The following is a 1,153,433-nucleotide window of genomic DNA, read 5'->3' as shown; positions in this document are numbered from 1 at the left end:
TATTCTTCAATAGTATTTGTTTGTGAGTGAATGAATCAGCTAATAAGTGAACGGATACGGGTCCCATAGCAGGGGCAGTTGGAGATGAATCCACAAGATGGATTCGTATCATGTGTGAACACCTGGACTGTGACATAGTAGAACATAAAAATTGTATTAGTACAACCAAACAAAGGATCTTAGGAATTATTATAGATATTATTCTTGTAGGTAGTTACTTTTTAAAAAAAAATGAGGATCCCAAGAAAGTATTATGTGTATATATGGGGACCTTGTAAATACCAGCCAACCAAGCTCAGACCCTGGGCCCTGTTCCTGGAGTGACGAGCCATCTCCTGAGCAAAGCCAAGGTGGGCATTTTAGGAGCAACAGCTGCAAATGCTGGACTTCTTCCCCAGGGTGACGTAGAAGGGGGGGGGGTGCTGTCTCTGCTGCTCTCTGTTCAGTGAGCAGAGTTTCCTGAGCTGGAAGCCAGGAGCGCAGCTTGGCAGGAGGTGTTTCATGGCTGTACCCTCTCAAGTTGTCCTTCATTCTTGACCAGAGAAATGAGCTGGGAGTCTTAGAAGAACTGCATGACTCTGGAGCATACGTGGCACAAAGTAGCTGTGAGAAACGAAGAGTAAAAGTCCTTACAGTTTATGTTGCAATAAAAAATAAATCGGAAGGAGGAGGACTTCCGTGAGCGCAGCTGTGCCGTGCCCTTGACGAACGGAGAGGTGGCTTTGCAAGGAGTGATGGTGGCTGGCAGCTTGCGCCCGTTCATTGGTCCCTTTACTTGGGACTTCAGATGCCCAGATAACATTATATAGGGGGGAGTAAAGCACATGGGAGTGAGAACTAGACAGCTACAGAAATAACTCGAAATGTAATAAATGAAAGCCATAAATTATTAACATGAGGCATTAACTAGGGCTCTACCCTGCCAGGGGCCAAGAGAAGCAGGTGGCAACTAGTGTTCAGGTGTCACCCCACCAGAGGCATGGCTATCCGATGGAAGAGTAATCCTGTCCAGACAAGGTCTGCGGGACCACCAACTCTGAAAGCTGTTGCTCACTTTTGGTGTCTCCCCAATACCTGCATTGTAGTGTGTAATCTCATGTGATGTGTGCAGGTAATCTCATGATTGCATCTTAATCTTACGGGCACATATATCTGTGAGTGGTCAGGAGGATGACTTTCATTTAGCTATATAATTTTGATGCATAACACACACACACACACACACACCCACACCCACACTGGGATATGCTTCATAAGCAGATCTATTTGTCCCACAAAGACTATGCACAATGAGAAGCTTGCCTTGTTCTTTTGCTTACTGAATGATTTCCCCCACTGCATGAGCCCTCCAGTGAGAGAATTTAGTCTCACAGTCAAAAACCTTGATTCCCACCATCAAATCTTCATTCTGTTCCCTGAGATCCATCAGAAGCCACCTCCCTGCAGCTGCCTTCCACTTGGCAGGACATGCAGTCAGGAAAGGAGTTTTTCATATAGAGATCACATTTGGGACCTTCAAAGATAAAGGGGCGTCCAAGCTCAGAGAACTGCCTTTGTTTTGTGTGTATGTGAACTGGAAACTTTACAGAACAAGAGGAGAACAGCAGAGGAAGGACAAAGAAACTGATACAGAAAAGTACACCGTGGGGAGCTCATTTCACACTCAGATCCTCCTAAATCCCCTGTCTGCTTGTGAGCCTTCTATCTGCACCCTGAGGGGGTACCGAGGTTGGCACTCAGAGGCCATCAATATTAACCCAATATACTCTTCTGGGAAGTACATCTAAACAAGAAATCAGTAAGTCTTGTAGAAACTTGGGGTGGGAAATAAGAGAGAAGTAGATGTATCATTCAGGGAAGGTACTTCTAAAAGCCCAGACAGAAGTGCAGTGTGCACTCATGGGCCAAGGCAAATGCAGAGCTTTGACGGATCATTCTAATTTTTCAGATCTGGCTTCCAGGTTAGGAGTATGCTGGTTCCATTTCTAATATCCCCACTACTTAAGGAAGACCCTGATGAGGCTTCTACCCAGTGCTCCATGGATGGGGGTTTTCCTGGCTTCATAAGTTGGATCAGGTGCTATCTCCAGCTTCGTATAAACTTGGTTTGTCTCCTCTCCTGTGTGTGAATGTCACTTCTTCAGCATCAGGTAGCTTCCTCACATGAGTGGCCAGCGGTTCTCTGCTGAACATTCTAAAAGACCCTTTGAAGATGGTCTTAGTCACTGTTCTAGCGCTGTAAAGATACACCACGACCAAGGCCACGAACAGTCTAATTGAACCGGGCCTTGCTTACAGCTTCAGAGGCTTAGTTCACTGTCATGGCATGGGGGCATACCGGTGCCGTACTGGAGAAGTGGCAAAGAATTACGTCCCAATCTCTCCGGGAAGAGAGAGAGATGCTGGGCCTGGTATGGCTTTTGAAACCTCAAAGTCCACTTGCCGTGACACATTTCCTCCAACAAGCCTGCACCTACTCATCCTTTCAAAGAGTTCCACTCCCTGGGGACTAAACATTCAACTATATGAGCCATTCTTAATAACGGGGCCCATTCTTACTCAAACCACCACAAAGATCTTCTTTCTGCCACTCTTTCTGCAACTGTCCCCTAGGAACCCAGATTGCCTCAGTTTCCCCAGATTGCCAGCACCATTTGCTCACATCAGAATCTGGGAGAGTCTTTCCAACTCACACGCTGCCGTCTAGAGTCTAACCCATAGCACATACCAGAGGGATGAGAAGCAAGGCTTTCTTTCATTTTCCCCGTTGTCACAGTCCGCTTTGCTTGATGCCCGGTGTCTTGAAAATGATTTTTTGAACACAGTGTGTGCCCATCTCCAGCCAGTAGTCACTCTATGTGACAAAGCAGATACGCTTGCCTTCTGTCACTTGTGACTTTGGCTGCACTTTCAAGAATAGGCTTTTAATGGATTGCCAGAATCTGTCCTGGAGTCTTCATCTTCACACACACCCTTTTAAAGTGTTTTGATACCCAACCTCATTGGAAGACCTGCATTCCAGACCTGCTTCTGAACACCTCCAGCTCACTAACGTTGCTCTTCCTGCCTCATCATCCAAGAACATCACACTCAGTGAGATGGAAGATTTGCCAGGAAGTATATAGTTAGGCCTTTGGGGGGAGATATTTACAAAATGGGGGTTCTCGTACCTCTCTGTTTTCAACTGCCTCTGCCGTCAGAACTTCTGTCCTCCTGGTGGTACCTACATCAGAATGAGCATCTTTGCTGAAAACTTTTTATACTCCCCACAACCCATACTTTCTTTTTCTGTTGGCTTTGTGGCTCTACCAGTATTGAGCTTGGTGTATTGTCTTCGTTTGGGGTTTTATTGCTGTGGATAGTTGCCATGACCACGGCAACTCTTATGAAGGAAAACATTTAACTGGGGCTGCTTTTATTGAATTGCAGGCTCAGTCTATTATTGCCATGGCAGGAAGCATGGCCGCATGCAGGCAGATATGGTGCTGGAGAAGTAGCTGAGAGTTCTATATATCTGGATCTTCAGGCAGCAGGAAGAGAGAGCAACAGTCAGCCTGACTTGAGCTTCTGAAACCTCAAAGCCCACCCCTAATGACACACTTCCTCCAGCAAGGCCACACCTCTTCACGGTGCCACTCACCCCCTGTGAACCTATGGGCATCATTTTTCATTTAAACCACCATATGTATGAGGCACGGCATGGTAGAAATGGCACTGGTTTTCCCAAGATGATGATTCTGAGGTACCGGGTCTTCCAGCAGGGGTTTTACTAGGGAGTCTGGAGCCATAAAGGATACCTGGGGTCTTCAGGCCCTGGGTGGTGAGGGTTGCAGCAGTTTGGTGGCAGCAACGGAAAGACCACTGATGTGAAACGGTTGGGGGGCGGGGAACCTCAAGACCTTCTCATTCATCTCTACCATTTCTCCGTCTTACTTGTTCCATAACACTGGGTAGGAGAGGCCCTTGTTTGTTATTTAATATCTTTCTATGTTAGTGAAACATTAAATATTTACTAGTTGTCTTTGTTTAAAATCTCATATCCTAATTTCTTGTTCCAGGAAAGGAAGGAGATGGCAACAGAAGAAAGCTCTGTCACTTTTGATTGGTGAGATTTAAGATACAATAGGCTGAAATCTAGGGGGAGACCCCGTATCTGAAGAATGGTTGGGTTCAATCAGTTGATCAAACCACACAGGAGGGACCTAACCCTTAGGGAAACTCATCATCGAGATAAATGAAGGGGCTGGAGAGGTGACTCGGTGCTTAAGAGTGCTCACTGTTTTTAAGAGGACCCGGCTTCAGTCCACTACCCACACAAGGCAGCTCACAACTATCTCTAACTGGAGATCCAGAGGGTCTGAGTCCCTCCTCTGGCTTCCATTGTGAACCTGCATACATAAGCACAAAGAAACACACGCACACACACATACACACACTCACACACACTCAAAGAGTTATTAAAAATAAAATTACTTTTAGTTTTAAACTTAATTTAATTTAAAACTTTAATTTTAAAGTTATCAAAAATAAAATAAGAGTTATTTAAAATAAAATAACTCTTTAAGAAAAGGAAATGGGAATTTGGTATCAATAATCCAGTAAGGGATGATAGCATAAAAAAAAAGAATGGCGAGTCAAGAAAGCTGTAGGGTGTCTCCTCTGTCCTTGCCTCCAATAAGATTTTGCAAGAAATACTCTTTCTTGGTGCGTATGTTAAGACAATGAAAACTACGCGAAAGGGAGAAGCGGAAGTCATGACAGACACAGAGGCTGGGAATAGTACGTTTGGAGAATATGTCACTAGGCAAGATGTGACATTCGCTGAAGGCTGGCCAAGAAACTTTTCTGGCAATGTTAAGACCAAAAGGAGAATTTGCCCCTGTAGTGCTCTGGCTATAAAAGATTTCATGATAGCCAGGCAGTGGTGGTACACACCTTTAATCCCAGCACTTGGGAGGCAGAGGCAGGCAGATCTCTGTGAGTTCTAGGACAGCTTGGTCTACAAGAGCGAGTTCCAGGACAGCCAGAGCTACACAGAGAAACCCTATCTCAAAAAACAAAAACAAAAACAAACAAACAAAAGAATGAAAGAACGAAACAGAAAAAAGAAACAAAAAAGGTCCTGTAATGAGCAATGATGTTAACTTCAGATTTTTGCTTTTGCTAGGCATACCTTTTTATGTATATGTCCGTATTTCTGTGTATCTGTATGTGCACATGTGTGCAGATGCCAAAAGGGAGCATCAGCCACTTCGGAACAGGCATACAGGCAGTCAGGAACTACCCAAAATGGTCTATGAACTGAACCCCAGTCCTGACCTCTGGGCCATTTCTCCAGTACCAACATCAATCTCTGAAAGAGATTGCTAAGGAGGAAAGCTAGCTGGTCACTGCAAAGGCAGCAGCATGGTAGCCTGCGTGCCACTTCTCAGGATGGATCTCACTCAAGAAAGCCGAGCAGTACACAAGTTTTCTGGAGAAAAGACACTGTGCACATTAGTACTTTATGAATATTGTGTTTTAAATATATACTATATAAAGTGTTATTTATTTATTGTTGTCGGGGTTTCTGTTCTGCCTGGTTCCCACTATAGTTAAGTCCCAAAGAAATCACACAGAGGTCTACATTAGTTATAAACTGATTGGCCCATTAGCTCAGGCTTCTTATTAACTCTTATAACTTATATAGCCCATTATTAGCCCATTATTCTTATCTGTGTTAGCCATGTGACTCAGTACCTTATTCAGCAGAGCAGTTACATCTTGCTTCTTCTGTGGTCAGGTCAGGATTGCAGAGGAATGGACTTTCTCCTTCCCAGAATTCTCCTGTTCTCCTTGACCCACCTCTACTTCCTGTCTGATTATCCTGCTTATACTTCCTGCCTGGCTACTGGCCAATCAGCATTTATTTAAAATATAATTGACAGAATATAGACCATTTTCCCACACCAGTTTACCAAACTAAATACAAATACATATTTCATGATGGAAGGATGGAGGAAATGTTTGAATGAATGAATGAGTGAGTGAGTGAGTGAAGCCGAGTAAGTAGCTGATTCTATCCCCCAGCCTTTTTCTTTCTCTTTGGGTTCCACTAAATATGTCCATTACCAGACGCTTGAATATCCCCCAATCTTCTTTACAATTCCAGTCCAAATAGAGCAAAATTACTTTTTTTGTTCTTGTTTTTTGGATTCTCTTAGCATAGGTAAGTTAGGCAAGCATTTAGAAATTATTACTGGCTACTAAGACTTGAAGGGGAAAAATTAATAGCTCTAACATTCAGACAAAGACAATGGCGCCTTTAGTAACCACTCATGTGTTCATGCACTGACTGGCACAGAGCAATGACCCAGAGTCATCTGTCTTTCCAGTGGCAATCCTGTGGTCACCTCCACCAAGCAGTACTGTTGGTACGATCCCCGCCTAGCAATGCACACACAGGCTTTCTGAGGTATTCCCACACCTGTTCGCAGCTACAAAAGAAGTAAAGTGTCATTGACAAAGGAAACATCATTCAAGGATCCTTATTAAACCCCGAGGAAGAACGTGCACTGCTTTGGCTTCCTTCAGTAGGGGAGAAATGAGGCTCAACTCTAAATCCTATGCGGGCAATCAGGGAGAGGTGTGGGGGTCAGTGAGCGGACAGGTGCTAAGAGGAAAACTCCATGGATCATGACTGAGATGCCATAAGGACTCAGGAAGGTGCGTGAGGGGCGATGAGGTATGACCTGAGGGATGGTGGAGGGTGAGGGGCAACTGGACTTCAAGGAAGAGAAGTCCATGCACAACTGACTTACCTCAAAGGCTCTTTGTTAAAATTAGACGTCCTAAGTGCACAGATGGGTCTAGCAGGAGCTTCAGAAGTGAAGACTCATCTCTACTCATTTTCCTGATCTTTCTTGGACTTCTCCAGGCTGGGCAGCAGGCCTTCACTGAAGTCATTCTGAGCTCTGGCTTCCAAGGACAGTAGGGACTGGTCCACCTATCTAAATCCTACCCTATCAAAAAGCCAAGGCAGTTTTTTTATTAACCAATGAGAGTCCTCCATCAGTTTCCTTCCCTTACAGTGCTGTGGGAAGGTCGATGCAGGAACGCAAAACACGGTAGAGAGCAGAACAAGAATAAGTGCACAGATACTTGCTTGGTTACTACCTAACTCTAGGCTTGGTTTCTCTACTGTTACACCTCTTGGTATAAAGTAAAACCCAAGGTCTTTACACCTCTCTGACGAGGAGCTGGAGGAAGACAAAGAGAAAAGCCTAAATCTCCCTGGTCCCACTAGTGTTGACAACCATCTAAAACCATCCTCTGTGATCTACCCAGCCTATAAAATGAATAAAATGGTGTCACCCACAATGGTCTGGGTCTTCCTTCATCAATTCACCATCAAGACAGTCGCTCACAGACATGTCCACAAGCCAACCTGGTCTAAAGAAGTCTTTGTTAAGATGCTGGGTTGTTCCAAGGTGGCAGGGTCTCCGTCTCAAGTTACACATACCAAATTCCAAAGTTACTTCCTCCAGTGAGGAAAGGGGAAATTTATCCTTGGCCTCATTTTATTTATTTATTTATTTTGTGAACAAGATAGCTTGCAATGGAATGAAACAAATTGTACAGACGTTTTGTTTGTTTGTTCATTTGCTTTGTGTTTTTCCAGACAGGGTTTCTTTGTGTGTCCTTGGCTGTCTTGGAACAAGTGCTGTAGGCCAGGACGGCCTTGAACTCACAGAGATCTGCCTACTTCTGCCTCCCAAGTGCTGCAATTAAAGGCAGGCACCACCACCACCAGGCTAGAATTCTTTTATGGGTGAATGTATATAAAAATGTACACTCCAAGCTGGAGACATGGCTCAGCGGGAAAAGGTACTGGGTGCCAAGCCTGGTAGCCTGAGTTCAGGCTCTGGGACTCACATGGCAGAAGAGAACTAACACCTAAAAGTTGTCTTCTGACTTCCACCATGTATACTGTGGCATGTACACACACACACACACACACACACACACACAAATGTAAGCTAAAAAGATACATACACTCCAAATTATACATACAATGGGGAAGTTGTGGGTATTAGAAATGTATTTTCCTAACAAAAAATTATATAACTAATATAAACAACTTGAGGCTAACCTTACGAATAGTGAAGATTGTTCTAACAATGACCTTCCCTGTTGTTTTCCAATAAAGAAGAATGTATGTCCGCGCCCAGCCACGTGTTTCCAGCTTCTGCACACTCAGTGACTTTCTTTGGTGTGTGCTCTCACTCCTTGACAAAAACTTCTGTAAAAAAAAAATTGATGACTCAAAGTTCTCATTCTGATGAAACTGATGACTCTCGCAGCAGCCAACAAGACTTCTTTCATGGGTTTCCTTTCCAGAGGACGTGAAAGGCCCACTAGGAAGGCTGAGAGAGGCTGCCTCTGCCCCTGTTCCCACACAGCCTCCACCCCTGGTTCTATATTAACTCTTCCAGTTCTGTGATTACGCTAGGAGAAACAGTGAACCGCCTCTGGCTTGTGGAACACCAAGAGGCGGTAGGTCAAAGCCCAAGGTCCTTACACCTCTCTGACGAGGAGCTGGAGGAAGACAAAGAGGAAAGCCTAAATCTCCCTGGTCCCACCAGTGATGACAACCATCTGAAACCATCCTCTGTGATCTACTCAACATTCTCATTGGAGAATCAGGACAGGGTGCTTTTTGTCTTTGTAAATCTACACGCTGCTTTTGAGCTAAAAAAAACACAAACCCTCCTCCATGCCACATAAATGCCTTAGCAGATCATCCAGCTGTGGAATACGCCATTGACACTGATCTGGCTTTGACATCGGCCTTCTGGGCAGTGCTGGCATGCTAGGCACGAGAGAAGAGAAGAGCGGGGACAATGATGGTGGCTGTGCATAAGCCAGCAGCCAGAATCGTGACTTACCAAGACTGACACCATCCTACTATCACCAGATTTCCAGCCAGCCACTGAGGCCACCACTCCAAGTTCCTCCTCTGGTACCTTCCCTCATGGATGCTCCAATCTATAAAGTACATATCAAAGTGCGAATTTTATTCTAAAAATCAGGTATCATGACACAGGAAGTGGGAGCCACATATCCTTCGTGTACACTGTAATAGGGTCCAAGGGTGGACTGGAGGGGACCTGCTTACTGTTATTCTCAGTAAAGACTTGGAGATTTGCATTTTCCATCCCTATACCTCTTCGCTCCTCAGGACTAACTGTTCTGTTTCCCAAAGGCGGTAACACTTGCAGGGTGACAAGGTTAAGAATTCTTGGGGGATTCTACCGGCACACACAGTCTTCGTCTTTCACACCCTCTGATAGAGAGCTGCCTTGCCCAATGTCACGTTTCTTCCAATGTGGCCCACATACAATGCACAATGCATTTCATAGTTTGGTAAATTTTATGGCCATCTTGGTACGACCAGGGCCATCTCAATACCATGATAACACCATAGCTTTCAGTATGCCAGTCAAAACTGCATTGGACCTCTATGAAAATGGATTCTGCCCATGCTCACTCCTCTTCAGACCCTTCTCTTTCACAGGTACTGATGCCAAGCATCCTCCTGGATTGACATCCTACACCCTGGATTCATTCTCAATCTATTACCCAGTAAACCCTGAATGTGAGATCACCCATAACCTAAGTCCTTTCATCTCTCTTGGAGACTATAGAGGGCTAAAAACTGGTCTCTCCACTTCCTCTCTTGTACCCTGCCCCCATGTCTAGGCTACACATGGCATCAAGAATGGCCATTCAATAATGTATGTCAGAACATAATATTTTCTTGTTGAAATCCTTCCACATTCCTGTTACGTTCAGAATAAAACCCAGCCCCAGGCTGGGGCGATAACTCCGTAGGTAAGACACTGGCTGTACAAGCATAAGGACCCGAGTCTGAACCCCATGAAGAAGAATGGCACACAGCACATATGCCTGTGATCCTAGCCCTTGTATAGGAAGTCCACGCTGATGGGAAGAGGGGCATTCCTTCACGGCCCACTTAAAAATGCCAAGACACCAGAGCTGGGGAGATAGTTCAGCAGGCAAAGAACTTGTCACACAAGCACAGGGACCTGATTTTGATCCCTAGCACCAACGTAAAAGGACAGCCACTGTGGCATGTACTTGTAATCCCAGCCTGTGGAGGTGGAGAGAGGTAGGCTCCTGCCAACGGCAAGCTTGCCAGCCTTGCCTAACCAGTGAGCTTCGGCCCTCAGTGAGACAGAGTGTCTACAAACAAGATGGGCGGCAGGCCCCTGAGGATGACATCTGAGGCTAACTCTGCACACACCCTTACACACATGCCCACACAGTGCCAAGATGCGCTAGCAGTTGTGACCTGACTTTTGGTTTTGCACTTGGCTCAATGGCCACTAGCACTTCCTTTCCCAGAACCTCAAAGTAGTAGGAAATCCCGTCAGTCTTACCAAGCTGGTCTTCAGTCCGAGCACAGGATGTGTGCTGTTTTCTGGTGTAAGGCCTATTTCCCTACACCCTTCTTTGAGTCTATTCTCTTGCCACTAAGCAACCGTGGGCCTCTCACTCAGACAGTGTCAGACAACTGAGGTTCTCAGTCACAGATCTACTTAGAAGGCCCTAGAGCATTCCAAGGGCTGTAAGTCCTAGGTGTACCCCCCAAGTTAGTGCACCCCCTAAGTCATCTCTGCTGGACAGGCGAACTGCTTCAGTACATAAGACACTTGGCACTAGGCCTGAGCACCTGGGTTCAGTCTGGACAAACCCTGTGGGAGACGGAGAGGACTCTCCCACAAGGGGTCCTCTGATGTCCACACATATGGCATCTCCCCCTGGAAGACAAATGTCTTACTTAGTAAGTAGAATTACAATGTTTAAAGTTTGCTTGGGCCAGTGGAAGGCTCAGGAGGTAAAGGCCCCTGTTGTCAAGACCGACAACCTAAGCTGGATCTATGAGACTGGAAGGTGGCAGGAAGAAAGAATCCGTTCTCAGGAGCTGTCTTCTGACCTCTTGCACACACATCCTGGGACAAGTATTGTTGCAATGTGTAGTGTGAAGCGGCGGGGCTGCGTCCTGCCACCCGGCCTCCGGCTAACTTTACACCCGAAATAATTACACGGAAACTGTATTCTTTTAAAACACTGCCTGGCCCATAGTTTCAGCCTCTTATTGGCTAATTCTCACATCTTTCTTTAACCCATATTTAGTAATCTGGGTAGTACCACGAGGTGTGGCTTACCGGGAGAGATCTTAACCTGCGTCCATCTCGGAGAGGAGCAGCATGGAGACTCACTATCGCGACTGCCTGAAGCGTCTCCCCAACTCTACTTCCTTGTTCCCACCATTCTGTTCTGTCTACTCCACCTACCTAATTTTCTCTTAAAGGGCCAAGGCAGTTTTCTTTATTAATTAACCAATGAAAGAAACATAGACAGATAACTCTCCTCCATCATTTCCCCTTCTTCTGTTTAAACAAAGAAGAAAGGCTTCAACTTTAACATAGCAAAATTACATATAACAAAACAGTTATCAAGCAAGTATTACAGTTACAATATTTAAATCTATTTTATCTTTTATCATAACTAAGGAAAGCTATAACTATCTATTTATTCTTCAACTCCATCAAAGACTCCAGAAGGATATAATGCTACCTAAGGAAACAAGAAATAAGTAACTTATAAAACTCTAGAAATGACAGAGACAACTCGCTGCCTGGACAGTCACCCAAAGTTCCTCTGTACCGTTGGGGCATCCATCTTCGGGCTTCAGGCCCACAGTATCCAGCAGACATTTCCATGAAGCAGAAAAATTCCAAAGACAGTTCAGTCACTTTCTGCTGTGTCCTGCAGAACGTCTCGCAGACTCTTTCACGAATCAGGAACCCTGAGAGACCATCTCACCTTTAGGCAAGTTTAGCAGTCCTCTTTCTGTGGGTTCCTTGTGTCCAGTTTATGCAACAGTCCAGGCAAGAGCAGTTTCTTGCCCAAATGGCTAACAAACTCCATAAGTAGCCTCTTAGATGCCCATCTTCCTCTTGAAGTAGATTGGTGCTGCCAGGAGCAGACGTGTCTCATTGTCATGAAAAACCCTAAGTTATTAAAACATTAAATGCCATATTCTGCAGTCTTTGAAAGATATGAAGAATGTCTATCTAACTGAAATATATCTCTACATATCTAGAAAATCTAATAACATGACTACAAGCTTAACTATTATCAATGATTATCCATTAACAACCTATATTTCCTAATTATACATTACATTTTTAAATGAACTACACAATTACAATACCTTAATCAAGATCAGAAATACATATACATATAACAAATTGACCTTAAAATCCATACCATTGCAAATCATTTATCTCTATATCATATCCCCCTTTAAATGTAAAAGAACATTTATAAACAATATTTGGGAAAATGGGCGGAGTTTTTTTCTCTCCAAACTGCTTCCTGCTGAATGGGGGCGTTGTTATTTAGGTCTTTCATGGTAAAACCTGTGTGCCAGGTTCATCTCAGCCGCAGTTGAGTGAAGTAATTTTTTGAAGATGTTCATAGCAACCTTTCAGGAGGGCGTGGTCTATCATACCATATTGGGATAGAAGCAATCCATAGGGTGTCATCCTCTGTAAAAACAAAAGAAGACCCTCTTTTCCAAAGCATCATGTTCTTAGATCCAAATTCTGAAGTCATACCATTAAGATGTCCATTCTGGTCTAGCCTGGCCGCCCATATAATGAAATGTCTCTCTGTACTTAGCTCCTTTACAGTCAAAAATTTCAAAGAAAACACAATAAAATACATCATCCAGACTCTCTGTGAATTTTCCATTTTTACGTGGCTTATTTTTACTCTATCACTTACTTTATTCTGTCTCTTTAAAGACTTTACCCTTTTATAAGACATTAACTTTATTCTCTATATATTTATTTTTTCTCTCTCAAGCCTACGTATATTCATCCAACATTGTGAGCCATTTAAAGGCCTTCTATGTCTGACTCTTTCCTATTGTGAATCTGTAAATTTTTTACTATCCAGGAGCACTTCTTAAAAGATTAAGCACTTCTTAGAAACTTAAGTTGCGCCACGTAGAGGTAATACGGTACTGCCTGTTTCCAGCCAAGTCTAAACCTTAACTGCGCTGTTATCATGGTAATTACGATAGATCCTGCCTGAGATCAGCACAGTTCAGCATGGTGGAGCAGAGCCAGAGCCGCTCCTGCCTCAGTCATTTGGTGCCCCTGAGCCGCACACAGTTCCAGGCACACAGCAGTCCATGTTGGAGCCGCACTCAGCAGTTTAATTCTGAGACTGAGTGTGCAGCACAGAAACTCTTTTCATCCAAGTTACAGCCAAATCTGACGCACAGAGCACCACGCAGTCTGAAAACATCTCTCTGTATTGTGGCAGGAATCCGCCATGTTCTTTCGCCTGCCTAAGCCTGATTCCACCATCTGCCCAGGTGCAGGCAGGGAGCAGTGAGCCATTGGCATGGTCTCAGAGCACTCTCCTTCTTATCCCAAGCGGGAACACAAATATCCAGGTCCATAAAAGCCACTGAAATGCTTTATAGCCAGAGTTCGCGCTGGCAGCACAGCACAAGGAAGCACGTTTTAAAATGACTCAGCTTTTTTTTTTTTTTTTTTTTTGGCCGCTATTGCAGAAACAGGAAATCTCTCTACGGCATGTCCTAGCAAATAGCAAAAAGCTGTGTTAAGCTCTCTCTCTCCTTTATTTAAAGCCCTCTCAGGTTTTTAAGTGGATTTAGTCACCACGTTGGGCGCCAATCTGTAGAAGGAAGCGGCGGGCTGTTCCTGCCACCCGGCCTCCGGCTAGCTTTACACCCGAAATAATTACACGGAAACTGTATTCTTTTAAAACACTGCCTGGCCCATAGTTTCAGCCTCTTATTGGCTAATTCTCACATCTTTCTTTAACCCATATTTAGTAATCTGGGTAGTACCACGAGGTGTGGCTTACCGGGAGAGATCTTAACCTGCGTCCATCTCGGAGAGGAGCAGCATGGAGACTCACTATCGCAACTGCCTGAAGCGTCTCCCCAACTCTACTTCCTTGTTCCCACCATTCTGTTCTGTCTACTCCACCTACCTAATTTTCTCTTAAAGGGCCAAGGCAGTTTTCTTTATTAATTAACCAATGAAAGAAACATAGACAGATAATTCTCCTCCATCAGCAATGTTAAAGTTTAATGTGTTTTTAAGAAGTTGTCTTAGTTGAAATGCTTTCTTCACCTGATCTTTTTGGAGCTTTCATGATTAGAAGCTTAAGGGAATAGTTTGGACACATCCCGGTGTCAACTCTTAGTAACATGACAGCCATAAATGATTGCCCGGGAGTAACGATTGCTCAGTATCAATATCCTGGTCCCTGGCACTTGGTACTTAGCACCTTTGAGGATCTAGCTGGCATGAGGCCAGTGGGGTATTTTCTTCTTAGAGGGTTGGAGGAATGTCCTTACCTTTCCATACTTAAGCTGAGCATGGTGGCACAGACTTGAAATTCCAGCCCTTGGAGGCTGAGGCAGAAGGATCCCAAGTTCAAAGTCAGTTAGAGCTCCATAGCAAGACTAGGTTCAAAAGCAACCAGCCAATTAATTAAAGTAAAAATCAAGATGAATAATGTTGCAATGCAACTTTAAAAAATCTATTGCAATAACGATCCAGGCTGAACAAAATACCAAAGTTTCAAGGAAAAGCCATTTATTAACTTCTTAGTTTGGGACAAATTAATTCAACAAACCTCAGTGTATTCATTCTGTGAATAGAGACGGGAACATAGGCAGTTGTCTCTGTGAGGTGGTTGTGGGGATAATGCTTATGAATCCCCTGTTGCTAAGAGGGATGTAACAACCATCTTGGATGATCTCATCCATAAGAACTTGCCACAGTCAAGGAGAGCCTGACAAAATTCATTTGTTGGTTGGTTCATCCGTTTCTTTTTGTTGTCCTGCCCTATGAGGTAGGAGGAAATGACAGTAACAGGTAACTCAATGATGTTTGTCCTCTAAACCTGGCCACAAACATGAACAAATATTGATACATTGGAGCCAGCTCAGGCAGACCCGATTCTTATATCTTTGAGTCTCATCTCCCTGTTGGGGCTAAGGCCCTTCCAGCTCCCTGTGTCCTCTACCTTCCTTCTCTGTTGCCATGCCCTGTATCCCCACCCTGAACACCCAACAGGGTTCTTGTAACAACACTGATGAAGGGTGGAAGTAGAGGGGGTCAGAGACGTGCCTGCAGATAGGGCAGGAAAACCACTGTGTTAGTTACTTTTCCTATCACTGTGAATGAACATGAGGGAAGGAGGGATGATTTGGGCTCACAAGGATTTCAGTTCATCAGGTTGGAGAAGGCAGGGTGAAGGAGCTCCACCCTATGAGGCAGCAGCTTCTCAATGGAGCAGAAAACAGTAAGAGAGTTTGCTTTCTGTTGCTGTGATGAATATCGTGACCAAAAGCAACCCGGGGGGTTGGGGGGTTATGTCAGTTTCCAGGCTACAGTCCATCCTAAAGAGATGCCAGGGGAGGAACTGAAGCAGTGACCGTGGAAGAACGCCGCCAACTCGTTCCTCATGGCTGGATAATATATATTATCCAGGACCACCTGCCTGGAGTGGCACGGCCCAGAGTGGACTGGGCCCTTCCACATCAATCATTAATCAAGAAAATGTCCCACAAACATGGCTATAGGTCAATCTGATGGAGGCCTTTTCTCAGTTAAGTTCCCTCTGCTCAGAGGACCCTGGAACACACACATATGTATACACACCTGTGGGTAAAAATTATATCTCATAACATAATACATATATACATATTTGGGTAAAATTATATATATGAATATTGTGTTATGAGATATAATTCTTACTGCAAATCATGCTTTAACAAATTGAAAGTCAAGCTGTAGCAGGTCCTGGGTTATGTAAGGAAGCAAGCTGAGTAAGTCAAGGGAAGCCAATCAGTGCCTCTGTTTCTGCTTGAGCTCCTCCCCTGAACTCCCAAAGTGATGGACTGGGACGGGGACCTGTAAGCCAAATAAACTCTTTCCTCCCCAAGATGGTTTTGGTCAGTTTTTATCACAGCAATAGAAAGCAAACAAGGACACAAGACCAGGTGACGATAGTGGAAGTGATGTGTGCCTTTTCTGGACCCGTACAATTTGTGTGAAACCCTCCCTCCCTTTGGTTCTCTGACAGCAAACTCTAAAGACTTGGGTTGGAACAATAAAAGCAATCAGAGGAGACCTTCATACCATGGGTCCTGAGCGAAGGTGAGCTTCCCAATAGCTCACCTTCACCAGCCGTGGTGAGCTGGACAACATGTAGCCTTGGCTGGTTTGTTTATAGCTGCTTGATTGGGTTTTAACTTACACACTTTGTTATTCATCTTTTAAAAGTATGCAATGCAATGGCTGTTAGTATATTCAAGGAGTTCCGTCACATTGAAGACAGGACCGTGAGTACTAGCTCAAGAAAGTAGTGTTATACTCTGGGTATCTGTGGGCAGATAGCAGCTAAAAGCAAGTTGTCCTTTAAAAAACTTTTTAGAATTTACTTTTTCATTCAAGTATATGAGTTTGTGCTGGGCGGTGGTGGCGCACGCCTTTAATCCCAGCACTCGGGAGGCAGAGGCAGACAGATCTCTGTGAGTTCGAGGCCAGCCTTGTCTACAAGAGCTAGTTCCAGGACAGGCTCCAAAGCCACAGAGAAACTCTGTCTCGAAAAACCAAAAAAAAAAGTATATGAGTTTGTGTGTGTGTGTGTGTGTGTGTGTGAGAGAGAGAGAGAGAGAGAGAGAGAGAGAGAGAGAGAGAGAGAGACAGAGAGAGAGAGAGAGAGAGAGAGAGAGAGAGAGAGAGAGAGAGACTATATGTCACATCTGTACAGACGTCTGCAGAATCCAGAAGGAGGCATTGGATAGATCCTTGGGAGTTATAATTATAGGCAACTGTAAGTCTCGTGTGGCTTGTGGGAACTGGACTCAGCATCCCTGGAGAGCAGCAAACGCTCTGGACTGCTGAGTCATTATTCTATCCTTGTAGTTCTGCATTTTGTTGTTGTTTTGCTTTGTTTTAATGTGTTTGGGTGTTTTGCCTCATGTATGTCTATAGACCAAGTGTGCCTGATGCCCTCAGAGGCCAGAATATGGTGTGGAACTGGAGTTGCAGGCAGTTGTGAGTCTCTGTGTGGGTCCTGGGAATTGAACCTGGTTCCTCTCAAAGAGCAGCCAGGGGCTCTTAACCACTGAGCCATCTCTCCTGCCCCAGAGGTGGTCTTTTAGTTGAAAAAAGTAATGTGTTTACAAAGGAAGTAGTCTGACCACTGATATCTCAATACCATTCATTTCTTATGCTTCTTCCTTCCTCCAAAGCAATGTCTCTTCCTCCTGCTTGTTATTAGCTCCTGTTTACATGACTCTGTGTCTACTTAGATTTTAGTAGCAGCTCAAATACACTTTTCCTTGTGTCTACATTGTCTTCCCATTTAATGGCTGAACTTTATTTCTTTCTATTGTTGGACTTTATGGGCATTGCATTGATTTTTGTATGCACATGTACAGATGTCTGTGTGATGTTGGGGCGTGCCCTGGGAATAAAATCTAGGCAGTACTCACCTTTCTCATGAAAATTCACACCTATACCTATAGTATAGCTCCCCCCTCCCCCATGTGTTCTCTTAAGTTATATTCTCAGAAATTAAGCCCAGTAGTGGGAGTTTATTATCAGAGCGTGTTAGGTTAAACTAGAAAGCTTTAACAGAAAGGTTTATGGAAAGTTTCCCTTTCAGGGCTTTTCTATGGACCTCACGGAGATCCACTCCTCTGCCTCCCAAGTGCTGGAATTAAAGGCCTCCACTCCCATGCCTGACTATATTCTTTAAAGAAAAATTTGATACATGCACAATACATTTTGCAAAAATTCTGGAGGCAATGGAAGTTACCCAGAGGCTATTGTATAGTGTGTCTCAACTTTAGCACTGAGTGAAAGGAGAAATCCCCAGGTGTATGCCTTTCCACATTTGAATACCCCAGGCCAAAGACTGAGTTTTAGACAATCAGACATTATATTTGGTTATTTTGCAATAACAAAGCTTTTGGTGTATAGGGCATTTTCATAACTGGTGATGTCATGTCTGTGTGTACCTCCTGTTGCTAAAGGTGCATGCTTTGTTGCAGTGGTAGTATTGCCCTCTTTACCTTTTGAGGCAGAACCTCATTAAGCAATCAGGCTGACCCTAATGTCTCAGTCCCTTTTGCCTTAATTTTCTAAATGCCGAGTGAAGAGATGTGGGCCACAGCACAGAGCAGGGGCATCGCTTCCCAAGACATCAGCCCTTTGTGTTGGACCCAGGAGGTTCCAAATGGCGGAGCAATCTGAATGCCAAGAGGGATTTAGAAAAAGACAAGTGGTTGGTGATGTCATCTGCTCTCTTACACCAACCACGATCCCGGCACTAATCTCAAAATCAAATTCTTCTATTTAGAGAAAACTCACACCAGAATTTCCCCCATGCAAACAGTTTTTTTTTCTTTTACAAAATTCAAGTGGAAAAATATCTGTTCTTTATAAATTTTCCCCAGGATGAGAGTGGGGGAGTGTCACTTCTTAAGAGGACACCGACTGGAAAATCACCAGAATGGGGCTTAGAGAGGTAGGTTCCTGACTCATGACTCAAGCAGATGCAGCTGCCCAGTTGCATAACCAGGGGGCGACTGAGCATGACCCAGCAGAGGGAACATGGGATGGAGTACAGCATCGCCCAGATGGATACTGGAAGAGTACCAAACTTGCCTCCATAGTTCTTGGGGCAACTTGGACTATCTTAGGAAAAGTCTGTCTTTCTACCTGACTCAACTAGTCGATTCCTTTAGCGCCTCCTTATTTGAGATCATTGCACTGTGAGAGCGGGACTTTTCCTTTTCTTCCAGAGTTTGGTCAACTTGCTACACGGGAGGGAACCTACCAGTTCAACAATCGTGCTTTCCAGAATCATTTGTGTGTTTGGATCAAGTTTATGAGGGTTTCAGAACCTTAACAGTTGCTAGATTTTGCACCAATGCTTGTTGAACCAAATTGAGCATGTCCAAACCCCGGGGGAAGCTATACAAAAGGGTAGCGTAAATTTCGTGGTATTCTGCAAAACGGTTACAAGCATTTTAATCTAAGGGGGAAAAGCGCACTTAAACACACCTGAAGCCTATCTGTTCCATCAGATTGAAAACAAGACGTGTAGAATTTCGGAAAAGTGCCTTTCTGGGATTGGAAAAGACACAAAACATCTCCTGGGCTCTAAAATGAAACCAAAAATTCTTCCCAGTCTCTGTATCTCTAGGTTGCGGGTTATTTTCAGAACAGGCTCATTCTGGCGCTACCTCAGCAGACAAACACTGCCACGTGGGGCGCAAGCAAAGCAGCTGGAGCTTTCTGCGCCGCCGCTAGGACCTAGAAAGGAGAAGCATCCTCGCCGACCCCTCAAGGACCGCGGCAGCGACCAATGAGAAGGCGCCTTCACTCAGCCTTGCACCAATCGCCGGCGTCCTTTCTGCAGGCCGTTGAGTCTATTTAAAGGTGCGCGCCGAGGCCAGCGCCGCTCAGTCGTCGGTTTAGGGTGTGCTGCTTGTAGCGGTCATGGCCAGCCATCTGGAGCTCAACAACGGCGCCAAGATGCCCACCCTGGGCTTGGGCACTTGGAAGGTAGGTGCACTGAGGGGCACAGCCCGCCACCCGCGTGGGTGACCCCGAGCGGCCTGCGCTGAGCGGGGCTCGAGTGGCGGGGCCTGTCCTGCGCATTGGGGCCCGGCCCCGCGTGTGGAGCTCGGGTCTAGCGGCTGGAGTGCGCGTGGGCGCCCCAGGTGGAGACACACCCCACCGGGACCCGACAAGATCAGAAGCCGAGCCCCAGGCTTTGTCATCAGGCACCTGTGGCGCCCCAGCCTCACGTGTGGGTTGTCCCCACTTGGACCGGATGTGACCCTCTGGGGAATGAGCCAGTTGGGCCAATGGGCCTGAGATGATTAAATTAGGAGGCGAGAGTTTGCCAGGAACTCGCCTGTTTTTCTGTCGATTTAGGCGCTGGGGATTAATCTGGCTTCTGCATTGCTGGGCGCCACCCACTGATAAAGAAGAGGGCTCCTGGTGGGACAGCCCCAAAAACTCAACCCAACACAGCAGGGTTGAGAAGAGGGCCTGATACACCAGAGTGAAATTCGGAAGGAAAGAAAAAAAAAAAAAAAGAACATAAAGAACAGATAATTAAAAACTAAAAGCTGTCTCTGATTTGATTACGTGGCAACCAAGGAACCAGATTTGGTGGCATTACTGAAGCAGAGAAAAACCCAGTTCTTAAGCTACTTGTAGGGTAGTTTGTCCATGGTTTTGTATTTGTTACATCTCACCTCTGTAACCAGGATCTTTTTTTTTTTTTTTTTCCAGACAGGGTTTCCCTGTAGTTTCTAGAGCCTGTCCTGGAGCTAGCTCTTGTAGACCAGGCTGGCCTCGAACTCAGAGATCCGCCTGCCTCTGCCTCCTGAGTGCTGGGATTAAAGGCGTGCGCCACCACTGCCCAGCTTGTAACCAGGATCTTAAAGAAACTTTGAATATAGACCTGGACACTTACACACAGTGAGGGAAAGAGAAACATGGTTAGGGGTTGAGCTCAAACAGTGTGAAACAGGACAGAGTCCGTTCATACCCAAATTACAGTCAAGATGGATAATCAATGTATAGGGCGAGGAAGAGAAGAAACGGTGTAAACTTACCTTTCTCTGAGCGCGTTTCTAGCCCGGCAGATCAGCTTGTGTTTCCAGAGGGCCGCTGGTGAGTGTAGAGGTGTCATTGAATTACCACCATGCTAGGTTGAGTTCCGTGCATGGGAATGATGAGAAAGATGGTGTCCCTGCTGCAGCTAACACAACTGCAGGACACAACACACACACAGACACCAGTAACTAACAACAGGAGAAGTTTTGGAAGTTAAGACCTGACCCACAGTATAAGTAGGGTTCTTCTGCGTTAGTTCTATTCCCTTTTCCCAAAAACCATGGTCATAGCTTTAGGAGATCATTTCACAAGCCAGCATTTGGAGATCAATTCTCAGATGTGTAAGGAGGAAAAATGCACGAATCAGTTGCAGGAGAGCATGCCACAGCTGTTTAAAATAACATGTTTATATGATTAAATCCTTCTAGTCTCTTCACAGATGTTTCTGTCACTTCCCACAGCGCCTGACATGTAGAATGGCTCCTGAAGTCATGTGTTAGGTTAAGGTCAAAAAATACACTGGAGAGGAAACTATGTAGAGAACATGTCCACTTGTGTTTCCGGGGCCAGGTGAGGTTGGTATGGAAGAGTGTGGAGGGGAGGTGGGTGGAAAGGAGGTGGATGGGGCCAGTAGAGACTTGCAGGTTTTTCTTTTTAAAAAAGAATATCAACCTGCTGCTTGCTTATGTGTGCATGTTCCTTCATAGGTGAGAAACAATATAATTATTGGGGCAGTCGCAGGAGAGGGCACGTGGATGCAGTTTCTTGTTTCAGAAACTTGTCAGTGGTCCTGTGGTACCCTACAGACCAACAGCAGGACTCCGGTAGTCTATGATCCACTCTTCCCTTAGGGCCTGCATACCCTCTCCCCCCCACACACACCCTTTTCCCTCAGGGATGCGGATTTCAGGCAGCTGGGAGACATTCTTACTTATATGGAGTTTCTTCCTGGCTGGCTTGCCTTTCCCACTGGATAGTAAGTACACCCATAGGATTGTGTGGCCAGGAGGCCTTTAAGACAGCTAACCTCTGATACAGACCAGTGTCCCGTGACTGATAATGTTTTGACCTAGCTGAAAGTCTTTGTAAGGACACGGCCATTGTCTCTCCCCTGTACTGACTAGGAACGCTGCCAGGAATGGAGAGACTTTTTCCAGTTAATGCTCTCTGGGCCTCCCAACCATGAGTGTCTTGCGATTTTTTGACCTAATTATTCCCCAACAAGATCTTGGTATCAAGTCTGATTTTTGCCTCCTGGGGTACTGCCTGTTCCTAGAAGACAAATGTGCAAGAGTTGTCCTGCCGCTTCCCGAGTTAAAGCAAGCTTCTGTTGACAGTCCTGGGGCCAGGGAGAAGAGCTGTGGTCTTTGGAATAGGAGTGACCAGGCTACACACCTCAGCTTCTTCTCCATCTTCAGGATCAAAAATAGTCAAGAAAATCCTATGTAGGGCCAGTTCTGGATCCACATCTCTCCTGGGTGGAGCCATGTGTTAAAATCAGGACAGGTGGACTGATTAGTTACAGTAGAGCACGTTTTTTTAGTGCTGATGCAAAACCAGGCTCCAGGCACGATAAGGCTGGAGAGGGAGTCCTACTTGAGGTTTGGTCTTTATCTCTTGGGATTGCTGTTTGAGGTACTGAGCTGTAAGATTAACGTACAGCAGCAAAACAAAGGAGGCTGGTGTCTCTGCAGCAGTGGAAAGTGCTCTCTGTGGTGACTGTGGGTAGGGCATGAAGGTGGCGCATCCTGTGGGTTTCTCTGACCTCTGGGAGCAGGCTTTCTCCTTGGCTTCTGCACTTCCAGCCTTTATCCGTCGTTGTCTTTCCTGAAAACGTCGCACAGACTTTTCTGTGGACTTTAGTTTGGTGCCAGTTATCCGCCAGTCTTGGCTAACATAGTCTGCTCTCACGCGCTGAGGAAAATCAAGAAAAATCAAGTTATCCATAAGCAGAAAACAAGCACAGAAGTCACGTTCAGGGTGGGAGCTCACTGGATATACCCACGACAGCCACTAGATGCTCACCTGGCGTTCCATTGGGAATTATAAAGTAAGGTCACCAGGATTCAGTCACTCTTGGCCCATTTTTCCAGGGAGTTGTAAGCCCATATTCTCCCAGCAAAGAACGCTAGCTGAGGAGGGTCCTCTTAGCAGGTAAGTTAAGGTCCCGAGATGGAGTCCTCAAAGCCTGGTTCAAATTGTGTTGTTTATGTGTGAGTGGCTGTGGAAGGCGTTTGGGTTTGCTCATCCCTGGACCTTGTGCCCAGCACTCTGTCTAGAGCCAGGTGCTGCCAAGCCCTAAGCAGGCTCACTGCAAGGCAGAAGAGGGAGCCAATGAAAGCGCATACATCCTGGCAGGAGTTCAGCATGTGCCTGCCGTGAGGCAGAGCCCCAGCTCACCAGGCCCCTCTTACGCTGTCTTTCCCAGGCAGAGATGTGCTTGCCCCTCGCAGCTAATATCAGCGATGGCTATGTCTGGGTGCCCCAGAGCCCGTGGTAGGGGAGCCCTCGCCTGCATACGCTGAAACCGTTCCTTCAATCACGGAAGGGTGGAGATAGGTCCCCTCTGAGGTCATCCTCAGGGAAGCCAGAGGTTGCTCAACCATCTAATGAGATAACTCACTCCTTGTAATGGCACGCCGGGCAGCCTCCTCCCCTGCTGGCTGAGGAGCAAGCTCCCCTGCCAACAGGTGCCAGTGATGGGCTTGGTCTGGCGTTCCATAGTTTCTCCCCAGACTGTTTTGTTCACAGGGCTCCAGACAAAGTAGATGTTGGCAGCTGCTGGCGGCCCTGGGGAGTTTTCCTTTTCGTTTGCTTCTGCCCCAGCTCTCCAAAGGAATGTGCTGTGTTCATCAGCAGTGCCCCGCACAGTGTCTTGTTCGGTTCTCTGGCCTAAGCAGGAACAGCTAGGGAATGTGCTGTGCAGTCTGGGGGCTGGGGAAGCTCCGGGCCATGCAGGCCTGTCCTCTGCCTTACTGGCCAGGCTTCCCACGTTTTGTTCTGGAACTCTGGTGGTGATTTTCCAAAGCTTCTGTCTTCTTTTCCACTCACTTCTGTCTGCTAACACCTCCGAGGGGTCATCTGTCTGTGTCCACCTCCTAGACTGGGTTCTCATTGACCGAGTCAGCGGCAGTTGAGTTCTTGCTGTATGCTAAATATCTTTAACGATTTAAATGAAATGGTGCTCTTCATTACCTGAGATTTCAGCTAGGGGGGATTGTTTGTTGTTGTTTATTTGTTTGTTTGAGATGTGGCCTCATTGTATGGCCCAGTCTGGCCTCAACCTCACAACTCTCAAGCCTCTCCCTCCAGAGTGATGGGCTCATACATACATATGGCTTTGAGCAATCTGTGCTGCTGGCAAGTGGCTCTCAGGCTCTTAGGTGAAGGAATGTGCCGTTACGCTTTGGTCCCCGTCTGGGGCTGACTGTGGAATGCTACCGCACTGTGGCCGAACAAGAGCCTGATCCAAGACCACTGGTTCCGCTGTTCTTCCTTGGCTTTGTGCAAACTCTGCCCGGTTTTGTTTTGAATTTTATGGCTTATATTCCTTCCTTTCCAGTCCCCTCCTGGCCAGGTGACCGAGGCCGTGAAGGTTGCCATTGACCTTGGGTACCGCCACATTGACTGTGCCCAGGTGTACCAGAATGAGAAGGAGGTAGGAGTGGCCCTCCAGGAGAAGCTCAAGGAGCAGGTGGTGAAGCGCCAGGAGCTCTTCATCGTCAGCAAGGTACCGGCCTGCCAGGATCCTGGGGCCCGAGTCACACTCAGCCGGGGCCCTGACTGCCAGTCAGGTTCACTTAACCATGGAGGCAGTTAGCTCTGGGTAGGTGATTCTTCCAGGTCCAACTCAAGCCCACGGGGGACCTGGTGCTTGTTCACCTATAGATCTCTCTGTTGGACCTGTAGATTAGAGAGCCCTGTGCTGATGAGACTGCTTGGGGTGACTCTTCCTTTTTAAGGAGTTTCTTCAGGGACAGAGCTTAGTTCCCATTTACAGACTGGGTTTCACTGCTGGCCTGTAGAGGCTGTGGGTACACAAAAGAGCCCAGAGTGGAGGGTGCGGCTGGCTCCACGAGGACCAGCTTGGCAGGAAGTAGACCTAGAACGTGTTTAGCACCTCTGCTTCTATAGTTGGCCTGTCCAGTCCGTAGTTATGCCTTGTTTGGTCTTTGTGAGGTGCCCTTGGCCTGACCATCCCTCTTGCCTTTGGAAGGTTGGGGTCCCCAGTATGAACTGGGAGCTTCCAGCCACTGCTAATGTCAGGGTTATGGGAAGAGTTGGTGTGTCCTCTGCCTTGGAGCTGTGTGGCTCCCGGCCGGGAAGCGGCATTTGTGCCGGGGGATGAGATGTACCTTTGCTGGCTCCAGCTGTGGTGCACGTTCCACGACAAGAGCATGGTGAAAGGAGCCTGCCAGAAGACGCTGGGCGACCTGCAGCTGGACTACCTGGACCTCTACCTGATTCACTGGCCAACAGGCTTCAAGGTAGGGGGCACGGCTGGGATTGAGTCCCTGCAACTTAGGTACTGTCTTATCTTCCTTATTAGCGCATTGGAGGAGGCTGATTCTTCTTGTCTGTGCTGCTAGAGGTGTGGACCTCGAACCAGCATCGATAACATCACCCATAATGTACTAGAAAGCAGCCTCATGCCCCCACCATCTGGACCACTGGTGACTGAGATGCACCCTTTGGAGTTTGGAAGGCACCATTGTTTTCACTCGGTGCTTCTAGAATTTGGTCCTGGTGAGGACTGTGGCTACGGTGGCTCGTGTTCTTGCACACGGCCGTAGGTGCAGGTGCAGTCAGCCTCCGCTGCCCGACCTTCTCCAGGCATGCGCACACATCGCTCATACATAGGAACTTGTACCTCATTCCAGGTCATTCTCATTCGTGTAAATGCATGTTTACAACCTGCTTCTCTGCACCGCAGAACTCAGAATCACTACATTTTCTGCCTAAGGCCCCTGGTTTGTTTTTCTGCATGGTTACCCAGATTGGAAGGTTGTGGGTTTTATCCTCCAGCTGTTTTAGCTCACTGTGGTCTCTTGGGGCCCGAGGGACTTGATTTTCACCCTTTGTTTTCTGTATGACGAGCCAGCAGGGACGGTGATAACAGGGTGCTGGTGTTGCCGGCTGAGACAGGGGCCCTGAGTTTCCCAGCCTTGAGCACCTTCCTTCCTACAGTACTCTTCCCCATGGCAGAATGAATCTCAGACTTGGGCTTGTCTGAATCTCCATCTGACTGCCCCAGTGCTCCAGTGACAAGGACCTCCATCAGGGTCACCTTCTGGGTTCTTTTCATCCTGGCTGCCAGATCTGCCTCTCACTGTCTTCCTCCCCTCCGTGTTTATAATGCTGCAAGATTAAAACAGGTCTGTGAAGAACTGTTACTGATCATTTTGCATATGTGTGTTTTTATTGTTAATGACAGCCTGGGCCTGATTATTTCCCACTGGATGCATCAGGAAATGTGATTCCCAGTGACACCGATTTTGTGGACACTTGGACGGTGAGATGACTCTGGCTGAGACCCTTCCTTATTTATTGCTGGTATCCTGTTCTTACATGTGAGCCAGGTGTGAGCTGTCTGCTCTGCTGCCTCTTACCATGTACAAATCATCCTGTCTCCATGGTTATCTATTTTGTCTCCTCAACGCCAATCCAGCTTTCGTGCCCTTCTCAGCTTCTGAAAGGCTAAGGTGCTGGCTGTGAATGGGGAGGGCATGGACACAGACATGCTTCTAGTCCTTGTTTTTTGTGGGGGATTCATTTAGTACCCAAATAGCCGTCTCTTCCTTTTAGGCCATGGAACAGCTGGTGGATGAAGGTTTGGTGAAATCGATTGGTGTCTCCAACTTCAACCCTCTTCAGATTGAGAGAATCCTAAACAAACCTGGCTTAAAATACAAGCCTGCAGTTAATCAGGTGAGTCTTCCCCAAGGGAGGATGCTGGCATGCTAATTTATCAGCTAGTCCTAGCTCTTACCTGTTGGTCCACATCACCCAGGACATCCTGAGATCTGATTTATCACGACAGACAGGCACATCTGGGAGTGGAAGGTTTAGATAGGATTTGAGGCTTAGCCAGCAAAAACGTGGCTTCTGATATGAGCAGTGGGCAGCTAGCGAGATCTGCGGGCCCTTATCAGTTGGTAAGTGGCCAAGGCTTATGGCTGTAGAGCACTGGTAACAAAATCATTGTTCTTAATGTGAAGGCCACCAGCTGGGAAATGTAGGGAGTTGTTACAGCCTATCTGGGAGGCAGACATTTCCATGTGGGGAGAGACAGGGCTTTTAGCTTGTGTCCACTGCTACAATCAACCCTGTTTGTGTTGCAGATCGAGTGCCACCCGTACCTAACTCAAGAGAAGCTGATTGAATACTGCCATTCCAAAGGCATCGTGGTGACTGCATACAGTCCCCTTGGCTCTCCTGACAGGCCCTGGTGAGCATCCATGGGGTGGCTGTTGGAAATCAGAATGACTAAAAGGAATGACTGGATATCCCAGAGAGGACGTGTGTGCTGCCATGCAGACCTTCTCTGGGGCCACTGGGCTTCCTGGGAGGTTGATGTTTCTAGGAGCAAGATGAACACTCTCTTACAAAGGTCAGCAGGTGGATCATGACCCAGCTTTAGTTCAGGAGCTTGGCCAACCACCCAGAACTCAGAGGGAGGGTCAGGGCTGGGGTGGCCAGCTGCCTTGAGTGGCAGTGGTGATGATTATTGACCTCACCGTTTATTCCAGGGCCAAGCCCGAAGACCCTTCTCTTCTGGAGGATCCCAGGATTAAGGAAATTGCGTCCAAGTACAATAAAACTACAGCCCAGGTATGGCCACTTCCAGGTACTCAAGACTGTTGCCTGAACTACACTCCTGTTGGTCCCTGCTAGTCAGGAGTGGAGGGAGCTGACTCCATAAAGCCCTCTCTGGAAGTATGGTTTGGAGTCCTAGAATACAGTGTTAAGGACAGAGATCTGAGCTTTCAAAGATTAATTGCCATGTAGTCTGGGAATGATAGTTTCTGTCCCTGCTGCCTTTATAGAGAGCCTAGACATTGACACAGCATTTACTAGTGTTTATGAAAGCTCATCCCTCTACAAATAGCTCTTACTATCTGCAGTGTGGGAGACGTTCTCTTCCTCCCGTGAGTCCCATGGATAGTGCAGTGATTACTGTGGCCCTGTGATATGCCTGAGCCATCAGAGGAGGACTCTAGAGTCAGAGGTGAACCTTGCTTCAACTCTGACTGGTGGGTGTCACTAGATGTCTCAGAAGCTCTTTACCTGTGCAGTTGTAGACTGAGAATATAACACAGTGCCTGGGGTGTGTCCACAGGTGCTGATCCGCCTCCCCATACAAAGGAACTTGGTGGTGATCCCCAAGTCTGTGACACCAGCACGAATTGCTGAGAACCTGAAGGTAAGATCCCAGCTGGCAGACCCAGCTTCCCTCCATGATATGGCGGGGAGGGGCCTCAGGTTCCTCTTTCTTCCCCAGCTGTGATTCTGAGCAAGTCATTTGACCGCATTCAAATAATCCCTATTTTGAGAGCTATTGTGAAGCTCAAGTCCTTGCGGCTCACATAGCACTTGACACAGGGCTGTGGTGCCTGCTTCTGCAGTAAGTGCTCCATGAAATCGCTACACTGACTATAAAATGCCTAAGTAGTCATGAACAGGGCTTGGGAATATCTGGCACCAGGAGTGTGGCATTCAGAACACCACCACCGCAACAGCTCAGGCTGAGAGGGCAAGCTGGGGAAAGCTATTTCAGGACAGTCCTGGTGTCCCATGAACCTCTGGTCGCTCTGCTGAGGTCTGGCTCAAAGCATGGCACCGCCAAGGAAGTGTAGCTCTTTGGCGGTCAGCCCCAGGTGGTCTCCCATAGACCACGGTTAGGGTGGCTCTGATGACATGACCAGCAGCTAGTCAATACCTCCAAGACCATGCCACTTACTGAGCAAAGATGTGGGAAGAAAGGCCTGTCTTGTTAGAAATGGGCTAATCACTCACCTCTTATTCTGAAGTATTAGGAAAGAAGAGGCAGATAACAAATCTCCAAATACTGACCTAGTGTTTTTTCTTCTTCTTTTTTTAAATCTTACTGTGCATTCTTTGCATAATTTTCCATGGCTGTAATCACAAGAGTATGTAGCAGTCTTGCCATGTACTTTCTTGTGGAGAGTAATTAAGTCTTTTTGAAGTTCCATTTTCTCTCCTGCGCTCTCACCGCAGGGCTCATGGCTTTTCTTCCTCTCATGTTTGTGTGTAAGGTCTTTGACTTCGAGCTGAGCAAGGAGGATGTGGCCACTCTACTCAGCTACAACAGGAACTGGAGGGTGTGTGCCTTGATGAGGTGAGTGAGTCTCAGGGTGACACTGTCTGATGTCGCCCAGTATTGTAGAGTAAGCAGCATCTCTCCAGGCCCCAGGGGCTCTGAGTGCAGCCCATCCTGCTTTCACACAGACCGTGTCTCTCATCCGCACCGAGCAGGAAGCACTGCAGAAAGCCAGGGAAGGTAGCTGCCAGAAGCCCTGCCCCCGTCCCTTCCTCCTGCTAGAGCACAGTTGGTTCAACTTGGACATTTTAGTTGCTTTTCTGAACTCCGGGGATCCCAGAGGCTTAACTGGTGCCCACCTTCCTAGAATAATTTGTTTGTGACTTAATGACCCTAATAAAGAGTTTGATAGGAAGACCCTGGCGCTGGGCTCAGAATAGCCCTGATACCAGAAAGCCCCATGATCTAGACTGCCACTCAGTCACCAAGGCCCTTCAGCTTTACCTTTGCTGGTTTCTTGATTTCCCTCTGAAATGAGGTTTGGACTCCCAAGTCCCTGGGAACATGCGTGCTTTAAGAAACAGTCTCTGGGGGAGCTCCAGCCCCACACTGATGTCTCAGTGGTGAAGAGCATTGGCTGCTCTTCCAGAGGTTGTGAGTTAAAATCCCAGCAACCATGTGGTGGCTCACAACTGTCTATAGTGGGATCTGATGCCCTCTTCTGGCATAAAGTTGAACATGCAGATAGAGCACTCATACACATAAATAAATCTTAAAAAAAAATTAAGCAACTTCTATGTCCCCAATGGCCCTAATGCCTCTTTCTCTTCCTAGCCTTGATTCTTGCTTACATTCTCTTGCTCTCTCTTGCCTTCTGCACTGCTCACGGTTTACATGGTGACTACTACTACCACGTGTGCCTTAGGCAGTAACATCTGACTCAGGCTGAGATTGCCAGCGTGCTTGTTGCTATCACAGGGACCTCGGGTTCTAAATAGGCCAGAAACAGAGCCAGCCCAGGAACCCCAACCAGGACCCTTCCTAATATCTTAAAGACACTTACCCTTTTAACATGAAGATCATTTTGGTTTTGCTTGTTTGCTTGCTTTGACTCTAATGGACAAGAGAGAAGTGGATCTCCTGCCTGTGGCATCCGCTCAGTTCTTAGAACCTGTAGTCCTCAGTCTTGCATCCCCTGCCACTGTGACCTTTACATTGACGCTTTGGGGATGGACAAACCGTGGTCTTTCTAACTGACCCCTCCATCTCTACTTGCCTCCCTTGCACTTTGCACTGCTATTCTAGAAACATCTGTGCATCAGCAATACTGAGTGGGCATGGATTGGGGTCGGGGTGGGGAGGAAGAGGCTGGCTTTAATGTTGCCAGACGTCCCAGGAAGCTTTTTCTAACTGTCCATATGCCAGCCCTCCCATGGACTCACACACTGTTACAATGAGCCTGTCCTGCTGGTGTCAGACTCATCAGGATGCAAAGAAAGGTGGGTCAGGAGAGCTGTGTGTTCTGGGTGTTCAGGCAGAGTAATGTATTCCTGGCCTGGCTCACCCTTGACCTCTGATGTTTATCACAGTCGAGCTGCATTAGGGGTCTGGGAAGAATGAAGCAAACAATGAATACCCTTTTGCCCAGAGCAGTGCTTCTCAACCTGTGGGCCGAATGACCTCACAGCAGCTGCTGTTCAGATATCCTGCATAGCCGATATCTACATTATGAGTCATAACAGCAAAATTACAGTTACGAAGTAGCAATTAATTTTATGGCTGGGGGCTCACCACAACATGAGGAACTATATTAAAGGGTCACAGCATTAGGAAGGTTGAGGACCACTGGCTTAAACATAGAAGGAAAGGACTTCAGACACAATGAAAACACGTGCTTCTTCTGAGGAGTAACATAACAACCTTTCTTCACATTCTGTTTACCCTCCTGCCCTTTCAACTCCAGAGAGCAGGAGACAGCTGGGACTTCATGGTTATCATTGCAGAACTTACTGGATTTATTTTTTCGTGTGTGTGTGTATCACCCACACGTGTGCAGGCTTTGACAGCCTACCTGTCCAGTTTTTCCAGTGCTCTTGCCATATTGTTCCTAGTATATGGCATTGGCCCTACCAAATAGACTGTGAACTTTGGCTACATGCCAGCCTCTCCCCTGGTTCCTGCAGCAAATCCCCAGCCACTGCTTGGTGCTTATTTTTGTTCCAGATGACAAGGAAGTGCCCTCTCCTCTCTCCTGAGAGCTGCTGCTGTTTGACTTGCCCTTTGGGATTCAGCATTACACAGCTTTTAAACCTCTGCTGCCTTGCTATCTCTGCTCTTTCTGTCCTGAGTCAATATGATGCTATACGCTCCTGCTAACTAGTCTGAGTTGCTAGGAGGCAAGAATCGGATCTTGCTGCCCAGTGTGCCCCCAGGCCTAGTTAGCTGGGTGCAGTTCTTCACATGCATGCCAGTTCATGACGTCATGAGACAAGAGGAGCCTAGAGGCTGAGTAGCTCTCCCTGCTGTATGTGTGTGATCAGAAGAGTCTTCAGACTGGCTTGCTTGACCAGACATCATTTCTCTGTAGGTGACTTATTACAGTCGAAGACTTTTCTCTGAGAGTTGGCAGGATAGTTCGGTGTATTAAGACATTTGGAACCAATACTGATGAACAGAGTTTTATCTCCGGGACCCACATGGTAGAAGGAGAGAACTGACTCAAACAAGTTGCCCTTTGACCCCCAACATGCGGCCTGTTGCATGCACACCCCCACACGTACACACAGTAAGTAAGTGAACGCAGTTTTTGGAGGCGGCTGAGTTGTAAGGCACATGTATTCTTTTCTGACAGCTGTGCTAAACACAAGGATTACCCGTTCCATGCCGAAGTCTGAAGTTGCAGATGCCTGCTCTCCCCCAGCGACTTGTACCTGTTCTTCCTGCTTCATCTGTCCTTGCAGGTGTAGTGTGACCTGTGTCCTCTGCACTGGGTGAAACCTTGAGGTTCAGACAATGCCGGCCTGTTAGTTTGACATAGGCCCTGGAGAGCATTCTCAATAACTGAGGGGTTTCCTTCAGCCTTTCTTGACCTTTCTTCTTACCCCTCTGGAGAACGTTTAACACAAAAACCCTTTCCAACCAAAGAGAAGCAAAATTTATAGTCCAATTAGTGCCACTAACAGTTAAGTGCTCAGAACTGTAATCCTTTTGGTCAGACTTCTCTTCTCCTCAAATAAAAACTGCGTTTGTGAATTTGGTGGTGTTCCATTTTTTCTTGTTTTGCGGAACACTAGTCCGCGTTTGCCCCACTCCCGGCCTACCCTCCCTGAGTACCCAAGCTCAGGCTGATGAGCTGTGAACAAAATGAGGACCCTTATGCTAACACGACATTTAGTGTTGGGGGTGGGATGCATCCTGGGCCACATCCTGGTGACATGGTGAACTTAAACAGAGTGTGTCAGGATCTTGCCTCTGGAGACTGAGCAGTCTGGCCAGGTCATACCCAGGGATCTTAAGAGTTCACAAAATTCTGGGCAATTGTCGCTGTAGCCAGGGCTTCCTGCTAGGACATAAAGCTCCTTGATGTCACATATTACTTGGGTGGCCCTCCTCTCTCTGAAGGTCAATCAAAAGGCAGCTCTACCTGAGGAAAACAAGGCTTTTTGTGGAGCCCCTCATCTAGACAGAGGGAAACAAGGCACAAGAGCTGACATCTGCTGGATATGGTGAACACTCTGAGGTTATGGAGTAGGTTTTGGGCCTCTCATGCCCTTGCTGGCTTCTATGGTGGCATCTCCTCATCCAGGATTCAGCTGACACAAGGCAGAGAGAGACAGGTCACACTGACCTGAGGCTTCATAAGCTGATGGCTCTGTTCTGGCTTAGTTTGCTGACTGATAGTAGACCAGTTGTTCATGTCGGTGACTGTGTTACTGGCGTTTATGAAACCCCTGAGGGTGACTTGGGCTCCAGCGGTTGCCAGGCCTCTCCAGAGGAGGACCTAGAACTAATTCTGTACCTCTATATGAGCTCCTCCTGCACAGGCTACTGGATGGCCCTGCTTCTAGCACCCAGGGGTCCAGTTCCCCTTGCTGGAGTAGGCAGGTTCCACCTCTCTAAATGCTAGTGTTACATACCACCTGTAGTGTAATTATTACCTGGCTAATCTCCATTCCTAACTTTCCAGGTAGTTAAGAATTGGCCAGAAGACACTGAGAACATAGGGACAATCACTAACTAGGAAGAGAGTTTTTATTTTAAGACTAAAAGCACTGTCAGTAAGTGGAGCCGAACCCCCGGTGTATTTCTTTTTTCTTTTTCTTTCTTTTTTTTTTTTTGGTTTTTCGAGACAGGGTTTCTTCTGTAGCTTTTGGAGCCCGTCCTGGAACTAGCTCTTGTAGCCCAGATTGGCCTCGAACTCACAGAGACCCGCCTGCCTCTGCTGGGATTAAAGGCGTGCGCCACCACCGCCCGGCTTTCCCCTGGTGTATTTCAGACTCCAGGAGGAGCCTGTTCACTTGCCAGTCCATATTCTTCAAGGCCAAGGATTCTGTAACTGTGTTCTTCGAACTACAATTCCACTCATTTTGACTGGCAAGTTACATAATCGGCCTTTGTCTCCTAGGTCTAGAAAATGTTTATAGTGAGGGCTGGAGAGATGGCTCAGCGGTTAAGAGCACTGCCTGCTCTTCTAAAGGTCCTGAGTTCAATTCCCATGGTGGCTCACAACCATCTGTAATGAGATCTGGTGCCCTCTTCTGGCCTGCAGGCATACATGCAAACAATACTGAGACTATTGTACACATAATAAGAAAATAAATCTTTTAAAAAAATGCTTATAGTGGACATAAGGATTAAATGATGTCATGAATATTAAACCCCTTTCAAACATGGCATCCAGGCCAGGGACACGGTTCAACAGGTCAAGGTGTTTTGCTGCCGAGCTTGATAACTTGAATTTGATCCCTGGGACATACAGGGTGCAGGGAAAGAACTGATTCCCACAAACTGTCCTCTGACCTCCGTGTGCGCGCACACACACACACACACACACACGTGCAAAAATTAATAAAACAAACATGTCAGTCATTACTCCTGATATTCATATCAATTATAACCAAGCGCGACAGAAACCCACAGCTCCTTCACAGCTGTCAAATGGTACCCAGGAATGTAGCTATGCCAAGCAAGGGCTCGTTCCTCCATGGAAACAGCCCCATATCTGTGGTGCTGAGCTCTGCCAAACACACCCAACAGGAAGGGACAGCTCCTGATAAACTTTGTTTTCCATCTTTAGGATTTTATTCAATAACTCAGGGAATGAGCACTGAAGAAAATGCTGCCTATGGTGTCTTTTCTTCATAAGGGTTGTTTCATAAAAGTAGCAAAGTACAGTCATAGGATGTAAGAGTAAGAATCAGAATCTGGTGTTTCTCCAGACCATGCTTTTCAGTTGCACTTTTTGGCAGCAGACTTTATTCTGAAAAATTCTGCCTGGACCTTCAGTGTATAAACTGCAGACAAAGGCTAACCTGCTGTGGTTCAAGTCAGGGAAGAACCTGGCCGTGGAGCCAGCAGCATCCTTTCCCATGTTCTCCTTCCCTCCCCCGCCACCATCACCGCCACCCAGGAGGGCCCTGTAACAGTTTCCCACAAACATAAACTCTTGTTTCACAGAGTTGCTTATCTGGAATTCTGGGTAGATCTACATCAGAGTCTATCATTGGTCAAGGGTATCTGAGGATATGATTGTGAGACTCTTGGCTGGCATCAAATGTCAAGTGGTACTCAACCTGAGTGATGTCAGTGCTGGGCACAGGCAAGGCCCTCACTTGCTCACTCTGTGTACCTTTTCCCAAAGCTCCTGGAATGTCCCCACATCAAGTCACCTCAACATAACCCGGAAGCCCCATGCCCTTCATGATGCCTATCATCCAGAGGTTATACAGTACCATCTCCGTCCTCACTATCTTACAAGTTAGCCAGCCCCGTGTATTGGGGACACCGAGAGACTACCAAAATTTGCAACCTGAAAAGTACATATTGCTTAGAGGGCACTCAGAAGCAATGCACATGCACATGGTATTTAAAAATATGTTCAGGGGCTGGAGAGATGGCTCAGCGGTTAAGAGCATTGCCTGCTCTTCCAAATGTCCTGAGTTCAATTCCCAGCAACCACATGGTGGCTAACAACCATCTGTAATTAGGTCTGGTGCCCTCTTCTGGCCTGCAGGAATACACGGAGACAGAATATTGTATACATAATGAACCAACCAAAACACAAACAGAATCCCTGAGGATCAGAGAGGTGGGCTAACTGCAACTCATTAGCAGTCTAATGTAAAATGGACCCAGAACCCAGGTCTCTGGATTTTTGCCTACTACATTGAATCATAATATTATGATATTAGATTAAAATAAAAATTACAGAGGCTGGAGAGATGGATCAGCCATTAGGAGCATGTTCTGCTCTTTCGGAGGACCTGAGTTCAGTTTCTAGTCCCCATATCAGATGGCTCTCAACTGCCTGTAACTCCAGGTCAAGGAGATCTGAAGCATCGGGCCTCCATGGGTGTCTGCATTCATGGGCACATACCCACGTGCAGACACATAATTTAAAGTAACAAATATAAATCCTTAAAAATTATAGTAGATTATACATGTGGAAAATGTTATCACAAGTAATCAAAGTTGACATCTACAGTTACAGGTCCTTCCTGTTGATGAACTTAACCTGGTAGGGTGAGACTCACTCAGTGGCCTAGTGAGGGTTACTGTTGCTATCATGAAACACTATGACCAGAGCAACTTGGGGAGGAAAGGTTTTATTTGGTTTACCCTTCCACGTCACTGTTCATTATGGAAGGAAGGCAGGACAGAGATCTAGAAATGAGCTGATGGAGAAGTCATGGAAAAGTACTACTTACTAGCTTGTTCCTTATGGCGTGATCAGCCTGCCTGCTTGTAGAGTCTAGGAACACCACCCTAAGGATGGGACCACTCCCAGTGGGCTTGGCCCTTCTCCATCAATCACTAATGAAGAAAATCTCTGTAGTTCTGCCTACAGCCTGATCCTATGGAGGAATTTCCTCAATTGAGGCTCCCTCTGATGACTCCAGCTTGCATCAGATTGACATAAAACAACTAAACACACTCAATCTATTTTTCCTCAAAAAAACCCTAATGATTGTTTTTTTTTTTTAAAAAAAAAAAAAAAAGACAGACAAATAGCAACGGGGATACTCTATAATAAACATATGACCAGTTCCTTCAAAGCTGTCAAAGTCATCAAAACAAAAAAGAGCTGTGAGTCTAAGGAGACATGCTGACTAAACATAGATGAGATCCTCAGATGGGAAATAAGCATCAGGTGAAAACTGGAATACTCTGAGTCCATAGACCTCAGCTAACAGGGTCATCGATATTTGTGGTAGGAGGCTGCTCATTTGTTCCCAGCTGCTTAGACCCGAAATAATCACACAGAAACTATATATTTGCAAGACTGTTTGGCCAACAGCTTAAGCATATTTCTGCCTAACTCATACCTAAGATTAACCCATTGCTATTAATCTGTGTATTGCCATGTGGCTGTGACTTATCGGCAAGGTCTGTCTCCTGTGGGGCTGCATGGTTTCTCGTGACTCTGCTTTCTTTCTCCCAGCATTCAGTTTAGTTTTTCCCGCCTACCTCTACTCTACCCTATCACAGGCCAAGGCAGCTTCTTTATTCAGTAACCAATAAGAGCAACACATATACAGAAGGACTTCCCACACCAGATATTGGCTCACTAGTTAACTCAAGTCAGTTGTTAATTACAGGAAAGTAGGTGTGAGGTATTTAGCAAATGGCTACATTGTCTTCACAATTTTTCTATAAATTCTAACATAGGATGCCTCATAAGGGAAAACTTTAAAAATAGTTAAGAAAGTGGGCACTGCTAGCAAAAGAACTGAATACTCATCTGCTTTAAGGGAAGTCATATACATCCTTTACATTAAGCAGATAAAATTATTCTGAGTACAGAACTGAAAGGCATCTTTACCTGCCTTATTGTTGGATGGTACATTTCTACGTATAGAAAACATGTTTATGAAAATCAGGCCAAAATACCTTGACACATTGCCAAAAATTGATAACACATTCATATTCTCTGACCACCTTTATGCAAACCTATAAAGTTGTAACAAAATTATCCAGAAACTGTCCCCTACGACCCTAAATGCATTTGGAAATTTTCAAACAAGTATACAATCAATTCAAGAATTAGAGCTGACAGCAAATACTAGCAATGGTGCCTACCCATTACTTATGAACTCGACATATGCTAATACTCACTAAAGCCCCTAATTGTGATGCGAAGTTTTTTTATCCCATTTGCAGATGAAGCTGTGGGGTCAATACATGATAAACCACTGACCCAAAGTCATATGTATGGTGATGCTGAGATTTCCAGATAGCCATCTGGCTTCTAAGCTAACTCTAACTCCTCAGACTAGCTCCTAATATAAGGTAGAAAACACATGCGAAAGTATAAATGATCTGCCAGACCCTTTGCTGTGCAGACAATGGGAAACTCATAGTCTCATATCCATGAATGGAGCTGAATGATTACTTTAAAGTCTTTTCATAAATTGAGTATCTGTGCTAAGGACACAGCTCAGTGGTACAGTACTTGCCTAACACGTGCAAAGCCCTGGGTTTAATCTCCAGCATCCCTCAAAATTCCATAATCAATAACTTTATAAACGTATGCAACATTTCAGGTATAGATAGTGACAATCTTGTGCAAATTCTTTCAGAAAACAGTGTTCTATTTTCATTTCTGTTGTTGTTACAAAATAGTTTAACAGAGAAGAACTTAGAGAAGAAAGGGGTGTTTGCGATTTCAGGATACAGTCCAGTGTTGTATTATTGTGGGGAAGCCAAGGGACAAACTTTAAACAGTCAGTCACATTACATCCATAACCAAGCAGTTGAGAAGTAAATGCATACCTGCTTGCCTGCTGGCTGGCTGCTCAGCTCCATCTCGCTACTACACATGTCAGGAGCCCCTGCCTAGGGAATGGTGTTGCCCACAGTGGGATGGGTCTTCCCACATCAATTAACAATCAAGGCAATCCCCCATTGCCATGCCTACAGGCCAACCTTATCCAGACTATTTCTCAGCTAAGACTCGAGGTAATTCTAGACTGTGTCAAGTTGACAGTTAGAACTAACCTTTGGACAGAGTAAGAGGGAAGGTTTTCAAACCCATTTTATACAGCAACATATCTTTGATACTAAAATCTAAGTGGAACACTTCAAGAAAAAAAAATCACAGACTAATCTCACCAAAGATAAACATCCTCAACAAAATATAGTTAGCAATATTGAATAATGTATAAAATGATCAACATGATTTTATCTCAGGGATCCACTTTTGGCTTACTGCTACAAAGTAATGCAATTCTCCAGATGATCAAATTATATACACATAAAACAAATATATACATCTATATTAGAGGATATATTTCTATTAGACAAAGATATCGGATAAAATTCAAATGATTTTATGATAAAAATCTTTTGGTAAATAAGGAAAAGAGAATGTATCTAGCATGGTAAAGAGCATCTATGTTATTATCTACATCAGTCTATCTGAGTATAGCCTCGCTTTTTGCAAACGGTAGCCATGTGCTTCCGTGTGAGTGAATCTAAAAAAAAAAAATTACAGGAAAAATATTAAACAGAAAAATTCCATTTATATAAAGATTGTAAATAGGTAAATTGAATAGCTTATTTTGAAACTGTTATGGGTCATAAAACTGTATGAAAGAACAATGAAACACTTTCTTTAATATCCTTGTTCGGTCTTGTTATGAGGGAGGTATTGTATAAGAAGCCTCTAAGGTACTACTAATTTCTTAACCTGGGTGCAGAGAACACATATGTTTATTTTCAATCTTCATTATTCTATTATTATTGTTGTTTATTATTATTTTTCTATTGTGTGTGTGGTCTATATAAGCATTCATGTGGTATGTGCATGTGCTCATGCATGTGTGTGCGTGGAGACAGAAGTTGACATCTGGTGTTTTCTTTGGATACTCTCCACATTGTTTTTTGAGACAGGGTTCTCGGGAACCTGGAATTTGTTGATTTGGCTAGACTGGCTAGCAGCAGGTTCCAGGATCTCCCTGTCTCCACCCACACACTGCCCCAGCACTGAGGTTACGAGATGTACTGCTGTGTCCTGCCTCTCACATGGGTTCTTGAGTTCTGGAGCAAACTTATTTGCACAACAAACACTTTACCTTCTGAGCCACCTCTCCAGTCAGTTGTTATTTTAAATGAGAATCTAGATACTACAGATATTACTATCTATCTATCTACTGACAGCTAGCTAGATAATACTATAGATATTACTCTAGATATTTTGAAGTATGCATACTTTATAATAAATTCTCAGGGGCAACCAAGGGCAACAGCAATAGCCTATATTGTTTTGAGAGTCTCAGGGCTCTCCCAACCAACAACTCAAAGGGAGGTTTCCTAAGCTGGCATGGGGATTTCTTTTTCTTTTTTTTTTTTAGTCTGTGGGTCTTGGAGTGAGCACCCTGTGTGACAGAATGCTATTTAAACTATCATCTACTATCTGTCTATCTACCTACCTATTTATCTATCTATCATCTATCTATCATTTAATCATCTAATATAATGTATCTTATTTTGTTTTTTTTTTTTGAGACAATGCTTCTATAGATGGACACAGCTTGTTGGTTTCCCAACTGCTCAGACCCGAATAATCACACAGAAACTATATTAATTACAACACTGTTCAGCCAACGACTCAGGCATATTTCTAGCTAGCTCCTATATCTTAAATTAACCCATTTCTATTAATCTGTGTATCTGTCATGATGCTGTGGCTTACCGGTAAAGGTTCTGAGCATCTGTCTCCTTGGGTAGCTACATGGTGTCTATTTGACTCCACCTACTTTATATCTCTGGTCGGATTTCCCACCTGGCTTTATTCTGCCCTGCCATAGGCCCAAAGCAGCTTCTTTATTACCAATGGCAATAAAACATATTCACAGCATACAGAGGGGACTCCCACATCAGGTTTCTCTGTATAGCCCTGGCTGTCCTGGAGCTCTCTCTGCTGACCAGGCTGGCCTCGACCTCACAGAGATCCACCTGACCTGCCTCTGTTTCCCAGGTGCTGGGATTAATGGTGTGCACCACCACTGCCCAGCTACCTCATGAATTTAAAGTACGTCTATAAAATGTTTCCTTTTTTCAGACATCTTTCGTGTTATTTGTCCCTCCTTCCTCCCTCTCTGACTATATTACCCTCCCTCCTTCTCCCCAGGTAAAGATCTTTCCTCATTTTCCCCACCCCCGCCCCCTTCATGCACCTCCTGTCCTACTTTGAACACACTCTCCCTGTTACTCCCACGGTCTCTCTCTATCTTTCAGTCAGCTGTGATAACTTCAGGCTATATATCCAAATCTAAAGATTCAGAGCTAGGAACCACACAAGAGAGAGCATGTGGTGTTTCCTTCTGGGGAGAGGTGAGGGCTACCTGACTCAGCACAGTATTTTCTGGTTCTACCCACGTACCTGCAAATTTCATGACTTCCTTTTTCTTTACCAATAAATTGTATATATGTATCAAATTTTCATTATCTATTCATTAGTTAAATGCCATTTAAGCTGTTTCCATTTCGTAGCTTCTGGGAATAGAGTGGCAATGAACACGGCTGAGCAAGTTTCTCTGTAGCAGGAGAGCCAGCTGTTAAGTTTTACACCAAGGAGTAGTATAACCAGGTCATACGGTAGATCTACTTTTGCTTTCTGAGACGTCTCCAGTTTTCTATAGAGGCTGTACCTGTTTGCCATCCCACTAACAGTGAATGAGGGTTTCCCTTTCCTGACCCTGCCAGTGTTGTTAGTTGTGTTCTTGATCTTAGCCATTCTGACTGGAGTAAGATGAAATCGCAAAGCATTTTTAATTTGATTTTTTTCCTAACCGCTAAGATGTCGAACACTTTCAAAAACACCACTTGGCTATTTTCATTTCTTCTTTCAAGAATTCTATGTGCAGATCCATAGCCCATTTTTAATAATAAAAGTTAACTTTTGTTTTGTCCTAACACCAGCCTTGTGAGGTTTATGTATCGTGAGTCTCACTTTACAGAGGAACATGATCAGGAAGGACACAATGATATGCTGAAGATCTCACAGCCTGTCAAAAACGCTGCCTCCCGATCCTGTGAACTTTCCCCTGAATCACATTCATTGGATGATGATTGCTGTTTTCTTAACTCTTGTCATAGGAAATATTGAGCGGCCCGTTGCATGTGACTAAGCAGAAAGAAGAGAGCAAGCAAATCCTTTTAACAGAATTGTCTTTTTGAATTGGTATTCTCTCTGGCTCTTCTTAATCTGCTTGTCCATGACCAAGAAGCATGATTTTCCATAGGGTAGTAGTCATTCCAATGGTATGAGAATGTGAGAGAGGCGGTCAGAGATGAAGCCACACAGTTTGAACTATCAGGACCCCAATCTTGCTGATAGCTGGAACTCAGGAAGGGAAGGCCAACCTCGGGAGCCTGCCTGGGGTCGGATAAGTTTTGATGAATTTGGAGTACAAGTCAAAAGGAATCAAAGAATGGGATTCTGACCACAGAAATAGGATTGTCCTTGGTTCCTGTAGGAGAGGCACAGGGGCCAGTACAGTTTAGTACAGTGGAGAGACCTGGGGCAGGAGCTTAGGATGAGGACAGAAATAGGGTGGATGTACAGAGCAGAGGGTGGCTGCAGGCCACTGTGTAGTCATGGGCCTTTGCCAATGGCTAGTTGACCTGGACCTGAACACTCAACAGAAACAGATGGCTTCCCTCCAGGTTAGCATGGCTCAGTGGGTTTGGACTGGAATGCTTGTCTTTGTGAGGATTCTCAATGGTCTGAGGGTCTGTAGAGGAAGGTTAAATGACTGTCGAGGGCAGCCAGCTGATCTGAGTGGTTAGGATTAGGACTAGAGCTTAGCCTATGGGTTTTAGTACAGTGATCTTTTCCCATAGATCACTGCTACAGGTAGAATTAACTGTAAACTTGACTGAAGCTCGAATCACCCATGAGATAGGCTTCTGGGGTTGTCTTGATCATTAATTGGTGTGGGAAGACCCACCCACTGTGGGCAGCACCATTCACTGAAGGGGATCCTGGGCTGTATACTGTAGAGGCTGAGCAGCAGGTGGCAAGCATTACAAGCATTAACTGGTTCCTTCTGACTGTGGACCTGATGGGACCAACTGCTTCAGTTCCTGCTCCCCCAGGATAGACTGCAATCCAGAACTGAGAGCTATAATAAAGGCTTTTTTTTCTTAAGTTGGAGTAATTTGTCACGGCAACAGGAAAAGGGACCAAGACAGTCACCTATACTGCTGCCCTCGTGGGCTGGACATCATTTTGGACACTCCCAGTCATCAGTGTGTCTGGACTACAGACTTCACTGTTTCCTCTTCCAGTGGGGAACCACAAAGAAGCCTGAAGTTTCTTCTCTGGACTGGGGGCAGGGCGGCAGTAAGGAAAATGGGTGTGCCTTTTCTCTTCCCCTCCCATCTCCACCTCAACCAAAGTCCTTCTTTGATTACTTTGTTTAGTTACACAACCATCTCATTTGAAAAGGGGTTCCAATTCTTTTTGTTTGGCCTGGGTATTTTTTTTTTTTTTTGAGACAGGTTCCCTCTATGTAGCCTTGACAGCTTCCTCTGTAGACCAGGCTGGCTTTGGACTCCCTAAGAAAGGATCTCTCTTGGTAGCCCTGATAGTCATGAACTTGCTATATAGACCAGGCTGGCCTTGAACTCACAGAGACTCACCTGTCTCTGTCATCCAAATGCTGGGATTAAAAGTGTGCACTACCACACCCAGCTCTGATTATTATTTATTTTCTTTGATGGTGGTGGTGATGGTAGTGGTGTGTGTGTGTGTGTGTGTGTGTGTGTGTGTGTGTGTTGGGAATTTTTCCTAATGCAAGCTCTCTGCCGACACAAAATCCTAATCAAGCCAAATCAAAACAAGCCAAATTAAGAAATATCCAGGTTTAATGGGATTCCTGCGCTCTCAGGTGGCCCCGAGGGAGAACTGGGAGGCCACCAAAGCAACTGCCAGGAGGAAGAAAAAAAGATCACATGTTCCTCTTTTGGGAGTTCACTTAAACACCCTGTGGGGGTGGTCCTGATCCCCCCCCCTCCGCAAGGGAGGATCCCGCATGCTGGGATTTGGAGTCCAGACCAATACAACTTTCAGGACTGGGGGCTGGGGGTTATGCTCCCAACTTAACAGTGTGTGTGTGTGTGTGTGTGTGTGTGTGTGTGTGTGTGTTCATGCACAGATGACACGGCCAGTGTGTGGTGGTCAGAAGACGACTTGTGAGAGTCAATTCTGCTTCTTTTCCTCAACAGTATGGATCCTGGGGATTGAACTCAGGTCCTCAGGCTTGGAGGCAAGTACCTTTACCCACTGAGCCATCTCGCTGGGCTCAGGTTCTGATTCTTAAAATGTTTAAGAAAAAAGTTTTCCATGAGGAGCAAAGTTGGATGTCTTGGGGACTCTCTGCTTCCTTCCTGCATTTGGGGAACATTCAGTAGGTGTGGTTTATTGGAGGAGGCCTAGTTATGTGACCAGCTTTCTTCTGCTTGCTAAGCACCAGAGAAGAAGATGGCTGTCTCTAGCGGGCAGATCTAGCCCTGATTCCTCAGGAATTACTTGGAAACCGGCACCATTTTCCTTTAGAACAGTTCTACAGAAGATGATTAACTTGCCTATTTCCTGACTAATGTTCCTATGCCCTGTTTAATTGCATCTCACAAAGAAACAGGCTGAGCTCTTAGTGTCTATGGCTTCTTACCTTTCCACCTTACCATGGAGGATACTTTCTCTGTGTGCGTATGGAGAGCTACTTCAAAACCTTTGCAGACTACCGCCTGCAGGGAAGCCTAAGGCAGTAACTTCTTGATGGTGCGGGCGAACAGGAGAGGAATCCTTTTCTATGACCCCTGATGGATCCCAGGACTACGTAGCAGGGAGGTTATATTCCTACTAACAAGAAGGCAGGTGAGGAATTAGACAATGTGAGGGGCTTAAGGAAGAAATACGTGGCCTCCAATTTATGCCACTGAAGTTTTCCTCAACCCAGTATCTACTCTCCCCACTTCCAGGATGAAATTCCTCTCAGAGAGAGTGGAGTAAGGAGCCCGCTGGTTCCTGTCTCCTCCCCGTTCTGCCTGCTTCATCAGAACTCACCTGATAATTATTCTCTAATTGGCCTTAACTCAAGTGCCAGGACTGGGTACCCCTTAGAAGGCTATAAGCTCAAACCAAGCAGAGGCAGAAGGGAGCCTTGTTCCGTCCTATTCAGCCATACAAACCAAAGGAAGTTTCCATCCCGCACCCCATGCCCTAGCCTCCTAAACGTATAGCGTGGTGTGTGCCTCCCTCTGCTGGCTGACCGTGGATCAACACATCTCTTTTAGTGGTTGAAGACGGACTGAGAAAGTTTCCAGGACAGAGACCCTTCCCAGTAATAAATACCATTGCAAAAGCTGTTAATATATGATCCCTAGCCGGGTGGTGGTGGCACACACCTTTAATCCCAGTACTCAGGTGGCAGAGGCAGGTGCATCTCTGTGAGTTCGAGGACAGCCTGGTCTACAAGAGCTAGTTCTAGGACAGGTTCCAAAGCTACAGAGAAACAGAGAAATCCTGTCTTGAAAAACAAACAAACAAACAAATAAATAAATACATGGTAAATACACAATCTCTACAGGGTATATGCTGCACGGGTTACCCCTTACAGACATCATATGACAGGTCATTTTCATCAGTCCACATGCTAATAACTACACACATCATCTCCTCCTTCACTTGTGTCCAGAAACCCATACGTGACCATTCTAGCTCTTTCTCCTTCGATTCCCGTGCAGTTTGCTTCCCTTCTGCCTGCCTTACACTCACGCAGTGGTTTTGAAACTGGATAGAATTTAACAAATCTGTCAACACTGGATGGAGGGAAATGAGATTTGATGGTGAACATAAAAAAATGAAGAGAAATCATGTGACCTCACACTAATGACGTCACAGCGGGCCATTCTCTGGGGCATTCCTGAAATGTCCTGTAAGATGAAAGCCTGAAGTCTTACAGGAACTCCCTCTCCTGGGGTCTGTTATTTCTTACCTCTTCAGAGGTGCTCAGGTCACCGCCCTCTTCCGCATGTCTGCGGATTCCTTTTTCTCTTACCAACTCTACATACTACTGGGCTTCTGATGGTTTCCCCCTCTTCTCTGGGTTCTTTGCTCTACTCCCGGGCCCCACCCCTCCTTTCTGAGTTCCTGACCCTACTGGAACTTTTGCTCTTCACCCTTCCACATAAGCCTGCAAGTTCTCTACGACCCTTATTCATTGTTCCTTGGATCCAAATTCCCACCACTGGGTTAGGGGATCCCTTTTGGATTCGGATCAAAGCCACTGAGATCTCAGCTATGATGTGAACTAACCCATTTCAGAAAAGGAAAGCTGAGGCTCACAAAAATGTTTGTCTGTTCTCTCTCCCTCTTGCTGGGCACATTTGAGTTCCCAAACAGTCCCTCTGCAAGGGCATCGTTCATTGTCGCCTACCCAAGGACTCCCCCTTGACTGTTGGGTTCACAGTCTTAGGCTTGTGTGTTTAGAAGACTGTGGTGGTTGAAGTGAGAATGGCCCTCCATAGGCTCAGGCATTGGAACACTTGGTCCTCAGCTGGTGGCACTGTTCAGGGAGGTTTAGCCTTGCTGGAGGAAGTGCGTGACTGGGGTGGGCTTTGAGAGTTCATAGACTCGCGGTACTTCAGTTTCCTCTCTCTGCATACACCTGTGATTCAAGATGTGAGCACTCAGCTTCCTGTTCCTGGTCATGTCTGCCCCCTGGCCCCATGCCTTCCTGCCACGATGGTTCTTATCCTTCTAGAACTGCAATACATTCCTTCTGTGTGTTTATTGGCCGTGTGCTTTTGGTGATTGTTTATCACAGCAGCCCTGAAGTAACTAAGGCAAGGTGAGAGCAGATTTTAACAGAGCCATTCAGCCATTTTGTTTTGTAACACCTTTGGGCTGCAATAAATAAAATAATTGATAATAAAAGCAACCAGATGGGGGGTGGGAGGGAGAGAGACAGAGACAGAGAGAGAGAGAGAGAGAGAGAATCTCAGCTGTTTCCACGTGTGCTGCTGCTACAAATTCTTCGAAGTGTCATTGATGCTCATACCTTTCTTGAAACTACAATAGTTAAGTTTGTTAACAGACCTGTTATTTGATCATTAATAAAACATATTTATTACTACACTATGAATTTATCTCAATATTTTGATAGCAGACTTTCAAAATGATGTAATTCCTTTGTAACTGTGTGCTTTTATTTAACACACTTAAAAACATTATTTTTGGCTGGCTGGTGGTGGCGTATGTCTTTAATCCTAGCACCCAGGATGCAGAGGCAGGTAGATCTCTGTGAGTTCAAGGCCAGTCTGGTCTACAGAGTGAGTTCCAGGACAGCCAGGGCTATACAGAGAAACCCTGTCTCAAAACACAAAGCAAGAAAAATAATTCTTAGAAGGTCTCCATAGCATTCCATGGGTTATTAAGAGAGAACCTTCGTGTAAAAACAGTAACAAAAACCCTTTCCACTGAAGCTGTGGGCCTCTGGCAAAGCTCCCACAATATAGCAGTAACCATCTATGGGAGGGTTGTGGCTCTCCAAGTAGACTGACCACGTGGCTTATCTTTGCAGCAAGGGTACTTTTAACTATGAAAGGAGGCCACCAACAATAATTATGCCAGAATAGCAGGGGTAAGCAGGGACTTCTGTCCATCCTGCTCAGCCTGCATGCATCCTAAAATTGAAGAAGCTCACATAAAACACCAGGAGATCAAAGGTGACCTATAGGGACCACAATGAAACCTCACCCCACCTAAATATGCAACTATTGAGCTAGATCGTCTCCTAGAATCCGGGCACAGTAACAAAACATATCAGTTCATAAGAAATGACCGTAATACAGAAGGACAAGCACTAGAATAGCACTCACTTTGGTGTTCCCCACCGGCTGTCTCACAAGGACCCCAGGGGACCAGGAGTCGGATTGTCCCCTCTTCACAAGTGAGAATGACCGAATTGGGTACAGATCACAGGCCCAGCTGCGGGCCTGAGCTGCCATCTTTAATAAGCCTTTGAATGATCATGATCTGAATGGAATCCAGGAGAATCCCGATGGAAAACAAACCCCGAGTCTACCTCGGTAGGGACTGTCTTCATTCCGGATGACTAGCTCCACAGAGCGGAAGAGGCACTGTGAAAGGTCTCCACAGGGAAGTCCAAATAGTCCCTTAAGGACCCCGTATTATAAGCAACCCTGCCTCCAGGAATCCGTCCTCTCCCTTCTGCTGCCCTGGGTTCCCCCGGGGGAGGCACAGGGGCCGGTAATGAGCAGCCTAGGCTTAGGTTAAATTCCAGACACCTGTTAGCTTGTTGACCTTGGAGACGTCGCGAATCCTTTTGCCCTGCAATTTTCTCATCTATGAAAGAGAATAATAGCAGACCCCACAGATAGTGGAGAGGAGTAATGATTTTTTTCTTCAATAAACAGAAACTGTTCAGTGGTCACTACGGAATCAGCACTCTCTGCCGTGGCAGTTTTGCCCCAGAACTCAACTCCCGTGTCTTACTCCGAGGGTTGCTATGGGTCCTGAGGTTAACCACATTGCTTCCTCCCCGGATTTTGCTGTAGTTGTCTCCGGGTTATTGCAAGATTTGCTTACTCAGCGTTTGAAGCGCCAACCTTTTTGCTGATGCCAGGGAGCCTGATGACTGGAAATGCGGAGTGGGGGACACGAGCTCTCACGATCCTCCCAGGCTCCGTAATAACATTTGTGCCACAGCTCTTTGCATTTTGCTGAGCTGATGCGAATTTCTAGTTCAAGGCGTACTGAGAGAAAGTTGAGAGGCCGCGTTGGTGAGAACTGAGCTGACAAAGCGTAGGATGGATCATTTATCGCCTTGGTAGAAACAAGATGAATTTTTGTTTTCAACGGAAATAAGACATTAGAAGGGAGGGCTGGGTTTGACTTCGTGAAAAATTGAAGCAGTGTCAAAGAGAGATAATTCAATATAAAAACGGAAGCTGCAGACTGGGAAATATTTACATCAAAATGGAAAAGAAGGTCTTTGGGGTCTTGGCTCCAAGACGATCAAAAAGAGAACACAATGGTGGTGGAAAGCAGCTCTGTGCATCCAATCCCCTGCACGGACAGGTCCTGTTGTGCCCAAGGACAAGGTCATTAAGTCCGGCCTTCTGAGCGTCGTAGAGGCCGCTGCCGTGAGGGACAAAATCTGAGGCAAGAGTCTTGGATACTTATGTGCGCCCCAGACTCTCTGTCAAGTTGCATTACTGCGAGAGCGGTTCAGAGCACGGTGGTCAGGAACTGATCTAGTGACACCGGGAAGGACAGGACCCTGCCCTGCCCCTCCCCTGCCCCCCAACCCCCGCCATGATTTAGACCTGCTGCACCACGCCCTCCCCCAAAGCCCGGGCTAAGAGATGGCTTCACAAGGACAGAGGAAAAAAACACTGTAGAAAAATAAAATGGAAGTTATAATATTTTTAAAAAAAGTAAAAAAGAGGGTAATCAATATGCGTTATAATGCTGATACTTTAAATCTTTTAAAACATTTTGTGTGTGTGTGTGTGTGTGTGTGTGTGCAAGAATCAGTTCTCTCCTTCTACCATGACAGGCCCAGGGCTTGAACTCGGGTCGACAAGGTTAGCAGCAAATGCCTTTACCTACAGAGCCATCTTGCCAGCTAAAGGCTGGTGCTTTACAAAAATTTTTGTTGCATGGAGAATATTTTTTTTCCACCGGGCGATGAAGGCACATACCCTTAATCCTAGCACTTGTGAGGCAGAGGCAGGTGGAGCTCTATGAATCTGAGATCTCTATTAATTTGAACCTGGTCTGCAAAGTGAGTTCCAGGACAGCCAGGACTGTTATACAGAGGAACTCTGTCTCCACAATAGTTTTTCTTTTAAAAAGAAAAAAGATTGATTTTTACAATTTTTAATTACATGTCTGTGTGATTCTGCATTTCAGTCTATGTATGTGAGTGTGTGTGCCCGCAGAGGCCAGGGCACTCCTATCCCCTGGAGCAGGAGTTACAGGCAGTTGTGAACTGCCCAGTGCGGGTGCTGGGAACTGAACTGGGGTCCTCTGGAAAAGCAGCAGGTACTCTTAACTAAAGAAGCATCTCTCTAGTGTCCCCCCAACCATCACACACACACACACACACACACACACACACACACCTTACTGAGTGCATAAGGCTCCGATATTTCTATACTGTACTATACTATACTATACTATACTATACTATACTATACACCGGGCGGTGGTGGCACAAACCTTTAATCCCAGCACTCGGGAGGCAGAGGCAGGCGGATCTCTGTGAATTCGAGACCAGCCTGGTCTACAAGAGCTAGTTCCAGGACAGGCTCTAAAGCTGCAGAGAAACCCTGTCTCGAAAAACAAAACAAAACAAAAAAACTATACTATACTATACTCTGCTGATTTTCTTTGTGATACTGATCAAGAGGCACTTAAGCCCTTACATGTCTACTAATTAGAGAAGGAAGATACGCTCACCATGGTAATACATTCTCACAGTCTATTAATTGATTGTGACTTGGAGCCTAAAAAAACCAAGAGTTTGTTTGTTTACATGTTTATTTTAAACTGGGTCTCACTATGTAGACCAGGCCAGCTTTGAACTCAAAGAGATCTGTCTACCTCTGATTACCAAGGACCTGTATGTATGTGCCACTGTATCTGACTAAAAACAATGATTTTTCTAGGGGCTCTGAAAAATACCTTATTAGATTTAGAATACATGTAAACACTTTAGATATGGTGGGAAACAATTTCTAAAATATATAAAGTCTCCATTATAAACAATGATAAAATATAATTTCTGTTGATTAAATTAGCGGCATTGATGGGGGTATCTGACTCTAGTGACAATATTGTAAAGGTGTGTAATTAATGCAGTTACATTTGTGTGTGTGCATGTGCATTCAATTCCAAACAAATTGGAATGATTTTATGTAGCGATATTGCCAAGAATAATTGATGGCAGGATCAATTGATGTATTTGATAAGTAATTTGGTACTCCATTTGGGATGCTGTGCAAATGTTCATCCCCAAATGTAATTCTACTTCTGGGAATTTATCCCAGTGAAGCAATCGAGTAAAAGAGAAACATCTCTACACAGAGCTTTTTTATATCAGCAGTTGAGATAGTGAGAGACGAGAAGCCTTCTAAATAGCCAAAAATAGTGCAATATTTAAATAAACACACTACATCGACTCAAAATATTTTGTTACCCGATTGAGAAATCAGGAAGACTACCCAGCAACATGAGAAAATGTTTGTTAATCAATGCGAAAGTTATGAAAACAAAACCCTCTGGGTGCTCCAACTACTATTGCTGTTTTAAGAAGTTATCTTAAACTTGGTGGCATGAAACAGCCACTGTCTGCAGGTCAGGCATTCCAGCAGAATAGGCTGTGTGGTTGGCTTGTCTGGGACTGGGAGGCTGCACTTAGCTATGCCGGAACCACGGGAAGCTTCATTAGGGGCCTGTTCCCTCACCTGTCTGTGGCTCTGGTCTCAGCTGAGACCTTGGCTGACTGTTGACTCTAAGTGGCTAGGACTTTCTCAGGACATCGTGGCTGGGCTTCAAAGGCAGAACTCTTTAAGAGAGCCAGGCAGAAGCTATTCAGCTAGCGTAACCCCATCTTGACAATTATACAGTGAAAACCACCTGGCCCCATCTGGTGGTTAAGGCAAAATAAAAGCAAATACCACTCAATGAAGAGTGACAGGTGCCCTGAAGAGCATACAAGACCGGTGGGTTGTGGCTGTTTTAAGAAAATAAAACATAATACAATATGTATCGATTACGAACACATAAAAATCACAAAAGTATTAGAACCGGGACTGTGGAAAATGAATGCTTTATTTGAAAAAAAAAATTGGCACTGTTTTAAGCATGATTTTTTTAGTCAATGAGTAGAAATATATTAATAAAATTGTATCAACACGAAAATATGCTGATTAAACTTCAGGAATTGTTCCTAGGGTGACCCCAGCTTCTCTTTGACCTTCATTTATAAAGTTACATTGCTCTTACTTCAAGCGACAGTGTTCAAACCACCGCATCAGTAGCGTCTGACCCACTTATGAAAGGTATAATGTTAATCAAGTGGTTCTTGTTCCCTTTTTATCATCGCTTTCTCCTGCAATATGAAATTGTATTGCTGCTGCTTTCCTAAATCGATCTCCTGGCTTCCCGAAGTACGTCTCCCCCGTCTCTCTCCTGAGGCTCCTGCTCCTTGCGTTTTGCTGCCCCACCACTCTCTCTCTCTCTCTCTCTCTCTCTCTCTCTCTCTCTCTCTCTCTCTCTCCTCTTACCACAGCAGATCCTCCATGAAACTCAAAGGGCTACACATCATATATATATATATATATATATATCATTAGAAGTTAATTTTTACATGAGGGAGGTGGAGAGAGAGTTAACAAACACTAGCTGTTCTTCCAGAGAACCTGGGTTCAGTTCCCAGCACCTTGGTGGTGACTCACAACCATTTGTTACCCTGGTTCCATCCAATGCCCTCTTCTAAGCTGCATGGGCATCACACATACATACACACCAACCGAACATCCATATGGATTAAATTTAAATTGAATTAAATAAGGCCGATAGTTTGTGGAGTTTAGTCAGGTCGGAAAACTTCAAAAGTTCCTTAAGTCCCTCTTAGATTCCAGTGTTCAGTCTTTTCAGCCAGCCAAGCTGGGCTCCCCTGGAAGAGACTCTTGGCATTGAGTATCGTAGATGTGTCCTCTGGAGGTCTCCTTGCTCTCCAGATGGAAGGGATTTTCAGCCTCTTCACTGTGTCATTTTATAGCCCTTGGCCTTGAACCTATTATCTGTCCAGCCTGGGCTCAGCCAGGTTGTGGGCCAAGTGAGGTTCTTGGCTGATGGAGCCCCCATCCTGAGTGTCACTAACAGAAGAACTCTGAGTCCTGCCTCATTCTCTAATATCCCTTTCTGTCTCAAAGGGGCCAGGGCTTATTCTATTTCCCTAGGAGTAAAAGTTCCTAAAAAAAGGACCCCTGCCTCCCACAGAAACCTCTACAAGGTTACATAACTGACTGAGGGATTGTGGGAAAGGATGGTATGCTGCAGGTCCAGAAGGCAATCGCGGTTTATCTTGCTGCCTTTAGCTGCTTGAACAGCCACCTTGAGTCTACCCTGACGTCCTGTGATCAACAGATAACCAACAGGTACAACTTTATGGAATACCTCCACCAGCCAAAAGGCTGAGTATATAATCAGACAGTATCTGAGGCCCAGGGCAGGCACTTCCTCACCCTTTGCTTTAGCCCACCTTCCTAACGTTTCTAAGAGTGTATTTGAAAAAAAGTACCTTTGTTGTGTGATATTTTACTTTTCTGGCTTTTTGGAAGGGCCTGCCACTCAGCTCCCAAATAAATCACACACACAGGCTTATTTCTAGTTATGAATGCTTGGTCTTAGCTTGGCTAATTTCTTGTCAGCTTTCCTTATCTTAAATTATCCCAACTACCTTTCGCCCCTGGGTTTTTATCTTTCTCTGTTTCGGTACACCTTTCTTTACTTCTTACTCCATGGCTTTGCTGTGTAGTTGGGTGGCTGGCCCCTGGTGTCCTCCTCTCCTTGTTCTCTGGCTCTTCTTTCTCTTCAGTCTCTGGTCTCCTATTTATTCTCTCTGCCTGCCAGCCCCGCCTATCCTTGCTCTTGCCTCACTATTGGCCGTTCATCTCTTTATTAGACCAGCGGGTGTTTTAGACAGGCACAGTAACACAGCTTCACAGGGTTAAACACATGCAGCGTAAACAAAAGTCACACACCTGAAAACAATATTCCCCCACACATCTTAAGACTTTTTTTTTTTTGTTCTTTTACTGTAAAGATTTCATTAAAGCATCATTGCATTGGAATATCGAATCTGGGAATATTCTAAACTGTGGTCACTCATCTGACTCCAGAATAAATGTTCTGTCCCCTCTGACCTGTACTTCCCAGTGACATCCCTTGGCCACAAGTGCCCTCGCCTTGTCCTCACTTCGGCCTTAACAACAGAAGGGGCCCTGGCTTTCCTTGAGCAGTAGAGGAACAGAAAGGCTAAAGAGTTTAGTGAATTCTCTCTCAGGATAATACCTCAGCCTGAAGAGTACTGCCCCGCTCACTTTGAAATGTCAAAAGTGAATATCAACTTGACCTTTCACTCTAAGCAAGTCTCCTGCAACAAGTCCCAATCTCTTCCCCGACATTTGACTCCTGAGGCAGCCTATGTGTAAAGGTCGTATGCTGAAGAAGACACAAGAAAAAATGCACAAATTACAAATTGTACCTCTACGTAGATTCTCTCAGTTGTGTCTTCTCCAGGCAAAAACAGCTTCAAGCTCTAGCTGTTCGTATCAAACTGCCTATGACAGATCTGCAAACATCTCTGAAACCAAACATTACCTTCTCTCTAACTCTCTTTTTTTTTCCTGTGTTACCTGCATCAAAGTTAAGGGAAGTAAATAGCAGGATCGAAGCCTCCCAGATCTCTAATACCAAGGATCTTCCTAATTCCTGGGCTTTGCTGTTTATTCCTTGAGATTCTGAGTGAGCAATGGGAACCAACACCTTTAACAAGCAGGCCTGATTCCTCTGATTCTGACCGAAGTGGCACGGAGGAGAGGCACATTTGGAAGATGTGGTCCACATCCTGTAAGGCAGAAATTGAAGCTGGACTCACGGGCGAATCACACCAGTAGACTCCCCCTCCTTGGCCACCATTGACTCCGACACTGCCATTTGCCTAGCTGAGGAGCCTGCAAGTCCTGTTGGCCTCCTTGTCTCCCTCACCCCCTCTCTTTCATCAGCTGGATGACTTCTGTCCTCTGTGCAGCTCTCTCCTCTGGGTCCCCTCCCCCCACTGATGGCTGGCATCTCTGTCAAGTAGTTTGTCTGGCTATGCAGTCCTGCTGAAGGGGTCTCTGGGAAGGACCTTCCATATCATTTCCACTTGATGGCTCACAGTACCATAAAAAGATTTATTTTATTTTAAATATGTGTGTATGTATGTATACATATATATGCATGTGGATCTGCGCATTTGTGAGTGCAAGTATCCACAGACTCTGGAAGAGGACCCTGAGTCCCCTGGAGCTGGAGTTACAGGTGGTTGTGAGCCTCCAGGTGTAGGTGATGAGAGCTAAGCTTGGGTCTTTTACAAAGGTAGTATGTACTCTTAACCACTGAGCCATTTATTATTATTATTATTATTATTATTATTATTATCATTATTCTCTCAAATCCTTCACAGCTAAGGTCAGACTTGCAGTAGAGAATTAAGGGAGAAGAAGGTGGATTGTGAAGCCAGGACATGAGATCAGCATATGAAAGGAAACGTTTAGCAGAGACAAAACCTCCTTGTTCCCCAGTCAGGGGCTGGGAGGGATAACCGAAGAGCCTGGATGGGGAAAATCAGACTCGTACAAGTGTGTAAGAGCCCTGGCCATTTCGGTTCTCTGTAAAAGCCACAGCTCAGGCTGGAGAGATCCCTCAGCTGTTAAAGCACTTCCTGTTCGTCCAGAGCAGCAAGGTGTGCTTCCCAGCACCCACACGGGGTGACTCACAGTCATCTGTAACTGTAGCTCCGGGGATCGGACACCCTTTTCTGGCTCCCGTGTTTCCCACACACATGTGGGACACATTTACACAGACACATATAGATAAATCTTAGGAGAACACCACAGACCTAGGCATGAGGCCAGTGAGCTTCTAGTACTTTGGTCTGCTTCCTGTTTCAGAAGAATATTCTTTCTCAACAAGCTGTCTGTCTCTGCTACTATCCACTTGTATTGAGTTATCGTTTGTTGTTGTTATGGGCCACCTGGAAATTTCAGTGGCTACCGACGCCAATATCCGCCAATAACACCTTCCCCAGTCACACTGTGGGCCTGCAATTTCTCCACTGGGCCTTAGGTACACTGGTTCATGCTGAACATTTTCTGGGCTGTTCTGTTTTCGGGTTCCTCTGACTTCCCCTCCTACAGGCCAGGCCAGGCTTCTGTGAGGAACGGCCTGAACTTGGGGCGAACCTGGGGATTAGCGGGATTCTGGGCTTTTTACTTTATGGACAGAGCTTGGCTGCCTGGGACTCAGGGTGCCGTTGAGGGTGGCTGGGGTTCTGGCTGGTAGAATGGTCTGTGGGTGGAGCCTGTAGTTGGAGGTCCTCAGGGGTGGGACCTACAGAAAGAATTCTGATTTCTGTGATTGACCCTGAGAGATCTGGAGACGGCAAAGAGAAACTCACTTCAGAGCCCTATCCTGAGGCCTTCGCTTTGGGATATTGTTTTCTGAGGCCAACAACGGTGAGGTGCACGTGGTCGCACTCCTGGTGGACTCTCACGCTACCGTTTGCTTGTAGAGCCAGGCGGAGTGACGTCACCTCTGGATTGTGGCACCGGCGTCTATAAAAGGAGGAAGCAGAAGCATCTGCGCAAAGGAGCGTTATTAAGCGGCCTGACTCAACCCGTGAACTGCCCAGTACACTGCCCTGCGTGAGCAAGTGCCGCAGGATGCTAGACATGCCTCCACTTCGAGGCCATCAGCGGAATGGCTTCTCTTCCAAGCTTCTGCTTAGCATCTTCACAGAGGGCCCATTTCACTGCAGTTTTTCTCTGTCCTTCTCGAGCTCCTTCACAGTAAAGGTGGAGGAATACTTCAGCTAGGTGGTCACTCTAGGACCAAGTTTTCCTGAAGATGGCCGTGGAAGAGGCAGTGGACTAGTAAGACACCTCATGATGGGTATCCTCTAGGTTAGAGACTGACTCGCGGTCCCCTTTACCTCAAACAGTGCCCCGTCTCTGTCTCCTTGTCTCCCACCTAAGGATGCCCCTTCTTTCTGCCTGCTTTGATTGGAATAGGCAAACCCACGCCCCACCCCCGCCCCCAACAGGCTCAGGGGCTGGGAGCTCCCCTGACAATTGATGGACTATGGAGAAGTGACTGGATTCTCACATCTAATCAGGGAGTAAATCCTCGGTTGGCTTGCTAACACAATAGCATCGTTTGGAAGCATGAACAGTAGGAAGTAGGGTCTCTTTGGAGGAAGTCTTCACTGACCCTGGGAAGATGTATCTTGTCCCTTTATTTGTGTTCTTACTGCCATAAACCACTCTGCTTTAGCATGTGAGTTCCACGGGACATTCAACCTCATCTCAGGCCCATAGCCATGAAGCCAGCGGACCACAGAGAAACCTCTGAAACCTTGCACCAAAATAAAACATCTTTCTTTTATGTTATTTTCTTCCAGTATTTAGCCTTAGTGACAGAAAGTCAGACTGGCATAGTGTTGTCTCCTCAGAGCTCAGATCAAAGGAACGTTGTTCTTTAGGCTTACAGTGCTCATGTGTTCATTTCTAATATGTGAAGAATGTCACTAAGGTCCTGGGCACTGGCTAAAGCTAAGGAAGAACTTCAGTAGGCACTGGGCGATCTCACTGAAGAACGAGGACATCTGAGTAGGGCCAGGCACTGCTGGGGGAAGACAAACCTCACTGCCCCTGACTCTGTCCCTAGCCCTGCTCTGAACACACTCAGGTGCCTGAGCCAAGAGGAGCCTCAGCCAGGCCTCACTCCTCACCTGTCTCTGAAGGGGACCTGGGTGTCCCTATCCACAGAGCTGAGCCCTGTCCCTGTCTTATGGATCTATTTGGACCCACCAAATGGATGAGGGATAAAAAGAAAACCTCACAAAACCCAAACAACACCAAGGGAAGTAGGTACCCAAATTCCAACCTCCACAGCAGTTCAAGAACAAAGGGGTGGGGGGGAAGAAGTCTTGAAGATTAGGTGGTCTTAGAGTCGAGTTAAGGAAAGGGCCCTGGAAGAAACATAGGGCATCTTCTGAGGTAAGAAAGATTTTGTTTGGCCAACTGGTCTCAACCCAGTCAGGGTACAGGGGAATATTCAGTAGCTTGGGCCTAGTTTTCTGGAACACTAATATTGAAAAAAAAAGTGTGTGTGTGTGTGTGTGTGTGTGTGTGTGTGTGTGTGAGAGAGAGAGAGAGAGAGAGAGAGAGAGAGAGAGAGAGAGAGAGAGAGAGAGAGAGAGAGATCACCAAAAGCTTGTCCCTGGGGTTCTGAGTAGGACTTTCACAGAGGAAGAGAACACATTCATCCTGTCCCCATGGGACCAGAAGACCTGTGAGGTTTGTCCTGAGGCCTTTGGGCAGAGGCCTTGGTGACCACGGTGCCTCAGTGGGCCCAGGGCTGCTGAGGCTGGAGAAGTGCAGTTAACAAGTAATAATAAGTCGTGAATATCAGAGGTAACAGGGCAAATGAGAGCCATGTGGAGCTGGGAAACTCCATGAAAAACCAGATCCCCTTCTGCAGGTTGAGATCTGGGCTCAGAGACCTGAGGTTGTGATGTCTGTACTGTCTTAGCTGCTCTACAATTTCTGCCTGATGAAAACTCGGACCTTGGGGTGGACCTTAGGATTTCTGATTGTTTGAACCAGCCAGATTTGAGACTCCTAGGTCCTGTTTCTTCTGGACCAGCTCCACCTAAGACACATTAGCCACCACCACCTACAGCTTCCTCAAGAAGATACCAGTGAGCACACAAAGATGAGATGCTGTGGGCTGCCTTGACTTGCCTTCCAGAAGCCTGGATTCTACTCAGTTGGCCAAGTGATAGACAGGCCTGACACTCTGACCCAAGAGAGTCTGCTTAGAAGCCCTAGTCCATTAGTAGCTATGGGAAGGCTTTCCCAGCCTGGCTTCTAAGATGCCTCGTTCCTAGCATCAGCCAAGAGGCCACACACGAGTGCTTACTAGCCCTGGCACCATGGGAGCAAGAGGTTCTGAATGTCTTCCTTGGAAGGAGAATGGACAGGTGGGATGAGTTGGACCAGAGAGTAGCCACGATACCAGCCAGCTCTGTCCCTCTGTGATTCTAAAACCCACTTGGGTAGTATCAACAGCAAAGGCTCTGCCAACGACCTCCATAAAAGGGCCCTTCAAGACTCATCTCTGACAGCCCAAGCCTTGGAAGGGAAGGTCTAGGGCTGGATTCTTTCCACAGCCCAAAATGTCAGGGGAAAGACAGAGGAGGGATTGCCATCAATGGGGACACTGTTCAGATTTGAGACCAGAGAAAGAGCCCCACTAGCCCTTTCCTTACCTGGCTCTGGGCTTCCATCACCATGGAAATCTACACTCTCCTAGAATGGGGATTTTTCTAAGGACCTTGCGCTCATTCCCCACCCACCTTGGGTTCCAAGGGAAAATTCCTATGGAAACTTCCATCTCAGCCCCAGCTTAGCAAAAGGGAAAGGGGATTTTTCCACAGAGGCTGTGGTTGCTGGGGGAAGGGGCCCAGAGGCCTGTCAGGCTCTGCCTCAGGAACCAGGAGCTGTGTCCTGTGGGAGGAGGTTCTGGGAGTCTTGGAGTAAGAGCCACTGGGGTCCCCCTCTGTCTTCCCACTTTCCTTCACTGTGGACAAGGATGGACCCACCTCCCCCCTGCTCCCATCTTGCCCTTCTTCTAGCACTGGGTAGCTGCATTTCAACTGGAACTCTGGTCATCTAATAGGCTGGATCAGGGACTAGAGAAACACATTCTGTTACAATTCTAATTCCAAAGGGAAAACTTTTTATTAGGATTAAGCATAGGAACGTCTAGAACATTCCTTCACCCTTCTCTATCCCTAAGAGCTTCCTCTTTATTCTTGATTTGTTAAATACTCACTTGCTTTTAAAGGATGAGACGTGATTCGCCTATGATGAAATGTGCCATTTCAGAGTACCATTTATGCCACAGCCTCTCCCCTGTGACTTCCTATCCCACAGTCATCTCCCTTGAGAGATGGGAAAGGACTTGGCTGTAACATTCCTTGCTATGTTTCCTAAGCAATCCAAGGCTGAGGTCCAGCCTGCTGGCACAGACGTACCCCTCTCTGGAATTTCCGGGATGTCCTGTGCATGTCGCTGGACTCTAGCCATGAATGCACAGTTGGGCTCCCAGTGTTTCCCATGCACAAGAGCTTCCTCTGCTGGTCAGAAAGCCTTAAGAGCCTTTGGCCCAATAGGCAAGCCAGTTCTTGAGGACCTAGTGGCTAGGTCATTGTTGGAACAGCAACATGGGCAGAGACTTTAGTTCACATGTCTCAACTCCTTCCTCCCACAGAGGAAGAAACTGAGACCAGAGACTCCAAAGTTGAACAACCTGATAATGGCATCATGAAGTCAGACCTTGGGCATAGTTTTCTGTTGAAGGGAGGCTGCTTGTTGGTTCCCGGCTGCTAAGCCTGAAATAATCACACAAAAACCATATTCTTTGCAATACTGTTTGGCCAATAGCTTAAGCATATTTCTGGCTAACTCATATCCTAAACTAACCCATCTCTATCAATCTGTGTATTGCCATGTGGCTGTGGCTTACTCGGTAAAGTTCTGTCCAGGGCGGGGGGGGGGGGGGCTACATGGCTTCTCCCTAACTCCTCCTTCTTTCTCCCAGCATTCAGTTTAGTTTTCCTGGTCTACCTCTATTCCTTTTGCAGGCCCAAGACAGTTTCTTTATTAACCAATGGTATTCACAGCATACAGAGGGGAATCCCACACGAGCTTTCTCTACTATCTGGTTAATCAATAATCAATATTAAGTGAATAAACTCCCCAGGTCCAGGACTGTACTGGGAAGGCTGTACTGTATGTAGCTCTGAGGGGACTCAGGGAGGCCAGAGCAGGCCTAAAACCAAAAGGAAAGAACATGAGGGCCAAGGCCAGGCCTCAGCAGGTCTGCAGCTCTGCTGCCACCCAGAGGTGACCTGGGAACCCAGAAGAGATAAGTGCTGTGCTCATCAGCCCCATCAACGGCCTCTTCCCCAAGATTGCTTGTGGCCTCTATTTTTGGCCTCAGGTTAATGGTAGAATAATTACTGGCTCAGGATGATGAGAATACCAGAATTAGCCCTACCAACTCATGAGAGCTGATTTTCATAGTTATGCGAAACTTGCACAAACCCATCTGTTTAAAAATTAAAGTACATGCATTTCATAATTCAATACACCATATTTAAAACAGGCAATACATGCTCCGAACATCACTTCCTAATGATTTTTCTTATATGCTCCTATTATCTATGGGGTAGGGGTCATTTGAGGTTGTATCTGACTGTGAAATATTCATACTCAGATTGCCACACTATGTCTTGAAACAGGCCACCAGGGGGAGTATCTGAGCACAGAAACAGGCAAATGTCATCCAAGAAAAATGTCTGTTTTTCGGTTTCCCATCTAGCAGTCATCCACCCTGGACACCACCACTCTTCTGAGCAGGGTGCAAGGCACCCGGAATCTCCTGACCCATTGTGACTCCTCCCCAGTCACTTCACAGCAATTAAGCTGAGATCACATGGTGCTGTGACCTGCTCCCAGGGAGGGGTTGGGGGGGGGGAGCCCATGAAAAGGAAGGCACGTGGTACATTAAAGTAATAATAATAGCTGGGCGGTGGTGGCCCATGCCTTTAATCCCAGCACTCGGGAGGCAGAGGCAGGTGGATCTCTGTGAGTTAGAGGCCAGCCTGGTCTACAAGAGCTAGTTCCAGGACAGGCACCAAAGCTACAGAGAAACTCTGTCTCAGAAAAAAAAAATAACAACAACAACAACAATAATAAAAAACAATGCACATAAAAATTTTTTAAAAATTAAAAAGGAAGGCATGCACACCTTTGCTCATCCCTTCCTCTGTCTGCTGCAGTCATCCAATATGTGAGTGTGGTCTGCCAGGCACCTTGCTGGCCTGGGAAGAAAGTGAACCCCAAGAACAGGCATTCCCCGTACCTTCTTTGGGGAGGAGTGGAGCCCACTTGGGCCAAGTAGTCTGTTTGCTTGGGAAGCCACATGACTCTCAGTTCAACTCACAAGGGCTGGAATCAGATGGCCACATCTGGGTACCATTCATAATCTCAATGGTCCCTTCCAGCTTTAAGATACTGCAGAGGATCTTTTCCTACCGTTAGCCTCTCTTTCCCTTCAAGAGCCTGCCTGTTTTAGACATGACCACTCCTCCTCCTGTCTGTCGATCTCACGTCCTCATTCCATACAGTAAATTAATGACATATCATGGCTGCTCATTCCCTGGTCACTTCTGGTCCCAAACTTAAACTGTGTGGGTCTAGGGCACCCATTAGCAGTACAAACTCCCAGCCCCTCCCCCAGAGCCCTGAGCAAGGGGCCAGGAACCTGCATCTTCACTGATCTCTCCAGAGATTCTGATGTCGGTAGTACAAAAACCACATTTTCTAAACACGTCCTGGGTCACTAAGGATTTTTTTTCTCTTTAAAGAGAATTCATTTTTTTGCCATTTCCCCTCCACTATCTTGTTTGCCACACTTACAAACACAGTACTTGGATATTTTTATTTAGGTTACGTGGTTCCATCAATCCTGTGCTTTCATTTCAAAGGGCTTGGATCAGGTCGAAGCTGGGCTGACCATCAGATTGGTGGAGATAAGGAAAAAAACCACAGTTAGAGCCGTCATTCAAAGAATGAACCCTAGGGGGCAGCATTGCTCTACTTTCTTTCGCGTCGGGGGCGGGGGAGCGCGGCGTTGGAGTGGGAGTCGGGTGGAAGTTCGGACTTTTGCGATGTTGATTCGGTGTGATTTTTGTTTTGATCTGCTTTTCATCCTCCGTAACATTGTTCGATTTCGACAGACAGTGGCACAATGAGAATCAGATTGCCTGTGATAGAGGTTGGAGATCCTCTCTCTCTCACCGTGAGTTTTGGGGATCGTTTTTGTATTGGCTTCCAGGCATGAACGCGCATGAGGATGAATGATAATCGAGCTGGGAGAGCCTGATAATGTCTCAGTTATGGGAAGGCATTTGCCTGTTTTCTTTCCAGCCGTAGTACAGAGATTATGCAGAGCGTGGAAGGAGAGAGGTATACAATTTGCTAATTACCCACTCTGTGCTAACCATTTTATATGCTATCTCATTTGATTATTTTTTTTTAAAAAACTCTTTATAAAGGTTTATTTATTTGCTTTATTTTACTTATTGTGTTTTGCCTGCATCTCTGTATGTGCATCACATACATAACTGGTGTTCATGGAGGCCTAAAGAGCTGGTTGGGTCCAATGGAGCTGGAGTGACAGCCAGCTGTGAGCCGACATAGGGATGCTGAGGAGCGGTCCTGGGAACCCGTGTCCTCTATCAGAGAGGCAGGTGTTCTTCATTGTTGAGTCATCTCTCTAGCCCTCTCATTTAATCCTTACCAGAATCATTTATTCAGGACAGAAAACTTCAGACCTGGACACAGTGGAACCCAGAAAGATCTCTCTAAAGCCAGCGTTCTCTTGCCAGAAAGCGCTGTTCGCTGGCCAGCACTCACAGCGAAGCTGATCTCCTAGTGGGTCTCCCATGGCAGACGGGTGGGTTCTGTGCCCAGGAAGGAAGGCTCTGGAAACCTTGCTGCTGAGTAGCACATGCGACATAATTCACTTCCACTTTCAAGGGCAGAGCAGAGAAAAACATAAAGGAAAGGAAGGGAAATGGAGGATTTCTAAATGAATGGGCAAACATAGTCCCAGCTGCAGCTAAAATCAATGAAGCAAAAATAGAATTTGAGCAAATCCAGAATGAAAGCCTCCTGGGCTTAGACACTTACATCTTCAGTTTCCTAAGGACATCTAGTGTCCATCTCGCATCTGTAGATTTCTGCCGTGACTCCAAAGTCACTGCAGGGACACTCAGCTGAAGCCACACACCATCCACAAAATACACAAAGGCCTGGCTCCTCCTCGCTTACGCTGGGTGAGGGCACAGGCAGGGCAGAATTCCAGAATAGCAAAGTCACAGATATACAAATAGAATTCAAGGGGGCTAAGTTTAGAAACTGCACAGAGTTATTTAGGGACATGTTTAACTTTGCAGGGGCAGGGTAAGGAGTGAAGGAGAAAATATCTGAGAAACACTGAGAGGCAGATGTTGAAGCTATTGAATGGGGGAGGGGAGCACCCATATCAATCCTGTTCATGCAGCCAGCTGTTTTTGTACTCAATATAATATGTTTATTATTGTTTTTGTTATTGATATTGTGTGTGTGTGTATATTACATTTATTACATTCTGCTACATGGTGTTACCTCATCTCTGTACCGCCCAGTCTGCTTCCTCTGAGTCTGGCTGGTGACTCTACCTTTCTTCTTCCCAGAGTTCTCTCTGTCCCCGGAAGTCCCGCTTATACCTCCTGCCTAGCTATTGGCTGTTCAGCTTTTTATTACACAAATCACAGCAATACATCTTCACACAGTGTACAAATATCTCACATTTCCTCCTTTTCGCCTAAATGAAAAGGAAAGGTTTTAAATCTAAACCAGTAAAATTATATACATACAGTAAGAACAATTGTCAAGAATTACATTCACAATGTCCAATACTTTTGTTACTGGTCAAATTTGGAGAAATTGCCCTATTATCTACCTTACCTTGATGAGTTCAACATTTTATAGGTAAACCATTTTCTATCATAACTTGGGTTACCATCCTAAAAATGTATTTTTAGATCTTAAAACATTTTCTTAGATAAACAACTTACGCTTTCATAGTTTTCAGCCTTATAAACTTTTTATCTTCTATGTAGTTTTCTTTTCTGAATTTGATAACAAGGAAAACTGTATAACTATATAGTCTTCAATCCCCATCAGAGACTCAAGAAGGATAAAATACTACTTGAGTAAGCAGGAAGCGCAGAGCAAACAACTTCCAAAACTATAGAAACCACAGAGACATCTGACTACCTGGACAGTTACCCAAAGTTGGGGCATCCATCTTCAGCCTACAGGCCTAGAATATCTGACAGACTTTCCTGTGAAGCCAGAATTTTGAAGGACTGTCCTACCTTGTCTTGGCGAACTTTGGCAGTCACCTCCCTTTGTGTCCTGCTTGTCCTATTTGGACAGCATACTGCCAGTAGTTGAGGCAAGGGCAGTTTCTTTGTCCAGTGGCTAAATTTGCCACAAAACAGCAAACTCCATATGGAAATTCTTTGACTCCCACTATCCTTTTTTTGAAGTAGATTGGTACTGTCAGGAATAAATGTATCTCATTGACATGAAAAGTCTTATGTTACTACAACATCTTAAATGCCATATTTTATAGGTCTCTCAAGTGTTTGAAGACCATCTGTTTATCTAAAATATATATCTCTGTTTGACCTTGAAAAGATGCCTAACATGGCCATAAATTTTATTGTTAGGTGACTATTAACCTATATTTTTAATTATCCTAAATAGTTTGTAATAATAACTTTCAAGGACTAGAAATTTACATTTAATTGTTAAATGAGCTGCATAGGTACTATGCCTTAAAACAAGAGTAAAAACACATATACAGTATAACAGAAATTACCTTAAATTTTTATTAATATACAAAAATCCATACCAATGTAAAATATTTGAGAGTAATAGTTTTTTTAGTTTAAAAGTAGATTCAATAATGTACCCTTTTATCCTATCATCTCAATATCTCCCTTTTCTTTTCAGAAAGAGATTCTTGAATCTAAACTCCTTTGTTTAGTTTTTTTGTTGTTGTTTTTCTGACCACGACCAGTAACAACTTGAAATTAATCCCCCCCTAAATAATGACAAATACCCACCAAACTACTAGAAACCATCCATCCCTCCTCTTGGGAATGTGGGTGTCATGTTCTCCAGACTGCTCCCTGTTGTCTGTTATCTTTAGGGGACCCTGAGAAAACTGGTATAATGATCAAGTCCTGGGAGAGCTAGATGTATTATTATTACTATTATTATTATTATTATTATTATTATTATTATTATTATTATAGTCTCTGTGTAATAGGACAGTCTAGAGCTTATCTGAAGTCTTAGCTGGAGTAGTCATGAGGCTGGACAAGCTCAGTTAGCAGCTTTGAAGTTGTTCTGTATGCCAGTTTTTGAGGAAAGAGCAACAGAGGTACTCTGAGAGGCTGGATCACCTGGGCTGCTTGTCTTCATTGGTATCTTGTCCTTTTGTTCTGAAAACACTCAAACTTTTAAAGGTAACGTACATATCTGCATTAACACAAGTATAGAACATGTGATGTGTACAAGTCAGTCAAAGATGATGTTCTTGTTTTATGTTTGAGCAGGTAAAATGTATCTGTCAACTTTTTTTTTTTTTTTTTTTTTTGGTTTTTCGAGACAGGGTTTCTCTGTGGCTTTGGAGCCTGTCCTGGAACTAGCTCTTGTAGACCAGGCTGGTCTCGAACTCACAGAGATCCGCCTGCCTCTGCCTCCCGAGTGCTGGGATTAAAGGCGTGCGCCACCACCGCCCAGCTGTATCTGTCAACTTTATAAATCCTTTTGAACTCTTCCCATGCCATATAAAAGGATGTCATGTAATAATAACTCTGTGGCCAACTCATGTCTCATCCAGTCTCAGAGCTGTTCCCACGCAGAGGGATCAGCAAATAAGTCACCTGTACTAGACTTTCCTGGATTCCTCCATCATGTCTGCAGCCAACATCCTCAGGAGAGCTCCCCCAGCCAAATCTGATCTTTATTAACTTTCAAGCAATCCATAGCTTTTGGCTTCCTATGGAAACAAAAGCACAACCTCTCCCCCAATGCAACACATTTCTTGACTTCTATTCTGAAGCCAAGACATCCCTAAAGTATACAGACTGGTTTAATTCAGCAACCCCTTCCGCAATCCAATGTCTCTCAGCAGCTGACATTCTCTGTTCATTGACTTTTTAAAAATTCGGAATTAACAAAGTACCAAATTCCTGTGTTATATTTTTCATCCTGATGTGACTTACTTTTGTAAGGCTTTACTCTCTCCTTAAATATGTTATTTTACTATTTTTTGATTGTTTATACCCCCTTTTTTCCTTCAGCATGTAAGCAATTTTTAAGCACAGTGTGTGTGTGTGTGTGTGTGTGTGTGTGTGTGTGTGTGTGTGTGTGTGTGTGTGTGTGTGTGCGCGCGCGCATGCATGCATGCGCATGCTGGACCTGGCTTTTTGGCATCTGCAGCTGAACTCTTGCAGCATTCTCTGACTGCAGGAGACAAATCCTAAACTGCTAGGCTACTGACACAGAGTGGCACTGGTGGCTGGCTCCACCCCCTCCTTGGTTCCATGAGAGCCTCACGCCGGTGGATACCTCGTCCTGGAACTGCATTTACTCACCCAGCTCTGGGAGTTTGTTGTGTCTGCCTGCAGCAGGAGTTTGTAGATAGTGTTGGCTGCTCAAGTGCTCAGCTGCACAGCAGGCTCTCTTAAAAGAACCCCACCTCTAGACCAAGCCCACCCCTACCTGAGAGACTGCTTTCTCAGGCCCTGTGTGGATATTTGAGCCTCCATGTTGGATGCCATATGTAGCAGTACTTTCTTGTCAGGACCACCAGCTCACAAATAACAAATAACTTCCTATTACCTGTGAAAGCTCAACCTTAGCTTAGATCTCTTCACAACTAGCTCTCGTACCTTAAATTAACCCACTTATATTAATTTACATTCTGCCATATATTACCTCATCTCTGTACTGCCCACCCTGCTTCCTCTGAGTCTGGCTGGTAACTCTACCTTTCTTCTTCCCAGAGTTCTCTCTTTCCCCAGTAGTCTCTCCTATACCTCCTGCCTAGATATTCTGCTTTTTTTTTTTTTACATCAATACATCTTTACATAGTGTACAAATATCCTACAACAAAAGTCTATAAACTGACTTGGGCAATCAAAGGCTACTATTAGCCCATTTATATGAGTTATTTGGTTGGGGAATTGAGCCGTCATCTCCAGGGCCTTCTTCATCCTTAACTCTCTGCAAAGCTACTAACATTCATTTTTTTTATACTGCCATTATTTGAACTCCATGTACATAGATGGTGAGGGTATTGATCAAGTCAAAGGTACCAGGACTTCTACAACTAGCTAAAGAAATGATAGGAAAAGATATTTCTTAGTAATTTAAAGCTGGAAGGAATCATTAAGATTATTAATTATATCCAGGTGTAACAATATGATCCCAGAACTTGTGAGTTGAAGTCAGAAGGATAAGAGCTGAAGATCATCCTCAGCTATATGGTGAGTTTGAGGTCATCCAGGGTTACATGAGTCCTTGTTTAGGAAGAAAAGAAAACAAACAAAACAAAACATACACACACACACACACACACACACACACACGTAGTGATGAGGCAAGCAGGCGGTGGGCTGGAGGCAGGCAGGCCTGCTTTTCATCCCGCCCAGATCCCGCATGGCTAGCTTAGCCCCGGAAGTAACAACACACAAATTGTAATCATTTAAACACTGCTTGGCCCATTAGCTCTAGCCTCTTACTGGCTAACTCTCACATCTTGACTAAACCATTTCTAACAATCTGTGTACCACCATAAAGTGGTGGCTTGCCGGATTCTAGCCACTATCTGTCTTGGGTAGGGGAATTCCTGCCCAGACCACCGAGAAGCAAGATATAATCTGCCTGGCTGAGAAAGGTACTAAGCCATGTGGCTAACATAGATCATAATAATGGGTTAATATAAGTGATAAGAGCTAATAAGAAGCCTGAGCTAATGGGCCAATCAGTTTTATAACTTATGGAGATCTCTGTGTGATTTTCTTTGGGACTTGCCGGCTGTGGGGTATTGGGCGGGACAGAAACCCCAACAAGCAGGCCCCTCATCTTACAGAAGGCTTGCTCGCTCCTATCACTACACACACACACACACACACACACACACACACACACACACACAGAAAAAACCACAAGTCATTTTGCTGAAACAGAGTCAGAAAAACTATGTGATTAACTTAACGACACTAGCTAATTAGGAGTAAAACTAGGAACAGAGTCTGAGGGAAAGTCAATCAATCAGGTAATAAATACTGATCGATGACCATAGCCCTTCCAAGTCCACAAAGGGCTGAGGTGAAATTGACCACTCACTTTAATATGTAATGGCATGAGACAGAAATCCAGAAAGTAGTAGCGTTATTAGAAGCATGGCTTCCTAGTTCATGGAGTTCATGTCAGGTTTTACAGCGACTCCCAGAGAATGGTGATTTTAATAGATTATAGAGACACTCCTTTTTGCACAGGGTGGCAGTTAATGCAGAGACTTGTACCGTGTCAAAATGCCAAGAATAATAGTCTGAAGTGTGCTCAGCTTCAAAGTGGTTATGCACATCATCCTCTCCCTTCTAAGGATACAGAACATCATAGAGGATAGACATAGTCTAGGAGCTGGAAGATGGGGAAGAGTGTCACGAGGTGCTTCTATCCAGATGTGACAGCTGTTGCTACCATGACACAATGGTAATGGATACCCGCAAAAGACTGGGTGGGCCCTTCAACATTCCACCACGAAATGAGGCCCATCCCTTCCCTGGGAACTAATAACTGTTGAGGATTGTTGGAGGGTGTGGTGCCATTTTATCTAATGGTGTAGTCACTGGGAAATTAGGTAGAGAGAAGAAGGAGTTCCCAGGAAAAGGGCAGGGCATGCCAGAGGGTAATGGGGAGAATCATGATGAATTGTATACATGCATGAAATGATCAAAAATAGCAATAAAATAATGGGCAGTAGGATGACCTACAAATGAAGAGAAACCAAACATTGGAATGCATTCCACAAGGACTCTTGTTATATGGAAAACAATTCAAAGGAGAAGACGGTGTGGTTGCAATAGTTACTATCACCCTTGGCCACGAAAGTTAGACCAAAGACTTCTCCCCAGAGGCTTCACACAGAGCAAACCTAGACACCCAAGGCTGGCCAAAGATAGGGACAAAGGGTTCAGCACAGGGCTGCATGTCCATTTACATCCACTGTGAAGGAGTGTCCCTTAGGACAGCCAGCACAATGAAGTTACATCCCAAAGCCTTGTGTAAGCCTCACCATGCAAAACATAGAAGCCATGTTATATAACTCCGAGCACAGATTTGAACCACTGACTCAAGTAAACGTTTCTATCCATTTTTCCAGGACATCATCCTTGTGAGTTTCTTTTTAGGAATTCCAGTCTGCAGGGTTCTCTCTCTCTCTCTCTCTCTCTCTCTCTCTCTCTCTCTCTCTCTCTCTCTCTCTCTCTGTGTGTGTGTCTCTGTCTCTGTCTCTGTCTCTGTCTCTGCCTCTCTCTGATTTAGTGAAGTTTCGTTTCTACTACTGTAATGACTTAATTTGGAGCTCCAACTAGACATGGGCATAGTGCCACACAGGAATTCCCACTTGTGTTCTGCATGCGAGGAAAAGATTTCCCCTAATTCTGAGACTTTTTTTCTTCTAGCTGACTCTTCATGGTCTAAACACTCAGGCCAGACCACTGATGTATCTTCTGAGATATTGTTGTGGGTGTGGTGAACGGTTGCAAAACATTCTGTGGAGGCCATTAGGATGTTTAGGACTGAAAAGTCTTCGTGAACAATTGGCCCAAATATAAACTTGATTGAACCTCATAGATCAGTGGTTCTCAACCTTCCTAATGCTGTGACCCTTTAATATACTTCCTCATGTTGTGGTGACCCCTGTGAAAGGTTTGTTCATCCACAAAGGGGTCGGGAGGCACAGGTTGAGAACCCCTGACAGAGATGAACAACTTAGGAACTCCATGTATGGTTGAATAGTCTGGATTACGGTCTTACTCAGAGACAAGGCTATCTGCCTATAAGGAAGCTTCAGAATAAGATGAGAAGGTACTCCAAGAGTCTCCGTTTTTGTTTTTGTCCATTAGAGGGACAGTAGAAATCTCTATAGAAGGCTGAATTTGTGACTTACTATCACCTGATAGATCACCACTGGAAATCTTGGGGATGACCTTGTCTTCTCAGGGCAAAGTGGAAATTTTATCCATGAAGGGTAGTCCACTGAGATCACGCCACACTCCTTATAGCGGGGGGCAAGAAATAACAGGTTCAGGTGGGAGGGAGGCTCCTGAGACCAGGAGGGAGCCACAGGCACAGCCAAGAACAAAATAGGAAGATGGTCTGAGCTGACCATGGACACATGAGAGTATCATGTATCAGAGGAGAGCTCATCCATTTGAGTGGTGAATTCACAGTTAAGGGAAGCTGGGGACGACAGAGGGGCACGCAGACTAGAAATGTCCCCACAATCAGGAGATCATATGGCCTGACTAGTGGTCTGCACATACATCCTGGGCTCTTCTGCAGCAGAAATATCTGATAAGAATTGCCTTGAAGTGAGAGATTCTGTGTAGGGGAAGTCACTTTTAGAAGTCAAGTGGAGCCTTGGGTCAGAGAATTGATCTCTGCCCTGTGGATCCCCCATCTCAGAAATGCAGGCATCTATTTACGAAGTGGAGTCTGCCAATCCATAGCTCCTAGACACACTCACAGTGACCTTTTAATATGAGTGAGTGGACCCAGAACACACAGAAATGAGAATCCCCTTTCTGCCCCAGAGTGATCATTTCTATCACTTAGGCTTCTCTTTGTGCAACCCTAGGGCTTTAGCCTGCTGCATAGCATCTCATCGTGGAGGCTTCAGTCGCCTTGGAGCTCACACACTCAACTGCTGGCTGTGCACCTCCTTCTGAAATGCTGCTTCTCCACTCTCCTCTGACACAATGAATGACTTGATTGAATGGCTCCAGCAATTGCCGAGTTGCCCTGGCCGGGCTCTGGAGTCAGGCCCAATTCCTCTCTCACAATTCAAAGCTAACTCACCAGTGAGTGGGGACTGGTGGCTTCACCTTCAGATTATTTCTAGGATATGCACATGCTTTATTTTCTCTGCTACCACCAGCTGACCCCTCGCTGCTGTTGCCTCTGGCCTGGAGGACTAAATCCAGAGCTCTCTAGTTCCCTTGTATTCTCTCTAATGCTTCCTTCTTCACACACTAGTCAGAGTGACTCCCGGGCAGTGAAGCACACACACCCTCTCCAGCACATCTATAATGAAACCCAAGGTCTCAGGCCTAAGGACTAGTCTGATGGCCTTTGAGGCTTGATTCCTAAGCATCTCTCTCTCTCTTTCTCCTTCTCCTCTTCCTTTCTGCCTCCCTCCCTCCCCTTCCCTCTATCTTGGAACACAGAACGTACACTCTTGCCTCTGGTCTCCTGAAGTTTGTTCCCACAGCGCAGGGATACATCTTTCTCCGGAGATGCCCAGGGCTTATTCTCTCATCTTATGTTAATGCCAATCAGATGTCACATCTCATCCCAGGATGAAACCAGCCTTCCCAATATGCTCCAGCTCTTTGCTCTGCTCTGTTCTCCTCCCGACACTTTTCACCCCTTGCTCCACTTTCGTCAATTTTCTTTGATCTATGGTGTGTCCGTGTCTCTCAGTAGAACTTAGCCAAGGCAAGGGGCTTTAAGCCTTTTGCTCCCTGTTAGACCTCTAAGGGTATAGCCACACAGCATGTTCTTAGAAGCTGTTGGGTGGATGGATGGATGGATGGATGGGGGACATGAGCTCATTTCTTTCTATTATATACATGGGTTCTGAGGGACTTGAATATCCTTCAGAGGAACACAACCCCAGCAACACTTGGTCTCTTTAGCAGCACTGGCAGACATGACTTCAATCCTCTTTCAGGTCCTCTGAAAAAATTATACCTCTTAGGGCTACCTGGAAAGTCTGGTCCTTACAGCTGCTATCATGACTCTCTGGAATCTTCTGCTCTTAGCCCACTCTCGACTTTATATCTAGCTCTCTCCTAAAGAGCTGGCTATTTGTTTTCCTCTCCCCCTTGCCATCAAGAGGTGGGCTGGCTTCCCCTCTCTTGCTTACAACTTTGTACATTTGAGTTTTTCTTGATTGGGTCTCCAGACCAGTTCCTTCTAGTAGACCTTTTCTATAGATATCTTTTTTTTTCTAAGCAGAAATTTGTGCTGGTGAAGAGGGGAGTCTTAACAGGGAAAGCCATGAGAGAGGATGGAGGGAACAGAACCAAGTGTCATGTAATTGGTGTCTAGCAGTCTCTTGGAATTCCTTAGCTCTCCAGCCATTGGTAAAGCCACATCTTACCGCCCTCCTTGGGGAAAGTGCAGGATCTTGATGACATTCCTTAGCTCCTCCAGTTCCCAGATTCCCCTTTTAGGTGAAGAATGGTCCACAGGAAGGGCATCACAAGGCATGGTTCCTTCACACTTCAGGGGATGCCAAAGAAGGCATTAGCAATGGAGTCATTTATAAAGTTTTTATTCCCAGATAGACTCATTCATAAAATATTGAGCAACTCTGGAGACAGATCACATGTCTTCTCATGTGATCAATAGGAAAACAGAGGGGGGCCAAGATGATAAATAACTTGCCCACGGTCATGGAGATGGTAGGCTCCAAGCAAGGACCTGAGATCTTAACTGCCATCCAGAGAGCCTTTGCTAGACCACAGGATGCTGTAAGGACAGATTCTTCCTAACAAAATGCACATGCATTCGCTCAGAGAGCATATAATTCCACAAAATAGTCAAAACTGGAAATATACACCATTAATTCAAAACGACGGCATAAGGGCCTGCTACGTTTATCTCAAACTGTCTCCTCCTTCCTCTCCAACCCCCACACTTTTTAAATCCCAATCCCCACACTTCCAAATGACTACTTAGAATCTAGGTATCCCTTCAGTCAATCCAAAAATTTGTAAAAGATCTCTTTCTCAAGAAATTTTACTTTAAAATTTCAGCAGTGAGCTGGCATGGTAACACACCCCTTTCATCCCAGCACTCGGGAGACAGAGGCAGGCAGATCTCTCTTTGAGTTTGAGGCCAGCCTGATCAACAGAGTGAGTTCCAGGAGAGCCAATGCTATACAGAGAAACTCTGTCTTGAAAACCAAAACCCAAAAACTCAAATGTTTCAGCCATGAGTTCTCCAGCAGAAGAGCAAGTGCATCTTCAAATGCCAGCTCCACCCAGGCCAGACCAGAAGATCCCGTGCCAAGTACCCTGGTGCTGTGGAGTTTTCTTTTTTTTTTAATATTTATTTATTTACTTATTTATTTATTATGTATACAATATTCTGTCTGTGTGTATGCCTGCAGGCCAGAAGAGGGCACCAGACCCCATTACAGATGGTTGTGAGCCACCATGCGGTTGCTGGGAATTGAACTCAGGACCTTTGGAAGAGCAGGCAATGCTCTTAACCTCTGAGCCATCTCTCCAGCCCCTGTGGAGTTTTCTTGAGCTTCCAGGATCAGTACCTCCTCCTTCATCTGCACCCCGACAAGTGATGAGCCCTGGATGTCTGCAAAGCATTGCTTCCTTCTTAGCAGCATGGCAAGTGGCCATGTGACAGATGAAGTCACATGACTTTGCCTTCCAAAGCCAGTGATAAATTGCACTCCTGGAAAATCTATGTTTCAGTATTCACGTTATTTATAGTTTTCATTTATTAATCCTATTAGTAGTACTCCCCCAGGAGAAGGATAATGGTGGAACAAAAACATAAGACAAATAGGCAATATGAAAAGAACCACCTCATTCAAAGGCCTGCTGTTTCCCTTGGGGGCAGCTTATGTACCACCTGTGTGCAAACTGGTTGGTGCAGGAAGGAACACAGCTGTCCTCAGAGTGCCTTTTGAATACTCCCCAGGAACCCCGGAGAGCCCAGCTGGAGAGGTCTCTTCCTTCAGTGAAAGCTGCAGTCCGACATTATTCTAATCCAGTCCTATCAAATCCAATACAAGTGTTCTGAACACAACACACAGTTAGAAAACAGCACGGGCTGCTGTAGTGTGAAGCGGCAGGGCTGCGTCCCGCCGCCCAGTTCCCAGCAACCGGCTAACTTTATCCGAAATAATTACACGGAAACTGTATTCTTTTAAAACACTGCCTGGCCCATAGTTTCAGCCTCTTATTGGTTAATTCTCACATCTTCCTTTAACCCATATTTAGTAATCTGGGTAGCACCACGAGGTGTGGCTTACCAGGAGAGATCTTAACCTGCGTCCATCTCGAAGAGGAGCAGCATGGAGACTCACTATGGCGACTGCCTGAAGTGTCTCTCCCACTCTACTTCCTTGTTCCCACAATTCTGTTCTGTCTACTCCACCTACCTAATTTTCTCTTAAAGGGCCAAGGCAGTTTTCTTTATTAATAATGAAAGTAACACATAAACACTCCTCCATCATTTCCCCTTTTTCTGTTTAAACAAAAAAGAAAGGCTTTAACTTTAACATAGTAAAATTACATGTAACAAAACAGTTATCAAGCAAGTATTACAGTTACAATATTTAAATCTATTTTATCTTTTATCATAACTAAGGAAAGCTATAACTATCTATTTATTCTTCAACTCCATCAAAGACTCCAGAAGGATATAATGCTACCTAAGTAAACAAGAAATAAGTAACTTATAAAACTCTAGAAATGACAGAGACAACTCGCTGCCTGGACAGTCACCCAAAGTTCCTCTGTACTGTTGGGGCATCCATCTTCAGCCTACAGGCCCATAAGTATCCAGCAGACATTTTCATGAAGCAGAAAAATTCCAAAGACAGTTCAGTCACTTTCTGCTGTGTCCTGCAGAACGTCTCGCAGACTCTTTAATGAATCAGGAACCCCAAAAGACCATCTCACCTTTAGGCAAGTTCAGCAGTCCTCTCTCTGCGGGTTCTTTGTGTCCAGTTTATGGAACAGTCCAGCCAAGAGCAGTTTCTTGCCCAAATGGCTAACAAACTCCATAAGTAGCCTCTTCGATGCCCATCTTCCTCTCGAAGTAGATTGGTGCTGCCAGGAGCAGACGTGTCTCATTGTCATGAAAAACCCTAAGTCGCCAATCTGTAGTGTGAAGCGGCGGGGCTGCGTCCCGCCGCCCAGTTCCCAGCAACCGGCTAACTTTATCCGAAATAATTACACGGAAACTGTATTCTTTTAAAACACTGCCTGGCCCATAGTTTCAGCCTCTTATTGGTTAACTCTCACATCTTCCTTTAACCCATATTTAGTAATCTGGGTAGCACCACGAGTTGTGGCTTACCAGGAGAGATCTTAACCTGCGTCCATCTCGGAGAGGAGCAGCATGGAGACTCACTATGGCGACTGCCTGAAGCGTCTCTCCCACTCTACTTCCTTGTTCCCACAATTCTGTTCTGTCTACTCCACCTACCTAATTTTCTCTTAAAGGGCCAAGGCAGTTTTCTTTATTAATAATGAAAGTAACACATAAACACTCCTCCATCAGGCTGCCACGGGCTGTTCAGGTGGTTGACTGGCATCTAAGGAGCAACCTCTGAGCTAAATGCTGATCTGGATGCATCAGCAACACAGTGAATGTTCCGGCCTTCATTTTTAGGTCAGAGGCATGGAACGCCGTGTGCTCAGGATTAATGTTAGGCTCTGCAGTCCCGGTGATACTTCCCCACCTGCTTGAGGGGATGTGACTTCTTAGGGATGGGCTCCCACAGTGCCTCTCCTGGGAAAGCCTGCTGCACTGGGCGTCCTCCGAACCCTTGCCAAACACGGCCATTTCTCCCTCGTGTGTGTTAGTCCAGTGCCTAGTTCATAGCTTGGGTTGCTAGCTGCAAACAAACTAAGATTTTAATTTACTTTTTTACTGTCCCATACAACCTCTGTGAAAGTGGACAATTTCTGTGTGCTTCTGCTTGGTGGCTGTTTAATATCAGTGTCTTAACGCTTGCATTGTAAATTCAGAGATGGGGAAAAGATGTCATAAGACAGAGCTGGGTATGAAAATGGGAATTCTCTGCTTGCTGTTATGCTTCATTTACCCTTCTTGGACTTCAAGAAAATGCTTATCTATTTATTTAATTATTTATCTATCTATTTATTTATTTGTGTCCATGTGCTTGTTTGAGTTTATGAAAGAGTCCAACAGAGCGTAGACAGGGAAAGGCATCAGAAACACTGGAATTTGAGTCGTAGAACGTTGTGAGCCACCTTGTGAGCACTAGGAATGAACCCAGAGCCTATGCTCCTAACTGCTGAGGCATCTCATCAGACCTCCAAATTTTTTAAAAAATTATTTTATTGTTAAATTGTTGTCTGCATTCGGTGTGGGGTGCATGTGAGTAAGGGTGCCCGTGGTGGTCAGAGGTGGTGGAGATCCCCCCCTGGGGTCAAAGGGGATTGTGGTCTGATCTGCTGAATATTGGCACTGGGAACCTAACTGAGGTCCTCTGCAAGCCCAGTATGCACGCCTACCTGCTGGGCCGCCTCTCTGGCCCCTTTCTTGGATTTTGATACAATGGAAAGGATAGAGGTTAGTAAAAATTACAAATAAAAAATGAATAAGGAGAAGGCATACGTTTCCATAGTTATAGGGTCTTTTATCCATAAAATGAATAATAATTCCAATTAGAACTATCCCACAGGACTATCGCGAGGCTCAAATGAGATAATGTGCACGCGAAAGCTCTTTGCTGGGAGGAGAGCATGATATGGGTATAAGGTGTTATTATCCCTTTAATCTTTCTAGTCTCATAATGGAGGAAATTTTCCAAAGACAAATAGGGAGCTCATTTCCATCTCTCAGCTGCCTCTTGCTACATGACGCCCATGACAATTAAATGCCGCAGAAGACTGTGGCAGAATCCAAATAAACAGCAGCCTGGAATAAATCCGTCATCCCTCCAGCGCTGCTGGAGACAGGCGGAGTTCTCCCTCAAGCTTCTGGAATGCATCACTGGCTAAGGCGCTGACTCACATAAGGACACGAGTAATGTCATCTGGACAAGCTCTTCACTTCATATACCCAAGTTTTCCTTTCCTCCATCAAGGCCCTCCTACAGGAGAGCGTGACTATGGTCTGCGTGGGTAGCGTGCAACATCGCGTGGGTAGCGTGCAACATCTCTGGAAGTAACTGTGTGTGACATCTGCTTTGGCCTTCATTCTTTGCATCAGAGAGACTCGCTACTTTCTCATTACTGTGAAAAAGAAATGTTACAAAAACAGTTTTGGCAGGAAGGGTTTGTTTTGGCCCACAGTTTGAGGGAACAGTCTATCATGATGTATAAGTCAACAAGATGCACCATGGCAGGGACGGGCAGCTGGTCACATTGCAGCTGTAGTCAAGAAGCGTAGAGAGATGGATGCTGAGGCTTACCTTGCCTCCTCCCATTTGTCCCAGAACTCCAGGCCCTGTGTGGTACCATCCACATATAGGATGAGTCTTCCCATCTCCGTTAACTCACTCTTGAAGCTCCATCACAGATATGTCCAAAGATTTGTCTCCTAAATGGTTCTAGGTCCTGTCAAATTGGCCATCAGTATCAACCACCACACCAAGAGTGATGGCTACTCATGGCTCTCAGTGGAGCCTGGCCATTGCCCTCGGCCCAAGCTACCCCAAGCCTCAAGTCCCACCTTCTCAGATCTCAATGACTGGCAGCTGTGGGGAGGGTGGTCTCAAGGTGGGATGCCCCTGAGGGTTACCCAAGCTCCAGAGTTCTCCAGAGGATAAACAGATGCGATTACGTTGCTACTCAATTTGTCCCTTTGCCTGAACGTGTGTTATCTTGACTTTCCAGATATTGTCCCAAAAAACTGTCCTTAATAAAACTATGTGCTGATCTCTAAGGGGATCAACCTATGACCCCATCAAATAACTACATGATAAAATAAATGGTTGCTGGTCTGCAGAGACAGTGACATGCAAAGCCCTCAGAAGTTGGAAGGGCCCCGTGTCAGCTCATGTCTCCAAGTCAGATGTTTATTTGTTTATTACATTATTTATGGTTTTCCAAGACAGGATTTCTCTATGTAACAGTCCTACCTGTCCCCTGTAACTAACTCTGTAGACCAGGCTGACCTCGAACTCACAGAGATTTGCTTGCCTCTGCCTCCCTCCCTAATGCTGGGATTAAAGGTGTGCGCCACCACCGCCCTGCTCAGATGTTTAGTTATAAGCTCCATTTTCCAGTCGCCCCAGGGGTGAAGTGAGCACTTGACAAATTTGAGGTGAAGCCGTGAAAATGGGGACCAGGAAGGAATAACAGTCTTAGTGACAGCGGTGGCCTTGTTTTGTCATTCTGAGGATGTGTGTCTCAGTCTCTGGCAGTGTGGTTTGAAAGGTCTCTGGTCTGCAAACTAAGGGGCCCAGAAATACTCTTCAGAGAATGTCTGCTGCTGGCCAATAGCCGGCCTGTGGACAGAGGGGCTTCATTCTTATCTAGCTGATGGCATAATCTTGGCCTCTGCATTCATTTCTGTTAATTCTCTTGTTAATGGCCAGCCAAGTTCTTTCTTTTTCTTGTGCTATATGCATAAAAAGTCACACTTAAGGGTTCCTGCAGGCTGCATCCAGATACAGATAGGAAAGCCGGCTCCTGAATGCTACTCTGCTAGCTTTTTTTGTCTGTATAGGTGTTCTCAGAGATTCTAGCACTCCCTTTATATTATTAAAATCCACTCTATAAAATTAACCTTAATAGCCAATAGAGGGTTGGCAATATGGCTCAGAGGGTAAAAGGGCTTGCCTCCAAACCTGATGATCTGAGTTTAATCCCTAGAACCCTTGGGATGGAAGGAGAGAGTTGATTGCTGCAAGTTGCCTTCTGACTGCCGCACATGCACCATGGCATTTGCACGCATGTGCAGAAAAAAAAATAATGGCCAACGAAAGCAATCTCATATCCAACTTGTCACTTTGCCGAGGTGTGTGTGCCTCATACAGCTCACAATACCCATGTCCTATACAGGTATCACCCCCGCACACATTATTTAATGAAGTTCCTGCCTGGTAACTTCTGGGCACAACTCTTTCTGTCCTAGAAGGCAAGAGAAATGGAAGCGTGTCTAGCTGATGGCTAACACCACATCACCAGGGCTATTAGTGCTTTGGTTCCTTGGTTCCAATAACTCCCCCTGCTTTGTGCCATTTGATCTCCTCATTCTATGAGGCTGGCGTCAGTTGGATGTGGACCTTGGCTCCAAGGAGTTCAACAAGTCTAAGGAGAGAGTGACAATGACCTCAGGAGACTTAGTGTCTCCTGGAGGTCACACTGATTTCTGCATCCTAGGAGCCTACTCTGGTGATACCTGATTCCAGTCCAGCACTTCCCCTGCTCTGAGATCTGCTGACAAAGCAAGCAGCCTTTCAACCATGCTCCTCACTTGAAAGGTCATCCATGAGACTACTGGACAAAGGACTACAGATGTCATCTGCCGTACCTACTCAGACTTGTCTGGCCTGACAGTAAAGTCAGAGAATAGTGAGACAACCTCACACTTCCTCCTAACTCAGAGGCCTCCCCTTCTCATGTTAAAGGAGAACTATCCCAAAGCTGAATATTTCAAAAAAATCTCTCCTAAATGCTAAAGCCAGGAGTACCTTAAAGGTCTGTTTCCCAGAGTGTTTTAATAGCTGTGTGGAAGATGAAACCTGTCTGTCACTGTCAGGGAGCAAAGAAGTGACAGAGCATGAGAAGGGGACACTGCTGTGTTCTTGACTTCCTGGTGTGGGAGGTCCTTTTGTCTATGTGTTGCTTTTATTGGTTAATGAATAAAGAACTGGCTTGGCCTAATAGGGTAGAACAGAGCTAGGTGGGGAAAACTAAACTGAATGCTGGGAGGAAGAAGGCGGAGTCAGAGAAGCCGTGGAGCCACCAGAGACAGTCATGCTGAAACTTTGCTGGTGGGCCACGATCACGTGGTGATGCACAGATTAATGGAGATGGGTTAAATTAAGATGTAAGAGTTTGTCATTAAGAAGTTAGAGCTAATGGGCCAAGCAGTGATTAAAATAATACAGTTTCTGTGTGATTATTTCAGGGCTAAGCAGCCGGGAACTAACTAGTGGCCTTCCTTGCAACAACTTCCATAGCCGTGACCAGCTTTTCTGAGACCCAGCAGCTTCCTCATCCTCACCGCACCCCCCCCACCCCACTGCCCCAGCAGTTCCGGTCTCTCTAATACTTCAGATAGTCCCCTGGCTAGGCAAAGAGAAATAACCAGTAGGTTCCAGGCTTTTCTCAGTGCTGAGATAATGCAGGGTTTTTGCCAATTAAGACAAAAACACACCCTTTCTAGGTTTGTGTTTGGCTAAAATGTTGTGGAACAGCATGAAAGCAGAGCTGCACCCACAATCAAAGCTCAGGACCTCCTTTAAAAAGCCACCACCCTCCCATCATGCTCTTCCCCTGACCAGGCATAGTGCTGCTCAGGAACTCTCCGGTCTGTCCTGCTGTGGTTTTCCTAAAACCATACCTTACAAGTCAGCTAACTCAGAGGAGGCTGCTCTGATATCAAGTCCCTGCAAAAACCCATGTTGGAACTTAATTATTATCATGACAGTCTTAAGAGGCAGGGACTGTAGGTGGTGATGGGGTCCTGGGGTTCCTGGATTAGGGCTGTTGATGAGGAAATGGATTGATTATTACAATGGTGGACTCCTAGAAATAAGATATGTGGCCTGCATTCCTAGTCCCATCTGTATGACGGCCCCTGCCATGCTATGATGTATCAAGAGGATCCTCACTGGATGCCTCTCCTTGGCTTTGAACTTCACAGCTGTCAAAACAAATACACTAAAAAATGTGCACAGTCCTGCTATATCAACATGAAATAGTGTAAGACAGAGACCCTTGCAACCTGGTACCCAAGCCCCTGGAGTGAAGGCAAAAACATGGAACTTGTGGCTCTTTGTAGGGGAGATAAGGTCCAATCAGAAAAATTTAGGGCTCTCAGGAAACATGATGGATTCAGAGCAAGCTGAAATCAGTCAGGCCAAGAACAGTAAGCAATGTGCCTTTTGGGGAGCTCCAGAGCCACTGAGATGTTCTTTGTACCAAAGCCCCTGCAAGCTCAAGGCACACGGGGAGATACTAGTGACAGTGTCACTAGCAGGGACAGGGAAGAGGAGGTCAGGTATGTTGGCTGGACCACGTCTAGAATATTATCCAAGCAGGCAGTTTGAGACTGGCTGGCCAAATACCATCAAATTGCCCTGTTCTCTACTCGGTTATTAAGCTAACTGTAAATAAGTTCCAGGGTAAAGATGGGGCTCATGTAATACTTTTGGAGGGGCTTGGAGAAGATAGAGGGAAATCGTGCACTTCTTAGTCAATGTGTCAAACCTAGAGAGATAAAAAAAATGTTAGGGGTTCCCCTACTGTAGAAAAGGCCCCAAAAGAGAGAGAGGCATGGACCTCCCCATGCTGGTGCAGACCAGACAGGTGCACAGTAGGGCCCTGAAAGAAGGAGATGCGTGGACCTCCCAGTGCTAGCGGATGGGACAGGTGTACAGAATCAATGGGATGCAGTCAGGCTTGCGGGACTTCCCAGAGAAAAGGTAATTTCAGAGAGAGCCAGGCTGATTAACACGCTCCAGCCTTGGAGAAGATTAATGTGCAGACAACGGGGACCAACGAGTGTCATTTATTTAGACTTTCAGAAAGCCTCCAAGCAGGAAGCCTGTTTCTAAAAGTCACCGTGGAATCTCAGATTTAAAGGACCAGCTTTCTGAGGCTAAGCCATGGAGATGGTTGCCTTTCCTGGCTACCAGAGATGGGTGCTAGGAAGGACCTCTAGAGCCGACCCTGCAGAGCAGCTTCTGGAGATCCACTTCCTCTCTCCCCTTAAGAAGTGATTAGATTCCTCACTCTCTCTCTTGGGATTTCCACCCAGTTCTGTGTGCATCCTGAAGTGTGCAGTCAGCATGTGGACTGGATTCCCTGAGTAGACTGGAACCTACCCCAAGGCAGGACAACACCGGGTCCATTCTTGCATTCTGCCCTATACCACTAAGTGGGATCCCCTAACCCCATTCCAGAGGAGATTAATGTTATCAGAACCCATGTTACAACCACCAAGCTCATCTTGGCTCCATGGTGCTTTGAATCTGAGCTGCTGCCTCACCAGGTCACATCCCGATTGCTGGTTCCAGCTGATGCTGATGCTAGCTTAGCTATGGAGCTTTTAGAAGGTGAAGTCTAGTTGGTGGAGGTGGGTCAGTGCCAATAGCCCAGACCTACTCTGTCTGCTTCCTGGCTCACCGTGATATATGGGGCCTGAATCACTCACTCCCACCTATGAGCTTGGCTATGCCCTATCCTACATGTTGGACTGAGACTCTCTGAAACTGTGAGCCAAAATAAATATTTCCTCCCTTGAGTGATATTTCTGTTGGGGATTTTTGTTAGAGCTAAACAAAAGTAACTAACACAGCCTCTCTGACATTACCTCCCCATTCCACATGTAACTTCTCTCTTTGTCCTGTCTTGGTGGGTGGGACCACTGTGCATCCACCTGGCAGTGGCCCTCATCATCTCCCCCATCACTTGCTCCTCACAGTCATGAAACAAGTCAAGTCATCCCTTGCCTCCTCTGCTGTGCTCCCTTCCCCTCTCCAGTACTCCTTAGCCTGGTCTTCTTACCCACACCTATAGGAGAGGTCCTCCCTCTGCTTAGACCCTCCTTGAGCCCCAGCCAGAGGACACAGCTCTTCCTAGCTTTCCAAAATCATCCTTAGTGCCATCTTCATCCTAGTCCTTCTCTGTCCCGGCATTGCAGTTCATCATAAGTTTCTCAATGGTCCATCACTTCTCTCCCTGCTTCCCACATAGTGAATCTCCCCACCCCCATGCCCTGTGCATCTCTACTCAGTGTTCTCTCCTCTGAGAAAGCTCTCTGAACCTTTGGTATGGTTTATTGGCTTCCCTCTGTGCTTATTCGTTCACAAGATTCTTACCGAGGAGCTAGGACAATTCAAGAGTGGGCACTGCAGGCACAATGGCAGCCCCTATAGAGACAAGCTGTGTGTGAATGTGTGGGCAGGGGCCTGTGGAGCCAAGGGTAACTTTAGCTGGAAATTTTCAGAAACTAACCACTGTACTATTATTTAATAATTCTTAATTATTTAGCGACCATGTCTCTCATTGGCCTGGAACTTCCTAAGTAAGTTACGCTGGCTGACTGATGAGCCTCAAGGATCTATGTATCTCTGCCTTTTAACCATTGGAATTGCAAGTGTGTGCCACTATGGTAACTTTTTCCCCCAACATGGATTTAGGGGGTTTGAACATGGGTTCTTATGCTTGTGAATGAGCTATTTTTCTAACCTAGTACTGTATGAAAAATTGTGAAAAACTTAGTTGCTCAAGAAACACCCATGTTCTTCTGCCATAGGCCCTTTACATATGCTATTCCCCCTTGAACTCTCTTCTTTTTTATCTGCTATACCTTCACTTCTATGGCAGGACAACTCTGTCAGGAAACACTGTTAAGCTGAGCTCTCCAGAGGAGAATGCACATGTCATGCTGGGGGACACACACAGTGCAGTGGGAAGGAAGAACAAAGAGATCTGTTGAGCCAGGCACACACAGTAGCACACAGATGCAATTCCAGCATCTGGGAAGCTGAGGGAGGAGGGCCACCAGTTCCAGGCATGGAACTCCTCCAAATAAAGAGGAGGAAGAGACAGAGGAGGATAGAAAGATTTAAAAAGAGGGACTAGGAGAAGGAGGAAGGGAAAGGAAGAGGGAAAGAAGATGACAGGGTGGGAAATAGGAAGAATCAAAGAACATGGAGGGAGAGGAGGAGGAGCCAGAGGAGATGGAGGGAGAGGAGAAAACAAAAGATAGAGGAAGAGAATTATGCTGAGGTTTGAGACTGAATAGAAAGAATCAATCTATCCTGTCAGCTAATCAACAGGCTAAGGACAGAGGCTGTGTTTATGTGTGTAGAGGGTCAGGAGCTTCACAAATCACACAGTGGATGCTAAGAAATATTAGCTGTGTCCTTGTGCCAAGTTCCTGTTTCTTTCATGTGAACTCATGAATTACATTCTTCAGTAGAAACTGACCCTCATAAAAGGGGGCATGGCTTACAGGGAATCCAGTGAAGAAGTTACAGAATGATGGTCAAACTCATGATAGAAGTGCAGGTGACACCTATTTTTTTTCAGTATTGACACTGGTGCTGCCTCAGACACACTCCTTGTCAACCATGCCATGATAGAAGAATAAGACTTTAATCAGATCTTACAAGAGTGTCTCCCAAATAATACGAAAGTGTCACCTAGTCTTTTTGAAATGTGAACCTGCTATTATGCTGAGCGTGCCCCCTAGTCTTTTTGAAATGTGAACCTGTTATTACATTGAGCTTGCCCTGACTACAACTCCTCTCATGCCATTGTGTTGACTGATAGTGATAATACATGTTGATTAAATAGGGACATCCTGGAACACATGGTTAAGTATATATACTTAGTAGCCTACATTTTTTGTCTATCTGTTTTATCTATGAGATGTGTGACCAAGACTATGGACAACATTAAATAACTGAAAGAGATTAAGAGATGAGTAATAGAAGAGGGTAGAACTGGGAACACAGTCCACAGGCAACACTGGCAATCTTAGCAGCCCCCATGGCATGTCATGCAAGGGTCATAACTGATCCTAAGAGAACCATAGATGTTACAGTGTTCTCTGTTGTAGAAGTTAGCATACTCTGTGCAATTGTTTGTTGGGGAGCAGAGGGAGAGGGCAAGAGAGAGACAGACAGTGTATGTTGGTATTTGTTGACAGAGGTTTCTATCCTGCCAGTACCACAGCAGTTCAGTCCCAAAGAAACACACAGAGGCCTACATTAATTATAAACTGGCTGACCTATTAGCTCAGGCTTCTTATTAACTAACTCTTACATCTTAAGTTAGCCCATAATTCTTGTCTGTGTTAGCCATGTGACTTGGTACCTTTTATCAGTAAGGCATTCTCATCTTGCTTCCTCTTGGTCTGGGTGACAACTGCAGACTGAGCCTTTCCTCTTCCCAGAATTCTCCTGTTTTGGTCTCCCCACCTATACTTCCTGCCTGGCTACTGGCAAATCAGTATTTTATTAAATCAGTACAAGTGACAAATCTTCACAGGGTACAAGACCATTGTCCCACAGCAAGCATTTGTGGAGACAGCTATAACATTCCTCAATTCTTTAAAGCTCTTCATTTTAGCAAAATGTTGAGAGCTGCTGGTTTTCTTAAAATCCAGCTCTCCCAAGATAGCTGAATTCTTTGTTGTCAAAGGTATTCAGTTTTAAATACATATTTATTTTATTTTTTATTGATGTGTGTGTGTTTCTCTGTGTGTGTGTGTGTCTGTGTGTGTGTGTGCACATGCGTCTGAGTGCTCTCAGAGGCCAGAAGAAGGGTGTTGGATCCTCTGGAACTGGAGTTACAGTTGTGAGCTGCCAGATATGGGTGCTGGGAATCAAACTCTGGTCCTCTACAGGAGCAGCAATGCTTTTAACTGTTGAGCCATCTCTTCAACCCCATAAAGCTCTCAGTTTTTGATCATCAACATAACAATTGTGAAACTGGGATTTGGGAATTAGTGATTGATTGAAAGAACAAGGATTTGCCTATGACTTTCTCCTCTGGCATTTTAAGACAAAGAAAGACAAAGAAAAGAAACCTTGTGCAGCTAGGAGTGCTCTCTCTGTCATACGCAGAGCGCTGTGTGGCCATCCCTCCACTAACGCTTACAAAGTTCTGGGTGTCTTTGTCCAGTCAGCCCTCCAGAGATGGTGGAGATGGGTCCCATAGCACTGTTAATGGTGGAGGTAGACACAGCTAATCGACTTGATAAAGCCACAATGCTGAGAAATGGTAGAGAAGAGGTCAAAGCCAGACGGTTTTCCCTCAGCATCAATGCTCAACCATTTTACATTAGTAAGTCCTATTGAATGTCAGTTCCCTGCAGTGCCTGAGGGGTTTGTGTCATCAGAAGATGCTCAGTGTCGTCCCACATAAAGTGCCCACCCCCCATGGAACTCCCCCTCTCTCCTTGGCAAATGGTGCCCTTTGAAAGCAGAGTGAGCCAGGGCCTACAGTTCTCATCAAAGAGCTTGGGTTGGTGAAGGAGCAGTGGAAGAAACTCCTGCTTTTGGAGACAACCCACTGCCTACCAGGCCGTGAGACTGGGGGCCCATCTCATCATGCGTACCCCCATACTCACACTCATGGAGAAAACAGGAACCTTGCACAGCACCCGTGCAGGCATGGCTGGTCCTTCTCGCCATATTCTCACCCAGTCCACTGCCTTTCTTCTTTTGTAGTAAACCTTTGGTATCGTGTGATTTCACAATGGGATTTTAAAATATTGTGCTACCCACCGAAGCACTCTCTAGAGCTGAGATCAGAAGTTTGGAATCTGAGTCTTGTTTCTACAATTTTCCAGCCCCGTGCCCTTGGGCAACCGCCTCTTTAAGCCTCAGCTGCAGTGTGCATAAATTATAGATGACAGTGATTTCACCTCATGGTTTGGAGGATCAGCTCAGACAACACCTTCAAGGGTGACATTGAACCTCAGTCTAGTCCTACTGCTGGCTTGTCCTCCACAGGGGCTGTAGTGATTCATCTTAGGGGTCAGGCTGGCTAGACTGGGGTGACCATTGTTTAATCACGCGCCAGTCCAAATGCTGACACAAAGGTGTCTGTTAGGTGTGGCTCACAGTTGCCAGCGGTTGGTTCTAAGAAAAAACAGATTTCTCCTCCATGAGCAGGGTGAGCCTGATCCACACAGTTGAAACTCTTCAGAGAAAAGACAGATTCCCAAAGAAGAAGAAGAAAAAAAAAAAACTGCCCCAAACTCAGGCCTGACAATGCGGACCTGTAGTCCCAGTACTTGGGGGGCTGAGCAGAAGGATCCCAAGGTCAAAGCCTAACTGGGCTACAAAGGTAGTAACAGGCTTACCTAGAAAAAAAGGTAGCTCAGTGGTGGAGTGTTTGCCTAGAACACACAAGGTTCTGGGTTTGAGCCCAAGAACTAATGAGTTACGGATCTCATCCTTATTTCCAGCCTTTGTAGTCAAGACAGCAAAGTCAGCTTCCTGCATCTCCAAGTCTGCTATTTACCTTAATGCTGCGGATCCTGATAGACCCTGAAGTATGTGGCCGTTGGTTAGAGTTGGCCAAAGAGAACCAACACGCAACGGAGGGGGAGGGGCAGAGGTAAATGTCTATTTTCATGGCTTCTCTTCGGAGGGGTCCTCTCCCTACCCAGACCCCATCAGCATCCTCCCCTGAGCTCAGCAGTGGCACAGTGAGGGTCCCAGCCCTGAGCACTGTCGCTTGAGATCTTTTCCTTCTTTATGATCTCCTCAGTCACCCAATTCGAGCAGCACCTCTTTTCCTCCAGATGATGCTCTATAGATCTAGAGGAAGTTATTTAATAGAACCTGTGGTAGGTAGAGTCAACCTAGCCACCGGGAATGACAGGAAAAAAATTTCAGGTGCTCGTTGGTGTCAGTTTTCCTGAGTCCCCAAGCTGTCATGTTCCCCATTCTCTGGCTAAGAAGCTCCACAAACAACCCCTCCCTGTCCATGCCAGCATTCCCTTCCAGAGGTGTTCCTCATAGGGGACTAGTCCAGACTTCAAATCCCAGAAATCTGACATGGCCATCTCTGCACCTTGATAGGAGGGGAACAACTCCTTTATGTATGTACAGCCCTATATATGTCTGCCCACATCTCAGGAGTTGCCACAAACCGGGCAACAGTCTTCTCTGTACCTCCCTAGTTCACCTTCCCTCAAGTATGTATGCAAAGATTCTATGCCATTTAAATTACCATTGTTGCTTTTGGTTTCAATGCAATTCACAGGTCTGTCCATTTCTGTAACACTGGTTTGCACCTTCAGCTAACTGGCTGTTCTTTCATGTCCCCGCCGCTCCCATTGGGCATCACCTCCACCCATTACTCCCATAAATATTTATAAATGCAATCCAAATACCAGCAATATGTTTTGAAGAACGTGTCTAATTTAACAGGAACCTGAGATTACATTCAAAACCTGTCACAGCCTTCTCTGCTTTCGTGGTTTATTCTGAAAGCTGGAAAACATCCCTTCTTGTTTGAAAAAACAAAACCTTGACTTCTGTTCACCAGCTACCACAACACTGGGGAAATTGTGCCTTAAGTAATTAAGAGCATGAAGAAATGACAACGTGACCCTTCTGTCCTGCTATAGCAAGAGATGTCCATCTTAATGAGGCATTGATACAGTAGGTGACTTTGATGTCTCATGATTTCATTAAGATGAGATTATGTGTGGGTGAGTGGGTGTAGTCATAAGGATAAACTCAAAGACCAAAGGTCCAGAAGCTGTGGAAAAGCTAATTAAAACGGCCTTCAAGATTCACCAGTGGCAGAAAGCACTAGGCGTCTCCTTGCCTACCCAACCCCTGTGATAACCATGCAGTGCACAATGGGCCAGGATTTCTGCATCAGGACTCTTCAGCTCCCCTAGTTAATGACCCATAGACATGCCTATGACTGATCCCAGAGAGGATCTCTTACGTATTAGGAGATCTGATGGGCAGCCACTACCAACCAGTTCAGGTACCTTGTAATAGAGGATCCTCCTTAACAGAGTCTACCAAGTCCATGTGACCTGAAGAGGGATGTTCTATTCAGCAGTGGGAAAGGTAGTCAGTGAGCAGGTTGAGAGTCTCCAGGAACAAAGCCGGCTGGGACAATTGCAAGGACCTGAGCATCCAGGCTTTCAGGACCCCACTGCCATCCCATGTATGTTATGGAACACGTGTGAAGATCAAAGAACAACTTGTGATACCTAGTTTCCTTGTTCCATCATGTGAGTCCCAAGGATTGATCAAACTCAGGTCCTTAAGCTTGGTGACAAGCATCTTTTCCAGTTGAGCCACCCTGCCAGCTCCCGGAACTGACATTTTCTTTAGAAATGAATAGGTGAGTGCCCACAGCCAACAGAGATGCTGTGAGACTTACCCAAGGGGAAACTTGCCAGGAAACTTTAAGTAGTTGGAGAGGCTTCACTAAAAATTCTAGCACCCCCTTCTCATGGACCCAGAGGGATCCGTGTTGAAGAGAACGCATAGTAGTGTCACAGAGATCACAGAAAGACCTTAAAGGCCACTGTCCCTCCCCTTCACAGTAGTTTCTGAGCAAGTCCAACATTTTCCAGCTGGACACAGACCTGTCCAAGCTCATCCTGGGCTCCACATAAAATCAAAAACCAAGTACATCATGCAGGCTGGTTCACAAACACCTGATCTACTGTCCTGATGTTAATGTGACTCTATATTTCTTTTTATGGCTACCACACCCATTTTTCCCATAGGCAACTTAAACACAAAGTCTTCTCGATCACTCATGCCTATGAGAAACCCAGTTAAGCTGGGGATGCTATTGCAGCCCTGTAATTTCAGCACTCAGGAGGCTGAAGCCAGAAGACCTCAAGTTTAAGGCTAGCCTGAGTTGCTAACAAAATTCTGTATTAAAATATATCCAATCCAGTCAGGCATTAACTGATATCTGTGGGGATAAAAACTACGACATGTGATCCCCCCACCAGCTTGCTAGCATCTTTGTCTGTGCTCTAAGATGAAACAAAGGCATAAATAAATAAAGTTTATTCTACTCATACACAGAATAACCTTGGCTCTTCCTCAGAAGTGTACCAACACAGAATTGCCATCCTTCAAAGGACTTGACACCTATGAGGCTTTTTCCTCAAAAAAAAAAAAAAGATACATCTCTTCATAAGATAAATGCCTGTACCAGTTCCTAAGAGGATGCATTCTTCCTTTTCATCTCATTGTACCTGGGAACTACAGCTGAGTACAGTAAGGTGACTGTCAAAGAGACAGCTCTGGGCCCAGCCCTCATGGCTGAACTGCTCAATAAAAGAGCCCAACAAACCTCAGGGAGTTTTTCATCATTGTCTCTGCAGGGCTCTGAGAACACAAGCGCCCACCGCATCGTCCCCGCAGCTGTGCCATGGTGGGAGAGACTGCCAGAGGCTTCAGACGTGTCACGTGTCTGCTCTCTGCTCAGGCACCTCCATCTTTCAGTCAGACATCAGCTGGTGTCAGCCACAGTGGTGACCCAGGTAAAGAGACCAAGCTTGCATGATGCCTTTGGATTCGGCCCTATCTGTCACTACCCAACAAACTAGCCAAGGGAGCTGCTATGTGAGTTCCCACGAGAGCCCTAGCCTCCTGGGTACCTTAGCGCAGTAGAGGGAATTTAGCATTATAGGAGATGAAGAACCCCTTACTTTCTCAGCAAGGGTTATAGCAGGGTGACCTGCAGGGGATCTGTGTCAGTTCCCTCTAACTAATGAAAAGCCATCCACGCATGTGCTTTGTCAATACGTCTTCCATAGCACCCAGCGGGTGTCTGGTCTTGCTCAAGGTTATTTATGAATAAACTTCAAAGTATGAAGGAAAGAGAACTTAGCTAACCTGGCCTTTTCTTTCCTTCTGGATTGTTCTTCCTCTCTCCTTCCTCTCCATCTAGAGGAGAATATAGAGACAGTGTTACAAAGGATCCTTTTGCAAATCCAGAAAGCGCAGAAACAGACCAGGACACTCCCAAACTGCCATAGTGCCTCGCTCCATCATCCTCTGACCTTGTAGGCAACTCCACTTAAACTAAGCACTCAGTTTTCTAGGTCAGTTGCACTAGAAGCTTCGGAAAGGTTAAAAGTCCAGTTCCTATAAATCTCAGAGCAAGCCAGCTCCTCCATGGCCTGCTAAATCATTTAATCATTTTTATAATGTGGGAGCTACTGACCACAGTCATTGTGTTGCCATCAATACTCTTTAAGTTGTAAATAGATGAGCCACAAATTGATAAGATAAGAAGCCTAGTGACAGAGCGTTGAGAGTTCTGTGCTGTCGTAAGCTTTACTGGGTATCAATACTAATTTGTTTCCTGTAATGCTCTTCATGGAAATAAACATAAAGAGGGAAAGGAAGTTTGTGCGAATGGTGATAATTCTTGTACTTGAGTTCTTGGGTTCCAGCAGCTTCCATGGATTCCCCTGCGCATGTCAGCCTCTCTTCAGGACCCAGGGTTGTCTAAGAATCCTATATCCCACCTTACATCCAATGAGGTGAAAAGATCCATGATCCCAGGCTTGCTCTCCCATCCCAATAGCTACTGCTGCTTCGTTAGCCTGTGGGGACTGGGCTGGCAGTCAGCTTCTCAATGCTTCAGGCCAGGGGCTTCAGCTCCAGCATCGTTTCTTTCTCTCCATACTAAAACACAAGCACTTCCCTGGGTCATCCATTTTACACTTTCTCTTCTCAACACAAGGCTTCTGGGGGTTTCCTCCTCTTTGAACTCTTCACTGTTTACTGCCTTCGGTACCTGCCATTTTCCTTCATGCTACCTACTATGAAATTTGCATTTTTAAAAGATCTCACTATTTTTATTTTATGTGTGTTATTGTTTGGCTGAGTGCATGTATGTACATATGTGTATGCTGTGCTCTCAAAGGCCAGAAAAAGCATTGAATCCCCTGGAAGTTGAGTTAAAAATGGTTGTGAGCTACCATGTGGGTGCTGGAAATTGAATCTGGATCCTATGCATTCTTAATCACTGAGCCATCTTTCCAGCCCCAGAAATCTTAAAGCTTGTAATTCTTACATTGTCTCTCTTTTATAAACATACGGAATAAAACTGTCTCTACCAAATACTAGGGTTCCTTTACTTACACAAATCCCCTGATGCCTATCTCAGGAGAACCATAGTGATTACTCTTTCTTATTCAAAGTAATAGCTAATAACAAGATCTGCATAGTCCCTAATATTGAGATGAAGATAGTGACAACCTTAATGTCTAAGGAACATTAGGCTTCTGTTAAGGAGGGCAGAAGGGACTATGTACCTCCTCCTTTTGACTTCAAAGCATGTTTTCTTCATCCACGGCCTGGTTACAGTACGAGTTTGTGTAGTAAGTCCTGACACCTCTCTCTTCCTCCTCTTCCTCCTCCCACTCCTTCTCCCTCTTCTCCTCTGTCTTAGTCAGTGCTCTATAGCTGTGAAGAGACACCATGACCACAGAAACTCTTCCAAAGGAAAACGTTTAACTAGTGATGGGGAAACTCTCTTAACCAATCACAGCTAATTGGGGCGTGGCGACCTGGACCCAAGGAAGAAAAACCGGGAGATCCAGGTGCAAGCTCTCTCTGTGTGGTGCCCGCAGGACCTATTGGAATTCGGACCTCCCACTCTTGTAGCGTGAGTTTCCCCTTTTCAATTATTAGAATATCACTGTCGTTCTTCAGCTGGTCTGGTTATTTATCGTACCGACCTAATTCGCCAACAAACTAGGGCTGGCTTAGAGTGTCAGAAGTTTAGTCTATTACCGTCATGATTGGAAGTATGGTGGCCTGCAGGCAGATAGTGCTGGAGTGGTAGCTGAGAGCTCTACATCTGATTTGGCAGGTAGCCGGAAGAGGGAGACACTCGGTCTGGCTTAAGAATTTTGAAATCCCAAAGCCTGTCCCTAGTGATAGATATACTTCCTCCAACAAGGCCACGCCTCCTACTTCCTGTCACTAGTGCTGCTGCCTCCAAGCCTATGTGGGCCATTCCCAGTCAAACACCCACACCTACCATCTTGTTCTTCTCCTTCCACTGGTCCACTCTTCTACATCGTCCACGGGAGTTTTGAATCCTGTGTTCCACCTCGGGCGTACTGGCCACAATCATTCCCAACCACAGTTCCTTTGAGCCCCAATTCCCATCATCCAAACTTCAGACTTCAGAGGAAGGCAAGCTGTTTATTTTTATATCTCATTTACAAAATGAACTCATATTTATAAATTCTAGCAGCTACTTTATAAGCTGTTTAGAAGACGATATTGGACTTTGTCCTTGACCAAAGTCAAAATTCAAACAAGACCTTTTCCACATCCAATCCTGAAAATGACAAAAACCTGGGGACTGGAAATTCTAGAAAGGATGTGTAGTGTGTAATGAATGTAAGCCCACTTACCTTGATGGCTAACGGAGATATTTTAAAATAAGTAACGAAGTTCAATATGCACATGATCCTACTTAGGTAAGAGTCAAGCTAATTTTTGGTGTCGAGTTCCGCTATTCTCCCGAGCTCAGATGGTGGGCCACGAGAGCCATTTATTCGCAACATGTATTTCTGTTATTTGATTTACAGGACCGTGCATTAAAGAGGTAAAAATATCTCAAGCTGAGAGTGGGGAGGTGTGACTCCCAGGCTGATGGCAATTAGTGTTTTCGTAAGGTATCAGGGTGCATAAGGTTCTTTGGATACTGATGTCAGTCTGCTCTCAAAATAACTTTTCTTCCTCATCTAGACTGTTCAGACAAATTTAATATTATTAGGATATTCCCAGAGTTCTTAGGTAGTCTCACTTGCTTTCCAAATGAACCTTATAATTATATTGCGAAGCCCCCCCCCCCACATGTTGTCCCATCAGACTGGTTAGGAGAGGCAGGCGGATCTCTGTGAGTTTGAGACCAGCCTGGTCTACAAGAGCTAGTTCCAGGACAGGCTCCAAAGCCACAGAGAAACCCTGACTCGAAAAAAACCAAAAAAAAAAAAAAAGAATACCGATTAGGCTTGAAAACGAACAAACTGCTTTGGGAAGAATCAACAGTTTTCTACGGTGTTCAGTCTTCCGCGCCAAAACTGTGACAGTGGTCTATATCTTTTTAAAATATCACTTTAAAGGCAGGGAAGGTATTGCATGTCTTTTCATTCCAAATTGTGTGGTTTTTCTGCTTCCTTTAAAACATTTATTTCTGCTGTTGGCTCTGCCATTTTATTGCTTCTACTTTCCTGAGACTTATATTATCCTTATATATTCTGGCCCCAAAGCGTGCTTGCCTCTATGAGTTTACCTAGGAACACAGCTTTGGCTGCCTTTTATTACCCACCTGCTGGGGTCGCTTGCTTCACCATTTCCCACTCATTGTATAATTGCTGTCATAGCGTTGTTTGATTTTCGTCGTTTAAGATGCTTTGTTTTTATTTACGTATTGAGTGTTTATATATTTTTTTTCTTTTTGACTTTTGCCATCTGGGTTGGAAAGGCGATAGAAAAATGTGACCAGAGTAGGAAGCACCATGCTAACCCCAACAGCTGGCCGTGAGTGAGTGTGTGTGCGCCAGCCACTCTGAGAAGCTCCACCAGTACTGGCAATACCCGTAGGAGACAGTTGTGTAAACCCTCACTTTACAGATGGAAAAATCTGGATTCTGTTTGAAAGTCAGGATGCTGTGTATTGTTTTTCAGTCCTCCTCGCCCTTCCCGTCAACGGCCTTGATTGAGGCTCTCCCTGGGCCTCTCTGTACCGCTCCACAGAGGCGTGATGAGAGCTGCTCCCAGTGACCAGCTCTGAAGCGGTCTGTTCATTAACGCTCTCTGCTCTCATTTGTGCTGTCTACTTCATCAAAGCCCGAGAGGGTTGTCTGCGTCTCGGTGATTGCGCTGCTATCAATTTCTATTGATTGTGTCTGCACAAAGAAGCCTGTTACATTTGACAGAAATCTGCCCCATCACTGAGCCTGTCCCCACAGCCTCCTTTCGATTATCCCCCGCCACCAAAGTGAGTCTCTAAAAACTCCCTTGCCTTTTTATTTCTTGGGCAGTGCCTCCTGTCCTCACCATCGCGTGGCCTTTTCCGATTTCATTGTGGAGAACTTGACTCCCTGCAACCCCGTAACAATGTCAAATTACCCTCCAAATCCGTCCCCTCACTTCTGAGAGCTGCAGCTCACTAAGCCGTGGAAATAATGCCCTTTCTCTGAGAATTTCTCTCTGCTCATTTGGACCATGATAGCTCTTAGAATACAGGATGTAAGGGTAAGTTGGTCTTATTCCTTGGCCAGTTGGTGCTGGGCAGGTTCCCTTCTGGGTTCTGAATTTGTATCGCAGGTCAGTGTCTGTAAGGCTCCGCCCCATCCCCATCCCCCCCCCCCCTCCTTTTTACACTTGACTTTTCTGGGCAGAGGAGACCTTGCCTCCACTACTGCCTGGCGTCCTGGGGTCACCATTAGCATGGCCAGTGAAAGGCAATCCACTCTCCCATATCTTCTCATCCCCATGAGCGTTCAACAGCTTTCCTCAAATGTAGATGAAGTAACACACAGCATTTCAGAACTTTAAATTTTCTGTCCTCTCCTTTTTGGAAAAAAAAAAAAAAAAAAAAAAAAAAAGTCGAGGGGATTGCTATGAAAGTTAATTTTGGCCACAGTGATAATGTGCTGCTGCTGATGTTTACACAGAATCCGATTCAGTGGTTTTTAGGTCAAGGTTCTTAGAGCTATCACAATTAATGATTAGCCCAATTAGCAGAACTGGATTAGATAATGGTGTTGTGCCAGCGTTTACTGTTATGTATGAGAAAGTTCTCGTTCTTAGGAAGTAGGCATTGGAATATTTATGCATATGAATAAAGATATCATGTCTGCACTGCGCATTATTCCTAAGCAGTTCAATAAGTGTGTGTGTGTGTGTGTGTGTGTGTGTGTGTGTGTGTGTAGATAAACAGGTAGAGTTGAGCGAATGGAACAAAATGTCAGTAACTGTTAAACATTGGTGAATCTGGGTGATGGTTATGCGGAAGGCCTTCGTATTTCTTGCATCTTCTTTGAAAGCATGGAATCATATAAAATAGAAAGGGTTATAAATGTCATGAATTTCATGGTCTCCAAAGTATATTCCAAGTGTGAGAAAAAGATTTTTTTTTCATTTAAAGTTGTTCCAGTTTAGAAACACATCAGCAAGTCTTCTATGGATGCACCCGTGGATGGGCTATTTTACTCTTCTGTTTGGAATTTCTTTATTGCATGTTATTTGTGTATTTGTGTCTGCGTACATGCACATGTGCAAACATGGATCAGTGTGTGTGTGTGTGTGTGTGTGTGTGTGTGTGTGTGTGTGTAGGACAGAGGACAACATGTGAGAGTTGGTGCTCTTCTTCCACCAAGTAGGGTCGGGGAATGAACTCAGGTCAATAGGTTCGGCAGCCAAGTACATTCACTTGTTATCTCAGTGCTCCAGAATTTCCTGCTGGTTTCTAAATACCATCCAAAACACCCAGTCTTGCCTAAAAGGTCTTCTTCTTAAGCATAACCCTCAGCCAAGCCCCGTCGGTTACCCCTTGCCTTTCATCTAACAACACAGACAACTACTATGGCTTCCTGTGATTCTTCTGTGGCTTTGGTCATTGTTATCATTTTGTTGGAGTAATTGTTAGTAACTAGTGGAAACCTAAACTCTATGGTTCCTTCCTCCCCGAGTCTTACCAGTTGATTATGTCCACACGGGGTTACCATATCCCTCTGCAGGACCTTCTGTGATTGCCGTCCATCACAGGAAGCTCAAGGGAGCAGGCAGGTTGCCCTGTGTCTCTATATTTTCAGCATCTAGCAGAGTGGCTGGGCTGTTGACTCATGGAGTTGAGAAGCTTAGAAGATGGCTCTGTGGGTTGGATTCTTCCGTGTTATGTGGATGGAAAATATGACTGCTTTTTGAGGGTGAATTGAAAACCTTCAGAAGATTTTATCTCTTCACATATATTTCTTACAATCCGTTCCCACCATGTTTAAAATGTCCACATTGGTGTCTTTTGCCTAAGGCACTAGTCCTAGGATAAGAAAGTTTAACTGCCTAATATTTTCCGCACAATTAGAACAGACAATCACTAATAAGCATCCTAGAGACTTGGAAAAACCTTCATGGATAGAACTGATGGAAGGTCCTTAAGAATCTTAACTGCCTTTGCACGTTTTTTGTAGCCTAGGAAGTTCCTGTATTTAAAATTTTAAAATGAGCCAAGTCAATCAACAACTCTCACACATGCTAGTACAGAAAACAACCGCAACTAAACCCTAAACCGAGAGCACGTCTAGCTCCAAACTCCTGAGGTCATTGACCAAGAAGTGAGATAGGTGGAGTCAGAGGGGAGACCTCTCCAGATGATGGGCATGTCCCTGGGGTGTTCACACTCACACATGACATGGGAACAATGAGAATGCACTTCCCAAAGAAGGATGGATTTACCCGGACCCCAAACAGGCCCTGAGATACTCCTTCTGGATGCTACCAATGCAGCAAGGGTTAATAGAAACTTTCAAGCAGGCTAGATAATTAACAGGATTAAATCTCTACCTGTCAATTAAGCCAATATATTTGAGTATAATGCTATTTAATTCTGCACCAGGAACAGTGCAATAAATCAAAGTTTACAGATGTCTTCAGCAAGCCCTTGATGGATGAAAACACTGTAACTCAGAGGTGCATAGAAAATCTCAAATAAGATAACCTCCCATGTGATTAATATAGCTGTCTGCATTGGCATTGGCTCCAGAAGGTTCTAATCCAAACATGTTTAACATCACATACTTTATTGTGACAGATTTAGACACCTGAACTAACTAACCAGGCAAATGGTGCTTAATTATTCTGACTCATTATGGACCTCAGCAATAAAGCAGGGACACAGAATTATGTGTTAATTCACGTCACACACTTACACACAGCATAAGCAGACAGCGCCCAGAGGGCTGTCTAGGACCTGGGGCATAAAGTGCAGGGTCACCCTCTTGGTTCCCCTAGAGACCACCTTCCTTCTCTTTCTGTCCAATGATGCTTGCCCCCAGATGTTGTTGAGGTTGACTGGTCAGCAAATGCATTTCACTGACCATGAAGAGAAAGAGGCGTATGAACATGAATGTCTCTTCCATATTTAAAAAAAGAAGGTCCAGTGCACATGTGTGCACACACGCATGTGCACACACACACATACACACACACACACTGTGTATGGTGATACTTCCCTAAGAGCATATGCATTGAAAACACTCTTTCTCAAGACGCCAAACAAATGTTTTTTTCACGTACAACATGCATTCTGGAATGCGTCTCTCAGAACACTGCTGCAGTGGTTTGAATAAGAAGCATACTCCTGGGCTCACGTATTTGAACACTTGGTTCCCAGTTGGTAACACAGTTTGGGGCCATTATGGAATCTTTAGGTCGTGGAGCCTTGCTGGAGGAAGTACATCACTGGGTGGCCTTTGAGAGTTTACAAGCCCCATTCCCCCGATTTCTCTCTGCTTTCTGTGCAGATGAAAATGCTATCAGCCAGCTTCCTACTCGGACCGCTTGCAACCACGCCTCCCACCATTATTGGCTATTGCTCTGGAACCATAAACCAGAATCAGCCCTTTCTCCCTCAAGTTGCTTCTGGTCATGGGGTTTGTTACAGCAGCAGAAGAAACTAATACGACGATCTTCTCAACAGGTACACAGACTTGAATGATGAGAAGCCTTTTGCAAAATTCAACTCCGAGTCCTTTTTTTAGTTGAGCTCATTCCTGTGTGACTTTTCTCACTCTCACGAGTGTGAAAATGAACACATACTGCCAGACGTTTCAGAAGGGTCAAAATGTTTAGCTCCGTCTGTGCTGAGGCCACAGTACTACTGTAAAGTATGGAACCTAGTCCTTGCTGACTGGCTATTAGATTTATAAAGTATGCCAAATACTGGGAAAGGATGCCATGGAACAGAAATGAACAGTCACATCTTCTTCTCTCAGGACTCTCTCTCATTTGGAAAGAATATCTTAACACAGGTAAGGACCACAATTGCAAAACAGGCTTTAATGTGAAGGAGGAACTAGTGAGGTGAAAGACCAGAATTATCTGGAATTAGAAAGAATTTATGAAAAGGACTCATTTGAGATCAATATTTAAGGGACAAAATGAGCGTGTATTGCATAGGGACTTTGTTAGATTGGCTCACACAATACAGTCTGGTCACCCAGCAACAGCTGTCTGCACACTGGAGAGGCTGAAAGCCCAATAGCTGCTCAGTACGCGAGGCTGGGTGTCTCAGTAGTTCCAACCTGGCACTGAAGGCATGGAGGATTCTTGGAGACTTGTTGGTCTTCAGCACACGTCGGAAGGCTGGAAAAGCTGGGTTCTGATGACAGCCAAGAATGGCAGCGGGAGCAACAGAAGAGGGTCACTCTCCTGCAAAGGGTGGAGGCAGGCAAGCAAGCTAAATGCACACAGTGGACTAGCTGGGCAGACTAGATGCTACTGCAGTAACAGCATGAGCATCACAAGGGCTTACGCTGAGTATTTTCCTCTTACTGTCCAGGTCCACTTTGAGCTCCAGGAAGCTGTCCTACATGTGAGGAGCAGAGATCTCAGTAGGCCACTGTCCTGTGTCTCCCTTAACACAGGTTTCCATAGTTACCTATATACATGAAGACCAGTGGGTACTCCTCACCTGGTAAAGTAATGTGAATTCTCAGTATGACCCACCAACAGACATACTCTCAGTCCATTGGCCAGTGATCACTTGGCCTAACTGCAAGGCCAGTCAACTATGTAACCCTCCCAGAGCAAAGGCAGACTGAGCTCTCTGCTCAATTTCCTGACTCATGAGTCCACCAAGTGCTTAGAAGGATGTGGATAGTCTCGCTGGTTAGAATTTGAAGGAAAGTATATTATCTTTAATAAAGTGGATATGAACCAAGTCTTCAAATTGATCAATAGTGTCTCACATTTTGGTAAACTTAAAACCAAACCAAACAACCAAAAAAAAAAAAAAAAAAAAAACCAAACCACATGTGGGTATTTTGCTTGCCTTTGTGTCTGGGCACCACCAGCATGCAGTCTCAGAGGAAGCCATAAGAGAGCATTGCACACCCTGGAACTCCAGTTCTGGAGAGTTATGAGCTAAGCAGTTCCTTCTATCTTCTGGCACAGAGCAGATCTCACATTTTGTCTCATGAAGATTAGTTCTTTAATCTATAAAATAGAGATGATATTAAAACATTACAGCCTTGTTAGGATGATTTAATTAGATAAATCATAGGAATTACTCATTAAAATTTTAAAAATTAGTTGTATATGTGTGTATACACACATAAGTACAGTGACCTTCAAGGCCAAAAGAGGGCATTGGATCCCCTGTGGCTGAAGTTAGGGGTACTTGTGAGCTGCTGCTGGCCAGGGTGCTCTGACTCAAACTCAGTTCCTCTGTAAGAGCAACACACACTCAGCCTCTGAGACATCTCTCTAGCTCAGGAATTCCTCTTTTTGCAGGGGTTAGCTTTCCATAGTTTTAAGTACTTCCACTTTACTAAGGCCCCAAACTGTTAAATGAAGAATTATTAAAATCAGACACTCATAAGTTTAATTATATACCATGGAATTCTGTTCCATCTTTCTCTGGATCTCATGGATCATTCCTTTGTCAGTTCTTTACAAACTCTTCTCATGTTAGCCCTTAGTAGTTTCCTCGCTTAACAGACTGCTGCAGTACTGTGGTGCTTATTGTCAAGTAACCCTTACTCAGGAGCGTGGGCTCTGTCACAATGTCTGTGCCATTTGCCTCACTTGTTACATCACATAGGCACTGTGTCATCTCACGTGATCACAAGAAGGGTAGGAATAGTAAATTTAGAGAATTGAGATGAGAGAGACATCACATCATGTAACTTCTATCATAGCATATTATTATTAAGTATTATTAGTTTGTTGTGCTTAATTAATAACTTATTTATATATATTTACATATAATTACTAATAAATTGAATATTCATATGCTTTTATGTACAGAAAAAAAACCCAAACTAGATACAGTCTATCTACAGTGTTGGATATCCCTCCAGAAACTTGGGTAAGGAAGTAATGCTGATGCATAAAGTTTCCTGGTTAAAAAAAATCATAATAATACTGTGACGATAACATTCCTCTTGTCAATCTGTGTATGTGGAACTAGTCACTTTGGAGTTACTCGTTTCTGGGTTCCTAGTTACAGCAGGACACTGGAGTCATGTGGTAGTTAGGAGTTTCCCCAAGCCCATTGTTGCTAGACTTTCAGTTCTGCCGTCAGCCATCTGGTAAACCCGGTCAGCTACTGTGTGGGCTGCGTTTTGGTCAGATTGACACCAGCTAGAGTTAGCTAAGAAAGGCCACACTCAGTTAAGAACCTGTAGGTGAGCATGTGAGGTGTTTTCTTAATTAGTGATTGCTGTGGGAGTGCCCAGCCCATTGTGGGTGACGCCACCCTGTGGCAGGTGATCCCATGTTGTATAAAAATGGCAGGCTGAAACAAACAAACAAACAAAAATCTTTAGGGCTGGGAGGTGGTGGCACACGCCTTTAATCCCAGCACTCAGAAGACAGAGGCAGGTGGATCTCTGTGAGTTCGAGGCCAGCCTGGGCTATAAGAACTAGTTTTAGGACAGGCACCAAAGCTACAGAGAAACCCTGTCTCGAAAAACCAACCAAACAAACAAACAAACAAAAATGGCAGGCTGAGCAAGCCATGAGGAGCAAGCCAGTAACCAGTGTTCCTCTGTGGCCTCTGCTTCCATTCCTGCCTCCACATTCCTGTCCTGACTTCCCTTTGTTATGGAGTGTGACCTGAGAGTTATGAGCTGAAATAACCCTTTCCTCCCCTGATGCTGTTTTATCTAGACAGCTTCCATCTCTTAGCCCTGGTGTCCAGTTTTCATTTGGCAAAAAGAATCCTAGGAACAAAATTGTTTTTGTTTTTTTTCCCATTATTTATTAGTATTTTGGGATAGGCAATATACTGAGGAAATATTAAAATGAACAAAAAGTCATAGATTAAACAGACCCAATCTTGCCCTGTCTCCCCTTACCTCATTCCTCAGCACCAACTCTTACTGATAACCATCCTTATCTTTTTCTTATATGTCCATGCCCTTCTCCAAATACAGAAGGTAGCATATTCTATATGGTGTTAGAAACCATGCTTTTTATTATCTAATAATACATCTAGGGCTCCTTCTACATTAGAACATCAATAGTCTGGCTGGATTTTTATTGTTATATCAACTGTATGGGGTGCACTGTGCACATTGTACTGAGGTCTATTCAGCCAAAACGTTATTGTAAACATTTATGCTTTTCCCTCTCCTCCATCATTGTGAACAATGCTGCAATAAATAACTTCATACTTAAGTATTTCACGTGTTCAGACAATCAGAAGGATGAATTCTCAGAAGCGGTTTTGCTGGTCTAGAGGGTAAATGTGCTTATCATTCTGATAATTATTGCCAACTTGGTCTTCATATGAATCCTACCATCCTCTGCTCCCAAGAGCAATGTCTGAGAGGGTGAAGCAGCCTGTTTAAAGCAGTTTAACACAGGATAAGTGAAAGTAAATAATGGAAGTAAGCTGAACCATGCATAAAGGGCACTGTCACGGTATAGGTTAAAATTGGATTATTTATTAGAAATGGAAGTTCTGTGTTGGTTTTATTGAAGGGAGAGATATGAGATTTATAGTTCAAGCAGGACTTATAACACCATTTCCAATAACAACAGCAATTCATCTGTGCTTAGCATATTACAGTTTACAGAGCCCTTTGCACACCTGAGCTCAGGTGAGCTCCAGTACACCACATGACGCATGCACAGGAAATAGAATTGCTGGTCCTGCTTATAGAAGGATCAAGTAACTGTCCTAGGTGCTGAAGCTAGTTCCTTCAGGGCTTATGACTCAGTCTCCCTACTCCAAATCTGGTGCTCTTTCTTGGATGAGAACCCCAGCCGAAAGCCAAGGAGTCCTGCCACCACCCACCACTGAAATTCCACCCCCTAAACTCTCAGATATTCACTCACTCACTGTCATTCCTGCTCTTGAGTCATTATTTTCATGACTCCAACTCTTCCAAGGACTGTAAGACAGACCCTGTGATGGTTAATCTTGACTGGCAACCTGACAGGATTTAGTCTCCTCAGAGAGCAGCATTGGGCATATCTAAGATGTTTCTAGAGAGGTTTAGCTGAGGAAGGAAAGACCACCCTGGATGTGGGCACACCGTCTCATGGGCTGGAGTCCAGAGACTGAATTAGAAGGAGGAAGAAGTGAGCTGAGCGCCAGCACCCATCTCTCTCTGTGCTTCCTGATGGTGAACACAATGTGATCAGCTGTCTTACACTGCTGTCTTGCCTTCCCCGCCGTGGTGGACTAGACATTTGGTCACAGCAGCGAGCAGTAACTAATAGAGACCAGAGTTTTGGTACTCAGGTGCCACTCCCTCGCCTGCTTCTGATTTCAGCCACAGCTACACTGAACTGTCCTGCCATATGTTGACTCTGTAGTTCCCATCACAAGTACCTGCCTCTTGACTTCAATTTTCTTCCTTGGGACAAAATCTCATCCAGCCTGAAAGAGCAGTGGGGAGGTTCAATGTTCTTGTGGGTTGTCCTTAACCAAAGATGGGCAGAAGTTAGAGGATATGTTCTCAGGATGTCATTTCCAGTGTGTGTCAGAAATATTCTCCCTAGGTCCCTAGAGGGTGCCAAGAGGGATGGAGTCCCAGCTTCCCATAGACATAACCACTCCATAGGATGCCAAGAGAGATGGAGTCCCAGCTTCCCATAGACATAACCAACACCATGACGCACCCTTGTTTCCTTTCCTCCCTCCACACCCATTCTCCCAGGGATCTTCTCCTAGGAAGGATCGCCCCAAAGACAATTCACACTGAAGTCACATGCAGCTCTGCTTCCAGGGGAACAATGTCTTTATGCTTCGGTGAATGACAAGACGTTTACATACATGAGCATCGAACTTTCTGGAATCAGAACATTTGGGAAGGGAGAAGAAGATGCTGCAAGCTGTCCTTGTGTGGTAACAAGCATGGCCAGGAGTCATTTCAGTGGAGATATGGATTTTCCCTGAATTACCATGTCCTCTTCAGCAAACCGCTGCTTGGTTTCCTCATCTGTAAAACAAGAAAAATAAACATCACCGCTGCCTACCAGGGCTGTTATTCTCAGCCATTATTTAATCCCTTTCAGGGGCTCAACATCTTCTATTTCCAAAATGTGCCTCACCCACCCTTCAAGGGAATAACTGATTAGTTCAAAGGCTCACTCCTGAGACCCAACTTGGAGGAAGAAGTGCTTAGGAAATGTAAGAGGCTAAATCCCCACTTTCTAAGAGGAGGGGCTTCTCCTTAGGATTATCTTGCTGATTGGGTCTCACCTTGGGTTTTGCTTTATTGTTTTTCAAGACAGGGTTTCTCTGTGTAACTTTGGAGACTGTCCTGGAACTCACTCTGTAGACCAGGCTGGTCTCGAACTCACAGAGATCTGCCTGCCTTTACCTTCCAACTGTTGGGATTAAAGGCGTGCGCCACCACCACCTGGCTCAACTTAGGTTTTGTTATTCTTTTTAAGAGATATCTTCATTTTTTTCCTTTTCTCATATGCTTAATGCAGTGAGATTTTGGGCTCCTGGCTCTCAGAAGGATCCTGTCTTTGACAGTTAATGTCCCACAGAAGAAAGGCAGCAAATGAATAGCTGGAACCATAAACACTCCAGTCCCCAGGAAGGGCTCTGGTTGCTACAAGATACAATTCATCTTGCTGGGCTGGAGAGATGGCTCAGCAGTTAAGAGAACTGGCTGTTCAGGCAAGGGACCCGGGTTCAATTCCCAGCACCCACATAGCAGCTTACAACTGTCGGTAAGTCCAGTTCTCGGGACTCAGATGCTAATGCACATAAAATTAAAAACAAAAAACCAAACAACAACAGCAACCAAAAGATTCACCTTGCTATGTGCCTGAGAAAGGGAAAAACCCTTCACCCACCTCCACATTAGGCCTGAATCTCAGAGAATAAATGGGACCATCTGTAGTCAACTCACCAAGGAGGAGGACTCCATGGAGAGGAGAGTTGCATCACACGTGTGTCCCAGGGAGGGGCACAAGAGAAGCTGGGATCTTAGGAGCTGGGGTTGCATTTCCTTGTCTTTCTCCAGGGAACTGACAGTGCTAATGAAGTGAGATCCTGTGTACATTGGCCTGCTGTATTGGGGAAAAAAGCACTGTAGAACCCAAATGAGAATTTGGTAGAGATTGGGGCAGTCAGGTCTTACTCCCTGGTGCCTTCCTCTCTCTCTCTCTCTCTTAAAAGTTCCACTCAAGGCTCTTCAGGAGGCAACTCTGTCAGGGGAAAATATGGACTCAATGGACACACAGTGGTGAATAACCCACCATGTTCATGTGTGTGTACACGTGTATGTGTGTATGAGTGTTCATGTCAGATGCCTTCCTCAATGGCTCTTCATCTTATTTTATGAGGCAGGCTCTCTCACTGAACCTGGAGTTCTCCACTTTGGTTAGGCTGGATGGCCAGTGTGCCTCTGGGGTCTTCCACCCTCTCCAGTGCTGGGACATTCAGCTCTCCTGTGGCTGCAGGCACTGGACGCAGGTCCTCGTGTTTGTCTGGTGAGCAGTTTCTTGACTTATCTCCCTCTCCATCCCAATTCACTCTTCTCAATGCCTAGTTGTAGAGTTCCCTCTCTTGCCATCACTGACTTCTAATGTAGGAGGCAACATGGGTGCTTGCCTTGTGTCTAAGTAGTGTGGATAATCCCCATCCGAGATTACCCTTCCTTTCCTTCTGAGACAGTGTCTTCTATGTAGCCTGTTTGTCTTGAATTCACTATGTAGCCCAGGCTGGCCTCAATGAACTTGCAACCCCCTTGCCACAGTTACACGGATGCTAGGATTGTGGGCATGTGCCACCCCTACTCAGCTTTAGACCTTATTTTAAAGATTCCACCGTCTCCACACTGCTACACTATGGACAAAACCACAAGCACTGAACTTCCAAAGGCTGAGCCACATCCAAAGCATAGTGTTGCCACATCCACAATCTAGCTTGCAGAGATTTGGGAACACGTCTCTGTGATAAACATAAATTAAAAAAAATACATAGGTACAACTTGAGACCTGCCCTTCCCATAAAGATATCACCTTTCCATCTTGGTTACTTCATGGCTGGGCTCTGCTGTAGTTCAGGAAGTGTTAGAACCACATGGTGTTGAGCAGACAGATGATTCACGACCACAGAGTGCAGCCTTCATGGTGCCCAGCTGTTCTCAGTGAGCCACTGAGCACAGAACACGAAACACGGACTTGAAATTCAGCATGGAGACATAGAACTGATAGAAAGGGCTGTTGTGTTGGAGGGGATATTTTTTAAAAAGTCCACAGAATTATTGCTTTTGCAGGCTCTTTCAGCCATGGTAACTGCTCATCTCTGCCTAGCAAGATGACCCATTGGCTCCTTCCAGGTTTGTGGTTAATTCTAGTCTGGTCCCTACCAGGTTGGTCATTCCCTTAGAGACTGCAAAGTCAGCACAAAAATAATCTATGGGAAAAGAAATGTCCGAGGGAAAGAAAAATCAGTTCCTAGAGACTCCTGCTTCCCAAGAGATCTCTTACTTCGGTTCTTCAGATCTGAATACTTGCAGGACAAGAATCACAGGCCATGGCCTCAGGCCATTTCCCCTTGGGTTTTTCCTCTCATTTTCTCTGTGCTGTGACAGCCTCTAGAGATGAGCACAGTTTCATAATTTGGGATGTAAGATGACTTCTCTGTGCCACACTGGTAGTTTCTGTGCTTATCTGTGCTCTTTGGCAGCCCTTGCCAGAGAAAGTGTGGTTTACTGAAGAGAATCTTTCAGATTCATATTTTTAAAACCTTTTTCTTATCATCTATGCAACAATGTGGTATTTGCTGAGGTTAGAATATAAACTGTACCCCCCCAAACTCATGTGCCCAGGGTTTGGTTTTCCAGCTGGTGGTGTTATTCTAGGAAGTTTCTAGAAACTTCAGGAGGTGAGTGTAAAAGGAGTGGCGGGCAGGCCTGCTTTTCATTCCGCCCGGCTCCTGGCCGCCTGGCTAGCTTATGCCCCGAAATAACAACACACAAACTGTATTCATTTAAACACTGCCTGACCCATTAATTTCAGCCTCTTATTAGCTAATTCTCACATCTCGCTTTAACCCATATTTAGTAATGTGTGTAGCACCACGAGGTGGTGTCTTACCAGGAAATATTCAGCATGTCTGACCTGGTGGTTGGCTCCATGGCATCTGTCCCAGAGAGGAGAGGCATGGCGTCTGTCTAACTTCCCTTCTTCCCAGCATTCTGTTCTGTCTACTCTACCTATCTAAGGGCTGGCCTATCAAATGGGTCAAGGCAGTTTCTTTATTAACCAATGAAATCAACACAAACAGAAGACTCTCCCACATCAGGACTCATTGGAGGAAGTATGTCAGTGGGGTAGGGCTCGAAGGTTGTAAATGGATTCTAGTCCCTTCTTTTCTGCTTCCTGTCCGCCATGACACGAAGAAGCTGCACCACGCAGTCCCTTGTCACAGTGGTGTTTTCCCATAATTTTTTTTTACCCACAATCAATAGAGCCAGGATTTTAATATGAATTGCCAAAGCTAAGAGTCAAAAATAAATATTTCATCCTGAAAGATGTGTTGGGACACATGTGGTGGCAAGACTAACACAATGACCAAGGTTGCTGTCACGTTACATGTGTGACAATTACAAATGATAACAGGAGGGAAACTCCTGTTTCAATCTTGTAGGAAACAAAGCAGCCGTGTGTGCTCAGAGACAAAAATCCCAGTTCCACTGTGCTAAGTTACCTACCTGCTAGCCAAGTTTTAGAAGAAACTTGTTATCTGGGACCCTGGGTTGAAGACCATCACAACCAAAATACATTCCTCAATTAGTAGAAATTCCATAACTGGCTATTCCTTGCTTAGTAAGCGGCTGAAAGACCAAAGCTGCCTGTGAGCTCTACCTTCATCCAATTCCTGCAAGGACTAGCATGGGCTAGGAAGGCTCAAAGAGATAGAGAGGGAGGCAGCCGAGGACGGGAAAGCTACCTTAGGCTCTTCTTTGAAAGCAAGAGGTTGTAGACCAGAAGATGATGTGACCCACCTATCTATCCTCTGTCCCATCTGACATCCCCAAGGCATAATGGGCAGTTCCCACAGGGGTGATGGCAGCTGCCTTTAGCCACTCATACTTAGGTAATTGGTGGGGAGACCAAAACACCAAGGGCCGGAGAGTTAAACCCTCACGAGAAACCTACAGGCCCATAGGAGATCAAGTTGGGTGAGTCCAAATGTCCTCTACCCCGATATTTCTCAGATAACCCCAGTGGGACTGAGTCCTCATTGCCCAGTAACAACGCTCACAGTCACCACCTTTGCTGGCCTTCTCGTTTCCATCTCATCCTCTTTTCTACTAAGCATCCTTCCTGTAATCAACACATGTACCCCCGATTCAACACTCGAGGTTTGCTTCTGAGAACATTCAGACCAAGACAGCGTGACTTTTGAAATTGTAACGACGCTTGAAATAATAACGTATCTCAGCACCCTAAATCAATTTATCCATGGCCCTTAGAGAGAAATCTCTGCCTAAGCCCCACTCCTCCTCCCCTGGTTTTTCCCAGATGTTCTGCCTGACCCTACCGCCTTATCTTTTATAACAGCTTCCCACTCCAGCAAGAATGTTCCAGCCTTGCTCCCTGCCTAAAGCCTTCAGGATGCAAGAACAATGTGTTTGCAAACCTGGCAGTGTCATGGCATCTGCTTCCCCCCCCCCCCCCCTTCCTGGCCATTCTTTTTACTGAACTGCCTCACTAAATAAAAGACCAGGTCAATGATCTTACCAGAAGACGCAGAAATGAAATCCACCTCCAGCTGACCAGGAACTTCACAGATGCCCCAAATGCCAATGTCACAGAGGCAGCACAATTCAGATGGGCAAGTGATGGGGGCAGGGTGGGGGTTCTGCAGAAAGTCACAACAAGTTCATATTTTCTATTTTAATGAAAAATGGTAGGTTTTATGCTCTTGCAGAACAAATACAATTGTGCCTTACACTTCACAATTTATGTAATTGATTTCTTAGATTTCTGACAGCTCTATCATGTTTGTAATAAATATCTTCTCCTCCACAGGAAGTTGGTCATACGGTGTTGGGAGTGGGTGGTTAGAGGAGCCTTGATTATTTCCCTTTCTTTCAATTCCAAGGCAATTACCCCTTAAATCATTTATTTGGCACTGTGCAGAATCCATCTTGCATTTTAAATTCCTTTTTTCTACCTGCAAAAACCCCGCTTCCCCAGGAAGACACCCTGCCTCCTACCTCTCCCTGGTCCTGATAATTGCTAGGTGTGTAAAAATAGAAAAATGACTTTTTTCCTTGTTATTGATGAGAATGCCCACATCTTTCTGAAGCATGGAATGAATTCTATTCCCTCTTCCAGGACTGGGGGAACAGGAGGCTCTCCATGACTGCACTGTGCAGTTACATTCCCGAACTGAGATCAGGTTATCTGCCTTCTTCCTCCGTTGTGAGAAGGGTAGCTAGATCTTCTGCCTGCTCCCGAGGCACACAATTCAAATGCCTCACCCTTCCATGTGAGAAACCCTTTCCCAGTTTCCGAGCAGGCTAGGAATCTAATACTCTGGAAGTGATTCGGTTTGAGATGTGGAAGGCACCGAGTGCCTGCATTGTGCAGCCTCTTCATAGTGGAAATAACCAGCACTCAGAGATCACTGAGGCCGGTCAGATGTAGAAGACCAGCATCTCTGTGTACGCAGGGTGTTGGGCATATCTAGGTCACGTCTGGTCAATGTTTAATGATGCAGAGAATGGAATTTATGGGCCCCCGAGTTAGCACGGAACTTTGTGTTACACCGCTGTGATTCATGCATCTCCACTCCTCATCTTGGTTTTCCATGTTTCTGCAGCTGGAGAAAAAGAACTCTGTCCCTGAGAATTCAAAAATATCTATTACACAACACCCACTCTCTCTAACCAGAGGTCCATGAGCATCCTTCCTCATGGCCAGAAAATGTCTTCTTTTTCAGGCATCTTCTAATTTCCATCCTGTGTCCACTGTGGAAACTGTGTGCAAGCCTGTGTTGTAGCTTTGATTCAATAGCATCGAAGTTCACATGCTCCTTTCTCTAAATAAACAAGAAATGCATTTGAAAAAATGGTTGCCACCTCCTTCTTTTCTACAGGAGAAATATGGGAATACAAATTGCCATGTACAGAAAGTGTTCTGTGTAGATTTGAGCTAGAACATTAGTGATTACCGATTCTCAGTGATGGTGGACTTGGTCATCACAAGACTCCATGTGCACGTCTTTGCCAGTGTAAATCCCTCACTAGGCAAGTTTGCTTTGTTGGGAAAGAACCAAGAACAGCTTTGGTTATACTTCCGTGGAAAATCCCAGGGAAATTTCCTTTTCATGAATTTTCCAGATCTGGCATGTGCCCCATTAGAAACAATGGGAGATGGTCATACCCATAGGTGTGCTGGTCAGGATGTTAGTGGGCAGTTTCTGCAGCCAAGTGACATCAGCTGAAGAAAACCCTACATCAGGATGTCTTAGTCCATGGAAAACAATGGGTGAATCCAGCCATTTTTAGGGAAACGTTCATCAGAAATACCGGAAGCCTGAAATGTATAGTCTTAACAGACATACATTAACGAATGTTATAAATTCATTAAGTTGGGGTCTCCTTGGAGATCCGATGACAACTAGACACCCGCCAGGGGCGTGACACCTCTGGGCTACCTGTAGAAAAAGGTAAGAACAGATGCTCATGAGGACCACAGGATTGGCCTTTCTTTGTTCCCACAAGCACCCTGCATGGGTTCTGGGTTAGGTACTTTTTAGCTCTAATTTCATAAATGAGTCTTCAAAAGGTGAAAATAACATTACCCAATAAGTAAAAAAAAAAAAAAATCAGCATTTAGAGCCAATGACTTTTCCACTGGAACTCCAGGAAGATGCCCATTTGGAAATGAAACTTCTTGTAATACAAATTATTTACCAGGGATGACAGTCAAAATATTTAACTATTATATGATAGACTAATGGGCAATCAGAAGGGACCCAGCAGAAAATACGATACATAATCCTACTGGTATAAATCATCATTATAACATTTTTATTTCAAATAAAATTTTTGATGACAATATAAAGACACACTCATCATACAAAATTACAAGGTATTAAATGTAAAATAACAAAATGCTTATATCATAAAACATCTTTCTTTATATTTGGCTCTTTGAACTACCTTCCTCACTACACCCCACCTCTAATAGTTAACGCCCACAGTTTCTGCTTTGATAGTATTTTTTTTTTGAGGGACTGTCATCAGAGTCTGACCATTGTACGTTCTTTGCTTACCTCAAGAATGGACTACTTGTCCTCCAGATGCCCACACTGTACTCTATGACTTGTGCCCTTCTACGCTTGGTGTCTCAGGCTCTCCTCTCACCAGCTATGGAGCTTCTTGTCAGTGTAATTGTATTATTCTGATGGCATCTCTGCAATGCAGGTCTGGCTTCTAACTGCATCCCCTGCAATGCAGGTCTGGCTTCTGGTTGCATTCTCAGTGATGTAGGCCTGATACATCCCCAGTGTTGCAGGTCTGGCTTCTGGTTGCATCCTCAGTGATGCAGAACTGGCTTCTGACTGCATGATGGAGGAGAGTTATCTGTCTATGTTACTTTCATTGGTTAATTAATAAAGAAAACTGCCTTGGCCCTTTAAGAGAACAGAAAATTAGGTAGGCGGAATAGACAGAACAGAATTCTGGGAAAGAGGGGGAGATGCTTCAGGCAGTCGCCATATGCAGTCTCCACGTTTCTCCTCTCCGAGATGGACGCAGGTTAAGATCTCTCCTGGTAAGCCACACCTCGTGGTGCTACACAGATTACTAAATATGGGTTAAAGGAAGATGTGAGAATTAGCCAATAAGAGGCTGAAACTATGGGCCAGGCAGTGATTTAAAAGAATACAGTTTCCATGTAATTATTTTGGGCAAAGCTAGCCGGGTGGCGGGACGCAGCCCGCCGCTCCTTCTACAACTGCATCCCCAGTGATGCAGGTCTGGCTTCTGACTGCATCCCCAGTGATGCAGGTCTGGCTTCTGACTGCATCCCCAGTAATGCAGAACTGGCTTCTGACTGCATCCCCAATGATGCATGTCTGGCTTCCAACTGCATCCCCAGTGGTGCAGGTCTGGCTTCTGACTGCATCCCCTGCAATGCAGGTCTGGCTTCTGACTGCATCCCCTGCGATGCAGGTCTGGCTTCTGACTGTATCCCCTGTGATGCAGGACTGACTGCATTCACACTGATACATGCCTGGCATATGGCAAACAATAAATAGATATGTGCTGAATGAGCACAAAGCAGCTTGTGTTTGAAGTCTTTAATTTTCTGCTTTGATTTAGATGAACCTGCGGATGTACCCAAGAGGTACTCATTCGTTGACCTATGAGAAGTTTTCATTTTCTTAGAGAAACTTTTCTGACTAAAATACAATGATATAACTCATAGAGATGTCAAGAATGTCAAAGCCACACATGTGAGACTCTGGTTAGTCGGAACCCTGGGGAGAGGAGGAGACACAGCCCTCATCAAAGTCATTCAAAGAGCAGGTTTGTGCTAGGTTTAAGCGGGACATCCCCATGTTTGTGGGTTAGCAATGCATATATGGATTCGATGATCCTAGCCACTTTCCATACTTCCACTCCAGATACTAAAGGAAATGTATCCATGTGTTTATCCACACTGGTGAATCAGTATCCTCCCTAGTCCTTAGTCTTTTTATTTTCCCAGAGGTAGAACCCCCAAATCCTAGCATATTCTGGAATCTTCAGAGACTGACCCAGGATGACTCATTTCTCCATGATCTGCTCATGTCTCCTGTTACCCTCTGAGCTAATATGTGGTAAAAATACCTCGGGGCCAGCCAGCTCTTGAGCTACAGTCTAGTGGAACATTACAAAATTGGACACCAAATAGCTTGGATTCTAGGGCAGGCTTTATATGATATACATGTTTGTATTTCTCTCTTGCTGGATCAGCTTTTCACCTGGAAATTGAGGTGTTCGGTCTGAGACATCTCTGAGCTCCTCTGCAGCTCACACTTTTCCAATTCTACTCATGAAAAATTCTTAGAACTGGGTTGTTACTAATGGGGACAGGGAACGAGGGACACATGTGTGCCACAGCAGGCTGGCAGAGGTTGAAGGACAACTTCATGGAGTGGGCCCGCCCCCACCTCTGCTTGGGTTCCTCAAGTTGTCAGGCTCACTCAGCAAATGCCCTTGCCTGCCAAGCCAACTTGTTGGCCTGAAAAGCAAACTGTTGGATTACAAACATCACCGTAGGCGTCAGGCACATTTGTGCAGGGGAGAAGACAGGAGAAATGGGCTGCTCACTCCTCCATGTGGACAACTGTCAGATAAAGGGTTTCAGCCATATTTAGTCAGTGCTAAGGGAAAAGTATCAGGGGCAGGGTGAGATTTCAAGTTGTCCTTGAAGCAGAGCATCTAGCAAAGGCCTTGGGAAGAATGGTCCTTAATTAATTACAAAGCTGAGTCAAAACAGAAATGTATGCTGGTCGGAGGGGAGCTTGTGGGGAGGAGTGGAGGGAGTGGGGATGGAAGGAGGGTAAGAAAGGACTGGATGGCTATATATATATATACATATAGCTATATATATATATATCAACAAACCATATATATATATATATATAAATTAAAAATATAAAACCATGATAATACATTCTAATAATCCTTCTTTGTTATCAGGTAATTTTATGTGGCTTCTCTTGAAACCTTTAAATGAAAAATGAACAATAGTCTGGGCCCTTTAAAAAGGAAAAGAAAAAACTAGTTCCTGCTGTGAACTGCAGCCCAAGCAGCTTCGGGTAATAAAATTTGTTTCTCAGCCCATTCCCTAGAGGAGCTGGCACTCAGCAGAGCTGTTGAGGGAGACTGGGAGGAGCAGGGTAGATTGCATTTGTGCCCATTCTTTCCTTTGCTACCATCCTTGGCTGCAGTTTGTCCTTTGAAAACTAAGTCTACTGGTGCCATTTTCTGTGACAGGGCTAGTAGCAATCTTCTAAATCTCACGTTAAGTCCCCCACGGGTATGTATTATGGGTTAACTGTAAAATGTCCCCCAGAGGCTCATGCATTTGGACTCTCGGTCCCCAGTTGCTGTTGCTGTTTTGGGAAACCCTGGAGTCTCTGGTGCAGGAAGCCTGGCTGGAATCTCCAGGAACGGGCCTGGAGAGTTGAGAGCCCCCACTACTTCTGGAGCCTCCCGGTCAGAAAACACAATGTATCCAGCTCCACACTCTACCATTGTAGATCCCGCCATGCCTTGCGTGATGGATTCTCTTCAACTATAAACCCTTCCTCTCTTGAATGCCTCCGCCTGGCATTTTGTCACAGTGATGAGAAAGCTACCAACACAGTGTGGCACATTTACTCTTTGCCATTAGCTCACAAAGAATGGACACTTAATTACCGAGCGTTCATTTGGACGTGACGGGGAAAGGCACGAAAGCCAGGCAGACTCCAAGCTTGGAGAAGTGGACTCTGGGCCATGCGGCTCTCCCACCCTCCTCCCGGCTCCAGCTTCCTGAGCTGCACAGGAGTCATCTGTGACGGCCCAGTCAATGATTCAAAAATGTCGCGGTCCTTTTCCCTGCTCATTTTTCACACAAGGCTGGGCTTCTCCCTTCTGTGTCCGCCTAAGGGTTTCAAGAGAGAAACGGGAAAGGGGGAGACAGAAACGAGGAAGAGCTGAGCGGAAAGCATACTCTGGAATTAGCTGGCTGGAAGCAGATGGCTGAAATACAGAAAGACTGTCCATGTGCCACTCCATGCCCGATGTCCAGCCCCAGGCTTCGCGTTCCCAGTGCACGTATGGTTTCTGGTAGCAGCAGCATGATAATCTATAAATCACATCATGTGGATTTATTTTCTCAATTGAGTTTTTTTATACGTTATCGAAATGAATTTGAACTTGGCCTTTATTAAACAACAGGGAGCCGTTACAGGTTCTTCACAGAGGAAATTTGAATATAGCAGCTTACAGTTGCTGTCAATCAGAATCACGGCAAGGCGCACGGGGCACACGGGGCACAGGGGGCACACTCTAAAGTGGTGTCCACAAAGAACTCCTCTGGGGATGGTTGGGGCCAAAGTACCAGGAAACCAGCAAGGAAGCCGTAGGACCTCAGTGATGTGGAGCCCTTAATACCTCGAGCTGAGGCGGCTCCCCGTGACAGATGGAGCCCTAGCTCGAGCACCCGGGTAGATGGGCTGCTAGCCAGGAACTGCGGCCTTAGCAGAGGAACGCACTGCGGCAGAAACAAAAGAAGCCAGCCTACCAGCCCTGCCCTCTCTCTCTTCACTCTCCAGTGTCTCTTTCAGCGTTCTCCCTTTGACCGAACCCAACCAGAAGCTAAAGGGCAGAGGCACCCACAGGTGCCGTCCGTGTGCACCAGGTTCCAGGGTCAGAACCGGACGGGGGAAGTGAAGCCCTGCATCGGGAGACACAGAGATGACCTAGAGAACGGGCACATGCTCCCATCAATAGAGACGGAGGCGGGCAGATGCAGACAGATTTTCAATCTCCTTTGCTTTTCACCACAACCCTGCAGAGTTCTTACCTTATTCTAAAAGGGTACCTGGGGCTGGCAGAGGTCAGGCCACCGACCTCACTTCAAAAGGAGGCAGGAAGACGGTGCCCGCCCAGGATTTTGGCCCTGACGGGTGTTCATCCTGCTTCCTCACACCTCCCCCAACCTGGGGCTGACTTAATTCAAACCTGTATGAAGAAAGCCCCTCCACTGTGCGCAGCCCCTCTGGCTGCCTAGAGCCCACTATGGAATTCAGTACCACACAACACAGAGACCGTTTCTGTATTGGTTTTGTACAGTGCCATGAGTGGGTGGCGCTTCCTGAGCTTCAGAGTCTATTTTCCTAAGGATCAATAGAGGAACCTTTTTTTTAATGCTGATGTCTGACAGGGCTTAGCGCGTTCTACCACTCGGCAGACGATCAATATGTACTTTCTAAATTTAAAGAAGTAGCATAGTAAAGCATTTGTCAGCCTGTGTAGGATGTGCATATGTGTGCACGGGAGCACACACACAGCGTCAGCTAGGGCCCAACCCCGGCAGCAGAACCGCGTTTGCTGAGAAATGAAACTAGAGAGAGAATCAGGTTCGCTGTAAATCACCGGGTGGGCAGGAGCAAGGGGCCACCTTTAGACTGATTTCAAATCAAATCACCCTAGCCATGATTGATACGTTGCAAAGACACGATTACGAAATCGCATAATCACGTCTCACCTCTGACACGATTACTCATCATCATCGAGACACGGAATTAAACCACAACATGCATTCCCCGAGAACTGCACCGCAGGCCGCTGGCTTCCACCTCCTGTGCTTCACGGGCAGGTTTAGCTCACCAGCACATCTGCATTGCATCTGGAATCACAGCTCTGACGGACTGTGGAAAGAAGGTTTGGGAGCCTCTCTGCTCCTGCAGCGTCGAAAGAAGCCTCGTAAGAAGTGAAGGTGAACTCCGAGCGCAGCAGAGCCGGGCAGGGCACGGCTGGGCGCACGCGCAGAACTTGTATGGGCTGCCATCATTGTGCACACGGATGTGCAGTCCTGGCTCCATGTATTTGGAGCATCGGGAAGCTCAGCAAGATGGAGGGGAAGCCCATGGGATTTTACATGGAGCATTTGTATTCCTGTTGGTTAAAGCTGATACTGGATCTCGAACTCACACTTGAAGGGAAGCAGGTGTCCCATAAAGACTATCTGTGCAATGAAAGCAGTGTGTGGAGGTAGTCTCCCCTGCTGAAAATGTGGCTGTGCGGTAAGATGGCCCTGAGGTACTTCTTAGGTGTGTGAACCCCAGTCTTTTAAGTAATAATAGCTCATTAAAATCACTTCCTTAAATTGCCCCATTTCCCCACCACCACCCCTTTTTCTCTGAGGCAGGGTTTCTCCGTGTAAACCTGGCTGTCCTGGAACTAGTTCTATAGACTAGGCTGGCCTCGAGCTCGCAGAGATCCATCTGCCACTGCCTCCCAAGTGCTGCTAATTGAGGCTGGTAATTAAGTACCACCACCCAGCCATCTTCGTCCTTTTTTTAATCTTGGCTTTTTTTATCGACAGGGCCCTCTAGTGGTACAGCCCCAAATTACAGTTTTCCATAGCTGTTGGAGCTCCACTTGCAGATGACAGGACAAACACAAACACAAAGCTGGCACCCAAGTTGGAACTGGAGCCCATGTGACCTTGCACCCAGGAACTTGGGAAACTCCCCTCTTCTGTGAGGTGCCAGGCTGACTTTAGCCACTGGTGACTTAGGACGATAGTTTTCCGCAAGGGCCAGTTTCATATCTCAAGGCATGCTTGGCAATGTCTGGAGACATTTTGGGGTTGTTCTGATAGGAAAGACTGCTGTTGACATCTAGCGACACGCAGAAATATCCAGTCCGTAGTGCCCATAACCCACAGCTGATGGGCTCCACCTAAGAGGACAACAATCACGTGACAGGTACTTAAACTCCTTGTATTACCCACAATTCTACTTGAGCGTGAGACACAGAGAGAGGTGGAAAGAAAGGACAAAACGTCACAAACCTCACACTCACTGAGATGGCTGTGACCAAACCAAACACAACACAACCAAGTAAGTGTTGGTGAGGATTGCAGAGAAGCCCCTCCTGTGTACACCTGGTAGGAATGGTCTGTAGTAGCTCCTCTCTGGAAAAGAGTGAATAAGCTCCTTACATAGTCACACAGAATTACCAAGAGATCCAGAAATTTGGTTTCTACCCAAAAGAACAGAACGCAAGGGCTCGAAAAGATGTCAGGATGCTCCCAGCAGCACTGCTCACTGAAGGCGTAAGTCACAAACAATCCCACACCAGTTTGGAATTATGATTAATAGAATGATTATTTATTTGAAGGGGAAAAACTTACAGATCACCGTCCCAGACAACAGCCCTCTGCCCAATCAGGAAGGGAGCCTAGTCGCCAGAAGAGGAGCCGGAAGCCAGAGAGGGAGCGGAGGGAAGTGGCCACATTTTTAAAAAGAGAGACCACGCCCCAGTGGCTGGTATCTCAGCGGCTATTGGCTGAAGGAGCAGAAGGAGCTCCCGCAACAGCTCACCTTGAGCCAGAAGATACATACATACACATACACAAACACAGGCTTGTCATAGTCATTTATTTGGGGCTGGCTTACAGTTTCAGAGGTTTCAGTCTATTATCAACATGGCAGTGTGTAGGCACACATGGTGCTGGAGAGGTAGCTGAGAGTTCTACATCTGCAGAAGCAGCCTGTCCGCCACACTGGGCATAGCTTGAGCATATGAGACCTCTCCCACAGCCTCCTAATATTGCTACTCCCTATGGGCCAAGCATTCAAACACATGAGTCTGTGGGGGCCCTACCTATTCAAATCACCGCAACACTTTAGTTACAAATTACAACACATGCTACAACGTGGATGAAATTTGAAAGGACTGTGTGAAATAAATTAATCACAAAAGACAAATATTTTATATTTTATAAAGCCATATAATTTATATATAATATATCATACAATTATAAAATACACATATTATATATATATGTATATCCTAGAATAGACAAATTTGTAGACACAGAGGAAGACTGGTGTTAGTCAGGAGCTGGGAGAGAAGGATGAAGAGTTTGGGTCCAATGGGTATAGAGTTTCAGTTTGGAAAGACAAAACGGCTCTGCAAATGGACAATGGTGACAGCCGCAGAACACTCTTGATTGTAAAATGTCATTAAATCACACACTTGATGTAGCTAAAATAATGACCCAGGTAGGGTAGCTTATGCCTGAAATATCAGCACTTGGGAGGCAGAGTGGAAGGGGTGTTGCAAGTTCAGAGTCAACCTGAGGATGTATGTGTGTGAAGCATGTGTGTGTAATGTGTATGGTGCATGCATGTAGGTGTATGATGTGCTTGTGTGCAAGAGTGTAGGCATGGACATGCTGTCGCACGTGTGTGGCAGCCAGGGAACAGCTTTCTGGAGTTGATTCTCTCTTTCCCCCTCGTGAAGCAAGTCTCTCATTTCTGCCGTGTGGCCCACTCCAGGATAGCTGGTGGCTGTCCCATCTCTACTTCCTGTCTCACCACAGGAATGCTAGGATGAATGCTAGTTTTGCCCCTGCATCTGGCTTTGTTACATGGGTTCCGGGGACCCAACTCAGGTCCTCAAGCTTGTGTGACCAGCACATCGTGCCTGTGGTTGACCATGGTATTTACCTTAAACAAAACGTCTCCACATCCCCAACTCTATTGAATTTCCTATTCTTTCCATCTTAATGATTCTTATTGCTTAATATGTTGATCGTGTTAAATTTATAAGGCGAGCCTTCTTCAAAACCTGCTTTGTTTAGGAGCTTTTTTCTTTTCCTGTTCCACTAGGTGGCAGTGGCGCACTGAGTGCGGAGCGCTTGGAGCTAAACAGGACCATTTTATCCTGCAGTGCCTTTAATATTACCATCACCGTTTTATAGAGGAGAGGTCTGGCTCCAGAAGATTAAATTACCAACCTTCGCTACTTCCCGACCCCAGCATTCATGACAAGCCGAGCTAGAATTTTGAACCTAAGTTTGGCTGTTTAGAAGCCACATTGTTCGCTGGGCTTTACTGTTCGGGAACAGCACCAAGAGACCCCTTACCACTCCGTCCTTTTCTTCTGGTAGATTGTACCATACTGCTTGCCGTACATGTAAAACCCTGTCCAATGAATGTTAATGGCTGCCAAACAGTCTGGTGAGGAGAGACTACGTTGTGAAGCCAAGCTGCAGGGGAGACCTGAAGGCCCATACAGCCTCCAGCTTCCCTTGGACACCCTCAGCCTTTACACTTGAGAAAGTAAAAGGTCAAAGGGGAGAAAGGGGGAAGGACTAGGGACAAGGAGGTGTTAGAGGAAGATAAAGGAGGGAGCAGGGGGGCAGGGCATGCGTGCTCCCTAAAGGCAGCACAAAGGCGGGGTTTGCATCAGCTGCTGAGAAGGTGCACAGCATGGAGAACCCTAGAGGCCTGAGAGACAGGAAGAAGGAAGAACCACGGGTGTAGGAAAGTGTCAGATGCCAACTGGGCCCAGGGCAGGAGGAACTTAGCTTACTTCCTGCTCCTAGGCCAGAGCCTCTGGACTCTGAGGCCTTTCTCTGGGATCCGAGCCTTCCTCTAGCCATGATATCCCTGCCAGAGATGGCTCTAGCCATCACATCCCTGCTGGAGATGGCCCTGAACAAGCAGCTATTCTTGCTCTGGTTCCCATCCTCAGAGGAGAACAGAGTCTGTAGGTGAGGGCTGTCAAGATGGCTTTCTGGTTATTTTTTTCTGGTTATTGGGATGGGACCAAAAGGCAAGGTCTGAGAAGAGCACAAAAATCCAGGAAGTGAAGAGGACTTACAGGTCCCCAAAATGAAAGGGAGGGGAGCAGAAGGTGAACACTCAGTAAGGGAGCAGGAATCCAAGCTAAGGGAACCAGGAGCAGGGCAGTGACACCAAGTAAGGCAGGTCCAGCTCACCAGGGGTTGGAGTCTCCTTCTTTCCAGTGTGACTTGTGGCCGGTTTCAGGGGTCCGGCTAAGTGCAAAGGGGAGGCTATGGTCTATGGTGGAAGCAAGTCTCGAGAGACCAGCTCTGACAGTAACCCCTAGTCCGGGAAGGAGTCTCCAAGATGCAGGCAGGCCATTGATTCCAGATAAGACAACTGTTGTAGGGTTCTTATTGCTGTGAAGAGAAACCATGACCATGGTAACTGTTATAAAAAGAAACATTTAACTGGGCCTGGCTTGCCGTTCAGAGGTTTAGTCCATGATCATCATGGCAGGAAGCATGGTGGCACACAAGCAGACATGGTAGCTGAGAGCTCTACACCCAGATCAGCAGGCAGCAGGACCAGACAGACACAGGTGTTGCGGATTATTACTTTAACTGTGTAAAAATGTGTTACATTTGTTTATGCTGCATTTGTTTAATTATGTAAAGACGTGTTGCTGTTTTGTCTTGCCTGCCTAAGGCACTTGATTGCTCTAATAAAAAGCGGAATGACCAATAGCTAGGCAGGAGAGGGATAGGTGGGGCTGGCTGGCAGAAAGAAGAAGTGGGAGGAGAAATCTAGGTTCAAGAGAGAAGAGAAAGGGGGCTGGAGAAATGGCTTAGTGGTGAAGAGCATTGCCTGCTCTTCCAAATGGTCCTGAGTTCAATTCCCAGCAACCACATGGTGGCTCACAACCATCTGTAATGAGATCTGATGCCCTCTTCTGGCTTGCGGGCATACATGTAGACACAATGTTATATACATAGTAAATAAATATAAAAAAAGAGAGAAGAGAAAGAGGGAGAAAGAGAGGGATATGCTAGGGGCCAGAAGCCAGGCAGTATTCAGCCAGCCATGGGACAGCAGGAAAGTAAGAAGAAAGAGAGAGAGAGAGAGAGGAAGGAAGGAAGGAAGGAAGGAAGGAAGGAAGGAAGGAAGGAAGGAAGGAAGAAAGAAAGAAAGAAAGGTAAAAAGCCCAAAAGCAAGAAGTAGATGAAGAGAATCAGATTAAAATAATAGCTAAGTTAAGGCCAAGAACTCAAAACTAATAAGAAATCTCCATGTCATGATTTGGGAGCTGATTGGTGACCTCAAAAACAGAAAGCCTGGTACACACAGGGTCTGAATTGAGCATCTGAGACTTCAAAACCTACCCCCAATGACACGCTTCCTCCAACAACACCACACCTCCTAATAGTGCCACTCCCATGGGCCTATGGGGGCCATTTCTGCTCAAACTTCCATAGCTCACGGCTCCTGGTGTATGAATTAGTCACTTGTCTCATTCCAGTTATACAACATCAGATAAAAGCAACCTACAGAAGGAAGGGTTTATTGGTTTATTCAGACTCACAGTTTGAGAGTCGAGTTCATCCTGGTGGGACAATCCTGGTGGTTAGGAGCAGAACACAGCCAGTCACATTGCGTCCACAGTCAGGAAGCAGGAAGAGATGCTTGCCTTTCCTTTTCCTTATGTTCCTGTACCCCCAGCCAGGCAATGATGCTGCCCGTATTCAGGTTGAATTTTCCCATCCCAGTTAACCTAATCTAGACAATCCCACATAGACATGCACAGAGGCTTGTCTCCTAGGTGACCCTAAGTCCTATCAAGTTAGCACGCAATATTAACTGTCACCGTGTGACTTCCTTAACAGTAGCCCAGGCTGTAGGCCCTCATCTGCTCTAGTAATCTTGGGAAATGCCATAAAAGAGTTCTTTTTTAATGAACTTTTTTTTTTCTTTTTTGGTTTTTCGAGACAGGGTTTCCCTGTAGTTTCTAGAGCCTGTCCTGGAGCTAGCTCTTGTAGACCAGGCTGGCCTCGAACTCAGAGATCCGCCTGCCTCTGCTTTAATGAACTTATTTTTATTGAGCTATATATTTTTATCCATTACCTTCCCTTCCTTCCCCCTCCACTTCTGACCTTTCTCATGATCCCCACACTCCCAATTTACTCAGGAGATCTTGTTTTTCTCTACTTCCAATGTAGATTAGATCCATGTATGTATCTCTTAGGGTGCTCTTTGTTGTCTACATTCTCTGGGATTGTGAATTGTAGGCTGGCTTTCCTTTGCTTTATGTCTAAAAGGCACTTATGAATGAGTACATATTATATTTGTCTTTCTGGATCTGGGTTACCTCACTCAATATCATGTTTTCTAGGTCCATCCATTTGCCTGCAAATTTCAAGATGTTATTGTTTTTTTTTCTGCTGTGTAGTACTCCATTGTGCAAATGTACCACATTTTCTTTATCCATTCTTTGGTCGAGGGGCATTTGGGTTGTTCTGGTTATGTCAAATAATACTGCTATAAACGTACTTAAGCACATGTCCTTGTGGTATGATTGAGCATTCTTTGGTTATATACCCAAAAGTTGTATTGCTGAATCTTGAAGTAGATTGTTTCTTAATTTTCTGAGAAATTGCAATACTGATTTCTAAAGTGGCTCCCACCAGCAATGGAGGAGTACTCCCTTTACCCCACATCCTCTCCAGCATAAGCTGTCATCAGTGTTTTTGAGCTTGGCCATTCTTGTAGGTGTAAGATGGAATCTCAGAGTTGTTTTGATTTGTATTTCTCTGATGGCTAAGGATGTTGAGCATTTCCTTAAGTGTCTTCCAACCATTTTAGATTCATCCGTTGAAAGTTCTCTGTTTATGTCTATACTCCATTTTTTATTGGTTTATTTGTTCTTTTGATGACCAATTTCTTGAGTTCTGTGTATATTTTGGAAATCAGACCTCTGTCCAATGTGGGGTTGGTGAAGATCTTTTCCCATTCTGAAGGCTGTTGTTTTGTCTTCTTGATTGTGTTCTTTGCTTCTCAGTTTCAGGAGGTCCCATTTATTAATTGTTTTTATCAGTGTCTGCTACTGTGGTTATATTTAGGAAGTGGTCTCCTGTGCCAATGCATTCAAGTGTACGTCCCACTTTCTCTTCTATGAGGTTCAGTGTGGTTGGTTTTATGTTGAGATCTTTGATCCATTTGGACTTAGAAGAAATCAGAAAATGGAAAAATCTATCATGTTCTTGGGTAGGTAGAATTAACATAGTAAAAATGGCAATCTTACCAAAAGGAATATACAGATTCAATGCAATGCCCAGCAAAATTCTTCACAGACCTCGAAAGAGCAATATTCAACTTCATATGGAAAAGCCAAAAACCCATGATGACCCAAACAATCCTATACAATAGAGGAACTTCTGAAGGCATCACAATCTCTGACTTCAAACTCTACTGCAGAGCTACAGTACTGAAAACAGCCTAATATTGGCATAAAAACAGACAGGAGGACCAATGGAACTGAATCAAAGACCCAGATATCAATCCACACACCTACGAACACCTGATTTTTGACAAAGAAGCAAAAAATATAAAATGGAAAAAAGAAAGCATATTCAGCAAATGGTGCTGGCATAACTGATTATCAACATGTAGAAGAATTAAAATATATCCATATCTATCACCATGCATAAGAGTTCTTGATTGTTCTGAAGGTATTGGTTGGCTTTAGGTGAACTAGATGTATTCATGCAAAGTAGCCCTGATTTAAAAAAGGAATAAGAAAATAGCACATCCTAAGCCTGGGAACATAGAGTTACTCTGAATGAAGTGTTCTGCTGTAAAGGGTTATGTGAACTTCTATAGCCATACAATAAGGAAAGACATGAATCAACACGTTCAGTAAATATGGTGAGCAGGCTGGAGCAGACAGAAGCCTTCCCTGTGTGTGTCAGATGGTCTCGTCTTTCTCCCTTTTGGATATTTTTGAGATAGGGTCTACCTAGATAGCTAAGGCTGGCTTGAACTTGTGATCCTCCTGCCTCAGCCTCCTGAGTCCTGAGATTACAAGTGTGGCTAGCATGCTTGGTTCTTGGTACGGGAGAATTGTCTGTATTTTGTCAATCATGTTTTAAATAAAGCGCTAATTGGCCAGGCAAAAAGTATAGGCGGGAAAACCAGACAGGAAGTAGAAATGATGTAATGAGAACAGGAGAATTCTGGGAAGGAGGAAGTTGATTCCTCCCACTCCTGCCCAGATCACCGAAGCAGCAGGATGTGATCTGCACCACTAAAAAAAAGGTACTGAGCCACCTGGCTAACATAGATCAGAAAAAAATGGGTTAATCAAGATGTGAGAGTTAGCCAGTGAGAGGCTAGAGCTAATGGGCCAATCAGCTTTATAACTTATAGAGATCTATGTGTGATTTTCTTTGGAGCTAAACAGTTGCATTAGGTTTGGGGGGGATGATGGAGGCTAGAGGTCTTATAGGCTTAGGAATCCATTCTGCAAGGTCTATCCAGCAGTCTCAAAGGGGTTAGGTCTGGTCAGGGCGGAAAGTAAACAGCTGCTTAAGGACTAAGTTTGGTAGTTGACGTGTGTCCATCTCTCTACAATCTCTGGATTCACCTCAGCCAAGGTTGAATCATCTGCTGCGTCTTCAGCCTTTTTTTTTTTATTGTTTTTATCGCGCTATACATTTTTCTCCGCTCCCCTCTGCATCTTCAGTCTTTAGTACAGATAAGATTTCTTCAGAGAGACCAGCTCCACAGAATCCGCCAGAGTTTTCTTGCCCCCCTTGTGGAGTATCTGAGTCCTGGAGACAGGGAGAAGAGGATGTGGTGGTGTCCAGTAAACCTGGGCAGCCTCTTCAGGATACCGCTGCAGGAATGCCCTGGAGAAGCAGGAAGGTGACATGGCAGGAAGCCAACAGCAGGCACTGGATGGGAGAAAGCAAACCCACGATGGCAATGAACCCCTGTTCACTTTTGCCTGGTTCCATCTGTGCCCTCACAAGAAGAGACTTCCCTCGGCAACCACAGAACTTGGTGTCTTGCCCCTGAGGGTCCTCAGTCTCCTAACAGTCAAATGGCACCTTTGTACGAGAAAAAAAAATCCCTTTGCCCTCTCAAAAAGATCCCTGGGAACCTGGCCTTAAACTATCTTAGGTTTGAATCACTGTGGAGGAGAAAGGTGGGCACAGTGAGACAGAGGGACTGTGTTTGGGAGCTGAATCATCACAAGTTGCTCACCCCAGGCTGCAGAAGCAACTTTTGAACTTGAGTGGGTCAAGTTCAACATGAATATTTCACCTTTCTTTTCCCACGAGGAAGTGTTTGCAGATCTATCCAAATCATGAAAGATAAGGTCAATGCGGGTAGTTCTTTGTTTATGCCTGGATGACTCACTTCTTGCTGTTTGGGACATTAAAATGTCCCTTATGGAGAGATGATGGTTGTGAGAGATAAATTAACACTTCTAATTTAATGCCTTTTTAAAAACTGACAAGCCTAAGTTAGCCCTGAAAAGTTCCACTGGAAACTTCCCTGGTGTTTGACTTCTCTACACCTCAGAGCCAGTGGCCCACATCACACAGTGTGCACAGTGAGGAGACAATGGGAAGGTGGCCATCTGCCAACCGGGAAGGGGGCCAGAACTGGGCCATGCTGGCTCGCTGACCTCAGACTTCAGCCGCCAGAACAAGGAGGGAATGAATGTGTGCATAGAAAGCCTCCCCGTCTGTGGTGTGTTGTTATGGCAGCCCTGCTGGAGGACTACAAACACCCTACTGGGAGACAGGCCAACACGAGGTCAAGGGCAGAGTATTTCAAGCCTGCCAAGTCTGCCCCAAACTTCTAACACCAACTCCAAGTTTAAGATTTTCTCTAAACACACCCTGAGCTCTTGACAGTTCCCTAGGCTAAAACTTTAAAAACTTGGGAAAGCAATGCATTCGCCATTGTTATTTTTATTATCACAAGATATTGATCGGAACCAACCAGAGGAAGAGATGGGAACAATCTGAGGGTTTCTGATGTGAAACCTCTCTGTCTTCAGGGACACATCACCCCATTGTCATCGAGGTGGGATGCCATGAGCAGAGTACTGCCATCCCAGGAAGCCTGGACAAGCTTCCAAGTCTGTAGTTTGGGAGGCCTCGTTACATAGCATGCTTGATTGAATCATTGCCCGCATGTGTTCACGGCCCTGTCTTTTCGTTGCATGGTTGGCTCTGCCTGGAGTCTGCTGGTTAGTATACATTCTTCAGTGTGATCCAGGGGCTCCCTGTAAATAACAGTGACATCGTGATCACAGGGGAAATCCCAAGAGTTCAGAGGCTCCTTCCCGGGAGCTGGAACAAAGAGCAGACCTCTATTCTGATAAAAGAAATTCTTCACTGTGCACATCTGTGAAGCTTAAGACAGTCGTCTGGGACCATTTGCCCTGATACTCCAAGATGTCTCACGTGACAAAGGCCTGGCCCTGAGCCTAGTTCAGAAGAGTTGTTATACTGAGCCTACTCCAACATATGAGGCTGAAGCATGAAGCACTTATGGTGGACTTCCATTCAGAGACACATTTAGAGCATCTACTGAGATATCTCCAAGGGACACTGTAGAATGAAGTAAGAGTGAACGTAGTTAGTATTTTTTCTAAGCTAAATTTTGGGGGGATTTATTTAGTTAGATCACAGCCTGACTTAGGGTTTCTATTGCTGTGAAGAGACTTCATGACCATGGCAACTCTTATAAAGGAAAACATTTAATTGGGGCTGGCTTACTGTTTCAGAGGTTTAGTCCATCATCAGCAGGCAGACATGCTAGGGAAGGAGCTGAGAGTTCTACATCCAGATCAGCAGGCAGCAAGAAGCAAATGCCACACTGGGCCTGACTTGAGCATCTGAGACTTCAAAGTCCATCCTCAGTGACCACTTCCTCCAACAAAGCCACACCTCCTAATAGTGCCACTCCCTGTAAGCCCATGGGAACCAATTATATTCAAGCTACCACCCAACCCCTGATTACTACTGGATACCTGGAAAATGTCGGGTCATGTGTCTTAAGAGTCAAAACAGCCCAGGTAGAAATGTCACCGAATTAGGACACAAAAACTCTCCCCTGTGCTTGAGGTAAACAGGTTTTGGCATAAAATTGGCATCTTCATGGATTAAAAATATGCTCCTTTTTCCAAAATGTAAATGTATTGAAAAAGCAGCATTCTTGCCACACAAACTCCTCAGCTCAACAGGGCAACTGAAGTTATTTAAAACCCTTTGAACTCTTGGGACAGAGGGAAGCTAAATGAGGTGTTGCTGTTATTTAAGTTTCCACAATCGATGCTAATAAGCGCTAATGAATCCCTGGACATGTCACTGTGAAGGTGATAACGGAGCATCCCAGAACTATTCCTGGTGGCGTGTGAAAACTGTCTGCCACCTATTGGCTGTACAATCTAAGTAGGCCACCAGACGCAGTGTGCACATGTCCACCAGCAGACCCCCAAGGGTTAGGTGTCTGACATAAATCTGAAAGCCTTTATCTGTCACACTGCGTTTGCACACCTGCTGTTGGGAGACACCTCTATCAACTTCCGTGACTCTATCAACTTGCTGTTTTAAAATGGGAAAAGAGCAGATCCATATAGGAATGTCACTTCCCAGTCTAAATATTATACAGTTGGTGACAATGAAACTGGAAAAATCAATAATCCTTTTATGAAGCAGATCATATCAAGATAACTGCTGCTCAGGCAGGTCCTATAAAGTTGGGGTCTCAACTCTCTTCGTTGTCGAGAGCACCAATAGGAAGTCAGCCACATTGCTATCTTAACAGCCTGCCGGGTCTCATCTGTGGACTTGACTCCAGGGGCCATCATCTGGCAGGATTAGTTTGCCTTGAACGTCCTACTATCTAACAGAGATTCTCAGAGAATGAAAGAACCGTGCCCCCAAGGAGTCAGCTCAGAGTATGAAGTTGGGGGACGATGTGGCATTAGGATATTTACTGTCATCGCGCGTCACCTTCTAGACTGTGCCGTCATTGCAAGATTCTTTTACTAATAAATCCTTATCCACACATCTTCTCATGAATAGGCATATGTATCTGGGTAGCTGGAAGAGAATAATTCCATATGTTTTTCATACCATAGGACCCAACATCGTCCCTTATAGCATGCAAACAGGTACATAGTACAAGTTTCGTGACGTTGCTGAGTGTTAAGTCTGCATATATTACTTGGTGAGTTTGTGAGAATTATAGTACCTTCTATTGGGCAGATTCCTTGAGAAACACCCATGGGGTGTAAAAGGTGGAGTATGTGTTCATGAGTCCCTCCATTTGTGTGTGCAAGGGGATTTTCGATGCGATAAGAGGAGACTCGCAGTTGTGAAAGAAATGAAATCATTGACATTCTCCTTAACAGTTCTAGAAATACATTGCTTTAAAGATACTTTCATTTATGTGCTTGAGGTATTTTGTCTAGATATATGTTCACAAACCACATTCACGCATGCCCACAGAGGCCAGCAGAGGGCATTGGATCCCCTGAAACGGAAGTTACAGATGGTTGCTAGTTAGCACTTTGTGGGTACTGAAAATAGAACTTGGGTCCTCTGGAACACAGCCAGTGCTCTTAACCACTGAGCCATTGTGCCAGACCTTAGAAATACATTCTTATGGGCATTGACATGGGTAACCCTGGAAGGTTCTGGTGTAGAACACTCTGGAACAAATGAACAGGTTCTGGCTTCAGGGTGAATCTGGAGAAGCCAATAGTGCAGATACAGACTGCGTAAGAAAGACCATGCAAGCCCCATGGGTTTGAGCAACATGTCTCCAAGGCTTCTCATGTTAGTTCCTGCAGTCCACAGAAAGATTTGCTGCTCAGATAAAGGAAGGCATTGCAGCCTAGCTGTGGGAGGTGGTCAACTGACTGGGACCACTGTTGGCAACTTCACAGTCAACCTGGCTGGAGAGAGATGTGGGCTTCCTGAGCAGCCCACATTTGCTGACTGAGCCAGGCAGGGGAGGGGAGTATTCGCTCCATAGCTCACCTGAGTAGAGTGGACAGTGTAAAGCCAGCACCTTTCTCTGTCACGTTCTCTCATCTTTAGAGGTATGGATATCTAATAACCATTTAAATCCCAGACTTTACTTCAGCATCTGCTTCCAGAGAGAACAGCCTGAATTGGCTATATTCCCAGTAGCCACTCAGAGAACTCCTGAAATGTCACCTCCAGTTATCATTCAGGCGTGGGTGAGATTTCTGCTGTTGAGACAGGAGAGAAGATGATTTTGATTTGCATTATTGGAATCCTCGTAGAGGAAGTCCCATTTTTACATTCCCTCTGTTGTTGTGGATAATGCTCTTGTACAACACTGTAAAGATCTGTCACTCTTATTAGTTTAATAAAACACTGATTGGCCAATAGCTAGGCAGGAAGTATAGATGGGGCAACCAGACTAGGAGAATTTATGGAAAAGGGAAGGCAGACAGATGCCAGCAAGCTGCTGAGGAAACAAGACATTTAGAAAATGAGATAATACCACGGCCACATAGCAATACATAGACTAATAGAAATGTGTTAATTTAAGATTTAAGAGCTAGCTAGAAAAATGTCTGAGCCATTGGCCAAACAGTGTCATAATTAATATAGTTTTTATGTGATTATTCGGGTCTGAGCAGCCAGTAAATGCAATCTCTGTTTACACTGTGTGCTGTGGAAGGACCCTGATGGAGACAGTGTATGATGCTAGGTAGCATCTAGGTATGATGCTAGGTAGTCATCTTGAAAGGGCTAGGTCAAGATGATATCAGTTTCAGAACAACCTGGGCTACATAGTGAGTCCTTCTCTAAAAATAAACAAAGAAACAAACAAAAAACAGATAGAAAAGAACTGATAGATGAGAATTTTTATAGTTACACCTCATTATTAAGAGGTGCTACACCTTAGATAGGAAAAAACTCTCCATCAAAATGAGCAGTTAGAAGAAGTCCAACTTAAGGTGCCCTCCAAAGCGCTCTTTGTAATGGGCAAGAGATGTGTGGTCTAATAGGAAGGACCTAGTGACACCCTAAGCAGGTGAACATTCTGGCAAATTTTACAAAAGCTATTTACAAAGGGTATTGATGGCATATGCTTGAAAGGGGCCACAGCATTTCACATGATTTATAAATACATATACAAAATTAAGATTTATAAAGGAGGGCTGGGTGGTGGTGGTGGTACACACCTTTAATTCCAACACTTGGAAGTCAGAGGCAGGCAGATTTCTGTGAGTTTGAGGCCAGTCTGGTCTACAAGAGCTAGTTCCAGAACAGGCACTAAAGCGACAAAAAAACCCTGTCTCCAAAAACCAAAATAAATAAATAAATAAAATAAAAATAAAAAGATTTATAAAGGAACAAATTGTGGGTACATTCACTAAAACTGACATTTCTCTATTGTTTGATATTTTGGCTTTCTCTTCCTACTGACATGAGAACTCAGTTATTGCACAGGGACCAAACTGTTCTTCAGACCTGGATATCATCTGAGATAAACGATCTTATTTTGTGTCATTTCTGGAGCTCACAGCATTGATTGAGCATTTGTTTCACTTCTACTTTGCTTCACAATGAGTTGCTCATACGTGTGTCTTCCCCATGAGCCCTGGAGGGTAGACAAGTCTTGGCTTATTTTTATATCCCCTTTCTTAAGACCCGACACCATGTTTATTACTTTTACCCATTAGGCTTGTGTCCTGGTTAGATTTGTGTCAACTTGACCCAAGCTGGAGTCACTGGGAAGAGGGACTCTCAGTAGAGAATATGTATCTATAAGATTGGCCTGAAGGCAAGTCTGTGGTGCATTTTCTTGATTAGTGCTGATGTGGGAGGGCCCAGGCCATTGTGTGTGGTGCCAGCCCTTGGCTGATGGTCCTAAATGCTGTAGTAAGTAAGCAGACTGTGCAAGCCAGTAAGCAACACCTCACCATAGCCTCTGCATGGCTCCAGATTCCTGCCCAGACATCCCTGGATGATAGACTACAAGCTGTAAGCTGACCTCCCCAGGTTGCTTTAGACCATGGCGCTTTAGCACAGCAGTAGAAACACTAACTAAGACGCCATGCATGATTAAAGGAAAAGGTGATAAACAGCAAGGAAAAGTGGAAAAAATAATAGGAAACCGAGTTACAGGAAAATACATTACAGATGTGTATATGCCAACCCATGGAGCAGGGGACATGAAGTTATACCAAAGGAGGTCCATCTTTCCAGTTTAACCAGTCCAGCCAGTTCTTTAAATGTCTATGTCAGTGAGCAGAGGGTTGAGATGTTTCCATGGGTCTGGAAATGGCCCTGCTGTAAGTCCATTTGAAACCTATACAAAGCTTATCTCTCAAGCTTATGTGATTGAAATGGGTTCTAGGTCACCAGGAGCCTCCATGGTCCTGGTGGAAGATGAGCTGGAGGCGTAGTGCATGTTATGGTTAAATGTGCCTATTCTCCCAATTCTGAGTTCTGGTCCAGGAGAAATGCAGGGTTTGCAGATAACCCAAGATAACGAGGCCTTCAGCTGTGATTCTCCCATGAAGCATCTTGACTCATCATTCTTAGCTTCCAGTATGCCCCTGTCCCTCTGTGGCCACCAAGTTCTAGGTATGAGGACTTGGGAATTACCTCCCAAGTGAAGGCCTCGTCACACAGAGTTTCTTGCTGGCCTTCTCCTCTCTCCTTGTCTCTCAGCCCTTATCCTGCCCTGGTAAGCCATGGAAACTAACTTTTCCCTTCCCTGAGACAGGTCACAGAAAATAGAATTCTGTCTTTCCAAAGTTAGCCATGAAGCCCACACATACACTACCCAGTTCCACAAGAGACCTACAACGGAGGTGCCAACGGAACCTCAGACACATGGCACTGGTTTCCATTCCCGTTCCAGCTCTACAGATCACTGACATTTTGTACAATCATATTTTTGTACAGTCATTTATAGTTCGTTGACCCTAAACATGGAATAGATGGTTTATCCTGGGCCCTCGGGTCTTCAGTCTGAGGGCTTCTGTGTCATATAAAGCTGTGATCAAATAAATAGGTGACGCTTTGTGCTTAGTGGCCTGTCTTTTGTTATACAGTGTCTGAGAGATTGTGATGGACAGGAAAGGTTTACCCTCTTATGCCCCTATACAAGGCACAAGGAATTACCATTACCTTTTGAAAATTATGTGCACTTAAATTCCAAGCCATACTTTCCGTGCTGTATATATTTCATTAGTAATACATATTATTCTAGAAAAAGGCACGTTTTATTCAGAAGCTTCTAGACATCTTTTCATGTATACACCAACCCCATCTTATTGTGGAAAAATATACATTTGCACACAGATGCATCTAGGCCAACTGTCCGTGTCAACAGACAGATGCTGTCGTCTTTTTTCGTATTTGCAGATACTTCTGTCCTATGAATGAAGTCTTAGTTTCTTAACCAGCTTTTTTGCTGGTGTTCAAAGCATTTCTGACTTGTCACCATTTTGATCATCCATTCCCGAACACTGTTGCTAACAGCCTCGGGGGGATGTGGGGTTTTCATGGCTCATAGTTCATAAACCATTTCCTCACACATCGTATCATCAAATCCCTAGAACAACCAGGTGAGGTAGATACTTCCAGAAAAAGCAGGCTTGGAAAGGTTGAAACTTGACCAAGAAGGGAGGAAAATTGTGACTTAAAATCAGAATTACTAACTTCCAGACTAATTTTTCCCAACTCAACTCTAACTGTAGATTATCTACCTAAACACACTCAATTACAAGATTTAAGAAAAAAAACCAATATGGGTAAAAATTTAATTTGATATGAAAATCTTCTTTCATATTGCTAATTTGAACATTATTGCATTTTTAGAGAATTCTTTCAACTTCAGGGTTCTTGGAAAGTGCTTCAATTCTTTTAATCTTTATATTAATTTGTTCCCAATCAATAATTCCTAGATTGTTTTACTTATATCTGGAAGATGTTTTAACAAATAAAACATCCAATCACAGTAGATGCTGAATCCACTTAGCGATCTTGGCCTGTCTACTAGGGTCTGGAGACCTTTCTCCTCTCTGTTCACTCACAAGAGTTCTCTGGGGAGTGAGTTATGCAGTTGACTCAACCTCTAGCCCCGTCATGCTGACTGGAAGGGTCCACAGGGCACACGGCCATGCAGTAGCAAAGCCTCTGCTTTAGAATTGCTTTTTTTCATTGACTGATGGAAAAACAGGAGCCACTATTAATAAGCAAAACATGGCAGTGTGTTGATATTTAAAATTATGTTTGTTTGTATTATTAGGAATTATGTTTTGAAATTTTATTTGTTTGTTTGGGGTTTTTGTTTTGGTTTGTTTTTCAAGACAGGGTTTCTCTGTGTAGCTCCGGCTCTCCTGGAATTCACTCTGTAGATCAGGCTAGCCTTAAACTCAGAGAGCTGCCTGCCTCTGCCTCCTAAGTGCTGGATTTAAAGACACACTCATTAACATGCCTGGCTAGTTACTATATTTTTAACATTATCTGCCATTTTATAGTAAACCATATTTTGCTATTTTACAAAATAACAAAAATATACATGTTTTCCCTTTCTTAACTTCAGATTCTGGCCGAGGCAATGATGTTTTTATCTTAAACAAGACTTAGGAGACTTTCTCCTCCTTCCTTCCCTATCCCACTGTGTGCATGTTGCACACAAGTGCCCACGCACACACGTGCACAGATATGCAATTTCTGAGACCCTGTCCTCACACTGCAAAAAGAATTTACAGTGAAAAACAGCAGTGGAGAAAGATCCGAGAAAAGGAAACAAGATAGCTGGATCGATGGGCCTCGGAATCTCAGGGGTACTGGCTAACGTTAGCATAGCTTGGAGACTATCTAGTCATTTAATGAAACACGGAGAAGAGAGAGGTGCATTTGCTGTTCTAAAAGCCACAAGTCAGTGAATGCAAATGCGTCCTATTCAGAAAACCAAATTAAAGGAACTGCTGGGAATTCTCTGCATAGTTAACAGAACAATTTTTCTCCTCTTTAAGGCTGTGTTTACCCTTCGGAAATTGCCTACCCTGGAAGCCTGGAGCCTAGAAATGCATCCTTTTCAGGACTGATGTGCTGCATTAGCTGGCTCTGTCCTTCAAAAGAAGCAACAGGGGGATCCATCATTGTCCTGGGCAGCTTCTGCCGGAGAGCTGCAGCTGCAGGGAAGGAAGGTGGCCTCCAGGACTGGTGTCCTGAGCTCTGCGGCAGATGACAAGCCTGTTGGGTGGTCAGAACCTGGGCCTTCCTTTTGACTCATGGCCACATTTCAGCACAAAGACAGCTTAGGAGACGGGAGACCAGAGAAACGCCTTCCACAGACTCTAACAGAGAGCGAGGAACTGAACAGGCATGAAGAGAGCACATGGCGAGGCCCCTGAGATTTGACAATGTGACAGTCAAGAGCAAGCACTTATTCAGGAGGTGCATCCTTTGTTCAGACTGCAGGGGGAGCTTGCTTCCGGTTCCACTCTCCTTTTCCAGTCAGACCATAGTGGTTTCAAATCATGGAAATGATTTAGCCCAAGCTAAAGGGGAATTTGATACGGGCTATTAGTGGGCAGGGGTGTATTAGCCCCCTCTGGGCCTCTGTCTCTGTGTCTATGACTGTGTTTTTCTAGTCTCTGGCCTGTGTCTCCCCCAGTGAGGATTCCCCTGCCTTTTTACTCTGTTCTTTTTAGCAGGAGACTCCTCCCCACCACTCTGAGTACCTCGCTGCCAATGATTGTCACTGAACAGTTCATCTCTTGTTCTCAGTTCCAGAGTCAAGACAACAATGACTTATAAACAAAAACAATATACCACCAGGTGAGGTGGAACACATCTTCAGTCCCAGCCCTTGGAGGCAAAGACAGATAGATCTCTATGAGTCTGAGGCTATCCTTGTCTATAGTGAATGAGGCAACACATACAACTCTGCCCTTGTGGAATGATAATTGAGTAGAAATAGAAGCTACTACCCAAAGAAGAAGCCGAATCTAATCACAACATGAGAGAAGATATTATACCAACTTACAAGCTGTTGAATAACGGCATATGGGGATTGGCTTGTAGATTGGGAATGCTGGGAAATTCCATCATTATGGAATGAATCCTGAGGAAAGAGTAGTTGGTCAATCAAAGGAAGGGACAAGAGCATTCTAGAGAGGAATCTGCGTGGTCTTTGAGGACTGTATGTACCAGCATGGCTGGACTGTGGTTCAAGAAGCAAAAAGTCAGTGAGAAAGAGCTGAAGACAACTCTGGAGCCAGACCATGCAGGTCTTGTTGACCAGGGTCAGGATCTGTGGTTTTATTAGCAGTGCAGTGAGAGGCTGGGAAGAATTTTAGCAGAAGCATCATCATTTTGTCGGCTTATTTTAAACTGTTCTTCTATAAATGCGTGAGCTGATATAACCAAGAAGCAACAACAGAAGCAGCGAGATCAGTTGGCAGCTCCTTTCAAGGTTACAGAAGGGAAACCACTCTGGCCTTATGGCCCATGGTAACAGGACCAGCAAGAGAGACAGAGGATGCACTTGGGAACTAAGAATGATAGGTATTCAGGGAGGATTTTGTGTTGGGAGTGGGTGAAGAGCTAAAAGACAGAACCAAGAATGTTCTCCATGTTTCTGGTCTGGTCTAGGTGGACACTGGTGAGGTATAGGGAGAGGAGCCCTGGAACAGGAGCACCCATGGTAGGAAGAGAAACCATTCTATTTGGATACATTTGAATATTTCAACCTTCTCTGAGACTCCAAATCAGAGTGGACAAGAAGGCAACTGTATGTAGAAATCTGGAACTGGTCGAGGGGGGGACCATAAACTGGAGACTCACCAGGACAGACAGAGTTTCTTTAAATGATGTGAAAGAGGTCTAGAAAGATGGCCTAGCAGGTAAGAGTATTCGCTGTTCTCCCAGAAGACACAACGTCAACCCTAACTCCAGCTCAGGGGATCAGATGTACTTCTCTGGCCTCTGTAGACACCCACATAAAGTAGCACACGCACACAGGAACACCTAAACAAAAATAAAGTAAATTTTAAAAGGATGAAAGAGAATGTATGAGATCATCCAGGTTAAAGTACTGAACGGAACACAAACAGGGCCAAGATTGGGCCTGTACAATGCCAGGGTTTACAGTTCAGATACAGAAAAATCAACTAGGGACCTCAAGATGTTTGATGGGATAAGCATATCCAAACTGTCATCTAGCAAGGAAAGAGGGGAAAGCAGGCGGTGGGACAAAAATCACCACCCGACATGGAGCCAGGACCTACTTTCAGACATGTGAGACTGGCCAGGACCCGTGCTTGTTTTCTTCTTCCAACTGCCTTACGTTTTGTGTTTCTGGTAAAGATTTTACTCCTGAATCTGGCAGCCCAGCCATCCATTTAACCAGTCTGTCCATCCGGCCATTTACCCTGCTAAGACCAAGACTTCCCACTAAGGTGCTGGGGCATAAAGGAACAAAAGGAGGAGCCCTTGCTCCTGTTTCCTTCCCCACTGACTTTGTTTTCTGGCTCTAAGGGGACTGAGCAAACTGCTTCTCCACGTGTGATGACTGTCTGTCCCGGAATTCGGTCTTTGTAAAGCAGCCTCAGATCCCAGATTAATTACGTCAAGCTAGCAGCAGCAGCAATGGCAAGGACAGCCCCACCATGATTAGAGCCGTCTTCCTTTTAGGGAAGAGAAGGGATATTTCTAGCCTGCAAACCACCCCCCCACACACACACACACAGTATCTTCACAGCCTAGATTACCCCTTCCTCGCTTAAACGTACTTCCCCTCGGTTAGCTTGGCTTCTTTCAACGTTTGCGTTTTCTCGCAGCCTGTCAGCATGAAGAACTCTTCTACAGTGGTGCCTTGGAGGTCAGCGCGGCAGCTCCAGAAGACTGATGAGCCCATCTCCTCAAAAGACAGGCCTGCTGTTTTCTGCCTGACAGTGGCCTCCTTCTCTTCTTCCACCCGACGACACGCACTTCTGACTCACCACCATCTGTTTAGAACTGCCCCTGCCCCAACCTCTTCCTGCCGTTCCAAGGACCTATCTCTTGTGGGCCATTTACCCATCTAGATTTGGAAGAACAGTTCATTTTGCCCAAGTCCCCTATGTAGATTGGCATGCTGCTAAATGACCTTCTGCAGTCGTTACGTCTGGGTCAGAATACCCATCTCCACTTTTCTTTTCTCATTCTCTCGACTGTAGGCAACTGACCAGCAGTTCTTGTGCTCCACGCCAGCTGCAGCCTCTGGCCTGTCTACTCTCTGTCCCTTACCCTGTCCCAGCAATGCTCACACACACTCACACACACACACACACACACACACACACACACACACACACACACAATCAGCAGTGTACTATGCAGCACTTAGCTTTTTCTTCTCCCTAAACTCTGAATCCACCCTATCGGCAGATTGCCTCATGGCCATTTTGGAAGTAGGCAGGGGCATAAATCCTTGGTAAATAGATAGAGCCCATCAGCTTGTGTTTGCCTTGGCAGGTGATGAATTACAGGAATTCGACTTCCAGCCAGTGAGAGCTGTTAACACGGCAATGACTCCACCAAAAGAGAGGGTGCAGAATGTCTTTCCCTGGGGGGGGGGGTTTCAAAATGAAATGAAGCTGCTTCAGATGATTGAGGGGGACAGATTAGGTGACTTTTCAAAACTGCTTCCAGTGTTGTTTCTACTATTCATCTTTCCCCCAACTCTGCCCTCTGGTTCCAGAAACTTGAGTGCTGTTGTGTTGTGATGGGCCACGCCCATCCTCCCCACTCTGGGGCTCTGTTGCCTGATTTACTGTTGGGGCAAATCCATCAAAAGTTATCTGAAATGTTCTTTTGAAGTACACAGTCAACTCTAGGATCCTGATGTCCTTTTATGTCTGTCCCTGAGTGATGCTGCTGCATCCGTTCTTATGCAAGACTCTGTCTTCTAGTTGCAGATTTGCTGAATTTGTTAGCTTGTGTTCATCACTCCACATCTTGAGCATATGAGAGAACTTCTCTGAGGTGCTGAAAGTCTCCTGAGAAATGATTAATCTGTAGAACTCTTTGCTGGATGGAGCCCAAAGGTATGATCCTGGAAAGCCTTCCGAATGTAAACCCAAAGAATATAACCTCACCCTCTTGCTCAGCACAGGTATGCAGGATACATTAGACATCTGATGTTAGCAATGGCATGCATTAGTAATGGTGTATGCATTAGCTATGTTGTGCTAGCAATGGTGTGCATTAGCAATGGTGTATGGTGTGTGTTGGCAATGGGTGTGTGTTAGTGATTGCATACATTAGCAGTTGTGTGTGCAAAAGCAATGGTGTGCATTAGCAGTGGTGTGTGCAACAGCAGCGGTGTGAGTTAGCAGCAATGTATATTAGCAGCAGTGTGAGTTAGCAGTGGTGTATGTTAGCAGCGGTGTGAGTTAGCAGCGGTGTGCATTAACAGTGCTGTGAGTTAGCAGTGGTGTGCATTAACAGTGGTGTGAGTTAGCAGCGATGTGAGTTAGCAGTGGTGTGAGTTAGCAGTGGTGTGAGTTAGTGGTGTGCATTAGCAGTGGTGTGAGTTAGCAGTGGTGTATGTTAGCAGCGGTGTGAGTTAGTGGTGTGCATTAGCAGTGGTGTGAGTTAGCAGTGGTGTGAGTTAGCAGTGGTGTGTATTAGCAGTGGTGTATGTTAGCAGCGGTGTGAGTTAGTGGTGTGCATTAGCAGTGGTGTATGTTAGCAGCAGTGTGAGTTAGCAGTGGTGTGTGTTAGCAGTGGTGTGTGTTAGCAGTGGTGTGAGTTAGTGGTGTATGTTAGCAGTGGTGTGCGTTAGCAGTGGTGTGAGTTAGCAGTGGTGTATGTTAGCAGTGGTGTGAGTTAGCAGTGGTGTGAGTTAGTGGTGTGTGTTAGCAGTGGTGTGAGTTAGCAGTGGTGTGCGTTAGCAGTGGTGTGTATTAGCAGTGGTGTGAGTTTGCAATAGTGTGTGTGACTCAAGTGCTTCAGCTGCTTCACAAGCATGCCCCACCAGAGGGAAACTCCCCAAGCCAGATCATGTCATTAGAGGTAGAGGGGAGAGCACAGTTGCCTTCCAAAGATAGTCCGCTGTATAATAAAAGAAGGAGCCACAGAAACAAGGGCGAGAGTCTGGTCTCTGTTCCTAGACAGACCCAAGTGTCTTCCAAACTCCAGCATCACTCCCTCACGTCACCAACCCTTACTGAACCCCAAGTATAAATGTAAGACAGTTGTTAGGGCTGAATGAGTGAACATAACATGTCCAAGTGGTGTCCAGTGCATGTTAAATGGGCCCTGAATTTAGCTGGGCTGTTTTGTTGAAGAGATGCCCCAGAAGCTCGAGAACAAATATCTCCTCGGAGAGTGTCACTAGGAGGCCGAGAACACATTCTATAGTCTCTCTCTTATTGTGGCTTCTATTTCTGGATTTTGTTACAGTCAATTGAAGACCAAAATACTAAATAGAGAAAATTCCAGAAATAAGCAGCTCATTTGCTCTAAATAGCAGCTTATTCTGAATAACGTGCTGAAATTCTGAGCCATCGCCCTTCTCCTCTTCCTGGGTATGAACTGTCCTTTTCCCTGTGTATTCATACTGGATACACTGCCTGCCCATTAGTCACCCCGGCCCCATCAGAAATCATCTCTATAAAGACCAACTGCTGGATCATCACCCTCCTCGTGTTCTAATAACCCCATTTTAACTACAATGACCACAAGTGTAAGGACAATGACACTAGCAAATCAGACAGACTAGAAAGAAGCCAGGGTCCACGCCCGAGAGGAACGGGGCTGGCCGCCATTCTTTGTCCTCCTCCCTGTCTGCTAATCTCCCTCCATGTGATGACCCTAGCTCTGCTTTTCTTAAGTCATTCCTAACCCTGCCTCAGACTCTCACTCTCTGTTCCTCAACCCCCTGCAACACAGCCTATTCCACACGCCCACAGCCAAGAAGCCTCTACAAGAGCATCTCAGGGTTGGCTTCTTGTTTCTTTTCATTTGGGTTTTGGGGTGGGTGTAGGGGGTATGAGCATATGTGCATACAGATGTATGTGTGCATGGGCATGTGGAAGCCCAAGGTCACTCTTGGTGTCTTCCTTAAATGCTCTCTACCTTACTTTTCAAGAAAGGTTGAATTTCTCACTGAACTTTGAGCTTACTCATGGACTAGGCTGACGGGCTAGTGAAACTCAAGGATCTGCTGTAATGATTTCAGCCACATAAGTCTGATACTTCTGGGCTCTAGGGGTCGTGCCTAATGGCCCCTGGGGATGTTAAAAAAGCCCCTTGTGACCCACATGCGGCATGGATTACATCATCCACGTATGACTCAGCTAAGCCCTTGCGAACATGAATGAGCCCCGTCATCTGCATATGACTTAGCCACATCAACCCCCTGTGCGTATGTACTAGGCAGCTTTTAAAAGCTGGACATGCCATCTTCCTCTTCCTCTCTCTCTCTCTGCACATTGACTTCCCAGGACTGTACAAGCCCCCTCTAATAAACTCCTAAGCGGGTTTGTTGCGTGTTCCATGTTTCCTTCTCTCTCGCGCCAAGTAATTTCATCTGCCTATCCCTAGTCCCCCAGCACTATGGTTGTCTTAGTTAGGGTTTCTACTGCTGTGATAAAATGCCTTGACCAAAAAGCAAGTTGGGAAGAAAAGGTTTTTTTTCTTCTTTTTCTGGGTTTACACTTCCATATAATAGTCTATCATTAAAGGAAATCAGGACAGGAACTCAAACAGGTCAGGAACCTGGAGGCAAGAGCTGATGCAGAGGCCACATGGAGGCACGTCTTACTGACTTGCTCCCCATGGCTCGCTCAGCCTTCTTTCTTACAACAGCTAGGACCACCAGCTGAGGGATGGCACCACCCACATAAATCACTAATTAAGGAAATACCTTAGTTGGCCTCAAACTTGTGATCCTCCTGCCTCCGCCTCCTTCAGCAAATCCTACCGGCGTGTGCCATGACAACAATGTTCAAAGCAGCATTACTTGTCATAACCAGAACCTGGAAACAACCTAGATGTCCCTCAACCAAAGAATGGATAAGGAAAATGTGGTACATTTACACAATGTAGTACTATACATTTTTGCTACAGTTAAAAAAAATGGCATCTTGAAATTGAGGCAAATGGATGAATCTAGAAAAAACATTTTGAGTGAGGTAACCCAGACCCAGAAAGACAAATATAATATGTACTCACTCATAAGTGACTTTTTATACATAAAGCAAAGAAAAAAAAAACCAACCTACAGTCCACAACCCCAGAGAAACTAGACAACAAAGAGGACCGCAAGAGAGACATACATGGATCTACGTAGGAAGGAGAAAAGGACAAGATCTCCTGAGTAAAGTGGGAGCATGGGGATCACAGGGTGGGGGGGAGGAAGAAAGGGGAGCAGAGAAAAATGTATAGCTCAATAAAAACAATAAAAAAGAAAAAAAGAAGGAAGGAAAACGCCTTATAGCCAGGTCTTAAGGAGGCATTTTCTCAATTGCAGTCCCCTCCTTTCAGATAACTCCATTGATGTAAACCTAGCCATGACTGTGGCTGTAGACAAGCTTCACTCCTGACTTTTATTCGGGATCTTGGGATCTGAACTCATGATTACATGGCAACTGATCATTGTCCCTGCCCAGCTCTGGTTGTTTCTAAGCCGTGTAGGCATCTGTCTTCACCCCCACCCCCAGTTTACCCAGGAGATCACTTCTATTTCCGCTTCCCAGGGAAATCCATATGTATTCCTCTTTTGGTCTAACTGTCATCAGAGAGCCTTTATCCAGTAACTGATGGAAGCAGATGCTGAGATCCACAGCCAAGCCCTGGGTTGTACCCCAGGAGTCCTGTTGAAGAAAGGGAGGAAGGGTTGTATGGGGGGAGATCAAGATCATGATGGGGAAATCCACCCCTAACTCTGGGCAGTATAGTCTGGTTTGGAGGGAAGGCACAATAAGGCAAACTATGTTCTTTGGGTGATGCTTTAGGGAGAATCCTCTGTTCACCATCTTGTACCTATGCATACTTGAACCTGACTATGATAAAAATCAGATGCTTTGTGAGAAGGAATGGGCACAGTAGAGAAATGACCTCATAACTCAAATCTGTCCATCGAAACAGGGAACCGCCCAATCTCTGCCTTTAAACGACCGAACTCCTCCTTGTCTTGAACCCAATAAAAGGAAGCCCCCTTCCCCCCAAATAATCAAGGCATTTTACCTGTATAGCCTGTTGTCAGATGTTGTGACCAATTGAGTTCTAGCCTTCAGCTGCTCTTCCCTGTCTAGAGCCTTCCAATTGAAGTTACTAAAAGCTGTGCCTTACCTAGAGGATCAGAGGATGGGATTTTCACCAGTTGGCCATTGATGGTGGTGTATTTAAGCCTCCATGGTGCTATTAAAGAAGGGCTTTTGTACCAGTGATTGGAGGTCCGTGTGTCTGTCTGTCTCTGCGTGTGTTTCCTCAACCTCCAGCCACTTGGGCGGGGGGTGGGGTGGGGTGGGGCGTGGCAGTCACTCTCTGTAGCCCTAGCTATCTGACCCTCCTATCACTTTGCTTTGAATAAAGGGCTCTCGTTACTTTTGCAAGTCTGTGCGAACCCTTTACTTCAATTCCTTGAATAAGAGGCCAAGGCCCTGGAAACCATCAATGACGCAAAGATTTCCAAATAGGCCCCTTTCTTACATTCCTCCTTTGACCTTCCCCAATGCCATCTGGGTTCCTAAGGAGACAGGGGGTTTGGCGAAAGGAAATCATTGTTCCTGGAAGTTGGTTGGATCTTCGACAATTCCTTCTGCTGCTCTTAGTCCTGTGGAGGAGTCTGCAGACCTGAGTACCACTGCAAAAATAAAGCAGAGCCTCACCTTGGAACGCAAATGGGAGCTCCGTTTCATGTGTGTTTGTGTGAGTATGTGCACATGCTTATGTGCACATGTGTCTGCACACGCGTGTGTTCAGGTGTATGTTGTGTGCATGTCTTGTGCGTGCGTGCTTGTGTGTGTATGTGTGTGCATGTGTGTGCAGTATATATGTGTTTGTGTATGTGTGTCCACCAGAGGCCTATGTTGTATGGTGTCTTCCTCAATTGCCTTCAACTGTTTTTTTTGAGACAAGGCCTCTCCCTGTACCTGGAACTTACTGAGTTGGTAGATTGCCTGGCAATAAGTGCCAGAGATCCCCTGTCTCTGTCTCACCATCGCTGAGATTATTACTGTGCCTGCCTATTTTTTACTGTGGGTTCTTGTGGGACTCAGTTCCTTGCTTTCATGGCAACAACTTCACTGTCTGACCTATCTCCTCTATATTGGCTGCATCATTTCTAAAGCCAGCCCTAAATATTTGCTCCATCATCTAGCCCTTGAAATGTCTCTGAAGGCACTGCTTCTGTGGCTGGTCCATCCCAGGTCACCGTTGCCCCTATAATTACACCGAAAATGAAAACTTTGGTCCCTCCAGCATAGGTCAAGCACATCTGACCCATTTCCAGGACAATTGTCACATGGGCTTCAGCTTTGCAAGCCTCCTGCATAAATGTTCTCATGGGGCCTCTAGCCAAGGACTGTGTCTGCCTCCTCCAGGTCCCCATATTGAGGTCTGGCATGCTATTCATTGTATATTAATGAGAAAGTTTTTAAAAATGATGCTGAGGCCAGCCAATCAGGAAGCTAGAGGGGAAAGACTTCCAGTTCTCTTGATTATTAGTGTGAGTAAACTCACACTAATTTATTATCCCATACACTGGCAAGTTACAAGTTGAAGACAATCATTGAAAACTTGGGTTGGAAAAGGCATTCAGCCACATGTGTGGCCATTAAGAATCAGATGGAACGTAGAGAAAGCACAGCAGAAGAGCGTCCCTTCTTCCCTCTCAGCTACTTTGAACAAAGCCCAAAGCCAAGTGAGGTATATATTTAGCAGACAAACAGGGCCAGAGGCTCTGGATACCTGTAATTAGCAACCAAAGGGAATTGGCCCAGAGTTCTAGAGTTCCTTTGATGAGATTGTTACTTTCTACACTTACCCAATTCTGCATGAAAACTTAGCTCTATTATCTGCTCATGACTTTCAAGGGGTCCATGCCATATAGAAGGCAAGGAGCTTATAAATGTAAAATGGGGACGCCGACAGGAGATTGCCAAAGAACCCTGGAACTCTGCATGCTCATCTGTCTCCCGTCATGTCTGTTTTCCTCCTGTTGCAATTTTGCCCCTTCGTTTTCAGCTCTAACAATTAGAGAGAAGAGCATGTGCAAATCCCAGGATCGTGGAAAGGGTGAGAATGCAAAGGTTGAAAGCATGCTTCAGGGGCTTGGAAGATGGCTTGCTTGTTAAAATTCAACCTCTCAAGCCCATGTTTAAAAAATCTGGGCAAAGTGACACACACTTCTAATCCCAGCAGTGGGGGGATAGCTTGCCCAGGTTACTCAATGAGTTAAATGTCAGTGAGAGACCCCCACCACTGCCCAGTCTCAAAAACACAGGGTGAACCAAACATAAGGAATGACAGCTGAGGTTGTCTTCTGGCCTCCAGGGGTATACCCACATGTATGCACATACACCCCCATACACAGGTACATCCTATAGGCATGTGTGCGTGACACACACACACACACACACACACACAGAGAGAGAGAGAGAGAGAGAGAGAGAGAGAGAGAGAGAGAGAGAGGGAGAAAGAGAGAGAAACATACAAGAGAGAGGGAGAGAGGGAGAGAGAATATGCTAAAGATATAAACCACCCATGCAATCTGTAAGTCTTCCCTATTTGAAAAAAAAGTCAGTTTACTTTGCTAATATTTGCATACACTATCAGTGTCGAGGAAGTGATGAGGATACTGAACAGAACATTTAAATTTTCTATCCTTAAGGAGTTTGCATTCAAACCAGAACAGACAGAAAGGAACGTAATAATTCAATAATATAATGATTTTAGATACTGAAAATACTCTTTAAAAAAAACAAAGTAGGCAGGCAGGCGGAAGACAGCCAGAGGCCCACCTGCTGCCTTGGGCCTGTGCCGCGACAATGAGCAAGTATGTGGTAGAGAGAGGGGAGAGAGGGAGAAGTGGAGAGATTTGTGTACTGTGAAGTGAGGCGGGACTGGAGACGCTAGGGTGGAGAGGAACAGCCTGATGCTGAGGCCATGGTGATGCCCAGGCCTGTGCTGTCACCAAGGGCCACCTCCGGTTCCATGGCCCAACCACACCTGGGGGTCTTTGTTGATGTCTGTGGCCCATGCTGCCACCAAAGGCCATGTGGATGTCGGTGGTCTTGGCTGACACCTGAAGTCAAGTTGGGGTCCTTTGGCTGTACTGAGGTGGTCCGCCCCCTCTCTGGTCACCCCATGCAGAAGAGCTGGCCCTGCCCTTCACCTGAGCACCGTGAGAGAGCTGGCCCAGTGGTTTCATCACAGGAGTACTCATGGACTAACCAGCTCAGCTACCACGTAGGCCCAGATCAAGGGCTTTGAGTTGGTCCACCCCAATATCTACCCCATCTATGAGCTGCTGGAGCATGTGAAGGGGTTGGTCCTGCAGAACCACAGCCAAGGATCTCCATGGAGATCAACAGTAGGATATCTGAGGGGAGTCTTAATGATAGTCCATTGTTGATGGTGTAGCAGAAGCCAGAGGCCTTGAACCAGACCAATGACTTGTAGCAAATAAGCTTCCGCTGGATCCCAGCTTTCCTCGTGTGTTTGGCCTTTTTCATTCCCTCACAGCCTCCAGCCAGGGTTCCAGCCTCCCAGCAGTAGTGGGAGAGCAGTGAGGTGAGGAGGAGGATGTTTCAGGCAGGCTCATCAGGTACGGTTCCTTCTGACAGGGGGAAAGAATGTACTCAGTGACGGCAGAGTGATTGCCAGTCACACACAGAGTCCTAGACGCCATTCACAAAACCGCAAGAACAGCAACAAACAGCCTGGCCTTTGAGCAGCATCTGAATGAGGAGGGGAAAGCAGACACGAGGATATCTGAAAAAGAAACCTTCTAAGCCAAGAGAAGTGCAGAAAACAAAGGCTCATCTAGCTTTCAGTCCCTTTACAAGAAAAAGGACAAAGAAGGGGCTGCAGAGATGGCTACGTAGTTCAGAGCATCTACTGCTCTTGCAGAAGATCTGAGATTGACTCCCAGCACCCCTGTTGGGTGGCTCACAACTGCTTGAGCACCCATGACCCTCCTCTGGCCTCCTTGGTTACCAGCACTTGGCACACACATCCTCACATATAGATAAACACATGAATTAAAAATAAGTATCTTAAAAAGAGCTGAGAGGTGCGGTCTGAGCTTTCAAGAATGAGATGAGTGTTGCATAAAACAGGCTAGAGGGGGCTGAAGAGATGGTTCAGTCTTGTTCTAGTTTGGCTTCTGCGGCTGTAATAAAACCAAGGGCAGAAGCAACCTGGGGAGGAAAGGGCTTATTTGACTTACATGTCCAGATCACAGTGTATCACTGAGGACGTGAGAGGGTAGGAACTCAGGCCGAAGCTGAAACAGAAACTATGGAGGAATGCTGCTTAATGGCTCGCGTGCTCGCTGGCTTCTGTTTAGGTGTCTTTCTTCGATAGGCCAGGACCACCTGCCTAGGGATGATATGGTCCCCAGTAGGGTAAGACCTGCTCTACCAAGCAACCATCAAGACTGTGCCTCAGACATCCCCCAGGCCCATCTGATCAGACAGTTCCTCAACTGAGTTCCTGTAAATTATGTCAGATTAGGAATAAAAACTAACCTGCACACCACTGTTGCAGAAGACTAAAGTGTGGTTTCTAGTACCCGTGCTGAGTTGTAGTGATAGTTCATTTGTATTTTAATAAATAAAGCTAGCCTGAAGTTCAGAGAGTAAAACAAGTCCCATTGGTCAGCCTTACAGACCAGGCAGTGGTGACACACACCTTTAATCCCAGTAGCCACACTAGTTTGCCATAGAAACCGGGCTGTAGTGGTGCACGCCTTTAACCCCAGCACTGGAGAGGAATATAAGATGGGAGGAGACAGCTCTCATTCACAGTCTCATTCTGAGATTCTTGGGGGGCAGGATCGCCATTTCAGACTGAGGTCGAGGTAAAAGCCAGTGGCTGGTTGTTTTGCTTTTCTGACCTTCAGGTTGAACCCCAATTTCTGTCTCTGGGTTTTTATTGATCGTGCTATACCAGGTGGCTCACACCACCTGTAGCTCTATCTCAGGAGACCCAGTGCTGTCTTCTGGCCTCTTTAGGCGTATGCGCATAAATAAATAAAAATAAAACAAGCCTTTTCAAAATGGCAGAGGCTAGAGGCGGCACCCTTGCCACACACACCCCCAATCCATGTGAAAACACCTACCAGAAGGCAGGCTCCTCCAAGACCCCTACTCCACCAGCACCTTGCTCCTCAGGTCCCAGCCTCTGGAGCAGAGAACGGTGCCCTTGTGTTGGTCACAAGCCCTCCAGCCTACAGCACGTTTCCATAGCAACCCACACTGCCCAAGTCAGCCAGCAGGGAAGCTGACACCAGGTAAGAACTTTGCTGTAGCGGCCTTCCAAGCTTTGCTCTGATCTGTAAAGGCCTCCTTCTCCTCCCCCTCGTCCTCCTCCTCCTCCTCCCTTTAAGGAAGGTTGAACCCTGTGTGCTTCAGAAAACACAAAACAATGCCATTCTCCATCTGCACCATGCCTGGGAGTGGGCATCAGACAAAACAAAAGCCAGGTCCCCGCTCTTTACGCCAAGAGTGCCCATTACCTTCTCACTAAATATTATTTCCTTCAAAGGCTTTTGCTAAATTACCAGCCACTTTACAGCCTAAACACACCCTGTTGTAGTGTGTGTATTGTACTTAGCCATAAAATGTTTTGAGGTTTCTTGGTTTGGGAATAGGTATAAAATTACAGTCTATTATTATCATAAATTTCCTTTCATCACTCTTGGTTATATTTCTTAGCTCTAACCGAAATAACTCTTAGTCTGCTGACTGTTTGCTGCCTTCAGATACAAGAGGATGGTCCCCCAGTTCCACCCCATCATCTTTTGCTGAGCTTTCTCTGTTCGGTTCTTTTAATCTCTCGCCATAAATCAAGTTGTCGTTCTCCATCACTCTTGCTGCCTCTCCCCAAACACTCAGCCCATTTGTCTGTACCTGGCTGGTAATTAGGAGCGCCGAGCGGAGCGCAGCCTTCCAGGTGGAGTCTCGGCAGAGCCATCGAGTGGTGCTGAGAAGATCCATTTCCGTTGCCTCCTGGGCCCCACATCTCACTCCAGACAGAGCCAAACTGCAGACAGCACAAAGGAGAACAGCAGAGGTTACCGAGGCCCAGCAAATGGATCTGGGAGGAGGAGACAAAGCCAGGCTGCATCTTATTTAGACGCCAGAAAAGTTGCAGGGAAACACGGCGTACAGGGGGAAGGGATTAATTCCCTCCTCCATCTTCGGGGACAAGTGGTGCACGCAAACCATCATTTTGTTTCTCTCTCGTGTAATGGCGCAGATTATGTGCCTGAGTGACCAAGTGTCATCCCTCCAACAGGTGGGTCTAAGGGCACACGTGTCTAATGCCACAGAGGAGACATTGTCTGTTCAGTGTTATATGTGTGAGGCTCAGTTTTCCCAGGGGTTCACTACTTCTAGAAGTAATGAGGGGACTCCCTTCATGGCGAAATAATAGAGCTGGCAAGATGGCTCAGCAGGTTAAGGCACTTGCGACTCGGCTTAGTGGTCTGAGTTCAATTCCCGGAACCCACACCGTAGGAGATCTCATTCCCACAAGTTGCCCGTTGACCTCACCATGAAAGCCATGGCAAGGGTGTGTGCATACACAAGAACATTCACACACACACACACACACACACACATTCACACTCACACACACACATGCACTCACACACTCAAAAAATGTAAAGGAAGTATAAAGCAACCAGTTAATAGTCAAAGTGGAGTGTCTCAATTTCTCATCATGCTGAGGTCACAACCAGCAACTTGTGTTCTCTCTCCCTCCCTCTGTTTCTTTTCATTTGTATCGTTTTTGAGACAGTCTCGCTATACCGGGTTGGTCTCGAACTTGGTCTTTTGAGTGTCAGACTCTCAAATTATTCTTTCTATGCTTGATCTTAGCCAAAAGACTGAGAAGCAATCAAATTACTCTTTCTTACCTGCATTTTTTTCTTTCCCCATGATATCCCCACACCCCACCCATGATCCTGTCACAGAAAGGGGCTCTTGCCTAGCTCCTCACCCACAGAGACCTGGAATTAATTCATTTTCTCATTAGCAGCTTTAAGAAAGGAGAAAACCACACCAGGCAGATAGCTTGAATGGGTTCGAATCTGTCTAGGCTCTCTGGCAATTTTGCCAGCTCAATGTTTGCCTGTCTTAGTTACTTTTCTATTGCTGTGATAAAACACCATGACCAAGGCAACTTGTTTACAGTTTCAAAAGGCAACTGTGACCATCCTGGAGGGGAGCATATAGGCAAGCAGGCACGGCGCTGGAGCAGTGGCTGAGAGCTTACGTGTGAACCACAAGCAAGAAGCAGAAAAAAGACTAATTGGGCCTGGCATGAGCTTTTGAAACCTCAAAGCCCACCCCCAGTGACACGCCTCCTCCATCAAGGCCACACCTCCTAATGCTTCCCAAACAGTTCCACCAACTGGTGACCAAGCATTCAAATATATGAGCCTAGGGAAGCCGTTCTTATTCAAACTACCACACTGCCCTCATTAAACACCTGCTCCAGCATTATCCACCATATCTTGCTGTAGAGTAGGCAGGTGACAGACATTAGGGAGGAAGCCCCCAAAAGTACATTGGCAATGCTTCTGAACCATAAAACCCTGGGCCTGTCACTTGGTGCTCCTGTTAGCTATGTGATTCGGTAAGTTATGTAACCACCAATGCCTCTATTTCATCAAGGATGGTTGAGAGGCCATGTCAAACTCCTGACTAAGAGCAGGCATTTAGACTTTGCTGGTTCTCTCCCCTGCAAGGCAAACTCACACTGACAATGGGTTCTGGTAAACCTTGCAATCTCTCAGGCTCGTGGAGTTCCTATAACCATCCCTACATAGAGTACATCAGCATATGGGGGAGAACTCAAAGAATGCTGTTAGTCTAATCCATTAGCAAGACAGCATAGAAGTTCATAACCCAGCTTTGATCTGCAATTTGGAGGAAAAAAAATTTCCAAATACTTCTGGGATCATTTCTCCCCCTTGATGTGATATTGGAGTTTAACTCCCATTAACCATAACAGGCATAATGAGTCGGCAGCCAGGGGCAACGTACCCTCTAGTGCCTAATGAACACAAAATAAAACATTTCCTTTTATCTTCAACATCTACAAGAGTGATTTGAATAATGATATTCATATTCGTGATGCATAAGACCCTTCCATTAGCTCAGTATTGTCACTCAGGCTCCTATGGAATGCCGATAAGCGTGGAGATCTTTCTGTGCTGATGTGGGCATGTGGACTGTACTGCTGCAGAGGAAGGCCTAGCAGCCAGGTCAGGGAGGCACACGGAAGGTGAAGGACACTCTACCGTCTTGCCATGTTACCCTGCATCTTGCTCCTCAAGTCAATGGTACCGGGCTACCTAAAGTAAGAAACTCGAAATGGGGCACAAGTCACCTCTAGCAGAGCAGGAATACTGCCACCTGATTGGATGGCAGTGGGGCTGTGGTAATAATGAAGACCATTTGCTCAGACTCTAGGATCTGCTGTGGATCCAGCTGGGACGCGCAGATATCTTGAGGAGGAACATTGTGCAAGGATCAAGCTATACTGCAGTTCCAAACGAAGGAGGAGAGAAATCTCAATAGTTGTGTGTGTGCTGCTTTTCTCACTGCTAAGATAAAATGCCTATGAGAAGCAGCACTTAAGGCTTAGGGAGACGGCTCTTGTCGTGCAATTGTAAGAACTGGAGTTCGGATCTCCAGCATCCATCTGCCTAAAGCCAGTCAGGCATGGCTGCCCACCTGGAATCTCAGTGCTTGGAAGGCAGAAACAGAGCCCCTGGAGCAAGCGGCAAGCTGAACTAGCCTAGCTAGTAAGCTCTGGGCTCAGCAAGAAAAAGTGAAAAGCGGTCAGTGAAGAGACCGACATTATCCTCTAGCCTCCACACTCCCCCACACACATGCACACACACATGTGCGCACACACATGCACATGCCCACGTGCTCACATACACGTGCACACACACATGCACACGTCCATGTGCGCGCGCACATGCACATGCCCACATGCTCACATACACGTGCACACACACATGCACACGTCCATGTGTCCACATACACGTACACACATACATGTGCGCACACACGCACATGTCCATGTGCTCACATACACAGGCAAACATACACGTGCACACACACATGCACACATCCATGTGTCCACATACACATACACACATACATGTGCACACACACGTGCACATCCATGTGCACACATACATGTGCACAGACACATGCACACATCCATGTGCTGACAATACATGTGCGTGCGCACACACACACACACACACACACACGTCCATGTGCCCACTACACACACAAAAGCAGCAACTTAAGAGAGCATTTATTTTGGCTTGAGTTTAAGAGTGGACACGGTCCATCACTGCGGAGAAGCCATGAAGCAGGTGTGTAAGGTGACTAGTGGCACTGCATCTGTAGTCAAGATGACAGGAAGTAGAACAAACAAACATGGAAGCCCTTCCTCCACTGACTTACTTCCCCTATCAAGGCTTTCAAGGGCGCTTCAACCCTGCACAACAGCTCCACAAAGTAGAGGCCACGTTTTCAAACACGCAAGCCTGCTGGAGACATTTCACATCCAAACCACAGCAGCGAAGCTGTCCCTCTCCCACACAGTCTCTGTGAGATTCCAGAGCCGTGAGTCTTGCGTCTTCCAAACCTTTCTATTCCCACCTCTGAGCAGAGTCTGGTACTGGAGAGTGGACAGGTGTGAGGCTCTCACCATGCTCTTGTAAAACACTTTCTTTTGTATCATCTCACTCATCCCTTGCCACAAATCTGAGAAAGAGGTGGGGTGCTATACTTCATCATGAATAAAGAAACTGCAGGGCACGGTACACACACACACACACACACACACACCTGTAATCCCAGCAATTCAAGGTAGAGACAGAAAGATCAGGAGTTCCAGTCATCCTCAGCTACATGGTGAATTTGAGGCTAGCCTGGGCTACAAGAGATTCTGCCTCAAGCAAAACAAGAAAACAAAAACAACAACAAAGAACTTGGATTTGGTTTCAAGAGTTTTAAAACTTGACCCAGTATCCCAGCTGAAACATGAACCCAGCTCTATCTGGCACCGGAGTTTATGATCTGATGCCTGAGAACACATTTGCTTAACAACACTGGCATGGGGTAAGGTGACTTGGGCAAAGGGTGTGTGACTTTTACATATATCTATGAACCTCTCACAGCCCAGGAGTGCAAGCCACAAGGACCTAAGACACTGGACCCTTAAGGTCCTCAGTGATTAATCTGAGACAGTGGCTACAAGTTCTTTGTCTCATCAAAATGAAATTAAAGATGTGGATCCTTGTGGGAGTGTTTGAAGTGAAAAGCAGGTTTTATTAAGAGTTACAGAAAAGTGAGAATTTGGAAAAGAAAGAAGGAAGGAAAGAAAGAAAGAAAGAAAGAAAGAAAGAAAGAAAGAAAGAAAGAAAGAAAGAAAGGAGAGAAACTCCTGAGATCCTGAAAGTAGAAGGTGTTTCCAAGAGTGGAAGAATTAATTTCCTTTGTCTGGGGGTTTTAAGATCAACAATAGAAACTAGGCAAAGGCTGGGTGATCACTATAGAAGTCAGTTAATTCTCTGGGCTATCCTGGACTAAATCAAAGGATGGTCACACGATCTATGTATGTTACCCTGGCCCAATCAATAATGACCCTGTACTGTTCGTGTGTTGCCTGCACATTTGGGAAGGGCTGTGGCCTCCCTCTGTCCACCTCCGGCTCCAGCCTGACATCCAGCCTTGGCCAGGGTTACTACCATTGGTTTTGTAGGTATCTCAGGGGCTGTGAATCACAGAAAGCAGTCTTCCCTCACACAGGATATGATTGTAGCTTTACCATGGGAGAGAGTTAAGCCTATAGAGCTTCAGGTTGGGTGGTGGGGTGGGGTTGTGGTTTTGCTGGTTTTGCTGTTGAAGTCACTAGCTCCTTGTCTCTGGGGCGCCTGTGCTCTCTTCCCTAAGGCAGGTGCAGGCTCACTAGAAGCCATTCTTATTTACAGCTTGATCCGTCACTATCAGCTTCCTTAGCAAGGGCATATGACAATAGTGCCTTGAATATCCTCCTTTAAGGCTCCAAGCTGACTGCTAGCTATCCTTAGCCCAGTGGATTGTTCCTCCTCCTACTATCTAACTCGATTATCCCATACCCAACTACTAACTCTTTGTCCTTTGAACCCAAACATTCCCTTCAGGCTCCAACATCTATTTCACTGTGTCGACAACCTGTAGTTTTCACCATGGGCCCCTTTCCTTTCTTACCTACAGGGACTGGATGACTTGTTTCTTAACAGCGTTATTTAGGAGACTTCTAAGAAAATGCGGCCACAGTTAGGAGAATCAATTTAAAAATAATGAAACGTCGGGAGACAAGCAACGGTAGGAAGCAATTCCCAACCCTAGGCCCAAGGGGACAAAAAGCAAAAGGAAAGATCGTGATGCTGTCGTGAGCGGAGCCTTCTATTGGTAATTATGTCTGGAGGTAGACGGATGCAGCCATTCCCAGAACCGTGGCCTCAGTTCAGGGAGCAGGGAATAAAGACCGCAGGCTCTCTTTCTGCCACCTAGCTTCTCTGCTCGGGCCTTCTGTATTCCAAACTCACCCAGAAGCCAGAAAGCAAGCCAGTCTGGTGATGTGTGGATGCTCAGAACAAAACAGACAAGAATGAATGGGCTATGGGTTTGGGGAGAGCAGGCTACGTTGTTGTCAATGAACAAGGGAAGCCTCTGCTCCGCTAAGCAGGTGGTTTTTATTAATTAGCGCTGGTTTTTTCCTAAACCTTCTACCCACTTTGGGAGCTGGGAAAAGAACTAGAGAAGGGCCGTGTTTGGGACTAACTACTAGCAGTCCTGTGTGGTCGCTCTTTTCAGAGAGCACTCTGATCCTTGGAAACGGCACCTCCCACTCCACAGCCTCGTCCCACCTGTGAAGTGTGGCCTCCTCAAGGCAAGTCGAAACTGAGCAACAAACACCCAGAGAGGAATAACAATGGCATCAAAAACATTGTCCCTCCCAGTGATGGGGAAACGTGTGCTTTTCATTTCATCTGATGCTTTCTGTATTGTCATTCTATTCCATGGCGAGAGAGAGAGAGAGAGAGAGAGAGAGAGAGAGAGAGAGGGGGGGGGGGGGGGGAGGGAGGGAGGGAGAGAGGGAGGGAGGGAGGGAGGGAGGGAGGGAGGGAGGGAGGGAGGGAGGGAGGGAGGGAGAACATTCAAAAAACAATCAATAAAAAGAACCTCCTTGCATGACCTTGGCTTAGCCATCAATCTCTCTGAACTTCTCATCTGCGTGTGTGTGTGTGTGTGTGTGTGCGTGTGTGTGTGTGTGTGTGTGTAGCAGTCGTGACTTTTGAGTAATGATGCCCCTTGGTGGGTGTCTGTAAGGGCATCCAGGCTTCCTGCACTGGGGTACTGAACTCGCTGGTTCTTTCGGGGTCCTCCAGACTGTTTTGTTAAGACTTTCTCCCCCCTCCCCGTGACACTTCTACCTAGTGCTCTCCACAGAACAGCTCCTGCCTAGGTGAGGCTCCCCAGGCTGCCTCATGAAACTACGGGTGTTTCCCCGCAAGGAAGAGACCAAGAATGAATCTAGAGAAACCGAAAGATTTGATAGTAAATAGATGCTAAAAGGTTTCTTTTGGGGTTTTGGAAACACACACACACACACACACACACACACACATTTTAGCTGACACGTCATCACTGTAATTATTTATGAGATAAATGTGATGACTTCATGTGTACACTACATGTGTACACTTCATGTGTACACTACAGAGTCAATCAAATTTATTCACGTATCTATCACCTCACCAAGTTACTGTTTTCCCAGGTTTTTATGTATTTTGTATTTATTGGACTATCATCCTTTCACCTATTTATGGGATATGGTGTGATACTTTTGTACACGCGTACACACCTATCAGATAGTAGTTTGTGTGTCTATTACCTGAAACATTTCATTACCTTTTTATGATGAGAATATTAAGCTTTTATTCTTTTAGCAACTTTGAAATACATAATAAGTCCGTAAGGCCACTAAAACTCATTCTTTTGTTCTAGCAGAAACTTTGCACCCTTTGATCAGCATCTCCCCTCCCCCACCCCCTCCCCTGCTCCCCAGCCTCTGTGAAGCTTTCTAGTTTCTGCGAATTTTCATTTTTAATAAAAATCCCAACCACCACACTGATGCCTCGTGGGAGTCAGAGTCGATATTAATTCTGAGCCCTTTTCATTTGTGGAGAACTGCTTTCCTCCACCCTCCCTCGAAGAACAAGAGGAAGGGAGAACAAGGCGGGGTTGCCCGGTGCCTGCTGGTCTCCCTGTCGTGAGGAGCAGCTTCCGCCAAAAGGCTTGGGTTTGCTGATCCCTGCCCAGAGCACCAGGGTGTAACCCCCAGCAAGTAAACCACACAAGGACAGCAGTTAGAAGCTCTGCATGCGGAAAACCAAAGGCCTGACAACACACTCGCCAAAACCAGTGGCAGGGTTTCCCGTATCCAGAAGTGAGCTGGATCCAGAATGCAGTCACCACTGAGCCCAGAGTTATTTATTTCTGATAAGCCATCCCTCAGAATAAGAGATCTGAAGGCCCCAAATGAAATCTGATCCCGGATGAAATGCTACCCGCTTAGGGTTATGTAGTGTCCTGTCCTGACCCTTGAGAGGTCATGCTGAAAAGCCCTGTATCCTGTCCCTTCACCATCTGCAAGAACTTGTCAAAATACCATCAGTACAAAAGAGCGCTAAAACGGAGGAGAGACTATTTGCCACAGAGAGCTCTGGGGACACGGCTAAGTGAGAAAAAAATCAAGCCGGGCTGTGTGGTTCAGACTCCGGCTCAACCTCTGCCTGCCCGGGAGTGTGCTATTCAAAACTAGATTTCCTTATCTCTTTCGTACAATCAAAATTATATATATATATATATATATATATATATATATATTCATGGTGCGGGGGTAGAGTAATATGAGACCACAATGTGAAATATATGACACAGTGCCAAACATGAGACTGCTATTCAACACACATCAGTCAGATTAAAGAATTCCAGAGTATAATAAAGGAATGTGTTAGCACAGGGAGGTATTGAGTACCCTGTGCCAGGCAGTGGTCTAAGCATAATAGGTGCGCCCAAAATCATTCACATCCTGGCATCTGCTACAGAATGGAAGAGACTGTCAATACGAACTAAATATGTAAAAAAGGCTGGAGCTGGAGAAATGGCTCATTGGGCTAAGAGCATTCGCTGCTCTTACAGAGGACCTGGGTTAGGTTACCGGTACCCACAAAGCAGCTCACAATGGCCCCTGATTTCGATTCCAGGAGATCTGACACCCTCTTCTGGCCTCTAAAGGCCCTGCACACCTGTTGCACTTAGATGCCAATGAAATATTCATATACAGAAAAATAAAAATGAATAAAAAATTTAAAAGATTATGGGTGTCGTTTTGGAGAAAACAGGGTATCTTTGGGTGCTCAGGAAAGACTTTCCTTGGGGAAGACAGTGAACACAGAATTAAAAGAAAGAAGATGAAGCCACGGACACACCTCTTGGAAGAGTATTCCAGGCTGAGATGATTCAAAGGCCCTGGGGCAAGGCTGAGCTGTCACAAAAGGAGCCCAGCAGGGCTTGAGAGCAGTTTTCCAAGAAAGAGTCAAAGATGGGGACTAGGAGAGAGGGAGCAGGGACCAGACCATAAGCTGGAGGAAAGGGAGAAGTCTAGCCAGATTCATGGGTGACAGTCTCATTGATGAAGCCATGGGCCTCTTGGGCCAGCAATTGGAAGTGTCATGAGTGTAGCCTCTGGAATCAAACCGATTTAGATCTTCGAGGGTTTCAGTCTGCTGCCACTTTAGAAAGCTGATACTCTCATTAAGCCTTGCTTTCCTCATTCATAAAATTGACGTGATACATGCATAGTGCCTCTCTAAGGAACGTAAGTTGGGTAGAAAGCCAGGCAGAAGGCCGCCACACCTCTTCCAGTATTACCCAAGGCAATGACGGCACGCTCCGAGCCTTTCTTTTGCCTCTCAATAAATGTGCATTACGCTCTTACCAAGTGCAGCATTTGATGCACACCCCCATATTTCCTCTCCTGGTGCTGGTCGCGTAGCCAGACTTTCCGTGAAGTTCACACAGAATAGCAGCAACTTTTCACCTAGAATCCAGCTGACTGACAACTCAGTTCAGAATGCAAAAGCCGAGAGGGAAACAGGATATGCCATCAAATTCCCAAGCGACCTGTCAGAAAGAGTATCACTAAAGCTATAGGTGCAAGGCATGGAGACCTCTGCTTTCTCGTTTATTTTGGAGCTCAGGCTGCAGAGAGATAGGAAAGGACAACGGCCAGAGGCCGAGAAGCTGACCATAAACACAGTAACAATGAGACAAGACAAAATAAAAGCTACAGAAAGGGCTAGAACTTAATGATGGAACCTGGGAATCTAACCATGCCCTTTGTTTATTTGGCTAGCAATCCACTCACTCTACAAGCTTTTATGTGTGAGCATCCCATTTAGGCAGTTCTTCTGGAAACTGGGAGCACCAAGGGGCAAAACGTCACCCTTGTCCTCACAGAGATGTGGTGGGAAAATGATTCAGGTACATGTTAGGCTGGGGTGAGTAGCAGCCACTAGAGGGCAGTGGCGGAACGTGAATCAGTCAACAGCCCACAGGGAAGCATTCCTGGAGGAATGGGGGCCTGTGGTGTGGGGCGCTTGACTGAAGAGCTTAGTAAGGACCAGCCTGCTAATAATGGATACTCACAGCCTCTGTGTTGAGAGCACCAAGTACTCAACTGTGCTCAGTATTTGACCAAACAGCCGATGCATGGGTGTCGTTCAAGGTGATTTCAATACAATGAATTTCAGTTCTAAAATGGATTCATTATCTGGAAATTCTTCTTCAGTTCACACAAGCCGTTTCCTAGTGATATTCAGTCCTTAAAGAACCACTGATACTTTTCAAGGTATATAATGTTCAAAATATTTTTGTTGTGCATAAATATTCAACTATTACTTGTTTGGTTTTAATTTTTAAAATAATTTTTGAACATCTCTTTTATTATTTTGTGTGCATGAGTGCTTTTTCAGAAGTTATGGGGCTGTTATGGTTTCTGAGGATTGAGCCCTGATCCTCTGCAAAGCCGACAAATGCTCTTAACCACTGAGCCAAGTCTCCAGCCCAAAAACTGATTTTTGGTTGGTTTTTCGAGACAGGGTTTCTCTCTGTAGCCCCATAGCCCAGCACTCCTAGAACTTGATCTGTAGACCATGCTGGCTTCAAACTCACAGAGATCCACCTGCTTCTGCCTCCCGAATGTTGGGGTGAAAGGTAAGAGGCACCACACCTATCTTGTGTAAAATATCTTGAACTCTGCTTGGCCTTGGGAGACTTGGAAAGACTTTGGGGAGATGGCTCTGTGGGTAAAGTACTTACCCATGCATGTAAGCCAGAGCTCCAACGCCCAGAGCTCACATGAGAAACCAGACAAGGCTGTTAGGATCTGAGAAATGCACTCTCCAGCATCTGCCTACTGAGGGACAAGAGGCAGAGACAGGAGAGATCAGCAAAGTTCGTGTGCCATCTAACATGGCTACAGAAAGGGCACAAGAGAGACAGTGTCTCAAACAAGGTAGAAGCCAGGCACCTACGCCTGGAGTTGGCCTCTTACCTCCACAGGTATGTCATGATACATGTATGCCTGAACTCACACAACCATCACGCACACACACACACATATATATACATATATATTATATACATATATAATATATATATCCATATGTGTATGCACACATACACAGAGAGAGAGAGAATGCTTTTAATGCTTTCAATGAGTACAAACGTAAGTCAGATAATTAACTTCACTTAGTTTCATCATTAAGTTATAATAAAAAATTAAATCGACCTCTAGGTGGAGATATGACCTTTTCTCCAGTTCATCTAGGCAGGCAGAAATACTTCCCAGGAAAAAGAGATCTTAAGACAGCATACACGTTCTTCCCAGAATTCTGCCCCCTGGAGGAGTCCACATGAGCCTTCATGAGGTTTTGGAGAGTGCATCCCACTCCCACCTCCCTCGACCCCCACCCACAGATTCCTTTTTCTTCTCTTCTGTCTGTTTCTTTTGGATGCTGGCCAGAGCCTGCACGCGTTCCCAGGTACTCCTCCCCTCCCACCACGTGGCTGACCTCCAGCGTGGTCTTTGTTGTCATCTCTCTGCTTCCTTTCCCCATTCTACTCCTCTGTCTCCCGCACCAGGCAACAGTGAGAGGCTTCCCTGCCCTGGGGCTTTTCTTTAACCGCTAATGAATTGTGCTCAAGCTTCCTTTTGTCTGTCCTTAAACTCTTTTATTAATGAGACTAAGAACCTCAAAAGAAGAGACCCTGACTATCCTGGTATCACGTGAAGGGCAAGTTGGGATTACCCCAAATTTCTGGTGGCATACCCATTTAGTTTCCTCAAGAATACAGTGTTTATTCAACATATTGCCATTCGTTACAGCAAAATATCGGAGAACCTCAACGTCCCATCCAAGAACAGGAGAGCGGCAGAGTAGAAGATGCTGCGTCCATACACGGAACATTGTGAGGATTTTGAGAAGAGAAACACGTGACCAGGTGTGGTGGTTCATTCTGTTATCCCAGCCCTCAAGGGACAGAGGCAGGAGGCTTGGCTGGAGACTCGTCGCAAGTTCAAGCCCAGCCCAGACTACATAGCAAGTTCCAACCAAAGCTACATAGTAAGGCACTGTCTAAAAAAACAAACAAAACAAAACAAGAACCCAAAGAAGGCAGCAATGGTGACACAACCACCACGGGCTAATGTGGAAGAGTTTCCAAGACATAGTAAGAAAACAATTGTATAAAAAAATGTACCTCTGTCTGTTTGTTAAGGGGAGAATGTATGAGGCGACAGCAGTAGTCTTGTGATGGTTAGTTATTGGGGTTCAAGAGAAGGGCACACAATTTTAACCTAGTATTTTCTGTGCCTTTTGGATTTTTGTACTGTTGGATTATAAGCAAATCTGTGATGAATTTTTAACAAATATTTCTATATGGGATCTATGTTTGACTCATAAGTAAACGAAAAAGATGCTTAACCCTCCTAGTCATTAAGTAAATTCCAATCAAAGTCTGAATGAACTACACATTAGCACAGTGGTTCTCAGCCTTCCTAACGCTGTGACCCTTGATGAAATCTAAGGAACAGCCTATTGCCAAAGCATATCAAAGATCCATGGTACAAAGAGTATCTGAGCTGCAGGTAGAAGCTAGCGAGGGTTTTGTAAGGAATAACCTAAAGCAGTGGTTCTCAACCTTCCTAATGCTGCAACCCTCTAATACAGCTCCTCATGCTGCGGTGGACCCTTGAAACATAAAATTATTTCCCTGCTACTTCCTAACTGTAATTTTGCTACTGTTATGAATCACAATGTAAATATCTGATATGCAGGATATCAGACCCAAAGAGGGTCTCACAGGTTGGGAACCATTGCATTAGGGAAAGACACGGTTGTGCTGACTCGTAGTATGTCACTTTGACATAAGCTAGAGTCATTTTGAAGGAAGGAACCTCAGCTGAGAAAATGTTTCCATCAGATTGGCTGATGGACAAGCCCATGTTGCGTTTTCTTATAGTGTTTGAAGAAGAATGTTTTTTCGTAGGCTCATATGTTTCAAGACTTGGTCCCCAGTTGAAGGAACTGTTTGGGAAAGACTGCGAGGTATAGCCTTGTTGGAGGAGGTGTCCAAGGCTTTAAAATCCCCCAGCCATCCTCAATGCGTTCTCTATCTCTTGCCTGTAGATCAAGATGTGAGCTCTCATGTGTTCCAGCAGCTTTGCCATCATGGATTCTACCCATCTAAAGCCCTAAGCCCACTTAAACACTCCAATTTATAGCTTGGCTTGGCTGTGGTGTTTTAGCACAGAGGTAGAAAAGTAACTAGCACAGACGCTGGTACCAAGAAGTGAGGGATTGCTTTGACAGACCTGACCATGCTGGGTTTTTAAAAAGAGAAATGTGGACTATTTAGGAACTTTAGGACCAGGAAAGTCATTGAACGTCATAAGTGGGGTGTAACAGGCCACTCTAATAGGAGCTTGAAAGACATTTCAAAGACTGAGCTCAGTGTGAACCATGGAGACTGAACTCAGTGTGGACTATGGAGAGCCAGCTCAAGAGGCTTCAGAGGGGAACAACTGGAGCAACTAGGATACAGATCTTGGTGATATTTTGGTAACCTATGCAACTGCTTTCTACCTTCCTCCTAAGAACTTGTCTGAGGCTAAATTGAAAGCTAATGGACTAATTTCTTTGGCAGAGGTTTTGAGACAGCCCGACATTGACTCTGCGGCATGGTTACTTGGCCATCGCTTTTATGCAGTTCTGCAATGAAAAAGCATAAATGGAAGAGTGACAAATGCAAAATACACAGTTTGAAAAGGAAAAGAACACCAGGAAATTTAATGCTGGAGTCAAAGCCCGTGCTGGAAATGATAAGGAGATGAGGGGGAGGCCTGACTGGAATTGGAATAAAGGGAGGCGCGCCTTCAAGGCAAGACCCCATCCACATAAGCTCCTGCTTTGTGGAAAGAAAAGATTTAAGGCATTTTCTGTTCCTAAAAAGCATCAACAATTGACAATTGTTGCAAATGTGACTCAGAGAAGCCCGGCTCCATCCCAAGTGGGCAGCCAAAGGTGACAGTGTGGTCCATGTGGCGGTAGCTTTATGATTACGAAGGTTTTATGGGGAAAGGTGTCATGGAATCTTCCCCATGGTTAAGGAGAGCCACTGAGGCCAAGAGTGTGGCCCAGGGTGGTCTCTGGGTGGAGGCCCTGAGAAACCATTGTGTGAAGCTATGAACGTGAAGCCTAGAATATGTTGGAGACTCCAAGATGTTCGAGACACCAGAGCTGTGGGATCCCTGCCAAGGAGATCTGCAGACAGGGAGTGGAAGCAGTCCAGGAGAGAGGAGTGTGTTGCAACCAGAGAAGCTGGGTCATCTAAGCCCTTCAGCATCAGATATGGAGCTGCAGGATTTTGGAGTTTGCCCTACTAGGTTTGGTCTTGTGTTGGTTCAGTATTTGCTCCCTGAACTCCGATTCCTCCCCTAAGGGAGGAATCTGTGCCATTGCATCCTCAAAGTGTGCAGTGTGCTTTTCATCTTCCAGGAGGTTATAATTAAGAGATTTCCTTGAGTCTGAAGAGATTTTGAACTTTGGGTTTTTAAATTGTGTTGAAACTGCGAAAGGCTGTGGGGGCCTTTGAAGCTGAACTGAATGTATTTTGCATTGTGATATGGCCACAAGTCTATGGGGTTCAGGGAGTGGAATGCGATAGTTTGAGGTGTAACTGTTTGGGAAGGATTAGAAGGTACGGTCTTCTTGCAGAAAGTGTGTCACTAGGGATGGGCACTGAGATTTCAAAACACTCTTACCATTTTCAGCGTGTTCTCGCTCTACCTCCTGCTTGTGGATCAGAACGTGAACTCTCAGCTCCTGCTCCAGGCACTATCTGCAGCTTGCTGCATGCTTTCCTGCCATGGTGGGTGCTTACCCTCTGGAACCTTAAGCCAAATAAATTCTTCTTTCTATAAGTTGCCTTGGTCGTGGTATCTTATCACAGCAATAGGACAGTACCTGTGACAATGATTGATTTAGGAAAGCCCAGCTCACTGAGGATGGTGCTCCCCCTGGGATGGTACTCCCCCTGGGATGGTGCTCCCCCTGGGATGGTGCTCCCCCTGGGATGGTGCTCCCCCTGGGATGGTGCTCCTGAGTGTATTATGGGATCTTTGAGCATAATAAACAGTAAAGAAGCTGTGGAGACAATGTGGAGTTTCCTCAAAACCCATTACACACAGAATGACCATTTGATACAGGGATCCCTTGACGATTGAAAGCTGAGTCAGAAAGTAATATTTTTTTCATTTTTTTCTTTTTCTTTTTCCTTTTCTCTCTCTCTCTCTCTCTCTCTCTCTCTCTCTCTCTCTCTCTCTCTCTCTCTTTCTTTCTTTCTTTCATTCTTATTTTCGAGACAGGGTTTCACTGTAGCTTTAGAACCTGTCCTAGAACTAGCTCTTGTAGACCAGGCTGTCCTCAAACTCAGAGATCCGCCTGCCTCTGCCTCCTGGGTGCTGGGATTAAAGGCGTGTGCCACCACCATCCAGCTCAGGAAGTCATATTAATATCTCTATATCCACATTCCAAATGTGAATTGTAACCTCCAAATTGTAGACGCAATTCAGTTGTCCATCAGTGGATTGCATTAGTCCCTTGCCTGTTGCTATAACAAAATATCTCTGGTCTGAATAACTTGTAAATAAAATAAATGTATTTGGCTGGAGGATCCAAGAAGTCTGGTTCCAACATCCCCTTGAACCCCTTCACTGAGTGAGTACATGAAGAAAAACATAAGGAACCAGTAAACTATAAATGGACCAAGCACATGGGGTGACTTGCTTTCTGACAACTGCTTTCTCCCATGTGACTTCTCAAAAGAATAAGAATATGACCTTAGAGAAAAGCACTACTCCCCCTTTAAGATGTAAACACCTCAAACGGGTCAATCACTTCCCGGCATCACCACCCTAGGGACAAAACTCCTAGCACTGATCCTTTGGGAGCAAATCCAAGCCATGGCAAAGGATGAATGGATAAGTATACATTTATGTATAGAAAATATACGCATAAAACAGAATATTATTCAGCCTTGAAGGGGATATGAATTCTGGTTCATCCTACAACATGAAAGTACTTCAGAGGACACTGTGGTGAGACACTAGAAGGCGATCCCATTTATATGAGATACTTAAGAGTAACCAAGTTCGCAGAAGTCAAAAGTTAAATAGAGGTTGCCAGGCTGTAGTAGGATAAAACCCCTGCCTTGGGACCTGACTAAGAAGCTTTCCCTTGCTTCCTCCCTTCTCCCTCCCTTTCTCCCTCCTTCCCTTCCTGCTTTCCTTTCTTTCTTTCCTTTTTTTTTTTCTTTTGAGACAAAGTTTCTGTGTAGCTCTGGCTAGCCTGGCCAAACTGGCCTTGAGCTCACAGAGATCCACCCATCTCTGTCTCTGAGGACTGGCGTTAAAGGCGTGTGCCACTACACCTGCAAGGAAACATTCTTCTTTGCCAAAACTCCGTTCCTTATCTGTAGTAATTTGAAAAGAAAACTCCACGGTTGAATGATGCCTTTGAAGAAACGAAAGTGATGAGTCGCCAGGACACCAGGGCATCGCTTGAATGTGGCTTATGAAGCACATAACGAGATGAATTCAATTTTTTAAAATAAAACCTGAGCGATATTTATAGTGTGCCTCTCCTGTGCACAGCTCCAAGTACCCCAAGATTTATGTGAGGTAGAGATGAGAAAAGCATCCTCATATGATAGATATGGACAGCATGTTCCAAAAAAAAAAAAAAATCCAAATGACAGCTCTCTGTAGGGTTGTCAACTTGAGGCTTATCAAGCAACATCCCGCAAGAGTCATCTTACTTAATTCTTTGTCAACAACTTGGTTAAGTGGATTTTATAAATGATTCAAATATGTCTGAGTGGCTGGAATGAGAAGTGGAAATGTTTTTTAAAAACAGCCTTGACACTTCTCCCTGCTGGTATCACAGGGCAAAGATAATGAATATTCCAGCAGTGCTGGGCCTCTTCCTTACTCTGCGTGTGTGTGTGTGTGTGTGTGTGTGTGTGTGTCGTGTGTGTGTCTGTGTGTGTGTCTGTGTGTGTGTGTCTGTGTGTGTGTGTGTGTGGTGTGTGTCTGTGTGTGTGTGTCTGTGTGTGTGTGTGTCTGTGTGTGTGTCTGTATGTGTGTGTTGTGTATGTCTGTGTGCATGCCTGTGTGTGTCATGTGTGTGTCTGTGTGTGTGTGTGTGCGTCTCTGTGTGTGTATATATGCACGTCTCTGTGTATCTGTGGGTGGGTGTGCGTGTATGAGGTGGAGTACAAATCTATTGAGCTTGGTTGCTATCAAAAAAGTTGCTATTCATCCAAAGATGTTAGAATTTTAAACTCAAGGGAAAGATAAGGAAAAAAGAAGAAAAGGAAACATATGCCAGAGTCCATCACTACTGGAAAAAAATGAATAAATTTTGCTATGACATACAAGGAAATGTTGTACAGAAATAAAGGATCATACTACTAACTATGTACTTAGAAACCTATAGTACATGCAACTCAGTGTATGAATACACATATATAGTTAAAACTTTCCATCTGGGTTGACAATGTTCCTTCCAAAAGTCATAGACCTTCTAACAAAAACCTCAGCAGTGCTGGGCAGTGGTGGCGCACACCTTTAATAGCAGCACTCAGGAGGCAGAGGCAGGTGGATCTCTTGAGTTCGAGGCCAACCTGGTCTACAGAGTGCATTCCAGGGCTACATAGAGAAACCCTTTCTCCAAAAGTAAAAAACAAAAACAAAACAAAAATAAACAACAATCATGAGAAGCCATCTTTTGAATTGTTGGTCAGGGTTGTTCAAGAGATTCTCAAAACATATACTATTGCTATGCTCTTGGTTATTCCCTAGAGGTAGACATAAATATCTTTTGTTGAAGAAGACACCATGCACTTCAGACACAAAGCCAAGAGCTGAAACTGACCTGAAAGCCCCCTCCCTGAGGAATAGCTTTCATAACACCAGAAGTTAGCAGGCAAGCTCCCAAGGGAGGGAAACAAACTACAATTCTACCCAGCTATGATGCCTATGAGCCACAAAAACAACCGGTGTGACACCATAAACCTAAGGGTGGGGTAGCTATGTACATGTCTTGGTGGTAACCAGCAGCCTGATTGGTTGGTTAATTGGACTTAACACCCTCTACTGGTACTGGACACCTTATCAACTACCCAGTCCTAGTGAAGTCATGGATCTTGGAGAAGAACCTATAACTGTTATTTTACGGTTGTGGGATAATCTTTTTATACACTGAAGATGTGTCTCTGCCAAGGCACCTTCTGATTGGTTTAATAAAGAGTTGAATAGCCAATAGCTAGGCAGGAGAGGATAGGTGGGACTTCTGGGAAGAAAGCAGAACTTTGGGAAGAAGAAAGGCAGGATTTGCCAACAAGACACATAGAAAATGGGAGGCACGGTACTGAGCAGAGGTAATGAGCCACAGGGCAGGATGTAGATTAATATAAACTGATTAATTTCAGTTATAAGAGCTAGGTGGGAACAAGCCCAAGCTAAGGCCATGCATTCATAATTAATAAGAAGTCTATGTCATTATTTGGGAGCTGACAATCCAAAGAAAGTCTGACTTCACTTTACTAAACCAGAATAACCCCTAAGTACGTTCTAAATATCGGTTTATGCCCACAGATAAGTGTAGTCCTCACCCTCATCAAGGAAACTTCTCTTTGCAACTGACAGACACTATTACACAAAACCACAACCAACCAAAATGCAGAGTTGTAGAGACTAGTCCCCTAGGATACATCTACAAAACACTCCCATACCTTAGGCTTAGGGGACATTGTGGAATAGGGGGCAGAAAGAGAGTAAGAACCAGAGGATCAAGGAGTTTGCTGTGAGATTGCATCTCCTAGGAATGTCAGATGCTACATTCATTTAAAAAAAAAATCACCAACATGACTTCCTAAACAAGAGCCACTCATCCACATACTGCTTCTCACCTTTGTCCGCTGCATCCTATGACTGTAACATTCCTCGGTGGATACCCTATTGTCCTAGCATCTCCACCATCTTTATTCCTTATCTCTCCAACATCATGCAATGACCTCTCAGGCCCTCCTTGCAGGGCATATGACCCTCACAATCCTTGCCTTGCCTCAGTGACTTTCTGGAACCTGGGTGGAAGCCTGCGCGATTCTTGTCGCTCTTGCATCTTTCGTGCTTTCAAATGTGTGCCACGTAGAGAGATGACGCTCCCAAGTTCTGCTGTCAGCTCAAGATGTAGTGGGCCCCTCTTAGGTCAAAGCTGTCGCAGCCACTGTACACTTTGGTGGTCGAATCTGAGAAAACGCTTTCCCGGATAGCTGATTTTGAGTAGAAAATCCCTTCTGTAGCATTTTCTCTTCTGGTCCTCTCACTTCAACTGGATTGGTATTTTCATAAGTTGCCCTCTCCAGTGGGTGAGGTCTTACCCTCAGGGCATATTTCTCTTGTCCAAGTGGAAAGCTTCTTATTTGGTTACTATCTTTATCAATTATAGCTATTTCCATATACCCATTGTCTGCATGCTATAACTCACTTATGAATTTTTTGAAAAATTTCACACTTTTCCATGTCTTTCATTAAGACAGCGAGCTCCCATAAGAGTAGGGATGAGGAACTAAGAAACAGCCTAAATGCTATTTCTGTTTTGAAATTTCGCGCACACACACACACAGACAGAGACACACACACACAGAGAGAGAGAGAGAGAGAGAGAGAGAGAGAGACAGAGACAGAGAGAGACAGAGACAGAGAGAGAGACAGAGAGAGAGACAGAGAGAGACAGAGAGAGAGACAGAGAGAGAGAGAGAGAGAGAGAGAGAGAGAGAGAGAGAGAGAGAGAGAGAGAGAGAGAGTTGGTCTACCACTTTTTAAACTCAGCCACCATCAAAGTCTCAGGACATGGGCAGAATGCAGCCAGATTCCTTGCCAGAATGAACTCTAGCCAAGTTCCTAATACTATCCTTACTCCCTTCTGAATCCCCACAAGCTGGGCCTCTGCTCCCAGTCCTTTCTTCATTTTTGTCTTCGAAGCACCCATCAGCATCAGCATGGCTGATTGGTCTCTGTTTATAGTGTTCTGGGGTTCTCTAGCCTGTAGCTCCTAATTCTCCCACATTCCTCTCACGAAGCAGTTCCAAAGGGGTGAGACCCTCGTGGTCAATCATCCCATCAATGGCTCGTTCCTTTGAACCAATTCTCTGTATCAGTTACTGTTTTTGTTGCTATGACAAAATACTTGACAAACACAACTAAAGAAGGAGGGGCTTCTTTGGGATCATGATTTTGAAAACATGTTGTTTTATGTGTATTGATGTGTTACCTGCATGTTCTGTCTATGCATCACATACATGCCTGGTGCCCTTGGCCAGAAGAGGGCATCACGTTCCCCGAGTAGGAGTCACAGACGATTGCGAGCCACCTTGTAGGTGCTGAAAACCAAATCTGGAGCTTCTGAAAGAGCGGCCGGTGCCCTTAACCAAGGAACCACCTCTCCAGCCTCCTTAGCTCACAGAGTAAGAAAGGATGCAGCTTCTATAGCAGAAAGAACATGGGGACAGGAGCAGGAGGCGGCTGACCACACTGCTGTCCACAGTGAGGAAGTGGAGGGTAGGAAGAAATCTGAGCCAGTCTCTAAAACCGCAATGCCCTCCTGCAGAGACCCTCTTCCTCCAGCGAGGCTCCGGCTCCTCTAGCTTCTACATCAGACAGCACTGCTAGGTGGGGATTAAGTGTCCAAAGGACGAGCCTATTGGGGACATTTCACACTTAGGTCATGACAGTGAGGAGCTGATGTGCAGAACAGGGAGCCCCCAGCGGAGTGCAGACTAAAACATCATACACAGGGAGGCACCGTCTGAGTGATGTATCTCACCCCAGTGGCATAAGGCTAGGGCTTCATTCCACTGCCCTTCCTTGCCAAGAAGACTAGGAGGTGACCAGAGAACAGATTTCCAAGCAGAACAGAGCAGCGTGTGTTCACACACCGGTTTTGAAAGTCACTGCGACCTCAGAGAACGGAATGTTTACTCTGGGTGAGGTCCCAGTAGCACCAAGGAGAATTGACAGATGAAACCAGAGAAGCCGTCTGAGGTTGGACTGTGGCATGTCAGTATGCCAGCTACTGAGTGTAGACGTTCTATATTAGGAGGGCTGCGAAACATTATATGGCTAGTCTTCAAAGATGTTGAAAGACATTAGTTCCCTCCCATAGTGAACCTAGGTTGCTTGTTTGGAACCTGTTGGTTGTATGGGGGACACGCCATGGCTTCTGAAGCACTGTATGTCTTCAGGGGTCGCTTAGAATGTTTCTTCTAAGGCAGTGTGGTTCTCAACCTGTGGGTCGTGACCTTTTTGACGAACCTCTAGCTACGAAAATATTTACATTGCAATTCATAACAGTAGCAAATTTACAGTTGTGAATAGACAAGGAAAATATAGTTTCATGTCTGGGGGTCACCACAACCTTTAGGAAGGTTGAGAATCACTGTTCTAAAGGAAAGCAGTTGTTACCTGAGAAACTCGGTTACAGCGGGGGCCTTCGTGATGGAGGCAAGAATGGCTAGGAGACCACGTGGAGAGAGTGGCTCCAGCCATCTTGGTTATCAACCTAGCCGAGACTTAGCATGATTCAGATCATGCCAGCATCTGTCTGTAGTTGAATGAGAAACCCCAAAGAGAGCAGCCCAGCTGCATGCTGAGTGGGCACGTTCCATCAGCAAAGTTGTAATAGAGAAACCAAATGGATGTTTTGACTGGTTGCATGATTTCTACACCAGCACAGTTTGGTGTAGTTCATGACACGTTACTGGGTAACGAGAACGGTGTCTTAGTTAAGGTTTCTATTGCTGTGAATAAACACCATGACCATGGCAACTTTTATACAGGAAAATATTTAATTGAGGTGGCGGCTTACAGTTCCGAGGTTCAGTCCATTATCATCGTGAATGAGCATGGCAGGAAGCGGTGCTGGCTATATCTTGATCAGAAGATAACAGGACGTGGACTGAAGGTCACACTGAGGGACAGTTGAGCAAAAAAGACCCCCAAGGACCACCCCCACAGTGACACACTGCCTCTAACAAAGCCACACCTACTTCAACAAGGCCACACCTCCTTTGAGCTTATTATGTGGGGAGGGGCAATTACATTCAAACTACCACAGACAGAAATCTGCCTGACATGAAGATTTGGGGGTTTGTTTGGGGTTTACAGTCTGGAGACAGCGTGGAGTAGGAGTTAAAGAACAGGCAGAGGCTGAAGGAAGCAACATGTTGGAGGGCTTATAGGAGGATTAGCAGAGACACTGTGAGGTGGAGCCCGTGGAATAACAACAGCAACAATAATAAAGGCATGATGGGAAGGGAGGAAGACTGAACATCTTTCCGAGTTCTCCCCAAAGAGAGGAGGCCAGTGAGGTGGGTAGATCACAAACATGTGTGCTCTGAAGTCCAGAGGCTCAGGGGAAAACGTTAGAAAGAAGCTCAACTTTGATTTGGAGCATGAGGGGGATTGGGGCTATGAGCCCTGGCACCCACCCAACCTTAATCACTGACTCATAGGAAATGGCAGAAGTCACGAGCGCAGCATCACCAACGGTCAGTAAGAGGATGCAATGAATATGGAATTCTGAAAGAAAAATTCAGTAGCCAGAGGAATGTTCAGTTTTCAGAAAGGAACTGAAAAGGGAAGTAGACAGAGAAGGGTCTTTCTTTAGAAACAGGAGCAAGAGAAAGCCAGAAGCCACTGAGACCAAGTCAGAAGAGATAGTGGGAGAAGGAGCTGATGAACATCAATGGTCTCGTGGACTATTTTCATTAATCTGACTTTGATCTGAGCAGTTTAAGAAGCTAATCGAGGGTTTTAAAAAGCACACTAAGCGACAATGATTAATACAGATACTCTTAACTAGACAAACTATTGAGAGTCTGTGGAATGCTCGACCACACATGGGGCATCTCTATCACACCCCGACCTACCAAAGTTTAGGGAACACCATGGAAAAATGGCAGAAAGGTCGTTAAGAACCAGAGTTTGGGGAGGACTGAGAAGACAGGACAGGATTATTGCTCTGTGGTTGCCTGCAAAGGACTGGCTGCCACAGGATAAGCCAGTCAATAATCCAGCATGAGTGGGGGAGGGACATATGAGCCCACACCCCTAGCCGAGTGGAGGAGGGGCGCATGAGCCCACACCCCTAGCTGAGTGGGGGGGGCACATGAGCCCACACCCATAGCTGAGGAGCTACCCACAGCTGATGGCTGCTGCGGGAGGGAGAGTCTCTTTTTAAATGTGTGTGGTCCTTAGTAGTTGATCATGCCCAGGGGATGGCACCGTAACCATGAGAACACAGGCTGCATTAATATGATTCGATGAGACATAAAAGTGTATAGAAAGTTGGAGAGTGGGGACAGGTTCAGGATAGAAAAGAGTTAGAGGATAGCAGGAAGGGATAAGATGCTTGTAATACATTGTATACATGGATGGAATTCTCAAAAGTTTAAAAACCATTTTAAAGTAGACTAAGTATATACATTACTCTCTAAAGATTTAGCATTAAAATGAGGAAACAGAAAAGTAGGTTTTCTTCCTTCTTTTTTCGCTTAGGTTTTTCTGTTTTGTTTCTGTTTGTTTGGTTGGTTGGCTAGTTGGGCTTTTAGCATGAATGCAAGCTAAGGGGAAGTAGGAACTTACAGATAGTTTTGTTGGCTTGACGTCCCTGAACTAACCAGGGGAGGAAGGATAGAGCAGTCTCAGAGTGAGCGAACGAATGGGCTTCTGCTCTTCCAAGTGCGGTCCAAAGACTAGGCGATTTGGCGTTATCTAAAAGTTTGTTTGAAATGCATAAGTTGAGAGGCCATGCAGGTTCTCAGAACCCCAGGTTAGCCTCAGAGACCCCCCCAAGACTTCCTCAGAGTCTGCCCAGCTTACACCAGAGCTCCCTTCCCCTAGTCACCATATCCCAGCCCACAACTCTGGTGGAAGCCCACTGCTTTACCAGAGGATACTCCAGTTCCCACAACCCTAGAGGTCTCTCAGGCCACCAGAACTCCAGCAGAGGCACTGGCATGGACCAGAGGACTTGCTGGCCACCAGTACTGCAGGCCAGTCAGGCCAGAAGACCAGAGAGGAGACAGAAACCAATAAAAAAAAAATCCATCTGTCACAGATAAACTCAAAAATTGGCACCTGAACCTATAATTATCCCAAACACAGATGCCTAGAGGCCAGTATGTCACCACCAGAGAGCCCAGCTATCCTATTTCAGCAAGCCCTAAATATTCCAACACAGCCGAAGCACAAGAAAACGACCTTAAAACCAACTTTATGAAGATGTTAGTGGTACTTTAAGAAGAAGTTAATAAATTCCTTCAAGAAAGCCAAGAACACAAACAAGTGAATAAATGAATAAAGGAAATGAATAAAACTGTTCAATACTTGAAAATGGAAATGGAAGCAATAAAGAAAATACAAACAGGGAATCCTTTAGATAGAAAATCTAGGTAATCAAACAGGAACTACAGACACAAACATCATCAACAGAATATAAGAGATGGAAGAAAGAATCTCGGGCATAGAAGATACGATAAAAAAAAAACCTGATACATCAATCAAAAAAATGTTAACTCTAAAAAAAAAAAAAAACTCTGACAGAAAACATCCAGGTAATCTGGGACACTATGAAAAAAGTCTACTAATAATAGGAACAGAAGAAGGAGAATTCCAGCTCAAAGCACCAGCAAATATTTTTAACAAAATCATAGGAGAAAAATTTCCTAACCTAAAGGACATGCCTACAAAGGTATAAGAAACTTACTGAACACCAGTTAGATTGGATCAAAAAAGTAAGTCTTTTCACCACATAATAATCAAGACACCAAACATGTAGAACAAAGAAAGACTATTATAAACTACAAGGGAGAAAGATCAAGAAACATATAAAGTCTGACCTGTTAGAATTACACCCATCTTCTCACTGGAGACTCTAAAAGCCAGAAGAGCCTGGTCAGATGTTCTACAGATTCTATGAACAGATGGTTTTTTATCTCAACTGCCTGGTCCCAAATTACCACACAGAAGCTTATATAAATTATAAATGCTTGGCCAATAGCTCAGGCTTATTACTAGCTAACTCTCACATTATAAGTTAATCCATATTCCTTATTTATGGTCTTCCACATGGCAGTACCTTTATTAGCAAGGCATATTCATCTCCTGCTCCTTCTGTGTCTGGCTGGTGACTCCTGAGTTCACCTTTCTCCTTTTCATCCTTAATTTGGTAGCCCTGCCTTATACTTCCTGCCTGGCTACTGGACAATCAGCACTTTATTAAACCAATTTGAGCGACAAATCTTTACAATGTACAAGAGAATTATTCCACAGCAACACTCTAAGAGACCACAGATGCCAGCCCAGAATATCATATCATATCATATCATATCATATCATATCATATCAATCACCATAGACAGAGAAAACAAAGTCAAATTTAAACACTACTTATCCACAAATCAAGCCCTACAGAAGACAGAATGAAATTGCCAACCCAAGGAGGTTAACCACACCTATAAAAACACAGAAAACAAATAATCTCACATAAGCAAAGCAAAAAGAGGGGAAATACACACACATACACACACACACACAAACACACACACAAAACCACTACCACCAAAATAATAGGAATCAACATTCATTAGTCACTGATATCTCCCAATATCAATGGACTGAACAACTCTCTATTGAATGAAAACAAAATGGGTCAAGACAGAAATAAGAAAGAAATTAAAGACTTCCTAGAATGCAATGAAAATGAATTCACAACATACCCAAACTTATGAGACACAATGAAAGGGAATTCACAATACACCCAAACTTATGAGACACAATGAAAGTGCTGCCAAGAAGAAAGGTCATAGCACTAAGTGCCTACATTAAGAAATCGGAGAGAGCTCATACTAGCAATTTAACAGCACACCTAAAAGCCATAGAACAAAAGGAAGCAAGGTCACCTAAGAAGAGTACACAACAGGAAATAATCAAACTGAGGACTGAAGTCAATTAAATAGAAACAAAGAGAACAATACAAAGAATCAACGAAACAAAGAGTTGGTTCTATGAAAAAAATCAACAAGATAGACAAACCCTTATCCAAACTAACTAAAAGACACAGAGAGACTATCCAAATTAACAAAATAAAAAACAAAAGGGGGGGACGTAATGACAGACACTGAGAAATCTAAAGAATCATTATGTCATAGTTTAAAAACATGTAGTCCACAGAATTGGAAAATCTAAAAGGAATGAATAATTTTCTTGATAGATTCCACTTACCAAAGTTAAATCAGGATCAGATGACCAATTTAAAATAGACTTTAACCCCTAAGGAAATAGAAGCAGTCATTAAAAATTGCCCCCCCCCCCAAGAAAAAAAAAACCCTCAGGGCCAGTAAGATTTTTTTTTTTTTTTGGTTTTTCGAGACAGGGTTTTCCTGTAGTTTCTAGAGCCTGTCCTGGAACTAGCTCTTGTAGACCAGGCTGGCCTCAAACTCAGAGATCCGCCTGCCTCTGCCTCCCGAGTGCTGGGATTAAAGGTGTGCGCCACCACTGCCCGGCTGGCCAGTAAGATTTTTAACACAGCATTCTACCAGACTTTTAAAGAAGAGCTAAAGCCAATCCTCCTCAAACTATTTCACAAAATAGAAACAGAAGGAATACTGCCATTTTTTTTTAAGGCAACCACATTTCCCTGATATCAAAATCACACAAAGATTCAACAAAGAAAGAGAATAACAGACCAATTTCTTTCATGAACACAGACGTAAAATTACTCGATAAAATACTTACAAACCGAATCCAAGAACACATCAAGAACATCATCCACCATTATCAAATAGGCTTCATCCCAGAGATTCAGGGATGTTTCAATACACAAAAATTAGTCAATATAATCCACCATATAAATCAAAACTACATGATCAACTCATTAGATGCTGAAAATGCCTTTGATAATATCCAATACCCCAGCGGGCAGTGGTGGCGCACGCCTTTAATCCCAGCATTTGGGAGGCAGAGGCAGGCAGATCTCTGTGAGTTTGAGGCCAGCCTGGTCTACAAGATCTAGTTCCAGGACAGGCTCCAATGCTACAGAGAAATCCTGTCTCAAAAAACCAAAAAAAAATTTAATACCCCTTCATGAAAGTCTTGTAAAGACTCGGGACACAATGGACATATATAAACACAACAAAGGAAATTTACAACAAACCAATAACTAACATCAAATTAAATGGAGAGAAACTCAAAGAAGTTCCACTAAAATCAGGAACAAGACAAGGCTGTCCACTGCCTCCATATCTATTCAATGTAGTAATTGAAGTTCTAGTGGGAGCAATAAGAAAAACTGAAGGAAATCTAGGGGATACAAATTGGAACGGAAGAAGTCAAAGTATTGTTATTTGGAGATGATACAATAGTATACATAAGTGATCCCAAAAATTCTATCAGGGAACTCTTATAACAGATATTCCTTCAGTGAAGTGACTGGATACAAGATAAAAAAAAATCAGTAGCACTCCTATACACAAATGACAAACGGACTAAGAAAGAAATCAGGGAAACAACATCCTTTACAATAGCCACAAGTAATATAAAATGTCATGGGAACTCTAACCAAGCAGACTTGTATGACAAAAACTTCAAGTCACTGAAGAAAGAAATTGAAGAAGATAACAGAAGATGAAAAGATCTCCCACGCTCATGAATTGGTAGGATTAACATGGTAAAAATGGCCCAAAGCAATCTACAAATTCAACGAAATCTCCATCAAAATTCCAACACAATTCTTTACAGACCTTGGAAGAACAATAATCAGTTTCATATGGAAAAACAAAAAACTCAGGATAGTGAAAACAACCCTGTACAATAAAAAAGGAACATCTGGAGGTATCACCATCCCTGATTTCAAGCTCTACTGCAGAGGTATAGTAATAAAAACAGCATAATCAATAGACATGTTGATCAATGGGATTGAATCAAAGACCCAGATGTAAATATACACACCTGTGAACACCTGCTGATATTTATTTTTTATAAAGAAGCCAGAAATACACATTAGAAAAAAAGAAAACATCCTCAACAAATAGTGCTGGTCTAACTGAATGTCAGTAGGTAGGAGAAATGCAAATTTGCTAATTGATTCATATCTATCACCCTGCATGAAACTCAAGTCCAAGTAGATCAAAGACCTCAACATGAATTCAGATACACTGAACCTAATAGAAGAGAAAGTGGGGAATATTTTTGAACTCATTAGCACAAGAGACAACTTCCTGAACAGAACACCAATAACAAAGGTACTAAGGTTGACAGTTAATACATGGGACCTTACAAAACTGAGAAACTTCTGTAGGCAAAAAAAACAACATCAATAGGACAAAACAGTAGTCCATACAATGGGAAAAGATTTTCACTGTCCCCACAAAAAGCTAATATCTAATATATACAAAAAACTCAAGAAACTAGACATCAACAACCAAATAATCCAATTTTAAAAATGTGGTATAGATCTAAAAAGAGAGTTCTCAAGAGAGGAATCTCAAATGGCTGGGAAACAAAGAAACGTTCAACATTCTTAGCCATCAGGGAAATGCAAATCAAACCTACTTTGAGATTCCATCTTACACCTCAAGGAATGGCTAAGATGAAAAAACACAAGTATTAGCACATGCTGGCCAGGATGGAAAACAATGGACCACTCCTCCATTACTGATGAGATTGCAAACTTGTATAGCCACTTTGGACATCAGTATGCCCATTCCTTAGAAAATTGGGAATTTATTTATCTCAAGACCCAGCTAGACCACGCTTGGGCATATACCCAAAGGATGCTGTACCCTACCCAAGGACGCTTGCTTAACTGTGTTCATTGCGGCTTTATTCAGAATAGGCAGAAACTGGAAACAACCTAGATGTTCCTCAATCAAAGAATGGAAAAAGAAAATGTTGTATATTTACACTAAATAGAGTAATGCTCAGTTATTAAGAATAAGAACCTCATGAAATTTGCAGGAAGATGGATGGAACTAGAACCGATCAGACTGAGTTAGGTAACCCAGACCCCGAAAGACAAACATGGTAAGTACTCACTTATAAGTAGACATTAGCTGTTTAGTAAAGGTCGAGCCACCGAACCAGAGTGGCTCACAGAAACAAGGAGGCTCAAGGGGGCGGGGGACAGCACATGGCTCAGGGGAAATAGAATAGATTTGTGGGTGGATGGGGTGTGAGGGTGGGGATGGGAACAGGAGGGATCTGTGGGGGTAGGAGAGACAGAGGGAGAGAGTACGGGGAGAGATGACTAGAACTGGGGGGAATGGGGGATGCAATGGAAATTATGAGGGTGGCCCTAGCGAAGTGTCCTAGTAATGAGGGATACGGAGCTGGGGCTGGCCACTGTCAATAACCAGTCAAGGCTTCTAGCAGTCTCAAAACCTTCGATGTCCAATCTGTCCTACCTACAAGACATTCATACTGGGGCGATGGTGGCACAGAACTTGTGGGAGTGGTTGTTGTGTTCTTTTAAAAATGCTACGGAGTCCCAGGTGGCAGCTGTAGGCAAGCAGCAAATGCTATAAAGTCCCAAATGGTGGTAGCAGGCTATGTGGCGGCAGACAGCAGGCCCTGCGAGCAGCCAGTCCCAGGCAGAGAAGGCTGCCGGTCTTAGAGCGGTGGCCTGAGCAGTGGTGGCAGCCCATGTGGTGGCAGGCAGTGGGCTCTGGGAGCAGCCAGTCCCAGGCAGAGATGGCTGCCGGTCCCTGAGCAGTGGCTGGTCCCAGGCAGGGAGACACACGGCGGGCGGGCAGAAGACAGAGACATGGTGAGGTTGAATATTTATTCAGGGGAGTTATGAAGGGGGAAGGGGGGAGAGAGAGAGAGAGAGAGAGAGAGAGAGAGAGAGAGAGAGAGAGAGAGAGAGAGAGAGAGAGAGAGGAGAGAGAGAGGAGAGGAGAGAGAGTGAGCAAGACTGTAGTTGTGTTTTTAGTATTCAGTGATAGAAATATTATATGAAGATAATGAGACAGAGACAGAGAAGGGGAAGCAGAGAAGTGGGGAGAGAGGCAGAAACGAAGCTGCCTCTCCGAGAGGAAGATGGAAAAGAGAGCAAGCTCAGACCAGAAGCTGAAGATCAGCCTGCCTCAGCGGATGGGGAGGGAATGGGCATGGCTTGTCTCTTAAAGGGACAGGGACCAAAACCATAACAGTGGTCAACCCATGACTTATCCAACTGGAGGCCCCTGCTGAGAGGGAGCCCACGGCTGATACTGCCTAGATGGCCAGGAACCAGATAGACCCAAACATGACTGGCAACAACAACAACAACAAAAGACAACGAAATGATTTGATATTCTGCTATACTCATAGATTAACGTCTAGCCCAATTGTCATCAGAGAGGAGTTATCCAGTATCAAATGAGAGCAGATGCAGATACCCACAGACAAACACTAGGTGGGGCCAGGGGAACCCTGCAGAAGAGGGGGAGGAAGGGTTTAGGAGCCAGTGGGGGTCAAGGACACCACGAGAATCAGGATTCATAGGGGCTCACAGAAATTGAAGCGACAAATCTGGATCCTGTATGGATCCTAAGTAGGTTTTCTGCATATACCTTAGAGTTGTGTGTAGCTTGGTGTTCTTGTGGGACTCCTAACAGTGGGAGTCGGGGTGTCTCTGACAATTTCATAGATGCTTGGGTCCCTTTCCCTCCTGCTGGGTTGCAGCTTCCAGCTGTGATCTGAGGATCTGTTCCCAGTCTTACTGAATCTTGTTAGGCCCTTTGGTGGATATCCCTGGGAGGTTTGCTCTTTTTGAGGGGTGGGGGAAGTGCAGAGGAGTAGTTGGTCTGGGAGGAAGGGATTGGATGGAGTAGAGGGAGGGCAAACTTCGGTTGGGGTGTAAAGTGTGAGAAAAGAATAGACACTGAGCCGGGCAGTGGTGGTGCACACCTTTAATCCCAGTACTCCAGAGGCAGAAGTGGGCAGATCTCTGTGAGTTCGAGGCCAGCCTGGTCTATAAGAGCTAGTCCCAGGACGGCTCCAAAGCTACAGAAAAACCCTATCTCAAAAACAAAACAAGGGCCGGGCGATGGTGGCGCACGCCTTTAATCCCAGCACTCGGGAGGCAGAGGCAGGCGGATCTCTGTGAGTTCGAGACCAGCCTGGTCTACAAGAGCTAGTTCCAGGACAGGCTCTAAAGCCACAGAGAAACCCTGTCTCGAAAAACCAAAAAAAAAAAAAAAAAAAAAAAAAAAAAAAACAAAACAAAACAACCCTTCCCCCCCAAAACAAAACAAACAAACAAAAAAGAATAAACATCGAAAGGGAGGGAGGGGAAAGGGAAGGCAGGAAAGGGAGGGAGGGAGGAAGTGACCGTGTTATTACTACAAACTGGAATCTGCCAAGACAGAAACATGGAGGAATGCAGAGCACATGCAGACACTCACGCTTTTGCTTCCTTCAGAAGCTTAAGCCTGTTTTGGTTTGTAGCTGAAACTTAGTACAATGATTAGAATACCCCTAAATTGCGCCCAAATTTGGGCGTGTATAGAAAGTGAAGATTTGCCCCATGTGAAAGAATCTCTAGTCGAATCAGAGGAAAGGTTTCAGCTTTCAAACATGCAGAGGCTTCTACAGAGCAGGTGAGAAAATTTAAGACAGGCTTAAATGTCTTCTGTATTTCACTGGAAGTGGGCCTGACATTTCTGGGTTTGTTTTTGTTGTTGTTTAATAGTCTCGCATGTGACTCCAATATGTAGCCAGGCTTGAGAACCACTGAGAGTTAAGTAAAGCCATGCTTTTCACCCTTGGAGTTTCAGTGACAGCTGATACCTGGTCCTTCTCCCTAAGGATCTGGATTTAATCAGGCTGAGATGACACCTAAAGATGACCCGCTGACGACATTAGTCCCAGCCCTGTAAGCGCTTCTTCCTTCCCTTTCTTTAAAAGTTCTCAACCTCAGTGGCGTCAACCCCCACCCGGAATGGAGGTACTTTGAGAATGATAATGTTCAAGCCCCCAAGTCAAAAATGTTCATATCTGGGCTGGAGAGATGGCTCAGTGGTTAGAACCAACGTAACCACTGTTCTTCCAGAGGACCCAGGTTCAATTCCTAGTACCCACACAGTGGCTCACAGCCTCTGTAACGTCAGTTCTCAGGGCACCAGAACACATGTGTTACACAGACATACATGCAGGCAGAACATCCACAAACAAACCTACTCAAGTTAGCAATTAGCGTTTCTTCCAGTTGAAGTCTCATGGTGTTTGGTACTGAGCCTCTTGGTGTTTACTTTTTTTCAATAGCAATAGAAAGAATGCTTGGAGATCACTAACTACATACATAGCCAGTGTTTTTATGGTCTGAATTTGTACGTTATGTCTACACCTTGTACATCTAGCAAGACTGGCTTTTGATAGAGGCAATGCATTAACAGCCTGACTCCCTACCTCCCATCCTGCAGGATTAGTACTGCTGCTCAGAACTGTGCCGCTTCGAATGTCTGATTTCATATAGCAGTCATAGCACGTGATGGGTGCATAGTAGGAGATGGCCTCGTATACGGTTTTTTACTTCCCATGATTCATGAACAATCTGACATTTCCCTCAAGATTCACAACATAGCTGTCAATGGTTTTCCAAACTTGTGACCCAAAGATCATATCAGAATCCTCCTGGGTGCATGCTCTAAGTGCTGCCTACTGGGGCCGGCTTCAGACTTTCTGAATCACAGTTCTTGTGTGTGGTCCTGCAGTCTGCGTTTTCAGTAATCACCTCCGGTAATGCCAATAAATTCTCAAGTTGTGAAACGTCTGTCCTCAAAGGGAGAATGGAAACAAGAACTAAAGTGAAAAGATTGCCTTTTATCAGTTAAATATTTAATGAGCTCCTTTAGCTGGCAAACTGTCAGCACAAGACAGTATGTGGTCGGTGTCTCCACAAAAACCGTAACAGAAAGCAATCCATTTACAATGTTAGTCTTTTCTACAACAACTAATAACACGGGCCTATCTTCCCCCATGGTGAGCGTGGGGTGCTGAGCTGATGCCCTAAACAGCCACTTCAATCCAAGGCTCAACCTTAAAACTTTTGACTTCACTGTTTTCCAAGAAATTTGGTTAGAGAAATTTCTACATTCTCTTAGTTTCAGTAGCGTTGTTTCAGGTGCTAGAACACTCCAATGAGTAGCTGCAGGTCTATAATTCCAGATCCCGGTTCAACTGGTCTGGTAATGAACACGGACAGCGTTGGAACTTCATTTCCCAGAAGGCCGCGCAGCATTCGATCACGCGAGTCTTCGGGAAAAGTTGCCGGTTTTTTTCCACGCCTGCCGCAAAGGCGCGCGGTATGCTGGGACATGTAGTCTGGCCAGCCCTTGGACGCCCCCTCAGATGAATGGGACCGGGGATGACTGAGAACTACAGCTCTTGGGCTGGCCGCGTTGGTGGCAGCCGCGGAAGAAGAGTGGACCGAGACGGCCCTCGGGCAACGAACAGCGGGCGGTGGTGATGTTCAGTGAGGGCTTACTAGGGTAGCGATCTAGAAGGGCGCTCTGCGCGCTCGCACCCTGTGCCTCCCACCGGCCATGCGCCCGGCCTTCGCGGTGGGCCTGGTGTTCGCAGGCTGCTGCAGTAATGTGATCTTCCTAGAGCTGCTGGCCCGGTGAGTGACCCTCGCGGGCCGCGCCCGGGCTCCCGGGGATGATCTGGGTTGCTCACCCCGTCCACCTCCCCACTTCTCTGCACTGGGTACCCGCGCTGCCCGCTACTCTGCTGCCCTGGATACTGCTCCATCCCTTAGCATCCAAGTGACAGGGACACCCAGGATGCTGCTGTCATCACCTCGATGCCACACTTTGGGAGTTTGATGCTTGGAGACTTTTTTCACTTGACCGATCCAAGGTCTTAAGGAGCTAGTGGCAAAGCCAGTTCTTCCGCTAAGCCACCCTCTCCCTATTACTCATCCAACTCTTAGCACTTTTCTCCGTCCAGTTAGTGAATGACACGTGCGTGTCCGGAGCTAAGCCTTCTCACATGCAAAGCAGTCCTGTTTTGTACACGTTCCAAAGAAAGTTTCGTTTGTGTGTACCGACATGACCTGCAAAGGATTTGCTTTTATTGGTCGTAGAGATGATTGCGAAGACTTTACCCAAACTCACATGCGAGTGATGTGGAGAGCAGTTAACTACTGGGCTGTCGCCATGGTCCCTGAGCATTTAGCTTATTACAGGCTTTAATTGAGAAGCGTGCACGTTGAAGTATAGCTTGAGAATGACTACGACACTTTCCCAAAGGGAACAGGGTTGGCTTTGTGTTGGTGTCTTACAAATAATGTTGGGTAATAGTGTGCAAAGTTCAGTGGGCAGAAGTTAGAGAAGAGACAGGAGGTGGAGTGGAAAACGCTTAGGACCAAACAGCTCAAGTTAGTAATTTCAGGTTTGGCTCCATTACCCTCTGGCAATACAGACTTTTCCAGCCCCTTAGCTTCTCTGGGCCACCGTTTCCTGGCAGTTCACTAAGACCTCACAGTACAGTAATAACTACACATTCTGGGTCCATCGACTCTCGGAACAGCCCTGCGTTCTAGGGTTACATTGTTTGACTGGGAGTGAAACAGATGCAAAGTTGGGTGGCTTTTTCCCTGCTTGTAAGTGGCAGAGTAAGAAATGGCCTCAAGACGTTTGTCTAACTAAGCTCCTAGCCCAATACCTTTTCCAGCTAGCTCCCTTTCATTCTTTAATCTGACCGGTCCATAGTGAGATGTCTGGTAGAAGTGTGTTTTATTTAATACTGTTGGCTTAAGTCCACTTATGGTCACCTCTGTGTGGGTTAATCATTGCTGCTAGAGAGCTCGCCATTTTGCTATACAGAGTGTTGATGAAGATCAATTGTTTGCCTTGGGAGTGGTATGGAATATGAAAATGAAAGGGAAAGTTTCCGGCTGTAAGCCTGATGCACTTCAAGGGAAGGAGACTTTGGAATTTGATATATATTAATATATTTTTAAATAAAAAGGTGATATATTCAGGCCAGCTATAGAAACAAAGTCAGATAATTGCATTGAATATGCATTGAGTATGCCATTAAATGAAGTGGAGACTGTACGCACTAGCTTATGAGCTCTCGGCCAAAGTACGTGATTTCACCCATCTAAGGTGTGAGAGCCCGTCATCCCCATGGGTCCTGAGGGGTTGAGTGAGATGCTTGTGGACAGCCTGCTGCACACTGATGCTGACTTCCCCTGTCTCCCTTACAGTTTTGTTTCAGGACAGGCACACCTTGTCTTTTTGGGATGATCCAGGAAAGTTATGGATAAATTTATCTTTCTTTGTTGTTGTTTTGTTTTGTTTTGTTTTTCGAGACAGGGTTTCCCTGTAGTTTCTAGAGCCTGTCCTGGAACTAACTCTTGCAGACCAGGCTGGCCTCGAACTCAGCGATCCGCCTGCCTCTGCCTCCCGAGTGCTGGGATTAAAGGCGTGCGCCACCACCGCCCGGCTGATAAATTTATCTTTATAAAGTCTTTTCATTCCTTGTAGGAAATTTTATTTAGAATTTTATTAGGATTAATTTGTAAATGAATCCGAATTCTTTATTTAACCCTTTTTTTCTTGTAAATCTGCATTTTGGTGTGCAGTTGTGGGTTTTCCTGCATTGGTAAAGAAGTGGGCTCCTAACGCAATGCATAGTACATTAGACCGATAGCAGCTTATTCCTGGTTTGTTTAGGCACACAATAACTTCCCATTGTAGAGCAGGAAGATTGGACCTGATTAGACCAGAGGGTATTCAAAGTTCCTTCTAGATAGGATCTTGAAATCTGTGACTTTAATCTTAAGCAGTTACGGTAGAAAGCTCATTAGAGAACAGAGGCTGTGCTTTTTAAATGGCGTCCTTGGAACCCTTGGATGTCACTCTAAATCAGAGGCTGAAATGACTTGTTGAGAGAAGGGATTGTTGAGCCATTTTCCCCCAATTAGAAAGCAAATTCAAGTTCTTCTTGCTGACTTTCGTAGACCTCTAACTGGGACCAGTGATAAATTAGAAGCCCTGTGCATTGACAGTTACACAGTAGTGAGATCTTGATTCCTCTCTTAAGGTGCTACTGGTCAACCTTCAAAACATGACACACATGTATGATTATATATATATATATATACACACACACACGCACACACACACACACACAGAACGAATGAAGCAGGCAAGATAAGATACTGTGTGTCTTAACATCAGGATAACAATCTGAAAGATTTTATTTTTCCCCTTTAATTTTTCCATCAAGAACATGACTTTGAACTAAATAAGGAAGTTTTATGTCCAGAAAAGAAAGAAACGAGGTGTGAACCATCTGCCTAATTCATTCTCTTCAAAGTTGCTTTTTCTTTTTCTAGATTGAAATTTGGGTTTTTGCCAAAGAAAATCCCAAGTAAGAGAAGTTGTCTTCAGTTGATGGTTATAAGTCTTAAAAAATAAAGAGAAGGAAAAGATCCAGGGAAAACGTTTCAGGTTTTTCTTTGGAAGCTTTAAAATGAATTATTCCAGTTCACAGAACACCCCCCACCCCAGCTGTGCCAGCAGCGTGTCCCTAAAGTACTCTCTGCATTAGCTTAAAGAAGCATTGATCATAGGATCATGGGAATACATAGGGAGGCTTAGGCATCCCATGGAACGAGAAAAAAGTAGAACAGAATTATCAGAGGACCTGATGGGAGGGAGAACAGGAAAGGGATTCCGTGATTCCGGGGGGGGGGGGTGTGGCGGGGGAGGATTTCTTTTTGATAATATATCAACCATATCAACCTTGTTCCTTTGCCCTGAAGTCCTACTTCATGGAGTACCATGTGACCTTCATGTCTTTAGTGATAAAATATGGATAAAGGGGAAACAGCAAAGATCATCTGAAGGATACAGTTGTAAATTTTTCAATTTTTAAAATCTTTTACACAAATATAGATATCCTAGAGCACATTTGCTTAATGTGAGGCCTCCCCACCCTCGCTGACTTGCTTGAGTGAAGGGCAGACTCTGCGTCCCAAGAGTGTGAGCACACAGATGAAAGGGACACGGTCCACCTTCTGGAACATTTCACTGGGACTGTGTTCTTGCTACCCATGGTTCACGCTTGGCTCCCGTGTGCTTTTTCCCCCTTCTCTTGAGGACGGAGATCCAGGTCATTCCCACTAGGAACTCCTCCTGATTCTCTGTAGAATGGCTTCTCAGTAAGGACCCTGTAAGCTTTGGCCCAGGCCTTTAGTAGAAAATGGCAGGGAAGGCTAGAGAAGTGTTGGTCCTTCAGCATGGGGCCTGCCACTTGACGCATGCTTTCCCACTGAATTCTCGTGGCAGCAATGTATAGTTTCCATCTTACACAGGGAAGGAAAAGGGTGTCCTATGCGATTGTTCAGAAGGGTAACTGCTGGGCCGAGGAGCCGCCTCACTGGCTGAAGTGCTTGCTGCGCAAGAGTGATCACATAAAATACCTGTAATTCCAGCCTGGACAGGCGGTGACAGGTGAACCCCAGAGCAGGCTGGCAATCTCTGTGAGCTCCGACCTTGATCGAAAGAGCCATTAAGGGTGATTCTGGACATCAACCTTGGCACCTCAGGCTTCCACATGTGCATGTACACAAGCACACCCCCACGAATGTGCACACCCACATGCACACACGTGCACACACATACATGCACACCTGTGCCCAGAGATGCACACGCACACACAGGGGCGCAGGGGAAGGGCAGCTGCCATTGGACTGATGACTCTCAGTGTGTAGGCTCCTCATCGTCCTGGTTAAGTTATGTGGCGGCCACTGTTAGGTGCTTTTCTGGACGCTGTTCGTTTACACAGCAGTAAACCAGTGAGACAAGCACTCGCTGTTCCCATTTTAAAGAAAATTGGATTTAGGAGTTGATTAGCTGCCACATCGCACAGCGAGTGACAGAGGTGCTCTTGCATGTCAGTAGGAAACAGTGTGGGGGCACCGTCGTTCTCAGCGCTGTGCTGCAGCAAACACAGAATTCACACACTCTTGCATGCAGAAGCACAGGCATGCCTTTTCCCACAGGGATGGAATAGGGGACCTTTAAGAGAATAGATTCCCAGGGCCCCAGCCCAAGACAGTGAGATCAGTACTAGGAGAAGGGTGAACCTCCCCTCTCTTTGTTCATTCATTCATTCACTCACTCATTTATTCACAGTCCTGGAGATTGAACTCAGTGCTTCCTGCATGTAGGCAAGTATTCTGTAATGTCACTAAGCTATGTCCCTAGCCCCTCTACTTTTTTTTCCCTTTTAATTTTTAGCCAAAGTCTCCCTGAATACTGCCTCGCCTACCCACACTGCTAGGCTTACATGCATGCACTGCCACGCTCAGCCTGATCCATGGGTTTCTTGAAGACCAGCCAGGACAGAGGTGACCAGCACTGCTAGGAACCATCTAGAGTTAAAGTTCTGCTCTCTTGTATTGACTAATGGTTTTAATTAGATTCTTGAATGAGATAAATGTCTTGCACGATTGTTTATGGATTCTTACAAAGTTTAGCCTTTTCCCTTGAACCCAAGAAAGACAAATTGAACTGCATGTAGAGTCATAGGTTTCAAAAAACCTTCATAGGCTTAAGTACAGCCCTGTGTCACCTTGAGACGGTGAGCCTCGCTCTCTGGGATTGCTGTGTTCCTTGGCATTTCTGTGCATGTGGGTGTATTTACGGATTTGCACTGGGGATATAGCTCAGTGGTAGAGTGCTTGCCTAGTTTGCTGACTGGTTGTGTGTGTCAACTTGACATAAACTAGAGTCATCAGAGAGGAGGGAGCCTCAACTGAGAAATGCCTCCCTAAGATTGAGCTATAGGCAAGCCTTTGTACGGCATTTTCTTAATTAGTGATTGATGGGGGAGGGCCCAGCCCATTGGGTGGCGCCTCTCCTGGCCTTGTGGTCCTGGGCTTTTTAAGAAAGTAGGCCATGGGGAGCAAGCCAGTAAGCATCACCCCCTCTACGGCCTCTGCATCAGCTCCTGCTTCCAGGTTCCTGCCCTGACTTCCATCAGTGACAACCGTGATGTGGAAACGTAAGCCAAATAGACCCTTTCCTCCAGAGCTGCATTGGTCATGGTGTTTCATCGCGGCAACAGTAACCCTAACTAAGGCACCAAGCATGTTCAACACCCCAGCGCCTAACTGTGTATCTTGCCATTAGTGTTTAGTATTCACAGCACCAGTAGGGAATGGAGTTGGCTTTAATAAATAGCCCTGTATTAATAGTATTAATATGAAGCTGCTTTTAAAAGCCTGTTCCGTGGGGTCAGGTGGGTGGGTACGATGAAAAGATAGACTCTGAAGCCAGCTAACTAGTCTTAGGGGGCAATTTTGATGCACACTTGGGATGTCTTCAGTGAGAGAACAGAGCTGAGGAGTGGTTCGAGGAAACTCTCAACATTTCACAAGACTAATTTTCAGAGTGCCTCAGGAGGGATGTCAGAAATAACGTTCATACTATGGCGTGCGTTCCTAATAGTCACTGTGGAAGACTCCTGCTCTTGCATAGAGCACAGAAGAGGACCTGTTGGGTTCCAGGAAGATCTCTTGACTAGCTACTGTCTTAAAGACCCACATGAGGGTTGTGGAGACCTGCTGTGTGCTACAGTCGTGTTTCTCAGTCATTTTTAGCTGACTATCCCCGCCCCAGAGCCCATTTTTGACAGTTCTTCTTAATCACACTTCCATAGATACACAATTATGTTGATTTGTGTGCAGATATGTATCTGTGCCCTATTAAAATAGCAAGCCCCCTTCCCATCCCTAGAGCTGTTTATTGCTTTTGGGGGGTGCTGTCTGAAGTCACTCCCCTATCATCAAGTGACCTTTAGAAATACATGAACTCCAGGAGAATTCCAGCATGTTTTCGTCTTTGACTAGAGACCTTTTGGGTGGGGGGGATGTATGTGAGTTTACTAGGAGATTTCCTGCAGCTAACTAGGAAAGCCACCTCATGTTCCTGTCGGTGAGAGAAATCCTCACGCAGGGCCTGCTACTCTAGGAAACCCAGACAGTAGAGTTGGGCATTCCCTGTGACACACAGTGTCAAAGTGTGTGATCCATGGCATGTGAGAGCCAATATAAGGAAGGACCGTGGCTGCAGAAATCTATCCTGCTATTTTGGTGCCATAAATATAACAGGTTGTAGTGCATTTTATCTGAGTTTGTGCCTTGTGTTTTCATTTCTGCTCTTCACTATCCAGGAAGCACCCAGGATGTGGGAACATCGTGACATTTGCACAGTTCTTATTTATTGCTGTGGAAGGCTTCCTTTTTGAAGCTGACTTGGGAAGGAAGCCACCAGCTATCCCATTAAGGTATGGCACATTGAAGACTTGCTGAGTCCTTTAAGACCTAGAAGGTGGAGCCTGGACAGAAAGTATGAGGCACGTGTTCCTCAAGTTTAGGTTATGGGTGACAGTGGCGCCATTAGTTTTATGGATTGCATTGTTATGCTCTAGAAACCTATTTTTAGAATAAAATTCCTGCCGTAAATAGCTGTGATGGCAACAAGTGCATGTGTGCATGAGACAGGGTCAGAAGGACTAGGGTGACCACATTCTGACAGTCGTGTATTCGTCCTCTGGGTTGGTAGAGTTATTGATTATGCTAAGAGTGGTATCATTAAACATTGTGAAAACAGTTGACTTTTGGAAATGAGGAAGCAGTGAGTATACAGCCCGGCAATTCCTGAACGTCACCGAATTGCTGCTCACAAATGGGTAATTTCATGTTGTGTGGATTTTGCTTCAGTGAAAGGAAAATGATTGACAAGTTAAGAAAAAATGGTTAATGCCAGACTTCTGTTCATCAGTCCAGGTTTGCGCTAAGTATCTTCACACACAGGGCCAAATACGACGATTTTATGGTGGAGAGGCTGGAGCTAGAAGTGTCCTCCCCACGGCAAGGGTTTAAGTGGTGTCATTCAGTTCCTTTGGGAGTGACATTCCCAAGTAAACGTCCCCAAGTGCTCAAGCTCATCCTTGTCCGTGTTCCTCTGCTGCCTTCCAAAGTAGCTTGCTAAGCTTATTAATAGTGTACCTTAGTTTTTATTAATGTAATACTAAATATTTTAATTTCCTACTATTGGGTTTAGTATTCCCATAAACTTTCTGTTCCTGCAAGCCAATGTGGACATCATGGCAGGAATACCACCATTTAAAAAAAAAAAAAAAAACCTCAAGCCAGGCGGTGGTGGCACACGCTTTTAATCCCAGCACCCGGAGGCAGAGGCAGGCGGATCTCTGTGAGTTCGAGGACAGCCTGGTCTACAAGAGCTAGTTCCAGGACAGGCTCCAAAGCTACGGAGAAACCCTGTCTCAAAAAACCCCCCAAAAACCAAAAAACAAAAAAACCTCCTTTCCCTTATCTGCTTTTATGGATCAGGGTATTTGGTGAAAACATAAAGTATACACACATACACACACACACACATACACACATACACACACACATATAGCACCCTTGCTAGCTAACCTCTGTCTCTCCTTCTCTCCTACCTGTTCTTCCATTTCAGACTCTATTTTTTTTTTCTTTTTTAGACAGGGTCCTCTCACTATGTAACCCTGGCTAACCTGAAACTTTGTAGACCATGCTGGCCTCAAACTCAGAGCTCACCTACCCCTGCCTCCCAAGGACTGGAATTAAAGGTGCGCACCAACATGCCTGGCCTTCCTCTACCACGTTATTATTGCACCGTCCCCCACGTTGCCTTTTGTCCCCCATGATCTGTCCTAATTGTCATATCCCCATCATGTCCCCTTACAGTGACTATTTTATTTTCTGCATGTGAATTAATAATCAAAGTTTTGCTCAGGTCCTTCATCCCCCATAAACAATTTTTAGTACATGCTATCTGTCTTAGTAGCTACATGGAAGAATTAATTAACCTGGAAGATATTGATAGACTCTTTTTTCCAACGGCATCTGTCAGGGGCCAGCCTCGACAAAAAATACCATTCTCCGGAGTGGAGGCGTGGGGATTATAAATATTAAAGAATACGAAGATGTGAATGAAAATAATAAAACAGAAACATATAGGATACTAATGGGAGGGAATTTTTCAGTGAGTACTGAAAATTTGCCCGTGTTAAATTTCCTACTGGTTAACATACCCCTGACCCCAAAAGGTAGGAATAAAACAAAAGATTGCTTTAACAGACAAAAGCCAAGGCTACATTCTTCGCTCATGCCCTAGAGCCCTAGACTCACGCCCTAGACCAAACACACGGTGGCAAGGCAAACCACTCCCTGGATGGAATCCCAAGTTATTTCCATAAAGGGAACTGGAACTTAGTTGGAACCTTAGACTTCACTTTAGGTAGGAACCAACTACTTCCCTGTTTCAGGAGCAAGAGGTCTGGCAATTAGCCACACCTATTGACAATAACCTTGAGAGAGCAGAACTCTCTTATTTACAACTAGGTGGGGCCTTTGTTTGAGGTAGAAGTACCGTAACCTTGAAGAGGTAGAAACAAGTCCTAGACTCTCTGACCTTTGGCCTCTTTGTGCCTCCACCTAATCACGCCTGCTTCTCTGGAGGGAATTTGGCAAGGAACCTTGTAAAGTGACTAGCAGGTGTCACGTAGAAGTTGTGAGGCAGCCATCGCTAGTGGTCTTCATGCCTGTAGCACTGTTCTCTATGGTAGTTGTCAAGTTACTTAGACTCTTACTGCAGCCTTGGCTTTGTCGTCTATTTTAATGTCTGTCCAGCTCTATATCTAACCAGAATCAATAGAGAAGATGATGTGGGGGTCACTGTTGTTTTATTCTTTTTAGACACAAAACTGTTTAGAAATCTGTGCCCAAGGTTGAATATTTTATGAACAATACAAAACCATTGTTTACATTTGCTCTAGATTGTCTAGGCATTTATTTAAAAATTTTTTAAAAATATTTTTGAGTGAATCATGAAATTGCTGTTATCTAATCCTTTTTGACTTGCAAAAACATGACATGAATATGGTTTAACTTAATATTTATGAGAGACATCTTGAATATTTTCTAGACCAAGATGAAAACATAAAAATATAAAATTTTTAGTCCATTTACTTATTCACAGTATTCATTTACTTACTCATTTATATGTGTCTCTTTATTTTCTAAGTCACGATTATAGGATTTTTTTTTTTTTTAAGACAGAATCTCATTTTGCTGGATGTGGAACTGAGGATGACCTTGAATTCCTGATTCTTCTGTCTCTAAGTGCCAGGATTATTGGTGTCTGCCAAGATGCCCTCTTTATGTGTCATTGGGGGATCGAACCCAGGGCCTCATCCATGCTAGTCAAGTTATTCTTGCCAACTGAGCTACAATACATCCTTAGCTCATAGGGTTTCTTTTATTTCAATTTTTATTATAATTTTAAGACTTATGAATTCTCAAGTGACAAAGTCTCTGGCTGGTCTTGGTAGAACATGTCTTTAATCCCAGCACTCAGGAGGCAGAGGCAGCACACTGTGGTCTATATAGTCAGTTCCAGGCCATTCAGGGCCACAGAGAAAGACCTTGTCTTAAGAAAAAAAAGAAAGGAAAAGAAAAGAAAAGAAAGAGAGAAAGGAAACAAGACTCTGATTTTAAGTATAAGTTCCTACAAATCAAGGGCTATCCTTGATTTTAGAGCCTACTGGTTCAGCGTATAAAATAATTTTCACAGTGGCTAGGCTAAACATGACAAATCTTTGAAATCTGTTTTTTTTTCAAAATTAAGAAAAATAATACTGTATAAATATACACAGGACGCATTTAGGAAATTAACCATTTTCAGATTCTCCAGAGGCCTATGAAAAGTATCTACAAAGAACTAGTACATTAAAAGGATTATCTGTCCACTTAAAATGTCTTACTATGGATTAAGTTTGTAAATCCTAGTTATAATTCCCTTGAAAAACATTCAAGTGTTTGTTTATACACATTCAGAAATTTGAATTTTCTCTATGCTAGTCTGACTCGGTGAAGTATGCATAGATGTCCTTACTATTTGACTTTATGTGATAATGGTTCTTATACTCTCTTAACGGAGAGGAAGGAAGCCGGGTGACTTTTAAACCAATATATGTATTTCTATATCAAAGTTTCTTGAAAAGTGTCTGTGTCCTCTCTCACTGCAGGTACTATGCCATCATGGTGATCATGTTCTTCACTGTCAGCGTGATGAACAACTATGCCCTGAACCTGAACATCGCCATGCCCCTGCATATGATATTCAGATCAGTAAGTGCCAGCTCGCATGTGTGTCCTCTGAAGAGCGCGGTGAGGTGGGCAGACCAAGCATGGGACAGAAATAGCCAGTCTTATAGGAAGTCAAGTCTAGGGCATAATGATAGGTTTGCTTTGAGTCTTTGAACGGGATGGGGAAAGTGGTAAGTGAATGGCTTACTATTATTTATCTGAGGTCTAATAGATGACTAATAAAAGTAAAATTAAAATTTCTCTGGGAAATAGATTTACTTCCTATTTCCCTCATCTGGCTTATTTTGAGCTCATACTTACTACTGAAGCTTTTCTTTACCCTCACCCCTGCCTTGCAGCTTTTTGCTTTGTAGTTCAGGCTGGCTTGGAACTCCCCGTCCTCAGACTCAGCCTCCTGAGTGCCAAGTTTATGGGCTTGTCCCATCACACAGGGCAGGACAATTGTTGACGAAGGGGATTTCTCTCAAAATGATAATCCATTTTCTTTACTTCTGCGTGATGAGCTCTCTCTGTAGTTGGTGCATAAACAAGAGCAGAGTGTTCCAGAAGAGCGGGGAAGACGTCAAGGAGTATGTAGGCGGAGTTGCAACAGACTGCACAATGGGTGGTGGTGGAAATGACATTATCTTGTTGCCTGAGATTTTGTGAGATTGTGTCCTGTGCCTGCAGGGCTTGCATGAGATAACTGTAACGATTGAGGTGACCTACAAAGCACCAGCTCACAGCCCTTCCATAAACTCTTATTGATTGACACCTTTCTAGGGAAGAGGGAGATCCCTGCATGACTTCTTTCGTTATGGAGGTGGGAAAACCTCAGTGGAAGTTCTGTGCATACATTATAATCTATTATACATTACATAGATGGAGAATTGATGGAAGTAGCTCCAAAGTATCGTCCAGCCCTATTAGTCATGCTTTGGTTAGGACCAATTAATGAGAACTAATCTTTTTTTCCCACTGTATCTTGCACTGATTTTTTTTTTTTTTTATTTCTCAGGACAGATATTTTTGGCCTCTATTCTTTGCCTTACTGACTGTTCATCCTTCCTCCCGTGTTTCCCCATGTCTGTTTTCTTACCCATCGTGAGTTGTGTTTCCTTCCCTGGTGCACTGAAACAGTCACCCCTGTCTTCTTTTACAGGGCTCCCTGATTGCCAACATGATCCTAGGAATTATCATTTTGAAGAAAAGGTAACTACACACCTCCATGTTTGGATGGATGTATGGATGTGATATTCCAGGTCACCTCTGTGGACTGGGCACCTTTCTTTTCCCACAGTGGGTGAGAGGCTGCTCTAGCCCATCAGCCTTTCCCTGAGTTCTTTCTCTCAGAATCATGGGTAATGATGACTTTTCCTAAGGCGGCTGAGCAGGCCAGCGGCTTTTCCTGTGGCTTCCTGTGGGGCCAGACAGCTCTTGTTACCACTGGATCTTCAGTGCCTTGTCAACCTATGAAAGCAGTTGACACGAAATTTACTGTGCAGTGTGATCACCGTTAGCCACATGTGACTCTACGTGTGGACTTACATTTTCTAAGTGAAATAAGGTGAAATATTTTCTCACTTTTACTAGGCACATTTTAAATGCTAAGTCGCCACATGTGGCAAGTGGTGGCCGTACTGGAGAATGCGGCTATGGGGCGTTTCCGGGGAGTGGTCACGGAAGGTCTGCGGGTTGTCCTAGAAAGTGCTTTGTTGTTTATTTTTAGTCTTGGCATCCCTGGGGGCTAGATCCCAGGGTCTCATACGTGCTGCGAGCTTTCTTATTAATCTGCATGTTCAGCACACATAAGGTACTCATCGGTGTACTGTATGTAATGAGCTGGGGAATAATTTTATATGAGAAGAGGGTTTCCAGTACAGGCCCATGAAGGAGGAGCAGAAGGCTGGGGTTATTCTCTGTAGCTGCTGCAGTGGTGTGGCTGTGGTAGGACTGGGGTGGGAAATGGCAGGAACTGCCTGGCACGCTTTTCCAAAGTACCCACCTCTCACTTGAGTCTCAGCCCTTACCACTGAGGGGAAAGGGACATTAGGGAGAGACAGTAGGGAGTCTACAGGATTTCTCAGGGGAAGGTCATCTTCATTATTAAAACCAAAGTAGTGCCATTGATGCTGTGTTTTCAATTGTCCGGTTTCTGGTCTCAGGATTAGGGCTCCCTTGGCTTGGGAAGAATCTGCCGATTCAGGGAGGGAACGAACCTAAAGGGGTTTTGTTTTTGAGATTGTTTTTTGAGTCAGAGTCTCATTAAATAGCCCTGGCTGGCCTGAAACCAGATGTGTAGACCAGGCTGGCTTTGAACCCACAGAGAGTCATCAGCCTCTGTCTCCCAAGTGCTGGATTAAAAGCCTGTAGTGCCATACTGTTTGGCTAGAACCTACAGTTTTTAAGCACTAAGGGCTGTATCTAAACAAGGACAGCTGTCCCATCTTGCTAGACTCCTTGTGTGTCCTTTATCTCTGGAGGCTGTGGAGCCCCAGTGCTGCTCCCTGTGAGCTCTCCTCAGCCCTCTCTGCCTTTGTGCAGACTTTAAATGGCCAGATGTTTTGTTGAAGATGAAGACTGTACTTGGTAGCTAGACTTAGACTTTACCTTAGAGACCTGGGTTTAAGCTTTGATTGTGTGTGTGTGTGTGTATGACAACTGTCCTTTAAGTTTATGAATTATAGTCTCCTGATACAACCTCACACTGTCAGGGGCTCTGCTCAACGCCTGTTTTCCTTAAGAGTTCTGTTGGAATCTGTTACCTTGGGTCTGAGCCTTTGACCATCCACAGAACAGAAATTTCTCTAACTTTTCTATATTTATTTATTCTTCCCCTTCCTCCCTCCCTCTCTTCCTCCCTCCATGGTGTCCATGATCAAACTGGGGGCCTAGGAAAATGTCCTGCTGCTAACCTCTGATTCAATTTTACCTTCTTATTTTTTGAACAAAGCCCTTTGGAGAATTTAAAGCTCATGTCTCTATTTTTCTTAAACATTATTTTGGCTTAATTTTAAAACTGCTTCAACTTGATGTTTCTGCTGCACTTTTGCTACACAAGGTCTTATTAGCATCTACTAACTATATGCATTATGGTGATTTCATACATACATACAAATGCATTTTGATTATATCCATCCCCAAGCCCTCTTGCCCTTCTCCCACTCCTGCCGAGCCTCTGTTCTTCCCAGCCAGTCCCCCTTCCCTTTGGTACCCCACTTCTCTGTAGTAGGCCTCTCCTGCATCCCTCTCTCAGGGCCTCAGCCAGTCCGATCAGCTCTGATGAGGTATTGTCATCAAAAGATACAGTGTCCTTGGGTAGAAAAGAAGTGATTCATTCTGCAAGTTTAATTTCTTCTCATCCTTCCTGGGGCCTTTCCCTTGATTACCAAGGCTCTGAGGGGGATCATAATGATACCATTTTAGTTAATGGGAAATGTCACTATGATGCTGCCCTTGGCTCTACAAATTGCATATTCCTCCTTTTATCCCGCTGTGCCGACATTTTACAAAATCATTTAAGTTATCCAGACTGTTTTTAAAGAACTACCTTCCTTGGAGAATGGGCATTATTCCCCAAGTTTTAACTCTTGTCATTTGTGCCTGATAATCTGTTGTTCCTCTTGAATAGTGTGTGTGTTAGGACATGATTCTGGGCTCTTAGGATCGGAAAAACCACGGGTGCAAGTGAAGATTGAGCAGACCGCATTGGCTTCTGGAGAGCTGACTTCAGTGTCATGTGACATCTGGTATATGTTATGTCTTCTGGTTTTGTTTACTTTTTCAGTTTCTGATAACAACCTACTGGTTGACTCTGTTGACACTACAGTGAGACTCTAGAGGTTTCTGTTTGAACCACATGCTGCCCGACTGTAAGTCCCCCTCCGTGGTCCCCTCTCCTAAAGCGTTCTTATCCTTGTTTTACAGATACAGTATGTTCAAGTACACCTCCATTGCCCTGGTGTCTGCAGGGATATTTATTTGCACGTTCATGTCTGCAAAGCAGGTGGTAAGAATCAGCTTCAGATCCTTTGTTTTCTCTACCTGTCATCGGGCCGCATAACCAGGCACCTGTAAAGCGAGAAAGGGATCGGAGTGCTTAAGTAATACAGAACTCAGCTCTGCGAGAGAGGAAGAAGTGGACAGCAGAAATATGCCCCTTGCGTCTCGGATGTTGTTCGTGGTTCTAGTCCCTGTTCCTAGTATATGTTCTTATTTCCTAGACTTCCCAGTCCAGCTTGAGTGAGAAGGATGGATTCCAGGCATTTGCATGGTGGTTACTAGGCAAGTACAGTAGTTACAAAAAGCTAATTACCTCTGCACTTTTCTTTGCTGAGTGTTCTCCTGTGGGACATGTTTCTTGGCAAGAGCTTTAGGCTAAACAAATTATGCCAAGGAGGAGAGTGACACCTGGGACCAATATGTCTCTGAACCTTAGTGTTCAAAAAATTAAAAGAGGGCCGTGCTGTATGTGGGTGCACGTCTCCATGGTTGTCACTGGCACAGAGAAAAGTCTGCCGTTCTCCTTAGGAGCACCGTGTGGAGTCTTCTGTTTCCTAGTGACTGGTCCACTGAGTACAAAACCCTGCAAAAGGAGGGTGAGTTAGAACTCTTGACTCGGTTTCCCAGGGACACAAGGGCTTATTTTCTTCTTAAGTTCACTGCGCCCTATGGCAGTGTTCCCAAATCAACTCTCGGGGGAATTTTTAAAAATACAAGTATCTCCGTGTGGAATTAATTAGACAACCCCTACAGAGCCTCGTCCTCTCTTGGATTTGGAGGAAATATTTTCAGGAGTCACAGGAGTAGATTCACACTGTTTGGGTGGAAGAAAGTAGCAGCGAAACCTTGTGTCCCCTTATCTTGGCTTTGGACTTTAACCCTTTAGCTTGCTGAAACTATGGGAAAAATACTTATCCAATGGGAAAATTCTCCGAGATATGGACATACTACTCATAGGGAAAAATTAATGTCCAGTAACTTTATACCCTTATAATCTAGCAGTCAAAGAAAACCAAGAACAATAACTTTTCATTTGTGACTTACCGTATTGGCAGGATGGTAAATGGCGCTGCCACTCTGTGAGGACGCAGTGACAGCCATTTTCATAAAAGCCGTTGGCAGAGGAAATCGATTGCCTTTCTCCAAAATTATTGTGTATTGAGCTTTTTAAAGGTCTTAAAGTTTTTTAAATGTTTGACTCAGCAGTTTCCATTTATGAGAAATTATCCTGAGGAAATAATTAACATTTTAGGTATTTGTGTTTATCGATTTCAGTGAACTAACTGGGAATCTAAGTGCTCTCAGACATGTGTCGTGCAGCCACAGACAGGGCGAAGTGTGGGTCCTCGACCACACACTGAGAACACATCTAATCAGGGACGTAAAGGAAAGGTTCAGAAGAACCTCATGAGAAAAGCACGGTATAACAGACATATGGACAGTTATCATCCTCTTTTTTAAATTGTTGCTGCCTTTCAACCCATGGCTGTCCTGTTAGGAATTGCAACTCCTCTGCCATCAGCAGCCCTGTGGCCACAGGAGCTGCAGCCTGAGGGAATACAATTCCCTCAAGCACAGACTCTTTCAAAGCTAAAGGGAACTTAACCAAATCTCTGTCCCCCTGAAGAACTCAAGGTTCAGAGGTTGAGGTGGAACCCTGCTCCTCAGAGAGACTGAAGAGCAAGCAGTCACCCCCTCTCCTTGCGTCTCTCCAGAAGCCCTCATGCTGCTCCTCAGCCCCCCCCCATCTTAAAAACCCTCTCCACCTGGCTTCTCCCGACCACTTCTGTCAGCTAGTTGCTGACGGGGCCTCCTGGCCGCAGATGAATTTTATTTACTCAAACGCATCTTTGCACCATTAAATAAATGTCCCAGAACATAAACAAAAGTAACACACCTTAAAATAATATTCTACAACAGAGTCTTACCCTGTCTTAGTATACAGAAATACATATAAGGGTGTGGAAGTGGGAAGCTGGAGAGGATTTCATGGCGGCGTTGTGGTTTTAAAATTTACATATCCTATGTGATAGTTACAGAACTGTAAATACTGTCTCCTTAAGAAAATATGTCAAAAGGCATCTTGTAACTGACCTTTTTTTTTCTTTTTTTTAGGCATTGGAGCACTGACCTTTGCCCTGCTGATGTCAGCGAGGATGGGCATATTCCAAGAGACTTTATACAAACAATTTGGGAAACACTCCAAGGAGGCATTATTTTATAATGTAAGCAGCTTTTTGAACCCTGGGAAGGTGGAAATTTCTGATTTATGTTATGTTATGCCAAATGGAATCTTAATGTAATTGACAGATTGTGTTTTTGTTAGTAGCCAGCCTTTAGACCAGTAACGGAAGTGCCTCAGGCAGGGGGATAATATGCGTTTGGAGTGAGTTATTTATATGAGATGATCATGATCAACCACATAAAACATTTAAGGAACCAAGGCCCACAGAGATCCTGTAGGTAAAATTGTTAAGATCAATATGGAGCCGGGCAGTGGTGGCGCACGCCTTTAATCCCAGCACTCGGGAGGCAGAGGCAGGCGGATCTCTGTGAGTTCGAGGCCAGCCTGGTCTACAAGAGCTAGTTCCAGGACAGGCTCTAAAAAAGCTGCAGAGAAACCCTGTCTCGAAAAACCAAAAAGAAAGAAAAAGAAAAAAAAAAGATCAATATGGAGAGCCCAGCGCAAGCGGCCAGGAGTGTGGACATGAGTGGGTGAGTGGGCAGGTCAGGGGTTGGGTATTGGGGGCCCCAGTTCCCCAAGGGCTTTTACTCATGTGAGAATTCATTTCACCGCCTGTCCCTGAGCTTCTTCATGCTAAGGGGTGACCTCACACTCTCCCCTACAGCTCTTCTCTGCCCTGCCCCTCCTTTATTGCTATTGAAATGTGCCCAGAGAGCTGCCCCCCCAGGGCCAGGGGTGAGATGGTGAGACCGTTCCCTCTGTGCGCGATTAATCCGAACAGGCAGTTTGACACATTAACTTGGAGCTAGAGTTTGTGGCTAGGGAGTTTTAGAAAGTAAGCATTTCGTTTGGCTCGTACCCACCACTGAGAGCAACGCCAAGCACAGTGAGGGCTCAGCAAGGGTCACGTGATGTGATCTCACATTGCACTGCGGTAGTGAGGATGGTAGTTGTCCAGTTCCTTATGTGTCCTCTTCCTCTTTAGTCTCAGCTCATCGTTTGTTTCTTCTTGACCCCAGATTGTCTTCAGTCTCTTTTTGTACGAGTTTCTAAATATTTTGAAATCTTTGTGGTCCTTGTAATTTTCAAATCCAGTATGGAGCAAGTCCTTTCGGGCAGAATGACTGTGTGCTGAAGCCCCCTTTCCCTTGTGAGGGGAGGATTCTTCGACTTCCTCATTGGTGACCATCAGACTCCGTAAGATGTCACGGCACGTGATGTCAAGGGCACACGGGCACTGATACTTCTACTTTCGAGGGGCTGACTTGCTTGTCAGATGGCTTTGAGTCATTGTGAAGCTACCCTAACTGTTCTGGAATGGCTTCAGTCTTTACCTTCATGAGATTCCTTTCTTCCCACAGCACGCCCTTCCACTTCCTGGTTTCATCTTCTTGGCCTCTGATATTTATGATCATGTCGTTCTGTTCAATAAGTCTGGTAAGTCTGGGGTCATGTGGCCGTATTGCTTGCCAGTTTCTGAGGCAAAGCTTCATTTTGCATTTGGCTCCAGTACAGCTTTCATTCATGTTTATCTGAACCTTTGCACCTTCCGGGTGTCCGCATGCTGCTTTGAGTCAGTGGTCGCAGCAGAAGGGCCTTGATGGCTCTTTCCTATGCGCTGCAAATAAGGCTGTCCTTTCATGTTGAGAATGCAGACAAGCAGTACCAGCCCTCAGCTGGACCTGGAGCCCGTTAGGTGGCAGCCGGCTGTCTCTGTGTCTCTCCTGCCACGAAAGACAGAGCTGCTCACAGGTCTAAGCTGCCTCTGCACTAAGCAAGAGGAAGCAAAATGACGACAGGCCTTGCTTCCTAGCTACAGATCATATAATTGAGATAAACTCATTACAAACCAAATTAAATTAAAAGAATGTATGAAGGTAAGCTGCTGCTTTTTAGAGGGGCTACTTTGGAACTTGGTGCTAGACGGTCACGTATACAATCTGATCATCAAGAGTGTTTCATAGATAGGTAAACACTTAAGAGACACCTTCCCTGAATCAAGACTTTATGGTACACACCCCACAGGTAGTAAGTGTGTGTTGTGCTGTGTTGGGCCTGCTCTGCATATGCAGTGTTGTACCTGTCATTTGACCTAAAACTGTGTAAAAGTTGGTGGTATGTAAAGAGCCCACAAAGCCCTGGCTTAGAAAGCGCCATTTCTCGTTATTTCCACCGTAGTTGTGAAGAACCCGGGAGTCCCACAGAGCTCTGACTCTTACTTAGCATAGACCGGAATCAAGATGAATAAAGGGATGTGTGGGCCAACTTTTTTAAGGGAAATAATACCACTGTTCCTATTACTGTTGTTACCTGTATAGCCTTGTTCAAAAGATGAAAGGTTTAAGCGTCCAGCTGGCATGATTGTCCTCTCTTCACCTCTGCAGAACTCTATCAGATTCCAGTCATCAGTGTGGCTATGCCCATCATGTGGTTCTACCTCCTCATGAATGTTGTGACTCAGTATCCTTTTGCGGGCTCTTTTATTCATGTCTCTGTGTTGTTTTGGCAGAGGAATGGTCGTTCTAACAATGGAGGGGACCTGAGTTTGGGTTTTGCCTTGACTTCTGTAGTGAGCTGCAGACGGGTAGATCTGCTCTTGAAACTTCTTTGTAGACGGGAAAGAGTCTGTAGTGGTGCAGGTCAGGTAGGCCACGCAGAGGAAGCAGGACTCCACGGATGGTTTAGAGCCAGTCATGCCATGAGATGAAATGAGCTGAGATTTCTCTAAGTTCCTGGTGTCCTAAGTACTGTTTATTATTTCATGACTGTTATAAGTCGCTGCAAAGTTCTGAAACAAACTTCAAATTAAGACTCATTTAAAAGTAATTATATTAATAGAAGGATCTTACCATTCTAAAAGTTGTGATGTCTTTAAAATATTGAAACAGACTGAGGTTGCCTGCCTCCTTTTGAAATCACCACCTAGGCTTGCTATACAGAGCCCCACTTTGAAGGAGAGAATGGAGGCCCGAGGACAAGAGGAGTAAAGGTGAGCAGGACCACCTTCATGATGGTGCCACTCTGGCCTTGCTGTGGAGGTGGCCTTCACTATAAACTGTAATGAAAGTCCTTAGTAATGGGCTGTTAGGAACGGCAGGGCTGGACTCTTTCAGGAAGTGCTACTGAGGAGGATCCTCAGAGTGGCTCTCCGTGTTCTCTCAGCATGTCAGAGTGAAGGCAGGAGTCGCACCTAAAGCTTCTTCCCTGACCGTTTACCGAGAACAGCCTTAACCAGTCCTCCAGATACGTGTGCATCCGGGGTGTGTTCATCCTGACAACAGAGTGCACCTCGCTCACCGTCACGCTGGTTGTGACTCTGCGCAAGTTTGTGAGCCTCATCTTTTCCATCCTGTACTTCCAGAACCCGTTCACTCTGTGGCACTGTCTGGGCACCTTGTTTGTCTTCATTGGGACCTTAATGTACACAGAGGTGTGGAAGAACTTAGGGACCACAAAAAGTCAGCTGCCGAAGGACGACAAGAAGGACTGAGGTCTGCCAGGGACAGACAGCAGTGTTACGTGGTAGAGGCCTCGGGCGCATTTCACTTTGGTTAATGCGAGATTACCACAGTATTGAACCCAGCGGCCAGAGCATCTGGGAAGGATGAGACGCATCTGCTTTTCCTGGCCGCCAGACAGCGTTTGTAGACTCCGCATAGGCATCCCTGAGACAGAATAAACAACACAGACAAGGCTACCAGGCAGACTCTTGGGTAGCCTCTGCATTTGCTTTCCTGTTTGTGTGCCAGAACATCAGAACCACACTTGTTGAATTCCAGGTCCTCCGAGCCACTAGTTTTCCACCCATGCAATGGCCTTAGATAAGGCCATGCCCTTGTTGCTACTGACGGTGTTATTGTGACAGCCATTACCCTTCTGTAGCTGTGTACCTCTTTCCCCATCACCTCTCCACACTTCAGCACTTTACAGTGTAGCCCATGTTCCAGGCACAGTCGGGCACTGAGGGATCCGGTGGGCATGTGACAAATTAGACCCCGGGAGTGGTGCGGCTGAACTCCCTCCAGTGCGCTGGGAAAGAGGCGGAGCCCTGGTGGTGCGTGGCTGGATGCTGCTGATGCTGGAGCATCACTTTAGTATTTTAATCAGTGCAAGGACCACATGCTTCCTCCACCTGCTGCTTTCTGGGCTGAGAGCGGTCCCGCAGCGCTCGTGGCATATGAGAAAGGAAGAAAGGTTGGGAGCGGATTGAGAAGAGGGAGACCTTCATCCATCTCCCATATGAAGCTCCTCAGCCGGTTACAGACATGGTGACGGAAGCATGACCCAGCACAGCTCACTCCATCAGCGCCCTGAGACAGTTGTCCCGTGAAGCCACACACACTCATTTTTCAGGTGTGCCTGTGACAAGCTTTAAGGCCCGGTATTTAGTATTTAGAAGGCACCTCTTCCTGTCACTCTGAGAGCCGCCACCTGTCGAATCACTGACGAGTAGATTGATATACAGGTGTGAGTGTGATGTATGAATCAGGTCAAAGCCCGCTACCAGAGTGAGGTCTTGTTTTCCCATAGATATCAGACTGTTCCTGATGGGTGTGGCTAGGAGGTTGCATGTGAGCAGAACATGTTTACATACAGAAACACACCTCCTTTCTGCTGATTGTTCTGAAGGTCTGGTTTTCCTGTCATGGATAATCTTGAGAATGAGTAACCCTGTCAGATAGTGTGTGTGTGTGTGTGTGTGTGTGTGTGTGTGTGTGCGTGCGTGTGTGCGTGTGTGCGCGCGCGCGCTTGTATGTGCCCTCAGCTGGACTGTATGTGACTGAAGAGTGTGTTGTTTTAGTTCCTCTTTTCTCCACTTAGACTGAGACCCTCATTAACCTCACCTAGCTGCCGGCTCCTCGGCAAGCAGCTAAACTCACTGTTTCTCTTGCGTATAGACAAAGGCCTTTCATCCTTTTGCTGTGTGCAGACTGTGCTCTCAAACTGAGACGTGGCTCTCCACGTTTCTTAGACTCACTTTAGTTCTTTATCCCATTGTCTGAAGATTCTTTGATGGGTCTGAACGGCAGCAGTAAAGAGAAGTGCCCCAGTCCTCCGGGTCCCTGGGGAAGGCAGTTAAAACTGCCTTGCTTTTTTGTTACATTAAATACAGGTACTGATTCTCCACCTAAGTCCCCAGGTTTACAGACTGATTTGTCGTTCCAGCCATTCACAACTTCCCTGTGCTGGTAATGCTCTATTCACAAAGATGCCGAATTAGATGCGAACCCCATTCATGGACCCAGAAACTCCTTGACTGCTTTGAAATATGTGGGGTCGCTTGGCCCAGCCTTGCTATAAATACCAAGTGTTAAATGTTCCCTTAAAAGGCTGGAATAAAGTGGTCTCTCCTTCATGTGTAACAGGAGAATCTGCCCCTGAGGCTCCATTCTGATTACTCCTAACAGGACCCAGCCTTCAGTTCCCCAGCGCTCTCCTCTCCATCCCGCGAGAGTGAGGCACTTCGTAGTTACCTGAGACTGGCTGACTCAGACAGGACTGAACCGGACCCGCCATTTCACAACGTCTGTCCCTCTTAATACGAATACTTTGTGAGTCTTATTAGAGGAGATGTAGGGACAAATAAGAGGTCAGAGCACTCACAAAACAAAATGTTCAGCTGAAAGGACAGAGCACACAAGGGCCCCAGCCTGCTTCCTCCTACGCTCTAGTTAGATAGAAGAAAATGGATCTAACAGACACTGCTTACACTTTTGTAGAATTGCTGTTGCAAAGGTTTTTTTGCTTTAATTTTCATTGTATATTTTCATTGCACATGGTCCTGTGGGGGACATTTTCATACGACTGAGCACATCCTCCCCCCACTAACCCCCTTCCCCCCTCCTGTCTGCCTGTTAGGCCCCTTTCTTCCTCTGTACAGTTTTGCTTCTGCCTTCAGATCACATATACATCCGTGATTTTGTGTCTCTACACAAAGTCTAGGAACTGCAAATGAGAGAACAATCTGATGTTTGTCTTTCCTACCCTGGCTGAATTTGCTTACTAGGATTCATCTCCAAATCCATTCATAAAATCATTCTTTAAAAAGCTGTTCCTCTGGCCTGGTTCCTTTTTCCATGCAGATTGTAACAATTTTAAAGGGGGCAAATAAGCCATCTCATCAAGGCCAGAGTCACTGGATGTAGAGATATGTCTACTAAACATCCTTGTTCTTTCAGCTTCAGGAACATCATGTAGTGCAACTCAGGGTAGGGCTTAATACGTAGTGTACTTTAGAGCAAGAGTCAGCCAGGAAGTGTACTGTTTCTGCGTGCCCACGCAACAGCCTGACTGGTGTGTTTGCCGAGGTGGCGGGAGAGGACGGTGGGTTCTTGAGTTATATTTAATCCCTGCGTCTCCTATAACCAACATACTTTTGTAAATGCTATCTTTATCACTGTTATTAGAAATGTCGTTTCAGATTTTGAACTTTTTTCTTGCAGTACTGAGGATCAAACCCAGGGTTCCATACATATTGTGGGTTCTTTTATTTTCTTTTCATCCGACTAAAACAACCAACAACACACTAGCTAGAGGTATATACAGTTCAGTTCATGGTGGGATTTGGTGTGTGTTTCCTTTTCCCTTCTTCCCGCCTAGTTGACCAAAGCACAGCACTGCAGTTCCCTGCCAGGGTGGTCGGTGTCCCCATAGCTCCCTCTTCTGGGAGAAGCACATGATAGTTGCAAGGGTTCTCAACCTTTGTACCCCTCTTCCTCCCTTCTGGGGCCAGGCTTTGGTTTTTGCAGTTTTCTTCCTAGCTGTACCCCGGTCCCTTACTGCGCCTGCATTCCCTTTGCTATTTCCTACTGAGCAATACCTGTCATTCTTGCTCATGCCTCTGTTCTTTGGGGCCTCTTGATATCTTTTTAGGAGTTTTATAGGGTGTTTATATCTGTCCAGCATGTTTTATGTGGTGTTCCTGTAAGCAAGCATTGCTGTAAAAGTGCAGTGTATAGGGAACATGGCAGAGTGTTTAAAGGGCATGTGAACACGGAAGCTTTGTCTCAGCTGTCTGCATATTCTTTTCCAGCTCAGCCCAAGAGCAGAGAATCCCTGCCATCTTCCCTGCTACCTGCCCCTTCTTACTTGATTCCTTTTAGCCTAGAGATGGGGAAGGGGAAACGCAAAGTCAGGGATAATTCTAAATCAGTGAATTAGCTGCGGGTGGTGGAAATGATGTCGGAGAACCAGTTTGAGTGAACCTGAGCAGGTAGACACGTGCGCTCGGAGAAAACCACATTGTAGAGATCTGAAACTAAGGTCCTCTCTGCGGCTAGAAGTAGATAGAATTAGGAGGAATTCTGCTCCTGCTAGATCAACAAAGCGTTTTGGTCTCAGTTGGCTTTCTGCTGAAGTTGTTGACCGAATCTTGTCTGTGGCAGCTCATGCTAACATTGAGAGAACTGCCAGTGTAGAGAAATGTGCTCATTTTCCCTATTGGTTGGTGTAATGTTTGGAAATAAACAATATTTAGGTACATATTCAAGTCTTGGAATAGATTTGCTATGACCAGACCTGGGGTGGGAGACCGATGCCTCTCAACTTTATAGTGTGTTCTTGCTTTCCAGAAGTTTCCTCCCTGTAGACATTCTAGGAATGGAAGGGGCTGGGGAGCATGCATAATTCATTTCTGAACTGCCAGCGCCTGGCACAGTGTCTGACATGTGTTGCACGAGGAACCGAATGCCTGCCAAGGCCTCCTCCTCCTCACTCTTCATAATGGCTCCTCACAACTGTTCCCGGTTCTCATTAGCTGGCTAGTAAGAAAGCCAAGGAAGGGGACGAACCCCAGTGACTCCAGCCGTGAGGAGGAATGGGGGCTGTTGTTGGAGATGGGTGTAAAGTGCTACCCTGCTCTTGGATGCCTTGATGCCGGGTGGTAGGAGGGATGAGACTGGTGTGTGCATTACCATGGAGAATTGATGCTCAGGAAGACGCTCACCAGGAGCTCGTTAGAGCCTCCTAAGGGTTTTGAAGTGGCTTCCTGGTGACGGCTACACTCCCGTCTCACAGCCACTGAAGTCTGTTGCTGCCTGCTGCCTGCTGCCTGGAGAGCTGTGTGTATTTGTCCACACTGAGTATCACAGACATTTGCCCGGAGCTTTGCCTGCGGAATCACCAGCAAGAGGCAAGCAGCAGAAGAGCCAGAGACAGAAAAGGCCTGGTCTGCACTCAAACACATGGGGCCCATATTTGAGGGGGAAACTGTAATGACGCCTTTGACAGATTGAGTTAATTTACATCTTTTCTGTGGAAGGTAGACTCCTCAAGAAAAGTGGGAGGCGGCGTTATCTCCCCGCCGCGCAGAAAGCCTCTGGGCTTCGCTTTCAGCGGCGAGCGTTTCTGTGCTCTTTGCCTTCTTTCCAGAGAATGGCCTCAGCTTCCCAAAAAGAATGGTTTGAAAAGTAACAGATTACGGAAGTGAGGATCTTACTCATTCAGCCTCTGAGCGCTCCGTTGAGCATTTCATTTGAAGAACAAAGACCCGAGAAGGAGGGAGCCGTAGCAGCCACGTGTGTAGAACAGCCAGAAGACATTAGTGAGCATTCAGACTCGGAGCTGTGTAAATATCAGACATCACTCGCAGCCTTATGAGATATTCGGGCAGTTAAGGAGGAAAGGAAGGTTCTTTGAATAAAACGCTTTGCCACACTGAATGTATCTGTTTACCGTCGTTTCTTATAAAGAGCCATTTTTCACCTCTGAAAAAACTCATCAGACATCTGGTTTTTTATCTTGGATTTGCAATCATTGTTTCTTAATAAAAGTGATAAATCCCTGCAGGTGCATCCAATCACCATTGCCTTCAGGGGCTTGTGTGTGGTTCAAGAGCGCTCCGTTCTTTTCTTGCATGTGGTGGGACGTTCCACTGTGGGCCATTGTCAGCAGCTGATGTCGTACAGGAAGACCAGGAAGAGGCCCCTTCCTAGGCTACTGCCTGATTCCGCTTCACAAGTTTAAAGTAGATTGGCCAACCTTCGGGATCCTAGAAGATTGTGGCAGCGTCTGCAGCCAATCTCTCCAATATATTGATTTTTATAATTCTGTGTGACCAGCCCCCTGTCTCCATAAACTGCATGACTTTTACATACATCTTTTACACAGAAGTCACATATGCGCCAGGCAGCTTGCCATTCGGGCTGTTGGTAGTCGGGCTCTGCAGTAGCATGCGTGTGCAAATGCAGTAGCATGCGTGTGCAAACAAAACTGCAAGATGCTGCTAGAAACAGAGTGTTAAGGATCCCTTCTCTTTACAGCTGCCATGGATCTCTGTCAGGCAGAAGCGGGGGTGGGGTGGGGTGTAAGTAGTCCCCAGCCTACAGCTTTGAACTGGAATGACCCTGGAGTCCCGGCATGCTAAAGTCACGCAGGCATAAAACAGTTTGAACTCTATAGGATGTTCTGATCTGCAGGCCTGAGAAGAGGCAGCTCTCGAGATGGTAGATTATGGTTTGGTTCAGACCTTAAGTAACCCGTGTGTTTTCATGAGCCAAGCGCTCTTCTACATGGTGCCCTGTGGTTCTGATACCAGCAGCAAAACAGTTGTACACCCCCGCACAGATCTCTACCCCAGATGCTGATAAGAGCCACCGCGCTTGGGAAGATGACACAGAGACCGGCTTCCTAGGTCCCCCTTGGTACAGATCATTCAAGCACCTATCAAAAAGAGTGCATATCACTGAGTTTTCTGTTCATGTCACAAAGTCTCTTTCCCAGGAAAAACAAACATGTGACTATTCAGGATTTGTCAACAGCCAAAGCTTTTAGCGATGTTCTTTATCTGCAAATTAACGTAGTCATCTTGTCATTAAAATGAAGCTATTTTAGGTGTGATTGTTTCCTAATCAGCACTAGCATATGGCTCTGTTACCACACACGACTGTGAAGCACACACGCGCTAGGAAGTTGAGCTCATAATGATAATCGCTGGAATTTGTCACGGTGAATGAAGTGGATTGCACACACACACACACACACACACACACACATCCATGTGGGGTTCCCAGAATCTCTAACATTTGATTTTGATAGTTATATAATGCAACCCCCATGGGAAACCAGCAATGTAAGGGAAATTAGTTTTGTTTGACACCAGGAGCCCGAGGTGCCGAAGAACACCTAACTTACCTCACCTGTCCCTGTTAGAGCTAGGTCTGAGCTGTTAGACTCCAGAAGCTGGGCTTTCTGTACTCTGCCCCCTCTAAAGTCCCAGGAATGAGATTCCTCTCTGCCTCTCCTCGCTGGTACACATCTCCATGTGCTAAAATGCCGGCAATGCACCTCAACTCTCTTCCCAGAGGATCGGCTTTGCTGCGATTCATAGTCCTCTCTCCCAGAGCTCTAGTACAAACAAGAAAAGAAAACCTCAGGAATCTGGTCACAAGACAGGACAGGACTGGTTCCTCGGTGTTCACACCAGAAGGTACTATCCCTCCTGGTGTTCGAGCACAGAACTTAACCAACACTATCAGATGTGAAGCAGAATATAATTACATCACAGCTTTTACAATGATTTGCTTAAGTCTCTGTAGTTTGCAGAATGTTTAATGTATGTGTTAACTGTTCTTTTCATTTCTCCCGGTTCTGTTCCAGAAAGCATTTTAATTAGGTTGTCTCATCTACCTGGCTAAGTGCCATCCCCGAATTAGACTTTGATAACGAATCTTCACCCATTCTACGAGGATCATTATGAGAGTTTTCAGCTTTCATGATTCAGGATCTTTGGCACTGATGAAGTGTACGGCATTCCCCATTATCCACTAGGTTGCCTCATACCCTCCATTAAATGAGAATTAGCGTGTTGCCCAGGCCTAGCTCTAGACAACGCTGGCCTCTGCAGATGCATTTGCATATGCAATCCTCTCAGGAAATGCATGCTGTCGTCCTTTTATAAAAATTGCGTCAGCATTGTATGGAGCTGCATAGAACAGGAACACCAGTTCAGCCCCTTAACCCAGCACTTAACTCTTTATAAGGATGGGTGGGTTGGGGTTGGCATGATTCCCCCGCCCCAGGAAATGGCAGAAGTCGCTGTAAAATGGTACGGCTACAGCAGGTGGATACAGACACCAGAGAGCAATCCAATGGCTTCTGCTCTGTCCTCCTCCCAGATCTTAGGAGTGCTGTTTGTCTTTATTCCTTTCCCTGTTTCTGTGAGAAGGAACCCTGACAGAAGCAACTAAGGGGGAAAAAGAGTGTACGTTGGCTCCACGATGCAGGTTTCTACCATAGCAGAGAAGTCATTGTGGGAGGAGCTCGGAGACGCTGATCACCTCTGTAATCAGCAAGGAATGCGCGTTGTTTTCTCCACTTGAGCAGTCCTGGACCCAGCCAGGGAATGGTGCCACTCACAGTGGGCAGGTGTGCTCACTTGAGTACAGCCAAGATAATCCCTCCCAAGCTTATCCAGGGGTGATTCTAGATTCTAGAAACTGACAACACTTGCCATCACAACAGAGGAATTCATCCAAGATTTCTGCTGGGAAAGATGGAAAAATGCAGACCAAGCTCTCTGATACAGGGAGAGATTAGATAGAGAAATAAGGTTGAACTTCCCACCCGTGATATATCCCTGCAGAGAATGCCTGAATGATAACACTTAACTTTTGGACCAATTAGTTAACAGTATGCTTCTGCCTACTCTGCTACCATGGCTTGGCTATGTCCCCCAAAGTTTCACACGCTGGAATTTGGCTCCCTGGTGTGGCAACATTGAGGTGGTAGACTGTGGTTTGGATGTGAAGTGATCTCTCCAAAAGCTTGCATTGGAGACGTTGTCACCAACATAACATTCAGAGGTAGGGCTTGGGGGGGGTTAATTAGAAAATAAGGGCTCCTAGCTAATCAGTGGACCTAACACGAGGATAGAGTCATAATCTGACGATGGTATTAGGAAATAACAGCCACTAGAAAGTGTGACCTAGTTTGGAGGAAGCCAGCCACTGAGAGCATGCCTTCAGAGTCTCCCCAGCGGCTTCCTGTCCACTGGGAAGTCAGCAGCTCTGCTTCACCATGCTTCCTCCACCCTGGTGTGTGTTTGCCTTCTCCTAGACATCGCTGTGATGGAGGTCAGCACCCTGGCACTGAGACCTCTGAAACCTGGAACCAAGCAAATGTTTCTTTCCCTTAGCAATCATTCCCAGGTGTTTTATTCCAGTGACAGATCACTTACGTGCTGGACCATAAAAAGTGGGAGCCAGTGACAAGCGTTAGTTTCTTGTGAGGGTCTGCCTCAGAAGGGAGTTAGCTCGACAGGCTTTTTATAAAAAGAGCGAGTCTGGGTCCTGAATCACTCAGGTTCGTGATGATTTCTTTTGTTGGACCCTGAAGTCCAATCACCGAGGAGGAGTCGCCCCAAGAGATCACTTGCACACCACAGTTGATGTAAAAGCAAGAGGGTTTAATTAATTCTGTTGCGACAGGGTCCTTTAGCATTCAAGAAGCCAAAAGACCCCGAATACCTGTCACAAGCCATTTTTAAAGCAAAAGGCCATAGAAACAAGGGGGGGGTGCTCAGGGGTGTTCTTCAACTATTAGGATTGGCTTATTCAAAGGGCTATTAACAATGATTGGTCTAAGCCAGGGCTGGAGGGCAGTTGCCAGATCAGATGAGGTAAGAGGAAACATTTGAAGGTTACTTTGACCCCTTCTCAGGGATTAAGTCAAAACATCAGGAACTGAGTCAACACCAAGGGTTATCTTGTCTCTATTCCAATAACTGAGTTCTATTTGGAGAACATTCACAAAGACTCTGGGAGATGGAAAATCCCCAACATTCCAGTATGTGCATGTGAGGTTGTTAGGTCTTTGATTTCCAGGGGAGGGAGGAGCACTACTGCTGAGAGGCCTCAGAGTTGTCCTAGAGTTTTTCACTTTTACATTTCCCCACTACATTTTGACAGAAATGAGGCCCTGCCTGGACATCTGTTGTACTTGAACTTTCAGAACTATGAGCCGCATAAACTTGCCCCCCCCCCATCACTGCTACCTGGCTGCCCCTCAGGCAAAGGGACATGCTGTCATCCCCCAAAGGATCCAAAGTCCCCAACTCACCATGTCTAGTTGGTTACCTTCTAAAGCCAGAGAAATTGGAAGTTAACCACACTTCTTATATGAGATGGGAGAGGGAGTACAGATTGTGAAAATACAATCAATTTGTAAGGCATAAAATCTGTAGTTCCGAGTCTTGGCTTTAAGTAACTCTTCATGTGACCATCGCTAGTGCTGATGCTGCTCTTACTCCACTCTGCTGTTGCTGCCAGCCAGCTCCTTGGGTGTCATGAGTCTTGCCCTTGTGGAATGGCCCAACCCTTCCCTCTTGAAGAGTCTGACTCTGCCCTGCTTATAGCAGAGGAGGAGTCTTCATAAGCTCTTAGCTCTGGACGTGGAAGCACTATGGAGTTCCCTGTGGTTCGCCTCCGCTTTCAAATCTTCATGATGCAACAGGAAGCCTGTCTTCCCTAGACTGCTGCCTCAGTTTCCCCAGCAGCTACCATAATCCCTCCCTTTGTTGTTCCAGTGGTGGACAAAAGCAAATGCGTGTGGCGAGAGGCTCAGCTGCCTCCTCGAGTGAACCGCTGCTGCAGTCTGCTCACCCCAGGACTTGTTTCTTTGGGATGACAACTCGAAGCTGAGCAGCCCTTCGAGGTGCAGACACAAGGAACAAAGTGTCCCGTGTGTGTTGTTGGGGATAACAGTGAGGTGCTTCGGCATCTCCTTGTTTTCCACCTGTGAGTGAAAAGGCCCAGTCTATAGGCTGCAGTCCAGACATACACCACATCTTGTAGGTTTTCATTCATTTTACACTGCATATGTTGAGAAAGATTTCAGTCAACCAGGATGTATCAACTTACCTGGATCCTTTTTCTTTGGCAGACATATGGTCAGTTTCAGATGTCTGTTGCTGGTTTACTATGACTTGAATGGCATAAGGAGATTGAGCTACCTCCATCTGCCTATGATGTCTTCCTTAGACATTGACACATGCAAATGCCACGCACGTACATTTGCGGTGGTTTTGCTGCAAATTCCAAGAGCTAATTTTTTTTTCTTTCTCTTTTGAAGGCTCCCCAGACTCCCCCTCCCCTCCTTGGTAAATGTGTTAAATCTTGGAAAAGATGTTATCAAAGCGAGAAAAACAGGTGGGAAAGAAAGAGATGAAAACACCCTGACAGTTCACTTCTGTTTTGCAGCTGTGAGAGCCGTTGTTGGAATTGTTACCTCCCTTACCGAGATAATTAATTCTCTTTTTTAAAAAAGAGAAGGCACGTCTCCTTCCTTCAATCAGTGTCAACAGCCAATTACTCTCTTTCATCACCCGGAGTGGAATAACACAAATGTTATCAAGGAAGAAAACAGTTGGCCCGACAAGATTAGCAATTCACTTTGTCTTAATCTTCTAATCACATGGTATGCAGCAGTTTACAATAATATGCACCCAAATCTGCTAGTAGATCATTCTAGAAAGGCCCCGTGGAAATCCCCCCATCGCATCCTCTGCATTTGGTGCAGAAGAGCATGTCTTCCTGTAGAGACATGAGATGAATTGAGACCAGCTCCTCCTCGCAGAGTTTTCCCCCATCCGTTACCCTCTGCAGAAGGCTGTTAATTATGTAAAGAGAGTCATACCCAATAGAATATATAACTGGGAATGGTTTTTAGGGGGAACAGAAAAATCAAAGGCAGCTGATGGTGACAGAAGGTTTGTCACCAGCAATAAGATTAGCATTTTGCTGTCATCTCTGGGAAACAAAAGGCTTCCAGTCTTTATGAAGGTCAGGCATTTGTTGTGCCGTTTGGAATTTGTCCCAAAAGTCTTTGGGAAGCCCAACTTTGTTATTGGTACTCAAAAATCACACTCCTCACCTAAAGTGTGAGTACGATGTTGGATTATGACAGAAATGACACTTGTAATTGACAGGGGAAAACTGATTGAAAAAAACAGCCCCCTTTCTGGCAGGGTGGCGATATTGTCAGACTCCGTCTTTGCCAGCTCCTTCATCTCCTTTAAGCAGGGGTGGGGAGATGAACAGTGTGACGTTCAGAAGATGAATGAAGGGTTCTGTCCATTCTTGGTTACTGGGTACCTTGAAGCCTGGTGACCCTGCAGCTCCAGGGGCTGCCCCTCAACACATGGCCTTGACTTTCTCCCTGTGTGCTGTTACTCCTAGAATTTCCCAGTGTACAAACTCTTTGGCCGTAGGAACACAAAGGACTTGAAGTGGGGCAGTTAATGCCAAACAACAAAGTGCTTTCAAGGAAGAACAGGGGAGAAAGCCAAAGGCAGATTCATGCTCAATGGAACAGTATAGGGTAGACATTATTCCCTGCCACAGAATCGAGGAAGGAATAGGGACTTGGTTAAGAGCGTTCTAATGATCCATCTGACATTAGAGTCCCCCTCTCCATGGAGGAGGTGATACCCTCTGTGGTATATGGCCACATCAGGTACCCTGGCCTTTGATGCTGCATCCATTCCCATCCCTTGACTTGAAACCTGAAGGGGAATTTCTGTTCCCTGGGTGGCCACAGAAACCAGCCAAACTTAGAAGATCCCTGAAAACAGAAGAGTCATACTATTCTTTTAAACCCTGCCATTGAGGAACCCAGAAGGCATCCCCAACTTGCCAAAACATAATTTCTCCCAGGAAGCTATTTGGGGAAGCTGTCGAGGGGAGAAAAATGGACATTGCCTCAAGGCTCCTAGGAGGACTTGTGACCCTATGGATACACATCTCAGGCAAGTATGATGACTGGGTCCCACGGTGACCTCAACTGGAATCACCCACACAGCAAGATCACAATATTTTCTAATAAAAATAACCTCAGGTCCCCAAAGCATCCTTAAGTAGTCTAAATGTAGCCGTGGTTGATAATTTATGGAAGGCAGCAATGCTGAGCATGGCGCTTGACAATCTCCCGCCAAGAGCCAATGAAAGTGTCTATCGAAAGTAAACAGAACTCCACATACCCCTGTGGATGCTGCATGTGAGGCCACAAATACGCCTCATGGTGACAGCCACAAGCCTTCCAAGTGCTGATAGAAAATATGTACCTCTGTCACTCCCAATGCCCAAAATGCCCTCGAGGGATGATGCCAACCTTCTGCTTTGCAAACCAGGAAGAATATGATGTTAAACAAAATTTCAGAATACATGGTGACGTAGCCCATTACTGACAATTTGCTATGAAGTATTAAGAATTCGTGGTGGTTTGAAAGAAAATGGCCCCCAATGGGAGTGGCACTATTAGTAGGTGTGGCCTTGTTGGAGCAAATGTGTTACTGTAGGGGCGGGCTTCAAGGTCTCTTTAGTGCAAGCTTTCCTCAGTGTGACTTTCAGTCGACTCCCTGTTGCCTGCAAGTTGTAGGTCTCATCTGTTCCTCCAGCACCACATCTGCCTGCACACAGCCATGCTCCCCGCCATGATGATGGTGTGTCTTCACAGCAATAAAATCCCAAACTAACTGTTCCTATTTATGTCCGTCATGGTGGTACATGCCTTTACTTCCTGCACTCAGGAGGCAGAGGCTGGCAGATCTCTGAGTTCAAGGCCAGTCTCTCCTGCAAGAGTTCCAGGACAGCCAGGGCTGTTACATAGAGCATCTCTGTCTCAAAAAGCAAACAGAAAAAATTGTTCCTATTTTAAAGCTCTGCCTGACAGCATGTACCTGCAACTCTACGGCTAGGTGGTGGTGGTGGGGCTAACAGGCCGGCCAGGGTAGACAAATGGCAAGGTCCGGGTTCAGTGAGACCCTGTCTCAAAAAGTTGGGTGGAGAATGAGGATACCTGAAGTCAACTTCTGTCCTCCCCATGTGTGCACCTGTGTACACACCCACACGGAGAGGAGAGGGAGGGGGAAAGAGGGAAAGGGAGAGACACGGAAATGCTATTTTTAAGTATGCTATCCTAATTGATTTCTAGAGACTGCTCTGCCTCCCGAGTGCTGGGATTAAAGGCATGTGCCATCCCACCCAGTGTTCTTTTTAGCCCCCCCCCACCTTTATACCTTATGCCAATCTGAGGATCTGATTAAATAGGTAGTTCTCAGCTGTTTCATTTACTTACAACAGCTTTGTATATACTTCTTCTGTTCTTTAGAACCAGTTTTAATGAGTGTGATACTCTAGTGTGTGGAGGTTTCATGGTTACTTAAGTAAATCTATTCATGTAATGTCTCTATCTTTTAAGGATCCCATGAAAATCTTCATTATAGATCCATCTGCATTGATCAGAGTTCTTTCTTAGAAAATATCCCTTGAAGTGGATGTCCTCGTCCACAGAGTATGAAGATTTTCAGATTTCTAAAGGCACAGGGTCAACATTTTGTGGGTCTATACATCACATAATCAATCAGTCAACTATTTATTGGGCAAGCTACTATATACAAAGTGCTGGGCATGAGGAATGTGTTGGCCGGTAAAATCAGCATGTTCCCTTGATCTCACGGAATTTATCATTGAGACTCTCAACCTGAGAACAAGAATTTTTGTAAATTTAGAGTTAAATTTCATGCAGAATTGAGACTGTTGTAAGAAAAAAGGAAGAAGAAAAGGCAAGCTCTGCCTCCCATCCTGCCATGCATGCACATGAGCCCCACACACGCATGGCCCTACAGTGCGCTAAGCAATGCGGCAGCCGTCATCACCCATAAGCCGTGCCTTATGTTCAGTTAGTTAAGGTCACTGAGGAATACAGAAACCGAATTAACTCCAAATGGTTCCTAAAGGGAGAAATAGAAAACATTTACTCATTTCCCAACTTAAAAATGAAAGGGAATAATTCACATACCAAAGGACCATTTTTTTCTAGCAAGTTATCTAAAAAAGGAAGGTTAGGAATGAGACAGGAGGAAGAAAGAGCCTCGTAGGGATTCCTGTGTGATGTGATGGGTTAGGCTGGCGTGGATGGGGTTTCTTCCTGTTCCAAGTCTGGTGAGAAGAGCAACAAGAGAGAGAGGAAGAGGCAGGGCAGCATAAGGACAACATATCCACGTACTATACCCATCGAGCCTTCACATTCAGCATCTACATAGAACTTCTAAAGCCAATAAAGAAATAATTCGTCTTTTTAAGGAAAAAAATGTATACAAAAATCACGAACAGTATTTCATGAGACATATTTCACAGAATAAAAAAAAATCAGCAGTCAAAAAACCATGAAAGGACACTCAGTCTCAGGAACAGGGGGAATGTGTCCAGAATTCAGATGCTACAGTACATCATGTGTGTCATACTGGCTGAAATTGAAAAGCCAGAACATACTAAGTATGGACAAGGATTGTATCTGTAAAAGCTGTTTGCAATTTGATAATATGGAGTTGGAAAATAATCTGACACTTTTAGAAAACACTTTCCAGCCATAAGTATCACTCCTGACTGTATGATAGAGAAACTGGACACATGAGACTGTTCATAATTGAGCTGATTATTTTGATTTTAATTATTTAAAGTATGTGCATGCGTGCCCGTGGTGTGTGTGTTGGGGGGCACACGCTCGCATGCACAGATGCATGTGGAGGTCAGATCAGGGTGTCAGATTCCCCTGGAGCTGGAGTTACAGGTGGTTATGAGCCACCTCATCTAGGTGCTAGGCCCAGAACTCCACTGGAAAGACCACAATTGCATTAACAAGAGCATGAGGGGAAAAAAATGGAAAAGTAACTATAATTTCATCTATCAACAAAGCTGAACACCAGAATCTTACTACTGCGTCTGAAAATGCAGTCTCAGGAGAATGATAGCATTTTTCTAAAGCTTGAGACTTGGCAACATCAAGTGATGCCTTTCTGACTCCAAGTTGCGGCTGCCCCCTGCTTCTGGGCTTAGATGTTAATGAGAGGAAGCTCAGTTTACAAGACTAATAATGAAAATAGGTGGGAGACGAATGAGACAGGTGGGATAGTGGCAGGTCTCCAGACAGGTTATAAATAAATTGATCAGAGAGGATCTGAGACCAGGAGGCGTGACCAAAGCCTGGAAAGGGAGCGAGCCCTACAGTATCTGGGCGAGGAGTGTCTGTAGCATTACGAGTGTGTAGACTTGATTCCACGCTCAGTTTCTGGCACCGTACAGTGAAGTAAGCCACCTCACTCACCTGAGCTTAGTGTCCCTTCCTGTTTCCCCTCTCATTTCTAAACCATGCTTTGTATAGAATCTTTAAATTTCCTAGACAAGGCAAAGATTGTTATTCTTGGGTGTTTTATTGGTTTTCTTTCTTTCCTTCTTTATTTTGCTCTTTCTTCTTATCTTTCTCAGAAAACCAAGTGTGGAGTACACATCTGTGATCCCAGCCCATGGACTTTATTTTATGTACATGAGTGTTTTACCTACATGTATGTATGTGCACCAACATGTATGCCTGGTTCCCTGCAGGGGTCAGAAAAGGGTGTTGGACTCCCTGGAACTGGAGTTAAGGATAGTTAGGAGCTACTATGTGGATGCTGAGAGCTGGACCAGAGTACTCTGCAAGAGGAACAAATGCTCTTATCCCCCTGCCATCTCTCCAGCCCTTCCCCTATTAAAGACAGGGTCTCACATACCCCATTGGCCTCCAACTTACTACATAGCAGAGTGACCTTGAACTCATCCACCTGGCTCCATTCCCCAGTGCTGGGATTACAGGTGTCATCCACCACCCACGGTTTACATGGTGCTGAGGTTGGAATCTGAGCTGTGTGCAGGCTAGTCAATCATTCTATCCAGGTTCACCCCCGACCCATAGTTACTCTTTTGGCAACTTAGTGGCCCGAGTAAAGTCCGTATTTTGTAAACCTCACAGCTACATCCAGGCATTCTACTATGATTTATAACTATTGCAGTTTCAGAGAAAATAGATTAGATAGCTGTACCTAAGTTCAATGACCCAGTAAATATAAAATTTAAATATTCTACTATGGCCATTGAGAATATTTTTTGGCTTGACAATCGGTAGGAAGTACTGTGTCTTCTGGGAGTTGAGGCATTAGAAACATGCATTAGGATAATAGAGTTTTCACGAGAACCTTATAAACTAGGGTGAAAATTAGATTTGGGGCTTTAGTGGCTGGGATTCTAATTTAACATGCTGTGGAATTCACCTTATCAAATGGCTGAACTAATCTGTCATGCCAACAAATGGCTGGGTTCCTAAAAAACCCAAAGCTGTTTGCATGCTAATAAATAAGAGAAGATATAAAAACCGCAGACCTCTCTCCTTCTAGGGCAAGCTGCATGTGACCCTAATGGAGCCACTTGGGTTTGATGGAGGCATTCTAATTAGCGGATCACATTGTGGTCATGTTTCACAGTTCCGGTTTAACAAGACTGCCGCGTGTGCTTTGAAAGCAGCGTTCCCTAGACCTCTCTGATGCTGAGCTGATTACAGTATGGAGGAGATTTCATCATCTTCCCATACAGCTCCCTGTGCCGGCGATATGGCCGACGACTGGTCTGTTTTTCATTCGTCACACACTTCAGGGAAGCGTCGACACCGTGAGCACTTTTCAGAAAAAGCATCAGAAACGTAACCTGCTGTTTGCATTCCCAAGTACGTGGGCCGTGCCTCATCCACCCTGTGGCGAGAAAGCCTTCCTTAAGCCGTGAAATGTCTGACCGGCCTGGTGTGGTTCAGGGGAAGAGGGTTGATTCCTGGGAGCCCTCTTACCCTTGTTCCTGCGTGGCCTCTATGTGGTAGGCCCTGCGGTGAGATGCCTGAGGCCTTCTCTGAGTTGCTGTTCTGTCTCAGCTAAGGCCTGGTTTTCAAGCCTTCTCATTTTCCTTCCAGGTTTCAGTCTGTTTCACTAGGGAGACAATGTTCTGTACAGGGAAACAGGTAACAAATGCTTGTTAGGTAGATGTCTGTGTCCTCGGGGTCCTTCTTTTTCTTGTTCCTATCTGTTCATTCAAACATTTTTTTATGTTTCATATTCATTCATTCATTCATTCATTCATTCATTCATAAACTTAAACTATTTGATTTTAAGGGCTATTTTTTTAAGATTTGTGATTACATGTCTTAATGCAATTCTTTAAAAATGCTGATTTTGAACTTGGGAAGTTAATGTTTTCACCTGATCCGTCATTTGGAAATTTTCTATTTTGTGATATTATTTTTTTTTCCATTGAGGATTTTTACTTACTCTTTATTTCTTGGTTTGAAATTCTTGTTTTTCAACTCTCAACTATCTTATTTATTCTTATTTATTTATTTATCCTTGTGGAAATTATTTACTTTCTCACATGTGAACAAAATATGGCTGCAGATGAACCATGAGGAGATATAAACTCTTCTCTGCATCTTTCCAAGAGTGAAATGGAAGCCTTGCTAATAGTGTTGCTGCCACAACAGGCAGCCCTACATGGTTGGTGGAAAGAAACATGTATTTATAAGAAGTGGCTACAAATGGGGTCCCAGCAGGCTCTCAGGGCCTTTGCCTCTGCTCCTGGTAGAGGAATGGAGTCTCTCCTGCTACCGGCATCTTCCTGAGTCTCCATCATTACTGGGACCCGAGAAAGAAGGCTAATGAGAGAGCTAGTCGTAGGAAGGCTTCTTGCTCCTGCTGACAACCTTCTCTTCTCGTGGCCATCCCTGGACCTTTGGCGGGCAGCTCTAGCCCTCACACATTGCCAGGACGTTGGAGGGATCCACTTGCCCGCCCTAACATACCTCAGCTGCCTCTGACGGACCAGCTGGCTCCTTAGGATATTTATCCCCACCATACTCCATCAAATCTAGGATCTTATTATATACACCATCATTTCATAGTCTACCAAGAAAGAGAAACAATGCTGTCAGTTCCACCATGGCAAGCCGTCAATTGTAAAATGTGCCCCGATTTTACAGATATTAAAATGTGACAAATGTGTCTCTGAGAATCAGCAGGGAAATGCTTCTTTCCTTTCCACTTCATACCACTTGGTCATTAATTCTATTTCAAGACCCAGTCACAGAGGGTTGGGGCTTGAAGCCGGAGGCCAACCTGCTATTGTTTAATCTGATTCATTACATTTCCCCCCCACTCTTTCCCCAACCCCTGGTCCTATTGAAGGAAATAGCCATCAATCCCCATGACTCAGCCTAACAACTGAAGAAGCAAAGAGCCAAGGAGACTGTCTAAATCAAATCTGACTGGTGCGGGATTTGAACTCAGGAATTCTGACAGCAGCTGCACACAGCAAATCATTGCATCACTGCAAACTCAGACACAGCCTCTCTAATAACGGCATTGGTGGAGGTGAGAGGAGATGAATGATGTTTTTATTATACAGTCTACACTGGAGGGCGTGATAAATGGCTTTCCTGTTCAGAACCTATGGACTGCCTAAGTGTGGTGCCCATATTCATTCAATGTCTGCTTTGGGAAAGCTGAGAGGGAAATGCCTCAAGTCATTCTCAGTCCTTCTTGTAGAAACAGGGTTGCTTCTATACTCACTTTCTCTTTCTAGCTTATGGTCACCTTCCTTCCTTCCTTGCTAGTAGCTTCTTTGAGTAAACTGAATTTGTCTCTGTGTTGTTAGACCCTTCTGGAAGATGGCAGAAACGGATGTACATTCATATATATGAAAACTCAGTCCTTTCTAGAAATTGGAGTGTAGACATCTAGCCATGTAGACATGGCAGCATGTGAATGCATGCCTGCCCTATCCATGAGTTACTGATTTTCCCCTCAACACAATATCCTAGGTATAGCAGGAAGAAAACATACCCTGATAATAGAAAAAAAATGTGTTTAAACCTGTCACTTCTCCTCTGTCCTGCTGGAACAGAGAATCCAAGTGGAGTTCTTTGGTTCTATAGAAGTGCTTTCTGAAATGCCCCTCTTTCTCCACTCTCTGCTCTAGTTGTAGACAATGAAGGCTGAGAAGATAGCTCAGTAGGTCAAGTGATTACCAAGAAAGAATAAGGACCTTTTTCAGGATTCCCATGCTCTTGGGTAGGTAAAATTAACATAGTAAAAGTGTCAGTCTTACCAAAAAGCAATTTACAGATTCAATGCAATACCCATCAAAATCCCAGCAAAATTCTTCACAGACCTCGAAAGAACAATACTCAACTTCATATGGAAAAGCAAAAAACCCAGGATAGCCAAAACAATTCTGTACAATAAAGGAACTTCTAGAAGCACCACAATCCCTGACTTCAAACTCTACTACAGAGCTACAGTACTGAAAACAGCCTGGTACTAGTATAAAAACAGACAGGAGGATGAATGGAACTGAATCAAAGACCTGCATATCTATACACATACCTACAAACACCTGATTTTTGACAAAGAAGCAAAAAATGTAAAATGGAAAGAAGAAAGCATATTCGACAAGTGGTGCTGGCATAACTGGATATCAACATGTAGAAGAATGAAAACAGATTCATATCTATCGTCATGTACAAAACTCAAGTCCAAATGGATCAAAGACCTCAACATAAAACCAACCACACTGAAGAGAAGAAAAGTGGGAAGTACATTTGAACACATTAGCACAGGGAACCACTTCCTAAATATAACCCCAGTAGCACAGACACTGAGAGAAACAATTAATAAATGGGACCTCCTGAAACTAAGAAGCTTCTGTAAAGCAAAGGACATGATCAACAAGACAAAACGACATCCTACAGAATGGGAAAAGATCTTCACCAACCCCACATTGGACAGAAGGCTGATCTCCAAAATATACAAAGAACTCAAGAAATTGGTCATCAAAAGAACAAATAATCCAATTTTAAAAAATGGGGTACAGACCTAAACAGAGAACTCTCAACAGAGGAATCTAAAATGACTGAAAGACACTTAAGGAAATGCTCAACATCCTTAGCCATCAGAGAAATACAAATCAAAACCACTCTGAGATTCCATCTTACACCTGCCAGAAAGGCCAAGATCAAAAATACTGATTACAACTTATGCTGGAGAGAATGTGGGGTAAAGGGAACACTTCTGCTTTGCTGGTGGGAGTGCAAACTGGTACAGCCGCTTTGCTAATCAGTATGGCGGTTTCTCAGAAAATTAGGAAACAACCTACTTCAGGACCCAGCAATACCACTTTTGGGTATATATCCAAAGGATGCTCAATCATACCACAAAGATATGTGCTCAACTACGTTCATAGCAGCATGATTTGTCATAGCCAGAGCCTGGAAACAAAAAGAATGCTCCTCTATCAAAGAATGAAAATGTGGCACATTTACACAATGGAGTACTACACAACAGAAAAAATAGTGACATCTTGAAATTGAGGGCAAATGGATGGATCTAGAAAATATCATATTGAGTGAGGTAACAGACCCAGAAAGACAAATATAATATGCACTCACTCATAAGTGGCTTTTAGACGTAAAGCAAAGAAAAACCAGCCTAAAATTCACAATCCCAGAGAACCTAGACAACAAAGAGGACCCTCATACATGGATCTAATCTATGTGGGAAGTAGAAAAAGACAAAATCTCCTGAGTAAGTTGGGAGCATGGGAACCATGGGAGAAGGTAGAAGGGGAGGGGAGTGGATGGGAGGGGAACAGAGAAAAATATATAGCTCAATTAAAACAATTTTTAAAAATCCAGGCTGATGGCACATGCACGCCTGTGATCTCAGCACTGGGGAGGTGAAACAGGACTATCCTGGGGTGCACTGGCCAGCTAGTGGCTGAATTGGTGAGCTTTAGGTTCAGTGACCCTGTTTCAAAAAGAATGGTGGGAGCCAGGCATGGTTATGCATGCCTTTAATCCCTGTTCTAGGGAGACAGAGGCAGGTGGATCTCTGCATTCAAGGCTAACCTGGTCTACAGGATGAGTTCCAGGACAGCCAAGGCTATGCAGTGAAAAGAAAAAGAAGTATGGTTGAAAAAAAAAGGTATGGTGAGGACACTTGACATCAACATTTGAGAACACACACACACACACACACACACACACACAAATATACACATACACCCCAAGTACACAGACATACAAAAAATGAAATAGTTTTAAAGAATTTGATAATGAAAAAAATTAAATAACTAATATTATAGTACACATTGAACGGCTGGAGAGATAAGAGTACTGGCTACTCCTCCAGAGGACCCAGGTTCAATTCCCGGCACCCACAATGGCGGCTCATGCCTGTCTGTAACTCCAGTTCCAGGCTTCTTCTGGCACTGCCACATAGACATACATCCCTGTAAAATACCAATGAACAAATAAAAAAAAAAACAATTTTAAAAACCCACCGAAACTACTGAAAAGATCAGAGAGGACTAAAACAGTACAAATATTAAATATAAAGCAATACAAATTGTGTAACCAAAACAGGAACAAGTTAAGGTTTCTGTTCATAGCCAAGACAGTTAAGAATAAGTTCCTGTTTGCCCTGTGCTGGTTAAGTTCCTCTTTGTCATCAAAGAATAAGTTGCTGTTTGTCCTGTGTCAAGTCTTTGCAAGTTAACGTTTTATTGGTAATTAAGAATAAATTCCCGTTTCTTGGAGCTGTTGTAAATGGTAGAGCTTGCTTTTTCAGCCTACACTAAACGTGCGACCCCATTCACACTGTGCACATCCTTACTCTTGTTCTTCCCCTTCCATTGCATTTTCTAACAATGTATAACAGCCCCTGTGTACATCTTATCTCACCTTTAGAAAGGACTTCAGGAGGCCGGCAGGGGCTGATTTCTGAAATCCTGCCTTAGGGAGAGGCAGCCAGACTGGCCAGTCCCAGGTGCACGCCCAAATAAAGCTTGCTTCAATTGTATTATCGTGGATTTGGTTTTTTGTCCTCAAAATTTTCAGGTTTAATGAAATATTAATATAAAATGGGTCTTAAAGGCTTATTTGGGAAAAATAGGGACTCTATAAGACTTTTTTTTTCTATCATGAATCAAACCCAATGCCTTGTACATGATAAGCAAGCATGCTACTACCTTACTTAACATCCCCAGCTCTTGGGTTTTGTTTGCTTGTTTGTTTTATTTTGAGACAAGATCTTTCTGTGTGACACAGACTGGCCTTGAAGTTGTCACGTAGCCTAGGTTAGCTTCAACTCCATAATCATCCTTTACCAGCTTCCCAATCGATAAGATTATAGGCACACACCACCACGCCATACAGAGCCTATCCCTTTTAATGAGCCGGATAATTTTAGGACTGTGAAGAAGAAATAAAGAGATTTTAATTTACACGATGAAAGGAGCAATGTGGGCAACAAAAGACATAGACCCGTTACTGAGACGGAAGGGAGCAAACCCACCACCACCAACAAAGATGCGGCCCCAGCAGTCTCAAACCCATCTGAAAATATACAGCGGTATGACAGAAACAGGACTGAATTTATATTAAAGTTAAATTAAAAAAACCCAGCATTGTTCCATAATTGAAGTCAAAGTGAGACTTGTATTTGGCTAAAGAAACACAGCTAGACCAAAATGAGATTACAATCAAAGACTTTGATTAAAAGGCAAGGTAAGTGGAGCAAGGGAAGGGGAGCCTGATGGTGCTGTCACCAAAGGGAAGTTCAAAGCAGAACCGTCCACTAGAACGGGGAACAAAGGGGCCCTTTGATACTAAGACCAGATGAAATCTGTGCACTCATGACAATGGCGCTGAGCATCTATGGGCTGATTAACATAACATCAAAATTGATGTAACAAAAACTATTTGATACATAGAAAAGAGACAGAAACATAATTATATCATGGCACTAAATACTGTTATCATGTATTCTGAAGCAAACGGATAAAAAAAGGATGTGTCTGGCAATTTAAATAACACAATTAACAAAAGTTAATTAGTAGAAATAGGAACATTTTACTAGATTTTTTTTAAAAAAAAAATTCCACTGATGGTTTTTCAAATCTTTAAGGAAATAACACATAAAATTGATAAAGATTTTAAAATGTAAGCTATTTTTAAAGGTAGTTTTATTTACTCATAATCTACCTCCCTAAAAAATTCTGAAAGTAGCTGTAGGAACCCAAAGAGTAAAATCTTGATGAATTTTCTAGTGTTAGGCTTTTCAACATGACAGCTATCAATCTCCTACAGTATTTACATTTAAAGTAATTGCACACTAAGTCACATTCCAAGCAAATGGCTATTGTATGAACAACACAGATATCTCCGTACAATTTACCACAGAAAGCCTTCTTGAACACTGAATATTGCTTTCAGAAACAGAATTCATGAATAGACCAAAGCAAATACCACGTAAGAAAACAGACATAAAAGTCTATTTAAAGTAAATATACCCTAACAGCAGCAGATTAGTATAACAAATGGATGGGTGGGTATAACAAATAAGGAGTACAGAATTAATATGTAATAGACTAGTTCATGAAAACTGTAGGAAAACTCTAATAGCTTAGAATAGAAAGAACAAGGATGTGACCAGAAGGTTGACTAAACAGTAAAAGTAAAATAAAGTATATAAAAATAGTAACCCCAGTGATGGAGGACTCTCATTGGTTAATAAAGAAACTGCCTTGGTTTTTTGATAGGGCAGGATTTAGATAGGTAGAGTAGACAGAACAGAATGCTGGGAAGAAGGGAAATTAGTCAGATGCCATGCCTCTCCTCTCTGAGACAGACGCCATGGAGCCAGCCACCAGGTCAGACATGCTGAATCTTTCCTGGTAAGACACCACCTCGTGGTGCTACACACATTACTAAATATGGGTTAAAGCAAGATGTGAGAATTCGCTAATAAGAGGCTGAAACTAATGGGCCAGGCAGTGTTTAAAAGAATACAATTTGTGTGTTGTTATTTCGGGGCATAAGCTAGCCAGGCAGTCGGGAGCCGGGCGGCAGGAACGCAGCCCGCAGCTCCTACTACACCCAGGGGCTGGAGAGATGGCTCAGTGGACAGCAATACTGGCTGCTCCTCCAGAGAACCTGGCTTGAATTCCTTGCACGCACATACTGGTTCACAACCATTTGTAACTCCAGCCCCAGAGGGATCTGACACTCTCTTCTGGTCTCTGCAGATACTGCATTCACATGGGGCTCAGACATACATGCAGGCAAGTACTCACACCCATTTACAAAGAATAGAAAGCCTACTCAGTAAGAGAACATATTTTCAAATGTCACAACAATTATGACAAAATAACTAGGTTGTGTGGTGAGAGGACCACTCATAAATTCCTGAAGGCAAAAATATCTTAAAGTTCTGATAAAGTCATTCTAGAAACCCCCCTCTAAACTCTGGAGAAATGACTTCCAAACCTGGCTGCAGACTGGATTTGTTCTGGAGACTTAACAAATGAGATACCCGAGCCTCAATCTCCACTTTTATTTAATTGGCTTGAGACAGAGTCTTGGAATTGATGTTTTTCATGTTATGGAAAAATCTGATACATAGATTAAGTTTAGCACCACAGAGGGAACCAGAGGCATAGATAGCTTCAGGGGCAGAGACAGCCCATCTGAGTGGGGCATGGAGAATGGGGGCATTCGTAGGCTGGGTTCCCACCTATAGCTCTGCCAGGCAGCAGGATCACCAAACAACCGATGCTTCCATTTGGTGGGACCTCGTCAAGGAAAGGTGATTATGTGAGTGCCAAGGAAGAGGACAGCTGAGACTGACCCCAGGGCAGGAAGCATTTGGCTTCTTACATACTTTTATGAACTGAAGTTACCTTAAAAGGAGGTTGATACAATTGACCTGGAATGGTAGAAACGGTGGGACTCTGGCAAACAGGATATATCCAAATGTGAGTTCTTTCACGAGCCAGATGACACCTCCTTATGTTTTGAACAACTGTGGCTTCCTGGAAGCTGGTTTTGATCTAAAATGAAAAGCTAGAGAGGGAGGGATCTTAGACGGGCTGCAATTGTTCCGAATGGACTGGCGAATAAGATTAAGTTTCCTTCACGTTAGGGTTTAAGCCTGTGGCATGAGGTCATCTTAGCACAGGCTATAATCGTGCTAGGAGGTGGGGCCAATTGACACAGGATGAGATGGACAAGGTTCTGCCTCCGTGAACAGACGGATGCTGTCAGACAGGAAGTACTCTCCCTTTGGCCTAGACGAAAACGGTTAGAACATCATCTAAAGTCATCAAGTTTTGCAATAGCCAGAAGTCCAGGACTAACTGAAAGAGTACTGACCGGGGATGCACTTTGAAGAGGCAGAGCAAGCAGCTGTGATTATTGTGTAGTTTCCTCAAGGTGTCTGCGTACGGATAGTCTTTTTGTTCAAGGCAGGCACGTTGCCAAGTTGCCGATTATGAAGTGAAATTGCCCCTCCCCCATCAATATCGTTAATTACAGTAAGATGAACATTAGGGGTGCTTATAACATGAACTTATGGATGTTACTGTTACCACTGACAATGATGTTTTGTTCTTGTTTTGCTTTTCGAGACAGGGTTTCTCTGTATAACAGCCCTGGCTGTCCTTGAACTTTGTAGACCAGGCTGGCCTCAAGCTCACAGAGATCCCCCTGCCTCTGCCTCTGGAGTGCTAGGGGGATTCAAGGCATGTGCCACCACCACTTGGCAACAATGATTTAAAAAAAAAAAAAAAAACAATGTGTAACATCTTCCCAGCACCCCAGGAAGAGGTAGGTCCCCTCAAGTACCTCAGCATTACCCTGCAGGAGGTGAGGATGACTGCTTCCTGCATGCTGGTTCCAGCTGGTCCCACATGTAGAGAAAGGTCATTGCTGGCTTGCCAGGTTCTGATCTCAACCATGGGTTGGTAGTTTGATAGGCTATCAGAAAATGATAAACCGAGATGAGACCTAGCAGAAAGGATCAGATCCTTGGAATACTCTTGAAGACTCCATCTTGTCCCTGGGTCCTTGCTTTCTCTCTCTGCTTGCTGGTGACCTTGAGGTAAGCAACTTTCTTTGCCTCAAGCTCCTGCAGAAACAGACGTCTGTCTGTCTCTGACCCAAAACAATGGAACCAGAGACCCATGGTATAAACTGGAAACCAAAGTCAATCCTTCCTCCTCTACAGTTTATCTTAGGTGTCTTGTCACGGGGGCAGAGAGCTAACTAACACAAAGTCCAATCTGCTCCACTTTGCAGTAAATTAAACTGGATGGAAGAAAGGAACCAATAGTAGATCATGTTGGAGTGGCGTTTTTGTTATGGAGAAGGTTATCGGCAGGGCTAATGTTTTACGATGAGGATGCCATTAGGTGATAAAAAATAGTCAACAATAACAGTAGTATTGTGCAGAGGGTCTTGGTTCCGCTGGTCATCAATGCATGGCAAAAAGACCACTCACTAGTTCAGAAGGATGTGTTTTGACATTTTCGTAGTAAAGATAGCCTTATGGGCACACATTAACCGAGGACCCGCTTCAAGAACTCAATATTATTTTCCTGCGAACCATGGAGTGAAATCACAAGGATAATGAAAGTTGTTTGAAAATACTTCTAATAACAAACAGTACATAATTAGTCTAGAAAAGGTGAAGTAAAAGAATTAAGATATTTTTTATTCCTTAGTGGTACTAACGAGCTCCCCAAATTATATTGATTCATTCTCTTTGAGAGATGCAATTGATACCATGTTGACTACATGTTAAATAGTGCTCTATCGTGTTTTCATAATTAGAATTTAAAAACCTTAATATTTTGAGTACATCGTCATAGTGCTGAAAATATGAATTATACAGTCCCAGTTGAATATACCCAAAGGTCACACTGTGCATAAAATGAGATATGTTGGGAGATTTTGGTATCTTATATCTCAGAACAGGAAGCAGCTGGGAAAATCAGTTGTGGGAAAAGAAAACTTCAAATGACATTTTCAAAAGTTAAGAACAGCTAATATTGCAAACAAAAAATAAATAAAGTATGCTTTTCAGAGAATCACAATATTAATTGATTGAGAGATTTAGAATCTTTTTTTTTTTGGTCATGAGTTGGTTGCACGAGAAACAGCTGAGAGCCATGGCTGTATAAGATGGAAGGACTGAACTTCGTTAGAACAAGGTTTCCACCGTTCATGTTTAGATCAGATGCCAATGGTGCCGGTTTATGTGCGGAGATCCGAGCTCACAGCGTCGGTCTATCTGCGGCCGTATGGGATTGGAGGAAGGGTAGGTTTGATGTTGGAACCTGGGATAGTTATTGGAACTGCAGAGTATCTTGTGAACAGAGCAGGTTGTTTTTCCTGTAGAGAGGATGGTATCTGCAGAACTGGAAAACATCAAGAGAAAAGATCGTGCATGCTGTCAGTCCCTTGGTACACCAAGTAATTAAGTTTAGAATTCCTTACCTACAAAAGATCAGCGACAAATACCATCCTAAGATTGGGTAGGAGGCCCGACGTCTCATGCACACAGTTGGACAGGATTAACTTGTGTAGACTTGCCCATTGACCAGAAGCTTTTGGGAGGAGGAGCATCACGCATGTGAAACAAGGGATCCAAGGGATCTACCACAGTTGTTTATTTTTTATTTTAATTCTTTCCATATTTATTTAGAACTATTTCCTACTTACAGAACCAGGGAAAGGGGAGAGTCACTGCCTTCAATTGAGGACCCACTGGTGAGCTCCCCTGCCCCTGTCCCTGCTCCCAGGCTCCAGTGGGTAGTTCGCATCCACTGATCACACAAATGACTCTGGATAAACTAAATGCATGATGAAACCAAACCAGAGTCATAGATTTGGGAAAGAGACAGGAGAGAAATAGCAGCGAGAGGGAGAAGAGAGAATGGCCAATTGACCTGGTCTTTTCTCTCCTTCCTGTGGACTCAGAGATGATGTCTACTTCTATCTGGCAGGCTCTTGCCTTAGTCTTTCCTTCCCTTAGGTAACACCACCCACTGTGTCCTCACGGCTGGGGCAAACTATGACCTCTAGCTTCTTTCGAGATCCTCTAGTGACTCATGAGCAGGGGTTTGGGCAGAGCATTCTCTTCCTGTTCCTGGGGCTGGGCATGGTTCCTTTTTTCCTATCCTCCAGGTTCTGGGGAATTCTGCCAACTAAAGCATCCCTCTACCAGTGACTCGGAAAGTGCCCCCTTCCATCCTGACTTTGGGGCCTTCCCGTTTTGACCTGTAGCCCTTCAGTTTCTCCATGGTGCTCGTGAACACGGCCACACAGCCTTTGGGGGAAAGGGCAGCAGCCATTCTGTCTCTGCACAGACACAAACATTCACACGTGTGCTCCAGAGTAAGAAAGAGAGTTAAGGGGAGGACTGGGCCAGATCCTTCAACACTAAACCTGTCAGAATTCCGCCAGTCCACCCCTCCTCCTCAGGAGTCTGGACAGCGATTTGAAACCCTCTGTGCCTCCCTTCACTTTTACTAGATGGAGTCTCCTCAGAGGGCCCCCCTCCCCCCGCAGAGCTTGTGGCCTAGACCCCAGTAACCATCATCGTTGCTTCTACTCTGAGTTGCTAAGTGACCAACCATTCAGAGCTCTGTCCCCCATATCTAACAGTGGGGCACCTCTGACTTGACACAGTCATTGACTCTCTGATCACTGGGAAGGGGCAGAAGAGGGGGAAGCCTGACTATGGCAGTAAGTACAGGCCTCGCATAGAACAATGCGTACCTTTCAAGGCCCCATCCACTTCGTCACTTGATGCTGATCCTGGGCGCGAAGAAGCCCCTCCCTCTGGGAGCTGGACATAGGGAATTTCTTTGGCCCACGGACAAGTATGAAATAATTGAGAATACTTCATAGAACTATGGGGATCCTTGCTACAGAAAACAAGAAAAATGAAAATGGTCTTGAGACTCAAAACTCCTAATGGTCATAGAATTTACACCCATGGCTTTATGGGTTACTTTTGTCAAGTAAGGTCAGTAGTTTACAAATGTCCCTCCACTGACCTCCTTCTAAACAGTGTCTGCAGCAGGTGACCTGGCTAAATACTGCATGCAACAGCAAAACCTCCTTATCCGTTGTGCAAACCCAGTGCAGGACATAAAGAGAAAAGCATGACCCTAACTGTGGTGTAGAAAGCAAGATGAGCAAGCATAGATCTTACGGCTAGGAGTTCAGAAACAAGTGTGGTTTTCGTATTCATATGAGTATGTGTGTGGTCTGTACACATGCATGTATGTCCATATGGGTATGTGGGTATGAGAAATACATTTATTATGTTTTTATATAACATCGATCCATACTGTTTTGCTATGGCAGCCTCAGTAGACCAAGACATTATCAATTCCCACTAGTAAGAAAAGTGGCCCCATAGTAAACACAATTTTCAGACTTCTGATCTAAGTATCTGTACTGGTCAGTTTGCCACAAACTGGAGTCACCCATGAAGAGGGAGCCACAATTTGTCTCCATCAGATTGGTATGGGGCATGTCTATGGGGGTATTTGATTGATGTGGGAAGCTCCTGTGGGCCAAGGCGAGGGCCTTCCTTGGGTTGGTGGTCCTAGGTTGTATAAAAAAGCAAGCTGAGCCAGCCATGGGTAGCAAGCCTGTAAGCCGTACCCCTCTATGGCTTCTACTTCTGTGTCCAGGTTCCTGCCCTGACTTCCTTCAGCCACAGACTGTCACCTGGATGTGGAGGCTGAAATAAGCCCTTTCCTTCCCAAGTTGCTCCATGTCCGTGTGTTACTACCACAGGAACAAAGAGGCAAACTAAGACAGTTTCAAGCTGATTTCCAAAACGCTGTGGATTTCCCCCCAACAAAATCCAGACCCTCTCACAGCATCTTTCTTTGCTCTGCCTTAAAAAATAATTAGTAAGAGGCTTTGTTAACTCACCAAGCAGGGAGTGCTCCATTACTTGAAACTGCTTTCCAATTACAAGCAAGATTGAACAGTATTCCTCTTATGTATTTATTAGCCCTCTGTAAACACGGTGTAACTTCTGCTCTCTTATTGGTTAAGGTCTCTGGTGTTTTTTTCAACTCACGTTATGCGAACTTTTTATTAATCTTAAATGTGCATAAGTAATCACAACAGTTTTTGCCTCCTCGTCGATATTTTTCAGATCTCCAACAACATTTTAGTAACCTTCAAATTCACTTTCTCGGTGCGTGTGAGAGAGAGCACATATGTGTGTGTACACACATATGTGTGTGTACATTCTTCACATTTCATCTTTCCATGGATTCTGAGGCTCAAACTCAGGTCATTGGGCTTGCACAAGTGCTTTTCCTGCTAAGCCACCTTGCCAGCCCCTAATGGCATTTAAATTTCTTTTAAAAAATGTGTGTGTGTGTGTTCGCGCACACATGCTTGCGTGTCTGCATCTATGTCTATGTGTCTGTGTGCTGATGTGTGTGCATGTGGGGGTCAGAGGCTGATGTCGCCGCTGGATGTCTTTTTCAAGATTCTTCACCTTTATTTTAGACAGGGTCTCTCGCCAAATTTATTCAGCAAGACTGTCTGGCCCACAAAGCCCAGGGATCCTTTGTCTGTGTCTTCTGAGCTGTGGGATTACAGATGTGTACTGCTGTGCCCAGTTTTGGGGGCTGGTGTCCAAATTCAGGTCCTCATGCTTGTGTGGCAAGCACTTAACTCACTAGGTCATCTCCCCAGCCCTCTCGAAATAAAATTTTAAGCAACCTGTTGTATGCAGCATTTGTACCGCCTTTTGAAATATCAGAACATTAGGACCTTGAAATGGCCTTTTAAATGTCAACCATCCGTCGATGACGCCTTAGTTAGAGACATTAGTTGCAAATGACAGGCACCAAGCTGGCTCACTTCCATATTAAAGAGGATGTTATTAAAAAGCTACTGGATGACCTTGGAATTAGAAACTGAGAGAACCGAGAGGCGGTGAACAGGGACAAGGGTCAGCGCTAAGTCACAGCAGGACGAGGCTGTCCCCCTCTGCTCTACCAGAAGGGACACTTGCAGCACTGCCGGGTTCTTGTTTTATCTGCTGCTGGATGCAGCATCTCCACCTGCTCTGCTTTGCTGTGTCCCTCCCTCAAACTGCAAGGAAGTTAAGTTCCCACCACGCCATGTCTCGCTGCAGGTCTGCTCCTCACGCATCACGGTGACAGGTGAACCTGCAGCACCGTTTCAGAATTTCTCTGAAGCTTACAGATGAAAACCGCAATTAAAAAAAAAAAAATAACCTGCAGAAAATAACTGTTTCAACCCAACTAACCTTATTTCAGGGTATGGTCCAAAGGGAGTTTTATCATGATCTTCACTGAGCTCAAAACTTTTCTGTATGTCCTCTAATGTTGTAAAATACTGTAGGCCACTGCCGGTAGGTATTGGTACTGGACCCCTGAAAGCAGAAATAATTCTATAGCGCCATTGAGTATACACACGTGCAAAATCTAAATACTGACCACTGCACCCACAGAACTACAAATGTCAATAGAATCCACTTGGAATCACTCACTTAGGAACTTGCCCTAGATGGTTGCATCTTTGCAGCCTAACTTGAAGGTGAAACACACAGATATTGTTGGAAACAGTCCTTATCCATTAAAGCATTGATACTGGCAAATTACCTCTCTTGCAAATCATGTGCACTCCATTATAACTCTAGTCCATTTAGGCCTAACCAAATAGCAATATACCAATTGCTAGAAAAATTAAAATACATATTTCCCTATTTCAGTTATAATCGAATTCTTTGAAATAGTCCCCAAGTAAAACATTTCTGAAAATTCTAATATTATATTCTGAATTAAATACTAGTTATAAAATATTATTTTTCATCTATTCAAATGTGTCAGATTGATATACCTGCTCCCTTAGATTGCCTTGCAAGAAAAATAATCATTAACCAGGCATAAACCTGCTGCATTCACCTCGGCCTTGCTAGAGATGCTGTGTACACAGCAACCACATTCCACTGAAATGCATCTAAGTTCCCAACATCCACCTGCTGTGATGGTCCATGTGGAGTTCGTATTTAAAACTGTTTAGATCCCCTGATCATGGGTGTAAAGGAGATGCATGCTACCTGCTGCTCAGTACTTACAGAGGCCATGGCTTTGGATGCGGGGGGTGGGCAGTATCTTCTAGCTACCTGTCCAACCCCCCAGCAGCACTATATATCTCACAGCCTTGTGTTTGAATTGAACTACTCAAAGATAACCTAATGTGGGGAAAATTAATTTACTTTCTTTGATGTTATAGCAAATAGACAAAAATTTAATTTCATCTATACTGAGTAAAGATTCCCAACACGTATCACGGACAAAAGAGGCAACATAGAGAAAACTTCAAATGGCTTGTAAGGTTCAGTTTCCTGGGTCTTTGCATTCTTAGCTTACTAAAGAGCATTTTTGAATGCTGTTTTTGAGATTTGGTTATTGATCTTAGCAATTTTATAAAACCTGGGACTTTCTCCACTTCATTACTCAAACATTCTACACCTGATTTCAGCCAAAAGGACAAGACATGGTCATTACTCAAATATTCTAAAAGGTCACATAGAAAGGAGAATTCAGAACATTGAAACCCCTGACATTAATGAGAAAATATCAGGAGATATGTAACTATCCCACTATCTGGTTATTTTGAGTAATAACCTAAACCTAAACCTTTTTATACATAGTCATTAACAGAACAATAGGTGTCACAGTCTATAATTTTTATGATGCTCTTGCTATGTGACAGGCACGAAGGAAAACAGTTGATACCCAGGACCAGAAATTCATGGATTAATAAAGACACCATGGTCCTCATACTTCTGGGATGTATGGCCTATATGGAAAGGAGACGCTGAGCAATGACCCCCCAAACAATGACCATTGTTTGGGCAGTGGTGACAGAGAAGCACAGGGAACTCAACAGGATGCTATTAGCCTTCAGTCATAAACAGCCTTGCTACTGGTGGATACTTATATTCAAACACTACTAGAAATGTCATTTTGTTTTCATTCGGACAAAAAAAAAACCCATCAGTTCTAGTAGTTACAGGCATAGTGTGCCTCTTAAAAGAATAATATATAAATGAAGATCTCCAACTTTCAGAAACAGTTTGGTACTCAACCACGAGTGCCCGTTTGGGTGCAGAGATCTCTGCCTATATGGATGATTGAGGGTTCGTTTGGCACATGTAGACACTAGAATATCAATCTGAGATCGCTCAGGCATCAGCCGGTGTGATAAATCACTACCTTTGAAACAGGAGTGTGTGACCACGGGGCGTCTTTCCCATGAGCGCTTGCCGGGCTGTCTCGTGCTGTCTTTGGAAAGAATCTCTTTCCTAGGCAAGATACATGACCAGAAAATTAACATGAAGAAGATGTCAGATGAGCATAATCATTTTCTCCTTACTAGAGATTTCCAAATACATGAGAGGAAAGGGGGAACAGGGCAGACAGACATAAAAACAATAGATACTTCTTTAGTGGAAAGAAAAACAAATTTTATAAATAAGCCAAATACTTTTCAGACACTAAAATTTAATAGGGAAATTTTATTTGACCAATAATAATGTCAGTATCTTTAATTTGTAATTTTACTTTTTATTTATTCAGAGACAGGATTTCATGTATGTGGCCTGGCTTCAAATACACTACAGTAAAAAATGACCTTGAACTTTGAACTTCTGACCCTCCTACCACCTCTCACTGCTAGGATTATAGGCGTGTGCCTCCACGCCCATCCCATGCTGTACTAGGGATTAAACCCAGGGTTTTCTGCACAGTAGACAAACACTCTACCAATTGAGCCACATCCACGCCCATAATATGATAGCTTATTTAAATTTATTCTTTGTGTCTTTCGTATTACACATCTTGCACCCATTAATTTCCCACCCTCTAGGATATCCTGCTGTTGCCCTGTGTTGTGGAGATCCTGCAGCTCTGGGTCTGCAGGTCTGCAGGACTGGTCCCTTCATGTGCTCCAGCAGATCATGTATGAGGTGAATACTAAGGTGGGCCAACTCATAACCCTGATTCTGGGCCTGGCTAGGGTTGGTCAGCCCTCCATCTCTCCCTTGTCCTCCCCACCAGGCTCAGTTCTCCTTCATTGCCTGGCAAGTTCACTCTTTGCAGAGATGAGCAAGGGGCGTCTCCTGCTTTCGGTCCTCACACCTACACCTTCAAGGTCAGCTCTACTGCATAGTCCAGATAAGGTGTAGGGGCCATTCTCCTCAGGGCTACAGCAGATGAAGAGGCAGGGCCAGCTCTTCCACGTGCAGCAGGCATTGATAGGCAAGGGGTGTGTGTGTGTGTGTGTGTGTTTGCGTGTGTGTGAAAGAGAGAGAGAGAGAGAGAGAGAGAGAGAGAGAGAGAGAGAGAGAGAGAGAGAGAGAGAGAGAGAGAGAGTTTTTAGTAACAATCATGATCACATGTTTTATGCTTGTTTGAGACAAGTTCTTGCTGTCTGCTCCTAGCTGTCTTGGAACTCATTACACAGACCAGGTTTGCAGTGATCCCCCTGGCTCTGCCTCTCGCACCAGGAAAGCAGATATGTGCTATCATGCCAGGCCTTGAATTTTTTAAAACTTCCTTATGAGATTGTAAACTTCTGAAGGGCATTGAGGTGGCGTTGGCTTTTATCTTTTCACATGAAGTAACTGAACAAACATTCAACCATAATTAAGCATGGTTTGAAGACAGTAAAAATCGAGGGTTCCTTCTTCTGTATTCCGCCTTCATCATTATCAATGTAAAGACTTAGGGAACACTGACTGGGTGGCAATACAGGGATATAAAAGACACATTTTTTTTAATCTAAAAGGTTCATGGTTTTCATTAAAAGAAACCTGGAAAAACACAGGACAAAAAAAAAAAAAGAAAAAAAAGGGAAAGGAAAAAGAAAGAAATAAAAAGGAAAAAAGAGTATACACGCTGTTTATAGTCACCACAGGTGTTTATAATCAGATCCTCCAATGCATGCGACCTGCTCAGCAACCATTCAGATACTGCATCACCGTACTTTAAGTGCCCAGATATAAAGTTCTTCCTTTACTACACAAAATGTAGCAAGTGCTTATTTATTATACATAAAAACCATTATTTGAGAAGCGGTGTGTTACAGCATGTCCTTTAAACAGCAAGTGTGCTTGAAGTACGTTAATCATAACTTAATCTGAAATAAGCCTCAATGCTTGGCTCTCTAGTTCCTGACAAGACCCCACTGTAAGTTGGCTTTCACGTAAAACCGAGAAGGAACAACAGCAAACAGGCATGCCAGGGTTCAAGCTACAGCTGGTCACAGTAAGCCTTGGGAACTGGCATGGTTTCAAGGGTTTAATGTCTTTGGGGATTATTATTATTATTATTATTATTATTATTATTATTAAGAATGACACTGAAGCGATTCTAAACATGTGTTCTTGTTACAAGCACATGCCTGTAGGCGTGGCTCTGTACTAATGTCAGAACTGGCATCTCTGCCAAAGCCGGCACATCCCGAGACCACATATCCCTTGGGCCACTGCATCACTCCTGTATGCCCTGCACACAGCACAGAGTGAGGGCTCAATAATTGTCTTTACTGAACAATAAAATGGATGCTATTTCCCTTTTTAAAACGATCAGGAGTGGGACTTGCTGTCAGCCACTCCTATCTTGAAAAAGCTGAGGTCAAGGGTTGGAAATTAAAATTAGTCTTAGAGCCTGACTCGTGGAAGTTTTCATGAGCTCACTGGACACCGGCTCTCTGGGGGGCACTGCCTTACCAAGAGCATTTCCTCTTTCTCTTGACAGTGCTCCTGTCTCTTAGGCAGGAGGAGAAGAAAATGTATGTGGAGAGGGCCAAGGAGGCTACACCACCACGAGAAAGGAGAAGCGAGCTCTATTCAAACCCACAGAGGAAAATCTGTAAGTAACTGCAAAAATGCATTTCATGGCTTCACACTGAAACAAAAATAACTATACTCCAGCAAACTCTGTGAATATTTGCTTTTAGGATTATTTATTTACTATTTATGTTTTACATTATTGGTGCACGTGTGCACTCTGTGAGAGGGGTAGGATATGCCACCGTACCCGTGTGGGAAGTTGAAAGACTTTGTGGGGTTGGTTCTCTTTCCATATTTTTTATTTAAAGTTTTTTTTTTTACATAATATATTCTCATTCTATTCTCTTCCCTCCTTCAACTTGTCCCAGGTCCCCACCCCCCACCTCTCTACCCATCCAACTTCATGGTTTTTATCGCTCTCAAAATACCACAAAAAATGAAAACAAACAAACAAAAAATACAAACACATAAAAGAAAGCACGTGAAAACATGGAGCTCATTTTGTGTTGGTCAGCTACTCCTGGACCTGGGGCCTGCCCTGGAACGTGATTGATATGCCCAGGGATGCTCCATTGCAGAAAATTTCCCTTTCCCGACAGGTATTCATGGCAAACAGTTTCTTGGCTGGGGCGGGGCTTTGTGTCCATCCTCCTCCCCCCCCTTCTCTGTGCTGGGTGCTGGGATTTATCAAGTCAGAAGCTGTGCAGGTCTTGTGTGTGCTGTCCCGGTGTCTGTGAGCTTATATGTGCACCAGGGCTGTTGTGTCTGAAGGCACTGTTTCTTTGTATTCATCTCCCGCCTGTGGCTCTTACGGTTTTTCAGAGTTTAGAATCTCTTCAACATAGATCCTTGGGAGGACAGGTTTGATGAAAACATCTCCTTTAGGACTGACTGATCCGGAGTCTCTCACCCTCTGCATGCTGTCCAGTTGTGGGTCTCTGTGTTGATTATCATCTACCACAACAAGAGGCTTCTCTGGAGTCGAGTGGTGGGCGCTCTGATCTGATTCCCAGCCAATTGCCTTTCTTTCTGTATCGCCAAGAAAGACTGAGCTTGGGTCCCTATTGTGCAGTTCATGCCCTTAGCCACTGAGCATTTTGAAGGAAGACTTTCTGGCTCCTTTTTGGTTATTATTCAATGTCATGTAAATACACCATTCTTTTGCCATGAATCATTCTAGGTTCAAACATTTACTGCTGTGACTTTTCTTATGCTCTTCTTATTATTTTGATAATTTGATGCTTGATTTAAACTATGCTGTAACTCGGCAGATAACTCCTCCCGATGGAATGTTAACATGGGTTTTATTTTTGTTTTTATTTGGAGGTGCTGGGGATAAAAATCTCAGGCTCACATGCTAGGCAGTGCTCAATCTCTGAGCTCAATCCCCACTCCAAGTCCCAAAGTAAGTTTTGGATCTCCCATGGCCTCCGCATGAAAATGCACGGCAGCCTTAGCTATAGCTGCACTCACACAGGCAGCTCTAATTACACGCAGTGGGCCACACACACCAAGTACACACGGAGGCAGGAGCCGGTCTTATTAGGAAGAAGAAAGGCTTCCATGGGGAAAGGGTGAGGAGCAGGGGGGAGGGGAGGGTGAAAACTATTCAGATTCATCACAGCCGAATACGGAAGTGTCAAAGAATAAAAAAAAAAAAAAAAAAGGAGCCACATAGTGAAATCAAAACCAGATCAAAAAATATCCCTTCAAGCCCACAGCTGAAACACAGGAGGAGGTGCCCCACTCTCCAGGGGGGTGAGGACAGACCTCCACAATTAAAGGAACTGAATCATCTAAAATTTTCAGACTTTTCTGAGGACTGCTCCCGCCCTGCCTTAGCTATTTTTCTGTTTCTGTGAGAGGGCACCATGGCCAATGGAAGGCCTTGCTTGGGGTTTATGACTCCAGAGGGTCCTTCTGATGGGAACAGAATGACAACAGGCAGCAGACACTTGGTGGGAGCTGGAAGCTGAGAGCCCGGGGCTCACATCTTCGCCAACTAACAGAAGGAGAGGGAGGTGAGGGCACACCGGAAATCCTTTTTTAAAACCTCGAAGCAGGCCTCCAAGTGATATATATATTTCCTCTGTCAAGGGCACACCTCCTACTCCTGCCCATAGAGGGATCCAATTGAGACCCGAAGATTCAGATGCCTGCGAATGTGGAGACATCTCATTCAGACCACCACACACAAGAGACACGGAGGAGCACGGGATACACATTTCACAGGACAGCATCAACAGGGAGAAAGGAAGTTCTAGACTGAGGTGGAGCTCAGGCAGCAGACACTGCCAGGAGAGCTCGGGGTGGGGGGAACTGCCATATATTTTAGGGTTGTTTGAAGGAACCGTGGTCACTTCAGAAACTCTGAGAAAACTAACTTAATATAGAGGGCAACATAAAGTATCTAGTCCAGTTTCACATGTTATCCCAAGGGAAAAAAATAGGTGAACACCTCCCTTTCAGACAATGCTTACACACAAAGCAGGTAAAACCTGTAATCTAGCACTTCAAAGTAAACACAAAGACAGAAGTAAAAGACACACGGCAGTACAGAACAAATACATTATAATCAAAACCCACAAGTGAGGTGGCAGAACTCTGGAATGAACTAGAAATACACGGAAAAAGATGACTACAGAAACAACTAAGCCAGAAGAAATACAAGTATGATGAGAGAGACAGAGAGAGAGAGAGAGAGAGAGAGAGAGAGAGAGAGAGAGAGAGAGAGAGAGAGAGAGAGAGAGAATAGCTTAAGAGAACTAGAAAGTGGGTAAAGAAGAAAAAACTGAAAATCCAAAAGAAAGAAAGAGGTCAAGGGATTTTGGAGAAAAGGACAAATATTTCCGAGGTGGAGATTCAACAGACAGACGCTGAGAACACGTGATGAAAACAAACAAGGGAAACCATGATTTGAATACAGCGCCTCAGCCTGAAACAGACTTGGTACCCGCCTACAAGAACTCAGGGAACTGTTTTAACGGCTCTTTCTGTGTACAGGGTGATTGATACAAAAAGCCAGATACTGAGCTGTAGCTAATGGAGGGTCTTCAGTGGACGCAGATTTCAGAGTTAATACAGATGAAGAACACAGAATAATAACGTGTAGCTGTCGTGCAGCCATAAACAATGTAGTGGACCATGAAAACAACCCAGCCCTAGCTGAGAAGATACCTGGAGTTGAAGATGCTGGGAGAGGGAGCGTCTGTAAGGGCGTGGCTCAGGGTGGGTTGACTACCCTCCAGTGAAGACCACATAGCCAAGAATATATGGGCAACACAAACTGTACTTAATGGGGTTTGAAAAATAAACACAAAATTAGTTGGGTAGGAAAGAGAGGAGGGATCAGGGAGGAAGGGGTGAATATGGTCAAAATGCTTTCTAGGAAGTTCTCAAAGAACTAATAAAATGAGAAGAAGAAAGGAAAGGACATTTGAAAACCATGGTTCGGTTTTCCTAACGGGGGCTGGTTGTATTAACATCGCTATTCAGAGGCTGTTCTCGTGGTGTGGGATAAAGCCAGAGAGTAATTTAGCAGGCTATCATAATCCTATCATCGCCCAGGTCCTTGAGAAGCCTTTGGGAAGGATTCTCAGTGTGGAAAAAAGATAAAAGTATAATAGAAAAAGCAAATCTCACGAGGCCCCGAATTTTAATTAGAAATATCAAGTTGAACTCAGGGAATATTTTATCTAGTCCAAGAACCAGAGGGTGGAGACTATAACCCTGTGGTAGAAGCTTGGCTGGCAAGAACAATGCCCTGGGTTTTGTCCCTAGTGTCTTTCCCCCTAAACAGAGTTCCAGAAGTAATGGCCACTCCAATAGCAACGGGCATCCCTGACCACCACACTGTGTTGTTGGACCATGACCTGTCACTGAAGGAAACCAAGGCAGCTTCGTGTGAAAACAAGCTCCGAGATATCTTAGTCACTTATCTGTGGCTGCGATAAGTTCCCTGACAAAAGCACCTTAAGGGAGAAAGGGTCTATTTGGTTTCAGGGGGACATCTCTGCACCACGAAAAGACACAGCTGCGGGCAGAGAAGGCATGGTGGCAGGAGTAGGGGCTGGCCAGTCACATCACAGCGGCCATGATCAGAAAGGCTCCACAACTTTCCCAAGCAGTGCCACCAGCTGGGGACCAAGTATTCAAACAGCCCCTGGGGAGCATTTTACATCAAACCAGAGTTGGGTCTGGACCTTGTAAAATACAAGGGCATGAGATAGCTTGTCATGCTAATTGGCAAAGGGGGCATCAAAGATTCCATTTCAGAGACACAGCTGGAAGAGACATCACTGACCAAAGGTGAGATTATTTGAATTTGGATATGGATTAAAACTGCAAGAAGTTAGTGTCTTTCAAATATGCTTAAATCAAAATATATTCATTTACATTATTGTACATAGTTCATTGTGTATTTAACAGTTACACATCTGGATTTCCCGTTTAGGGCCACTGTGGCCGATGCTACTGTAAACAGTCCTGAGCTCCTAGTGTGGTGTGTATGTCCCTCTTTTCATAACGGAAGCATAGGCCACGTGTATGTTCAACATATGCAAATATGTCCAACTGCTGTCTAAACATGCTGTTGAACCTCCCATCAGCTGTATAAGAATTTTCACTATCATGTGTTGAGGCTGGTTGATAATTTTAGCACTTTTAGTTTATTCTTATGAGCATGTAGTTATGATTATAACCTGCATTGTCTCATGGTGATATGTATCTGCCATACCATTACTGGGCACCTGGGTGTTTTCTTTGTAAAGGTTTCCTGTACATGACCTGTTTGGTCCTGTAAGAGTTCTTTATATATTGTGGATACAAACATTCTGCCACTTATACCTCGCAAGTATCTCTCTGTGTTTTGCCTTTTAAAGAAATTAATGTCACTTTTATTAATATAAGTTCTTAATTTTTTATTACATTTATTTATATAGTATGTATGCATTTGTGTATGTATGTGTGCATGTATGTATGTATGTATGCATGCCTCAGGGTACATGTGGAGCTCAAGGAACAACTTTTAGGATTGGTTCTCTCCTTGCATGTTTTGAACTCAGGACCCCATGCTTAGTGGCGGAGCTATTTTCCCTGGTCAGAAGTCCTTAATTTTAATGTAATTCAGTGTTTCCAATATAGTTAGCATTGTTTGTGTTTATATTGAAGAAACTATTCACCATGTCATAGTCATAAAAATTTCTCTTACATAATCTTTCAGAAGTATGGTTTTGTTCTTCATATTATATATATATATATATATGTATGTATGTATGTATACATAATATTATGTATTGCACCCCTTAGGTTTTGCACATGGTATAAGGCTGGAATTAAACTTAACCTCCCGTTTGTATGCAGCTAATGCTAGGCAAAGACCTCATCTTCTTCCTGCCCACCAGTGCCACCCTCCTCCTAAGTTGGTCCCATCTGTGAAGAGGTTTGTGTAGGGCTCTCCTTCAGTATGTTCTTATCCCTCTACGATGCTGCCAGCATCCCCACAGAAATATTAAGTTCAACTTGTCAAGTTTCTCAAAGAGTTGTGGGAATTTTTGACTGGCTTGCATCATAACTACGGACTTGAAGAGAGCTGGCGTATGTACAGTATCAACTCTTGTAATTCATAACTGTGACCTCTTCGCTTACTTAGGTTTTTAAATAATATTTTTATATTTTTCTATGCAGAGACATTATACATCTTTTATCAGATTCATTATTAACCCTTTTATTTTTAGATACTAGTCAGAACATATTTTAGGCAGCTGCAGAGATGATTCCGGAGTTAAGAGCATTGCGGCTCTTGTAGGTCGGGTTCCCAGCACCCACAGGGCAGCTCACTGACATCTGTAATTCAGCTCCACAGGCTCTGCCGCTCCCTTCTGTGCTTCACAGGCAATGCATACATGTGATACACATATATCCATGCAGGCAAACCACCCAAATACATAAAAAAATAAAAGAGAGCCTCTTTGTTTTGTTTTTCAAAAGAGTTTCTCTTTGTAGTTCTGGCTGTCCGGGAACTCGCTCTGTAGACCTGGCTGGCCTTGAACTCACAGAGATCTTCCTGCCTCTGCCTCCTGAGTGCTGGGATTAAAGGCATGAGCTACGACACCTAGCTAAGAAATATCTTTTTTTAAAGGAAGAAAAAGTATTCTTCAATTTTGAAGATATTTAATTATTGTTATCATATTGAAATTCCTTGTACATTTTATACTTATTGAATAAATGATAGCTTTGTCAAGTGCATTCCTTTTATTAAACATATTTTTACTGATTCTCTGGGAATTTTACATCATGCACCCCAATCACACTCACTTCCCAGTTTTTCCATGTCCATCCCCCTACTGTTGTGACCCCCTAAAAAATAAAAATAAACAGAAAAAAAAGAGTCCAATTTGTGTTATCTATATACTCACTGGAGCATGGCCAAACTCTCATCGGCCTGCTCCTTAAATCAAACTGAGTCCTTCCCTTCCCCCACCCCTGCCATTTGTGGTAAGGTAACATCCTTACCACACTTTTTAAGAGTTCTCTTTGATGGCTTGCTGTTTAGGCTGTGACTTTTTTAGGGGGTTGGGTGGTCACGGTGGGAGTAGAGTTGTGTCTGCAGTCATTGCTATCACTGCCAGAGTTGCTTCCTTGCTTTTTACAGTCAGCAGGGGTTTCCAGCCCATGGTTTTCCACGTGTGTGACAGCATGCACAGACATGGCCACTGGCTGTAGTCATGGACTAAGAAGAGGCCCTCAGAGGCAGCCTGGATTGTCAAGGGCATTTCTGAGCTGTTTCTGAACTTGGCACCATTTACTTACTGTTTCTTTGTCCTGCTGGTCAATACAATGTTATATTATTTGTCATTCCAGCCCCATAGCCAATTAGATTAAAAGCTATGTTTCTCTTACTCCTCTTTTAGTGACTTCCCAGAAGCTAAGCTACGTGTCCTTGTGTCACCAAGGTCCAATGGGCATTTGTCCTCTACCTGGACGTCAGAGAGATCCTTGGACATCGCATCTCCATTTAAACCCTTCCCCTTCTCCTCTCTTGTCTCCTTTAAGATGTTTTATTTTATGTAGATATGTGACTACCTGAGTGTGGGCATGGATCACATGCATGCATAATGTTGTTGAAGGCCAAAGAGGGCATTGGATCTCCTGGACTTGGAATTACAGGTGATTCTGAGCCAACATAGGGTTGCTGAGACATGAATCGGGGCCCTCTACAAGAGCAGCAACTGATTTAACCACTGAGCCACCTCTCTAGTCTGATGGATATAAATTTTAGGCCCCTGTGTCTTCATTATAATTAAGGTACAACAAATAGTTTACTTAAATTTTTATATCAAAAATCTTAATGATATGTACATATAAAGAAAGATCATTAGTATTTCATATTAGCAACAGCTCTTTGTGACATTATCAGTTTGTGCACACTTGTGGAGCATGGCATACACGTGAGGCCAAAGGAAAGCTTGCTGGACTCAGTTCTTTCTTTCCAGCATGTGGGCTCGGGGGGATCAAACTCAGACTGCCAGCAAGCGCCTTTGCCCAATGAGCCATCTTGCTGGCCCCTGCGTTCTGTCTGAATAACACTCTCGAGTGTTCCCTCTCAGGTAGGTTTCCTGTGTCGGGTCTTCTGTGGTGTTGTCTGGAATTATCCTTAGTTCACCTCCCTGCTAATATGTCACTAGGGATGAAATTCTTGGCTAACAACAACTGATCACTTTAACAATCTTCGGTGAGGTCTTTTGCAAAGTTACTATCTCCCTAAAATGCTGTACCATAGACAACAATCTTTCCCCATTTGATTATTTTTTAGATGAAAAGGAATCTTTTATTTTAGTGCAGTATGATTTCAATACAAATATGTATCAATTGGATTTTTGAGAATTCTCCAATGTATAGCTTGGTGACTTCTTTCCATGAGATAAAAGGCTTTACCCCTAAGCTCTCCACGTGGGGCTTGTGTTCGCGCTCTTGTCTCTCTTTTTAGGACCCGGTAACACGGCTGGGGTTCTTCACTCTTGGCTTTATGCATCTTCCCTTTCGCCATATTTCTGTCATATTGTCTAAGAATGAGTCTTCTTACTAATCTCTCCATCTAGTGATTTCTATACTGAGCTATATCTAATCGGGTACTAATTTCAGTTACTGTTCTCTGTCCCAGGTTTCATAACTTCCACTTGTACTTCATGATCTCTACTTTTCGGATTGATTTTCCTATGCATTGGGGGCTGCAAGTACAGTCATATTAGATTTTGGAGGCTTCAGACTCTGTATTTGCTGCCTCTAGTATCAGGAAGTCCTGGAGGTTTATTCCTGTATCTGCTGATTCTTTTATTTTTGCCTCATATTTTCCCATCTCTTTTCATACTTGATAATTTTCTTATTATATATTAGACATTGCATTTTCAAAATGGCTTGTAGAAACATTGCCGTGGGTACCTGGCAACATTGCTGGAAGCAGGTGTGCTTGCAGGAGCGAGGGACTGTGAAGCCCTGTGTACCCCTGCTCACCTTCTCCCCAAGGTGAGAGTCCTTCACTTACCAACCCAACCTCCAGCTCACTAGGCTGCATTTCTTCGCGGCGCCCAGAATTCAATGCTGCTGTTGTTCCACAGGAAGGTCAACAGTGACGTCCGACCCTCAACCAAAGGTCAAAGGAGATAAGCGACCTCTGGTACAGGCTCACCTCTCAGGATCTTTGCCCCCAATTCCAGGCCAGGCCACTTTCCATTCTTCTGTTTGTTCTCTGATGCCTTTAAGTAGATTTCTTTTTAAATCCACATTTTCTAGTTGTCTTGGGCAGGAGGGTTTATCAGAATTACTAAGCCTACTGTAGCAGAAGCATAAGTCCCGGCAACTGGTGGAAGCCTGGGGTGATACAAGGCTGCTGCTGATCTCACAAAGGAAGAGATGCTGTTTCTGAACATGGACCAGGATAGTCGAAGGTCTTAGCTCTTCCCCATTCCCTGCCAACCGTCACCAACAGGGCAATGACGAACATGTTTCCTAAGTCATTAATTTATGAAGACATTTCATGTGCATTTAGGACAATGATGTAATAAAGTAGACAGTATTGGCAATGCTCAGAAGAGAATGTGACATCTCCTGGCAAATAAGTTTCTTTTGTGAGAGACTGTCAATACATTTTAACGTGGGTTGATCAAAACCACAAGAATGCAATCGTCAACACAGGTGAGAAATATGTTTCAGAGAAACAGAATTTCAAAATACCCCAAAGCAAGTGGAGTGCAAATTCTACTTGGTCTCTCACTGTCAAGGGCTTTCCTTTTCCAGTCCCCCCCTCTGTGTGTGTGTGTGTGTGTGTGTGTGTATAGATATACATACATACATATATATGTGCATCTCTGTCTGTACACACACACACACACACACACACACACACACACACACACAAGAGGCCTCTCTGTATAGCCCTGGCTGTTCTGAAACTAGTTCAGTAGAGCAGGCTGACCTCTAACTCACAGAAATCCATCTGCCTCTGCAGGGCCTCACCCCCAAGTACTGAGATAAAGGTATGCACCATATGCCTGGCTTCTTTTTATATTTTCTTTCTTTTCCTTTTATACAAAGATAGTTTTATTAGTATACTAAAACATAATTTCATTATAACATTTCATATAACTGGTTCCTATTCTTCCCCTTTTCCTCTTTCTCGGCCCTCTCATCTCCTTCCCCCTTTCGCTTCTCATGACATTTATTCCACTACCCTCTCTTGTTCCTCCTTCCTGCTTCATTAGATCTCTTCCTCCTCTCATAATCCCTTCTACTTTCACATCACACACACACACACACACACAAATGCATTCACACATGCACACACATGCACGCACGCACATGCATGCACACACAGGCATACACGCACACATGCATATGCACAGAGAGGGAGGCAGAGACACAGAGAGAAAGATACATGTACAATCCGACAGATCGTACAAATGAAATATTCAGTATTGCCTGAGTCTTGAGTCTTGCTTGTTCTGCTAACACAATGGCCTCCAGTTCCATCTGTTTCCTAGGAGTGCCATTATTCCATTCTCCTGTAGAGATGACTGCACTTACATTCTGCACATCCCCACACTGTTTTAATCCATCCACTCATCTTTTGATGGACATCCAGCATGGGTCCATATTGTGTCTATTGTGAATCACATGACAATAAACTCAGATGTGTAAATATCTCTGGTACGCTGACTTAGGATCCTTCAGATATACAGTCAGGGGTTGAAGAGTCGGGTCACATGGTCATTCTATCTGTAGCTATTTGACAAGTTTCCATATTGACAACGATAGTGCCTGTCCCACTGGCATCTATGGGACCTGTCCATCCCCATCCTTGGCAGCATTTATTGTCATCTGTTTTATTGCTACTAGCCATTCTGATTTGGACAAGAGAGAATTCCAGGGTAGTTTTAATCTGCATTTCCCTAACCTAAGAATGTGGAACACCCTATTTATTTCATTATTGCATTTACTGACTGGATAGATTGTGTGTGTGTGTGTGTGTGTGTGTGTGTGTGTGTGTGTGTGTGTGTGTTTAACTTTTGGAGTTTTAAAAAATAGATCCTAGATAATAATCTACTTGCTTACTAGCCGTTAGGATAAGATCAGGTGTAGCTACCAATCCCCTGACGTGTAGTTGACAAAGGTTGTTTCCCATTCTGAGACTGACTCTCTGTTCTGCTGAATATAAGTGTTTCCTTTGCTGACTAAGGGCTTTCATGCCATGCAGACCGACTAGGAAACTCTTGAGCTCTTTCCTGTGCCGCTGCCGCCCTTTTCCAATTCCTCCTCGAGCCTTTCCCCTGTGCATCTAGCAGGTTCCGAATCCAGGTCTTACATTAAGATTTTTCTCACTCATTTAAAATTGATTTTTGTGCAGGGTGAGGGATGGGCATCTAGTTTATTTTTTTCAGGGTGCCATGGTAGTCCAAGCTGCCCTTGTATTTACTAAGCAACTGAAATGACGTTGAACTGCTGATCTCCTCCCCTGACCTGCCAAGTGTTGGGATTGTAGACATGTGCTGCCGTGTCCACTTTCACATGGAGCTGGGACTGAACTCAGGGCTTTATGCATGCTGGGTAAGACCTAGCAATGGAGCTGCATTCCCAGCTCCCTGTTCCTATCCTTTCACATGAGAATACCCAGCATCCCAAGCATTTTCTGAACATGCCGTCTTTTTTTTGGCAATGTGTTTTTGATACCTTAGTCAAAGGTCAGGTGGCTGTAGCTTAGGTGGGCGCGTTTATTTCTGAGTCCACTATTCTATTCCACTGGTTTATGTGTTTGCCTTTGTGAGCCATCTTGATTTCGTTGCCATAGCTCCATGGCATATACCGTGAGATGAATCGTGATATCATCAGCATGGCTTATTCTCCTGAAGATTGCTTGGGCTCTTCGGGGTCTTTATGCTTCCATATGAATTTTGGATTTTTTTCTAGTTCTTTGAAGAATACTATTAGAATTCTGATGAAAATTTCATTTAGTGTAGAGATTGCTTTCTGTAATATAGTCATTTTGACAGTACTAATTTTGCCAGTTCATGACCATGGGAGACATTGCCATTTTCTAGTGTCTTTTTAATTGATGTTTTGGTGTTTTAAAGTTTTTATAGAGGCTGTTCACTTCATTTATTAAATTTTTTTTTAAAAAATTAAATTTCTTTTGTTGTTGTAGTAGTTTGTTTATTTGAGATAGGGTCTCTGCACCACCAAGGCTAGCCCAAATCATATTTTTTTTAAAAAAAAATTATCTCTAAACTCCAGATGCTCAAGGATACAAAGGGAGATTAAAAACTTAGGTTTGGGAGCCTCAGCTCTTAGAAGCAACAAGCCATGCCTTTCAAGAGAGCCAGGGTGTCCAGGGCAAATGAAGAAACTGGAGACTGACTTGAAGGGTCCTGTATTTCCCAGAACCAGAATGACAGAGAGCAGTGGGCACTTCCCATTAAATGCCTTTCCTGTTGATTTCTAACTGATATCCAGGAGATGGCAAGATTTCAGGGCTACCTAAGCCTTAGCTGGGAACAAAGGAAAACCAACCTACCAGCTGAAGAAGAGAGAATGTGGGAAATACCGGAGCCAGTGGCTTGACGAAGAATCCAGGAACTTACAAGAGGAGCATCTCCAAGGTTACCATGTGATTTACAGGTCCTTTTGAAGCCTCCCAGAACAGCCAGAGGCCTTTGAATTCTTAAACTGATCCAAAGATGGAGCATGATCTCCATTACTAATGGCTGATGTTTGATTTCTCATAACTCCTGGTGGGTGGGGGAGAATTCTAGATTTGGTTGGCTTTGGTCAGACAACCTCCCTGAGCTCAAGCATCACGTCACTTGTAGATGTTTAAGAGCTTATGCACGTCCTGCTGCCTCTACGATGCTGCAGTCTGGAGCCCTTGGGATGGGGCAGGGGGCTGCAGAGTCTGTAAGGCCTGAGAAGCGTTGCTACAGAGTTAGACAGGCTGACTATACTCTTGCCTTCAGCAATATGAAATGAAGAGCTAGCGGGACACTTGTGGGAATGTGGGAGACTGCATCTAAGGGAGTGGGTGAGTGAGGCAGAGTCCACAGTTAGTGCAAGAGGTTACCCAGAAAAGCAAAGCAGAAACATCTACTTCCTGCACTTAGAGTCCCTGACACCTGCCATGTCTTACGGTAGAACACTTAGGCACAGGTCAGGTTCCACTGATTCTTCTGACCACTGACCACTGACCATGGTTGACTGGAGGGTGGTGTAATAACTTGCTTTGAACAGGCAGGCCTTGAGTTGACCAACTAGAAGTTAGGTATATTCTGCAACTGTAATTTTTTAAGTCTCTGCATTCCCAGGTCATTACATAAAAACCATTACACACGGAAATGAGTAGAGCCTACTCTGAACACAGGCCCTACTGTGTGTTAGGCACTCCTACCTGGGCTGGATTCTGGACAGTCCCAGAGGGCTGCGTTGGGATAAAGTTAGGGGTCTGCTTCACATAGCGTTGCATGAAGCACACTCTGTAGTGGGCTTGGTTTTCCAGTACAGCCCCCAGATACTCATAGTCACATCCCAACTCAGAGAACTCGATCCCTGAAATAGACATTTCCCCAGGTTTGTTTTATTGTGCTATTTTTCTATTGCAAACAAAGGAAGAGAATGCCAGGGGTTTTGCTGGGAACCTGAGGTACTCAAAAACTTTACTTACATTGAAAATTCAATTTTAGGAATAGTATCTGTTCCTAGAGGTCAGGGGAGAAGGAATTATGTCCTCAGTTCATAGATGTAAAAACAGTTTGGGAAAACTTAATAATCTCCAAATTCTAACCACCATTTTTTTTTTGGGTGGGGGGCGTTGATACAGGTTTTCTCTGGAGCTTTGGAGCCTGTCCTGGAACTAGCTCTTCTTGACCAGGCTGGTCTTGAACTCACAGAGATCCACCTTCCTCTGCCTCTTGAGTGCTGAGATTCAAGGGTTGCACCACCACCGCCCAGCTACCCCCCCTTTCTAAGACAGGGTCTCACTATGTCGTCCAGACTGGCCTCAAACTCAGAGAAATCCACCTGTCTTTGCTTCCCAAGTGCTGGGATTAAAGACATGTGCTACCATGCTCGGCCCATGACCCCTTACTCTCCCTCCCCCCTTTTAAACCTGGGACAGAGTAAGTTTCTATGATAATGTATCCCACCTGCCCCACCCTTACCACAGGTGACTTTTTGGATGAAAGCTTGGCCCATAATTTTGCATAGTAGTTTCTGTCTGTTGAATCCAAGAACTCACTGGTACTGGGAACAATGGGCTTCCTGAAAAAGTCTTCAGATTTCAGATAAGATGTCTTAATAGCTGGTGAGGGAAAGATGAATTTGTAAATGAAAACCACATAACAGAGCAAGTTTACTGATGAGACAACAATGTTTCCAATTTTATTTGTCCAAACACATGAAACTATATACTTTGTGCGTTTCAACTTGAAGATACATAAGACAAATCTTACTGTCAGGGGCCATTTCAGGCCTCTCTTTTCTTACAGGGCCTTGAAGTAAAACCTTGAGACAGAAAACTTAAAGCTAATTAAAACATTGAGTGCTAATCTTAGAGACTCAAGGTCTGAAAAGCACCATAGAGTGCCCGCATTGTTCCTTGCTTATTGCTAACCACAGGTGTTCTAACCACTGACCTTGCAACTACCCCCCCCCCATAGCTGCCGAAGCTGCCGAGTCCCTCCTTCCCTTCCCCCTCCCTCTGCCCGCAGTTCCTTGCTGGAGAACTATTTAAGATGAAAAGCTTGCTTCAATAAACTGAGACCTTGACAAGTAAACTCTGCTTGGTCTCGTTCTTCTCTCCCCCCATGTCTTTTTCAGATAGCGCCTCTTCAGACCCTGAATAGCTGACCTGCTGGGCGGGTTACATCTTACTGTATTGGTAATATTTGTAAGTCAGACGAGAGCATCCAGGATGTACAACACCTTGGAAGGTAACCAGTATTCAGTCAGCATGGCTTGGTATTAGCATTAATGTGAAACATTTCAAAACAATGGCTCTTAGTATTTAAAGTTACCCTTATAATTATATTCCATTTGAAAAAAGTCTCCAAAAATCTTAGAAAAAAAATAAATATACAGTTCTAAGAAGTGTTAAAGTTCAATGGAACAAGAATTATCCATGATTAGCACCAAGCCTTTCCTCAAAGCATCAGAATATCTAGAGGTATAGAATACACATTTCTGGTCTTGCTCATGCAGATAGGTTCTTGGAAGCGGCAAGCATTTCAGGGGCATTGCTTATAAAATGCTAAAATAGTAACTTCCCCACACATCTTTAATTAACATGCTTGATTGAGCAGATATGGGAAACTATCCCACCCCAAAGACATAGGAAGCGTGAATGTATCACAGAAGTATGTTTTGTTTTTAATATATATGCAAAATAGAGTCTGGTTAGAAAAACTTCAAGGTGAAGAGGTCAGAAACAGAATAGATGCCAAGAAGCCAGAGGTTCCAGGGGCTAAAACTTGTGTCCCTGAACTAAGATGGAAGGCAGGGTCTCTGGGCTTAGGAGGCAAGGCCGGGGCTCCTGGGTCTGATAAGAAGCAGCATTGAGGTATCTGGCACTCAGCCCACAGACAGAACTTTATGCACAGAGCCTCACCCAGCCTGAAGACAGAAATCCCGTAAAACACATGAGACCTCAAGGCTCGTTCTCAGAGTGGCAACTTAACATACACAAAGCTCTCATGATGGATCTTCTACTTGCAAGCCCAGCATTTGGGAGGTGGAAATAAGAGGATCAGAAGTTCAAGGTCATCCTCAACAAAAACAGAACTTGAGACCAGGCTGGGATGTGCGAGATACTCTCTCAAGAAAAAGAGACCAAGGGAGAAGAGAGGTGAGTTAGGGGTAGGGCGGTAGGCTGAGGGCAGAAGAGTTACCTCTCTACTCTCTGCCGTGGGCTGGGACTGAATGAACATGAACTTAAAACAAACTGTGCCGATCCCAAACCAAGAAAGGAAAGTGAATGTCGCCGCAAAGTAATCCTGGCCGGAGAATCCAGAATCCTAGCACCTGTCTTCAAAGCAGAGTGATTGGTGTGCAGTGGTCGGGACGTATCCAGGAATTCTAGGTCAGGAGAAATCTCGAGAGGAACGTTAAAGTAACCACACTTATCCCAACCAAACTGATCAAAAGGCACCGTATGTGGGAGCATTCTTTGTTAAATCTTCTTGAGAATATTCATTTGATCCATATTTACTGAGCACCTGCCATGCAGAGGATGTAGTTATGGACGCTGCAGATAAAGCAATAAACAGAAAGAACTCCTTGACCCATGGGGACTAGACTAAAGCTGGAGACAGACAACACATTTTAAAATGTTAGGTAATGAATACAATGAAGTCAGATAAAGGGACAGAAAGAGAGGGCATGGTGGTCAAAAGAAGTCCTCTGAGGGGGATGGGATGGAAGGAAACTCTCTGTAAGCTGGAGACATTGTCAGAAGTCTGAAGAGATAAAGAGATCAAACATGAACACCAGGCAGGGAGGTCAGTTTTATATAAAGAGCCAGAAGAGAGTTTTTATTGTTGTTATTTTGTCTCATAATGCTTTGTCTGGGATTTGCTTTTCTTTACAGGTCTGTTGCTTACATTATGTTATATAACATTCAGTTTCCAATTCTGTGTTTGTACGGGATTTCCATGTGTGCAAATGTGTCTGTCTCTGCAGCCATGTGTTGCATGAGCTTTTTCTTTAGCTCCTTTGCTTTGTCTTATTCTGGTTTGTTTGTCTTTATTATCTTTAGATACGCGTCTGTTTTCTAGTGAGAGAAAGAAAGAAAGAAAGAAAGAAAGAAGGAAGGAAGGAAGGAAGGAAGGAAGGAAGGAAGAAAGGGTGCAGACCTTGGTGGGTGTAAAGATGGGGAGGATGTGGGAGGGGAAACCGTAATCACACTTTATTGTATGAAAAAAATCTATTTTCAATAAAAAATAGAATCCACCTCTAAGGCTGGAGAGATGGCCCAGTCGGTGTTTGCTACAGATGCATGAAAACCTGAGTCTGGTTCCCTAGTGCCCACATGAAATTCTGGGGTGGTAGCACCTGCCTGTAATCCCAATGCTGGGTGTGTGGGTACTCAGGCAGGAGGATCCCTGGTGCTTGCCGGTTGCCAGTCAACCTCTGCATGTGCACATGCAAATACACACACACACACACACACACACACACACAATGTATTCATATATACACTCCAGCAATACCCTCCTCAATTCAATGCAGCTAAGAAGATAGGTAATGGAGAAGGTATACCCCAAGCTCCTTCCTCCCACAAAACATTTGTCCTGTTGATTAGAACATTACGGAAAAGACAAGATGACTCTGAACAAATTGAATAAAATAAAAGTTTAATTTTTAAATATAAATGCTCCCATTTTCATTATCTCTTCATCTACTACCAGACACTGTGGGCTAAGAAAAGCTCTGTATCAGGAATGGGTTACCTCATCTGGAGCTGTTACCAGTGGGGGCCCACAGATCCTCAAACCTTAAAGGCTATTGTTCTTGCTCTTGGTTACCCCATAGAACTTAGCAGTCAGACCCTATTGCTGAAGACAATACAAACTTAAGCCAGAACATGGAGAAACTAAGCTGTTGCTGACCCAGAAGCTTCATGGCTACTGGCTAGTTTTCCTAGTGCTGGAAAGAGCTATGCACACTAGCAACGGAGAAAAGTAATCACCGACCTATTCTGCTGAGAACCCGGAGCGCTAACATAATGAATGACCTGGCAAGGTATGCCCACTGGTGCAATAGTGGCACAAACGTCACTGGAATAACCAACCTCTTTCTGATTGGATTTAAGGCCTGATCTTTAAGATGGAATCCATACCTGGCAGTGTTATCAGGACCTGTGCCTAGACAGATCACAGGGCAAGGCAGAACCTTCTTCTTTACTCTGTTTAGTGGACCTAGTGGTTTAAGCGGACCCCAGGTGATTTACCATTATACATTAGCGCATCCCTTAAACCTCAGCACCAGTCAAGATGTAGAGAATAAGAGGCCATGGAATCCCCTACATCACGCTCACTCTCCCCAAGGCTTAGGGTTCACTGTGGAAGAGGGGAGTGGAAAGATGGTAAGAGCCAGGGGCAGTGAACGAGTAAACCAAAGACTGTTTACTGGACACAAGGGGCAGATGCGTGCATGAACTCAGCATCTGTGACAGTGTGCACAGGCTCAAGACAGACACAATCAGGAAGGAAGTGGAGGTGGGCATGAAGCCCCATGGCCAACCTGAGGAGCAACACGAGTGGAAAGGTATTTTGCTGTTGTTGTTGTTGTTGTTTTAAGATGTGGGTCCCATTTGGTTGACTGTGCTCCAGCAGGTAGCCACATGCCCAAGAGTAAAAACCAATGGGGACAGAGAGCTGGGTGAGTATGGAAGAGGGTGTGGATCTGGGAAGAGTCAGGGGAAGGGAGGTGAATATGATCAAAGCAGTGTAGGAGAGTCTCAAAGAATTAATAAAAATATTTTTAAAAGATAAAAACTGGAGACCACGTTTCCTGAAATAACTGCCACAGAGAAGATCATAGATCATGTGTGTACATGCATATGTTTTCCTACCTACTTGATCTTTTTTGTGGAAACATATTATATATAAGCTAATTCAAAATATGGTTTTCACAAGGGCTCCTTTCTCTAGTTTTCTAAGACATAAGCCATCTGTACTGTGGTATAATGAAGCCACACTCGATCTGACGCTACAGAGCAGCTGCAGTCCTGACAGTTCAATGTCTTACGAGTTAGCTAGCAATGCAGCATCTGCGGCACAGATAATGTGTTTATGTTACTGAAACTGCATTAGAACGCCACCACTGTAGTGATATGGACTAGCATTTCACATCACTTAAAATATATTTTTTCTAGTGTCTTAATACATCAGAAGACAAAAGGCCTTCCTTCTCGGCTGAAACCCAACAGAATTGCCCACGTTCCAAGGCACCGCCTCCAACTTCCTGGGTGTCATCTTGAGTCAGAGCATCTATATTTAGGTGTGCCTTGAGGCAACGCTTAAAAAGCACGCAGACTACTTTGTAGTCCACGAAAGATACAAGCTCGTCACTTTGTAGGCCGGTTAAATTTATTTAAATGCCTACAATGAAGCACGGCGGATTTTAGAGCTGTTTATGGGGAGCAGCATGACCAGATACGGGAGAATGCAGAAGGATGTGGAACAACCGGAATGCATTTCCAGAGGATCTCAAAAGGCTTGCACCTTGCACTTAGACACATTCCCTTGAAGCCAGATGACCTAAATTCTATTTGGCCAATGCACTTTAAAGGAAGAAGCACAGAATCCAGTCTGACCAGCACATGTGGTGGAGACGACACACTAGGAACAGACCATGGGCGTGTTGAATGTTGTATCATACAAGCAACATAGGATATCTCACACACACAGGAAAGGAGAAAATAATCTATGCCAAGGACGCGCTATCACAGGAAAACATCCAGGTCAGGAAGCACTAATTAAATTGCCATGTGGGGGCGAGGCTGTGAATAACATGAGAAGAGAGAGCCCATTTTATAACTCTGTCTAGAGCAGCAGGATGACTTAGGTAGCGTATCCATGTGGCCACTCTTCAGACACAGAGGGCTGAGCATCTGTCAATAGGAAAGTCTGTGGATATTTAAATAAAATTTTGAAAAGGAATTGTATTCCCACTAGTTTTTCTCTCTTTGAAAGAAACAGTCTCTGGAATGGATGACTTGGGAAACAGGCTCCAATTCTGAGAAATAAATAAACTCTCACTACCCAATGACTCCAAAAGCATTCATTTTTTTTCTCCCACACAAAGGCGGCTCTAAAAACATGCGGTTTTCTTTTAACTAAGAGTAATTTATCAATGCCATGATTAATATATAAACACAAGTAAATTCCCACACCAAGAAATATACATCATGAAATATATACAGCCATGAAAAAAGGCTTAAGACAACTTAAAACACATAATGTACTATAGAATGTAAAATATTTATTTCTAATAGAATAGTTACACAATTTGTGGTAGAAAGTAAAGAAAAACAATGAGTTCATTAGGGAGTATTTTCACAAAGCTGAAGGAACCAAAAGAAGGTATTTTTCCAAGACAGAATTGCATTGCAACACATCGTGTCTGTTTGTGTTCTGAGAAAGGAATAACAGCAAGCAGAAAATTCATTTCATATAATACCCATGATAATTTTCCATAGCAAAATAGGATACTACGCAGAAAGCTATCTCCTCAGTCCAATGAAATAGAGTAATAATGTTCATGTTTCTATGGCAAAATGAATACATCTGCCAAACTACTGGAACAGTGGGATGCTCTATTCTTTGGTGTCCTATCAGAGGGATAACCAGCTACTTAAATAGAAACAGACTCCACACCAGGAAAAAAAAAAAGATTGTGAAAAAATATTCATACACAGAGACAATGAAGTTCAAAACCTTTTCTTCCTTCTGGACTTTGTTTTGTGTAATGTCTTCCATGGAGCTCAACTAACAAGCCAACATCCAGACACCGACTCCAGAACACTCCGATGAAAGCTATAGTAATGCCAGATCTTTTTACAAAATGAGTAAGTTTGTCATGAAGTGGTTAGTTGATGCTTTGAAGGAAATAAAACGTAGAGGGGACCAAATGTCAAGAGTGTGGAAGCTTAGTATCTAAGCTGCATTCTACAGGAAGCTGGAGACAAGAAGAGGAAGCAGTGACAGGCAGGAAGGGAGACAGAACCTACAAAGAGCTTTAGCACAGGCCGAAAGTTTCCTCTACATTGGCCAACATGCTTGAATAAATATTGTTGATGCACCGCACTGCCACCAGCCGAACATCCCTTGTTTGCTAACCTCCCTTGATTTAAGGGAGCTTCTTTTCTCCGCCTCTGGAGTAGCTGGTACCCAGGCATGTGCTGTTCCACCTGGCCGCTATTTAGCCTTTTGAGCAACTGTCCCCAAGTCCCCACTTCATTGGTCGCTTTCCCCAGCAAAGGTTTTCCTGCTTTTCTTCACTTGGATGTTCAGTTTTGTTCTCGGAAACCGAGGGTTGGTAGATCTAGAAGCAAAAGCCAGACTTCGCCTCAATCCACCACAAAGAGAAAACACATAAATGTATCTGTTTATTACACAGAATGTGACAGCATGTGCTGAATGCCCAGTAGAATACACAACAATAAAAAGATTAGATAGCATTTACTGAGTGTGCACTACATGCCAGCTGCTATCCTAAGTGTTGGATGTTTGTGTCAGAAGGAAACTGACCATCAGCTCAGATTTGATGCCTCTCCTGGTCTTCTGCAGGCACAGGCAGCCTGTGAATGCCTAGCGAAGGAGCCTTCTATCTTAGGGGTAGTATGCTGAACTACCATTTCTTTTTAATATTGTTCTAATTTTGTATAAGCTCCTTAATTTAGTCATGGCTGAAGTCACAAAGGGATTTCCAGAGAAGACACTTCCACCTAGCTCAAACAGGACACGCTCTCCTATTCTAATTCATGACCAAATGCTATATTGTTTTGGGTTTTTTTTTTTTTTTTTTCTGTTTACATGTTAGGGCTAACAAATGCTCATCTTGGTACTTACTTGCCATGGGGCAGACATTGTTCTGGGTGCTTTTAGCATACTCTGTCATTTACTCCTCACTAAATTGAGTTTCCAAAGATTATTTTGACTTTCAGTGTTATCTGTAATTGATACTTTCTAATGTCATTATCATTAACAGAAGGCCCTCAGCTTCTGCTGCTTGTGATGGCCATCCCACAGTCGGCTTTAAGGTTATGGGTCTCCTGCTAACAGTACCTACCATCAACACACAAAAGAGGGGCAGGCATTTGCTCTCTTCTTTGGATGCCTAGTCAATGTGAAAACGTTATTACTAAAGTTAGTCTTTCAAACCCTACCATGCATGTAAACTCACTTATGGACATATTGTGCTAGGTACTATATCAGCACCTCAATGACCTCAAGGGGAATTTGGGGGCTCCTTTATTGTAACTGTTTATACGGTTGCCATGGAGCTAAGGGCAAGGGATCTGTCTAATTACTTACTGGGAGCATCACCACTGATCGAGCGTGTTTTAAAGTATTTTGTAAGCTTTATAAAAGAACTTATAGCTATGTATAGGAAGTTTGGATAATATCCAGCCTAAGGTTAACCAATAACAAAAGACTTAACTGCCAATATACCAGAGTCTGTTCTCAGAGAAGAATTCAGAGTAAGTTGAGGCTAGCCTATCCAACCAACCTGAAGGCAGATAGAGAAAGTAGATGACCTGGCAAGCAGGCCCTAGGAACAGGACAAAGTCGAGATCCAGAAGGCTCAGTAGAGTGCAAACTACATTGTAAAACTGATTTAGTGAGCTACAACCTGCATTTAGAAAATTTAAACTCAGCACCATAGAAAATGTGAGTACATCATCTATGAAAAGTGTCATAAAATTATTTCCTATATGTGGATGTGCTTACTGGGCTGCGATACTGTGAAATGTACTCTTCTACCTATGGAGCTTGTGCAAAAACGTTTTAAACCAGTGAGCTAATGACTACAAGGACCATTCCATTTCTACCACAAAAGCATGCCACTTCGTGAAAAAGGCAGCTGGATTCTTCATAGGAGACCAGATGTTGTAAGTGGACCATAAAGCAGAAAGAGAAGCTTCGGTTCCACCCACTCTATGAAGTCACCCAACACATGGAGGCTCCACTGTAAGATGATGCACCTCATGTCTGGAGGAGGCTGCTCTGTTTTTCTGCAAGCCATCTGACTCTCAGAAAGTCCTTTGATACATCAAATTGGAATGGACCAAATAGACATGACAGCTCTCCAAAGTGTGTGTGTGTGTACACATGCGTTAATTCTGTTTCCCTTTTTAGAATAAACATGAACTTGTAGAAAATACCAAAAGCATAAACAAGAGAAGAAAACTAGTCTCAATCTAGTGTCCCATAGCCAACACAAGAGCCACACTGACTACCTCCTTAATCCCCTTTCCTCCTCATGTGTAATGAACACTATCTTCCAAGTAAAGAGTCTGCAGTATTATAAGGGAAATACCAGGCAGATGCCTCTAGCAGATGGCTGTGTTGTATATGTATTTCAAAAATCCCATTACGTGGAGTATTGCTAACCTTCGATATAAAATTTGGTATGAACATTCTCGCGTACTTTTCCTCATCATGATTCGTGGATCTAAATGATCAGATTAAAGGTCTGCAAATTGTAACTCTTTGACGGGGTGGGAAACTGCCCCCCAGAAAAGGCAAGCCAATTTGCCTCCTCACTGTTGACACCCACACTTCCCCCAATAAAGCTTCATCTGTTTTATATCTGGTATCAAAAAGTCTGTTCTGCTTCAACTTACAGTGAGGTTAAATTGTTTCTGACATACTTAGTGGACATTTTTACTTCCTCTATTGTGAGCTGTTTGATCGTGCCTTCTCTATCGTTAGGGGGCTTGGCTCTTTACATACGTGAAGAAGGCTCTTAAGGCTGGTGGAAGCGCTCTCTGTTGATCTGAATGCTAAACACCAGACTTCCATAGGACAGTGACATTATGAGCGCAGTGACTTTTAAAGCCCACCATGGCTTTTTCTCTCTCTCCCAGGATTGCTTTGTGATAAACCCCAGGCGGAAGCAATGTGAACTTTGCCTGTAAGTGTAGATGGAAAGCGGTCACTTTATATATTTATGCTCTGCATTGAAAAAGTGAAGCTTTTCCTCGTGGCAAGATAATCAATACTAGCAGTAAAAGCCTCTCCCAGAGACAACGGTCTTTCGCTCTCCTTTCAAAATGTCCAACAGCAGTGAATAAAACTTCAAACCACAGAAAACCAAAAAGAAAAAAAAAAACCCGTCTTATTGTGAATTCCAGGGGTTAGAGCCTCCTCCACAGCAGAGGGAAGCTTGCGTAATGCATCCCACTCAAACACTAAAGAAAAATGCAGCTCCAAACATCTCCAAAACAGCAGCCAAAGAGGACACCCCAACATGGTTCCAAAACTCAACCCCAGGTGAGGCTCTGGCCCACGAAAGCATCCCAAACTCCATATATAGAAAATAAACGGTGTACTGGGCATCACGGTGCACGCCTTTAATCTGAACATTTAGGAGGCAGAGCCAGGCGGATTCCTGTGAGTTCAAAGCCAATCTGATCTACATAGCAAGTTCTAGTCTAGCCAGGGCTACATAATGAGATGGTCTCAGAGAGAGAGAGGGGGAGGAGAGAGAGAATTCTTTGCTTGCTGTCATTCATAATCTACCCTCTCCACAGCCAAACTAATTACCAACTGGCTTTGACCTCCCCTGACAGCAGTGCCATCTTCCAGGTCCTTACTAGCCCTATCCTAACTCCTGTCATGCTGTGTGGTCATTCTGTCTCTAGCTTCGTCTTCCTTATCTTTATCGCTAAAGTACAAATTTAAACACTCTGCCCTCCCCACGTTGTAACAAGATGAGGCTTCCAAAGTCCCTCCACAGATTAGATTGGCCTGTAGTCCACCTGGCAGCAGGTCTAAGGAGACACGATTTGCCCCTGCCTGTGCATTTAGGCAACAGCAAGCATCTCCTCCTGCATCCGTCTACTGACCAGTTCTGCAGCCCTGAGGCCTCAGCTGAGGGATGAGCTTCTCTCTGAAGTGTTTCTTGGTGCAGTTCTAGGAGGTGGAACTCGGTGCCCTTCCTTGGCACTCAGAGAGGGAGAGTGCCCTTACAACAATCTAGAAAAGTAAATGATCAGGTTTTCTTACCTGTGGGATGCCAACTACAGCTAAGCCTGCTTTGGGATCTCCAGGTACCCTAGTCATAGGGGGCAGTCATGGGCCATTTTGTCAGAGTTCCCTGAAGTGCCGGCATCATCTTATGCTATGCCTAGCAACCATTGCTTTGTCTGGTACATAGAAAATGCTCAATAAAGCCTTCTTGGTGATGACTTCACTTAGTAATTAGAAATTACTTAAAAATCATCCTATAACTTTTATCTTAGGGAAGGCCGATAAATCAGAGGATAACGACTAATGTTCCATAGCTCTGAGAAGAGTCTTGTTCACTCCCTATACTGCTGACTTTTAAAAATATCAGTGTCCTCTAGTGCACTTGAGATAATATTTGCTACCCATACAGGTTTGTGGGCATGTGTCTTTTGTATAAGATAAAACACAGGCACTAGTCATTGGCTATATACGAAGTATGGGATATCAGACATAGCTTCAATACACTGCCTGTACACACAGGACTCAGGGTTCATCTTCTAACTTTTTTTTTAAAAGGAGTAGAATTGTGGACTGACAGCCTTGACTGCAATTATCCCCCTTGGAAACATAGCCTCCGTGTGGAGCAGCGAACCCAGTGGGTGACAGGGGATGATAACCACACCCAGGCCAGAGCTGAGTGTTCTCAATGAACGCTTGAGCCAACGGGGCAATCTGCCTTTCTTTGGATGTTCTTTTTAATCTCAGGATTATGGTTGATCTAGATGAATTCCATTGTAGCAGTGGTGAGAGATACCACCAGATGTAACTTGAGAGCTGTTGGCGGGCATGTCCCTGCCATGCAGAGAGAATGACATATAACCATTTGCAGTTCAAAGACTGGAATCAACGTGGAGAATGGCAGAGGTGAGAAATGACGGCAGTCTAGACTCTTGCTTAGTCCGGAAGATGACAAGAACCTTGGTGGTGTTCAATAGCTGGCCCCTTGCCTCTGAGAGACGGCTGCACCCTGGCCCTTCCCATCGTTTGGTTGTGTGAGAAGCACACATACTTTCAGCTAATAGGTTTCCAATAGGCTGGCTTTGGCTGTCCCTTAGTCATTGCCAGAAGTATAACAGAATAATACGGAGAAATGAATGTAAAACTGATTCCCCTGAATTTTCTCCCCACACATTCTTTTACGTGATTCCACCAGATGCTTTGGCATCCTGAAGACATGGACCGTGAGATTTCTATTCAAAGACAGAAAGAAGACACTCATTTTGAAATGGACAAACAAAACAGATACCAATTCAGACCTTGAGTGCTTGGCCGGCCAGTACCTGGCTCGCAGAGATGTGTCCTCACGAGTTAAGTGCACATGCTGGGAATCTCTAAAAAAAAACCAGCAAGGTTTCTTTTCGCAGTTTTTTTTTTTCCTGTAGGCCCCTCCAATAATGCAAAAAAAAAAAAAAAAAAAAAAAAAAAAAAAAAAATATTTCTTCAATTTTCCAGCCTAGAAGTGAGTTTTCCTAATGAAGAAAACATAACATTATGGTAATCTGCTCTTCTTCAGCCATAAGTCCTATTGATATTCATAAGATCCTCTTGATGGCACCAGCAACAAACCAGATGTCTCTCCCGCCCCCCCCCCCCACCCTGCTGCTGCCACAAGGGGAACAGAGCTACGAAGGCTTCTGAGACCTCCCACCCCAGGCAAGGCGTTGACTGGTGGTGGCAGAAGGAAACCAGTACCAGAGGTGCATGCATCTCCAAGCCCGACAGCACAGCTTCCGGGGCTCACAGTTTCTCAGGAACCAAGGCTTAAACTTTGATGCTCTGGCTGCCCCTGGCTCGCAGTCTTCCTGTCCGGCTGCCTTGCTCCTCCTCTAACACCTGATTCTGGGGAGCAGCAGGGCTTCTGTTCTCAGGCACAGCCCCATTTTTTCGAGTTCGTTTTTCTTTGGGTTGCTGCTTAGACATAAGGATGTTGTGCCTCTGGGCGTAGCCCCGTCTGAGCTCACTAGGGGCTGCAGTCTCCTGCTCTGGAGGTTTCCCCACCACCTCTCTCTTCTGAGACCTTTCCTTCTTTTGAGCCTGTTCTTTTCCCCCACGATGCATCACAGGAGCCAAACCCTCCTGTGCCGACTTGGCGGTGGGCTGCGGGGCTTGACCTTCTTGGGTTGGCTGATTCTCACCAAAGGCCATCTCATTTTCTTGAGCTAATCCTTCAGACGTTTCTGGGTTCTGGGATGCACCAGACTGAGCCAGGTCCTTCTTTCTGGAATTGTGGGCTTTGTGGGTTTTCTCCTCCTGGTTCTGGGGGTCTGCTGGCGCTGCTTCAGCGTGGCTCAGAGGGGACGTGGTGGCAAGCGGGTCAGACACATTCATAGGAGCTGGCTTCTGGGACTTTCCTGCTGGCATCTTTCTTGGATGTGGTGACCCTTTAGCTATCTCTCTCTGCCTGAGGTTTTTTTTCCTAGCGTCTTTCTGCTTAGCAGCCTCCTGGCTGCGAGGTGAGGCCTGCAGATCTGGAATCTTCTTGCCGGAGGCATGGCCTATTTTAGGAGTCTTCCTCTCCTTTGCAGGCTTCAAAGCAGACCTTGGCCCAGTGTTCTGAGGCAGCTGAGGTTCCACAGAGGGAGCAGGAATATGAGGGAGGCGGACTTTGGGTGCCTCCTCTTCCTGGGGAGGATTGGGGGAGTGCTGCTGTGCTTGTTCCTGCGGGCTGATAAGTGGGAGCTTCATCTCACTGCCTTTCCCAACGTGGGCTTGCTGTGGACTGTGGGCTGTGTTAGGGCTTGGGTTTGGGAGTGGTTTGGACTGGGGAGGGCTGATGGGAGGAAGCTTACTGGGGTCTCCATCCTGAGTTGGGAGAGACTTTGGAGATGGAGCTGGGGTCTGATCTGAGCTTGTCACCAAAGCCTCTTCCCTGCTGGGAGAGAGAAGCTTGGGTGTGGGCCTTCTGCTCTGGAGAGGAGCCAGGGTCTGGGGCTGGGGCAGCCTGGTAGGAGCCAGCCGGCTTCTAGGGAGCAAGGCCACTGGCTGTTCCCTGACCTGGGTATGTTTTGAGTTTGTAGATGAGTCTTGGGGAGGGGGAATTTCTGGGTAAGGAGTACCAGCCCGGGGAACTTCTACTTTGGGGGTTCCCTCCTTAGGAGGTGGTTGAGAGCCCCCAGCAGGCTTTACCACATCAGAGTGGGAAGGATCTTCTGAAGCACTGTGAGCGGAACTTCTGGACGCAGGGTTGGTTGGCTCAGTTCCCTTATCCTGCACAGAAGCTGCGTCAGGTTCCTGTGCAGATTCAGAGAGGGGCGGGTTGCTAGGGGCTCCTTTGAGCTCTCCGGATTCCTTATCCTGGTCTGACTGAGGGCTGAGTTGGGGGGAGGGGCCAGGATGCTGTGATGGGTCTTGAGATGCAACAGTAGAAGACTGTCCTTCTGCTTCCACCTCATGTGGTCCAGCCTCATCTTCAGAGCCGTCCATCTCGGTGGTTATCTTGGGAGGAAGGTCGGCTGGCTGGCCATCCCCTTCCTTCTCCTTTGGTGGTATGTCTTGGGTTTCCTGAGGAATACCGAGGGCTGAAGAACTGACCTCCTGAGGTGGATCCAGGTGGCTGCCGGGCGAAGGATCCTTCTTAGGGGGTTCTCCCTCCTCAGTTAACTCTTGGCTCTGTGGGGGAGCTGGGTTCTGACTTTGAGAGGTCGTTGCATGAGTCTGCACTTCCGGGAGAGCCTCTGAGTTTTGGCTGTCTGCTTGCAGTCTTGCCAAGCGCCTGGGGGAGGGGACCAGATGTGCCGGCACCCCAGAGATGGTCTTCTTGTTAGAGGGAGCCCCTGCTTTAATATAAAAAGAGTTAGCTACAAAGACTCTTTACTGCCAGAAATACAACAACAACAAAAAAATCCCATTTCCCTTTGTGTCGCACAAAGGACCTTTAAAAGAAAAACACAGGTAGGACTTCCCTTCTGCTACAGTTCTCTGAAAGACGTTAGGACCATGTCTAGCGAACTGAAAAAAACAAACGTTAATGAATAAAGCATCCAGATGTTTGCTCGAAACCAAGTTTGGATCTGTGGGTGGCAAAAAGAGTTTCCAAATGAATGAGACTGGTTTTGCGGGTTAACAGTTAAGATGTAAGCTGTGACCACTGAAAGCAGTCCTGTCTCTTTACTAACACCCCCAAGGCTCAGCGTCCAGCAGGAGCTCAGTGGGTAAGGAATGGAAGAAGGAAGGCATGGGTTCAAGGACAGCCTAAGACACCAGGGTCTGCTCCTGAAGATCAAGAGTCCACACTGCTGTCCTCAAGTTCACCATCACCCAGATCTCCCTGGCTCCAGAAATGGCTCCCAGACGCTACTGGCAACACTGGTACTATAGAGAGGGCCTGCTTCCCCAATCACATCTTCTTAGAGTGCTCTGGTGTCCTGGACACAGTCACCCCATCTGGCATTCACGTATAAATAAATGATAGAAGCCTTGACATCCTTCTGGGGACCTACACACCGGCCCAGACGGCATAGCTCTGAACTGTACAGTGTCCAGACGTGACATGCAGTCTGGAACAACCTTGAAGAAACTAGTTTGAGTTCAACTTGGGAGAGACTTTGGTGGCCCCAGAGTGGTCCATCTCCAGCGGCAAATGTGTCCCTGACCACTGTCCTCTCCCCTGAGGAAGGGTGGGTGTGTGCTACTCTAGATTCACAACGAGCCTTTCTAGTCAAGTCCTCTTTTGTTCCCAAACTAGACGTCTCCTGAGAGTGGAAGGGGGCAAGCGGGCTGAGTGACACGCCTCCCCCGTGAGGCTTCTAATGCCAACCTCTGTTCATCGCTTTTATCACCAAATTTACCACAGATACAAACTAAAACTCAACGGTAGACAAGAAACAAGGTTAAATTTAAAACAGGTAAATTTTCAGAGACTAGAAAGTAGGTCAGAGGTTACCTGGGGTAGGGGATGGCTACTGAGTATAGACTTTGTTTTTTTTTTCTTAATAATTTATTTTTATTTTATTTGCATTGGTGTTTTGCCTACATGCATGTCTGTGGGACGGTGTCAGATCTTGTAGTTACAGACAGTTGTGAGCTATCATGTGGCTGCTTGGAATTGAACCCAGGTCCTCTGGAAGAGCAGTCAGTGCTCTTAAACCACTGAGCCATCTCCCTAGCCCCTAGAGTTTCTTTTTTAAACAGCGAAAAGCTTTGGAAATCGGTGGTAGTGATGGTTCCACAACACTGAGAATGTAGCTAATGACACTGAATTTCACACTTAACGAAATTAAAATGGCATACTGGAGCTGGCAAGATGGCTCAGTGGTTAAAGCTCCTGCTGCCAGGATCAATGACCGGAGTTTGATCCCTGGAACCCACGTGGTGGGAGGGACAATCAATTCCCACAAGTTGTCCTTTAGCCTTGATACACATGCTGTGGCACACACACGCACACACGTGCACACACACACCCACGGAAATAAATGCAAAAAGTTCTAAAGGATTAAAAAAAATGGCAAATTATGTATGCTTACACGATGCATGCAATACTTGAAAACAACTTATAAAGCAAAGCAAAAGGCCAACGACACTCAGCGCTGAAGGTACTCTCTCTCCTTTCACATTCATGGGCAGACACACACACACGTTTTCTTTTTCTACTTTGATGATTTAACGATTCAGAAAATTCGGTTAAATGACACCATATCCTTTACTAGAAGATAAAAGCTCCATTTTATGGACTGGCAAATTGCTCCACTTTCCCTTTATCATTAATCAGAAATAGGGAAAATATAATTCCATTTCATAACCTTAATGGCAAGAACTCAGGCTGCTCATTAGCCCCGCTGCCCTAAAGGCTCGCTGGAAGCAGTGGCAGGGAGCTAAAGCACTTCTCAACCTGTGGGTCGCGCCCCCTTTTGTCAAATGACCCTTTCCACAGGCTTGCCTAAGGCCACGGAAAAACACAGCTGTTTACATTATGATTCATAACAGTAGCAAATTACAGTTATGGAGCAGCAATGAAAACAATTTTATGAAGAGCTGTATTAAAGGGTCACAGCTTTAGGAAGGCCTAGAACCACTGCTCTATAGAGACGGAGGGTGAGCATACCCTAGCACCGAGCTGCCGATGAGTGAGCGTCTCCTTACTTCATAGACACTATACTGCTAACTTCATGCTTTAGAAACAAATATTTCCTACATTACCCTGGGGAAAAACTGGATAGTTCCACACTTAGTTGGCCTGCATTTAAGGTTAATGGCACATTTAAAGTTGTAGGAGCTTCTCAGCACTAAATACCTGAAGCTAGCAATGTATGTATTCGGTGATAATTCAGCTAGAGCATCCTGGTGAAGGTTCACGGCTCTAAGCTTAGGTGGTGGATGCTGTCCTTGGAGCACACAGCTCTTGGGTTTTCTCTCACTGTCTGCATCCTCGTTGTGACCTGGACATTGTCACCGTATTCCCGGTGACAGGCGAGCAGCTTATGATTCCCAGGGATGAAGCCGTATATTATTACTCCAAATATTTGGGAACTGTCTTTAGGTTGCACTGGCACCGGACTATCTCTTTTGGAAAGATGGTGCCACGGGCGTATGATTTCTGTTTGTACTGAAGCTCAACACACGGATACTCGTAATCCAGCTGGGGAAAGCCTCAGCTCTCCAAGCCTGACTTCAGTAATTTGCCACAATATTACATACAGTTTTCTTTTATGTTTTAAGAAAAAGATGATTTTGCAAATTCATAGATTTAAGACAGAAAAGTAAGGCTTCAGATACCCATCCAGTCAGTTACACAGTTGTTCAGACTAACCTCTATAGAATCATAAATATTTCACTTGCTCTCTTTTGACATATTATTTTTTAAATCCCCTATACTAAGATGTTTGTTTTAGTTTTTAGGATATATATATATATATATATATATATATTCTAAAATTTGAATATATAACAAATGAATATATATGACATATACATCATAGAAAAGAGATCAGAACAACTCACCTCAGAATAGAGGTAGAGAGGCAAGGCCCCAGCTAGGCCGAGGATGGTACTCTACCCCCCTTTCTTTTTCTTTTTTTTTTTTTCTTTTTGGTTTTTCGAGACAGGGTTTCTCTGCAGCTTTTTTTAGAGCCTGTTCTGGAACTAGCTCTTGTAGACCAGGCTGGCCTCGAACTCACAGAGATCCGCCTGCCTCTGCCTCCCGAGTGCTGGGATTAAAGGCGTGCGCCACCACCGCCCGGCTCTACCCCCCTTTCATGGAGTCTTCACAGTTTCAGGGGGAGGCAATTAAGTCTGTGCCCTCTGAGAATTATTTTTGTCAACAAGACACAAACCCTAGACTCTCCTAGGAAGAAAGTCTCAGTGAAGAACTATACACTGGGTTGACCTGTGGGCTTGTCTGTGAGGAACTGCATGTTAACTGTGTGAGAAAACTCAGCAGCTCACTGTGGGTGAGGGGTTCCTGAGCTAGGTAAGAACAGAGGAGTCGAGCTTAGGACGCAAGCACGCGGGACACACGCATCCATTCCTCTCTGCTCTTGACGGTAGATGTGGCATGACTAGATGCCTGAAGTGGCTGCCGCCTGGACTTTGCACAGTGATGAACTGTGTCACCTGGACTTTGCACAGTGATGAACTGTCACCTGGACTTTGCACAGTGATGAACGGTGTCACCTGGACTTTGCACAGTGATGAACTGTGTCACCTGGACTTTGCATGGTGATGAACTGTGTAACCTGGACTTTGCACAGTGATGAACTGTCACCTGGACTTTGCACAGTGATGAACTGTGTCACCTGGACTTTGCATGGTGATGAACTGTCACCTGGACTTTGCACAGTGATGAACTGTGTCACCTGGACTTTGCACAGTGATGAACTGTGTCACCTGGACTTTGCACAGTGATGAACTGTGCCACCTGGACTTTGCACAGTGATGAACTGTGTCACCTGGACTTTGCACGGTGATGAACTGTCACCTGGACTTTGCACAGTGATGAACTGTGTCACCTGGACTTTGCACAGTGATGAACGGTGTCACCTGGACTTTGCACAGTGATGAACTGTGTCACCTGGACTTTGCACAGTGATGAACGGTGTCACCTGGACTTTGCACAGTGATGAACTGTCACCTGGACTTTGCACAGTGATGAACTGCCACCTGGACTTTGCACAGTGATGAACGGTGTCACCTGGACTTTGCACAGTGATGAACTGTCACCTGGACTTTGCACAGTGATGAACTGTCACCTGGACTTTGCACAGTGATGAACTGTCACCTGGACTTTGCATCGCGATGAACTATCACCTGAAACTGTGAGACCCTCTTTCCCAATTGCTTCTTTGTCAGGGCATTTAGCCACAGCTGCAGAAACAAAGCGAGAATAGGCCCCACTCATCTGTATTGACCCTGTAGCCGGGTGACCCTCACCCTTGGCAAGGAGTTCACAGTTCTGGCATTCACAGAAGCCATTGGCTTGGATCCTTGGGGCACTAGAGATGCCCTAAAAGCTTATTAATAAGGACTCTATTCATTAGAATTTCAGATATCCACCCTTGAATACTGTCTGATCTGTGCACTGTCATTGAAGTGGAAGCTTATCTTTAATTATCAGCTGAAAAAACAACCCCCTCTGCAAATTAACTGTAAACATGAGATAAGGTTTTTGCCTTAAGAAAACACAGTCTGTTTCAGAATATTAAACCTTTCAGAAAATCAGGTTCTGTTGAGGATATAGATCTGATGATTGATTGCAATCCATCCTGTCTACTTTGCAAGCTAGAATTCCATTATTCTGTAACTAGATGCTTCGGTTTCGATTAGGAAGTGTTTCTGAGAGTTATGACATTTTTATAAATTCTATAATTTATACCTTTCATTAAATCAGATAGGCCTAACCTAATTATTCCAAATAAGTAAGATCTTATTATATGCTTTAAAGTGGGAGTCTATTGTCCTGGGCACACATTATCTTGCCTCTTAATTTGCCAAATAGTAACTGCACGCTATAGTCAGGGTCCTGATCGCTGTAGAAATCAGTAGCGCTATGGAACAGCCGTGGCTGCTGTGCTAGGCCTTGCTCACTGCTCCTCTGTTTAGAAGCACCACGCAGATCAGGGCCATTTTTCAGTTACTCAGGGGACTCGGTGTTTATCCAAATCCACAAGAGGGTGACGTAAAAGCCAGCATTTATTAATTTACAGTGGGACATGGCTCAGGTACAGGGAGCAAGGCAGCGTGCTTGGACGTAAGGTACAGCCCCCACGGGGGCCAGGGCCACCCCAGGGGACCAAATTAAAGATCACAAGGTTGCTTGGATAGCAAAGAATTAACGCAAAGAGAGCCCTGTTTCCTCAAGAGAAAGCTCCGTGAGGTTCAAACAGCACTAGGCACACGGCAGTGAAGCCTATTCGATACACCAGGCTTACTTCAAGTATTTTCCATTTGCCATGCCATCCCTTAGTTCCTTTAACACGTGAGACACTCCCAGCAGGAAAGTCAGCTAATAACTGAGAGTTTACTGGTGCTGCACTGACCTCAGCCCAAAATGCAAGGACTAAGTGACCTAAGAAGAGCGCTCAGAATCGCACATGGTGCAGTGAGCTGGAGAGTTTGAGCTCTGTCACAGTCTGTCAGAGCGCCACCAGGCAGACAGGATCCTAGGGGGACCACCACGCTGTAAGACGTCTGCAAGGCAGCAACAATCCTGGGTTAGCATTCTGCAAATACGTCTGTGTGAGTGCAGTTCTGTCCCAGAGGGACCTTTAGAAAAGATCCCTGTTGTGGTAGCGGAACAGACAGTTTGCCCTCTTCCCCTGTCTTGCGAGTACTATTCGATGCGTTAAGTACCCTGTCTGGCGAGTACTATTCGATGCCTTAAGTCACTGACATTGCGGTGGCATCCTCACTGTTAATCCCCAGAGCTCATTTCATCCTCTGCGATCTTAAACTCTACCCATCCAACAACGATGCTCCATTCTCCACTTGGCTCTGATCAGCACACTTCTGTTGTCTGACTGTTAATTTGACTGCTCTAAATATCTGTTCTGCTCTGACCCGCTAATTCGCCACACTGTCTTCGAGGTTCATGTAATAGCGTGTGTCAAAATTTCCTTCCCTTTTAAAGAGGAAATAACATCAAAGACTGTATACAAGACCTCCTTCATCCACTCAGCCACCCCTGGACTCTGGGGGCTTCAGCTGTTGGCGAATGTGATTGGCACAGCTATGAACAGGGGTGTCTAACTGTTGCCTCAAGATTTCGCTTTCAGTGACTTCTGGGTCACATGGAAGTTGTCTCACATGACATTTTCTGTAGCAGCTACCACATTTTATATTCCTTTCAGCACGAGATTCTAATTTCTCTGGACATTTTTAAGCAAGCAGCCATTCTAGTGGGTATGAGGCAAGTTTGAGGGGCAAACATTTCAGATACATCTCAGAATAGTCATGTCCCCAAATTCTAGGCTCAGAATGCCTAGATTCCAAGTCAAGGCTCTCACACATTCCTTGGCATTTGCTGCTCATGGTCCACAAGGCAGGAGGGAAGTGTGGCGTCTATTCCTCAGGAGGAGAAGCTGAAGCTGGAACAGCTAGGCAGCTTGGCCAAGGGAGCAGTAGGGCTAGGCCCCCCAGTCAAATGTTCTGGTCAGTGAGTACCCACTAATCTCTGCATTGCAACTTTTTCAGGACTGGCAGGCAGTCCAAAGAAAAAGAGTAAGAAAACTCTCACACTAAAATTCTTAGACTAAATATATACTTGATAGATATAATACTCTAGTACCATCCGGGAATAGACTTTTTTGGAAGAACTTTTGAGTTCTGAGCATGAGACCAACTCTTCTCTATTGTCCACGTCCAAGGCACTGCCTAGTGTCTCCCTGGGGGTTGGGGAGTGTCCCACTACAGGCATAGAGACAAGCAGAGTTACACACCCACAGGGCTGATTCATACACCCCAGAAAAAATGCAGGACGTAAATAGTGTGAACCAGCTTTAGCTGAGCTAATGAATACCCAAGCAACAACAGAGAATAAACTTGATACAGAAGAGACTGGCTGGTACCTGCAGCTGGAGCCAAACCCTTAGTGACTTCCTCTGTCAATCCCAGGTATTCTCGAATGAGCTCACTTAGCTTTTTGTAGGCAATGTCCAGATCATCTACAATAAACAAGAGAACATCTTAATATGCCAGGATCGTGTCCAGAAACAGTCAGCGTTCAATGGCGAACGGACTGGTTTGCTAACTGCACCCCATTTTATTACTGCTGTGGCAGATACCATTCTAGATGAGTCTAGTGACACTTCCCTCTCCTGTAGTCTCCACTCCGCACGTGTGGGTAGAACCCATGGAGAGGAGGGTTCATGCCCGTGATTCCATTACGTCATATACAAAAGGGACGTGCAGGTATAATCAAGGTTACTAATGGCACAAGTGTTGCAGGCTACCGTGAAGGGGGCTTCTCTCAAATCATAGCCACAGAAGGATAGATTTCTCTAGTCGGTGAAGTCAGAGGCTCGTAGCACAGAGAGGATTCAATGTGCTCTTTATGGGAGAAGAGGGCCAGCACTGTATAGACAATACCAAAGAGCATCCTCGGGGACTATGCACAGCCTTCAAGAGGCAGCCAGCCAAGAAGTGGGAGCTCAGGCCCACACCCCAAGGAAATGCATTCTGCCAATAAGAAGGGACCTGGGTGCTAAGATTTCCCCCAGAGCTTTCAGACAGGACCTCAACTCAGCTGATTCCTTAATCTCAGCCTCGAGGCACTGACTGCATGCCCTGCTAAACTGTCCTAACCTGCTGAGCAGGAACTGCGTTTAAGCATTCACTGTGAGTATCTGTATGCAGCTGTATAAAACCAATATGGATATGCAACACAGTAACAAATTCAGAGGTTTGAAAATATATAAACCATATAAAATTGTCATTTGCATAGTAGTTGAACACTACAATATCATATGGCTCAATTTAATGTCCCCCCTTTCTATCCAGTATCTCACCAAAAGGCAGTTAGAAATTTATTTGTTTGTTTGTTTGAGACAGAGTCTCATTGTGTAGTCTTGGCTAGTCTGGAACTCTATGAGAACCAGGCTGGTCCTGAACTCATGGAGATCTGCCTGCCTGCACCTCCTGAGTGCTGGGACTATAAGGCATGCACCGCCACACCCCCCTTTTTAATTACTGCATTTATTTATTAGTTGAAGGGGATGCATGAAGCAGTCAAAGTTTTCACTGGGCGGTGGTGGTGTAAGCCTTTAATCCCATCACGTGTGGGAGGCAGACGCAGGCGGATCTCTGAGTTCAAGGCCAGCATGGTAGGTAGAGTGAGTTCCAGGACAGCCAGGGCTACATGGAGAAACCCTGTCTCAAACATGCCGCCCCTAAAAGTCTGAGAGAGGGAACTGGTCAGGCAGCAGGTCACGTGACCTGCTGAGCCATCTCACTGCTCCTAGGTATCTCCTCATCTACACATAGCATTTACCATTCCTTCACAGATATATGAGACAGTATAATTAAAAACAGAAAGCTCCATATTTCAATAATTTCTCTATCTTTCTCTCTCTGGCTTCTGTTCCAAATCAGTAACCTTTTTTTTTAATTCAATAATTTTTGTTTGGTTTGGTTTTGGCCTGCCTCTGCCTCCCAAGTGCTGGGAGTAAAGGCGTGTACCACCACTACCTGGTTTATATGATAAAATTTTAATCTACATAATTGCACATACTTATGGAACAGAACACATATATACATGTGGGTAATTATCATATCCTTTACCTCAAACATTCATTATTTCTCTGTGGTGATAAAATTAGAAAATATCTGGGTTAAAAAAAATAGCGTGCTTTATTCTGAGGTAGTTTTTGAAAATGATTTACTCAGATACTTTCAAATTTCCAATATTTTCAGTGGTTGTATTTCTTTGTAGAAATAGATTATGATAAAATTATGTGAGCGTCATGTGCCGTTAGAAGCTTAAACATATATTTTAAATGAGATATTATCCATCTTTGTTATCACAGTATCCCCAGGGGAAGGAATCTATGTGGGTCCATTTTAAACCAACTTTATTAATCACAACTTTATGGACCAACGCAATTTAACCTTCTGATGGAAACAGTGGGAGATGAGAGCTCACAGGTTCTTACCCCTTCTGCAGCTTTTTGCAGCTTCTAATTACAATAAATATCTATGTTCCCTAAGACTTTTCTTTCCATGACATAAATTGGAAATGCAGTGATTATATACTTCAAACAAGAAAGCATATTAAAAAAAATAAATAAAGCTCTGCTGGGCATTACTGACCTGCATTGATCACTGCATCGAAATATCCTGGAAATTTCTGATTAATTCTAACATAAAGGTCCACCCTGGAGACGGTGAACTCAATTTCTGCTCGACTAAATAATCCCTTTCTCCGCAAGTATCCTTCGTATTTTTCCTTGTCCACAGGCACCACCAAGATATAGCGAGGCTCGAAATAGGAATATTTCAAACTTCTTACGCCCTGGGGGAAAAAAAGGGCGAGTCAGAAGCAGCTCCCTCTGGGGACATCACTGTGGGACGTGACAACTCAGAGGGCACACACAGTATCACACGGAGGAACACATCTTATGTGTAGGATCAGCTGCTATTTTCCTATCAATATTCCAAGGTTGGATTACTTTCCTCTCTTCATCAAATATTAAATTATGGCAGGAACCATTACAATTCATTCCACCTGGCTGTCTTCAAGTTAATTGTTCTAATGAATATGGCTGTTAGAAAAGAAAATTGCCGGACATAAAATGGGGATATTCATGGCTGTAGTGCCATGTTATTATCAAAAAGTAATTCAATTCCATATTTCAATAGGCATCTTGAAGCAATAGAAGATAGAGATCTTCCCAGGGATAAAGGCTCCCCTGGTACTCCTCTGCCACCCATCACTTTGGTGGTACCATTCTTGTTTCTAAGTCAGCAACTCAGGAAGGCATACATACATACATACGAGAGAGAGAGAGAGAGAGAGAGAGAGAGAGAGAGAGAGAGAGAGAGAGCGCTTTAGCACCATGATCAGACTACTATGGTGACAAACACAGTCACCTTGAGCTTGGGGGAGTTGGGGACAGGGTTGCCAAACATGAGCGTCATCTAAAACATATCTTCTTTGTAGCAGTTAGACCTTGCTACCACTGTACTTGGCTGAGTTCAGAGACTCTTCTGCTACTACCATAGCTACTGCTGCTGCTGCTGCTGGAACCACCAAAGCTACCTTGCTTTTACGGTTTGTCAAAGTATTAGCCTCCCTTATCTAGGGCCAGAGCTTCTGCCTCCAGCACTTCCTCCCACTGTAGATGCAAAATTTAAAGACTGGTTGGAATAACCGCCAACACCATTGTGGTTCCACGTCTTCTAGCCTCTTTCTGGAGGGTGGAGACCAGAGTCAGCACAGCCTGCTACCAGATGGCCACAGAGTGACGTGGTATGGCCTGCAAACTGGGAGGTCTAGGCTGTGACTTCAGCTTCGAAGTCCTTCAGATCCAAAGGACTCTGCACACATCCCTCGAACTCTCTGGGCAGAGGTTTCCTCATGGGTGACGTGGGAGAGTTGTTCCAAGTGGGCTGTAAAGTTCCTTCCATCTCAGTTCTAGCGTCATCGGTTTAACTCAAGTTCAAAATTTCTGCTTTAACGATTCAGTGGGAAGAAATACAGGCTGCTTTTAAAACAGTGTCTGAAAAAGTCGGTGACAAGGGCAGTCTGGGAAAAAAATACCTCAGCTGGGGAGAAGCAGGGAAACAAAACAGTTTATAGATTTGACCTTCTGGAGGTGAGGAGTGGTAAGCTCTCAGGAAGGAAAAAAGGGAAGCAGGAGCTGTCACTCAGGAAACTGTCGCACCGGAAAAAGGCGGACACAAGATGGAGCACTGCTGCGCTCCAACACGCATTAGGTTTGGTTTCCTCTGTCCAAGGCAGACATTTTTTAGAACTGATTTTTGTTTTTAAAAGAGTAAAGAAGACTTTTCTTAAAGGTACAGAACCAGTCAACTGCAAAAAGAATGGATAATGATACAGGAAGTTAAAGAGCTGAAGCAAGATGAGGAACAGTTAACCAACACTAAAAGCCAAAAGGGGCCACTGTCTCCTCCTCCGGCGTTACAAAAAAAAAAAGATGAAGCTAACATCTTCAGTCAACAGGAAAGAACCGCCTTGTCAAGTTTTGTTTTATGTTTGTTTTAATTAAATTTATTTTGTCTGATCATAAGATTTATACCGCTTAGTAAAGTAATTTTTTAAAAAAAATCAGCTATCACTGAAGACCTGATTTGCTTGGCTGAGTTACATGTTTATTCTTCAGACAAGAGGGTAGGAAATTCATGGGTTCAGAATTTTGAAAAAAATGTCTATACATTCTAATTTGAGAAGGGGGACAAAAATCTGAAACCCACAAGTCTAGCTTGCAGAAGTATAAAAACATTGCATCCAGTGAACAACCAGTGACAGATGACAGCACCGCCCACCCACCCTGCCCCTGTGAAGAATGAAGGAACAGAGTGACCACTCAGGCTGACACAGTCCCGAGGGGACAGAAGCCACCCACGCCTCTTCCCACTCCATATAAACGAAGACACGCTGCAGCAGCAGAGGGACGCATTAGTGAGGATGTAAGAGACAGTAAGTCCTGAATGGAGCTATGATCTAAATGTCACTGAACTCTCATAGGTCTTCCCTCCCACACCGACAATAAACTTAACATTTCATGCTTCTGTAGCATCTCTCTTGTGCCCAGCAGTATGTTATCCAGATATTGTAGCCCCAACTTGACATGCCCCCCACACACACACACAAGCACAGGTACTCACAGCTCAATGAAGAATACTTACTTCTATTTCCATATGAATGCAGCTTGCTAATCCGTCTCTTGCAATACCTTCTACAGTGTCCCTATTTAATCCATAATTGTGGTTACCGTAACTAAATGTTAGGATAAATTTCCCCTGGAATTAGAAAAATACAAAGATTTGCGCATAGCAGGTGCTGTAAAGCAACGATAAAATCACTTGATGTCTTACTTTCACCTAATTCCACACAGATCAAAGTGTTAGTAAGTACAGAACGTCACAACGGTAACGGATGGTGGGACACCACCAAACTCTGATGGGGCTACTCAGAATTCTTCCCGGTGAAAATAAGGTTTATTGAAATAATCTATTGACAAAATGTCTGAGAAAGGTTACGGGTGGAAGCTTCTGGTAGGACAGACCATGATAATTGCTTACCTATTTCCTGCCAAATCCACACTACAAGCCTTCATTGTCAAGGGAGTAAAACTAATGCTTGCCCTGTCCCTTGCGGCTACGCCAGCATCCCAGGCTTCTCGGAAAGAACCCCAATCCTAAACTCCTTACATTTCAAGGTAAGTCATGAGAAACAGGTAATCCTGAAGGCTGTGGGCATCCTAAAAGCTTGGAAAAGTAGATTCAGCCTGGTTTTCCTCCTAAAGATGACTTTTGATTGAAACTGCCCCAGATGTTAGTCAACAGAATGGTTGCGCTCTGCAGTCGTATATCTATAAATACCACCCTCTCTGGATATTCTGGAGCCTCATTTCCTGTGACAGCTGCAGAAGAAAATGCAGGTGAAAATACACCCTTCAAACTGTGACTTCTTCTTTGACTATTTATTAAATCATTAGGCCTAATCGAAACTGGAGAGCTGATGACAGCAGAAAAAAATAAGAATGTGGTAAGTGTGCCTTCTGAAACGCACGACTTTAAAATAAAAAAATGTTCAGGGATGCATCCAACCCTGTTAAATGGCTGGTGCCTCATTAAAAATAGCAAGCAGTCAGGAGTCTAATACTGTCGTCATTAACAGCAGCAGCGGCCCTGGAGCTTCTTGCTACCCTCCTGGCTCCAGATGTTCTGGAGATATGTATAAATGACAGCCTGGCTGTCTGCCAGAGAGGGTTAGGCAGGAGACGCAGGGTGCCTTTTGAGGCTGGGTGGGTTTCTGGGGACTTTGTGTGCTGGGCTGATGAGAAAGACCATTATAATCAAAGTTAAAAACCCAACAACATATGCCTTCTTTCGATGCCACAATCTCTTTCTTCTTTGGAAACAAATGTTCGGATCCTTTTCCATATGTATGCGTGCATCTAAATACGTACACCTATGAATGTAGACAATGTGGCTATGGCTTATCTCTCATGCGTTTGCTTATTTACCACGAGTGATGGTTAAGTTCGTGGGTCAACCTGGAGAATATTTGGGGGTGAGATTAACAGTGACATGGTGAACTTGGAAGAAGCAGACTGCCCTGGAGTGTGGGTGGACTGCACCCAGTCCCTTTAAGGCTTGTACAGAGCAGAAAGGTAAGTACGCGCCTTCACTGCTGGATCTTCTAAGTCTCCATGCTGCCCACTCATACAGCAACTTCTGGCTTGTCAATATCCACATCCATGTGATACATCTACCAGACCAATCTGCGTGTGTGTGTGTGTGTGTGTATACTTATGAGTGTATGTGTGTATCTATACATATATATGTTGTGTGTATATGTGTGTACATGTATATCTGTGTGCATGTATATATGTGTATACATATATGTGTGTGTATGTGTATATGTATACATATGTGTGTATGTATAAGTATACATGTATATATAAATACATAAACATATACACATACACGCACATATATACATATACACACAGAGAGACTATTTACTGGTTCTGTTTCTCTGGAGAATTCTTAGTATTCTATTGTGAGCCCTGTTTGTATGTGTATGCATATCTGAATTATTTTTCAGATATATGTTTGTTTACTTCCTCTACGGGTCTCATAAACACTTTCTGGAAGCATGCATGGTTGGAAAGAGACCTTATATTGTGCATATAATATAAGAGATCTCATTCAACTGATTTGTTAAGCATTGAGATGATGTAGATTCCCCAGCTCCGGCCGGTCACACTCCCTTCATTTCCTAGTGTATGTGGGTTTCCTAGTAAGTAGCAATGGCCACACAACAAAAGTCTCCAGTGGTTCCATTTCCACAGGAGAGGGAGTGCTTCCGTAGGGAAATGACTAAGTATGGTTCCTCTAGAAAGGGCAGATGTAGCTATCTGTGCATGGGTAGGAGAATGATCTGTGGGTTGGAGGAAGTGTTGGCTGAAAAGACGCGTGAACACGGGAGAGGGTGGAGGTCCACACGCTTTATCCAGCTAGCAGCTAGGTGTGGCTGCTCAGAGTTGGTGTGTGGGGTGCCCAGGTCAGAGTGCCTATCACAAGAGCCAGGCTGTCTGGGCAGATGGTGTGTGGAGGGGTGTTCCACGTGCAGAAGGCCGACAGTGTGGGCACCATCAGAAGGCTGACAACGTGTCCTGAATCTACGACTCTCTAGACTTAGCTCTCTTCATGCAACAGAGCCACACTCTAAAGAAAAGGAGATTGGAGGTGAAACTCAAGTTGATGGAAATTACATCAAAGGAATGCATGTTGGCAGAGAGAGAAAGAGTGAGTTTCTAAATACAGGGGATTTCTGTGCTACATTAAACTGTAAAGCTAACTAGAGCCTAGAAGTGCGGTGATTTTGTAGGTTGGGGACTGAACCAGACCTGCTAAGCTATGAACACCAGAGAGCAGGGGGTGCATCTGGAGAACAGATAGACCAAACTCCCCAAGAAAATGCCCCACTCAAGCAGAAACTAACATTCATGCTGGGAGGGAGAGGGCTTTCTTCCTAGGGTGCCGAGGAAATGCTTCTCAGTACTGTGAAGGCAAATCTCAAATCTCTTTTAAAGGCATTTAGAAATAGAAAGTTTCAGAAAACTCTTAATAAACCAAGAAGACCTGTCCAAAGACAGTTCTATGAGAAGGCGTCTGATGTCCAAGACATTCTTTCGACAGAGCTGCAGGGAGAGCTGCCTAGGGAGTATGGAATTTGCTCACTTGCTTTTCTGTGAGCACAAGATGAGCCCTGAGGATACACACCACAGTAGAGTTGGTTGTTCAAAACTCAATTGTACTTCCCAAGCCTAGATGCCCCCTGATACGTGCACACTGGAGGCTTAGCCAGGTCTGTTGTTTTAGGGTACAGACAGAGAGAGAAGGGAGGAAGAAGAGAAAAGAGGGTGAGGAGAGGTAGCTGACCGCTCATGGCACAAAGAAAGACTGGTCTTCAGTAAGCTTCATAAGAGGATGAAGCGGTGTGTGCTTCACTTGGTGACGGAAGGACCATGGTGGAAACAAAAGTAAGGTTCATGTGAAGGAAAAGCAAGAGGCACAGATTTGCTAGGAGTTATGATGCCCAGAGATGCCTTTCAGGGCAATGCAGTCGGGGCGGGCACGTGCTGCATTTGCGAAACGCATTCTGTGAGGATTCTCTTCCATGTAAAAGGAAAGAAGAAATGCTGTTTAAGAAAATGCATGCGAAGCCAGGGGCATTTGCACCGCCCTCCAGATGAGCCCATCAGGGTGCAGAAAACTTTCAAATTGAACCAGATCTCCAAAGTGCACAGCGTTTCATCTTTACCTTTTTGGAAATCACGGTCTCCTCGTATTTCTTTTTTTTTTTTTCTCCTTGTATTTCTGACAAAGAACATGTATCTCTTCTCTGATAAAAAGAAAATAGCAGGGAGCAGCCTTACCATGCTCAGCATTTCATCAAAAACTTCTTGAGAGATGAAGTGATAATCAACTCGATCCCCTTCACCAAAGTACGGCGGTCGCGTGGTGTGGCAGGCCCTGAAGTCACAGAAACAGAGAGCGCCAGCCATTCTTAGGGACTTGAAAGTCACAGGGGAAACGCTTTCATCGTGAAGGGTGTTTAAGAAATGAAACTGACCCAGATCATAGATCATAAAATAATGTAATTGTGAAAACAGTGTGTCTTAGAAGTGTTAGGTACAATCACAAGCATCTATGTGGATTATACAAGTTTTGGCTCATCAATATCCAATTTTTACTTACATAGTCATCACCTTTTGGAACACCCCCTCTGCCACCACATGAGAACAGTTTGAGAAGTATCACAGTAGTGACTGCTCACCCAGCTGCTTTCCCATTCTCTTGATGCATGGGCATCTCCTGTCAGCTCCTCTCCTCTCTCTCCACAAGGCCAGTTGATTGTCAGGACTAGGTTTAAGTGTCAACCTCTCCATGTCCTCTGGTATAGTATGCAGGTCTTTGTATCCTCCACAGCCCCAACCAACACCCCTGCATTCCCAACTGCTTGTTCAGGGCCCATCTCCCCCTCCGCATGAGGGCAGAAACACCTCATTCTTCCTGGATTTATGGCTTTGTACTAGAATTAGACATGAGCCTCTATGGGAACACACAGTTCAAGTAGTGAATGAATTCTTAACCAGAGAGGCCTTGTCTATCCACTGTCTTGAGATAGCATCCCTAAGCACACATATACATACAGACATACACATGCACATATACACATAGATATACATATACATACATGTATATATACACAAATACACATGCACATACACACACACACCCACACATACACACACACACACACACCACACACCCTTACACTGAAACTTACTTTCATAGTTCTTCCTATTTTCCCAGCACATTATGCAACTGGAAGACCTTGGTCCCCTACTTTGTCGCTGCATCCCCAACACCTGGCGCAGAGCAGGCATTCGCTGAATTGATTGTGACATCAAGGGAAAGTAAAAAGTGTGAAGTGGTAACAGCTACAAAGCCCAACATTATAAAGCTGACAACCCATGTGACCTGTCCAAGGTCATCCTGCAGGATGGTGCTGGCTCCAGAAAACCAAAACACACAGTTCTCAATGCCCCAAGACTCTTGATCTCATATCTTTCTGCTGTGGGATATTATTTTAACTGTAAAGACGTGTTACATTTGTTTATGCTGCAGAATATTACTTTAACCATGTAAGGATGTGTTACATTTGTTTATGCCGTATTTGTTTAATGATGTAAGGATGTGCTGCATCTGTTTCACCTTCCCTGCAGAAGGCACCTGATTCTAACAAAAAGCTGAAAGGCTAATGAGAAGGGAAAACTGACGCTGGCAGGCAGAGAGAATAAACAGGAGGAGAACGAAAGAAGGAGAGAGGAAGATACCAGGGGCAAGCCACAGACTAAGAAGGAAAGACAGTCATATAGAATAAAGAAAGGAAAAAAGACCAGAGGCAAAAATGTAAAAGAAAAACAGGTTAATTTAAGTTAGAAAAGCTGGCTAGAAAAAAAGCTAAACGAAGGCCAGCTGTTTGTAACTAAGAATAAGTCTCCATGTCTTTATTTGGGAGCTGGGTAGAGGCCCCCAAAAGAGAAAAAAACAAACGACAGCCTTCTGATTTCCCAATTTTAAGTTCTGGTAATAAAAGTGAATTTTAGATTATCTACCAGTGCTAAAATAGGAGATGAGAATTGACAGATGCGTGACATGCTAAATCATTTACCAAAAAGAAAAAAAAAAACACTGAGCAGATATTATTTCTTATTTTACAGATGACAAGCTGAACACGGTGATTTACATGGAACTAAGCAGACATGCCAGGATGACTCCAGCCAACTTCTATAACAACACACCAGTTAGGAGAGCTGAGCGGAGCCTCCAAAGCCTCCACAGTACAAAGTAAAAACACAGATTTAAAATTCATATGATGGCTCCCTTTATATTATAATCAAGAATTAACCGTAGCAGGAAAATCTCAGGTCTCAATGTTACATTTTACACTGTAGACGCCAGAAAGAGAGAACATTCAAAACATGGTGACATTTGTTTTGTTGTTGGAACACACTGGCATTTCTCCCCGTGCCTGGGCAGAGCCTTGGGCCCCACTGTCTATTGGTGTCCCTGACAGTCGGAGGAGATAAAGCTGTGGCCTGGCATCCCTGGCTGGACACCCTCAGCAATGTCTTTACCCACTACACTGAATTTACATTTCCCAACAAAGGGACTGAGTGGCAGGGAGTTGGGAAGAATTTCTGAAAATAGACAAAGAAGCAATTTGAAGCAAGTGGGCAGGTAAACAAAGAGATGGCTCCATTCAAGTGGAGAAAGGGGACCCTGGTGACAGCTGTGGGACCTTCTACTATGAAGGACCTAAGATGACCTGCGGGCTTTTCAATCTGTCATCCAGTTTTACAGACAGAAACCTCCACTGTGTGTGCCGCCCGATTATGAACGTGCAGCAAAGGAAATACTTCACGGTAAAAGCAACGTTTCCTAGTTCACTTAGGAAAAGCAGCACCAAGTTTAATGGAAATGGGTTTCTTCGGCCCCTCCTCTTCAGCATCAACCCCCTCTTTTGCATATTTCTGTGATTCTATTACTTGATAATTAGTTTACTGGTGAAGTCATGATACGTGATTTTATCGCGACTTATAACGGGAGCCACACTCCCTGTTAGTTTCTCTTAACCCCAAAAAGACAAAGGTAGGGACTCCATGTCTGGTGATAAAGGACTAGGGGGGCTTTGGCATTCCAGAGAGAACTCTCACCGAAGCTCCTAACATACCACACCTGTGCAAAGGACACCATCAGGAAGGAAAGGAATCTGGATGGCCATTCCTAATAATGGCATTCCAAAGCATCTAGGACAAGGTGACAGGAAGAAAAGATGTCAAAGAACAAAGAGTGGGCAGGTGGTTGAGGAAGCTGCCCGTCTGAGTGTGACTCAGAAACGGATTTAGAAGCTTAGTTCTGGACTGGAGCGTCTCAGGAAACAGTGAGCAGGACAGCCAGTCCTATGCTGATGTTCAGGCAGAGCTTGGCCGTGCACCCACGATTCACGCATGTGATCACACGACACATATGGTTAGGTTTCTCTCCATGTGTAGCCATGAAAGTCCAGGTGACAATAAAGATTATTAGAGAACAGAGATGGAGGGAAGAATAAAGTTTGTCTTTAAGGATGCTTCAGGTCACGTGACCGGCCTTAAACCTGGAAGATAGTCTCGTTTGGTGGGGCCTCCTTCATCCAGTGCTTTTCCAGGAAGTCACTGGCTTGTATGGTAATATGAAGTTAGAAATAGACAGCCAGGTGGCTGTGGCGCACGCCTTTAATCCTGGCAGTAGGGAAGCAGAGACAGGCAGATCCTTAAGTTCGAGCATGAGTTCCAGGACAGCCAAGGCTACACAGAGAAACCCTGTATTAAAAAATAATAATAAAGAAATAGACTTTGAAAGCAGTACACTTTTATCTCTCAATCACTAGTAACTAACACAGGAAAAGAAAGAAATCCGGGTGATTTCTAAGCCAAGAAGAAATAGTAAAATCGGCACAATCACAGTAGATTATAACATACAGCCCTACCACTGTTCACTCTACAGCAGAATTATGGTCTTTATTCATATCTCTGTACATGTCTTAGCATGTGAGAATGTCACTGAACATTTTGATCTTGGCAAATGCCATTTTTAAAAGAAAAAAAAAAAACAAAGAAAATAAAAAGGAAAAAAAAGAGAAGAGCCGAACAAACAGCCAGGAAGATGTTGCACGATGAGATTGTATCCATGCCTTCTTTCATTTAACTTAAAATCTACAGTCTATGCAGGATAAGGAACATAAAAAAGTCACCTCTAACTGAGAGCAATGGGTTGTCCCTTGAGAGGTTCATCTATAGTTTTAATCAGAAAGTGGCTTCATATAACGACAGAACTATCTTAGTTTTCTAGATGGATGAAATCCCTAGCTATCCAATGTCTGTCTTTGTCATCCAAGGACATGGTCTTGGGTGGAAGTCTTAGAATGATTTGCCACTGACCACGCCTGGCTATCTGTCTCCAGGATGATGCTGAGGCACAGCGGGTGGATCCACTTCTGAGCCTCTGAGGGAGGGAGACCAGAAGGTGGTAGGAGCAGTCGGTAGGTAGCATCTTGACACACATCACTTTCAGTCAGAAGAGAACCACAGTGGCAGCACCAAGCATGGCTATTGTGGGACTCCCCTCTGTCTGCTGTGAATACGCTTTATTACCACTGGTTAATGAAGCTGCTTTGGCCTATGGCAGAACAGAATAAGGCTGGATGGGAAATTCAAACAGAGATATAGAGAAAAAGAAGGCGGAGTCAGGAAATTCCAATGTATCTGCCACAGGAGAGGGACGCCAGAACCATACCGGTAGGGCACAGCCTCATGATGATATACAGATTAATAGACATGGGGCTAATTTAAGATGTAAGAGCTAGCTAATAAACGCCTAAGCTATTGGCCAAACAGTGCTGTAATTAATATAGTTTCTGTGTGATTATTCGGGTCTGGGCGGCTGGGAGATGAACGTGCAGTCTCTGCTTACACACGGCATTCGTTATGAGGGGCTTGCTTTGTCACCTCACACCTGCACACAGATGCCACAGAGTCTGTGATCTAAGGCAGGGGCTCCTCACCAGAGCATACACCACATAGAGGAAAGGACCTCAGCCGCCTTTCTCGTATCATCACGGACTAGAACATTGGAGGAACTCAGTACTTCATGAATGAATTCATCCATCCACCCATCCATTTCTCCACAGATCCTTCAGGAAGGTCATCTATGCTTCCTGTCACCGTAACGTCAACTAAATTTGCATACATGGCCATTAACCTGGTTGTCCATTTGTTCAATCAATCTGTCAGTCATTTAACAAATATTCACTTCACGTGTATTAAGCACCTGGGCATATGTCAGGCAGCAGGAGCTCATTGGTGAACAAGGCTCATGTGGTCACTCCTCTGCCTGGCTTAGACAAGCCAGGGAAAAAGACACTAAGGGAAGCAATCGAATCAGGATGGGTAAGCATTTTAATAAGGGACATGTAGGATTGGGTGGCGACGAGGAACTGAACCAGATAAGAACATGCAAGCAGATTGAATTAGAAATGTTGATTGTATGTCAATAAGTATTTCCAAAACGTATCAGGCCAAACACACATTGGCAATATCACCAGTAAATAAAGAGGACCAGGCCACCACTATTGCCAGATGCCGCTACAGACACGACAACAATAAGCGAAAGCCCTGGCTCCAGAGGTAGCTTTGGTTTGCTAAAAGGTTCCAAATTTATGCCCTGGCACAATGGTCAGCATACGCCCTACTGCCCTAGCTTGGCCTTGTACTCGCTGTGCTCAGCTTATCTCTGAAAGCAGGCTGGGCGTCCCCGTGTGAACGTAACAGCACACTAAGCTTTTCAATGCCAGTACTAACTGTTTAGCTTATTTTTGTTACTTTATGATATTTATATTTTATAGTATTTGTGTCTAGAAATGTCCAAATGTGTGTTGCAATTTTAAGTATCTACATAAATGGGCCTTTTAAAGATGCCATTTACATTGTTTGAACACATACAGCTTCAGAAGGGGACTTTTTCTGTAACAGCATTAGAAACTAATTTTTCTTACTGGCCTATACAGCTTTGTAGTTACATCTTCAACTCGCTGGCAGATACCACTAATCCCAAAGTAGTTCCTTTGCCACATGTAAAGACCAAAGAGGAAACAGGTCAGACAGTTCCGTTCTAAATGTGACTTCTAGAAACTTCTAAAACACCTGTAAGTCTTGTGGGCTGGTTTCCTCAGATGTGTGTATGTATATATCTAAGATATATACATACCAGTCTGACAGGCTGGTTTTCTCAGATATGCATACGTATGTACACACACACACACACACATACACACACACACACACACACACACACACGTGTTGTCTGGAGAGGAGACACAGAGCTCCAGAGCATGCGACCCAAGGCCAGTTGGGGGAAGGCTGTCCCTGGAAGACAGCCCAGCAGGTAACACTAAGAGCACCTTGCATGTGTTGTCTAGCAAGTCCCTTCCAAACTGTAACAGTCCGTCCTGGAGGGAAGCTCAGGAGACTCACAGAGTTCTGAAGGGATGTGCCTCCAGACTCAGGAAGTAAGTCCCAGGAAGCTCCGGACACGAGATTCATAAGCAGTTGTTGGGAAATATTACTTTCAGGTGTGTGAGTTTTGTTTACGCTGCACGTGTTTAACTCTGTGAAGCTGTGTTACTGCGCCTGTCTCAACACCTGATGGCTTAATAAAAAGCTGAATGGCCAATAGCGAGGCAGGAGCAAGGATAGGCGGGGCTGATGGGCAGAGAGGATAAATAGAAGGAAAAATGAGGAGAGCAAGGAGCAAAGGAGAGAACAGGGAGAGGGAGGCACCAGGGGCCAGCCACCCAGCTGAACAGCAAACCACGAAGAAGTAAAGAAAGGTGTACAGAAATAGAGAAAGATAAAAGCCCAGCAGCAAAAGGTAGTCGGGTTAACTTAGGTTAAGGAAAGCTGGCGAGAAACAAGTCAAGCTAAGGTCGAACATTCATAACTAAGAATAAGGCTCTGTGTGGGATTTATCTGGGGGATCAAAAAACCAAGAGTGAAACATCCTGCAACAAGCAGTGCTCCCATCCCCCACCCCACTGCCCTACCCACCCCTGCTCCCCAACACCTCCATTTCTCTGAGGTTATATATATTCAGGAAGGTCTGCTGAGGGCCTGCTGAGGAGCCTGGAAGTGGTGTAGTGAACGGGGGTCCTGCCTATGCGGAGATGGACGCAGAGATGGTGATGGAGCCGCCTTTGGGTCTCCACGCTACTATAAGTAACCCCAGTAAGCTCACTGGTTCAATAAATAGGTCTTCAGGAGACTCACTACTTTGGTCTCTCCCCAGAAAACGTGTCACACAACAGCAAGGCAGTAGAAGGACATTTCCTTCAAATGCCATTGCGCTCAGTTAAAGCGATCAGTATTTTCAGGTCTTGGAGAACGATTTGAGTTGGCATAACTTAAACATTAGAAGGATTACATATAAAACCCTGTGTAGATTACAGTACGATTAATGGCAAAGAAGCTAAAAGACCCTGCATGGGAAAGGTGTATAAAGGACCAAGTGTGCCCTGCTTGTCTACGTGTTTGGTCACTGAGATAAATTTACTACTGTTCTCACCAAAGACAAAAATCTGTTGTTTCTTTTCACTAATTGATAAGTTCTGCAACTGGAATATATGCTAATAATCATGTCTACTATATCATTTAGGATGGTGGGAGAAACAAGATTCCACATCATGCAAGTCCAAGTAATTGTACCAATCCAGTTGTAGCAATACGGAGGTTGGGGACATCCAAGGACCAATCAAGTGTAGCAATATGGCGGTTGGGACATCCGAGGACTTGTCATGCACCTGATATCACTTACCACTTCTAGCTTTTAAGTATAACTTAAATAAATTGTGCATCCATCTAAGAATTTGCTTAAAGCAGAGAGAACTATCAACATCTGAGAACTTTGTAAAGAAACAATTGCTGCCCTCAGCAAGGCAGGAGAATCTCCCAGACTTACATGCAACGGAAAACTTACCCGTATCTGAAGTAATTATTAAACTGTCTGCAGAGGCGGTGGGCGAGTTCTCGTTTCCCACACGCTGCAGGGCCGGTTAGGATCAGCATGGGGTAAGGGGCATCCAGACTTGGCAGAGTGCTGCAACAAGACCCCGCAGAGACATTAGCTACCTGCGCAGGCGGGTACTCAAGGTCAGAACTGACAAGCATGCACTGAATATAGACAAGCCGAAGGATGGTTCCACTCTCTGGAACAGATCATAATATATCAAAAATAATACTAGGGCTAGAGAGACAGGCCAGAAGTTAAGAGAACTTAAGTGCCCTTCCAAGAAGACCCAGGTTGGGTTTCCAGCACCCACATGTAGCAGCTCATAACTCCAGTTCTTGGGGAATCTGATATCTTCCTCTGGCCTTCACAGGCCTCCGACACACACAATGCACATACTCAGGCATGCACACACACATACACACACGCACACACACACACACAACATAAAATAAAATATAACCTTTCATTCAAAGGATAAATAAGGTAAAATACAAATTTCCCTCAATTTCCTTTACATATTTTTCTCAAGGAAAAATATGGTAGAACACACATTAGCTCCTGGTCGCTACAGTATTCCTTCCTCCCGGAATTTACCTTTGAGCAGAGTGAGCGAATTCTGAGGTCGGTGTTTAGCATCCCTATCCACTGCCTTAGTACACGGGCATGCAAGCAGGCTTCAGCGTAACAGTGAAGTCACACCGGCGTGCTCACCGCATGCCAGGCAGTGCGCTAGATAGACTCCTATGCACCCTCAGGTAATTGTTTCGATTAGTCCTCACTTAACACAGCTGGAGTAAGGGAAGGCCGACTGACATGCTCAAAGGAAAAGGAAGGGCTGGCATGTGACTCTAGGCTGGAAGACCAGAATAAAGAATAAAATTATTGCCTGGCAGGGTAGCACAGTCCTTCCATCCCAGCACTCGGGAGACGGAGGCAGAAAGGGCTCTTTGAGCTGAAGGCCAGCTTGCTCTACAGGGTGTGTTCCAGGACAGCCAGAGTTACATAGAGAGACCCCAACCTCAAAACAGACACGAATGGATTTATCAACATGGTGTCCTGCATCACACACTGCGCCAATGTGTTTACACACTCTTTGTGAGATAAACCGTAGAAACAGAATGAAATGTCTGATTGCATAGCTGAGCTGTGGGTTCAGGGAAGAGTCTATGACGTCCAGGAAACAGCACGGGTTTCTAATCTCCGTGGATATCCATAAAAATGGGGGAAGCTCAAACACAAGCACCCATGGAGAACACACGCCACAGAAGGAGGTAAGAGTCTCCAGCAATGTGCTAGCTGCCTGGGACTGGAGCCGGTGCCAGAAAAGGAAGCAGTGGGCGCCATCCGACAGATCTAAGGACAGGAGCCCTCCGAACATCTCTAGGCGCCCACTGGAAACAGACAGGCTGAAAGTGACGTGCGCAAAAACCTGCTCACGGGTATTCACAGCAACTTTATTAACGGCACCCCAAACTGGGATCAGCCTAAACACCTTTAATATGTGAATGGCTAATGCTGATACATCTATGCCCTGGAATACTACTTAACAATAAATGAAAGGATTCATCCCCACGGGTGAATTTCCAGGAAGGTGCCTTGCACAGGGTGGGAGGATGAGAGCGTTGGGAAGTTACACTGTGAGCGCTGTACGTCGTACTCTTGATCTTGTACAACATACATCATAAATCCTGACAATCTTATGAGACAGGGGCAGATCATGGCTTCCAGGGTGAGAGAAGATGTGGAGGGAGAGAGGGATAGATAGAAGAGTCACACCTATCTAAAGGCACCACGGGGAGGCCTGGAATGAAACTGCTAAGTACTGAGCGTGGTGCTTGCTGGCTGGCAGACTCCTGATAGAACCGCACAGAAGCAGATAGGACTGAGCACGCGGGAGCCCCAGAGGGGCAGGAGAAACCCGGTGACTCAGAAGGCTTCTGGGTCAGTCTTCTGGTTTTAGTACTTGACTAACTGTTGTCCAGGGCACCATTGTCGTGGGATGTGGGGGGAAAGTACAGAGTACCTGTATACTATTTCCTACAACGGCATGCACGTAGTGACTCCCTCAAAGTAAATTTTTGAGAAAAAAAAATATATGACAAATAGTGACAAATATTAAAAATAGGTGAAATGAAGTCTTCCTGACCAAGAAAATCAAAGCCAAGGAACCAGAAAAATGTTAAGACAATTCAAAAGTTCTCCATAAGTAAAACAAAAACAAAATTACGAAAGTGTATATTACTGCCAAAGCAGGCCAGAACAAAACCAAGGCCTCTTGAAGAAATGCCAAGGCCTGAATTGGGGGAAAGCATACATAAGATGGGTCTGGGGGAGTCGGGCATACTAAAGGGCAGAGCTTTCAGTGACCACCAGGCCACCCACAGTTTGTCTGCATCATGTCAATCGGGCATCCTCACCCCATTCAGGAAACACTGATTTTCCGGCACCGTCAATCTACCATTGACAGGCCAGCCCCTGGTGCCCTCCTCCGGCTGCCAGGGGCTGCTGTGCCCTGCTGCAGCGGGAAGAGCAATGGCTGGTCTTCCCGGCATCCACTGAAGCAGAACTGTGAGCCATGATCCGCACCTCCTTGGCCTCTGCCCTTGTTTGTCTGGCAGCCAGATGTGACTAGGAAATACGTTTATCAAACACGACTACTGATGTCTTTTATGCGTGCTCTTACATAAATACACCCTAAAGCATCGAACAAGCAGTGGCACTACAAATCAAGACAGAGACCTTCTCTAAGTCAAATGTACTTCTGATGCACACAATGGAAGGCTAACTCATCTCACCTGGAGGGCTCTCATGAACATGCAAAACTGTCAATGTCGGCATGACGACATTATATGCAAAAACCACGTCCTGGATCGTGAAATCAAACATTCCGCTCTTGCGGGAAGCCAACTGTGAGGTGCAGGAGCAAACACCACATGAAGGGAAGAAGCACTTATATCCAAGAGCTTTTACAAGTATTTTTAAAATGCCTGTGGGCATTGATAGAATTCCTGTGTTATACTTATGGCATAAATGGCCATCTGCTCTGACAGAATGGTTCAAGAGAAATGGAGAATCCGCGGTAAATCTGTCTTTGGATGTGGAGGTGAGAGACTCCTGCCTGCAGTCACACAAGGTGGCTCCTCCCTGCTGCGCTGGTGGCATCCCAGCAGAGACAAGTCAGGTTCCCCCCCCCCCCCCCGGGGTGAGCTGGGCTTCCTTCTAGGTACTCCCCTAAGGATCAGAACCCATGGAATGCTCTCTGGCAGGAGTATTTAGCATCTGCCCGCAGTTAAGGAAGGGTTTACAAGGGATGGGGTGATGTTAACTGTGACCCTCAGCTTGTCTAGGACATTAGTGAGGCACACTGTTGGGTGCATTTTTTGAGGGGTTTCCCAGAGAAGGTTAGCTGAGGGGAATGTGACACGTGTATGTAGCGCTGCATTGGCTACTTTTTGCTGTGATAGATATCATGACACAAAGTAAACTGAAAAAGGGGGAGTTCGCTTTGTGCTCAAGGGTCTCAAGGAAGAGTGCATCGTGGCAGGGAAGGGACAGCAAGCATCCGGAGAAGGAAGCTCAGGGATCACCTCTTCAATGGAAAAATACAAAGCAGAGAGGATAGGCTGGAAGCTGGGCAGGGCTGTATACCCTCAGAGTCCTCCCCCGGTGATGGACTTCTTCCAGCAAGGCCATACCTCCAGAGGGTTCCATAATCTTTCCTACACAGCACCACAGCTGAGGAGCGGGTGTTCAAATACATGCGCCCATAGGGGACACTTCTCATTCAAACCAACACTGGTACACTCAGGACAGAATATAAGGGCAAGGGGAAAGCCGGCTGAGAGCCTGCCTTCTCGTCCCCGCTTCCCCTCTGCCGCTGCTGGGAGTTCTTTATTCTGCATCACGATGATGGACCATATCCTCTCAGACCATAAGAAAAAGTCCACCCTCTACCCCTGAATCGCTTTGGCAGCTAAAATGCAAGGGTCCTGTTGAAAGAATGGAGGTGAGTAGGTCACCATCACGCCTGGGAAAGCCACCAAAGGGAAAACACAGCCAACTGCACGGTTAACAGCCACAATGGGAGATATGGCCCCTTACCTCAAAGAAGGTAAGAAAGAAACGCCAAACTTTTTTTTTTTTTTACTATCTTATATACACATGTGTTTTGCCTGCATGGAGTCTGTAGTCCATGTACCATGTGTGTGACTGACGTTCATGGATGCCAGGAGAGTGTCAGCTCCCCTGGGACTGGAGTTAAAGACAGTTGCGAGCTCACATGTAGGTCTGGGAATTGAACCGGGTCCCGTGGAAGAGCAGATGGTGCTCTTAGCCTGAGAGCCTTCTCTCCAGCCCGGAGAAAGTCACTTCTCTAGCGAAGGAGTGACTCACACGCGAAGGAGGGCTAGAGGAAACAGCAATCCTGTCTCTTTCTGGCATGCGTTCTACCTGTGGAGGGTCCTAATAAATACCTGTCAAAGATCCTCTGTGGCTGAGACATGCTGTTGACAACATGGGTCATGTGATCCCGGACAGCGACCACTTCAGGGGGAGGGTCATACTTATTCACGGCAGAAACCTTTTCCAGAAGGAGAGTAAAAAGGAGATGCGTTTGTTCCCAGAAGAACAGGGGGGTTGGAGTGTGCTTAGAGAAATTCCTAGACATGCACCCTAGATTGGCGAGGTCAGTCACGTGCTCCCTGGCCTTGCACTCAGTCTTCCTGTCACTCTAACTTCCCTAAAATTCCAATAATGGCAGTCACTGTAAAAAGCCCGGCCGGGTCCTTCTATCCTCATTGCCCCGGTCAATTGGGGCAAGCTAAAGACAAAACAGCATCTCTGAGGCACGTGATTAATTTTAATACAATAAACAATCCAACTTCTAGTACGAGAAGAAGGAATAAAGTGCATTGTTCAAGATTCCATGTCACTGACGCCACTGGACTGCTTTCTGGTATCTTCTTGCTCAGGACTGTCCCCACCCCCTCACATTCTCCCAGACTTGCTCCACTTTTCTCTGGCTCTCTCTAGCCAAGGATACAGGCCCTTTCCTTGGTGTAAAGGTCTCTGTTTTTACTAGCCTCCTAAATACATGACCCTTTATTTAACAGTGATTTTCATTTTAATTCTACTTGCAAAATGTTAAAAAGCGGCCTGAACCTGGCGGCTGGGAGTGTGGAAATAAGGAGGGGGAGGCATCTGAAACTCTTAGTCTGGGCTGCAGAAAGGCATCTGTGGGATGGGATAGATGCCTAGCTATATACCTTTCTTCATTCCCTTCTCAAACTGGATCTGGTATAAGACGCCCCTCCTTAGGGGTCGTGGGAGGAGGGAGCTGGTGCTGGCTAGCACTCAAGAGCTCATTCCTCCGCAACTCTGTGGACCAGACAGATCACCGTAGAGAGCAGAAGCAGAGACACTACAAAAGCAGAGTACATCGAAAGACACGATACATTTCGTTGTTAATTTTCAAAATAACAGACAATTTCAGAGTCTGCAATTAGATAGGAAAGTTGTGTACACTGCTATTAGCCACAGCCAGGAATGGGCAGCAGGAGGGGGCGCCTGTAGGCCTTCCTCACTGTCAGACTGCCTACCACACCCATGGACCGCCTGTCACTGCATGTGCTGAGACCCAGCTCAACAGGGTTCAACTGACAAATCCCGGGACAAGGAGATTGGTCCTGGAAAGGATTAATTTGCATACTGCTATGCTTCTCGCTGATTGGCTGCACTAATCCTGCTACAAGCTGCATGCGAGTTTTGAACATATTAACCGGAAAACACACGAAGCACATGCATGATTACATATGTACCTTTTCTTCCACTTGAATCTTCTGCTGATCTAACTCTGTCAGCCGCAGCAGCATAAATATTACGAAGAACCAGTATTCAGATTTGTTCTATTTAAAGCAAGAGGAGACTATTCAATGGCTTTTTCTCTTCCCCAGGTCAGCGAACACCAACCTATTCTCAAGGGCCTTTCTGTTCTAGTTGGGCCTTTTCGAGACCCGTTGCCATGACTCTGTCTTCCACGCTCCTTCCACCCCCACAGGGCTCTGCATTTTCACGTTCACCCAGCCCCCTTAAATTAACAACAAAGATGCAGAATGTGTCCTGTAATTTATAAATCGCTTCACATGTTCGGATCTCACTAATTTCCCTGAGAGATAAGCGGGGTGGCAGGATTATCCTCAGGGGTACAGGTGAAGCCTTGAAGAGATGGGGCCGCCCATCTCAGACACCAAACCCCTCTCTTCTAATGCCAAGGAGTTTCATTACTGAAAATAATGACATTTGGTTATTTCTTATTATTTCATCATGGGTTTATTATTGAGTGTGTTCTTTTGTATTAGCTGGGATCATTCATTATGAACTCACCTTGCAATAATAAAATGAGACTTGGCTTATGAACAAATTCCTCTTTATTCCCTGCCAACTGTTAGGATTGCCTGACTTTAAAGTGGTAACTGAGGGGGTTTTGTTTCGTTTTTGTTTCTGGTATAGGATGCTTCTTCTTTTTGAATAGCAAGATACAGGGGGAAGATGCCTTTCACTGATAGGAATGCAAGAGAAGTAAATACATAACAGGATCATTCCTTAGGGTCCCGACACAGAGACACAGGAGACAGACTGCTAATTACCCTGATGAGTCACTCCGTGTTGTATGTTTGAGAGAGCTGCCAGCCCCCGACCCCTGGATGATTATCACACCCCAATTGAAGCATTTGTAAAGCTTCTCTTGCACGCTTCACAGTGCAAGGGCTGTGACTGTTTATAGGTGAACTCACTGGCAGGAGGGGTTCCTACAGGCACAGACTGCTCTCTGAGGGCTGGAGCCTGGGACGTAGGGGCCACTCAGTCTCGCTCCTCATTGCTTCTCCTCGGAGGCTTTTACTTTGCGGGCCACTGTCCCCTCCCTATCAGCTTTTATTTTTTAATATCTCTTTTTTTATTTCTGATTTGGTATTTTCATCTGTCTAGACATACTCGTCAAGGTGTAAACCAGGCGAACACAAGAGAAGCTGACTTAGTTGGGACTCTATGGAATCCAAAAGGGGAGACCGTGGGTACAAACACCAAACAAAGCCTGGGTGGACAACGGAGTGAAGGAAGGGGGCAGGAAGAAGGGCATGAGCAATGGAGGAAAAGAGGAGCCTGGAAAACTGTCCCTGATCCGTAGATCTCAAAGGTCACAACCCCCTAGGGACTATGTTGTTTTATCTATAGTTATTTTATAGCCATGCCAATTCCATGGCTATCTTCAGGCGAATTACTTTGGGCGTCCACACTAACACTGCCTTTGCTGTTACAAAATAGAAACCACATTCTGTCTGGACCCCTGGGCTCTTGATTCTCCCATACGGAAGGACGAGAACATTGCTGTACAATCTTACTATTCATCCTCCGCTGTAACAGGTGGGTGGAGGATTTAGCTCCACCCACCACGTGACTTAAAGGGCCAGGTGAGTGACTTTCAACTCAACTGGAACTGGGGCAGCTGACAGCTTGTTAGCTGTGAAAGACAATCACACTTCTCTAAAACAAGCTGTTTACAATGTTTACAACGCTAGTCCATGAGTCTGTTGTAATTATTTCCAGAGGTGGGGGCTGCACTCACATCCCTGATGCTCCCTATCAAGAGCACGGGCTGCACAGGAACTCTAAGACTGGTCCTTGCTCCCTTTCCCTCCCCCTCCCCCTGAGGGAAATAAACTCTCACCCGAATTGGATTCTTTAGCAGATTGAGAACTCGAAGGATAGGAAGATTTTCAATGTATTCTATTTCACTCAGCTCCTCAATCTATTTGATCAAAAAAAAAAAATAAATCCATTATCAACAGCCAGCGAAGACAATAGGGAACACAATATAACAGGGGCCAATATAATTGGTTCCTTTAAATCTAATTTATTTCAAATGTGTCCAGTTGAATACCCAGCTTGTCAAGGAGAATGCTCTAAAGTCATTGGAGAATGCGGGAATTTGCTGCACGACCTCGGTAGAGGAGAGCCCACGGGGCCCCATCTTCTCCCTTTCCTCCGGGCTGGGGAGCAGTAATCTCCTCATGCATGTTGACGCTGAGTAGAACTAAAATAGCACGTAAAGTGAGAGGAACAGAACAGTCCCCTTGTTCCAGCCCGCCAGGCTCTGACTTTTTGGCCAAACCAGTTTCTTCTCTCTGCTGTCTGTGACTGCCTAAGCCTTCCTACTGCAGGAGATAGGCCAGCCTTCTACGCCTTTCCATAAGGATGACTTCACAGCAGAAATTGTATAATTTGTTTATTTTTGAGACTGAGTCTCTTCCCGTAAATGGCCTTGAACTCACTACGGAGACCAGCCTAGCCTCGAACTCACAGAGATCCTCCTGGCCCTGCCTCCTGAGCACTGGAATTAGAGGCGTGTGCCACCCCGCCCTGCCTGCCCTCTGTTGTGTGACCTCTGGGTGGTGAGTGTCCACGGATGCACCTGCTGACTGAGAACTTCTGTGCACAGGCTCTAGTCTGCAATTTGAAAAACCAGACGTGGCTCCCCAGGTTGAAACGTGGCTTGATTTAGCCAGGGGCACAGCCTGGGTTGCAGCAGCCCTCCACCCTCCACCCCACTAATGACAAATAGGCTTGCTTAAGATTTCTACAATAAACAATTACAATCTTATTCCAGGTGCAACAGTGGATTTTATAGTACATTAGTATTTCCCACAGCGTTCTGCATGTCTCATTAAAGCATTCTACCAAGAGGTTCCCAGATAATTTCTAAGTCATCCAAACACCAGCGACATCAAAATGCAAATTAGTCCAAAACTAAGTCGGGTGGTGAGACACACTAACCACAGTCAAAGATGCCATTTCCAATACTGTCATCAGAAAGGCAAACTCCAAAGTTGCAACAATACAGTGTGTGTGGCCCTCCGGCCGCACAAAAATAAAAATAAATAAATAACCTAGCCGGAGAAGTAGCAAGCTATTATTCTAGCTTTTCCCCCCGTATAAGATAATGAAATTGTCCTTTAGACTGACATGTGAACCATCTATAAGAAAAATAAAATTGTTTTTATATTGATTTCTTTTTCAGGAAGGTAGACGGTAAACTTGGCTTGTGTTTTTCCATCAGAATTTCTGAGCCATGGGCTTGATTTCCGTCTGGCACACAGTTCTTGTTCTGGCATCCACTCTGTCTCACCCACAAGGCCTGGTTGCACACGCGCCTGCAGACTGCAGGTGAGACTGGAAAGAGCCTTCCTCCTAGGCAATCTGACGAGTTACAGTGTATCCAGCCATCCCACTCCCGAGACTTACGTGAAGAGATCGTCACACAGGCCAAAATTACATACAAGAATATTCAGTCTAATTCTGTTAATAAAAACATTCCCTTTTTCCTAATAACTTCATCCTTATATGACTGAATGAGTCACAACATCGTCCTATAGTCGGAACACTATGTACTCATTTTAGAAAATCATAGTATGTGTGGTAATTGACACAGAAGGATCTCGATGAGTTTCAAATGCCATGGCTAGAATAATCATGTATCATATAAGTTGACCACCAAGATGTCATGCGAAATCAACATGTCTTTGTGAATAACAGAGGAAGCAGCATCTTTCTCAGTCCTTCCAAGGTAGGTGAGACCAGCAAGGGGCAGGCTTCCGTCAAGCTGGTAACATGCAACACTGCTGGCTGTTCTTTCTGTGTGCCCTCTCCTCATGGCCTCATGAGGGCTCTCCACGGGCCCCCAGACCTAAGACTTCCACAGTACCCAGAATCACCAAAGTAAAACACTGAAAAAGTCATACTGTTTTCAAAACTTCAGCCCGCTAATGGAATTGAACCCTGGTTGTCACCCTCTCGCCCCGAGAAGCCCACTAAGTTGTTTTTCTTTCTTTCTGTTTTTGCCATTTATTTCTTGGGCATGTTCTCTAAGCATCACTACCTGGGCTTTTAAAAAGTGATAATACGCAGTATATGTGTGTGTGTGTGTGTGTGTGTGTGCGTGTGTGTGTGTGTGGGTGTGTGTGTGTGAGAGAGAGAGAGACAGAGAGAGACAGAGACAGAGAGAGACAGAGAGAGAGACAAAGAGATGAGAGAGAGACAGAAAGAGACAGAGAGAGACAGAGAGAGAGACAAAGAGATAGAGAGAGAGACAGAAAGAGAGATAAAGAGAGAAAGAGAGAGACAGAGAGAGAGAGGCATGTGCTCTGTCCTTAGGAAACTATTGATACAATGATTTAAAGTGTTTTCTACTGCTGCATACCTAAGAATTTGTGCAGAAAAGCAGCTGCGGGGTGGATAAACTAAGGATAATGATAGCAATAAATGTATGGCTGAAATAAAAATCAACAGGCATAAATTAAAAATGAACTGTAATTCTGCAAAAAAAAATACTATGGAGATTTTTTTTAGCATAGAATATGTGAATATAATCTCTATATAAGTTATAATACAAATTAGATTATGGATTAAAAATTGAAGGTAGTTGAGTGTGTTGACACATGACTTTAATCCCAGCAAAGGCAGACAGAGCTCTATGATCTCAAGGCCAGCTTGGTCTAGAGTGAGTTTCAGGCCAGCTAGTGCTGTAGATACAGTGAGAACCTATGAGTGAAGGGGCTGGGAAGATGACTCAGTGATTAAGAACACTGGCTGCTCTTCCAGGGAGCCAGGAATCAACTCCCAGCCAGCATGTCTCCAGTCCCAAGGGATCTGACTCCCTTTTCTGGTCCCAGCGATACTGCATGCATACAGTGCAAAAACATATGTGGAGGCAAAACATCCATACACATAAAAACAAGCAGATAAATACACAAAAAGATGAGAGGGGAAAATGAAAATCACCCATTCTAATAATTGTTTTAAAAAAGTGAAGAAGAAAAAAGATGAAAATAGTAAATACAACACGGGAAATAGTTTATAATAAGCATCTATCAGATCCAGAATGAAAAAATTTTTCACAAACATAAAAACAATAAAGGGATGTACTACAGGAAATGTAGCATAGTCTATACATTATTTTAAATATCTAGGTAAAGTACCTTACATACAATAAGAATCAAAGAACAACTATCATAAAAAAAAATGATGGCTAAGAGGATGGCAGATAATTTTTAAAAAGGAAGTAAAATTCAACAAAAAATGTTTAACCTCATTGAGAATCAAAGAAATACATATAAAACAGTATACAAAACACTAGTTTTCATTTCCAGATTGGCAATTTTTAAATGATTGTATTGACAAATGAAGAGCCAGAGATGTCATCTACAATACGTTATCCGAACTTTATAACTGCAGTGGGAGGCGTAAGCATGAATGAGCTTTATGACACCTATGCCCAGTATGGTATTTCCAAAAACCCATCATGAGAAAATAATAAAAAAAATGCATGTAACGATAGATTTATGTGTGAGGATATATACATCAACATTATTTTAATAGCAGGTTATAAAAACAACAAACTTCAATAAGTAAATAATTCAATAAATCCTGACATATCCATTAATAGATTATCTTATGCCATTAAATCAGATTTTTGAAATACTGGGACTATTTGTTTTCTATATGGGAATTCAATTCCTATTGAACACTGCTCCCCACATATGCACACGCAAGTCCTAGTTAAAGACTAAATAATGAAAAAATAATCCAAAATTTGAAATAAAAAAACATGAGAATATTTTTTTAAATTAAGGTAAGGAAATTTTATTAAAACGCAAAAATCAGAAAAGACAAGCGGTTGGAGTTAAAAATAACTCTCATCGGCCCTTCCATCCCACAGACACACAGCAGCACACTCTTCGAGCCTTGGAGGGCTCATGACAAACCCAAAACTAGGAGGTTGAAAACAGCAGGAGCTAATTCTTATGGCTCTGAAGATGAGGGTGCAATCAAGGGCTGCAAGCCTGCGATTCCTCTGAAGGTGCTAAGAGAGAATCCTTCCTTGCCTCTTCCAGCTTCTCGTGAAGCCAGACAGCCTTGACTTAAAGCAACATAAACCTGGCCCCATGCCGGTTTTCTCCCCTTCTGTTTCTTGGGAGAACACTGGCCTTCAGGTCATCCTAATTCCAGCATGATCTCATGTTGAGATCATTAACTTCAGATGTAGAAACCCTTTTCTAAACAAGGGCGGATTCGCAGTTTCCGGAAGCAGGGAGGGGTTAGCGGGGTCACAGTTCAACCCATTCTACCTCACAGAATTAGCTTCCGAGAAGCTGTGTCACGGCTACATTTACCTTCTGAGAGAGATGGAGTCAGATCCTGCCTCTACAACATTTAGAGATCGTTAATGTCATGTCTCGCCATGGTGCTGGTTGGCACCACTACCATCCAGTCACCTAACAGAGACCCAGCATCTTCAGTCCATGCTGCCTCGCGATTTCTGCCTCAGAGGGCTCCCCTCTGGGACCTTCCTCCTTTACTGCCTCTGACTCACTGCAGCCTCACAGTCTCCACTCAGAGACCTTCTTGCCCATTTGCCTTTCTTCACCCAGGAGGGGGCCAGGTGAGCCTCCTGCTTATGCACGGTTTTCCCAGAATTTTGCTGCACCTTAGACACCATCCATACCCTTCAGAGGAGAGGGGCTGAGGACTCTTGAGAGTCATATTTTCACCCAGCAATATTCTTGAGTACCAACTATAAATCAAGCATGGCACAGTCTGAACAAGATAAACTCTCCAAGGTCGAGAAGATAACATCTTAGAGCAGTGGATCTCCAACACTTTAATACAGCTCTTCATGTTGTGGTGACCCCAACCACAAAATTATTTTTGTTGCTACTTCATAACTGTTATTTTGGTACTGTTATGAATCATGATGTAAGCGTCCGTGTTTTCCCGTGGTCTTGGGTGACTGCTGTGAAAGGGTCATTTGGCTCCCAAAGGGGTCGTGGCCCACGGGTTGAGAACCACTGTCCTAGAGGGCAGGAACTAATTCTTCAAGATATAAAGAATAAAATATGGCAGGCTATAATCTTGGGTGTAGATGAAGCTTTTCACTGGTGATGGAGGAGGGTCATCTGTCTATGTGTTACTTTCACTGGTTAATAAAGAAACTGCCTTGGCCCTTTAATAGGACAGAAAATTAGGTAGGTGGAGTAAACAGAACAGAATGCTGGGAGGAAGGAGGCAGTGAGGCAGTTGCCATGATTCTCTGACCCGAATGGATGTAGGATAAGATCCTTCTTGGTAAGCCACCACCTTGTGGTGCTATACACATTAATAGAAATGGGTTAAACAAGATGTGAGAGTTAGCCAGTAAGAGGCTGGAACTAATGGGCCAGGCAGTGTTTAAAAGAATACAGTTTCCATGTAATTATTTTGGGTAAGGCAAGCCGGGTGGCTGGAAGCGGCCCGCCGCCTCAACACTACACACTGGGACTGCCAGTTCCCCCAATAAATGCACAGAGACTTAATATTACTTATAGATGCTTGACCAGTAGCTTAGGCTTGTCTCCAGCCAGCTCTTACAACTTAAATTAACCCATTTGCATTAGTCTATGTGCTGTCCCGAGGCTTCTTTACTTCATCTATGCATTTACCATGTTGCTCCTTCTGATTCTGCCTAGAGACTCCTCAGACTCCGTCCTTCTTCTTCCCAGTATCCTCTTTGCCCTGAAAATCCCGCCTAGCTATTGGCCAATCAGCTTTTTATTAACAAGGAAAGCAACACATTTTCACGGCGTATGGAAGGATTATTCCACAGCACGTGGGCAGTAGTAAGTACTAATGATGAAAATCAGTGTGGAGGCTAAGGAACACACGGAGGAGGTGCTGGAGAGGCTAGCTGCATGGAGCCCTAGAAATAGACAGAAAGAAAGTGATGACGCCCCACCATCCAAATCCCTAACCAGAGAGCACATGGTCGCGTGCTCACGCCTAAGCCTACTGGTCTCTGCCCTAAGTTATGTGGATTGACCATATCAGGTCTTCTTTCCTCTACCGATGGCCTAATGATCTCAGTCAAGTCCTTGACTTTTTTTTAGCAGGCTTACTCCTACTCCACAGGGTAGGTTAACAAGAAGTAGGCCTACTTTGCCACTATGAAGCAGGCACTAAGGGCCATGACTATAGGGAAAGTGATATTAGTCCTGGCCTGAAAGCTCAAATGCTCGGAAGCAATGAAGCAGCTTAAGAACCAAGGCTGCAAGTGAACACCATAGCATTCTGCAGAGAACCATGGGCAGTTTCTATTTCTATTACTTTGGGGACTGGATAGCAGCTCAGGCTACCTGTTGGGATGTGGAGACCACAAGCACCCACAAGGCCTCCTTCTTGCGTGTATCCAACAGCAGGAGTAGAATGGAGACTGACTTTAACAGTGATATGAGCGCACCAACATCTCCGCTAACCCAGACCGGGCTGCCTCTGCTTCAGTGTTGGCCCTGAATAAGACAGGAGACCCCCAGATCATATACCCAATGCTCCTCTTTTTAAGTCTAATAAGTGGAAACCCAAAGAGAGATCAGGTTCACTTAGCAGTCAAATCCCCACAAATCCTTTATGTTACTACATACCCAAGGACAAAAGTACAAACCGGGATCCAAGAAGGCGGTGGTAATGTCCTCTCATTGCTTGTCTGAGACATTAAAAAGAGTCTATTGCTGAACAGTGAGAAGCAAGAAACCCTTTACCTGGGAACACACACCATCTATAGCACTATGAAAGCAACGCCTAGCTGTCGCCACCTACATCCATGTCAAGGGAAACTGTCCGGGGCAGCATCACTGATAGAGAAGACCAGAGTGGCTCGGCAGAGTGCCGAAGTTATCCACGGCTGAAGCTCTTTCCTCGCATCTGTGGTTTTGAGTACTGCGTTGTGACTCCTTGCGAAAATGGGCAAGAAGTGCTGATAATAAGTTCTAAGGTATTAGCTGGGCTTGGTGGTGCACACCTTTAATCCCAGAGGCAGGTGAATCTGTGAGTTTGAGGCAAGCTGGGCCTACAAAGCAAGTTCCAAAACAGCCAGGGCTACACAGACAAACTTTGTCTTGAAAAACAATGGCCTCCTGACACACAGAAACTTGGAGGTACAGCACCAAGATTCAGAAGCAGCCTAGCGTTTCCTGAGTTAGCCCTGACAAGAATTCCACAGCTGGGAGGGTGTGGAGGCTGTGGTGGCGTTGAAAGTTTGGGTCAACTTTAAGCATTAGCCATGATTTAGAATGTCAAAGGGACTGCAGAGTGGAAGATGCCCCTAATCAGCAGACAGCAAACATCGGCAAAGGACAGGCGTGTACACGGGTATACACAGAATAACACTGAAAAAAACGGTTACCAAGAAAACAGTCCTTCTCACATCACACTGAATTAGGAGGAAGCAGCATACCTATGTGGTGCTCCCTTTACAAATAAATTTTCCACCCCTGAATCAAAAAAATTTTCAACCATCCTATAGAAACCCCTTAGGGACTCGTCGGAGGGTTCAAATAACATTTCAAAGGATTGTAAGTTACTCCCACCATGCCCAGTGGGGGACCAGGGAATTATGTTACTGTCAAAGACTGATTTGCCAAAGGAGTCCCCTGTAGGGCGTGTCCACTTTTTTATAGAACAGAGTCTCTAACATTAGGAAATTATAAACGCCTTTCTTCATTTGAACATACCTCTTTTTCTTTCACCTTTTCTCAGTGTAGTTTGGACAGTGACTTGAAAAGCAAGAGAAAGATACACCCTGTGTGGGGTGACTCCGGACCTGCATTCTGGCTAAACGAAGTGAGATATCCTCTCCCAATTATAACATAAATACTCAGTGCCAAAAGTCCAGTATAAAACAGTAGGAGACAAAATAACTCAATAATAATTTCATATGTTGATTATATGCTAAAACTGCATTTCAGAGATACCTAGTTAAATAATGTATATTATTAAAGTTAACATTTCCTGTTCCTTTATTCCTTTTATTAGTGCTGGTAACTTTATAAGTATGGCACATCCAAGCCTCGTTGCTGTGGGATAATGCTCATGCACACTGTAAAGATTTGTCACTCATATTGGTTCAATGAAACATGGATTGGCCAGTAGCCAGGAAGGAAGTACAGGCAGGGCAACCAGACTAAGAGAATTCTGGGAAGAGGAAAGGCAGAGATGCAGTCACCAGCCAGATGCAGAGGAAGCAAGATGAGAATGCCTCACTGAGAAAAGGTACCAAGCCACATGGATAACATAATTTAAGTTGTAAGAGTTAGTTATAATAAGCCGGAGCTAAGAAGCCAAACACTGTTGTAATTAATATAGTTTCTGCTTGATTATCCAGGTCTGGGCAGCTGGGAAACAAAAGCCCAGTCTCTGTCTACAGCTTGGGTTCTCAAGCCTAGCTCCACTCCCATTTCTGAAGGCAAGGCCCTAGGTTCTCATCTACTATAAATGTTTTACCACCATTGCTGTTACTGCATCTCTTAAATTCTTAGATGTACTAAGCTGGCATTTAATGAGCTTGTTCTACCTTCTCAACATCCCCTATATAAATATGAGAGCCATTTTAAGCACAAAATATTTCTTAAGTCAATCCTCAATGGCAATTCATAAAAAGGACACTAAAGCCATTTGGAACAGAAATTGTACTGTCTTCCTGCAACACAAGATACATGGACCAATGTCATCTAATAGAATCATTTACCTTGTAAGAAGTCACTAAATCAACTCAGTTAACAGATGAAGTGAGGTGAAGATCAACTGTCTTGTCTAAGATTACAACTGTGCTTATTCTTAGACCGTAGTAACTGACTTCTGTTGATTTGTTTACAACCTAATGAAGAATGCAAGCTTGGTGGGAAAAAGTTCCTTGGAATATAGCTTAGTCATGGGGCTTGTGACAGGCCCCAGTACTGTGCAGGAAGAAAGAATGAAAAGAAAAAAACAGGTAATAAAGAAGAAAGGGAGGGAGGGATGGAGAACTAACTAAATTAATTTGGATTTCAAGAGAGAGAAAGAATATGAATATAATTTTGAAAGTAAAGGGGACATTAAGCCAGATAAGCAAACAAATTCATTTCCCAACACACTGACACTGTTGCTACAACAGTATATAAGGAATCATTTCTATGTCTGTTCATTTTGCTTAATTTTTATGGTTAAGCCTTTCTTGTGGCATTTACATTTATTAGATTACAGATACAACTGTATATATTTATATTTAACATGTTCAACATTATATATATATACATACATACATATATACATATACACATATTGTAGAAAGGCTGAATATAGCTAATAATCTATTATTTCCTGAAGGCTATTGTTTTTGTATTAAGAACATTAAAACTCATTCTCAGCATTTTTCAAGACCACTGTTGCTAACTAGTGGTGGCTCATGTCTATAAATTCTAGCACTTTGGAGGTAGAGGCAGGAGGATCAATGTTCAAGGCTGGTTTGGGCTACATAGCAAGTTCAAGGCCAGCTTAGGCTACCTGACATCCTGTCTCAACATCTACCCTCCCCCACACCAGAACACATGTAAAACACTATATTGTAAACTGCAGTTGGTGGTACTAAATAGATTTTGGAATGCATCCCTCTGCCCAGCCTCTAGCTGAAGCATCTCTCTGCCCAGCCTCTAACTGAAGCTTTGTATCCTTTTTAGCAGCATCTTCCCCATGCCTCTCCCACCAATAGTCTGAATTTCTGAATGTAGGCAAGAGGAGACATCTGCCTATGGATATTCTCTTGTCTCTTCTTGCTTGGACATTTTGAATTTTCTGAACACTTTCTTTCTACAGAAAATGTTGTGTGAACACAACTTCAGAAAATTACACACACATGATGACAATTTGAACCTTTAAAATACTGTGACTAAGAATCATCAAATGTTTAGAAATGGTGGTGTTTTTCAAAAAGTCATACTCTAAGAACTGCCCCAGAAAGTTTGCTAGAGGGTATTCCATGTAAGCCTTAAAAAGCCAATACAGGATCACTTCACAGAGCCACAGAAGACACACCCTATGTTACCCACAGAAGCCACACCCTATGTTACCCACAGAAGCCACACCCTATATTACCCACAGGAGCCACGCCCTACGTTATTGACAGAAGCCATGCCCTAAATACCCACTGGAGCCATGCCCCACGTTACCCACGGAAGTCACGCCCTGCGTTACCCACCTTGTTATCTTCTAGGTTGATCACTTCCAGGAGGTCATGGTTCTCCAAGCCCTGGAGGCTACTGATCTGATTGTAGGACAGATCCAGCTTCTGCAAGGCTTTCAGATCCTCCAGACCTGTGATGGTCTCAATCTGGTTTTTGCTCTGAAATGGATAAAACACAGTGTGTGTTTTAAAGCAATATACAAAAAATCTTCATATTTGGACATGGACCCCACATTATTTAAAAACAAAAACAATAAATTGTTCTTTTCCTGCCCCCCATTTCCATCATTCGCCTATCTAAATGTCTACGCAGATACCCAAGAAGAAAATCCTAGTTTTGCACCTGAAAGGTCAGGGTATAGTATTTTCATTAGAATTTTAGTATTTTCATCTTCAGGATGAACTTTCCAGCCAGTAAGATAGTCAAACAGTAAGTAATATAAGCTTTTAACAATGTATGCTATGATGTTAGTCCTTTGACTTTTCAAATGACTACATTTATTTTTTGAGATTATAATTATATCATTTCCCCTCTTCTCTCTCTTCCTTCCAAACCCTCCCATATGCCCCTCCTTGCTCTCTAGCAAATTTGTGGCCTCTTTTTTTTTTCCATTAAGTTTTACTACAAACATATTGTCTGAGAAGGGAATCTTAGCAAGGGATTGGTGAGGTGGGCTGTCCTGTGGGCATACCTGAGATGGGTAATGACTGAGGCGGGAGGCCCCACCCACTGTGGGTACCACCATCCCCTAGGCAGAGGATTCTGAACCGTGTAAGACTGAAGACATGGAGTTGAACACGCCCATGCATGCTCTACTCATCGCTCTCTCAGGCCCCTGGGCTGTGGTTCCCCTGCTACGATGGACTGCGGCCCAGAACTGTGAGCTGAAGAAACCCATTCCCACTGAGGTTGCTTTTGTCGCAGTGGTTTCTCAGCACAACTGGAAAAGACACTAAGACCACAGCCCTGAAACCTAAACATCACTACAGCTGCACGCTGGTCTCTGAAGTCACGGCCTGAATGCGCTCTTTCAATGCCCTCACGGTGAAGCCGAAGCCACACTGTAACTCCCACCTATGCTTGGTTTCCAGAAATATTCTCAAGGGACTTCATCTCACAGAGTCTGTTGAAGGTCGGGTTGGTGGAGTCTGCGCTTGTGTCGTACCTGCTCTGTAACCTATGCCAGCCTATAAAACCTCCCTTAACCAAGGAGTATGACAGAGACGTACTGATTCTAATTCTAAGATATAAGACGACCAAGTCACACCTGCTTTCAGATCCTAGGAGCTGTAGACATCATTTTCCAGCCATTCTACTATGGACAAGTCACCTGGACAAGCAGAAATCCCAAATCACATGGGAAAATACCCTGAGACTAAATAGGAGACTAATAGACTGACACCTATGAGTCAACACCCTGAGACTAATAGCCATCAAAGCATTCCAGATGAGCTGACCCCACCCACCCAACATGCCAGCAAGCCAATCAGAAGAAACAGCCCCCCAACCCAGCACAGAGTGCAGAACTGTTAGTTAAAACAATGGTTACTCCCTCAATGCCGTTACCACTGGGTAGCTTGCTACACTATAATAACCCTATCTACTTCTTCAATAGTTCACATACAAGCATCTCTCAGACACTGATAACAGGGGAAAGTTTCTCAGTCTCCATACACCCATGGCAATAATAGCAATAACAACAATTTTCATTTTTGAGTACTTCCCAACTTACTCTGCATTCCTTAGTCCCTTCGCCTTAAGGAACAGAAAAAATATCACAGTAAAATTTAACCTTTGGTTTGAGTCAAAAAGGATCATAAAGTTCAAATTTTGAGTTAATACTATGTTTTGCTTATCTTTAAGACATTTAAAGTTTTCAAGCTGGGTATGGTGATACAGAGGCAGGCAGATCTCTGTAAGTTCAAGACCAGCCTGGTCTACATAGTGAGTTCCAGGACAGCTTGGGCTACACAGAGAGAGCCTGTCTCAAAAATAAAATAAAATAAAATAAAATAAAATAAAATACTCAAAACTTTCAATATCAACTTAATAACTGAAAACTTAAATTGCTGTATTCCCTTTCATTTGAATATTTTCACGGGTAATGTTCACTGGCACATTGAATAGCAAGAACCCCATTTTCATCCTTTTTCAATAATGAACTAGATTTACGCTCACTACTATAATTCTATAGCTCCTTAAAATATCATAATAGAATGTTAATAACCTTTAAAGGTGGGTTACAGCCCATGAGAGCTTATTATACTATTCTTTTTACTTCTATGTATTTGAAAAAAAATGTAATAAAAAGAAAAAAACTTCATAACGTTATTTGCCAAAGTGAAATCAAATTTTCCTGTTCAAAGTTCAAAAAAGTTATAAAAAGTGAAAAGTAAAAGGAAAGAGACCCTGCTGAGCTCACCATCATATCCATATCAATTTAATGTATTGAAATGAGGGCTCAATCTCCCATTCAAACACTGCCCACACATCAAATTTATATACAGTACGCTTCTCCCCGAAGGACTGTGAAGCACTTTCTATACGCTGGACAGATGTAATATTCTTCAGGGGCTCTGATGGCTTTCAGAGTGGTAGATGGTCGGAGCAGAGCGAGGCATAGAAAAGTTTAATTGGATAGCCTATGGTCGCAAAAGAGAGCAGACTGGGAGAAGCTGAGAATCTCGGCACCTCTGACTGAAAGCCAGGTAGGCAGGGCTTTTGTTGGGCACTGAGAGCCAAAGGCCCGCTCGGGAATGTGGGCTTGAAGGAGTTTCTGCACACAGCTCCTCCAACCCCGCAGTGAATAGCAGAAAAAGCGCTTTTAGAGCCAGTAAATTCAATTAGGAAACATTCCTCATCTGCCAGTCTGTCGGGGGACTGAAATGGCCTTTCCTCTCACACGATGAAGTTCAAGCTTTGTCACTGTCCCACGTCGTCATGGTTCTGAGGACAGAACGGCCCACCGGCAAGCCATCGTTTACATCTCCCACAGAGGATGAAGGCAGAGTATTAGCGGTTGGTTTGCTCTTCTTACTGTACTGTCCACTGAATTCTTGTCAATAACAAAACCAAATGATGTTCTGATTCCATGAATTAAAAATTAAGACAATAAAAAATGCTGAAGCAAACGTGCATCATTTGAGTTATGAATTTTATTCAAATTTGGAAAAGACAACTTTCTAACTCTCGGAACTTCAGTGAAAATGAGTAACAGCATATTCTATATTTTCTGGTCCATCTTGGGTGCTGGGTGCAGGAACTAGAGCTACTTTACTTATCTCATTTATTGGCAGAAAATAATAGCAAGAATGCTACTGCCAGCGAGGGTCATGTGATTAACAAGACACAGAATGAAAATAAAATGCACGGTTTTAGTAATATTTGTCACTCCTTGAGCACAGAAAACATCAACTCTCAGGGGATTCGTGAAGCCTTTCTCTGAAGGGCGCTAGAAGGCCAGTCCTCCGCCCTCTCTGAACCCCATGGAGGGCGAGAAGTATTTTGAGCTTTAAGAGGAAGAAAAATCATCACAGAGCCAAAATTCAGTGATGTGTGGTTAAATAAGGAATTCCTATGTGCATGTAAAAAGATGTGCTCATGGGGCTGGAGAAATGACTCGGTAGTTAAGAGCACTGGCTGCTTTTCCAGTTTCAATTCCCAGTTCCCACATGGCGGCTCACGACTGTCTGCAACTCCAGTCCTAGGGGATCCTATGCCACCTTCTTGACTCCCTGAGCACCAGGCATGAAAGTGTTTCATAAACATTCATGTAGGCAAACACACAGAATAAAAAATAATTTTTAAGTTACAAAAATGTACGCATGCTGGTGGGAGCTCACTGACTCTGGACCGACAGCTGGGGAACCGCATAGGACTGCACTAGGCCCTCTGAATGTGAGTGACAGTCTGTGGGGAACTGTCAGCGGCACCAGAATTTATCCCTAGTGCATGAAATGGCTTTTTGGAGCCCATTCCCTATGGAGGGATACCTTGCTCAGCCTAGATATGGGGGGAGGGCCTTGGTCCTGCCTCAATTGGATGTGCCAGACTTTGTTGACTCCCCATGGGAGGCTTTACCCTCTCTGAGGAGTGGATGGGGATGGGGTGGGGGAAAGGCGGGGGGTAGCAAAAAGAGGAGAGCGAGGAGGAACTGGGATTGGTATGTAAAATGAAAAATCTTGTTTTTAAATTTAAAAAATCAAATTTAAAAAATGCACACATAACCCAGTATGTCATTTAACACAGCTTCCTGGAAGAGAGACGCAAAAATTATTAAGACACAAGCCTCATTGAAATGCTCCCTGGCCACCCTCTGATGGGTGTGCTAAAGGCCAACAGAGCCATCTAAGGCTAGGAGGGAGGGGAAGAGAAGGAAGAATCCTGTATACTTAGCATGCTCACATGCATACTAGTGACCCATACTGTTAATTTATAAAGAGCGTGTGCATCTTTGGGACTATTGGGACCCTGCTGACTTGTTAGCCAACAGTCTCGGCTTTCATTTGAGTTTTGGTCACATGGCAGGTCACAGGAATTCAAAAAGGTACTGTCCTTGGGAAAACAGCAATCAGATGGAGTCTTTCTGACCGAGCTACGCATTTACTCTCTGCACAACTTATGACTTCCAGACTGGGAGACCAGCATGCACTCTAGTATAGATGGGCTGCCCGAGTTCAGAGCCCGGGAAACATCTCTATGCATAAAACGTGAGCAGCAGCGAGCATGCTCACTATGCTCAAATGTTATTTTCACCAACGAAATATATAATATTAAAAACTACTTGTCGAAATAAATATACTTTCTTTCACAGACTAGAAAATTGACTATCTAAATGTTTAATTTGCATATGAAATTTGAAACTGGCTTTACTTGAGCAGGGACTATTGATCCCACACACAGGAGCATGAATGCACACCAGACGCTATAAGGAGCAAAAAAAAAATCTTAAGTAGTCATAATTCATGCACTTCTTAAACAATAACCACTACTTCTACAAGGAACGGCGTCTTGTTGGACTCACCAAACAAAGCACTTTGATAGGTAATGATCCCAAGCCGCTGATTGTCCCGATCTTGTTGTCAGCCAGACTGAGGTGGGTCAGGCTGATGCAGTTCTCTAACCCAGTGATTTCTTCTATCTCGTTGTCTGTATATGACAACTATGTTCAAGGAAAATGTTATTCAGAGTCTTTGGAAACGTCACACACACACACACACACACACACACACACACACATCAGTGCTGGGCCAGGGAGATGGCTGAGCAGGTAAAGGTACTTGATGTCAATCCCCAGGTCTCACATGATGGAAGGAGAGAATCGATGCCTAAAAATGATCCTCTGACCTTCACACGAGCACCTTGGCGAAACACATCCACACATCTACTCAAAAAATAAAAATATAAAATAAAATCAGTGTTAAATTATCACTAGAAAAATCAGACAAGAGTTTGAATAAATGAATATTTTATGCCCCATATAGGATGAGCCCTACCTAAATCTTATATGTTTTTCATATAGGATAAAACATCGTTTCTATAAAATTTTATAGGCATAGGATTTTTATCCACATGTGACTCATTTAATACTATGGAAGAAAACATCAGTTCAGAGCTGTCTCGTGGGTGGTGTTTCTCTGGGTTAGTTAATGATCTCCATGGGGCACCTCATGTGGCTCCCCTCAAGCAGGAGTTTGGAAGGCAGGGTCACCCCGAGGCAATGTGAACAGAGATAGATAGATTAATAGATAGATAGACAGATAGATAGATAGATAGATAGATAGATAGATAGATAGATAGATAGATAGATAGATCATCTTGGCAATGTCTCAACAGCAAATGGGCGCAGCTGGACGGCCAACACCTTCTCAGGGAGGGGAGCAGACCTTTCTTTCCTCTGGTATTGGCTTCTCTTCTCCCGTTCAAACACAGGAAGCTAGAAGTCTGCTCTAATATCACCATCTGCTGTTTCTGTTCTCACCGATCACATTTTTAAAGTTTATCTCATGTCCCAGGCTTGCAGTCGGTCCAGACAGCAATTCCAAAGCCAAGTGTTCAGCTAGGCCTTTTCCGTCCCCAAAGCGCCTGACTAGTTCCCCGGGATGAGTGCCACTGCTCCACCAGGGCCCAGCTTTGCCTCCCAGGGAGCTGTAACATCACCATTTACTCTCACTCTTTACAGCATCTGGTCAACCACTAAGACCGGACGGATACTGATGCTCTGAAACCTGTCTGTAGGTCCTTTGTTTTCACCCAGCTGCCAACTTAGCTCCCCTTTAGCATCAATGGGTTGCTTTTACAACCATTACTTTCTGCCCTCAAGTGCCTCGCATGCTAAAATCAGGTTAATTATATTTCAAAATGCTGATGGGATGTTCTGTCTAATTAAAAAAAAAAAATTGTCACAGAGTAGGTGGGAGTGGTGGCTTGCTGGTTAAAAGTGTGGACTGCTTTTGCAGGTGACCTGAGTTTGGATGCCAGCACCCACATCAGACAGTTCACCATCACCTGTAATGTCAGTACCAGGAAATCCAGTGCCTTCGGTGGGATCTATACTCACGTGCACATACCCACACAAATACATAAACACACATAAATGAAACATTTTAAAATTATAATAGGATAAATTCAAACCCCTGATCTGGTTTACACAACCCTTCACTATCAGGTTTGCATTTGGAACATGGTGATAACACCAAGTTGGCATGAGGCTAGGAGTTAAGACATGGGGAAAAATAAATAAAAATTTGGTGTGATACTGGAGCAATAATGGCACGATGATTATGGGGTAATCAACTCTCTCTTTATTTGAGGCGCACTTCACAGGAGAGAATTCATGCTTGGTACGAACACTCGATTGAAAACCCATGGTTAGGCTCCAGGGGAACTTAACTACTATTGTTTAGCTAACTTGACATGGAATCAAACTTCCTTCAAAATGTTCACATTCATGCCCATAAACAAACACGACATTCAATCTTAGTGAGGGAAGCTCCTCTCTGCAGGGAATGACTGTGAACATGGAGCCTCGTGGCTGTTCATGGTGCTGAAAGTCAGCGACGGTTGGGTGTGCAGTCCTGGAAAGGATGTTTACACCACCCCTCTGGGGCTTGGTAAATGAAAGAGGAAAGGTAGAAAAGTGGGGGCTGGAAGACAGGGGAAGGGCTGCAGAATTGTCTTCAGGTCATAAACACAGGCATTACAATCATGATCTCACACTAGCTCTCTGAGCCTGCACAGGGCTGCGTAAGACTGGCCCTGTCAACACACTCAAGGTGAAGAAGGGGCTCGTGGAGCTCTACCCCTCTCTCTTAAATTGTTGGGTACTGATATATTTCGGGGGGGGGGAGTGTTGATCACTCTTTTCAGTGAGTTGTGTACTCACTGGCTCCAGCAGGTTGTTTTAAGCCCATGACCACACAGACAGCCCTGCTAAACTAAGTGAGTCATCAAACAAAAAGACATGAATGTCAAGAAGGGACATATTGAGGAGAGAGGGTGCTGACAGGAGTGGAATGGAAATGAGAGAAGGTGGGGATAAGAATAACCCGAAAATATGATATACGTGCATGGGATTGCCTGAGAACTTGTTTGTTTTTAAAACGGTGTGAATAGCTATTCTTCAAGACTCTAAGGTTCTCATATCATAACTACATTACATGGCCAAGTGTCACATTCTCTCACTGGTAGCATGGAAATGGATGAATCAAGGCTGGGACTGAATCCAAAAAGAGCTGGACTAAGGCTAGAGATAAATAAGAAAATCGGATAATGTTACCAAATGTAACAGAAATTTCGAGGCTTCTCTTGCTCATTCCAGATTCCAGCCATGGGCAGAAACACACAGTTTTGTGGCGGTCAATATGCCATTTCAAATCTCCTATGAGTAGGGTCTCTGCCAAAACAGACATACAAACAGATACTTACTCACAAACACTGACTTTCAGATCCCATTTCTCTGAGCTGGCTAAACAATGGTTTTGGAAACAGATGAAGGCCAGCTCTTTGTAGATATGGGCTATCATGAAAGATGCACATGAAATATAGGAAATGAGAGATTAAATTATCTCACACAGCTGTGTATGAAATATCTTTGCAGCAAGCAAGCTTTGGCAACAAAAACTAAGCCATGAAAACTTCAAATAGCCATCTGCTCGGTGTCAGAGAGAACAAAGTGTTTAAGCCCTGTTTAACAGAAACAGGAGTACCCTGGAAACTCTATTCCAACCAGAAGAAGATGCTCCGAATTACAGCGAGTGAACGGATGCAGTGGCAGCTGCCAGAAGCAGCCTCCTAGAAGCAGGCAAGAGCCAGGAGCTGGAACACAGAAGTCCTAGCCATGACAGTGACATCAGGAATTGGAAAAGTTTATTTCTAAGACCCCAGAGGCTGTCTCAACTCCCCTGGTGCCTCAAGCTTCCTCTCTCCCTGTCACTGCTACGTGTCAAGTTTTCTCAAATGAGAACTGGGAGGAGAGAAAGGAGAAACCACGGTGCCTCATTGCAACCACGGCTCCAGCTCCAGCAGATCCCACTGTGGCTGCTCAAGGGGTTCTGCAAAAACTGAGGAGTTCAACCAGCATCCCTGTGGAGACCATTGCTCATTCCCTACCGGCTCCTCCCACCTCCCAAGTCTCACTCCCCTTAACACTGAAGGACTTTCAGGCACCATAAGTTACTTGGGCTCACAAGTAAAAGATACGCTGGCCTAGTGTGGGATGCCCTTCTGTATGTTGTGAATATGTTTTGCTGCCATTGGTTAATAATGAAGCTTATTTGGCCAACAGTGTGGCAGAATGGAGCCAGGTGGGAAATCTAAGCAAAGGGGAAAAAAAGAAGGTGGAGTCTGGAAGACACCAGCAGCTGCCAGAGAGACAAGATGGGAGGTAACAAGCCACAAGCCTCATGGTAAAATATAATCTAATTGAAACAGGTTAATTTAAATATATAGAGCTATCCAGTAAGAAGCCCGAGCCATCGGCCAAGCCATTATAGTAAAACCTCAGAGTGTTTATTTGGAAGCTGGCAGGTGGGAGAGAAACCTCCAGTTACGCCGGCCCTGCATCTGCACAGATTCTACACCCTTTTATTCAGCCAATCAACCACATGATGAAAACGCTTGATGCGAAAAAACAGACAACTGTATCGAAGTCATACAGCTTTTTCATTGTTATTATTCCCAACAACATGTCGTAACAGCATGTGACACAGCATCTATCTCATTACATCAAGGGATTTGCGCATCCGTGGCTTGGACTTCTGAGGAGTCCTAGGATACCCTTCCCAGGAACGACCACGCCCTTTACACGCCCACGCCTCTTCCCCTCCTCATTCCAGCAGTCACATTACACACCACTGCTGTGCTGATTACAATCAGTGTGCGCGGCTGTGAGCAGCTCTCAGTTCCCAGCTAGCCACACTTCCCAGCCAGAAGACCTGCAACCCTCTAATCTCCGGTCTTCTTATTTTAAGATCCTTCACGAAGGGCTTCTTGCCCTTCCTCCTAACATTATTATTTCACATTCTTCCCGAGGTCTGGGAAGTTTCTGATAAGAAGAAATACAATCTGATAAATCACTAAACTATTTCGATGAATTCGCTTACTGGATTAATCCTCTTAGGGGCATTATAATATTAAAGGAGGGCTATCAGGCGAAAGCCTCCAAGAACTCGCCAGCTCTTGCTTTCCAGCCCTGAAGTTTTTCCATTTTTGTGAATAAACCATTGACATTGGGATTTCGGATTGTTCTGGAAGCCACGTGAAGGAACCCTGTGGCACTTGAGCATAACTTTGTGACTGGGGCCTGGGGAACCCAAGAATATATTTTTCCATTCCGGCAAGGCTGTTAGCAGTTCATAAATGCTTGGCGTGAATTATTCACCAGTTCAGCATTTGCTCTTATTCATTTGTCTACAATCATAAAATATGATTTGGGTGTACAGAAAACAGTAACTGAGAAATGAGGCCGAAATCCATCAGGATTCTCTTAGCGGAGAGTCATGATGATGGCTTGAACCACAGCTAATCCTGAGAGATCTCTCCCACCTTAAAAGGTGGTCTCTGTCACAGCAGTGAGTGTTAAGGGGAAAGGAAATATGCATATAGCTTAAACAGCAGTGTTATTAAAATAGTAATCATTCGGTGGATTATAGCGTGGCAAACTAATGAGATTCAAAATGGTAACTTCAGGCAGTGGTTTTCTAGATAGCTCCTACAAGGTGTTGACCTTCCCTGGGTCTCCAGCTCCTTTAGCATAAAATACATAGCGAGCGCTGGATGGCCCCTAAAAGTCTATGAATCATGGTTTTAATTTATTAATGACCCATCAATACTTGTAAGGTAGAGAATAAACTACATCTTTACTTAATAATAAGCCAATCTACTTAACCTTGACTAAATTTCTCACCTTGTAATTCAGGATGATTATCAAGTAATCATCAATTATCTACACAGGCAAGGATAAAATAATCTAATATGATAAACTAAAAAAATTGATTCCTTATAGTTAACAATGTAGTTCAAGATATTAATATAATCTACTATAATCACTTTATATTACAAGCATAATTGGTTTATTTTCAAAAGACTCAATTAAGATTTTCCACAGTTTGGGACTGGAGAGATGGCTCAGCGGTTAAGAATATGTACTGCTCTTGCAGAGGACCTGAGTTTGGCTCCCAGCACCTGCATTAGGCAGCTCACAACTGCCTGTAATTCCAGTTCTGGGGCACACAACACCCTCTTCTGGCCTCTGTGGACCTGCACACGTGTACACATATAGAAAAGCAAGCATTGTGGATGCACACACATTTGCACATGTGCACACACACACACACACACACACACACACACACACGTATATAAATGAAAAGAAATCCAGTTTTTAATTCTTGGGTAGAACAGACTCTTAAGCTATATAAGGGAGGTAGGAGTTTGGCTCTGTTGTAGAACAGTAGCCTAGATGTATGAGATTCTGAGCTTCAGTTCTACCACATACACACTCGTACAAGTACACATACACACACATACACACACACACACCTCCTGTTCAATCTTTGTGTCTGCCTCTCAGAAATACATACTATGCTTGAATTGTGTCTTTCCCCTTTATACCTAGGTTATATTTATTTTTATTAGAATTCATCTCTGGGATGGAGAGATGGCTCATAAATTAAAAGGAGCTGTTCTTGCAGAGGACCCAGGTTCAATTCCCAGCACTCACATGGAGGCTCACAAACATCTGTTACTCTAGTTCCAGGGGATCTGATTCCCTTTTCTGACCTCCCCAGGCATCAAGCATACATGAAGTGCACATACATTCATACATGCCATCAGAACATTAACAAACATAAAATAAAATAAAGACTTAAAAAACCTTATGTATTCATCTCTGCCGCAATCCATTGGTATATCTCAACCATCTTCGCTCCTATATCATTTGCTATGACCACACAATAGCGGCATTTATTTACATCTCTTACTGATGAGCAATTGGTGTGTTTCCATTTCTTTGTCATTACAGCCAGCACCACAATAAGCATCCCTCCGCAAGCCTCCTGGCACATGTGACTTCCTGTAGGAGTCGGAAGCGCTGGGTCATAGTGAGTGTAGATGTTCACCTTTATCAGAGAACTTAAGGCTGTCTTCTCAAAGTGGCTGACCCAATGTCATGAGCACAGGCAAGTTCCAAAGAGCTCCTCTCCATGTGCTCCCCAGCAGCTGATATTTTTAGATTCAAGTGCTTAAAATACTTATGTAGAGAACATACTCAGAGAAAACACTTTAGTTTCCTGAGTTGCACTGTGAACGGGTACTGGATTCGGGAGCTGGGAAGATGCCTAAAGGCACCGGGTACCAAGCTTGGTGGCCTGAGTTGGATCCCTGAGATCCACACTGTGGAAAGAGAGAACTAACCCCCAAAAGTTGTTCTCTGACCTCCATGTGGACACATGCTGTGTGCACCCACAAACATGCATGCATACAAAATAAATTATAAAATGTGATAAAAATTAAAAAGTGCTAGATTTCACTAAATTTTATATATCATTTGAGTTTTTTTAGAAAAAAAGATTTATTTTCCTGAATCTGTTAGTATTAATTATAATTGTAAAGTTTCTGATATTAAACTACTTGTAATTTTGTTTCATTAATAACTCAAGAAGAGCATTTGTTTTGGCTATTTGCCTCTGCAGTTTTTCAAATACAAGTAAAGATGCTATCATATACCCAATATGCCCACGCTCTGGAGTTCCCTAACTCTTGATATAATTACTCTCTATATGTCAGTGATAAGACTCAACTGCTACATCTAACATCAACATTTTAAAAAAGAAAACCTAATTCTTTCTTTATCACTACATTATTTGACAGTCACAAAGTTCTAATATTATAATTTTGTACATGAAAAGCTAAATTTAAAAAATTTAAAAAAATGTTTTAAATGGAGTCCCGTGTTTTGAGTCTACAATACATGAGAGTTGTTTTCATTGGCAATTCTGGGCTGCACGCTGAAGTATCTTTCCAGAGTGGAAGTTCTCCATATCCAGCTCCGTTTTGTTCTCTGGGTATCCTGAGGCACAGGAAGGGCCTCTGAGTGCCCAACCCCTCTGACAGGCAGGGCTTAGCTTTAACCTACACTCCAATTGTCCAGATACTTGGTTCAAATAGGCCTTGGGCAGAACCCAAGGAGCACTATCCCACATGGTCAGAGGCAAGTGGATTTCCAAGCCAGGTGGCTTCTGAGTTCTTTCTCTCTCTCTCTGAACATTCATTCCACACCATGGTCAAGCATAAAGCCAAGGTTCTATAGGAAGGTGCTGCATATGTGTGTGCCTCTGATCTGCCATGGAAACATTTCGTTGACATCGTTATCTGATGCCTCTTTTGGGGTACTCATGAGCACCTTCCAACAGCTCACTCTCTGTTTATTTTCATCAATGAGTTTGAAAGGAAGTGGGGACGGGTTTGAGCATTCCTCATGAGTAGAGACTTTCTCTACAAAGTCTGCCTCCTGGATCACCACCTCTGCAAGCCTCAGACTTACTACAAACAGGCCGCTGCCTCATCCCTGGACTGAGACACTCAGGGGCAGTCAACTCATGCGCCGTTCTGTTCCCCAAATTCTCAGGAGGGGAGGGAGAAAGACGCTTGCTGAGCAACAGAGGGCCCTGCTGGCTTATTACCCAGAGAATACCAGTCTCTGGTGTAAAGAAGAGATTCAAGCTCATTAGACACAAAGATCTTCAGTTAACCTTTTAGGCTTAGGCTCCACAGTGGAAGTCGGCAATCTGCTTGCATGGGAGCGTGGGTCATGCAATGCATGCGTGTATGTTCCCGAAGGCAATCAAAAACTGGGTTTTTCTTTTGTTTTTAGTTAAATACATTTTAGCTGGAGGTACAGGGTCTGGGGTAGAGCACTTACCAAGCATGTGTGAGATCCCAGGTTTGATTCCCCCAACAAAACAAATAAATAACACACTAGGATGCCTCGCTTTATTTAAAGGCAGCAATATGAACTCCTCAGTAAGATAACTACCAATTTCCCTCATGACAAGTCTAGATTTTTTTCAGACTCTGAATTTGTATTAAAAAATAAGGCAAAAGTTTAAGTAAATGTGAAGATACATGTTCATTTAACAGAACTTCCCTAGGTCTACAATCGAGACCTAGCCCTTCTCTACTTGCTGGGGTCAGAATGCCTTGGCAAGCTTTGGCCTGTAGGACGGGTCCTTGGTAAGCAAATCTCTTTCCGTGTTTCGTGACTACTGGTTCTTATTCAGTTACACGAGCCACACACTTCAGGGCAATCACTTATCTGATACCACTCGGTGGAGACTGTAATACCCTCTCCAGTGGCACAAGTCCCGACAGCCTCCCCTTCCCGGCATCCAAAGGATACTGTCCAAAATGAGTTGAGTCAGAGTGTTGTACGCTGACAGGTCACACATTTCCATAATCTGGTTGGAGGAAAAATCCACCTTCTGGTGACAAAAGGAGAACATAACGTTACGCGTTGCTTTCTTTCAGGCTTGCTGGTGTTTAACAGCAAAAGCGGAAGACAGGTTTCCGGACGTAGACTTAGCACTGATGGCTGTGGGGGCACTGTAGCCAAGCCAGGCATCTCTCTCTGCCTTTTCTCGCTGGGATACTGCTGTCACCACCCCACAAGGATGGATCCTCCCTTTCCACCCCTTCTTTCCCTTCCATGGTCTCATTCACTATGCTGCTCAGGCCAGCCTGAAATTTTTATAGATGAGGCTGGCCACAAACCTGCAGAGCTCCGCTGGGATTAAAGGCGTGTGCCACCACGCCCCGCCGACTCTCACGTGGTCAGCAGTTATTTTAAATCTCCTGGTCTTCCTTCAGGATTTACTTCAGTTTCCCCCACATCACCAAGCTTCCTATTCCTTCTGACGCCCAACAGACCACACCCGCTTCACTCAGGTGCGCTTCTTATCCTTCTGTTCTCTGGAGAGTCTCACACACCGCCCCTCACCGCCTGGACAGTTGTATCTGTCTTAGTCTGGGTTTTTTTGGTTTTTTGGGTTTTTTTTTTTTTTTTTTTTTTTTGCTGAGACACCATGACCAAGGCAACTCTTATAGAGAAAGCATTTAACTGAGGGTGGCTCACTTAGTTTCAGAGGCTCGGCCCATTATGATCATGAAGGGGAGCATGGCAGCATGCAGGCAGACTTGGTGCTGGAGCTCAGAGTGCTCCATCTTGCAGGCAACCGAAAGTCAACTGAGACGCTGGGCAGCGTCCTGAGCATAGGAATCCTCAAAGCCCGCTCCCCACAGTGACACGCTTCCTCCAATAAGGTCATTTCCACTCCAACAAAGCCACACCTGCTAAGAGTGCCACTCCCTGTGAGATTATGGGGGCCAACCGCATTCAAACTACCACAATACCCTTTCTCAAAATTGACTCATTTAGACAGGCATTTTCAGCAACGTCTGTTGACCCTGTTCTACAATGGGACTAGATAGATAGATAGATAGATAGATAGATAGATAGATAGATAGATAGACAGACAGACAGATAGATAACTAATTAAATAAAGAGCTTTGCTTAATTCATCTACTGGGGAAAATCTTTTTAAAAAAAAAGTAAGAAAACTCAGGGTTTTGGAACACTATATTGGGCACTTGATGAGGGTGCTGTAACCTCACTCCAGAAGGTGGTCGAGAAGATGGTGAATAAACACTGTCCCTCCTGTGCCCTTTGAAACAGTGACTGCACTCCCCAAACTTACTAAGGTGATACTTCCCTACACTAAGTTCTAGAGGGAACCGTAAGGCAGGAGTAGACAACTGGTCAAGGCCGCTACAAACATAACAGGGGTGGGACTGGGATTACATGGTCAGTAAGACCCGAGCCGACAAAGCCTGGAAAGGAACGGAGCAAGCCATCTAAAGGGCCAGTCTACGCCTATGCCAGCGCCAGTCATTCTGAGCATCCCATAGAAGCCTTGCAAAAACTACCTAACAATCACAACTGGATGCTCCAGTTCCTGAAGGCGCAGCCTCCTCCAGGGCTGTTTCACTTTTGAATCAGACTTTTTTGGGGCACAAAGTTTCTGTGAATGAGGGGGCCCACGTCCCTGATGACCTACCTAGCTGAGAGGCTGCTCTAACCGGTGAGAAAGTAGAAAGGCTGTTTATTTTATTTTTTTTTCCTTTTTTTTTTTTTTTTTTTTTTTTGGTTTTTTCGAGACAGGGTTTCTCTGCAGCTTTTTTAGAGCCTGTCCTGGAACTAGCTCTTGTAGACCAGGCTGGCCTCGAACTCACAGAGATCCGCCTGCCTCTGCCTCCCGAGTGCTGGGATTAAAGGCGTGCGCCACCACCGCCCGGCAGAAAGGCTGTTTATTGGTACAAACACAAGCCTTCACTTACATGCAAGATGAGCCCTAATTGGCCCAACACGCCTTCTCTGCTTTTATAAGCGGAGGCTCAGGTTCCCAGGGCAGGCTGCCTGAGAGACTTTACCTATGCTCACGCCATTGTTTGCCCAGCAGCAGGCCCCATAAAAGGCTTCTCTGGGACGGCTTTTGTTTCTGCCTACTCTGGTAGTGTGGGGTGAGCTGGTGTCATGGAGAAAGCAGCAGCAGAGGAGTAGCAGCAGTGACGGCTGGGGCATCAAAGTGACAGCAGTCGCAACAGCTGCGCAGCTAACGAGCCAAGTTACAAAAGGTGGCTCCTTGATAGCTGAAGAGGAGGCGGCTGGGCAGTCGGAGAGAATGACAAGCACAGGAACAGGGTGACAGAGAAACTAGAGGAGACGATGTGCTGGGGTTGGAGGAGGCTATACGAGCCAGAGAGGGGAGATTCTGTCCACTGTCACTGAAGAATTCCAGGGTGCTGCTGAGTCTTCAGGGTCCAGAGTCAGATGCTGAAGGCCCTGGAACTCTAACACGAGTCACCCTCAAAGGCTGGAAGGAATCCTGCTATCCAGGCCTTACTGGATGCTGCCAGCTACTGCCAAAGACTGTGGAGGTCCAAATTCCCAGGCTGCACAAGGGTCAGATACACAAGGCTTGCAGGAGCTCAGCAGCCGAGGGGGTACCCGCCACTGCTCCGGCCTGTGCCTTGCTGCTGGCGGACACTAAGAGGGACAAAAGCTTCCAGACAGGAGCACTGAGAGAGCCTGCACCACTCAGCCACAGTCACCATCTGGGCAGAGCCAGGTAATTAATAAAAAAAAAAAAAAAAAGTACTAGTTTCTTTAAAAGCAAAGGTTGAATAAGGGAGAGGAAAAAGTTTGCACCCAGGAAATGCTTTATCACTGTTTCAGCTAGAACTATGCTGCTATAACAAAAGAGACACAAGAGCCACTACTACAAGGGCAAAGGGGCTGCGTGCGGTGGCACATGTCTGGACCTGCAGCACTCAGGAGGCAAAAGCAGGAAGGGCAGGAGTTTGAGACCATCCTGGGCTGCACGGAAAGACCCACCGCCCCAACCCAAAGAAATAACAATCAATTAAAATCTTCTTTTTAACTAAGAAAATGACATAAATATGGCCAAGAGGACAGAAGGAAGCTGGTTCCTTGAATGTGAGGTTTCAGCAAAGATCTCTCAAGGACCATATGCTGATGGAGCACCTAAGTGACAAACTTGTCTTTATTTCAGTCAGACACCAGCACTGGAAGCTATCCTCCTGACTCGCACTGGAAGCTAGCCCCCTGACTCGCACTGGAAGCTAGCCCCCTGACTCCTCTCTATTAGTTCTCTCTTGCTTTTTTAAGTGGCAAGCCCTTACCGTAGGTTATTAGAGTACTGATAAGTATACCTTGAGATTTTTGGGTGGCTTGAAATTGAAGAAGGTAGTCAGCCTGTTCTGAGAAGCATTTAGTTCCAGAAGATACGGCATGCAGCTCACACAAGACAAATCTGGGAGCAGAAAAGGTGAATCAACAAGATACTAGAAAAAGTTATTAAGCACGTTATATCAGAACACACGTTTTTTTTTTTTTTCCAGACACGATCGCATTGTTCAGTCCTGGTTGGCCTGGAATTCACTATGTAGGCCAGGCTGGTCCAGAACTTAGATTCACCGGCTTCTGTCTCCCAACTGCTGGGCACCTGGCCCAAATTAGAATAACTTTGAATTATGCCCATTGCAAGTGCATCTCAAATAATTCAGCAGAGTCAAATTAATAAAAATGAGTGACATGTAAAACTCTCTATAAGCCAGTAACTTCTCCTTCTTCCCCAGGCCCTGCCCACTTCTTCCATCTCCTCTCTTTCCGGGATGTCTGAGTAACCCATGGCTGAGGCCTCTTGCACCCCCACTCATGTTCCCACAATCTGCCAACCCCAAGGGCTTCAAACAGCACCAGCCTTCCAGAAAAGGATGCGAAGCTAAAGCAAGCGTTAGATGCTCCTCTTGGTAATCAGCTCCTAAATAACTGAATTAGGCCTTTCCAGAAGACTGAAAATAACACAATTAGGGAACTCTGTTGCTAATTCAATTTTGTTTTAGTTGGACTTAATCCTAAATCCCATTAATTATTTGAGGTGATTTGGACCCCTTTCTTGTTACTGTGCTTTGACTCTGGATCAGCCCAAAATTGCATCTGAGTTCTGCATTTTATCCTGAGCAGATATCCCCAGACTTGGTGCTAAGTAAAACACCGTGCTAGTGGAGACCACACACGGAATCCCACACGGACTGTGATTGTGACTCAGCGTTTGCCATTGTCTCCCTCTCTCTGCAGGAGATGCACACTGGGCATTTGGAATGAAAGAATCCACAAGAAGGTTCTCCAGCCTTCTTGCTGTAGGTGGTTCTTTTCAGCACTAGTAAGGTTTGGTGGTAACGCCCCTTTTCTCTCTCGTTCTGTAGGACACAGAGAACCAGGACAGCCATGCCAACCACAGGCAAAGCGAGACCATGCCAAGTGGCACAGACAAATACAGAGTGGGAGGAGGTGGCACACCAGGCTGAGTCTTGGGCTGGGCTGGCAGAGGGTGTGAGATGGCTGTGCCATCTTGCATTTGGCGATGGTTTGGATGAGAAGCTGTCATCTTGGGCATTTGGATGCTTGCTGGTAGCAGTGTTTGGGACGGCTTAGGAGGTACAGCTTGTAGGAACTACACCACTGGGGGCAAGCTTTGAGGTTCTAAAAGCCATACATGGTTCCCAGTTCCCTCTGCTTCCTGAGGGAAGCAGAGGTTCAACATACGAGCTCTCTCCTCTAAGCTTCCAGCTGCAGTCACCATGCCTGCTACCTGCTGCCTGCTGTTACCATTATGGGCTCTAATCCTCCAGAACCATAACCATAATAAACTCTTTCTTCTAGATTGCCTTGGCCTTAGAAGTTTATCGCAGAAACAGAAAAGTAATGAGTGAGCCAGATCAAGGCTCTCCGAAGCCAGATAATTCCCACCAACGTCTACTTCAGGTAGATGCTGAGCCACAATCACAGTTCGTGTGGGATTCCGTGTGTGGGCTCCACTAGCACAGTGTTTTACTTAGCACCAAGTCTGGGGATATCTGCTCAGGATAAAATGTGTTAGAATATTGCCATTCTGGTAGAAATCAATGGGTCAGTCAAGGCAGGCGGCCATGGGATGGAACCTATGGGACGTCAGATGCTTAGCAGTCTATACCTATGAGCCTGTGTCTGTCCATTCTGCACTCGACTGCATGTCTGTTAAAAGGGCTCTCAATTCTATTCGTCTCCACTGAGCCCCGGAACTCCTGCTGGGGTTCATATTTAATGCCAATCACACAGGTATTTGCTTTAAAGGAGAAACATCAGCTAATATTTAGACTGATACAATGAGATGGTAACAACACCTCATACTCTGTACATAGCTGGGGCTTTAAAAATCACTGTGACAATGCTAACTTCCACATAGTCACTCCTTGGTGCAGTAACCACTTCGTCCACCAGATGGCAGGAGCACCTTATGGCTTCACTATGGTTCTGGACCCCCCAGCATCAGCCTTACCCTTGCTTACCTCAAACCAACCCTTACCCCAGTTCTACCGAGTCAGAAACTCTGAGGGTGGGATTCTGCCATGTATGCACTAACAGCCCCCGCTACACACAAGCGATTCTGTTGAAAACTGAAATGTGGTCTACCTCAGAACCCCTGTAAAGCTGGCATCCCCCAAAGAAAACACATTGCCATACCAATACACACAATAGAGAGGGTCATAAAGAATCAAGGAGGCGTGATCTGCATAGACAGTGCCCTGAGTGGCAGGCTATGAAGCTAGGTCTCTTCTTGCTATTGGCATTGAACATTGTCAGAGCCTTCCACGAGGCTGCAATTTCTTATTCAGTAAGAGTGAAAAATCAGTCTCAGAGACTGGGGTGAGCAGAGCACAATCAGCCTTGTAGGGGTGGGGTGGGCAGAGCACAATCAGCCTTGTTGGGGTGAGGTGGGCAGAACACTATCAGCCTTGTAGGGGTGGGGTGGGTAGCGCACAATCAGCCTTGTTGGGGTGAGGTGGGCAGAACACTATCAGCCTTGTAGGGGTGGGGTGGGTAGCGCACAATCAGCCTTATAGGAATGGGGTGGGCAGAGCACAATCAGCCTTGTAGGAATGGGGTGGGCAGAGCACAATCAGCCTTGCAGGGGTGGGGTGGGCAGAGCAGTCCTGCCAGTAACAGCTAAATGCCTTCCTGGTGGTGGGGTCACCACATATCTGAGCCTTGCTTTAAGTAACTTGGAGGAAGAGGGACAGGGAGGGGATGCAGAGAGAACAAGACTGGACCCCAGCTATTACTGCTCAGTATTCATTCCAGAATTTTCTCTGTTCGTGTTTGCTATTTTCTAAAATGGGTTTGGAGAAACATGTCACAGTCTCTCCAACAGCGGTATTTGGAGTAGGATCTAATGCCTGTCTGCACTCAAGGGCTGGACTTTAATTATTAGAGTCAGATGAGAGGAACTGGAAAATGGAATTGAGAGACCATTAACAGCAGCAATGAGGTCTTCTCTAAGGCAGCCGAAAGCAGCAAGCAGAAAGACACTCAGTGGAGAAAGAAGATCAGAAATAAGTATTTGCTTGTGTCTCTAGACGTCTAAAGGAAAAGATATATAGTGTTAACATCAAATAAGATCTGAAAATCCAAAACAAGGACCAGGCTTTAAAGAAAGTATGACGATTTCAGAACTATGTTCATTAAGTGTGAAGGAAGGGAGGTGTAAGGTCAACCACAGTCAGATGGTGTGGTCAAGAGTCAGCTAGACAGAGAGGGGCCAGGGCTGACACCATGAAGCCCTGGGGCTTAACCAATAATAGAGGGAGCTAGCCAGGATGAAACGGAAGTGTAAACACCAAATAAAATGTCCATGAGAGGGTGGGGTAGCTAATTCATCTGAGCTAATTACTAGCTGAAGGAAAGGGTATCATCAAACCTTCTACGGGTACTGAAGGGATACCAACTCCTGTGGGGCTCCCTGGGTGCACGCCAACTGTGTCGAAACTGCTCTCTCTCTCTCTCTCTCTCTCTCTCTCTCTCTCTCTCTCTCTCTCTCTCTCTCTCTCTCTCTCTCTCATTCTATCGCTCTCTTTCTCCTGAGAAAGCAATAAGTCAATATGTAAACTGATCTACAAATCACTTTTATCGAGCTCGGTATTATTAAAACACATTAAATTCTGTAGATGGTAAGTTTTCGCACTACTTCAGTGATCAATTCTCTTGACCGACAATCACGTACCTTCGATTTTGTTCGCTGAAAGATTCAACTTCTGTAGGTGAACATAGTCACAGAGAATGCTGACGTCGATTAAATCGCAGTGCTGACAGGAAGGAAAAGGGGAAGGCTTTAATATGGCTTTTACCGCGTTCATGGGAGCCTTCCCACAAGAGCTAAAAACAACGCTGATGGAAAGAAAGCCAGAGTTTCTTCCGAAGTATAGAAGTGAGAGAATAAACTCTAAGGCCTGCTACTAATGAGATCTCAAAACCCCACCAAAAAAAAATGTATTCCTTCCAAAGAAATTCTAGTCAGTTGGGCGTGGTAGCACATGCTTTTAATCAAGGTAGAGGCAAGTGAATCTCTGTGAGTCTGAGGCTGGCCAGGGCTGCACAGTCAAATCCTGTCTCCAATAGAAGAAGAAAGAAATTATTAGCCTACGAAATTAGTGTTAGCAGCAAGGACACACCACATGAAAAGGTAAAGGACAGCGGTGTTCACGGGAGCCTTTAGAACAGCCTGAAATGAAATAAAGTAAAGACCACGTTTTCATCTCGCCGAAGAGAAGCCAGTGTCGAGCATTTAAGTGACGTTTTAGGAATATGCCACAGGTCACCAGGAGACTGTTAACCACACAGCGGTCCCAGCAGATCCAACAGCTACAGAGCAGACTGGGGAAACCGAGAGGGGTGTGGCCACGCCTGAAGCCGCAGAGCAGCTTGGGAGTTGCAGTCTCCAGCTCTACTGAGGCTCTGCCCAAAGTTCATGCCAGCAAACAGTAGTCATGGGAAGTTCTGGTGGAGTTGGGAAGGAATCTGATCCCACGGATAAAGACTTCTACTGATGGCATTCTGTCTCGGGAAGTCAACAAAGCCAAAGGCGACTAATAAAAAAAGAGCCATTTGACAGCAAGTTCTCAGGTCGGGGAGTGATGGCTGTTTAAGGAAGGCTGCTGCAAGAGACAATCAGTACTGAGCGCCTACTGTGTGCATCATTGTGCCTAGTCAGGAGACAGGGAGGGGCTGAGTTCTAGTGTGCCTTTAAGAATTTAGGACTTGGGCAGGGGAGGAGATATGTATACAAGTAATTAGAGGAAGTCAAATAAACAATAATAATCATTATAATTATTATATATGATATTATGTAATATTATACATAATTATATGACAATATTAATATTATATCATACTATTGTGTAATGCATATTATATATTACACATTATATATAATATATAATTATATAATAATAATATTAGGTGTAGCCTAAGTAAGATATGAGGGGGGGAAAAAAATCACTGAACCAGTAAGTGTATTCAGTGAGACAGTTTATTGAGGCCAAGTAATTCAGCACGTAATATCTCAACAGTAAGGAGGTCAGGGGCAAAATAAGTTAAGCTCCATCCCTCTGGCTGAAATAAGATTTAAAGGATTGCTTTTTTGGCAGATCAATTTAAGGCCTGGCGCTACATACATAAGTAGACTATTGGTTACAATGGGCCTTGACGCAGCTGTACTGGCTGCTAGAATCACACTATCTCAATGTCTTACACAGTGCTGTGTGTACAGGGTACTCCTGCCACAGCTGAGTGCCTGAGACCTCTACAGAAGGCTAGCCACTGCCAGGGAGGGAAAAGGCTGGGCTTGGTATGCTGACCCCAAAGGACATGCTATGAAGCCAGCACAGAGGACAACACCTCAGTAGTCACTGGGTATTTTACTAGTTCAAATCCACGGCAAGACACTTTCGCGATGCATCAGCCCAATCAGGAGTGAGCCAGATCAGGAAGCTGTAGCAAAATTTCCATGTGCTTTTAAAATAAAAGTACATGTAGAGAGTATATCTGTATAGGTGTGGGTACACATGTGTGCAATCGGTGCACATGTGTCTGTGTACACGAGCCTATGGAGGAGTCTTCTTCAATTGCCCCTCACCTGCTATACCGAAGCCGCCTCTCTCAATGAACCTGGTGCTCACCCTTCCATCTAGACAAGGCTGCCATGCCAACATGCCTGGGATCCGAACCCCAGCCTTCATATTACACAGCAAGCACTGTACCCACTGAGCCATCTCCCCAGCCCCCGATGTCTTTTTTTTTTTTAAATGGAGGCAAAAGGAGTTAAATTATTTTTCTAGGACTATGAACAGCAGAGAAGCTGAACTGTGGGTGGTCGGCTCTTGCACCCCCACGGCATCAAAGCTGAGCCCGATCCTGTGCTGCTTTGGGACTAGGACTGAAACCTTGGAGACTAAAGAATAACAACGGATTCTTCTGCTTTGACAGCAGGCATCTTTATGAAAATAAAAGACGGCTCAAAGCTACTCATTTCTCGATATGAGAAGAACATCGATTATCAGAATCCTCGGTTCCCTGGGATTCAGACACGAAGTTTAGCTCTGCTTGGGCCCATCAGAGGGAAAATTCTTACAGGATTTTTGATTGGTTTTACAAATCCAAACTCAACCTCCTGAAGAAAGCATTGATTACTATAATATAGACTACTTAGGATGAAAGCGAGTGTGAAGAAAATGGCAAGAAAGAAATCTGGGGAGATGATAAGGGAGACGGCCGTGGCCCCCTGAAGCCTAGCATTTACACATGCATCTCCATCGAACACGAGGCCCTGAGGTTTGCCACCACGGCAAAAGCTGTGAGTACCAGAGGAAGTGAATGTGATCTGTCCCTGCTGCCACCCTACAAAGACCCTGTCATACTCACTGATAAATTCAGGTTGAGGTAGACCTGCTCCGTCCCAGGGCCCGACCACCCCAGCTCATTGAGTGCTTCGGCCACAGCCTCCTCTCTCAGGATCCCATCAAACTCCGTCTGCAGAAAGCAAACAGTGGACAAAGAATGTGTATTAGAAAGGCAACCATTGACTTTGTCCTACCCTGCTCCCAGGAAAAATCTGACTGCACAGAAGACATGACATACTCCACATGGTTAAGTAAATGCCCATCGAAGTCATGTCTTGCTGCCACTGACTTATTGGGTGGTCACTTCCGTGTGGTGCTTGATGCTGAGAAAACACTGTGGCCAGAGGAACGTCAGATTTCGTGGTCCTGTGTAAGAAGAGCTCCTCACAGCCCCGGCGTAGGCAATTCTCATCTCCATTTTACAGAGGAAGTAACTAAGAGGTTACATTGCTCAAAATGACATAACAGCATGTGACAGAGCTGGAATAAAAACCCAATCTGTCTGCCCCCAAGGCGATTCTGTACTGGGCTACTTGCCCACACCTCAAAGGATGCATCCAATGAAGGTAATAATGTCTCAAAATCTGGTATTCTTGCTGAACAAACCAAGTCCTCGGCTCACTTTCCAGAAGCTATTTTTGTCAGATCCATCCAATTTACAAGATGATGTAGTGGGTGCCTGTCACTTCCAGGAGGAGGTTCGCCCTTTGGTCTATAGCCAACGGATGGGCATGGCATTTCCCCTGTGGTGGCAGACAGAAGAGACGACACACCAGTCTATGCTGCATGTCCACTGCCTTGAACTCTATAATGGCCAGCAAGGACACCGACATCAGCACGATGGCAGAAAACAGTCGTCATGGCAGCCACTCTACGGTACTTAACCACGATGAGTATATTAATTGTGATGGGAAAACCTACGTTCTTTAGTTCCTTACCAACCCAGGAGCCAAGAATGCGGTTTGGGTTGTTGGTCCTGAGGACCTAAGAATATAGCCTCATGTTGCTCTGAGAGTTTTTCCCCACAGGGACTATTGCCTACTTGGAGAGAGTACATGTCCTTCGGAATCAGCTGGACTCAGTTTGAGCCTCACCTCTGCCGCGTGACTTGGGGGAAGAAAAGCTTTCTCTGAGCCTCACTTCTAAACAGAAAGTATGTTTTTCTTTAAAGGCGTTCTAGACACACCGTTCCTCCAAAGTAGGCTGCTTTGGGGATATTGATTGTTTTGAGTTGAAGGCACTTGAAAAAAACAGTAAATGCAAGGGGAGGCTTTCTCCGAACTGCTTTTATCTACAGAGAGGCAGATCCTTCAAAAGGAACTCGATTGTTAGAAATCCCCTCCCCGGGAGTTTCATCAACTGGAGGAGATTGACCCTTAGCACAGGAGCAGAGAGAGGCTGACACCACAATGAGGTGAGCTTTGTCACAGCCCCCCCATGGCTCCCATCTATTCTAAGAGCCTGTGAATCTTGATACAAAAGCATTTGCCCCCCCCGGACCCCCACCCCCTTAAGTGACCTACATTCCCTCTACCCTTCTTCCCCTGTTAACATGGTGTGGAAGCACTCAGATCCCACATAAAAAATTCCCCAGGTCAGCTGATGACTCTGCAGGTGGAGGCACTTGCCTCCAGTCCCGAGGACCTGGGTTTTGTCATCAAGAGCCTCGTGATCGAAGAAGAGAGTCAGTTCCTACGAGTTGCCCTCTGACCTCCACATGTGTGGCACACACATGGATAAATCACTGTAATAGATTTTTTGACATTTATTTATCTTATGTGTATGAGTGTTTTGCCTGTACATATGTACATACATACATCCCGTGCCCACGGAGGACAGAAGAGGGTGTTGGAAGCCACATAAGTTATGGATGGTTGTGAGCTACCAATTGGGTGCTGGGAATCAAACCAGGGTTCTCTGCAAGAACAACAAGTGTTCTAACTGATGAGTCCAGACCCTGTAAACATCTGTCTGTCTGTCTGTCTGATCTAGCATCTATCTATCTGTCTGTCTGTCTGTCTAATCTAGCATATATCTATCTATCTGTCTGTCTGTCTGTCTAATCTAGCATCTGTTTACCTGTATTCTTATTTGTTTATTTTTATCTGCATGGATGTTTTATCTGCATGTATATGTCTGTGTACCATATACATCCCTGGTGCCCATGCAAGTCAGAAAAGGGCTTTAGATTCCATGGAACTAGAGTTACAGATGGGGTTATGAGCCACAATGTGGGTGTTAGAAATCAAACCTGGGTCCTCTGGAAGAGCAGTCAGGGCTCTTAACCACTGAGCCATCTCAGTAGCCCCAACCCTTCCTTATTTGGTACTGGAAATCTAACTAAGTACTCAGTGCTAGTGAAGTTATGGCTATTGGAAGAGAATCTACAATCAGCAATGTACTAACCCAGCAAAACCCCTATCAACAATCTATAAACGCCGGTCCTTATACAACCACAGATATGTACAGTCTTTACCCTTCACCAAGGAAACTTGTTTGCAACAGATGGAGACCACTACAAAAAAAAACTGTAATAATGAGTTTTTGGGGGTTGGTTTGCTTTTTTTTTTCCAGACAGGGCTTCTCTGTGTAGCTCTGACTATACTGGAACTCTCTCTGTAGACCAGGCTAAGCCTCAAACTCAGAGATTCTCCATACTTTCCCTCCTGAGTGCTGGGATTAAAGGCATGCACCACTACCACCCAGCATGTGTAATAAAATTTTTTAAAAAAATCTTTTCCGGGGGCTGGAGAAATGGCTCAATGGTTAAGAGCACTGCCTGCTCTTCCAAAGGTCCTGAGTTCAATTCCCAGCAACCACATGGTGGCTCACAACCATCTGTAATGAGGTCTGGTGCCCTCTTCTGGCCTGCAGGCATCCACACAGACAGAATATTGTATACATAATAAATAAATAAATATAAAAAAGTATTTCCTTCTTTCCTTCCTTTCTAAAAAAAAAAAAAAAAAAAAATCTTTTCCTATGATATCTCCGATGGATGTAATATTAAAACCAATATGCCCATGTCCTATTCTGTTAACCTGTCCATTGTCACGTTATTTCATAGGTATAGCTATGAAAACTAGAAGATTGGGAAGGTCATCGTTTCTCTCCTATCCCTTCTTTTAATGTTTTAAAGAGAAAGAAAAATTAATATACAGAAAGCTCTTGGCACAGTGCCTGGAACACATTAAATGTTTCAATAAATGTCCTATGTGCCAATGTCCCATAGCTGTCACACTGCTCACAGCAGGGAAGACATTCACACCTATACAGAAAATATTGCTGTCCTATGTAAAAGCTAGAAGGTAGTAGGGTGGAGGGAATGCTGTCTTCCTCCCGAACTTCACACCCGGAGCTCCACAGGTCATCTGACCTCACCCCACTTCCATACTTATTCCAGCAGGAAGGCCTGTTTGTCACCATAGCTGTGGGCATCAGGGTGAGCACAGTGCCAGCATTTTCTCAGATCCCTAAGGCAAGGCTTCACACAGTAAGCCCCTCTTCAGCCTACTTTGTAATCCCAGGCACTACCATAGTCGAGACTCTTCCTGCTACCCTACAGATATTGCTAGAACCCTACTATCCTCTCATCTAAATTTACGTGGTCACCAGACAACCGCTTATCAAGTGTGTGTCCATGCGAGGCACAGAGCCCTCTACAGCCTACCCTGTATTTTTCTGCTCTTGCCTGTAACCCCTGCGTGCAGTTGTACCAATCTCTGGATGTGGCACTTTTGGTGCTAATTGTTGTGTCTTATTCTTATGTCACGCTGAGAGCAGGGACCACATATCTTCAATCAGATTTTCATCTTCTATCTTAATAGCTGCTATCATTTATTACATCTGTAACTTCTGAGAGTCTACTCTAGCTACCAGATATTATATTGAAGACTTTAAAGTAGTCTCTTATTAAATTTGAAGTATCTAACTATCCCGATGAATAGGTGTTATAACACGCCTTGAGTTACTGGCAAAGGGTGTGTCAAATTTTGGGCCAAGACATGGTCAAAGTGTGCTTTCTATTAAGCAATCACTCCATAAATGTTTGTTCAATAAGGCGAAAATCTCTTAATGAGCTCTAGGTAGCTGTGTCAGAATGTCCTGCTGGCCTGGCATCAGAGGAATAGCAAGCAACCCCCGCCAGCTATGAACCCTCACTGGGCCATAAGTGGCCTAGCTACGAGTTAGCACCCAGCCCTAATCAATCCTTTGTGTTACAGATACCTTTTGTTGCCCTATGTGAATCTTTTTTTTCTTTCCTTCTTGAGATTGTTTTAAATTTTATTTTTTTAAAAAAGAAAACCAACTATCTTTTTTCATTCTACATAAAATCCCAGTTCCCACTCCCTCTTCTCCCATTCCCTCCACTTTTCACCCCACCCCACTAAAGAATGGTCCTTAGAGAGGATAAGGCACATTGCTTTGAGGAAGGACCAAGGCCCTTCCTACTATATCTAGGCTGAGCAAGGTATCCATCCAAAGAGAATGGGTTCCCAAAAAGCTAGTACAAGCAGTAGGGATAAATCCTGTGCCACTACCAGTGGCCCCGCAGTCTGCCCAGCCATACAACTGTCACCCACATTCAGAGGGACTAGTTTGATCCTATGCTGGTTCCTTCCCTATCCGGCCAGAGTTGGTGAGCTCCCATTAGTTCAGGTAAGCTATTTCAGTGGGTGTCCCCATTATGGTCTTGACCTCTTTGCTCATATTCTCACTCCTTCCACTCTTCGACTGAACTTTGAAAGCTCAGCCCAGTGCTCCACTGTGGATCTCTGCCTCTGTTTCCATCAGTTGCTGGATGAAGGTTCTATGGTGACATTTAAGATATTCACCAATCTGACTACAGGGCAAGGCCAGTTCAGTCCCCCTCTCCACTATTGTTTAGGGCCTTAGCTGGGGTCCTTCTTGTGGATTCCTGTTTCTCTAAAGCCATGTTTCTTGCTAGCCCCATAATGGCTCCCTCAATCAAAGTATCTCTTCCTTACTCTCCGTCCCTGTCCTTCCCCCTTCCTGACTATCCCTTTCTCTCAAGTTCTCCCCCTTCCTTTCTCCCCTTCTCCCCTTCCACCCTCCCTTCTTCCCCTCCCCACTACCATGCTTCCAATTTTGTCAGAAGATCTTGTCTATTTCCCCTTCCCAGGGGGATCTATATATGTTTTATTAGGGTTCACCTTGTTATTTAGCTTCTCCAGGGTCGTGGACTATAAGCTTGTTGTCCTTTGCTTTACAGCTAGCATCTACTTACGAGTGAGTACATACCACCTTCACCTTTCTGGGTCTGGGTTACCTCACTCAGAATGGCTTTTTTTTTCTAGTTCCTCCATTTGCATGTAAATTTCAAGATGTTATTGTTTTTTTTACCAATGAGTAGTAAGTACTCCATTGTGTACACATACCACATTTTCTTTATCCATTCTTCGGTTGAGGGGCATCTAGGGTTATTTCCAAGTTCTGGCTACTACAAATAATAATGTACAATTACAAATAATGCTGCTATGAATGCAGTTGAACAAATGTCCTTGTGGTATAATTGAGCATCCTTTGGGTATATGCCCAAGAGTGGTATTGCTGGGTCCTGAGGTAGGTTGACTCCCAATTTTCTGAGAAACCACCACACTGATTTCCAGAGTGGTTGTACAAGTTTGCATTCCTACCAGCAATGGAGGAGTGTTCACATTACTACACATCCTCTCCAGCATAAGCTATCATTGATGTTGCAATCTAACAAAATTAATCTATAGATTCAATGCAATTCCCATCAAAACCCCAACACAATTCTTCACAGACCTTAAAAGAACAATAATCAACTTCATATGGAAGAACAAAAAACCTAGGATAGCCAAAACAATCCTGCACAATAAAGGAACTTTCAGAAGCATCACCATCCCTGACATCAAGCTCTATTATAGAGCTACAGTAATTAAAACAGCTTGGTATTGGCATAAAAACAGAATCGGTTGGCCAATGGAATCAAATTGAAGACCTGGATATTAATCCATACACCATGAACACCTGACTTTTGACAAAGAAGCTAAAATTATACAATGGAAAAAAGAAAGCATCTTCAACAAATGGTGCTGACATAACTAGATATCAACATGCAGAAGAATGCAAAATAGACCCATATATATCCCATGCACAAAACTCAAGTCCAAATGGATTAAAGACCTCAATATAAATAAATCCAGCCACAATGAACCTGATAGAAGAGAAAGTGGGAAGTAGCGTTGAATGCATTGGCACAGGAGACTACTTCCTTAATATAACACCAGTAACACAGACACTGAGAGCAATAGGACCTCCTGAAACTGAGAAGCTTCTGTAAAGCAAAGGGCACAGTCAATAAGACAATAAGGCAGCCTACTGAATGGGAAAAGATCTTCACCAACCCCACATCAGACAGAGGACTGAGCTCCAAAATGTATAAAGAACTCAAGAAATTAGAAATCAAAATTCTAAATAATCCAATTAAAAAATGGGGTACAGATCTAAACAGAGAATTCTCAACAGAAGAATCTCAAATGGCCAAAAGATACTTAAGGAAATGTTCAACATCCTTAGCCATCAGGGTGTGCAAATCAAAACGACTCTGAGATACCATCTTACACCAGTCAGAATGGCTAAGATCAAAAACGCCCTATGCAAATCTTGTCTGAGAGTTTCCCATGGATACAAAGCTGATGCAAAACTTGGTTAGGGAAAACCCAGAAAATCGTGGTACCTCATGAATCAGGTATTTGCACTTGGCAGCGCATTTTTGGAAGCTGCATTCAGATTGTTTTGAGCATATGAAAATCTACTGGCTACAGTGTAAACACAGAGCTAAGGGAAAGGGCTTCAGTCCACAGAGACTGGAGGTCCCTGCGGCTGCAAGTCCCTGTGGCTGTAAGTCCCTGCAGCTGCAAAGGCTAAGTTCATTCTCAAAGTGTTGCGAAGTCTTCATTTCACTGACCCGCATGAACCCACACATCCACATTGCGATACCCACGACAGGTAGCAGTTAAAATATGAGAGTTACTACTATAGTATCAGGACTATACTGTGTCAAGTATTTAAAGTTTTATTAAGTTTTTATTTGTATGTGTGTTTGCACATGTCTGGATGTCATAGGACAATTTGGGGAGCCAAGTCTCTTCTTCCACCCACAGGGTCAAGGAACTGATTGAACTCAGGTCATCAGGCTTGGCAGCAAGTATCTTTACCTGCAAAGCTATCTCATGAGCCTTCTGCTAAGCATTTTACTTACATATAGGATATCATTTAGTCATCTTATGCAACAACAATGACTATCAAACCTGTATTTGAGGTCTAGATAAGCTAAGCAACTTATTCAAAATCTTGCTACAAACAAAAGGTTAACCCAGGTCTCGACCATAAGCCTTTCATCCCAAAGACAGTGGGTGCTTGCTCCAAGCAGCTAGTCTCAACTGCTTCTCTTAAATTCATTAGGGTTTTTGGAGTTTGAAGCTAGCTGCATTGTTGGTTATGACTACCACATTATTACCCATAAGATGTGGGAAATAAACCACTCAACATGAATGCAGGCTTCTTTATAACTCTTTAGTTCAGTTTATAACTTTTCATTCCACATTTTAAAGCCTAAGCCATACCATGAAAAGCCAAGGTCAGTATCAATACCTAGAATGTAACTGGAATACATAATAAACTTTTCTTCTCAACGTATTCTCCAAACCAGCAAGGATGAACCAGTTGTATGGCCCCTTCTATGGCTTGTTAATGACGTGCTGAAGACAGATTAACGATGGCACTAATGAACCCAGAGCCAAGGAGCTTTTGCTAATTAGAACCATAAAGTATGCTGGTGGTTCATTTGTGAATTCCTCTGGGGTAGAAGGTGGTGGAAACCACACAAACATTTCAAAGGAGCAAAAACACCGCTGTATTTGTGGTAGTCACAAGTTGAAGGCAGCAAAATTCACCAACAAAGGAAGAATAAAATAAATAATGGCCTTTTGTTTGTTTAAGTTTGTTTTTATCCTTTTGTTATTATTTTTAAGGCAGGGTGTAGACCAGGATGGCCTCTACCTCAGGACTACTTTCCTATCTCTACCTCCAGGGCTGGGAGTGGAGGCACACCACGTCTGGTACCCTTCTAAGGCCAACTTCAAGCAAAATCAGGATGTAACTAGACCACAAAGAGAGAAGTGTAAAAAGAGAGACAAAATGAGGGTGGGGGGAAAATCAATCAAATATTCAAAGTGAACCAAAAGGCATTACAGACAAGAGCCCAAGGAAGAACAGAATCAGAATAACAGAAGGTTAGTGGAGGAAGAATAAGAAAATAAGACAAACCAGGAAAGGAGCTGATTCAAGGGATACTGAGGAGAAAAATATCTGACATCAGGGAGGAAGGTGGCAAGGAGATGACAGAGAGGTCAAGAAGCTGAAGCAATTGATTTCTATGCCGAAGGAAAAGAAGGGGTCCAATAGAAAGGTAAGAATTGAAATTAAGAAAAATATTGATTCTGAGTAGCTAAAACAAAGAGAAAAGTCTGTGTGGGGGAGAGGAACAAATCAATTTATGATCTTGAAAAAGAGCAATTATGAGAAGCCAATAGAAGGAAGAAATGGAACGCAGTGACAAAGGAGACGAGGGTAAGAAAGGCAGCCAAGTGTGTGGGAATACAGTCAAGTGTTGGAAATGGGATTGGGTGAGTAGAAAAACAAGTATGTCGAAAACTAGCTAAAAGAGTTGGGAATGTTGAGAGCACTCCCACAACCCAAATATTCTCACGAGTGAGGGTAAGCTGTCTCTCTGATCATGCTACGGTTCCCTTCTTGACCGGGAAGTGTGGAGAGTGCTTTAGTAGGCTTATACCCTAGGAGATGCAATATGCAAAACTTTTAAGTTATTTGGCGAAGCATATGGATTATTTCAAAAAGGCAATTTTTCACCCTGGAGGAAGGAGGAAGATGAGCCCACAACTGGGAAGAGTACAGAAGTATTTCAGTTTGGAGAGACACACTGGGGATATCAGAAACCAGTTCTTGCCTCTTGATGCTAAGGTAGCAACTTTATCAAGGGCAAGATAATCTTTATCTTGAAAATAAAGATAATTTTTATCTTGAAAGCATTAAACCCATAACCTCCATACAAATAACACAGATAATTTTTCATAATGGCAGTGGGTAATCTGACATATAAGAAACCACGAAAAGAAAGCAGATACTTAGAGGGTTTCTGTCCTCTCAAACCCCTGTGCCCCCACCCCGCCCCGACCCCAGAGAGCAGGTGAAGAACACCAGAAACAGAACAGAAATGAGCAGCAAAGAAAGGCCTTCGCCATCTGGGAAAGGGGCGCCTGGCCAGAATGAGTGGGGTGAGCCCAGAGCAGAAGTGCAGAAGCGAGCTGCAACTGAGGCAGCCAGGTTTGACAACTGGAGGGAGCCGGGACTGGGGTGAGGATGCAGATGGGAGTGGGAGAAGGCACACCTCCAAATTCAGCATTTCGGACTCCTCTGACTCTTGCGAGGATTCCTCTTCCTGAAGGTCCGTCTCCGCTTCCTGAGAGCGGTGGATGAGCTGTTGGAGGAGGTAGGAGGAGGCGCTTTTGAAAGTCCCTCTTGTTCTCTGTCCCATGGGAAAAGGAGGCCATTGTGTCCGACGACGTTTTGCTGCTAGCGATAGTATTGCCCGGATTACAGCGCGAGGGGCGCCCAAGCCCTGATGGAGAGAGGGCCCTGCTCTCCCTCTCGAGGGACCTTTCTCGTAGGCAGCCATATTGTTTATGCGCGTTACCTAGGAGATTGACGTCCTGACCAGCGGCGCCGCAAAGACTTCTGGGGGTTGTAGTCCCACCGCTCCGGGCTCACTCAGGCTGTGGGCATCTATGTGGGCAGTCAATTTGCAGTACTTTTCCCTGCTGCTTCTTTTATTTTCCTCTCTTCCGTACGCTAGTTTTGTTCCTTTTTGATTGTGTTTTTTGTCCTCCTTTTCACCCCTTTGTCTTCTACTGTCTGCCTTTGATGACATTCACAAAAGCATTCTTGCTTCATGCACACCATCGAACTTTGAAAGAGACTCAGTTAGGGTTTCTATTGCTACCACAAAGCACCATAACCAAAAGGCAAATTGTGGGGGAAAAGGATTTATTTGGCTTACACTTCCATATTGTTGGTCATCACTGAAGGAAGTCAGGACAGGAACTCAAACCATAAGATTCTAGAGGTAGGAGCTATGGAGGGGTGTTGCTTACTGATTTGTTCCCCATGACTTGCTCAGCCTGCTTTTTTATAGAACCCACGATCACCATCCCAGGGACAGCTCCACCCACCATGGGCTGGGCCCTTCCCTATTGATCACAAATTGAGAAAATAAATGCCTTATAGCTTGATTTTCTGAAGGCATTTCCTCAACGGAGACTCATTCCTCTCTGATGACTCTAATTTGCGTCAAGCTGATGTAACACTAGTCAGTACAGGAAGGATTTGGCATCCCTACTTCTGTCCGTGGGAAAGCTAGTAAGGCTAGGAATGCTGAAATTTAACACTATGCAGAGCTCGGAGGGAGGAGATAAGGGTGTAATGGAAATGACTTAGAAGACCTGACTCCACTCCTTTTCCTTGCGCTGTGGGTGATGAAGAGAAACTACCAACGGACTTCTGATAGCTCATCTGCAGTTAAATTACATCCTCTCCAACTCTAAGCCTAGTCCTTGCGGGGAGGGAGGACTAGGGAGGGGAGGGGAGGGGAAGGGAGGAGAGGGTGCATCAGACTGGCAGTGTTTCTGAAAGCCTCTGAAGAGCTGTTAGCATCCCATCAATAACTGTGCTAGTCAAGTGGCCTGCATTGGTAATTATTTTCATCCTGTTGGATAGTTCTCTTTATAAAATGTTCTTGCAGGTTTACAAAGCATGGTTTTATGCTAGTGTGATTTGATGAAACCAAAATCCTATAGCCTTAAGCTCCACAAAACGGTGATAACTATTATTGCCGTAATGATGACAATAGAGATCCTTACAAGGAAGTTGTCCTCATCCTCTGGCCTTCCAGGGCCTTTTCTCCACGCTTCAGTGACAGCAGTTACAAAATACAAAATGATCCCTGCCGGTGGTTGTCAGGGGAGAAGGAGAAAAAAATCCTTATGGGCACTATCCATTGACTATTATCTTTTTTAGTGCTTGAGGGACCATTAAAACTGACATAAAGCTTTCAAAATTACCTTCCTTCATTATCTTGCTGCTCATAACCGGAAAGGACACAATGAAAATGTCTCTCTGCTAGGTTTGCCTTGCTTCTTATTCCTTTTTCTAGTAGGTACAGATCCTGACAAGGGATTTCTTTCCAACCTCATTGCCCCAGGGTCCGACTCCACCTAACTAGGAAGGCTAGACGGTTTGCTCGCCCCTTGCAGAAATTATAAAAATGTAAATTCTATGTGTGTTTCCAATAACTTAACTAGCATTTACAGCGGGAAGAACTTTGCCAATGGCTACCTGCTGAGAAAAGTGGTAGATTCGTGGTCTATCAAAGTATATTCCGAAATGTGAAAAAGATGTTTGTCATACGAACACTAGGGTGGAACACAGGGAAACACACTCCTCAAGTAAGTCGATGGGGGAATGCTAAAGATGGCAACTGCATTCAGAATCCATAAATGGTGCGGGAGAATTGTCTGGATTCTGTCAATCGTCTTTTGAATAAATGCTGATTGGCCAGGCAGGAAGTATAGGTGGGTCAACCAGACAGGAAGTAGAGGCGGGGAGATGAGAACAGGAGAATTCTAGGAAGGTGGAAGCCAATTCCTCCCATTCCTGCCCAGACCACCAAAAGATATAAGATGTAACCTGCCCAGCTGAGAAAGGTACCAAGCCGTAAGGCTAACATAGATAAGAATGGGTTAATATAAGCTACCAGAGCTAATAAGTAGCCTGAGCTAATGGGCCAATCAGTTTTATAACGTATGGAGATCGCTGTGTGATTTTTCTTTGGGACTTGCTGGCTGTGGGAACCGGGCAGGACAGAAACCCCAACAAGCCGTCCCTCATACAGAAACCCCAATGAGCAGGCCCACATGTTACACATAAGAGAAGGAATTCTGATATAATTTTGCTAAGTCTACTCTTAGAAATAAGTTTGAGGTTCCAAAGACAGAGAACATCACTCCAACTGAAGTGTCTCAACAAGGCAAAACTTTACTCTTGTTCAGGAGGGTGAACTAGAAAGAATGAACACAGAGACACACAGAGACAGGAAGTATAGATGTGCTTATTTTGACTCCAGTGGTAACTGTTATTCTTTTGGTCCCGCCCCTTTCCACACCCACTCCCAGCGACCTCTGGTCTCTTGGAGTCATCCTGAATCTCTTCCCTCTCTCTCTTTTCACTGCCCCCCTTTTGCGTGTGCACACGTACCCCCCCTCTCTTTCTCTCTCTCTCTCTCCCCCTCCCTCCCTTCCTCCCTCCCTCCCTCCCTCCCTCCTTCTCTCTCTCTATCTCTCTCTCTCTCTCTTAATAAAGCTTTATGTCTATTTTCTGTGTCTGTGCCGTTAACCCGCTGCTGCACCACCTGTTCACCCGCCGCCCTGGTCACACGTGTTCCGCAGGACTCCACGCAGCTGCCCAGCTACTAAGTCTTTAAGAACAAAAGTAACTGTATCTTTTTCCCATTGGCTGAGGTCTGACTTCAGACTCCCAAGATTGCATAGTTTTAAAAGAATTGGAGCAAGATAAATGAAGGTGCCAGGAGGTCAAAGATTTTAATCTGAGAATGTGGAGAGGGTCTCTGTGTAAACAAAGGTTTTATTGGGTGGGGGTACTAAAACATTTGCATAAAAGTTATGGGAACTGGGCGGTGGTGGCACACGCCTTTAATCCCTGCACTTGGAAGGCAGAGACCGGAGGATCTCTGTGAGATCAAAATCAGCCTGGTCTACAAAGTGAGTTCCAGAACAACCAGGGCTACATGAAGAAAAACAAAAAATCTTACTGGGTGGGGGAGATAAAAGATCTGAATTTCTTGTCCTAAAACAAGTTTCATAGTTGCTTAATAGAAAAGACTTGTATTTAATATTTCTTACAGAGACAAAAGGGGTTAATGCCCTACAACACCTAGCCTTTGGCATATAATATCGCTATACATTTGGTCTCTTCATTTCTTCATTTTCACAGCTACCTTTGTCTTCACGTGATGGATGGAGCCCCTGAGGTTCAAGGAAGTTCAACAACTGGCCTAAGGTAGGTGTGTGTGTGTGTGTGTGTGTGTGTGTGTGTGTGCGCGCGCGCGTGCATGATTGCACAGAAAGCCTGATTTAGAGTGACTGTCTCCAAGGGCTGCCTTCAGTACAACTTTCTGCAGATGTAAAAAAGCAAGCAAGAAAGAAGGAAGGCCAAAAAAAGAGGGAGAGAGAGGGGGGGATGGAGGGGGAGAGAGAGAGAGAGAGAGAGAGAGAGAGAGAGAGAGAGAGAGAGAGAGAGAGAGAGAGAAGAAAGAAACAAAGAAAGAAAAGCTTCTCTGGAAGACTGATCATAAAAAATTTACAGTCAGGCGGCGGTGGCACATACTTCTAATCCCAGCATTCAGGAGGCAGATCTCTGTGAGTTTCAGGCCAGCCTGATCTACAGAGCAAGTTTCAAGACAACCAGAACTGTTACACAGAGAAACCCTGTCTTGAAAAACAAAAAACAAAATCCAAAACAAAATAAACAAACAAACAAAAAAAAAACCCCTTACAATCAAGGTTCAAGGTTCTTCAGTATAACTAAAGAATCCACGAATCCACTCCAAGAATCACTCTTCCATGTGGACTTAGGACACATTATACTGAGGAGGAACCAAAACATCTACCTGAAAACCAATTCCTTCTACAGAACAAACTGATGGTCCTCTAGGAGCAGTGACTATCCTCAGACTGCCTAAGCTTGAACTGCTTGGTGCTCACTAATGTGCCTGCCAAACTGGAATTATACTTACTGATGCCTTTATTATAATTCTGTACACTAAAATAGAAGGTTGTGTCTTTATAAAATAAAGTAAGTTGACTTGACAGAGACCTAGGCATTTCTGGGAAGAGAGGATCTTAATTGAGAAATTGCCTCTGTAAGACTGGTCCATAGGCAAGTCTGTGGGGTTCTGTCTTGATTGATGTGGGAGGTCCCATCCCATGAGGGAGGGTACCACTCCTGGGCAAGTGATCCTGAGTTGCTTATGCAGGCTGAGCAAAGCCAGTAAGCAGTTTTCTTCCATAGCCTCTACTTCAGTTCTTGTCTCCTGGTTCCTTGCCCTGAGTACCTGCCCTGACTTCCCTAAGTGATGGAGTGTGACCTGAGAAGCTGAAATAAACCCCTTTCTTCCCAACTTTGCTTTTGGTGATGGTGGTTTACCACAGCAATAGCAGCCCCGAGATAACAGGTAAAGAGAACAGCACTAAGCAGAGGGTAGGCTGTGAGGAAACAGGGTGCTTTGTTGAAACACTCTGAAAGACCCCCAGAGAGGACTTTCCCTCAGGAGGAGACCCCTGGACCCAAGAATCAGGCCGAGACCACGGATGCAAATGGCAAGAGGTTTATTAGGAGTACACAGGTACCTGCAGGCGGCATAGTCTTTCGGAGGACTTGCGCGCAGACAGGCCGGGCAGGGGTCTTTTTATAGGAAAAAGGGCGGCAGAAGCAGGCTTACAGAAGCAGATGCATGGTTACAGGGATCTCATTGGTTAGTTTAAATGAGACCTCCTCCCAAGTACGAGGAAATCTGATAATAACTGACTCGGCTCTATCTAGGGTACATGTGGTTTTCCCCAGAACTTTCGTTCTCCTGCCAGGCCAGATGCTTGACCACAGATATCCTGTCTGGCAATCCGGGTGTTCGGTCCTTACCCTGAACTTCCCTGAATTTATACTTGTGTGTGTGAGCCTTGCAAAATGGCGTTACAGCAGGCGTTACAGTAGCCAAGCTGATTGTAGGCACTGTAGCGGGAGCGGGGGTCTTTCAACTCAGTTAGTATAAAACACCAGTAATTACATCCATGTATGCTCAGCTTTCAATAAACCACAACTGTAAGAGAGATTAGGGGTGTGTGTGTGTGTGTGTGTGTGTGTGTGTGTGTGTGTATAGGTGCCAAGGTCAGGGAAGTCTTGGGCTAGACCAAGGCAGTAGGACACAGTCAGCTGGCAGCACAGGCTCTCCTCTGTTAGCTCTGAATCCTTACTCACTGGGAGAAATGAGAACACGGAAGGTTGGCACCATGACCCTTCAACTTCTCCCAAGGAGGCACCCAGGGCAGGAAGCTGTTGGCAGAGAATCCAGTTACACCCCCACTCCCCCACGCCCCCCCACCCCCCCCACGCCCCCCCACCCCCCCCACCCCCGTTGGACAGAGTTTGCTAATCCTGGCTCTGACTGCTTCCTGGCTTTCCCCCACTTTAATAAGTGTGGCTGGTGGCTCCCCCTTTCTGGATCTGGCACTCTAATGTAAGACATTACCTTGCTGGAAATAGAGAGAAGACAAAGCAGGTCCTCTACTGCCTAAATGTAAACAGGGAACCACTGCTTCCCTTTCCCCATTCTGTATTAGGAAAAATGGTGCTTCCTGAGTATGTTAGGACCGGAACACTTTAAACTCAAGGTACTTGTGTGTTGGGAGGGGCTGCTATTTCTTGGTTTTAAAGATTTTATCTTAGAGTTTCCATTGGTGTGACGTGACACCATGATCATGGCGACTCTTTTAAAGGAAAACCCTTACTGGGGTCTGGCTCACAATTTCAGACAGCCCATCATGGTCACGGCAGGAACCACAGCAGCATGTAGACAGACATAGTGCTGGAGAAGGAGCAGAGAGTTCTACATCCAGATTGGCATGTAACAGAAAGAGAGAATGCCACAATGGACCTGGCTTGAGCATCTGAGACGTCTAAGCCTGCCCCCAGTGACCCACTTCCTCCAAGGCCACACCTATTCCAACAAGGCCTCCTAAAAGTGCCATTCCCTATGGACCTACGGGGACCATTTTCTTTCAAACGACCACATTTTTCTTTCTTTTTTTTCTTTTTTCTTTTCTTTTTTCTCTCTTTTTTTTTTTTTTTTTTTTTTTTTTTTTTTTTTTTTTTTTTTTGGTTTTTCAAGATAGGGTTTCCCTGTAGTTTCTAGAGCCTGTCCTGGAACTAGCTCTTGTAGACCAGGCTGGCTTCGAACTCAGAGATCCGCCTGCCTCTGCCTCCCGAGTGCTGGGATTAAAGGCGTGCGCCACCACTGCCCGGCCACAACATTTTTCTTAACATTTATTTTATTTTGAAAGTTTTATACATGTGTACTGTATTTACATTATTTCCTCCTCTTCCTCTCTCACCTCCAGTTCCTCCTAGGCCCTCAGCACTCCTTCTCAAATCCACGGCATCTTCTTAATTATTTTATTGTTTTACATACACTATAAATACAACAGGCGATGTGGATGGGAAAATCGCACAAGGCCCACTTTGAGATGAGGAGCTATAGGCAATCAATGTTTGCTAAGAGAGAGAGAGAGAATCAGGGATGAGTTCCCTGTGGTGGCTTGACTGAAGATACCCCCACCCCCCATGGCTCTGGCATTTGAATACTTGGTCCCCAGTTGGTAGCCCTGTTTAGGTAGGTTTAGGAGGTATGGCCCTGCTGGAGGAGAAGAATTACTGGGAGCCGGACTTTGCGGTTTCAAAAGCCTGCTATCTTTCTCAGTTTGCTCTCTCTGTTTCTTCAATGTGGTTCAAGATGTGAGCTCACCACAGTTCTATCATTTTCCTGGTGCTGCCAAGATGGTGTCAGACTCTGAGCTTGGCCATGTCATTTGCATCGGTCAACAGAATTGCAGCCAGTGTGGCACCAACAGAGACTTGTGCGTAACTGGCCATCAGGTTACTCTTTCCTATGACTACTGGCCATTCTGTGATTATCCTGTGGAATCACTTGGGGGAGTTACTGGACAGCAAAACCACTGGCTTCAACATCGCCATGGTCTTAGCCACTGGCCTTCCATCAACGGATATGTGAATATGGGCAGTCTAGACCATCTGTACCAGAAGACTCGCCAGCCAATCCAGATTTATAGATCAAAATGACCCAAAAGAATGTTCCAGACAATTGAAAGAATCATGGCAACCCACACGTGGTTCTAAGTCACTGAGCTCCAGGGGATTGAAAGGCAGAAGAAATTATCTTATACAAACAGAGCTTCAGTTGTCCACTGTCCCGTCCAAAAAATTGAGGTTAAGACCTTTATTTCATAAGTCTCACTGAAGTGACTACTCCCATATTAGCCATGGATACTTTAGGTACTACCTTCTTTACTAAATTCATCTTTGCTAGTATCAACACCAAAAAAGAAGCTACCCATCTTCCTAAGTGAATGAATTGGTAGTTGAGGTTTTTCAGAAAACCGGAATGGGTAATAAATATGTATGCCACACGCACACATACACATCACAGTTGTGCATGTACAAGATCTAGGTATGTAAATGCATTAATAGATAAAAATAAGAACTTAACTTACACAGCTATGAAGCCTTTGAAGTCTACAACCTGCAGGTGACAAGCTAGAGACCCAAGGAGCAAGTGAAGCCCTTGGAGTATTTGAAAGCCTAAGGACCAAGGCTCCTGGTGGTGTAAGTTTAAGGATGGGGCATATCAAAGTCTCCACTCAAATAGGCCGTATAAGAAATCCTCTCCTACCCAGGCCTTTTACCACATTGAGGTCTTCCGTTGGTTGAACATGCCCACATGCTGAAGAAGGCAGTCTGTACTGCACTGCCCACACTGATTCATGAATTCATCTCAGCTAGCAACACACTCATAGATCCACATAAAAAAGCATTTGACCAAATATCTATGGGCCCAGCCAAAACAGAAAAATAACTAACCTCGCAAGCACAGCTCTGAGTACATGACAGAATTCATGAAAGAGGAAGAACCTGACATTGTTACTGCTGTGCTAGTGGCCTCCTTGCCAACCAGCTAGGCTCAAGGATGTTTTGCCTGAACACTCTGCCATTTCCTGCACCATAATATACATAACACTCCTGCCTTCCTTTAGGTTTTGAAGATGCAAACCACTATCGATATTAACAAGCCTAGGACTGTATCACGTAGTTACCTTTATCATCATTATAGCCAAAGTGCCGGAGAGAAACAACTTAAAGGAAGAACTGCAAATCTTGGTTCATGTTTTCGGAGGTTTTATTCAGTCCCTGGTTGTTAGGCCCCCTGCACTTGGTGGCAGGAATGTTACGGGGACAAAATTGCCTAGGAGAAGACAGCTTGTTTCTTCATGGCCAAACGGAGAATGAGAGTAAGAGACAGGAGAGGGACCAGGAACAAGGTACCCTAAGAAACCTATTCCCAGGGACCTGCTTTATCTAGCTAAGTCTCACCTACTAAAATTACTACACCATCCATCCCCAAATCTTGCTACTATTTGAGGACTGTACAGTCAAAGCATTAGCCCGGTGTCACGTATGTGTGTGTGGAGGCACATTTATATGCACATCATAACTAAGATGCACACAGAATTAATTAATAACAATAAGAACCATGCTTGGACAGGAGAGGTGTTTAGAGTTCTTACTGTTCCATCTGAGGGCATAAGTTCGGTTCTCAGAACCCACGCTGGAGAGCTCACAATTGCCTTTACCTCCAGCTCCATGGGATCCAAGACCCTCTCTGGTTTCCAGAAGCACCTGCATGGCAGACTCTCCAACAGACGCAGACACATAAATAAAAATAAGTCTTAGAAGAGCCATGCTTGCATAGAGAAATACAACAGAAAACAGGCAACCTTCACTTCCTTTTCCCTTCAAATTACACATTAGGATTTCAAAGAGAAAATGGACGATACGATACGGAGAGATGCCTGACCCCGAGCTGTGCCATAGGGTCTTCGGTGAGTCATAGGACATTACATTGTCAGCGTACATTTTCAGCGAACAAAAATCTGCAGCCATCAGAGTAGGATAGAAGCCTGGCCATGGCCCTTCATTGCCCTTAGATACCCAAGTGGGAAAATTTGTGTTTGAATTATTTATCTGATTTATAAAGAGATGTGCAGACACAAAAAATCTCTGTGTATGCATAATATTTTCGTTATAAATAACTAGAGGCTTAGGGTATTTTTCCAAGTTCATTAATTATTGAGATTGCCTCTAGCAGCTCTCCTTGGCATGGCTTGATTTTTTTTTTTTTTTTTGGTTCCTGGCCAAATAAAAAGTGCTCAAGAGTCCAGCGTGACCGAACTTATCCAGGAAGTAATTTATGGCCTCTTCAAAATTCTAAATAAAAATCATTTTGGAGAAATTGAATTTTACCTCTTTCTATACTAAGTAGCTCTTCATAGTATGCTTTAAAGAGACGTGGGGTTTATCATGTGAGCATCTTTAAGTGTGCACCTCACTGGTATCCATGCATTTGCGCTGCTGTAGCACCATCAGCACCATCCATCCCCCGGGCTCTTTCATCTTCCCAAGCTGAAGCTCTACACCAATTAGGCAACGATTCCATTTTCTTCATCCCACTTTCTGTCTCTAGGAATTTAGTGCTGTGATGGTTAATGTGGTCAACTCAACAGGATTTAGACTCACTGAAAAGACAGCCCTCTGGGTATGTCTGTAGGTGATTGAATAGAGTCCGATAACTGAGGTGGAAGGACCCACCCTAATTGTGAGTGGTACCATTCTATGGGTTAGGGGGTCTGGACTGAATAAAAGGAGGGGAAGAGAGCTAAGCACAAACACTAATGGTTCTCTGCTTCCTGACTATGTGTGGATGCAATGTGACCAGCTGCCTTGAACATGGCAGAGGGCACAGCTGCCAAAGCAGGGGACAGAGAACTGACATCCTCAACTATGAGCACAGAGCAGGGAGAGCTAACTGTAAGTGGTGTGCTGCTTTTAATCTCAAAGCCCACCCCTAGTGACATACCTCCTCCAGTGAGGGTAGAGTACTCAAGTCTTCCAAAGAGCATCATCAAATGGGAACTGAGTGTTCAGTGCATGGGCCTACTGTGGGGGGCGGGGCGGGGAGAGACACACATTTCTCATTCAAACTACCACAGATTCATTCTACTTAAAGTAGTGAGATGAAGATGGGTTTGCCAAGATCTTTTCAAGATCCCGCTTCCTGGGCTGTGTAGCATAACTAGAAGTGCAATTGCCAGACCACACATAATTACACGAGCGCATTTCTAACCAAACTGCACAAGATTTCCAATTTTTTAAATTTACTTATTTTATGTGCAAGAGTGTTTTGTTTCAATGTATGCCTTGCATCACATGTGTGCGTGGAGTTCAGAAGAGGGCGCTGGACCTTCTGGAGCTTGAGACATGATAGTCGTGAGTCATCATGTGGGCGCCGGGAATTGGACTTGGGCTCTCTGGAAGAGCACCAAGTGCTCTCAACCACCAAACCATCTTTCCAGCCTCAAGTTTATAATTTTTTTTAAAACATCTTCACCAATGCTTATTATTTTCTATTTCCCTTGTAGCAATCCTAATGAGTATGAAGTTGTATCAAATTGTGACTTTGATCTAATTTCCTTAATGAGTGCTGGCACACAATAAGTTTTTGTGCTTATTGGCCATGTATAGATCTTCTTTGGCAAAGCATCTTTTCAAATCCTTTACATTTTTAAATTTGGTTTTTCTTTTTAAGTTGTAGGGTTTCTTTATAAAGTTTTATACTAACTCTTGGCAGATCTATGGTTTGCGAGCACTTCCTTCTAGTCAATGGGTTTTGTTTTTACCCATAGATTACATCTTTTGAAGTGGAATAGTGTTTTTGTGGGATGGCGATATTCCCCCATAGTCTACTTTATCTACTTTTACTTTGCTATCTGTGTTTTTAATGTCATATTCAGAAAAGAACTGCCAAATCCAATAACATAAAGATTTGTCTCTTTCTATTTAAAAATTTCAGTTTCAACTTAAATAATTGACAGCAATTATGTATAGCTCAGCTATACATTTTGTCAGATATTGAAAGTATTCACTGTGAAATGATCACCACAGTCAGGTTTATTAACACATCCACTGCTTCCAATAGTTATCTTACTTTTCTTTTTTCCTTCCTCTCCCCCTTCCCATTTCTGTGTGTATGTATATAACAACTACCCTCTACTCTTTTAAATTGCAATTTTAAAAATGTGATACAGTTTTATTAACTATGATTGCCATACTATATGTTAGACTACTAGAACTTATTCATCTTGCCTGAAACTGGACCCTGTGACCTGCGTCCCTCTTCTTGCCCCCTCTCTAAAGCCCATGAAAATGGCCATTTACTCTGTTAGTTTGATTTGATTTCTTAAAAATTATCATATGAGATTATGCATTATTTTTCTTTCAGTGCCTAGCCTATTTACTCCAGATTTTACTCCAGATTCAACCATGGTATTGATTGTGTATAGTATGTATGTATGTATGTATGTATGTATGTATGTATGTATGTGTGTATATGTCATTATATGTCATAGTTTCCTTTGTTCATTCTGGGTCATATGTTAGTTTTACTATTAAACAATACTTGCCAGCAACCTTAGCCCTGACCTTCCCTCTTTAATAGTCAAATTCTCCACAGATTTCTGAGTGAGTCTAATGTTTTCTGCCAGGCCCTGCCTGATAGGAATGCTAAGTGAACATAAACATGGTATTTGAAAGGAGTCAGGGGAAGTAATTAGTCCAAAGAGATATTCTCCCTGGCACTTGACATCCTGTTTTGAAGCTGTGGGTTTAGTGACAGAGGCCAGAAATCGCCTCTGTTCTTTCCTTCTTCCTCTGTTGCAAGGAGAGGCCTGCTTGTTCATCCCAGCCACGTGGCTAGCTTACACCTGAAATAACCACACAGAAACTGTATTAATTAAAACACTGCTTGGCCCATTAAAAATAATTTCTTATTAGCTAACTCTTATATCTTAGTTTAACCCATTTCTATTAATCTGTGTATCACCACGTGACAGTGGCCTATTCGGCACGTCTGTCTCTGGCGGCTCCATGGTGTCTCTCTGTGACTCCACCTTTCTTCCTCCCAACATTCAGTTCTGTCTTCCCTGCCTACCTAAGTTCTGCCCTATCAACTAGGCCAAGGCAGTTTCTTTATTCATCAACCAATACAAGCAACACATAGAAAGGATCTCCCACCCCATTCCTCCTCCTTTTCCTCTTTTACATTTATCGACTATTTACGTGTGTGTGTGTGTGTGTGTGTGTGTGTGTACATGTCCCTCCTGTGCACATATGTGGCAGTGAGAGGACAATTTGTGTGACTCTGTTCTCTTGTTCCATGTGTGAATCCTGGGGCTCAAACTCAGGTCCTCGGGTGTGGTAGGCGTTTCCACCTGCTCACCCATCCTACTTATTTTCTTTCTTAATCCTTTCTCTTCTTTTTCTTCCCCCTCTCTCTGTCTCTTCTATTTATTTCTTTGCATGGGGGAAGCACTGATGGAGAAGTAAGGAATAGAAGATACTAATGTTTTTCTTTTCTTATTGTACTGAGTTACAAAAGGTCGTTTCCGTGTAAGCATCTAATATTTTTCCTTGTGAAGGCTAAGATTTCAAAGGGAAAACATAATATGAAAGAGTGAGTGCCCCTGGTGAGCACTGATTCAAGTACTTATTAAAAGCTGGCTAGTAATAAGATTTTATACTATCAGAGATCTAATGCAACTAAAATTGACACACAGGCTTCTTAAGCATCAGGCTGGAGTGTAGCTCCCAAGTCCAACACTTACCCAGCATGCCCAAGCCCTGGCTCAAACCCTAGCACCAAGTGGGGTTGGGGAGAGTGAGGTGTTTGGTTTTTTTTTTCCAAGACAGGGTTTCTCTGTAGCTTTGGAGACTGCCTTGGAACTAGCTCTTGTAGACCAGGCTGGCCTCGAACTTACAGAGGTCCGCCTGCCTCTGCCTCCTGAGTGCTGGGATTAAAGGTGTGCGCCACCACCACCCAGAGAGATTGAGGTTTTAACCATTGTTTATATACCACTCAGGCATGGAAATATGTTCACAAATCAAGCATGAAAGGCCAACCCATAGCTGGGTTGCATTACATTGTATGTCATATCAGAATGCAGGGGTCTCTGCAACCATCACGGCCAGTAGAGTAATGATCAGAGAGACGCAAGAAGGTAGCTCAGTTCAATGCGGCTAAGCAGCTGGTTCAAACTTTGGGAGTCTGGCCCTAAGTAGTTTATTCTGGACATATTCTAAGCACGGCACTTGGAGAAAACTTTCCTGGTGATCATTGACTCACTCCCGTGAGCACAATAAAGCATACAATGTGACTACATCAGAACTCTCCGTAAAGTTCACGTGATGTCGTCCATGAAGATGGGTTCTTTAGATTGACAAGCTCATGATAAAGATCGGAGTTGGGGAGGGATATCCAGTGTGGTCTCAACCACACAGATAGAGAAGAGGTTCCCAGGCTATCAACCAAGTCCCCCACCCCAGCCTTCTGCGGGAATAACAGGTTATCCTCACTCCATCTGCGGTGACAACGCTGCGTGTTTAACACTCCTGGCTCCCCTAGTGCTTATCTGTGAGCAAAGGAAATGCTCTGCCTCCCCCGTCAGACATCACAGGCAAAGACGGCATCCATCTGGGATGGCCTGCTTCCTCTAGTCTTGCTCGTTTACTCAACCTTCTCACAGGGACTGTGGCGTCTCCTGGTTCATCTCTCTCCTGTGCATGTGAACTGACTGACTGGGCATCAGTCCGGCCATTCACACCCAGGCCTGCCTCGGTTAGTCATCAGTGTGACTAAGTTAGCCTAAAATGGAATTTGAATTAAATCATTGCATAAGTCACATCCAGAACCTTCTATCATGAGGCTGACTCCTGGGCACATCTGTAGACAGAACTGCAGCATCCGCCATGCCTAGCAGCCGTGCTCGTTGCTAATTCGGTCCTATGATGCATGTGACTCCCACCCTCATAGACAACCTCACCATCTCCAGTAACAGCTATCAAAATCACACGGCTGAGTTCAGACCTCAGATGGTATAGTAGTTACTTTGCTTGCTGCGGTTATCAAATGCCTGACAAAAGCAGCCGAGGAGAGGAGGGATTTATCTGGGCCACCATGGCAGAAAAGAATGGCATTAGAAGGTTCCAGGGTGCAGGGACATTCAGGGCTGATCTTACCCCTTTAGTAAATCATCTCTGGAAACACCTTCGCAGATACACCCAATGTTGTAGCTCCTTTTTCAACAAAAAACAATCTCTCTCTCTCTCTCTCTCTCTATATATATATATATATATATATATATATATATATATATATATATATATAATATATACTAGTCTTTTGCCTGCATATATGTCTGTGCATACAGTTCCTGAGGAGCCCAGAAGAGGGAGCAGATTTCCTGGGGCTGGAGTGACGGACAGTTGTGAGCTGCCATGCAAGTGCTGGGAACTGAACCCATGTCCTTTGGACGAGCAGCCTGTGCTCCTCTAACCACTGAGCCCCGTGATGTAGCTCCTTAAGGCACTAGGCATTTCAACTCCAATCAAGCTGACAACCAGAATTACTCATCATTAGTGGAAATAACCCACCATGTGTGGGATATTTTGTAAGCCTAACTAACCTCTTCGAAAAGTTACATGAGTAAATCCTAATCCTTTGATCGCTCTAAAATTATTCACTCCTTTAAAAAAAATTTAATAGCTATGAATCACAGTTTTAAAATCATATCCCTGACCAAGAAGCTCCTCCTTACTCAAATAATGATTTAAAGTAAGAGAAGACTTCTGAGTTTGATTCATATCTAACCATCTGACCATTTCTCAAAGGAGCTGCCACATTGTCTTAGATAAATCCTAAACAATATTTTACATTTTCATTATGCTTGTTTTTTTTAAAATGAAAATAAAAAGACAAAGTATTTTTCACTGTGGCAATAAAGCTGCACCGGCAGAGAATTGGATGTCACGGGCTTCGGAAGCAGTCACATTATTTAGCTGATGAATTAATGGGAGCTTGTGGAGAGGAGGTAGGGTTTTAAGTTAAAGCTGCATAACAATTAGACTTTAGTGTCATTAAAATTCCACTTTTGGCTGCTACTAATTTTCTTTCGGCGTAGAAGACATTAGTTTTCCTGAGTAAAGAGGGAAAGAGACCTATATTGTTTTACAACTGTCCCCACCCAAAAGGCTGCCATTATAGTGATGTGGTTGTCATCTGAACTGCCCAGACAGGAAAAGACACCCAGAAAGAGAAGATGGGAAAATACGAGAACTGTCATCTGGGCAGGGTGAGCTAACTCAGCAATGCTGTCTCTAGGGGTAAGACAGCAGATGAGAGGCAACCAGAAAGACTAAGGGGAGGTGGTGCATGCCAAGAAAGCCAGCCACAGGGGAGGTGGGTAGAGCAAGAGGACAGCAAAATAAGGGCCAGCCTGGGCTACTTACTAAGACCCTGCCTCAAAGCAATAAAACCAAACCAAAAGCACCAACAGCACCAACAGCAGACCTCTGCCTCTGCGGGTACCAGCAGAGTGCCCTGAACTCATCTGTCTATCTGTCTGTCTATCTATCTCTCTATTTATCTATCAAAGTATCTAGGAGCTGGAAAGATGGCTCAATGGTTTAGAGCCCTGGCTGCTCTTCCAAAAGACCTGGCTTCAATTTTTAGCACCCATATAGTGGCTTACAGTCATATGTAACTCTAGTCTGACTCCTCTGGCAGCAGGCATACACATACATGTAAGCAAAACAGCCTCCCATATAAATATGTACATGAGTACATAAATAAGTAAATGTCAACTGGTGTGGTGGCACTTGCCTTTAATCCAAGCACTCAAGAGACAGAAGCAGGTGGGTCTCTATGAGTTCAAGGCTAGCCAGGTCTATATAGTGATTTTCAGGTAAGTCAAGGCTTTTCCAAAAGCATAGTGAGAAGGTATCTCAAAAAAAATTATCTATGTATCATATCTATATAAAATCTCTTATCTAAATAATCAATCTATATCCCCCCCCCATCTACCACAGACATTCTCACCATGGGTCAAGGGACCATGGACTGAATTCTCTGAAAATGTGAGCCCAAACAACAACCCCTCCCTCTTTCACCTTATTTCAGGTATTTGTTACCATCGTAAAAAGTTTACCCCTTTATAGAACTGTAAGTTGTTTAATGTGTTTCCCCTGAAGATAAGTCAGAGATGGTACCCTACTGGCCTACCGTAAAACAGTCCCTAAAACAATAGGTCCCAAAGGATTAAGATTTCAGGAGGAATCCAGAACTCGGGAGGCAAAGGCTAACGTCTGTATCTGATGTGGAAGACAGAGGAGACCATCAGTGTCTTGCTCTCTACCTCCTTCCTCTGAGACAGGATCCCTCCTAGAGCCTGGGTGATCGGAGACTCACTTGCTTCTCCTCTCTTCAGCCCCACAGCACTGGGGTTACAGGTGCTCATTCCCTGATTTTTTTTCACATAGGTGCTGGGATTTGAACTCAGATCCTTATGCTTACCCAAGGACAGTCACCCGCCAAACAAATCTCTCTCTAGCCCTCCTTTGTTCTTGAAGTTCGTGGAGACTAAACTCTCCCCGTTCATTTGCTGTGACTCTTCATTTTGTTTTCTCTGAAGCACGGGGTGGGGGTGGGGCAGAGGTAGGGGAGCGGGGGTGGGGGATGCTTGTTCATCAGCCATCAGTGCTTTGTGGGTGAGCGAAGTTTTGAGTTTTGTCAAAGAGCCTCAGGAGAAATGATACTACAGCTTCAGGATGGGGAGGTTTCCCTGATGGAAGAGCGTGTTCCTCAGAGGCACTATTTCCTCCCACTGGTTTAGCAAAGTAGCTTCTAAGCTCCTCAAACTCACTAGCCGCCGCCTTCTTAGTCACCGGACGGGCTTTGGGTCCACAGGAGGCCACCTGGGATTCTGAAAATGGCTGCTTTTGTTTAGGCCAAAGGCTGGCTTGGATCTTTCATCATGTCCCTTGGTGGTAACTGCCTTTGGATATTTCCAGGGTTTAAACGGTGACTTAAGCTATTTTGCCTTCCTTTTTCCTACTCTGGCACAGTTAATCACTTCCTATTCATCTCTCATTTGTAATCTAGAGAGCCTTCTCTGTGAAATGCGGTGTGATTTCGAAGGGAGCCACGGGGAACTTCTCTCCCCCTGCTTTCTTCTTTGTGAGATCAAATAGGGGTCTGTCAACAAAGGGCAGTCGTCCTGTGCTCAGGCCCTCCAGCGTGAAAATACGATAATATTAATCCCAGACATCCCAGGGTCTCTTCCTGGGTCTGTGGACAGCACCCTGTCTACACTTCCTCCCAGTCTGGCCTTTTCAGTACCCTCCCTGACTCGCCTCTTTCAAGTACCAATACATTTCTCCATGGTCTATGTTCTTTGTGGCTTTTAGTCCTTTTACATGGTATCCCAGATTTTTGTCATTCAACTCACCAGAAGCTGTCCAGTGCCTGCTATACTCAGAGATGTGTGGACAGCTCATGATAGAAATGTAAGCATAAGTCATGCCTGGGTCTACACACGCATTCTAATACGGTGGCCAAGTTAGAGAAAAGGTGGGCAAAGTGTAAGCCAGGACTGCATCTTCAACCAGCGGAGGTAAAAGAGGCTGGAAAGAAAGTACAGTAGCAGTTGCCACCCCCTTTCCCAGCCTGTAGAGCATGACCAGCTCTCATATCTCCATTGTCTTTCCCCTCCTGTCTTTTCCTTCATTTTCATGCTGTGGATGGAGCTGCGGACCTCACATAGGACAGCTTCAGGCTCCACAGAACGGCAGCATTGCTGACCAGCCCAGCTTCTTAATTACTTTTCTCTTGCTGCGATTAAACACCTTGGCCTAGACAACTTACAGAAAGGAGGGTTTATTTGGGGGTACAGGTCCAGAGGGAGGAGTCCATCATGGCGGGGAGCATGGCAGCAAGGAGACAGGCATGGCGCTGGAGCTGTAGCCGAGAGCTCACATCTTGATCCATTAGCAGGAAGCAGAGAGAGCAGCCTCCGAAAGCATGAATCGTTTGAAACCTCCAAGCCCACCCACCAGTGACACCTCCTCCAACAGGGCCACACCTACTAATCCTTCCCTAACAGTTCCACCAACAACCACCACACTAGCTGACTCTTTTTTATCTCTCTTGGACTCCATCTTTGCCTCCCTTTATTGAACGGCTGAATCATTCTTTTCTGCAGTGACCTTGGATTCCACAAAAGACGAGGCTGATCAACAAACATCTCTCTGACAAGAGCCATCAAGAACTCAAGCAACAGTGAACCTCACAGGACAGATCATGATGGGATCCCTCCCCCCAAAATCACTCACAATGGGGAGACTACACCCTGGAAAAGGACTCACCTCATGGGTACCAGATTGCTCCCTGAGAGTGACGGCAATGATAACAAAGGCAAACTGCCCCACTTTCTATATGGAACCCCGACTGCTGACTGCTTAGAGCCTGACCCAGAGGCTCGTGATACCCTACATAAATAGAGTCCAATTCCTAATGACCTCAGGTGCCTCATCCCATCCTCTGGTGCCTCATCCCAAATGATCAGTTTCAGAAAAGACAAATGATATTATAACATTTACTACCCAACCAGGAATTACTGACCTCTTATCTATTCAAATATGACTCCCCACAATTGGCCTAGGAGTAAAATAACTGTCGTAAATTCCCTCTCAGGGGTGCAATTCTTGCCGTGAATTTGCTTACTGTGCTTCTGTCCATTGTCTAGTCTTTATTAAACATTTTATATCAATTCTAGTCTGATAAATACTTTTTCCCTGTGCCCTGGGCTGTCACTCCCAGCATGGTGTTCACAGGAATCCCTTGCAGAAGCAGAATTGAGGCAGCGCTCCTCCATCAGCCTGCCTCTCACCGCCTGCTCTGTCTTGGCAGGCAGAACCCAGCCTCCTCCTTTGCTTTCCTTTCCTAGAACACCTCAAAGTTTCCATCATCGTCTTGAACCCTTTTTCTGCCCTTCCAGACCTGGTCACACTCTGGCATTCTTCTTTCTCTGATTCGTGACTCATTCTGTGTTCAAACTCCGCTAAGTTCATTTTGTTCAAAACTTGCCTTAGAAGCAAACCATCACCCGTTTTGAAGGCAAGGCTGAATCCCATAACAAGAGAGCTGATAAATACAAATCACTCGGTTACTGAAGTTTGGGGCATGCTGCCTGAGTTCCTGTGTTATTTTTACGGAGGAGTCCGGGTCTCCTCTTGGGGTTCTTAGTTATTTTTAATGTGATAGTTTGAATGTAATTGGCCCCCATAAGCTCACAGGGAGTGACACTATTAGGTGTGTCTTTGTTGGAGGAAGTGTGCCACTGTGGGGGCAGGATTTGAGGTTTCTTATGCTCAGGATGCCGCCCAGTGTATCAGTTGTCTCCCTGTTGCCTGCAAGATAAGGGACTCTCTGCTCCTTCTCCAACACCACGTCTGCCTGCATGCCGCCATGCTCCCTGTCATGATGATAATAAACTGAACCTTTATAACTATAAGCAAGCCCCATCCATTAAATGTTTTCCTTATAATAGTTGCTGTGGTCATGGTGTCTCTTCATGACAATAGAAATCTTAAGACACTTAATAAAAGAATTTAAGAATTGATTCACAAGGAAGTTCCAGGAAACACTCTTTCTATAGCATCAAAACCAAAACCAAAACCAAATGAAACAAAACAGGGCAGGCATGCTGTAATCTCAGCTGCTGCTAGGAGGAGGAGAATGGAGTAGAGGAAGAGAAAGGACCAGTCCAGTTATTTGAGTTAAACCAGCATGGCAGTCATTCATGTAATTGGCTAGCAGGTACATAGGGAGGATGGGAGCATGAGAGAAAGAGGAAGGAGGCCAAAAGTATCATAAAAATCATAATTTGGCTCTGGCTAGCGTCTGAAAGAAAGAGACAAAAAAATTAAGAAAGAAAGAAAGAGAGAGAGAGAGAGAGAGAGAGAGAGAGAGAAAGAAAGAGTTAAGTAAACCCAACAGAACCTATGGCAGCTCATAGGTACTAGCCTAGGAGGTGGGAATTCTAGGAAGGAAAAGACGTGATCTCATTAAAGGCCTAATTACCCTCCCCCCTCCCCCGCAGCTTTAATACAGCTTAAGGTATGTATGCCTGCCTTCTGAGGAGCAGTCCCTTGACCAGGCAGCTGACAGGCCCAACTGGATGAGTCTCATGGAAGACCATGGCACATCTCTACCTAAAGGTGGATTTCATTCTCTGAGCCAGGAGGCAACAGCGTTCCTTTAACGGGCATTCAGCACTAGTTTAACACAGGGCTCAAGTGCCAGGTTGTGTAGTAGGTGGCTACTGGCCACTCACAACCACTGACTTCCCAAAATGTGGTCAATATGACTGACATGTATTTTTGGGGTAAATGCACCCTGGTTTATGAAAACAACACCCCAAAAAATGCTTCAATAATTTAAAGCTGTGTACTGAAACAATAAGATTTTGTATATATAAAGCCAGATAAGATTAAACGTAGTTTCAGTTTCTCTTTACCTTTTGAATGGGGTTATTGGGCTATTTCAAGTTACACATGGTTCCTATTTCCTGTCGTTGGATTGTTCTGCACCGTTGAGCAGTTTCGGTGATAGACCATTCCTGTGGCATTGGTCACAGCTGTTTGCCTTGACAAACTTTAGAGACAAGGGGTCACCCGTGATTCACCTGAACCTGGCTTCATAAACATGTAAGCACTGAAGTGGTTGTGGCGGGATCCAAGTTAGTGATATTCTAGGACCCTTCGCTGCTTCCCTTACCCAAGGCTTCTTCTCCTAGGCTGCTTTCAAGAAGGGACTTGTGGCACTAAAAGCGTCCAAGGTCTGCAGGAGGCCACCTCTTTTGTCCTTTCTCTGGATGCAGCAATTAAAAATGCTTTGATGATCCAGCTTCCTCTCTGGCCCAGAGCTCAAACTCACCGGCTAATTAACTCTCCAAAGAAAGCCAGGAGCCGCCTCAACTTGGAAGCAATGTCTGCTTCCACTGGGGAGAGCGGCTCACAGGGTCCTGCTGGAGATGCTGCTTTTAGTTTGGGTCCAGACCTGTCAGGACAAACAACACTTCCTGTATACTTTTGCCCTTCCAAAGAGAGAGACAGACGGACTACTCGTTAAAGGCACATTTCAGTGTTTGCAAGTGTGTGTGGGGGCCTTTTCTTTGAGGACAGCGAGGAGAGGAAACAGTCCTTGAGTTCAATAGGATTTTCCTCTTGCCTCAAGTGAGCTGTGCCTCAGGGGGGTTAAGACCCTGGGTGCTCATGGTCATGCAGAACTTCCACTGGGTCAGTGGTCTCTGGGTTCATGTCTCATGAATTCCAAGAATGGAATTTACAGAGAATGAGAAGATGGGTTCAGAGAGGAGTCTTGTTATGGATCTGCGATGAGAGTTTAATGTGGGAGTCAGTCGTGATAGGCTAAGTCTGGGCAGGTCACCCAAAGGAAATTCTTTACTTCCAACGATTACCACCTGCCAGAGTAGAACTTGGCCATGGATAAATTCAATAAGAGGCCCAAGTCTCAGTAGTTTACCCTGAGGCAATACCTGGCTGCAGAAAGAACTACAAACCGAGATTACCTAGCATCATTCAAAAACAGACCATCCAAAGGAAATGCCTAACATTCTAACTGCTATTGATAGGATCACCTACCAGTACACACTCACCAGAACACCCCTAGACAAATGTCAGCCAATCAGGGGTCCTGAACCTCAAAAAACCCCTCACCTCTACCTTCATTACTATGAAAACCCAATTCTAACTGAACTCGGGGCTCTCTGTTTATTCCAATATGTTGGACATGTGGAGAGACCAAGTTTGCAAACTTGATTAAAATAAGGGACTCGGTCTCTTTGTGGGCTTTGGTGGGGACTTTGTGGATTTGGGCATAACAATTAAGAGTAAGAAAGCAGAGAGCGCCTGCATAGTCCCAAGGAGCCCTGGAAAGGAGATGCCCTTGATCTGCTAGGCGGCTCCTAGTGCAAGCCACAGTGACATACAGACATAGGCAGGAGCCGTGCAATCCAGCTAGCCCAACCAGGAGGTGTGGGTGCCTCCTCTCAGTTTTGATCACATTCTGGCATAAAACTTTTAGGCCCTCTGGTATCCCTGGCCTCCTGCCAAGGCAGAACTAGAGATACCTGGGGTTAAATCTTCCCAGCATCTCTGGCATCCTCGAAAGACAGAACTATGTCAGCATCAGGGGCATGTCTAGCTTCTATCCAGGGAAAAACTATTTACTTTTAGGGTCCCTGGGTAGTTTCTGTCTCCTGTTCTTGTCAGCAGTATTTGGAATAACAGAGAAACCACACATTTGGATAGCTTGAGCAACACAGGCCAACACCTCCTCCCCTTCCATTTCATTTCCTGTAGAGTAGACTGCTGTTCTCCATCTAACTTCAACATTTACTTCTCTCTGAGACAAAAAACAAAAAACCAAACCAAAACAAAAACCCAGTATTTTTGTTCAAGTTCAATTGCTCATTGGATTCCCCTGCTTTAGGCCTACAGACACCTCCAAGTCAGTATACACAAAAGGCCTCTTTAAAATTCCCATGGTGCCCACCTCCTCATTAGAGCTGACCACGCCCATGCTCTCCTGGTCTCCAAGCTCAGAGCACTGATTAAAGTGAGCCAACCCTCTCCCTTGACCTTGCTAGCAAACTTCTGCTGAGTCTGTCAACACAACAAACAGTACAGTTCTCACTGGGAAGAGAGTAAGAGAGGCCATTTGAGTGAGCACGGCCCAGGAACAGGCTTGGGTTATCCCAATCCCATGTTCCAAGGTAGAAGCAGTTTCTTAGTTTTCCTGGATTTAGAAAGTCCTGAGTCGAGGGAAGAAGTTTCTACAGTGGTGAGTAGTACATCAGGGTGGTGGTTAGAGCAAGAGGGGAGCAAGAGGCTTTTCCACAGGCCGGAGATTCCGTCTGATGGTGTTTTTTTTTTTTAGTTTTGTGGTTAGGGAAGCCAGTGGTCTGCTTAGTTAATAGATCCTGAAACGTTTTTTATGTGTTAGTCACAGGATGTTAGTTCCAACACAGAGGCGGGCAAAGAGTAACTATTTATTCCTAGCTAAGGCTAGCCCAAGACAAGGCTGTTAGCCTTTGGACCTATGACATTTCAACTTTCTCCACACTGTCTTCAAGTTGGGAGGGGAAATGGAGCAGCAGAGATGACCCTGGGAGGAGTGAGGAGTGTATATTGTCAAAATACAGAGTAGGCATGGGTGAAACTCTCAAATAATTACAAAACATACACTTGCCGGGCGGTGGTGGCGCACGCCTTTAATCCCAGCACTTAGGAGGCAGAGGCAGACGGATCTCTGTGAGTTTGAGACCAGCCTGGTCTACAACAGTGAGTTCCAGGACAGGCTCCAAAGCCACAGAGAAGCCCTATCTCGAAAAACCAAAAAACCAAAAAACCATACACTTAAAAATTTAACAAATAAATTAAGCTTACGTCACTTATATTTATGTGACAGGAGCGCCTCCATAAATGAAGGGGGAGATGGATGTACATAAACCTTTATGGAATAAGAATAAGCTCCGATGGAAATAAACTGGGGTGGGTGTGGGAACGCAGCAGGGCCCGTTTACATAGATTCTTCTAGACGTCCAGCTATGTATAAGGTTCCTTCCCTCCAGCCTTAGGCAGGACACCTGTCCCATTAAGGTCTTCAGGCTGATGAAGGTAGTGAGAGGAGGTGGAGAGCGGCCTCCTTGTGTGTTATGGCCTGCTTCAGAGCAGAGGGTGAGGGGCAAGGAAGAGTGGCTTTCCTGCTTCCGCTTTTCCTCAGATGTCAAGATGCCATGGTTGGGGGAAGCAGGATCTCACCCACACTGCTACGTTGCCCAGTCTCCACATAAGAGCGTGTTCTGAGGTCTTAGTTACTTTCTCATACCTGTGTCAACACACCAGACAAAAGCAACGGAAAGAGGGAAGGTTTGTTTGGCTCAGTGTGAGGTTCCGAGCCATCCATGGCTGGGGAGGTGGGGCAGCAGGAGTGGGAAGCAGTCTGGTAGCAGAAGGTGACGGATGTTCCTGCCCATCAGACCTTTCCTCTTTCCATTCCGTCTCAGACTCCAGCCCCTGGAAGACGGCCGCTCACATTTAGGGTGGGTCTTCTCATCTCAATTAACCCAATCCAGATACTCCCTCTGGGGCTGCCCTTAGGTTTGTTTCCATGGTGATGGTCAGTCCCACCAAGCTGACCTTCCTAAATGATGTTCTGTGTACCCAAAGGTTATCTTTTCAGTATACAAATGTTAGGAGATGCAGTTGAACCCACAGCACCATGCTTTTGGCCAAGTCCAAATGCCTTGCACTTCTGAGAACATCCCTGGCCCGTTCCATATTTTCCACCCTAAACTTGAACATAATCTCTATTGCTCCCCGCACACCTGTGACGTCATAACGCCTCCAAGTTTCATAACAGAAAACACTGAAATAGCACTGAAAGCAGTCACTTTCTGCTGAACAGCATTGTCTTGGACACACAAGGTAACTGTGACCGAATCAAAGTCTACCGTGACATCTCCGCTTATATTTTATGCCTGTGCTTTGGCTGAGGGTACACAGATAAATTGTAGTTCTTAATCTTTCCTCTTAAGTCACCTTGAATTCCAGGAAAACCGCCCAGAAAGAACAGACTGCCTCCGCCTCCAGATGAGGACAGTTACCCAAGAAAGGAAGACTGCATCCTCAGCAATTAGCTGTGCGAAGGTTTATTGGGCTACAGTTGGGGTAGCAATGTATCGGCCCACCTTGCAGGGTAGAGTGGAGTTGAGAGAATGTTGGGTCACTGATGGGCAGGACTATGCCTTGACCAGGACTACTTGGTTATACATTATGCATACCTCGTCCCTTGTTTCAGCCTAAACCTCATCTCAGTTCCCAGAAGATGTGGGGGGCACTGGGTTGCTTCCCCATGCGTCCATATTGAATTGAAGGCTTTTTGCCTTCCTTCATCTCTTCAACAGGCGTATGGAGATGAGTGGCTAGGTCTGCCTTGTTTTAGTGGTGCTAGAACTTGGACTCCATTCCTAAAATCTCTAGGAACAACCTTGACACGGCACCTGGTTCAGACATCTGTGATGTTTAAGCTGTTTTCTAAAGGGAATGCTGATGATCTTCCGCAGGAGGTCCCTAATACTCTCAGCCAGTGACTGGTCTCTTGGAGGGCATAGGACAAGAAGCATTGCTTCTTCAACATGCATTCTCCTTGGCCCTAGAACCTGCTGCGTGTTCATGGCCATTCTCTGCCATGACACTTGTCCTAAGAGGTAGCATTACATTCTAAAGACAGCCTTGCAGACTCCTTGATCCCTGACTGTTGAAGGCAGCCCCTCCCATTGCTTCCCCCAAAGGGAGTCATCCTCATCTACAGCAGTTAATCTGATGTTTTAGATGCGGTTTCTGATTCCTTTTCACGGCCCGCTCAGCTCCTTTGCAGTTGTTATGATCAGGAGATAGCGCCCCATGTGCAAGAACTAGGTCGGGTCACACCATTTAATAAAGCTATCATGGCCAACACGAGCGTGACACACAAAAGGGAACAGGAGTGCGCAGCTGTACTCTTTGTGGCACACAACCAGGCAGTGTGCACTTGGTAAAGACCTTTTTGATGTCACGGGGTGAGGGATTAAGTCATAATTATGTAGATCTAAATTGCCTTCCAGCGAGCCCACGGGCGGATCTTCATTAACATCACAGCAGGGTCTAATTCTAGTGCAGACTGAGCATCCTTCTTGTGCCTGACACCCAGCCTGCAGAATCTGTTCAGAATTAAGCAGGGACCTGAGCTGGAAAGAACACCAGGTGCTGTCTTTCCACATTTGCCTCAGTCATGTGCTGATGAATGGGTGTGAGCCCCCCTTTCTCCTTAGCGGCTAGTCCCACACATTTGGTGCCAGTTCTCAAGGTATTGGAATCTGACACTCCAGTAGTTACTGAGATGTTGGAGAAAACGGATCACTTGGGTTTTCTAGGTAGTGCATTGCCAACTCAAATTTTATTTCTTAGAAACATTTATGACTGAGATGGTCAGCTGTTATCACCACAGATCTAAATCTCAAATAACTCTTCAAATGCCCATGACATTTAGTGGAGCTCCCCAGGAAGGGTGAGGCAAAGTTGGCAGGGGTGGGGGTGGTTATAGATCAAAAATGCCTGTCTGGCAGCTAGGGTGTTTCTGTCCCATATAGGAGTGAAGGAGGATCCCCAGGTGATAGGTAAGAAGCCTTGGGATTTGGTTGACTCTTGTTTTGGGCCACTCAGATGTTAGTTAGTCTCACTTGGGAGCATCTATGAGTCAAAAGCAACTTCCCCATCTTCCAGTGGAATGAGCCCAGAAGACTGCTTGACCTACAGTTTAGCTTTAAGGCACTGCAGGGCAGCCAGTATCAACAACAATGAGCCTTGCCGCTGTCCAAGAAGGTGGACCCTGGCCTCCACACATCCACTTTTTCGGATCACCTGCCTGCGGTTGTTTCTTCTATCCATGTTAAGGAATCTTCAGCTGACTTTACAACGTGTTTAGCTTCTAACAGAGCACTGAGAGGATGTAGTTGGGGGGTATAGTCTAAGTCAAATCAAAGTTAGCTTTGCACCCCCAGGTTCTGCTGTGACCCACAGACTCTCGCTTCTGGGGACTTCAGTGTCTTTCTCCCTTGCGGTTTCATGACACCAAGTTCCCATTTGCTGCAACTCTCCTACTTTTCTATCGTCTTTGATCGCTGCTCACATTTCTTCTAATTTGTTAATCTTGAGGCTGGCTTTACTGCGCACTCAGACTGGTCTTCAATGTCCATGCATTCAGCCAATCCCCTTGCCTCTTGAGTGATGGGATTATAGGCACATGCCACTGCACCTGGCTTTTCTTAGTTTTTAAATCTTTATGTATCTCTTTCACAATCCAGACTACTTTACAGTTTTTCTGGAAAGCAGACGGTGGAGGTGGGATCAAACTGTGAGTAGCTGTGAACTCAGAGGGCTCCTTCTAGAAAAGTTCCTCCAGGGACCAGAGAAGAAAACCACATTCAATGTCTCCAGCCAGTTGCCATCCGTCTTTGGCTGACAAGTATCACAGTGCTTTAGAATGGTAAGGATTCCATTGTGAGCCGCTCAGAGGGTGTGAAATTCTTCCTTGCATTAAAATGCAATTAGCAGCGTGGTAATGTTTTCCTATTTAATTCTGTCCTTTGATTGTCTAGAGAATTCTTCCTCTTAGCTTGTATTAGTTATGATTTCTGCATAACAAATCATTCCAAGCTCTAGCTGCTTCAGGACCAACAAACATGACTTCTGGGATACATACGTAGCTTCTGAGGGTCAGGACCCAAGCACAGACGGAACGGGTGTAGCTCTGGCTGAGCCGTTCTCCTGAACTCTCTGGGGCTTGGCCGGAGCTGGAGGACCTGCTTACAAGGTGACCACTTAACTGGCCGAGGGGAGGAGGCTTCATTCGGTTATTTGCTGGTTCCTGGTAGGAGGCCAGTCCATTTTCACACGGCCTTCTCCATGAGGTTGACTTGAGTGTCAGATGCATTTACCAAGGAGGGTGAGCGAGCAGTAACCACAGGGACTGCAATGGCCAACACTTGTCGTATTCTGTCATCTCTGTCACATTCCAGGAGAACTGAGCTGTGGGCTACAAGCAATGAAAGGAGAAGGACATTCAAACTCCATTTTCAAGTTTTATCTTCTAAATGTGTTCTGCCATGTTACTGATATTCTCTATTTGATGAGATATCAGTTTTGTGCTTTCCTTTAATTCTGTAGACAGTTTCCTTTATTCCTCAAACATGTTTACATTGGTTGATTACATTTAAAATTGTTCATCTTATTAGTATTACTGTGTGTGCATGTACGTGTAAGATACGTGTGTAAGGGAGGGATTGCAGCTGTAACCTTTGGGAGTCCATTTGCTCCTTCCATTGTGGATTCCTAGGATCGAACTTAGGTCATCAGGCTTGTACAACAAGCCTCTTACCGATTGAGCTTATTATTCTTTATTATTCTTACCCATAAATAATAAAAACTCAGAGACAGAAATTGGGATTCAACCCCAAAACCAGAAAAGGAAAGCAGTCAAGCCGCTAGAGAAGTCTTACCTCTACCAAGACTGGATGACTGCAAACTAAGCAGACTAAGCCTCTCTATTCTCCCATTTTATATTCCCTCTAGTGCTGGGATTAAGGGCGTGTGACTCTCTAGTACCAGTAAAGTGTGAGCAGCCACCACCTGGATTTGTTTCTGTACTGATCTTGTGTAGCCCAGGGTGGTGTTGAACTCACAGAGTTCTATCTGCCTCTGTCTCCCAAAGGTGTGTGTCACCATTATCTGACCTCTAGTGGCTTAGCTTTGCCTCAGGTCATCAGGCAAGATTTATTTATCAAAATACAAACAATAGACCACTACATTGCCCCCCTACCCCGTCCCCTCTCCACACTTTAGAGAGTACATGTAATGTGATGGATTTTAGTATACACAGATTGTACAATATTACCATCATCCACCTCCAGAATGGTTTACTGTCCTAAAAAGAAATTCATGCCCAGCCATTGCAAAATCGGCTATGAAAATGATGCACCCAGAATGCTGCTGTCTTCTGACGCTATTGCTGTTTGTCATACCTTTCCAGATGACTTCTCTAAGTTAAGTATCTGCTCAGTTGACCAAGGGAAGGGTGACTTCCTCAGATTACTGAACCCACAAGTCTTGTGTCTTTGTTTGTATCTTGGGCTACGCTTTGGATGCCCCAGACCTTTGTAACTTTCTGTGTGAGGTTCAGGGGAGCCAGAGGTGGGGCGTTACAGTCAGATCTCTCCGCAGCATACCCAATTCTGTATTTGCATGTGAACTCTAGATCATCAGCCATGTGTTAGAGCTTTTCAAAGTCTCTGTGAACATCTCCTTCCCAAGAGCTTTTTAATGTTTGGTCAAGCTCATGTTTGTCCCAATAGCTAGTGCAGTCTCAGACAGCTACAATGTCAAAACATTTCTGTTGCTGCTTTTGGGCCCAAAAGTTAAATGAGCTCAAATAATATCTCACGAAAGGGACTTTTCCAGGAAGCTGCGACAGGTCACCACAGGGACAATTGTAGGGAATGTGCATTTTGAGGAGCTTTCAACACACATTGCCTCTCCAGGGAGTATAAAGCAAACTTAAGCAAACTTACTTATTTTCTGAGCAAAACAAGTCAAAATATAAAAAAATTTTGTTCTCTCTCTCTCTCTCTCTCTCTCTCTCTCTCTCTCTCTCTTTCTCTCTTTCTGTGTGTGTGTGTGTGTGTGTGTGTGTGTTGGGAGTAGTTCATCTATGGGTGTACATGTGAAGGTCAAAGGTCAATGCTAAGTGTCTTTCTCTTATCATTCGCTATCTCTTTAAAAAACACTTCTTGCTGGGTGGTGGTGGCGCACGCCTTTAATCCCAGCACTCGGGAGGCAGAGGCAGGCGGATCTCTGTGAGTTCGAGACCAGCCTGGTCTACAAGAGCTAGTTCCAGGACAGGCTCCAAAGCTACAGAGAAACCCTGTCTCGAAAAACCAAAAAAAAAAAAACAAAAAACAAAAAAAAAAAACTTCTTTTTTTCTATGTGTAGGTATGCATGAGCATAGACAGATCACTGACACCCTCCTACAGAGAGGTAAGATGTTTCACTACCCTATTATCTTTTGACCTTTAGAATCTATCCAGAGTGATGCATATGCCATAGAGGAATTGAGCTTCCTACATAATAGCACATTACTCTCAAGAAAGCAAAACCAAAATGGAACTCCTTATAAAACCTGGCATATGCTGGAGAGATCATAAAACCTGGCATATGCTGGAGAGATCATTTGGAGATGCCATGGGATCTCACACACACACACACACACACACACACACACACACGGCGGGGCGGGGAGGAGAGGGAGAGAGAGAGAGAGAGAGAGAGAGGGTGAAGGAGGTGAGGAGAAGAGCCTCAGCTAGAGTTACCTTGAGATTGGTATCCACTAAAGTGTCAGATTTGTGAGAACAACCATCCTGGGTACTCTTGATTGGCCCAGTAACATTAAAGGACTCCAGTGGGCATCACACAGGGTAGAAGGGTCATCCTGTTAAGTTTCTGACCATCAGAATCATGGGATATAATAACTGTTTTAAGACACATTGTCTTGAGTTATCCAGACACTGACTGGAACAGGGAGCCAGTGTCCTTCTGTGAGAGGATGTGCCCTAGTCATGGGCAAGGGCTCGGAGGCAGATACTTTCTCTGCATGACAAAATGGTCCTCCTAGAACCTAGTTGGGTGCACAAGCTGATCACACCCAAGTCCTCTTTGTGGACAGCAAATCTTGTATGTGTGACCGTCAAGTTAGTATCTAGAAGGGGAATTTCTGGGTCATGATGGGTAATTGTCTAAGCTTCATACCTGCACACTACCAAATCCGATTCCGGAAAGGTGCCAGCAATTCAAGCTCCCCCCACAGGCTACAAGGGTGCTTGTCTCCAGCTCACTCAGTGATGCAGACGATCGCCAAGTGTGGCAATAATTGTGATGTTATGAATTATACAACGGCTCTTCATGACCTCCCTCAGATGGTTGAATTACACAACGGCTCTGCATGCCCTCCCTCAGACGGTTCACCTTTATGTCCGCTGTGCCTGGCACGGTGCCTGGACAAAATTAACAACACAATAAGTACTATTGAAAGAATAAAGCCCATGGAGCCTGGTAAATAGCTTCCTCCATCCCAAAGCCTCCGCCGGTCTACCTACATCTTTTGCTCGCTGTTCAGCAGGTCCCCCGGATTGGTTCTCCTCACCCCACCCTCTCACCTCCCACACTGCTTCTCTCCCTTCTGTGTGGTTTCCTGTCTCATGAATGACCCTTGACCCAGTTACTCTGCCTAGAAATGGGATGTGGTACTTTGAATGAGAATGTCCCCTTGCAAGTTCGAGAATTTGAACACTTGGATTCCAGCTGACGGTGCTGTTTGGGGGAGGTTACAAAACTTTTAGGACGTGGTGCCTTGTTGGGAGGAAATGCATTACTGGGGGTGGGTGTCGAGAGTTTACAGACTCACCCTGCTTATAACTGGCTCTCTGTGCGTTCTGTGTGGGGTGGGAGATGCGCTCTCTCATGTCTCAGCCACCTCCCGCCATGCTCTCCCTGCCATTAAGGACTCTGACTTCGGAACCATACACTCTCCCCCGTAAGTGTCTTTGGGCCATGGTGTTTTAACACAGCATCAGGGAAACCAACCAGCACAGCTGGGCAGCCTCCTCTGCCCCCTCGCCACAGCCTCCCACTCACTTGCTCCTGTCCAACCAGTGATGTCAACCACTCTGGTCGATTCGCCTCCACCATAAGTCAGTCTCGACATAGTTATTGGACATCCTCTGTGTTCCAGTGATTGAGCTAAGATCTGAGGACACAGTGGAGAAGGGAGAAGGCCACACCCCACAGTTCAGTTACAGAGCATGTCAGACAGCAATGAAGCTGTGAGGAACAAGAAGGCTGAGACGCGGGAAGGACCTGCTGCCTTAAATAGTGGCCCAGTAAGGACTCAGAGGGCGAAATCTCAGTAGAGACCAGAGATGGTGGAGGAGTAGTCACGCTGAGGTATTTCCTAAACGTGTCCACTTCTCTCCTCTTCCGTACCATGACCTCATTCTTAGCCCTATATCTCGCATCTTCCGGATACCCACTTTCGTTATGCGTCCTCCTTCCCAGCGTCATGTTCCTAAATCAAAATCTCATGCCCTGCTCTTGCTTACAATCATTTCGTGATTCCCCAGAGCACAGAATTCAAATTCATTAAATATTGTCACCTATGAGCCCTTGCGTCTGTCTCCAGGTTTATATCTTCCAAGTATCCGAGCATCCCTGCATAGAACTTGAAAAACAAACAAACAAAAGCCCCCAAACTCTCTTGAGTCTGTTTTTGTTTTTCTTTTTTCTTATTACACAAAGAAAATAAGGGGCCTTTGTTGTTTATCTGTTGATTGTCTTTTTCATTTGGGTTTGAGGCACACACCTTAGAGAACCTGGCTCCCTTTCAAAGAGACATTCATTCAGAAAGGGCAGGTTTGTGACAGGATGAAGCTTTCTAATCAGAAAGCTAAGAGCTAATCATGCAGATGAGCGACGTTTGTATCTTAATGCAGTCAGGAATCGACATGCATTATTAATAAGCCGAGGACTGGTGTCATGGCCTGGCTATTAATAGCTCCAGCTAGACGGACACCAAGGCTTGTCGTGGAGTGTGCAAGCTTAGCACCTGGAAAGGGAACCTGCACAAGTGGCTTCTCTTTTCCTTCCTTCCTTCCTTCCTTCCTTCCTTCCTTCCTTCCTTCCTTCCTTCCTTCCTCTTTCTCTCCCTCCCTCACTCCCTCTCTGTTTCTTTCTTTCTTTCTTGTCTTTTTTTTTAGGGGGCAGGAGAGGAATTTGCACCCAAGTTATCTGAACCAGTTCGCAAGATCTTTTTATCAGACTTCCCAATTTGATGGTGTGTGTGTGTGTGTGTGTGCGCGTGTGCGTGTGACTGGACAGTTCAGTGAGTTGGAGGAGCATCAGGCCACAGAGACAAGGCAGAGCCTTGTTTTCGAGGAGCTTGTCCTCATCTTTGTGCAGTAACACAGGCTGGGACTACATCCTAGATCCTACTTTACAAATCTGAGCCTGGTTTCCAAGGGCACAGTGCAAGCGAGTGCCCATAACCAAGAAGGTAACAATTAGTAGACGCCCCATTTGGGGGACTAGAGGAACCTTAGGTGGGATACTAAAGAGGGGCCAATCAACCCAGGCTGGCAGTTCCCCGCAGGAAGGTTGAACTCCAGAGCAGCTTCCCGAACTCTCTCTACCGGAGTGGGCATGGGACAGTTTCTCCAGAATTGACATCTAAACTGGAACAGTACCAGAGGGCTGGCAAAATAGATGCATTATAAGTGAGTATGAAGAGTGTTTAATATATGCAGTTGTCAGGTTAGATTTTATGGGCTTTGCTGGTTTTTTTTTTTTTGAATGAAGCTAAAAATAAATTAATTCGCTGAATGTGATGCAGCTGTACCCGCGGACCCTGGCCTCCCAGAACTGAAGGAGCAGTCTGGTGCCCGCTCCCACTAGCAGGTTGGGTCTCATCCAGCTGACAGAATATCTTCCGGTTTGCTTTGGAGTAAATGTTCCAACGACTGGATGGCTAGAGAGTAGGACAGGCTTACAGCGTGTTCAAAGGTGACCTGTGTGCTTGCTTGCTGACATGTTGTCTGTGGCTTGCTCACTTTGTAGCTTGCTACCTCCTGCCAAAGTTGTGGGGAGGAGACATCTCTCCCATCTCTCCTCACGGCCAGCCATCCGAGGATGCTGCAATGCAGTAAAACGGTCCTTCCTGGAGGCTCCGGCTATGGAGCAAAGCAGATGCTATGGAGCAAAGCAATAAGTGACCACCTTGGGTGTCTGCTGGATAGGGTCTGTCTGCATGCAGAAACCACAGAAGTGAAAAACATATAAGAACGGACTGACGGCTAACACAAGCGCAATCCTAACGCTGTCTATCACGCATGCGCAGACGCTGGTCAGCTGTATAACAAATTAGCCAGCCACAGCCCTCTCAGGGCCCAAAGCTACCACCTGGAGCTTTCTTCTTAGAGCTGGCTACATCAGCAGTTCTTTGGCTTTTAAAAAAGTGGTGGGTTTCGATCTTATTTAAATTGCAGTAACATTTACTTCCTTTGGGACATCAGAGAAGTAAGGAAGTCGCAGCTGTTGGGGACGAGGGTAGAAAAGCAAAAGATGGCGCTTTCTACCAGTACTTTCATGGGTGGTGAATGAGCTCCGGGTTTCTAGAGGATAAAATTCTCAATTGTGAGGGATGACATCGCATGGTGAATAACGGAGACACGCCATACAGAAAAAGGGGACGGTTCTGCCCGATTAGAACGGGGGAGTAGAGACGAATGGCTTCTTGTTGGGGCCTTCAGGCTTTGGTGGCAATTACTTATTCTAGACAGCAGGTTTTTAAAATTATATATTGGATTTTTTAATAGAAGGTTTCCTATGAATAATTCAAAGTACTGACCCCAGACCTATGTATGTGGGCTTGCAAACACTAACTGAGCTAAAAAACAAGACAAGGAGGCAGAGGATGAGAAGACCTGTGACCTGAGATCCAGGGTCAGTCTTGTGATGCTGACTGGGCGGAGAGGCCTGGGTAGCCGATAAACGCTGTCTCTGGGTCCACCTGAAGATTAGCACCACCTTATTATTGCCAGAGGAGATCTACCCTTATCATTTTGAGAGGGCACTGCCCAGTCTGTTGAGGACTCTGGAGAATAATAAGCCTTTTGAGCCAGTTCCTACAAGAAAATTCCAATCTCTTTCTCTCGCTCTCTTTTTTTAAAAATGCAGGTTTTTATTTTAGTGTAGGCTGATCTGGGACTTGCTCCGTAGCCCGATGCTCCTTCTATCTCAACCTCCTGAGTGCTGGGATCACAAGCGTGAGTCACGATGCCTAGTTTTCGTTCTTGTCTCTTCTCAGCTCTTGCCTTTCTGCTTCCCACCGTGTGGCAACAGGGCAAGATGACCTTTGCCAGATGCCAGCCCCTTGGCTTTGAACTTCTCAGTTGCCAAAACTGTGAGAAACACGGTCTTGCTCCTTGTGAATTACCTGGTTCCCGGGATTCTGTCATCACAGTGCAGAACAGACCCAGCCAGGGGCTCTCTCTCGTGAGTTCTCACAAGTTCTCTCTGCTGAGCCCTTGTACCGAGCGGCTCTTCAGGTTTGTCTTCACATCTCACCATGGTAACGGTGGGGCTGTCAAAGTGCATCCTTCATCTCAAGGACCTCAGCTGACATCCCAACCCCACGTTCTTCAATACCGTGGTCTAACCACAGGCACCTCCACTGAGTTGTATTTGGCTAACAGTTACTTACAGCCATTGTTCCTCTTGCTGGATTCCGCAAGGGTTTAGCCTGGTCCACAGTGCCCTTACTCTGGGATGCTGGCTACAGCACTCCTTAGCTGATTCATGGTCTAGTTCTTTCTATGAGATGGATGGGGCCTTGCCTTCTAGTTTTTTTCTTTTCACCTAACACATGCAGGGTCCCCAAATGCAGCATCCGTGGAGTGTCAAGGCCAAGAGCCCTGGATGCTAATCCCGGCTCAGTCACCGAGTAAATATCTCCGCTCTCTTCCCTTGGACTTTGGCATTTTGCTGCTCTGAGAAGTTTGATGGTTGGGACCAAAGCTCTGTAAGTCCATCCAGCACTTTCTGCCCACAGCAGGTAACACACCAGGATAGCTTGCTCAGAGATGTCCCACACAGTCCCTTCCGTTCGAGGCTTGGTCTTCAGCTCAGCACTGTTGGGGGCAGCTGAACCCCGAGGAGGCCTTTATGCAAGGAGCTAGGATACTGGGACTTTGTTCCTGGAGGATACTCTGGTGTCTTGTGCTCTCTGTCTCAGTCTGTCTTGGTCTGTCTGTCTGTCTGTGCTTCCTGGCTGTCATGAAGTGAATAGGATTCCATAACAATGAAAAAAATGACAGAGTGCTAAGAAATGAAAGCTGATCTCTGAGGGAGCATTCCCTTTCTCTCTGTATTTATTTTTTTGAAATTATAATTTAACTACATTTCCCCCTTCCCTTCCCTCCCTCCAAATCCTTCCATATTCTCCTTGAAATTTATGGCCTCTTTTTTCACTAATTGTTATTGCAATCATATATATATATATGTATTTATATATATATATATATATTTCTACATATAACCTGTTCAGTCTGTATAATGTATGTTTTCAGGGTTGACCACTTAGCAATGGACAGCCATTGGTGCGCTCTTCCCTGGGGCAGTTTACCTTCCTAGGGAACATCTTTTTCTGAAAATACCTCTTGTGCCTTCAGAGACTGAACTTTTGCAGACCTTGCAACCCACCAAGTTAATAATACACCCTGAAAATTTTCACTGGAAAAACTCTGCCCCTAAGAAGCCCGATATAAGCCCTGGACCTGTCCAGTTTGCAGCTGCTCTATACCCTGGAAGGGCAGCCACTCTCCTGGATTCTTCCCTCCCAATAAATGTGTTGAATGAAGCTTGGATGATGACCTTCTTTCTTGGGAACTGAGCAGGGTTGCAACACTTTCACCGGGGAAGCCTTTCCCTAGCAGCGCCAGTTGCTACAACTTCACTGGGGAAGCCAGAAATGGAGGAGTGGAGCAGAGCAGGGCTGTAATACTTTCTCTGGGGAAAACTTCCCCTGGCAGAGTGGAGTTCTTACGCTCTGGGACACCAGAGTTGAACTGTAACAGCTTCGCTGGGGAAGCCTCTCCTGCCAGTGCAGAGGTGTTACATTGAAGAAACCTTTCCCTTGAGTAGGGCTGGAAGATACTATGTTTACTGTGACCTGTGCTATTCCCTGGCCCCTGGTTGCCAGAATACTTTTCCATCTGAGCTGTAGCACTCAGTATCCCTTGGCTCCTGAATGCCAGGATCCCTTCCCATCCCTTTCCATCCCTTTCCAAGCTGCAATGCTTATGATTAGCAATTACAATCAAACTTTTCTCAGCAAAGATGGGACGAACAACCCAAACTTCATGCCCAGGCAGAAGGCGATCCAGCCTGCCAAGGCCTGGCCTCTCCAGGGAAGTGAAGCCCCGAGAGTTAATAAGATGTACGGAAATACAATGACTGGCCATGAGATGCAAAATCTCACTAACAAATTAAAGGAAGAAGGCGCAAGGAATCCGTCACCTAAGTTGTCCTGTCTGGAGGAAGGGTGGGGGTGAGACAATCACATAGCAAAAATTAGGACATTCTGTGGGTCTGGCCTGGCCTAGCTCTTCCAATTCTCTGGTTGTTTCAGGCATGGAGACACAGCAGGTGTTTGAGGACACTTGGCCTTTCTAACCGGAAGTGGTTTTACTCTTTATTCTTTAGCCATCAGAAATGAGCAAGTCTTCTCAGGTGTGTCCAAGGCTCCTCAAAGAAATAAACGTGGTAGTAGCAATATTGTCGGTCACACACACACACACACACACACACACACACACACACACACACAGTACAAATACATAGCATTTGTTACATGTCTGGCAGTGAATACATCATATGCTTTATACAGCATTGCTGTTGACCGGGAGTTTTGTCACGCCCTCCCATGTTACAGATAAAGATGTCAAACTTAGAGACAAACCCCTTGTAGATGGCCAGGGACATACTAGCCCAACTCTCTGCTAGGAAGAGCAAATGTTCAAAGGTTGTAGAATCCGAGGAGCCCTATGAAGGAAGGTCTTTCTGACCTTCCTCATCTTGTTCCCCAGGGCGGGCATCTCTGACCTTCTCTGAGAGATACCGTCCCTGTACCTAGAGGTTTGGGGCTTCCAAATATTTTTGAAGATGCAGGAGTACAGCAAGGAAGTGGAACAAATGGGCCTTGCTGTTTCCCCCAGTTGATCCATCCATGTCCCTTGTCCAGTACTCCTTGGGGCAATGTGAACAAGTATATCTTCCCTTCTTAACAGAGTACCAGTTACAATCCAAAGCATCACCTACCAAAGTCCAAGTTATGGAAATAATGAGTTTATTGGGTTTAAGTACAGAACATGGATGAGGGGTTCCTAACAGGAGTGTGGGTGACCCCAAAGCAGCTGCACCCCTGGGAAGTCTCACCCAGGCTGATGACTTCCCCGCAGCTGTATAGATTGGCACCTCTCCCTTCAGTTGGCATTCATACACTATGTACCTGGCCACCTCCAAAGACCATGGAGCCACGAGCAACTGGGGCAGAATTACACGCAGTGCATGGAGGTGTAGGGGGGCATGGCTGGACTCTCCTGGGGTGGTCCAATGACAGTCCAGCACCTTCTTTCTGAGGGAAACTTGGCATTCAACAGAGTCCACCACAAGGGACTCTGGCAGTGGTCATAGCCGCTCTGACAGAGATGGGCCTCTTAACTCTGTGGGAGAGCTCTCCACACAGCAACCCTACACAGGCAGGACAGAACAAACCCCAACCGTTTCTGCTCACTCTTTTCTGCAAAGATCCTCATAAAACTTATAAAACTTGAGGATGCCTGCATGTTTTCCTGTGCCTTTTGACACAGATGTCACAGCCAAGGAGCCTTTTCTCCCCTGTACAGGTTAAAGTGACATTCTGAGTCATGGTTCTAGAACCACGGCCTCTACTGCCTTTGGATGGAGTGTGGGTCGTTTTCAGCGGTCATTTCTGTTGGGGCAGCTGGCCCAATCCCTGCGTTCAGGGGCGTGGCTGCCCCAGGGGAGTAGGAGACCCCTTAAATAGGATCGGGGCGCCGGAAGGAGCCCCATTTTCTATCCCCCGCGTTACCTTCTGCTCCGCTGGACCCTTGGTTCTGTAAGTTCCCTTATTTCCCCTTTTATTAAAACTGATTTATTATAAAAGGACTATTTTGGTTATTTCCTAATCCCACATTTCAGCCTCCAGTCCTTCGGAGGTTTGTGTTTCTCAGATATTTTTTTCTTCGTAGGTGTTCTCACCCCACGTTATTCCTAGATAGCTCGGCCCAGAGAGGCAGCAATGGGGAAATGGCTTCTCAAGTTAAGCCCAGTGTGCGTCCCTCAGGGAGCCATAGAGAGGACAGAGGGACTGGAAGAGCCAGACTCCCAGAGAATGTCACTGGAGCTCAGAGTTGGTGACGCTCTCTTTCTTTACCACACTGGACAGAAGTATTGGCTCAGAGTAGAGAAGGAGAGAGGGGCTCCTAACTTGAACCTTGGTGCCAAGCAGAGCAAGTCCACATACTTTCTGGGTCTCCGGTATAGTCCCGATCTAAGTCCCCATGTGTACCCAGTCAAGTGGGGATGATGGTGTCTCTCACGGGATTGTTACGGAGATTTAGTGAAATAGTGTGCTCAAACATTTAACACATAGTGGGCGTATTACATGTTCAAGAAATGGTGTTTCCCATAATGCACTAGCAATCAATCACAAAATAAAAACAACAGAGGCCAGCTCATAATGCTTTCCTGATCTCTCACAGTAAGTAAATCCTTACAGGGTGGGGAGGGAGCATGCTTTTTCTGAGTGGAGTCTGGTTCCTCCTGGGACATCTGTGCAGAGTCAGCAGGCGTCTGAGGCCACCTTCTGCAAGGGATCACGGATAATGAGAACTCTGCTTACCTACGAGTACCCAGACTCATCTTTTCTTCAGCTGTTTATGCACACAAACTGTATATACATTTCCACATTCATACATGGTTTTTACAGGTCAGTGAATCCTTGGGATCCCAGGGACCTCTGCTCCAGGTGTGTGAATGCCCTGGCATTATTTTCCGCCGCAGACTTGTCTTTGGCTAGGAATGTCCCAGTAACCCCTCAGGTCACATGCATTTCCTCCCCCTCACACCTCATTCTGTTCACCGAAGTCCTTTCTGCTGTTTGCATCTTGGTTCAATTTCAGAGAGATTTCCAGCTCAGCTCCGGTGACTCTCGCATCTCATTACACTCTTGGTAATTAGCGCCATCTCATTACCCTAGCCTGGCTGGAAAACAACGACTTGTTTCCAGGTGTGAACCTGCGCGGCGCGGCGCGTACACCTCTTCAAAATTCCAGGCAGGCCTGCCTTCGCAGCCGAGGCAAGGCAACCACTTCCAGCCGCGTACAGTTCATTACCACGTCCGTGTCAGGAAGAGAACTCCGTTGTATTCCACATCTGGTCACATGCTTATTAATTATGCACTTCTTATAACAACTGTGTCTAATTAGGACAGAGCGGAGACCTCTGCGGAGCCCAGCGATTCTTTATGTTTTCTCATTCTTGGTACCTCATTACCTTCCCTCCAAATTACGCCCAATTTGTTTTACATCCATGGCACATTAAGACAATTGCTCTCAGGTGTGTATTACAACGCACGCTCTGCTTTTCAACCCAGACTTTCTTGACCAGAACACTGCTCGTTCCCACATGCTATGGAAGGCTAGCCATTTTGTGGTCTCTGCTCACATTTTCCCTGGATGGAATGAATCCAGCTCAGATTTGCTGAACCCCAGGGCTGGACTCTGGCCCGCTTCTTCCTTGTCCGCCTATTTCTGTGCCCTGATCCCGGGCAGGCAGGCACCGCCACGTCTCAGATCAAGAATCCTGACTGGAATGGCCCCGGTCCATTCGCAGAGCCTGTGAGGCAGGAATTCGTTTGTTCCATCAGGAGTTGGTGAGGCGTGAGCTGCCAGGCTGTGCTGGTGAGGGTAAGCGCCCTGAAAATGACAGTTCTGAGCCTCCAAAAACTTCCTACAATTCAGCCTAGCAGCAGGGAGTCGGGCTGAAGACTTTCCTTCTCAGTCCTATGCGATGGCTTCCTAAATAATGAAAGTGTTAGGTGATTGGAGTGGGAAGTGCGGACTTCAGCAAAAGCGGGATCACAGTGAGTGGTCTAAGAAGCCAGCGGAAACATCAGATCACACCACAAGGTTGCCACTGTAGAGATCCTGTGTCATTGAGCCGTAACAGGCAGCCACATGCTTTTGACTGAACGGCTGCCTCAGTGCTAAGAAATTATGGAAACAACTTGACCGTGAGAGACATCAGGGTTTGCTTGCCAATTTGACTTTTCTATGTTGAGGCTTTCTTTCTCAAGCTATTTGAAACATAGAATAATGACTATCGGGTTCAGAAAACATTCAGACAAGAGTGCAGTCCTGGAGAGGGCCTGGGACTCTGAGTGAAGCCTCTTCAGGGAGGGTCCCACCACAGGGTCTGAGGTGGAACATTCGTGAATAACGTTGCCTTTGAGAGCTTGCAAACAGCTCTTCGAGGGCAAGAGGCTGCATAAGGTGTCCTTGCCAAATCTCCAGGACCTTTCCAGCTGGGAGAGGGAGAAAGTTCTAGCTGGGCAATGAGATTAAAAGACCCCATTGTGAGCCAGGCAGTGCTGGCACAAGCCTTTAGTCCCAGCACTCGGGAGGCAGACACGGGCAAATCTCTGAGTTTGAGGCCAGCCTGGTCTACAGAGCGAGTACCATGGTAGCCATTGTTACAGAGAAAAATCCTGTCTTGAAAAACAAAAACAAAAGCAAAAAAAAAAAAAAGACCCCCATTGTGAGGCAGGAATAAAAACATAATTCTGCAACGGGCTGGATGCCTTGGGAGGAACTGAATATGGCAGGTTGGTTAAATGAGTGCTAAGGGGTGAAGGGCACAGGAGAAAGCACAGTTAGAGAACATGACTCGTCGAGAGGCATCATGAGCAGCCGCTAGATGGTTTCTTTTTCAAGGAATTTATTCTGATGGTGGCTGGGTTAGAAGAGAGTCATCTAGTAGCTCCTACATTGGGTATAGAAAGAAAAGAATAGCTATGGTGTGGCTTGCGGTAAGGACTCCACGGGAAGACGTGTCAAGTACTGCAGAGAGGGTGACAGTATAAGACAGTATAAGAGACACTGTCCCTGGGAACTGCTTCGGTTTGTGTGGTGACAATCTCAGCTGCCTGCAGAGGCCAGACAGGGTGTGGGATGCCCTAGACTGCAGCTGCAGGCAGTAGTGTGCCTCTGACTCTGCACTGCGACAAGTTCTCTTAACCACTGAATTCCACACTTTGCAGTAAAAAGGAGATATTTTTCTTTTTAATGAATACATATTATTCCTCCTGTCACTCATTAGTATTGATCTTTAAATAGCCACTGCGTATATTAATTGTACATGTTAAGACTTTTTCATACATGTATATGTGTACACGGAGCATCCTTTCCCAGAAGCCTTTGCCCTCCCACCTTACCCTTGTGCCTCCTGTTAGTATCCATTGTTCTTTGGGACAGTTTTGTTTCTACTCCCATGTCATATATACATACATGATTCTATATAGCTTTATAAGATCTAGACACTACATGCACAAACTCTCAGCAATATGGCTGCCCGCAGGAGCAGCTGGCGTGGTAGCAGTTTTGTCTGAGACTGTTTTGGCTTAATCTGTTTACCAAGATTATCTCCAGTTGCATCCATTTTCCTGCAAATGACACCTGTTCTAATGGGAACCTCAAGAGTCCAACTCTTAAGAATCCCTCTCAGGGTTCAATTAAAAACACCACAGTAAGCAAAGGGAGCTAGAATCTGAGGGCTAAGGAAACTACTCACAACGGGATCCATCTATCCATTCTTCCTCCTCCTCCTCTTCCTCCTCCTCCTCCTCCTTCTCCTCCTCTGTTATAAATGTTCCCAGTAATATATACCCTTATAACCAACAATTTCCCAACTCTCTCAAGTTCCAGGGCTGAAATTCTTTTCCCCCATAAAAATTCTTTTCCCCCATAAAAAAAAATTAGATAAGAGTTTACACACACACACACACACACACACACACACACACACACACACACACACAGAGAGAGAGAGAGAGAGAGAGAGAGAGAGAGAGAGAGAGAGAGAGAGAGAGAGATCTGTGGCTGTCAGCTCAAAGATGGGAGTGACTTAGTGTATATCTGGTGACCTCCTTAATGGAGAAAGTTAGTTAAGAAAGGAATTAAATAATCAGGAAATTCTAGAGGGGAAGGCTAGTATACTACAGTATATTTTTAGGTGGTTAGATAAAGAGCTAAAAGGTTTATTTTCAATAAAATTATGAATAGGGCACAGATTTTTTTTTAAATCAGCATGCTGTTTTTGTTTTCTCCCAGCATGCATACAGGATATTGGGTAACCAGGCAACCTATGTAAACACTCAGGGTGAAGCGAATGGCTCCTGATAGCACATTCACCAGACACTACAATTTCTACGGGCCTAGGTCTGGAGTTTGTGTTTATTGCTCAAAGCAGTAGAAACAAAGAGGAGACCCAGGTCTCTAAATTATCAGTTCTGGGGTATGCTCTCATCAGGCGTTCTGATTGTGGGTGTGTGGGTCTGTGGCACCAGTAGAAAGTCTTTCTCTGGGTTGTGGTTAATAATCTCTTCTGCTGTTCTTGAGAGTAAAACACAAGCAGTAACTTTTCTGAACTAAAACCATCATTAAACTGAGGTGAAGGCGAACGTGAGGAGTTAGGAATCTTTTAAGTAAGGTAAAACCAGGGCATCTTATTCTTCTATCTATCTGAGCAGCTATGAATCAGCAGCTTTGGGTAGGTAGTAATTCTCTGTCCTTGGATAGCTGTGAATATCTTAAACAGAGTGCTCCTGCCTGGACCCTAAAAACTGACCAAATGCCTGTTGTTCTGCAGGAAGGCAGATCTCTGCATTTGTCTAGGAGAGAGAGAGAAACACAGGCCTGGCAGTGGAAAACATTTCACACGTAGCTAGGGGAATGTGATCAGTAAACCCCAAAAGCATAGGAAAGTTCTGAACTGTGGGAATTAATTCCCAAATATGTAACAGAAAGGGAGTCAGTATTGTGGAAATCTACAGCAAAAGACAGCCACTTTATTTGCAAAGCAATAACACCAAAAACTCCTCGAGGTTTGGTTTAACCTTCACCAAAGCCCCTGGCTCTGAGAACATGGCTGAGTAAGTGCTGTCCAGTGTTCTTGGGAGTGACAAGACACCCCATCGTGCAGCTACAGCACTGTCGGGGGACCACTGTCCTAAAGGATAGCAGAGGTCATTGCCCTAAGGATGTTTACGGAGAACCCGCCCCACATCCCAACTATCTTGAGAACTATCTGTTAACGGAACCCGCCCCTTATTCCGACTATCTTGAAAAAATGTTAATGGATCACATGTTTCGGCTTACACCAGGTACTGACTGATGGCCTTCCGCTACCCCGGCAAAGTTTCTGCCTACCCCTACCTCCACCCCTTTCAAGGGCTATATAAGCTGTAACCTTCACCCTAATAAACGAGACCTTGACAAATAGAATCTTGCTTGGTCTCCCTCCTCTCTTCAGCCCATGTCTTTCAGGTAGCGCCCCTTCAGAGGACCCTGAATAGCTGACCCTGCCGGCGGCGGGGTTACACAGCGCGGCTCCTTTACCCACTCCTCCGCTGTTGGGGACCTGGGCTGGTTCCATCCTTGGCTGTTGTGAATACGCTGTAATAATCAGTGTTGTTCGAATCTCACAGCCCTGTGACATGTGGATTTGAGTCCTCCAGGTAAGAACCCAGGAGCGGTACAGCTGGGCCGTGCCATAGATCTATTTTCACTTTTTTTCTGCATTTCTAAACTTTTTAAGGTTTTTAGACTTTCATAATGAGCACACTGCATTTATATCATCTCCACCCTTCCCCTTCTAACTCCTCCTGTGTTCCTCCCCTCCTCCTTGAATCCATGATCCCTTCTTCTATAGTTGTTATATACACACCCTAACGAGTCTGATTAGTTCTGTTTGTATGTAAACGTCTTTAGGGCTGGCCACTTGTGATCAAATAATCCTAGAGAAGTCTGATTCTCCCTCTCTTAGTAGCTGTTGACCACCTGTGGTTCTTTAGCAAGGGGAAGGCCTTGTGAATTTTTCCCTCATCCATGCTGGTATGTCAGCTGCTGTTGTCCATGTATGTCTTGTGTAGGTAGCCATAGTCTATAGGTGCAGCATCTCATGCCTTGCAGTAGCTACTCTGGTCCTCTAACTCGTACACTGTTCCTGCTCTCTCTTCTGTGATGTTCTCCAAGCCTTAAGTGTAGGGGTTAAGTGCAGCTAACCCAACGGGGGCTGGGTACCTCATGGTCACATTATCTGCACTTTGACCAGTTGTGAATCTATTTAGTAGCCTCTGTCTACTTTCAACAAGAAGGTTCTTTGATGAGGAGTGAGGGCTACACCTGAGAAAGTGTGGGATGCACAGCTTCTGGGTGTGGAAAGGAGGTGCAGGGCAAGGGCCCCGGACAGGCTTGCCGATCTGTTCCCACTGATTTGAGTCTTCACAGTGACCTCACAGTGACTGGATGGTTTACATTTCTACCAGCAGCGTATAAAGGTCTCCTTCCGCCCACATCCTCGCTGGCACTTGTTACTTGTCTAAGGACTATTTCTGTTCCACGTTTGGTTGAGTCTGTAGAAGGGGATCAAGGGAAGCTCCGTGGGCTAGCCTAGGCCCATCTCATCTGTCCCACATTTAAGAGAAAACAGCGAGCGTTGCTTTCAGTGCCCTCCTGCTGAGGCTTAGCAGTAGTTTTCTCTCCTACAACAGTACTTTTCAGGGAGTGGCTGTCATGGTACAATGTTAACTCTTGTGGCTATGTGTGTGGCTGGGCTCTCTGTATTGACTCTGGGACTTTCTAGTAATGACTGTGAAGGACGCAGAATCCTTCTCACAGAACATCCCTGAAGTAGGGCTATACCATGTAGAAACATTCAGTGTGTCCCCAGAGGTGGCAGGTTCTGAGGTGGCCATGCCATCCACTGTATCCACTTAACCAGCTGTGTCACTGGTTTTGACTGTTTGCAGAATAAATACCAGCAAATTACCAAAGACTTGTGCTTGAAAGTCTTGGACAAAGGCCCCTAGGACCTTTTCTGTGTAAAACTGGCCTTTCTGGTCTGCCACTGTTGTAGCAAGGTGGGGATCCACTCTCACAATACTCTCGGCAGCAGCTCCTGTGCCTGGTACTGCTGGCTCTCATGGTCCCACTGTCTCTTTCCACACCCAGGAAAACCATCCCGAGTCAGGTGGTGGTGGCGCATGCCTTTAATCCCAGCACTTAGGAGGCACAGGCAGGAGGATCTCTGAGTCTGAGGCCAGCCTGATCTACAAAGTGAGTTCCAGGACAGCCATGGCTGTTACACAGAGAAACCCTGTCTCAAAGAACCAGAAAACAAAACAAAGCAAATATCCCAAGCCCTCAGAATAGGCAAGGAGGAAAGGAGAAGGCAAAGTTCTAAGTTACGTGGCCATCACCACTACAGCGAAGCCTCCAAACACAAGTGGTCCCATCCAATAGCTCTCTGCCCCTCTGGCCACTCTTGCTTCTTGGGTAGACTTATGAGAACCTTGTTTGAGACACTGTGCTTCTCCATGATTGTCTCCTGTGTGCATTCAAGTTCTTACCCGTCAGGATTCTAAACCACACAGCTGTGCAGCCCTCCTTCCTCTCAGAAGGTACTGGAAAGTTATTCTGAAGCTGCCTGCTGGCGTCTTGTCCCACTGCCGACCTGGTTTCCAGCTCAGTTTTGGATGTGAACTTGTTGGGTCTCAAGTCCAGTTCCTAAATACTAGATAAGGGTGTCTTCTATCTCTGTATCTGGCCTGTGGTGGTTTGAAAGAAAATGGTCCCAAAGGGAAAGGCACTATTAGGGAGTGTGTTGGAGGAAGTGGGTCACTGTGGAGGCCATCTTTGAGGTCTCATATATGATATATATATATGGGTGTTCAGTCCACACCCAGTGTCTCAGTTCACTTCCTGTTGCCTGTACAAGATGTAGAACTCTCACTGCCTCTCCAGCACCATGTCTGCGTGCATGCTGCCATGTCCCTCCATGATGATAATGAACCAAACCTCAGAACTGTAAGTCATCCAATTAAATGTTTTCCTTTCTAAGAGCTGACTTGGACATGGTGTTTCTTCACATCAATAGAAATTCTAAGACATGGCCCAAGTGTAGCAGCACGCACCATATGTTCAGATCCCAGGAAATGTTTGCTGAATAAAGACTATAAGAAAAACAACAAACAACATTTAAGCTTCTCAAAACAGTTTTTAATTTTTGCTATTCCCATCCAGACCAAAGCTGTTACAAGCAGGTGTGAAGATTCCCTCCCACGGGGCCTAAGAGCCTTTGAATGGCACCAGCCTTTCTGTCTCTTTTTTCCATGTATGTTCAAGAGGCTTCCTTGTCTTTGTACTGATGCCTCCTGTGACTTGTGACCCTTGAGTAGCAAGATGATGTGGGGACCTGGGACAGTGGCAAGATCCATACTGCCTCAAACATTGCAGGCACCATATTAGGAAAGGCAATTCAACAAGAGGCTTTGCAGCCAGGGGTGGTGGCGTACACCTTCCATCCCAGACAGGTCTCTGAGTTTGAGGCCAACCTGGCCTACAGGGCAAGTTCAGGACAGTCAGAGCCACACAGAAAAACCCTGTCTCAAACAAACAAACAAACAAACAAACAAACAAGTCAAAGGCTTCATTGGTAGCAACACAGGAAAAATGTCCTGCCTTCCTTGCTTTCAGCTGAGCAGACCTGATCTATATTGCTTAATATTAAATACTCGTATTGCTATATTCCTCTCTGAATTTTTAAGTAGATTCAATGTTTATTGTAATGATAATTGCTTTACTTTTTCAATGTCAAATTCTTTGAAACCTTTTGTTTTTGTGTGTCTGTGTACCTGGTGTGTGTGTGCACATTGGTTTTGGTTCATGGTTTATCACAGCAACAGCGACCAACTAGGACAGGACTTGTCTGGGAATTTTAATTATATTATATGAGGTGAGCAGGCCCACTCAGAATGTGGGGGGAACCATTCTGGGGTCCTGGGCTCCATAAAAAGGAAAAAGCCACCCGAACACAAGCATCCGCTGTTTCCTGAACGCAGAGGCAGTGTGAGTGACTGCCCAAGCTCTGGCTGCCATGGCCTCCTAGTTATGATGGACTAAGTAACCCTTACTGTTAGCCAAAGCCTTCCTTTCCTGGGGAACTTTTGTCACAGCAACAAGACAAGTTACTAACATGGTGTGCACGGGAACATCAGGATGCCCCTCGAATTCACCGTGAAATGAGAAATGGGAAGCTCCGCAACTATTATTAATGTATTCATAGGGTCAAGTCAGGGGAGGGTGAATCATCCTTCTATTTCCAGCATAAGTTTTGACTTGTTTTTTTTTTTTTTTTTTTGTTTCTACTTTATGTGTGTGAGTATTCTGGCCTGCAAGCGTGTCTGTGCACCACATACACGTGGTACTTGCTGAGTCAGGAAAGGGCTTCAGGTCAGCGGGAACTGAAGTTACAGATGGTTGTGAGCCTCCATGGGTGGGGGCTGAGAACTGAACTCTGGTCCTCTGGAAGGGCAGTCAGCACTCTTAACTGCTAAGCCACCCCTCCAGCCCTGACTCCTGGCTTTAATGCACAAGGAATAAAACAAAAAGGTTATAAAACCAACTATCACCCTGTGTACAAGCTCTAGAGTACTGCCCATCCCTGGTCAGGGAGAAAGGGCTGCTTCCTCCCCAGCCTTGAGGAGATTTGTTTTTGGTAGGGAAGCCAGCTGAGAAGCCTTTTATTTGATTTTGGCAATGGAGACAATGTAATGTGAACACACTCACCTCACTGAACTACAAAATGACAAAGATAAGAGAATAAAAAGGCCCCTGCTTATGTCAAAGACCTTACTAAGCAGTTTCAGGATGGTCTGAAAACTTAGGTAGCAGCTAGCTTTCCTTCATTGCTTTCTCAGGGTCCAGCAACTTGGCATGCCCTCCGTCTGGTTCCACCCTCAGCCCTTGGGAATAGACAGCACTAAATAATCACTAGGCAAAGCATTCTGCACTGCAAACTTCCTTAGAGTTCATATAGAAAAGCAAAGCTAAGGAGGAAATAATCCGCCTTCATCCACTAAGCATCTGTGTAGACGAAACCAAGTCAGCTCACGCTATGCTGAGTGGCTAGAGCCTGTGGCTGCACACACAGCGAGCCCCACCCACACCCACAGCGGGGGAAACCATCAGACGGTGGTTATTTTCTTATCCTTGGTGGCTTGCTTGATGGCAGCCTGCTCACAGATGATCTCCTTGAGCCTTTGCAGCCTGGTGTTCTGGACGGTCTGGTCCCCGACGCCTGTCTGGCTGCGGTGCAGCAGGGTCAGGGCATGGATGTACTCCAGCTCTGTGTACTTCACGCCCTGGTCCACCACCAGGTTCAGGAGCTCATCTGCTGTGTTGTACAGCATCTCGTAGTACTGCCTGGGGAAGCAAGACAGAGCCCGGTTGAGTGCTTCCTCTATCAGCATGGTGGCTGGGGGCCTGTGCGTGCTGGTAATTGTACACTAATATGTTTGCTTAGTTCACCAACAGCTACTGATTACCTGGAAGGCAAGTTCTGTCCCACTCAACCTCTCACTCACTCACTCACTCACTATCTTATTATTGGAGACCCTAGGAAACAAAGATAGTTTTCTTCCCCACTGAAATGGGATAAAATGCTGCCTACTTCTTCAGGTTTCATATAAAGCACTTAGAATGTGGTGTTCCTGAAGATGAACTCTTACGACAGCAATAGGAATACAGTAACAGTGAGGGAAAGAAGAGGCTTCCAAGCACGTGGGTCTCCTCCTTCCTGCCCTGAAGCTTTACTAAGGTGGAGGGGCTAGAAGTGGGCAGCGTGTGCCCAGGAGACGTGGGCAGTAAAGAAATGCCACACATCAGGACTGCTGACCCGGGAACTCGTGTTCCTGCACTCTGGGCCTTGAGTTTGTTTCTTCTGCATCAAGAATATCTTGGGGAAAGAAAAACCAAACACCAAAGCAAACCAAAACAAAAAACCCTCCAAACCTCACATTTTTATAGGAGAAGGAAGCCATTCTTGGGCATGGGAATATATTTCAAGCGCTTAATGATTACTGGATGTGTTCATGAAGAGTTGTAATGTCTCTACTAGCTTTTCTTTCTTTCCCATCGCTATTCCATTAGAACAGGGGAAATGATGCCCTTGAATGGTACCTAGAAGGGGTGGAATGAACCTGGTTTTTTCAGATGGGCATCTTCATGAGTGTCCTGGGAGCACAGTTTGGCACTGTTGTGTCCTCTGAAGATTAGTGTTCTGTTGTGGTTTCAAATGAGGACGTATTTCAGCCTCACAAGACCTGCTATTGCATGACTGTGAAATGTTCCTACAGGTTCATCTATCTGAACATTTTATCCCAAGCTGCTGGGATTGTTTTAGCAGGCTGTGGAAGGTCTGACTGCAGGAACTAGCTGGCAGATGCAGGGAATCAGCGGCTGGTCTACGGGAGTTACAGACTAGCTTTGTGTCTTCCCAACACTCTCTGCTTTGTGATCCATGGAGATACAAAGATGTGGTAGTTGTGAGCTCTCATTGCCCCAGAGTGAAGAGCCACGCCTTGTCCATGAGGACGGACGGCATTCTTTCAGCTGGAAGCACAAATACACCCTTCCTCTTTTAGGGTGCTTCTTTCGGTATTTATTTGGTCACCACAGAAAAGTAGTGGAGACATAACCAGGTATTTATGGAGCATTGGCCAAGTATAGCCTGGGATGTGGATAGAAGTATCTTTTTGGAAAAGGAGGGTAAAGTCACCTGGAGGATTCTGGGAAAACAATGTCAATAAGCAGAAACCTTTTGAGGTTGCATGATTGACATAAAGTCCATGAGCTTTATATTATACTCCTCAATATAATTACTATAGTTAAAACTATTTTAGTAAGTTTCCCTGGCGTGATTCTGTCTTGTGTGTCTGTTCTGAAGAGCAGCAGGCAGTACTTTCCATGCGACTTCTCTCCCACTGAAGAGCACGCTCCACCTCATGGAAGACTAGATGAACAGAGGCACGAGCCCTCTAAGGCCTCAGAACTACCTTTCCAGGTGTGAACTAAAAGCCGACAAAGATTATCACTTTAAGGTGGGTAATGATGAGAATGAGCACCAGTTATCTCTAAGAACGGTTAGTTCAGGTGCTGGGGCAAAAGACGAATGACACATCGCAGAGGGACAAGCAATGAACTATGAAGGCCATCCAACTAAAGTAACACGGGCAACTTTGAAAATGTCTGTACAGCCAGCAGTCTCTCTTGGGGGATCTTAAATAACACCTCCTGTGGTCTTAAGATTGAAGTGTGGTTCAGGGCCTGTGTACATTAGTGGGCAGCATCTAGTAGCTGTAGAGGAAGATGCAGAGTCAGAAGATGAAGATGAGGAGGATGTAAAGCTGTTGAGTATGTCTGGAAAGCGATCTGCTCCTGGAGGTGGCAACAAGGTTCCACAGAAAAACGTAAAACTTGATGAGGATGATGATGAAGATGATGAGGATGATGAGAGGAAGCTGAAGAAAAAGTTCCAGTGAGAAAATCTGTATGAGATACCTCAGCCAAAAATGCACAAAAATCAAACGAAAATGGAAAAGACTTAAAATCATCAGCACCAAGATCAACAGCTCAAGAGTCCTTCCAAAAACAGGAAAAAAACCCTAAAACACCAAAAGGGCCTAGTTCTGTATAAGACAAAAGGCAAAAATGCACGCAAGCAGAGAAAAAGCGCATTGAAGAGTCCTGGGCACTACTGTTAAATTAAGCCCAAAGATGGGGAAAGAGGAAAAGGAAAGAGGAAGCAGCAGAGTCCATACTGAGTACCATCACCAATCTGACCGCAGTCCTCTCGGTTCAGCTCTGTGCCCTCTCCTGATTGGCTGCCCATTCCCCCTTGCATGCTGGAAGCAGTCTCTTGTTTCCTAAAGCATTCTTCTTTCACTCTTAGCTCTACTGCTGTCTACACTTGTATGTGTGCTCATCTCTGACCATGTTTTAATACTTTGCATCCTTAGCTGCTCAATAAATTTCTGAATAAACAAAAAATATTTTAGTGAAAAATTATGCTGTAAGAAGATGCTTCATACTGTCCAACAGCATCACATGCTTTGTGGGGCACAGCAGCTTCCTCCCTGACACTTTCCCTATTCTCTGAGTTAAGGACCTATGCTACATAGTTCTGTTTCCCTTAGCTGCACAGGTGTGAGATAAAGCTGTCTGCTTAGGACGTTTCCTGAAAACATCCATTTTAAATATTGCTCAAGAAGAAGACATGTACAAATTTAGAGTTACCAAATGGAGTAAGACCTCAGGGCCCTTTGAAACCTGGACTTTCTAGCCTAGATGCTCCTAAACTTCAGAGTGCTTCACTGGGAACTATCTGGGGGTCATGAGCATGGAGTACAGGAGCCTCATACCCTGGCAGTGGAACTGTCAAAGCCACTCCCACCTCCAGGATGCTCAGGTCCTAGAAGCAGGGGCTGCTACTGAGGCAGTAACTAGTTTATCATACTTCTCGCTGAGATTAAGCCAAAAGAATTGGAGTTCTTTGCATTATGATATTGATATTTTCATCATTTATCTTTAAAAGCAACCAACGCTTTTAAAGTCCATCAGCCCAGATGAAATTGAATTTCTTTGGAAAAGTCTGATGAATTGTTTCAGAGAGACTGGTTTTCTACAGAGACTGCCACCCTACCCTGGGAAAAAACAAGACAAAGACACGAAGATCTCTAGGCCTGGATCTTCCAGTGTGATGAGTGACGAAGGGCACCCCACTAAAGTACTTAATGTTTCAATATCCTCTGTGCACTCACGACCTTTATAAACCCCAGAATGACACTCTGAAGGCAATGGGGAGACTAAAGGAGTTCTTAAGAGTCTCAGATGAACAGTGCGCCAGAATTGCAAAGCTGAGTTATTAAACAAAATTGACAGGTAACTGATGGCATATTTTCTATAGTTAGGGGAAAATTCCCCTATAACCATGATGATATATTAGATCATAAAGAAACATAAATATTTAAAGACAGAATGAAATTCATTTATCTTTCAGAACGCTACCTTACCCAGTAGCGAAGCCTAATAAATGGGCAGAGCGGCTGACACAGATGTGGGAAGGTGCTACACGATGCCCTGCAGAGAAAGTGGGAAAATGCCCCAGACCATGCAATCAAAATGAGCTTCCATGATAAACACTGACAGATTGAAATGAAATCATGTAACCCAACAGTAATAAATAATTGATGGGTACGTACTGAGACTTCGGGAAAATAAAAGCATGGTTTTTTACCATCAAGCACTAAAACTGTAGCCATAGCTTCCAGGGTACCCTAGCTTCCAGCAGATGGTATTGTATGTGGCTGCCTGGGCTGCATTAGTGAACACACATGTGCTGCAGATGTATCTTCGCTCAGGACTCACAGAGGGGGTTGCTTTATAAGAACCCCTTAACATTTAGAGGCCAGCTGCTAGCTGTGGATTGAATAGCCTATTCTCAGGACCAAAGGAGTTTGGCATCATCCCGGCGATGACTGGAATTCTGTGATCAAGTCTGTGCCTTCCAATGGATCCTCTTGCCCTTTGCTGTGTGCCTTTTGGTAGCACTTCCCAAAGTGTCATGAGCAGACACAGTGTATGAATGACTTTTCTGATGCTGTGCTGTCCTGACCCAAAGGGGCATGTGAAGGAGGACTATTTCTGCACACAGTTCTGCCGTGGAGCCACACTACATTTCCAGTGCATGCAGTCGGGCATGGGTGCACATACAAACTGCTTGAGCCTTCGCTTTTAGGGTTAGGACCCTCTGACTGCCCTTTAAACGCCCCTGCAAATTTTACACACAAGGCTCAGGAAGAGCTTCAGCCTACCCCTGTCCACCTCCCACTCTGGCATCCTCAGTTCTCCCTTGTGTCCTGAGCTTCCTGCAAATGGTTATGTGTTTCCTGTAGGAAAACCGGGGGAAGAATGCCGTCCCTCAGGACATCTCTTATAGCCACAGAAATTTTTCCTGTGCCTATAGCTTCTCACAGCAGGTGTGTGTGCAGGTGACAGACAGCAGGGCCCTGCTGGGGGCAGGCCTAAATCCCTGGGTATACTTTTACCATCTGCCTTTTTTAACTTAGTGGAATCCAGAGTACAAGATTCATTTCTAAATGGCTCTTAAATAGTTACTCTGGACATCTGGGGGCATTAGTGCCAGTATCCCCATAGTTACTCTGGACATCTGGGGGCATTAGTGCCAGTATCCCCAGGTCAAATTCTCTATATAACATAAAAACATAATATTATAATATATGTGTTATATAATAACATTGTATCATTAAAAGTATATATCACATAAAATTATATTAAACAATATAGCATAAATAACATAATATTTGCATAAAACTTATACAGTCTTTCTGTACATCTTAATTTTTGAGACACGGTCTCACTATGCAAGACCAGGTTCTGCAAGGTCTGGAACTCACTATCCAGACCAGGTTCGCCTCGAATTCACATAGTTCCTCCTGCCTCTGCCTCTCAAGTGCTGGAATTAAAGGCGTGCGCCACCATGCCTGGCTCTTCCATACATTTTAAAATCCTGTCTAGATTATGCACACAGCACAATGTGCACACAGTGCAAACAGCTGTCATAATATAGTGTTGTGAGAACAATATCAAAGTCTGCACATATTTTTTCCCTGAATACTTCTGATCTTTTGTTGGCTGAAACCATAGACAGCAGAATCTATGGATAAGAACCTGTGCATAAAGATGGCTAAATGTCAACTGCTATGGGCTCCTGCTGTGTTTTGGAGCTGTATTTATTGTAGTAATATTGGCAATGTTTAACTTGTAGATACATCTGTGTATTCAACTTTCTGAAATAGGTATCACAATTCACACTGTACACAGAAGCAACTCAGCTGTAGAACATGAGTGATTTGTTTCAGGTCTCAAACGAAAGGATCTTAAGACCTAAGCCCTCCAAAGCCAAGGTAATACAGATATTTGAAGGCACAGAAGCAAGAGCACTAGCTGCCAATAGCCTGTCTAGCTAACGACAGTCAGCCAGGCTTTTGTATAACTGAATACGATTCCCAAACTCACTCCAGCTAAGTCTTCTGTTGAAGTGTAGTGAGCCTGCACGGTGGCCGTCCACACTTTGTTTAGACAGACCTCACTGTTACAGAGGAAAAGCTCTCTCTAGATCTGAAATCCAGGGCTCCAAACCTAAACTTGAGCATTTAACTCAGGGGCTTTTCATTTTGCTACCTACTTAATTTTTCCCTGTTTGTCTGTCCAAGGTGGTAATGGATAGGTAAGCATTCTTTTTAAAAGTTGGTAGCCTTTCTGATTGATTACTTCCTTGAGGAGGCAGACAATCACGTGTTTTCAGTGTGGTGCTTTAGGAAGGGAATTTTCACGCAATGGTGGTGGCAATGGAAATTAGTACAGCCATTATGGGAGTCAGTAGATATTGAGAGTTTTCAAAACACAGAGGACTCTCCTATGATCCAGCATCCCACTCTGAGCTCTATACCTAAAGGAAATTAAATCATTAATTACATCAAAGTTGTACTTGCACTTTCTTCTTTATTGCAGCAGTATTCATAATAGCCAAAACACAGAACTGATTGCAGCGTCTATCACTGAGTGTATGGATAAGGAGAGCGCAGTGTATATACCTAACAGGTTATTACACAAGAAAGAATAAGATCCTGACATGAAGAGCTGGCCTGAATCTAACAGGATTGACTGGAGCTCCCCAAATTACTTTTCGGTGGGGACAATGAGATGGCTCAGTAGGTAAAAAGGTGCTTGCTGCCAACCCTGGTGACCAGAGTTGAGTTCCTGGGACCCACATGGTAGAAGGAAAGAACTGGCATCTGCCACTTGTCCTTTGATTCCCCGCGTGCGCACTGTAGCTAAGAGGGTTGCAAGTTGGGCATTGCTTTTCGAACATGTTTAGGATCAGAAATGTTTGGCCTCAGATGATTTCGGGTTGGGGACTATATGCACATACACAGTGAGATATCTTGGCAATGGGACTTGATTGTGAATTAACATGTTTCCTACACATCGGTTACGGTGTAGCTTATGGTCTCTCTGAAGGCTCCTACGTAAGAAGGCTTTGTCTTCAAGATGGCAGTACTGGGAGTGGTGGGGTCTTTAAAAGCCAGTGGCTAACGGCAGGTTCTTGGGTGCCTGGTGGTACTGTCCTCTCAAGGGACTGCTGTTTTATGAACACAGTCCTTACAAAAGCCAGAGCCTGACCTCCAGGTTGTTCTTGTTTCTCTGTCTCAGATCTCTCGTTTCTATATAAACTGCTACCGTTGCTACCTGCTGTGACGGATGGATCTGAGGACGAGGACGTCCTTACCAGAGATGACGCAGGCACGGTATATTTGAACTCGTAAATGAAGCTCTTTTCCTCATTAGGAACTTGCCTCAAGTACTTCATTATAGTAATGAAAAGCTGGCTCTTGGGGAAGGCAATTTTGTGCAGTATTTTAGTGAGGCTACGTTCTGACTGCAATCGCTTGTACAAGGTTGGAGGTGGGATTCTCCACTTTTGGCATTAGGTTATTGCCCAAAAGATTTTGGAGTTTAAAACATTTTAGGTTATAGATTTCAGATTAAGGATGTTTAACCTGAAACTCTAGTATTTCAAGCACTTTCATAAAGACCCAGTAGCAAAGGGTAACTAAATGAACAGGCTAAACACTGAGTTCTGCTTCCTTGATTGTAACTATAACAAGAAACACAGAAATGGGACGGAAGAAGAGAAAGAACTGATTAACTCATAAATCAAGTAATCATCTCATAAATAACTGAGAGGAGTCTCTTACAGTGGTGAGCCTCACTCAGCAGCTAGGCAGAGGTTCTGGCTGTCTTGCCAACCATCCTAACTGGTCATGTGCCTTTGGACAAATGCTCTCATTTGCTTCCCAGCTGAGAACCTGAGAGGCTATGGTAGGTGCTCTTTAAGCACTGGTGGCCCTTCTGGGTTTTATACTGATACAAAGTCCCCTGCTTGGTTCTTTCACAACATGGGGCTGTCATCAAGCTCACTGCTGCTAACTGCTGCCCAGCAATGGCAGGCAAGGATTATCAGTTACCTGCAAACACTCTCAACAAGGGTAGTCTTAGCCCAGAGACTTTCCAGACCAATAATAAAACAGATAATAATCCTGTGTATCAGAAGAACACATTAGTGTATTAAAAATAGAACACAATTGTTATTTGTCTTCTCCTTCAAAGAGCTTAGAGTTTATTACAGACATGATTAAAATTTTAATTTGAAATGCAGCGAAGTTATTTTCATTTCAGGAATGAGGAAAGGCAGAGGAAAGCTAAGTAAGTTTCAGGCAGTCAGCGGCAGGTGTAGATGAGTAGTTCATGTTGGGGTCGTCTTTAATAGCGTCAACAGATTAACCTGGTTTTTGTTTGGGGCATGTTGCTGTAGAAAAGATTTTAGAAAAGACTTTGCCCATATTTGCTCAGCTGATGGCAGCGGATAATCATTCCAGAGGTGGATACAATTTAGAATTTTGAGTTTGGAAGATTTGCTTTGTCTTTTTGGAGGCTCGTTTGTTCATTTGCATTGTTCACTCCCGTGATCAATACCGAAATGACTGGGGATGTAGCTCAGTGGTAGAGCACTTCAAGTGTGACGCCCAAAGCTGGGGAAAGGGGGCAATAAGCAGTTACTTATCGGTCTTATTCCGATAACCTCCACACACCTGCAGTTCTGGGGTGTCCACGTCATTCCTCCCCCCAGGTGTGTCCCTCATCTCTGCACTGCCAATAGGCAGCTGCAGTCAGAGCTTTATTTCTCTTCAGAAAACGCAGTTGCTTAAAACAAAGGAATCCCACCGAGTCCATCCATCCCTGTCACTGCTGAGGTGACGGGGAGTTCCTGTCGCAGTGGCTGAGACGGGGAGAGGACGCCTCCCCGTGCTCTTAGCGACACTGTCCCCATTTCACCTTTGCAACAATTCTGAATCTATAAATATCTAAGCTGAAATCCCACGCTAGCAACTTAAGGGTTCATGTCACTCCTCACCACAACAGACAATGTTTTAAATTAAGGCTTCTACAACAGAGCTAGAAGACAATCTAGATTTTAAATTCAGTACAACTGAAACTATGCCTCTTCAGTCTAGCACTACCCTTGGTAAAGCCCGTTCATATGAATAATTATTTACTACATTAAGAAGTCAGCTCAAGTCCTTCTCCTATTCTGAAGGTTTTAATAAATATTGATCAGGGCCATTTTTGTTTGCACTTGCCAAAGCAATTCTGATGGATTCATCGTCTGATGTTATCAAATAATGAAATATGAAAGAGTGAATAGAATTACCCTCTTGTTCCATGATTTTTTATTTAGGGCCTTCATTTTACTTTCATAATTGTGTTTGTCTCATACTTCTGTAAATGTTCTTTTGATTATCCAAAGGTGAGCCTGGGTTAAGGAGAGCTGTGCTGGGCTGAATAGCAGTTTAGAGTCTTTTCAATTAAAATAGTTTATCAGATAGCACTTTGGAGAGTTTTCAATTTTAAAAAATAATTTGTCTAATATCACAGGCTGGAAAAGGCACATAGCATACTGCCCTCTGGCAGTGACGGAGCTGCAGATTGTTTACTAATTAGTAAGAAAATCTTAAATTGTCTATTATCTATATTTCATAGCCTGGAAATCTGGAGGCAACTGCTGGTGTAAGCTGAAAGATAATTCAGAGGCCCCATGGCTTTTTCATCTTTAAGTAAGGCAACAGAAGGTGTAACTTTTCAAAAGATAATGCAAAGTGTTGCTTCAAAGGAGAACTGACCTTGTTAGCAACGCCGAGAAGTCCAGTAATACTACAAAGGACAACATCACAGGGAAGGCATGGCCCTTGCCTTTAGGAAGCTTCTTTTATTTGCTCTTTAAAAATAACATCTAGTCAACACTATCTCGAAAAACAAACAAACAAACAACAAACAAACAAACAAAAACAACATCTAGTCTAGGCCTGGGTCAAAAGTATCCATGGCAGAGGTCAAATGTTTAAGTTTAAAGCCAAGCCAAGCCAGGGCTTGCTAGTCTACCTGCTGGCCCGGGCCATTTCTCATGTACTGATTCTTGGGAAATGGTAGAAAAGTTAGAGACCATAGACAAGAGACAAAACCAGGGTTTGGTGCCAAGTAATGATGGGATGGAGAAGTGAACGTGTTAATGAGATTGTGATTCCTGCATCTATCTGCCCATCTGTCCATCTGTCCGTCCACCTGCCTATCTTCTATAGTGCTGGGGATTGAACCCAGAGCCTCTCATGCAAGCCTCTCTAGGCAAGGGCTGTACTGCTGAGCTATGTATAGCAAGCTTGGTGTCTGCATTTACAATGTGGAGATCCTGCCTACCTGGAACTATTTGGGAAAAAAGATCATGGAACTGCACGGGATCGTGTGGCTTTGCTCAGAAAACACTCTGAAGAGACCAAGGGAATGACTGGATTATAGCGGACGACAGCTGTGTCAACCCCACCCCACCTCACAGCTGCCCAGACAGGCTGGGTGGGGGAGGACGGGACGGCCCGCTGCAACCCACCGTCGTTCTCGTGCTGCCGCTGCTCAGCTATCGTTCGCTGGACTCTTACCCAGCCTCTCTCTTCCACTCGGGAGTCTGAACGCCTGTCAGAACTGTTAGGGGATTCTCCACTCTGTTGACACAAAGACCATCTATTTCATGATTAAAAGATCTCTGTTGGGGGAAAAGGTTGGCACCTGGGTATGGTGGCCTACACCTGTGATCGCCACTTGGGAAGTAGAGGCAGGAGAATCAGTAGTGCTGACTTTCATGAGACTAACACACACACACACACACACACACACACACACACACACACACACGGTGGGGAGGGGGAGGGTTGCTGGAGGAAACCCAGCCCCCTCTGAAATCCACAATTATTTGAGAAGTGTAAGCATATGCAAATCAGCAGGTCCCAATAGCAAACACTTGAGGGTGTATTAACTAAATGCTTAGGTTATTTATGAAGGAGAGAAAAACCTAAATAAACCAAAGCTCCAAAATGGGCCACCTGAGATTCAAGAACATGTGACTCTGGAAGGCTGTCAATTAGGAAAGTAATGGAGTAAGGAGGGGGAGCTAATGGAAGTATGTACAGCATCCAGCAGGGCTTAATTAAAGACCCAGAGACGCTGACAAATGTGATGGATAGCTGTGGGAACTGTGGGTTTGTGGGGGAAAAGACCACTGTGGCTGAGACATATTTGGCTGTCAGCAAACTGTTTGATACAGTGAGTCTAAAAATTGTACCTAGTAAAATGAATTTCCTCTGAATGGCTACCCATGACAGGACACAGGCAGAAAGCCCAACAAAGGGTAGTGATAAATGCAAGTCAACAACCTCAGAGAAGGAAGCTTCTGTTGAATATTGAGGACACCGGCTTTACAACTGATCTCACTTAATGCCTTAATTAGTGTGCAGGACGATAAGGGAGCAGAGGAAAGGTCAAATGTTAGGAAACTGGGCAGGGCTGTGAACAGCAACAAAGGAGAAACACAGAAGGGACTCCAGAGAATTCAGAATCATAACAAAAGGAGGGCCATCTTAGAGAGGCCCACATGACCACGGCAAGAGGAATTCTAACCTCTGTTTTCAAAGGTTGGCAGAAGTGAGAGCAGCCTTGGGAACCAGTCTGGTCACGGACGGTGGGGAGGCCAGTTTTAGGGCAAAGAAGCTATGGCAATCCTTTCTTTGGTGCACTTCATAGCTCTTTTTCATTTGTACCCACATAAGCCAAATAAAGGAAGCTCAGAAAGGAACATCAAAAGGGAGCAAAGGGACAAAGGGCTGGAGACCAATGAAAAGATTTAGCTCAGTTTCTGTTCTTATGTAGCCCATGAATAAGTGAGGGCTCCCCTCTCGCCTGCCTCATTCTCATCCAAATGTACGCTACTACATCTGTTTTCATCCTCCACGGTATGTGTACCCAGGGGCAGAGACCTGGTATGGTCCATGGGTTAAGGTCACCAAAAGCCTTGGTTTATCTGACTTTGAACAACTTGTTAATCTTTCTGCATCTTCTTTTCTTCTCAGGAAGAGAAACAGTGCCATGGGCTGAGATGATAAAGAGCACAGGTTGGATGAAATGAACTAGAGGAAAATACATCTTAAGCGTCACAGAGTTGGGGTAGCTCTTTGAAGAGAATGACAATTCTTTAACAAGTCCTTTTTATACAGAAAGACCAACGCTGGGATTTTTCATCGACTCTCAAGTCTATAGGTAAGGAAAGGGCCTTTGGTGGGAGGAAATTTAATGGCATTTCCATTTCTTCTATAGAAAGAGGGCACCTGTGAGGAAGTTGGAGCAAACTGTGCCTCTCTCTACCTGCTTGATGCTAACCTATACCTCTAGGACATGTTAAGTCTCAAACCCTGGGACAAATGGCTGAGGAGCCTATTTAATATACCAAAGTGGACCTGGCTGCCAGGTTCTCCCTGCATCCTTCAGTCCGTACCTGTTACAGGGTATGGCTGGCGTATCTTGCCCCTTACCCTAAACTTCCCCAGCCCAGGGGCTGGGCACCCTTTCCCCCAGCTGCCCTTCTCATATAATCCAGCCATTTTGGTTATGCCATTATCTTGGTCAGCCTCTTGGTCCAGGCTGTCCCTTTTGGTTAGCAGCTCCTCTCCCCTCTCCCCTCTCCCTCTCATAGCTCAGGGTCATGTCCACTCTGGACTCTCCCAGATGTCTCTGCGTCTGGCCATGCTCTCCCTTTTATTGTTAATAAACTTTCTCCTGCACCACAGCCAGGAGCAGTCGCCGTCTTTCCTTTTATTTCTTTCTATTCACGATACCCCCATTTTTTTCCCAAAGACCCAAAATAATTTTAAAATAAAACCTTACTTTCTTTAAGAAATGACTTATTACTTATGAAGAGCAAGCTAGGCATAGACTTTAATATAATTTTGATCAGACTTAAAAATAGTCTGGTGACAAGACAGGTAAGGGGACTCTGGAGAAGCCAGCATGGGGTTGCAGGGCCACCCGCCTGGGCTCCCCAAGAGGCCTTGGCATTCATGGCACCTAAACTAGGAGAGAGGTTATGTGTGCCCTGCCCACTTTGATAAGATGTCAAGAGATCTTTGCTGTCTGGAAGAAAAGCCAGGGACAAGAGCAAGGAGGCAGCACAAAGGCAGGCAGCTGGCTCATAACGGCAGGAAGGAAACAAGCGTGTGTGGAGAGCCCTTGAGTGGTTAGCACTGCTTTATTTCCCCTGGGAACGATGGCAATGAAAGGGGGAAACCCAGGTGGAAGGCTGGGAAAGGCTCGCTCCAAGCCGGGGCGGACAGCGTGGCTTGACTGGTGTGTACTGCCTACAGATGGACACTGAACAAGCCAGAACACGGAGGAAAATAAAACCCTGCCTGGTTTGGGATATCTAGGAGGGGGCCACAGGGATGCTTTCGGAGGGTAATTTGATATTTAGCACCCGATAATGCTCATGAGCTCATGTATACTTCAGGTTTCTACATCTATTCATGTATATCGCATTTCAATAAAAACATGTTCCCAGGGGCTGAGGGCACAGTAGGTGGAATGCCTGCTTAGCACCAGGAGGACAAAAAAATCTTAGCACCAAACAGCAACACCAACCAACCAACAAAACAAACACAAAATCCCCAAGGACAACCAAATGTGGTGGCTCACACCTCCAATCTCAGCACAGGGGAAGACAGCAGGGAAGAATTAGGAAGTCCAGCTCATCCTTGGCTTTACTGTAAGTTGAAGGCCAGTCTGAGTTATACCAGGAGACATTGCATCAAAACAATACTCACCCCTCCTCCATAAAACAAACAAACAAACAAACAATAAAAGACCAATCAACCAACAAATGAAAACCAAAAACCCACAATCAACCAAACACAAACACAGGGTAGGGTAACTCAGGGTTAGAATTGCTTGTCTAGCACACATGAAGCCCTGATCCACCTCCAACTCTGCAAAATCTACAATTAGAGCAAAACCCACATTAGCTTCTTACTCCCTACGCTCTGCCCCCACAAACAAACAAGAACCAGGAAGGAAAGAGAAAGGTCGGGTGTAGGGATGGGTCCCTGGAGACACATTTAACTCAGTCAGTTCCATGCTGTAACTTTAAGAAATGCTAATGTTTTGAACTTTGAAAGTGTGATGCTAATTGAAAGAAACTGGCTGTAAAAGGCCACTCACTGCCTGATTGCATTAGTATGGTATGTCCAGAGACAGAAGTAATTAGTGGTTGCCAGGGGTAGGGCTTGCAGAGGAGTGAGGAGTGATTGCTAATGGATACCGGGTTTCTTTGTGGGGCAATGAAAATATTCTAAAATTAGTCAGTGATGATGGTTGTACAACTCCGGCTAGACTAAAAACCAGTGTATTACACACTTTAAAAGGGTTAATATTTATGGCATGTAAATTATTACTCAATAAAGCTATTACAAAAATGCAAATTCTATGAACTACAACCCTGACTTAAGTACGTAGAAGACATTAGTCCACAGCCAATAGTGCTGCGAGGATTTACCCATTAATCAGGGCATTGGCTGCAGCGCAGCACTTCACTTTGGTAATTGCAGCAGAGATCTCCCAAACTGACGGATGTGGAAACACTTTCACTAAGTGCCCCGGAAAAGCACGAAAGCCATTTCTCAGGCCTGCACACTGTTTCAGGTTAAGTGACTAGTAGCCTGGTGCACAGTTGTTCTCAAGAAAACTTTAGAGTAACAGATAATGGATAACCTTTACTAGAAAAATGGGTGTGAATTGGGACAGTTCTGTGTGTATAATTACAGAGTAATAGATACATAATTGAGCCAAAGATTCAGTAATGATTGTGTTAATGTTCATAATTAGGAAGGACATTAATTAAGGGAGCAATTAGCAGCTGACAATTACTCCTGCTGTGCTCTTTTCAGACAACACCTGACTTTGAAGAGGCTCATAAGGGCCAACTACCTGCCTAAGGTCACCTGGTCACCAGCACTGAGACAGAACTCTCTTTTTCAAGATGGAAGTTTGATTACATAACAGCATACTAGCCTGCTGCCACAGAGCATTCTATTCAAACTCCTGAGTCGGCCTATGAGAACACAGTTTACAAACAGAATTGAGCTGAAGGAGATAAAAACTGCTTACCTATCAAGAGAGCACCTAGGTCCCGTCTGTGGCAGCCTTTTGGGAATGCACACGCCTACCGGTGTGAGTGTGGTGCTGCTGTTACCACACAGTCACGTCTTGTAGGTATCTGCCTTCTGCAGAGACGGCCTTCAGACCCTTACTTACAGCCAGGAGTAACTAAGTCTTTACGGTTGCGCTGAAGCTGTAGTAGAGAGGAAAGGAGGGGACAGGGCTGCCTGAGGTCCCAGAGGGTACAGATTTTAAAAGTTAAAAATGGTATGCCCGTGCTTCTGTCTGCATGTATGTGTGTGCGCTATGGGGATGCCAGTGCCTGCAGAGGCCAACACAGGGCGTACTACTCCCTGGACTGAAGTTACAGGTGGTTGTGAGCTGCTTGATGCTCCTGAGAACTGAACCCAGGTCCCTGAAAGAGCAGTATCCGCTCTTAGCTGCCGAGACATCTCTCCAGTACCGAGGATACAGGTTTTTAAAGAAAATATTTATTGATCCCTAAAAGGGGAAAAAAAAGTCATTTAAAAGGTAACAAAAACACCTGGATGCCTGAGCTAGTTTTTCTCGAATACAACCAAAGGTGGTGGGTAGGACAGATGGCACTGTCTCGTTTCCTGTACACATGAGGCCTTCACGAGCGGACCCTCAGCTTGTGGTGCTTTAAGAAAGTATGCAGAACTTTATCAGGTACAGAGGGGATGCTCATGACAGGATGTAGCCTCTCTGCTACCTCCCTGTGTCACACACATGTTGCTCTTATGGCCTCCATTTCAGGGAGAAAACTACAGGGAGGAAGGTGGAGACAAGGGCTTCTGGAACAAATACCGAGCACCTTCCTCTGAGCCTCTTCCATTATGCTCCGTACAGCAGCAGGATGAGTTATTTGAAGTCATCCATGCGTCGGAAATTGAGTCAGAGCTGGACCTACTCTGCCTAGAAGTCACGTTGCTGGCTACAGGATGAGACCAGGGTTATACACCACCACTGCAGAAGCCATGGTGGGGAGTGTGGGGAAAAAGGAGGAGGCAACAAAGAAAGCCCTACCTGCCCCCTTCTGTGATACTGCTCTGGCCTGTGTGCTGCCTCCTTGCTCCATACTTCCTTCTTGACAGACTCTAGACTCCCAGACAGACAAGACTCACTGCAGTGCCAGTCGCTACACCTTTTAGAGTTTCAAGTCAAACAATGCCACAGTTTAAGGTGATACGTGGTGGTATTTTGTTAGTGATCTAACAAATAAAGCTTGCTTGAAGATCAGAGTGCGGGGCTAGCCACACTAGTTAGCCATAGAGGCCAGGCAGTGATGGCACACACCTTTAATTCCAGTATTGGGAGTCACAGGCCTTTAAACCCAGCACAAGGGAGGTGCAGACAGGTGGCTGGGCAGAGAGAGGACTATTAAGGCGGGAGAAGATAGGAGCTCAAGTTATTCAGTCTGAAGTTTTGTAGAGAAAGCATTTAGTCCGAGGACTCATAGGGACAGGATTGCCCCTTTGGTCTGGGGATTCAGTAGAGGGAAGAACTGGTGGGTGGCTGCTCTGTGTCTCTGATCTTTCAGCATTAACCCCTATATCTGCCTCTGGGTTTTTATTATTAAGACCAATTAGAATTTGTGTACCAGTGACGCCTTGAATGTCCTAAAGCAAGCATCCGATTACATCTTTATTTCAGTCTGATGTTTCTCTGGGACTCGGGTTTACCGGCACACATTTCTAAGGTTTTCAGAGAGGAAACATTTCAAATGTGGCGAGACAAACAGTAGTTTGTGACCCACATGTTTCTGCAGAACATTTCTCAGGCTGGGGTGTGTGAATATTTGTAAACCAGCTGAGTAGGAAAGCTGTGGGGAATGTATTCGGGGAAGAGGCCCCTAGGGGAGACACTCCCAGCAAGTGCAGCCAGGATGCTCTTAGGGTGATGCCTTCTGTTCTTTCACATTCTAAGTGGGAGTGCACATACAGTGCGACACTCCTGATGCGCTTCTTCCAGTCCTGTCCCAGGGTTATAACTGGTGACTGTGGTCTCGCTGCTCAATGCCAGTGTGCCTCAGTTTCCATCTCTGGAGATTTAAATGGATTAGGTTACAATAGCTGGCATCTAAAACCACTGTAGTCCACAGGAGGACAGCACGAGGAAAAGGGGCAGCATTATTAATATTATTTCCATTTTCCAGGAAATGCAGTTTATGCAGAGAGGGGTGAAGAGATGAGGTCCTGGGTCACATAGCTCATCAGTGGGAGGGTGGACTCAAATCTGCATCTCCCGAAGCCTGTAACCTTCCATTATACCACTCTGGCGCACAGCAATCTATTTGCTTTCCTAGACTCCCTGGGGCCTCAGTTCTAAATGACAGTACGGTGGGTTGCAGATGGCCACCATTTGCTATTTGTAAAAATCTTTTACTTGATTTTCCTAGTATGCATTGTGTTACTTGGTTGACACACATGCACTCACGCACGCGCACACACACACACACACACACACACAGAGCTCTGACAAGAGCACAGAGCGTGCTGGGAAATGTGGGTGATGCAGCTTTACTTCAGTGTATATTCAATTGGATATAATGGCAGCTTCATTGTAATAAAAAGCTTTATTGTGCTTTGTAATGAAGACACAAAGCACTTAGTGGAAATCACAGTCTTTTAAACTAATCTGCTTTCTACTCTATTGCAGAGATGCAGATACAGGGGAATTCAAAAGTGGTTTCTACAAAAATGATTTACCCAGAATAGCAGAATCTATAAGTGGGCACCCAGGCTCTGCCCAGGGTTTCTCCTCTTTTTCCAGGGATGGGCTGGGGTGCGTATCTGTCCTCCTTCCTCATTATGTTTATGGCAGGTGCACCCCGAACTTTCTGTTTTATCCCCAGTAAATACCCCAAGGACTCTATGGAATCTGTGATCACAATTTGGTGTACTATTCTACCCACTAGTCTGCGCGTGCGCGCGCGCGCGCGCGCGCGCACACACACACACACACACACACACACACACACACACACACACACGCTCCTGTATTCACACAGATGGCTGGCTCAAGGGAGAAAGGGGGATGAGTTTAAAGCCTTTAAATAAAGACTGTAGCTGTTGTTGGACTACACACAGATACAGAGTAATTAAAAAGCTCTTCAAAGAATAGAATAAGTCCATTAAATCCAGTTAAATTTTTTTTTTCAGAAATAGCACAAGAGATAGTTCTTGCTGCTTCCTTCCCTCACAATGACTACAGGAGGAATATCTATCTCATCTTCCAAATGGAACTTTATGGAGTTTTCAATAAGCCCCCTCAGCACGTATCTAAATCTTTAATTAGTTCTATAATATACTGATGATATCAAGCCTAATTAAATTTATATAGATAAGGAGCAATGAAATTCTAACCAAGTGAGCTGGAAAGCATATATTAAACAGTAAATTTAAATGGTTCAAGCTGATAACTACAATTTTATATCCAAAAATTAAATTCAATTTACATGTATTCAAATTGATTTCGAGTGTGCAAATTATTGGAAAAAATCTCTGAAATATATCAGTAAAATTGCTAATCTAGCCTATTTAAATATCAGTTATTAGAGCCCACATTTGCAAATAAGCCACACACATTTGATTTCACTGTATATAATAAAAAAACCTAAACTTTACGTTATTTAGTTAAAAATATTCAGTTTTTTAAATTTTTAACCCATACATAGATTAAAGAATTGAAAATGAGCACTGGCTCTAAAGAAGAGTCAGCGATTCAACACGCAGCAAGTGAAAGAGGTGACGCACTTTTGCTGACTGAAGCAGTTTATGTTGTTCGCCATGGACAACAATCTCAATGGCAGAATTCTCCCTTAGGACCAACTGGAATTAAGGCATCCACAAGCATCTGATGACATAATCATCAGATTACCTTCGGACTGGGTGGCATTTGCTGTCAGGCTGGGAGGGAAAAGAAAACAGATACTTCTGCTTTCACGGAGGTAATGGCACACAGCAGTTCCTGGCAAATAACTACCCGATTAAGGAGCCAACCACATGGACCATGTAATTTGATCAACACTGCTTTGATGCTTAGGTTCCATACTGAACTGCCTGCATCTTAGAAGCATTAGCCTTAAACATGCGTATGTCTTTTTTATTTTTTATTTATTTATTTATTTATTTTTTTGCCTGGGATGAAAATGAGAACCATTTTGAGGAAGAGAGTAAGACGGTCCATGGAGGGGTGTTAGTGACTAGGTTCAGCTCTGGCAGATTTTGAAGCTGCTTTTAAAGAGAAGCAAAATCAAAGTGGATAAGGCTGTGGTCTATTAGGAAGAGTTGAGGACCTGGGTGAGGAACCATGTAAAGATGATGGTCCAGCAGCAGGAGTCAGCAAGACTCCACTCCTGAAAGCAAGGTACATGTGGACCTGTTTAAGCAGAGAAGAGTTGCTGGGCTCTTTTTGGCCTGAAGCCTTCATGGAATGAGAGCCCTTTTTATGTTTGTTCCTTCTCTTGGGATAGCTAAAAAAAAAAGGACGTGAAAGGCTGGAGAGGTGTGATCAGCCAAATGGAGGACTCTGATGGGGGCTGTGGCAGCAGGGCACACTAGCAGGCCTGGAGGGTTGCTTTCCTTTAGCATGCGTGTGGCTGTGGCTCTGATCCCTGGCTGTTATTCAAAGAAAGAAGAGGAGTAAACTCGGAGGGACCAAAGAGAAGGGACTGAGAATCCTAGAGCATCATTTGAAAATTTCCTAAAAGCACAACTATCCTGTCAGAAGAAAATTCATGGGTATCCTCGCAGATCTCCATCTGGTCACCAGGTGCTATGGACTTCTGACGCTCTGCCATCCGCTCTAGGGATGCACACTTCATATTTCAACCACCACACACATGTAACTTTTCTACGCGAAATGCACCATAGTTAACTGAGTGCATATAAATGCTTATAGCTCATCTTCAAGTCTACAGCCTATCTTCCTAGCTAATCTGTTGTGTCTCTGTATGTGTGCATTCCTATGTGCGAGTGTGTGTGTGTGTGTGTGTGTGTGTGTGTACATATGTACACATGTAAGCCAGAAGACAACCTTCCGTGAGAGTTGTTTTTTAGGCATTTGTGCCCTTTTCTTGCTTTTTTTTTTTTTTTTTTTGAGACAAATTCTCTTGATGGTCTGGAAATTTCCAGCAATCCTCAGGGATATACCTGTTTCTCTCTTCTTGACTGTACCATTATAAGAATACTCCATCATGCCAGAATTTTTACATAGGCTCTGGGGTCAAACTCGGGTCTCTATGCTTGCAAGGTAAGCACTTTATTAACTAAATGACCTCCCCAGACCTGTCTTCCTATCTGCTATCTAGGTCTTGTGTTATATACGCTTCTATTTCTGATTAGTCTGGATTTTTATCGAGACCAGAAGGAGGCAAAAGAGGGCAAAAATAGAAAGGCGGGCAGATCTTACTCGGGCAGGTAAGGGCAGAACACGGGACGATGGAACAAAGACACTTTATCCATGCCCAATGCTTTAAGTCTCTGGGTGCAATTAGCATGGCTCTCAGCACTCCCGCAAGTAGAGCCGTGAAGCCCATGGTCACAGAAGAGCTCCTACTAACTGTGGAGCAGCAGATGCAGACAGGGATCCGCCTGTGCGCCACCTGTCTGCTAGGTCTGGGTTCACATTATCACCTGGGGAGTGAGGGTCTGGGGGCATGGGGTACGAGAGAGAAGCCCAGGGCAGGAGACAGAGGAAGTCTATCTATCATACAGGTGAGTGTCAGCTATGAGGCGAGGATCTGAAAATGCCCAATCAGAAGGAGCTCAGAGGGAGTAAACTTAACACGCCACCAATGAGTTCTCAAAGATATTAACTTATCCACATAACCCAGCCTGGCACCTTAAGGCAATTTAAAACAAACCAGAGGGGCCAATACCTCCTAATACTTGACTATACACAGGGGCTCTCAAAGAGAAGGCATGCAGATAGAGGAGCCCAGAGTATCAGTACAGCATTTGGGGAAATATTTTTATTCTGTACTCCTAACAAATTCCTGGAACTAATAAAAGATTAAAACTTTTATTGTGATCATCAGCTCTTTCCATGGGAGAAGTCCCAGGCTCAGGCCCTTTAGATTGCATATTAAAATCCTAAATCTGCCCTGTAGAAGTCCAGCAAGGCCAGTTCGCCTAGTCTCTGCTGGACGCAGCCCTCACCTGCCAGGGGAGCTAATCCCTCTCCAATCAATACTGTGGCTGCTTAGCTGGTGCTTCTCTGCCTCAGGAGATGCGACATCTGCTCCATTGTGTAGCTGTGGCGGAGGTGAAGGAGACCCACCTGCATGCATCACATCCTTACTGGACCTTTTAAAGGCAGACAGAGGAAAGAGGGGTCACCTGTTCATTCTAGGTATTTAGAGAAGAGCCCCCTTGATTCTGAATCAGAAGAAACTTGCGCAGGTGAGTCAGGACACCACGTTCTGTTCTGCTGTGCTCTTTGTTCTACAGATGGAATCTAGAGCTTCTCACCAGAAGACAGGCAGTGAAGGAACCAGGAGGATGAGTTTTGGGACCAGGAATGCTCCCGAGGAGGGATGGGGCAATCCACTTCTGAACTATGCCTAGATGTTAGTGGCAATCATAAAGCTGCAGGTGCCAGAGCTGCAGGGATGTTGCTCAGTCCCATGGCCTTGGTGGGCTGAGAAGAATGCAGAAGCCAACACAAGCCCTCATCTCCACTAATGGATGCTGTGAGTGAGTAGCTAAGATGCTAATTTGAACTCCTCTGCACCCCTCTGCCAGGAGAGAATGCTAGAGAATCAATGATTATTGAATTAGAATCTTACAACACATTTTATCCACCATCTCACACCTTTTGATCATCTGATTTCCTTTTATGATTCAAAGTCTTTCAGTGAAGAAACAAAGCTGCCCTGATCTCCTTTGGGGAGGAAGCCATCCCACCAAAGCGCCTTCGGTGGGGCTCGGCAGGGTCCAGTTCAGGGCACACAGTGAGAGCAGTCTGCTCTTTGATTGAGAAACATACTCAAAAGCATGGTATCGCCTCCCTTTGGTCTTTATCCTTTCTGCTTTTCATCTCTCTTCTTGTTGCTATATTCATGCTTCAATGGGAGTTAAATACATCTTGTTCCTAATTTGACTCACTTTCCAATAGTATCAGCCTTCTATAAAGAGTACAGAAACTCGGGAACCGAAGACTAGGTATCCCATGCATATTACAGTAGGAAGGAGACTGGACAGAGAATCACCTCCTCTTTGTATATGTATTGTTTTCCTAAAGATATTTTTAATTTTTTATTGATTTTATTGAGCTATACATTTTTTCTCTGCTCCCTCCCTTCCTCTCCCTTCCCTTCTGCCCTCTCCTATGGTCCCCATGCTCCCAATTTACAAAGGAGATCTTGTCTTTTTCTACTTCCCATGTAGATTAGATCCATGTATGTCTCTCTTAGGGTTCTCATTGTTGTCTGAGTGTTATGTCTGTGCACCGTACTTATGGAGTGCTCAAGGTGGCCAGAAGAGGGCGACATATCCCCTGAAACTGGAATTACAGACTTGTTTGCCACTATCTGGATGCTGAGAATCTTTTGGTACTTTTGGAAGAGTAACCAGTGCTCTTAAAACACGGAGCCATCTCTCCAGTCCACTATACAGTTTCCTATTGCATATTTAATAATCATACCTTGCCTAGAGTATAAATAGGGTACCTCCAAGCTATGAAGAAGGCAAGTAAAACATTAAAAGCTTAAGAAATTTCGGTGATTATGCAGCTGTTAGCACGCACAGGACCCTGGGCCAAACCACCAGCTCTGTGAAGACAAACCAAGAAGCTATCTCTATAGCATGCCTATCGCCCAAAACATTGATAGATTACAGAAAGAGATGAAGGATCCTTTAACATGTATGAATTATATAGAAACTCAAAACATGCATGAATTATAAAGACACTCAAAGAAAAAATTCACTCAGAGTTCTGAGGATTCTGAGTTGATACTAACCCTATTTAATTAATCAGCCTGTATTTCAAGGGAGGATTTTGGAACAAGAAACTAGACACTGGCCATGACCTTTTTATTCCAAATTAGTTCCATAACTGAGCACAAGGCTAACACAGACAACAACGTCTTGAGAAATCTGCTGGCATGGACACTAACCAGTTAAGGAGCATAAGATTAATAGACAACTTGTGTAGATATTACAGTCGTGCTGAGACAGACATCACTGTTTCCAAGGACTTTCACTGAGGACTGAGGACTGGCTTTGAGAAGGCATTTTCCATTTTTTGCTAGCAAATAGATCGGGGTTTTGCATGTGATAAAATTTTGACCAGAATGAGTCATGAGAAATCGGCTGAGGGACTTCTAGAAAATGTTCCCCTGCTGGCAAAAATAAAACACAGAAAAGGAAGCCCTCTCTTCCAGGAGATGGTTTTGACACTTGGGTATTCAGCTGCTCACCTCAGACCACAGAAGCCTCTGTGGTGAATGAAGGCTCTTCCAGGAGGAGGAAGAGCAAAAGAGATGGCACGAACCTGGTTCCTTAATGATATCAACGGGACAATGAGTTAGCAGGTCTTCAAGCCCTCCTACCTTGGGACTTCAAATTACAGGAGAGGAAACATCTACGCTTGAACTGTACATTTCAGTCAGATGTGGTGGAATGTGACTGTCGGCCCAGGAATGAGACTGCGGCAGGCTTGCTCATCACCTGCAATGCGGCACCTGAGACCAGCCTGGGCAGCACCCTGAGACTGCCTGGAAAAAGCTTCAAGTCAGGGTTTCTGCTACAAGCAGTCAGAAGCATCCTAATAGGGGCAGGGAGAGATGAAGAGGATTTGATTCCCAGCACCCACATGGTGGCTTACAACCACTTATAATTCTAGTCCCAGAGGATCTGATGCTTTCTTCTGACCTCTGAAGGTTCTCTACATACGAGGTGCACAGATATATATGTAGACAAATCACATATTCACATAAAATAAAAATTAAGTGAAAAAACATCAAGAAAGAATTTCAGTGGATGAGAAAGATCTGGTTGGCCATGATGCTGAGCTCTTTTAGTATTTCATGGGTTGGTGTGAAGATGTTATTCTTTGAAATTTAACTGCACCATCTGTTCCCAATCTTAGCTGTTCCTGAGTTTGCGGTGAGGCTACCAGTGACTCTTTCAACCCTTCTCCCTCCTTTTCCTGCCTACCCTCTCAGCCTTCGTGTCTTTTATTCCTCTATTTTCTCTTTACTCATTGTCCCCTTTTCTGTAGGAAGGTCAGCACTTTGCACTGTCCTACAAACACAGCAGAGTCTTGCGTGCCTTGGCTGCACGAGGATCCATGAAAACCGAAAGGACTGATGTCACCATGAACACACACACCGGTGAGGGTAAGGGCTGTATTCCTCCATGGCCGGACACAAGCCCTGAGCCTCTCAAAGACAATCATCCCAAAAGTTTGTTTCGTATGAATTGAATGTTTTTTCTTTTGACCATTTCCAATCTGCTTTTCTTTTTCTTATACTTCTTATATTTATCACAGCTTGCTTGTTTTTAGCCCCTTAGCAATTATCTATTTTCTTGAGTCTTCCCCTCCCTAGAGACCTTTCCCAGGGGAACTGTACCTTTCTTTTTCAACTTGGACAGGTTCATCTCTGTGCTGCTTCATGGCTCTGCTTGCACTGTTTCTGGAGAGGGATCCCATGCTTTCTCACTGCTATTTCCTTTGTTTGTTTTTTTTTGTTGTTGTTGTTATTTTTGTTTCTTTGACTTCCTTCCTTGCTTTGCTTGAATATAACATCCCTTTGATTCTTAGTTCCCTAGGAGAACATGAGAGGCTTCCCAGCTCCTTATACTTCTGAATAGGTTACTGTGCTGAACAGCTCCAGGACCAAGGATTCTTCCTCAGAGCTGGGAGGCTGCTCCATTATCTCTGGGCACTTAGCACTTTTCAATCATGACTCTGATGCTACCTGACCTTTTTGAGCTTTTTGGAGGCTCTTAGTAGTTTGGTTTTACTCCAGGCATCCTGAAAATTCATGAGGCTAGTTTTCCAGTCACAGCTCCAGGTAACACAAGATCCTTAATGGAACCTGTGGCCTTCTTCTGGCTTAGAAAGGCACTTCTGCTGTTCTCTAGGAATTTCACCTTCTCTCCATTTTCTGTCGTCCTTTACTGGGATTCCAATTGTTGGCTCTTGGCCTCTAAGCGCAGGGAAGGTTCATGTGACCCAAAGCCCCCAGGCCAGGGTGCTCTGTGCTTGGGAGGGCGACGTGAGTAATGTGAATGGGGCCAACAGGCAGGGGTCTGGGGGGAGCAGATGGATCCCAACCATCTGGCCATTTTTCCCTTCTGTGTTGGATTAGGAGAGCTTTCTTTTGGAGTGCTGACCTTCCTATCTGAAGTATTGATACTCTCTATGTGCTTCTTAACATGGATCTTTCAAAGTAAATGCCCTAACCTTCGGGACGGAGGAAAGAAGCCTCACAGCTTCCACTGACTCTTCAAGTTTTAGGTGATGAGCCTCGAACTTCCTGCACTTTCTCTTATTGCCCCATCCACTAACTGTGTCCCATATTCTCTGGCCTTCCAGAAACCCGTCTGTATCTTTGGTTCACAAGTAAACATTCCCTGTTTATTGTCACTTGTGGACTCACTCCTTGTTGGTTCTCCATAGAGTCTGCCATATTGTACCCAGCATTAATTCAGGCCTCATAGGCATCGTTAAAGGTGTCAAAGATGCTACAAGATGCTGTCACTAACTCTCTCTTTCTGACAGTGTCTCAGCATATAGCTCTGGCTGCCCTTGAACTCATTATGTAGACCATACTAGCCTAGAACTCACAAAGATCCACCTGACTCTCTGTGCTGGGATTAAGGGGTGTGCTCCACCACGCTAATGTCACCTATGTCCGAATTGTCATCATATCTCCCAGTGGTCAAGGAGGAGAGGTCACTGCTTCCTGGTGGTATCTAAGTTGGAACACTGAGGAGGACAAAGAGGCCATTGGAGTTATACAGAAGAGCTTCATTTCATTCCAGAAGCCAATAAAGAAACTGCTGGGGTCTGCAATGGTAACTCCTAAACATAAACAATTCTGTGATTCCCTAGATGCAGCCTCACTGAGTCACCACCAGCCTAACAGGTAGCAAGGTGACTACCACAGTCCTGCCATCGAAAGACTGGCCAGCTTAGTCTAGGCTGGTCTCAGCTGGCAACATTGCTGGGAAGGTGATAACGAACAGTGCCAGGAAAGGGTGTCAGCTGGCTCTGAGCCTGGCAGGGTGACAACATCTGCACCTTGATGTGGCATGGAGAGCTGCCAGTCAGTCCCATTAGCAGGAGGAAGATGGTGGCAGGGGCAACAGCTTGTATGTGATGGTGATGACAGCCACAAACAGTGAGAGCAGGCTGGGAGCCACGAATACTGAGAAACAGCCCCTGGACAATGACAGCAGCTGCAGCCACAAGAGAAAGCGCTGACAGACGCAGGCAATGCACACCTAAGGCCTTAATGTAATAAAGCAAAATTGCTTTCCATACATAGGATATTGCTTTCTAGGTGATGTGGTTAGAGGAGAAGACTTCAGCAGTTTAAAAGATGCCTTGACAAAGACCTTTTTTTTCTGATTTCAAAGCCAAAAGACCTTATAAAAAACTGTTATTTTCATCTCTGTATCACGAATCCCCGGTCCACCTCTGGGAGAGCTAACTCGTCTCTAGGAAAATCAGTGCTTGTACTGGGAGGTGCTCTTTGTTGTCATCAGGTGGCAATAGAGAGTCACGGCTCAAATCGAAGACCCGGATATCAATCCACAAACCTTTGAACACCTGATTTTTGACAAAGAAGCAAAAAATATCAAATGGAAAAAAGAAAGCATAATTAACAAGTAGTGCTAGCATATCTGGATATCAACATGTAGAAAAATGAAAATAGACACATATCTATCACCATGCACAAAACTCAAGTCCAAATGGATCAAAGACCTCAACATAAAGCCAGCCACACTGAACCTCATAGAAGAGAAAGTGGGAAGTACACTTGAAGCATTGCCACAGGAGACTACTTCCTAAATATAACCCCAGTAGCACAGACACTGAGAACAACAATTAATAAATGGGACCTCCTAGAACTGAAAAGCTTCTGTAAAGCAAAGGACACAGTCAACAATACAAAAGAACAGCCTACAGAATGGGAAAAGATCTTCACCAACCCCACATCAGACAGAGGACTGATCTCCAAAATATACAAAGAATTCAAGAAATTGGTCATCAAAAGAACAAATAACCAAATTTAAAAAATGGAGTATAGTCCTAAACAGAGAACTCTCAACAGAGGAATCTAAAATGGCTGAAAGACACTTAAGGAAATGTTCAACATCCTTAGTCATCAGAGAAATGCAAATCAAAACAACTCTGAGGTGCTGTGGGACAATGGTCTGTACCCTGCCACTTGTATTTTAAATAAATGCTGATTGGCCAGTAGACAGGCAGGAAGTATAGGTGGGGCAACCAGGCAGGAAGAAGAGGCGGGGCAATGAGAACTCTGGGAAGAGCGAAGTTTTAGTCTGCAGTCGTCACCCTGACAGAGAGGAAGCAAGATGTGACTGCCTCGCCAAAAAAGGTACCAAGCCATGTGGCTAACACAGACAAGAATTATGGGCTACTTTAAGTTATAAGAGTTAATAAGAAGCCTGAGCTAATAGACCAACCAGTTTGTAAATAATTTAGACCTCTGTGTGATTTTTTTTGTACTTAATGACTGTGGGAGGCAGACAGGATAGAAACCTCAGTCAACACTGAGATTCCATCTTACACCTGTAAGAATGGCCAAGATCAAAAACACTGATGACAACTTATGCTGGAGAGGTTGTGGGTTAAAGGGAACACTCCTGCATTGCTGGTGGGAATGCAAACTGGTACAGCCACTTTGGATATCAGTATGGCCATTTCTCAGAAAATTAGGAAACAACCTTCCTCAAGACCCAGCAATACCACTTTTGAGTATATATCCAAAGGATGCTCAATTTTGCCACAAGGACACGTGCTCAACTATGTTCATAGCAGCATTGTTTGTCATAGCCAGAACCTGGAAACAACCTAAATGCCCCTTGACTAAAGAATGGATAAGGAAAATGTGGTACATTTACACAATGGAGTACTACACAGCAGAAAAAAATAACGACATCCTGAAATTTGCAAACAAATGGATGGAGCTAAAACATCATTTTGAGTAAGGTAACCTAGACCCAGAAAGACAATTATCATATGTACTCACGCATAAGTGATTTTTAAATATCAAGCAAAGAAAACCAGCTTACAAATCACAATCCCAGAGAACCTAGACAATAATGAGAACTCTAAGAGATCTCTTAGATCTACATGGATCTAATCTACATGGGAAGTAGAAAAAGACAAGATCTTCTGAGTAAACTGGCAGCATGGGAACCATGGGAGAGAATTGAAGGGGAGGGGAGAGGTGGGTAGGGAAGCAAAGAAAAATGTAGAGCTCAATAAAATTAAGGAATCACACATGGAACATTCCCTAGCATGCCTATAAACTTACTATCGACTTATTAAAATGATCAAACTGAAAGATTCAGCAACACACGAAAGCACATAACAAAAAAATCATTGCAAACAGAAAACAAAGGAATTCTGTCACACTTCATTAGCTGTTTGAACTGAATGGATTTATTAATATAAGGAGAATTCATCCATTTGCAAATAAGTTTCCCTGTTCTGGTGTAAGATAGTCCTCCAGATCCTTGGAGCTGCCTGTCAGACTTCGAACTGGAGACAGCTGCCCTACTCTCCCAAGCATGATGCCCTCTCTTCCTTTAGCTCCAAGTTGTTTCGTCCTATTTAGTTTCACAAGCAATTCTTAATAACAGGATTACTGAACGGATTCCTTCATTTCTGGTCTGTCTGCCTTGTCGCAACCACGCGAGTTTGTGCTCCCCCACTCCCGGCTCTCTGCAGGGTGGGAGTGGAAGAATAGTTCTTTGTCACTCAATTTCTGTTCCTCGTACTTCCTCCAGGTAAACAGCTTTATTGTGATAAGATTCCCCTAACACACAACCTCCCAACTCGCATGTCCAATTAACCACTGGGTTACATATTTAAAGTATGTGGAATCATCGCCATAGGGAATTTTATATTTTCATTTCCCTAAAAGAAATCCTGTATTTTACAGCTACCACCACCCTGCCTCCATTCCCACCCACCTTATGTAAACACTAGTTTACTTTTGTCTCCTATAGGTTTTTTTCCTTTTCTGGTCTTTTTACAGCTGAAGAAATGTAGTCTTTTTCTTATTTGCTTAGAATAATATTTCATAATCTCTCCATGTACTTACAGAACTTATTAGTGCTTCAGTCTTATCACACCCACATATTGTTGTGATGTATGGCTACGTCACATTTTAAAGTCAACTTACCATGGGTGGACATAAGGCTTGTTCTCACATTTTGGCTACTGTGAAGAATGCGGCTCTCAGTGTTTGTGAAGATGCTTCTGCATGGAACTACGCTTTCGTTTCTCTTGGGTGTGTGCCTGGGAGCGAATCTTGTGAGCTGTATTTGATTCACTTTATTCTTAGGGATCTACACTGCTCCCATCACTGCATGGTGTGTTCACATTACTGTGGACAAGTGGGACCATATATTTGTCTTTCTAACTCTAAGAATAAAGTGACTTTTTATTCATCAATGTATACCTTCAATGGACAGTTAATATAAATGCAATGACTCATTTCTAGCTCACCTGTCCTGTGTACCCCAAACAAGTGAATTTTCCAGGAACTGCTTTAGATGCTAAAATAATTGGCATAACTTGGTTATATTTGCTCTGTTCATTAGGCAAATTTGTGTTAAGATGCTCCTAATGGTAGATGACTCCCAAGATATAAAAGCCTTAGAATGGGCAAATTCAACAGGGTCTACAAATGAGGGAGAGGCCGGCTGTACAGCAAAGAATGCACTTTACATAATGGGGTTGCACCATCTCTTCATGGGAAATGATTACCCAATAGATGAAGACCTTGGTCTAGGCAATGCTTTTCCCTTAGTGTTGTAACAAAACTACTGTGTGTATCCTGTGGCCATGAGGTCTGCTTTACTCTAGTCCCTCCTAAGTCTTCTGAAACACTGCTGAAGGGGCCCCAGGACCCTCTCATATTATTAGATTGACCAACATAGAACAATCTCAGGTGACAATCAAAGGTGTCTGGATTAAACCAGAGAGAGAATAGGACTTTGCAGATAAACCTCACAACCTTACTCCTCCTCTTCCTCCTCTTCTTTTTTTTTTTTTTTTTTTGTTTTTTGAGACAGGATTTCTCTGTAGCTTTGGAGCCTGTCCTGGAACTTGCTCTTGTAGACCAGGCTGGCCTTGAACTCACAGAGCTCCGCCTGCCTCTGCCTCCCGAGTGCTGGGATTAAAGGCGTGCGCCACCACCGCCCGGCTAAACCTCACTCTTCTTTGAACTGATCAGTGATACATTTTCTCTCTTTATCCAGGCATCTAAGGGGGCATTTTTACATTATGATCATAAACTCGGGGCTCAGGACCAGCACCTGCTCCCCCTGGGAAGGACTCAGCTCTGGAGACACGAGACAAGTACCAGGTTACACCTCCCCAAATAGCTGATGACACTCACGTTCTCATGGCAACACCTTCAGAACTAAGCCAGTTTCTATCCAGGCTGATTTAAGAGCCCCGTGCTCTGCTCAAGATTTGATTTTATTTTCCTGGAAAGAATTCTTTTCTATGACCTTTTATCTTCATATAGTCACAGTTCTTATATTTGTTTTGACTTATAGTTTAGTAGAATTTAGATAGTAATTAATTGTACTACAGTTTCAATTTTTAATTTCCTTAGGACAAAAAAGATTCAAATTGATGTGGGCAGAGCAGATATTTTATAGCTGAGTGAGAACAGAGCCATAGCAATATCAAAAGCTAATGAAACCGACAACGCCTACATTTGCTTAGTAACAAGGACAGGGCTGATCAGCTCAGACTTTCTCTGAGGACCTGATGTATAGAGAAGAAACATGGCTCTGTCTTTAAACTAAGGATATACTTGGCAGAGCCGGTAAAGGCCTGGGGCCAGGGCCTTGGGGGAGCTGTAGCTTCAGATCCTAAGAACCCAAATCTCCCCACTGTACAAAGCTATGGTTATCAGTCCCAAGGCTGCTGTATGCTCAGTCTATAATGCTCTTGAGATACTGTATTTACCTTATGCAACATTGTTTAATTAGCTAGTTTCTGCTGCCTTTGTCCTGTTTCTTCCCTGGAAATAGAATATAAGACGCTGTACTTCTTAATAAACTTGCTTGGCATAATAAACTCACATAAGCTTATTGAAGATCTCCTGATCTCAAATTTACCTATCTCCTTATCTTTCGGAAATCCTGGTTCTCTCTCTCAGGACTCCGTCATTAATGAATTACCTGCAAGTCCAGGTCACCATCCTGAATGTTGGCAGTACCAACCCATGCCCTAGGGTCCCAGACTGAATGGAGGGGGGGGGGGTGAACTAGTGGCTGCAGCAGTTTGCACTCCTAACAGCAGTGAATAAACTCTCCCTTTGTCCCACATCCATGCCCATATCTATTGCCATCTGTTTCTTTGGCCCATTTTGACTGGGTTAAAATGAAATTTCTAAGTAGTTTTAATTTGCATTTTACTGATGGCTAAAAATATTGAACATTTTTTAAGTCTCCCCACTATTTGCCTTTCTTCTTTTGAGAACTCTGTCCAGATCCATGCCTTATTTTTAAATTAGGATGTTTGTGTTCTTGGTGTTTAGGTTTTTAGTTCTTTGTATACTGTTGACGCTAATCCTCCTGCCGGGTGTATGGCTGGTACAGAATTTTTCTCATTCTGTAGTTTGCCTCTTGACTTGAATTGCCTTTGATGCACAAAAAGATTATTAGTTTCACATGGTCCAATTTGTCAACTGTTAGGCTTAATGCCTGTGCTACAGGGCCCTGTTAAGAAAGTCTTTGTCATGCTTATATGCTGAAGCATACATAGTCTCCACTTTCTTCTTTATTAGATTTGGGGTATCAGGTCTTCTGTCAAGGTCCTTGATCCACTTGGAATTGAATTTTGTGCAAGCTGAGAGATAGGGATCTAGTTCATATGTAGTTATGCAGATTGATCAGCATTTGCTGAAGATACTATCTTTTTTTCCAGTGTGTATTTTTGGCTTCTTTGTGAAAAACCAGGTGGCCATAGGTGGGTGAACTAGAATTGGTCCTCAATTCTAGTGTTTTTATATCAGCATCATGCTATTTTTATTATTACAGCTCTGTAGTATAACTCAAACCCAGGGATGATGATACCTCCAACAGTTCTTTTATCATTCTGGGTTGTTTGGCTAGCGTGTGTGTGTGTGTGTGTGTGTGTGTGTGTGTTTCTAAACGGAATTAAAGAATTTTTTCAGCTTCATGGTGGGAGTAGTTCATCAGAGTTCCCCTGCCACAGCAAGACAAATAATCCCTACTGAAAAGGGACAAACTGAGGAGCTGGAGAGATGATTCAGCAGTTAAGAGCACTGGTTGCTCTTCTGGAAAACCTATGTTCAATTCCCAGCACCTACATATGGCTGCTTATAACCATCTATAACTCCAGTCCCAGGGATCTAGCACCCTCTTCTGGTCTTTGTAGGTACCAAGCATGCATGTGGTATGCAAACAGAAATGCAGGTAAACACCTTCACACACACACACACACACACACACACACACACACACACACACACTAAATAAATAAATAATTTTTTTTAAAAAAAAGATACAAACTGTTCTTAAGCCATGAAAGCAGGTTTCACAGAAGAAAAAGATTCCATAGAAGAAAGAGAAAGCAAAACTTCCTTACTAGAATAAGTTCAGTACGGACTAAATGCAGGAATACTGGGGGGTAAAGATCTGTTGTGGAGAAGGAGAAGGAAAGGGGAGGAGAAAAGGATATAAGGGGAGGCAGGAGGAGAAGGAGTTTGCATTTTACTTCCTTAACTCAGGAGAGGTGTTAAATGAATTCACATTCCTGGCAGCCTTCAGCTTCACAGGAGGGCTAGAACACAGGAAACTATTATTTCTGGTAATTTAAGTATATGTTGTTAGTCAAAGTGACAGAGGAAAAAAATGAATACACTTTGGAAAAAAGCTTTTCTTTGACAGCAATCACCTCAAACGCTTTATTTTTGTGTGAGCCTCTCAAACCCTGAAACACTCACTTGTCACATTCAGGGTTAATTTTATGTTTCTTGGAATTGACTGAATCTGAAACAATACCGTGTAACACAGCACAATCGACCAACTCTTGATTTCTCCTACAAGGTCTAGCAGTGTTAGAAAGGCAGAAAGGCAGATAAAGAAACACCCAAATTACACTTAGTAAATTCTATTTTATGGCATTAGGAGAAAGCTCTCCTTACAGTGCATAATCTGAAAAGTCAGGCTTTTGCTGTGTGTGCATATGTAGCAGTCAGGGCCTCAGTGCAGAGAAAGGGTTGCTGAAAGGGTCCCCGAAACTCACACCAGCCTTTCCTCTGGCTATTTTATCCTCCTTCCTTTACAGTCTTAACCGTCACAGAACAGTTCCAAACATGCTTCTTCACGTCCCTGAATTAGTTCAATCAACTCTGAACAGTGTACCCAGCATCCTCTTTCTTTCCATAAAAATCTCTCTCTCTGAGCTGACCCCAAACCCTCATGGGAGAGCTGCCCCTCTCCCCACCCCTCACTACACAGGGAGGGGGGAGGAAGAACTGACCCTGAGGGCCTAGCTAAGAGGGTTGGCCCAACGGTGCGGACTGACCCTCAGTCAAGCCTGGAGTTGGCCCACCCTAATATCTACCTCATCTAGGATCTGCCGGAGCTCATGAAGGGCCTGGTCCTGGGGAATGACAGCTGCAGTGTCTTCATGACTCGGGGCGGCTGTAGGGTATCTGAGAGGAGTTCCTGTGAGGATCCAGGGATGATGGTGGACCAGAAACCAGAGGCCTTGAACCATGCCAGTGACTCACTGCTGTGAACATTGGACAGCAAGGCTTACTGGACAAAGGGTGTACTGTGGGACACACCAAGGCCCAGCACCACCAGAACAAATAAAGAGGCACTGGGGAGGAAGGAAATATGGAGGAGCAAAGAGGGCTTTTTTTCTTTTGTTTTTGTTTGGTTTGATATTCTAAAATTTTCTGGGTGGGGGAAGGCGCTGCTGGGGTGAGGGGAGGATATGGAGGGACTGGGAGGTGAATGGAATTAGGGTGTATGGTGTGAAATTCCCAAAGATTCAAAAAAGAAATTGTAAAAGAAAAACTAAAGAGAGAAAAGCCTTTATAATGTGACTGCTCTGAAGCGTGTGTTGTCTGATGCTGCATCAACCCAGTCTGTGCTTTAGTGTCCTTTCCTGGTTAAACTGTGTCCACACAGCACACCGCTGCTGGGTGCGGCCTCATGGCTCCTTCCTGTGTGCCCGCCGTCAGCCCCTCTTGCTTGGGTGACTGAACCTTATCTTTGGAGCGTGTTCTCTGAGGTCCAGGTTAGACTAATCAGATCTCCACATCAGACGTGGACAGGAACTCGGTCAGTCCCACCACAGTGCACATCCCGCCTGCTTCTAGCAACTTGTTCAGAAATGGACACAGAGAGGAAAAAGGACTTGCTCTGTGCCTCTGGACGAGAGAAAAGGTAACTACTTGAATTCAAGCTATGCATGTAATGTGCATTTTGGCTACTATCTTGCCACCACGGGGAGACAGGCTAGGCGGTACAGATAAGTAGATTCGAATAAATGCATGAGATACGGGGAGAAAAGGAGTCTAGCTGATATAGCTAGAATCCTGGGATAAAAGCAAGGCTAAAACCAGCTATTTCTTGCAACTCTCAGTTTCATGATTTAGTACATTTTTTTTTTTCCTTTTGGCTTAAGGGACTTTGAATTAGGTTTCTATTCCATGAAACCGAAAGTCTTCACAAAACATTGGGTGGGTCTAACGGTACCTGGCTGAGCTAAGGGTATCTGACCTGGATTCTGTCCAAAGATAAACCCTAACAAGCCATGCCTCCCACCATTACGCCTTCATTTAATCCCCTCTATGACAAACCTGGCAAGCTCTGTGACTTGCTCAGGAACAGCAGAAATGACTTGATGCAGGTAGTGGGGCTCAAGCTTCATAGAAGCCTAGTAGTTTCTGTTTCATGCTTTCAGAGCCCCACACTGCCAGGGGTGTGGTGTCCTGATAGACACTGAGAAGGTACACGGAGAAGGAGGCATTGTGAGACACTGTAAAGCGAGTGGGGGCCTAAGGATCCTGCATCCCCGCTGAGCCTGGGACTACAGTTAGCCCCAGCCAGCCACCAGACACGTGAGGCAAGCCACTGCAGACATTTCAGCCCCGCTGCCATCGGACTGCAGCCACTGGAGAGGCCAGGCTGTCTACAGAAGTTTACGGTGGACTTCAGTGACGGCTGTTTCAAGAGAACGGATACTGGTGGTTCTGTAGGTACTGAGTAAATGGGGTGCTTTATTACACAGAAATGACAACAGGGATAAATGTGTAGATTGAAAAATTAAGTTTTGGTTGGATAGTCAACCTTTATGGGTACAATTAAGTCCATTTTGCTTTTTATGAAAAAGAAAATTCTTGATAGTTATTTATAAGGGCATTATATTATTGACCAAGATAAAGAAAAAGGATAGGATCAAAATTTTAATGGAAATGAATAGTATGGGTAAACTGGCTTTTTCTGTGCATATATATATATATATGTATATATATATATATATATACATATATATATATATATATATATGCCATAGTCAGGATCCTCAGTTAGAGAAGGGTTTATTAAAAGAACACTGGGAAACTCATAGTTCCAAAAGAATGGGACTTAAGAAGTGAGCAAGAATAAGTCAATCCAGGTAGCAGCTAGAATCAAATAACTTCAAAATTCACCTTTGAAGTTAGCACTGCTGCTGCAGAGGGAGGGCCATGCCTTGCTCTGTTCCAGCATCCTACAGCCATGGTTGCTGCTACCACAGTTAACCAGAAGCTGCTCTTACTACATCATCTCCAGTGGCTTCTCTACTGCTCTGGACTCCGAGGGTCCAGCTGCCTGACCAGAGTCTGCAGTAGGTGCATTCAACTGGTCTAGACTGGATTCCATACAGGATTCAGGCCTTGATTTCTAGGATTTTAAGATAGAAGGCAAACTAGGTCTCTTTTCAAACCCAGGTGCTAAGCAATTCTGTCAATCATATGTAGCATTTTTCTTTTAAAAGGGACTTGGTTTATTACTGGTAAAACAAAAGACATAGTTCCTTGTGATTTAGACTAAAAACACTAGCGTTCTTGAGAATCTCAGCTGTCACCATTACTACCATACGCTAGGAGTTTACTGATTCTTTGGGATTGCTCTTGGTGGCAGCCTCGCTCTCTTTAGATCGCCTGGCTCAGTTTCCTCCCTGACTTAGACACTGTCAATGCTGCTGCAATATCAGGCCCTTTTGAGATCTCACACCCTTTCGCGTCTCATTTGATCCATCAATGATGATAGTCACTTCAAGATTGGACTTAGGTGTTATGCTAAAATCATTTCTCATAATCTTTTGAATGTGTTTTGTTTACCCTTGTATTATTTCTTTTTCTCATTGCAGGAGTAGACACATAAGAAAGCAATTTAAAGAGGGTTTACTTTGGCTCCCTGTTTGGCGGGGAAGTGGGAGGTGGCTGGTTATATTGCCTCCACAGCAAAGGGGAAAGCATCTTAGGGCTGGTATTCACGGTTTCTCCCTTCTATCCAGTCAGTAGAATGGTGCTCCTATATTTGGAGGGGGTCTTCCCTCCTTGGGCAAACCTCTTTGGAAATGATCTCACAAACATTTCCAGAGGTTTCTCTCCAAGGTAACTCTAAAACCTGTCAAGCTCATGATCACTGTTTGCCATTACATCCCTCTATCCTCCTGACCACTGTCTCCTCCGAGTTTCTCTCGGAGATGAGAAAAGGCTACTACACACCTCACATAAGCACTAGGACACCCCATCACCATTGTCTAGTAGAGTCAGTAAAGGCACCAGGGCTGTGGTTGTCTTCTTGAAATATAGCGCACCACCATAAGCCATCTAACATGACTTAGCTGCAGGCAGACCTGTCAGTGAATCATGGTCCTGTCATCTACCACTAGTTTAGATCCTGTGCTACTCTTTCAGAGACCTGATTTTTTCCACTTGCAAAAAAAGAAAAAGGAAGAAAGAAAGAAAGAAAGAAAGAAAGAGAGAGAGAAAGAAAGAAAGAGCTAAAGCTAACTCCTAAGCACATGAGGTTAGTGCAGGCTTCACTGAGATGATACATGCAAATCACATAAGTAGGGTGCCTTACACAAAGCGTGTGCTTAATCCATACTATCTTTCATAGAATTGCATTAACAAAGTAATACCAAATACTTATTTTAAACTCTATTGTTACTATCCAGGGCATAGAGAAAATGTGAATTGTTCTGACAGGTATAGAAGGGAAAGGGGATACAGTGCTCATGCTGGAGTATCCTGCCGGCTTACCACTGACAGGAAACACAGTAAAACTCTATCAACGATCCAAGCATCTCTATGTAGTCATGCCTTTCCTTGATGGAGGGGCAAACATCACACACTCCAGTTCTCACTGCAGTGAAAAGTTCTACAGTCCCTGTCAGCACCATTCTATTTTCATGTTCGGTTCCGATCATAAATGATAATTCAAAGAAAGAGATTAGTATTAGAAAAAGAATAAACTTAGCATTTCAAGAAAGGGAGGTGTGGTCTAAGAGATAAGGCAAGCCTCTCACTAGAACCTAGCAATCACTACTCAGGAATGGGCAGGGAATATTAGACAGGACAGGAAAGCACAAGACCAACCTCCACTGAGAAGACATGTGAACATGAATGGCTCATATTGTTAGGGTTTGACCAACTTCAGTTGCAGGCAGCAGGACGCTGACATGTGCTGACACTTTATGTTGGTTAGCGTGAACTCCCCGTGACACATCTGCCTGGTGAGGGCCCCTATACACAGTTGGCAAAAGGAATCTCTTTGCCCAGGTGAGCAATCTGAGAGGTCAGGATTTTCCAAGCTGATCAGTACAGGTCCTAGTGGAAGGGAGGGGCTGAAGAAAGAAGCTGCGAGAACTGCTGGAAACCTGCGTTACTTTTCATTTAAAACAGGGGAAGAACAATTCCAGGCTGTGGTTTAAGAAAGCACTGTTTCTGGTGAAAAGAAGCCGAGGACTCCTGAGAACCAATGTGCCCTTCTGCATAGCACCAGGTAAAGAGCGGAGGCTCATTAGGGGAGCTGGCCAGTAGTTGCTAGCCAATAGCTACAGAGCTTTTAACTAAGGCAATCAGCTCCCTGGCAGACATATGCTTCTCTTGTTCAAATGCTATTTATGTGTTATTATCATTTCAATACCTACGTCCCTGGAGAACTAAGAAAACCAAGAAATGGAAAAAAAATCCAAATTTCTGGAAAAAAATTCCTATACCCCATAATTAAAGTTAACAAAAGAAAACAGACAGACTGCCACATCCACGGAGCAGAGAGAAGCTGAGAGGCTTCAAATGACTGATTTACCACAGCAAGTAATTACTTTATGTTTCTCACAAACATTTGAAACCTATTATTACTTTCACAGCAGCACATCAACAGAAGACTGTCACCTAAGGGAGAAATGGGGAACTGGGCTGTAATTAATTTCTGGTCGAATATATCACGAAGCCTTTAATGTTGTCAATAAAAGGCTCTAGCCACTAAAAATCCCCAGCCTCTCCCTCCTCCCCCATCCCCGATACCTCCAAAATATTTAATCAGCTTCTCTGTGAAACAGATTGCCTAAAGGGGAGTGACACACAGTGCTCAGGACTGCTCAAAAGTTGGGGCCATTGATCCTTCTTCCCGACTCCGGGTATGGAGACAGGGAAGTCAATCAAGTGCTGGCCTCTCCTACCCCCACTTGGGCTTCTCTCATTTCACTCCATGTGCAGGTGAAGAAAATAGAAGGCACAGTTCTTTGGAGGAATCTGCACATGCAGATGCCAGGCAACAGAAATCATTACAGCAGCAACTGAAGCCTGTGTCTTTAAAGGTTAGAACACAAAGATTAAGAGTGCCTCCGGGGAAAAGTGCAGTGGCTGATCTGAATAAAACCTTTCCATCAGCTGGAAAAGCACAGCACAGCAGATGAAGAACTTGGGTGGATGTGACATTTATGTTTTTGAGTACCCACATGTTTATTTTGTCAATTACTGTTTGGAGCCTACTAAGACCTTTATAGGTCATACGCAGGCAGTAGCTGCCGTTGGGAGTATCTATCTGTCTTGCTCTTATGCAGGTATTTGAGCAAATGCTACGAGCATGGTTTTGACTACGGATAGACATGGGCCTATACGACTTCCTCCCTAATTAATTAATTAATTAATTCACATGTGCATTAGTTGGAGAGCCAGTAAAGAACTGCACCTCTCAGAAATCTTCGGCTTCTTTATGGAAGCAGACCGGAATGGATTCCTTTTCTTTGAAAACCTCTTTCAAGAACTAGAGGCAGAAGCAGAGTGCCAAGCCTCTGAATCCCATCTCTGGTGCTATGTCATGTGACAGCTAATCTAGTCAAAAACATTTTATAGATGGAAATACTTCAGCCAAAAGAGTAGCGATTACTCACTCAAGTTCATATAACAATTAAGGGCTAAATTTGCTAGTCATCCACTAGGCAAATGAAATAGACACATCTTTTCTTGTAACAGAGTTATGCCCCCATGAATCAATTGTACTGTAAGATGCAAATGCATTTACGATACTAACGAATGGTTTGTAATAGCTCACTTAGCCTAGCCAGCCTTAGTTGTACTTGTAACACCTATACTCACCTCCAGTTGGGCAGAATCATGACACAACATCTCTGTTTTTCAATAATGCTTTGTATCTCAGGTACATTACTGAGTATGTTACTCAAAGTGAGAAACAGAATTGTTGAATGGAAGAAGCCTTAGGAGAAATCCCGAGCATGAACCCATCCTCTCCCCGCCTTCCAAGTACAGAAATTCTGGCTTAGATATACTTTGCCACCACTAGGTTGTAAAATCTAAGTCAGGCCTTCACTCAACTCCAGTGCTCCAGGCACTGTCTCCATTCCGCACACAAATGCAGAAGACATAATGACTGCCCTGCAGGCTGGTTTCAAGGACATTACTTAATCCAGGTTAGCATTTTTAGTCATTCTGACTTGCTTTGCCTTTGTGGTAGTGGAAGGAGGGCAAGGAAAAAGATTGAGGGAGAGGGAGAACATGAGCAAGTCTTAAACCAGAATAAGAGGGTGGGCTTTGATAGAAGGATTTGTATGGATTTCAAAAGATGGGAGGTCAGGTCAGTATTTCTCCTGGGCTGTCCAGGAACTGTTCACATGAGGACTCTCAAGCTACATATATATGCCTAGGTAAACTCTCAACCATCTACCTAGAATTTTTAGGGACAGAGTCCAAGAGTCCATGGAGAAACCAGTATCCCTTCTCTTGCCTTTGGGATTCACTTGTTAGCTGCTTGTTGTCCTAGCAGTGCAGGTGTATGCATTTGGGAGCAAAGCGAAGTTTGTCAGGAAAATGGCTGAGCAAGTGCATGGACGAGGCAGGGTCTAGGGCAGTGAGCAAGTGCTACTCCATGACAGGCGTCTGGGAAGCCAACAGAGGAAGGCTGAGCAAAACTAACTCTGACACAGGTCAGGGGGGAGGAATCTGCAGAACTCTCTAAATTGCTAAGTAAAGCTATTTAATCTTCTCCCTGCCTTCTAAATACTTAGCTTTACATCTATGGATAAATGTAGCTCTCATCCCTTATCAAGCAGTCTCTTTTTGCAGCGGATGGAAACCATTATAGCAAGCTATAACTGCTCACAAAGCAAAGAACAAATAACGGGGGGATGCCCAGCCCTAGTAGACACATCTACAGTGAAACCCCAACACAAGGCTCAGGAAACATCATAGAAGAGGGGGCAGAGAGATGCATGGGCCAGAGGGCCAGGATGTCTGCTGGGAGCCTGCCTTCTCTAAAGGACAGGGAAGCTGTACCCTTAACATATAAACAATATGGAGCCTAAACAAGACTTGAACAACATTTGATATGCAGTGTGGACGGGGGAAATATTACAAGAGCCCACTCCTAGATGAATAGCTATAGGCAATTAGTGACTGCTGACATGGGGGGAATCAGTCTTCCCCAGGGGTCAGCATCTGGGTATCTAAAACCATTTAATCAGTTCTAAAAATATATACCTATAAGCAACATCAATGGACACAGACATTTGCAGTTATACATTTATCTCTATCTATCTATCTATCTATCTATCTATCTATCTATCTATCTATCTATCTATCTATCTATCTATCTATCTATCTACATGTATGTATGTATGTATGCATGCATGTATGTATGTATTTATGTATGTATGTAATGGGAACATTAAATGAAAAAAATCTAGTCAGCAAATGCCATAGAATGAGTAGGGAAAAACATAACTAGAAAAAAATAAAGGAAAAGAATATATTTGTACGTTAGAGTCTAATTGAAAAATATATAAAACAGAAACCTGATGTTTTACCAGAATGATAGCTTTAACTTCACATGGCTTATTGAAGTCCAGTAACCCAAGTGTTATCCTATATCTATTATTATATGAACTGCGGATTTACTTAACCTCTGAAATGTCTCCCCTTTTATCTGTAAGATGTGATAATAACAGCTACACACACATTCTTAAAGAACCAAGGTGGAGAAAGCATTTGCTACAGTGCATACACCCAGCTCAGCTATAGAACAACAATAATCATTCACTACAGTGCATACACTCAGCTCAGCTATAGAACAACAACAATAAGTACCCTCACTTTATTTACCACAGTAGTGTATCTTCATTATCATACACAAAAGTAACAAATTTAGCCTTGAAGATAATTTACACCAAATCCAATTGTCTTTTAGGAGCTGCCCTTGTTTTAGAGAAAGCACTTTATTATCACAGGTCTATAAGGTTAGGTGTAAAAATTATTTCTGAGCAATCTATTTGCATTTGTTGATGAATGCTCCCTGAAACAAATACAATTCATGTATACAAAAATATTTCCAAGCCCAGAACATGTTTATAAATACTTTCAATTTATGTGAGCCTATTACAAAGAAGAGAAAGTAAATTATGAGACAAACTGTAGACACCCAGAAACGAACCCTAAACAGAATCCTGACAAGAACTTTATGGTTCTGTAAGAAGGGAGAATGTACTAATAAAAACTGTAAGTAATAAAATATTAAAAGGCAGGGAAAAGTGAAAACTAACCACATAAACCATTAATTTCAGAATACAGATAATCAGAAAAATCTAGATTACAAAGAGAGAGAACAATATCACACATTATGGAAGACTTGAGAGCAAACCTGTTTTGTTCACCATGACTATGTGGCTTCCGTTCAGCGTCGGGGTTTGGTCTTTAAAGATCAGGAAAGGGGGGAAGCAAAGAGGGAGAGGAAGGGATGCAGAGGGCACTTCCCGTGTGTGTGTGTGTGTGTGTGTGTGATTTAGTCTAGAGAACAACTTTAGACCTCATTCCTCAGTTGTCATCCAACTTCTTTTTGAAAAATACAGAACTTATTAAGTTAGTGAGGCTGGAGAAGCCTCAGGAATCTGTCTCCACCTCCTCAACGCCGGAATGACAAGTGTGGACCACTACACTCAGATACTTTTCTATGTGTTCTGGGGATTGAACTCAGGTCCTACACCCTAAATCACTTTACTGAAAGGACTGTCTCCTTGGTCTGTGCGTCTGAATTTCAAGCATGTAAAATTCCACACTACACTACATCTTGATTCAGAAAATAAGAAAGGGGTCAGCTTCCAGGTTTTAGTAAGAATTCTAGAGTAATAAGTGGCCATAGAACAGTCTAACTCAGCCCTTTCCTGGTAAAAACATGACCTCATTGGCAGGGTTACATAAGCAACAATGGAAAGACTGTCACTGTCTGCCAGTAATCTTGAGGAACCCCAAGTTATACACTGACTGTAGATTATCATGACAAGAACGGATAATTTAGGGAAATCTTATTTAATCAAGGTCTTCACACACACACACACACACACACACACACACACACACACACACACACACACGGCATATCTATGGGAACTCAAACATTAATTACAGACAGACATTTTTCTGGGAAGATTAGGAGTACTCATTGTTCTTGGGCGCTCTGTGGAGGATACACAAGCTGGCAAGGCATGCTCACCTGCATGCAAAGAGCCCCAATTAAATGATTAATTAGAGACCAATTAGTTGCTGCAATGTATGGGATCTACATAGGTATAATAAACTTAGAGAGACAAGACCAGAAGAAAATAATATAGGCAGACTGGGATCAAAAGTCAAAAGGAGGATAAATTAAAGAAAAGTAGCATTATTTAAATATACTTAAGAAAAGATCCTTAAGAAAACACTCTCAGAAATCAAATTATACACATTTTTGTTTTATGACTGAATTTTATTAATAGGTACCTTTCTTTATACTAGGTAGTAAAAGCTATAAAACTCATCACTTACCAGCTTTTCCTGGCTGCTAGGAGTCAGGGCTAGCTTTTTATCACTTCCCAGAACTTTTAGAGGTCATCCTCATTAAGAGAACTTTTTGTGAAAGACTAGCCGCTCTTATCTGATCACAAATCCAAATGGCTAACGGTCAAATGACGCACTAAAGGGAGACTTGCAAAAGAGGCAGGAGCCAGGAAGACATGGCTGTCAGCAGGGTAAAACTAGCTTAAAAGTGACCGGTGAGAAGAGTGCAGAGAACATTTTGCTTCTTTTCTCAGAAACAAAATTTCTCTTCTGGCCAAGCAAGGGGAGGCAGTCACTGTTTCAGCTCCATGCCTGAAGTCACTTCAGATCACAGGTCTGTACTGATGGCTGTGGGTGTTTCCAGTAGGTGGCAGTATGTCATCGCTAATTCTCTAGCAAGCTATGCCCTGGTCACTTCAGACAGGAAAACTTAACCTTCTGCAAAACCCACAGCATCCCTCTGTAGCAAGCCTATAGAAAATACATGTACATAACAGGCCCCATTCAACACTCTCCAGAGGAATTCAATATTCTCAGTCATGACAGAGATCATTCCTGGACAAAGTTCAAGGACAAAGCAAGGGTCCCACTTAGCATGTTTGGTGTCCAGGCTGGCCTCCTAACTCATTCTGTTACTTTGAGGAAGAATACGGGTAGGTGACCTCACCGGGGATGTGGAGGACTTAAAAAGAGATACACCTCTTGCCTTCATTGGGAGGGAGGAGGCCACGCCCATTGTTGGGAAAAGCAGGCAACAGCTAGGCTGTGTGCTTTGTTGACTTTTTTTTTTTTTTTTTTGGTATCATTATCTTTCTGTCTTGTCCTGTGAGCCAGACTCTCCAGAGTCACACTTGAATTCCTGTTCTCTGCCTTCCCCATTCAGTCATTCCTTAAGTCCAGCTAGTTTAAGTCCTTCACACTTCCCATCTGTTTCCATTCCAGCCAGCTCCAGGCCTACTCATCACCTACACACCACACCTTCAGCAATCACTTTCCAGTTGAGGACATTTATCTAGTGGAGGTCCTGAGATGAAGCCTTGCCTATGCAACTTTCATTCTACTGGGGTAGACAAGGTATGGATAAGCAGATATAAAATATGTTAGGTTCATAAGAAGAAATGAATTAGGGCAAGCGAGATGATATGTTTTGAGTTGTAGGCCTCATCTTCCACTATCCCTCACTTATGCTTGAATGGCTCTTTCCCCAACTCTGGATAGTTCCACTTGGTATTAAAATTAGGTATCACTTCCTTATAAGTCCTTCCTTGATTGTTCACCTCTCAGGGTCACTAGGGAAATGCAAAAATGCATAGGATATTTCCTTGACAAAGTTCTCTATTAATGTGAGTATAAAACCTGTGCTACTCATTTTCTGCGTCAAATCATTTGGGATGTTCAAAGCTTTAAAGCTCAACATTAAAAAAAAAACTCGCTGCAATATAATGCAGCTCCCACATAACTTCCATATTTGAAGTATAAAGTTCAAGATCATTTAATATGTTCATAGGGTTGCACAAGCACCTGCAGAATCCACTTTAGAACATGTGAGTCATTCCCCCCAAGCCCCTGAATCCACATCTTCATTTCCTCACACCCCCAAACAGTAGCGACTGCTAGCTCTACAGATTTGCCCATTTTGTACATTACATACAATCACACACACTGTAGCCACTCATGACCAGCTTCTTCCAATTAGCCTCATGTTTAAAGGTTCATCATATATTATGTGGCTGTATTTCATCCCATTTTATGGCCAGATAATATCTATTTTATGGAATCACATTTTGTTTATCCACCAGTTAATTATGAATAGCATTACTATGAAATTTGGGTAGAAAATTTTGAGTACATGTATTTTTCCGTTCTCTTGGGTAGAATTGTTGAGTCATAGGATAACTGTTTTGAAGAAAGGATAAACTGTTTTTCAAAGCTACTGCACCTTTCATTTTCCCAGTAGTATAAATGAGGCTTCTAGTTTCTCTATAGTCCTTTCAATACTTAAAACCTATTTATCTTGATTTTAAGTATATGGCTGTTTGCCTACATATATGTCTGCCCTTTGAGTGTGCACTGCCCATAGAGACCAGAAGAGGGCATTGGATCTCTCCTGGAACTGGAGTTATGGATGGTTTTAAGCCACTCTGTGGATGATGGGAATTGAACCTGGGTCCTCTAGAAGAGCAACCAGTACTCTTAACCAAAGATCCAGCTCTTTTCACGTTTTTCTTTTCCTTCTTCTTTAGCTGTTGCAGTCCTATGGGTATGAGTGGCACATCACTGTGTTTTGGTTTTCATTTCCCTAATTTCAAATGATGCTGACCATCTTTTCATGCTCAACATATATCATCCACTTGTAGATCTTCATGACAGAAATATCTTTGACAACAATTTAAGAGACTATTATTTATAATAGATTTGAATCACAAAAAGTTGAGAAGTTAGTACAGACTTCTCAAGTAATTTATATTCATTATTCCCACTAATAACATCTTATATTAGTATGGCACATTTATCACAACTAATGAACCAATATTAGTATGCCATCATCAACTACAGCCCAACTTCGTTCAGACTTCCTTTGTGTTTACTGCACATTCTTTCTATTCTCAGACCCCATCCAGGATAGGACAGATTTAGCTGTCATGTCTCTTGGGCTCCTTATGGCTGAGATAGCTTCACTAACTATTTTGTTTCTAATGACTTTGATGCTACGGAGAAGTGCTAGTCAAGTATTTTATGGCTTCCCTTGCATAAGAATCTTTCTCGTGTCTTTCTCATGATTTGAATGTAACATGGGCTTGGGGAAAGACTACAGAGGTAAAGTACCAATTTTATCACATGGTATCAAAGCCACATATTGTGAACATGATTCATACATGTTGATATTGACCTTGATAAATGAGAGGCTGACAATCTGCCCTTTATTATGTTGTAGTACAGACATTTTGGTTTCATTTCATTTGCTCTAATCACATCTAGGCTACTACAAAATAAGAGAAACCTGTTTCACTTGAGGATGATGCCTACTTTAGACAAATTACATAGGAAAGATGAAGGACTACAGACCAAGATATTTTAAGCCTCTGGTCAAGTCTAAGAGCAGCCAGTTCTCTGCACTGAGCTAATGTAACCCAGGAACGACACTCGACACAAAGCACCCTTTTCAAGTCTCCTCTGGACTCCAAGACATCTCCTTTCCCAAGCCACTCACCTTCCTCAGCAGCTGTTCGCTCATTCTCTGCTGCTTCTTTTTCAGCTCCCAGCATCGAAACGCAAGGCAGTCACTAGGCCCAGTTCTCAGACAGCATCTTTTTTTTCTCTACTTGTTTTCCCAGCAAGACCTCACTTCTTACTTTTTCTTTTGACTTCAAACCCTATGTATAAGCTAATGGTTCCCAAGCTCTTCTCTCTAGGCCAGACTCTCCTATACTCCAGGTTTCTTACTCAAGCCCCTCCTATCTCCTCCATTCATATCTATAGAAGGCATATCAAACTAAATGTATCAAACTCAAGCTCTTGGTATCCCCCCCATCCACCCAAACTCAACTAGCTTTACCCATAGTCTGCTTCAGGGCATTAAACACTCATTGCTTTGACTTGCTCAGAAGAAAACAGAGTCACTGGTTCACCCTGTCGACTAGATCGAGAGCAACCTAGCTGACCTCTCCTCCTTTTCCCCAGTTCTGACTTGGTTTGGATCACCGCTGTTCATCTGGAGAACAACTGCTATTTTCTAATGGATCCTTCTCTTTATGTGCTAGCTTCTCGCCAGTGCTCTGATTTTCATAGGCGCAGACAGGAGGATTCAGACTGTGGTACTCTTCTGCCTTCAACTCATTAGCAGTTTTCTACTTCCCAGTAAAAGTGGATGGCATTACAATGACCTTCAAGATCTTAGCTCCTTTGCACACATTTATGATCTTACCTCTCCCTGCTTGTTCTAGCCATACTCACCTTCCTACTGCTTTCCCAGTCAAGCATCCCCCCTCCCTCTGCCCCCACTGGGTCTGCATCCTTAGACTCCCTTTCTTATATGGTCTTTCCCTAGATACACTAAACACATGTTCCCTCTAGGGCTTTCATGAACACTGAAATTATACCCTGGCACTCTCAATTTTCATTTCTAAGCTTGGTTTTTTATAACAGCATGTCTGAAAAACTGACACATTTTGCATTTTATCTACTAGTTTGTATTTTGCCTCACAAAAATGCAGGTTCATCAGAATTGACACACTCATCTTCTGAATTACTTTGCAGTTTACCTATCTATTAGTTTATACTTTGCCCCACAACAATGCAAGTTCCTCCAGGGCATGACCCAGAGAGGACACACTTTCAAAAAGTATCTGTTCACTGACTAAAGGGATAATGTAAAGAAATGTTTTATTCTCCATTTTAGAATTGGTTTCCTTGCCACTTCTGAACCTCGGCTTTCATTTCCTTCTCTTTGTGATTTTTTTAAAAGATTTATTTATGTACTATGAATAGTGTTCTGCCTGCATGTGTCCTTGCAAGCCAGAAGAGGACACCAGATCTCATTACAAATGGTTGTGAGCCACCATGTGATTGCTGGGAATTGAACTCAGGACCTCTGGAAGAGCAGTAAGTGCTCTTAACCTATGAACCACCTCTTCAGCCCTCTTTGTGATGTTTAAATGAAGATATTTGTTTAAAAAAATGCAAAAATGGTGTGTGTGGGTGGGTGGGGAGGAAGTGGCCATAAAGCAAGAAGCAAAGCAGTGTGGGAAATGCATAACAAAAGGAAGAATTGCCAGGCTTCAAAGCCAGCACTAGGACACCAGTGAGTTCCAGGGCAGCCTGGTTTTCATAGCAAGTTCCAGGCCAGCCAGTGCTATATATTGAGACCCTAGCTCCAAAAACTAAATAAAAACAAAAACCAAAAAAATGCCCCAAACAAACAAAAATTATAGATATCCAAACCAAAACCAAAACCAACCAACCAAACAAACAAACAAAAAACACCCAACAAAACTCATACCAAATCCAAACAAATAATCTACCCCCAAAAGAAGGAAGACTTGACAGAGAGAAGAGGAGAGGACCTGGGGGGAAAACTCTGGGGTATTCTTATTGAACAAGGGCTTCACCTCATCTACAAAGACTGCAAGACAAATCCTATCACAGACCTTGCTACACTCTTGCTGCACTCTCTGTCTTCCTACCACATGGTCCATGGTGGCTTTGGTGGCTTATTTCTGTATATGAACACTGTAGCTCAAGTTCAGATGAGCTGTGATGGATGTAAACACACAAACACACACACACACACACACACACACACACACACACATTTAGAGACCCCCAAAATTTCCAGTTAATCTGCTCTAATTTTCTTGGGCAGAAGTTCTTTTTGATTCCAAAAATCAACAGTGGGATAAAGAGTCAAAACTACAGCAAAACAGAAATGATCATCACCATGGAGGACAGAGCCCTCAGTAATCCTGGCAATGTCCAGGCTGTCTTGATTCTCTGCTCACCTTATCTATCCTAGTAGAGATCTGAGGGCAGTATGTATAAAGAGATAGACGGCCATGCCCCATCAGGAGAATCAGCAGAAGTAGAATCATTCCATATCCATCAATTCTTTTGTACAGAAGGATGCTATATTTTTGACTGGCCAGGAAGGCAGCTAAAACCCACAAGTGCTATACACCTTCTTGTTAAGTCAGTTTTCTGACGCATGGTGACTGGTGATTAATTACTGGTTAGAAGATAACATTTCTATAGAGTCCCTGGAAACACAAATGCCGTTATCCATGCTTGATTAGACACCGCTTGAGGAATAGCGAGGCACGCTGCTGCAGTCTGTTAATTCTGCCTATTTTGGTATCTATTTTACACAGCTTCAAATTTGGTAGAATTGATGGAGCCCATTTCAGAAAACCAACTCCTATCTCAAAAAGGAGGGGAAAAATAAGGCTATAAAATACGTTCACATGAGAACAAGCGCAAATAAGAAAGGAAGAGACCATGGACTGGCAGGGCTACATTACCACTTTTGGTACTAGCTTCTGTTTTATAAAACTGAGACACTCTTGTTCCTTACAAGTAGATAGAAAATCGACTATATTGCTGACTAAAACTATCAGGACCGAGAGCCTAACTAGTCATTTTATAAACTCTTCGTCAGCCTTGAGCTGGAATCTACTCACGTTCTCACCACGTCTAGTGATCATTTACTCTGTTCCAAGCACTGAGGAAACAGTGTGAAACTGACCATTTAGTAAGGAGAAACGGTCTCTGAACCTTCTGGAGCATAGAATCCATGCTACATGCTCATACCAGCTTGCATAATCCATTACAGAATAGGGTAACATTGGACACTCCCTCCCTGGTGGTCATGTTCACCTTTTACCTACTCCTCGGACATAATTCAGAAATCCAACTGTGAAAGGCGTGACTGAGTTGCCATTCAATCACATCCTGCAGAAGCCCTTCACTGGAACACGGCCGCTGATGCCAATCTCAGTGCTGCCCCGGCAGTGCTCAGGAAGCAGACGCTGTTTTCTCAGTACGTGTTTGGGCCCCATACTGTCTGCCAAGAACTGTGTTAATTTACTTATTTCAGCTAAATAAAAAAAATCATTTAAAAAAAGATGATTGAATTTAGGAATTATATTCCTCAGAGAATTAGTAATGGCTCTTTGTATCCCTCAGGCCTCCATGTTCTTAACTTCCCCTTGTCAATGTTATTATGGATAGACTAATTCAATAATGAGATCATTTCCCCTAAGAGCGGCCAAATAAATGCAGCATTCAGTCACACCTGGTTTCTCTAATTTGAACAAGCAAGGCTTTCCACCAAATCTATCCTAAAACATGGAATTTAATGAACACACACACACACACACACACACACACACACACACACACACACTTTCCTGCAAACAGAGAAAAAATATAGGGGAAGAGAGGAGCAGAGAAGCAAATGGGTAGTGATACAACATATAGATCAGAGAAGGAAAGTTAAAAGGATTATATGTGGGCTACTTTCAAAGCAAAGAGCCCCAGTACAAATGTCATCATCACTATCAAAGTCACATGGTGCTGTATAATTCTCTTAAGTACTCAAAAACTGTTTCAATTTTTCCTGAACTTCTAGAGGAATCTCAAAGTCAAATGGAAAAAACAGAAATAACAAATAAGCAGAAACATTCTAGACTACTAAAAGCAAAGATTTTCCTAGCTAAAAAGGTTTAAAAAATGAAATTTATGGACTAACTCACCTAACTGTAAGTAACAGAGCATGGGGGGGAAAGGGAGGTTTGCTAATGTACTGTTATCCGAATGCTACAAAACAGCTTGAACTGTCAGTAAAGCACCAAAGGTTTGATTATTTAATGTACAATGTGGAGACCAACTGGAGTAAAATAAAATTAACCCTCATATTTGAAAAAGTGTCTTAAGAGAGAGCATTAAGAATTGAGACAAGTGAACCTTGAGAATTAAAAGGGCAATGACTCCTCTCCCTGTTGGAAGAAAACTGGACGGGTCTCAACTGGGTCAAATTAGAAGCAGCATCAGAACAGGCACATGCAAAGCTGACCCCAGTACTTGTTCATCATTTGAAATGTACTGACATCCAAATGTGGTTAGAAAACAAGTTCCTGTTAATTTATACCATGGATTTTGTTCACTTATTGAAAGTAATGTTTTCTAGAAGCATTAGTATTCGAAAAATCATGTTTTCAAAGATTATTATTGATATGGTAAAATGCAAGGAGTACATTTAAGTTACATTAACACAGTCCCAATTTTGTAAAAAGAGAAATCATATGCATGTGTACGTGTGAAAAGTCACATACTTTTGTATTGTGTACATGTACTCAAAGGCAGGAGAAGATAGGCCAGATATCACTATCTGCAGGCCAAAGGATTATCACCTTACATTTACTGTGAAATGTTTTATATTACTCTTTCACTCAGTAAAAAGTCACCAATGTAATAGTATGAAAAACATAAGTTTGAGGCCAGTGAGACAGTTCAGCAGGTAAAGATACTTGTCACCAAGACTGATGATGCAATTTCAATGCGAGAGCCTACACGGTGGAAGGACAGAACCACAGGTTCTCCTCCGGTCTACCTCCACACACACTCTATGGTATACACTCCCCTATCCCACTCTTCCCTACCTCTGTCATAAAATAAATAAAAGTAAAAAATATTTTTAAATAGAATTTAGGTTAGGCAGTGGGAAAACTACTTTCTACAGTGATGTTAAACTTTGAACAGAGTTTTGTAGAACTAGTGTCTCTGTCATTTGAGAATGCTGCCTTCTTTGTGTGTGTGTGTGTGTGTGTGTGTGTGTGTGTGATAGGAATGCTTATGAGGATGCTTGCTTGAACGGATGTGTGTGCTTACATATGTAGGCCTAGCTCCCTCTTCATTCTTTTACCTTATTCATGAAGGCTGGGTCTCCCAATCAAAGCCACATCTTGGTCTAGGGAATCTGAGTCTCTTCCTACCAAGGCTGGGACTACAGGGGCTGCCACAGCCACTCACATGACATCTACATGGATTCTGAAGATTTAAACTCTGGTCCTCTTGCTTGCACAAGTGCTTGAACTGCTGAACTATTTCTCCAGCCACATTTTTTGTTTTTGTTTTGTTTTTTTTTAAAATAAGGTTTTTAGCAAAGAGAAGCTCACTATAGGCAACGAGCTTCAGAGTAAGAAATCTAGCCCAGTATTCCCCTGTACCTTGCAAAGTCCAGATCTGCCTCCCGTGACATAGTGATGTTGGTCAAATTCTGCTGAAGAACAAAAATGTTCCTACACATTTTCTTGATGCCAGACTCACTGATGCGCCGGAAGTACTGGGCCCCATTAATGAGGATGCAGGAGATGAGGTGTCCCAGACCTGAGGGGTCAGCACAGTGCAGAGAGAAGACAAGAAAGATATATTAGGGCATCTTGCTTAAACTTGAACATACTATTGTTCTTTTTCTTCCTCCACAGGTTTAAACGACTCAAGAAAAACATGTAGCCCAACTGCCATAGCAAATCTTACAATAATTTTATGATACTTCTACACAGTTTTAGTAGCTGGGAATGGGAAACTTATCGTAGTCAGCTAAATTTGGCATATTCACAGCCCAGCATTGTAATGCTTACCTAAAGTCTTACCATAAGGGCTTCAAGAAAAAGCCAGGGTGCTATAAGCTAAGGACAGACAAAGGAACTTCACTGTATGTGCACATATTTGGAGAGATCTGTTTGGTCTCTTCTACTCATGAAACAGAGGAAAATACACATTTGGCTCGGAACATAATTGGGAGCCTACATATATAAAAACAAGTCAGTCCTAAGTTGAACACTATAAACAAAAATGCTAATATCTGGCTTTCTATCGTTAGTTGTCTTCTAGTAACTCATCAAAATAACAAACACGAGGGAGAAAGGAGGGGCACCTACTGTATGTTTTCTGGGCCTTTTAGGTAACATGGAGTTGTTCCTTTGGCCATACACATACAAATCTACAAGAAAGGTGATGTTGTAGACATCAAGGAAATGGATACTGTACAAAAAAGAAGGCCCCATAAGTGTTACCACAGCAAAACCAGAAGCGTTTTCTACAGTGTCATCCAGCATGCCATGGGCATCACTGTGAACAAGGAAGTGAAAGGCTAGATTCTTGCCAAGAGAATTAATGAGCAGACTGAGCACATCAAGTACGCGAAGAGCTGAAACAGCTTTCTGAAGTGCGTGGAGGAAAACGATGAGAAGAAAAGGAAAACCAAAGGCATCCAGGGTCAGTTGAAGCACCAACCTGCTCTACCCAGAGAAGCACGCCTTGTGAGAACTAACGGAAAGAAGCACAAGCAGCTGGAACCCATTGTATACAAAAGTACAAAAAGAAATAAAGGACCTGGATGGTAAACAAACAAACAAACAAACAACAACAAAAATGCCAGTTAAAAAATCAATCAATAAAATATGGGATCCTGGCAACAATGCTAATAGATTTCAGCACTGGCAATAGGGTAAATATGTAACACAGTAACAGATAGAAACAGAGCATTTAGGAAAAATAGATTGTGAGTTCACTGTTAAATTCTTAAGAGACATTTATAAATAGCTCTGGGGTCCTGTAAATGGTTTGTTCTAACATTTGAAGGACTGTCCTATTAACCTTGTTTTGTTTCACACACACACACACACACACACACACACACACACACACACACACACACAAATATGAGACAGTATCTCACATATTATAGGCTGGCATAAAACCCTGACCCTCCTGCCTCCACCTCTCAAATGATGGGATTACATCCATGTGAGCATGCTGAGTAGGTCTATATATGCTAGGGATTGATCTAAGGCTTTTTGTATACACTAGGCCAAATATTCTACAAACTGAGCCAAATTTCCAAACCTTAAGGACTGCATTAAAGTCTATGAAATTTGGCAGAGGGTATCTGAGGACATCAATAAACTAAAAGGACTTCTTTGCCTTCTTGGTTGTGAATCTAGCCTTTAGCATCTGAGCCATCTTTCTAGCCCCAGGACTCCTTTTGGATAGCAATATTTAGACTGAGGAATGATGGATGGCTCAATACCACACAAAATAGTTATACGTAAGTACCTTTAAAAAGTAGATTTAATTTTAAATGTTTCTTAATTCAGATGGTTCCATTTCTGCAGAGCTGGCCTCTAGCAGGGTATTTTCCACAGAACTTAAGAACCACCCCAGGAAGTACGCTATTATTGTTATCTTCCTTTCCTAGAGCCTGAGTCCCTTCATAGTAACTAGACTCAGATCAGTGAGCAGTACACAGCTCAGGTTCAATGGCTTCCTCTAGCTTCACAATGAGTTCCTCTTTGACTGAGATCAAAGCAGAAGAGGCCAAAGATAAGGCATTCTCTCTTGCGTTAGCTATTCGCACCCAGTATTTCTTCAAGACCACAGACTTGTTTGTGCTATTACAAACTGGGCTCAAAGGAAAGGAGCATAGCATAGGACTGTCTTTTAAGCTAGAAAAGTCTTTCCAAGTTAAGGTTTGGTCTGACGTGGTATAATACGGTGTGATGAAGTGTACACGATGAGGCTGTGGGTCTGATTTGTTTAAGGCATAAAAATATTAATAACCTCAAATATCATTAAATAAATGCAAGCACATGAATAAGACCTGTGGAGGTATAGGGCTTGGAAGAATCACACCAGGAGCAAAGAGAAAGATCTGTGTGGCAAGGGACCAGTGAAAGGCCCTGACGGACACAGTGACAGGCTCCAAAGGACACAGAGTCTTGAAGCTGTCGTGATTATATCGGTAACCTCGAGTCCAGTGTCCCAAGGCTAGCCAGTGGCTCATGTTACAACTACTTGCATTTTGGGGTACATTCTCCTTCAGAACACATTTCCATCTCCATGGTTCTACTTTAAAATTTTCATGGTACAGGAATCACCTATTCTGGGGCAGGGATTGTAAACTTCTGTGGTACAATGTTCTCATAAAGCCAGCAATGGCCATGCACTGACATCTCGTAGTCTGCAGCTTGTCATAGTCTGTAGACAATGATCTTTTTCCTTTCAAAGATCTATCTATATATACTTTATGTAAATGGATGCTTTGTCTGCATGTACATTAGCACACCAGAAGAGGGCATTGAATCCCATGGGATCACGGTTCAGATGTTGCGAGCTACCATGTGAGTGATGGGAATTGAACTTAGGACCTCTGGAAGAACAGCCAGTGTTCTTAGCCATTGTGCTATCCCTTCAGCTCCAACAATGTACCGTAACTGTCCTATTCTGTGTGAAGACACTGACAGCTTCTAATACCCAGGCCCATGCTTTGAAAGACAAAACAAAAGAAAACCCTGCAGGAGACTTTGGAGGACTGTGTACCAGAGGGTCTGTGGCAAGGGTCTGGTTCTTGTGGGCATTCTTAGGAAGAGGTGGGACCTTCAGGATTGAGGCCTAGTGTAGGGGGGTACTGTGAGATCTTGGTCTCCTTATTCACTACAGTGGCCTCGAGGTCAGTAGTTCTGCCTTTAGTTCCTGGCCCCTGCTTTCTGGACTCCTTATTTACTCTAAGTCACCTAAGAGCAATGAACCATAAATAGGAAAAAAAAAGCCTCTTCTCTCTATAGCTTAATTATTTTGGATACTGTATTACAGAGAAAAGGTTCTACGGTAGACTATAGCACTAAGAATTATTTGGCTTGCACCATATGGTTTTTAAAGTCTGGAGGCAAATATCTCCAGATAATATTGCCATCCCGGCCTCCTGATGGTGGCAACTGATGCAAACAGCTGCCTTAAGTTACTCCAGAGCCAGGAGTCTGTTCACTTCAGGAATAATGCGTTCTGTGAGAAAAACTTCCCCTGCCAGATACAAGTGACCAAAGAAAGATTCTCCAGGGTTCCTGCCTCACTGTCTACATATGTGTGAACCTTTGCTTTTTCTCTCCAACCTTTCTTGCTTTACAGGAGTTCCTCTCAAGTTAATTTGTGGATCATTCTACACATCTGCCCACATCTCAGTGGCATACATGTCCAGGCAGGAAGAGGAAAGATGTCTGCATTATCTTAGATAAACATTGTCTAATGGCGAGGAGCAGGTGGCACCACTATCTACTGACTCATACATGAAGCTGGGTGCAGTACTTCCAATCTAAACACACTAGCAAACAACTTTTCCTTATACATTTTGACCGTCTATAATCCAGCAATGCAGGAACACCTTCTTCCCTCCCACTCCTAGACACAAGGGGCAAGCTCTGACCTTCAAAGATATACTGGAACTTGTGCTGCTGAAGACTGGCGCTCATGGCCTCTTCCATGGCACTGATGTCTTTGTTGAGCTTGACCACCAGAGGGTCATAATCCATACTTTCCACATTGGCAACAATGGCATAGTTCCCCTCCTTGGCCAGAGGGATGAGATAGTGGAAACAATGAACTCTGAAAGAGAAAGGGGAGAGCAAATGAAAATGAAAATTTCCCCATGAAGACAAGGATCTGCTTAGGAAAGAGCACCAAACTATCTGAAGTAGCTGTGGCCTTGTGCATTTCACCCAGACTCTCAGCGGAGTGTTTTAAACCAAAATGTCATCTTAGTTATACAGCTGAGAGATTTGAAGCAAGCAGGTATCTATGAGGTTTGTTCATTTAATACATACACTCCTGATAAGACGTAGATGACTTCTGGAATTCTTTCAATGCCAAGACTGTGTGTACAGCAGCAGAGCCAGAGGTATCTTTCAACAGATGCTGTTATGATGACAATGAGAGGTTGTATTTCCATCCTCAATGCTGTTTTTGTGGATAACACTGATTTTTGTTTCCCAGTTTTGACACTTATTAACTGTGTAAGTTTAGGGAATATACTGGAGTCTTTCTATGCCTCAGTTTCCCTTGAACTAGGAACAATAATAACTTCTGCCTCAAAGGGCCATGCAAAGCATATAACAAAGAGTCTGATGTGAAGAAAGCACACAGTAAAAACTGTTACGTCACTAGTATTATGTTAATCATTGCTAATTTATCATGTCATTAAGTCATTGGTGGTGCACGCCTTTAATCCCAGCACTTGGAGGCCGAGGCAGGTGGATCTCTGAGTTCAAGGTCAGACTAGTCTACAAAGTGAGTTCCAGGACAACAAGGACTAAACAGAGAAACCTGTCTTGAAAATCCAAAACCAAACCAAACCAAACCAAACCAAACCAAACCAAACCAAACCAAACCAAACCAAACCAAAACAGTCAAAAAACAAAAAAATTCTGCTTAGAGACTATGCTAAAACCTGGAACTGTTCTTGTTACCATGCCTTCTTGTTCATGACAGACTATATCCCTTCAAATGGTGAGCCGAAATAATTTACTTTTTTCCTTAAAGTAATTCCAGCTTTATGTAAACATAAATTTTTATTCTCTTGAGTAATTACTTAGAAGTAGGCTTCACTGAGTCAGAGGTTAAAGGCACCCCCAGCTTTGGAAGAAACAAACTCCTGTATTAACGAGCTGTGCCCCCTACTAGCAACACAAGAGTATTCTAGTCATTTGTATCTTAATAAGCTCTCAGTGTGCCAGTTAAAAAGAATGTTTTTGTTGCTTGTTTTTTTTGTTTGGTCATGCAGATGAATTATAGTATCTCATAGTGATTTTAATTTCCGTATTTCTAAAGAGCAATGATGTTGGATTTCATGTAGTTCTTTCCACCCGTCTATGGCGATACAGCACTTCCAACAGTGGGCTGAGTCCTTCTACATCAATTAGCAAGCAAGACAATGCAGTGACACTAGGTTGTGCAAGCCGACAACAGAAAACAGCCGAGAAAAAGCCACTGCGAGTCTTCTACTGCTCTCTACTCTATTATCTTGAGACAAGGTCTCTCAGTGAGCTGGAAACTGTTTTGGCTCTACTGACCAGTCAGAAAGATCCAAGGATCAACCTCTCTTTACCCTCTGCCCCCAGTGCTAGGGTTATAGGTACTCATAGCTACATCTGACTGTTTACCTTACATGGGTTCTAGGGATTAAAATCAAGTTCTCATGTTTATACAAGTGCTCATATAGGTGAGCAATCTTCCCAGTCTCAAGAAATATTCCTAGAATTTTTTTTAAATGAAATATAAATATAATATGACTGAAGTTCATTTTTTACTGATATGTGCTTATTCTCACAGCTGTTAATTATAAGCAATGCCACCATTAAAAAGCCCAATCTGACATTCCTGAGTTAATTGGCAAAGAGAACAGTTTTGATGAAGATTCAACTAATGGCTCTGGCCACAGGCCCTCTCCAATGTGATCTTTCTGATGTAATCAAAGATGACCCACTTGGGAGTAGGACTCTTGACTAGAGAAATTAATCGCTACCTTGCAGAAATTAAAATAAAGTAGCATTAGCTGAAATACAACCACCTACACTAAAGTAACTTTAAGGTAGGCTTAAAGTTATGGTAGCACAGTCACACACAGTAGGAAGATCATGCTAAAAGGCATGAAGTTGGACAGGGGCAATGGCTCTGACCAATAGTGAGAAGTTCCTTTTTGTTCCATACAGATCGCAGGAGAGAGACGTGACAAGAGCTTAGGGACATGGGCGGTAAAATGTCATCCTAGGCTTCAGAGGCCATTAAAGGAAAGTGGATTTTATGCACGGAGGTTTAGGGAACCTTAAGAGAACTTTACAGATTAAGGAATTAAAAATTTTTAAGTATGTGTATGATTGTCCTTGTGTGGGTATATGCACATGAATGCAGGTGTCCAAAGAAGCCGGATGTGTTACCTGATATGGGTGCTGGGAACTGAACCTGGGTCCTCTGTACCTACTAATAATCAATAAGCCCTTTCTCCAGCCCCAAGAGAACTTTAAGTAGTAAAATGATAAAATCAAATACTAGCTTTGGCACAAAGAAAGAGTAGACTGATGGTAGAACACGGAGAGCAATCAAAGAAGAGACGGGCTTCTGAAAACTCCGATACACTGGAGGTCAGTGCTCGTGAGGGTCTACGGCTGCAGTCGAAGAGGAGGGACAACCACTGTTAAGGCACTACTTTATTTTCCCCAAAATGGTCAGAAAGAACTGTCACTGGTGAAGATCAGATTCACTAAGGTTTTATTTTCCGCTGGGTTCTGGTGTGGCACTGCTGACCTTCGTCTGACTTTGGCATTACGGTTTCTGCAAACACTGCTGATTGCACAGCAGGATGGGTGGTTTTCACACAGTGCACACTCAGGATCCCAACGGTGACAGGCAGTTGCTGTTGAACCCACTTAGAGCCCTCCTGATGCTAAGGGAAATCAGCTGATAAAGGTGACATTCTTGGCATTGTGGACTCAAATGGCAACTTAATTTTCTTTTTCTAAAGTTCAAATATGAAAAAAAAAACCCTCAACAACTTTTAATGGTCTCACCATGTCTTTCATTTCTTGGTCGGGGGGGGGGGGGGGGGGGGGGGGGTGTGTCATCTGCCTTCTGCCTCAAACTATGGGAAGACAGTGCGTGGGGTTAAACGTGACAATGACAGGGGTAGAATGTCAGATGCTGTCTGGATGGGTTCTTCAGCACAGAACCTGCCGGATTTGAGAACCTTTTTAACAGTGTTAAAGAAAAATATGGGCTATGGTTATAAAGATATTTTGGGAGTAAGACCAAGTCTGGCATTTGAAGTTCTTCTGGAGCTTTGCTGGGCCAACCCATTCATATATTTTACATGGCTTTCATTCTTCTTTGGTTCCTATGGCAGAGTCTCTGCAGTTATAAAATGCCAAAGAGAGAATCACTTTTCATCATGCCAGTTCCTGGACAGGGCCTCAGTTGTGATTCCCTTTCACCATAGGCTAGGGATAAAATAAGTATTAGTGAATTTTCAGAATGAGGATGAGGTTGGTCACAGTCTTCTCTGTAGTGGTTTGGTGAGCAATGTCCCTCACGGGCTCATGTATTTGGATATTTGATCATCAGTTGGTGGTGCTATTTAGGGAGTTTATGGAATCTTTAGGGGGTGGAGCCTGGCTGGAGAAAGTTTATTACTGGGGGTGGGCCTTGAAGGTTTATAGCCTCCATACATCGCTTTTCTCTTTCTGCTTCCTATGTGTAGATGAAATATGAACTCTCTGTTGTCTTCTCCTGCTGCCATGCATGACTGGAACTGTAAGCTAAAAGGAACTCTTCCTTAAGTTGCTTCTGGCCATGACCTTTTATCGCACCAACAGAGAAGTGACTAATACACCCCTGTACTTGCAGACATATGTGGTTGACTTGCAAGTGGACTATCATGTGAAAATGCTACTTATAAACAAACTCATTGACTTTCAAGAACACATTTTGTTTAGGAGAACTGAGCTTATTTTTTATATCTGGGTTTGGTTTAAAGTCAGCTCATTCTTAAGAAGAACTCATACAGGCATCATGACTGGCTCAGTTTCTGGGACCATTTATAACAACAAACAAGACACACCAGAAGAATGAGTAGTTTCTTCCACAACCTTGCACCATGGGTCCCATAGCATCTGACAGCTTTTTCTGGTATAAAACCAATATCCTAGCAACGTGATGACTGGCATGGCATCTGTTTTGTTCCTTTTCTAACCTCACCACGTCCCCACCTCTACTGGCAATGTGACAGGCCAGAACAGAGTGGCAGCATTCACCATCTCAGCCATAAACGGAGAAGTCTGTTTTGTGAACCACACATTAAGAATAAAGACAAAATGGAGACACATTCATAGAAAACAAACTGAATGTGGGAACCAGGTTATAAGAAGAAATAAAAACTATACTTAGTGGTCTCAAAGTAAAGGAAAAATAATTCTGTATCTATGCCGGGCGGTGGTGGCGCACGCCTTTAATCCCAGCACTCGGGAGGCAGAGGCAGGCGGATCTCTGTGAGTTCGAGACCAGCCTGGTCTACAAGAGCTAGTTCCAGGACAGGCTCCAAAGCCACAGAGAAACCCTGTCTCGAAAAACCAAAAAAAAAAAAAAAAAAAAAAAAAAAAAAAAAAAAAAAAAATAATTCTGTATCTAGAGCACTAACATTCAGGCTGAAATTACCCTTTCCTGTTTTAAAATTAATATTAAAGGAGGCATGGAAATGAATATTACAACTGTGATTTCTTACAAAGTTGACAAAACATGTCTGGCATCGTAAGAATAGTATTGCTAAGAAGTACAAACAATAAAAAAAAAAAGACAGGACAGGGGTTAAGGATTTCAAAGATCTTACGAAACGTGCTGAAAACATCCCGCCTGGAATTAACTGCACGCAAGTCGGTGATTCCGAATGTAGAACATGTCCCGAGACTGCACAATCAATAGCATAAATTCTAGGAGTTGTGAGAGTAATTAATTTGCTGTTCTCTTGTTTTGCTTTGCAACCCGGGGTAACAGCAGCCTCAGAATATTACTGCGTGTTTTTTTTTCTTCTTTCCTTCCGTGTCTACTGCATTTCTCTATTCATAGAAAATGTCTGCTTTATTTTATTATCAGCTTGAAAATAAATAGAAAACAAATCTAAAAATTATCGTAAAACAAATCAGAAAACACACAGCGAGATGCTTTATTTCTGGACAAGTTAATGCAAGAAATAAACTCAGGAATAAAGCTGAGCACGACCGCTTCAAAACCTGCAGGCTCCTTCTTTTGTTCTATTTCCAGGGTGCTAACAAGCAACAGAGAAGTAGCTCATTGGGGGAAACAGAAGAATGCCAAAAGCAAGGGACATAAAAAGGAAGTGCCATTAACATGCCTCGAAGCCATCCAACTTTTAACTGGAATCTAAATACATTCCAAAGCCTTAACTATGAACCAAACTCATTTTATAGTTTTAAAACATGGACGTTATAGAAAATTCAAATGAAAAGAAAATATTTATTCAACTTTAATATTGTTAAAAAAAAAAAACACAGAAGAAAATGCACTACATGCCATGCCAGGCTTCCTGATCCTGGGCTTTCAGAAGTCTATATGCAGTGGTCTAGTTGGCGTTGCTACCTAGATATCAGAAAAGCTCCTCAGAGGGAACACCTGAGCACTTGTTTTCTGAAACCTCTAACCCACATCCCCGAACTTTCTGTCCCTTCAGTCTGTCCTGTTTCAGTGAAATGACATTAGGCACATCCAGGACGCTGTGGCTACAGACAAAGGTACAGTACAGGATGCTCTCAAACTCATAATGCTCCTGTCTTGCCCTCTTCAGTATTTGTCTACTGGCATTCATAGACTTTGCAGCTTCAAATACTAACGCTCTCAATTGGTGGGTTTCTGTGAGTCTTTTTCTCAGTGCCACCAAATCCTGAACCCAACCTAATCTGTCAGTAAGTTCTAGGATTTCTACTCTAGCATATGGTTCAAGTCCTACATCTTTCATATTTCTACCTTGTTACTTTGATGCTCCTAATTGGTCTCAACTGGTTACCCTGTTTTCTGTGCAGTCCCATGTCTATACAGTAGCCAGAGAGTCTTTTAAAAATATCAACTTTTTGTTCTTAAAAACTTAGTAGCTGGGCAGCTGCGCGTAGCTGCGCGGAGACTAGCAGAACACGTGTGTCCAGGGCGGCCGGTGAACAGGCGGTGCAGCGGCGGGTTAACGGCACAGACACAGAAAATAGACATAAAGATTTACTAAAGGAGAGACGGAGAGGGAGAGAGAGGGAGAGAAACAGAGAGAGAGAGGGGGGGGAGCAGAGAAGTGGGGAGAGAGGCAGAGGCGAAGCTGCCTCTCCGAGAGGAAGATGGAAAAGAGAGTGAGCTCAGGCCGGAAGCTGAAGATCAGCCTGCCTCAGCAGATGGGGAGGGAATGGGCGTGGCTTGTCTCTTAAAGGGACAGGGACCAAAACCATAACACAACTAAAAACATCTGTCCTCTGTACAAAGCCTCGCTGAAGCTTCCTAAAGCACTTCGAACACGAATGGAACTGTTCCCTTGGTCTTCAAGACCGCCAGTGTATCAGGCTTACAGCTGTCCACGATCAGGCCTAGCCGGTCTTTACCTTACTTACTCTACCCATCCCCACACCTGCCTCATTCATCTGGTTGCAAATATAATAGGTTCTTCTCCGTGCCTCCAACTTGCCTGGACTAACTGCATCTCAGGACCTTTCTGAGTGCTGCTCCCTGCCTGAATTTTCTTCCTCTAGGTTTTTGTTTGGATGGCTTTGGTTACTCTGCCACAGTCCTCTGCCTAAGCAACTCCCTTCCTGGTTAACCCATATACTACATTTTTCATTGCATGTTTGCCACATGTAGTTACTGAGCCTACAAAGTGTCCTCACATGATGTACTCTAAGGATAAGCTATGATTATGCCAAGGCTTACCACAGAGAATGAAAAGTAGCTCACTGTTTCTGTGTTGACACAATAATACCCCCCCCCCCAGAATTAAAAATATAATTCATGCCGGGTGGTGGTGGCGCATACCTTTAATCCCAGCACTTGGAAGACACAGGCAGGCGGATCTCTGTGAGTTAGAGGCCAGCCTGGTCTACAAGAGCTAGTTTCCAGGACAGGCTCCAAAGCTGCAGAGAAACCCAGTCTCAAAAAACCAAAAGAAAAAGAGAGAGAGAAAGAGAGAGAGAGAGAGAGAGAGAGAGAGAGAGAAAGAGAGAGAGAGAGAGAGAGAGAGAGAATCTCCTCCCATTCCCTACTCTTCTTCTGAAGACACAAGCAGGTCTTTGCCCCCCCTTTAAAAAATTATATTATTCATTTTATCTACTTCTCTCTACATCTTCAAATGCAACTACTGTTTGAGTATCCCTTATCCAAAATATTTGGGATCAAAAGTTTTTAAATTTCAGAACACACGCTCACACTTATTTGGCTGAGCCTCTGAAATGCTCTTAAATCTGAAGAGCAGCTCCAGATTTGAGTTTCTGGATTAGGGACACTCAACTCTAGAGAAACTTTATATGACCTACATGGCTTGTGTTTGCAGTTATGTTATCTAGATAATAATGTCAGGATATTATTAGTTAAAATATTTCTTTATTAATTTGTTTGTGTGAGCACACCCACGAACTGACAAGTGTGGAGGTCAGAGGATAGCTTTTGAGAGTCAGGTCTCTCCTTTCACCATATGGACTGAGGACAGCGCTCACGTCTTCAGACGTGGCGGCAAGTGGCTTACCCTCTGAACCACCTTGCTGGCCTCGCATCGTATTATTTTTATCACTTCAGCTATGATTATCTGAAAGTGTCTTTTTTGTCTTATCTGTGACTAGAAGGTGTGGGGACCTGGGATATTTTGCTTGGTGCTATATCCCAGTGTTTGGAGCACTGCTTGGTACAGAGAAGAGGCCTGTTCAACTGTTCCACAACAGCAGGGCAGCTGAAGATGCTTTGCTTCTTCCTCTCGTTTCTCACTTTATTACACACATCTACATGGCCAATGTCTTCCTACTGCAGGCGAAGAAACCCAGCATCCTTGAAACCCTTCTCTTGGACCATTCTTTTCCTCATTCTCCTCAGCTAGGTTTTTTTTTCCTAGTATATTATTTTATTTTATTTTTTTCCTCATTTTTTTATTAAAGATTTCCATCTCCTCCCCTCCTCCTCCCCCTTCCCTCCCCTCCTTTCCACCCATACCCCTACTCCCTCCCTCTCCAGGCCAAAGAGCCATCAGGGTTCCCTTCACTATGTTAAGTCCAAGGTCCTCCCAGCTCCCCCTAAGTCCAGGAAGGTGAGCAACCAAGCTGACAAGGCTCACAGTGAGCCCGTCCATGCTGTAGAGCCCAAGCCCATCGCCGTTGTCCTTGGCTTGTCAGTCCTCCTCCACCGTCAGCCACATTCACAGAGTCCGGTTTGGTCGCCTGTTCCATCAGTCCCATTCCAACTGGACTTGGTGGTCTCCCGTTAGTTCTGTCCCACTGTCTCAATGGGTGAACGCCAGGATAGCCAAAACGATCTTATACAATAAAGGAACTTCTGGAGGCATTACCATCCCTGACTTCAAACTCTACTACAGAGCTACAGTATTGAAAACAGCTTGGTACTGGCATAAAAACAAAGAAGTCGACCAATGGAATCGAATAGAAGACCCGGATCTTAACCCACAAACCTATGAACACCTGATTTTCGATAAAGGAGCTAAAAGTACACAATGGAAGAAAGAAAGCATCTTCAACAAATGGTGCTGGCATAACTGGATGTCAACCTGTAGAAGAATGAAAGTAGATCCTTATCTATCACCATGCACAAAACTCAAGTCCAAATGGATTAAAGACCTCAATATCAATCTGAACACACTGAACCCTGTTAGAGGAGAAAGTGGGAAGTACTCTACAACATTTGGGCACAGGAGACCGCTTCCTACGTATAGCCCCAGCAGCACAGACATTAAGGGCAACATTGAATAAATGGGACCTCCTGAAGCTGAGCAGCTTCTGTAAAGCAAAGGACACTGTCACTAAGACAAAAAGTCAGCTAGGTTTTAAGTTTGTTGACGGGAGGCTTCCTTTCTGATATGCAAAACTAGCAACGATGAAGTCCACACATTTTGACTTAATATGTGACAGATATGGCACAAATGACTTAAGATTTCTCCGTAACATCTACGGTAGAAACTGCTATTTTCACTTTAAGAGGAAACTGAAGCTTTGCAAAAATAGCCAGCTAGCTGACCTTTAGATCACCTACATGGTTGGTGTGCACACGCAAATCCAGGTTGTATCATAGGCCACACCACCCTTGAGTCTCCACACTCACGGTCCAGCATATGCTCACATCCTGCAAGGACACTGGATACTGCTAAACATCATGCTCACCATAGGGCACGGACAGAATCAACAGCAAAAACTGAAGATTGTGGTGGTACGCCATGCATCCGGAGACAGCACCTGACTTATGTCATGGGGGCCCTGACACCACAATGTCCTGTGCTTACTTGGGTCATACCTCACTTCCAGATGCAAGACGAGCAGGCAGCGGTCAGCCATATCCTGGAAGGACTTGGCAAGTTCACTCAGTGTCTGCATGATCTGCTCAGACACTGGTGGAAGGTCCATGTTCACATGGCTCTCTTGAGCAGGAGACAGCACTAGAAGAAGAGGAGAGGAAAAAAAGGGAACATTTTATTAAATACCAGAATGTATATTATTTATTCATCTTGCTGTTTTTATTACTTTGGTAGCATTAGGAGTCTAAGACACATTAGACTCCGGTTTTACTTTAAAATTTATTTTACTTATTCCTCTTGCTGTGTGTGAGTGTGGATGCACGTGTCTGTGTTGTCACAGTGTGTGTCGTGGTCAGAGGCAAACCCCAGAGAGTTCATTCTCTTCTTTCATCGTGGGCTTGGGGACCAAACTGAGGTCGAGCACTTCTAGCTACTGCAGCAGCACGCCTGTCCTGCTGTGCTCTTCCTTAAACACTCGCCTGCCTCAGTCAGTTTCCTGACACAGAAGCAGCTCTAGAGTGGTGCGGCCTGTGGCTGCGTCTCCTGTACATTGTTCAAGTTGCTGTTCAGCTTCTGGCTGCACACTCACGGCAGTGCCTGTGAAGAGAGCACCGACCGGCAGTGCCTGTGAAGAGAGCACCGGTACCTCTGAGCCAGCTGATTCTGCATCAGAATCCTGGGTCTGTCTTCATTAACGTCAAGAATTTCTACTTAGCTCTGCAGTCATTCTCAAACATGGCAGAACTAAGTATGGAAGACACCTCTTTTGGCTTCTGTGAAGTCTTTCCTTTTCCAGGCTAAATTTCCCACGTTCTAAAGAATGAATTATACTCTTCAAATGACTGGACTAACTTGTTTCATAATTCTCAGTCTATTGACCAAGGATTCTCTCTGTTCTAGATCACTCCTGAAATGAAGGTTGCAGAATCAATATTACAGACAAATATGTCTACAAGGAGTGGAGGCTGTGACACTTGTACCATCTGGGCGATGAGATAGAGGGAGGTGGTGATGGGCTATATGCCTCTTTAATTCACATGTAACTTATGAGCAACGACAGGCCCTAGAAGGGCTTTTTAGGATACTGGTATAGCTAATTTCGCTAACTTTCCAAAGGACGTCATATCTTAACTACAGAGATACTTGGGCATCCATATTCATTGCTGCTATATTTGCAAAATCCAGGGAACAGAATCAAACTGGTGTCTATCGAATTGATTGATAGATAATGAAAATGTGCTTAATAACACAATGGAACATTCAGCCATAAAGAAAATGAAATTTTGAAATTCACAGGTAAATGAATGGAGTTGGAAATAATCCCTCCAAGTGAGGAAACCTAGATCCAGAAAGACAAATGTCACGTTTCTGCTCAGATGCAGGTGTTAGCTCTGAATCTTAGGTATGCATGTTTAACTTGGAGAACCCATAGAAGCTGGGGAACAAGAAGTCATAAGGGGATTTCAAGGAGAGGGGGATAGAATGTGAGTGATATGAAGGTGGGAAGAGGGATAACAGAGCAGAAGGACTAAGGTAGGAGATGAGGGTGGAAAAGGGAGTATGGGGAAGAATAACACTTAAGTCCATTGAAAACACCATACAGAAACCTACTAATATAGAAGCTTACACACACACACACACACACACACACACACACACACACACCCCACATGAAGTTTAAATGGAGTTAGACTATAGAGGTCAGCAATTCATTCAGACACTACAGTCTATAAAATAAAAAGCCAGTGCCAGGTATTGGTTACCTCTTTTTAATTTATTGGTCAATAACATCTCATACATGTTCCCAAACATTACAGGCTACTGTTACTTCATAAGACCATACAACTGAAGACACTGTATACCTTAGTTATAGGACATGGAAAAAATCAAGCTGATAATGGCCTGGTAGTTTCATCCCTACTGGCTAGAGTTCATAGTGCTAGAAGGTTCTATGCATGCTATGAAATGAGAAAAGTCATCAATGGTCTCACCCAGTGAACCTTATAGCTGGGCTGGCAAGATATATGGAACAGTGTAATAGTGGCAGGAACATCATGGGCATAACCAACTACTTTCTGCTTGGACTTAAAGCTCATCCCACAAGATGGACCTCATTCCTAGTACCATTAACTTGACCAAAAATCTTTGACTGGTCAAGTCATAGGTATAAGAAGATGACCTACTACTATTATTGTGCTAAAGCAACATAGTACTATGCATCCCTAAGTTTTTATCTTTATATCCATAGACCGATTTCCTGCTTAACCCTTAACATACAAGCTTCTTTTTGCAGTAGTTGGCAATTAATACAAAGACCCATAACTGGCCAACACGCAGAGTCTGCAGAGTGCTCAGGTCTAAATCTCAGTATTGCTTCTCTGTCTGAAAATCTTTCCCTCTGCCAGAGAACTTGGGTCTTCTGGAAAAAGGATCCCTGGACTCGAGGCCTGCCTCAGAATCTGCTGAGACACCACTAACTCCAGAAACAGGGAACCAACGATTGCCCAAGTAGTGTCTAAAGGGGACATCGAAATCATACCCTTTTCTATAAAGGTTTGAGGATCATTGAGGAAGATGGCACGGAAGTACTGTAGGACTCAGAGAGAGGAACAGTGTTTGCTGGACATGCAGCACAGCTGCACACATGAACTCACAGTGGCTAGGACTGTATGCACAAGGCTCGTACAGGTTCGTGTCAGACAATTCTATAACAGATGGGGCAGGTGCTCATGAATTCCACCTCTCTCTGAAGAACTGTTGGCATCTGATGGGTGTTGGGGAGGGAAAGCCAGCTTTTTGTGGGTAGTATGAGGGTTTTGAGCTGCTACTCATCCTCCTGTACATGGTCCTACACCTAGCACATCAGGCAGTACTAAGTGGACGAAGGGTATTAAAAAAGTTAAAAAGGAAGGAGAGTGTACACGAAGCTGGGAGGGAAAAGTTGAGGACAAAGGAAAAGTTGGACAGTAGATTTGATCCACAAATTACATGTATATATTAATATTAAATAAAATATTAAAACACAAATAGATTCCTTAGGAAAATACTGAGCTGCGGTAGTGGGAGTGTTGTTTACTTGAGCTTCTCAACAGTTTGTTGGAGATCACCAACAGAACTGTGACCACATTAGCCAAGACTTTTTAGCTCTCTGGACTTTCAATGCTGTACATTGTCTTCTCGCTACCATATAGCAAGAGCCAATCTCTTCAAATATTTCTGCCTTAGTCTTTTGTGTAAAATAGGGACAACTGTGTCACATATTGGTAAATGGATTGACATAGGAAAAATACAGTATTAGTACATGAAGTTTCATGTAGATGTGTCTTCTATCTATCTGATGATTTCATTGGTTAATAAAGAAACTGCTTGGCCTGATAGGTTAGAACATAGGTGGGTGGAGGAGACAGAACAGGAAGAAGGAAGTGAGGTAGATGCCTCGGGCAATCGCCCTGCCTCTCCTCTCTGGGACAGATGCGATGGAGCCAGCCACCAGGTCAGACATGCTGAATCTTTCCCGGTAAGGCACCACTAGTGGTGTTACACAGATTATTAGATATGGGTTAGTCAAGATGTGAGTAAGAGGCTGAAACTAATGGGCTAGGCAGTGTTTAAGTGAATGCAGTTTGTGTGTTGTTATTTTGGGTGTAAAGCTAGCCAAGTGGGAGCCGAGCAGGACGAAAAGCAGGTCTGCTCGCCTCCTCACTACAGAAGTTTTCTCAGTATTCATATAAGTCAGACACATAAACCGTTGTTACTCTTCCTTAGTCTTTTATTTGTTCAAGTGAAATCTTAATAATTACAGCCATAAACAATCCCATCCATGTCAAAATTCAGTTTCTAGTCGTTTGGACAGTTTTGCTTCTTTGGCAGAAAGTCTTTTGCTGGAGGATATGGATCTTTGCAGAAGAGATCTGTGGGCTTGGAGCACACCATAGGACCCAGAGACATCAATAACTCATTTTAAAGGACAGTAGTCACCACCTGTCCAAGTCAAGTCTATTATGATTATGTCTTTTCCTGTACTAACAAGCCCAGGTGAGGGGCCAGACATGTGATCCAGGAATGTAACTTTTAAGGCTAAGCTTTCCTTTGGATCCGCACCCTAAGAAATTAAAACAGCATCACATGAGCATAAACAAGTGTAATTAAAACAGCATAAACAAGTGAATGTTATTCACAGGAACTGACCTGTCAGGAGAAGAATACAGTCATGGAGATTTAAAATTCTAATAATCCCTGAACTATCCTAGCTGTTCACAAACTTGATCTGACAGAGAGTGTCTGTAAAATACTGTATTTCCCCTCAAATGTTACTGCTGTTCATGTTGTTTTATGGCAATGCAACATCACTGCCATCACAACGTTTCATGTGGCAGGCTAGATGAAAGCAACTTTAAGTGACACTATTAGAATATTTCAAAGCACTTTAGGGATTTTAAGGCTCTGAATTCATTTTGTATGTGACACAAACTCTGGTCTACAGAGTTATCTACACACATCAATGAGAAGAGGCAGAGATCACTCTGACATTGTACTCATGGTCTCAAGCTCCCAAACACTATAACTGACCAAATACTATCAAAAATATTTTGGGTAAAATCCATTAAAAATCTAGAAATTTCCCTTTTTTATTATACAAACAATTAACTTTACCATGTGAAAACTGGCCACTCCCCAAACTATCAAAAACAAAACCAACAAAACTAAACCCAAAATAGAATGCACAAACGGCAGTTTCAGCTACCAAATAAAGCTTGCAATGGGCATGGCAGGAGCAGTGTGGAATAATGGAAACTGTGCATGTGTCTGACTGTATGGTACTGTATGTTATTGACGTAACATGGTAATTTATGCCTATAGCTTCCCTGAAATGCTGGCTTGTCAATTCCTGAGAGCTTCCTCAAGTTTACGAAGCTTTCTTAAATAAGAAGAAATATACTGAGCAAAGAAATGCTGAGCATGGCAAAGGCAGTACAGAACAATTAACTGGCTCTTAAATGTCAAGTGACAGTGTTGATAGATTTTGTTTATAGTTAAGAAATGAGATTACTGGAAACCCCCCCCCCCCCCCATACCACAAAACACGACACCACACCCCCACTTCTACACACATCATCCTTGGCCACCCACTCACCAAACACCACACACCTCTGCACACACCCTTCTAGAGACTAAGTGATTATATATCCGTCTTAGAGGCTGCTCTTCATTCTGCCACAGCCCCGTGGGTACTGAACTTTTAAAATGTTAGCAATTGATCACCTCTTTAAGACATGCAGCCTGAGCAGCTGTTCTAGCCAGGGGAAGGCTGATGTCTGATCATCCATAATGTGACCACTATATACAAGCATGTCTCTTTTAAGATTTCTAGTTCACCCTCATGCTGACGTTACTGGGGCTTCCTCTATTAAATCCACTGGTGTAATGGGAGGAAGACGAACCTTGTGCTTTTTGCTGAGACAATGGACAGGGCGGTTTCATGTCCCATCTTCACTCTAGCATATGAAATGTACAATATTTGAGGCCCTGGGGTTACAGAGAGAAGTGGCCCTGTGTCAGTCTGGGAAGCCCTCCAGCAGAATTCTGTGCCGCCCCTCAGAGACTCCTGCTTTTCTGATAAAAAGAGAAGGCTATGCTGGTGCCACTCCTTTCTCCCCGGCTTTGCCTCTTCCTGATTTGGGAATTACTGGCCAGCAGTGGCACTGACTCTAGACTTCTCGCCCTATCAGAAAAATACACACCCTCTCAAAGCCCTGCAATGAAAGAATAGCAGCTGGCTGGTGAGTCCGGTCTGTGTCCAGCTTCTGAAATGCTAGGTCCTAACACCACAACCAGTTCACAGGCTTTCCTCTTTCAGCCGTCTCCTGTGCTTGCTTGTTTGTAATACATCAAAATCCCTCCACTTTCTCCTTTGAAGGCCCTCAGCATGGATGGCAGAGCTGAGGCCTCAAGACACCCTTCTACCAGAAAGTGCAATTCCCTCAGTCTTCTTCTGTTCTATTGCCTTAAGGCTCCCTTTAGCCCTGGGCCAGTCTTACAACCCACTGACATGAAAACAAAAGAAAAATCAAAGAGCAGAACATTGCCAATAGGAAGTTCTTGGTTCTAATCTCAAAAAAGCTTTCCAAAGTTGATGGTAAGGCCCTATTGAGAATGGTGCACAGCTAGGGGCTTTGCCGCCTGCAGCCCAGTGTTTATGGTGCTGGAAGGTGCTCTGAGCGCTACTGGAGGAGGAAGGTAGTCAGGATTACAAACCAGCAACTACAACAGTCAGCCGGCTGCAAGGTCCACTGGTACAGCTGCAAGGCAAACATCATAGTAGTAATCAACCACAGTGTGACTGGATCTAAGGTCCACTTCAGGATATGCTCCAGTGCTAACGTGGCTAAGAACCTGAGACTAGACAGGTCATGGGTGTAGAAGAAAACCTAATGCTATTATTCTGCAAAATAAAACAAAAAATAAAACCACTTCTAATATGACATATTACTACACCCACAGGCCAGTGCCTCACTCAGCCCTCAGTAGCAAAGCTTCTCCTTGCTGTAGATGGGTACTAACACGGACACCACCATTGGTCAATGTTCAGAAGAGTGAGTGACTCTGGAGCACTCAGAGAACAGAAAGTTGTGTGCTAGGGAGGTGGGGACAATCTGGGAGGAGTTGGAGAAGGAGGAAAACATAATCAAAATGTATTGTGTAAAATTTTTTTCAATTAAAAAGTGCCGCCCATTACTTCTCAGCCTTTATACCAGCCAGCTACCCCTTCTCAGTGACTTCCCCACGCATGGCCCTTCCAGTCCTTACCGCTTCTCTGAGGAGATCTCAGATTCTTGCTGGCCGTCTGAGAGAACTTCCAACAGCTGCTTGATCTACAGGCCTGCCTGCTATTAACTCCTCAGCGGGCCACAATCTGATTTCTACTTTCACTACTTTAGTAAAAGTTATTCCGATATCACACTATGAAATTCAAATTTCCAAATTCGTGGGATGCTTTTCGATGCTAATGCCACCTGAGCTTTCTGCTACATAGAGCACCACTGGCCATTTACTTCTTGAAATTACATCTGCTCCGGCTGATGTCACACCATGTTTTCGTGAACTCTCTTCAGTCTCTCCGGCATTCACGAGGCTGCATCCTTCTCGTTTGGCCTACTATAAAACTGCCAGGCTTTCCTGGGACTGAGAGTGGAGCTCATCCATTTTCGACACTCTTATTATTTATGAATTCATAAATTCAGGGCTCTAAAAACTTCATTTAACCCTTTATAAATCTCTCTACTTGTGCACACTCCACAGATATCTCAAAACTAAACACGTTATGGTTCCTTGGAAAATTTATTTAAATTGCCTTCCTACCAGTGAAATATAAACTGTATTATGTTTGACTTTTTCTTTTCCACTAAAGGCCAGTTTTTGCTTATTCTAGTTAGCAAATATTTTCCCAATATTTGTTTTCTCTTTTCTACATCAACTGCCTCTTCCTTGGTTCAGACTTCTGTTTTTCATGGATCTTCTGAGGTCTGTCTCATGTTTGACCTTTTAAATCTAACAAAATAAGAAGCAGTTAAGAACTAATTACCCAAAATGTAAGTATAGTGATGCTAATTTCACTGCATTTTCTAGTGGTTGTGTGATCAAGCCCTGGTTCTTCACACAGCTTTTCATAGTTGCTGGCTTTTCAGTGCTGGGATCAAGCCTAGAGTTTTCACACCAGGCACGTGTTCCAGCACTATGCTGTACCCCAGCTCTCTATAATTTATCTGGCAAAATATTCCAGTTTTTCTTAAATGTGCACCATTTTCTTTTCTTCGACTCATCCCTTCCCCCAAACCTTACCTTTTGACTGGCATACTTTAAAGCAAATCTCTTAATTCTATCATGAGGTTCTATTAATCAATAGCTGTGATGGTTTTTATATCTTTTCAAAATTTCTCATTCATCCGAGGGTGGGGCCAGTGACTTGTCTGCATTTTCTCCATCTGACTCTAGTCGAGCAGTGCTCGTGTCCCATTCACGGGTCATTTATTTATGCTTGTCTCTTAACCACATCACGAATTCCTTCTGGGCTAGAATCATGCATTTTCCACAATAAAAGTAAGAAGAATAACTGAAGGCATTATATAATTCAACATTGTCCTTTTAGTTAAGCTGACTGAGTGATTTTAATTGACCAGCATAAACAATAAAGAATGCACACAATAACTGGTTGTAAAGACCAAAAAAAAAAGGAAGAACAACTGACCATTTCCTACTCTGTCTTTCTCTTTAGTTTTCTGGGTACAATATAGGGAAAGAGTGGGGATGAGGAAGTCACTTGTTACAGATTTTTGGGGGGGCTGTTTAGGAGTCTTACAGAAATAAAGTTTTATTCAATTCTAGCTAATTCCTACAGCTCATAAACTTTCCCTATAGGCAGTACTGCCTCTTGAAGCCTCCTTATTTTTAGAACTAGTTAGTCCACCTTGCTACAACAGAGATTTGGGCCCCCTTTTTTATGTCGACATAAAATCCTTGGCTTGTCAAATACCCAGTATCTCTCAAGGAAAGCCAACCCAGTAACTGTCATGGAGAAGCAATCAGTCGAGGGCATTAGGATGTCTCAAGTGGCTCCGCAGCCCAATATTAACCAGACTGAAATCTGTTTAGGTCTTAAAATTAGTCAAAATTGGACTCATTCACACCCGGAGGAGCATCTGCTTTCAAGGATGCAGCTGCCACACTTTCAGTGGTAACTTACTGTGGCTTCTTTAATTGATTCATAGAAGGACATCCTCGTACATCTGTAATATTATCTAAAATTGCTACAATATTAGCTTAGGCTCCTATCAGCTGTCAGGAAAGGGATAAACTGAAAAAAGAGAGATAGTTATCATGACAGCAAAAGAAAGGTTAACCCTGTAAATGCAAATCTTTTAGAGGATAGAAAAAGACACTGAAGAGTGATCCCAGGAGACTTCTCATTGGGAACAGCTTAGGAAATCAAATTTCGGTAGAGTAATTATTTCTGAATCCTGTTCTTATGTGTACAGAGATGACAGCCACCACGTAATGATCTCTGCTCTCACCTGAGATCAAATTACTTAATTTCCAATCTTCAGTTTTCCTATTTAGAAAATTGTGGCAATTACATCTTCCTTGCTCTGAAAGTAATACGTTATTAGGTCTTGTAAATAACCCCGAGATCCTTTGATGGTGTTATCAGGCTGAACACTTTGGAAAAAAAAATACAACTAGAAATGACGACAAGGTGTGTGAAACTATGTCAGTGGGGACAGTGAGAGCAGTCCCTGCATCCAGCTTCTTCCCAGTCCTCAAGTGCCTGTGTAACATGCTACTAGTGAGCCTAGCACTGCTGGTGGATTTTCAAGTGTCAGCTATTTCCAGTTCCAGGTTAAACTTCAATGCAGCTAGTGCTATTTGTTGTCTTTATAAACTTTGCACCACTACCCATATTTTTTATCCATGCCCTTGGAATACTTGCAAACACATTCAAGTCTAACTTATACCACTCCAATGCTCTGGGCTCTGTAGACATTTTATAAGTGTTAAGTGATTTAGTTATTTACAAAGCTTCTTGGCATCTGAAAAATGCAAGTGATCTTCACTGGATCAAGTATCTCTTATCCAATTAACTTCACCTTCTCTTAAGGTACATTTTACTCTATTCTAAATGGAAATTTCTTGGCAACATTTTTTATGAACGTGTGTACATGTATGTGCATGTGTGGAGATCAGAGGACAACCCTGGGTATCATCTTCAGGAATGCTGACTACTTATGGGGGTCTCTCATTGGCTTGGAACTCACTGATTAGGCGAGAATGTTTGGCCAGTGGGCCCTAGGGCTCCTCCTGGGCCCTCCCCTGCAGAACTATATAGGTTCTGGGGATTGAATTCTGTCTCTCATGCTTGTGAGATAAACACTTTACTGACTGAGCCCTCTTAGTAACTTCAGGATTACTGTTTTATGATAAACATTTATTTCTACAACTAGGTTATTCATTTATCTTTAATTAAATAATGATTTACTCTGTCTGTCTGTCTGTCTGTCTGTCTTTAAAATAAGGTCTTGGTCAGTGGACCTAGGTGGCTGGAGTTCATATGTAGACCAAGCTGAATTTTGCTATAATCTTCCTGGCACATCTCTTGAGTGCTTGGATTACAGGTATGTACCACTGTTCTTGGCTCATTTAGTTCATTTATTATTCTTTCCTCGTCTTCCAAATTATGTATTTTCTAGATTTTTGGTCTTTTCTTTTGAGGGGTGCTTTTTGAGACAGGACCTTAGGTAGTCTTAACTTTGAATTTGGTAGAACTAAAGACGGACTTGAACTGATCTTCCTGCTGTTGCCTTCCAAGAATGAGGATAACAGATGTGTATCACCACACTAAGCTTGGGCAACCTAGTGATTATAAATAAAGACAAAGCTAAGGTATATGCATGGTAAGTTCTCTCATCTTACTTCCTATTTCAAAGGCTCATTTCTTGCAAATATAACTAGCACTTCAGTTTAAACTAGCAAAGTCAATTGACTCTGAAACCAATGTGTGGACTGGCATGTTTTTTAACCAACAGAATTCTGACTTCAAAGAATGGCAACATATCCCCATTGTTCAGATTAGCCTGTATACACAGAAAGCTTTTCCAGTTCTAGAAATACAGCCTTCCTATGAGACTGCCAGTCAATATGCAGGCCAACTCCTAGCAGTTCATTACATTCCAGACTGTGTTTGGAATGCTTGTTTCCCAGCGGGTGGTGTGGGGGGAGTGTGGAACCTTCAGGCCATAGGACCTGGCTGGTAGAAGCTGGTCAGGAGAGGTGGGGGGGCCTTTAAATTCACAGCCTTGGCCCCTGGTTCCAGTTCTGATTTTTCTTCTTGGTCTGCTGTAATGTAAGGCATCTCTGTCAAACACTTCTCCTCACCTGAGCTCCATGCTTACCATGTCATGACAGACCAAGAACCCTCTGAAGCTATGAGTCAAAACAGACCTTTTCCCCAACAGCTGTTTCTCTCAGGTGTTTGGTCATAGCAACACAATGATCACTGTAGATGGGGGCTCTCTTTGGTCCATTCTCATGGAAAAACTGGAAAAACTGAAGGGATTCTTAAAAATAAAAATTGTTGTGGATATTCCTTTACATTGTGTGAAGATGTATCATTGTGGTTGGTTTAATAAAAAGCTAAATGGCCAATAGTTAGGCAGGAAGTAAAGGTGAGACTTCTGGACAGAGAGAGCTCTGGGAAGAGGAAAGGCAGGGACTCCAGCTAGACACAGAAAAAAAAAAACAAGACATACAGGAACAGAGGTAAAAGCCATGAGCCATGTGGCAGCACATAGATTAAAAGAAATGGGTTAATTTAAGTTATAAGAGCTAGTGGGACAAGCCTAAGCTATAGGCCAAGCTTTCATAATTAATAAGTCTCTGTGTCATGATTTGGAGGCTGGTGGTATAAAAAAGCCTGATACAAAAATTACAGTGGAGAAAAGTAGAAGTTTATTGCCAGGAAAGAAAAAAGTAGTAAGGATGTGGGAGCCAGGGGAAGGTACAGCATTCTTCTCTGCTTTCCTTTAATGCGGTCACTTAGTTGATGGCGTATTTATGCTACAGACAGGTACTCCCTGACTCTGAAAGGGAACACTTAATGAGGGTATATGAGGCAGAGTTTTTCCTTTCCTACAGTACTATTTGCTGTTTAAATGACTGAACTTTACATCTCTTACTACTATTGATCATAGACCAGGGATATGGTATTCTAAGTGTTTCATGGAATTTTTTTTAATAGATAAAATCTATCTGGTGATGAACATATGTCTATTCTACTCACTGTAGAAGCTTAATATTTCAGATGTCTGTAACATTTATTGGAGATATTATTGTAGCATGAGTTTTAATAGGTCTTAATAATAAAAGCCCAGAGTCAGATATTGGGGAAAATGCTGAGAGATCGGAGGAATGAAAGTAGAAAACCACAGCCACCTTACCTCTCTGTACAGGCCTCTAGACCTCTATGTTTAGTTAGTGGTTAGCTCTGTCCTCTGATTTTTAGGCAAGTTTTATTTGTACAAACAAGATATTACCATATTAAGGTCTGTGAGATGTGGTAGTCCTGTAGGCTGAAGATGGATGCCCCAACACTGCAGAGGAACCTTGGGCGACTGTCTACCCAGCTTGCTATTTCTGTCATTTCTCACAGTTTTTGGAAGTTCCTTGCTCGCATTTCCTGCTTACTCGTGTAATATTATTTCCTTCTTGGGTCTGATGGAGTTGAAGACTTTATACTTGTAGTTTTCCTTGTTATCAGATTCAGAAAAGAAATTCACTAAAGCAATGTAAAGTGTATAAGGTTGAGAGACATAGCTAGACATTGTTGAAGTATTCATCACCTGTATTTATCGTATATAATCATTGTACTTGTTGTATATAGTTTTTCTTATATTAGTTATAACCTTTTTAAATTGTTAGACAAAAAAGGGGAAATGTGGTGAAATCTTGTTTGTACAAATAAAGCTTGCCTAAAGGTCAGAGGGCAGAACAAGCCACTAGCTAACCATAGAGGTCTGGAGGCCTGTACAGACAGGCCAGAAGTGGTATGTCTAGGCAGAGAGAGGAAGTGATAAGGTGGGAGGAAAACGAAACTCATTCTTTTTCCGGCTGGGAAGTTGAGAGGTAAGGTGGCTGTGGTTTTGATCCTTCGTCTTTCTGAGTATTTTCCTCTGTCTCTCTATTGTATACTTGGCCTATTTCATTTTTTACTTTATCCACCTGTAAAATCCCTAGGAAATGCTTAGATATGTGTCAATAAAATATTAACCCTTTCTTCTCAGCATGATTCACAAGATATAGCGCTTGTTTACAACCAGAAGATTCCCAATAATATTTGTTGAATGTAACCTTGAAGTTAAGGACAAACCAGAGAATTTTACATCCATTAAAAAAACCAAAACCAACTGTATCTTTACAATTGTTTTAATCTCGCGGCTTCCTAAGAGTTCATTAGTCTAGCTTATAATTCTGTTTTAGGGGAAAAAACTGGAGTTCCAGGAGTGTGAGCATCTGAGTGAAGAATTACAAAGGGAGCTCATGCGAGGCCTTCTGAGGAGTGAAACAAAAATGAGAGCCAACTTAAAAATGGACCACGGGGTAAGAGGCCAGCTTTGAGTCTGAAATGCACAATGCACACAGCAGGGTTCTGTAGAGAGGCTGCTGTATTCAGTACTCATAAAACAGGGCTTGATGGTTACAAGTCTGAGCAAGCTCTAGGTCCTCGAGCAGTTAGCTGCAGGGTCCTATCTACATACAGTGCAAACCAGTGTGGACACATGATGTTTATAGCATGTGATTGACAGTACAGACCTCAGCCTATTTCAGCCCTGGGCGGAACATTAAGATTGATTTTTTTCCCCTTTTATTCTAAATAATCTTCCTGGAGGCTTGGCTGGAAAAAAAAAGAAGGAAAAGAAAAAAGAAACCAAGAAAACCTCATCATCTACTAAAAAGGCCTGTGGTGTGGCCAATTTAGCTTCTGCAGATATGAAAGAGCAACGCGGGAGGGCCAGCTATGGAACAGCTCTGGTCCTGCTGAATGCACAGTTAGAAAGCTGCATTAAGTCCATGACTGCACAAAATCCCAAATCACAGAGCATCCCCAAGTGGTAGGTGAAAAACGGACAGGTTTAAGTTTTAAGGCAATTTTTGAGGCAAAAAACATTAATCAACAGAGAGAAAACATTTGTCTTTGTTCAAACAGGATTCCTGGTGGTCTTAGCCCACAACTCTAGGGTCACATCCATCACTGAGGGAGTCAGGGCAGGAACCTGGAGGCAGGCACTGAAGCAGCAGTCATAGAGAAGTGCTGCTTATTGGCTAACTCCGCGTGGCTTGCTCAGGCTGCTTTCTTATATATCACGTGGTCATCTACCAGGGCTGGGACCATCCACAATAGGTTGGGCCTGCATATACTATTCATTATGTAAGAAAATGTCCCACAACTTGTTCAGAAGAGAAGATGATGGAGCCATTTTCTCAATTAACATCCCCTCTTCTCTGGATATGTCTAGGCCTGTGTCAACTTGACAAAACCCAACTGGACAAGTGTCCTTCAAACATATGGATAAAGCCTAAGATTGAAATGAAAGATATTGCTTTTTACCATTAACAAGAAAGCTGTATGTAACAAGCAGGACTATGAACATTATTTTATGCAAAACTAGCAACCATATATCAGTCTACTGCTGGGGATAGATGATCAACCAAATCATGGCTGACATACTAGGGGGAGTAACCACCAACCTATTACATTGTAATTTTTACTATGTTATTATTTCATGGACTTTCCTCTATATTGGAATTATTTTACTTTTCCCCTATTATTGAATATAGCTTCATTCTCACATCACATAATATATCCTAATTAGGGTTTCCTTTCCCTCTGTTCCTCCCAGTTCCTCTCTACCTCTCCTCCCATCCAGATCTAGCCCCTTTCTTTCTCTCATTAGAAAACAGGCTTCTAGAAATAATAAAATAAGATAAAAACTAATACATCAGACTAAGACAAAACAAACAAATGAAAGGAAAAAAGTCTAAGAAAAGGTAAATGAAACAGACAGATTCAGAGAGTTACTTGTTCACACACTCAGGAATCCCATAAAAACACTGAACTGAAAGCATAATATATATGCAAAGGACCTATGAGCAGGAGAAAATATATAAATAGAATAAAATAAAAATGAAAAAGAAAACAAGACCAAAAGCCCTGACACAATGTTATAAGACGAGGAACCTCCAATGGTACTGCTGCATTTTCTCTGCTGGCCACCTCCTGCTGGGCAAGCAGTCTACCATTGAAAGTGCTTGTTTCCCCAGTGAGACTCCCTTGGAGAAAACGGAATTTTCATTAGCATGTGGTTATTAATTGGAGAAAACTTCTGGGTTACAGTTCTGGGCATGTGTCCGATCTTTCGGCTCTCGGACCCCATGACCCCATGTGGTACAGACCCATGCAGGTCCTGTGCATGCTCAGTCTCTGTGAGTTCAGATGTAGGTCAGGTCTACTGTGTTTACGAAGCCTTGTTTTCTTAGTGTCTTCTATCCCTTTGGCTCTTACATTCTTTCTGCCTCTTCCTCCACAGAGTTAACTGAGCCCTGAGGAGAGGAATTTGATTGAGACGTTCCATTTATGGTGGTGTTCCAAGGTCTCTCATTCCCTGAATAATATCTGGCTTGGATCTTTGTATTGTTCTCTATTGTAGGAGGATTTATGATTTATGAGTATTTCAGAATGTCATGAGAAGTCATTTTAATGCTACTTAAAAATGTATCTATTTATTTTTAAGGACAGTAGTACTTGGTTTTACACTAGGTCCATGGGTCACCCAAGCAGTGTCAGCTACGGGGTCCATCGTGTGGAGTGGCTTGCTTACTCCTACAGGCTTTGTTCCACCATTGCACGAGAACATGTGCAGACAGGACAGCCCTGTAGATCAAAGGGTCAGACAGGATTCTTAAAGCTTTCTGCCTGCAAATCTTCCAAGGAGCCTTAGGGCATGATTAATTCACTCTGCAAATGAAAACATTAGGCTTATTTGCAAATGGTGAAACAGGAAACAACACCAAGTATGGTTCCCAATACACAGGCCAGATGGCAAGCCCTACAAATGGGGACAAAATGAAGTAAACTGCCTGATAACCCACCCTGAATCCTCTTCTACTGCATGCTTTACAGTTCCCCCTTCCCACGAGTTCCCTTCCAGGCAGTCAGGTCACTCATAAACTGGGACAGAAGCAGGAAATAATCATGACTCTCTTGATTGGCAGTAGGAACAATCTCATTTTTATCTTGGTGTCCTCAGCAAATAACATGGTTCCTAGAACAAGAAAGTATCAAACACATTGAATGAGATGCCCTCAGAAAGACCCGGGCTCAAATTCTCACTGTCTCATATATTATTTGGATCACCTTCTCCATAACAGATTACGAGGTGATTTTTTTTTTTTTATTCTTGAGAATTTCAGGTATACGTATAATGCCAAAACAGGTTCTTCACCAATATGAAAAGGATTATTATCCTCACAAGATTCTGATGATTAAATAAGAAAATTCATAAAAGACTAGAACAGAGTTAGATGCATGACGCTTTGTCATGGTATTCCTGTTACTAATATTATTATTTACCTAACAAAGATACGGTGGATGAAAGATACCCTCCCTCTAGCGTGATGTATACACTGGACCATTTGGTCAGCTTTACTTTTCATGCTAAAGCCTGAGAATGACTGACTTCAGGGAACAGCCAGCCAGAATCCTAGAAACTTGGTTCTTAGATCCCTGCCTATCATCAGGACAATATGCAAATACCTGGTTTATGGAAGACAGAGAGACACGTGACATCACTGTGACTAGCTATGTACTTGCAGGGGGGGGGGGCTCCTCTGCTGCATCTTGGCAGTCAGGGATGCAGAGAATTGACCTGTATACACAGAGCAGAACCCTCAGGCATTAATCCTGCTACTATTTTTCTTCAGTGACTACCTCTCTAGCATGTAGCAAATATTACAGCTGTATATTTCCCTTCAGTCTCTCATGTGTCAAATGTGCTAGCCATACACACAGGGACTAATGCCTTCTGAAAGTTAATAATGTATGACGACACTTCTGTCTTTTTACATTAGTAACACATAAAGACTGTTCATGTGCTCATTCCCATATCATCCATAGAATAATTCACAGTCCATGTATATGTCTCCACAACCTACTTTCTTAAAAACTGAAATATTAGGCCGGGCAGTGGTTTCACACACCTTTGATGCCAGCACTTGGGAGGCAGAGGCAGGCAGATCTCTGTGAGTTTGAGGCCAGCCTGGTCTACAAGAGCTAGTTCCATAATAGACTCCAAAGCTACAGAGAAACCCTGTCTCAAAAAAAAAAAAAAAAACACCCCCCCTCTGCAAAAGCCTAACAAAACAAACAACTAAAATGTTATCAATCTGAGTTTAAATCCTTTATGAAGATGCCGTTGTTCATCAGCTTATTTATACAATTAAAAAATATTTTCAAGTGGCTGGAAAGACAGCTTGGTGGTTAAGTGACTGCTCTTCACAATTCCCAGCATCCACGTGGTGGCTCACAACCATTTTTGATGCCATCCTTTGGCCTCCCCAGGAACTAGGCATGTAAGTGGTACCGAAACATATGCATAGGTAAAACACTCATACAAATGAAATAAATCTTTTTGCTGTTTTGTTTTGTTTGAGACAGGGTTTCTCTCTGTATCCCTAGCTATCCTAAAACTTACTGTGTAGACCAGGCTGGCCTCAAACTCAGAGATCTTCTTGCCTCTGTCTCCCAAGTGCTGGGATTAAAGGTGTGTATGTTCCACCACTGCCTGGCAAAAGTAAAGAAATCCTAAAAAAAAGATACTCTCAAAATCTAACTACTTTTCTCAAACAATATATGAGTGCTTTTCCTTTTCCTTTCTTCCTTCTTTTTTTTTTTTTTTTTTTTTGTTTTGAGACAAGGTGTCTCTATGTAGTCCTGGCTGGCTGTCCAGTAACTCACTACGTAGGCCAGACTGATCTTGAGTTCACAGAGCTCTTCCTGTCTCTGCCTCCTGAGTAGTGGGATTAAAGTCATGCACTACTACGCTTCACATATGTGAATGCTCTTATATTTAGTTAGGTTTTTTTTTTTTGGCAGTGGGGGTCAGAGGAGAATAGTCACCTTATCTTCTGGAGTGTCCTAGAAAGCAATGGGTGAACTCTGATTTCAAGCACTTGCTGTAACCTCGGACAAAGCAGGAAAACTCCTGAGCTAGAGTGGTGACTTCAGTCACTGTAAAGATGCAGTGAGATTTCAAAACACAGCCACACTTGAAACAATGACAGTGCCTTAGTAAATGCTCAGGAGACTGAGATCCCTAGATTCCACTAAAAACTCTGGAGGACGGGGAACTTATTGTTCACAGGGGTGGTGGTCAGAAAAAAATGATAGCGAGATAAGACATTTGTACTGTATAAAATCGTGACCTTTTGGGCCTAATCACAAAACTATGAGAACAATGATGTAGGGAGAAGGGGACTAACGACGGCAGAGCTGAATCATCTTTCCATCTAATAAGAAGGGAATCTTCAGATCCCACGCTTGTGTGACAGGTACTGTCTGAGTCACCTCCCAGCTCCAAGTCTGGCTATTTCATCTGCTTTGTTGGAAACGGTTTCCCCTCATATCACCCTAGACTGCATATGCCGCAGAAGTGGAGTGGGGATACCCGTGCACATTTGTCTGCTGACAACACGGCATCTTTCCCAGCTGCTTTCCCGGAAGCACAGGGAAATTTTCCAACTCTTGCAAGTAGGGTTCGGGATTTGGGTTCTGCCACTGAAACTGCTCCCCAAAGATGTGTAAGGAAAGGAAAGCACCATTCTCCTCTTGCAGGGCTAACAACAGACACTTCGGCAGCTGGCAGGGAAGAGGCTGTGGCGGTTCCCACTGCAAACATCTGCTTCCTAGCTCTAGGTAGGCAGGACCTTGGGTTGCATTTCCTGATTTCCTGAAAGATGACATCCACTTTCCTGGCTTCTTGCTTCCTTCCAACTGTTTTCTAAGCTCTCTCAGCAATTTTTAAAACATCTAATTTTTTCTTGCTTGAAATAGCTAAACTGCTTTTCGTATTCTTCACTGTGCCTTGACGAATGAAGATAACCTCCTTGTGAGATATTTGTGAACTATGGCAAGATTTGGAACAGGAAAGAGTGGCGTGAAGGGTCACCAAGGACTTCTGGTTGGGAATGAAAGTAAAGTGCCTTCTAAGCACAAAAAGTCATGGGTTTGACATGCAATAGTACCACATAAAGCAGGCATGGTGGCACATGCCTGTAATTCCAACACTTGGAACACTGAGGCAGAAAGAACAGAAGTTAAAGCTATCTTTGGCTACAAGGCAAGTTTAAGGCCAGCCTGGGATACATGAAATCTTATCTCAAAGGGGAAAAAAAGATTCCTTGACCTCCTCTTTTATGGAATGCTGTAAACTCTAGGCTAGACTTCCTAAGAGTGCTCTCTAAGGTCCTCTTTTCCTGCACCCCATAGCTCCTCACCTTCACCAGGGAAGATGCACTAACACTGTCTAACCTGGTAGGATCTGGAAGGAGAATGCTGCTAACCAACAAAAAACCCCAAGGATTTCTAAGTCATGGATCCTGAAAAGGAAGACTTTGGGTACAAGTGAGCAGGTTCCCACTGAACCTGCTGTCAGCCAAAGCGGTGTGCGTGTGTGTGTGTGTGTGTGTGTGTGTGTGTGTGTGTGTGCCTGCCTGTATGTGTGCCTATGTGTGTGTGCGCCTGTGTGTGTGTGCCTGCCTGTGTGTGTGCCTCTGTGTGTGTGTGCCTGTGTGTGTGTGCGCCGGTGTGTGTGTGCCTGCCTGTGTGTGTGCCTGTGTGTGTGTGCCTGCCTGTATGTGTGCCTCTGTGTGTGTGTGTGCCTGTGTGTGCGCCTGTGTGTGAGTGTGTGTGTGTGTGTCTGTGTGTGTGTGCGTGCCTGTGTGTGTGTGTGTGTGTGTGTGTGTGTGTAAGATTAACATTTAAATTAGGTTCAAGTGCCACAGGCTGAGGAGGAGAGGCAAAACATAAATAATATATATCAGAAATAAGGGATCTGTTTTCTTCTTTTCCTTCATTATTTGAGTTGCACAATCTCCCTTTTTTACACTGTTTTTCTTACCCTTTTCTGTATTTACTTAATACTCACAAATTATGAATTACTTTTATTCTCAATAACACTTGTAGCATTTCTTTGCAAAAAAAGATTCAGCCTTTCCTTCAGAAAAGTATTTACAGAGACACTTCTGCTTTCTGGTTTTCTAGAAGATTGTGCCCAGAGTTTCTCTGCTATTTCTAAACACACATCAAGTTGAAGATGCAGAAAAATGGATACCTAGGTCTATACTATATCTTGACTATGACTATTGCTGCCATCAGCACGGACATGTACAGGTGCAGCTTTAATATGCTGACTTCCTTGCCTTTGGATATGTGCTCAGAAATGGGGTATCTGAATCAAACAAAGGAAAGATAGGTTTTTAGTTTTCTGAGGAAGCAACATACTGGCTGACTGGGTTAAGACATGTCCCTCTGTCTCCCGCTCTCTGCCTATTCAGGGTTTACTCAGTCAGAAGGAAGGACACATCCTGTCCTCTGCACAAAATGGATAGAACTGAAGGATGTTATGTTAAGTGAAATAGCCAGATGAAGAAAGGACGCATGCTTTCTCTCATACATGGGAACTAGGTCAGTCTGAACATCAAACAGTAGGTACGAGAGAAGAGAATGGAATGGGGGCTGAGGGGCTAGAGGGAGGCTGGACAGCGGCATCTCGTGCTCATGCCGCAGGAAGAAACTAGAGCGCACAACAGCCTATTACGTATTTTATGAGGACCTGGCCTGAGAGAAGTGCTGAATATAAATAAAGGAGGCGGAGCATACTACTGACTGGATGTGCGTGCTTGTATACATGTGCTAAAGTGTCTCACATAGCCTATAAATACATGTGAGTGCTATGTACCCCAAAGAGGCAGGCCTCAACTAAGCGTATTCCAAGGTCACCTGCATGGACCTGCTTGCAGTGGCTCTGTAAAGGTTTCCCTGCAAAACTGAATGCATCTTCCCGTCAAACTGCTTGTTCTTGAGGACACAAGGGTGGTTACAGCTTTGAGGGTTTGTGATTTACATGCCAATCTTGTAGCAACTGGTTTAAATGTTGGGCATTAAGAATGAATGACATACTGAAGTAGACAAGTTTAGCTGTGCTCATTCATCAGACATCACCTTTAAACAGTGAATACTGGGTGAACATCCCTTCCAAGACACTTGGGACCACAAGTATTTTGGTTTCAGATTTGTAGGGATTCTGGAACATTTGTGTGCTTTTACTGGCTGAACAGCCTGCAGAAAATCTGAAATGCTCCAAAGTCTGGGACTGCTTGCACATCAGGCTGTATATCACTTTGACTTTTTAGGAGTGTTAGATTCGTGATACTCAACAGCATCCAAATTCTCACAGTTTCCTCTTCTGGGTGACTAAGTAGATTTTCATTATCGGAGAAATAATGAGTTGGTATTTGTAAAGGACATACAAGCTGAACTGATTCAGACCCTGTTTCTTCCTTCTAAGTCCCATGGGCTCTCTTTCAGGGGCCTTGGAGACACTGCTTTTTGTGAACTATGCTGGCTCTGGTTACCATCACAGCTCTTCTGCACCCTGCACCCACACTGGCTGCAGGGATCGCTGTCTAATTGTGCTCAGTGGAGTTTGTAGCTTTCAGAGTTCTTTCATTGTGCGGAGAGCAAGGATACTTGCTGTCATCTAGTACTGTGCTATATTTTCCATAATCTACAATTTTCAACTTTAGCAAATTTCCTTAACACTCTTAAATCCATTTGAGGTCACTTTTAAAGTAGCTAGGTGCCATCGAATCTCGCCATGACCTGTTCAGGTCGTTCGTTTGATGAACACTCTCTTTTCTGCAGAACAAAAGAGGAGCAGGTTGGTGTCTTTTAGCACCACATGATGGTGCCTCTCTATCCCTTGCTCTGTGTGGAGGAAGCCATACACTGCACCTTCCTGTCCTCAGCAACACAGGGTTGTTGGTGTGCTGAGCTTGTTTCTGCCACTGCACCGATGGTTCGGAGCACATTCTGTGGGCACGCCCTTCACTCATCTATGGCGACACATCTTTTCTCTCAGGGTTTAGTCAACATTTTCTAATTGTTCACACCAAAGTTTTCTCGGGATGACACCCGAGTAGTGAGCTATTTAACATATGTGCTACAAGGAATATGGAATAGGATCAAATTCTGCTAGTAGCTCAATATTTCAATAGCTATGTGTACCAGTTAACTTATCTCACTCCTTAGGGCCACACTTCCCCTGTTCTTAAAAGTGATGATGACTGAATGATACAAAATATCAGGATCTCTGTGACACAGGGCAACAACAGGACATCCAAGAGGAGCCCCAGTGAAAGCCCATTATTGGCATTGTAGCAGAAACCAGAGGCCTCGGGCAGACCAGTGACTCCTGGCAATGAACACTTGCAAGTAAAGGATAAACTGTGTAACTCAAGGGCCACAGCCTCCATGGTAAGATTCTTGCTGTTGTTTTGTTTGGATTTTGATTTTTGTCTATTGGGGGAGGTTGCAAGGGTAGAGGGAGGATGTGAGGGGACAGGGAGATAAAGGGGATTGGAATTCATGATGTGAAATTCACAAAGAATCAATAAAGTTAAAAAAGGGAAGGAAGGAAGCTAAACAAGGGATAGTGGGCAAATCTTCAAGCCCAGCACTGCCTCTGTTTCTGCTTGAGTTCCTCTCCTGACTTCCCACAATAATGAACTGTGATCAAGATATGAAAGACAAATAAAGCTTTTCTCTCCTCCCCTCAAGACAGCAAAAACTACAGAATCTATGTAATTAGTTATTATGGAGATAAAATGTACAATGTATATTAATGTGTACAGATGTGTATGTTAGAATACTCTATATCATACTGCATTTTTGATAGTTGATCATTTCTAATATGACTGTTTGAAATCTGAAATTTTACACCTTTCCTAAAAAAATGTAGTAACAACTCAAGGTGCCCTGAAAGCATTATAAAACATTATATTTAAGTTATGTGTGTATATGCTGTATAGAAAACATAAAATCCGTGTGGAGATTTGGGCCCCATCCTCTTTTATTCTCAGTGCTGCTGACTGAACTAGGGCCTCAAGCATGCTAGATTAGCTCCCTATCAGTAAACTATGCCTCTTGTCCTGACATTACTCAGCATTTTATACTTCAAATTTGATGTAGAATCTCTCACCTCTCATCATGAGTTAGAATTATTCCTCAGTATCTATGGAAACATCAAAGTCAGTGGGTGTTCTAGTCCATTCTATAAAATGGTGTTCTATTTGTTCTTGGCTTATTCACATCCTCCCATACAGTTCCCATCAGTTCTGGATTATTTATAATGCCCGACACAGTGTAAGTCATCTGCAAACACTTGTTATACCTTACATTTAAGGAACTATTGGCAATGAAAATGTCTGCATACGTTCATGAGGTTGTGTTTTTCTTGAATGTTTTTGACCTGGGATGGGTTGATATCAAGGAAACGCAGGGCTAACTGTATTGGTTTAGTAGCACAGAGCAGAGATGGCTGTTACTATTTTTTCCACTAATGCATCAGTTCTAGCTCTTTGTTTCAAAAGCTATCCCCTGCAACCCATTCTCTATCAGTCTTAGTAGTAAAATCCTTCCAAATCCTTATTGGGTTACATCGCTCTAGTGTCTTAAGTCTTTCAATAGTCTGACACTGCTGTCCTTGCTCACTCTTTAGCTTCACTATTCGTTAGACCCCAATATGAATACATGAAATACTCTGAATACATTATTTTCTTCATAGCCTTTTCTTAATTTTACTTGATTTCTGCTTTATATAATTTTGAAATTACCTCTTTACCTGGCTAATTACTATTTATTCTTCAAGACCCAAATCAGAGGTCATCTTCTTCAGAAAGGCTTTCCTGAGATGTACAGTTTCCTAAGGAAGTACACTTCATACATGTCCATCATACCGAGTGCTCCCTCCATACTGGGCAATCACTATAATGTAACTACATTCACAGCTGTCTTTTCATGACTTGCTAGCCCCTACAAACAAAGACTGGGTCCTGTGTGCTCCTGGGTCCACATCTTAGCACATAGTTGGTATTGCTGCTATTAAGGTCTTAATACAGAAATATCCCTGGAAAGAATATCTTCCCTGAAGATCCCATAAACCAGTGCTCCACCAATGTCAATTAACTGCTACTGGGAAAGTTCCAAGGAACACGTGAAATATGAGTCCTTGTCTGTCCATGTGACCATTGTGATTATTAAGCTGGTTGGCTACATGTCCATTTCTTGGTTCAGCTATGATGTGCACTGGAGAGATGGGCATGGAAGCAACTGGTAAAGCAGAAAAGCACAACAGACAAGTCAGGCAAAAGGCAAAAAGAGGAAAGCAAAATTCCTCCCTCCAACTAAGATCAATTTTAGCATTTCCCTCACTATCTGCAACTCAAATAACTTACAGTATAGAATTAAAAAAAAAGAAAAAACAAAAAACCCTCCTAAGTAGACAGAGAGCATCTTCAAATTTTTGCATTTTAAGTGTTTATCTAAGAGGGGCTTATTCAAATATAAAAATATAGACAGCATCCTTCTAAAATACCGAGTACTGCACTATGTTTCCAAATGTTCTCATCTCTGGGAAGTAACAATGATATCAACTCAGAAACCATAGCACAGTGGGTAGACCAAATGTCTACACTGAAGGGTGCAGAGACAATGGGAAGCACAGAGCAGGAGAAGGAGGAGAATCAAGCCAGGCAAGCTCTCATTTCCAGTGATGACTGTCAGATCACAGGCACCGTTCATGCTTTCAAGTTTATCATTTGTAATATGAGAAGAAAAGTGCTAGCCTTCTAATTAGCTGAGTGCTCTGAGGACTAGATTCTGTCTGACTACTAGATTCTGTATGTATAGTGTGTATGTGCAGGGCGGGAGAGGTTTGGCTAAGATGCATCAAGAAGTCAAGGACTAGGCCCATTTCTAACTTTCTGCTCTGTCTCCTTGGCACCCCTGGATTCTTGATTTGGAGGAAGAAAACAGGAATGCCCAGTGAAGCTCAGAGAGGATGAAAACTCATTTGAGATGAGATGTGATAAGCAGGCCTGCCCACAGTCCTATCAGCTCAGTAAACACCAAGGGCAGAGCTGGTACAGACCGCCACCAGTGATAAAGGGCCAGCTAAACACTCGATTAGTTTTTCATTTTGTGAATTAATGTCCTTCATGGAGTGTGTACACTAACCGGTAATGAATTGTCTTCTTCCAGCTGCCTGGGGGTACTCCTCACTGACTCTGCAAGGAGGCATAAATTTCACTTGGAAATTAGTGCTTTTAAGGAAGCAATCATTCCTTAAAAGAGTTTTCTATAAGTCTCTGCAAACATCTTGCTTTAAGAAAATCTACTGTTTTCCCCTAGTAGCATAGATATTGCGAGAAACAATAAATGGGACCTCCTGAAACTGAAAAGCTTCTGTAAAGCAAAGGACACGGTCAACAAGACAAAATGGCAGCCTACAAGAATGGGAAAAAGATCTTCACCAACCCCACATCAGACACAGAACTGATCTCTAAATATATAAAGAACTTAAGAAATTGGTCTTCAAAAGAACAAATAATCCAATAAAAAAGTGGGGTACAGACCTAAACAGAGAACTCTCAACAGAGGAGTCTAAAAAGGCTAAAAGACATTTAAGGAAATGCTCAACAACCTTAGCCATCAGGAAAATGCAAATCAAAACGACTCTGAGTCCATCTTACACCTGTAAGAATGGCCAAGAGAAAAAACACTGATGACAACTTATGCTGGAGAGGATGTGGAGTAACAGGAACTTTCCTCCATTGCTGGTGGGAGTGCAAACTGGTACAGCCACTTTGGAAATGTGTATGGCAATTTCTCAGAAAATTGAAAAACAACCTACCTCAAGACCCAGCAATACCACTTTTGGGTATATATATCCAATGGATGCTCAATCATACCACAGAGACATATGCTCAACTATGTTCATAGCAGCATTATTTGTCATTGCAAGAACCTGGAAACAACCTAAATGCCCTTTAACAGAAGAATGGATAAAGAAAATGTGGTACATTTACATAATGGAATACTGCACGGTGGAAAAAATAATACATTTTGAAATTTGTGAGCAAATGGATGGATCTAGAAAACATAATATTGAGTGAGGTAACACAAACACAGAAAGACAAATATAATGTGTACTCACTCATAACTGGCTTTTAGACATAAAGCAAAAAAAAAAAAACCAGCCTACAATTCACAACCCCAGAAAACCTAGACAAGAAACAGGAACCTAAGAGAGACATACATGGATCTAATCTACACGGGAAGTTGAAAAAGACAATCTCTCCTGAGTAAATTGGGAGCATGGGGTCACGGTAGAGGGTAGAAGGTCAGGGGGAGGAAAGGATGAGAGTGAAGAAAATAATATAGCTCAATAAAACAATAAGAGAATTTACTGCTTTCTTATAAATTGGTGTCGTTTATAGAGAAGAAAAAATAAAATAATCCCTCATAGGACTCCATCCCCATCCATCCATCCATCCATCCATCCATCCATCCATCCATCCTACATAAGGGCCCAGGTACGAGTTGGAATAAAAAAAAATCACCCCACTCCCTCAAACAAAACCCAGCAAATTAGCTGGGTGTGGTGGCACACACCTGTAATCCCTACACTCACAGAAGAGGTAAGAGAATACCATAGCTTGAAGACAGCTTGGTTGACGTTGAGAGTTCTAGCCTAACCAGGGCTAATAGCCAAACCCTGTGTTGGAAAAATGACATCAAAGCCAAACCCACTGAACTCTGAAGACCTATTTGTGTGTGTTCCATAGCAATAGAGGGAAGCCAGTTTCTTCTTAGTTGAGTCTTACATATTACCTGGCAACAACAGGGTTTTCTCCATCTGTTGAGAATGTCTATATCTTCTCTACTTGGCAGAATTAGAAGCTTAAGGCCAGGTCTATGCCCATAACAGTGTTTCAGTGTCTGGGGTCTAGTACTCCTCCTGCATCTTAGAAAGAACTGTGCAGTTATGTTTAGAGGCTCTTCTCAACCTTAGCCAGCTTCTCATCTGGAAGATGTACCTTATGATGCAGAAATCATCTGTCACTGATTTCAAAGTCTGTAGAAAAATCATCAGATTGAAAAAAAGGAAGATGGTTCTGGGGATGGTGGTTAAGAAACCAGACTCTTCTGGTGGTGACTGTTACTCTACTGTTGATGATCTTAAACCACTGAAGCATAGGCTGATGAAGCTAAGCTTAAAAACCTTTGTATATGCATGTATATGTATATGTTTATATATAGCTGCAAGTCTGGCATGAAGACCTAGACAGGGAGGCAGAAGGTCTCAGTTCTATGACTGGTTCCTTTGCTGACTTTTCTAAGAGGGTTTGGGATTTATGTACAGACTATTTTCCTAAGAACTTGATGTTCTTTCTCATATATCACCTCTTATTAGCCTTGCAGATTTTAATTAAAAAGATTTCACAGGGATATACATACATAAGAAAAACATTCTCATAAAGTATGTAAGTCAAGTTTTTGTTTCTACACTTAACATTCTTAATTTCCACCCCTTCAATAGGAACTACCTCTTTCTTCTTTCTAGAACACTCAGTATTTATTTCTTAAGCTAACTACTAAAAATAAAGCAATAAGAAAAATCCCCACATTAACTCACACAGCTATATATACAGACAACAGCTCAGCTAGGCTGCAAACCCTGAAGTGGACAGTGTATAGAACTCTGTTTCTAATGTTCTCCATGATTCCCCAACATTGTAATTTCCCCTGCATCACCCATGTTGTGCACAGTTCTGGGCACAGAGCAAGCTGAATGACGACACCAAGAATAAAGAAAGAGGCAATTTTGCTTCTTGTCTAGTGCCAATTTTATCTTCACCTCTCCCTCCATGGGAGCTCTCACCTCTGTCCTTTTTGACACTGTAATGTCATGCATTTAAGTGTGGAATCATCCCCCCCTGCCATCTTCCACATTGCGCTTATCCCACGGGTGCTGGTCCTCACATCTAATGTGCTGTCACTTTGCCTTCATTGCTGGCCTTGCTTGTCAGAAACATCCTTGGTGATGACATTTCTTTTGCCCTTGGGCTATCTCCAGTTTATAGAGAAGTTCAGTTCCTAAGAGTTCAAAATTTTGCTGCTCCACTGTGAAATACACACCATACTTTTTTTTTTAAAAATCAGTATATCACAATAGTTCTTAAGTGAAGCTGAAAGATTTTACTGTAGGTTGATTAGCCTTTCTTAAACATTAAATATGTACTCTGAAATACACTGATAGTGATCAGACCTTTTTAAAAAATTTCTGAACAGTTTCAGGTTCTGAACACTTTAAGCATGTTTGCTTCTCCCTAATGCCCAACAAAAGTAGAAGCCCCTTTGAGAACCTTCCTGTAAAACTATCATTGGGAGTAAGAGGAGCCACAGCTGCAGTGAGGGGTTGGCCAAAGCCACCTTGTCAAGTGGAAGAGCCTTGAAAGAGAGTCATGGGCTGCTGTGTACACTCTACGCGGGATCAACTCCCTGTTGTTGCAATGCCTGCCACCACTGTGTTGCAAAGGCTTTCCTGTATGTACAGCATGTGAAAACATATTGAAATCCTCTTCATATCACAACACATCTGTTTCAAGAGGCTGAATGGGAGATGCCAGGGGAACATTAACTCAGAATTTCCTAACTTGAGTGCAATTAAAATCTCAACCATAGTACAGAATTAATGTAGCCCTTTGCATTTTAAATACATATTATAATTAAATGACACCCATCTGTAGACTATGAGAGAGCATTTTTATTGAGGATTTCAAATGATATAATCTGTTTCTATGAAGCACAAACGGTTGGTTCATGTTTTCAGAAGCCTCAAGAGCATTGTAGAGATGTAGCCTAAGCACGTGTGGTGATACTCAGTTTGTTCGGATGTGAATGTCTAACTTGCTGTTTGTGTGAGATCAGGGGTGTGCATAGTGTCAGAAAATAAGCGCACGACCTTTCAAATGTTTCAGCTTGAGTCCCCGACAGACACCACTGGAGAACCACAGGGAACAAGAGGGTCACAGTAGCTAGCATCCATCTGCTAGGACTAATGCCAGATAGGGACTGCAGTCCTCTCTAAATGAATTTAACCTAATCTCAGGTGAAGGCTTGTTATTGAGCCCAACTAACAAAGCCCAGGAAGGACAGCCATTGGGGTCTGCACAGATCATTTTGACAGGAAGCCTTTATGTTCCTGTAACATTTCCAGGAAACAGAGATGAGAGGGTAAATGTATGGCTTTGCACTTACAGGGTTCATTTTTGTTTTCTTGCTGTGATGTTTCTACACGCTTTCAAGAGCCTAAGACTCCAGATAAGCAGGAGGCCTCTGGGCTCTGCTTCTGGTTGTGGTATCACCTAGTGAGCTGTCTCAGGAGATGCTGTGAGGTAAGAGGAAGAGGACAAGCACTGGGCTTCAGTGCTGTTTAGGGCTGGCCTCCACCACTCCTGGACTCCATTTCCTCTTCTGAGAAATGAGGGTACCCATCCCATACCTTGCAGGCTGCTGTAAGACTCAGACAAGAGGGTACAAGCTGTCTCACACTGGCTGCTGTTCAGGAAACGTCAGTCACAATGACAATCAAAACTCTGAGCTGGGAACAAGCTGCTCTAGGGTCCAGCCCTGGCTTTGGCTCCTGCTATCTCATCTGTTAGAAAAGTTGTTTTATCTTTGAACTTATTTTTGCTTTCTGGAAAAATTGGGAGGCATAAATACTTACTGCTATGCTCCCTCCTGCTGTTGTGACAAGTGTCTGCGCTCTTAGTATCTTACCACCATACTGACTGGGGAGCTAAATGGAGTACCACGTGGTCCTTCCCATCCTAAGCAGGTGCCAGCGACCCTGGAGCGACTGCCCATCGTTGTTTTGTCACATTGCTCTTCCCTGGCCTTTCCCCTCATCTTCAAAACCAGCAGTGGAGAATCTCTCTCATGGTGCATTGCACTAACCTACTTCACCTTCTTCCTCTGGGGAGGACACCGGACTCACATGCATGAGCACGGAGTGAGCTCAGGAGCAGCTTTAATCCCTCTTTGCCTAGTAGATTCCCCGGTTCTATTTGGGCACAGGCAACTTGGATGTGTGAACTGTTTTTATTTTAAAAACTGTTCTGTGTACTGAGGGGGTCACCCAACCTCAAGCTCTTTCCAGAGAGAACAGTTCTCCTTTCACTCCATCTACTCAGAGGGTCCTGGCTGTGCTCTCCTGAGGTGTGCTATGCTCTCACTGGGGCAGAGGGAGTGCTGTTAGCTCAGCCTCTCCTATCTCCATTCTGAGGAGCTCTCTGAGAGAATTCCAGAATCTCTTTCCTATAGCTAAAGCTTGGCTTTACATGGTATACTAGTTTTCTGAGACTTGCATGACTGAAAATAACTGTACCTTCTCTCACACTGAATTGGTATGACTGATTGGATACATAACCCTGGGTCCTTTTCTTAGACCCCTAAAGGTATTTTTCTATTATACACTGTGTTCCTGTGACATTTTTTTTTATCATTGCTTCTCTGTTTCATGGTCTTTTTAGGAAAAATTTCTCTTTGACAGAATAATATTTTCTCTTTATTTTGAGGGTTCTGCCATGTTAAAATGACTACGTTGGTGAGAATGTAGGTTTGTTTCTATCTATTTGGCCATTTTACTTTGAAATTTTATATTTTCCACTTTAGGAAGTTTCCAAACATTTTTGAATGGCTTTTGTTCCTTCCTTCTCTCTTTTTTCTCTCTGTGGTCTTGTCACTCACTCGTTAAAGATCTTGTACTGTTCCTTGGGGGGGGGGTCTTCTGTCTTTTCTTTCTTTTTTGTTATCCTATTTTCTTTGCTTTTTTCAGTTTTACTTTTTCTAATCTTTCTAAGATTTTAATTTCACTTTTATGTGTTATTTCTAAGGTTTTTTATATTATGGTTGTTTCATACTGCATACTGATTTTGTTTCATGGATGTGATGTTTCCAAGTCCCTCTGCACACTTTCTGGATAATCCATGTCTCCTCTAGGTTACTATTTCTGCTTGACTTGCTCTCTTTGATTTATATTACATATTCTTCACAGATATCTACTGCCGCTTCTGGCCATATTTAAGAGGGGAGAAGTAAAGTTCTGTGTTTAGGCAGGTAGAGCTGATGGACTGTAGTCATCCTTGTTGATGACCTGACAGATCTCTTTTTATTTTTGTAATGATCTTTTTAGGGGTGGTGAGATTTTTTTTAGTGGGTAAGGGCACTTGCCACTAAACCATGATGACTTGAGTCCCAGAACCCATGTGATGAAAGAACTTCCACATATATGTCATGACACATGTGTGAATCTGCATAAGTAAACACACACATAAGTAAACACATGTGAAAATATTTTTTAAAAATCAGCACACCAAGTAATGGGCTCAGAAGGCATTTTCATGCATATTTTTTTGGTTTTGCAGTTCTTCCTCCACACTGCCATTCCTCATCCCTCTGCTCACTCTTGCTGGTCCCCGTGCTCCCTCTGTTGAAGTTCCTCTCTATGACACATACGTTCTGTTGCCTCTTCCCCTTCTTGTGGCAGGTCTCTACTGGAGAACTACTGACTGTGTCATTGGCTGCTATGCCCTCTTTGGGGGATGCTTAGATTCCTTTATTTTCTTGCCTGAAGTTATATACTCAGGTACTAGGCCATAGAGAGGTCTCAACAGTCATCAGCATAAACTTTGCCTAATTTCAGCCATGAATCATACATTTTAGTCAGTGGGATTTCTACTCTATCCGTTTTAGAGACTAAATCTTGAGTGTTTGTGTGTGTGTCTGTGTGTGTACATGCGGGCATGTTGGGACCAGAGGCTGACACTGGGTTGTTCCTTATTTGCCCTCCATCATCATTAGGAAAAATGATTTACTTAGATTGCCTTAAAAGATATTCTCTGACTAGTGAAACCATGCCATCTGAAAGCCAAAGGGGTGGAGGGCATGGTGGCTGCTCAGCAGTCCTAATCTGGTACTGGAGGCCGGGGGGGGGGAGGGGGGGGGGGGGGGGGAGAGGACTCCTGGAGAGCCGCTCACGTTTAGGTCCATGTTGGAAGACCAAAGAAGCTGGGTTCAGATTTTAGCAAAGGATGACACTATCATCAACAGCAGGGTAGATGTACTCCCTTCCCTTCCAGAGGGCGGACATGTGCAAACCCACCATATGCTTTGAGACAGCCCGCTCAGTGAACCTGGAACTCATTGACTGGATATACTGGGCAGCCAGCAAGCCCAAGGGATCCTTCTGTCTCTGCCTCTACAGCAATGGGATTACAAGCTTGCACTAGCATGCCTGTTTTTTAAGTGGGTACTGAGAGTTGAACTCAGGTCCTCATGTTTGCACAGCAAGCGTTATACTAACTAAATCATCCTGCTATGCCTTCCACTATGGTTTTGATACAAATAATGGCACAGGTAGGTGAGGTAGGGAGAAAAGCTGAGGTTATGCATCTCCCAAAGACATGTTGTAAAAATTCTTATTTTTAGCCTCCTCATTATTTCCTCTTTCTATGTAATTTTCTATGCCAAACCCTGAAATTTTTTTTTTAAAGAACTGGAACATTACATAAGTAATGTTCATCGAGTGCACATTTGTACCAAAGATAGTGCAGAAAAAAAAACTGTGTAAGGAAAAACAAACCAAAATGGAAGGCAAGAAGGAACACCTTTAATAAATAAAATTCCCAAAGGAAAATCAGAAATATAATCAAGTACATATCAAATAATGAAGTTAAATGACTAAAGTATGATGGTGACCATACTATTTAATCCTAGGAGGCAAACAGAAGACTAAACACCTTTCTATGCTATGACTGTTATTGTCAGCCTAATTATGTGAGGAGCACAAAGAAATGATAGACTTGTGAAAACCAGGAAAACGTTCATTTGATTTTGGAGTCAGTTCTGCAAATGGAAGTGGGGAGTCTCTCTCTCTCTCTCTCTCTCTCTGGCAGCATTTGTGAACTGAGGTCAGTCTGCTAGACTTTGCTGACTACCTCTATCTCACGTCATGAGCTGTTTTGTTGCACACAGTGACACTCATACTGACCTTATTAACACTGAGATCAGTGTCAATGCTAGTAGGTCCCAGGGAAGACACTCAGGTTGGCCCTGACTGCTGCCTGGTGCTATTGGTTTACAATCTAAGTGGAGGTGAAGTGCTGGTGAGAGAAAGGACTAGTACCTGTAACAACCTGGCACAGTGGCTTGTTTGTCATGGAGCTCACATGTCTACTTCCATTCAGAAAGCAGGAAACCGAGTGGACTGCAATATAGGCAATTGGTCTTTAATTAATTCCAGCTAAATAGCTACCTTTCACTATTCTTGTTTCCCAGGCTTTCCAAATACATGAAGTAGATGCACTTCTCGACCCTTTGAGGGTTTGAAGCAATTCTGCTGAAATCAGCACATGCTTCTGATAAGACCTCTGCTGTTTCCTGATGTATGTCAAGCCTTAGGACAGGGTTAGCATATACAGGAATTCATGGGATAATCCATCATCCATGTAGAGGGCACAGAAAACACCTCATTAACATTTAGGAATCTTGACTTCCTAATCTAAAATCCAGAATACCTTGAACTCTTGGGACCTATATAAGAAAAATGCTAATTTAGTTTAAGTTATGTTTTTCTACCAGGAATTAATTAAAGACTAAAGACTACAGTTATTCAAAATTAAGGACTTGAAAGTTATGGAGGATGTTTTAAGTTAGTGCATGTTTATTTGAAGATGTCTGGTATGTATAGTGTTATTGGCCTCTTAGTATTCAGCCCACCTTTCCCAAGCTGCTCAGGGGCACTCAGGCGTACATAAAATTATTTCTTTTTAAAAATAAAATTATTTAAGAGAGAGATAACTCGAGAAAAACCAATGAGTAATACTTTCAATAAGACATGCTACAAGTTAGTATCTAGTAAAGAAAGTAACAAAAACCTTGGCTTTAGGGAAATATAATGGTGAAAACACTTAATTCTAGATCAAGGATATGAAGAGCATTTTGAACACACCACAGAGAAATACCAAAAGGAAGCATAATTTTAATCATACATTTTATTCTCCATAGTTTTCACATTAGGAGAAAAAAAGTATAGTGGACTATTAGGTAAGTAGGTTTTTGGGAGGGTAAGGAAATGGAGAGAAAACACATTCTGTGTGGTCAAACTGACTAACTATAACTAGAAAACGTGGTCTTCCTCATCATGTTCTAGTGGAGTAGAACATACATAGTCACAATTGTTCGCAATTTTTCTACTAAGAAATAATCTTTTCCTGTCTCTTGACCCTACAGTGGCTGGATGACATTGGCTGACAAGACATGGCTGAAGTTAGGTTGGACAAATTCAAGAACCTAAGCTTAGGCAAGCTTCTGCCTTTGCCTTCATGAAATTTTCCTGAGTCTTTGCTACATTTCAGCAGTCCAGGATGAAAGACCACAGAGAAGGCGGGTGAGGGAGCCCCCGCTGAGGTGCCCACTGACCCAGCTGTCTGAGGATCATGGAAGATAAAAAGTGGTCAGGAGGCTCACTGAACTCTGGTAAATATTTGCTTCACAGACAAACAACCAAAATCTTGGGCTCCCACACACTCAAAAGATGTTTTGCTTGTTTTTGGCCCTGCCATGCTTCCCTCGGCAAAGACTAAGGCATACAGAAGAGCTTTCAGGCAGGAAGGATGCATGCTACCCTCTGCTTCACTGTGGAACATTCTTCCTACTCAACAGCCTGTTTTCCTCTTCTGCTTACTGGAAGTTATGCTCTCATTATCCCGTGTTTTCTGAGACAATCCACTGACTTCATGTAGTAAGAAATCCAAAGAGTAAGATCATGAGAAGCAATGGCAGTACTTACTGGGCATGGTAGAGCACACCTTTAGTCCCAGCACTCAGGAGGTGGAGGCAAAAGAATCCCTGTGAGTTCAAGGCCATTTGGTTTATTTAGTAAGCTCTAGGATGGCCAAGGCTAGGTGGAGACCCTGTTGTGCATGTGGGGGGCAGTGCTGTTACCCCAGTCCTTAGCAGCTTTCAGGGCTTTTCACTACATATCCTAACAGAAGTGATTTTGAAGTCCAAATTATTAGTGTGTGTACATTTAGTCATTTACAATTTATACATGTTTATTATCTTATGAATATACACCCTTACAAAACCTAAACAAAATCACTCTCAGACAAGTTAAAATGGGACAAATAAGGTTCTTAAATGTCTTCCCAACCAAAGAGCTTTAAGTCACACTGCCCAATAGCTCAGGACATACATAACCTTAGGACAAGCAAGATTCATATTGATTTTAGATAAAAATCATTATTTCAGGTAATGCTTTTGACTCATTTAAGTTCTTGGCTAATTTTGATTTGTCTATTTTACTAATCAGAAACTTAGAAAACTCACAAAGAGCCCTACTAAGTACAAGATTAAATCTTTAATTCACGGTATCCCTGTAAGCTATTTTAGAAAGTGAACTTAGTAAAAACTAAATACGGAACATTAGCAAACACTCCTCTACCTACGATTCAGGGAACACTGTGAAAGAGGGTGCAGAAAGACTGTAAGAGCCAGAAGATCAGGAATTTTGCATTTTTGTTTCCTGCTAGCCTCAGAAGCTATACAAATAAAGTCTCAAACACGACCACTAAAATGCTGAGGTAAACAAGGACGAACAAAGATGAACATGACACATGGGATGGAGAAAAGCCACAATTCCTCAATCCTAACAAAAAACTAAAGGCAACTGAGGCAGTCTGGGAACAGAAAGATAGTCTTTCTCTGGGAAGAGCACACAAATTGTTCAGAGCCAAATGGTCAGCCTCCCAAACAGACATACAAGTCATATGATATAGACTCAATAGGATATATATATGAATATATATGTATATAAAATATATGTACATGTACAACAACCATTAATGGGAAAAGAGGCCATGAATTTGAAGAAAAGGGAGGGTATATAGGAAGGCTTGGAGGGTGGAAAGGGAAATTATATCATTGTATTATAATCTCAAGTCAACCAACCAGCCAACCAACCAAACATAAAACTAAATATACTACAGAAAATGTAGAAATCGAGTTCACTAGACACTTTCCCAAAAGGAAAACAACAACAAAAACCAACAGTCAAAGGATGCCTTAGTTAGCCTATTTGTTTCAGAATTCTTCGCTTCATTTTTTTCTCAAGATACTTGACTAATAACACTCAATATATAGCCTAAATGAAAATCCTATGCAATTTCTAATATTAAGACAAGTGAATTTTATATAATTTATTTATTGCTTTAGTTTTTAAAAGAATATATGAATAATAATCTCACATTTTTGTTCCTGTGGCCTAATGTATTGTTTCACATATTCCTAGAAGGTATGTAGTCTATACTAATAAAGGAATAGACAATTTAAAGTTTAATTTTAAATGTTAAATTTCTTAGAAGTGAAAAAAGAAGGCATCATCCATAAGTTTTTATTTTAATTTTTATTACAAGAGGAGACAAGGAATAACTATTTGAAGGGAACAGCAGTTAGGAGGCATAAACCCCATTGTTAGTCAAATGTGCACCTACGCAAACACCACTACTTTTGAACCAAATAATGACTCTTATACAATATAAGTCAGGAAAAATGTATAGCACATACAGATCTGGGAATGAATAAACACTATCATTGTTTTCATTTATGAGAAAAAATACTAAGCTTTTCATTAGAAGACATCAAGCAATAAGGGAGCTGTGAGGCAAGTAATAAGTACGAAAACATGAAGTACACTTGATGTCAAAATATTAATGTCTATAGCTCCATTTCTGTGTATATACCCAAAAGAACTCAAAGCAGAAACTTGATGCTGTGTGATAATTCTCTTGCACCCTGTAAAGATTTGTCACTCCTCTTGGTTTAATAAAATGCTGATTGGTCAGTTAGCCAGGCAGGAATTATAGGTGGAGCAACCAGACTAGGAGAATTCCTGGAAGAGGAATGGCAGAAAAACAGTTACCAGCCAGATGCATCAGAAGCAAGAAGAGAATGCCTGAGGAAAGGTAGCAAACCATGTGGCTAAACACAGACAGGAATTTGGGTTAATTTAAGTTGCAAGAGCTAGTTAATAATAAGTGTGAGCTAATAGGCCAAACAGTTTATAATTAATATAAGCCTCTGTATGTTTCTTTGGGACTAAATGATTGTGGGACTGGGTGGAATAGAAACTTCTATTTATACTTGGATGCTTACATACTCATTTTCATAGCATGACTGGCAATAGCCAAAATGTGTAAGCAACCCTAAGTGTCCCTTGGTGGATGAGCGGAAAAACAAAAGATGGCATATTCACACAATAGACTATTATTCAGTCTCCAAAACAAAGATATTCTGACACACATCACATAAGGATGGATCTTTAAGTTTCATGGAGAATAAAATAAGCCAGCCACAAAACAAAAACTCTATATAATTCCACTTTCAGAGAGTACCAAAACCAGTTGCATTTCTAGAGACAGAAAGTAGAATACTGGTTCCTAGAAGCTGGAAAAAAGAAGGAACAATTTAATAGGTACCTAGTTTTCCAGTTTTCAAAAGAGAGAAAAGTCCTGCAGACAGATGATGGCAATGTTTGTACAATTTTTACAGTTGTAAATAAACCTAATACCCTTGAAAAATAGTAAGCAAAAAGGAGTAAGTTCCATTCCTAGCCAATGCTCTTAAAAGGGAGCAGAATCTGAACTCTTGGAACATCATGTTTTGTGACTGGGCAGGCAGCAGAGAAGGGGTCAGCAGGGAGCTGCATCATCTGCTTCTCCTGTGAGCCAGGCCCAGTTGAAGCATTGGTATATTTTAACAACAGTGATTATATAAGCTTACTCCAATGCAGATAGAACTCCTGATGTTAAAGGCTCAGAGCTCTAGAGCAAACAGGGGCTCTGGAAATAGACTGCACATTATCTTCTTGTCACAACAACACAGCAGCTTCTTCAGTTCCTCATGGCTTGGCATACTGAAGTCAAAGTTTACAGAGAAGTTACTCATGAGAATTAGGGGTTTAACATCGAGCTCCGCTTATTGTGGCTATGAATAAACAACACCTCCCTCATGCCTGAGTTCCCAGGCCACATGGAACTTGGAAAGCTGCTAAACTTAAGAGCTCAAAAATCTAATTAGAAATGCAATACATCAAAGATCTCTTGACAGTAAAGTCAAGATAGCAAGCAGATTGTCTCAGCCATCAATGGGGAGGGTAAGAGACAAAAACAGGATACAGATCGGGGCATTTCTCCTAAGACACTGTGGGCAAACAGTGGCAGTACAGTGGGAAAGTCAGAACTAAAAAGGTCTCAGGAGGAAGAGAGCTTCAATAGGAGGCAGAAGAAGACAGACATTACCATTCATTGAGTTCACTGTTTGCTGGGCACTGGAACAGGTGTTGTGCATACATTAGTTGGCTTGAAACTCCAAGAAATCCTACCAGGGCTTTAAAATATGGATGACACATTTAGCAATGGTAAGTACTTTGCCCAGTTCACCTGTTGGGATATGTTGGTACCAAAATGCAAGTCAGGCAGGGCCGTACAAAATTAGGTGCTGAGTCGGTTTCAGTGTTTCATGGGTAGGGCTGGGCCAGTGGGGGGAAAATCGGGGTATGGTGTTTAAGAAAATGACAGCAGGTGCGTGTGTGGGGAGAGCCTGGCCAACAGCGATGCCTGAGGCAGCCATCTGTCCGTGGTGACCCATGCTCTGCTTTCCAGAGAGGCTGATGCAGCAGCCATGCAGAACTCTCGTGGGGGTGTTTCTCCAGCACACTTCCAAGATTTCTGTGAAAATGCAAACGGCTGTTGGCCTCAGCAAATGTGTTAATTAGGCTTGTGATGCCTTTGACCAAATGATATGTGATGGTAGATCTTTGGGTGCACTGCCTTCTCAAAGCAGACTAGAAGAAAGCCCTAAGCACATCCTGCCCCTGAATAGAGTTTGAGCAAATACTGTTCTTATAAAGTCAATTGCCAAAGTTGTTATTATCCGTATATGAGGGAAGACTACAAAGTCATTTTTATTTTGTTCATAAAATTCATAAAACTTGAAATTAAAATGCTTTTTCTTTTTCTGGTCTTTGAGAAAATTTCACTGTACAAATATAGCTGCCATAAACTTATTTTTTGTTATTTCTCTAAAAAATGGGAGAGACTATCTTGCAATGCACAGGTCCTTAGCAGGCCCAGGAGAGAGCTCCCAGTAGAGGAAGCCGTGGCCATTTGATTCTGACCCGCTGTCCTAGTGAGTTCTCAGTTAGAAAGGATTTCACCTCAGCTAGAAACCCCGAACAAAAGACAAACACTTAAGGTATGTGTTCTAGGCCTGGCTCAGAGTCAGGTCAAGTATATGGCTGCTTTAAAACAACCCTTCCAGAACCCTAGCTGGCCTAACTGCTCAGAATGAAAGCAGTTAACGTTCTCAGTAATGAGCTACACAGGCAGGAAGGCGATGCTGTTTGAATGGGCATCTCCTCCCGGGTGTCAGGCTAATGACTTTATCATCCTCCTTTCAGGAACTTTCTCATCTGAGAACGCCTGTGTTTACAGAGAGATCCACTTCCACTGCTTATCAGCACCACTCTGAGGTTCTATAATATAATAATCCTGATAATGCCTTTCTTGCCTTGTCTTCTAAGCACATCAGACTTTGCAAAACCCTCATCTTTACCCACCACACGCTGTGCGTTTTAGCAGCAAGGGAGGGATGCGGGGGTCCAAGGAGGTACGGGATATGCATACGTTGCTAAAATAAAGAGGATAAAAAAGAGGGGAAAACCCCAACTGCAATTAAAATGCAGCAGTCCTTCACCTATGTCCCAGTGCTAGTTAATACAGGCACTTCCAATAACTTTAATCTCTAAGTGGTGATTGTTGGGGGAAAAAAAAAAGAAATCAAGTTTGCGTTTTTTTTTTAAAAGACAAGAGGAAAGAAAATGACTTGTCATATCTGGCTGGTTTAGAAATATAAAATCCAATTCTGAAGCAGCAGATAAGGAAAGTGTAGTGGAAGAGCCATCAGCTTAGCAAACACTAAATAATGAACAATGCGGAGACTGTCCAGTGTGATAAAATGCTCCATTAGAGGGGCTGCTTTAAATGAGTGATAATTGTGGCACAGCCACAGTGAAAGGTTATTGAATTTTTATCTGCAGAAAAAGCTTTTGACAGACTTGCTAGAAAAGTCACCTACAAATAGCACCTTCTTTAGATGAATTGGTCCAAAGGGGCTTTCCGGCATGTAGCATCTCTCTGACATTTGCAGGATTCTGCTTTTCTCAAGGATCAGATCAGATAGTCTGGGTTTCTATGAAGCTCGTGGGTTTTTCATCAGCCTTCTAGAAAAGTCCCCATTATTCTTCCTTTCATAAAAATTGAATTAAGCTGTTAGGTAAAAACTCACTCAAATCCACTCAGGACTCAACAACCAGAGTCGAAAGGCGTTAGTGCCTGGAATTAACCACTATTAGCAAGCAACACAGCAGCATCCTTGGGGCCAGCCACAGTGCTCCGGCTTCAAAGCTGGTACAAGGATGCCAAGGTTGCTTCCTCCCATCCTTCCTTTCAGGGCACATGATGCCATTTAGGGAGGCCACAGACACGGCAGAGTCTCCACCTTGTTGCTGTAATTATGGGGGCAGCTTGAGAGTGGCCCTTTTTGTTTATGTGTCAAAACAGAGGCACCCTATCACAGGTGACTGCTGGACATCATGCCACACTCTGAAAACAGATTTAATCACCTTTTTTTTTCTTTTGACCTTGGGCAAAAGGCCAAACTTCTGCACTCCATGATAATACTTTGTTAAACTAAGAGAATAAATGCTGGCCTGCCAACTAGAGCTTCAGGCAGGGCTGTGTGATTAAGAATTAATGTCTCTAAACCATGCACTCTGTGTAGTGCCACTAACATCATCATGCCGTCCTTTGCAGCTGTCTCAGAACACCCTCCTCTGGGAGGTCAGGAGAGCTCTGTGTCCACTGATGAACACAGAAGTTTTCTGAAGCAGATCCTGTTTAAATTTAGAGCGTTTTCCTAAATTCAGTCCTACCCAGTGATGGAGATTTCTTGCATGAAATCATCCGGTCCTCCCTCCTGCCTCCCTCCACTTCTGGAGTTCCCTGTTGAGATTCATCTCTCTTCACCCACTACATTTTCTAACAGAGACGAACCGTGTCAAAGGTGAAGACACTAAAAAGCGCGTCTTTCTCCAGTGGCCTTCATTAAGTCACAAATTCACACCGGCTCTTAGGCTTATGCCAAGCTTTAAGCACCGAGTCATCGACGGGAGCTGAGATTTAACAGTACAATGAGTGCCTGCAGGTCCTAACTTTACTGTTCCTCACCGTAACACTTGGACCACTTGGCATTCAAATTGGTCCCTTCAGATTTATCGTTTAAACTGTGCCACCACAGAAGCCACCCCTCCTTGTTCTTCTACAGGTGTCAGCTCAGCCCCAGGAAGTTTACCCCCTCTTTATAGGCTGGGCCTGCAACTCCAGTGTACCATTTTAGAATTCTTTTATTTTCCAACTTCTGCCTCCCATCTTTGCCGGAGATTTTCATTTATATTTATTTTTCCCGTTTCCATTTTATAGTTTTGTTTGCAGATGCAATCATTCAGCTGGAAGCTTCCAGCCACCATACTTAAGCATCCATGATATTATCATATTTTAATAAAATATTTCCCTTATGGATACAAATGTTGGCACTTTCAAAGAAATAGCCACATAATTCTTTATGGGCAGATACTTGGGACTTTGTAATTACATTGGAACGCCCACAGCACTAGCCTCCTCTAGCTCTGCCATTGATAACTGCCTCCTTACAGAGTGGGAGGAGGCTCTGCTCCCCAATCAGGACTTGGGACAAGACAAAGAACATTATAAAACATCATCACACTGACAACAGAGAGCTAGCTTAGGTCTTCAGGACAAAGAAGAAGAGCGGGACACATTCTGTATTAACTAAAAAGAAGCTGTGTGGGAAGAGGCAAAATTAACCATAATTTGGGAGCTACTCATAGCAGGATTGTCTCAAAAGGGGAGTGACCCTTATGTATTAGCATTTAGGATTGCTTAAAACAAAAAGAGAACATAGGAAGTCCCCAAGAGTTCCCCTGAAGCTTGGCATCAATCCACAGTCATAACACATACCAATAAGAAGCAGCCAGCAGCCAGGTGGTACTCCTTATGACATTTGGGGGAAGCGTCATCTCCACTAATCTCAGAAGGCAGAGTCTAACAACCAAACACCCTAACCACAGCAATTTCCATGCTGTTCTCTGGTGTTCCCTGCAACAGTTCTCTTCTTGTTATAAGTTTCAATGTGTTTGTAAAAATCAACACAGCACAAGTAAGGCTGAAAATGAGCAAAAATTATCAGTTGGTGTTTTGCCTCAACAGAACATGATTAGTTGTTAAGTTGGGTATAACATGAAACTGTATTCAGATGTTTATTTAATAAAAGGAAGCATAAGTATAAGAATTATATAAAGAAGTATAAGAGATGTTGATTGGAGAAGCCCCAAACAAACCCAGAGATGGTCAGTGGGTCGGAAACTCATGAACGAAATATGTCACCAATGGTAATTTAATTTTCCTAGTAAACAGCACAACCATGAAATTAAACAATGATTTTGAAAACTATCATCAATAAAAGAAGAATTATAGGAAATGGAAGTATAGAATGAATCCATTTTAGGGAACGACAGCTACTAACACCAGGAAATGATGACGGGACTAGAAAACGCAAGCACAGGGAGATGATTAAAGGCTCTAAACATACAGAGGTAGACTCAGGCAGACCAAAGGGATATGTCTGATAACAGAGCACAAGTATTTGGAACTTGCAAAAATGCAATTAGAACCAGGGAAATGCTGGCTTAATGGTTTACCAAAAGCAAAACTGAAATGGGACAAAATCCCATGGGACACTATTATTCTCAACTGTGTCATTTCAGAAGAATAGCTGGGAAATTAGCATCTCATTTTTGTTAACCAGCAGGGCATAAAAAGTCCAAGACAGTGGATTCTTGCATGAAAGAATCCAGATTCCACTTTAGAAGGTGTTGACGCATATAGTAGGTAATATCTGAACATGTCCTGGAGTACCATGCAGCTAGGTTGACCATCTGCACCCCTTCTAACTATATTTTCAATGATATAATTGGCTGGTACCTGTTTCTATATTAATTCAACAGGTTTGGCAACTGAAGCCTTTTGTGTTAGGAGAAACTTCCTTTTCTCATTTAGTACCTTCGGAAATATAAAAAGAACATTTTAATTATCAACCATTTTGGGCAACAGGCTAATAACTGCTAAGCCCAAATGAGTCACTGTGCTGACCTTATCTCTATACACGGTCTGCGACTACACAGAGCGAACCAAAAGATGAGTGATCAGCCACCCATCTGGACTCTAGGTACCAGGGCAAAACCTGGACTCCTCCCCCACCTGCCTCAGCTTTATTTTCCACTCAGCAGGCAAGCCTCCTGTGGGTAGGTTGCTCCAACACCCTTTCCCATCAATTGGACCCCATAAGCTACAAATCCTACTCCACCCTGAAACCCACCCATACCCACGACCTCAGAGAATCTCTCTCTCTCTCTCTCTCTCTCTCTCTCTCTCTCTCTCTCTCTCTCTCTCTCTCTCTCTCTCTCTCTCTTTCTCTCACTCACTCACACACACACACTGTGACTGCATAGAGCAGGATCAAGAGGTGAATGACCAGCTCCCCTGCTGGACAGCCCAGTCTCTAGGCCCTTAGTACTGGGGCAAGACCCCGGGCCCCTTCCCTACCTACCTCAGCTTCATTAGCTCCTAAGAGGCAAGCCATCTACAGGCAGGCTGCTCCAACACCACCCCATCAACCAGATCCTGTAACTTAAAAGTCCCACTCCACCCCCACACCCACCCATCCTTGGAGACCTCAGCAACTGCAGAGAGCAGGACCAACAGCAGCTCCCTAAGACACAGACAGCAATTGCAATAATCAGGCCAAGAGAGGAGACACAGATACTGACTGCAAGGATTGGACCAAGAGGCAAAGACACTGCTGGGACCAATTGGAGGAAGAGATGGGTAGACACCAATGCAAAGAATTCATTCAACAACTTAAAAGCAACATGGTAACACCAGAACCCAGTGGTCATGCAACAGGAAGACCTGATCATCATAACCCAGAAGAAGCAGGAGAAAACTACCTTAAATATAACTTTATGAAGATGATAAAGACCCTTAAAGAAGAAATTAAAAATTGCCTTAAAGAAATGAGGAAAAAGCAAACAAAAAATTGGAAGAAATTAATAAATCTATTAAAGAAACAAAAAAAATCAAGAAAAAACAATCAACCAGGTGAAGCAAACAGTTCAAATTGTTCAACAATTGAAAACAAAAATAGAGGCATTAAATAAAACACAAACTGAGGGAATTCTGGGTAAATGAACAGAAACTACAGATGCAAGCATAACCAACAGAATACAAGAGATGAAAGAGAGAATCTCAGGCATTGAAGATATGAGGGGAAATAGATTCATTGGTCAAAGAAAATGTTAAGTTTAAGAAATTATTAACATCCTGGAAATCTGGGACACCATGAAAAGACCAAACTTTAGAATAGGGATAGAAGGAGAAGAATTCCAGCCCAAAGGTACAGGAAATATATTCAACAAAATCATAGAGGAAAACTTTCCCAACTTAAAGAAGGATATGCCTATGAACATACAAGAAGCTTATAGAACACCAAACAGATTGGACAAAAAGAAAAAAGGTCCCTCTCCATATAATAATCAAAACACTAAACATACAGAATAAAGAAAGAATATTAAGAGCTGCAAAGGAAAAAAGGCCAAGTAAGATTTAAAGGCAGACCTATCAGAATTACACCTGACTTCTCAATGGAAATCCTGAAGGTAAGAAGGTCCTGGACAGATGTGCTGCAGACACTAAGAAACCACGGATGCAAGCCCAGACTACTATACCCAGAAAAACTTTCAATAACCATTGATGGAGAAAACAAGATATTCCATGACAAAACCAGATCTAAACAACATCTGTCCACAAATCCAGCCTTACAGGAAGTACTAGAAGAAAAACTTCAAAGAAGTTAGGTGCACCCACAAAAACACAGGCAACAGATAACCTCTCACCAGCAAACCCCAAAGAAGGCAAACACACAGACACTATCACTGAAAAATAAGAGAAATTAACAACCACTAACCATTAATATCTTTTTTTCTGTTTTTTTTTTTGAGACAGGGTTTCTCTGTAGATTTGTGGCCATTAATATCTCTTAATATCAATGGAATCAATTCACATATAAAAAGACACAGACTAATAGAATGGATACGAAAACAGGATCCATCCTGCTATATCCAAAAAACACATCTCAACCTCAAAGACAGACACTACCTCAGAGTAAAAGCTTGAGAAAAGATTTTTCAATCAAATGGACCTAAGAAACAAGTGGGTGTAGCTATCCTAATATCTAACAAAACGCTTCAAACTAAAATCAATCAGAAGAGATGGAAAAGGACACTTCATACTCATCACAGGAAAAATCCATCAAGATAAAGTCTCAATCCTGAACATCTATGCCCCAAATACAAGAGCACCCACATATGCAAGAGAAACATTACTGAATCTTAAATCGCACATCAAACCCCACACAGTAATAGTAGGAGACTTCAACACCCTACTCTCCCCAATGGATAGGTCAACCAGACAGAAACTTAAGAGACAAATAAGAGAACTAACAGATATCATGACTCAAATGGACTTAACAGACATCTATAGGATATTCCATCCAAACACAAAAGAATATTCCTTCTTCTCAGCACCTCATGGAACCTTCTCTAAAACTGACCACATACTTGGTAACAAAACAAACCTCAACATACACAAAAAATTGGAATAACTCTCTGTATCTTATTAGATGACCATGGCTTAAAGTTAGAATTCAACAACAATACTAATTGCAGAAAGTCTACAATCTCATGGAAATTGAACAGTGCTCAACTAAGTCACCCCTGAGTTAAGGAAGAAATAAAAGACTTCCTACAATTCAACAAAAATGAATGTACAACATACCCAAACCTATGGGACACTATGAAAGCAGTGCTAAGGGGAAAGAAAGTTCATTGCCCTAAGTGCCTACACATAGAAAGTGGAGAAATCTCACACTAGCAACTTAACAGCACACCTGAAAGCTCTAGAACAAAAAGAAGCAAACTCACCTAGAGGAGTATATGACAGGAAATAATCAAATTGAGGGCAGAAATCAACAGAATTGAAACAAAGAAAACAAAAACAAAGAATCAATAAAACAAAGAGCTGGTTCTTTGAGAAAATCAACAAGATAGACAAACTATCCAAACTAATGAAAAAGCAGAGAGAGAACATCCAAATGAAAAGGAGGACATAACAACAGACACTGAGGAAATCCAGAGAATCATTAGGCCATACTTCAAAATAAAATGTAAAAAAAATGAACAAGTCTCTTGCCAACCCTAAAAAGGCTCCCTTAATTAAGATATATACTTCCCTGCTCCCATATCCACCCTTCCTTTATCCCAACCATCCCATTCCCCCGAGATCTCCCCATCCTCCCCTTAACACTTTTCTCTCCCCATCTCCCCTTAGCCCCATCCCACCCTACCCCCAAGTTCCCAATTTTTGCCAGGCATTCTTGTCTACTTCCAATATCCAGGAGGATAACTATATGTTTTTCTTTGGGTTCACCTTCTTATTTAGCTTCTCTAGGATCACGAATTATAGGCTCGATGTCCTTTATTTATGGCTAGAAACCAATTATGAGTGAGTACATCCCAAGTTCATCTTTTTGGGTCTGGGTTACCTCACTCAGGACAGTGTTTTCTATTTCCATCCATTTGCATGCAAAATTCAAGATGTCATTGTTTTTTTACCGCTGAGTAGAGACTTGATTCTAAAGGGGTTCCAATGTGTCCAGGGAGATATCCCCAGCTAGTTCCTTGGGCATCTGAGGAGCGGGAGCCTGAAATGGCCCGATCCTGTAGTCATACTGATGAATATCTTGCATGTCACCATAGAACCTTCATCTGGCGATGAATGGAGATAGAGACAGAGCCCCATATTGGAGCACCGGACTGAGCTCCCAAGGTCCAAATGAGGAGCAGATGGAGGGAGAACATTAGCAAGGAAGTCAGGACCACAAAGGGTGCACCCACCCACTGAGATGCTGGGGTTGATCTAATGGGAGCTCACCAAGGCCAGCTGGACTGGGACTGAAAAAGCATGGGATAAAACCAGACTCCCAGATCATGGCGGACAATGAGGGCTGCTGAGAAGCCAAGGACAATGGCACTGGGTTTTGATGCTACTGCATGTACTGGCTTTGGAGGGGCCTAGTCTGTTTGGATGCTCACCTTCCTAGACCTGGATGGAGAGGGGAGGACTGTGGACTTCCCACAGGGCAGGGAACCCTTACTGCTCTTCAGACTGGAGAGGGAGGTGAGGGGAGTGGGGGGAGGGGGAGAGAAATGGGAGTCAGGGAGGAGGCGGAAATTTTTAATAAAAAAATAATAATAATAAAAGAACAATTTTCTGGATAGGTACCATATACCAAAATTAAATCAAGACCAGATGAACAATTTAAATAGACCTATAATCCCTAAGGAAATAGAAGCAGTTAACAAAAGCCTCCCAACCAAAAAAAGCCTAGGGCCCCGATAGTTTCAGCACAGAATTCTATCAGAACTTCCAAGAAGAGTTAATACAATACTCCTCAAATTATTCCATACAGAGGAACATTGCCAAACTCTTTTTTTTGTTTGTTTCTTTTTTTTCATGGTTTATTTTTTTATATTTAAAAATTTCCATCTCCTTCCCCTTCCCTCCCCTCCTCCTCCCCCTTTCCTCCCTTCCTTCTCCCCCTTCCCTCCCCTCCCTCCCTCTCAAGGCCAAGGAGCCATCAGGGTTCCCCACTCTATGCTAAGACCAAGGTCCTCCCAACTCCCCCCAGGTCCAGGAAGGTGATCGACCAAGCTGAGAAGGCTCCCACAGAGCCCGTCCATGCAGAAGAGTCAGAGCCCAGCGCCATTGTCCTTTGCTTCTCAGTCAGCCCCCACTGTTGGCCACATTCAGAGAGACGGGTTTGGTCGCATGATCCATCAGTCCCATTCCAACTGGAGTTGGTGATCTCCCATTAGTTCTGTCCCACTGTCTCCATGAGTGAACGCACCCCACACGTTCCTGACTTTCTTTCTCATGTTCTCTCTCCTTCTGCTCCTCATCAGGACCTTGGGAGCTCAGTCCAGTGCTCCAATGTGGGGCTCAGTCATTTTCTTCATCTATCGCCAGGTGGAGGTTCCCTCACGGTCCTGACTTTCTTTCTCATGTTCTCTCTCCTTCTGCTCCTCATCAGGACCTTGGGAGCTCAGTCCGGTGCTCCAATGTGGGGCTCTGTCTAGCCATAATTAAAGGAAATCGAGCCTATAATTTGGGATCCTTGAGAAGATAATAAGAAGGTGGACCCCCAAAAGAAGATATAGTAATCCTCCTGGATATTGGAAGTAGACACGATTGCCAGGCAAAAATTGGGAACTTGAGGGTTGGGCGAGACGCGGCCAAGGGAAGATGGGGAGAGAAAAGTGTGAAGGGGAGAACGGGGGGAGCTCGGAGGAATGGGGTGCTTGGGATACAGGAAGGGTGGATATGGGAGCAGGGAAGCATATATCTTAATTTAGGGAGCCACCTGAGGGTTGTCAGGAGACTTGACCCTGGAGGGGTTCCCAGGTTTCCAGGGAGACGCCCCCAGTTAGTTCCTTGGGCAGCTGAGGAGAGGGAGCCTGAAAAGGCCAGTTCCTATAGCCATACTGATGAATTTCTTGCATATCACCATAGAACTGCCAAACTCTTTTTATGAGGCTACAGTTATCTTGATACTGAAACCACACAAAGACTCAACCAAGAAAGAGAATTACAGACCAATCTCCCTCATGAACATTGATGCAAAAAATACTCAATAAAATACTGGCAAATGGAATCCAGGAACACATCAAAAAGTCATCCACTATGATTAAGTTGGCTTCATCCCAGAGATTCAGGGATGGTTCAACATAAGAAAATTTATCAATGATCAATGTAATCCACCATATAAAAAAAACTGAAAGAAAAAAACTATATGATAATCTCAGTAGATGCTGAAAAAGCATTCCACAAAATCCAACACCCCTTCATGATAAAGGTCTTGGATATCAGGGATACAAGGAATGTGTCAAAACATAAAAACCAGCAAGTTGACAGCCAATATCAAATTAACTGTAGAGAAACTAAAAGCTGTCCGCTCTTTGAGCACTATGTTGAATAGCTAGAGAAATAAGACAACAAAAGGAGCTCAAGGGGATACAAATTGGAAAGGAAGAAGTCAATTTTTGCCATTTGCAGATGATATGATAGTATACGTAAGTGACTCCAAAATTTCAATGAGGGAACTCCTACAGCTGATAAACACCTAATGCGGGATTCCCCTCTTTCTGCTGTGAATACCACTGGTTAATAAAGAAACTGGCTTGGCGTGATAGGGTAGAACAGAGCTGGTGAGGAAAACTAACCGAATGCTGGGAGAAAGAAGGTGGAGTCAGAGAAAAGCCATGTTGTCCAGCCAGAGTCAGACGCTGGACTGGACAGAACTTTACCCGGTAAGCCACAGCCATGTGGCGATACACAGATTAATAGAAATGGGTTAAATTAATATTTAAGAACTAGATGATAAGAAATTAGAGCTAATAGTCCAAGCAGTGATTTAATTAATACAGTTTCTGTGTGGTTATTTTGGGAGTCTGGGTGGCTGGGAAATGAACAAACAGCCCCCTACAACCAACACCTTCAGTAATGTGGCAGGATACAAGATCAACTCAAAAAAATCAGTAGCTCTCTTATACACAAATGACAAAGGGGCTGAGGAAGAAATCAGAGAAACATCACCATTCACAATAGCCACAAATAATACAAAATATCTTGGGGTAATACTAACCAAAGAAGTGAAAGACCTGTACGACAAGAACTTAAAGTCTTTGAAGAAAGAAGATATCAGAAAATGGAAAGAACTCCCATGCTCTTGGATAGGTAAGAATGACATAATAATAATGGTAATCCTATGAGGGTTGCTGAGAATCCAAGGACAATAACACTGGATTTGGACCCTACTACTCATACTGGCTTTGGGGGTCCTGGCCTGTTTGGATGCTTACCTTCCTAGACCTGGATCGAGGGGAGAGGAACTTCGACTTCCCACAGGGCAGGGAACCCTTACTGCTCTCTGGACAGGAGAGGGAGGGGGAGTGGAGGAGGGAGGGGGAGTGGAGGAGGGAGGGGGGTAATTGGGAGGTGGGGAGGAGGCAGAAATTTTTAATAAAAAATAAAATAATGGTAATCCTACCAAAAGTAATCTATAGATTCAGTGCAATCACTTTCAAAATCCCAACACAATTCTTCACAGACCTCAAAAGAACAATACTCAACTTCATATGAAAAAACATAAAAACCAAGGATAGCCAAAACAATCCTGTACAATAAAGGAACTTCCGGAGGCATCACCATCCCTGACCTGATATAGAGCTCTATTATACAGTTACAGTAATGAAAACAGCTTGGTATTGGCATAAAAACAGACGTACACAAAGCAAAATCAACAAAAACCCAAACCAAACAAAAACAAAACCTGGGAAACTGGGGGTTAGGGGAGTAGGAAGGATTTGATCAAAAAATCTTACATGAATGTATAAAATTCTCAAGTAATAATTGAAAACAATGAAAAATCGCAAGGGAAGTCTAGGAAGCCATTGGTCTTAATGAGCCAAGGAGACATGATGGTTGAATGTACTATGATATCCTGGACAGGCTTCCAGGACAGAAAAAGAACACTAGACCAAAACTAAAACAACTTAAACTATAGACTTTAGTTAACACCAATATATCAGTACTGGCTCATTAGTCAAGACAAATAGTCTTTCTTAATGGAAGAGTTAACAAAGAGGGCATTTGGCAATGAGGCGTATGGGGGTGTCTCTGTGCTGTCTTTGAAATCTGAAGTCTAAATATATGAAACTACTTATTTTTACTTTAATAGAAGTTGATTTAGGCTCCCACGATGGATCTGTTAGCATGACTGTGGTGTCCGACTGCCTGGCCTACTTGACGGCTATGAGATGAACTCAAGGAGTGGGAGAGTCAACAGGACAGCCAAGGTTTAAGAAAACAAAGAACCATCTTATATTGGCTGACTTCAGCATAAAAAAACCCAAGCAACTGAATAGTGAAATAATTAGATTATAAGAGAAGTCACCTGGGGTTGTACAAATTTGTCATAAATAAAGAATTAAGTCCCTGCAGCTGTGGAACTTCTGTGCCTGACAAGGAAGGGAGAAACAGGAGCCATTAAGCATATCCTAGCACATAGGACTGAACTGGGAGGCCAAGAAGCTGGTTCATGGGGAAAGGCCTGTGAGCACCCTTGCAGCTAGAGGAGTCCCATGAGAAATAAGTCTGCTAAACTCTATTGCTGTTGTAGCCTAGTCAATACATTGGAAACCTTTGTAGATTTAGGGTAGGGAGGCATATTCAATGAGTTTTCACTACCATCTTTACTGAGATTATGTGATCAATTACCCCTTCCCTTTTAGCATCAACAGAAAAAACAGCTTAGAAAATAGAGGGCCCATAACATATATCTCTGTTGGGGTGCATATGTGATTTAAGGGCTGAACAGTTCAAACAGTTATTCAGGTTTTGAGTATGGTGCAAGGGCAGAGTATACGGACTTTACCGTTAAAACATTCATCAGTGGGTGGGAGGACGAGCCGCAGCAATGTTTAATAGAGTGAGCTGAAGATGAAGTGAAGTGGTCAGAAAGAGAAAATGACATTTTAACTTAATTGAAATAGCCCCGTAGGCTAGTGGAGACAGTGTGGCACAGTGATAGATCTAGAATATATTACGTAGCATAACAAGATAGAGTTTCTAATTAGAAAATGTAACACAAAATAAAGGGTGACACATTAATATTGATTGCAACTCAGATGAATTTCAAAAGAGATATATGTAATAATTCCATGTACCTAAGACATAGAAATTTTGTTGAGGCATGAGAATCAAATGATCAAAACTAATTAACTGAAGAGGACCTTGAACTTCTGACCCTCCTGCCTTCAACTCCTAAACTTTGTGATTACAGGCCAGTGTTACAATTCCTCTTTTATGGGGTACTGGGGATTGAACCTGGGTGCTGTGTATGCTAGGAAAATAGTTACAGAATGAACTACATTTCCAGCCCTTTAGATACATTTTAAAAAGAAAATGTTGAGCACTGAATTTTTGAATAAAACATAACCATGAATAAAGGACTAAGGAATATAGCCTTAATAGAAAAATATGGCCTCCTAAGTAGGAATTTAACATAAGTAGCACAATGCAGTTTATGACCAAGGAAGCTATAGAACCTTAATCCTGGAGATTTGAACAAAATCCAAGATAGAATGCAGGGAGTCTGTGAGAAAGCAGCCCAAGCAGACCATGCCCCAGGGTCACCTTCAGGTCTGTGTATCTATTTTCTGAAACAGAGGTATCCATATAGAGTCGAGAAATAAAGGCAAGCATTTACAATCACCTGATTTTCAACACAGATGGTAAGCATACTGCAGAAAGGACAGTCCCTTCAACAGGAAACCAAGGCAAAAACAGACAACTGGGATTGTGTTAAACTTACGTTAAAAAGCTTCTGAAAAGCAAAAAGTCAATAGAGTGAACAGACAACTTACAAATTGAGACAAACTACACCGCTAGTAAGGGTTGACAGAATGCATATGAAATTTTCAAAAAGGCAATAAAAAACAAAGTGTACCCAAATAGATCTTTCTTAAACACCTTAGAGAAGTTTAGAGAAGAATGGTGATTACTGGAGGCCGGGTGAAGAGGGCTGAGAGGCAGGAGGTATGTGCAATGTCTACCGCGAATACTCGTTTGCTCATCAACAGACCTGAGAACTTGAGCTAGATCACCAGAACTCACATGGCAGAAAGAGTGACTTCTGCAAGCTGTACTCTGACCTCCATACACATGCCGTTCCACATTCATGTGTGCAGACACACAGAACACGCACAAACACAGTGGCCAGGAGAGGACATAGGATCCACTGGAGCTGTAGGTGCAGGCAGCTGTGCACTGCTGATCTGGGTGCTGGGAACCAAACTCAGGTCCTCTGTAAGAGCAGCAAGCTCTCTTTATTGACAAGTTCTCTCTCTGTTCTCCAACTGAAAAACAATCTTAAGGGGAACATGTGCAAAGAAGTCGAGGGGGAGAACACCCTCAGGAGATGGAACAGCAACCACGGACTGTAGAAGTCCAAAGGTAACAGCAATATTTTCTGCAGGCAGCATCTAGAAAAGGAAAGGAGACCCCTTTGCATGTAAAGGAGTTAGAGTGACATTTAGGAAAATATTAAAATAAATAGGAAAAAAATCACCCTTGGAAATGCCATTCACTCTGATCTCCTGGACAATGTGTGACCAACCATACTTTGCCACCAACAGATGATAATTTTCTCAGGAGGCCATAACATGTTTCAGATGGGTGAGGATCCTGCTGTACTTGACTGAAAAGATGTTTAATATGAAAATGACTTTCTGCCACTTGTCTCTAGTCCATTAAAGTTGTAATGTGAGTTTAATGCAGCAAGGCATTTACCATAGCAAAGAGTTACTAGGGCATGGAACCAGAAATAAGCCTGGTCCCCCCCTCATCTTGCTGGGCATCATCTTCATGCTTTCTAGTCTCTTGACCTGGAAGTACTTAAGATGATGTAATCTTTTGGTCTAGTTTTCAAAACAATAATAAAAAGCTGTCCTTTTATAGACACACTCTGTTGTAGAGTCACACTGACATGGGACAATCAAAGTAGGCCAATAACAGAATCTTCTTCTTTGTTCAAATGACAAACATCAATGGGCATCTCTCTGGGAATTCAAGAACCTGGAAAGTGGGGGCGAACTGGGTTTACTATTCGCAAGATAAGTCAGGTTTTCTTGGTGCTTTGTTTTAACAAAGATACCAGAAGTAGTGATTACAGTTCACTTGGGTTGTGAACTGATTTTAAAAATGATGACAGTTAGTTAAATCACTCACTGGGTGGAATAATCACCCTGAAAGGAACCGAGAGGGTGGAACTTGTATTATAAAATGGAACTGAGCACACTAGACACAGTACTAATGGGTGTAGTAGAAGAGATCTTTGTCAGAATAACAGAGATGATTAAAGACATGAATTAGACATCAACTCCACTGGGTACTCTCGGTGACATGAACACAACAGCTAAATTGAGCAATTACAAAGTTAAGTGTAACTCGGAGAGCATCTTTCTTCTTCAGAAAACAGTTGATGTCAAGTTAGCTTAGCTTGTCTGAATTACTCAGTGGCTAGCTGCAAACTGTTTTGTCTTGTTAAACCCTTTTAGAATGGACAGATTAGACATCTGGCATAGTATGACACTCAAAATAAAAAAGTATTATAAAATATTATATATATATATAATATCTGTATCTATATATAGACATAGATATGCCACCAAACAAGCACATCCCTTCTAAACATCACTCAGAAATAAGCCTGCATCCACAGGAGCCAAAAGAAACTAGGAAAAGAGGCACCTGGTCCCTTTTCAGAGCTGTTTGTAGTTAGCAAAGAGAAAATTAACTCTGACTTTTTTAGAGAGAGGAGGAACAGAGTGGGCCTGGGAGAGAAAAGGGATGATTTCAGTGGCTGCTTGTGAAGGAACTGTGATTAGGGATTGTAAAGTTGGAGTGGCCTTTCATAGATCTCTCTTTATGCAGACTGTCAATGTAATACCATGCCCAAACTACCCCTAACTGGGACATTTCTGTTTGTGTAGATTTCTGAGGCTGAACATGTATAATTTTATAATTAGATAAAACAGTATTTTAAATAAAAGTGTAAGTGAAAAGTATACCTTTTTAAAAAAAATCAAAGCATGTGATATGATTCCTCCCTGAACAATGCTTCTGCAACAGTTGTAAGGATGGAGATATGACAGCACTAGAGAGTAGAAGCAATGAGCCTTCAAGGGTTCTTACAGGCTATAGGCCTGTGTCTCACGGAACAATTCACCTCTGTGAATTTCATCTACTCCTTTTGCATTTCTAGGCTGCAATTGTGGTTATCCAAAAAATAATAACATCTCACAGGGCACTGATAAATAACTGACTCCAAAGTTTACAGTCATAATAAGCGTGGGCAGTTTCTTCCTAACGACCCTCCGACTATCAGCCCTACTAGGAAGGACAGGGATAATCTCACGGCTCTCTTCCTGCCAAGAGTTTGCTTTTCCTTATTTTGCTTCCATCCCTCCATGTGCACGTCGAAGCTTGTCTTCTCCTGTATCCATACCACTGTTCCTCAACCTCTGCTCTACATCATGCACACTGGTATGCGTGTGATAAATTAACCTCTGCTCTACATCATGCACACTGGTATGTGTGTGATAAATTAATGCTTTCTAAAGAGCATTTATAACGCTGGAGTGATAGCTCAGCACTCGCTGCTCTTGCAGAAGGCCTAGGTTCAGTTCCTAGAACTCCAGTCCCAGGGGACGCCACACCAGCGTTTGGCCTCCACAGGTACTAGGCACAGACACAGTAAATATACACAAATGCAGGAAAAATACATACACATAAATAAATCTTTATAAGAGTGTTTCATTTTATAGCAATTAAAGTGCATGTGCCTTAAAGTTTTCTAATTATTTTTCTTTGACCAATTGGTCCTTGATCAAAGGGTTATCATTTTTATTTTATATCCTAATCTTCAATTTCTTAGAAATCTTTAACTGTTATCTCTCTTTTTCTTTTCCAGAATAATAGTCATCCTTATTACCTCTATTTTCTATTTCAATCACTTCTATTATTCTCTTTTTAGATACATTTTATTAACTTTTATCTAGTTAGAGGAAGAATGTAACCACCCACTCAGGCTCTAAGAGAAATTGTTGGAAGGAAGACAAAAGGAATTGGTTTTATTTTTTTCTTGAGACTCAGTATTCCCATCTTACATGATGTTGTGTTTCTAGGGTTTAGCATAAAGCCAGGCTTCTCATACTCCACAGCGGGAAGCAGAGATAAGTTCTTCCCCAGATTCTCAAAGTGAGAGAGTTACAGTGTAAACAAAATTCCCACACAGCTCCGACACCTTGGAGCATGCTCCATTAGAGACAAGCACACACTCATGTTCCAAACAGAAGCCCTCAGTCTGGCCCTGCAATCCTGCAGCAGTTGTCACCCTATTTGGCACTTACTCTGAGATGTAGAGAGGTTGGCGAAAGCTGACTTTGTTCTGCCAGCCAGCCATTCCAGGCTTTCGTGCATGTTGGCCAAGGCTTTGAGGTCACTGACGTCACGCAGAATGTCTTGTGGAGGAATAAGTTTGTCACCAAGGTTCCCAATTAGAACTTCAGATTCCTTGCCAAAGGCTGCCCTGAAAAGCAAATCAAAGCCACATCTCACTTACTGCTTGGTAAAGGTGAGGACAGGTTTCATTCACTTATTTTAAAAAGAATCTAAAGCAAATAAAATATAATATTAATCTATGTTATGACACAAAATCTAGGAACAATCAAAGTAGTGCAATGTGAGTATCTTTTACTCACTGGGTTTCCCAGAGCCCATTGTCTTCAAATGTTCTTAAGGGTGTGAGGAAGTTACACGGTGCAATAAAGGAACTCTGGAGACCACATGCCCAGACACAACAGGGATGACATTTTAAAAAATGAACTACAGCTGGGCGGTGGTGGCGCACGCCTTTAATCCCAGCACTTGGGAGGCAGAGGCAGACGGATCTCTGTGAGTTTGAGTCCAGCCTGGTCTACAAGAGCTAGATCCAGGACAGGCTCTAGAAAACTACAGGGAAACCCTGTCTCGAACCCCCACCCCCCAAAAAAAATAAAAATAAAAATAAAAAATGAACTACTCTATGTTCACAAATGTTTTCCTCTAAGAGGGTGTAGAGGGAGAGAGGCAGAGAAAGGGGAGAGGAGGGAAGAGGAGGGGAGAGACTGCTAAAGTGAGAAGAGATGACTAGGAGTGATGTTCCCATGGTGGATAAGCAGAGCTGACACCAGAGGAAGTTGAGAGAGGTGCCTGGAACCTTTTCTAAGTCCTAAAGGCTTTTAAAACTCAAATCATCTTAGTGAACAGATGTGGACGCTCTATTTTAAATGCAAAACCATAATTTCAGCTTAAGTAAACAATGAGTAGTCACATAAAACACAATAAAAAGACTTTTAATGGCCATAGAGGCACTTAAGATCTAGCACCAGAGGTGTTGTCCACCGTAACAGAAACCCTGCTGTGAATTAAATGTTAAAGATGTCTGACACTAAGCCACCACTCATGATTAACCTCGTTTCAACAAAGGGTTATGTTCTTAAAAGGGACAGTTACAGGTGACTGGCTGATTTTAATAAGTTGTGGTTAAGGGGCAATAGAGCACATGAACTGAGCATATGATATTTGTGTGTGTTGACAAACTCTGCCTGTGATCTGAGAAAAGATCTTGGGGTAACTGGCTCCCCAAGTTGCACATATCTAACTAGTTTCCAAGCGCCATATGGGTAAAAATTGTGCTCCGGCTTCAGAGTTGGAAAACTCAGGTGTGAAACCCTAGTCAGCTGCTTGCTGAAGGTGAGATGTCGGGCTTCCCTGCATGATGCATCTGGTGGTAATGGCACTGACCTCTTCTGAAATAAAATGAGGATTAGGTGAGGTGATTATGAAAACTTTTCATTGGGAAAATATCAATAATCATGAAAGCAGAATATTAACAAATCCAATGGCCATTCCACAGTTTCAACACTAAGAACACACAGTGTATTGTCTTTCCTCTGTCCTCATCCTTTGCCCAGGAATATTTAAGTACCTAACACAATGCCTGGTACCTAAAAGAATTCATAATATTTTAGTTATTATTTTCTTAGGGGCATTGAGAAGGCTAGTTATTTACAATCAACTCAAGGTATGTACTTATAAATACACTTAAATAGGTAAGAGTGAGCAGTGGGAACTAAGTCTCAAGGGGTAGTATGACAAATGGAACCTTCTAGCACTACAGTCACCTTAGAAGTGAATTACTGTCACAGAAATCACTGGTCTCTTACCTAGTTCTCACTATTCTAGTCTTACCTGGTAAAAGGCCCTTCATATTATTGTGGTTGAAAGTATGACCAATGTCAAAATTATGAAACAAATAATCTCTTTAAATTTCACTGCCCACTTGCAACTGTGGTACTGAGTGCCATGTGATATGAAATCAGAGTCGCGTAGGAGGATCGTGGTAGATAAGGACTAATTTTGCCTACTCCATTTCTGGCATGCTGCCATAGCAACTGAGCTACAGTAATTCCTCTCAAACTGGAGACCTTGAGAGTGGAGTCACAGCTCAGAGCAATGGAGCCTAAAGGTAAGATGGCGCAAGCGCACTGTGACATTACAGGTACCACACTTCAGCCCCCAGACAATCTCTTCTGGTCTTCAGGTCAGAGGAACAGAAAATAAAGGCCTCTTTGTTTAAGCTACTATTATTTCTACTTTGCTAGTAGCTGTAATGCAATTTTTAACTGATACAATCGTCTAATCAGCATAAGTGAGGTTATACTCAGAAAACCTCCTCTGAATTTTGTTATCCCTAAAAATCTAGTTACTGGGAAAAGCGAAACCTAAGTCTCCTTCATGATGTAAGGCCAGAAAACATCTATAATATCTTCCCTTGGGCCAGGCTGCAAATATTTACTTTTCTTAATATGTCCTTATAAATCAGCTTTTCCAGTCCCTTAATCATCTTTGATAGATGTAACACAAAAAATGTCTCTGAGCTGGGTGGTTAAAAAGCAACAAGGGAGGCAAAGAGCTTTGAAAGCCAGGCTTGGAGCCATTTTTATGCATGTAGGTCTAACTCTGGGTGGAATGTGACAATCAAGACGAGTATTTATGCAGAAGTCTAATCCGTGTGTGCAGGTCTATGAGCCCCAGGCATGGCTGTGTGCTTACAGCACGGGATGCTGGTCCTCTTCCCTCTGCATCACTGAGATTTGCTTAACCTCCTCAGACAGGAGAGCAATAGACTTAGAAAAACACAAACTGCCTCATGCTGAATACATAGTAGACATATCATTTGACAGGAATCCATAATCACCCCCTAACAACCTGGAAGACACACAGAAACCATGGCATGGAGAATAACTGATTGACAGCTATAACTATTTCACATACAAAAGCATTCCTTTGAGGATGTGTGTATGTGTGAAAGAGCCTGGAGGAAGATTTTTATGTGTTAAACAATAACCTTAGTGGAGATGACTGCAGATTTATTTTCTAAACTCTGATTTATTAAATTATACCATATCTGTACTGTGAAGTCATTAGAAACTATTCAATGGAGAATTTGTAATAACACAGAAAATGTGTGGTGTGGCTTCTTTTTAATGATGATAGGTGGTTGGGTCAAATAAACGATTATTACACTAGGCACAAAGTATAACCTAGGAATCCCAGGAATCACAGACACTAGAACAAAATTAGGAGGAGGTGGTGAGCGTGTAGCTGGCCTCGAGTTGCGCCTCCAGCTTGCTGAAGACTTAACCAATGCTCCTGAAAACATCTCACAACCACACCGATAGCCACCAACACCTGGATGAGAATTACTGCCTCTTTCTAGATCTCAATTTTTATAGTATTTATCGTCTCCCTATTTTTAAAAATGGTTTTTAGTGATGATGTGCTTTTGAATGCCACAGGCAACAGAATAATTATATTGAGAAGGTGAGGGGAATAGGTACTTGGTAGTAACAGGTCCTCCCTCATCACTGCACAGAATGACATGATGTCAGGGACAGAAAGGAAGACTTACGACATCTATGTTTAAAGAACTCATCTCTAGGGAAGAGCGCCCTTCAGAGCCAGCTGGCCAGCAAGCTTGCACAGACCATGAAACTGAAGAAGTGTGGTGAGCTTCTTCAGTTTAAATTTTACCACACTTTAAAAAAAATCTTTAAAGACCTTGATCTGACAAGGATTCATTTAAGAGAAATTTGCCAAGAGTGTTAAATCTGTTTAACTTAATTTTACTGTACAATTATAATCTTTAAAGAAAGTCTATCTGACAAGAATTCATTTCAAAGAATTTTGCAAAGGATGCACAAAATTGTCTCCGTTTAGAACTTAAATAATTCTGTTATCTACTGAAAGGAAAAGGAAAAATCTGCATTTTCAGCAGGGTACAAGGAATTATGAAAGAAACATTCTAAGTGGTTTCAAAAGTGATTGATTTGAAGATCTGGGCTGTATCAGACATGACACACACCCATTTCTGTCTCTTTCCCTGGGCCTGTCCCTAATCTTACTGCTGCTTCCTATTGCTGAGCTCAGCTTGGAGGCTGCAAGTACCACTGTGCTAAATGAAGTAAGAACAGGGAAGGGCAAGGACCCATGCGAGTGGCTATACAGACAGACAGACTCCTTCCTCTCTGGTCTGACAGCTCCACATGTAACAGGCCCCTGGGGTATGGGGTTGTCTTCCTTGTCAGGGTCTTATTCAGTCATAGAATCCTGTTTAACAGTGCTGCTGGCCATGAGTGTAACACTGCAGGTTCCTGCCCTTCCGTTCCCCAGCCATACACTCACCCGTCCAGATGGAGCTGGCAAGGTAGAACAGCGAGATGGCCTGGGCAGAATTCGGCTCTTACCAGTTGGGAAGCTACTTATAATGCTGGCATGTTGGAATACCTGACCCAAAGACCAATCACACTGCACCCCTTAATAACAAGAATAGATGAGTCGGGAAAAGTAGAAAGGATTCTTTCTCTTATTAGTATTATTACTCATGGAACTTTTGCTCTTTTCACTTCAGCTTTGGCCCAAGCCAGCCTGGAGGTACCTAGGAGGGAATGCTCCTGCTGGAAGATACAACAGTAGCCGTGTTTAATTGAAAAGAGGGCTTGTCATTGGGCTGCTTTGAATTTCTCACATGTTCACAGGAAACAGCATGGTAAAGCAACGCTATCCAGACAAAGGCAGACTCATGATTGTTGATGCTTTTATTTCATTTACTATTTTATTAGTGTTGAATATAAGTACAAGGGTTTCAGTCTCCCTATGGCCTTGCTAAATTTGCTACTTCAGTGGATGAATGCATATTATTTAATATTACATAATGCTTATGAAAACAGAACCATTCAGCTTTGTTGGTCAGCTATCTGTCACTGTTACAAATCCCTAAGATAATCAACTCATTAAGATAAGAGGCTTGTTATGGTTTAATTTTTGAGGTTTCCGTCTATGAGAAGTTAGCCCCATTGGTTTTGGCCTATGGCAGCCTGTAACCGTAATCTCAGGCAAAAGCATTTACCTAGCCAGGAACAAGTGCGAAGGGTAAGAGGGCAACCCCCCTTCAAGGGCACGTCCCACCACCGGAAGGCCTCCCAGTAGGCCCGACTTTACAGTTTCCACCACCTTTCTACCAAGCTACTGGCTGGCCTTTCACCTGGAATTTCAGGGGACATTTACCCAAACCTCAGGCATAAGTGAAGAAAAGGCCTGGGAAAACTTGTAAGGACATATCAGTGAGGTGAGCAAAAGGAGCCAGTCTGGCAGTTTTCATATTTAAAATTCCAGAAAATATAGGACTAGGGTGTGGGAAAAGGGACAAACAGGCAAAGCACAGAAAATGTTCTAGGTGATGCCAAAATGGTAGATACAAGTTATTCTCATCTGTCCAAGAGCACATGGCACTAAAGTCAAACCCTAATGCAAACTGTGATGTGCCAACACAGTTCACTGACACGAACACACCCATCTGGGTAGGGTGTTGTTAACGGGAGGGCGATACATGTGTGAGAAGGAGGTGCTGTGTTTAGAACTAATCTGGAGAATCAAATGCAGGTCCACATTTAAAAAAGAAAGGACGTGTATCAGAGGGTAGACCTTTCTAAGATCTCTTACTCGTTCCTTCCATTTTTGTGGTTCTGATCTATCTTAGAAAAGTGGAGCACAACCCTTGCTCGCTGTGAGCCAGATTCCCAGGTTGTGAAACCAGAGGCTTCGGCAGGAAAGGAGCAGCAGCGTTATTTGCTCTGCGGTGTTAGTTCACTGTTGCGTACCTGTGGCTCTCTCTGCCCTGCTGTGCCCTAGGTTCATTGGGTTCCACTAACATGTGCTCCACTCTGGCATTTCTGCCATCACGTGGTGTGGAGGTAATGGATTCTGACCATTACTGAGGGTAATGTTAACATCTCCTGTATGGCACTCAGATCTACATTAACAAGGGAACCAATGCCCGCATGAAGTTCCCTGTGAGATAGGACCTGAAGTGGCTTTTCCAGATGGCACTTGGATTTATGTAAGATTCAATACTGATACCTATATTTATATTAATGCTATTGAGAATTAATTAATTCTTTGGCAAGGTGATTGGGTGGTTTGTTGTGTAGGTGAAGAAGGTAAAGCATGTTACTATAACCTATTAAAAATCACTGAGGTATTACCTGGCGGAGTATAAACTAATGAAAGTTATAGGAGGCCAGGTCACCCACCTAGATTCCTGAAACTACTGACTGTTTCTTTTAAGATGTGATGGTGACACCTCTGTTTGAGCACTTCCACTCGTCACAACCACTCAATCTTCAGCCTCTTAATTTGTTCTTGTCAAATAAGATTGGAGAGAATATTACTGATGGTTCTTTAATTGGATTTTCAAAGTTGTTTTTCTAAAATCAACTTCACCAAATATTCATAAATAGAAAGTAATGTTCATAGCAGCATAATTTTAATAGCGAGAACATGGAAACAACCTAGATGCCCCTCAACCAAACAAAGGATAAATAAAATGTAGCACAGTCACACAACAGAATACTACTCAGCAGTATAAAACAATGACATCTTGAAATTTGCATGCAGATGGATGGAACTAAATAAAAACCATTCTAAGTGAGGGGACCCAGAAAGATGAATATGGTATGTACTCACTTATAAGTGGATACTAGCTGTAAAGCAAAGGATATTGACCCTATAGTTCATGATCCTAGAGAATCTAAGTAACAAAGCGAACACTAAGAAAAACATAGATAGATCCATCTGGAAAGGGAAAATAGACAGAATCGCCTGACAAAATTGGGAGTGTGAGGGTCGGGGGAGATGGGAGGGTGGAGGCGAAGAGGAGCAGAGAAGGGCATGGGGAAATTGCGGAAACAGGATAGTTGAGATGGAGAAAGGACAGAGATGAGAGCAAGGAAAGAGATATCTTGATTCAAGGAGCCATTATGGGGCTAGCAAGAAACCTGGCACTAGAGAAATTCCCAGGAATCCATAAGGATGACCCCAGCTAAGACCCTAAACAATAGTAGAGAAGGTTCCTGAACTGGCCTTGCCCTGTAGTCAGATTGATGATTACCTTTTATTATTATTATTTTATTAAAAATTTCCTGATGATTATCTTAAATGTCATCATAGAACCTTCATCCAGCAACTAATGGAAGCCGAGGCAGAGATCCACAGGGGAGCACTGGGTTGAGCTCCCAAAGTCCAGTTGAAGAGTGGGAGGAATGAGAATATGAGCAAAGAGGTCAAGACCATGATGGGTTCACCCACCAAAACAGTCTACCTGAGATAATGGGAGCTCACCAACTCTAGCTGGACAGGGAAGGAACCAGCATAGGACCAAACCAGATCCTCTGAATGTGGGTGACCTTTGTATGGCTGGGGCAGACTGCAGAGTCACTTAGTGATTTATGATGGACTATACACTTTAAATTCCACACTCACCTCTCCCCCAATCTTTAACTAAGATTTTACTTCTATCTATATGGATTTCCTCATTTTGGAGATGCATGTATAATTTCTACTCACATCCAGGGTCACTGTTTTCTTTCATTTAGGATATTTTCAGGGTTCACCCATATTTAAGGATGTAGCAGTACTTTAATATTTTTATATTAGCAAATAAGAATATATCACCTTATATACCACATTCATTTATTCAGCATGTGGGTATATGTGCGTGGTTTTCAACTCTGAGTAATTAATACGATGCTGCTAAAAACCTTAGTGTGCACAATTTTTTGTTTATTTTTTTCTGAGACATAATCTTGCTATATAGCTTAGGCTGGCCTGGAACTCATGATTCTTCTGCATTTGCTTCCTGGGTGCTGAGACTGGAGAGATGGATGTCACAACTTTTCTTCCCTCCCCAGCACTGCAGATTCACTCAGGCATTTGTATGGTTAGGTAAGTACTCATTCTGAAGCCCTACTTTACTCTCAGTTCTGATCTAAGGTCTTACTAGGTTTCCAGGGTCTGAACTAGCTTGATATACTCCTCCATCAGCTTCCAGATTAGCTGGGATTACAGGCTTGTGCCAACATGTGCAGCTGCACCACTATGTTGTACACATTTTGTATAGATGTGTCTTCACTGTGTACTAGCTGGACCGGGTGACAATGCAACCTTTAGCTTTTGAGGGAATGTTTAAGGATTCAATGCTCTGTATCATTGCCAACACTTGCTATTATCTTCTGCCTTTTAAAATTACAGTGTTGGTCTGGGAGAACAGTAGTTTGATTTGCATTTTCTTGACAGCTAATGATCTTTTTGTGTCCCTGTTAACCATCTGTATTTTGTTCTTTAGAGAAATGTCTATTCTGAGTCTGTTCATCCTTTAAACTTGGTTGTTTTGTTATTAGAGTTTTTATTTTTTTAAGTCGAAATGTGCATCAAATTTGCCTTTCTGCAAGCTCTGACCTATACTGCATCATTGATTCAAAGCTACCTCACAGAAATGAGCAGAGCTAATGCTCAGAGATTGGTTTCTAAATAAAACATCACACTCAGCAAGAGGAACCAGAACTCTTGGATATTTTGTGGTGATTAAAGATTAATGCCCCTCAACTTAAGAATGGATAAAGAGAATGTAATACATTTACTCAATGGAATATTACTTAGCTATAAAAAAACCAATGACATCATAAAATTTGCAGGCAAATGGACGAAACTAGAAAAAAAACCATCCCAGGTGAGATAACCCAGACTCAGAAAGACAAACATGGTATCACTCATAAATGGATACTAGATGTAAAGCAAAGGATAACGAGCCTACAGCTCCAGAGACGCTAGGTAACAATGGGGACCCTAACAGGGATTACATGGATCGCCCACGGAAGAATTAGATGACATCTCAAGGGTAAACTGAGTCGGGAGGGAGCAGTTGGGGATGAGAACATGAGAGAATGGGATGGTTGAGGGTGGAGAGGGACAGAGTGGGAGAGCAATGAAAGAGACCTTGATAGAGAGTGGCACTATCGGGTTGGGGAGAAACCTGGTGTTAGGGGAATTCTCAAGAATCCAGAATACCCTAGCTAAGACTCCTAACAACAGTGGAAAGGGAGTCCGAACTGGCCTTGCCCTGTAATCAGATTGGTGACTACCCCAACTATCATTATAGAGCCTTCATTCAGAACTGACAGAACCAAATGCAGAGATCCACAACCAAGCACTAGGATGAGCTCCGGGAATCCAATCGAAGAGAGGGAGGGGAGAATTGATGAGCAAGGAAGATGAAGATCATGAGGATAAAATCTACAGAGACAGCTGAACCAAGCTAGTGGAAACTCAGGAACTCCAGACTGACAGCTATGGAGACTCCATGGGACCACACTAGGCCCTCCACATGTGGGAGACAGTGGTGAAGCTTAGAGTACCTGTGAGGCAGCTGGCAGGAGGACCAGGATCCATCCCTGGTGCATGAGCAAGTTTATTGGGGTCATTTCCTATGGTGGGATACCATGCTCACCCTTAATGCAGGGGGGAGGGGCTTGGTCTTTCTCCAACTTAATATGCCAGATTTACTGACTTCCCATGGGAGGAATGAATGAGGTGGGGGTGGGCTGTGGGGGAGCAGAAGTAAGGCAGGGGGTGGGGAGAACTGTGGATGGAATGTAAAATAAAATTAAAAAATAAAAGAAAAAAGATTAATAGGGTCATGTCAGAAGAAAACAATATATCCTTGTCTATATTTCAGACAATTTGAGACGCCCCCTCAAAAGAGTAAAAATAATAATGACTTTGCTTTAGCTATGAAAGAGGAAATGGTATTGAATTAGCTCCTTGGCCAAGGCCCAATCACAAATGGGAGAAATAACTAAACAGATGTTGAACAAGAGACAACGAACTGTGATGCCTGAGAGAAGAGAGGCAAGGAAGTGGCCATCCCAGCCTACCACCAGGTGACATTCTTTAGATTACAGTGCAGTAAATATGTCTCTGTGTGTGCATATACAGGAACAAATTAATCTGCACTATATATATATATGTATATATATGTATGTGTATATATATATATATGACAGTATCTATACATACATCTTTTAAGTAATAATTATGTATGTATCACCAAAGTACAGAGAAATATACATCCATTACTATAATACTTTTGAGGAGTGATGAAGACGGATGGCATTCTGGGCCATTATAACAAGTACAATAAATTTAAAAGAACTGAATTCCTTTTGGAGTATACCGTCTGATGATAAAAGAACCACATACAAACCAGTAACAAAACGAATCTGGGATATTGCTGCACATATGAAATTTAAGGACCATCCTTCGCAGCTCACACAGGCACCACCAGGGAAGGAGAAGAAACTCTGAGCTGAATGATGAGGAAATGCAGCATGTCAACATTTGTGGGACACAGCTAAAGCACAACTTAGAGAGGAATGTACAACTGCAAATGCTCGCATCAGAAAGGAAAAGCAGGATCAGTGAGGCCAGCTCTCACCCTTAGGTGTTGTCTTACAGTGCTATAGAAAGAGCAAATTAACCTGAAGTGAGCAGAAGGCAAAAGGTAGAGAAATGAAACATACAATCAGTAAAATTAATGAAACAACAAAGAAGGTTCATTGTAAAAATTAATATAATAAAACCCCTCAATTATACATAAATTGATAAAATCGGAGCTTGGTGATTAACATCTACAGTGAAATCACATCTACTGCCTATATATTAAATGAAGCATTACTGGAACACAGCTGCTCTCATTACCCATGTGCTGTGTACTATGGTTGCATTCACACTACAACAGAGTAAAGCAGATGAAAATGAAACTATATGGCCCACAAAGCCAAAAATGTTCACCATCTATGCTTTTCTGTCCTAAATAAATTGATGAATAAAAAAGTGGGGGGGGGGCACATACTGCTAATATTAAAAATTAAATGGGAGCTACTTCCAGAAAACCTATGGTAGAGGGACACATGGGAATAGTCAAACCTGTCTCAGGTCCTTGACTTCAGTAACTCAGACCAAAGAAATGAATAAATTCTCTGAAATGTTTAATTTATAACAGGGATTCAGAAGTAATAGGATCTATAAATATACACATATGCATGCACATTGAAGAGAGCAAAATAGTAACTAAAGGTTCTCAAAAGGAAAAAGAACAGATGGCTTCACTATAGAATCCTATCACACATTTAAAGAAAAAAATACTAGTTTTATGTAAACTCATAGAGCACATAAAAAACAGACAAAATGCTGACAAGAAAGTGAGGGCTCCTAGAAATTTCCTGTAACGTTAAATATGTACTGATCTTATGATGCAGCCACTCTTCTTCCATGAATAATGTGATTATTTAAAAGAATACTGGCATATAAAGACCAAAGGAATTTTTTAAGAATTAATGAGCAAGACAGCATCAGTTTTAGTTATGAGGGAATAAGACTGAACACAACTCAAATGTCTGTTAATATAAGTGTGGAAAAACACCATATCCATACAACAGAATACAACTCAACCATAAACGTAAATTACTAATGGGAACAACTGTTACTACTCTAGAGGTGGGAGGACCCGGGAGGGTGGAGCCAATAAATGAGACAAACTAGAGTCTCATGCAATAGCCAACTTTATTCAGAGCCTCAGACAGTTTATACTCTGAGGGCTAAGGAAGCTCACATGAGTAAAGTCCTCAGGAGTTCAAGCTGTATACAATCACAAGGGCAAACCACACACGGCAAAACCATGACTTTTCACAAAGGTATAACTGAATAACAGCACCAAGCAGTAATGAGCAAGCTGATGCAAACTCACTCCTACCCACTACACCTGCGAGGAGCACAAAAACACTTTCCAAGAACAATTCCATGTTTGGAAGAAACTGAGCTCACAAGACTTCTGTCTTGTTTTCTTGGCGTGTTCTCACAAGCACTCAGAATTCTCCCCACATGGCTCCATTCCTGGACTGTGCACTAACAACCATGGATGCGGAAAAGGCTCAAGCCAGTAAGACAAGTGAATGAAAAGACAGAGAAGAGTGTGCTCAGTATGAGTCTACTAATATGAAATTCTGCAATAGGCAAAGCTAATCTATGGTGAATGCATCAGAACTGGGAATGCCTTTAATGAGAAAGGGGGGCAAGGAATCTTTCTTGGATAAATTTTCCATATTCACTGGAGTATACGTTATGTGTATGTGTGTGTGTGTGTGTGTGTGTGTGTGAGAGAGAGAGAGAGAGAGAGAGAGAGAGAGAGAGAGAGAGAGAGAGAGAGGTGGAGGAGAGGGAGAGGAGAGAAAGGGGAAGAGAGTGAGAGAGGGTGAATTTGTCAAAACCCATCAAACTGCACACTAAGGTCACTACATTTCACTGCATTTACATGTATTTCATTAAGATCATACAAGAGAGGCAGTCCTGGTAATAATGTAATAAATTGAAAATGCACACCTACAGCACAGTAAGTGTGTGAGAAAGAGGAAGAAGGGATGGCTTGTGTGTTATGCTCTCACTGGGGATGAGCACAGAGAAACTACTGTACACAACTGAGCTTTTCCAGAAGAAAAAAGGCCAGGGTTGCTAAGCTTTGGGGTAAAGGTCCAGACATCAGAGTGAAGGCTCCAGCGTGCGAGGGGCAGCCTCACCATTATGTAGGCTCGCTGTGCAGAGCACACAAAACACAGCATCTTTTATGGAGCGAGTTTGGCAGCAAACCACCAAGTTCAAAGAGCTGCTTTCCAATTACAGGCTGAGATTTTAATCACAGGTCAAGGTAGGTAACTTAGTGATAAGTTCAAGTGCATTATTATGGGAGATGCATTACGTTAAAAATCCCTACTCCTATTTGACTCATCCCCACAGAATTTCTATGCAAGGAATTCTTTAAAAGTTCTCTGTAATTAGTTTTATTTTAAGCTGCTATTTTCTTCCCCAGCAGTGCAACTTTTGTTCTTTGGCCTATATTACTAACAATATATGTATTACATTAAAGAGTCACATTTTAAATTTCTGGTTAATTTCCAATTTTTATTTTTTGAAACAGAGTCTCACTATGTAACCCTGGCTGGCCTGGAATAGGCTAAGCAGATAATGCTGGCCTGGCCTTAAACCTGGGGCAAACTCCTCTATATTCAAGTGCTGGGATTATGAAGTGTGCCACGTGACCGAATTTCCAATTGCAAATGTAAACTGCAGTGCAGGTTGTTCTGTCAGGGTCTGTGTACTGTACCCCGAAGATTTCTATGCTTCCCATTCTCTGGATGGCATTTCTTGGGTTACATAGTAATGTAATACATATATCAATAACCTTTCTTTAACAACTACTGTGTAGTCAGTTTAATGTGTGTCATTCAGCCAATAAGGAGAGAGTGGTGCTCACACGAAGGACTGCTCACAAACACACACCTCTTTCACAAGGGGGGATTCCGGATTTGATCTTGGAACTGGATGGTTTCAAAACCTATTCTAAGTAGTTTCTGCTTTTTATGAGTGTTTTATCAGTTCTTCTGGGAGGGGGGTTGTAAAAAATTTTCAAAAATTTTACTACCTATTTAAGAGATTAAACATGCCCATTATCTTACAGTTGTGAGATCAACTAAGAGTTCCTATAATCTATGCTTGTAGTAAAATTCCCTAGCACAGCAGAGCTTTATCAGGCATAGCCCCATACTTCATATCAGATCTGTCGGCTTCATCTGAGTATCAGACACTTTGTGGTTTTTTTTTTTTATGTGTGTGTTTGTTTTTTCCTTCTTCGTTTGAGACATAGGTTTATGTGTCCCTTGTTAGCCTCAAACTTACTATGCAGCCAACCTGAGTGATGGGGTCACAAGTAATGGAGGACTCTCATTGGTTAATAAAGAAACTGCCTTGGCTTTTTGATAGGGCAGGATTTAGATAGGTGGAGTAGACAGCACAGAATGCTGCGAAGAAAGGAAGTGAGGCAGATGCCTCAGGCAGTCGCCATGACTCTCCTCTCCGAGATGGATGCAGGCTAGAATCTTCCCCGTAAGACACCACCTTGCAGTGCTACACACATTTCTAAATATGGGTTAAAGCAAGATGTGAGAATTAGCTAATAAGAGGCTGAAACTAATGGGCCAGGCAGTGTTTAAATGAATACAATTTGTGTGTTGTTATTTCGGGTGGGATCTGGGCGGCATGAAAAGCAGGCCTACTTGCCTTATCACTACACACAAGTGTGCACCACTATGCTCAGTTATTCTGTGCACTCTATCAACTTAGCTTTCTTAGCTTTTCTTAAAGCCCCCTTTAACTGCCCCACCCCTGTTCCTCTCTGATAGGCTAGTTTAAGTGAAGAAATACATATACCTACAATCACTAAAAAACAAAACAAACAAATTCCCAGGCTATATGCTATATGTACATATGTTTGTTGACACATGCATGGAAGAATCTGAAGAGCAGGCAGAGCAGGGCAAGATCATGGGCTCATCTCAGGCCTTACTCCATATGTCCTATATCTCTTTTTCAGGTACCAAGCATCCAAGTATTGGATATGTCCATGAGTAGACTAAAAACTTCCATGAAAACTGACACAGGTCCCAGTAAGCAAAAATCAACTGTGAACAGTGTATTACTTAGGGATCATACTTTAGGGCAGTGGCTCAACTTGCAAAACAAGTGCATCCACGAGTTTTAAACATTCATTTCTAAGTTAAGCATCCCAAGCGTGTTCTCAGTGTTTCCTTCATAGATGAGGAAGAACACTAGGTGTAAGCAGTGGACGCCATCTTCTCTCTCTCTCTCTCTATTATATATATAATAATATATAATAAATACATAATAAATACATAAATATTGTATTTATTATGTATACAATATTATGTCTGTTTGTATGCCTGCAGGCCAGAAGAGGGCACCAGACCCCATTACAGGTGGTTGTGAGCCACCATGTGGTTGCTGGGAACTCAGGACCTTTGGAAGAGCAGGCAATGCTCTTAACCTCTAAGCCTTCTCTCCAGCCCTCCATCTTGTCTCTTTAGTTACAAGGATCCATATGGTCACGCAGGTTTTCTGCCAGGAGACATGATGTTACTCACTCATACAGACAGCAAGAGTTTCCCACAAAGAACATGCTGTAAGCTTCAGAACTTTGTCAGTATAGAATTAAAATAATCAATAATCACTTGTGAGTTGGGCCTGATGTACCTTGACTTTCAACTATAGAAATGGAGTACAGCTGACATTGTACTCACAGCCTCCTCCGAGGGTCCCACCGTACTGACATTTGTGATGTCTTCCCCCCTCCCCCCCCCGGTTGTCACACAGTTCTCTTCAGAAGAACTTACGTCTTTGCTTAGCAGAGACACTTAGGAATCTGCTAGAAGCAAGGTCCACTAAGGGTCCAGTATTCTTGTAGCATTCAGAATAGGGAGAGAGGTGGGAGGTGGGAACGTGTGTGGCTGTGTAAGACAGCGCAGAGAAAAGAGGAGGCTGTCATAAAACCTGGAGAAAAATGAAGATGGAGTGAGATGATTTTTTTCAAGGGAAAAAACTAGGGTGAGTGTATTCGTGGGGAATCAGTGAACTGGCAAAAACACAGTAACAGGAATTGAGGGTGTATGGGACAATACTTAAGCAGGTAAAAATTTTAACATAAAGTAATAGTTACCATGGCTAAATAATCTATCACAATGAATGTTGGCCTATTATCTCACCTTTCCCCAGCTTCAGTTCTGTGTCCCAGAAAAACTCACCTCAATGGTTTAAAATTTATTTCTCCTAATTCTTCCAGAGATTATATTTCTCACTAAACAATCTGTTGAAACTGCTAACATTACTGTACTGATTTTAGACATTTTATTTATTTAGACAATACATCTTCTTACCTCCTTATTATGTTTGAGTTGTGGCTTTTGTGTGTTTAAAACACTTTTCCTTGGAGAACACCACTCACCGTACTAGACAGTCTGCTCACACCTGTGTCGCTCTGTCTGCTCACTGCTCACACCTGTGATGCCCTGACTGTCTGCTCACTGCCCACATCTGTGATGCCCTGACTGTCTGCTCACTGCCCACACCTGTGATGCCCTGACTGTCTGCTCACACGTGTGATGTCCTGACTGCTCACTGCTCACACCTGTGATGTCCTGACTGCTCACTGCTCACACCTGTGATGCCCTGACTGTCTGCTCACTGCTCACACCTGTGATGTCCTGACTGTCTGCTCACACCTGTGATGTCCTGTCTGCTCACACCTGTGATGTCCTGACTGTCTGCTCACTGCTCACACCTGTGATGCCCTGACTGTCTGCTCACACCTGTGATGCCCTGACTGCTCACTGCCCACACCTGTGATGCCCTGACTGTCTGCTCACTGCCCACACCTGTGATGTCCTGACTGTCTGCTCACACGTGTGATGTCCTGACTGCTCACTGCTCACACCTGTGATGTCCTGACTGTCTGCTCACACCTGTGATGTCCTGACTGTCTGCTCACTGCTCACACCTGTGATGTCCTGACTGTCTGCTCACTGCTCACACCTGTGATGTCCTGACTGTCTGCTCACACGTGTGATGTCCTGACTGCTCACTGCTCACACCTGTGATGTCCTGACTGTCTGCTCACACCTGTGATGTCCTGACTGTCTGCTCACTGCTCACACCTGTGATGTCCTGACTGTCTGCTCACTGCTCACACCTGTGATGTCCTGACTGTCTGCTCACACCTGTGATGTCCTGACTGTCTGCTCACTGCTCACACCTGTGATGCCCTGACTGTCTGCTCACACCTGTGATGTCCTGACTGTCTGCTCACTGCTCACATTGTTGATACCCTCCCTGACTTTACTTCAACCAGGAAGGAAATTGGAGGCTTATAGGAGGTAGGGAGAGGTGAGGATTTGTGAAAGAGATAGGCAGAGCTGATAGAAAGCTGAGCTGAATCTAGAAAGCTGAGCTGAATCTAGAAAGCTGAGCTGAATCTAGAAAGCTGAGCTGGGCAGGCACAGGAGAAAAAGAAGGGACAGCGGGTGATGAGAGTCTATGCTAAGAAGAAAAGCTGGGAATGATCAATAAGGAGGGCGGAAAACATGGCAGACTGGGAGTCTGGAAAAGTCTAGTAGGGATAGAAAAATAGAGGTAAGCAGGCAAGTGGTTCTTTATCACCTAGCAGGAAATTCAACGTGCAGTCTCATTGCTCGGCCCTTGCCTGGCTCACCTGCTCGGATTCCATCACATGCATCCTACCCACCATCATGATGGCTTGAAGTGGACTACATCAGAAGGACAGAATTTAAAATCTTTTATTAAGATGTCAAATGAGAGAAAGAGAAGTAGTATTAAATTAACACCTAAATGGAAATTATTAAATAATCCCATGACCTGAAATTGAATAAAACACAACATATAAAACAACAAATTAATGCTTTTTAAAAAGAATTAATAAAATTGTAAGTCTCAAATAATTGTCTAGGAAGATTAAAATTTCACAACCTGTATGGGAGATTTTATTCTTCATTTTCTATATGGGAGATTTTTTCATTTATTGCTAGTAGGAGTTTTGATATAAGAATAAAGCACTCAATTAAATCATCTTGAACACTGATATGTTTGTAGCTGAGTTTCTGGCTAACAACCTATCTGTTTTGTTTAATTTTGAGACTTAAGTCTGCTTCTCATCCTGACTTGCTTGACAATGTCCCATATCCATCCATGACCTTCATCTTGTTTAATTGAGGGATGAAAAAATTTTAAGCAAAGCATTTTCTACCCTTGCACTTAATCTATTCATGAGTCTGACTCATCTCCCCTTTTCTAATTGCATTTTAAAAGTCATATTAGGCATCCAGAGAGAGTGAGATAAGTGTCTGCATTCTACAGAACAATTTGAGAGATAGCTGAAGGCTTGGCCCATTGTATCACCTCTTTGCTCCTTCAGATTTATCTAGAGATTTCCAGCAGCTGCAGTTTGCTAAGGTCTTTCTTTAGCTGTTGCTTACATTATATTGGAGCCCTTTTCAATTTCAAGTGCAACTTCTCAGAAAATTGTGAATGTTATGCTTTATTCATATAATTTCTATATCTGAATATAATTCTGGCCTTGCTAGGTTTCTGCTTCTTTCACAGCTGTCTAGGCTGAGCTACATGAAGAAAGTTACGAGGGGTAAGAAAGAAGTGAACAGCAAAACGAAGAGGACTAGCTAGCAGGAGGCAGGCCTGTGAGCTTCCAGAGGGAAATTACTTCTCCCGGCTTTCACTGTGTGCTCCTCACTGGAGGTCGAGCTGACTTCCCAGTCTGATGGCAGTTTCATCCACTCCCCACTGACCAAGTCTACACAGTGCTGGAGGATTCCACAGGAGGAAGACAAGGGCCAACTGCTCGGCTTTAGCTCTGACCCTTTAAACACAGACGGTAGAACTCCAAGTGAATAGAAACCTAGAAATTATTAGAACCAACCCCTGAGCAATGAAACAATATTTTCCTGTTATTTAATCATCTCGTCTCCAAAATTTCATGCAACGAAAGCCCCTGACAGTGACTACAGCAGGCATCCGAGCCTGCAGTGAGGCATGAGAAGGCTGCCATCTAGACAGCGTAGTCCTAAGAATACAGAGCCACAGCTCTCCTTCGTCTTCTCTCCTACTCAGAACCGCTGCATCTTCTTCCCCAAATTTAAGCAACTAATTTTATCTATTTTTTACATTTTATCTTTTTGTATCTTCCTTCACTTCCCAACAATGATCATTTCTGTTTTCTTTGCTTTGAATAGACAGAGGAAATGAAGAGAAAGTGTTTTAAAGCACAGTATGGTGTTTAACGCACTGTCCTCCCGGACACATCTGGGCACATACTGTTTAAACACTTGCTAATGGAATGGAGAGAATCCACCAAAATGTAATATATTAAAAATACAATAATAAAATATATAGTCAAAGTGCCATCATGATGCATGTCTGTGACATTTGCAAAAAAAAAAAAAAATCTATCAGTCAAGACCATTAGGAGTCCAAAACCATACATTCTTGATCCAATTTTAGCTTGGCTGGCTACAGTGGGGTGCCTTGGCAGGCCAGACTACCTGTGTTTAAACCCCAGTTCTATCACTTGATGATGACTGTGTATATGAAGAAGTTTCTTTCTCCCAGTTTCCTCATTTGTTGAATGGAAATGCTAACATTTAGAGACTCACAATGTACGATGCTGAGCTCCGAGAGTCTTGTTGAAGAAAGGGAAGAGGGATTGTACCATCCAGAAAGGTCATGATGGGTGAACCCACAGAGACAGTTGACCTGAGCTCGCTGGAGCTCCAGGACGCTGGTCCAACAGTCAGGGAGCCTGTATGGGTCTGACCTAGGCCCTCTGCATGTGTGTGATAATCCTGTAGCTTGGTCTCTTAGTAAGGCTTCTAACAGTGAGAGCAGGACCTCTTCCTGGTGCTTAGCTGGCTTTTGGGATCCTGTTTCCCATACTAGATTACCTGGCCCCACCTTGAGGAAAGGGGAGGAGCTCGTTCTTGCCTCAACTTGAAATGGCATGCTTTGTGAAAGCCCATGGGAGTTCTGTCCCTTTCTGAATGGAGATGAAGGAGGAGTGGATGGGGATAGAGTGGGGAGTAGATGGGAAAGGGGAGGAAACAGGAGAAAAGGAGGGAGGGGAAACTGGTATGTAAAATAAATAAAAAGTTATATAATTAAAAAAATAGAGAATTACTTTTTATCATTTGCCATCAGTCTGCTATAATTCAAAACTAATCTGTAGGTTTCATACTTCTTTTTTTAATTTTATTTTTTAAAATATTTATTATGTATATAATAGTCTGTCTGTGTATATGCCTGCAGTCCAGAAGAGGGGATTAGACCCCATTACAGATGGTTGTGAGCCACCATGTGGTTGCTGGGAATTGAACTCAGGACCTTCGGAAGAGCAGCTGGTGCTCTTAACCTCTGAGCCATCTCTCCAGCCCCGGTTTCATACTTCTTGTTTGACCTTTATCATGTGAAGACTCAGATCCTGGTCTACTAAACAAACTTAAAAGTTTCCAGAGCTGGCTCTAGAGAAATGATTCTTATTCTTTAAAATTCAGAAACCATAAGTGAAAAGCATACCAGGTTTTGGGTGTCACCTTATGATCTACCCAACTCCTAGACAGCCCAGCCCTGTTTCTTTTACTTCCACCAACAGTGTCCTCCTGTTAATTACATCCCCCCCAAAAGCAAACTCTTTTTATCAGTGGATAGCTTTTATCAAAAAGAAATATATATATATATATATATATATATATATATATATATATATATACACACACACACATGTATGATGATGACAGGTGCAAAGACAATGGGCCAGAGAGCCTGCTTTTAGCTTCCTTGGGAACAAAAGGGTATTAGCTTTTTTCCTCCCCTATTAAAGCCCTAGCCTGACCTAGTTTTTTTTCCTCCTTCTATTCAAAGCTAAACCAGGAAATAATACATTTTATTTTTTTAGTTAAAAAACAAGAATAGAAAAAGGACTCATTTAATAATGAAGAGAGCATAGCCTTTATTCAATGCAAAGGGCACTGGATTCTATATTCATCTCTTCGCTAAATAGTCTTCTGAGCTTTAAAAACTAATTATAGGAGAAGAGTGACTTTCTAGTCTTTTTGGTTCATGCAGTGCTATCTGGTACTTTAATATGCTAAGTCAGGCCCTCTGTAAACTCTGCTACACTGGAGTATCAGTGAAGGGTCTCTCTCCTACTTATTTGGTTTCAATTTCTAATCTAGATACAGAATGCGACAGGTTAAAAGAAAGAACCCATCACATCTAAAGAAAGCAGAAATGAAATCTCTCTCTCTCTCTCTCTCTCTCTCTCTCTCTCTCTCTCCCTCCCTCTCCCTCCCTCCCTCCCTCTCCCTTCCCCCCTCTCTCTCTCGCACGTGCGTGCCATTTTCACTGTGTAGCCCTAGATATCCTAGAACTCACTTTGTAGACCAGGCTGGTCTTGAACTCAGAGAGATCTATCTGCTTCTGCTGCAATTAAAGGGTGTTACCACCACCCACCGAAATTTTATTTTCTTATGATGGTTTTCAAACCATATTCACATGCAAAACATGAACAAACATCTCAGGTTTAAATCAGCAAAATAAACCAGACTCTATGGCCAAATTTATAAAAAAAAAAAAACCCATGAGGACAAGCAAAACTAAACTATAATGGTAGAGTTGGAATGGGCTTACTCTGACGGTAGAGTTGGAATGGGCTTACTCTGACGGTAGAGTTGGAATGGGCTTACTCTGACGGTAGAGTTGGAATGGGCTTACTCTGATGGTAGAGTTGGAATGGGCTTACTCTGATGGTAGAGTTGGAATGGGCTTACTCTGATGGTAGAGTTGGAATGGGCTTACTCTGATGGTAGATCTTTGGGGGATACTAGGAAGATTTGATTTTTTGATCTAGTTATATGGGCATATTTCACTGAGACCAAAAATGAAGAAATATTTATACCATTGGCTTTTCCTTTGAGTTTAATATGACGAGTAGTCTGATTGATCAAAACAAGAGTAAAGAAAGCTGGATCCTTAATTCTAGCTCTTCGAAATCCAAGGCAGGGTCAGAGAGAAGCTGCATTCCCACCTCAGCATCTCTTCTGGAATAGAACAGTCTCCTTTTACACTGATCTACTGAAGATAACTAATGCAGCTGATTAACAATCTTTTGCAAGCATACATTACAATGAAGTTCTTATATGAAAATAAACTGAGGAACAATAAGACACACGATCATTTGAAATACGGGTACAAAGGAAATTATCATCCAGAAATTGCTTGTAATTCAACTATTGAGGTTAATACATACATTTAAACGAACAGAGTTAGAAGAAGGGGTAGGAATGTGCTTACTCAGACCACTTGAGAATACAGTAAAATGATGATTTGACAGCAATTCTGTGAAAGCATAGCACCTCGGGGCTTGCTTTCTGTATTAAGGTCAGTTGATTATATCTACTTGAGTGCTAATCAATCATTGAATCATTCATTATCTCTTGTGCTGGTAGATATGAGAATATTTTACTATTAAAGTCATATGAACATAATCTCAGTTGAGGAAAGTTTAGGTTACAGAAGAGTAAAAATTAAAAATTAATGTTTTTGGTTTTTTTTTTTTTAGATGCTGGGGAACCACTACACCAAAGTTTCCAAGTTTTCTCTGTGACTTTTGTATAAGAAATCATTATTACAAAATGCTCCATCCATACAATAAACAATAAGCTGCACTCATTTACTATAGACAGTCTCTTCTGTGGAAGATTGGGTGAGTGAATAAAAGGCAATCTGTTGAGTTGGAGAAGACCATAACAAGGTTTTCTGTAACAAAGAAGTAATAACCTGATATACAGATCACTCTTACAAAGATCACTCCTACAAATCACTAGGAAAGCCTCTCACTCCAAACATAATTAAAATTAAGCAACAGCTCTGAAACACACACACACACACACACAAACACACACACATACACGCGTGCGCGCGTGCGCGCGCACGCGCATGCAAATCATGAAGACCAATAAATATATAAAAATACAGAGAATGGCCCAGCATCAGCCATGAGAGAAATGCATACTAAATGACATCAAATTACCTAGTGCTCACATTAGAATGGCTGCTATCAACAGATGGAAGATACCCAGTCCTGATGACACACAGGCCAACGGAAACTCGGATAGACCACTGTGAAGATGCAAACTTTTAGGCCTACTCTGTCTCTGATTTTTTCTTAAGAAATTGATTTTAAATTGCATGTGTGTGTCTCTGTGTGTGTGAGGTGGGGGAGATATTGTGAGTATGGGTGTCTGAAGAGGCCAAAAGAAGGTGTCAGATCCTCTGGAACTGGAGTTACAGGCAGTTGTGGGTGCTGGGGATAAAACTTGGATCCACCGTAAGAGCAGTTTGTGTTCTTAATGGCTGAGTCATATATTTCAGGCTCCTTAGGAATACTTTAGAAAATTGATATTGTGGACCCTTAAAACTTGCACACACTATTACCCAGCAATTCAAGTCCTAACATATGTCCAACAGACATGCATACACATCTCACTCCACTTAACTGTTAAGGAATATTTAACAATAAAGGTGTGTTGCATTTGTTTAACTATGTAAAGATGTGTTGCTGCTTTACCTTGCCTGCCCATGGCACTTGACTGGTCTAATAAAAAGCTGAACGGTCAATAGCTAGGCAGTAGAGGGATAGGCAGGACTGGCAAGCAGAGAGAATAAGTAGGAGGAGGACTCTAGGCTCGGGTAGAAAGAGAGAGAAAGGGAGATGCCCAGGGCCAGGGAGACAGCCAGGCAGCCACCAGCCAGACATGATAGAAGCAGGAAAGTAGGACATATAGGAGGAAAGAAAGGTAAAAAGCCCTGAGGCAAAACACAGATAAGGACAAACAGGTTAAATTAAGTTACAAGAGCTAGTAGGACAAGCATAAGATAAGGCCAAGTACTCATAACTAGTAAGTCTCCATGTCTTTATTGGGGAGCTGGTTGACAGCCAAAAGAAAGCTTGCTAAATTTAATATCCTACAACTTTTCAATTGTAACTATATATAAGCTAGTATCAGGAAAATTTTACCTACTGTCAGTGAAAATAACTATATAGGTGTGGAGAGTTAACTGTATGAACAGCAAAGACACTGTATCAATTACTTTCTGTTGCTGTGGTAAAATACCATGACCAAAAGCAAATCATGAGCAGAAGAGTTTATTTTGGTTATAGTTGTTTTGTTGGGACCTCTAGCTTACTCTTCCAGAGTCTGGGAAGCCCCATCTCTCTCCCTAAACCCTGTCCACTCAGAGAATTTCCAACAAAGAAAAGGTGCCATGAACCCAGTTCTGCATTCTTGGCGGCTGCGGCAGCTCCTCCCCGAAGTTGCCGGAAGCCTAAGTCCAGGCCTAAAGCACTCAGCTTTTAAGGATACTTGGGCACAAACCCAGCTTGTGGTGGATACATCATCACCCCTTGCCTATAGGCTGTATAAGTCCCTACTTTAGTTTGGGTGTGTGACTTCTCCTGCCTTGACCTCTGGGGTTGAAGAACTTACCCGGGAGTTGCTTTGCTCAAATAAACTTATTTTACTTTTTCACTTCAGTTTGCTTACTGCGTAGGTAGAGAAACCTATTATTGCGATACAGAAAATCTATTAATGGTTCCAGAGGGAGACTTCATAATGGCGGGAGAAGCATGGCAGCAGAGGGCAGTTATAGGAAGCTTAGAGATCACATCTTCAACCGCAAACACAAAGCTGAGAGAATGAACTGGAAGTGAGACAAACCTATGAGCTCTTAAAGCCTGCCCCTAGGCTATACCTCCCAAACCCCAAACAATGCCACTAACTGGGGACCAAGTATTCAAATACCTAGTATATCGGGGACATTGTCATTGAAGCCACATTGTCTACAGTTTCAGTCTACATTTGGACAGAGATGAGCTACTGCTTCATCAGAAACTGAAAATAAGATCATGGTCCTTAACTTTTAAAAATTATTTAATTTTATTTTTGGTATTTGCTGCTTATTCTGTGTGTGTGTGTGTGTGTGTGTGTGTGTGTGTGTGTGTGTGAGTGAGACTCTGGGTCTCATATGTCCAGGCCAGCTTGGAAATCTCTGTATGGTGAAAGGTAACGGGACTCCTGACCTTCCTGCCTCTATCTCCTGAGTGCTGGGATTCCAGATAAGCCGTACTTTCCCAGCTCTTGGTCTTCGCTTTGTAAAACTGTGTTTCTTTTATTGTACCATCTGATTTTTCGCTTAGATACAGGGATAAGAAGAACGAACCCAAGTTTAACACGCTAAAGCACTGCTGCCATCATTTATCTACTGTACACAGCTCAATGATAACCTAAGTGAGAACAGTTTACTCTTGCAAGGCAGATGTAGGAAAACGTCCAGCTTCATCAGATTCCATGGGTTAAGTCAATAAAATGCACAAAGACAAATGCTTAGTGATAAAGTTAAAAGAGAGACCTTACTTTTGTCAAAACAAATGGAAACAGCAGGGACAATACAGTATGTGTGAATGAACATGGGAATTACAGAACATGCTTGCAGTGCTTGACATACTCTGAGCTGAACTTTATCTTACCATCAGTTTGTCAAGGGGCAGAGTCAGAAGAGCTTTGCAGAATGAATGAATGGACAAATGACTGTATTTGTACCTGTCCATAAGTTGAGGCGTGTTAGCCCAACTTGGCAATGCTTTGGTTGGGTTCACAACTTCTTGCTGACATCTGAGCCCAAGGTACACTCGCATGAGAAAGGAAAACAGCTTTTTAAAGTTCAGCCAACTGCTGCTTGATCTTTAGAATCAGCACCGCTTCATTTGAGAAAGGATTTGCTGAGCGCATGGGTTTTCCTCCCTCTATCTAACATAGTTTAGAAAGTAGACATTTACCTTATGAAGTCTTCTTCTTCTTCCCTCTTGGGCCTCAACTGTTTGGGCTGAGCCATGTTGGTCCAGTTTGGCAGTGACTTCAAGAGCCGGCTGATGTCGTCATCTTTCGCCCAAGATGCACTGATGACAAGTTTCTCTTCTGACTGGACAATGCCCCTGGAAATGGCCACAGAGAAATGGATATCAGTGAGTGTTTTCTTCTGCTTTGCTGTAGAAAAAGACGGTATGGCCACCTCTTCTTCACACAGTCCATCACCTGTGTAGGCATTGCTGGGAAACGACACCCCAGGTTTCAGTTTCCAACTGTTGAATAATCATAAGCTGATAATACTGGTTGACAATCTTATAATTGCTAATATCTTATGTTGAACACAAATGTATGGAAAGTTTGGGTTGGAACTTTCAATAAATACTCAGAAAATAAAAAGTAGGACAATCATATTTTTAAAATGCTGTTTAAATGACAAACAGTGGTATCTGAAAGGTGACATAAGTGTTATAATATACTGTTCTCTGACTTTTTTAGTTTATGCTACCAATTAGTTCTATGTGAAGGTAGCTTTTGAATGATGGACAAACATCCCTCTATTCAAAGCAAACCTACTATCATAAAGAAAGTCTGTGCCCCAAATGTCAGGCAGGGAAAACCTTTGATTATAGCTAACTCTACTGGGCTTTGGCTACTGACCTAGAGTTGACAGGCTTCTAGTCCTTTAATAGGGCCCATGGGCTCACTATTAATTCTGCCCTTCCCAGAACGTTCCTGAAAAGTCACCTTAAATGTTCAATTTCAACTTAATTAAAAAGACTCTCTTTCTACTCAACATTTCTGCTACCATAGCTGATTTTAAGGGTCTAAAAATTCTCCTTAGCAGTCCTTCCTGACAGAAGTGACATTTACTTATGGAATGTTCATGAGCTGGACACTCTTCTGATGATGATTAAGTCTCCAATCTCTGGAGTCTTCTCTCATCACCGGCAGGGATATCTTTCAGTGCTAAGAATCATACTGAGATACAGCACACATCTTCAGATAAATATAAATGGTGCATACGAACCTACAGGAAAGGTGCTTTGACCCAACAGACAATTCATGTGATAGACAAGAAAAGATGAGGCTCACAAACCCTGACTCGTTGCAGCCTGACCCTTCAGTTTCCTATTGCAACAATACTTCCCTGTTCTTTTTAAAGAAGACAGCTTAGCAGAACTAGGGGTGATGGCTGGGATTTTTCTAGCTCACCTCAAGCAGAGGTTTTCAGATAAAAACTGTGGTCAGAGATATAAACTTACGACAGCATCATACAGCATGATACTACCTCAGATTTCTAAAATCCCATTGCAGAGAAGCCCTGAATAGTCTTTGGTAATATGAAAATGTGTCTCTGATCTGCTTTCTCTCCATATTTAACTTAGTGGCCATTTAAAACATTTGTCTTATAGATCCTCATTGCTCATCTCTATATCCTTTATGTCTGAGAATAGAGAGCACATATTGCACACTTGAGTTTCTGTCTTCAGCAGCATATTCAGATACGTTTTACCTTCCTTCATTTCTCGTTATCTCTCTACTTAGGCTCGCGGGCATCCCAGGCCATTCTTGCTCTTTCTTCCTATATTTCACGTCTCTCCATGACACAATTCCCTAGTCTGCTAGTTTTCTAAATAATGCATACACGATTTTCTTCCTGACCCAGAATTCCTCTCTTTCAAAGTTCTTCTCTCTCTTTAAAAGCTTTCCATCGAATGATTGGCCAGAGCATCCTGGCTGCACCCATGAATGGGCCCAGCCCTTGTATAACTTCTGCACAGATTAAATCTCCATCTTTGTGTGTTGCAGGAAGTATCATCTTTTTCTTTTTTTGCCTCTACCTGTAGTCTGATACCAATGTGGTCCTCTCAGCATCAGTCTTTGCTTGTTCCTGTGGCTTTTAATTCCTTTTCCATTTAGGAAATATGGAGACTTAGTTTCTTTTTGAGTTTGATTACCATTTAGAAATACTTCTAAAGCTAAAGATTTTTTAACAATTTTGTAAATGTTAACAGGAAAAGGGCTTCCTAAATCTATTCTCTCCACATTTTTGACAGGTAGTTAAAATTTAGTCTTAAGCCAACATTATCCATACTTGATTTAATGGCCATTTAAAATATCTATCTTGTAGATTTCTCAAACCAGCATTCCCGTATTGACCTACCCTATTGGCATGTCTTAAATCTTGAGGCTCTTTGACTATTCTGAAGTTTCTAATGTTTTATTTCCCTTTTCTCTTCTACATCTGCTTATTCTTTTTACCATTCCCTCCTGGTTCTATTAGTGTGACCAGAACCTACTAGGAAGCCAAAGTAATAGTTCCTTTCCTGTGCCCACTCCTTACATGCTGAGTCATTCAGGCCAATGCATTCCTCACTTGGGCAAGCTTGTCTTCTGCACAGACTGGTGATTGTTCCATTACTTCTCACTCTGGTTTCTACATTTGAAAGGTTAACTAGAGAATTCTTAGTTGACAGTTTGCTTTGTTTCAAAGCAAATGAATTAAAAAGAATTCAGTAATTTCCATTTCTCTCTTCTCGTTAGACACCTGGCATCCCCTATTCTAGTCATCCTGTAATTCCAATCAAGAATAGTCTTCTTAATCATCAACAGTGACCACATCCTGTTAATTCCATGTTTTTAATATCTTATGAATAGTCATTTCCTGTCTAGATTCATTGCCATTAATTGGCATTTAAGCCCTAATCATTTCTCATGTGAACTTGGCAATGACTCAGTAACTTGGCATCTTGCCTGGAGTTATGAGATCATTAGTTGTTCTTATCATGGCAGGAGGGTCATCTCTGTAAATTAAAATACAATGCTAGTCCCCTCTTCAGAACCAGACAGCAGTGTGTGAACATCTACCTGTTCTGTGCTACCTCCTTTGTCCCTGCTCACTACTCCAGGCCACTCCCCTCCACAGGCTGGCATGCTGGCTAGACATCCTATCCAGAAGGATAGTTCCAAAGTGGAAGGTACTGTCTCCTTTTCTTTACACTATCATATCTTGTTTGCATGGTTTTACTCATTAAAGGTTACTTTGGTTCTATCCTTGCTATTACTATGTGCATCTTTTTGTGTCCTGCTGTCCTTATGGGAGAGGTTTTGGTCTTGACTGTGCACTAGAATCACTTAGGGGAGCTCTTAAACAACAACAACAACAACAACAACAACAAAACACACAAAACAAACAAACAAAAAACCCAGGATGCCCAGGGCATATCTAAGACTAAACAAATCAGAACCTGGGGGCGGGGGGAGCACCATGTGGGGGATGGAATCTTTAAATTTCTCATGCCAGGGTTATTAATATCTCTCCTCTCACTGCCGCTTTTTCTTAAACAAACAAACAAACAAACAAACAAACAAACGAGGATCACAAACGGAGTGAGTGTTTCGAGGGTACTTAACTGCTTGTCAGTTTTCTTAGCACCTAGCACGACATGTATGAAAATATAAAAACTGAACAGGAGATAAAAAGACTTCTTGCACTAGTCTAGGTAACTCATTAATCTGAGGCCATTTTAGTGGGTTTCTTTTCCCCGTACTTAACTCAGACCAGTCACTAAGTCAGTGGTTTCAGCCAAAGCACAGATTTACTCCATGCCTCTTTAAATCACTAGGATCAGAAGCCGTGAATAGCGAACATATGTGCCTCTTCTAAAAACTCAACAGAAGCAAAGTCCTCACACAGAAAAAAAATGAACCAAGGAGCAATTGTTGACAAGCCTTGCCCTGCACCCCACTTCCTTCTAGGTGGTCTATTATGTGGAAAGCCTCTTCAAAACCTTGCTTTCTCTGTGAGTTTGTTGACCACGACATATAAGGATTTCTCTCCTTGGAAAAGACACAAAGCAAAACCTTCGCTTTTGTATGGATCGCCTACCTCTCAGTATTTCATTCTCTACGGAGAAGCTGGCCTGTGGACCCCACCTGCTCACCAGTTCTCTACGGAGACGTTGGCCTGTGGACCCCACCTGCTCACCAGTTGTCTTTTTAGGTCCTAGAGGTCATTTAAAGGTTGTCACTTTTAATGGTCTTCAGAATTAAAGAATAATATTTTGTAATGTGGGTAAATTATTTGCAAAGTAAATTTCAATGTCATAGCTATAAGGAACCTTGGTTGAGTAGTTCAGTTCCCTTTAGAGACCCATTATAGGTGAAATGCTACTTTGCAGAGTTAGAAGCCCAAGCCAGACTCACTTTTCCAATTCTTAAATCCTGAGCCTGTCCAAGGAAAGTGGTTGTATCCACACCTGTAAGAGGGTATTATACATTTTGGATAGTTGTTGCTACAATCTTTTATTTTAGTACTCCATGGAACAAAAAGAAACAATATCTAAGATACTCATTGTGTTAAAGGTACCCAGATTATTTACTTAAAAAACACTGCTTTTAAAAGTTCAATAATATACTACTACCTGGTATCATTTTATTAAGGAACAGTAATCTTAATTAATCTAATTGTTAATATACTGCTCTCAAAAGACAATATATTAATTCATACTGGAATAAAGATAAAGCCAAAAGAGCAATTCTGAATACCTAACCTGAAATACTGACATCCTGTAGGAAATAATTACCCTAAAGGAAATTTTTCATTTAAATGCAACTGTCTTTATTATTTTTTCATTTAGTAACGAAGCAAATCAGGTGGGCTATAAAATTCCAGGACATATCTAAACAGCTTTAAAAAAGGACCCCAGCATTCCCAACAAGTATTCTGCTAAGGGGAATGAGGTTGATCATTCCAACTAGAACCATAATCTACCAATTAATTCAGTTTGATGGGCAATGGACAGATCCATCTGCATAACTATTTGTGCCCTTCCCAGGGGAGAGGAAAATAGGTGTGTCTCTTCAAACAGGTGATGGGGTGCCATGAGAAGAGTCTCCCCTCTAGACATGGCTGAGTGGATTTCATCAGAAAACATCTGCTGATGTCAACTGGCTCAAACACATGTTTCTTGCTCACTGAAACAATTAGGAAGTGCAAGTGTGCACAGTCCCTAGACACAGCTGGGGTTCTGGGGCTTTCATTAGGTAAACAACCAGGGGCAGGTGGGGCTAATTGGATTCAACTGTTTTGTGACAGCCAGGGCATGATGCTTACTTTCCCAGACTGAATCTTCCAGACACTTCAAAAGCTAGAAGCCAAGTTAGACAAATGAACCAAGGACAGGTTAGCTAAAATGAAGCTGCCGTGTTAGTCCCGTTTATAGACCAGCAATGCTTGAGCATGCATCAACCAAATGATAAAGATAGTTAGGGATACAGGAAGAGTTAGCATCACGCTGCAGAAGAAAACCAACGGTTCTAAAATATTGGTTACTGACAGATTCTGTGAGTGGAAGTCACTGTTGTCTGCTGAGTATCTACTATTGAGCCTGCCGGGGTCCACTGGATAGCTCCAAGTCCATGGTAACACAGGCCTGGTTAAACTCAGTGGATCGCCAAACAAAACAGACAAACAGGAATGTGAGCAAGAAATTTTGGGGGTGGGGGAGTGGATAGGGATGGAAGAGGGTAGGGGGATAAGTTATCAGTGTGCACTACATATGCACATGAAAGTGGCAAAGAAAAATACAATTAACTGAAAGTAGAGAAGGAGAAAACTAGAAGAGGGAGAAGAAAAGGAGATTGGGAGGAAGATAATAATGGTAATAAATGTAATCATAATAAGGCTAGACCATAGTCGTAAGAAGAGAGAAATATCAGTAGGTCTTCAAGCTCGTCCCAGAGCTGTGGGTGGCGGTGTCTTAGGAAAGTTACTACTCTGTGATGAATCGCCATGACCAGAGCAAGATGGGAAGGACGGGGTTTATTTCACTCACAGTTCCACATCATGGTCCATCATCAAAAGCCACGTGGACAGGAACTCAAGCAGAGCAAAAACCAAGCATGAGCTGATGCTGAGGCCATGGAGGAGTGCTGTTTACTTGTCTTACTTCCCAGAGTTTGTTCAGTCTTTCTTATTGAACCCAAGACCACCAGCCTCGGGGTGGCCTCACCCACAAAGGGCTGGTTCCTCCTACGTCAGTCACTAATTAAGAAAATGTCCTACGGGCTAGCTTACAGCTGGATCTTATGGGAGCATTTTCTCGATTGAGGCTGTACTCAGATAACTCCAGCTTGCGTCAAGTTGACATAAATATAACTGATACAGAGTGCCTACTTCTTCCCAGGAGACACAACCTAAGAAGTATGTGGTGACATTGCATACAGTCCATGGAAACAGTTAAGAGGACTCTAGGGGGGCTAGGGTTTGAGTGTTTGCCAAAGGAAACTGTTGAAGATAATTTAATAATAATCTTCAAAGTGGTAAGTTTGCATGATACTGTTAATAACTGACTGACGTTTTAAGAAAAAGAATTACACTGTAGCTTAGACAGTGGAGCAAAAATTAATGTGAAATGTGCTTCAGATGTCAATGTTCATATTCAAATACATTCTATGTTTGAATATCCTTCAGATGTTTATAGAAAGACAGACATGTAGCCCCCTTTTAAACTTCCCATGTCCTCTCATTGAACTCAGGATAAAATCCAAATCTCTGGTTTTAAGATACTTTATCAAGGGCTCTTAAACCTGGCTATATATTAAAATACCTGAAAAACATTTAAATATATCTATCAGGCTCACAGTCAGAAGCTGGGCCTGGACTGGGAGGAAAACTGCTCACACCATTCTACTGTACAGTCAGAGAAGACCTGGGACTGACTGCTGGCTTACTGCTAGCCCATCTTGTCACACTGGCGTCTGTCTCTGCCTGGAATGTCTTCCCCCTTCTCATCCTTTCCAGCCAAGAGCAAGCATCACAGCCTCAGGGAGGTCTTCCTGTTCCTTGCTTAGAAAACTTGTTTTCCCAGTTAGATAATTCTTATTACTGGAGCCCACTTTTCTTCTCGGTCACTTGATCATTATCTGTCTCCTTCCATTAGAATGGAAAAGCCATGATCGCAAGAACGGGCCTAACAGATTCATTTCTCTAAGTTTGGCCCTCAGTAAACCACTGCATAACCAATTCTTTTATATTGTAAATTGAAAAATTATCATTGTATACCTTCATAGAGTACAAAGTGATACTACGATTTCTGACTATAACATGAAGCAAACTAACATATCCACCATTAGGAAAAATCATTTTCTTGAGGACTTTTCAAACTTAGTCTTAATGACTCTGAGTTGTAATTGTCTACTAGATTCCCCACACTGCACAACACATTTCAACAAGGATGGGGGATGCCTTGCTTTTCCATCTCATCAAGGCTTTGTGCCATTTACCATTACTCCAGCTTCTCCCGCTCCAACCATCTGGTAACCACCACTCCACCCTCTTCCCGTAGACACGAGGAAATGTCTTTGTGTCTTTCTTATTGTACGTAGCACGGTAATTTTTTTTCCTATTTCATCTGTGTTGTCATAAATGACAATTTTTCTTAAAAGCTAAACAGAAACCCTTTGTGGATATGCACCGCATTTTCTTTATCCATTCATATGTTGACGGGCACTTGGGTTGATTCCATAATTTGGCTATGTAAACAGTGTTTTAGTGAACAAGGGACTGCAGACATCTTTTTGGCATGCTAACTTTAATTTGGGGAGTAAACACCCAGAAGTGCTATCTCTAGATATAATTTTATTTGCAGTTTTTTTTTTTTTTTGGAGGGAACGTGTTTTAATTTTGCTGCAATGTCAACACTAATTATACTCTCTGGGTGGTAGGTTTTCTCAACACCCCCACTAGTGATTCATTTTCATCATTTTGGTAACAGCCTTAGTGACAGCTGTGTGGAGATATTCTGTTATTTTAAAATTTGCACTTATTAAATAATTAGTGATGTCCAGTTTTTCTAAACATACCTGTTGGCCATGTATACATCTCCTTTGGAAAAATTCCTATTCAAGCTTCTTAGTAGTTTTTACCTTTTCTTTTGTTGTTAGTGCTGTAGGATGCAAATCCAGGGCCTTAAGTAACCTGAATTATGCACTCAAGTTATATCCTCACCCTCTTCATCCACCGTTAATGGGATTAGTTGTGTTTGTCTGTATGGAGCTAAATTTCCTACCGACTATCTACTAACTACAATTGTAGCTCGCTTCCCCACTCCTTCATTTCAGTGTGTAGACCTTTAGAAATGTATTCCCGTTTATCTTCTTTTTTTCTGCTTTCACTGTCTGTATATTGGAGGTAAAGCTAAAAAATGCCACGGAGCTGTACTGTGTATTCTCTTTGTAGTTTTGGTCTCACGTGAAGGCCTAACTACCTGCACTTCACGGTTGTACGTAATGTGAGATACTGCACCTCCTCTCCTGTGTATGTTTTTCCCCAACTGCAGCTGAAGACAGTCGCATCCTCCCAATATGAATTCTTGGCACTTCTGTCAAAACTCAATTAGCTGTGCATGCATGAGTGCATTTCTGGGTTCTCAATTCTACTCTTCTGGTCAATGAGTCTGTTTTTATGCCGGCACTGTGGTATTTTAATTACTATCACTGTAGCATAGATTGAAATCAGGTAGTGTGATGTTGCCAGTTTTGTTCTTCTAGTTCATGACTGTCTTGGCTGTTTTGGGTTTTACTTTTGTGGTTCTACATGAATTTGATGTTTAAAAATATTTCTATAAAAATATATAGTAGGGATTAAGGAGATGGCTCAGTGGGTAAAAACGCTTGTTCTGCAAACAACATGAGGGCCTAATCCTGAGCCCCCAGCACTTGCATAAAAAAATAACTGTGCATGGATCTGTGGACCCCAAGATAGGGGGACTGAAATAGGTGGGTTCTAAGAACTTGGCCGCTCGCCAGGCTAGCCAAAATGGCATGCTTCAGGTGAGAGACCCTGTCTCCAGGCAAGAGGTGGAGAAAAACAAAGATACAGATATCCTGTTCTACATGCATGAGCATGGATGCATGAACCCACATCCTCATTTGCATATACTAAGGAACAATTCATGAGCGTGCACACACACACACACACACACACACACTGGAATTTCAAAAGGCATTATGTTGAATCTGTACATTACTTTTGGTAGTATGGACATTTTGCTATTTTCACAATATGAATCTTTCTATAAACATGGATTATCACTCCTGTTTTGTGCCTTCTTCCATTTCTTAGATTCACACTATCACATTTATAGTCTTCAGCTCATAGTTTTTTCATCTCCTTGGTTACATTTATTCCTAAGTATTCATTGTAGTCTTTGTAAATGAACTATCCTCCTGATTTACTTTCATTATGCTTACTCTCAGTATAAGGAAGTGGTGTGACTTCTGTCCTCTGCAATCTTACTGTATTTTTATTAGTCCTGGTTGTTTATATTGGTAGAAGCTTTAGAATTTATCATCTATCAGTGCCACAGATCATGCCAAAAAAGCAACAATTTTACTACTTCCTTTCCTTTCCTTCCTTCCCTCCCTCCCTTCCACCTTCTGCCCAGCATCTTGTCCTACCCAGATCTCTGAGGAGGAGATCTGCATTTTCCCCACTGTGCGTCATGTTAACTGGATTTGCTGTGTACAGCTTTAACTGTGCTAAGGTGATTTTCCCCCAAAGCACATTTGTTGTGATTTCCCCAAGAAAGGCCACTGAGTTTTGTCAAACGTTTGCCTTGCATCTAAAGAGGTGATCACACAGCTTCTGTCCTCCACCCTGCTAGTGTCATGCATCACATTATTGATTTGTGGATGCTGATGTGTCTGCATTCCAGGGATGAATCCCACTCAACCACAGGGAATGATCCTCTTAATGTGCTGCTGAATTTGATGTGCTAGTGCTTTGCTGAGAATTTTTTTATCTGTTTGTTTAACAGGCTGGCTTGTGGTTTTCTTCTCATATGTTCCTGCCTGTCTTTGGTATTAGGGCCTCAATAATTGCTGAATAAGTAAAGTAACAGATTGAATAACGGAATGATATATTTGCAGTATAAACACTATGGACATAACAGAAAGCATAAAAGTAACTTTTCTCTGATATCAGCAAACATTAACAATGATATCAATGAATGCAGCAATAAGCAAATGTGTTAACCTAGTAGTTATCAAAGTCTAGGAACTGTTCTAAGTTCTTTACATGTATTAAAGCTTTTTTCTAGTGTGTACATGCATGTACGTATGTGAGCATGGTATGTGTATGTATGTGTATATATGTGTGATATGTCTGTAGTATACATGTATGAGTGAGGCATGCATGTATGTATCCATATATGTGTGTTTTGTGCATGACTACCTGTGTGTATGTATGTGTCATATGCATTAGTGTGATATGCATGTTTACATATATGTGTTTTATATGTATACAAACACATGTCTCTGTATGTGTGAATGTGGTATGTTTGTATGTGTGCACATATGTGTATATTATTTATGTATGCATGTATGTGTGTACATGTTTATGCAAGTGTGGAATCTATGTGTGTATGTATGTTGTGGGAGGTGTTTAGTGTGGTGTATGCTCATTTTTGCTTGTGAGGATGACTGTCTATTATGTACACTCATGGAGGCTTTCTCTCTCATTCTCCCTCATATTCCTTAGAGACAAGGATTCTTATTGAATCTGGATCTAGGCCAATAGCAGGACCCAGAGCTCTTCCTATCTCTGCCCCCTCTTCCTCAGTGCTGGAGTTACAGATGCATGTGTGGCCACGCCTGACTTCTTACTTGGGTGTTGGGTCCTCATGCAAGTCTTTATGCTAGAGTATCAAGCGCTTCTGTCCACTGAGTCATCTCTTCAGGCATGTTCATTCATGATACAACAATCCTGGGTGGTAGGCTAGTTATCTGGTAGCTGAAACACCTGGGCATGGAGGTAAGAGAGTCTGCCCTTGGTCAGTGACTGTTGGCGCAGAGCTAAGGTAGGCCCATGGCTCCTCCTTATTACTGTGTAGTTTCTCTAAGCCTCCTGAAACATGTCTAGGTTGCTCATTACTTCTTTAGTTCCCTTGATTCTTACTTGGGCTTTAAAGTCAGACAGTTAGCTTCTAATGCACGCACTCTGCCTCCTACACTCTGTGCCCTTTGCCACATTATTAACTTTTCTGAACCTCTTTTTTTTTTTTTTTTTCATGGTAAGGTAAGGAGAATCCAATTCAATGGAATCCCTGTGAGTGACTAGCTAAGCTAATGACTTATACAGTCCTCTGCACTGTGTCTATGCACTTTACTGAGTATTTATTTCCACTCAGTCCAGGTTCTTATTACTGGGCATCAAGGTTACTGCAGAATCTAATCATGGCAGGGGAACTAGGCAGGAGAAACGAGGATCACTGCTTCCTACCAAACTTACAGGACACATTATTAGGGAGCAACATCTGTAACAACTGTTTGGGGCCATGAGAGCAGCTGGCATGGAGAGTAAAGTGAAGGGGTTCATCTGATCAACAGCCATGAGTGCCTGGGATATGGAGATGTGTTATGCTAAGTTCTAGAGATGATTACGTGTAAAAAGCCATGGTAACTTCCTTCTAGAAGCTGAGAGTTCAGATACTGATTTCTAGCCAGTAACACACATGGTGATCACTTCTAAAAGTACAATTGCCAAGGCCTAATGCTCAGTGGACCAACTATGGGAAATCTAGTGTCTTAAAATTTCTTCTAACAACTTTGATGTGAGCCCACAGTTGGAGAATAATGTTATGAAAAGAAAAGCATACACATATCAACAACTGGTCAAATAACACACAGAGAAATGTAAGTTGCCCATAGGACAACTTCAGAAGCACATTACAAAAGCTTATCTGACTCATGCTTTCTAATGAAGTAGATACTACATATTTTCTAACATTCATTTGTATATATTTTATATGTAATAAAATGATATGTGGTGTTTTAAATAAATGATGATGCTCCCCATAGGTTCATTTGTTTGAATACTTGGTCTCCAGTTGATGGAACTGTTTGGTAAGGATTAGGGGTTATGGCCTTGTTGTAGGAGGTGTGTCCCATGGGGTGGCCTGTGAGGTTTTAAAAGAGGCATGCCATTCTCCGTGTACCTTCTCTGCCAACTGCTTGTGTTGAGGTGTGAGATGCCAGCTGCTGCTACTATCATGCCTTTGTTCCGGCTATCATGGGTGCTAATACTTTGGAACTGTAAGCACATTTAAATGCTGTCTTTTATAAGCTGTTTTCGTTATGATATTTTATCACAGCAACTGAGAAGTAATTAAAACACCAAGGTCAATGCTGAGTGAACCAAGAAGGTGGGAGAAAAACAGTCGTCCTAGGGAGAGGAGAGCTAGAGCCGGCCGGGTCTCTGAGAGAGAAAAGCAGTCATCCTAGGGAGAGGAGAGCTAGAGCCGGCCGGGTCTCTGAGAGAGAAAAACAGTCGTCCTAGGGAGAGGAGAGTTAGAGCCGGCCGGGTCTCTGAGAGGGCTCCTCTGGCGCGTGACTTTGATTTCTCTCATGCTTACAGTTTATTAGTTTGGCCAATGTTCAAGACAAGCTCAATTGTGTTCTTGGTCATGCATAAAAGGTGCTTCTGGTTATACAAGGGTATTGAAATGTATTTCCTGAGTCTGCAGGCATCCATGAATGTCCAGTTTCTGCCAGTTAACACAACACGACCTTCCGTAGCTGCACTTGGACCATGTCGTCCCCGTCAACCCGTACTAGTCATTTAGTTCTGTTTGACTCCAAATAGGAAAATTTCAGAACTTCCCTTTCCTACCTATCCGCACATCCTGCCCTTGTGTCTGTTTTCTCACTTCCGCCAATGCATCCATCTATCCCTTCTGCTGCACTGCGGGACATTCGCAACCAGCTCAGCAGAAGCTTCCTCATTTATCCAACAAACATGCCGCAGGATCAACAAGGCATCGGACCTGAGTTAGACCCGTTTCTTGCCATCACATTTTATCAAGTGTGCCCCCCTTACTACTCTGAAATAAAATCCAGAGCCCTTTGAATGCAGTCAAGTGCTCTACAGCAATTCCACTGAGCCTCATGCTCAACTTGCAAGTATGTCTTCACGCTTAAGCATAAGTTCCAGTTCCTTTAGGAAGACATAGTGCATGGCTGAAAGGTGAGCTCCCAACTGGTTATAACCCCCAAAAGTATGCTGTCTCTGATATTAATGGAGTCTCCAAGCATATAGCAGAGGTTTACTTGTATTCTCTACCAGGTCCAAAAGATGTGTGTGTGTGTGTGTGTGTGTGTGTGTGTGTGTGTGTATGCATGCGTGCTCTACCAGCCCCTGGAAAATATTAATGAAGTGATACCAAATTAAAATGAAAAGGAACTTTAGAAAATTGTGACTTTCAAGCATTAAATGACTCTTTGGGGACAGATGGAACTGCTGGTTGAATTTCAGGGCAAAGAGGGCAAGCATGGGGAGAGAAGCATGAGGCTTAGAGGTGACGGAGTAATAGACAGACTACTGATTGGGAAAACGGTACATTTCAGACCTCACAACTGAGTTTCCTTGAAGCTCCAACGGGTATGACTAATTAAGCAAAACACTTCGAGCTCTCATTTCCCTTTTAGGGAACATCTGTATCCCAAGCATGTACCATGACATCATTCCAGAGCAGTCTTTCTCTCCAGAGCGTTATGCTCACCCAGGCGAGATGCCTGACCTATCCCCAGGTCTTTAAATTTACAGCTCTGCTCAGGCTCTCCTGACAGACTCAGAAGACAACTAATTCTCAGCAGAGGGCATTGTGAGCTTGGGGATGTGACAGCTTCTGTAAGAGATCTGCTGAGACTCATGTGGGAGAAAGTCAGATTGCAGCTTCCCTGCTTCCTTCCTCTTTCCCTTCCTAGTGTTATATCATTTTGGATCATTTGAATTGTACATGGCTTTCTATTTAAGTCAGTCATTTGCTGGCAGCAAAACTAGAACATTTCCTGTTTTTCCTCTCACTGTAATCAGGATTTGGTTGTCCAAATTAGGACTGCCCTAATTACTCCTCAGCAGGTGCCAATCTGGGGGATAGCAACAGACTAGAAGAGAGGAAGTAAGGACACTTTGCATCTTCAGAGTCACACAAGAAGAAAACACATTTTTTTTCCTAAACTTGAAAAACCCGATTAAGTCACAGAAACACACAGCATGGGGCTGTGTGTGGAGAATGTACACACATGACCATGAATTGCTATAAAACAAGCATAAAGACGGATGAGTTTCTCCTTATTTGCTATCAAAGCTTTACTGATTTGCTTTTCCCAACCCAGAGATGAATTCAAGTTAGACCCATAATTCAGCAGCCATGTACATCACCCCTAGACAATCTTGTGTGCAATAATCTGATAGTTGGAAACAAGAAGTGGACATCATTCTGGAGACGTTGACTGTATATTAAGTGTGTGTGTGTGTGTGTGTGTGTGTGTATTTCCAAAGTGGTTCAGTCTCTTAGACAAAAGAATCAAGATCATTTTTAGAAGTACTATAGGTCAAGAACCTAAAGCAATGGCTGTGTTCTGAAAGAAACAGCACATGGGCTCAATAGGTAAACTGTTTGCTGCCAAGCCTGATGACCTGATGTCTTAGTCAGGGTTTCTATTGCTGTGGTGAAACACCACGACGAAAAAGTAAGTTAGGGTGGAAAGGGTTCATTTGACCTACACTTCCACATCATAGTCCATCGTAAAGGAAGCCAGGACAGGAACTAAAGCAGAGGCCATGGAGGGGGTCCTTCTTACTGGCTTACTCCTCAAGTTTTGCTCAGCCTGCTTTCTTATAGAATACAGGACCACCAGCCCAGGAATGGTACCACCCACGATTGGATGGGTCTTCCACCATCAATCACTAATTAAGAAAATGCCCTACAAGTCCAGATCTTATAGAGGCATGCTCTCCCCTCCCCAGCCCCCCCCCCAACCCTCCTAAAACAGGGTTTCTCTGTGTAACAGACCTGGCTGTCCTGGAACTTGCTTTGTAGAACAGACTGGCCTTAAACTCACAGAGATCCACCTGTCTCTGTGCTGGAACTAAAGGTATACACCATCACGCATGGCTACCAATATTTTTTAATTGAGGTTTCTTCCTTTCACATGACTTTAGCTTGTGTCAAATTGACACAAAACTAGCCAGCATGCCTGAGTTCCAGCTTGGGCACCCACACAGTGGAAGGAAATAACTGATTCCCATAAGCTGTCCTCTGAGCTCGATGTGAGTGTAGTGCTGAGCTATGGGCGTGCTTTTCATCCTGCCTGGCTCCCGCATGGTTAGCTTTTCACCCGAAATAACCACACACAAATTGTATTCTTTTAAACACTGCCTGGCCCATTAATTCCAGCCTCTTTCTCACATCTTGACTAACCCATATCTAATAATCTGTGTAACACCACAAATGGTGTCTTACCGGGAAAGATCCAGCACGTCTGACCTGGTGGCTAGCTTCATCGCGACTCTCTCCCTGAGAAGAGGCATGGTGGTCTGCCCCAGAGAGGAGAGGCGGGGCAATTGTCTGAGCCATCTACCTCACTTCCTTCTTCCTGTTCTGTCTACTCCACCCACCTATGTTCTAACCTATTAGGCCAAGCAGTTTCTTTATTAATTAACCAATGAAATCATCACATAGATAGAAGATATACCTACATCATGTGAGTATCATTGTATGTGCACATGTGCATACTACCCTGCACAATTAATAAATGTAATAAATAGTAGATGGTAAAACAGGTTTCCTTGGAAATAAAAAATACAGATAAATAATCGAATTCCTATCCATAAGAGTCCACAGTGAATGAAACTATTCTTATTAGTCATTTCTGTCTAAAACCAACCACTCTACTGCAGAAGAGATCCCACCCTTAGTTACCTGTCCCCAACACAACTTCCTAGTCTCCCTATGTTTTATGTACTAACAATCTTCTCTCTCTACCAAATGCTTTGCAAATACAGATATGCATGTATTCCTCTTTGTAAATGACACCAAATAAAACAAACTTCCATGTGACCTCAGTTCTCTAGCTACTACCATATTGCTGTTCCCCTCTGTAGTGGCACTAATTATAACTAAATGCCTAGCCCATATTTATAATTTCTACCCCTACATTTTTCTTTCTCACCCATGCCATTCTGGTTTGCACCCTAATGCCCTATAGGAACAGCTCTTGGGATGGTCATCAGAGACCCACCTTGGAAAAGACACTACCCTGTCCATGCTCTGGTTAGACCTCACAGCAGCACCGGGCTCCTCCCTTGGCTTGTTCTTGGCTCCCACATTACATTCTTCTGATTTTCCTGTCTCATTGGTTGTTACGTCTCTGTCTGCTCTGACAGTTACTCCTCATTTTGCAAACTTCTTAGGCCCCCACTTTTGTCATCTGTGCCACAGCTCATCCCAAGGACGTTTCATCAAGTGCCAGAGCTCCAGACACTACTCCTACCACACGCTGGCGGCTGACAGATACCTATCTCCTACCATCGCCATGTGTCCATGTGAATGTCTACTAGAAACTTTAGTCTTCTATAGGAAACCATTCAACAGAACAGCTTAAACTGCCTCTCGGGCCTTCCTTGCCAGGTGAACATGTATGTGTTATGCAGTGTTTCTGGCCGGGGGCCAGCTTCGGTTCAGGAGCAGATTTTACCTCCTCAATATATGACCAACTGTCTAGTTGTCCCCAGATCTGCAATATTTTCCTCCCCAATGGAAATTTATTCTCGATGGAAATTTATTCAGAATTTAAAAGCAAAGGATGGGAGGATTATGGCAACATGCAGAAAACCACCCACATTGGGTTTGCACCCACTGTCTTGGGAAGATGCTGAAGGGAGAGCTGCATCAAGATGTTTAGGTTTAGAACCTGGAAGCAACCTAGATGTCCCTCAACTGAGGAATGGATAAAAAAAATGTGGCAGATTTACACTATGGGATATTACTACTCAGCTGGTTTTTTTTTTTTTTAAATGGTGTATTAGGAATTGGAAGGCAAGTGGATAGAACTAGAAAAATTATCCTGAGGTAAACAAGACTGAGAAAGATAAACATAGTATATACTCATTCATAAGTAGATATTAGCTGTAAAGTAGAAGATAATCATGCTGCAATCTACAGACCCAGAAATGCCAGGAGAAGAAGGAGAGAGTTCATGGGGGCAGGGCACCTAGGTCTCCCTGGGAAGGAGAAATAGAAGAGATTTAGCGAATGAACTGAGGGCAGGTGGGAAGGGGAACATGAGTGATCAGGTTGGGGGATGAGCAGAGGGGGAGAGTACTGGAAGAGACTACTGGAAAGGGGGGGCATTTTGGGGTCAGGTAAAAACTTGTCACAAGGGACTCTCCCAGGAATCTATAAGGATAAACCCAGCCAAGACCCCAGCACTAGCGGCTATGCAGCCTGAACTGAGGTCTTCTGTGGCCATATTGGTGCCCAACCCAACGGTCATGAAGAGGCTGCATCCAGCTCTCACAGAAACTGGACTGATAACCAGGAAGCCTGCATGGGACTGACCTAGGCACGCTGCATATACGTTATAGTCATGTACTTTTGTCTTCTTGTGGGACTCCTAACAGTGGGCAGTGGGTGTCTTCAACCCTTTTACTGGCTTTTGGGACCCTTTTCCTCACACTGGGTCACCTTGCCCAGCCTTAATACAAGGCAGGTGCCTAGTCTTACTGCAACTTGATATGCCATGTTTTGTTGATATCCACGGTAGGCCTGCCCTCTTCTGAGTAGAAATGAAGGGGGAGTAGATGGTAGGGAGGGGGAGGAGAGGAGCAGGGGACACTGTGGACTGATCGTAAAACAAACAAACAAATGAATAAATGAATGAGGTTTAGGCTTAGCTGTACATGCCTACAATCCTCATACTTCTGAGGCGGAAGCAGGAGGATCTTGAGCTCATGGCTAGCTTGGGCTACACAGTAAGTCCCACACCTGCCTCTAAATTAAATGGCAAGTGTCAGGGCAAGAAGCACCTACCAGAAAAATGCTTCTGGAAGAGCAGCAGAGGCCATGAATGTGAGGCCAGGAGCAGTGGTAAAGGCAACTACCACCAAAACAGCCACCACCACCACCAAAGTCACAGCCAAGTAATTTGGATGACATTTCATTTGCCTAAAAACATGTGTTAAAGATTGGCACTTCTGGAACACCACTTCCTTTAGGGAACGAAAGTGAGGGCAGAGAGGCTGTGCAGCTGTCCAAGGTCACATGATGAGTAGGTAAAAATCTGGCATTCACACGGGCTGTATGGCCTGCTTCAGAGCCAAAGTTGGGTTCTAGCTAGAAACACTGTATAACACATACATGTTCACCTGGCAAGGATGGCCCAAGAGGCACCCCTAAATTTTCAACTTAGGCTGTTTTGCTGAATGTTTTCCTCTAAAGAAACTAAACTGAAGGGAGGAATAGAACTTAGAGCAGTAGCTCAGAATTTTTGATGACAGAATGGGGATTCAAAAATATCTCAATAGACCCAGATGAGGAGCTAAAAATAACACTACCCTCAATGGGTGATGTGAGATCTGGCATCTATGTTTAAAAGTTACCACAAATTGTAAAGAGAGAGATGCTTTTACCCTTGTTTCCCCTAAGCCCTCCCTCTACCCTCTCTAGCCAATCAGTGGTCTGGAATCACAAATGGTACCTCTTCTGCCTCCAGGACTGTCCCTTTCTCTCTATTTTCCTCACCTCGTTCCTAACAAGCACTCCCCTACAGCTCTTCCTCCTCTCTCTTCAATCCATCTAAACACGAAGCTGAAGGACGAGCCTCCACAGAGCGGCTCTCTGCACCCGGTCCTCTCCGCGCACCTTCACTGGCTCCTTCGTGCCTATCTCTAAGGCAGGAGTTCCAGAGCTCCCGAAGTCATCCACTTTCGTTCACTTGCTCCTCCTTTTCTACACCTCCTACCTTTCTTCAGCCTCTCGGTCTCAGTCACCCTCATTCCTCATCACTGCAGACCACGCCCTTCTCTAATCCTCTCCTGCACCTATGGCATGGCCCTTCCCTGTTGGGCTGACTGTATCTCCTCTCACGTGACGCTGTGGGTATACATTCTGTTTCTTTGTCACATACTTCAATTTCTCTCATTTCCCTAGACTGCAAGGCTCCTTAAAGGTAGAGTCTGCGGCTGGTTAACTCTTTACACACACATGGGGGAGGAGGGTGTCTTGGTGGATTCTCAGGGAAGCTCTAGCCAATGCTGTGGCAGGATACAAGAACTGGGTTTAGCTGTGGCTCCTAAAGGAGGCACGCGATGGTCTGTTCTATTATGCAGAGCACATCTGGATAACCAGTCCGGGCTAGGGGCAGTCCTTTCTAAGATGGGCTATATGACAATGGAGGATGACTGGGATGGTGGCCAGTTGAAGGGGAGAAAACATTAAAACAAACAAACAAAAACAAAAACAACAAAACCCACAATTCACAACAATAACCATTTTCACAAGTGGGCAAGATTTTCAAACATAAGGAATAAAAATGATTTCACTCTAATAAAAAGGAGTGGACTTGGAGTATGTGTTATAAAAAAAATTGTGGGACCCCAGGGGTCTCTGGATGTTTCTCTACTTCTCGGTTCATGATTCAAGTTGTTGGCTTCACTGGGCATTTCTGCTTTGATATAAAATCATTTTTTTACAGGCTCACAGCAATGAATGAGACCACATTATCTTGGGCTGGAACTGCCAGAAGGGAGTCATTCACTACATAGTTTAATTGTCCAAATTATTTCATTATAGTAACACAAACCTGACTAATGCACAATGGCTTCCAAGCACTTTACACCTTGAGAGGAAATGACGAATAACGTGCCAAGCTCTAGACACTTAAAATTTTTCTGTCCAAATAATTAAAGCAACACTTAACAATGCCTATCAGTAGAATTTAGAATCAAGAGCCAATTATTTTATTATAGGTTATTTATTATAATTTAATTATAAGAAATACTCATCAACATTATTATTGGTGAGAAATTAGTTGGTGTCCCAATCAGATATATGCATATTTCAAAAAAATTACATTTAATGGTGGTTCCATATAAACATAAAATAAACCAGTGTTATTAAAATCTAACTTTAAAATGTCTTCCCTACATAAAAGTGAAGTTTCAGTGTTTAAAACTTTTTATATTTTAATTTGGTAGGTTACACACTGGTACAATCATTTTGGAATTTAAAACACATGAAAACAGAACATCCACAGGATGGGTCATAAGTTCCTATTTCAAACAAATATGTTAGGTCGGTGGATTGAGCAAATTGTATACCCACTAAAATAATCTGTAAAAACTCTAGTCGCCTCTACGCATATTAAAGCTGACATATAGTTTGTTGTGGGTATGAATTTAAATACTTAAAAAACTCAGGACTTTTCACATATCATAAATACATTTGTAAAATAAAATCACTATTTTAAATGTTTCCAAAGGTTAAGAACTGAATTATCACATGATTTCTTTCAGGTGCAGAATCTTTACAATTCAAATCCTGAGAAGTAGAGAGTAAAAAAAGTGGTTACTTGAGCTGCGTGAGGGGCAGGAAAAGAGGGCGCTGGGTCAAGGACACAAACTCCATTAAATATAACACACATTTAAAAATTAACCAGGTATGATGGCTTGTGCCTGTAATGCCAGCAGTCTGGACACAGAAGCAGGTAGATCTCTGAGTTTGATGCCAGAGTGAGTTCTAGGATAGACAGACTACACAGATAAACCCTGTCTTGAAAACCAAAACCAAACCAAACTAAAACAAAACAAAATTCCTCAGTAGATTTTAAATGTTCACATCTCCCACATTAAAGAAGCTATAAGGTGATAGACATATCGCCTAGGTAATGACTGATTTAATCACTATCTATTTAAACAATGAAACAGCTCATTGTCTCCCAAGTAGATTCAATTACTACTTTTCAAGTAAAAATGAAAAATGTACTTAATGGAATCTCAATCTCACAGGGATTTGAATTCTTCCACTGTATATTTATAATATATGATAAATGCTCTCTTTATGGACCCTTTCTCTTTTTTCTTTGAATATCATTTGTATTTTATCTCTTCACTAAGTTTTATTGTAATGGAGTACATTTTTAGCTTGAAACATTTACCTATTATGTTGTAATTTTTGGCAAAGCGAATTTGTATGAACTTGTATTAAAAACAGGAGTTTACATTATCTGTTAACATAAGGATGATGAATTTAATATTTTTGAATTACCATGATAATTATTTAGTATCTAACTGAATATAAAAATATTACTAGTGTATGATATTAATCTAATATGTTGACAGTTTGATGAATACAGAAAGTAAATACTGTTGGGAGCACAACTCAATGGGATTAGGGTTATCTAAAATTTAATTGAGCTTTGAGATGATGGAGAAATAATAGTTCCTGCTGGAATGAGGGAGGTTTGCATTCACGTATATTATATCACTCCTTCAGGTTACTGTTTTTCAACTTTGCTTCCTGACTCACATAGAACGACTCTCAAAACATCTAAATGTCAGATCTTGTCTTCTCAGACCCTCTGTTGGTTTGTGTCCCTCTTTCTGGGTAACACTATCTCCTACTACTTACTACTTTGCACTTGTGCGACCCTTATTGTGTCCCCTCCAAAAACAAGGGCACTACACTAGTGCCCTCTCCTCTACTGCAATGCCTTTATGATTCCCTCCACTTCCATGAATGTCATCGGTCTAGCACATCACCTTCTGCAAAAACATTTCTGTCTATAATCACCTTTTCTGTGTTTTCACACAGATTATGATCGTGTACTGGACTGTCCCTCTCTATCCTTATTTTTTGTTCGTCTTTTAGATTTTTTAAATTTTTTTCATTTATTTTACATATCAACCAGTTTCCTACCCTTCCTCTACTGCTGTCCTCTCTCCAGCTGCTCCTCCTCCACGATGGAAGCAGAGGCAGAAATCCACAGACAACCACTGCACTGAACTCTAAGAATCTTGCTGAAGAAAGGGAAGAAGCTAGGAAGGTCATGATGGAGACACACACAGAGACAGCTGACCTGAGCTCCCGGGAACTCATGGACGCTGAACCAACAGTTAGGAAGTCTGCATGGGACTGACCTAGGCCCTCTGCATGTGTGTGACAACTGTGTAGCTTGGGCCCTCAGTAAGGCTTCTAACAGTGGGAGTGGGACCTCTCCCTGGTGCTTAGCTGACTTTTGGTAACCTGTTCCCCATGCTGGATTGCCTGGCCCCACCTCAACTTAAGGGGAGGAGCTTGGTCCTGCCTCAATGTGATGTGCCATGCTTTGTACAAGTCCATGGGAGGCCTGCCCCTTTCTCTATCCTTAATTATATATCCCATATAATTTAGTATTTTATTGTACATTCTCTTTTTCTGTAATTGTTTCAAATCTTGTCAACCAGGCCATAATTTTTTCCTATTATTAGTTCTCTATGTGAAATGCTATGATCTTTCCATGAGCACCAGATCATTTGATAAACCCCGAGAAAAGAAATCTGAGGTCTAAGTAACAGGTTTCAAGTTTATAACACTGTTTCTCTCTCTTCAACTGATGCTGAAAACAGATCTAATTGTCCTTTTCTGACAGTAGGAGGGCTTCGGATCAGTGTCAGTAGGAAGGTATTTGTAAGAATGAAAAATACTTTATATACTAGAATATTAGTTTTCAATTCCTCTATTATCAGGACCTTTCCACTCACCAAGTGGACTAATCAAGATCTGAAGTTTCCTTGAGGAAGCCACACTCGGAGTTCTAGGTCTCTCCAAAAATCAGGGCTGACCCTTGCGCTGAGCCACTGTGACCATCTTAATTGTCTCTGCCCATACCATATGCCCCGTTCATTCCCTTTGTCCGTGTGACCACTGCTTCTTCTTGCCAGGCCCTCTGACAAACACAGGGAAGGAGGCAAGGAAGGCATTTGCTGCCAGCCCCACCAGGCCCCACAATGAGTCAGGGTTCCCCCCTAGCTGTACCTGTAGGCTGAGGAGCAGGCCCCACACTGAGTCAGGGTCCCCCTGAGCTGTACCTGTAGGCTGAGGAGCAGGTGTCCTTGTACTCCTGGAGCTTTACACACACCATGTTGAGGAACTGATCTGAATACGCGCTCAAGTCATGCATCAGGTTCATGAGGTCTTGCACGGTCTTCTCCACAATGATTGTGCTCTGGAAATGAACAAAAAAGAGAGGACACAGAAACTTGTGAGATTTCTGTTTAGAACAATGTACAGGACAAGCAAGAACAACGGGAAGGATGTGAGTGCTCAAGGCACTTGAGTTTCCTGTAGGATGCGGCACTTAAAATATGAATTAAATTCATCAACAAAAGAAACATCTCATATGATGCTAGCCTTTCAAAGATCTGAAAGGTCTGTTCCCAGTTTTGCACAGGATAGGGATTTTCAAAACTTTGTGACCTTCATGGAATCTACTAGATGTCTCTATATCTGATTTTATTTTTTAAAATGATATTAAGGGTTGAAAACCAGGACTTTGCACTTTATCCCTAAGTTAATTTCTATTCTTTAATGGTTTATTTGTTTTGTTTTTGTCTTCAAAACAGGGTTTCTCTGTGTTGCCCAAGCTGTCCTGGAACTCCCTCTGTAGACCAGGCTGACCTTGAACTCACAGAGATCCACTTGCCTCTGCCTCCCAAGTGCTAGGATTAAAGGCGTGCGCCACCACCACCTGGCCTCTTTGCTGTTTTTGGGACTGAGTTTTCCTATGTAGCTCAGGTAGGCCTTGATATAGCCCATATGGTTTAAATTCTTGATCCTATTGCCATCATTTCCCAAGGGCTGGGATTGCAGACATCTGCCGCCACTACTGGAATCTCCGTGGGTTTTAAGAAAGAGCATTTATAGTCAATGGAAACCTTATTTATCAGCTCCAGGGCTCTACTTAGAGAGTAAAGGCCCACTACAGGCAACACACAGTAAAAGGCTTTCATTATTGGTTCTAAGTTTAGAAACTATCATTGTACTAAGAACAACAGGTAACATTTGGGTTATAGCTTATAGCTTGCAGGGTGTTTGAAACATGTTTTGAATCACTTAAAAGTCATATAATAATCATGATTATCATGAGCGTTTACAGGGTTTTTACAAGTATAGGGCACAATACTAGGCACTGCGCCTGCTTTAGCTTGTTTAACCTTTTCAGTACCCTATAATTCCTGTTCGGGAAAACAGCAGCAAACAACTGAGAGAGATGAAAACAAAAAAGCAGGGGCTCCAGGCTCTGCTCACTTTTCTATCCCATTCTGATCTAGCACTGGCCCTGACTTCTGTCCATAGCCCATTATTTTTTCACAAGTTTACTGTGCTTCACATTTATTCCTGTTACTATAACAATCAAATGGGATAACCAACTTCCCAAGAGAAAGGCTATTTGGAAACCTCAGTTTGGAGGTTTCAATCCATAACTTACTGGTTATATATATATATATTTTTTGGCCTTTGGTGAGGCAGCACACCATGGTGGAATCACATGGTGAAATAACTGTTCAAGCCATGGCTGCCTAAGAGAAGAGAACGGTGTTGGACTCTGCAGTCCCCTCCATGGACACGCCCCTAGAGGCCTGAGGACTGCCCACTCCACTCCACTCTAGAGCATCAACAGCCTTCTAATTGCTCTTCTCAGAGAGTAAGACTTTAACTCGTGGGTTCTTGAGGGGAGTCAGGAGCCAGATAACGGCATAATTGTCAGTACCATTGAGAAGGGCCCACAAAGACTAAGACTTTAGAACTGAATCAAAGAACTTCCAAAGAGAAAAATAATAAGACCATCTTAAAGCTATAGTATTATGCAGCAAATTAGTGTTAATTCTGAAAAAGGAACATTCAATAAACTCTGAATCTTTGGTTAAAGAAGACTGAGTTGTTTAAACCATTATTTCATGTCTCTTGCAAAAAGAGCAGATTTATACTGAGGTAAATATTAATCACATGCTTAGCAGTCTGGAATCCTTTGGTCAATAAAGAATATGTTATATATTTATTTAAATAAAATTACACATATTATAGCAGACTTAGTCCTAAAGGAAATATGAAAGAATATTTTTCCACTCTCACTGTGACCTAGCAAGGAATCAAGGGCCTTTTACTAGGCTTAAAGATACACGATGGGGTCAGGGATTTAGAGGATGTTTCCCCAAAATAAAAAGAACACATAAAAGCATATACAATGGAGGATTACCCTGGATTATGAGTTATAGTTGTGTGCTTATTTGTGATGATTTGGTGGTATAGGCTTCTGCCTACTATGCCTTCCTCTCCCCTCCCCACGCCTACTGAAATAATTAGAAGGAAAGAAGAAAGGAGCATTATATTATGTAAGGCTAACCTCATAGGGAACCAAATTACAGTCTCCATAGAATCCTCACAAGTTCAACTTCCTTTTCTGTATTGATTTTGAGATTAAAGCACTGCAGCTTCACCCTGATCTATAATCCCATTCCTCTGTATTTGTGTGTGACTGACAGGAATTGATTCTGCCCAGCTACATGTCCCCACGTTAAGCATCTAAAATCCTCATCCCAATTCAGAACACAGGATATCCTACAAAATGTGGACAGCAATTAATAAAACAGAGGAGCTCAGCAATCCTCACAGAGCCTGCTTCAATTCTAAAGCACTGCAAGATGAACATGAGGAGATTACTTTGGTCATTAGGAGAAGGCCTGGTTCTATCCTCAATTATACGATTGATAATCAGCTCTGGGGTAGCTTGGGTAGCCCCTTCCTTTATTATGACTCAATTTAGTCTACTAATAACAAGGATAATTTGATTGTGACTTTATTGGTCCACAAGACTAATGTATTCAATCTGTGCATTGGTGCTTTGACACTGGCTGAATTAGTGTATAGCTGTTCTCAAGCTATTGTAAGTGTCCCCAGCTAGATTATCAGCTTCTTAAAAGTGACCAACATGCCCCTTTCTTTTTGTTCATCTCCCATCCTTCCACTTGCTCATCACATGCCAGGATCTTCAGAACTAATAAAAGAGTGCTCATGTAGGAAATATAAGAACTTCTCACTGACGGTCACATAGGCAAGGCATGTGGGAAACAGGCCCCTATATTTTACAATCTCTTTGGGTGAGGGAGGTTTGTTCTGTACCTACCACAGGGCTTTGGGGTAATAAGAATGGAACTGACAGAGTTTGGAGGAGAAAGGTAGACTGAATAGTCTCTGGTGGTTGAGGTTTTAGGGTGAGCAGGAAGTACTGGCACAGACTAACTAGAAGGGCACAATTTAATTCCAATGGCTGTGCTTGACATGGCACCCATGCGATGCTCTATGATTCTACACAATTTCCCAGCTCTCTGGCTGGTTTACCTTGTCACCACAGCACTCTGGATAATCAATCACTGCATTCTCCTCAAGGAAAGTGGAACTGCACTTTGCACAATGATGGGGATTTTTATGGGAAAAAAGGTCCACAACAATTTCCAAATCAGTGGCTCTGAGAGATAAATGCTGGAAGCATTAAATCTCAACAAGGTCAATCCTGTTTTTATTTATTTGATTTCTTTAGCATCACCATTGATTTACTGGCTCATTATTTATTAATTTAGAAGTTTGCCACTATGAGCATAAGGACTTCATAATAAGTAAAAGTGATTTTATTCATTATAATTCCTATTAAACACATTTGAAATGATTTATATTTGTTTAGGAACAGCTAAGTTCACATTTCTTACAACTTATTAGCAGGTAATAAAGTCTGAGCATGACAAGAAAGAAGAAGAAGAAAATCCCAGACAGCTAATTCAATGAAAAATAAACAACTGAAGTTTATTACAGGGATGCAAGAGCACGCCAAAATGGAAGTGAGTATATAAGAACCAGCAATTTGGTTATGCACTGGAAAAAAGATTACATAGTGTTAAGGTGTAACTCAATGGTGGAATGCTTGCCATTATGTGGGTAGTCCCAGAATTGATCCTTATCATTGCACATATAAATAAATAAATAAAGCTTATGAATGGAGATCATTGGTTTTTCTTTCTCTTGAGGCCCAGATCACTGTTGTCAAAACTGGACTCCATAAAATGATACTGATATTACTATTATAAAAAATTGGATCCATGCTCAAATGCTTTGGAAAATGGTTAGATAAAGAAAACTGAAGTTGTTTCTTTCCTGGGAGGTTTGAAAGCCTTCACAATACCAATGCTACTATGAATCTTCAGGGGATGACTACAGTATGCAATCTTATTCTAATTAATGGGCTTAAAAAAAACTCAAGACAAAAACATTTGCCATAGCCCACTCCTTTCCAGCTGCTGAAATGTATTTGTAGACCACAGTTTTAGAATGACTTTTCCAGCTCTTTGGTTATAGTGTTTGCTTACAGGGAGGTCCCGTAACATGTTTGAACACACAGAGGGAGAATTTAAGGGTTCTTTTTCTTATCCACTTATTTCCTTTCTTATACTACAAACCTGCTTAGTTTTGGTTCTTCGACCTGCCTATGTTTCTCTCCAGTTCAAGTGGGCATGCACATTCCTTGCTAAACCACACTAGAATACCAATCATCCATCCCATGCTTGCATCCTGCTAACCCCTGATTCTGTGCCTTCAAATCCCTAGATCTATCTGTTTACAATGCTCTTCCTATGTCGTGAATCCCTTTCTTGACACATGAGCATGTGTTACCCTCTTTAACTGTCCTCTTCTGTGCCATGAAAACTCCTTGGATAAACAATTTCAGCCCAGGGTCTAAATGGGCTCCGGTAATCACTTGGCTCACTTGGCTGTCTCATGTCACTTGGCTGTAATTTTTTCTTTTTTAAATAATGCCAAGGACCATTTTTTTCACATCACTAACACTGGGCCATATAATAGCTTACACAGCGTAGGTTATTTATAAATTGTATTCAGTGAAGTAATACATAGTACATTCTGGGGTCTGGGAGTGGGCAAAAACAAAACCGTACACACACATACTCAAAGAAAAGAGTAATCATTGATGAGATCAGTTAGAATAGTGGCTTCCCATCAAGGAGGTAGATTCTGAGAGCGAAGGAAAGGATCTTCTATGTGCTGAAATATGTGGAATGCATAGCCACTGCATGAATAAAAATACTGACATTCTTTGTACTTAAGATGTCTGCCTTCAAGCAGGCGAGTGACCAGCCTGCTAGCTGGACCACCACTACCCACTAGATTACGCTCCCCCAAGGCCCACTCTACTGCCCAGTCCCACCTACCTCATCATCCTCTCCATGGCCAGCCCTTCCCTGCAACTCCAGCAGACCCCACAGGCACAGGTACAGCCCACACCATCAGCCAGGAGATCAGTGGGCTACACAGGCGCAGGTACGGCCCACAGTAATTAGAAGAAGAGCACCCCCTTCAATGGGCTACATATTCTGGTCCTCAACTTCAGAAGAAGACTTAAGCTTTATAGGAGGCCAGGCTAGACACAGGCATCCAAGAACGTGCAAACCCAGCAGAGACACCTACTGCACCCGAAGACTGCCAGTTATCAGAAGAATCCTTGGCCACTCAGACCAGAAGACAAGAGAGGAAATATAAAACAAAGGAACAAATGTCCATCCAACAAAGACAAATGCAGGAACCAATACCTAGATCTGTAACCATCCCAAATCCAGATACCTAAATGCCAGTTTAAGAACACATTCAATAACAGAACGGAACCAAGTGACCCTACAACAGCAAGACCTGAACATTCCAATGCAGCTCAAGTACAAAAAATTACCTTAAAAATAACTTTAAGAAGATGATATAGGCCCTTATGAGGAAATGAAAACTCCCTAAAAGAAAATGAGGAAAAGACAAAAAAAAAAATGGAAGAAATCAATAAATCCCTTAAAAAATGCTGAGAAATCTAAGAAAAAAAATCCGATCAAACAGGTGAAGAAAATGGTTTAAAACCTGAAATAGACGCAATAAAGAAAACACAAACTGAGGGAATTCTGGAAATAGAAAATCTGGGGAAGCAAACAGGAACTACATATGTAAGCATCACCAACAGAATACAAGAGATGGAAGAGAGAATTGCAGGCACTGAAGATATAGTAGAGGAAACAGAGTCACCAGTCAAAGAAAATGCTAACTCTAAAAGATTCCTAACACAAAACATTCAGGAAATCTGGGACACCATGAAAAGATACATAAGAATAGTAGGGATATAAGAAGGAGAATAATCACAACTCAAAGGCAAAGAAAATATAACCAACAAAATCATAAAAGAAATTTTTCCCAGCCTAAAGAAGGTCTTGCCTATAAAGGTACAAGAAGCTTACAGAATACCAGATTGGGTCAGAAAAGAAAGTCTTCAGGTGTCACATAATAATCAAAACACTAAATATGCAGAACAAAGAAAGAATATTAAAAGTTCTAAGGGAAAAAGGCCAAGTAACATATAAGGCAAACTTATAAGAATTACATGAGACTTCTCAATGGAGACTCTAAAAGCCAGAAGAGCTTGGACAGATGTCATGCAGACAGTAAGAGACAATGTATGCCAGCCCAGACTACTATACCCAGCAAAATGTCAATTGCCATAGAGGGAGAAAACAAGATATTTCATGACAAAATGAAATTTAAACAGTATTTATTCACAAATCCAGCCCCACAGAAGGTATTAGAAGGAAAACTCCAACCCGAGGAAGTTAGCTGCACCTATAAAAACACAGGCAATATATAATCTCGCACTAGCAAAACCCAAAGAAAGGAAACACACAGACACACACCTCCACCACCACCCCCCAAAGAATAGGAATTAGCAATCACTTGCCATTAATATCTCTTAATATTAATGAACTCAGGAGATATCTTGATGAAAATGTACACTTTAGGGTTAGGTAGAAACCTGGTGCAAAGAGAAACTCCCATGAATCTACAAGGATGACCCCAGCTAAGACTCCTAGCAATGGTGGACAGGTAGCCTGAACTGGCCATCTTTTGTAATCCGATTGGTAACTATTCCATTGTCATCAGAGAGCCTCCATCCAGTGACTGATGGAAACAGACGCAGAGATAACCTTACTGCAACAGGAACCAGGAGTCAGCTTCAGAACGGGTGGAAACATGGACAAAGACAATGTAAGCAACAGGGTAAATTTGAACTGGGATCCGGAGGATGGGTGAGGTTTACATGCTTAGAGGAATAGAGCTATTTCAGATAAAAGAAAAGATGCAGACAAAGGTTGGGAGTGAGAGAGGAGACTAGCACTGTTGGAGGAGGGAATTCCTGAGGGAGTCTGAACAGAAAAGCTGCCTGAATAAGAAGGACCAGCTTGTGGAAGGTTGGGACAAGAGACGGGTGTGTGTGTGTGTGTGTGTGTGTGTGTGTGTGTGTGTGTGTGTGTGTGTATGTGTGTGTTGTGTTGGGGAGTTTCATACCTGGATAATAGCAGCACCATGGATGAGTCAAAGTGATCTTGTTAACCAGTATAGTTACCTAGTTAGCAAAAAAGGGGAGGGACTAAAGAGATGGCTCACTGGATAAAGGTACTTGCCACTAGGCCTAATAAGCTGAGATCAATCCTCAAGACTCAAATGATGGGAATAAAGAAAACTGACTCCAAGAGCAGTCTATTTGACATTGACATGCTTGGAATGGCATGCATGGCCATTTCTACACACACAACACACCACACACACACAACACACACAGGTGTAGTAAGGCTGCTTGTTGGTTCCCAGCTGCCCGAAATAACCACACATAAATTGTATTAATTAAATCACCCGCTTGGCCTATTAGCTCTAATTTCTATTGGCTAGTTTTTATATCTTAATTTAACCCATTTCCATTATTTTATATTTTACATGAGGATTGTGGCAGATCAGCAAGGTTCTGGTGTGTCTGTCTCAGGCAGCGGCTCCATGGCTTCTCCCTGACTCTGCCTCCTTTTTCCCAGCATTCAGTTTAGTTTTCCCTACCTACCTAAGTTCTGCCCTATCAACAGGCCAGAGGCAGTTTCTATTCACCAGTGGTATTCACAGCATACAGAAAGGAATCCCACATCACATAGGCACACACAGAGAGAAAGAAACATGAGAAACACAAATATTACAAAGACTGACAAAAGACATTGGTAGTTTATGATATTTTAAAGGCTAAAGTCAAACACTCCTGCAAATATCAGAAAGAATAAATTATCAACCTAATTATGTTTACTGAAATCATGAAGGTCAGAATGCTGTGAAGTTCACAGCATTTCAAGGGTTTCAGTCTAATACCACACCGAAGAAACTAACTCAAGAGACTGAGCAGCCTTAGGAAATTTGTACAGTTTATTGTGCAAAATTTCTTTCTAAAAACAAGGAAATCAACAATGTGAAGAAATACTAACAGTGCTGTAGTCACACCGTGGGTGCACACCATGCTTTATGGTTTTCTGAGAGATTTACCAGAAAGGTTCACTTGAATCACCACATTGTTTGAAGCATCCACAGTGTCACCGATAACTCCCCTTCCAGGATCTCCGTGAAGCCAGTCTTGGGTTCTGTAGAAGTCTTTGATAACACTGGTCCTTTCTAACATGTGCTAGGTAGGCTAGACTGGAGGACAAACATATTCAGAGGATTCTTTGTTGGAATTCTTCCTTCTCACTTATAAGTTGGATAACCACAAGACAAGTTATGTAAGAACAAAAACTGTCAGACGGCCAAACAGTTGTCATCTCTGCATACCACACTGATTATGACCCTGATAGCCCTCTCATGTGGAATCATGGGAAGGCGAGCTTTAATGACTGGTTCTAGAATATAAAGCTCCTGTCTATAGTCTTTACACTCAAGAACACGATGGAAACACTCTCCTGTCAGGCTGGTTCCCAACCACTCAGATCCTTGACTAGTGTCTTGGCAAACCTTACTCTAGATTTGGAGTTGGAGGGGGATTTTTAGGCTGCCATAAAGTGTCAGTGAGAGAGCAAATAACTCTCCCCCAAGAGGACTTCCTTTGTAAAATTTTTACCAGAATTGTGAGAAAGAGTTTCTTGTCAACAGTGAGCTGATATTCCAGTCTCAGCTGAGGAGAGCAGACACAAACCTCTAGGAACAAACACTGGAACTCACGATGGAATAGTGATTTCATAGGAAATGAAAAAGAAGAGGCTCAAAGCTGCCCTTTGTTCTTGAACCTTCCACAAAATTACTATAATGTTCTACCTGCTTCCCTAGTGTCACAGTTACATTCAACCTCAGGTTACGTTTTTAGGGTATGGGATTTAACAATGGAGAAAGGGGATAAGGATGTCCTCCATTAGAGTTTTGCTTACCCTGGCTGGCATGCCCTCTCTAGTCCTATGCAGCAGTCCCTGTGATGGAGAAAATATGCCTGCCATTCATTACCTTTAGGGTTGGACTGTTTGGATAAACAATGTACTCAAGGACTAGCTGAGCTAGATTTTTAAAAATATAATCCATTAATTACAGCTCTTCCTAATTTCTTGTTGGGTTTTTAGCATTTCCAAAGTAGATATTTCACGTTCCAAAGTATGGAAGTGTAACACTATAAATATGCTGTAATTGCTGTAAACAACAACAACAACAAATCATCTGGGATGGATAGACTAAGCCAGAGATTCAATTTAGAAAGCATTGGAAAAGTAATCATGATATTTGAAATAATTCAAACATGTTCCATGACCTTGATTTCATGATTAAAGTGAGGAGGCAAGAGAGAAATAAAATAGAGTTTTACATTAGTAATTGTTTTTTAATGAAATAACAAACAGATCACATTTTGTTATTTCTCCTATCAATATAATTTGCTTTTGTTATATGATATGCAGGGGAGTAGTATATTAGAAGCTGCTTGCCAATCTTGATTTCCCTGTCAAGTAGATATAAAAACTCACTATAAGATATTCCATTTTTTCTCCCTTCAGGTAACATGCTGAGCCTCTTGAATAATTACTTTTTATGAACTTTTCTTAGGAAATGACAATTTCCTTGGCCATTGCTGTTAGCTTAGTATTCACATGCTACTGATATGTTTCTTATATGGGGCTAAAGATCTTCAGTAAAATATCAATGTAGTAAAATATGTACTGCAGCAGCAGTTTTCAGTTCAAACAAAGCAAAACACCAAACACCACCAACAGAAGTCAGACAGAGGTCAGAAAAAATGTTGAGGACAAGGCAAAGAACACTTGGCCTTAAGCAGCAAGGCAGTTACTCTAAAGCCTGCACCAACCAAAGAAGAACCTGGAGGGCATCCTCTACTCAACAGCATCTTCTGGAGTTTTCTGTCACAGTTGTGTATGGCTAAATACTCTGCCCAAAGGGCTTAATATTCCACATCCTACAGAGGAAATAAATACATTTTGGAAGTCTCCCTGTTAGTTTCCTTAACACAACAAATATTGGGTTTTAAAAGCTAACTTATTCAAAAGACTATAAAAGCAACAACAAAAAAATATAAAGACTAGAAAGGTAATAGTCCAGATAAGTTTACAGGGAACAGAGAGATCCTGAAAGATAAATTCCTTCTCTTAGTGGTTTGAGTGTCAAAAGTAAAATACCCCAAATTACTATTTTTCTCTTATTATGGAAAGAACTACAAATGTAAATAGAATTTATGTTAAGATGAAAATAGGGATTATAAGATGAACAAACTATCTTTCACAATCCCATAATCATTGAGATGGTGTTGGCTATGTACCAGGTACAATTCATCCACGCATGCACACACACAGAGTTCCCTTTTTTTGAGGTTCAACGTTTTAAGAAAAATTTGAAACAATCCAGGAGGTTATAATGAAGTCTACACACTTTATATGCATTATCTTACTCATGGTAAATCTTATTGAGGCATCAACAAGGTGCATACTGGTACATACTAACATTCGATTTTACAGATGAAAAAAACTGAGGTGCCAGGTTCAACAAAGTACACAAATACACAAAGTTCCAACAAGTATTTGAACTCAAGCAGCCTGAATCCACAGTTCATCTTCTAGTTGCTGTTTTGGTTGACTCTCAACTGTAAATGATATGCTAGTATCCTCGATAGTTCAGCAAGGCCAAGATGACTGGCGGCTGTTTGGAGAAGGCTTCTATAATGTTCAGAGTAGTTATAATGGTTTTAGGAAGCCACAACACGGTGCTATCAGAGAGAGGAGAGAGCGTCACTGGAAACAGATACGTGACGTATGGACTCAGCAGGTGCACAGGATAAACAGGAAGGTAATCAGTACAATGTTCTGCTTGACCAGCCTTCTGGAGGCAGGAGCCTTTAACACCAACAGCCAAGAGTCTATTCATGGATAGCCAAAGACCTCTCTTATGACCTCTTCTCCCTTCTTATTTTTCCCAAACCCTGAACTTTCAATTCAACCAGGAACTGAACCTAAGATGAAAAGACGGACTAGATGGGCAAAGGACTATACCTTCTTCCTCAAATTTGGTCTTAGCATAATTTTCCACATCCTGCTATCAACATTACCACAACATTTTTATTTCTTTTATTTTCTTTCTTAATTCTTTTTTAAAAAATACTTATTTTATATCCTCACCACAGTTTCCCTCCCCTCATCTCCTCTCATTCCCTTCCCCACACGTTCCCTTTGCCCTCACCCAGCCTCCCCCACTCATTCCTCATCTGTTTCTGTTCAGAAAAGAGCAGGCCTCCCATGGATAGCAACAAAACATGGCATATCAAATTGCTGTAAGACTGAGTACCTCCCTTGTATTAAGGCTGGGCAAATCAACCCTGTATGAGGAATAAGGTTTCAAAAATCACAAAAGAGTCAGAGACAGCCCTCATTCCCACTGTTAGGAGCCCCACAAGAAAACCAAGCCACACACTGTCAAGTAAATGTAGAGGGCCTAGGGAAGTTCCATGCAGGCTCCCTGGTTGCCAGCTCAGTCTCTGAGCTCCTATGAGCCCAGGTTAGTTGTTTCTGTAGGTTTTCTCGTGATGCCCTTGACCCCTCTGGCTCCTACAGTCCTTCCTCCCTTTCTTCAGCTGGCTTCCCTGAGCTTGGTCTAATGTTTGTCTACCACAGCATTTTCTAAAACTCCTCTTCCCATTCCTGAGAACACTGCACACTGTAAATATCTCAGTCAAGATCCTAACAGATTGTGAGAAAGTAGAACAGTCATTAGCGTCCCTATTTTATAGCAAGTCTAACACTTGAAGCAGTTTACAGGAGGAGGCATAACGCTCAGAAGGTTTGCAGGGGATGCCAGAACAGCAAGCTGCCACTAAAGGTGCTGGGACATGCTTTTTAAATTCAGATTTCTTACATTCTCAAGCTATTCTGACTAGACTCTGTCATGGGCAAAGCATCTGTAATTACAGGACTTGTTTCTTGAGGTAGGTAGCAATATTACTCAAGCATTTTATGTGAGTATTCTGTCCTTTTAAAGCTTACACATCCTCAACCATTTCTGCTAGGGACAACTAAGAGACCCAGCAATTGAGAGCAGACCTTTCACTGTTCTTGTGTTAGCTGAGGAAGGATAGTCAGCAGGAGGTTCCAGTGACTTACAATGGGACACGATTCATTAGGGAAGAGTTGGAATACATAAATCAACATGTCAGAGGAGGAAGAGCGGGCAGACCCGATGGGAGATGCACACTATATACATATTTGTTCCACTCTGTGCAAGCTCACCTGTCTTTGGTGGCTCACACCATATAATAATCAATTATGCTGACAAACTCAGCTACAGATTCTTTCAGCCTGGGTTACTCAGGCATCTCTGAGGTAAGATCTGGAGCCCTCTGAGGAGAAGAAGAAGCAAGAAGCTTGGCTCCCAGTAAAACAGAACATATGGACCTGTTCAGGGGAGAGAACATGTGAGCAAGTGTGCAAGCATCCACACACGCAAGGGGAAATTTGTTCAAGGTTAGACTACAACCCAAGATATGCTTCGTACTGGGAGTGAAACATCTGGGAACTAATGATTTCTAAAACTGCTTCTCATTAGAAACAAAACAAACAAAACCCCCCAAACTGACAGTTGTAAACCCAGCACTCCAGCTCATCCCAGGAACAAACTATTCTACATGACCTTTCCATGTTGAACAAATCAGAATGTGTTACATGGCCCCAAACTAAAGACTAACCAAGGGGAGAGCTGGGCTCCCAACATGTTTTTGTGCTGACTGACTTGGGAGAGTTGAGCCCGTCTCTGTCCCTTTCTTCATCCGCAAGGAAGGGGATACTCTTCATGACCCCAGGTGACATCTCCAGCTCACCCACTGTAACATAAGCTTAGGTTTCAGGTCACCTTCTAAGGTTTTGGCCCACATCACCTACACTTCAGTTTCTTCGATTTTAGCTACTGAAGCACATTCTTTGTGAGGAAAAGGGCTAAAATGAGCTTGGAAATCCCAATGATGCATTCCAATGAGTCAAACTCCAGGGCACCCTGCCAAAGCTAGTGTGAAAGGAGTGGGAATAGAACCACCTACACACTGCCCAGGGAGGCAGCTTTCCTACCATGGGGAAGAATGCTAAGTGGTCAAAACCCAGAATACTGACATTTGAAGTGTCTCCTTCTAAGACAGTCACAGACAAAGGAAACACCTACAGCCCTGGAGGACACAGCCGGTGTTTAGAATGTACAATTCTAGTTAGGGAAAAGGGTAGATGAGCAAGAGATCTAATTTTTCTGTTTGTTTGTTTGTTTTTTTAGACAGGATTTCTCTGTGTAGCTCTGGCTGTCCTGGAACTCGCTCTGTAGCTAACTTTTTATTTTATTAAGTAAATACTTTTTCTAAGGTCTTGAAACAACATAAAACATAAAATCTATATCATTGTTTTTAAAGGTGTGAATGTTTTAATGCTCCAAATAGAAAAAATAATTTTGCCCAAAAAAATAAACTTTAAATCTCTTCCTCTTTCTCTCCCTGTCTCCCTGTCTCCCCACTTCACCTTACTTCACTTACTTTCTGTGGCTCATGTGTTGGGCTGAGGGCCTGGGTTGGTGCACTGGCCTTTGGCAGCTATCACTCTTAGGAGTAAGGTATTAGACATCAGTAATAAACGCTGCAGACACTATGTCTGATAAGATGTACCAAGCACAAAGTTCAAATTTTGGATGTGAGTGTTTTCAACTTTGGGTGGGACTATTAAGCTCTGGTGTTTAAGGCACCATGAAGCTAAACTAGGGCTGCACGTTTCCTGTCTCTTCTCACTAGACTGCAGATGAGAACAGAGACATACTCATATAATTTCAAAAGTAGGAAAAGTAAAAATGTACAAAGACTCAGCTGTCGTTATTTTATCTTTGGTTTGCTAAGCACAAATAGTTAAAAATACAACATTAGCACAAAATTCAAATGCATTAAATGAAATTGTTCAGCGCCCTTTTACTATGCGGTACTTAGGAGGAGGCATTTTGAGAATATGCACATATAATTTGGAAAGAAAATTCTAATGATTCACAAAATTACCATGGTTCCCATGTAGCTGAAAACAATAGAATCCACAGCAAAATATAGACTGAGCATTCAAATCATTATAATGGTCTTTCATTTTTTCTTTAAACTCTCTGCTCCTGTTATCACTTGAATTATTTTTTAAATGAAAAGTAGAATGCCCTTGCTGCCCATTTTCTTCTTTTATTGTTTCTATTTTATTCTAAGAATGAGGGTAAAAATGAAGAACTAGATCACTGGAGATTTCCAGATGGCCAGACAAATGAGTGCTCGGCTCCTGGGCTGGCTTTTATCATAGACACAGACACCCTTCTTGCACTCTGTCTCCATGGCGTTTGTTCAATGAACATTTGATTTAGCCTAAGTACCTTAAATTTGTGACAACTGAATTTCTTCTTTTAGTAAAGACTAAAATTGATTTAATTGCTGAAATCAAAATGGGAATTTTTCTAAGCAGTTTGAAAACTGTTCCTTTTGAGCTTAGGGGATAGTGCGGCAGCACAGAGCTGGCCTAGCAAACATGAGGCTCTTAGTTCAGCACTCTGAGTGGGGATAGGGGATAAAATAGTCTTTTTTTTCCTCCCAGGCACATATATTTGAAAGAAAGTGTTAAAGTTCATATTATAGACTTAAATTTTTACAAGGTATTCTAAAATGTAACTTTCCCCCCTTATCTATCTCCATTCCTAGTGGCTACATCTTCTCTCTTTTATTTCATTTACTTTTCCACTAGCTCCCTGTAGCTATTATTCTGTTACCTCAGGCCATTTTGCCTCTTTTTTCATTTACACATGTTTCAAAATACTGCCCTTGACTTTTACTACACAGTAAGCTGGTAGACCGGGGAACAACTGCCAAGTATTTATTTATTTATGTAATTTGAATCAAAGTCTCACTATATAGTCCAGGCTGGCCTTGAACCCATGATCTCACGTCCTAGGCTTCCTGCTGTTGAGGTTGTATGTGTGAGCCATCATGCCCAGCTTACTACTATTTATTCCTTAAACAAATATACACATATTGCTCAATGCACTTTTTTAGGTATTTTAAAAATAACTTATCCCTCATAATAACTGATCTCTATGCAGATAATGAAACTGAGACTCAGAAGATTCAGTAAGGGCCGGGCGGTGGTGGCGCATGCCTTTAATCCCAGCACTCGGGAGGCAGAGGCAGGCGGATCTCTGAGTTCGAGGCCAGCCTGGTCTACGAGAGCTAGCTCCAGGACAGGCTCTAGAAACTACAGGGAAACCCTGTCTCGAAAAACCAAAAAAAAAAAAAAAAAAAAAAAAAAAAAAAAAGAAGATTCAGTAAGAAGTTCAAAGTGACAACTAGTGAGTGTGGGGCCAGACTCAGAGTCATTTAGTCTCCCTCCAATGCCCTTGCTCTTAACTACTACAAGGCAAGGAATCTGGAACAGTTGGTAGAAGTGACGGGAGCTAGATACAGAGAAATGGATGACCTACTACTGGGGATAAAAGGGACGGAAAGCCAGATCAGGAAATGGACATGAATTCACGCAAAAATGCCTAATGCTCACTAGGTTGAGTTCCAAAGAAATATAAGAAAGATATAACTATCTTAGAGGGAAAATTTTGCCATCTTGAAGAGAAATGGTGACTTTGGTGGCTCAAGTTCAGGAGCAGAGACAAAGCATGGCTGGTTGTATCTGACAGCCCATCTGACAGCTGGGCTATTGGAGGCGGAAGAGTCCTAACTGGTGTTCCCTGGCTTTGGTTATGTAAGCAATTCTAATGTGATTGACTTTAAATTTTAGAGCTGGGAAGAAATGCAGAGCAGCATATGCAGTGTTGAGTTGGAAGCCATAGGAGATTCAGATAACCCAGGAGCAGGGGTATTAATATGACCTAGTAGAATAATTAGAACCTGATTAATTTATACTTATTATCATTGCTCTTAATGCCAGTTAATAGCTTTATTAATCATTAATTATTTAATTAATGCCACTAATAGCTTTATTAATCAGTTCACAGAATTTCTGTGAATTTTAGACCCATATCTTGGCAGCCCAAAGGTATGACTCAAATACATCCTGCATTAGTCTCTTTCCTCGTTGCTGTGGCCAGACATCTGATAAGAAACAACAGAAGAGGAGACACTCATTCTGATTCATGGTCTGAAGGGGCGTAGCAGACATGGCGCAGAGTGTGGTGGCAGGACTATAACACTACTTGCTCACACCTCAGTGGATCAGGAATTCCATGGGAAATAGAAATTTCCATGCTCAACGGTTTGTCTCATTTCTCTCCTTGTTATCCAGTCAAGGACCACAGCCCAGGCATGGTGCTGCACACATTCTGGGAAGTTCTTCAGCCCTGTTAATTCTTTTCGGAAACACCCTTAGAGATGGCCCAAAGCTACACCTCACTAGAGTCTATATTTTCTTTTTCTTTGAAACATTTTTAATTAGGGACTGAAATGACGGCTAAGCAGTTAAGAGCACTGGCTGCTCTCCCAGAGGACCTGGGTTCAATTCCCAGCACCAACATGGCAGCTCACAACTGTCTATAATTCCAGTTCCAGGGATCTGACAACCTTCACACAAACACACATGCAGGCAAAACACCAATGCACGTAAAAATAAATCATTAAAAAGTTTTAATTAAATAATAAATACATCATTTCCCCCTTCTCTTTACTCCAGCTAATCTCTCTCATGTCCCCTCTTAGGTTTTCTTAATCCAACCAAGTAAGCAAGGAAAATTAACCATCACAGAGAGCAGAGATGAAGAGTAGATAGTTCATTTAAAGTTAGTCAAAATGAAAAAAAAATAAAGGAAAAAGATAACTTTGGAATTTAAAGCATGAATGGCAACCAGCCACATTAAAAATGGGCAGTCTGCTGAATTTATTAAAGTTCCCCAAGTCAAGCCCGGGGTCCAGCACCATCATAGTCAGGAAGGATTTTTTGCATTCAATGGATTTCCATGACACCAGTTTCATGAGGTCTTTCAGACTTGTATCATTTGAGAAAAGAAAGATGTGGGGAGGTATATGCAAGGGGGGGAATTCTTCTAAATGGAGAAGATTCTGCCTATTTCTTTTGTAGTTTAAGATTTTATTTGAAGATGAGTCCACCAAGGAAGATACACTATAGTTTTTCTGACCCCCCCCCCAGTTCCTTATGTAGCTTTTACTAAGCACACTAAAGTGTAGAATTTATGTATAAAGCACTTATCAAATGTGTGTCAGACTGAAAGACTATGGCAAGATCCATCTCATTACTGCAAACTGCCAAATAATGGGCTGTTTTGCTAATTGATACCTGAACATATAATTATAACTGGCAACTCTGCATAGCAGAGAGCCTTAGGTCGAGAACCAGCAAGCTTCCAGAACCCAAGTGGGCCAGAGTGGAGTGAGCACAGTTGTCACTTGGTTAACTGCACAGTGGAAGCACAGAAGCAGCCTCAGCTTGGCTTTGGGAATGCCAGGAGAGACGGAGCCCTTTTGGCTTCACTGAGCAGAGAGCTGGTCCCCTGATGCCCTCACACTGGAGAGTAGGAATTTTCTGCCACAGCATCATAGATTAGAGAAGGGAGTCTATCTTCCTGCCATGCTTGATTAAGTTCTAGCATGGAGGCAGAGAAACTTAGGTCCTCACGCTTTCAAGAAGTACTTTACCAACTGAGCCACCATTCCAGCTTAGACTGGCTTTTAACTACTTTATTTTTGTGGTACTGAACCTATGACCTTAATTATACTAGGCAGGTGGCCTATGAGCTATACTCCTTGCCTGCGCGCGCTCTTTCTCTCTCTCTCTCTCTCTCTCTCTCTCTCTCTCTCTCTCTCTCTCTCTCTCTCTCTCCTTAGACAGGGAATTGCTTGAAGCCCAGGTTGGTCTGGAACCTGTGATCCTTCTTCCACAGCCTCCCAGAGACAAGGGTTACTTTCCTGTGCCATTATACCTGTTAGGAGACTAACTCTTATAAACTGTCTCTTCTATACCAGGAGTAGAATATGTGGCTAAGTGAAGTAGGTCCACATATTCCTGATCATTTGACCCTCAAATAGCTCAGTTTAATGATGAGGTCAGGAAGCTGCTGACTGGGTAAACTCAGTTGTACGCCAGCAGGGGAGCCTGCAGCAGCCCTTAGGCTTTGCTTGCCAACCTTTGTCTCTCCACTCTATTACACTGCACCTGAAACTGCCAAATTTTAGCAAAGCCCTGACCTGAAGAGATGGCATAATCTACTTTTAGTCAACCAGAAGATGAAGGAAAAGATGGAATTCTATACACCATTCTTGTGGCTTGGTACACTTTAGAATAGTATTACAGACAATTTAGGACCCTAGCTGAGCTGTTAGGGAGCACCATTATAGAAGCTGAGCAGGAAGGAAAAATGGGGTAAGTATTATATGCTCTCCTTCAACACCTGCTGGGATAGGGGGGAAGTGCAGAGGTAGCGGGAGAGAGGTGTACAGAGGGGACTAATCTGCTGAGAGGTAAAGAAGGAATCTGAACATACAAACCACTTCTTCTCAAACCCCAGTAAAACAATATGAAGTAAGTTATCTTTTTTCCACGACACAAACAGGCAAGAATAGGGATGAGGGGCTGGAGAGATGGCTCAGTGGTTAAGAGCACTGACTGCCCTTCCAGAGGACCCGGGTTCAATTCCCAGCACCCACATGGCAGCTCACAACTCTGTAACTCCGAGATCAGACAAACATGCAGGCAAAACACCAATGCACATAAAATAAAAGGAAATGCATTTTTAAAAAAGGAATGGGGTGAGAAAACAAAGAATACTAGATTTGGAAGCTGAAAAGCAGATTACTGGGTATGTTCCTAACAGATGTAAGAAAATGGAATCCTGCAAGAGTAATAAGGAAAGATAAGCAATCTAATTTCCCCCATAAATTTCCTAATAGTTCCAGACACATTTGGATGTGGGGCAAAAGAGAAGGAGTGGTTGAAGAAAAGGATTTCATGGAGGTCTAATTAAGAAGGAATCAGACCCTAGAAAGGATTAAGCTGGGGAATGTCTCTCCTCCACTCTGGCAAATGGTGAAACTTTCCTCTCTGGGAACAATAGCACAGGTCTTGGGACTGGGGCAGCATGAGAAAAGGCACCAGTCTTCCCCACCCTCTTTCCCCAAACATTTTCCTGGATGCTAGCAGTCATGCCTCCAATCTCCAGAAAACAGGGCAGAGCACCTTTGCGGAGGTGGCTCTAAAAGAGAGACAAGACATGCACACTGGAGGCTTCCAGAACAAACAAGGTGGCTCTAAAAGAGAGACAAGACATGCACACTGGAGGCTTCCAGAACAAACAAGGTGGCTCTAAAAGAGAGACAAGACATGCACACTGGAGGCTTCCAGAACAAACAGACCAGCCGGACCTTCACAGGTCTCTGACCTCAACCCCAAGCTACAAAGTGCAAACGGGATAGACCCTGTTGTTACTCTGAAACACTGAAAGCATCTTCCAGAATCAAGAACTAAATAGATGCATTACTTCTCCAATGTCACTGGCAATTTGGATACTAAATTTATGGAAAAAAAAGAAAAACCACAAATACATGCAAATTTAAGAGGAAATGCCATAAGTAAAATGTCTTATACATTCCTTAGAACCATACAGTAGTAGGCAACACACACACTGCAGGACACAGATAAAACTTTCCTTTAATTAAACTAATCAGCACATTTTTCTCAGCACTGTACGAAAAGCATTTGCTCTTTTTTCATATGCACATCCATCTGTGAGGCACCAAGGTCTTATCTTAAGAAAGCGAGGAGAGTTTCCCACCGCTGTCACACAGGTCATACAATAGAATGCATTTAGGTAAATGTGGCCAGATAACCTGACAAAAAATTCTGTTCTAACTGCTACAAGAATGTGTGTGAGAGACACAAAGCAGCTCCTTCCTTATTCATGTGAAAATTAATGAAGTCCTTGGCTCTCCAGGAAAGGAGGAGCAGCTTCCTTCTTTTGGTGCAAAACAATCTACCAGCCAGGTTGCTGGGAGAGGAAGTAGAGCTGGGGCTACCTCAGCATAGAGGGAAGAAAGTGTTGTTTTACACTTTGAAAGGGTTGAAAGGATGGAAATAGCAATATTACCGAACATTTATCAAGAGATGAATGTCATTTTAGGAGAAACAGTCATAAAAATTGCAATCAAATTTCCTTAACTGGCCATGAAGAAGGTTCTGTGTATAGCAGACCACCGAGGTAAGGAGAGGCTGAGGGACAGACCTGTGGTTACACAGCTGGTAGGTGGCAGGGCCAGGACTTGGACCCAGGAGGCCACTGCTTATTTACTCAGAATGAACCCCAGCAGCCTGGACACGAATAGACTAAGGAGATGAATCTTTCACAGTGCCTTCACAGTGCTGCGTATCAGATCTGAGGAGGGGTGTGGTTATCTGGGGACAACTGTACACTACATGCTATGGCACACTTCATTGAAGACAAAGGCTTTGGTTTAATTTGGCTGGCCTCCTGGAGAAACTGCAAGGTAACCAGAACCAGATGTTTTCAAATCAACCAAACTTGCAAATGAACCTCTCAGCAAAAACTATGATGGACAGTCTGCTGTCGTTCAGAGCCTGCACATTTCTTTCTCCATTAGACACTGCATGAGTCAGTCTCGTAAAGCTTCAAAGCTGTTTCGCATGTGAGTACCGAGGAGATGGATGCACCCATTAGGCGGACTGCAGTGATCATCTCACAGTGTGTACAAATCATCGGCCTGCACACATTAACTATATACAATTTTTATTTGTAAGCTACTTTTCAATAAAGATTAATAGAGGAGAGATCCTTCAGATCTTCAGAGAATATAAGCCCTCAGATCTAGAGATGAATAAAAATGAGTTATACTTTGGAATGGAAAGGGCAGATAAAAAATTAATGGGAGGGTACCTGTCAGGGCCAAGAGTCAGTGGAAGAAGTAACTGCAGTGTCTAGATTAACCAACTGCCACTGTGCAGCATGCATGTCTGAGCAGCCCTCACTAGTGACATGGCCTCCAGCATCATCTCTGGCCATCTTCTGACACACTCCTTCCACAGCTGCACAGAAGAGCACACGGCTGCTCACATTCTTTACTCGCCGGCCTCTCATCGTCTCATCCATCCGGGTTTTGTTTGTATGGAGCAGCCAAAAACACAGCAAATATTTTATACATCCTTCACCTTTCAGCGACAAAGAAGAGGCCACTTTTGCAGACAGGAGTTTGCACCCATTTCAATGGCTGCAAACTGTTATGCAAGTAAATCTGTTTCCTAACTTGAGTGCATAGCATTTTAAAGAGAGACGGGTAGGATTTGGCAATGTATTATTTACTACTAATATGCAACAGGTTGATATTTGAGAAATGATAAAAAACTAATACTTCTTGGGAAACTGTGGAGGTTAGTAATGATGTAATGATTCCTAGAAAGTCTTACAAATTAATAAGAACCCTTGAAGTCTTTTTGGTCAAAGTGAGCAAGTGTGGAAGAGTAGAAAGAACAAAGAATCGGAAAACAGACATTAGATTCTGATCTACTATTTACTGGTTATGACATTTATATGAACCATATAGTTTCCTTCTCTGTAAATAAGAAGAGTCTATCTTATAAGGATGTAATTCACACAGTATACAAAAGCAAGATTTAAAAATGTCACCCTAATGAATACTCATTGATATCATCAACTTGCACATTAAAAAACAAATGGCCTAATCTAATCAACTTTCAGAACCTCTGAACAGATAATTTACCTGATCATTCTACTTCATACTGTTGCATCACAGCCACAGTTGCTAGAAATGACATCAGCTCATGGCCAGCGCTCACCAATTCTTACCTGATGATGGTGACGAGAGCAAGTCCTCAGCATGGAGAGAACACAGCCCAGAGTCAACGCATACTATTGGTACTGACCTTACTCTCCCCAGGTATAAGAAGAAACAGTAGCTCAAGGCTACCTGTTTTGAAAACCTGGCTGCTCACATAACTGTTTGGTCAATATATCACAGCAAACTGAGGACTGCTTCAACTGTCAGCCATTTGCATAGTGCAGTAGAGCTGGGAGTTTATCCAAATAGCAAAGCTATTTCAGACTAGATGGGATCCTCTAACACAGCCTTTATTTTTCTTGGCAAAATGTTTAAATGAAATGAATATACAAACTGCAAATCAATTATCTGGGTTGCCAAATTATTCATACTCATGGATCTTTGCAACTACTCAAAGATTCCCAGTCTGTAACTGTTGCTTTACATGTTGAATTTCTTTCTTTTATTTTATTGTTATTATTAATTATTTGTTTTCTTTAAACAGGGTTTCTCATTGTGACCCTAGCTGTCTTGGAACTCTGTAGATCAGGCTGGTTTCAAACTCACAGAGATGCACCTGCCTCTGCCTCTTGAGGGCTGGGATTAAAGGCTACAAATGCTTTCACTCATGTATCTTTGCCCTGCTAGAATTCTGCATTTCCACATGTTAATAAGATGTGGAAACTTTGTAAAAACTTGTTCCAAGGGCCACTGTATTTTTTTTAAAAAATAATACATAAGACTAGGGATGTTTCCCAGAGGTAAAGTACTTTCCTGGAATGTGTGGGTACGAGGTTTAATCCCCAACACCACAGAAACACACACACACACACACACACACACACACACACACACGTGCATGTGCGCGCGCACACACACACACACACACACACACACAGAATTCACATGTATATATACATAAATTTAAAGGGCAACCTTGACTTCTTGTACACATCCCTGAAAGCCTTACAAACAAGTCATGCATGATTTTCACAGCTGGAAGCAATGAATGAGCTTAACTAAAGGGCATCCTTTCTGTTGCAATTAGTACCTTAGTCAATCAATCAATGCAAGAAATAAAGTGCCCTGGAAATAAAGCCCTTCTTAAGAGGTACATTTTTTTTTTTAAAGACAGAAGTAAAAGCCTGAATCATACCAGTCAGTGCTGGTAAGTGCTATGTGTTTACAAGAACATGCATAACCAACTGTGACCAAATATCTTGTCTTATGAATTATAATCATCAGAAAAAAATGAGCTTGACCTAAGACGGAACTGCAGAAGAATCCCCTGGCATCCCTAACTGTGTTTCTTTCCCTTTCTTTCCCTTGACATGCAGGGTACCTGCCCTTTAAACCAATAGGTACTTGTTGAGGCTGTGGGCTTTGGATCACCACTCTACAACTAGAGATCAGAATCCCCATTCTAGAAGCTTCCACTTTTAAACATGGTCCATGGAGCAGTTTTTGTGGGAACTGCTAGTTTGGGTGGCGGCAACTGAGGGAGAAGATCTGGTGATTTTGGGATAGATGAAAGGTGATTCTCAGCACTGAGAAATGAGGCTCTAAAAGCCGGGATGCTCAGAACTTAAGTGAACACGGATGGTTGAATTTGTCTGAGTCACCAAGGTTTCCCTCTCATACATATTAATGACATGCAAATCAATGCATCGAGCTAGATCATGAGATCCTGTGTTTGGATTTTAAAAGTTTCAGATACGGTCTAGACAGGGTGGATAACACCTATAATGTCAGCAGTTGAGAAGCTGAGGATGGAAGATTATAAACCTGAGGCTAGCTTGGGCTACACTGCAAGTTCAAAGTCAGTCCAAGCTCCAGGATGAGACTATCACAACAAAATAAATAACAAATAAATAAAATAGTTTGCATAGGGCATCACTATTTCATGGTTTTAACTTAAAGAACAAATTCTTCTTCTCTGAAAAAGGAAAGTCAAGAGACAAACAGTCACATCCACTTAATACATCCATGCCCTGGCTCTCCACACAGAACCCTATCTAATCTTCAACAGTTCATCAGAGCCTCTGTGCTCTTATGGCCTTGGTATGAAAGATTAAGATAAATGCCTAACATATATGCTCAGTACAGCAGTTTTCATGCCTCCTTCTTCCCTCTCACAAACTGCAAAAATAAGCTCATGCCCAGAATCAGTAGCGTCAAAGTTTTCCATTGTGACATGGCACTTTGTGAGACTGGGAAATTCTGGCTCTTTCACTCGATCTTGGAACTTGTAGTTTGGCGATCACTTGTGATCTTTTGGCGTGACTGTATGAGTGTAGAAATACTGTGGAAAATGAAGCTTGGAATGAGAAAGCAAGCTGTCCAACATTAGCCAGTCTGTGTAGCCAGATGTTTCCCCAGAACAGCAACCTTGGGCCATATTTCTGACACACAGTCAACAGCTTAGAGTTGGGAGCCTCCCAAGGACACATGGACTTCTGCATATAGGCTTTTAATGTTTTCCAAAGACAGAACATACCGGTGGTGTTCTGTTGTTGCTCACAATTCTATCCCCAAAATTGACACTGTATAGCTGAACACGAGAACAACTGCCTGGTTCTGATCTTTTCAAATGACAAATGTCAAATGCCATAATCCAATAGGGAAATTCCAGATACAACATAAGGAGTTTTGTAATTTGCGTTCTGGCTAGAACATAAAACAACTATTTTCTGTGCAGCGCTTCTGCATTTTATAGCTTCCTGATATTGACCATTAATTATACGTCAACATTCCAGAGCAATTTTCATCCAGCATCTTATTTTAATTCTTCACAACTTGTATATTGAATACATAAAAAAAGCCATTATTTTCCAAGTCCTGAAAGTCAGAGATGAGCCTATTACATTAGGCCATTTGTTCTAGAAGGATTTTTGTGATTTCACTCTTTTAAAAAGCCGGTCATCTCATTAGATGCTGAAAAAGCATTTGACAAAATTCAGCACCCTTTTATGATGAAGGTCTTGGAGAGATTAGGGATACAAGGGTCATTCCTAAATATAATAAAAGCTATTTACAGCAAGCCCACAGCTAACATCAAATTAAACGGAGAGAAACTCAAGGCTATCCCACTAAATTCAGGAACACGACAAGGCTGTCCACTCTCTCCTTATCTCTTCAATATAGTGCTTGAAGTTCTAGCAATAGCAATAAGACAACATAAGGGAATCAAGGGGATACAATTTGGAAAGGAAGAAGTTAAACTTTCATTATTTGCAGATGATATGATAGTATACATAAGCGACCCCAAAAACTCCACCAAAGAACTCCTACAGCTGATAAACTCCTTCAGTAACGTGGCAGGTTACAAGATCAACTCCAAAAAATCAGTTGCCCTCCTATACACAAAGGATAAGGAAGCAGAGAGGGAAATCAGAGAAGTATCACCTTTCACAATAGCCACAAATAGCATAAGATATCTGGGAGTATCTCTAACCAAGGAAGTGAAGGATTTATTTGACAAGAACTTTAAGTCTTTGAAGAAAGAAATTGAAGAGGATACCAGAAAATGGAAGGATCTCCCCTGCTCGTGGATTGGGAGGATCAACATAGTAAAAATGGCAATTCTACCAAAAGCAATCTATAGATTCAATGCAATCCCAATCAAGGTCCCATTAAAATTCTTCACAGAGATTGAGAGGACAATAATCAACTTTATATGGAAAAACAAGAAACCCAGGATAGCCAAAAAAATCTTATACAATAAAGGTTCTTCTGGAGGCATTACCATCCCTGACTTCAAACTCTATTACAAAGCTACAGTATTGAAAACAGCTTGGTACTGGCATAAAAACAGAGAAGTTGACCAATGGAATCGTATAGAAGACCCGGATCTTAAACCACAAACCTATGAACACCTGATCTTTGATAAAGGAGCCAAAAGTACACAATGGAAGAAAGAGGGCATCTTCAACAAATGGTGCTGGCATAACTGGATGTCAACCTGTAGAAGAATGAAAGTGGATCCATATCTATCACCATGCACAAAACTCAAGTCCAAATGGATTAAAGACCTCAATATTAATTTGAATACATTGAGCTTGATAGAGGAGAAAGTGGGAAGTACTCTACAACAAATGGGCACAGGGAACCGTTTCCTGCGCATAACCCCAGCTGCACAGACATTAAGGGCAACATTGAATAAATGGGACCTCCTGAAGTTGAGCAGCTTCTGTAAAGCAAAGGACACTGTCACTAAGACACAAAGGCAGCCTACTGACTGGGAAAAGATCTTTACCAACCCTGCAACTGACAAAGGTCTGATCTCTAAAATATATAAGGAACTCAAGAGACTAGACGGTAAAATGCCAATTAACCCAATTAAAAAATGGGGCGCTGAACTGAACAGAGAATTCTCAACAGAAGAAGTTCGAATGGCCAAAAGACACTTAAGGTCATGCTCAACCTCCCTAGCTATCAGGGAAATGCAAATCAAAACAACTTTGAGATATCATCTTACACCTGTCAGATTGGCTAAAATCCAAAACACCAATAATAACCTTTGCTGGAGAGGTTGTGGGGTAAGGGGTACACTCATCCATTGCTGGTGGGAATGCACACTTGTGCAACCACTTTGGAAAGCAGTGTGGCGGTTTCTCAGGAAATTCGGGATCAACCTACCCCAGGACCCAGCAATTCCACTATTGGGAATCTACCCAAGAGATGCCCAATCATACAACAAAAGCATATGCTCATCTATGTTCATAGCAGCATTATTTGTAATAGCCAGATCCTGGAAACAACCTAGATGCCCTTCAGTGGAAGAATGGATGAAGAAACTGTGGAATATATACATGCTAGAATACTACTCAGCGGTAAAAAACAATGACATCTTGAATTTTGCAGGCAAATGGATGGAAATAGAAAACACTATTCTGAGTGAGATAACCCAGACCCAAAAAGATGAACATGGGATGTACTCACTCATAATCGGTTTCTAGCCATAATTAAAGAACATCGAACCTATAAATTTGGGATCCTTGAGAAGATAATAAGAAGGTGAACACCCAAAAAAAGATATAGTAATCCTCCTGGATATTGGAAGTAGACACGATCGCCAGGCAAAATTGGGAACTTGAGGGTTGGGCAAGACTGGGCCAAGGGAAGATGGGGAGAGAAAAGTGTGAAGGGGAGAATGGGGGGAGCTCGGAAGAATGGGGTGCTTGGGATATAGGAAGGGTGGATATGGGAGCAGGGAAGCATATATCTTAATTTAAGGAGCTACCTGAGGGTTGTCAAGAGACTTGACCCTAGAGGGGTTCCCAGGTTTTCAGGGAGACGCCCCCAGTTAGTTCCTTGGGCAGCTGAGGAGAGGGAGCCTGAAAAGGCCAGTTCCTATAGCCATACTGATGAGTTTCTTGCATATCACCATAGAACCTCCACCTGACGATAGATGAAGAAAATGACGGAGCCCCACATTGGAGCGCCGGATTGAGCTCCCGGGGTCCTGTTGAGGAGCAGAAGGAGAGAGAACATGAGAAAGAAAGTCAGGACCGTGAGGGAACCTCCATCTGGCGACAGATGGGGAAGGTGACTGAGCCCCACATTGGAGCACTGGACTGAGCTCCCAAGGACCTGATGAGCATCAGAAGGAGCGAGAACATGAAGGAGAAAGTCAGGAACTAGAGGGGTGCGTTCACTCATGGAGACGGTGGGACAGAACTAATGGGAGATCACCAACCCCAGTTGGAATGGGACTGATGGATCATGCGACCAAACCTGTCTCTCTGAATGTGGCCAACAAAGGGGGCTGACTGAGAAGCAAAAGACAATGGTGCTGGGCTCTGGTTCTTCTGCATGGAAGGGCTCTGTGGGAGCCTTCTCAGCTTGGTCGATCACCTTCCTGGACCGGGGGGGGGGGGAGTTGGGAGGACCTTGGTCTTGGCATGGAGTGGGGAACTCTGATGGCTCCTTGGCCTTGAGGGGGAGGGAGGGGAGGTGTGGGTGGAGGGGAGGGGAGGGAAGGGGGAGGAGGAGGGAAGGAGATGGAAATTTTTAAATGTGAAAAAAATAAAAATAAAAAAATAAACAAATAAAAAAAAATAAAAAAATATTAAAAAATTTTTTAAGAAAAATTAAAAAAAAAAGAAGACACAATTTTAAAATTCTAAAACATATTAATAATAAGGTGTAGGAAATGTAATCTGAAAGAAATAGAAAAGCTCTGAAGTCAGACCCATGATATAAATTTAACTAAGCTAATTTCTGAGTATTAACCCAGGACAAGTCCCCTAAACCCTCTTTGAGCATCTGTTTTGCAACATGAAAAATGGGATAATAGTCTTGGTAGTATACAAGTTATCCTAGAATCGCACTCTGACTAGACCTCTAACTCTAGTGCCTAGAAATCATATATTCATAAGTAACTTTTTCCATCTCCTCTGTGGTGGTTTGAATGAGAATGTCCCACAAAGGACTAAATATTCGAACATTTGGTCCCCAGTTGGTTGTACTCTTTGGGGAAGCTCATGAGGCATGGTCTTGCTATAGGAAGCCACTGGAGGAAGATATTTATCCCTAGTTTGCTTTTTCTTTCCTGTTTGTGTATCAAGCTGTAAGCTTTCAGATTCCAGCTTTAACCATCATCCTTCAGTTCTACCATTAAGGATACTTACCCCATGGAACCATAAACCCCAAATAAACCATTCTCTCTATAAAAAAAAAAAAAAAAAAAAAAAAAAAAAAAAAAAAAAAAAAAAAAAAAAAAAAAAAAAAAAAAGCCAACGGACCGCTCAAACCTTCCCAACCAATCAAGGATAGCATGAAAACAGCTCACCAGCCCTCATCTTCAGTATCATTCCCTTCCTGTGCTAATGACTCCAAGTCACTATCCCGTGAATAAACCCATTTAGGTCTCCTAACACCAGCTGCAAGCAGGAAATTAAAACAAATGGAAAGTCAGGCACTGCAGCAGTTCCAGTGTGGGTACCAGCATCCAAAAGATGCTCATCCATTAACCAAACAGCAGCACTTCAAGCCCAGCGGGGCCAAAGGCTCCCTGCTGAGAAACAGAAATTAACTTTGCAAGGAGATAATTCGTCTTTAGTAGCTGTCATATTCAGAAAAGCTCTCTGGTTGAGATGGTGGGAAGAGAGGAAGCAAAGCTTCCAACAACATAGCCACACATAAAACAAAAGCTTATTAGGAGCAAGTCGTGCTGAAGACTGGTGCTCTGGCTCACTACTTCTGGGACATGTGCTTCAAGTGTCCAGGTAGCATGTGCCTTTCACGGCCACATGAGGAGAACATGACTGCACATGTAATGGATGCAGACTTAGCTCAGTTAAGAAAGGAAGAGTGAGGGGAGGAAAAAAGTGTCCCAGAGTGGAGTTCTGCAAACTTTGGAGAGAGAAGAATCAAGTCCCCAGAGTCTGCCAGAGATGGCAACAAAGATTTGCTGGAGTAGAAGAATTTCAAAACTGAAATGCATCCTGGGATGGGAAAGCAAGCTAGAAGATGTCATTTCATGTTCACAAGAGATGAAGCATAAAAGCTGTCTACAACATTGCTTTGACTAATTTGGAAATGTCTTGATATTGAGCTTGGGTTAAGATGGTGTAAGTTTAAGGAAACTTTCTGATACTAGTAGTGATAGAGCACTATCCAAGAATCAACATTTGCCAGCTACTCACCAGACCCTCAAGGAACTCCACCATGTGTAATTCTAAAAGGTATTCAGGTGCCGTCTTCAGAGCCATTTGTGTGTTTGGTGTCAGTAATAGCACAAGCATGCAAGTGGTATTATTTAATTCCTGCACAGTATTTTTGGCAGTGAGAATCTATAAGGTCACTTGAATCAAAAGCCATCAAGAAGCCCAAAGATGCAAAATCTTTCCCTAATTGACCAATGTCTTCCAGTTAACTTCCATTTTTATAAATGCAAATGATATCTATGAAGTAAAATATCTATGAAAAAGATAATGGCAGAAAAGAAGGTATGCATTAATTCCAAAGACATCCTGACGGCCTACTACATGTAGTATGTCACTAAGAGCTGCACATGAGGTGGGAGACAGTCTCCCTACAATCAAGGGATCCAGAGTAATCGAGATGTAAATGAGCAATCACAAAAGAGGTGAAATTAAACTGTCAGTAAATGCCAGCACCTGAAAAAAGGTCCACCACAGAATGAGCGTCATGCCACTGTAATGCTCTCTTGTAACTTGCTTAAACAAACAAACAAACCATGCATATACTCTTCACTGCATCAATAACTTAAATATATATCATAAGGTAAATATATAAATTAACATACATACATATGTAAAATACAAGCACATATGTATATACACATATATACAAACACATATTTTTTCATACCTATTCCCTAACCCCCATACTGGTGCTCTAAGGGTCAACATAGTACTTTTCCATCTTACAGATATGGAAATTAAGGTTCAAGGGAGTTGAGCTTTCTGTGAAAGGTCACATACACAGGAGCATTTATTTCTAGGAAATGGTCCCACATCTACTTTCAAAGCTCATACCTCCTTAACTGCACAGGTTAGTTTCTTACAGTTAATATTCAGATAGGATTGTACCTTACAAAGTGCTTTTACACATTTCAGGCATTTAATCTTTCTTACAGTTTTTGAGAAAAAGAGCTCAGATTACAGCTAAGAAAACAGAGGCTCAGAGTTGGAGGAAGAATCCTGTTTACACGGTTAGAAGCGACAGTGCCAACAGCTTGTGACCAGGTACCAGATTTAAATCAATGCTTCTCTCTGATTCAGTCTATGTAAGTAGACATAAAACTGTAAATAATTGTTATAATTTGGTCATAATTTTTCCTTTTTTGAATTCAAAACACAGTTAGCTACTTTGAACAGCATATTGGGACACAGGGAGCTGACCTTAACGCCTACTTTCTTAACAATAATTGCTTCTACCCTCATCCCAAAGAAAAGAATACACATTATGCTTTTCAGACTCGTGTGTCATCTTCTAATATGTTTATGGTGTTATTACATTGTAGCTTGCACACTTAGGGTAAGATGAACGAACTCGAATGAAAGTCACTCGTCTCTGGTGAAGGTGTGCTGTTGCCTGAGGACTGAGGTAAAGAATCAATCTTCCCCATCCTGTAAGTGGAACACATGCGGTGGTCATGGTTGTGTATTTTACTTTCATATCTTATTAGAAGCAATCTTCTAGGGTATCTGTTGTAGTGCAGAACAGCTGAAATTTGTAGGTGGAACTAAGCTGGTTTTCTGGTTGAACCTACTGGATTATTCTAGGAAGGCCGACAGCTCAGGAGGCTTGAGGGAGTATTATCAGGCAGATGCCTTGGCCAGGCCATGCACAAGGAACTGCCCACTATTCTGCGCTAGTAGCAACTATCTGGCAGTGTGCTCGAGACAAAGGAAGCCTGAAGGACCTGATAATCAGCTAGAGGCACCTGTGCTACTACGTTTTCCAACGAGAAAGACATGGAGTAGATGAGAGAATCCTCAGAAGTTGGGACAATATACTACACAAATCTCTAGCTGAGGCTCTAGATTAGAAAGGCATCTTCTTTCTTTAATTAATGCCAAAAGGCAAATTCTTCTTTTTCTTTTAATTGGTTTCTAGGGAGTAAAGGAAAGAGACAGCGAGTGGGGATTCACCTAGGCAGAAGAAATGGCTATGAGGGACCATTTGAAGGTAGAGATGGGGTGGGAGTTCAGAGGCTCCAAAGTTGGAAGTGCCTCAGGGTCCCATACAGCCTCTCAGTTTTGCTGATGGCTGCACTTGTGTTTTAAAAATAAAATATCTGCTGAGTGGATTAAAGGAGTGAATTGAATTCCCGAGGCTCCGATTACCTTTCTCTCTGCCAGTTTTTATCAGCAAAGATCAGGAAGGCTGTCAGATGTGATGCAAACTTCTTTCCTCTCACACTCCTTCAGCCTCACAACATGCAAAATACAGGATTAGCCCTCTGACCCCTTTGTGTACACGTCTTTTTACAGCTGAGTCCAGCTGAGAATGCTAAAGACAAATACACAGGTGTCTGACGACAACTGGAAGGGGCAGGCATATGAGCAGAGGACACAGTGCTCTCCTTCAGACAGACTGTCCCCCACTAGCACCCAGAGTCTGCCTTCACAGTACTACCATTACCTTATCCCGAGAAACAGCAAGCTGAGTGGTTAGTGGAAAGTTCAGATGAGGACATTTCCTGGAGCCAATTAGGATGGAAACTGTGGCGCGGATGATTCTCTGTGATGAGGTTAAGACTATTTCTTCCATGTACCTGATTTCCTTAAAAGTAAAATGTACCACTTCTGGGAATACAAATGGAAACACAGTCAACACCTTGAGCCCACCAGAGCCTGTGAACTGTTAGAATCTTGCTCCCGAGACATTCCAGTTGAAGGATGTGTCTGGAACATGCTGCTTAGCCAACACTGACTAGCTGTGCTTCTTCTGTTTAATCTGGCCAGAAGAAGTGGCAACTGCCCTTGAAATAAGATCACTGTGCCAACAGAGGTATAAAAATGCACAGCAGGGTTAAGATTTGATAAGCTGAATAAAGATGCCTGGAGACAACACACAAGGGGCTTGAGGCTGGGGCTAGGTATACCTAAGCCAATATTGAGCAACTCAGATATTAAGGCAAAGGGAGATTTTCTTTCTGTATAATGGTGGTTTATAGGCAAAAAAAGGGAGTAAAATCTTGGAAGTGAGACAGTGGGGAAGAAGTCCAGCTGAGTCCAGCTGGCTAAATGAAGCAGGTGTTCCAGCCGTTGAGGAAGCACCTAGTTACCCACTGTCAAGCTAAGGAATAGTGTTATTTTAAAGGAGCCTGAAATGACCTTGATTGCCTAAGCTATGGTCTTTAACTCTTACTTTCCCACCATAGGCTAGAACCACATACTAGATTTTGAATATTAAAAGTAAAAGGATATATAATTGACTACACCTAGCTTCTGAAACTAAACCCAACTCATTCCAAGTCTTCAAGGACACCTAAGAGGAGAGACACAAAATTCTCTGTTGTTTTGTGGGTGTGCATGTGTGTGTATGCATTTAACTCATCTTTGTTAACTGTCACTGGAAGAATGCTCAGTGCACTCACTGTGGATAAACTGAGCAGTCTTATATACAAAGAGGCAGAAGATAAAGATGCTTTCTAAGTTCTTCATTTTTCCTTATAACCCAGTTTATGTCACAAAGGCAAAACAATGGAGAGCAGTGCCCAGTTTTACAATGGAGTTAAGAGCACATTCTGCAAATGACTGATTACAGTTCAGTAGTCTCTTGCACTATGAGAATTTAGAGAAGGAAATTTCATCTAAAAAATCACTACACGATAGCACAGACGACATTTGATTTTCTTTCAAAATCAATAGATTTAGTAAACTACATGTTTTTAATTATTTGAAGTAAAACATCTATAATGTCAAACACGTTCAATGCATTCTTTTAAACTTAAAAGGAATATTCCTAAAAGCTAAAGTCATTGGAAATGACAGGTATCGAAATTTTATTGATAACATTGAATAATGACACATACTATTTACTAAACTATTTATTATCAAATCAGAAAGATGAGAAGCTGAGAATGATCAACTACAATTAGTGACAAAGTCAGGATTAAACATTATCCTGATAGGCACCAGAAGAGCAGAATTATGAAATTTAAGAGAAATGGGTTCAAATCACTATTATCAGAAAAATAACAATAACAAAAATCAATAGGAATTAGAAATTTGACCAAGTTTTTGTAAAAACAATTGTAACAACCAAATAATCTGATCTAGATTCATAATAGTTAACATGATGACATATAATGAAGTCAAACTACCTAGAATTATTTTTTGGAAAATTATGCCAGTCCAGTCTTGTGCTTAAAAATCTTCCAATGGAGTCGGTGATGCTTAAAATTCATACTTAGCTGAGCTACAGCTGTCTTACATAAGCCAACTGTCGTCTTCCTCCGTGAAATCTCAAATTACTTTTCCCCCTCTCTACCTCCATTCAAGCTCCTTTTCTAAGGACAAGGCTTCCACTACTGAGCCTGCCTCTTGTCCCTTCACTCACACTGTGGTTCAGGAAACTTGGAATGGCGCCTCCTGGAAGGTGTTCTCTCACCACAGTCCCCAAGTAAGCCACCTATTCCCAACCACTGTTCTCAGCATCTGTCTTACGGTCTGCTGTGTTCTCTGCACCTACAATCACGCCCAGATAGAAACAGTGCCTCCAGAGAACGAATGCTGAATGAACGGGTATGCGTCTGTGCGTGACAAAACAACCGCGCTTCCAGGATCTGGCTATTACAAATAATGCTGCTATGAACATAGATGAGCATATGCTTTTGTTGTATGATTGGGCATCTCTTGGGTAGATTCCCAATAGTGGAATTGCTGGGTCCTGGGGTAGGTTGATCCCGAATTTCCTGAGAAACCGCCACACTGCTTTCCAAAGTGGTTGCACAAGTGTGCATTCCCACCAGCAATGGATGAGTGTACCCCTTACCCCACAACCTCTCCAGCAAAAGTTATTATTGGTGTTTTGGATTTTGGCCAATCTGACAGGTGTAAGATGATATCTCAAAGTTGTTTTGATTTGCATTTCCCTGATAGCTAGGGAGGTTGAGCATGACCTTAAGTGTCTTTTGGCCATTCGAACTTCTTCTGTTGAGAATTCTCTGTTCAGTTCAGCGCCCCAATTTTTAATTGGGTTAATTGGCATTTTACCGTCTAGTCTCTTGAGTTCCTTATATATTTTAGAGATCAGACCTTTGTCAGTTGCAGGGTTGGTGAAGATCTTTTCCCAGTCAGTAGGCTGCCTTTGTGTCTTTGTGACAATGTCCTTTGCTTTACAGAAGCTGCTCAACTTCAGGAGGTCCCATTTATTCAATGTTGCACTTAATGTCTGTGCAGCTGGGGTTATGCGCAGGAAACGGTTCCCTGTGCCCATTTGTTGTAGAGTACTTCCCACTTTCTCCTCTATCAAGCTCAATGTGTTCAGATTAATATTGAGGTCTTTAATCCATTTGGACTTGAGTTTTGTGCATGGTGATAGACACGGATCTACTTTCATTCTTCTACAGGTTGACATCCAGTTATGCCAGCACCATTTGTTGAAGATGCTTTCTTTCTTCCATTGTGTGCTTTTAGCTCCTTTATCAAAAATCAGGTGTTCGTAGGTTTGTGGTTTAAGATCCGGATCTTCTATACGATTCCATTGGTCAACTTCTCTGTTTTTATGCCAATACCAAGCTGTTTTCAATACTGTAGCTTTGTAATAGAGTTTGAAGTCAGGGATGGTAATGCCTCCAGAAGTACCTTTATTGTATAAGATATTTTTGGCTATCCTGGGTTTCTTGTTTTTCCATATAAAGTTGATTATTGTCCTCTCAATCTCTGTGAAGAATTTTAATGGGACCTTGATTGGGATTGCATTGAATCTATAGATTGCTTTTGGTAGAATTGCCATTTTTACTATGTTGATCCTCCCAATCCACGAGCAGGGGAGATCCTTCCATTTTCTGGTATCCTCTTCAATTTCTTTCTTCAAAGACTTAAAGTTCTTGTCAAATAAATCCTTCACTTCCTTCAGTGGAAGAATGGATGAAGAAAGTGTGGAATATATACATGCTAGAATACTGCTCAGCGGTAAAAAACAATGACATCTTGAATTTTGCAGGCAAATGGATGGAAATAGAAAACACTATTCTGAGTGAGGTAACCCAGACCCAAAAAGATGAACATGGGATGTACTCACTCATAATCGGTTTCTAGCCATAATTAAAGGACATTGAGCCTATAAATTTGGGATCCTTGAGAAGATAATAAGAAGGTGAACTCCCAAAAAAAAAAAGATATAGTAATCCTCCTGGATATTGGAAGTAGACACGATCGCCAGGCAAAATTGGGAACTTGAGGGTTGGGCGAGACTGGGCCAAGGGAAGATGGGGAGAGAAAAATGTGAAGGGGAGAATGGGGGGAGCTCGGAGGAATGGGATGCTCGGGATATAGGAAGGGTGGATATGGGAGCAGGGAAGCATATATCTTAATTTAAGGAGCTACCTGAGGGTTGTCAAGAGACTTGATCCTAGAGGGGTTCCCAGGTTTCCAGGGAGACGCCCCCAGTTAGTTCCTTGGGCAGCTGAGGAGAGGGAGCCTGAAAAGGCCAGTTCCTATAGCCATACTGATGAATTTCTTGCATATCACCATAGAACCTCCACCTGACGATAGATGAAGAAAATGACAGAGCCCCACATTGGAGCACCGGACTGAGCTCCCAAGGTCCTGATGAGGAGCAGAAGGAGGGAGAACATGAGAAAGAAAGTCAGGACCGTGAGGGAACCTCCAGCTGGCGATAGATGGGGAAGGTGATTGAGCCCCACATTGGAGCACTGGACTGAGCTCCCAAGGTCCTGATGAGGAGCAGAAGGAGCGAGAACATGAGGGAGAAAGTCAGGAACGTGAGGGGTGCGTTCACTCATGGAGACGGTGGGACAGAACTAAAGGGAGATCACCAACTCCAGTTGGAATGGGACTGATGGATCATGCGACCAAACCCGTCTCTCTGAATGTGGCCAACAGTGGGGGCTGACTGAGAAGCAAAAGACATTGGCGCTGGGCTCTGATTCTTCTGCATGGACGGGCTCTGTGGGAGCCTTCTCAGCTTGGTCGATCACCTTCCTGGACCTGGGGGGAGTTGGGAGGACCTTGGACTTAGCATAGAGTGGGGAACCCTGATGGCTCCTTGGCCTTGAGAGGGAGGGAGGGGAGGTATGGGTGGAGGGAAGGGGAGGGAAGGGGGAGAAGGAGGGGCGGGAAGGGGGAGGAGGAGCGGAGGGAGGGGGAGGAGGAGGGAAGGAGATGGAAATTTTTAAATATATAAAAAAATAAACCATGAGAAAGAAAAAAAAATAAATAAATAAAAGAAAGGACTGAGGGAAAAAAAAGAAAATGTATATATCAATAAAACAATAAAAATATAGTAAAATAAAAAACAAAAAAAACAAAACAACAAAAAAAAAAACAACCGCGCTGCCCTGACGTCACTACCTCATTCTGAGAGAGACACTGGGAAATGGGAGGAAAATCGGGATCATGAGAATTTCAGGAACCCCCCTATTGGAGGAAGGACTGAATTAGTTACACTTAGCCCAAAGGAGAAAAGAGTAACAGGAGGTAACCATAACCTGATAGAAAAGAAAGTCAACTTGCTTTGCAGACACTTCAGATAACAAAACAGGAAGGGGCAGCGATTTTAAAGAATGATTCACCTGTAAGAATTTTTATCTGTTCCTTGTCTGAAGGTGAGCAGTCAAGTTCCCTACAAAGTTAGATCCACAGAGCTGCGGGGAGCTGCAGGAGATGGGTCCTGACACGGGTGTGTGGGCAGGGCAAAACCAGGGACCTCTGGGTTCTCTCTCGGAGGCACTCAATGATTTTATAATCAGCTCATAATGTATGTACTGTTGCCCACAGAACTCCTTGGAACATTTGGTCTGCAATCTCTTATGGAAGAATATTTCATTTGGGAAATACTATTTACTATATCTCCTTCTGTTATTTATGTGCTCCTGCAAAGAGTCCATTTCATGTGGAAATAATGTCTTCCCAAACTTCTTTTGACCTTGGAACCAGTTTCACAGTGTCTATTAACAACCTTCAGGTCTGGAGCTTTCGAAACGCCTCTGTGAAAGGGTAGCCTCGACTGTGAGACTAGCACTCCTTTTCCTTAGAATGCCCTAGAGTGAAAAGCACTAAGAATTCTATTTCTGCATTCTGATCAGTGCCAAAGCTTGAGGCTGAAGGTATGGAAGAATACTGTATCCATTAAAGGGTTTACATTTTCTGCAATTCCATCAAAATAAATAATCTATATATCACAGGGACTGGCAGTGTTTTGTTGGGTTAAAAGAATACAAGCAGCTCAAAAAATTGACATTATGCTGAAAAATAGTTCCTGAACATATTTACATTAAGAGTGATTTCTCTGAACATTATGCCCATGAATAACTCACATATACTTAGCTGCAAGATATTGAAAACATTAATATTTCAAGCACTGGAGTGCTTCAGGATGAACAGTCATTGTATACAGCTAAAGGAAACCAAGAGAAAGAAAATAAGGTGGGAGTTTTTAGAAAAAGAAGCCATTTTCTTTTTGTTTTTAGGTTGAATTAATTTTGTAAGAATGAAAAAAATTGGACTGATTTATTCAGTCAATGAATGCTTGAATCTCTGTGTTTGACTTAAAAAGTACAATGCTGGGAGGACAAAGGTAGTTGTCTACCTTTGGGAAGCTCCTGACAAATAAGCCATTATAATAAACTTGACAATCAACAGTGCTGGGCTAGGGACATACCCTACCCCTTCATGGGGGGGGGCACTGGTGCGGTTTTAAGGCTTCAGTAAGTGCGTTAGCAGATACATTTGAATTAAGAATTATATCATGTAAATGTACAGTTAAGTAATTTAATGAAAGTGGTACTCAAAAGCTACTACTTCCCAGTTATTTTATGTTACCCTACTTTGTATGTTCTGCGGGTTATTTATGCCTATTGTACCTACACGAGGAAAAATTCATATAATGTTATGCTATTCTGAGTTCCTAAGACAGCATATCATGCTAGTAGCATTAAACTGGCCATGTAGAAGAATATACACCAGGGCTATTAGCAAACACTACAAATACGAGCCTAATATAAATCCCCCCTTATTCTAATTCTTTCCTTGAAAGTTGGTTGTTATATTTTTAGCAGAATATGAATGAATATGAACGACATTCAAATATCTATAAGGCATCAGAGTCCTCCAAATACAAGGCAGAAGCACCAAACAAGACTTGTATTAATATTCTTGGCTTCAGGGAAACTTTCTGATTACCAAAAATATCTTTGCTTTTGTTTAAATACACCTTTGCTTAACAACATGTACTGAACGACCTACCATTAGCAAGGCTCTGAGATGGAGGCAGATGTGGATTAGAAATAGTCTCAGATTTCAGAAAATTTACAATCTCACTGGGAAGCTAAGAGTGGCTTAAAAAATGAGCAAACTGTCACTTTTAAAAGATATTTCAGAAGCTGGTATTATTAGAATAAGAATAAGCATACTTCAGATCCCAGAAGAGAGCTGAGATGCGTTTGTGGGTAGGGCATGACAACTGAAGGAAAGAATGAAGGGTATTTCAGGTAGGCAGGAGGAGTTGTAGAAGAGGAAGTGGTCAGCAGATAGACACGTATGCTCTAGGGTCAGGGACAGAGCAGTTACAAGGCCTGCACTTTGCCTGGTACACTGCGCTTCTCAGACGCAGTTATCACCAGAGTTCGTCCTCACAGGAACAAGCTGGCATGGAAGGTTCATGGTGTTAGATATACAGGAACCAGGGAAGCATTAGTACAAAACTTGAGGGTACCATATCTTTGGCAAGTTTAAACTCTTGGGAAAGCTTAGATGGAAGAGATGCCAACTAAATGCTCATCATCCCACAAACTACCAGGATCCATGTTAGGACTATCACAGTCTTGGGGTCTCCCCTTTGCTCTTCCTGAAGCCATGCTCTGGGGCAGAAACCCCTTCTCTGGTAGGTAACACACTGCTAAGGTTTCCAAGTGGAAGCACATTCATAGGGATATTTCCAGGTGTAGCCTAACTTCCAATGTGGGGCTCTCTCAGGGCTTATGGGAGCCCTGCTCCCAATCCATAAGTTTCAAGATACTATAGCATAATTGTGGGGAGTCATAGTGAATCCTAACCCTCTCTTCTTCAGAGAATAATATTAATAATACTTGGCAGAAAGACTATGTTCATGATATTTCTCAGGGTAAATAAATATCTACCTAAATTATGCCATTGAACTGTATACAGGAGACAAAAGCAGCACAGTTACCACAAACTTTGCAAATAAACATAAAATTGATGAGGCCTATTTAAGATCAAGTTATGATGATTAAACCCTAGTTCAATGTACATATTCACTATATTTGTTAATAAACTATGGCCTAAATATGGCTTACTATCTATTCCTGTTAACTAATTTTAATTTACTAGAACACAGTCAGGAAACCAAGTTTAGTTACTCTTGGCATATGCTTGTTTCCCCCACTACAAGAGCAAACCCGAGTATACAGATGATCATCAACTGTTGGTAGAGTTGTATCCTAATAAACCCTGTATAAGTAAAAAATGAATTTACTGTTTCATCTAACCTGATGTCCAACTGAGTTTAGCAACACAGCACTATGGACTTCAGGTCACCCTCACCACTGCATGGCATTCTGGGATCTGAGCTGCACCTTGCATGTCTGCCATCCCAAGAAGCCTGGAGCACGTACACTAACCCAGGAAAGATCAAAACACAGAATTTGAAGTACAGCTTCTACTTAATGTGTATCACTTTTGTACCATTATAAATTCAAGAACTAGCCAGTCAAGCCATTTCAGTTCAGAATTGTCTGTAGGCACAAAAAAGACTGTTATAGTTCGCAAAGGCAAACCAGTTTGCTGACATATGCACTATCCCACACTGACTTGTTGATTGGATCTATAATTTCAGGAATAAAAGTATGGAGTCTTTTTGTCTAGAATACAGGTGAGGTAACTATTTATTAGCTATCAGAAGAGAGTCTCAAAGGCATTGTGTCAAGCATGGGACACACATTAAGAGCTGAATTAAGCGTGGTAAAGGGCTGAGGTGATCAGGCACTTGTATACCTTCAGATTAGCCTAAGATTTCTACTGCTAGCATTTTCTAGAGTTTCCAAGAAATTATAAAACAGGAATGAGTCAAAAGATAGGACTAAAGATTTAAAAGATGAATGAAAGCCCAAGCAAGCACATGACAGAGACAGAAATGGGTTTTGTGGAGCTCCAGTCTCAGCTTCCTTCTTTCACTGCCCTTTCTCAAATTTCCTTTCACATCATTTCCTGTTTCTTTGCTTGATTAAAGACCAACTTTATGGATATAAATGTGATCTCACCATTTTGGAAGTATAAATGAAAGAGTTCCTGTATCGGTATGTGCACACATGGTGTGCATGGATGTAGAATCAGGAGGAGGTGGTAGTTATCATAGTCATTGTTGAGCTTGTTGGTTTATTAGAGAGAACCAATCCTGGCCTTTTATATTCTTTGTTGTCTGATAAGACAGAAAAGTTTTACCAGTCGATCAGAAACACTTCATTCCCCAATGCTCCAAAAGGAGAGTACGCCATGAGTGCTCCGACATGACCACAGCAGGGAGCCAGATGACTGCTGTGTTTATGACATGAGTATGAGATGGACCTGTGCTTTCCTAAAGTAACTGGAGAAGTCACCTTTAGCCCACTGTATGCACATCAAGTGTGGGGTTCAATTTAAATGAAGCTTAAAAGTGATAGCAAGGAAGATGCAGCTGGTTCAGAGATGAGGAGTCACCATGGCTACGAGGAGAGTGGGTCTATAATCCCAGGAGGGAAAGTTCAGGGCGGCGGGAGTGATAAGCTGGAGAGTGGCACATATGAAGTATTCTGTCATTGAACCATATGTCAATATTTTTGATTTTCCAAGAGAATTAGGCAAGGGCAGTGTTTGGTTGAACTCAGTCTAACCCTCGGGCATCTTCTGTCAGGAAAAGGGCAAAGGCTTTATTTGGAATCTTGCTTTCTCTTATCTAGTTGGCCTGTACTGGATGCTCAAGCATTTCAACTCCACAAATGTTCCTAGTAGTCCACTTGTTGTAAGACAGACTAAGAACAAGACGTTCATAGACCACACAACTGCAGTTCCTATACAAAATGTCAGAAAGCGTATGTCTACCTAGTTAGATTTTGCCTTCATATCATCTCTCTAAATAGATAACAGGGTTTAGTCATTTCAAACACAGAAAACCACAGCAACAGAACTGAAGTATCCATGATGCAGAGGCTACTTATAGACATATATCTCAATTACAAATATCAAGATAACATTTGGGGGAATGTTATGAAATGAAAGTGGTCTGAAAAAGCCATAAGAAAACCTAGCACTTTGTAAACCAATTGAAACAAATTGTTAAAGAGTTAGAAAGGAGATAGGCTGTTCCTAAAAGCCATGAGGCTATTAAAGAGAACTCTCACTGACACAGGATAGCACCTTACAAACTACTAGTCATTCGCATTCCTCTGGTTATCCATCAGAAATGGCCGATAAAAATACTTCTGTTACAAGACACAGAGAAATAAAACTGGGACTGATCTCCTAGATGGTGTAATGTTGCAAGGTACTATGCCCTCTGCTGAGGAAGAAAGGACAGCAGAGGTATTACCTAGTTTAGCTGTAAACCTTACATACTACAGTGTCAACCTGCAAGTCAAGAACGCACTGGTGCAACAACAGCATGAGTTATGGTGGTAACTGACCATTCTTCAGTTAGATTTGAGGCCTGCTCCACAGGAGAGAATTCATGTCTGATACTATGAACTCAATCAAAACCCACGAATGGGTAAGCCTTAGGTCTAAGGTAGCAACTTAATATAGTTGTTCAGCTAAAGTGACATGATGCCAAATTACATTCCAAATATTCATGTATTATACACACACACACACACACACACACACACACACACACACACACACACTACACACAACTTACACCCAATCAAAATCAGAAATTCCTCTTTATAATGAATGGCAATGAATGCAATGGCCCACGCTTCTCAAAATGCTGAGAAAAGTGATGGTAGATTCCTGATCCTAACCAGGACACTTATGCCACCCATTCTTAGGCTAAGGGAACACTGTGGAAGAGGAGGCAGGAGGGGAATTAAGAGCCAGAAGATATGCAGAAGGGCTGTGGGATTCTATCTTCTGGGCATTAGATGGCCACTGCAATCATGATCTCTCAGCAGATGCACTTGTCTGCACTGGCCACGCAGACGACTGGACCAATGGATCTGGGAGGGATTCACAGGACCATAACCACCTTCCTGGCTATTGGCTACAGGTAGATTCGGGGGACAGATGGTCACTGTCTTCATTTGTGCATCCACCAGGCTCCAGTGGACAGTTCCAAACCCATGGTCATACAGATGGCCCTAATGAAACCCAGTGGGTTACAAGACAAAACAAAAGACATGAATGTGGAAGGGGAACTTGTAAGGATGAATGGAAGGTTGAAGGGGGGTGGGAGAGAGATAGGCAAGGGTGAAAGTGAGAATAACCAGAATTAATTCTGTAGATGTTCAAAATGGTCAAAGTAGAAACTTAATAAAAGTTATATAAAAAGATACGCTTAGATTTTCAGGTACAAGTAAGGTCTTTTCAATGAATACGTCCATTTGATTGGAACAAAATTCTTTCAAAATAGAAAAGAACTGTGGTTTTCATAGAGCTAAATAGGTATTTTTGAATAGATTTTAGGAGACTTAAAATGACTTCCCTTTTAGGAATTGGTTCTGGAGGTAGATTTTGTTTGGTTACAGAAACTGAGTTGGGTTTGAGGAAAAATAAGTAGTGGCTTGGGGGAAGATCTGAGCAAGAATGTGAGCAGTAAGGACTGTGCATTCAAACTAGTCAGAACGGAATTCTCAGCTACAGTGAAGAAGCAGTCAGTTAAGGTCATAATGCACAGAAGGACATAAATATTTGAGGTGGTCACTGGGTTTAAGGAGGGTATGAAGATGGGAAAAATGAGCAGTTTTCTTGGTCTCATGCTAGATCCCATATTCTATCTACAGCCACGTAATAACTATGAGGTTCTATGCAGAACATTCTTCACACTTACAACGGGCGGAATGCTTACACTTTCTATCCTAGTCACCTTGCCTGTTGCTCTTAAGGGAAAGAGTCTATTCTGGCTTATTGTTTCAAGGGACCATTTCTCCATGGTGAGAAAGACATGGCTTCAGGTAGGAAAGGCAAAGCAGCAAGAACAGTAAGCCAGCAGATCACACTGTATTCAAGGTAGGAAACAGAGAATGATCAGGAAGTGAGGCTCGGCTAGAAAGCCTCAAGGCTTCATCCCAGTGACCCACTTCTTTGGTGAGGCTAAAGTTTCCATATCCTCCACAAACAGTGCCACTGCCGGAACTCAAGGGTTCAAACACAGGAGCTTACCGGAGACATCTCACATTTAAACCATCAAACCTCCCATTCATGTTGACATCCATCTCCAAAGTGCAATTCTAATCACAAAGCCAAAGGGGGTGATTAGGTCAATGACAATGGACGACCTAAGACTTCTCTGCAACCAAAACTGTGAATAATAAATTGTTTAGAGGCACCAGGCACTGGGTTTTGTTATAGTAGCTTAAATAGACTCTGATAAAACTCACTCCTATTTATTTCAAAAATTTCTCTTCTTTAACTCTATTTTATCACATTTATGCATGTGTGTGCACACACATACATATGCACTGCTATGGTTTGGAAACATTGACTGTGTCACCCAAAGATTTATGAACTAGCTCTTGGTCTCCAGTAAGGCAACAGTAAAGCGGGTGGACCAGTGTAAAGCACCTGGGTTACTGGAAGCATCTCTGCTGGAATAGATTAATGGAGTTCTGATGGGACTCCAGCTAATTCCTACAGGAACAATTGTTATAAAATATGGCAAGCTTGGCTCCCTGAATATCTCTTTTCTGTCTTATTCTGTGACTACTTTAACACACGCCTTTGCTATTCTGATGCCATCTGCGACAAGGTCCTCATGAGAGGCCAAGTAGCTAGTTGTTCAATTGTAGACTTACAGACACTGAAACTATGAGTCAAAGAAACCTCCCTATAAATGCTTTTGTGGTACAGTATGTACATATATGCAAAATGTTTATAGCATGAATGCATATCTTAATAAATAACCATGAAGGAGATGTTGAATAGACACAAAACCTGAAAAGAAATAAAAATTTCTAGTATCCTAAGTTCTTCCCTGTTCTGTTCAAAGCTGACTCCCATCCCATCTAAGGTAACCTCTGCAGTAACCTTATTCTATCCTTTATCATGTAAAATATACGTCTTCAAATCCCATAGGATAACTGGGCATGTCATAAATAAAATCATGTACTACATTTTCTTTGTGTCTTACTTTGGTGAAAGATATGCCCAATAGCTGAGTGTATGCCTACAATCTCAGCATTCTGGTTGAGGTAAAAGGATCACGAATTCCAGGCCAGCCTACACTAGTTTAGCAGGAACCTATCTTCTGAACTAAGAACAAAATATTCATTAAGCTAACCCAAAAACGTATAACACATAATTCGTTTATTCATTTTCATCACTGCATAGGAATTCTCTCTGGGTATATATAATAATGCGTCTGTCATCTGTGATGACCGAGGCTGCTGTACCTTTCTCAAGGCCTCTTCCTCTACCAGCAACATGCTAGGTACTAGCAACCTTTCTAGACTTGTTAAAGTGTCTCTCTTTTAAAATCTGCTTTGAATGACCTACAAAGCTCCCAATGTGCCTTGTATGAATTACATCATGATAAATATCATGCTGATTTCTTAGTGTGTCTTCTCCTCTTGGATAAACGATAAAGTGGAGGGCAGGATTCTGTCTTCGTCTCTGGTGCTCTGTTGTCTTGCACTGACTGTACTATGTTTTGAGTATGCACACAAGATACATGCTGGCTAAAAGTACAGAGGATTAGATAACTTCCAAATATGGTGGGGGAAATGGGAGGGGACAGAGAGGAGAGTGTGGGGTGTGAATTTGGTTAAAATACATTGTATACATGTACGGAATCCTCAAGTAATAAGTAAAAATATGTTTCAAACACAAACATTTCTCAGGCTAAAAAAAAAAACACACTTAAAATATCAAGAAACAAAGTCCACGTGATTTACAGGGACAGGCATATTGAAAGGGCAGATCTATAGTGGCCTGAGATTCAGAAATCTGCATTTTTTTAACATTCCCAGAAAGCACTTATCACCATAGGATTTGGTCATCGGCACAAGTGTTCAATGGCTGACATCTTAAAGCTCAATAACACTGCCTAATGAGTGCCGGCTGCATCTTCTCCGCTGACCTCCAACTCACTGGCCACTTCCTATTATCGGTCGACAGACAGACAATGCCAAATAAGCCTGCCAAGGAAAATTCAGGGGAAATTTATTAAGAGCCTACGTTGTCACCGGAGCACAGTCTTCAAAGCAGTGCACCCACTGTCATTATCTCATAACAGCAATATCAACACTTGCTGCTGCTAAGTTCTTAAAGACATTTGAAATCATTTTCTTCATTGCAGGCACAACAAACTATCTCATTACCCAAATATGGATCACTGCCAAATGATATGGTGAGAGGTGTGATGAGAGAACTGCACATAAGCAGGAGAAGTTCAGAGAGAGTCAAGCACAGACCCACATATAACTGTAAGCCGGCACCTGCCAAAAAAGAGCAGATTTTTCAAAATGCCGGCACTGAAGAGGGCTAACACATTATTATTCCCACCATATTCTAAGTCCTCTAGAAGGCAGAGATAATTTATTAATCTAAGTTCTTTTACTGTATTACTTAAGCAAAGCATAAATTAACTACTACCCATTCATTCTATACATGTGCAAACGTTAAAAAAAGCCTTAGGTGAGCATGTGCGTAGAAACTTTTAAAATTAAAACAGCAAAAATGAATCACTTCCAACAAACTGTCTAAAGCTGAGGTTGGCAAAACAACCACTAGCCAAATCTAGCTGCTGCATTTTTTTGTGTATATAAAGTTTTACCACCTCAGAGCTATATGCATTTATTTCCATGATGCCTGTGCTTGCTTGTATACTACAATAGCTCCGTTATTCAACCAGAGATGGCCAAAATCAGATGGCTCATGTTTACTGTCCAGCACTTTGTAGAAAAAGTGTGCTTAGTCTTGTTACTAAATTAATGGACCAGACACACCAGTGCCATTTAAACATTTTATTCAAACTGAAGAGCTGAATGACTCAGCTAGATTGAACAGATCAAATGAAAACAATTAAGAAGGTACCATCCTCCATGATGAACATGATAATTACAATTTTAACACCATTGATCTAAAGAGTACAGTCCTAAAGATGAAGATAATTCTCCACCAAAAAAGGAGTGGGCTGTACTCTTTGTTTTCAGCTCAGAGGCCCCTGCCCTCTGTTGTCTAGAGGTAGATGATGAAGCAGAGGGAACACTCCTCCTATGCAGGCAAGAGGCTCCTTATGTCAGACTTCACCCAGAGAAGACAGGACATGTGCAGACTTCAGCAACTTAGGTGGATTATTTTTTTCCAGGAAAGAACTATGACCACTGAAATCTGATCTCAGCCCCATACCACTTTTCCTAGTACAAAATTAAGTAACTAAGAAACGGATTTGCTAATTTCAACCAAGTCCATTTGGTTGTCATAGCCATTTCCTTTTTAAATACTCCATTTTCTCTGTAACAGGAAAATAGCTTCTCCAATAAGGCAAATGGGTTATGACTTGCTCTTGAAAACAAACACGCTATAAAATTCACTTTAAATCTTGATTCTATCACACGCTATTTGTGTTTCATTTGTAACAGGCGCTTTGCTGTCATTTGGGGCTTACGTTGTTAGCCAATGCTACGAGGACTGACAGAGGGGGACATCGTTCCTTGGGCTATCAAGCCTGCTCTGCCACTGTGTTTACATTTAATATCTTCACATTTTCTATGTTTTTCAATTGTTTAAGTCTGATCACATAGAAGTCAAATACCTTCAAAGAGACAAGAATAATACGTATATGATGGATAAAAGCCAGTTTATGATCTTCTAATCTAACAAAAGGGCAGAAGATAGACTTATAAAAAGCATGTATCAGAACCACAACTCTTCCTGGAAAAACAGCTTTGTAAGCTAGTAAAAAAGATGCCACACAACAATCTGACACAGAAGGTGATTTTTTCTCTGATGATAAGTATCACCTGCCCAGACAATGCCATTTTCTGACCCCAAACTCACCCTGCTTTTGGCTACTGGACTTAGCCTGTAGGGAGTGCATTCTGAGAAAGGGGTCATTGTCTAAGTGCTTTCAGACTGGACAGTCTTTGATTTCAGACATGGTGAACCAACTTCTGTCCTAGTAAATTTATACCTTCTATAGTGTCTTATTCTTCAATTAAATCTGACAAAGAAGAGAGTGGTTACTAATTCCTGATCTCTTACTGTGAGTCACAGGTGGGAATGCACCTGGAACATCACTGTTGCCTGGAGACAAGAAGCTGAGGCTCAGAGAAGTCAAGCACACTGTTGCAGGCCGCATGTAGACAGCGGATCACCAGGAAACACATTCCCAAAGGACAGATGCCTGTCTAGCCTTTCATTGTCTGCATTTTCTGAGTCTTGGCACACAGTAGGCACTCAGGAATTGTTTACTTAACATACTACAAATCCCTGATTTCAGTCTAAAAGTTTCTTCTATTGTACTATCCTTGTTCATGTTTAACAATGAATTAATCTCTCTTTTATCTTTCAAAAGAATCAGAAGTCACATTTCAAATTATGCTTTTACACAGGTATAATTAAATCTTTAAAAGGTGGGATGGCAAAGAAATTAGAGGCTAGAGTGTAACAGACATTTTATAACCTGCAGATGCCAACAGCAGGCAGTTCCCACCCTATTCTGCCCCCTCCTCCCCCACAGTATAACAGCAATTATATTTCAGGGTGAATAATATAATTATCTAAATGAAACCAGGACGAAAAAAATGTATGCAACATAAAAGGATTAGCAGCTCGAGAACTTGTGGTTGGGGGAGGCAGGAGGATGGATCCAGGCTGACAATTTCATAAAGTAGCCATCAATTATTTAAATCATTGTGACTTTTCAGACAGCATTCTGGACAGCAAGCAGGGAAAAAAAGCACTGTAGAAATTTGAAAGCCATAAATTAGGAGAGAGATGCTTGTTATTTGTTTTTGGTGGGAAACGGGCTCTGCCTAGAGGAAAGATCCAGAGTGAAGTCACTCTAAGGTGGGGGTGTTACTTTTCTAAAAGTGCAACAGAACAGAACACCATTCTTACAGGAAAAGGCCAGAGCTACTCAAATCCATGTATAAGTCAACCACTCGCCAAACTAGCAGCAACATGTTTTAAAATAATACCACAAGTAGACTACACAGAGAACCGAGCCACAAATGGGGGGGGGGACACAGTCTTTAAAGCTGTCAATTCTAGATGTCACTTTAGACAAGGCTCTCTCATATGTGCAACCTTTCTAAGATACATTCCAGTACTAAAAATTCTACTGAAGTCAAGTCTTTATATAAGTATATACCAAATTATGCTTGGAAAACTCATAAACCAGATTAATTATATATAAAAATAACTTACAGAATTTAATAATTTGTTACATACTTAATATAAGGAAATAACCTGTCTCATGTATATGGTTGAGGTCACAGCACTGATCTATTATATTTTTACCATTGAAGTAAATCTGCCTATGACTCCTAAGTCCAGGTCGTAAAAGAAAGAAGAAAACAATTGAAAAAAGTCTCCCTTCTCCTGCTATTGCTTGAAGCATTTGCATTTGCTAAGCTGGCTGTAGAGAAATTGATTGTTTCTTCACAGGCACAAGATCTGCTTTGGTTAATACTCATGAGGTAAGCCTAGTCAATAGTTTCATGGGCCAATTAGCTTAGTTTCCACCTAGATTTAACTAGTTGAGAAAGAATAAAAATAGCTCTCAAGCCAGTCACTTACAATGATTTTTAAGAAATAATTAGATTTCCCCTAGAAAAGTAGGCATTATAAGTACATAACTAATCATATAAATATTTAAAAATGCATTTTAAGCAAGTATATGAGTTGTATATTCACACATACAAGATTAAAAAAACAGTAACAAAGGGACTAATTAAAAAAATAATCTCAACAACCAAATAATGATTTTATAAATTACAACTTATCTTTCAAATTTTGCTTATGAAAAATAAATCCTTAACTTAATTATATTTTATATATCAAAGCTTCTGTCTCTTCTGCTAATGAATTTCTTGTCTGGCTGGTAAGGATGATTTTCCTCTGCTTACTTTGCCATCATTACTATTCTAAGTGACTAGTTCCTTTCTAAATGGTAGAAACATGACACAAGCACTTGTCAGACAGACAAAACTCGACAGAACAAAGATTAAATGTCAGTGCACATAAGGTTAAAAAAAGTTACAACACCATGAACTCTCAGATAGTGTGCAGAACACGACAAGGCTGGGGCGGGGACAGCAACCCGACAGGCACTGCTGTGGACCAGCAGTCAAGGCTCCATCAACAGTCACAGGTCATGGCAGAGGGACAGTAGAGATGATGTCCCAAACCAGACAGTTCTTATGAAACAGATCAGCAGACTTTGTAGGAAATTTTCCAGGACACCCCACTATTACCACACAGAACAGACACATGACTTCTGGGTATCTACTTTAAATAAACATAGCACCAAGATACTTGCAATCACTGTTCGATTCACACCAGCTAAGTTATAGAACCAAAGGATGCTCCCCAGCAACACAGGAATAGATTTGTAAAATGTGGTGTATATGCACAAAATGAATTTTCACAGCCACAAAGAAGATTGTCATTTGTAGGAAAATGGATGCGACTGGAGATAATCACATTAAAGTGAGCTAAGCAGCTCTGTGAAAGACAAATAATGCATTCATTCTCCCATTGCAGCTCCTAGATGTTCTATAGTGCATGTGATCATGCACGTAGCTATGCACATGGAGAAGTATCTAAGGATGAAAGTGAACCAACGGGGACAAGAAAAGGCAAGGGGAGGAGGTTGTACTAATATACAGTTAAGTAAGAATTTAAAAAATAATTTAAAAAAGAAGAAATAAAATAAAAAATAAACTGTCGTGATCACTAAACAGAGACTTGTTATACTGCCCTTGCAACTTTTCTGTAAATGAAAAAAATTTTAAAAAGTTCTAAAAGGAAAGTTTAGTTTAAGGCATAATGCTGCTCCCCTTGGCAAACAATGTAAGTTTGTCTTTGTACACCCTTTGACAAAGCTGCTGGCAATTCCATTTTATTCATTCAGTGTGTACCTACTATGTGCTAAAGATTTCTACTGGTCTACAGCAAAATGTGAGAGGATGAAAGAAACGGTACTTTGGTTCAAGAAACTAGCAAACAGTCCAGTCCCTATTACGTTCAGGCTGGAAAAGCTTTGGAAGCCATAGGCACACAGCGAACAAGGTCATCAGAGCACTTCTGCAGGTACCTGATAGGCAGCCTTGACCTTGGAATAGCCAAGAGGACAACAAATTCAGAAATGCTTCATGGAATAAAAGGGGGGAAAGCAATTAAGCTCTTTTAGTTGAAACCAGGCCAAGAAAAGTGCTGTGCACCCAATAAGCAGAAGTAGAGAATGGCTCATTTAAGTGCAGTTATCTGAATTTGAATTTATACATATTTGCAAGTGAATACTCATGGTATTCTGGACTCTACAGATAGGACTATCCATCATGGGAATAGCTGTAACCATGAAGGTAAAAGAAGATAAAAATGGGGAAGAGAGAGAGAGAGAGAGAGAGAGAGAGAGAGAGAGAGAGAGAGAGAGAGACCAAATAGAAGCCTCGATGAATTTTTCTTCTCAAAAGACTCTTTCTAATATTCACAGTCCAAAAAGGACACAAAGACATAGATAACCTGTTAATGAGCTAGTTGTGGGTTGTCTATTCCCCAGAGCAAGACTTCCAATCACCAGAGTTTGTGTGTGTCTAAAAAGAATGAATCTTAATCTTTCAACAAATATGGATGTGCTGTGGTTGACGGCTTCTCCTGTGGATGCAGATGTGATCCCTACCCCGTTGAGGCTTTTGTGGCATGGGAACAAAACTTTGACAGATTTGAATGTAATATTTATTGCAGGAAATCAATTTGTTGGGTTCATTTTGCCAATTATGACAATCAATCAAAAGAAGGACCTCAAACACTGAAGTCACCTATCTCAGGCAGTTGTGAGGTCATTGTTCAAGGCTTCAGTCTAGAGAAAAGTAAAACATTCACAGGAGACAGTCTCCTGTCCTAGGGTATGAGGAGGTCCCTACATCAGTTGCCTCTGTGACACCAGCTCTTTGTCCTTTACTGTATCAGCAAGTGGCATTCTTTTTTAAAGGGCCACCCACTGAGTACCTGTGTTCTTTAAAACCTTTCATGTCTCCCTGTTAGACAGCAACAGGAAACAGGTCTCCTGGAAGCCCCAGATGGCCAAGGGCAAGTTACTTTGTTAAACCTTGTTTCTCATTCTCCTTCCACTTCTGCAGCCCATTCAGTTTGTCCTCAGACACGACTCAGAATCTTGAGTCCCTTGCTTGAGAGGCGTGGTACACTTTCTCTTGTCTGCTCCATATCTGCACATAAAGTCCCCAGTGCATCTCCTTACCACATACAGTGTGCTTGGCTTCTGGACCATCACAGTTGGTAGGTATTCATTATGAACTGTCCTTCCTCTGCCTGGATTTGTAGGTGTGACAGACTCAGATGCTCTAATTAATTGACTTATATCCCTAATTCACCTTGTCCCATGACATTCAGAGATGAGATCATACACAGAGCAAGGGTTTAATACCTATCTCCACTTTGTTTCAATAGCATTTAACACAGGGGAATTACTTGACTGAACCCTGTCATTCTTGTCACAGGCACTATACCAGCTTTCCCCAGGCCACTGTACATGCCCACACCAAGATTAAGTGCAGACAAGTTGAGCATTGCAGGAGCCTCAAAAAACATAAAGAAAAACAGCTGCTTTCCTTGAATGGTTAGTCTTTAACTTCCAGGCTGAGATAGTCTTGTTCTTTCTCTTCACTTTCTCACTAGAAATGTCACTTAGAACATCTCTAAGCCAGACTGGCAACATATAGTCAGGGCAAAAATTACTTAGGATAAGAACCTCAAAAATTCCCCAAGTACAGCAGTTCTCTGAGTATACTCATCTGGCTCCTACCAGTAATCCTGCTGGATCAGCAATTCCCTCCTAAGAATGATAACTATCATTTGCTTGGGCTGTCGAGCCAGCCTTTCTCTCTTCCTGTGTCTGCTCATGAGATGCTCTTCCCCTTCTCTAACATTTAAGGAAAAGAAATAAATCTGAAGATGCCTTTGCTAGCACATAAAGTCAAATATATTTCAGGCAAAGGTAGCCCTCTAAAGGTTTGAGTGACAGAGTGTTAATGTGGTTCAGTCCCTGTCAGCAGATCTGTCAAAAGTCATTACCTTCTCCCAGCTTATCCACAAAATAGTGGGTTGAGGAATCATCAAAATGGACAGCAGCCACTCAATGTTTCAAAATATTTATCTCAAATGTGGCCTGATACATGGAGCAGTCTGGGTGACAAACTAAGCTGGCCATCAGCACGCCTACTGTTACTCATGATAGAAACTAAATTCAGAGTCCCAGCTTAAAGCCCAGGGCTTACCCCTATACCGATGTCATTTTCAAACAGCCCGTGCTCAGCCTCGGAGCACTGAGAAAAGCTGGTAGACAAGTGTCTGGCTGCAATTACTTTCCCGCTCAGACTCCCTCAGGACGAAACCCTGCAGCTTGCTCTGTTTTTACCTCTATTTCTAAGAGATCCTATGACCTATAAGAGTAATAAAATAAAACAAAAATGTGAGATAATGAAGAATCCCTATAAAACATACTGGGCTAAATAAATATATTTGTGGCAGAAAATAGGTAAAAAACCCAACAATTAATGTTTGCTTCTAGCCCCTTTGTATTACTCCAAAAGCCTAACTATCTACACTCAATAGAAGTTAGTTTAAATAGAGTAGTTATTTTTTTTTCTTCTCACTTTGCAGGAACATTCTTAAAGAAGATCAAATAACCAAAAACTTTACTAAGAAAACTAGACAAGAATCTATTCTTTTATTCTTCAGAGATGAGACTAAAACTAAGATATTTATAAATAGTGAAGTTGCTTATATAGTGTGCTTGGTTTGCCTGTACATAAAATCATTTCTCATTCATCTACAGCCGTCTTCATTAATGCTGATAAAAAAATAGTTCCCTTATTGTGTGATACTGACAAAAACCCTACTTACAAACTAATCTGAGTGAGTCAATTTCATGTTCCATAGTAATATTTAAAATAAATTTTGGACAACTACTTCTAGCAACCGAGTGTTCCAAAGAAAACAGCTATGGCCTCCCTCACTGTGGCACCTAGACACGCCCATTTCTAATGTCCTGTGAGTAGCGCCATGTCAACAGTAAGGGGTCAGGGATGCATTTCGGCATAGCTGAAGATCAGTTAGAATGTGCAGGCTCACCTACGCTACAAAGCCAATACAGGATAATGATAATGGTAGAATTTTGGCTTGGAAGTATGTGGGTATTCAGGAGACATGTTTTGAGCTTTTAGGTCCTTAAATTTTTTTATAAATTATTCAAAAAATAGTTGATTAATTGTCAAATTCTCATGGTGATGGTTTAATCATGTATAAAAAACCCACAAAACACTGGAATAGATTAGAGCTATCGGAAATGGAAATGTCCCCAGCAGTTGGTATGAGGGTCTATGAGGTCATGAAACCTTTCTGACCTGGATCCCTGCTGGTAGTCATGGGGCTGCAGGGACAAGCTTTGAGGGTGAGATGTGGGCCTCGCATCTAGTCCTGCTGTTTCCTGAATGCTAAACTACAAGGCCAGCAACCCCAGTATGCCTTCCTCACCATTATGGACTCTCGTCATGAGCCAAAGTACACCCATCCCCTCTCAAGTTGCTTCCTTCAGGTATTTACTAACAGAGAGGAGAAAAGCAGCTAGCACAATAAATGAGGCCTTTCATTTAATAGGGAATATTTCTGCAGGAATCGTAGAAGCACCGATCTCATTGACGGGATTATGTGGTTAAGTGTAACAACGCTACCTTCTGTGAAATGTCTCAGTGTGTAGACTCTTTCTGAAGCCCTGCTGGACATGTCATACCCACTGTACTTCCCTCCTTCCTTGGCTTATGGTAGCTTGGGCAAGGATCCTTCTCATCCTACAGATGAGGGAAGGGGACCCAGAGATGGCATTCAATGGGACTTGTCACTCTTAGGGACACCATAGTCATGCATGTCATGCTTTCCCCACTTTACCAGGAGGAAACTTAGTAGCAATTACTTCCTAAGATAGTTCTGAAGAATCACAACAGAAATTACATGATAATTAAAAAGATCTAAACCAGCAATAGGAATAACACTACAGAAAAAGCACAACTGGATTAAAAATGAAACGAGAACACAGGTTAAGGCAATGAAGTCGCGAGTCTCCATCATCAACAGAAGTACACTGGCAGCGAACAGGTGACTCTTTGAAGCTACGGTGACAATCCAAATAAAGACAAGAACAATACTTTCTGGTACTCCACCTTCCAGCATAAAGTCTCAAATAGTCATGAGTTGCTGGTTAATTGAGGCTTCTGCTTGCTATGAAAAGGCCAATCAGCATTACTAGCGAACAAATAAAAATTAGGAATACAATTCACAGAAAACAAAGACTATAAGTGGTTAGTGTTTCTTTAAGTATAGATATATACCAAAGAATGATATTGGATCCCAAGAAGGGTTTTTTTTTTTTTTGGACTAGTTTTTCACAGTGAAGTACATTAGAACCCTCTCTAAGAGCTTGAGGAGGGGAATATCAATTGATCAGCTCTTTTTTTCAACTTAATGATTTTCATAATGACTTCCAGCAGATCTTAAATGGAACTAATCTATTTACACTATTAAAGCTGAATCTATTCTGTACCGGAGAGTGGAATAGTAGAACAGCAACAACTGGCTGTGATGCAAATGCCACTCAAAGGCAATATTCTTCATATTGACATAATTTGCTCTGAGGAAAACAATATGCGATTGCTGCTATCCTTAGGAAAACAGAAAAGGCTACTGACAGTGCGTTGGCCTAGGTAGGAAGATAATAGGTTTGGGTGTCCGTAATTATCTCCAGCAAATAACTGTACGTAAGCAGCTCTGTCCACTACAGCTGGACTGGGATTCCTGCAACCACCCACCTATCAGTAACTTCCCTTTGGAACCTTGTTGACTCCTGTAATTCAGACTATCCTGGGCAGTTGCTTTAACAGCAATACTCGCATGCTGATACCCACAGATAGGTAGCGGAGTGATCTGTATGCTTCCCAGTCCATATTTTCGACATGGACCTTCAGAATGTGACCCAACATGAAAACAGGTTCCTTGAAGATGATGTTAAAGCTTGGGATGGAAGCATACAAGATTAGGGCAGGCACAAGGACACTGAAAGTCAGACCAGACAAATGACAAATGACAAATGGAGGCAGGGAAAATGCTATGTTAAAGAGGTGGAGACTGGAGTTAGGTTTCTAGAGCACGAACAGCGGCAGTCTCCAGACAGGGTCCCCTCTATAGCCTTGGAGGAATTGCAGCTTCTGGAATCTATACAAGTGACAGAGTAAACCATTTAAAACTTTAAACTATTTATTTAGTGCATATGTGCACTACAGAGCTTGTATAGAGGCCCAAGGACAACTTGCAAGAATCACTTCTCTCCTTTGGGTTCTAGAGGTGGAACTCAAGTTATCAGGCTTGGTAGCAAACATCCTTACCCACTGAGCCAACTTGCTGGCCTCACAGAATAAACTTTTGTTTTAAGCCATCAAAATTGTGCTAACTTGCTTTGGTATCCCTAGGAAATCCAGTGTCTCTAAGAGTCATAAATACCACATGCCACTACTGATTTTCTCTAAACAGCAGAGGGGCTCCAGGAACAGGTAAATGTTGCAGCTATAGCATCTGCTCTTGCTTGCTATCAGGTTAGGTAGGCAGTGTATTAGAGCTCTCTATGCTAAGACCCAGTCACACGTGGTAGGAACAAAGAGAAGAGGGTATGTTCTACAGTCATTATCCACTTAGCCATTACTGTGTTCCTAGGCCCCAAAGTTATAGCTTCCAGAGAAAAAAATAGATAAATAGATGCAAAATAATTTGGTCACAAAGAAGAAACTATCAAATGTGGCTGGAATCTGCTTGTATGTGATTCCAAAGCTTATGTATAAAGCTTGCTTCCCAATATAAAGCTGAGTACTCTGTTACAGACCTGATCAGATTAATGTCTGAGCAATAATTTCAGGTTTTCCCTGTCAGAGAAATAACTGATTCAAAGCAGCAGTCTTCAGAGAAGTGGCACCAATTCTGGCTGAATGCTGGGATCATCTGGGTATCTTGCTGGGAGTCCCTCACTCCTGGCCAACTGACAGAGTGTGGGCAGTGGTGCTTTGTAGGAAGCTTCCCGGGTGACTTCAACAGGTCGTGCTCCTGAGAACAACTCATCTAGGCCGGCAGGTGGAAGTGGGAAGTGTGGCTGGCTGAGGAGGAGGTGTGAGTTTGGTGTTTGCAGGCAGACTGTAGCTATGTCATTTCTCACAAGTGACTCTGGCAAATGCTAGGGCGGTGAGAGAAATGGAATACGCTTTAACTGTTTCAAGACGGCGGGCTCTTATGCATACAGCTCATGTTGGTTCCTCTAGTGATAGGAAGCCTGAACACTAGGAAAGCTGCCTCTGTCTCACATGGCTCTTCCTGAGCCAGAAAACGTGGGCTCCTGTCTTGGGAAAGCACTCTGCAAAATTCTGCAATGTGCTAGACTAGGAAACAGCTTCTGCCAACATGGCAAATATTGTTTTTGCAATGTCTGGGTCAGCATGAAACAATGTAGAATACTTTTTAATGTGACTACAGTTGCTCACCACAAAGTTCAATACCCACAGCATTAGATCCTGGAATTCTGTACCCTTTAGCTGGCCAGGATAACACTACAAGAATGCTTCTTCAACTTCAGATTACATTGAAGACCATGCAGGCGTACATCAATCCCGGTCTGGAGTTCGGGAATCTAGTTCTCACAAGTTCCTAGGTGAAGCCAACACTACAGGCTATGGGTCACACGTTATGTTGTACTAGTCTAGGGCATTGCTTCTCAAACACAAATACACACACGTGTCAGATGGTGACAGCATACAAGCGCAGGCTGAGTCGGAGGTCTGATACCCCTGTCTGCAGGCAGCTCTCCAGCTAGCAACAATGGGAAAGATTCACCAATAGGGTAGGAAAGAAAACTTCAGTGGGCCACTAATCAGATAGTGGCCCATTCAATAGTTTCATAGGCAAGGAATAAAAAAAATATAAACTATTGGTACTGTCACTTAAAAAACAAAGAAAAAATTATGGAAGCATCAAAGGATATGTAAATTACCAAATGACAATCCATGTGGGAAATAAAGTCAACTAGAGTGTTCAATCTCTTTCCATATGTCTATGTGTCTTAGTTAGGTTCCCCCCCCTCCACTCTCCCAGAGTGTTCAGTCTCTTTCCATATGTCTATGTGTCTTAGTTAGGGTCCCCCCCAAACTCTCCCAGGTTTTTTGAGATGGGGTTTCTCAGTGTAATAGCCCTAACTGTCCTGGAACCAACTCTGTAGAACAGGCTGGCCTTGAATTCAGAGAGATCCACCTGCCTGCCTCTGCCTCTTGAGTGCTAGGATTATAGCCATGCACCACCACTGCCCAGCCTTAGTTAGGGGTTTCTATTGGCAACTCTTATAAGAAAAACATTTAATTGGGAAGCTTACAGTTTCAGAGGTTCAGCCCATTATCATCACATTGGAACATGGGGACATACAGACAGACATAGGTGTTAGAAAAGGAACTTAGAATTCTATATCTTGATCAACAGGCAGCAGGAAGTGAAGTGAGACAGACACTGGGCATGGCTTTATTGAACATATATGAAACCTCTAAGCCACACCCCACAGTGACACACTTCCTCCAACAAGGCCACACCTCCTAACAATGCCACTGCCTATGAGTTTATGAGGGACAATTGCATTTAAACTACCACACTATAGACTGAAAATCTCTGGACCACCTCAGTGGCCACCTCAAACAAAAGTGCCCCTAATGCCATGTCAGAATGCTGAGCACAGAGCCTCAAAGCTCCAGATCCAAAATAAGACTTACGAGAAATGAGACATTTTTTCCTAAGAGACTTCCTTAGTACAGCTTGATTCAATAAGCCTAACACGGCAAGAGTCGAGGCAATTTTGCCAAAAAAAAGTAGTGGAAAGGAAACCTCTCAAAAGGCCACGAGTCATGCCCAATTCTGCCCTTACATTGGGACACCAGAGGTAAGAGAACTGTAACATTCTAACTTAGCAATGTGTAGGTTCTGAAACGCAACATCAGGAACTTTGTGTCATGAGGGGAAAACAGAGTCACATGTCTGTGTAGTAAGGAAAGCATCATTTTCATCTACTCATTCACGCATCCATTTATTAAATATTGACAAGCTGTCCTCTGATCTCCACACATGCATCGTGTGTGTGTGTGTGTGTGTGTGTACATTAACACAAATAAATAAAAATATAAGAATATTTCTATAAATATTATTAGACATTTTAGTTGTTCTAGATCTATTATGGAACTAGAGATTTTAGCGAGAACCAATAGTAACCAGTTCCCACACTCTGTTGTAGATGTGTTAGGACTGAAGCAGATGGTTCTTTCCTTCACTCTCTGGGAGGCAGTGTGGGACAGTAAAGGATCTGGAGCAATGCTCCTCTAACTATGGCAACAGCCTCGTATCCCCACAATCTGTTGTGAATATATGCTTTTATGAGATGCAATAAAAATGAGTTGCCAGAAAAATAAATTCAAAACCCAGAAATATGTAAGATATAGGTTCCAATTTATTAGATTCACAGACAATGTCAAAGTACTAAGGAGAAATTACAGTGTCTAAAGGAGCATTCTCAAATCTGTGTCTGGTGACACAAGCAGGTAGCCTGCAGATAACCATAATCCTCAGACTATGATCTGCAAACCGCTGTAGAACACAGGGCTCAGGACTAGACTTCCTCGGTATAAACTAGCCGTCCCTTTGCCAGCCAGAAGACTCTTGGAAGGTAATTTAATTCAATTGTTTTCAGTTTCTTTTCATAAGACCATTAAAGATGTTCTTGTCATACAATCAAAGCATATATAAGCCAGTTGATGTAAAGCCCCTAGTCAACACTGCTAATGTGCTGATTGCTATCATTACTGATATTACTTCTGTCATTGCTTCTTGTTCTGCAGTGCTGTGTCATTTGAAGGCCACCGCTCTCGCTGCATAAAGTGGGGCTTGCTCTTTTTCTTCTTATTAACTCCCTTTCTTCCCTCCATGGAATTTGCCGCAGAGAGTAAAATCATTACTGCAAGTGCATGTTAGCACTCCTCACGACAAGATGCCTGGGCTGCTTAGAGGCCATGTTGTGGGGAGCAAAGACAGACGTGAGGTTCTCCTCATAGGCCATCATGTATTTCATCTGCCCACCATCAAATGAACGAAAGCAGCACTTAGACAACTGTCCTTCCTCTCCCCGGAAAACCCAACTGCGCTGATGACCAACGCCATGGCTGCTGCCTCAGAAGAGGAGCACAGGCTCTGCTGGCCTCTGTGACCTGACAGCAGTCAAGCAACTGAGCACTGTCCCCACCTGCGTCTCTCACACATGGCCCCCAGCTCCCTTCGTAGTATCAGTTAATAGTACATTATCAGTTAATAGGTCTAAGACCTACTCGCCACTTTTTCTCAGATTAGCCACCTATAATTAGCAAGGAATAAAAATATAAAGTAGACATGAAGATACCTTTAAGAAACCCTTAAATTTTAGCATGTTATAAAGAAAGAGAATTTTTCAGGATGGAAACCTTGTATCTCAGAGAACAGTAGACAGATTTAATGACCATACCCCTCAGAACTTTGCATCTTCAAAAATACAGTTTTAATGCACAAAAGAAGTCAAGAATACAGCCATATAACAAAGTCAGCATCTTAGCTCTGAGAACAACCTTGGAGGTTACTAATTAGAATGGCTTTGGTCTTAAGATTTACTCACTTATGTGTAATTACGTCTTGATAAGGGAAAAAAGAGACTAGGTAGAGTTCGTACCTAGCTCAGACTGCAGTAATTGATTTATAGGACAAAAAGAGAGCTACTAATACAAAATGACGGGTGACAAGTTTGAGAGTGACCTGATAGGTACACCACAGACTGCCCAGAGGTGACATTTAGCTGGCAGTGTATGGCCCAATATGAGCCACACTAGGAGTCTCAATGTGAGTTGGCTACATAAGCTCAAAATAATCATGTTTAATAAGGCAAGTCTCTAGTTCACAGATTTACTTGATAGTGTAGTGTGCCCTCCCCATCCTTCCCTTAAACACAGGACATGATATATGATAAAGCTGCTCGTTTTCTCATAGAGCATGGCGTTTCAGGATACTAGACCACTGGGTGGATTCCTGATGGAAAAGAAACTCATGATCAGGCAAATCATAGCCACTGTTTCTCATTTTTTCCCTATTTTGAATTTATTCATTGAGTTTATTCATCTGTTGATCACCTATTGATCATCTACGCACATATGCATTTGATAACATGCACAAGTACTTCCTGCTGCCAACAGTGTGCTAGGCTATAGGAATTTACCTCCTAGTGGGAAATTATAGAAGACAAGTTAGCAGAATTAGTACCTATATATGTGTTAAATGTTAAGAAGGAAAAACCCAATGTTGGGCTTGGGGGTACAGCTCAATAATAGAATGCTGGCCTTGCATTTACAAAGTCCTGGGTTCAATTTGAAGTTAAAACAAGACAGAAAGCAATCAAGCAAGCACACATGCAGAAAATACTAAAGCAATGGTCAGTGGAGATTTTGGTTTTGGATCATGAAATAAAGTGCTCCACTCAAGTAATTCAAATGAAGAAATATTAATGAAGAGATAACTTACAGAAGTGTATGGGTGGAGAAAAGGAACTAGGGATGTTGAGTATACAGAGACTACTAAAAGCAGAAAGAGGAAATCAAGGAGCGAGAAGAAGAAACTGCTGTCAGAGCCCAGAGAGAACAGGAGCTACAGCTATTGAGGAAGCTTCAGCACCTCAAGTAGGGAGGAAGAAATAATAGCCTCTTTCTTCTCTACCTTTGGGTTCCTGTTGGTGATCCCTCCCAGAAGAACCCAATCAAAAGCCACTTGGCAGGATGGCCTCAGTAGTACTGACCTTAGCATTGAAATACATGGGGAAGAGAAAGGGAAGAATAAGGAAAATCAGAAAAGGGAACCTGGCTAGGTAGCAGCCTGAAAAATCTTTCAGTTGATGTGGGATACTCACTAAGATTCAGGGAGGTCTCATCAGTGGAACAGCAACCCAGTGGGGACAGGGGACAGTGAACACCCCCTCTCTGTATACCAAACTTACTGCAGCCCCCTCAGAACAAACAGACAGACAGTATGCATGAGCAACTTCCCTTATGATGTTTCTCATTCATCTCTTTATTATGGAGTTTGTGTGAAACTAGACACTCTGCTGAGTTATAGCATGTCTCTAAATTCTAATGTACACAGACTTACCTAGTTAGGTAGCACATCCAAAGAGCTGACGGAAGCAAATATAACCCACCCATGTAAACAGCTCTGTTGAAGAGCTCAAGTATCCCTCACCTGGAGCCCCTCATATTGTGTAATTTATGGAACAATGCGCTGTGTTCATTGTTCTTTTCTTGAGACAGAGTCTTAGTATGTCGCCCCTGGATGGTCTGAAACTCACCACGTGAACTAGGCTGGTCTCAAAACCTCTAGAGCTCCACCTGCTTCTCCTGGAATCAGTTGTGTGAGTCTCCACACCCTGCTTACTATTCTTCTTAAAGCAAGATTAATGTAATTGTGAAAGTACATCCATACTTCAAACTTTTAATTTTCTATGTATTATCACGCTATAAGCTAAAATATCTACCACAGGCCTATGAAACAAAAATATCTATTGTCAGATAATTTCTATTGCCCAGAAACCATGTCTTCAAAGAAAATGTTCATTATTAACAAGATCATTACTTGAATTAAATGATCTGACTTTTAACAGCCAGTTTACTGGTTCAGACTCTTTGAGCTAGTCAAGTTACTTAAATTAACTACCTAAAACTGATTTGGAGAACTGGCTTCCCGCTGGTAACTGAGGTTACACAGGGCAACTAATGTCCTTCCTGCTAATCCTTCCTACTCTGGGATGCATTCACCAGTGGAAAAACAATTCTCTCAAGGACAGATTCCAGACAAGCAGTGAAGCATTGCTGGAATATCAATGAGACTCACCATCCCCCAGAGTTAAAGCTAAACTTTTCTATTCCTTTCATGATCTTGGGAATTTCCCTTATCCAAACCACATCAGAACTAGATTTCCCTAGTGTCTATTTAATTTGTTTTCTTTTGCTTTGTCCCTGTTGAATACAGAACCATATGGTAAATCTTCTTCTTTTCTAAAGTTATGACTCTTGCCAAGTCATAAGAAAATGGTGATTAAAAACAGTAATTTTGGGGCAGGAGCGATAGTTCAGTGACTATGAACACTGGCTGCCCTTCTAGGGGACCTGGGCTGGACTCCTAGCACCCACATCATGTAGCTTACGATCACTTGTTTCAGGAGATCCAGCACCTTCTGGTCTCCACAGGCCACCAGGCACACATGTGGTACACAGACACATACACACAGAAAAAACACATTTTAAAAAAATAGTTAAGTAGTAAGTGCTTTTCTTCTTACTACCTGTAGGAGAGGCCTCTGCACCCCAAGAACCTTCATGGTGTCTGCATTAGCTAGGATCTTCAAGGGGTCTGCTGTTTTGGTGACTCCTTCAATCTCCTTGTTGATCTCAGCCAAGACCTGATTAAGGAAGATGTTTTTGATGTACACGGTGAGAAACTCTCGAAGGGGACACTGTTTGGCAGGACCAAGTCCCATGGCATGTTCAATCTCTTGAATAAATCTGGAGGACAAACAAGATAAGAAGGTGGTTAAATAGATCAGGAAAACACAAATGTGACACCACACAGGACAGTATCTGTGGGTTCAGGCTGTTTCCATGGAGATAGCAAGGTTATCATTCCATCTCAATACAAGTTTCAGGTTTTTTTTTTTTTTTAAATCTTCACTAATTAAACGAAATAGAATGGAACAGAAAAGCATGGCTTCTTTTATGTGGGGCAGAGCACAAGACTTTGGTTAATTCTCAAAAGAAATAAGACCATAGGAGTTACAGGAAAACTAAGATAAACAGAAAATTATAGCACAAACTAAAGAGCATACCCACAAATACTGCATATTTCTCATTGAAACTGCTTATATACAATATGTGGGGCATAAAAGTATTCTTTTATTTACAATGATATTGAGTTTGTGGCAGGTTAAGAAAGGGAAAGAATAGGAGCTGGCAGAAAAGGAGAACTTCATGTTTTATGTTTAATGTTTTGTTCCTTTTATTAAAACACTTAAGGGCTATACAGACCAGAATATTGACAGCTCTCCTAACTCAGAGATAACTATATATTATTGTTTGTACTTTTCTGTAGAGGTAGGCCTTGCTTTCAATGGTTTCATACACACAAATTTAACCCAATTTAACCTACTACAGTTTAGTTAAATGACATCAGCCCCAGACAACATAGTTTAAATCTTACAGAATCACAGTACAGTTAGCATCATCCATTCAGTGTAATTACATAAAGCCATCTATGATATTAACCCTTCAGAATTCTGTGTATAAAAAACTGCTGGGCGGAACTGGAAAGACAGTTCAGTGGTTAAGAGCACTGGTTGTTTTTCCAGAGGACCTGGGTTCAGTTCTAAGCACCCATATGGCAGCTCACAACTGTCTTAAATTCCAAGATCTGACAGCCTCACACAGACATAGATGCAGGTAAAACACCAATGCACATAAAATAAGAATAAGTAAATTATTAAAAACAAACAAACCCAAACTGCGGGGCATTGTGGTCAGTGACCAACCATTCCATTCCAGTCTACTGTAAGTGGCCACGTGCTGTCTACTCATTTCATATAAGATTATGTGATTAGGACACATGTGATTATGTTGTCTCCTTATCACCAAGTGAAAAGGCCACATGGCATTTTATAAGAAGCAGATATCAAAATATTTGGTCAGTACAGATAAAATACAAGGGCAAAACTAAATGAGATGCCACCAGAAGTAAAATCTGAATTGAATGAAAATCATCTTATGGAAGAAATACATGATTTTGACAGTTTTGACACTGTCATTTCAAAATCATATGTAACCAAAATAAAACTTCTTAATATAAACGCAGAAATTGGCTGTGATTAGAGGGAGGGCAAGGATGGAGAGGGATGTGTCACTGGAGCCAAGTCGTGTTGGGAACTCCTGGAGGTGTTTTATAACAATGGGAAAAGAAAGATAAAATGCTCACAGCTGACTGAAATGTAGAAGCACAAGTTTGCCAAGCATAGAAAAGACACTCATGTGATTCCACAAAGTATACAATACAGAGCAAGACAGCACCATTCAAGCACGTTTTAATATTTCTGAAGGAAACAAAGCACTTTCTTTGTTTCTTTCAAGGTTCCAGTTACTAAATACACGTCAGACCTCAGTTTCTTTGCCGTTCATTTCCACATGTTTACAAGTGACAGTAAAGCTTATAATATTTTGACAGAACTTTCCAGAAGACACAAACTAATTAAGAACAGTTTTTATTGTTTTCTTACATTGTAATTTTAAAGTTTCACAATGGCATGCAAAGCAAGGGCTGCTCGTTATGTTTTCCCAGAAAAGAGGAGAAAGAAAATCAAGACAAAAGACAAATAACTGGAAAACACATTTTTAACTTGTATCACAGATGCTGCCTAGAAATATGGCAAAAAAAAAAAAAAAACCACAGATCTTAGTAGAAAAGTGGTCAAAGCCAGAAAAGAACATTTAGAAAAGAGAAATGCAATGTTCATTAAACATAAGAAAAAAAATCTCGCTTTCATAATAAGACAAATGAGAGGTAGAGCACCCTGACATTCCGATTTTGACCTATGCGATAGGCCAAATTCCACAGGTGTGAGAACATCATGTGTTAGTGTGAGTTTGGGAAGGGGGTATCTTCACGCAGCACCCATGCAGGGAAAAGAGGCACAGTACATACGGACATGTTGCACTATTACTCAAAACTATCTATGAATTTCCTTTTCACCCAGAGACACCACTTCTGGAAACACTTCCAAAAGTTAAGGCGGGAAATAATGTTAATAATCAGGTGGAAATGAAAGAACCGTGGTGCACATACTGGAAAGCTGTGCCCCTCCCCCTCCAAATGCGAAAGCTTTGGCTGCATGGGTATGAAAAGATCCCGGGTCACAGGTTAAATTAAAAATAAAAAGGTGTGAAGATCAAGTGTATTTAACCTGCACATTCTCACTGTACACTTTATCGTGTGTCTCATAACAGGTACCTGAAGGAGAAGGGATGGAGTTGAAGTCTGCGAGTGAGATGAGAATTTTTCAGTGATTATTTTTTAAAATGTTAAAATTATTACACACTGAAGGGTTAGCTACTAGATTAAAATAAAATCAGAAAAATTTAAAATTGCCTACATATAACACAGACTAAACTTTGCAAGTTATTTTCTAGCTAGACCCTATTTAAAGTTTAATTCATTAAGTTTTGTTGCTAAACTTATAATGAACATACTACAGATAATCTTAAATAGTATCTATCATCTTACTCCATTGATTGTGTTCTTTCCCTTTCTCCCTCTCTCCCCATTTCCATCTGCCTCTGTGTGTGTGTGTGTGTGTACACTGCTAGGAAGTAAAGGGGTTCTTATTACAACAAAAATAGCATGACCCAGGGAATTCAGGAAAAAATAAGAAACATTTAATATAGAGAAGTGAAAGAAAACCTCATCACTCTTTAAGGATCGCTCTTTAATAGCGAGTGGAAGAAGGCATGGAAAAGGAGAGACAAAATACTCAGCTACCGCCATAATTTTAAGATCTCACAGTTCCATACTCTGCCCTTCTGACCCCTTCTGATTTCATGGAACTTGCAGAGGAACCCAGGTGCACTCTGGTCCGGTTGGTCAGCCTCCGAAAGAAAACTATTGCTGTTTAACTTCTAAGGAGCAGATGAGAAAAACTCGTTTCACCACAATTCCATTTATTTTCTTTAGAGGGACTAGGGTTTTCTGAGGAAAATTACTTATATTTTCTTTTCAAAATCTTTATCATCTGAACAAACTTTCTACTAGTCAGCCTGTTCTTAGAGTGACAGGAACACTAAATTATCTACATTTTCTTTCTCTAGTCATGTATTTGTCTTTGGTGTCTCTAAAACATGAGATGGCTGCAAGCAGCACTGGCTGAGGGGCCCCATCATTTTCAGTGAGCCATCTCTCTTGAATACAAACCATTCATTCCCCAGAGCACACAACATCCATCTCCAGTGACACATCCAAGTTGATGCTGTCATTTTTAACTTAAGGGGATCCACTCAACATGTTTCCAAATCTGCTTTCGGAGCTGTAAAGGAAGGATCTCAGCAGATACATGGAAGAATTAAAAAAAAAAAATTAAGGCTATTTCCAGAGCCGTCTTTAGTCAGAAAATGGGAAGAATGGTTACCAGGGTGGGAGATGGTGGGGATGTGTTCAGCTAGACATGAGAGACAAACTCAGATCTACTGTACAAGGTGGGAACTTCAGTTAATGAATGGTATACATGGAAAGCACACAAGATAGATTTAAGTAATCATACATGTTTGTTTGTGTTAGCCATTCTATATCATGTTATATGCCTTAACATACACAATTTCTTCTTCTTTTTTCTTATTTACTCTTCTCTCATATAATACATTTGGACTGCAGCCTCTCCCCCCACTCCTTCCAGTTGTCTCCCCACCAGATCCCTTGCTCCTCCCTTTCCCTTGAGAAAAGAGAAGGCCTCCCAGGGAAGCCAACCAAATGCAGCATAACAAGATGCAATGAGACTAGGCACAAACCCTCATATCAAGGCTGGAGGAGGCAGCCAGTAGGAGGAAAAGGATCCCAAAATCAGGCTAAAGAGTCAGGAACACTCCAACTCCCACTGTAAGCTAAACAACAATAGCAAGTGTGAAGAAGACCTAGTGTAGACCTATGTAAAGCAATTCCACTAAAATTAGGAACAAGACAAGGCTGTCCACTCTCTCCACATCTATTCAATATAGTACTGAAGCTCTAGATAGAGCAATAAGACAACAAAAGATAAAAGGGAGACAAATTGAAAAGGAAAAAAACCAAAGTATCATTATTTGCATATGATATTATAGTATATACATGGGCAACCCCAAAAATTCTACTAGGGAACTCCTACAGCTGATAAACTCCTTCAATTAAGTGGCCAGTAGCCCTATACACAAATGACAACTGGGCAGAAAGACGTCAGAGAAACAATGCCCTTCCCAATAGCCACTAACATTATAAAATATCTTGAAGCGGGGTAACCCAAATGAAGGAAAATAATTTCAAAGAAAGAAACTGAAGAAGGTAGAGAAGATGGAAGATCTTCCATGCTCATGGATCAGTAGGATTTGCATAGTAAAAATGCCCATTCTATCAAAAGCAATCAACAGATTCAATGCAATCTCCATCAAAATTCCAACATAAGTTTTTACAGACATCAGAAGGACAATTTTCAGTTTCATACAGAAAACCAAAAATACAGGATAGCTAAAACAATCTTCAACAACAACAACAACAGGACTTCCAGATGTATCACCACTCCTGACTTCAAGCTGTACTATAACGTTAGAATAATAAAAACTGCATGGTATCGAAATAAGAACATGTAGATTAATGGAACTGAGTGCATGGGTAAGCTATGCTTGTTTTGGTAAAACAAAACAAAACAAAAAACAACCATAGAAAGACTTCTCCTACCATCTTGAGAGGTGAACCTTGCTCAGTGTCAACTGTGACAGGTAGAACAACTTTAGGAAGTAGAGTGGTCAAAACCACATTACTCAGAGATGGTATTGCAGAAGTCGGACCAAGCTGCAATGACTTGGACAAATAACTGAGTGTCTTGTAGCCTTGCTTCTCTACACTGTGAAGTGTGATAACAACACCACCTACTCACAGAGAATGGACATGCAGTAAGTGTGGCGGCTACTCTATTTCCACAGCGCAAGCTTAAGTGAGGATGGAGACTCTCTACTGGGACACACTGATAATTAGATTCTTCAACCAAAGGTTGAACCAAAGGTTCAGCCTCTTCAACCAAAGGTTGTAAAACAGGGTAAACTGTAAAGCAAATAAAGCAGTGCATGACTAATTTTCACTGCAGCTTTAGTCTTTCCCCTAAATTTAGTATTGATAGTTATGTATTTGTAAATACTAAACTAGATATTTTCATTTCATATCATCAGAGGGGAACTTTAAAAGTCTATGCATACAGAATGCCTGTATTTTTTAAACTGATGTTTTGTTGCAGCAATTTATGTGTTCTCTAGAAGACACAAATGAGCACCCACTGTCTACGTTTCACCCGATATTTTCAATTATATGTTTTACCATGATGTGGTTCCTACCTAGGAACTAAATTTTATAAACTAGATTTTACTCAAGCATCCCAAGCCCCTTGCTCAGACTAGCCTCCTTATCACAAATTATATTTACTGGAAATTATCATTTTCGCTTCCATTAAAGTTCAGAACTGTGTGGCTGGTACCAGCCCGACTTACCAGCAAGTACAGAGAATCTACCCCTGCTGTAGACACTGCACTGAAAGAAACGACCTTTATCTGAATGAAAATAGAGGCTAGAAGTACACTTATTAGGACACAGTCCATTCAAAATCCTAACTGTGCTTGATTTGTCTGGGAAAAAGAAATCAACCTAGAATCCATATGGAGTCAAAGACTCTCTCCCCAGACATGAGTTCATCCTCGTATAAAGAACTGAGAACAGTTAGTTATACACAGACAGATGAAACTTTGGATTCTAATCCAGCTAAGGCCACGAGAAGCACCAGAAACAACCTGGTCTGCACAAAGAGGCAATGCAACACATGTGGCTTCTTTAAGACATGTTTCATATTTATTTGATACTTCTCACGTTGCCATTTAAAGCTGAGCAAAGCAGAAGACAACTGGGCAAAGGAGTGAAGAAGCCTCAGCAGAACTGATTTGAGATATAGTCGACTTATATTACACTGGGTTGAAAAAAGATCATTTAGAAATGATTTACAAGGGACTCATTCAGAAACAGCAGCAACAGGCATATTTAAGACCATAAATCAGTAGAACATGAAAACTGAAGAAAAATCCATAAAGGTTAATGCACATTGGAGCACATTTGCCTCTTAATTCATGGGAGTGAGCCACTGGCACATCGGGGAGAGCTCTCCCTCAATAGTCTGTAATTGCTCATGCTGAGGCCAGCTACGATCTGCGCCTTTGTATATAAAGATTTTCTGGGGAAAAGTACAAAATAAGCTCATCACCACAGCGTCCAATCGTGTCCTCAGCTCGTGCCTCTAGGAGACAATTTGCTGAACTAATGAAATCAGAAGGGGTTTGGGTGCTCTTATTTGTAATGAGTGAGATTCATGCCTGGGACTTGAGGAGAAAAGAGGTAAAAATCATTAAGCAATGAGAGAAAAGAATATTACCTATGAAATTTGGACTCTGCCGGCTTACAAACAAATTTAACTTTCAAAAGTCTTGCCGTGAGTGTATTGCAAATGACTTGAGACTATGTTTAAGTGCTCCCGACAGACTAGAAAGCACTTTAAGAAAAATGAAGTAAGCCTCTTTAAATGACAGCTGTTAAAACTTTTAAGCATATAATTTAGAAATTGAAGTGAGAGTTAAACTCTAACCCTTAATATAAAACAATCTTTCTGTAACCCCTCAAGATGCAAATAAATAAAGTCAATAATATGGGTTATTGAACCAAGCTCAAAGGCAAGATGATAATTTTTCTATTCTGTTAGGGTTGAATTCTGTTTTATTGCTTCAACTTACTTTACTTGCAGTTAAATACCCTTTTATGTTATCATATAAAAGATTAAGCTGTCAAAAATTTCCAAGAAAATTTTAGGAGACGAAGTCTACTGCATGGCCTAGAAATGGCAGTGCAGCATAGCTAATATACTCTCTTCTGGGCTGGAGATCCACAAGGCCTTCAGATACTCTAATACAAATGCAGGGGGATGGGGACCACATTGTTCCTGTTGCTACACCAATAGGAGTGGCATCAATAACCACTCATGGTCACAGTGCTCTTACCATATCTTGCTCAAAGAGCTTTAGAAGGATTCATCAATACAAATTTCAAAGGCATCCTAAGAGGCTTGCGCTATTATCATGTCTATTTTACAGAGGATGGCAATGAGATACCACACAGAGAAGTGTTGTATGGAGTCACCAAGCTTTGGGTCACACAGTCCTCATGATGTTGCAAAGTAGAACACATGCACAACTATTTGGAAGCGGAACTGACTGGCATGACACATTGAGATACTTTCTCAAGATCAAATAGCTGGTAAGTTATGGGGCTAAAATTTGACGTTGGCTCCAGAGACCATGCAAGACTTACACCTATTTTAACACACTCTTTTTGTTTGTTTGTTTGTTTTGAGACAGGGTTTCTCTGTGTAGCCTTGGCTGTCCTGGAACTCACTCTGTAGACCAGGCTGGTTTTGAACTCACAGAGTTCTCCTTACTTTTGCCTCCCCAGTGTCTGGATTAAAGGCATGCATCCAGATCTTTAATAAGGTAAGTAAATATTATTTTCACTTTACACTATTGGTCTCTGACTTCCATTTTCAATCACCTGGGTAGCTTCAAATGGAAATCCTAATGACGTCTCACCTAGAACTCTTTACTGCTGAGTTCCCATTGTTTTCCAGTTCTTGCCTGTAATCTCCATATTTATATTATTATTACCACAATAACCCTGGGTCAAACTTAAAAATCATCTATCACTTATACCTAACCTTGCTACTCATGCAAGAAACCTCCAAATTTAGAGACACGTTTTCTGTTTAATGTTCACGTATGCTCATTTGGTCACCATCTTGTTTATTTGGCAATAAATGCAGAGTGTGCATATTATTGTCCCCATGACTGTAGGTGCTAATGCAAGCACAGTGAGAGAATCAGGCTCCACGGGTTTCATTTACACATTGTTTGTCATGGATGGAGCTCAGGCAGATATTCCTGTGTCTCCATTACTAACATTCACAACTCAGTTCAGGTTCTAATTAAATGAGGTGATGCAGATAAATGACGAGAAGTTAATATGCGCTTCCCTGTTACAATCTCCTAACTCATTTTCCTATTTTTCTAAACCTTGCTTCTTTCAATTTGTCGTACTAATTTCACCGAAGTACAGAATCTAGAGGTACTTACAAGGTTGTAACTGTGTCCTGCTCTCCCTTGCCCCCAGGCTGCTGCACAGGCCTGGCCATTTACCTGAGCACACTCCCGCCACTGTTTTCTTGAATGCTGCATACACAGTCCAAGCTTAGATATCACTTCTCCATTGTGTGTCTGTGTTGACTGTCCTGTTCCCCACGACACCCACATAACACCCCTGGTGAGGAGCCTGCACCCCACCAGGTAGAACTTTCGGCAAAGGGGAGCATTCCTATTTATTGTGGGTAGTCTGGTACTCAGGAGGTATATACCCTGAGTGTAACCTGCACAAAAGTAAACCTAGTGCCTTATCTCACACAGCATTTTTAGTGTACCTAGAGTGCACTACTGTGGGGAGCAGCTAGACTGGAGGTCTACAAAATTGTCATTTCTTTCAATGGAGCCTTTGTTAAAGGACCAATTCCAAGCATGGGCTTTCCCCAACCTCTTAACTACTTGACATCAGTCATAAGGTAACTATTTTAGTCCTTCACAGTATTGGTCATTTTTCTCCCTATCCTTGACTCGTTGATAACACAAACACACTCCTTCAGAGCCGTCACTGTGCTCTACACCTCTGAAACAGACACAAAGTGTTCAAGTTAATTAAGTACTGCACGCAACTAATAAATATTCAAATAAATAATAGTACTGTATTATTATTATAGCTTACTTAGTCTTGGTCATTTAGGTCCATGACTTTTTAAAGTGCTCACTACCCACAGGTTATTTTAATGCTCTGTTTTATAGATGAAATGGTTAGATAAGCCGGACGATAAAATAATTGAGGTGGTGCAAGAGGACAGGAGGCTGTGAAACCGATGATGCATGCGTTATGCTAAATGTTTCAAAATGAGGCGCTTAACGACAAATTATCAGCATATTAAAACCTAGAACTAAGCATATGCTTGCTCTCTCATATGAAGCTCTGAGAATCTGGACCAACCTGAACACTCAGGTACCAGTAATAGAAATCTAAGATCGGAAATTTGTCATATGCAAAAAAAAAAAAAAAATGTTGCGACAAGGCTGTTGCACACATGAATTCACAACTGTGACTGAATGTTCAAGACATCCATGAGATCAAACCACTCAAAATTCTATCATGGGTGAGGCAGGGGTACGTGAAGTGTCATCCCTAGCTCCCCAAGGAGCTACTAACAATAGACGGCTGTGGGGAAAGAGGTAGTTCTCATTGGATGTAGCTCCAAAGGCTGCTCATGCTCTAGTGGTTATCTCTATACCCATGCATATACTGTACCCATGCAATACTGTACTCATGCACATATTGTACCCACGCACATACTGTACCCACACACATACTGAACCATGCACATACTATATCCATGCACATACTGTACCCACATACATACTGTACCCACGCGCATACTGTACCCACACGCATACTGTCCCCACGCACATACTGAACTATGCACATACTGTACCCATGCACATACTGTCCCCATGCACATACTGTCCCCATGAACATACTGTATCCATGCACATACTGTATCCATGCACACACTGTCCCCATGCACATACTGTACCCACGCAATACTGAACCATGCACATACTGAACCATGCACATACTGTACCCATGCATATACTGAACCATGCATATACTGAAACATGCACATATTGTACCCATGCACATACTGAACCATGCACATACTGTACCTACGCACATAATGAACCATGCACATACTGTATCCATGCACAAACTGTACCCATGTACATACTGTATCCATGCACATACTGTACCCATGCACATACTGTCCCCATGCACATACTGTACCCACGCAATACTGAACCATGTACATACTGAACCATGCACATACTGTACCCATGCACATACTGTACCCATGCACATACTGTCCCCATGCATATACTGAACCATGCATATACTGAACCATGCACATACTGTACCCACGCACATACTGAACCATGCACATACTGTACCTACGCACATAATGAACCATGCACATACTGGCATCATGAAGTAAGTATAGTGAGTAAAGAAAAGAGCAAGGGAAGCTGGGAAGGAAGGGTGGTAGGAGGGGATGGGAGCAGTTGAAGGGAGGGAATGGGGGATCAGAACTGATCAAAATACAGTAGTACAGGTTTGAAATTCTCAAGAAATTTAAAATTAAAAATTATACAATATATGCTGGATGAGAGAGGCAGACTACTTGGCTCTCTTTCGGGATTCCTCAGCAGGACAGATTTTGTTATGCTTAGTAAATAAACGCTTTGGAAAGCTCAGTTTGAATTTTCGCAAAGGAACCTATTTGACAGCTAACCTTGTTCCATGATCTTAACTTAGATTATGTTTTACCAAACTATTTTATTATTACTTGATTAATTGCCAACCTGAATGTGTAGCAATCTAAGACAAAAGTACCTGCAAAATAATGTGTGATCCCCAGCAAACAATTATGGCATGGGCCCAAGACACATAGTATTGAATGAGTTCAAAGCCTTAAACTCGTATATATTTATCGTATTTTATTTGAATATTTGATTTTTACAACTCATCCACGATCTTCTCATCGCACTATACCACATGCATTTTCCTGGACAACGTTTTTAATGAAGCATTGTGCAGGATTTCTCAAAAAAAAAAAAACACTGTTATTGTACAGTGGTTCAAAACCTTTTTAGTCTTCCTCCTGTTAGTCCTTTTCTGCTTGGAAAAGACAACATTTTCTAGAATCACTTGTAGCTGTGCATTATTATCTCAGGGTTTCAACACAGCAAAACAGCCCGTATGTACAATATTTATCGAGGATGACAAATGAACTAAGCTGAGTATTTTAGAGCTATTTTATCCAGTGTCCATCACTACCCTGTCCCTTTCAGAGGCACCAGAGAGCTCATGCTCTGCAGACAGCTTCATAAATGTGGCTACTATTAGCCAGGATCCGAAGACTTTACTATTCCTGTAAGTCCACTTTCTTTAAGTTCTCACAGTAATGCTAAATCAGATTTTAAAATTCTGTTCACAAAACCTAGGTATAGAAAAGTACAAATTATCACAATTGCACATAATCAGAAAGGGGGGGGGGGTCCCTTGGCTGTCTGAGAATCTGCAGGTAGCTCTGCCCTATAATAATAAGCAGAATTTCAAAAACAAACAAACAAATGCAAGATCTTATAAAAGAATTTGATGGCACTATTATCGGTTTCCACAGAACCAGTACTATCCTGTATTAATATGGTGATAACTAACTAAAGCACAGAACAGGAAACACAGCTATACAACAGTAGTGTCTACAACCAGATGACTCTGCTCATTGGCTTACACGTCTGGGCTGAGTGCTGCTACTAACTGGAACTGAATACGTAAGAGACAGCAACCCTTACAGAAATTGTTTTAACAAAAAAATTCAATATCACACTTGATTTCATCAGAGAAACATTATCTGTTTTCAAAGGAATGGGGAGTTTGGGGTAATATATGCTTTATCATAAGATAAATACAAAGTCTATCTTGATGTGAAAAATTATTTTAAAACTACTTTGTCTCATAAGAAATTTGTGAAAAATTTATAGTAATTATATGGACAATGAGTTTACCCTTTATACAATTTATTTATCAGCATAATAGTAAACACAAAACTTCACTTTTTCAGATGGGCTATGAAAAATTACAGCCACAGGCATGGTAGACAAAAGCTTGAAAGAATTCCTCATTCATCATCCATGAACTCAGCTTGGTGACAATGCATTCATAGTTGTTAATACCATTAAATGTTTTTTTCTATTTCTAGTATTTATTTATTTTTAATTGTTTTCATTGAGCAAAATATGTTTCTCTGCTTTCTTCCCTTCCTCTTCCCCTGCCTTCTACCCTCTCCCATGGTCCCCATACTCCCAATTTATTCAGGAGATCTTGTCTTTTTCTACTTCCCACGTAGATTAGATCCATGTATCTCTCTCTTAGGGTCCTCGTTGTCTAGGTTCTCTGGGATTGTGAATTGTAGGCTTATTTTCCTATGTTTAATGTCTAAAAGTCTCTTATGAGTGAGTGCATATGATATTTGTCTTTCTGGGTCTGGGTTACCTCACTCAATATGATGTTTCCTAGATTTATTCATTTGCCTCCAAATTTCAAGATGTCATTATTTTTCCCCACTGTGTAGAACTCCATTGTGTAAATGTACCACATTTTCTTTATCCATTCTTTGGTCAAGGGGCATTTAGGTTGTTTCCAGGTTCTGGCCATGACAAATAATGCTAATATGAACATAGTTGAGCACATGTCTGAAGACAGATGCTTAAAAGAAATCCAACAGTAGCTCAGAATTGAGCATAATAGAGGGTTATTTATTTAGGGGTAGAGTCACAGATTACAGTCCTCTGCTGGAATGGGGAACAGCAACCAAATCCCACAGCCTGAAGAGAGGCTGGACATGCATGTTTTACATTGGCATTTATAGTATAAGAGGCCACGCCCAAGTGGGCGGGTAACTTAAAGGCTACTGGCAGTAGGAATTCCTACAGCACATGTCCTTGTGGTATTACTGAGCATTCTTTGGGGATATACCCAAAAGTGGTATTGCTGGGTCTTGAGGTAGGTTGTTTCCTAATTTTCTGAGAAGTCGCCATACTGATATCCAAAGGGGCTGTACCAATTTGCACTACCACCAGCAATGGAGGAGTGTTCCCTCTCCCCCACAGATTCTCCAGCATAAGCTGTCATCAGTGTTTTTGATCTTGGCCATTCTTACAGGTGTAAGATGGAATCTCAGAGTTGTTTTGATTTGCATTTCTCTGATGGCTAAGGATGTTCAGCATTTCCTTATGTGTCTTTCAGCCATTTTAGAATCCTCTGTCGAGATTTGTGTCACTGCCCACAAACATGCTTTGTTTCAAAACTGATACAATAAGCTGTTCTTGGGCAAGAAGTAGAGGAAACCTCTTTCTCTTTTAAAAGGATACATCAGTATTCATCTCATCGATTTAGAAAAAATTCTTGGAAATAATCACTCACAGTATAGACCCTGGCAACAATTGTGAGCTTGAAGTCAGAACTCCCCAGCATCTAACTAATTCAAATATTTGCCGATTATGACTACATTGTATTCTAGAAGCTGGTGATGCCAGGTCCTTTAAAGCAGGGAGAAGCGATTATCTTCCATACGTACAATTTATCAGTGCTTGCTGTAGACTTTAACAAAACTCACTCTTATTCTGCTTTAGGGCTATTTTGACAATGATAATCATTTCTACTTTACACATGACAAACCTGCAGTTCAAATAAGTAATTTTCTGGAGTTCACATGATTATCAAGCTTTAAGATTATATCTTGAACCCAGTTCCAGCTTCCAAGTAGCCTATAATTCTTTCTTCTTTACCACATGCTAAAGATGCTCTACACAGAAAGAAATATAGAGGACTACAATTTAATACTTGGTCCCTGATTCAGTTCTCTTGGAAAAATCCTCCAATAATAAAAACTATGAAATGATATTTTTCATAAGTTACAGATATTTTCATATTATATTTTTGAACTACTAAGTCCTTGGTGGTCTGCTGCATAAACTTTGTTGGACAAAGGACACGATACATACATAAGGCACAGTGTGTCGAGATCGTGTACCCTGGCACTGACTTCTATAGCAAAGATCCAAGGACAGGCACAGCAAGACAACACTGCTGTACAAGGTCTGGGAAGTGTGACAGATGTGGACATCACCAAAGTTCCAGCCTCTTTAGGACAAGCAAAGAATCTGCACATTTTCCCTCAGCTCAATGTTGAATGTTCCAATGACAGGCGCAAAAGAGTAATTAGAATATGTGGGTTTCTCTTTAACCTGGCCGACCATTTCCCCTAACAGCACAATTACCCTGCTAATGAGATTAAATTTGGTTTAACTAGAGGATTATTTCACTGCAGAGCCCCCACTGACTCTGATTCCCACAGGATCCATAGCGCTGCTGATGCACCCACCTAACATTCATTTAGTATAATGAAAGCCAGACAGAAGAAGTGGGCCTGCACGGCAGTGAAAAAACAGAAGGGCTTTTGTTTATATTGAAAAAGAGCCTCATTTAGTCAATCTGAATCTTCCTAATACCCAGTGAAATATTTATTAATGAGTATCAGCACAGCCAGCCAGGGAGCCTTATTTGCATTAATTTAAACCATAAATAATTGAAGGGAGATTTCATTCCTTAAGTCAGGGTTTCAGAGAAATCCTCAGCACGCTGAATAAAAGAGGCCATTAGTGAGATGAAATGTATCAGAAGTTGAGGGTAGTATATGTTTTGCCCAATCTTAGACTACGTGCATCATTTCTCAATTATACATAATTCATTATCCTGTTCTATTCACCTCAGTATAGGGGCCAGAATGAGACACTTTTTTCCCCTCCAGGTCAGAGTTATAAGGAACCTGTAGTAGGCAATGGCGTCCATCAGGCTGGACCAAAAATTGGTTGTGAGATTCAAGTGCACCATTATCTCGTTTACCATGAAGCATGATCAGACACCATAAAGCAGACAAGACACCTGCTCTTTGAGGGCTTGGACTCAAGGCGTGCTAAATTGAAACAATTAAAATAAAATTAAAATTGGCTGTAAACAATATGGGAGTAAAAGAGAAAAGGGGAGTGAGAACAAGAACACGTGAATGGAACAGGAAATACTGTAATATACTACAGCTATCCAGGACAAATTGCCATGTGCTAAATATGTGTAAGTTTAACAATCATACACTTTTATTTTACACAATATGGTAGTGTGCTGGATTCTGAGTTTAAAAGATCATTACTGTGGGTTCTAATGAAGGAAACATATCCCCGCCTCATTGACCCACAGAGAAAAGAAATGAGAATTACACAGGACAGAGACTCAGTGGTCTGGACTGCTCTCTATTCATGAGTACATGTCATGGCCCTCTGGGCACTAGGTTCTTTGAGGGAAGGATGTAGATTCAATTCATTAATGTGCTTCCCAATGGGCCAAGCACTATTCATCCGCAGATGCTCACGACAAGCCTCCTGCATAAAGTGAGAAGTTATGCTAACCCTGAAAACGGCCATGGTATAAAGCAACTACTCAGGATTAGACTTATATACACATATGTACAGAAAATACACATTTATTTGTTGCTGTGTGTTTTTTTTACTTTATACTTGTATCTCTGTATTCATCTTAGATCTAGAATTTAAATTCATTTGTTCAAGCTCTGATTAATTCATATTTCTGAAACAGACTTTTGCCTCATATTAGCTGGGTTTGCAGTAGTGTAGAAGTGGAATGGATTATTGATTATTCATAGAGAGAAAATATGATGTGCTCAGCCAACAACACAACAGTAATTGGGGGGTGAAGAACATCTCTTTCATAGCCAGTGAGAAGAAAATCATGTCCCCAATGTTTCCATGCCCCATAGGAGCTCACCATTCCCCTTGGGTACCGCAGGAATAAACAGTTTTGTTAAGAAAGCAGTGGTGAGAAAAAAGAGGCCCGCCCTCATGCCCTCAAGTCACCTTAGCCACCATGACATGCCTCTTCATTTGCCCTCGCCATGCTAACGTGTCTGTTATGTGTCATGTAGGCTGTGATTATTGGCCGGTTGCCATGCAACAATCCTTTCATTTAGCCAGAATAAGATAGGTTTAATCAACTTCAACAGCATGCCTGAGCCATTCTTTTCCCCATGATAATTTATGGATGTTAAAATTCTGGAAGGGAACAAAAGCAGGAGATGATTTTGAAATTTTCATATGTTGCTCTTAGATGTGAGAAGTTATGCATGACTGACGCTTTGTACTACCGTGATTAGAGACTAGAAGACGCTTGCTTGTAATGCCCTAACACTGGTCAAAAGGTGTAATGTGGTGTCACACTCGGTCACCTGGGTCAACTAAACTTTGAAAGCAATGACCAGGGGATTTATATGAAATGTTTCCATGAATGGACTTCTTTTTAGATATCACTGGCAAAACAGAAAGGAAACTCTATCAACAGAGGCCTAAGAAGTCAGTGCAGGAACAAGGTGCTAAAGTGACAGTTACTCCCCGCAGTCCTGTGAGGACAAGAGCAAGGCTATCCCTGAGACAAAACAAGACACCTATGTTCCTGGGATGGTAACTATTTCATTACAAACATCACAAACAAACAAGCAAGCAAAACCAAAACCAACAAAGCATGATGACTATTTTAGATCTTGGTATTGAGAAAGAAGAGGCTCCTTTCTTTTAGCCAATTAATTCTCTAGAGGCTGCTGTCATAAAAATGCAACAGAACACAAAATGGTGAGAAATCAGAGCACCGAGGGATGTTATTCAGTATTTGCTTTCGAATATACTAACAGTACGCAAGTCTAACTAAGTATGATTTGAGAAAATCGAAAAGGAGTAACAACTAGGTAATAAAATAATACTAATACTTCAAAAATTTTAAAGTATTTTTTTGAGTTCCTTTGACTTTATCCATCTAAACTAACATCAACAATTTACAGTGCTACACAGGAATTTTCATTTGGTAAGGAAGGGGTTCAATAGTAAGTGTAAACCTAGAGAAAGCAAAGAAAATGAGATAGGTGGGTGTGAAAGATACAGTATAAAAAGGACCATCAGCTGATTCACCATGTTGCTGGTATTTTGTCTGTTGTTCTGAACTTGTCTCATTTCATTGGCTTCATGATCAACTTAGAGAAGAGACAGCAGAGTTACCCCCACACAAGTCCTGTTTCCTGAGCCGTCTGCGGTTCCTCTGTATATGCTCTTTACCAGTGTCATCACATAATGGCTTCTATTTCTTGTACACCTATCTTTCAAAATCTCCCCTGCTGCCCCGTCTATGGTTTTAAGAGCGTCCATCTATGATCTGGATCCACTATTTCCCAACATTTCAGTAGGACATGCCTTTGCCGTTATTTCATGAAAACCTGCATTTTTTCATCCTGAAATTTTTGTTAATAATTCTACTCATTCAATGTACATTTCTTTCCAGTGATATTGCAGAATATCTATATTTAATACATATGAAACCGACGATATATGAACTGAGGAGGGACAATGTAAACACAATGAGACATTCAGCCTGTAAATTACTCAGAGAGAATGTCCCAAGAGAAGCAGGAGACACAAACCCAGGTCCCCCAGTCAGAATCAGTTACTGGTTGTCTTTCATGATGTCACTATCTAGTTGCTCTGAGTGTGACAATGTGACCTAGTGTTTTAAAATATCCATTTACTTTACATAACATAATGTTACCTTCACAAGGTAAACACTTCATCTGAGGCTCATCCGAAAAAGAGGAAAGCTGGAGGCAAGTCTAGCTGCATTACCATCTCTAACTTGGAATTTTCATGGGTTATAACAACATCTGATGCTCACCCTAGGAACAAAAGTGAATCCTAACAACCATAGGTGATTTTTCTACCTGTCTTTCAAATGCTCGGCTTCAGGCTTATTGTCTGCAGTATACATTAATCTGTCTCTTCCCTAGCTTTCACAGGCTAAGGAATGCAATTATGTCTTTTTTTTTTTTTTTTTTTTTTTTTTTGGTTTTTCGAGACAGGGTTTCTCTGCAGCCTTTTAGAGCCTGTCCTGGAACTAGCTCTTGTAGACCAGGCTGGCCTCGAACTCACAGAGATCCGCCTGCCTCTGCCTCCCGAGTGCTGGGATTAAAGGCGTGCGCCACCACCGCCCGGCGCAATTATGTCTTTATACCTTCACTATCCCCTGCTATTTTTCATGCAATCATCTCTTCCCAGTGTATTTTCATTTCTTTGAGTACAGGAATTGCATTTTTATTTTTATTTTTTATATTTCCCATTGTTCCTAACACAATATGCCCCTCATTAAATCAGAGGTCTAAGATTTGGGGGGCGGGGTAATGCAGTATACAAAAGACAGCCCAGGGTTTAGGGTTAGGCAGGCCTGAGGCAACAATAGAACTTTCCTCACCAGGCTCCTAATCTACAAATGGTGAAATAATATGTGCCTTGAGGGATTATTGTAAGGTTGTCAGTGAAGTATGTGTGGTGATACTGTCTTATATCCATTCAATACATATAAGTCTCACCACAGTAATCATTAATGCAAAACTTGTACAAATTAATTTGCTCATTTGTAAATCTTCTAACTGAGTTAATTTATAAACAGACAATTTATAACATAAAAGTGAAGCCTGTAAGTCAGTGGTTCTCAGCCTTCCAAATGCTGCTACAATTTAATTTATGATTATTACATTAATTTATTAATAAGGTTCCTCATAATGTGGTGAACCCCAACCATAAAAGTATCTTGTTGCTACTTCATAACTGTAATTTTGTTAGTGCTATAAATAGTAATATAAATGCCTGATGTGCAGGATATCTGATATGTGACCCCCCCCCCCCAGAGGGTTCAAGACCCACCGGTTGAGAACCCCTGCTATAAGTAGTTTGTCCCCTCAGAAAAGAATTTCTTCAAGAACAAGCAGTGACTCAGTTTACAATGGTGGAGTTCTGAAATGCTTTGTTTATAGACTGTTTGTGGCTTACAACAGCTTTTCATGCCCACTATCAATACTCCCTTGCCTGCAAATGAGGAAAATTATGGGGGCTTTTACTAGGCAAGCCAGGGTACTTGGGTCTGCTGCATGCTTGACCCAGATAGTCACAAGAGTGTGGAGGCCCAAAAATGTTAGCCTATTCCACCCTGTCTGAAGGTCAGAGAGTTTGAGGTTGCTTAAAATTGTTGACACCAACTGTGACTACACACCTTGATCTGTGGTGTGGTTACTTGGTGTTTGGGGCATTAACATGGCCCAAGGAAGGAGATCCACTCCACCCTGACCAAAGGTCAGAAAATTCAAGCATACTCCTGCTCCTTCTTTTGAAATAGGAGGTTTGACCTAGGGAGTGGCTACCTTCAGGATACTTGTTCTAGGGTGGGTCCACTGCCTAAACAGAATGCTTTTCTCATGAATTAATGGCTTAATGTATCAATGTACTGAAGCAAGTAACTGTTCTAGTTGTCTTTTGTATCTTGTTAAAGAAGACTTTTGCCTACTCCCTCCCCATTATATTGGGATATAAAAGCATATGGAAAATTAAACACAATTTCAATATCTACTGAACTCCCTCCTGGTACAATCCTATGTCTGATTTATTATTTTTACTCACGTCTTCGTTCTCTTTAGTTTCTTTTCTCATCTCCACGCCCCTACCCTGGTAAATGGGATACCTGTTGAAGACGGTCTCCGACACAGGACTCACGACCTCACAGCAGTCAGTTTCTTAAAAACTTTAGAGAACGGCCAGGATAAAAAAAACTCCCCCATCACCTCTCTCTTTCAGCTGCCTTCCTTTCCTCATAGCTGTCATAATCTGATACCGCAAATATGAGCTTGTTGGCTTTCTTTCACCAAGAGGTCAACTCTTTGGCCAATTTCCAGCAAAACACCTAGAACCTAGGAAGGTACCTGGCACATGCAGGAGCTCTTTAGAGTCTTGCTAAATGAATACACACACACACACACACACACACACACACACACACACACGCACGCACGCACGCACGCACGCACGCACGCTATTGGACTCCCTTTCTAGTTCTCCTCATGAGCACTGAGGGTAAGAAACTCCAGGATGTAACAAGGAGGGAAACAATGCTCCATGAACCCACTACTGAATTCATAGACGCCACATCTCTATATCTTGGCTGTCAGCAGATCTAGCCACAGATATTTTAAGGAGAAATTTCTTAACTAGAAATGCTTCCAAAGGCTTATATTTCCTGACCTATATGATCTCAAATCTTCAGGAATATGTGCAAATAAAAGCAGAAAACGTGACAGAAGAAAAGGTAGTTAAATAGTATGAACATTGACCCTGTCACCCTTCCTCAATGTCTTACTATGACTGTCTCAGTTATACCTGAAAGGGAAGAGACAGTTCTTGCAGAGTAGCTTCAATTTTCCCCAAGTTATCAGCAGTAGCACATTCTAGCATGTTCAAATCCTGCAGCTCTCAATCTGTCCCTCTGCAAAAAGTAACATATGTTCACAATAAATCTTTAAAATGGCTCTATTAATAGAGTGGCTGGGGTGACAGCTTTATAAATGGGCCCCATCTTTATGCAAACTGTGTTTTATTAGATTGTATTATAATGATTTGTAATAAGAATACAGAAATGAATTCTGAGACCAGGAACTCCAAGCACTCCAATGCAGTCAGGGGTTTCAAAGCCCATGCATTCTGCGTGAAGGGCGATGTATTCCAGGAACAACAGACAACATCAGATTAGTTTTGTTACAGTGTATGCTTCTTTGCCTGCTCCCCCCCCCATAAAATAATAACAGTCTAATAACTGTCTTTGTGTCTGTCAATCCAATTATGTCCTATTTGGGATATGCTGACACTCTATTAAATCAGCAGACAGATGGCAGGGTCTTTCATTACTCTGTGACTGAATAATTAGCTTCCTGGGCACATAACTAGGGAAAGAATCCATGTATAAAGTCAGGTGACTTCCAAATAAAACCAAAGACATAGATCACTAAACAGAATCTTGTTAACCCAATGTTGGGTCAGCACATGCCTCCAATATGCAGAGACATACAGTTCATCCTTCAGTCTGCTAAGAACCCCCTGCAGCAGCCTTGGGTGGTGGCTCTCTAGCCATGGTTCACTACAGTTCCTTTCTCCATCAGTCGGACTGGTATGCATTCCAGAAAAATACTACAGAATCAGCTAGAGATTCAAGTGATGCTACTTTGGGAAAGTAAAACAATTCTCTCCTTAGACCTAATCTCATTAAGAAGTGAAAAGAGTAAAACATTTTCTAAAATAAGTTGCCTATGGAGAAAGTTAAAATGGAATTTAACTGAAAACTCTTAAAGCTAGGTGACTGGATGCCTACAGTGTATTAAAATATACCCATTATAATTTTAAATAAAGTTATCATGTAATACTTATAATTAGGAAGAGAAGCAACATATGCCTTCCACGTGTCATTCTATCTACTGGAACCATCAGCACAAAGCAGGTGTTCCACAAATTCCCCATTAATAAACTCAAGGATGTTTTTAAGAAGTTGTTCAGTTTTGATGATGGTGAGAGCTGAAACAGGGACTATGCGATCTCCTTACTCTAATAGAGCCATGGTTCTACTCCTCCACACTCTGCTTAGCTCTGTCATTGCGGTCTCATTATCAGGGTAAAGTTTTCGCTAAATACTTGGTATTTTATATCTTTCCAGGATATGACTCCTAGAAGGAAGCAAACAAATTAATATGGAGAAGATACGTATCACAGAATATGGCTTGGCAATCAGAAGGCATATGTTCCAATGTGAGTGAGTGTACAACTTAAAACTGCAGCCCTGAGCCTCAGTTTACTGACAAGATACTTTGAACGCAGCTTCACATTACAGGGTTCAATACAGGATGCTGGTGCAATTTCACCCCTCCCTTTTTTTTCCAGCTTTCCCGGTTGCTAAGAGTAATTCCCTTGGGGCTGTAAAGGGAACTGAATCATCACTGCTATCTTATTATGAATATTCATTCCCAAAGGCCAGAATGACTAATAAACTCCCAGCTGCAGGGAACAGGGGTCAACACAGTAAAACAGCACTAAATGCAGGGAGCCATTAGTGTGCTGAAGCACTAAAGAAGACAACTTTATAGCCCTTAATGACGACTACATTTTCATGGCTGTGGTTAGGGGAAAAGCAAACCCATTAGCCATTGTTCTTTCTTTCTAAGTGTCTTTATTCCTTATTCATTGAAGACAACAGTTAATTCAACAACGGTTATATATGAACTTGTTTGTAAAATACCGACTTTTAAAAAAAATGGAGTCCTTTTAATATGGCCTTTTCATTGTGCCTTTTAAGAAAGCACACACGGAATGAATAACTGAGACACTGAAAAACAGTGATTAGATTGGGAGGTGTCCACTCTGGGAGCAAAGGGAGCAGGTGCAGCTACTGAAGAGAAAGTGAGTGAGAGCCCTAGGCTGAGATACACTTGGGCTGTTATCAGCAGCCTACATAGTTTCCCAGGATCTGATATAAAGGAGGAAAGTCACCTGGGCTGAAAGAACTGCAGCCTAAAAGAATTGAGATGAAGTAACCACTTTTCAGGTTCTAATTGAAGAATGGAATGGCTTGGTAAGTTCAAAATCAAGAAAAGGATGATTTCATTTTGAAGTTTCACAAGGAGCAGAAATTCAGTTAATGTGTCAACGCAGCAGGCTCTGTCCCCACCTCAGAGGGGGGATCAGGGAGCTTCGCTGCTACCCATGGAGCTGGGTGCCCAGAGGTGTGCTCAAGGATTTTACCATTTAGATTGGGGGAAAATGCTTAAGTTGTGACTGGATTTGGACAACAAAGACCAAAAGACAAGGCTAATTACTTAAGTCTTTTCAATGTATATAAATAAGACTTCTTTAAAGACATACTTTTTCATCTAGAGGTCAAAAACATTAGAAAACTCATAAAGAATTCAAAGAATTCAAATGTTGAAACTGGAAACAAAAATGTAACAGGGTAATAGGCTAGACACGTGAGGAGCAGATGGTTCTACTTCACAGTTCTCAGGGTCTTTTAGTCAGCTTTCCTACCACACAGGGAGAGCACAGAGTGGAAAGCTCTCCAAATGCATGTGGACCTGTCATTGTTATGAAGTTCAAAGATCTTGCAGAGTCGCATATATGAGGTCTACAGTTTAAAAGTTACAGGAAACACCCCAAAACATAGTCAAGAGTAACAGAGAACTCTATTGCCTCTGTTCTTCTCCCCAAATCATTACGACGAAAGATAAAATGGAGGGAAATGAGAGGTGCAAAGACTGGAGGTTCTCCAACGCAGGCTTTTCTCTGGAGGTTCTAAGGCCTGGCTTCATTATTTTCACTTGCAAACTTCCTCTCCTTGCAATTGCAGTAAAGAGCAGTACCACGGTCTGAAGACAAGAAGATGAGGAGGGAAGATGACTCACTGTCTGGTTCTCTACACAGAGCTTCCAGATCTTCTCCAATTACCTACAACGGAATGACTGCTCTTTGCTACTATTTGGTACCTCCTTTTGAAAACCTCTAAGTGCATACTACCTTTATGTACTGTTTCCAGAACATTAACATCATCTCAGTTTTTACCATTCCATTTTCATTTGGGGATAAAAATGCATATTTTACAATAGCTCCACTTATAGCTTCATCATGGCATGGTAATTTAGATTTTGCTTGTGAACAATTTTCTTCTGCAACAGCATTTTTATTTTCCATATTTTCTAAAAAAAATCAAAATGTCTTGGTTGTAAATAAGTAATCAGTCAGCTTCCATGGACGATATGGAAAGTAGCTTGTGGGACACTAAGTGATCCAACAGTATAGATTGTTTAACTCTGATGGGCATAGAAAGCAGCTATAAAAGCCCTTCAGTCCTGACAGGGCAGCAAAAAGAAACAAAAGAAACAAAGGGAAGGGTGACAGGATCCTGAAACTTGGGCCTTTTATCCATGGCTGTGCAACCTGCCTAATGTAGGTAAAACTGCATGGGTTTGAGCACACAAGTATTTTCTCCAGGAGCCACAGACCTCAAACTAGTTGTAACCCTTACTTACGATTTTCTCTAAATCATAAAATTCCCTTAGAGTCTAATCCTCATGTGAAACACAATACTGAATCACATTTTTATACCCTCAGACATAAAAGTAAGAAGAAACCTTACAAGTTAGTTTTAGTTAGATCTATAGAAGCTTGATTTTTCAATTTTAGGTAACATTTTCATTCTTTTTATAAATATTACATATTTTAGGGGCTGGGAAGATAGGAAGATTGTTGTACAATCATGATGACCTGAGTTCAGACTTGCATTTCCATGAAAAAAAAAAAAAAGAAAAAAATTCAGGCATCATTACCAAAGGAAAAAGGTAAACACCAACCCAGCTACAAAACATCCACTCTACAGTAAAGACCTGCCTACAGGATGTGCTAGTACAATAGTGGTAGAAAGCCTGTGGAAGTAACCAACCAATATGTGATTGGACTTAAGCCCACTCTATGAGATGCAACCCAATCCTGACATTGATTGGGTGTCTAAGAACCTGAGACTAGATAGACTAGGGTCCTGGGGAAAACCAAGTACTAATGTTCTACTAAAGAACATGATAATAAAATTACTTTTAATGACATTCTGCTATACCCATAGATCAGTGCCTTTCTCAGAAGTTTCCTCCCACAACAGAAAACAAATACAGAGACTCACAGCCAAAACAATACACAGAAAGAGAGCTTGGAACACTCAGTCTTACATGGGATGCCCCTATCAACTACTCCTCAGGGCTCAGGGAGCCCTGTGGAAGAGGAGGCAGGACAGAAAGATTGTAAGGACTACAGGGAATGGAGGACACCAAAGACAGGAACACATCAGGACTGACCAACATATGATCTTCTAGAGACTGCGGCAGCATGCACAGGGCCTGCATGGCTCTATACCCTATAGAGTCCCAGCACCGAGGGAACTGAACACAGGCCTGGTTCCTAACCCAGAAGCAATCTCCAATTGATAGCTACTTGGACATGAAAACTTAGTTTTCTCCAACAAAGTCTCACTGGGGATACAGATCACTTTTAAAGGCAGGCCCCGTGCCTAGCAGTAAATAGCCAACAACACAATACAAACTCAACAATGTTTTTGGAGTTTTTTGTCTGTCTGGTCATATTCTCTCTCTCTCTCTCTCTCTCTCTCTCTCTCTCTCTCTCTCTCTCTCTCTCTCTCTCTCTCTCTCTCTCTCTCTCTCTCTCCTACCACCCCTTTCTCTTTATCATACAGCTCCTCTGCCTATATATTAGACTTCCAGTTTTACGGTTTTATGGGATCATTGTGCGTGTTAACATGCTGTGTCTCCGTCTATATGTGTTTCTGTACTTTTTCTTTGGCTCTTCTTTCTTCTGTTTGGTTTGTCCAATTATGGTTTATTTGGTTTTCTTATATGATTTATTATTCTTTAGATGCTTGCTTGTTTTCTGACCACACACAATTAAGGCTATTGATCTGGATGGGAGGGGAGCTGGGAGGAGTCTTGGAGGAGTCGGTGAAGGGGAAACTATAATTACAATAATTTGTATGAAAAATCTATTTCCAATAAAAAAGGGAGGAAAAAAATACCAGACATGGCAGCGTGTGTCAGTAAACTCACAGCTAGGGAGGCAGACAGTTCTGGATTCAAATGTTGGTTTTGGTATTGTCCCACTGTCTTTCTGAAACAAGGAACTTAACTGGCATAGTGTACAGCTGTCTAAAGTAGTTGTCAAACCAATCATCTACTTAACTATTTCACTCTCATAGAGACTTTGTTTCAAAATGTTTTGCATTTATTAAATAGGTAACCAGAAAAGAAATATAACTCATTTATATAATGGCCAAGAGGAATTCTAATTGTTTTACCCTGTCCCTGTTTATTCATCCAACCAATCAACAAATATTAAAGTTCCAATCGTGACACTGTATTCATGAGACCTTATATACACAGACGTAAACTCGACTGATATAGCGCCTACTAGGACTATACAGTAAATGCTATAGTCTGAATGGACAGAACTCCAGGTAAAACATAAATTTTGCTCTTGGTATTTGAAAACAACATGCTCAGAGTATTTATTTTAACAATATATTGAAAATAACCTGTATTTTACCACCAACTTGGCAGACCTCTTGGACAGATGCCCTCACTGGCAGCTACTCAATGAGATCAGTGGTGGAGGTCCCACCAGTTCTACAGTGATACAAGACACAGACCCAGTGGAGACGAGAAGATCCACAGGTCAATACAGTTCCTAATCCCTGGCACTAATAAAAATGATACTTCAATGATTAAAACATTCCACCTTCTCCAATCTACATACATGTCTTCTTTCACTAAAACCTAATTATGTCTGCAACTAAAGTAGAGATTTAAACTAATAGTTCAATTGATGTAACGTACATCTCCCTCTATGCTTAGAGAGTTGAGTTTAAATGCCTTTTTTGATTACTAATTATTTTCTAAGTGAGTATTATGCTTGTGAAAGCTATTGAGACCACATGCCTGAGAACGAATGTTTTCTGTTTATTTGACAAGCACATTCCCTAGTGTCCCTGGCAGCCTGCAGTTGAAACACTACCTGCAAATCATAACATGGAAGGATTTTTTTTTTTTTTGTGGAGCTGAAGAACAATTCTGTAATGACATATGCCCTTTAGTTACAAACTTGTTGTAAACCTCACAGAGGAAGACAACCCAGCTTTGGGAATGGTAGATGAATTATAGGAAGAATTAGCATAATGATTTAGTCCCAACTTAATTCATGTGGCCATCTATAAAATACAAATTGTATAACACAGGCCTACCATGTGGACTCTGATAGAGGCATACAGCTCTTGTTTTCAGCAGCTGTCCAAGCTCTATGAATTTGGAACAATTTAAGGTATTACAGGAATCACCCCCACAATTCCAGGAACTTGAATAATGTTTTTGCATCATTTGCTTCACCCTTCTCAGTGCTTAGCAACACCTAAGGGCCCTCAGTGGGATGGACAGAGACGCTCATTAGCAGCTTAAAGCGTTAGGAATATTAGGCAATCTCAGGTGAAGATATCTCCAGTGAAAATCCATCCCTTTCCTGTCTACAATCTACTGCATGCTCTGTCACACCTAAAAGCCCGTTTTTCCTCTAGCTGTGGGCAGTGCAGTTCACTCAGCAACCTCTGGCTCACTGTGCCCCTCAAAGTGCGCCCACTCTCATTCTTCTGGGACTAGCAGGCTGTGTTAGCTATGAGGTGATTATTTACAGGGCTGGATGCAGATTCTGATTCCCTTAGGAGCTGCCCAACACTAATGATGTCAGGTTTGTTACATGGGAATATGTTTCAGTTAATTATGTAGTTCACTGAATGGAGACCTCGCCATCCAAAGTAGCAAGTCCCTGAAAACTTAAATAAGACGATCAATACGTTGCTCTCTGAAGAGTTAGAAGTAAAATCTTGGTGTATTTGTGACGGTTAAAACCCCCAACTTACACAGTCTATCACCACTGCTAACAATACATTCTTTGAAACAATACCACTGACACCAAAATAACACACCTCTGAAACGGACAGACTTAGACCTGCAACTACCATGACGCTGTTGTGATGATATAACTTAAACAAACAGTGGCTAGCACAGCATTTGCAATCTGGACCAGCTATATCTAGGTTAACAAGAAACCACAACTGTTTTAAATCTGCCAGTTAGATTTTGCAGCATAGTGCCACCATGTCTGACTCAACTATTCTAATGGCATTATGAGGTACATAATTTGGAACTAATTAGATCTGGATGGGGTCATAAAGATGGGATAAGTGTCTTAATAAGATCAGACCCCAGGAGGATGGTTATTGCTCTTTCCCAGAGTCCCCATAGGAACATACACCAAAAGCAGCAATCTTTGTGCCATGATGAGCATTAAACAGAGTCAGGTGACATTCTCATCTCAGATTTCAAACTCTACAATTTCAGAAATGCAGTTCAAGCCACTCAATACATGGTAGTTCGCTTTAATTGTTTAAGATGACTAAGACAACAGTTTTATGCCTTTAAATAAAAATTTACACCACCCATATGGTGAAGGATAAATGACTTCAAGAGTTCAATATAGTACCTGACCCAAAATGCTCAAAAGTTACTTATCCTTCCTGATGATACTCAGAAAGCCTTCCTGTTTGATGCCTAAATCACTTTGCATTTATACTATGATCATTTGGAATTTACAAACAATCTTGAAGTGTAATTATCATAACTCCTCCAGTGTCTGCTTATATTATCAACTTAAGTATACAAATGCAGGAACTGAGCTGGGTGGTAGTGGCGCATGCCTTTAATCCCAACACTCAGGAAGCAGAGGCAGGCAAATCTCTGTGAGTTCGAGGCCAGCCTGGTCTAAAAGAGCTAGTTCCAGGACAAGCTCCAAAGCTACAGAGAAATCCTGTCTCAGAAAAAAAAAATGCAGGAACTGGTTCAACATCTTTATTTTCTAAGTTGTATCTCAATACTCTAAACAGAATGGATACCAAATACATATTAGTCAAGTAATACTTTCTGATGGACAAAAAAAGGTGGGTCAGTCTCTCTTCTTTTAGGTTTTCTTCTCTGACTGCAAGCACATGTGGGGGAAATGCTTTTTTATTTTTTTCCCTTTTTTTAAATTAAAATATAATTACAGTATCTACCTTCTTCCTTTTCCTTCCTCCAATCCTTCCCCTAACCCATCCATCCCCACTCTGTCAAATTCATGGCCTCTATTTCTTTACAGCACACACATACACACACACACACACACACACACACACACACACACACACACACACACACTCACATGTGTGTGTGTGTATGTGTGTATAGACACCTAAATAAATACGCATGAAATTGAATGAGACACTTAAATGACCCATTCCAATAGACAGGCTGATTCACATCATCACTGCTGGATGCTGTGTGGTTTTTTTGTTGACCGAGGAAGTAGAAGAAAATAAATACTGGATGAAAGTCAGTAAAATGCAATCTGGTAGAGTCCAGACCTTCTGAGTCCAGATTTTTAGGTTGCTGGCTTTTTAGGATCAGTGTTCCACACTTCCCATGTTCTGAAAATGCGATGAGAATTGTTAAATTTCTAGTTCTATTTGAATCCAGTACATATTGCACTAAATTCTTGATGAGTCCTTACCCAATTCTAGTCTGAACAACACATAAGTTTTTGAGGTGACATCCTTAGTCCTCTTCTCAAAGAACAGTAACCCTTTGAAGTCATTTATTCTGACGTAGGGCTTTACTGCCGCTCCACTGATTTGTATAGTGTCATATGACAGCTGACCAAAGTGACCAAAGTGAGATATAGGCTCTTCTTATGAGGTCCCTGGGGCTGCTGGGAGTTGTTCTAAAGGGTTAGATTCCATGAGATATTACAGTATCCTTCTAAACAACCCCTCCTTTTTATATTTCCTTTCTCTTCTTATTTTCTTCTCCTGTCCTTTCCTTCCCTGGCCAATGAAGATCTTTGTTTCAAGATTTCCATTTGCTCAGAAACAGGAATCCAGGAGATGCCAAGGGCTGTGCTGTGATTGCTTGTGACTAAGCGATGTTAGTCAGCTGATGGAGACAGACTGCAGAGTCTTGTTCTCACCCAAGCTGTGCTGCGCTGTGAGGTCATATGCTGCAGAGAGTTCATGGAGAGCCTGGAAGAGCACAGCTGAGAGGTAAAAACCAGCAGCCAAGCAGTTAACTGCATTTGCAAAAGCAAAACTGGTTTTTTAACGGCTTCTTACTTAAAAAAAAAGTTAGCCTGAGTGCAGCTGTGATTCTTGAACAGCTTGTTCGGAACCACATGGCCTTCCAGCCTCCCAGTCTTCCCACTATGTTCAATGCTCAACTGGCTTGTAACAGCTTTCCTGAAGCAACTCTGCAGCATACTAAACTTGGGCTCTTTTAACACCAAGTGACACTTTTCTCTCTTTAATGGGATAATTTAGCCTTCTGACTTTCACAGCAGATGCATTTAAGACTCAGTGATGTCACTTAATTACAGACTCAGAACAAGTCTGAAAGCATCATTGTAACTACTCTGCTGTCAGCTCCCTGGTGGAGCCCACCAGCGCTGCCACACACAAGAAGAATGGCCTACAGAGAAGGAGGAGGAGAAGGAGGAAAAAGACCCAGGCGATAGCCTCCGTCCCATCACCTGAATAGTGAAGACTGGAATTCTCCATGTCATCTCCTTAAGTGGAGATAAAACTCAGAAAGGCAAAGACGAAGGGTCCACATTAGAAAGCAAATGAATGATCAGGTCAGTATACACACCAAGTAATTATTAAGGTGTATTTTCTCAATTAGAGTGATCAAATTAAGATACCAAAGGTGTATTTTTCTGTCCCTTTAGTGTCCTTTGAAGTCTTAGCCCCTAGAGTTCAATACTGGCCATGCACTATTATCAGTACGCCCACTGGACCTTTGCCTAGTAAGAGATGATGATGAAGGGAAAAAAGGAGCAAAGTGGAGGCTATGGGTTAATCAAATGAGAAAGTACTTTAAGAAAAAACATAAGTGGCATAATTACACATTTTATTGATTGAAATTATGAATATGTTATTATCAATTATATTATCATAGAAAATAGGATAAAATACTTTTAAACAATTGGATTCTATTAGGGAAGGTAAAATGGAGGTATGAAGAATTTATCACATTCAGAGGTTATCCAAAGAAAGCAAACCAAATAATGTGACAAACAGATATTTCAAGTACTACATGAAATTTTCTTTTTATGTCACTAAGCAAATACCTGAGAAATTGAGCTACATAAAATAATCTATCAAAAACTGAGAGCATCTCAGCCCCAATCTACTAATTTTGAGCACATGGACTTCTGGTATATTATAATGGGAGAAGAAACAAAGGCAGCATTTAAGTTCGCAAAGCTCGAGCCTTTCTTCTTTCCAAATATTTTACAGTTTCTAAAACACCCTACAGGAAATCATCCCTTACACCGAACTCTTCACAGTTCTCTGGATGTAACTATATTATGCTACCTCGATGCATCAAGAGTTCAAGGACATAAAGACTGACGAACACTTTGGCCCTCTGTCCCTAGAAATCATGTAAATTCATTGCTCATGAGAGCAGTTACTTCCTATAGGAACCAAACATAGTATGATGGCCAGAACCATGCCCTGGGATAATGATGGCACATCCAGCACTGCTTCAAATATAAGTACCATGTTCTATGTGTGTTCATGTTCTTCCAGAAATCCATTACAGTCAAATCCTAGTCTACTAATGTGTCCAATTACAGTAGACCATGGTAGTTTTTGCAGCAATAAGACTTAAAGAGACAATGAAGACATAGATATTCTGAAATTTCCAACTATTAAGAAGCAGCTAAAAGGGAAAAGTTTTCAAGATATGTAAAGTTTCATAGCCATGGTAAAAGATATGTCGCAGAAGGTCTTTAAAGGTACTTATTGAGAGAGGTCATTGAGGTGACTCAGTGGTTAAGAGAACTGACTACTCTTCCATTATGTAGGAACATAAGGATGGAGATATCAAGAATTTATCTCATTCAGCAGTTTTTCAAAGAAAGTAAACCAAATAATATGACAAATGGATGTCTCATGATTCCAGTACCCACATGATGGTTCACCACTGAGTATAATTCCAGCCCTAAAGGATCACACACCCTCTTCTGGCTTCCACAGGCATTTACATACATGGTACATAGACACACAAGGAGGTAAAAAAAACACATACACAGTAAATATGTAAATAAATTGTTAAAAATTGTTTACTGATTTTTATGAATGCTATGTTATCAAGTAACATATAAATAAATGTGTGTCATTTCTAGTCTTCATGGAACCCTTAAAACAACTATAGTATCAGTTTTCTATGTGTGTGCATTTGTGTGTGTGTTTGCAGTTCAGGATTCCCTTAAATTTGTTTCCTCCTGTTCTAACCTTCTGAGTGTTGGGATTACAGGCCTGTATCACAAAGCCCAGCCACATTATTCTCATTTTAAAGTGAAGTACATAATTTGTGGAAAGCCACTAGGGAAGAGAAGGATGTAGACAGAATTCAGACCTTGGTCTGTCTTGGTATTTGAGTCTTTCCACTCTGGCATGATTCTTTCTCATGCTGTAGGCTGGTGATCAGGTTAGAATCTGTTGGTGCTATGCCCTTTACTCCAGGAAACAGGTCTCTAGCACCAAATTTTGTCTCTGTATATTCCATATAATACCATCAGCTTTTGATATCACTTGCTTCTCTCTGCATGTTCAATTATAGCTGTTTACTCTAGTCCTAGGATCTCAGGTAGCAGCCATCCTTGGAATTCATTTAAATATTTCAGGTCTATTATAATGTGACTTGCCCTAGGCTCCTCTTCTGTAAGTGTGATGCTGTGAAGAGGGCTCCCATGTTGGGATCATTTTTTCTGCCCTCATTTGAAACTTCTACTCTGACAGCTTTCTCCCTACCTGAGCTGTGAGTCTCATCTGTTCAGGCAGATTATTGCAGAAAAGGCTTCTTGCACAGTGAAATCAACATGCAGGGAGCATCAGATAATTTCTAATTGAATTTTGCATCACTTTGATTAATGTTAATGCCCTTAAGGGCCTAAGGATGGGTGCATGTGTGTGATCTGGAATAATCCAACAGTTTTATAAAACTGAGGAAGAATATTTGCTTATTTGTAAGCCCAGAGGCCCAAGCATCTAACTAGTATGAATCCTAGAACGCTTGCATACCCTTAGAGGTTACATTTATTTTAGGAAACCTAGATATGCAGAAACATTTTATTTCCTAATGTACCATTTTGACAGATAACTAGTAGTCAGGATTGATGAATTCCTCTGAGCTATGGAAGTTAACATGGTTTTAACAATAGCTTAAGAGACACTGGGTGCAGAAAACACTACAACTCAGTCATTATACTTGGTAGCCTTCTGTTACTGAGCCAACTTGGCTGTTTCCATCCCTACAAGCAGGTAGGAAACCATCTCTAAAGCTAGGATCACAGAAACACAGCTTTAAGAGGAAAACATAAACCACAAGGTCATAATTAAAATCAGAATAGGTTGTTGCTGACACAACAAGACTTTCTGTGCTGCCATTCATCACACAGCCTGTCTGGAAGGAAGCGTTATTTGTGTTTTGCAGCTGGTGGAACTAAAGATAAGTCAGACAACATGCCCAAAGGCAAAAGGCCTGAGAGCAAGCCAAGAACACAGTTGGGAATTTCAGCTCAGTGGTTCCTACCTTGCAATCCAAAGACCATGATGAGTCATGAATGAGCCTCATGGAAATTCATAGGTAAAGAAGGCAAATTCTCTGCAGATATATGAAGTTTCCTGAAGCATTTGTGTATTTGAGTTTTGAGGCCTGCTACCTGTTTGGGTTAAGGATTCACCCCAGCCCCTGGCACCCCTATACCCAAAGAGTCTGGAATGTTTGGGTTAAGGCTTCACCTCAGCCCCTGGCACCCCCATACCCAAAGAGTCTGGAATGTTTGAGTAGAAAGTTCCATCCCAAGCTACCTCCCCTGGGTGTTGCCTCAGTCCAAACTCCATCTCTGGGGAAGCCAGTCAAACTGTAACCTCTCCCCAGGGAGGCTCAAGACAACTCCCACAGGGTATTTAAACTGCAAACCACCCACACAGAACAAACACGAGACTTTTCTGGTCTTCCTTCCTGTCTCCTCTCTGAAGGCCTGGAAGTTCACCCAGGGGCTGGCCTCCATTAAACCTGGACATTTTCTAATTAGGTCTGATTTGGTCTGATTTGGATTACTCTGTCAGCAGAGAGGTTCATTGGGACACAGAAACTTTTCACTACCATCAAGATTTAATTTAGATACTGAAAGAATCAGTGAAGTTTTGAAGGAGAAGAATCTCTACGCTCATTGCTATCCAAGTTCTAGCATTCTGCAGACAAAGAAACAAACCTAGAAAGAGGAAGTGACATCCTCAAGGAAATAGAGACTGTATGTGACCAAGACAGACCCTAAGCTCAGGTCTACCAATTCTGCATTGCTCTCAAGTACACTAATATTATAATGACAAATTACCTTTAGAGTATAAAATCTCAAAAACGGCATTTGAACTTATGGGGATTCTAGAAAACTGACAAGATCTGGCATGATTTAAGTTTAATGGACTACTAGGACAGCATCAGAACCAGACCACCTGGGGGAGCTCATGAAAGCTCCAGTCTCCAACAGCCTTCACCCTGGACTGGACTTTGAATTCCACCTTCATGTCAAGTCTCCTCTGTCTCTTCTGCTAAGATATTTTGTGGGTGTGTATGTGTGTACGGGGATGTTCATGTTCATATGCATGAACCGAGCTTTTTCTTTGAGGCCACAAGCCAGCTCAAGTCATGACAGAGACTCATTATTAGCTTTGAATGTTCAACCTAGCATTGCCATGTTTCTGGATAGTTTTTTTTAAAGCTTATATTACCCTATTTCTATTGATCAACCTTTTGTCCCAGGGCTTTTTACCTTTTCTTACTTTCTTGCTGTCTCTACATCTACCTGGCTTCTGGCCTCAGGTGTCTCCCTTGTTCTCTCATTCCCCTCTTCTCTTCTTCCTTTCTGCTCTCTTCCAAGCCTAGATTTCTCCTTCTATTTCTTCTCTTTGCCTGCCAGTCTCACTTACCCCTCCCCTACCTAGATATTGGCCATTTAGTTCTTTATTAGACCAATCAGCTGCCTTAGGCAGGCCAGGTGAAACAAATGCAACACCATCTTTTCATAATTAAATAAATGCATCATAAACAAAAGAAACATACCATTAAACAGTCAAATATTCCATAAAATAAACAAATGTAACAATTTTTGCCTAGTTAAAAAATAATATTCTATAACGTGTACTGAATACATGTGACATTTACATTTGGTTACATTACAATCAGGACAGAAACTCAACAGGGCTGGAACCTGAAAGCAGGAGCTGATGAAGAGGCCATGGAAAGGTGCTGCTCATTGGCATCCCTTGACAATTTGACACACAACAGTTTTACAGCATAACCTCTCCCACCCTTTTTTTGTTCTTCCCCAAGAACTCAGATTAATAAATATCATATATATGAAACATATTACAAGTTTAAAAGTCTCACAGTGCATACCAGTTCAAATAAAAAGTTCAGTCTCTTTAAAAATACAAAGTCAGCTTCTCCTCTCCCTCTCCCCCTCTCTCCCTCTCCCCCTCTCTCCCTCTCCCCCTCTCTCCCTCTCCCCCTCCCCCCTCTCTCTCTCCCTCCCCCCTCTCTCTCTCCCTCCCTCCCTCCCCCCCCCCTCTCTCTCATTTTTCAAGACAGGGTTTCTCTATGTAAACAGCCTTGGCTGTCCTGGAATTCACTCTGTACACCAGACTGCCAAAGTCTCTTTTAAAATCCAAAATCTCTTTTTAAAATTCAGTATCTCAACTGTGGGCCCCATAAACTTTTAAGAGGGAAGAACCAGGGCACATTCACAATCGGAACAAAGCAAAACCAAACTCTAACAGTGTAAATAATTCAATATCCAGAATCCTGGGATTTAACAATCTTCTGGACTCAACCAAGGGTTGGGTTTCCAGCTCTGCCCTCTGCAGCTCACACCGCCTGTCTTCTAGCCTCTGCCCGACTCCACTCCACAGCTGCTGCTGTTCTTGGTGGTCCTTCTATGCTACTGGTATCTCATAAATGCTGCAGTCTTTTTACTTTCAACAATAGCTGCTCCTGAACTTTCTTCATGGTGCAAACCCTTAACTTTTCTCCACGACCCTTTAATCCTGGGGCTTCCACTAAAACTCCACCTGTACCTTCACCAATGGCCTCTCCTGACATCTCACAAAGCCTCAGTTGCTTTTTATGACTCCTTCATGACTTCAAAACCAATGCCACCCGGAAGACTCTGACACTTGACCAAGTTTGACTGACAGCAAATCTGTGGTCATCTGTGAACACAGCTTGCCTGTGCTGATTCTGAGGAAACATTTCCCCGAAGACCTCACCTCAGTGACAGTGGCCTTTTCTTAATCCCACGATTCTTTAACTCTAGTTGACCAGCATCAATTGTCCTAGCAGTTCTGGTCTCATAAATCACAGCTGAGTTTTCAGCTTCAGCTGACCACAAACCACAGATGCTTCATACAAATACCAGCAGAGTCTTGGCTTCTCTCTGAAACTCCACAAGGCAGGCCTCCTTCATCAGCACTGCCGTCAGCATTCTTACTTCCACAGCTCAGAAAGAACAACCACTGAGCTCTCAACACTCAATGGCTCTTCTAATACAAAGTTCCAAAGTGTCTCTACAATCCTCCCCAAACCAACATGGTCAGGCCCGCCACAATACCCCACTATTCTGGTACCAATTTCTGGCATAGGTACAAATGCTATGATGAAACACCTTGACCAAAAGTAGATTGGGGAGGAAAGGGCTTATTTGGCTTACATTTCTATATCATAGTCCATCAATGAAGGAAATCAGGGTAGGAACTCAAACAGGGCAGGAACCTGGAGGCAGGAGCCAATGCAGAGGCCATGGAGGAGAGCCGCTTACTAGCTTGCTCCTCACAGTCGCTCAGTCTGTTTCCTTATAGAACCCAAGACCACCAGCCCAGGGATGACCCCACCCACAACGGGATGAGCCCTCTCCCACTGATCACTAATTGAGACACTGCCCTATGGACTTTCATGCAGCCCAGGCTCATGGCGGCCTTTTCTCAACTAGGGTCCCCACCTCTCAGGTGACTCTAGCCTGTGCCATGTTGACATAAAATAAGCCAGCACACTGGCCAACAAGCTTCAGGGAACTCTCTTTCCTCCACGTTCAATCACCTATAGGACTGCTGGGATTACAGACGTGCACAATCATGTCTACCCTTTGTGTGGGTTCTACAGATCTGAACTCAGGTCCTCATGTTTCTGTGGTAAAGCACTTTACTCACTAAACCATAAATATCCTCAGTCACTTGTGCTTCTTGATGGTGTATATTTCTGCTATAGAGAGGACATCCGATTAAAAAATTGACATTAATTTTTTAGAATCAAAGCATAGTAGGAACATAGGAATTATAATCTACTGTTGTCAGAGTAGCTTTGGCCTTACACTTCCACATTAATAAAAGGTCATCTGCCCAGCATTGTGAGCAGTTGACATGAAGCGTTCTTTAGTATATTCAATATTCACTCTCCATTTCAGCTAACAAAAATTAATTTTCAATTTAAAAACGTATCACCATGCTAATGTGAGCATTTGCCATTGTGGACGCTGTCCTGTGGGGTACAGGAGTACCGGCCTCTGGTTGTATTCATTAGAGGTCTTCTGACAGGCCATGGTTTCCTCAGATGCTCGCGAGGGCTGCATATGGCAAGTACGCAGAGACTGAGTCACTCCCTTCCAGTCTGGGGTTCCTTATGACAGCAGAATGCCGTGAAACAAAGGAGACAAGAGCCAAGATTTATTTGTACAAAAATTATTTTGATAGACTTCTGGCAAATCTGTGAGTGTTTTCAAGCTTCAGTAAAGAGGCTGTCTCTATTAATATAAAGTCAACTAAAATATGTGCAGGCTGTTTTATAACAAGCTCTTACTCTAAAGCATAGCTGGGGCTTCTCATATTGTTGTTGTTTCCCTTTCTAGATTTAAGAAAACAAAACGAAATCTTATTGATGTGGTAATACCGTCAAATTATATGATCAAAGAGGAATTTTTTAAAAAGCAAATGAAGGAAGAAACACATATTCCAAATACAAAGAAAGTGCGATTTAAGAGAGCATATTGACTATTAGGATCTCCTTTGACTGTTAGGTATGAAAATAAAGCGCTGTTAGGCACCCTTGGTGACTACTCTGTCATTTAAGTATCTGCTTCTACAATTTCCCCCCAAACAACCAGCTTCTCTCCAGCAAAGCACAGGGATGAGTTCTCTGACCTGAGCATCCACAAGTCAGCACTTAGACTTTCCAAAAGATCCAAAGGCTAAGCAGATCTGGGAAGTTTCTAGGGGCTGTGCTTCCCAGGTACTGGAATGCTTCTTCTGTCTCCTGTTTTCCTGCACTTTGCATTTTATAGTACCATAAATCCACATTTTTAACCTACAACTGCAGCACAAGTAAGAGTTAACAGTATTGAGAAAGACATTAAAAAGAAAACAAATCTCATTTTTATGGAGAAGGGCGTGAAATACACAGTATTTAAACTTCTCACTTACACAATGAAGAGGCCAAGTAGGGCTAACTTTTAGTGTCTGAAACTGATGGCCTACCTAAACAAAATTACCTTTTCAATGAAACTCCACAGTAAAAATGTAACCTCTAATGGTCATTTTGCATCCAAGTACTCAGAGATGAATTATACTAAGAAACAAATCCATAAGCTGCGATGCTTCATCATCCCTCCGGTGTTTCAAATCTTCTCAGCAGTAGAGAGATCATAGGATGTTTGAAGGGTACTTACCTGAAGATACAGAGGAGGCCAAATCCTATCATACCTATTAAAAAATAGAGCCTGACCATAGAATCTTAACACTGTAACAACTTACTTAAGAATCTCTGATGTACCCATATGAGGCTAAATCAGAAGGGAAAGAAACCCTGTAGCATTTTAGTAGAACTAAATAAAAGGAGAGAAAGATTCCAACCTAGCAGAAGCCATGTTACAGATTAATTGGGATTAGATAAAGCAGTTGTTGCTTGGGTATTGTTTCTTCTGTGTGACACCACCAAGGGTAAAACAGCCTGAAATATTGGTTATGCTCTGATAACCTGAATGAACAACAGGGGAGACAGTATGTGACTACAGCACACTAACTTCAGTTGCACTCTGTAAAGAGGTGACGTCCACAGTGAGACTATACCTCTGGCCAAGTCCCATTTAACATAATGAGTTCATGAGGGACTTGGTTTCCTTTCAAGTTTCTTCATTAATTTACCTCTAAGACCATAACCAAGATATAAGTGACAGAGAAGAAAACTGGGGTCAAAACTAGCATTTTAAAATATTTTTTTGTCTTAATGACACTGCAGTCCAGGCTAAAATGTAAATATTTGGGAGAATATGTGTGCTATGCTCATCAATCAAGTACCGTTTGTCAACCTTTCACAGTGACTTTTAATTATTAAATATATGATAAAGGGTAAAATCTATTAGAGACCCAGGCTGCAAACAGCACTGAACTATAGGGATGGTGTAATTCAGAAGGATCAGAATACTATTTGGGCTGGATATAATACCAAGACAAACAATTTACTGGCCATGAAAATAGTCATATGTATATCAGATATACTATTTATAATACATTTTATTATACACATGCCAGAGACCATAACAACACCATATGCATCAATAAGATTAACCTTTACAAAAGTTGGCTCTCCTGTTATCAAGCCATATACTAGATAGGAAGTCACAGAACCGTCTGGAGCTCACACAGCTAATAGGTGACTGGCCATGATCCGAACCTACAGTTTGGTTTGAAGTCTGCATTCCCAGTTCTTAGTATCATACTTTATCTATAAAGGCCAATGGGTTCTGGCTACAATTCCAGATAAGGTATTCCTGATTCCACCAGTGACACCTTTTGGTTTTGTTTCCCCCCCTCCCTTTTTTTCAGATAGAATGTAGCCCTGGCTGACCTGGAACACACTACTTAGGATCAGACTTGCCTCTAACTCACAAATCTGCTTGCGTCTGCCTCCCTAGTGCTGGGATTAAAGGCATGTGTCAACATGGTTAGCCTCAGAGAGCAATCTTAATACTGCCTAACCTCTCTATTTAGAAGAAAATGACCAAGTATGAAATCGCCTTTCAGCACTTGAAAAACAATTTCTCATATGGCCAGGGAAGTCAGGACCACAAGGGGTTGATCCACCCACTGAGACAGTGTGCCTGAGCTAATGGGAGCTCACCAAATCCAGCTGGACTGGGACTGAACGACCATGGGATCAGACTGAACCCTCTGAATGTGGCTGACAATTGAGGCAGACTGAGAAGCCAATGATAATGGCACTGGAATTTGTCTCTATGGCATATACTGGCTTTTTGGGATCTTAGTCTATTTGGATTCATACCTTCCTAAGCCTGGATGGAGGCGGGAGGGCCTTGGACTTCCCACAGGGCAGGGTACCTTAGGACTGGAGGGTGAGGGGGGGAGGGTGAGTGGGGGAGCAGGAGGGAAGTGGGAGGAGGGAAGTGAAAACTTTGGTTCCTAGTATTAATTAAAAAAAAAGAAAAAAAAGAAAAACAACTTCTCATGAGACCCTCAATGGGAAGTATTTTACTATAAATAATTGCTCTCCACTTGAGCCACATAAAGGAACCAGCAATCAGGTTTCTTGAAAATATTTTCTGCAAATGTATCTAGTAATATAAAATTCAAATGATCCTGTTACTGACATACAGTACAAGCAGAAGACTAGGAGAAAGAATGATATCTATATGGGTTTTAATTTCAATAGGTTTTCTGGTAAATGCCAAGCTGTAAGAATCTTCCCTGATAGGGGACAAGAATTACTGAAAATCCTGATAAAATTCACCATGTAGAACCTTTAATCCCATCTTACTAAATATTCAACTACAACAAAAGATACTTACAAAATAACATCTGAAAATATAAATTAAATTACATAATTTTTTAGGTAGTCTTGTATTTTTTTAAAAGATTTATTTATTTATTATGTATACAGTGTTCTGTCTGTATGTATGCTTGCAGGCCAGAAGAGGGCACCAGATCTCATTACAGATGGTTGTGAGCCACCATGTGGTTGCTGGGAATTGAACTCAGGACCTTTGGAAGAGCAGGCAGTGCTCCTAACCTCTGAGCCATTTCTCCAGCCCCAATTAGTCTTGCATTTAGAAAAAAATTAAGCCCTTCCTTTTAAAAAATTTTTACTGTACTTTTCAAAAAGCTACAGGAACCTTTTTGTTATAGGATAGTTTTGTCTCAAGTTCTTGATAGCAAAGTGAATAATAGGTAAGCATTCTTAGATACAAAGCAACCAGCAGCATCTGAGTGAAGCTGGGGACAAGATCATGGCATCTAGCCTGCAATCAAGAAACATAGAAAACTGAAGTTTTTAAAGGACACCGTTGAACACCCAAATGAATCGTTTTTGAGCATGATCCAAATTATTTAGCATATGAATTGTGCTGCTCCAAGCCAAATGTTAGCTCTTGAACATTTGATAACTCTTAAAAAATAATATGTTGATGATTTAAGAGGACACAAATTAAATATAACTTGAATTTTTCATACATTAAAAACTGGTGAGAGGAATAAATGAATCATGTCCACATTACATTCATAATGACCCTGATTCATCATTCACATTTTGAAGTCCTTCATTCACAAAAGGGTCAATTAGCCTTCTCTGATGGTCCCTTTTGCCAGAGAAAGCAACTGGGCTTGGGGCAACATGTGCCAAATGTCTGAAACAAGAGACAAGATGTTCAATTAGTTCCTGAAATAAGACTGAACAGTTAATGAATACAGAACTCAAACTAATGTACAAATTATGTCACTGAAGTCGGCAGTGTGCGCAAAGGAGAAGGAGGGGCAGTCCTTGAAGCACATACTGCCCTGCTGTTTAATTGAGCAGCAACATAGACACATTACCACTTGTATTCTTCTTGCTAAAGGGCAGATGTAGAAAACAGACTCTGTCTACCAGTGAAGACATGGCAGAAAAAAGAAACCGAAAAACTCAGTTCACTCAAGTGGCTAACCCATTCTCAAATACTGTAATTTGAATTCCTTTCTTTCTTTGTCTTTTAAGTCCACTAGGGATAGACATGCACCTTATTTTGCCTTTTGTCATGATCTATTTCTCCATAGACTATCAAAGGAAGGGGCTGGAGAGATGGCTCAGAGGTTAAGAGCACTGCCTGCTTTTCCAAAGGTCCTGAGTTCAATTCCCAGCAACCACATGGTGGCTCACAACCATCTGTAATGGGGTCTGGTGCCCTCTTCTGGCCTTCAGGCACACGCACAGACAGAATATTGTATATATAATAAATAAATAAATATGTTTAAAAAAAGAATATCAAAGGAAGTCCAAAGATAATACGTTCACTGAGACTAGGAGCCAAAATAAGATAGACATAAGTCAGAAATGAGGATGACTTTTATTTTCCCTCAGCACCAAGCCTAACACTCTATGTCCTAGAAATACTTGCCTGAGTTTCAAGGATATAAACCCTCAATTGTTTTGTAGACACCAGGACATTTGAAACTGTCAATAGACAATGCTTAGAGGCATTATGGTATCAAATCCATCTTGCCATGTATGCTACAAGGAGGACCCACAAAAGACAACAGAAGGAAAAAGTCTGTGGGATCAAGGAGACACCTTACAGAATACAAGGAAAGAAAGTCTATGTGTGTGTGTGTGTAGTCATACTGATGCTTTATCCACATGTTATGGTTTGGGTGAGAATTTCCTGTCTGTGTGTCCAGAGTGGTGCTACTGGGGGCTCTACAGGGCCAACCTGGAAGTGGTCCCTGGGGTTATGAGCTCAAAGGGGATTCTGGACTCCAGTCTCTCTCTCTCTCTCTCTCTCTCTCTCTCTATATATATATATATATATATATATATATATACTCTTCATTCCCTGGCTTATAATGTAAGCAGCTTGATTCAATTTGTACTCCAGCTCTTGAGGCCCAAAGCAAATAGGGCAGCTGGGCCTTGGAATGGAACCTCTAAAATGGAAAGCCCAAACAACCTTATTCTCTTTATCTGCCTTAAGTATTTTGTTATAGTGGCATATAGTTAACATACCATATTAGTCTGCTTTACTAATTGTGATAAATAACATGCCAAAAATAAACTTGGGTGAGGCAGGGCAACAGTGCAAGCACAAGCAAGTGCATGCAAACTCACAAAGAGTAAGCAAAATTGGCCAAGACCATCTGGCAGTGCACCAAAAGCATGGTAACCAATGACACAGGCTCTAAGTCAATCACAACATGCCAGCAGTGACTGCCAGTTTCAAAAAGACCAACCAGAAACGTTCCTGGGGCAACTTAAAGTCCCTAACCCCATAAAGATCCCCAACCTGTTTACAATAAAGAATTCTCCCAGAGTCTATGCCCTTGCCTCAGCTTCTTCTCATCCCCTACCTGCCAAAGAAATGGTGACCATACAACAGGCAGCAGCAATAAGCCCACAAAAACTACACTTGGGGAGGAAAAAGTTTGTCTTATGGGGCAGGAACTGAGCAGAGGTGATATTGAATTACTGCTTACTGTCTTGCTCTCTGTGGTCTCCATGGGTCACATTCTTTTTGTTTGTTTTTAAATATAAGCCTGGTCTACCTGTCCAGTAGTACCATTCACAACGGCTGGGCCCTCCCACATTAATCATTGATCAAGAAAATATACTACAGATGTGCCTACAGGACAAGCTGGCAACTGAGGTTCCTCTTTTCAGATGACTCATGTCAAGTCAACAACAAAAATAAAAGTTAACCATACTAGGCTATACTCCCCTCTAGGGTACAAAGCCAACAGAAAAACTACAGGAAAAATAAGATTCAGATAACAGCAGTGTAATTTATATATTCTGTTTGATGTACCTACAGTATGTTTGGCAAATAAAATTAATTTAACCTCCTGCCTAACTTTATTAAGGATAATTAGCTACAAGAATGTAAGGATGATACTGCACTGTGCACCTAATTAAAAACACTGTGTTTGCATATCGCACCCACAGGACTGTCAAATTGACTGCTGTACTGAGTGGCCTGACACGAGGTTTGAAATCTAACACGTATATTTCATCCATGTTGATTTCTACTCTGCATATTCTGTAAGGTGTCTCCTTGATCCCACAGACTTTTTCCTTCTGTTGTCTTTTGTGGGTCCTCCTTGTAGCATACATGGCAAGATGGATTTGATACCATAATGCCTCTAAGCATTGTCTATTGACAGTTTCAAATGTCCTGGTGTCTACAAAACAATTGAGGGTTTATATCCTTGAAACTCAGGCAAGTATTTCTAGGACATAGAGTGTTAGGCTTGGTGCTGAGGGAAAATAAAAGTCATCCTCATTTCTGACTTATGTCTATCTTATTTTGCTATATTTGGAAGTCACTGCTCCAGAGACAGCACTTATGACATATTATGTAGGAAAAGTTTGCACTTCTGTACATACTTTGAATGGGGTGTGACTCTAAATTAAGAAATGGAAGGTCAGTGGGTGGCCTGTCAAAAGTGTGATTTCCAGCCAGAAAGGGAATGGGAGCGTCTGTGTGTGCTGATAGGCATGCACTTAGAAATACTGAGGGATAAAGGCAAGGAGGACAGCACAACTTTGAAATCCTGGAGAAGACTGGGAGTAGCTTCTCCATGTACACTTACTATAGCTCTACGAGGTGTTGTGTTATTCCTAGGTCCAACTTAGGACTAATTCAAGCCCAGAAACTCCCCATGAATGGGTCAGTTATCAGTATAATAAATCAAGAGGCAGTGCTTCTCTTGGGAAAGTATGCCAGACAATAGAGATTCAGCTCACTGTAGGATTTTAGCCAATTACTTTGGCTCTTTGGGTCTCAAATGTCTTTGTAAAGTAAAGAAATTGGACTAGATAATTACTATTAACCCTTAACATTTTGACAGTCTAAGATTTTAAGCTGCCACAAACAAAGGTTTCTATCTCATGGCATGGTTTCCTTAAAATCATACTTTATTGTCTTTTTACAATTATGTTTGGGACAGGGGGCATGAAAAACCTAGGATAACAACTACCACAGGGACTACCCCAATTTAAGGTTGTACTAAACACAAGAAGAACTGTCCTCAATTTATGCACTGAAAATTCTATTTTAATAATGACCTTGTGGTTTTAATTTAATTCTGAAGGGGTCTGTGCTCTAATGTTTAAGTTTCAGTGACAGTGGCATCTTCCATAAGAACGGGTGTTAGAGGCTGCTGTGTGTTAGTTTCTTAAACATTTCCAAGGCTGCAGTTACATCTCAGTCTGCAAAATGCATGCCTGGCATAGCCTAGGATGCAGGGTACATACTAAATAGAAGACATAAATGTGCACAACGGCTGTATAATTGTTGAACTCACGCCTCATATATTCACAGTTAATTTTGGCAACCGATTTTAGTTATGGGAAGGGGGAAGAAGGGGAGCGGGTGACTTCTCCTGTCCTTCAACTTCCCAGAAATGTATTAGAAATGACAGCCTATGATTGCTGCAGACAGTATCTAATTAACTGTCATTATAAAACACATGTCAGAGCCTGGGGCCTATGAGGGATCTGATGTCTAATTTCTTTCCAGAATAATAAGAGTCTCCTTTGAAATAAGCTGGTGAATGAATTTTGTTGTCTTATTAATCAAGTGATTTCCATCTGACCCTTTACTTTCCTCCTATATCTCATTCTTTACCGCTGTATCCCCTCCCCTAACTATTTGGGAACTCATTTTTTTTTTTTTAGACAAGTGATGGATTTAAAACAACTTCTTGTCATCTTCTGCCCTGGCAATCTCAATAAAGAGTGACTGCAGAAATATGATATGGAAATGGAAGCTGTTTGTAAAAACTATTAACTCAATAATGAAACAATTATTCCTAAACAACCATGAAAATTACTTACAAGCCTTATTTTCTCTCATTTTGCCATACCACAAGATTGCAATTCTATTTTCATTCCTATTAATTAGAACAAAGAATTTAATCCTTTTCTTCTTCTATTATGCAAAAACAAGCATGGTTATTAGGAAGTCATCTAGTTTCCAATTAATTTTATTTAGGGATGAGTTGCAGAGACAGAATCATTACTGATGTACTCTAACTAGGGGGTTAAGATGAAATGGGGCCTAAATCAACACGGGAAGTAAGTAATTTTCCTCAGTTCATTTTTTTCATTCACAAGATTACTCATCAACTTCTCACATGCATCCACAGCATTCTACAACCAAGCAAGCATCATTAGCAAATGGCGCTGAATGAAGCAAGACAAAAGAGTGTCGGCTGACAGAAGATGCATGAGATGCAACAAATAGTACATTCATGGTAACTCGCTCACGCCACTGTAGGGTAGTACAACATACATCTATAACCACTTGTGAATTCTGGGACTGGAAATCAAATTATCAATCTAATTAGTGTTACTGGGTAAATATACCAGAGTACTGTTTTTAGATTTGTGGGCTACAATCATTGTGCAAGGACAGAATTAAACAGAGCAGAATAGAAAACGTCAGGATATATTTTGGTAGTTAGATACATGTCCACTTTTGGTTATGGGCCTGTTCTAACAGACTAATTAATCGATAAGTATTCATTAAACAAATAAAAGGCCCTAGAATGAACAGTGCAAGTTTGAAATTGTCAGACACTTAATGTCAGTCTCTCTTCAACAAGACATCCCATCTTCCCTCCACAGGAGAAGTCAGATGGGTATGGAACAATCCCAGCACCAAGGGTTTCAAGATAAAACTGACATGTGGAACCGTCAGTTCTAATTGTTACTAAAGCTTTAGCTTTGATTAGAAATCCTAGAAAATGTTGAAAGATAGGTCTATTGTGTGATTATCAGAAAGCAAATCAAGCTTTTAAACTTTCAGTAGTAATCGGTCATTTGCCTCCACAGCCAATACAACTGAGTAACCTATTTATGTATCTATTTATATAGTAAATACTTATATCTGTTTGTCAGAGTCCTGGCAAGTGATTTCCATATTAAAAATCAAAATCTGGGCTGTATATTAAATCTTCAATAATATTGACCTAGTGTCTTATGTGGTACAGAGAGGTGACCTAAGGGTTAACAAAGCTAACAGGTTGTATGAATGGAATTGCTAAACAAACAACAAAATGGACAAACTTGTTTGTTTGCCCTCATGTCTATACACCTTCTAAACAGCATTTAATCAGTAAGGATTATGCATCAAGGCATAATGCTAAATACGCTGAAGAGTTGATTATCCAGTAAGGGGATAAAAGTATAAAAGAGAAATACACTAAAAATTAGAAGCTGACTTTTCTTTCTTTTAAAAAAGATTTTATTTTTACTTTGATGTGTGTGTGTGTGTGTTTGTGTGTGTGTGTGTGTGTGTGTGTGTGTGTGTGTGTGCGCGCGCGTGCGCGCACAAGCATGTATGCACCTGCAAGAGTGTTAACGTGGGTGCTAAGAGGTCAAGTGTGGTCCTCTGGAAGAAAACCAAGTACTCACCTTTATTTTCCCTCTGAGACAGGGTTTCTCTGTGTAGTCCTGGCAGTCCTGGAACTCACTCTGTAAAACAGGCTGTTCTCAAACTCACAGAGATCTGCCTGCCTCTGCCTCCCAAGTGCTGGGATTAAAGGCGTGCACCACCACCTGGTTGCAAGCACTGAGTCATCTCTCTAGTCCCTGTAGACTTTGCGTCATGAAATCCTTCCTCCTCTCGGCCTTTCCTGCTCCTGCCTCGGTCTGAGTCATCATTTCTAACCATGCTTATAAGATTACGATCCCACGCTGTAAGGAGAGAGAGATCTTTAAAGCAGAAAGGAATGAGATGGCTATTCTGCTTAAAACTGTCCCAGTCCTCCTCAGCATGGAGTAAAGAAAAACTCGGCCAGAGGCATGTGAAGACCTGCACAATGAGGCGCAGAGTAGACACATTTCCTCTGTGGCCTTGGAAGTCAATGTCTTAGGAGTCATATGTCCTGATTCTTAACCTTAGTTCCACCTAGACACTCAGCACCACTATTCCTGCCTCTCTGCTGTGAATCTTTAACTCACTGAGGGAAGGGTGTACCATTTCTTTCTCCGGGTTACTTCATCTGCTCAATCCACAGGCTTACAACACTTTTTATAAAACTCTAAAGAGCATTCAAAGTTCAGAATTCAAAGTTCAAATATTCAAAAGGTTATGCAAGACATTTTCTTTATGTTCTGTAACACCTTGAGATAAATTTGGAATAGTCCTTTATAATCAAATTCACGTATAAATAGTTTAAGAAGTACAAATAAATGCCATGTGGAGCTTCTTATCAGCGCAGGTCAGTCATTAGTGCGACAGTCTTGCAAACACTAAAAAAGTTCATTTCTCAACACTTAGAGGTGAAAATTAAGGGCAAAAGATCACATATAATTGGTTTTGGTGTTTTTGTTTTGTTTTTTTCCCTAGTGCTAGGGTTAAGCCCAGAGCCTATCTTTTGCTATATATGTGTTCTACCTTCAGTTATACTCAAAGGCCCACAATTATTTATATTTTAGCAACTGGATGTAAGGTTTTCAAAAACCTGTCTCAGTGCCTGGAATAATGTATAGCTACTATTAACAAAACCACACTTGCTGAATAAACATTTATGAACTCTGTATTGCTTATAGCTTATTTTCAATGTTTACCACAACATTTAGCAATGAGCCATTAAGTACTGTCACAAGCAGTCAGTTAGGGTTTACAGTGAGAACTACTCACTGGAAGGTATACTTTCCAAGAACCCAGAAGGATCAAAGAGATGTGGTTTACCATGGTAGTTAAGAGCATTTACTCTGGAATCAGACAGATCTGGATGTGAGTTCCTGCCCTGTGAGTGCAGGGAAAGAAGAACTATGTTTGATTTTCAACTCTTGGTTTCCTCACAGATAAATTGGATATTTCCCTGGGGCATTAGAATAAGTTAAATGAGAAAATTAATAGTGAACAAATATGATGATTATAAAATGATTCTAGAAACATTTGTGGCCTGACTGAAACATCTAAAGGGGCAATGAAGATGGCATCCCACACACACAAAATGCAACACTTGCTGATTTACCTGTTTGTCAAAGCAAAGATTTATTCTTTCCTGATGTATAATTTGGTTATTTTATTAAAGTTTCATCTTGGCAAAGGTGAGCATATTTCAAATACAGGCGACAAGGCTAGAACAAAGGGTCTTGTAGTAACCACAAGAAAAATGAATCTGTGCTGGAAAAAAAAAAAAGTAGCAAATAAAATCGAAGTGTGAGGCTCCCTGCAGTGACTGCTAACAGTTCTTCAAACACGGAAGCAAATTCTCCACAAAAGCTGCCTACTTTGGATAGGAAACCTTCATGATAAAAAGAATAAAAGAAAGTTCAAACCAACCTGAATTCTATTATCTTTGGTCTTGTGGAGGAAATAAGATTGGTGGCCTTTGTTTAAAGACTTGCTTCCTCATTAGAAAAATAACCAGAAGTTTCTCTCCAGTAAGAGTTTTGTTCCTTAAATAAATGATCGTTGCAGTTGCTAGTAAAGGGATTATCAAAATAAATCATGTGTCTCTCTAAGAATTACATGGCTCAAGGCATAAATGTGTGCAGACGAACCTGGAAATTGGAATATAAACCAGACACAACCTGAGGACAAAGAGATTTGATAGATCAAACGCATATCCTGCTTAATGTCTTGGAGAAAAATGGTGCATTAGTAGGGAATAAAACCTTCCATTTTATATGGCTAAGTTCAGCTGCTACCAAACACTAAAATATAGCCACCTTGATAATGAAACTCCAGTAGTTATCAACATTAAAAAAGAAGCCAATATATTTTTAAACAATCAATGCACCAAGTCTTTTTATGTGTATTTTTCACAGTGAATTCTCACAACCTTTTGTGGTAGTCATTAAATGTAGAAATGGAAGGTAATGTTCAAAAGTCCAACAATTGGCTCATGCATATTCACACAGCCTTGAGTATGGTATAGCTCCAGTATATCTGATGACTACTTTAGGAAAAAATACACAAGATTTGCCCAATTCCTTGGTCATCCTCAAAGATGCAGACTCGGTGTCATGATTTCTAATATGACACCCATTTTTCTGATTCTATAATTTCCTTATATTTCGTCTGTAACACTTGCTATAATATTGTTAAATTATTTCCTTACCTATCAACTCTTTAACTAGACTATGGGTCTCTGAGGGGGTCATGTCCTTTTTTTCTTGCATCTTAGACAGCTAGTTGTCAAAAACCACCTTGTACATTGAACTGGACATTTTTTTCCAAATTTAGTATCACATTTTAGGAGTTTAATTAAAATGTGATTATATAGCTAATAGATAATAGTTTCCTATGAAACAGGTATAATTTTTTTAGTTAATAAAAAGAAATTTCTTCCAGAAAACACTGTAGTACTCCATTTTGCTAATTAAGGTTTTTTTTAATCCACATCTGGTGAAAGCAAGAATTAAACTGTTTTAGGTTGCATGATGTAACTGCTGTTGTAGATGAACAGACTCAGCAGTGAGTTATAAACCCTAGGCATTTGTCATTAAAGTGTGTAGCTTGCCTGTAACAGTTGACATGGATATAAATTCCAGATGTACAATGTCTCCATATTGTATTTTTCTTGATTAAAAGTTACAGGACCTCTTCTTGCCATTAAGTTCTCACATTGTTTGATAATGGACTCATTGCATCCTATCTCATTTTCAACTCCCTATTGTATCTGTTCCTCTTAACAGGATCAATATATTGAACAATGTTTGTTGTTTCTTTGTTTCCTACTCAGTCTCCAAGTCTTAGTCCTTCATTCTTGATAGGTCAATGAAGAATTCCTTCCCATTCTTAGCAACCACAACTCAAACTGTTGAAGACACAATTAAAGAAATTCTTCCCAGATTGGTCTATGGATCAGCATAACTCTACAACTCTTATGTGGTTATATATCCTATTCAGCCAAATACTCTTTTACAACTATTGATGCCTTTATTTCAATCTAGAGTTCCCAAGTCTCAGAGTTGGAAGAGCTTGCCTATTTGATTATAAACTCTTTGAGGTCGAGGGCTATGCCATAAATTATTATCATCTCAAGCATCAACACCATACCTGGCATATCATGGAATCAATTGTGACTGAGTTCAAAATTATTTCAGCAGCTTTTAAATTATGGATCTCAGACTACATGATTTTTCAAATATGATTTGGAAGGGCACAAGTGGCTCTTATGTTTCAAGAATAGAAATTATACTTCTCTGTTTCACATAAATCTTATATGAATTTGTTATTTTCAATAGAAAATAACTTCTACTGCTATAAAAGCTGGAAAGGCACTGATATTGGCATACCCTGTCTTATCTGATAACATGCTTGTCTCCTGAAACAGATGGGGGATATGACAATAGAAATTCAGATGTGTACGCACAGTAAGTTTAGAACATGACAAATGTCCTAACACCACACACACAATGGATGATTGCTGTGAGCTAGAAACTTTATGTGTGTTATTCATTTTGACCATTTCTCTGGCCTTATAACAGAGGTGCCTTGTAAATAAGAATTCAGTAGGTTAAACAATTAGCAATTTACCTCAAGAGGCATATTTGAAACTCAATTCTCTTCTGACCAAAGGGTAAGATTTTCAGATAACAAAAAAATTTCTGGTATGAATTGCAGAGAGTAAGTAGGAAGAATGGCTTACACTTTTTTTTTTTTTTTAGCTCTTTTTTGAAAGACAAAGCTATTTTTAATTAAATTAAAACAATCCCGTCCAAACAAACCATCAAACAAACTAAGATGACAATCAGGCCTGTCCCACAGATAGGAACACTAGTTAGGTGTGGCAGTACATCCCAACACTCTAGGTGACAAGTCAGGAAGGTCTTAGGTGGAAGCCAGCCTGGGCTACATACTGAGATTCTGTCTAGGAAGTAGGATGGAAAGCAGTTGTGTGGACGCGAGGTCCCAATTTCCCAGTATGCATAGGCGATTTTATCTTTTCTTAACTACTTACTGTCTAACAACGGGGAAATGAGATTTATATAGAAGTACAAGAGTTTTGAATCTGAGAAAGTACAGAGACCACAAAAATGGAGAAGACTCAACTTCATTAGAAATTGGCTTTTAAAATTAATCAAGTATACACAATCATGATATCACCTACACCCACTAAGGATGTGAGTGATCATGACCATGTGATGGAGCATCTGAATGTATTAGTAACAGCCGCAGTCTAAGAACTCACCCAGGAGTGCTAACACCCTCCCTTTTCTTCTGTGGGCAAGAAGGACATTTAGTAAGGAAGGACAGGTTCTGTGCAAAGGAAGAGAATGCATCTTCCAGTGGATGAAGCATATGTGGCACCAGCTGATGGTGTAATAACACTAACCTTTTTACTCTTCAGTTTTTAAGATTCCCAATTACTACCTGATATTAAAACAACTCTGTTGAATTTTAACCAATCCAAATTTCATTGAGGTAGATAAATATTTTTCAACCACTAGTCTAATGAAATGTCACTACTATTATTTTAGGAAGCACATTAAATTAGAATTTAATTTAAATAGAAAGCGAGTTGCTTTCTTTTGAAGAATTATGCTATTGCCTGTGTTAAGCAAATAATAATTAACACAAGTACATACAGTTATAATTAGAAGGGAATTTAATTAAACAAATATGCCAACATAACCAGATGCATGACAAAGTAATTGTAATATGGCTTGCCAATGTATTCATTCCCACTTCATAGTTCTTACATAGTAATTATAAAGCTATCTCTCCTTTTTTAAAAAAAAAGCACAGAAATTCTAAATGCAAGCCTTTTAAAAGCCACATTCAATAAAGGAAGGAAGTAAATGAACTCTTACTGATCAGTGCGCACCAGAGGCAGCAATCAGTGCTGTCATGAGAACATATGATCGAAGTGTGATGCTATGGTTTGTTTAGCCCCACCTGGACATCACCAGCCTTCGTGTTCATTTCAAGTCTAGGGGGTTGGAGCTCTATGATAGAGAGATGTTGATTTTACTTAATCTCCTTGTAGAAACTTTATTTAGAAAGGAAAAGAAATCACCCAGAAATCTACCCAAGTACAGAATTATGATTCACAGGTAAATTATAAAGTAAGTACTTTTGAGTCTGGTATTAAGGTGCATGCCTGTAATTTCACTACTTAAAAAACTGAGGCAAGTGGACAGTGATGGTGCAAAACTTTAGTCCCAGAACTCAGGAGGCAGAGGCAGGTGGAACTCTGTGAGTTCAAGTCAAGCCTGGTCTACAATGCAAATTCTAAAATAGCCAGAGCTGTACCACAGAGAAATCCTGTCTAGAAAAAAACAAAACAAAACAAACAAACAAAAAAGTTGAAGGTAGAGGCTAGCCTGGGATACACAGGAAATCCTTGATTAATCAAAACAGACTAAAATCAAACTATACTGACATAAGAAGTTTAATACATACTCTTATTTAATATCAAGGAAAGAAAGTTGGTGTGCTAATCTGACAGCTTCCTTATAGAAAATAATATAATGTAAAAGGAGAAGACTAATGTAGAGAAAATAAAAATTTAATTTGGTCACCTCTAAAATATAAGAAAATTTAAATTTTAATATCTCAGTGGCATGTGCCACACAAAGATGTTAAAACACTACATTTCATTTATATTTTCTATATATGCAAAACTGTTTTCATTGATCAATCAACAGAGATTTGTGCATTAAAATAAATATAAATTTGTTTTCCTGAATCTATCACTGTTATCATCATTCCATTAAACTTGTGTTTTCAAAACATGAATGAGACACTTGAAAATATGATCTAATATATACCTATAAAGCAACTATTTGGCTCTTTAAATTTTACCATATATCATTGGTTACAGAAAAACCAACAGTATTCAATCAAAAGGCAGATGGACCATGACTATATGGATCTGAGACCGATTCCATTTAAGTCAAGAATACTCAGTTAAACTGTTATCTTAGTTAAGCTTCTATTGCTCTGATAATACATGAGGGCCAAGACAACTTATAAACAAAAGCATTTAATTGGGCTTATGGTTTCTAGAGTCTATGATGGCAGCACATGGGCATGGATACCAGATCAGCTGGGAGTTTACATGTTGATCCACAAGCAGGACAGAGAGACACACACACACACAGAGAGACAGACAGACATTTGGAACTGTGCCAGTCTTTTGAAATCTCAAAGCCCACCTCTGTGACACACCTCCTCCAACAAGGACCATAATTCCTAAAGCTCTCCAAACAGTTCCACTAAGTGGTGACCAAGTGTTCAAGCATATAAGCCTGTGGGGCCATCCTCACTGAAACCAGCACAAGGGTGAATGCTTCCTAAACAACAAGATATATGTATTGTCCAGAAATAAAGCTCTTACTGTAAACAATATAACCAAGATAGCGCAAAATTCAACTGCTATATAGGCCTAGTGGTCCCATTAAATTTCCCTTCACATTTCATTTCTCCTACAGATGATGGCTGTAGCTGCCACCAAATGTGCAACTGCATTCAGTTATGAGGAAATTGAGACCTGGGAAGGTTCAATGACCTGCTTATTCTGGATCATGTAGGTAATGAGAGGCTAGACCATAGCTTAAAAACAAGTCTTTTAATTTTGAGCTTTCTGTCTTCTGGCCACCTCACCGATGTCACCCAAAGGACTAACAAATATATACATAACCAAATAGACATTGTTTTTCTTTAGACTAGCATTAACTTGATCAGTATTTAGAACATCTAGTTAGGTTAGCTAACGCTAGAACATGTTATCCGGAAATCGCTCTGTAGTTGAAGCTACTAACCTTCTCACAATTACAAATATTACCTAAGTTGAAAGTAGTACACACAAGAAGCATAAAGTGTATTTCTAACTATTTCACAAAAATTGGCAATGCCACGACAAGGAAGTTTTCAAATGAGCTTCACACCAAACAATTTTCAATAGCACACTTACCACATAAAACTTTTATAGTTCTGGGCAAACTCCAGTTATCTCATACAGACTAGTACCTTTATCAAAGGTCAAAATGGATCTTCCCTGACTTATTGATACTTCCGGGAAACATCCCTGAGGCGTCCTATACTCCAAGAGTGTTGGGTCAAGCACAACTGGTCCCTACGTTCTTGAAAAGGGGGGTGTGGATTAAGGAAAGAAAGACAAGAGGCAGGAGACAGAGTCAGGAGGCTTGCAGTGAATACTGTAACAGAAGCCCGAGTTCATCGCTCATAGTCCTTATATACCCCGATCAAAAGGGGAGGCACAGACTTCCACAATGCGAAGAACAAGCAAGTGTAATTACCTCCTCATCCCAAAACACCTGGTAGCCACACCCTAAATCAAACATCCTGTTGTTTGCTGTTTGAGGAGTAAACCTTTGAGAAAATACCCTGTTAGTTGTCCTTGAGGAACAAGAAGGGTTTTAAACTCTCTGACCTTTAGTCAAGATGGAACAAATTCAAAACTGTGGACTCCAACAAAGAATGGGGCTTCACATTCTGACTAGACAGATTGGCATCTTAGATATCAGAATATTATATATTTTTTATAGTTAATGGTTACCAATCCGAGTCAAAACACCATTTTCACATTCATGTACTATTAGCAAACTACACAGAGATGTGGATAGAGAAGAGAAAATAAAATGAGTATTAAGATAAGTTGCCTGGGACCTTGCTAGTCCGTCTGCTTTAACACCTCATTCAGTCTTCCCTGTAATTCCTCAGTTAATCTATGAGTCAAAAAGAGAAGTCATGGGGGAAGGAATGCTACTGAGACAGAGAATCTTTTCCATGTTCGCAGGCATTAGCACTTTCTGGGAACTCAGAGCCCCACGTGGACATGCTGCTCTGTGGACATGACAAATTTTAGCCAGGGGTAGTAGTGACTTTGTACACTGGTGTCCAACAAACAAGGATTTAAGATATCCTCCCAAATGATAAATAATATATTTTAATATGTCTTAGTATATTAATAATAAGGTAATATATGTTTAAATATACCAATAAAATAACAAATGAAATATGTAATTCTTTTTTTGCCCAAATCAATAATGTCAATGTTTTAGTGTATTTCCTTATATTTTTCTATGGTTATAAACAGCTTTATACTATAATTAAGATCATAATACAAATTATTGTGAAACTGTTCATTTTTCATTATAGACATTTTCCAATATCATGAAAAATTTAGGTAAACGTAAGTATAACATAATGCCACATGATGTGGATATATTATGATTTACTGATAATCTCCTTATTGTTACATATTTAGTTTATTTGCTATTTTCTTCTGTTATAAACAAAATGTGGTGAACATATTTGTATAAAAATATTTGTGCAAGTATTGTCACATTATCTTGGTATAAATATGTCTATATTAAAAAAGCTGAGTTTAAATATTTTCATATTTACTATCTATTAATCAATGTTGCTAAACATAGAGTACAAAGATTATTTGGTTTACACTCTGACAAATGTAAGGACATGGTTTCTTATTTGAATTTCAATTCTTAGTAACTCCTTCAGCTGCTAAACTTCTTATCTGTTAGTCACAAAGACATTTAAAAACATACATAATCTCATGTGATTTCTACTTTTTAGTTTATATGCATTACAGATAAAATATACTTGTAAAAAAGTAATTTTATAGTATTCAAACCTAAAAGCCTAGATTGAGTTTGAGGATTCAGAAAAAGTGTCAATTATGTGGCTAATTTCTGAAGGCATATTACACAATAGAATTCAGTTTATTTGAGCCACTTTATACACATATATGAAAAAGGACAAAACTCACATCAATAGTCTGAGTACTATCTCTGGTCACAATCAGAGCCTGACCTCTTCCCACAACTCAGTGACCCAAGGCTTAGAACAGTAAGTGCGTACACAGACAGGAAAGATTAAGCTAAGAGCTAAGCTCAGCAGCAACGCAGCAAGAGACATCCACAAATCTCACTGTCTACCTTTTACTCATTCCTTTGTGAAATACCACTTCAGTCAAGTCTTACTTGAGAAAAGAAAAAAAGTATTTTAACAGCAAAGCTAGCCCAAATTGACTATTTGCTCGACATGAGAATAGGGAAAAGGGAGTCCATGTGAAATTGTTTGCTTATAATTAGTTTTGTTAGTAAGGTACCTAGGGATATGGTTAAACATGAGTAAAACCACCTGGTGAAGTCACTTTCATTAGCTACTAACAATCAACAAAGCCCCCTGCACTTAACAACAAACCCTGAGCGTGCACAACAAGGGCGGATGGAATGGTAAGAAGAGCAGGTGCCTCTCTGTCTTCTCAGGCAGCTTCGGTCTAACAAGAGTGCTCTCACCTACGGTAGCCAAAAACCCATCCCTAAACCCATTACCTCTTTAGTACTGAGGGAAGGCTCTATGGTATCTTCCCAGTTCTAAACTCTACAAAGACGTGGCAATTAGAGAACACTATTGACATTCTCCTTTCCTTGTAACTCTAGCAACAGCACAGGCTGTCAAGGGACTCAGCAAATCTTCCAAAGTAGGCTCTTAAGCACTCTTAAACTCTCACATATGCAAGGAAATACACAGCTTTCTATGAGTTTCATGAGTAGTTCAGACGCTTTAGAAGAACACTGTTATCTCAGCTAATTAAATCATTTCATCTGTGTGGATGTATGCAATTGTTGGGATTTCTCCAGAAATGCTCCTTGGGGTATCTTCTGCTTACACGGTTTTGTTCTAAATTTCAGAAGTAAACATCAATAGAGGATGATAATCTCCCTTTAAGACTTCTTAATTAGGGAGGTTTGGAGCCCCAACAGGTTTATTGTTAATACTAAATCTTAGTGTATTTGTTTGCTCACTTACATCAACAGACTGAATCCACACTAGCATTAGTGCAGGGTGGTAAATTTGTCATCCTATTTATACATTTAGCTGTGAAGTTGGGTATTATAGGTCAAATAGTGATGACAGAAAAACCCAGTAGATGATGTGTATCTTTTGCTGGAAGTTTGCTGTATCAGATATTTCTTGATGTAAGTCCATTTTTCTTGAGGATGTTTCTGTTAGAATTTTCTGCTACCTTAATAAAGAGCCTGTTTGAAATCAGCCTGATATTAGGTATGTTGTATGATGCTTACCTTTAGTTTTTAGGGAAGAACATTTTGTAGGACAGGGGAAAGTATTGTTAAGATCTTGGTCCTGACTTTGTTAATAATGGACTTCCTATATGCAGCCCAGAATAATGCAAGGTCGCACCAGGTAGAAGTGACTTGGGACCCTGTTGCCTGAGATTTCTGTCCCACCGGGTCCCACAGCCGTTCTGTACCAAAGAAGCACATAGAGGTCTACAATAATCATAAACTGGTTGGCCTATTAGCTCAAGCTTCTTATTAACTCTTACATGCTACATTAACTCATAATTCTTGCTTGTGTTGGTCATGTGGCTTGGTACCTTTTATCAGTGAAGCCTTCTCATCTTGCTTCCTCTGTGTCTGGGTGACAACTGCAGATTGACTCTTTCCTCTTCCCAGAATTCTCCTGTTTTCATCGCCCCACCTCTACTTCCTGCCTGGTCGCCCCGCCTATACTTCCTACCTGGCTATTGGCCAATAAGTGTTTTATTAAAACAATATAAGTGACAGGGTACAAGACCACTGTCCCACAGCAGGGCCCTTAACAGGAAAACAAAAGCACAGCAATAGACACTCAGCTGTGGGCCATGTCAGGTCAGACTGAGGGAGATGAAGAGTGGGGATAAGTCCAATATAGCTCAGATTCTGAGACATAAACATGACAGCCCTCCCCTAAAGATAACACAGTCCCCCACCACATCCTAGCCCCTGAGCCAAGATAATATTTTTAAATTTATGTGTTGAAGAGAATAATACATTATACTGAAATGTGGTTCCCCCCCCCCCCGCAAAAAAAAAAAAAACACAGCACAATCTGTTTAAGTAAAAAGAAGTCCTTAAAAAGGTTGCTTTCTTCACTAATGGGACCATATTAGTTACTTTCCTTCTTGTTTTGAAAAAAATACCTGGCAAAAGAACCTTAAGGACTTCCTGTGTCTCACAGTTTGGGTGCAAAATCTTGGATAAGGCATGGTCAGTAGGCAGGTGAAAGCTGCCCACATCCTGACTGCACTCAGGAAGCAGAGGAACGAAAGCCTGTGCTTTGGCAGCATTCTGCCTTTTATCCTCCTGCCACATTTAGGATCAGTCTTTCCATATCACTTAGCCTAAACTGGAAACCCCCTCATGGGATGGGTTTCCAGAGTGATTCTAGACCCTGTCACACTGACAGTCAGTGGAGTAGGTGGAAACAGAAAGACCTGAATGCCATTGTTGGATAGGTATGCTTTAATACCTAAAGGTGATGTGTCCACACCACGAGTGCAGATTTACCGTGGGGCTCATGGAGAAGACTCTTACACAGAACTGTGCATGCTAATATGCCATGAAAGCAATCTTTACCTCCTGCTGGCTTTACTTGTAAAGGATTTTGACCAGTGAAGTCACTTTGTTGGTCATTTTGTGCTGACTTAGAGAAATAAGATTTGAACCTGCACCATGGTCCTTCTTTTACTTTTCTGTATCCCTATGCCTTTGTTCTTGTGCTAAAGACTACTGATCTACCAAATAGACCACTCTACCCCTTTCTCACTCTATTATTCCTCTATAGTCTTTCTTAAGTGATACACATATTCATGTACACATATGTGTGTGTTTGCATGTACACACACATATTTAGGCTGCATTTATAAAAATCTGGAAAGTGCCCCTTTAAAAAATAAAACAAAACAAAAAACCCTGAGGTTTGTCCTTTTACAATGGGATTTCTTATAATCTGTAATATCCTAAAAGTCATGAGCTGCAAAAAATTAGTTACAGTATTAACCATGTTTAACATGTTATTTTGCTTTTCCTAAACTTTCCTTCTTCCTAGGACATCTTTTAATATCTCACACAAAACAATAAAATTCTAAAAAACAAAACTTGGCAGTGGCGTGGATGGCAGGCTTTAGTGAGCCAACATCCCAATCAATGGCACATCCTTGATAATCTAATTTTTTTCCACAAATCCTCACCTCAGTAAAGGTTTCTCCAGCTCACAATAGCATCATCACCTGGTGACTACATCCTAAACACATGAGCACAGCTGAACGTATGACCTAAGTGGATCTCTTGGATTATGTGACTATTTCCACCAACCAGAATGCTACCCAGAGACTGAGGGCAGGCTAGGAAGTCATTATTGTACCCCTGTACCGGGTATATCGAAGGCATTGAAAATACACTGAATAAACAATATTCTAATGGTGTGACTTTCTGATTGGGTCAGATCACTAGAGATATCAAAGAAAATGTCTGCTATACAGCTTATTAGCTTATCAACTCAGAATTCTCTTGATGGAGCAAAAATAAAAGTAGTCATGAATGCATTCCTTCTTTCACCTCCCCATAAGTAAGTAGGCACTGGAGCCTATTCAAATCCTACCAAGCCATTTACTTTTAATGACAATTTAGGCAAGTTAAATACCAATTTTATGAATCAGTCTCCCTTTTGTTTTTAAAGTGGAAGGGGATTAACAACAGTATCTACTTTGATGGGGCTTCGGGGAAGAGTGAACGAGTTAACTTAAAGACACATAGAACGGTGTTGGTAACAGCACAGGATTCAGGACTTAGGGGCAGACACTAAAAATCAAACTTGGAGTTTCACTGGATGAATAAACATTTAGCTGGACTCAGATTGATGAATGTACTGTTTTTGTCCAACTATTGCAAAAATATAGAATAAAAGAGTTTTTCACAGACAATGAAAAAAAAGTCATTCATGCTTTTATGACTTATTTTTAATCATAATTCAATGAAAAGTTAAGATTTTATGATATTTATATACCTCTCTTAGAAGACTCAACCAAGGAGTCTTGACTTAATAATCCTTCACAGAAAGAATCTATCTGATAGCCTTCTCTTATAAAAGCCTGCACTTTTCCAAAGCTAAAGCCTCCCCACGACAGTTCTTCAAACATCATTAGCCAAAGGGCAAACACAATCTACATCTTAAAAATTATTTTATTTTTTCCCCAGGCTACTTCACCCCCACTCCTTTTTACTTCAGTAGGAAAAGTCCTGAGTAATTTAACCCAAGCCATAAATGGAACCTACATTCAACCTTCCATCACTCCCACACTGCACTGCATTGTAAAGGGAGGGCTCTGGAGAGAGTGGCAATGCCACAGGAACGAAGCAAACCTGAGCACCTATTTACCTACACACACGTGGGAAGTCAGTGTCAGACAGGTTTATAAAAGATAGACATTGCAGGAATGAGCCTGTTTAGTCTTTTAACATATGTTTTTATATGGGTCAGCCATCAAGGTGTGAGTTTTCCATTTCTTAGTCTAGAGGCCCTTGTTTAGCATTTCTGCTTAACTGCAAGAGACATTATTTTGGTGACACAGAGCTCCTAAATAAAATGACCAAGCAAGTCTCAAATACTTTAAATTTAAATTTTAAATTCAAGTCAGTATTTCAAGTAGCTTTCTAACGTATTTTACATATACTTTTCAGAATATCTTCCCATTTCCTACTTGCTTGGTTTTACAACACTAGAGTTAAACCCATATACTCCCTTATCTAAGAAACAACTATATCTTGATTCCCATGTAATTTCCATAATTTTTCTTTACTATGCTTAGGGCAGGACTCCAAGACAGTAGTGAATTTAATATTTTGTGTGCTTATGCACCGGGGCATTTTTAAATGGAGAGGATCCAAATCTCTTCCCACATTCTTAATGGCATGTATGAAACCAAAAGCTGAGGAACTATCAATACTTTAGGAATACATTACACGCAGAAGGTCATAGTCACATTCTTGTTAGAGCTTAAGAGGCCTTGAGAGATGATCACAATCAGCCTCAATGCCCTCAGTCCAAGGTCAGGAAATGAAAGTTCAGAACGGCTAAATGAATCTGAAAGAATTTTTGTGAAAATGTAACCTTTATCTTATTAAAAGGTGGCAGTCTATTTTTCCTTAGAGATTTAAAGATTCCCACCCCCTGCCTTAAATTATACACAGGTAAAAAGACTTGTGAATTATCAAGATAATGATTATAGTCTATTTTCTATAGTTAGCAATATTTTAAATGAAAATATGATCATAAAATTATACAAAAATATGAAAACAATAATAAATAAGGAATATAAGATATAAAATAGTACATGAAGAATTATAAAGTATGTTTGAGAAAATGATTAGGATGAAAATAAAAGATGTTTCCCAATTAGGCTAAAGCGTTTTTTTTTTTGTTTTTTTTTTTTTATCAGATTCCACTGCTGTTGTACTATTTTACCAATGACTTAACAGGGAAGGGAGCCACCATGTTGACTCCCGTAGGACACATAAAATGGCAAAGATCGAAGAAGTAGCATAGAGAAGGGAGGGCACACTGTTCTGAGAAAATATTCCTGCTGGAGTCAAGAAATGGAAAGAGAAAAACAAGACCATCTGAGGCTGTGCACCGGTGGATTGTGCTTGAAATCCCAGCCCTGGGAGGGCAGAGGCAAGCAGATCACTGAGAATTCAAAGCCAGCCAGGGCTACACAGCAAGACTTTGTTGGAAAAAGTTGAAAATGTGAACATCTGAGCATCAGTGTAAGAAGCCTACAGGGGCTGAAGACACGGGATCAAAAAGAAGAACATTTACTCTTCCTGTTTGTAGACCCCAGAGCCCAGGTGATGCTGTTATTTTTCTGTAACTCCTTTAAAAATTCTCAATAAATCTCTTACTGATCACTTCAAACAGAACTATTTCCCTGCTCCCCGTCAAGTCCAGCAACAGACACAAAGTACTAGTCAACAGACGGCTCAAAAGGCTACACCCTTGAGTGTGACTGAGCTCACAAGTTTCAGCCTGGTGACCTGTAAGGATAACAGGATCCCGACTGAAGCCTGGAGCCAAAGGGGAAAGGTCCATACCCAGTAGCCCTGACCATCCACACAACAGTAAAGGCTGCTGGTGTCCCCCATGGATGCACCGCCCACGACTTAAGTAAATTCAGTGCTCAAAAAGACATAGTCCTGGGCCATCTGGAAAATTCTGTTTTCTGAAGTTGTTCTTTAAAAATCAAAGGGGATTGGACCTCCTCTTTTTGAAGTAAGGAGATCTCTATAAGACAATGGGAGAAACTTGCTGCTTCTATGCCAACTGGTCAGTGAAAACTAAAGGAAAGTTTAGCCATAGTCAGAGATAACCTTCATTGGTAAAGAAGAAATGTCAAAAATTTAACAAATGGTACAAAAAGCCTGGTCTCCCCGGCTAACTATTCTACTAACTGCATAGCTGGGCCAATCATCCTTTTGATCTTGGTTCCCACTATAGGACCCTGCTTGCTCAGCTAGCTGCCTACTTAGCTAAGTAAAAAAGATTATAAATTCTGTTAAACTACTACTGTTAAGAGGACCCTCTGTCCCCAGATGAGCCCATGATTTGACTTATACCTATAGAAACAGTGGGGAACGTAATAGGCCCCCAGACCTTAGCACAACTGACACCATCTTTGGAACCCAGCTCATAGGCAACAATCCCACTAAAACAGGAACAAAGACCTAGCCCGCCTTCTAAAAAGGAACAAAGGCTAAGTCAACAGTCCCAGGATGCATCTGAAAAAGTTCCTAAATGTACTAACCTTGTTCTTTGGCTTTGATAACTCTGGTTCTTACTAACTGGAAAGGCAACAATAATAAGGCCTTAGGAGGTATGATTTGGGTGAGGTCCTCGTGCAGTTGCCAGCAGGCTATAGACTCTCTATTCCTCTTTAAGAGTCCATGTATTAAACCTCACCACACTGTCAGAGTTTCAACTAGCACCCAAGTACCTGTACCCTCATGGAACGATTCCTAATTAGCTCATACATTCCTTCTGGAACTTTCTTCAGCATTTCAAAAGCCAGAAGTTCAAACCTAAGCTTCATGCCTTCTTCTAAAACCTGTTCCTGCTCTTATTCTGTTTATTTCAAAGAGAAGATCTGCCCATGGCAAAATTAGAGGTTCATCCAGGTCTCTTCTATCTCCTTCGTCTCTAAAAGCTTGTAAGACCTGTGAATTCTTCTGGCAAGAACTCTAACCCCTGACTTATTCAGAGACTCTTGCTTGAAGATCTCGCCATTTCTCAGACTATTACAGTAGACCCTTCTCTTTATCATTAGCTTTTATCTTATTTAAAATAAATCTCTGCACTACTAACAAATTACTGCAGAAGACAAGATGTGAAAACTAAATAGGTACTCTATGTAAGTGTCATACTTACTGTTCTATTGTTGCTTTGAATTGGGGGAATGTTTACAGCTTTAGAGGGTTAGTCCACTATCATTACAGCAGGTAACATGGTAACAGTCAGGGGAGGTACTGAAGAAGTAGCTGAGAGCTACATCCTGATCTGCAGCCAGCCAGTCAGACAGACAGACAAGACACTAGCCTGACTTTTGAAACCTCAAAGCCTAACTCCAGCAACACACTTCCTTCAACAAAGGGCAAACCTACTCTTACAAGGCCACATCTCTAAATCCTTCCAAAACAGTGCATCCCCTAGTGACCAAATACGCAAATGTATGAGGCCATGAGAGCCATTCTTACTCAAGTCATCACAGTAAGCGACATAAGCTTTTATCTGGCACTGTTAAGAGTTACAGCATCTCTTCTTCCCTACACCCATTTCAAGTTCAAATAAGATCAAATCTCTCAGACTTAAAACATACCATCTTCCCCAATTTACAAGCCCAAGTTATTCACCTATGTAAGCTAGACCTTCAGATCTAAGCTTTGACCTTCTGCTCCAATGTGATGTTCATGTCTCTCAATATTCTAAACAGTCTGCGCAACTTGTAATTCTGCAAACATGAGCTAGAGTTTTCTATCTTTGTCATTTCTGCATCCTGAATCCTCAGGCTGAAAAGAACTTCCTTCCTACTCATCTGGAGAAATTCTTGTCATTCTCTCAGACTTAGCATCTGTGGGATAATATTCATGGAGACTTTCTTGGCTGTTTCTAGCTGGAGGTCAGTCAATGCTGGGACTGTATCTATGTAACATTAACTCTAATAGGCTATGCGGATTCGACAGCAACATAGTTCACTTCCAGAGTTTTTGTTTGTTGCTTAGATATAGCACAGGATTAATTCTGAAGTTCTTTTTGTGTATTGCTTCCCTTAAATAGCATCATATCAAGTATTGGTCATGAATCATTTTTGTGCACTAGTGGTACAGAAGCAAACACATTTGATTCCCTACTTCAGGGACCACAGTACGCTGGCAGATTCAAAGAACAAAGAGCTACAGTGAGAACTACAGTGTGGGTCCTAGGCAACAATGGTCCTTATATTCCCAATAGATGAAAGTACTCTATACATAGAGATTGAATTTATTTATTTGATAAATAAAGCCCATTCTAAAGAGATTAAGTTATTTGATTTTTGAAAGACATGGGTAAAATGGAAGAGAAAAACAGCCAAACTATTCTACAGGAAAAAGATTTAAAAAAAAAAAAAACACAGTGTTAAACATTGGCCAGACAAATCTTAGAAATGATGACAAATTCGTCTGAATCCACCACAGTGGGTGTAACAAACAAAACCTGGCATGAGATATGAGCACCTGTATGGAGTAAAAGGTGATGGGGCCAACTTGTTTTTAAAGGTTAAAAGGAACTGAGAAAGTAAGACTCTGGTAAACATGCCCTGTCTGTCCACCTCCTCTGTGAGGGCATCAGGATATCTGCATTTATTTATTAGGTCAAGCTGCTCATGGGACTACAGCAGTCCCAGTTTTACCAACAAAGAAACTGTGGGATTGATGGTCTATCCTTGTCCATGCTTGTGCCGCTCTTATGACATGCTCTTCCTAGTTAAACAGGCATTTGGAGGCTACTTATTTACCTTGCCTTTTCCTTAGGGATTATGGACTTCCTGATGGCATAGACTATGCCTCTGCCTCTTATCATATCCTGATGGTGGCACTGGGCGTAAGACCAAGTCAGTGTTCAATACATGAGGGGAAGATGAGAAAATGAAGAAGACAGTGTCCTTGAAGGACGACTTCCCCTTGTCTCACCTTACGTTGGGAACACCAAATCTCTCAAGTAGCAGCACGAATAGGAGTGAGCAAAACTGTTAATACTTTACCACACATATTCTTTCTTTTAGACCACACAGCTCCCCTCAGAGAGCAACTAAAAATTAAATATGTAAGTGTTGAAGAAACACAAATGTTCCTCTAAGAAAAGGAAGGCTTACTGGTGAAAGATTTTAGATGTAGGTCTTAAAATAAACTGGAAACGCCCCAGGATGCAACAGTTACTTCAAGGAAAGGAACAGTATGCAAGAGGACAGTTTCAAGGGCTCTTGGAAGAAGTGGAAAGTTACAAGTAAGTATATTACAGATTTGCTTTAAGAGAAACGAAAAAGCCCATATGGCAAGATTTGTACATGAAGTTGTGGATGGAAGTAGACAAGTCACAAACACCCAACTCACAACACTACTCTCCATGAACTCATCTGCTTACATACATCCTCCATCCAACTTCCGCCTCCCTATTGAATGCAGCCAGAGAAACCCAGTTAAACTCAGATGAAAAGGAAAAAACAAAATGAAACCAGTTTGTAGGAGATGTGGCACCCCATACATGCTTATGAGTCAAGCTTCGGTGGGGGCAATGTTAACAAAGGGATATTAAACTATTTTGGGCTATGTGTTCTCTCAGGTCCTTCCTTGCTAACCTATCCCACCCCAGATATTTTACTAATTGGAACTTCACAATTCTAGCAGAAGCCTTAAGCTGTAATTTGGTACATCTGCTGAGAAAGTGACTGGAATCTCAAATGATTTCATTGTAGCACTGGAAACGGTCAACACTAGTGCAATTATAAATAACCATGAGGAAAATACTCATAAATGTCACTTTGTCAGAAAAAGACACAGACAGGCCACAACTTAATGGAAGCAATTAAAGGTGCCTTTGTGATCATGAAATATGCTGGACTTCCAAATATTTGAGGTCCGTTTATAGAACATGACATTCAAAAGATTCCATAAACCAATTCAGGGAATAAGTACTTTCTTCCAAAATAAGCCTGGGGATAAATTACTAACAAGTTCTGTCCAAATATTCTGATTCATCTTTTAGAAAAGTCTGTGTTTCCCCAAAGTGGGTCTACTTAAATCTTGCCACTGGAAGAGTTCAATACACCATCAGCACTTATCCTTCAGGCACCAGATTTAGAAGCTAGATTCCTCACAGCATTAAAGACCCTGACTGTTTGGCTTTACATTCAAGGGTTGAGAGCTGAATAGTGGTGGCGCACGCCTTTAATCCCAGCACTTGGGAGGCAGAGGCAGCAGATCTCTGTGAGTTCAAGGCCAGCCTGGTCTACAGAGTGAGTTCTACGACAGGCAGGGCTATACAGAGAAACCCTATCACGAAAGAACAGAATTGAAAACCAAAAACACAGGTTAAATATCTTTAATCCAGTCAGGCAATGGTGGCACACACCTTTAATCCCTAAGGAACAGAGACAGGTGGATCTCTGTGAGTTAGAGGATATCCAGGTCTACAAGAGTGAGTTCCAAGACAGCCAGGATTGTTGTATAGAGAAACCCTGTCTCAGAAAACTTTTATATATTTCAGAGCCTGGAGGAAATGTATGGGATGGATGGTCCTCTCAAGGAAGAGAGGAACCATGAGGAAGCCTGCACGAGGGCTTCTATAGAAGCTACCCATTCCCATGTCATTCAGTTGTGTCGCCTTATGACTTATTACTATTCCTTACAATATTTATTACTATAATAAATAGTACCAATAGATACAATGACATGTTGGATTCCGTAGGAGCTTCCAATGAATCTCTAATGCAGTTCTCAAATGCTTCCTCCTGTGATGGCTATTCTTGGTTGTCCACTTGATTACATCTGAAATTAACTTAAACACAACTGGCTGAGCACACCTATGAGGAATTTTATTTATTAGTTAAATCATTTGAAGTGGGAAGACCCACCACTATTCTGGATCTATGAGATGGGAAGTTCCATCTTTAATCTGAGCCACGCCTTCTGGTGGCAGCCTATATAAAAGACATGGAAGAAGGAAACTTGCTCTCTCTCTGCCTGCTTGTTCTTGCTAGCAAGCCCATTCCATCATTGGCATTAGAACCTACTTCCTCAGGATCCTGGCATATACCGAATATCATCTAGCCTCAAGGGCTAAACAGCTACTGGATTCTTGGACCTCCTATTGCTAGACAGCCATTGTTGGAATAGCTGGATCACAGCCTGTATGTAAGACATTCTAATAAAACCCATATATCTATAATATGTATTATACACACATATACAAATATATACACAAACACATATACAGACATATACACACAGTCTGTGAGTTCTGTTCCTCTAGAGAGCACTGACAAATACACCTCCTCATCTGGGACATCACATAGTCCCTCTCATGACTGAAGGTCACTCATTGGTAGGCTTGACTTCCCCTGCCTGAAATCTGTCCTATCTCTTCCTATTTCTCTAGATTACTGACAAGTATTAATGAAAAGCAGTTATAATTTCAAAGATGGGGTATCTTTCTTCAAACCTAAGTAATTTTCAGTAGGAAAATTGTAGTAAAAAATACGATTGGTTTCATTAGATAATCCAAATGGTTTACTCTTTTAGTGGAAATTCAAAGGCAGGAAGAAAGATCGTGCAATAACTGATCCGAGTAAGAAGCATTGGGGAGAAATGCAGGACTTGCTGCACTTCCAGCAACACGTCTGCACTTCCCAGGTCTGCAAATCGAGCAGGACTACAGGAAGGAAGGGTTAAGACACATACCCACAGAAGAGAGAAACTACTAGCCTCCTTGTCCAAGACTCTACTGATTGTGATTTTTCTGTAGGAGAACAAGGAACAAATAGTTAATGAGTTATTCTAAACCAGACAGAGCCGATTTTCAGGGTGGAGATGATGCAATTATGTAGTGGTAGCTAGTAGGCAAAAAAATTAGTAATGTTTTCTTTTACTGTTGGTTTTTCTTGCTGAATGATACAGATTTGAAGCACTATATTGGTATATTATTTGTATTTTAACAAATAAATCTTGCTTGAAGACCAGAGGCAAAGTTAAAGCCACTAGAGGTCAGGTAATGCTGACACACACCTTTAATCCCAGGTTTTGGGAGACAGTGGCAGATGGATCTCTGTGAATTCAAGGCCATCCTGGGCTGCACAAGATCAATGCAGAAGCAAATCCAGGTGGTGGTGGCTCACACCTTCAATCCCAGTACCGGGGAGTCACACACCTTTAATCCCAGCACTAGAGGGAATATAAAATGAGAGGAAAGAGAGGCTTAGTTAGCTTAGTTCGCGGTCACTTAACCTTGGTAGAGGTAAGACTTCTCTAATGGCTTGGCTGCCTTGCTTTTCTGATTTTTGGGCTGAACCCCAATTTCTGTCTCTGGGTTTTTATTATTCATGCTACAAAGCATTGCCTCAGAGTAGGAATGTTAAGGCTGAGGGTAAGCGAGTGGAGAGCTAAACGGAGTCAAGGTTCTGTTCAGTCTGACCCTAAATAGCTCAAATCAGATTTACTTTTGACTACAGCAATCCATACATGAGAATTTACCAACATACACTACAGTGCATTGAATTTCAGAGCCAATTCATAAATTATTTCATTTAACCCTCACAGCATGCCAATTCCTGAGTATAACTCTGGTGTGTTCTAAAGTAACAATTAAACCACTAACCATGATAGAGTTTTTACATGTTAAATGTGCTGAATGTGTTTCCTATGTGAAAATAAAGCACTTCTATTAAGCACCACCATGCTCACCCTGCTGTTAGAGAAACACAGGGTATGTACGCCATTTCTTCCACTAGGCCTGCAGTTGTCCTTATTCTGGATCCTATTTACAGAAGTGAGTCTTTCCATGTATTCACTGCGATACATTCTCAGCTTATACAAAAACAAATCAACAGGCTTTAATATAAAGTAATAACAGTGTTTCAGAAAATGGAATCACCCGTATCTTGGAATAAACCTGACATACGGGCTCCAAAGTAGAAGTTTCAGGCCTTTGGAGCAACAAGATGCCACTGGGAGATCCTAGTGCATGTCTGTCACTGGTACAACCCTTTTTGAGCACACCTCAATCATGAGGTCCCCAGGGTAAACCTGCTCTTCTGACCTTGAACTTTTCTTAATTTACTTTTCTCATCTCCCTTGCTTTTCAAAGTGCTCCACGAAGACTCTCTTCAGAAAAGGGAGACCTTTGCACTGACTTGTAAGCAAATGATAAAATTTCTTGCAGTCAATGTGGTAGTTGAATGAAGGACCATGTGGAAAGATGGGTTCGTCTTGAGACTTTGAAGTTTTCTAGCAGCAGATGAAAAGGCTTCTTCATTCTGTTTGAGTCCTCCCTATGAGAGCTTGTGTGGGTCATTATGACTCTGTTGCACTGATGCTTCTTCTTAAAAATGAGCACGGGGTGATGGAGATACCAGAGAACTGTGTGCCCCTCAACACAGAGTGCCAAGCTTTACTGGAAAGCAGATTTTCTGGCAATGAAGTATGTGCCTTCATGGCTGACTGACAGAAAACTGAGTCTTTGAGGAGATATTTTGTTGCTTAGTAAGCAGAAAACATACTAGTATGTAATCTGGAATTTGGAAAATTGATGCTAATGAATCACTAAATGCACTTATAGATTTATCAGCAAAGGCTACAAGTCTTTGGAATTAAGTGCAAGAATAATACATTATTACTTAAAATGATGCTTAAAAGTAAAACTTAACTAGAAAATATTTAAAACTTTCCATGTTTCTTGGAACTTAGAATTCCCACAACCAAAAGAGAAGGCCTTTCATGAGTTAAACTTGAAAAATTAACCTACCCATTTTACTAAATGGAATACATATGCACACATGCACACACAATTGCATTATATCAAAGCAAATATATAATGTGAGGAGCCCTTCTTTTTTGATGCCTGACCTTGAATTAAAAAGCAGTAACATGCCTTTAAGAAGGATAAGGCAGAATTTACAAAACAACACTCCTCATTCCATCAATTTCAACAGCGATTTTACACTAACATCATTGAAAAATACAGAAAAGAAGAGAAGTAAACATAGTCATTCAAAAAGTATTTACTGAAAGACTCCACAAGGCTAGGCGCTTGGTGTTTAGACACAGCATATACAGTGTAGAGAAGGCCAACATGGGTCCTTTCCCATAAAAATGTCTTCCACTGCAACAAACCAACAAAATGGAAATAAAAAGAGCAATAAAATAATTGTACATTGTGGTTAGTACCTCATATTAAGAAAAGACAGAAAGAGGAGGAAATGGCTCTAAAACAAACAATATTATGGTCACAATATTCTGGGCCTTTAAAAACATTTTAACTGCAGTCACATGCCACTGTACACATCTTTGTTTCGTATAAAGCTCTGTCATTCATATTTCTGTATTATACTGCATGCCTTATGGACATACATTTATTAATACCTCTTATTCTTAAATAAAAATTAAACAGTAGGCCGGGCGGTGGTGGCGCACGCCTTTAATCCCAGCACTCGGGAGGCAGAGGCAGGCGGATCTCTGTGAGTTCGAGACCAGCCTGATCTACAAGAGCTAGTTCCAGGACAGGTTCCAAAGCCACAGAGAAACCCTGTCTCGAAAAACCAAAAAAAAAAAAAAAAAAAAAAAAAAAAAAAAACAGTAAATTTGCATAATTCACTGAAGATTATAGAGTTAATTTAAAAGCATAACTAAAATGTTTTAAGTTAGAGATTGAAGGGAAAAAAAGCAGCATCCTGCAAGTCAAAACAGGTAGTTAAACCTGAATAAAAGTTATTATTATATAATTACATCACCATAAGGGTGCCATACTAATCCACCATGGTTATTTGTATTTAGCACCCAGATTTTTATAGAAACATTTAAAACAAAGAATGTGGAGCTATGATGGAAGCAATAAATACAGAAGGAAGAGGGGGGATGTAAATCTTCCTTTAGAATTATGAAAATAAATGAGTCAATGAGGAGAGAAAAAATAGCTTTCAAGAGTTTTCCATGGGGGCTAGAAAGATAGCACTTGTGATACATGCCTGATGACCTGAGTCCCATTCCTACTAAGAAGCCAGATGTTTTGGCTCACATCTGTAATCCTAACCCCACTACTGGAGATGAATGGTAGAGGCAGAGCTGACTAGAGACTCACAGGCCAGGTTACCTGGAATTCACAGCACAGACTAAGAAAGTGGAAGATGAAAATCAATTCCCAAGAGTTTTCTTCTGATTTCCATAGTTATACTCCCAATCCTAAACAAATAAATAACCATGATATACTGTCCTTCTTGGAGCTAGGCCTGGTGGCACACACCTACAATTAGGAGGCTGAAGCAGGAGGACTGCAAATTACAGGTCCAGTGTTGCCTACATTGATTGCCCCTGTTTAAAAACAACAGTTAGTAACTACAAAAGAAGAGATCATAATGAGACCAGAGAGAGAGGGTAAAGGAATGGGAGTGACATGACTGAGGATCCCTGGAAGAATGAAAAGGACCAAGAGGTGGGGCTAAGAGGGCTGAGGAAAGTCATAAAAGTTGCCGAATATTCCCTGGTCTCAACCAAAGATTGATAAGAAACAGGAGTCTTCTGAAAGTCCTGGCACAATTCTATACAAGTGTTACACTCAGGTCACCCATCACGACAGCTGTCCCTTGTTACAAGTCTTACAGATTGACAAACACGCCAGCAGTGGTAGAATGACAGAAGGTAAACCATAGTAACAACCCTCAACGTCTGGCTCTATTTGTGCCTCATCTTACACTTTCACCCACATTTTGCTTCTATATCAGCAATTACATTTGAATTCACTGACTGAAGAGTAGCTTTAGACACTACATCAATCCTCAGAGCCATTGTTCTCAACCTGTAAGTCATGATCTCTTTGGGGTCACATATCAGATATCTTGCATAGCAGACATTTACACTATAATCCTAATAGCGGCAAAATTACAGTTATGAATGAGCAACAAAACTGATTTATGGTTGGGGGGGGGTAACCACAACATAAGAAACTGAATTAGGATCATTGAGAATCAGGGACCTAGAGTCCTTTTAAAGAAAAGTCTGAGTTTAAAAAATGATGTAATAAAAGCCTTAAGAGTTATAAAGTCAGACTGTTGTGGAGCCAACCAAAGGTATTATCGCTCACTTCTGATTGACAAACACTGGTGGAAGGAAGAGAAGAGAAATTTGGGGAAGGTGATGAGAGTTCATTATTTTCTCTGCCAGTGGGTTCTTCTATAATGCTTTAGACATATTTATCAAGATCTAATTCTCTTCTATATTTTTCCTCCAAGAAATATGTACCTGGCAGATGTTTAACAGCTACATATCAACAGTGAATGAAATGATGTAAAGTACATAATTTGGTTATAAAGTTTATAAAGTGCTTTAAGCTGACAGAAATAGTGCATATGGAGATTATAAAGGGACATAAAACATGAAGTATCTCTCTAACGGAACTGTCCTATTTCTTTAGATTTATCACTTCCAAAAGAGGGGCTCCTTTGGTATTTCCTTCCCATACAAGGTAGATACTAACATAACATGCAACAATAAGACACTGGGTACCTCTGTTTAGAAGATGTATTTCCAAAACCAGGGCACACAAATGCCCATGCAGGTGAAAACCAAGGCTTGGCTCCCCGTTCTAGCAAATAAATAGCATTCATTCAGAATGTGTTCTTAGGTGGGCCACAGTCTCTGTCAATTGTGCCAAGAGAAGAACGCTCAAGGAGGGCATACAAAGGCTTGGAACCAGGAGATTTTTACTTAGTTCATAGTTTTGTGAAAAGATAGAATTAAATTTCCAGAAAGATTTGGTAGCTTTTAGGAGAAATTCATCTCCTATCCTCCTCTGGAGCTTAAATACATGACATGTCATGGTGCTTTTGAGTGGGTCCTGCCAGTGGTGCAGAAACTGATGGCATGAAACAGGTACCGACAATGGCACAGCTGCCAATGGGAGCACTGAAATCAACGCCTATTCTTCCCCGGCCATCATACAAAGCCCCCTCTACTACTCTAAGACAAATACAGCTTAATTTTATTTCCTGCCTGCCTTTGTATAATTCTGACATGTCCTCAGTCAAACACGACCTAGTTCTTCAATCAGGCCCTATTTTTCTGGAGATGAGGAAACAAGAGGAAGCTAAAGCAATTATTGAAAACTCATAAGCAGCAGCTTTAGCTTAATTACCTTGACTTTCCTTTTTAATTTTTCTATCGATTGTCTCCTGCTAATATGCAAGTATTGACTGAGCGGGTAGAGCCTGGAGCTGCTATGATAAGAACAGATGCCGCTGGGAAGCAGAATGTAATTAGGAGGCCCAATGGTCTGTGCCTCCCTTTCGAAAACACACATGCAAGCCAAGGCTCAGGCTGGCCCCTCTTAAGCAGCTTTGCCACCAGAGGGCAGCTGCAAAAAGGGAAAACTACTCCATGTTCTTTGTTCCTCTTTTGATTTTAAAATAATGTGCTTCCCATATTTCTCAGCATATTATCTATCAGAAGTCCCAGGTCTTCACCTTCAGGAGGATGAGGTGCCATTGTTTTGAGTGGTAAAGTCCTTTTCAAATGCTACTGTATTTAAAGCCTCAACTTAAACAATTGAGTAATAAGTTTATCTGAATGTTCATGTATCCCTGACAACTGCTTTAACAGCTATTAGCTTTTTCTTTATCTTGAAGAAAAATATGTTTCTTGCTTTAGCGTATAAAATTTGAAATCATATTTCTAAGGTATCGCAAACTCTCATTTTTAAAAAATTAAAACTTTTTTCTCTAACACTAATAATACCCTGTTTGTCAGTCATATTAAATTGGTATTGCAGTGTATATGGCTCACTATGAGGAAACACAATTTAGTAAAGCTGTATACCTATCTGTTTTATAGGAGTCAAGATGACCCCTGTAAACCAAGGTGTCATGTGTTCGGTTTTACTTAACTTCTTCAGAAACCTTGGGAAGAAATCAAGTAGGAACAATTAGCAATGCTTAATGAGCTTTGAATGCAGCTGCAAAACTGTTAATTAAGCAAAATTTAAGCATGATGATGCGCTAAAAGAATGGATAGAGAAGAAAAATACGAATGAAAGAATCATTAGATAAAAAAAGAAAATGGAAGTCTAAAGACAGACATAGCAGAGATGGAGATGGACAGCAAGCACTTTAAAGCAGCAACAAAGCTACATTAATAACGAAGGTGCATCCATTATAAAGTGACAGTTCTACAGACAGTGGGGGCATTTAGTGAGCGGTAAACTGATTTATATTAAAATAACTTCCCCAATCCTTGAGGGAATCAATGTAATCCTCTAGTCACAGGCATAAGGACGTCACACATTAGCTCAGCAATCACAATTATCTAGACGGCAGCGAGAAACAAACTCATATTACAGTATGAATAACCGATTAGAACACTATCACATAATGCCATAGGTGTTCAGGACACGGATTTCAAATAGGATTTAGAGAAATAATGTTTAAGGTATCTTCTATAATACTTAAGGCTCAGGAATTAAAGTTGAAACACATCCTAGTGTAGCACGAATAATAAAAACCCAGAGTCAGATATTGGGGTTCAAACTGAAAACCAGAAAAGCAAAGCAGCCAAGCCACTAGAGAAGTCTTACCTCTACCAAGGCTGGGAGACCACAGACTAAACAGACTCTGCCTCTCTCTCCTCTTGTTTTATATTCCCTCTAGTGCTGTCATTAAGGGCATACTAATCCCTAGTACTGGAATTAAAGGTGTGAGCAGCCACAACCTAAATTTGTTTCTGAACTAATGTTGTGTAGTCCAGGGTGGCCCTGAACTCACACAGATTCATCTGCTGCTATCTCCCAAAACCTGGGAATAAAGCCTCTAGTGGCTTAGCTTTGCTCTTCTGATCTCTAGGCTATCTTTATTTATTAAAACAAATAAAATATCATTATATCCTAAAATTTTAAATGACCAGATTTAGAAGTATAACACTGTGCCCTGCACAAGTCTTGATTAAAGCAATTAGTGTCCCTTCTGTTGAAGAAATACCCCTGGAAGGACACAATGCCCCATGGTAGGTACAAAGGTGGGTAGAATCTGGATTTTCTTTCTAAAGAGGCCTAAGTAGAAAAACAAGTAGCTATGACAATAGGTGATATGGGCCATAATTATGTAAGAACAAGATGTTAAGTCAGCTAAGAAAGAAAGAGAAATTTCACTTTTCAGTCATATTGGAGCTAAGTCTAAATGAATAATTGAAAAGGCTGTCAGGAGAGCAGGGAAGTTGTTAGCAGTGGGTACAGACAGGCCCTGGGAAGTTTGGGTCAACTAAGAGAGGGAGGAAGGGAGGAAGGGAGGGAGGGAGAGGAGGGAGGGAAAGAGAGAAGCCAGTATTGACAAAAGGAAGCATGTCATGGTTCCCACACACATAGGACTACTGACTGCTTTTTGTCCTCGGCAGCTTACACAGCACCTAGAGGACTCCAAGTCAGTTCCAGTTCCATTCTTTCTAATCCTGTGTCCATAGTGTGTGGTGCCTACAGCAATAGGAACTTACTTTAATGTTCTGGGAGGCTACTAAGGACAGTGGAAATAGTCTATACTGCTAGAAGATTCTTTTGAACTTTGCTGACCAACATCTGGAAGGAAGGTCTCTCTTGTCTTGCATTCATGTTTTTGTTAGAGTCTATGATTCTTGAGGAAGAAATATCACCCCATACAATATGACTTGATTAAAAAATGTGTGCATGAATGCATGTATTTTTAAGTAAGTTTAAAAACATTTCCCTAAGGACTTTTCAAACATATCTTTAGTATCATTTAGCCCTCGTTTATACCCTCCCTCTGCCTACCTCAATCTCCCTCCTCATTTTTCCCATTTCCTCCCTCATATCATTGGCAAGATAACCCCAATGGTTCAATAGTTGCACTATTATGCTGGAAGTAACCAACAGTTGTCTAATTGGACTTAAAACCCACTCAAGAGGACTGAATTCATTCTTTGTAGTATAAACCCAGCCAACTAACTACTCATGACTGGAGAAGTCAAAGACCCTGGAGGAGCATCTGTTACAGTCATTTTTCTAAACTAATAGAATTCCTAATTATAGTCTAAATACTTAAAACAACAAGAAAACTACCTTTTGCAGCACATGGAATCTACAATTGCTCAAAATGCAGAGAATATGTGTCTATGTAGTTGTTGGGGTACCCAGCCCTAACTGATACATTTGTACTGTAACCCCTATACCCAAGACTCAGGGAACACAGGGCAGAAAGACTGTAAGCACCAGAGGCTCAGGACATGTGCTGCTAGATAGTGTCTTATAGACATGACAGATATCATGAGATATCAACAATATGGTTGCCTAAACAAGACTTAAATAATGCCACCACTAGTTGACAACATGCCAAAAAGATTTCACAGGGCCATGCCCCTAAATGAAGAGTTACAGACAATCGATGACTGGCTGCTAAGAGAGTGAGAATCAGGATAAGACCCCTGATACGTTATCTAATCCCAAGTGGTCAGCCCTAAACACATGTACATCCAAGCTACATTGAACTGAAGAGGGGAGTGAGGGGCATGGGAGGAACTGAAGGGGTCAGAAGGAGGGTGTAAATGATGTAAATACAGTATTCATGCATGAAATTCTCAAAAAAAAAAGAATAAAAAAAGACCTGTGTTTAGAAAGACAAGGTACTGTTGACAGGTGTGTGTATGTGGGGAAGAGGTGGGTATCAGAATAATTTAGATGACATAGGGAAGGGTAAAGAAAATAAAATAACAGGTAGAAAGTCATCTTAGAGAAATAAAAAACACAACTCTTATTGACTTTATAGTTGTAGTGTCATAGGAAAAGGATTGGACTTCTGTTAAATAATTTGGTTCAAGAAATAACCAGAATTACTTCTGCCTCAAGTATCCTAAAATTCACTGCAAGTGTTAAGTAGGTAAAAGAAAACACTTTAGTTGTTTTATTCAGGACTGATTTAATATAGGAAATATGCTACTCACAATAATATAGGAAGCACTGGCAGAACAGGGAGTAAGCTGCGTTTTCAAGGAATAATTCCTAGATAATATGTGAAGAGCAATCTATTACTGGCACAAACTACTACTCCTGTCACAGTTAGCAAAGTCAGGGGTTAGAAGATTGCCAAGACTATCATGATTTATTTTAAATGTTAGAGAGCGACTTGTAGTGCTATGGTGAAACCCTCTTCCCCCTACTTACCAACAAAACAACTGAACCACAGACAATCTTCAACCAGTTTCCTCTCCCAAACCTCTTAAGAGTGAATCTGCTAGGAAGAACCTAACTTATCCCCAACCACTTTAGCAAAAAGATCTGGGAATACCTCTACAAGACACACAAAAAGGCCTTAGAAAGCTTCCTTAGTTCTAAGTCAGGGTATGGACCACAGGCTGACCGAACATGAAGGGCCCAAAGGTAGGGCTATTTCAGAGTGACTAGACAGACGGATAAATATAACAGGGTCTTTCCACTATTTTCTGTCATCATCAGAGGATTACTTCATTTTGATTGCAAAATGGAAGTCACAGTTCTATTCAGCACATATACAAATGACACTGCTGATGGGAAAGAACTGGACTAATGCTTTATGTCATCTTTTCATCAGAGAAAAACCCTTCCTCAACGGGTCGTAGCAGACTTTCTCTAACATTTGTTGGTTAGAACTGTATCATTTATACATGCCTTGCACCATTACTGACACAAGCTAAAACACCAACACAACTGTAAGATGAATCATGAAGAACCCTGAGGGGTTAAAAATATCAGGACCCTTCCCAAGCATGTCATCAGGCAGGGAATCATCAACCATGGTACACTCTGAAAGCTGGGAGGAAGAATGGGTATGGATGCAGGTAGGTAGGATGCAGGTAGGTAGGTCAGGCAAGCTGTGCACCTTCAAGTCAGTGTCTTCATCCTTTAATTCTAACGCAAAGGTGGTGATGTGTGCTTACTCCACTAACAAGGCTATCAGTACAAAGACAAGGAGTGCCTACAATCTGGCCGGGACATTATTATAGCACATAGGTAAAATCTCAGCAGACCAGGTGAAATACAGGCTGTTAGAGAGGAGGATGAGGAAGGAAGTTTGCTAAAGTTTTACTCGGGGCAGAAAATAATTGACAGAGGAAAAGCAATTTGATGAAACATGATCTTTTCCCTGTTTTATTCTTCTGTTGATTATAGAAAAGAAAGTCAAATCATATCTAGCAATAGACAATAAAAGAGCCTTGAAAGTTCCCAGCAGGGTTGGAGTATTTGCAGAGGTTTTTTTTTTTTTCTTTTAGTCAACAAAGACACTGTTCTGATGGCAGTGAACTACACTGATGTATGCTGGTCATGATGGCTACTCTTCTGATGCTAATAACTACAGGCCCTCCTCTATAACATGTACAAGTAACTGAAAATTTCATGGTTCTAGAGTTTTCAAAGGGTCATATGCCTACTTATTACGTGTAGCATACGTGGGAATACATATCAATCCCCCACTGTCAGGGTCTAAATTTCTATCCCCAGAAGCATTCACTTCATACAGTCATGAAGGTAGCAAGGACTGCTACCTAATAATACACTTACAGTGCCTCCCTGCTTGATTCATTGAATCAGACCACATCATAATGTAAAATATTACTATAGAATCAATGTCATAAATTAATGATGAAACTTTGAAAGAAGTTTCCCCTAACACCTTCATGTATTCATTATCACTACTGCTTATTAGACTTTTTTACCCTTAAACACGATGAGCCATGTTAAAGGGCCCTCAGCTGCACAGCGGGATTAATGACACAATTATATGCACTACTGACAGCTGCAACATTGCTGTTGTATTGTGAGGGCGAGAAAGTTTGGTCAATAGGATATTAGCATTTTGAATAGAAAAGAAGGCTTCGTTGTTATTGTAGCTTGTGACGTTCAACTGGATCAGGCTAATGTGCTTTTCCTCCCTCCCCATGTGTTTAAGGTCCCGCGGGAGAGGAGCCTCCCCGTGATTTTACAGAGAATGGGATGGAGGGACACTCTTCTGAATGTGAAGGGGGGCAGTGGGCGGGGCAGCTTGATGCGGTCACTATGGCTGTTTCATCACCTTAGTGGCAGCTGTCACTCTTGTCTCTGTTTTGATTTTCCAGGGATGACACCTCAGCCACGTGTACGTCGAGCTCTTTGATGGGGGTTTCAGTTTCTGCTGCACTTGCATCGCTGGGGAGAAGACAGTGAGAACAGACACAAATCCTTGCTCAGAGTCCCAGGTCATCGCCTTCTCCCTAACCTCTCATCATTTCTCCTTCCTGGTGGGCTGGCCTGCCGAGCTCTAGGCGCTGGCATGTTTTGTCATGAACAAGCGTACAGAGAGTGTCTGACCTGGTTCTATAGCTGACTAAAATGAAGTTAGCATAACAAACCTCATATTGTTTACACACGTGCATGCATAACTCTAGCTTTTATATGCCAACTAATGTTATAAACAAGGCACGAAGAGGGTCAAATACATTGACACTTTGTATAAAACTGCTGGGAAATACCATTTAATTCAATATTGCAGTAGAATACTTTACATTTAATATTGAAGGGGTACAGAAAAAAAGCAAAGTTGAATTGAGAAAGCAGAGGCCTGACCTTTCAGCAAAAGTCTTTGTTGCCCTGCAAGACAAAGTACAGTCTTTTACTATAGGAGGCAGAGGGAAGGCAGGAGAGGTGGGAATGTCAGGTCTTAGGCCATGGGCAGAATTTGCATTTATATTACACTTCACAGCTCATTTTACACTTTTGGATCTCAGTTCTCCTCCAATCTCCCTTGGACTTCTCTTCCACTGCTACAAAATATCAAATCAAGCCAACTATTTTATTAAATGCCTCCTACATAAAAATAAAATTCATCTAGAACATATTCATTTCAGTTACTTGGGAGGTAACATCTGGATTTTGGCACTGGGAGGGAATTTCTAGGCGTCCTGGTTCACATGGTACTCAGACTCCTGTACCCATCAGCCTTGGAGTTGTCAGCAACAAATAGTTCTGAGAATTTCTAATAATTGTTACTTTAATGAACATTTTAAGTCATGTTCTCTAAAAATAATGTTTATATAACTAAAAAATGACTAAAATTGTCGCAAAGACAACAGGAGACACAGCAGAGCATCGGTCTAAACTCTTGTTAGTTAACTCCAAAGAATGTCTTGTGGAAGGGAGCATAAACAGTAAACGTTATCTGTTATCCAGACTCTCATGTAGAGCTCATTCTCCTAAAGGGATTTTCTTCATCTCTGAAAATGTTGTATTAAGCACTATGCCATTGCCAGCAATGCCCACAAGAAAGGTAATAATGATTTACATTTAATTTCCTCAGCCTTCTTGTGTATGCTGGCATTATAAGTAAATCATTAACAGTCTCAAATAGACTGGCACTATTGTTTGCTTCTGATGAGAAATTTTATTTCTTCCAATACAGCAGGGGGATAATTTGGAATTAATAGCTGGTGGAGACTGAAAGCAATCAAAACTAAGTAAAAAAAAATCCAGAGTAACATTCTAGGGCATTTAATTCAAAGATTGTCATTAATTCAAAGATTGGATAGCATTTTTCACAGAAGGTCCAAGCTAGAAAGATAAACAAGGGCATACAAGAACATGGAAGTTGTTCCAGACTAGAATAGAGCAGATATTTTAAAGCAAAGCTTATAACACAAAGTATCAGGATAAAAATCAGCTATAGCCATCTTTTTACACACACACACACACACACACACACAAACACACACTTTGATTAGGTGAGATACAAGCAAGTAGAAACCTCAAGTTGTAGTTCCATGCTAAATTTAAGTAACTAAAAAAAAGAGGGATCTATATAATCTGGGACACACATGGCAGAATTCCCCTACCCAGTTCATAAGACATGAGGCTGGGGAACAACAAGCAGCAGCCCTATTTACCTGGAACATGATGACTCTGAGGAAGAATGATGGGTCTGAGGTGGAAATGCTGGCAGGGAATCCTTAATCAAGTGTCTTGAATTTCATGCTAAGTCTTTACATTTGATTATGGTCAATGAGGAGCCTTGGAAGGCTTTAAAGAATAGTGAATTTATTGAAGCTGTGCCTGAAAACCAATACTCCACCACTGTGTAGGATCCACTTATGACAGCGAGGAAGTTATTACAATTGTCTATACACAGCCAGAAAAAAGATTAATGACCATGGAAATAGGAAAAGAATAGCAAATTAAGAAGTGCTATTTAAGATAGGCTGTACAGGACTTAGATAGTCGCTAGCGGTGACAAAAGGGAAGACGAGGGTGAAGATAAGGATGATGGCTACAGTACAGACTGCTGGAAAAGCAGAGCTAGCAGGGACATTTTAGAAAAATAGCATGCTCTTCTTGACATGAGTGCAATGGCACATGAAGGAAGGATGTCTACAGGGAAGTTTGTAATGGTGATGCTAGCTGTGGATGGAAATCAGGTTGTTAGTAAGTAAGGTCAAGGTCTAGGAAGTAAGGTCACCAGTCTAGATAAAACAGATATGATGATCCACTTTGTCATTTGGGCAGACAGTAGCTCAGGAAAAGGAAAAGAAGGGGAGTAAAGAGAGTACAGAGAAAATAGAAATTGAGAAAGGTGGGGAAACTGAAAACAGTTTCATCTGTAAACACTTAGGAGGGTAAGGAGTAGGTTTCCACAAGAACCTGTAAGAACAGAAGGACGCAAAACATTGGAATTAACAGCTAGGGGCTTACTGCAGTGATAGCACAGTGGTTCTCTGCTCAAGCTGCATGTGATAATTCTCTGAAAGACATAATCAATGCATCAATAAAATCAGAAATTATCACGACAGTTTTCAGGCATCCTAGATTTCACAGCTACTTCTATTCAAATGCAGCCAAGGTTAATATTTACACAAAACAATGAAGTAGGAATGCTCAGAAGCAAAACCAAACAAACTGGAGTCAGTGGGTAACGAAAGGGGGAGGAGCCCAGTCTACTTTCCAGATAAACTTGGTACAGAAAGAAGGTAGTGTCTTAAAAGACTGCAGGTAAAGGGAAAGTTTCTTCAGGAATGTAGAGAACAAGGACGCAGACAGGCACAAAGAAAAGGTATGATGGGTTTAGAAAACATAAATATCCGAGAATACTGATGTTAGATTGAAAAACGAAAATAAAGAGCAGAAAGAACAGAAAATTAAAAGCACAAATGGAAATTTAGTTCATATGGAGGATGATTTAGTTCTTAAAAAACAAACAAAAGGAGAGATGAGGGAGAGACAGAAAACTCTAAGTAGAAAGCAACAAGATCTCAAACAGTGAATTAACAAATTGGTAAAACCAAAACACCTTCTGGATCTGGGGACAGATATGCTGCTATTACCTTCTTATTTTGGGGAGAAAAAGATAAAAGGATCCTATCTACATGTATAACAAAGAAAGCTCTATAGTCTAGATCCCATAGACTAGATTCCATGGAATACAGCAGGATGTGTGGGTAAACACAGCAGGAGCTGTGACGGCAACAAAGTGGACAACACTTGTCTTACAATCACGGACTCCACATTCCACCCAGCAGAGTGAAGGGCTGCAGTATCTCAAAACATAAGCGCCCAGGATTATTCTCTGCTTCTTCTTCTTTTTTTTTCCTTAGCTTCCCACTACCGTCACCATGTCTGCTGCTTGCTCCATGTACTCCCTGCCATTATGGACTCTAGCTGAGCCAAAGAATATCCCCAAACCAAAAAACCAACCAAACAAAATTGACTCACACAGGACTCCATCTAGCTTAAGCAGGTTAATAAATCTAAAGTAACTGAGCAGATTTCTTTATGAGAAGAGATCAGAAAGACACATGTCCATGAAAAGGACTTATATAAGCTTGTAAGTCATCTGGTTTATGAAAAATATGCATCAAAGTCGGATGCCAGCTGTTCAACAGAAAAAGAAATGGACTGCCTGAAGCAAAGTTTTACAACATCTATTCTGACTAAAGAATGCTAAAGATTTGATCAAAAGTTTGAGGTATGAATGGTTCTGAAATAGTTGTTCACTACTAAACTAGAACCTTTAAGAAATACTGACAATGAAGTATGAATCATGATTTGTTAAATTTCTAAAATTTCAGAGTTGCATGAAACCATTACAGGAAAATGAGAATGTCAAGGAATCCCTGGGTTTCTAGAAGACATCCCAATATGAAGAGAAACTGGAGAACCATCTAAAAGCAATTTTCCAATAAATAGTCTAACAGAAATAATCAGAGATCATCTACAATTTCAACTTCATACTCATATTGAAAAAAAGTGAAGAATTATCATGAGATAAGTGAACTTCAATGATTCCATTTATATTCTGCCAGATCCTGTTTAAATAAAATGGAAAACCAATTTATGACCCATCACCAGCTCCTGCTTAATGTGATAATGACTGCATGGGCTTAAAAGGTTTAATTTTAAAGTCTTTTTAGTACTTGGAATGTTCTCGTCAATAATTTGAGTTTTTAAGTGTCACCAATTCTCATCCTAGGTTGTTAACGGAAGCTGTCCTGGTGATACAATGAGACTCTCCTGTGGACAACAAACAACTTAGCTGTCTAAGTTTGATCTGCCAAAGGCACTATTGTCTAGTGCTTGGCAAATGGTTTGTATAAAAATCCATATATTGAGTTGAGCAGAAATGAAATAAAGTGTGAGCAGTGACAGAATGTCAATTGTGGAGAAGGTAAAACAGCCCTGTTACAAAGCTGTTAACTTGGTCTCTTCTTTATTCTAATAATTATATTTAAATATCATTACAAGGAAAGTCATAAAGAGGGAAAATCTGGTATCTGATATAAATAATATCTAAATATATATATACACATAATTAATGTCTGTAAATTTCATTTTCATCTACAGAATACATACTGAATTCTTGGGTTTCTCAAAACATTTTTTGAGGCAAAAAACAACAATGACAACAACAACAAAAACTCAAACTTGATACATCTATTCTAAACCCAATACAACTACAGCCTACAGAAACTGACCTAAGTAATGAGGGTAAGTGCTTGAGCAAAATAACAGCTTCTGCTAAGTTCCACGCCAACTCTGAACCAGAAAGTGTTTTTTAAAGTGATGAGACTGATTGCCCGTATATTTATTTTTATTCATAATCTCCACTATATTGCAAGTATAATGGCTATAGAAGTCAGTCTGATAGGTTTTCATCATATCCTAGCAACACACAGTGAATCTTCAATTAATGCTGACTATAATATAGGAGCCAAGTGTACTGGGCATCTTTCAATCTATGTGCTCTATAAAAGACATAGAAGCTTTCAAGAGAGAGATGGAGAATTAATGGTTAGTGGTGAAGTATTTCAAAGACGTGGACATGGATGACAGTGATGGTAGAACACGAGCAACTATATTCCTGTCAATGAATTACAAACACAGCTAAATGGTTAAATTGCTAAGTTTAGTATTGTTCAAATGTCCTTCCTTCCTTCCTTCCTTCCTTCCTTCCTTCCTTCCTTCCTTCCTTCCTTCCTTCCTTAAGACAGGGTTTATCTGTTACAACCCTGGCTGTCCTGGAACCAGCTCTTGTAGACCAGTCTGGCCTCAAACTCAGACAGATTCACCTGCCTCTGCATCTCGAGTGCTAGGATTAAAGGTGTGTGCTACTACCACCCAGTAGTATTCAATTTTATCACAACAATAAGAAATCATCAAATGTTTTAAACCTTAACAAGATCTGATTAACACTGTTCTGCAAATGGTAAATGACTATAGGAAGATATTTAATGGACTTGCAGAACTATGTTAACTATGCTGCTTCTCTACGTAAATATTATAATAATGTACTGTGAAAAACCTACAGTTTTTTCCCCCAATCACACAACTAGATCCAGTTTCTAAGGACAGGACAGGTCTTGTCAGTGGTTACGCCGTCAGATGGAGACTAATAGGCAGCTGTAGAATAGCTGCACATCTCCCATAGCATTTCCTACAGTGAGGGAAGAGCTCCAAAGTAGTATCTATGAGCTAATTAGATAAATAATAAAGCTTTAGCAAATAGAAGAGGAAAGGAAAGAGATAGAAGACAAATGTTTCTATAAATATATCCAAATAAGAACCCCACCAAAAATTTCTGGGATGTGCTCTGTCTGAAGTAGCTTACTGTTCACCAAGTTGACTTTGATTATTTCAAAATACCATTTTAAATACACCGATTCACCACTAAATGCCATCCTACCAGTCCATCATCGATTTGAAAGGAATAGCAGCAAAACAAGACATGTCATTAAGGGATAATCACAGCCATTTCATCGCAACACTCCTTACTTAAGGATCTCCAAAATGCTTCTATGACTTTCAAAAAATGTCCTGTTCAAGTAGAAAATAAAACTTATATCCACCCAATGAGATTCTGATGCTATCGCTGCTGAGGATTAGCCATCGGACCTATACCACTAAGAAAGAAGCAGAGTCTCCAAGAGGCCTCTGCACCTAGAGGTTGTCTTTGTTTGCCCGCTTTTGTAAGCCTTGCTGTGTGACTGTTAGAAGTGTGCAAATATTAGAATAAAAGATTAGGCCCACGCTGCTATTTGCTCCGAAGCCTACAGCTTTTATTCCCTTCACCTACATCTAAAAGAAGATAATCACAGCAGCCAAGGCTTCCGTCCCCATGCTGTAACATTTCATTTGTAAAGGTCAATTACTTTATATATTGCTTTGGGAGGCTTCCAAATTAAGATTTAATTAATCTTTTTCCTTGGACCAAGAAATTTAGAAATTTGGACTTAGCAAATGAAGCTTTCTTAATATACTATAGTAAGGGAGTAAGCTGTCTCCACAGATGGGTCCATTCAGAAAAGAACTCACAATGTTGACCATGACTGCTACTCCTTGTTATATTGCCGTCTAAGCCATGAGTGTGGGTATGGAAATGATCAAAACTCTCATTTAAACAGAATGCCAAGAAAAAATCTGTATCTAATTAAACATGAAATACCAAAAAAGCTTCACAAAGTCTTACTATCTTCCTCAGGACCTGAGAAAGTAGCTGATTCCACAGAAACAGTCTCTTCTTGCCATGACACCCTTCAGCGAGAAGGAATACACAGACAACTCTGCATTGCTCCCTGGCACAAGCTAAACCCACAGAACTTGCCTGTTCCTTGCTACAGAAGCATTTACCTGGCAGTTACCTTCCATGTATTAATATTTTCTCAGTCTTATAGAAAGTACCTTGCAAGATTTGAATATTAGGCCAGAATGATGAGGCCAGAGCCACTGATTAATGACAAATGTGTGCAGAAGTCTCCTTAAATTATTAAATAATACACTTAGTATGGTTACTGTTTTCTCAAAAGTTAACAATGTTTAATAAAATGGTATAATTTTATATCTACTTAATAGAAAGTAACCATGCCAGCATTCACTCATTCTCACATTTCTTCTTAAAGTTTCCCCCAAGTTTTTAGTTTGTTATTGTCTTTATTCATTTTTAAATATTTGTACCTTTTTGCTTTCCTTAGAAAAAAGTTTGGAAGGAGAAAAATCATCAATACCAAAATTATATGGGAAGCAAAAGTGTTTATAACATGAAAACAGTCTCTTGTCATTCAAGTATCTTAAGGACTATTTTGGTGGAGATGGTTTAATTACCTCCATAGGAACTGGAATTGAAGGGGAAAAACATAAAAACAGGAGACTAACTGTTTTGCAATAAATAAATGTTCTAGCGGGTGTTCTGTTGAGATGCAAAAGGGGAGAGATTTGTGTAATTACAGGTCTAAATGTTAGGCTGGGCAAACTGAAGCCAAAGACACACTAGGGAAGAGTTGTGTTCTGGATCACTAGAAGACTCCAGTGGAGTGAATACAATAGCAGCAGGTAGTAATTCTTTTCACTTCACTAACAAAGAGGTGGGGCAAGAGCCCCAAAGTAGTTTACAGGACAGAACAACTATACATCTGTCATTGGGGGACATAATGTAGATTACAAATAGTGAAAAGGCAATAAAATAAGGAAAGTTTTGTTAAATATCAAGAAAATTACAAATAAATACAAGAATTTCCCAATTGAAACAGAAAATCCAACCTAAATCTAACAAAGAAAGGTATTCTTTGATTGATTCAATCTGTTCAAAACAGGTCTGAGACAGTCTATACCTCCATCTACAGTTCGGAAACAAAAGGCTGCCGTCAGTAAACACCATATGACAACATCAATGGAAAGACTCAATAAAGATCTTCCCAGTACATACTGTCACACAAGTATTCTTCTCAAAGCAACCTCCCAGCAGTTGCCTTCAGGAAAGAAGAACTATGTGTCTTGCAGCCCGAGGTTCACAAGACCATTAACAGAAAGTTTAGCACCCTATGTAAGTTTCCCAGGCCGAGCTTCACAAAGCCATTAGCAGGAGGCTCAGCACCCTGTGCAACTTCCCCACCTGATGCACTGCTATAAATTTTTCACATGACGTTTCAAGATCTAATAAAAAAGTTATAAGTATTGACTTTGGCTACAGTCCCTTCTCATTTTGTGATTCTCTGTTGATCCAAAATAATGTAGCATCTGGGGACAAAGGAAGAGTCAGAAGCTAACATGCAGTTACCAAGTGGCAATGATTTAAAGGGACTTCAGCAGGAAAGTAGTTAAGGCATAATACTGAGCACTTAAGAGTTTCAATGTAAATAAATTAAGAAGAAATGCATGCAAAGGTAAGTGAGCATTATAGTAGACAAAAGCATGGAGAAGAGCAATGATCTTTGAATTTTTCCGCACAACTCGCTTGCTAAATTGTTTATATTGAAAACTTTTGCGTTAACCTGATCCAAAGCAATCTCAATAAATGAATAAACTTATTACAACTCTCTTATTTAATTTCCATAAAACCTTGTTTACCTTATATTAAAGGTAAAGAAATGAAGCCTACAAAAATTGAAGTTACTTAGAAAAATCACAAGCAGTTAATAGTATATGGAAGAACAGGTATGTAAAAACAAATGTTTTATCCCACCCTCAATGCTCACAATCAGTATAATATTAATATGTCATACGCATGTTTTTAGGGGTCTCAAATAACAGTGTACGTTAAATTAGCAACTGGCATCAAATGCAAAATGGCATTCATGACAGTAGAGTCATTCTAAGGTTCCAAATATAGTTTACAAAAAGACTTTCAGAAAGAGGATAATGTACCAAAAAGAGAAGACATTTGAACAGGCCCAGATAAATGACCAAGGTTTCATTGGGGACTGAAAGAAAAAAAGACATTTCAAATAGAGAGTATTTGACACAGAACAAGAACAGAGAAATTCAGTGACAGGGCTGTGGAGCCCCTATGTGTGCTGTAACTGCCAGTACCCATATTAAAGTATGCATGCCTGGTCAAGGACTTGGCAATATTAGGAAGGCATTACCTATTTCTGAACAAAGCTGTGGTTATGTATTACGGCTTAATAGAAGACAGAAGAGACTGGTGCATGCTCAGTGACACAGTGACCAAACGCCTGTGGAGGAACTCACTATATTCCATGTGGCATCTACTAAGTACCAATGAATTCCTCCTCAGAGTGTTTTAATTTGGCTCTTGCAACATCCATTTTTGTGTTGTTCACCCTTCCTTACAGTTCCTCACTGCCTTTCTCATCTTTCCCTCCGAGATCTGCCATGGATCAATCCTTAGAACCCTTCTTTTCAAACTGTCACTCTAGGAAACCTCATTTACACTCGTGAATACTATTACTATTGCTAACTATCAAATATGAACGACAGCCCAGATGCTTCTTTTCAACCTCAGACTTCTTTTGACTATCTAAGAGATGTCTTTTCCCCTCCTTTAATTTACTTTTTGTGTCATCCACATTATGCATCTCCATCCCATTCATTTCCCTGTCTCTTCATCTACCTTCTGCTCTTGCACACACACACACACACACACACACACACACACACAATCTAAGAGATGAAAGAAAAGATGGAAGATGTAGTGAGTCACGCAATATACCCTTTTATTTATATATCTTTACTTGAAAGTGTTAATTGCCAAAAGTCACTGGTCTGGTTTGAGGCCTCTAGTTTCTGCTACACTATAGATGCTGGCCCTAACTGGAACTCCTCTTGGTTATCTTGCTGCTGCCTTGTGCTGCGGAAATCCTATAGCTTTGGATCTGCAGGACCAGTCCCTACACAGGCTCCAGCAGATCAAAGATGAGGTGGGCCAACACTTAACCTTGGTTCTGGGCCTGGGTAGTTGCAAGCTTGGTCAGCCTGCTAACTCTCCCTTGTTTTCACTACCAGGATGAGCACTCCTGCATTGCCCTGGCGAGTTTACCCTTCGCAATGGATGAGCAAGGGATGGGGCCAGTTCTCTTTACTTTCATGTCATTAGGGTTGAATCTCCCACGCCTAAACCTTCAGGGTCAGCTCTACTGTGTTGCCCAGGCATGGCATAGGGGCCACTGTCCCTAGTGCTAGAGCTGATTAGGGGCAAGATCAGAAGTCCTGCTCTTTGACTTCAGGGCCAGCAATCCCATCTGCCTCAGGCATTGATGGGGGTGGGTGTGTATCTCCATTGCCCATGGCACCAATTGACAGATGAATAATGGGAACAGCTTTTGCAAGCTCACAAATTCGGGGCTGGCTCACCCACACCTCTGCCAATGGGGTTGGCTCAATTGTGCGACCCAGGAAAGGTACAGGGCCTGCTCTCCCAAGTGTTGCAGCTGGTCGTAGGCAGGGGCAGCTCTCCTGCCCTTCAGCTCTCCCACCTGACTCAGGTGTTGATGGACTAGGTGGGTGTGGGGGACTAAGATGTCTTAAAACAAGGCCAAATTTAACACATGGTGTCTCTTCACAGCAATAAAACCCGAACTAAGATACAAGCAAAACCTAAAATACTTTACTATCTAAACCTTTAAAAAATGTTTGCTAAGCTTTAGTGGAAATGTCTACAATATTGTCATTAGCCCTGCCTGTGTCTCTGCCTCTTGACATGTATTCTTTATAAAGCAGCCACTGCTGGTCATTATCTAAATGATGGTATCCAAATTTAAATTGTATTGAATTAAAGTCGTTAGTTCTTTAGGTTCATTAATTACATTTCCAGTGATCCATAAAGGTATCAGTGGCTGCCTTATTGGATATGGCTGATTTAAAATAATTCTATCATTATAGGAAATTCTGTCATCCAGCACTGCTTTAAAGTGTCTTTAAAGTAAAATTCTGTCACATACCTCTCCCTCTCTAAACCCTCTCAAGGTTTCTATTTTAAATGAATGTCCAGTTCTTTGTTGTAGCCTACTTTATAGCCATTCTCCATGCCTACTTCCAAACACTGTTTTGACTTTGCCTCCTCTCTTTCTCTTCACCTATTGGTCTGTTCTCACCAGTTCCTCAGTTTCTCAAATTACAAAGCATGTGATTCCTTTGGGCATGTTATACTTGTTACCTAGAATATTTGTCTACAAATACCTTCTTCAATTCTTCTTTTATTTCCATTGAATTCTGTTTATTTCTACATTCAAAGATCCTTTTAGTAAAGTTCATTAGTCCACTTCATCTATATTAATAACACTTTCTATCATTACTTATATTTTGTGACACTTCAGTAAAATAAGAGATAATGGTTAGTATATGTGTTTCTCCACTGAGTATAAGGTAGGTTGTTTCCTAATTTTCAGAGAAGTCACCATACTGATATCCAAAGGGGTTGTACCAGCTTGCACTCCCACCAGCAACTCGGAGTGTTTCCTTTACCCCACATCCTCTCCACCATACGTTGTCATCAGTGATTTTGATCTTGTCCATTCTGACAGGTGTAAGATGGAATTTCAGAGTAGTTTTGATTTGCATTTCTCTGATGGCTAAGGATGTTGAGCATTTCCTTAAGTATCTTTCAACCATTTTAGATTCCTCAGTTGAGAGTTCTGTTTAGATCGATACCCCATTTTTAAAATTGGATTATTTGTTCTTTTGATGACCAATTTCTTAAATCTTTGTATATTTTGGAGCTCAGTCCTCTGTGTAATGTGGGGTTGGTGAAGGTCTTTTCCCATTCTGTAGGCTGCAGTTTTGTCTTATTGACCGTGTCCTTTGCTTTACAGAAGCTTCTTAGTTTCAGGAGGTCCCATTTATTAATTGTTTCTCTCAGTGTCTGTGCTACTTAGGTTATATTTAGGAAGTGGTCTCCTGTGCCAGTGTTTTCAAGTGTACTTCCCACTTTCTTGTCTCTTTGACTTGCTCTATCAGTTACATGACACCCAAGGCCTGTGGGTTCAACAGTTTCTAAACTGAGTACAGAGTAGCACTCCAGCCACCAGCACAGCTTAGTGGCATCCTCTTCAGCATCCAACTGAAAGGATCCATTGCTGTGCCCCAAGTTTGCAGAATCTCTACTTTTTCCTAATGAAAATTAAACTGCATTGCTTTTTCCTTTTCAAGAGTCTCCAAGATCTCCCCAGAAATCTAGATAAATGCAAAGGTGACAAGAATGTCCCCTTGGACAGGAGCCATGCACTTCTACTTTGTATCATTCCAACTTTGAGGATATGTGCTGCCAAAGTAAAAGAGAATAATAAAAATTTTGAAAGATAAAATTATAAAATCATATAACCTAAAGTAATGTACCCTTTGGGTGAAACAGCTGAATGTTCATGAGAAACTGGTTTACTCTACTTTATATCTCAGACTCTTACTATCAATAGATTTCTAATATTTCACTGCAATGAAAAAATAAATTTGAGGCATTTTAGCCTCAAATTAGGTAAGTCTTAACAAGAAACAACACATTTGGCTCTTTAGTTTTAACTTCCTCTTCTATGTCCCAGAACTTATACTGCAAATTGCATCCTATGTAGAGATTTCTTGGTGTCTTATTTAAAGTCAGAGTGTTCAAATTCAGCTGATAGGGGGATGTGAGAGACTCTCAAATTTTACTCTATCTGCAAGCAATTAATAGAAGTTATCGTGCCACAAACACACAGATGCTGGCAGAATTAAAGTAGCAATCAATGGAACCAAAAAGAAAATCCTGGTTGGAGAATAAAGACATTTCATCACCCCTGACAGTAGTCATAGCCAGCATTATCATTCCTGCGTACTGGTTCTCCGAGGTGAAGTGCCCACCAAGCTCCAAGATGAGCTTCTGGTTGTACACACACTGGCCAGTACTTGAAAAGGGGAGACTAAGATTTGAAAAAACTACATTTCTTTTTAAAATCAGGGATCATAGATTTTAAGAGCAAACAGGGTGGGGATATAATTAATTTTTTATGGTAGAAAGTATGTGAATCATCTTTTTTCTTTCAAAATCCTTTTGTGAAAAGAATTCTCCCTGTGAAAATAGCCAGTAATAAGAATATACTAATAAGTCATGAAGAAAACCAAGAGAAACATGGAGATTTTTCTCTGAACTCTCAGTCCTCTAAATTTGCCCAGCAAATACTTAACTTACTAGGAGGTCATGGAAATTACTAATGCTTGTGAAAGACTACAAAAGTTCATCCATACCGTGAGTTTTACAATAAAAAATCTTACAATGGCCTACATCACATGCAATCAAATGTGTTTTTTGAAATGCTTAGTAACACTATTAGGAAGAGGAACATTACCCCTTGACGTCCCAACTTCTTTTTTCTACCATACCCCACTGACTATGCATTAAAAGAGGTTCTCTATAATATTAATGGTTTCAATGATCAGTTTTCATTCTAGGTTCTTCCCCTATCGATCCTATGAAAGCCCAAAGTAGATAACACTCCAAAAACATGTTTGATGATTTTTTTCAAAGCATTTTTCATCATAATAAGCTCCTATGAGTACAGAAAAGAGTATATTGCAAGGAGACACTACTGCTGATAAATGTGCAAAATGCCGATGTTTTTCTTGGGCTTAATGAAAAAAATGGAAATGAAGCTCTATGCTTTCCCATCTTCACTGAAAAGCCATTAATTTAGTGACAGAGAGAACGAGTTTTCTGAATTTCAAGTTCTCTTTCCCCTTAATTGGACACAGATAGTAAATGCCGGAGCAGGTCCACAGAAGTGAGAAGAACAGAAGCAAACTTCCATCTCAGCACCGCACCATGGTCCTCGGCTGACGACAGGAAACTGCCAGACCAAAAGAAAATTCTTAAATTATCACACACATGTGGCCAGGATAACAACTCATTACTTTCATGGTGTCATGCTAAGACTGACAGATGAGCCAGTTAAAGTCTTGTATTATCCCTTTGCTAGAATGTTCATGTTCTGCTCTGTTCATTTTCTACATTGGTCTTGTATTTTGTTTACCAACAATGAGAATATTATTATTTGCAAAATTCAACAGAGGACTGAAATATGTATAATCAACAATTTAAGACAATACCATTCTGACTCCAGCAGTTCTTCAACTTGGACATTGAGACAAAAAGCAAGTGGAACAGGAGTAGCACGCGCAGGACATTTCTCCAAGTGGCGGTGAAATACTGGTGTGAAGCCCAGCTTTAACTTTATTGTGGGAGCAGAGGCCTTCAAGCCTCTTAAGGAAAAACTATTCCAGGTACCGAGGGAGAGATCAGTGATACAAAAAGACGAACAAAACAAACAGCGAGCCTAGCACCAGTTCACTGCATTAATGGTGAGAGACAGTAGATAATAATGCCTAATTAGTCACTACAAATCCACTAATTCTTAGCCCTCTGCATGCTTCAATCCATCTATTCACCCACCCATTTGTCCATGCACCGTCTATGCATCATCCGCTGATCCATCCTACCATCTATGCCCCTACCTGTCATCCTGCCATCCATCTAGCCATCCATTTTTTAGGCAGCAGTCAGTTTCTAGGAAGCACTATGCTTGGCAGGGTTAGAGAACAGAATGGTAAACAAAACATTTCTGATGTTTATGGAGCTCTGGCACCCTACTTTTAAAACAATGATTACATCTTAGAAAGGGGATATGTTGTTCTAATTCAATTAAATAAAAAAAAAATCACACCTACTTTAGGGAAATCTTGTTGTACTTGTTGATATGTCCTATTCCTTGGGCAGCTGAGGAGAGGGTGCCAGAAATGTCCAGATCCTATTGCCATACTCATGAATATCTTGCATATCACCATAGAACCTTCACCTGGTGTTGGATGGAGAAAATGACAGAGCCCCACATAGGAGCACCGGACTGAGCTCCCAAGGTCCTGATGAGGAGCAAAAGGAGGGAGATCATGAGCAAGGAAGTCAGGACCATAAGGGGTGCGTTCACCCATTGAGACGGTGGGACAGATCTAATGGGAGATCACCAACTCCAGTTGGAATGGGACTGATGGAACATGAGACCAAACCGGACTCTCTGAATGTGGCTGATGATGGAGGAGGACTGAGAAACCAAGGACAACGGCAATAAGCTTGAACTCTACAGCATGGACGGGCTCACTGTGAGCCTTGTCAGTTTGGTTGCTCACCTTCTTGGACTTAGGGGGAGTTGGGAAGACCTTGGACTTAACATAGTGAAGGGAACCCTGATGGCTCTTTGTCTTGGAGGGGTGGAGTGGGGGTATGGGTGGAAGGGAGGGGAGGGAAGGGAGGAGATGGAAATTTTTAATAAAAAAATGAGAAGAAAATAATAATTTATATTGATTTCTTTGTTCTAACACTGCTAAGCCTCAAACCATGCCTACAATAACGGAGAGAAGCCGATGAACAAGTTCTGATGAACACTGCAACTGAGCCTGTAAATAGAGAGCCAAAGCCTGCAAACAGACCGAATGCATCTAAGGCCAGAGAACCCAAGCCTACAGCTTCATGGAAGACAAACTACTTTTAGCATAAAAGGTCTTCTTTCTTTTTGGTTTCTTTTTCTTTCTTTCTTTTTTTTTTTTTTTTTTTTTTTTGGTTTTTCGAGACAGGGTTTCTCTGTGGCTTTGGAGCCTGTCCTGGAACTAGCTCTTGTAGACCAGGCTGGTCTCGAACTCACAGAGATCCGCCTGCCTCTGCCTCCCAAGTGCTGGGATTAAAGGCGTGCGCCACCACCACCCGGCTCTTTTTGGTTTCTTTATCTTTAAATATATATGGATTACACATTATCCTATTTTTATTGGCTTGGGCCTGGTCCCAAGGAGGTTGCTGGCTCAGGCTTGCTACCTCAGAGGTGGGTCCTCTCTCTTCCTCCCCCTTTTCCTTCTACCCTTTCCCATAATCCTCATCCCCATCTCCCAATTTACTCAGGAAATCTTGTTTTTTTCTACTTCAAATATAGATTTGATCCACGTATGTCTCTCTAAGGGTCATCTTTGTTGTCTAGGTTCTCAGGGATTGTGTATTATAGGATGGTGTTACTTTGCTTTATGTCTAAAAGCCACTTATGAGGGAGTGCATATGATACTTGTCTTTCTGAATCTGGGTTACCTCACTCAATATAATGCTTTCTAGCTCCATACATTTGCCTGCAAATTTCAAGATGTCATTAATTTTTTTCTGTTGTGTAGTACTCCATTGTGTAAATGTACCACATTTTCCTTAGCCACTCTTCGATCAAGGGGCATTTAAGCTGTTTCCAGGTTCTGGTTATGAAAAATAATGCTGGCATGATTCTGGTGATCACTCTTCCAGGTACCAGTGAATCCAAGGCTCAGTTAGCTGCTCCTCGTGTTGGAGTTAGGGCCACAGTTCCAGTCACCTCGGAGGTCATTAGACATTCCCAGAAGTCACTCTGGATTCTGGAGGTCATTTGGGCCTGCTCCCATGGAGGTCACTTGCTTGGGTCTGCTCTCTTGGGTTGCTCCCTTGTACCTGCTCCTGCAGAGGTCAACTGGCTTGGGCCTGCTCTCACGGGTGTTCCTGTCTCAGGCCTGCTCCTGCAGAGGTGGCTGGCCTGGGCCTGGTTTGGTGGAGTTTGCTACCTTGGGCCTGTTCCCATGGAGGTGGCTGGCTAGGGGCTGCTCCAGCGGAGGTTGCTGGATTGGGGCCACCCTGGTTGAGGTCGCTGGCTAGTTGGCTGCTCCTGCATACGTCCCTGGCTTGGGCCTGGTCCCAAGGAGGTTGCTGGCTCAGGCTTGCTCCCTCAGAGGTGGCTCCTTCGTTGGAGGTCTCTGGCTAGGGCCTGCTCCAGCAGGTGTCCATCTTGGGCCTGCTCCTGCATAGGTCACTGGCCTGAGCCTGCTCCTGCGGAGGTTGCTGGCTCAGGCCTGCTCCAACACATTTTTCTTAAAATGTCCAATACATACCACAGTTTGGCATAAAACTGTCAATACTCCAAGTGGACTGGAGGATGAATCTACAGCTTATACAGTACTATGTTAAACCCAATTCTCCCCAGGATGCACCTTTCTCTGATGGGGCTATAGTCTACTCACAGACATAGACATACATGCACTCAGAGAGGTTTTCTCACCATTATTTTTCTCGGGGGAATTTTTCTTTTCAGTTAGTATTTACTAAACATTAATAATATGTTAAATGCCCATCTAATCCCCACTACAATTGTACAGAGAATAAACCAATATTTCTTTAAATTGTATTCAGAAATGTAAGGGCCTAAGCTGACATAAGTAGCGATGGCAAGGCTGGTGACTGAAATGAGACGTGTGCCTCTGGGTCCAAACTCTTAGCCACGCTAGCACAGAAGGAAAGGTTATCTGGTGATGACCCCAGAACTCACTCCAGCATTGCCTATACATGTTGCCTGAAGCAAGAGAGCAACATCCTTCCCCATCAACTATCACCAGAAGTGATGACACCTTCTCTGGAAAGGGGGGAAACAGCTTACCACTGCTAGGAGGTGTCTAGATACCTAGCAGCTGACATTCTCAGATATATTGTGGAGTCAGCTAGGACCAAGAGACAATGATTCTTTCTGAGTCTTGCCCTATGAACATGGTGGGTTCAGCAGAGTTCAAGCCCAGCGCACCTCCATGTTTTATGATGTGAGAACTAGGGAAACAGTGCTTTGTCTTTCCTTGCCAACTAAGTCTTATATTCTTCCTCCCACTAGCAGAACCTATTTCTTAATTCCTTCTGGGTAAGATGATACAAATGGTTTTATTTCCAGTATTTGGTGAATGGAGACTTTAATGGATACCAATGAATACAATCACTACCTATACTCCTGTGACATTCAGCATGAGTCTTACCTCCTTATATAAAATTCAGCTAAAGTTATCATTCTCCCTGTGAAGGAGTTCCTGATTCTCTTTAGTGAAGAAGTTCCTAGTCTATGAATAAAGATATTTATACAACTCTACTAGCTATATTCTTACAGAAATCTATCACTAAGATATATTCTACTCTTTTATTAAAGGGTTGTTTTCATATAAAAATATTCCAATTCCATTGAAATTGTAATTTCCACCAGGTAAATTACATAGCCATGTAGTAAAGGCCATTACCATGTAGTAAACAGATGTCACCATATACAACATAGGCACTTAATATCCCCTAAGTCCCTGGGTGTGTGTATATCTACTCATTAGAAACTTAAAAACACAAAATATACGAAGATTTTCTTAGACACAGAATTCACAAAACCCTGGTTTGCTACAAGATGTTCCCAAACTGACAGTAGGGTGAATTGCTGCAGAATAATCCTTCTGTACACTTGTGAAGATGTGCTGTTCTCATTGTTAATAAGAAGCTGTTGTCCAATAGCTAGGCAGGACTTGGGGGGCAAAGAGAACAGCAGGAAGAAGAGCAGAGTTGGAGGAGGAGAGAGCCAGATGCAGAAGAAGCAACATGGGAAGTTCCTAGGTGAGGTAAATGAGTCTTGGGGCAGCACATAGACTAGGAGAAATGGGTTAATTTAAGTTGTAAGACCTGTCTGGAGACAAACCTAAGCATTTATAATTAATATTAAGTCTCTGTGTGGTTATTTGGGAACTGGCTGGCAGTAAAGTCCGTTTACAATTAATATATAAATAATGTATCCGAATATGATTATGCAGAAACAGTGAAATGGGGTGAAAATCACTGGAGACTTTACAAGTACATGAGATACACTCAGACACACATATACACACAGAAAGACAAACAGAGGGAGACAAGCATAGAGACAAGAGGAGGGTAGGAAGAGAGGGAGAAAGCGAGTGAGGGAAGGATAGAGGGAGAAAGACAGAGAGAACATTTTGTGGCCTTGATGAAGCAGAGTACAAAGAGGGGCTTTCTACACCCAAATGAAGAGAACCATACAAGTCCTCAGACACTAAGTAATATGGGGGAGGATCCTGGTCACTTGCAAACCTGTAAATCTCACCAAGATTCCAAATATTCCTACTACTGGTCAACCTTGAAATACAGAGAGGTTTTCGTGATTTCATTCATGGTCTGCCTTTAGAAGCCACCTAAAATCATAAGAAACAGCAGTAACATTTTAAAAAGTTCTAACAATTCATATTTATGTGGGTTCTTAATATTTCTCTTTGCTTTGTTTTTCTGATTTTAAGTGTCAACTCTAAACCTATGGGAAACATCAAAGAGAATGAGGTAGTTTTTAGCTTGACAATGAAAGAATGAATAAAGCTCATTTATTTTATTTATATCTACACTCAAATAACATGGCACTGGTGTAAACTATGGAGAACTGGAGAAACACTTCTGGAGATTTTTTTAAACTACAAATAACAAGTGAATCTTACAAGCAAAAACCTTCCGAGGAAAGTCTTCCATTCTGGATATTAGTATTCATAAGTTTTCTTTAAGGAGACCAGATCTGTACTAAAACCATTTTAAGTCTTTTAGTCTAATAGATGAAGTCAAATGTAAAAAGCATGTACTTTGTAAACAGGAGGGATTTTTTTTCAGATCATTTGAAAGCAGTATTCTTTGCTTTCAAGTTTTTTGTAAATTTTTATGTGTGAACAGATTACTTTTGCCCAAGACACTCTCCAATGAGTTCCATAACAAGCTTTTGCATTAGGTTTTTCATTTTGTTTCCATTACAATATTGAAAACACCTTGGATATAGAATTTCCTGTCAACTTTCCCACTCGACAATGTACTGCACACAGTAGAACTTGCATTTGTTCATTGACCCACCACATCATTGACTATATCCTCCAGAACAATACTCAACACATACCAGGCTACAATGTCTTGAAGTTAGCATTGTAAAATATAGTCAATCAGAATTGAAAATATTCATTAAATCTCATTCATAGACAAGGTCTATGGACTCCCCCTTGCAGTGCTCCTTCCCAGTCTCTTGCGTGCTAAGATTCATGACAAAAATCTTTTTAAAGAGCAGGAAAACAATTTCTTGATTGTGGCAGGGTCTTAGCCACACTCCTGAAGCAGAGCTAACTACTTTGATAACTCAGCACTGCCTATGAATGATTTTCCCATTGGAACAAGAAGAATACATCTACCTAATGAAGAAATACACTTTCTGGAGTCAGAATGGGAACAATCAAGAGACATCAACTTCATGGTCTCACACTGGAAGAAGGAGGCAGGAGGACTGCCAAGAGTTCAAGTCCAACCTGGTTCGCATGGTAAATTTTATGTCAGTCTGGGCAATACATCAAGACTCTGCCTCTAAAAAATGAAAATACAATCAAGCAAACACACAAAACAATAACAACGGTGGGGGCTGGAAATAGCAGTTGAGAACAGATAGCGGTCAAGAGACAGAACAAGACAAGGGAAAGAGAGGCTGGACTATATGCTAGAAAATAGGGTAAACAAGATTGAGAGCAGTGGCAACTTCAACAACATGGGAACAGAAATTAGCCAACAAGTCAATCTGAGGAACTCTGAAATCAAAGGTAGGGAAGAGTTGGAACCAGAGAGTACACCAGAAATGCTGGTATCAACCTAGCAGAAAGTGGTACAAAATCTAGTGTTTAAATAACACCAAAGACCCTCATACCAATAAGCGCCTGTACCTGACTAAAGGGCAGTGTAATTGGTGAGGGAGCAATCTATTGAGAGAAACTAAACACTGGGAGTGTGTGTGTCTGTGGGGGGGGAACTGCTCAGTTAGTAGAATGCTTGACTATCATGCACAATTCCTGGGTTTGATCCCTAGCAGTGCAGAAAGCCAATCCCAGCATTTTCCCACGTGGAGTGAAGAGGGATCAGGGAAATCAATATCATCTTTGACTACATAATGAGTTCAAAATCATCCTGGGTTATATAAGATCCTAGCTATGAGAGGGCAAGGTCGGGGAGCAGACCAGAGCCAAGAGAGACTTTCTGTTTCTATTATAGCTCTTACTGTGTTATTCAATATTTTTGTGTTACCTATTTAAGTGTGATTTGTTTTGGAGCTTTAGAATTTTGTTTTGTTTTATTCTGGATCTTTCTCCTTTACTAGAAATTAAATTTAATGAAGAGTACATTATGCCCAAGTATATTATGCCTACCTCAACCCATTTATATTCTCAAAGACTAGCACAATATCTATAGCACAAGAAGCTCTTTTAAATAATTACTCAAGAGTGATGAAATTAATGGTGATAAGGGCCCAAGGCGTGCAGGGAGGGGTAGTGTCAAAGGGTAACCCTAGTGTGAAGAGCACATCTGACTGTTAGGATGAACATGGCATATACTGCCGCTGCCATAAACTACTCTTTCATATTCAGGCAACCCTGTAGGCAGAGAGATCAGTTAGAACAATGAATGCGTTCTCAAGCCGTACCTCCAGATCCCAGCACCACAAAACGCACTAGCTACGATGAAACACTACCCAGAAGTGCTTGAGCTATCAACACTTTGTGTGGCAATTTACTGGATAATATCTCTTCTCTACTGTTAACGTTGATTTGGGCTACTTTTACCTTTTAGCTACTGTGTGCAGGTGTACTTGTTTGGATCTCCCATTCTGATTCTTTTTGGCATACATACACACCTGGGAACAGAATTGTAAAGCTAAATGTCAAGTCTATGCTTAATTTTTCATGAGCAAACCATTCTGCATTTCCATCAGATGCTTTCAACATCTGCTGGCATAGGCCATTTTCCAGCCTCGGACTTGATCATGCTACTGGATGCTACAGATACTTCATTGTTGTGCTTTAATCTGTTTTAAGAGTTCAATAGTCAATGCTTCTGTTTTCTGCTGGGTACTTCTTAATATCCCTGAAATTGATCACAACTGCTTTCCATTTATAAATATCAAATTTAGGCTCAGTAAGGAGTCTTTTGGAGTACCCAGATGTTGAACACAGAGTAACATGTGCCAAAAGAGCATATATTAGCAAACAAGGATAAGGGTTAAGATGTGAGACCTATGGTTAGATATAGAACCATAGGCAGTAGTCAGAAAATTACAACAGTAAGAGGCTCCCACAGGAAATAACTCCTTTCTCCAGCTAGGAGATCTCCCAATGACCGCTGCTATGAGAGGACTAAATGCTAGGGTATGACCAGAAAATAATTTTCACTTTCTCCTACTCTCTGCTAGCTCAGCTCACTGCAGAAGCAAGCACAGTTTTACAAGTATGCAAGGCTATTGTCATGCACTAACTATAGGCAGGTAAACCCTGACTGACAGAGTCTGAGTTCCTCTAAATGTAGGGGGTCTATCAGCATCCAGCTGAGTCTATTTTCCCTTTAAATATACCTGAATTGCTTAATACCATGTACTTTTATGAGACACTCAAAAGTGATCGTGTGTATCTTATCAGTGGGTTTCAGATTGTGCATCCTTGTATAAAAATCCATGAAACTCTCTCTCTCTCGAGTTCCACTAAATCCATTTTTCTCTCATTTCAGTCTCAGCACTGCAATCCAGCTCTACAGGTAGCAAATTGAAATGTTTAGTGGTCCATTGCAGACAGATTGAATCTGCAAAGAATACAGCAATAAGAAAGAAGCAAGGCATCAATATCATACGGCAAAGCTCTCACCAATGACAGCGCTGGTGCAGGCTGACTGATTGAGCATTTGTTAAACTTCTACCATTGTGAGAGTAACCTATTATTTTCCTGGTTGTATGCTGAAATGCCTCAATCACTGACAGAACAAGTCAGTAAAAAATGATACAGTTCATTTACTATTGCTCTTTTTCCACGCAGACGGCATGGCATACGGTCACCCGCACCCACTGAACTCGGTTCTACCATTACTATGCTTAATTTATACCTCCCCTTGTTCATTTTCTAAAATGTCTGATAATACCTGTAGCTAGTACTGATGACTTTTCCTTTTCCTTCTCCTTTCTCCATTTTCACTGGCTGTTCAGAAAGCTTGATAACATGACATGGTTTTCTAGTTCAGGATTGCTCCATCAAAAACATAAGAAGGATGCGGTGACCACATGAAAGCAAAACACAGGGAAAGGAAATGGACAGCAGCTGCCCGAAAGAGTTTCCTTGTCTCTGACTGCACAACAGAAACAGCGAGGCTCTTGCCATGGGTCTAGCCCATAGCACAGCGTATCTGCAGCCCTGGTCCCAACTATTCCCATGTCTAAACCATGTCACCATGTAGTGAATTGCCAGTGAAACCCAAACTGCAGCACAAGTCACAAACGGTGCGTGTACTCGGGACTGTGCGTCAGAGTCAAGACGCCAGGAAAAGCCTGGAAGATCAGGTGCAGAGGCAGATGAAGAGATGATCCATCTCAAGGCTGTGCCATGCTGTAATGCAAGCCCAGACTACCACCAATTCTGCCCAAACATTCTGTTCTAAAAGCCCAATCACCACCATGGCTATATTACTAGATTCATAAGCCATTCTATGCCAGATAAGAATTACACAACATTCATTGGCAAATACGTAGGATCTAAAGGTAAAAGCACTCCTCTAACAGATATCGGATGCTGAAAGGATAATGGTGATCAGTTCCCTGTGAAGTGGTCAACAACTATGGAAAGGCAAAGACAATAGTAATGTTAACCACACAGCCCAGCTAATACATGTGACACCTACTATGTTGTCAATAAAAAAATGTAAGATGCTTGGGCCTGGGAGATACGTTCTTGATTTAGCTTGTATTTGGCATGTAAAGGCCTCAGGTTTGAACCCTAATATCGCCCCACAACACACACCTAAGTAAGTTGTTTTTCTATTCTTATTTTACAAAGCAGAAAACTGAGGCAGTGACAGAGAAGCTATTTTACTAAGATTTTGTAGAGAATAGGAAATTTACATACTGATCCAGTCTTCAAATAAGGAAACTAAATAGCTGAAAGAGAAAATAGATTATATAACCTGGGTAGTGGTGGCGCACACCTTTAATCCCAGCACTCAGGAGGCAGAGGCAGGCGGATTTCTGTGAGTTTGAGGCCAGCCTGGCTTACAAGAGCTAGTTCCAGGACAGGCTCCAAAGCTACAGAGAAACCCTGCCTTAAAATAAATAAATAAATAAATAAATAAATAAATAAATAAATAAATAAATAAATGAATGAATGAATAAATAAATAAATAAAATGTATATATAAAATTAGGTAATTAGTCTGAGGTTTGACCAAACATATATTAAATATAAATATGCTGCTTTCTACAGGATCATATCAACATAGACATTAATTTGATAAGAAATATAGTATCTAAAACCCCTAACCTGTGATAGTCACCTTAAATTTAACGGTTCACCACAACTGACTGGTAATGCATGAAACTGTTGTGATCCTGTCCTGATTCCCACTTAAAAGAATTTTATTCTTCCCTGATATCATCTCCTATATTCCATTTTTCCAGAAAATCTATACATTTCTATAGCATCTCTGCCTATGTCAGCCTTTGCAGACACTGTTTGATTATAATCAGCGATGCTTTGCTCATGGAAGAAGCAATTGTTCCTCAGAGTCACCCTCCTGAAGTAGGAACCACGGTGACGCTTCATGATCTCACTGAGGAAAAGAAGTTTTATGCTCCGCGATCACAATAAGCATATTATATCCAATTCCTCCTGAAGTCACCACCAAGCCAAATGCTACAAAACGACTGCTCTAGAAATGAAAAACCAAAGGACAAAAGTACACAAATGAAAGCATTTCTCAGCCTCGTTAAACACTATCATTGGTAAAGCATTTTATAAATCTTGTGACCACAGGAGGTAGTACTGCCACAGCCCTATGGGATCACAGGGTCAAACTGACAAAGAATTTTGTTGGTTTGTATTCTTAAAATTTACTTTATGGAGGTGGGAAGAACAGATGAAAAATGGTCCATATTTAAAGCATATTCTTAATAAGTTTGGGGATGCACATGTGCACCACTTGCCTTTCCCTGCTTCGTAACTGGCATTAACATTAAGTAACATTAGGCAACTTACCAAGACCCAACGTCTTCACGTTTGTTAATGTTTTGTGCGTTTGTTGTGGTGCTGTGGATGAACTTAGAATATGCATTAATGTATAGTAAGCTTGCACTGTACCACTGCACTGAACCTCCACTCTAACTTCAACGTGAATTTCACAGGGGCATTCAAAACTTAGAAGTCTCCATCTGCCCACCGGAATGTTTGATCTTTCCTAATCTTACTAGTACAAATGCAATAAGGGCTTATGAGGATAAGCGCCTCTGATTCTGCAACTAATTTTGTTTACTAAAAGAGTCACTTCTGCAGAATCTCCCTACTGACCACACATCCTTCCTTCTCTCTGTCTTATTCTCATTAACATGAGTGGTTATAGACTATTCCACTTGGAAAAATGGCAGTACTTCTGTGTTTCGTCAGAAGCATGACATCAGAGTATTGATAAACTTCAAAACTTCTGAGTCTGATGGCACTCACTAGATTACACTTTAGGACTTTACAGATAATATAAACCATAGGTTAATGCATCAAAAAAATTGAGGTATCTGTAGTATTCCATATCTAAGTTAGAACCCACTGTCACTATAAACAGGATTTCAAATGGGAAGGTCTCAAATTCATCAGAAGCAAATTTGATATCATTATCAAATAGATTTCCAAAATGAGCACTTGCAGGAATAGAGAAATAGCTCAGTGGCTGAGCAATACTTAGTGGACAGAGGCCCTATTTTAGAACTACAGCACCACAAAATGTAAAGAAATAAATAAACGAGTAGCTAAAAATCTATTTTAAAATAGGAAATATTAATTTCTTTGTTCCTATTTAACATGTTTTATGCTTGCAGCAGCAGCACATATACTAAAATTGGAACAATACAGATAAGACTACTAAAGCCCCTTCAGAAAGGCAATACCAAAACTCGGTAAGTGTTCTATACTTTAAAGAGTCTCGGAGAATGGCTCAGTTGCATAGTGCTCACCCAGCATGCATGGTGCCCTTGGTTCTATCTTCTGCCTGATAAACTAAGTAAATGATAGTAGAAACTAACCCTAAAATGCCCTGGAAGGCAATCCACTGGGCCCGTAAGATGACTCTGTGGGTAAGGGTGCTGATGTTCAAGTCTGATGACCAGAGTTTGATCCCCAGAATCCACAAAGCCGAAGGGGAGAAACCTTTTCACACAACCCATCTTCTGGCCCCTACCACACTGTAATACCCTGTAGTGACCTCCCAAGCTCCATAATAAAACATGGAAAACATAAAATAGAAATTTACATCATTTTCTCAACTTATCACAACTAAATATTTATACTTTGTTTCAGGTAAAAAGTTTCTATATAAATCCTCCAAAGTGCCCGGCAATTCCTCGGTGTACAATGAGTATCTTGGCTTCAAATGTACTACCAGCAGTACTTTTTTTTTCTTTTTAAAAGAAAACAGAAAAGCTTTGATGTAAACATACACAAACATGGTGCGACCTCTGATTTACTGGTCTTCAGCAGTGAAGCCTGAAGTATGAAAGCAGCCCGCACAGGTAATCTCCTTGTCATGTCCTTGTGCATATCCTCAGTCAACGCATAGATGGAAGCCCTAATCCCAAATAATATGGTATTATAAGGTCAAGCTTTCAGAGTTTGGAGGTGGTCGTGAAAATGGTGTTTCCATAGGAGACAGCTAGGCAAGCATTTTCCTAACATCCTTGGTATATCTTCTTTCTTCTTCTCTTCATCCTCCTTCCCTATGAACTCATAAGACAGAATAAATGTGTAACCCAGGAAATGGGCCCTCACAGGAGTCCAACAGTGCTGGTAATGGGACCTGACTCTTCAAGCCTCCAGAGCTTTGGGAAATATTGTTTCTGGAGTCATTCCATCTGAGATAGCTTGCAGTGTAAGTCTGAGTTACAAAGACGTCTTTATAATCTTGTCACATCCATATTAATTGGGAAAATTAAACCTAACTCTTTTTTCAGATGAAGTTTAGTCACAGCAATCGACCCTAACCCATGCCTATGAGTGGGAAAAGTCTAGAGGGCTAAGGTGGGCTTCTAACCAGCAGACCTCCAGTAACCTGGACAGGCAGGCTGCTATATTCCAACCTAAGAAGAAATCAACAAGTCCTGAATTCTTCTACCAATTTTGAATTGAAAACTATAGTTTCTGTCAACAAACTAAGAAGTTATTTGAGTACATACTCTCGTGCCATTTATATTTGTGTAGCTGTGTTATTTTTCTACTTTATGTTTCAATTTTACTTTCTATAGTAAGTAATCAGTGATTACTGGAGAGGCTGTCAAATGATGTATGATTTAATCATCATTTTATTACTCTGACAGCTATTATACCTGTTCCTAACTGGACAGAAAAATCATCTACCCTACCCCATCCAATAATAGTAATCACAAGACATAAGTGATTACTAAAACATTCAAATGTGGCTAGACAAAACTGGGATGTTTGCATTCTGTGTATAATATATACATTGGATTTCAGAGGCTTAGTATAAAAAACACACCATCTTAAATAAATTTTACATTAACAACAAGTTAAATCAATAATAATTTAGAAGTGTTTAATGAAGTAAACTTCATTTTACCTATAATTTGCAAAATGTGCCACAAATATTGCTATTGGAAACAAAATTACAACTGAAGCTCCTATTAAAATTCTGTTGGAGAATTCCTATGCAAGTTTTTATTAGTCAACCCAAAGTTACTTCTGATGTTGACTTAGGGGTTTGGTGTACAGAAGGCAAATATGAGCATAGATATGCACATGTTTGTTTACATTTCCATTGCAGGGTACAATGTCACTGACAAATCTAGTTTATAAATCCCTACAAGATCAAAGCAGGCATATGCTGAAAACTGCTTAGCTGCTTGGTTCCCACTTTAATAATTTATTTATGTTGAAATAAGAAAGGAAGAATACAAACATATATTGTTTATCACAAAGAGGCTTGTATATATGCACATACACAGTAGCTATAAAAATGATACTAATTCAAATTATTGCAAGAAAAGTTCATATATGGACTAGCAAAAGGACAAATAAGTCAGTTAATTCGGGTCATTATGTCCCAGATGCTGAACTATGTAATCTTTGATATTTAACCACATCTGTTTGAAATTTCTAAAATACCTCAATAAGAACCAACTGCAAGACATTTTCTTAATTAGTGACCAATGCGGGAGGGCCCAGCCCATTGTGGTTGGTGCCAATTCCTGGGCTGGTGGTCCTGGGTTCTATACGAAAGCATGGTAAACAATTCAGTAAGCAGCACCCCTCCATGGCCTCTACATCAGCTCCTGCTTCTGGGATCCTTCCCTGTTAAGAGTTCCTGTCCTGACTTCCTTCAGTGATGAACAGTGCTATGGAAGTATAAGCTGAATACACCCTTTTTTCTCCAGTTTGCCTTTGGTCATGGTGTTTTACCTCAGCAATAGAAACCCTAAGACTGTGGAATACCTACAAATTCACTATAATACTTGTACTCATTGATGTGTTCTGATACTCAAACTCATTACTTCTGTTTATTCCACCAGGCACAAGAATAAGTTAGAAGATAATTTCTTTTTTAAATTTTTAAAATATATTCATATGTACATGTGTGTACCTGCTTCTCTCTCTTACCCATTGCATGTACCCATGGAAGCCAGAAGTGGAAGTGGGATATTCTGAAACTGGAGTTATAGTGGCTTTGAGTCATCAGATATGGGTGTCTGAACCTGGGTCCTTTGCAAGAGCTACAACTATTTTAAGAGTTATTTGAGTTCCTATCTCAAATAAAACATAACTGTTCTAAATGCTTCTTCATAATTAAACTTTTATTCAGAGGAAGTTTAATATGTGATCATACTCACCAGGTTGTGGTGGCACACCCCTTTAATCCCAGCACTGGGGAGGCAGATCTTTGTGAGTTCGAGGCCAGATTGGTCTATAGGGTGAGTTTCAGCAAAGTCAGAACTATACAGAGAAACCTTGTCTCAAAATAACCAAAAAACAAAGTCAACTCTGGTTATTCTGCTATACTTCTAGACAGTGCCTTGCCAACAGTCATCAGAGAGGCTTCATCTAGCAACTGGTGAAAACAGATGCAGCGACCCATAATCAAACATTATGCTGAGTTTGGGAATCCTGCTGAAAAGAGAGAGAAAGAATTGAAGGAGCTAGAGGGGCCAAAGACATCACATAAAAAGTCACAGAATTAACTAATCTGGGATCATAGGAGGTCACAGAGACTGAACCTACAGTTTGGGAGTCTGCATGAGACTAATCTAGGCCCTCTGCATATATGTGACAGTTGTGTAGTTTGGCCCTCTTGTGGGACTCCTAACAGTGGGAACAGTGGCTGTCTCCGAGTCCTTTGCTGGTCTATTCCTCACACTGAGTTGCCTTGCCCAGCCTTAATATGATGGGAGGTTCTTAGTCTTACTACAGCTTGATATGCCACATTTTGTTGATACTCCCGGGAGACCTGTTCTTTTCTGAAAAGAAACAGAGGAGAGTGGCTGGGAGGGACTGGGAAGAGAGGAAGGAGAGGAAACTGTGGTCAGGATGGGGAAGGAAGAAGGAGGAGGGAAGGGAGGGGGAGGGAGGAAGGGAGGGAGGAAGGATTTGAACACATTCAAGTTTTTACAAATGGACACTATTAAGTCAGTATTTAATATTTAATATCCTTTTCCCTTTAGTTGACAAAACACAAATGCCAAAGGAATCTCTGCAATCTTTCTTGGAACAGATTACTATCAAAGTCTATATATGAAAAATAATTGTCATAACAACTTTTTTCTGCAATAAAAACATAACTTCAGCAAAAGAAGTGAATATAGATTGACTGTTGTTACCAAAATGATCTGACATACACATCTTGAAGAGAGCCTTCTAAACAGATTTTAGTGCAAAATCACAAGTCCAAAGACTAAGTAACTCATGATGTGTCTCCCCAGGTATTCTTATTAATAAGGAATGAGTGAAAACAAATTCAAGAAACTTCAGAATTTGTCAAAACCTATTAAGCCAATCAGAGACAAATCACAAACCCCCCAAAGCATTATCATTTCTATTGATTTTGTTTTCATGCAAGGTTTTCATGCCTCTGAGCCCTAAATGGGTCATCTATATTAAACCCACCACCACTAAGACTCAGCAAACAATGCTAAAAAAGAGGTGTAAAGAATACAAGATGACTTTGACATAAATAATTTGAGCCAACATCCTAGAAAACAGACAATAAGCCTTTTCTAAATTTTTTGTTTATATAAAGGTGACCCTCAGAGATAAATCAGTAAATTTAAAAAATAGTATTGTTGACATACAACTGTAGAAAAACTCTCAAGGTTATGTTAATCACCCCGGCAGTGCGTATTTTAGCACATTTTAGTTAAGAAGTCTTACAGATGAACAACAAACACAAACCAATGAAATCGCAAGCATGTAGCTTTTATGAGCCGATGTTTTCCCCAAATTTATCTTCCCTCTCTAGGCCATGAGTCCAATTCCATTTTCTGAGAATAATAACCTCCTGTGGAAGAGTTTGGCAATGGTAGTTTACTGAAAAGTATACAGGACTGAAACAAATGACCACAGTGTCACATGAAATGTAAGGAGCAATCTGTATGGCTTCAGCAAATTATTTACTTCCTCATACTTCAGTTTTTCAAGGGTCACAATAAATCTATCACTCAACAACGTAATGGAAAATCATTTGCTCTGGTACACTCTCTGCCACTGGGGGAAATAAAGCATTTTCTTCATTAAATAGAAATAAGTATTTAGTGAATATACCCTAAAACTTACCCCATAGTATCATAATCACCAGGGGGAAGCCTAAGTCTAGAAACAAAGTTTTCTGGGAAATTCTGATGCACCTAATTCTAGGTCTGTGCTTTGCAGAGGTTTTGTCAAATACCTAACAAATAAGGCGTTGTTGATCCATGATTTAATAAGGGAGGGTGCCATATGAACAAAACCAAACCAAACTAAATTATAATAAGCACAACAATGGAAACAGTAAGAAGCAGAGTGGGATTACTGTGCTGTTTTGAAACAGTTAAAGAAAGCAGTGCATTGTAACACTTAAATGTCAATAAAGCCCAAAACATAAAGAAAAATAAAATTTAAATAAAAGCATCAATGTTCAGAATTTATACTGTTATACTTTAAATGCCATTGGCCAGTAAATGTGTGCGTGGGGGGGGAGACTTCTGCGTATAATAAACATTTTATATATGTATATATTGACTTGAGAATCAATGAAAATAGCCTCTGAGCCCTAAATTGGTCATCTATATTAAACCTGCCACCACTAAGACTCAGCAAACAATGCTAAAAAAGAGGTGCAAAGAATACAAGAGCCAGGGGGCGAGGAGTAGTACTATAAAATGCTGTCTCCTGGACCTGACATGCTTTTTGCATACATCAATTAACAGTAGCTATATCTACCCACAAACAACCTATACAAGACCAAGTCAGACAAAATCCTTGCACAAATAGGTAGATGATCTCTATGCCACACTCCCTACTGAGGAGCGACGGAGAGTGGATCGTTGTTGAGTGAGGGAGAATCATTCTTTGTTGAGAATGTGGCTGCTGCTAGGTTTCTTCTACTTCAGTGGATGGCCCCACATGCAAGTACATGTGTGTGCGTGTACACGCACAAGAACTTGGGAGGGAGTATGTTAGGGGAAGGCTGGTCTCTGAAATGTAGAGTATATTTATATGTCAATCTTCACGTAATAGAACAGCATTATTTTACACAATGCCTCAGAACAGCTGTATCACATATAATAGATGAATGAAGATTATTTTACTCTTATAGAATTTGATTCATGCACTATCACTGTTAAGAGGATCATACATAGATGCTTCTAGAATTCCATTTTCAACTTTAAAAATGCTGAGAGCATAACAGATATCACTTAATAATGACTACTAGCTAGGTTGCTTCCCCTGCCGCAATTATCAACACAGACTCATTCAAGCTATTAATGGCATAGCGTCACCAACTTGTTGGCAAACAGTTCATGATTTTATTATGACAACTTATCATTGAATGATGCTAAGTTTCTCCAAACTGAGAAGATAACTGGAAGGAATTCAACTCCTAAGAGCTAAAGAGTGAGGGGGAAATGATGAATCAGTAGACTCAAAGTCTACTCTTTTCCTAAAAATAGAGGGGCAGGAACTCTGCAGTGGGGAAGCACTTGGCTAATGTGCCTAAGACACTGGAGCCACTGCAGGATTATTGAGAATGAATGTCAATGGCAACTGTTCTTTAACTGTTCTCTTTGCAAATGTGGCTGGGTCAGAGGCAGACAACCTAGATATGATAAACAAATGAAGACGTACGCTAAAAAGAAATCCCACGCTAGCTCAGAACTGAGTATAATAAAGGGTTACTTTTAGGGGTAACTCACAGAACCCAGTCCTCTGCACGAATGGGGAACAGAAACCGAATCCAGGAGCCAGAAGAGAGAGGGAATGCTCTTTACATCGGCATTCATAGTAATAAGAGGCCACGCCCAAGTGGGTGGGTAACTCAAAGGATTCCTACAGCAAACAAATAATTCTGTTCCTTTGGGAGGAAGGGGGAGAAACTGACATACTTCCATGAGTTCGGATTCTTGAGATAAGCTGGTTATTTTCTACCCTGGGAGTATTTATAATAGCTGTTTGATGTGAATGCATCTAGGATCAAATATAAAGGCTGAGAAAGACTCTGTGAGCTCCACCTTCAATTTGTACTTCCATAGGTACAGGAGGGAGGTTACCTACATTTCTGTACGCTCCCCAGGAGGCTAGTACAGGGTTACCCTGTACAGTCTCTGGCAAGCTTCATCGCTTCAGTCTTGGGAAGTTTGTACAAACATGGCATTGTCACTGAGCCTAGTTCAAAGACAACATTTTCTCCAAAACTTCCCGGAGTCCCCATCAGTTTTTTTTCTAAACTCATTCCTCTTCTGTTTACTGGGGGGAAAAATCCCTTCTTTGTCCCCTGCTATAAGGTAACATGATGAATTCTAGACCTACAATGAGGGCTTCTTTTCTATCCTCAGTGCAGAGAACGCAGAAGCATGTTATTCGTTCTTTCTCATGATTAAAATTCCTATGGCAGTGAGTGGTTCTGGAATCAGACTGTATCACTCTAAATCTGGCCGTATGTGTTTCTGTGTATCAGGAACTGATACCTAAGTTCTCCAAATACTCATTTTTCTACTTACAACAATTAGAGCATCAGCTAGGCTAGCATCAATGGACCGTGGTTCAAACTGAATACAATAATGCATTCAACGCAATCAGCACAGCACTATCATGTGGCATAGGCCTGTATTTTTATTCACAGTACTACAGGAGACACAACTGATTCTGCCAAAGAGATGGAGGAGATGCTGTTGGTGAAAACAACGCAAGGGCACACAATGATCGCCACTGTGGGGTTGAGACTTGGTACTCTGAGCACAGACTTCTAAACTTACGGTGACTACAAATTGCTGACCTTGAAAACACACATTTCCTCCATTTCTCACAATTGGGGAGGGGGCAAGAGAAGTGGAATCACTCAGTCCACGCAGAGTGGCTGTGTCTGCTGATAATCTGGGACTAGTTTCATCTTTCTACTCAATGAGAATCTTCTGAGTTTGTAAGAAGGTGGCCACTCCTAACATCTCAGGGTAGAAGATAAATATTTTGTATATCATTAATCTGAATTCAAGGAGTAGAGACAAAAAGAATAAAAGTTTATGCAAAGGAGGACTGTAATATGAGGAAAAGGAAAATATTCAACTAGTACTTCCTAGTTAAAAGAACACAGAATAAAACTATTTTACAAAGTGACATGATTCAACTCATCATGCATATATTTTACAATTACAGCGGTCTCTCACTATACAGGGAGAACTCCTGTATTTTTGAGAACTCTCTAAAGATGCTATCATCTATGGATTCTCCATCTTACATTAATTGCTATATAGTATTTGCATACAAACTATATACACCCTCCCTTTCCAAATTACTTTCAATACCAAATACAATGCAAATGCTATGAAAAATCATTGTCATATTGTACTGATTAAGGAATAATGATGAAGAAAAAGTGTCCGTACATGTCTAGTACAGACACAATTTTAGTTATAGTGTTAGATGCTGGAATGAAGCTGAGGGCAGGTGATGAGTGTGGGGGTATTCCAGTAAATTCTGCTCCCAGCAAGACTTTGCAGAAATACCTTAATAAGAATTATTTTTATTTAGATTTTCTCTATGTTGCTTTGTGAATTCTAAGGTCTGTTACAAGTTCATCACTTTTTTGTTAAAACTCATATAAGACATATCCTACAGCTTTCCATTCAACTGCCACGTTTGACCTACAAATACAATTACTTTGGTTCACATCGAAGTTGGGATGCTCTCTCAACATAGGATTGAAATATAAGCCACAAATCATGAAGTTACCAAAACGCTGCATGGTCGTTGTGTGAAGATTTTGTGGTACTTTACTGCACCAGCCACTTTCCTGTGACCCAAATGTGCCAGGCTCTTGACCACATTAAAGGCATCATTTCCCAATCAACCTTATCTCTTCTATGCTGTGGAGATGCTGCCTGCCTACTCTGCTGAGTGACCACACTCTTCATCCTTTCCCTCCCAGCTACCTGGCAAATTAATGATGTCTTCTAGTTCTCTAATTTTTGCTGTATTTGATCACTACCTATGCATCCCCATTATATTTAATCAGAACCTTAAATCATTGGTCATATCTGTATGGCTCACTATTCCATGTCTCACACACCTAGTATATTCTGTATAGAGTAGATATTCAGTCAACACTTTCCTTGGTATTCTGTACATTCTGCCGTGTTGCAACATTACTGCATTGCTGAAGATGCTTGCCACTACATTACAAAGTATCATTTTCATATAATCTTCCGAAGTTATTCTACTTTCAGAAACAATTGCTATTTTAAGAAAATAGATTGTTTTGTATAATAGATATAAGGGATTATAACAGAGATATCTATATCCATCCTATGCTGGTACCAGGCAGCGCCAAGATACATTTATGGCTCATCTCTAATGGTAGCACTAACATCACAGTTGATATTCTCTGTATTTAATAAATATTGGTGCTTGGGATTCAATCCCGGGCCTCAGTGCATGCCAAGTATATGAACTACCAATATCCTCATTAACTTTCCTTTACTTTTATATTTCTCAAATATTAATAGTTATATCACTATAAGCCAACATAATTACTTTGTGTATGAAGAAGATATCAATTTATTTCTACAAAATATGGCACTGTGGCAGAAAAATTCCTTTGTGCTAAAGGAAATTAAGATTTAACAGATCTGCCCTCCTCTTATATACCTGAAAGCACCGCATAAACTCATCTTTGTGAAAGGGGAATGACTCCTTCTGTACTCTTCTTCTTTTTAAACAGCGTCTTGTTATGTAGCCCAGAGTGGCCCTGAATGTAACATCTTTTAGCTGTAGCCTCCAGTATGTAAAATTATAGGCATGTACTAATACATCTGTCTAGAAGAGCAAGCAACTGACAGCCAGAAGGGTGCTTGGATATTTGAGCAAATAAACCCTAGCGAAATAATCCTTATCACCCATTAGCTTCCTCCACATTCCTAATTACTTACTCATAATTGACTGGTCCTTTGAGCCAAAACCCTGTTTTCTTTGCTTAATGGTATGTAAGAGTGGGTTTCTATCTTATTTTCTGTGAAATCACAATAAACAAACTAATACAACTATCTGTTGAGAAGATGTACTCAGACAAAAGGTACAAGCAGGGAAGACCCTGAGTACATGGAGATCTGGGATGTTAACAGTAAGAAGAAGAAGGCAAAGAGAACTGGGAGAGAGCATGGTGATGTGGGCCTGTGGATACAGTGTTACTAACTCCTGTGGACATTCACATCAGTTTTGGGAAGACACATTCAAAGAGAATTTAGCAGAGTTTTAGTTGAATGAACTGTATTTTGTCTGTTTTGCAGTGCTGAGGATGGAAGCCAGGACCTCATGAATTCTATCCACATGTTCTACCACTGAGCAATATCCCCAGAAAGATCACATTTTTAGAAGAAATTTTTCCTCTTTTCAAGGAAGCCAAAGTAAGGATCTTTATGAATTCTTCGACCAAATTTGAGTCAAGCTTTTTCTTCCTGAGGACATTGACTCCGGGTCTTTGGACCCAGTTTTCGATCCAGTTTTAGCAAGAATTCAGAGAGGGTATTTCACCATTGGAATCTAACTAAAGTTCAAAGCTCTACCCTTGTTATATGACTAAATTATTTATCTATTAGCCTCAATAACTTAACATGTGAGCCTGCGGTTACCAACGATCCTGATAGGATGGTTTCTCTGGTTCTCTCTTTCCACTGACATTTCCTTAGAAGACTTCTCAATTGTGTGGATGCAGACCTCTAGAACTTCTTGATGCATTAAGTATTGAGCTTATCTTATTCCCTTACAAAACCTTGGTGTAGCTTCACCTGAATAAAGCCCTCTATGCATTAATAAGTGTCAAGGATAGTCTTTTCATCAATAATTCCTTCAGTTTTCTCACTGTACTAGTAAAGTGAGGTTAGGCCACAAGATTGCTAGCTTTCTGTATTCTGAATGTGTACACAGGGGAAATGGAGGGACTGAATACTAATGCAGGAGGCGCCACTGTGGCCATGAACAATCACTTCTATGAGACAACTGTATTCAAAGAAATACTGACTGTGTTGGCTGTTTGCTTAGAGACTGAAGCATAACTTCAAGGCTGTTTTCCTCCATAATTGACTCATGGTCATAACTTTTTGGGAAGAACAACAGATGACAAGAAAGACTGGGCTGCAGATGGAAGACGGCGACAGAAAATAGACAGATAACAAAAGATCTCTGAAGAAATATGCGATTAGCACAATTTTAGGGCATACACAGAAGGGTGTGACTGCTTCCCTGATCAACAAGAAATGCTGACTAATTTCAAAAGGAATCCTCTGGTCTCTTCTCAGGTATTTAAAATACAAATATGAAAATTTTCACACAGGAGTTGAGGAAGTAAATACCGTTTGTCAAAGAAAACAGGGTTTAGCCTATAGACTTTCGGGTTATGTGACTTAAATCATTCCAGATTACATGGGAAAGCCTTATTTCCTTAAGAACGTATCTTGCTTTGTAGCCCAGGCTAGTCTTCAATTTTCAATTCTTCTGTCTCTGCCTCCCTTGTGCTAGAATTACAGGTGGATGCCAATATATTTGGCGATAGTTTTATTTTTCTAAGACAGACAAATTACATTTTTACCAATATTAAAAGACATTTATATCTTTGAAAAATATTTAGGCTATACTCTAGCTCTAGAGCTGACACCAGAGAATACTAATAACCAAGATGACAGGGTGCCATGTCTTTTCTGATCAGTCCCAAAGGAACAGTAATCATCACCATCCTGTCATTCCTAATGTAAAGTGAAATCACAAACCCACTGGGACCCAAAGTAAAAACCTTAAGTACTATATTCCTGCTGTCACCTTTGCTCAGTCAGTGTGTATGTTCCTTTTTTATATACTTTAATTGTTCAATTAAACATGTGACTGATAAAAAATGCAGGTAGATATGCATACAATGCACACAACTACAGGACACAACACCTTCTACTGGCCTTGGCAGGCATAAGCATACACATAACCACAGACATACACAAAAATAAAATAAATTTTTTATTTATGTAAAGAATTCAGGGATGGACTTTCTGCTCCAATATGAATGCAATGTAAACTACGAATATTCAAATTACCATGGCACTTATTCAAATAAAGACAACCAAAAAATCAGAGCAGGACTCTGAATATGTTTTGGGATTCCTCAAAATACTGTGGCCTCAGAATAGCCAATCTTCTTTCCCAATCAACTCAGGAATCCAAAAGCTGACATTCCAGCAAATCAAACTGAAGCTAGGCAGCCTTTAGTGACACCATCTTAGAAATGGCATAAATATAGCACAAGGCTGCTGTATTTAGGCACAGACTTTACCTCAAGATGAGAACACTTTCTAAGTCTCTGCAGTCCATTTTAAGCTAAGCAACAGTCTGAGGCTTCTGTTGTTTTCACTGCGGTGTTGGTGGTAGAGACCGAAACTTCCTCATAAACACATGGGTCCTGCAACTGAAACGCCAGCCTCCAACAAAGGAATTCTACATTTTAAAGTTCTTTTGTATTTTCAAAATCTTTTAATTTCACATACTGCATCTGAAGGATATCCTACAAAATTATACAGTACTTGTCCTTGTGTGTTCAATTTTCTACTTAACCTCTAAGTTATTTTTAAATAGGAAATAACCTTACTTTTCACTTCTAGAAGCCTGGTCAGTTCCTTTCACTTGTCTCGTCTTTTATGACAGAAATTTATTCTTTGTCATGGCTTCATGCAAAATTTGTTTTGGAATTATTAAAACATATCCGTTTGATATTCTTTGATAAGTAATTTTGTTTTTAAAGTTACCATAAATAAAAGAACTTGTTTTTTCGAACTCTAACAATGGTTACATATTATTTGTATATTTCTGCAGTTTGCAAAGTAATGTTTTAGAAGATTTTATCCATATGAGGAACCAAGGCCTAAACTGAAGGAGTGCACCACAAAATTAACTGGTTTGTCAGACAAATTTCATTGTCATCTCCCTTTGCTAGTATGGGGTGTTCTCTCTCTCCCTCCCTCCCTCCCTCCCTCCCTCCCTCCCTCCCTCCCTCCCTCCCTCTCTCTCTCTCTCTCTCTCTCTCTCTCTCTCTCTCTCTCTCTCTCTGCTTTATTTCTTAAGAGTGGTAAAGACAATCCTTTTTCCCTATTCTAGTCTCTCACTGAAAGCAGTATTTCTGCTTTACACAAGCCTAAATCCTGCCTTGCCCATGCCCAAGCCTTGTCCTAACTAGTCTGCAGCTGCTAAAGCTTGAACCCGGGTTACTGAGGCACTCACTCTATCAGCGTCTGCTCACTGCCCTGGATTTTAGTTCTCACTCTATTTTGTCCTCGGAAGACTTCTTACTCTCTAACAAAGTCAGCAATATATTTAAAAGGAAGTTTATTACATTTTATCCAGCGTTTCCACCTGCTTTATATAAAATTTTTTTCAGGACATTTTTTCTCTCAACTTTATGAAAACCTAGTCTTTTCAATGTCCTTCTTCTATTTTTCTCCTCATGTTCTTGAACTCACAATCCACAAATTAGACAGATATTATTGGAGGAAAATTTTTACATTACCAAAGCAAGTAATTAAAAAGTGATGATAAAAAGTAACAGGTGGCTGCCCATGGACCTTCTCTGCTACTCTAGACCCAATTCTCAGCGACACTTCTTAGCACTGCAACAGAACAGCTAAAGCTCCCCTCACAAAGTCCATGCCTCCTATGGACCCCTCAGATCATCTCCCCCTGGCCTCCCCATCCCCCAGCCTCCAATAGCAGTAAGCATTCTCCTTTGAACACAGAGGCATACATGGCTAGTAAAACAGACAACACTCAGCCATCCCATTCTCTGAAAATCCAGAAAGGAAACAGAAACCAAGGAACAAACTCCCACCCAATTAAGACAAATTAAGAAATCAGCACCTAGACTCTAACCAACCCCAAATCCAGATGCCTAGACATTATCATAGGAAACACAATAACAGCCAGAACAATGGCCCCACAAAAGCCCAGCTTTCCTACCACAGCAGGCCCTGAATATTCCAACATAGCAGCAACACAAGAAAATGACCTGAAAAGCAACTTTATGAAGATGATAGAAGTCCTAAAAGAGGAAATGAGGAAATGAATAAACCCCTAAAAGAAAGCCAGAAAAACACAAACAATTAGAGGAAATTAATAAATACCTTTAAGAAAGAAAAAAAAAACAGTTGGAAGGAAATAAATAACACTGTTCAAGACCTGAAAATGGAAATAGAAGCAATAAAGAAATCACAAAACTGAGGAGATTCTGGAAATGAAAATTTTATGAATGAGAACAGGAACTACAGAGGCAAACTTCTTAAACACAATATAAGATGAAAGAGAGAATCTCAGGCATTAAAGATACAAGAGAAGAAATAAATACATAAATCAAAGAAAATGTTAAATCTAAAAAATTCCTGACACAAAATGTCCAGGAAATAAGGGACACTCCGAAAAGACTAAACTAAATAGTAGAAATAGAAGAATCCCTGCTCAAATGTCCAGAAAATATTTTCAACAAAATCATAGAAGAAAATTTCCCCAACTTAAAGAAGGAAATGTCTTTAAATGTACAAGAAGCATACAGAACACCAAGTAGACTGGACCAGAAAAGAATGTTGGCCTAGGAGGTGCTGCCAGCAAGATGTGCTGGGTCTATGATGAAATGGAACTTGTGGAAGTGGCCAACCAGTGTTTGGTTTAACTTGAGTCCTACACCACTAGAGGGAGCCCAGGCATCATGAGAGAGGCTTCTTCCACCAGCAGATGTGAGTGGGTGCACAGACCCACAGCCAGACATCATGCAAAGAAAGAGTCTAAATTGGTCCCTCCCTCAGGGATCAAAAACCCCGAAAAAGAAGGGGAGGAAAAGCTGTTCTAATTAGAGGGATGGAGGACACCAGGAGAATATGGCCCATCGAATTAACAAAATATGGCTCACATGAACACCAGAAGAATATGGCCCACTGAATCAACAAAGGATGGCGCACGTGAACTCAGAGAGACTAAATAGCAAGCACACAGCCTGCCTGGGTCTGCACCAGGTCCTCTGCATATATGTTATAGCTGTTGGCTTGGTGTTTCTATGGGACTGTTAGGAGTTAGGAGCAGGTATATCTGACTCTTTTGCTTACTCTTCAGACTCTTTCTTTTACTGAGTTGCCTTCTCCAGTCACAATATGAGGGCCTTTGCCTTGTTTTATTGAATCTTATTTTGTCCTGTTTGGTTGTCATCACTTGGATGCATGCTCTTTCCTGAAGAGGAAACAAATGGGGAGTGGACCTGGGGAAGAGGGGCAGGGGACTAGGAGGAGTGGAGAGAGGGGAAGCTGGTCGGCATGTGTTATATAAGAGAAGAATCTATAGTCAAGATTTTTTAAAGTTAAGATAATTAGGTGCTCTTTAAATGATTAATCATTGAAAATTAAACTAAGAATGGTAATTTTAGTTTAATTTTGATTCAGTCTTTAACACATATACATTATAGAATCAAACTACTACTATCTTTGCATATTAAAATTATAGGAATATATAGGAGGTTTTCTAGTACTCTAAATACTATTTTCAAGAAAGGATAGATAATTGTCTTTCATCTTGGAAAGTCACAGTATCGCACTGAGTCACCTGGACAAGGCCTGTAATCTCACTGGTGCCCTCAGAACACGTGTTAGAGCGTGTTAAAGTACAGTGTCACAATTAAGTGGGTAACACCACATGAAAATCTGGAAGAAAGACAAATCTTTAGGCAGTAATGGCCCCTTCTGTGGCTTTAACTCTACAGGATAAATTGCTAACCACAGATAAACAATGTGTGTACACTGTGACATTTACTTAATCCACTATCCCTTCTGAAAAGGAAATTTCTGTTTTCTAGAAATTTTGTATATTTGGGTAGATTGAGAATACATTTGTTTTCCTATAACATTTTATATTTTATGTATAACCCAATATATATAGCATAACCTACAAAAGTGAAAGGTATTTCAATAACATGTACAAAGTTCCTTTACTTACATTTTCTGAGTGTCCCAAAATTAGAGAAAAGAGATTACGTGCTACCTGGAGACTTCACAAAGTATAGAGGTGTCAGATTTTTAAATGTAAATTTTACTGAAATTATTTTGTATATTTTAAACTTAATAATGATCAATGAAAGATTAACTATCACAACATATTTTCATATGAGTCAAAAGTTAGAGATATTGGTTATAATAGCAAACATAATCAAATTAGAAACCACTCATTTTGCTGTTCCCAGATTCTGCAGTTATTTTACACACACACACACACACACACACACACACACACACACACACACACGCGCCACATTGGAGCCCAAGATGAAACCTAGGACTGTGTATGAAATCAGCACACAGGAATAAAATTAACAAGTTCAATGAAGAGTAAACCAAAAATGATATTGATCAATTCTGCCCCAAGCAGAGCAATCAAGGATTTCTATCTTGTAAAGTAAGCTTGTTGACCTGGAAGAATGAGAAATAACAGTCATAGCGATTTACTCTTTCTCATCTGTGTGATAACACTAACAGAATGTGTCAGCTGGAATGAGCCATGTAATGTAAACACACAGGAAGCATGGAGTAGCCAGGACCCACAAAGAAAGGCTGGAACAATGACAAGCAAGAGATGACATTCAAGATTCAGTACTCAAAACATTCAGATAGGACATGGGGTCTTTTACATGAACCCCCGTATTTCACATCAACTTGTTTAAAGAAAAACATTTCATGGTGTTCTGCATAAGAGATAAAATCCATTTAGCCTTTTGCTATGTTTGTACCAATTCTCTTCCTTCCACAGCTTGAAAAATAACAATGTACTCCTGGGACCCAGCTGAGAACCTGAAACCTTATGTTGCTGTAAAAGGGTCTTAGCAACTATTTACAACTGATCTGCAACTCTCCAGCAATGACAATGTTTTATACGCATGAGATATATGGCTTATGAAAATGCTCACATATGCCCCTCTCACATACTATACCACAAACCATGTGAGTGCTACTATGGCTATAAACTCGGTAAAGGGGGTTTTTGAAATTAAGGCAAAATGGGTTGGAAGCACAGGCAATGCTCTTAACCACTGAGCCATCTCTCCAGCCCCTATGTAATATTCTTAAAAGAGTGCTAAAAATCTATCAGTCCACAAGTATTACATTATTACATAGTGTAGATGTTTTTTACATATACTAATAACACTTATCTTTATCATTCTGAACCTATTTCATTGATTTGCTTACTTCAATATTACCATTTGTCAAATCTGTACTTTTATGTATTTTATTTATTTTCTATTTTAATCATTTTAATGTGATTTCTTTATGGTAAATAGAATTTCTTTATGGTAAATGTGTTTCTACAAGAATATCAAATTAAAGCAAAATATAATGTCATGTTCACATTTGATGTTGGGACTCAAACCTAAGGCCTTATTCATACTAGTATACACTCGCTACCACTAAGCTACAGCCCCAACACTTAGATCTTTGACTACACAGGGTACATGGTGTTCACAATTATATACAATTGAATATGATATAAAACATATCATTTCAGCCGGGCGATGGTGGCGCACGCCTTTAATCCCAGCACTCGGGAGGCAGAGGCAGGCGGATCTCTGTGAGTTCGAGACCAGCCTGGTCTACAAGAGCTAGTTCCAGGACAGGCTCCAAAGCTACAGAGAAACCCTGTCTCGAAAAACAAAAAACAAAAAACAAAAAAAACAAAAAACAAAACAAAAAAAAAAACCAAAAAAACCCAAAAAAACAAAAAAACATATCATTTCTTTTGAAAGACGTTGTTATATACTTGTACAACAGATAACATTTTAAAAGTTATTTTGAAATAATTGTATGCTTGCAAATATTGTACAAAAGTCCTTGTAGATGCTTCCACTTATTTAATCACAAGACATCTGTCAGAACTCAAATTAATATGGGTATATCATTACCAAATAAGCTACTTTACTACTAAAGACTTTACTATCATTGCTACTACTCAGTTCTACTACTGTTTTCTTTGTTGCGGGACACAGTCTTTGAGGTCACACTGAAGTTAGCTATCACATCTTCTTAGTCTCCTCTAATAGAGTTCCAATGCCCTCCCTACTATCTAGGCTGAGCAAGGTACCATCTAAAGAGAATGAGTTCCAAAAACCCAGCACAAGCAGTATGGATAAATCCTGGCCCCATTGCCAGTGGTCTGACAGTCTGACCCAGCCATACAACTGTCACCCACATTCAGAGGGACTAGTTTGGTCCTATGTTGGTTCCTTCCCTGTCCAGCCAGATTTGGTGAGCTCCCACTAGCTCAGGTAAGCTGTTTCAGTGGGTGTCCCCATCATGGTCTTGACCTTTTTGCTCATATTCTCACTTCTCCCACTCTTCGGCTGGACTTTGGGAGTTCAGCCCAGTGCTCCCTTGTGGATCTCTGCCTCTGTTTTCATCATTTGCTTGATGAAGATTCTATGATGACATTTAAGATAGTTGTCAATCTGACTACAGGGAAAGGCCAGTTCAGGTATGCTCTCCAGTATTACTTAGGGACCTAGCTGGAGTCATCCTTGTGAATTCCTATAAATTTCCCCTAGTGCCAGGTTTCTTGCTAGCCCCATAATGTCATCTTCAACCAAGATATCTCTTTCCTTGCTCTTTGTGTCTGGCCTTCTCCCATCTTGACTATCCCGTTTCCTCAAGTTCTTGTTCAACTATGTTCATAGCATTATTTGTAATAGCCAGAACCTGGAAACAACCTAGATGCTACTCAACCAAAGAATGGATAAAGAAAATGTGGTACATTGACACAATGATACTCAGTGGTTTAAAAAAATGATATCTTAAAATATGCATGCAAATGGATGCAACTAAAAAAACCATTCTGAGTCTGGTAACCCAGACCCAGAAAGGTGAACATGGTATGTACTCATTCATAAGTGGATGCTAGAAGTAAAGCAAAGGATAATAAGCTTATAGTCCACGACCCTGGAGTAGCTAAGTCACAAGGTGAACCCTAAGAGAAACATATATAGAGCCTCCTGGGAAGGGGAAATAGATAAGATCTGACAAGATTGGGAGTATGAGGGTGGGGAAGAAGAGAGGGCAGAAGGGGAGAGGGGAGGAGAACATTTCACTTAACTACACACCAAATGCAAACTACAGAGACTTTGGAAGAGCTAGGTTAGGAAACAGCCAGGTGTTGATGCAATTACCTTTCTAAATCAAAGGTATTGTTGATGCATCCTAGACTTGACTCTCTTCCTATAAAATCAACTAGATGCCCGGTGCTCTAATCAGCATTACAAAGATCCTGAACATTGAGGAATCAATGAGCCTCAAGCCTAGAGAAAGTCTCAATGAATCTCTTTTCATAACTTCTGAGGCATATTCCATTCAATGTTAAACTTTTAGAACCAATCTTTAGTTAGACAGTCATATTTGAAATTTGAGAAGATTTGACATTTCAGATATACAAGAAAGCCTAGTACATTTTATTTTATAATAATTAGAAAGATCATATATAATTCTCACTGGTTGTTTTTTTCAAACTACATTAGGACACAAACATACCTGTGTTATGTGTATGACTAAATATGTAAGAGTTCAAGTGGTTTACTTAAGAGCAACCATCTAATACCAGTAGCATTGAAAACGGACATAAAACTAGCTTAAACTATAATTTTACATTGGTAGGAGCTTAACATGGGTGTGAGCTGGTATGGTATTACATTGCTATGATTCTGGTGCCTCGTCTCCTTGTTCTGAAATCACACAAACTTTCAAAGGTAACATATATATCTGCATTAACACAAACATGAACTGTGCGTTGTACACAGTCAACCAAAGATAATTTGGCTTTATGTTTCAACAGATAAAGTATATGTCACCTGTTCTGTAGCTTTTCCAGGTTTATTTCTTTTTATCTCTAGCCAAGATATTCAGAAAGTCTCCCAAGTCAAACCTGATCTCTATTAACCTTGAACGACTCCAGTCTATCATATCCTGTAAAAACAAAAACATAACTACTTTCCCCAATGCAATATAGTTTTTGACTTCCATTTTAAAGTTAAGGCATCCCTAAGGTATTTAGGCTGGTTTCAATTGAGCAGTGCCTTTTTCAATCCAATGTCTCTCAGCAGCTGTTATTTGCTCATCAGCATCCAAAAAAATTCAAAATTAACACAGTGCCATGCAAGAATCAGACTCCCTGTGTATTCATGTTTACATGCCTTTCCCCTTTATATTACTTTATCCTTATTTTTAAAGAGTTTACTATTTTTAAACTACTTTTTCTATGATTGTCTATGCCCATTTTCTTTTCTTTTTTAAGCCTATGCACAGTTTTAAACATGGTGGAACCTGTTTAGAAGGTTTTTTCCTATCTGGATCTGTCTAAAATGATGACAGAATTCATTTATATTTGCTATATAATCTTATTAATATTTCATAGAACTTGAGATCATATCATTTCTGACATCTCATATTCACTCAAAAGTATATGTGCCTATTTTTGCTGCTAAAACTTTTCATAGATATTAGTCCATTAAAATGTAACTCAGAATAGCAGTAAAAAGCTATGTGATATTTCCATTCAATATCTATGGCCTTTATATGTATAAACTTCTTTTTATCTTTGCCTTTGTTGCAAGAGGTTTTATTATACCCACCTAAATGAAAGAAAGTTGGCCCTGTGACTAAAATGCCATAATTTATTTAGCCTCTTCACTTTTTATTCAAAGATGGGTATCACCCAGGCTGGTTGGGACTCCTGTGTTGGAAGATGGCCATATGTTGGTTCCTTGCCACTTAGCACTGAAATAACCACACAGATACTGTATTAATTAAATCACTGCTTGGCCCATTAGCTCTAGCTTCTTACTGACTAACTCTTACATCTGAATTTAACCCATTTCTAATAACCTGTGTATTACCACGTGGCTGTGGCTTACCAGTTAAAGTTCCACTTAGCTCCAGGGGGCTACATGGCTTCTCTCCGATTCTGCCTCCTTTCTCCCAGCATTCAGTTTAGTTTTCCCAACCTACCTAAGTTCTGCCCTGCTATAGGTCCAAAGCAGTTTCTTTATTAATTAACCAATCGTATTCACAGCATACAGAGGGTAATCCCACATCACTCCTGGGGTCTAGAGAACTTCCTATTACCTCAGCTACCAAGGAGCTGGGACTACAAGTATACAATCCTGAGTCTGGTCTAATATTTCCCTCCTTTGAAAGAGTGTTTGTAACTTATACAAGAGTAATCTCTAAGGCAAACAGTAAATTCTGACTCTACATGTATGTATACACAAATGCACAGTGATTTGGCTGAACACTTGATCACATGGAAAAGGAAGTGAAACATAGCACCCAAAATAAAAGGTAATAAAAAGTAAGGCTGACTTTATACTTTCAATTAACTTGGAATTCCATTAGACCTCTAAGTCTTGTGTCCAAGGCCAGGAACTCAGTTATTCACATTTTTTGCTTCAAGAATAGCTCTTTACTCCATGATCATAACATTTAGTGACAGTGTTTATATGAGGGAACTGGTGAGCCATAAAAGCAAAATTACTGGTTTAATCAATCAGTCAGGAAATATTACTACAATCCAGAAGTTGTACAGTTACTGAGGTAAACGTTTGCATCTAGGCTTTCAATTTTAAAACTATATAAAATAGTTCAGAATCTTCTACAGACACTGAAGACTGACTCCTCATCAAACAATATGGAATGTAATCTGAAATTCAATAAATGTATAAACTTGATTCTTGTACTACTAGTTTGGAATTATTAGGCAAGTATATATGTGTTTTGTTATAAATACAAATCTTTCTCACCCTAGCTACAGAGAGAACATTTATTTTTAAATTAAAACAAATTCATTCCTCTTGAACAAGTTCCTTCACTGAAAAAGGAATCTCAGTTCCCTTTATCTGTTTTATTTACAGGAGAAACACTGCCGGAAAGGTTTTAGGCCCTCCCCTAACTAATTCTCTAAGCTACAGCTATTGATTCTTTGTAAGTTTATTTATTCAAAACAACAGCACAAACAATTCTTTTTTTCTTGGGTCAGCAACTTACTGAATTAACATCAATCATCAAAGGAGACAGACCTGAAAGGAAGATGGAAGCCCATTTTCTCAGAAATTGATTTTTTTAAAGCCAAAACACACAGGCCCAGGCAAGAGGCTATTTACCATCAAAAAGGTTCAACTTAAAAGTCACAGTCCAACGTGAGCAGGCACAGTACCGCCTGGGTTCCCTGAAATCTCTAATAAGACTATAAATTATTTGAATTTCTCTTCGATGGCATTGAAGAATTTGATTTCCACAAAAAGCCCACCTAAAGAGCTCAAGACAAGGAAGGCAGTGGTTTGGATGGAGAAGGAAGGGGATCAATGGTGGTGTTTATTAGAACGATTTTCTAATGGCTCTCTCCTCTCCACTCACTTTACTTCCTTTGATGTATTTAAAGTGGGAAAGGTCATCAAAGGCATCAGTGATTAGGATTTAAATGTATTTAAATAACTACCTTTGGAGTGTTTGATTCTCTGAAATCTCTGATTTGCTTCTTACTAGGAATTCAGCTGTAATCATCCTTCTTACAAGGAAGGCTGTAAGGGTTCTGGCAGGAAAATGAAGGCAGAAGAGTGAGTATTCCTGAGAGCTCTAAAAACAGAAAAAGCGACCAAAGCGCTTATGTGCATTTGACAATCTGGGGTTTTGGGGAAGCTGTTTCCTTCCTAGAGCTTTCCTGGAGATTTACTGATGGTGAGGAGGACACTATAGCAAACATGTATAAAGTGCTGGCTCTCTACAGTCTTTATTTCAATAAAAAATTAACTATATTGTTAATTCAAATTAGTGAAAATTTATGAGATTTTTTTCAATCTTCTAAAGAAGAGAGAGAAAACAGACTAAGAAAAATAAAAGGTGTATATGTGTGAACTGGTTGGCAGAGAGAACCTGTGGTACTACTTATTTTCTTTCAATTGAGGCAAAATTTATTTTAGTTCAGAACCTGATATCAAAACCATCAATCACTCTCTTGTCTAGAATGACACAAAAATATCTTTTTGTTCTCCAGATACAAACCAAAGATTTTTAGCCTGATTCACATTCATAGGTATTATGCTGTAAAATAGAGGTTGCACCATAGAAAGAAGAAAATTTACAAATTTATCAAATAAAAACAACAAAAAGCATGGAGGACATTCAATTTAAAGAACAACAAGGAACGAGTTAATAGAAAGATGGTATAGTTTACACCCAGTAGAAATCTCACTTCTCAGTCTTCATGGTATAATCAATCACAGACAGATTAAGAGGCTAATGTTGTATTTCTGTATCATCTATTTCTATCCTTGAAATTTTTTTAAAAATTTAAATTTTTAAAAATTTAAAAAAATAGTATTTTTGTATTGTTTTTAACTGCCCTCTTGTTATGGAACTGTATGACCTTGGCTGGCCTCAAATGCATGACATTCCCTTGTCTTAGCTTCCCACTTGCTGGGTTTGCAAGCATGCACCTCCATGCCCAATTTTACTAAAAAATTTTCCACCTGCCTAATGCTATACAATGAACAAAAGAAAAGTCTAGGCGCACCAAGGCCTACCTCATATAATGCCGCCACAGTTAACTGATTATAAAGGATTATAGTTAATATAACGCCTGCACCATCCTATGTGGAAAAAGTAAGAATCGGTGCAGCTAAAAATATTCTCCAGGCCACCCAAGGGCAGGGTAAGAAGTGGACATCACACCAAGGCTCTGCTCTTGAAGCTCTGCAATAAAAGCAATGCTGGACAAAACTTGCCAAGGTCAACAGAGCACTAAAAGCACAGAGGGAAGGAAGCTGGTCATAACAGCTTAAAAAGGAAAACTTAAGTACTGTATTACTTAAAAAAGTACTTTGGGGAAAACTTAAAGGCAAGTTGGCAATAAAGATGAAAAAGGAATCAATAGCTTTATAAAAGTCTGAAAATAAAATTATTTTAACAATTTTCAAAATGGCTTATTCACTTTCAAAATGACAATTCACTCTCTGAGAACAACTTCCAGTCAAGAAGCACGCAGACGATGGATAGAGAAGGTGGACAGACATATGCCTGCCTCCGGGCAGGGAATGTCAAAAAATGCAAGAGCTCCCATTACCCAAGCATTTTAATAAAGTAGAAGTCCTTTTGCGGGTGACAACAAAGTACTTTTCCCCAAGAACATTTTCACTAATAATGCAGCACGTAAGTTCCCTTTCCCCAACCTTGAGCGAGACCCACTTCCTCTTGCTCTATACTGTTAGTGCTCCATGACCTTGAAGAGTTTAAAACAAGAAATCAACCAGATAAAAACAGAGGTAGGCGCGATCAAGACATGGATTGGTGATATAACTTAGATATTTTATAATGAAATACAGACACAGACAAACAGAAGACACCGACAACACACACACACACAGAATAAGACCAGGTATAATTAAATCCATGACCTCAAAGGAAATTAAATAATTTCAAAATAAATGTAACCTTGAGAATTTCGTTACCTTAATAACAGGGTCAGTATGAGAAAAACAGTTGGGAGTAAATTACATTAAATTATTTCCTTGTGAGTGAACACACAGGGTAATAAGCTGTGAAGAGGGTAATTCCATACTTACATTGTGTTTTGCAAGCAAAGTGGGAAATTGAGAATTACTGAACCCTACTTAGGTTCTTATCCAAGTGAGTGTTTCAATTAGTTAACTAAGATTCCTCCATGTTTTAGAACTGGAATTAGTATGTGGAATGAGGCAGTCAATCCATGAAGCAGCAATGTGACCCAGCTAATCTGTTCTCCATGGATTCAGTCTAACTAAAGAAGGCTACTTCACTTTCAGTATACAGCATTGTTAGGCAGATAGGATCTTTTGTATTTCTTTATGTTTACACATAACAACTTTACTAAGATATATATTATATATTATAAAGTTGTAAAGTGTTTATACAGTTTTCCATTAACTTCAACAAATACAGGAGAGAAATTAAGACACGGTATAAAATGAGGAAAGTTAAGATGATTTTTAAAAACTAGAGTACACTGCAGATCATATTCTAAATAAAACAATAAATATAAAATATAAATATAAAAATTCCAATTCACTAGGTGACACTAAGTCAATGTGTGCTTTCAAATATATCTATCTACCAATGAAAAAAACTTAAAATATACAAAATCCTTCTGTTTAACAACAAAAGAGTCCATCACATAAGTATACTAGAAAACAAAGGATTTAAGGGCAGTTGTGGTTTAGGTAGCCACAGAGATTAGAGAAAGTAGAAATGGCCTTTTACCACATTTTAACTTTGAAAATGCTTAGCAAGATTTATACCAACAATGGGAACTTAAGAAATATTTGTACAATTAAAGAATGCATTGGAAGCTGGAATATATGATGAGTAAAAAGCCAAAATAGAAACCTAAAGGCACAGTAGCTGTGCAGTGCAAACAAACCATTATTTGGAAGTGGATGGCTTGGACGACAATTTTGTTCTCTTTTTGGTGTATGCATAAGACAACATATAAGAAATTCCATTACAGTCTCTTTGCAGTGAGGTCAGTATGGCCTTCATAGAGATGAACGTATCTAAGGGGGGAATCATGGAACAAATCATGTTCTACTAGATTCTGACCCAAAAGCCTAGTAGAAGCATTCCTGAACTGAAAAGAATTGAAATTCGTCACTTGTTCCTAAGAATTGCAATACATTCTTAACCATAACAAAAATATTGTAAAAGTATTCTATTTTTAAACTTAAAAATATGAGACAAAGGAGATATTAAAAATCATGAGTTACTTTTATTTCATGCACAATAAATCAGGAGTTCCAATAAAACAAAATAATAGATTAAGGATAAGACAGACATCACGATAAATGAGAAAACTTCTAAATACGTAAAGAAACAATTACTTAGCTTTTCAGATGCTTTACTTTATACACACACACACACACACACACACACACACACACACACACGATGCCATTTAGTACCTAGAACATTACCTGTATACAATTCAATAAACAATTTTTTGAATGGCCAACTAAAACTCTTCCTGGACGTTCATTCCTGTACTCTGAGCACTTGAGAGTCAGGGAAAGGAGACGTGCGTATATGCCAAGTCCAGGCTACACGGTGAGACTTTAAAAACCACCACCACCACCAGCACCACCGCCAGCACCACCACCAGCACCACCAGCACCACCAGCACCACCACCACCACCACCACCACCACCACCTCCACCACCTCCACCACCTCCACCACCTCCACCACCTCCACCACCTCCACCACCACCACCACCTCCACCACCTCCACCACCACCATCATCAACACTACTAGCACCATCACCACTACCACCATCATCAACAGTACTAGCTAGCACCACCACCACCCTGCAATTCTCACCCTACTATTAATGGAATTGTATCAGTGGCTCTGTTTGACTACTTTATCTTTAAAACTTCAGGCTCCTGGAGTAGGCACATTACCAAAAGGTAATGTATTTTTTTTAACTAATGGTACTGCTCTAAATAGTTAATAATACTCATGCCAGTAATGATGAACTGCCTGGTTAAAAAAAAAAAGCCTGAGAAATTGAGAGGCTGAAGACCTAACAAAAATTATTATACAAGAATACAGATTTTAATTCAATCCATTGTGTCCAGCATAAAAATACACATTGAGTTCCTAGCCCCCTGGTTAGTTAAAAATCTGCATTCTGAAACTTCTCTTCAGTGACCCTTCACTCTGCATGCCCTTCGCCCTGACACTCAGGATATAAACAGTCTAAATCTGTTTGCCAAGGCCACCAAGAATTCAATCGGCTCTAACTTTGAAAATCTACAAAGAATAATGTTTGTGCACACAAGACATACACAACTAGTAGACTGGGTCTCAGGTTCATCAAAAATAAAGTCACCTCTGTCATACATACATCTCATCCCCTGCTGCTCCAATAACAAACACATGCTTTATAGAGTTCTTAGCTTGATTTAACATATCCTTAAATACAACCATGAAGACAAAAGGTCTCTCTAAGATTGACATGCTATAAAATACATTGACATACTATTCTGGTTAATAATGAATAAAGTATATGTATAGCAATAGCACAGGGCTGTAAAGAATAATCAATATGATTCTGTTGAAAGCTATACATTTTAAAATTATGTTTTAACAAATGTCTTAAAATAAAATGATCCAATCCTCTGATTGTGAAACTAGGAGTTGGCATAATCCTGTTTATCTATTGCTAGCGACAGAACGCAATTATCTCACACCTATGAGTCACCACTATGAGGAAAACCTGCATTATTCTGGACCATCCATACCTTTCCATATACACAGAAATATTTTAGTTCAAGAACTAATAGTCCAAGGGAAGCTTTGCTTTTAATCTAAATATTTCACAAACTAGCTAGATGTAGTGGCATACACCTGTAATCCAGCACTCTGGAAATGAAGAAAGGCAGATAAGGACTTCAAGGCCAGGCCAAGCTATAGACTACATAGTCTAAGGCCAGTCTCATCAAAATGAGATCCTGTATTTAAAAATAATTTTTATGACCTGATAAATATACAGAATTGTCAAAATGATAGGCTATACATACTTAGCATTCTAAAATTTAAACACGAAGATTTACATTTGAGAAATAAAAATTTCTGACTTATTTAGTGAATTTAAAAGACTTGAGACCACACATTTTCTGGTTCTAAGCAAAGACTCAGGTTTCTGGGTGGACAAAATCATGGTGATCTAGGTAGACAAATTCATGTATTTATGAGCTTCTATGGCCATTTAAACTTATTACCCCTTAATTCAAAGACAGACAAGATAGAAATAACCATGACTACTCTGGGATATAACTAGACAAAAGTTAATAGATGAAGAATTTTTAAGATTATTTTATATGAAATACATACACATGTGTGTATATGTATATGCATATGAGTATTTGCCTGATGCATATATCAGTACCATGTGCCTGCCTGGTACTCATGGAGGCCATATGAGGGTGTTTTACCCTTTGTAACAGGAGTTACAGGCAGTTTTAGACTGTCATGTGGAAACTTGAAACCAAACCTGAGTCCTCTGCAAGTGTAGGAGGTGTTCTTAACTGATGAGCCACCTTTACAGCCCCATTTTCCTGAGATTTCTGAACATTCAGTATTAACTCTGTGTTTCTACTAAGAGAGCAGAACTATTCTTGTTGCCATTGTAAGACTATAGTTTGTAAAACTCCAAATGGAATTGATAATGAGGGGATTTTGAAGTAACTTTGTCCCTGAAACAAAATACAAAAGGCTGATGGCTTCCTGTGTATAAAAAGCACTAACCTAACACTTACACTAACATAACACTATTGAGAACAAGACCTTACTTGTCTTGCCAGCTTGAAGGTGATGTAACCTAAGACCCCACCTCTATGACGGAGTCTTTCCCAACTCTGAGTCTCATCCATGCTGACGCCACTGCTAAGCACTCTATTGAGCACTGTAACTCTCCCGTAATAGACTCAGGTGTATATGGCATCCCAGGGGGTGTGGTGAGTTTGGATTATTATTTCTCCACTCAAATTGTGTTCGTCTTCCTGCTGTGAGGATGATCATTAAGTCTTACCATAAGCCCAAGGGACCCATTAATGATTATATTACATTTTATAGTGTGGAGTAAGTAAATAACATTGAAGTGCTAAAATCATTCACAGGGATGAAGTGTATTCATTCATTGGATAAGTTCTTTAAATCAAGCCTAAGCTGCTAATAGGCTCTTTATAAAAATGCAGAAAACACTATTGTAATATGGCAGCAATAAAGGAGGGTAGCTGAGTTAACACAGAGAAACATAAAAAAACACACATTCCCTTTAAAGTACATACATGGCATGTAAGTGAATTACGAGGTTAAATACACAAAATTCATTTAATAATCAGTGATTTCCATACAGCTCAGTTGTAAAAATTCATATCTAAAGTAATATAATTATCTTTACATAAGAGCTCAAAATAAACTAAATGTATGAAATACATGAAGAATCCAGCAGCCCTGACCCTTTCTAAGACTTAATTACTGTACATATTGCCTTAATCGGCTTGTCTTATATTAAAAGCCCATTGGGCAGGGAATGTGTGTGCATTCATCTTTTGTATTATATATAATCCCTGCTCATTTCCATTTGTAGTTTCTAGAGTATAAGCAATTGCTTTTGTTATGGCTTTTGACTGTCAGAGATTTTCTAGCCACCAGCCCATTGGGATTTTCTTTCCCCATGCTTCATGGGACTTTTAATCATTCAAGGCAGGGTACAGCTCTGCATTTTTTCCTTGGCAGATTTACAGTCTGGAGAGCTTAAGAGTGACACCAATCCTCTGCTTCCCTTGTACTGCACTACAGAAAGCCACTACGGGTTTTCAGGGTCAGGCTCCATCCTACCCCACCATCTGTCCCTCTGCATACCTCCCTATACCAACACCCTGAACACTTGACAGTACTTTCAGCCACAGGAATGAGAATGCACTCAATATGCCAGCTATACTAGTCACCACTGTGAAATGGCACAAAGCACAGATGAAGAAAAGGAAAAGGAGTATTAAGAATGTCACAATTAACTCAAAATCATACCAATATTGCCACAGGAATTATAAATGCATTAAAAAAGGCAAGTTAAAAGCATGCTTGTCCCTTTGGCTAATTTCTTCCCAAGTAAAGGTAGTTAAGAATGTGGTCATAAGAAACAACCCACCAAACATAGAAAAGAGGTAAGACAGCACCTGGAGCAAAAAAAATGAAGCCAGGGATGGGGGACTGTAGAGAAATATGCAGTGAAGCTTAAGAGAGCCTGAGCAAACAAAGCAAGGATATATTTATGCTGTTAAAAAAGAGGCCGAGTCAAGGAACCATGGAAGGAGTTTTCAAAATAAAGGAATAAAAGAAGAAATGAACAGAGGAAAATACATACATACATACATACATACATATACATATATACTTGTGTGTGCATATATGTTTGTAAGTACTCAATATATATATGTGTGTATTTAATACTCAATTTTGTGTCTCCCATACATATGGGAGGCTTCCTCCCAAATGCTTTGTGTGTGTGTGTGTGTGTGTGTGTGTGTGTGTATATATGAGAGAGGCACAAAATTGAGTATTAAAACTCAAGGTCCAGGGAAGACTAAAAGAGAAGTTGAAAGAGAAAAATATATCTACAGTAGGTATCTGAGAGTGAGGGTAAAATCTACCCTTCAGTCACATAGATTAGTTTAATTTTATCTGACTTCCAGATTGCATTGCTATAACTTCCTTTGCAAGGACCCCTTGGCTGGGCGGTGATGGTGCATGCCTTTAGTCCCAGCACTCGGGAGGCAGAGGCAGGTGGATCTATGTGAGTTCGATGCCAGCCTGGTCTATAAGACCTAGTTCCAGGACAGGCTCCAAAGCTACAGAGAAAGCCTGTCTGAAAAAACCGCACATACAAAAAGGACCTCTTTAAGGAAACAATGCCAGAAACAAAAATATAGGTTAAGGCTGGCAAGCTGTCCGGTTCTTTTATCAAATCTGCTGAGAGGTGAAGGGATCTTCATATTGTCTCCATTTCAACAAGTTCTGGTCTGACTAACGAAAGAGGAAGGTGGTGGCCATGCTGGTGAGGACAACCAGCCAGAAGTATCATACACAGCAGGGATTCGTCCATGTTCCAACCTTAAGTAAGAAGACTCATTTCTTGAAGAATAGCTTTTGCAGACTCTCGCTTGCTGAACATCCTTCACTTTTGAAACGATTTAAAACAAAAACAAAGCCAAGCAAACAAGCAAAACGTGCTTGCTAGGACCTGGGCTAATCAGGAGTTATAAGGAGATAAGTGACTTCCTTTAAGACGAAGGTGCATTTACACAGTGTGCAGTTCTCATGCAGACACTGATGTCTACGACGTCATGTGCATTCACACTGTCTTCATTACTATTTAGTTCCATTGACAAGCTTTTCCCATCCTGTAGTCCTCTGTCGTCCTAACTTCTAAACTGGTGGAAACTGTTCTAGGATGTCTTTTCTTCTTTACCTAGGCTCCCTCCCAAATGGACTTATCCAGTTTGGAGGCTTTATAAAGCACTGACACGTTGATGACTTTCAAAATAGCATCCACAGTCAGTCATATGGACCACTAGCCACTTGTAACTTCTGAAATTTAATTTGCATTAATTATATTGAAATAAAAATCAGTTCCACAGCTGTAACAGCCAAATCTGTAATGCTCCGGAGTAAAACACAGAAATGGTTGTCCCACGAGACAGCAAAGACATGGAAGCATTCGAATGACTGCTACGTATCCAGCTACTGCTCCACAAGTACACTGGCTACAGACACCCCAAGCTGAACACAGGACCTGATTACTCCAGGTCTTCCTTTAGTCTTTCTTATCTCTTTAGACCACATCTGGATTTTTTTTTTTTTTTGTTGCTCACAGTGAAAAGTTTACACTGACCTCTGAATTTCTTATAGCCCTGTCATGTCCACTAGGAAATGTTCATAATTCATCCAGAACAGAGGAACCTAGGTGAGATTAGCCTCATGTAGCCTCACAATGGCTTTCTTGTTTTTACTAGTACTTTTACCTCCCTATGGTATATTTTTCATAAAACAGCCAAAGTAATCTTTAAGAAGAATGAGAAAGAAAGAAATCAGAATGAAATATTTCTTTGAAATGGTTCAAATCCTTCAAAAAGCTTTCCAATTCAGGATTAAAATACAAAGTCTGCACCACCTTCTAAAGGTGTGGACCACCCTGCCCCCACCCCCGCTCTGACGTCATTTCCACAAAATTTTCCTCCTCCTCCTCACTGATCTCATTTCTAGCTCCAGAGCTTTAGGACTCCCACTTCCCCTCCTGCATGGCTTCCCTCCCACACAGCCAGACATCACCTACTCCGAGCACCCTGCCTACGTCAGCACCTGTTTGCCCCTCCCCGCCCTGTCTTCTTTTATACTATTTTAAAACCAAGGCATGTGGCATCTGTTCACTATTTTCTTTTCTTATTAGGAAAAAATTCTGTTTGGGGAAAATACAAACTTTATGCTTTTCATTGCTTGCTCATGATAATAGAAACATACCTGTTAAATAAAAACAAAATTATATCACTGTGGCAAATGTCTGGACAGAGGAATATACAGGAATGTTCTCCAGCTCTGTAAACTCAGAACACCAGCTGGAATTACCTTGATCAGATATTTTGTACACAAACACAGAGATAAAGGCTGAAGTAAACAGCTAGGAGAATTTCTTGCCATACAATGCTGTGCAGTGAGGAAGGAAGATAGAACGGGAGAGCCTAAACAGAAAATTCTGAAGACTCCTGGCCTCGACACTGAGGCAAAATCGGTTTTCAGGTTATCCTTCATAGCTCTGCAACACCAAAAATGACTCCAGACAAATTGTTGCTGTCCTGTCTTTGCCTGTTTGTTAGCAAGAAAAACATTCCCACAAATGGAAGCAGACTAAAACAAAGCAACACCGATTGGACAACCAGCAAATGCCAGGGCCTTGGACATGGACCACATGATGAGTTTCGAGAACGCTGCAGTTAGTTGGCCCACAATGCAGAGGAGGAAAAATGCTGGCATAATTAAAACACTTGCCCAGAGTCAAAATGCTGTGAAGGCCACAATTTTAGCTTAAATAGGACTGCAAAGACTGTGTAATATAGATCACACAAAAAACAGAGTTTTCACATCAGAAACAAAGGTGGCACACTCTACACCAAGCCCTTTAACTTCACACGAAAAGCTAACACCACATCTGTTATTTGTAATTTCAGTGCTCATACTGCACCAATTTTAAATTTGTACTACCAAAAATCAAAATAACTAATCCCTAGAAAGTCTAAAGAAAATTCACCAGAAACTTGAATCTTAAAACTAAAAAAGCTTCCTATACAAACACAGTGCAATGCTAAATTAGGGACTCATGAGCTAGGAATATGTCTTAGTGGGTACAGGGGCCTGCTTTGCAAGACTGACGACCTGTGTTTTTTCTAGCTCTAGAACACACAGGAAGGTAGAAGAAAAGAACCAACCTCACAAAGTTATCATTTGTATATACACATATGCTATGACACGTGTGTACCCATCCCTACATACACCAATGATATTTTTAAAAGAAAATAAATGAAAAATAAAATGTTTAGATATAAAAAATAAAAAGAATGGCCAGGAAGTCATGCATGCCTTTAATCCTAACACTCGGGGAGCAGAAGCAGGTGGATCTCGTGAGTTCGAGGCCAGCTTGGTCTACAAAGCGTGTTCCAGGACAGGCTCCAAAGTTACTCAGAGAAATCCTGAGTCAGATAAAAGAAAGTAAAAAGAGAAAAAAAAATCTTCAGATCCTTTTCAAAGTTCTCCTCAGAAATAAATATATTCTCTCATGAAGCTTGTCAGGAAGTTCTAAGTGAACAGGGATCTCCAGGTATTCTTCCCAGAGGACTCTGAAGACTTTTGCTTTAAGCTCTCCACCTTCCTCTTAGACCAACCTCTCCTATTCCAAACCATCACAAATATATCCCACTGGCAATGAAGCATACACATTTGCAATATTCAGTGTCAGCATCTTCTGGTGCATGCTACACAGCACCTCACAGGCTCTTCGTGGGCTCTTCATGCAATGCAGGGTTTGAATGTTGTTTGATTTCTCGAGTCCGGTTTCTGTGAAACTTTCCAGGAACTGTCACTAAGTACATTAGATTCGGATTCATTAGAAAAGCAGTATCCCTTCTAGCATTAACTGAATGCAGACAGGCATCCGAATGAACCAGGCATTAGCACTGTTTGACTCACGTCACTCTCTCTCCCTCCCTCCCTCGGTCCCAGGACCTGTCATCTACATCTTACCCTGCATGAGGCAACCTCATCCCCTTCATACACTCCCCAGACAGTCTCCTCAGAAGCTCTCTCCCTCACCCCTTCATACACTCCCCAGACAGTCTCCTCAGAAGCTCTCTCCCTCGCCCCTTCATCCCTGGTTATTGGACAAGAAGGGTGAAGGTGAAGGGTTTAAAAATGAGAGACAACACTTGTAGTGTGAAGCGGCGGGGCTGTGTCCCGCCACCCGGCTAGCTTTACACCCGAAATAATTACACGGAAACTGTATTCTTTTAAATACTGCCTGGCCCATTATCTGTAGCCTCTTATTGGTTAATTCTCACATCTTCCTTTAACCCATATTTAGTAATCTGGGTAGCACCACGAGGTGTGCCTTACCAGGAGAGATCTTAACCTGCGTCCATCTCGGAGAGGAGCAGCATGGAGACTCACTATGGTGACTGCCTGAAGCGTCTCTCCAACTCTACTTCCTTGTTCCCACAATTCTGTTCTGTCTACTCCACCTACCTAATTTTCTGTTCTTAAAGGGCCAAGGCAGTTTTCTTTATTAATTAACCAATGAAAGAAACATAGACAGATAACTCTCCTCCATCATTTCCCCTTTTTCTGTTTAAACAAAAAAGAAAGGCTTCAACTTTAACATAGCAAAATTACATATAACAAAACAGTTATCAAGCAAGTATTACAGTTACAATATTTAAATCTATTTTATCTTTTATCATAACTAAGGAAAGCTATAACTATCTATTTATTCTTCAACTCCATCAAAGACTCCAGAAGGATATAATATTACCTAAGTAAACAAGAAGTAAGTAACTTTTAAACTCTAGAAATGACAGAGACAACTCGCTGCCTGGACAGTCACCCAAAGTTCCTCTGTACCGTTGGGGCATCCATCGTCAGCCGTCAGGCCCATAGTGTCCAGCAGACTTTTTCATGAAGCAGGAAATTCCAAAGACAGTTCAGTCACTTTCTGCTGTGTCCTGCAGAACGTCTCACAGACTCTTTCATGAATCAGGAACCCCAAAAGGCCATCTCACCTTTAGGCAAGTTCAGCAGTCCTCTTTCTGTGGGTTCCTTGTGTCCAGTTTATGCAACAGTCCAGGCAAGAGCAGTTTCTTGCCCAAATGGCTAACAAACTCCATAAGTAGCCTCTTCGATGCCCATCTTCCTCTCGAAGTAGATTGGTGCTGCCAGGAGCAGACGTGTCTCATTGTCATGAAAAACCCTAAGTTATTAAAACATTAAATGCCATATTCTGCAGTCTTTGAAAGATATGAAGAATGTCTATCTAACTGAAATATATCTCTACATATCTAGAAAATCTAATAACATAACTACAAGCTTAACTATTATCAATGATTATCCATTAACAACCTATATTTCCTAATTATACATTACATTTTTTAAAATGAACTACAATCACAATAGCTTAATCAAGATCAGAAATACATATACATATAACAAAATTGACCTTAAAATCTATACCAATGCAAATTATTCATCTCTATATCATATCCCCCTTTAAATGTAAAAGAACATTTATAAACAATATTTGGGAAAATGGGCGCAGTTTTTTCTCTCCAAACTGCTTCCTGCTGAATGGGGGCGCTGTTATTTAGGTCTTTCATGGTATAACCTGTCTGCTAGGTTCCTCTCAGTTGGCAGTTGAGTGAAGTAATTTTTTGAAGATGTTCACAGCAACCTTTCAGGAGGGCGTGGTCTATCATACCATATTGGGATAGAAGCAATCCACAGAGTCTCGTCCTCTGTGAAAACAAAAGAAGAACCTCTTTTCCAAAGCATCATGTTCTTAGATCCAAATCCTGAAGTCATACCGTTAAGATGTCCATTCTGGTCTAGACTGGCAGCCCATATAATGAAATGTCTCTCTGTACTTAGCTCCTTTACAGTCAAAAAAATCAAAGAAAACACAACAAAATACATAATCCAGACTCTCTGTGAATTTTCCATTTTTATGCGGCTTATTTTCACTCTATCACTTTACTTCTTTTAATCTATAACTATCTGTACTCTGTCTCTTTAAAGACTTTACCCCTTTTTTTTAAAGGCATTAACTTTATTTTCTATATTTTTTCTTCTCTTTCGCTCTCAAGCCTACGTACATTTATCCAACATTGTGACCCAGTTAAAGGCCTTCTATGTCTGAATCTTTCCTATTGTGAATCTGTAATTTTTTTACTATCCAGGAGCACTTTTGTTTTGTGCTTTTAAATCGCTACACACTTAAGAATCTAAGCTGTGACATTCCTAGGTCAAAGACAGGTACTGCAGGCTTGCCACGCCCAGTCCAACATAGCTGAGCCGCTTGTGACTCTGAATCGGTTGCAGCTCTGAGCTGCAGAGCTGCCGGCTGCTCTGGATGTTGGCTCCACCTCTCTCCAATTTCAAAATGGAGGAGTACCATTTTCTACTAGCTCTGGGGCCGCCAGGTAGGAGCCGCACTCAGCACTTTAACTCTGAGACTGAGCGTGCAGCACAAAAACTCTTTTCATCCAAGTTACAGCCAAATCTGACATGCAGAGCACTGTGCAGTCTGAAAACATCTCTCTGTATTGTGGCAGGAATCCGCCATGCTCTTCCACCTGCCTAAGCCTGATTCTGCCATCTGCCCAGGTGCAGGCAGGGATCTCTGAGCCTTTGGACCGGTCTCAGTGCACTCTCCTTCCGATCCCACGCGGGAACACAAATATCCAGTCCTATAAAAGCCATTGAAATGGTTTATAGCCAGAATTTGCACTGGCAGCACAGCACCAGGAAGCCGCGTTTTAAAATGACTCAGCTTTTCTCTGCCGCTATTGCAGAAACAGAAAATCTCTCTACGGCACGTCCAGGCAAACAGCAGAAAGCTGTGTTAAACTCTCTCTCCTTTATTTAAAGCCCTCTCAGGTTAAAAACCAATCTGTCCTTTAACCCATATTTAGTAATCTGGGTAGCACCACGAGGTGTGCCTTACCAGGAGAGATCTTAACCTGCGTCCATCTCGGAGAGGAGCAGCATGGAGACTCACTATGGTGACTGCCTGAAGCGTCTCTCCAACTCTACTTCCTTGTTCCCACAATTCTGTTCTGTCTACTCCACCTACCTAATTTTCTGTTCTTAAAGGGCCAAGGCAGTTTTCTTTATTAATTAACCAATGAAAGAAACATAGACAGATAACTCTCCTCCATCAAACACTGATGTCTTCTCCAGGAAGAATGTCCTTGAATATTCATTCCTGCCCTCAGACTCCAGTCACTATCTCCTTCCCAAGCTCACTCCAGAAACATCCATCAGACTCAGGCCATAGCTCCACTTCTTACTCTGTGCATGCAGAAGGACAGACTAGATGATTACAAAGGTTCCTCTATTTGCCATAGTCTAACACTGAATGGTATTCTGACCTCAAGACACTCAGGAGAAAAGTGTTGCTAAAATCTTAAGTCAGACTGTCAATCCACTCCTAGGATACAGGCTTTTATTGAAAATTACAGTGAGAAACACTACACACATCCTAAAAAGGTTTGCACCAAAGGTAATGAAATTATTTTCATGAGCAAATGCATTCTGAGTTCCAAAAACCTGACTTACAGATGATCCAAATGCATGAGCTATTATCTAGGCACAATATGAAACCACATTGTAACGACAGAAAAGTGTACCACTATAAAAACTTTCCAAAACAAGCTAGCAAATGACAATGAACATGGTATAAAGGTTTCCCAAAATAATCTACAATGTAAGTACACAACATATGTTTTGAAAAAAAACAAGAGAAAAGCAAGGCCTTCTTATGACTTCAATTTAACCCATACATTTAATGCTTTTTATTCCCTTGACTATAGTTATTGTACTTCCCTGGACAATAAAAAACTATTCAGAAGACCCTACACAGAGCTCCTGCAGTGTATCAGTTTTAGCCCCAAGTCACTTTGTATGTGTCAGGGAGTATGGAAAGGAAGGCACCATCAGGCCTCAAATACAAAATGGCTATTGTAAAAACACTGCACACCTTATGATGATAGGGGACCAGATGAACAACTATAAAAAAGAAAAGGAAAGCTGATTTTGATATTACTGTGAGTGATCCCAAAGGCCATTTGACCATATGGGCTATTTCTGTCCTGTCTGACTGGAAGGGCTGTTTATATCAGAGTTGCCCCAATCACACTACTTGCTCTGCAGTAACGAACTTCCAGGCAGGCATCAGCTGAGGAAGACTACGGTGTAAAGGAGAATCAGGAGACTTGGGGTTGGCAGGCTTTCCTCACTGATTCTAGTATCATCTGTAAATCACAAGATCTTTTTCCTCTTGGCCTCAACAAATATTTGAAATGAGTATAAGGGGACAGAATGGATGACTGTCAATTCCTTGGGCATCTGCCACCCATAGAAAGATGTCCCAGTGAACGGCTATGAAAGGGAACAGTGGGGGAGGTAGTCTGCTTCTCCTTCACAGACTGTTGTTCAGAGCATCTTCAAGAGGTGGCGTGACTAGATGAAATTTTCAACAGCTTCTCTGGGAAAGTTGTATTGTCCACGCTCCCCTCTTCTCTAGAACTGTCTGGCAAGAGACAGTGAAAGCATTGTATCTTCAGCTCTAAGTGTGTACTGAAAAGCAGCAAACCAGGTTGTCACTCACTGAACCTCAGAAAATCTGGCACACTCTCTCTGACTACAGACACTCGCAATGCACCTGGTGTAGTAGAAGTCCTAAAAAGTCCACAACAGAAAAAGTGCTTGTTTTAAAATGGACGCAGATTATACACTATATATTTTCCCCGTTATCACTGAAAAGTACCAACTGGAGTAGTTTTCAGAGTATGAGAACCGCTTCTTCATTCACCTTTCGGGTAATGGCACAACAAAGACTAAATGACAGTACTTTTATTTTGTTATTTTGTTGTATAAATGGAGTAGATGAACCTGGAAATATGACCAATGTCCATATCATTAAGCTCTGCATAGTTAAAGCACAGGGTGTAATATATGGAAGAGTGCAAAAATATAAGAAATGTACAAAAGAAAAAAAGGAGAAGAAAAAGTTCCTCATGAGGACAAAAGATTAAATTCATGGCAGTAAGTTCCATGGAATACTTTCTGCAAGCATTAAGAGGAAAGTCAGAAACAAAATATATGGCACAGAGCTCATGAAAATATGCTCCACAGGGGTCAATAAACATTAGTGAATATTTCCCAGCAGTGGCTGGAACTTATTATCTAGCCACTCAGGTTCTCAATGCCTCACCTCAATTTCCCTGTCTAAAAAACAAACAAATATTTACTGTAAAATAAAACAGCAATCTACATTCACTGAGGAGTTGCGAGGCTTAATTTAAGTCTCAGAAGCATCTAGAAAAGGCAAATGATGGATGTGAGTGTCAATCCTCACCACCATTCACAACTGCTATTGCAAGAACAAGGTTAGAAAGGCGGCCAATTCCTGGCTCCTCTGTGCTGCCCAGGAGAGGTGCCCTTTTGCAAAACTACAGACTCCTCAACTTCCTGAGTATGAGCAGAGAGAGGAAAATTGCTAAGGAAACAAAATTGTATACATTAAGTTCCACTGATTTGCATTAATAAAGACGTTTCTCGTATTGTTCTCTGACAAATAGTTTCTACTTTCAAGGTTATATAAAATATTTTGCTCCACGTGCCAAGACAGAAGTGGTTTTAAAAACTGTAAAAGAAGAACAAGGGAAGTCAGAAAGAAAAACAAAATGGGCTTCAAACCGAGAATAGGGGAGGGACTGTTTTTGATTAGGCACTAAATTGTATACCACAGGTTCCTAATCCATCCTTTAACAAGTTACTTGACAGGGAGGATGGTGACAATCAGCCACCATCCTTTACAGACAATCACAATCCTTTCCAGCCCTGAGGACTGTCATGGTGTCTGGAATGCATCAGGCACGCAGGGAAGAAACAATGAAGGAATCCCTATGTCCCAATGTTTATCAAGCAGCAGCCAGGCCTATGCTAGGCAAAGGCTGACATTAATGGCTCCTGCTGTCTGGGAAACAGATGTAAGGAAAAAGATGAAATGCTTGCATTCCTATTACCATAGGCCTTAAAAATAGGAGGGGAAGTAAGAGAAGAAGCCAGCATCTATGCAGGCTACAGTGTCCAACAGATAATCTCTGGCAGTGGTATCAATCTGCACACCAGCCAGCCAATCCATCCTGAAGAAAAATCATTGCTTCCAACATAATACACTAAAACAAATTTATAAATGTTAATAAAATTTTTAAAAGGTCAGGTCATTGCTTCCTGGAACAAATGTCGGGGAACCCAATACATCTCAGTGTCAGGTCACCGACAGGACAGCTCTGACATTAAAGGATGGGGAAAATGGAATTTTTCTCTTTTAAAATTAGTTAACCAGCACATCTGTCTGTTTCCATTTTGGGCGCCTGCTATAGAGCAAGCATAGTAACGGGAAAATTTATTGAAACATACCGTTAAATCAATATGGCAGAGCATTCCACGTTATACTGGGCTATAAAAGTCATGCATGTAGGAAACTGAAGGAAATACACTGGTACTGGAAATAGGAATAAAAATGTTTTGTAAAAGAAAATGAATTCCTGGAATATAAAATTTAAGAGAGTATGTAGCAAAGCTGGGAACATAAAATTGATCGTGTAACCTTTGTTGTTGGGCATTGTGTTAGAGGTAGCCTTCTTACTCAAGGACTGAGCTAGAACGTGACAGAGGTGAGGGTTCTGGCAGGATTATCAGAAACTACTTTGGAAGGTGGTAATAAAATCAGATTTGTAGAAACACGTCAAAGTAGGACTTTATATACTCATAAAGGGAGAAACCATATTTCTGTATATAATCCAGGGAGATTCCAAGGGTAGGAAGGGTAGGAATGTTCTGACACATAATCTTGCTGAAGAATAAAATGTGTTGTGAATACCTGAGATGCACACACTGATAACAGTGTGTACAGGACACACTGGAGCTCACAAATGAGTTTTTAAAGTCCTTGGACACTTCCAATTACTCAGTATTTCACAGTCAGCTCTTAGAAAACCCACGTTGTAGAGATGCATACATAAATCCACCCAGTCCGAATTTATAGAATCTAGTAAAATGTACTCCTCAAGATCTTAAAAATAATTCAGGTCTACATGTGAAAGGAACTTTAGAAATCAGCTGGCCTGACTGCCTGGAGCCGTCCCCAAGGTGGACAGATCCCAGCAGAGGATGTAAGGAGCTGGCGGGGAGGGAGGGAGCCAGGCCAAGATGTTCAGGAGAATATTGCAGCCTCACTCACTAGCAGTCAGAGGGCTTCTTTATTTATACAAAATTTAATAAATAGGGATACATTTATGCTGCTCCAGAACAGGTCACATCATTTTTGTTTTGGGACCTGTGATTCACTTCCTTTGGCTCACCTTTTAGTCATCATTAGTAAAGGATGTTATTATGCCAGCTCCTTCAGGAATTAAAGAATTTTGACACTCAACTTGAAAAAAGGCTCCAAATAGGAATTTATATAAGCATGCTGGGCTCACTGCACACTGACCTGCTGCTGCACAAGCGGCGCTCACTTTACTTTCAGTTGGACATTTTATATTTTTGTCCAGCCCAACTGAACTATAATCTGTTCTGAATCTAGATTCTCATTGCCATCAAAATTCTTTTATTTCACAATATACTGTCCCTAAACAATGAACACTTAATGAAATAGTCAAGCCATTTAAATACATTTGCACGTTTATTTATTCATTGATACATTGATTTATTTTGAGGTACTAGAGATGGAATCCAAAGTCTTGCACAAGCAGGACAAGCAATGTACAATTCAGCCATATTCCCTGGTACAAAGAACGTAGCATATCTTTGTGCATATTTTGTTTGAGGCGGGGTTTTAGAACACTTGCCAAGGCTGGTCTCTTACTCAAAATCCTCCAGTCTCAAGTCCTAAGTAGCTAAAACTACAGTTGCTAGACACTGCATCTGGAATTTTACCATTTACTTGAGAGTATGAGTTTTCTACATTCTTTATGGCTGTGGACTTTTCTTATCTGGACTGGGGATAAGAATAAAGCTGACATTTTGGAGACAGTTCCTAAGATGCATCTCCTATTTTTCTCAATGAAAACTACAGTTAGCATGTGAAATGGCCCCCACGAATTCCCATCATTAATGACGTAGTCTTTATCCTTTCTACCTTGGTGCTGTTGGAAGGGTGCTCCAGTCTGATAAAATGCTGTCTCCAATAGGCTTGGGTTTTAAGGCTAGTGGTACTGTTCAGGAGGGCTGTGGAATCTTTAACTAGTGAAAGCAAATCGATCACTGTAGGAGAGGCTTTGAGGGTTATACTCTACTCCACTTGCTATCTCACTTAGGCTTCCTGAGCCACTGTGATGTGAGCAAGTCTATAGCCAATTGTTCCCACTAACATGAACTGAGTTCCTCTGCTAGGATATTCCTGCCAAAATGGTCTCGAACTAGAAAACAAACCAAATCTACTTGGTCACAACACAAACGTATCCAACACAGCGGGGAAGCTTTAAGAAGGGTCTATGTCTAGCAACCTGAAGTTATTTCACTGGAAGGAGCATGTCCCCTTTCCAATGTCCCCTCTCTTCCCTCTTTTGCTTGCTGGCTAACATGAGGTCAGCAGCTCCTTTTACTGCAAGTGTGCCTGTGATTGTGAACGACCTTACCACGGGGCACAGGGTAATCATGCCTCCATGAACCAAAGTCTACAAAACTGTGAATCAAAAAAAAAAATTCCTGCTTTGTAAGTTGACTAATTAGAGCTAAGACAATGATCATCAGAAGTTAAGAGTACAGAGTGGATGTGAAGTTTCTGTGGGTTTTTATTTCCCTTGAAGAGTAGCTTCTCAAGCTGTCATTTCTAGAGCCTGGTTCTGCAGATGCACGCTGCTCTGCTAGCAAGAAGCAAGGGACTTGTGTGTAACATGCAAGCTCACTTCCTTCCGCCTCTGTGGGTTGACGTGGGTTGACGCTATACTCCTAGCAGTTTCACAGAGGTCAACTGTCCTTGAAAATGACCTGAGGAAACTGACTGGGTGTTCAGGCAAACAAAATCTAAGGACGGGCTAAAAAATTTCAAAATTCAATTCCACCAGAGTATAGTCACGAACAACTTTGAGCAAATTTTATTATCTCTGAACCAAGTGATTATTATGAAAATTGAAATAGGACAATTCATGAAAAAAAGTTGGCACAAAGTAAATGAATATTAATAAATGCCAAATTTCTTACTCCAGGCATAGTGGGCTTGAGAGTTGGCCACATCTCCTTCTGTGTCCATCCCTTTTATCAAATTCTGTATTCAACTTAAATAAAACATTATGTAGTCTGTAATCCAAGAGAGGGTGAATATGAGCAAAGAGAATGGCATACATGTATGAAATGGTCAAAATATAACATCATTTTGTAGAATAAATATATGCTAATTAACAATTTTTAAAGAATTTTTGTTTTTTAAAGTCGAGGGGAAGTCCAAACAGGACACATAGGTTTAGTATTTTTACAATTAAATGCATTTTTACACTTGCAATATTCCAGTTGAAAGCATGTCCAACCTTCTGATTTTGGGTAAAGAAATGGTTATCTATGAAGTTCAAGTTCAAAAAGCTGCAATTAAGTGACAGAAAATAAAAGTTAAAAAAATCCTTACTATTTTAATTGCATTCACAAACTGATATTAGGCCACACATGTGACTCATTTCAAAGAAAATATATCCTTTCAATGCCTTACAAAAATGTCACAAAACAAACAAATTAAGAAAACAAAAACAAAACCAAACAAAAGCAAACCAAAAAACAGGCTATATTAAGGAACAGCTTCCATAAAAAGCATCCTCCTCAGCACCCTCTTTCCTCCTCTGGCGTCTTGTTATTGCAGCACAGAGGCAGCCAGCTCGGAGGACACTTTCCAACCCAGTCACCGCAGCATCAGAGATGGCTGGTTCTCCCTCTACAAATTTACTTGAAAAATACTCAATAAGAAATGTGAGGAAACAAATTAGTCATTCTATAGTCAATTGATTACGCCACTCTGAATCAGGGTCACACTGGGTATGCTTTCAGGGGAAAGGGAAGCAATCAATTCAGTGAACCTAGATCTCACTAATTTGGCAATCCTAAATGGCCAGGGAGGTGCAGGCATCAGCCTGCTTTGCCTCCTCAGTGTTAGGATTACAGGTGCATCCCATCCTGCCTGGCCTATATGTGGGTCCTGGAGCAAGCACTTAATTGGCTGAGCCATTTTCTAAGACTTTATTTTACTTTCTTTTTGTTTTTAGTTGGTGCTCACTTGTTGGCACAAGTCATAAAGAGTCCATCAGGTCTAACTCAATAAACTCCGCTGTATTTGTTTGAAAGATATTTTGTTTAAGACTGAAAAAGTGGCCCAGCAGTATTGATAAAGGCCTTTAATCCTAGCATTTGGGAGGCAGAGGCAGGCAGATCTTTTTGAGTTCAAGGCTAGTGTGGACTACAGAGAGAACTTCAGGACTGCCAGGGCTACACAGAGAAATCCTGTCTCCTAAAAACAAACAAACAAAATGACCGAATAAGTGGCTCTTTTGTTTTATTTTCCTATTTTCATTCTATACAGCTTTGCTGTAGTTCTCACTTACAAAATAACTTAAGATAAATGTGTCAATAATGGGTAATTTAGCAGTATTCTGCTGTCATTTTATATGTAGTATTTTAATTAATGAAGATCATTTATCATCCTACTAGAGCTTTTTCTTTATTTGAGATGGTAACAATATCTTGTTAGCATTTGAGAACTCAAAATAATAATTTGCATTATTGAAATTACACATTAGATATAATCTAAAGTAGTGATTCACTCTGTTTTCCCCAGTATCTGAGATTCCTAATTTCTTCTAATAAAAGAAAGTGGTATGTTCTATGCATTATTACAGAAAAACTCCTCAAATATTTGTGTCACAAAGTCTTGAAATTCAGCTCTTAGTAATTCACATGCAAGCAGATTTTCTCTATTTCCTATAAGCACCTTGGAGTAGTAAATCCTATTTCTATGAAGGAGCTCCAAGAGACAGGAAGAGGAAAGAAAGACAAGGAGTGAGCCTGGTGTGGAGGCAAAGGGACAGAAGCAGATTTCTCCTACGTTTCCTTCCCTTTGCTTTATCTGTAAGCAAAGCCTAAAGCTAAGGCCCTACACACACCTACACACACACACACACACACACACACACACACACACACACACACACACACCAGAGGCAAACCCATTAACCAACTACTTTCAGTTTCTAGAACCTATGCAAGTGTTACGAAGTTTCCCTGGTCTCAAACCCCACTGTAATCAGTGTAGGTATGTCGGCTCAAATTCTCCTGCCAAAAACACAATATGTGTATTATTCCTATTGTGTAGATGAACAATCCTAGGCTTGAAGCAGCCCGGTGAGCAAAAATTGGAATTAAAGCTAAGATTGGTAGAACTTCTAAGTCTGACAGTTCATAGAATGTTAGGGGATTTGAGCCCTCCCCCCAGTTCCTTCTAACACATATTTCTTCATATGATATTTTCATAAAATTTATTCATTTATTTACAATGCTAAGAACCAGTGCTTTAATGACAGCAACTATGCAGTGTATCTCTTCATTTAACCTTCCTAAGAGGTACTGCTCCTTAGAAACCAATCTATTAAATCCAAAACAACAGGAAAATACATGTTATCGGAGGAAACCCATTTCTTCCCATAACCATCTCTACTTCCTCAACTTTTTTGTTGTTATTGTTGCTTGTTTTCTGAGACAAGATCTCATGCATCCTAGGCTGGCCTTGATATCACCGTATCTGAGAATGAGCTGGACATCTTCATTGTTCTGTGGTCACCTCCTAAATGCTGGGATTACACGCGAGCACCACCATTCTAGGCTTCCCATTCATACCTCTTAATGCTTAAGACTTTCTCAGGTCTAACCAGCCTAGAACAAAGGAACTTGAAAACCTCCAGCCCTGATTCCACTCTCCTGGACTCTACTCTTACATCATGTTAGCAGAACAACAAATAGCTGCAGACAGACAGCACAGTTCTTAAATGTTTCAATTTTGTTTACTTTGTTTTCACTGAACAGTACAGAAACAGGCCATTTGGAAAGTGTCAACAAAGAAAAAGGTTTATAAAGCCTGGATTACTTTCTCTTATCTGTCAAAACAAAGAAATTCAGCAATACAGTGGACACAATTCTGCTATACAGACAAGGTATTTGCTGAGCTTTGGAGAATTTAGAACGAGTGAGGGGATGTTTGCAGATCTTGGAGAACCAGAGAGAAAAGATTAGAGATGTTTATGATGTAAACCTGTGAGAGACCATCAAAAGTTTTAGAAGATAAATACCCTGTGGTGCTTGTACACAGGGGTATCATGGTGCAAACACTGCACAGCACTCCTTAAGGAGTATCCTTAAAGAGAAGAGCCTCTGAAGGACACTTTCACAAAGGGCTATCTGAACACAGAGGCATTTTCATCAATGACATGAAAACATAGAGAACTATTTTTATTATGTTTATTGGTCTTTGGACGAAAATGATTCTGACTGATAAAACACAAGACTTAACAACTATCTCACAGTCACTTTGGAAAAGCATAAACACTAAATGAACAATTAGATGAATTAAAAAAATAAGTTATGCTTCTGAAATAAAATGATAATCCTACTGACATGCTTCCAAATGAATACATTAAAATGTCCATTATTCCATGAAGACTAAAGTATAGCAAGATGGTACCAACACATTGCCTGGATGCAAGTCAGAATGGTTGTCCTTCCCTATACTATGTTAGTATGAAGAATCTCCAGACCTTAAGATGTACATGTGTTGAAAGCCAGTTTATAGTGAATATCAAGGAATAATATTATACTCCCTATATGTTGTAAGCAAAGAAGGGCCTACAAAAGCAGAAGTTATTTGCAAAATAAAACAATGCCATAACACAGACTCTTATGTTCTCTTGAAGACAAGGCTAAAGATAGAAACAATCCGCTTGTTAACACAGAAGATTCAATTCATTATATCCTAAGAAACAAAGTGAATGAGCTGATTATGCTTTACGTTTCTTAAAAGATTTTATTTTATTATTTTTCAGTGTGTGCAAGCTTGTGTGTGTGTGTGTGTGTGTGTGTGTTTAGATGGGCACACATAAGTGCAGGTGCCCACAGAGGCAAGAGGATGTGGATTCTTATGGCACTGGAATAACAGATGGATGTGAACATGTACGCTGGGAATCAAACCAGAGTCTTTGGGAGACAAATTCATGGTCTTAACCACTGAGCCATCTCTCCAGCTCAAGGATGTACTCTAAAATATTTAGAAGTGCCTTTTCTAAGATAGAGATATCGGCAGTCTGTGTAGAGAAATTTCTTTAAATGAATTTTATTTTTAGTTAGCTAGAAATTTCATCACAGATAATAAAGGAATATAAACTATTATACTCACAATAACCAGTTAGTCTATAGTGCTTCCTTATAAAGTGTCTCAAAAATTTGTAGATTTCCTTCTCTTTCAGAGAACAAATGGAGAGGCGGGCACTGTCAACAGACTGGAGCACCATGAACCTGACATCTACAGAGAGAACCTTGACCTTTCTAGAATCAAAGAGACCAGTTTGCTCTGTCATCAAGGAGTACAGGCTCCTGAGAAACCTCCTCACGTTAGTGTGCTGAACTGGAGGCACATGCTTCTACTACAAAGAAGTAGGACTCAGGGCTCTAGAGACTTTGACCCAGGCTTGCATCTCAGCTGCTACATTTACAAGAGTACAACTTTGGTCAATCTATTCCATCTCTCTTGTACTCAGGCCCTTCAGATATGAGGTGAGAATGGTAACAGTATGGAGGACAGAGAGCTCCTGGAAAGGTGAAATGAGGTGAGGCTTGCAATAGACTTACAACATAACTGCACAGATCCTAAGGCTCAGGATTTTAGCTATCCTTCTTCATGTGAGGTGACTGAATCATGAGGAACACAAAAGAAAACTATAAGAGTGAGCCACACTTAGGTGACTAAGCCCATGTTATATACTTTAATATACTAGAATCACAATGCTTGGAGACTATTTATTTTATTTACAGTATAAAATCCAAAGTGTTATATGTTTTATTCTATACAACATAAGAAGGAATCAAAATGTATACTCATAACCCAGCTATAAGTAGGAAACAATTGAAGAATATTGAAGAAATTCAATGTTTGTGTGGTTTCAAACATGATGATAAATAGGATATGAGCAATACAAGCAGAATTACCAGGACTGCATCAATAACCTGACTCCTTGTGGTTTCAGTGATGGTTTTCCTGGAGTTTGCTATGATAATGAGTATATGCATTTTTGATCCATTAAGGACTATGCCTGCTGTCTTAATGTGCTCCCTCAAGTAATGCTGTCATGTTTGTTTGGGAGAGACTTTGTGCTTTCTTAAAGACATTCAAATATCAGTGTCTCTTAGGATATGCTAATAATCATAAAGTATAGAGGGGTGTGCTGAATGCATTATAAATGCATCTATTTTCTCTTTCTTCTCTCTGCAGAGGACATACCACTGGCTATGTTCTAACCAAATGCAAACTTCTTCAGAGTTCTGATTATTAATTACATATTGAAGTGCAACTGGTCTCACTCTTGGTGGTTATTCATAGCCACCACATGAAACAGGATGTAAAATATGAGTGGCTCACAGACATACTTTTCATTCAAGTCCCATTGAGCACAGAGTGGGAGTGTGTGGGTAAAAGAATCTAGAAGACTGGCAGGAAACAAAAGAAAAGGTATTTTTCAGTATCAAGGCCACTTGGAAAAGCTTATACTTTGCTCTTTCAGAGAAAGCAGAAAAAACAAAAGAATGGCACATAATAACTAATATTCAAAAATAATCTGTACTGCAGCAATTCACATACGCTACAGAATTCACATAAGTTATTTGAAATATTTCAAAACAGTCAGGCAAGCCTTCTTCAAATGCAAACTATGCCAAAAAATGTCCTGCAGAAGCTTTAAAGGCTCTGACGGGTCCCACTGCCATTAACGACTATAAGGGTTTCACCTCCAGAAGGAGAACATATAGGGAAATGCAAATCTTGACAGTCTTTGTGATGCTCAGTAGGGTGGAAGTATATTTGCGAACGTGGAACCTGACTGACTTGCTGTGGCACTTTTTCTGACAGACACCATTAAACAAATGTCGCACACAGGAGTTTCTCTGATATGTGTGCCTGGGTGTGGGGAAAGAGAGGGAGGGAAGCTTCATAAGCTGTCATGGGAAATTAACAGTCTACCTTAAGGAGTTTACACACTATCATCTTAAATCAGACACAGGCAGCCTGTCAGCAAAGATAAAGCAGGACAACAGCAAAAATTGTGAATTGCTGCCTTGGTCTTGCCCTCATGTTTATTTCCAAAACCTAGGTAAGAATTTGTCCTCAGTGAGTGACTCCGCTAGAAAACACAATTAGAAATGAATGCTAGCAGAGTATCCACTAGAGCATCAAAAGCTACCACAAGACGTCATCTGCAAGCAATGGCCGGAAGGTACATAGGATGACCTGTGTGGGCACCAGAAACACACATGTCTGCACCCATAGTATGCTGGTTCTTATGGAGAAAACTATAGTACTTCCCTTAATGGAAAAAATCACATTCTTGAATTCACCAAAATTCATTCCCCAGTATTTGAGAAACTAGTATGGCTTCACATTATCAAAGATCTAGTTACGCAGACAAGACTCATGGCACATCTGGGTGGTGTTATCTAGATTAGATTTCTGGATGTGCCTGTGAGGAATTATCTAGATTAGTTCAACTGAGGTTGGAAAATTCACTTTACCTGGGTTCTATATATTGAATAAAAAAAATAATGATAATAAAGCTGGGGTCCTATACTGAAAAAAAAAAGAAAAGCGTGAGCTAAGTTCTAGTATCCATTTCCCTTTCCTCGGTACATGTGGATACAATGGTCCAACTCTCTCAAACTCCTCTGCCATGACTGACTATACTCTCAAACCATGAGTCCAAATCAACCCGCTTTCCTTACCTTGCCTTTGTCAAATATTCTTATGACAGCGACAGGAAAAGCAGTTAATGTACTATTATTTCAGCACACACGGTTGGACAATGTGATACAATGTCCTGTAATTTGCACAACTGACTCCCCTCAACAGAGATAGCCTTATGTAAGTAAAGCTTATAGATCAACATGGCCCATATATATATATATATATATATATATATATATATATATATATATATATATATATATATATTGGTTTTTTGTTTTTTTCCAGTAAAGTTTCTCTGTATAGTCCTGGCTGTCCTGGAACTTGCTCTGTAGACCAGCCTGGCCTTGGATTCAGAGATCCACCTGCTTCTGCCAGGACAGAGATTAAAGGCATGCTCCACAAATGCCTACAGGATACTGCAGGCAGGCAGTATCTTTTCCCTTTAAAAGGCAAAACTCTACCTGAACTGCTTGATTTTATGCTGTAAAATAGATGTGCAAAACCCACAGAAATATGACTGCTGAACTTACCTAAGGTGAGATAGTCCTTCAAGATTCCTGCTTCTTGAAAGAGTCTGCAAGACATTATGCAGTACACACACACAAAAATGACTGACAAATTGGCAACATAGGTGGAACTATATATTTACTGCTTCATGAACAAGTCTGCTAAATGCTATGGGCCTGTAAGCTAAAGATAAATGCTCCAACAATACAAAAAAACTCTGGTTGACTATCCAGGCAGTGAAATGTCTCTTAATTCTACAGTTTTAGAAGATGCTTACAATGTACTTTCTGTTTACTTAGGTAACATTATATTCTTCTGAGGTCTTTGATGGAGCTAAAAATATGATAAAAGATAAAGTAGATATAAATATTGTAACTGTAATTCTTGCTTGATCCCACTTTTGCTATATGTATATTTACTATGTTAAAGTTAAAACCTTCCTTTTTATTTAAACCGAAAAGGGTAAGTGATGTATGCTGTGAATATGTTTTATTGCCACTGGTTAATAAAGAAGCTGCTTTGGCCTGTGATGGGGCAGAGTAGATTTAGGTGGGGAAAACTAAACTGAATTCTGGGAGAAAGAAGGCAGGGTAGCAAGACACCATGTATCTGCTGCCAGAGACAGATGTGACAGAACCTTGCCAGTAAGACTCAGCCATGTGGCGATACACAGATTAATGGAGATGGGTTACTTTAGGATGTAAGAACTAGCCAAGCTGGGTGGTGGTGGCACACGCCTTTAATCCCAGCACTCGGGAGGCAGAGGCAGGCGGATCTCTGTGAGTTCGAGACCAGCCTGGTCTACAAGAGCTAGTTCCCGGACAGGCTCCAAAGCCAAAGAGAAACCCTGTCTCGAAACCCCCCCCCCAAAAAAAAAAAAAAGAACTAGCCAATAAGAAATTAGAGCTAATAGGCTAAGGAGTGATTTAATTAATACAGTTTCTGTGTGGTTATTTTGGTTCTGGGCAGCTGGGAATGAACAAGTGGCCTCCCCTATAAGCCTACACCCAAAGAAATACGTTATTAAAGAAGGAAATTATCTTTTTCTCTAGGTATACCTATATTATTTTGATCTTAAATTGTATTGTTAATCTATATTCCAAAATCAGATGTAAATGGACCTGTGGCTGGACATAAACATACTTCATGCTGAGTAAGCATATTTTGGCTATTACAGTCCCAAAGACAAATGCATGTTCAAATTCCTAAAAACAGTGCACAATCTATGTAAATTTTTACATTGAAGTTTTACTGCTGCTTTTTATATGTAAGCTATAAGAAATGCTAATGGATAGTGATATAATTTACATAAATATAAATATTATAAAATATAAAATCTAAGAATATAATTAAAAAATCACAACAGCACAGTTTGGGTAATTATAATGCAGTGTGTTGTATTTTAGTCTTGTCAGTGATAGAAAGACAGCACAAGAGTCACTGCAAAAGTAAAGTTACATGGATAAGTTGCTATGATAAAACAGGAAAAACAGCAAAGAGAAAGAGAAGGAACAGAGTCAGGTAAGGAAGCAGTAAAGTTAACTAAACTACAGGCAAGGCAGGGTGATCTCTAATAACACTCTAGATCAGAAGATGACCAGACTGTCCCTCTTAACCAATGTGGAGAAGAAGTCATGCCAAAAAGAGAATGCAGAAGTCAATGAGAATGCCCCATCTTGCCAGTGGCAATCAGTAGTGCTGACATGCTGGTAGGCAGAGAGAATAAGCAGGAGACATCTAGGTAGAGGGAATGAGAGAGAAGAGAACAAGGAGAAAGGAAGGGAGATACTGGGGGCCAGTCAGCCTGGCATAGAGTAGGACATACAAAATGAAAGAAAGGTGAAAAGTCCTGAGACAAAACATAGATGAAGAGAAACAGGTGAAGTTATAAGAGAAAGCAAAATAGGAGCCTAAACTAAAATGAAACATCCATAACTAATACAAAGTCTCTATGTCATGATTTGGGAGCTGATTGGAGGTGCAAAAGAAAACCTGCTACAAACATTGGCAAGAAATATAGAATAATATTTATTATAAATATTCAAACTACATCTTCCTTTCAAAGTTGAAGGAGTTATTACACACTTTTGAATATAAGGGCAAAAATCCAACAGAAATAAGAAAAGAAGACTTTTAAAGCAAGATTTCTATTAGAAAGGTGTTATAATCTTGGGAAGTATTTCCTAAACAGACCCTTTGTGCTAGACTAGGTTTAGGCTAACATATAATTTGCTAATGAAGTTGTTCTTCTGTGCTTATTCTCTAAACTTAGAAAGATTAGCTTGCAAATCCTACTACACAACCAAAACAAGCTAGGACTTTGAAATGAAGCCCACCAGGCCATTCACTGCTTCAGTGGAAAACAAAACTTTGCAGTATTTGAAAGCACACTGTATCAGAATCACACACAGGATGAATCCTTCGTGATATCCCGATTTTCACCACATAGCGCTTGTTAAACAACACTGGAGAATATAATAAAAAATGAGCTGTATCAAATTACATACTCTCCTTCTCGATCTATCATTAGGAAGGACTTCTTTTTCGATGCAGTAAACTACACTAACCTATACTAAATACATTACGCTATACTAACTTAGTCCTTAGAATTCTTCTGTACCTCAAATCCAAGAATAGGCCTAATATAATAATTTTTCCTGAATGCTAATATTGTCAGACTTTCTCTATACTTTTGAAGCCTTTGAGATTTAGAATGTTTTAAGTCAAAATATATTGCCCTCTTTACTCAAGCAAAAGAAACCATTTATGTTCCAATTACTTTGAGTATAAGTTCCCAATTCACATCCTCCAACAGAGACCACTAGGGAATACACCCTGGCATACAGCAAGCCCTTGGTGGTTGTTGGAACACAGTCACCATTCCCTTTTCATTTGCATCTCTTCTGGTCAGGACTTCTTCCCTCAGATATTCAGGTTAATTTGCCTCCTGCACCATCAGGTTTGATTAAGAGCAATGCTCTCACTAAGACATTCCCAATTCAGACTTAAAAACAAGACAAAACAAAAACCAGCAAAAGAAATAACACATTGTAAAATTCACTTGTCATTTATACTTTTAATTTTTGAAATGTAAGAGCCTTGAATTCCTGAAATATAAAGTCACTGCCTTGTCACAGTCATAAAAATTAAAATGCAGAAATCAACATGCAAACTAATCAACTCTTTGCTAACATACAAAGAAAATTAAAACTCACTGTAATTTGACCGATAAAATTTTATTTCAATATGCTTTTCCTCATTTAGACAGAGAGATAGAAAATTGATTAAATGACCTCGTTGCAAGCTTTCAATGGGGCTTCAATTGCTCACAATTTCTTGGTAGGCTAAGAGTAAAACAAGCAAGATGATTCTATCTCCCATGTTCTTAAGATACAAGATTCACCAAAAGTTAACAGTAAGGAAAAATATTAAATAAACATCAAAAAGCCAGCTGAGTTAATGGGGTGAACAGCTGGAAGCCAGTACAGTTGCGTCCAACATCCTTTGTGACATCCTAGTGGTAAGGCTGCCGTGGTTATGAAGAGTATGAAAATGAGACTACAAGGTTACCACAATGGAAGACCTTGTAGGGTAATTTTATGAGAAGAAAACAAAAATGCCTTCTGGGAATTCATCAAACAAAATAACGGGAATCAACTCCACAGTGCTCTCTGAAGGGCACTAGAGCGCTTTCTTCATAAATGAAGTATACAAAGCTATATGAAAAGTTTCAGGAAGACAGAGCATCATTGATGCTAGATAGAGGAGGTGTTAGGAAACAGGTATTAGGCTGGCCCCTGTCACCTGGCAGGATGAACCCAAGTGGTACCCTCGACAGCCCAGGGTCTTATGGCTAAGTCACTATTCACATGCAAAGGTTCCATTAGGAGAAAAGCTCCGCCCATTCCCACTCTTTTTCCCACTGCTTTTCTAAAGAGGAGGGCTGGTCCCTATGTCTTCTTCCTCTCTCTTCCCTCCCCCACTCCCTTTATCTCAATAAAACTCCCACATAAGCTCTGTCTGCATGGCATGTATATTCCTCACCAGTCTCGGGGCCCCTTTTTACAACAGGGGGAGATACCAGAGGAAAATCTGTCTCCAAGTGAAAAAATTATATGAGCTCAGTAAAAGATACAATGAAGCTTACACAGTCTACTAACACAATTAGTTATTGCTAGTGAATTAATGTTAAATATTATTGAGAGAAAAGTTACTTCTGTGCCTCATAATCAGGGTATAAGTTATAAACAGGATGAAAAGTTTGAGATAAGAGTCACTTGATAGAAACAGAAACTTCCCAGAATAGCAGGAGGAAGACAAATGGGCAACAGAATATGCAATTATAAGAACTGTCACACTGTTTCAAGAGAGACCCTGCATATGTATTTTCCCTGATAAGTTTTAAAATTTCCATTGGTTGACTGCTGTCCCCGACCTGCCAACTTCTGTCTCCTACCAAGCAAGTTACTAAGCAAGCACCTCATAGACAAGAATGTGAACTGATCTTTTTCTTATAAACCTTACATAAAAGCAGAGTCCAGTAAATAATTGGTAACAAAAGCTAAAGGAAGCACCTAGAATGAACCAAGATACCATGTTATGGTTTTCATCTTAAATTTCAAGTCTTCTACTCCTCCCAACATCTTCTCATTCTTCCAATCTGCCTGTCTCATTTTGCCATAATGTCTTTTAAATAAGAACATATTTTGGAACAGTCTATTAATATAGATATAACATAATAAATAATAATACAATAAAAGTCTATTAATCTAACTACTTGTAAAGAGATAACTCGATGAAAATCAATGTATGGAAATTATATATACATGTTGATTTTCCTAATTACACAATTAATTTATATACTTAAGAAAAAAATGGACACTTAGAAATGTTGGGAAATAATAATTAAAATTAAAAAGTAAATATTTCTAAAGGGCTTAGTCATTTGAAGTTCTCTAAGTCCATTATTAGATTTTCACTGAAACTTAATAGTGCATTTAAGGAATAAGGTTTGAATTCGTGCCAGCAGCTAATGAAAAGCCTCTCATTGTCACATGTTTATCAAAGAACTAATTTACCCTGCAAGCCACATAAAATTCTTGTTACATACATTAAGAGATACTCAAAGAAATAAATGGTGAATTATATCATGTGGCAAACCTTCAGTTCTGGTCAACAATAACAAAACTCAGAATTATAATACAAATGGAATGGGTAAAAGAAGTGGGAATCCCAGAAGCCATTAAGCAGCTCTTAGAAAGCACTAGAAAGCTATTTATACAATGTGTTAAATTCTACCCTCCATGAGGCTTCCTTCCATACTTGAAATATTCATACTGTGGCACAACTAAGCAGCATTAAACTGGCTTTAGAAGAGGCCTATAAAGATTCAGGTATGTTCCTGTTTTCTTAGCAATTAACAACACTAAGTAAAAATCAATTGTAATTGCAGAACATGACTAAACAAATTATCAAAGTCCTGATATATATGGACAATATTGTCAAATACAGAAGTTTTACATTATAATTTGCCTATTATATGTAACATATATAATATATATCAAGCGATTAAATAGTCTTATTTTTCTTAACCCCATGATTCTTAAGTGAATTTACTTGCAGCAAGAGTTTTAGAGGGTTTAAGTGTTATTCTGAGATACACCTCATAAGGAATTTAAAAGTTTCTGTTACTTTACATATAAATACAGTCAGCATATAATAGTTCTTTACAGATAAAAGCAAGATTATATAAATCCACAGTTCCTTCTATAAATAGTCATAAATGTAAAATATTAAATTTCCCTTACTAAGGATTTTAAGTATACAATAAAATAACGTTAGCTACTATATATACATTGCCTGAAAGGTCAGTTAAAACAGCCACTATGAAAAAAGACAGTGAAGGTTCAACAAAAATTAAGAACAGATGATCCAGGATTTTCCATGCTGGGTATATACCCAAAAGAAAAGTGGGAACTACCTGAGTATCCTTCAGCTGATGACTGGATAAAGGAAATGAAATACAGATACATAATGGAGTACTAGTCAATTTTGACATTTGTGACACTATGGATCAAACTGCATGACCTCACTCTGGAGGAATCCAAACGCTCTTCTCATACAGTGAAGAGTGGAAAGTTGGTGACTACGAGAAGAGGGTGGGCAAAGGCTGAGCTATGAGCAGCCGCTAGAGTTAGGTAGGAAAAGGAAGAAAATAATATGCAGTTGTGGAGCAGAAGGGCTGCAGACAATAATGTAGATTTCAAAAATAAGGATATTGAGCTTTTATCAAAAAAAGAGAATTATGTTCTAAGATATTTAACATGGTAGTACAAGATTCTTATTTGTATGAAAACATTATATAACCCATTAACATGCTTGTTCTTTATGTATTTTCAAAACTAAATTAATGAATCACAGTATTAAATATAGCATCTTAGCCTTCCATAATTTTACAAACCGTTTTTACACTGTCATGCAGAGATCTCTAGATATCATTAACTGTAAAGAAGAGTTTGTAACTACTGAGTAATTGTCCTTTTAACCCAGAAAAGTGCCTGCTTAAAAGTTCTTAGGACTTAAGAATATTTTGTGAAAGCATCATGAATTTTTCTTTGCTACAATATACTATAATTGAGAAATGAACAATGTAACAGATTTTATTCTGCTCACCATCAAATTATCTTCCGAGAAACAAAGCCATATATTTTATTCTGAATATCTTTCAGGCTTCTGTAAATCACATCTGTTCAGAGACTTGGTAATTCTCAAAAGATATTGAAGGAGTAATTAGTGTAAATGAGTAAGAAAGACCACGGGTCAGTAATTTGTTTTTCTTGTGAAGAACTACAGAGAAAACACGCAGGTTGCAGGCTAGGAGTTAGGCTGCAATGCTTCATCTCTGTAATGGCAGTGCAAAGGCTACAAATGTACACATGAGCAAGACTGTGGTCAACAAATGTGTGTTTATGAAAACAGATGGTAGGCAAGATGTCCCCGGGGGTCACTGAGACAGATCCAAAAAAGGAGAAGGAGCAGGGAAGAAGAAGGGCAGGACTAGAGAAGGAGGTAAAGAAAATCAAATTCAAGTGTCTGTGAGCTATTATTACTCCTGAGAACAGGGAGCAGCTTGGCTGACATTATCTGTTCTATTGACTAACTTTCACTGTGAAACCTTACAACATGAAACAAGTTTCTTTTTTCTAATGATTTGACTCAATGCTGGCTGAACTATTGGCACTTGGCACATCAGCATAAATAATGAGAATATTGATCACGGATGAGACTATCATAGTGGATGACTTACCTCAGTAATGGATGGAATATGACAGTAATATTTCTGGCTCCAGGTTTGCAGACAAATTTTGTTCCTCCACCTTCAATTAAGTTGTCATCAGGACCCCCTTGCAGGAAAAATAAAAATGGATATTTTAGCTAGTTGGAAATTTTACAGATAAACAAACCAAGCTGTATTGTCACAGGGACTACCTTTTAAGTTACCCTCGGTATTTACAGTTATTGCAAACGACATGATCCAATCTTATTCTTCAATAATCTATGGCATAATTACCCAGCAAAAAATGATAAAGTCTAAGAAGAATCAATGACTTATGTAAAGTAATGGCTCAAGGTTATGATATTGTTGAAGCTAAAACATTTATTTCTGGTCAACAGTGTCTTCTTTGGACAGTGGAGCACACAGAAAAGGATGAAGTTACATTTTAAAGCATCCAAGATTGTATATAAATTCTATTCACTATATTGTCATCAAGACAAAAATTTCATCAATTAAAAGACACGCTACAGTTTTATATAACACTAAAAAGAATGAATCCTAGTTATTAAAATATGTAATTTACTTAATATTTATTTTATCACTGTAGAAAGCTTACTTGGCTACTTAAGTAGATATTTTGATAAATATAGTGAGTGTATTTAGTAAGTAAATACAAAAAAATAAACTTAGTTCAAAAAATAACTCAGTGATTAAAAGCACTGGGTGCTCCTTCTAGAGGACCTGGATTCAATTTCCTGCACCCACATGGGTAGCCCAAAACCATTTGTAACTCCTGTTCCAGAAGATCCAATGTTCTCTTCTGGCCATCTAGGGCATGATACACAAAGGTATCCCACAGACATGTGTGCAGTAAAAAAATTTAAAAAGAAACTCGTCAAGATATTCTTAAACTACATAATATACACACTCCAACTCTTGGAATAACTGATTCAGAGCTGGCAGTATCCATGTTTTCAAAAAGTACCATCCTATATTAGCGAGAATATAACTGTCTTAAAGGAGTGTACCACATTGCATGAAGGATTTTATTTCAAGCTACTGATACACATTTGGAAAAGTATAAAATTGCTGCTTTCTCAGTGCTATCACAAGTCTAAAGCAGATTTAGCAACCAGGACTTATATTCTTTCCTAAAATGGCTCTTAATTGGTAATTAGCTGAAACATCAAAGGGTCAAAGGGCAGGAAGTAATTGCCAAGCTCACACATTCTAAGGCAATAACAATTTACCATCACTATTTTGCACAGATTTAGTTACAGAGCATTTAGAATATATAAAGCTTCAAATAACTTCAGAAGTTGAAAGAAATGCTTCTACCAGTACCACCCCCTCACCCCATGGGTTTTTTTTTTTTTAATGATTCAATTGCCATAATCCCTAGCTTCTCTCTACTTTTATCTGTTCCAAGAGGAGTGAATTCTTTTGATTAGCAAAAATTAAGCAAAAAAAGGAGGGCATATGAATGGCCTGTTGATGGAGGAGGGTCTTCTGTCTATGTGTTACTTTCATTGGTTAATAAAGAAACTGCCTTGGCCCTTTAATAGGACAGAAAATTAGGTAGGCGGAGTAGACAGAACAGAATTGTGGGAGAAAGAAAGCAGAGTCAGGCAGACGCCTCAGGCAGTCGCCATGCCTCTCCTCTCCGAGACAGACGCAGGTTAAGATCTCTCCTGGTAAGCCACCACCTCGTGGTGCTACACAGATTACTAAATATGGGTTAAAGCAAGATGTGAGAATTAGCCAATAAAAGGCTGAAACTAATGGGCCAGGCCGTGTTTAAATGAATACAGTTTCCGTGTAATTATTTTGGGTAAAGCTAGCCATGCAGGAGCCTGGCAGGCGGCAGAACGCAGCCCACTGCTCACTACAACAGCCTGTGAAGCTGCAGTGTTCCATTTGAAAAACCATGACATCTACAGATGGTAAATGTAGCTTGGTTTATGTTGATAAGGATGTGGATATAACTCAAAGGTAAAATAATTGCACAACACATGCAAGACCCTTGTTTCAATACATGAAGGGAGGAAAGTTTGCCTGTAACGGGGGAAGGGATAAAAAAGAAGTTATCTAATACTTTTTATTAAATGGTAAACAAATCAATCTCCCATGTTCAGCTAGCAAGTGCACCCTAAATTAGGATATATCCTTCAGTGTCACTACTTTTAGTGTATAATTGACACTTTACTTTTCCTTTACCAACAGTTTCAGAATTTTGGCACAAAAACCATTCTATTTTGTGGGTTTCTTCAAAACCCTAGCAATCTACACTTACAAATTTTCTCTTTCTACTTTAAACATTTCCTTATAGTAAGAATTCTTTGCATGGTATCAGACACAAGCAAAGATGACTTTGCTGGGTTATTTATCTTTGCAGTCTCCAAGGCACCTAGGATATTGATAAAACCATGTGAAGTTTTAGCAATCTACATCCATGATCATCAGCACTTCCCAGAGGCATTTAAACAAGTACTGTTTGGATCAGTTGTTTTGACCAACCCATCAGAACACAGTTCAAAATATTTAACAAAAATACAATGGCATGTACAGCTCTTCCTTTAAATTAATGATCTGCCTCACATTCTCAAAGGCTGCATCAAAATAATATAACATAATGATATGAAGTAGGATTATTGATGTTTTGCTAACATTTGTAACTTAAACAAAAGCATGAAAACTGCCACCAAGATGAGGGGTATAGCTCAGCTGCAGAGAATGCACTGTGCATGAGCAAGGCAATGGGTTTAATGAATTCACAATGCCAAAGGAAAGAAGGAGGCAAATAGACAGAGCCTAGAAAAAACTAAAAGAAATACTACTCTGTTAACAGACCTCTTCCTCCAAACACCATATTGAACATTTACAACCAGAGAAGAGAAACTAAGAATGGATTTATCTTCTTTATCAACAATTTTCCTTTTAAGACCACAAAACCTAATCAGAACAGAATCGCCAAGGAGATGTGTACAGGGGAAATAAAGTTACATTCTGCACTCCAGGAACAGCATACACAAAACAAAACAAAAGAAACTTTGTATGAGATGGATACAAAAATACCACACAATTCTTCAGTATGCATATTATCAGTGTGAATATAATTCAGCATGAGTACTTTCTCAAACTGATACAAATTAAAATAGATTTCTTTTAATGATTTCTAAAAATATTAAGTGTTATGATTTTAAGGGTTCCATAATTGACTTCAGACTGAAACACCCAAAAGGCAGTAGGTTGGTTCTTCATATACACTGCACACATTCTATGTGTGCCTGGCCTGTGCGCCTTGGGCATACTGGGCTCACTTCCGGAAGTGCATTGCTTTTTACCAATTCTTTAAGTCCAATATTTACCCTAAAACAGCCAACCCTGTTTCCCAAAGTCTACAACTTCATTAAAAGAAATCTTACATAAAAACAACTTGGACAAACCTTAATATATGACATTTTAATTATCATTATATGACTTCATAAAAGCTTATATAACTTATTCCTACATAGAAGTTAAGGAAACATTCATCTGCTGCATGAATGGAAAAAGAAATGAAGATCTATGTGGACAAAACAATATTAAAATTAGATAAGAGAGTGTACGTGAAAATATACTGTCAACTGACAAGGCCTAGCAACAGTGAGCAACTGGCTCTGTCCCCCTAAGCCCTACAAGCAGTAGGAATACTTACTAATGTGTGTTTATAGCAAGGGATAGAGGCAGTACAAAAAAGAAGCAATGCCAACTATGGAGACAGAGCCCCTAGAAATGTCAGTGGGGGAGATGAGGCTGTGGTCATGAAGGAAGAAGATAGGATATGAAGTTCCAAACTTAGCCACAGTCCCACTGATCAAAACTTGTAGGAGCTGAGGGAAACGATGGATTTGTGTGGTGTGTGGATGTTAAAAAAGAGTGGAAAAGACTCTGCTATGTCTACTTTAACCCTCAGCCGAAATCTACCTACGGGAACAGTGTGTATTCTTTCAGCTCCATGCCTCTGTAACTCTCTGCATCTGATATGGTCTCGTCTTTATAAAGCAGATGTCTATATCTAGGATACTAAATGCTATGGTATAAGTGTGATCCCCAAATGCCACGTGTAGGACTCCTAACCTCCAATTTAGCAGTACTGGGATCTGAGACGTCTGTCTTGAGTACGCCCATGCATGGATTCAAGCAAACATCCACGGACACAGATGGCTATAGAAATTTGAGTCCCTTTTCTCTCTCAGCCTTCCTCTGTCTTCTCTATCATGGTATGTCACCTTCCAATCCTCTAGAGCTATACACCATTGAATTTCTGTTCATTATGGACGACTCAGTCTGTAATATTCTGCTGTCATAGCACAAAATTGACAAAGGTACTGGATTACCATTTTAAAAATAAAAAAGCAGCAGCATCCTAAAAACTATTTTTGAAAACAAACCTATCAGAACAAAAAGAAAGGCCCTCACCAATAATCACAAAGTCTGAGAGTCTCCACCATAAAAATGGATTCTAAATGGACGTTAGGCATTTCATTATTCTAGGTGAGAAACAGAACTCACCTCTCCTCATATGCCTTCCCATTGAGTCAAGTAGCCCGGAACTGCTGTCAAGGCCATTAAGGAGCAAACTGTTCAAAGTAAGAGAAGTGCACTGACCAGGCAGGGACAACGATCACCTTCATTCATTATGCTTGAGTCTAATCTCAGCTGGGAAGGCCAGGTGATGGGCACCAGAGAAAAGAGTGAATGGTAATGGATGGGTGAAATGAAGGAAAAATTGACAGTAGGATTACAAGTAGGCTGTAGAGTACAAGATAGAAAAATGCCCCAGTGATATTTCCTGCTTTTGCAATGAGAAGGATGGTCTGACAAGCTCTCCCCGGATGACTGGGACAAACCCAAGGCCACCTAACAACTTTGGTAGTACAGCATCTTGGTCACAGACTAGTCCCTACCTTTTGAACTCATTTGGAGAAATTAGATGCTAAATTTACCTATTTCTTGACTCTTTCCAACCAAGATTTGTTGTCACTTATCATGAATATAGTCATTTAATGACTATAGCAGAAAGAGAAAAAAATGCTTCAGGAAAAATACAAACAAATGTTCTCATTGAAATTAATTTGGTAAAATGGGAAGAATCAGAAAATCTGTAATCAAATCACAGATCTGTTATTTATTATTAGTGTAAGTAAGATAAATTAATCAAAATAATTGAGCTTAATCTAGGCCATTTACAAAACAGGAATTATGGTCAGTTCCTTCAAACACAATGCGCTAATAATTTAAATGAGAAATTATACACAAGGATATTCAGCACAGAGCTTGATACAAAGTATTTGCATCCCAATAAGCAGCCCACATTTTCTTTTGGGGCTACCAACAGGTAGCATGCGTGTGTGTGTGTGTGTGTGTGTGTGTGTGTGTGTGTGTGTGTATGTGTGTATTTGTGTTTGAGTGTGTGTGTGCAGGTGCACGCACATGCACGCCTGTCTAGGTACATAGCTATGGAATGTGAGAGTAAAAAAGAGACAGATACAGAGAGAATCTCTTGACATATCACTAGAACATAAACTAGGGAAAAGGTTCAACTTTTTTAAAAGTGCTTTTTATATTTTTCTTGGCAACAGTAGTCAATATCATTAATGAGTTCAACAAATGAATCTGTAACAAATGAATGAAACTTTTCTGTGAGTTTATTGGGGGGACAGTATCACTGCAGTGTCAGATTGAGAAAATTGCTACAACCACTTACAATGGGACAAGATGAAATAAGCTTCTCTCAACTCTTAATTTTTCAGTTAAAATAATATCAACCAGGTGGCAGTGGCACATGCCTTTAATCTCAGCACTTGGGAGGCAGAGGCAGGCAGATCTCTGTGAGTTCAAGGCAAGCATGGTCTATAAGAGCAAGTTCCAGAACAGGCTCCAAAGCTACAGAGAAGCCCTGTCTCAAAAAAAGGAAAAAAAAAAACAAAAATAAACAAATAAAATCAAAATCAATAACAAATGTATAGATGCTATTACTGTGAACAAATAACTTGTACCACAAACTTAAATTAAATAGTGACTTCCATTAGGCTACGGAAAGTAGCATGTCCCAAATGACATTCTGAATGTCTCGTAGGCATAAAATTGGCTTTCAACATTACAAATAATTATAGTGAAGATAAGAGTATTTTACAACAAATATCTGACATTGCAAAAGTCATGTGAAATAACAAAAATGGAATTCCTAGTTGTATCAATAAAGAGCATGCTTAATTGGATCTAGGTACCAGATGAGTTTTCTGAACTCCATGTTAACTTAGCAGAGGCAGCCTTACTGACTAAGTTGTTCAGCATAGATGTACCCTTTGTTTTTTGTTTGTTTTGGTTTCAAGACAGGGTTTCTTTGTGTAACACTCTTGACTGTCCTGGAACTCACTTTGTAGATCAGTTTAACCTTGAACTTAGAGATCCACCTGCCTTTGCCTCCAAAGTGCTGTGATTAAAGGTGTGCACCATCACCATCTATCTACATAGGTTTGTTCTTTTTTTTTCTTTTTTTTATTTTATTAAAAATTTCCACCTCCTCCCCGCCTCCCATTTACCTCCTCCTCCCCTCTCCCCCTCTCCTGTCTGAAGAGCAGTAAGGGTTCCCTGCCCTGTGGGAAGTACAAGTTCCTCCCCCCTCCATCCAGGTCTAGGAAGGTGAGCATCCAAACAGGCTACCCCCACCCCCCAAAAGCCAGTATATGTAGTAGGATCAAAATCCAGTGCCATTGTCCTTGGCTTCTCAGAAGCCCTCATTGTCCGCCATGTTCAGGGAGTCCAGTTTTATCCCATGCTTTTTTCAGTCCCAGTCCGGGAGGTAGGTTTGTTCTTAAAGCATAAAATGCCCTCAAAACTCAGTCTGGTGCAACCACCACCCTTCAGCCTCTAAAGCAGCCTGGACATGGACCTGGAGTGTAGTCCAGAATCAAAGAGAAAATAATAACCAAGCAACAACAACAAAAAACAAAAGCAAAAACCTGACCCACATATGCTTTACTATTTCAGTAAAGCAAGTGAATCAGTACTGGTAATGATATTGTTTTGTTAAACGATGAGTTTCAAACAGACCTAGAAAAAGAAAAAGCCAGGCCAAAAAAGAAAAAATACACTTCAAAACAAGTACCAGGGTATCCATGGTACTTGGAATAGTTTTCAGACTGTAATAAATATTTGTTGACTGAATGAATGTATGTGTAAACAAAATGAAAAACCTTAATCTTTAGAACAAGTAAATTATGACTATAAACTGTCTATGAACAAAAAGCAGATTTATTTTTAGAAGAAATATGAACAGTTAGAAATCCAGGTTTTAGGAAAGAACTAAAAAGTTAAGTGAATTAAAATATTATTCCTAGAAAACAAAACCCCAAATAGTAATTAGCTACTTATTCCAACAAACACCTTGTCAAAGTTCCATTGCTCAGACACATTTATTCTTGGTTTCTTCCACTGTGGTGATCAAGGCAGACACTGTTTCCTTGAGCATGAATGAATAAAGATAGCACAAGAAAAGGAAAAGAGATCAGAGGCATTAAATAGCTACCATGAAAGAAAAAGTCTGCTAGACACTCCAAAAAACTCTCTCTCTCAACTCTAATAATATCTATGAGATATTATTACTAAACACAGACATTAAGGAATGTATGTAGGCTTCTGCTGGAGGAGCGAAAGTACAGGGTCTGCTCAAGATGCATAGGGTAGGCTCAATATCAAACTTCAGTCAGATGCATCCTAAGCATTTAAAATACATATAAATCCTACAGCCTGTTTAATTAACTTCAATTTCTTTTTACAAAGACTTAGATGTTGAATTAGATAATGGAAATACAGAAAAATTCCAAAATATGGAGCATTGAGCCCAGTTTTGTGATGAGAAGACACATTTATGCATTTTTTCATAAAATCAAGACTAAACATGTACTGGATAGTCAGGTCAAAATCTAAAATGTCTCTTTGATTAAAGATACAAGTGAACTCAAGATGAAACATTTTCTTTCTATAATACAACCACATAGGCAGTATATTTGTTAGAAGCATATTTAATTATCCAACTGAGGTTAGGACTACCTTTTGAAATTTTCAGGCAAAAGAAAGAAATCTTTAACAGCCCCTTTCTGCTTCCATGACCCCAGAAGAAGTGGAATATATGTAAGTTGGAAGACCAGGAAATGGAAAAGTTCTACAATATGGCAGGGCAGGAGGAAGGAAATGGGAGAGTCAGGATCTGGGTTAGAAACGTTTCTGATAGGCACAATGGGGGAAAAGGAGGTGGGACATGATGGAAGGTTCTGGTAAGAGAGAAACTTAGGCAACTGATTATAGATGAAAAAAGCCTTGACGAGGGTGGGAAGATTCACCTCAAGGAAACGGAGGAAGTCACTGCTAAGGAGATTCTATCAGGCTGGCGCATATGGCTGGAGTCAGATGAGAAAAATCTAAGATGGCAAGTAGCAGACAGTGCTTGGAATAACACTCTTCCCACTCTCCTTGCGGTCAGAACCATAAGGACCCCTCCTCTGAGCTATAAACACAGAGGAGAAGAAGAAGCATTTATGATGAAGTCCCTAAGGAATTTTACTTGAAGGTAAGAGCAAACAATTCCTAGGACCACTCCCAGATAAGAAAAGGAGAGTATTATGGTCTCTCACAGGCCTAAAACAGGGAGAAGAGGTAGTAACCTCAATTAGGGACTGCATGGTTGCATAAGTTACTGTAAGCACGATAGATGTCACTTGTCTTGAATAAAAGTAGCAGTATAATATGTTCATGAAGTATCTGCACTTGTTGGAAACATCCGTGAGAACAATTTGACAATTCATTTGGGAACTGCGCAAGAGGGATGATCTCTCCCACAATTCAGTTAGAGTACATGAAATAATTCCTACAAAGAAAAGTATGCCATTTTATAGTTCTAGAACTGAACACATTCACCAGGTTATGTGGTGCATGCCGTTAATCCCAGTACTTGGGGAGGGAGAGGCACTGGGAGCCCTGTGATTTTGAGGATTACCTGGTCTACAAAAAAAGTTGCAGGACAGTCAGTAAGAACCTAGAACTAATAATCAAGTTAATTAAGAGAGTGGGAGGAAAAGGGATCAATGTAACCTCCCTATGAAGCTGTAAAATAAAGTGAATTGAAGACAATGTCACTCAGAAAGACGTGTCCCCCAAAGATGGTTAATAAATGTTACTTAATTTTAAAGACTGTCCTGGATTACAAATCAAAAAAAGAAAGGAATGGGTCGTAGAGAGAAGGAGAAGGGGAAAAAGATATAGGGAAGGGAAAGTTAGAGGAACCAGGAAAGTGAGAGTCGGGTGCGAGTTGGTTAGAGGGAGGGGAGGGTTAGAGGAACAGTGAGAGAACATACCTTAATTATCTTAACAATCAATTAAGAATTTGGGAAATGTGAGAGGTCATGGAAAGAAAAATGAATCAATATATTCTAAGGTTAATAAGCCTACATCCTGATCCACCAGTAGAATGTGGTCATTGAAAGGCTGGAGAAACGGCTCATGCAAGTGGCAGCACTGCATGATTTGAAATGCAAACCCTATGAAGGGTGAGCCACTCACCAGATGATCGCGAGTCACTGTGAGTATTTGTAAATGACTGATCAATAAGGCACATGGGAACGACGATCGACCATCTTTGAGGAACACTTCGGTCTTAGTGTCATTATCCTCCAACTCACTCTATTTTGAAGCTACACAGAGAGATTGCATTGATCCACTTTCCTCTCATTCTTTTAACTAGTTTTAATGATCTTGAATCTATTTAAATACATTTGAGTGGTCGGTATGGTACAACCAGGTCAGAGGCCTCAAGCCTCAAGCTAAATAACCCTGTTACTAATCAAATGTTGGGTTTCATTTACAGGATATTTTTAATGCTGTGGCATACATTAGCACTCCATTGTTATATACTGCTGAATAACAGTCTATTGAACATGCATGACACATTTAATTTATGCCAATATTCATCAACTGATCGGAGATCTCTAGTATGAAAAATGAAGATATGACTATCTGCACACATGTATCTAGTACTTTAATACTGTATGTTAGTTGTTTTCTCTTTCTTTTTTTCTTACTTTCAAATAGCAGGTTGCTTAATAGAAAGGCCTAGGTATACGGGGAAAGAAATGGGAGTAGTTACCGTTAGAAAACAAAGGAAATATCAGTAAATTGTTTTCCCCTAGATTCTTTCCCACTAGAGCCAGCTCCCCAACCTGTAGCCTTATCTATTTCAGAAGATCACCATGGAAGCATTACAAGGTTCAACTGATGGTGATGAGCCCCAGAGCACTTGAAAGTGTCCAAAGTGAGAAACTGCAAGTGCTATCTACAGTGTTTTAACTAAGTACAAACACTCTTATCACCTATGACAACAACACGGTTTCTCTTATCTTTCAAATTTTGGATTGTGGGGTATTTTACTGTTTGTTCAGGAATCCTTACTAAAATAAAGCAAGGTGTGAAGGACAGCAGAGAGCATTGAGGTTCCCTGATTTGATTGGCCAAACTCAATGCCGACCTCCATGTTTGGGTGACTAGAGTCCACTAATGATGACTACAGATCAGATTAGAGTTTTATGACACTGAGAACCAACAAACTGAAAACAGATTATACCCGTCAATCTTACTTTGTCTTTAAAGAAGTCTACAACGTAGTTCATTAGGAATGAGAACTGCATGAGTTCCAGTTCACTGAAAGATTTTGTGCTGGAAAGTACTTTCGTTGGCTTAATATTCAGAGTTTACCCCATAAGTTGCGAGGGAAATAATTTAAAGAAATCTACATGACAGGTACAAAAAATAATGATGCAAAATGACTAAGACAAGAAGAGTAGATGGTGGGCCCTTTGAACAATAAAATTATAGTCAAAATACAGTCGCACAACAGCATTGCTGAGCCCCCTGACAAAGCCAGTCAGTGCTGACACCAGAGCAGAAAGAGCATTATCTCACAGCTCACGGGAAGCCTCTGCGCCACCAAGGGACAGGTGGCTTTAATTAACTTTACCAGCAAACCCACAGCTACTAAGTTTACTTAGCAAGTCAACTTTCTAGTCACTGAAGACAGCAAATCATACAAATTTCCTGAAATTAAAATCAGTCTTGGATCCAGGGAAACAACTCATTGGTAAAATGCTGTATAAGTATGAAGACTCAGATGCGCAGTGAAAAACAAAAAGTCAAGGTTGTCTTCTGGAATTCACATACACACATCTGTGCACACGCATACATTTATGCTCAAATGTGCATCCATACACAGATGAACATGAAAACACACACACACACAGTTAAAATAAAACAAAACCAGATTCTTGCACCATAGTAGAGTAAATGCTGCAGCAGCCCACACAACACACACACACACCTTTCTCTATATAATTCTAATAGTCAGAGCAACCATGAAGAAAGGGTCATAGTTTGTTTATTTGAACATTTTGGCAATGTGATTCAATAAACATATGAAGTGTAAGTTCTGCTATCCACTGAGGAAATATTCCAATATTATCTGCTCAACATTTATCTGAAACATTGATCTTATTCTGAAATTCTTATTTTCCATGTGACTACTCATGTAAAGCTCATGGCTAAAGCTTTAATGCTTTACTTTTTAATGTGATAATATTTCTATTCCAGGAATCTACACTCATACTCAACAAAAAATAGTAAAGTGAGAGAATTTGAGGTGTGACAATAAAGCCATTCATCAAGAATAGAATGTTAAAATAAACATTTTAATAAAAAACAGAATCGATGCACGCAAATATACAAATATATACTTATAATTTATATGCACATAGATTAGGGCTTTTATATGAAGATTAAAATGAACAAGACAAGAAACCAAGGAGAATATAAAAGACAATAGGGCAGGATGCTTTCCCCTAAGAGGAAGGTAGATTACTAATTGAAATCATCTTTGTAGACTTTGAGTTTTGTTTTTGTATTTCACTTCAGTTGAATCTGATTACTTTCCCCTGTGTGCAAGTCATGTACCTGAGGTCTAGAGGTTCACATATCCCACAAAAATTTATCTGTAGTAACTTCAATCCTTGGTCAGAAAACATTTACCAAAAATATCCAGGCAGGCCAACTTTTCTACAAAAATAAAGCAGTAACCTAAAACATATTTTGTACTAAACATACATTTGGAAGACTTCTCAGATCACTCAAACACACACACACACACACACACACACACACACACGGAGAGGGGGGAGGGAGGGAGGGGGGGAGAGGGAGAGGGAGAAGGAGGGAGGGGGAGAGGGAGGGGAAGAGGAAGGGGAGAGGAAGGGGGAGGGGGGAGGGAGGGGGAGAGGGAAGAGAGGGAGGGGGAGGGAGGGAGAGAGGGAGGGGGACGGAGGGGGAGAGGGAGGGGGAGGGAGGGGGAGAGGGAGGGAGGGGGAGAGACAGAGACAGAGACAGAGACAGACTCGGTTATAAACATTCTAGGGAATAATTTTCCCTCTTCATCACCTCACTGATAATTTTCTCATTTTCTCAGGAGATGTGCAGAGACAGAGGGAGGGCCTGGAACTTTGAAATAATCCACACCGTTTACACTGAGATCCCCAAGGTGAGTACATCCTGGGCATTTTTCTTGGTCTCATGAGCCTTGCATGTACAATAGGATTAACAAATACCTTAAAGCTGTGTCCTCATCTTCCCTGCAGCCCTCCCTTCCTTCCTCCACCATCTTCTCTCTCCGTTTCTCCCATACTGTCCTCCAAGATAAGAAACAGTAGGAAGGATCACGTCCAGCACAACTGTCTTGAGTTTCTCTCTGAGTTGTTCTGTTTCCATTAATCCTTTCTTGTTAACTCATCAAATAAATTTAATATATTTTTAAAGTTTTATCATGGGGATTTTTTAACCCCCCCCCCCAAGAAAGGTTAATTGTGGTGTTTTGAATAAGAATGGTCCCTTAGTTTCATGTATTGAATGCTTAGAACCAGGGAGTGGGAATACTGAGAATGATTAGAAGGCATGGCCTTGATGGAGGAAGTGTGTCAATGGGTGGGGTGAGGGGGCTTTCAGGTTTCAAAAGCCCAAGCCAGGCCCAGTTGCTTTTTCTTCTTGCTGCCTGCAGATCTGGATGCAGAAATCTCAAGTACTTCTCCAGTGCCATGACTGCCAGCATGCCACCATATTCTCCTCCATGGTGATAATGGACTGAACCTCTGAAACTGCAAGCAAGCCCCAATTAAACGCTTTTCTTTGTAAGAGTTGCTGTGATCATGGTGTCTCTTCACAGTGCCAGAACACTGACTAAGACGTTAATGAAAGCACTGGGCATACTGCTGGGAAGAGAAGTCCAAAATCCATCCTCACAAAACAGTCTACACACAACTGTACCTCAGAGTGAAATTACTCCAAGGCAAATATCTCCACAGGTTACTCAGATATTCCTATTGCTGGGTTATCAGAGTAAACCTATGATAATTATTCTGACCATTTGAAGAAAAATAATAAATTAATGGAGCAGAATACATTGTTTCCCTTAAACATTGTAAGTTAACAGGATCTGTAGGAATACAACAAAGTAAAATACTATAATGTTTTAGCATTATAATGCTAAAATGTTATGAAATAATCCTTTAAGAGAATAAAATTCTCCTTTTAACTTTTCTAATAAAAATTCTGTGATACTAAGTAGTCTGCTTACTGAGTCTGAGTCTTCAATCTCTCTGCAATAAAGAGGAATTAACCATACTGTAATCTTTAAAATTTGAATTTCATAGGTTATAGAATTTCCATTATAACTAAGTCTGTTAACTGCTTTTTTCCTGAAACTACATAAAATAGTAAAGTACCACTGCTGTCCAGAAAAAATTCATTCCAATTATTATAATCACTGATGCATCATATATAATTATTTTGTTGACAATTTAAAAAAGAATGACCTGTGCATGTTTGTTGTAGGATATTTGGGGTGCTATAGGAAAATCTTGTCACTATCATTTAGAGATGATATTTTCATAAGATCCATTTATGATTATTAATTATGACTATACTCCATTTCTTTTATGGGAATTATTTTAAGTTGCTCCAACAATTATCAAAAGAATTCCCTGACAGAAAAAAAATACAATGGGCAAAAATGCTGACAGGTTTGTGTAAAGTTATTCAAAAATATTTCTCAGTTATTTATTCTAAAATAAGATTGTGGTTGTTAAAAATAATCACTAGAATCCAGCATTTCAGAGGAAATGTGTTTAATAAGAAAATACAATTTCATTACGATCTAATCACTAAGTCAGCAACTTTGTGCCTATGGTATATCTGTGGTAAACTCAACATGGGACACAGACAGTTAAAGATTTCAGTGAGTTTGTGCCATGGCTAGGACATAGACAAACAGGAGAAACTACAAACCTATCATAAACATGCACACAAACAAAACAGACCTACAGAAAGGACAAAAGGCAAATGTGAAGTCACAGTTGTTTCATAGAGAAAAAAATGACATTGCTTCTCCATAATATTGCTAGTAGTAGTTTTATAAGAGAACATATGAACCAAATAGTATATAACATGTGATTTCAAATATTGGTACTCAAGAAATTCATCTGATCAAAAATAGCATCACAATCACAGAACAGAGGAGATTCTTATCAACATCTTCTAAATATATCACATAAAATTACAATCTCTTCCTGGAAATGCAGCTTTCCTTTATATTTCTTTAAAAATTGGTTATTTTGCTTTTAAAATGATGTTTTCCAAAAGCCTAGAATACAGAAACGGCTTTTATTGAAACAGAATGCACAAAAGAACTACTTGTCAGTTTAGCTCAGGAGGAAGCAGTCACCAACAGAAGTTATCAACAAAAAGGGGCTCTGAAGTCCACACAGGCAAAGTCAGCCCAGAAGCTAACTAACGGTCTATGGTCTTTAATGCAAACATTTCATCTCAGCAAACAAGCACAACCTTAGAAATATAGCTAAGGAATGTTTGAAACTAAACACTAGAATGAGATTACATTCAAAAGACTCTTATAAAACACCAACCATGTACCCTAACAGAGTCCTGGGGTGATAAAAATGTCAATATTAGGTTACTTGTGTCAAAACCTTGACAATACTTTCTATTCTGCTTCATACATTCTTTGACCAAAGCTGCCAGAAATCCTGTCACATTGTACTTCAAACAAAGAATCCTGGTATTTCTCACCACCCTCAAACGTGGATGCACCATCCTTGTTTCCAGTCCATTGAGTGGTAACAAATCACTCTCTTCTCCATAATGCTCCAAAGCTTTCCTTTCTCATCTGTAATAAAGGCCAAACCCCTTCCAAAGATCTATAAAACATTCCATTCCTCCTGGCCCTGGGATTTTCTGAATTGATTTCCCATTGCTTCCCTGTTTCACTCTGATTTCAACACAAGTTCTCTGTGTTGTTTTACACATTCATGGACCCATTTTTCTCAACATCCCTGCTAAGTACCTTCCCTCTGTCAAATAGTGTTCTTCCTGGTAACTGGAAAGCTCACCATCTTACCTACTTCACATCTTTACTCAATTACCTCCTCCGACACACAGAACAAAAGAATAAAATACAGGTAACTTCACTGAAATAAAATTCATTTTCTACTAAGAAAATTTGTCCATATATCAACAACGAAATTTCCTAGAACTAAGTTCCAGAAACAGCCATCATGACATAAGTCAGTGGAAGAGATGACATGGGGAATAACTACCAAATCCCAATATTTATACCACCTTACAACTAAAGGACCATCAAAACCATAAAAGCACATGATTATAAATGTCAGTGACCAATTTCCTCCCAATGATACTTAGTTTTTTTCTTGTGTCATAAAATATTTTTAAGGAAATGAATAATAAAATTGGCTAATACTACAAGGGAAAGACAAACATTCACTATTTATAATTATTAGAAAGCCTGCTGGATGTCATGCACTATGGTAGATACTAGGAAATAAAAAGATCAGGAAGCTATAATCTTTATTTGTAATATACTAGAGATGAATTGATTTTGAGGCCAGAGGAGAAGCTTTACTCCACACCCTGGAAGTGATACTTAGAGTTCTGAAGGATGCCAAAGAACTGACAAGAAGAGCATGTAGGGTGTTCTAGGCAGGGAGGAGCATGTTGGACCCTGGGTACATTCAAGCATGGAGAGTGTTCAGTGCGGAGTAAGTGGGGAGTATGTGTAAGAGAGGAAAGAAGCAGAGCCAGATCACATAGGGCCTGTAGGTCATGGAAAGAAAAATTGCTTTTTCACTCAAAACAACAGGAACTGAAAAAAACTGCCTGGAACTATATTGTCTTGTCTGCAAACCTCAGAGTAACCTCTGTATAAGACTCCACTTAACTTACCCACACATAAGGAATGGCTTCAGAATGTCTTTCTATCTGCTCTGAAGCAAAGCCCTTGGAATGCTAAGTCTCTTGCTCCTGACTGAGATCAACTTTTCTATAGTCTTCAAATATTGATTATTTTCACTAAGTCTCAATTTGGACATTTACTTTTTCCCAAGAAGAACTGCCAGTCAAGCAGCTATAACATAGTCTACAACATGTAGATTATGACTACAATACAACCTAAATTAGTGCTTATGGATGTAGACGGCTTTCTAAATGTCTCCACCTACACTTGTCCAATATAGCCCCCTTTATTTCCCCTTGAGTGCCCAGGGAGCTGCAGCAAGCGCTGCCAGAGTCTCCAGCTGTCTATAGCTGATGAGTCAAGCTGACAACATTTCTTGAAGGTCAACAAACAGTAGTAACAAAGTAGTAGACTGAAATTCCAGGCCTCATAGCAGCTTCTTCATCTGTGCCTTCTGCTTTAGAAAAATGGGCACTATAGACATCTTCAAAATGGAGAGCCCTCACATCCCTGTGGCCAGACAAACAGGCTGTAATGACAGGCATTTCTTTCAGTACTGCAGACAGGGTTTCCCAACCAAAAGCTAATAAGGAAGCTTATTAGAATGTGTTTAAAAAATTATAGAAAGAAAAATTCTGTCTCATTCAAAATAACCAAAGAGAAATGAATTAATAATATACATTAAAGTGAGAGAAATGCAATTTCACTTAATAATTCATGCCTATAAAGAACAGGACAAATTCCATAATTCAGATTTTTTTTTCAAAAATTGCTGCCTATTCCTCATACAGCTAAAACTAAATTATTAAAAAATTTTAAATTTTGAAAAGAATGGTAAAACAATAAAAAATACAACAAAACATAAAACATATTTTCTATATAATCCAAGTACCAGAAGGAAGTTTTGTGTAGGGTACACACACGTGCAGATAAGTATATCTCGAGCTATATGTATATGTGTTATCTGATTGGATCTCAATATTGTATTCTGTGGTGTCTAATGTATTTTGAATACATATAATAAAGCAAGATAGTTCAGCCAGAGCATGAAATCTTTGTCCAACAATATGAATTCAATGATATATGTACCTCTACAAGTAAGAAACTATTAAAGCCAAATATTTCACTTATTAATAAGGAATCTTTCTTCATTATGGATAATTATAAATAATTCTTCACAGATGCAGCCAATACAGACATAGTATTTTGTTATTGTTTTGGAGGTCTCTTTCCTGTCTGTTGCTTATTTACTCTTTGAAATGGAGTCTCACACTATAGACAAGGTTGACCTCAAATTATCAATCCTCCTCTTCAGCCTCCAGGTGCTAGAATTTTAGGAGTACGTCACGTATCCAGCTAATTGATTTTCTTCACCTTTGTAGGTTCACAAAACCTTTCAGGATTTTATATAAACCAGGAATCTCTGCTTAGAAAAATGCACAAGCACAGGCAGATAAAACAATACAAACAATGTCAGAGTTACAGTCAAAGGGCATAACAGGAAGAAGCAAACTCAACCATTACAGTAAAACCTCAATGCCTGATTTCTTCCATGAGTCTCTCCTTGGACAAATCTTTGTGAACTTACTAAAAATGACTTATCCAATCCTTATGAAAATACCTATAAACAGAAAAATAATGACTTACAATTACCAAGGAATATTTAAATACACGTAAACTGCTTCATATTTTTGTAGAGGACATTATCAATGCCAGTTACAACAAAATGCAAATAACTATTGTGTGTTTTGCTAATCCCTACTATAAAGAAGCTATGAAATGAATCCCCCCCAACTAAAAAACCAGGTTTAATTAACACAGTGTCATTCTATAATTGAGAAAATTACTGTGAAAACTGGGGGGTGTTTAAGTTAGATGAATAAAATTGTTGGAAATAATAGCATTACTGCCTTCAGCTGAAAAATATTACCCTATTAAAAATATATTGGAACACTTTGCTATGGTCTTGAAAAACAAAATTAGTAAAAGTAAATTTATACCTCCAGATAGACCAAAAACCGCAGGGTAACCATAGTCTACAGAAAAGTATACTTCAAAATGTCTAGAAAACTCGAAGGTTAATAAAAGAAATGTTGTGAGGATATGTAAATGGCAACTAAACTGATTTGGTCACTACTCATGACATAGTTGATACTTCGATCAAGTTAACACAATTACAAATACTGTCTGTCAAAATAAAAGCATTACAGGCAGAGTTGGCCTTAAAACCTTGGCTCAGGAAGGTATGAAACAGCCATGGCTGACTTGGAGGACGCCTCCTCAACACCTAGGTCCTGTTTCTCCTAAGGGAAGCTGAGAGTCCATTTGTCATGATCTCATAGAGGATAAATGTGAAAATCAATTCCAACAATGAGGTTCCGGAATTCCCTAAAGATGTCCTTACACCTATGTATAATTAGCAAATCAAGATTATTTCCAGAGGTTTTGTAGTAGCTGACTCCTCAAATGATATCTCCAATATATACTGTCACAGTCACAAAGCACACTGAAAGGGAAATAAACTCATAACATATCTAAATAAATCTAGTTATGTGAAGAAGAAAAAAAAGCAATACTGCCCACATTAAAGAGCAGTGATTACAAAAAACACCATAGATGGTGTTTATAAGGCCTAACACTTTGGTCTTAGCATAGAGTAGGGAACCCCGATGGCTCCTTGGCCTGGAGAGGGAGGGAGGGGGATATGGGTGGAGGGGAGGGGAGGGAAGGGGGAAGAGGAGGGGATGAGATGGAAATTTTTAAATATAAAAAAATAAACCACATTAAATTAAAAAAAGAAAGAAAAATTATTCTTTCTACCACACCTTTTAAATCAGTAAAACCCAGACGAAGTCAAAATGTGTAATTTCCCAATACTTCCTTGGGATTCAGGATAATATTAAATGGTGATTAAAACTGAAGTTGTGAAAAAAAGTACCCCTATTTTTTAAAAGTGCCTATTTAGATACACAAGGATAAAATGCCATAACATCTAGGAGTTGATTTGAAGTAGTTCATAAAAATTAACAGAACATATAATAGGAAATGGAGTAATAATAGCATTTTGGTAATTGTATAACAATTAAACATGAATGAGTATGTAAAAGTTTTACACACACATATACATAAGTACATGCACACAAGTACACACATGTGCATACACAGTAATACTTTAACTTGTTTCTTTGAAGTTCTTCCCAATGTAAGCAAATAAAGTTGATAGAAATACATAGTTATGTTTACATAGATAATAGTTATTAATTTTCCCTATAATCATGTCTTCAATAAAAACACATACAAATTGTAACATTGCATATTTAAATACTACACTATTTTTTTAAAAAAACAATATTCAAGGCCCGGGGCAAGGTAGGCCTTTGTCTGAGAGCTGCTTGGCCTGCAAGGGGACCTGACAGTCTGTCAGAGGATCCATCATTCTTTGGGGTGAGTGAGGAGTGAGTGCCCGAACCGCGGCAGCTGCCTGGAGAGGGACCACAGACACTCCACAACTACCCCTGCCACCAGCACACTTCCTGCTCTTCCTGCAGGGGTTATTCTCCCCGGATACTGCCTCTCTCTTCCTGTCCCTTCCCAGCTGGCACCCAGAATCCTCCCCCCCTCCCCCTGCCTCATCCTCCCGTCTTTGGGGCCACAAAATCCCACAGCTCAGCCTGTTTGGGCTCTGGGGACCCGGAATTGAGTGCACCCAGGCCGGTGGGAGGTCCCCTCCTTCATTTGACTGCCCAGGGCAAGGTAGGCCTTTGTCTGAGAGCTGCTTGGCCTGCAAGGGGACCTGAAAGTCTGCCAGAGGATCCATCATTCTTTGGGGTGAGTGAGGAGTGAGTGCCCGAACCGCGGCAGCTGCCCGGAGAGGGACCACAGACACTCCACAACTACCCCTGCCACCAGCACACTTCCTGCTCTTCCTGCAGGGGTTATTCTCCCCGATACTGCCTCTCTCTTCCTGTCCCTTCCCAGCTTGCACCCAGAATCCTTCCCCCCTCCCCCTGCCTCATCCTCCCGTCTTTGGGGCAACAAAATCCCACAGCTCAGCCTGTTTGGGCTCTGGGGACCTGGAATTGAGTGCACCCAGGCCCGTGGGAGGTCCCCTCCTTCATTTGACTGCCCGGGGCAAGGTAGGCCTTTGTCTGAGAGCTGCTTGACCTGCAAGGGGACCTGACAGTCTGCCAGAGGATCCATCATTCTTTGGGACACTGCAGTCCTGATGACGACTTCTGGAGATGCACTTTCATACCTCCCTGACCTCTCAACACAGTAGCACCAGTGATATTTTCTTAGTTGTTCTCAGGTGTCCTGCTCTAGTTCTAAGGCCATCCACCCAAAGGGGTCAGACTCTGGCCTCCAGGCAGGTCTGAGGATTCCTGCGGAGGGGTGCGGGCTCCTTCAGGTTGTGCTGCCAGGTTCGCTGTGTGGTATTCCATCCCGCCCTGCCCCCACCTTGGCCCTTTTGTCTGGGCTGCAACCCTGGGCTGCCTGGAATCCCTGATCCTGTGCACTGACATTCCATCTGAACTGGTGAGTGAATGCGGACCCTGGGGCAACCTGGCCTGGAAGAGAGCACAGACCCCCTACCCCCACTTCCCTCTGCAGGCTTGTGTCTGTTTCTCCCGTCCCTGTGTCTCCCAAGCTTTCCCTAGTGTTCTCAGGTGTCCTGCTCCTGTTCTAAGGCCTTCCACCCAAAGGGGTCAGACTCTGGCCTCCAGGCAGGTCTGAGGATTCCTGCAGAGGGGTGCGGACTCCTTCAGATTGTGCTGCCAGGTTCGCTGTGTGGTATTCCATCCCGCCCTTCCCCCACCTTGGCCCTTTTGTCTGGGCTGCCTGGAATCCCTGATCCTGTGCACTGACATTCCATCTGAACTGGTGAGTGAATGCGGACCCTGGGGCAACCTGCCCTGGAAGAGAGCACAGACCCCCTACCCCCACGTCCCTCTGCAGGCCCCTGCAGGCTTGTGTCTGTTTCTCCCATCCCTGTGTCTCCCAAGCTTTCCCTAGTGTTCTCAGGTGTCCTGCTCCAGTTCTAAGGCCATCCACCCAAAGGGGTGAGACTCTGGCCTCCAGGCAGGTCTGAGGATTCCTGCGGAGGGGTGCAGACTCCTTCAGATTGTGCTGCCAGGTTCGCTGTGTGGTATTAGACCAGTTCAGTTCCACCTGAACTGGTGTCCTGCTCCTGTTCTAAGGCCATCCACCCAGAGGAATCAGACTCTGGCCTCCAGGCAGGTCTGGGGATTCCTGCAAGAGAGTGCGGGCTTCTTCAGATTGTGACGCAAGGAATAGGTCCTCCTCTGGCACTGGGGAGATCCAACCAGTTTCAGTCACAGCAAAGATTGGTCTAGGACACCAAATGCCTTCGGGCTCCTTTTGAAGGAAGAGATGGGCAGGCGCCAATGCAGGAGCTCCTCCAACAACATGAAAGGCAACATGACATCACCACAATCCAGACATCCCGAAACAACAAGAATTGAACACCCTACCCCAGAAGATATAGAAGAATCCGACCTTAAACAGTACTTTATGAAAATAATAGAGGACCTTAAACAGGAGGTAAAAAACTGCCATAAAGAAATGGAGTTGACAAACAAAAAGGTAGACGAAATAAATAAATCTCTCAAAGATACCCAAGAAAAACAAGAAAAACAAGAAAAAGCAATCAAACAGGTAAGGGAAACAGTACAAGACCTGAAAAATGAAATGGAGGTATTGAAGAAAACACAATCTGAGGGACGACTGGAAATGGAAACTCTGAGTAAACGAACAGAAACTTCAGAGACAAGTATTTCCAACCGAATACAAGAGATGGAAGAAAGAATCTCGGACTCTGAAGATACTATAGAGGAAATAAACTCACAGATTAAAGAACTAAACAAATCTAACAAATTCTTAACACAAAACATTCAGGAAATCTGGGACACCATGAAAAGACCAAACCTAAGAATAATTGGGGTAGAAGAAGGAGAAGAATTACAACTCAAAGGCCCAGAAAACATATTCAACAAAATTATAGAAGAAAACTTCCCCAACCTAAAGAAGGATGTTCCTATGAAGGTACAAGAAGCCTACAGAACACCAAATAGACTGGATCAAAAGAAAGCATCCCCACGCCATATAATAATCAAAACACAAAACATACAGAATAAAGAACAGATATTAAGAGCTGCAAAGGAAAAAGGTCAAATAACATATAAAGGGAAACCTATCAGAATTACACCTGATTTCTCAATGGAAACCATGAAAGCCAGAAGAGCTTGGATAGATGTGCTACAGACACTAAGGGAACATGGATGCAAGCCTAGACTACTATACCCAGCAAAGCTTGCATTCACCATTGATGGAGAAAACAAGATATTCCAGGACAAAAACAGATTTAAACAATACGCAGCCACAAATCCAGCCTTGCAGAAAGTAATAGAAGGAAAATCACAAACCAAGGAGTCCAACAACGCCCACAATAACTCAGGCATCTAGCGACCCTTCACCAGCACAACTAGAAGAAGGGAAACACACAAACTCTACTACTAAAAATGACTGAAGTTAACAACCACTGGTCATTAATATCACTTAATATCAATGGACTCAATTCACCTATAAAAAGGCACAGGCTAAGAGACTGGATACGAAAACAGAATCCAACATTTTGCTGTTTACAAGAAACACACCTCAACCACAAAGACAGACACCTACTCAGAGTAAAGGGTTGGGAAAAGGTTTATCAAGCAAATGGCCCTAAGAAACAAGCGGGTGTGGTCATACTAATTTCCAACAAAGTTGACTTCAAACTAAAATCAATCAGAAGAGATGGAAAGGGACACTTTATACTCATAACAGGAAAAATCCATCAGAATGAAGTCTCAATCCTGAATATCTATGCCCCTAATATAAAAGCTCCCACTTATGTAAAAGAAACACTTCTAGAACTCAAGGCAGCCATCAAACCACACACACTAATAGTTGGAGACTTCAACACTCCTCTCTCACCAATGGACAGGTCAATCAGACAGAAACCTAACAGAGAATTGAAAGACTTAATGGAGGTAATGAACCAAATGGACTTAACAGACATCTATAGAACATTCCACCCAAATAGGAAAGAATATACCTTCTTCTCTGCGGCTCATGGAACCTTTTCGAAAATTGACCATATACTTGGTAACAAAGCAAACTTCCACAGTTACAAAAAAATATTAGTAACCACCTGTGTCTTATCGGATCACCATGGATTAAAATTAGAATTCAACAACAATGCTACCCCCAGAAAGCCCACAAACTCATGGAAACTGAACAGTCAACTACTGACCCACACCTGGGTCAAGGAAGAAATAAAGAAAGAAATTAAAGTCTTTCTTGAATTTAATGAAAACAAAGACACAACATACTCAAACCTATGGGACACAATGAAAGCAGTGCTAAGAGGAAAGTTCATAGCACTAAGTGCCCACTTAAAGAAAACGGAGAAGCACTCATTGGTGACTTAACAGCACACCTGAAAGCTCTGGAAAAAAAAGAAGCAGACTCACCTAGGAGAAGTAGAAGACTGGAAATAATCAAACTGAGGGCAGAAATCAACAAATAGAAACACAGAAAACAATCCAAAGAATCAATGAAACAAGAAGCTGGTTCTTGGAGAAAATCAACAAGATTGACAAACCCAAACTTGATTGCCAAACTAATCAAGCGGCAGAGGGAGAACACGCAAATTAATAAGATCAGAAATAAAAAGGGGGACATAACCACAGACACAGAGGAAATTCAGAGAATCATTAGATCTTACTACAAAAGCCTGTATGCCACAAAATTGGAAAATGTAAAAGAAATGGACAGTTTTTTAGATAAATACCATATACCAAAGTTAAACCAGGACCAGGTAAATGCTCTAAATCGTCCTGTCAGTCGTGAAGATTTAGAAACTGTTATCAGAAACCTCCCTACCAAAAAGAGCCCAGGACCAGATGGTTTCAATGCGGAATTCTACCAGAACTTCCAAGAAGACCTAATACCTATACTCCTTAAGGTATTTCATAATATAGAAACACAAGAGTCATTGCCAAATTCCTTCTATTGAAGCTACAGTTACCCTGATACCTAAACCACACAAAGACTCAACCAAGAAAGAGAATTACAGGCCAATCTCACTCATGAACATTGATGCAAAAATTCTCAATAAAATACTGGCAAACCGAATCCAAGAACACATTAGAAAAATTATCCATTACGATCAAGTAGGCTCATCCCAGAGATGCGAGGGCTGGTTCAACATACGAAAATCTATCAATGTAATCCATCATATAATAAACTGAAGGAAAAAAACCATATGGTCATCTCATTAGATGCTGAAAAAGCATTTGACAAATCAGCACCCTTTTATGATAAAAAGTTTGGAGAGATTAGGGATACAAGGGTCATTCCTAAATATAATAAAAGCTATTTAAAGCAAGCCGACAGCTAACATCAAATTAAACGGAGAGAAACTCAAGGCTATCCCACTAAATTCAGGAAACATGACAAGGCTGGTCCACTCTCTCCTTATCTCTTCAATAGTGCTTGAAGTTCTGCAATAGCAATAAGACAACATAAGGGAATCAAGGGATTCAATTTGGAAAGGAAGAAGTTAAACTTTCATTTTTTGCAGATGATATGATAGTATACATAAGCGACCCCAAAAACTCCACCAAAGAACTCCTACAGCTGATAAACTCCTTCAGTAAAGTGGCAGGTACAAGATCAACTCCAAAAAAATCAGTTGCCCTCCTATACACAAAGGATAGGAAGCAGAGAGGGAAATCAGAGAAGTATCACCTTTCACAATAGCCACAAATAGCATAAGATATCTGGGAGTATCTCTAACCAAGGAAGTGAAGGATTTTATTTGACAAGAACTTAAGTCTTTGAAGAAAGAATTGAAGAGGAACCAGAAAATGGAAGGATCTCCCTGCTCGTGGATTGGGAGGATCAACATAGTAAAAATGGCAATTCTACCAAAAGCAATCTATAGATTCAATGTATCCCAATCAAGGTCCCATTAAAATTCTGGGGATAGTCTCGGAGGAACCTAAGTAATGGATCCATCTGACTTAATAAGTGCCTACAAATGCTCCCCAACTAGAATGCTGAAGACGAAGTTTTGCAATAGATGCCAGCTTGTTACAATTTATTATAAATGGAGAAAGATTTAACTTATGGGTACAAAACAAATCATTGCCTTGGCCCAATTAGGGTTATGTGTTTCAGATTTTAATATTTTATTTCATCTTTATTTTGAGAATTTGGGGGAGCAGTTGAATGTGTGACACTTTCCTTTGTCAGGGACCATGGATATCTTTTGAAGGTCTATTTATCTCCAGCTTCGAAGAAAAGTCAAAATTTCTAAGTGTTCAAGAATATATATATATATATATACAAATTTATATATACTTAAATATATATTTATATAAATTTCTCAAAAAATTATATTCTTTGAACCTCTGAGAAACTGGGTTGATGCTATCAAAAACACCCCCCTATTGTCTCAAGGGAAAGTTCTTCCAAAACATTCTCAATTCCCTCAACAAAGTCAGTACCAAACTCATATACATGTGTGTAGATCAAACTAAAACCCACGGATGAGTGCAAAACAAACTACAAGGAAATTCTAGCATTGAGACTCTGAATATCTGCATGTACAACATAATATATCGGAAAAAATAAACTTCTTTTACCTTTTATTCTTTCAATTTTTCCTAAGATAAATTGAGATCTAAAGAGAGGGCTCAACAATTAAGATCACTTAATTATCCTTGTAGAAGATGCAAATTCTGTTTCTAGTACTTATGCTGGGCATCTCAGAACACCTTAACTCCAGCTCCAGGTTACACAACACTCCTTTTGGCCCCCAGGGGGCAACACATACACACACAGAGACAGAGAGGTCTAGTGAGAGGTCCATAGATAACTGGAGACATGTTCCCAGAGAGGACTTGAGACTCTGACCCCCCTTTTCTCTCTCCCCTTAAACAGTGATCAGATTGTTGGAATGGCATGTTCCATAACATAATATATAACATCCATATCTGGAGGAATTAAGCCCATAAGCCCACCTAATCATGTATCTGAATCGGTAAAAGAATGAGAAAAAACTTCTTTCTTTGCAAATTAATAATCGCAGCTATTTTGTGATAGTGACAGAAACAAAAAATATATAAGTAGGTGCTTCTGGGTTGTCTGTGTCAACTGGCATGAATTTTCAAAAGGCTGACAAGCTGAAACAGACTATAAAGCTGACTCTGCTAAGGATGCAGTGGTAGAGCCATGAGCAATCATCACTGCTCATCTCACTCACTAAACTTAAGAGCATTAATTGACATAGTTGACTATTGCCTCCTGGAAACACTTCCCTCACTGAGCTTCCGGGACCTAACACTCTTTCAGCACCCCTAACATGCAAACCCTTTCCAGGGCTCTTATTCCCCGCTCCTTTTTCTAACCCTTCATCTTTTAAGTGCTCCACACTCAACCTTTTAACCCTTTCTCTGCTCCATCTATGCTCTATGGAAGGCTCAGTTTAACCTCAGTGACTTTAAATACCATCTATATGGAAATGACTTTGCAATTTAAATCTCCAGTCCAGAACTCCTTCCTGAAACCCACATCAGCATGTCCAAGTGGCTACTTATAACTTGCACTGGAATTCAACATTCACTAATATAATTTCCTACATCAAAAAAAAAATTCAAACACACTCCTCTTCGTCTACTTCCTCCTTTAACAGTCACACTTATCTCAGAAAAAAGAACTAAAGTTTTGATTCACATTATTGCAGGGGCAAATCTTTAAAACATTATGCTAAGTGGCAAAAAACCAGACACAGAGGCCATATAACATTTGATCCCACTTATACTTAATGTTCACATAAGGCAAATTCACAGAGACAGAGAATAGATTGGGTGCTCCTGTGGATAACAGAAGGAGGGAGAGAAAGTCACTACTAATGGATAAGGCTGTGTCTTTTATAAGGAACAAAAGAGTTTAGAATTAAACGGTGGTGATGACCTCACAGCTCTACAGGACGGTGAAGGATCATCATTTGTAAATTTTGCCTCAGTAAAAATTCAAAATAAAATAAAAATAAGAAGATGGAAGGAACTACTTTTGTTGTTAGTTTCCCGATCTGAAACATCTAACACAGTTTCTGACAACTATAGACACCCAGAAAGTGTCTGCTTGAGAGCTAACAAATCAATCCCTTAAAATTCATAAATATGTAGTCGCCTACTATTTTTCAGTTTTTTTTCAAACAGCAAATCTAATGATGCGTGTAAAAAATTACAAAGCTAAGACCAGAAGCCCATTGTTCATCTTAAGAACACTTCCAGATGTCAGTGTAAACATGAACAGGAGTTGGCAGGGAGCATTAGGAATTCAATTTTTTAATTCAAAACTCTCAAGGTAAAATAACTTCAATTACTTCAGGATTTGTATAGTACTGCAGTTGAGTTTTAAAATAATCTTTTGCATAGCACAAAAGGTATATTCTACATCATTAAAGAAGACATGACAAATCTATTTTGAACATTGTACAGTGAGAGATAACAAAAAGTAAGGCGCGGTGGCACACCAAGGACTTTATAATGCACAAGAATAGAAGAGAAATAATCATTGCAAAAAAAGTCCAAATACAAAGGACTAGCAAGTTAAATGTTAAATTATGTTGTTTTAATTTAATAGCAACTGGGAAAAACTACTTAGTAAAAAGATTATTTAGAAACTAGCAATTTTATCCAATGTGTAATATACTATTGTTAAATGGAGTAGATGTGGATATTCAATCTTATTTTTGGGCAGACAAATTCTATAATAGTTCTCAAAATGTACAGAATAAGCCTCCAACACACACACACACACACACACACACACACACACGCACGCACGCACGCACGCACGCACGCACGCACGCACGCACGCGCATGCGCACGTAAGGGGACAGTCCTAACACCAGGGTTTCCCCCAGAAGTTCATTGCCAAGGCACAGACCATGGCTCTCAGAAAGAAAAGCCGAGCTGAAAGTGAAATGGAAGATTCCCTAGACTTTGCCCTGATATATCGAATTCCTCAGCCTGTTCATCCGTAATCTCTCTGAGATGAATTTCTTTCCCTTCTCATCATGGCAGCTTTGTTTGGTCTGAAATTCAATCACAGATGAATTAGGCTTTAGGAACCATTCCCATTGTAGCTCTCTAGTCACATCAGAAACCCTGGACCCCGTGTTAATTTTGTTACAGCTTTTAGTTCTCACGTTTCAATGCAAAAATCACTTTCCCCTGGAGAATGCCACTGATATTGGCAAGAAAGCACAAGGGGCTGCCACACAACTCAATCCCAATAACAACCAGGAAACTCAAGCCTCAGCAGACATCAGTAATCACGGGAAAACAGCCAGAACTTTAATCACAATTCTTTCACACACAGCCAGGGATTTCAAAATGCTGTTATTCCAGGATATGACCCTAATACAGTGCTTAATCAAAGCCATTGCCAGTACAAGAACAACCTGCAGACTTTAATGAAAACCAATTTCATAAGAGTCAGTGTGTCAGCATCATGCTGCATCCAATTTAGTAAAGCTCCAAGAGCTGTACATATCATTTCTATGTATACATATATACACATTCAATAGATACAAATTTGTTTATGATTCCAAATACCACCCCTGAATAAGGGAATGCGAATGCATTCAATTACACAGATACATATCCGTGTACATATACATTGCCCCCCACATTGAGGCATGCAGTCACACAAACAAGGCTTCGCTGTCAACAAACATACTGGAAAATGTGAACCCATAAAACTGGTAGCCAGCTGTGTGGGCAGGTGCAGTATCTGGATTGAATTTCCCTGGGCCTCAGAGGATGGTATGGAGTGTTTCTTCTAAACCAAAATTTGGGATAGACCATTTTTAGTGCCAAGTCGTGACTGGCAATGGACACAAATCCCAGATGTTCAAGAAGCTAGGCAGCTTGACTTGACTCTGTCATTAGTTCTGTTTTAGGCAGCACAGGGCATGATGACACCTTAAAACAGAGCAGATGCCTCAACTGCTGAAACTCAGAGAACACAATGGAGCAGTTCTGCATCACGGATGAGGGGAAAGAAGAGAGAAGGCACCTAGACCTCATCATAGGCTGTCTCGTCGCTTAAGACAGATTTTCTACTCCCTTAACTAGAAAGAATAAAAGAGAGGAGGAAACGAGAGGCTATACCAGGGCATTTTGCTTACTTTTACTGACTTCTACCACGGAATAAAAAGAACAGAGGGCTCCATGTATAACAGTTCAGAGAGATTTACAAACTATTAGATTAGAACGGAATTACTTTTGATTTTTAAAGAATATGCATATTACGGGAGGTCTTCAAAAATGAACACAGGTGGCAGATTCATTAAAAATTTCAGCTAATCTTTCCATTAAAAATGGAGGTGATACCTTATAATAGAAATGCCACTACTCTAAGAAAGTGTAGCAAGAAGCTCAGTAGTTCCATGAGTTTAAAAAGGGATCTAGAAACAATTTACCTCTGACAGAACCACTTCAATCATAAATGGAGTGAGGAAAAAAATGCAAAATAAACCATTTTAAACTCTATTTCAATATTGTTGTTGTTATAGTATTATTCCTCTTTTTTATTTTTAGAACAAGATTATTTTACATACCAATCCCAGTTCCCTCTCCCTCCAGTCCTTCCACTCCCACACCTTCTCTTAACCCCAACTCCCATCCACTACCTAGAGAGGGTGAGGCCTCCCATGGGGAGTCAACAAAGTCTGTCACATCATCTGAGGCAGGACCAATGCCCTCCTCCCCTCTGTAAGTAGGCTGAGCAAGAAATCCCTCCATAGGAAATGGGCTCCAAAGAGCCAGTTCATGCACTAGGGGTAAATACTGATTATCCTTTATGTCTAGTATTCACTTAGAAGTGAGTACATAAGGGTTAAGAGTACTGGCTGCTCTTTCAGAGAGGACCTGAGTTTAATTCCCAGCATCCACATGGTGGCTCACATTCATCTATACTGAGATCTAGTGCCCTCTTCTGGCGTACAGGCTTACATGCAGTTAGTACACTGTATACATGAAAAAATAAATATTCATTATAGTATTTTGTTTTCATTTTTGTTTTTTTTCTTTGTGTAGCCCTGGCTCTCCTGGAACGCACTCTGTAGACCAAGCTGGCCTCAAACACAGAGCTGCACCCGCCTCGGCCTTCCAAGTGCTGGGATTACAGTCGTGCACCATCGCTGGTCTTTGTATTTCATCTTTAGAAAAACAACATATATACACAGCCAAGTAAAGCAATCAATTGTGTAGTTTTATATTCCTATGAACAACCCAGAACAATCTTTAGGTGATTAGTCCCAGGATAACTGATTCACATTAAGCATGCTTTCTAATGTAATTAAGTTTAATATGCATTTCCCATCATAATGTATGCATAGCTAGGTGGGTGATTCCAAAGAAGCTGTCCCTACCTTTCAGACAGAGCTTTCTAATGTTAGAAAGCTAAGTCAACAGTGCTTGAAGAATGAAGTCTACAATGGAAGAAGAGACCCATTTTTCTGCCCCCCAAAAATATGAGTGTAGAATCAACATCACAAAATTCTAAAGTTTCTTAGTTTCTTCTCTATTAAGCCTTTTTTTTGCACTTTTCATGAATTACAAATCTCAGAACATGAGAGACACATATGTGAAGGTGAATGCTGAGATATTTTCTAAATTATTTTAATATTTACTTGCCTCTACTTTAAACTCCAAAAAAAAAAAAATGTTGCTCTCCTTAGAGAAATTAATACCATGTCTTCCGCACTGGTATATAGGAGAGTAGTAAACACTACCATTCTTCTTTCACCAAGGAAAAAAAAAAGCAGCCTACAAAAACAAGCCTTTACAGTAATGCTGGTCCAAACTGTCTTTACAAGCACACTCTTATGGAACACTGCAAGAACTGAAGTAAAGCAACTGCTACTGGTGCCTTCATGAAACAAGAAGCCCAAAGGGGAGCATGGATAGTAACAGAAATGGTAGAGACTCCATGATCTACTTGAAGATCACAAAAGTCATGGATTTATAACTGCTCTATAATATATTTGTGTGCTATTCAGGGCAATAATGTCAACTTGGATGTGAATTTGTACTATACAAAATAAAAATCATACCTCTTTCCCTTAGATCCCTCATTACATACACCAAAACAACAAGAAGTAAGTATTTTGTATGTTTTAAACACAACACACTCCCTACAAAATCTTTCAAGGAAAAGGCAGCTCATCTCTACAACTGTTGCTGCCTCAGAAACAAAAGATGCTAAGAAGCCAAGTCTTCTATTAAAAAAAACTGTCACTTTACTAAATGGAAATATAATGTGAACACCACATATAATTTTAAAGTTTTAGTATCTGAATAAAAGCAGAAAATGAAGTAAAATTAATTTTACTAATGAGGATTGTCTTCACCCTATAGTGATCAAATCATATAGTAAAGCAGCCAATTAAAAATTGAGTTTATATTTTTATAGTGACCTTTTAAAGTCAATTTCCACTTTTTATTTAAAGTAGATCAAGATTGAGAAGTTAAATGCTCATCACCACTACTCATCTGTTTTTAAATTTCATAAAATTTAGTTTAAAAACTAGTCACATTAGCTAAAGTTGATCCAGAAATAATAAAAAAGCATTTCCAACTCAATCATATTTTTAATTTAAAATAAGCAAAATTTAAAATCCTATTACTGAGTTACATTAGCCACATTTCAAGAAGTCAATAACATTATGTAACATGTGGCTACAATGCTAGGCAGACAGTCACAAAGTGTTTAAACAGTGGACATTATTCTGTTGCTAATGGTAGAGCTTTCAAAAGAACAAGGGGAAGTAAATAAATTCAAAATATTAAGCAATTGATCATCTGTCTAGTAATGTAATTTGTGGATGATTAAATTGGGAAGGTGGAACAGAGACTGTTACTTGTAACTAATAATTATTCTCTTTTGACTATTGATTGAATATCCTCAAATCACAACTGCGTATGTGTCTCTGCCCTGAAGTTAGATATGGCTAGTAGTTGGTCAGTGGAATATAAACAATAATGTAATGTGGTTCCATTTTAGAACCTTCCTAAATAAACAACAGTTATAAGCCATTCCTATTTTGTCCTTTCTACCATTCAAGACTTCAGTGACAACAATGGTTATCACTTTAGATAATGAATCAGCCAGAGTCAACTCTAATTTCTCTTGGTTGCATGAGTTGGAAGGAGCCTGATTATATGAGAATGTCATATGACAAGACCATCATATGAGCTTTGAACCAGTCAGTCTTTCAAGTAGGAGAGAAACCCCACTGCAGCAAGGCCGTTCTTATTTACATCTTAGAGGAGAACCTAATCCAACTGGTGAAGGGGTACTCTGGGAAGCTGAACTGACACAATACTACTCATCAACCTTGAAGGAGATGACTTAAATGACTGTAAAAAGACTATTTCACGTACACCAAAGAGCACAAACATAAGTAGAAAACTGCCTGCCTATCTAATTTATATTGTTTACAGTGTCTTCTTCTCTAAAGAACCATGATTTTGTTCTGGACAGCCACACAAGTACTGAAAAAGAGTCTATCCTGCTCCCCTACTTAAGGCCAAACTTAGATCAAGTTTTACAGCTGAGGCTAATGAGATGTGGAAAAAGATCTAAACAGGTGGCCCTTTAATGTGGATATGGCCACAGAGGTATCTGCTATGCCTTACATGTTATTAGCCATCTGGGAGACAAGGTGAAAATGTAAGGTTTTGTTTTTGTTTTTGTTTTTTTGACAGGGTTTCTCTGTGTAGCATTGGTGCTGGTCCTGGAACTAGCTCTTGTAGACCAGGCTGGCTTCAAACTCATAGAGATCTGCCCACCTTTGTCTCCTGAGTGCTGGGATTAAAGGCTTGCATTACCACCAGCTGGCAAAAATGGAAGTTCTTAACAGAAAAGAAAACTACAAACTTACCTACTTCTAGAAAATTATTGTTCTTATTTTGATACCCAACTCCATAGGAGAAGGGATGATTTCTTCCATGGGATCACTCTTTTTTTTTAAAGATTTATTTATTTATTATGTATATAGTGTTCTGCCTGCTTGTATGCCCACAGGCCAGAAGTGGGCGCCAGATCTCATTGTAGATGGTTGTAAGCCACCATTTGGTTGCTGGGAATTGAACTCAGGTTCTCTAGAAGAGCAGCCTATGCGCTTAACCCCTGAGCCATCTCTCCAGCCCAGGATCACTCTTTTAACAAGCTTAAAACAAACAGCACACAAGTATTAACAAAAATATTTAGCTGAATTATGGAAAAAGAATATACCAAAAGATGGATATAGTAAAATAAAAATATGATTTAAGTATTAGTAGATCTAATATTTTTCAAAGAATATTTTCCATTGTTTTAAATATATATTTGGTAACTTTTGATTTTTCACAAAATTTAAAAAATTGTTTAGTTTTCACATCAGAAAACAGCCATATCTCTCGCAATGATTCTTATGAAATTGTATTTTTACAATAGTAAATAAAAAAATAAAAAAATTTAAAAAAACAATAGTAAATAAAATAAACAAATATCATTTTCTATTGTAATTAAATGAAAAGAAGTCCAAATTGAGTTACCCAACATATAGATCATCTAAACTGTGTGGAATGAGAAAGAAATTAAATAGACAGAAGACAAAGAAGTAGGAATGGGAGGTATGTAAAGGGAGAGCAAGCTAGGGCAAAGCAAGAAGGTGGAGGCAGCAGGCAACACTAATGGAGCTACAGCCTGTATGCGGGACAAACACAAGCAAAGCTAAGCAAAGGGCAAGCCAGAAACCATGGCTAGCCGGACAAAGTTGGTCCCTGTAACCTCTGAAATCTCCAGTCAAAATACATGTATTTTTCTTAAAGCAGTTTTCCTCAACCATTTTGGCATCCTGGTTAAAAACTAAAAAAGAAATCCTTCAACTAACTCATGTTTCTCATTTGTTCTTCCCATAACGCAATCTGCTTACTCTTTCTGTCTATCAGATTCTACAAAAACAAATGCCGGCTCCATAAAAACAGAAACCTTCCCTGTTCACTCGCTGCCTATCCCTCGCATCTGAAATGCTGTCTAGCACAAGGTAAGAATCCAAGAATAACTGCCAAAAGGAAAGAAGGAAACGCGCTTCCAGTGCAAGTTCCTCTCCTCTGCTGTGCTTCCTCTCTGTAACAATGGTGATTCCCTCCACTCACATTAGACACATTTGTGCCCACATTATATCCATGTTTGTCTGAAAAACAACAAAGACTTCTGGACTCTCCTCTTCTGATTCAAGGGAAGAGGCTTACGTCCTTCTGGAGCTGGTTCTCCTTGAACAGTTCTGAAAACTTGCATTCTAAAATCCCTGTCAGCTGAAGTTGGGATAGTTGTGCCCCAGTGACACCCACTAAGTGATACTCACTAAGGTACCTGTATTGCTTTATAGACCTCTCCAAGAGCTCTCTGATGTGGGAGGGGTCTTCTGTTTTTCAATGGTTAATAAAGAAACTGCCTTGGCCATTTGATAGGGCAGCCTTTAGGTGGGTAGAGTAGACAGAACAGAATGCTGGGAGAAAGAGGGAAGTGAGGCAATCCCCATGCCTCTCCTCTCTGGGACAGTCGCCATGAAGCCAGCCACCAGGTCAGACATGCTGAATCTTTCCTGGTAAGCCACCACCTTGTGTTGCTACACAGATTATTAGAAATGGGTTAAGCAAGATGTGAGAGTTAGGCAGTAAGAGGCTAGAGCTAATGAGCCAGACAGTATTTAAATGAGTACAATTTGTGTGTTGTTATTTTGGGTGTAAAGCTAGCCATGTGGGATCCAGGCGGGATAAAAAGCAGGCATGCTTGCCTCCTCACTACAGCTCTCTTTATTGGAAGAACATTATTTTTATCTAATGTACAGCTACGTGTCACCAGATATTCTATTAAAGCTATTAAATTTTACTATGTACTTATGTAACCACATGAAATGTAATATTTTATTAGAAATTAGAATGCATATATTATCATTTTAATATTTAATTAAAATGAAACACAAACCTTGTCTATTTTTTTTGCTTAATAAAATACTTCATGTATTATTTTAAACTATCTTTTATATTTTATCATGTTAGCTAAAAATATGATCCTCGTCTAATTTAGAAATCCACTCAAAGGCAGTTTAGAAAAGCAAGATGCAAGGATATGACAACCAGCCTCTGTAGGCGTGGAAACAAGGACTGAAAGGGAACCTAGAAGTAGAAGAGATGTCCATAGTTTGAGAGTTTTCATCACAAAGACCCAGCATGGTCATTAACCCCACCAATATGGCAAACTGCCTCAGCTATTCTTCTCAGTGTAGTTTCCCCCAAACAAACCTATTCCCATTTTTAATTATACATGTTAGTGATGCAGGGAGTAAGACGGCCTATGGCTTATAGATCTGTGGCTGGATTATCTCAGGCTTTGAAGGTTATGCCTGCTGGGTAAGGATTACAAGAATTAATTTCATATCGGAAACACTAGATATTGAAAATGAATGAAGAAATGTCAAGGTCCACAACCAGAACAATAACATCATTGCCACTCTTGCCTTGACAAATCTCTTCTTGCCCATATGTGATTCATTCTCCTGTGTCATTTGTAAAAAGGAGACAAACGACAGGCCCACAGCCGGCTGCAGCTCTAAGTGATGACTGTTCTCAGCATTTTTCCTCTCCTGGGTGTTACAACAAATGAGGATGTAGAGAAGCACTAGGATGAAAACATACATTTTCCCATTTTTAAAATAGGTTTAATTTTAACAGTATCTTGTAATTTAGTAGCTAGGTCCCAGGTATAGTTATTTGTGGATGCACCACAGGGCTCAAAGAAAATGCCTAACAAGTAGCATTTGAAGACTCAAATCTAGACCCTGCGATGCTTTGGTTGGTCCAGTATAACCATAGGAGGAGAACCTCAGTGCTCTGAAATGGAAAAATTCAAATACTAGTTGTCTGTAACAGGCTCACAGTACACTTTTAGAAATACAAAATCTACCACTGCTGTGTGCCTATTTGTCTCTACTTTACGCCATAGGAGAGGATCTTTGAAATTACATGAACCAATTCTCAGACCTATATTCATTCAATCACTGAAACTCGACTGTCACATTTTATAATCTAGTGAATAGTTCCACTATGTGAGAACTGAAAAGATTCACTTTCCCTAAAGAAAGGTTAAATAGGATAATCAACAATTTCATATCAGCAACTTAGTAACAGAACTACATTTTTGCACAAACTCTCAGGGCTAAAAACAAGTAACAATGCGGGGTTGCTGGGGACTATGTGTGCATATATTTATACTTAAGTAATATCACAGTAGCTAAAAATGGTGTAAAATATACTAGATCTTCATCTTTTTACCATTCAGTCATCTGACTTCATATAAATAAAGAATAAAGGAAAACAGTAGTATGTTAACAATGTACTAATAGCCAGTAAATTATTACTCCCCAAATATAAAACCATAAGCAAGAAAACCACAAGTATTGAAACAAACACTGTATCTACTTTTAGGATGTCACTTAAGATTTTTAAAAAATACAGTAGCAAAGGCCATAGAGGAAGGGAGGAAAAAAGGTAACCACTCATTTTGTGTACATGATATTTAAATCTTTGTTCTTGAAATGAACTTAGGACTTGGGTGTCATGAATCTAAATGCTCCCACATGGCCCAGTTCCCAAATATTGGGCTATTACATTATAGTAGACTTTATTTGCTTAAACAGATAAATGGCTTGCCCATGACAGAAGGCATTCCTGCATTCCAGTAGATAAAATGGACAATTTCCCCTGGGGAACGATTATGGGGAAAGAATAAAAAGAGGTGACTATACCAATGATGAAAATGTCAAGAAACAGAAAATGTCAAATACCCAAGGGAAAAACAAACTCCAACTTCGGTTAGAGCTCAAGCACCATTATTTTAGTAAGATGGAGTTATAGTCCACAACTTCCCCTAAGGGGGAAGAATAAAAACTAAAACCTCTAGAACTAATCAGAGTGTAATATTTGGTGCAGGTTCTTGTCCCTCATGTCATCGCTGCCAAAAATTTAACACTTCTTAGGATAAATTTGCTTTGAGGAAAAAAAAAAAAAAACAACTGCAGAGTAAATGGGGAACTGCACATCATAAGCTGTTTCTGATCTCGGTCTCCTGTAAGGTGCGCTGGAATCTGAAAAGATCTAGGCAACACACTCAACTGCTAATTATGTATTCAGCACATTTGATTTCGTTGATGGGCAGAAACAATGATGCTAAACCTCAGACATTTTACTACATATTTGTTCAGTGTGGCATGCAAACTCCTTGCAAGTAAAGCCAAATGATGCGAATGAAGTTGGCTGACCACACTGTCCTAACAAGGCCACTCTAGTTCAAGGTCAGCTTCCTGCACAGGAACTCTGAGGTGGGGCTTCCATCCTGAAACTCAAAGGCAGGATTGTGAGCACTCAAAATGTCCAAATGACAAGTAATAACACCTGATACTGGTAACAGCCTCCAGTCTTTTGAGTTTTCACTTTCAAATCGTCAAAGTCTGAGCAAATAAAAATTAGATGAGGCAAGAACTAAATAGTTAGCTTCCAAAGCACTCTACCAACTTCTTATTAAATATGAAGGGCTTAACCTTTCATATGTGTATCAAAATACACATCATTTCCAGGTGTGTATTTTAATACAGTACCAATTTCTTGTTATTATGATATATTTCTACTTTAATAAAAATAGAATACACAATACAGAGCTAATAAAAATTCTCCATCAGATCAAGGAGCACATAAAGGAGCTAAAGGGAAAGCTAGAGAAGCATGGCCACCAAGGAAAACAGCAGAGTCAGATGAAGAAATCAGAGCACTTACTGTGTACCTGGGTTTTCTTTAGAAAGAACTTACCAAAGACACCATCCACATACAATCTTGCTAAAATAAGAACTTACCAAAGACACCATCCACATACAATCTTGCTAAAATTCCTGCTCTCCCTTTTGATAAGTTTTGTCTCTTTTGTCCTTCAATTTTTATACCTAGCACATAGCAATTTATAGGGTTAGCATATACATCGTCTTTCTGCATGTTACACAAGCATATAAGCTTGCACATAGGCTTCATGATAGAGGCGATCTTTGTTTCTGCTGGTTCACTGTTAGATAGAGCAATGCCAAAGCAAATACTGGCTGAAAGAGCAACATGAGTAAATGAGAACTACAAGATACATTGGCTAGGGGGGAAAGCCATTGTGCTACACATTGTATTGTTATTATTTTATGATTATAGATAATAATTTAACCTATGGGTAGCCTGTATTAGAAATATTAAGAAAAAATAGCCAGGTATTCAGGAGCATGAGGGTTGATTGAGTCCTAGTAAATAAAGAATAGATCATCCTTCAAATGAGGCAGGCAGTGTCTTTGCATCTTGGTCCAATCCTTGCAGTGGCTGTCTGAGTGTTTGGGAGTTTTTCGTGGTCTGTTCTGTACTGTCAGGGTCTGTCACAGAGAGCCTCTGAGGTCTCTATAAGCCTGCTCTCTTGGTGCTCTCTCTTAATCCCCTCAGTGTTGTAGCAAGCTCTTGGTTCCCTCAATATTATAGCAAGCTCTCAGCTCTTTAGGCAAAGTGGCCAAAAGCTTGGGGGAGTTCCAATGAATGGGTTGGGTTTTGGGGGAGCCTAGCAGCAGGAAACTCCCTGCTGGCTGGCTAGAAAAGCCTAGGCAGTTGGGGGAGGGGCCAGGGGTTTTGTCCCATGGTGGAGGTCCCAGAGAGTGGGGCATCGGCCATGTGGCCATTCACTCTCCTCTTATGTCCCCTCAGTATTGGAGAAAGCTGTGTTTTAGAGTTCCACCAAAGTTGCAGGAGGATAGGTGAGTTTGGGGGTAGGGTGTGGCTAGTAGATTATATGGCTACTGGATGGGTTTGGGTTTGGAGAGCTTAGCTGCAGGAAACTCCCTGCTGGCTGGCTAGAAAAGCCTACAGAGGAGGGGAGAAGGGAAAGACTGAGGAGAACTTGAGGGAATGGGATAATCAAGATGGAGGAAGGACAAAGATGAGAGCAAGGGAAGAGATATTTTGATTGAGGGAGCCATTATAGAGTTAGCAGAAACCTGGCTCCAGAGAAATTCCCAGGAATCCACAAGGATGATCCCAGCTAAGACCCTAAACAATACAGAAGAGGAGGCCTGATCTTAACTTGCCCTGTAATCAGACTGATGATTATCTTAAATATCACCATAGAACCTTCATCCAGCAACTGATGGAAACAGAGGCAGAGACCCACATCGGAGCATGGACTGAGCCCCCAAAGTCCAGCTGAAGAGTGGAAGGAGTGAGAATATGAGCAAAGAGGTCAAGACCATGATGGGTTCACCCACTGAAACAGTTTACCTGAGCTAATGGGAGCTCACTAACTCCAGCCAGACTGGGAAGGAATAAGCATAGGACCAAATTAGTCCCTTTGAATGTGGGTGACAGTTGCATGGCTGGGGCAGACTGAGGAGCCACTGGCAGTGGCACCAGGACTTATCCCTACTGCTTGTACTGGTTATTTGGGAATCTATTCTCTTTGGATGTATACCTTGCTTAGCCCAGATATAGTAGGGAGGGCCTTGGATCTTCCACAAAACTATGTAACTTACCCTCTCTGAGGATTGGATGAGCGTGGGATGGGAGGGTGTGTGGAGGGAGTGAGAGGAGGGGAAGGAGTGGGAACTTCGATTGGTATTTTAAAAAATCTAATAAATTAAAAAAACAAAAAAAAGCAAACAGAATAGACAGCCTTTGTAAGATTTTAAAAACAAAAGTAAAAATAAACCACTATAAAAGGTATTCTTAGCTTATAAAACTACGATGTTTGTACAAACATACCCCAAATTACAGAACTGTACACTTTAAATAAGTGACTTACACAACATAATTATGTCCAAATAATGCTGTTAAAACACTAAAATGAAATATTTCTTGATTGCACTATAAACTACTAATTCCTAAAAGATGAAACTCATCTGCAAAGAATGAAACTTATAAGACCCATGAATTACTCTGAGCTGTTTTCTCTCAACTGTCCTTTCTTTTGATTGTATACCTATTGTTTAAAATATTTTTATGATTATCTTGAGAACAGCAATCCTGATCCTCATGCTTTGTTTTCATTGCTGTTTAAAATGTATTTTCCTCAATTTGAAATCCCGAGACTTCTGACTGTCATCCATGCTCACACTGAAATATCATCTGGTCATACTTTCACCTATTAACAAGTCACTAAACTACTTCAAATGTCACTTTTAAAGTTTAAAAAGTGCAATGATTATGACTGCATAAAGACAACTAGAATGAAGCAACCATATTTACCCAAATATGTTGTGAAGCCTGACTTTAATAGGATTGTAAAGAATGGCCTTTTATTTTGCCTTAATAAATAGTTCCAATAGTGTAAGACCCTTTACCAACCAGACCGTGAAAAATAAAACGCACTACTAAGTGCTGTTCTTGACAAACACTGGTAAAGTTATTTGACAAATCAGCCTTCTGATCTCTAAAATCAAGCTTCCTGCTGGATCATCTCATAGCTTCCAACCCACTTGAAATTTCTAAGCAGCATTAAGAAATCAGCATAGCTGGTGGGTACAAACACTTTCTGATCTAACTTCAAAAGCAACATTAAAAAGTGAAGTAGTCTTTATAGACTCGGTCGGCATTTCTCTTAAAGCAGATATTTAGAAACACACAATCAAAGCATGGCTTGCAAGAAATTTCCGACAGGAAATTCAGCAAGAGAGAAGCTTTAATTAACTCCTTAAAAGTCCCTGGCTGACGATACAGGAGTATTAACTTCAAAATCTGTTTTGAACACTTACAATGTGTGGGGCACGAGTTACACAGTGTGTGACACAAAACAACATCTGCAGATGCACTCACTGGAAGGCCTCATGTTAGAGGACAGGCTGGAAGGAGGAACTACGGGTGTCATGAAGGGGTGTCCGGGAAAGGATGATAAACATGGAACCTCATCTGGAACTGAGTCAATGTTAAAATTTGAAGAGTTGAGAGTATTGAAGAAAGATTTTTTTTTTAAAGTCCAAGTCCCATTTTATTTTTCCAAGGTGTTTTCTTCTGTCTCTATGAAGCGACTTTACATGGGCTTTGGTGGGGGTCGTGGTGCAGCACCAGCAGGTCTAAATCGTGGTGGGGGTGTTCGGTCCTTCCGAGCTTCCTGAGATCGATTCCTGACCACCTTGCTATGAATAGCACAGCTCACACAGTAATGCAGCTTGACATAGAGTTTGGGGAGCACATAAGCGTCGGAGACACTTGCTTCGGATATGTCCCTGATGGCAGCCGCCTCTACGATGTTCCGAATGACGAACTTCTTAATGGCCTTGTCCTTGGGCACACAGCGGGTGCAGTTAGTGCTGCGAATTGACTGCACATGGCCGCGGCCCTTTTTGGCACGACCGTTGTTTTCTCCTTTTTTTGGTCATCTTGGAGCAAAGTCCCGAAAGCTTGAAGAAAGATTTTTAAATTTTGTTTTATACTTTCAAAATTGTTCAAATATTGTTGAGAATGTGGACAGAATAGTAACCGTATGTACCACTGGTTGGAAAGGGGGAAAAAGTATTGGTCTATGGAAAAATGCTAAGATGTGCTCCCCCAAAATAAAACAATTTATCATATGATCCAGCATGTCTACTTTTGGGTATAACCAAGGAAAAGAAAGGTGGGTGGGGGGGTCCTCAAACAGGTATTTATAAACTGTATTTCTATCTCAAGATTATTTACAATATCCCAAATCTACAAGAACTTCATAAACAGATAAATAAAAATGTGGTATATATGCATGAGAGATTGTTATGCAGCCTCAGGAAGTAATCTCATAACATTCTACGGCATGGAGGAGCCTTGAGGACTTTATGCTAAGTGACGCTGAGGCGAGACAAAGGGGAAGTTTTGGTGCTGTGAGAAGCCCCTCCCCCATGAATGCATCAAAGTCTGTTGACAGTAGAAAACCAAGAATTCCAACACAATGTCAACTTTAAGAAAAGGCTTATGGTTTGGCTCCTTTTCCAGCTGTAAATCTAGAAACTTCTAGGATTCTCAATGGAAATCCTATTTACAGGTTTGCCGGGAAATAACATGTACTAACTAACTCCTATGTGTGGCTCCAATAACTCTTGGTTCGACCTTATTAGATTCACCCAAGGCATGTCCAGAGCCATCCTATAAATCTCACTTCAAAAAGAGAGACAAAAGAAGAAAGTCTTGAGCTGTAACATGAAAACCACAGAAGGTCCATATGGCTACTGCTAAGACAGTCCCCTGAGATGCTCCTTTGAGGAGTCCACACCTATGTCTTATCTTCTACCCTTGTCAGAGGTTGAGTATATGACTAAGCTGCTCTGTTTTTTCCACTTGCTGAGCGAGGACTCAGAGCAAGGAAACAGGCTTATCTTAGATGTCCTCAAGACTCCCTGTCCTGGAACATGCTAGACTTCTGACATTCTAAAACTGTGACAGGAGATTATCAATGACTAAGGGTATTACGAACTTGTGCCCTTAAAAGCAGCAATAAGAAAACCAAATTCCAACCAACATGCCCACTGTTTGTCTCGTGGCATAAAGAAACCTACAGTAAGACCAGAATCTAATCCCTGAAAACTTCTCCATGATGAGACACTCTACTCTGCAGGGAAATCTGGCAGGAAGTTGACCATGACTGTTTTAGCAGCATTTCTCAAGCCATTTAAAAAGAGAGACCACGCCCCAATGGGCTGGAATCTCAGCGGCTATTGGCTGAAGGAGCGGAAGGAGCTCCTGCAACAAGGGAGGGAGGGAGGGAGGGAGGGAGGGAGGGAGGGAGGGAGGGAGGGAGGGAGGGAGGGAGGGAGGGAGGGAAGCAAAGAATGAGAATAACCAATCCAATAGAGATGAAGATGACAACATGAAGACTTCAACTACAGTTGAAGAGAACTATTTTAGAAGCCAGAGACAATGGACTTGTGACCATGCCTAACTCTATAATCAAAAATAATATTTTCTTTACAAAAGAAATGATGCATTGCATAAATAAACAAAGTATTTACATATGTCAGGTAGGACATTTTCATTTCAGAGACAGAATGTCAATATATTATACTATGTGCTGAAGTATCCCTTCACAGTTAATCAAGTTTAAATGAAACTCTTTATGGATGGCTAGAGACCTAAAACTGAAGTATCAGTATACCATTAATATTTTAATTGAGCATGAATATTCATAGCCATTTATTTCTTTAAAGAACAAGATAAGTTAATTATTCTACTATGCAAATTTCCATTCCTGACATGACATCCTACCTTAATCTACATTATAAAAGCATTGATGCATTTTTGGGCCTATTCATTATTAATGGAATCCTGGAGTTTTTCACATTAACAAGAGCTATTGAACACAAGCAGCATCTTTTCAGATGGGAGCAAAGTAATTGTGGTTTTATAAAGTTATTTTGGCCTAGATATCTCAAAGAGTTGCATTTTATTTTTCCAGACACCCAAACTAATTTCAACACCACCCCACATTTGTTCTTTGCTACCAGCCCAAGAGATCAGGCAAAAAGTAGCTATTAAACATTTGCTTCTTTACCTGTTCTTTCAGGGAAATTCCAGATCTAATTCAAGCAATGCTAACTCTGAAAGTCAGACCAACAGTTTTATGAATTAATAGTGTATTACTTCAATTATCAATCACAAATACATTTATGCAAGAAAGGTGATAGCTCCCTGAAGTGAAACACCTCTTTTTTTTAATGCAATAGGACAAATAACCTACTAATTCAAAGAGCCATCAAAAGAACATAACCACGTCAATTCTGTATATATTTCATAATCGGCGAAAAAGACTATAATTTCAGGTTAGAAATGACAATGATAAAATAGAAATCCCATGATAAAAAGCCAGTAAGAAATACATATTACTGATCTGAGATATAAAAATAGATATCGTATCAGGCAATGGTGGCACACCCCCTTTAATCCCAGCACTCGGATGGCAGAGGAAAGTGGATCTTTGTGAGGTCAAGGCAAGCGTGGTCTACAAGAGCTAGTTCCAGGACAGCTAGGGCTGTTACACAGAGAAAACCAGTCTCAAAAAACAAAACAAAACAAAAAACAAACAGAAACAGATATACTAAGATGGAAGACCTATATGCAAATGAGAAAGGAGCTGGATCTATAGTTGATCAATAATCAGCAACCTGGGACCAACAATCAATGTTCTGCTGCAAATAGAAATAAAGATTCACCTTGTATCTACTAAGATAAATAATGAAAATACTTCTAGTATTTTAGAGGTGAAATCCGTAAAAGAAAAAAAAAGAAAGAAAGGTGAGACCAAACAACTATGCAAAAACAGAAGCCCTCTTTTCTTTTCTTTGAGTCCTGAGTGATATTTCCATTATACAAGATAAATATAACTTGAATAATAGTATCAATTTCAAATATATATATTTATATTATATATTACATTGCAATATAAATATATACATTTATATTAGATTATACATATATATATACATATATATATATATATATATTGGTAAAAATCTGCATCTAGAATTAGGGGTGATAAAATGAACACCCATAATATTCTGAAAATTCCTAACACTCTGACCCTTGATCTGGTTCTGATTATGAACACTGACTTGTGTTCAATTGTACAATTGTGTTGGTGCTTCATTATTCAATAAAGGCCTTCAAATAGACAGATAGATCCATCTTGGTTTCTTTTCTGATTTTAACTTCTTGTTTTCATCATAAATACTGCATATGCAGAACCAAACCACCAGATTAATTAATTCATTCAATAAATATGTATGAAACTTGTAAGAATATATGGCTTATGGAAAATAAACTGGAGTTCTATAATTCTACTATTGAGACATACAGAAACATTGAGAGTAACTACTGAATTAGACTGAGCGGTGCATACTTGTGCCTTTCCCCAGGCAGCCCATCTAGAGAGAAGGTTTGACAGGAGGCAGCATGAGAACAATAAGAACTATACAGAAGGAGAGGAGGACCTACTTCCGCTCCAGTCCTTCATTTGACATGTACAATCTGAAACAGATCCCAAACTTCTTGGGCCTCAGTTATTTCTTGTTGAAAGTGACATTATTTCAAGGGATCTTTTAATTTTATAATAATTACTGTGATAATTGCCAAAATCATTTGTCTTAGTAGGGGGAGAAGGATGAAATTCCTTATAATGACCCAGTAAACATACAAAGTGACATTTTTAGAGTTTTTTTAAAAGAAGGTTATTCAAGCAAAGAGGAAAAGGGCAAATAAAAACTTATAACTTTATTTGCTAGCATTAAAATATCTAGTTAACACATTAAGTAGAAGGAATGTTTAAAGACAAGCAGAGATAACACTTTCTCTTTTCCTAATCTCTAATAATATAAATGAGAAACAGAGGACTTTAGTGGAAACCTGTCCTGCTCCATCATTTTTGTGAGATACTCATTTTGAATGAAAACTAAACGTACACTACCCCCTACAAGGGACTGTGAAAACTAAGCTTTCATGCCTAAAGTGCAGAAACATCTTCTCCCTTGCATTTAACATGAAAGTACGCATTCAAGCCTGGCCATATTCCTTCACATACTCACACAGTGAATAACAGACTTGAAAGCAAAGGGAAACAATTTAAACTTAGCATCTTTTTATAAGCATAAATGAATGCCCATATTCATCATAAGAATTGGGTGTTTAAAAAAAGAGAATGTTTTACAAGTGCTGATATTGCAGGGCTTGGTGGTGCAGGCCTTTAATCCTAGCACTGGGTAAGCAGAAGCAGATCTCTGGGGGCTCAAGGCCAGCATGATCTACAGATAAGACTTCCAGGACAGGTAGGGATATGTAGACAGACCCTGTCTCAAATAACAAAATATTCATATTTAGGTAAATGTTGAATTAACATTTATAAACTGCGTATTTTATATTCAATTTTCTCATTTGTCATCAGTAAAGAAGATGAACACCTTTGCCTTAAATCTCAAGCAGTTCTATTCAGACTTGCTGTGTGGTGAAAGGCATCTGGTTATAAAGACAAAACAGGACAGTTACCTCTCCAACCACAAAGAAGTCACTATGTAAATGGTGAGTCTTCACTGAGATGAAGGCAAGATTCCATTTTTTACTTCTGGCGCCCTAGGTTTCTGCTCAGACTCCCTTAGCTTGACCTGGGCAATAGCTGCTCCTCCCCTGGAAAGCAAGCTTTGTAGATCTGCCATTATCTGGGATCGCACATCTTTGTTCATTTGATTTGATGGCTGCTACTAAATTGGCCAGCCAAATCATTAATATAAGAAAATGTTTTAAACAATTCAAACTCAACTACCACACACCCCTCGACAAGTGAGTAAGTGACAGTTTTTGCATGTAGTAATGTACTCCATAGTGGGAATATGACTGTGATGGAAACAACAGATTCAAATGAACTAGGCCAGCCAGCCAATCACTTCCCTGAGGTGTGATCTGCCAATTATCTCAACCAACACAGATCCTAATATTATCATTCCAGGCCATATGTGTAATTCTTGTGCAAAAAATAAATCTTTTAACAAGTCTGGAAGAACTGTTGGCACCCGTTCATGACAGCATGCACTAACATCTTGAGAATTTTCTTTATTTAAAAAAAAATACAAGAAAGGGGGCAGTATGAGAGGTAGCAGAGAACCCAGCCACAAATGTGAGATAGTTATGAGTCAAAAAATGATGAGAAAATCCAAGTGCTTCTATCTAGTAGACAATAAGGAAAATGTTGGCAATGCTTCCTGCTCACAAGATGAAGAAGGATGCGGAGGTCCAGAACACGTTCAGTATTCACTGTGCCCATCTGTTCAGCAGCACAATCGCCGAACAGTACGAGCAATTACCAAAGCCCCTCTCAGATATGATCTGTCAACTGCATCCAGTCCTCCTGCCAAAATAAATCAGAACTGAGGAATGCATAAACAGACTGGTCTTATGGGTCCAAAAGAAGTTCATTTAAGATAAAGTTGAAAGTAAAGAAGGAAAAGCAGCAGAAAAAATCAGGACTGTTATACATATAGAGTAAAATATTTTTAATTGGAAACCATTCATATCAAAGCAACATGAAAGGAGAACTGCTTTATTATGACTTATACCAGCTTTGCTACGTTGTATTAATTACAAGGTTCATTCTACAAAATAGCCTGATTACTTCTAGAATTGGTATCTTTGAGCAAAAAGCATACTGAATTTAGCCCTCTCTACAGGCATTCTATTTAATACTGTATCCTAACGTTGAAACAGAAGTTTTTAATTGAGGAAACTGTTTCAACTGAGAAAATAATCAAGTGATTTCAACATCTGAAGCAGACAGATCACGTTTCAATTGAGGAGAGCTCTAATGAAGCAAGGATTTACAAAACAGTGTCTCTCTCTGGTCCCCTACATGGCTGACTATTACTTTCTATCCACAGGTAAAAGCTTACAGTAACTGTTGCTATCACACTATGCAAATGCTCACTGAAGAAAACAGAATGGATCAAAATTAAAAGATGAAAGCAGTAGGTATATAATACACTGAGTTAAAACTAATATGCACCAATGTAGTAGCACTGAACCTAGAAAATCACGAAAAATAAATCAAAATAAACGTTAAAATACATACATATTGACTTTACTGGGTAAAGAGAAATCATTCTAAGATATTCTTACTAGAAAGTAAGCACACTTCTTTCCTAATCAACAGATGCACACACCACAATTGTTTGACTTTGTGGGGATTTTCTTCAAAATAAATAATATTCAGACCACTATAGGTATGTTCAGTATAGATAAAATGAAATAAGCAAGCCATTCATTTCACAAATGCTATCGTTTTTATTCCAAAATCCTTTTCCAACAAGTGTTTTTTGTAAACAATCTGTCATCACCACTGAAAATAAAAGATAATTTTAATTCTTATGAGGCCCCAACTTTTCAACAAAGAGCATCTCTGCAGGGAATGCTCCGTACATATAGGTGAAAAGGGCAAAGGCAAATTTATAAGAAGAAAATACCCATCTTAGAAGCAAATTCTATGTCTATTCAAGAGAAAAGTGTTCCGGAAAATGTCTCCTCATAAAAGCATATAATCTAGCAAAGAACATATTTAAATATCTGTATATAGATATTATACATTCATAAAGACTATGTTGATTACATATGTATATGCTAGCAAATGCACATATATGCTATATACACAACACACTATCCAATATATACTAGTGGGTACTAAGTTGGCCATTCCTTCTTCCTCTGATTATACCTCTGGTTTTTAAGGACTTGTGACCAAACAGTTCAGGTTCCCAGGTGCCTCTATCAATAATTAGTTCACATCCCAAAATCGAAGACTTTGGTACTGTATGCTTTACTTCCATTATTACTACAAAATACCTTTCAAAGGTAATTTAAGACTGGAAGAATTAGCTGATGAGACCATCAGGATCCAGTGCATAGTTCCATACCAATGGTCACTGAGACAGCCCTGGTTAAACAAAGGAAGTAACAAACAAACAAACAAGACATGAATATGGAAAAGAACCTATAAAGAGAAGGGGGTATTAGTGGTGATAGAAGTACAAGAGAAATAAATTAGGGTTTAAGGATAATCAAAATGCACTATTAATGTATGACACTGTTAATGAATGAATTCAATGAACTTCAAGAATAAAAAAGAGATCTGCTTCACAATTTGGAAGTAACTTCCTGATCACAGGAAAGGTATGGTAGGAGGAGCATGAAGCAGTTAACTTTGAATCCACAGTGAGGAAGCAAAGAGAGGAATGTGTGTTGAGTATCATGTACCTCTTAGATGTTTGTAGGTTATTAATTACTTTATTATTCTGATAACTTCAAAGTCACCTTATGAATTAGGCTCAAGACCTGATTGTTCATGTGTTATCATAGCTGAATATGGGCACTTTCGTTTGTCTGTTTTAATTTCAAATATCTACATAGCCTAAGAGCTTTGTGATATGGTGAAACATCAGAAGCATGCTAGTACTGCCAGCAAGCAGAAAACATCTGTGTCAAAAGTCAAAACAGTCGTTTTAGAAATTATGAATCCACTCCTCCATATATACATATTTGGCACTTTGGTTTATCAAATTACAATTTTCTTAGAAATACTTAAGTCTTTATTTCCTAGAAACAACCAGATAACTTTAATTTACTGTTACCTCGGAAACCACAATTGTATGTTTCAATGGGACGATCCCAAAATATATCCTCAAAGATTCCTTGAATCAGTGAGATATCTATCCTAAAGGTTATTTCTTGTTTTACTAAATTGATATTTGTGTGTCAGAAGGAATTGAACTTATATATTTCTTTTTTCTTTTTCTAATTTTGGTTTCTTCTAGACATGTGCAAAGGCAAGAAATCTTTTATACTGCTCAGAGAAATTATTTTTATATTTCTATATTCAAAGTAAAATGATTACCTAAGCAACTTAGAGGCTGATTATTATTGATTTATTGCTATTTCATATTGAATGAGTTTGTAGCAGTTTTTCCCCATAAACTATTGATTCTTGAAGTCTAGGTTTCTTTGCCAACAAAGTTCATGATGTACTACTTAATTATTAACAGCTATGATTTGCATTTATTGTTTGAATTGCTGAAAATGAAAATGTAGAAAGACTACAAATGAGAATCTGCGTTATTTAAGTAGGCTAAAAAGATGAAGAAGCAAACGAACAAAATGATTAGAGTATTACACCTCTAAGCAGCTCGAGGCACAAATATGGGCATTCACATCATCGTCCACAGTCTCTGACACCTACTGTCACTTTAAGTCTCCACCACAAACCCTGGTGCCTTTTGCATTAGATCCTCTCCCTCATTGTTTATTCCCATCCAGTGACTCACTAACGAAGTACATCTCTGTGTAAATGCATGAATCATTTAGTGACATCTACTACACATTTTATAATGACACTACTAAATTGACTCTTCTATACCTTACACTATCACATATGCCCAGATAATGCACAGAGGCATTTCCTGCAAGCATATGACTGAACTTGACCAGCACTTCCATCTTGGTACAGAAGCAATGAGGCAACTGTTTGATATGTTATTGCATCTTGCTATTATATTATAAAAATTCTTTATAAATGAGAAAGAGAAACATGCATAAAATCAATGAGGAATTCTTACACACATATCTTGGTTGAGGCAGAGATACAGGGCGTTAGATTTGCAATAGAACAGACTCAAAACCATCTGCAAAGCTAAAAACTTCAAAAATGATGATAAAGAAGGTTAAACTGCTTACTGGTACACTGGAATGTTACTCTCATTTTTAAATGTTTCAAACCTAAAAAAAAATTAACTTATTTTCAAAACCAAAGTTATTTTCATAACAATTATTTCCTCTGGACATACTGTCTAGTATCTTTACTGCCATGTGTCCTAACTTAGGGTACTATTTACCTGGATTTGGTGTACCAAGTATTATCTATTTCCCAAACCATTAAAGCTTCTTCAACAATATCATGTGGGGATTTTCTCTGTCATCTTTCTTGTCATCCAAGCCTTGAAGGTTTTGTGTGTGTGTGTGTGTGTGTGTGTATATATATATATATATATATATATATATATACACACACAACTGATGACTAAGTCTCAAAATGCATGAGAAACTAGCTATTAATAAAATTCCATAGTTTATTCTATGTATTCATTTATTTAAAATAATAAATCAGTCAGATTTACATATGTGGCTCACTCTGTCAGTTAATCAACTCAGGCCATAAGCTCAGCACTCTAAGAGATTAGACTCCACTTCCTTTTACAGAATACTCGCCTAACACATTATCAACCTGCATTATTTTAAAAAATGTTCAATGTATAAATGGAAAAAATGTACACAAAAATATCAGCATGCTTAATTCTCTACAAATCAGCAAGAGAAAATGCCAATATATTTATTCAAAATAAAAATAATAGTGAGGTAAAAGAAAAGGTATTTAGATGTATAAACAGTTCAGTATAACAACAAAGGAAAATACAAATTAAAACAGGAATAAAACATTTTTTTCAAAACAGAATTAATGTGAGTTAAGTCTGATAACAGTGTAGAGAAGAATGCAAATAATGAAGAAATTGCCTGACAACTTTGAAATTGGAGGGTTGGAGAAACGGCTCAGTGGTGAAGCGGGTATGCTGCTCCATCTGAGACCTAGAGTTCAATTACAGCACTTATACTGGCTGATTCAAGAAACTCCAGGGCATCCGAGATCTCTAGCCTGCATAGGCTGGGGCACTCATCTGTGCATATCCACGCACAGATTAGCATACACAGTCATAATTTTAAAATAATCTTCAAAAAATAAATTGGTATGGTCACCACGAGGTTGAGTCCATCACATCTATAAATACACATCATGTGATCCACACATTCACCTCCAGAAATTTATCTTACAGTAAATTTACATACATGTGAAAAGACATCTTTAGCACCTCTTCTAATAACCAAATATTAGAAGCAACATAATTAATGGACTAATCATATAAATCATAGTATATCAATATATAAAACTTTCTAGCCATACCAAAACAATAAAGAAAGCCTCAAAATAAATTAAATGAAAATAACCAATGTTTAGAAAGATATTTCTAAGGTTAATATATGCTGTGGTTAGAATGTGAAATTTTCCCCAAAGGTAACTATGTATTCAACACTTGTTCCTTAGCTGGTGGCACTGGTGTGGAAGGTGGCAGAGAATTAAGAGGTGAAGCCTTGCTAAAAGAAGGGGACACTGGAGGAGTCCTTGAGGTTTTAAAAACTGGTCCCCTTCCCATTTCACTCTAAGCTTCCTCACTGTGGATGCAATGGGCCTCCTGTTCCTGCCACCATTGCTTTTATGGCAGGATGGAGAATGTATTTTCCAGATGTAAGCCTGAAGTAGCCCTCCCTCCTTTAAGTGGCTTCTCACCATGTATTTTAGCACATCAATGATAAAACCAGCTAATATGATGTCAAAAAGGAAAATGCATAATTTGATTAAATGTTCATAGACTCTTACAGGTTATTAAAAACTAAGGCTACTAGTAACCAGAGAGAAAGGTAACAGAGTATGTCTTGGAAAGAGATTTTTATTGTAGAAAGTTTTAGCCTTCTGAATTCTGAAGCATGTAAACATTACATATTTAAATCAACTCTTAAAATAGTAACATTATTTTAGGCAGCATATCATACCAAAGGTTATAAGATGAAAAGTGAGGTGTAGGGTTACATCGCTTTATTCCTGTGTGGGGACAATAATAAATGCACAAGTATATTAAAAAAATCTTTCCACTTTCCTTTATGCTTCCTACAATTCTACATTCTTAGGTCTGTGATCAATGAATTTATACACTGCTCTACAAACAGAAACAGAATCTTACAATATCAGTATGTCCATAAGCAATGAATCATGTAAACTTAGTTCACTGGAGTATCTGTCAATAGCAGTCTCCCTTCATTTAGGCTACAAATTATAGAAAGGTACCATTCCTGTCAGCAAGGATAAAACAGCAAAACAAAAACAGCCCCTGCTATTACGGGGCTAACATTCTAGTACATAGGTGAATCTTCCAGCCTACCATGAGTTAGTGAAAGTTTCTCTCAAAAAATCCATCAGGTTTTGTGATAATGTATTAAGACTTTACCCACTTAGAGTAGGTTGTTTCATTAAACCTCAACGTATTTTATCCACTATTTAAGTATCTTATATATGCTAAACCATACACTATGTGTACTCTTAAATTGTGCTCAGAACCAGGAACCATTTTTATGTTGTCTCTATACTTAGTCAAATAAACTAATATATCTATTAATATATCTAATGTAATTTTTTATTAAAATTAAGTAGAGAAACAACCTGTAGCTAGGTATAGGCCACATCAAAGAATGATGTTGAAGCAGCTGTTCTTTCCCAACAAACTTAATCTGGAGCCTCATATAACAAGAATAAAACACTCTCATAATCTATAGTTTTCACTAGAGTGAATCTTTTAGGTAACAACGCACACACACACACACACACACGCACACGCACGCACGCACCAGAAAATAACACAGCAGAAAATTGTAGCCAGACAATGGAATAATGTCAAAAGATAGTAGTATCCATGAGGAATTTAATTCCTAGCAATTTCATAGAAACAAATTTCTATTTTCACTCAATTTGAAATTCAGGTCAAAAGTTTTACAGTTTTGTTTTGTAAGAACTTCATCTATTCTGGAACCAACCTAAAATTTTCCAACTGAAGAATGTCATCTAATTTTTATGAAACATTTGATCAAAACAAAACAAAAACAGATAACATCAACTATGTCCTGCTGGAGCAACTTGTAACTCAACTGCAGCTGAGGCTCCAGAAATCTGACAATTCACAGGTGCTAAGAAAAAAGACTGTAATAAATAAGAATACTTTAGGTTCCTCAAAACAATTCAAATTTCTTAATTTTTTGACACAAGCAATTGCATCTGAGCTGGACAACAGAAGGAAAGATGAAATTAAGTGAAATGTGAAGATCGAGGCAAAAACTCAATGCTTTCCAGATGTTCACGAGAGAAACTAATTTGCCTAATTTTAATTCAGATTTTTAAAAAATATTTATTTATTATGTATACAATATTCTTTCTGTGTGTATGCCTGAAGGCCAGAAGAGGGCACCAGATCTCATGACAGATGGTTGTGAGCCACCATGTGGTTGCTGGGAATTGAACTCAGGACTTTTGGAAGAGCAGGCAATGCTCTTAACCACTGAGCCATCTCTCCATGCCCTTTAATTCAGATTTTTATGCATACATTTCTTGAGAGTTAATTGTTTCCATTGTGGATACTTCAATAATTAAAATACACCATCATTTTTCCTTCTAAACTTCAGTGTCTTTTAATATGTCATTAAAAATGACCACTAATGCCAGGCTACGACAACGTATCAATCCAAATCAAACAAGTGAAATACAAAGTTGTAAACATTAGCACACAACCTCCCAAATGCTGACCACAGTGTTCCTACTGGGCCTGAAATAACCATATAAAACCTGAAAAACTGCTGAACTGTTCAAAGTAACTCCATTCTGTTTGCACACTTTCAAGTGTCACCACAGTTTATCCCAGCAGCTCACTACATTCCTAATGAGTCTTCCTATTATTAAAATTAATTAGGAAAGTATTTGGTTTGGTCACAGGAGGGATAGTAACATAAAAATTATGATGACTTCAGGACCACAAATTAAAAGCTATTATTAAGAGGCATAAAGATTACTAACGAGACATTATCAGTATTTTACATTGTATTCCAAAAGTAACACGGTCCCAGAGTGTGATACATGAACTCTGTAATGTACAAGTTATATCACCAGAAACTACAATGACTAAATACCCTCAATCTTTCTTTCAATTTGTTGCCTTAATACAAAACAAGAATATTTCAGCTGTGCTTATCTGAAACTAACTGCAATTTTCCAGCTCTTCGAACACTGTGAAAACAGTCAGAGTTAAGATATGGTGAATTATTTTTTCTGGGTGAAATTCTCTCTTATGATATCAAGGGGTATCCCAGAACTGCTGACACAATGATACCTAGTAAAATGACAGATATGCAAGTGCCAGAGGAATAGAATTTAGAGAGGCAGGAAAACCAAGGACTACAGCAATGTACAACATTGGAGTCACTGCTGCCTCCAAAGTCTAATCCAGGTCAGGTCATGGTACAGAGCCCCATCTCCAGAGGTGAAACCAAGTGTTAGCATGAGTGGCCCAATACAGGACAGGATTGACTAAAATACTAAATGAACCTTCACAGATGTTCCATTACTTCCGTACCGTAGACTCAAACAAAGACAGCAATCCAGTGAAAAGAGGGATGGTCAAGGTAACCATACTTTAAACACTGACGGGGTGGAACACAGAAACGATCATATCATCATAGGAGTTATTTCTAGTTTCTGCACTGAACAAAGTGGGTAGAAGATATGGACAAAACATTCTCAGAATCTTTCTGTAGGAAAAAAATGGAAGAATAATTAAAGCACAGACAGGCATCAATTAAAACTCTGCTTGAACACTTTGCAAAAACTGAAGGTACTGACTGAAAACTCAAAGGCCACCCCAACCCCACTTCCCACAATGAAGACTTTTAAGCTAGATGCTGGTCAACATCAGCTACATGGATAAGTGGTCATGTGAACGGATGTAAGCGAAGCCACCTTTAGAAAGTTTTCATTTTACTGACCAATGACAGAGTGATAGAACCCATGAGTGCCCTTTCCTCTCACACATGAATGGGACCCACCCAGCAGCACCCACCATTTCTTCACCAGAGAAAGACTTGCAGTTATGTAATACAAGCCAAACTGCTATCAGTCTCTGTTACACACAGATGATGCACAAATGCCACTTTCCATAGCCTTGGTGTTTCAGGTCCATGAAGTACCACCACACCACGTGTTTAAACAGTTACCCGTGAATAGCAGGCAGCACTATAGAAAGTTTTTTATTGTCTTCTTTTGATCACCTGGACTTTGCATATTTTCTCATTAACCTCTATGTGATTAAGCAGAAATTAGTAAAGGGTATACAACTGACAACAACACAGCCAGCTCAATATATGCTGACACAGTATGTAAGGATGAAAACCATACCGTGATCCTGGAAAATGAGTCTCAAAATAAGAAAACCAATTTTCCACTTCTAAAGCTATGAATTCAATCTATTCCCACAAGAAACATGGGATAGATAACGGGACTTGACGTGTTCATTCTAAATTTCATCTGGAAGAATAAATCCCAGGCAATAATGTTTTAAAGAAATAATAATATTGAAAAAGGATAAGAAAGTCCTTGACACACAGGTTTGCAAACTCTCCAACCCAAAATGAGGGACAAAGAAGGAATTCAGAACAAAACTAAAATGAACTCTCCACAGTAAGAGGCCCAACAATGAACCGAAGAGACAAAGATGAACATACTATCCGTGCACAGGAGCAGTTAGTCTGTCCCCAGCGCTCGGGTCAGGTCTGGCTATGCTCTCCTAGAACTGCAGCCCCAGGACGCAAGCAAGGGCGACTGGGCCAAGGTGAGGATATATAATCTGGTGCCCATGGTGAGCAGGATAAATGAAAGGCTCAAGGAGAGCCCAGAAAAGGACAGTCTAAGTGAGAAAGAAGGAAGCAAACATGGATGGAGAGGAAATGGCATGTAAACAGAAGGGGCCCACAGTGTCTAAGTCCTGTTTGTTGCTCTGCTGAGGCCCAGTCACATTCCTTTTTAATGATTCTCAGGAAAAACTGACCCCGCATTTTTACCTAAGCTCAGTAGTCTTGATTCAATTTCACCTGAAATCAACAAACCCTAGATGGACATCTGATATTTACTACAAATTTCAAACCACATGAAAATGGCATTAATTCCCCATAAACAGAACTTAGATACTGATTAATTTTTTAACCAACTTCAAGTACTAGCTCATATGTTATACAAAAGTAAATTCCATGTGGATTAGATATGTAAATGGAATAACACAAGAGTTAAACTATAAATTCTAGAACAAAAACTGCTTATTTTAAATAATAGATGAGGGGAGGCTTAACTAAGTAAAACTTTAAAAATCAAAAAATATTAAAGAAAAAGCACAATAATGACACAAAACAGCACACATTTGCACAATAACAAATAACAAACTTTAAGAAAAAGCTACAAATGGGAAACACTTTACCTCCTTTTAGGTAAACATCCTAAAACATCTTTTAGAAGAACATCCAGACCATACACAGTTGTATATAAATCAAGTACATGGAAATGGTGAACAAATACAAAAACTCGAAAACAGGAAAACAGAAAATCAGAAGCTGAAATATAATCTGAATGCAAACTAAGATTCAGGTCTAAAGCCTGGAGGGATGGTTTAAATCCTCAAAATCTTGATTCAAAAAGTATTGTTTATAATTCCTTGATAACTGTCACACATTTCCCCTCCTCTATCCATAGCCTAAAGGAGCACACTGGTGTGGCTGTCAGATGAAGCTCTGGAGATGAGCAAAGCACAGAATGTCCTGCTTTGGACCTTCAAGTTTCTACTCCAAGGCAGATACCAGCTCTACCTCTAAAGAACCCAAAATTTGTTAGATATTTTAAAGTGTTAACTTTCACATCTTTTGATTATCAGGACCCTATCAATAAAATTTAAGTTTTTACCCAGGCATCATCAGAGCCTATGTGACAGCCAAAACAAAGATTTTAAGAGAGATTGTGAGAGAGGGAATGGGGAAGAAATTTACAGAGCATGCAGAATATATATTTGTAATTTTCAGACTTAGTGCTCTGTATCAAAAGAGGACAATTTAAACATGATTTCCCATCACATTAGTCAATATTTGACACCAAGGTCTCCTTAGTGCCTGAAGGATTGCATGAACTTAAAGTATTATTTGCGCATTTAATTAAAGAAATTGATTATGGTTACACACCATGAAAAAAATTTAAAAACACAGTATACATGAAAATCTTCTAATTTATAAGAACAGTGTGATTCCTTATTTTTTAATAGTTTTCTGAAATTTTCCTTTTACATAATTCCTAGACTCTACATTTGTAACAGTTTAAGAAATAAAGCTGCCTTTACTGAAAAAGGGGAGTCAGGGGAATGTGAGTTAACACTTCCTTGCAGGAAGCTTTCACCAGGAACATGAATGGGCTTACTCCGATCAAGGAAAAGGAACAGGTGAGTTAACAAACACACAACACGAGTCAAACTTGCTGCATAAAGTGAAAATACTGTTCGAAGCACAATGGCCAGTGAACCACTGAACTAAGGCAGATGAAGAGAGGGGCTTTTCTTACTATTCAGGACTCCCTAAAATCCCGCATGCTTTCCCACACATCGTCTCGTCATCCTAACACATCTTTACAGTTTTGGTCAAAGAATTCTATTCATTGAAAATAATGTTTTTTTATGCTCATGAAAAATAAGAGATTTGGATTTTGAAATTAAATCACTAGCCCCAAACCCATGAAATCCCTTGTCCATTAACAGAATGTATCCTGCACATACCACTTGGTTGGTAGATGTTCGATCAGAGAAGGCTATGTTTCAGTGGAGACAGTAGTTATAAACAGTAGACTAGATGATACTTAACACTGGGAGGAATAACCATTCTGAGCATAGCTGAATAGAACTTCAGTTCCTACATGCAAGCGCTGGAGACTTGCTCTGTGGCCAACATCCCAAGGAGTGGCGCACTCTCAAGAGCTCAGCTCTATCACGGGTGAGGTAAAAGGCAATTTTCCAAGGGGCCTTCCTCCAGTTACCTAACAGTCTTAGTATCTATATTACTCTCCTCCCCGACTCTCTGCTTATCCCCTTCCTGCCCCCACCTCTCCCGCCAGCCAACCCAATCAGTGATTCATTTAAACAAAACAAGAAGGGGGTTAGGCAGGGAGACTGGCCAGACCCTTGAATGTTAGGGATTTCTCCTTCTAGCTTGCCTCACTTGCCCCTCCTCTGGTCTCACACTTCTGCAATCTAGTCCTTACTCCTCTGCCCTTTAGCCTGACCACCCTGAGTGTGAGTCCAGCACTTCTAATAACACCAACAGGGAAATTCCCTTGGTGTCTTATCTCCCTCATACCCAGCCACATAATTCTTCCAAAAGCGCTTCATAACCATCATAATTTAATTTCTACATATCTCTAATGTATGGATACTAGATTCTGCCGTTAATGTGGCACTTTAATTTTGTTTATATAAAAATCTGATATTCATGGTATATTCCATGAAATACAGAGACGTAATTAGTTGATGCCTTACTCAACAGTGTGGGAGTTATGAATTTAGAAAGTGACAAGTTTGAAGATGAAGGCAAGTTACAAACATACAAACATTACAATCAACCTAAATAGGATGGCAAAAGCAGGAAAAAGTATCTACTCAAAAACAAATGAACTTTAGGTATGCATAGAAATTCTATTTAGGATAAGAATCAATATCTGGAAACAGCCAAAAATGACAATTTGTACTGAACTACAAGCCATTAACTTGAGCCAAGCTAACAGCAAATGACTGCAGTGGCAACTGCTGGCGGAAGATAATTAGTTTAGACCTATTTTAACATGAATATTTTATCATGAAGCACAAAACTCGTTATGGAGAAGAATTAGAGGGCCAGGACGTCCGGAGGCTCTGAAGAGGTGATCTGTCAGGTCCCAGGAAAGAGCTTGCTAGGAGAAAGCAGGTGTAGTGATTCAGCAAGACTGGATTTCATTAAAGGTTCAACAATCCATTAAGAACGTATCTGGTGACAAGTTAAAGAGGACAAGTACTAAGCTGCATTGCAACAACTTAACTACTGAGCAACAACTGACAGAGAAACGGAGCCAGTGAAAAGTCATCTAAAGTGATTACAATTGTCTAAGTATGTGCATCCCTATTTCAAAAAAAATAAATAGATAGATCAATACAGATGGACATTTCTTTCACAAAAAGCTGAACTTTATATGCTTAGGTATAAGGGTAAAATTCAAATTTCAGGAAAATTAAAAATTTAATCCTTCATATTATTAGCTGTACGTCAATCTGTAATTTGTGTTTCAAATAAAGTTCTACATTAAATATTTATTAAGAAAGCCAAGAACCATGGACATAGTCTCACTTTCTCATTTAATCATAATTATGCTATAAGAGAGGTACCATCATTATCTTTACTGTGAACCTAACAAAACAGCAGAGATGCTAAAGTAAGTATGTTTAAAATAACATTTCCAGAGGAGAAAAGCCAAAATGTAAACTACCAAACTGGTAGTGAGTCTATGTTCTTATACTGTCTGTATATTTTAAAATAAGCAAGGGCTTCTAAATATAAGCCTAAGTTCACAAAGAAAGACAGCCAGTGCCATTTGATTGTATTGAATGAATAAAACAAAAACAAAGGCATACAGGCATTACACTATAAAAGAAATTAGAATATACTTATCAGTTTTGCTGATGATGAGCCATGAAATATGGTAAAACAGTTAACATAGGCTAATATACTACAATTCCCTTAACTTCCATATACTCAGTGACTGGCAATTTAATTATCACTAGTTTAGCATTGAGATCCCTTAGTCTATGTAAAGAATAGTCAAGCCTAGTACAGTCCCTTAGGCTAATGGGTACTCAATAAATACTTGTTCATTATTATGTAGATAATTACTTATTCGGGCTAATCTGTAGCATAAAAATTAATCCATACCCTAAGGGGATTATAGGCAAGATTCAATTTTTCCAATAATTTCTAATATACTGCTATCACAAATATTTTCTTTCCAGAGCAGTCTTAGAAATTTTCTATACCTAATAATATGCTGCTATACTAAGAGAAGCTAACAAAGAAAAATATTATGATAATTAGCCCATCTTTTAAATACATAAGCATTTACTACATGTAATGTGTGAACACAGGATTATAATCAGTATGACATAATTCTCTTGTCCTCAAGAACTGGTGAGGACAGAAATAGTAAACAGAAGATCATAATACAAGGTGATAGTGGTTGCTACACACGGAGCTTCAGGAATAGGAAAGGAAAGACGTTAAAACAGGTGGTCAAACAGGGCAGTGCTGGTGTGAATGGCAAAAAAGAAGCTGATAAGTAGGCTTAGGAAAAAAGAGGTTCAAGTAATGAACTTGAGGAAGAAATGACAATGGTCACAAAACCTAAAGCCTGAAGTGAGGCCTGTGACTGGCAGTAAGTTCCTAATTATGATTATTTATTTTGATTGACAACTTGACAGGCTAGAGAAATGCCTAAGGCATTAAAGAAGCAAACTTCTGTAAATATCTGTGAAGACATCTGAGAGAAATCCATGCCATAGTTTTGGGCAAACAAGGAGAAAAGAAAGAAGATGGTAAGCTCTGGCATTCACTCTCCCTACTCTCTGGCCACTTGAGATGGGAACAGTCCTGGGCACATGCCCTACTGCATGGAGCAGCCATTGAAACTACTCAACACCACAATGGTGGAAACCTCACAAACTAAGGGCAAAACGAATCACTGCTCTCCCTTGAGATGTTTCTTGTCAGGCGTTGGGACGGCAACCATAAGAGTAGTTAGCTAATACAGATACTATTTTTGTTATTTAGAGAAAAAGAACTAGAGAGTATATAGGTAGCACCATACAAGTCTAGAAAAAAAAAGTTGAGTTATTGCGGGAACACTCAACAATTCAGTAATGTGAGAATTCAGATGTAAGAATTCATTTAGAAAACTCAGGCATAATCCAACCTGAGGGAGAAAGGTCTAAATTAGATAGGGCAGTGAGAACAAGATGATGATGATGATGATGATGATGATGATGATGATGATGATGATGATGATAAATATACTTTGACATGTTACCTTAACACATCTGGTAAATATTATGAAGTACTCTATGTCAACTGTCTTGTTTGAATCTTGAACACCTTCTAAATTAAGGCATATAATGAGACAGAAGCAATGCCTAAGATGCTATAACTTGCCTAATGTCATAGATCCACTGGTAAAATACAAAGTTCATCCCAGATTGCAGTACATGTTACCACAATTTAGTCAACTACACAAAAAGCACATGAATCAAACACAAAGAATAATTTTTTTGCTTCTTTATTAATTTACCTACATTTTAAGTAAAGATTTTATAAAATTTTGGGCAATAAGCACAATAATAAATACAAATTAATGGTAGATTGCACCTTAGTTGTAAATGCCTTTAAGTATGACAAAAATAATTCCTTGTTATCAAGATACTACAGTGTTCAGTAGTGTGAACAAGACCCTGTCCCATGTGTCATGAGCATAGCTGAAGATACATCCACATAGGCTTACAGTACTGCCTATACACAGTCACTTCTGCAACCACTGGGGAAGTCATCCCTTCCTGCTACTTCCTTTGTTATTCACTAATATATAAAACTTGAACTATTTATGGAATGGATCCCATAAATTTTATATATACATATATACATATATGTATATATACACACATACACATTATCACACACATATACATACTATACAATCTTCAAATAAGAGTAAATATATCTCTATTCAATATTTATCATTTCTTAATAATATTTCAAATGCTTTCTTCTAACTTTTCACAATGGTACACTACATTAACATTATTTATAATAACTCTAGTATGCAAGAAAACATCTGCTACGTAACTGTTACTTACTCTATATTAATCAAACTTTCTCCATTCCTCTGCTACCTTTGTTCTAATCCCCAAAGAGTCCCGGTAAAAAGAAGCCTACATAAATTAACTGTTCACTCAGCCATTTACTTCTTTGGGTGGATACCACAGACATATAGCCTTCAAAATCATTTGAAGCACCAACAATCCAGTAATTATGCATCTATTTTCCCAGCATGTAGAGTGTCAATGTGGAGTTAAAAGTCTCAGATGGAGCTGTGATATGGAGCAATGGGTTCAAGTCTGACTACTTGAGTTTTTTTTTTTTCTCATGGTTTATTTTTTTTTTATATTTAAAAATTTCCATCTCCTTCCCTCCTCCTCCCCCTCCCTCCGCTCCTCCTCCCCCTTCCCTCCCCTCCTTCTCACCCTTCCCTCCCCTTCCCTCCACCCATACCTCCCCTCCCTCCCTCTCAAGGCCAAGGAGCCATCAGGGTTCCCCACTCTATGCTAATTCCAAGGTCCTCCCATCTCCCCCCAGGTCCAGGAAGGTGATCGACCAAGCTGAGAAGGCTCCCACAGAGCCCGTCCATGCAGAAGAATCAGAGCCCAGCGCCATTGTCCTTTGCTTCTCAGTCAGCACCCGCTGTTGGCCACATTCACTGAGACGGGTTTGGTCGCATGATCCATCAGTCCCATTCCAACTGGAGTTGGTGATCTCCCTTTAGTTCTGTCCCACCGTCTCCATGAGTGAACGCACCCCTCACGTTCCTGACTTTCTCCCTCATGTTCTCGCTCCTTCTGCTCCTCATCAGGACCTTGGGAGCTCAGTCCGGTGCTCCAATGTGGGGCTCTGTCATTTTCTTCATCTATCATCAGGTGGAGGTTCTATGGTGATATGCAAGAAATTCATCAGTATGGCTATAGGAACTGGCCTTTTCAGGCTCCCTCTCCTCAGCTGCCCAAGGAACTAACTGGGGGCATCTCCCTGGAAACCTGGGAACCCCTCTAGGGTCAAGTCTCTTGACAACCCTCAGGTAGCTCCTTAAATTAAGATATATGCTTCCCTGCTCCCATATCCACCCTTCCTATATCCCAAGCACCCCATTCCTCCGAGCTCCCCCCATTCCCCCCTTCACACTTTTCTCTCCCCATCTTCCCTTGGCCCAGTCTCGCCCAACCCTCAAGTTCCCAATTTTGCCTGGCGATCGTGTCTACTTCCAATATCCAGGAGGATTACTATATCTTTTTTTGGGAGTTCACCTTCTTATTTTCTTCTCAAGGATCCCAAATTTATAGGCTCGATGTCCTTTAATTATGGCTAGAAACCGATTATGAGTGAGTACATCCCATGTTCATCTTTTTGGGTCTGGGTTACCTCACTCAGAATAGTGTTTTCTATTTCCATCCATTTGCCTGCAAAATTCAAGATGTCATTGTTTTTTACCGCTGAGTAGTATTCTAGCATGTATATATTTCACAGTTTCTTCATCCATTCTTCCACTGAAGGGCATCTAGGTTGTTTCCAGGATCTGGCTATTACAAATAATGCTGCTATGAACATAGATGAGCATATGCTTTTGTTGTATGATTGGGCATCTCTTGGGTAGATTCCCAATAGTGGAATTGCTGGGTCCTGGGGTAGGTTGATCCCGAATTTCCTGAGAAACCGCCACACTGTTTTCCAAAGTGGTTGCACAAGTGTGCATTCCCACCAGCAATGGATGAGTGTACCCCTCACCCCACAACCTCTCCAGCAAAGGTTATTATTGGTGTTTTGGATTTTAGCCAATCTGACAGGTGTAAGATGATATCTCAAAGTTGTTTTGATTTGCATTTCCCTGATAGCTAGGGAGGTTGAGCATGACCTTAAGTGTCTTTTGGCCATTCGAACTTCTTCTGTTGAGAATTCTCTGTTCAGTTCAGCGCCCCATTTTTTAATTGGGTTAATTGGCATTTTACTGTCTAGTCTCTTGAGTTCCTTATATATTTTAGAGATCAGACCTTTGTCAGTTGCAGGGTTGGTGAAGATCTTTTCCCAGTCAGTAGGCTGCCTTTGTGTCTTAGTGACAATGTCCTTTGCTTTACAGAAGCTGCTCAACTTCAGGAGGTCCCATTTATTCAATGTTGCCCTTAATGTCTGTGCAGCTGGGGTTATGCGCAGAAACGGTTCCCTGTGCCCATTTGTTGTAGAGTACTTCCCACTTTCTCCTCTATCAAGCTCAATGTGTTCAGATTAATATTGAGGTCTTTAATCCATTTGGACTTGAGTTTTGTGCATGGTGATAGATATGGATCTACTTTCATTCTTCTACAGGTTGACATCCAGTTATGCCAGCACCATTTGTTGAAGATGCCCTCTTTCTTCCATTGTGTACTTTTGGCTCCTTTATCAAAAATCAGGTGTTCGTAGGTTTGTGGTTTAAGATCCGGGTCTTCTATACGATTCCATTGGTCAACTTCTCTGTTTTTATGCCAATACCAAGCTGTTTTCAATACTGTAGCTTTGTAATAGAGTTTGAAGTCAGGGATGGTAATGCCTCCAGAAGAACCTTTATTGTATAAGATTTTTTTGGCTATCCTGGGTTTCTTGTTTTTCCATATAAAGTTGATTATTGTCCTCTCAATCTCTGTGAAGAATTTTAATGGGACCTTGATTGGGATTGCATTGAATCTATAGATTGCTTTTGGTAGAATTGCCATTTTTATTATGTTGATCCTCCCAATCCACGAGCAGGGGAGATCCTTCCATTTTCTGGTATCCTCTTCAATTTCTTTCTTCAAAGACTTAAAGTTCTTGTCAAATAAATCCTTCACTTCCTTGGTTAGAGATACTCCCAGATATCTTATGCTATTTGTGGCTATTGTGAAAGGTGATACTTCTCTGATTTCCCTCTCTGCTTCCTTATCCTTTGTGTATAGGAGGGCGACTGATTTTTTGGAGTTGATCTTGTAACCTGCCACGTTACTGAAGGAGTTTATCAGCTGTAGGAGTTCTTTGGTGGAGTTTTTGGGGTCGCTTATGTATACTATCATATCATCTGCAAATAATGAAAGTTTATCTCCAATATATGGTACAATTAGAGAGAGAACCAATACCTGCAAGATGTCCTCTGCTTTCCACATAATCACTGTGAATGGCACACACACACACACACACACACACACACACACACACACACACACACACACACACGGAGTGGGCAGCAGGCAGAGACAAGACAGATATATACAATAAATAAATATAAAAGCAGTATGGAGTGTAAGCGAGAAGTGCTCTGTTATTAAAACAACTGCTTTGGAGATATTCTAAAACATTTAAGATGCAATGTAAAATAATGCCAGCTGACACATAAACCAGCAACCCTGACTAGAGCTTAGAAACGTAATTTTATAGAGCCTGAATCACGGTTAATAGAACTCTGCTCTTTCTTTCTTGTTTCTGAAATCAACGTTCCTTAATGATATAAAACATCTTCAATACCATGCAGCCACAATACATCCATTTTATTACTCTTTATGTGCAATCAAAATGCCACTGCCATTCATGATGCTATTACTTCTGAACCATAAAAACATTTAAATCCATTACTATTATTACTTTTTAAAATGTGCAAAATGATCTAACTCCACCTTCACATGAATACACAATAAAATGCAACAATTATCCTTTCCATACTGCAAGTAAAAGTGGACACACTGCTTCCCGCTATTAATGGGGCAATAGAACCAATACTGATATGTGATTAATGCACTTGTTTAATGAATTAGGTTTTTTTTCTTGGTAATTACTGGAATAATAGTAACTCATCCCAAATTTTAGCATTTTAACACAGGCATATTATTTTCACATCCAGGTTTGGTTTGCTTACCTCCTGGACAGATTTAAATGAATGAAAATCAGCAAGATTACATGTGGCAGAAACCCCAAAGAAATACCATATGGAGAGCCATATGCTCTGGCACTGGAGCAGCACGTGACAGATCCTGGAAGACAACTTCCGAGCTTTGTGCTCTAGAACACATTTCAACCCTCGTACTAACATATCCTACACCTATTACTAGACAATCAAAATGGAAGATAGCTACTTTATTCCTTAAAAATAACATAAGAAAAAACAAAATTAAAAATAAATGGATAAACAATAATTTTTGAGACAACTAAATTTAGATAACATGATTTCTCTAAACTCCAGGTCACGGGGGCGGGGGCACAACTCGAAGAAAGTTTCCTTAGAAAACCTTGGCAATTACAACAAAATCAAACAACAAATGAGTAACGTACAGTGGTACAATGTTCGGCAGCTATGCAACTGCAGAGAAGGTAACAGACATTTACCACACAGTGAGGGTTTTGTAGAACAAGAGGCAGAGGAGCAGGAAAGAACACTACATCTTACAAAGTCATCAGGGAGAAACATTCAGTTGACATGCCAAAGAGTCAGGAACTGACCAGAGAAAGGGGTTAGTGAAAGACACAAATCTATCACATGGATTTGACTAAGAACAGTGGGCACGATCTAGGCCACTGAAGAATGCCTAGGAATGGCAGCTGAGAGAAGAGGCTCTGACTCTCAGAGAGTAGAGCTGCTCTCCACAGAGGGAATTTCATCTTCTGCTCCATGCTGAATGCTTTCACTGAATGAATAGGACCTACCCAAAAGATGTAGAATAATTTTCATACTTGAAGCCATCTGACAATAAAAGAAAATACGAAGAGTTCATACCAATAATACTAGTTTAGTACTAATAAATAAAACAAAAACTGACTCTTGAGGAAAGGCAAAGTGCCATTACATGCTAGATATTCTCAGAGAAAGACTGTATGATTTCACATAAGAGCTAGAATTAAAATAATTATTTAAATTCCTATATAAAATTGATTTATCATAAATAATAGATATATATATATATATATATATATATATATATATATATATATATATAAAACAAGCAAAACCAGGGCTTCAGATTTGGAATCCACTATGAAAGAACTGGTGATTCTTTTTCAGAAAGCACCTGCTATGCTACTGGCAAACTGGGGAAGATGTTCCATAGGACACAAGGTTGATGTGGTCTATGTCCTCCCAGTGCTTACTTATTAAATATACATTACTTACTACAAAATACCTCTTACCTCAATGTAATTTTATTTTATATCTAATGAAAGTGGTCCATAATAATTCAAATATAATTTAAATATAAAAAGTCTTAAAACATAGTTTACAGAAGTTTTGATACATAAAAAATAGCCAAGTGAGAAACAGAACTTGCTTACTTCATGTTCTTTCTGACTAAGGAAGACTAGCAAGAAAATAAATATCAAAAATTAAAATATCAAAGAATACAAATAATACAGAGAAATGTGAATTTTAACAGTGGACCATATGAGACTTTAAAAGTTACCCTAGGGGCTAGAGAGACGGCTTTGCAGTTGAAGAGTACTGGCTGCTCTTGTAGAGGACCTGGGTTCATTTACCAGCACCTACAAGGCAGCTCACAATCATCTATAACTCCAGTTGCAGGGAATCTAATGCCCTTTTCTGGAAAAAATACTCAAACATAAAACATAAAAACCAATCTTTAAAAGTCATGTTAGAAGGCAGAGAAGGGTAGTCTGTTGTTCTATAATGGAAATCCTTGCCTCTCTAATCCAGATTTCAACAAGACCTCTATCAAGATGCCTTGAGCTCTCGTGTATGAATAAAAACATAGTGGTAATATAGTTAGGTAAAAGAGCAAACAGGATCAGAGTAAGAAGAAGAGATGGATGCAAAAACATATATAGGAAAATAATCTAGGGGGGATGATACAGACAAAATTCAAGAACTTGAAAAAAACTTAAATGTCCTTTAAGTTTCTTTAATACTGAACAAAGTAATAAGTACTAAAGAAATTATGAGCGCAGAAAGAGTGACTAGAGAGCAGCTACTGAAGCGCCACGACAAGACAGCCATTGCTAGGCATTTTTAAATAGCAAATCTTGAACATGAAGAGAGTAAGGGAAAGAATCTCTCCTATATGAGTATTTGGGGAAAAATAGCTAACCTTTTCATCAATGACAAATTTTCAAACACAATATACATATTCCTTTTACTTTTACAAATTCAAAATAAAACAAAATGTGGAGAGTGGCGGGACGTGTCTGAACCCCAGCACTTGGGAACTGGTGGCAGGGTATTCAGGCATTTAAGGTCAGTCTCAGCTAAGAAGCAAGTTCAAAGACAACTGTGTCTCAAAAAAGGGAGGGAGGGAGGGAGGGAGGGAGGTTGGTTATCCTCTTATCCAGTAAAGCATTCCCTCCACATTATTCATCTGCCAGACACAAAGAGTTCTTGAGCATGTAGTCTAGAAATTAGAAGGAAAGCAATCGACATACAGAAGATAGTAAGGCTTTTCCCACAGTCAACCAACCCGGCACATCAATAATGTGTCCCTTTAGAAACACAACCTAAAAACTTAGTGCCTTAATGCCCTTGATTTAATTAAATCTCACTTTTGACAAAACAGCATCTAACAAAATAATTATGAAGTCCTTGATATCAACAATAAAGGACAGAAAGAAATGGCCAAGTTGGGGTTCTGACATATCAGTTAAAATGCAGAAGAAAAAGACATTAGACAGTGTGAAGTGGCCTAATTTAATTTGTGGAAACAGTTGCTCAAGTGGGTTCTAATGTCCTTGATCCTAACTGACAGAGAAAAGACAATTTCGAAACAAAGACATGAAAATCACACTGAGAGGAAGGTAAATCAGCTTCCCACTGGGAAAATAAATGAATGGTTGAAGTTGCTACAAAAGTTACTTCCTGGCAGGAATTGTACTGGATTTCAATTTAACTTGATCTTCAAATGATTAGATAACCAGAAGGAAGGCAGAAAAAAAAACAATGAATACAGTATTTTAAAGATGCTGTAATTTCAGATTTTAAATTTTATTTTAGATCTGAAATAGACCAATCAAAGCATAAATATCTGGTAAAATTTACTTTGAACATGTATTATGCATTCTATTTGGGTATGATTTTTAAGTTAAGAGCAAGTACAGATGATGAAGAATATTTAGTTCCATTCAGAAAATATGTGCTCAGAACCACTATTTGGTTTGATAAAAGTCAAGCCGAAAAAGAAAAAAAAAAAGAAAGGAAAAAAAAGACTTATATAATCATCATCAAAATGTAGCCCCTAGCCTTTTCTATTTAACTTTGTTCAGAAAGGTATAATTCAAAATTTTCTAAGTAATGCAATTTCCCTGAGAAATAAGATAAACTTAATTTCATTTGCAGGCTAACTAAAGACTTAGGGTGCATTTATCATTTTGAAAATGCTAGCCAGGAGATCAGATTAGTTTCTGTCACTCACGGCACTGGCAGGAGGAATCAAAATGACTGCAAAGTCGATTTTTATGGCCATATTGGAACAAATAATAAATGTTCCCATGGAGGCTTCAATTTGAGGGTCTCAGAGTTTGACTGATACACAGGATAATGACAAGCATACTTCTAGCAGTAGGTTAAATCCATGACCTTCTGAAGATCTAGGAGAAGCCAATAAAAGCATTAAACCTGGACAAAGAAATATAAAAAAGCCTAAAGGAACTGAGATTATTGTGAGAAACATAGCATAAGGATACCAAGGAACAGTTATTAAGGACATATAGACTTCTATTGCCTGCAAGACGGGAGATGTTTTAAGGAATAACTCAAGAGTCAAGTAAAACAAGGAAAGGAATGTGCCTACAGCATAACCACTAGACACTGACCAAATCTCAGTACTGGAGAATACCATCTGAGAACAGATTGGGTGGGAAGCACACAACTAATTCAACTAGCATAGCTATTTCGGGACATCAAAGATTCAAAGGAAATTAGTAGCTTTTTTTTTTTTGAAAATGTCATTGACGGGAAATCCTAAACTATGAAGGAATGTCAGGATACTAAACTAATATAGAAAGTAATTTTTGAAGTATAATGAAAATAATTTCTGATCCTTTTCAAAATAATATCAAAAAATATAAACTCTTTACCATTTAAAAAACAAATTGCAAATCCAACCATGAGTTGACATTTCCCAATATTTCCCCCACGTGTTTTATTTATGTCATAAATAAAAACACTTCTAGAGTAGTGGCAACCTCATGATCATAAACAGCATACTTCCAGTGTAATCACTAAACAAGATTAATGATGATGATGATGATGAAGAAGAGGAGGAGGAGGAGGATGAGGAGGGAGGGAAGAAAGAAGGGAGGGAGGGAAAAAAGAAGGGAGGGAGGGAGGGAGGGGAAAAAAGGTAAAACCATTTAAAATTGAGTCTTTGTGGATTTCACATCATACATCCCATTCCTATTCATCTCTCCATCCCTTCATATCCACCCTGTGCCCTTGCAACCTCACGCTCAAAATTAATTAAATTTAAAGGCAAAACAATAACAACAACAAAAAACTAACATTCAAAAGAGAAAGAGAGAAAAGTCTTTTGTGGAAAATGCAGTGTTACACAGTGAGTCAGTCACACAGTATATATACCCTTTAGTCCATACATTTTTACTAAGTGTTCATTGCAAGGAGTCACTGGTCCAGTTCAAGGCCTCTGGCTTCTGCTATACCCTAGGTAATGGGCCCTCACTGGGACTCCTCTTGGATAATCCTGTTGCTGCCCTGTGTCATGGAGCTCCTGCAGCTTTAGATCTGCAGGTCATGTCCCTTCATATGCTTCAACAGTTTATGGACGAGGTGGATGTTCAGGTGGGCCAACTCACAGCACTGGTTCTGGGCCTGAGTGGCAGCTGGCTTGATCAGTCGGCCAGTTTTCACTCATTGACACCTACCTCTAGGGCAAGCTCTCCAGCATTGTCCCAAGTTGCTAGCACACTTCAGAAGGCAGCAAGGAGCTGGGTCAGTTCTCCTGCGCTTAGCCCTTGGGTCTGACTCACCTGCACTCACACTACTAGGGCTTGCTCTACTGTTTTGCCCAGGCAAGGTGCAAGGCCAGCTCGCTCCAGTGAGTCAAAACGAATTCTTAAAATGCTTTTAAAATGCATTTTTATAGAAAACAAATGATAAATGAGTCTTTTTGAAGTGTTCAATATCATAGTCATGATACAACTATCAAAACTACTTTGAGATATTAAATCACCAAAGTGAAAAGAATCTGAGATAGGGTAGTGCGCCAGTGTCTGAGTATCAGGTGCAAGTTGTTTTTAATTTGATGTTTGACAAGCTTTGTAATAAAACTTCAGTTGAAAATAAAGAGTTTTGATCAAAAAAAAAAATCTGATAACAAATGCTGGTGATAATGGCGGTGGGGGGGAGAGGAACCCTTACTCACTACTTGCAGAAGTGCAAACTAGAACGGACACTATGGAAATCAGTTTAGAGGCTTCTAAAATGCACAAATGTAACTACCATACCTCCTGTGCAGACTCCATATCCTGCTAAACAGATACTTGTACATTCATGTAAATCAGAAGGAAATAAAACAAGTCTAAAAGTCCATTAGTAGATGAATGATAATGAATGTGAAACATAAACAAAATGGACTTTGACTTAGTGGTAAAGGAAAATAAAATTATGAAACTTTCAGGACAATGGATGGAACTGAGTAGTATAATATTAAGCAAAGTGACCCAAACTCAGAACGACAAAAAACACTGTAGATTCTCGCCTGCAATGTATATGCATTTGAGGCATAGGAGATAAAGCCTCATAATTAGACAGGAGAGAAGGACTGGATAAAAATAAGCAATGATTAAGAACGGGTAGTGAGTAAAAGGGCAAGTAGGTCATGAAGGAGGAAGAGAGACTTGGGGTGATAAGGGGGTTCAGGGGAAGAAAATGATTGAGAGAGATAAAGAGAAAGGAGAATCTACTAAAACACACTACTTGAAAGCATCATAATCATATCCAATGACTTCTATGATAATTTTAAAAATTTGAAAATAGTAAATAAATAATATACATGTGTACTGTATGCTGGAAAGAAAGTTGATTCAGAATTTTCTGAAACTTTGAGTCTATCAAGGAACAAATGCATGATCACCAACAAAAAGACCTGGAACCTTTCTCACTAAGGACCTCTCCATACATAACGCAAAAACATTCCTCATTCAAAATTACTCACACAGTGCCAGTAATTGCTCACTTTACTATGCTGCCAAAGCCCACGTGTACTGGTAAGACGTTTCCTTTAAAATTAACAAGGCTCATGCTTAAAAGCAAGGGTTTACGTGGGCAACTGTACCACACAGTCTTCATTATTCTACAATGCTAAAAACTCCCAAAGGTGTCAGAGAGATCCTACACAATGGGCAGGTACAGTGAAGAATGCCAAATGAAAAACTAAGCTTGCAATAATTGCCCATAGTTGTCAATGTGACTGCATCTGGAATTAACTGTGAGGCAAGCTGAAAGACACACCTGTAATGGGGTTTTCTTGATCAGGTAAACCCAAGATGTAGGCGGCTACTTCCATTGGCAGCTGGAATAAAACGAAGCCCAAGAAATAAACTTTTACTTTATCTGCTTGCTTTCACTCTCACTGGGAGGTCCATTCCATCTATCCTGTTGCTGCCAGTGTGTTCCTTCAATAATAGACTACCACTCCTTCAGGTTACCAACATGGTCTAAAGAGTACAGTTCTTAGGAATCTTCCAGGTCTTTAATGATAGGTCAAAACTACTGAGGCAACCAGAGTCATACAATGCACAGCTAAGGGATTCTCAGCTCTTACAGTGTAAGTAAGCCAGTGCTGAACTAGCCAGACCATATCATGAAAGCCAGTCTAATGAATCCTCCTTTAAAATGCATTCACACTGTGGGTTTGTTTCAATAAAGAGTCCTAATACTGGGCTCTATAGACACACACTGTCAGGCACTGATAGCTAATCTATATAGTGCAAAAATGCTCAGATCGATTGGAAAAATTGGAAGAAGGTTTCAACAGGAAAAAGTACATAATTATCGAAATTAATTAAAACGAAGAAAAAACTATGAATATTTAATAGTAAACTATAATAAATGAAAACGCTCCGGCTCAAGAATTACTTCTCGGAGACAACCCCATTCAGCTGATGGCCACCATTGTTGTTTGCCACTGTCATTCTAATAGAAAACTGTCAGGCTCCTAGAGTTAAAAAAAATAAAATTTTTGATGGTTTCTTTCCTTGGATACCTCTCTGGTATGTTTTTAAGAAACTTCCATTACAAGGTTCATGGACAATTGGGGCAGAAACACTATTTGAGGGCTGGAATTTCAAGAAAAAAAATAAACCGTGACAATGTATGTATAGGATGTGGTTCATCACAGATTCTATAATGACAAAAAAGTAGCCATTTGGAGTAAAATTGAAGCTCCTCTAAGCAGTAGCATTAGTGAGGCAGAGGCAGGTGCTACATAATGATAACGAGTAATGGCAACAGTAATGACAAAAATGCTTACTGTTTACCTGATGCTTTCTTCCAGAGAGCTCAAAACTACCAACAGGAAATTGCTCACCACCTCTCTCAGGTTTTAAAGGTTACTAGTGCAGATAGTACACATATACTCATACACACACACACACACACACACACACACACACACGCATGAGCACACTACCAGAGTTACAGAACACTCAAAGAATCACAAAGCAGTAAGAATTCCATAAGTTTTACATACTCCTAATCCAATACCTACACAGTAAATCTGCCTCTAAGACATTTCTTCTTAGAATCTCCTAGAAGATATTCCATTAGTAACATAATATTAAAAGTCAATATTATGAATTTAAAGATCCATAAACTTCACAGAGCAATAAACTTCGTTCTAAAGATTAACATGCCAGCTAAGCCCATGACAAATTATGGAGACAGTTTTCATACCTGTAAAACTTTAGTATATCATTTCTTTCCTGTGCTTAAAAACTGTTGTAACATTAACACCAGCACACACACACACACACACACACACACACACGCACACGCACACGCACACGCACACGCACACGCACACGCAAGGGAGAGATGTCAAATTATTATATCATCCAGTAATACCCATTTTCGTAGCTTTCACAAAGAACTCACATCTGTTATAAACGTGGTTTCTCCAGATGCAGAGACCCACAGTCAAACATTAGGCAGAGATGGGGAATCCTACTGAAGAGGAAGAGGAAGAGGAAGAGGAAGGATTGTAGGGACAAGAGGAGTCAAGGGCATCACAAGAAAACCCACAGAATCAACAAACCTGGGGTCATAGAAGCTCATAAAGACTGAACTGACAACCAGGGAGCCTGCATGGAACTGAGCTAGGTCCTCTGCATATATGTAACAGTTGTATAGCTTGATCTCCTTGTGGGACTCTGCTCTCTCTGACCCGTTATTAGCATTTGAGACCGTACTCCTCATACTGGATTGCCTTGATCAGTCTTAATACAAAGGGAGGTGCTTAGTCTTACAGTAACTCGACATGCCATGTATTTTTGATATCCATTAGAGGCCTGACCTTTTCTGAACAGAAACTGAAAACAAAGGAATGAATGAACAAATGGAAAACCAACCAACCAAACGAATGAATGAATAAATAAGAAAATGCAGAAGAAAAAAATAAATGTGTTTGCTTTCTTGCCTGTTATTTTTCAACAGGTATAATTTTTTTCATGTTCTAGACTGATAGGAAATAAGAAAGATTGTCTCCACTAACCACAAAGCATTGAGATCTGGAAATCTGTTAAATCAGTCCTGCTAATAAAACTTCGGTGTCTGAATGCTTAATTGAGGTCACTTTTAAAAAACAGACACAGTTAGTTATAGAAATTGGAAAAATATAGCCTAAGAAATAAGTTTCAGGGCAAGATGAGATACAGGAGAGATGATTGTGTCAGCAGAAGACAGAAAAATAAACAAGAAACAACCAACATATTTCCTTAGTGTTCAAGCAGGACAAGATGAAGACTAACACTATACCCATTGCCAAGCAACATGGGATACTAAGGTGAGGTATTTCACTCTTTATAATCGAGAGAGGTAAAACAGAGGAGGGTTGGATGTATAACATAAAATTTTTCCTTCAACAGAAGTAATGGAGTAGAACAGTCTTACACATACCATAGGTACAAGGTATACAATCCAAAAAATGAGAAAGATGAGGACATAACCATCTCCAGTGTGGACCCATATATCTACACGGTATAGCAGCGAGGCTCTCAAGCCACAGCGCACCTGAGGTGGTCAGGTAGCCTTCCAGCCAGGCTGTGGCTACCCTAACAAAGGGTCAGGATGTCCTTCTTTGTAATTTGGAGGACACCTGGGATAGAGATGCTAATTCAGGCCTATGTGACAGAGCTAGCATGCAGAGCAGGAAGACAGGGAGACATGACAAAGTGGGCATAGAAAGGTGTCGACAGAGGTGTAGATGTGACTAAAGTCATTTATCTGGTTACCTAGGAAACAGAATGCTAATGAATTTCTCCCTCAGTTTATGTTTTGGTAAATAAGAATATTTGGAGAATAAACAGGGATATTTTAAGGATATGAACTCAGGGATTTCATGAGGGATCACTGAGAACCTCCCTCCAGATAAAGCCATGTGAGTTTTGTCTTTATTCCCATGCCTCCACGACATAAACAATAGTTTATGTTGGGGTTTGGATCCCTGACACTCCAGAATAGAGTATGACAGATTAGCACCACCCTATATTAAAGTCAAAAGGACTAAAAGAATAAAATTATATATCAAAGAAACAAATATAACCTTTCTTCATGTAGGTATTATATACCTCTAAAGTAATATTATATCCCTTAAGAACATGTAAGCACATTTATGTAATTATAAATTATAAATTCAATTAGAGAAGTAAAGAAAAATGGGCTACGGGTAAAGGATTTTAAGGAAAGAGAAAACATTTCTTCAGATATTAAAAAGAAAAAACCTTAACTAGCAAACAGTAAATACAGGAAAACAAAACAAAAGGCATCACATTAGTTCATCATTATGGTAAAATAGGCTCTTACATGGAAAACGATTCGTCCATTCTAAAAATGCAAGAGAATTTCAAAAGCTCATTATCATAGGCAGGTGAAAGATTCCTGCTATTTCCCAGCTCGTGCACAAAAGCTGAAAAGAAAGTGAGTTTAAAACATGCTGCTTATCAACTAAGCCCCCTTAGATCAGCCTCCCAATGTCTGACTCCAGTTGTCTTACCTCTCAAAGTGAAAACAGTATTCAGTCCTCACATATCTTTCCATCCTGAAAGAAATGCACTTTCCAAGTATATCAAAGAAGCCGGGAAGGCTCTGGTAGCACTACTTAAAAGATAAAGCATTTATTCATAAAAAATAAATAAATAAATGAGGAGTATGGGTTGTGATTTCTACATAAAACTGTCCACAACTTCAGGAAGGTGATCAGATGAGAAACCACATTATCATCTGAGCAGATACAGAATATAAAGTGTGCATTTATATTATTATTTATATTATTATTATTTCCACAAGTGCAGGATAAACATATTCTGGGGGAGCTATACCCTACATCTTCTGCTTGAGACAAATATTAAAGTCTTCCCAGATACAGGGCTATATTCAGAGAAATATTCAAGAAAAACATCCTACAGCACATTCTCCCAACTGCGCTCTGACCACAATCATTGACTGGCATGTGCCAGTCCAAAAGGGACAAATAACTGACCACAAGTCTCATCTCTTGGCAAGAAAATGGGCAAAACAGAATACAACTGGAACTTTCTCTGTTTTCAGAAATAATGTAAGTTTATAAAGTATGGAATAAGAAGAAAAGAAATGCCCCAAAAATGTGGCAAAGGAAAAGTATTTAATTCTCTAATGCTTTATTCAGTACAAAGCATGTCTCACAAAGTTCTCTGGGTGCACACTGCTAGCTGTCTTCTTACTATCCTTTCTTCAGACATGGACAACTGAGGCAGACCAAATGAGTATTCTCTGTGCACAGGTTGGACCATGTGTATTCTAGCTGATACACTATAGAGCAAATCTCAGCATTCAGAGGGACAGGCCCAGCATTGCCCGATACATCCCACTAGTCAATATGTACATCAGAGGGGAGATCTATCTACCCAGCTCAGAAAACCGGGAGAACTTACACATAGTGAAACATTAGAACAAAAACTGTCTTTGTTTCTGGTTCTAAACCCCAAAACCAGCACTAGAATGACACACTTGAACATGGGAAAAAGAACTGAAACTTATTCCTGTAACAAGTATATAAATTCTCATGGGCTACTTTCAAAAGAACTCACAATGAGAAAAAAGGTCTACGTGAAACAGGTACTGTAGTTGACAACATTCATAATGGGGATGGGGAGCAATGACAATGATCATTTGTAACATTTTGATGAAAGCAATGCAGACAGCCTGTGTGTCTAACACAAAGGACCAGGCTATTCAAAGCAAACTTCAAAGTAGAGAGCACACCTCTTAAGAACCACTAACCCCTGAGATGTGAACACAGAATACAAAACAGAGATAAATGCCTATTAGAACAAACAAAAATATCTTGGAAACACCAAAGCACATAAACAAATAAACAAACAAATAAATAAACAAGAGTTGTGATACATCAAAAAGATGTCAATAGATGTGCTTAACATAAACAGGAGAAAGCTCAGGAGACATTAAAAACAGGAGCACAACGATGGTGGCGCATGCCTTAATTTCAGCACTCTGGAGGGAGAGGCAGTCAGATCTCTGTGAGATCGAAGCCAGCCTGGTCTACAAAGCTAATTCCATAACAGGCTCCCAAAGAAACAGAGAAACCCTGTCTTGAAAAATAAAAAAAAAAAAAAAAAACTACAGGAAACCAGGGGGTGAGAAAATCTTCCTATGGAAAGAGCACACCAATTGGCTATCCAATACCAAATGGTCAGCCCTAAAAATATCTACACACAAGTACTAACAGACAGACTTAGTACACTGTATTTAACTATTTAGGAACAGACAGACAGACAGACACACACACACACACACACACACAAAGTGTGTAAGAAATGAAGTATTCTGGGCCAATGTATATTGGGCTCAACAGGTAAGAGCACTTGCCAAGTCTGACATTCTGAGTTTGATCTTGAGAACCTACATGACAGCAGAAGAGAACTGACTTCCACAAATTGTCCTCTGACATTCACATCTGTACATGTAAACACAAATAGAGAACTATGTGTACACATATAAAGAATCATACAAATAAATAATGCACAGATCCACGCACAAATAATAAATTGGTGTAAAAAATGTTAACACTTTCAAAACTTAAAAGTTTAATCCTATGAACTAAGGGACACTACTTTTTAATTCCAATAAATTAGATTCCATCAAACACTGGCAGAGTCCTGATTTCAAATGACGCACTAGTTCTGAATGTGAATCTTACAATTCCTTCAGAAAATGCAGGTATCAATTTGGATATTCCACAGCACATCCAAGCTCTCTTATCCCGAATGAAGTTAGGAACCACACATCTGGCTGTGGTCATTCTGGTATGACTGGAAACATCCATAGTAAAAAAAATCACAGTAGAAATGAAATTATTGTAATTATCTAAATCATGCAAAATGAGGTCCTAAAAAATGTTTATCAAAAATCAAGGACCACAAAAAACATTTGATTTTTGAGTGAACACTCATTATATAACAGCTGAGTGAAACAAACTAAAAAATTATTTCTAAAAATAATATAGTTGTTTGTTTGCTCCAGGCAAGGTAGTACATACTAGGTAGAGCTATTACCTCTCGAAATAATGACTCTTGTGCATATACATCCATGCACACACCACTGAGAAACAACTGATACCATTTGGTGAACTCTCAGCTGTACACATAAAATCTGTCCCATTAACCCCACACTTTTTCAGAACATATGCACAGAGATATATATTATTAATAAAGTAGTTCTTCAGCCAATGGGTGAAGAACTCAATGAGACTAAAGACAAATATGCTACATAAATCTGTGGAATTAAAATATAAGAGAAGCCAGTCAAAGTCTATTTATTTTCTTCCTTTGTTTGATTGAATATGAATGCCTTTGAACATTGGTATAATGCTGCTTCTGTGTGTATGTGTATGAGGTTGTATATACATGTTAATGTAATTCAATAGTACTAGGTTAAACTGCAGAGGGAACATTTCTCAGCCCTTGATTAAGGTCTGCATTAAACCATCAGACCCCAGCACAAGCCTTACTGATGAGTAGTTATTTGGACACACACAGAGCTGTGATTTCCATCCACTTTGCTAATCAGCAAGTTCAGATTTGCTGCTAATGTGACAGTGATGAACAGGGATGATGCTAATGTGACAGTGATGAGCAGGAATGACAGCTCGAGGCTGATTAAAATTAGCTTAAGTTCTCTGACCTAGGACAAAATGGAAGGGCTTTGAAAACAACTGCAGCCAATGTGAATCCCTGAGATGGTGTGAAAACACCAAAAACACACATTTACTGATAAGATATGAATTTAAGCAAATTCATATTCATTGTGACATCATTTAAATGAATGTAGTCACTAATCAAATCTTGTACAAAATCAAAAGTTATAATAAAAGCATGAAAACACAGAACAAAAAGGCTCAATGAAACAAAATATCATAGGTGGAAACTGTGGTTTGATTATGAAAACAACGAACATGCAAGAAACAAATCAAGTGCTTAGCTGAACTAAAGAGGATTCTCTAACCTGAAACATCTAAAAGATATTCTGAACTGTCATACGGACTTTTCCCAGAATGTCATTTAATAAAACTTAAAGTTTTATCTATAACAGGTTGGCATTAAAGTCCAGAGCTTAAGGTGGCTGCCACCAAGACTGAGCCTGAACAGCATTGCCAGAGCTCACGCAGTGGAAGACAATGGACAATCCATTCATGCGCCATGGTGAGCATTTGGACAGGCACACAAACACACAAATAAATAAATGCAATACTATTTTAATTTAAAAAGTATTTTAGATTTATTTTTGTGTATGTGGAGAGGGTATATGTGGGTATGAATGCAGTTGCCTATAGAGTCTAGAAGATCATATCATATCCCCTGAAGCTGGAATTGCAAGCCATTGTGAGCCTCTTACTGTGGGTGTGCAAACCAAACTCTACAAAAGTAATATTTACTATTAATAACTGACGAGCCCAGTGCCATTAATGACTGACTGACCCCAAAAAGTACCTAAATCAAACAAGATAGCTCAGTAAGGATATTTGCCTTGCTACCAAACTTGAGCACCTGAGTTTGATCACCAGAAGCCACATAGTAAAAAGAGAGAAAAAAAACTGAAACACAAGAATCCCTGAAAGGCTGGTATGGAAATTAAATGTACCTTTATAAGATACTGCACATCTCTATTTTCTAACATAGTTCAGATAATGCACCCACAAATATTTCTGACAGCAGAGTACAACTTTAAAATCGGACAAAAAATATAAAACACAAACAGAAAATCCATGTTAGATGGTAAACACAAAACCGGGGCACTACTGTAGCTTTTTAGAGGCAACACAAAAACACCTACAGCAAAAAGCTGACCCTGATCTAGAGGTGTGTAGACTTCCACTCTTAAAACATTAAAGTCCACTCATACATATACTCATAGGTTCTAAATAAAATGATAAGACTCTCTGTTGATAGTATTGAAATGAATTCTTAAAGATGGGTTTCTCTAAACACTCATCTGTGCCAAAGAGGCATTAATAAAAGTGGACACCCACAGCTACAACAGCTTGGCACCCAAGATCATGGGGGATTTCAAACATTCACGCAGGCAGGTTTTACAAAGAACACAGTTAAGTATATGTATGTCAAAATTAGTCTCAAGATTTTAGTAAAGTTGAAATCAGATGCTGTATGTTAGTAACGACATTGACTGAAATATTCTCCTGGCAAACACTCAAGAGAAACAGAACAGGCCTTCTGAGGATCTAAGAATCTATAGATAAGCGAGACACATTTTACAAGCAGTTCTGAGATGAGGTAACAAAGGAGATAAAAGGGCAAGATGCCGTGTTCTGAGTGTCTGTAATCAGATACCAAAAGTCAATCAACACAGGCAAATCTTCAATTACTCCCAGTGGCAATCACTGACAGGCCTGTTTCTGGGTCATGCTCCATCCATGTAATTTTTCACCCTTAAATCTCAGAGAAGATTCTACATTCAGAAAGCTTTAAACTTTAACCACCATTAGTCACCTTCCTCCCTTTTTAGCAAATAGCCATTTCTCATGCATAATATAATTGTCTAAATTATCCTTTATTAGAATTCCTTCTGGAAAGTAGATTTTCTGAAATTATCTAAATTACCTTATTGCTGCTAAATAAATCAATTACTGGAGTCTACAAATAAATTCATATTGGAGAAAATAATTTTTAGTTTTTCCCCTTGATTGCTAAGTTTCAAACACAACATGCCTCCCAAACATAAGATAAGACAGACGTGGTCAATTTTTGACATAGGTACTCACTCCCAAATCCCACTTTCTAGAAGAAAACAGAATCACTACCTGTTTTTTTTTCTAGATTAGTATTTTCTTTTCACTTCACAATTCATTTTCTACCATTTAGTCACTGCCACATGACCACATGTAAAAAAAAAAAAAATAAACGCTGAAGAAATAATAATAAAATAATCAGCTATAAAACTAAGCGCCACCTCTCTGAACACACTCTCTCTACTGAAGTTAAACACAGTGGGAAAGCTACTCAGCAGGCATTTGCTAAGAGATTACTCTGAAATAAGTGATTCTATATCATGCCATTCTCCACTCATCCCGTTTTTATTCTCGAAACTACTAAATCTGGCAGGTCACAGAATGATGGGGAAAGGAAAGGTTCTTAGTATTTTTCTAAAGATACTAGGTACCCCAAAACTAGAAATGAAAATGTGCTCGGTTCTTATGCATACACAAGGCCTCTAGTCCCCAAAACTAATTTCTAAAAGTAATTCAATAGCAACATACTTCTTTGGAAAGCTTTCATATTACTAAAAGTCAGACAAACTGCAAAAGAGAGGACAACTAAATTCTCATCTGCAATTCAAAAAGACTGTTGTCTCTAAGGACTACTGTGTAGCTCACCATGTTTTTTAAATGACCTTTTTATTATAAACTTTGGGTTCCATGTTTGATATATTTTTTCTCAACCCTGATATTTCTTTTAAAAAATGGTAGTGTCACAGCTCCTGACTATAGTTAAATCTTTTTAAATTTCATTATAATATCCATCTCCTTGTTCAATTTAACCTACTAGTCAGAATTCAAAAATAGACAACAAATTCAGTTAATACAACTACAGTTAGAAAGCAAGTGAATTATTTTAAAATACAAAACACAAACATGGGTTGTTCATTATATGAAAACTAACTGTAAATGCATAATAATCTTCAATCTGAAAGTTTAGATTCCATAAAATATTATTCAAGAACATGATTAAGAAATGACTCAACAAAAACATTGTAAATACATTTGTAGGCAATAAAATAAGATAAAGATATCATCATAAAACATAATATCAACAATGTCCATCTATGAGTAGGGCATCATCATCACCCCTCGCAGATTCAAAGAACATACTGAGAGTAGAGGTGTGCAGAATTTAAAAGAACATACTGAGAGTAGAGGTGTGCAGAGTTTAAAAGAACATACTGAGAGAAGAGGTGTGTGGAATTTAAAAGCAAAGAGAAGAAGTGAGGTGATGAGCAACACTACATCCTGGGCGTGGCATAGCCACTGCCTCTTGAACTTGGCAGCAGTTGTACATGTATCCTATCATGGAAAGGGACGAAGCTCATAAGGCCACACTCCTCCCTGAGTGTTTACATGCAGCTAATGTTGCTAGGAGAGAAAGAGACATTTTCTTCGGTGATACAGTCACTGATAAGGTGCCATGCTCCTGTGACCAACCCCTCATCCATAGTTCTCTAAGCAAGCCTAATGAAACTCATTGGGCAATCCAAAGAAAAAAGAGAAGAATTAAGAGGAAGGGAAAGAAGAAACATTATTAGAAAGAGGACTAGTAGGGAAGGAAAGGTGATCAGTGGGAATGGGACAAGAAAAGGTAAGAAGAGATAAATATCAAAATGTATTATATACATGCAAGGAAATGTCATAATAAAACCATTATATATAACTAATATATGCTAGTGAAAATAAGAGAAAAAAAGATAACAACAACAATGTTTTACAAGAAATTATTAATGACAGGTATTATACTGCTATTTTAATTAAAAATATTTCTTCTCTAGAAACCTAATATTGTCCTATAGTTTGTCTTTACTAAGGAAACACAATTCACTCATTCAGAAATGTATGTATGTCCCACCATCTCAATAGGTGAACGCACCCCTCGCGGTCCTGACTTCCTTGCTCATGTTCTCCCTCCTTCTACTCCTCATTAGGACCTTGGGAGCTCAGTCCAGTGCTCCAATGTGGGTCTCTGTCTCTATCTCCATCCATCACCTGATGATGGTTTTATGGTAATATGCAAGATAATCATCAGTGTGGCTATAGAACAAGGCCAGTTCAGGCACCCTTTCCTCTGCTGCCCAAGGAACAAGCTGGGGACATCTCCTTAAAAAAAAAGAAAAAGAAAAAGAAAGAAAGAAAGAAATGTATGTACATATGTATGTATGTATGTACATATGTATGTATGTATGTATGTATGTTTATGTACCTCAAGAGGTGTTTATTACTCCATCCATTATGTTCAACAATAGTACTGTCTATGACATCTGGAATCCTGAGTCTTGCTATGATGTCAGAAATGTCAAATGCCTTAGACACGCTTTATTATGAAAAAAGGAAGTTAAGAATGACATCTCTGCCACACTCAAGGTCATGCAGCTAACATTCCACAGCACCTCTAATCTATGGTATTGGAATGCAAAGCTAGATTTTCCTAGCTCCATCTACTCTTCACAGGAGTGGAGGATCCTCCAACCTTTCTGGGCTCCAACTTCCTATTTTCTTTCTTGAAACTAACAGGACCTTCCATTTGTACCTACCTAATGAATGATTCAGAAATCACAGAACATTCTTGGATCAAAAAATACTACACAAAGTCCTTTTATAAGGTTGTGGACAGTAAATGTCTAGCTGTTGGCATAATTTCATTCCCCTTGTCTAGACTGCTAGGGCACACCATCTCAGCTCTTAAACCCCATTCTTTGCGAGCATGAAGCAGTGGCTGAGAACCTGTGCATTGGATTCAGATAGGAGCTGGAATCTTTAGCATAACCAAGGACTTGTGAGTCATGTGACACTGAGGAAATTCTTCTGAACCCAATTTTCCTCCTCTATTCTAACATGCCAGCAGGGTTAAATGAGACAGTGTGCATATGAGCATAGCACACACTACACATGCACAAAAGCAGAGACTGGTACTTTCCTGTGCCCAGTTCTAAAGGAAGTTCCAGGTGGATCTTCCTAGACATTTTTGCCTAGTTCCTCTGCAAATACTGAACAAGTCTTAAACACAAACATGATGACCTAAATGGAAGTCTGAATATGTAGAGACATGATACTATTAGCATGACCTCTGTCTTTTTAAAATTCTTGAATAGATAATTAAACTTCAAAATTAGTGAAGACACATAAAAATGAGCATAGACATCTGTAATTATGCAATCCACTAAGAGGTTGAATGTATACTAGGAAGAGATGATGGAGCTGAAAAGACAAAGCTTGAACCGCTGACCAACGACCTACATTTAGGATCTTTCAGATGTGTTGTGATCTGAATGTAAAGTGGGGTGAAAATTTACCACTGCAATCAAATGAAGAACTATGAGTAATCACCTGACATAAAAACTTAAATGCAAGCATTAAGAACCACCTTAAACAACAACCTCTAGGCAGCAGTGGAAGAAAGTGTCTCAAGAGTAGCAGCTTATTGTGAAAATCTGCTCTTGATACTCTAGAGTTACACAAAGAAATGGTATGTTCTAATTACACTGGGTATTAGTTTTTTAAGTAAAAGGCACAGACAGGCCATAAACATAACAAAAAAGCCAAAGGAAAGGCAAGGATAGTAAAAAGGGAACAGCTGGTATAAGCTGTACGTATCACTCAAAGAGGCAATGGGGCCCACAGAGTTTCTCAATAAGTGCAAGAGAACTGTAGGTGGTAAAGAAATGGATACTTTAGATTCTGGGAAGCGAAACACACTCAATATTCTTCAGATTGACAAAGGCCTCCTGCCTTAATGAGCTCGACTCCATTCCCACCTGTTCAGATCAACAACAGAGTTCACTGCAACAAAAAAATATACATACAAACCTCTGTGGTCTCCAAAGCCACAGTGCAGGGCAAATGCATCATACATTTGCTGAGGTTTTGATGTATAAAAGGACAGGAATTTAAGTGAACACTTGTGCACACAGGATCTTTTTCTTCCAATATAACTTATACACATATTCTCTCTCTCTCTCTCTCTCTCCCTCTCCCTCTCTCTCTCTCTCTCTCTCTCTCTCTCTCTCTCTCTCTCTCTCTCTCTCTCTCTCTCTCTCCGTCTCTCTCTCTCCCTCTCTCTCTCCGTCTCTCTCTCTCCCTCTGTGTACATCTGTGTGTGAGTTAGTGTGTCTCCCTCTCCTCTAACCTCCCTCCCTCCCTCTCCCTCTCATGGTTTTTCAAGATAGGGGTTCTCTGTGTAACACTGGCTGTCCTGAAGCTCTCTTTGTAGAACAGGATGGCCTGGAAGTCAAAGAGATCTGCCTGCTTCTGCCAGGACTGAAGGCCTGTGCCATCATCACCATCAGGCCTTGTCTCTCTTCTTTTGTTTAGATAAATACATTGACTATTTTTTTAGTTAATTGAAAATATTTTGTATCAAGTTTGAGGTTAGGAACAATTAATCTGACTTTACAGAGGGTACCCACAATCCTCTGAATCTAAGTAGGTCTCTGAGGCTTACCTGACGAAAATTATAAAATTGTCATCCAGTATTTGAATAAGTCTGAACCCTTTCTCAGTCATATTTCCTCCTAGTCCTCTAATGGTATGACTCACATCAAATTACTAATCCTACATCATAAGCAAACCCTTAGCCTGACCTTAACTTGGACATAGTGGCCAACTTTAGAAATAGGTTTAACTTACCTAAATAAATTGGAAAGAAGATTAAAGATTTCTGATTAGCATGTAATTTATACTTTGATCCATCCAATCTCATAGAAATAAGAACATCTCAACAGCATGGGTGACAATAATGTGCTGTCTCATGAGTTATTATTATTATATTAGCAAGTTATTAGGGGAATGGAAAAATAATACAACCATGTGTCACTTCCAGAAGAAGTCATGAAAGATACTGAGGCATCACAGACTAAGTAAGTGTTTCACCCTAAAAGAGCAGCTCAAAGGAAAAGTGGATCAGACAGGCACAGCTTTTTTTTTTTTTAAAGAAGGGAGTTCTGTAATCTGAAACACATGAATAGAAATGATCTTGACTAGAAACTATTTTACTATGATCACAATCATAAAGAACTGTAATATACTGGTACATCCCATAAATCATGAGATAGAAACCATAAACAATTTTATGACACACAGTGTTGCAAAAATCCTCGAAGTTACACTTGTAATGTTAACAATTATATGATGATTAGCCTTGGTGATATTTTATTATTTATTGTAATTATTTCAATAAAGCTAGTTCTTTCTGTATGATAATCTTAATAAATTTACCACTATTTTGAGGCATGCATAGGAATCCATGGCTCAGAATCTTGCTATTAAAATAAAAAAGGATAGAGCCGGGCAGTGGTGGCGCACGCCTTTAATCCCAGCACTCGGGAGGCAGAGGCAGGCGGATCTCTGTGAGTTCGAGGCCAGACTGATCTACACGAGCTTGTTCCAGGATAGGTACCAAAAACTACAGGGAAACCCTGTCTCGAAAATAAAAAAAAAAAAAAAAGGATAGGAAAATTACAATGAAATAACATAAAATTGGGCATAAAACCCATTAGCAAGAGGTATTTTTCAAGACTTGCATTATTCTGAAACTACAGAAAGTTAGGAAGAAATAAAAGATTACTGTTTTTCCCAGCGAACCACAGTAAGTCTTAAGGGTTACGGTGGACTATTTGGTCACAATGGGAATGATTTCCATCAACTGGTCTGACCTTAGAAATACTGGTTGACCGGCACAGTTGTTCAGGAGAAGAAGAAGGCAGTTCAATGCCAATGTCAGAAGTCACATCATTCTCAGTATGGACACCTACTAAGACACCACTGAACGGACACAGGATACACTTCCGGAACCACAGCCCTCACTGTGATAAGATGGAATAAGGAAATAACCCATGCAAAACAGGTAATCATCTGATGTCACACTCAAAAAGATGTCGTGAGTCGAAAGATATTTATTTGTAAAGAAAGGATTTCAATGACAACAAAGTGACTTTGTGAAATACCAAAAGGACACCGAACCAATCACAAACCAGGATATTATAATTTTCAAACATATTTGGGCAATTCTGTATGTATCTAAAAGATAGTCTCAAAATAGTCGTCTGTAAACCTCATTTGCAAAATTCTAAGTAAGAACTCACTACTGAAAGGAACCTTACTGGAAAATTTCAAAGGTATATGCTTTAGATTTCAGCTTATACCTTGCCTCCAGCCCCTAACACATTTGCAACCACTCTCTGGAAAAGCAAGACAGTAAACTCTGACCTCAGTGTTGCATGGCTCTCCCCAAACTAATGTACACAAAACTGCCACTTAATATACACAAATCCTTAATGAACTTAAGTGTCAAATCTGTCTTAACAGGCCAAGTCATTATTCCATGACGTTCTGAACTTTTAACTTTTCTTTCTGGCCTGATATTTTCTTAAAAATACCCTTGTACTAGATGCTCTAAAGCAATCAGTACACGGGACACTACGGCGCATTACACCCATTAGTTGGAAATTTAACTGAAGATGAGGTAGTAACCATTTTGTGGCTTTAGCTTCTAGCTTTCTTTTCTCAGGCAGCAGGAAATACAAGGTAAGAGTGTAGTCAAACATTTACCCTAACTTAATCTCAAATATGGAGTTGCTGATGTCCTCCAAATCCTTTTATATAGATCAGAACTTACTGGTCAAGACTCTAGAGCAAACCTATTGGCCTTCACATGGCCATACCCAAGACTCCTGGACAGAAAGGCCCTCCATAACCCCAAGAATTTTAGTCCATCACACACTGAAAGAAGGTCAAACCATATATATTCAAAGATCTTAGAGGTGTGGGAAGGTGGGGGGTTGTCTAGACAGAATTTTGCATATTTAAAATGTTCTGTAGCTAGGGGGAAAAAGAAAAGGAAACTATTCTTGGAACAAACACATATTTCCACATTCTTCTTGCTACACGCTGTTCCATTTTTTAAAAATCTGCACGTGGAATTATGATTCCACTGAAAAACAGATAGTACCACTAAAATTGTGCCCAATGAGCCCAAAATATTAAACTTTTATTTTTCAAGTATGTTTTTTCATCATTCCCCCATACAATGTGATATATATGATAATATATTATTTGCTATTCAAAAGAGTAAGAATTCTATAGAAAACAAATGACTTCAATTGCCTTATAAATAAAACATGGATAAATGTCTAAGTAAAATAAATTAAAGGAATATTTGTATTTGATCATTCCATCATATTACTGTCTTTGTCTACAAACTGAAGAAGCTATTGTTGTGTGTTTCCTGTAATTCATTATGGGTAATGTCTATAATGGAGAAAAATCACTACTGAGTTATAAGTGGAACTCAAACAAATAACCCATATTAGGCACCGCCACAAGACTCAATGCACACTAAAAGCACAAGTCTCACTAATGATGGCCAACACCTGCGCTGCAGAGCTTTGTTGCTGTGTTTTATTTAGAAGAACTTTTACCAGGTTCATGAATTAAAAATTAAGCCATTAGAATAATTGTACCTTTATAGTAAACTTCATTTTTACCTCTTAAGGTTTACTAATAACAAAAAGAGAATATTAACTTTGAAGAAACACATTTACTGACTCAGATTTTAATCAATAAGGGTCATGAGTAAGCTAATCACATCCGGTTTTAATTAAAGTGACACTACTGCAATAATGTTATTTAGTTACAGAAATAGATATATATGACAAAGAAGGGAATACATCACAAATCATAAGTACATCGGGGTGTACCCTGGGGATGTCATTCTAATGGTATATTTGCTTATTCCCATTATAGTTGAAATCACTAGGGGGCACAAGGAACTTCAAAATCCATAGAAATAAATGTTAGCAAATACTCTCAGACTGCATAATAGGGACATCTTTGTTTTTTAAAGTAAATTTAACAAATGTAGAAACAACTATCTACAATGAGGAAACTTTCTTCCTATGTGTGATGGGCAGACTTATTTACAATCATAAAATTTTGATTACCACAGACACAAAGGGATGAATCAAGCAAAGTCTCAGGATTTTTAAAGGAAGTACTGTTCAAATAAGTAGGGAAATGTGCTAGAGCCAATAAAAGTGAAAGTCTGGTTCATTTAAATATCAATTTGAAAATGTACAAACACTGTAATGTTCACTGAACAGTTTCGCACTGTCTCGGTTTACAATGCAGCCTATGCAACATGTATTTAAAGCCCTGAAGGGTCAATATCCCACTCAACAGTCCTATTTTATACATCACCACCAACAGCAAGCAGCCTGCATCCAGAGTGTGTTCATACCACACTAGTGTAATCTCAAATACACAACTGACTGACTTTTATGTCAAAATAGGACAAAGAACAAATGAAACTCAAAAACTTCACACTATTGGAAGGAGTGCACACCAGCAGGAAGGATTCTTAAACTTTTTATTTCTGTGAGTTTTTCTGTCAGTTTTGCTAGTTAGTGGTAAATACGGGACCCGCCATTTTACAGACTTGTCTGAAGCTTCTGGCTGTATTCACATTGCTCTTTGAAGCAGCCCTGCTTGTCTCACAATTCATCAGAATCTGAGCTTCAACCTAAGGCGGTGAGGTCACCAGCCCGTCTGGACTCTGCTTTGAACGGTTTTCAGGAAGTGTGGTTTCTGGATGGGTACTGCACTTCATGGATTGTTGAATTGCCCATGCAGCTGTGTTTGTTAAAGTGCATTCTTCTTTTAAAAAATAAGAGGAATAATCTTTACTCTTTAACCAAGGTACTTAAAAAAATGAACTTTTTGGTCTCTCAGCAGATATTTCCCAAATTGATCCTACCGCTACAAATTTTAGTGTTCTATTTACAAATGTTTATAGGGTTCTGGGTGGAGGGGACCTTATAAAATCAAAGGTGCAGCTTCAATTGAAGCAGATTTTGCAAATGGAGTTTTACAGTCTATATTTAAAAAATTGTATGTTTGTAACAAATAAAGTATGCGGAAAAGTGAATGACAAAAAAAAAAAAACAAAACTTCACACTAGCCAAGCCTGTTGGTAGGAAGGAGAGAATATATAAAAGGGAGAAAGGGGAAAGAAGAGAGGGGGAGGAAAAGAAAAGAGGGAAGCAGGAAAGGTCAATTTACGTAGGAGGCAAGAATTGTGAAAAAAGCTTCAGCAAATGAGGGTAAGAAGAATTTAAAACAACAGCCAAAAATATATTAATGTTAGTTTACCTAGGAATTTCTCATTATATGCAATATATATTGTGATTTCAAAAGGCATTTAATTTTTATTGAAGTATACAGTTCAAAATTTAAAATATTTTACAATGAAGCACTTAATATGTGCTTTGCTTATATTATTATTTAACACAGGACTTCTTCCCAGTGTTTCCAAGTCTTGTTTCTTCATAAACAAACTCATCAACTCCATTTCAGAACAGGGGAAAATAAGGGTCCTCGAATCCATCCATTCATATTTGGATAGTCATCAAGATCTTGGCATGGGCTACTGGTTCATAGAAAAAAATTTAAAAGCTAGGACCACAAACATGGGCACATATGCACACATATACACACGCGCATGCACACACACGCAAAAACGCACATATGCAAACATAATACTCCCCAGTACATCAAAATTTTAAAATGATAAAACTGTTATGAAATAATATGGCAAGCATGGGAATGTAAAACAGGTAAACTGGGAATGGGTTATACCTAATCCAGTTGTGGACCAAAGTGACCCAATGCGAAGCCCTGATGAACAACCAAGATTATTGGCTGCTTTCTATAAACGGCTGGTAAGGCAGAAGATGTTGCTGAAGAGAACATACAGGACTCACTGAACACAGGAGAAGTTGAAGTGGTGCCTATGTGGAATCTCCAGCTGCGGGTGGAGAGGATTCCAGACACCCCAGCAGCACCTCCCCTTGAGCTGCCCTCTCCAAACTCCACCCTCAGTGCACCAGATAGCATCCCCTCCCCTGGAGCTGCCTCTTCACATTCTGCCCCTGAGAAACCCTGCCAAAAGTCAGCCCCTCCTTGGAGCTGCTCAAGACCATACCTACAGTCTATATAAGTCATGATAGCCAAATTTGCCACGTGATACCTCGCCCACCCTCCTGAGGGTCATCCAGGACTACTTTGCTCAGAGTAAACCTGGATTTATTAATTCTGTTTAATTGGTTTATTACATCAGCAGTGGTAGATTTCCAATAATCGGGGATTTAAAACTTATCAGTGTCTCCCTAGATCAATCACTCCTACAGACTAGTGTTCATGGTACTTGAAAGTACCCTTCAATCTACAATCATGGTCTGCCTAAAATACGCATTAGTGGAACAAACCTTGTAAGAATAACCAATCAAATCTCTTTAGATTTAAAGCTCACTCCATGAGCTGGACCACATCCCTAACACCGCTCATGTTCTCAGGTCAAGAACAAGAGACTAGATAAGGGGAAAACCAAATACTACTATTTTTCTAAAAGAACACAGCAATAAAATGACCCCTAACAACACTCTGGTATACTTATAGATCAGTGCTTTCCTCAGCCATCAGCAGAGAAGCTTCCTCCTGTAGTAAATGGGAATACAGACACACAGCCTGACAATGTGCAGAGAGTAACAGACCTAGAACACCCAGACCCAAGTGGGATGTCTCCACCAAATCCCTCCCATCAAGGTGCAGGTAACTCTCAGGGAAGGTTGTGAGAGCCAAAAAGGATGGAGGATACCACAGAATCAAAGCCATGTAAGCACAACAAGACTGAGTCAAACATGCAAGCACATTGTGACAGTATACACAGGGTCCACACAGGTCTGCGCCAGATGGGGTCTCCAACACTGAGAGGAAAGGTAGACACATGCCCCCCTTCTCTAACTCAGAAGCTATCTCCAACTGATAACCACTGACAAATGCAAAATTAGCTTTCTCCATTGGAGTCTTACTGGAGATGCAAACCACTCTTAAGGGTGTGTCCCATGCAAAGTAGAAGATGGGCAGAACAAAATAAAATAAATCAATAGCATCTTTGGAGATTTTTTGTCTCATGTTTTGTTATTGCTTGCTGGCTTTCTTTCTCCCCCCCTTTCAGATCCTTTGCATTTTGTTTTAAAGTTTTGTGTTTTTATTGGATTCTTGTTTGTGCAGACGTGTGTTTCTTCATCTATATGTTTCCTCTACTTTTTCTTTGGCTCTTTTTCTTCTGTTTGCTTTGTCCTGATTTCTTTGTTTTGTTTTTACCTTGTTGCATTTTAATTTATTAATGTTGTTGTTGTTGTTGTTTTGGTGCCTGTTGGTTTTTTAAGTAGAGACAAAAAGGGTGTGGATCCTAAAGGGAGGAGAGTTTGAGAGGATCTCAGAGAAGTTTAGGGAAGGGAAACTAATCCGAATATATTGTATAAAAAAATCTAATTTCAATAAAAGAAAAAAGTTTTACGGAAGCTTGTATTTAATAACTTTTGAGAGTCACGTTCATTACAAATTTATTCAATTTAATGTTTTACTATTAATTTAAATGTTTGAATTATGATAGATTTGAGGTTTCTGTGCACTAATGCTAAATTTTCTGACTTGTTTACTTGGGAGGTGAAGTACTGAAACCCTGCTCCATACCCTCCCTACTGGGGGATTACAGTCAAGCAGCACCATGTGTCAGACCTCTTCTCAAGAGATTTTTCATTATTCTCAAATACAAAGTATTTGTATAACAAACATATGAAACATGCTTATGTGTACCTTCAAATTTTGCAGTTTAATTCTACTTTAATATTTTAACTATCTGTAATTTGTCAAAGGAAATGGGATGATCTGGTAGATTTATTTGCAAATTGTTGTTGCAGGAATTCTAACAAAAGCAATTGGGTCCTGAAACCTGGAGGTGTATCTATTTCCTCTGATACCATCATTTACTTCCCCTAGGGACTTCAGGAATAGCTGTCTGCTAACAGTGGTGTCCTACAAACACCCAAGTTCCCTAAACTAGACTCTCATTAATCTCCTGAAAAATCACTCTATTTCCTATAACATCTCATGAATTCCCTTTCTACTTTACTATTTTTCTTCTTTATGATTACTGCTTTCAATAATTTTTCTCAAAATTTGCTCTATGTATTGGATTTATATCTTTAAGGTTGTGCTCCCTAAATTCATGCCCTGATTTTTATTTATGACAAGTATGTCCTCTTGTTATCTTCATAAAACATTTAAATCACTACCTAATACTTTGTAAACCCTTAATGAAATACTGATTCACCTGTGCTTTCTCTTTACGGGAGCATTAAGTAGTTGCTGCTTTTTCACAGTACTGTGAGCAATGCTGCTAACTGAAAGTGGGGAGACATGTGAGAGTCCCTACCAAAAATTCTTTGGAGTTGCAACAGGCACAACTTTGTCTAAAGCTTATTTTTATATATCTCATATAATTTCCAAAACGAAAATCTAAAAGTATTCTAAGAGAAAGAAGAAAATAATAGGAGGCATGAATAATTTAAAACCTTTTATCTGATGTGTTGGTTGACAGCAGTTTCTGTCCCACCAGGTCCTGCAGCCATCTGTCCCAAAGAAACATACCTTCTACATTAATTATAAACTGGTTGGCCTATTAGCTCAGCCTTCTGATTAACTAATTCTTGTCTGTGTTAGCAATGTGGCTTGGTTCCTGTTATCAGCAAGACATTCTCATATTGCTTCCTCTATGTCTGGGTGACGAGGGCACACTGTCCCTTTCCTCTTCCCAGCATTCTCTTGTTCTGGTTGCCCTGCCTATACTTCCTGCCTGGCTAATGTCGAATCAGCGTTTTATCAAAGCAATACCATTGACAAATCTTTAGAGGGTACAAGACTACTGTCCCATAGCACTGGTGCTGTAAGAAAAAAAAGTCAACCTTCTTATCATCTTGTAAGCATTCTGCTTTTCTCTACCATTCCACAGTGCCTCCCATCTAGACAGAGAGGATGTTTCCCTGCTTTTCAACTGTTTAGCAAATTTGATACTTGATTGGCACAGAAGCACAGTAAGCACAGGGGATGTGATCTTATGTGAATAGGCCCTAGATAACCTCCTGAATAATGGCAGGACCTGAAAAAGAAGATCCCAGTCATACTAGATGACTCAAACCTAGAACACACAACCCTAACAGAGCTGTTCAAATCCAGAGAAGCAGACAGGCAATAATAGGAAATGAACAATAATAAATATTTGATGTTCGGTGGTTTTGGTAGTAGCTTGCTATACAATAAGACCAAAGTAATATGTGCATATGCACAGTTAAACACCCATTTTTAGTTTGATTTTAAAATGATTTACAGATTCAAAGTTCTAATATGGAGGTTAAGGCAAAGTGGCAAAAATTATGAACTGATTTAATATTCTCAAACTATTAATACCTTGACTTGATTTTTCCCCCCTTTTCAAATTTAATCCTTCTAATCTAAGATTGTCTGGAAATGCCTTATAAACTGCTTCCCTATGCTACAAATTCTAAGCTCCCCTTCGTGGCTGTTCTTCTCTGTCGGCTTGACGACATCTTGAATGAACTACAATCAAGAAATAGAGGGCACAATTTGGTATACAAAGTCCTTCTGTCTATGTATTGCTTTTATTGGTTAATGAATAAAGTTGTTTTGGCCAGTGACTTAGTAGAATAGGGCAAGGTGGGAATTCCAAGCAGATAGAGGAGGAAAGAGTAGGCAGAGTCAAGGGGATGGCATGTAGCCACCACAGGAGACAAATGTGCCAGAACCTTGCCAGTAAACCACTAGCCTCATAGTAAAATATAAAATGATGAAAATGAGTTAATTTAAGATATAAGAGTTAGACAGAAATATTATTGATAATATTGAGCTATTGGTCAAACAGTATTGCAACTAATATAGTTTCTGTGTAGTTATTTCAGGTCTGGGATACTGGAAGTGAACTAGCAGCTTCTGTCAACAAAGTTGTGAGATATTTTGCTTAGTTTGAAGTGGATGAATCAACTTCCAACCTGGACCTTGAAGCAGTAGGACACTAATCTGGGCCACACCTTTTACTGGAATTCTATATAAGGACATAGAAGAAAACGCTTTTGCTGTTTGCCTGCTTGACCGTGCCTTGATAGCAGCACATTCATGCATTCCTTCACTGGCATGAGAGTTTCCCTCTTCAGGATTCCAGATATACAGACCGACCAGCTAAGACATCCAATCTTGGGGACTGAGTAACTATTGAATTCTTGGACTTTCTGTTCACAGACAGCCATTTTTGGAATAACTGGATGGCAGCATGTAAGTCATTCTAATAAATTCCATGTGTGTTGGGGTGTGTGTGTGTGTGTGTGTGTTTGTGTGTGTATGTGGTATGTATACATATATGATATATATGGTATATGTATATTGTTATGTTACTCTAGAGAAGACCAACAAATACATCCCCCCTCTAAGAAGTTGCAAACATGTTCCAACGTTTATAAACAATTTGTACAAACATAGTAATCATCATTTAAATGGGCAGAACTCCTGACTCTATGAAGATCACATATGTACTTTTTAGCCCAAACCACATTAATTTTGGGGAGTTATAGTAGATCCTATATCTCATTGTTCATGAAAATAGAATTACATTTCAGGGGTAGAAATAATGAAGTAAGGTGCATTTATGTGCAAATGGCGTATTTGTATATTTACTACTTATGATGCTATCCCCATCAGAAAGGGACACTACACATTAGCAGAACAAGGGGTATGCAACTCACTTTGAAATCAAGGACCCAAAGTAAAAATGACTTAAATAAATTATTTCTGAGGTAAATAACTCAAAAAAATGGGAAAAAATGAGGAACTGGTATATCAGATTCCACACACACCCAATTAAATATAGAGCTACCATGTCACTTACCAGCTCCACTTGAAAGCTATATACAAGCATAATGAAAACTGTAAGTACATAAAAAATTGAAAGTTTACATCATATCATAGCCAAAACTAAAAACAGCATAATGATCATCAATTGATGAATGATAAAACAATCTGTCCATATAACAGAATATTATCCATCTTTGAAAAGCAAGAAAGTATCATTAAATACTGTAGTGGGGAGCTGTGGGCTGCATTCCTGCCGCCCTGCTTTCGGCCTCCTGACTAGCTTATGCCCCAAAATAATTACACAGAAACTGTATTCTTTTAAATACTGCTTGGCCCATTAATTCCAGCCTCTTTCTCACATCTTGACTAACCCATATCTAATAATCTATGTAACACCACAAAATACTATCATATGTAAAAGTTTTGAAGTTTGTGAAAGACACAACTCTCAAGATATCATACTGTGGGATTTTATTATGTGAAATGTCCAGACAAGGTAAATCTACAAAGACAAAACAGATTATGGCCATGTGGGATTTCAGGAATTGTGTGGTAATAGGTAATTATTACTAAATGGCTTCATTCTCTTAGAGATTAATAAAAATGATTCAATAACAATGTGGGAATCATAATGATAGAACTCAGTGACTATCTTTAAAAACATTAAATAGTATAAGGTGTGTGTGCACTATCTTAATGTAGTTGGTTTTTGGCTGGGGGTAAATAAAAGTAAGGTGAGAAACCAATACAAAAGTCCCTCTGACTTTTGTGATGTTTAGATAGATGCTGAGACTGACAGTGATCAAATACTAAAGGTTTGGGATGCAAAGGTAACTCAGTAAAGAAGTGATAGATTCAGAGACATCTACTAGAGCGGGCCAGAGGCAGCAACCACTGTGGGACCTGAGAGCAGGCCAAAGGCTGGGACATCTACAGGAACAGGTCTGAGCCAGCAACCTCTGACCTCCACTGGAGCAGTCCCAAGGCAAGGACCTCCACAGGGGCAGGTACAAGGAAGCCACCACTGAGGAAGCAGGCCTGAGCCAGAGACCTATGCAGGACTGGGCATGAATCAGTAACCTCTAGGGGAGCAGGCCCAAGCCAGCAACCTCTGCTGGAACAGGGCTAAAGCAGCAACCTCAGCAGGAGCTGCCTCAAGCAAGCAACCTCAATGGGAGCAGGCCCAAATGACCTCTGGGATTGCAGAACAACCCCCATGAGCACTAAGCAAACTCCTGGAACACAAAGTGACCTCCAGGGTAACTGGAACCATGGCCCAGGTGTACACTGAGGAGCAACCATCTGAGACTTGTGTAGTGTGGAGCTGCGGGTCGCTTCCCGCCGCCCTGCTCTCGGCCACTGGCTAGCTTATGCCCCAAAATAACAACACACAAACTGTATTCTTTTAAATACTGCGTGGCCCATTATTTTCAGCCTCTTACTCACATCTTGCTTTAACCCATTTCTAATAATCTGTGTAGTATGAAGTGGTGTCTTACCGGAAAGATTCTAGCGTACGTCCATCTTTGGCTGGAGCTTCATCGCGCCTGGCTCAGAAAGCAGAGGCAGGGCAATTGTCTGAGCCATCTACCTCATTTCCTTCTTCCTGTTCTGTCTACTCCACCAACTATTTTCTAACCTATTAGGCCAAACAGTTGTCTTTATTAATTAACCAATGAAATCAACAGATTGATAGAAGACCCGCCTCCATCAGACTTGGATCCACTGGGACCTGGAAGATTGATTACTAGACACACAGCCCCAACTACACCTATCAGAGAAAAGATGGGTAGACAAAGTAAGAACACACTAAACACCACAAAGAGCAAAGAGACACCAATAAAAATGAGTGGCCCTGCCGGGCGGTGGTGACACCCACCTTTAATCCCAGCACTCGGGAGGCAGAGGCAGGCGGATCTCTGTGAGTTCGAGGCCAGCCTGGTCTACAAGAGCTAGTTCCAGGACAGGCTCTAAAAAAGCTGCAGAGAAACCCTGTCTCGAAAAACCAAAAAAAAAGAAAAAAGAAAAAAAGTGAGTGGCCCTACAACAGCAAGCCTTGAATAACCAAATGTAAATGAAGCAGAAGAAAATGACCTAAAACATAACTTTAGGAGAAAGTTTGAAGACCTTAAAGAGGAAATGAAAAATTCCCTCAAATAATGGAGGAAAAGGCAATTGGGAGAAATCAATAAATCCCTTAAAGAAAACCAAACAAAGTGATCAAACAGATGAAAGAAACTATTCAAAACCTGAAAGCCAAAATAGAAACAAAGAAAACAGAAACCGAGGGAATTATAGAAACAGAAATTATGAGAAAACAATCAGAAATTACAAATGCAAGCATAAACAGCAGAATACAAGAAATGGAAGAAAGAATCTTAAGTGCTGAAGACACAATAGAGAAAAAAGACTCATTGGAAAAAGAAAACATTAAATCTAACAAAAGATTAACATAAAACATCCATGAAATATGAAACACCAGAAAAAGAAAAAACTAAGAGTAATAGGGATAGAAGCAGAAGTCAAACTCAAAAGCATAGAAAATATATTCAAGAAAATCATAGAAAAAAACTTTCCGAACCAAAATAAAGATATGCCCAGTAGATAAAAGAATCATACAGAACACCAAACAAACTGGATCAAAAAAATAATGCCACTCGCCACATAATAATAAAAGCGCTAAACATACAGAATAAAGAAAGAATGCTAAAAGCAACAAAGGAAAAAGGCAAAGTAAGATATAAAGGCAGACCTATCAGAACTACACCTGACTTCTCAATGGAAACAATGAAAGCCACAAGGTCCTGGTAAAGTGCTACACAGACACTAAGAGACCATAGATGCCAGCCCAGACTACTATACCCAGCAAAGCTTTCAATCACCATAGATGGACAAAACAAGATATTCCATGACAGAACCAGATTTAACCAATACCTAGCCACAAACCCAGCCCTACACGAAGTACTAGAAGGAAAACTCCAACCCAAGGAAGTTGGCTACATACACAGAAACAGAGACAATAGATGATCTCACAGCAACAAATCCCAAAGGAGGTAAAAACACAATAACATCACTAATAATGATAATTAAAATAACAGAAACTAGCAACCACTGGTTATTATATCCCTTAATATAAATGGACTCAACTCACCTATAAAAAGACAGAGGCTAACAGATTGGATAAGAAAACAGAATCCGCCGGGCGGTGGTGGCGCACGCCTTTAATCCCAGCACTCGGGAGGCAGAGGCAGGTGGATCTCTGTGAGTTCGAGGCCAGCCTGGTCTACAAGTGCTAGTTCCAGGACAGGCTCCAAAGCCACAGAGAAACCCTGTCTCGAAAAACCAAAAAAAAAAAAAAAAAAAAAAAAAAAAAAAAAAGAAAACAGAATCCATCCTTCTGCTACATACAAGAAATACACCTCAGAGGTTGGAGAGATGGCTCAGAGGCTAAGAGCACTGACTGTTCTTCCAGAGGTACGAGTTCAATTCCCAGCAACTACATGGGGGCTCACAAACATCTGTAATGAGATCTGGTGTTCTCTTCTTGCCGGCAGGCATACATGCAGACAGAACACTGTATACATATTAAATAAATAAATCTTTTAAAAAAAAAAAAAAGAAAAAAGATAAAAGGGGAAACATACCTCAACTTCAAAAACAAAGTAAAGGGGTACCCCAAATACAAGGGCACCTTCATATGTAAAAGAAATACTTCTACAGTTTAACCTATAAAAAAGTTATGTTTGAAATATTCTGCTGAAGAAGACTAAAATACATAATCATCTAGAAAATGTTTCTAGGAAATATAGAAAAACTTCAATGGAATAACATTAGAAAGATGCTGAATATTTCATAGTTTTCATCTTCTATCGCTGAATATGAGAATTATCAAATTTAATGTACTAGAGGCTTAAAAGAGGGACCTCCAAGTCATGTGACTTGTCTAACAATGTTGAAAAATCTCAGTTTAATTTAACTCACTTTGTCCACCCCAACCTCTTCTTTCCTGATCCAGCCCTTGAAGCTGTCTTCAGGTGTTTAAAAGACATGTCCTTGCCCCAACCCCTTTCCATTTCCTAGCATCCTTCTCAGATCTTTATTCAGTATCTTTTCTTAAAAAAAATATTTATTTATTATGTATACAATATTCTGTCTGTATGTCTGCAGGCCAGAAGAGGGCAACAGACCTCATTACAGGTGGTTGTGAGCCACCATGTGGTTGCCAGGAATCGAACTCAGGACCTTTGGAAGAGCAGGCAGTGCTCTTAACCACTGAGCCATCTCTCCAGCCCTATTCAGTATCTTTTTTCACAGAGTTTCAGAACCTACTAAAGTTTTGTTTGATACTGAACTGATGACTTACTGTAAATGACCATGATAGGTCAAAGAAAGGTTGCTAAAATTAAATAGACCAAAAGAAAGCCTGGAATTAAAACTAACACTAAGATACAAATAAACAGCTAGTGGAAACATGATATATGGTGAAAGCATTTTATTATAGTCAAGGTATGCCTTGTAAGCAACTAAACTCTTGATTCAAAATTAGTCTGAAGCCTCTGTTGAATAAGAGTTTAGAAATTAGTAGTTCAAACCTTATACTAAACATTCTTCAAATCCAGTTTTGTGATCCATAAATAAAACTCAAATGAAGGAGACCTGAACAAATATCCAATTATAGAGCTTGGTGATTGTTAATTTGTTTCTATAGCTACAACTTTTTTGTCATTTGTTGGGGAATGTATCTTCTCAAATTGGTGCTGGCCCAGGGGAAAGGTATACTTTTGATGATCTGTTATGTGCATGCATAATTCTGTTAGATTCAATATTCTCCAGGGAAATTGGATACTTTCTAAGGCTATAGTGTTAAGAAAGAAGCAAAATAGTCAGAGGCTTAACTTGACTATCACCGTCTTCCTTCGTTTTACTCTAAGATTTATTGTACAGATCTCAAAGTGAGTTCCCTGGATCAGGGGAGCGGCTTCACAAAGCAGTTAGAAATGCTAATTCACAGACACACAAAGGAAAAGAATACAAGCAATGGGACCTACAGGTCTGGATTTTAATGAGCTTTGTAGGTTACTTCTAAAGTTAAAGAATGGTGTCTCAGAACATATTCTGAATTTCATCTCTTTTCCTGGATAGTAATCAAAGGTATATTCTTATCAAGCTGGAGAATTCTGAAACTGTAAAAATGTTTATACTTATAAACTGATAGGGTATCATAAGTTACATCAAGGAAGAAAGGAAACAGACACGGACCTAGACTTTTACAGATAATGCATGCTGATTAATGTCTTTGGAAAGTAAGGACTCTACCAAATTTCAAATAGGATTATCTTGCTAACCCCTTCTAGATATATAGTGTTAAGAATACCCACAAGTTTGCTATAACATTTTTTTAAAAATGTATTTATTTTTATTTTATGTGCATTAGTGTTTCGCCTGCATGTAGTCTGTTTAAGAGTTTCAGATCTTGGAGTTATAGACAGTTGTTAGCTGCCATTGTGGTGCTGACAACTGAACCCAGGTCTGCTGGAAGAGCAGTCAGTGCTGCTCTTAAACGATAAATCATCTCTCCAGCCCTTGCTGTAACATTTTTAAAATAGCACAAGTTGAAGCATGTGAAGAATCCAAACACAAAAATGAAGAACTTAATCAACATTATATACAGCTTTCAGAAGACTGAGACACTCCTCATTTGCAAATTCTCATAGCATTTGCCTCTGAGACACATGTACCTACATTTATGCAAAACTTACACTTTTGGCTCCAAGTACTTTAGACAGTAGCATTTGCTTTTGTTTTGTTGTTTTCTGAGACAGAATCTTATATACCCTACAGTGGCCCTGTACTTACTAGGCAGTGGGTGCTGGCTTTGTATTTCAGAGCCTTCTGTCTCTACCTCCATAGTGCCAGTACCACAGGGATGCACCATCATGTCTAGTGGAAGAATAAAGGTTTAAAACCACTGGACTAGATTATGTCAAAAGATATTTTCTGGATCTGTTATTATTCTAATAACAACACTGATACCTTAGACTTTTAACTAAAACATAAATCTATGAAGCATCAGTAGCAAGAAATATATTCAAAATGTATTTAGATATTCTAAAATATAGTCTGTCATCAACTACATAAATAACACATCAATAAGTCAGTTACTCTACAAATAGTAATTAAAAAAAATACCTTAAACCAGGCACAGTGATACATGTCTTTAATTCCAGTACTCAGAGGCAGAAACAGAAAGATCTGACTTTGAGGCCAGCCCTATCTAAGTAGTCAGAATAGCCAGGGCTACCGAGGGACCCTGTCTCAGAAAACAAAAACAATGAACAACAAAACCCTAAAATATTTCTTGAGCATGTGTTCCATTGTTCCATTTTAAAGACATGTAGGTAAGCAGTTCACTTGAAAACATTACATATTCCACTGACGTTATCAAGAGGAAATAGTTCCTACATCAAGTGTTAAATGCTGCTGACAGACACCAACTGCACAGTGATGGATCAGGAGACTTCAGCAATCGTTAACACAATTAAACTGAACAAAATCACAGCAATTAAAGTACCCACAAAGGAATGTGGAAAAGTCAGGAAAGCTACTTAGCACTTCTAACCATATTTTTCAGCTACAAAACATCAAACTTTTTATATTATATGGTCAAGCAATTAGAGGGCAATTTAAAAATACTACCATAGCTGAGTTTTAGCAAATCCTAAGTCAGAATAAGAATGGGCTCGCTCACTCTTTTCCTAGGTAGGGGCAAGCTTGGAGAAACTGGTAGAAGACGCAGACCGATATTCTTGGTGTTGCTTTAGAAAAGTTTTTATAGTTCTGGTTCATTTCATATCAACAAAACAAAATATTTCCACTTATTATTTGGCAATGGCTAAAAAAGTATACAATTCTAATCCAGGAGCTGACATTCAACAGACTTCAAAACCATAAAAATAAACTGGAATTTTGTACATAAGACATGCAGAAAGAAGGGTGAAGTTATCAAAACTGGCAAGTGAGCACTGAAAGAAAGAGAAAAATGTGGTTGTGAACTCTGGAAACAATGCATTTGTGAAAGTTATTAAAATCTGGTGTGGATGGTTCCGACACAGGTGCCTTCCCTTCCCCTGGAGAAAAGCTAGACACTCCCCAGATCTGTACCGCCTTCGGGCAAGTAGTGGCCGTTTCCATAAGATTATTCAATCTAATTAGGTCTTAAGTTTTTCTTTCCATTTAATTCCTACTGCAACACCTCAACAACTCCACATCACCACACACTGTTCGTCTATTCCAAACATGGTATAAATCTCTTCCAACCTATTGCTCTGAACTCTAGAGTCTTAACCTCTTGTCCTATAAATTCACCATGTGCTCACAAATATCTAATACCATCAATTACACTGATCAGATGCCTCAGAAAATGAGTTTATTTAACCTGATGCTGTCTTCACTAGAGGAGGACGGCCTGTCTACTAAAGGATTTCAATCACAAGTTAAAATTTCAGGAGTTCATGTAGGCAAATCCCATCAAATATAACTAATGGTAAAATAGCAAGATCTATACAGATTTACATAATCACAAGCATACATGAGTCTATCACTATTGAATGTTAATTATATGAACCTGAAAAATAAAAGCACTCCTTTCTACTCAACACTAGCATGTTTTCATAGAGTCCTCACCTGCATCAACCCTCCGTCACCATATACACTACACAAATAGCACAACAAAGCAGAGAGCCACCAAGACAGCACCCAACACCATAACATCACCACTGGGAATTGAACACAATATTTGGCAAATTACTAAATATAAGCCTATTAAATCAAATCAAGTTCCTTATTTAATAGACTAAGCAATGAAAATCTGTAGTTAAAAAAAAAAAACTTCATATTAAGGAAAAAAGCTTAGACTTGCCTGGCTTTCCTACTTCACTAAATAACAAATTATTCTTTCTTTAAAATTGGTTAATAATTTTAAAATAATAATATTTAATTATCCCACCATGTTGATTAAATTTCCTGAACTTTAATAAACCCCATTATTTCTGCTTACCTTTAATAGTAATATTACCAAATGTTAGTAAATTTTTAAATTGATCTTATTTTATATTTTATTTAAGTTGTTTTGCTGTTTTCTTCTACGGGTAATAACATTCAATGTAGAAAATGAAATTCGGGGTGGGGGTGGGCTGGAGAGATGGCTCAGAGGTTAAGAGCACTGACTGCTCTTCCAGAGGTCCTGAGTTCAATTCCCTGCAACCACATGGTGGCTCACAGCCATCTATAATGAGATCTCGTACCCTCTTCTGGCATGCAAAAATACATGGAAGGAATGTTGTATACATAATAAATAAATAAATCTTTTAAAAAAAGAAAATGAAATTCGGATATATGTTTGTGTGTGTTTAGACATGCACAAATAATGGAAGCATTTTTGTATGCCTGATGAAAGCAATACAATTCCCTCTTATCCACAAACCTGCCCATCCAGCGGGGTGTCACAAGCTCCCAGAAGGGGGATATTCTGGCACAAATACACAAATATTAAAAATCTCTAATACAACTGTTTAAGCGCTCTCTCTCCCTCCCTTCTTCCCCCCCCCCCCCCATGTATGTGCTATAGAAGTGGAAATGTAGTATCCTTATACAACAGAGAAAACAGCTATAACTGTAAAACTATACGTACTTTAAACAAATACTTTATTGACACTAAAAAGCACTTATTCATCAACATTTCCAAACATGAGCACTGAGCCTGATCTATATAACCAATAATGTCTAACTTTTTGGCCTCCTACTGACAGCTCTTCTTCTTCCCCAAGACTAAATAACAGCCAATTTTCAACTAGACAGTGTTAGGTACTTTTCATCAACAAAAGGCAAGAACTGAGCAAGAATGGCACACAAAGCTGAGAATCAATAGTGGGATTTCAAAAATGATAGATGATATCACCAAATCATGTTCCTATACCAGAGGTGTGTGAGGGAGAAACTGCAGCAGCAGCAATCTCTGACTGTATAAAATCTGTGTGTCTCTCTTCTATGCTCAGCATGGTCTGGAAGACGCATTCAGAGTTGGTTTTAGTGAACAGCTGGTGCTGACGATAGTTCATTGTTTAAACAGAGAAAACAAGGCAAAGACAACAGCACATAAGTCAAATTCACTAATGGTCATCCCCTTCCCTGCCCAGACCAAGGAATGTTTCTTTACTGGTGCTTCAACTTAGACGGAATGACAGTGGTGTGCCTGAGATGACTCAGCGAGCACTCCATAAGAGCACACACAACCAGTGCACTAAATATGCTGTATACTTGCAAACTATTTACAGAGGATGGGCATCATGGTAAAGATGAAGACAGAGCAGTGAAGAGATGGTTGAGGACCAAAACCACAAACAAGGAACTAGGTTTCTTTGAGGACCTCAGAATCTAATAATTAAGGAGACTTATGAGTTTTAACTAGCACACTCTGATAAGACAAAAGATACATTGTTCTTCTATTTCCCAACTAAAATTAGAACTCTAAATTAAGAAGACAGGAGGTAACAAATATTTTCTTTAAAAAATGAATTTTCATTATACTGCACCTCTCTAGGAAAAAACAATGTGCTAACTACAGAATGTATCCTAGTTTACAGCAGGTCTGAAGCCACCTTACTCTTTATTTCTGGTACCTAGCTTAACAAAGGTCACTTATCAGTAAGTGGTAATCTATGGCCTAACTGCTTAAACTATGACTCACTTAAGAAGCGATTTGAAATAATTCAAAAAACCAACAATAAAATGAATCAATAGATCTTTAAACTAACAAGTCATCATTTAGAAAACAAGCATCATTTTCTAATGGAAGAAAAGAACAGGCTTTCCTCCAATGCATATAAATATTTCGGATATTTGTTCAGGTATTAAATACCAAAAGAAACTGATGAAAGAAGATTAAATAATAAGTAATAATGAAAGGACCAAACCACTGGTTTGCACCTGACCATCTCTGCACAGACACCCTGCACACTGAAGAACCAGACCTTTCGAGCCCCTGCACCTGACCATCTCTGCACAGACACCCTGCACACTGAAGAACCAGACCTTTCGAGCCCTTGCACTTTCATTTTCTTGTCTTTGCCCTCTCCTGAATTTTCTATGGCCTGAACAGCAATCTCAGAATCAAAATCAAAGATCTTTTTTTAAGATATAATTTCACACTCCCCCCACTCCTGCTTTGCTGTCAAGTGTGTGACCCTGGTTTGATAATCTCATTTCCTGAGAATCAAAAAGCTGGAAATTTAAGCTTCCTAGAGTGCTAATTGCGGCCCTGCTCCACTGCTAATCAAAAAATTGGATGTTTTGCATGAAAATGCTTCTCTAATTAATTCTCAGTCATAAATCGCCCTGGTTTTAATAACCCCTCCTTGATTGGATAGCCTTTGAAGAGACGGTGCAGCTAATCCACTAAACTAGAGAAACACATGCAGAGGAAATAATAAGTGGGCTTACAAGGTAAAAACTAGACGATTGCATTAATACTGTCAAGCTAAAAAAGGTGAGTCTTTTTTCCAGGACTTTCATGCCTTACCCCTACCCAGGAAGACAAACCACAAAACTAGAAATCATGAACAAAGGCAACTGTCAAAGAGGTCATGCACCAACATCAGATCTCCTCACCCTCCTTCCACAAAATAGCTATTCCTGGCATTTTAAAAGGGTTTCCCTGATACTTTCCCTCTAGAAAGCAGATATCAGGCAGTGTCCGCATGTCACACTATGTTTTAATAAGATAAGGTTTGTGCTTCCCTTCCATCTGCTTCTGACTGACGATATATTATCATACATATCTAATAGGTGCTGAACTGAATTTTCATTACCCAAAATGTCAAGACTCATTTTTGTCATCATAGAACACAGCTGGTCTACACCAGCAGCCCTTGCGTTAATTCAAATGAAACAAGTCACCTATACATAACTTCATTTTCCTTGGATTGGGGCTTCCATTCTGCAATTTTAATCTGCTGCGTGTCAGCATACCAGTTACTGCCATGGTGGCACTCAGCTATGGAAAGCCTTGGTTAGCAGCGCTTCACACGAGCCCCGTGGTTACTGCACACTAACAACTGCAAGGTTAGTTTTCTGGTAGGACTTCCTCAGGACAATCCCAGAAACATTCAGAAGATTCTAGAACTTGATGAATACACAGGAATAATGTTTTAACAAGTACTATTTTAACATATAAGTAAATTCATATGTAGTTTTTCTAGGGGCTTACATTATAGATACATATATTTATCCTATATTTTAAAAATTTAAAGGTGTATTCAGTTTATTCCAAAAGAAATGACACAAAATTAGAGTTCTGAGATTATATAAGACAAAATAAAACATTGGTAGTCGATTCTAATTTGGAAATAGAGTACTCAAATTTACATTTCTACAGTCTCATAGATCAGTATGGGTTACATTAAAAAGGGACGCACTACCACAATGATACCACGAGATACTCAACTTGAATGTCTCAACTGGAAAAGACTGACAGTATCAATTTTGGCATAGACTTGAGGCAGGAATATAAAGTGCACTTACTGTGGAAAACTGGCAGTTTCTTTAAAAGTTAAGCAAAAGTAATGACATGTACACCCAGCAATCCCACTTCTATACATTTCTAATGAATGTAAAAATGCTTGTCCCACACAAAAGTTTGTGACATACCAGGGCTGAGAACCTGAGGACAGAATCAATGTGCATCAACACCTGAATGGACACAGTATGTAGCATATGCACACAACAGAGGACTCCTCGTCATGACAGAAATAAACACTAAGTCACAAGTATTCAGAAGAAAGTCATTAGATGGAAGAAAGAAGCCTTTCTCACAATCATAGACTAGATGACTTCACTTCTTCTAGAAATGTCAAGCTAACCTACTGTGACATAAAGCATTTCAGCACTTACTAAAGGCTTGAGAAGAGAGAGATACAGACCCTCTAAGGTGACAGGGAAATTCTATTGATAAAAATGTTCTGCCACTTGACGGTGGGATGGCTTGCAGAGGTGGATTTCTTAAACTCAATACCTGATGATATATTAGCACCTCAGGGCAAAAATTGCACAGGCATATCAAATGCAAGTTATTTTCCAGCCTCTGAACAAGAAAACCACAAGAGAAGAACACTGTCACATACTGGTTTTGTGACTTTGGTGAAAACTCTATAAGCCATGGTTTTTTCTTAACTATAAAAATGAGATAATAAGCCGGGTGGTGGTGGCGCACGTCTTTAATCCCAGCACTCGGGAGGCAGAGGCAGGCGGATCTCTGAGTTCGAGGCCAGCCTGGTCTACAAGAGCTAGTTCCAGGACAGGCTCTAGAAACTACAGGGAAACCCTGTCTCGAAAAAAAAAACAAACAAACAAACAAAAATGAGATAATAAGGCTTATTGTACAAAATATTATGAGAGTAAAATAATTAAATATGTACTCAAAATCTCATCTCTGTAATTATATCCTTCTTTCACAATACATCAGTTTTCCTCATCTTGCTCCTTAATATAATTTAATCTGATATATTCATAAATCTCGACAAATATTACTAGCAAATAAGGGGAGAAGACTGAAGGTTCTGATTACCCTAGACATTTAATATGTAATGCTGAATTTCTCACATGCGAAATGTCAATTTATCAGAGGTGTTTAATATATGAGATGTTCAGTATATGCAACGAACTTAAGGATTTGGCCCTAAGGTACATGAAATATAAGTAATAAATATACATTTTAAACAAATAAATTCAAGTAACTAATTGAATAGTGATTACTACAATGGAAGCTAATCTAGTATGGAGAGCTGACTTTCATCATTAAAGTGTAATGATAACAAAAGAGGATACTACATGTCAGATTTAGAAGATCACTGAATGGCACATGGTAAATTAGTCAAAATGTAAGGTTCCTGGGTGCTGCAAAGATGGCTCAGTAGGGAAAAGTTCTTCATGTTCTTACAGGGGACTGAATTCGGTTCCCAGAACCCACTTCAGCCTGTAACTCTGCCTGAAGGGGATCCAGCGCCATCTTCGGACCTCCCTAGCCACCACACTACAGACAGACACATAATTAAAGTGACTAGAATGCGGCACCAATGCCTGCTGCTGAGTAAGTGCAGCCCCCTCTCTTCAGCAAAGTAACTTCTTGTAGTTCATAGAGGCAACTACAAAGATTCACAGCTGGTCAAGATGGAGAGAAGAGATGACCAACTCCAACTGGGCACAACACAACCCTGTATCTAAGACTTGAGGAACAGAGTAGAAGAGGAGCAGAAAGACACAATTCAATACTCCACAGGTCATGAGCACAGTCGCAGGCAAGCTGAGGCTAGTCCTGAGCCTCACTCCTGAATGAAAGTGTAGGCTCACACTCTCGTGAAAGTTCTAATGCCCTTTCCCTAAAGTACTCTAGTAAGAATTCTGTTCCCTATGGTTCTAGACTAAGGTCCATGTTATCCACTGGATGTTTCTTAGGGGTTACCCTAACCCTTAACATGTGAGTCACTCTTCTCATAAACATTACTTCACAAGTCACTGGTTTCTGCTTCTTGTCTCTTGAGTAGCTTGCCTGATAAGGATGTGGCTGAAGAGAGACTGGACTGAAACATCAAAATGACAACACTCTGGAAGAAGCCAGTTTAGAAAGGAAGACCCGAAGTCCCTTCTTATCTGGGAATTTGCATAATGTCTAATAAATGTCTGTAGCTGTAAAACAGTTATGGGGTTTTTTGGTTTTTGGTTTTTTGTTTTGCTTTTAGTTTTTTGTTTGTTTGGTTTTGGTTTTTTGAGACAGAGTTCCTCTGTGTAGCTTTGGAGCCTGTCCTGGAACTAACTCTTGTAGACCAGGCTGGTCTCAAACTCACAGAACTCACAGGCCTGCTTCCAACTCCTAAATTCAGGGATTAAAGGCGTGTGCCACCACTGCCGGGCTTATTTTTTAAAACTAAACAATGTCTATTTCATCCATCATCATTCTACCCCTGCTGGTACTCAAGAGCCATGCACACAACGTACAAAAGTGTTCTTAGAAGAGCAGGACGCTCTGAGTGAAATACGAGACGGGTACTGAAGTGAGAATGAACTCTCCTGCAGCCACAGAATGGAATACTACATAGTAATCAAATGAATTAGTGTACATGACAACAAATAAATCCACAGACAGACAGACACTATTTCACTACAGACGGAGAGAAAGGGCAAAACAAAGCGACAGCATTGGGAAAATCAGGAATGTGCTGACAGTTGGGACTGGACTGACGAGAAACAGGAGAAATCCCCTCTCTGACAGACAGTTTCATGGCTGAAAGCTGAACATCTAAGTACACCTTACACATTTTACTGTGAGTAAAATAAAAATGTATTTTGTCTCAATAAAAAGTGAAATATAATGATGATAATATCAACAAAGAAAAGTTTAAGAGGAAGGCAGTAAGAACAGAGAGCCTTTATCTCATAAATACTTTGTCATTATTACTTATAAAATATTCATGGCAATTATGTATTTCAAAGTATAAAATACTGCAAATATAATTTGAGACTACACAGAAATCATTTAAAACATAGAAACACTATAAAATTAGTAATTCTTCCCCTTGGGCAACATATTTGCCTTTGTTTAAATGTCCTAGACATCAGGAAAAAAAATACTGACTTACATGTGAGAGACTTACATGTAATTTCATAATTTATTAAAAAAATTCATTTACATTATAGACACTATATCAACTGAGTTGAAAGATTAAATAGTTTTAGATATGGTTGAAGTCATTCATTAAATCATTTGCTAATTAACATTTAAAGCAAAATATTTACTATTAGAACTGTTTAAGAAGGGATTGAACGATCCTCAATAAGAGTCTCAGGGTCTGAACAGTATACATAGTCAAATTCAGTGAATGGTTTGATCCATTAACAATTTTGCTTCTATAAGTCTTCCTTAAGCAAACATGCTGAATGAAATGATATCCATTTTGCATGCTTCCCAAGCCAACTACAAACTTCCATTGCAGATTAACTATAATTATGACTGCTTGACTCAGTGATGAGAATGTTAATGTACAGCAATATTCAAGTAGGTAGATGGCCACTAAAACATTATTTCTAAGAGTGCCTGTGAAAGTGGATTTGTAAGAAATTACAATGTGAATCCCTGGACTCGGAAAAGAAAAACTTCATAGCCAAGGTATCATCAAATCCATGGAGGGTCATAACAGAACAGTAAGAAACAGTATCGGGGCACCATTCTTGCTTGAGCACACAGTCTCTGGCACTCCCAATTCTCTTCTATAACCACAATCAGAATTTAAGTGACTACTGCATCTACCCCCCCCCCCATCCATCCATCCTTCCATCCATTTATCTATGATATTTTATCAAAAATCTGATAGAAATCGTTTTGGAAATTTTATGTTGTTTTCAAACAATTTCAAAGGATTTCTTTTATGGCCCTAATTTGATTTTATAGGAAATGAAGCAACATACAGAAAAGACAATTTGGACATCACCATGTAGTAAGTCTGATCCAGAACCCACAATCTGGACCTCTAACTAGCCTTAAGATGCTGATTTGAGGAGCAGACAAACAACAAATGATTTAGAGTCCAAGAACCTGGAACTTTCCAGATGAACAAACTTTGCAGGAATAATTTTGGTTCTTTTTTCTTTTTTAAATTTATTTATTTTACAAGCCAACCAGTTTTCCCTCCCTTCTCTCCTCCCATTTTCCCCTCACCTTTCTCCACACACATACACCCCATCTACCATGGGAGGTCAACAAAGCCTGGCATATCAAGTGAAGGCAGAACCAAGCTTTAGTTCTTTTTTCAAGTGAGAAAAATTGGTTAATTAATATACACAAGATTTCAGATAAATTTAACTAAAAATATATTGGTTACTGGATTTTAACATTAATACTACAGAATGTATCTAGGAATAAAAATTTTAAAAGTTATAGAATTCAGAAATTAAAATCAAACCTGCAATCAATAGATAAAGCTTACAAAGAACAGAATAGTATTTGCAATTTAAAAATAAAAGGAGGAAGAGGGTGAGATTATAGCCATAACTCTTAACACTTTGGACTTAGGAATAAAAATGGTGGTAGGTAATCACAAACTGCTAAAAGTCTAACATTTGAAGTTGGAGTAAAGACTAGTCATTAGATTAGATAGCTCTAAGCAAACAGAAACATTCGGTATCTTCACACTAATCTAAACCACAGACAATAAGATGGCTCAAAAACACAGGGGCACTTGCTGCCAAACCTGACCACCTGAGCTTAATACACACAGGGCCCACTTCTGCAGAGATACATACCTACATGATAGAAGAAGGGAACCATCTCCTGAAAGGTACCACTCATTTATTTGTATGCATGCTGTAGCGTACATACACACACGCAAACACACACACACATCTACATATGTATTGCATACATACACTCACACAAGAACGCACACATATGCATACATACAATAAATAAATAAATATACAAATATATAAATAAAATTTTAAGGGGAATGTCTCTCTTACTTACATTTTCTCATTTAACAAATGACATCATACCCAAGTCACCAGATTGGAAAACTGGTAATGAGCCAAAATGTGTATCTTATGCTCAAACACAACAAAAACTATCATGTCCAACTGATACTACTTACAAATTAGCTTCTGAACCTCATGTCACTTGTCCTAAGAAGCTAGGATAGTCCTCGAGAAGCACAACTTGCTACTGTCACAACTTCCCCCGCACTCACCTCAGTCTCCACACACTGACTACATTCCCTCCTACAGGATCTGATCATCCATAAGGGAAATCCAAACCTTTATATTATATTACATTTACATCATACTATAGTATATCATAGTATAGCAGGGCTTTTAAGGTCTACTCATCTTTTTTCTTACCTAGGTCCAATCTTCCTCATGTACTTGATTCAACCAAAATAAAATGCCTGCAATTACAGGGCAGACTCCCACATCTGTATACTCAGGTATATCCTCTCCATAATGCAGCTGGTGTACGTACCCACACACACATACACACTTGATCAGTTAAACTCCCTTGGTCCGTTGGTTAGCTCATTTCCCAGTGTAGGAAAAGAGTTCTTCTTTGTTCCGTAACTTTCCCCAAAAATATTCTCTTCTCCTTTGTCATTAGAACTGTGACTGTTTTCATGTGTGTGTCCCACAGGTACCTACTACACCTCCCTATGTAGGAGGAGTAGGGGCTCTGGGGTAGATCCAAAAATACGGCTGATCTAGAAATACTGACGCTACCTTGTTACTATCAATGTTGCAACTGACAGAACCCCTAGAAAAGGGCAGGTAAATGTTGTTAGTATCATATTACAAGTAAGTAAGCAATCTAGAACTTAGAAACCTAAAACAAGTGGTCCATGCTGCATAAGTATAATGAGTAATAGGTGCTCCTCCATTAAATCATAACATTCCACAAGTTGCTCAAAGCACTAGAGCTACACCAATGCTCTAACACATGAACATCACTAACCAACTGAACAGGGATATGTAAATTAGTTAACTGATGCAGAAACCAGACATTAATGTGCAAACAAACAGGGTCTTATTTGAGCTAAGTGGGCATGAATATGCAAATGAACTGGCTGCAATTCAGTAGATGTCATCACAATTCTAGGAGTGAACATCCTATATTATGACTATTACAATATTCATGCAGCATTCATACATGCTATCATATATTACTGTAATATGGCTTTTTTTGAGTTTAAATTTGTGGGAAAGCCAAAGCAACACGATGCATATTTTCATTCACACCACAGTCATGAGCTGGAAATCAGATGTGAACACAAAGAATTCTGGCATCTCTATATAGGACGAAACTGCCACCATTACTTTCAATCTAACTGAACATTCTATTTTTTCATCAAGGTGCTTTAAAAATGGGTTAGGCTGATACTTCATGATATGACCCCTTGCAGTACGTCCAGCCTGGCCTCATACACCATACACAATCTCAAAGAATAATATAATAGTTGCATATAAAAGTGTCACTTTTCCTATATGGATCTTTATAAAGTTGTATAGCAATACAACTTGAACAACAGCCAGAAAATTCACTGGATGCTTATAATTAGCAATTGTTCATATGCTAATTTCTTTATCTTCCTATCATCACCTTTCCAAAACTGCTCCTTAATCTCATGGAGGTTAGAATGTACAGTGGCAACTACTCTGGTGTCATCTGCATCATCTTAATCTCATGGACGTTAGAATGTACAGTGGCAACTACTCTGGTGTCATCTGCATCATCTTAATCTCATGGACGTTAGAATGTACAGTGGCAACTACTCTGGTGTCCTCTGCATCACCTGTTTCCCAAAAGTAACAAACTGGGATGATTATAAACCACTCTTCTCAAACTGAGCTCCCTAATTAATAGAAAAAACTAGGTCATGGCCTGAACCCTCACACCTGGTGTTGGAGGCCCTTCTGTTTATGTGTTGCTTTCATTGGTTAATCAATAAAGAAACTGCTTCGCCTGATAGGTCAGAACTTAGGTAGGCAGAGAAGATATAACTGAATTCTGGAGGGAAGAAAGCAGCCACCAGGTAAGACATGCTGAATCTTTCCCGGTAAGCCACGATCTCGTGGTGATATACAGATTATTAGGAATGGGTTAAATCAAGATGTGAGAGTTAGCCAATAAGAGGCTAGAAATAATGGGCCAGGCAGTGATTTAATTAATACAATTTCTGTGTGGTTATTTCAGGTGTAAGCTAGCTGGGCGGCTAGGACAAACAAAGGGCCCCACCCTCCTCATGCAACACACACTCTTTAACATATTTATTCATGCTGGCCCAACAGCTGAAATGCCTGTCCCTTTTTCATCTGAAAAGACTTCCACATAGATGAAAGGCTCTCTGCTTTCTCTAGCACTTGTATATGCAGACATACAACTCCATGCAGTGTGTAACAAGGCTGACATTACTTTTTGGCAGGAAAACTTAACTAGGAACTAAGTAAGACTGGAAGTAAAGAAATAAATAATAATAATAACAACAACAACAATAAATAAACGCTAGAGATTTAACAGAGAATTTATCCTTTCTTAGGTGGGATGGTAGCTCTGGCCCAGAAAGTCCTCAGCGGTGTGGCACTGCAGGAGATGAGAACTGGATTCCTTCTAGATTTTACCTCTATGATCTTTATTGTTTGCATTATCTAAGAATCTCCTCACCACATTCCAGTATAAGCATATCTTCATGTACACTCTGGGCTGGAAGAGGAGGAAAGGCTGTTCCTTCTTTTCCATATGTGACCTGAAGTAACACACAATTTTCTTCCTCACATCCTACTGTCAAGAAATAAATCATATGATTGTGGCTGGCTGCAGGCAATGTTTAGAATTCTTATATTCTATGTAGCCCTGTGATTATATAAATTCAGGAGCTGGATGAGAACAAATCCAAGGGAAAACAATGCTGGCTGTTAAATGTCAGTCTGTTACTTACAATCTCTTTTCTCTTACACGTTAAACATAAAACTAGTCGAACTATTATTGTATCCTGAGGGTCTAGTGGGGTGCCTGACACAAGCAAAAATATCACAAAGTTGTACAGGACCCATAAATACACAGATACAGAAAACATAAGGTACAAACACAGTTTAACGATGACCACAACTCAGTTTTGGTAACCATGACACACTGCAGCAATGAGATGACAGGTAAGTCAAGAGCACACATATCTAACACAAACTATCTTCTGATAAACCTATTTGGGTCATTTAAGAGCTCAGGAGGCGATCACAAATTCGTGGGAGAAATGAGGTTTCAATGGAATACTACAGGTTTAAAAAGTTCCCCCCTACTGTCAGGAAACTCTAGATTTGGTATGGGAACATCAAACTAGATAAATGGTGTTGTTTAGGAGCTTTAAAATTATCTTTTAATTAACTGTTCATTTTTATACTTTACATGAGATATATAACAAAGAAAATAGTAAATTATGATTTTGAACATCAAAACAAAAATAAGAAAGATAAACAAGGCTCTTATTGGACAGGCTCTATTTATTCCAGTGGAGAACTTTCCTGAGTTTCTCCTGTGTGCCTCCTTAGCTTAGCTCCTGCACATTTTATTACTAAAAGAAGGCCACTCCAGTTCTTCCTATTTCTGACTGTCATCCAAATGAAATTATATATCTGTATATATTTGTATTTGTGTGAAAGAGAGAGACAAGAGAGACAGAAAGGGAACAGGTTTTCTTATGTGGCTGATTTTAACTGATTCAATGTACAGTAGTTCATTCTTCATTACTACACATCACTCTATTGTACTTTATATATAACCTTCCTCCTGTTTATGAACATGAGAGCTATTTCTAGGTTTTTTTCCTGACAATACTGCTATAATCAGTCTTCTGAATATATTTTACTTTTCACATCTGGGTTCTCGATTCATGAAATTTTTATTTTTTAACTGGGACAAAGAACAAATGCAACTTTTTCCTCCTTTTCTATATAAATAATCAATTATCTCATCATCGTTGTTGATTCATCTGTCTTTTACCAATCTGTAATGTTGTTTGTCGTTGCATTAAATTTCCAGATATATGGAGATACATCTGCTTCTGTGAGTGTATAAAGGTTGATCGTGGTCATCCAGGTACCCAGACTGAATAAGGGAAAGGGAAAGTCGGGCAAAGGCCTAGGCAGGTGGGCTGGTGAAACTATATACTTTCAATCAAACTATGCTAACTTTAATTTCTTTTCTATTCTGAACTGTGGATTTAGACTTAAACAAGAGGATTCTACACTGAAAATAAATCCAGGAAAGCGCTAGCCAGTGAATTCTGAAATATGTTCTAAGACTAAATTCTACTATTTCATTTTCTGGACATAGAACTACCTGCATGCTAGTATCAATTTTTTTGAATTTTATTAATAGTTTACTTTATAAGATAATTCCTCCCTTATAGAACCCTCATTTTGAAAATATAAAAGGGTCCTATGAGTTGTGCCTATTAGACAGTCATAAGCTTGCTAAAGGCCATTCTCATGAGTTCTAGTACATACTGTGTTCACTATTTGCCATAATGGTTATGGTCTTTTCTGTTTTCTGAAAATGCTCACTTCAGTATGAACTGCACTAAGTAAACTATTTCAGTCTAAGAAGATGAAGGCAGGCATGAGATGCTGCACACCTATAATCCCAACCTGCAGGCAGCAGTGACACAGCAATCTGAAAGTCAAGGCTAGTGTGGTCTATATGTACCCCTTTCAACACTGAAAATAATACCTAAGAAAAATAGAATAAAATAGTTGACTTTACCTTATGTTAAAAAATGCATAACGCAAGACCACATTAGAATTTATTTTTTTATATAAATTGCCTTTAAAAAAGAGCTACTGAAGAATGGTATGAATACACCTACATAGCTATAAACTCAGACACAGTAAGATCTCCACCTCCCCATAATTCAATGAATGAATGAACACAATGAGATGTTTTAGTGTGAAGCACTTCATAATGACCAAGATTCTTATAACACGAGAGGTCATCAGCATCACTTTGTGTTGACTGTCTTATACCTTCTAGATACATAATTTTCATGAATTTCAGTCTCCATCACATGGCTCAACTAACAATGATTGCAACTCTATCCCATTCCCATGTAAAAAGGGAACCATATGAACTCAGAGTCCTCCAAAAAAAATTGATTTTAGAAGGTAAATTCAAAACTGTCTAGCATTTTTAAATAAAATAATTTTCTCTATCATACATAGAGGCTAACACATTATATAAACCTAATAAGAATTTGGAATAAAATGTTTATTTTTAAATGACTTCACATAGTACATTAAATTTATTCATAACATGAGGAAAGTATATTTATTACTTCTTAGAAACAGATGAAGAAATTAGCATTTACAAAAACTCTACATAAAGTTTATTATTCAACAAATCTTACCATGCTAAGTAAGTTAAGATTACTCTTTTTAAAAGCAAGGATATAAATATACAAAATGGAATTCATTTTTACAGTATATTAGATATTAAAACAGAAAAGATAATATAAAAGATTAAAGTGATTTTGAAATAATTATATACAATCTTCAAAAGAAAAAAGCACTTCTTTAAATGTGCTCTGAATATTGTTACAGTTATTAAAAAAGTCATTAAGTAAAAATTAAAAGACTGCAAAGAAATCCCTACAAAATTTTAGGATATGAAGTTCAAAAAGTGCTTCTTGTGGTATGGGTATAAAATCATTGTACTAAATACCATACCTCACTCCATTCAAAATGTCCCCGAAAATGTGTACATAAATGATGTCTTGCTAAATGTTCCACTATAGAGCAGCTGATGATATGAATCCTTTTCTAAAGAGGATAATCACCCCATGGTTAATGGATGTCAAATGTTGTCTTACTTGAAGGCAAGGCAACTATAAACACATTAATTATATACAGTGTCATTAAGCATTCACAACTCCAGTCATCAATAACTCCTCAGAAATGAAGAAGTAGGTAGTAGTAGTAGTAGTTCAGGTCAAAGAGTCCAGTTTTCCTTGATGCCAATACTCCTATACTATGTAGAGCAAAGTCTTTTAGGAAAGCTAATTCTCCAGTATTTGGAGCTTTGCAGTCACAACTAAAGAACGCCACTCCTTAAACTGACAGGAATAAAGCTGGCACTCCAAAGGTAAGATCACTGAGCACAAACATGAAGCTAAGTAGTACCAAGACAAAAAGGAAACTAATGAAAACAGTATATATTTCTACTTGAATCAATGGCCATTAATAAACTCTACCCATTCATGAGTCTTATTATCTTGAAAACTTAGGGAAGATAAATCACAGGATTTAGATTATGGCTTATTAAACCTTTTATTAGAGTTTCTCAAGTAGATTAACTTATGCCTACCAACAAGGAAATAAAGATAAAGACTTTCTTCACTCTGATGTGTAAATATCTGTAAGCAGATTATTTAAAAAGTGCACACACACAAAATTCTGTGTGCTTATGTATAGCAAATACATGTTCCATTATCACAAGTTCTCATCCTACATTTTAAAGAGCCTAATTTAATATGGGCTTTATCCTGGGCATTGTACTGCAACAATAAGTAGTGAGATTTGAAGTCTAGGTGGAAGGAGGTATAAACTAACAAGATAAATGTAAACAAGACATGCCAAAGAAGATGTCATGACAGAAATGTTTTAATGTTATGTTCCACCATTACAGGCGCAGGAGGCTGGAGATCAGGGAAATGTCATGTAATGGGCAGGAGACACAGATGTGGAGGTCTGCTCTTTCTAGACACTAGATAAAGCCTTGACTGGACTGATGACAGCTCAGGGGAATTATAGAGATTTAGAGAATTATACAAGAAAAACCACTGAACACTGAGAAAACAAGTTCTTGAGAATCCTCACAAAAACATGGAGTCAAAATTGGCAAACAGCAGCTGAGCTAACAAGAAGACAGAGGCAGAAGAGTGAGAGCGAACACAGGAGTCTGCCATGGTGGAAGTCGCTGTGACCTGGGGGAACACCAGCCCAATGGACTGGAGTTGAGAGAAGAATCTTGAAGCGAAAGTAACCTTCCCTCAGTGCTAACACTTCAAGCACTACTTTAATTTAAATTGATATTATTCTAATTTTCCCACAGGATAAACTTCTAACTTAATAGTCTTAGCACCTGCATAAGTAGCCAGAATTTGAGAAAGCTAATTGTTAAAGTGATTAAAGTAAGTTATTTGCTCGTGAGTAGCAGTATTTTGATTTTCTCAACCCTCACATGGTAATGTGTTCATCAATTATAGCATTCTGCACATTAACACATTTTAAAAAGCTATATTCAAGCTAAATGTTCATTAAAACTAAGACCCATCTTTACCTACAACAATGCTGTCTAAGCAGTACAATGGAGCAGCGGGGAGCCTCAGAACAACAGGAAGCCAATGATTAACATAGACACATATACAAGTTAGATTCCACCTGTTATCTCACACACTTTGAAGTAGCACCCCCACCTCCTCAGTCCCAACTGCCAACAGCAGGCTATATAATGAACCATCTGTACCAGAACAGTAAGAGCCAATTGAGATGGGCTGATAGTACCAAAGAAATCTCATTTTTAAATTCACTTTCTCCCTAGTGCACTGTTAGTCTAAGGAACATTTTTAATTGCATGATAAATCTAACATGTTGGCAAGATCTTAACTTTGTAAAACTTGAGTTTTTTAATGTCACTTTGATGGTCGTTATGGTTGATTTCTTAGCTGCTCTCTTGCATCAGAAGGAAAAGCTGATGACCCCATGAGCCAAAACACTGGGAGGAGAAGCCTGAAGTCATGTGGCCTTAATAGAAGAGTCAGAAATGTTGGCCATTCTCTTATGATTTGATTGAACTACTCAATTAGACTTTTTAAAGGGTGAGCTGTGGTCCTTAGAACAGCCATATTAATGAATATCTGAAAAGAAACAGTCATTCTTTGGTGTAGGATGTCCTGTATTTGTGTTGATTTCATTGGTTATTAAAGAAACTGCCTTGGCCTAGTTGATAGGGCGGATCTCAGGTAGGTGGGGAAGACAGAACAGAATTCTGGTCATGGTGTCTCTTCACAGCAACAGAAACCCTACCAGAAACCTAAGAAAGTTATTATCTATTTTTTTGTCACTAAAGGAAATGTCATCACCCTGATTTTTATTTTATTTATTATAATTTATATTCAAAGTATTGTACTCTGCAAAATAGAACTCTTTAGTAACAACAAATGGGTTCCAAGTAGCCTACATAAAAATGTACAATGTTAAAGCATACTATCCAGAAGCATCCCTGTGCCCTTCTCATGACAGAGGCTGAGCTTTCCGTTTCCATCTGCCATATCCAAGAAGGCTTTAAAAACAGTAAGCAAATGCAAACCATGGTGGCCACCGTAACAGACTAGCATCCTACTTAACTGCGAATAGACTCACTCTGGTCTCATCTCATCTGCTTAAAATCCGTACCTCAGTGGCAATGCATTCTTTGTAGGCACAATATTAGTTTTAGAAGCTTGATAGCAGATACTGGGGAATGATACTGGAAAAGGATTACTAATTCGTTAAAATTTGTTATCTAAGGAAAACTTTATAAATGTAGAACAAAAACTCACATGTTATACACATTGCAGATTATCCTCCAGGAAACTGATTTTTCTAGAGAAATCCAATCACCTACCTTGCAGTTCTCCACTCCGACTATAGAGTTCCCTTCTCTGTTCTCGCAGATAAGCGCTCATGCTGATAGCATGAGAGGATGATTCGAATCTACAATGCAACACACAGTACCACATGATTAAGTCACATAAATGGCATCTAAGTATGTACTCCCATAAAATTCTATTCTATTGTGCTCTGGTGTGTAAAACATTTCCTGGGGTATAACAATTATAATTATGGCTTTTTTTTTTTTTGGCTATACCATAAAAAAGCCAGAGACAGCTGGCCAACCCTTAGTTTATTAACAATACCGCTGCTACTGCTCCCCTAGTGTTTGATGTTGTTCTCGCTGTCAGTGTCACACAGACTAATCCTGACCTACCTCCTCTTCCCTTCACCGTCAAATCATCATTACCATCAATGTAGTCGTCGTCGTCATCTGCCAGGATGCGTAGATACGCAACAAATAATGTATCCTACAAAGTGATTCGAATTATGCTAGTGCCCAAATCAAAACCCATCATTGACTACTGGCTGCTTCAGTAGATATATTGGCTCTTCAGAGCCGTTCCCTTTCTGAATTGTTGAGTTAAAAAAAAAATAGTGCAGGGCTGGAGAGATGGCTCAGTGGTTAAGAGCATTGCCTGCTCGTCCAAAGGTCCTGAGTTCAATTCCCGGCAACCACATGGTGGCTCACAACCATCTGTAAAGAGGTCTGGTGCCCTCTTCTGGCCTGCAGACATACACACAGACAGAATATTGTATACATAATAAATAAATATTAAAAAAAATAGTGCATAGGAGACTCTACAAATGAACGAGTGACATCAAAGAGCAAGGCATAATTGGTTTCTTTCTAAATATTCTAAAAAAACTGTTTCCAAATGGCTGCTAGATTTTGGCCTGCCACACAGCATTAGATATTGTCCAGGAATTGTTTACAAAGGTAAGAAACATGAGAAACAGACTTGTTACGGTAAAGAATGGATCTCTAAAAGCTAAAACAAGAAACACAAATCAAATTATTCATAAAGAATAGCTTATAGGTAAAAATAAAACAAAGTAAAATTATGACTATATCAAATAGCAAGTCTTTGATGAGTAACAGATTCCATTTTAAATCTGAGACTTTCAAAGCCAGAATAAGAAGCTGACAAAAGAAGGAATCCTTCTAAGAATTTTGCCACTAATGGGTCAACAACATAAAGAGAGAGCAACAGAGTCCATGGGATCAGTAACTAGCAACAAGAAAGGAGCATCATTTTCTTAATCATGTCTCTTTTATCCAGTCCTTGACAAGAAAGATGAATACCAAGATGAGTATCAGCCTGTGAAGGAAATACTTCAGTTACTTGATCTGCTCTACGCACCCTACCAGGAACTAAGAGGCACAAAGAGCCTGGAGGAAGGCAAAGAGTGCAGTACTTAAAAAGTGCCACCTGCCAGTCAAGTGTGGAAAAGAAGCCTCTGACCTCCAAAAAGCCTGCTGACAGCTATTGATCAGAGATGGCAAAGGAAAAAACAAACTCTCAAGCAAAGAATAGAGAAGCACAGGGTGTACAATAAGAGAGAACTCAAACACAATTAACCTTGGCTAAGGGCAATTAAGGAGGGTAATAAAGTCCTTAACAAATTCGATAGAAACAGATTACAGCTCTCCACAATCTGAGTCCTTTATGACTTGATAGACTTGCTATTCATGATTCTCTTTGTGTTTGCAACAAGTCACAGATTGAGATAATTTTATACTAAAAAAGGCATGAGAGATTCTTCAGTCTCACCTCCTTATTTTATAGCCAAAGGCACTGAGGCATGCTCAGACATGAGACCTACTCAGGCCTGCATGGCTAATTAACATTAGAACCATGTTAAAAGTGAGCAGATCTGTATATAACTGCCCAGTTCTGGGACAAGGATGAGTTTTACTACTGACCAATAATAATAAATGTGTAACAATTATTTAAATTAAGTTTTTTTTTCTGCATTTCTAACAATTAGGGGCTTTTCTTTCTCCCACCCCCACCCCTATACCACAATTTAGCCAATGCTAAATGACCAAATGTGTTTACATGGTTTGAGGCTGAAGACAATGATAGTTGAGAGTATGACATATTAAACCTAAAGCCTTATCTGCAATAAGCTTAGATGGGTGTACTGGTTAGTTTTTATAGTCAATAAGACAAAAACCTGGGGGAAGAGAATGTTTATGAAGAAAAGCCTTGATCAGATGGGCCTGTGGGGCATTTTCTTGAGTGCTAATTGGTGTAGGAGGGCCTAGCCCACAGTGGGTGTTACCATGCCTAGTCAAGTAAGCTTGCACTGTATTAAAAAGTTAGGTGAGAAACCCAGAGGGAAAGAACAAATCAGTAAGCAGTGCTATCCTGTTCTTCCATATGTCCTGCTTCAGTTTCTGCCCTGTCTCAATAATAAACTAATGTGGAAGTTGAAGCCAAATAACCCCCTCCATCCCAAATTTGCTTTTTTGGTCTTAGTGTTTATCACAAAAAGAAAAAGTATATAGAGCAAAGGATAAAAGGAGTTTTCAAAGGAGAAAGAAAAAGGAAGGAAGGGAGGGAGAAAGGGAGGAATGGAGAGAGGAAAAAAGGAAGGGAAGGAGAGAGACAGGGAGGGAGAAATAGACTGAGTGACAAAAGAATATGAAAGTGATATGTACCCAAAACAGGAGTACAAGGCTGAAGAGAAAGGCACCAAAATGACTTAAGCAATAGGGGGGGGGAGGGGGATACAAATAATACATACATACTTACATATACATGCATATATGTTTTATTACTTTTAAAGTTATATTTATAATCAAGTTTAAATACTAAGCAAATTTCAAAAACTGAAAAACTAAGTGAAAATATGAAATAAATAATGAGGAGCTCAAGAATAAGAATTTAAAACTGTAGGCCAGGCGATGGTGGCAAACGCCTTTAAGCCCAGCACTCGGGAGGCAGAGGCAGGCGGATCTCTGTGAGTTCGAGACCAGCCTGGTCTACAGAGCTAGTTGCAGGACAGGCTCCAAAGCCACAGAGAAACCCTGTCTCGAAAAACCAAAAAAAAAAAAAAAAAAAAAAAGAAGAATTTAAAACTGTAGATTCCAAAAATAAGAATGTAAGAATGTAGAAATAAAGAACTATAAAGTTGTAAGCCTAGGAGAATGGGAGCAGACTTTAAGCAGCTTTCTCAGCAGTTTAAGGATTAACTATTAACAGTGGTTTACTTTGTTTTACAAATAGCTCTATTTGCAAGGCGAAAGCAGCCCTCTGCAAACTGAGGGATGCTCTTCAAATTGAGGATCAGCTTTTAGATAGCCCTCTGGCCACTCATGACCAGAAATTGATGTGACCTGAGTTAACTTTTAAATGATATAGGATGAAAGTGACTTGACTTTTTGGCTTTATATTGTCCCATACCCTTTGCTGCTATGCAAAAGTGGCAGTATCAGAGGAATGCAGAGCTTCAGTAAACACCATGAGCAAGTGCCAGAGAGAAACAATGGGCTAAATACAAACACTAGTTTAACTGAAAAAAACCTATTAATGGAAATTGTAAAGAAGGGCAATTTGTATCTGAGTTTTACCTCCAAACTGTAAAAGCTCTTTTGCTAATTGCATAATGCTTCTTAATATAAGACAGAGGGTTCAAAAGCTGTCCTTACAAACTCATCTCTGGCTGTGGTCTCAGATAGCTGATAAAACTTTTGTACTACATGGAGATTTATTTATTTATTTAGTTAGTTAGTTTTTTAAAAATTTTTCCTGGAATAAAGTTTGTTTCTGGTTTACTAGACTTCAGTGGTCTGTCCCCATCTTTTTGCAACCCCCATGGACCCAACAAATAAAACGTATACAATGTGCTTATTTGTAGTGTTGAGCTGCGGGCAGGCTTGCTTTTCATCCCGCCCGGCTCCCAGCCGCCTGGCTAGCTTATGCCCCGAAATAACAACACACAAACTGTATTCATTTAAACACTGCCTGGCCCATTAGTTCCAGCCTCTTATTGTCTAATTCTCACGTCTTGATTAACCCACACCTAATAATCTGTGTAACACCATGAAATGGTGCCTTACCGGGAAGATTCTAGCATACGTCCATCTTAGGCTGGAGCTTCATCGCATCTCGCTCAGAGAGGCGAGGCATGGCGACTGCGCGAGGCATCTGCCTCACTTCCTTCTTCCTGTTCTGTCTACTCCACCCACCTACGTTCTAACCTATTAGGCCAAGCAGTTTTCTTTATTAATAAACCAATGAAATCAACAGATTGATAGAAGACCCGCCTCCATCACTTATTTTATTTTTTTTTCCTTTTGACAACTAAAATTATGTGGTTTATGAAGATATCATTCAGATTTAAGGATGAGAACAGAATATGGATATGGTTAAACTCAGTCCACAGGCACATGGGTCCTTGGCAAGTGTTGTTCACGTGTTGTCTTTAATGTCCTTATTTGAGCATCTCTGGGAAAAAGAAACACTGTCTCTACAGGCTACTGCTACTGTGATTTGTCAGCTGTGTTGTGAAAAGGCTTTTTCTTTTTTGGTTTTTCTTTGCTGTTGTTGTTTTGTTTTGTTTTGTTTTTTTGACACAGGGTTTTTCTGTGTAGCTCCGACTGTCCTGGAACTTGCTCTGTAGACCAGGCTGGCCTTGAACTCAAGAGATTCATCTGCCTCTGCCTCCTGAGTGCTGGTACTGAAGGCATGTGCCACATCTGGCAAGGTGTTTTATTTTCAACCAGCTGGAAACAGGAACTGGATTCCAGCGTGAGTCTTCTTGTTTGTATCTTCACTGCCACTTGCTAGCTGTCACTTTACATAATTTAATTTCTCTCATACATCAATTTTTGTTTGTGAAGGCTTTTATAATTATAGCACTAAGTACGGAGTAGAGGTTTGATATTGCCGCTACAGTTGCTCAAATTTTGTTAATACCAAATTAAACTGCTTAACTGGAATCACTTTGATAAACTCAGTGTTTATCAAACGCTGTACATAAAAAGCATTCAATCAGCACCAGCTATTAGTAATATCAACACCAGTCTTAACTTATAAACAGTTAACTGTTACTAAGAAATACATACTCTGAGCACATGCCTTGGTAGAGTTCACTAACGTAGTAATTAGGAAAACTTGAAACCTTTCGGATAGCTCCTTTATTAAGGATCTAACCACATAAAGCCCAATACTTCTCAGCTAGGAAGAGTGCATAACTCTTTTAACATGGGTTATTTCTTGGCACTTGAGGCTTGATTTTTCAGGGAGGACATATTTAATTCCCTATAAAATTCTCCAGAAATATCTGGGAAGTTTCGATTTCCTAATTTTGTATAAAATTCTCTAGAAGCAAGCTTTAAACATGTACTTAGCGATTCTATATTCTATAACAGCCATCCCACCTGACAGAAGACAACATGAAAGAAAACAGACTATGTTCACTTCCTACAAACTGCATCAGGGCAGTAACTGTGTGGCTAAGGATGCCTTAGAAGCCCTCCAGCTCAGAAGACTCTTCACAGCTTGCGCTCTCTCTCTAATACTGGGATACTTACTTGAAAAGTGAATTCTTTGGCCTTTGTGGTTTCTTCTTGGCAAAAAAGGCTGCGAACTCTCGTCCAGTACTGGCATAGCTTAGTTGAGCTGATGGTTCTGATGCAGTACGTGTGTTTTTCATATCCAAGTACTCAGTCAACAGCATCTGTACAATTAGATGAGCAGATGAATTTACACACGTGCTATTATACAAATATAATTCTAAAACCTCATTGGGGACTTTGAGAATATATTAACCTAGATATTCATTCTTCTAGTCAGACATATAGGAAAGCTTTATTACAACTATAGAATCATCTACCTGTTAGCAATTCACAATGAATGGGAAGTTGTGAGTATTGGAACATGCCAAGGAGTATGTTGAGCGAATTAGTCAAAATTCTTCTTTACTCAGCACTTAATCCTCATTATTGCAAAGAACAGCAGCATTAGCACAGCAATCACCTAATATTTGCTGAGGGCTTACTGTACTCTAGGAATGGTACTAATCTATTTAGATGTATTAGGTTGTGGGGTTCAGAGAGGTTCAGGAGCTGCAAAATAGTCCCTGGTTGACTAATGCAAGAGTCCACTCTGTGACACTTCATTCTTCCAGCACTGGAGTCAAAAACAAGTCAGCAAACCTATCAAGGAAGACCAAGGAAATGGGCCTAAGAAGTGAATGCTCCAAACCACAAAAGACTTACCAGGTTTGCTATTAATCTTGAAAAGAGCAACTGTTTTTGTGTCCAACTACTTCTAACAGTACTCCTTATAAAATTCACTGTAGAGTCACAAGGATTGGAGCCTGTGCTAGATCAACTATGGCTACCAGAATTCTAAACACATTCATAAAAAAAAAAATACAAATTTGGAACAGAAAGCTCAATAGTTCTTAAGAATACCTAATAAAGCTAAAGTAGCTAAACTCATTTCTATCATAGAAAAACTACCCATAAGTCAAGGCATTGATTTTCAGAGACTCAAGATCTGATCTGACTATTTATTTACTCACTAAACATTAAACTAAAAGCATTTCTGAAGCCTATGAGCATGATTTAGTAAGTCTGAAGGTGACTATGCTTCTTCCACAAACACACACTACTCAGTACTTAAACATTAAAAATCTTTTAACCATTAGCATTCTTTTGAGTCTCAAATCTATGAAGTCTGAATTCTACTTTTTACTTGAAGAAGTGGAATTAGTATTGGGTCTTAAAGCTGCAAATGGACCAATTTCAACCTGGATTGACTGACACCAAATCCCGTGTTCAGGACCAAGATGTTCCATAGTGCTACACATTCAAATTCTTACTAAGAACAGTCCTACAGGTAGCAATAATAAAAATTGTGCAGGAAAACCAAAAAATATCCTAACAGAATAGGAAAATGCTGTACTTACTTACAAGACCATTAGAGTATTATCCAGCAAGTACATAAGATAAAATAGTAACAAATATCACCCCTGATAAACATCACTCCACAAGCAAGGAGAAGATGCCTTTCCACGTGTGAGAAAAGAAAAGCTTTGACATTTTGGCTTCTTGGGGGAGTATTATCTTCGTCTTCTTTTCTGCATTATTTGTGCAGTGATCTTTTTACTTCACTTCTTGATCTTATGATGACAACTAGCTGTATCTATCTTGCTATTAAATGTAAGTGTACAGCACATTGGAGAGTAAGTCAAACTACTACTATTCAATAGGCTCACAGCCAAATGGAAAATATTTCCAAAAGAGGCAAGCCTAACATTAAGTTGGTGGTAGAAATAAGTATTTCATACTCATATGGCGAGAAAATGAAACACTCAGGAAAACTGCATTTTTAAAAAGCTTTTTGTTTATCTAGCTCATACACTTATTCATATTTTATGTGTGTCTACATTGTGTAGATGGATACACTGAGCTAATAAATCTCAATGAAAGAACTGTACAGACAGTAATGATTCCTGCCTTTCAGGAGATTACTGTCTGTCTTCCCTATGACCCCAACTCACTCACTCCAGTTACAGCCCTACAGCAACTGGACTTTCCCCACAGCTTTTCCTACAGGAGTTCGGTTTTCTTTCTTTTATGATTGGTTTGTCTTTATGGGCTTTCCCTCTGAGTTCAAGCCAAAGCTTTTCTTTGTAGCTCTGATACCTAACACGGCATCATAAGCAGTGTGGCTGCTTGCTCGCAGGCTACCTAAATTGAGAGTGATATAATCTACAGGGCAGCTCCTTGCTGATGCTCCACATTCACAGATGAGCTCCCCGGGGTACAGCTACAGCACCCATGGTGAAACTTCAGGCTGTCTCAGGTACATTAATTTACTCACATCATGGGAGTACCATTTATTAAATTTCTGCTCCAATGCAATAAGTGCTACCCTAATGACCCCAAAGAGTTAATGCATCTTGGAAAAGAGCCAAAATGCTCTCTGAAGACAGTTTATTCAATTAAGTGCCCAAGGCCCAGCATTTTCAATTAGCAGTTTAGTTGCTAAAGACTCTTTCATATTGGTTATCTGCAACATGTGACTATTGACACACATTAAAAATTGCGTATAATTCATTAAAAATGAGATCTCCGAAATAACAGGCACAGACCCAGATTCAATTAACACTTATTTTGTATGTACAGAATGCTAGGAACTGTGCTAAGTATTGTCCTATTGGGGTTTGAGAGAAATGAAGTTAAAACAAGGAAAGTAATGAAGTTTGAAAGCACTAAGGATAAAGCACCTGGATAGAGATAAAGGGACTCTTTCTTTAAGTAGTCCACAAAGAAAACCTCAAATGGCTCATCCAGAATCAGGTTGCTAAGTCCCGTGCTTTAAATATATGGCTAGTATCCTGCTAGAACAGTCTTATTGGTACCTATGCCCTTCTGCTCCAATAAGAACTAGTCAAGTCCTACCTTGGACACAAAACCTTTTCTGTATCGTTAAGTTCTTCTAGGATTGCCTGCAATCAGCACAGATGTTTTTCCAAACCTGGCATTTAACAATATACAGCTGGATATTTAATTTTTATACAACACTTAACCTCCTTATATTACCTGACAAGAAGGCATTTTGCCTAAAACCTTGTATTATCACAATTCCACATAAAGCTCAAATACGCTTCTTAAATTCTTTATAACTTAAACTAAAATGAAATCACTCATTTTGGACTTCGTATATAATTGAATTTTCAAGAAACATTCTACCTCTAGTATAAAATTTTACATCTGTAATAGGTCTATCATAATCGTATGCTATTTCTACTTAAGTTATATGTTTATTCAAAACATAAAACTGAATTATTTCATTATCTGCTACAAATAACATTGATAATAAATAAAAAAGGTTTATCAAATGAGCTACATGATTTAAATTAGTTTATAGTATACAGAAACTCTAGGATCCCAAAATGGAAAACGGATAATTCTCCTGTGAAATTTAATTATTTTAGATTTCTTTTCTCATCTAACTTTATTTCATTCAAATACTTCATTAAAATTCCACAGTAGAAAAATATATGAATGTCCAAGTATACATAATTATATTGGTAATTTGCCTCTTTTCATATCTGGAATCATTATTTTACCTATCATCTCTAAACACTAAAAAACAGGACCCACACACACATAAAGTACATTATTAATTGCATGCATTCATCAAAGGGAGCCCAATTCTGTTACTAAGTGGAATAAAAACAAACTGTGCTTCATAGACAGCACAGGAGTCAATATAACTCTTCCTGCTTTGAAGTTGTTACTTATCAACCTGTATGCATCGCCACATATTTCAGTCTATAAATGATATTATGTGTGCCTGTACCAACCATCTGTCTTCCTGAAACTATAACTCAAGGGTAATATCTGAAATACTTGAGTTTTGAAAATAGTCATATACCTGAATTACTTTTCCAATAATTTACCCAGTGGTGAAATAGTATAAATTCAATAAAGGAGGATAATGAATGTGATCCTACACAATATGAGACTGCATGTTTGTAAACAGGAGTTAAGGATACCACATGAAGGACTGTGCCTAACACGCTTCTGCAGGAGCACCACACCTCCACCTAATTATCCTTGGCACCGCTCTCCCACTTTGTAATACATTCATACTAGAAAGCAAGTCAGAGAGAAGGAAAAGATAGCAAACTATTTAAATATCAACTATGTTAACGCAGAAGCAATACAGTACAATTCATGTACCTCATGTTCTCTGCTAATTGCTTAAGACATCCTGCTATAGAAAAGACAGTAACAGTAGCCAAATCCTAGTCTTCTTTAAATGCCAGCTCTTAATAACAAACCCCAAAAAGGTCTTAATTGCATTTACCAGGAGCTCATGAACTTTAAAAGTTGTTAATCAGATTTCCATGTAAATGGAATGACGATTAAAGGTTAAGTACAGGTTTCTGAAATTTCAGAAGTTGAGAATATATTGCCCTTCACAAGGGGAGGGGGACTATCAGCCTTGACAAGAACTAAACATCTTAATTAAACATGCAAAACTACCATGCTTATTTTTGTATGAAGTTCTATTTCCAAATGTCAAAGTTAATCGTGCACTTGACTAAAATGTGGAATAGTCTCTGCCAGAGAAGAAATATGTAGTATTCTTTCCTGAGAAGACATCTACAGGTCTCCATACTTGCTTTGATGTCCTCTTGCACCTGATCTTCACCTATGCAACAAGGAAACCTGAAAATCACAGGGAAATGCCAGCTACAGAAAGCTCTTAATTGCTCTCCATCTGAAAAGTAATCTAAAGTCACAGTTTTTCAATCAATTCTGCTTCATATTTATGTGGCTTGGGAGAAACATGAGGCACTTCCCCATAAATTCACTGCACCTGTGTCCCTGGAGTGACATGTTGACAAATGAACATGACATCTCCTCAAACTCCAATAAGAATTTATGATTCCTAAAAAGAATATATTTGATCCATTATACTGTCATCACAGTTGAAAGCAAAACCATGTCTGTAGAGTACACTTCACAAAATTTCCAAGGGCCTATGTTCTGCAATAGGATAAATGGAATCCTAAGCCCCAGGCCAGATGCTCACTCTATCTCTAATACTTCCTCTACAGTTCTCAGTTCTCCAGCTGAACAGGAAGCAGGTACAGGACTGCTGTTGCAATAATGAGATGAAAAGATATTGCTCCAGACAAAATAACTATAGGACTCAAATTTGTATTATACTAGCCAGGAAAAGTAAATATTTGTTAATCCAGGTAAACATCACAGGAAAAGAAAGTCTCAAAAACCCTACTGTACCTATTTATACTTCAAATTTTCCCCTTGCATTCCTAAAAGCTTGACTAAAATCATGTGCTTCCTCATCACAAATGATGCACAATACTGCTTTGTTTGTTTTACGTTTTAGTTCTTAGCAATGCTGTTGGGGCTACAGATACCACTACTATTAGGATTCTATCCAGTATCTCTATTTATGTTACCTGGTATTGTGATTAAATTTGTCACAGAACAAAGCAAAGCACTTGAGTTTTAGGGAAATCCCTAAATGACAAAGTACAGCATGGTTAGTAAGGACAAGATTATACAGTTAAAAAAAAATCTTTCAAAAAGGAAAAAGGAAAGGAAAAGAACGGAACTGGGGAAGGAAAGGAAAGGAAAGGAAAGGAAAGGAAAGGAAAGGAAAGGAAAGGAAAGGAAAGGAAAGGAAAGGAAAGGAAAGGAAAGGAAAAGAACGGAACTGGGGAAGGAAATAATTCTTAGCTGACTAACGTTTTGGAAAATATCTCGAATAGACTACAGGTGTCCTTAGCAGAGCCTTTGGTTACAGCTCAAAAACAATAAGATGCTCCAACTTTAATGAAGAGGTTCCCTCTTCCAGAAAACAGCCTTGGGAAGTGTTATGTTTGATGATTCAACCCCACAAAAGTCAATAAGGCTCTGAAATGAAATTCATTGACAGAAGGGCCCCCTCAGTGTGACCTCTATGCAGTAGGACATGGATGCTCTGGGCTGCCACATAAACCCTGACTAGATCCAGATTGAAAAAGCAACTAAAAGAGGGGTTTAGTCTAAAGACAGAATTTCTCTGTAGAGTAGTATCACGTTCTCTATATTTGTGCCCAAAGAATAAAAGGGTTTTCATATCCACTCTCTTTTCTTCTCCATTCCTCCTCCCTCATATGACAACCTCTCTCTCTCTCTCTCTCTCTCTCTCTCTCTCTCTCTCTCTCTCTCTCTCTCTCTCTCTCTCTCTCTCTCTCTCTCTTTCTCTCTCTCTCTCTCTCTGTGTGTGTGTGTGTGTGTGTTCTAACAATAGTTTTATATGAAATCTACAAACCTGGCACCTTTTTCTATAATATCAGGTTTACGCAAAAAATAGATAATCAGGACAGGTTTTCAACTAAGGAAAAGGAGCAGGAGATGGAAAGAAAGGAGCGAGGTCTGCCTGCCTCTGCTTCCCAGGTGCTGGGATTAGAGGCCTGCGTCACCACTACCTGGCCAGGAGTTAGTCTTTTAAAACAACCTCTTAGATGGGCTGGTGGTATTGATGCACGCCTTTAATCCCAGCACTCTGAAGGCAGAGGCAGGTGGATCTCTGTGAGTTCAAGGCCAGCCTGGTCCAAGGAGAAGTTCCAGGACAGCCAGGACTGGTGTATAGAGAAACCTTGTGTAAACGGAGACTTCTTTTTCGTTTTCCGCCTCCCCAGACCCAAATAATCACACAGGAGCTATATTAATTACAACACTGGTTGGTATATTAGCTCAGGCTTCTTATTAACTAACAAATCTTAAATTTATCCATTTCTATTAATCTATGTATCAACACAAGGCTGTGGCCTACTGGTTAAGTTCTGTTGTTCCGGCGTCTTTCTCCTTTGGCAGCTACATGGCCTCTCCTTGACTCTGCCTACTTTCTCTCTCTATCTCTGTTCTGATTTCCCGCCTGGCTTTACTTTGCTGAGCAACTGGCCCACACTGCTTAATACACTAACAATATATATATATGTATATATATATATATATATATACTGAAGGACATCCCACATCACCCTTGTCTTGGAAAACCGAAACAAGACAAACAAAAATCTCTTAATAATCAGTCATCACTACAATATGCACAACAGGGTTCCAATCAGACTGGGAAGTTACTGTCTCACCAAATCAAGATAGTTCACATATTTTTACTAATTAAAAAAAATTCATTTTCCCTCTAAGTCAATTTCACTCTCCTTTCATGGCCTAACACAAATATCAAACTTTAAGTGGTATTTCTGTTCATTTTGCAGCATATCTGCAAGGTATGCAAGGTAGCATACTAGGTAATGAGCACACACATAAGAAGAAGCTTTCGGCACTCTGCAGGGCTCTTCTGTTCCAAGGAATTATGACATTTTGTTTCTCTGTTCACTTACACAAATAACCATGCAACAACACACCCAACATACCACCCCACTAGCAGATCCCAGCCAGTGGCTTGGAGTTTATCTCTATTCTCTATTTTCTGTGGATTATTCCTATATTTCCATTTATGAGTAGAAGCAGTAATCATGAACATTTTTATGAGCTAGGCACTTCCATTCGTCACCTATATGCTAGGTAGCGCTGATTCAGATCTATAAGCCACCTATTATATGCTTCATCTTGTGCTCTAAGAAATTTGGCTCTGAAGCTGTTGCCCAACTGTAAGCTGTATGAATTTGGAAAGTCACATCCACCATTCCGTTCAAAACGACTATTCATAGCACTTAAAGGATCTGGTGGAGCTTCATTCATACAGTCACCTACGTTTTCTGACACACAACAGATTCTAAAGTACAAGTTCTGGTTTACAGTTACTACCCAATCTACCAAAGTAGCTCATATGAAGTTCCACTCCCTTCTAAGCCTACCTGATATCTGACCATATGAATGTAAACTATAATTCTGTACTCCATATGGCAACGTTTTATTAAACCTAGAGTGACATCCTTTCACACTACGTAGATACCGTTATTGGCTAATCTGTTGGTTTTGGTACAACTGTTCTTTTTTCTGAACCCATTAAGCATTAACACAAAGCTTTTCTAGCTACATGTTGGCTCCAGTAGGATCTGGTGAGCCATTTAAATATAATGATTACACAATTCAGTTCTAATAACATACAAGAAAAGGTTAGACAATGCAGAGCTAGAGGTAATGCCCAATTCCTTTACATTTACTTTATACTGGCAAAAAAAATATCTTTAATAAGAGCTCATTGATAAAGTCAGAAAGTCCTTCAACAGGGTACAGAATGTATAACCCAAGGACATTCTGACTTAAATGAAGACAAAAATAAAACAGAGTAGCCCCATAATTTATTTCATATAAGTATATTCTCAAAGGCTAAATCTTTTAAGATCTATAACTCTAAAATTAAAACATAATCTCAGTTTATGATCTGGCCTATAAGGGTCAAGCTACCAGCTAAAATGTTTTGTATTACATAAAATTGTTACTTTTAATGTTTAACACATCACTACCACTATAGATAGATCATCTGATTTTTAAGTCAAAATAGCAGTGATTTATTTGTGAGCTTCCAATTTTGTATATCTCACATGCAGTTGTAAAGTGAGAGTCAGCACTTATCTACTCAGACAGCGCTAGCTCAACCATAGCCAGGAGTAACAACTCACTTCTTTACCCACCACGCCAATTCCTCAGCTCCAGATAGCTCTCAATATAGCCAGAACTCACTGCAACAGAAGAGGTTCTGGAGGTACAAACTTGGAAATGAAAAATACATTTTGTTATATGTCACAATTTTCTCACTGCTACCTTAGAAATATGTTCTGTTCTAAGCGGGAACTTTATCTTTCATAATCTTTAGCTTCACTAATAAAGCAGGAAGTGGTTCCTAAAAAGAAATAAAATGCAACTAAAAATAAAATCTTCATTTAAGTGTGGGGGAAGCTTCCAGTTTGAAACATCTCCTAATCTCTTAGAAACTGAACATTCAGAGACTTTGAAATGGTTACAAGGGAGTAACAGTAGAAGTCTAATAGTGGTCTACTCTGGTTTCCTTTAAGACTGACATATAAAAACAATCTGAATCATAGAACTCTGAACGTAGTCATATATTGTTTTGAAATGTCAATGTTGTTAAAAATGAAATTAGTTTGATCTCAACCAGAAAGCTATCTAAGAAAGAACACTGTGTTCTACACCTGTGCTTTATCACCGGTATTAACTGAAGTTGTTCAAACTGAATATCATGAACAAAGTACTTTAATAAGAAAAAAAAAATCCTGCTTTGAAAATAAACTCAATACTTAACATATACTGCCCCCCACACTGAGACTGGGTTTCTCTTTGTAGCTTCGGAACCTGTCCTGGAACTCGATCTGTAAGCCAGGAAGGCCTCAAAACTCACATCCACCTGCCTCTGCCTCCTGAGTGCTGGAATTAGAGGCGTGCAACCACTGCTGCTCAGCCCAGCTTAACACATAACTCTTTAACTGTATTAAAGTTCTATATTATAAGCAAACCTTTCTTCAACAAAAATGTCATGACTGCTATCCAAGAGGTAATACAATAACTTTAATAAAGGCTATTCTCCTTGTAACATGCTTAAAAGGTTATAAACATCTATCTAGGGTTAATTTCCCTAGAAAATATTACTTAAGTAGATACAATGGGGAAGAAACAACAAATGCTTAAAGAAACAATTTGGGTTCTTAATATGTAAGTGCCATAAAAGTCATCAAGAGTTTCGGGGGAGGGGGAATGACTTCATCTAAATCAAAGGGAAAAAATGGTTTCAAACTTCAAATACAGGCTTTGATTTTCAAAGAGTTTAAAATCTGCATACTACTAAGCAAAAAAAAGTCAGAGAGAGGAAGCCAGGGATGGAAGCACCCACCTATAAGCACAGGTCTTTGAGCCCGAGGAAGAAAGATTACACAGTTGAGGCTGGCTACAGAGCAAGTCTGAAGAAAGGCTAAACTACACAAAATAGACCATCCCAGGAAAAATAATTGTATGTATATATAATTTATATATATGATTTACTATACACACACACACACACATACACACACACGTATAAAGTTACAAATAGCAAGTGACAGAGAGATTTACTTTGCTACCTCACAGCAGTGCAGAGTAAATGCAATCTCCACTGGTAAGTAACAATCAGTGTTTCATGTTATCAATTATCTCCAAGAACTTTTATTATGCAAATTTCTACTATATGGTATTCCATATACAATCTGGACAACCAATAATATTAAAATCACTGAGCCTTACTGTAGCAAGTGGAAATATACGTTTGCTTTCACATAAAATGATTTCTGTAACCTTGTTGCATTATTTATAATTCACGGTGATTTTTATAGTCCTATGGTTGAATACAGATTTTTCTTAGTGATTTATGATAGGCTCTTTTAAAGCCTTGTTCATATTTATAGCTTATTCTCCTTCCAAAAAAGGTAACATTCCTTTCCATGTATATATGTCATGATAAGCTTACAGACTGACAGAGGGTGGACACAAGCAGACTTTACACACCAGAAAGGAAATTGATGAATGACTAGGGATGCCATTATAAGACACTTTAATGGAGGGGGAAATAGAAATAAACCATGGAACTAAACAATTAACCTCACATGACTGAATTTTAAGGAGAGGTTTATTTCAAATGGCCACATATTGGCTCACAGCATGCATAAAGGTAGGCAGTTCCCATAGGTAAGACCCTGTTCGCTATTCTGTCACTACTAAGAACATGGTTCCACGAGGTACAGGTCTCACTGTCAGCTGCTGTAAACAAACTAAAATAGGGAAAGAAAAAAACAGCCTAGTTAAAAATAACTTTTGTAGAGAAGGGTGATAATTTTGAACATAAAAGATGAGAATGGAAGGTTGAGTAGAGATATGACAATGACAGGGGGTATGGAAGGTAGAGGGTTCTTGTGCTTTCTAGAAGCCTGGGCTTTAACATTGTTCCAGCCTAGTCAACAGATTTCTCCTCAAATTTACTGCATGTTATCAACAGAGAACCACCTCGCTACTTCTATATCCTAAGGGACAAATTCTCTTGCTACCTAAACTACTTAAAAATAATCACCTTTGCAAATGTACACACAAGATATGTACTTTCATTACTGCTGTAAGGTGCATTTATTCCATCTCTTCCAGTGTTTTCAAAATTTCGTGTTTTGTCTTTGGTTTCTCCTGAATTCCTCTTATCAGAAAAATTAATCAGCAACTAGGATGATAACCAGATCTTCACCTGCTCTCGGTGAGGAAAACATAAGGCTACCATCCTGTTAATAACGTCAACACTACTAAGAAGTGACTTAGACCATAAACTTAGTTGCATGTTTTTTAACCCATTAAAAATTTTAATTAAGAAAGGTAATAGAAAAACAGTATATCTCTGTATCATATCATACTGTTGCCATTTTACTCAAAATAACTTAACTCTTTCCATCCACCAATGAGTTATCAACTGAGCAAGGCCACACTAACAGCAAACGGGAAATTAGCACCTGCTGGAAATCTTACAGAACAGACACGACATCAGCATCAGAGGACCATTTCATCTGTTCCCAGAAAGTCATTCAGATGATGAATCTAAACTCCTATCTTATTTTTTTTAATAAAGTGGGACAAAATCAGAGCTAAGTAACCATTCGAACACTGAAATTTCCAACCTTCCTTCAAAGTCTTTATCTGCCCCAGGATATTTAAATAAATCATGACCGCCGACTAGAGAAATATTCCATCAGTTAAGAACACTGGCTGCTCTTCCAGAAGATCCAGGCTTGATTCCTAGGACCCATTTGATGGCTACAACCATCTGTAACTCCAGCTCCAGGAAATATGATGGACTCTTCTGGCTTTTATGGGTATCAGGCACTCACAAGGTACACAGATACACATGCAAGAAAATACACATATACATTTACATTCTAGGAATGAAGGTGTAGGGAATATATAAATAGAAAAGTGAAAATGTTAAATATCATGAGCCCATGAAATAGAGAAAATAATTCAAGAATATATATATTTTTCTTACATTATACAAAAAAAAGATTAGAAAAATTTCTGGCTTCCTAAATATGTTGGCCCATGTTTACCATATATATTTAATTTTAAAATCCCATTTGTAGAGCAATCCCTGATCCGGTGCAGTGGAGTTCCATCTGGACGGGTGAGTGTGTGCGACCCTGGGACAACCTGCCCTGGAAGAGAGCACAGATCCCCCTCCCCCAGCTCCTGCTGCAGGCTTGTCTTTGGTTCTCACATCCCTGCCTCTCCCAAGCCTTCCCTAGTATATTCAGGTGTCCTGCTCCGGCACTAAGGCCATCCACCCAAAGGGGTGAGAGTCTGGCCTCCAGGCAGGTCTGAGGATTCCTGCAAAGGGAGTGTGGGCTCCTTCAAATTGTGCCACAAGGAATAGCTCCTGCTCCAGCACTGAGGAGATCCAACCAGATTCAGTCACAGCAAAGATTGGTCAAAGACACCAAGTACCTCCCAGCTCAATTTGAAGGAAGAGATGGGCAGGCGCCAATGCAAGAACTCCTCCAACAACATGAAAGGCAACATGACATCACCAGAATCCAGACATCCCGAAACAACAAGAATTGAACACCCTACTCGAGAAGATATAGAAGAAACTGACCTTAAACAGTACTTTATGAAAATAATAGAGGACCTTAAACAGGAGATAAAAAACTGCCATAAAGAAATGGAGATGACAAACAAAAAGGTAGACGAAATAAATCTTTCAAAGATACCCAAGAAAAACAAGAAAAAGCAATCAAACAGGTAAGGGAAACAGTACAAGACCTGAAAAATGAAATGGAGGTAATGAAGAAAACACAACCTCAGGGAAGACTGGAAATGGAAATTCTGAGTAAATGAACAGAAACTTCAGAGACAAGTATTTCCAACCGAATACAAGAGATGGAAGAAAGAATCTCGGACTCTGAAGATATTATAGAGGAAATAAACTCACAGATTAAAGAACAAAACAAATCCAACAAATTCTTAACATAAAACATCCAGGAAATCTGGGACACCATGAAAAGACCAAACCTAAGAATAATTGGGGTAGAAGGAGAAGAATTACAACTCAAAGTCCCAGAAAATATATTCAACAAAATTATAGAAGAAAACATCCCCAACCTAAAGAAGGATGTTCCTATGAAGGTACAAGAAGCCTACAGAACACCAAATAGACTGGATCAAAAGAAATCATCCCCACGCCATATAATAATCAAAACACAAAACATACAGAATAAAGAACAGATATTAAGAGCTGCAAAGGAAAAAGGTCAAGTAACATATAAAGGGAAACCTATCAGAATTACACTTGACTTCTCAATGGAAACCACGAAAGCCAGAAGAGCTTGGATAGATGTGCTACAGACACTAAGGGAACGTGGATGCAAGCCTAGACTACTATACCCAGCAAAGCTTGCATTCACCATCGATGGAGAAAACAAGATATTCCAGGACAAAAACAGATTTAAACAATACGTAGCCACAAATCCAGCCTTGCAGAAGGTAATAGAAGGAAAATCACTAACCAAGGAGTCCAACAATCTAGTGACCTTTCACCAGCACAACTCAAAGAAAGGTAACACACAAACTCTACTACCAGAAAAAAAATGACAGGAGTTAACAACCACTGGTCACTAATATCACTGAATATCAATGGACTCAATTCACCTATATAAAGGCACAGGCTAAGAGATTGGATACGAAAACAGGATCCAACATTCTGCTGTTTACAAGAAATACACCTCAACCACAAAGACAGACATCTACTCAGAGTAAAGGGTTGGGAAAAGGTTTATCAAGCAAATGGTCCTAAGAAACAAGCGGGTGTGGCTTGTTTACTAATTTCTAACAAAGTTGACGTCAAACTAAAATCAATCAGAAGAGATGGAAAGGGACACTTTATACTCATAACAGGAAAAATCCATCAGAATGAAGTCTCAATCCTGAATATCTATGCCCCTAATATAAAAGCACCCACTTATGTAAAAGAAAAATTACTAGAACTCAAGGCAGCCATAAAATCACACACATTAATAGTAGGAGACTTCAACACTCCTCTCTCACCATTAGACAGGTCAATCAGACAGAAACCTAACAGAGAATTGAAAGACTTAATGGAGGTAATGAACCAAATGGACTTAACAGACATCTATAGAACATTCCACCCAAATAGGAAAGAATATACCTTCTTCTCTGCGGCTCACAAAACCTTTTCGAAAATTGACCATATACTCGGTAACAAAGCAAACTTCCACAGTTACAAAAAAATATTAGTAACCACCTGTATCTTATCGGATCACCATGGATTAAAATTAGAATTCAACAACAATGCTACCCCCAGAAAGCCCACAAACTCATGGAAACTGAACAGTCAACTACTGACCCACACCTGGGTCAAGGAAGAAATAAAGAAAGAAATTAAAGTCTTTCTTGAATTCAATGAAAACAAAGACACAACATACTCAAACCTATGGGACACAATGAAAGCAGTGCTAAGAGGAAAGTTCATAGCACTAAGTGCTCACTTAAAGAAAATGGAGAAAGCACTCATTGGTGACTTAACAGCACACCTGAAAGCTCTGGAAAAAAAAGAAGCAGATTCACCTAGGAGGAGTAGAAGACGGGAAATAATCAAACTGAGGGCAGAAATCAACAAAATAGACACACAGAAAACAATCCAAAGAATCAATGAAACCAAAAGCTGGTTCTTGGAGAAAATCAATAAGATTGACAAACCCCTAGCCAAACTAATCAAACGGCAGAGAGAGAACAAGCAAATTAATAAGATCAGAAATGAAAAGGGGGACATAACCACAGACACAGAGGAAATTCATAGAATCATTAGATCTTACTAAAAAAGCCTTTATGCCACAAAATTGGAAAATGTAAAAGAAATGGACAGTTTTTTAGATAAGTACCACATACAAAAGTTAAACCAGGACCAGGTGAACAATCTAAATAGTCCTGTTAGTCGCGAAGAATTAGAAACTGTTATCAAAAACCTCCCTACCAAAAAAAGCCCAGGACCAGATGGTTTCAATGCAGAATTCTATCAAAACTTCCAAGAAGACCTATACGGCTTAAGATATTTCATAATATAGGAACAGAAGAGTCATTGCCAAATTCCTTTTATGAGGCTACAGTTACCCTGATACCTAAACCACACAAAGACTCAACCAAGAAAGAGAATTACAGGTCAATCTCACTCATGAACACTGACGCAAAAATTCTCAATAAAATACTGGCAAACCGAATCCAAGAACACATTAGAAAAATTATCCACTACGATCAAGTAGGCTTCATTCCAGAGATGCAGGGCTGGTTCAACATACGAAAATCTATCAATGTAATCCATCATATAAATAAACTGAAGGAAAAAAACCATATGGTCATCTCATTAGATGCTGAAAAAGCATTTGACAAAATTCAGCACCCTTTTATGATAAAAGTTTTGTAGAGATTAGGGATACAAGGGTCATTCCTAAATATAATAAAGGCTATTTACAGCAAGCCGACAGCTAACATCAAATTAAACGGAGAGAAACTCAAGGCCATCCCACTAAATTCAGGAACACGACAAGGCTGTCCACTCGCTCCTTATCTCTTCAATATGGTGCGTGAGGTTCTAGCAATAGCAATAAGACAACATAAGGGGATCAAGGGGATTCGAATTGGAAAGGAAGAAGTTAAACTTTCGTTATTTGCAGATGATATGATAGTGTACATAAGCGACCCCAAAAACTCCACCAAACAACTCTACAGCTGATAAACTCATTCAGTAACGTGGCAGGATACAAGATCAACTCCAAAAAATCAGTTGCCCTCCTATACACAAAGAACAAAGAAGCAGAGAGGGAAATCAGAGAAGTATCACCTTTCACGATAGCCACAGATAGCATAAAATATCTTGGGGTAACTCTAACCAAGGAAGTGAAGGATCTATTTGACAAGAACTTTAATTCTCTGAAGAAAGAAATTGAAGAGGATACCAGAAAATGGAAGGATCTCCCTTGCTCGTGGATTGGGAGGATTAACATAGTAAAGATGGCAATTCTACCAAAAGCAATCTATAGATTCAATGCAATCCCCATCAAGGTCCCAACAAAATTCTTCACAGACCTTGAGAGGACAATAATAAACTTTATATGGAAAAACAAGAAACCCAGGATAGCCAAAACAATCTTATACAATAAAGGAACTTCTGGAGGCATTACCATCCCTGACTTCAAATTCTATTACAAAGCTACAGTATTGAAAACAGCTTGGTATTAGCATAAAAACAGAGAAGTCGACCAATGGAATCGTATAGAAGACCCAGATCTTAAACCACAAACCTATGAACACATGATTTTTGATAAAGGAGCCAAAAGTACACAATGGAAGAAAGAGGGCATCTTCAACAAATGGTGCTGGCATAACTGGATCTCAACCTGTAGAAGAATGAAAGTAGATCCATATCTATCACCATGCACAAAACTCAAGTCCAAATGGATTAAAGACCTCAATATTAATCTGAACACACTCAGCCTGATAAAGGAAAAAGTGGGAAGTACTCTACAACATATGGGAACAGGAGACCATTTCCTACGTATAACCCCAGCAGCACAGACATTAAGGGCAACATTGCATAAATGGGACCTCCTGTAGCTGAGCAGCTTCTGTAAAGCAAAGGACACTGTCACTAAGACACAAAGGCAGCCCACTGACTGGGAAAAGATCTTCACCAACCCTGCAACTGACAAAGGTCTGATCTCTAAAATATATAAAGAACTCAAGAGACTAGACTTTAAAATGCTAATTAACCCATTTAAAAAATGGGGCTCTGAACTGAACAGAGAATTCTCAACAGAAGAAATCCAAATGGCCAAAAGACACTTAAGGTCATGCTCAACCTCCTTAGCTATCAGAGAAATGCAAATCAAAACAACTTTGAGATACCATCTTACACCTGTCAGATTGGGTAAAATCAAAAACACCAATGATAGCCTTTGCTGGAGAGGTGGTGAGGTAAGGGATACACTCATCCATTGCTGGTGGGTTTACACACTTGTGCAACCACTTTGGAAAGCAGTGTGGCGGTTTCTCAGGAAATTCGGGATCAACCCACCCTACGACCCAGCAATTCCACTCTTGGGAATATACCCAAGAGATGCCCAATCATACTTCAAAAACATTTGCTCAACTATGTTCATAGCAGCATTATTTGTAATAGCCAGATCCTGGAAACAACCTAGATGCCCTTCAGTGGAAGAATGGATGAAGAAACTGTGGAATATATACATATTAGAGTACTATTCAGCGGTAAAAAACAATGACATCTTGAATTTTGCATGCAAATGGATGGAAATAGAAAACACTATTCTGAGTGAGGTAACCCAGACCCAAAAAGATGAACATGGGATGTACTCACTCATAATCGGTTTTTAGCCATAAATAAAGGACATCAAGCCTATAATTCGTGATCCTTGAGAAGACAATAAGAAGGTGAAACCAAAGAAAAACATATAGTTATCCTCCTGGATATTGGAAGCAGACAAATTTGTCGGGCAAAAATTGGGAACTTGGGGGTGGGGTGGTTTGGGGGCAAGGGGAGATGGGGAGAGCAAAGCGTGAAGGGGAGGATAGGGAGAGCTTGGGGGAATGGGACGCTTGGGATATAGGAAGGGTGGATATGGGAGCAGGGAAGCATATATCCTAATTAAGGGAGCCATCTTAGAATTATTAAGAGACTTGACTCTAGAGGGGTTCCCAGGTATCCAGTGAGATGCCCCCAGCTAGTTCCATGGGCAGCTGAGGAGAGGGAGTCGGAAAAGGCCAGATCCTATCGCCATACTGATGATTATCTTACATATCTCCATAGAACCTTCATCTGGCGATGGATGAAGCTAGAGACAGAGCCCCACATTGGTGCACCGAACTGAGCACCCAAGGTCCAAATGAGGAGCAGAAGGAGGGAAAACATGAGCAAGGAAGTCTGGACTGCGAGGAGTGCTCCCACCCACTGAGATAGTGGGGCTGATCTATTTGGAGCTAACCAAGCCTAGCTGGACTGGGACTGAAAAAGCATGAGATAAAACCGGTCTTCCTGAACATGGCGGACAATGAAAGCTGCTGAGAAGCCAAGGACAATGACACTGGATTTGGGCCCTACTACACATACTGGCTTTGGGGGGGGGGGGCCTGGCCTGTTTGGATGCTCACCTTCCTAGACCTGGATGGAGGGGGGAGGAATTTGGACTTCCCATAGGGCAGGGAACCCTTACTGCTCTCTGGACAGGAGAGGGAGGGGCAGTGGAGGAGGGAGGGGGGTAAATGGGAGACGGGGAGGAGGCAGAAATTTTTAATAAATAAAAAAAAATTAAAAGAAGAATTCAGGAACAAAATAAAATCCCATTTGTAGATAAAGAAAATAAGAGGTAATATTCCTCTAATTTAAAACTTAGTAGGTAATCTACAAGTAGAAAGGAGAGAAATTAAAATGTTAAGATATATTCTAATGAGCAGTAGCCCACAATCTCACCCACACACCCCACCCATTAAAAGACTTATAAAATGAAAAAGACATAAAAACAACTCACAATGCCAAAATATAGATCCAAACACAGCAATTGCCAGAATGTTTAATGAATCCCCACTAAGTCCAAGGCTGAAAGAACAGACTTAAAACTTCACATAATGATATAATGATGCTGTTCCAAGGGAAAGCCACCTGTTATGTGGAAAAGGTACAGAAAGCCCCTCCCCTTCTTTTTCTATACCGCAAAGAAGCAATGCTGAACAACACTCTGGACTACACTTATGCTATTAGCCCTCCCAGGGCACCTTTCGCCACATGTAAACATAAACTGTCCCATGTCCATTAGAACAGCACTTCAAACTAAAGAAGTTACTTGAAATCAGAAGAGTACAAAAGAAAGAATTCTGACAATACAATCACCTTTTGTAAAATATCATAGATAAAGAAAGGGCAATCATGAAAACTGATTTTTATTTGAATACTCAGGTTTTTCTCTGTATACTCACAAAAGTAATTTCTAGCAGTAAAACTCAGAAAATAATTTATTTAATTATCACCTGGATATTTAGGCAATAGGCTAAGAAACATTCCTTGTATTCAAACAGTGGGCAAACAATGGGTCTGGATAGAGTTGTTATCCTGTAAAACAGAATAAACAAGAAAAAAACTGGGAAGTGGGGTACTGCAACAAACTAAAATCAAGAAGTTCTCAGTACATCCCGACAGCCATAGAAGCACATAAAACAAATGGCTTCTTGCAACAGTAAAAGAAATCTTTCAAGGGAAATCTGGCTGAAAGAAAGTCATTGATATACGATTAAAGGGAATCAGGGAAAGTTTAAAAGGATGCCAGGAAAACAAAAATGTTGTAACAAAACCACAATAAAGGCACAAGGTTAGTAGTAATTGATAAAATAAAGTCAGAAGCACAAAAAAATTTCAGACATGCTTTTCAAGGAACATGGGACTCACAAAAACAAGTCTGGAATGACTGAGAATGGATGATAATAGGAAAATTATGAGAACAGGATTTTAGCCTCAAAATTACACAAAACAAAAAGAGAGAGAGGAAGAGGGAGGAGGAAAAGGGACAGAGAATATGAATGAGAATGAGAAAGTGTTCTTTATTGGAGGGAAAACATTAAGAACAAAACAGAAGAGTTTGCAGCAGTTGGTACTAGAGTAGTCAGGCCAATAAATAACCCTTAGCTAGGAACATATTCTTACACAGCAGAAGTGGGGAGAGGAGCAGAATAAAGACCTTATTAAAGAAAGACCAAAATTCTGAAGAGTTGCATAGTTTCTATAACATTAAATGTCTTGGAGGGGCCTGGTCTTTGAATTGCCCTATTGTGGGAGTTACCAGCAATGCTTGGCCTACGGAAATACTATTCCACATTCCTCCTCTGCTGTTAAGTAGCATTCTTCTTGTGTGCTCAATGTCTCAATAATCAAATCCTCATATTCTTAAAAAACAAGAATCATTAAACCAGGTTCCACCTAAATTCAGGGCAACTCACCTTAACCCAGTATGGTCCCACTTTATTCTGACTGAATATAAAAAAGATCTGTGAAGCTATGGCCAGAGGCACCAGTTTCAGAGGTTAGCAATACAATTCTACTCGTTATAGGGGATAAATACTTGAGGCTCCCAAGAAGGAGTAGAATTTCCAACTATAAGAATAAAGAAGATATGAAACATGGGATTCACTGATGACTTTCCCCAGGCCCAGTGTTAGTCATCAAACTGGCTGGAATGTGCATAGACACACTGTGCGGACCTAGGACACACAGGACTCCAAAGCATCTCCTCCTGGTTCCCTTGCCTAGAAGCTAAATCACGACCAAAGTATTTTAGACAACACCAGTATCATTCTTTCTACCACTTACTGAGAGTGGCTCAACTATTTTAAACACATTTGGTAAAGCAGTCCAGACTTAGTAAATGAAAAGTGCATTATTTTTTTCTCTTTCTCTAAAAGAATAATGTAGAAAATATAAATCGCAATTAAGTTATCTGTGGGTTTCCCTTGGGAAATTGAGAAATAATTTTTTTCACATATTTAAATCTCATACTAAACTATATGAGTCATTAGATTTTAATTTATTCTTCTCTGGTCTGAATTCTGTGACTGGACCTGTATTAAGAATCTTCAAAGAACGTAGTAGAGGATTCCAGTATTTTAAAGTAAATAAACATTTAAGTGAAAGATAAAAATATCCGAGGAGTGTGGGGTTCTGAATGTTTTTCAAATGTCTATTTTCCAAACACCTCTGTAATAGGCATTTAATTACATTTATGAAGAGATAGGAGTGAATTATTAAAATAAGTATGTAGTCCCTCTTCTGGCTTATATCATATATGTGTGTATATGCACATGTATTGGTTGAATCTTGATTTCATGCGTGATGCTTGTCTTATCTCACTAACATGATGATCTCCACACCCATTCATTTTCCTGAAAATGGTAAATTTTCATTCTTTTGAATAATTGCTCCTTTTTAGACTTTGCCAGAAAAGAGGGGTGGTGGGTCTCTTTACTAAAGTCGTTAACCTGTATTCTGGTTGGCTCGATAAGGCCTCAGAATTAAGAAAACTCCAGAAAGATAACATGGTATAGGGCAGAATTTCACAATGACCACACACATTTGAATTATCTGGAAAGGAATTTTTGTTTGTTTGTAAATATTATTTTCAGGGCAGGGGCATGATTCTTGTTGATTTTTGCTTCGGTTTGTTTCCCAAGACGATTCTAATGTATAACCAAGGCTAAAGCCCACTGAGGTGATGGACGAGGTCTAGTGGATGAGCGTAAAGCCAGGGGTCCTGACGCCACCGCAGCTGTCAGTTGTGTCATCGTGCTGCACCCCAAGCCTTCCCACACACACCCGCGAAGAGAAAAGCACAACACCCACACCGGGCATTGGAACCGCAGACATATGTTAACTGTAAAGCATATTGCACGTATTTAAGCAATCCTTTCAAACACAGTATTTATTAAGAGTCAGATTTGGGGGACTCAATAAATCCTGAAGGTCAGAAACCTATAACTGCATATACACACTTGAGTAAATTCTATAATGAGTTTACAAAATTTCAACTTGCCAGGATATAAGTTGAAAACTACTACCTTTAAGTCATCAAGCATATAGCAGAAGGAATGTATAAATCAATAAAAATAAGGTCCAGAAATATGGAAAAAGTACAGATTCAAAGTCACACTAACACCCCCTAATGATCCACTTAAGAAAAATATATATTTTAACTCTTATTGAATTTGTTCTTTGTCAATTAAGTACATAAAATAATGTCACCTAATTACTTTCAGCCCTACCATCTCACATTCCCCACATCTTGATCAATCACTCTTTTATCGCTACCGGTCCCTTTCCCACAATCTCGAATTTTTATTTATTTTGTAACCCACTCAGTTTAGTCAGACCCTGGGTTGGGAGCTAACCACAGTGCAGGAGAGCTCAACAGAGGTCTACAAGTAAAGATGGTAACTGTTACCCCTCCAGAATCCATCAGTAGCCAGTGGTGTAGCAGAGAGTAAGACCTTCTGTGCCCCTGCCTGATATGTGATGGCGGATCACAGGCCCAATCTTGTGCAGGTTCATTATAGGCAAACACAGATGCCATGACACCATGGTTGCAACGGCTATGTTGTGCCATCAATTAACTCTGGTGCATAAAATAGAAGACAAGAGCATGGCCACTTTGGGGAGTATCTGGAGCTTCCCTAACCTAACAACTCAGAAGGAGGGTCCCACACTTTGCACTGGGACACATGGCTTTGTAGGAACACCATTATTGTCAGGTACCAGCTTCGACAAGTATACCACTTACCAGGATAGGGCCATGGAGATGAGAAATATATGTAAAGAGAAGGAAGACACAAGTAAAAATAATAAAACAGAAACATAGAATAGTACCTGGAGAGAATTCCAGTCGATACCGAAATTCGACCCCACATTTAATTTTCCATACACTTTTATACCCCAATACAAAAGGAGGAAGAAGGCAAAAGACTGCTTTAACATGATAAAAAGGATAACTGGAACACTTACTTGCTTCAAAACTTGAGACATCAAGCCATTAATTCATGAGAAAAGCATTCTGTTGTTTAGGCAACCCACCCTAGACCAAGTATCCTAAAAGCATTCACTCCCTAAGTCAAACCTCTTAATTCAAAAGAAGTAGCAAAGTACACTAGAATTCTGACCTTAGGTCAGGGTGGAGTGGATCTACCTATATGGGCTACCTAAATGTCCAAAACAGCAAGCAACCACACCCTAGATCAGGGCATGTAGTCACTTTTGTTCTTAAAAAGTGTTAGCGGGTCAGCTGTCAGCCCAGCAGAGAAGATTGTGGGTCCCTGCAAGATTCCCGGGTGGTAGCGGGTGGTGGCCCATCCTGGCCCCACCACTCGGGCGAGCAGGCAGCCAAGCCAGTGGCAGGTTAAAGGCAGGTGGGGGCGGATTAAAGACACAGACACAGAAACAGGCATAAAGCTTTATTAAAGAGGAGAAAGAGAGAGGGAGAAAGAGAGGGAGAGGGAGAGGGGGAGGGGAAGGGGGAGGAAAGGGAGAGGGAGGGAGGGAGAGGGAGAGGGAGAGGGAGAGGGAGAGGGAGAGAGAGAGAGAGAGAGAGAGAGAGAGAGAGAGAGAGAGAGAGAGAGAAGGGGGAAGAGACAGAGACGCGTGTGCACATGCCAAAAGGGACAGTGAGAAGAGAAAGAGGGAAGAGAAAGAATTCAGGATGACTCCAAGAGATCAGAGGTCGCTGGGAGTGGGCATGGAAAGGGGCAGGGACCAAAAGAATAACAATCACAATTACTGTCAGCAACATTGAGCAAGGTGAAACCTCTCTGAACTTCAGACAAGGTGGAAATAGGCTCACATTTTTGGGTCTCCGCACATTATCTAGTCAAACAGTTTATCTCCTTCTAACTATTAATTTTTAATTTATATTTTTTAAACTGGATTACAAAATGGTAGATCACATTTCTAGTCAAGTAAGCATTTTAAGAGCTGGGTGATGAAGCACTTAATTAAGATAGACTATACTCTGAGTTTGATCCCCAGCATTTAATAAAAACCCATATGCAGTTGATCTCTCAGTAAGCAGGCATCATTTGACAGAGTACCCCCAAAAGTGTAAGTATAAGATCACATCTACTAAAGAATTAAAAAGCAGTTTGTCCAACATTTTTTATTTTATCAGCCCAGACCCTCTCCTCTCACCAAGTTCTATATCTCATCATCTGCCACAAGCACCACAAACTGTGTTTTGCTCACACCCAATGTTACCAAATTATCAGCCCTAATTCTAGTCATCCTTCTCCCAGTTGTAATGTGTTTTACTCCTCATTATTCAGGACTCAACTTAGACAACATCTCTTCAAAGACAACCCAATGATCATCCCAGTTTAGAGAAGACATCTCCTAAATAAGTCAGACAATCATTTGTTCTTCTACAATGCTCTTGCCCAAATTTTACCTTCCTCATAGAAGATCATAGGAGAGGAAATTCCCTCTAATCTCTGTACTAGCTCACAGTCTCCAACTCTTAACTAGATGTAAACTTCATGAAAGATGTCAGAATCGTGTTGCTGATTCATCACCAGGAGGAAAAGCACTAGTATAAAGTAAATCCTTAATAAATATTGTTCTCCAAATATTTAAGTATGTGTCTAAATGCAGACAGAATCAAAAACAAGAAAGCCTAAAGATCTTCAGGCTCCTGTCTCCAATTTAGAGTCTCCAACCTCAAACTCCTTTGCTCAGCCAGACTGACTTTATTATACTTTGCCGTCTCCTAAAGAATTCTTCAGGTGGAACCTATGGCCATTCTATACCTGATACTAAGGAAGCTCTTAAGACCCTTCTCTTAAGATGAATGGGCTCACAGCTCAGCTTTTGGTCTCAGGTCTCAAGAACCAAGAAAAGATGAAGTCTTCATAATTCCCTAAACCACACAGGAACTGAGGCTTGTCACTTAGGCTTGGTCCAGGTACAATGTCTATAATAAGGGCTATGGTTCACCCCAGCTTTCTTTATTGGCATCATCCTCTGACTACAAGATCATTTTAGACAGCCTGTACTTTTCTTGAACAGAAGACCCCACCTGGTTTACACACACATTCCCCTTTGAGGAAGCACTGTTCAGCTGAGCTTCCTGGAGATTTGAAAGAAATAAGAATGGGGGCTTAGGGGCATTGTGTTCTGTAAGTGCTACACTCTGAAGGCAAAGGCTTTCTTTCTCCCATAGAAGTGTTACATCTCTCCTCTGAAAGGTATCACGGCAATCAAAATAACACAAAGTCGCACCTCAAACAAACCTCATACAAGAGATTTATTGGGAGGGAAAAGCTGGTGGGGGATGACTGTCTCTGCTTGGGAGAGAAGCAGCAACAAAATGAATAGGGAGGCTTTATATAGGGTTTCTTAGGGGGTGGGGAAGTGGAGAGCTTGCCAGAGTGGTCTGGGATTGGTGAGATCTTTTGTGATCTGACCTTGGAGCAAGCTTAAGGATTGGTGGGATTCGATAAGGTTAGACTCCAGGTCAGGCTCAGAGACTTTTGGTATTCTGAGGCCTGATCTTGAGGAAAGCACACCGATTTGATGTGGGAGAGTCTTCTGTTTGTGTTGATTTCATTCATTAATAAAGAAACTGCCTTGGCCAGCCCTTAGGTGGGTGGAGTAGACAGAACAGGAAGAAGGAAGTGAGGTAGATGGCCCAGGCAGATGCCTCAGGCAATCACCATGCCTCACCTCTCTGGGGCAGATGCCATGCCTCTCCTCTCTGGGCCAGATGCAATGAAGCTCCGGCCCAAGATGGAAGAATCTTCCCAGTAAGGCACCACTTCGTGGTGCTACACAGATTATTAGATATGGGTTAATCAAGATGTGAGTAAGAGGCTGGAACTAATGGGCCAGGCAATGTTTAAATGAATGCAGTTTGTGTGTTGTTATTTCGGGGCATAAGCTATCCAGGCGGCCGGGATCCGGGTGGCAGGAACACAGCCTGCCTGCAGCTCATCACTACACCAATTGTTGGATTCTGTTTCTTGGCCCTGGTCTCAAGGTCAAGGCAGTGTCAGGGTATTCTTTCCTTGGCCCTTTTACATACAGGTACTACAATTAATCTTGATCTTTTATAAAGCCAAGAAAATGAGTAAACTTTACTGAAGGTCGTTCATACCACCCACTGATACTACCATGGACAGAATGAGAAGACGGTGTGATCTACAGAGAAACGAAAATAAAAAGTTGGTCAAAGAATGGATCCACTGGATTCTATATTCTACTAACTGACTCTAGAGAGGAAGTGTCACATAGTGTTTGTGAGATTTCAAATTCTAGCACAGAATGACTGATGATAAACAAGGGAAACTACAATGCTTTTCACATGTCAAGCTTTACCTTTTAGGTCTGGTTTCTGGTTTCATCTAAGGCTACTCTGCTGCTCTCTGATGAACAAAGATGTGAAATTTTCACACTTTGTGCAACATATAAAAATTGTACTACCAGGCTTGTTTTTATTGTGCATTCAGCCTATGGTTCAGCACCTCTCTAGGCTCTCCAGTCCACAGCTGAAAACTACTGTTTTGCCTCTACATATAGCCCAGGTGCTAAGACTCCACAGCTACATCTATGCCTGAGATCCAGGAAAACACAAAAATAAAGAAGAAAATTTGAGTCTACTGCACCTGTAAAGTCGAGCCCATAGGCATATAAATGGGCCGAAGTCTCAGTTCTTGCTTCTCAATGCATCCCTTGGCAAACCCTGAAGACAGGTATTCTGCACCCCAGACAGCATTACCACTAAGGGTATTATTGGTGGTCTGGGTTTGTTGGTGGTGGTGTGTTTATTCTTTTTTCTTTTTTTTTTTTTTTTTTTTTTTGTTTGGTTAACTTGACACAAACTGAAGTTACCTGGAAAGAAGGACCCTTCAAGAATTGGTTCCACCAAGTTGTGTATGTGGGGCACTTCTTGATAAATGGCTGATGCGATAGGGCCCATCCCACGATAGGTGGGGTGGTCGTGGGTTACACACACACACACACACACACAAAATGAAACAAAAAAAAACAGCCATTAAACTGTCTCCCTCTGTAATCTCTGGTTCAGTTCCTGCCTCCAGATTCCTGCCTTAAATTCTTAACTTAGCTTCCCTTGAAGACAATCATAACCTGTAAGCCTAAATAAAAAAGCCCTTTGCTCCCCCAAGCTCTTTTTCATCTATATTTTATCACAGCAACAGAAAAAGAAACAGATAAATTCCTTTTTGGTCAAAGGCAAGTTTTAGGTTAAAATTATAACCCCTACTAGACTCCCAAACTCCTCAAACTCCAACTGATTTAAATAAAGCTGTTGTGAGGAGCTGTGGGCAGGCCTGCTTTTCATCTGCCCGGCTCCCACATGGTTAGCTTTACACCTGAAATAGCAACACACAAACTGTATTCATTTAAGCACTGCCTGGCCCATTAGTTCCAGCCTCTTATTGTCTAATTCTCACATCTTGATTAACCCATATGTAATAATCTGTGTAGCACCACAAAGTGGTGCCTTACCAGGAAGATTCTAGCGTATGTCCATCTTGAGCTGGAGCTTCATGGCGTCTGAGAGGAGAGGCATGGCATCTGTCTCACTTAGGAGAGGCGTGGCATCTGAATGAGCCATCTACCTCACTTCCTTCTTCCTGTTCTGTCTACTCCACTCACCTAAGGGCTGGCCATTAAATGGGCCAAGGCAGTTTTCTTTATTAACAAATGAAATCAACACAAACAGAAGACTCTCCCACATCATAAAGCCATCTCTTTTTGTTATTGCTGTTGCTGTTGTTGTTGTTACAAATTTTGACACAGTCTCTTCAGTAACACAACCTGATTACTCAGAGTTTTTTTTTTTTTCAAATTTACCAATTATCTTCTCCTACATGTCAAAATCCATCTACTTCCTCCCCTCCCACTCACTTTTTTAATGATCCATTCTACTGGATTATAAATAAATCTCTTTCTCTTCTAGATTCGTTTCTCCTGTTTACAAATAGTCATAAATAACAGACCTCTGAAGTGTCTGCTGATCACTTCATCACATCCACTAAACTGCTGCATCCTTCATCCTGTTTCTCTGGCTCTTTGCTCCAATGACATCATCGGGCAAAACTTGCTATCACTATTTACATGCCACACTGTCTATTAGTAGAAGCTCTTTAAAACACAACACTAAAGTTTTATAACACTGAACTCCCAGAGTATAATATATTCCAGGAAAAGTTTATGCATTGAATAAAAACAACAGACATTGAAAGAAATGCAACACACACACACAAAACAACACAACTGTCAATGTTTCCCCAGAGCTATGACATGCCTTGTCAGTGATCAATCCTCATTAATGAATAGAGACATAAGATCAAATTTCTTTCCTTTCACACAGCTGTCTATGAATACTCTGGAAGAGAATTTGGGCAACATACCCTTCTCTCTCAACTCTGCTCAAGGATCCAGTCTCGGGAAAGAGAGTCAGTGGGCATGTAGAATTGGAACTTGCATACAGAGAAACATGCATACTACATGGACAAAGATTTAGCAATATTAGTCAAGGATAGCCCCACTGTTCTTCAAGATGCGGGAAACCTTACTGTTTCAAATATAAAACTGAAAATAACCTTAGGTGGGGTTTCTAAATCCTCCATAAGTCTAAAACAGATTTCCTTGCATTCATGCATGCCTTGCCTTCTAGCCATTTGATACCTTCCCATTCCCCAGTATAATCTTTCTTAACACAACCTATTCTGATGCACCTTCTTCAGAATTCATTTGCTTCCCTGCATGCAAAAACCACTCTTACTTTGAAGTATTTTCTAAAACTTAAAGACTTTTTCCCTTTAAAACCTCTAATGCTTATAGTCCATATTATTTACTTGGCATCTACAATCAGCTGTTAATGTTATAACTTTTCTGATATAAGATTTCCGCCAAAATCCCCCAGTAGAAATCCAATATGCATCATGAACATTGATAGCCAGCTGTAGCATGAGACGTTAATTCCAAGGTTAAAAGTGCTTGAAGAATAACCTAGGCCAAAGTAGGCCTGAGTTAACGATCTCCACCTAGGGCTGGAGCAGGATTAAAGCAATAAAATCCACAGAAGTGGGATTGACCCAGCTAGCTAAGCCTGAGTGGGTCTGAGGAAGCAAGATATACAGGAGCAGGAGCCTGAAGCCAATCCAGTCCCAGGACACTGGCATACCAGGATTGAGCCAGCGATCTGGTCCAGACAGACTGGAGACAGCAAACTCCACCGGAACAGGTACAGGGAAGTAACTACTGAGCAAGTGAGCCAGAGCCAGAGAAAGCTGAGGGTCCAGATGTGAATCTGGGACCTTCTGAAACTGAAAAGCTTCTGTAAAGCAAAGAACATGACCAACAAAAAAGACAGCCTACAGGATGGAAAAAGATCTTCACTAACCCCACATCAGACAGAGGTCTGATCTCCAAAATAAACAAAAAACTCAAGAAATTGGTCATCAAAATAACATATAATCCAATAAAAAAAATGAAGTACATACCTAAACAGAGAACTCTCAACTGAGGAATCTAAAATGGCTGAAAGACACTTAAGGAAATGTTTAATATCTTTAGTCAGAGAAATGCAAATCAAAACAACTCTGAGATTCCATCTTACACCCATAAGAATGGCCACGATCAATGCTGGAGAAGTTGTGGGGAAAGGGGAACACTTCTGCATTGCTGGTGGGAATGCAAGCTGGTACAGACCCTTTGGATGTCAGTGTGGCGATTTCTCAGAAAATTAGGAAACAACCTTACTTAAGACCCAGTAATACCACTTTTGGGTATATATCCAAAGGATGCTCAATCGTGCCACAAGGACATGTGCTCATCTATGTTCATAGCAGCTTTCTTTGTCATAGCCAGAACCTGGAAACAACCTAAATGCCCCTCGACCAATGAATGGATAAGGAAAATGTAGAACATTTACACAATGGAGTACTACACAGCAGAAAAAATAATGATATCTTGAATTTTGCAGGAAAATGGATAGAACTAGAAAACATTACTTTGAGTGTGGTAACCCACATACAGAAAGACAATTATCACATGTACTCACTCATAAGTGGTTTTTAAACATAAAGCAAAGAAAACCAGCCTACAAATCATAATCCCAGAGAACTTAGACAACAATGAGGACACTAAAAGAGACTTAACATAGGTCTAATCTACATGGGAAGTAGAAAAAGACAAGATCTCCTAAGTAAATTGGAAACACAGGAACCTTGGGAAAGGGTTAAAGGGAAGGGGAGAAGCTGGGAGGGGAGCAGAGAAAAATGTAGAGTTCAATAAAAATCAGTAAAATAAAAATTTTAAAAAGTGCTTGAAGAAGAAGGAAACGGAAACCAGTGGAAAGAATAATGGTGTCCATAAGTGTGGAGCTGGTAGTACTGCTCTCCTTTTGCTCTCTAGATAAGCTATGTTCTCTCCAACAAAACTGGATGAAAATATGAAGAGAAATAATAGAACTTCAAGTTCATAGAGGCTATGATTCATGGAAAGTTAAAAACATAGCTGAAGTTACCCACTCTGGGCCCTGGTTTGGAAATAGATGACATGCATCTAGTGGTATTAAGGAGTAACAGCAAGTGACTATCCCATTTGATCACTAAACTTGTTTTTTTAAGTGCTTTTAAGTAAGAATAATGAAAATGAAACATACAATGAGGCTATGATTCATAAGAACTGTACTAACCCACATTTGGTTTCTCAGAGATGTCCGAATACAGTAATAGATGAAGAAGATTTCCAATGATTTATGGTCCCACTAGGAACATTGCTAGCATAAACCTTTATACACATGCCATGATTCAGTAGTTGGGGGCTTCCAGGGAAACTATAAGAAGGGCTATAGGGTCTGAGAGAATGATATTTTAGCTTCCTGAATCTTGGGGGGAGGGCTCATCATTTTATAAATACTAACTAGAACCTGGGATGAGACTCAGTAGGTAAGCGCTTGCTGTACAAGCACAGAAATCTGAGGTTTGAATTCTCAAGACCCACATAAAAACAGGACATCAGGGTAATGTCTTTAACCCCAGAATTGGAGATTAGAGAAAGTTGATTCATGGAAGCCTCACCAGCTTAGCCAGTAAGTAGGTTTCTCATTTCAATAAGGGAACCTATCTAAAAACGCAACATGGAGAACAAGTGACGAAGATAACCTTTATGCCTATATACTTCTCTGGCCACAGTGCAAGTACAAATGGGAGAGAGAGCGACTCTTTCATGACTACATGACTACAAGAGTAGTAAGATTGGCTTTTTTTTTTCCCTCCAGGACCCAGAAAGCAGCCCTGTGTGGTACTACAGTCTCATAAATAGAACATAGAACATAAACTCAAATGTATGCACTGACTTTCATAAATCACGATATGCACATTGTTTTACATTTTAACCTACCTGAAGTTGTGATGGAGCTAATATATTAGGACTCATTAATTATAGTAGATTTCCTCTAAACTTGATACTAAGGCCTTGGGGATAGAGGAGGCAGCTTAAGCTCACTGTGTGTGGTATAATCAAATTGTGATCATCAGACAAATAAAGCACACAAAAAAGGGAGCTTAGAACCACAACTCCAAAGTCGAGGGCCCCAATGCCAGCTTTTATGGATCATTAGCACCATAGAAAAATATTAATAAAAATATTAATGTTGTTACATTCTCAGTACTATCCAAGGAGACAAAGAATTTTTTGAGCTGAAGACATGAAGAAATAACTCAATGTACTAGGAATTTCTGCAAGACCTAGACCCTAAACACTTTGCACAATGTGATATTCTGAGTAACTAACATATCTTACAGATAGCACTATTATAAAATGATTTACAAAAGAATATACGAGAAAGAAGGCAAAAGAGCAGGCAGTAGCAATATACAATGGTGTGGTTGTTTCCATAATCATCCAACATCTTGGGCTAACATGAATCTTTCAAGGCTCTTGACTAACCAAATGAATGAGAATCTCTGAAGCTAGAACCCAAGAACCTGGACTTCGAACATTCCAGATGATTTTCATGGCCATTATTAAAATTTGAAAACCAGAGCACATTAGCAAAAGGCACTGCTCTGTACACAGGAAAGGTGTAAATATCACAAATAAAAACAGAAACATAAACAACTAGGGAAATGAAGAAAGAAGATATAAAACCTAGGTAGTGGGGAGGAAGGAGGAAACACAGTAAGTTAGCTATAAACTATGTAAATGTAAAAGCATTTAAATATAAACACCCAAACATTAAAGAATCAAGAAACTCTGAAGAGCCCTGGGATGAAGAATAATTTCATCACTATGCAAGAGTCCAGGGTACCATATGAGACATCATTAGGATAATTAAATAATTAACATATGTAGGATTAAATTCCTCTTGGGGCAAATGATAATGAACAAGAAACACCTAATGTAGTTTCACAAATGACTCTTCAAATATCACAGACAAAGACAGATCTGAACTAAATAAGAGAAATGTGAAAAAGTATCTTCTCACAGTCAGCTATAACTTAGAGAAAAGAGTCAGAGGTAGCAAATTAATTCATGCTACTCAAGTAAGGCAGACATGAGGAGACAAGCTTTTAAAATTATCAAGGAGTGGGGGGGAAGACTAGGAAAAGAAAAATGCTGCTAAAAACAGAGTAGGGCACAGAATTAATGAAGACTAAACTAGCTCAGAAACTAATTCTTTCTAATTTGTCTTTGACAAGAAAAATGAAGAAGACATATTTGTATAATTAGAGAGAATGAAGACTTTGCAAAAATAGCGACTGACAAAAAGCAGATGTGGAACACTTGACAAAACTGAACTCACACCAATCAGCAGGCCTGGCTGAGAAGCTGGGCCTCTCAAGAGAATTCAACTCACACACTTGTGGGCTCATTTAAACTCATTATGGAAATATAACAGGAAAATGGGAAAACAGAAAATCTGAGAGGAGGGCAAAAATAATGAAATAGTCTATCAGTCTTAGCATGGCTAGAAGAGAAATGTTGGATTTTAGTAGTGAAATCAGTGACATCTCACCCAGACTGTGAGTTCCATGAGCCTAGAAGCAAGCTTCTTACACTCTTCACCAGAACCGGAGTGAGCAATACTTGCTCCCAGAGGAAACATGAGAAAACACTGTAAGCTACAACGGGAATGTTACCAAATCACTCCATGTCCTCTCCGCAGAAAGAAAAATGCACCACATGGCGATTTTTTCTTTCATAAATAACATAATGGGAAAGAACGAAGTACATATACATCTGATAATTTAAAAATAAATAAAAAATAAAAACTTTGAGAACAAAGAATATTTGAGATACTTTTTTAAGATTCCAAAAAGGTACAATACACAATCCATAATATAAATACGAACAAATCTTTTTAGGATTTTGTTTTCAAATAAATTATTGAGTATTTAGAGAACATGCAAAGTTAAAGACATAGAGAGAATTCTAAAAAGCAACTTTACCATGAAGATTATTTGGCCAAATAAAGTAATAAGGCATCTCACATTCAAACACAATCCATTCACAGTCAAAACACTCAAATATTTGTCAATAATTCATCCCCAATATATAAATAGTGTGAACAGACAAATTTATATTGAGGCATATGCTGCCAGGAGGCTGATAGTACGCTAGAGGAAAAGAGCATAAGCAGTTCTAAAGTAATAAAAACATAAGCTAAAACAATTACATGTTGCATTTTCTACATGAAAATTTTCAATACTTGAGGGGAATTTTGTTTTTTAGCAGATCATAGTGTGTTTCACAAAGTATGCATTAATAAGTACATACAAAACAAACCAAACTAAAAGCCATATACATATGCAAGAATCATGTAAAGGAAGGGATATGACATCTATAACATCATTTGTATAAATAATGACACCTTGGGCCTAAAAAACACATCTTGAATCATATTCCAGGATTTTCTCATTAAGAGGCCAAGGCTCAGGTGGATAAATGGTTGATGACAGACACACCAGGTAAAAAATAAGTACAGTAAAGGTCTAAGACATGGTAAAATTGACATCCCAAGTCAATTTGTACAGATGCTGAGGATGAGGCGCAAACCTCTCTTAAAAATAACCAAGATGCCTACTGCAGTGGTATATACCCATAATCCCAGTATCCGAGAGGCGGAGATGACGAAATCACAAGCATGGCCAGGCTGTGCCCTGCAGTGACCCCTGTCTTGAAGAAATGAGAACAAACACAGTGAGTGAACAAGAAGAGCAATCTCTTCAACATTTCCCTGGGTTAATTCTACCGGCTAAATGCAATAATAATCAATAACAATGATCACTACTAAGATAATTCTTATGGTCCATAATATCTAACATGGGTAGTAAAAGATCAACATGAAATAATCAAATGTAAAAATATTATAACCAGATATCTGACTTAAGAATGGGGGTGGGCGACACATGCTTCAGTGTTAAAAGCATCACTGTTCACTGTGACGGCTACACCTTTCAACTTGGTACAATCTAGAATTGCCTAAAAGAAAAGCTTCAACTGCTTGTGAAGGACTATCTGGATTAGAGGAATCGGGAATGCCACCCTAACTATGGATGGTACCATTCCATGAGCTAGAGTCCCAAACTCAATACCAGCATTCATCTCCCTTTGCTTCCTGACAATGGATGCAATTATGAACCGCTGTCTAAAGCTCCTGCTGTCATGATGAACTGTACCCTCACTTATGAGTCAAAATAAACCCTTTCCCCTTAATTTGGATTTCTTAGGGTATTTAATCACTGCAACAGGAAAATTAAATAATATGCTCATTTACTTATCCACTCAACAAAACTGAGATAGCATTATAAAGGGAGTACAGTAACTATATGTGTAACCCAGACAATTCTGGAAATTAATAAGATGATGGAGTATTGTTTCCTAGAAATGAATGTCCATTGAATATCTAAGATTTAACTAATTCAAATACAGGCAGAAAGGACTAAAATATAGGACCTTATAATAAAGGTTTTTAAAGGAGTTCTCCTGATGCTAGGTAATAATTTATCTAGTAGCCTGGATCATTCAGAATAATAGGAATCAAAGAACATATTGACGGCAAATTTAAATATGGTCTATACTCTATAGAGAGCAGCTTATGTGTTTGATACTATGGAGTGTTTTCTGATCACATCTTCAGTCAGTGCTAAACACCTTCTTTCTCTATCTTTGCAACTTGAATCCCAGTAGTTGAGCAACTTAAAAACTTGAAAAGCTCCTCTAAGATAAACATAAGGAGTTAGGTAGAATGATCAACAGCCAAACAGCATAGGAGGAAAAAAAAAGACAGATGGGATGAGAAGCAGACAGAATCTGATAAGAAGAAATAAAAGACTGGGGTAGTTCTGAGTGAGGGCAACTATGCAAGTCTCCACGAATGAAGAAGAGCCTCTGACCTACTATGAAACAACTCACAAAGGAAATGTGGATAAAGTTCAACAGAAGCATCACTACCAAGTTTAAGATAATACACATCAATCATTAAAAAGGTTTCTGAATTTGTGTTTTATTGTTGGTGTGTGTGTGTGTGTGTGCGTGTGTGTGTACGCCTGTCTGTATTTCTCTTGGTTTTTGTTTTGTTTTTCTGTTTGTTTTTCATTCTGATTTCATTGTTTTTTCTTTCTATTTGCCTGTTTGTTTTCTAAATAGAGAAAGAAGAGAAAGAAAGAGTCATGGAGTTGGATGGATAGGGTGTGGGGGAGGATCTGGAAGGAGATGAAGGAGGGGAAATAAGTGATCAGAATATATTGTTTGGAAAAAACTTTATCTTCAATAAAGTAATAAATAGAAAAAAAGAAAAATCTGAAGTATAGTTTGACAAAGTAATCAAGCTAGAAAAATACATAGCACACATATTTCCATTATTATAATGTTTACACTTCAAATATAAGATTCTGTTTTCCGGAAATTTAAGTTACAATGAAAATCAGAATCTTAAAACAGTACTTTAATAAAAAACACAAACAAAAACAAAACCCTGGGTGTTACTAATTTTCTTTTAAAGAAAATATGACATAGCAGAAATTTAAAACACACAGAGACAGACAGAGATGCATACACTGAGAGACAAAGAAAAAGAGAAAGAGAGAGAGGAGAAAGAGTATATGGCACAGCAGGATAATGATAAAGAATTAATTACAAAGGCAAAGAACCAGATGGATCTGTCCATGATCTCAAAAGAGACTTGGCACACAAGGACAGAAAAATGATTATCAAGCTCAAAGTATTTTTAAGCAATATAAATAGTGGATTGGGTTTTTTACTTTATCCTGCACTGATTCAAAGTTAGTAAATGTTGCAGGCTGTTCCTCTGCCTCCCTGGTCCATTCGACTCTCTAGGAAACAAAAGCACCCCTCCTGTCAATGCAGTGTAGAGCATTTGCAAAATGACTTGGTGGGAAAGCATTGAGGTTTGCAAATACAGAAAAGAAAATATGCTGTGAATGCCAGAGGGGGGAGCTCAGAGCAAAGGGAAAGATCAAGATTATATATGCAAGAAGAAAAATACTACGAAAAGCTCCAGCTTTCGCAAAGTATCTTTTTCTCTTTTTAAGGCTGTATTACAATACCCACAGAAATACTGTCCCCGTCCCACTTCCATCAGCCAACCCAACTTGAGAGAAAATAAATAAAAGTACTGCTGAGAGTAAGCAGGCTAAACATTGGCCAGGTTTCTCAGCCCTTTGCTTTAGGGAGGTCTCTGGCACCCCAGCCTTTCCTTTCCAATCAGTTTTGATTGCAAATGAGACCACACAGTAGGGTTGGAATCTAATGATGCTGAAGGCACAGTGAAGAAATTAGCCCAAGACAATCATTATTTTAAAAAGGTGCTTGGCCTCCTCCAGCTTCCTTTATATGTTTACTTCTAAAAACGAAATGGAATTTTAATAGGCTCTTTCCATAATTAAAGAGACTGTGGATTCACTTCCCTTTTTACAACTAAGAAAATACAATTATTTGATCTAACAAAAAGAGGAAGCAAATACCATAATCCCCTATAAACAATTTTCAAGGACAAGCAGATTTGGGAAAATAACCAATATCAACCAAAGCCTTCTTCCAGATCTGTACTGTTTGCAGCCTTGTGACAGATTTCCATCCCTGAATAGCGCCTATTTTGATGCTGGTTCTGTGACAGGCTGGTGCTATAAAATCGTAAAGGCCATGATTCTACATGTAAAGCCAATGCTCTAAAATCAGTGCCCAGAAAAAACCTTTAAGACAGCATCCTCTTGGATCTCGTAGATACAGTCACAACAATATTGAGTAAGAACTTTACTACAACTCAGCAGCAAATAACAATGTGCCCTTCCTTCTTGATCATAAATACACTGGTTATCTATGATTCAGCTATAGGTGAGCTCAGATAGAGTTGGTACAAAGCTACAGATCAAAGCCAGCATTGATCATTCATCTCCATCAATTAGAAGCTACTTAAGAGCATGCTAACTCATGACAACTGATAGAACTACAAAAGGCCAAGTCCAAATCATAAACACATATCTAGCGTTTTGCTATGGCAAATCTGTTAACAGGTCACTCATTGGTCATAGGAAGTCACATGTCCAAACCCAATGTCAGGAGCAAAGACTTACAATGCCCCAAAGGAAGATGGAAGAGATGACAAGCTGAGTTAGAAAATGATTATCTGCTGAATATACAATCTTAGCTACAGAGCTAGAGGGGTGACTAGTGGTTCACACCTCATATCCTAATGATGTTATTGAAAGAAATTCCATCTTCACTACACCACCTAGGTTAATGGGGGGAAAAACGACCAGTCTATCTAAGTTTGTCATTTAAGGAACCATTAAAAAATAGATATTAAATAAGAAAAGTAACAGTAAAATTATAACTATGTTTAATTTCTAAGTAAGATACATGCTGACAAATATAGAACAATTAATTACAGAAACAGTGATCAGCGTGATTATATAAACTAGTGTTTGGGTCCATGTATTTCTAAAGCCAACTACCTAATAACAGCATCAATAATATTTTATGCAATATTAGCTTTGCACAGAAAAAACACTAGAGAGCAAAATTACAAAGAAATGAGAAGAAAGATTGTGCCAAGGTTTCCAACTTGGATAATACGAGCAATAGTTGTGACATTAGCAGAAACTGGAAGAGCACAGACAGCCCAGACAGCACAGACAATCAGAGTCACAGCAACTACAAACAAACATTTATAATAAAGTTTAAATGCTCTGACTATCAACAAACATTTAAGAGTTAACTTGTCAACCACATAACCAGTTAAATCCTATTAGACACAAGTGTGTGTGTGTGTGTGTGTGTGTGTGTGTGTGCGTGCGCACATGTGAGATTTCAAATGAAGTCTCTGGGATCACAGTTCTCTGCCAACTACTGAATATCTATTGTGTCCCATATAGCAATTCACCAGAACTGCCAAGAAGTAGAAAGAATTTTTACTCACATTTTACAAACAGGGGAATGTGCCTTCATCTGTGATGTAGAAAAGTAATTATAGGGGCAGATTTTGAATATGAATCTAAATAAAAGCTTGTGAGATTTTTTTTCCCTTATAGCACCATGCTAACTGTACAATGGTGCTTCATTTCATACCTTAAGAAAAAGACTAATCCTTTTATATTCTCCCACATTCAACCTATGCATTACAATAATGGAATAGATGAAGAATACAATTACGATAAAACACATTTATGATCCTCTTTAGGATGTATGCACAAATTTGGAAAAATATAACCAGAATTTAGGGAACTTTGAAGCCTGTTACTCTGAAACAGATATTACAAACTAATCAAAAGTTACCACAGAAAATGGAAATTCTACATTCCTTAAAAATGAATTTTAACTGAAGTAACTGGAATCCCTATGTCTTTCCATATCTTATAAAGTCATTATTAAAATGTAACTGAAATATGTGCCTCTTGTTGTCTTCCGTGGCTCCAGATTTCCACCACAGCCTTTACACAGGGAAATCTCAACTTCATTACACATCCAGTCTACAAACTTATCCTTCAAGCATAAAACTCCACTTTAACATGCAAATGTGGTTCCAAGCTTCCACATGGAGTAAGTGTTGCTCACTTAGACTATGCTACAGTTAATTTATGCATATGTTATTCCGGAAGAACAGAGCATGGAAAAGAGCCTGATAAAAATGGACTCCTCCCTCCACAGGGTAATTAAGAACAAATACTACTATAGAACAAACTCAGATTAACTTGCCTTTCTTTCAGATAATGAGTTGAGAACTTTTTAAAACAAGTGACTCACAAGGGAGGCACAAATTTATTGTGTTCTACAATCTAATAATCGTGGCAGCTCTGGAGGTTATCTATTTATTGATAGGCAACTGTAATGTATCTTTCTTAGATAAAACACAGTTTTTTAAATGTTTCTCTCCTTTTATGTTTCTGGACTCAGTCGAAAACATGTAAATGACTTCACAAGAACAAAAACACTCATTAAATGTCAATAAGCCCTGAAAGCACAGCTTATAAACAACCAGGAAATCCTGTGCCAGGTCAACAAAGACCACTGTACACAGGAAGAGAAGGGAATTTGAGAATGGCATTTACTGAAAACTGCAAGAAAATCAAGAGTGCAATGCTGAACGTTGCTTTCCCCTTTAGTCGCTGTATGACTTTCAGGAAGTCACCTCTGTTCTCTAGGTATTATTTCCTCTTATAAAGGAGGGGGTACAGGGTGATCAAGGTGATTAGATACATTCATTGAGAAACATGTACTTAGCACTTACTATTTATAGTACTGCTCCATACAGAGTAGATACCGTAGTAAACAAAATGAACAAAACCCCACAGATCTTTATTACAATAGGAAGACGAACCCATCAAAACCTCTCAGCTTTAAAATTCTCTGGCTTTTCAAAGTTTGCATAATTCATTCGACCATGCATGATGTCCAAAGAAACTGGTTAGAAATTTAATTTTTCTGCAGTATGTCCACCCAATTTCAAATAACATGCTCAAAATGGAGAGAATGTGAAAATAGTAGGGCTAATTTCAGAAACAGTTTCTTCAAAAGGTTAAATACAGAGGTCCAGGAGAAGGTTCAGTAGGTAAGGCACTCACCAACAAGGCTGACAACCTGAGCTTAACTCCCAGAACCCAGAGTTGAACGACAGAACCAATTCCTACAAGTCGTCCTCTGACCTCATGTGCCAAGACATACATAATGTGCATGTGTGCACACAAGCGCACACACTAAATAAATGAGCAAATGCATATAAAAGAGTAAGTTAAGCACATATAAAGAGTTTAAATGGAGTGACCCTTTATCAGGGAAACAAGACACCTAACAGACACCATACGATAGCCAAAAAAAAAAAAAATTACTTCCTTTACAGTTGTTGGCAAGTGATCCCATAGGTCCACCCTCCCTACAAAAATTATAGGTTATGCCCATGCTCTTGGTTATCCTCGGCAGTGTGGTAGTGAGCCCATAATTGCTGAAAATACCATTTACTGGAGCCACAGAAGATGGAAAAATTCAAGCTGGCACTGACCACTTAATACTTAATGGAAGAAAAAGTCACTTATAAATGGTGCAGGCTCTAATGGGTAGAATACCCTCCAGTGAAGATTGTACATATAAGAGTATATGTGCAAAAAAAAAAAAAAAATATACTTAATGGTTAAAAAAACTAAGAGAGGGCATCAATTTGGATTGGTAAGGAATGAGGGAAGTTAGGAGAGAGGTGAATATGATCAAAAACCATTGTATGAAATTCTCAAAGAACTAATAAAAAGAATATAAGAAGCAGTAAGAATATTGGTGCTGAGATAAGCTATAAGATGATAACCCTTGAAAACATTATACTATGTGAAAGAACAAGACACAACAGCCAGGTAATGAACAATTTCATTTACACGAACTGTCCAGAAAAGATGGATAAATGGCCAAGAAAGGAAATTGGTGGTTGCCACGAGTTGAGGAAAGGGGAATGGGAGACACTGATGATGGTGATTGACAGCTTGCTTTCTGGATGACATACACATTCTGGCTTTAGAAAGTGTTGATTGTACAACTTTGTAAGCATATTAAAATATAGAGAGATAATACTATCTTCTAAAATGATAGATTTTATTGAAGGTAAATTGCATCTTAATTTTTTAATTTCAAAATATTTAAAAATTTCAGAAAATATTGGTCCTAATACACATTAAATAAACTTAACAAAAGAAAGGAAATGTTATATAGAAACAGAAAACAGAGGATTACCCAGAGAAATATTTCAAATAATGTTCAGATTACTATTGAAAAGAGGTTTTATACTTGGTTTATTATTTTAGGTCCAAGGCAAAGATCATTAAATTCATTACCACACAACATGAAAAGCCATGTTTCTGTCTATTCTTTCCCTAACAGCCTAAGACTCCGTTGTTTCAATGCTATTGCACTTACTGAGTCATTATCCTCCCCACTACTCCTTCATCGGTGTCTTTCTGACTCAAACTGTAAATCACCTTAATTCTCATTCTGTAGTCATCTCTTCCTGCTCCTCCAGCTTTCCCAGGGCATAAATCCACCTGCAGTCAGGTGTTGACTCGTTACAAATAAAGTGTTTGAGCTACAGCTATCTCAATATCTTCATAATGTACGCTTTAAGCAGGAAAATAAGAAAAATGATAAAACACAAAAATGTAGGACTACATATAAAATTCACTGCAAGAAATTTTATGAAAATAACATGGAGTCCAAGTATACTCACAACCAAATATATACAAGAATTGCCAATAAGTGATTGTAGAACAAACAGCAACTAGCTCAACCACTGCAGTGGTTTGAATAAGAATGGTCCTCATAGGCTCATATATTTGAATGCTTAGGAATAGAAGTATTTGAGACAATTAAAGGGAATAAGAAGTGTGGCCTTGTTGGAGGAAGTGTGCCACTGAGCGTGGACTCTGAGCTTTCAAAACCCCATGCCAGGCTTGTATCTCTGTGTGTGCTATTTATGGGTCAAGATGTACCATGCCTGCCTTCATACTGCCATGCTTCCCACCAAGATGATAAAGGACTAACCCTCTAAAATGGCAAGCAAGCCCAAAATTAAATACTTTCTTTTATGAGAGTTGCCATATTCATGGTGTCTGAGTGTGGAAAGTCCTTCTGTCTATGTGTTGATTCTATTGGTTAACGAATAAAGCTGTTTCGGCCAGAGGCTCAGCAGAATAGATCAAGGTGGGAATTCCAAGCAGTTAGAGAAAGAGAGAATAGGAGGAGTCAAGAAGTCTTGGAGCCACTGCAGGAGACAGAGGCAACATGGAAACTTATCAGTAGGCTACAACCACGTGACAATGCACAGATTAATACAAATGTGTTAATTTAAGATGTAAGAGCTAATTAGCAATATGCTTAAGCTATTGGCCAAACAGTATTGCAAATAATATAGTTTCTGTGTGATTGTTTTGGGTCTGGGTGACCAGGAAACAAAAAGCAGCCTCCGCCAACAGTGTCTCTTCACAGCAATAGAACAGTGACTAAGACACAGATAAGATACTGATGTAGAAACCACCTAAGGGCTTGAAAATTATATTGAACAAGTCCTCAAGACCCAACTATGGCATCAAAGGTTCCTGATTTCCAAATCCTGTAAATTTCTGAGCACTAAGTTTGTGTATAACTAATCAAAGTTGCGTAAACCCCAAGGCTTTTAAAGAAATTGTGAGGGCTCACTTAACAAATAAAGTAAGATTCTGCAAGCAGCGATTACTGTTTCCTCTGACAGTGGTCATTCTGAGAGACACATACCAACTGTAACTTATGCTTATGCCTGCTGAAATAACAAATAGCACTTACCCATCAACAGAGAACAAGGTCAAGGGCAAAGGAAATAAATGTTAACAATTCTGTTTGAAAAATCCACAAAATGAAGAAAAACTTGGAGCTCAATTTTGTTGGCCTTGACTGGAACTTAACATACCATATAAGACAACAGAAAGCATGACTGTTATTCATATCAGACCAAGTGAATAAAATGGAATTTTCAAATCAGGACATTCTCTATGCTAAGGTTTAATAATCCATAGACATACAAATCACTGTCAAGTGCAATCCAGCAATTCTGAGGGGCTGCATTTTAAGCTTCCATTAGACTGGAGCACTTTTACTATGATCCTATCAGTCATAAGTTGAGAAGTTAAATACCCTATTTCTTAAACTCTTGAAAGCATCACAGACTGAAAGCAAATAATGAAAACACAAGGTAGTTATGTCTCTCATCTTTTTCTATAATAAGAAAATAGATTCTTGCCTCAAAATCTACCAACTGACTTTTCTTCTTGTCTTAACCAGAATTATTGCACTTGATAGAATGTCTCTCCCTGAAAACTTCAATCTGAAAGGAAGAACACTGGAACAAAAGTTACACTTGCCCCTTGAAAATTTATTAGAGAAATAATTTACTTAATAGTATAATTTTACAATTTTTATAATTTGTCCAACATCCAGAATACTAATTTCTACATGGCAACCAAGAGAGAGGGCCAGCAAAAAGATCTCCAGAGGCAAATATTAATGTCTATGGTTGGATGATTCAACTTAAGGAAACCACTATGTTAGAAAAGAGATGAAACAAACCAATCCAAGAAAAATGTCCTGTTTTCCTCATAGACTCTCAGTAAAAATTCTGGTTGTATCAAAAATCAAAGCAGAAGTCCATTTCCACTCCACTTCTTTTTTGTTAACAAAAGATGATTAATCACAGTGTTCTCCATTCCATAATGTTTTCAAAACTACTTTGTAAATACCAGGGTTACTTATGAAATGCACAAAAGTAAGCTAAATGCCTTAGAATTAGCAACATGATGAGCAAATAAATCAAATAGTATACACCCTATGGAGGAAGATGGACAACGAGGAAATCCAGGTTACAAAGTTGTGCATAAAAATAATTTCTTCCTTTAACAATTATAATGGTCCCTAGACTTTAAAGTATCTGACATACAATTGAAAATAATGACCCAGAAGAACTGAGTATCTCAAAAAATAAAAGAATTCATAGTCTCTGACATAATTCCAGGAATATATACATACAACAAAAAGGAAATGCCACAGCAGAGTGCAAAGGCACCCACCCCGTACTGAGTGTACTCAGCAAATGTCAGGCCATCCCTGAAAAACAGAGACCAGTTACTCATCACCCCACACTGTGGATCACAATGGCTGCATAAGCTTTTTGGCTGTCTACTTTACCTTACAAGAGGGAACTGTCTAAGGCTCTCCAAGAAGCTGACGTCAAAAGATATTCATTAAAGACAAGTCAACAGAAAGTCGATCCAGACAAACTACTGAGTGTGAATCTTCAACGAAATAAACCCATGTGTTATATAGTAGTAATGATAGCAACCACGTGTTTAAGGCAGAAAAGTCTTACAACAGATATCTTTTCTTCAACAATCACAACTTTTACAATTGCTTTTGGCATGCCAAAGATAAAGAAACACAATGAGTTTTCAATACATTTGAGTAAAAGAAACAAATAGCTGTTATTTTCCACAGGAGAATTAGCAGAAAACTGTGCCATGTAAAAACTTGCCATAAACATCTAAACAGATACTATTATTATCCCACAGTTCACAAGCAACAGTTATTTGCATGTAATTAATTTGCTTATTTCTAGTGCCTTAGACAATGTAATATGCTTATCAGATTGATTCCTAAACAGTAACTGTTTAACTCTTCCTTTCATATTTGTAAGAAAATATTTATCTTGTTTTTCATTTAGCAGACTCAGAGTCATCTACAGACATAACACAGGGCTCTGACTGTGGCATTTAGGGATATAACCCCAACGGAAGAGTGACGGTTTACATGCAGCTAGCAAGGCTGAATTCTGTGAACACTTCTCCTATGTAGGCAGGCATGTTGTGCCAGAGACAAAACATGTCACAGGTGTCATGAAAAGTCAGAGAAAGCTGTGGGGTAGAGGGTGCTAATATCCACTCCAGCTTCTAATTTCTCAGTCTTTCTTCCCATAACTCACTGCCCTCTTCCTCCACCCCTGCAGCTTCTGTGGCTACTTAGCTCACTGCCTTCACTGTCCTTCAGCTTACAGTCCTATAACTGATACGCCTCCCCCACAGTACACCGGGACAGTGTCTCTCTCTCATCTCCTGCAATCAGAAATACCACTGCACCCTTAGTGGACTTTTAGCCACTACTTACTTAGATGGAAGCCTTGAGAATTCCTTTAATATTTTATGTATGCTCTACAACCTAGGTACTAGAAACTTTGTCCCCAGGGACATCTGGCAATCGTTTGTGTTGTGGATTGGAGATCAGAAATGAAAGTCCCAGCAATTGGTTCCCCTTTCCTCTTCAGTTTTGGTCCAATTGAAAGGTAATAATACTGTTGTTATATGACCATACTTATAGTGCCTAAATGTATATCTAATACAAAGGAGTCTGAGAGCCTACAAATAATGTGACTGTAAGTATTTCTAGCAGGCCTTCTCAGGAAAGTTGGTAGGAGAGAAGATTATGGAACTAAATTAAGCATTTATTCATTCAACAATTACTGAGTATCTTTCATGGCCAAGGACAGCACTAGGAACAGGGTAAATAGTGATAATGTAATCTCATAGATGTGTCAATGAGTTTATAACCTGGAAGAGGTGACCTTAAAATGTTCGCATGTGTGCATATTAGCAACTTTCACCCAAGGAACGGTCAAATGTGCGGAGATCTGTGAGGACAAAACAAGGACCTTGGGTGGGCATACAATGGACTGAGATTGCTAAACCAATGTTAATTTCACATATTGTAAGTTTTCTAAAGTTAATGCCTAGAAGAATTCCAGAAAACAAAGCTATTCAACCTATCCATGCATTATTCCTTAATTCTATTCATTTCTCCATAATATTTTACAATTAAAACTGTTTCCTTTTATTCTTCAAAATATAAGTATGTCCTATATTTTCTTTAGCAGTAACATAAATCTTTACTTTTTTTCCCCAAAATTCTAACTATAGTTTTTTTTTTCTATTATTAAAATGAATGAGATTCCCAGGAAAAAAAAAATTTAATTGGTCCACAAATCCACAAGGGATTTTCTACCAAATGCCCATTTCAATCAGCTGAGAGTTGAATGTCATTCTGAACTGGGTCATTTTGAAGAGCTGCAGGAGCCAGTTCTGTAGGATTTGTAACCTACATAACCTCCAAGTTAAGAAAATGTGGTCCTGAAATTAGACCTCTCCAGTTAACAATCTATGACTGATTTCCATCTAAACACCCATTTTACTTCGTTATGCAATGTATAAGAAACATGGCACAGTTATGCAAAGGTATGAGTTTATCATATAATGCAAGAAATACAGTGTCCTTTCTGTGCATGACACAAGAAAACAAAGAAACAACACAACTTCTTCTAAGGTCAAGGTCAAACATGGAAATAAACATTCAAAGCATGCACACGTAAAGAGAGTCAAGATGACTTGTTGGTGTCAAGTTCATTTAAAAAATAATCCAACTCTCTGGGTTTTATTGTTCATTGTTTATTTTAGTTATTGGTTTTGTCTGTTTTCTGTTTTCAAGAAAGGGTTTCTTTGTGGCAGTGCTGGAACATACTCTGTAGGCCAGGCTGGCCTTGAACTCACAGAGATCCACCTGCCTCTGCACCCTTAGTGCTGAGATTAAAGCTGTGCACTGCCATGCATGACTTGTTTGTTTCAAATTTGCCAGTATTGTTGCAATTCTCTGCAGCCACTTCAATAAGGAAAAGTTCACAGGATCCAACTGGCTGGTCTATTTGCAATGCTCAGAAGCACATGCAAAAGTGCTAGGTCCAAAAGCAAGTGAGGACCTAAAAAATGGTCAAGGACAAAGTTGAAAAAAACTTAAATGTCTTTAAATATACTAAGCATAAGTTAAAGGTCTAATCACTTATAAACTTATTTCCTCCTTAACCTAACATTAAAGGTAATTATTTACATGTACTTTTCCCTGAGTAAATGTAAAACAACTTGGGTACAAGGATCATATTCCTTCATGTCAGCACCTCCAAAGAACCCTAAAAAACATACGTGATGACTGTTCAATAAATGAAAAAATATAATTGGCCTTTAAAAACAAATTAATAGGCATTAGGGGGAATTAAAGAGTATTTAAAGGATTTTAAAAAGATGCTAAGTACCAATCCATTGATTTTCATTTCAGCTCTCTAGTTGAAAGTAATAAAAACAACTTAAAATAGCTTAAGCAACAAAAAAGGTCATTGTTATACAGATTTGCAGTTGTATACTATACTAATCAAAGTCAAAAATGTAGCCAGAACTAGGAAAACAATCAGGAAATAGAAAGTAGGCAGGCAGCTAGGAGCAATTGCATTCATGGTGTGCATGCCTGCATACGCACATGTTTCCTATCCTCTGAAGACTCTATCCTCCCTCTACAATAAGCTTTCTGTTACACATTAGAACAAAGTCATACTCTCGTGTGCTTGGTTTTGAGTTCCCTTATATTAGATCAGCAAGGACTGATTTAATATACTAAATCCAAATTCCCAAGATGGAGTATCTGTGTATCCCAGTTTGAGTAGCACATCTATGTTTTCTTTAATGAATTATAGTCAGAAAGCCACCACCAAAAGCTAGATGTGGTAGGACATGACTATAATCCCAATACTCTGAAGTGGAGCCAGGAGGATCAGGAGTTCAAAGTCATCCTCAGCTACAAGTATATTAGGGGCCTTCTTGGGCTATTAAGACTTGAAGAGAGAATGAGGGGGTCATGCCCACACACTTGTAAGGCAGCGAATGAGGTATTTGTAAAAGCAGTCAACTACAATGTTAATATTTTACACTTTGCCATGAACTTTTACAACCTAGTTCATTCAAGTCACATAGCATCCCTATAAGAAAGGACAGAATTTACATCCGCAATAACTGGTGCTAAGGAAAGTTCTTTGACTTTCCCAAGGTAGCTCTGTTATTACGGCAGAGAGCGGCGGGGGCAGGCAATGCAGTCTACAACTTACTATCTACTTCCAACAACAAAATGGAATATAAAATATTTTTAAAGAAGGGAACAAAATATATTTTTTAAAGAAAGCTTTTATTTTTAAAAATATTTATTTATTTAGTATGTATAAAATATTCTGTCTGCGTGTATGCCTGGAGGCCAGAAGAGGGCACCAAATCTCATTACAGATGGTTGTGAGCCACCATGTGGTTGCTGGGAATTGAACTCAGGACCTAATAACCACTGAGCCATCTGTCCAGCCCACAAACTGTATTTTTTAAAAGTCAGAGTTGAGAATTCAAGAGTTTCTCAGAAAAGCATCTTACAATAGGATAAAAGTTAAAACAAAAATTTTAATAGGGAGAAACCATAAAATCTATGATGTGAATAAACTCTTATACCAGATGTTAATATACTGTCCATAAACATTAAACAATCTACCTAACCAATCCAATCTATTCCCTCTAAATCTAACTACTTTGGCATATACCATCTCTAACAATACAACTTAAACTGGAATACAGTTAAAATATAGATTGAGTTTTGCTTTTGTTCTGTTGTTGTTTTATTCCTTAAAATTTGCTTTATAGGAAAATGAAAATAGTCAGGTAGTAAATATTTTCACTGTTGGTTCTTCAAACTTGGTGGTGAATTCCTTTTTCGGTGATAAATAAATTCTTGGAAGAAAAGAAAAATTCAGACTTGTTCTTTCATTGTATCCATAAATAAACTCTTAATATGTTCCATGTAATTAGCCTTCTTTTCCTTCCCTGACATTTTACAATGCTACTAACCAGACATCAGGTCAGATGCTGTTGGAGTTATCATTCCATAACTACCAATTTTTACTGGATGACTCACTGAATGCCCCAACAACTATAAGCCACCTTGCTTGAATTACCCATTTCAACCGGTATTCACTCTGCCTATGCACCCACCTACAAGAATGACCTCAGTTGCTCAGAAGTACCTATTATTTCCACTGTTATATAATATTGCTGGAATTTATTTATAGACGATTGCATTGAACTATTTTCTGATTTCAAAACATTCAAAGATGATCTTTTTCTCTAGTTACATGTCATCATTATATTTCCATAAATCTCCATTTTTCATTGTAAAATTCTAAAAGTTTACCATATATGAGGTCTTTATCTAATCCTATATACTATATTAGTTTTATTTTATAGAAGAGTACATACATATAATTCGAGATATACAGCAAGATAGAAAGCACCCTAAGGTACACGAGGTGCTGTCTTAACAGAAACAAAAGAGTTTGTTACAAAATAGCTGATCAATTCTAATAGTTTCTTATCCTTAAAGAACTAATTAAGACTGTGATTCTTAATGTTATACACTACAATAATCCTAAAATAGTCACAGGTATTGACACAAAGCAGGAACAAGGGGAAACACAAAATCCTTCAAAGGAGAGCCACAGAACCACTTGAAATGAGTTCTATAAATTGGAAACTGTTTAAACCTGAGATTCTGGGCCCATATTTCCTTTCAACCCACTGTACTACCTTTCCATCAGGTCACTGGCAATGCACTAATGTGCTTTATTTCAGTGTCCATTTCTCTCACAGACCATCTATTTAATGTCAATATTCCAAAATTTGAATTTGAATCTGACTTCTAAAATAAAAGTAAGAAGGCTAACAATGCCTTCATTTTCAAATACAAAGATTTTGTTATTGTTTAGGAATTTTATTTTGGGCTTTGTTTTGTTTTGGCTTTGTTTTTGTTTTTGAGACAGGGTTTCTCTGTGTATACTCCTGGCTGTCCTGGTACTGGCTCTATATACCAGGCTTGCCACGTATTTACAGAGACTCACCTGCCTCTACATCCAAAATGCTGAGATTAAAGGCATGAGCCATCACTGCCTGGCCAAATACAAAGTTTTATGGCTTATACTCAATAAGAAGATATCATGACCTCCCCTTCAACATTTGATATGGCTAAAAACTCTTACTTGGTATCTGTATTACTAATGATCTTTCAACTAAAATTTTTGAACTTAATTTTATTTCCTGTATGTCATCTCACACCAAAATGAAAGCCTATACCAAGACATTTCTGGATCTTTTCTTATGTCTTCATTTTTCTCTAGAAAAGGGAAAATGTTTCTATGATCACAATATCAACTTCAAATATGTAGGTAGCTGACATCCTGTGTAAATGTGTACTTTTAACACACTTATATAAAAAACTGTTTACCTGTAATGTATCTAACATTACAATTATAATAATAGCTAATATATTATATATCTGCTTCATTTCACACATTTGTAAGAAGTGAAATAACAAGTATTTTATCTCATTCCATTTTGCATACTAAGTATAGACCCAGAAAAACACACCAATGTTTTTATACTTTAGAAATCTATACAGAGTCAATAAGCACACAAAAAAGATAACTAACATCATTAGCCATAGTGAAACTGCTAGGAAAACCTCAGTGAAATAGTACTTTATAGCCACTAGAATATTTGGGGTTTTTTTTAATATTTATTATGTATACAATATTCTGTGTGTATGTCTGTAGACCAGAAGAGGGCACAAGACCTCATTACAGATGGTTGTGAGCCACCATGTGGGTGCCAGGAAATGAACTCAGGACCTTTGGAAGAGCAGGCAATGCTCTTAACCATTGACCCATCTCTCCAGCCCTAGAATATTTGTAATAAAAAAATAGACAATAACAAGTGTCAGAGAGGACATGGAGAAATAGGAAACCTCAAATGCTGCTGGTAGGGCTATAAAAGCATGTAACCACTCTAGAAAATAGCTTGGCTATCCCAACACACAGTATCAATAACTTCAGAATTACACACACACACACACACACACACACTATATATATGTATATATATATATATGAGAAAGAGAAGCAGAAATTTATGTCTATACAAACTTTGTACAAAGACATTCATAGAACCATTACTGCTCCGTTAGCCAACAAAAACTACTCAAAATTCACAACAGATTAATGTATAAGTATATAATGTATAAGATAATGCAAAGTGGTAGATGTGTTTAAAAATAAGGACAAATTAGGTCCTTGTGCATATACTGTAACACTGATGTTCCTTGAAAACATTATCTGACTGAAAGAAGCCCATCAGAGAAGACTGCAGAGTACTTGACTCCAGTTAAAGGGAATGTCCAAATTAGATCAACTGTGGGAATGGAGCTCACTAATACAGAACTGTCCTCAAAAGTCTAAGATCCTGAGTTCAATCCCCACCACAACAAAAAGTAACAACAGTGCAAAGACATAGATACAATTTTGTTAAATATATTGAAAGCCATTGAATATTACACTTTGAGCTGGTAAGTTTTATAAAAATTACATCTTAATAAAGCATTATATACAATATATTAGATTATATCACATACACTCTATGTTTTAGAGTGTCCTCTACTTACTCGAGAATCATGTTTCTGAGATTTATCCATGTGAAGTTTGTTTTTAACTGTTTCATTGTATGTTTGAAAATTATACCCCACTTATCAATTCCTCTAATTTTTTACATTTGCAGAATTGTTATAATAAACACCCTTGCACATATTCTCCTTGTTTCCATCAATGTTGACAATTTTCTCGGCTAACATATAAAGGAAGAATAGTTGAGTTTCTGAATCTGTATGTCTTAACTTTATCAGCTAGCGCCAGAATGCCTGCTTAAAAAGGTTGGAGTAACTTATTCCCAACAGCAATATACAAGAGTTCCTGTTTCTTCTTATTCTTGCCAACACTTGGTGTTATCAAGTTTATTAGATTATGACAATCAATAGGTGTAAAATGGAATCTCACCGGGGTTTAGATTTTCATTTCCCTGTTCATGAGGGTGAACAACTTTCATAATTGGCCATTCAATCTTCTTTCCATGTGAATTGCCTAGTCATATCCTTTACCTGTTTTATACAGAATACTTTGTCTTCCTGTCATTGATTTATATGACATCTTTCAAGATTTGTTATATATTTCAGTTAATTACAAGACTTGCAAATATATACTCCTAGTCTGTGGTCTGTCTTTTCATTTTATTTTTATTTTTATTATAATAAAGATCTTTATAATAACGTACTACAGTGCAAATCTTTTCTTTTGGGGTCTGTAATTTTTGTGTATTGCTTATACATTTCTTCCCTATCATAACCTCATGTAGCTATGGGCCTTCGGAGTTGAACAGTATTAAACAACACTGTTGTTTGAGCATAACAAGCCCAATGCTCTCTTTAGTTCTCATCACCAGTGACTATCCACACAAGACTTCATAAGCCTGGATCCAGTTATGGTTGACAGAAAAAGATGGGAGCTCACAAGGCCCTGTTCCTCACTAACAACATATAGGCAGTTAAAGTTTGCTTCCAGAGACAAAGGTATAGCTGCTGTAAGTTGTTCATGTTCCTATAAGTAACACCTCACCCATGCTACCGAAATCTAATTAAGCTAGACTTGAGTGGAACTGTTTCTCTGGTGCCAAATCTGGCATAAATAGATATTTGTTGGTCTCTTCTGGAAAAGTTCATCCAAAGATAGAATTTGTCAAAGGTACCTTACTTTTCTACTCCCTAGTTGATCAGCTAATGTAAACCAAACAAAGCAGAGCAACGTGGTTCTCTCTAGATCTGTCAGTCTCTGGGAGCTTGACAGCAAAAAGAACAACCTCCCATTTAAAACTCTTCAAAAACTCCACTACTCTTCCAATCATGTCCAAAAATGGTAAGCAAAGCCCACGTGTCCCCAGGAAAAACTTGAGCTTACAAAATTACTAAGAGTAATCTTTCATTTATACAGGGAGCAACAAAACATCACTACTTAATAGACTGAATTAAGAAGACTCCTTGGTTAACTCCTTTGAGTTTAAGCATTAAGCAAAATGACAAGGAATTGGTGTTTGAAATGATCAAATTACCAGTTTCAGCAAAATCTTCATTGGAGCTGATAAATCAGAAGAAAATTCAACGAGCTATGCAAAAGGAAAATCATTGGAGTCAACTTAGGGGAATATTCTGAAAGGGGTCTTCGGTAGATAGAGCTCTCCTCTCTGAGATAGTGTTGAACCTTTGAACAGGAAAATGTGAAAAGCTGGAAATAGGCACTCACACAATGTTCTGCACACTGGCACTCCTGATTAAAATGCCAATCACCCTTCTTGTAAGAGCACACACATTAACCCTCTTGAGCTGGCCACATTTCAACCCTGAATAATATTATTAAAGTATACGAGGTAACAGCAATGTCTTCAGAACCCCTAAGAATGAGACAGAGTTCTTCACTAGTATTTCTTCATCAAGCCACTTCTCTGCCAAAGGCAGCAGCATAATAAACTAGTTGGGATCTAGTTTTCATGGGGAAGAACCCTTGAAGTTTACCTCTACTCTCAATGTTGATGACTAAAAAAAAAAGCTTTCTTACTGGTTGCTGTTCCTTTCCTTTTAAGAAAAGCAAACACAGATATAATGATGCCTAAACTTGCTATGTAGGCTAAGGTGACCTTGAACTCCTTTCTGGTCCCCCTTTCTCCACAACCAGGTTCGTGGATTAGAGACATGCATCATCATACCCAGCATAAAATGTACCTTTACCATTCAATGCTAGCCAGCAAAATATTGGTCAATTTTTAAAGCTGAATTCTGAAGGTGTTTGATAGATACACATTAGAAATTCTGAATAATCTAAACCTTTCTCAGCACTGGACTGAGCTCCCAAGGTCCTGATGAGGAGCAGAAGGAGCAAGAACATGAGGGAGAAAGTCAGGAACGTGAGGGGTGCGTTCACTCATGGAGACGGTGGGACAGAACTAAAGGGAGATCACCAACTCCAGTTGGAATGGGACTGATGGATCATGCGACCAAACCCGTCTCTCTGAATGTGGCCAACAGCGGGGGCTGACTGAGAAGCAAAGGACAATGGCGCTGGGCTCTGATTCTTCTGCATGGACGGGCTCTGTGGGAGCCTTCTCAGCTTGGTCGATCACCTTCCTGGACCTGGGGGGAGTTGGGAGGACCTTGGACTTAGCATAGAGTGGGGAACCCTGATGGCTCCTTGGCCTTGAGAGGGAGGGAGGGGAGGTATGGGTGGAGGGAAGGGGAGGGAAGGGGGAGAAGGAGGGGAGGGAAGGGGGAGGAGGAGCGGAGGGAGGGGGGAGGAGGAGGGAAGGAGATGGAAAGTTTTAAATATAAAAAAAAATAAACCATGAGAAAAAAAAAAGGTTCATATTTAGGCAGCCCACTGCAAACCAAAACTAACTTTGGAGGGATGTCAGCTAAAAACCTCTCATAAGTCACACCCTCCGAACAAAATCACTGACAAGTTATTATTATTTCTTACACTATGTGCAAGTAAGGGATATACCTATGACTGAGGATGCGTTCAGAGGACAGAAGCATCAGTCATCCTGGAGCTGGACTGACAAGCAGTTGGGGACAAGGAACAGAATCAGTCCACCACAGGAGCAGAAAGCAGTTCTAACTGCTATGCCATCTCTCCAGCCAGATGACTCACTCAAGGCTCAGGGTCCCACTGCTTTCTTTCAAAGGGCAAGTTTACGATTAAATTGCACCATTAAAGAGGAAGAAAGTCTGTTACTTAAAAATCAAGACAAAAAAAATCACTTTTATATAACACATGATTTTTAAAGGGAAAAGCAAAAGACACAAGAATGTACATTAGATGAAATGTACAGACGAAGAAATTGTTCTACTTTTGCTGATGATGAATCTTGAAAGGATTAAATCAATAGATACAATCTGTGATAAGATCTGGATTCTGGAAACAACCTTTCTCAAGACCCACCAATACCACTTTTTGGTATATATCCAAAGGATGTTCAACCATGCCACAAGGACATGTGCTCAACTATGTTCATAGCAGCATTCTTTGTCATAGCCAGAACCTGGAAACAACCTAAATGCCCCTCAACCAAAGAATGGATAAGGAAAATGTGGTAATTTACACAATAGAGTACTACACAGCAGAAAAAATAACAACATCTTGAAATTTGCATGCAAATGGAAGGAGCTAGAAAACATTATTTTGAGTGAGGTAACCCAGACCCAGAAAGGCAATTTTCATATGTACTCACTCAAAAGTGGTTTTTAAACAAAAAGCAAAGAAAACCAGCCTACAAATCACAATCCCAAAGAACCTAGACAAAAATGAGGACTCTAAGAGAGACATATATGGATATAATCTACAAGGGAAGTAGAAAAAGAAAGGATCTCTTGAGAGAATTAGGAGCATGGGGACCTTCAGAGAGGGTTGAAGGGGAGTGGAGACACAGGGAGGGGAGCAGAAAAAATGTAGAGCTCAATAAAAATCCATTTAAAAAGGATCTGGATTCTGTAGATGTAAGGATGGACTAACAGTACTGGCAAAGGTCAGGAAATGCACAGAGAATGGAAGATGCCCACAGAGTGCACAAATGACCAAGAGCAATTCTACTACATACAACTCTGCTTCTGAAACAATAAAATGATAACAGATCACACTACATACAGAGGTTTCAAAGAGGATATATAATCAAAAGCTAAATACATCCTTATATTGACAAACATTTTTTATAAATTATTTAAAGATTTCCTTTATAGAGAGTAATAACTACAGAAAATATGAAGTTCAGGTGCTAGAGAGATGACTCAGTGGTTAAGAATACTGACTGTTCTTTCAAAGGACCAGAGTTCAATTCCCAGCACCCACATGGCAGCTCATAACTGTCTGTGAATCAGTACTAGTACTGAGAAGTACTGGTACTGGGCTGGTTCCCTCCCTTTTCCTTTATTTTCAGTCTAGGACCCAAGTCCATGGGGTGATGTTGGCCACATTCAGGATGGACTTTGCTTCCTCAGTTAAATCTCTCTGAACACATCTTCATAAGAGATGCCCTGTGGTGTATCCCTTAGAGGATTCTAAATCCAGTCAATTTGATGATGACAACTGATCAACACACCGCTAAGATATAATTAAGTAGGAGATAGCTATGTATGTATAACTGTAAGAGGGGAAAAAACACATAAATACCTCAGTCTTGGAGTTCATTTCATAACCGTATGCACAATGATAATTTCCCTGATGCTTTTTCTCTAACGTTATGCTTTCCTCCCTCCCTTCTTTGATATCTTTTAAGATGCAGTTCCTGATAAGAAGACTCTGAGGTACTACCAAAATAATGTCCAGTGCATATCTGTGAATCCCACAGGCTACCCATGTGGTGTTCACAGACACAAAACCATTTCAAAAGTACATTCACTATTTATGGGTTTAGCAGGACAGACTGACAGGGAAAAATAAAAATGCTTTAAGAAGGCAGGGTCAAATTAATTTAATTTCATTTCTTAGGCATGGTGAGCCTCTTTATTTTTCATATCAGGCTAAATTATCTGAAATACTACCTTAAGAACATCAAATAAGCAGGTAATTGACAATAGGGAATCAAGAAAATGGATGAATTTTTCAAGTTAACTAACACCAGGCCTCTAAGAAAACTCTTGTAATACCCACTCCTTTATTTCACCCACCCACACCCACTTCAAGGCCCTGAAAGGGTGACTGATTCAGAACTCAAAAGGAAAGTATTTCCAACACTTCTCAAGCCATGCAATCAAACGTTCCTCAGAATACCAGCTCCCTGGGGCAATTAAAACATACAGAAAAAAAAGAAAGCCTTAACTGAACAACCACAACCTGCCAACTGCATGAATAAGCCCAACAGTATCCTCACAAGAGGAAACGCTAGGCAAGAGTCAGAATGCGGAGAGCAGAAAGCCACCACGGCTCTGCGGCGGCAACTCCAGAGTACTCAGGAAGGCACAAGCATCTGGAGCGCAGCAAAGAAACTCGTCCCTCAGCCCATCGCTCTCCTGTCACACACTGCGCTCCGCCACAGCATGCAGGGCAGACTTTACATGAGGAACTTTTCTCCCTCTGTGTGATGAAAACTATAGAGACTGAATTAGCGTAAAAGAGGAAAGCTAATATAGCAAAAGCTTCTCTCATTTTGGTGGGCCAACAACATGGGAGTTTTCTGTAGAAAAACAAAACCTCAATAATGTGGTGATAAAACCTGATCATTATGTTACTTTATTTCAGCTACACATGTATAAATTAGCAACTTTATGGTACAACTTCTTATGAGCACGGCAAAGGTGCAGCCTATGTGTAAGAAGATGATTAGGTATACAGCAAACTGGGAGATTCTTGTAATTGTGATTACAATTCTCTTTTTACACAATCGCTCCAACAAGAAAAATGTTGGCATGAGACAGTGCCAACAAAGAATACGTGCAGAGGTTCCAAAGGGTCTTTTCCTTACAGAAACAGATGAATATTGAAAAATGCAAAGGTAAATGCAAAAAAAAAATCACTGATACAAGTTTAATTATCTTTGACTAGTCCTACAGGAACTATACCATAGCTGGCAGCACTATACTATGAAAATATACTGAATCAACACATGGCAGATTAAAAAGAATGTAGGAAGTAATGTAATATTTCAATAAAGTGTATGAACTTTGTTGTAAGACTAATTTGAGTTCAAACCCAAGCTCTGCCATTTAATAGTAAAATATGAACAAGGCCTTTATTCTTTCTTAGCTTAATTAAACATGACATATTTTCATATGGCTGATACCCCTTAATTCACAAGGCCTTTAACCTTCATGTCGAAAGAGTCTTGATTATTTGAATTCATTTTCCTGATATGAATCTGTTATAAGAAAAGAAATATTCTGACACTGGTTAAAACAGTACAAAAATCTTTATTCAAGACAAATTCTGTACTGGGGCCTAATTCTGTATCTAGCAAAGAAGTTGGTGATTTACAGCTAATGGACAGGAGACAGTATGGTGGGGAGGAGAGTTCTTATCAAACTAACAGCATAATTCTTACTAAAAAGAGATGAAAGACTTACAAATTAAAGATAAGGGATGAAGCATTTGATCAGATGTCAAATGTTAAGCCATTCTCCATAAACTGGCATAGCAAGATTTCTGCTAAACTAGACTCACCAGATACAGACATGGAGGACCAAAGTCATTCAGCATGAAAGCCAAGCTGGGAAGAGGGCTGAGGGAAGATGGCTGAAGTTCAATCAAGGAGACAGGTCAGGAGTAAGCAAGCCCTGTGTAAGGACGAGTGAGTAATGCAAACACTGGTCTGGAAGAAATGAGCCTCTGTATTTCACCCTCCACCAAGCTATGCATGGGATATTCTAAGCATAGCAGCGGTGCTTCAGTACCATTCCATGTCTGCCAGTCACAGCTCGCTTCTTCTTCACTGGTATTGTCAGTACCAGTGACTGTCAGCCTAAATGAACAATTTCTGTATAAGCAGACACACATAATAAAGAGAACTATAAGAACGGTACTTTTTCAGCTTATGTTCCCCTATAAACATCTTTCCCTTATTGTTCTTATCATAAACACTTCACACTTAACACCATTAAAATATAACAATGAAAATATAAGAGATAATGAAATAGAACAAAAAAATTTTCAATGCCTTTTTCTATAGCTGAAATTGCAATCCTAGGTAATATTAAGAGTAAAGCCATGCTTCTAGAATTTTTAAGAATTTTTAAGATATAGGTACTATGCGAGCTCACATCCAAGCACTATTAGCTCTCTGAACTTAAGCCATTAAATGTTTTAAAGCAGTTTCCAAACTATGCTCTCAAATATTCCATAGAGGTATATGACAGTCAACCAATGAAGACAGTACAAAGTAGCCTAAGAAAACAGCAGAGATTTGGAATCAGAGTATATTTGGGGTACAAGTTCATTTTTCGAGCTTGGAACTATAATCCAGATAAAACCTAAGATGGTGCATTGGCTATAAAATGCAAACAAAATAACATTTTATAAAATTATAATGTGAATTTTCTGAGTGATATTTATGTAAGGTAATAATATAAGCTGAGAGCAGAAACCAAAAAAGAGAAATGATTTTGTATTTCAGAATTTGTAAAGCTCTCTATCTCCACTCAAATATTTATTATTAATTTTATGATTACTATTCCAGATCTTTTCCCTCCTCCTTCATATTTAATATGGCTCATTGCCTCATACTAAAGCAAAATTACAAATTTTATTTTATTGACATTTGCTGTTTGTACATCATTAAAATTTGATTGCTAAATGTTGTATGAACTTAATATAAAGTTTGTATAGCCTCAGAAACATTGCTGATACTTCTTTAAACAAAGTCGAGTACCTATGTTTTAACCATCGCTGCCACACTCAGTCTCTTGAACATCTGACATATCTACAGGAAATTCTCTACAAAAACAGGTATGCACAGAAACTCAGTCTTGCCCCAGAAGTTCCCTGTTAATCTAAGAACAGACAACAACAACATAAGGTAAAAAGTGCTGAACAGAAACTTAAGGAAGTCCACAACAAGGGAACCAATCCCTTCCCAGTTTGTTTAGCAAATGTCTTCCAGAAAGCGTGCTATTAAAGCTGAAAAATGACAAAATAAATGAAAATTGCCCAGGAAAATAGAATGTGATGATAAACAGATTGTCAGCTTGACAGATCTAGAATCATCAAGAACTGCAAGCTACTGAACATATCTGATGGATTTTAAACAGGAAGTTAACAGACAGGAAGACCCACCTATACCACGCCATGGGCTGGGGACCTTGAATGAAAAAAAAAGCCTAACTGAGCAGCAGGATTTATCAGTCTCTGCTCCCAACTAGCAAACCTCCTGCCGCAGCTATGGTGTCTTCTGTGCCATGAAGGGATGCATGACCTCTAATGGGACGCCAAAAGAAATGCTTCTTTCCTTAAATTGCTTCTGTAAGACACTTTAGTCACAACAGTAATACGACTAATATGGAAGCTTAAACAGAAGTATGGTGGGAAGTGCAAAATCTTGGGAGAATGCAAGAACAGGAAACCCTTCACTCTGAGGAAATAAGTGAGCTCTAAGGAGAGTCTTTACGCCGTGCCAAGGACTTTAAACTAGACCTAAAATTTCAATGTTGATAAAATATTTGTCATTTTCATTTGTCATTTTTAGTCCTGGATGCAAGGGCTACATCTATGAATGGGATGATACAGTGATGTAGAGAGAGAAAGGGGTTCCCTAAACTAAAGTTGTGGCCATGGAGGAAAAAAAAGAGGTAAGTGCTTCAGAGGTGTGAAAGCAAAAGATTAAGACTTCTGTGGTTGATGAGCTGCATGTGGAACTCAGAGTGGAATTGTCAAAATCATGGTTTGCTCAACTTGAGATTGCAACTGGTTTAGTTCTCATTAGTAAGTTAAGTACATACCAATACATTAACTAGCCTAATTCAGCTCCACCAACACTGATAGCTAGAGAACCTTAGAATTTGCATGCTAAGTTAATATGATGTGCAGCCAATAGTTCTTCATCAAATAGAATGGGAAAAAAATTAAGAGAGACACTAAAGAGGCAGGAATTTTGAGCCCAAACATATACCATAACCCCCATTCTACAGAATAGGAAACAATAATAGATGTATGTTTCCTATGAATATCAGGACTTATCCTATTGTTCTAGAAACAGGCATTAAAGTCTTGATACTCATATTCAAAATGTGGTTAAGCTCACTGAATCCATCATATGGCTTTCAGGAATCTGTGTTCTTGTAACCCGCACAGCCAGGCCTACATGTGATCCAGCATGTATAACAGACCTGCATTTGGCATTGACCTTGGCACCATCTATTGGTGGAGGCAGAAGTCTCCCAGAACGAAAAAGTAGAAATAACTGCCAAGGACTAGGGTAAAAAAAGTAGAAATAACTGCCAAGGACTAGGGTAAACTAACCACACCAAGCTATGTTGCTTTTACTAACACAAAAATCATTCATTGGCCATGCTGCAAAGTTTCAAGCCATGATGAACACCACCAAGACAATTTTGATGCTGAACATGTGACTTATCAGGTGTAGGTGTGATGATGCTGTTGTTGAGCCTGATAAAAAGCACTGACCCTACATAGTGGTAAATGCTGCAAGAGCTCAGGGTCTAAGTAGAATAAAAAGAGATGATCAAAATTTCATACCCAGAAAAAATGTCCTCTGGGGTTTTAATGAAGATAAAGGAAACTGCAGAAGCCTATCTTGGGAAAACTGTTATCAACGCTGTGGTCATAGTGGCAGCTTACTTCAGTGACCCTCAGCAGCAAGACACAAAAGATGTACTCAGAAGCCACAAAAACACTGCTACTACTATCGCTTATGGACTAGATAAGAAGATTGGAACATAAAGAAAAGTGCGGATTTTTTATTTGGAAGGGGTACTTTTGATAAGTCAATACTTACTACTGAGGAAAGAATTTTTAAAGTCAAATCTACAGCAGAAGATGCCCACTTGGGTGGAGAAAACTTTAACAACTGGATAGTTAACCATTTTATTGCTAGTTTAAATGCCAGCATAAAAAGGACATCTGTTAGATGGAGAGAGGTGTCCCTCATCTGAACACTGCTTGTGAGTGGGCTAACTGCACCCTCTCCTACAGTACCCAGGCCAGAATTTAAACTGGTTCTCTCTATATCTACATTACCCAAACTCAGTGTGAAGAACTGAACACGAACCTGTTCTGGGGCACAGTAGCTCCTATAGAAAAGATCCTGAATATGAGCATTAACCCTGATGAAGTCATTGCTTATGGTACAGCTCTCCACACAGCCATTCTCTGAAAACACGTCTGAAAATGTTCACAATTTGCTACTTTTGGATGTTACACTTGTTTCCCTGTAAACTGAAACCACTGATTGAGTCACTCCTGTCCTCATCGAGCACAATACCACCACTCAGACATAGCAGATACAGACTTTCACTACTTACTCTGACAACCAGTCAAGGATGCTCACTCACACATATGAAGGTAAAATACCCATGACTAAAGATAATGATGTTCTGGGAAAGTTAGAACTCACAGGCATAACTCCATTACCCTGTGTTGTTCCTCAGATTGGAGTCACTATTGACACTGATGCCAATGGCATCCTCAGTGTTTCTGCTGTAGATATGAGTACAGGAAAAGAGAACAAGATCACCATCACCAATGACAGGAGCCACTAAAAAAGGAGAATATTGAGTGCATGGTACAGGAATATGAAAAGTACAAAAACAGAATCCATCCTTCTTTTGTATACAAGAAACACACCTCAATCTCAAAGACAGACATCGCCTCAGAGTAAAGGGTTGGGAAAAACTTTTCCAATCAAATGGATCTAAGTAACAAGCAGCTGTAGTTATCCTAATATCTAACAAAATATACTTCAACTAAAATTAATCAAATAAGACATTTTATAAGGACACTTCTTATTAGTCACATGAAAAAAATCCATCAACAGGAAATGTCAATACTGAACATCTATACCCCAAATACAAGGGAACACTCATATTTAAAAGAAAGACTACTAAAGCTTAAATCACACATTAAACCCCATACACTAATAGTGGGAGAAAAATAATAGAGAAATAAGAGAACTAACAGAAATTGTGACTCAAATGGTCTTAACAGACATCTACAGAACACTCTATAAGACATAAAGGAATGTACCATCAGAAGAAGAAGAAAAACCTCAAGGAACCTTATGAAAAATTGAAAAATACTAAGTAACAAAGCAACCTCAACAGATACAAAAAAATTGGAATAGCCCTATGTATCTTATCGGATCACCATGGCTTAAAATTAGAATTCAACAACACTAACTTCAGAAAGCCCATAAATATATGGAAATTAAACAATGCTCACCTGAATCACCAATGAGTCAGGAAAGAAACAAAGGAAGAAATTAAAAACTTCCTAAAATTCAATGAAAATGACCCCACAACATACCCAAATTTATGGGACACAATGAAAGAAGTGTTAAGAGAAAAGTTTATAGCACTAAATGCCTACATAAAGAAGCTGGAAAAATCCCACACTAGTGAGGTAACAGAACACCTGAAAACTGTAGAACAAAATGAAGCAAACTCACCAAGGAGGACTAGATGGCAGGAAATAATCAAATTGAGAGCTGAAATCAACAATAGAGAAACAAAGAAAACAATACAAAGAGTCAGTGAGAAAATCAGTTGGTTCTTCAAGAAAAAAATCAACAAAATAGACAAACCTTTATCCAAACTAACCAAAAGGCAGAGAGAGAATATCCAAATTAACAAAATCAGAAATGAAAAGGGGGATATAACAACAGATATGGAGGTAATAAAGAATCATCAGGTTATACAAGCCAGTACTCCACAAAATTGAAAACCTTAAAGGAAATGGAAAACTTTCTGGGTAAATATCACTTACCAAAATTAATCAAGACCAGATAAGCAAATTAAATAAACATATAACTGCTTAAAAAAATAGAAACAGTCATCAACAGTCTCCCAACCAAACAAAACCCACGACCAAATGGTTTCAGCATGGAATTCTACAAGATTTTCAAAGAAGTACTCATACTGATACTCCTCAAGTTCTTTCACACAATAGAAACAAAAGGAACATAGCCAATCTCTTTTCATGATGCTACAATTACCCTGATACCCAAATCACAGAAATACATTACTAAGAAAGAGAATTACAGACCAATCTTACTCATGAACATTGATGCAAAAATACTCAATAAAATACTGGCAAACCGAATCCAAGAACACATCAGAAAAATCATCCACCATAAACAAGCAGGCTTTATCCCAGAGATGCAGAGATGGTACAACATACAAAAATCTATTAATGTAATCCACCATATAAACAAACTGTGAAAAAAACACAAATGATCAACTCATTAGATGCTAAAAAAAACCTTCAACAAAATACAACATCCTTCATGATAAAATCTTAGAGAGAGCAGGGATACAAGGAACATGCCTAAACATAACACAGGCAATATACAGAAAGATAACAGCCAACATCAAACTAAATGGAGAAACTCAAAGCAATCCCACTGAAATCAGGAACAAAACAAGGTTATCCACTCTCTTCCATATCTGTTCAATATAGTACTTGAGTTCTAGCTAGAGCAATAATAAAAACAAAAGAAGATCAAAGGGATACAAATTGGAAAAGAGAGTCAAACTCTCACTATTTGCTGATGATTAGATAGTTTACATAAGCGACTCCAAAAATTCTAGCAAGGAACTTCTACAACTCATAAACACCTTCAGTAATGTAACAGGATACAAGACTAACTAGAAAAAAAGAATCAGTACACAGATGATTAATGAGCTGAGAAAGAAATCAGAGAAACATCATCTTTCACATAGTCACAAATAGCATAAAGTATCTTGGAGGAACTCTAGCCAAACAAGAAAAAGACTTGTATGACAAAAACTTTAAATCTTTGAAGAAAGAAATTGAAGAAGACACCAGAAAATGGAAAGATCTCCCATGCTCTTGGGTAGGTAGAATTAACATAGTAAAAATGGCAATTTTACCAAAAGCAATCAACAGACTCCATACAGTGCCCAGAAAAATTCTTCACGGACCTCAAAAGAACAATTCTCAAATTCATTTGGACAGCAAAATACCCAGGATAGCCAAAACAATCCTGTACAATAAAGGAACTTCTGGAGTCATCGCAATTCCTGATTTCAAACTCTACTACAGAGCTACAGTACTGAAAACAGTCTGGTACTGGCATAAAAACAGAGATGCTGACCAATGAAAACGAATTGAAAACACAGATATCAATCTGATTTTTGACAAAGAAGCAAAAAATACAAAATGGAAGAAAGTATATTCAACAAATGGTGCTGGCATGACTGGATATCAACATGTAGAAGAATGAAAATAGATCTATATCTATGGCCATGCACAAAACTCAAATCCAAATAGATCAACATAAAGCCAGCCACACCGAACGTTATAGAAAAGAAAGTGGGAAGTACACTTGAAAGCATTGGCACAGGAGACCACTTCCCAAATATAACCCCAGTAGCATAGACACTGAGAGAAATAATTAATAAATGGGATTTCCTAAAACTGAGAAACTTCTGTAAAGCAAAGATCACTGGCAACAAGACAAAACAAGAGCCTACAGAATGGGAAAAGATCTTCACCAAATCCATATAAAACAGAGGGCTGATCTCCAAATATATAAAGAACTCAAGAAATTGGTCATCAAAAGAAAAAATCATTGAACAAAAAAAAAAAAAAAATGGGATACAGAGCTAAACAGAGAACTCTCAACAGATGAATCTAAAATGGCTGAAAAACACTCAAGGAAATGCTGAATGAACATCCTTAGCTATTAGAGAAATGCAAATCAAAACAATTCTGTGATTTCATCTTACAACTGTAAGGACGGCCAAGATCAAAAACACTGATGACAACTTATACTGGAAAGGATGTGGAATAAAGGAAACACTCTATTGCTGGTGGGAGTGCAATTGGTACAGTCGCTTTGGAAATTAGTATGGCAATTTCTTGTAAAATTAGGAAACAACTTACCTCAAGACCTAGCAATATCACTTTTGTGTATATACCCAAAGGATGCTCAATTGTACCACAAGGACATGTGCTCAACTATGCTCATAGCTGCATTATTTGTCATAGCCAGAACCGTAGAAACAACCTAAATGCCCCTTGACCAAAGAATAGATGAAATGTACTACATTTACACAATGGAGTACTACACACTGGGAAAAAATGACATTTTGAAGTTTGCTGGTAAATGGATGCATCTAGAAAACATATTGAGTGAGGTAACCCAGACCGAGAAAGACAAATATCATATGTACTCACTAATAAGTGGCTTTTAGACACAAAGCAAAGAAAAACCAGCCTACAATTCACAATCCCAGAGAACCTAGACAACAAAGAGGACCCTAAGAGAGACATACTTGGAACTAATCTAAATGGGAAGTAGAAAAAGTCACGATCTCCTGAGTAAACAGGGAGCATGGGGACCATGAGAAAAGGTAGAAGGAAACGGGGGAGTTACAGAGGGGAGCAGAGAAAAATACATAACTCAATTAAAACAAGACCAAACAACCTTCAATAAAAAAGATTCATGCTAAGATTTTACACTCTAATTATTAGAAGAACCTAAAATACTATAAATAATTTTAAGACTAAAACCACAGATAAATTAAACACCTGACTAAATGGAAGAGAAAAGGAAACTGATACCTAAATTGTAATCAATACTGGGACAAAAGTCGCTATACAGAAGCCTAATCTCTCTAGACTGAAAATAAGAAGAACATGTAGCCTATTACATCAAGAAACAATGTTGCGCAAGAAAAGTGAGGATGAATAATCCCCAGCCACAGAGCAGAGTGCTTATAAAAAACAAAACACTATGGCAAATCTGATGGAAAATAAAACTGGAAAGGTATTTTAGTACTTTTTGCTGATTCCTACATAACTTAAGATTTAGCAACTTGACTTCAAGGAGAAGTCTCTGGCTACAGACTCTCGGGCCGTTACTTTTTGTTTATTTTATCCTACTTTCAGGCTCAATGTTTTATTTCTCTGCTTCGGTTCCTTAGATCTCTATCACCTATTACACAATTCACTTTCCAGAATTAACCTTCCCATCTATCCTCTACAGATATTTCTATGCCCATCTCCTCATCCATTCTATTAACCACTAGGGAGCACAAGCAAGAGAAGACATTTCAGAGAGGGCACATAGGGAAAGAAGACATCAGAAGAACACTGGAGAGTTGTGAATGGCCAAGCAAGACGACAGCTAGAAAAAAGCAAAAGTGATTCCTCAAGGAATTTCACTTTTATGATTAAAATGCTGAAGAGGAGAGTGGAGGAGTCTGAAACAGACACAAAGAGTCAAACGGAAACTATAAAGCAAAACTTTCTAAGGACAAAAATACAGGAGAAAGCAAAAAAAAAAAAAAAAAAAAAAAAACCTCCAGAAGATGGAGAGAGGCATCAGAAGTTAATAGTGTTTACTGATCTTCCATAGGACCAGAGTTTGGTTCCCAACAACCATGTTTGGCAGTTCACAACTTTCTGTAACTTCTCTTCCAGGGAGTACACATATACACACTAATTTAAAATAATACATGTAAGTATTAAAAAATAAAAAACAATCTTCAAACAATAGGAGACCTAAAACAATTGGTCCTATATGAACACCAAGAACTAACTTATTAAATGGTTGTCCCAAATAAACAAATGTCAAGTAGGCAGAGGACGAGAGAAGTCTATCAAATCTAGCATGAAGTTGCATACATATTAGGTTCTTAGTAAATATATATTAATTAAATACTCATTTTAGGATTGTCAATTCTTAATAGCGTATGCACAGGATAACTAAGAGATTAAAAATCTCTATCCTCTAGGATAATGGTTTTCAACTTATGGGCTGTGACCCATTTGGGATGAGAAGACCCTTTCAAAGGGATTGCATATCAGATATCCTCTATATCAAATATCAACATTATGATTCATAACAGTAGCAAAATTAGTTATGGAGTAGCAACAAAAAAATGTTATGGTTGGGAGTCACCACGACATGTGGAAATGTATTGAAGGGTCACAGCATTCATAAGGTTGAGAACCACTAGGGCAAGGTCTTCAAGCACCCGAATATACAAGTATTAAGACAAGCCTACATTAAATGCTCATCTTGCACCTGATAGACCACAGCACTCAACACACGTGCTTGTGCACGCACTCACGTTTGTTCTCCCTCTCCCTTTTCCACCACCCGTGCTGAACATGCATTCATGGTCACCAACCTCTGCACCAGACCTACTTGTCTTGAGAATGAACACAAAATACATATTAAATTAATGAACACTGTTTCCAACGTAGAAATTGTATAAAAAAGTGGTATTTTCTATGAATCGTTATTTAACTGACAAACAAGATCCTTAAAATTATAGCTTCACCTAACCGCTCACATATTTGAATAGTAACAGTGTCCTTACACCAACCTTCTGCTCTTGTTCCACTGAAACATCTCCATTTTGGTAGGGGGGCTTCTTTGGGTGTCGGAGGGAGGTAAATAAAGAAGGAAGGAGGAGAGTAAAGGGGAATAGCAGGGTACAAGTGATCTGATCAAGGAAATAGGAAATGGGATGCTCTTATGGAAGGGGGGTAATGGAAGGAGGGGTGACTGTAAAATAACAATAAGGATGTCTAAGCAAGCCCTAACAAATATTATTTTTGACTATTATAAACTATTATTATTAACATATTATTAACTATTGATGTAAAAGAACCTATAAGATACAAAAATCCTGTGCATAAATAGATTACATAGTTTAAATGTACTTTTCTTATCTAGACTGACAGTGTTCCCTCCAAGAGCGAAAGATCACCTACAAACCCCCAATGCTAGACATGAGAATCCCATGAGTTGTTGTTCAGGGCTACCCAAGAGACTCCCAAAGCATAGAGCTTATTGCTATTGCCCTTGCTTGTACTTCAGAGGTGGCTGAAGACATCATGTTCTTCAGTAGACACAGGGCCCAGAGGACCCTGAGATGGAATTGACACAAATTTTTCCTTCCTAGGGACTAGATTTCATGGAAATATAAGGTGCACACAAGCTTCCTGAGGGGGAAAGCAACCAACAGTCCTACCAAGCTATGATGCTTTGAACCACAATAATGAATGAACGACACCAAAACTCTAAGGGTGCAATACTGGCATTCATACCTTGGCAGCAACCAACAGTTTTCTAATGGGACTTAAGATCTATTCAACAAGAAGAAAACCGTGCCTGGTAAATGGGAACTGAGCCAACTATTCAGTGCTAGTGAAGTCATGGATCTTGTAGGAAAACTGACAATCAACACCTTACTAAACCATGACAATCCCTAACAACAATCTAAACATTTGTCCTTATACCCACAGGTAAGTGTAGTCTTCCTTGCTCATCAAGAAAATTTCTCTTTGCAACAGAGGCTATTACAAAAAAAAAAAAAAAACCCCACAATCAATCAAAATGCAAAGTAGTGGAGCCTAGTTCCAATGGATACACCTACAAAATACTCCTGAACTTAAGGCTCTGGGAATATTGTGAAAGAGAGGGCATAAAGATTGTTAAAAGCCAGGTGATCAGGGAAATTGTTATGAGACTGTGACTACTAGTAATGCAGAAGCTACACCCATAATGTCTCACCAATACAACTGCCTAAACAAAAACTGGACAAATACAAGACCAGTAGACATACAAAGGAAACAGGAAAAAAGCCCACAATGCCTCAACTCTGCACAAAGAACTACAGGCAACTAAGGAATGCTAAGAATGGAAAAAATAGTCCTTCCCAGTGAAGAGCACACCAATTGAATATCCAGAACCAAATGCTCATCCCAGAAAACAAATACATAAGTAACAGTATACGGAATGAGTAGGTTATATTTAAGAACATGTTCGTATATACATATACATATTTATCTTTATAAAACAACAATTAATAAAAAATGAGGCCATGAATTTGATAGAGAACAAGGAGGGGTATATGAGCAAGTTTAGAAGGAGGAAAGAAAGGGAGAAATTATGTAATAATATTACACTCTCAAAAAAATTGCCATCTTCCATGGTCCACTATTACATTAACCTTACTCCAAATCTTTCTTCTCTATGTTCACTCCAGATCTCTAAGTTCCCCATCATCAATAGGCAGTCTAACTCTAATCTCAACTTCATTTATAGTATGTCCAAAAGGACCCAACTTCTTTCCCATGATACCCTACAGCATATTTTATCTAATCACTACTGTTGTGGTTTGAAAGAAATGTCCCCCAAAGGGAGTGGCATTAAGAAGAGTGGCCTTGTTGGAATAGGTGTGGTCTTGTTGGAGTAAGTGTGTCACTGTGGATGTGAGCTTTGAGGTGTCATAAATGCTCAAGCCACACTCAGTGAGACAGACCACTTGCCTATGAGTTAAGATGTAAGAACTCTCAGCTCCTTCTCTAGTACCATGGCTGTCTGAAAGCTGCCTTGCTTCTCACCATGACGATAATGAACTAAACCTCTCAAGTGTAAGCCAGCCACCACAATTAAATGTTTTCCTTTATAAGAGTTGTCACGGTCATGGTGTCTCTTCACAGCAATAGAGGCCAGATAGAACTACTAGTAAGAAATAACGAGTGTGCATCTCTGACTGTGGACATTCAGTCTTAGTTTTTAAAATTTCTGAAATGTATAGAAATAACTTTAATAATAGAAGCAATGTCTGAGTATTAAAGCTTGTCATGACCATAATCCCAACTGTGTTCATTTTTATATCTGTAGTGTAGAGAAAGGAATCTTGGATATGTGTAGCCTTACTTGGGAAAGGGCTTCAATAGGTCGGTTGGTATTATATTACTTCCTGAAATATGTGTTCATTTATTTGTAGCCTCAGTTCAAGAAAATATATACTTAGAATATGTGTGCCTTTTTGTAAGACTAAAACACTAATAGTGGCATATTAGCCATTACCATTAATCTAACACCCTGCTCTATGTTCAGAAGCACTGAGGAATATTTGTTTTCCTTATATAGTTCTAAAGCTTCTTGACCCTTTTAACAAGGTGATGTCAAACTGAAAGAAAAATATTAGCTATAAGATGAAAATGACAATATTTCATGAATAATACTTCCTTAATTTAAAGGAATGTTAGGAAGACTGGCTACTTTAAATGGATAAAGCAGTTTGAAAATGAAGATAGTAAACGAATTCTAAAAGAGGATAATAATAAGCTATCTACATTTTAAGATTAATAAAAATTAGTTAAAAGGTAATAAGCACTTAAATATCACTTTGCATTGGCTAATCAGTTTCCAGAAGCTAATTAAGTCACAAGGTATCCATCCAAATATATGTAAATATTTTCACTTTGAAATGAAGTCATTTTGATCTTTCAAAATTCAGTGAAGAAGCTGAATTCACTAAAATATGCATATTCTGATTTCAGCTCTCTCTGTAAAACTGTTTAATAAAAGATTATCAAAAAGAGTTTAAAAAGGAAATGTTATTAAACTGAAGATTTTCTCTTCCCCGTGAACTTGTATTCTAGTATACACTAAATTCTTGCCTCAAATGAAGAAAAACAATAAACAAACAATAAAGAACACGATAAAGGAAGACCATTTACTGTATGCAAAAAGGCACTAGGATCCCAGACTGAGACCAGAGATAAAACTCAGGGACACTTCACCTGCCTGCCTTGTGTGGGATTCTTGGTTCGATCTTTAATACTGCAAAGAAAGAAAGCAAAGATCTTAGATGGAAAGGTGTTGTTTGCCATACCAGAAAAAAATGAAGTCTATAGCCACCCCATCCTCAACATGTCCAGTCTCCTCTGTTTTCATAAGCTAAGCAGTGTTAGGCTTCTTTAGAACTTGGATGACAGAACAAACGGAATTACTACACCAAAAAAAAAAAAAAAAGCAGATGTAATGATAACTGATTGTGGTTATTTGAATGTAATTAGCCAAAATAACCTCATTGGGAATAGCACTATTAGGAGGTGTGGCTTTATTGGAGTGGATATGGCCTTGTTGAACGAAATGTGTCACGGGGGGTTGGACTTTGAGGTTTCCTAAGCCCAGGATACTACTCAGTGTCTCATTCAACTTCCTGCAGCCTGCAAAATGTAGGACTCTCAGCTACTACTCCAACATCATGTTTGCCTGAACACTGCCATGCTCCCCATCACCATGATAATGAACTGAACCTCTAAAACTGTAAGTAAGCCACACCAATTAAATGTTTTCTTTATGAATTGCCATAGTCATGGTGTCTCGTCAGTGCAATAGCAACCCTAATGAAGATAGAAGTTGGTACCAGAGACTGGAAGTATTGCTGTGATAGGCCTGACAATGTGTTCGTTTGGAGGAATTTGGACTTTGGAACTTTGGATTATAAATACAGTGGAATGCTTCAAACACTGCTTAATGGGTCATACTGGTAGGAGCACAAAAACAGAGATGCTAAAAGTTATCTGAACTGTTGAGGACTCCTTAAAGAGGATTCAGAGAAGAATTTTAGTATGTTGCCTAGTGATCATTCTTGTGATATTTTGGTAAATGAAGTGGCTACTTTTTGCCCTTGTCCAAAGAGTCTGGCTGAAGCTAAAGTGAAGAGTTTTGGATTAATTCCATTGGAAAGAAAATCTCAAAACAATGTAAAATACACTCTGATCTGGGGTTACTAGTGTTCATGCTTATAAAGATTTGTAATGAAAAGGAGCAAGTTGAGCAGAGTAAATTACAAAATGTGAGTTTTGAGGAGAAAAAGAGCACCATGTAGTGGAACAGAGCTAGTCCTGTGGTCAAGGAGACAAGCTGATTAATAAATGTAATAAAGAGAATGGTGATCTCAGGGCAAGATCCCATCAGCTAAATTTCTAACTTGTGAAATGGAACTAAAGAAAGCTTAGAGCCAGTGTGGTGGGGTGCACCTTTAATCCCAGCACTGGGAAGGCAGAGGTTAGAGGATCTCTAAATTGAAGCCTGGATTGCCTTGGAGAACCCAAGATGTTAGAAATGCAAAAGGTCATGGGATATCTGCCAAAGAGAGCTGCTAACAGAGAGTGGAACCAGCCCAAAAGAAAGAAGTGTGTTGCAGACAACAAAGCTAAACAGAGTTGGAGGTCTGAAGAGCATTTTGACATGGAGATGTAGAGTTTAGTGTTTGCACAGCTGGTTTTCAGTCTTGATTCTGTCCAGTATTTCCTCACTATGCTCCCTTTCCTGCATTTTGGAGTGGTTAAGTATATCCTGTGCTATTATATGTTGGAAGTAAGTGATCATTTTTATTTTTATTTTTATTTTTATGGCTGGTTATGTGATTATAGTTAAGAGATCTCAGGAGTCAGCCAGTCTAGCAGAAATGACAAGGTTCAGGTTCAGTGAAAAAATCTGTGTCAACAAACAAGGTGGACAGAGATAGAGAAAGATGCCCAACATTGATCTGTAGCCTTCTTACCTACATATCACACACACACACACACACACACACACACACACACACACACAAGTCATTCTGCAAGGAACAGTAATTCAACTAAGGAGAATACAACTTTATGTAAAAAAATATTATTTATACAAAAGAAAGAAGAAAAGAAAGATGAGGAAGGAGGACAAGGAAGAAGGAAGAAGAGGAGGAGGAAGAGAAAGCTGCTGCCTACAGGCCTGGTTAAAAATAGCTAGACGAGCTCTAGGAAAGCCCCAGATTGAATCAAGTCTTGAAACAGATAGAACCAGTACTGTTGAGTGGAAAGGTAAAAACCAAAACAGCATTTCATGCCTCAGGCTTGCAGTGACTGCTAAATGTAACATAGGGAAAAGAGTGAGCAATCCCAGTTAGTTCACACTGGAGAGAAATGGCAAGGAAAACGTGGTGGTGAATGCCTGTAATCCATGCATCATGGAGACTGAAATAGGGGAATTACATCCTGGGCTATTCCTAGACCATTCTAAGCTGCATAGTGAGATCCTGTCTTAAAAATAAACGAGAAAAAAATTTAAAGGATAGCAGCAAATCTGCAGTCTTACAGTACCAATATAATAGAGCCAAATTACAGCTCTTGTACTGAAAGAGGATAATGACCTTGAAAGTCACCCTTCTGCGCTAGCTTTTCTAGTGCGACACAGACAGCCTGGCTATAGTATGGGTAGCATGCTACAGGAAAGTTAGAGTGTTCTGAGGGATCAAGACCCACAAGAGGACAGCAGTTCAAGTGAGAAGGAAGGTATTGGGTTGGCTAGATGAACAGGAATGGGGCAGAGCTATACTATAAATTATACTATAAATTGCTCTTGGCAGCATCTTCTGGCTTGACCTCTTAGAAACCTTCCTAGTCGGTTACAATAAAGTCTCAAGAATAATTAATTAAAACCATTCATTCTTCTCCAAATCTTCCTGTTCTACAGTAGTAAGGAGAACTGACTTCAAAATAATTATCAAGACTCTAAGCCTGGCTCAGATGCTTACCAATCATCTGTGCTTGGATACAATGTCACCATCGGAACAAAAGACTAAATAGCAAGTTCCCAAGAAGGTTGGGAAAGCCAAAAGAAATAATACATGGAAAGCTTGAACCAGGTCACATTCATTTCTGTAAGCCTGGATGAAGCTTTCTGAAATACCAGTAGCATTTCTTCACTCCAGTCTAGTGCTGAATTCTGTGTCCGCCAGCCACAGATTGTAAAACACAGATTGCATAGCCCCAGCCTCCATAAGTTTCTCTGTTAGTAGTCTGGGGTAGAATGTGAACATTTGCATTTCTAGCCAGTTTCCAAGTGATGCAGATGCTGCTGGTCTGGGAAATGACACTTTGAAAACCACCTGTCCATCAAAAGTCAGGGGGAACCTTGAAAATTTTTCATAGTAAGGCATAAGAATGAATGTCTCCCATAGTCATTAAAGGGTAACAAAAAAAATAGGGGGAAACATCAGATTTTCGTGTGCAAGTATGGCAGGGAGGGAGGGGGAGGGAACAGACAGCAAAGCAATCCCTAGATAGAAAGTTGTAGTTGTCCCCATTGTTTCCCACACAGTACAGTATTAGTACAAGTTTCTTCTTAGGAATCCCAAATGATTCACTGTCAGATTCAGTTCCCATAGAAATGCATAGAGAATGAACAGATGGCCTTTCCGTTCTAAATTGTGTGTGTGTGTGTGTGTGTGTGTGTGTGTGAGTGTGAGTGTGTGTGTGAGTGTGTGTGAGTGTGTGTGTGAGTGTGTGTGTGTGAGTGTGTGTGAGTGTGTGTGTGTGTGAGTGAGTGTGTGTGTGAGTGTGTGTGTGAGTGTGTGAGTGTGTGTGAGTGTGTGTGTGTGTGAGTGTGAGTGAGTGTGTGTGAGTGTGTGTGAGTGTGTGTGTGAGTGTGTGTGTGAGTGTGTGAGTGTGTGTGTGTGTGAGTGAGTGTGTGTGTAAGTGTGTGTGTGAGTGTGTGAGTGTGTGTGAGTGTGTGTGTGTGTGAGTGTGTGTGAGTGTGTGTGTGAGTGTGAGTGTGTGAGTGTGTGTGAGTGTGTGAGTGTGTGTGAGTGAGTGTGTGTGAGTGTGTGTGTGTGTAACTACCAAAGGCTAGCTGGACAGATTTAAAGTAAAGCCTTAGAAATAAGTTATTAGAATAAGGTAACTCAATTCTAGCAATTTTAGTTTTACACATTACCAATTTGTTTTTCCACTTTTCCCTGTCTCCACAGTGTTAGTATTTACCTTTTAGTAGAGGATTTTTATGCTACATCATTTGTAACATTCACTTGAAGCTTGAAATTAAAATTTCCTTCTCTTACCAATTTAGTGCCTTTCTATTTGGCAAACATTCTTTTGATTCCAGCATCTCTAATGGAGCTGAAAATTAATATGACTTTTTGTTTAATTCTTTGACTATGTGAAAGAACCATCGATGATGTTAGCATGATTCTGTACAGTTGGTCAGGAGTTATTTTTTTAAAAAAAAAATCCTCACATTTTAATACCACCTGACCACTCAGAGAATCACAAAATCCCTTACAAACAATAGTCAGAAGACCTCCACATCACTCCCCAGTAACTAAGCCTCCTTTAAAATGTATGCTCTGCTTAATTAACATTTATTCCAAAGACTGAAGAATAAAGTCTCCAAAAGTCTAGAGAAGGACAGCACTAAAGAAGGTAAATACAGGGTTGAAAGAAATGGATTTAATTTAGTACAAGTGAGTTTCAGTTATGGCAAAAATTAAAGAAACATTTTTATTGTAAATATAAGAAAATCAGAATTTTACATATCTTTTCCCAAAGAATAAAGGAAGATCTTGGACAGTTATTTTAGCCTACCTTACTACTAAATGTTTCACCATCTTTACAAGTATGCTGTCATTATCATAATAAAAATGATGCTGGCCCATAACTGAACATCAGTTAGACAGTAATATCCTGTAAAGTCTCAAGTCAGGTTGCCAGACCATGACCTTTCTTAGAAGAATTTAAGTGCACCCTGGTCTAGAGAAAGAAGGAAGGACTGATCTCCTAGAGCACATTACACTTTCAGATTGAGTCTTGTGCTCCATATTTTTAAGTCTAGAAAGTTCATCACACTTAAAAGGCATTTTAAACTCAATTTTATCATTGTTTGGGATACTGTAACAAAATACGATATACTGGGAAGCTCATAAACAACAGAAATGCATTCTATCAGAGTTTTGGAAGCTGGAAAATTCAAGATCAAAGCACCAGCTAATCTGGTTTTTTGTGGAGGCCTGCTTCCTGGTTCACAGCCAGCCACATTCAGCTGTGGCACCACATGGTTGAGAGAAATCTCTGAGGCCTGTGAATGGGCACGGATTCCATTCATACATGTAATCTTCTCTATATTCAAACACCTAATTCCTTCACAAAAGCTTCCACATCACAATGCATCTCACTAAAAAATAAAACTGAAGCCGGGCGGTGGTGGCGCACGCCTTTAATCCCAGCACTCGGGAGGCAGAGGCAGGCGGATCTGAGTTCGAGGCCAGCCTGGTCTACAAGAGCTAGTTCCAGGACAGGCTCTGGAAACTACAGGGAAACCCTGTCTCGAAAAAAAACCAAAAAAAATAAATAAATAAATAAAAAAAATAAAACTGATCATAAGAATTTAAGAGGAATAAAACTATAGTTTGTAGTAAATCTTCAACCAACCAATCATAGATAAGTGTTGAGTAGCGACTACTCATTCACCAATTAAGTATTTAGTAGGTGCATATTGAACATAACAACCTGTGTCAAACTCAAGTAACAATAAATAAATTATATTCTCTTCTCTAAAATGGCCAATTGGTTTAATAACAAATGACCGCATCTATTGTCCCAGCAAAGCTACAGTTTTACTTTAGTGGCTCTGATCTCTTGCTAATAACAGCTGGTTCTTCTGCCCCTGCTGCTGAGACGCCACAGATTCTTCACACGAATGGCAGTAGAGTCTTTGCTTCCCTCTGAAACTTCACAGCCAGGCCTCCACCGTCTGCACTGCTCTCAACCTTCTGACCTTCCAGGCTCCTAAAGAGCAGCTCACTGCGCTCTCAACACTCAATATCCTTTCTCACACAGAATTCCAAAGTCCCCGCCATCCCCCTCAAAACAGCATGGTCAGGTCTGTCACAGCAATACCCCACTATCCTGGTGCCAACTTGTCATAGTGAAGATTTCCATTCTTGCAATGAAACACCATAACTAAAAAGCAAGTTGGGGAGGAAAGAATTTATTTGGCTCACACTTCTAGATCACTGTTTATCATCTAGGGAAGTCAGGAAAGGAACCTGAAAGTAGGAGCTGATACAGAGGCCATGAAGGGGTGCTGGCTTGCTCTCAGTGACTTATTCAGTCTTCTTCCTTATAGAACCCAGGATCACTAACCCAGAGATGGCACCACAAACAAGGAATTGGGCCCTTCCTCATCAGTCGCTAATTAAGAAAATGCCTTACAGGCCTGTCTAAAGCCTGATCTTATGGAGACATTTTCTTAATTGAGGTTCCCTCGAATCAGATGACTCTAGCCTGTGTAAGGTTTGCCAGGGGACATAAACCATCCAGTATAAGCATTGAGAAATTAAAGATATAAAATGAGCATGGTCCTGGTTGGGGGAAACAATCTTTATTCTGCCTCAAGTTGCTTAAAGAAAAGGAAAGTGTGTGTGTGTGTGTGTGTGTGTGTGTGAGAGAGAGAGAGAGAGAGAGAGAGAGAGAGAGAGAGAGAGAGAGAGAGAGAATACTGCTAAAAGCAACAGCTCATAGAGTTACTGAAAGGAAATGAATGGTTCTGAGAAAAAGCAGAGAGTTGGATCACAAGAGAAAAGATGCTTAGGAATGAGATCAAAAGAAGCAGGATAGATGCACAGAATAAACAAAAGAAAAGACAGAGCTATATTTGGGAAATGGAGGCAGGGAGAGGCGGATCTCTGTGAGTTCGAGGTCAGCCTTGTCTACAGATCTAGCTCCAGGACAGGCTCTAAAGCTGCAGAGAGACCCTGTCCAGACCTGTGTCACCTGTTGTTTCGTGTCCCTCTTAGCACTCTAGTCAACATGGTCAATGCTGATGATCTTCTGACCAGAACAGAGCTGACCATAAACACGTCTCTTTTTTTTTATAATTTGCTGTCTGTAAAAGCATGTGTCTCTGTAAGTACTATATTGAATATATTCCAACTAGCGAGGAGTCAGAACTCTCTAGAGAACAACTTTACAGTGACGCTATCCCACCAGCATCTCCCTAGCTCTTAAAAGGTTAGCACGTTTTAATACCAAACTCATTCCCAAATGTGCCACTTCCTCTGGAAGGCAGCAAAATATGCCCCATCTGAAGTCCTCAATTACTGCCGATGGTATATCTGGGACTCTCGCCCATTTGCCTATCTTTCGGGGACACACGTGCCCAGCACTCGAAGTAGCCTCCAGATGCCACTTTCTGAGGGCTGGAAGAAAGAGATGATCAGCTCAGCTCAGTGATGACATGCTGTTTGGTGCATCATAGCCAAAAATAGCGCTGGCCTTTTTCATTGCCATATCACGCTGCTAACACATATCTAAGTGCTGTCGTTCATCACCCCCATGAGGCTGGCTACTTGGTGTGCTAATCCTTCATCATCTGCTGCACTTCATTCTGCTGCAGTCCTTATCTTCCCATGGAATCACATCCAAAGCATGGGATTTGTTATTGTTGACTTTATATTTTCAAAACCATACAGAACCTTCAAGTAGCTAATCCAAAAGGGTGTATGTCATTCTCTTATATGAACAATCCTTTGAAGTTATCAACAAATAATTATGAGAAGCCAAGAATTACATAAGAAAAAAATCAAACTTGCACTTTAAATGTTATGATATTTTCTACATAACCTTACTCAGGATAAAAAAAAATGAAGATGGATTTGAACGCACCTATAAAGAAGGATCATCCTTCTTCAAACTTTGAATTATATGTGTAGTGCTTTTTTGCCATCTTTCTACAACAAGCAGAAGGCATCTAAAGACAGGAGTGAGCAAGCAATGTTACGCAGTTAAAGAGGGACTTGGAAGGAATATATTTCTTAAAATCCTCTTAGTGGCAGCACACTTAATAATTATATACAGTCTTTACAGTTCCTAGTGAACTACAATTCCTGGCACAACAAGAAAAAGCATCAAGAAACCTGTGGTCTCACCAAGAGGTCCTCAGCAGTAGGAAGGTCAGGCAGGCGAGCACAGGAATTACAAGACAAAGAATACTAGGGAAAGGATAAGCAATCTCCTATCCATAGTGACACTAACACACACACACACACACACACACACACACACACACTGTCTTGTTGGCACTTTCAGGCTCACTTACTGATCTGGTACATACCCCCTCCAAAAGGGGTCAGTCTAGATGCCCAAAGAAAAAAACAGCTTCCAGAAGACACTACCCCAACCCCGAAAAGCATTTGCATCCATGCTATATACCAGTCCCTATGAAGCAAGCATGTAGCAGAAAAGACAGGAGAATATGGCATTATCACAAGATGCTCCGGCCTCAGATTGTACCTGCTGTGACAACCACAGAGAGCTGAGTCTACAGACTTCTTGGGGCAATTAGTATTCACTCAGCCCTTTCATTCTGGCATGCCCTTCTGTATAATTGCAGGTATTAGCCCTAGGTAGACAGACCTCTTGGTCTCTTATCCCAGCTTCTCATGCCCAATCAAACTGCTTGTAACAGTTCTTTAAGTATATCTGCAAATACCTCAAGTTTAACAAGGATAAGCCACTATCCTTTCTCAATCACTTGGGTTTAAATTTTCACCCTGACCTGGAGAGCTCCATGTCAAGTAAAAAGGTTTTGAGAAGCTGATCGTTTTTCAAAAAGTTCTCTTATCTCTATCTCCTTTTGTGTTTTTTTTTTAACTGCCCAGCTTTCCTAGGTAACACACTGACTTACTTTCCAAATCAAATTTACCTTCCAATTGGAATCTCTCCACCCATTTCCTTCTCCATCAATTTGGTCTGAACATTATTGCCAGACTACTCATCCAAAACACACTACTTTAACCACATTAGTCCTTTAACAAAAAAAAAAAAGTGTCTACCACCATCGATGAAGAAATCCTGAAACCTAAAATCCATTTAAATCTGATCAACCCTTTACGTTCAAGTTATAAAGCAGAAGAGAAGAGTCATTGACACTAATCAATCAACAAAAGACAGGATACAGGAAATTCTGCAGACTGAATAATCAATTTTCACTAATAAATATCAGGGAATGAAAAATAAAATAGAATGGAAGGAGAATGTATAGACTGAAAGTCTTTTTAAAAAACTCAAAAAACTATAACATTTCAAATTCATTTAGATCGAGATCACAAAAATGGAAAAGCATATAATTAACACATGTGAACAACTGAAAATGTAAACATTATAGAATATTTGAAAAGGAAATTTTGACCTTAGCCATGGTTATGTTTTTAGAAAACTAGTTCTTATCTTTTAGACATACATATAGAAATAGAAACAAAACAATATTATCTTTAAGACTGTTTCAAAATAGGGGAAAGAATATAGGTAGAAAAGAAATAAACAATCTTGGCCATAAAACTGTAACTGTGAAGCTGGATAATGGGTGCATGAAAATCTATAATACTATGTTGAACAGGTTTCATAATGTAGGAAAACAGAGAAACAATAATAGCAGCTAGTGCTTAAAGAGTCAACTCTAAAGACTGTCCAAAGATCTCCATAGAACCCAAAATTATTCTGTTCTAATTTTGTATTTGCCTGGTTAGTAGTAATTGTGGTAATACTGTCTTAGAGGACAGACTAACAACAGTGACCCTCCATGTCCCCAGGTCTCACAGTTTATTCACATATATATTCACCTCCATGCTAAAATGCGCCAATTCCTACCTCAAGCAAGCAATTCAACTACTTTAATCGACTGTGGCTTCATCCTTCTATGATCCTCTCCAGTATTTGTGTTCATACTGAACATTTTTTATGGGGTCACAAACTATTCTCAATTAATCTTAATTTATTTTAACTACCTTGCAGATCAAAATTATTTCTGAAATTATTTTTAGAAGAAACATCACCTAAAGAGGAAGGTGATGTTATATATATATTAATACAAACACAAAACATACAAGTAGTAAGTGGGAATGAAGAGAGAAAAGCAATTTGGAAAGCCCCATTTTCAAAAAAAGAAATAATAACTATTCACACTGTGGTGTTGTTTTCCAGTCAAAAGCAATCTTGGATGAAAAAACTTGTTTGTCAACACTGTCAAGAATTCAGGTCAAAAAAAAAAGTATTTGCTGTCTTTGGGCTGCTACTTTAAAATTGACCAAAATCTTCAAATGGAGATCAATTATAACACAATAGCCTAATTTTCCTTAGCACTATTAAGTGCAGATATTGATGCTCTGTCCCATCTTCAAGGACTTTCTTCATCCTATCATCATTTGCTAAGTATAGAGCACAGATATTTTCACAAATGTGCAACACTGGCATAGCTTTCTAAGTTAATCCAAATTCAATTTTGTATTTCTTTTATTGTCAAGACTGCTATTCATACATATAATACAGCTATTCTCCCTGAGCAGGACATGACCATTAAAGAGCTGTGACAAGTCACACAGGACAATCTCATGAGATCGGGTCTATTCATGTTTCCTTTTGTGTGTCATGTGGCTCATGAAGATCCAGATCAGAAGGGTTTTAGGCAATCTGGTTCCTTCATGAGTTGCCAATCAATATGATTTAAGAATTAAACAACTAATTGAGGTTCTTATTGGTATATCTGCCCATGAGTTTTCTGTGCTCCTGTATATCACAATAAATTCATTGGTTCACCAAGACGGACTTGAATGGAACCCTTCCTTTGGACCATGAATGCCCTCTCTACACAGGGCAAATGCACACTTATTTAACATCTCCAGGAAAGTCCCATATCAGTGGTCTTGATTTTAATAACACTGAACTTACAGCATTTGCTAATCCTATCTCTGAACAACAAGTATACATATTAGAATTGGTTAAAGTTTTAAAAGTTTCTCGTCTCTGGAAAGAATACACAGATAATTGTACATCTGCAGAATCACTGGTTTAAGAGCATAGATGCAACAAATAAGATTGGCCATGATTACTAAAAAGAATCGAGGACACTTCAAAAGACTACTTATATATTTAAAACACAACAAATAAGGGGACTCAGTAGAATATGGGCACATCTCCAGCTAAAGCATCTGCATTTATTACCATCCATTAGGTCCTAACCACACAGCAGAGATCTAGAGAAAAGTCTCTGCTATGAGTATCTTACTGATTATCACTCACAGAGATTTTATAGGCCACTATCAGATGAAATTCTGCAGCAGCAGGTTCTATGTCACATTTCACCTCAGGTATAAGGCTAAGAACCCTATAGCTTATACTCCATCTTTAAATTAAACATTACATCTACTCATAATACAGCCAACATATTAGTAATATCTCTCCTTTGTCTATTCCACTATGACTCCAGAACAAGAGCATAAGCTGTGGAACCAGCATGGTTACTCAGGAGCTGCTTCTCCCTCCACCACAAGAAGTACAGAACAAACAAAAGATGTGTATCCTGGAAGGAAAAATAATCAACCAAAAGCAGTTGATGCCATCTGCCAACTGATAGTATAGTGAAAGCATGATATGCAAAGAAAATAACTCCCTCTAAAAATAGGGAGGGGAGGAAAGGGGGAAAGAGGGAAACAGAAGTCACAGCTATCCTGTTGACCAGTCAGTCTGAAGAGGGCGAGAGGATGGAAAGAGGCCTAGCGAGCACTGAGATTACCAAAGCATTCAGAATATCCAGGTGACTCATCAAAGCTACGGCCCAAACCATAAGTGACCCAAGTAATGCAAAAGCCCAAATTAATCTAAGGGTAACTATCAAAATGCTTGGCATTTTAGGACAGAAAAAGCTGAAGTTCTCACATTGTGCTTCTCTTGTTAATCTGAAATTCAGATTCTTCACCATAGGAAAGTGATAATACCTGTGCACAGATAAATGTGACAAAATCCATATTATACAATTAATAAAATGTCTGATATGGAATATTTCTCAACACAAAGTTCTCGTTTTAAAAAATGGTGTCAGGCATGGTGGCACAAGCCTTTAACCCCAGCACTCAGAAGGCAGAGGCAGGCAGATCTCTATGAGCTGGAGGCTAGCCTGGTCTACATAGGAAGTATCAGCATCAGGACAGGCAGGGTTATGTAGAGAGGTTCTGTCTCATAAAAGAAAATTAAAAATCATTTCAGCTAAATGAATCAATTAAAAACTACTATCATAAAGTCTCTTAAATTGAATGTTACAGTGCTAAAATTTAAACCAAAGACAATCTCATGAATCAATCACTTAAAAATTGTGAGGTCAGGAATAATGGTACAATGTTGTACTGGAACCAACGGGATTGGGAAACCAAGACCATCCCGGGGCTATCCTAGGCCAAATGAGACCCTGTCTCAAAGTAAAATAAAAATGTTATAAAGGAAGATAGGGCAAGATAAGTTTTACATGTAACTCTCAGGTGCTGTAATATGTTTACAAGTTATTACCTCAAGTCTCCATTCCGATAAGAAGATGTGACAAGAGAGAACCAAAGAAAGCACAAAGGGAAAGGTGAGCTATAAACAGTCATTCCAGTGTTCAACTAAGGTGACAGAAAAGTATGATTACCGTAAGATTTTTCATAAACTCACTTGAACAAAGCAACTTTGTAAAAGGCCATGTATTTCTTAAGTGTATCTTGATCTTTAATATGGTAAAATTTTTAATACTATGATTCATTAAAGTATTCTCCCACTAATGAAGAGAATTTAGTAAGGCAAGGTTTGGTAACTTCGGGCCAATATCAAACTCTGGATAATCTATAAAAGCCAAAGATCTGATCTGCACAGTGTTGTGCAATGAGGAGAGCTGTGGGGCTGCCAAAGCCTGGCAGTAGAGTGTTGACCTAGCAAGTGCTGGGTCCTGGGTTCAATCCCCAGTACCTAAACACAAAACAAATGCAAAACCCAGCTGTGAACCCCTCGCTTCACACTGCTCTCCTTGATGACTAACTGCACGCTATGATTTTCCTTTCTTGAGCCCGAGCAGCCCTATCAGCTTACAGAAAATAGGTGATATATTGTCATACATTGAGCTGGAAAGATCTCCAGCCTTGCCCTGCAAAAAGTCCCACTGGAAGTCAACAATCATGTAAAGTATCCAAAAGCCCTGAGAAGCAGCACCCAGTAAAGTCATACAGAGGAAGAGGCTTCGTGGAAACACGAAGGTGCCAATCCCATACTGAAATGTTCTGCACATTCTATGCAGTCAACATTGCAGCTGAAGCAGTAGGGCAAATGATAACAGCCAGCACCTCAGAGGGTCACCATAAAGCTGAGGCCCATGACATCCTGACACTCAAAACTACGGGAAGTAAAATGCAGACGACTGAAGCCTCAAAGTTTGCAATGAATTCTATAGAAACCAACAGAAAATAAAGTTTAAAAACAATTATCACAACTGCCAAGAACTTAAGATACATATATTTCTTCAACAATTCAACAGATTTAAGAAAAAAACACATTTTAAAACAAAACTTTAAAAGTTACCAATTCTCTGAACCTCTGATAGACAAGATCACTGTCAGTGAAGATCATGACTGCTGGCTGACTTCACACAAATCACATGAGAACTTCCATAGCACACTATTTCAGCTGTTATTGCACTCAGTCATGGGCACATACTGTGGTCTCTAAGCATGCTCCCACACATACTGTTCACCCGATTCAGGAGCACCGAAGCATGATGAGCACATGTCAAGCAGCAGTACCAACAGGATCATGATGCAACTCTTGGCAGATCTAGTTCATTCTCTAAAACTCTCATGTGAAAATAGCCATGTGTGTTTGGCCATAGACACCTGAAAGATCTGTTATTTCTACCTGTGGTCCTATAGGTCAAGACACAATCAGGCCCAGGTAGGTCATCACAGGTATCTAAAAATTCAAGAACAGACCCCTCACGGTCCTGACTTTCTTTCTCATGTTCTCCCTCCTTCTGCTCCTCATCAGGACCTTGGGAGCTCAGTCCGGTGCTCCAATGTGGGGCTCAGTCATTTTCTTCATCTATCGCCAGGTGGAGGTTCTCACTCAGAAGTGTTTTCTATTTCCATCCATTTGCATGCAAAATTCAAGATGTCATTGTTTTTTATCACTGAGTAGTATTCTAACATGTATATATTCCACAGTTTCTTCATCCATTCTTCCACTGAAGGGCATCTAGGTTGTTTCCAGGATCTGGCTATTACAAATAATGCTGCTATGAACATAGTTGAGCAAATGCTTTTGTAGTATGATTGGGCATCTCTTGGGTAAATTCCCAAGAGTGGAATTACTGGGTCCTGGGGTAGGTTGATCCCGAATTTCCTGAGAAACCGCCACACTGCTTTCCAAAGTGGTTGCACAAGTGTGCATTCCCACCAGCAATGGATGAGTGTACCCCTTACCCCACAACCTCTCCAGCAAAGGTTATCATTGGTGTTTTGGATTTTAGCCAATCTGACAGGTGTAAGATGGTATCTCAAAGTTGTTTTGATTTGCATTTCCCTGATAGCTAAGCATGAAGACTGTGGGACAGAACTAACAGGAGATCACCAACTCCAGTTGGAATGGGACTGATGGAACATGCGACCAAACCAGACTCTCTGAATGTGGCCGACGGTGGGGGCTGACTGAGAAGCCAAGGACAATGGCGCTGGGCTTTGATTCTTCTGCATGGACGGGCTCTGTGGGAGCCTTCTCAGCTTGGTTGATCACCTTCCTGGACCTGGGGGGAGTTGGGAGGACCTTGGTCTTAACATAGAGTAGGGAACCCTGATGGCTCCTTGGCCTGGAGAGGGAGGGAGGGGGGAGTATGAGTGGAGGGGAGGGGAGAGAAGAGGGGGGAGGAGGAGAGGAGATGGAAATTTTTAAAAATAAAAAAATAAACCATGAAAAAAAAGGAAAAAAATTCAAGAACAGATTTACTACCACATCTACCAGCTCCCTGCCAAATTTCTATTTTCTAAAGTTTGGCTCAGTATAATAACTGTCCCCATTTAAGACAGGCTTCACTGAGCATTGAATATCCTGGAGCTTTGCCTTAACTATCTGCCACACCTGTGCCAGGCCCCGAGTCCTCTTGACTGCCCATCCCTTTCTGCTGTAAGAATTAATAGTAAACATGAAACAGAACAGGGAGAATCTTAGTAGTATTCAAACTGACTGCAAATTAGATGAAAGTTTGTGAAGTGCCTTTCAAAGGTTAACTGAATTCTACCAGTAGTGCATCATTTTACCCACTGCAAAACAAAACAGAACTCTGACAAAGAAGCACCTTTCTGGAGAACCAATCGCTGGCTGACAGCTTCACCACATTATCTGAACTAGCTAAATCTTTCAAGTCTGAGAAATGAAGAAACACTATTTCTAAAGATTGGCTCATGAGTTTTCTAGCATGATTAATAAAAAACCAGAGACAGACACTGGGGTTCAACCTGAGGATCAGAAAAGCAAAGCAGCCAAGCCATTAGAGAGCTTTTACCTCTATGAAATCTTCAGACTGAAAGAGAGTTCCTGTCTCATTCCATCCTATATTCCTCTCTAATGCTGGGATTAAAGGCTTGCACTACCAATGTCCAGCTTCTATGGCAAACTAGTGTGGCTGCTGGGATTAGTGTGTGTAACCACTGCCTGGCCTTTATGGCTGACTGGTGTGTCTGTTTTGCATTCTGGTCTTCAGGCAAGCTTTACTTATTAATATATAAATGAAGTATCACTACAGAGTTGTATGACTGAAATATTTTGAAATGCTACTTTCCCTTTAAAATTGGAAATCCTCAGTTAACTTAAAACACAAAATGCAACAAAACCTAAGAATAACCCATTTCAGCCCTAGATTCAAAATAGAAACCGTATGTCTTTTTTAAAGTCCCCTCTAGGTCATAATCAGTACCAACAATATCATGGATTTTCTTCCCTGACAGCAAATTCCAAGGTCTCTCTCTCCATGAGGTGAATTTTATCACTATTTACACATTAATGCAACAGTTACCAAAGTAAAATGATTTTATTTTATACTCTCTAGAAAGTGGCAATAAGATACTAGAAAAGCGATGGCTCGTTCCACAGTGACTACCACCTGAAAACAGAGTATTTGGTAGTCACTGTCGCAATCTACAGACACTGTAAGTACACCAAAGAATTATACATTCCAGCCAACAATGGATAAATTGACAGTTTTATTTTGAAATCAAATATTTAAAAATTACATCTTTTCAGAATCACACAGCTGGAAGGATGGTATTATTTTTTAAAAAGTGGCCATCTTATTTCCTCTGTTGCACAGAATTCAGTAAGAAATGAATATTTTTGTATTTTTACTAGATCTCAGTCTTACACACTTGAAAATGTACAATAATAGATATGACAGGCAGGTTACTAAAAAGTGACATTTTGGAAGGTTCTGCTGCTGCTCAGAGGGGAAAAACATATATTTCTATTATCACAATTTTGAAAGAGGGAAAAGCCAAAAACTGGAGTGTAAGGGTGTGTGGTCACAGGGCTCCCACCTTGATACAGGGTAGCTATGGCCTTGTCTCCTCACTGTCTGTCTCCAGACACAAACATGCTGAGACAAATGAGCTTCCAACTAAAAGATGGGCTCTGCATGCAGGGGAAACCCAGGTTCCAAGCAGAAAGCAACTGCTGATGTCTTCAAAAGCTAAAAATTGCCTTCTTCAAATTTTACTGGTTTTTTTTAATTATTTTAAATTTTTAGCAAGAAATGTTTTCAATCCAAAGAAACACTGACTTGAACTTGGAACACCCATAGCTTTATCATCATGCCATGTTGATGGAGGAGTGTCTATGTGTTACTTTCATTATTAATAAAGAAAACTGCCTTGGCCCTTTAAGAGAAAATTAGGTAGGTGGAGTAGACAGAACAGAATTGTGGGAACCAGGAAGTAGAGTGGGAGAGACGCTTCAGGCAGTCGCCATAGGAGTCTCCATGCTGCTCCTCTCCGAGATGGACACAGGTTAAGATCTCTCCTGGTAAGCCACACCTCGTGGTGCTACATAAATTACTAAATATGGGTTAAAGAAAGATATGAGAATTAGCCAATAAGAGGCTAAAACTATGGGCCAGGCAGTGTTTTAAAAGAATACAGTTTCCGTGTAATTATTTTGGGTAAAGCTAGCTGGGTGGCCAGGAGCTGGGCGGCGAGAAGCCGGCCCGCAGCTCCCCCCACTACAGAATAGCGCCCACGTGGATAACCGAATCTGCAGAAAGCTTGAGAAAGCTTGGGACAGAATAGAGTAAAGCTCTATTTTTTGGGTCTGGCAAGCAAGCACTCTCATCTAAGAGAGGCTTCCTGACTCAGCTTTAGCTGCAAAACCCTGCAGCTCTTTTAAGAAGTCCTGCCACGAAACACTTAAAAGGTGTTGATGAAAAGCTGAATGCATGTTTTTTGGTTTTCAGCTGTAGCAAGAAAAAAGTTGTGCTGTTTTAAAATGCCGGCTTTCTGGGCCGTCCTGCCAGGGCAAACTCTGACTCTTTCAAGCAGGCAGTCCTGACTATGGAGCTTTTGATTGTTGTTTAACACTGTTGCAGCTTGCTTGCTGGCAGGGACCTTGAACGGCCACAGAGTTGTGGTGATAAACATGGCTACAGCCCATACCTCAGCCACAAGGCTGGAATCGTAGAAAGCTAAGGAATGGGCTGGATCTAGCTGTCAAAGCCACGGCTTTAATCCTACTTATATTGCTTGGTAAATTAAAGACTCGTGTGGTCAGAAAAAGAGAAATATACAGTAAGAAAGATTCAAAGACAAAGAAAACCTCTAAATGGTTTACAGTGTGTTAAAATTATATGCAGGCTAAAGGTTAAAGTTCTTAAAAAACAAAGAAAAAAGAAAGAGAGTAGTTTGTGGTAGTACACACCTTTAATCCCAACACTTGGGAGGCAGAGGTAGATTGACCTCTGTGACTTCAAGGTGTGGTAGCACACACCTTTAATCCGAATGCCTGGGAGGCAGAGACAGACAGATCTCTGTGAGTTCAAGGTGTTGTAGAGCACACCTTTAATCCCAGCACTTGGGAAGCAGAGGCAAATGGATCTCTGAGAGTTCAAGGACAGCCTGGTCTACAGAGTTATCCCAGGACAAAGATATAAAAAGAACCTGTCTCAAAAAGTAAAAATAAAAGAACCAGAAGTTAAAGTAAAGCCACATAAAGATGGAAAATACACAGAAAATCTTGATACTGTATGCTATTATTCTCTCTTTGAATTGTTTGGATGCTGAGGAAGGAGCAACAGCTGCTAAAAGATACTTGTCTATAAATGCTGCTGAACTAATCCAAGATAGATATTTTGAAAATACCTTGACTTCAGAATTTGGATCTAAGGATATGATACTTTGGAAAAGAGATTCTTCTTTTATTTTTACAGAAAATGAGACCCTATGGATTGCATCTATCCCAATATGGTATGATAGACCACGCCCTCCTGAAAGGTTGCTGTGAACACCTTCAGAAAATTACTTCACCCAGCTGATGACTTAGATGAACCTGGCACACAGGTTATACCATGAAAGACCTAAATTACAGCGCCCCCATTCAGCAGGAAGCAGTTTGGAGAGAAATAACTGCGCCCACATTCCCAAATATTGATTATAAATGTTCTTTTACATTTAAAGGGGGAAATGATATAGATATGAATAATTTGCATTGGTATAGATTTTAAGGTCAATTTTGTTATATGTATATGTATTTCTGCTCTTGATTAAGGTATTGAGATTGTGTAATTCAAGAATGTAATGTATAATTAGGAAATATAGGTTGTTAATGGATAATCATCGGTAATAGTTAAGCTTGTAGTCATGTTAGTTAGATTTTCTAGATATATAGAGATATATTTTAGTTAGATAGGCATTCCTAATATCTTTCAAAGACTACAGAATATTCCACTTAAATGTTTTAATAACTTAAGGCTTTTCATGACAATGAGACATATCTGCTCCTGGCAGCACTAGCTACTTCAAGAGGAAAATGGGCATCGAAGAGGATCCTTATGGAGTTTGACAGCCATTTGGGCAAGAAACTGCTCTTGCCTGGACTGTTGCAGAAACTGGACACAAAGAACCCTAAGAGAGAGGACTGCTGAACTTGCCTATAGGTGAGATCTTTCGGGGTTTCTGATTCATGAAAGAGTCTCCAAGACATTCTGCAGGACACAGCAGATACTGACTGAACTGACTTTGAAATTTCCTGCTTCATGGAAATGTCTGCTGGAAACTATGGGCCTGAAGGCCGAAGATGGATGCCCCAACGGTACAGAGGAACTTTGGGTGACTGTCCAGGCAGCGAGATGTCTCTGCCATTTCTAGAGTTTTGTAAGTTGCTTACTTCTTGTTTACCTAGGTAATATTATATCCTTCTGGAGTCTTTGATGGAGTTGAAGAATGGATAGATAGTTATAGTTTTCTTTAGTTATGATAAAAGATAAAGTAGATATAAATATTGTAACTATAATTTTTGCATGATAACTGTTTTGTTATATGTAATTTTACTATGTTAAAGTGAAAGCTTTTTTGTTTAAACAGAAAAAGGGGAAATGATGTAGGTGTGTCTTCTATCTATCTGATGATTTCATTGGATAATTAATAAAGAAACTGCCTGGCCCATCTGATAGACCGGCCCTTAGGTGGGTGGAGTAGACAGAACAGGAAGAAGGAAGTGAGGGAGATGGCTCAGTCAGATGTCACGCCTCTCCTAAGTTAGACAGACCACCGTGCCTCTCCTCAGAGAGAAGCCAGACGCGATGAAGCTCCAGCCCAAGATGGACGTACGCTAGAATCTACCTGGTAAGGCACCACTTTGTGGTGCTACACAGATTATTAGATATGGGTTAGTCAAGATGTGAGTAAGAGGCTGAAAATAATGGGCCAGGCAGTATTGAAAAGAATACAGTTTCCATGTAATTATTTCGGGTGTAAAACTAGCCGGTGGCCGGGAGCTGGGGTGGCGGGAAGGCGGCCCGCAGCTCCACACTACACCATGTTAAGTCACGCTTAAATGCACATGTCTGATATTTCCAATCATTTCATGCTCCAACAATAATTTTTAACCTAAAGATCATTCTTCCAAAAAGCATGTGAAAACTAAATTGGCCCTATGCATAAAACTGTACATGAAAACTCTTCTATGTCCCAAATCTACCATGAAGCCAGACATTCCGCAGCCAGAGCTTTCCTGTGCACTGCCTGTAAAAGTTTGTTCAGACTGTACCATGGATGCTATTAGAGGCTCTGACTTCGCCAGAATCCAGACCCTCATATATTCATCTTTACACCTAGTATTTATTAGATAGCCCCAATAATTTATCATTAACCTACCATTAAAATATGTAACATACTGAAACTAAAGCTGACAGGTCAACCACATCATGTTACAGGTTGTGAAAACATGCTCAAAAAGCTTACACAGTCTTTATTTCAACTTTGCATTATCTACCATCAAGGCCTACATTTATTTCACTATTAGACAATATCTTAAGTAATATAAGCCACAGACTGCCAAATATAGAAATAAATCTTAAGTAATATAAACCACTATCTTCAAAAATAGTTTTCCTGCTTACCTTCCTTTAACTCATCATAATCCAATCAAAAATCCTCAAGCAAAGATCCCACCTTCTTTTCAAAGTCTCTAGTTCAGTAAATAAAAAGCAGAAGTGAATTTGCATAATAATGTTTCTGAGTTTTGTTGGTGCTACTGGTTCAAAAAGCATTTTGATAGTCAACATTCTGAGTTAATGATCACACAAATAGGATATTAAATGAATATATCTGAAAAAACTCAGCAGCTAAAAGGCATAGAATCTAGATATTATCCACAGTGATTCTCACTCAAAAGGTATATGTAAGTAATCCTAAGTGAATCTGATCAGCAATCAGCTTCTCACGAATCACATAGATGATACTAAGGGTCTTCCATAACTTACATCCAAATCAAAGCTTTTCTTCCACACCATAAAATAAACCTTCTATTAAAGCTGAATATTCTTCTTCATATCCTTGAATAACCTTGTCCATTCATTTTTTTTGGATGTCATTACTGACAGATATTATCTCTAAGACGTGGACCAATGGTGCAGTTGGTGCTGTGTGGTACAGTTCTCCACACAGACCCAGTTCATCAACATGCTAAGGAGATTCTGAACAGAAATGACACACAAATGACACTGTTTCAGTGCCCTGAACAGATCTTGTGTGTTTTCTATTAAGATAAAATTTCCAAAGATCTATCCTAAAGAAAATAAAAAGACCATGACATAAACAAGCCACTTATAGAGATTAATGTGACTATGTTAGAGTGGAGAATGGGAAGTAACTAATAATATATTCAAGATTTCCCTTTGGAGTAAAGACAATGTCTCAAAATTAGAGTATAACCATGGCTGTACAATTCCATAAACACAATGAACACTGTGAAAATTATTCTTTTTAGTTGGCCTTAGCCAACAGGCTGAGAGAAGCAATAAAACCTGTACTTTAAATAAATGAACTTAAGAGCATGTAATTGTATTCCACTGAAGCTGCTAAAATATCTCACTCTATCATGTGAAAGTAGAATCCCCAAATCATCCACTTTTAACCTATGAAAGAATTAACTCACTTAATAAGCCAGAAATACATATTGTAATAATTTATGTAATTTATATATTAATAGCTAATAAAATTGCTTCATTTATTATCACCATTTTAATATGAGTTTTGTTTTTAAAAGTATAGGAACTAAATACATTTGATAAAACTAAAGCCATTGTAAATAATGGAAGACAAGATAACTTGTCTCCACTGTTCTTAACTATTATCAGTTCCTCATCATGGCAGAATTAGGAACATTTCACTGTTGTTGGGAACTTAGAACTATTAGTTTAAGTTATGCAAAGACAGAGCCCATCTACCTCAGGAGAAGAATTGCTGTATTTGCATATGAAAATGTCATATTTAAATGTCTTATTCTGAACAACTGACAAATAAAAATAAACAGCTACATTGTTGGGTCATATGCTAAAACTAGAATATGCACAGATTACATAAACTGATGTAAGTTTTTCAAAGAAATGTGTGTGTTGTACATAAGGACAACTAATAAAGCAATAAAGTGTTAATAACAGACAAATTTCAACAAAGAGGTATGGGTGTTATTATTATTATTATTTTGGTTTTTTCGAGAAAGTATTTCTCAGTAGCTATGGAGCCAGTCCTGGAATTCATGCTGTAGACCAACCTGGCCTCAAACTCACAGAGATCCGCCTACCTCTGACTCCCAAGTGCTGGGATTAAAGGTGTGCGCCACCACCACCAGGCTATTATTATTCTTAACACTCTCCTACAACCTTAAAATTATTAAAAAGTTTAAAACATAATAAAATAAAACGCATCTATTGATACTGTATATCTGAGTCTTGTTTTTTGTTTGTCTTTAATCCAGTATGATCCCTGTTATTTAACTGGGAAGTTTAGCCATTTATATTTAAAGCAATTATGTAGCTAGTATGCACCTTTCTATTTGTGTCCTAGCCATATCATCTTCGCTTTGCTATTTATCTTTTTTTTTCCTTTGTAACTTTTTCTTTCTTACCTGATTTTATTTAAATTAATCAATTATTCAGTGATCAATTTTATCTCCTCTGGCAAGCTTTTATCTGCATATTTATTCTACTGTTTTAGTGCCCTAGGGTTTGAATTATGAAATCTAAACTTATTATAGTTTATCCTAAATATTATACATCTTTACATATGCTGTAAGAAACTTATGACAACACAGATTTGTTTATTAGGAATATCTCTCTGAAACTATTGTTATGTAATTACCCCATATGTTATAAAATTATCATATATGGTTAATGGTTTGTTGTAAATAAAAATAAAATTCCATCAAACAATAAAGAAGATGGTGCTTTACTGTTGCCCACATATTTTTTTTCCTGTGGTACCATCTGATATCACTTTCGTTCAGCTTTAAAACTTTCTACATTTCTTGCCAGATGGTGGTCATGCCTTTAATCCCAGCACTTGGGATGCACACAGAGGCAGAAAGACCTCTGTGAGCTCGAGGCCAGCTTGGTCTAGAAGAGCTAGTTCCAGGACAGGCCTCAAAGCAACAGAGAAACACCCTCCGACCAAAATATTAAATTTCTACATTTCCTAAGTGCAGGTCTAAATTCGTTCATCTTTAATTCATTTGAAAATGTCTGTTTTATCTTCACAAGCAACTGATAACATATTCTAGATTGACAATGTTTTGAGGTTGGTTTTTTTTGTTTTTTGTTTTTTTCCTAGAACTTTCAAGATGACATTCATTGGTTTCTGGTTTATGCTGATTCTGATACAAATCAATGATGAAGGTTATCATTTATCATCATCACCCCTCCCTCCACCCATTGGTGATATGTCCTTTTTTTCCTCAGGCTACTTTTCAGGTTTTTGTCCTTTGGTTTTAAGGAAACTGGTAACATATCTAGTGCTGATTTTCTTTGTGTTAATTTTGCTTGGGAATTGGTTGAAATTCTTAATCTATGGGTCTATATTTTTCAACAATTTTTGGTCATTATTTCCTCTGATAATTCTCTGTCCTATTTTGTTTCTTCTCCCTCTACCACTGCAATCACATATTTGTTAAACTTAAAGAAACTACAGCAGGAAGACCAATGGCTTTATCCATTTTTGGTTTTGATCTGCTGTCGCTCTGTGCTTTGGTATGGATGGATTACATTAATCTAAGATTAAGTTCACTGATCGTCTCTAGAATATACAAATCACAACTTATTCTGTCTGATGATGTTTTCATTTCAGATACTAATTACTGTCCATTTTTATCCTGCTTATAAATCATGCTCTCAGACTTTTGAACAAGTATTATAACTGCATGCTAGACATTGTGGGTGTGCATCATTATTGAAAATCTAGATTCTTTTATCTTACTTTAGAGAGTTTAGATCTGCCAGTCAATTGCTTAACAAGTGAATCAGCTCGACTGGGAGGACTTTGGGAGTTAGCTGTATGAACTAACCTTTGCTCCATGACTAAAGGGGCAGTGTTCCTAAGACACAAAGCATGGCATACTTCGGCATGCTCTCTCCCTATGCCCCAGCATTTGAATACCCTATCAGAATCTCCAGTCAGCAATCAGTACCACAGTGGCTGTTTTCTGCTAAGGCTTGTGCTGTGTTTGATCAAAAGCTCAGGAAACTCTGAGCTTTTTAATTTTACTAGGGCTCCTTTTGCATGCAATGTCTCCCTCTCTGGTATCCTAAATCAAATTTCAGAAGCCTCTACATCCCTGAACGCTAATCCCTGATTTCTCCATTAAGATAGTCTTTTGGACTTCACTTCTCTATGGCAATAGATTAAAAAGTACCCACCAAAGGAAGCAGGAAGAAAGTGGAACTAATCTCATCTGTTCTCTGCTTTCTGTTAATTGTATTACCTGAGTCCATTCAGGTTTATAGTTCCTTACTATAAAAGAAAATTTCAACATGGCCAGAACTAAAAGTCCAAAAATATCTGAAATTGCTTTAACATGTTATTTTGTAAGATGAAAGGCACATTTCATTTCTATGTGGCAGATAAGCAAACCAGGATGGAAAATGTTAATTAACCAGCTCCAATCCACAGATATTTAATCCAATATACACATTTCTCAAGTACCTACTATAGGTATACAGTAATTGACATATTAGTAAAAAGAATCCAGAAAAAGTAGATTTTATCCATCTAAACAGATCGAACACGCGGCACCTCACTCCCAAAAATAAGTCTAGAAAATGAGTTACTAAGAATCAATCTTATTCAATCTACCAGAAGCGTGCATATATTCTCAAAAATGAGTACAATTTGCATTCATGATTTATTTATCACTGCAAACATTTCTATTTTCTGTGCAAGTGATTTCATTCCAACAGCTACATTTTTCAATTCTCTACATGTACTTACCTTTTTAAATATTAAGTAGATATTACCATTTCTACTTAGCTATATCAAATTTGTTTCAGCTAACTCTTAATTGTAGTTCTAATTTTCACCTGGATAAATCAAATGTATTTTGCTGGCAAAGAGAAAAATATAATGCACTTTCTAAATGCCATGTCATCAGTATCATATCAAACACTAATGCAACTCCTTCCATCTTCAACAAATAAAAATGATACATTTCCAACCCACAGATTTATTCCCATCTCTCTCAATAAGCTCCTGTCATTTAACCCAATGCATGGAAAAGGTGATGGTAAGAAAACAGTCAGTAAAATTAAACTCAACTGTGTTCATGAAACAGCTTTAAAACATTTTAATACTTATTGTCTCTCTCTCTCTTCTCCCCCAGCTCTTGTTCTCTTTCTTTTGAAATTGGGTCTCAATCCATAGCTATGGCCAGCAACAAACTTTCTATAAACCCCAGAATGGTCTCAAACTCATGACCTTCCTCTATTAACCAACCAAGTTATTTATTAGCTAAACATATGACTCAATAAAGAATGTGTGAATAGAAATCTGATAGTATATATCTTTGATTGCTATGTATTAAGAATCAGTTCTTATTTTAAAAGCCTGACCAAAATAACAATAATAATAATAGTAATAAAAGTATGTTAGAGGATGGTTTAAAGATGGCAGATATTAATGGCATCCCCATTCATTGAATGCTTCCTCACCCAGTTTGTGCTTCCTAAGGTAATAATTTAGGTCACTATTTACTATTGCTGTACACTGCTGTCTCCAATCAAGATGACAGTCTTTGTACAAAGCCCTTACCTGCAGCACATCTTGGATCTTCACCCATACATCTGCCATATCATATAATTTAATCTCTTCCTGCTGCATTGGCTGGGTCCCAACAGAGTCCTGCAGGTACCCAAGGACCACAGAGTGTGCAGTGGCTACAGCATTAAACTTGTCAAACAACAGCTCCAGCAGTTCTAGAAGTAACCTGTGGAAAAACAATCAAACAAATAAATAACATTTACATAAATGCATACTATCATACACAGATGGTTTACACTGACCTAAAAGAATAAAATACCAACTCTACTGAGAAGCACAGTAAACACAACGTAAACAGTACAAATATAACATTCCAACAGATTTGATTTCCAACAGCTACACAATTTAAGCAGTCTTCCAAATCTATCTAGTACCAGATTACTGTCACTAAATGGAGATGACTGAAGAATTTATAAATCCATTATAAAGTCCCTAAATCGGCAGCCTAATAAACACAGTTCCTTTTAGGATATTTGAGGGTATGGAAAGAATCACAACTACTCTGCATTCATACAGGTGGTCTCCAATGAATTCTGACAATTTTTTTAAGACAGCAGTTCAGATGCCACACAGAATATGCTATTCCCTAGCATTAAATAGAGTGCGCTGGTAAGGACACTAATCCTGCTAGTCATGGGAAGCTACGCCTACTATCACTCAAACGCATGGCCTAGGTGTCTAGGAAAACAATACACACCTGCTGAGCACTCTGGCTCTCACTACAGGAAGCAGCTCAGGCATCCGCATTACCTCATTTACCATAGTGAGATATGCTGGACACATATTATCACACCAATATTATACACTCAAGGACACAAAATGAGGTTGCAAAGCAGCTGATCTTAGAACAAAAGTTGATTTCCAAGCCAGTGCATTTAGCTACCTACTTCTCACTACCATTCTAGAATACAGATGTATATTGAGAGAGAGGACAGAGTTTTCTGTCGTGATACAAAGTAATTCCTCTTCCATTGAGCTTTACAACTTCACTCATCACTTAGGCCTGGAATTACTTTCTCCTCTCAACTTGGAGAGTAGTTCAACGTAGTTTTAAGAACTTAGCACATGTGGCTTCAGTATACAGCTAATAAACACATGTCACATTTACCTTCATACAGGTATCCTGCATCCCCTCTCCATGATTACTTTTCCACAGAATACACTTCTATACTCAAGAGCACTTAGAACATGTTTAGCAAATACTTGTCGAATAAATTACTGTCTATACCATGGATGAGGATTTAAAAACTTGGAATGTGAGCTTCATTATATGTTTTTCTCAGTTCCCCGATCCTTTACAGACTAATTCAACCTCAAGGTAGAACAGCAAAGCAAAGGCGCTTTGTGGCGGTGTCAATTGACAAGACTTTACTCCCATACGCAAAAGTGACAACTACAAAGACACACGGCTGATTATCTATTCCTGTGGCTGTTTTACTGACCAACTGTTGCAATTAATGAGCCAATGCCATAGGACAGCCCATTACTCTCCTATGATAAAACTCTATTTGACATTGCAATTTCAACAGAATCAACAGAATTTATGTAGTGTTCCCGGCCTGCAGTACACTTGGAAAACCTAGAAATTACACATTGAGTAGATAAACTGGAGCCACCTTACCTTTTGAAAGAGAACTTTATCTTCTCAATGTCAGTTTAGATTTATACATTTTTCTGTTTTGAAGAACCATAAAATACCAGCAGAAAGAAGACTTGGCTAACTAAGCATAACAGCCAAAACAGTTACCTCAGTGTTAAGAAATAAGTGATATAAATCTTGCAACTGAGACCATACACAGAATATAGTAGACCAACTGAAGTGGGCCAATTTACTTAACATTGGGCTGGAGAGATAGATGAGAGATAGATGAGAGAGTGGTAAAGAGTACTACCTGCTCTTCCAAGGGCCCTGAGTTCAATTCCCAGCAACCACATGATGACTCACAACCATCTGAAAGGAGATCTGGTGCCCTCTTGAGAAAGAGACCTGGTCAGTCGTCCTCATCAACTTACACCATGAAACCCAATATGGACAAATTCAACAGAATCACCATATATGGGCTGCCCATGCATGCTTCAGCATTACCAGGGCATAAATTTCATTCATTTTTCAATTTCATTTTATCCTACAGCTCCAAAGTATGAGTATGTAAACAATATGCATTCTTCGGGGATAGCAAAATAAGAGACATTAAAGCAATGCACTGGCTTTCAGTAACTGTCTTTTTTTTTTAACTCTCTTGATATGTCCCCCTTTTTTATTTTAGTTTTGGTTTATTGAGAAAGTGTTTCACTATGTAGCCTTGGCAATCCTGAAACTCACTCTGTAGACCAGGTTGGCTCAAACTCACAGAGATCAGCCTCTCTCTGCCTCCATAGTGCTGGGATTAAAGCACCACCCTACTCCCAACTCTCTTGATAATAAATTCTCAGTGTTATTATATTTGTTATCGTTTCTGTCATGATGGTGGTTATATCACCTAATGTCCTTTCTGACAAAATGAAACTTTAATGGTCATGTTGCACTTAACAGTATTTGAATACACATTCAGAAGTCTAGAGGTCACTGTGGTCCAGCATTCTAGTAACTTCAAGTTCTGGGTTCAGAACTATGAACTAGCAAGGGAGCAGAAATATGGAAGTGAAACAACTACACTAAGTAGATTATCTCCAAGACCAGTGCCCTCCACAGCTGTGCATCTTATCTGCCAGGTACCAGAGCAGCTTAATATGCAGAAGTAGGGCTCTGTTAGAAATGATACACTAGAGAAATGAGGTGGAAGATCAGATCCAGTCTCTATTTACATTGAGGAAATAACAACCCTAAATAAAATGAATGCTGACCCAGGGCCAGCTTCAGCCACTCCTGTAGGCTCAAGGTCAAGGCAAGCCTGCCATTACAGTATGGAAATCACAGCTCCAAAGAGGAGAAGGGGGAGATGGAGTATTAACTGGAAGGAGAGATGGGCCAGACATGTTAAGGCTATACAGGCAGCTCTACCTACTAGGGAGTTATGAATCCACTCACTGGGTGAAGCTCAGCTATGCTTTACAGTAATACAATTGTCAATTGTAACAGACCTGAAGCTACAAGACAAAATTTTACTTTTGTTTCTTTTTGTACTTCAAGTGATATCATAAAGAAAGGGAAAACTCAACCACAAAATGAAAAGCAAAAACTATAAACCACAGCTTCATAGAGAACTTGTACCTAGAATACAAAAAAGTTCTTGCACCAATGCTGCTTGAAATTTTTAAACACACACACAAACGCACACAGACACATGTGTGGGCAAGGATTTAAATATACTTTATGGCAAAAAATAATATTAATGGTCATTGAGAAACACATAGATTTGCAACATCATTAGTTATCAGTGAAATAAAATCAAAATCAAAATGAGAAAACATTTTGATCTACCAGAGTAAAACAATAAAAAAGACAATTTTGTTGCACAATGTTAGTCAGATTGTAAACTGACACTTTTTACACAGAACAAGCTTTCAAAGTTTCTCGAAATATTAATACACAGTTACCATATGGACCAGAGACTCCCTTCTTAGAATACACACATAACTGAACAGAAAACGTAGGCACACAAAAGTCTGAACTCAAATGTCCACAGTAGTATTAAAACAATAGCAAAAGATCAAAACATTCAATGTCTGTTTACTGATAAACAGATAAACAAGATGTACCATACTGGATAACAGATAAGAAGTTAAAAAATTTATGAAGCAAGAAGAACAAACTTAAAAAAATCTGGTAAAGAAAAAGTCAAAGACAGCTGCCTATTTGTAAGAAACACTTCAAGTGCAGAAAAAGTCACAGATAAACTAATGGTTCTTAGAGTAGGAATAAATTAACTCATAAAGTATAAGGGATTTATAGTGTGTTGGTTGTTCTGAAACCACACAGAAGTGATGGCAGTCAAAGCCCAACTTGATGCTAAAAAACATTTTACTAATCACTGATAGAATATCTAATATTAAAACTTAAATGATGATTCATTTTGGCTTCCAGTTTCAGAGGATTCATCCAATGCTTGTGTGGACCTATGAGCTCGGGTAGCACTTCATGTCAGTGGAAAAAAGTGCTTACAAAAAACATAGTCCTGAAGACATACCTCTAGTGACTTACAGCCTTCAGCTGGGCTCCACCTTCTAGTAATCCCAACAATGCCATCATATTATGAATCCATCAAGAGATTCCATTGTTCAGGTCAGAACTCTTGACATTTAATGTCATCGAATTCAGATTACATCTTATTTATTTATTTTTGGTTTATCGAGACAGGGTTTTTCTGTAGCTTTGGAGCCTGTCCTGAAACTAGCTCTTGTAGATCAGGCTGGCCTCAAACTCACAGAGATCCACCTGCCTCTGCCTCCCGAGTGCTGGGATTAATGGTGTGCACCACCACCGCCCGGCTCAGAATATATATTTACTAACTGTCTAAGCATATCATAACCTAATCAAAATTAACAACTACATGCATTCAAGAAGTGAAATATAAGATATCTGAATTATATTACAAAACACTTAAGATCTAACATAGTAGTAGCTATGTCTTGAGTGAAAAAGAGACTGGGTGTCTATAGTTCTGTGGTAAACATGAAATACACAGAACAGCTAAGAAAGGAACCCAGCACCTCAAAAAAAACTATACTAAAAGATTATTTCTCTGAATTCTGATCACTGAGAAGAAATTAACTTTTTTCTTTTCACTCATTTGGATATTTTATCCTTCTTTCATAAATAGTATATAAGAAATAAATCATTTATAGTATGGCAGTTCCTCAATAAAAGTAGAACTATCAACCCTATGATCCAGCTAGATTATACTTAGAATATAATGGAAGGGATATAAATCAGCACACAACAAATGCATTTGTACATTCACATTTCTTGTGGCACTATGCACAATAGCTAAGTTATAAAATCATCACACATGCCCATCAACAAATGGGTAGGTAAAGAAAATGTAGTGTATAAACACAATGAAGGTTTTTTTTTAATTTCTTTCTATCTGTGTGTGTGTGTGTGTGTGTGTGTGTGTGTGTGTGTGAGAGAGAGAGAGAGAGAGAGAGAGAGAGAGAGAGAGAGAGGTACTCATGCCATGGCATGTAGGTGGAAATCAGAGAATTTTATAGAAATAGCTCTCTCTTACCATCTTCATGCGGTTCCAGGGATCAAATACAATATACTAGGCTTCCACAGTAAGTACTCTAACCCAGGTTATATCATCGGCACCTATAATGATCCCTTATTCAGGTGCAGATAATATAGGGCTAAACTGAGGAAACCCCATCTCAAAAGAAAATCAAATTATTCGATTTTAAGAAAAATGGATGAAAATGTTAAGTGAAATAAGCCAGACTCAGAAAGACAACTATTACATGTTTTCTCTCACATGAAAAATCCAGATTTTTATAACACACACGCAGACGCAGACGCTCACACACACACACACACACACACACACACACACAGAGTTTTTGTAGCCTCCTGGATAGACACCACTGGGTCAGAAATTAAGACAGAGCACTGTCTTGTGCTTCTTTCTCTTCTTTCTAGCCACACCTACCTCCCTACTAACACATGCCGCAAAGTCCAGGATGGAGAAAATGGTCAATGTTTGTGGCATCTAAAATCATGAGGAAATGAAGAAAAGAATGAACAATATAAGACTGGAATCTTATCAGAAGTCTACGATTTAAGATGCCAATCTGGGTTCTTCCCTCAAACTGCGGCAGGCAGCAAAGGCAGTCCAGAAGCAGGAGAACCTGGAGAAAGTGAGGATGACATTGGAGCTGACACACAGATGAGGAATACAGTGACAGCCTCTCTTTATTCAGCACTCACAATATGCCAGGAACTACATTAAAGGTTCTGTTTGATTTTCTCATTTCAGCCTCTGAGTCCACTTTATGAGTGGTTTAAAGCTGATAGACAAGAATAGAACAAAGGAAATTATTTATCCTAATGTTTCTTTCTAGAGGAAAGGAGGAAATAATTTATCAGTACTGCTCAGAGAAACATTCTAGGGATCCAAGGCTGGCAAAAGTGCCAGAACTATCTGCTCTGCCTCTGCCTCCTTGTTACAGCAGGATTCACTGCTGCTCAGCTACTAAAACAACTCTTGCTTTGGTAGCAGTAAGTGGTTTTCTCTGGTTACATTTGGGCTGTAGAACAGACACTCCACTCAATGAGCTGCAGTGGTTGCTTCCACTGGCCACTCTCTACTTCTCCACTAGCCTCACATTCCAAGACTGCTGCTTTCCTCTCTAGCAGCTCAGTCTCAAAAGCATCTTCGGGACTGTGTCAGGAATTCTCCACCCTCAGGTCTCTCTTAGTAAATGCACACAACAAAGTGACTTTATTATCATTTGCAAAAAATTGTGAGCATACTTCCTGGATCACTCTCATGAGTGATCAACATACCTACGATTTAACATGACCTAAATGGAACCCATCATATCCTCCCCAAAACCTAGTTCTCCACGTAACATCAGTATTCACAGTTGCCCTGAGAAACCTTCACCTCCTCCCCTCACTCAGATCTGTGTCCGCTGAATCCCTAGTATATTGTCCTAGTATATTGTCCTTTCACTCCACTGCCACTGTTACCTGCTACATTCTTGAAATCTCTCACCTCAGAATTATAGGACGAGTCCTCAAACTAGTGTACTTTCCTCCAACCCTGCTTCTTGTCGTCGAGACTATTAACTCACTGATTCTGATTTGTGGCTGCAGACTAGCAGTTGCCAAAATACCCAGCAGTTAGGAAAGGAAGACTGTTGAATGAAGGAATGAAAACGAAGTCCCCAGAATAGGAATGATCGAAGACAGATTACAACAAGTAGTTTTAAAATGAGTGTTATAAGTTATAGCCTCCTAATTTTAGAAGTCCATCATAAAGTTTCCCTCACTAAATTATGTTCTCAAAATATAACTTTATCAACCAAAACATGAGAAAATAGGAAGTTCAGTTCTATAATCTGAAAGACACACATTCAGAACTAACGTGAATAATATTGCAATAAAAATCTACTTTACACAAAAAACACCAGGAAAGTGTCAAGATAGAAGCATTCATTCTTTAAACAGTTACCTGCTGGTCTTAAAAACAGTCTTCTGCCAGGTCAGTAGTGACATATATCTTTAATCCCAGCACTTAGGAGGCAGAGGCAGGAAAATCTCTGTGAGTTTGAGGCCAGCTTGGTTTAGAGAGTGAGTTCAGGGCAGCTGGAACTATGTAGAGAGACCCTGTCTCAAAAAGCTAAAATAAAATATTTTTTTAAAAAAGCTTTCTTCTAAACATTTATTCTCCCAGTATTTCTCCTAACTTCCTACCTGGAACATCCCTGTGGTTCCCACCCTCAAGTGCCAGTGTGCGAAAACACAGAGGGCTAAGAAGAAACTGTCAGGGAACAACAAGAACCCATGGTGCAGAGGCTTTCCATCAATCTATCCGAATCTAAATTTAACATCCTGGGAAACTCGGATTAGCCATTTGGCCGGAAAACTCAGGTTGGCAGTCAAGAAGCTGTTTTACATGGTCACAAAGCAGACACACAATGAAGAAAACTGGTCCCATTCTACTATTTATCTGCTGAGACCTTAATATCAGGGCACTGCATTTTCCCACTGACAGACAAAGGCAATAACCATAGAATATTTTTCTCCCTACTGTTTTCTCTGTAATGTAAGCACTAGACACAGAGTTAGTATTTTCTATGAACATTAAAACAAATCAGTCATCAACTGTACATATCAAGATGGTCTTAGCTTTGCTGGCCCGCATTCTAAACCACACTACAAACACAAAGTTAACACACATCTTATGAACTCATGACACCATAACAAAGGGGGTAGGCCAAAAGTTAGAGGGGTACAGATAGCCTAACTATAAATGAAGGGGTTTTGATCACACCTGCATTGCTCCCATTCATCATCAAGAGGAAATTCTCAATCAATAAGAGTATTTGTCTGTCCATCTGTCTGTTTGTGAGGTGACCTTGATGAAACATGAAGGGTGACATTGAAATAAAGTTACAACAATCCATGAAAGAGATTAGACCCTTATTATTACTATTAAAGATTATTCCCTTAACTGATCAAATCTCTACTTTAAACCTGATATACAAAGCGACAGCAAGAACAGACTGGTGTGGGTGGTGATGGTGGTGCATATCTTTAATCCCAGCACTCAGGAGGCAGAAGCAGGCAAATCTCTGTGAATTTGAGGCTAACCTAATCTACAGAGCTAATTCTAGGATAGCTGGAGCTGTTACAAAGAGAAACCCTGTCTCAAAATAAAACCAAACAAACAAAAGAGAAAGAACAGATTGGCTTTTAACTCTACCAAATGCAAAACAAAGCTTTAAGAAATTTATTATTGAAAAGTAACTCCACCCCATTTAATCACAAGCCCTTTTTCTAGAGACTACAAGCAAAGGACAATGTACAACCAGAAAGACAGCTATCCAACTTCACCTTTACAAAGTAACTGTGAACATACTGATACTACTAACTCACTTATCTGTTATAGAGTTGTTAGTCATTGAAGTCTTACTAAAAATGCAGACACCTTGGATCATACATGGTGATGAATTATCCACCTTAGTTAACGATAAGTCCCACACTCAAAACAACTATCTCCTTTCATTTGTTTAAAAACAAACAGTACACCCATAAGTGCCACATGCTCGTCAAAGAATGGTGGCGTTTCTTCACTATGTGCCTGGTTCATTCTTCATACCCTTCAATATTTAATAGCTGGATGTATTTAAAGCATGTTCTCACTGATACGTGTAATCAAAAGTAGAGATTCAATCAAATGGAATCATAATCACTGAAGTTAAATTTACTTGCTTCCCGCTTGCTTTGATTTGAATTAACTATTCATCTAAATCATATCAAGTCCCTTCCTGATTCTGAGCATGTCCAGGTGCTACATGCAGTGCCTGGGAATGGCTACCAGAAGCCACAAGGACAAATGCCTGACCTTGCTTCAAAGCTGCTCTCAAATGACTTTTCTGCAAAATAAAGTGGCCAATTTCTAGCAAGTCCTGCATTTTAGACTCTCAGAAGAAGAGTAACTAATACAGAGAGAAGAGATGAAAGGAAATGCTACCATTTGAAAAGGAAACACATGCCTGATTCCAGACACAGTCTAAAAGAAATTATGAGAAATGCTTCATTTTTCTCTTTCCACAAACACTGCACTTGAACTATGAAGTTAACCTTGGGATATGAGCCTTTCAGCTCCCTCATGGATAAAACCACTTTATGAGCATGCCCTTTTAAATCAGGAGGACCTCCTACTGAGTTCCAGATTCCAGATTTTAAAAATATTGTAAAAGTATACATTTTCAAACTTCATAGGAATAATCCTATGCATTCTTGAAAATGCTATAGTCTTCACAGGCTGAGAAACAGGAGGAGGGGGAGGTGTGGGAAATGAGATATTAACCTTGAAAAGAATCATAATTATAAAAAGGGTAATGATCGGAGTTAGAATTATTCAGCAAGCACAAAACTACCCTCTCAATTAACTACAGGACAAACACACAGCAGGCAGAAATGAAAGGAGTGAACAGCACACTAATCCAGCACAATAAGTAGGATCTGATTTAATGTATGTGGCTCCTTCAGAGCCAATGTAGACATAGAGTAGACCTCACACATCTGTGCTATCAGAAGGGAAACTACACGTTGTCAACTATGATCCTAAAATAGTAAGTAGAATATTTGAAAAATGATTGAAGAGTTTTAAATCTGTGTACCATTTCTGAGTAACAAGATTCCATGTCTAGAATATCTATTCTGTTTAAAAACTGTTAGTCACAAGCTGGCCATGGTGGCAGCTTTCTGTGAGTTCAAGTCCAGCCTGGTCTACAAAGCAAGTTCCAGGAGTGCCAGAGCAGTTATACAGAGAAACCCTGTCTTAAGAAACAAAAAAATAAATAAATTGTGTGTTTATTACTTAGTAGCTGTGTGTAGTCCGTGTGGCCTCTATATGTATGCAGGGGGGAAAAAATCAGAAAACTGAATGTAACAAGATAATGTACCACTGTAACCCACCACCCTGACTCTGTAAATGTCCTTTGTCTGACTTTGTGCTCTGAACCTATTCTCAACTCAGTTGATCTTGAAGCATTACATCCAGACATAATCCAAACACCATAACAACTTATTGTTATACAAATGAAAACTGTAATCTCACTTATAACAAGGAAAAACAAACCCAAACTACACTAGAAATGTCAATGTTCACCTCTCAGACTGGCAAATATAAACATATCTGCCAATATAATGTAATGGCAAGGGAATATACAACCCTAAAGAATGTTTCTTCATAAATGAAAATGTTCGTCTCTAAGAAAAGTACACTTAGGAGTACTCATCAAAATTGAATAAGCCATTGGGGCCAGAGGAAACTGTGAAAATGGAGAGGCAAAGGTCTGGTTCTTTTCCTTCTCACGTCTGAGATGCTGACATCATACTGACTGCACAACTACAGTAACAAGGTGGTGCTATCAAACGAATGAGCTTGACAACTGCAACTAGTATAAACAATAAATGCTGCCTACTTTACTTTCAAAACAACACTGATACAAGCCATTTCCGGATATGTACCTAAGCCCATGCTTCCAAGATATCTTCTGCTTGTCCCTTATACCTTTACCATAGTTTGCAACAATGTAATTTATATGAGGGTGCCATTCTTCCCCTTTAATCTCCATGTGTACAGCACCATGTCTGACTGTTTGGCATTTTAATTTAGTGCCTGGTCCATAGTAAATATTCACTCTATGTGGGATTCATTCTTTCATTCAATACTTACTATGGCCCTACTGGACACTTTACTAAAATATAAAAGTATGTACCAAATGGGACAAATTAGTTCTCTCTTCTCTTCTTTCTAGGTACAATCCAAAAATAAATAACTAAATATATACGGTTAGCTATATATAATAAAATATTCTTTAAAAACAAAGTCTTGTGGATCTACGACATTTTTCTATACTAAAATTTAGTTTCATGAGTGACCCATACCCCATTGAAGCTTCAAACTCATCCAATTCTCCCTAGACTCTTTCAAGCCATTAAGTTTACCAATGTAGCAAGACTTCAGTATCTCTGCAAGGAGCTCTTGCCTTCAGATATATACCAAATAGAGTAGCTGTCATAAACAATCCAATCACCACCACCTCTTGCTCATTTCCTTATTCTTGACAAGATCCAATACTTCAAAGAACACTTTTTTCCTTCAATGTTTTCCTCTTACTTTAGTATTTGTGAATCACCTCAGAACTTCTTCTGGCTTCTTTAACACCATAATAATATAAAAATCTCGTTGGCTAAATTTTTGGGAATAATCAACAATAATACAGAACAAAATTGAAGAAACTGACTCTAAATCACAGAGGCTGTAGCCACAGTGGCCATCTGAAGTTGAAGACACTGCCTTGCCTTTGAAGGCTACGATACGTAACAAATGTTTGTGCAAGGTTAGAAAGGCACCTATCACCCGGAGTTAGCACTTACGAAGTCAACAGGAGCAACCTAACAGTTGCTGAGCATTTCCAATTACAGTGTACAGAAGTTTATAAACACTACAGTTAATGAAAGAACCGAGAAGATAAAATACTTCTCCTATGAATACAAATAAATGGATAGTTTGGAAAATAAAAAATATAAAGTAGGTCACCAAAATGATTTTTTAAGCTGATGAAGGAAATATTCTGGCTTTGTATAAATTAAAGCAAGATGGAATTCAACAGCCTCATTCAATCTCCATTTCCAGCAAAATACCACACAACATTAACTCGCTTTGCATAAGACAAATGGAAACAGGCCTGCAATGCATCACAACCATAATATATTTAACAAGATGGAGATGAACAATGAAACTTGCAGGGAAACTTCCAGTACTGACGCCTTGCTGCACAGTTGCATTTGCATATAAATGTTTTAGAATAATTTATTTCATTAGGGTTGGCCAGAGAATATGCATGTGGGGAATGGATGGGGATTTTGCCTACATTCCAATTTTGCTTAAGGAAAACAGATTCTTCTATCGCCAGTGATAATAGTCTTGAGGTAGTAAAATATAACAATAATGATGGCACTAATAATGCCACTGTGGTTTTACTTCCCTCTGAAACAGATGTCACTAATATCTTAGGAAATTTTCAACACATAAGCATCATGCATGCCTCAAGGAATAATTTAATAATATCCTTTTTAAAGTTCCAAGCCTCTAGAAGCAACAATGCTAATCATTTCTAAAGGACTGTGATTAACTTAAGGAAATTAATTCTTGAGGAGTTTTAAGGGACCTTATAACTATAGAAACTAGCCACCAGAGGTCCAGTCAGAATTGTTAATCATTTGGAATCCCAATTCAAAAATTCAGTCTTTGATTTAATAATATGGTTTACCCCCAAATGATTATTTTCTTTGTAATATTTTACTTCATGATAAAGAATTCTGGCAAAAACATGTCTTTTATAAAGTGGAATCATGTTATACAGGGAAAAAAAACAAAAAGCAGAATATAAACCATTTGATTTTTAGTATCCAATGTACCCTACCAGAAGAAGAAGAAAAGAAGAAGAAGAAGAAGAAGAAGAAGAAGAAGAAGAAGAAGAAGAAGAAGAAGAAGAAGGGCCATTAAAATAACAAAAAAGGAGAGAAAAAAAGCAAACAAGGAAGGATGGAAGAAAGAAAGGAAGAAAAGAAAGGAAAGGAAAGGAGGAAAGGAAAGGAAAGGAAAGGAAAGGAAAGGAAAAGTAGAAAAGAGAAAAATACTTCTACTGCTGACTCATTCCTCACAGAAAGACATCTATAATTTTCTGGGGCAAGGAGCTGACTTCCTACTTCTACTGATGCAGTCTCCACTCCTGGATTCTGGAAACAGCTGAGGCAACAGAAGAAAAAGAGGTCAAAATCCTATGAAAGACACTATGTTTTTAGGGCAACTATAATGAGAGCTGCAGGAAAGTTATTGATCTGTGCCCTTTGCTTTATTTCCAGCATATATTATAGTAATGTTATTTCCCTCTGAAAGTTCAGTCTATTCATCTGGGCACTTGCAACAACAGAGCAAACAGCAAAGCAGAATTTTAGCGTATTCATTAGCAAAGAGTCAAAAGGTCTTTACAGAAATCCAGGCACAAGCAAAGAAAAAAGAAAAGTTCAATTCTGAATCTCTGAATCACATGAGTGACAAAACACACCAAGATTGAACAAGGTGCCAATAATAAGCATATGCATTGGTATGGAGTTGCATGTGTATGATGTTCTTTACTAAGCATTATAACCATTAACCTCAACTAAAGCAGGCCACCCTGTAAGGTACAGGAGCTCCAATACTGACAGAACTACTCTCCAAACCAGACATTCGTCAACCATCTGTTTTGATGCATTCCATAACAGTTAGATAGCAGTTTAAAGGTTTTTTATTCATTTACCAATTATAGTACTTTGAATGAAGTTCATAAGAGAATTTCTTTTGAAGGATTTTTAAATCACTATCATTGTTATTTAGATATCCAAAAATATTTCAGAAAATATGAATGAAATATATCAGCCTTTCCAAGATATTAAAATAAGTCTATCTGGGCTGAATTGGTATTCTTTCTCCTTAATTCAGTTTAGTGTCTGTTTTTAAAATGTGTGCATATTAAGTAAAAACAGCAAAACCTCCTCAGTAGTATATTAAGAAAAGCATAACCCTTCATGCACATCCATTCAAACAAATGAGAAAATTATTTTACTTGTGTGACTTTTTTTCCCTGAGAAAGTGTCTCCCTGTGTAGCCTAGGCTGCCCATGACCTCCAAATCATCCTGCCTCAGACTTCAGGGCACTGACATTATAAGTACATACCACCTCATCCATTTGCTTCTATTCACCAAAGAAATTGAAATCTTCATTGATTTTTTTTCTCTCCCATGCCATGGCACCCTTGATGTGCCTTGTATGTGTCAGGGAAAAGGAAGGTTGAAGTGAAGGAAGGGAGAAGAGATCACAGTCAATCTCATTTTGTTTTTTTAACTAACTCCTAACTCCAAATACTGACAAACAATACTGAACTACTGTTCCCTAAAATCTGACCTGACCAACATTTTCTCCCAGAGTATAATAGTCATCTCTTGAGATCTGAATACAACTGCCATGTAATCCTATAAAACAAAAACTTTGAAATTCAAATTTCATTTACTGTTTTAAGGAAATGTAGAAATTCCTGATATTTTCCAATTCACAAATATCATACATAGTTAAGAGGTAAACACAAGACAGTTAAAACCACAGACTTCAGAATCAAGTAGCCATGATTCAATTTCAAGATTAGCCAGCCTCTAAACACAAGCTTGGGCTAATTACGATCTCTGAGTCTCAGTTCTTCTAATTATAAGATGCGAACACTAATAACTAGCTCACAGAGTAGCAGTGAAAACTAAATGAAGTAACAGAGACAAATTATCTCAAAAACAGCTTGGTAACTAACACATGTTCGGCAACTGTTCAATTCTTTCTTGCCGTTGATTTATCAACTTAACATGTGTGATAATAAACACTCTTCATTACAAACAGGTTTGTTGCCTTCAGAGGCCAGAGAGATGGCTCAATAGGAGAAGGCATTTGCTGAGAAAGCCTGGCTACCTAGTTCAATTCCAGACACCCATATAAAGGTGGGTGGCAAATGGCTAGATAAATGGCTCAGTGGTTAGAAGCATTGGCTGCTCTTCTAAGGGCGCAGGATTCATTTCCAGCACTCATATAATAATGGCTTACAACTGTTTGAAACTCCAGTTCTAGGATCTCCAAAGCCTTCTTCTGACCCCCATAGACAAATGGCATGCACATGGTACACAAATTATATATATATACACGCAAGGCAAAACACCCCAACACAAAAATTAAAATAATAATACTTTAAAAATGGAATCAACTCTAAAAAATGTTTTTTGAACTTCACACATGCTCATGCAAGCATATATTAATGCATGTACATATGCACACGCAAATGCACTGTTGTGAAACAGTCTCCTCTAAGATTAGACTAAGACATCCCACCTTGCAGATGTGCTCTTTAAGAAGGGAGGTAGACAACACCAAAAAAAGTGCTCCAAGAACTCCCTTAAACTAAACAGATTCACTCGTTCCCTCCCTGCCAGAGTAAGCAGAATCCAGGTACAAAGAAGACTCTCAGGCAAGCTGAAGTGCAAAGAAGACTCTGGGACCATGCCAGCTTCCTGGAAAAAGCAAAAACCAGACAAGATGCATGGTTGATCTTTAGAGTATTAGATCAACTGAGGCACCTAGAAGGACACTCTCCAACCTATTGAGCTGCCTACAGGCCGTGCAGCGTGCTCTAGGTTTCCAGATGTTGGGGTGGGCCTTAGTGATGTTGTTGTCTTTGAAACATTTATGCTCCTGTAAGTAACCTCTTACCCATATTCCTGTAAGTAACCCTAATACAATTCATTAGTTTACCCCCCTAAAAAAAGTTTGTATCTTTTATTCAATGTCTGTGAATATGAACAATAGGCTTAAATCTAAATTTTATCAACAAATCAAAGTAATGCCTGGCCTGAGTATGTGAGGAATATAGTATTCTCAGCTCAAGAAAATAATCCTACCTGAAGATAAGTTATCTACTCCTCATCCTAGAAAGTATACAAGAAAAAGAGAAGCCAACACCAAACTATACACTTGTCTACCTTGGCTGATTGTCCACAGTGAGACTCTCTCCCCTCTGATAGCCACTGTCTGCCACCTGAGTGGTTGACCTCTTCACAATCTGCTTTAGCTCCTGCTCCAAACGTTCTTTAATGGCTTTAACTGTCTCAGGAATCTTCTTCAGTCTGGCCAGCCCCTGGATAAGAATTCCCATGAAAAGAGTGCTGTTCTCCTCTGGATCACACTCCAAGTCCTCCTTGATGTCTTGCAGGTTCATCTCTCTCACTGTAAAATAAAAGCACACCAGAAATACCAGATTCAGCTAGTATCCACTTAAGAGTGAGTACATACCTTGTTCATCTTTCTGTGTCTGGGTTACCTCATCAGGATGATTTTTGTCTAATTCTATCCATTTGCATGCAAATTTCAAGATGGCATTGCTTTTTACCACTGAGTAGTATCATATTGTGTAAATGTATCACATTTTCTTTACCCATTCTTTGGTTGAGGGGCATCTAGGTTGTTTCCAGGTTCTGGCTATTACAAATAATGCTGCTATGAACATAGATGAACAAATGTCCTTGTAGTATGATTGAACATTCTTTGGGTATATGCCCAAGAGTGATATTGCTGGGTCTTGAAGTAGACTGATTCCCAATCTTCTGAGAGTACACAACCACAGAGAAGCTAAGTGACAAGGAGAACCATAACAGAAACATATATAAATATCCCCTGGGAGGGGGAAATAGACAAGTTCTCCTGAGAAAACTGGAAGCATGAGGGTGGGGTAAGAAAGGAGGGTGGAAGGGGAAGAGGAGGGAAGAAGGGGAGGGGGGTGGAGAACTTGAGGGAACGGGATAATTGAGATGGGGAAGGGCAAGGATGGAGAACAAGGAAAGAAATATTTTGGTTGTGAGAGCCATTATGCGGCTAGCAAGAAACCTGGCACCAGAAGAAATCCCAGGAATCCACAAGGATGACTGCAGCTAAGACCCTAAGCAATAGAGGACAGAGTGCCTGAACTGGCCTTTCCCTGTAGTCAGATTGATGACTATCTTAAATATCACCATAGAACCTTCATCCAGCAACGGATGGAAACAGAGGCAGAGATCCACAGGGCAACACTGGGCTGAGCTTCCAATGTACAGTCAAAGAGTGGGAGGAGTGAGAATATGAGCAAAGAGATCAAGACGATGATGGGGATACCCATTGAAACAGCCTACCTGAGCTAATGGGAGCTCACCAACTCCAGCCAGACACGGAAGGAACCAGCAGAGGACCAAACTAGGCCCTCTGAATGTGGGTGACAGTTGTATGGCTGGGGCACACTGAGGGGTCACTGATAATGGGGCCAGGATTTATCCCTACTGCTTATACTGGCTTTTTGGAACCCATTCTCTTTGGAAAGATACCTTGCTCAGCTTAGATATAGTAGAGAAGGTCTTGATCCTTCCTCAAAACAATGTGGCTTACCCTCTATGAGGAGTAGATGGGGTTTGGGGGGAAAGGTAGAGGAATGGAAGAAGTGGAGGGAGTAGGAACTGAGATTAGTATGTAAAATAAAAAAGATAGGTTTTTAAAAAATAAAATAAAATTTAAAAAATATCAGATCCAGTTTCCACATTAATTCAACAGCATGGCAGGCTAATATAGATCACTGCTTTGATTATTATCTTGAGGGAATCAGAGAAATTTTCTAGTAAATTGAGTTACATAGTAATATACAGCAGTCCCCAATTCAAACTAATTGGTTAATAATGAATGTACAAGCAATTATATAGGACAGATGCAGAGACTATTTTGACCCAACTCTGTTCTTAAATTAAGTACATGCTGTCTAAAATACCATATACGGTATTTCAAGAGAACTCTAAAGAATCAAACCACAGTCTCAACTTCCTACTTATTAGATGTGATAAGTAAAGGCAATAAAAGATGTTATAAAAACAGGTAGGGGCAAAAGTACATAACTACAACAAATAAAAAAGAAATGAAGAAATATATGTAAGACAACATAAACATATGAGAAGAGTTTGAGGAAAAATATAATAGTAAAGAGGTACTGAATAACTACCAAAAAAACCCCTATTTTTTCTTCAAACATGTTTGACTTAACATGGTGACCCACACAAAGTAAGCCCAGCTACTGAGGGGCTGAGGCATAGTGATTCCATTTCAATGTGAGCATGGGCTAGAAAGCAAATTCCAGCCAGTCTAGCATATATGAGACCTTGTTTATAAAAGTGAGTGTGACAGAAACAGATGTGTGTGTGTATGTGTGTGTGTGTGTGTGTGTGTGTGTGTGTGTGTGTGTGTGTTATATCTTACACAGGCCTTTGTTATAATTAATGAAAACCTTCTGACAAGTTATATTATATGCCAAATATCCCTATTGGTCTTTATTCTACAGCCTTTACCCAAACCATCTGATCTTAAAAGGAGGAAATAGCCTCAAACAATAGTTCTTAACCCCTGTGAGTAGATGAGGAGGGTTATCTGATTATCTGAGATCTTTGCCACTACTAAAAACTACATGATAAAGCTGTATTCCAGCTGGAGAGATGGCTCAGCAATCATGGGGACTGGAGTCTGTATTCTAGCATCCATGTAACAACCTAGGATTGTTACCTAAAGCCCTAGGTATCAAAGCCAGACAAAGACAGCACAAGAAAGCTACAAACTAAACCAGTATTTATCATGAACCACATTTCTCAGCTACATATCTATATACCGATAATGGTTCGTTATTCACAGAACTCATTATTATAATGGTAGCATTATACACACTCACCAAATTTAGAAGCAACCCAGGTGCTCACCAACACATGAACAGATTAGCAAAGGGGTGATCTATATAAACAGTGACATGCCACTCCACTTTAGAACTGGGGAAGCCTGACACACTGCAACATGGATGAATCTTGACTCCATCATGCTCACTGAAATAAGACTGCCTGACACAAAAGACAAATACTTGATGATTCCACTTACAATGAGGTACTTAGAAAGGTCAAATTCCTAGAAACAGAGTAGAAGGTTGTTTTTCAGGGGCAAGAGGAAGGAAGGAAAGAGTGGTTACTTCTTAACAGACACTGAGTGTGAGCTTTACAAGATGAAGAGAGCTGTGCAGATGGATGGGGTATTGTCTGCACACACTACGAATGTACTTTTTATACTACTCATCTATACATTTTAAATGACTAAGAATAAGTTTAATGATATGTATATTTTAACATAAAATATGCACTTAAATATGAACCAAAGGATTTTAATAACATCTAAGATATAATTACTTATGCAAGCTCATTATTATGAATAAATCTTCTATATATTTATTCATGTTGTCTTATTAGACTCACTAGGCTCCCAGAAAGTCAGAGAGAGAGAGAGACCATATTCATTGGGCATTCTGTACAAAAGAGTATGTTCAATGATACAGTATTCAATGAGAATGTTTAGCTAGGGGGAGGGGTGGCACACACCTTTAATCCTAGCACTTAGAAGGCAGAGTAAGCTGATCTCAGTGAATTTCGAGGCCAGCCTGGTCTATAAAGTGAGTTCCAGAGAAACTATGCCTTGAAAACCCATATATATGTTTGATACTAATGAAACTTGAAGTAGAACCAGAGACTTGGCTTCAAATGATAAAAACCTGAAGACAAGTTTTTAAAACATCATCAATACTTCCAAATGTAAGGTTTTGAAAAATATACATTTCAGTTCCTGATTTTGTTTTATACATGAATAAGTAGAATACCTCAGGCCACAGAAATAGTCTATATAGCAAATCCAACCCCACAGCAAGGCAAGAAAAGTACTCAACAGCAGGCAGCCACTCAATTCAGCATGGAATAGGAGGAAATGAAGCTGAACTACAAGAAGAGCTTCAGGCAGGTAGAAAAGTAAAGGAAATTTCCCTGTTCAAAATGCTGTTTGTAAGAAATATCCCTATGAGTCACAAATAGGACATGTACAAAGGGTCACCTAGACATCAGTGCTCCCTGCCCAGGGTGACTGATAAGCTAAATACAGTTTAAATCAGTATGTCCTGCAATGATATGGCATAGAGCTAGTCATATGCATATTAATATGAGAACTAGTTCACTAAAAAGCAACACACAGCAAGATTTGAATAATAAAATGCCAAGGTTATAAACAGCACATCTGTTTAAAAACTTAGCCTTTTATTGTCTCCTGAAAACTCCTAGAGCATAAACACTTAAAATATCCAATATTAATTGATTTATATTATCTACTTCACTTACATCAGCTGAAAATTAAGAAATAATGTAAAAGGATAATATAATCAACATGACTAGTCTAATATTCACAAACATCTACATTGTCAGATAACATCACTAAAAAAATGTACAAAAATAATTTAATCTAAATTCAATAAGGCTCATGCAACAATCATAACACACCTGTGAATATTTCCAAACTCTTGATGTCCATATCATTCTCAAGCACTGGAATTGCTATACTGGATATCTAATATATAAACATTAGACATTTTTTTAAATTTATTTTATTTTATGTTCATGGTATTTTGTCTGCATGTAGGTCTGTGTGAGGGTGTCAGGTCCCCTGGAACTGAAGTTACAGACAGTTGTGAGCTGCAATGTGGGTGCTGGGAATTGAACCCAGGTCCTCTGGGAGAGCAGCCAGTGCTCTTCATCTCTTCAACCCCACCCCCCAATATTCAACATTTTAAAGCTAGAAATATATTACTTTCATCTCCAATCTTCTTACCCTTGAATTATATTTTGTTCTAAAAGATCCTAACAACTGAAGATGAATCAGATGTAGTTTTAAGAATCTTCTAACTGATAGGATAATGTAACATACTAAAGAACAGGAATGACTTTTACCTTGTTATTTGTCCTACAATCCTGCTGGCTCCAAGTTTTTATTATTACACACACCGCTTTGTTTATACAGAACAAGGTGGATACAGACAGCAATAGCTGAGGGCAAACATGGAAGAAGGGTATCACCTGACTGAACTGATGAATGGATTAAGGCGAAAACAGCTAAGACCTTTTCAAGCTCCAGACTTCCACATTCACATTAACTATGCATCTCTAGTTACATGGCTTTGAGCTACTTATACATATACCTGTATTACTAATAGCACATAAATTAGCAGATAAGGCCCAGGCATGATGGCACACACCTGAAATAATCATTAAATGAAGACTACCCAGGGGCATACAAAAAGACACTACCCCACAGAAATTGACCAAAAAATAACAAGTAAACAGGATGAATATCTATTTGTGAAGCTAAATACTTTTTGTTTAATAGCTCTGAAAATGAGTATATAGGCCATTGGCCCATGGCTGCTTTCTTTCCTCAATATTTGTCAGATAAAATCAGCAATTTGTACCATGGCTTACCACACATGTCACAAAACTGCAGAAGACAAGACCTTTTAATTCATTGTAGAATATGCCATACTCTATCATTTAACACTACTGTTTCTACATGTTAATTAGAGAATGATACAATGGCAGTGTATACTATAGGAACTCCTGACAGATGTCATTCATTATATTATGCAAACTTACAGAAATTGTGCAAACTTAATATACAGCAAATAATTTCAATCTTTCTAATTTGAATTATATATTATATTCAAACAATATTATCTATGTGTAAGAACCATTTTCCAGTATTGAGCAGAATTCAATATAAAGAGGAGCCTTTGAATCAACAACTAATTTTAAAAAAAGAGGCCATGAATTTGAAAGAGAGAAAGAAGGTAAACAGGAGGGTTAGGAGGGTTGGGAGGGGAGCAGGGAAAGAAGAACTGATGTAATTATATCATCTGAAAAAAAATAAAATAGGAAAATTAAGGGACCTTTGTGAAAGTTGTCAAGCCTAATTAGACCACCAAAGTATCAAACAAATTACCTGTCTACAATGCTACACCAATACACCACAGATGGGAAGCTGGCAATGCTGACAAGATTCTTGAAAACAGTAAGAAAATTACCACTAAAAAATAGTATGTGCCTTAAAAATCACACTATAATTCATATTGCTGAAATATCCAATTTACTTATTACATAATTACATTTAAAATATAATTCCTGAAATTGAAAGGAAATAGTCTGGTTCAAAACAGAGGGTAACATTGCTGAAGACAAGAAATGTGAACAATGAATGGAGCCAGATTGTAGAGTCAGTGATCTCCCGATGGAAAGACAGACAAGAAAGCTAGGATTGGCCCTTCTGTGTTAACAGATACTTACATGCTCCAATGGCCTGAGAAATCCATTCACTATGGGTGTCACAAGCTGAGGAGCAAACCAAGCTCCTACTTTGGCTAGAAGGCTACTGGACCTCCCCAAATTCTCATCCTCCGTTCTTATCTCTGTGGAAATTCTTGGCCAAATATATATCTTAGATATCACTCCTTTCGGCAGTGGAAAATTACTTCTTCCGTGTTTTGTTCTAATTAATGCACCCACTGGTGCAGAAGAGAACAGTAACTGAAGCACTGGTTGCCCCTGGAGTACAGAATCTTGATTAGGGTCTTTCAAATGTTAACTAACTACCCCTGGAGTGTAGATTCCTGATTAAGGTACTTCAAAAATGTTAGCTAAGAACCCCTAAGGTGCAGATTAAATTACCTTAAAGAAACCTACAGACAATAAAACACCCCACTCCAGAAAAGAGGCTGCCAAAAATGAGACCATGTGAGGTAGATAGAACAAGGATATGGATTCACAGAAGAGGACCCCACCCTGCTGACCTGAGGCATGCATTATGTGTACACAGTGTACACACAAGGACTAGTGTGGGTCAAGAAGAGAAGATGGTAAATTTGTTTAAAGCAATGTTAGGAAGTATTTTTAAAACAAAGCAAAACAAAAAAAAAAAAGATCTACTGAATCCTTTTATCATGGAACAGAGCTTGATACCCATTAACTCATTTGGAGCAAGAACCTTTGAACACCCAGAAGTAACAACCACAGAGACTGCTAAAATAAGACTGGCATACAGGCTAAAAGGAAGGGTAAGAACCGATGAATAAAATAACATAGTTCACACTGATGATCAATAAAATGTATTGGATTACAATCCAATGTCGATACTCTGTAAGTTCAGTTATTTGGGTAAACAATGAAGAGTAAGAGCTTAAAGCCATAGAATTCTAGTTTTGATTATTTCTATACTTTTTAGGTGTGTGATCTTACTCAAGTCATTTAATCTGGCAGGATCTCTAGGCTTTCATCTGAAAAGTAGAAATTTTATTACCAATCTTACAGAGTTGTGTATAAATTAAATATTAAATAAAGTACTATGATATCAAAACTCAACAACAAGAAAAGTACTGAAAAGGTATACATTGAAAACTTCCAATTTCATCAATGTGACTTTTAGGTCCCCCATCCCTTAGTATTTTCTCCAAAAACGATACAGGACAATAAGAATAAACAAACCACACAAAATCCATCAATAGGTACATAGACAGAGGACAGATAGATTAGATAGATAGATAGATAGATAGATAGATAGATAGATAGATAGATAGATAGATAGATAGATGATAGATGATACAGAGATAGAGAGAGAGAGAGAGAGAGAGAGAGAGAGATAGATAGATAGATAGATAGATAGATAGATAGATAGATAGATAGATAGATAGATAGATAGATGATAGATATGATAGAAGAAACTGCTCCAAAATCAAAACAATGTAAATAAATATAATGTTCCTAGAAAGTAGCATCTCATGCTCAGCCTGTGTGTGCGTGTGTGTACGTGATAGTGGGGACACAAACTTTCTATGGCAGTGTGGAAGTCAGGAAGCAACTCTGTAGAGTCTGTTATTTCCTCCCACTTTTATATGGGCTCCAGAGAATAAGGTTGCTGGGCTTTCGCCACAGTTGCAAAGCTTTACCTTGTCATAGGCTTTGTAGCTGGCAAAACTAAAGAATAAATAACTATAAAGAAAAGAATTCATGATGTTAAGGCTGATACAAAAATCATTGTAAAGTTATCATCATAAAAGACAACATCTACATGTGATTATAAATACTAAAAACTTACCCAAGTTGATTGGCACATTGCCTATAGAGAAGGGACTTTTAAGACAAGCACAATCCAAAAGAATAGATTTTAAAACATAGCTTTTAAAAGAGGGAAATAAGACAAAGAGGAAGAGAGAAATGCCCTCCTATCTAATGGAAAGTTAAGAAATAATTTTAAAAATTTAATGAGTTCTTATACCAGAGAACCAAAATCCAGCCAATACATAACCTTTCCCCACCACTAAAACCAAATTTTGTTTAAAAAAAAATCCATAAATATGTATGGACTTTGTTAAACTAAAAGAAGAGGAAGCCAATGAACTGAATAGTCTTTAAAGTATTCCTGTAAAAAAAAAAAAAAAAAAAAAACGAGGGTGGGGGGGACATTTGTTCAACTATGTTTATAGCAGGATTATTTGTAATAGCCAGAACCTGGAAACAACCTAGATGCCCTTCAGTGGAAGAATGGATGAAGAAACTGTGGAATATATACATATTAGAGTACTACTCGGCGGTAAAAAAACAATGACATCTTGAATTTTGCATGCAAATGGATGGAAGTAGAAAACACCATCCTGAGTGAGGTAACCCAGGCCCAAAAAGATGAACATGGGATGTACTCACTCATAATTGGTTTCTAGCCATAAATAAAGGACATCGAGTCTATAATTCATAAAAAAAAATCCTAGAGAAGATATATAAGAAGGTGAATCCAAAGAAAAACATATAGTTATCCTCCTGGATATTGGAAGTAGACAAGATTGCCAGACAAAAAATGGGAACTTGGGGGTGGGGTGGGATGGGAGGATGGGGGGATGGGGAGAGAAAAGTGTGAAGTGGAGGATGGGAGGAGCTTGGGGGAATAGGATGGTTGGGATATAGGAAGGGTGGATATGGGAACACGGAATTATATATCTTAATTAAGGGAGCCATTCTAGGGTTGGCAGAGACTTGACTCTAGAGGGGTTCCCAGGTGTCCAGGAAGACGCCCCCAGCTAGTTCCTTGGGCAGCTGAGGAGAGGGTGCCAGAAATGTCCAGATCCTATTGCCATACTCATGAATATCTTGCATATCACCATAGAACCTTCACCTGGCATTGGATGGAGAAAATGACAGAGTCCCACAAAGAAGCACCGGATTGAGCTCCCAGGGTCCTGATGAGAAGCAAAAGGAGGGAGATCATGAGCAAGGAAGTCAGGACCGTGAGGAGTGCGTTTACCCATTGAGACGGTGGGACAGATCTAACGGGAGACCACCAAGTCCAGTTGGAATGGGACTGATGGAACAGGGGACCAAACCGGACTCTCTGAATGTGGCTGACGGTGGAGGAGGACTGAGAAACCAAGGACAGTGGCGATGAGCATGAACTCTACAGCATGGACGGGCTCACTGTGAGCCTTGTCAGTTTGGTTGCTCACCTTCCTGGACTTAGGGGGAGCTGGGAGGACCTTGGACTTAACATAGTGAAGGGAACCCTGATGGCTCTTTGGCTTGGAGAGGGTGGAGTGGGGGTATGGGTGGAAGGGAGGGGAGGGAAGGGGGAGGAGGAGGGGAGGAGATGGAAATTTTTAATAAAAAGAAAGAAAAAAAAGAAAAAAAATCTTAAAAACTAAAAAAAAAAAATCCATAAATATATATGGACTTTGTTAAACTAAAAGAAGAGGAAGCCAATGAACTGAAAAGTCTTTAAAGTATTCCTGTAAAAAAAAAAAAAAAACCGGGGGTGGGGGGGGCCTGATGGAACAATTAATACTGATGTACTATAAAATGGTCAGAAAACCCAAACATTAATAAACATAAAAGAAAAAGCATGAAAACAAGAAAAAAAGGCAACACCCTAGATGTAAACAAGATATTCAAATAAAAATTTGAAGATATGAAAAGCTACCTTTTGCCAGAAATTCAAAATCTAAACTTAGACATGAATAAAATATAGGAAGATGTAAAAAAGGACAAAAGTCAGGGAAAAAGTAAAATGAAAAGACAGTTATCTCATACTTTCTTTACAAGTTTAAAATACCCACAAGAAAATTTAAAGGATATTTCAAAAAATGTAGGAAAAAAGATAAGATTAATAAGATAAAATTAATAAGATTAATAAGATCAAAGAGAAAGTAAATTAAGGGAAAACAAGGCATAGAAAAAATAATATTAACATGAGAAAGACAAATAAATACTAAAATATACGCATATAAAATTACAAACCAAGATTTTACCAGAAACTTTTATTTTTTTAACTTACAAAATAATCTATTGGGAATCTGAGAAAATATATTCAAAATTATCAACTCTAAAATGTGTCTAGGTGAAACTAATAAATGCCTCAAATTAAAAAGAAAATCTAGCAGATTGCATCATCATGATCCTGTAGTCCCAGGAAGTCAGAAGGCTGAGCAGGAGGTGACTTGAGGCCAGCTGCCCAAACTACTATTTTACATTTATTAGATTAAAAAGCATGGCAGATGCTATGTTAGAAAAGCTGTTGGGAAACAAGCCCACCACTGGTGAAGGGAAAGCAGCCTGGCACTGTTCTGCTAAAGGGAATATTACACAGTACAGATGATATGCGTCCTTTACTGGCACCACACACGTTACTCTAAATAGATCAAAACCCTAAGCATAAGATCTAACACAATACAACTCATAGATGAAAACAACAAAACAAAAGCCTCAGAAACATATTTAGCAAGGATTCCCTACATACGACACTAAAAACACAAGCAAAAAAAGGAAAGACAATTATCACTTCACCAAAATGTGAATGAAGACCACAATGAACACAATCAGCATAAAAAGGCAACCTATTTTTAACACATGAGAAAGTACCTGAAATTCATATATCTGGAGAAAAGTTGGTTATCTAAAATAAGAAACACCTACAAGTTGCCAATAAGAGAACAAATAATCCAATTAAAAGTAGGCAAAGGACATGAGTAAACATTTTTCAAAAATGACAAACAAATATGCAACACACACATAAAAAGATGTTCAACATCACTAATCATCAGGGAAATGCAAATTAAAACCTCAGACCAATTAAGATGTCTACTACCAAGAAAGAAAGGAAGGAAGGAAGGAAGGAAGGAAGGAAGGAAGGAAGGAAGGAAGGAAGGAAGGAAGGAAGGAAGGAAGGATAAGTAGGTGTAAAACAGGGAACATTACCACAGGCATCAATGAAATCCAGAAAATAATTATGGAATTTTTTGAAATCCTAAATTTAAAAAGGGAGCTACAGAGAAACCCTGTCTCAACGACCCCCCCAAAATTAGAATAAATAAATAAATACAAGAGGAAGGGCCTAGAAAAAAAAGAATAAATTTCTAGATATATATGACTGGCAAAATAAAGAAAAGAGAAAAAACAACAAGCTGATAACTAACAATGAGATTAAAGTAGTAAGACTTTAAAAAAAGCTCAGAATTCACTGCTCGAGAATGTGAAAGAACTAACATGCATGTTCTTCAAAGTATCCCATTATAAAAATAGAGGAAAGGAATACTCCTGAACTCAGTCTACAAAGTCAGTACTACCCAGACAACAAGACCAGATAGAGAAAAAATAAAAACCAAAAAGTTATAGGCCAATTTCTCTGGTGAACACAGATATAAAATTTCTCAATAAAATTCTCACAAACAAAAAAACCAAGAACACATTCAGAATTATATATTATGACCAAGTTGGTTTTATCCAATGTATGAAAAGATGGTCTTAACATATGTAAACCACTAAGTTTAATACAACACATAAAGAAGTCTAAGGACAGAAATCACATGATTTTCTCAAAACATGCATAAAAGCTTTTGGCAAATTTCAAAATCCCTACATGATAAAAGCCATAAAGAAACTAGGAATAGAAGAAACATACCTCAACACAGCAAAAGCAAGCCATGGCAAACTGATAGCTAACATTCTACTCAGTGGAGAAAAAAATAAAAGCAGGTCCCCTAAAACCAAGAACAAGACAAGGGTGGACATGTCTCCCATGCATTCTCAAATCAGTGCCTGATTTCTTAAGCCAAAGACAGATGAAGGGATACTACAGGAAAGGAAGCAGCAAACTGTCCTACACTTACAAGACCCTAAATTCCACAAGAAAAGTCTCATATCTGATACTTTCAGCAAAGTAAAAGGACACAAAGGAAACAAACAAAATTCAGTACATCATATATACCAATAAAAAACATACTGAAAAAGAAATCAGAAAAGTTTACAATATTCAATAGAGATAGAAAGGAAATGTTAATAAATGTAGCCAAAGAGTTGAAAGATTTCTACGGTGAAGAAAACTTTAAGAAACTGATGAATAGACTATAAGTGGGAAGACATCCCAAGCTTATGTATTGGTAAAATTTATAGTAAAAATGATCATAGTAACAAAAGCAATCTATACATCCAATATAATCTCCATCAAAAAGACCCCCAAATAACTAAAGCAATTTAAGGAGGGAGGATACTGGAAATATCACAATACCTGAATTCAATGTACACTACAGAGCAGCAGTGACAGAAACAGGGTGACAGTGGCACAAAGCACACACAATGAAACAGAACAGAGGGTCCAGAAATAAACCCATGTATCTGCAGTCATGAAAGCCGTCAGACTAAAGTACTCATCAACAAACCGCAAAAATGTGGTACACGTTGTTCCACAGTGAAGGTGTGTTCTGCCCTAAAGGGAAATGGATGGAAGGGGACATAATCATATTACATTTAAAAAAGGCAAACTCAGAAACACAAATACCACAAGTTTTCTCTCCTACGTGTATTTTAAAATATGTGTATAAGATATGAAAGTGGTAGGGACTAGTTTTTCTTCCAATCTTTCTAATTCTCTAGATGAATCATTATATCTAAATAAGACATTAGTTTTCCCATGAGAAGACAGAGGCTTGCAAAATGCATCTCCTGCACAAGAATGAAACCAGCATGAGGCCAAGTTCCAACCATGTAACTCTGAATGTGACTGGACTAAGCATTAGATCTCAGTGGATCACTTTATATATCTGTAAAACAATTTTTGAAATAATAACTAATTAACTAATGTTTTTCTACTTATTAGCATGAGATTTCCCTTAAGGAAAGGCATGCTCATCTTTTGTCTTTATGCTACTAGCTTGTTTTATTGATTAACATAAATAACCAGTCTTTTAGGCATAAACTTCTTTCTTTCAGTTCTCCATAATCTACCCTGTTCTTTATTATACCATTTATGATTATTATGTAGTAGGAAAGCAATGCAAATTCCTACTTGCTTCTGCCAACCTGTGCCTCAATTTTGCAATTTGTGAGTACCTTAGTTAGACAGCACATACACACATGTAATTCCAAATAACTTTTCTTAAATATGCTTAAGCATAGTGAATATAAAGATGACAATCATAATGGTAACAACAACAACTTCCCTAAAAAGACCTCATAGCACTGTGGTATCCACTGAACAAAATGCAGTTTGCAAAACATCACTTACAAACTAGCATAGAAAACTTCTCAGAGAAAAGTCACAATTGTGCCTCTAAATAAGCCATCTGAAAATGACGCATTCACAAGCAATCAGAATTCTCATTTAATTAATAATAACCTGAACATTCTCAGGAATCACCTTCAACCTTAATTTATGGCACCCCAATGGGAAATCCGTTCTGCCTGGGGATTCCCTACTGAAACTTCCTCTATAAAAGTGTCAATTCTAATGGATTACACCCCCCATCCCACTGTTTCACAATATGAGAGGGAGCTTTAAGAGCCTATGTTAAATTCCCTGCTGAAAATGTCTATTACTTTCTCAGCTGACTTCCCGAGAACTCCACAAATAGACGCTAAAGACTTGCTGTTCAGTACCAAGAATTAGACAAAATTTCTGCCCTTTATTACTTATTATGTCCCCAAGCTCTTATGTATCTTAGTAACATTTTATGTATTCTCTCCATAATGTACATCTTCTTCACTTGTACAATCTCTTTTAATGATATGATTCAGATTACTAGAGTCCTAAAGACTAGAATGGTAATGACTTAAAAATATTTCACCATATAATTCCAAAAACGTCAAATTTTTCACACATTGGCTTCTAAAGATAACTTAAGACAGAAAAATCAGCTCTGCAAAGTATGGTGAGTAGAATGAAGAATCCCCAAAATATCCATGCCTAAGCCGCAAGGCCTGTGAACAGGTCACCTTACACGGTAAAGTAGACTCTCAGACAGATAGCATAAAAGTTAAAGACTTTGAGATATCGAGATTAGCCTGAAGTACTCAGCTGGGCAAGACCTATCACAGGAGTCCTTAAAAATGAAGGAAGAAGGCAGACATGTGGGTCAGAGAAATATAATGTTTGGACCATTGGGCTTTAGAGCAACAAGAAAGAGGCCACATAGGGTAACAGCCTCTAGAAGCTGATAAAAGACAGGAAAGAGAGTTTCCAGACCTTCAATAAGAGACATGGCCCTGCAAATACTTTCATTTGGTCCCAATGAGACATATGTTACATTTTGTTTTTCCTAGGGCTGGCCACGAACTGTCTATGTACCAGGGCTGATCTTAAACTCCTGATCCTCCTGCTTCTACCTCCTGAGCGCTGGGATTTACCATGATAGCCAACTTCATGATAGAATATGTGTGTGTGTGCGTGTGTGTGTGTGTGTGTGTGTGTGTGTGTGTACGCGCACGCACACGCGTGCACATACAGAGGGTAGAATTCAACATCACATGTCATCTGTGAGTTGCCACCCTTATTTTTTTAAGGCAGAGTCTCACTAAATCTGGAGCTTGCTATTTTTTGGTTGGACTTGCTAGCCAGTAGGCCCCTACCATCTAACTGTCTCCATACCCCCTTCCTCCCACTCTGGAAATACAGGCACACACTGCTCTACCCAGCTTTTATTTATTTATTCATTCATTCATTCATTCATCTGTTTTTGGTTTTTCAAAACACGGTTTCTCTGTGTAGCCCTGGCTATCCTAGAACTCACAGAGATTCACCTACCTCTGCCTCCTGAGTTCTGGGATTAAAGGTGTGCACTAGCACACCCAGCTACTATACCCAGTTTTTAGATGGGTTTTCAGGATCCAAACTCAGACCTTCATGCTTCTACGGTAAGCACTTTACCTGCTGAGCCATATTATTATCTCCTCATTTTAAATTTCTAACCTAAAAAATTTTAAGATAATAAATTTGTTTTAGGTAAACTATGTTTATGAACAGAAAACAAGCACACATTACAGAGCTTATTTATCTGCAACAATAGCAAACTGATTTAAAAACATATTCTAGAACTTAGCTCCAGAATCGAATTCAGATGCTTCTTAATCAGCTGGGCAAAATAAAGCTGATTATTAACTTTTCTGTGCCTCATTTTTTTGTATGTAAATGAAGCTGCTCATGATACTCATCTTAGTTAATTCAAACAAAACACTTCAAACATTGCTTCCCACCTAGGAGGCAACAGACACTTCTTAGCTTTGACAATTACTAATAAGAATCAATATTATAACTTTACCTTTCTTTTCATTCACACCCAGGAAAGTCAACAGCATCCAAATTTTTGTCCAGGAAATAAGCCCTTCTAAAAAGAAAGACTTGTACACATCTCTAAATGTGGTCTCCTCAATAGTCCTGGCTACACTTAAGCTAGCAAAAGATTCTTCCAGAGTTTTCTAATAACAACAAAAGTCAATGTGGGAACATGAATGACACTGTTAATTCCAGGACCTGACAGAATGTAGTGTCCATCAAAAAGTAAAAGCTGTGTATTAAAAATAATAAATATAACAAGCTATAATGGGTACTTTCAGCTTATTTGAAATGTATATAGCACTTTTATTTTACAAAGCTGATCTACAATTTATAAATAAATAAAATTTTATTTCAATTGGACAATGACTCAGCAACATTGACATAAATTAATATAACCAAGCTAAGCAGGATGGTTTACTTAAAAATTATAAAGATAAAATAATTGGCAGTTTCAAAAAAGGTAAGTAAAATATGAACCAAAACTAAACGTGTCTATTTGATTTTATACTGTGGACTCTACAATCCCTCACAGAAGTACCAAAAAGCTCAAAGAAAAGAAGCACTGTATCAGAATGACAACAGGAAAAAGCCTCTCAAACTGTATGACGAGGACTGGGTGCACACCTCTGTGCAGTGTAACCATAACAACTAGTGCATGAGATTTAGGAAGAACTGGAAACTAAATAAAATAACAAAAGAAAAAAATAGTTTGTTATGGTTCTCTATGGCAAAAATAACAAACACCAAGATGACAAATCTAAATAACTCTAATTTAAAGAGATTGTTTTCAGTGAAGCATCTCCTAGTAAGTTACTTTCAATTAGTTAAAATGATTAGTGGAATCCCAATTTTTTTTAGTCTTTCTTCTTTTACATTATTTCAAAGTGCTATACGGCTACAGTGCTACAGCTAATAAAAATGCTTACCTTTTTTTTTTATACTAGAACTAGAGGCAAAAACCTTTAATCCCAGCTACGTGGGGGAAAGGGGAAAATGAGGCAAGAGGTACAGAAAAGCAATCAGTCTGGGCTGCAGAATGAGTTGAAGGTCTGTCTACCCGACTTAGCAAGCCCTTGTCTCAGAAATAAAAAGTAAACCAGGTGGTGGTGGCGCACACATTTAATCCCAGCACTTGAAACAGAGGCAGGCAGATCTCTGTGAGTTCCAGGACTGGCTCCATAGCTACTGAGAAACTCTGTCTCCAAAAAAAAAAAAAAAAAAAAAAACACCCGGAAAAGAAAAGAAAGAGAAGTTAAGACAGTGGTGGGGATATGGATGGAGTGCTTCTCTGGCATGGGGCAGAGAGTCCTCAACAACAATGAACTAATGTGTATCCAAGGTAACAAGAAGTGTCTTTTAAAGACTTTACGGAATTTGGCTGCCACCTGAAGGTACCTGCAAAGTCCATAGAAAGCATCCACTCCTCTTGTACCCAGCCCAAAGGTATGAAGGCACAGAAAACCTGTGCAGTGCTCCCAAGACTCTGTGACCCAGCTGAACTCTGCAAAAGGGTCAAGTTTGAGCCATTCCAGAAGAATTCCATAAAACTTTATATCAGAATCAAAGGAAGTCTTCCCACAGCTAATCTTAAACATACCATACAATGAAATGATACTGACACACTCTCATCTATTCAAGTTACTTAGTGCACACTTCCTCAAGATGTGCTAAGTCTATGCACACAGGCACGGGAACATTTGGAAATTGTGAAGCCACTGGAAGATGTAGAAGGAGCCAGGTCACAAGGCAGGAGTCGTCTAGTCAAAAGCTCTTGAGAACTAGGGAGTAAATGGAACACATCAAACAATGGAGTAAAATCCCACAGGGAGGCAGACAGGAGCCACCTCAAGGGACAAATGGAAAACAAACATTGAGCCCCTAATTTGATACTTGTTAAAAAAAAAATACATTCAGTATTTTTGTCACAAGACACCAGATTAGGCCACAAGTCCGAAGGCTTACACAGTCAGCATGAGCGGCCCCTTCACAGAAGTCAAGCTAAAGTTAGTGGGATTCAAATGGACACAGATGGCAATGGTGGGAGAGGCTACCATCAGAGACTAAACCTTCTAATGGCTAAAAATTCCACGATGTGGGTGAGAGGTTCCTCCGCAGAAACTTGAAGGCTACAACGACTGACTGCAGCCTGCAGCAGGGCATCTCCACCTCCTATCGTGCTTTCCCTTTGGCTGCCTCGATCTAGGAGCCACACTCCGCTCAGCTCTGTGTGTGAACATGTGGAAGATTTGATGCCCAGGACTACATTTCACATTGTTTGACCTATGAGCTCCTGAAGCTAGTGTGTGTTTAACCTGACTTTCTGCTACCTAGGCATTTCATGCACTTAACATCCCTCAGCCTTACATAAAGCCTGGTGTCTGTGCAAGTCAGCACCATCACCAGGCACAGCAGCACATACTTAAACAGCCGCCCTTGGGAAGCTAATATAGAAGGATTCTAAATTTGAGTCCAGCTTGGACTACACACAAAAATCCTGCCTAAAATAAAGACACAACAAAAACAGAAAGAAAATAGTTAGCAACAGAAGGAGGGCTGAGCAGTGGATTAAATAACTATCTCTAAGTCTGCAAAATCAGACTTTCTGTAACAGAAAGGAAACATCTTTGAAACTGTGCCCGTGGACATGTACAAATGGACAATTACCAAACTTTATTCTATCCTTGAAAAATCAACAAAAAGCCTGATGCTTCCTTTGTTCAAGCAAGCAGCCTGATCACCTCTGATCCAATTTACTTCTCTTTGGCTCATGTTGGTCAGACTGAATTCAAGTTTAAAGGAAGCTTGTCTATCTTATTCATAATATACGGCTTGGTCTCATTTCTATTTTTCTGCCAGCTGATATCAACAGAAGCAATAGAGATTATAACAAAAGAAAAGCACACCTTTTACCAAAGAGCATTCAATTGCAAGTTTAGAAAACTGAACAGTACCACTGAAATAAAATGCACTGATAGTTGGAATCTGCAGGCAGGTCAGTTAGCTGCCAGTTTTCAGCCTCTATAATGCAACAGGTCCAGCCAATGGTTTGCTATTTATTTACCATGAGGGTCCCGAAGAGCAGGCATATCACAGGCTCCCAAAAGGCTTTCTAGTATACCAATACTGCAGCATATAATAAAAATAACTTACCACTTGAGCTGCCAGCAGTAGAATATTGAGTGGCATCAAGGAATTTGCGTGGAGTAGAGATGTTTGTAACATCAATCAGAGGACCAGGAGAGGCATCTTTGCCATGAGAACTGTGGGTAAAGCAAGCAGTAGTTATCATTTTCTCAAAAACCATCTAAAGTCCCATTTAGTGCCCAACTCTCTACACTGTGACTTCTAACACCTTACATGTACATTGCCAATGCAGCAGCGGCCACAGTTGGAGGTTTAAGAGTCCCAAGTGTTTAACACAAATAGTTAACAAATAGTTAATACAATAAAATGATGCCAAGCAACTATCCTAACCTCCTTTGTACCTGTAGTGAAGATTACTTACAAGGAAATAAAGCTCAAGTGTCACCATGACATGAGAAGTAAATGGGGGTTAACAGTGTACTAAACCCTCATTTAAAATTGTGCTCCTCGTATTCATTTTTTTTTTTTTTTTTTTTATTTTTGGTTTTTCGAGACAGGGTTTCTCTGCGGCTTTTTTTTTTTTTTTTAAGAGCCTGTCCTGGAATTAGCTCTTGTAGACCAGGCTGGCCTCGAACTCAGAGCTCCGCCTGCCTCTGCCTCCCGAGTGCTGGGATTAAAGGCGTGCGCCACCGCCCGGCACTTGTATTCATTTTTTACTTATTTTCCAGGAGTTTACGCTTCTGTTTTCTTTAAAATAGACTCAACCATTGACAAGTCAAGACTCACGATAATAAAGGGTGACAAAGAATTTCTCAGACTTATTCAATATTATTGTTTCAATAAAGACTAGTCTCTCATCATCTAATTTAAAGTAACTAAATAAATATATTATAGATGACATAAAGATTATAATCAAAGGGGGTGGAAATGCCTCGGTGGTAAAGAGCACTGGCTGTCCTTCCAGAGGATCTGAGTTCAATTCTTAGCACCCACATGACAGCTCACAACTGTCTGTAACTTCAGTTCCAGGGAATCCTACACCCTCACATAGACATACATGCAGGCAAACAACAATGCACATTAAATAAATTAGTAAAATAAATAAAGATTATAAATGACAATTACATTTTCAAAGTAACTTTTTAATTTAATAGTACCTAGAATAATGTCAAAGCAAGAGTAGCTTGAGCCCTGGTCATAGGAAACAGAATCTTCCAGTCACACAGCCTGAAGAGCAGAAGTTTCTCTAAGTCCAACCCAAGGGTACAAGCTACAGTTCTCACTTTGTTCCAGCCCAAAACACAGCAACAGCAGCAGCAGATCACTCACAAACTAATTCTTTAAAGGGAGAACAAGCACAAGAGAAGGGAAGGACCAAGCCCACTGGAAAGACTTCAGACAGGATGGAGGAGCAAATTGAAGTGGGACAACATGTAGACCAGGGGTTCTTAACCTTCCTAGTGCTGCAGCCCTTTACTACAGTGCCTCATATTGTGGGGACCCCCAACCATAACACTGTTTTTGTTGCTACTTCGTAATGTTGTTATGAAATCATAATGTAAATATCTGATATGCAGGATATCTGGTGTAACCCCTGTGAAAAGGTTATGTGACATTCCCCTGCTTCCAGGGTTCACAACAGCCAGGTAGAGAATCACTGATCTAGATCCTCTTTCATTGTAACATTTCTCTACCCTCTTCCCAACCAAGAGCCTTCTGAACCCAAAGCACTAGGTTTAAATATATGTATTTTCCCTCTCCTTTCCTCCTTTTTTACAGTATTGGGGATCACACTCCCTACTATATAAAAATGTTGCCTCTGAGCTATACCCATGCATCTTTAAGAAAAAATAACAATATTTCAAAAACCTCTGAAAAAAAGCTTTGTTGAAGAATAAAATTATCAAAAAGAGCAAAATTATCACTTATAATAAAACAACTTTTATCCCATTATCCATTATCCTAGGACTTCTCCCTTCTACTGACCACGGTGAGTGAATATCCATTACCTGGATATGTTGGTAGTTGGCACTATGCTAAATGCTGAGGATAAAAGTGTGACTAAGGTAAACCAAACATCACACATTCTAATAGACAGCATCACTCCCAGCTAATGTGAAATTTAATTCAGGTATATAAGTATTAGGAAATGGTTATTTCCACTTAGCTCTTCTCTACGGATATAAAAATCAAGTTTCTAATTATCTAAATAATCCTAAGTAAATACAGCAGACTATATGTCCAGTGATCTGCCGATCGTTGTTGTTTTCATTTTTAAAACAAGGTCCTACGATGCCTTAGCCTCTAAGCACTGCAATGCAGCCATGCACTACCACATCTCTTTTTATTCTCAATGTTTACTCTTAACTAACTCATCTACCTGCACTTTACTCCCAACGAGAAAATGAGGTCTCAATGCCTCCCTAGTCCTCAGTTACATAGGCCATAGAAACATAATCACTGAGGAGTATAGTGCTACTGCATAATTTTGAAAGAGTTAATTTTGACTTGAAAATGACAGGAAAATTATATACATACATTATAAATATTTAAAGAACTGGAGGAGTTATTTGTATAGCAGGATAAATAAAAATATCAATGAGCAGAAAAACAGAGGATTATGTATAGCTAGAACACTGCCTGTCATTTCTAAAAATAAACAGTACAGGTAGTGCCTGCATGTGGATGCCGCTATGTACTGAGAATGGAATGCTATTATGGTGGTATCTATGAGCAAATGCTGAATGTGCACAGAGAGTCTGGGAGCAGTGCCTGTTCGTGACTGCTGACATGTACAGAGTGGAATGGTAGTGCCTGTGCATAAATGCGATGTTACACACTGGGAGTGTAACTGTGCAACACAGATGACATGGGATTCACTTTAGACCATAATCTACAATTATTTTCTCAGTATAGAAGTCCACAAGGATATTTCTGACAAACACGAGGTAACCAATGGCTTGTTAACTAAAAAAAAAAAAAAAATAAAATAGCTTCTCGACTTTATAATCAAATCAAAGCCAGGACTCTCAAAATTTTATAAAATCAATTAACTGAAAAACTGCATTTAGACCTTGTGTTCTCTCCCTCTCTCTCTCTCTCTCTCTCTCTCTCTCTCTCTCTCTCTCTCTCTCTCTCTCTCTCTCTCTCTCTCGCACACACACACAAACCTTTTCCCTTAGACCTTAATTCTTTTCCTCTGTGAACACTAATTCAAGGGCAAAAACTCTGGAAATGCCGGGCGGTGGTGGCGCACACCTTTAATCCCAGCACTGGGGAGGCAGAGGCAGGCGGATCTCTGTGAGTTCGAGACCAGCCTGGTCTACAAGAGCTAGTTCCAGGACAGGCTCTAAAGCCACAGAGAAACCCTGTCTCGAAAAAACAAAAAACAAAAAACAAAAAACAAAAAACAAAAAAAAAAAAAAAAAAAAACTCTGGAAATGATTTCTAGGTTTTTTCTTGGACTTCATTTTTATTTCTTTGTTTTTTCTGTTTCTTTGTTCTTTGAGACAGCTCTGGTTATCCCGAAACTCACTATGTAGACAAGACTGGCTTCAAACTCAGAGATCCTCTTTGTCTCTGCCTCCCAAGTGCTGGGATTAAAGATATGTGCTACTATGCCAACTCCTCTTGGAGTTCTTTTTTAAAAATAATTTATTTTTATTTTATGTGCATTCGTGTTTTGCCTGCATGTATGTTTGTGTGAGGGTATCAGATCTTGGAGTTACAGATAGTTGTTACCTGTACTATGGGTGCTGGGATTTAGACCCGAGTCTTCTGAAAGAACAGTCAGTCCTCTTAACCTCGGAGGCATCTATCCAGCCCTTCTCTTGGACTTCAAAGGAAAGACTTGGTTTCAGAAATTCCAGAGAAAATCTCCACACCTACTCATTTACTAACTTCAGAAATGAAGCTCAGAAGAGAGGTAGATGCTAATATGGCATGCCACATTAAATGGACGTTAGTTTTTATTTCAAAAAGAGAGAAAAGTCCTCCTTCACCATGAATCTGAGACAAAATTGAAAAGGTATTAATTAATTTCCTCAAAGATCTTTGAATCTCTGGGAGTTGTTTTAGAAAACAAAATAAATAAAAGACTGTTCTCTTGAAATTTCTAATTAGTAAGAATGCTCTGAACTGTTATATTTTAAAGAAATGTAGGAATGTGGAGTTATTTTTAAATATACATAACTTTTATTTTTAATCCATTCAGAATCATCCACAACACATCAGTTGATGCACATCAATGTGTAGTATGAGTGATGTGGGTTTGGCTACATAACAAACAACATGGTGCAAATGGGGAAACTATGTTGCAACCTAAACTACACCACATCCAAAAGCAACGCCCACCATAACTTACCCAAATCCCACCAGCACTATAATTTATACAAGGACTTTCTGGCCGCAATTAAATGCCCAACTTGCTAGGAACTTCTTCATTATGTGTTTGATTTTCAAATCCATGAAAACTGTTCTTTCATTATTTTTTTAAAGAACAGTTAGAAATCTTCCAGCTTGTAAAACATTTGTTCTTAATTCCTTGGATTAGTCACTGCTAATCCTTGGATTAGTATATATAGGTTCAACTATTACAAAATTTACAGGTCCAACTCATTTGGTGGATTTCATTGTCAAAGACTGACAGGAGTTCACAAAGCATTACACTGTAAATCTAATAACTAATATATTCACCTCTATAACCAGAATGACTAGTACAGAGACTGTCACAGAGAAAATCTTCATAAAACTTGGTTAAATCAAACCGAGCTGCAAAACAGTCATCAAAGATAACATGCCCTGAGTAAGAAATCTTAACTAAGTAATGAGACAGGAATCACTGACATAGTAATTCCATATATTTCTGAGATCTAGCTGAAAATACAGAAACAACAGTGAATAGTTTAGAAATCAGAAAATATTGAGAAAAAAAAGAGCCATGCCCTCAAAGAGTAGATCAAGGGTGAAGATATAGCAAAATAATTCTCCCCACACTTGCACACAAAAATGAATACCAAACCTTTTATGGTGTTTTCCTCTTAGCAGTGCAGTACTTCTGATGATGCACAAAGAAGTGGGGTCAAGCCAGGTAGTGACTGCACGCCTTTAATCCCAGCACTCAGACAGGCAGAGGCAGGAGGATCTTTGTGAGTTCAAGGTCAGCCTGGTCTACAGAGTGAGTTCCAGGGCAGTTAGAGCTACACAAAGAAACCCTGTCTCAAAAATCCAAAAACCAAAAAAGAAAAAAAAAAAAGAAGAGAAGAGAAGAGAAGAGAAGAGAAGAGAAGAGAAGAGAAGAGAAGAGAAGAGAAGAGAAGGCAGAGTACTGACCCAGGATACACACAACCTGTCAGGATGAACTATCTTTTAAATAATTTTTCAATGATCTCATATGATGATAAACTCAGAGGTTCTATACAGAAATATGAAAATAACCCACTAAAATGTTCTTCACTCCCCACTTCTAACTTCCACAATAATAAATGTTGCACATAACCTTTTGCGGAGCATTCTAGATAACTACACATGTTTATGACTGCATGTTAAAAATACATATGCTCATATAATACACGCTGTTTCAATTTGATTGAAGGATTCAATAGTACATCTCAGAAATCTTACCAATCGAGCATCGAGATCTTTCTCATCCATTTTAAGCTGCTGTGTTATATGAAACAACCATGCTCTTCGTGATGAGCATTAAAGGTATATGAAGTTTGGTGGTGGGTAAGGAAGTTGGTTTGGGGGTTCCCTTTTTGTGGGGCATGGATATGTCATTTCATTGTTGAGAGAAGGTGGACATAGCTCTATTGCCCACCCCTGAGTGTTATAGAATTTTGGCATACTCCACTGCACCAAGCTGAGTTACATGGGTTTTCGTGCTGTTATTAACAATAATTTTGCAATGAATATCCTACTATATATATCTTCATAAACTGATAATCTGAACCTGGAAATGGAATTCCAAGGTTAAAGAAAGAATAAATCATACAAAATGCACGTTGGTTATCCAACCAAAGAGGATAATCATAATCCCCACCCTTAACAAGACAACATGCTATGGATGGCTTTGGCTAGCTGATTCTAGTTTGTATTGCTCTAATCATATGTCTCTATCTATTAGATTAAAGTCTATGAATTATATCATTTCCCTTTTATTACTCTGAGGAGTATTTTCACAATTTAGATAGTAAACCTTATTACATATTTTTTTCAGTCTATGTTTTTGTTTGTTTGTTTTTAGGAAGTGAGAACTTTTGAAACATTCCCCTTTTTGGTTTTTAAGACAGAGTTTCTCTCTCTCTCTCTCTCTCTCTCTCTCTCTCTCTCTCTCTCTCTCTCTCTCTCTCTGTCTAATTAAATTATTATGTTGTCTGCTTGCACACCAGAAGAGGGCACCAGATTTCATTATAGATGGTTGTGAGCTACCATGTGGTTGCTGAGAATTAAACTCAGGACCTCTGGGAGAATAGTCAGTGCTCTCCAACTCTGCGCCATCTCTCCAGCCCTTGAGTCTATGTTTTTAACTTTGGCTCCACTTTACTGAAAATATATTTTGTTTTGGAATAAATTATTTAAAATTTTACAACTGTCTGATTGCTCAGAAAAGCAATTCTCTACTTATAGTCTCATATGTTAATGCCTATCAAGTTTTTCCATATGATTTATTTCTATTGGCTAGAATCTTTTATATGCAAAGGATAGGTACCTAAATTTTCTTCAAAACAATAGCGAAATTACCTTAACTTAGGTAGGTGTTCTAAATATTTTTCCTGTCCTATCCTGTACTGACCTAAGCTAACATCAAAAAATAAATAATAAAGTTTCAGAACTCTAATTTGTCCCAGTAACATTTCTAGTTTCATCCTATGCTGTTCTGTTTCGAGCAGCATTAAAATATACTTTAATATCACGTGAGGAAAGCCTTCCCCAGAACTTCCTTTTTTCATTTTGTCTTTGTTTTTATTTTGAATCACTGTTACATACTTATTCTTCTAAGTAGACATCAGATGTAAGTTTCAAACACATCAATTGGGTTTAAACGAAATAAATATCTACATGCTGAGGATGTGGCAATCTTCCCATTTGTTCATTTTTTCCAAACACAGCTTTTACAATTTCTCTCCTCTATTTCTTCTTTTCTACCACCTATCCAGACATCTTTATTTATTTCACTTTATTCTGTGTATGTGCAGAATATACACACCCATGTAAGCGGGATGTGTGCACACCCATGTGGAGACCAGAGGTTGATATTCGATGTCTTTCTCAATTGATTCTCCACTTTCTATGTTTTTGAAATAGGATATTCACTGAACATAAATATTACTGATTTGGCTGATTGGCCAGCAAGTTCCTGATATCTGTCTGTCTCTGTCCCAAATGCTGGGGTCACAGACACATAGCTGTTTTATGAGGATGCTGAGGATTTGAACTTGGATCCTCTTATAGCAAATGTTCTTAGTTACTAAGTCATTTTCTACTTATAATTTTGTTCTGTTTTGTTTTGTTTTGTTTTAGACAGTGTTTTCACTCTTTAGCTGGCATAGAATTCATTATGTAGTCAACCAGTCTATAGCCCACACAAAAATCTCAGTTCTTCATATATGATATCAAAGTAGAGATGGGGATACTAGAATGGAAATGTTTAAATGGAGATAGAAGTAGGGGATGAAGGAGATGAAAGAGTGAAAAGGAAAGTAAACCAAAATAAAGGATGTATGAAAAATCATTTTATAAGCTATACCTATCATTTTATAACCTAATTTTAAAATATAATTTGAGAAAAAAAAACATGATTTTCTTCATATGCATTCTAATTACAACTTCTGGACCACTGATGATTCATTAGTTGAGACTACCATAACAAAGTGGCATAAACAGTTTGGTAAAAAATGACATTTGGGCTAGCAAGAGGGCTCAGCAGGTAAAGGCACCCACATGTGAAAACAGAGAACCCACTTCTTTGAACTATCCTCTGACCTCATGGCATATACAAACAATTATTCAATTTTTCTTGCTAATATTTTGTTTGCTTGGTTGGTTTAGGATTTTTGTTGGCGGGGGGGATTGTTTTGGTTTTTTGTTTGCTTTTTCAAGACAGGGTTTCTCTGTGTAGCTATGACTGTCCTGGAACTCACTCTGTAGACCAGGCTGGCCTCAAACTCACAGAAATCTATTGTAGGATATTAGTTCAAGATGTGTTACATCTATTTATGCTATGGCATATTTGTTTAATGATGCTAAGGTATGTTGCATTCTTTTATGTTGCATTCGTTTAACTCTGAAAAGCTGTGTTACTCTGCTATCTAAAACACCTGATTGATCTAACAAAGAGCTAAACAGTCAATAGCTAGGCAAGAGAAGGGATAGATGGGACTGCCAGGTAGAGAGAATATAAAGAGGAAATCTGGAGAAGAAGAGGGAAGAGACAAAAAAAGGAAGAGAGGAGGACACCAGGGGCAGTCACCCAGTCAACTACGGAGTAAGAAGGAAATAAAGATAATATAGAATAAAGAAAGGTAAAAGCCCAGAGGCAAACATAGGTAAAGAGAAACGGGATAATTTAAGTTAGAAAAGATGGCAAGAAACAAGCCAAGACAAGACTGAGCATTCACAAGTAAGACTAAGTCTCCATGTATCTTCTTGGGAGCTGGGTGGTGGGCCCTCAAATGGGGAAAAAAAAAAAAACTACAGAGCTCTACCTGCCTCTGGCTCCCAAGTTCTCAAGTGCTAGCATTAAAGAGGCATTAAAGGTGTGCACCACAATATCAGATTTTCTTACTAAAATTTTAAATTAAGACTTAAATTTTTTGATTTACTTTTGGTTTTCTGACACTTCATGTTTCTGTCCTGTTTAGGGGCCTCTATTATGTTCATGCAACACACTGCTTCATAGAAGTTGTTGCATGCTTGCTGCATACAAACATAAAGACCAGAAAAGTTCATCAATAAGCAAATATTTTGGTGACTCTCAGCCAGGATGGGTAGATCTTGGGTTGGTTCCTCACATCTGTCCCCCTCATTCTCTGGGGACCAAGTACTGCAAGGCAATGGCAGAGGAAAGAGAGAACATAGCCAGCACAAATGTCTCAAGACTGACTGATTTATCCTAATGACTCACAAAAGCAAAGGCCCAAACCAAAAGTAATAATGCACTCATCCTCTTAAGGGAGGGAAGGAGAGGTTGCTTTGAACATTACTGCTCCAAAAATATGACTCCCCCCAAAAAAAGCCACTGACAGTCGTGGCACATGCCTTTAATCCCAGCAATCAGGAGGCAGAGGCAGGTGGATCTCTGTGAGTTCGAGGCCAGCCTGGTCTACAGAGCAAGTTCCAGGACAGCTAGGGCTGTTACTCAGAGAAACCCTGTCTCAGAATAATAATAATAACAATAACAACAACAATAATAATAATAGGCCAACAACAAATTAAAGGAAAGGAAGTTTCTTGTTGTGTGGTTCACAGTAGGTAGATATACAGGACAAGGTGGGGAAGCATGGTAGCAGATGACTTCATGGCGGAGAAGCATGGAGGCTTCATATCTCAGTTTAACATATGCTCTGCTGTCTTTCTCCATCTCCCTTTTTATTCACATCTCAATCTCAGCCCATAGGATGGAACCAGGATGAATCTTCCTAATATATTCATCCCCTCAGAAAATGCAATCACAGACATACTCAAAGGTATATCCCAATAATACTCTACTCATTTGTTAATCTAATCAAGTTGGCAATCAAAATTAAGCAACACAATAACTAAATTATTGTGAATGTTTCACATATCTACTGAGAAATCTCAACCTGAAGTCTCCAAATTCTCCTTTCTTTCTTTCTTTCTTTCTTTCTTTCTTCCTTTCTTTAAGTAAAAACCCTTCCCAGAGAGAGCAAAGCAATGATTATAAACATACACAGACATTTACACAAAATTCAAAATGATTCTGTTTTATGATTTATCCAGCACCAGACACTGGAAGGAAGCTCTATTGCTCACAGTGACCCCAGTAGAATACACTACTAAAAAGGCAACCCACAGTTACCCTATTTACATCAAGCCTTGAAGTAATTCTGTAGTAGTTACTCACTAACTTCAGTTCATATATCTCTATAATTTTTATTATTGCTGACCTCACTGTTCAATTTAAGGAGTTCTTTCTCAGCTGCTTCTAAGAGCATAAAAATGTCTCTGATCCCTATGTAACAGGTCCACAGGAGATATTTCTTACATACCCTTACATAAGAAGACCAGAACAAATATACAAGGAATAAATGAACAAATTGTGATGTTACCCTCTCTGAATATGGCATATTTGCTATTATAAAACCATCTATGAGTTCAGAGACAGCATATTACAGGATGAAGAAAATAAATCATAATGTTCTGGAATACAAAGTATGTTTCTTCAAATAATGTCACTGCCACAAGACACTATAGGAGAGACACTCTTTAACCAACCTCATCTTCCCTTTTTCTTTGTTACGCTGCACAACTCGGCTAGTGGATTTGATGTACAGGTGCCGGTGCAGTTCCTCTATGAGAACCAAGTGCAAGTTCATTTTCTTGCTGTGAAGTTCCAGCCTGAGGTCACTGAGTCCCTCCACCTGGAGCAGTGGACCCTCCAAAGACTCCACCGCTGAAACCTGAAAGGGAAAAGAGAGCCAAGTAAGTACAGCTAATGAATCTTGCCATACTATAAGTAAGAAAGAACAGGAGTTTCTGAGAGCTGCATGAGCAATATCAGGCTTGCAGAGTATCATGTGGATTAACCCAGTACGGTCCTTGAGGTTTTGCTAGGATAAATAGAACACAAGAGAAAAAGAAAAGAAAACCCTGACAAAGGACTACATAAAGGCATGTAGGACACACAGCAAAGCTCTAGGTACTGTTTACTCCCAGACACATTGCTTGTCCAAGGACACATGTAAAATAACTATATCAATTCATATTTTCACTAGAATCTCAAACGCTGATGGCTGAAATCAACTTCTTTTGAGGGGGTATTTTTAGTTCGGGTTGTTTGCTTGGGGACAGGGTCCAACTATGTGGCCCTAGGTGGCTTCAAACTCACATTATTCTTGCATTAGGCTCCCTAGCACAAAACCACCACACTAAATCAACTTTAATAAAACTCACTCTGTAAGACAAGTCAAGGCACAGTGCATGAATATTTTATTAGCTTATTCTCAAGGTGATCATGAGCTAAACAGAACTCTGTTGGGTAAGGTCACGTATGTATCTATAAAGAACCAAGCAGTCTCTCTCATTTTTCTCATAAGCACATGCATTCTCATATGCACTTTGGCACACATACTACTGGTGGGAAGTAACAATCATGACCTCTTGATATCCTGATCCATTCTGATTAAACAGAGGGGACTGAAATGGAGAACCGAAGATAACAAAGGAGATGCTCTTAAGACGGCTTAAGGGATTTTAAAGACAAGAAGGACTGAATGAATCAAATCATACAGGACCGCCTATAATAGAGAACTTGAAAGACAGGGAACCAAAAGTAACTGACTTTAAAAATTAAAGTGAAAACTGTGGGGTGAGGAGCACATGAGGTATGATCTCATTTCTTTGTGTAAATTCAATTATTTTTCTATGTGATAATGCTCTTTTATATTTTGAAAGGAAATGGTGAAGGATGTTCTCTAAGTATTATTACTCAGGAGTGGGGCAAAAGGTGAAGGGAACTTAAAGGCTACAACGAAGAAAAGGAAGATGAGGAAAGAAAAAATGGTGACTTCAACCTAAGTCTGAAGAGAAAAAAAAAATCCCAGCGCCCCGAAGAACTAAGGATATGGTTATTCTCTACATAGGATATTTTCTCAATATTTCCGGTAGGGGTAGCTATGCACAATAATAGCACCATTTACAAATGGGTGATACCAGTAAAACTGATTATTGATAAAATATGACCCTAAAAACTAAATCATTCATGTAAGAGCAATAGTTAATAAAAATCATTAAATGCATTGGTGATCAAAAATATTAATGACAGATCTACAGTGGACAAAGGGGTCATCTGGGAGCTTATAGACAATGAAGACAGAAAGTTGTGGCTGTCAAATACAAACCAGCCAAAAATGACCTAAACATAATAATAAAGTGCAACAGCTCACCCATAAACACATCATTTGTTCTGTGAGGTGATATAATCAAATGTCAGTATCAAATAAGTTTTCTTAAGTTAAAGCAGGAAAGAATCAAGGAGTGGAAGATTGACAAGCCCTGGGCCAGCTCTGCCCTCTGAAGCCTGCCCATTCATTTTCACACTGACTTGCAACTGCCCCTGTTATGACAGCCCCTGGGCCCTGTGCAAGCTGCCAGTAATTCCAAATGGAAAAGCAGACTCACAAAATGATCAAAGTGTCCCCAAGGAGGAAAAACAACAACAAATTCATTTATACTCATGCCCTAAAAATGGATTTTAACTCAATCTCTAGTGAAGAAAAGAGGATGCATTAACCTTTAGTGACATCTAGATTCAGAAAATAAAAAATAATTTGGTAAACCACTGGCCCATCATATAGCCTTATCCCTTGAGGTAATTAAATCCAGCCAAAATATTTAAGCTTAAAAAATACTCACTGCACCTCCACACTTGACTTGCTTGTAGGAAATCACAAGGAGGGATTTAATTCATCTCCCAAATACAAAATTACGCAACAATGACAACTTCCAAAGACAACCAAAAAAATCTTTTTTGGAGAATGGGGTGATTTTCAAGACAGGGTTTCTCTGTAGCTTTGGAACCTGTCCTGGAACTAGCTCTTGTAGACCAGACTGGCCTCAAACTCAGAGATCCACCTGCCTCTGCCTCCCGAGTGTTTGGATTAAAGGCGTGCACCACCACCGCCCGGCTCAGAATAAAAATTTTAAACTTCAGGTAAAACAAAACCATGCCTAGCAAACAGCGTTCACATGTGGGAGCCCACAGAAGAGGGTCCATTCCACCTTGACTAAAGGTCAGAGAGTTCGGGCCTATTCTTGCTCCTTCAAGGCTTTTGACAGGAGGTTTGACGTAAGGTGTGGACACTAACAAAGCTATCTTGACCTAGAGTGTAAGCACTTGGTGTTGGGGTATTGGGATGAAATCAAGAGTGGTAACCTCAGAGCAAGATCAGAACCAGCTAATGCTGAAACCTGTGAAAGCAAAAGGTCTGAGGGATTTCCTAATGCCTGAACAACAAAGAAAGCTATGTAAATGTTACTCAAGATGGGGCACTGCCGTGGGGGCCCCTCTGCATGCTGTGATTACCATTAATGATTAAAGAAAACTGCCTTGGCCTGTTGATAGGGCAGAACTTAAATAGGCGGGGGAAACTAAATTGAATGATGGGAGAAAGGAGGTGGAGTCAGAGAGATGCCATGGAGCCACGGGAGACAGATGCCAGTTAGAATCTTACTGGTAAGCCATATCCCCGTGGCAATATACAGATTAATAGAAATGAATTAAATTAATATAAGAGTTAGCCAATAAGAAGCTAGAACTAACGGGTGAAGCAGTGATTTAATTAATACAGTTTCTGTATGATTATTTCGGGTCTAAGCTAGCCGGGCGGCCTCCCTGCTCCAACAGGGCACAGGTTCCAGCCCCAGCAAGCATTAGAACTTGGCAGCACTGGCCAGGTGGTTCTGGATTTAGAATCAAGAGGATATAGGACATGGGTTGTGTAATCTTCCTCCCCAGTCACGGAAAGCCACTAGCGCTAGCCCTGTGACAAGGGAGTCCCTACCCGGAGGCCCAGGAGGCCCAGGGAGAACAGCTATGAAGGATTAGAGGCCGAGATGCTGGAGGTGACAGCTGCCAAGGAGAGCAGGACGTGGAGCCGGACCAAGAGAGGAAAGAGAGCAAGACTGGAGGAACCCCCTAAAAATTTGGAGTTTGTCCTACAAGATTTCAATCTTGCTTTTGCTCAGTATTTCCCCTCTATATCCCCTTTCCTCCTTTTTAGAATGGTATATTAGGTGCCATTGTAGGTTGGAAATATGCAAGTTGCTTTACCCCTGTGAGATTGCCTTGAGTCTCAGGGGGAGACTTTGAACTTTTGAGACAGCATTGAAAATGAAAGTCTATGGAGACTTTTGAAGTTTAACTGAATGTATTTTGCATTATAATATGACTACAAGCCTATGGGGGTCAAGGAGTGGAATGTGGTGTTTTGAATGAGAATGGCCCACAGGCTCAGACATAGGAAAGTTTGCTTCCCAGTGAGTGAAATTCTTGGGGAAGATTAGTAAGTGTGGCCTTGTTGAAGGAGGAGTGTCATTTCAAAAGCCCACACCAGGCCCACTTTGTCTATTTCTGCCTGCAATTTAAGTATCACTGTGAGCTCTGAGCTACTGCTCCAGAACAATGCCTGCCTGACATCCACTGTCTGTCAAGATAACCATAAACTAACCCTACCCCTCTGAAACTGTAAGCAAGCCTCCAATTTAAGCTTCCTTTTATAATCAGCCTGGTCATGGTGTTTCAGCACAGCAACAGAACAATAACTAATATACGCTCTTATTTCTATAAAAAAAAAAAACACAAAAAATGTTAGAGGCTTCAAAATTACTTACAAAGTTAAAATTACAGAAGTCAATCAAGCTTTTTAATATATAGAAAATGGTCATTTTATTAAATTAGTTCACAAAGTAAATCAGTTTTCCCATCACAGGAACAAAACAACTTGTGAAGAGTAAATTTTTATTTTGGCTCATGATTTCAGAAGTTTTCAGTCCTTGATGACCAAATTCTATTTTTCTGGGCTTATGGCAGCACCAGAGATAGAGAGACAGAGATAGAGAGACAGAGACAGAGAGACACAGAGAGAGAGCAGGAACATGTGAAAGAGGGAAAGAGGACACCTGTTCACCTCACAAAGCCAAGAAACCAACACTCTCTTCCAGAGCACCTCGTCCCATGATCTAATGTATTTCTACCAATCTATCACTTCCTGATATTTCTACCACCCAAGAGTATGCCACAGCCTGGTGGTTTTAAGGATATGAGCCTCTGAGGGAGTGAACTGACTCAGATGACTATCAAATAACATGCCAATGAAGCAGTAAGAGAAATTTAAGATAATGCAATATTAAAAGATAAAAAAAAAAACAAGCTGGGTGGTGGTGGTGCACACCTTTAATCCCAGCACTTGGGAGGCAGAGGAAGAAAAATCTCTGTGACTTCAAGGCCAGCCTGGCCTACAGATTAAGTTCCAGGAGAGCCAGAGCTATATATAGAAACCCTCTCCTGAAAAACAAAAAGAAAAGATACAAAAAAAAAATTGGCTTCAGGAGGTTAGAATTATCAAAATCAGGTTCATAAATATGGCAGTCAATACTGAATAATGCCCCATATACGTATAAAAATTATAAAACTAGACAAACAACATTCAAAATGTAATTAGCAAATATCTAAGATCACTTCACAGAACCAATCTTGTATATTCATAATCAAGTGGTTTAAATAAACTCCTAGAATTCTCCAACACACCACATCAGTCCTTAAAGTTAGATTATTACATAATGTAATGGTCTGTCCATCTGTCCTGTCCCTTTAAGTGACAAGCCCTGTCCACCCCCACCCCCACCCCACCCACCAAGGCAACTATATCTTACTTCTACTTTCAGGCTGAGCTCTTTCCTTTTCATCTCTCTCCTGAAGATGTATCTTCTGCCTTTCTCCCTTCTCCCCACTTCTCCCTTTCCCTCTCTCCTTCCCTCCCTTCTTCCCTCCCTCCCTCCTCTCTCTCTCTGTTCCTCTTTTTTTTCTATCTCTGTTCTCCTTCCTTCTCCCCTTCCCCCATTTTCCTTTCCCCTCCATAACCCACTAAATAAATACCCACTTTCTCTGCATGGCATGCCTAATAAGTCTCTGTCTCTCACCACCATGGCTCCCTGCCTAGGACCAGCTGCCTTCGTGGCCTGCAGTGGTCTCATGGCCCACTGCCCACTGCTGCCACTCGGAGACCTATGGCGTTTTACCATAACACATAATAAAAAGAGTCAACTAAAAATATTTGAGTTTTTCTTACATACATATTTTTTAAATAATGTAGTAAAGATAATAGATAATACTAACAGGGAACATTTTAAATACTTCCCGAAAAGTTTTACACATTTTTTTATCATATTCACCCTCTGTCTCTGAACTCACCCCAAATATATTCTACTTCCCTTCCCACCCAACACTGTATCCTTCCCATCCCCTCCCCATCATCAAGGGCTCAAATGTTCGTAGATGCATGGCCTACCACTGAAGCATGGTCAACTTATCCAATACAGTCCAAATATACAGTTACCAAACCAGAAGTTCAAAAGCCCAGTGGTGGCATCTATGTCTACAAAAAAATAAGGTCCTTGTAATGGAGGATGTAATAGGCTACTGAACTATATGGGCCCAGGGCACCTTGGCTATACTGCTACCATGATAGGCTCAATAGAAGCCAGCGAAAGAGTAGGCCTAAATTTCAGTTTACCCTATGGCAACACCTGGTTCCAGCAAAGACCACAAATGGAAACTACCCAGGCACCACCCAGAAATAGGCCAATCAACATGAAAGGAGAAAATATCCATTTTCCATAGCAAATCCCTAATGTTCCAACCATTGTAGACAGGATGACCAGATGCCTTAGCCCAGCACATACCTATCCCCTTTCACCAAGACACCGGTAAAGATTTACATGTCAGTTAATCAGGGATCCTAAACCTTGAAAATTCCCTTACCCCCAACATCAACTATGATTAAAAAAAACCCTACCCCCACTCAGGTTCCACATTCTCTGTTCTCACCACTGCATTGAATAAAGGCTCTTTGCTTTTGTATAAAAGTTCAGACTCAGACTTCGCAGTGGTTTTGGGGGAACCCTGTGATCTGGGCAAAACAATGCCATCTCATGAAAATATTCCTAAGAATACTTTAAGTGCTAAATTACCTTGATTAAAACTAGTCCCTGGACCAGCCCTAAATTTCCATAAAGTGTGACTCTGAACTAAAGATTAACTGCCTGACCAAGATTAACTTCTATCTTTCTTTTTCTGTATACAATGCTTGCTTGTTTCAGATGTTCAGAACTGCCTTTCTGTGTATGTCACAATTGTGGGTTTTGTCCTTAAAAACTCGAACCAACTGGAAATCGAGGCTGCTTTCTGCTAATCTGCTTGGGATAGTCCTGCTGGAGGTTAATAAAGACTCCATTCTACTTATTCAGACCTCTGGGAGTTTTTCTCTTCAGGTACCCATAAACAAACAACTACCATGGCTATTTGTTTCTTCCTACATTTTATTTCTCAATTTGATGTTAACAAATTGAGATTATTATTCTACAGTTAGGTGACTGTATTCTGTAGTGAGGAGCAACGGGCTGCCTGGCTCCCGGCCGCCTGGCCAGCTTAAGCCCCAAAATAATAACACACAAACTATATTCATTTAAACACTGCCTGGCCCATTAGTTCCAGTCTCTTATTGTCTAATTCTCACAACTTGATTAACCCATTTCTAATAATCTGTGTAGCACCACGAAGTGGTGTCTTACCGGGAAAGACTCAGCATGTCTGACCTGGTGGCTGGCTTCATGGCAACTGTACCAGAGAGGAGAGGCAGGGACTGCCTCACTCCCAGCATCCTGTTCTGTCTACTCCACCTATCTAAATCCTGCCCTATCAAAAAGCCAAGGCAGTTTCTTTATTAACCAATGAGAGTCCTCTATCAGTCTTCAATATCCCTTAAACTTTTAAGCAGCAAAAAAAAATCTATTTTTTGTGCTGTGTGTCATAAATCAGTAGAAACATTTTAAAGAACACCGTGAAGTTGGCCATTCTTACCAACTACTTCATTAAAAAAAAATGCTATAAAAGAATTTTTTATTTGGGTGAGGAGAGATTCGCAGAGGTAAATCTTATTAGCAACTATCTAAAAGAAATTAAGATACAAGCCAAAGAAGAGAAAAAGAAGAAGAGAAGCAGGAGACTTCACTCTCACTCCCCTGATGGATCCTTACTCCCAAATGTCTACCTAGCTATAGATGGCAGAGACACCACCTCCAAGCCTCCCTGTGGCGAGCGAGGCCCTGGTTCAGACCTCAAAGCAAGCATGATACTAAGAATCCTACATCTTTCTGTTTCCAAATGCTTCTACTTTATTTCAGTTAATTCACAAAATTTTAAATATTTATCAGACAGCAACTAGGAAAAGCAACTGAACAGAGCTTTAAAGATAAAAGTTTCAGATATTACTGCTTTCATGGGTCATAATGATCAAATATTAGCTATTTAGCTTATTTCAACTTGTGAAAATCACCAGACTCACAATTGGTAGAAACAAAGAAAAATCTTGCTATCCCACAAAGAAAGACACAAAGCAAAAGTAACATGGAAAAGCAATTGTTTTTCAAAAGGGGTATACTAGAAACCAAACCAGTCTAGCAAACATACCAAGAGTCAAGAAGGCTTCTATCTATTATCCCTAAATGGTGGTTCACTACTTAGGGGCGTGTCAGCTCAAGTCTATAGACAGGCAGTAGCTAGACAGGTGGCTAAGCAAAGGTATCTTTTGTGTAATGTTGATGAGATCATATTTATATAACTCTGAAGAGTACCCCTTCCTGAAATCTGTACTAAAACTTTTCCTTAATGAATTCCCACTTTGCTAAATACACACACGCAACACAACTCTGTGTATGTAACTGTACAGATGAATTGGGAATATTTTTACTAATAGACTATAACACCACAAAAGATATCAAGTGGAAAAAGTAAATCTCAGTTGTTGTCACCCACTCAACTTTTGACTATGACAGCTCTTATGGTTACAAGAGCTACTCCATGAAGAAAATGTTAGGTAGGAGTAAAAAGAGTGAGGAGTATATAAAGAGACTAAATGGAGACCATTCAGGGCTTAGAGCAATAATGAAGTTTTGGGGAGGTCTTAAGGGTGTATAGGAAAAGCAATCTCTGATGCTAGCTTCTCTCTAGAGGAAGGTTTTTTTTTTGGTGGTGGTGGTGGTGGTGGTGGTTTGGTTGTTTTGTTTTGTTTTGTTTTTTTTTTTTTTTTTTTTTTTTTTTTTTTTTTTTTTTTTTTTTTTTTGTTCTCTGTGGTTCTACATTGCCAGTTTCTGAAGGCCTCGGGGTTCCTGACAGTTCGCCTGAGACAGACTTCCCAAGATAGCTGCAGCACAGAGCAAGGACAAGTGCCTGGAGCAAGAACATCTTTTCCCACTAAGTCCTCAGCCTGTATGCTAATCAACAGTGATCAGGTCAGACAATCAAAACTGCCCATTCTTAAACCAGTCTGATAACATAGCATTGATCTGACCTATTCAGGGCCCCATCTCCCTCAGGAAGCCCAATATCTCCAATGCAGACTCAGCATGCTCTCACTATTACAAACAAGATGCTGTCTAGCTCCACTCTCCTTTCATTATTGCCAGGGTTATTGCATGTTTTTATTTAATAAACCTTCATCAGCTCAAATGAAGGGTTGTTATTAGTTGAGCTAACAGCCAAATGATAATGCCCCAGAGAGATCTCAGTGCTTGTTGGTGCATTAACAAAGAGAGAAGGGGGGCTGAGGTCAAGCACACCTCAAGTAAATGAGGTGATATTGGGTACTCAGGGCTTAATGCAATAGACTGCCTGAGAGATAATGGAATTTACAGAATAAAGCAAATAACATGAACTTATTGATAAGTGAATAAAGGAAGGAAGATAAAGTATCAGCAAAATAAAAGGCCATCTGTGAATTTCTTCTTTAGACTCTCGTCAAATCCATCTCAGAAAACAAAAGTCCAAAGAAACCAAATGAGAACTGCAGTTTCATCAAAGATCTCACCACATTACTACCTTACAAACCAGACTCTTATTAAGCTGTTCTTAAACTTTGTTTGGACAAGCACTCCATCTAAGTTTTTGTTTCTTTTTTGTTCCTTGTATCATGTATTCTGCCACAAATAATTCTCAAACTTCATTAAAGCAAAAATTTCTTTTTTAATTTCTGCCTTGAAGCAAGGCCAATTGGGTCTCCTAAGAAATTCCATCAGCCCAGACTTCGCAGAATGACATTAGTTGAGAGGTGAAATGTATGAACCCTCTATATTATATGAAATCTTTAAAGGTTAACTAGGTGCCCATCTTGATTTTATGTGGGGAGGGTGATATTGTTTCCTTAAGCTTTATTTTCCTTCCAAACTCCAAAAGCAATAAAGTTTTAATCAAGGGAACTTGAAAGACACAAAAATTCACAAAGGAGAACTTCATTCATCAGAAGTTCTTAAGCATGTCTTTCTTTTTTCATTTTGTAATAATTTAGAAACATTAGCAAATAAAAAAAATCTATCAATGTGTTGTGTTATCATAACAGTTCACACCATGAGTACATCAAAAATGACTTACATAAACTCCCTATCTCTAATTCATTGCAAATGTCATATTCTCACAATCTTACTGTGATAGTTATATCCATATAAACAGGTGCCCTTGAACACAGAATAGTTGAAAAATCTTCTTTAACATAAAATTCTACAAGAAGAATTAGATTCAGGGGTTCTGAGACATAAAATCAAATTAAGAGTCTTATTTATTCTAAAAAGCCTTACCCAAAATAAAAAAACAAATGAAATCTTACTTTCCTAATTAAACTACATTTAACACCTATTGAATGAAAAAAGACATAAAAAAGACATAACTACTCCTAGGTACTGTGGAGGAGTTTGCTGTACATAAAAGGGAGAGCATAGCCAGAGGCAGGGACATCTGGGAGAGTCCAGAGTGAACATGACCAGACAGCATTGGACCATGTGGGGTTGGAGAGACAGAGAGAGAGAGAGACAGAGAGAGAGAGACAGAGAGAGAGAGAGAGAGAGACAGAAAGAGAGAGAAGAAAGAGCCTCAGACCAAGATGGGGTGGCTTGGGCTTAGAGACTGGCCAAGAGAGTAGATGAAAAAGACCAGGTAACCAGATGGCTGGATAAGGGAACAGCAGCTGAGGGGAGGACAGCTCAGCTCCTGGGCTAGAGAAGCTTAAGAGTATGTAGGTATGTGGTATGTCAGCCAGGAGAGCCTGAAACACATAAAGACTGAGGGACACAGGGAGAACTTGGCAGCCAGGCCATATTTTGCTTTGATGTGTTTTGATATGTCAATGAAACCTCAGTGAGTCTTTTGTCCCACGGTTTGAGACCTAACACGAAAAAGAACTGTAAACTGCAAACAGAAAAGCTGGGGGGGGGGGGGGGGGGGGGGAAGCTCCCTTGTTTGAATCGTGTGTTCCTTTTAATTCCCAGTTCTCACCAGCACTCTCTGAAGAGTATGCAAGTGTAAGTTTTTCCTAAAGCAGAACACTGGGAAAGACATTCTCTTTTAACAAGTGTCCCAATCACTTGTCACTTACATAGCAACTTATTTGCTATTCTGAGACAAGAAAAAGTTTTAGAACACTCCTAGGAGATCTCAGAGCATCTCTTCAAACTCACACTGAATCCAGACCATTTCAGCCATATTTTGCATGTGCCCATAAATCCACTGGAAATGCTGAGCAGTCTCACCAGCCCTTTACTAACAAACATTCTGAATATCCCCTAAAGGAAAGAGGGTGCTTCATATTAACAGCTAGGGAAACACAACTAATAAGAAACAGGACGAACCTCAGAGAAAACAGGCATTGTAACATGTTAATTCTATCCTGTCAAGGTAAGTAAAAATTACTAAGCATTCTCAGACCATAATCAGGTTGACACACATACATCTATCAACAATATATGTTGCCATCACTTAAACTGGCACAAAGATCTGATTCACATCTGGCTGAAGATCAACCAGTCAAATATCTGTTCAGAGAAGCCCATAGGTGAAACTGAAACCAAAATGTAATGGATAACAATAAATAACTCGGGCATTATTCTGGACCACTCCTCCTCTAAACTCAAGTGTGTCAACACTTGTATAGTTTACCTGACTAAACGTGTGTACCTAGTGACACTGGCATCAGGACAGAAATGCCGCTTGCTCAGTGTAAACAATCCAGGACTACCAGGAATCTGTTCTTTTTATTTTGCACTTGGTAATAGTGATAACAATGATGGCACTTGTAGCGTTTTAAATCTTTATACTGATTGACATTTGACAGAGTACACCTTGCATGCAATAGTTCACCTTTATTATCACAACAATTCAATAATGTTTATCATTTTTATAGATAATGATACTAAGAGTCCACCTGTCTAGACTGAATGCACTGGAGACAAGACCAGAATCTAGAACATTTTAGACAGAAACCCTTTTTGCTTCGTTTCCACTTTGTTACACAAAACACAGCCACCATCAATAAAGTTGTACCCCAATGTCAATCCATTAAAGCCAAACAGTAAATCAGACCAACAGCAAAGATGCAAGAGATACATGAGCAAAATTAGAGTCTTAAGAGTACATAGTCCAAACCTGTTGAATCACCTAGTTTAACTATTACACTAAGCTCTTTTAAACCGCATAATCTGACTCTAACATCAGAATAGAAGCCAGGCAGTCATCAACTATACCTAACCCACAATAGGGGACGGCAACAAAGCACCTCCAAACATTTCTACATGAATGTAAACATCACTAATGTAATTTTACACAAATACTTGCTTTGCAACTATTAATACTTTGAGCTGGTATTAAATAAAGGCAAGGGCAATGAGTCCTGCTCCATTCTACAGTACAAGTTAAGTGTGCTACACGATGAATTTCAAACGTAGCCAAAAACTGACATTACTTGGAGACTGTCAAATATGACCAAAGCCAGTAGTTACACGACCAGTCTGGGTTGTGGCCCACACTTTAGGATTCTTGGGAGAATCACCACTCCAGACAAATTAAATGAAAAGTGCTAAACCTCATAAGGCGTCACGCAATGAAACAGAATTTCTATTCATTTTTAAAATGAAAGAAGTAGCCAGGCGGTGGTGGCACATGCCTTTAATCTCAGCACTGAGAAGACAGACGCGGGCAGATCTTGGTTAGTTCAAGGCCACCCTGGTCTACAGAGTGAGTTCCAGAACAGCCAGGCTACACATTGAAACCCTGTCTCAAAAAAAAAAAGAGCTAAATGAATAGCAGATTTAAGAGAAGCAAAAATTAAGATACCTACCAGATCCTCTGATTTTTAGATACTCCAGCCATCAAAGTCAAATATTAAAAAAAAAAAAGTTTGAGCTGCAGGAAAAATGTTTACTAAAAAGCTCTGCAATTTTATTCTGTAATAAAAAATTAACTGCAGCTACTACAAACCTATTCGTTAATTTGGTACACAAAAGTCAACTCATTTAATAACTTTATTTGTAGCTTTTCCTAACCTATCAAACAGAAGTTTGAGGGAATGGGGACTTTCAAATGTGGCTAAAAATAGTCTCAGAGGATTACCCCAAAATAACAAGCCAAATTAATCCTGCCCCACTCTCCCTAGCAGCCCTTTCTTTCTGCATGTCCCCCAGACATACTGATCCCAACCAGAACACTGTTTCCTGTCTCTCACTCAGCACAAGACCTCTTCCAAAGTTAAGACCACCTTCACAGACAACAGCCCAATAATGGAAGCAATCAGCAACGCCATCACCATCTGTAATTCTAGTTTCAGGGAATCTGATGTCCTTTACTGGCCTCTGTGAGCACCACACATACAAGGAGCAAAGATATACACGTAGGCAAAACACCAATACATATAAAATAAATTTTTAAATTTAAAAAATTCTCATCTTTTATTCAGTTACTAAATTTGTACCATATTGCTTCTTCCCTGACAAATTAATACTATACAATGTTAGACTCAAAAGTTGATCCTGAAATTATGAACACAAGGGCCATAGCTATGATTATCACAGTACTCATCCCTGACATATTTTCAATGTGCTGTGGGCAAACCCATATAGAATTCTAGAATGTTTGTGCAGTCACTGAGCCACTGCCGGGTTGATGCCCATAAGCCCACTATATGTCCAACTCCTGATATCCAAGATGCTTTTACATCAAGAGTGACAATAAATAAAAAACTCTCAAGCCAGGAAAACTGAACTTACATTTGCCTGGCTTTGTTACTTGTCCACTCATCACTTGAGAGTCAATGCATGATCACCTCCTCCCAGTCCATGAGGAAGAGAAAATAAGTTCAGTATGTCTGCAATTTCAATTTCACCGGCACAAATACAAACAGCCTCTGTGGTTCATCATCCCTGAGATCTAAACCAGAAAGAATAGCTGAGACCAGCTAAAAATAAAATCAATACTATTAATAAGCCATTTCCAATCCTGAAACTGGTTTATATCTAATGATAATGACTAACAGGTTAGCATATTTAGTTACCTACTACTTACAACTACATGATTAAGCATGTAGTTGTAATGAATTTCCCATGAAAATTTATTTGCTATGGGCTGAATGAGGAATTAATGACAGAGAACTTGAATTCCATCCATGCCAAATCCCAGAAATATGGCCTAGAACTTTTGATCTTGATCATCCATCTGAGCATGTGTTAAGGAATACTAGAACTTTGACTACAAAGCTAGTCGTGCCACTGCTGATGGCAAGAGTGCTAGTCCCTAGGGGCAAACTCTCTGGCACCAGCGCCATGACTGACACAGAGTGCTTTATGTTCCCATCACCACCCCCACATACAGCAGGCTGCTGCTGAACCTGCACCGGGTCTGAGGGCAAAGTGCTGCAGGGCTCCACCCCTACTGTGCCTATTGGTGTCAGAGCTGACACAGCAGTGCCCGAGGAAACATTAGCACACTCCCAAAACACCACTCCCACCACTGGAGTGGCCACAAAGAGGCACTCAACCCCAACTACTGATTTTACCACCCAACGTGGCCCCTCCAAATAGTGAGTCTGTCTAACCTATTACAACACACACTGCACTTAAAACCATTAGTTACAGTTAGAAATGCTTTACCAAGATTACATTATGGTGCCCAACTGGCACCAAAGCCAACCAAATACCACAAGACATAAAATCTGAAGAAAGCTACTTATAATAGAAGCCACCTTATACAAAAGACAGAGCAAAGTGATTCAGCAAATGTGAAAATACCAGTGTAGAATCATAGGACATGTGAAAAGACCAAGTAACAGATGCCTTCAAAGAAAACAAAAACTATCAACAAATTTCAAAGAAAATGAAACTGAGAAAATGCCTACTTTTTTTAATGAGAATATGGAAAATCAGTGAGGATTAAGAAAATACAAAAAAAGTCGAAAAGAGGTACTTCTCAGTACCCAGGAGGCAGAAGCTGGTAGATCTCTGTGAGTTCAAGACCAATCCGCTGTACAGAGCTAGTTCCAGGACACAGAAAAACCCTGTCATGAAAAACCAAAAAAAAAAAAAAAAGTTGAACAAAATTAGAAAAACAATTCATGACAAGTGACATATTCAGCAGAAAGAAATCTTGTAAAAGAACCAAACAGAAATCTTAAAAATGGCAACCATAGGCCAGGCGGTGGTGGCGCACGCCTTTAATCCCAGCACTCAGGAGGCAGAGGTAGGCGGATCTCTGAGTTCGAGGCCAGCCTGGTCTACAAGAGCTAGTTCCAGGACAGGCTCTAAAAAAGCTGCAGAGAAACCCTGTCTCGAAAAACCAAAAAAAGAAAAAAAAAGAAAAGAAAAAATGGCAACCATAATAAATAAAAATTAAAAACTCAGTTGAAAGTCAGTAGACTAAGCCAAGCATAAGAATATAGAACTTTAAAATACCGATCTTGTGAAACAGCCTAGTTAGACTAGTGGGCTGTGGGATCAACAAGAAATATAGAGAGAGTAATTACCTACACTGTATAATATTCAAATTATCACATCAAATAAAAATGTACAATTAAAATAATGAGCTAGTCTTGCATTCAGATAATATTCATGTTGACTAAAAAGGTGAAAAATGCTTAATCTAGCCCTACTTCAACTTACTACCAACTCAAAATAAGTCCACCTTCAGACCAAATTTTGACATTATAACACACCCTTTCCTACACTACCAATTTAAAGACTGAATAACTATCAACTTTTAAAGAACTTATAATGTGCATTTGTGATTACTTTAAATCTTTTAATAAACCTCGGAGGTATATAGTGTTCTTAACTCAAACAGTTAGTAAAGGTAAATGACTGGCCACAAATCATGCTACTGTTAGGAGTCAAAGCTAAGAGATTCAAGTCTAGGTCTTCCATGCTGTCAGATACAGCTCTCAATATCATTAAACAAGTTCAAAGAATCATATGAACTGAAAATACTACTATATTTTTATTACAGAATTCTAGAAAACTACTCAATTAAATAGCTGCCTATCTCAGATAAGGTCATATTTTCAAAGTATAAGGAAAATAACTCCATTACACAATGCTCATAGAAAGTTATCCCAAGATCCTTTGGGGAAAAGAGACCTACATAAATATGTTATTATAATTATCATAATAATCCTCATTTAACTATATGGCTATGGATTCTTTTTGTAAAGGCATAAAAATAAAGACAAAATGATTAAAAAGACATTCAAAATCTCTACAATCTCAGACAGGCTTAGAAATGAAAATTTATTTTAGTCACAAGCCTTGTGTGACTGTCAGCTAAAGTGCTTCTAAACGACTCACACTGGTTTGGCTTCCACTGATTGAATGCAATTATGAATTGACTTCTATGGCTGATAAATCAGAACTTGTGTAAGTGGTTTTCAAAGCGCTCCCTGCAATTTTCATATGATGCAGACTTCTACACACAAATTCTCCCTGGGGAAAAAAAAAGTTTATAAAAATATTAACTCTCATGAAATACCTTCCTGGTTACTTGTGCCACTGGGAAGAAACTGCTTTTCTTATATTAATAATTGTTTCTAGAATTAATCAGTCATTGTACATTAAAACCAGCAGCTGGAGTGTTTTGAGTGATAATGAAACCTGTAACAAGGCATCTTCAGCCGTCTTTTCAAGACAATAAGGGAATTAAAATTTCAATTTAAATGCAGAGGTTTGAAACACGCTTCACTGACAAAATTACTTCAATTAATGTGAGTGGAATACAAAGGAGAGCTGCAGAAATGTGATGCAGCAACCAGAAATTATGTCATTAATGTGCTTGCATCAACCCAGCACAATACTGCAAAGGTCTAATTTAAACCATACATATCACAAAGCTACAGGCTACAATATTAATCAAGCCTCTGATTTCTATGTGGCTTCTTGTTGGATCGTTTTTAGCTTTCCATAAGCCAACAGTAACTGTTTACTTTAAAGAAGGAACAAAAGGATGGGCCTATTTGCAGACATTACCTGTCATGACAATTTAATTATTTTATGAAATAGTCTGGTTATCATATCAAAAGAAGAAATGAAATTCCAACTAGAAGCCAAGCCTACAGCTAGAAGGCAGGTCAAATTTTAAAAGAGGAATAGCAGGAGGTGGCAAGAGCCATGGGTCACCACTGATTTATTTACTGTGGGTTTATTAACCTATACTGTGGAGGGGATCAAATTACTACATATCTGTATCTGCACCTGCCTTAAAATGAAAATGCAAAGTCTTCTGTCAAACAAATCCAAGGAAAGCAGTGGGGCTTGAAAGACTGGATGGTTTGTCTTTACTTTCCTCTGATGCATGTTAGTGATGATTTCCTTATGGGCCCTGCATTTTCCTTAAGTACATTTTATTTGTAACAGCACATAACCATGGTGAAAGGAAATGTAATTGTTTTTCATATGAGGTCCAGTAAAACAGTAGTTGCAGACCTTATACTACACTCTCATATACACAAGACTGTTGAAGAATATTTCCAACCTTCTGTGGACAGAATAGACAAATTGTTGTACATTTGGGTACACCAACTTCCTGAATCAAGCACAATTACCTCTTCTATAAAACAGAAATGAGACCAGAAACCCATCTATCCCAGCTGTAAGAGTGAAAGGAGTAGATCCATTTCCCATACTTAATATCAGCACAAAGGAGGTGTATAACTATACTAGCTCTGATGAAGTTGTTCTTGCTAATTTAAATATTACAAAAGGTTAGAAATCTGAGTAACTTGTCAAAAATAAAACATAAAAATAAATTCACTAATCAGAGGAAATAAAGCACAGTTCCTGGAAAAGAAATACCTTTAAGAAATGTCATTTCCTCTCTTCCTGTTAGTGGCCAGAGGTGACCCGTGAAAATGGTTCGCTACTCTCTTGACCCAAAAAACCCTACAAAATCATGCAAATCGAGAGGATCAAACCTTCGGGTTCACTTTAAGAACACCCGTGAAACGGCCCTGGCCATCAAGGGTATGCATATCCAAAAAGCCACCAAGTATCTGAAAGATGTCACTTTGAAGAAGCAGTGTGTGCCATTCCGACGGTACAACGGTGGAGTCGGTAGGTGCGCCCAGGCCAAACAGTGGGGCTGGATACAGGGTCGGTGGCCAAAAAAGAGTGCAGAATTTTTGCTGCACATGCTTAAAAATGCAGAGAGCAATGCTGAACTGAAGGGTTTAGATGTAGACTCTCTGGTCATTAAGCACACCCAGGTGAACTAGGCACCTAAGATGCGCCGACGAATTTACAGAGCTCACGGCCGGATTAACCCATACACGAGCTCCCCTGCCACATCGAGATGATCCTCACTGAAAAGGAACAGATTGCTCCAAAGCCAGAAGAGGAGGTTGCACAGAAGAAAAAGATATCCCAGAAGAAACTGAAGAAACAAAAACTTCTGGCACTGGAATAAATTCAACATGAAATAAATGCAGATAAAAGTAAAAAAAAAAAAAAGAAGAAGAAATGCCATGTCCTCTATGTATTAAAATCTTTCACGTAGCTAACCACCTGGATAATTATTTATTAATTCTGACTCTAAGAATATCACTGTAGTAGGAAGGGGCAGGCAAAAATGGGTAAGATATAAACTCCACAATCAATAATCTACCACATAAATAAAAGCAATTATATGATAATAAAATTCATGTTGCTTATGAAAACATAAAGAAAAGCATGTAATATCCGAGATATTCAGAAACTGAGTAAAATTTAAGCCAAGTCTAAGAAGATAGTATTGGGAATCACTCCAGGAAAATACATAGTCAATATATAAATAAAAATAAAAATAAAGACAACAAAATGGCTTATAAGGTAAAGGCATTTGTTATTCCATCTCTGGAATCACAGGGTAAAGGCAGAGAAATTACTTTTGAAGGCTATCTTCTGATGCACAAAAATAGATTGAGACCTTTCGAGAAAACTGCAACCCATCAAAGTGGAGAAATTATATAGAGCCCAGTCCCAACTGATACATCCACGACACAACTTCTGTACCTAAGGCTCAGGGATTTTAGTGTAAGGAAAAGATTTTAAGAACCAGAGAAACAGGGAAGTTTGCGGTGAGATTATATCTCCTAGAAATGTCAGAGAAGCTACACCCATAAAGTCTCACTAACAGGGCTACCATACATATATGTGTATGTGTGTGTGTAGTGTGTGTGTGTGTGTATGTGTGTGTGATACACACACATACACACACACACACACTACACACACACATAAAGGAAGGATTAGAGGGAGAAAAGGGAAGGGAACACATGATATAATTGTATTTTAATTTCAAAAAACAAATATTTTCAAATGAAAAATGTTAAAAAGAACTATATCTTTATATACAGCAAATAAATAGACACTATAATTAATGAAAAGCTATTTTGGGCTGTTGTTTTGGGCTTTTGTGGTTTTTGTTTATTTAGTTGGTTGGTTGGGGTTTTGTTTGTTTGTTTGTTGTTTTGAGACAGGGTTTCTCTGTGTAGTTTTGGCTGGCCTTGAACACACAGAGATCCATCAGCCTCTGCCTCCCAAACGCTGGAATTAATGGTGTATGCCATCACTGGCCAGCAAAGATGTATTTATTATTATGTATACAGTGTTCTGCCTGCCTGTATATCTGCACACCAGAAGACAACACCAGTTCTCATTAAAGATGGTTGTGAGCCACCATGTGGTTGCTGGGAATTGAATTCAGGACCTCTGAAAGAGCAGTCAGTGCTTTTAACCTCTGAGCCATAAGTGGTACATTAAATTTAATGGACTATATATTCCATTATACATGGAATATATATGTAATACTTATAAGAAATATATTGCTAAGCATAATCAAAAGACATAATAGGCACATGTTCACTGATATGAAGCAAGATTGCTAACACACAAATCCCTTAAAATCAATGAAATTCTTTTCATTTTTTTGTGATATTTGACAAAACTGATACCGAAAAGAGTATAAGCAATTTAGGACAAAATGAAGAGCCATTTTTACTGCTTTTCAAGATATATTACAAAGTTACAGTAATTAAAAGGCCATGATTTTTGTACATGAATAGGTAAGACCAACTAAACAAAATGAAAACCTGGAGATACATACATATGTGAAAATTTGGAATGTGACAAACAGTATTATAAATCAAGAGAAGGATTCAATAAACATATAATCAAGAGAGGACAAAGAGCAAAAGTAAAATTAGATCCTTGGCTCATAGCATAAATAAGAATGGACTTTAGATAGGTTAAAGAACAAAATAAAAAAATTCTCTTAAAGACAAAAGGATAGAAATTTCTCCCTAAAATCACATACCATAAATAAGCAATGTTCAGATATTTTGCATTAAAAATGTTATAAGAGAAGCTAACATAAACAAAGTAAAAAGACAAACACCAACTAAAAAGCGGTATTTATAGCCCATGTAGCAAACAATGGATTAGTATTCAATATACAAAAATAACTAAAATGGGGGAAAAGAAACAATGTATCTTACACATTGACCTTCTGGGAAAGGGGACTGTTCATCCCCTTCCCTCATCCCAAACACAAAGATTCTAGCTAGTACTGATGATCACTATACCTATCTGTTTAAGCATAGGTCTTAGATTTTTATTAATTAGTAAAAAAGATACTATATAAGTAGGTTATTCTCTTCAACAACTGAATAGATAAAGTATATGCCTTATACTCCTTGTTCTCTCCCACCAAAACACAAACACCCAACTCTAACCCCACATACAGTTAAGACAAGTTGTCTTGGTTGGCTTTCTGTTGCTATGACAAACACAACTAAAAGCAACTTGGGGGGGAAAAAAGGTTCATGTTAGTACACATCATTAAGGGAGACCAAGGCAGGAGGTACAGGTATGAACTTGAAACAGAAACCAGTGGAGGAAGGGTTTGAAATGCTGGATGGTTATTATCTATATATTTTCTGCCCTTTGAACCAAGACAAGAAATATAACTGGAAGAAATCAGTACTAAAATCATGTTGAAATGGTAATGAGATTGTTTTTTAGCTTCGGAGGATGATCATGGATCTCATTTTAGAGGATGAAATCATTGTGACATAGACCTGAAGATTTGTAAGGTTAGATGTTCCAAAAAGGTTTTGAAGTCATTTTTGGATTGATTATAGCTTTGTTTTGTTCCTTTCACCTGGTAAGAAAGAAAATGACTTCGTTGATATTAATCTTAGAAATACCTTTACAGAGCTGGAGTGCTCTGTGACATGGCTCAGTCCATGGTGTCCTGACACCTATTGAATTAATGGAAGTTCCTACAGTCTGCAATTTGTGGTGAATGTCAAGCCAGACTTTGCACCCTTTTGGTCCTGACTTTTCCAGGGCTGGTGGCTTTTCTGGAGGGCTGTTCTACCTTCCTGCCCATTTACACACAACCATATCTATTTTCATATCTGTAGTAGTCTATATAAGCCCAACATCAGCTGTGCTGGATTTGAATTTTTCTATTATCCACAATGGAGTCAAGTTCTTTACAAATTACATTGGTGAAAACTCCGATGGACTTGGTGGGAACACTGATGAAATATTTTATTCACTTCCACTAAGAATTTTGCTGGAAGTTTACTGTAAGAAGTGTTAAGGAATTTGGTAACCAAAGAATGAGAAGTGTCCTAATATTTTATCACATATTGGTTATAAGTCAACTGAATCATCAGTTTTAACAGTACAAGGAGGATTGGTGTAATAAGAGTGTCTTTGTGTAATAAGAAAATTATTATTGTTATTATTTTAGCTCCATGTGTGTGTGTTTGGTTGCTGGTGGGGTTTTTTGGGTACTTGCCATTAAATGCAGGGCCTTGCACATGACTGGTAAGCACTCTGCCCTTTACCACTAAGCTATGTGGTTCAGCCCTTTTTCTATTTCAATTTTTTACGCCCCAAGACAGGGTTTCTCTGTGTAGCCCTGGATTTCCTGGAACTCATTCTGTAGACCAGGCTGTTCTTGAACTCACAGATCTGTCTGTCTCCCAAGTGCTGGAATTAATGGCATGTGCCAATGCTGCCTGGCATCTATTCCAGTTTTTTTGAGACAGGGTCTTACTTGTCAAGGTTGTCTCAAACTCTTTCTGTAGCCTGAGTGGACCTTGGATTTGTAGTTTTGTGGTCTCATCCTTGAGTTCAGCCAGGATCACAGCCAGGTCTAGCTTGTTCCCAGCATCTTATCAGAGGGACATCTTAGTTCATAATGACGGGGCTATACAACAGCAAAACTTACTTTTCAGTATTAGTGTTGATTTATATATATCTTTGCTAATTTATCAAGAGTTAGCTATTCGAAAAGATAAGATATATATGTTTATGGAACATATATATAGCTACTTTTATCACTGAGTTACTGTTTTGGTGTGTGTCTGCTTTTAATTAAATGGCATGTATTAGAATGGGTTGTTAGGGCTTATTTAGGTTAATTCTGTTCATTTTAAGACTTCAGAATATTCTTTTATGGCCTGATTCATTTATTTAAAGGCTTAAAATGAGTACTGACCTTTCCTTAACTAATTTTTGCTCAGGTCTTAATTAAATAACTTCATTAAATTCTTTGTTGTAAGTTGTAGAAATTAAATTTTGTTTTTCTTTGATGTAACAAACACCTAAGATAAATCAGCTCATGAGAAGGATCAGGTTTATTTTGGTTTATAGTTTAAGAGGTTTCAGCTCATGGTTGTTTGGACAAGGTATTTCACCATCTTAGGAGCATGTAGCAGAGGAAGTCACTCACTTATTGTGACCAAGAAGCAAAAAGAGAGTCAGGAAGTGACTGGAGTCCTTTAAAGTTATGCCTCCAATGGCCTAACTTCCATAGGTACTACTTCCCCAAGCTTCCACCAGCTCTCAATAGTGCCGCGTGCAGACTGGGGACCATGCCCTTAACACATGGCTCTTTGGGCAGCATTAGGGTCAAAAAACTGGACTCATGTAAATGGTCTGTTAAAAAGGACAGACACATACTTGGAAAGCCACCTCTGTTTTCTCTCTGCATGTCTTCATTGTTCTCTTCTACACTGGTGTCAACTTGACCCTGTAAGAGAGAACCTCGGTTGGAGAATGGCCTAGGTCGGGTTGGCCTGTGTTTATGTGTGTGAGGCATTTTCTTAATTGCTAGGGCTCCCCAGCAAGGGCTTGAAAATCCTGTTTGTACCATACTATATGCAGAGACAAGAGAACTTGGTATCTTTGCATGAGAGCCTTTGCACAGGCTGATCTTACCAGCATGTCAGTGGCACTAAGGTAGTGCTTGCTGGCCATACACTGTTCCAGTTTTTGAGGCACTTGCTTTATGTTCTCAATTTCATCCAGGAGGTTCAGGACATGCTTGTGTTCAATTCCTTCAATCCACAGTTTACGAAGTTCATCCCGTTTGCAGTGCAACAGCATCTTGCAGGAAAGCAGATTCTCTTTTACCTACAATAAAACGTGTCTGATCTTGAGTCAGTTCAAAATCTTGTCAGCCTAAACCACCATCTGGTTAGTATTCCCCACTGGTCCTGTATGTGTAACAGCTCCTAATTCCCTCCCACTTATTCCCCTTGGTTTGTACCCTTTCTAAATTCTAATCCTGATTCTGGTCACTTGGATGCATCACTACCTCTCTGTGTTTCTATTTTTTCTCCCATAAAATGAGAAAACTACTTCTAATATACCTTTGAGTGAATCTAGAAATAATTACAATGGATATTAGGCACTCTGAAAATATGAAGCACCATAAAAATGCAGATTCACCTAAACAGAGGAATGATCAGTATGAGAGTCCAGTTCTAGTATTCCTTCCCCAAATCCCCTTGCAGCCCATGCTTATAGCTCTAGAACTCCAGCCAATGTTTATGACCAAGAACCTCAGTGCTCTTCCCAAATGACCACAATAAAATTAGGCCCAACATTGAAAAAGGAGTACACACATGCAGAAATAATCTCAAAGACACAGGACGTATTTTTTTGCCTCCCACTTTAAGTATCAGTAAATTTGATATGAAATAGACAATATGCAGCATTCTGTATAACCTGTACATTCTCACTGCTGCACATGCAAAATGTGGTTAAATGTAGAGAAGTTAGGGGATAAAGGGATTGGGAGACAGATAATAATCACAATCACATCATAAAAGTAAGTTTCTATTTTCTACCCAATAAAAATTTCAATGTTTAAAACATGGAAAGGAATTTAAAAAAAAAAAAATAAGGTCTCATGTAGCTCAGGTTGGCTCAAACCCACTGGTCTTGACCTGGTGAGTCTACTGCCTCCTGCTCCCAAGCACTAGGACTTAAGCATATGTTGCCATGCTTGGGTTTTTGTGAGGGTATTTTTAAATTCATTCAATAAATTATATAACTGCTTTCAAACACCATTGACAGTCCTAGCATTTGCTTCTACTTGGAGCTCAACATTTGTTTAGTTTTGTCTCTACTTCCCCGGAGGTGACTTCAACTCCAGTGTAGACTTGGTACATTCTGACAGCCATGTACACCTATACGATCCAAACTGCCAACAGTGTGAGGCTTGCGTATCACCCTGGAGTCTGCGTGTCTATCTCTCCTGAAAAACCAGATTCCTCTTCAATGAGCATATTTTGAGGATGAACATACTACTGACACTGAGCTTTTGATTACTGTAAAATGAAATTTCAGTATTTGTCTAACAAGCATAGAAAAAGTGAAAATAGATTGCTAAGGCCAGGTCTCTTGAGAAAACAACTAATCCGATTCTATAATTATATAACATCTAAGTCAGTTTTCTATATAACTCTCATGTAAAGAAGGCAGTCATGGATAAGAGGAATCTGTGATGTCCTTTGAGAAGCACAGTGGTATGACTCCATGGCAGGGACAGATAAAATCTGACAGAAATGGTACTAGTTCTCACCATTGCTTCTTGCAATTCAACCATGGTAAAAGTAAAGAGATTCTTTATAAACATGACACTGAGAAAAAAAAAAAAGAAGAAGAGAAGTGGGAAGAGTAAAAAGAAAATCACAATACAATTCCAGAAGCTAGCCAGAAGGTGAACGGTGGATGCCAGCAGACCATGGAAGCCTGAGTGTCTCTGGAGCATGCTGGCTACACTGAGGGGCAGCAGCAGAACATGGAAAGCCTAAGCAAAGATTTCAGACTCCCCACAGGAATATCTTAAGGACCAGCATCCCATCAAGCCACATGGGCAGGTGAGTACTTCTATCAGCAATGGTCAAAGCTGGGCAACTGGAAAGGATATGGGTCAAGGAATGGTAGGTATGGCTGAAGGCAGGGTGAGAAGTACCAAAGAAAAACAAGAGGATGTGGTCTAAGGGAAGCCTTTTAGCAAGATCCTTAGGGCCTTGGGGCCCTTAGTAAGGTCAATGATTCAACGCTAACAACAATGACAGCTTCCCTCTAGCACCAACCAGAGAAAGTTAGGGCATTCCCTCTGGGAAAGTGATGTGGTTCAAGTTTAAAGGCACCTGACTTTTCACTGAAGAAACCGGGAGTCCAGGCCCTCAATTTGCTTTAAGCTTCCAATTAACTCCCTTGCATACAAATGGCAGCCAAGGATCATCAGGCAACCAAAGAAAATCCTTGCAAGTCCAGTCCTTTGGCCATATACATAAGGCAACAACTGAACGCATTCAGCAGGTTGTACTGATATGTTGGTCTATTTATATGCATATATAACAACAATGGCTAAAGGAAAGGAGGCTGGCTGTGATTTCAGAAGGGGAATGTTACACATGGGAGGGGTAGGAAGAAGAAGAAGGAATAAAATTGTAGTTTAATTAAATATTAAAAAACAAAAGGATTGACAAGCATCAGAATAAAAGGGACTAATAAAAAAGAAACTATACAGAAAATAAAAGTTTTTAACTACAAGTAACATACTTAGTGAAAAATAAGAAAAGCTATCAAAGAAACAGAACATGACAATTTTAGAAAATGAAAAACTCTTAGAAATTTTAAAAATGATATAAAATTGATAATGAATAAAGAGGTTAAGATATCCAAGTGTGTGGGTGTGTGCACATGAGTAAGATTTTTAAAAATTAGAAGATTGAACTGGTGTTCAATAGTTACCTAGAAGAAGCCTGAAGGAATAAAAAAAAATTATTTTTATAATATAACAAAGAAAAGTATTAATGAAATTTAAACAAATAAAAATTCCTACTGCAAAGAGTATTGCTTCTCAAACTGAGAAACCACATGAAGTGAAGACAGCAAAATGGGAAGAGACTGTGTCAAGCGGACAAGAAGTGGATGGCAGTCTGGCCTTGGAGACCCTTCTTAGAGAAGAGCGAGAAAGGAGTGACACAGGAAAGGTAAGGGGACAGGGAGGAAATGAGAGGGATAGAGCAACAGACAGACAGGAGAGAATGACAGCAAGAAGTGGCGGGATATGAAATGAAAACCTAAAAGATTTTGAAAGAAAGCATCAGGGCTAGACAGAAGTTGGTGGATTAGACAAAGGGACACTATCTCTTCAGAATTCTGAGAGAGAATTACTTCCCAGAAAGTTATCAATTGAATATGAAGAAAGCATAATGACATTTTCAGACATGCAAGCACTCACAAAATAAACATTGCATGGACAGAATCAGCAACCTCCTGAGAAATGCTGTTCCATGATTACAAGAGCCCAGATGAAACGGCAAAGGGGATTTCCTCCACAGAAGACGGCTACAGAGTCACCCTCATCACCCTAGGGAGAACAATGGCAGCAACAAACTCCACAGCAGAAAACACAACCATGCAATGGCTTAGATGTGAATATTTACATAATTACATTAAAGAGGTCCAGAAAGCTTAACCAAAACAGGAATATCTATTGTTTTTAGAGAAGAGGAAGGAGGAAAATGTGGTGGTCAGGAGAGGGAAGAACTAAATCGACCTTCATTTGTGGCAGAAGTCAATATACAGTTTCTGAAACAGAAAAGTCAAGAACAGTATGAGCACACTATTAGACATGCAAATGTTCGAGGAGGGGAACTCTGGCAAGTTCTGGCCTTACATGGCTGGACTTGGGACCTGGCAAGGATAAGGTGAGAGAAGCCTTGTTTTAATCATTATTTATGGTTTTGACTCAAATATATCTCAAGGTCACTCATAAATTCCCTTGTATTCTTGATCTAAGTAGTTGTTATTAATCTTATTACATTTTAAAAATCTGTTCGAATTTGATTTCTGATATTCTCCTATGACCTTAATTCTACAAGTCTAGTCTTTCCCATGAAAGTAGGTAAAATATATATCTGGTCAGATCACCCACCTGGGCTCTTGATCAAAGGTGGGGGATAAACTCACAAAGTGTCAGTCAAGCTTAGCAAATGGTAGGAAAAGGCCATGGAATTTCATAGTAGCATATACACATACAATTGGACCACTTCCCCACTTTTACTCACTACATAGAAACTGAAGTGAAAATAAGGTAGAATGGCAGGAAAACATAATTGGGTCGTACATAAAATGAACACCACCAAGACTATTCCCTAAACCGAACTAGCATGGTAAAAGACATAAGAAAGTACAAGAAATTTTATTACCTGTCTTAGTTATGGTTTTTATCGCTGTGGAGATATATCCTATGATCACGTGAACTCTTATAAAGAAAAAATTTAACTGGGTGGCTTACAGTTTCAATCTATTATCATCACGGTAGGTCATGGTGGCATGTCGGCAGACATGGTGCTGGAGAAGGAGCTGAGAGTGGAGGAGGAGCTACATCTTGATCAAGCAGGCAACAGAAGTGAACAGTCTCACCCGGTATAACTTGAGCAAAGGAGTTCCAAAGCCCTCCACCACAGTGACACACTTCCTCCTATAAGCTCACACTTCCTAAAAGTGCCTTGCTTTGGAGGCCATTTTCTTTCAATACACCATACCACCAAACTATGCTGTGTCTCTTACTTTAGATTAGAAAATCATGAAAACTGGGAAATGGAGTCAATCAGTCACAAAAAAGAAAAACATGGAGAATATCAAAACTGTGTGATAAGAAAAGAAGCCATTTGTCATAAGGACATGTGTATGAGTTCCCCAGCAGGCAAGCCTAATCCAGTGACAGCAGGTGGGTCTATCAGCAGTTGTACACAGCAACATGTGGATGAGAACTAACTGTAAGAAGCAGAAGGCCACACATGGCAGTGCACATTGTATAACCAAAGTATTAGGAAAGCTGAAGTGGAAGGAGCCTAAGTTTGAGGCCAGTCTGAACAACAATAGCCTAGTTTAAAGCTAGCCTAGGCTACATAGCAGGGGTGAATGCGCTGATATAATAGTAACAAATTCAAATATATAAACAGTAAATTCATTGAGTAAATTCATTGACATGTAATATCAAAATGTATGTATATTACTGCTTGAAAATTAAATTTCAATGAAGATGAGGAATAAACCACTAAAGGAAATAATATAAAGCCAGGGTAAGGGACAAACCTTTAATCCTAGCATTCAGGAGGCAGAGGCAGGCAGATCTCTGTGAGTCTGAGGCCATGTGATCTAAATAATGAGCTCTAGCACAGCTACATAGACAGACTGGCTGTCTCAAACAAAAATGATGATGATGATGATGACGACGACGACGACGACGACAGTACAAAAGGAAGGAAGGTATGGAGGGAAGGAGAGACAGAAGGAGGAAGGGCAGAGGGAGAGAGGGAGAAGAAAAGAAAGAAAAGAATGTGGACGTTCCTGATTAAAATAATAAATAAAACAACAGTATGAACCAAGAATCCCACTTCTGGCCATTCAGATAGCTTCCAACTCATGATGTCAACTTCACAATGACAAAAAAGTGGAACCTGGGCTGGAGAGATGGCTCAGAGGTTAAGAGCATTGCCTGCTCTTCCAAAGGTCCTGAGTTCAATTCCCAGCAACCACATGGTGGCTCACAACCATCTGTAATGGGGTCTGGTGCCCTCTTCTGGCCTGCAGGCATATACACAGACAGAATATTATATACATAATAAATAAATAAATATTTAAAAAAAAAAAAAAAAAAAAAGTGGAACCTATTCAGTGGGAGCAGTCCCTTAAATTGTGATCATTTTCCAGGTTAGCATTATGCTGTATGATACTCTATAACAATGCTGGGCAGCAGCAACAAGCTACAGCCCCTAGAGAGCCACACAATCAGGAGAGGAAACAAAGGACGCTACACAGTGCACTACAGCCAAGCTGGGAAGATAATGAACAAGATATATTAAGTGTACTTTTAGTTTGTGGCATTTTCAATTATGATAGGAGTACTTAGATATAATCCAACCATAAATCAAGGAACATCTGTACATCTAAAGGAAAGAAAATCAGTATGTCAAAGAGATATCTACACTACCGTGTTCATACAGTGTTACTCACAAAAGCCTAGACACAGAACCAATGTAAGTGTCCAACAGACAAATGAATAAAGATAATAATGCACATATGCACAACATTCATCCTTTTAAAAAAATGTACGACATCTTCTAAAAGGAAGGAAATCCTGACATTTGCAACTACATGGATGAAGCTGAAAAACATCATGCTGAGAGAAAGAAGCCAAGCATATAAAGAAAATACCTCATGAACTCACTTACATATGACAATTTTAAAAGTCAAACTCAGAAGAAAAGAAAATGACAAGATATCAGAGGAAGAGACTGAAGAGATGTTAGCCACAGGGTCCAAATTCCTAATTAGATAAAAGGAGTAAACCCAAGAGATCTGTTGTACAACATGCTAACTGAAGTGAATAGTAATGTGTTTTATACCTTAAAATCACTAAGAGATACTGAAAATAGCTTTACTTAGTTTTACATAGAAAGGGTATCTAGGTAAGGTGATACACATATTAACTTGACTTCACCATTCCACAATGTGTTCATATTCCAAAATATCAAGGTACATCCATAAATGTACAAAATTTTTATTTGTCAATTAATAAATTTAAACAAGTTCCTTTTAATTGGGGATGTAAAACATAGACTATCAAGAAAGTATCAAACTAACATAAACATTTATTTCTCAAATCCATATTCTATTTTTATAAATATGGTAACAATATTGTCATCCTGTTACATTTAATTTATAGGGATAATTACTATCGAAAATTTGTATTACCCTGCTTCATTTATAAACAAATCCATGGAAAGCCAAGTTGTTAAAATCATGGCATCATGTTTTGCCTCCTCGGCATTACAGTAACTTGACATTTGCTCCAAATCATGTGTTCAGCAGCACCAAGAACTTCAGGCTCAATATACAGAACTGTAAGTCACTCTAATTAGAGACCAGAAGAAAATAAAAGCAGGGCTCAAGAGGCTATTGAAAACAGAAATGTGAGATGATACAGGTGGCAGAGAAGTAGTAATTTTTGTAACCCAACCTTGGAACAAACAAAGGAATGAGGAAAACTAACTCTCGCTTTAAGAAATACAAACCCGCCTCAGCTTTTGTAAGAGGAATAGCAGAGACGGAGAAATAGCAGAGACACACTTAAGAGGGGCTGATAGATGGCTGCCCAGGGAAACACAGGAAGGCCACAATCTTCAAGACACAAAAGCAGAAAAGTACTGAACTCAAATCAAGAGAAATAAGGAAGGAAAATTCCTCTGAGTGTGTTAACCCCATAATAAAGCACAGCACATGTGCAAGCACCTTAGGACACCTGCAGGCCAGAAAGAACCTGAGAAGTTCTCTCTGGAGCAGGAAATGGTCACTAAAAATCAATATATCAATATCACTTAGTTTAAAAACACAAAACACTGTTCTTTCCCTTTTGTGGCAGTGGAAGTAAATCTACATCTAAGTGTCTGCATATGCATGTACCTGTGAGAAGGGCCCGAGTCTGTCCCACAGAATTTATAAAAAGTTCACAGAAAGAATAAACTTGAGAAACGACAGTCATGTTTAAACTACCCTCACATTTTCATTTTCCATGATTCCCCTTTAGTCTGTTTTAACTTCCATTCTCAGGTTTAAATTATCAGAAAACCTCCCCACTATTCATTCCAAGGGCAATTTATTCCTTTTTAGCTGCTAGATGCAGACAGATCAAGAAACCCTTGAACTTTAAGGAAAGACTACCTTGTGGTTCCTACAACTACTTAAGACTACTGTTCTGCATTTAAATTACAGCTTTTGTTACAGGCGATTGTTTAGCATGCCCATTCCTGGAAACTTGAGGCTTTCTTTCCTTTTTCATACAAACGTTAAGAATTTTCACTAACATTTAGGCTGTAAATAACATCTTGCAAACACGACACTGTTCTCCTAAGACGTTCTTTGTATTAATTAAGGCTATTCTTCATCCTAATTCTACCTTTCAAGATATACTCTCATATAAAAGTCAAAAGTCATTTTGGGTAAATGTTAAGTAATAAATGTTTCATTCCTAAATAATGGGGCCCCTAACAATATCACTTGAGTAATTATTCATAGTTATTTCTAGTTATAGTAAAGAAAAGAGGGTTTTTAGTATCGGATCTAATACCAAGAAAACATCCAATAACAAGTAAAATGTTGTGTCCATATACAAGAAAGCTAAGTGTATGTTATGTTCTCCTCTTCCTACCCTTCTATGATAGACATCAGACAAACTATTTAATATGTTTGAAGAAATCTGCACTGAAACCACTGAACCTCATAGAAGAGAAAGTAGGAAATACACTTGAACTCATAGGCACAGAGACCACTTCCTCAATATAACCCAAAAGCACAGACACTGAGAGAAACGATTAATAAATGAAACCTCCTGAAACTGAGAAACTTCTGTAAAGCAAACGACACGGTAAACAAGACAAAACAACAGCCTTCAGAATGGGAAAATATCTTCATCAAACCCACATCGGACAAAGGGCTGATCTCCAAATATACAAAGAACTCAAGAAATTGGATCACATAATCCAATAAAAAAAAAATGGAGTATAGACCTAAACAGAGAACTCTCAACAGATGAATCTAAAACAGCTAAAAGACACTTAAGGAAATGCTCAACATCCTTAGTCAACAGACAAATGCAAATCAAAACAACTCTGAGATTCCATCTTACACCTGTAAGAATGGCCAAGACCAAAAACACTGATGACAACTTATTCTGGAGAGATTGTGGGGTAAAGGGAACACTCCTGCATTGCTGGTGGGAGTGCAAGCTGGTACAGACCCTTTGGATATCCATATGGTGATTTCTCAGAAAATTAGGAAACAATCTTCCTCAATACCCAGCAATACCACTTTTGGGTATATACCCAAAGGATGCTCAATCATAACACAAGGACATATGCTAGACAATGTTCATAGCAGCATTATTTGTCATAGCCAGAACCTTAAAAGCAACCTAAATGCCCCTTGACCAAAGAACAGACATAGAAAATGTGGTGCACTTACACAATGGAGTAAAACACAGAGGAAGAAAAAAAATGACATCTTGAAATTTGCAGGCAAATGGATGATCTAGAAAACATCATATTGAGTGAGGTAACCCAAACCCACAAAGACAAATATCATATGTATTCACTCATAAGTGGCTTTTAGATATAAATTAAAGAAAAACCAGCCTACAATTCACAATCCTAGAGAACCTAGACAACAATTAGGACCCTAAGAGAAACATACATGGATCTAATCTACACAGAAAGTCAAAAAAGACAAGATTTCCTGAGTAAACTGAGACTGTGGGGATCATGGGAGAGGGTAGAAGGGGAGTGGGGAGGAAAGGAAGGGAGTGAAGAAAAATAAATAGCTCAACAGAAGCAATTAAAAAAAGAACACATTTTTATCTGACTTAAAATATATTCCTACATCATCAGGTACAGTATGTCTTTAAATGTCAGTCACATTATGTTGTTCCTATGTTTAAAACCTTACCACTTCTAAAAGGCTAAAATTAAGCATAGTACACATTGCAAAATCATCAGACACATGAGCCAAGTGTACATCAGTACATTCATTAAAATCGGAGTTCTTCCGATGACCTGCCATACCCTACGACTGCCACACCTCACACACCAGTTCTTTCATTTGTCTCCCGTCACTTTCCTGGCTCCTCACTGTGCTGTCACCTTACCAGTCCTTTACTGTCTCAGGATCATGGCACCCGCTATCCCTCCTTCCTCAAGGTCTCCTTACAGACTCTCCTCATCCTCTTCAGATATTAGCTTTCCCTGACCAAGCTTGTTAAAAGAGCAAATCCCTAATCATGTACTTGCTTGCTTTTTTCTTTTCTTTTATTACCATGTGGTCTGTTTATTCTGACGAGAATGTAAACTAAAACTTAAACTCTCTAGACAGAAATATTTCACTTCTACACTCCAGAGCCTAGAACAACAATCTCTGCACAAGGCAGACACTCAAGATAAAGAGACTAAACAAAAGCTGGAATAATCTCTCTGTTGCTTTTGTTCTACCCTATCCTCATGTAAGCTCCATGAAGACAGGGATTGGTGTCTTCCACTTTTATATCCACCAGCACCTGAAACAGAACCAAGAGAATGGCTGGTACTCAAGGGAAATATTAATGGACTCAATTGTCTTTATATTCCTTTGCTAGAGAACAGAAAAGGAAGTTCACATAAGAGCTGAGTATTCTCAACTTCCCGTGTGTCTCTAGAATAACGCAGCCTGATGATAGCTGACTCGTCCACATTTTCACCTGAGACAAATATATACCTGCACTTGATATATAACCTGAAGTGCAGGGAAAAATGACATGGAAAGATGAGTGGGGCAAACATTACTGCTTCTTTGGTGATTAAAAGAAATAGCCGCTTATGGTACAAATTATCAAAATATAGAATACAAATTCACTTTCATTTTCCAGCATTTTTCTTTGCTTATTAATCAATTATTAAGGTGTTTTTTGCACAGCTTTCCATCCTGCACTTCTTGTCCAAATACTGGCACTAATTCCTAACACTGAATCAGGTGACATTTACTCTCCTGGCAAACTGGTATAACAAAGGCTCCTTTTGTTTTATTTCTTTCACTCTGACTTTAGTATACTGAAATTAAGAATGGTAAATCGAATAGTGTCGCTTCTAGAACAAATGTAAGACCCTCAAGATGAGGCCCTTGTTTTCAGCACCAAGACCAAGCAGACACATTCTGTTGGCAGCAATGATGCTACTGTCTGGATGCTGAGTGTCAGAAACAGAGTAATGACTGCTGACTCCTCCCTGGAGATTAGGACAAAATCCTTCCAGTCAGCCAAACTAACCGGAGGCCCCCTCAACCTTCCTGTGATTACCCAAGGAAAGTCAGGTCAGCAGTGCTAGACATTCATTTCCTGGCCTCTCTTGAGCTTACTATACTGTGTCAAAATGGACTAGAGTTTGTTTTACGTAAGAGCAACTCATCTACAGCGTCATCCAGTATCACAGATAAATCCACAGGAGGAAACTACCACATCTAAAGATTGAGAGTTATGGTATTCCTTTCAAAATCGGCAGGTTATTTTTAAAATGCAAAGAGATCGCCTCAGAAAAGACTAAAAGCTTACTGGTTCCAGAGCTGGACTCTAAGATTAGAGGCTGAATCTCACAACCATAATGTCTGCAAATTCTAATATATACACTGCTTACAAAATGATAATAAAAGGTCTGGAGGACAAGAAAGAGTGAAAGAATGCCATCAGCACAGCTATTCCTGGGCACGAAGCAGCTAGGGAGTCCTCTACATCTCACAGCCCGGAAAGCAAATCCCAAACCACAGTCTGCAGAGGGGATAACTGACCAGAGATGCTTGAGAGGCAGTGGCAAAAAGGAAACCAAGCATGTTGCTCTGCATGCCTCACCCCAACATTATATAGCAGAGATCTCTAGCCCTCTCAGAATCTGACATGTTCTGCAATGTCTCATGCTTATTTTTTAAAGGTGAAAGGCACTACTTGAAAAATACTGAGGGATAATTTAAAATGCCAGTAAAGTCTTTAGTCAGGGAGTCCAGAGTTCACATTTTAAATCTGTTGAGATAACAGAAGCAATCATGCATATACAGATATGTGCATGCATGCATACCCCACACACACTAAAAAAATAAAAATACATAGCTAAGAACTACAAAAATGATGTGATGATATGTAGCCTTTCTTTCTTTCTTTCTTTCTTTCTTTCTTTCTTTCTTTCTTTCTTTCTTTCAGCAGACCAGCCCTTTGGCCAAATATAAAAGCATCTCTTAGAAACTCACTTTGTCCTTTAGACACTAAAGGCAAGGTACCCAGAAAACAATAGCTTTCAAACTTCCAGAAACAGTCTTTATGGTCAAGGACCATTAGACACTACTGTGGCACTGCTCTAAACCACACCTGTAAGGGAAGGTGACCACTGCCAGACAGGAAGAAAGGAGGTTCACCTGCTTGATTTTATTCCGCGAGTTAGTGATGCGCTCCGTGATGCTCTGGTAAGTGCGAATGGCTGTTGTCAATTCTGTGTAGTGTTGAACGATCAATTCATCCAGGTCACGGTCGCACTTCTCATAGGCTTCTTCAAGGCGACCTTTCTCATTTTCTCTGTCTTCAACATCATCGCTGGTAGACAGAGTCCTGGTGAAAACAGAAATTATAAAGCTGTCTCAAACTTCAAAGCAACAATCTGAAGAACAGTATCCAGTCAATACACTAGTACATTCATACTACAAACAAGGAAATGATGAGAGTTACCAGAAAATATAAAATGACCTTCAAAGTTCATTCCAACACCCACCTAAGTACATGCACAGGATGTCTAGCCAGAGTCCGTTCTTCATCTATTCTCTTGACCCCCGAAATTATTTTAATCAGACAGCAGGTGAGCATGGACATAGAAGGGAGCTGGGTAGTTCTTGATTGACAGCAGGTGGGCATGGACATGGAGGGGAGCTGGGTAGTTCTTGATTGGTAAGAATCATGGTAATCCCTAACAGGTCCATTCTTCTTACAATTTTGACTAATAAAACCTACAGAACATCTAAAGAAAGGTCCCTTCTCCAGTCCAGGACACTGACACATAGAACTGAGATTCTCAGACACTCTGTCATCTGTGGAAGCAAAAGGCAAGGTAAATGTTACTGCAGCTGTGTCATGGGCCTCATGAAGGAGTCATCCCTGAAGCTGCCCTCTCCTCAAGACTTCTTGTTAGGGGAGACAATAAATATCATTGTTTAATCACTCTGGATGGCCTTCTTTCACATGTGGCTGAAGTGTACTAAGGGATAAAATTTGTCTCACTAAGGAACCACCTTCTAAAGAGTTCATGTGGATGGCCTAAAATTGTAAAAGGGATAAAGTCATGTTAATTCTAAAATCTGTCACAACAGCAATAACCTAAGCTGCACTACAAGACAGTGCCTGAATTCACTATTCTTCAAACAGCACCAACAAGATTGATAGGAATCAACAATAACCAGACAATGAGATAGGTACAGTTATTAAAAATCTTTCAATAACTCAGTTTGATACATGGGCCACAGATCTTTGTTTCCTCCATTATCTTTCTTGGATAATTTTTTTTAATTTAGTATTATAATAAAGAAACCTTTTTCTCTTATCTGCTCCCTGTGGTAATTTAGAATTTCATTAAATTCCCTCAGATTTGTCAGCTTATACATTCAGCCTAGTTTATTTCATTTATCTTTTTTAATTTAGGGAGGGGGTATTTTAGGTTCTCAATGATGGATGCAATCAATTATAAGTCCATCATTAGAACTGCTTTCAGAGATGGTCTGTCAGCAAATCAATCACATACCCACTTCCAGATACTTTTGAGCAAAATACTGTACAACAGTCTTCTCCAAACTGTCACTCAGAGCAAGGGGTCTTAATTCATGAGCCACACAATATATAAAACTTCTTTTTCAATTTAGAGGGGAATTCAGGAGGCCTGTCTGTGACTTCAATGTACCTTCCACAATGACTTCTGTAAATGTGTTAGGGATGCCAAGAGATCAAGTGTTGCATGAAATGAAACAGTACTGGGAGCTATGAAGGGCAGTACCAAGCCAGACCCTATTTCCTCATCTTTAAACTCGTGATCCTAAGACAGACAATTTCCAAGGCTGTTTTCAGGTAGAGAGCACACAAGTATTTAACTACTAAAGTAAATCAACTTAGTCTTAAAGGGAGAGCCACAAAAATCACCTTCGCTATCCAGTTCCGAGTATGTCTCTCTGTTGTTTTTATGATATATAACTTTGCTCTTTAAATCTGAAAGCTTCCAGGATGTTAATCTAAAGAACAATCAAGAAATGCCTTCAATTTATCAACTGTCCCATTGGTAAGAGTTTCTGGATATTTTACTCAATCCCTTCCGCAGTGCTACACAGCATGAGCCTGCCATTTTCACAATGCTTTCCACATTTTCCTTCCTCCTCACATACACACTGCCATTTGTGGAAGGAAACATGCCAAACATCTCACACTGTTTACCTTAACTAGTCAGAATTACCATTAAGGAAAATGTCAGGCCCAGGGAGGACACCTTCTCCGGCATGATCTGTCACTGTAATGCATTACTGGATCATTAGGAGTTACTTAGGAAAGAGAAAGGGTTACTAAAACGAAGATTAGGAGTAAATTGAGTCCACAGGGGATCTTTTCTCCTATTTTCATTTCCAGAGGAAATATTTATATAGGAAATATCCTGTGCCAAGTTTGACTCACACTAAAAGTTCATCCTCTTCATTTTGATGGAACCTGGGATGAATGACAGTTTGTCTTTAGTCAAACACATATTCTAAAACTCTAAAAATACAAACTGTTACAGTAATTTTTTTAATTAGTGAAGAAAAAGGCAGTAAGATAATGAAAATAATAAAGACCTCTAAAATTTAAAGAGGCTAACACATGCCAGAAACCAGCTTTACTCAGCACTGTATGGAACACATGCCCACTCCTGCTGGAGGAGCCTGTCGTTATTTTCTGCCCCTTTCCACACTAGAAGCAGCCGAGCTTTGAAGAGATTAATTTGCCCCCTCACACAATAAGAATAAGAGATCCTAGAAGGATTGAAAACCCAAGTAGGTCTGTTTATAGAGCAGGTTTTAAACAACTGCAGAGTATTTAAATCTGTCTCTGAACTCTAACTACCTAGGTTGAGCTCCTTATTCCAGCACACCTACTACCCGGTTTCATAGTGTGGAAGTCTGCATATGCCGCCGTGTCAATGTGAAAAGGTGTGGGGCTTTGAAGCCTACTTCCAAACAGAAAGAGGTATTATATATCACAAAATAGGCAAATTATTCTAAACATTTTTCTCAGGTTTTGGTTTGGAGCAGTTTTTATCTTTGTTTTGAGGGTGTTTTTTATTTTCATTTCCTAAGACAGTGGCTTGCTATGCAGATCAAACTGACCCACCAATCACTGCAGCCTTCAACGCTGACTTCTATGATCTTCCTGCCTCTGCCTCCCAAGTGTTAACGCACAAGCACCACCACACCTGGAACTACAATGCAGTTTTAGTGAAAAAATGATCTATGATCTGGTGGACAGTCGGTGCTGTTGAGACATATTTCATGTGTGAAATGTCAATACTAAGCCCAGAAATGGACACATCAGCCATTGCCCTGTGTCCAGCACATGGGGAAGGAGATAAATGTGAAGCCTGAGGTACAAACAGAAGCAATGCAGTGGTCACATCGTAAGCACATAATGAGTTGCTATTTTTCCTGCCTCAATCACAAACTGAGAATTTCACCCTAATCGTGTGACAGCTCACGTAGAAGAAAGAGAGAGAGAGAGAGAGAGAGACAGAGAGAGACAGAGAGAGAGCTGGGTAGTGATGACACACACCTTTAATGTAAGAAAAAGATGAAAAGATGAACATGAGAACCTACAGGTTTCTCTTTGAAGGGGGCAGGAGGAGAAGGGACAAGGAGGAGAGAGGGTTCGAAACAGTTTTCCTGTGCATTTCTGGCTATCCTGGAACTCATTCTCCACAGAGTGCCCTAGAACTCACGGGGATCTGCTTGTCTCTGCCACGTGGGTGCTAGGATTAAAGGCGTGAGCCACCACTGGTTGTTTTGGTTTGGTTTGGTATTTTTCAGGACAAAATTTCTCTGGCTAACTCACTCTGTAGAGCAGGCTGGCCATGAATGCAGAGATCCGCCTGCCTCTGTTCCCTAGGTGCTGGGATTAAAGGTGTGTGTCACCACCACCCAGTTCTTTTCTTTTTAAGAAATGCTGCTGGACCTGACAAAAAGGTTAAAAAAAAAAAAAAAAGAACAGAAATAAATAGGCAGAAGCAAAGGACAATAATGTAAAATTGACACTCCAAGAAGCATTCAAATTACACAACCACTCTTTAGATTTTAGATTTTGCCCCTACTTCATGTAAATCTTGATTATGATTTACAAACTGCTGTGGAGTTCACACTGGAACACAAAGGGATAAACTAGTTTGCAGTGAAACTGGACACAGAGACATTACTAAAGCACTAAGAATTTCTCACTAAGACAGCTCTGGTATTTTACATGATGAATTACATCTCTAACCAAGACTAATTAATCCCCAGGAAGGAATGTGTTCACCTACCAGGCTAAAGGTCCACCAAATCTTTCTAGCAGGAACAAGGATGGTAGATGGTGCCAGTGGATTCACAAGCCACCAGCTCCCAATGAGTCCCACATACAAGCATTAAAACATGGGATAAAGATACAGAGACTGAAAATTCATTCATTTCTTTTCTTTTATTTTTAATAGTAGCTCCAGTCAAATGTTGTAAAAGAAAAATAAGCACTCACGGTCAGCAATCCCTTCTATGGAGCAATCCTGCTCTCAATTTGGACTTTTTAATAGAGTAATGGAGTCCAGACGGAACAAGAGTATAAAAGTCAATGCCGTGGCTTTAAAAGATCAATGGATGTGCAATCAGGGGAAAGCGTACCTATGAAAATCTGGTTGCTCACCAAGACAGCCCATCACTCACCGAAGCTAGAACTTTTGATCAAAAACAGAGGAAAAGAATATAAGAAGAAAACAACCAAATCCAGACTGCTGCCAGGAATACACCAAGCCCTTCTTAGGACACTCAGCAGGTATGTCACATTGAGGCATTTGGGGGTTGCAGGACCTGGTGGGACAGCACTTGCCCAGCATGTGCAGGGTCCTGGATTCAGTCCACACCAGTGCATAAAAAAGTTCACTTTTCTTTCCCCATACTACTTATCTACACAAAAAGTTGAATATATTAGTCAGGTGTAGCGATGCACGCCCTTACTCCCAGCACTCAGAAGGCAGAGGTAGGGTAATCTTTGTGAGTTCAAGGCCATCTTGATCTACATAGACAGGTCCAGGACAGCCAGGGCTACATAGAAAGAGATGGTCTAAAAATAAAAAATAAATGTATAACATGCAAGTTTATAAACTGAGCTAGGTATGGTAATCTCAACACTTAGTGAAGTAGAGGCAGGAAGATCAGGAGTTGAAGCCAACCACATTTACAAAGAGAAGTTGTAGCCACCCTGGGTTATTTGAGACCATCTCAAAAACAAAGTAAGAAAACAAAATCATAAGAAGTATCCTCATAAAATCCAATAAATAGTTGTTTTCAAAAGTAAAACTGCAAACTCAAATAGAGCTTTGCAGTGGGGCAAGCCAGCACTGTCTTCTAATTCCAGACACTTAAAGACTAAGGCAGGAGCATGACTTTGAAGTCAGCCTGAGCTACAGTGAGGCCCTGGTCAAGGCCAACCTGGTCTACAGAGCGAGTTCCAGAACAGTCAGCACTGTCACACAGAGAAAGCCTGTCTCAAAAAGAAAAGGAAAGAAACAGAAATTCTTTATTTTTCCTATAAAAGAAGGTTTGGGTTTATTCTGAATTCACCAGGCACCAGAAATTTAAAATTAATTCCCCCTCTATTTGTCTACATCTAGGACATGCATGTTAGTGTAGCTGTGGAATTCATAATTTTATTTTATTTTTTTAGGGTTGGCAAGAGACTTGACTCTAGAGGGATTCCCAGGTGTCCAAGGAGATGTCCCCAGCTTGTTCCTTGGGCAGCTGAGGAGAGGGCGCCTGAACTGGCCCTATACTATAGCCACACTGATGAATATCTTGCATATCACCATAGAACCTTCATCTGGCGATGGATGGAGATAGAGACAGAGACCCACATTGGAGCACTGGACTGAGTTCCCAAGGTCCAAATGAGGAGAAGGAGGGAGAACATGAGCAAGGAAGTCAGGACTGCGAGGGGTGCACCCACCCACCAAGATGGTGGGGCTGATCTAATGGGAGCTCACCAAGGCCAGCTGGACGGGGACTGATGGAGCATGTGATCAAACTGGACTCTCTAAATGTGACTGACAATAAGGGCTGACTGAGAAGCCAAGGACAATGGCACTGGGTTTTGATTCTACTGCATGGACTGGCTTTGTGGGAGCCTAGTCTGTTTGGATCCTCACCTTCCTAGACCTGGATGGAGTAGGGAGGACCTTGGACTTCCCATAGGGCAGGGAACCCTGACTGCTCTTTGGACTGGAGGAGGGGGAAGGGGAAGGGAAATGAAAGGAGGGGAGGAGTTGGAAATTTTTTTTTTTTTTTTTTTTTTTGGTTTTTCGAGACAGGATTTCTCTGTGGCTTTGGAGCCTGTCCTGGAACTAGCTCTTGTAGACCAGGCTGGTCTCGAACTCACAGAGATCCGCCTGCCTCTGCCTCCCGAGTGCTGGGATTAAAGGCGTGCGCCACCACCGCCCGGCGGAAATTTAAAAAAAAAAAAAAAGGGAAAAAAACAGAAATTCTATGTAAGACAAAAAAAAAAAACAGAAATTCTAAAAAAAGAAAAAAAAAACAAAAACAAACAAACAAAAAAAACTCTGTAGCCCCAGTTAGGGCCTCAACGTCTCTGGGTGCTTTTCCTTATAAAACAGGCATTAGAGTAAGAACACCTACATCTCCAGCATGTTTTAAGGACTGAAGAAGTATGATGAAATGTGGACTCACAGCATCAGAACCAAAATAAATCTATGAATCCCAACATTGTTAGCTCAAATCCCCTCAAACCTCCCCACCCCAATGTTCCTTTGGATCTATTACAAAAACATATCAGATCTTTTCTCTAGATTCTCACAGTGTCTAGCACATTAAACGTTTAGTAAAAGGCTACATAATGAGCAGTAGCAAGATGCAGGATGTGGCAAGTCATACAGGACAGCTCTCTGCCTGGGACGAATGCAATGCAATGGTCTCACTGGAGATCATGCATGCTCATAAAGCCCTGGAAGGAATGCAACAGCTCCGGTGGCCCTGCCCAATTCACTGATTCGTTCAACAGCATTCACTAAGCACCATTACTTACCAGGTAGTTCTAAGTGGCTAGACACACAGCAGTAACTAATCTAGCCCTCCTCAAGAAGCTAAGATTTCAGTATGGAGGGGCAGACCATAAAGTAGGTAGGGAGGGAAGTGCAGGAGGCAGGAGCTGTGGTACAGCAGATACAAAAATGGCCTCTTCCAGCAAGGGTACAAAAAGGAGGGATGTGAATCACACCTCTGTAAAGACACCCTCTGTGGGGAAGCTGTTCTAGAAGATGCATGGGCCATGCGGGAGAACGAATTCAAACTGTTCAAACTCTGGCAAGGAGATCCTTGTGGGTGCTGCCTGCTAGTGCAGCAGTGACAGGAGAGGAGGTTAGGAGGCAGACTGGACACAGATCTGTGGGCTTTGCTCTGGGTGGTCACTGGAGCCACTACTGAGGGGTGGTGGTAACTTATCAGCCAGTGTTTTAGTGGTAACAGCAAGTAACCACATTTACACTGGTTTCACTTTAATTATATCTCATATCTTTCAAAAAAAAACAAATATCAGAGATGTTTTATCTAAGACTATAGTAAAATATACAGACTATCATTATATAAATGTAAAATATAAGCAGTCACATGGCCACAGAGTTCATAGTAAATGAGTTTCTAGTCACCCTTGAGCTTCTAAGCAGCCAAGGCAAAAAGTTCTAATTCTCACTTTCTAAAAGATTCCTTTAGGAAAATCAAATTTTCATTTAAAACAAGGAATACATTTTACAACATAGTGAAAGATGCCCTCAAAAATCTTCTAAAAACGAAGTAACAAATGTTTTATCAACATCTCTTCAGTAGGATAATCAAAAAACTAAATTCAGGCTTCCATATATAATAGATAAAGAGATATTTCAGGAAGCAGGGAGAGACAGGGTTTCTCTGTGCAACGGCCCTAGCTGTCCTGGAACTAGTTAAGTAGACTACGCTGGTCTTGAACTCACAGAGATCTGCTTGCCTCTGCCTCCACCACCCCCACCCCAGTGCTGGTATTAAAGGTGTGCTCCACCACCACCCAGCCAGGCCTCCCTATTTTGAAAAACAATGGATATAATCCAACAATAGACTTTTTTTCATTCTCATCCTAAAACAGAATTTAGAGAAGTTCTAGAACTAGGTAAATCAGACCTAAATCAGACCATCTTAGCAAATCTTCCCAGTTGAAACCACCACCTAGCAGTTCTCTGGAGGGCGAAGAGCACAGGATCAGTATTGACACAAGACTGGTAACTATCACAAGACAGCATGACAGTGTGTGAATGCAACAGCAATCACTCCTGCCTGAGCCTCCAGGGTACCTGTTTGCCAATGACAGGCTCCCACTCTGGAAGCTTACGGTATTTTAACAAGGTGGTAAAGAGACCTAGATCTGTTATAAACTCAACCCCACCAAACTTTTTTTATATAATGACATCTCAGTTCTCTACTTGGACTAGGTTTAGAGACAAAAGGCAAATAGAGGAGGTTCAGCAAGATCAGGAAAGCTTCATCTAGAAGTGCTGTTCTTGTGAAAAGCAAGAGACAGGAGGAAATCCTGTCCACACAATCAGAGGGAAGGCCCCCATGGGGACAGAGCAAGGAGGTGACCACCGATATGACAAGAAGAGAGGCTTTGCCAACAAGCCATCCGGAGGGTGCTTTGACCTTGGACTCGGCACCCAAAGGGGTGAGAGGGTACATTTCTATTGCTTATGTCACCCAACCATAGGTGGTTTTGATAGCTGCTTAAACAGAAAGCTACACTCACTGCCTCAAAACTCACAGGCAAATGTTATTTCAGTTGGTTAATTCTCATTCACTCTCTGTTTGCTGTTAGTTTATCTTGTGTTTGGTGGTTTGGAGCTGCGTGGGGGGGGCGGGGGAGGTATGGTGATTTTGCTTCAGTTTGGTTTGCTTTGGTTTTGAGACAGGGTCTCTCTATGTAACTCAGGTGACACAGAAAATTCCTAATGTCCTGCTCTAGCTGCCCAAGTCCACAGATTGAATGTACACCACCAGGCTCAACTTGGTTGGTTAAATTCTCAAGGCAAATGTTATCAATTAACATAAGCAACACAATTCTTGACAAATGTGCATGTAGAATTAACTGCAATACAGCCACAGATGGCTAAGACACCTAAATTTTGGTGACTCCTTCAGAATGAGCTAGAACTGAGCCATGTGTTCTGAAAGCTGATAAGGGGCTTACCTGTCTACTAAGGACAGTCTTTGTTAGCCTACACTGGCCTCTCTTCTACAAATAATAAAGACTAAGAAAACAATTAATGGGACTGGAGAGATGGCTCAGAGGTTAAGAGCACTGGCTGCTCTTCCAAGGGCCCTGAGTTCAATTTCCAGCAACCACACAATGACTCACAACCATCTATAATGGATCTGATGCCCTCTTTTGGCATGCACGCAAACATGCAGACAGAACACTGTATACATAATAAATAAATCAGATAGATGGATGGATATAATACAGATACAGATATAGAAAGAAAACAATTAATGGTAATCCCTTCAAGCAACTAAGAAAAATTAATTACAAGTACAGCTTCATGAATCCGAAAATCACTGATCAACAAATGACAGAGCACCATCTACAATAGGAATCAAGTGTTCTTGGTTACCCCCTTTCTGAGAAGTACTTCATGTGGGCCTAGGACATCAGCCAGATGCTCAAGGTCCCTGTGCTTCTTATCATTAAGAACCTCAATCCACAGCCTGGTCTACAAGAGCTAGTTCTAGGACAGGCTCCAAAGCTACAGAGAAACCTTGTCTCGAAAAAAAAAATAAAAATAAAAAGAACCTCAACCCCACCACCAGGGATCCCTTCTCTCCAACACCAGAGCATAAGACAAGAACTGAACTTGAGGGAGGACTAGTTTCCAAGTCTTACTCCACAAAATGAAAACTGAGTGCTTCACAACTGGTCTTTTCAGAAGTAAATATCCCTTTCTGTTAGTGATCCTACAAATGTCTAGAGCCGATATGAGCCTTCCAAGGTTGTGTTTTCTTCCCACACTGCTCCTTACATTATAAGTTCTACCCCACACTTGATTCAAAGTACTAGAGACACATTTTCTTTCCAAAAAGAAGAAACCAACCCATCTAATACATGACTGACAACAAAATATACCTACAGCCAGCAGGGAAACTACTCTAGGCAGGAGTAGAGAGAAACCCAAACCCATGAGGAAGAGAAAGAAAACAAACACTACACAGCTCAGTCAGAGTTCCAAGCTGATTATGCAAAGCAGGACCCACTGCTACACTTTGTAGATGGTGAGTCATTTGTAACTGCTTCCAGGGAGTTATCAAAATAAGAGGTCCTCATCGTGAATCTGAGATTGAATAAAGGATCACACATTAAAGAGATGCTAGAGATGTGTATCACTACATAATCACACAGATACACTTTACTCAAAGCAGAAATCGGCACCTCGCTTTCAAATCGGATTTTATTCTATTCAATTACACATTGTGATGCCTTGATTCTTAATTATGGCTTATTAGAGCCTATGAAATACAGGATAATCCCATCCTGATAGCAATTCACAATGACAAGTCCCTCTGAAAAAGTTTTTTCATGCATAAGAGCATCCCTTAACTGTACAGAGAGACTTGTACAACTTCAAGTGATAGTAAACAAACATTGTCTGCTTTAAAGTCAGTTGAAAACTACTGTCCGGCTTCAGACAGCACTGAGAGCCAATTAGTACACCCAACACAATGTGCACACACTGCGTCAATAGTGCAATTAACTCAGGTATGCACAACAGTACTGGAGACCAAAAACTATAAATTGCTTAGACAACAAAGAAGGCCATTATCTAAAATTAAGTAAAATCACCCAATTCACTCATAAAACTAAGCTTAAGGCTGACAAAGTCCTCCACCTCTTTCCCAGTTTCTTATAAAGTCCAGAATCTCTCAGAAAGCGCTGTCCACAGAGGTCCTCGCTGCCTGGGGAGCTCCTCACAGCGGTGTTTTACAGGATTCTGACAGGTGTTAGGCGACCAAATACACACTGGAAATTAGAGGGTAGGCTTCTTAAATGCAAGCATCCATGAGGCTTTAGAATGCAGGTGTCTCAGAGAAATGACAAGATCTAAAGTAGTGCTTCTCAATCTTCCTAATACTGTGACTCTTTAATACAATTCCTCATTTTCACTGTACTTTATAACTATAATTTTCTATTGTTATCAATCATAATGTATATAACGATCTGATATGTAGTATACTTGATATGTGACCCCTGTGAAAAAGGTCGATCAATCCACAAAGGGGTTAAGACCCACAAGTTGAGAACCATTAACCTAAGGCTATGTCATACTGCATTTCAGTGGTTTACTGATCTGCTTCAAGATATAGTGCCACATTCCAATCTGGCCTCACCTATTCCCAAACTGGTTCCAACCCTGTTCTCCAACTACATTAGCAAAATCCTAGGCATGATTTGTATTGGCATATATCTTATCATGCAAATGATCATCTCAACAGCAATGCCTTTTTAAACTTTGAAGATGCATTTTCTTTTTAATTGTATGTGTGTGTTTACATATGTGAATGCAGAGCCTATGGAAACCAGGGGCATCTGATACCTGTGGCGCTAAAGTTACAGGCAGTCTGAGCTGCCCAATATGGGTGCTGGGAACAAAACTGTGGTCATCTGCAAGAGCAGTATGTACTCGTAACTGCTGAGTCATCGCTCCACGCTGAATAATACTCTTTTTCAAAAAGTATATTCAATAAAAAAGAAGAAAAGTATAGCTTTATCATTATCTCAACTTTTTAAAAAGGTAACAATTTGAATTTGCTTCTTGTATCTTATTTCCCCAGTAAAGTATGTTGAGGAGATACTCAAGCTTTATCATGCTTTCAGATCACCTGTACAGTTATAAAAATGCAGATTCGTGTCATATGGGTGAGGCAGTGCCTGAGATGACACTTTCCTAGCAAGCTTTCCAGGGTGATCTGGATATAGAATGATGTAAACAACAATTCCTGGAAGGAAATGGTGTCTACAAAGAAAAGTGCAGTGATACAGCGACTGGAACGCTGTGCATCCAGAGGCTGAATGCCCCCCTGTCTTGGGCTAGCTTTAGCCCTTGGAACAGGCATTCCTTGCCCTCCTCTGTGTAAGAACTAACATCCTGTAGCTAATAAATAAAAACCTTTGAAAATCTACTGATTTAGCAGACCTATAATGTCCATCAACCAAAAGCTAAGAACTTCATCAAATAGCATCTTGTGCCTATAGAAAAGCCTCCCTCGTCTGGTTCTAACTGTCTCTCCCTCTGATGCACCCACCATGTATTTTAAATGTCCCTTGATTTATGACTTTGTTTCATAAAACTATAAAACTGCCCCCACTTTAAAACATGGAATCTGGGATAACCTGAATCTGTGTTCCCAGGCCACAGGCCCTCAAAATGCAGAATAAACTCTCTCTTATTCTCTTTAAGGTAAGAGCTGTGCCAGTAGCACTCTAAGTTTTAAATGAAAAACAAACAAGATCTTCTGAATTATGCCTACTTTACTTTTTGAAAGGGTTATAGTAACAATTCAGAAAAAAATTCTCATAAAAAACTTGAAATGCATAATTTTTATATCAACACTACCAAACGCAACACAAAAGTATTCTTTTAATACTTTGTGTTAAATTGTAAGTCCCAACTGTTTTCAAGGCTGAATCCCTAGCACATTAAAAAGACAGGCTACTACTCTGCGGATCAAGGTCGTAACTCATTTCATAGCTTGAAAGCATTTAACGAAATGTAAACAGCAGCAGACTCAGACTGTTTGCAACAAAAAGCAGAACTTAACCACTGCAAACCGCCAAAAACCCACCAAGTAGTAATAAAAGCCTCTGAAGCCTGCCCATAGAAAACCTCTGTGAGCACATTAAACACCAGACCAACAACCTACAACACCACTACTGAAAGTGGCAAAACAGCAATAGAGCTCTATCTTTAAAATAAAGATCTATAAGGGTGCACAATCATCTCAAGACATGTCTCAGAAAAAAAAAAAAAAAAAAAAAAAAAAAAAAAAAAGGTTGAATGAGATACATAATAGTGGCTGGGAATTTAGCACAGTGGTAGGGATTTGCCTAGCAAGCAGAGTCCTGGGTTTGGACACCAGCTCTGAATCTGTTTGCTTTTGAGCTATAAATTGGACGCAGGCACAAGGTCCTGGATTTGGTCTCCAGCTATGAATTATTAACTGTACAATGAATTGGACACTTGGGAGGCATGCCAGGCAAGTACTCTCAAATTTAGTAAAAATCAAGTTTCTAACCAAAGACACTACAGACACTAGAAATGAAAAATTAAGCATCTGTTCCAACCTGTACAAGGCACTTTCATGTCCTGTCTCATTTCATGTTCCCCCCAAAACACACCAGGTCTTCTAATCATCCTGTTCCCTAAACGGGAAAGTAAGACTGGGGGCAGTATGGGGACTGATTAATTCCAAGTTATAGGACTACTTAAGTTTTTCTTATCTAACCTAAGCCACACACTGAACTTCTCACCAAAGGCTCTGTTCAGACATATCTATCTATAAAGGCATGAGTTAGAAAACTTGACAGTTTTTCAATTATCACCCAATAATAAAACTACAATACTCAAAGTTTTCAAGAAATTCCAACATTAACATGGATTCCTGAGGCTTTATAAACCAAGATTCATGTCTTAGCTAGGGTTTCTATTGCTCCAACACCATAACAGACCAAAAGGCAAATTAGGGGGGAAAGGGTTTATTGGGCTACATTGCAGTCCATCACTAAAGGAAGTCAGGACAAGAACCCAAACAGGGCAGAAACCTAAAAGCAAGAGTTAATTCAGAGGCCACAGAGGGGTGCTGCTTACTGGTGTGCTCATCAAGGTTTGCTCAGTCTGCTTTCTTATAGGACCCAAGCTCACCAGCCTAGAGATGGCCCAGCCACAATGGGTTGGGCCCTACCCCACTGATCACTAATAAAGAAAATACCCTACAGGCTTTCCTACAGCCAGATCTTATGGAGGCATTTCTTCCACCTGGGTTCCCTCATCCCTCAGATGGTTACAGTTTGCAAGTTGACATAAATCTAGCCAGCGGATTTTATCTAGCCCCAAGATATTAATTCTGCATGTGCAACCAGGAAATGAAGAGTTTTCTTCTCATTTACATAAATGCCTTTATCCGCAGTCTCAGAACCTCCTGGAAGTTTAGTGTCTGTTCTGTTTCCAAACAGCATCTCATGCATCCCATATCCCAAGTGCTACAGTTACAGGTATGGAGCACCACACCCAGTTCCGACTGGGGCTCAAACCCAGGGCTTTGACTGAGCTCCAGCTCCGGGCTGACACGTTACTTCTGAGAGTAGCCTGCAAACAGTGCTACATCACGAGGGAGCAAGGCTGAGGGAAGCAGGGTGAGACACCTAAAGGCGATTTTGATTTGGGCTCAGATGAAGAGAGATGGTGCTAGAAACAGATTCTATGCCTAACACAGCTCTTGGGACCCAGCTCAAAACAGAGTGGCCAAGTTCTTCCTGCCACAAACTGTCACAAACCTCAAAGGTATCTGTTCAAAGACCAGATCAAAGCCAGGACCCCTCAACAAACTTTACTTTGAGTTAACTATGGGCTGACCAAAATATCCTCTACAGAGGAAGGAAGGAATTTAACAGGAGCCTACAATAAAGGATTTTCTACGTTTTTGAAATTCCAACTTCTGTGAAGACATAAAAGTTGATGAAAATATGAGCCTCCAACTGCCTTCAAATCTCCTTGACATCTGTAACCAGACTGTCTACAACAGCTCTGCTCCAATGTTTCAATAAGGTCTCCTTAAGTCACAACCAGAGTCTGTCTCCCCAATTAAACTGGCTATTTGCAGGCTGACATACAAAAAAGGCATAGTCAATGTTTAATTGGAAAGCAAATCACCTAACAGCAAGTGGTAGACACATTCCCCAATTAAAAATCTGACCAGAACTCATGAAAATAAAACAGCATCTTCATTAAAAAATCTGACCAGAACTCACGAAAATAAAACAGCATCTTCGAAATGCTATCTTGCTTATTTCACAACTCCAACTTCACACCAAACAGAAGGTTGAAGAGGGGTATTCAATAGGAAGAAGGAAGACATGGGGTGTGTGTGCGCGTGTGCGCGTGCGTGTGTGTGTGTGTGTGTGTGTGCGCGCGCGTGAGTACAAAGCTATCCAAACTTGACTCTTAACTACCCAATTAGCTCTGTTGTAAAGGACCAATAGTGACTATACCCAAAATCTACAGTTAGTGGCAGTCTCCAAAAGACCAAATCACAAACACTATCTCTCCTCACCAAAACCCTTACTCACAGACCTGAGTTCTAAACAAACACAAGAGCAGACCATTACTCACCTGACTGGCCTAAAACGTGTTTACTCAGGGTTTATACGTGATTAAAGATTTTAATTTACATATTTTCTAGGTCCCTTCCCATCAAATATAAGACTGCAATTGCACCACAATGTGATGATGGCGCACCTGGGAGGCAGAGGCAGGTGGATCCCTGTGAGTTCAAGGCCAGCCTGGTCTACAAGGTGAGTTCCAGAACAGCCAGAGATGTACCACAGAGAAACCCTGTCTATGAGGGAGGGAGAGGGAGGGAGGGAGGGAGGGAGGTGGAGGGAGGGAGGGAGGGAGGGAGGGAGGGAGAGGGAGACTGCAATTGCATTGTATTTCTGTTTTTTATTTTAAATTCTCAGTGATGGACTCTGATACTCACAAAGCACTGAGTAATTATCTAATTAGTTACTACCATGTTAGAAAATGGCAGCGAGAACTGGGTGTGATGGGGCAGGCCTGTACCACAGCATCAGGAGGTGGAGTCAGAAGAATCAGTGTTCAAGATTATCTGTGCCTACAAAGCAAGTTCAAAGCCAGTGTGAACTACATGTAACCCTGCCTCAAAACCCATATGCAAACAAAAAGAGTAAATGGCAGAGACTGGAGTATTTCCTTTGTGTACACTAGCTCAATCCTTACATTAGACCTTCTCTGGAGCTAATTCAGTACTACAAAGGGTCTACAACAAGAAATGCTCTTCTTTTCTATCTATTAAGAATAACATGTTAGCCAGGTGTGGTGGCTCACTTCATATATCCCAGCACTTGGGAAGCAAAGGCATAGATCTGAGTCCAAGCCCAACCTGGTCTACATAGCAAGTCCAGGCCAATTCAGGGCTGAATGGTGAGACCTTATCTTAAAATAAAAATAAACAAATAAACAAATGGAATCATTTTAAAAGCAATATAAAATGTTACAACATTTTAAAATATTTAAACAATATAAAATGTTACAACCTAGTGTAGAAATGATATTTTACACATTTGGGAAAGAGAACCGAAGGAAATTTTTCAACAATCCTAAAGAAGAAAACCAGCTGTGACATGAACAATACAGATGAAACAATTAAACTCTTTAAAAGACAGTGGATTCTGCCACTGACTTAATTTTGTGAGGAAATGACTGGTCTAGCTAGCATGTAGCAAGTACCCTCACAGGAATACTCTGACTTTAGAAACACAAACATAAAATGGGCTTTCTGTGTAAAGCTTGTTGCCAAAGCAACAAGAAAAGGTCTAGTATTTCAAGAGATCTGAAAAATGTTAAGGGTAGAGGGAGGTAACAAGTATATGGGAAGATCGAAGATTAATGAAGGACGCAGAAGAGCAGAAACCTGAATGGCACACAGTCACTAATAAGAAATGCACAGTCCTGTTCTTCCAGCTAGGGCCTTTCTCACCCCAAATCTCACTTCCAAAGTCGTAGCACCATTCTCTTCCTATGCACTGTTTATGAAATTTAAACCACTGAGTCAAGCACATAAGAAAATCAGGAAGGAAACACCAGCAGAGATTGGCAACAACCTCCCTCATTCCAAAGCCAAACGTTTCTGCGTTCAAAGGAATGCTGGAACACAAACAGCAACACTCCAGCACAAAAAAACCATCTAGTCTTATGGCATAAACCCCAATCTTAACTAAACTTCCCTAGAATGATAGGTCTGAGCATACCTTACAGGCACGATTGTAAAAAACACAATAAAGGAATCATGTCACCCAAGTGTTCTGACATGATCTGCCTGGGCCAAAATCATGATGAAAAGTAAAGGTTATACAGACTGATTTAAGACACGGATAACCAGCCGGGCAGGGGTGGCACATACCTTTAATCCCAGCTTTCGGGAGGCAGAGACAGGCAGATCTCTGTGAGTCCGAGGTCATCCAGGTCTACAAAGTGAGTTCCAGGACAGTCAGGACTGTTTCACAGAGAAATCCTGTCTTGAGGGAGGGGGTAACCAAATAAGGCATAAGGCCAGGAGTTGTGAAGTACACCGGTGATAGTAGCACTTGGCAGATGGAAGCAAGAGTTCAAGGTTACTCCTATTTACATAATGAGTTTGAAGCCAGACTGGGCTAGAAGAGACCATAACTCAAAATACAAAACAATGCTGTACACTATTCAGCAGTGGGCGATACCCCCCTGAAGATGACCAAGAATTAGCCCTTCAAGGAAAATGTACGTCTCTACACCAGTATCAGTCAAAAAGCTTTAAGTCCTTTTTCAGTGTTTAAATATCACATATTGAGGGTAAATATAACTGCCACTTAAGATATCTGATATACAAAGCCTACAGGAGCGGAAGCACAGAGGATGGGACATTTGTTTACAGCTCTTCCTGTCCCTAACTCCCTCCACTTCCACTGAAGTGACCACACCTTCCATAAATCCTCAAACTCTGTAACATTCCATCTTTCTCCAAGTCGTTCCATACTCTTTATACATCTTTATCTCACAAGGAGAATATACGCTCAGGAGTAATACTCTATCTGACTTGTCTTTGCAAAGCTCGGAGCATTCATTCATTAACAAATACTTCCTAAGTATTAAATAAATGCCAGACACCACGCTTCAGTAATATCTATTGTTTACGTGAGTGTTGACTATTAGGCAGGAGAAAGAATAAAAAAATAAGTTCAGAAAAAGATTCCCAACATTCATACTAGAATATCAGAGAAAATTAAGATGCGCTTTGATTGAGATTTTAATACCAGGGGATAAATCTGTGCTGTATATTGTTAAGGACTACGAGTCTGCAGTTTACACAAGACTATTCTCTCTTCGTGACCTACAAAGTGTATTATTTTCACAGAAAGTTCATCCTCTCATTTGTAAAATAAAATTGATAATAATTTAACAGGTCATTGTCTAAACTGCTGTCTCTGACATAAAATCATAGATAAGTCTTTTTCAGTCCACTAAGTGGTAAACTTTTTAAAGTTTGACTTATCCGTTCTTTCAAGTGCTTACAACCTACCAGGTTCTGGGGGGTCCTGGGTTTGTTTGTTTGTTTGTTTGTTTTTTAAAGCCTTCAGGTCCATTACAGGAGAATGGTCATATCATTAGACCAAGAACTCAAATCAAACTGCGGGCTAAGTGGGGGAAGGCATATTTGTCTCATGAAAACACGTGGCGTGAAATTCAAATGACAACAACGTATAACTGTGTCATAATGCATTTTATTCAGGCTGGTCTAAACTTGCTTAACGTCTTAAACATGTTTTTAAAAACTGACCAGTAAATAGTCCACCACTCCCACGCTCATCCTATTATTTCAGGAGAAGAGTAACGCGGAGGGCAACTTGACATTCTGTTTTGGTACAGTTCTGGGGGTAAAAAAAAAAAAACTGGACTAAGACAGCCAACAAAAATAAGAAACACATGTGTCCCTTCAATACCCAGTCCTGGCCAGCTCAACTGGGATCAACTGGGGAATAGCTGTGGCTATTCAGAGGTGGGTAGAGCGCCAGAGAGGGACACTGCAACTCCTGCCAGGAGACTTGAGGCTGGCCCCGGGGAGCCCGGACACGGCAGGCCCTTCTGAGTGCGAGCTGCACCGGGGTCGCCGGGACCTGTCTGAGGAATGAATGAGCACACCTGCGCAGGGCTGCTGCCCGCACCCAAGCGAGCCAGCTTTTAGAGTCGGGGACCCGCGTTAGGACCATGCCCCGGGGAAACTGAGGCGCGGGCTCCACTCCTTAAGCCCGGTCCCAGAGAAAGTGGGAATCCTGGGGGCCGCCCCGCCGGACCACAGGCCCTGGGGAGGGGCTGGGGAGGCCAGAAGGAAGGGAAGGGCCGGCGGGCGGGGCCCGACCGAGGCCTCTCCCTTCCGCAGCGGAGGACGAGCCGCTGCCCTGTCCTCACCCGGCCTCCTGCCTCCCTCACCTGATCACCGAGATGAGCAGCCCCGAGGGGTCTTTGCTTTTGCTGACTGTGCTCCTGTATTTCCCACCAGCTGCTTCTGCCGCCATCTTGGTACGGGAACGAGAGCCAGGTGCTTGACAGGACCGGGAAAGAGTAAACTCCGCGGCAGACCATTCACCAATGGCAGAAGAGAACCGCAGAGGCGCGGAAGTGAAGAGACCAATCACTAGAGTGAGAAGGCGGGACTGACGCCCCCCTGAAGGACGAGGCGTCTGTTCGCTCTAAGCACTCTGGGAAATGTAGTTCTGCAAGTCCTGGGCATGCCTGGACAATAAACCAAAGTCAACTTCAAGTCTCCTAATTGGTGTCTTTAGATCTCTTAAGACCTTAGGTTGCTTATCAGTTTACCCCCTTTTATAACTTTATATTTTTAGTTTAATGTATCTGATGATATCAATATGGATATGCAGATGCGTGTATTTAAATGAAGGTCCCAAAGATATGCTTATCTCATATGTGCAAAAATATTAACTTCAAATACTGTCTTTGAGTCAGTCAAATGCAAAAATTTGTAGGCATAGACTTTTCTTTGGTATTTTCTAAGACGGAATCTTTCAACATTAGTCTTTCGTGTAAGTTCACTTTTGCATGTTGCAGTTTTCTGAAAAAAAAAGAACATAACATTCAGAAACAGGTAATTGAATATTATTGATAAAGAAAAGGGAATAACTGAAAAACAAAGCTGGCCAGAGTGTGGCTGCCTTTCTAAACTAAGCAAAATACAATGATAATGCAGTGGTGTCGAAACACAATTTGAACTGCTCAAGTTCTATTTCCTGCATTGACTGGGGGACAAGAATGATAATATCAGTTAGAAAGTAAGGAGGTGATAGGAATGGAAAATTGAAGAGCTTCAGAAATAGGAAGTAGATTGACTCAGAGGCTGAATCTGTGGAACAGCAGACTCAGAACACAGTCACTTAATTAAGGGGAGACATTCACACTGACCTTTTAAAATTCATCAGAAATCATATAGAGAACTTCAGAGTTTTCAGCCCAATCATTTCAGTCCTAAAGACTTTGTTCCTAAAGAAAGAGAAGGCTAAAGAGCTGGAGAGATGGCTCAGCAATTAAGAACACTGGCTGGCTCTTCTAGAGAAACTAGGTTCAATTCCCAGCATCTACGTGGCAGCCCACAACTGTCTGTAACTACATTTTCAGGGGATCTGACACCCTCACACAGGCATAAGTGCAGACAAAACACTAATACACATAAATAAAATAAACTCTTGAAAAAAGAAATAGACAGCTATATAAAATACTGAGATTTGGTGAAACACCTGAAGCATTAAATAAATTCTGAATAGATCGCATGAGAAAATGAAATATACCCATCAAAAGTCGTACTTAAAATGTATTGATGACAATAAGATTTTTGTGCATAATGCAATGTATAGCCATCAGTAATTCAGAGAGGAAATGAGAGGCAGTAGTGCCTAATGTTTAGAAATCCAGGCTGTGGATGAGGGAGGAGAGCATCTACTGCAGTGGTTCTCAACCTTCCTGACGCTGAGACCCTTTAATACAGTTCCTCATGTTGTGGTGACCCCCAACCATCAAATTACTTGGTTGTTATTGTTAGGAATAGTCCTAAGACGAAATCCCAATCAAGCCAAAAAACAACAAACCAAGTTAAAGGCTATCCAGGTTTTAATGGAATTCCTACACTCTCGGGTGACCCCAAGGGGAACAGGGAAGCCGCAAATGCTACCACGGGGGTGTGGGGGGCATGACAGGACTCTCCAGGGAGCAGTTGACTGGGGGAGTGGTCAAGATTTGGCAGGTAGTCTTGACCCTCCTCCGGGGGAGGGGTCAAGGTTTTGGTGGGGGATGGGGGCAGGCCTCCAAAGATGGAGGCCCTAGACCCGGACTTACTTTCCAGACTGTTTGTATCAGGAAGCTGAGGTGATATCTTGACTAACAGTTAGGCTTTCTTTTGAAAAAGGGGCATTGACTCAAGTCTGGCTACTTCCTGCGGGCATAGAGAGTCATGGGGAAAGGGAGAGCTGAGTGTTGGTGGGTCCACACTCAGTGAGAGGTGTAGCTGGAAAGGCATCCTGTGTACTATCATCCCGGAGGTGCTTGGCATCTGTTCCTTGGGGGAAGTGAGAAGGCAGGTGTCGTATGAGGTCCTGTCCATTGACGTTCAAGAGACCTAGGAGTTAGCTAAGGATATCTCTATCCAGTAAAAGTGCTGGGCAAGCAGGTATCACTAAGAAAGAATGAGAGAAAAATTGAACTGCAAGAATGTAGGGCAGTGGCCGAGTTTTCAGTGGGAAGGAACAGGTCCCATCTACCCCCATAACCGAAATTGGTGAGGGGAACATAAGGCCCAAGTGAGATGGTAGAACAGGATAGGTAGCTCCCGTGTCCAAAAGAAAAGTAATGGACTTACCCTCTACCTACGGCTTTACCTTAGGCTCAAATAGGGTTACAGGATATACCAAGTCTGGGCAGCGTCAATCCTCTGCAAGTATGAGAAGTTCGAAGGCTGGCACAGTTTCACTTGTGGATGCTGGTGAGTCCAGACCTTCATGGCGTGGCATAGAGGACAAACACCCACTGGAGCATTGTGACTTCCAGTGTCCAGGTTGCTGGCCAATAGGGCATGGCCTCATAGGAGACTTAGTGCAATATTGTGCCACATGGCCATTTAGGCCACACTTGTAATAGCCTGCCTGTGAGGTTGACTTATGCTGAGCTCCATCAGGGTAGAGCTTTGTGGTTGGCTTCCCATGTACCCCTTCTTGTGGCCTTAGGGCAGCTGCTAAGGCCTGGGCCTGCAGATTAACTGCTTAGTGTAGCCTTGTCTGTCAGGAAGACTCAGCTGTTTCTTCTCGACCACTAAACACTTTAAAGGCTATTTTTACCAATTCCGGTATAGGGATTTGGGGACCCTTCTCAGTCTTTTTAACTTCTTTCTAATATCTGGTGCTGACTGAGAAATAAAATGGGTAGTCAAGACCGTGGCTTTTGCTGGGGAGGCCGGATCTAGCCTGGTATATAGGACCATGGTTTCTTGTAACCAGTTTAAGAAAATGGCTGGATTTTCATCTGCTAGCTGTGTAATCTCTCTGAGTTTGTCAAAATTAACTACTTTTTCCTAGATCATTTCCATACCCTGAAGGAGACAACGGACCATGATGACCTGCCTCTGTTGGCCACCTTGACCAGGTTGGTAGTCCCAGTGTGGTTCTGGGGCCAGCACAGCCTATTCTCCCACAGGGACCAAATTAGTCTACCAAATGAGTCTGGTCTGCAAATTGCGTAGCTGCTACCTGACTGTAACTGAGACTCCAGGCTATCAGCTTTTTCCCCTATTTTTAAGATTTATTCATTTTAATTTTAAGTGTAATGTGTTTGCCTGCAAGTATGTATATGCATACATGTGTGTGCCATGGTGCCTGCATAAGCCAGAAGAGGGCATCAGATAACCTGGAACTGGAAGTCCAGACAGTTGTAAGCAGCCATGTAGGTGCCAGGAAGCAAACCCAGGTCTTCTGCAAAAGCAGCCAGTGCTCATTTTCTTAAAAGATTTATTTATTTATGCATATGGATGCTCTATTTGCTTGTATGCCTCCATGACAGCACAGGGCCTCAGAGCTCATTATAGATGGGTGTGAGCCACCATGCAGTTGCTGGGAATTGAACTCAGGACCTCTGGAAGAGCACTCAGTGCTCTTAACCACTGAACCACTGCTCTAACCATGATCAGTTGGTTTTTTTGACAAGGATTCCAATATCATTCAGAATGATATTTTGATTTTTATTTCTGAAATATGAATATTTCAAATATGATGGGAAGAATTGTCTTTTTAATGAATGACAATAGAACACTAGATATAGACACAAAAAATAATGAAGTGGACACCTACCTCAAACACACACAAAAACTAACTTATCAAATGTATCAAAGTCCTAAATTTATGATTTAAAACTTCTGGAAGAAAATATAGAGGTAAATCTTTATGATCTTAGATATAGCAATGGATTTTTAGATGTGAAAATAAAAGTAAGAATGACAAAAGGAAAATGTATATTAAAATAGAACTTTATTATATATATATTTAAGTTACATATTTAAAATTTTAAAAGCTCCAAAGGATGTACATAAATGCTCAACATTACTATTTGTGAAATGAAAATTAAAACAATAGCAGCTACCGCTTCACATTCACTGGGCTGACTGTATTTTTCTGGATTAGACATGTTTTCCCAGTTCCTCCAAGCGCACACATGGGGGGCAGAGAAGAACTCCAGGGAGCAGCTCTTTCCATCCACTCTGTTGACCTCAGACGCACACAGATCCACTTGTCTGTGCTGTGATTAAGGGCAGGGCCCACTACACCCAGCCCAAAAAGGAAAAATGAATGCTGGCAAATACATAAAGAAATCAGAGCAATGTGGCTGAAAACATGAACTGTTTCAATCAATGTGAAAATAGTGGTTTCTTTGACAAATAATACCCAAGAGAATTACATGTTCAAAAAGAACATGTACATAAGCATTCATAGAAGCATCCTTGGCAATAGTGATGAATTTGGTGTAATATGAGATGTGCAGTTGTGGTATAAACACGTATGGACTGCCCATACGATAGAATACGTCAAAGTCGTAAAAAGGAATGAAGTACTGGTGCATGCTACAACATTAATTCATCCTTTAATCACTGTGCCAAGTGAAAGAAGCCAGACACAAAGACTGAGGAGTCCATCTATATAAAATATCCTAGTCAGGCAGTGGTGGCTCATCCAAGCACTGGGGAGGCAGAGGCAGAGGATCTCTGAGTTCAAGGCCAGCCTGGTCTATAGATCGCGTTCCAGGACAACCAAAGCTACACGGAGAAACCCTGCTTCAAACACACACACACACACACACACACACACGCATGCAAGTAATAAATACATACATACATACATGCATGCATAAAATCAAACATCCAGAACAGGTAAATTCATAGAGACAAAAATCAAATTAGTGAGTGTGCAGAACTGGGTGGAAGGTGGCTTTATAATACAAACTACATAATGCTAAACAGTTTCAAAGTTCATACTTGCACAACTTTTGAATCTATTAAGCCCACTCTTAATATATTTAAGATGATAAAAAGGCAGCTTATGTTGTGTGAATTTTAAAGTATGTGTTTGTGTTGTAGGATTGCCTACATTCAATCTGAGGTCCCAATCGATTCCACCTTTCCTTAGAAAAGAGATTTAAGCCATTCAGCGCCTGGTTTTCCCTATCTGTTAGGCAGGTAGTAACATGACTTCACTTTAAAGCATGCCTTCAAAGTGTCTAAAGTATGTCTCCGGCAGTAATGTAAGGCTGCTTTAAGACACAGTAATATGAAGCCAGGCAGTAGAGGAGCATGCCTTTAATCCCAGAACCCTGGAGGCAGAGGCAGGTGGATCTCTGTAAGTTCAAGGTGAGTTCAAGGCCAGCCTGATCTAGAGCAAGTTCCAGGAGAGTCAGACCTACACAGAGAAACCCTGTGTTGAAAAAAAAAAACCACACAATAATTTGGATAATTTTTCTTTTATTTGTATGCTTTCCTATGGGTACTTTAGATTTTAAATGGAAATAATTCTTTTTATTTAAAAGCAAGATTTGGATAATTATCAAAAATGATGGACTGCTTTTATCACATATTAAAACTGAAATTAGGTGATAATTAAATTATCACACAGCACATTAAACTCTCAAGAAAGTCTTCTAATTGTCCTGTTCCATATCACACTTCAGGAAAACTTATCCCCATATACTTTTCATCTTCGAGCAATAAATATAGTCTTTGACATTGTTTCTATTCTTGGTTGCCTTGAAGAGTAACTCGAAGCTTGTACTAGAATGTGGAAAAACTGTTTTATTTTCTTTTTAATTATTCAGGAGGATTAGTAGATCTACTCTCTTATACCTATCAGCCTTTCCCATAAACTCCCAAACTCAGCAGGCTACTTAGAAATAAATATCATTTCTCATCATATAAGAGATTAATTATAGATTAATTATAGGGATGATGACATGTATACAGGGTAGGGAATTTAGAAATGGTCGTAGTCCAAAGAACTTACTGAGTAACACACACACACACACACACACACACACACACACACTGACAAACTGCTGTAGTTAGGGTTTCTATTGCTGTGAAGAGACACCATGACCAGGGCAACTCTTACAAGGAAAACATTTAATTGGGATGGATCACTTACCGTTTCAGAGGTTTAGTCTATTATCATCATGGTGGGGAGCATGACACCATGCAGGCAGATATGGGGCTGACTACATCTTTTTTTTTTTTTTTTTTTGGTTTTTCGAGACAGGGTTTCTCTGCAGCTTTAGAGCCTGTCCTGTCTTGTAGACCAGGCTGGTCTCGAACTCACAGAGATCCGCCTGCCTCTGCCTCCCGAGTGCTGGGATTAAAGGCGTGCGCCACCACTGCCCGGCTTTTTTTTTTGGGGGGGGTGGCTAACTACAACTTGATCAGAAGGCAACAGGGAGTGGACTGGGATACTGGGTAGTGTCTTGAGCATAGGAAACCACAATGTCTGTCCCACAGTGACACACTTCCTCCAACAAGGCCATACCTACTCCAACAAGGTAACACCTCCTAATAGTGCCACTCACTTTGGGGTCCATTATCTTTCAAACCACCACACAACATAATTAAAAGTAAATATTTAAAAAAAATAGAATAGAGGCTTAAATTCCAGAAGAAGAGGAGGAGGAGGAAGGGGGAGGGGAAGGAGGCAGACAAACTAAACCGTGAGTAGTGTCCGAGGGGACAATTGGTCTTGAATAAGTACATTAGATATGAAAAGTCGTATCACAGATGGAAAGGCACTCAGACGACCTCAGAAAAGACCTCAAAGCCCACAGCTAGGCCCAGCCTAAGTTTATACAACAAGGTTCAAAAATAGTACACGTGCGTATCTTGTTTTATGTTGTCTATTATTTTGCAAACCAGGGCAGACTGTTTTATTATTACATTTGTAATATGCCCAGAGGCTCTTAAAACCATGGGGAACATCCAATTAAATGAAAATGCTTTGACCTCTTTGGATGAGCAGCTCCGTATAAATCCAGGGTATTGATATTCTTATTATTGCAGATAAATGAAATGTGTGAATGTGGGCAGCTCAGCAGCAGAATGGCTTCCCTGAGATTCATAAAAGTTGCCCAGGCCTTGGTGTCCTCAGAGCAGCAGACATAGGCACAGGAGATTGGAAAACAAGTGTCTCTCGATACCAGCTACGAGGACAGCACCCCAGGAAAAGAGCCGTTTTATGCCCCCATCAGCACTGCCTCCGCACAAGAGCCAACTCAGCTAAGTTATAAAAAATGCATGTTAGGCATGGCTGAGTAAATCAAGGCCTGGGATCTAGATTATACTAAAAAGAAAAAGTCAATGATACGTTCCTCATGAAAAAAAGCAACTGTCTTATTTTACTTAGGATTTAAATTTTATACCAGCTTTTTCAATTACCGTGGCATAAATAAATCTTACCTAAGTGTAAGCTTAGCTGAAGATATATACATATTGCGGTCTATTTGAAGGAAAATTTTATAAGTAGATCACAATAGGCTATAATTCTCACCAGTAAATTATATTACTCATACTCAGTATCTGGTTCATTTTGGCCTCTAATAGAATCCATGCTGATTTGGGCTTCTGAGTACAGTTTGGTTTCTGGAAACAGGTCAAGAATAGTATGTTTAATTTGATTTTTTTTGAAGGAGGGTGGTAACCATTGTTTCTCTGGAACACAATCCTGTCTTCTGGCTATCTAGAGCAGCAACATTTCTAGTTCCTCTCCTAGACTCTCCATTCTAGAATTGCTGATGGGCTGGAGAAATAGCTCAATGAGTAAAGGGCTTGCCGTATAAGTATGAAGACCTGAATTCAGATCTCCACGTAAAACCAGGCTTGGTACCACGTCACCATAGTCCCAGGGCTCCACTAAGGTGGAGAATTCTGGAAGCACCCAGGCCAACTAGTCTGATGTACATGACAGTTAACAACAAGGTATAGGAGAGGACAGACAGGGGAAGTTGTCCTATGACCTCCTCATATGCAATATGATGCATGCATATCTGTAATCATGCACATACACGTATACATGTAATCCCAGACACAGACAGACAGACAGACAGACAGACAGACACACACACACACACACACACACACACACACACAAAGAAATACTGAATGTATTACATGCTCCAGACACTACAAGGAGCCAAATACCTCTGGGAGAATCTCCTCCATTTTCTCAACTATGTTTCATATTTCAGCAAAAATGTTTAGAAACTCTGTCAAAGGAAGGTGCTAGAAGTGAAGCTTACTGTACAGTATGCATACAAAAAGTCACGAGGTTGAACTCCAATACTGCACTCCAAAATAATTTATTGCTGGGAGGTGGTAGTGGATACCTTTAGTTCCAGCACTTGGGAGGTAGAGGCAGGCAGGTAGACCTCTGTCAGTCCGAGGCCATCCTGATCTACAGAGTGAGTTCCAGGACAACCAGGGCTATACAGTGAAACCCTGTCTCAAGAAAAGAAAATTATTTTTTAAAGGGAGAAAAGGATCCATAGAATGAAGCAACGAAACTATAGTATGGAAAAGAATTGTTTCGAATCACATAGCTCATAATGTTCTAATATTCAGAAAATATAAAAATTATCACAGCTCAGTAACCAAACTCATAATCCATTTTTTTAAAAAATGAGAAAAACTCTAAATCCTCATTTTTTCAAAAATAAATATATAAATGATCAGTAAACATATAAAAAGATGCTTGGCGTCATCATCCATTTGGTAAATGAAAACCAAAACAACAAGGAAGAATGTTTTCAATTTTACGTATTATTACCATTATTGTGTGTGTGTGTGTGTCGTGCTTGTGTGCATATGTATGTTTGTGCACACCTGCACAGTGTGAATGTGGCGGTCGGTCAGAGGTCAGAGGACAGCATTCAGGAATAAGTTCTCTTCTTCCACTTGCTCACAAGGCAGGACACTTCTCGATTATTCTGTCTCTGCCTCCCACCTCACATGGCAGTGCTGAGGTCACTGATGTAGTAACTGCATTTGAATTGGATGTGAATTCTAAGAACTGAGCTTGGGTTACCACGCTTTTAGGTGACGAGTGATTCTGCAGGCCTGAGATAGCACTTTACACAGCTTGGGTTGACTGTTAGCTTTCTAAAAAGAAACTAAACTTGGGCATGCCCATGGAGGGATGGAAACTCATCATGTCACTGGTGAGTATACAAAATAGTACAGCCACCATGGAAAACCATTTGATGACTTTTCAAAACGACACATACAGATCACTTTATAACCCAGCATCCCTACTGCTTAGCATCTTCCCCTAAAAATTAGAAACTGATGCTCAAACAAAAATTTGCACGAGAATGCTCATAGTAGCACTTACCGCAAAAGTCAAAAGGTCTTAGCGTCCCACTATCCATCAATAAATATATAGCTAAGCAAAACGTGGTCTATCCATACGATGGGGTATTGTTCTGCTATGTGAAGGAATCAAGTGCAGTCTGGTCCTCCAGTGTGGCTGAGTATCAAAACCACTAAGGAAAATGAAAGAAGCTAAATCTGAAAAGTCACCTGTTGTGTGGACAGTTTTATCTGAAATGCCATGAAGGAGTAAATTCATAGAGATACATATGTAAATTCATAGTATATCTGAGGCTCTCAGGGGTGAGAATGAAGAGTGTATGGGAGTGACTGTTGAATGAAAAGAAGGACATGACCACTCCTAGGTGTGCTTGAGGATTTTGCTGAAGATAGAGCCATTTACAAGATCCGGAGTGGACATGGTCAGAAGACAGGAGAAAGAGAATGATAAGAAGAGAGGAAGAAGCCTCCGTGGGGCCCTCCGGACAGTGCAGGAGTGGGCACAGCCGGCCAGGGCTCGACTGGGGGCAGGGGCTCTGGCAAACCCCGCTTCACTGCCTCAGGGAGACCCACAGTTCATCACTCTCAAAGTGGAGCAGCTTAAGAGCGGCGGCCTGTTGGACAGCTTCCGGGGCTGCCTGGCTCACGTAGACACCGAGCCAGCTTACCAGAACCTGAGGCAGACAGTGGATAATTTTGTAGCAACACACCTGGACAAACAGGAATAGAATTCTGCAATGAACAAGAACCAGTTGCGTGGTTCAGTCAGGAATGTTGGAAGCAGGAGTGGACAGGATCATTTCTCAGGTGGTAAACCCAAACTAAATCACAAACTAAATCAGGCCACAGACTAGTTAGCAATCCACGTGTTCCTGGCAGCCCAGAAAAAAGAAGCTGTGCCAGCTCCCCCTCCAGAACCTGAAAGCCAGAATCCTCCAGCACCATCTCAAGACAGCTCCTAAGGATATGCCTGATACCTTTGGAAAACTCCGTTTAATGAAGAAATGAAACAGATTCCAGTTTTGTACAAATATAACTTTAGCCGACCATGTCACTACTGATGTCAAGATTTTGACCTTGACTCTGGCGGTGTCCATATTGGATGGACAGCAAGTTTGGTGGTGGGACACTATCCAAACTTCCCCATGAATTGTGCCACCTTTGGCCAGCCTGTCCAGGGGTCAGACCACAGTATAGACACTACAGAGGTTTAAGCACGGTTGACTTGGGCTGTTCTGATCAGACCTTTATACTTGAACCTGGACACAGCATGTGGATGTTAGTGCTTGTATTTTGCAGTATGCAAAAGCCAGGCTGGGGCTAGCTGGTCAGGACAGCAAAGGGCAGCTGTCTAAAAGTGGGTTTTGATATTGATGCTAGAGATATAGGCTGGGATGTGAAGCAGTTAGCGTCAGTAGCCCGAAGGTGATTGTGACCTTCCTGTACTTGGGGATTTTAGTAAGGGGATAAAGAGAATGCATGGCCAAAGTGGCTGAGATATACGGGAATCAAGCTGGGAGATGGGAAGCAAGGCTCAGGGACTGGAGGGGTTTAGGGTCAGGGGAGGGGTTACTGAGAGGAGCCAGGACTCTAGAGCACTCGAGAAGTGCTGAGAGAACCCCGTGTCCAGCATGAGTTAAACAGGCATCACAGTTATTGGTCTTGAATTTCTTTTGGACCTAACAATCACTTGCAGGATGTCCTATGAGAGTGATCCATATTTTCAAATGTCATGTATTTTACCTCAAAAACGAACTTTGAGCCCTCCCATGAAGATCCATGAAGTCATAATTCAATTAGTAACACGCTTCTACCCATTCTTCTTCAAGGAGTACAAAGGAGGTTTTGAGACAGCCTCACAGCGTAGCTCCCTCCGGCTGACCCTGAACTCTTTCTTGACCCTCTGTTTCAGCCTTTCTGGTACTGGAGTAGCAGCCACGAACCATCACACCCTGCAGGCACACGGTGTTTCTTCAATCCGCCCTTCCCTTCACGGTCCCACCCCCATGGCCTTCACAGGGCCTGGACCAGGTCCTCACCATCTTTTCTAGAATCTTCTAATTGCTTCCTCCTTTGTCTGTCACTGCACTTCTCGAAATACTCTGAAGTGTCCGTGGAAGCGTCTGCCCCTGCATTAAGAACTCCAAGGACCACTTTGCCTACAGCGCTGTTTTCCAGACCGCTCACCAGAGAAACAGCTCCAAATTATTTTTCCAGCTTCTTTATTGATTCTCTCGTTATACCTAACTCTAGACAAGTTCAGAAAACCGCGGCTTTGCTTCTGCTTCCTTTCTTCTTAGAAGCGCCTGCTCCTCTTAACGTCACTCTGAGCGTGGAGGCTACAGCTGTTAAAATGTGGCTCCTCCCTCCGCGCCGTTGTTGTGAGACTTTTAATTTGACTCCTTCTGTTTGCTTGTCAGGCCTAAGGTCAGTCACTCACCTGCTCACCTGCTCACCAGCTCACCCAAGCACGGGTGCTCGCAGGCACCATGCACTGCGCACTCTAGTGCTCTTGGTCTTCAAGGAGTGCGGGTCGTAACAGGATGCTAGGATCCATCTGATTGTTTGAGAGCACGCGTGAATTCCCATTGTCTTGTTCATTTCTAATATGAGCATAAAAGCACGGTTGCTTTTTCCTTTTCACACCCAATGCCTTGCACGGAGTAGGGTTTTCAGTAAATAAAACAGGACTTGTTGAATCGAAGCATCTTCTAGTCTACTTCAAAATACTATAGGGTTAAGACTAAGCACTTTCAAAAACACTTAATTTTAAGGAAAATTACACCAGAGAGGCTGATAAATGTTACTACAGTCATCAAATTAATGATAAATGATTTAAATATAGTGTTTCCTTTAACAATTTTTTAAAATACTATATCATTTCAACAAATTAATTCAAACTTACGTTGCCTTTGGGAGCCAAAACAAAACTATGCATCATTTTTGATTGATTTACTGATTATAACTCATTTGGTGAATAACATTAAGAGGAACAATGAAATAGAATCAGTAAATCAGTAATTCTCTTTCATGCCTGAAATTTCTCATTCTGTGTGTAAGCGCTTGTATTATGTTTTAAAATCTCACATATAAACCCCAGAACACCATAATAATGATAATAGCAAAGTAAATAAATAAAATAATGATCAGGCAGTGGTGACTCATGCCTTTAATCCCAGCACTTGGGAGGCAGAAATAGGTGGATCTCTGTGAGTCCGAGGCCAGCCTGGTCTATAAAGCAAGTTCCAGGATACCCAGAGCTGTTACACATAGAGACCCTGTCTCAAAAAAATATGAATATTCATATTTGTGAATATTCTAGTTTGGTTTCTATTGCTGTGATGAGCAGCTTGAGGAAGAAAGGCTTTATTTAGCCTTACAACCTTTAGTCAACGTGAAAGGAATTCAAGGCAGGATCTCAAGATGAGAGCTGGAGCAGAGGTCATGGGAGAACACTACTTGCTGGCTTGCTCCTCAGGCTCACATTCAGCTCTTTTTCTTAGACCAGCCAGGCCCACCTGCCCAGGGAGTACTGCCTACAGTGTTGCACACCAATCATTAATCAAGAAAATGTTTCCCCTGACTTGCCTCCAGGCTAATCTGATGGAGGCATTTTCTTAATTGCTTTTCCCAAATGCCCTAAATTTGTGTCAAGTTGACAAAAAAACTAACTAGCACAATGAGTCAAACTACAGTTAGTACAATAAGCCATTTGCTTGGCCTATAAAATTCTACTCACAGGTGTTTACTGTAGAGAAAAATCAGTATTCAGATAGCAAAAGCTTTTGAATTTCCTCTTTGCTTATTTGATGCTTAGGCTTGTCCTTAAGTTGGCTCATCAGTGGTGGAGGGGTGGTGGGTGGAGGATCAGTTTGTACCAAAACAGTAAAATGACGTAACAGGCAGTTCCAAGATTTCAAACCTCGATGTTTCAAGAAAGGCAATCACCTAAAATAATACTTCTTGCTACAATGGTGGCAAACACAGGAGTACCATGAAGCCTCAGCTCTCCCGGGAGGCTCTTCACCCACCGCACACATATTTCCCTTAGTTATGACACTGCTCGGTAGATATGCAGGGAGTGCAGAGGCAGCAGGGAGCCCAGCTCACAGGTGGATTAAGTGCTCCGTGCATCGGTGCATCTGCTCTGGATTCATCAAGTCCAGCATAGCTCCTCTAGCGCAGAGCACTCACAGTCCTTGGATGTCCTTAGTACCCAGAACAAGGACGAACCAAAGGGGATGAGAGAGAACAGGAGCGGATGTTCAATGGAAACCAAGTGGGTGTGTGTGATAGCAGCATGCAGGAGGCTGAGATAGATAGAGGAATGGCGAGGTGAGTGAGAATCCAGGGGAAAACACGAAGGGAAGAAAGGAAAAACGAGTCATAGCCAAGGAAATGATTATAGAGAGTCAGAGAGAGGGAGGTGGGCATGCACAAAGAGGGGAATCACCGCCAGTGCTTGCTGGGTACCCTCACTGATCACGTAGCATCGAACTCCATGTTAACATCCAATTCTTTTGCTTGTGTGGGGAGGGGATATAGAATAGAACTTACAAAGGAGCAGAGCTTATCAAGTTGAATTGGTTCTGCAGAAAGGTGAAAAGATCCACCTGCATAGGTTCATTGATTAGTGCTCTTTATTGGTCCTATTTCACTGTAGTTGTTGATCTCACAGAGGACCTGAGTTTGGTGCCCAGCACTCTGGTTGAGCAGCTCACATCCAGCTTTAACACCAAACTCCAGCTCTAGAGGATTCAGCGCCCTCTGCTGGCCTCTGTGGATACCCACACTCACGTGCACACACCCACAGACACATATAATGACAAACATAAACGTAAGTAAAATTAAACCTTAAAAATGTCTTCCAGTATTTACCTGGCATTTTTGACAAAGTCCCTCAGAATTCACACATAGAAGTCTGTTGCTTTCAAGCCTAAACCTTCTCAAATGTGATGAAATTATTGCTGACTATCTTAATAAATTCTTTGATTACTATCTTTTCTTGGAAACAACCCTTCTTACCTATGTGCACCGAGTGATACAAAATAGCTGACACATTTCTATTTTTAGGTTTGTGCAATTTATGTGCTTAATTTCAAAACTATTAAGTAAAAATAGTCACTGCCACCTGTTGTCTATTCAGTGCCAATATTTATAAGCTAATAAATTTGCTTTTCCTGAGCACTGAAAGTTGGGTTCTTTGTGTGATAAATATGTTCTACTTTGCAAATATGATAGATACATGTATATATATATATATACATTTATCTTATATTAATTTATACATGTACATGACTCTTATTGTGAGGTTAATCTAATTTAAAATTTTTATTACATTTTATGTAGTCATTGTGCATTCATGTATGCATATACCACAAGGCACATATGGATGGCAGAGGACAACTTGTGGGAGCTGCTTCTCTTTCTCCAAGCTTGTTTACAGCTATTGGGGTTGTGGACCACTGAACCCTGAATTCCCTGTGAGCAGCTTGTTTTTCCTGTGTTTGCAGCTTCTCTGAGCAAAACAACTTGTTTTTCTTTGCTCTGAGCACGAGACCTTGATGGCAGGCTCGTGGGTCTGCGGCTGAAAGGTCCTGAGAGCTGGGGCATGGCCAGAGCACTATATAAGCTTCCCCTGAGCACAATAAACTTGGCATTCTTAGATTAAGGATGACCCGTGTTCGTGTCTCTCTCTGTCTGTGTCTATATGTTTTTAAGTGTCTAGCCCAGTTCCCAGCTCGTACTGACCTGTAGTGGCACAGGAGCTACAGGCGTATAGCACGTAGTACAGATGCTGGGTTTTAACACAATCTGTGGGTTCTGGAGTTTGAACTCAAGTCAGGACTCCTGGTAACAGATACTCTGGCTCTCAGGAGCCCCAGGGTTAGCATGGACATGACTCATACAAATGGGTCATATATATGATAGATTATCATGAAAATAATGAAATTCAGAATACAGAGATTCTTTTTTCTTTTCTTTCTTTCTTTCTTTTCTGGTTTTTCAAGATAGGGTTTCTCTGTGTAGCTTTGGAGCTATAACTACCCACCCCTCCCAACTTTGTGTCCTTTTTTAAAACAAAAACTCATCGAGTATAATTTGTGTTGGCTAGATACTCATGGGTGTGCTGCTACACACTAGGAACTGGAATGTGTTCTGCCTACCAGGGGTCATACCCTTAAAAAAAAACCGACTCTCCCAGAAGCCATCAACTATCACTTGATCTTCCGGCTTCTGTTTGATCCCACAGTGTCAGTGTGCTGTGTGAGTCAGTTGAAGAAAGAAGTCACTCCAAGATGAACTATTAAGGCCTGTGTGGCAGCAGGAAGGCCCAGCCTCTCTGATGGATTGAATTCTAACCAGCTCTCCAAAGATGTATTTATTCATTGTTACACAAAGTTGCTTTATTGAGTAAAGTATTTCCTCATACCAAGGTCCCTAATCTAATTTACATATCTTACTAAAGGAAAGCATCACAAGCCCTTGAGACTTTAATCTTTTATTGTGTATCATTTGCAATATACAATAATCTAAGAACCTCAGGTGTGCCAGAGGTGTCTTGTGACCAAAGTCATGGGATGACTACACCCACCCCTTCAGAAAGACAATTCTACAAATCATGGAAGTTTGCTACAAAGATTCTTTACTGTTTAACACAATGATGCATCAAGGTCAAAGTACTTCTAGAAAACAACTATTCATTCTAATATCTACCCTAGATACAATGACTCTGCTAAATTCCTGAGCTCTAGGATGGATCATGCCAAAGCTAAACACAGGGCCAAAGAGAGCAGGGATGGCCATGTGTTCTGAAGAGACCGAGAGCCGTGCTTGCCTTCTAACCATGCACTAGACAGCAAGCAGGCAGCAACAAACAATTTTTAGAATACATGGTACAGAAGTAGAACTTTCACATAAATATATGATTTTCCACCCTTAGAAGTGATACTTTGATAGGCAAATGCATTTGCCTTGGCAGCAAGGACACAAAACACATGAATCAAGGCACCAATGATACCAGAACCATTTTCTTCAGCATGCAGAGTGAGGCTTTGATGGTTAGCACTGTCAAGTTGGTGGGATCTAGAATCACCTAGAAGACAAACCTCTGAACATGCTCATGACGAAGTTTCTACACTGAGGCAATTGAGGTGATAAGATCCACCTTGAATGGGGGTGGTACCATTCTACTGACAGAGATTAATACATTTTATTCACAGAACTGGATAAAAAAATAAAATAGGACCTGGAGAGATGGCTTAGCCGTTAAGAACACTGGCTGCTCTCTCAGATGACCAGGGTTCAAGGCCCAATACCTACAAGTTAGCTAACAACCATCTCTTTAATCCCAGGGGATCTGACTCTCTCTTCTGCTCTTATGGGCACCAGGCATGCAAGTGGTACACAGACATACTTACAGGCAAAACTGACTGGCCTTGAACAGCAATCCTTAGGCCAGCCTGAGCTACATGGTGATATCTGTTGGCATTCAGGCATTTATACCAGCCTGCCCTCAGGGACTTAGCAGGACACATATTCAGCAGCAGCCAAGAAGTGACACTGTGACTTCTGCCCCACTGAGTAGAGCATACTCCCTATGCACATTCACTAAATCCCTTATAAAAGGCAAGCCCTTTTCACCCCACTCTCCCTTCTAAGCTCTTGCCTCTGCACCCTCCAATAAACCTCCTAGGTGAACTCTGTTGCATGGTGTGGCTTTGTGGTGACCCTTGGTTCCACCAATGTTGGGGCAGCTGGCCCAATCCCTGCGTTCAGGGGCGTGGCTGCTCCAGCGGGGTAGCATTCCCCTTAAATAGGATCGGGGCGCCGGAAGGAGCCCCGTTCTTTGCTCTCCCCCGCGTACCTTCTGCTCCGCTGGACCCTAGGTTCTGTAAGTTCCCTTATCTCCCCTTGTATTAAAAACAGATTAATTATAAAAAGACTACCGTGGTTATTTTCCTAAACCCTATAACCGCTGGTACCTTTGCCGGTACACACCAAGGTTAACTTCTGCCATTAAATTATCACATTGGTGCCATGACTCCTTAGATAGAAAATACCTAATCCAGTCTCTCACAGTTCCCTCTACTAAAGAAACTTTTCATTCCTAGGAATAGCTGGTTTCTTACGTTCCTAGATTCCCCCCCTTACCTCCTTATCCACCCTCTATATGAGGAAGCCCTTGGCTCATCACATGGACCCTTTCTCACTCCCATTACTAAGTCCTTTCGGAAGCTCCAGTAGATCCTCCTCCAGGCCCCAGCACTACACCACCCAGAGACCTAACCTGCCCCTTCTTCCTCAATGTAACAGAAATAGAAGGATATGTGGACAGTTCTGACCCCTGGTCTCTCACCCAAACCCTCACCTCTCCCTGATCACCTACTCAGTCCCTTACTCTGTCATCTCTGCTTCCTCCTATGGAACTTTATTGACCACTGTCTACCCTAGTCATGGACCAACCCATGTCAGTCCCCAGGGGATAAGATTCTTCTCTCTCCTCCAGACCAATGTCCCTTACCCTTTTCCCCTAAATGGCAGGACCCTTTCAAGTAATTCTTGTAACCCTCGTAGTCTTAAGGGTCTTGAGGGTCTCCCTCATTGGATTTACCTATCCCACCTCAAGTCCTTTACTCCTTCACCTCAAGACAATTTCCCTTCCTACATATCAATCCCCATAGGACCCTGCTTGTAATGATCTGTCCTGCCCCTTTAAGAGATAAGCCACACCCACTCCCTCCCTGCCTGCTGAGGCAAGCTGGTCTTCGGCTTCCAGCCTGAGTCCCTTCCTACATATCAACCCCAACAGGACCCTGTTCCCTTGAGTTTCAGAGGACACTGAGATCAACATTGTTGCCAGTTCCAGAAGAAAGAGGCTTCACCCCAGCCGTCAAACTCAGCTCTGCTGGCTTGAGAACACGATATGGAAATGAATGCTTCCCTTCCTGGCCCCTCTTTCTCTTTCTCCTGTCTCTACCCCCGCTTTATCAATTTCTTCTCCATGTTCCTCCAATGACATAGTCAAAATCTCTAATAAACGATGAAGCAGCGATTGTTACAGGGCTACCAACCATTAGGCACAGAACTGGAGCCGCGTGACTGTCAAACATGCCTGGGTGTTGAGAACCAGCAGCACCCCAGAGATATTTATGTCCCCAGACAACAGGAAGCAGTCTAAAAGAATGTCCAGAGTCCGGACCCCCAAAGACCACTAGGAGATGCAAAAGCAAAGTATCTTTTTTCTTTATTATTCCACCATGCTGGGGCCAACTATTATACACAGAGGTAAGATGGTGATGACCCCAAGAGGGAGGTGGTGACTTCTTTTAAGCCTAACAAGGGGAGTTAGGTCATTTTTAGATATGATTGGCTTAAGCAAGTGGCAATCATACTAGTACATTCTAATTGGCTAGGGCTAGTGAGGGGTTGGTCAGGGCTACAGTTTTCTATTTTGGGGCAGGCCTGGTGTCCTTGAGCTGCTGTGGGGGTTGGCTCAGGCCTGCCCTGGCCTGGTACTGCACATACCTTGCCTCCTCCTCACTGTTGGGGCCGTTGGAGATTGATTGTCCTTTATCTGTGACTTTTCCTTAGAAACTGCTTGCTCAGTCTCAGGAAACTGAAATTGAGGGAGGCCTGATTTCTGAGAGAAGACTGAGCAGCCTTTTATGACATCTGGTCAGTCCTTTCAAATTAGCTCGACGCCCCTATCCCTGCATCATGATCCCCCTTCCTATTTTCTCATCTTTTATAATAAACCAAGGGGAGAAATGTTAACATTCGGGCATTTACACCGGCCTGCCGCCGGGGACCTCAGAAGCAACCAAGGCATGACATTGACTAGTGCCGCCACTGAGTAGAGCACATTTGCTATATCCCCTCCTAAAAAGCAAATCCTTGCCACCCCACCCTCTCTTTCTTCCACCCTCACTTGGAGGCTGCTTCTGCACTGCCCCTCCCCTCAGTAAACCTCCCACGTGAGCTCTGCTCTATGGTGTGACTTTGTGATGTCATTTGGCTCCAACCCACCAAGTTACCTTCTGCCGTTAAACTATTGCAAGACCCTGCCTCAAAAATAAGATAAAAGCACAGGCATCTATTACTCTCTGTTTCCTGGCTGTAGATGTGATGTGGCCACGGGCGGCACTCTCTTGCTGCTGTGCCTTTCCCACTGTGACGACTCGGACCATGGCACTGTGAGCTAAAATCAACCTTCCTAAGCTGTTTTTGTTAGAGCAAGAAAATTAGCAAATAGAACATTTTTTCCCAGAGGTTTAGGGAACACTTTATCAAAATTTTAATTTAACTCCCTGGGGGGAAAAATGAATGCTTTTCCTTACAAACAAATATTTATTTTCTTAGGTTATAAAATAAGAATGTTCCCTTTGTGATATATTATACTGAAATACCTGAGCCCAGCCGGGCGGTGGTGGCACACGCCTTTAATCCCAGCACTCGGGAGGCAGAGGCAGGCGGATCTCTGTGAGTTCGAGGCCAGCCTGGTCTACAAGAGCTAGGTCTAGGACAGGCTCTAAAAAAGCTGCAGAGAAACCCTGTCTTGAAAAACCAAAAAAAAAAAAAAAAAAGAGAGAAATACCTGAGCCCAACCGATGTGGGATACCCTTATGTATGCTGTGAATATGTCTTATTACCATTGGTTAATAAAGAAGCTGGTTTGGCCAATAGCAAAGCAGAATAGAAAGAAGGAGGAGTCTGGGAGATGCCAGCAGCCAATGGAGCGATACACAAATGATTACAAATAGGCTAATATTTTTTTTGCTTTATAGAAGCGCTTTATTTGAAGAAATATTACAACATATAAAAACTACATCAAGTCTTGTTTGATACCTGCATAGTGGCAGATCAGATAGAATACAGAATTAAAAACCAAAATTCTTTAAAATCCAGAATGTACAAAGTACTGCACAGCTTGATCACAAAGTAAACCTCACACAAACAGCTTAGAGTCAGTCATGGCCACAGATACTGTGCACAACATTGCAAATCATTGGGCTCAACAGCTTAAAAGCATCAGTGTATGTGGGGTTCTGGAAGAGAGCAGAACTATTCCGTCCTGGCAGTCTCCTTTACTTTAACTGCATCCGAGGTGATCTCTTGAGCTCTGGCCAACATACAGAGCTTTATCTCGAGGCTCATGGCTTTGGCCAATGGTGGTGGCACAGCGTTACCCACCTGCCAGCGTCTGTCCAGGATGTTGCTGAAGAACCGGTAGGTGTCTGTAAAGTCCTGGGAGCAGGCACCCTCCCACAGGCTCAACATCCGGTGCTGCTCTGGGTGGGGAGCATGGCCCTGCCTGCCCATGGGCTCAGAGGTGGTGAAGAAGCCATCCCACTCCAGGCGCCCATAGAGGCCTGCCCAGTGTTTGCACTGGTTTCCAGTGTGCGGCAGGCACCAGGGGATGAGGGTGTTGAACTGCCTGGCCGTGGGGTTGCAGGACTTGCAGCTTCCTTACAGGAACAGACCCCGCATATGGCACATTCTGCTTCTCATAGAAAGTGGTAGCATAGTTTCTGGTCTTAGTACCGTCCCTCGGCAGCACTTCTGTATTGGCCAGGTCACACCAATCTGATCCCGGGAGTAGTGGGATGTTCCACAGGCTGGCAGCCACCAATGGGCTCATGTCCTTGCAGATATAATCCCTGAGGATGGGCTGGTAGTGTGAGCCTCGCAGTTGCCTCTGGAACCAGGACTGTGGCTCTCCATTGTAGGAGATCTCAGGTGCCGAGGCTCCCTTCTGGATCTCAGGGAGGTTCAAACATGGTATCCCGCGCCATGGTGTTTCGGAAGGGGCCCGAGGTCAACCTGGCGATGTTGCTAACAAACTTCTTGTCATGCACCACAACACTCAGTTGGCAGGCACGAGGTGCAAACACATGCAGAGGCTCTGGAAACAGAGGCAGCTTCTCTCCTGGGGCTGCAGCCAAAATGATGGCCCGTCTCCGCATCTGTTCCAAACCATACTGTCCAACCTGCAGCACACCAAAGGTGCACTGGTGGACCATGCGGACTAGGCAGCAGTGTGAGCTTCAGCACCATGGAGCGCTTTAAGGACACCAAGTTCCTGACATTGTCCAACAGGAAGAAATGCGGCCGGTAGTAATCGCAGTCGCTGAGGATGGAGACCACCAGGGAGTTTGAACTTGGATTAAGTATGGGAGTTGAAACGGTTCAGGCCGCTGAAACCTTGGCACCGTAGTCCACCACACAACATCTCCACATTGCCCTTCTGTGGCAGCCTCTGGCCCAGGGAGCTGGTCACCTTGCCAGCCATGACCAACTTAAGCAGCACATTACAGTCCTCTATGAACACCGTGGAGCCAGGGTTATCCAGCCGAAATGCCTGGGCTGCTGGGTCCCACATCTTAGTGGCCCACAGTGTCTCAGAGATGCCTGCTTAGTGGAAATCCTTCTGACAACCCTCCACAACCAGAAAAGGCAACCGGAGTCCGCAACTTGGGCAATTTGATGGCTGTTCTGGGCTCTCTGGGCTCTGGCACCTGACTCTCTGTCTTTCCTTTATGAGTTAATTTATATGTAACAGCTATCCAGTAAGAAGCCTGAGCCATCAGCCAAGCAATTATAATTAATGTTAAGCCCCAGAGTGGTTATTTGGGAACAGGCGGGCAGGAGAGAAACCTCCAGTTACATCAAACGAACCCTGTATCACTGTTAAGTTCAGCTTCTCCAATCCTGAATCAGTAACAAAAGGCAGAACTGGATCCCAATACACTTACTTCTGTCCAGTGGGGCAGAATTTGAGGGTTTCATTTCAAGGAATCATGAAAGAAGTTTGGAACTTGAGAGCCAACCTGGGAAAACAAAAAACATTAATGGAAAAACCAGCAAAAAAAAATATGGAGTTACAGAGGAAGAATTTCTTGACTCTAAGTATGATCGTAAATTGCACTGGTAGGTGACTATGGGGAGACTACCCCTCTCTCTCTCTCTCTCTCTCTCTCTCTCTCTCTCTCTCTCTCACACACACACACACACACACACACACGCGTGTCTGTGGACAGTTTTCACAAGGATCTTTGAGACATGGAAATTCTGTCCTTCCCTATAATAACGGGATTGCTCTGCCCTCTCCTTCAGAGGCATCAACCCCACCCACCTCCTCTACCCCCACATCACTAAAATAAGCAAACAGAAGCCATAGCCTGAAGCCAATTCCAAAAGGCCTTAGGCAGATCACATTGGTTTTGCATCAAATTTATTGCTGAGTTTCCCTGGCTCCTTCTGATTTGCTTTATTGCTGATTTTAATCTTGTTTGTTTTAGGCTTCTGAGTCTTGGCTGCAAAATACCTAACATACTCTTTGTAGCTAGAACTGTATAAATAAGATGCATCACACTCCCATTATGACCTCACTATATCATCCGAATTATGCAGCACCCATAGGTGGCCTGTATTTGTAATCATTATTCTCAACTCTAAATTAATACAATGAATTTAGAAACCCCTCCACCTCTCATCAGAGTAGATAACTGAGTGTTCTATTATAATAATAAAGCATTTCTCAATGTAAGAACTCCTTCCCAAAGGCAGTCTATAGGCAATAGCACTAAAGGATGCTATAAGTACAATTAATAATATTTGTTATTTTGCCTTACATCTTAAACCACTTTTACGCTACCAAGCCCTCCCTGGATTCTGTGGCAAAATGTTCTGTTTTTCTCGGTAGGAAAGCAAGCATCAGCTCTCCTTGGAGAAAGTGCAGCTTAAAGCACATAGCAAACACAGGGCTGGAGTAGGTATTTCCACTTCTCATGCTCTCCTGTCCTGTTCCATCTTCCTCTCCAGCATGCGTGACTGAATCCTGGTGAAGTCTAAGAACAGCACATCGGGGGCCTGTGTCTCATCTATCTGAAATCCTTCCCCTGCTTTTCCTGTGATTGGCACCCAATGAGTGCTGAGCCACCGGACAAGAAACAACACAGGGGCTTCTGACCTGGTTCACCTGAAGCACAGGCCAACAGCAAAAATGGACAGCACCATCTCTGAGAAACTGCCCGGGACCAACCGGTAAGGTGGACAAGCACACATGTATACCAGCATGCACACACAAACCACCTTTTCTCAGATTTGCAGAAGAAACATGGAAATCTGCAGGTGTATGAAAACAGGCAACTTTGGGAGCTGAGGATGTGGCTCAGAGGTAGAGCGCTTGCCTAACATGCACACAGCCTTGTTTTTTTTATTTCCCCTACTGAAAACAAACAGACAGACAGTCCAATTTTGATGTAAAGATTCTCAAATTTCCCTTGCCAGCTGCGGCACTCAGAAGAGCAACCCTGCCCCTCTCCTAGGCAGCACAGTCGGGCTGGCCCTGGTGGCGCGGATGCAAGAGAGCAGGCAGGCTGAAGAACTCAGTTACCACCCAGTCCCAGACCACGGGCTTTGAGTTGGCCCACCCTAGCATTTACCACATCTGGGAACTACTGGTGCGAGTGAAGGGACCAGTCCCGCAGGACCAAAGCTTCAGGAGCTCCATGACACAGGCCAATAGGATACCTGAGAGGAGTCCACTGAGGATCCAGTATTGATAGTACACAGAAGCCAGAGGCTTTGAACCAATCTGGTGATTCATCGCAATGAACATTTGCAAGGAAAGCTGTTTGGGCAAAGGGGTAGGTGTACTGTGTGACACACCACAGCTTTCACTTCGAGATATTTATTATTTTATTTTATTTTATTTTGAGGGGAAGTTGCAAGAGCAGAGGGCAGCTACGCAGGATCAGGGAGATGAGTAGGAGTAGAGTGCACGGTGTGAAATTCACAAAGAGCCTCGAGTTAAGAGCTAATATAAATGGACTAAATTAAGAACATGAGCCCCACGACGAGGGGAATAGTTCAGGGCTAGAGATCTTGCCTAGCATGTCCTGTGTTGAGCTCTAGGCCTACGTTCTAGCAGCATCAAGCAAACAAAACCCCACAAAAGCAAGAACACAAACCCTAAACTCAAATAAGGGTTCTTGAAGTGGTCATCTAGGCCCCTACCCTCCCTCTACCACTGCCAGCTCTAGTCTGTCCACATACCTAAAGAGTTTCCCGTAAGGAAAGAGTGAACTTCCCACACTACTGTGGGCTGTTTATATACTGTTGCTAGCAGCAACTGATCTTCAAACTGAACTTGGCCATAGCTGATCCACAGCTCCATTTCCTTCCACTCCCAGCTCTTTCACACCAAGAGCAAAGTGTGCTGTCTATTCAGCACAGAGGGAGGGATTTGCTTCTGGTGTGTACAGGGAGGAAGGCAAGTTCTGCGTGGGTAGGGTGGGGTGCCCCAGACACCAAAAGAGTTACTTTCTGAATCTTGTCCTTAGCAGCAACCCCCATTTTTGTTAAGCAAGAAAAGTGTCTGGGAAATGCTACAGGGGACATTAGGAGAAAAGTTTAACATATCAAGAAATTAGCCATGTTCAGGACATAAAGAAAACAGACGATTCCTTAACAGGAAAAAGTGAAGGGGCAAGGGCAAGCTTCTGGGCTGTGAGCCGTGTTCTCCTGAGCTGGTGGGAGCTACACAGCCCTGTTCACTTGTGGCAAGCAGGGAACTGGGAGCTAAGGAGTTGTGTCTTCTTCTGAGTTATATTTCATTTAAGATACTCCTTGAAGAATTAAAGAGCATTAAATACATTTAACCTACATACTATTAGAAAATTTAAAGGAATTTCAATGAGTTCTAACCATGGGCTAAATAGAAGTCCATTAAAAAATTATTCAAAGTGGCATAGGATTGTGCTCAGTTGGTCGAGTGTTTTCCTGGAGTTCATGAAACCCCGGGCTCCTCAGCACCACACATAGCCACACCCTTGTAGTCTCAGCACTGGGGACGTAGAGGCAGGAGGATTGGAAATTCAAGGTCATTCTTGGCCACACAGTGAGTTCTAGTCCAGGCTAGGATATATGATGCTATCTCAAAAATAAATAAAGAAAATATAAAAAATATTACATTTTTGGGTGTCTGGGAAATAAAATAAGATTTACAAATGAAAGTTTAAAATGTAAGGAAATTGTTATCTAGCTCTATAAAGCAATGAAGTGCTGATTTGTGCTACAAAATGGATTTCCTACTATCGCTTAGGCTGCTTAAAGTGAACACAAAAGACAGCAGAGGATTCTTTTATGTGGAATAGCAGTCACAGGTAGGTTCACAATGATAGGGATGAGACTGGTAACTTGGCAGAGCAGGAGGGAATGGGGAACAGTCGCTCAATGGGTAGTAGGAAGAGAGCCATGGAAACATCTGGGGAGACACAAAGGATGCTCCGCATGGGGAACACACCCACCACCCCTATGCTGTCCACTTTGAAATGCTCTATTTTATGTGAGCTTCACCTTAATTAAAAACTTAAGGAAGGTTAGATTTAGAAAATCAAAGTTTAATACATCCTATAGCATTTTTTAAACCTCTAGGTGTGTGTATGCGTGTGTTCATGCACGCACGTGCGTGTGTGCCCAAAGTATATTCAATAGCACGCAGAGCCATCACACTTTCTTTTAGCTTTAATGTGGACTGTGGGGGCTATTACGAGGGTCACATTTGTGGTTGCGTGTGGGAATGGGAGTTTTGTTCCATACACTTAGATGGTTTACTGCCTCAGCGGGTATGATTTCATAGTTCTCCAGAGAAATGAGCACTGGATAACGCAAATGGAAATATAACTGATGTGGTTTAGGGAACTGTTTGTTCTTTCCTCCTGCCATTTGTTAAACCTGAACTTGATCCTTTTGCTATGGTCTCTGAAATGAACTCACTGCCAGGAAGGAGATTCTACAAACATCCTCTGATAAATCTTTAAGTTCCAAGAGTAGGATTTACAGGGAGACCTTGATGATGGTGATAGTGACTTCCTACACAAGCAGGTGTTCTTTGGTCCTTCAAGAGATGGATGTTGAGTTCACTCTAGGATTTAACTGGAGATGTTTGCTATCTTATAGGGAGTTATCTTGGTGGCAGTAGGATGGATTGAGCATTTCTGTAATTTGGGTGAGAAGAGAATGAATTCCAAATTAAATCTGCTTGAAAACTCTTCCCAGATTCTGCAGATTGGGACCATCACCTGAAGTGTGAACTTGGGATAACTACAGCTAGACACTAATACTTATTTACAACTAACATGCAGGTCTAAACACAAGATGATGGCTATCCCGATAAAGGCCAGCACAACAGCAGAAGATGCTCTCATTCTCCCCAGCTTCAGTTGGATTACGTTCGCTATCAGAACTTGATCTCAAGTCTAATTAGGTTAGAGTTGATAGATACAATAAATAAAATACGAAGCATTCAATTAAACTGCAAGTCAGAGCAATGAAGAGATTTCTAGTATAAATATGTTCTGTGTGTTGCTTGCAAGATACTTGGATTTTAAAAACTCTGAAGTCCAACTTTTATTGGCCTTCCTATGTTTTACTGGACAATCATAAATGTGTGTGTCTTTCACACACACACACACACACACACACACACACACACACAGAGAGAGAGAGAGACACAGAGAGGGACAGAGAGAGACAGAGAGAGAGACAAAGAGAGAGAGAAAAAAAGAGACTGACTGATACTTACAGAAAACACATTTTCCCCAGTTTATGTGATCTACCATGCTAAGATAGCATAGTGGCTCATTTATTCTAAGACCCAACAAATAGGTGAAATAATAGTCTGAAATTTGGGATTTCCTTTGTCATGACTTTCTTCCCAGCCCTCCTGTACTGCCTCCATCTTCTGTGCTTCATAGCTCAGGGATTTCTAGTTAACCTCGTCTCTGCCACTTTGTGGTCACCTTCATGGTTTACGTCCTCCGGTGAACCTGCCTTCTCTCTCTGTTTTCTTATGAGGCCCCTGAGGTTTCATTTTGTTGAAGAGTTTTCCCAACTCAAGCAGAAAGTAAATTAGGACTGTTAATCCACCACAGCCTGGGCCAGGTGGTGGGAAGGAGGCAGCAAATACATGAAGCAAAAGAAAAGGGGGAAACCTGTTTCATTTGCTGCTGTTTGTCATGTATCACACAATATGGGACCTGCTGTGCCTGTGGTATTTACTGTAGAAGCAAGCTTTGTGTAAACTGGGTGAGCCGCTTGACCTCAATTTTTTTTTCCAGAGTAAATAAAAATAATCTCAACCTAAGGCTGCTGGTAAGTTCTATTGGAAAAAAAAAAGGATATGAAAATACTTTATAAAATGATAAGAGCCATGATTATAGGAGTCATTTTTCCAATTGTAAGACCACACAACTAATATAGGCTTTGAGCTCTTTGAAAGAATCACTATCAATATATTCTCTTTTCCATCACTTTATCCTCAGCCACGGGTCCAAAAGCATTGGCTGTAATAAGGGAGCTTAATCAAGGTGCATCATATACTGCCTCCAGCATAGATCATAGGACCTTCTGGTTCCCCAGGGTCATTCTCCTTTAGGAACCAGGTGATGATCAAGAAGAAACAGTGGTGGATTTGTTCTTAAGCTACCCCGAGTCTCTAGAAAAATTACAACATTTCAGATGTATGAAAAGAAGTAGTCAGGAGTTAAACACCAGGAAACATCTATCAAAACACAAAAGAAGTGACAAGTTACTTTATAATATGCAGAAAAATATGCATTTGAATGATCACCATGAGAGATGTGGGGAAGGGGGAGAACACATTTCTAGGTGGCAAGCAAGAGATGGGTGACTTCCTTATTCTTTTACTAAGTCTTCCCAGACAAGAAATTTTAGGAGACTTGAAGACCATTGTGAAATTCCTTTCTTTCTTTACTTGTCTTTTTGGATTTTTGCCTTTAACAGCACCTCAATGCTGATGGCTACAGCCATCATCTTGGACGACTTCCTGCTCTATTTGCTTTGTTTAGGTTTTAAAGCATTCTTCTTGTTCTCCCCTCTCTCCAGCTCCACTGGAACTGTGTCTCCTATCTGTTTCTTTATATAGGGTGGATATGGGAGCAGGGAAGCATATATCTTAATTTAAGGAGCTACCTGAGGGTTGTCAAGAGACTTGACCCTAGAGGGGTTCCCAGGTTTCCAGGGAGACGCCCCCAGTTAGTTCCTTGGGCAGCTGAGGAGAGGGAGCCTGAAAAGGCCAGTTCCTATAGCCATACTGATGAATTTCTTGCATATCACCATAGAACCTCCACCTGACGATAGATGAAGAAAATGACAGAGCCCCACATTGGAGCACCGGACTGAGCTCCCAAGGTCCTGATGAGGAGCAGAAGGAGGGAGAACATGAGAAAGAAAGTCAGGACCGTGAGGGAACCTCCATCTGGCGACAGATGGGGAAGGTGGCTGAGCCCCACATTGGAGTACTGGACTGAGCTCCCAAGGTCCTGATGAGGAGCAGAAGGAGCGAGAACATGAGGGAGAAAGTCAGGAACGTGAGGCGTGCATTCACTCATGGAGACGGTGGGACAGAACTAAAGGGAGATCACCAACTCCAGTTGGAATGGGACTGATGGATCATGCGACCAAACCTGTCTCTCTGAATGTGGCCAACAGCGGGGGCTGACTGAGAAGCAAAGGACATTGGCGCTGGGCTCTGATTCTTCTGCATGGACGGGCTCTGTGGGAGCCTTCTCAGCTTGGTCGATCACCTTCCTGGACCTGGGGGGAGTTGGGAGGACCTTGGACTTAGCATAGAGTGGGGAACCCTGATGGCTCCTTGGCCTTGAGAGGGAGGGAGGGGAGGTATGGGTGGAGGGAAGGGGAGGGAAGGGGGAGAAGGAGGGGAGGGAAGGGGGAGGAGGAGCGGAGGGAGGGGGAGGAGGAGGGAAGGAGATGGAAATTTTTTAAATATAAAAAAAAAAACCATAGCCGGGCGGTGGTGGCGCACGCCTTTAATCCCAGCACTCGGGAGGCAGAGGCAGGCGGATCTCTGTGAGTTCGAGACCAGCCTGGTCTACAAGAGCTAGTTCCAGGACAGGCTCCAAAGCCACAGAGAAACCCTGTCTCGAAAAAAAAAAAAAAAAAAACCATGAAAAAAATAATTAATACTACTTTTTAAAAATTATGTGACAACAGAGAAACCCTGTCTCGAAAAACCAAAAAAAAAAAATTATGTGACAGCTTTATACATTTATACAATGCATATGGATCCTATACCCCACCACTGACTCCCTCCCACCCTGTCTCCCTTCCAATGCCTGTTTGTATTCTTACAGCCTGTGCATTTCATCCAGTTTTGCAAACCCATGCTACATCAATTCTCCTGTCTCTGATAAAAGAGACTATGCATCTCAGGAGCTGCTGCTGGAGGCCCCTCGTGGCTGTTTGACACCGTGTGTCAGTGTGATGGTTTGAATGAGCAATGTCCCCCATACGCTCGTGCATTTGAACTCTTGGTTTGGTCCCCAGTCGATGGAGCTGTTTGGGGGAGATTATGGGCGTGGAGGTCTGCTGGAGGAAGTCCATCTCTGGGGGTGGATTTTGAGTTGATAGCCTTGCTACACTTCTAGTTTTCATTCTGCCTCCTATGGGTAGGGTTGAGATGTGATCTCTCAGCTGCCTGCTCCTGCTGCCATGTTTTTCCTGCCATTATGGACATCTAGCCCTCTGGATCATAAGCCAAATAAACTCTTTCTTCAGGTGCCTTTGGCCATGTTATTTTGTCACAGAGATAAAAAAGTAACAAGTTCAGTTAGTATTTGCTGCCAGTGAAGGATTAGATCGTAGGTTGAACAGATACACACAAAACCAGAGATTGCTTAAAATCTTCTAATTATGTATGAGTATGTTTGGTTTAATCTTAAGAAAAGCCGCTCTGCCAATGCAAAGAACTCTAATCAAACCAGATTAGACCAAATTAAAATGCCCGTGTTTAATAAATGTGGCACTCTCGGGTGGACCGAGACAGCATGGCAGGAAAAGGAGCCCATGCAAACCTGAAACCACATGTTTCTTTTCCTGGTGTGAGCCTAAATAGCCTGTAGGAGTTGTCCTGACCCTCCCCGGGGGAGGGGGAGGTGTCAGTGCTTGGCAGGCTGGGAGTAGGAGTCCGAACCGGGGCAACTCCTGGGCCAGGGTGATAGAGGAGGGTCATCTGTCTGTGTTACTTTCATTGGTTAATAAAGAAACTGCCTTGGCCCTTTAATAGGACAGAAAATTAGGTAGGCGGAGTAGACAGAACAGAATTGTGGGAGAAAGAAAGCAGAGTCAGGCAGATGCCTCAGGCAGATGCCATAGCTCTCCTCTCTGAGATGGACGCAGGCTAAGATCCTTCCCGGTAAGCCACCACCTCGTGGTGCTACACAGATTACTAAATATGGGTTAAAGCAAGGTATGAGAATTAGCCAATAAGAGGCTGAAACTAATGGTCCAGGCAGTGTTTAAATGAATACAGTTTCTGTGTAATTATTTCGGGTATAAAGCTAGCTTTGTGGGATCCGGGTGGGATGAAAAGCAGGCCTGTTTGTCTCATCAGTACACCAGGGGCTTTCAGTCATCCCACACTTCTTGGATACAGGGCTGTTGGAGGACTAGGGTGATGCCCCTAACTTTATATTATATTCCAGACTCTTTGGATATAGGTGTATGACAAGGAGCTGAGGTGATATTTATAACCAACATTTTAGGCTCTTTTTGGATAAAGGGGGGTTGACTCAAGTCTGGCTACTTCCTGCAGGCATGGGGCAACATGGGAGAGGGGAGAGCTGAGAGTTGGTGCGCTCATGTTCAGTGAGGGGGTGGCTGGAGCGGCATCCAGTTTGCTGTCACCCTGAAGTCCTTAGACAGCTGCTTTTTGAGGGAGATGAGAAGGCAGGTGGCTAGGAGAAAAAAATATTGTTATTATTGGCCCTGTGAAATGGGTCTAGCCATGGGCTGGGACACAATAGCAGATAAACCCTGGGTTTTTAAAACCACTTTTTAGTTGGCAGGTGTCCTTGATCCAGGAGAGTTGGTACCAATGGTAAAGGCTCAGGAGCTGTTGCAGGTGTTTGGTGTGATCTGGGGAGGGCTTTGTGAGTTGGTCTTGGCCCAGGCAGCAAGGAGTGACGTGTAAAATATGCTCGAAACTGGCTGGGGTTAGTGTAGTAGAACTTTAAGAAAACTGGAACAGATTTTAGAAGACAATTAAAGAAAATTAGAACCTCTGAACCTCTGAAGATACACTTGAAATCTGTTAATCCTGGACTATGAAGCCTGTTAAGGAGACATACCTGTCTGTATTTTAGCAGGAAACTTCATTAAATGTCGTGGATGAAGTAATAGGTTAACAGTACCTTAAGTTGTCAAATGCCATTAGGCAGAACTGGGAAGGATAAATGAGCAAAAATGAGACAATATTTTTTTTGGTACGCAGGCAATCCCAAATCCTCTCCTTAGTCCTTGGAAGAACACCAGTCTTAGAAGTAGTGCTTGCAGTTAGCTGCTGAATACAAGAGGCCCAAAGATTTTTCCTCTGGGTGGGGGAAAGATTAGTCTACCTGTCTTGGCTGGATGAGAAGATCGATTCCCCGAAAGGCATCCAGGAAGCTGAAGAGGTGGAAGGCTGCTTTCTGCTGTGTGTGTCGCTTTGCCAAACCCAGAGGCAAGGCCCTGGAGGTGGAAGGTCTTCTGTCTTTTTGGAGGAGATAAAGGGTACTGCGGAAGCTTCAGGTCTGTGTTAGAAGCTCTTGTTGTTAAAATGCCATGCCCTCAGATCTGTAAAGGCACTTGAGAACTAGGTACCCTTACCTGTTATTTAAACTGGGCATATAAGCTAAATTTAGACCTATATTTTATCCAGTTAGTTATAGTTTACCAATGCTAGTAGGTAGGTGCAAGAAGATTAAAAGGAATATTTTGAGCACATCATGAAAACACATTTACACAGATATAGTGTGGCCACATCACTCTGATAGACAGACAAACAAAACAGTTTTAGAAATCTGTTAGCTGACTAACTTAAAAATTCCAGCACAGTTAGGCCTGTTGGGGGAAGCAAAGCAAACAGCTGGAGTGGGGGGGGGGGGGGCAGAGTGCATGGCAGAAACCAGGAGCATTTGGAGCTTTGTAATTTAAGTTAGGTGTTGGTGCCAATTTAAAAGGATTTTTCGTAAAAAGCTGCCCAAGAGGCAAACAGCAGGGAGGGGGTGGGAGCAGAGCGGGGCTAAGTTGGAGGGGGGGCGGGATGAGAACGCTGGGAGAGAGAGAGGGAGAGGGAGGGGGAGGGAGAGGGGGACGGAGGGAGAGGGAGGGAGAAGTAGGGGCAGGACAAGAGCTGGACTCTGAATAAGCAGAGAAAAAGGCGGAAGTGGGGGCGGGACGAGAGTGCTGGTTGTTAAAAAAGCAGAGAGAGAGAGAGAGAGAGAGAGAGAGAGAGAGAGAGAGAGAGAGAGAGAGACGAGAGATAGAGGTAGACGAGAGAGAAGAAGAGAGAGAGAGAGAAGAGAGAGAGAGAGAGAGACAGATAGAGGAGAAGAGAGAGAGAGAGAGAGAGAGAGGAGAGAGAGAGAGAGAGAGAGAGAGAGAGCGGGGCAGGAGGGGGCAGGATAAGAACAAGCATTTAGAAACTGCGGCCTTCTGGAGCGTTGTTAATTTAGGTTAGATAGTCCCAATTTAAATGGATTTTTGTAAAAAGCCTGTTGCAAAGCATCCATCAAACAGAGCCCTTGAATCAAAACGGGAGTGCATGAGAAATGGGTGGGGAATGTCCATGGATCAGGTTTCCAAATGGGCCGTGACTTCAGCAGGGAAAAGGGAATGGGTCACTCCAAGACCCTAATGGCAATGCAGTTTAAAAGGGGAAACTCACCAAGTGACGCTGATCTTGCCTGGTGGAGGGCATGTGGAAGGGCGTTTTTCCAGTATGGTCCTGGGCCCTGGGCCTTCGGGGAAAACATGGACCCTTTCAGTGGAAAACCTCCATCTGTTTGGTTTAATCTTAAGAAAAGCTGCTCCACCAATGCAAAGAACTCCAATCAAACCATATTAGACAGAATTAAAATACCTGTGTTTAATAAATGCAGCACTCTGGGAAAAGAAGCCCGTGTAAACCTGAAACCATGTGTTCCTTTTTCTAGTGCGAGCCTAAATAGCCTGTGGAAGTGGTTCTGGCCCTCCCTGGGGGAGGTGTCAGCGCTTGGAGGCCTGGGACTTGGAGTGTGGACTGGGGCAACTCCCAGGCCAGGGCTTCCCATCAGAGTACTAGGTAAGTGATAGACATTAATGGGGGAGCCGGGAGAAAGGTCCTATGGACAGCCCAAGGACTATTTTTTCTTTGTTTAGCTTGCCAGTCAGTCTATTGAAAATCCTGGCTGAAGGGTCCAAGGATAAGAATATGAAAATGTAGATTGTAGAGATAGGAATGTAGAAATAAAGAAATATAAAGTTGTAAGCCTAGGAGAATGAGAGCAGACTGTCAGCAGCTTTCTCAGTAGCTTAAGGATTAACTATTAACAGTGGGTTACTCTGCTTTACAACCTTTAGTTCTATTCGCAAGGCCAAAGCATCTCTCTGCAAACCGAGAGCTAGCCTACAGATATGAGCTGAGTCAACTTTTAGGAGATAGATATATGACCTCTGGGTTACACATTATCCCTGCTATGTGAAACTGGCAGCATCAAAGGGGAGAGCACAGGGCTCCAGGAAACACCACATGTACCAAGGAAGACAATAGATTAAGTAGAAACACTAGTTTAACTGAGAAACTCTGTTAATGGAGATTGTAAAGTAAGGCAATCAGGATCTGAGTTTTACCTTGAATTGTAAAAATTCCTTCGTTCAGACCTAATGCTTGGTGCCCCTACTATAAAAAGGTGGGTTCAGAGACTGGCCTCTGCCACAGCCTAACAAAGTCCATCTCTGGCTGTGATCTCAGCTAGCTGATAAGCTTTTTGTGCCCCATGGAGATTATTTTATTTTATTTTATTTTATTTTATTTTTCCCTGGATTCTGGTTTCTGGAATAAAGTTTGCTTCTGGTTTATTGGTGGTCTGTCCGCATCTTTGTGCCACCCCCCCCCCACTAGACCTAACACTAGCCTCAGTTTGCATTGTAAAACCTCAGTTGTAAAAATAATAACAATGTGTGGAATGAGTTCTTGCAGAGGACCCAACTTCAGTTCCCAGCACACACAGGCAGGTCACAATTGTTTGTTATTGCAGGTCCAGAAGATCCAATGCTTTCTTCTAGCTACCATGGATGCCAAATACCATGTAGTACACATCCATACACATAAAATAAAAATTTAGGAAAAAAAATCTTTAAAATAAATAATAAAATGTCAGTGCTGGGGAAATGGTTCTGTGGTTAAGAATGCTTGTTGCTCTTTCAGAAGGTGTGGGTTTCATAACCCACATGGTGGTTCACAAGCATTTGTAAATCCAGTTTCAAGGGGCCCTGATGCCCTATCAGAGGTCAAAAACTCCCTTAAGCGTTGCACACATAATGTATGCATGCACACAGGCAAAATATTCATACATATAAAAAAAAATCTAAAACTAAAAATGTCGTAGCTGACAGACAAGCTTCATGGGACTTGAATGTTCTCAAAAAGGACTTAACTGGAAGCCACCCAGCTCATGAAACCTACTCTAGGCTGTAGATGGGTCACTCCTGTTATGGCGAAGATCAAGGTCCCAGGGCATGCGCTTCCGGTCCTTGTGGACTTCCCCAGAGGCTCCTGAGAGCAAACAAGCGAAAAGAGACATCTGGTCCACCACGATTTGGAAGGGAAAAAGTGTGACCTTATTTCATCAATATTCCGCCTGCTTCATAAATATTCATTAAAAGTAAAAAAAAATGCAGAATCCTTACAAGGGCCGTTCATTCCAGTCTCTCCTTGGAGTGCTTCCTCTGCTTTGTTAAATAAACTTCTGCTTAAAATGACTGTGTATCTCAACATACCCCTCCTAACATAAGCAAAAAATAATAAAACATCTAGAGTTATTAAAACGAAAGCGCTAAGCTTTAGTATTTAGCATGTGATTGACCCTGACAGCTTGCCTTGGTTCATGACGTTCCTTGACAGTGGTGTCCTGGGGAGAGAGGAACGCTGCTCAAAGCCAGCGAGCGGGCATTGACTCTGACCTCCATTCCCAGTCTCTCTTTTGCAGCGAGTTCTGACATGTTGCAATTTGCATGCAAACAGTGACATGGATTTACGGATTCCCTTATTTAATTTTAATCCACAAAAAAAAAATGAAACGAAGGCTTTAAAATATTCCTGCAGAGACCATGAATCGCGTTGGATTTTAACAATAATTCACAGGAAGCAAGGAGTTGGTGACACTCAGACTTTTCCTCTGGGATAGACTGAGTGGCAAATTGTAGGTAAGGACAGTGGTGAGCTAATCGAGTAAATGGGTTTCTCTTTCTTCAAGATATTTAGCTTCCAATGGTAAAAAAAAAATTATATGACCGTATTTAGTAGTATATGCATGTTGTAAAAACTAACTACAAAATATTTGCAACTATAAGCTGAAAGGAATGTTATCAATAAGAATATGTAACCAGCTGGATATGGTAGGATACACCTTTAATCCTAACACGCTTTTAATCCCAGCCCTCAGAAACATTGCCCAAACAGATGAAACTCAACAAGAGTGTGGAGTCGATAAAGCTTGCTGCAGCCCCCAGCCCTGCAACCTTCCTCTTCCTGGCAGCTGTGAGCAAGCCCCTGCGGCACATAGAGTGGGTCAGCTAGACCCCACGGTAGGGAGCTCACCCACACACCCAAGAACCTACAAACAAAGAAACACCATGTCCTCTGGAATTGGAGGCTTTCTCTCTCCCTCCCTCTTCAAGTCCCTGTTATTATCCATGCCCCTGGTTTGATACTAGTAACGCCAACATTCCAGGAGCTACATTGTCTGTCTTCTTCCCTTCAGGACCCCTGTCATGAGATTTGTGGCAGCTATCTATCTCTTCTAATATTCTCATATTTCAGAGCCTCATTATGGCGGGCTGTGACCATGAGCCTATAACCCTCCTAATAGCGTTTTTTTGAAAGGTAATTTCCTATTATCCCCTTTCTCCAAGCCTGTTTTCCTTAGTAATTTCTAACATATATGGGGGGTGGGTCTCATAGTCTGGCAAGCACACATGTGTATCTTTCCCCAAATCTACATTCAGTGACATCACACGAATTGCCTGAACTTAGCCTTGATTGATGGTGCTGGCTACATCTTGATCAGAAGGCATAGGGATGTGAACTCAGTATCACACTGAGTAAAACTTGAGCACATATGAGACCTCAAAGCCCGCCTTTACAGTGACACACTTCCTCCAACAAGGCCACACCTACTTCAACATGGCCTCATCTCCTCATAGTGCCACTCCCTTTGGGGGCTATTTTCTCTCAGACTACCACACTGGGCTAGGCTGTCTCAGGCCTTCCAGGTGCTTGAATTTACAAGTGTATGCCACCGTGTTTGGGTTCTAGGTCACCCCATTTCCAACTTTACCTAATTGCATAATTATAAAGTATCTTCTCATTTCTATTGCATCAACTCTAGCTTTTCTAACATTTGCTTGCTGCACCACAGGCAGAAAAGAATTTTAAGAATGAAAAATGTGAGCCAAATGGAGATTTCCATGTGAAAATGCCTTGACTTCCACTGTTTTGAGGAATAAGAATTCATATGTGGCCCTATGTTTTTCCTGTTTTTAATTGATCCCTGAGACCAGCCCTTGAACAGTGGTACTGTGCTTGGCTGCCATGATTAAGGTACACTTCCACTTGCCTGCACTTCCGGATGGGATTCGCTTCAGGCACCCAAGTGGGAGTTAGCATGATCATGCACCTTTTACTGGTGCTGCAGCTTCCCTGTCTCACCACCTCCTCATGCCTGTATTAAAGATTTCTACCTTTCTAAAATGTTGCTGGCACTTAAACGCTTATGTGGTAGTTGAACTGCAGTTGGCCCCCATAAACTCATAGGGACTGGCGTTATTAGGTGATGTGGTCTTATTGGAATAGGTGTGGCCTTCTTGGAGGAAATGTAACTCAAAGTACCAAAAGAATGTGTTAAATCAAGGTCCATAACTTTCTATCCTTCAAGTCTGCATGCCAGCCCTCTGCTGCCTCCAAGGTGGCGAATTCCTGGAGTCTAGAACATTTTTGTTTCTCTATTCTTTCCCTCTCCTTTCCTACCCCCCAAAACTCACACACAAATACCACAAAAGAAAATAGAATGACCTAAGATAAAGTTTGAGGCTATTATAAATAAGAAGTGAGAGAATGAGAAAAATCAATGGTGATTAGTTTAACTTGAACAATAGGAACACCAACAGAGCTCTTGCTAATTCTGAAAAGGCTGAGGAGGCACACATTTGGGGGTAAAAACACTAAGAATTATGTCTTCAACATTTTATGTTGGAAATGTCAGTCATTCAAATGAAGCAATTAAGTAGGCAGTTTAAGATACAAATCCATACTTTAAGGAGATGTCTGGCTTGAGGTATAAATTTAGGACTTAATAACATTAATTTAGGTGTCAAATGAGAGATAACATGTAAAGCCAGTGGTCCAAACTTTTAGTTTTAATATTATTGTGAAAGAGATTTCTGCCCCAGTGCCAGATATTTTCTGTTTCATAGACCAGAACTACTCTTTCTGCCCTGCTTGCTGCCATCTAGAGAATGTGTCTTAGTCTGTTTTCTATTACTATAAGCTTGGTAGCCTATCAAGTAAAGAGGTATGTTTGGTTCATTTGGCTGGAGCCATGCACATCCTGTCAAGGGTCCTCTGGCTGCATCCTAACATGGTAGAGAAACAAAAGAACAAGTAGGCACAGCCCTTAAGGGCCAGTGCCTGTGTAACACTGATTCCTAACAACCTGTTCCTAAGAAACCCAACCCAGTCTTGTAAGAGACCTCAACCCACTCCCCAGATCCTTAGGTAATGGACCTCCTGATCTAATCATCTTCTATTAGGCTCTATTTCCTAGCGTTTCTATTACTCTGATACCGTATATTGGGATTCAATTTCCCAGAACATGAACAGCACAAACCACATCTAAATCATAGCAAAATGTATGTACACAGCCATCAGTGGGCTCCCTGGTCCCCCCAGTTTAGTTCAGTATCATTTGTGTGGCCACTGGCCTCACTCCCAGGATACAAGAGAGAGGCAGAAGGAGAAGATCTGTTAGTAGTCCCCTCTGGAGCCTTCTCACAGGTTCCTGGTTCCTTCTCAAGATGGCTCCTGATGCGCCTCTACTGAATTCCATCGCTTTCCTTTGAACTCTTTCTGGCTCAGGGCTCAGCAACTAACACCTCTGCTGACGCCCTGGCACTCATGGTTCCCTATGGCCAGCTCAGACCTTTGTAAACAATCCATCTATTGAATGAATGTTCTTCAAGTCATCCCAAATTAAAACTCTGCCCTGAGTTTCCTCTTAGGACCCTGGATAACACACCCTCCTTTCTCCTCTTGGGAATCTCAGGGAAACAGCGAGAGCAATGAACAAAAGCACGTACCACCCTGTTGTTGAGAGCCACAAACAGAACTTCTTTAAAAAGTGGGTGGAGAGAGAGAAAAGACTTGGTAAGGCATGAAAAGGCCAAGCATGGGAAGCAGCATGCTCTCCGGGTGGCAGAGAAGGAGACAAAGGATAAAAACAGGAAGATGACGTGCAAGGTTCTACAGCTACCCACACCTACCTGTTCCTGCCCGTTTCAGACCCAGGTCCTCACCGCCGTACTCACTCTCGGTGAAGCTGATGCAGTACAGAATATGGAAGCCTTGGCATCCATACACCCAAAGAGTCTGGAATGTTTGGATGGAAGCTCCGTCCCAAGCCCCCTTCCCCATCTCTCTCCAAACCCTGCTACTGTCTCAGAAAGCTTGCCATTAGTGGCTCCACCCTTAGAAGACATTACTCCACTCCCTGAGAAAGCCTACCGTCAGAGGCTCAACCTCCTGGAGGGCATTAAAAAGCCCCCACCTTGTGGTTCCTTGTGGTCATTTTAACTTTTCCTGGGGCCACCCAGGAATGTTTTTCTCAGAATAAACCTGGATTTATTTATTCATTTGGTTTGATTGGCTTATTACATCAGTGGAGGCAGATTCCCAATAACCAGGAATTCAATTTAACACCACCAATTCCACCTTAAATTCCTTCTGCTTTGGCTTGAAGTTCCAGCAGAATGTTGAGTGACTTAGCTGATGGCTGTCCTGATGCTGTGAGATGCAATAGTGTTTCCCAAAACTCCATTGTTCATGCTAAATTTATGGCAGCCATTTTTGTCACATTTTGGATATATATATATATATATATATATATATATATATATATATATTTCTATTTTAGCATGAGGGGTTTTATATGTTAATCAGAAACAAGGGTTGAATTTGAAAAGACCTTAAAAAAGCATATATCAATGTCAACTTCAACTTTCTCATTTGTTAATGTAGAGAATTACAAGAAAAGGTCTCCAAATGTTGCTCTATCCTACATTCCAGGGACTAAATGATGTGGGGAGGGAACAGACATTTCCCTGGTAATATATTATTTAGGAGAGTCATTTGCACTCCTGGCCGTGTGATTTCTCTTGTTCTGTCTGTCTGTGGAACAAGTTGGGAGCCTTTCTGTCTTTTCTCTGTTTCTGAAATAATTTATATGAAGTCAGAGTTATCTATTTCTTGAATGTTTGACAGAACTTGCCTATAAATTGCCTGTGACAGTAGCTTTTAAACAATAGATATTTGATTGCCTGTTAAATTATTTTTATAGGTATTGAATTATTCAGTTTTTCACCTTTCCTGTTTACTCAAGCCAATAGGAAAAATTTTATACTTTCCTGGAAAATAATCAATTAAATCAATGCTTTCAAATACAATGCTATAAAATTTATACAATCTATTTTAATTTTAAAAACCATTGCTAAAGCTTTAGCTTCTTTACTGCTTTTTCTTAAGGTTTACCCTGTTCTATCTCTATCTCCTCTCCCCACCAAAAAGGTCTCAAGTACCCCAGCATAACCTTGAACTCACTGTGTGGTCAAGGATAATCTTGAACTTCTTATCCTTCTGCCTCTGTCTTCTGAGTACTGATATTGCAAGTGGGTGACACCACACCTGATTTAGGGGGAGTTGTGGGTTGATCTCAGGGCTTCAGGGCTTCCAGGAAAGTATCCTACCAACTGAACTCTATCCTTAACCACTATTTTTTCTCTTTTATGTTTAAAAGAATTTCCAAGATCATGTTTATTTAATGACATTTATATTTATCTTATTCCTTTAAAATAATTTGTTCTTATTTGTATTGATCAAGCCATGTTTTGTGTTTCATCAAGTTTCTTCTTTTTTTAAACAGACTTAATTGACTTTATTTATTCATTCGTATAAAAACCCTGATGTGGTAACCACAGCTAGAGCCTGGGTCCTCTGAACTGAGACACTGGTGTGGGGTTTTACAAGATGGCCAGGGAATTTCTGATGAGGAAACTTGGTGAGTACATTCTCTTTCCAGAGGTCAGAAATCAACTAGCTGTAGGTCTTAGGGATGGCATCAAAGGTGGCCTTGGCCAAGTTGCCCAGGGTGGCAGTACAGTCCCTGACTGATGTGTAGCAGTCATCAATACTGGTCATCAGCAGCAGCTTCTTGGGCATAGGGGTAGAGACGATGCCAGTGCCTCTGGACACAGAGGGTTGAGAAGCACCGACGCAGAGTCTCAGAGGCCTGTCTCTTTGCATGCAATAGTGTGGGGCTTGCTAGTCTTGTTCCCTGTGTAGCGTCTCTGCACAGAGACGATGAAATAATTGGCTAAGAGGATGGCAGTGGCTACCTCCTTGGAGCACTTAATACCAAGACCAACATGACCATTGTAGTCCCCAGTAGCGTCAAAAGCCTTGAACCTGGTCCACTGGCCAGCCTGCTTCTGCACTGGCATGATCTTTAGAACCTCACCCTTTAGGGATGGCCCCAGGAAAAAATCATTAATCTCGGAATCTTAATGGGCAGGGAGAACAGGTAGGTCTCCTCCAGGGACTTGGTCATCATGTCCTTGACTGGGCAGCCCAGCTTGGTGCCGGGGATCCACTCCTTGTCCTTGGCTTTACCTCCACAAGCCCCAGACCTTGACCACAATCAGAACCTTGACCACATCCCTGGCTCCTAAAATTGCTGCCAAATCCGCCCCAGATGCCTCCTAATCTTGCCACTCACATCCCACTGGTCTCATCCGCTACTTGTTTTCCTGTTGAAAAAGAAGTCAAAATTCTACTTTTATTTTCCTATTTTTCCTCTATATTTTTTGTTCTATTCAAGTTTTCTGTGGTGAATGACTAGTTCTTCTTTAAAGTCTGCTGTAATTCTTTTATAAAATTTATTATTTTTATTTTGCATAGGTTTGTTTTTCTTGCATGCATGTCTGTGTACTTTATGTGTGTCTGGAGCCCACAGAGGCCAGAAGAGGTTGTTTGATCTCCTGAAGCTGGAGTTACAGATAATTGTGAGCCCCCATGTACTGGGTCCTCCGGAACAGTAGCCAGAGCTCTTAAACCTCTGAGTCATCCCTCCAGCTTGTAGCTCATTTATTTGTGATCTTTCTCATTTTTTAATAGATGTATTTAAGGCTATACATTTTGCTTTGATATGCCTAACAGGTTTCAACTACCGAGACAATTTGTGGCTACTCTTCTCCTTGCTGTGGTCTGCAGGAATCATGCAGCGAGATTTCAGCTGATAGAGCAGAAGGCTGACCCACCAGAACAAATGCATTCTGATGGAAATAAACCCAGTTCGCGAGGCACTGGGCCAACCACCTTTTGTTTATCAGCTGATTCTCACAGTAGATCCCTTGTGAAGCCATGAGCACTCTCCCTTGGTGCATGATTCAGCAAAGTATGGATAAGTGGGACAAGTCTTTCCCATGTACTGATATATGGGACCCCCCCCCCACACACACACTGTGGGACCTCCAGTAAGAAATTTAGTCACACAGTCAATAGCCTTGATTCCCACAGTCTAATCTCGGCTTCGTTCCCTGAGATCCACTAGAAGCCACCTCCCTGCAGCTATCTTCCATTTGGCAGGACATGCAGTCAGGAATGGAGTCTTTCAAATAGACCACATTTGGGACCTTCAAAGATAAAGGGACGTCCACGCTCAGAGAACTGCCTTTGTTTTGTGTGTGTATATGAACTGGAAACTTCACAGAACAGGAAGAGAACAGCGGGAGAAGAATAAAGAAGCTGATGTGGAAAAGTACGTGGTGGAGGAGAGTTCATTTAGCCCTGGGGTCTAAGTTCCACACTTGCTGTGAGTCTTCTTCTGAACTCTGAGGGGACACTGAGGCTGGTACCCAGAGGTCCCCGATATCTCACCAATTGGTAATTTTAGTGTTGATGCATTTTAAAAGCCAAGAATCATTAAAGATTGCTTAAATAATATTCAGTAATG

The 1,153,433-nt window shown here is 41.4% G+C and overlaps 5 protein-coding genes, 1 non-coding gene and 3 pseudogenes across 6 annotated transcripts; 5 read left to right on the top strand and 4 right to left on the bottom strand.

Annotated features, from left to right (window-relative positions):
- The first annotated feature begins 19,436 nt into the window (after positions 1-19,436).
- LOC119807815 (aldo-keto reductase family 1 member B1) lies at positions 19,437-32,304 on the top strand. The gene is made up of 10 exons (XM_038319970.2): positions 19,437-19,706; positions 24,334-24,501; positions 25,142-25,258; positions 26,206-26,283; positions 26,577-26,699; positions 27,113-27,219; positions 27,521-27,602; positions 28,111-28,194; positions 29,048-29,130; positions 31,904-32,304. Exons 1-10 carry the CDS (start codon positions 19,641-19,643, stop codon positions 31,944-31,946), a joined length of 951 nt encoding a protein of 316 aa, XP_038175898.1. The 5' UTR covers positions 19,437-19,640; the 3' UTR covers positions 31,947-32,304.
- Positions 32,305-181,398: 149,094 nt separating this feature from the next.
- Slc35b4 (solute carrier family 35 member B4) lies at positions 181,399-205,907 on the top strand. Its single transcript, XM_038319165.2, has 10 exons — positions 181,399-181,697; positions 188,270-188,383; positions 192,176-192,278; positions 193,399-193,448; positions 196,164-196,245; positions 196,460-196,520; positions 198,354-198,463; positions 199,785-199,860; positions 200,808-200,883; positions 201,667-205,907. Exons 1-10 carry the CDS (start codon positions 181,621-181,623, stop codon positions 201,911-201,913), a joined length of 996 nt encoding a protein of 331 aa, XP_038175093.1. The 5' UTR covers positions 181,399-181,620; the 3' UTR covers positions 201,914-205,907.
- A 23,404-nt stretch (positions 205,908-229,311) lies between these two features.
- Lrguk (leucine rich repeats and guanylate kinase domain containing) lies at positions 229,312-341,214 on the bottom strand. Its single transcript, XM_038319817.1, has 20 exons — positions 340,927-341,214; positions 331,492-331,599; positions 328,796-328,877; positions 324,906-325,006; positions 321,517-321,598; positions 312,643-312,767; positions 307,634-307,777; positions 297,266-297,346; positions 295,359-295,445; positions 294,015-294,121; positions 289,510-289,629; positions 281,808-281,904; positions 278,044-278,157; positions 275,485-275,686; positions 273,246-273,341; positions 251,674-251,813; positions 235,395-235,483; positions 233,420-233,545; positions 230,887-231,035; positions 229,312-229,523 (listed from the first exon to the last, which is right to left on the bottom strand). The coding sequence occupies exons 1-20, from the start codon at positions 341,212-341,214 to the stop codon at positions 229,393-229,395; spliced, it is 2,469 nt and encodes an 822-aa protein (XP_038175745.1). The 3' UTR covers positions 229,312-229,392.
- A 46,753-nt stretch (positions 341,215-387,967) lies between these two features.
- Exoc4 (exocyst complex component 4) lies at positions 387,968-1,110,747 on the bottom strand. Its single transcript, XM_038318719.1, has 18 exons — positions 1,110,633-1,110,747; positions 1,091,470-1,091,659; positions 1,079,395-1,079,589; positions 1,056,325-1,056,509; positions 1,045,936-1,046,045; positions 1,027,272-1,027,515; positions 1,011,526-1,011,700; positions 915,222-915,367; positions 909,690-909,778; positions 787,575-787,671; positions 624,001-624,220; positions 560,333-560,469; positions 537,390-537,545; positions 511,984-512,162; positions 455,914-456,055; positions 446,303-446,481; positions 442,269-442,428; positions 387,968-390,194 (listed from the first exon to the last, which is right to left on the bottom strand). The coding sequence occupies exons 1-18, from the start codon at positions 1,110,716-1,110,718 to the stop codon at positions 389,957-389,959; spliced, it is 2,928 nt and encodes a 975-aa protein (XP_038174647.1). The 5' UTR covers positions 1,110,719-1,110,747; the 3' UTR covers positions 387,968-389,956.
- LOC119806751 lies at positions 391,775-392,466 on the top strand (annotated as a pseudogene).
- Positions 729,953-730,059, top strand: LOC119808550. Its single transcript, XR_005284477.1, has one exon. It is a non-coding gene; the product is annotated as a U6 spliceosomal RNA (small nuclear RNA).
- LOC119806451 (40S ribosomal protein S26-like) lies at positions 829,110-879,688 on the bottom strand. The gene is made up of 2 exons (XM_038318176.2): positions 879,448-879,688; positions 829,110-829,502 (listed from the first exon to the last, which is right to left on the bottom strand). The coding sequence occupies exons 1-2, from the start codon at positions 879,686-879,688 to the stop codon at positions 829,162-829,164; spliced, it is 582 nt and encodes a 193-aa protein (XP_038174104.2). The 3' UTR covers positions 829,110-829,161.
- Positions 1,074,033-1,074,586, top strand: LOC119806752 (annotated as a pseudogene).
- Positions 1,110,748-1,131,150: 20,403 nt separating the features above from the next.
- LOC119807415 lies at positions 1,131,151-1,132,673 on the bottom strand (annotated as a pseudogene).
- Between the last annotated feature and the right edge of the window lie 20,760 nt (positions 1,132,674-1,153,433).

This window comes from Arvicola amphibius, chromosome 2 (assembly GCF_903992535.2).
Source record: "Arvicola amphibius chromosome 2, mArvAmp1.2, whole genome shotgun sequence".
NCBI classification, from domain to species: Eukaryota; Metazoa; Chordata; class Mammalia; order Rodentia; family Cricetidae; genus Arvicola; species Arvicola amphibius.
This window is presented reverse-complemented; position numbering and strand designations above follow the sequence as displayed.

Bases quoted from the DNA above. Each gene is read 5' to 3' on its own strand.
- Lrguk (XM_038319817.1), bottom strand. From the start codon at position 341,214: ATGGCTGCCTACGAGAAAGGTCCCTCGAGAGGGAGAGCAGGGCCCTCT. The intron at 275,687-278,043 runs GTAAGTATTCTT...TTTTTCCCCCAG, and splicing joins GCATTCATATGGAAATAGAA to GGCGTAAGAAGTTTGAAATA. The intron at 231,036-233,419 runs GTTAGTTGGGTT...TGTTTTCTGTAG, and splicing joins GGACCATACCCTGAAATAAG to CAAGGATCCCCATAGTTCTA.
- LOC119807815 (XM_038319970.2), top strand. From the start codon at position 19,641: ATGGCCAGCCATCTGGAGCTCAACAACGGCGCCAAGATGCCCACCCTG. The intron at 25,259-26,205 runs GTAGGGGGCACG...TGTTAATGACAG, and splicing joins ACTGGCCAACAGGCTTCAAG to CCTGGGCCTGATTATTTCCC. The intron at 29,131-31,903 runs GTGAGTGAGTCT...CTTTTCTGACAG, and splicing joins AGGGTGTGTGCCTTGATGAG to CTGTGCTAAACACAAGGATT.
- Exoc4 (XM_038318719.1), bottom strand. From the start codon at position 1,110,718: ATGGCGGCAGAAGCAGCTGGTGGGAAATACAGGAGCACAGTCAGCAAA. The intron at 624,221-787,574 runs GTAAGTCATCCA...TTTGTCCTCCAG, and splicing joins ATATTCCATCCATTACTGAG to ATTTATTCAAGAGATTGAAC. The intron at 537,546-560,332 runs GTACAGCTCAGG...GGCCATTTCCAG, and splicing joins ACCTGCTCCTCAGCCTACAG to GGGCATTGTCCAGTCAGAAG.
- LOC119806451 (XM_038318176.2), bottom strand. From the start codon at position 879,688: ATGACTTATATAGACTGTAGGTATGGTCTTGAGCAGCTCCAAGGAGGG. The intron at 829,503-879,447 runs GTGAGTCCTGTA...CAAGATGACCAA, and splicing joins TTCAACTTCTCCTGTGTTCA to AAAAAGGAGAAAACAACGGT.
- Slc35b4 (XM_038319165.2), top strand. From the start codon at position 181,621: ATGCGCCCGGCCTTCGCGGTGGGCCTGGTGTTCGCAGGCTGCTGCAGT. The intron at 188,384-192,175 runs GTATGGCACATT...CTCTCACTGCAG, and splicing joins CCACCAGCTATCCCATTAAG to GTACTATGCCATCATGGTGA. The intron at 196,246-196,459 runs GTAAGAATCAGC...CTTATTTCCTAG, and splicing joins TCATGTCTGCAAAGCAGGTG to ACTTCCCAGTCCAGCTTGAG.